Consider the following 920,299-nt stretch of genomic DNA (forward strand, 5'->3'; position numbering starts at 1 on the left):
CCCAAGGAGCCATGACCTTGTGCCACCACCCAGCCCCTTTCAGGTAAGCTAAGAGATGGCAGTGTTGGGAGGGTCGGTCCACTGCTTTGTCCCACCACACAGGCTGCTACTGCTTCCTACCCTCCGAAATCAGTGCTGTCACTGCAGGAGCAAACACATCCCTCCAGGCCTACTCCAGTTACAACATACAAACAGAAACGGCCAAGGACATGTTTGTGCCTTCTGCTGCTGCCTTGATTGAGCCATCACCTCCAGCTTTGCCAGTCTTAGTTACAGCCTCTTAACTGCTATCAAAGATCTGGCAACTTGACTGGACCATCAGTAGCAGACTCCTTTGCATAAAGAATGTAATATCTCAAGAGCTTTCAACGGCATGCCCACCGGTGGACTTGTTGACATTCAACAGCAACATCCCGATGTCCCAAATCCTTTCTGTAATTTGGTCTTATCCTAAGGAGAGATCTCTCGCTTTTCCTGTTTTTAAGGCAAGATCAGAATTGAAGTAAAATCCAGCACAGCATGCACAAAGCAGTTGAGCCTGGGTGTATACCAACGCTTCAACAACTAGTTGTTTGGGTAGAGAAAAGGGAGATTAATCCAGCTCCGCCTTCTGAACAGCCAATCATTCCCGTTTTAACTTGCCAAAAAAGGATCCACTGGCTGTTGGCTGAGGGAAGGGAACTGAATAGGCAAGATTCATTTGTGCATATTGTTTCTCAACCACCTAGATAAGCCTTTCTCAACCTTGGGTCCCCAGATGTTGTTTGACTATAACTCCCATCATCCCTGACCACTGGTCCTGTGAGCTAGGCATGATGGGTGCTGTGGTCCAGCAACATCTTGGGGACCCAAAGTTGAGAAAGGCTGACCTAGATAGTGCAAGCTAGATCAGTGAAAAACTGTCTACCGAAAGTGCTCAGGATTCTCATTCTGCTTGCAGAATTTAGCAGCAGCCTCAAGGTTCTACCAAGTCTCCATTCTTACTTGCTGTATCGATGCAATGAACTCAATGGAGCTTACTTCTACCAAGATAAATGTACGGTTGTGCTTTAAAGCTTTTACATCAAGTATCGTAGCAAGTAACCTTTGGCTCACCAGATTTTGTGGAACTACAACTCCCATTCCCCCCCCTGCCATTGGCCACGCTGGTGGGAGTTTTAGTTCCCCACACCCTTTCTACACATTTTCTAAAATTCAGTTTGTCATTTGCCTATCTTACCACAAAGTATTTCTTAAAAGCAGCTTTGCTCCTTGTTTAAATAAAAACCCTCTCTCCAAAAGAATTAAAGCCACCTCCCAATATATAACCAACATTTTATTTTTATAGTCTATTTTCCATTACGGCATAAGCCTTTTTTAAAAAAAACCAGTGAAATATACAAATCACACGAGACGAAAATATGTACATTAAATGTACAGAACAAAGAAGAGGACATAGTAGATTTACATAATATCTGAAGAACGCAAGTGAAATATTTTACATTAAATAGCATTTTAATAGCTAGGATCATTAGACTCCTGTCTGCTCTCACAGACAGGAGTCGCTATAAAGAATAAGTGATTCAACATATTTTTTAAGAAAAAGGATTATGGTTTTTGTATAATAAAAACCAAAAGTGACATATTCAGTGAAGTAGTGCTTTATTTCATTTTATTTTTAAGTTGACATTGGTTTGCAGACACCAGGAACCAGGGAAGTTAAATATACCCTTGCACAATAAATTAAGAGCAATCATCATTTGGAAAGCTGATAATCCTGATGGCATTAATGAGACAGCTCACAGAACTTTGAAAAAGTAAAGCTTCTAAAATGGTAATGCCTAATATGGAAGCCTGGAATTCATTGCAATCTGCTTATATGTATTGGACAGGATGATTTAGGGGAAGAGCGGAGGTCTTTCAAGGAATGGGGTTTTGGCAAAGGCAAGAGCAAAGACTGCCTTTAAAAAAAATTAACATGGGCCGTTTGTGTTAAGATGCATTTGTGTCTCTCATTTCCATTATCCACAATGACGCCGTTGCAGGAAGAGAATGCTTCTAAGCAAGCTTCCCCCTCCAGATTTATCCATTTATATACCGCTTAGTACCCTCATTTTTAAGCGGTGTACAGGAGGGATACAGCACGCATCTCAAAATCAGTTGCAACTGACCGTAAGATCACAAACACCTCACTTAAAACACCTGCTGCAATTCAAAAAAAGTATTCACCAAGGGACCGGGGGTCAATAGATCTGATCTCAACTGGGAGGAAACTCCACAGTTGGACATACAACTTTGAAAGCATGTCTTCTGATAGACACAATCTCAGCACCTGAGCCACAGGGGACCACTAATAAACTAGTGATCAAACAGGGATATACGGTATGAGGTGGTCCTTTGGATATCTTGGGCCCAAGTAGTTAAATGGCCTTGAACTCGGCTCAGTTGCATAGGGGTAACCAGTGCAAACTTTTAAGCGTTGGGAGCTCTGTGCTGGCACCAACAGTCTAAAAGCTTGGAATTTCAATTCCCAATGGCCCTGCTGGCTGGGGCTGATGGGAGTTCCATCCCAAACATTTGGAGGGCAGTAGGTTGTGGAAGTCTGCTCCAAATCATTGCAAACTCACACATCAAGCATGTACAGTGCCCAAACATAACCAACAATAGAGGGTATACAGGAGCTTTCACTGAATTGAGCAGAAAGATACCCTTCAACACCCATGTGTTGTGAAAGCCTGCAAAACAAACAAACAAAAACAAAAAACACCCAACCTGACTTTTGTTTTTAAAAAACCCAACTTTGTTAGTGTGTGTTATTTTAAATGTGGACCGGGGTGTGGGGCACATAACAACATGTTCAGTCTAAACAAAGAAACTGTCCTGGCAAATTGAAAGCCTTTTGTACTGTTGTGCTATTGGTTTTTTTCTTTTAAAAAAAGAAATCAAAAGTTTGTAGTTTGTCCTGATAATATGATTGTATTTTTTTTTAAAAAAAAAGGTTTGAGATACCAGACACCAGCAGACCATAGTTTTCCCATATATAATTGCTCAAGTACAGTTTGAGCAGTTTGTGCATAGCTGCAATATATTTCTAAAGCATTGTGCATTAAAATGAAAAAGACACAGGATGATTGCGAAGGCGTTGCTGCCACACGGCACTTTGAATTGTAACAGCACTTTAGTAAAAGAAGTACCACGCAGTTGTATCATCAACTCAGCATTTCCCCAAATTCCGCAATGCTATCAGTCAACTGATTTTTTAAAAAAGGGAACTGACTACGCACAACACTTGAAAAAGAAAGAATTAGTTTTGAATTTATTATTTTTGTTTTTAAGGACTTTGCAGACTGCACACAAAATGCAGCTGCAGTTTCAGCACAGTCAAACCGGCACACACACTGCTTAGGAAATCCCAGATAGCTCTTCAATATTCTTATAAAGTAAGGCAGAAAGGCTTTTCTAAATGTGCATAATGTGAGATAGGCATGTTTTACTTGACGTGGCAATGTTCCAAATTCTGCTTTGATCTGCGCTGTGCAGTCAAAGTCAGATATTATTCCTCCTGGTTTGCTAGCTGTCTAAAGGAATCGGTTGGTTGGTTGTTTTTTTCCTTTACCCATTCAGAATACCTCTTCCTTCTAATGGAGACCCGTGAGACGGTACATTGTGGGAACGGTGCTGACGAGAGAACTGCAACGTTCACCTGCCCTAAAACTGGCATCCATCATGGCTGCTGCAGGTAGGCAGAGCTACAGAGCCACGCTCCCAACATGGGTTGCTACAGCTTTGAACTCACTACCACCCTACTCCAGTGCCGTGCAGGCAAACTTGAGCAATACTAGTGTTGGGAGGCCACACCCCACCCCACTGGCTACTGCTGGTTAGCGTCATTCCCCACAATGCATTTGCACAGAATTCCCAAGCCTAAATGGGGGAATGCCATGTCACGCCAATGGGCCTTTAGATGTCACCTGGCAGCACAACTGTGGCTTCTGGGAAATTCTACTTCCATCCACACCTTCAAGTTGCCACGTTGAGGAGAGCTCACGCTACAGGTTATAGATGTACGGATCAACGTTGTATCTGACTGTCTCATTTCTTTCAGGTTGCTAAAGCTCAGAGGAAAAAGCTTGCCCAGATGTGTATGTCACCAAGCCGTTACGGGTCATGCTCTGATCCAAAGCATGTAACACAGATACCTCATCTACTGCACTTGTACTATGTCCCACAAGGCTATATGGGGATGGGTTGGATTTCCCTTTGAACTACTCTATCTTTTCTTTTCTTAATTCCAAATCCTGTAAAATAAATATTCTCTCAGGTTCTCCCACCCGTTATTGCAAAACAAAAACAAAAAAAATATTTTAAAAACTATGCACAGTCTGAGCTGGATGCAGCATGCTTTCCCATCGCTTCTTGCTGAAAAAGATTTTTTTAAAAAAATCTATAAACAAGGAAAGCACCCGCTGGACTCTATAAATAAGAGTGGAGACCTTATTGGGGCAACCTCCCCCCTCCCTACTGCCCTCTGCTGGTAGACCGGAAAAAAGCTCTTCCCACCCGTCCCCATCTATTTGCAGACAAACTGGTCCACAATCTCTGTGCACTTCTTGCATTTCACGTAGCAGCACCAGTGGAACTTGCAGTGGCAGCGCTCCGTCTGCACCGTCTTGAACTGGTCGTAGCCCCGGCCGCAGCACATGAGTTCGCAGCCGTCCATGCCTTCCGAAGTCTTGTTGCAGAGGCGCCCCTGGGTGCCCAAGGAGCCGGTGCTCTCGTTGCGCACACAGTAATCGGGGCTGGGGTCTATGTACACCAGGTCGTGGATGGTGGGCGCATTAAAGCGGCTGTTCACTTGCACCAGCTTGCCCCGGAGGTTGAGCTTCATGGCTGCCGCGCTGTCGTATTTCTCCTTCAAGGCGTCGCCAACCTTGCGGAAGTCGGCCAGCTGCAGCCAGCAGGTCTTCAAGCTGCACGATCCAGACACCCCGTGACACTTGCAGGCCACGTCCGCCAAGCTGTACACCGTCTGGGTGGGAGTTGGAAAGAAGGAAGAAGGTCAGTGCAAGTCTGTGGCAAAATATATCTCCGCCACAAATGCGCAGGAGGCACGGCCTTCGCAACGGGGAATCCATTCCCCCTTGACAGCACTGCATTCCTTGGCTCAGCGCTGTCACTCTTCCAAGACACACCTCTGAACTGCCCTGTTGGGATCCTTAAAAAAAAAAAACCACACCGCCCTTATTGTGAAGGATGATTAAAAATGGCTTTACTTTCATTCATTCCCTTCACAAAAAGCCCCACCTGTTCTTAACTGTCAACTGGCACAGCATGGCAAGTGGGGGGCGTCCCACACACAAAGAGAAACTTCTGGCACGTTTCCCTGTCAATTTGTTTGTCTGCCTCCTTCTTTGTTTAATGGGCTTATTATTCACCTTTCTAATAAAAATAACCCAAGGGGAGATTATATTTATATATACATAGCACACATACGTGCATAACAGACAGGAACAAGTCTGGCTCGCATCCCTCTGTGCAACTTGTAGCATGCCATTTACCGAAAGCCTTTCACCAACCATGGGGACAATAATGAAAAGTGGACAATCAATTGCCAACAAAAAAATGATAATAATAAAGCACCATTTGTCATATAAGACTCTTGATTATATTGCAATCTTCCTAATGCTCCCGGGGAATGGTCTGGCCACCGCACAGAGGCTGAAATTACTCCATGGAAAGCTGTTTGGCATACTGTGGCTCACCACATGAATTGGGTCATTTTCTCCACATCTCTACAGATGTTTTTGTCTTGGCCTCTTGGAAAGGCACTGAGATGAAAGGGGACAATAGCTATCCTGGCGGGAGATTAAAAGGTCACAGGAGTCAAATAGCACTGGATTACACGGATCAGGGGTCTCTTGGACAACTCCTCACATCACCCCCGATATGCATGCAAGCAGCTCGTCACATGGCATTGGTCCCCTAATGATGATGCTATTAGGAGTAATTCCATGTGGTGCCTAAAGCCTCTATACTGACTGGCAGGCGCCAAGTATGGCAAGGCACTGGGAGCTCTCTTCTGCTGCTGGGCCCTGTGTGAAGCACTGCATGGCTGGATCTAGACACCCTTTTAAATTCTCAAAATGCCCCAGAGCAGGCGGCAGGGAACCTCAGGCCTGAGGCCAAACACCCAAACACACACAGCATTTCTCTTTTGTTCTTGGGACTCTCCTCAGGCTACAGCCCTCTCTCCAAGTCATACCCCCTTGGTAGTGTTTTTGTCGATGATGGAGGATAGACAGTGGAAGGCGGGCGTGTGTAGGATCTAGCCTGCACAAAGGTAAAACTTACATTCCTTGCTCCACTCCCTTTTGCCTCAGGCCCTGCCCACTCCTAGAATATGGCCCCCACAGGGTAGCCTAGAAGGGAATGTGGCCCTAGGACTGAAGAGAAGGGTTCCCCCACCACTGCTCCAGAGCTACACTAGATCAGAGACACCACAGAAAATCAAAAGGATCCCTAGATCCAGCCACCTGGTTCTTCCTGGAATGCAGGACGAGGAAGGAAAACAGTTAAGGGAACCCAGGGTAGGCAGCAGTAGCAGCAGGCCCTGACAACTGCGCAAGGAAGCCATGCGCAGGCACTGCTGACTGGAATAGGAGTGAGCTTCTGGCCACTCAAAAATGCTGCGACCTGTAACTCCCAACCAAATCTGAAAACAGACCTTTTGACTCATAGACCTTCCTGGGTAAAGAAAATTTCCAAATGCCAGTGCAGTAAGAATAATGCCCTGAACCGAAATCTCATATCCTCTCCAGTGTGCATTGGGGATTCTTGCCTGGTCCATATGCAAATCTGCTCCCCACACTAAAACAAATGGGCAGGAAAACCACATGAACACATAAGAGCTCCTGTACCCATGCAGCACCAGAGTGTTCTTCTCTTGCTGGAAAGTTCTTGCTCTCATTTCTGCCAGTATAAAGTATAAAGATTTTTTTTAAAAAAACCAGATCATGGATTACAGCATACTACACAGGCCTGGTTCAAATAGTTTTGCCTTTTCAGTGGTGGCCTCAGAGCTGTCAAATTCCTTTCCGCTTGAGGTCAAGTTGGCACACTGATGTCCCTTCCTTTAGAAGAGGAATCAAAGCATATTTATTCACTGTGCCTTTTCGGTTTCACCAAACTATGGAGCTTTGACAGCATTCTATTGTTTTAGCTACTGTTTTCCTCGTTTTTGTAATTACTCACTGTAACTTTAAAAGCACTGTTGTCTTAACTGACATTATTTTAACTGTTGTCATTATAAAATCATCATTATCAGCAGCAGCAGGAGCAGCACCATTGTTATGGACCACTCCAAGAACTACTGAAATCTACAATTACTGTAAAGAAAGTAGGGGAAATGGTTTGGCCACTGGAACGTTCTGGGTGTTCGCACATTCCCTGTTAACCTCATCTAGCCAATTCTTTCAAATGCATATTCACTTGTAAGAATAACCATGGCTTGTTCCAAATTGAAAACCAAGCAAACTGTGTATATTGCAAATTATTAGTTTGCCTCAAAACTATCGAGGTGAACTGCTGGCTGTCATGTTCAAAGGGCAAATGCTGAGTGACTCCCACGAACACATCCTACTGCCATTGTTGAAGCGGCCATCCAGTTAGCACTTGCATGGTGCTTGGCAAACACCCCAGCAAATCTTAAAAACGCAAGAACAATGTCATGTCAGATGGGGGCAGGCACTGCTTTAAACCATAATCAGAAGCCCATTTCAAACATCGTTCAAAGGTTCTTTCTAGTAGCACCTTAGAGACCAACTGAGTTTGTTCCTGGTATGAGCTTTCGTGTGCATCTGAAGTGTGCAATCGAATTTTCGATTTTGTTTTGACTATGGCAGACCAACACGGCTACCCACCTGTAATCGTTCAAAGGGATAGCAGAAAGCACCCAATATGGCCACCTAGCTTGTGGGATTAGGCAGAAGCATGGGAGATACTGTGCATTCACTGGTGGCCGTTTCCCTGGCTAAAGAGATCAGCTAGAGAGAGGAGATTCCAAGAGGGAAAGTGGAAACAGTTGGGCCAGGTGTAAGTCACTAAGCTAAGGTCTTCTTCCCTTGAACATAGGAAACTGCCTACCAAGTCAGTTCATTGCTCCATCTAGTGTAGTATTGTCTATGTTACTGGACTACAGCTCCCATCATCCTTGGCCATTGGGCTCTGCTGGCTGCGAGTCCAGCAATGTCTAGAGGGCTACAGGTCCCCCATCCAAGGTCCATACTGGCTGGCCATTTCAGACTGAGGCATTCCCAGCCCAACCTGGAGATGCCGAGGATTGAACCCCAAGACCTTCTGCACACAAAACAGATGCTCTGCTGCCAATCGCCAGGCACACGTAAGTAGGCAGAACTAAAATCTATGCCACCTGACCAGTCAGTGGACTGGCTTGCCGCTGCTAGACTTGCATCAGATTTTCTCTCCCCCTGCACACCACCCGCACTGCAGATTTTCCACTCCCGAATCGGCAGCTCCCTCCCACACCAATCTCTCCGCATGCAGCTGAGCCGCTCCATCCAAGAGAGAAAACCCCAAAACACCTCTGGGTGGGGGACAGGCCTACACCGCAATATCCTCTTTGTAAAGCCTTGGCAAGGAGACCTCGATAATTTACCCTGTATAAATAGACATGAGTCAGTGTTGACACAGCCCCAAAAATCCTGGGGTCTGACACATTAGGTGGATGCTGAATGCCACTTCCACCCAGCATTAAAAGAAAGTTGGGGGGGCAGGAGATGGAGGAGGGAGAGTTCAACCTCTGCCAAATGCCATCGCAGGGAGGCAACTCAAAGGGGGTGGTAGCAGGGAACCACTCGAAGCCGACAGGGGCAACTGTGAAAAGCAATTTTTCTCCTGCCTAGCAGCAAATTGGCCTTTCCACTGCTTTCAGATGCCTTCTTCTCACATTTAAATGCTATTAATTTTCAATTATCCTTCATCCTAATTCACCTTGAAACACAAGTGTAAAGTCTCCAGCCGACGAATCCTGGCACCGTCACTTCTAGGAAAATAATGACTTTGGCTCCTTCCACGCCAGGGCAATAAAAATGAAGTTTACACTCATTCGTTTAAAAGATTTTAAAGATTAAAAAAGCCATAAAAACTGACTTCCACCGCAGAAGAGCATGTTTTCTAATAATACAGAGAAGCTGGTTGTTGGGTGGGTGTGTTTTTTTTTTTTTCACAACCTCACAAGGAAGAGTGAAAATAGCCCCCTTGCAAGAATATTTCACTCCAGCAAAATACGGCGCTTCGGTCGCCCGCTCCAAAGAAAACTGGATTGGTTGGAAATATAAACTAATAAAATTCTATTCTGCATAAAATTCACTGTGACTTGCACAATTTTACTAGAACAACTTGGAAGGGAGGGGGGAAGGGGGTACATATTTAGACCCATGTGAAGGAAGGCTATCAACCCATGGCCCTTGTCATTGCCATTGAGCTTATACATAAGAATCTGATAAAAGCCTGCTGGATCAGGCCAGTGGTCCATCTAGTCCAGCATCCTGTTCACACAGTGGCCAACTGGAAGCCTGTGGGGAAATCAGCAAGCAGGATTCGAGCACAACTGTGCAGGCAGAGCAAAGCTATTCTAGCTAGTAGTTACTGATAGGCTTCCTTCTCCCACTCTCACTTGTTGCATTTAAATGGAACCTTTCCCCCTCCAGATCTAAAGGGAAATAACGGATCTCTCTTATTTAAACAAGACACATTCCAGAGATCACCCATCATTCAAACTCATTCAAAAGAAAATTCCTCTTCACCAAAAAACAACAACCGCACACAGAGGTTTGAGAACAGGTATTGCTACAGATTTGAAACGGGCCTTGGGAACGCAAACGGTTTGGCATCACGGTAAGAAAAGGCAAGAGCAAACATTTGGGGGAGGGGGCGGCGATCTGAGGGTGGGTGTGTGACTTACTCTCCTCCCCGCTTCGTTGTTATGCAGGTTCATCAAGATCCTGGCGCTTTCGTAAGTTCCTCTCTGGTAGATCCTCTCTCGCTCGCGGGCATCCACAAACTCTTTGGCAAAGCGGTAGCCATAGTCAATGTTGTCCCCACAGCCACCCCACAGCCAGTCCCGAGGTAAATCTTTCGGCCTGGCAGCCCGGCTGCAGCCACAGGAAGAGAGCTCCCCCTCCCGGCAGGCCCGGCTCATGGCATTGACCACACCGGCAGCACTGACTGCGTACGTGAAGGCTGTCTCCCGGCTGCCTGCAAGAAAAAAGAGGAGGCTTGGAGTTACACACCAGGATCACATACATTTATTATTTAATACAGGTGAAGATAAACTGCCATTAAATTCTGAGTCGTCCCGTCCCCCCCGAAAAGGGAAACAACAGCACACGAATGAAGTGTTCCCACTATGGCTGGGGGTATTAGATAACAAGATAGTGGCATAAAAATCCTAGGGTCTGCTATGCTGGTTTCGAAAAGGAACTCCTTAGAAAGGAATTCAGGCATCTTGAATTATCTATTCATTTATCTACAAAGAAGGAAACATATTGGAGGAGAAGCCTGAGGTCTGGCCATCTGCTCTGGTGAAATAAAAAGAAAAAATGTCAGAAGCCATCTAAAGATGTTTCTTCTTCATTGCCATGTGTTTAAAGGCTTGAAGTTCAGAGCTTGTCCCATTTGGTTAAATGGGACTTTATCCCTAGTAAATGTGCACAGGATTGCAGCATAAGAGAAAGAGTTTTCTGTGATGGAAAGCTCCACTCAAGTGGGCTAATTACTAGTTATCCTGAGGGGAAATTCATTAGTTGGAATATTACCTGAATCCAATCCCCCCCCCCCAAAAAAAAGAATTCATTTATAAAAATCTCACTTCGTAGGAGCTTGATGAAGCCCACAAGCCACATCTTTCAGTTCTTCCCAATTTTAGCCAGACCGTGCTCTCTGTAGTCTTTCAAAAGGAGTAGCTAAGGGTCTCTATGAAAGGTAAAAGGCTACTCCCTCCCTGTTATTTAACCCCCAACATCTGCTTTGCAACACACACTGTCCTCACAGTAACAGCTCCAAAAAGGTTAAAGCTGTGTTAAAGCTCTGCCTTGTGTGCTGCTGAGGTTTCTAAGAAACCAGAGGTTTGGGGGGTTTGTTGTTGTTTTACACAAAAACCATTTTGAGAACTTCACTAGCTCAGAGAATGGGACCCAATTTTCAAAGAGCCCATTCTACAGTGGAGCCTTTTAGCTATTTAGGCACTTTCGCAGAGATAGAATATATATATATATTCTATCTGAGGAAGTTAGGAATCACTGGAAAATCAAACTTTTTAAACAAATGGAACAGAATGATGAAGGCACCCAACCATTGGAACGAGGCATTTTCTGTTTGAGGGCACCTTCCTGCTTTTGGAGAACATAGGTCTACCAATTCTTGGTCGCATTTTATAAGCTTGACTCAACTTTAACAGACATAGCAGAACACTGAAAGCACCCTGTAGTATTTATTCTAGTGTAATTCACGGCAAAGTTCATAGGAGCTTTGCCTAACTGGTCCACTTCCACAGAGATAGCTCTCATCTCACGCCACATCTCACTATCATTTTGGGGGACATGCCACGTCTAGGTTCTTCTCCACAAGCATGTTTTTAAAAGAACCTTTTCAAGTCTGGACAGGGGCAAAAAGGTAGAGATCGAAATACGCCAAAGAGAGAAAGAAAACAGATGGAAGAAATTTGCATGGGAGGGGGGAGCAGTTTGAGCAAGCAGCCGTGTGCCATGAAACTTTTTCTGTAGGCTTCAGCTTCAGACGGTAGGAGCCTGTTTAAAGCAAGTCTCATCAACTTTGACAGTATTCAAAGTCTCGTTGCCAGTAGAGGGCTGGTTTGTTTAGAAGCTCCTCGCTCTCTGCTAGGCACGAACACGATTCCTTTATTATTATCTAAAGCTTTCTTGCATTCTCCCATGTAAATTGCTGATGTCTATTTCAAAAAGAAGAAGAAGAAGAAGAAGAAGAAAGCCCTCCCTACATTTATACTATTTTGACAGAAAGGGGCTGCAGAGAAAACAAGTGATTCGCATACACATCTCGAAAGGGAATTTAGGCTGTAATCCAGCTCAGTTTGATGGTTTAAATGCCATCGCCGTCAATGGGATTTAAGCTGCCCAACTGTGCACGGGAGGACTCAGGGTTTTGGGTTTGGTTTTTTTGCATCAAACTGCAAGAACTTATACAAACATATGATAAGGCGCAAAGCTATATTTCCTTTGAACAGCATTCTCAACTTGAAGCCGAGATTCCACTATTATTGCCAGTGCAGTAAAATGTCTAGTCATAGACATTTTTAAAAAAAAGTTATTAATTGAATTTGCTGCAGTTTATTACTTTCTCCTTCCAGGGAGGAAAACAAACAAACAACAACAGAGAGAGAGATTTCCCCAATATAATGCAACCAATTTTCCAGGCTCTTTCAGAAGCAAGGAAGCAGCATGCTTTATTTGAGCCAGCAATATTGTGGTGATCTGATTCACAGCACACTGAAGTGAATACCAAGGCTTTTGCAAATCAGGTTTAGATGACCAACCCCTGGGAACAGTTAAACAGAGAGCAAGTCAACGTTTTGGTACCATAGTGATGGCTCATTTGCAATCTGAACATATTGCAGGATATATTGAACTTAGCCGGAGTTTTCCTATTGACTTAAATTTGGTCCAACGGCAGTCTGAAATGTTATATAAACTTCCAGAAATTTTAGTGTGCTACATCAAACCACTATCAGCTCATAATTCTTTCAGGTCAATCAGCAAAGACATCATAGAGAAACATACAGATCCAGGCAGAGAGCCCAAACTGGCACAATCTTTTGTCCTAACTGCACACTGTAAGTGGTTTTATAGCCCTGTAAGACTGAGCCATGTCTGAGCAAAAAGCAGGGCACCAAAGCTGAGATCTTGTCCTCCATTCAAGAGAAACAGCAACCAATCCAATAGTTTATTCGAGGAAACTAGACCCAACTATGCAATGAGAGCACATACTTGTTCTCAATGAATACACTTTTCAGGATCTTTAACAGCTCAATGCACACATTACACTCACTTCTATTTTCAGTTAATCTAAGTGGCCAATTACCCTACTAAATAAAAATAAATGCATGCAGATGTCTTGTCGAGAAGAAACAGAGGCCTGGAAGCAATGGGGACCCATTCCAGGAATTGTAGATGCAAAGTCTGCAAAAAGAGACCATGGCAACTTAGACATTAGTCTTCAAGGCTGGAACATACCTGACCAGGTATACAAATGCTTAAGGTTTCAGTACTTTCAGGCTTTTGCTGTACTGTTTTTATTTGTTTTTCGGTATGGGGCAGTGATAATCTGGCCAGTTATTCTAAACCTCTCAGTTCTACAGCATCTGTAATGCAAAGCTGCAGGAGAAGACTTAAGTCTTCAATAAACAAATGTTTCTACTTAGTTCCTTTTTTGGGGGTGGGAGGCATGGAAAATGTTTAATCTGAGATTTTGTAAAGCTTATTTTTACATAAAATTAACTTCTAGGGTAAATGTGACTTAACAGCATCCCTGCAAGCAATGCAGAAGCCTACTCAATGCATAAATGAAGTTACCTTTAATCTAATTTTAAAGTCATTCCAATCCTTCCCTATCCTATTTCAAAAAGAGGGATTTAAAATTAGATTTAGATCTCCGCATTCTGAGATGCTGGTATACACAAGTTGTACGTTTGGGGCTGGGGGGGGGGGGGAACATGGAGATAGAGGTATAAATTTTAATGTATACTACAAATGCCATTATTCTAGTTGGGGAGGGGGAGCAACCCATCAGTCATTAGAGTGACGCTGCCTTTTAACCCTTGTAATTTAAGCAGGGGCAGTATTTATGCTGATGTGAGCTCTACAGCAGAAGGGCCCTATCAAAAGCAGCTAACAGAAGCTACACTCTCAGCATACAGGGATTGGGAGATTGCTCCAAGACAGCATTTTTAATTAACCATAATAATTATGGTTAAACGCATGCAACACCTACCTATGTTCTTAACCTCAATGAAAGCACGTTGACTACGAGTATCAACATATTTCATTTCTAAATTGAAATCCCCTTGAAACAAAAATTATTTTGCTAGGGGAAGAGAAGGGGGGGGAAGGCTGCAGTTTTAAAGCACACTTAATTAGGGAGTAAGCCCCATTGAGCACACTGGGGGCTTGCTTCCAAACACAGAGAGAATTGGGCTGTAAAGGGGAAATGGACTGCACATAAAAATTATGGCATGACAAAAAGCTGACGTGTGGTTAATCTGGAGTCAAATTCAATTGTCACACAGCTTTGGAATCCCAGATATAGAAATGACCCTGTTCTGGCTGAAAACGACTTGTTTTCATGCTTCCTCCTTTAAATTTAGATCTGGCTTAATTTTAAACTGCAGCAGGACAAGGTGAGAACGGCAATGCTACTCTTCCTGTTCCATACCACCAGTGGTCCCCATGCACTTCTAGCTTCACAGGAAGGATCTCTGGGCTAAAGGCTGTTTAGCTTTCTCCTTCTTGACAGGTTTCAATGGCGCATAAAGAACCTGGCAGGTTTTCCTAGCGCACACACCATGACATAAATCCAGCACACACAACTCCCAGGCACTTCCTACCTATCTGCATGACTCTGCCAAAAACAGAGTTGTTATCCACAGTGCTACAATTCCATCTTCTGTGGCGGAACTGATACTGGCACTCCTTGATCCCCGTCTTGGCGCCCTCTCCGATGTACTGCATGTGGTCCTGGTACAAGTGGCAGAGTTTCTTTTGTCCTTGGGAGAGCCCGGCCAGTTGGCTGCAAAGGGGCTGGGCTCCAATGATGTACACCTCCGGCATCTGAACGGGGTTCATGGGGTTCATGTGGTTCATACCCAGAGACCTGTGAAAAGACAAAGGGTTGCAGCAATAAGCTCAAGAACAGCAGCTGAATGCACATGCTGCGTGGATTCCGCAGACATGGAACCCAGCCCTGAAACAAATTTGCTTGTTCCATTTGGTCTGCTGGGGACGGCGGCCAAAATGTGGGAAAGGTGCAGGGTGTGTGTGTGTCTTCAGCTCCGTTCAATGGTTGGAAAGCTAAAGCAAACCACATGCATGAAGTTATTGAGACAGACACTGAATTATGCAGCTATCTAAATATGATGGCTGCCCCCCTCTTAGGCTGTCTCCCCTCCTAGGCTTCAAATTTCACACTATCCACCCCTATGGTTTTTTTTTCTTTTTTCAAACCTGGAAACAAAATCCAAGATGCTCCAGAACACGCTTCATTCTCTAACATGCCATGTCAATCTTTTTTAAAAAAGAAAAATAACTATCAGACACTACAGAATCTTCTGTAACAAGAGAATTGTCACCATCCAAAAGTTTGGTCTCATGATGCAGGCCAGATAAATTAAATGGGATTTTGAGGCCCTCCCTCCCCTCACGCCATCATTTAAAAATTCACAATCAAGAACTGGCACACAAGTGAACCCAGTCACCAAATGCCTTATTCACGCAATGTCTTAAAGACCTCAACATGTGTGCCTGTTTTCAAAGGGATAAATTTAATCTCAGCTCTCTGCGTGAATATCTACTCAGAAGCAAATTCTATTCAGAGAAATTGAGCTTACTCCCTAGTAAGTGTGCCTAGGGTTTCACAGCCTCATTTGCACAATTCTTTTGAGCTGAAACCAGCAAGACCCTAAACACACACGACTCAAAAGTATGTGGCTCACTTTTGCACACGTGTCTAGGAAGCGAGGACATTCCCAATTACAATTTTACATTTAGTTTACTTTCTAGAGTACTACTTATTCCAAACCAGGATTTGAATGACTACATAAATGCAGACTGCTTATCCTTTCCCCTCCATCCCTCCTAAAAGAATAGGAAAAATGGATTCAGGGTGTTCATAGTTTTTATTTTCTCAGGATCAAACTAGGCCTCCTCCACCTTATTGGATGGGTTTTTTAAAAAAACGGGAGGGGGTTAATTAATTTGCACAGATGATGAAAATATTAAAAAGCTTACCACCAAGAGCTGGCTTCTATCACAACTTGGATAAGTGAAGAGAAGATGGCCAGACTCAGAAAGAGGTACTTAGAAGTCATTGCCTCTGTCCACAGAGCTCCACCTTGGACTAAGGTTCCCATGGACTTCTGCAGGGGAGGGAAGAAGAGAGCGAGAAGCTTTTATGGCCTGGACTGGACCATCTCAGAAGGAACAAAGCGCTGCCCCGGGGGGGTCTGGGAGAGGCGGCGGTCCTTCTGCGCCTCAGCCAGGGACTTGTGCGGTGGCCAAGCCAGTGTCTGCTCCAAGTTCATTCACCCGCCTCGCTGCGAAGACTCGGCTTTTGAGTGAATCCCAAAGCAGTCTCGATAACGAGGAGAAAAAAGCTGAGTAGAAGCGGCACCCAGCCCACAGTTTCATGGACACACACAAATACATACATACACACACACCATCCGCCTCCGGAAAGAAAAAGAAGGCCGTTGCCAGCACCTTCCGCGCTTTGCTGCTCAGACGCGGAGAGCGCAACAAGTGAAGAGCGACGGTCAGTCGACGGGGAGGACAACAGCACCCACGTCCCAGCCGTGGCGCTCGACTTCGGATTAGAACGACGCGCGCCTCCTCCTTTTTAATTATAGGAGCCGCTTCCAGACGAGAATCGTCAAAACGGATCTTGCTCAGGAAGGTGTTTGCAAATCACGTTTTTTGCCGCCGGCCATCGCTCCTCCCCAACGTCCGCGCATAAAATCCCCCGTCTCGTCCCGCCTCCTCCCCCCGATCACAGACAGCAAGACCTACGGCTCTGACACAAACCAAAACCCCGCAGAGACGGACAGTGTCACCCCACCCCCCATCCCGCTCCTCACTGTGCTATCTGGATAAGTTAAGACAGAGCCGTACGGAGGGAGGGGCAACAAGGCGCAAAGGCGCGCAGCGGGGAAACGCGTCCGCAGAAGCGCGCCGCAGTTTGAAGCAGCCGATGAGCGCAGAGCTCTCTCTTCTGGGCGAGGGGGCAATAAGAGGACAGTGTCCTGGGCCCCTGGGACCATCCAGTTGGAAGCGCACGGTGGGGGAGACGGGAATATTGGAAGCTCCTCCAGCCTCGGGCAGGGACCTGGGGGCGAATTAGCCGCCCCGCTAGTTCGACTCCTCTCTTCCCACCCCCTCCTCCGCGCAGCCCATTTCTGGTTACCGTGGGGGAACGAAGGCGAAAGGGTATAGGAAACCCTTCCATGTACTGCCAAATGGCGATAGGAGGCTGCTTGCTCTTTTTCACAGGGGAAGAAGATTCATTGCTCCCTTTCATGAACTGGGAGCAAACCCTTGTTCTTGCTTTAAACAGGACTATGAAGAAGAATTTGCAGCCCGAAGTTCTATCTGGCGGCCGCACTCCGGTAACCTGTCCCGCCCCGCCCGTTTAATGTTACGTGAGGCATTCCAGAGTCTGGAATGACGCACCTCGAAATCGTCCTCTGGAGCCAACCGATCCGAGTTTGTGTGTGTGAACTGAACAGAGCTACTCGAGAGTGTCACAAGAGCAAAAAATGCTGCGGGTGGGGTGTAGTTCCGTGGCTATCAGCGCTGCAAGCGCCACTTTGGACAGCAACCGGGACTTTTGCACGCAGGATATAAAGGACTCGATCCGCCATTCAAGTCGTTGTAAACAGAAATGTAGAACGAGGGACAGCTCGATCCAGAAAAGCAGTAGCAGCAGTCCAAGCTTATAACAGAGAAATGAAGCCCGGGCGACTTCGGTTGAGTTTACTCCCAAGTAAATAACGCGCGCATAAGGCTCCCGTGACTGGCTTTTTATTGGCCCGATTACAAGAATCCGATAAGGGACAGGATGATGGCCTAATAATGCAAGCAAAGAGAAGCTACTTGGTCTCCGCTCCAGACTCACGCGCTAGTTTGGCCTTTCAAGTAGGCGCTTTCCACCTAATCCGATTGACAAACCCGTCCAGACCGCGTCGCCGTTCCCCCTCTAACTCCGGTCTTGCCTTAGGACGTCGGACGCCGTTATTCCAGGGGGCTTAAGGCGGCGTAATGGTCAGAGCGCTTGGCGGGCTCGACGGATGTCGGTGCGGAGAGCTGTGAGTGCCTCTCTAGCTTCAGTGGGCCGGGTTCCAAGAAGGGCCTTCTCGAGTACACCGGATCGCGGAAACGAGGGGGCTTTTCGGAGGCGTGGCAGTGGCGGAGCGGTTCCCCCAGGCTCCAAGGCCGGTGCGTTGACACCGGCGGGCTCCCTCGCGCCTCGAGCCAGGCGATCGCGCCACGAAGAAGGCGGCTCTGGCGCCGGAAGGGTCCGAGCGAGGAAACTTGGCCCTGCCCGGCCTATCGCGGGGTCCCCGCGCTTGCCGTCTCACGCCTTGGCAGGCCCGAACTTTGCTGCGTCCAGAGGTCCTCGTCCACCCACAGCCCGATTCCCCTTACTACAGATATACATATATAAAACACCTTATCAACCAGGAGCTCCTACTCGGGAGAAAGCCAAGGGCCAACGTAGCCCCGCGGAGCAGCCTTCCTCCCCGAGCAGAGCATGACACAAGGCTGCAGGAATTTGGGGGAACAGGCCGGAGGGGGGTGCGCGTCTAGTGACGGGCCGCTGACGGCGCCCGATTTATTTCCCCGGCAGTCTGAAGCGCCTTGAAGGAATGTGGAGAGTTCATGCCCCATAAAGCCGGCCACGCTCCAGCAAATTGGGGACGGGGAGGGAGCAGAGAAGGCGAGGCTGGAGAGGAACAGAAAGCCCCCGCAGCCGTCGGGGGGATGCAAAGCTCATGCGCGTGTGCAAATAACAGAAGGGAATAAATTCCCAGCTATATAGTTCCAGTACAGTATTGGTGAGAGAAGCCAATGTGTGTGTTTCGGCCGATGTGCACGTAAGAGATTCAACGCCCCCCCCCCTTTTTGCCACTGACTCCCTGTGTGGCCCGATCCCCTCGGTTTTTCCGCGTGTCTTATGGGACTGTTGAATGAGCGATTGACTACGTCGGCACCGCCCGTCGGGCGCCTTGCGCCTCTCTCAAAGCGTCGTGCGAACAAGGCGGAAACTTCGCGGTCCCAGTCTCGGAGCTCTACCACTCTCTTCCCGACGAGGGCAGCGCGCCGCCGGAGATGCGAGCCCGTCCGTCGCAAAGGAAAGCCTCACGCAAAGGTGCTGGCGGAGTCGAGGGGGGTAGTCCTAGGGGCATTGTCAAGGGGGTGTGGGCGCGCGGGATAGCAGTGGCAGCTTCTCCAAAAGTCAACCACTGATGGTGATTTAAGAAAATATGTAGGCTACAGTACTGTATATCCGAATGAGAATACCCATCTCTGCCACACAAACCCATTTTCGGCTGAAAATAAAATACTTCCAGTAGCACCTTAGAGACCAACTAAGTTTGTTATTAGTATGAGCTTTCGTGTGCATGCACACTTCTTCAGATACAGTTTCGGCTGTGATCGTGACACCGGCAGGCCTTGACTTCGGAATCCGGGGCCGCAAGGAGATTCTTCGGGAGGAGTTTCTATTCAAACTCCGCGCGCGCCGTGTCGAAATATTAGGCTCGGAGGATAAACGCTAGTATAGCTGCATCTGAGCGATCTTCTGCGCACAGATCCAGCTATAGATCTAATATTTAAAACGAGTCACCTGGTTTATGGCGGAGCCGGCTTTGTTTTAAAGGAGAGAGAGCCTAGTTTGACGCGGAAGCCGTTCTCCGCCTTCCCCAATAGAGGGCAACCTCAGCCGTCAAACGAAGCCCCGGAACGCTACGCTAGGGGGCCAGGGAAAGTGGGACGGTGCCTCTCCGCGTTTCGCCCTCTCTTTTTGTTAGAAGTAAATACTTCACCATTTCTTGGGGTTATTCCGTTCAGCCTGAACCAGAACGGAGAAAGAGCTCGGAGGCGGAGACCCCCCTTCGGAGGGCGCCAAAAAGAAAGGCCCGGTGGTGTGGAGCGCCACGAAGTCTCCCTGAACCGTTTTTTGAAATGCTAGGCGAACACTGGAAACAAGCCGCCGAAGAGTCCATTGGGACCGGGCCATTTAAACTTCGCGTTCGAAGGCAGCCCCCGGACAGAGCAGCCTGTTGCTTTTTGTGGGAGAAATTAGCTGTTTTAAAACGTTGTCTTTTTTGGGGGGTGGAGATCATCCCTCCCCAAGAGTAGCCAGAAGGGCTCGCCCGCCTGCGATCCTAACTTGCTTCTCTCGCTCGCTCGCTCTCCACCCCCCCCCCCAATTAAAAAAAAGAAAAAAGAGCACAGGAGGTCTGGAAAGCCTGTTAGGGCATCTGGTTTTATGGCCGCTGTTTTAATGCTAGCTCTACCTTGGGTAAGTAGGCATGCAGACTGCGAGCCCCCTGGGCTCGGGTGGGTTGTAAAACGCAGGAACAATTGCCGAGGCGGGCCGGCTGGACGGCTTTGCAGGGCCAAGAGCGAGCCCACCACCTTGCCCTGGAGGGGAGGGGGCTTTGGAAAAGAAGGGGGGCTAAGAAAAGCGGGCGAAGCATTCCAAGGTTTTATGGGCTGCAGTTTTTAAACAAGGAAAGGTACTCATATACTAAAACTCCGGGAGGTGGAAGAGGGGAGGGAAAAGGTTGCCTTTTCTCCTCGCCCCCCTGCTCTTCCATATTAAATGAGATCCCGGGACTTTCGTTCAAGATCTCCCTGGATCTCTCCTTCTCCTCTCCTCCGCCCCGCCATCCCTCAAAAAGATTAGTTTCTGGGTGAAACTGAACTCCCGGTGACCTCGCGACTGTAACTAATTTAGCATACAATTGACAATTAAAAACAAACACACACAACCTCCTCAATGTGGAGCATCAAAGGGACAGCGAGGCTTGGAGGGGGGAGCAAGGGGGGGCAAAGCAAAGCCCCTTCCGTCCTCCCCTTCCAACACAAGCGGAACGCTTTACAGATGCAAAGTGACAATATGCAGAAACCGAGAGCAAAATTTGAGGGACTGAGGTGGAGGAGGAGGAGAAGAAAAGCGGCCAGGTTTTTCACTGGCCACGAGCCAAGTTCTCTTAAAGGTACAGGCCTCCTTGTCTGCCATGCCCGGGTTCTTCAACAGAAGTCCGCACGGGAGAAAGTGGCAAGAGATGTCCTTTAAACCTCGATCCGCCTTGGAAGTGGCGGATGGCCCGGGGGGGGGGGCGGTTAGACTGAGAAGTTTTAGGCGCTGGGAATAAGTTCTTAAAAGAACAGATAAGGGCTTTCCAAGGAAATCAACTCTACTAAGACAAGGGGAGGGGGGCATTATGGGAAGGGTGGGGCAGAATCGGAGCATTTTGCAGCAACAGGTTTGTTACGAGACTTGAGAGTTCTGACCGGCGGGGGAGCGCGCGCAAAGAGGGGCTCCTGAATGAACGAGGTGAAGAGAGAGGGAAGCCTATGTTCTCTTTCTTTCGCTCTCGTCAGTTTCACCTTAAGCCAAATATTTGTAAGAAATCCGAAGCCACGGGCTCCTTCTCGCGCCCTCCCTCTCCAAGGAGCTAATTTTCAAGCGCGCGCTCTCTCTTTCGACGATTTTCCCCCGATCGCAAATTTGGAGCAAATCCAGCCATCGCTTCGGACCCCACTCCCCTCCTTCCCGCAGCCCAGCGGATTTCGAGCCCCCGCCCCGCTTTTCCATTCCCAAGTTGTGTTACTCACCTCCATTGTTGTTGCGGGAGGGAGAAAGCGTCGAAGATGGGGTGGTCGGGGGCGGACGGGCGAGGAGAAGAAAGAGACCCGCGAAAGCGAGCCTAGCTTAGCAGCCAAGTAATCCACAAGCGAGTTGGTGCGAAGCCCAAATCGTCGCCGTACGCTCCGAGGCAGAGAAAGGCAGCGGTTGGAAAGGGATCTCCGCCGGGCCGGGCCGGGCCGGGCCGCTCCAGCGACGGAGCAGAGGCGCCTCCTTCGCAAGGTCCATCCGCGGTCGCGCAGGGACGGGACCGGCTCCGAGGCTGGCAGCTCCTCGCTCGGCTCTGGGGCTCAGACCGGCCCAGGTAGTGGTGGTGCTGCAGCAGCGAGTTGGGTGCCTCCGGAGCGCGCCTGCAAGGCTCCCTCCGGCGCTCGCCTGCTGCCTACCCGCTGCCACGGGGCGCCCGGGGCTGTCGAGCCGTGCCCAGGCTGCGTCCCTCCATTGCAAGCCAGTCAAGACGGGTGGCGGCGGGCGGGGGGGGGGCGCAAGGCGAGCTCCTCCGGGCTTCAAAGCGGGAGGCGGCGGCGGCGGCGGCGGCTGCCCCAATCCATGGCCCGCGGTGGCGCGAAGGTGCCTCTTCCCCTCGACCGACTTCCTTCCTTCCTTCTCCCCGCGGCTACATGCTCCGCCGCGCGGGGTAGAGTCGCTCCCGGCGCTCGCCTTCCCTCCGGCGGCTGGCGCGCTTCTGCCCTCGCCGCTCCTCCGAAGTGCAAGAAAAGTTGCGGCGGCGGCGGCGGCGTCCGAAGGGGGAAAGAGAACGGGAGGGGAGGGGAGGTGCAGAGAGCGGGCGAGAGGGAGCCCTTGGAGAGAGGCGCGCATGCGCCCCGCGCCGTCCTATGGCAGCCCAGAGCGAGGTTTTAAGGAGCACCTCAGGCGGCAGCCTCGGGAGGGACGCGGCGCGGAGATGCTCCGCGCAAGGGGAAGAAGGGTGCCCGGCGGCGCGGGCGAGTGTGTCTTCTCCGCCGCCAGACTTTTGCAAAAGGCGCCATTGGGATACGGACGCCATCCGCATCAGTGAATCCGGAGTGGCTGCTTTGCCCCCCCCCCGCCCCGAAAAGCATTTGTTAATTTTCTCTCCATTTCTAAATCAGTTGGGAATTTAGGTTCACTAGGCTGACGCAGGAATAGTTACCACTCCCACGAGTAGCAGTGACTCCGCCGATTTAGAAGACTCTTGCCCTTGCTTTTGTTGTTAATTTTCTGGTTTTTATTTTTTAATCATTCTTTTAATAATCGCGGTTACGAGTTTTCTGATCATTGCTTGTTTGATTTTGGATTTGTTTTTGCAACGCTTTGAGTTCCAAGGATTAGATACCTACTACTAGTAGTAAATAAATAAAGAATCCAGCACTTACTCTTTTCAGATCCAGGACTCGCCCTTAATCCGAGTGTACAACATGGAGACAACTTTTGATTTATTTATTTATTTAACGTGGTGGCGTGAGTGGGCACCACCCACTTTAGCTCAGGTGCGAACTTCTGAGAATTTAGTTAGTCTCATTGGAATTAAAGGGGCCTTACTTCCAAGTACTGTAGGTATGTAGGAGCGGGTGGCTGCAGACTAAGGCAACTATCCCTAATCTGACGCCCTCCAGATGTTTTGTTCTACAATTCCCATCAGCCCCCGGCAACAGATCCAGTAGGTAGGGATGATGGAAACTATAGTTCAGCAACATCTGGCCAGGAGCACAAGGTTGAGGAAGGCCGGTCTAAGGGTTTGCTATGAGGGTTTTTTGTTTTGTTTTAATTAGTCGGCTCAGCTCTTCGGGTTAGGCAGCTGCGCAGCGAAGCTCTGCAAGTCCTCAGCTAGATTGGTAAAGAAAAATCGTTTTATATGCGTTATATATGGGATATAACAATGTGACACCAGATGGCGCTGTGGAGTCCCGTCTTTCCCTGTCGGATTTCCCTGTATGAATTTGCAACAAGTTTAACTGAATCCCTTCTTTGACGGGTCTAGATCAAGGAATAAATAATAAAAGGAGAGTGGTGCCTCTGGCCATGAGCGAAGTGCGCTTTCCTCCCCAAGAAACAGCTATGATGACCAAGGTGGCTTCAAGAACAAGAAAGTGCCTAATGGTATACAGTACACTACTCACAAAACTTTGACCTGCACCAAATCCGATGGGCAGGGGAAGAAGTTTCACGTGACTGCCTTGGAAGGATAATGGTGCAGATCGGAGCCCCCTACATCACCCACGTCCATGTATTGAAAGGTTGGTATAAAGCCCTGCTTTGCCATGAGCGCAACAGGAGCGCTACTAGCAGATAACACAGATCAGAACAAAGGCCCATCTATTCCTGCATCCTGTTACCTGCAGTGGCGAAGCAGAGGCTCCTAGAGTCCTGGGGAACCCAGGATCAAAACCTGGGGGCACTGCCCCGCTCCTGTTGTTGCTGCTGCTAGCAAATGGTATTTATCTGATCTCTGCTGAAAGGCATCTAAAACCGTACAAGGTAACTATGACTGTATTAGGGGGCGAAGAGTAACCTACAGGAAGCGATCTTGAACATGTCCGTCAAAGGGTCAATTTAAAGAAATGGCACCAGAAACTCTCTGCCTGCAGAAAAGCTCCCCCCCCCACGAAGAATTTCCTGCTTAAATATGGTGAGTGGAGGGATTTCCAATCCTTCAAGCCCCTATTAATGGTGATCAGCCCATAAGGATCATGATATAATCTATTCAGCTCATTCTTAAGTACGTTTACACAGTAGTATGTCCCATCGAAATAATAATAATCATAAACCTTCTGTTATCAACGTGGTCAATTCTATATCGCCGTGCCACAGTCCAATGGAACGTCAACCGCACTGACAATTTCAGTGGGCTGAAGCGTGCCTAAGTCTCTGGCGGATAGGGGTCCTGTACACGACAGAGATAACCCCCATTTCATTGGCTAGACAAAGTCTTAGACTCGCCACCTGAGTATAAATAGTATTCGCCAGGTGCATCTGCAAGTTAAAAAAAACAAACCAAGGAAAACGATTCATAGGATCGATACTTGAGGTAAGTAGTATTACAGTACTGTATATGCAATCTGTGGTTGAAATTCAGTAAAGATAGGATTACAGTCCAAACACATTACTATATAAATTATGACGTTTTGAATAACTTTATTTCTCACACAAATCACTTACACAGATCCACCTCGCAGAAAGAAAGATACGATATATAAACAGATACAACGATAGATAAAAGATGATAGATAGATTGTATCTTGATGGCGACGACAACCTTTTTAAAGGCTGCAATTTTAAGCACGCATACTAGGTTGCAACCCTAAGCAGGTTAACCAAGAAACTTTATGATCGTAGAAGTCTCACTGAAATCCAATGGGATTTATTTCTGAGCAAAAGTCCTTAGGATCCTGAGCTGCACACCTCTCCCCCCGCCCCCTTAGGCTAAACCCCCTCTATGGTTTGCAAGTCACTCTTGCTCGATTTTACTTCCTACTAAACCACCCGATTAGGATTGGGTTGCCGGTCGGCGCCGTCGGGGAACACGCATACAAACACACACAGCGATTACACGTGTAGTTGTGGGATGACACTTCCTACCCAGCCCAGCCCAGCCCCCTTGAAGGATGACTAAGCCCTGGCAGTTCGGTTTCCTCCTTCGGCGGTGTGTGTTTCCGTTGTCAATTTGGCAGGTTGTTGACAAGCCACGGTCGGTTAAATCAGGCAGGATCTGAATGAAAGGCTTGCTGGAGCTTTTGTCCTCCCTGGCCTTTGTAGGGCTCCGCCAAAGCCGTCGCTCGGGCTGGCGGCTGCCTCTCCCCTCGCTTCCCCCCCCCACCCCCCCATCTCCGGCTCTGGCTCAGCCATCCAAGAGCAAAGAGAAGCAGGAGGCCTTGAGCGCGCCCTGCCTCCCCTTCCCGCGCGTCCTGGGAGAGGATCTCTGGCAAAGGGAGACCAAATGGTCAGTGGTGGGAGGGAAGGGTAGCCATCTCTGCAGTCCGCACAAGAGCCGTCCCCACCTTCTCCCTGTTTGCCTGAGGAGGTGATCCAATCCAACCTCTTCCCCACCGTAACCTGCTCTCAGTTATGACTAGGTGGGAATGGAAGGTGCGTCAAACTACAGCTCTATATACCGGTGCTTGGAAGTGATGATGGGGACTTGTTCCCCAGAAAGTGTGCTGAGGACTGAAGCCTTAGGTGACAGCGGTATTATTTGGTTTTGCAGATTACCTACGATGCTTCCATTTCCAGCTCAATTCTTCATTGAAGCTTCTTGTCATCCTTGTGAAGCTTCATAAACACCCCATCCCCCTCATCCCCTGTCTCAATTTGCCCCCAAAGAGTGGGGTGGGCAAGGACACCAACAAGATTCTTCAGTTATTTAAGCCCTTTGCTCATCTTCAGTTGTTGTTCCACAATAGTTCATTTCCACCAAAGCCAAGGAGATTGAGGCCTACAGAGAGTGAAGGTAGTATTGAGTTTGAGCTCTGTGATAAATCAATGGAGGATACGGTTATCAATGGCTCCTAGCCATCATGGATTTGTTTTATGCCTCTAAACACGAGATACTGAGAATCACAAGAGGGGAGAGTACTGCAGCACTCTTGCCCTGCTTGTGGACTTCCTGTAGACATGTGGTTGGCCACTGTGAGAACAGGATGTTGGGCTAGATGGGCCTTTGGCCTGATCCAGCAAGGCTCTTGTATGTTTATGTTCTGCAAAGTACCCAGATGAACAGCACAATCCTATCTGTACTCAGAAACAAGCCCTGATTTCAATTAGACCAACTCTCAGGGAAGTGTTCTCACCCACAAACTTACCCTTTCTCGACCTCAACCCCACCTTGCCCTGCCCAACCTTCGATAGAGATTAAAAATATTGATTCACCTTATGGAACTTGATTTACTGAGACTTACCTGTGGCCCTCTTGGCTTTCAGCCTCCGTACAAATGTCAGCAACTATATATGCAGAACAAAGGCACAATCCTGCAAAACCACATTTCCCTGTCCGCGGGGGCCATTCGTATCAGCAGGGCTTACTTCCAAGCAAACATGTTTAGGATATTTGTGCCCCTGGGAGATAAGATATACAATGGGACAATTCTGGGAAATGTGCTCCAGAGGATCAGCTGCTCGTCTTTTCGATGTGGACCAGATTGCCTTAATTGTGGGAGGCATGAAGAGTAAGCTCTACTTCAGGTTACCTTGGGGGGGGGGGTCTCTGTTCCCTTGTAGTGGGAAACACACTCTGTTCATCACCCCAAACATTGTTTCCAGTATTACTGCACACAGTTTTCTGTGACTACCTGACTGTGACAGGTGGGGAAGCTAAGACCTGGCTGCAAGGAAGAAGTTGAAGACAGGAACTGGAAACATCAGGCCCATGAGGCCCTCCAAGCCTCTTTGTTTGGCCCTCTGGACTCTTCCAGGCCACACCCTCTTTCCTCAGACCACCCCATTTAACCAGCATTGCTTCACACCCTCCTTGAATGCTTTTGCCTAACTGGAAAGTGTCCTATCATGCCTCTTGCTTCTCTGGATAGAGGATAGAGAGGGTTGTGCGAGTGTGTGCAGAAAGTAACTAAATAGCCAGGGGTACAAAGGTAAAAGGGGGCTGGGGCGATGTTTGGGGGAGGTGTTGCTGTTGCTGTTGCCATTTTATCTTTATTTTAGAACTTGTGATTTATGTGGAAATTGTTCAGTTTGGTTGTGTAGTTTTAGTGATTTATTTATTGTATATATGACTGCTTTTCTTAAGTTGTAGCAAGGCTTTTGATCAGAGTTGTTGTTGTTGTTGTTGCTGCTGCTGTTTTATTAAATTTATATATGACTCTCCATCAGAGTTCCCCGCCCACACCCAGCCCAACTGAAAGATGCTGGGGATTGAAGCAGGCAGCATGTGCCTGCAAAATAGACCCTCTGCCCCGTCTAGCGACCCTGCAATACATTCCTGGAAACTCAGTCAAGACGATTTTTAAAGGAACAGGCTGCGTAAGGAGATGCTGATCAGGCGACCGAAGCTGCCGGAGAAAGGCCTGTCTGCGATGAAGCCCCACAGCTTCCTCGTCTGTTTGTGCCCCATCGCAAGTGCAGGATCCAACGCAGCCGGCCTGCTGGAAGCCTGCTCCTCGCCGGATGAGGCTCCCAGCGCAATGAAGCCCTTCCCCGCCTTGACTCTTATCTCTGCACTACCAGAGCGGCTCGCTCTCGGGACCTTTTATGGCTCCCCGTGGTCGCTGGGGTGTGTGGTTTAGAAACTCTCCAAGCGATTTGGAGGTGAATCTGCGCCATCTCGGGGGTGTGGTAGGGAGACAACCGAGAGGGGGGAGCTGAGAAGGAAGCGAAGGCGGGGCAAACAAACAAACAAACAAACAGAGCGAGAGCACGGCCAAGCAAGGTTCAGTCAATCCCACGCACTGCGACACCCGGGAAGATAGAGCCCAATGGGTACGTGGGAAGTAGAAAATAACGTGCAAGTGAAGAACGCATGGAGGTAGCCAAGGGGGAACAGGGGGGCAGCCCCACACAGATCCACATACATTATTGAAAAGCATTGAAAGTATTCAGTTATCTGAGGCAGGGCCGTCTTTAGCAGATGCAGCGCTGGGTGCAAATGTCCGCCCAGCGCCCCCAAATTACCACGGATAGCGTTGGGGTAGCTGTAGCTGCACACTGCCAGCCAGGGGGGGGCGCAACTCTCCTCCACGCCACTGGGGGACAGCGACCCCCACACATTCTTGGGAGTGAAGTTGCGCCCCTCCCAAGCCTCCTCGGGAGGAGAGCGATCCCCGCGGAGGCCTGGGAGGGAAGCTGCACGCCCAGCAGCCTTATGGTTGGCGGGGCGCAGCTGGCAGGCATGCAGGGAAAGGGAAGGCTTTCGGCAAAGCCGTGCAGCTCCCCCACTCGCTGGGGCACCCCTGAGAGGCCGGCACCCTGGCGCAACGCACCACTAAGCCTGATGGGAACGATGGCTCTGATCTGAGGTTCTGTCCCCGTCCCCCAGCAGAAGCCTGACACACATACCCCAGCAATGTCCTATTTATAGGGTATTTTTACCGGTGATTTCCCAAGAAAAGCTCAACAACTTTGATTTCCTAAAACAAAGCCCTCCCCCCAATCCTGGCTACACCCATGAAAGAATGGGCCCTTTGCCAGAGCCACCAGTGGCCTCCTTCTAAAATCATAGCCCTGTCAATGTTGGTTTCTCATCTTCTCAATCGTCATAGAATAGTAGAGTTGGAAGGGACCACAAGGGTCATGCAGTCCACTCCAGCCCACTGCATGGCAGGAATCTTGATGCCAACATGGGCTGGTGCCCAAGACCCTGAGATTAAGAGTCTGATACTGTACCGGCTGAGTTACCTTGGATTTATGGGAGGGTGTTTCTGAGGCCTGGTTCACACATGCGCGAGGGATTACCATCAGAACGTATCACCTTCCCGTGAGCAGAAAACACAAGGAGGGGTGTCAGGTGGAGGCAGGCCACACAGATCCAGCCGCCCATCACCCGGAGATGAGAAATCAAGTAGTGATGGCCATGTGTAGTGCATGATCCAGTGGCTCATTCATGTTATATGTATGAATGAACTACCCAAGTCCCACCAAATTCAGTGGGAGAGCGAAAAGTGCTCACTTACTTCTGCCACAAAAATGAATTGAACTACTGCTGAACTTGATTTAATCTAGAGCCATTTGGCTCAGCATGAGTAGGCCACCTCTTTTACAGACAGAAGAGTCCAGGTTCACTCTTTGGCACCTCTGCCCGAGACCCTGGAAAACTTCCTATCAGAGTAGACCAGCCTTTTTCTATCCAGATAATGGACTTGAGCTCCCATCGGCCCCAGACAGCATGGCCATGGAGTTGTGGTCCAAAACATCTGAAGGGTGCTGGTTTGACAAAAAAGGGTGCTGACAGCACTGCCAACCTGATGTAAATACATATAGATCTGATGTAAAGTACACAGAGCCAAAGCAAGACTAAGACATCCACTGAGGGCTTCACTTCATCATCTTTTTTTCCATAGGTACAGACAGAAGCAGTCCCATTTCTGAACCAGTGACTGCTCAGGGCAAATTGTCCCACCAGCCTCAATCTGCCGTCAGACAGCCCCCAGCTGCCTGCCTCCTTGCTATCTTTCTCCTCCTCCTCCTCATTCTCAGTGTTGCCTTGTAGAACTCCACAGAGAAGTGGATGGGGACAAAACTATAATTACCATATTTTGCATGTATAAGACCTCCCCAAAATTAAGAAATCAGTATTTCTTGAGTTGCTGAGCTTTCTTGGGGGAGGTTGCCGCCCACTCACCGCCGAGGCAAATTGCCTGCCCGATGCCACAGCAAATCATCCCCCCGACCACTCACCGCAGCACCGAATCACCCACCTGCCCGCTCACCGCCGAATCAAATTGTCCCCCTGGCCACCCGCCACCACAGCAAATCACTCACCACACCGCTCACCTGACCGCCTCTGGATTCACTATCCATGTTTAAGATGACCCCCCCCCCCCATTTTTGCCTTTAATAATGTAGCAAAAAACATTGTCTTATACACAGAAAAATACAGTAGTAGACTCTGTCTCTTATTGACTCTGCTGCCACCTACTGTTGTCCTCCCTACCTGCATTCATCCTGCCAGTCTGGGTGGGCATCACTGAGAAAAACATTCTACAAACAATTGCAGTTGGAGTGTTAGAACAGGACCAAGGTTGAAATCCCCGCTTGGCCATGAAACTCACTTGGGTAACCTTGGGCCAGTCACTTTGTCTCATTTTAACCTACCTCACAAGGTTGTTGTGGGGATTAAATGAGGAAGGCGAGAACCATATATGCCACCTTGAGCTGCTTGGCAAGAAAAGATGGGCTATAAATGCCACAAGTAAATAAATAAATAGAAACAAGCAGATGCGGAAGGTTCCTGAAGAATCAGCAGCTTTGATTTGAAACACAACACAACACACACACCCCTTGCAATGAATGGTGTGCCTCCTGGCACATGCAGACACTTGCGTTTGAGAAATATTGAATCCCGGTGTGTAATTCTGGGGGAGCAGAAACATTTGCACAGACTCGTCCTGTCTCTATGAATCTTCTATTACTGGATGGAAAGATTCCCCTCGGTACGCGTTACATGGTAAATAAATCAGGCCCCATATTAACCTGGACTTTGATTCATTCAGCAGAAATCGTGATCAAGAATGGATAAATTACAGCTCTCTGCAGATGCCCGATTCCAAAGAGAGAGAGAGAGAGAGAGAGAGAGAGACAGAGTAGTCTTCCTTCCTTTCTTTCTTTCATTGTTTCTTTCTTTCTTTTAAAGGAAGAGCAACTGGGTTTTATGCCTAGTAAATATTTTATTGCCTTTGGTTTACTGTGGCATTTCAATGATCCCCTTTTAGGAGTCTGCAAACTGCGCAGGTTAAAGGTCATTTCTCGAATCACTGGCATTAGTAAAGAATAGCAGAAAACTGTAAAGCGGGGGAGGGGGAGGCGCAGTAAAACAAGCCAGCCTGCCTGAAAGAAACCCAGGAAGGGTCCCTCAAGTTGTTTGCCTGGATGTTTCTCAGGGTGTAATTGACCAACTTCCTTGGGCAAAGGGAACCGCCTCTAGAGGGGGAGGTCATCAACAGGCAGGCAGGCAGGCAGGCAGGCGCAGGTATTAAGGAAATCAAAGCACAGGCTGCATCCTCTGGGCCTCTGGAAGCCGACTGGCGTTCCTCTTTTAGGGTTTAAAACAAACACTGGAAGAAAGGATGGTTGCTGTGAATGAGAGATGTCTTTCGAAAGCAGGAGGACGCAGAGGAAAATGCATCTAATAACCCCCCCAAAAAAAGAAGCAATTCAAGGTGTCCTCCTCCTGCAATGTTTGGAAAGTTTCCCCCTCTCCTGTTCCCTAGCCATTAAAACAGCTGGGGAGGCAAAAGAGGGCGGAGGAGAAAGGGGAAGAAAAAAAAAACCAGGCTGCAAGGCGCTCAGGTTTCTCCTGCTTTTGTTTTCCACTGGTTTTTATTAAAGAGGGGGAACTGAGATCTGGCCTGACAGAGGACTGATTTTCCTGGGTTTAACTACAAGCTATCTGAATGTTTGCACCAGCGGAAAGGCAATGCTGATTAAAATACCCTGCAGCAGGAAGACATATTGCCTGTGTGTGTGCTGTCTTTGGTTTTTAAATGTTACTTATTTTTATGAGTGGGAAGACACCTTGCAATTCAAGCCTGGGCTCTGCCAGGCTATTTTGCTCCCTACACAAGGCTAACTTCTTGCATGCCCCTGCAAAAATGGTTAGCAATTCTATTGTGTGAATTCCTTCAAACATAATAAAATTCTTCAAAATATAAAAGTAAAATATCAGACATATAAGGCCGTTGGCATCCGTCTGTCAGAAATTTATATGCTATAACAAAAACTATATAAAACTCTGTCCCCCACAAAAAAAGGTCAGTGATGTGCCACTCTGAAGTTTGCATCAGAGGCAGTTGCCAAGTTGGTCTAATGATAGGACCGGCCCTGGCTGTAACTCAGGAGCAAAGCACATCCCTTGCATTCAAAAGGTCCCCGGTTCAATCCCTGCAATCTCCGGGGAGAAATGGGAAAAAACATCTGCATGAAACTCTGGAGAGCTGCCAGAGTAAGCAACGTGGAACCCTCCAGATGTTGTTGGAGTCCAACTCCCATCAACCTCAGGCAGTCCAAAACGCTTGGAGGGCACTCGATTGGGGAAGGCTCACATTACAGGTCACGTGGGCAGAACAAAGAGGGAACAGTAAGCAGCCTGCGGAATTGGCTTTGAGAATTGCTTTGTCCAATTGCCCAAACATCAAATGGATTTGAAATCCCACCCATCAATAGGATGTTCACAGGGAATGCAAAGCAATACAAAGTAGACTGAGGAATCTATGTGCATGGTGGATGAGAAATGTGGATCCTTTATAGCAAACCAAAACCTTGAATTTGTGCACCGGTGCTTCCTCATATGAGCTGAGCACCAAGTGGCTTGTGGCATCACAAACTGTGCCTGCCTGCAATTGATGGATCAGTTCAGTTGCCAGCAAGATTCTCTGTTAAATGCAGGTATCGTGTGACAATGGAATCCTCCGACTCTTGGTTTCTTGAATCCAACAGGACCAGACTGACAAGCCTCCTTCAGTTTGATGTGATCAACTGATTTGCACCGCAACATAATAATGCAACTTGAAACACAATAGGGGAAGTTACAGGTAGGTAGCCTTGCCTTTCCCTGTAAGACCCTGTAAAAATTGCAGTCGTCTACATGTTTCCCACACCTATCAGCTGATCACCCATTCCCACCACCCTTCTGAGTAATACCCCTCCCCACTCCCTCACTATATTTAAGGGTCTGGTGACTTCCGTTTCAGTATATCTGAAGAAGTGTGCATGCACACGAAAGCTCATACCAAGAACAAACTTGCTTGGTCTCTAAGGTGCTACTGGAAGGAATTTTTTATTTTATTTTGTTTTGACAATAGGGGGAAACAACCTCCATGTGTTTCAAGTCACTAATGTGTACATAGTCAGATTATCCTGTGACGGCTAGCCCTCTTCAGCCAGGTTTATAGTCTATATAGGGCCCTCAGTAAACTGTAGTATTAGACTGCAATACTAACCATGACTACTCCAAAGTAAGTCCCATTGAATCCAATGGGGCTTACTCCCAGGTAAGTGGAGTTAGAATTGCAACTTTGCTTGACAAGAGGCCTAAATTGGGGCACACAGTCTCCCCATACTTTAATTAACAACAATAAAAATTAAATGAAAATATATTAATATTTAATAAAATACAAACAAAATCTCCGATGTATGAGTGATTCCCTCATACAATAAGAATAAAAATGTAACAATGCAAAGACCTACAAAACATATAGTAGCATAACAAATAATAAAAAAATCATGCCATCTATATGGTAAAAATAACTCTAGCTTCATTGATTTATGGTATACCAACCAATATTGTATGAAAGGACTCTATGTCATATAAAAAACATCTCTTTTATAAACAATTTTGGCTACACTCCACATTTTATATAGCCATGCCATCTTTGAAGATAATTTATTATCTGTCTTCCGTTTGGCAGCAGCAAACATTCTAGCTGCTAATAATCGGGCTCATATTTGGCTTATCCACGAATTCGTTTAAATAGCCTTCTGAGTAAAATTGCCTAGGATTGCATTGTTAGTTACCTATCACAATAACCTGTATTTGCTACAGTGGTAGCAGTAATGGTATACAGTGGTACCTCTGGCTGCGGACGGTATCATCCCGAGGTTTTCACAATTGGAGAGACCGCCTCTGTCCGCACACGTGTGGCGGTAGAGCTCTTCTGCGCATGTGCGCACAGCAAAAACCCGGAAATATACTTGCAGTTTGCCGCTTACGCATCCCAAAGTTTACGTAACTGGAGGGATACATAAGCGTAGGTACGACTGTACAGGGCATTTTCCAGTTAAAAACTGAAATGAAATGAAACCTAAGATTTTACTACAGGGGGCAGATTTTTTTTTAAATGATGGTTTACCATTTGGTAATATGTCTTTGAACAAAAGTTGTGTGAGATGCATAGGGACAGATGAAGATTACAAACATCAGTAGAGATAATTATGGGGGAAAGCCCCCAGATATTCTAACATGCAAAATGGGTAATTTGATAGTCAAATGCATAGGATACAACTCCCAAGGGTTGCATTCTACCCCTTCGACTGTTCCTGAAGGTATGTATACAGCACACCTACTGTATTGGCCTGAATATAAGCCTCACTTCCCCCCAAATTCCAACCATGAAAAGTTAAGGTGCGGCTTATATTCGCGACCTTAAGGCAAAGCAGCGCCCGCCCCATGCATAGTCCCCCTTCCTCTCCCCAAGGTCAGGAAGGGAGAGAGTGAGGAAGGGGAAAGGCCGCTGGCAACGCAGCATGGCTCCCCCCTCCCTCAGTATGCAGCCGGGAGCAGTGAGGAATGGAGCTGCTTATATTCGGGTATTTTTTCTTTCTCCCCCCCTCCAATTTTAAAGGTGTGGCTTATATTTGGGTGTGGCTTATATTCGGGCTTATAAGGGACGCGGGTGGCACTGTGGGTTAAACCACAGAGCCTAGGGCTTGCTGATCAGAAGGTTGGCGGTTTAAATCCCCGCAACGGGGTGAGCTCCCGTTGTTCGGTCCCAGCTCCTGCCCACCTAGCATTTCGAAAGCATGTCAAAAGTGCAAGTAGATAAATAGGTACTGCTCTGGCGGGAAGGTAAACAGCGTTTCCGTGTGCTGCTCTGGATTGCCAGAAGCGGCTTAGTCATGCTGGCCACATGACCCGGAAGCTGTACCCCGGCTCTCTCGGCCAATAAAGCGAGATGAGCACCACAACCCCAGAGCCCGTGACTGGACCTAATGGTCAGGGGTCCCTTTACCTTTACCTTTTTATCCAGGCCAATACGGTATGGTGGGTATACCTTACACCAGCATCATTTAACATGCACATTGGCGTGTTACCGGTAATTATTGCTCCAGTTTGGAAATTTTCATTTGTAACATCATACTCCAGAATCCCTATGCCTTAGGATATCCACACCATAAATGATAGAAGTTTCCTTTCCTTTCTTTACAAAATCAACCATGGCAAGCTTCCATTTTATCTGCCATCTCACTTTTTCAAGGTGCTCAATGCCATTCACACAGCTCTCTTGGTTGATTACAGACTCTGTAATGGTTGTGCCTTTTCTATATTTATTTTTTTTAAAAATCACCAACTCTGTACTTTGCATCTCTTACATTCCCTTACCTCTATGATGAAGTTTTCCTGGAGATGTTCCCTTGACAGCATTTGCTAAACATTGTGGGGTAGAGGATCTCAATTTCCCCGCCCTAATATTAACAGCCATTCAGCAAAAGATTGCAGAAGTGTGTGATGTGATTACCCCTACTAATGCAAAATACAAATGCAGTTGAAAACCCGTCAAGAAACATAAAAAATACAACAAAAGATGCAAGTAGCACCCCCAACTAAAGAGCAATATATGGCAAAATTAATTAGAAGTCATTATATCAGCTAGGTTTTTACTGATCCCAGAGAACTTTAGATGTGTTTAACTCTAAATGAAACCTATGGAGCTTAAGTTGGTTGTGAATTGAGCACAAAACTATTAAACATAAATGGGAACGGGCCCAAACTAAAGGACATGGTCCAGCCAAAGTTAAGCGAGTGTAAGTTTCACAGATTTCAATGGGAAAATTTAACCCTCTGTGTAAAATAGATGGGACACAAAAGCTTAACTTTGCCAAGAACATACCCAGATTTGTTTGCGGAGGAACAACAGAGAACCATTTAATATGCAAGAGCCAAAGCAATCAACCTGTTCAAAGCTCTTAGATAGGCGTCATTTACCTCACACCTCTCAGAATGAAGATTATGTAGGAACATGAGTGGATATATGGGCAGGTCTCTACGGATTTATCGTATGTGGTGGTCCTATACTAAAGTTACACAATTTTTGGGAACTGGTGTTAAGATATTATTGTACATGTTATTACATAAAAATTGGCCCGGTTGCTTTTTATCTGTCACTTGAGTTTGTTAAAGAATCTGTGTCTCTGGCTCATATGGATTTGGTAAAATATATCATTGCTGCTGCGAGATGATTATATTATAGCCAAGAACTGGAAGTCATCACGGAAACGGACATAAAAAAAGAAACCTACTTATTAAAACTGTGTAACATAATGTAAATGAACAATCCTATTATATAGAGAGACATGAGAGAAAATCCAGAAAACTCAGGTCACTAGAAGACTTTGGAAGAAGGCATAATAGGATTTATTTCCCAGCGGAACTGCAGACATCAAAACCAGAATCTCCAGGACTTCAATATCAGTGTTATAGCTCAGGAGTAAATGCAGACTGTGGGGCCCTGACATGGTGGGCAGATTGTAAAGACATCCACATATGCAAATAGAGCCTGGGCCAAACCTCTGTGGTACACAGCACAGTAGGGTGGCCATGCCTCTAGCCCACCTTGCTTGAGGTTCCTCAGAATGCCAGGCCTCTCTTGCTTAGAGTTAGCCTTGGTGATCCCTTTGTTCTCAGAACTTAGAAACCTGGTTCATCATAGGACACCTCTATAGGCTTCGCCTAGATTCCTGTGCTTAGGTTCCTTCCCTTCCTTCTCCGAGGCTCATCCCTGTACAGAAGAATTACGATAGACAGTACTAGTGCTCCTTCCCTCAATACCACCCTCCCTTTGGCTTTTAGGAAATGAGGATGCCACCTTCACCTATCAGTGTTTTGGTCATCTGCAGCATTGAGGTAGAGGAAGCCGCTCCTTCCTTGCCTGTCTGTGTTCCAGTAGTAAGCATCAAATGCTGTGGGGGCTTTTTCCTGCAGCCACCTCTGCCTCCCTGCACTTCCCTCCCTCTCTCACACAAGCCTCCCGCTCAGCGTTTTTGCTTTTTTCCTGTACACTGAAAGAGAAGGTGTGCCCTCCAGCCTGACACTGGTGTTTGCTGGAGAAGCTTCCTGCACATACTCATGGAGGCATGAGTCAATTGCCAGTACCTCCTCACACGGTGGTTCCAAAGGCAGCCATTTCTTGGCCTGTGGCCCAGTGCTGGATCAAAGACATGATACAAAAGGAAAAGGGGATTAGGAGGGAGGAAGAAAAAAAACTAACTCACGCACAGATGCTTAGTCACAAAGTTCTTTTAACAAACAGTTCAATGAGAGGAGGAGCCATAACCTGCTAGTGAGGTGCTCCATTTTCCTTCTGTTCCTGCTTTCACTGGAGCAGGTGACAGCTGATGGAGGAGCCTGATGGAGCTGGCTTCTCAGCAGAGATGTTCGTTCCTCTGCATCCTTTCTCTCTCTTTGCTGTAGGCTGACAGAATGGCTATTGATGGGGGGGAGGTCTTGTAGTATGAGATGACTCCCACCCCTGGGAGGCTGATTGTGAGACTTGAGCATCCCGGACCACACAAAGATGAGATAGACCATGTCCTAAAGTTGTTCCATAACTCTATTTTTTTAAGGGGGGATTTTCTCTGTAAGTGGCATGCACACTCTAGTCTTGAGATCACTCAGGGGTACTTGCATATCACATGCGTGTGTGTTTGGGTACTGCTGCTTCATTTACTTCAGCTGAGAGAACAGCTTCATGTGCCTATTTCTTTGTGTGTGCTGATTTACTCTCTCTATAGGAATGAATGAGGCACCTGGTGGGTGGTGGTCATGAGAATTGCTATCACCATGACAATGAACTACACTCCAGACAGCGCTTACTCTTGGAGTATGCCCAACCCAAATTCCATATGCCCATCTGTACCCTTTCAGAAGTGATTTCGGATTGCATCCCTAATAAGCGAGTGCCTGTATTGTGAAAGCGAAGAGCCGCCTTCACAGCCAAATGTGGTAGAAGACAGAGCAGAACATGACCAAATCTGTAAATGATCACATATTTGCCTTTGGGGGGCAATACATCTTTGAAAAGAAAAAGACGAGAATAAAATCCACTAAAAGATGAGACCGCTTGAGTTGCTTATGAAAGCAGCCAATAATTTATCATTTTTCTCCCATTGCACCACTACTAAAAAATGATATACAATCTGCAGTGTTGTGTTGCATTTCTCCCTCTCTCTCTTTTAGGCTGGAATCTAAGCCCAAAGTGAAATCAGATTGCTCAAAATATTGGTCAAAGCCTCTTCCTACCAATGTGGTACTCATTTAGGCTCGATCTCCTGTATTTAATCATAACTGTTAAACTCGCCTTTGTAGTGTAATTGCAAAATTGTACTAAGAATCTGCACTGGGGGAAAAGGCAAGTGTCCCCTTTGCATCTCAATTCCTGTGTTGCAAATAAAAGTATGCATAACATCAAAACTCTCTCTCCGGCCACTGACTCTCTTGCAACATGTGGGTCATGTAAGCTGCTTCCAAATGTTGGGGCTATGCAGATAGGACGAAAGTTACCAAAACATAGATCTGACTTCTTTTTTCTCTCCTTCTTGAGAAACTTCCTAACTCTACACATGGCTGAGCTGCATAAAAGCACAAGGCTTTTATCATTGCATCAAGGCATCATGCTTGATTGGTTTCATCTGTTTTACCCAAATCGAATAAGCAGTTATTTATCTTATTCTCTCTGTCTCTATTTTCAGTGTCTTGGGCTTGGAAATGAATTGTGCTCTTACTTAACCAGAACTGGGATGCAATCTTCAATCTGACAAGTCGCTATCGGGGGTTGGGGGGGTTTGATGCTTTTTTCAAAACAGCCAGTTTCTACATAATTCCTCTTTAGGAATTTGTAGTTTAACAAACAGGCGAGGTCATGTGTGTCACAGGGAGCATTTAGAAGAAGTAAGAAGCAAGAGGGTGGGGTGGGGGATGTAATCCTCAGAACCAACTGATTAGAAAATGGAATCCTTTGAAGAATGGCTCATTCAGAATAATCTTCTTTGAATTCTGTGATGTGCTTCAATCATCTTAGACACCTTAACAAATAGAACATAATCCCTTTGTCCAGAACATCAAACGGGCATGGTACTTAGAGACCAGCCTTGGGAGGTGCTGAGCGCCCTTGCCTACTATTCCTGACAGTGGGAGCAGAATGTGTTTGCATCAGGGGGGAAGAAACTGAAGCGATCTGAGTGTGTATGTATGAGAAATTTTAGTGCAATAGCAAATGCTAGCTTAACATCCTTGAGTAAGTGGATTTCTCAAAGATTCCTAGATTACCGCTATGGTGGTCGCTATAAATATACTCAAATTAGACAACACAATTTCTTATTTTTATCTAGGTGCTCCCTAAAACTAACCTCAAGATCAATTCACAAGGCTATATGTCAGGCTTGTATTCGGTTTCTGCGGGCTTAACCTTGTCAGCTCATTTCTGAAGCATGACAAAGCGGTCATCGGAACATCCCACCCACCTGCCCATTGGTTTCATCGCCACAATTGGCAGGGCAGTTAAACTGGAATATGGGCAAACAGTAAAGTATTCTGACAGCTGCTTGTCCAAAGGCTGAATAGAAAGCATGGGTTGAATGTAAGACCCCACCCCCTGGCGTTGCGATTTGGCCCTTGAAACACATGTCTTCCTCAGTCACTAAAGCACATGCCACAAAAGTGGCTAGATCTTTTCACCAGAACTAGCCCCTGCTATTCTGTACACAGAGAGCATCATCATGTGCACATAGGTCCAGTGGGGTTCAAATATGTATGCTGTGCTATCTCCATACAGCTCCATAGTAGCCACCTAAATGTCTGCTGGTGGGGTGCAGGATTTTGGAAAGAGAATGAGGGAGCTGCACAAGCAGATCTGTAGATCTTGTGATCCAGTCCTGCACCAGATAGACCCCATGTGGTTTGGCTGCCTCTTTCCACTTTTCTTGCCAGACTCTCCAATGCCAATACGTAAGCAATATGCCAAAATAGGGGCTTTCATCCCTTTGGACTTGAAGGCTGGATTGTGCTCCATATTTGTAAATTGAGTAAAAATGTGCACATCACTTTCATTAATGGCCTTAATTAGAATTAGTGTTGGCTTGAGGCTAAGAGTTTGACCTCAGAACCCTGTTTTAGATCTCACCTCTGCCATGGACACATTATATAATCTTTAAGAATCTTTCAGCATCCCTCGATATGCATCTGCAACACAGAGTAATAATAAATAATAAATAAATAAAATAAAATAATTGTCCAGTAGCACCTTAGAGACCAAGTAAGTTTGTTCTGGGTATAAGCTTTTGTGTGCATACATACTTCTCCAGAGAGTATCTGCTACTGGACAATTACATTATTTTTATTTTTATTTTTATTTCGGCTGCATCAGACCAACATGGCTACCTACCTGAACAGAGTAATAATGTCTGTCTGCTTCACAGGGTTGTTGTTAGGTCCCCGTAGATGATGTCTAGGAAGTGCTTTAGTCACCAAGAAGTTATTGGTTGCTGAGATTACTTACTGAGCACTGGAAATGCCTTAACGCTGTAGCTTAGAGAAGACAGGGAAAGGATTTCTAGCATAAGGGGTTTTATTTCAAAGTTGATATTATTTGGCAATTTTTGAAAAAAAAAAACCATCAACAGAATCTTGCTACTGATATTTTAAAATTTTGAAGTGAAATCAGTATTATATCAGCTTGGCTCTCTTTTCGTATTGTTGATTGATGGAACTGAACAGATTATTGATTATTGTGAAGGTTCCAGTTGCACCTTAGGGTGTCTTACTGACTTTGTTTTGATCATTGCTTATTTTATGGAAACTACTCTGGGGTTAATTTTGACCCAGATTGTTATAAGAAAAACCAAATGAAATAATGAAATATAATTTAGCATGGTGTTACTATTATCATTATTACAGTATGAGTGTCCCCATCCCCCACTTTTTTTCCTTTGCAATTGCAGCTGTAAATTTTGCAGTGAAAAACTATGAACCAAAAAATTAGCATATCCAAGGGTAAAGGGGGAATTCACAAGGTGGTTTCCACTCAAGTTAAAACACACAAGGTAAGAAAAAAAGCAACAACCCATGAAACAGAATATCAATATTGTTCCTGGAAGCCAGGGTTGCACATTGTTGCCAGGGGCAGCTAATAGCCCAGCTTTAAAGAGCTGTGTTAGCTGCCAACTTTCCAAGGTGCAAACGGACAGTTGCTTCCTCCACAGCTAAAGCAATCTTCTGTTCTTGGTGAACTAGGAACGACTGCCTGGGTCCGTATCTGCGAAGGAAATCCCTATTAAATTCCTATCAGTAAAAAGGTAACGCAAACTTCCTTGTAGCAAAGCTAGCAAAGTTAAAAACTAAAACAAAAAGCATATTGTGTCTCCTTAAAGTTTATCCAATTTATTACGGCCAAAGCTTTCATCTGATTCATGAAGTGCAATCCTAAACTGGCAGGCAAAGATGAACATGGCGGAAAGGGGCAGGCAGTGATCATTCCGTAAAAGCCAAATAGTTGCAGGAACCAATAAGGAGGCAGGGATGGCAGAAAACTGAGAGGACGGGGAATGGAACCAAGCAACTGAGATCCTGAAGGGTGATAACTCCACACTGCAATATTTTGTGGCAGCACCTACCAATGGTTGATTAACAAGGGATGTTTTGAGGGAAAACTTCACTAAAGAGCAACGCAGAGAACTTGACAGCAGAAGATCAGGGCATCAGGTTGCAAAAGAAAGCTTCCAACACAAGCACACACTGTGCTAGGGAAGTCGTATCTCATTATGAAACGTGGGGAAAGATGTATAAGGAAATAAAATGACCTTTTCGTATTACTTTGTATTCACTTTATTCCCCCAACCCCGGCAAGCTTTTACTTTATTAATAATAAATAGTGCCCTGGATAATACTATAAAAATGTTTGTGCTGCAGTGGCCATTTCTACAGCAGGACAGAAAAGTTGGACAAGCTTTTTGTTTGTTTGTTTGTTTGTTTGTTTGTTTGTTTTAAAAGATAGGATGAGCATGAATTAATCTTCTAAGCATTATAATATGCACTGATTAGTCATAAAAGAAGGCTGCACTCAGGACAGTCAGTGCCCATTTCAATAGACCGAACTGCTTTCATCTTCTGAATGTTTGCCATGAATAAGCTCTGCTCACTCTTTGTAGATATAAAATCCAACAAAGTATGTTCATTGTGAACAACTACATCAGACATTTGGAAATTCTGAATATGGCAAGGATCTGAGTAGGGTATACTGTACAGTGTTTCCACAACTTGGGTCCCTAGCTGTTTTTGGACGACATTTCCTATCCTCCCTGACCACGGGACCTGCTAGCTAGGAATGATGGAATTTGTAGTCCAAAAACAGCTAGAGACTCAAGTTTGGGAAACACTGATCTAGCACAATACTGTGGCATAAAGTTTTTCATCCTCAGCTTCCTGAGTAACTTAGCCAGTTGTGGCTGTAATGGCTTGTAGTACTCTCCCTCTCTCTCTCTCTCTCTCTCTCTCTCTCTCTCTCTCTCTCTCTCTCTCTCTCTCTCCCTCGTGAGATTAATGCAGGTGTCATGTGATTTACAAAATAGTAAGAAGGGCCTTGTCTCCACTATCAAAAACATCTAGAAAGTAAAGTTGGCTATAAAGAGAGATCTCACGTGCTATTCCTCAGCCATGGGCTCTGCAAATGAAATGAGAGATGACTGTATTGGAGAAATAAATGTTGATTCAGCTACTAGTGTTGTCAATCCACCAGTTTGGGTGGTTTGTCTATCTTCCCCCCCCCCAAAAAAAGTGGTGCATGCCCATTCATGAGTTTATCCATTCAGTCATTGCAGTACATGTATTGCTTAACAAAATAAACTTTCAAAAAGAGCAACACTGTAGGCCTACCAGGGATTGTATTGATGGCTCCTTGGTGACATCACAGGGTGGAGAAGAGAGCAGAGATCACCAGCACCATGGAAATAGTAAATTATTTACAAGTATTTTGCCTCCCTTTGTTAGTAACTAACAAGCATAGTGTGTTTCAGGCATAGTGTGCTTGTTAGGCTTGTTAGGCCAGGATGGGGAACTACAGATCTGGAAGGTAAATATGGCCCTCTAGACCCCTCTGCATGGTCATAGGATTCTTCCCATGTCACATCCCTTAACAGACTACTTCTTATTTGCCTGGATGTGTGTGCAGAAAGCTGCAAATTATGCATGGTTTGAATGTAGCCTATTGCGCTAAGAGAAGAGTTGCTCCGCCCTCTTTTTGCTTACGCCCACCGCTGGCATGTAGACCCCTGGGGGAAGGCAACCTTCAGTCTGAGAAAGGTTCTCTGCCTCTACTCTATGAAGTGCTTGGGCTGAGGCAAGATGGGGGCCAACATTTTCTCATAAATATCCTGGTACATTCCGCTCTTATTTTTAAAGGTCAAATAATAATAGTAAAAAAGAGGAGGAGGAGGAGCATCAAATTCTACAGCTGTTAGTTATAAACGTGACAGACTGCTGCTTATGAAGGAACAGAGTTCAGCAGCTAACTCTAAATTAATGACTGTATCGGGTAGTATAATATTAATGTTAGTAAGCAATACCAATTCCACATAAGGTTGCGAATACGCACACACGTTATGAATTTGTAACACCCACACGTTTTACGCCAATGCCAATCTATAATGTATTCATAATTAGTTCCATAAAGCAGACAGTAAAAAGACAGTGGAGAATCTCGTGTCATGTTGGTACAAATTACTCTGACCTTTTCCAGTCTTTAAAGGAAGAGCAGTCATCCTTCTTTAATACACTGGCCCTGCGATGGAGCCTCCAATGGAGGCCTATTCGTCACGTTGTGTTTTTCTAACCAGGAACATGTTTCTTATCACATGAGCTGGGCAGGACTTCCCCCTGTATTTCCACTCCCCCCCCTCCTCAAAGCCCAACAGTGTTTTATTGACCAGCCTCCTTGCTTTAGACTTGAGCTCGTGTTCTCCGAGGAAGTACAAGTGGTAGTTACGCAAGTCTTTCCTTCTCTGCCTTGGCAACGTTCGCCGGGGAGATTTACAGCCTTCACCTTTCAGATATAGAGGAATTGGTTGTTTAACTTGACTGAGAATAATTCCGCCATGGGAAACACGGTCAGAATTTAAACAGAACCTCCAAGAGCCAGTCATCTGGAAAGGCCTGCGATTTAACAATCACGCTGTCTCCTTTGTATTTCCATGGCATAATTGGCTAGTGACACCCTGATTTTGAACTGATTCTGAGGCTCAGCTCGCTGACTTTTGACCTGGAATTAGCGGGGCAGGAGATATGGAATCAACATGGCACTTGGACCAGAGGTGAACCATGGAACAAATGGGTATGAATTATTTTATTTAGTAAAACTAATTGCTGCCACAAGCACTCCAATTGCTTTAACTGTTTTCATATATGCATTTGTTTCTTACATGTTTTCATTGTATTTGTATATCAGTTTGGAATGCCTCATGGGAAGTGAATCATTGATGATGATGATGATGATGATGATAATGATGATGATAGACTTGATTCCCTTGTTGTTTGCAATCTTAGGTTCAGAGGAGGACAAATAACACAAGTCTGGTGATCTGAAGCTTTTTACAATCAAGTAGTACATACGTTTTATGAAATAAATATGAAATAAAATGTCCCTCCCATACTTTGGAGTGAGGCTTAATATAGGCTGATCCAGCCCTTCCATTTTCCAACACTCGCCCTCAGATTCCCAGCCTCCCGCTCTCAGACCTGAAAACTCCTTACAGGAACCAGCCCTAACACTGGGCAGAGTGGGCAGGCTGCCTGAGGCAGTTTCTGCTGAGCCCCATGAATGGTTAGTTATTTTATTATTGTTGCATTTTTTATGGCCACAGAGGTACGGCAATGGTGGTGCTTCAGATACCAAAATAACTTGACAGGCCTTGGATACGCTACACCTTGAACTGCAGGTGAGGACGGTGCCATTTGCTGCTTTGTCACATGCAGCAAAATGTGTTGCTGCCACCCAATGAGTTTCCGGGCAAAGAAGAGATGTGAAACCAGATTTCCTTGCTCTTAGTGGATAATCAGTAGTAGACAATAATTTCTCCTACACAACACAGTCATTTTACTTTTCTTATTAAAAATATGTGGCCTATAGGAATTTGACGTCGTTCCCCCCCCAACCAATGATAGACCACACACAGAGAGAGCTATTGCTGGACTTCTACTCCCATCATCCTTGAACATTGGGCCATGCTGGCTGTGGCTGATGGGACATGGAGTCAAACAACACCTGACTAAACAGGGGATGAAAGGGAAGGAGGAGGAGGCAGCAGCAATGGCAGAGGCGGTGGTGGGTGGAACTGCTTTGTCTCCCATGCGGTCCAGATCTGTCACCTAATTCATGAGCCCTGGTCCAAGAGGCTGTTGTACTAGTTTATAAACATTTACAAGAGGCACAATTTGGGGCCATCCAGAGCGAATCTGGGGTATTCCAAAGGCCTCTAGCCTCATGATCTCCATATACTTGTTTCCCCTAATTGGCTGAGGCACCATCTGGAGTTGGATGATTGTTCATCATTGTGTCATGAGGCTGAAGACCTGCTGTGGCCGTTACTGCCAGAACATCTGGAGCCCACTTAGTTCTTTGGGGTGGAGACCTGGAGCAGTTTTTTAAACAGCTGGACATACGGCTTCTTTGCCCAGCATTGTGTTTATCCAAAGTTGTTAGATTTCTCTCACAAGACCCTTTGATACAGCTGACAGAGGAGTGAGAGCTTCTAGGTTCCAAACTGACGCATCACAGACATTGACCTTAGATCACCTTCATGGATAGCATATAAACACATTTCTTAACAAATGGTTGGACGGCTGCAATTTCACACTAAAAATACTGCAGTTCCTGAAACCAGAAAGCTGTCTTACTATTGAACTAATTTCTATCACTTGTCTCAGTGTCTCTGAGGTACTAATTTATCCAACCATTTATCCACCCATGAAATGTACTCCCTTTTTGTTCTGTACTTCACGTGTTTGTTTATTTATTTTGCTTTAGCCTTTTTTTCAGCCCAAAGGAGCATTCTATGGCAGTCTACCAATATATTTTCTACATATGCTCAATCTCATTACACAATTTGCTTCTTGGAAGACGTGTAAATTCTTCTTTCCTTGCCAGGAATTGTGGGAGAACAAGTGGAAGCGATTTCACATAAGAGCAGCTTTGCTGCATCAGACCAAGAGTCCATTTAACCCAACATCCTGTTTCCACAAGTGGCTATCCAGATGCTTCTGGGAAGTACACAAAAAGGGCATGGAACCAGCGGTCTTCATTCATCTTCCCCAATCACCTGCTATTCAGAGGTATACTGCTTCTGAATCCTTAGAACCTCATGGAGGTTCTAAGGATTCAGGTAAGTAAGAGGCAGTGCATAAACTGGAGGTAGGATGCCCCATTCTCCAACAGCTAGAGCAGTGCTAAAGTGGTTTCTACACTATTAGCAAAAGTTAGCCATGCATTAGCAGGACTTTCTTTACAATATAAGGGTGACAAGCATTGCGCTCTCTCTCTCTCTCTCTCTCTCTCACACACACACACACACACACACACACACAGAACATCTCAGTGATTTGTGGGAGGAACTGATTCCACACCAGAAGCCAGATTTTGGGAATTACTACTACTACTATTACTACTCCTCTGCCCATCTGACTGGGTTGCTCCAGCCACTCTGGGCGGCTTCCAACAAATTAAAACATTAAGCACGGTAACATTAAACATTAAAAACTTCCCTATACAGGGTTGCCTTCAGATGTCTTCTAAAAGTCAGATAGTTGTTTATTTCCTTGACATCTGACAGGAGGGCATTCCACAGGGCAGGCACAACTACCGAAAAGGCCCTCTGTATGACAACCTTGCAGAAAGCTCTTTACAATCCAATTTAAAAACCATATAAATTGTTGACTGTTACTAAAAGAGAAAGTCTCTCTCCTCAGAGAGATATAATTCCCAGAGTTCCCCATGAAGTGCAATTGATTGCTAAACCGTGTTGGGACTTGTAGCAATGTAAGTGCAATAGGGATTTTGTAACAATTCTCAACACCCTGAGCAGAGCATAGTTCCTAGGATTTGGGGGCGGGGGCAGGACAACCATGACTGTTTAAAGTGGTATGATAGTGCTTCAAAAGTACAGTGTGGATGGGGATATAGTTACAGTGTTGTATTCCAAAACTGAAGAACTTCACCTTCTGTTTGAGGTTCATTGCAGTCATGCTTGTGATCTATGCCAAGCATGCAGATCCATTATTAGACACAGATGTTTGCTTTGTCTCCTTGCAGGACTTGATGCTCCACGATAGCATTTCCATGCACAAAATCAGACTTCACTCACAGGTCCCTATTGCTGCATCATACTCTGTTCTTAAATTGAACGATACAACACATTGTTCAGAAAGAAACCAGATTTATTTGATGAATATAAACGAGCTGATCAACACCAAGCACTTCTCATACACATGATAACAATGTTATGAATTCTAAATACCTTGGTACTTTACACTTCTACGAGACATTAAAATTACAATGACTGTTCTAAAACATGCCCACTGGTAATTTCTAAGGATTCCTTAGTTTCATATCAATGTCCTTAATCACATGTCAAGATCACAATCCAGAACATGCCACTCACTTGGAGAAAATTATTACAAGAAGCACTATCAAATGAGGGTCAAAGGTAAATAGGGAATGCTGACCCATTGTTGCAGAACATCACATTCAAACAATCACTCTACACCAAAGGAAAATGCAGGTATAGGTTGTGACACATCTGAAATCTTTTCATAAACACTGTTTAAAAAGGAAATTGAAACCCACTTTCAAATGAAAGTCAATGTGCATTTACGTGCATACTGGATACACAAAATTCATTTAAATACAAAATTCATTCTGTACATTTAAATGAAAGAATGTGCAGTACAAGTTTGATCCCACAGTAAAATAATACTCATCTTAAATGTTAACCAAAAGGCTTGTTTGACTTTTTTACATTTCAAGGGGGAAGAAATCTACCAAACATTGCTCGAATAAAATGTTTGCCCAACATCACAGTGTTTGTTGTAAACCCCGAGATTCTATTTTAGTGTATGAAAAGATTCCCCCGCCAAACATCATAGTATATATCATGAGAAATGGGAAAAAGCAATGTTAGACAAAATTTTCTTCTGTAGAGGCTAAGTCTTAGGCTTTGATAAAAGTTAGGTTCAATGCTCTTACCAACATGAAAGGAGCAAAAATAAAACAAAAATGCCCCCAAAATAATATCTGTGACAAAAATTGGCACATACATATAAATATCTAACTATACAGTTTTGTTTTTAAGGACCCTATGTTTCCCTAGTTTATTTCCTACTTCAAGTATTCAGTTGCAGAATTAAGGTAAAGACCTGACTGTAAGAGACACAGAAGGCACAATCTTCCGCAAAGCTCTCTTGCACAAGCCCCGTTGGAATGAATGGGAGCTCATCCTAGTCGTCCTCCTTTCAGTTCAATGGAGATTGTGCAAAAGAACATCCCAGTGGACTGTGCCCAGACAGCCATCCCTTACTAGGACAACAACTTTGTCAAAAGTAACACGTTTTGTTGTCCAAGTTCACAAGTGCAACATTTGTCATATGTGCTAAAGAAACTCCCAGGAGCTTTCCATTTTAAAATGAACGAATAAACAAACAAACAAACAAACCCAAGGTTCAAAACCCCATTGAAAGTCAAAGGACAAACTTTTAAAATATAAATGAATATGGATAATCTATGCTATACATCTTTTATACAGATTTATTATTCCGTGTATTGAATAGAATTAACATTGAGCAGAAATTCTGCTTGCATTCACTGGCTCTTCAATTTCATCGAGAACGATGGTGCAACCAACTAATAAATTACTCTTTTCTAGGCAAATAATAATTTCCAGGGGGTTCATATGTATGGCTCATACTGGATGATCAAGATTAATTGCACCAATCATTCAAAAATAATGACATATTTCTAAATTAAGTGCAAGATTTTATGAATATCCTGTTCAAAAATTGTTTTTTCCACAGCAGCAAAGAAAGAAAGAAAGAAAGAAAGAAAGAAAGAAAGAAAGAAAGAAAGAAAGTACCAAGAATTAAGGCCACACATGTTTAATTTTATGGGGGAGGGCCAATCCACCTAGCATTTCTGCTCCACGACATCCATTCATTTCAACAAAGCCCAGCTCACATCTTATTAAAATGAATGGAGGTTTCATAACAGAAGGTGTCTGGTGGATTGCACATGTTGTTTGCTTCTAAGAAGTGCAGATAAGTCAATATCCACTTACAAGCCTGTAAGTGCCCCTCTCACTGACAAAAAGATATGCCAGTCACAGGACTGAGCTCTTGTTATGAGCACGTATGCCAGATGGAATGAAAATGCTCACTAAGGGAAGACCCTTACTTTGGGGAAACAGCAGATAGTTCAACATCAATAATAGTCTGTCACTACACATAATAGCTCCAGGGCTCTCCCCCCACCTGTCTATTCCCCTGGCATGTGTTTTTAACATGTTCACATTTATTATAATTTGCTGGATGACAGAGATAATTTTCAATTATCTACTCATTCATCGATACTTCTTTGTTTAACATCTAAAATACATTATAAATCATGGTACGTATTGTTTCCCTGTTCAGAGAACAATGAGGAAGAGTCCCTTCCCGTAAAGGAGACCCAATGCATATATTTAATAATCACGACATTCTTTTGAATGAGAAAAAAAATCAAGAGTCCCAGCTTTTATATTAAATACTGTTGTGCATCTGGATGATAAAAGTTTGGTGCATCTTCATAGATGCTCGTTTACATGTATCGATTCTTGCTTCAAGCTTTTATCTTCCAGACATACATCAACCACTGTATACAAATAATTGCTAATCGTTTTAGGCTGCAGTCCTACACAGTTACCTGGGAGTAAGCCCCACTGAGTTCTATGGGACTTACTTCTAACTAGATATGTATAGGATCGCACTGTTAGATGCCCCATGCATTGTCAGAGACACACACCATATTTTCATACGCCAACAGATATTAGTAGTAAAAATTGATTTCATTTCCAACCTGGCCCAGAGCTTAATATTGGTTACACTATCAAAATGGCTTGAGTCACAGTAAAGAAACAGAGGAGGGCAAAGACTTTGTTTTTATTACCCTGAAAAGCCCACATCACTGGGGGTATGACTAATGCCGACACCATTATGAAACAGCTTGCTAGTCCCTGTAATAATCTAGTGCTTTAGAAGTGATACTTTAGAAGAAACTAACCAGAAACAGCAGACAATGATACTGCAGCTAATGGAACCTCAACTACAGATTAAAATTAATACAAATCTGTCAAATTAAAGATCCCACTTTAATTAACTTCATTTAGTAATGTTCGGAACAGATGGTAACTCAGTTTTCTTTTTTCCCCTTTCTTTTTCTAAAAAAAATTGGAATAATTCATACGACCCCATTAAAGGAAACGAAGTTCTTCTAATTTCCAATCAAGTCCCCTTAATTGTTTTCCAAAGTATCTGACTTCATAACATATTACAAGAAATAATAGAGAAGGACACCCGTTTGTGCAGCTTATTGTTTGATGGCAACCTTCATGTGCCCCGCCCACTTCTGTGATCTTTTGGGGGGTGGAGCTCCAAGAGTGGCGACTGCATTCAGATCCCCACGGCAGCAAATCATCCTCTTCTCTCTCGCCTCCCATGGTCCTGCAGTGCTGCCTTGCGTTTGCTTCTTTCTCCAGCTCCTCTTGATAACTGCAGCAAAACAAGAAGCCATCCAAAATGGTGAGCTCACATAGTTTCTGGAGACACAGCAGGACCCAGTTCAGGTCAGCGAAGGCTTCCTGCAGCCACACTTTTATTTCATTTCACTTTTTATTGTATTGTTTCTGTTTGGTCAGATGCCATCTTGAGTAGTTTTAGAGAAAGGTGATAGGTAGATGATTAAACAGACAAAAGGAATATTTCACCATTCTATCTGTGGAGGCCCCTGATCTATAGTTATCTGCAATGGAGATGCATATAGAGGGGTAGTCTGCTTTTTCATGAAGAACCTGAAGTGGGTCACTTTATCCCTTCTACCAGCAAACTGGAGCTATCTCAGTAGGAAGGCTAAGTTTCAGGTACTGGGTTGCAGCCAACAAAAATAATGTATGAGCAGAATGATTTCCACTCATGCAATGGAACTTATTCTCCCTCTACTTCCTCCCAATATAGCCTTACACCCCCTCAAAAAAACAAAAAACAAAAAACAAAAAAAAAACCTGCTCTGGGGGGGGTTCCTACAACCCCTGGAGAAGTTGCATTGCATGAGCAGAAGTCATTCTACTTGTAGAATATTCTTGGGATTCAGCCCATGTAGTAAGGCATCAGAAGCCAGAACTGTAGAAATTTGTAACCCCAGCTGAATACAGGGGTGAAGACAGTGTAAGGGGCACCACTGTCACCTGTCATGATATTCTGCCCCAGCTGCAGCCTCCAAACCAGTCATAAAGGAAGCTCCACACAGAAGGCACTAAAATAGCCTCAGTTGTCACTCAGTGCATGGCTAAGCTATCCTTGCCCAGGAAAGGCACAGTTGAAGACTTGTGCTCTTGGCCATGGAGGCCACATCTATAGATATAGCTTTAGAGAATGATACAGTTATATCAAGGGCTGCGTACAAACCATACATTTAAAGCAAATTTCAGCTTCAGAGACACCTTGGTTCAGTATTGTACTACCCATGGCAATAACTATTGTAGACTCCACAGCCTTTCCCCAAAGATAAGTGACGTAAATTAGAAATCTGGATCCTAACCAATTGCAGCAAAATGTAAAATCAAGGTATAGTCTTTCCCTCTTTATTTTAAAAACGATATGCATTACTTCAGTACTGTACCTGGAAATAGTCTTATTTAGTACGCTTTTTTCCTTCCATCACACAGGAAGAAAATTAAAAATGAATGCTTCACGGTTTATTAGCACATTAAATGTAAGTCTGTGGTTCAGACAATATCCATAGAATTACCTAAGAGTATCCGTATGCTGTTATAAAATGCATTTCCAATATGTCTGTGAATAGTACAACACTGAGCATAACATGCTTCTGTCTGTAGTTTTAAATAAATGATGTGTCTGAAAAGATTATTTTTAAAGTTTTTCTTTGACCTAAAAAATACACATGTGAAGACATACAAGGACAATTTACATCTGGTTACATAATATAGAGACGACGTACAGTGGTACCTCGGGTTACAAACTTAACTCGTTCTGGAGGTCCGTTCTTAACCTGAAACCGTTCTTAACCTGAGGTACCACTTTAGCTAATGGGGCTTCCTGCTGCTGCCCCACTGCCACCACACGATTTCTGTTCTCATCCTGGGGCAAAGTTCTCAACCCGAGGTATACTACTTCCGGGTTAGCAGAGTTTGTAACCCGAAGTGTTTGTAACCTGAAGCGTTTGTAACCCAAGGTACCACTGTATAACCTTTCAAGTTGCTAGCCCTAGTGTGTGTGTGTGTTTTAAATGGAATGCGGTAAATAGTATTTTCTGAATTCTCAGAACCAAAACTATTTGGGACTATGCATCCAGGCCAAGAGTCATAGAAACTTGGAGCTGGTATAGTCCTATCTCTCCTGTTGGCACTCAATGTGCTAACCTCACAACCTAAGCAATTGCCACCAATATGTCCCAGTATTTCATACTTTGCACATCTAAATCCTTTGCATTAATCCAATCCTGTTAAAACTGTAAAAGCCTGCAAAACTAAAACATTACAACAACAGCTGCAACAACAACAATAACAGTATTTGAATTACACAGTTAAATATGTTGATAGGATTACAGGAAGCTTTGTAGATTCATGAAGAAATATTGTTGCAGATATGAAATTATAGTGATTAAGTTGAATGTGATGATTTATAGCAATGATAGATTTAAGAAGTATAAATATAAGTAATAGATGTTAGAAAATCATGTGAAGGGTTTGAGGGAAGTCATGGCTTGAAAAAGCCAAAATGTTAAAAGATGAAAGATAATGTAATGGATTTTATCAATGTATCTTTATAAAACCAATAAAAATGATATGGCAAAAAACAGTATTTGAATTACATATACTTTTAAGTAATTAGCTGGGGTTATTCTCAAGCAGAATTATTGGTTTATACTGGTGAAGTAAATGAAAACTGCAAACAGTTTAACACTGTTGGGGCCCTATCCAAAACCTTTTCATGCTAATGGAGAGATTCCCATTGACTTCATTACAAGTTCGGATCCAACTCTGGCACAAAAAGAAGTGATTTCTACAGAGTTGGAAAGTTTGGGAGTTCCTGAAGTAGATCAAGTTACTAGTTCTGGCACATAAAACCTTTGCAAACTTTTTTATGAAAACAGTAAGTCAAAGCACACTTTGCCTTTTGCAAACTACGTAGTTCCCATTCTTTGGGCACCAATGATTACTCCAAGAGATATATATACACAGGAAGCACCCATGTGAATTAACAAGAAGCACATGTTCCAACTATAAGAACAATCTATGACCCCCCCCCCTTTGCACCAGGTTGGGAGCTGAATAAAACAAGTTTGCAATTTCCCAATGTTTTTGATGTTTTACAAGCTGAAGCATCCCTTCACACTCACTGAGGTTGTTGAAACAAACATTCTGCTCAAATACAGGAATGAGGATGAGCAATAAAATGCAGAAGGCAGATTTGTTATTTAGCTGTCCCTTCAGACTTCAGCAAGCAATATCAAAATACTTGAATGAACTTCCCCCTCTTCTCTATCGGCTGATACACTCATCAAGAAATTGCACACATTTCTACAAAAAGAGAAACGGAGAAATGACAGAAGTGCAAGAAGGAGGAAGAAGAATCTTGCTTTCCAACACCTGCTAGAGCTAGGAATGTAGTTTGCATCTTTCTCTCTGGTTACTGTATATGCAGAACACACAACGCTGACACATTCCAGTCATAAACAAACCACCTACTCATACATTGATTTCAGGGGAACCTACTTTCCTAGTAAGTAACTTGGAGCCAGCGTGGTGTAGTGGTTAAGAGCGGTGGACTTGTAATCTGGTGAACCGGGTTTGCGTCCCTGCTCCTCCACATGCAGCTGCTGGGTGACCTGGGGCTAGTCACACTTCTTTGAAGTCTCTCAGCCTCACTCACCTCACAGTGTTTGTTGTGGGGGAGGAAGGGAAAGGAGAATGTTAGCCGCTTTGAGACTCCTTCGGGTAGTGATAAAGCGGGATATCAAATCCAAACTCTTCCTCTTCCACATTCTGAGGGAAACATCCATTCGCAAGGTACAACTGCCAGTACTCCTCTCTCTCGCTCTCAGTGTGCAACTAGAAGTGTGACAACCTGTATGGCATTGCTGTAGAAACTGCACCCTTGCTGGATGGGGCTGATGGGAGTCCACAGCATCTGAAGGGTCACCGATTCCCCACCCTGGCTGTACAGAGAAAGACTGTATGACAGGACTCAGGGTTTCTAGCACCAGGACCACATATTTCTATGTATGGGCAATGGCACTTTTCCATAGGCTGGAATTCTGGATTAGGCCCCATACCTGTGCTGCCCCAAACTTGTGTGCATGAGCACACCTGAGGCTCTAAAACAGATTTCCACGTGGAAGCGCAAAGAATGACCCTGTTCTAAAGCTGAGCACAGCACACCTTCAGGAGACTTCGGTAAAAGCGACTGACACTCAGCACCAGCACTGCGGAGTAAATATTGCATGTTGGGAACAGAAGGATGCAAAAGGGTCCTATAGTTTGCGACTGTTCTTCGGATTGTTTTTCTTTGGAATAAAGACACCTGCTGCCTGATGAACCCACTTGGTACCTCCATCCCTTTCCTTTCCAGAGTGATTTGCAGAAGGGCGCTGAGGGATAAGGTAAACACAAACGGGTGAAAGGGGAAACTGTTTAATAATGGTAGTAAAATGCAGGCTATTTTTGACATCTGGGTTAATGTCCATTCTGTTCCAGATGCTTTCCAAATGTTTGCGGCAAGAGAAACTCATTAACAAAATTTTAAAAGTGTCCTCTTCTGACATATTACACATGGGGCCCACATAGAAGGCAAACAACTGACATGGAAGTAAGTGAAAGACTGGGGTAGGGGAGAGATTTCTGCATTTGGGCAGTCAAAACTGAATTTAATAAACCAAGAAATGAATGATCCTTTTGTCCGTGCCTGTAGCTCCTTCACTCCTCCATTCTCAGTGCCCTGGGATTAAACCAGGAAGTCTCTAATTAACCACAGTTTCCCATTTCATATGTACTGGGAAACTATGGTTACCAGCTTTGGAACAAGCCAGAATCATAAGCCACATTTGTGGAATGCTCTCCCCAGGGAGGCTCACCTGGCACCCTCATTATTCAGTACATCTTTAGGTGCAAGGCAAAAACTTTCCTCTATAATAAGGCCTTTGGCCTTTAACTATCTGTGCCCTTTTAGAAGTGGACAGGATGTTTTTAATGTATTCCTTTTTCTCTTAGCACTAATGTATCTTTTGGGGGAGGGGGTTGTCTGACTGTCTGTTTGGTTGTAAGTTGCTATGGGTTGCCCTGGGCAAGATAAAGCGACTAACCAATTCAGTAAACAAACAAACAAACAAACAAATAAATAATTTTAAAGTTAGTTTAAAGCATAGTTCTGCTTAATTGTTTTATAAGTCTTTGTTTAAAGTCTTCTAACTGGTCTTTAAAAATAATTACTATGCCACTAATTGTGATTATTTCAGATCATTATATTTATTTTGCTTTTATGACACTGAGAGTCACCCTGGGTGAGCTATGTCCCAAAAGGTGGTCTATAAATAATTTTATCAATATATACAATGGTTTTATTACTGGGAAATTGATATCTAATTAAGCATTGGGACTATCCAGCAACCCTTCATACAATATTAGGTTACTTCATTGTCATTTTGTCTTAATATCTTTAAATCTGTCACCTGAATTTGCTCTCAGCTCTCTTTACTGAAGAAAGCACATTCATTATTGTGCTCAGAGTGTAAAATCATTGTGTTTGTGTTCTGCATTTTCCATGGCATAAGAATATGATGACACAAGAACAACAGCTTACTCTTGCCTGAAAGGGTTTCATCCCCATCTGCTAATTCTTATATCCCCCTATTATTAGCAGACAATATTTGAAAGGATTAATGCGCTGATTGCTAAGCATGACTTAGGGTGTTTCCACATGGCAGTTCAGTGTGGATTTGGAGCTCCTCATGCTTGCAGGATTTCCCCAGCATCTACATGACATTCTCTCATCTGCACTTTTTTGCCTTCGGATCTGCAAGTTGCAGATCCTGGCATAATCCAATCTGGGGCGAAATCCTACAAGACTTCATACTTTGCCCAGCTGTGGATGCACTGAAGCACACTTTAGCTTCAAGTGTTTGTGGGCAGCTCTTTATGTGTCTGGTGACGTTTCCTTGGGTGCTTTCTACTTTCTAACCATTGCTGAGAGCAACCTTCTCAGGGCCACAACTTTCAGCACTGGAGGAAGGGTCTGGAGATCGCAGGCACCTATGCCTCCTTCTGTCTAGCTGTTCTTTGTGATGGCAAGACACTCCTTGGCAGGCTGCAGATTTTCTCCCCATAAAAGTGATCTACTGTGAGAGAGGGGTTGCTCCACAGTGAGCACTCCACACAGAGCGGATAGACCAGCTCTCTAGGAGCCGCCTCACTCCTTGGTGTAGGAAGCCCAGCACAAGGCATGCACAAATCTTTGTTGTTGTTTTTATTTAGTTGTTTTGTGCAAAACTGCTAATGGGGAAAAGAGCTGTTTATAAAAAATAATAACAACATTGACCTACAGTGACCTTCTTTGGTTCTGCCTGGGTATGCTCATGCACATAACATGTGTCTGAAAGCCCAAAGAAGGGAAAGGAATGAATGGGTAGTTCATTTTTATTATTATAATTATCACCATCATTATCCTCTTTCTTTCCTACCCCCCTCCAGTATACTTCTGGAAGGCCACCATCTTCCCCCATCCCTATGCTGAAGGGCACCACCACTCCCTGTGTCAGATTGTCCCCCAAATTTGAACCAGAGTTATCTGATGCCTCCTTGCTCTCTTCCTACGCAGTACTGTGATTGGTTGGTGCGGTTGGTCCCTCCTTCACATTCCATTCTCACCGCTGCATCCACCAGGCCCCTCACAGTGTGTTCCATGTCTCCCAGCTTCTGAAGAGCCTTGTTCCTCCGATCCCAACAGGCAGCTTCAGGTCACCTACCACACGCCTGAAATCCGGCCACCACTTTGTTAACCATCCTCCCACTGTTGCAAGGATTCCTTGCATGTAGCCTAGTAGCCTCTGTGCTTCCTTTCCCCGCTTCCCTATAAAAGGCTGTGTGGTAACCCAGCATCTTGGAAATTCTCCGTGAAGCATTCTCTGCTAAGTAGCCAGAGTGGTTTGGAAACTACCTATTAATTTCACAGCGCCAGCCCACATTGCAGCATACCTGATTCCCGTGGGACTACTTAAGACATGACACCGTGGATGTGATGGAGTTCCAGAGTACCACCATTCCAGCCAACAATGTCATCATCACTTCGGAGCAGCTGAGGGTAAGACTTCCCCCAAGAAAACTGCAGTTGCAAACATCATCAGAAATTTGCAACCCAGCTGTGAACACAAGACACAGCATCAGGAGGTTTTCGAAAACCATTACTGGGTTTGCTTTCTGCATAAATCTAAAACTGTGATTTTCCCCCCTAATGGCAGTGTATGATCTGACGTGACTTAAAGCAGTCTTGGTCCCGACATACAGAGGTTTCCCATTGTGAATGAAGTTTTCTCAAAATCATAGTTTCCTAAGTGCAAAAACCACGCAAGCACAACATTTAATCAAAGCTCTGACTTAACCAAAGATTCCTCATCAAGTTGCATGTGTGTTAAAAGTATCCAGCAAACAGAACTAGCTATGGAAAAAAAATTCTGACCCCCCCCCCAAAATAATACAATTTTTCAGCTAACTCGAAATGGAAAAGCAGCAAATACCAAGATGCCAAAGACACCTAAGACACTTGCTGAGTTAAGTGAAAAGGTAAAATCCAGTTTAAATTTATAGCATTCCTTCAGTGTCCCTCTAGGAGTTTGGCTTCTTGCCAGGGTTCCTTGTTAAAAATTTGTTAAACGTGTTTGGCATTAATGCAAACACAAAGTACTCATTTGTTACAAATTCTAATGGAATGCATTCATTTAAGGCAATGAAGTAGTTACCAGAAGAGAAAAAAAAAAGTTCATTAAGTACATTTTAAAAATACAATGATGTATGCGGTGCATGACTATGGCGCCCCCGTGGCTATATAAATATCTGACAGAATAACCACAAGTTCTGTTTGGTTTGAAACTGAAATCTTTTAAACATAACCAATAGAACAGAAACTCGTTTTGTTTGTTGTCAAAACTGATGTTAGTCTTTATTGTTTAGAACTAGTAAATCAACCAAAGTTTGGGTGTCCTGTTTTTTACTTCTCAGATCAATAAAAATCCACAGGTTTAAGTAAAAGTGAAGGAAATCTCTTCATCTGAATTGCACACAAAGCTTGGCATGCTCTATCCAGAAAATGCTAAATCCGGAAAACAACACAGGCTTGGTAATTTAGGCATGCATCAAATAAAAACAAATGAAATAAATTCCATCAGTATTTGGAACTGTACACTGCATCAGCATTACCAACCTGAACTCAAAAGGGGCAGCTTTAAAACTTATGTACTACAGAAATAAAACATTATTCTTAAATTATTATACAGTAATAGAAATATTTTGTTTACTAGTGCAAGTCATTTCAAAGAAAGCATAGGCCATTGCAGAATTAAAGTGCCACTGAGGTTCAATAGAGATAATACTGCTTAGCAGACTTGAGCAAGTCAACTTTTCTTTACTTAGGTAAAGGTAAAGGGACCCCTGACCATTAGGTCCAGTCGTGTCCGACTCTGGGGTTGCGGCGCTCATCTCGCTTTATAGGCCAATGGAGCCGGCGTTTGTCCGCAGACAGCTTCCGGGTCATGTGGCCAGCATGACAAAGCCGCTTTCTGGCGAACCAGAGCAGCGCACGGAAACGCCGTTTACCTTCCCGCCAGAGCGGTCCCTATTTATCTACTTGCACTTTGACGTGCTTTCGAACTGCTAGGTGGGCAGGAGCTGGGACCGAACAACAGGAGCTCACCCCATCGCAGGGATTCGAACCGCCGACCTTCTGATCGGCAAGCCCTAGACTCTGTGGTTTAACCGTTTGTTAAATGTGAACAGTGGGGATTTACTACATATGATTCTAGTGGAAAAAAAATCCAGTAAATGCAAAGTTTTTTTTGGGGGGGGGGTTGCATTTCCTGGCCACACTCCTTATGTTGCACTGCATTTGATGCTCTTGCAGCCATCCATGTGTTCCAAGACTGTACTTCTGCAGTGGGGTGGCTTTTTGACTCATGTAGGTTGTCCACACAGCTTAGAACTCTGGTCTTTTAGGGTTCCAAAGCTTGTAGGGAGCTTACGTGAATAGTGGGTTTGCCGCTTCAGGAGTGGAGAGCTCTGGAAACACTGTCAGGGATGCAATAAAGTGGGCAGGGCCAGGGAGAAAACTCCCAACCTTCCTCTCATGGGATCAAACTCATGCAGGGCAAAGAATCCCCAAAGAAGGCTTCTGGTGTGTGCAAATTGGTAGGACATTTTCAAAGCCTATATACGAAAACAGATAAAGGACAGAGATCATGCTTACAACACTATACCTTTAAAGCACGTTCAGAGTTCATTCTTTCCCTCAAATCATTCTGGGCACTGTAGTTTGTTAAGGGTTTCAGAGAATTGTAACTCTGTGAGGGGTAAGCTACAGTGCCCAGAATTCTCTGAGGAAAAGAGTGTGCTTCAAAGCCGGTTTAAAGGTACAGTGTGTTTTGCAGCCTAGGATTTGCGATTTCATCTTAAGGGAGAGGTGGCTGCAGTACTTAAAGCCTTTTCACAGCAAAACACACCCAACGAGGCAATATGGACACGCTCTATCACATCTTGTTATTGTTGTTTCAAATACATTGTGCTATTATGTTCATCTGCATAAAGGATCTAAAGGCAAAATTGCAGCTGGTGCCTGAATTAGTTTGTGGGTCTGATGAACTTCCCAGGTTGCCAAAAAATAGAAGAAGAAAAGGCTGGAATCACTAATCTGAGTTAGGAATAGCAGTAGATGCCCCAGGAGATTCATAAAATGAAATGGATCAAACCTTTGGGGGAAGGAGTATCCTTGAAAGTTACCAAAGCAATTTCTTGACTAAACTAGATGACTTAACTAGACAGGATGCTGTCCCTACTGGGAATGGCTGCAAATCAAACCTGTAAAATGGACATGACTTGATAGATTCCACCCCCGCTCCTCAACCGCACACATAACAACATTTGCCGTCTCATATATTTATATATGCATATCAAGAGCCCCAAACACAGATTGTGGAAATGTAAGCTGGCCTAACGCATATTTTTCAATATGTCATTCCCCCCCCCCCCGAGTGCAAAACAGAAGCCGGTATTACAGAATTAATACATTGTTCTGAATGAGCCTGCCTCAAATCCCTTGGTTGTCAAAATGCAATGTCCTGCATCGCTTCTGCTCACTGAGCTTTGGATCAGGCTCAGAGAAGGTAGTGATGATGATCACACTGTGTAAACAAGCGCTTATTTACCCAGCTCCATTTGACCATATGGCTTGCTTTATCAAGACATCAACATCTCCCCTTAAAAGCCAGAGTGCGAGGCTCCTGGAACATGTCCCTAAACTTTAAAGTACCATAGAAAGAGAAAGTGTGGAGCCGAAGTGGCTCAAATAACAAAGAGGTCCCTGCGAGATCCTAAAAACTGTCAATATTACCAATCACTTAATGAAATCTGAAGGAGGCTTGTTTTTTTCCTTCCTTGCTGATGTGGAATGCCATTTATTCTCATGCTAGGGACTAATTATGGGGCCTTTTTTGTGAAGATCAAGGTTTTGCGATCTCTGCTTCTTAATAACATGGTTTGCCTGTCTGCCACCTGGGACGAGGCAAGGCGCTCTCTTTCACTCCTAAACAGCAGGCACCGCCTTAGGCCACTACAAGTGCAGGCAGGAAACCAAGCCATGTTCAAGTCATTTAACCACTTCAGCGCTGGCATTCTGTAAGCAGAATCAATGCCCCGAGCAGGCAATCGTAAGTAACGAACTTCCTCTCCGCATCCCACCCCACTCTAAGTAGAGTTCATCCCCTTTGACACCAAGGAGCCTACGATGGAGGGAGTGACATCAGTCACTACTAGATTTAATTAATTGGCAAAGGAATAGATGGGGCTTTATGACAGCCAAAGCTAAGGAGGCAACACTTTGTGAAGGAATAAAATGCCATTTGATTTGGGCTCGATTTAGGGTTTTGACACAAGTGGAAATCCTGGGGCTTGAGGAGGGAAGTGGTTAAATGAAAACTGTACAGAGTCACCCCACCCCACTCTGGCTGCAATCTGGTAAGTCATCTTATTAGGAAATTGTGATGCCCTATTTGCTCTAGACTGTGGCTTGTCTGCTCCACTGAAAGACTTCCTGCTGGGACCTTTGTGGCACAACAGGGGGTAGGAAAGGCTGCTGCAAGATGTGAGCCTTGGACAGGAGCAGCCAGAGCAGCAGGAGCACTAAGCTGCAAAGAATTAGACATGTAACAACTTAGTAAAAAAGCACAGGCAGTGATTGAGGTTGGCCCTTTTGCTGTTGACACATTCTGGCCCCCGTAGGTTGTGGTCAGTAAGCCCATTAGAGCAGCAGTGTGGCAACAGCGCACGATGCGAGCTCAATGTGTTTCTGTTTTATTTCTCAATACTGGGCAAGAACGGAATGAAACAAGGCAGCAGTAACAGATCACAAATGCAGTTGCAATTGTCAACGAGGTAGACTTAATTCTCAAATTATTTTTGGCAGATGGGGAGGGGCAGAATCGATATCTTTCTTTCTTTTTTGCACTGCAGTTTCAATGTGATGCCTGCTGTGTGTTTAATAAATAAAAAAGGAGAACAGCAGTTAAGGGATAGTTTCCCTTTTATGGCCTACAAAATAAGCTCAGAAGGTTAAGTGATCATAGAGGTATAGGAAAACAAAGACAGGAGGCATGAACCCACTCAGATCCCATATATGATCAACCCCATTCATTAGCACACTGATCAAATCTACCGTGCTCAGCAAAAGAGGATTTCATAAAGATATGTACAAAATAGATGACTCTGGGGAGGGACACATTGCAGAATGGGTGAAAGGAGCAGTAAAACAATGAACTGGGCTCACAAAGGAAATAATCTAATCTAGATTGTGTTCCCCTTTTAAAATAAGAAACAGCCTGTCAGTTAAGGCAGACACTGGCCTCAATATGCTGACTTGAAAATGCTTATTTCCAGCCTTCATAGGGATCATGCAACTTGGGAGTGGTGTGAGGTTTCTCTTACCTGCCAATTAGGGTAACCACAAGTTCCTAAAAACAGGGAGGATTCCTTGCATTAAAAACATATATACCCTAGCATTTTGTCCCAGTTTTTTTGTAAACTCTTGAGAACCAGACACCTGAAGGAGCCACTGTCCAATTTGGTTATGCAAAGGCTGCCAGTGACAGCCAACAGAGTGCGTGCCTGCCTGCCTGCCTCAAAGACATCTTTGGCCACAATAACCTCTTACATGTCACAACCCTGTTCTTCAAACCCACTTCAAAAGCATCAGCTGAGGCGTTCTTAAGTCCACCTGCCCCATATGTATTATTCCTTTCCCTAAATCACAATTCCACCGCTCTTGAACCTTGGCGCTTGTCCCCCCCCCCTCTGCCTCCAGCTTCCTAGTCCTGCAGTACCCTGTTCCCATTTTCTTTCACTACTATCCTTCCTTCTTCCTGCTGCTGTTCTACTGCCATTTTGGCTTCAGAAACAACTCACACTCTCACTATCACCATTGTTTGATTTATTGGCTAGCCAAATCAGCATCAATGTGGGTGACTGGGAATTTGTATTCAAGCTCAGACTAACTGATGATAGCCAATGCAACAACCTGAGAAAGTGGCCTGTGGACTGAAACCATGCAGATTTTGCTCCTCAAAGGAAAAAGAAATCATATTTAAACAACCAGTGGTAATTATATTACAAACGTGGCATGCATTAATTTTTAAAGACAGTACGTCCTTAGCACTATAATCTTGGAACAAACTAATTGATGGAAAAGGAAGGATTAAGCTGAGGAATATTAACTTGTAGCAGACGTCACAGGAAAAGTGAGGTCATTGTGGTCTAGAAAAGTGGTTAGAAGAAGGTTCTTAAGCAGGAGAGAGAGGTTGCTTGACTGAGGGGCTTAGTTTAAATCAAGGATACAGTGGTACCTCTGGTTAAGTACTTAATTCGTTCCGGAGGTCCATTCTTAACCTGAAACTGTTCTTAACCTGAAGCATCACTTTAGCTAATGAGGCCTCCCGCTGCCACTGTGCCGCCACAGCACAATTTCTGTTCTTATCCTGAAGCAAAGTTCTTAACCTGAAGCGTTATTTCTGAGTTAGCGGAGTTTGTAACCTGAAGCGTATGTAACCTGAGGTACCACTGTATATATATATCCTGTGGGCCTCTAAATGTTTTTGGATTCTATCTTCCATTAACCTTAGCCAGTGTGCAGTTAGGAATGATGCAAGTTGTATCCTAGTAGCATCTAGAGGCCCACAGGTTTCCCACCCCTGGTTTAGATGTCACGACCCCAGGATAACAGTCAGACATACATGCCTCCATCTCTTCTCTCTTGCACCTCAATTTAATACGTCTGAGGTTTGTTAAACCATAGTTTCTTATGATTAAGGAATTCCTACAAACCAGAGTATCAACTCAGCATCAAACTGTGGTTTGATCTTCTGGTTTGTAGGGACTGCTCATGCAATACTGTGGTTTAACAAACCCCATAAATATTGAATTAAGATGCATGAGAAGGAAATGGGAGGATAAAGGAGAGGAGGGAATGTGTGCACACAGCTTGTTTCTGGTCTAAGAAATAGCATATTGTTGAACTGGGATAATTATATCAGGTGGAGATTGTTCCAGGAACAGAAAGTCGTATACATATGACTATATGGAATTGCCTCCTATTGAGCCAGACCACTAATCCATGTCATCCAATATTGCCTGCGTTACCTGGAAGTGGGTCTCAGGCAGAGGTCTTGCCCAGCCCTGTTATCTGAGAACCTTTAACTAAAGATGCCAGGAATTGAACCTAGCACTCTGCCACTGAACAATGTCTGTTATTTCTGGTGTGAAAAAACTTAAGTGGGAAAGCAGAACTTAAGGGTCCAAAGCCAATGAATCTGTATTAATTAAGGGACCCAGAGAAGTGAGATGGAAAAAAGAGATAGGGGATAGAGTTACCAATTTAATTTATTCAGATGGAGGACAATGAGAAAATACAGAAGTATTATGAGGCAGAAGTAGAGAAATGTTAAATAGAAAAAATGATGAGATGGATCAGCTTCACGCTATGATTTGGAAAAAATATGGTTAAATGTGAAATGATTTTTGTTACCTCTGTGAGAGGGGGGTTTAGTTTCTGTTGCTCCCCTCGGTGGGAGAGGGGGGAGTCTGGAGTGTTTAACCATGTATTGTATTGTATTGTTTTTAATTGGTTTTTTTAAAATTGGAAAATCCTATAAATTCTTAATAAAAAATAATAATAATAATTTATTCAGATGGAGAATACCTGTATATTTGGACTGTGTTACTGAATCTGCATGGATACATTATATGCAAACATGTGTCCTGGACTGGTTGGTTGCAGAGGAGTGGTGGGTGGCACCAGTTGGGGAACTCCCAAAGGAAGAAGGCTCAGTGCCAGGGGATTGGTGGTGGGATTGGTGTGTGTTCTGGTGATCAGGGGAGAGGGGAGCTGGTTGCAGCAGAAGGGGGAGACTCCTTGGATTCTTCAGCAGTCTGCCTCATCTCTGTCTCCTGCCCTGCTCCTCTCCTGTGAGTCTGGACTGCCTTCTGCCACAGTCTGCTCACTAAACCCTGTTCCCTCTTCAGCTTCCTCCTTCTCCTCTTCTCCCCCTGATTTCTGAAATTTTGGCAACACTGGGAATTAGTGCCATGTTGCAGCTGTTGCTGGTGCAAGTGCAAGACAGCTCGCACATTAGGTCCTGTTTACAATTTGCTTCTGGGAAATAACAAGGATGCATGGAATGCAGGGTAATTAGGACTGTGTAAGTCAGGTGTATCAATTCTGGATCTCTGGGAAAAAAGAAGCAATCTGGGTATATAGCACATTAATAAGTGGGGTGCGTGTTTACTTTAGGTTGAGAAAAACAGTGCAGATTGCCCTGATCTTAGCCCACCTGTACTAGGAACCCATACACCTGACAGATAGCATAGGTGGCATAAGATCAAGGCAATCCATTCTTCGTCCCACCTTAATCGAAGAAGCAAGGTGCTTGTTGTAACCTTTAAAGCCTGCAAGATCCTACATACCTTAGATTGTGCCCTCTCCCAAACTAGTAGTATTATTATATTATGGATTGAATTTGTTTGAGACTTTTTTTGTGTGTAAAAAGTGACTAAGAAAAGAAAAACAATGTACAACACAAAATTCACCCAAATATCCAATGAGGAGGAAAAGTCCTATCCAACCCCACTAAAAGATGAGCACCATGGTGGTGGCTAACTTAACCATCTAAAGCCTGGATAAATAAAAACACCCTACCCTGATACCTAAAAATGGGCAAGTCTGGTGCCAGGAGAGCATTTCACAGATGAGGAGAGGGGAGCACTGAAAAAGCCTGGTCTTGTGCAGCTGCCCTCCCCACCTTCCTGGTATGTGGCAGATGGAGATGGGTTGCTGATGAAGACTGCAGAGCCTGGGATGGTTTACATAAGGAGAGGTGGTGCCTGAGGTATTGGGGTTCTGAGACACACAAGGCTTTACAGGTCAAAAGTAGCACTTTGAACTGAATCCAGGAACTAATTGCGCAGTAGGTCAGAATCAATGCAAAATGCTCAGACGTTCTGGTCCTAATCAATAATCTGGCCACTGAATTCTGCATTACAGCTGCAGTTTCTGAACTGATTTCAAAGGCATAATAATCTAACCTAGAGCTCTCCAGAGCATAGACAATGGAAAGAAACTAGGTTGTCCCTGTCCGGATAGGGTCGGATGGAAGGCACTCTGAATCACCGATGCCATTTGTGTCTCCAGTGACAGCAGTGGGTTCAGGAATATCCCCAAGTTGTATACCTGTTCCTTTAAGGGGAATGCAACACCTTCCAGAACAGGTTGAACTTCACTCAGCTATGTCCCTTAACTGTACACCAGTGGATTGAGCTTCAGATTATTTGCTCTCATCCACTCCATTGCTGCAGTCAGAAATAGAGTTGCAATCTGACAACACACTCCACATCTCTTGATGACTCCACTCAGCAGCTTCGTATAGATATTAAAGGGTATGAAACGCCACACCGGTGTGGCTGCAGAGGATGCCAAGTGTGGCAGCAAGATTCACAAACAATCAAAGAAACATCTAACCATTTCAGCGTAGTATAGTATCATTTATTTACAGTTACAGGTGGGTAGCCGTGTTGGTCTGCCATAGTCAAAACAAAATTAAAAATTAAAAAATTAAAAATTCTTTCCAAAAATTAAAAAAATTCTTTCTCTAAGGTGCTAATGGAAAGAATTTTTTATTTTGTTTTATTTATTTACAGACTAGGAAGCCCTAGGAAGGAACTATGAACAATTCTAGCCTTACTGAAGTAATCAGGAGGCTAGAATAAGATATTATTTTTAAAGAATTCATTTAATAAAAATTACTTGGACTAATATTACATGAAATTATATCTATTTGTGTAGGTATGTTTAATGTGTACTTGTATTATGTGATTGTATGTATTTGTATATGTGTATGTGTATGTATATGTAAGTTTGTAATTTGTTTAATAAAAAAAATATTTACAGAATATGGATAGATATCTTTTCATAATGAGAGCAAGAACATCAAGTGATGCTGAGGACAATCTGAATTGTATTTTTCAATGTATTTCTTATTAATGAAAAAATTGGTGTGGTGTGAACAAATATGTATTATGAAAGTGTGGCCCAGTGAAAAAAGTTTGAGAACCATTGACGTAAGGCGTAAGATCAATGGCTATCCAAATACAATTGGTGGTATATCAACACTCTTAAAACCACTGTCATTAGCAGCTGGTAAAGGTAAAGGTAAAGGGACCCCTGACCATCAGGTCCAGTCGTGTCCGACTCTGGGGTTGCGGCGCTCATCTCGCTCTATAGGCCAAGGGAGCCGGCGTTTGTCCGCAGACAGCTTCCAGGTCATGTGGCCAGCATGACAAAGCCGCTTCTGGCAAACCAGAGCAGCGCACGGAAACACCGTTTACCTTCCCGCTGGAGCGGTCCCTATTTATCTACTTGCACTTTGACGTGCTTTCAAACTGCTAGGTGGGCAGGAGCTGGGACCGAGCAACAGGAGCTCACCCTGTGGCAGGGATTCGAACCGCCAACCTTCTGATCGGCAAGCCCTAGGCTCTGTGGTTTAACCCACAGCGCCACCTGGGTCCCTTAGCAGCTGGTAGCTTCACACTAATAGTACTTACTATTAGTAAGTACTTTTCAGTTTCAGCAGGCCAATAAATTTGATAACATCTCCTCCAAATTACTGATACAAAACGGCCATAGGCCCAAGGTCCTAGATGTAAGCTGAAAGTTATATTCTTTCTGCACCTTAATTCCATCATGCTATGAACACTTCCTTCTGCCTCAAACATTAGTCTGCTTTGCTACATTTCAATAGACTTTCTCAGTGCTCCAGCTGTTAGATAAACTTTCAAGGATATTTTTGTGACAGGTACAAACCTAGACAGGAAACCTTAAGACAAAATCCCAAATTAATTATATGTCAACAGTCAAGCCACAAGAAGGAGCAATTGTCATAAATTTTTGAAGCTTAGAATCCAATTTTAGTTGTAGGGTTCCCTCCCCCCAAAGAAGTCTACTGACTCACTGCTAAGCCAGTGCCAATAAAATGGTATATTTTACATTCTTGAAGAGCTTGTTTTGGCTAAACAGAGAGCAAAGATGTTATGATTTCCCTTTTTCAGAAAAACGAATTATATAAAATGACTAGAGGTAACATGGAATAGTGCAGAATGTACAAGGTAAAATTTCTGGGGGATTTGTGCCAGGGCAAGTGCTTTGAGGAATGGGCTGCAAAAAAAGCTCCACAAGACATAACTCTACAGTCTCTAATTGCATTTTTCCCATTTAAACAGGCACCTGAAGCCCTTGAAATGTGGGCTTTACTAGGACCCAACCCAAGAAGAGAAATAAAGAGCATCAGAAAGGCCACGTGTATACAGGCAGGAATTACTACCCAGGTCCCTCTCCTCAGTGTTATTGGCACCTTTGGAGACACCTGCCTCCTTAGGCTCTGCTCATCTTAAGTGTATGTCAACAGAGCCTTTCTGTAATGCCTCATGCTGGTTGCACTCAATGTGTGAACCAGGCTTTCCTGATGAGGCAGAGAGAGCTGCCCAGATGAGCATTGTGTTTGTGTGTGAGGAGCATTATTCCACTTACCAGAATGTGCCTGGCTGGTTCTTCCAGGAAGCAGAATGCCGGTTTTAAATGCTTTTGTTGTACTTGTGTTTTAAACTGCTTTTAATTATTTTATTAGGGTGCAAATCACCTTAAGATGGTGGTTAAAAGACGATTAATAAATTATTATTAATAATAGTTCTGTTGCATGCATCTTGGCATGATTATCGCTGCAGAACTGGGCAGTAAAGGGGTGCAGCAATTATAAGCTCAGAAGTTTGGGTAAAATGGAAGGGGGGGGTGTAAAAAATGCTTTTCCTTCAAGTAACCTCAGGGATGGAGGGGGTAAAGTACTTGTTTGAGGAGGCGACAAATGCCCCCCACCCCGTACTGCCTATGTTACAGTATTTGTAATACAACTGATTTTTCCTTTCCCCCCAAGCTTTCTTTTCCACCATCACTACCAATACGTGGGTATGTGTCAATGCATGTCACACTTCTTCCAACCGCCAGATAGCCCTAGCCTAAAGCAAAGAATCAGCCCTTTGGGTTGTATCCAATGCTAGTCCTACTCAAAGTAACCTTATTGCAATTAACAGTCATGATTAACTTCCAGTCCATTGATTCAAATGGATCTATTCTGAAGATGACCCAGCTGAATACATTTGGTCTCTAAGGTGCTACTGGAAAGAATTTCCTATTTTGTTCTGAATACATTTGTTTGAGTTGTATCCAACAAAATCCTACCCAGAGTAGATCCACTGAACTTAATGGCCCTAAGTTAGTCATGTCCATCAAATTCAATGGGTCTAGCATTGGATAGAACCATTTGGGCCAATTCACATTACTGGCTCTTCCAATGGAAGAACACAGAAGGACTTAGGCTAGCACAATGGGGCTTTCTTCTTCCCCTGTGTGCTGCTACTCCCCACAAACTGGCTCTGTGGAAGGGGGTAGGGGAACCCCTTGCCGTGTAGCATAAGCTGGTCAGCAAGATAAGCCCAGTGAAGGTGAGTAGCAAAGGGATTCCTTCCTTATGCTCTAGCACAGGCGGAATCTACACATCTAGTGAAGTTTTCCCTTCCTTTAAGGTACGAAGAAGAATAAACGCCAAAGCTGGTGAAAAGGACTAGAGTCACAAAAAGTCCAGCAAATTTGCTTGCTTGTGAAATAAAAAAATCTAAACTAAAATTAGAGCTTGGATACAAATCTAAATGGACTGTAGCTCAAGAGATAGACATGATTATAAAGGAGGCGAATTAGGAATACTTGGATTGTGAGGTAATATATCAGAGGTTACAGTACTTAAGTTATCGTTTGCGGTGAATCCAGAGAAACTCCTCGGATCAAATGTCTCCAGCTAATATATTCAGTGGGTTTGTCAAGGTTCCCTTGTCTCCACAGGCTTTTGAAGGCAGGATTTCTACCTTCGCAGGAGATGAAGAGTGACAGGGAAAAGGGGAGGAGGAGAGGCCACAGAGAATCAGGGAGGATTACATTTAATGCTGGTTAAGTGAATAACGGTAACCTGCTCAGTGAAATGTATTCGCTTACAGAAATGTGCCTCTCCTTATTATGTGTGCTCCTGGGCTGAAAAGCCTTTAAGGCAAGGTAATTTTCAACAATTCAAAACTCCTATTGATCACTAACACAACTCTTTGAAGGAACACATGCCTCACACCAGTTGTGAACAGAAACTGCTGTGAAAGCAGGCAGAATATTCCACACAGCTGATAAAATAATAGCTGGCCGGTAGTGCCAAGGAAAGAGAGGATCATTCCCCTCCCAAGAATTGTCGCGCTACCCACTGATCATTTACCCCATTCATTTATATGTCCCTGGTTTTAGTTTATATGCAGCTATTTAAAAAAAGGCACCTCCCATTTCATATGAATAGAATGAAGGCCTTGCCTGTCCTCAAAATTTACAATGGTTTGTCAGTGCCAAGATGGTATAAACACACTGCAGCAAAAACATCTGGAACCAGTATGCAATTTTTTTACTGGGAGGATTGGGCAAAGAATAATCACACACAGTTTGGGTACACTTTGTACGATCGTGTGGATAAACTTCTATGTAGAATTATATTTTACACCAGGTTTTCAAATTATTGTTTTCGGAGCAGGGAGCTCACTCATATTTTAGAAATACATTGGGGCACGGTTCATTCACTCATTAATTTTCTCTAATTAATTTACATGAGAAAGAGCTAAGCACACATGGTTGCCAACTCTTCAACATGCCTGTGTAATTGTGCCTTTAACAGCAGCAGATGACAGTGCTGATTTCCAGGACATGAACAATTTCACCTTCTAATTCCTGTAGATAATATTTGTATGAAAGGCGCAACTACAGAGGTTGATTTAAACGCTGGCCACCCTGTAAGCCAATGTTTAACTCCCTCACTAAAATCAAAGGGATTTAGAAGTGCTTAATTTGGCTGGATTGCACCCTTGATCTTAAATACTTAGACACAGAGCCACAATGAACAGAGCTCCGTTTGAAATTGTCTAGTGAATTTGAATGTGGAAGTTTCCAGCTGTACACTGGAGAACCACAAGACCAGTGGGGATTACAGCTGAGCACAGTTTTTAACTTTAATTTTGCATCCATTCAAGAAGCTTCAAAAATGTGTCAAGACGCTTAGAGAATTTATGGCTGTCCTTTTCTTTGTCACAAAGTTTGCCCTCCAAACCAGTGTTCTTCCTTCCTCTTCAAGGGTGACACAGATGTATTGTACAAACATTTGCTTTTGATCTCTGGTCCATTAGTTAATATTTCTGAATAGGGAAACAATGAAGCTGACCCACCCTTTCCCATTTTTTAAAATATGGTTGACATTTCAGAGTCATTAATCCCATATGTATAGAAGGGTTGAATGAACAGATTATGAAACAATGAGAAGTGGCCTACAGCTCCCTTTTAAAAAATTCCAGTCTTATTATTATAATTATTATTTCTAAAAAAAAAAAAAACAACCCACATGAACATTCTCATTGGTTCCCTGTTCCAGGACCCCTGAATAAACCTTTGGTGTAATTAACCATTCTTCTACTTCTTGTGAATAGCATTGTCAATACAAGCAATTGTCTTTGTGCCACAACTCTTTTCCTTATAAATGGGACACAGGCTGCAACAAATTTGTTCAGGAGTTAGTCTACAATTTTAATGTGGCATTAGACACTAATAAATCTAGTTACAGATTCCCACCAATGTGGTATCCCAATGGTGGTGATTCTAGGAAATATTAAGACTGCATTTAGTGTTACTGGGGAGATCAGCCTTCTGAAGTCTGCCCTAGCACCTTGTCTCCAGAAATCTCCATGTTGCCTGTGAGTGGTATATCAAGCAGAGACTTGAGCGCTAAGGGGAAGCTGCCCTGTGACTGGTTGATAATACTGTTTGGTGCTATAGAAATCCCCATGCAATTAAACTTGTGGTCCTCCTTTAGTATGTACGCTGAGAGGTACCGCAGGAACATGGCTTTCTCTTTCTGCCTGACCTCTAACTCAACCAAGCTATCCCAAGCCCATCCTGATTTTACCTATTTCTGATCAACATTTCCACATGGAACTTTATTTGAACATTGTATGTTTTTGCAGTCATTACCCAGGGAGCAAAAGAGATCCCAAAGGTACACAGCTCTATAAAGCCAGCCAGCCTGAAGACTGGCCTCTCCCCTCCACCAGAAAAGACTGTGGAGAGTGCTGTAGGGACCAGGACCCTGGGTGGGCAGGTAGCATTGGGAACACCTGCTGCCCCAGTTGGGAATGCCCCAGCTGCTGGGGCAGCTCTATAAAGCCAGCCTGCCTGGGGGCAGGGCCACCACTGATGGGACAACATCAAAGTGAATTGTCCTTTTGGGGGCAGCACTTTGGGATGGAATGAGAGTGTGGGACAGCCAGCCTTGTGGTAAAACATAATGTTATATTTCGTGTGCTCCTTTTACATGGTTATGTATGTACTGTGCTATTTTATGCACTGTGACTTGCTGTTATTTTTATTGATTATAGTTTAGTAATTATTTGATGTAATGGTTAAGAGTGAATTTCTGTTTATTATTTGCTGGTATTTAATTTTATTGTGTACTATTTTAGTCTAATGGGTTATTGATTATTATTTCATTTTATATAAGTTGCTTTTATTATGAATTTTTGTATTGGATCAGATTGTTATAAGGTGTGTGGTCCTTTTTGTATAAGTTGTTGTTTCTTCAGCCTGTAAACCGCCTTGTGAATCGTAACACAAAAAGGTGGTATACAACTTAAAAGTGAAATGGGAAAATGGGAAAAAATGAAGTGAAATGAAATACAAATACAGTGGTACCTTGATTTAAGACCGTAATCCGTTCTGGAAGTCCGGTCTTAAAACAAAGCGGACTTGAAACAAGGCATACTTTCCCATGGAAAGTAATTGAAAATGGATTGATCCATTCTAGACAATGAAAAACACCCCCTAAAACAGCAATTTAACGTGAATTTTACTGTCTAACAAGACCATTGATCCATAAAATGTATCAATGTACTGTACTATAAAATAAATAAGACAGTATTGTAGATGAAAAAAATTAACGTTTATTTTTTTTCCTTACGTGCACTGATGATAGTCATTGTTTGGATTGGGGGGGGGGGCTTTTATCCATTTCTGCAGTCACACAATCAACCAGTAGCTGAACTGGGTTCCACACAGTCACAAAAAACAAAGTCACAAGCCACAGTCACAGGTCTGTCCCATAAAACGAAGTCACAGTCAAAAAACCGAAAAAGCCACACAAACCAAATTGATTTTTTTTTTTATAGCAAAAACAAAACCTCCAAATATCACCTTTGTGTTGCATGGGTGCTCAGGACTCAACAGCTGGCAGACTCAACAGGAAGCCTCTGATTAGCAATGAGGGACTCAATTAACAGACGAAACACCCTCAACAGGAACCAGACGATGAAAAGTGACCCCTAAAACAGCAGCCAGGCCCGACTTATATAAAAAAATGACTCAACCCAGAGCACTCATTTCCATTTTGCAATTGGACTTTAGTCAAGGTACCACTGTACTTAGATGCAACTGGTATTCTAGGAAACTTTCCCTAGAAAACCCCTCAAGTGATTGAACTTAAGGGGTCCTAAGAGGAATGGATGGGGAACAGGATCCACATGGAAGGCCAGAGCTTCATGTCGGCCATTTTGACCTAGGGTGGGATCACCCACCTGTCAATCCTCTGACATCACAACTACATCAGATGACACAAAAGCACTTTTTTCTTTGCGGGTATAGCTTGTGCCATGCTTGTAGAAAAATATCCTTGACATTGCCAGCTTGAATTCAAGCCACAGGTAGAATCAGGAGCTCATACAGAGTGTACTTCCAATTCATTTCCCCTGTAGCTACAGCTTGAGGTTTCCTGCACCTGACATAATATATGGCATCAAGATGAGGAAAGTTGGACGTGGTTTGTTAGACTGGATTAAGCAGCTTAGGACTCCTTCATGCCTCCTCTTCTCAGTGTTCTCTGACTCACTTCCATCTCCATCATTTTTATTAAGTAGGACTTCAGGATAGGTGCACCATACATGCAAGAATAGTTCTGTGCAATATGGGGCTCTAGGAAGCTCTCAGGGGCACAGCCTGTGCTTGGTCTCCTATAGCTGCCTTTTCTCCAAATGTTTCTGAACAAGAGGCATCTTGTTGTCCAAGAACCTGGATGGGTTGGGCATGACACCAACACAAAGTTGCAAGTCATGGTGTGTTTGCAGGAGAGTCAGAAGAAAAGGGCAGGGGGAAATTGGGATAATCCCAGCTGGCATGTCATGGTTAAAATGTTAGAAAATTGGCAGGATGTGCCATTCTACCTAACAATCACTCAAAAGGCACACAACTTCCCTGACACAAGCAAATTCATAAATATGTGGGAAACTAGCATTCATTTTGCCTCTTGGCCCAGTCAAGTTTCACACGAAGGTGGATAGGTTAGTAAGGCCCTCTGCTCCCTTGGGAAATCTGCCTCATAACCCAAGCATGCTTTTCTATAAAAGCCAATGCATATAGGCTTGTACTTTTGATCTTTGCCTCCTTTGGCATGGTAGAAAGAATTCAGGAGGTGCACTTTTGCTGCTCCAAGCTCAGATCAATGGCAGAACAGATGGTTTGGTATGGTAGCATTCAAAAGATTATTCCATATGAAATAATATTAAAGAAAAAGGCTGCAGCATGCTGTAATTTTTCTTTTTCTAGGGAGTTAACCCCTTTTATACCACTTACAATGCTAGCAAAACAGAGTGTTTCTATTCACCTTTTATTCTTTGTTTGTCTGTTGAAAATCAACACTGCCTTTATCAAGCTTTTTCAGAACCACCACTAAAAATTATATTTTTGGATTCAAACAAAACTCTCTCTCTCTTTTGTCCTCATATGGCTAATAATAAAGACTTGAGGTAAATCTCCCTACAGCTGCTTTCAGTTCATTTTAAGTCAATGAAACCTATATAATCCTGTAATACAGTCAATTGTTTCTTTTCTACTAGGCCTGTAGGGCTGCAGGCTTAGAAAGAGAAGAATTACTGTTTTCCTTTTAAGCACCTATTAATATTTTGCCCCTCCAGCATTTCATTTTTTCCTCTCTCTCCTTTGAAGGCTTTCCCCTCCTGCTACATTAATGTTTAACAATTAAATCAAGCTGAAAGAGATTTGGGGCCATCTAGACAATTACTTATTGGGTAGAAGAACAGGCCTTTAATGTAAATGGGAAACATCTCTGCAATGATGGTATGAGACCCCACAACTAATTACATAATGTTCTGCATCTGAGAAAACACAGATGAGAGAATGCAAATAGAGGCACTTGTAATATCAGGAAGAAAAGCTGGAATTGTAATAGCAACCTATTATCCGTGAAACTAGAGTAACTTGTAGGATACCGGGCTTTTTGCTACCAGATATTTCTGGTGGGGGGAGGGGAGTTTGCAAAGAAAAAGGAGGGTGATAGAAATACAGTAAACAAGTGTACCTGTGCCATACTCCCTTGGGTTCTCAGAAGACTGACCCCAGGATAGAGAGAAGTGGCAGTTGTGCCCCTCAAATTCTTGTGCGAAGACTTTGTCCCCACCACACCTGGACTCAGATTCTACCATGACCATCTCTTTCATTGATACACATAGACCACCCACCTCTCTCTCTGTCTCTTAGACTTCCTTACACACACACACACACACACACACACACACACACACCCCACACCTAGACTCTTCTTCTCCCTCTTTTTCACGTAAGCATAACCATCCCTCTCAACCCAGAGCTATCACTCTCCCACCATGAATACCTCATTCTTTCTCTACCTAATCTTCCTGTCCTTATTTCTCTCTGCACAGACAATGGTATTCTCTACTCTCAGTTGCTCCCTTCTAATACCTCACCCAGCTCCCTCATCCACCCATCCTGACACAATCTACTCCAACATATGGTCTCATGCTGTGATTTTGGCATTTCTCTATTTCTCTCAAGACTCAGGTTTCACCTTTCCCTCTCTGTTGTCTAACCACTCCTGCCCCCCGGGACTGGTTGCCAAAGATTTCATGTGGCTAGCCTATTCTGTGGATAGAATGGAACCAGGAGCACACATGCGCACACAGTATTCTGGTCAACAACAGCAAATCCTGATTTCAACTCTCTCATTGACCCTGAAAGATTGCATTTATACAAATTAGATTTGACAAATTTTCCTAGTGGTTATTGAAGTCAATGGGAAAATTTAGCAAAGTTTTTGTTAAAAATATTTTATTGAAAGATCTGGAGTTTTGCAGTTCAGTTGTAGGTTGTGAAATTTAAAATGTGAATATTTCTGTACACCTTTTATTAATTATAAACATTTAATTACATTGTCACTAGCATCCTCATCACACATTTATATGTATGTTCCATTGGCAGAGCTCTTAGTTTAGCAGAGTGCTAAGTAGTTTCACATAATAGCTAACTTTGTCTTGATGTGTTAGCTCTTAAGTTGACGAAACCTCATATTGCCTCTGAAGTGAATCCTAGAACTAAATTGTAAAATCTGAAAATGACGTGTGCATAAACCAAACACGCCTTTGGAGAGTGCTCACTGCTCCATCACTCTCTACATTTGCTACAACATGTTCCACTGTGCAGAAAGATTCACCATAATTAATGGTGCTGGATGGTTCACAGCCTAGCATTTATAGCTTTTCAACACACACACACACACACACACACACACACACACAGGCAGCACACCACAAAAGATGATGCAGATGGCTCCCACTGGTGTTGCAATGAATAAACAGTTAAGGGAAAGGTGGTTCTTTGCTAGTTTAGCTCCAAATGTTACCTATAATATTTCTACAAGTGGACATCTTTTGTTCTTAAATAATCAACCTCTGACTAGTGCTGCCAACTCTGCCATTCTGAAATTATCTTCTTTCAAATTCTCTATACTTTCTGTGCCAATGAATACTGACATCTGCTGGTATCAGAATACTCCCCCCCCCCCCCGTTTAGCCTCTCCTTGATGCCAGAATATTCTTAGCAAATTTCCTCTAAGCAGATTCCAAACCTGTGACATTTTCCTAAGCGCTTCAGCTATATGTTTAATCATTTCTTGTAACTGGGCAAGTCAAGAAATTCCAGCAACTTTTTGAAGTGTTATAGCCCTGGCTAGCAGAACAGCACAAAAGGGTACAAATATATAAAGGCATTATTCAAAACAAAGTTACACTTTGCCAGACAGCAGAGATTAATTGGAACTTCGGGACAGATTATTGTATGTGGGGAAATCACACTGAGCTATTCCATAATTTTAGTTGGAAGACAACACCCCAGTGCTATATAATCTCAGTCTCACTGCAACAAAAAATCTTTTTGGCTTGAAATTTGAATTCCATCATCTTTTTCTTTTTTTAAAAACAAACTGGAAGATGACAAACAGACTACTATACTGTAGGTATTCGGCCAAACAAAAACCATTATGACACTCCCAGGAATTAAAGCCCCTTGCTGCTGTAACAATAACAGCATAAAAACATCAGTGATATAAGATGGCTTCACTTTCCAGGTTTTTAATCAAATATATATGCCTGTTTGTTACCTGCAAATTGTCCATCAACATTGGCAGAGTTATTATGATGTCAACAGAATGTTCTAATATCACAGAACATATTAACTGCTAGGGAAGAAGGTGTAAACAACAGGCGGCTGATAAGATGCACAGCTTGTGTGGCAGAGGGTGCAGAAGAAATCTTACACAATGCCTAACAGCAATAAGAACAGTGTGCTATTAAGAAGGAGGGGAGGGGAAGGAGATAGGGATTGCATGAAACACAGGACATTGGTACTGGGGCGAAATAGGTCACAAATTTATTGATTACAGATGTGAACCAGTTTTGGCAAAGGCATCCGTGATGAACCAACCTGCCTGATGGTTAATAATGTATGGGTTGGCCCTGAGACAAGGAAGCCATCCCCCAATATACGCTGAGTGTGGTCATCCCTCCAGGACCATCTCTCAAAGGGGAGCTATGGCCCATCGGCACCTGTGTGGGCTCCCAGACAGCACTACCCCTTCATGGGCCCCTTTAATGGGGTACCCAGATGTGAAAGATCCAGACCCAATGCCTTAAGTGCCAAAGTTGTGACAATTGCTATGAGGCAGGTGAAAACCTGCAGATTGGCTAATTAGTCTGCAGGGGGGTGGGGAACTCCCTGGCCCCGAATATGGTGACTGAGTCTTCCATAGCAGGGTCCTCACTCGCTCCAGCCCTCTCACTTTTTGGGTAGGACTGCAACGTTTTGGGGTAGGAGGGTGGGGAATCCCACAACATCCGGTGAAGGAGAGAAGCCAGAGTCCTGGCATTGCTCCTTTTTAAAGGAAGGAGGTGGGGTTCTACTCATTTGCAGGCTGGCCTTAGCTCTCCTGATGACTTTTTTATTGGGTCTTCACCCTTCCATTTTGTCCTCTTTTAATGGCACCTCTCTCCAGGCGATTTCCTGAACATGAAAAAAACTGGTTTGGCCTGTATTCTATTATTTGGCTTGCTAAATTTGGTGCCTGGCACTCAGGAATGAAAAAGGGAGTCCAGGAATTAGAAGGGGAGCCCAAGTACCCTATAAACTCATAACAATACCACATGAATCTTGAGAACATGCTTGGGTATGTCCTTCCAGTTGTTGCTGCTTGCATCGTATTTAATCTAGTTCTGGAGGTTTCTCCACCCTAAGGAGTGGCTTTGTTGGGGATACACAAAGGGTGGTTGTTGGAAGAGAGAGCCATCAAGGCTCCCATTTAAACAAATGTTGTTTTGTTTTTTGTTTTTTGCATGATCCTTTGGACTTCTGCCATACATTTCATCTTACCAAATAGTAAGAGTTCAATAAACCATGAAATTGAGATACCCAGCTCCTTCCGTAGGTGGATTGAGCTCAATATTCTACAGGAGACATTCAGCCAGCTCATTGGAAAGATACTCTCAACATTACTCAGCTTTCATCATTAAATAAATACTGGACAGAGATAAATGCAACAAAAAATACTCCTAAGCTGCCATCACAATTAAAACATCAAATTTTGGCTGACTCTGATGAGTGTTGGCAGTTTAGTAGTGGAAAGGATGGACTGAGACCCATGCTTTGGGACTGACATATTATAACAGTTTTTGGCAATACATATTTAGATGTTTTAATTTGGTGTTGGGGACCACCTGTTCCTTCACAAGCTATTCTAGGCATTCTTCCTAGAATATGGGGTTGGCTTGACAAGCAACAACTTTGGCTTCACCATGGTTTTCTTGTAGCAAAGGAATTAATATTAAGATGTTGTAAATCTACATAACCTCCAAATCGACAAGACATGCCAATCTTATGCTTGCCAAGGTAAGTAACACTTGACTTCACTGGGACTTCCTACTGAGTAAGTGCACATAGAATTGCAGTATGAATCAAAAAATGTGCCAGGAATGTGCATATTAGGCTCTTGGGGAAAAATCTGAATTATTTGAACAAATTTGTGTTATAATACATTAGTAGCCCCCTCTGCTTGTGAATTGTATTGACAGCTAAATTTATAATAATTAGAGGGTGCTGATGTGGCAATTACTTGTTTGGATGTGACAATAAGTCATGGTATAGCATGATGGGAACAAACTTAATTGACTACCCATCTGGTACAACCACATGGAGGAGTTCAGAAGCTTAACTAGTGCTGAAACCTCTTCTCCGGGTTTCTTTTCCTTAAAAAAAAAAAGGCTCCTGACAGGGCACAACAGAATATATTTGCAATTGTGGTGGGTGTGGGCTTGAATGTGTCATTGTAAAGTGGCTGTGTGTGCTTTTCTTTTCATTAAACATTTATCTAGTTCTCTGCAGCCCATCAGACTGCTTATACCTCCTGATCTGTAAAAGCCCCATGGGAAGAATTACATCCTGATTTCTTCCCCTGGGATTTTATTAAATTGTGAGAAGTTGGGAAAACTGACTACTAACCACCTGAGATCAGTGAGTGTGCCGATTTTGTTTTTAAGGGAAGTCCTTGCTTTTAACCTTTTCAAAAGATGTTTCTGCACTAATTTCTTTAAAGGTTAACTTTTAAATTAAAAAACAGATAACTGTCAGGCAGGTGGTAGGCAGCCCCGTGCCATGCTGTCCACTGAGCTAACATAAAAGTCCAGCTGGTAATGTAATGGGGTTTTCAGGATGCATGAGCACCCAGGAGGGCTGCAGAATGCAGGCCAGTGGAGAAATGAATTGTAAACAAACAAACAACCAGGATTGCTGTCAGGGACTGTGTGCAAGAGTGTGAGGCAAGAGAGGGGACCAAAGGTTTATGGGGTTTGACACTGCTAGCAAGGCAGGAGCCAGGGGAGGGGGGAGAGTCACAGAAGTCAGAGGAAGGTGTGCCAAATGTGACAGAAGAAGAGGCTGTTCAGCCAACAGATGGTCAATAGACTCCCCACCTTCCCTCACCCTACTGTCTCCTAGAACCAAGAAGGGCTGGAAGCAGAAAGAGCAGCAGTGACCACCATGCAGGAGAAGTCTCAGGTTATGGGTATGCAACCCATCAGTGGAGGGTATATAAAATGGCAGGGGGGCTTGTGGGATCCCACTGTTGCTGCAACTACTCCACAGTGCCTAGACCTGCAAACAGCTGCCTAGAAGCTAGAATTGTGTGTACACGTGTATCCAGAACACTGTGGAAGCTGCGGTAAGGGCTTTTCTTGTCAACAAAGCTGGGGAGGTCCAGGACTATTATTCAAAACCCTCCATGACCATTTCCTGATGCAGATGTGGTTGCAGCTGATGGGGGGGGGAACCCCTGTTATTTTCATGTGCCGTTAACAGCAGCTTGATCTGCAGAAAGCTTTTCAGGGCACGGCGGAGAAATTGCTGCCTGATGTCCACAGATCAAACTGCTCTTAAAGGAGTGGGGCTAGTAAAGAAGTTGGCAACCCAATATGGAGTTGAAATATGCCATGCCACACCTACCTATGCAATCAGGATGACGATGAGGAGGAGGAGATTAAATTTGTATACCACCCTACATCCGTAGATCCCAGGGTGGTTCACAGCATAAAAATATGATCAGGATCTTGCCAAAAACGTTTCACCAGGATAGATGAAAAGAGGTACCATTCTTAAAACATCAGTTACATAGAACAGGGAGATTTGCTATGGAATTCTTAAATACTACATAATTCACAAAATTCCAAGCATTCAGCAACCAACCCATTAACGATTATAGCGCTTTGTGAGATATTTGTGGACATTTGGGAACAAAGTATCCTGTTAAGAAGAAGTCATTTGAAGTAGCTAGGTGCTCAGGAGCTGCTAACGCTCAAGATCCATGACAATTGAGTAAAACTATTCTCTGAATTTAGCAGTCAAGCATCTTGCATTCCAGACACTCTTCACAATCTGCTGAAGGGATTCCAGTAGTCAGGATGAAAACACAAGACAAAAGAAAGTCAAATATAAATTGTTTCTGTTGCTTTTGGACAGGTTTTTCTGGAAACGGGGCCAGCGTCTGATTTTATTCCAACATCCAAGCAATGAAGAGAACCTTTACACTCGGCAAACAAAAAACTCAAATGCTACTTTGGCGTTCTTTTTTCGTATCCTGTTACACTGTGAGCATGTGTTGTGTTGGCTTCTTTGGACAAAACAGATAGGGCAGATTTTTAAACTGGAACTTTCTGCAAGAGCCAAAGGCACATTTTTGTCAACGATAACTTTTAAAAATAGTGCTGTAGGGTCTGTTTATACCGAGTGTATGTTTTTCTGCTAGAAAAACCTGCTGCTTAAAAAATGCTATTCTGTTATCAGAATCAACCAGCTGCTTACCACAGAAACAAGGCAAAGTTATGAGAAGGACCCATTGTCTAACTTTCCCTTATCTCCAGGGCTGCAAACAAGGTTGTGTGCCCATTTCAATTTGAAGAGAGTTAAGGAGACAGTTTCCTGCCCCCTTGGTAGAACCAGCCCTTGCGGGGATCTAAATATCACACAACCCTGCCAGAAGACAGTGCCACCCCAGTTTTATGGCTGAAATCATCTGTGAAATCCACTTCCTTCCTAGACACAATAGAAGTTTCCAATACTTGCAAACAGAGAGGTTGCACTTAAGAGACATTTCCCATATTTTCTTTACCAAAGTTCTGAGCATTTCTACATGGAAGATACCCTTGCTAAAAAGTGAGTCAAAAGAAAAATAGCTTTTCAGATGGTGCAAGACAGCAGAGTAGAGGGATGCTCTATTATGTTGTTTGATCCGTGTTTTAATCAAACCAGCCTGATTCACATCCTCAAGATCCACCCTTAACCAGATGACAGCTACCCTTTGGTTTCTGTACTACTCTAAATTTTGCAACACAGTTCTTTGCTTTAAAAAGATGCCAAGGGTGGCATTCAAGTAAGTTTCATAGAGCAGACATATTGAAATTAATGAACATGACTAAGTTTGTTTCAATGGGTCCACCCTGAAGAAAATTTAGTGAAATACCACCCCAAGTAATTCAGGTCTATGGCGGTTGACTTGATTTGGACCAGACAACCTTGATCATCTATTCCAGATGCTGCATTATCATACCTGACAGAATCATTATAGAGCTTTCCATTTTCTCTTGCACTTCCTCTATGCATGCACACTCTCTGGGAATATGATATTGGTAATGTTAAGGTAAGCTGGACAACATGATTACGCTAGAGAATTAACATAGCTTTCATAGGAGGATTCAGAAACCAGTTGTGATCCATTCAAAACAAATTATCTTGTCTAAGTTCAAGAGTGCCAACCAGGAACTCCATGTGGCACAAGGCAGTGGGAGACAATTTCATTAATACATATTAATTCTGTAAAGCTCTTAAAGACTTGTTTCTTTGTTCAAATGCTGGGCTGTTTATTTTTAAGGCTTATTGTTGCAGCAGGGTTACTTTGAAACAATGCCATTGGCTCCCAGGGGCATCCTTATTCAAGTTCACTCAAGTAGGACGTAATGAGAAACATTTTATGTCTTTCCTATTACAAAATAGATCTTTTTTCTTGTTAAGAAGCTGGCGCTCAAATACTTAAGACTACTTAATCCCACCTAGAATAGAAACTGCACCACCCCAAAACGTCTGCTTTAAATGACAGAACAAAAGTCAGAACAGAATGTGGCAGCCTTGAACTCAAAGGCTTAGAACATGGGTAGACAACATGGCAGCCGTCAGATGTTGCTGGTCACAACTTCCATCAGCCCAGCCAACATGGCCAGATGTCAACGATGGCGGGAGTTGGAGTCCAACATCTGGAGGGCACCAAAGTGGTTATCCCTGTTTAGAACTCAGGGTGGGGTGGGGGGATCATAGTTCAGTCCATTCATGTTTGGTGGGTGGGTGGCATTTGCCAACACATTTTCTCTCTCAAATCTTTATTTAAACTGCATTGAAAATAACACCACCCAGCAGGCGCCAAGATCTTTCTCTTAAAGAAGGCAGTTGAAGGAAGGAATCCATTGAGGAAAGGGATTGTGGTGGCGGTGAAAGCTACAACACGTTAAAAAAAACAAAGCGCCCGCCTTGGGTATTCAAGATTAAAGTGAAAAACAATAACAAAAGGGCAATAAGAACATGTGTGTGCATGTAAAAAAGAATGAAAGTGATGCTATCAGTATAGATCATCCACCCTATGAAACACATAATGACTTGTGCCTTTGTCAAGCATACCTAGCACAAAGGCCTGCTTCACTGTCTATATCACCAAAGTACTTCAATGTTACAGAACCATTAAGCAGACTGGAGAAAAAGTTGCTGCTGAGGATTCATCACATGGTCCGAAACAAGGGGCAGAGGGTGCCCTGCTTGCCAACTACACACCCAAGAGGCAGCGTAGGGATGGTTTAAAGCAAATATTCCAGCCTGCCATTTTCCAGCTGTGAGTAGAGTTGCTGACGAGGCGAGCTTGAACCTCCTGCTTTATGTGCTTACAAGTTGATGTGCAGAAGCAATGACAGTTGTGCTATCAAATCCAGTCTCTGCAAAAACAGAACGACTTCCCCGTTCACGGAGGAAATGGAACCAACGAAAGGTTCCATTGCAGAATTTCAAGCCTTATAACAAGAATCAGAACCTGATACTATCAAGCAGATCTGCTAGCAAGGGATCCCGCCCACCTGTTTGCAATGGCAGGCAGGGTTGCCTACCCATGAATGCACACCCCAATAGGGTAGTTCAAGTGGCACACTTGCTAGGGTCCTTGTGTCAAGCTTGATTGTCCAGACATTATCATAACTTTTAGGGGGGAAGTGTACACCTCTTTAACTATCTATGGCTTCTCATCATGATGGCTACACGTGCTCTCTAGGATCAGAAGTTGGCATCTAGTCAGCCACTGTGGGATAGAGGCTGTTGAACTGGATAGGCCTTTGGTGTGTTCCAGCGGGACGCTTCTTATGTTCTAATGTTCTTCCCACCCTTATAAGTGATTCTGTCCAAGGTGTGGTTAGGATTTCGCCAGTATTTCTGGAATATTTCCAGAGGGGAAACAGCCAGTGCAGACACACCCTAAAGGAAGCTGGCATTCCCTGATGGGAAGGGTCTAGGAAGGACAAGGCATGACAACAACAGTATGATCGCTGAAGAGGGATTTGGAAATTCAAGGAGGAAAAAAAGAAAACACAAATGGAAAATTTAAGACAAAGTGGCAAGTGGCCAAGAAAGAATCAGACAAAACATCTTTGAAAAAGAACAAGGTTGCATGGAAGAAAAATGTCTGTTGTTCTAATCATCATAGGGACTGTAACACCATATGCAACAGGAAATTGAACCATGGCACTCAACTGTCTTATTTTCACTTTGATTTTAAATGTTCTGTGAAACCATCCTTAGACCACAGATATTTTTTTTTTGAACAGAAAGAAGAAATGAGACAATGTATTGAGGAATCAGCCCCTCTTTTTACAATGTACTGTGAGATTAAAAGTCAATTGGGGAGGGGTCCCTTTAAGCATTACCCTGGACATGTAGGAACAACCTTTCCTAAAAGGCTAGTGACATTGAAATGGTCCAACCATGTGGGCCAATTTGTATTGGCCACAATTACTAAACAGGACCAATGGAAGGGGACTGATTCAGTAAAAAGAGCTATAGCAATCAGCTACGACTCGTGCAGTTGGGTCATTTAAACGTTACCCCAGCCATGTAGAAGCCACTCATGGAAAAGTGGCAAGCGCACGCCTATGGTAATGTATAAGCGCCTCTCAGAGATCTACAGCCAAACCAAATTCTAATGAAAAATGCACATTCTGTGTTATCAACAGGCTTTCTTCTATTTACCAGGAAACAAGGAATAGAGGAGAAATTTGTTTGAAAGAATGAGGAAATGCCATTTTATGTGCACAGCAAGACCCCCTACCACTACCACTCAAACATCCTGAATTCTGTGATTGGGAATGCTCCAAACGAATACCAACTTTACTTCTTTGCTACTAATTTAAGGAAAATTCACAAAATATACTCAGTGAAGTTGTACCTGCTTTCCCATAGGTAAAGGAATGTTACTTTATACAGGTTCCTTAAGAGTAGATGAATTTAAAGGACAAACATATTTCTGCAGTAGCTTAGACACTATATTCCTTTCCTCTACAGCAATCCAATGGAACACATTTTGTTTAACAGAAGGAAAGCATACCAACGTATGGTCAGAGCTTAATTACCTAAGCATTTACACAATTTTAATGAATAGCTGCTAAAATCTCCAGCAATTTTGCACATAAATATCTGACCCTAGGGTTGTTGTAATTTATAGAGTTTCCACTTACGGAAAGTATTCTAGCATTTTCTGCATGGCCTCTATATACAGTACTGCTTCTGCACTGCAACTGGGTGTTCCCTTTGTTGCTAGTTCATCCGTTTTCACTTTTTCCATTTTCTTGAAATATGCTCAACATATCTGGAACTGGCCCTCTAAAATGACCTAAGGAGGCTGAAATCCTAAAGATTCTTCCTAGGAAATATGTTTTATGAAACTCAATGCCACCTCTGAATAAACAATGTGGAGTGTGCTGTATAGCATGGGAAAATGCAGAATAGGTAGAGATTTTCATTTATTTCACAAGTACTAGTCTATTAGAAGTCATGAACTTTATAACAACAAAAAAACCCAAATTAAGCAATGTTCAGCCCAACTAATTTCTATAGAAGACTTTAAGTGTGTGTTTAAATATTCACCACTCTATATTAGTCGGAGATTTCAGCAACTGAAATAAGAGCTCGGTCAAATTTGAGGGGTTTTGTCTTGCGTGTTAGAATTTTCATGTTCTCTGTGTGAGAGCTTTTCCTGAATGGCTAAGCAAATGGCACAAACATCAAAAGAATTTTTCTGTTGTTCCCCCGAGTCCTGGACACCAACTACAGCTCAGATACAACTATGTCAAAGCCCCTACTGTTTAAATTAACAGTAATTAAATTTAACAGTAATTAAATTTAAATTAAATTAATGTTTAAATTAACCATGCAGCCCCATGCTGGGCTATGGGGCAGCACGCAAAGAAGCTCGCAGGCTTTGAGTGCAAGGGAACTATGCAATATCTCAGTTTTCTGGCAAAGTTTGGGAAAACTCCTAGATCCAACGAAGCCAAGCCTTAGGCAATCTCTTTACAGACTCTCTGTAAGCCCTCTTCCTTGGCCTGTTTGGTTGGCAATGACCCCACTCCCCAGACTTCCTACAGTCAAATGGGTGGGGCGAGTTTAGAGAGAGAACATTAAAGGACTCTGTATACCTTATTTTGTCAGAGATAATCGCTAAGCATGATCAGACCTCAGGAACTGCACGGCTCTCTGGCTGCAAAGTCTTTCCTTAACTGTGTCTTGTGGGACCTCACTGTTCCAATGTTTTTTTTGCTTATTACATTTATATCCCACTTTTCCTCCCAATTAAGGCAAGGTGGCATATATGGTTCTCTTCCTCCAACAACTCTGTGAGGTAAGTTAGGGCTGAGAGACTGACTGGTCCAAACTGACCTAGTGAGCTGCGTGGTTGAGCAAAGATCTGAGTCCTCTTCTCCGAAGTCCTAGTCTAACACTCTAACCATTACACCACATTTGAATTATTGTATGTCATGTGTGTCCAGGACATGTACATTTTTATTTTTTAAAGAGAAATTCAACCTACTGAAATTTATGATGAGCCACTCAAACACGGTGGTCCTTTTTGACAGTAATAAAAGTGAAACTGAAATGGGATTGTTTTGATTTGGCTCCATTTGAAATCAACGAGACTTGAAGGTGCCTTTTCTTTTTCTTTTTTAAAAAAAGGACTGTTTCCAGGGTCTTTTGTCAATTTCCTCAACTGATCTTAAGAATGATATAATTAGGCATGTGCTTTTTTTGTATTCTCACACTTTCTTTTAAAAGTAAATAGTTTTTATAGATCCTTCCAACAAATTTTGACCCTTCTGAAAATGCCAAGCCTTGAAATGTGCTAATGACTAATGTCAATGTTCATGAGGGTGGGGGATATGGAAATTCTTACTGAATTAAAGCCATGCCAAAAATATGTTTGCATTGTCTAAACCAGTATATAAATTATGTCACCCAGAACCTTGTAGTATTAACATTATAATTAAAACAAACTACTATATAATTATGAACAAATTGCAACATGCATCTTCTTTAATTCTGAACCAGAGTAATATGATGATCATCTTCGTAATCAGGATATTTTAAATAAAATTCCAAGTATGCTTTAATTAACGTTGGGAAGGTTACAAAGAAATTAGGGAGGAAAAGAGGTTAGAAAGGCTAATGATTATTTGATCAAATACCATAAATGTTAAAAAGACAATATTTATTTGATAAGGTCTGGTTTGGAGATGAATCAAGGAACAAAAGAACTAGCTATGAATGAATAAGTGATATAGCTATAGATATGCCCCCCTCCACAAACAGCTTTGACAAAAACACAATATGTAAAAATGGATAATGAAGAAAAGGCTCCAAGAATGTTTTCTCTTTTTTTTTTAAGTAGAAAGAATTTCTTCATTCTAAGATGGAAGATGGAAGCCCTCCCTTCTAAACAATTAATCTTGTTTGAGGAAGGAAGAGTGGAATGAGGGGTGTCCAAAGACACAGTAGTCAGCCAAAGATATGTTTGCTTAACTTTTATTTGTCTCAGAGCCAATGTAAAACACGCTATAGTGCTAATATGAGTTCTTTCAAAATATGTTTCTGCTCTTTAGGGAATATAGCAGAGGAGGATTGTTTAGTTCAAAAGGGAGGATTACAACGTCTTGTATTATTCTTCTTCATTACAATAGCAGCAAGAGAACAGTTTCTTATGTGCTCTTCTTGTGTTTAGTGCTGCAAGAAGCTGTTCTCATCTCCCCCCCCTCCCCCCAGCCAGGAACATATTAATTCAAAGAGACAGAGGAAGTAAAGGATGGAAAGGAATATATGGGAAAATAATAGCTGGAGAGCCGCATTAGACTCTGGACTTTAAAAAGTAAGAAGTCAAGAATATAACTACTTGATAATTTGATTCGATTAAGTGGTTCCAGTCAACATATAGTTTGTGGGGTTTTTTTAATTTTTTTTAAAGAAACTACTTTTCTGATCAAGTAGCAAATCTGCTTTTTGCAAAGTGCAATGGAGAACAAACTTAGGTCCGTTTGCACCTCTGTTTATGTCTAAGAACTAGGAATGCCTGGAGGGAAGTATGGGAGAAATGTGGCCTTGGGCTCACCCCACATCTAGTGACTGGATTCCATGTCGCTGAAGTGAACAGTTGATTTTGCCTTTCCCCCCTAAAACTCCGGTTATGTTATACATCATCTCAAGAGTGAAATTTTGTAGGATGAGTGGTTCATCACAGAGATACTACTCACACTAGTGTCTCAGTCCTGGTGCTTGCGATCCTATCCTTCAAATGTTACCGGAGTCCTATGGGATCCATGGGAACAGCAACCATTTCACCCTAGCAATGCACCAGCTGAGTCACAGAGTACAACCTGAAGACTTCAGGTCTGCAGGATCTGACTCATTTTACCCAAGGATGGGAGAACTACGTAGAAGGCATTGTAACAGCCATGTGACCATCAACTTTTGGACACAGCATTAAATGGGATATGGAAGATACTTGGCACATCACATGACAACATGCAAGTGCTCTGGCTATGGTTTCCTAATGCCACTCCTGTGATCTGCAAAGCCACAGAAATTTGTGGTTCTTTCCAAGTTGTAACTGATGCTGAGTACCAGAGCTCTGTCTGCAGTATCAGAGGAGTAATCTGCATGACACCACTCATAAAAAACAGTATGCCTATCAAAGTGAAAGCTTGTGGCATTTAGTAGAAATCTTTGGTTATTGTTTTTTTAAAGAAAACATACAATGAACACTTTAGATGGGGGTAAAAATCAAGGTGGGATAAATTCTAATTCTAAATGATTTTTGAAGATGGAGCAGAAGTTTGAAATATATGAGCACTGTGGCTGCAACTCTGTTTCCATTTACTTGCGAGTAAGGACCACTGAACTCAGTGGCACTTCCTTATTGGGTAGATATAATATAGGATTGCACTGTGAGACATGCTGTCTCTTACATAAGGCATGCATTAAAAATAGCTGGGTTTTTTCCAAGAACAGAGACAAATGCAACACTAAAAATGTTAAACCAGGGTTTTAAAAGAACTTTTTATAAATTGTGGTCTATGTGTGTGTAGGGGGGCAGGATAACACAGGGAGCATTCGAAGCATTTGAAGCTCTCTTTTAACTTGAGCAATATGATGGGGTAATATACATTTATCTAAGGTTTTTGTAAGACTAGAAGAATGTTCAGCCTTTAGCTTCCGTCTAAACTGAACTTGGTCAGCACTTCAACATGAAACTTGGACAATTTCTTAGGTTTTTTTGAGAACCCTTTGGGATTCCTGTTCTTGGAAGTTTGTTCAATTTGTGCTATGAAACCTGGCACAACCTAGCACAACATGCATCATTCTGCAGAAAATGGGAGAAGAAAGGAACTACTAATTTGGTTGTTTATATGGATGAAAAAATGAACTGATTGTAGAAGGGAGTTGAAGCTACTATGCATCGTGGACAATCATGCCTTATCAAAGAGATAGGAGCAAATTATGCAAGCCAAAAGCCTGGCCTGGCAATGAAAGCTGTTACTTAGCTACATGTGATCCAGGGAAAATTCCTAACCAGTGCATGCTCTCTTATCCATTAAAATATCAAAGGAAAACAGCAAAAATAAAAATAAAAAATTAAGACAGAGATAATTTGCCACAAATCTGTAGTTTCTGGTAAAGGATTTTTACACTCGTTATGCCTTAAGATTCCTATACAATTCCCCCCTTGAATTTCTTCTTACGATTTTTGGAGGTTATCTGAGTTTTTATTTTTTTATTAGCCAAGTGGCACTGATCTCTTTTTGGTATCTGGGTTTTGTTCAGACCATTAGGCAGGCACAGTTTTTCAACTGGCATATATTTTCCTTTGTTACAGATTACCAATTCTGTAATTAATTTTAGAAGTTCTCCATTATAAACTGAAAGTCAGACAGAGCAGAACACAAGACAGAGCCAAGCCAAGTCACAGTATAACAACAACATGAAAGTAGAGGATATCTGCACATTCTTAATTGTCCAACTATAGCTAAACACAAAAGCTAAGTAAGGAGACAGGTAGGAGAAAGCAAAAGAATATGGGAAACTGTTGACAGGTAGGTGAACCTGTCTTCTCACCCTGCACAAACTGATGGAAGAAAATGGAAGAAAACCACTTATCCCACCAGCTGCTTATGGAATGTTTAACCCCTACCCAAGGAATTTTCTTTCTGTCCACTTTCATTCATAAGGGGGAGAAGCATGTACCTGATGCACAGATTCATGAGTACTTAAAGATGCATGTGGATCTCTTGCACACATAGTGGCCCTTACTGAGGGAACTAATTATGTGCAAAAATAATTCACACAAAGATAGGCTCCTTTCAGTGAAGTGCACGAGTAAGTTACCAGTATTCAGAGCTTCTGTGCTTGCATAGAGCACTGGTCCAGGCACAACATAACAACTAGGAATTTAGCCCTGGGATTTCCCCTAAAGCAAAAATATGATGTTCATGCTTAGGCAAAACTTCTGAGGAACGTAGAGAACTACAGGAGTTTTGATCAATCTAGTGGTCTGTAAGTTGCCATCCAAGTTTACCGGTATATGAATTACATAAACCTTTAGCATTCTTACTAGCAAGGAAGCTTTCACTTCCTTGAGTGTTCTGTGCTTCAAGTTGTCTTTGAATATCTGAGTCAAGCCACTGTCCACCTGGCTCACTGTTGTCTACTTTGACTGACAGTGGCTCTGGAAAGTCTTAGCATTGACCACAGACACTTACTCATGTTATTTGTTCCAGTTATGGATTTGACAGGGTACACGGGAAACTACAGAGCACCAAAAGTTGCAAGATGCATTCTCATTACTCAGTATATTCTTCTGTAATTTTTTGCGTCTTGTTATGAATGTGGGAGCCCTTCCTTCTCCACCTAGTTGCAAGGGTGTTACTTTACTTTCAGCTTTACTGAAATAAAAAGAAGACATAAAATAAACAAATTAAACAAACATAAAAATTTAATATTTCACACTGGCAGGGGAAGGAAGAAGAAAGAGAAAGGCAATGGTATAGGTCCCCCTTTGTTGACACCTGGGAGAGTTTCCAGGGATTGGACCCCCCCCCCCCCCCCGCTCCTGAATCTGCTATTGGAAGTATCAGTGAGAAGTTGCAAGGTTTGCTCCTGACGACTGTATAGGTAGAAGCTTCATGCCCAGCTAAATCCACTCCAAAATACAATCTTGAATTGCTCTCACTTCTTTGACTTCACGGAGCCCTTGAACTCTGTTCTACCTGTGCACATTTATTAGAGGTTGCTATTCTTCTCGATACTGAATGTTGCATGTGGAGATTTTTGAGCCCATGCCATTATCTAGGGTGGTAGAAGTGTTTTGGCCCAATTCCAGAATGAAGCTTATCTAGCTGAAACCTCCCCCCCAAAAAATCCTGTTTTCAGCTAACATTTCTGCCCTTGAGCTGTGCATTGCTGATTAGTGAGCTGCTTGTCATTAGGAAGATGCTAAGATTCACAGTGGTGGTGATATCGCAGTACCATGGGAGGTTATTTTAGTATACACCATGAATAATATGTTTTGAAAATCCCTTTGGGGTGAACACTTAATTAGCACTAAATCATCTCTGCGCTATGCATTTGATTACTGAAGTGCTTTCTTCAGTCACATATATTTTATAATAAGCATACCACGGGGTGAAATGTACCTCCAGTAATAATCAGTTCAGAATTGTTTCAGAAGGCACATTTTCATCTCTCAGTGGTCCCTTTCTAACAACCTACTAATCTTTTCATTAAGCAGGCTTTTCATCAGCTCTGTTTCACATATCACTGCAACCTGAAGAGTTAAACAACCTAATTACAAAGGAGATGTTTCCACTTTTAAAGGCACATTAATTGTTGTCTGGAGCATTCAGTATACAGCACATTCTTACCCATGGATCAGTTTCTGACATTTACTTTACAAACAGGCAGTGACTAAGCTGCAAGAAACAAATGTCAATACAAAGCCTAGCAACGACATACAATGTGTACAAACTCGAGAAACCTGCTATCATGAGAACGATGCTGTGCCAAATCAAAGTCCTAAAGAGTACAGAATGCAATATGCTGTGATTTTTTTCTCTTTCCAGTGCAATCCAGAAACACTGGGAAATGTTGCTCATCTCAAAGATTCACACGAAGCGATAAAACATCTTTGCACATTGTCATAAGGCTATAAATCTTGTCTCTAGCTTTGAATTTCATTGTTCTGCTCTTTGTCTTCTGACACTATGTGTCTGAACTCTAAATTAGTAAAAGCACAAGCAAAATTCATCATGTTCTTGTTCTTCATTTTCTCTTACTAATAAGCACCAGACTTGTTTGTTCATTTTCTTTCAGACACATTTATTTCTTGTGGCTTGCATGTCATTACTTGTGATGGACAAGTCTCAAGAGTTTAGTAGGTTCAGCTAAGCCCTTAAAGGTCTGGACAAATAAATAGGGATTATCTGAAGCTTTGGAGTGCATGTCTCCCGATTATCTATATTTCATTTGTCTTCCTTTTCTTTTCTTTTCTTTTTACATCAACTTTCTTCACTTGTCTTCTTAACTCATGAGTTACAAGTAGATTCTAGAGGGCCAACTGGAAAAAAATCTTTCACAGCAGCCCATATTCATGGTGCAGTACTGATGCCAGTAGCTGGTCTCACATTAGATCTGAAGAATGAAGTCACTGTTGTTAGGAAGAGTAGCAAGCAGCTATTCAAGTGTTCTATTCAATAGCTTGATGGTGACTAAGTCACAATCAAGTGTCAATGTTGAGATCCAGACCCAATAACCAATGCAGAAGCAGCCAGCAACTGGGCTGAAGCTGTATGTAAAGCCTTAGGTAAAGAAGAAATTTATGAAGCAAGAAAAATTCTTAGAACAGGATAAAGACAGCTTCCTAAGATTTTCCATGCTATATGTGGGTGGCAAAATGGGGAAGAAAGTGAATTTGCCAAATATTTCCACTGGTGGACTGAAATTCTCTTAACAGTTCAGGAGGAGATTGGGGGGGAAAAAACAACCCAAAGAAGTCAGAAAATTCTTTTGTGAGGAACTTCTAGTCACTTACTTTTGAAAGAAACAATTGCTAGCTCATTTGGGTGGATAAAGGACGAAATGGGCTAAAAGAAAAGAACTGTAAGGAGTAACAATTAAGGCTATTTCTTCCTTCAACAATATTAATATTAAAAAGTATTAAAGTCGGTTCCACGGCTGCATCTAAAATTGACAGATGGCAAAAACAGAGGCCATTTTACTGAATATTTTGGGGGGAGGAATGACATTTTCCAACACCTCAGAAGGAATTCATCCCCCCCCCCAAATTTTTTTTGTCAGATAATTATTTTCTGAGCAATTTCACCATGGCTCTAGCTCTGGTAAATGGGAGGTATCCGTCTCCCTTTCCCTCCATGACAGCAACACTTTGCCGCCCCCTTTCCCTGTTTGGCTTTATAAAATTACATTGTTTGTGACCATTTGAATGGTTCCCTTAGAAGTGAGGCCAGGCCCATCAAATGGACCCAAATTCCATTATGCTGTATCCAATATGTTCACAGCTTCTTGTAAAACGAAGTGTCTACTGGTTTGGAGTCACACTGTGATCTCAGGACAGCTGAGCCAAAATTTCTCATAAGATATTTTGCTGGAAAAAAATGCCTGAGCTTCCCTGGCCCCTCATCCCCACTAGAGAAAGGCCACTTTGTATAATCTTCTCTGCCATTTTTTGATGGCAGAAAACCACAACCCAATGCCATGGAATAATGCCAAGTCTAGGGCAGTAGGGAGGGTGCAAATGGCAGGCAGGCAGGCAGCCAGAACAGTTGGCAAATAACTACTTGAAGCAGCATCAGCAAGAGCAACACATACCCTGCAAAAAGGGGGGGGGAGAAAAGAGGAAAAAGAATATGTGCTACTGCCACTGCTTATAGTAAGCCCCACCCCCCAAGAAACTATTGGAGAATTTCATATTCTCTTGGAGAAACTCAGTGAAATGGTTGCCCCAATTTCTATTTCCACAAATAGGGTGGAAACTTTCAAGAGGCTGTTTGTCCTAGGAGGAATCTGTGGCCACAGACACAACCAACACCAGAAGGATAAAAGATATATTCGCTGATTTGTGTTTTCTTATCTTTCTCCACTTTAAGCCACCACAGCACTCTTCAGAGGGACATGTAGCCACTGGCAGAGAAAGAGGGGGCGGCGAGAGCTCACCGCCCCAGCACCACGATCCCAGTGGGGTGCCATCGTGGCTGCTCCCCACGCTGGGCACCATGTCCCCGCAGTCGGTGCGCCACACCCCCAGGACGCGCGCCAGCCATGCCCTGCCTGCTCTCCGCCCCCAGTGCCGAAGCATGAAGCTCCACCACTGGATGTAGTCTCTGGTATGGATACCTGTAAGCTTGACGGAAGGTCTCTAGGAACCACACTTGCATTAGGTTCACATCCACCAGAAAGTGGACATTTTTGCACCTTAAATTTGGTGTGGTGTAGTGGTTAAGAGCGGTAGTCTCGTAATCTGGGGAACCGGGTTCGTGTCTCCGCTCCTCCACATGCAGCTGCTGGGTGACCTTGGGCTAGTCACACTTCTCTGAAGTCTCTCAGTCCCACTCACCTCACAGAGTGTTTGTTGTGGGGGAGGAAGGGAAAGGAGAATGTTAGCCACTTTGAGACTCCTTCGGGTAGTGATAAAGCGGGATATCAAATCCAAACTCTTCTTTTTCTTCTTAAATTTAGGGGTAACAGAGAGTTCTCTACTTGGAGAAGCAGACTTGGAGTTCTCTACCTTGGAGTTCTCTATTTGGACTAGACTCAGAGAGAAACCACCATCACTTCTCTCTCCACATCCCCAGACTTTATGTCCCCCATACAGGTTGTGACTATCGGCAGGAAAACATCTTCCTAGCTAGTACATTATATATCTAGGACTTAGTTGGGAAACAATGTATACCTGATAATTACATGGTAGATACCAAGTGTCTTTATATATACACACTTATTTTTTATTTTTTTTAAAAAGAATGGTGGTGGTGATTATTTTATTTCCTACCCTTCACCCTAAGATCCCAGGGCGGGTTACAACAATTCAAATACATTTAAACAGTTTAAAACAACTTAGAATCACAAACATCGGGGGAGTCCTAAATATACAACTCAGGTGTCAAAGGCCCCAGAGAAGAGAGAGACATTTTCAAACATTGCATAGTTCAGCAACTGTGTGTCACTGAAAACTGTAAAGTTTCCAGATATACCTCTGTGGGGTAGATATTCCACAGCTTAGCAGGGGTCAGCAAACTTTTTCAGCAGGGTGCCGGTCCACTGTCCCTCAGAACTTGTGGGGGGGCCAGACTATATTTTGAGAAAAAAATGAATGAATTCCTATGCCCCACAAATAACCCCGAGATGTATTTTAAATAAAAGGATACTTTCTACTCATGTAAAATCACGCTGATTCCTGGACTGTCTGCGGGTCGGATTTAGAACATGATTGGGCCAGATCCGGCCCCCGGGCCTTAGTTTGCCTACCCATAGAGGCTGCCACAGAAAGTGTCTGTCCCAGGCCACCACCACCCTGAGCTTCTGAGGGTGAAATGACCAAAAGGGCCCCTCTGCTGTTCTTAATACCCAAGGGGGGCTGCAGGGAAGGGGGTGGTCTTCCAGATACACGAGAATATGAAATAGTCATTATATCACAATTGCCAGAAAGATTCCTCAAAGTCAATGATTTCTAAGGCAGAGTGGAAAGACAGTAAGCCCCTCAACTTCCATCTGTTTGCATTGATGCTGCAGGGAAGAAAAAAACTTATTCTACATAAGGGGTTGGGGTTAATCTCCTAGAGAGGGGCAAGCTTTCAAGAATGTTCCACCCAGAACTCATGTATGGGAAGACTTGTCTAATTGCACCCTCAAATGTGACACTGCACAGAGGCCACGTAACAACCATTAGACACCAGGGATAAATTATCTGAGAAAATGCAGAAATGGGAGAAGACTGAAAGGGGGAAATATAGCAACAGGTAGGACTTGCAGCTAGCCTTGCTAAAGCATTCGTTTCTTTGCATTCTTGCACTTCTAGTTCCTGATTAATCTTCTCTGTAGGTTTAGCAAAAGAGATTTGACTTGCAAGTCTATCTCTTTAAAGAAAAACAGATGTGCCTGAGGAAGCCATTAGCGCTCAATAAGGTGTCCAATGTCTGATGAGCAAACTGACCACAGTACCGCTTCCTAACTATTCTGATTAAACAAATAAAAGAGGAATACAGAGCTGGCTTTCAATACTAACAGTTTTAAAAGCCCTCCATAGAGATCATTATCTTGGCAAGATCTGTGAAGAGAATCTTTGCAGAGCCTAATAATGTGGCAGAGGTAAGCACTTAAGAGATTCATAGTTTCAAAAGAGACCCCAACGCAGAGGACTGGAAGGGAACGTATATGGAACCTTCAGCCTGGAAAAATACTTTAATGAGGGGTGAGATATAGCCCAGACTTGTGGAAATGTTTCTCTTTGAGGATCCTTTTCTTAAAATACCAATTACTCTTCAAAGCTATCACATTAACATTTTTTGGCATAAGATGATAATTAAAGTAGATGAGTGGTTTGTCCAGTGCTTTTGCATGTGATGTGCTCGACAACACTCTTTTCTGACACTCTTAGGCTGTCACACACATTTCTTACTTTGGCACGTTATATAAACACTGATTTCAATTAAGTCAAGAATCTAAAAACATTTCAGACTATTCATCTTCTCTCTCTCTCCCTAAAGACATGACAAGTTATTAATTACAGTGATTGTTGTTCCTTGTTTTCAAAACCTTTTGCACACTGGAGGGGGAAAACTGCCAGCAATTTTGTGTTTTCCTGTTGCATCTTCCAAATTCGTTTTTTATTTTAGCTCAAATCCTCTTAAGGATTAACAGTGACTGTTTTTCATTCTGCTTCTCATAACTCTGCTCAAAACCCTTCCTTGTTTTCATGTGCTTCTGGTAACACCACAGTAAAAAACAACAACACCGCAACATTAAAGACTTGGACACAAATGAGGACTAAACGGAGCCCGCAGAAGGAAGAGGCATAAGTCTTAATGTTTGTTCATTGGTTTTGTTTGTGCATCATTTCTTGTGCTCACAAAATGAACACTTCTTCCCTTAAGTACCTTTGTATTTTTAGAAATAACTTACAGTCCTGTCACTGAGTTCTGCCACCTCCATTCTGAAGAACACAGGGGGCATTTCCTATAGCACCTAATTGATAAGAGATTTCCAATTATGTTTCTGGCTAGCTGTGCCCCAGGACAAACATGTCAACCATGCTCCCTAGATGAATCAGGATTGATGCAATTCTGAAAGGAAGTGTGGATATGTGCACCTAAGGCTCCCTGCAGAGGGATGTGAACCCTAACTGACCAGCTGGGAAGGAGCAATACATAAACAGGTATTGCGTGTTGCAGGGTGTGTGGCTGGCACACTGGCAGTTCTATGATTTTTAGTAAATAGCAGCCACCAGGGTTGATCTGGATTGAGGTGGTGGTGGTGGTGGTGATGGGGAGGAGGGGATGGAAGCCCTTTCTTGTGACTACTATTAACAGAACAAAATATAATCATTGCCAGTTTTGTGTTCATTGTCATGCCAATTTTAGGACAGGGCCTTTTCTACAGTGGCATCAAAACTAAGGAACCATACCCTGGAGGAAAACTGTTTCATCCCTTTGCCATTGACTTTCCACTAACAGGCAAAAAGACTGGATTGTTTTGAATCCAAAGCCACTTGAGTGGTAGAGGGGGATTTCTATGTTGAGCTGTTTGTCTGACTCTCAGCTCCATCTGCTGGCTTTAGTTTTTTTGCTTATTTTTCACTAGCCATATTGAAGAGCCTTTGGCATAAAAGGGAGAATACTAAAAGTAAAGCAAAAAGAAGACACACAAATCTTTGACCATTTTATTCCCCTCTTAATAGGAACGCATATCCCCCCCCCCCCCGTTTTAAACCTCTCTGTGGGTTATCTGTAGTGGTGGCGGCAACAGCAAAACTCCTGTGTTAGTCTGGCCACTATTTTGTTTTCCATACAGTGTCCAGACATAATATTATTACAGGGCATTGTAGAGAAAATGACAGATGCTGAGAAAACAGCAACCTACTGGGACATTGTGGGAAAATCAAAATGGTGGCTTTGGCACCAACATGGAAACCCATCTGTTGCACTGACCTGAAGATTTAGATGTGACCCCAATTCAGTGCTTAGGAAAATCGCTACCTTGAGCTGAAGTGGTTTGGAGGCCTGGGAGAAAATGAAGGTTGTTTCCCCCTCATTCAGTTTTGGGATATTAAAAAAATGTCTATCACTTTCTTCCCTTTTGTCATAAGTAGATAAAATTTGCAAACACAGTAATTTATAAAGCCTGCCAAATTACAGGCAGATAGGGCAATATCTGTGTGTGCTCGGGGCCTCCCAAAAAGATTTTTTAAAAAAGTAATCCTCTATAACATTTTGAATGAATGAATTTATTTTTACGGTCACAGACCAACTTACTAAATCAACAATACAAAAATAATACAAACAAATAGAGACAAACTGTGGAGAACTGGGCTACGGACATTTCGCCTCTTTGAAAACATTGGAACCCCCCCCTCCACTTCTAGAGAAATGCAAGATGGACAGATGCAAATTTAGATTCACAAAGTACAGTGAGGCAGAAATCCCCAAGCCAACCCAGCTGGACACTGCCAAAACCTGTACTCAGGGTAACCAATACCCGAAAATTCAAATATCTCCAAAAAAGGCAGAAAATGACATCACATCTAAAAACGGGCAGTGCCTGATGGCCAATTTAGAGTTAATTCAGAAATCTCAAGACGCATTAATTGATAAACTATCGGCTATAAGGAAATGCATATTCCTCGCAGTTCGACCTGCCCCTATGGAATACAATTATGCCACCTGTAATATAAAACCTCTAACCAATGAAGAATGGATTGCATGCCAACATTTGACACCAGAAGAAATGGGCCCGCCAGCAGCCCTGTTAACACCTAAACTGATAACGCATAAAGCTGGAATTGCACTCCCAATGTCTATAACATTTTTATTTTTTGACGATAAAAGTTTATGAAAGTTGCTATTTATGAGGGCATGCATACAATACAATATAACAAATAAATAATATAATAAAAACAAAATAAAACCTAAAACCAATGAAACAGCAGTATAAAACATATAAAAGCAAATAAAACAAAAATTCAGGGGATTCATGTACATAAAACAGGGTCAATTTTTATAGTTCAGGGAAAGCCCCAGCAAAAAGATAAGTCTTTATAAGACATCTGAAGCAACTGATAAGTTGCTGCTTTACATATGGCAGAGAGAAGGGCATTCCATAGCATGCCCCTTTTCAAGGCACCACCCTATGATATTCTGCAGGGTGTGGTGGCACAGGTAGAATTTCTTGAGATGATGTAAGATGACAGCTGGCAGAGTTCTGGGGTTGCTACCCCCTCACCGTGTCCCTGGCAGAGCTGGTGGCTTTTAAATGTAAAAAAAGGGGGGGGGGGTTAAAAGGTAAGAAGCCACACATACAGGATTTAAGCCCTTTCACCTCCCCTAATGTCTGAGTGATTCACACTACTACCTTCTTCCTATTGTGAGTTTTGTCAGAAATTAGTGAAATTGTTTTTAAAAGCCTAATTTTTAAACTGAAAGGAAGACCCTTAAAATAGAATGAATATAAGCATCAGGATAAAAGAGAATGGAGTGGGGGAAATGAATTGGAGTGTGGCACTTATTTTCTTTCTTTTTATCTTTGTCTGTTTGCCAGAAAAGTAATGGTAGTAGACTGAGTCAAGGCTGTCCCTTGCTCAAATTCCTATCTTTCTCCTGCTTTCATCTGCAAACCACAAACCCAAGAGTGTGCCAAACCAGACAAGATAGAAATAAGATGGGGGTATCTCAAGGTTTCTGCTTGCTTGCTTGTAAAAATATCAAAGCAACCCCAATCTGGATCAGAATCAAAATGCTAGGAAAGGTGTGTGTGTCACAATCTGAATTGTCACATCTGAATTTTTCTTTCAGGGGCAAATAGTATATTCAGATCTGGAAAATGGTTTTGCCTAAAAAGGAGATACAAGTTAATTCTAACATTGTTCTACCATCTAGTAACATACATTGCTATGAAACCTAGGTGTCTTTTTAGTTCTGTTTCAAGTATCTGCACATTCCACGTTAAGCTGCAATGCTTAATTTAATATCAGCATGGCAATTGTATGGGTATTAAACAACAGATTGTATCACCTGAGGGACACAGAAATAGAATTCAGAACGGGCTATGATGACTTTGAAGGATGGTTGTATTTTTCATACGAGTCAGTAAAGCAAAAGCAAAGAATCTCAACCACATATGAAATGAACTAATGCAGACACTATGTTGAACACACTGCCTGCGGCATTCATTCCCCATCAGGATGAAAAAGATGTCCACACCACTGTCACGGTCCACAGGCTACAAGCGTTCCCAATGTAGCTGATTACTCAAAGCTTTCTGACAGCAGAAGGTCAGCAACTGTGGATCACTGGATGTCTGAGGGGCAATAATTTTGCATTTTAATGACCTAACTGCCAAAACTTTATCAAGGAAAGAGCAAACCAGGAGAACCAAGGGACAAGATGGAAAATATATCCAGACATCTTTCTTTGCTTAACTGCTGGTGAGAATGGAACAAATAATATCACTCCAAATTCCACTGACTTGTAAAAATTGTGCCCCCCCCCACCAACTGAAAATATTAATTTTTCTGCTACAGTGAGGTTGACCACATCCACACATGGAATCAGCCATCTGATTATTTGGATACTTTGTGACTGCCTACTGTAACTGCAGTTATTTGCATGCCCTTTTCATATGTGCATACTAAACACATAGAGGCAGAAGCAGGATGGCACCCACAAGCCTCACCCCAACCTGCATGTCTTCAATGGAAAAGGGGATCTATATGCATCCGAATGTAAGGGAGGAATTCCTCTACAAGACTGGAAATGATGTGCAATCAGGGCTCCTGATCATGGAGGAACTTAAAGGCACACAGTTACCGGTATATGTGCCTAGAAGCCTATTTCATACTTCCACTGAATGTCTAGAGTTCAAGAGTGGAGTCAGCAGGCATGGCCCTGCTGCCCTTTCAGTATCCATTTTGAGGCAACAAGTGAATATAGACCTTATTTCCCAAATAATGACAAGCCAGGAATTTGCACCAAACTCAACCTCTTGCCAACTCAGTGCTGCGTGAAAAACAAAACAAAAGAAAAGAATTATGCTTCAGTCTTTCTAACCCTTTGAATGACTGCTTGCTCCAACAAAAAGAGGAACTGAACTGGGTCACTGGGGAGAGAACTTGAAAATGGGATTTTACTACAATAAAAATAACCCTTGTTGCTCCTCCTTTCTGCCAGTAACAACTTTCTTCTGAACAGCAGGAATGGAACAAGTGAGCGAGAAGATGCTGAGAAGGAGGAGTAACAACAGCAGCAGCTGCCACCACTGAAATTTGCTCACCTCACCCCCTCACCCTCTGGATGGCTCTAGAGATCAGGTCCTTCTTCCCTCCTCAGCACTCATGCAGTCACCTGTTCTCATCCTTGTTTCTAAGCTGATTCCAACATATAGGAAACCAGGAGCACATGGATCCAGAAGATAGCACAGAATCTAGATTTTTAGTAACACGAACCTTCAGTTTTCACATATCAGGAAACACTTCTGATTTAGCATAACACCTTCATATCAAATGTAGACAACCAGTTCATCAGCATAGTGCAGCGCCCACCACTCTGATCCTGGTGGACCAGTATTTTCATCAGATGCTTCTCCTTCATGAAAGCCAAAGAGCAGGACAAGAGCAATTATTTCTGCTTTATTATCTCTAGGAGCTAGTTTTCTGCATTTTCTCACCAACTACTACGAAACCAAGGGTGGAGAACCTTTGGCTTGTCAGATGCTGCTGAACTACAGCTCCTATCATCCCTAGTCATTGGTCATGCCTGCTAGGGCTGATGGGAACTGCAGTTCAACAACATCCAAAGGGGCAAAAAGTTCCCCACACCTGTACTAGACCAGACTGGAGTAAAAAAAAATTTTTTTTTTAACCTATCTTCATTAATAGTCCCAGGGATATAAATGCTGCTGCAATCGCTACTACTTTTAAAAACAAACAAACATTTAGTCCCTGTACTGAACTACTAATATGTATGACACTAGCTAATACGTGTAACACAAAAATCATAGACTGGAAGAGCAAGAGTGCTTAAAAAAAAATCCCTAATTGAAGCCTGATATCAGGAAACAGGATTTAGTACTGACAAAGATTGCTAAAACATTTAAAATACACATGTGTTTTATTTAAATGGTGCTGGATTTCTGGGCATGCTTTCCAAATTCCTTTAGTATGCTTCACAATTAGAATCAGATTTGGCACATTTCTGTAACAATGCTGGATAAAAAAATTAAACAACAAGTCATATGTATATACCATGACTATAAATGAATAGGGGGCATGCTATAAACTTGGGGTGGCTATGGAAAGTTACTACCTCAAGTGAAAAAGTGTGAATTTTTAAAATGCTGTTTGATTATAAGCAACCATGTCAGATGGAACTAATGTCGGCCCACTCTATTGAAGAGCCTACTTAAGCAATATTTATTTCATTAACAGTTTGCTAAGTATTCCTGGAGAATTAAACCATATTCCATTTGTTCCTAAAATAACATGCTCATTAACAACAGACCAGAACAAAAGCAATCCTATGGGGAGGGTGAGGAGAGTTCGTGAGAAGGAATCACTAGTTGTTGAAGTGCCGCCAGACTCACTCCAGCCAGCACAGAAAGTAGGTGCACGTCTTCTTTCCTTCCTTTCATCCCTACACCCTGTTTTGCTTTTTAATTTGCCCCCCCTTCCCATTATTTCAATTGGGAGGTGGGGGACAGCCATCGTCACCAGGGTTGGTGTATATATATATTTCCTTCTGTTATGTTTGGGGAATGGGCAGGATCTGGATCCTGCACATCTATGGTCTCCCTTGATGTGTCCTTTACCAGGTATGGAAAGATCTATCAATCTTGGTTCTCTCAGTTTTTCAGTTTTCCAGTTCTCCATATTTGGCAGAATTTTGAGAATTGAACAAAATCATCAGTAAAGTTCCGCCAGCATTTCGGTATGAATGTCTCCCAATGAACAGATTTTTATACGCAATTTAAACTAATGTACACATTTTGCAAGCAATTTTGAATGCTGTTTTTACTACTATTTCCATTTTTATGCACACTTTCAATCTATTTTTGTAAACATTGTTTGGTTGGAAAACAGCATCACAAAATTCAGATAAGCATGGATTTCGAAGACTAGCTGTTCACACATTGCTTCGGAAAGTCTGGAGTTGATAGATTTCCTCTCCACTTCTACTTTGACACACCCCTTTTCTTCTACTGCCATTGGAGGTAAAGTCCCCATCCCAGGAAGGTCTTCAATAATGGAGGTTTTCTCTACAGCCACCAACTCAGGCAGCTTCAGATTTCTCCCTAAGTCACTCAACAGCTTTGTTAAATAATAGGGATCCTGCTTTCTGAAAGTGTCCATGCCTTGAACCTAAGTTTCCCCACCCATTATTATTTTTTACTAACCCATAGCAAATCTGAACACTTTCTCACAATGTAAAATCCCAACTTTTAAATTCAAACTGTTGTTTTTGCTATAATAAAAATGTTGACGCACACACACACACTTAAGAAAGGGGCAGAGAAATGCATAGTAGGGAAATCAACCAGGGGATAGATATGATGCCAATCTGCCCATGCGAGTTATGAAGCATCCAAACCCTGTTCAACAATGTGTAGTAGGGGATAGTGATGGGAAAGGAAAACAGTCACAGTGGAAGAAGTGCAAACACACCCATGGTAACTCAGGTCTGCTCAGGTCAGGCCACTACTCTTGACGACCCTACCATTAGGTAAAGGCAGCTGCCTCATGGGGTAGATGCTAGGGGGTGGCAAGAGCAGTACAGTGTAGGACAGAGCTGTTTGTGCCAGGTGGCCTAGTTTGGGGACCCCTGGCCTATGCTGAGCCCGCTAACCAGTTGTCCTCAGGTGTGGTGGAGGCAGGGCTTTTTTTCAGCTAGAACTCACAGGAACTCTGTTCCGGCACCTCTCAGGTGGGCGCCATTGTCATTATAAGAGAACAAGGGAGGCATTCATGGTGAGTTCTGGAACCTCTTTTTGTAGCACTGGGTGGAGGACTCTGTCCCCTTGCCAGTGTTAATGTAAACTGAAGTTGCTACTTCACTTCACGTTTGTATATGGACACAATCTTGTTCTCTGGCTCAGAGAGGAAAATGTTTTAAGCTAGTCTTGTTAGACAGGACCCCTGGATGTCATAATTATGTGTCTTGCACTACAACACACCTCTGTCTTCTATCCCCTCACACTTCCCACTGCGGCAGGAAAGTAAACGGTGTTCCCATGCCCTCTTGCTTCCGTCACGGTGTTCCGTTGCACCAGAAGCGGTTTAGTCATGCTGGCCACATGACCCAGAAAGCTGTCTGTGGACAAACGCTGGCTTCCTCGGCCTGAGAGCGAGAGGAGAGCTGCAACTCCATAGTCGCCTTTGACTGGACTTAACCGTCCAGGGGTCCTTTACTTTTACCTTCCATCTGCATACACCCAAAGATACAAACAGGTGAAGATGGCTGACATTGTTAGGATGTAACATTTCACCTTTGTGCTTGTCCAAAGTACCTTACTTTAAGGACAAGCTAAAATAATATATTCACTGTACAGGAGATACTCTTCCTTAAGTCATGGAATGAAACCCTTTCACATGCAATTTTATCTGTCATTGTGTGCTTAACCTGTTTTGAATCTGGTACTCACTTATCCTATAGCTTCTCAGAATTTTAAGTACAGGTACATAATGAAATGTACAGCTGACTTACATTGGATAGTTTTGGTACATTTTTTTTCCTTACAAAAATGTTGTGACAAAAAATTAATGATGATCAGTAAATAAGAAATTATAAATATTCTGTTCCTATAAATAAAAAATATAAAGCAGAATAGAAAATAAAGAAATAGAAGGGGGGAAACAGACAGGTATTTTAGTGTTTGAGAATAAAACACAAGTAGATAGGTTTCAAAATGTCAATAATTCATTGTTTAAGTACAGAATGTAAATTCTCACGAGACAGCTAAAATATACTTTTTGCAAGATTTACAGCAGATAAAGCTTGGTGATATTTTAACAAGTGTGGCTAGAATTCTGACACTTTTCAAATTAACGAGAAATTTACTTTTTATTCAGTGGGATAAGGATTTAATAAATACTTTATGCCTTTACCATTTACTGCTGTTCTAAGCAGGTGGTTTTGGATTGTAAAGTGCTATATTAACTGTGAACTAAAACAATAATAGCAATTCTTAAACATCAATATTTCAATACCACATTGCAAAAACAGTACAATGTGCAAAATTACAATCCTTTAACATTAATCATTCAGTGAAGACTGTCTGGCAACAGAAGGGCAGGGCATTTTCAGAAATCCCTTCTCCTTCCTGCAGTGTCCCACACCTCCTCTAAATCTGCTCCAGATCCTCTAGAACAGATTAAGGGGGTGTGGTGCTGCAGAAAGGTGGGAGGGATTGCAGAAAACTGCTTTTCCCCATTTCACTGATGGATTCCCTTCTGTCACTGGGCAGCCACCACTGCATACCATGATCTTACTTTATTTGCTTCTTTGTTTAACACATTAAAAAAATGTCTTTACATGTTTATTGTAAGGACAATGAACTCAACAAATTACTTGTACATCATAAAAAGAACAGGCAAAAATACAAATGATCCAATTTGCACTGGGTTGGAACATGTCTTAACCACACAATAATTTGTGAATTTTAGTATTTTTAAATCTTATTTAAATCTAAGAATCTAGAGGAAATAAAAAAAATTAAAGATTATCTCAACTGTTTAAATCCAACATTAGCCATAGAGTAGACCCACTGAAATCAATGGACAAGTTACCTGACTATAGATTTCAATGGGTATACTCTGAGTATGACTAATTTTGGAGATCAGGCTATATAGTATGTGAACCTGACCCAACAGGGTTTATCTGGATTAAGCAAATGAAAGAAAATATTACAAATATTATTCAGGTAGTCAATGAGGTTAGCAGTTGCAAATAAGTTTCTTTAGTGTTCCTTATTACACAAAAAGCTTTTGATAATACTGAGTGGCTCTTTCTTTTTAAAGTACTAGACATCTTTAATGTTGATATGAACTTAAAAAAAAATCATTCAAAGTGTTTACATGAGACATCAAGCCAAGCAATTGCTTTAATTTTATATGGTCAAAGGATATGGGATGATATTTCATGATGCCTACCCACTTTCACAATGGAAATCTTGTACAAGTATTCCTGTTTCTCATTACTGCCTGCAGCCTCCCTCCCCGTGTGCCCCCCAAATCTGCTTTAGATGGTACCTAAAGCTTTCAGAGTATATTTAGGAAGTACCTAAGAGGCTGCAGGGGAAACTCTGTGTTAACACACAGAGAAAGAAACAACACTTGTACAATCTTTAAGAGATTATTTTCACTTTACAATTTTTTGCTGCTTCGGAATTATTTCATGTTCTGTTTTAACCAGAAAAAGTTAGCAAGTGCTAGCAATGAAGTAGACCGTTGGTGTTCTTTCATTATTATTACTTTTAAATGTCATTAGATGTCATGGACTGGTTGGACGCAGATGAAAGGTGAGAGGAACCAGCTGAGGAACCACCAAGGGAGGAATACTCAGAGCCTGGGTTGTGGTGGTAGGACAATGATGGGAGGGAGAAGACGGAGAAGACTGGCAAGAGGTGGTGTGGGGAGCTGAAGAGGTAACTGTGGCAAAGAATCAGAGGCAGAAGCTGGAGCAGGAGGGTGGGAGGAGAGAGGCCAGGAGGCAGAGATTAGTCAGGCTGGTGAACAGTCATGGATGTCTCCCCCTCCTGTTGCAATAAGCTCCCCTCTCTCCTTGCCTCCCAGAACCAGAAGAGGCATGAAGAGGGCAGATGAGAGGTCGGCTGCATGCAGGCACAATCTCCAATTGCTTGAGAAAAAACACTGGAGAGGAAGCGACTTAGATGGCTGTGCAGAGGTGGGGACTTTCAGTTTCAGCAACTCTTCCATGGGGCTCAAGACTTATCATTTGGCCTGACAGTCCACCAATCTGTGCAGATTGTGTTTTTGCTAATAAAGTCAACTCCAACTTGAATGCTGTGATTTATTGCCAGTTTCTTCCTGACATTATATGACCTGCCTTCATAGATAGGTCAAACCAGCCTCATCCAAATATTATTATAAAATAGAATGGTTTGTCAAGCTGAATTTGATGTAGAACCTTTGTTATTGTTTTGCAGTTCTAAATATATTTAATGATTCACATATATGAATGACAATGCTTCAGTGCCTTATATAGCACTATATTTTCCTGCATTACTTACTACATTTTACCTTCTGGAGTCTATAAAAAAGTATATAGTTGCACACACAACCACTTTAAAATATTAGTTCCCCCCCTATAGTGTTTTCTCCATGCAACATCCAAAAAAGGAGAAAAAAATCATTTACTGAACAATCTCTCTATATAGGATGAATGAGGTTAAAAAAGAAAACCCAAAGTTTAGTAACTTATTTAGATGGTTGCTTAGAATATTCGTACAATGTATTTCTGTGTGATAGGGTTTTCCCAAAAGATTTGGCCTATTATACATTCTGTCCCACTCCACTTCAAAGAACTCTCATTGAAGAAAAAGATCATTATCCTTTCCAATAAAACTTCTGCTAAACAAGTAATTTTCAATTTAGGAGCAGGTGACACTAAGATATCTCCCAAGGGCAGTGTATTTAGTCTTTATACATAACCAAACAAAACAGTTACGATGAAAGCCGGATGTTCTTTCAGCCCTTGAATGTAATGAAAACGTCAGCATTGTATGCAGTTTTGGAACTAGCAGTTTTACTAGAACCATTTAACATTTATCATCACCTTCTACAAGTGAGTTCTCAGCAACAAGAAAAGTTACATAAAGCAAACCATTCCTTCCTTTACTGTGCCTTCATGAGGAGGCAGATCTGTTTTTAATTCATCTGCATCTTTTTTTTGGTGAAAACCGCCTGTATAATGAATTTTCTTGCTGTATGAAGGAAATGAAGACAAAAGACTGGTGAGAAGCCCTCGCTGTGTGGTAGCTTTGTCTGCTCATTTTTATTTGTCCTGCTTTTTCCATTTCTTCTGTCTCACTCTCCTCCTTTTGCAATAGCCTCATAGTTTCTTTCACCCACTCCTGTCAAGTGAATGCTCTGTTGTTCCATTCCCATTGCTCCTCCATCTTATGTGTCATATAGTCCTCCTTCCTCCATAGACCTGTTCAGTAAGTCATTGAGGGTGCAAATGGATTTCTGGATTGGGACTGTGTCCCCTGGCTCAACTCTCAAGCTCTAGGATTGTGAAAGAGCAGACCTACACTATTCAAGGCTCCAACACATGTAGGTTCCCCCTGCATGACCCTTACACAGTAAAGATGCAAGCTGCAAATCACATAAATAATTACAAATATTGGCCTCTAAGTGAGGACGGGAGAAAAGGCTTTCTCAGTCATGATGGAACTCCCTTCCACTTGAATCACTTTGAAGGCAAAATGACTCAGTGCTGAATTTGATTCTGTGCTGAATTTGATGGCACAATTGATTTAGGTCTGTTGGAGGTCTAAGGAGCAGCATAAAATCACACCTTGTGGAATCAGTTGTTGCAGCCTCAGGATATAGGCAGGATGCTTGCAGTGATGGGGCCAACAATACGTCCTCTTCATCCCTGCCCATTATGGCTGATAAAATATAGTAGGAGGGTATTGATTGGATGGGTCTAGGGAGTGCCTTGCTTCAAGAGGAGTTTTGCCCTATGCCTTGAAAGAGGTGGTGGTACAGCCTCTCTTGAAATGGTTCTCTCTATATGCGGAGAGAACCAGAAAACTACCATACAGACTCTAATAATCATTTCCTGGGCAATGTGATCAAAAGGGTTATGGCCAACCAGCTGCAAGAAAGTGCTGTGGGTGGGTGGTTCCCATGTCTAGATATTAGTTCTGGGAGGGGATGCACTCCCCATGAAGGAACACTTTCATCTCTGGGAGTACTCCTGAATTCCAATGTGCCACTGGAATCTGAAGTGCTGCTTTCCTCTTTTGGGGTAATTTGTAAGTGGCCATCCTACCTTGAAGGGTGCCACTTAATGATCCTCCATGGTCCATCCAGCCATATGTTTGTGAATCTGTGCGGCTCCACTCAAAGAAGTAAGTGAGAAAACATTTATCTTTGTGGTTGTGCGCTACACTAGAAGGTTCAAGTTGTGAGAAGAAGTAAGAATACCTCATATCTTGTCTAAAGCTCTGGAGGTTCCTGGAGTGGAGCCATACAGAGTCCATGCAGAAGAAGCAAGCCTAGAGAAATACCATAAAAGTTATTTATATAGATGCCTAAGGAACTGCTTAATTTTTAAGGGAGCACATTACTCCAATCACCATATTAACTGACCAACATGATTTACATTTACTAGTAATGCTAAGGAAAAGTTGGTTGTACAAAGTGGTAGATTTGTAACAGGTCAGGAAGAAAGACAGGGGATAAGGGGTATGTCTGGATACTTGCAAGGATGCCAGGGCAAGTGAGATGGACGGTGCAAAGAACTTTCCATAAAAAACAATACGCTGATGTTCCTATTCATTGCACTTTCAGCACTCTAAAAACAATGATATTAGAATACAAGAATGAGGCCTCATCAGGCTAGCTGTACGTTTTGAATATTCTATAGGACAATAGAATGATTCTTAGTTAAAACAGATGGAAAAATGGTTTTGGAACAGAGCTATAGAATATATGTTAATTCATTTAGTGGGACTCCTGCTCTTCCTCATGCATTTTGTTTCTTCATGCTGGCTTTGATTGAGAATGTTAATATGCTGAATGGATTGCTATACAAGAAGACAGATTTCCACAAGCCCTTTTGCAAAACATTATTTCCAGAAGTGTAGCTTTTTGTCATTAAGTGTATTTAAATTTTGTGTGCCTACATAATGAATTCATGAATGTATAATTCACTTCCTTTACTCTAATCAGTCATTATTTTGGAATCCTGCCTGCATGAGAAAAAACAGATCTGCACAGAGATTTACCAGTATACCACTTAATTAGAATACAAAATGCAAAACTGGTGGTGAGGCATCCTGACATCTTAATATCTGCTTGAAATCTGCATCTGGGGATTTAGTTAGGTTAGATCCAATGTATAGTCAAACAAGAGCTACAAAAAAATAGGTAACTGAAGGTGAATAGTTACTTATGAACACAGCTCCATTAAAGGGAGCACCATGGGTTGGATCCAGACCTGCCAGGAAGGAAGCTTTGCTGCTGCTGGAGGAAGGTGATTTTAGCTAATTCCTCTTTTCTCTTGTGGTTCTTTGTGCCTCCACAAAACTTGCTTCAGAGGCTTGGGAGATCCTTCAGAAGTATGGGCGTTTGCTTGGAGACAGCAGCAGAGGGAAGATGGAGTTGGTGAAACTGCTATTCTCCCATCCTCCAATCAGTGTCCCTTATGAGAAGGGAAGGAATTGTGGACATGTGGTGGTTTGTTTGTTTGTTTGTTTGTTTGTTTGTTTGTTTGTAGCACTGTATCCCACTCTTCAGCCAAAATGTCTCCCAGAGAGGATTACATACAATAAATTAAAGGCCAACTCTACTTGGCAGGCTTAGAATCTAATAAACATGACACGCGAGGGACAATGGACATGCAACTCATGTGAACAGGCTCTGAATCTCTAGCAACTCAGCTTATTAGACTTATTAGACTGAAAGCCTGCCACACACAGTGAGGCCAAATGAAATGCACCTTTAAAAATGTTATAGAATGGCTGACCACCTTACTTTCTCTCATGCTTTGAAATTAAATGTTGGAAATATATATTTAATGTTTGACCTGACATTTCTAGGATTTCTTTTTTTTGTGTGAAATATCAATTGACAGCTGCCTGATTACATATCCAAGATACATTTCCATCAAATTAAAAGTGGTTGCATAGCTGTTGATGAATTAGAAGCACAACATACAGAGCTGGATATGGCATTTCCAGGTACGTTGCTCCTTAAATATAAAATACATCATTATTAAAAGCAGAAACGAAAAAAACAAAACAAAACAGCAATTTTGCCAATATTAATGGAAATATATCTTCACTGTGTTAAGTTATGGGCAGCTTTCAGTCTAATCAGCAGGATTCATATGTGCATATCCATTGCTGACTATAGCAATAAGTGATGACTTTCATGTGTGAATGCACAAACCTTGACTAATCACCACAGGTAGAACATTCCCAACATCTGGTGTTATGTAAATGTACAGCATTTTCTGATGGTGACAGTTCACACATCTGATTGAGAGTTCACCATTCTTGATTTAACGACAGATATTTAGAGGATGAAAGTGCACGTCTGAAGTAGCCAAATATCCATTTGGAAACAGACGATTCCCACTGTCTGGAGAAACGTGTGTGTCTTAATTACCCCAGTCTTATTGGCTTAGGTGGACGTGGCTAGACCACCCACTATTTTACGTGCTTGCATAATACATGTTTATGAATATACACAATCCTAGCCACACAGCTCTAAATTCTTTATTGAAAAAGTATAAAACTATATAAAACCCAGGTACCTGTTTAATGCTAGTCATGTGAACATATTGCCTTCTAAATATGTGATGAAATAGTGCTTTGACTTCAATCAACATAATTACAAACATGCGTAAGGGTACACATATGAAATCACTATCGACCTAGAAACAAAATGTTTTGCTGCTCATTCCTCTTAGGTAGCCTTCTAGGAAAATTATTTCAAGTGCAGTTTTGTGATGGCTAATCTTTCTGTTCTTCGCTAATTCATTGGGGGCAGGGGGACTCTTTAAGTTATTCTGGTTTTACTTAACACTTAAAAAAAAAAAAAACCTAACCCCTGCTACTACCACTTAGGAACAAGCTCACCATATTTCCAAGTAAGAAAATTACTTTCAATTCTACTGCTTGTAAACCAGAATGAGGCACCTTAAATGAAGCAAAAGAAGGAAATTAGCCCCAGATACAGCTGAATGCCGGCCATGTGTTTCTGCAGAGGGAATCTACAGGCCTCTCCTAGAGCTCCCTCATCACCAGATCACTAGACATATAAAATGTGCAAATCAAGACATAATCTGGGAAAGAGTCTGTTGCAATATAGCAGACAGGAATACATCATATTTTTTGGCTTACATACTTCCCCCCCTCCAAAAGGGCAACATTTGGCCAATGAATAGAATGTTTTAAAAGACCCTACCAGCCCCCAGTTTATAATGAAAGCTTTTCCATGTTTGAGATACTATATTTACTTAGTTCAAATATTTATGGGTGCAATGTATATACAGTATTGAACAAAACAGAAACCAGATTCATTCCTTAATGAGTGTGAAGGAATAGACTACATACAGAACTAAATATACCATAGTGTGAAGGGGGGAGGCGGGAAGCTGTTTGGCTAATACTTTGTTACGCAGCAACCCTAAGAAAATGAAAGTCTTAACAGCTACCGGACTGAAGAACAAAAACAAAATAAATTGGTATTAGTTTTTGTTCATTATCAGATTCCCCCCCCTTAAGACAAAGGTTAGAATGTTCAAAACGTCTCTGAATTTATTCAGCTGTCCTTGTGGTCTCATGTTTCAGAAGCGGCTGCTGTGCTGTCTGTGTTCCCATATGACTGGATTAAAGCTATCTGGCAGGCTGGGTAAAGTTCTTAGGCCAGCACTGCCGTGCTTGTTCATATCCTCAGTCATCAGCCATTGACAAGCTGCTAAATGCAGGATAACATCTCCATTTTTTTAAGCAGCAGAACTGCAAGGCCAATACATCTGTGAGGGATGTATTCCTCAGAAATACATCTAATAATTAGGGGAAGAGGAACATTTGCAGAAGTAAAACAGCAACCACCACCAACAGTACTGATAATCATCATTTAATTTGATGCATTTATATTTTGTGCTTCCCATGAGGATCTCAGAACAATGTCTTTGCCTCACAACAATCCTGTGAAGGCAGGTTGCTTGCTTGTCTCAAGGCCATTTTGTCAGTTTCACACCCAAGTCCACCATTTTGGGCTGCCTCCCTAGAGTTTATGGTAGCCATATGTCTTTGCCATTTGAGGACTGAAAAAGCTTTGCTTGCCAATAGGAGCTAAAGAATTGGATGGGATTCAGAACACACACCTTGCTTCAAGCTTGCATCAGAAGTAGGCCTATCCCTTATTTTACACAGAGAAGGCTATGATTGGACTTCCAATCCCACCTGTCCTGTGTATTCTGGAATAGCTGTCCAGATGATGGTTTCCCAGGCAGGTAAGTTATATAGGGGAAAATATCTCTCCACCCCCACCTTGAGTGCAACATCTGTTACTGTTTGTGAGTCTATTCAAAATTCATAATGGATTCTACCTGTCTTCTAGTGGAAAAATGAACATGTCAAAATTACATTGCAAATGGTGTCTTTGTAGATCATCTCAGAAGGAAGTATGCACAGAAATGGTGCAGATGCAAGTCTGAGCATAATCTTGGCACTGTTGAGAACTCTGTATTTAAAGGTATTTTGATTGTCACAATCACAATTAAATAACCACATGCGTTCATCTATTCTAATTGTGCATCTCTCTAGAAAGCTTTTCCTGTACCCAGCATTCATTTCAGCCTACAATCAGAAGTGTATGAAACAAAATGGACGAGAAAACCTAAAATACAATGCAAGGTTTTCATGCTACTCTCTGCTTCTGAAATGCATTTAGCCCACACAAACCCCACAATTTTTGAAATCAGAGCACAGGGCTCAGGGACACAATATGACCAATAGGCCTTGGATGCAATGAATGAACATGCCCAGGGACAGAAAAAATAATTATTAAAGAGACATTATCGGCCATCTATGATTGTGTTCAACCTAATGAAAGCTTAGATTTGGTCTCAGGAAGCTTAAGTTAGTGTCCTAGTATAAAACAACAATTTCAATCAATTCACTTCCACCCACATGCACACATTAGTTACTATTTCCACATACTTTGACCGAGGAAAGAAAGGGTGCTTAAGAAGGTAGCTGGCCCTGCTCTACTCATCAAAACACAGACAATGTTGAAACACATCTGCATACTGATAGAAACTCAGCAACTATGCCTTGGAATGATATTCTGGGTCTGTCATGAAAAGCTTCCCCCTCCTTGACAGGGTCCAGTGAATATCTGAGAAGTGCATGTGAAAACGAACACTAGCTGCAAACTAAAATCAATATTTTGTGGAAAAAAATGCCTTTTAAAGATCCATATTAATACGGGATTGCTAATCATGGAACGTATGCAATTGTAAGTCACCAACAACTAAATACTATATACATATACTTGGGTTGGTCGCATTGAGTTCAATGGGGCTTGCTCCCAGGTAAATCAGTGTAGGATTTCAACCCTGCTTTGCTTATTTTCCCCGATTCTCACTTGCTACAATTTTCACTTTTTAATTCCCACCCCTTTAACACAACACCATGACTCTTGTTGCAAATCCTGGGTTTAAAATCCAAACAATAAAAGTGTTCTTATTAAAACTCCACTCCACAGGCATTTTTTAAGTTTGGTAGTCCATTTCGGATACATAACCCTGAAACTTTCATCTGCCTGAAAGTGTCCTTCTAAGTATATTAGCAATATCTCAGGTATGGAAATGTTATATAAAATATCAACACATTTACCCTGTCACGCCATCTGTGTGAGCTGCAGTCTCCACAATCAAACCTTTTACACACTGAAATCATTATCTCTCTGAAGTCTACAGCTGGCATTTAAAACTTATTGATGGCATGGGTATCAGTGGCTCAGTAGGCAGCCCTTTTGCCTGAGGCTCACGAGGTCACAGGTTCACATTCTGCTCAGACGAAAAGCTGGACATATTCCAGGATTGTGTGTGGGCTGTGCTAGACTCCTAGGGGGCAGTCCTTAAGTCAGTAAGTGAAACCATGTATGCCTTGTAGATATCAAAGCTTTGTTCCTAATGGCAGAAGAGAAAGCGGGCAAGGAAGCTACATTCTGTATGTTTTGAATAAGTGAAAAAATATATATAACCAAGTCTTGGATTCTTTCACTAGTAAATGCTACATAACAGTTACTATCACCAATCTGGGGGTTTATGAGGAAATGACTATAATAATTAAGCACAGGTACACATTCACAAACATCACCTGCGGGCAAGTGAAGTAGAACACTGTGAGAAATTTGAATTTAACCTGCTCTGGTGTTAATGCTCTGATGCTTGGTTATCCCAGATGTCTCCCTCCTCATCTTCTTTATAGACAGGTAAAGTTGGATCTCTTGAAGGAACTGGGGATCGCACTCTAGGCAAAGGTTGGACAGGTGATCAATGTACAGCATGAGATTTTGCTGTGGCAATGTGCCTCCAACAGTGACTGGATCATCTAGTCAAAAGAAACAAAGCCAATATGAAACATTTTGCTTGAGAAAGAGACCAAACAAATCCTATGCATAATGGCAGAAAGTGGCATTTCCAATAAAGAAGGATTATAAGCATTTAACTGAAAGGGCTGAAATATTTGGAGATAATTTATTGCATGTGTTAGGACGTAAATGTTGCTACTCAGGGGTTTTGTAACTGAACCCATTTTTTTCTTTAGGGTGATGGTTAGAGGGACCCAATTATTATCAGAACTTCATTGTACGATTGGTGGGAGAGTTAATATTTAGCCACAGAGCTAATTCTGCAACTTACATTGTCCTCCCCCTCCAGCTGTTATTATTTAACAAACAAAATTTTATTCAAAAAATTTATATATCCCTCGATTGTAAAAAAAAAAAAAGCCCTCTAAGCAGTTAGCAGAAACTCAAAATAAAACATTAACATTATTGATAAAAACAGTTTAAACTAATATTTAAAAATATTCAAAAGATTATTAAAATAAACAGTAGCTAAAAAGAAATAAAACACACACAACTTCTACATGTCTGAATAGGCTTGCCTATTTTATTTAGCCACAAAGAGGTAAACATAGAAGCCCCAATCCAAATTGCCCTCCAACAGCTGATGAAACTGCCATGCAACATACAGCTTAGCCCTGATTTTGTTCTTCAAAATCAGGTTTACTTACTAATAAAGAGAAAATGGTATCAAGCTCCTCTTTCCTCTGTTAGTTTTCTGCTTGCATCACTTTGACTATCACACCATACTCTAGATCAGTGTGTTGGATCCAGAATTAATCATGCTCAGAGTAGGTTCCGACTATCATAAATTCCAGTGATTCAAATGGATCTGCTCTAAGCACCACTAAGATTGGATCCAAACCACCATGTATAATATTTTGATTTAAAGCCAACTGGATGGATTTCAATCCACTTGCACAAGCACCAGATCATCTCCTGACTCAAAATACTATTGAGTATTATCTTTCATAAGAACATTAACAATTTCCTGTTTTTAAATTTTGCCGATTTTGTTAGTATATTTTTCCATTAAGCAGTTTATAAATTCTTCCAAATAAATAAAATAAATACAGTTAAAAGGCTAAAGAAATCGCCTTCAAATCAGAATTAACCTTAGTACTTTGGGGATACGCGCACACACACACAATTAATAAACACAGGGAAAGGATTGCTTTCTTCCTGAAGACAAAATAGGAAACAAAATAGGAAATTCTTTCCAGTAGCACCTTAGAGACCAACTGAGTTTGTTCTTGGTATGAGCTTTTGTGTGCATGCACACTTCTTCAGATACCTGAAGACAGTTCTGACTAGATATGCTGCTATTTGAGATTAATTTTTTAGGCTCCAAGTACACTTAGATGGAAAATCCCTCAAAATATTTATTTCTCAAAGTAAAGTCAGTGGATCTATGAATTAAAATGATCAAATGCTTTCAGACTCGTAAAACAAGCACAGAGCAATTTCAAGTTTAGCCCTGGTAAAGGTAAACTGAGCTTCCTTTGTGATGCGAATGTAATGGAAACTTGAAAGCTCAGTTACTGACTTCTCTGTTCATTCTCTGCAAAATTATTTCTGCCCCAGGAATGTGCACAATCATAGGTTTGCACTAAACCATGGTTTGGCTTAATGTAACGTGAGTACGGAACCTATGCGTAAAATCAATAAACATGGGGCAAAATTGCTGTGAGGCGATAGGCAAGTTGCTGATTATGCAGAGAATGAACAGAGATTTTAGTTTTACATGTACATCACGATTCGGGGTCACCATGACACTTGTACTATGATCCCCTCCTCCCCCCTGTGCAGTGGACGTATTTGGATAAATGGGGAAAGCATGGTAAAGAAAGAAACGACAGCTTGTTTCAGAAACAATAAAAAGTAATACAGAATAGTGCTTTAGCCTTATACACTCTCACCTGAGAGTAAGACCTATTGAATTCAATGGGACTTACTTTGAGTAGACATGCATAAGATTGCACTGCAAATAGATTCAGGTCATAATCCAAAATCTAACAACAATTTTCTCCTGGATTGTTGGGGGGGGGGAAAGCCAGTGTAACTGAGGTTTCTATAGCTTTAGTGTGTGAAATAGCCATTTGATATACCAAATATGCTCCATAGGAGGTTTAAATAGGAGGCTGCATTCCAGAACTTTGATACAAAATAGAAAAGGCTACACAGTAAAACAAATACACTTTACTACATAACAAGAACACGTTTCATAAGGGAGCAGAGCATGTCCTCTTAACCTGTGACAACAAATTTGTTTATTTAGTTTTCTTCTTGGTAAGAAAGCAATTGGTTTTTTCGCCCAATAAAAATATCCTTATGCATTTATAAACACTACTGGTAATTATGTAATTACCCTGCCCAATCATGTTAAATTGCTGTCAGTTAGGTTCCCACCACTGATTACCCATGTAGTGCACTAAATCTAAATGAAGCCTTTGCTAAAGTGCACTTAGTGATTTACAAAGGTGTCTCTATGGTTCTAAAAACCATAACAGCACTATATTATTTGCTATAATCACTCAGTGTCCAAGGTCAAGGATAGATCTCGCTGAATTTCTTGTATAAAAATGGAAAGAAACACAGAATTAAACACATGGCTTATTTTTGTGTTCCTCATCATGACTTCTGCATCTAATGGTAACCTTTCACCTCCACACATTTAAAATGCTATAATTATGTAATTAAAACCAATTATGTAATTTTACCCCATGGATTCTTATCCTACAGGATCCAAATCAATTATTTTGTTCAGTGGCCTTGAAAGATTTTGTAATATGAAACAAACACTGAGGTTTAAAATTAAGGAGTAGGAAAATTTACAAATTAATCAAATTAATCCTGCCAAGGGGTTATTTACATGTAACTCAATGTCAAACAAATCCAGTGATGATGTTCAACTCAGAAAGCAACCAACAATATATTTTACACTCCGATCCTGAAGCTGAGGCTCCAATACTTTGGCCACCTCATGAGAAGAGAAGACTCCCTGGAAAAGACCCTGATGTTGGGAAAGATTGAGGGCACAAGGAGAAGGGGGCGACCGAGGACGAGATGGTTGGACAGTGTTCTCGAAGCTACCAACATGAGTCTGACCAAACTGCGGGAGGCAGTGGAAGACAGGAGTGCCTGGCGTGCTCTGGTCCATGGGGTCACGAAGAGTCGGACATGACTAAATGACTAAACAACAACAACAAATAAATTGTAAGAAATATGAATGCCTGCTAAGACTTGACAAGCCAAATTAGATGGCAACAGATACATTCCTGTACAGTTGTTCAGTCTCCATCCTAATTTCCCAGGTTCATAAAATAAGTAGTGGACAGATTAATGAGGGATGGGGGAATTTCTCCTTCCCTATGAATGCTAAAAAATGTCCTGGCTTGTGGGCTTCCCAAGAAGCATTTTGGTTGCCACTGTGGGTAATGGGTTGCTGGACCAGATAGGTGTCTAGTCTGATCGAGTGGGTCTCTTCTTAAATTCAGACCTAACAACAACATGTAAAATGAGAAGGAACTCTTGGGGGGACTACTGATCTGACTCAGCATGACAATTCTTCACAGGTGATTGTAGTATCAGTGGAAACAGTTGGTAACCGCCTTCAATTTTAACCTGAAGATTGCCACTTGTCCAGTATTAATTTTAATTTGTTTTAATTAATTGTGGGATGTATCTTAATTTATTGATCGCTTGTTTTTATGCATTGTCTTACTTGCATGATGTTAGCTGCTCTGAGCCTGGCTTTGGCCGGGGAGGGCGGGGTATAAATAAAATTTATTATTATTATTATTATTATTATTATTATTATTCACTTTCCTATATTTTCTTTCTCCGCTTTCCCAACAATCATGAGAACAATCTTCCAGAAGCTGAAATAAATCACAGGAGCTGCTGGTCTCTCTCTTATTGCCACACACCATTCTCCACCTTCCTATTATATGAAATGATTTGTCATTTCAAAAGATGCTACATCTCCCTAGCCTTCCAAAGAGCATCTTGTCATTTAGAGGCTACGATGTTGAGTTGCAATGCTATATATTTGAATTTGAATTCTTTAAATAAAATAAATAAAACCAATGGTATGTGCATCAGCTAAAACTATATGATATATACCCAGTGCTTTTTTCTGGGGGGACGCAGGGGCGGAACAAGGGGGGGCATAGGGGGCAGGCCGCCCCGGGTTCCAGGGGAGGGGGGGTGACACTTGGGCTGGCCTCGCCCTGCCCCGCCCCGTCGGCGGGCCCCGGACGTGCCACAGGGCGGAGCGGGCTCGCCCCGCAACCTGCTTGCAAACCTGCTTGCAAGCTGCAGAGTGAGGCCACTCTACCCTGCAGCTTGTCCGGGTCCCACCCGGCGCCGCCGCTATGGTGTGGCACATGTGTGCAGTGCATTTGCCTCCCCGAGCGACAGAGTGGCTCGCTCCTTAGGTATACTGCATATACCTAAGGTATACTGCATATACCTAAGGTATACTGCATATACCTAATGGCATCTCAATCACATCGTACTGTTAAGATACAATAAAAAAGACTTTTTTACATACAGGATAAAGTCCTTTTTGGATCAGAACAATTATCATCTTTGACTATGCAGTTTTGGGGGGCAAGTATATCATTCACTTAACCCCCCCCCAAAAAAACCCATAAAGGTCTAAGCAACACTGAACATTATGAATAAAACCATGGTCCTTCTTCAACGGGATTTGCTTCTAAATCAAATGGAGTTTGTTACTAATCAAATTTGCTCATTTTAAAATTTCTCTTTATCCAAGCAAAGGTGATTTATATATATGAATACAAAGTTCTTTCAAAGTTCTTTCTGTCCAAACAGGTATGTTCAAAGAAAGATAATGGGACTGAAAGCCTAAAGTTGCACATATCCCCTTCTGCCACCACACTGAATAAAGTTTCCTAAGCGGTATACAGTACAAAAATTTAACACTGACACAGGTCAGTGGTATACAACAACAACAACAATTTACTGAATGAAAAGGGCATGGGGAAGGGAAGGGAAAACAAATCAATTCAGATACCCAAACTTTCTAGTCAAATAATGACAAGGTGCAATGGCCACTGAAGAAACAACTGAGAGAGAGGAGGAGCCAAATTGGAGTTTGTCTCAGCAGAGTCAAGGGAGCAAAAACGTTTGAGGAGTTACATGTACATATGAGACTTCTGATGTGTGCTGACCTGATTCACCTCTCCAAGACTACCGGTGCAGCAACAGGTAAGAATTAAAATCCATTATGAGTGAAGAAGCCTCGATACAGAATAATAGCACCACAATCTTGGTTTGGGGCTCGCTTTGATCCTTACCCAGTCTTTTTCTCTTTAAGATTATGATTCCTTACTCATTCAAATTAGAAAAAAAAATCCTTTCAAAATATGAAACTATACACTTAAACCAGAGCATTTGCAGAATTCCCAAACCAAGTTCTCTCTAAACATAAAGCATACATTTATCAGCTAAACACCCCACCTCATCCCCCATTTTGCTTGCAATATGTCACTCATGTCTGCAACGAACAAGATCCTGCTGTTTTTAAAGTTGAACCCCTGCTGCAATTTGGCCACTAAAAATATTCTGTCATAGTTCATCTAATACAGAATTTTTCAATATATCTGTATTTGGATTCCTTTGCAAATTCTTTTTTCTGCTCTGTGTGTGAAGTTCCATAAGCTGGAAATAAAAGTTTTAATGTGCTCTTTCAAAACCAAAAGAAAGCGAAAGAAATAGACTACAATCCCTCTGGTAAAAAATCATCACATAGTATACTGTTCAGCTTTGCTTTATGGTTCATAGAACTGGCAGGTCATTTTAATTGCCTCTTTACTTATTTTATAAGTCAGATATAGTTTGGGTTTTCTTTTCTTTTTTTACTGATGATGACTGCTCACTAGGTTTTCAGTTCTATTTTGTCAAGTCCTGACCTTCATCTTTCTAATCTTCATCTACAAAGCACTTATTAAAATTTCTAAGGAGGACAGTATATCTCAAAGTAAAGGAATTACACCTTTGTGAATTCCCATGTGGCAAAAGCATCAGTATTGTTTTAATGGCTGCTTCTTTGGCCCACAAACACCTCTTCAAAATCCTGACACTGGTCCACGCATACAACAAAAATGTAAACAATGCAAAATCTGTGAGCTAGATTGTAATCTACAACCATTAGTATTTGGCAGCCTTGAGATATTGTTGTTGTTGTTGTTCAGTCGTTCAGTCGTGTCCGACTCTTCGTGACCCCATGGACCAGAGCACGCCAGGCACGCCTATCCTTCACTACCTCTCGCAGTTTGGCCAAACTCATGTTAGTAGCTTCGAGAACACTGTCCAACCATCTCGTCCTCTGTCGTCCCCTTCTCCTTGTGCCCTCCATCTTTCCCAACATCAGGGTCTTTTCTAGGGAGTCTTCTCTTCTCATGAGGTGGCCAAAGTACTGGAGCCTCAACTTCAGGATCTGTCCTTCTAGTGAGCACTCAGGGCTGATTTCTTTGAGAATGGATAGGTTTGATCTTCTTGCAGTCCATGGGACTCTCAAGAGTCTCCTCCAGCACCATAATTCAAAAGCATCAATTCTTCGGCGATCGGCCTTCTTGATGGTCCAGCTCTCACTTCCATACATTACTACTGGGAAAACCATAGCTTTAACTATACGGACCTTTGTCGGCAAGGTGATGTCTTTGCTTTTTAAGATGCTGTCTAGGTTTGCCATTGCTTTTCTCCCAAGAAGCAGGCGTCTTCTAATTTCGTGACTGCTGTCACCATCTGCAGTGATCATGGAACCCAAGAAAGTGAAATCTCTCACTGCCTCCATTTCTTCCCCTTCTATTTGCCAGGAGGTGATGGGACCAGTGGCCATGATCTTAGTTTTTTTGATGTTGAGCTTCAGACCATATTTTGCACTCTCTTCTTTCACCCTCATTAAAAGGTTCTTTAATTCTTCCTCACTTTCTGCCATCAAGGTAGTATCATCAGCATATCTGAGGTTGTTGATATTTTTTCCGGCAATCTTAATTCCGGCTCGGGATTCATCCAGTCCAGCCTTTCGCATGATGAATTCTGCATATAAGTTAAATAAGCAGGGAGACAATATACAGCCTCGTCGTACTCCTTTCCCAATTTTGAACCAGTTGCTCCATATCCAGTTCTAACTGTAGCTTCTTGTCCCACATAGAGATTTCTCATGAGACAAATGAGGTGATCCGGCACACCCATTTCTTTAAGAACTTGCCATAGTTTGCTGTGGTCGACACAGTCAAATGCTTTTGCGTAGTCAATGAAGCAGAAGTAGATGTTTTTCTGGAACTCTCTAGCTTTCTCCATAATCCAGCGCATGTTTGCAATTTGGTCTCTGGTTCCTCTGCCCCTTCGAAATCCAGCTTGCACTTCTGGGAGTTCTCGGTCCACATACTGCTTAAGCCTGCCTTGTAGAATTTTAAGCATAACCTTGCTAGCGTGTGAAATGAGTGCAATTGTGCGGTAGTTGGAGCATTCTTTGGCACTGCCCTTCTTTGGGATTGGGATGTAGACTGATCTTCTCCAATCCTCTGGCCACTGCTGAGTTTTCCAAACTTGCTGGCATATTGAGTGTAGCACCTTAACAGCATCCTTAACAGTATATCCTTGAGATATACTGTACATCTATTTTTGTTGTGATACAGCAAAGCAGCAAAATGATCATCTGGTTAAGCTGGCAACCTAGAATAATCAAAAATCAAACTGGTGAACTATAATTACAGCAAGAAGACAATCTGGTTAAACTGGGTGACCTACAATATCAATACCTGGTTTCTCATTCCAATGGTAGTTTCTGTTTCTCATTCATGTCAAAATCATGATTGACCTGAAACTGTAGAGCAGGGATGGGGAACTTGTGTCCCCCTCAGTTGTTTTTGAACTATAACTCCTGTCATCACACTAGCTGGGGCTGATTTAAGATGGAGTCCAACAACATATAGAGAGCCACAAGTCCCTAATGCTCCTGTAATGCAGGAACAGGGAGCATGTGTCTTTATGAGTGTTGTTGGACTTCCAACAGCCCATCAGCCCTAGGACAATATGACCAATGATCATGGAAAATAGGAGTTATAGTCCAACAACATCTGAAGGCCTGCAGGTTCCACATCCCTAATGCAGAGGAAAATGAAAAAGTGAAAAAGAAACTATGGGTCAGTCATCATGCCAATCATTACACAACAGTAACTGGGCCTTTAAAAGTTCCCTGTTTTCCTTGGTTCCTTTCTTCTGAGGTGTATTCAAAATTGATTTACAAAGGACAAGGTGACCTGGACTCATTCGTGATACAGTTAGATACAGAATGCTGCTTTCCTGTCACATGTCTCTTATTTATTTATTTATTTATTTATTTACTTACTAATTAGTTTAAAGCCTACCCTTTTCTCAGTAAAAATATAACATGAAACGACAGCATATCAAATTCACATAAAATCATAAGCCAGCAGCTATACATCAGAATTAAATCCAACCCCTAAGGGCTTCCTAAGGAATCAGTGCAAACTGTACAATAATGAAGCCAGGCAGGCCTCCCTAGGGAAGGCATTTCCCAACAAAAGTGCTGTGATGAAGGAAAGGCCTTATCTTTTATTTCTCCATACTAAACTTCAGATGAAATGACCTATGCTACTGACAGTACACAGGGAGGTATATTTCATTTGACGTATATTTTGAAGGACCTGATGTATCCAGGTCTTAAGACCATTTAGGGCTTAGTGGTAAGAACCAGAATGGTATCTGGGAAACTACACTTCCCAAGTGATATTTGCAGGCACACAATCTGCCATTGCTCAAACCATCTAGTGCAGTAAAGCTGGGTTCTAGCGAAGATTGAGTTGTTTGGGGTGAAAATACAGTGGTGGGTGAAGTGGGAGAGGGTTGAAGGAGAACTCTTCTCCAGCTTGGTGTCATGACCAAGTATTATGAACATCCTTGAACAAATACTTCAGAATCCAGAAGAAGCTTCCAAACTCAAAGATTCTATCACAGCTGAAATTTCTGAACACTTTTCAGAGGCAGCCTCACATAGGACACATTACAATAGTCCAACTTGGATGTTACTAAGGATGCTACTTAATGGCTGTGGGAAGGTATCCACGCGCTGTCGCACAAGCAAACCACAGCCTTGTGTTCATTTCTGTAGAAGTCTGACTCTGAGTGTGGGTAAAAAAAAAGAAATACAAAGTATGTGTATATACTACAAATTGTGTGCTTTTTTCCAGTATTTGCTTTTTGGCCTTTCCTCAGTCCTCTTCAAATCAGCCCCAGAGGGAGGACAGCTGGAGTAAGATAGACTAGCATTATGGGAGCCAGAGGGCTTTTTCACTCTTTGCTTTTCAAAGGTATGAGGAGTTATAATTTTTTGCAGATCCCATAGTCTTAGCCATATATAGTATTGTGCCTCAGTTTTTGGATGCTGTATGATTAACTCATTGCCCTACAAAACACAAAACAGAGTTATCCTCACCCTTATTAGATTTTTTTCTTTACTATGATATGATGCAAAATTATTTTTGTTTTGTCTACTCTATGCTGACAGCAATTAATACTAAGGCCTAAAACTTAAAGGGATAGAGCTAACACATGTTTTTAATCTGTAAGCAAGTTATCCAATTATTTTAGGTAAACTCTATGATTGCAACCATTCTACTTACTCTGATATAATGAATTATTTTCTCCCAAAAGGTCTTAGGAGTTGTGTAGCCTTCTTGGTAGAAATATATGGTGATCTCTTCTTTACCAATCATGGTATTATTAATGACTGTGCATTAATTGTTTGGGTGTTAGAAATAAAATACTGAGAGCATGAGTGAGGAAAATCTTGTGTGTGTCAAGATTAGAATTTATCATTATAAATTGAGCCTGTGTGAGTCCTGGGCAAGAGTGACCAATGTGATGGATGGGTGATGATGAAATATAATGAATATAATGAATGGAAATGGTCAGATTTTTGAGCATTTTTTGTAATTATAAAGATGATTTGCCTAATCTGGTGCTCACTGCTTGTTGGTGCTCCTGTAAAATTAGGTGTTCCTGGCAGGGGAAAATAAAATGACAGCAAACATAATAGTGCACCAATTGTGCTGGTTTCCCTAACAGATGGGGAATTATAATCTACACTTTAATATTTATATTCATATAGCTGTCAAAAACTGCAGCAGCAGCAACAACAAAAGTAATATTATTGAACAATTTTCTTATTTGCATAGCAGCATCCCCTGATAAGGGACGTGGGTGGCGCTGTGGTCTAAACCACTGAACCTAGGGCTTGCCAGTCAGAAGGTCGGCGGTTTGAATCCCCACGACAGGGTGAGCTCCCGTTGTTCGGTCCCAGCTCCTGCCCACCTAGCAGTTCGAAAGCACGTCAAAGTGCAAGCTCCGGCGGGAAGGTAAACGGCATTTCTGTGCGCTGCTTAGTCATGCTGGCCACATGACCCGGAAGCTGTACGCTGGTTCCCTCAGCCAGTAAAGTGAGATGAGCGCCACAACCCCAGAGTTGTCTGCGTCTGGACCTAACGGTCAGGGGTACCTTTACCTTTATTCCCTGATAGGCATGGTGTGGTTCTAAACTATGACAAAATATTTTAATTGAGGAGTATATAAATAAATATACAAGCAAAGATTTATTTACAACAATATTTATATCATCATGTTTTAGGATTTTACTATCAACTCAAATTTTGTATATGAGGTGGAATTAAATAAGTAATAAATTCACTGTATAACCTTTATAACATTTTGGGCTATGTGCCTGCATTTATCCTTTTTGGCAAGTTCTTCTTCATATGTCAGGTTTGCATATATAGACAGCCAGTTTGTCTGATATTTACAGCCATTCTCTTCCTTTGCTTTCTCAACAACAACCGTGATATACAACTTGGTCGTCACTATCATATATCTAAGTATGGTATAGAAATTCATGTGTCTCAGTCTTGCTTCCTCTGTATGCAATCCTCCTGAGTTTTGTAGGATGCTCTTAATAAGAAGCACATTATTCTGAAGAGGAAGTCCTTGAGCAGACATTGCAAAGGAGTATGGCCAATTAGTTTCAGAATGTGGAAAGTCAACTCAGAAAAAAGCTGAAATATGCATTTCTATAGCTAAAAAAGAGAACTGGTACACTGCTGATTCTGTGATGTTTATATAACTCTTGCATTAGAATCAAGAGCAAGATTCAAAATGTAGGGGTTACCTCCTTGATGCTAACTCTACTACTCCAAGTTCAGAAAAGCTAGGATTTCGATCTGTACATCTCGATAGAAGGCTCCTGATTTAAGAGAGAGGCAACCAAACCATTATTCAAAAACAAAGCAAGGGATACTGAGTTAGATACAGAGAACCTTCCTCCAATGGGGAAAAAAACATTCTCTGTTTGAGGGAGGTGCTTTCTCCAGTGAACAAAGTGGTCCTTTGATAATTAAAAAAAAAAAAAAAACACCTTGAAGGAAGTTCGTTGGAGTATGATTTTCTGGATCCACTCCATTAACATGAAAATCGGGCTGCTTTGCAAAAATACAAGCAAGTCTAAGACCTCACAAATCTAAAGAAAGTTTCCTCTTAAAAGCTTGAAGTACACTGCTGAAAGCCTATAACCCTGAGTTATTCTGGTATGCAGGTGCTACCAAATGGAATTGGGCTGGTATGGCTTGCTCCTTAGGAGTGATGACCTGATATCCTAGGGACAGTCTTCATCAGTAAATGACCTCAGCAAAGATGCTGGGGAAGTGGTGCTAGCTCCACAGCACAGAATTATTTAATCCAGGAATTCTACTGAAGTAAGATGTTACAGGTGGGTAGCCGTGTTGGTCTGCCATAGTCAAAACAAAATCGATAATTCTTTCTAGTAGCACCTTAGAGACCAACTGGAGGAACAAACTCAGTTGGTCTCTAAGGTGCTACTAGAAAGAATTTTCGATTTTGTTTTGAAGTAAGATGGTAGTAGATAAACAAGAAAAGAGGCCTGAAGCAATAGTTTCTCCTTCTTATGGTGTCATAACCCAAGGACCATGCACTGTGCAATGGAAGACTCAGAGGAGGGTAAGGCTCTAGCTTCAACCTGAGTGGAAGAACTGCCAGGACTTTTTTCAGGAGCCCCTCAGCCACAGAACACAGCTTTGCCAACTGCTCTGATTCAGAGGAGAAGCCTCTCAAACTGCCCCAGTCTCTCCAGTCTTGCAGGAAGCAAAAACTGCAAAACAAGGGAAGGGCACTTTAAGAGCTAGCTGGCTCTTCTGGGGAGGCGGGGTTTTCTACACTACAGGTCTAGTTAACTGTATGTTAGGCTTCAGATGTAGCTAGGTGCATGCTGAGCAGTTTCAGTAGGATTCTGGGAGCTCTCCAAGGTCCTGCACAATCCTGCTGTAGTCTTGAATTTTTGACTTTTTGACTTTAAAAAAAACAAAAACAAAAACAAACCTTTGCTCTTAATTTTCAGTATTATGCTATGGTCCTATTATACCCTGTGCATAGTTCCAAGGAGTATCCTTTTTGTTTCCTAGTGTACATATTCCTAGTGTACATATCACATTTTCAGGGCAATATATGATTAAATAATTTTCAGTCAACTATGGCTACAAGTGTGCTGTTCTGCACTAACATTCTTTTTGCTTGAGTACTTCGGTGACAGCTTATCTTAAGGTTCCTTACCTTTGTCTTAAATTTACGGTCATTTATCCACCAGTGGAATTTTTAATATGGCCCTGTCTGTTCAGTGGTTGTGTGTTAAATGCCAATAAACTGGCTAGAAAAGAGCTGAGAGACTAATTGCCTTTTATCTACAGTGTGATGATAATCAGATGCGGGCTGGAGGAAAGACTCCTGCAGATTTAACAAGCTTAACTGACTACCATTTTAACATACTTTGTCTGTATGTATTTACTAACAAGCTAAAACTTTCAGAACCCTTTATTTTCCACACCATGCTGTTCAGATTTAAAATTGATGTTTTGCTTGCTTCGATGGAACTGGTGGTCTATCAGGTAAATCACTTCTTTACACAGTTCTAGCTTTCAGCTGTACACAGCCTGAAACTAATGTGTCTGGAAATATGGAACACTTACCAGGTATACTTCCTACCGGGTATACCAGCCCCAGCCTCCAGAATTATTTGGTGTGTTTTTGTCATGAGCAGGCTGCTCTTAGAGGGCCTGTGAATGTGAGACTATAGGGAGGAGACTGGGGGCTGTAGCAGCATATATGCCAGGAATACAAGTGATGGTGAACAGTTAAGGCATCAGCCAGGTGGGCACTGATGGGTTACATGAGCTGCTGATGCTGCATCTGAACTATTCTCTTTGTTACAAACCTGAGCAGAAAGACCCTGATTTCCTTTGTATTTAGCAGCTGAAATGAACCAATAACTTACAGGGATGACCAAAAAGAAAAGAAAAGGATGACAACACCAGCTCACCTACTCAATGCCCTAAAGTTCATTTCCATTTTTATAGTGGATGCTATTTCAAAATGCAAATGCTTGTGCGCTTCTTGAAATGTTTAAGTTCAGAAGTGTCAATTGGTTTCCTTCCACTGACAATATGCACAGTACCCGCATCGCTACATTTCTGGCGTCCTGCATTAAAACAACACTTGATAGGACTTCTCAGAATTCTCCAACTAGCATGAGCCACTAGAAGGACCAGTGGCAGGAGAGTGATGGGACTGCCCCTTGAGTTTTGTTATTTATTGGCATTTGGTTCCTGATTGAACTTCAGTTCCTGGGATAAACATCCTGCCTGTGTGTATAGTTGTAACTTGGGCAAAAGGTGTGAATCAAGACAAGTGCATGATGAATAAAGCATGTTCATTAAAAGTGGGTTGGTTTTTTAAAAATCCAACCACTTGGATCCTGAGAACCACAAGCAAAAGGAAGCTCATGGAAGCAGACTTTCCTCTCTACCCTGCTTGTGCAACAGGCCTCTGACCAACCTAGGTGATTCTCACTCCTACCCTCCAGTGCCCCATCTCATGCTGTTCCAGAATATTCACCCCTAGCTTTGGCACATTCACTCTCCACTTGTCAACAGAATGCAGTTGTTGTAGCACTGGTGTAGAAGCTCAGTGCTGCAGAGGATTTTTGCACTAGGGTCAGAGGATTATTAGGAATAGAAGAGTTGCTCAGGGACTTTACTGCAGTATCTCAAGGACAATGGAAGCAACTTTGTTCAGCTAACATCAGCATACAGCTCTATTAGCAATAAGGTGTGATGAACGAGTTTAGGGAGTTCATGCAAGCAAACCTCTCTAAACAAGAACAGAACTAAAAGTGTTGTAATGGCAACCTGTAATTCAGATAGATAGGCTACTCTGTTTGTATGCTGAGAAAAGTGTGTATTCAGAAATCCAAAATAATTGCTGCAGAAAGGAATATTGTTAGTGCCACAATTTTTGAAAGGAGCAAAAGCTGTATCACGTTGCAGCAAAATTTAAAAGCTGAAGGTCAAACTAAACATCATGTGTCCTTCATAAGATGCTTCATGCATCAGAGGTTGCACACTCAAACACTTGATTCCATTGGTTTCTGCATTTGCCTATTTTGTAATTTCATAATTTGTTCCAGATTTAGGTGTTTGCGTGTTTCTCATGTTGAAGGAACATTGTTCTGCAACTGGAGTGATGAAATGTCGGTTTGGATGAATACTTATTGAAAAGCAAGATAAAATTAAAATAAAACCAAAAGCTTAGGCTAGGCTACAGCAATCTGGGTGGTAACAAACTTGAAGAACTCCAGTTTCCTTATCTGGTCATGTGAAAGATTTGGGTCATGTTTGCAGCTAAAAATATGCCAATTAGCTGCGCCACCATTTTAAAAACTAAAGTACCTATTGGAAGTTTCTCCTTCCCACCCAGATACCAGTTTCCCCTCTCCAAGTATTTTATGGTACAGTACTAGGGCATACTTATCAAATATGGATTTTTATTACAAGATTTCCAGACAAGTAGGGGGGAATAAGGAGCTAATGTAGGATAAATGACTTCAACCACAGTTCAAAGGCACTAGCATTTGTACTGATTTAATAGAATGTTTCTTTACGGACTTGCTCTGAAGTTCATTAAAGTAATTTCAGTGACATAGTTCAGCATTTAAAAGATAACCTGAGTACCGGTAATTCATTTCCAAAAAAGGTCAAAAATTACTTTGAAGCCTTTAAAGAAGATATGAGGAGTGTGAACAGGCCCCACGATTTACCATTTATCTGTATCTGTGCATTCTTTAAAATTCCAGTCTATTTCTATGCTCTCTTTCCTTTGGTCTGTGTTTCAGGTTCCAAGCCACGCTGTATAAAATGAAGTGTTTCCTCATTCACTATAATGGAGAACCTAAAAATGGCTGTAATTTCCTCCTCTTTTGGCCGAAGTAGATGAATTTAAGGGAGCCCCTCTGGAGTAGATTAAGCCTTCTAAACTACAGGTGAATAGGTCCAGGGGCTTTTTGTGAAGGAAGTAAAAGGGATTCCCTTTACTTTATAATACCTTATGAAGAGAGTGGGAGGCTGCTTCTATAATTAAAAGGTGGCCAAGTGTTGTGTATTCTTGTTCATACCTTTTTTTAACTTCACCATGTACTTTCTGTCTGGCAGTTTTTGTGTGCCCTCAGACAGATCTTATATGTATTCCACAGGTCTTATGATGTGAGGCTGTCTAGAATACTGTGTGCAGAATTCTGAAGACCCCTGGAATTATTATTATTATTATTATTATTATTATTATTATTATTATTATTATAGCAACATGGAATTATTGAAGCAACATAGGGCATCAAATGTCAAGCCCTTAGGGTTGCATCCAGTGATATGGAAGTGCACTTACACTCATGCCATAGGCTCATAGCTGTCAACCCTCCCTGCTGTTCCCCACTGCTATATACATAGCTGTCAACCCTCCCTGCTGTTTCCCAATGCTATAATAAAGGAATTTCCTGCAAAAAAGGGAAAAGGTTGACAGCTATGCATAGGCTACTCCTTCCTCTTCTCTCACCTGTAGTCTTCCCTCGCGTCCCTAAAATCTGCTTGGGGGAGTCTCCCAACCACTGGAGCAGATTCTGAGGTTGAGGAGCTGTAAGTGGGAGGAGAGGAAGGGGAAGTTCTGCTGCACAAGTGAAAGTGTGACGGTCCCATGGCACCATCTGGGAGAGGGAGAGTGTGGCAGGATTTGTTAAGAGGGGAAAGAGTAGTCTGAGTCTGAGGAGTAGGATGGGGAGGGCTCCTACAGCACAGTGGAAATCCTGGGGGCAGAAGGAGAGTCAGCCCTGACCCCACATCTGCTGCTGGATGTTGCCTTGGCAGCTGAGCCTGAGGCCAAGAGAGAGCTGGAGGAACTGGACAAGCCTCTGTCTCTAAGGATGTGGTGTCAAATGCACCGGTACAAACTGACTGAGCCCCTCCAGAGGGGTTCTTGGCTGCAGACATAATCCATGCACTGAAGAGGACATAATCCATGCAAATGACAGGCTCCACTCAGTTGTTGAAAAGGAGAGCTGGGGGAGCATGTCAGGTTTTGGGACAAAATCTGAGCTTTGAGTTCAGAGTGGGAGCCTATGGAAGAAAGTATGTTTTGCTCACACAACGAAAGCATTCCATACAAGTTTCAAAATATTTTGGCGCCTAAAATAGAAATGGCACCCCATAAACAAAAATAGAATAAAAAATCATGCAATTTATTATTAATTAATTCATTGATTGTTGATTAATACTTGAAAATGTGTTAATTAATAATTGAGCGATTATTAATAATTATTTAAACAAAATAACTGGTAAGTTGCTGACCTTTTCACAATAGTCCCAAATTTGCCTCTTGAGAAAGGCCAACTCTTTCTCCTTGATATTAGTTCTGGCCCTGACCTTATATGAATTCCACATCAAAGCTGCACACTGAATCTCTAGATTGCCTTGCTTTATTTCTTAAACCTGTTTATTTTCACTCCAGTTTTCACTCCAGTTTTCACTCCAGTTTTCTAACAGTGGCTCTGCCTTACAGAAAGTGCAAGTAACTGTAAAAATATCAACAAATATTGATAAAACTACAGAACGTTTAACCTTCCGGAGCATATAGCTAATATACAGATAATCTTCATTAAAGAAGTTGTGTGTCATTTAAAAAGCTGATGTGAAGAACAGAAAGATGAAAAAATGAAGATAGACCAGCACTTACAATTCTGAAATTTATCTTGCAAGTTGTATCTTTTTAACAACCTTGTTTTTACATACTCTGTTTAAGAAATTAATCAGGATATAGTTTGCTGATTAAAAAAGGTAGTGGGAAATGGATCTCCATTCCTGTCTCCTAGACTTAGCAAAAATTATGGTGATAAAAGGCCAGCTGCCTTTTTCCTCGCTTCAGTACTAGTCAGTCTCGCTTTTAATTTTTATGTCTTGTTTTTTTAAAAAAACACCAAACCCAAACCCTCATGCAACCTCCCCTTGAAGATGTAAGATGAGAGGAAAGAGGAGCAAAGACTGAAAGATCTTTGTATATCTCACTCAACTGTACAGCCACTAGCAATTAGAGAAAAAGGAGAAAACGTACAGATGGGGAAAAAGTTAAAAGCTGACGCTAAAAGTTTAAGCAAAATTACTGAAATCATAATGCCTTTTTGAAAAATAAATAAATCAGAAGAGTAATCTAATTCCAATTTCAAAAAAAAAAATGTTTCAAACGAAGAAAAGAATCAGGTGCCTTTTGGATAACAATCTTTCAGGTGTATGAGAAAACCTGCAAATGCTGATATTGGGCCACAAGCCTGGAGTTAGGTCAATAACAATCAGAATATTTGCTACAGAGCAGATTCAAGCCAATGCATACCCCTACCTAAACACAATTAAATCATTTGTACATCACTGAACACAAGGCATGGGTGAACTCAACTTCCAAAATGAGAATACTAGAGAATAGGATGAAGTTTTTTTAAGTCTCCTTGATTTTCCCAGGAGCAAATTTTACAAAATCCACATCACGACAGATGCAACTTGTTTGGATTAACTGCCAGGAATGTCCCCATTAAGAAAGCAGATTAAAGTATACAATCGTGCGCATGTCTACTCAGAAGAAAGCCTAGTTGAGTTCAATGGGATTTACTCCTAAGTGTACAGAATTGCAGCTTTAATGCCTCATTTCATTTTTCTTGTCTGTTTACTCATTACATTTCCACAACATAAGTAAGTGGGTTAATGGCTGCATCGCTAACCGTCATATGTATATCTGGTCAGAAGTGAAGCTCCTTGAAGTCAGTGGTACTTACTGCCAGGTATGTTTGTTGAGGATTGTAGCCAAGATGGTTGAAATGAAATAGTTAAGTGAAGGAACGAAAGACACTTTGCATTTAAAAGAGAAAAATATGACATTTTATTCCAGTGACTATTTGGACAGCAACATAAGGTATTAATATGCATTAAATCCAGGATACATTATTTTGTTAAACTACTGAATTAAATTTAGGAGTTTGCATGGATGCCTCTCAGTTGCTTTTAAATAACATTCCTGTGGCCTAGTTATAGAAGTTCAATCCTACTTACATTTGCAAAGAAACATCCTTATACCTCAGAGGAGTGTATATAACTACATGCATCTGAGTTCACTTTATTTATTAAAGAATGTTTAAAATAATCTCATTTGTAGCAGGTTTTCTTGTTCAATATAAACAGATGCAGAAATGCACAATATTCAATTTAAGCCTGTATAGAGATGGAAAAATGAAAGGCAATTAAGTCTGAGCCAGAATCAAATTCTTTCTAGGTATTAATTCCAGCCTTCTCTCCTCAACTCACATTCTTGCCCCTTTTAAAACAGTCCTTGATGTTTAGTAGCTTGAAATCATATGTCCATCTGTTAAGCCAATAGGTATGTGGAAACAAAGTTTTTAAAGAAGTTTTTAAGAAGAGCCATAGAATTCAAAAACGTTCACGCTGATTTTTTATTTTTATTTTTACTTCTGACTGTATTAATACATCAGCACTAGTCACTAAGCAGCTGAAAATATCTGGGTTAGTGGATGACCCATAATATGCAGCAACCAAGGGAAACAAATCATCCAACATAGTAAGCAATCCAGACTCACTCTTTCGCCAATAATTGGCACGGAGAGCTAACCCTTCCCTCTCATCTTTTGCTGCTAACACAAATTGAGTACCACAAGTGGGAACCACAACAGATATTGTTCAGTGTTCTGGCCAACCTGGAACAGAAGTGCTGAAGTGCTGTTCAGGCAGTGGGAGGAGGGTGCGAAGAAAGGAGAAGGGGGAAGTGCCACTTGTCACTCTCCCCGAGGGCTTCCCTTGCTGTGCTCTATTGTGCTAGAGGGCCCAGGTTTGGGGTGTGTTCCAGTCCTGAACTTGAGCAATTGCTATAGCATGTGTGTGTGTGTATGGACGATGGTGGCTGGTTCTATAGAGCAGGAAAGGGGAACGGTGCCCTTCTCCCTCTCCTTCCATCTGGAATGTCCTCAACTCCCAAGAGACTGCGATCTACTCTCAGAGTTAAAAACTGGCAGTGATCTACCCCCTTTTTGGGGGTTCAGATCAAAGTTGTTGAGTTTTTTCAGGGAGGAGGTAAAATGTTTTTTTAGGGGAGCCACAGTTGTTCAGCTTCTTTGGGGGGAACCAATGATCTACCTGTGATCTACCACAGACATCCAGTGATCTACCTGTTGGACATACCTGGTATAGAGAGTGTGTGTACCTTTTAATCTCATGGGACACACACACCTCTCCTGCCAAATCTTCCTTCCCGGAGGCTCACTATAAGCAAGTTTCCTGTCACTCCCTGCTGTCCGTTGCCCTTTCACCCTCAGCTAACATTCTGTGTTTCAACCAGCCCTCTTTCCACCTTTCTAGGGTTGCCATATTTTGAAGAGCAAAAAGAGGACACATTTGCCAACTTCTACTTTTAACTATGGATCACTATGATGACTCTACTCATGAAAAAGAGGACGTGTCCCATAAAAAGAGGACATATGACAACCCTACTTTCAGCAGCCACAAGATACTTCATGTGTGAATGACAGACTAACTAACCTGAAAGACATATGTAATCTGAAAAACATCTAGTTTCCTTATTCCCCCTCTCCTCTACAATAGGAATCAAAAGCTGCCCACAGAAAACAATGAAGAAATCCAGGGAAGACCTGACCTAGCACTAGCATGTCCCCCTCAACAAAAAGTAGCAATTGGCAGAGGCGTAGGAAGGTCAGGTGGTACCCGGTGCGGAAAATTTCTTGTCACCCCCCCCAATGACCCCCTCCCCGTTATTTCATATTTTCTAACAAAGGAATAACAACAAGTAATAATAAAAAACTTTTATTTATATCCTGCCCTCCCCGGCCGAAGTCAGGCTCAGGGTGGCTAACATCAGATACATAACATTGGTATAAAATCAAACAATAATTAAATTACCTCCTAAAAACATGTCAAAATCAAATTAAAGTCTAATTAGATAACTTTCCACAGGGTTAGGGTTGGGAACAGTAAGTGCTCCACTGAACTTAAATTTCAGCCTTCACGACATTGGAAAACAGCCAAATAAACAGCTATTTTGGTGGAGGAGGGTCAAGATATTAACCGATATGCATGAAATTTCTTATATAGCTATATAATCCCTAGAATAGTAAGTTAAGACCTTTGGAGCAGGCATTTAAAAAAAGTTTTTTATGAACCGCCCTAGTAGGGCAGTAATTGTTCCTTGATAATTTGTCACCCCCTCCGTTATGGAACATGGGGCGATCCGCCCCCTACAACCCTCCTTGCTACTCCCCTGGCAATTGGCAAAGACAGGCATTCTGTGAACATTTAATAATATGATCCTGGAAGTCCACTCTCTGATTCTATGATTGTCCAGAAAATAAGATTTGTCAGTCATTTTTCTTATCTCTTTGCTCTTAATATTCTGTAAATCCTGAAGGTCACAGGTAATTATCAACTTTATTATTATTATTATTATTATTATTATTATTATTATTATTAGTTGTTGTTGTTGTTGTTGTTGTTGTTGTTGTTGTTTAGTCATTTAGTCCTGTCCGACTCTTTGTGACCCCATGGACCAGAGCACGCCGGGCACTCCTGTCTTCCACTGCCTCCCACAGTTTGGTCAGACTCATGTTGGTAGCTTCGAGAATACTGTCCAACCATCTTGTCCTCTGTCATCCCCTTCTCCTAGTGCCCTCAATCTTTCCCAACATTGGGGTCTTTTCCAGGGAGTCTTCTCTTCTCATGAGGTGGCCAAAGTATTGGAGCCTCAGCTTCAGCATCTGTCCTTCCAGTGAGCACTTAGGGCTGATTTCCTTCAGAATGGATAGGTTTGATCTTCTTGCAGTCCATGGGACTCTCAAGGGTCTCCTCCAGCACCTTATTATTATTAATAGTTTCCTGTTAATCTGCATGTCTTTACTTCTGCATATCTTTGGATTCTCCTTGTATATAGAACCCACTCCCTTATTTTTGGGTGGCCCTATTTTGCTTCCAAATGCATAGGCATTCAATTGCCTAAATATTGAATGCTCAAGTGGTATGATAAATATCAGTGACTTTCAAAATGTGTTCTGTGCAGTTCTGAAGTCCCGTGGAGTTTTATCATTGGTTCATTAATGAGGAAACCAGTGCAGAGACCCACTTGCCTTTGGCCCTCAGATGTTGTTGGACTACAACTCCCACCAACTAATGGCCAAAAGCCAGGGGTGATGGGTCTTGTAGTTCAGCAGCATCTAGAGGGACAAAGGTTCCCCACACCTGCCCTACAATGTGCTGCAACACCACAGCTCACTGGAGAGCTTTTGCATGCATTCTATGGCATAGTCTCAGTGCACGGATTAGGCTAAACACGGCAGGTTTTACTGGTGTCATGTGATCCAAAGGCATTCTCATAATCTTCTGCAACAATGCACAGGAGATCTGCAGCAGAAAGACTGATGCAAGCATTCCCTCAAAAGTTTTCTTATACTCCCCTTCCTTTAATTACTTGTGGGCAATAGTCACAGTCCAGATACCTGTTATGTGTGTGTGAAATCAATGTACAGCCTGAGTTTTGTTTGCTGCCTGAGGCACTGCTTTTGAATAGTTGGGGTCTGATGAGAATCACCCCCTGAGACTCAGTGGGAAGAATTTGAGAGCTCAAGGATGGTTGCATTTTGAAGCAGGAAACAGCCTGTAAGCATTTGTGGGGTGGGGGTGTTTTTTAAGTAGATCCCTCAGCTGTTTTTTAAAAACCTAAGCTGATAAATTAATCTGTTATATCTATATAACCTTGCACATGGATAGCACGCTTTACAGCACATGAAATGCCTATTCTGAACCAGGTAATAATAGCAAAATTAGACAATACCATTAATGAGAAAGAGACTAAAACCCTATTATTTTATGTCAAGCCCTGAGACCTGGCAAGTCTATTTGAAACTTGTCGAGGTTTGTCCCTTTGGCACCCACCCACACGCTCCTTATGAAACTCTGGCTCCCAGAACACTTCTTTCTTTGCACCCATGGAATTCTCTACATAACAACTCTGAACAGGCTTCGAGTACAGCAAAAACTATTCAGGGAAGGGAATTTCAATGCTTTCAGCCAAATACTGTGACAATAATTCACACTTTGGGGTTTCAGTATCATGGAAGAAAGCCACAAAACTAAGTGAAACTGCCTGCCCACCCAACAAGCAATGATGACCACGAGGACAGTATTTAATTTTGTAAAGTTTATTACAGCAGCCACAGACCAACCACATAGATCTCTCCACTATGGATACTGTCACCAGAAAATGTCACCAGATGCTAGAAACTTGGCTGTCACTCCATTTCCTTTGCTTTCATCTTATAGTGTGCTTTCCCACCCTTCTTTGGACCTTACTTCATTTCCCCCTCAATCACATCACAGGCAACTATTTCTAACCCAGCTGCCATTATGGCCAGTAGCAGGACGAAGTCAGAGCTGCAGTGATACCCGCTAAATGTGTATCCTGGATAAAGGTGCAAACTGACCTAAAAATACATATACAGTTATTAAGAAAATGTTAAATTATGTGATTGGAAAAAGCTATAACCTTATGCATATTTACTTGAAAGTAAGCGTAAAGGTAAAGGTAAATGACCCCTGGATGGTTAAGTTCAGTCAAAGGCAACTACAGTCATACCTTGGATGCTGAACGCCTTAGTACTCAGATGTTTTGACTCCTAAACGCCGCAAACCTGGAAGTGAGTGTTCCGGTTTGCGAATGTTCTTTGGAACCCAAATGTCCGACGGGGCTTCTGCACTTTGGTTTCGGAACATTTTGGAAGTCGAAGGGACTTCCAGAATGGATTCTGTTCGACTTTCAAGGTAGTATGGGGTGTGGTGCTCATCTCACTTCAGGCCGAGGGAGCCAGCGTTTGTCCACAGACCACACGGAAACGCCGTTTACCTAATCACTGCAGCGGAACCTATTTATCTACTTGCACTGGTGTGCTTTTGGACTGCTAGGTTGGCAGGAGGTGGGACAGAGCAATGCGAGTTCACCATTGTTGTGTGGATTCGAACTGCCAACCTTCCAATCAGCAAGCCCAAGAGGCTCAGTGGTTTAGACCACAACGCCACCCATGTCCCCACTTGAAAGTAAGCCCTCAGTATGACTTACTACAAGTAAACATGCATAGGATCGCACTGCTGGACACACCATCAGTGTGACAGATGAAAACTTGATTTTCAGATTTCTGGAAAGCTTAGTAAGGGGAGAAAACCAGGCAAAGCTGAACCAAAGCTGGACAGTCATTGGTGCTATGTCTGCAAAGTGAAGCTAATGCTGCTTGATGAGTGAAACACGGGCATATGATGCTACTTGCTACTGCTGTTTGAACAGCTACAACCAGCATTTATGTTCTCAGTTGAATCTCAGCTGCTCGACTGAAGAACAAACCACAGGAGCTATTTCATGCCTATCATACTGAGTCGCTTAACGCTAGCAACAAATGCGAATAAAAAAATATTTGTCTGCTAATATTAATGACAACATGAGCATCAAAACTTATCTGTTGCTTGCACTTAGGCTAAGCAGAAATTTTGAAAGCGCTTGTAAATACGAGCATTTACAAGATTTTTAAATTTTATTTTTACTCTTACGGTTATATACATATCATGCACCAACAATGAAGAATCTGAAGAAGTGTGCATGCACACGAAAGCTCATACCAATAACAAACTTGGTTGGTCTCTAAGGTGCTACTGGAAGGATTTTTTGTTTGTTTGTTTGTTTGTTTCAATAATGAAGAAGCACTCTAAAAACAAGGAATTATATAATGTGGAAAGAAAGAAAGGAAACCTGCAACAACAGGATTCTAAGAAACATTAATGTAACAGAAATACATATGCATAGCATGATGAACACTAGAAATTAAAATTTATTAAAACCTTGACTGCTGGAGACAGACTCCTAGCTATGAAAATACTGTTCCAAATACTCTGAAAAGCTCTGTTGTATAACAAAATATACAAAGGCCAATTCAAAATGGTCCATTGATTGCCAGCATGCACTGGTCAGGTATTACACATGGTTTCAAATTATTGCAGCAGAGCATAAATAGAAGTGGGTTAAAGGTAAGGCCATGGGGGTTTTGAGTGACAAATCTCACGCTGAGCAGAATAAACTTCCAAGAGAGGTCTACGTTTCAAAACATCCAATACCCACCCTATATTATCACATCCTATATCCTATTTAGGATTACTGTATCGCTACCAATATCTAAAATTAGAAGAAGCTGATCTTGCAGCTAAGGAAAGAAAAAAATTCTCAATATTGGTGTCTTCCTTTTCATTTTTAATATATCGGCAATAATTGGAAATAGGATTTAGAATATTGGAATTTAAAATAAATGCTGGATGTTTTGATTTATAAATATTTCTTGGAGGTTTTCTTCTCTCTCTCTCTCTCTCTCTCTCTCTCTCTCACACACACACACACACACACACACACACACACTTTAGTCTTGCTGGGTCACAGCTACAATTACTTGTTTAGTATAGTGGGTATTAAAATAGCAAGTGCCAAAAAAATGTGATTTGCATGTTTCCAGTTGGGAGGAAGTTAAGTCCAACTGAAATCAATGGGGCAAGTTAGTCACAGCCAGTTTAAGGAATGTCTTCTCTCAAGTGAATCTCCAGATCTGCCAATGAGACTTCATGCCCTCATGCCTGAATACAGCCACTTTGAAAAATTGTGCCTCTGAGTTGGCTTGTCCCTTTAATCCTTCAGAAAACTATCCTTCAGAAAAAAAATTTTTTTACTGGACTGGAAAATTCTGACGGTCGTTCAGATACTGCTGCTGCTTTTATTCTGTCTTAATTTACTGATATATACCTATATACTTAAAATAACTTTCCCCATTGATTTCAATGTCACTTTCACACAAATTGTTTTCCCTGGACCATGGTTCTCACCCTTTGTCAAACATAACCACAAGAAACTTAAAACTTTGAACCCTTCTCTATGAACTTTGAACTATTCTCTTCAGCTACATTAAAATGAAATAGAAGATGTGGTTTTTTAAAAAGAAAAAGAATCATCCTATTTATTTCAAAGGAGCATTTGACTGATGAACTGCCATGGCATAATTCCAATTACCTTCAGTTGTACTCCAGGTCAGGCTGGACAGAACAAGAGCAAAAGTCGTATAGAATGGAATCAAAGAATCACCAAGATGGAAGGGAACTTGGTGATCATAGGGTTGTATTCAATGCTAGTCCTACTCAGAGTAGACTCAATGAAAATTAACTAGCATTGAATTCACCCCAATGAATCAATGCATGATCTATAATGCCAGAGTCACCTAATATACCGTGACTGGGGGCCAGCCATACTCTTACTTCAATACCTCCAGTAAAGGACAGCCCACACCACCTGACGTGGTCCTGTGCGCTGTCAAACAGCTCTTATCATTAGGATATTTCTCCTAATATTTAAATGAAATCTGATTCCCAGCTATTTCCACCCATTGGATGGAATTCAATGTACCACTAAGTGGTGTATGTGCACAAAGCAAGGTCCACTTGTGCAACCAGACTTTTGAACCCTCTCCTCCCTCCATGTTCCCTCTAAACCTGTTCTAGAGGTTCTCCTAACCTGCCAGAGCATATTTAGGGAGTTTGGGGAGAGGAGACGGGGGAATGATCCATTAAACAAGTGGACCTCATTCTGGGGATGCAACCACTTAGTTGAATGCCACCCATCAGATCCATACTTGTTCTCTAGAGCAACAGAAAACAAATCCTTCAGACAGCTCAACTTTCACCTTAACTTTCTCTTTAAGCAGCACATAGTTAGAACTAGGAGATTCATAACCACAAGATACAGTGATTGCTACCAACTTGCAGGCTCTTAAGGGGGATTAAACAAATTCATGGAGGATAACACTATCAATGGCTACCATCATTGTAGGTGTGTACCATCTCCCCTATCAGAAGTGGTATACCTCTGAATACCAGTTTCTGGTGAACATGAGTAACGAGAGTACTGATGCACTCTTATCCTGCTTACAGGTTTCCCACGGGCATCTGGTTAGCCATTATAAAAATAGTGGGTCTTTGGTCTAGTCCTGCAATATTCTTCTAAGGCTCGTCTATCTCTTCAACAGTTTCTCATAGGATTTGGTTTCCAGTACCTTCACCATCCTGGTCACTCGCATCCTGGAATGTTGTTTTCTTCAATTTCTTGCTCATAAACAAACAGCATAGCTTTAGAAAATGAGCATGAGAACCAGATAGTGTCTAATTGTCTCCAAAAATGAATTCTTACAAGAGTTGCTAATAATCTGCTAGAGGGTGTTTTCTTGGGTAATATTCCACAATAATGAACTGTTTCCGTTTTGACATTGTTTGTGAATATATTAAGCAGTGGAAAATTAAAAATTAAAAATTAAAAACTAGAGCTAGGATCAGAGGCACCATTTCAGACGGGTATATGGAAAGATTTTAATTGATGAGGGTTATATGAAAGCCCTGCTTTTGGGTACTCAACTCAAGACTACATTGCAAAATAGTGCTGTATACTTTGTTGTGATTATCATTTTATACCTCAAATTTGCTAGCATTGTCAATACACGTCAGTGACTACCCCTGCTCAAAGCAAAATGATTTGTGCTATTATTATACATGCTTTTCCAACTGAATTATTATTATTATTATTATTATTATTATTATTATTATTATTATTATTATTATTATCTGTCTGGTGTTTATTTGTATTGTTATGAAACCTATTTTTAGTTGTTGCTTTTATATTGTTTTTAATCTGTTTTCACTGTACAATTGTATATCACCCTGAATAAATAAATTAATACATAGAGGAAAATTGTCTTCCCTTGCTCCTTCTGTGTGTACACACATACACACACCCAGATGGTGTGGTAAACAGATGTAATGTAACCAGATCCTTATAAATGCCTCGCTATTTCCATAGCTACAATGATGGCAGGATCAGTGTTTCCACTGTAAAAGTCATTTAGTAGGAGTTTATGAATTAGCAATAAAACTGTATTCTAGGCAACATACTGACTGCACAAAAGTCTCAGCTTCTCAGTTATTCTGTGTGTGTTTTATACTTTTTATTTAATACGCACACATTTCAATTCTAAGCAAGAGCAGATACAAGTTTTATTTCTACTGAAGCACATCTAATATAGCCTCTCAACCTAACTTTGTGTGTCGGTCTGCATAATTGTCTTACTCCTAATTCTTAACATATTAAATATTAATTTCATAGAAGAAAGAATATAGTACATATGCACACAATGCCTGATTTGACCCTAATGGGTAATGGAAACTTGGTCCCATAAATTTCAGCTGCTGAAATGGATGCTGAAATCCCATATTAGTAAATATAGATATACACAATACTGTGGCTTTTAACTATTAGCCAATGCTGTCTGAATAAGGAAAAGGCCAGTCCTTGTTCACTGAATTTGCAACTTACAAAAACACTACAGTGTGGATCCAGAGTGCTTATGGCAGGTGTGGCTAACCCATGGCCTGTCAAGCTACAGGAAGTGGCCCCCCAGCCCCCCCCCCAGCCAATACCAGCGCTGTGGTGCTAAGTGCTAAGATTGGGAGATAATGTCCTCTGCCTGCTTTTTAGAGAGCTGTCTTTAGAGAACGATCTCTAAGGAGAAGGTGGAGGGCTTTGTTACCTCATCACAGCATTGCGCTCCAGAGGACTTAAAATGCTGCGTCCTGGTTGTTCTGTGAAGAGCAAAATGCAGTGTTTCCACTTCTATCCACTGCAGCACTTTTGATGGGTGCAGAGCTGTCTCCTTCTCTCTGTCAAAAATGTGGTGTATATATCCTGCATATGTGTGTGTGTGTGGGTGAGAGAGAGAGAGAGAGCACCACATCACACATGTAGTATGCGTGCTCTATGTGTGCTTGTGTGTCTGCACATGCATAAGGATACATTATGTCATCAAGTGAACAGTTGTGGGTATGGTGGCTGAATTACCAATTTTTAAAAGTATAAAATAAAGATTTTTTTATTTTATTTTAGAGGAACAGAGGCAGTGCTGCAGCTCTTGGACTGCCTCATAAGTGCCTTTTGTTTCCACACAGATTTTTAAACAAATTTCTCATTAAAATCTACACAGAAACAGGGCAGGCACAGTCCTATCTCCATGCAGGATAGAAAATACTTTAATGGTTCAGTCCATCTCCCTTGGTATACTTAAGGAGCCTTGTTTGTTATAAAATTTTGATAGCTGATGATCTTACTTGAATTCTCTGCAACCAATTGGAGCTACTACTTCCTACAATTTCTAATAGTTTATCTTTTGAGAGTGTCTCACACCTATCAAAAAGTCTTTATGGTCATCCATCCCTTTATTTTCTCATAAATATTTAAAACAGTTTATTGCATATGGATACAACCACCACGTCTCTTTCTTTAGGAAAAAAAAAGAAAAACACAGTCATGGGATTCTGAATTCGGGCAGTTCAGTGAGAGAGGAGATTTAACCCATTCTGCCCTGTTGAAGCTGCTTTTTGCCCGCAAATTTGAGAGCAAATAGCAGCTTCCGGGAGAAGTTTTCTGCAGGAAAATGACAAAGGAGGAATGGATTAACACTCCCCTTTTCTGTGCTTTGGAACTGATACAAAACAAGGAAACAAATAAAGCAAGTCCATTCAGAGGCTGTAGAATGTAGATCACTCATTGATGGCCATGGTGAAAACTACGTTGTATAAGAACCAGCTGCAGGCTGAATGCAATTTTAAAATGAAGGTAATTGGCAGCAAACATGAGTCCTATGAAATAAAATTATTCAGCTGTGACAAACCTCATGTTTTCATGTCCTGGTTCAATTTTCCATCCAGAGTCAGCATGAACATGTGATAAACGAAGACAGCTGACCTTTTATTTAGGAATTAGGCCTTGTTTCCTTAAATGCGTATGTTGAAACATTATCACTGAAACAGAAGCATTTTTCAGCTTTATCTAGTTTTGTGAAGATTACTCAGAGCATTTCCTCTGTATTAGAGAGTTAGTTGTTCTGTAGCTGCCTTTCTGGATAACAAGCATCACCCCATCAGGAGCATTTGATAAAGAAAACTGCTGGTGTCTGTCCAGTCAGTCACACAGTCAGAGGTAGGGGGGAGAGGCTGCGGCTGAAATTAACTCCCTCTTCCTCTTTTTAATAGCACAGTTAAAAGTGAGCACTTGACTTGCATAAAAGGCAAGAAAAGGTACAAAAAATGCTCAGGCCGTCAAATGATGCCAAACTACTGAAGTTCTCTGTTTGCAAAGGAAACAGGGAGTTGAACTAATTTGTTTTCCTCCTGCATATGATAGATATATTTAATTTAACCAAGCTCTCTCACATAGGAAATCTTTGAATTGTAAACAGATACAGTGGTACCTCGACTTACGAATTACTCGACATACGAATTTTTCGACTTACGAATGGACATCCGTTGGCGGTTTTAGATGGGGTTTACTCAACTTACGAATTACTCGACATACGAATTTTTCGACTTACGAATGGACATCCGTTGGCGGTTTTAGATGGGGTTTACTTGACTTACGAATTTTAGATGTGGTTTACTCGACCTATGAATTTTTCCGAATATTTCGTTTCCAATGCATTCCTATGGGGAAATCACATTTTTCGACCTACAAATGTGCATTCGGAACGGATTAAATTCGTAAGTCGGGGTACCACTGTAGTTCCTTTTGGACTGTTTCTCTAACTCAGCTGATGCTAACTATTCAAACATTCCCATAAGGTATATCTGCATGTGGAACAATAGTCACATCCATCTAGCACCATTTATTAATTATTATATTTGTGCCTGCTTTTCTTCCCCAGAATAGCTTACATGTTGTTCCCTTCAGCAAATGCTGAAGGCCAGGTACATTCAGAACAGTGTAATGTGGTTTTAGACAATGTATCGTGGAACAGCACATAGTACTAATACAATATTAACATCAATATCTAATCTGCAGTGCTTTAGGGTGTATTTTTTATTATTTTTTCATTAAAAAACCTAATTATATGCCCAACCTACTGTATTACACTATATTATTGGACTCAAGAAGTATTTTTGGGGGGCCATTTTAAAAACTATTTTAAACAAACAAACAAACAGAATTGTGCTGTAGTAATCAAAACATTGACCTGGCTTGGTATGCATACTTCTTCTTTCTCTCTCTCCCTCTGATTTGCTTTCATAAGCATCTTGCCAAATTAAATTAAAGTGAACAGGATAATTTTGAGGGACCCTTTTTAGAATTTAAAACCAGGAGTAAGAAATCCGGTCCACACGTACTATGAAGCAAGTGTCAAAAAGAACCCACCCATATTTTTATAATGGAAGGTTTCTCTCCCCCCCTTTGCATATTATAATAATTTGTGTTAACTCTTATTGCCATCATATATGTTAGAAGATTGTTGTTGTGCCTCAGAGCCTTTTGTGTGTGTGTGGGGGGGTGCTAGACAAAAAATAAATACTGAACGGTATTATAACTTTCTTTGTTGGCTAACTTGGGTTTTCTTGGAAACTAAATGTAGGCTATGAACAATGGAAAGAAACAAACAGATATTGAGGGAGAGAGATGGACCGCACCCTAAGCTTTTTGCCTGCCAATATCTACTCCTCCTTCCCACCAATGCTGCTCTACTGGACCCACCTGAAACTGTTCTTAACCTGAGGTACCACTTTAGCTAATGGGGCCTCCCACTGCCGTCGCACGATTTCTGTTCTCATCCTGAAGCAAAGTTCTTAACCCGAGGTACTATTTCTAGGTTAGCGGAGTCTGTAACCTGAAGCATCTGTAACCCAAGGTACCACTGTATTTATCTGCTGTATGGGGGGAGGGAACCTAAATTATAGCTCAATTTTTTTTCCTTTTCTTTTTAGATTTGGCATCCGGATTTTCACTTTTTGAAATATGGCAACCCTATTTTTACTCCACATGCTGCACCTTTTGGCTCCCTCCCACAGTCACTCAATGCTTACATTCTTCTTTTTTATGCTTTATTAACCATGGTTACATCCATACATCAAAGACATTTTATAATCTGTAAATCAAACTCATCAAAATAAAAATTCCAACAAAGAAGTATATATATTCATAAATTTGACTTCCCTTCCTTCTCAACATCTTTTCACTCTCATAAACCTATTACCTAAATTTATCAGCAAAATCATAATAAAATATTAATATGCATCTATGTGTATATATCTATTTTAACCCATTTAACCTTTATTTACAGAGCTTATTCAAAAGCTGCTACCGAATTCATATTGCAACACTGATTTTTAAAGTAACTCTTTAGAGGTTTCCAGTTATCAATGAACTCCTGTTTTTGCTTATCTTTAATCTTTTCTGAGAGACTATCTAGTTCAGCATATTCTACCAATTTTAGTAACCATTCTGATCTGATGGGGATTTGATCACTCTTCCAATGTTTTGCTGTAAGTACTCTCGCTGCTGTGGTGGCATACACAAATATTTTCCTTATCTTCCTGGCTATATCTGGTCCTGTAATACCCAATAAAAATGATTCTGGTAGTGAGCATTTACTACTGTGATTACCTCTATGACCAATAAGTAAGCTTGCTAAAATGCCAAGCACATGTGCAAAAACAGTTAGAAGGCTCTCCTCAGATCCTCCATCCTTTCTTCAGGCAACTGTTGGCTTCATGCAGAGAGGATTTCCCCTGGTACCAATCAGTGATTAAATGCAGCAGCCTGATGCTTCCTGTCCTTGGCTGCGCTCACTGCCTTTTACCTCACTTTTTATCTTTAACGCCCTTCACCAGACAAAGTCCCCGGAAACATTCGCTTAAGCTGCGCCAGAAGCTCAGAGACTCAAACATCACGACCTGTCCTATCTCGTACGCATGCATCACACAATGAATTAGAGAATGGGTGGCTATTCAAGTGGTTTTAGGGGTGGAAGTTCTTAACCTTTCCATTATGTAGCTCATTCATTTAATTCGGGACATACACTACTGTACCATGGTTGTCATAAAAAGTAATGGGTTGGATCTAGAATTCCTGTGAGCAGTAATCCACTCTCCCTTGGGAAGAAGAGTGGGGGGGATGATGTTCTATTCTTTTTCTTTCCCCTGGTGCCCCATACGTCCACTGAAAGTGTTGGGGGGGTGTCATCTGGAATAGCATAGGCAGTAGCACAGGGGACAGCAGGGACAAGGGGAATCAGCCTCACTGCCCCACCCGCTTCTCTAATTCAAGCTTCAGATCTCAGATCCTTTCACAAATACAATAAGCCTGTGAGTTTGTAGAAAGGATCCTCTGGACTCAACCCATTCATTGCAATCAGTTTGCATTATTTATTGGAAATAAAGCATTTCTTTTAAAGCACCTTCCTGCATTTCAGAGGGCTGAACTAGATGGCCCTTGTGGGTCATATTATATGATCCTCTTAGTCTACTTCTGACAGAGAGGTGGCTTGTATATATTCTGTAAGCAATAATATAGATTGTGAATACATATTAAAAGCTCGGACACATATATTTTCTGAAAGCATCTTATACAAACTTGTCTAATTCCTATATGGGGTGTACACACAAAGATGCATCCTGTCTAGGAAGACCAGCCTGCTTGCTTTCTCCTATACTGTTTGAAATATACCTATTATATAATTGTCAGTCTCCGCTGTAACATAATCACAGCTGAAATTCAAATGCAAGATGTAATCTGGACAAGCTATTTGGAATCATTTCTAAAAATGTAAAAGCCAACATTCTTCCAAAGGAATGAATCAATACGATAAAAATGTCTAAAATGAGAGCTTAATCTATTCATATGAGAACCTGTCAGCAGAGCATTCACTTATACTGTAAGATTAAATCATCTTCATAAATTGTCATTAGGAGTAAGAGCACTGAGCAACTAATTCAGTTAAGGTATGTTATTTCTGTGAGAGTAAAGTTTGAAATCTTTGTTTCATGTGAAAAAGTATATTTAGGCCAATTGTTTTCTTTTTTAAAATTTTGCTTCTGAATCACAATGCATGGTAATTGAAACAAATAACCAATACTAATTATTTATCAGCTGAGAATGTAATTCTATGCATCAGGATAAGCCCCACTGAATACAGTGGGAATTACTTCTGAGTAAACTCATGTAGGATTCTTACTCCCAGAAGCTTACCTGGGAGTAAGCACACCTAGACTCAGTGCATTTCATTTCAAATTTAGGATCACTTATCTATGCGACTGGACCTAAAGGTCAGGGGTCCCTTTACCTTTTTTATTTTTATAAAGAACCTGGAATATTACATATACTCAAAGAAGACAATACTAAAAGTTCTTCTACTACTGAATGGTACCTTTTCTTGTTAAAATTACAAATTATCTCATTCTTCCTTTTTTCAGAGTCCTTGAATCTATACAACTAAGATTCTGTGGTATACACATTTTCACTTGCTAGTAGGCCTTCAGCCGTTCCAAAACACATAGTCCTAATATTATAGGTTCAAACTTGAATGTTTTATTATAAAAATGCTGCTAACAGGCCAAAAAGTTTTGGAAGACTTAAAACTTCCCCTTTTCCTCTTTGTTTCAACACTCTTGATATATGCTAGTTGAGGAACACACTAGGCCTCGTGCACTCTGCGGCAAGTGGGCTGTGCCATCAATTCCTTACAAGTTGAGGGCATCTTTATTTTATCCTATTTCTTAATTTATCCATTGTTTTATACAAAAGAAGAGTCTCAAAGCTACTTACATCAAGTAAACCACTCATATATGATAGGCAGAGGTGCCGCCTTGCACCCAAGATTGAGGGAGCCTGGTGTGCACTGTGCACACGTGACATCATGTGTGTGACACATACATGTAACATCATGCATGTGATGCATGAGCTATGTCATATTGTCGGTGGGAGGCCAAGCGAGGAGCCCAACATGGTGCAGCTTCAATGGCCGGTGGCTTCTCCTCTCGTGCTCAGGAGGAGCCGGCCACTGAGGCCACACAGTGCTTGGCTCTGCGCTCACCCTCCTCCACCCCCTCCCAGCAGACATTAAGGGTGCAGAAGACAACTTGGCCATGTAAAGCTGGCGCCCCTGGTGATAGGTGACAAGCAACCAGACCCCTCCCACCATAGTGTCTGTGCAAGTGCCAAAGGAGGTCAGCCTATAACCAGAATACTACTGTCTCTTTTGTTACACTCCATGTTGGTGAAAGCAAGAACTAAGTATCCTCTAACAGCCATATGGTTTAGCAAGTACCAAAACACATCATTAACAAAAGTTGTAAGGTAGGCAGGCGTATTCCAAATGCTTTGATCCAGGCCAGTTTGTGGGTTACATGGAGATAAAATTTCACGAGGATCTGGGCACAGACTGCAGCCATTCTTTGAATTTGTGAAAGGATATTGCCTCTGGATAAGTATCTTCATTCAAGACATAAGCGTGCCATCCCTTGTGAAGAAAACAAAAACTAGTGTCCCTGGAAGTGGAGGGAGAGTAGATGGAGCTTTTGGCCAGGTTCTCTTCAAGATAGTCTTCATGAGCAAGTAATTTGAATGTAATTCTAGTTCCAACAGACCTGAACAAAGGAAATTATTTTTATTTTTAACAGGGCTGGGCAATCCCATAGCTTTTATGGTGGGAAGGAATACATCTGCTCTATTCATATCCCAGTAGCCTAAATATTACCCAGCAGACCTTTTATTACAGTGGAAAGAAAACTCAATGCCTGTGACAGAAGAGCTAACAAAGCTTGGCCAAAGAGACCAGCGGCCTCCTTTGTGATCTGAGGGACTCGCCATGTATAGTGGGAAGGCTACATCTGATGACTGTGTCCCACCCCTGCCACAACTTTACTTCAGAGCTTTCACATTTATAATAATGTTCAAAATCAACTTCTGAATATTAAAACAATGGTTTCCTCCTAAGTTCTCACACTGATAATTCCTGCTCATAAAGTACACTAATGAAGGTCCTTCCTCCCCCCCCCCCAAACAACAACAACAACAACAACTCTGAAATGTAGAAACAACCTTGCCATGAGTAATTGCTAATTATAATGACCAGAAATTCTGAAAAAGGCTGCGAAGGAAGGCCTATTTGGCAGCAGCTGTGAAAACTGAACCAAGCTATTTGGGGATTAATCTGCTGCTGAATGTAGTCTTACAAGTGCAGCTTTGGAAGTGGAGATAAAAGTGTAATGCTGTGCAGCTACAAATCACTTCAGATGAAAAGGGGGAAATGGGGGTAGGAGAAGAGTCTCATAAGCCATCAAAAAGGCAAATTATAATCATAAGGGACAACAATTAGAACCTTTACAATACTACTCTCAAAGGTCAATATACCTCCCTTGATTATAATTTTAGTTTGTCATGCTGTATGAGCATTTTGCTGTGTGTCGACGCAAAATGGCAACCAAAGCATGTTAAAGGTAGATTTTACTATATCTTATGAGATTATGATTCAAATCAAGCATAAAGCTCAGTTTCAGCATTCCTTAACTGCTAGTAATATTACAAAGGCAAGCAAATGTGGAGGTAAATCTGCTTTGGAAGTGATGCTTATCTGATTCCAACACATCTTTCTTCATGTTTCAATCACTGAACAGCTGCTATCCTTCCACTGAGAAATTAGCTACTGACAGCACAAACATAAGAAGGCCTTTTTTCAAAACAGACACACAAACCTATTGATACACGAAGCCATTATTGTGAGAATAATTCATCTGAACTTAAATTCCGGGGGGGGGGGGACAACAGTGTGCAACCAAGGAGAAAGAGCCATTTTATTGATAACATTCTTTCTCAGTATCACTATATGCATCCCAGCTATTACTATTAACCTCTCAAGCATCTGGGGGACATCACAGAATCTAATGTCTGACAGGGAATTCAGGAAATCAGGCATATTAAACTACATAATTCTTCAGGAATTCTAGTTTATTTAAGACAACTCAACCAGATTAGCAAATGGGCATGGTACCACCCCAAAGAGCAACTGTTACAGGTTTCACTGAGGTTTGATAGGCATTTCCCATGGAAGAAATGACTGGTCCTAAGGGGTGGAGATACTTGGCATCCCACAAAATGCCATTTCTATGAGGCTTTATGTGAGGTTTAGGAGATCACCAAACCCTTGGGAAGCTACTAAGGTGTTTCCATAGGGAATTTGTTGAGGTCAGTGGTTCCCCATTTCTTATCTCTTTATATTAAGGAGAACAGTCTGATGACCTTAAAGACATGAGTCTGGGCACTTTAATGGTCTAGGATATGATATAAACAAGGAACTTTTACTGAAATTAATGAAATTAGACAAAGCTTTTATGATACTATAGGCTTCAAAGTCTCAAGATACCAATATATCAGGGAAATGGATTAAATTTTATTGTGGGAAATAGTCTACAAGACCCAGAAGGGTTTTATTTTCCTCAAAGACATGTGCAAGACATTAAAAGTGATGATAGAAAATGTTTTATACAGTGCCATTCTTAAATGGAAAATAATTGTGTTTCTTCTGAGAATTTTGCACTCCAGGCTCTACAAACCAAATCTCAGTGGCATTTCTTCAATTGCTTCTAGGGTAGGTAACCACTGCTGTTCCAGGAGCTATGGCTATGTACACACCGTACATCTAGGGAACATTTAAAGCACAAATAATGGTGGGAACCGTAGTTTTTAAGCATGCTAAAATTGTAGATATGTTAGGCGTAAACTACAGTTCCCGGAATACTTGGGAGGAAGTCATGTGCTTTAAAAGCATAGTGCTTCTCAAGCCGAGTTAAGAACTATTAGCTGATCCACCCTAACTCCTACAATGAATCCATTGATACTCAGTTTGCAAGCTATGTAATAAAAGAAAAAGTGACTGTGTTATTTCCCCCTTCCCCCTTCCCTAAATATTATCCTTTGTTTTCTGAAAGAATATGAACAAGTTTTAGCAAAGCTAAATGAATAAACAATTTCCACTAATAGGAAAAGCAAGGTGGCAATGCCTTTTTGAATTGAAACATCTTTTGTCTCCCATGAACCCATTCCTACCTGCATCCATCCCACTCTGAAGTTCAGGCGTTTTAGAATAAACACCACCAGCCAAGTAAATGATGCATCTATAGCATAATACAGCTAAGATTAATTGAAAACCAATACATTCATTGCAATAATAAATGTGGGTGGCATAGCAGAGTTAGGCATCAACCTAAGGGCACATGGGGAACAAACCAGGCAGGATTCAGGGTAAAAGCCACTTTAGGGTAAGTCGGAACAAGGCAAGGAAAAAGCAGTTGTAAGTGCAGCCTTAAAATCCTTTTATATAATCTCCCTGCTTGCTTTTACAGGAGACTGCTGGAAGACTACAGCCAAAGAAATCAAGGGAACTCAAGCAGTCTCAGATGACTTGCATTCTAAGGAAGGCTATCCCAATACTCCCTTCATTCAAGTAACTTTAGTCCAGACAGTTCAAGCAAGGGAGCTAGGCTGCATACACCCCCTGCTCATCCCTCAATAAAACCCAATAAAGTTGCCAGCTAATAAGATATTGACAGGTGGGAAGGAATCCTCATGAGCCTAAAATATGGTGATAGATGTATTGCTAGGATACTGCAATGCCAAAAGTTTTTTTGTGACACCAGCCCACCCCCCAGCTCTCTCCTGCATTTTTCCATTTTAAAAAATGTTGATATATGAATTCTTTAAGTGATATTTTTAATCTGCACATTCCTTCCAGATATCTTAAGATCATATCTTATGCGTTCACAGGAAATCAACAAAGTGTTAGTTCATTACCTATGAGCATTGCTTTTTTCTGGGGGGACGGACGTAGGGGTACGCATACCCTTAAACATATTGTGAATCTAAGTTTGGCCTCACTGAGGGACAGTAGTCTGAGTAGGAAAATGAGAGTACCCCTAAACATTTTTTTATTATTTTAGAAAAAGAGCACTGCCTATGAACTACACTGCTCTGAACTCTGCAGCATATTTCTAATGCAGAGCAACACATGCCTTCATAATTTTTAGCCACACTTAATGGAGTTTTTCGGTTCTCAATTCCATTTTTTTCCCCCTTTGCCTCTCTCCGTTTTAAATAAAATAGCATTGTTGAAAAGCAAATGAAAACATGCACTTGTGTCAAAGTTCTTTTGCGGAGATTTTCAAAAACAACAATACAGCTGGTCTGGATAGGTAACTCTATAATACCACCTGCTGCTCTGTATAAATGAGGGATATTTCTTTTGGTGGTGGCAGCTGGTGCTGAAAATGAGTGGTGTGACTGCAGGTAACAATCTTCTCATTTTCTCTTTATAGAATGATTACATTTCCCAGGAACACTGAGAGAAAGGAGAGGGAAGCCAGGCTGAACGAGGAAGGGAGTTGGGGGAAGAGTTAGTAGCCAGCAGCCTCTAGGAGCTTGTGACCAGGACTGGCACGCAGGGGTGTTTGTGAGGGCGTTTTGAGGTGGAGGCCCAGAGTGCTGTCCCAACAGTGTATGTAGGACCAACACACATGGACAGTGAAGGAGCTACTGCAGTGACCTGCAATACCTATGCCAGGTTTGTCTTCCTGCCTGAGAATGTGCAAAACGGCACCTGCAAGCTGGATGCCTTGCTGGAAGAGAAGATACAGCAACCTGAGGCCCGCCTATGCACACTTTAAGCTACGGGGCAAAATGAGGAACTTCTCGAAAGAGGAGAATGGACTATCCTGGAACAGCAACGCAGGTGGGGTGTCCCTAAAGAGGAGGAAGATTGCTCATTGCAGGAAATGAACCCCTGATACACGGAAGCAGGACTGTTAGGAGCTATGCTGTGTCACTGGAGCTGCAAATTGGATTCCATGCCCTCCCCTTGAACTCCAAGCCAGAGGAGCAATGACAGCAGTCGCAGACCTCAGAATGCACCGGTGGCTGTGAAAGGAACAGTGTTCCAAATTATTCCTGCTGCTCCACCAGAGGAGGAAGAAACATGTGGTGATGGTAGGTGACTCCCTACTGGGTGGGACAGAGGCAGCAGTGTGCGGAGGTAACAGGATGTCCCAGAAGGTGTGCTGTCTCCCAGGTGACACAGAAATTGCCAAGTCTTATAAAGCCCACTGACCACAACCCTTTCCTTCTGATTCATGTAGGTACAAACAACACACAACATCTAAAGTCATATCTCATGGAGTATCAGGCCCAGTCAGTTTGGTCCTTATTATTTTATGGGAACTTTGGCTACTCAAGGTAGGGCTGCGTGATGCCTCCTTGTGCCTTTCTATCACACCAAAGAGGAAAATTCTCCAAAATGTATAGGGCCTTCTGCTTCTGGGCCTCTTTCCTTAGTTTTCCTTTGCTTTCCTAGGACACATTTTCTACACATTTTTGTGTGATTATAGAGGTTTATATTTGGACACAATAGATTTTAATCTGACAGCAAGAGTATGTGCATTCTTAGTTGCTGCCTCACAGCTGCAGAATTGCACCTTTTAAAGCATCTTTGGAGGTGTTGCTTATATATATATTATTTGAGTTGGTTATTGGTCACTGGAGTTAAATCACTCAAGGTGCGTGTGTTGCATTTATCAAATCTACCCATTTAATACTTGCTGGCCGTTATCCCAAAAACACTTTTACATTCAAAGAACTGAATGTGGATAGGAGATATCCCCCCCGCTGCCTCAATTCCCTTTCCTCAACACACTCACCTGGTCTTTAATGTCAAGAAGCTTTTAGATACAAATTGTGATGGATCGCAGAACAACAACAGAAAGATCTACAGGGATTCAGTTTCATGCTTTTCTGATTCGGGAGCACTGATTTTACCCTTGCATTACCCTCAAATTCCTCATAATGAGTTGGGTAACAAGTGTAAATAATTGAATCAAGGTATTTAATAAAAACTACTTAAGATGTGAAAACTTCTCTTCTAGTCTAGCACACAAGTCACACTTCAATCAAATTGGGTGACTTATATAATTTAAATTCCCCTTCTGATCTTCACTTGCATATTGTCAAATTACCACTAAACAATCTCATACCACATAATATTTTAAGAGCTGAAATCCTCTACCAGTGTAATAGAAAAGTGTGGAAAGACAATTGAAAGTACATCATTGTGAGGAAACAGTTACTAGGAGGATGAAAACCAGTGTCTGTCATTCTTACTTTATCAAAATCAAGTTTAAATACATTCCAATTGTTCCTAATTGCTGCAACAGTCAAGGTTATGTGTAGAATCTACAGCTGCAAAACTGATCATAATTCTATCCAATGGTAAAATGGGGGTGGGGAATCCTTGAACATAGCCATTAAAAGATAAATACATGAATATTTAATTACCAGATGTACCAAACGATGTAATTGTGTTGATGCAGTTCATCACTAAAGGAAGTTCATTGGAGAATTTAGCTTTTTTTTTTTAATTAAAAAAATGGATTAAAGTTCAACATAAAATGTAGCTCTATCCCTAAACAGGAACTCTGAGTTGCTCTATGCTTCCTATATGTTCTTCTTTCATCGCTGTGCTTGATTCTTAGCAGTGGAAAGGCCAAAATCTTGCTGCAATGATTTACATTCAAGAGCCATTCTCCAGGGTATAAACCTATGATGCAAATACAGCTGGTGAAAGAATTAAATAATAATTTGTTTTATACAATTTCCCCAAAATAAATCACTAGCAGAATAAAATTTCCATTCCTCAACAGCATGCAACAAAACAGATAATAATTACTAATTTTCTGAACTTTTCCATACCAAAAAATCTATCAATGGCAAGTTGCTCAAAATGTTCACCTAGAGTCTTTTGCCTTGTTTGCACCAACCTGAAAGCATGTCAAGTCTATGAGAAGCAAAGGAGAAGTAGTATGATCCCCCTGGCACATGTGTACTGGGGTTAAAGTGGAAATGGATCTATGTGCACATAGCCCAAAATATCCCCATAGGGCTGATCTGTACAGTCTGTGTGATCTTTATGGCACACCCTCATTTTGAGCAACAATGATTACATGGATCAGGCCATCACACACTCAACAGAGCAAGCGATGAAGGAGGCTCTTCCTTCAACCCATGCATAAACTGCACATTTTAATGTTAGTGGAGATTAGTTCCCCCATACTCATCAGAAAAGAGTCAATAATGGCCATGATACCCATTCAGTGTTCTACCGGTGCACCTTAAGCAGCTTTTCTATCGAACTGTTTCTTACCAGTTCCCTATTTTGACTTAATGTTAACTTTTACACTTCATTCCAATGTCATTTACAATGGGCCAGATTCAGCAATGGCTTTTGCGAACACAATGACTTTTGCTAGCATAACAGGGCTTTTCTCCCCTCTCCTCCCCACATGTGCCCCCTGCACACACACCCTGCAGTTGGGAGAACCCCCAGAATAGCATTATTTTTTTATTCTTATTTATTACATTTGTATACCGCCCTATACCAGCAAGTCTCATGGCAGTTACAGCATAAAATCACAATAGGAAAACACTAATAATAATAAACCCAATAAACAGAGGGAGGGAGTGTGCAGAGGGGGGAGATCATTCAATCAGACAAGCAAAAATGCTTGAGCTGATAGAGTGAGCTGCTTAGCATTACCTTGAATTCCTCCCATTGTGTTGTCTTATTATCTTAATTACAATCAGATAGACAGAGACACAGATAATAATACCCAAAACAAGAACAAAAATGACCCTGGCCCTTGGGTACATATGACATCATTCACTTTAAGAGGCAAGGGCGTTTGAGGGGGGGGGATCAGTGAACAATACATGACAGTATCAAGGGCATACTCCAGTGGATTGGCATTTGTAATATTCTTGTCCTCTTCTCATGATTGCAGATAGTAGTGCATGACAAATTCTCTAATTTAAGTGGGCTGGGTGCCAGTTTAACTCTTTTTAAAAAAAAACACACACACCCTTGATTGTGCGTTAAATGAGAGGTCAGTGACACTGAACACTAGCAGGTGTAATAACAATGGCAGGCCCTTTGTAACAGAAATGCAAACAAGAATTGTCCGGAGGACATTCTGGACATTGCCTGGCCACTTATGGCAGCAAATGATTGACAGCTATGACATCAAGTCAAGGGCAAGTGTCAGGATACTTACCAGGACTTCAAAAAGCTGCATAATAAAAAGGGGCTGCAAACAGCGCCACAATGGAATCGATTATTCCGCTCATCCCACCAAATACAATGCACCAAATGCGAAATGTCATTTGCCAATAGTGAAAATAAATATGAAATCACACGTAAATAGGTCGTGCCAACTGAATTTCAACATCAGTTCTGCTCCTAAGCCAGAAGAACTCACTGTTTTCCCTTTTAGAAGCATGGCAGCTGTCATATCACACCAGAGACAAACTATATAGGGAAATAAGTCACTTTGCTGACAGGCAGTATTTTGAGACAACTAAGCCTCACTTATAACCCTGAACTTGGAAAGGGAATGTTCTTTTTTTTTCACTGAAAGCTGCATACCGGATAAGTAAAGTTTGCTTTCTAGGTGCTAAGCAGATACTTGCTTTTCTCCAGTCAATGGCTTTTACAAGAGAATTTACTTATGTGTTAATCGCCTGCTGGGTGGTGGGAGAATCTCTCCTTTGATCAAAGGGAGAAATGCTGGTTTTACTTTACATCCTGTCTCTTTCTTTCTCTCTCTCTGTCTCTCAACTGGGCAATAGCTGGAGGGATACATTTCAGGACATTTCTTTTATTCCCAGTATTTTGTTACTTATTGCATACTACCACCCAAGGCATCAAGGCTAAAACCAAACACTCTTTGTGGTGCACCCACATGACAGACTTCAAAATGGAAACAATATTTAAGTTAAACCTGTAAGATCAGATTTTCCAAAATCTTGCAACATGGACAGCTTTCGAACACTTCAAAATAAGATCAAAGTTTGACTGGCAAGCTGAAGTAGCAATGCATAAAATTGGGTGGTTTGGGTTTTGTTTTGTTTTTTAAGCCCATGAGTCTCTAATCAAAAGGAGCACACAGGTAAAAAATAATTCTGAAAAGCAATTATTTAGCTTCCCAGTAGTGAACTTTATTGAACATTTTAGCTCTTTAGCTAGTTGTCAGCTCTTTGCCACGATGCCTTACGTCAATCACAGAACATTTTTTTTGGGGGGGGCATTCTTTGCCTTTCAGCTCTCTTTAATATTTTCTTTTTTTAAAAAAAAAACACCTTGTATTTGATAACTTTTTTTCTTTTTGAAAACTATAACTTTCCTGCCCCTTGCCCCTGTAAATGGTGCTTCAAAGAGAACTGTCGCCCATTCGATGGAGGCTTCCTTGATGATCTTAATGCAACCAGTGTCCTGCAAGGAATCCCAACACACTTGAAGCACTGGCTTACTCAAGGGGATATATAACTTATTTCTTAACTGGGTACAGGTTCTACTATGCTCTTGCAGCTGGTCCAGACACTGCAGCTGGTGCAGAATGCTGCAGGCTGGGTGCTGAGTGGTGCTTCTCATCAGCTGTGCTAGGGGATATGCAATGGCTGCTTATTAAGCACCAAAACAGTTTTTAGATCCTTTTACTCACAAAGTCCTATACAGCTCTGGACCAGGTTACCTGAAACACCATTCCCCCCACCACCACCACCCTACACTGCCTGGTAAGGACAACTAACCAGGCATGGCCAAACTTGGCCCTCCAGCTGTTTTGGGACTACAACTCCCATCACCCCTAGCTAACAGGACCAGTGGTCAGGGATGATGGGAACTGTAGTCCCCAAACAGCTGGAGGTTCAGGTTTTGCCATGCCTAAGACCAACTAATGGAACCCAGTTAGTTTTTCCATGGGCTGATTATTATCATGAACTGGTAACTGGTAACATGGAACTGGGGCTTTCTTACTGCTGGCACCAGTGTTGTGGAATGCTCTCCCTGCTGAAAGATGGAGGGGTTATCAGTACTGGCATTCCACTAGTAATTGAAGACACACCTGTTTAGACAAGCATCTCCCTGATCTCCTGACTTCAGACAACAATCAAAGCAGGACAGTCATCTTTTTTAATTGCTTATAGACTTGTAGAGTTGGAAGGGACGCTGAGGACCATCTAGTCCAACCCCCTGCAATGCAGGAATATGCTGCCATCCCATTCAGGGATTGAACCTGCAACCTTGGCGTTATCAGCACCACGCTCTAACCAACCAAGCTATCCACTTGAACTGCCTTGATGTTTCTTCTTGAAATATAACGCGGTATGTGAGTTCTTTTAACAATGATGACAACAACAAAAATGCTCTTTGCCAAGCAGGAAGCTAACTCTCCCACCACCACCATCAGCAGCACGGGAACACAGATGTTCTGGCAAATGGTAGTGACAAGTGTTTCAGGTGGCTGGATACTTATCAGTTCTATGGCCCTCTGTGATTAGTGGCAGAGTAGTACATGCAGGGCCTGACTACTGACACTGACAACATCTGAAAGGGAGGGTGCTCATTCTGTTAACCATAATGCATTGTTGCAGCAAGGAGAAGAGATAGAGTTGCAAAGAGGTGTTTGACACATGATTCTCATGGAATAGCCAGCAGTAACCATCATGGGCATGTTGGTGGGGCAATTAGCCTGAACCGGATGCTCTGGATACAGCCTCTTGATACAGCCTCAGAGCTTTTTACTTCCTCCCTACTGCCAAGCAAGGACCTCCAGTAGAAGGTAGGAATCTCCAGTAGGGTAGGAATTCCTCCCACCCTTCATTGCCACTCTGTGGTTTTAGCCAGGTAATGCATTCAGCCCCTCCATACATGAATTATCATGTTTGCCACCTAAACTGATGAAAAATCATCTGGAAATTAGTAAGTAGAACCATTCATTTCTATATAAGCACAGACTTCTAACATACAAGTCCCTCCCACTATATATAAGGGTCTGGTGATTCTGTTTCAGTGTATCTGAAGAGGTGTACATGCACACGAAAGCTTATACCCAGAACAAACTTAGTTGGTCTCTAAGGTGCTACTGGACAATCTTTTATTTTATTTTTTTATTTAATACAAGTCTGCTCTATGTGATGAGCCTACCAAAAAGCAAAGGAGATGAAATAACTTCTAAAGAATAAATGTCACTGAAAGAGCCAGGAGCATCTTCATCAGTGGACTAAATTGAAATCCCAACTGGATAGTCCCTCAAGGAGACAGAGAGTTTTGGCTGGAAATCTACATGAAATATATACGGTTGTGAATTTACCAGCTGTTCTTGTTTGGCAGCCTCAGCAGCTGAAGTGGTACAATTGTGAAGCTTTAGGGAACTACAGCAACTCATAAACCCTTAGTAAATCCTTGTAAAGTAAAAATTTAAGATCTGTGAGACGGCATAATTCTTTAATTCAATCCCATTGGGATTTGCCACCTAACAAATATGTTCCGAGTTTTAAAGTTCTGTACATGCAATAAAATGAGTTAATTCCAATTTCTCATAGACGTGGCTTGATTCTTACAATTAACAAAATCTAGCATCAGCCTTACTTCCAAGTATTAAGAAGAGATGCCATGGCCCCTCTTTTGTTAAGGACCATCCCCTCCTATGTCATTTGCATTGCCCTGTTTCAGATGAGGGACGATAGAGAAGATGGCATTTCAATAGGAGGGGCAAGATTTACAACATGCTTGGATGTATACAGTATTGTAAGTACTGGCCCAACTATTACCCTTGGTAAAATTTCAAGATACCCTAAATGACTAAGCCCTATGGTCATGGCACTGACCAGAGGGTCAGCAGCCCTAGACCAAATCTTGAGTGCTGCCAGGACTTGGTGTGAGATATAAGTGCTGTTGAGCCAACTGGGAGCAGTGACAATAGTGCTGTTAACCTAAGCATACATGTAAATGGCCAATTGGCAAGAAAACCCAGCACGGTCACATTTGATGTCATAGGATAAAATGAGGGAATTGATAAAGTCAAAAACGTCAAATATTTCCAAAATGCTTGGGAACTGTTTAAAAACACAATATTAGAAACTGAACCGCAGATCAGGAAAGGTACCAAAAGGGCCAAGAGGATGCCAGCCTGGTTAGACAGCAGAGACAAAGAAGTTGGTTGCCCAGTGTGAATATATAGGATACTGGACAGGATGGGCCACTGGCTTGGTCCAACAGAAGCTCCCTACAGTCTTATATATGTGAACTGAGAAATCAGCTGGACAGGAATCCTGACAAAGGAGATGGACAGCCTAATTCTGGGGTAGGCAACCTAAGGCCCGTGGGCCGGATGCGGCCCAATCGCTTTCTCAATCCTGCCTGCAGACGGTCTAGGAATCAGCATGTTTTTATATGAATAGAATGCGTCCTTTTATTTAAAATGCATCTCTGGGTTATTTGTGGGGCCTGCCTGGCGTTTTTACATGAGTAGAATGTGTGCTTTTATTTAAAATGCATCTCTGGGTTATTTGTGGGACATAGGAATTCATTAATTTTTTTCTTCAAAATATAGTCCAGCCCACCACATGGTCTGAGGGATGGTGGACCGGCCCACGGCTGAAAAAGGTTGCTGACCCCTGGCCTAATTGCTACAGTGATCCTTACTCCCCAGCCATTGATATCGAGCCTATGCCCACACTGTACCAAGAATACCATAAGACATAATTAGTAGGGGATCAGTTCTTCCCAGATCGCTCAGCCAGGTATTAGTGATGAACAATGATATTAATATTGTAATATATATTACAATATAACATAATTCATAGTGTAGCGATAGTAACAAGGTAATTTTGGTGTGTTTTGAAAATGTCCTTTAAAAAAAAGTCTACCTGCCCATGCCACATAGCATGTGTGCTGCATAGTGTCCTTTAAGAACACAGGATGAAAGCTAAGCTGTATGCAGACTGGCAAATGCAATCCCATTAAAACCCCTTGGCTAGGGTCCTAAGATAAGTGAATGGAGGGATGTTCATTGAAGAAATGTTTCCCACCTCCTCTTCCCCTTGTGTTCCCCAAAAGCCTCTCTAGAGAGTCAGGGATCCTTCAAAAAAAATTTTTTTCTTGACAGATTGGTTCAGCTTTTATTTTTGTAATAACTTGTTTTCATTATTGAAACTGTATACAACACCAGTATAAGAAAGAATGTACATTTGCTGTAACATTCACAAGACAATGAAGTGAGTGATTTTATATACAAACATCTATTTTCACTCTTTTTAGAAGCAATATTATTCATCTGTACACTGAAGCCCACATTATAATGTTACCAGGGAAAGTAACGGAGATATTTATACTAACGAGTCTTTGCAGTCAGCAGTTTTTAGGTTGGTTCAAAGCATATGTTAATGTTGGAACATATAAATTAATGCTGAAACATATAAATTTAGGGAAGACAGAAATAAACTATACAGCTCCAACATATTTCTTAAAGCTATGACAGTTCTGCCACCTCTTGATTCTCAGAGGAACACAGACCCAGGGTGAGTGCTGGGAATCCTTGGAAAGGGCTTTGTAACAGTATGAAGGGTGGCGGAGGAATATTTTAAATCAATAAATACAGTTGCATTCTTCTCTAATTATAATTATTATCTAATCAAACTATGCCCACCATTACCCAAATTAACTTTTTAACTGGAGAGAGAGTACGGTAACTTAAAGACAAAGTGTGGCAACTTTTCAACGAATTAAAAATGAGGCCTGAAAAAATAATTGAAGGGACCATGGCCTACATAATTGCAGAAAGTGTAAAAATCTTCTTTTGAAAACTGATGTTCATTGTTCATTTTTGTCTTATTAAAAGACAAAACAACTTTTTATATACCAATTCATATTTATGTTTACATACTGCAGTGCAAGAGAAAAATGATACTACATTGCAGTATGCAGTCATTAATTTTCATATTTACGTTTCTACCTATTTATAAAAAATTATTTTACTTATGTTAAAGAAATTTTATAGATGCATAATTCATGTTGTAAACTTAAATAGGGAAAACAGGTAGAGAAAAACGGGACTCCACGTCGCCATCTGGTGGTGCAATGTTATATCGCACATACAACACATTGTTGTTGTTGTTCAGTCGTTCAGTCGTGTCCGACTCTTCGTGACCCCATGGACCAGAGCACGCCAGGCACGCCTATCCTTCACTGCCTCCCGCAGTTTGGCCAAACTCATGTTAGTAGCTTCGAGAACACTGTCCAACCATCTCATCCTCTGTCGTCCCCTTCTCCTTGTGCCCTCCATCTTTCCCAACATCAGGGTCTTTTCCAGGGAGTCTTCTCTTCTCATGAGGTGGCCAAAGTACTGGAGCCTCAACTTCAGGATCTGTCCTTCTAGTGAGCACTCAGGGCCGATTTCCTTGAGAATGGATAGTTTGGTCTTCTTGCAGTCCATGGGACTCTCAAGAGTCTCCTCCAGCACCATAATTCAAAAGCATCAATTCTTCGGCGATCAGCATATCACATATAAATTGTGATATGTGATCACATATAAATTGCTTTTTCTTTACCAGTCTAGTTGAGTCCTGAGTGGCTGGATGGACTCTCTGATAGTGAAATTGAATAGAAGTACGGCAGTTCGAATCCCACGACAGGATGAGCTCCTGTTTTTCAGTCCCTGCTCCTGCCAACCTAGCAGTTTGAAAGCACGTCAAAGTGCAAGTAGATAAATAGGTACCACTCCGGCGGGAAGGTAAATGGCGTTTCCGTGCATTACTCTGGTTCACCAGAAGCGGCTTAGTCATGCTGGCCACATGACCCGAAAGTTGTACGCCGACTCCCTCAGCCAGTAAAGTGAGATGAGCGCCGCAACCCCAGAGTCGTCTGCAACTGGACCTAATGGTCAAGGGTCCCTTTACCCCTTTACTACTCCACCAATTGAAAAGTAATTTAACTATCAGTTTTGCTTGTGCGGAAATAGCTTCTCACAGTTGAAGTCACTGAGCCTCTCACAAATGGTAAGGGCAGAATGCTACAAGGTAAATAGGAGTTAGTCCGCAGATGTGATGTCACAGGTCCACTCCACCCATCTCTACTCAAAACAGAACAGCTGTTTCCCTTGTGTCCCTATAGCAGTGGGTGGGGGCAGTTGTCAACTAGAGTTGCATCCAGGCACAATGGCAATAAAATGTAATTTGCTGGCACCAATCCAACAGCCTGGAGTTAATGGGGGGGCTGTCCTTCAAAACATCAAAGAAACACCAAGGGATCAAACAGCTTAAGGATTAGGTGTTAGACTGTGCTGCAGAGAAGAAGAGGTGAGCTAAAACAGAGGGGACTTTTGAAATGTTTTTCTCACACAACCCCCCCCCTTCTAGCGATTTATGGGGATTGTTTACACAAGGGCAAAGCTGCCCATTCAGTGGGAACAGGGGTAAACACTAGGTGTCCCCAAATTGCCAAAGCAGCCAGGCATGCTCCTCCTCTTCCCACGCTGAGAAGGGGTGACTTTGTGGGCTGCCCTTGAAGCATGAAAAAATGAAGGTGTTCCTGTGTTTCCTCTCACCCAAGTGTGGGCAATGCTGCTTTGTTTGCCCTCAGTGGCACTGCTACAAATCTGTTTGGCTACATAGCATCATGACATCATTGTGCTTTCCAATTGTGATTCCCAATTGGCTACATAGGATCATGACATCATCGTGCTTTCCAATTGTGATTCCCAATTAGCACCGGAGGAGGCGAAACAGAAAAGTGGGATAAAGAAGCTGTGAGTAGCCATGTTAAAGATACATATGGTACTTTTCAAGACATTTTATCCTGAAAATCTGGGGGGGGGGAATCAGTGCAGTTCAAGTTTGAATACTTTTGGGGGTCAACGGCTTTGTGGAGCTGATGCCACAACATCAGAGCACATTGAATAAAAGAAAGAAAAATGCCACACAAGGGATGCTCCATGGGCAACAAAGCCTAGCAGTGATGTTCCTTGTAATAATAAATAATCCCTTCCAATTTCTACATGAGGGTTTCGCTCCCACCCCAAGTATAATAGCAAAGTTTCAACATAACAAACACTTATACCACTTGAAAAATTGCACATTCCATAAGGCCTCTGGTCTCCGGACAATACTGTAACAATACTTTTCTGCCTAACTGAGCACAGAACTGGCATCCACACACTTTATGAGAAAAACGAATTGGACATTTCTGGCTCCTTCCTCCAGCTTTCACCCACTCCATTGAATGCTACAAATACTAGTTTTAATATGGTCATGCCCCCCCCCCAACTACTAAATCTGAAAAAAAAATCTGCAATCATATTTATCTTAAATGATAAAAATAAGTGGTTTTACATATAATACGATTACTTGTATCTAGAAAAAGAAATAGGTTAAATTTAATGTTCTAAGACACACATGACTAAAGTAAACTTACTTGGAAGTAAGACTGGCTGAATTCCGTGGGACTGACTTCCAAATAACATGCATAGGATCAGATTGCATGCTTCCTTTTAGGAATGCAGCACTTTAAGTTCCGTGTGGTAGATTCTGCATGCCTAGCCAAGCTACAGAAGCATCCCTTCCAAAACCAAATCCCTCACACTGCATAAAAAGCATTCCCAAAGCTCAAGTGAATTTTGGGAAGAGCCTCTTAAGGCAGCAAGTGCTGTGGTTAAAAAGAGAGGTGGAGGGGGATAACTCCAGTGTGAATATGGAAGCATTTGCACACGTCGAAGGAGCTCTTTGGAAACCATAAGCAGCTTCATTGGTTACATGTGGAGTGCCAACATAAAGTTGGTGTGTGACTGAAATCCTTTAATATCTTTACCATCAAAGCCAGGGTGCACTCTACAAGCACCCTGGTAATAGCATCATAATGGTGATCTGACTCAATTTCCAGAAATTGCATAGAATAAGCTTTTACCATGGTCTCTGCACCAGTTGAGCACACCAATGTAATGTGGTTCCGCCACGTATTCCAGAGACTGGACTCCAAGTTTACCTTTTATCAAAACACTAATGTTTATGCCACAGCAACCAAAGCAGTTCAAACAGCGCAAAATTCTCATTCATGTAGCATATTTGGAAATGTGAAGTTTTACTAATTTTCTGTTCTGCCGAGTATCAAATTCAGTCCTAAGCATGCTGATCCCAAAGTGTAGCTGCAAAATTCAGTTTTGACTTTTGACAGATAAAAATAAAGGAATGAATCAGATGCAAACTCTTCTAAACAAACCTGGCATCTCCCATAAACATTTTTTAAAAAAATAAATAAATAGGTTTTTTTTAAAAAGTTGCCAAAAACATTTCTGACTTCATGAAATGAATACTGTAAATAATTTCCATCAAATTTTGCAGTATGAGATCTACAGCTGCTAATTTGAACTGTTTTCATAAGTCAATAAGAGCAAAAAGAGAGAGCCTGCTAGAGCAGGCCAAGGGCCCATCTAGCCTAGCAACCTGTTCTCACAGTGACCACTGGGGGAAACCCAGAAGCAGGACCTGAGCAGAATAGCACCCTCCCCTCCTCAAGTTTCCAACAACTAGTCTTTATAAGTGTTGTAGCCTCCTTCTGCCTTCTTCTTTTACATTAGTTCATCTCTGTTATCTTTAACACACAGCAATACTGGTTTAACAACTAGAAGGAAAAGAAGGCTGCACCACCTGAGGAATTTCTTAATTCTCATGCCCCTGACCCTACTACTACCTCACCCTGCTCCATCCTGGCAAATGCATACCCATCAACTGCATTGGAAGAAAGGGGAAATCCTGTGTGTGTCCCCCAGTATATGGTGGCCATTTGGTGCCGAGTTATTGCCCCCCAAGCTGTTTTTAAGGTCTGTGATCTTGCATGGTGCCCCAAAATGAACATTTATGGGCACCGTGCCCCCAGAAAGCTATTTTTCCGGATCCGCAATCTCTCACGGGTTACATGATTTGTGTGGGAGTGCAGACCCGGAAGATGGTGTCCCAAATTTGGGCCACATCATGTTGGAGGGTGTGCAAATGCACCGCCAGCAAGAGGGTACTGTTGCTGATGCTCTATAGACCCCACCCACCATCATTTACTGCTGCTCGGCTTTAAGTGAGAAACAGACACTCATGGCTTCCATAAACCTGGCCTAACAGAAGCCTTTTTGAAATTACCAGGGTACATGAAAATCTAGTTAGAGAAGCTCCATTCTAGGCATAAAGGGTGGGAGAGGGAACCTGCTATTGTGGCAGGGGAAATTGTCAGCCCATTCCATTAACCCTTTGAAAAAAAATTCCCCAAACTGACATCAATTTCAGAACTTCTTTCTGCCCCACTCCCAAAAAAGTTTGTTTAAGCCAAACCTTTTTTCCCTTGAACTTTTTAGTAAAAAACTTTTCCTGATTTAATTTCCTATCCAGAGTTGGAAAATAGGCTGTTTATATGTATAATAAATGAAAGAGGTGTGAAGTACTATTAAATCTGAACACAAAACTCAAGCAGATTAAGTTTCGAATCACTATTCCAGATGAAAAATCAGCACCCCAGAGTTTTAAGAGGCCACACTGATAGAAGTCCTATAAAATACATTCTTACTGAAGTAGACTGACTTCAAAAACGTAGTTCATGCACCATTTTAAAAGAATGTGACTCTGCTTCAAAAGCAACGCTTGTCATCTCTCTGAGCAAGATCCGTGCCAGCAGCAAACAATACAAGGCAAATGGGAAACACCCTTCGTAATCACAAAGATTTTCATAGCAGGAATTTGTACAGAGTATTTTTGTCAAACATGCAATCATGTCGAAGTTCAATGTAAATGAAAGAAGAAAAGCAGTAGTTAATTCCACCACATCCTGAGACATTCCTGAAGGTGTACCAACCAGTGCTGCTATTGCACCTAGTTACATATCAAAACAACACAAAGAATAGACCTGACAGAAGAATATATATTGCAGAGCATAGGGTTTATATTTGTGAACTCCTTTCCCTAACCTGCAAATAGTCGAAAAGTCTGGATTGCGTTGCGGCCAGTGGGGGGGGATGATACTGAGAATAATCAACTGTCAATTTTTGTGTGATTTACTTAGTTGTTCAATATAAGGTTCTCCCGGATTGAACCTATTTTTGTACTCACACAAAGCAACCTGCCTACTGGTTTATAGGTATGTTAAAGTATTTCTTAGTTTGGCACTCTTGCCTTCAGAAGAATTTATGGGGGAATGATGCTCAATTCATCATATATCATCTAAGTGTTATGATCCCAATGAATCTACGTTCCAAACCAGACTTACAAACACAGTGTCATAAACATTCAGAACCACTTAGCTTTACATACATAACGAAGTACTATCTGTGTGTGTGTTGGGGGAGGCGGGGACTAATGGATCAAATGGTATTAGTAATTCTGATTCCAGTCCTAGACAAGGTGGCACTTAGCAAGCAAATTATGATATACAGCGTTCATCCAAATGCTTCTTGCAGTGATCAAGGCAAACCTTCTGTCTTTTTCAAGAGACTTCAGGGAAGTCTGGATCCAGCTCTGACAGTTCTCAGTAAGATGTGCAGGCGAGTTAATTACTGAAAGTGACTGCACATCCTGTTACTTTGACAAGCAAGGAGCTAATGGATTAATATAATATAGCAGGGGTTTACTTACATACCGGTATATTGTAAAGTTTCTGCTTCTGAAAGACAAGCAGGGTCCGACTGAGCCTGCGGAAATCCATACTTTTATATTATATACAGCGTATATATATCTCAATATATCATATCATATTAATAGCATGCTAATAAGTTTCATCTTTCTTGCTTTATGATCTTCTCATGAGAGAATGAAGATGTACTACAATGCAAATGTTCTGAATTCAACAAATGTGTCAGCAAATCTAATGGAGTATTTATTAATATGTAATATACTGCATTTCCAGAACCAAAATTTGTGGCTGGAAACAAAGTACAAGAAGGACAGAGGAAATAAATGAATTTGGAGTCCAGATTAAATTATTGCATCCTAAAATTATTTCCCCCACTCTTTAATTTAATAATAGAGAAATTGATCATTTTTGTGAACATCTATTGTTTCTCTCTCTCATTTTCATTATTCTTTTTTTTATGTAAATGTGTCCCTCTGGTAATATAAAAAAGGTCTGTCATTCATATAATATGAACTGAATTTAATTATACACAAGACACAGTTGGTTTCTTGGAATCTTGTTCTTTTCACTGGATTGGAGAAGTCTGTTGAAGATCATGTCCAATATATTCATGAGCCTCTTGGGAGATTTTACATTTTAGAAGCTGAAACCATCTGTTCAATTTAATGCGAGGTACAGGATGTGATCCAGAAGGGAACACACACACACATTCTGGACACACACCTACGTTTTCTGAGTTACATTTTTAGAAGTTCTACTCAAAGAAGCCTCAAACTTCCCTTAAAACTTCTCCTGAGTTGAGAGCTTTCAGCAGGATAAATGCCCCCCAGGTTCCCTTTTAAATTGAACTTGTGTCATTTCGCAAATTGCTTCTTGAACTCGGAGAAGTTTAAAGAGCAGTTTGAGGGTTCTGCAAAGGCATCTTCCGAAAAGGTAAGTGAAATCCATGTCTGCACACAGTATGTTCAGTCACCTCCCTGAGGCTGAAATAGCTTTTCCAGAGAATTAAAGCTGGTATGATAAAACCTTCATTGCCTTAAGTCCTCACGTCTGAATTTTTTTAAAAAGATGCTTCCTCAGTATTAATCCAAATATGCTTGGCCAAAGATGATGGTGAGACCAAAGAAAGTAGCTGAAAAGCTTGGTTTCAAAACAAAGTAGTCCTTCTTAATAACTTTGTGGATCTAAATTATATGAATACCGGTATGTTTAACATTTAACATTAAAGATGCGCTATGGTTGCTCATTTCTTTTTGCTATCTTAAGTAATTGCCTAGTAATAGAACAAACACAAAACACAAAACAATGCATTGGTCTGACATCCCAGTATTAAAAACCTTTCTGAAAATAAACCCACCCTTTTCAATTAAACTTGATTTCAAATAAATATTAATGTTATTTTAAAAATAAATGGCCGTGTTGGTACCTTTTTGATCTGTGGTATACTTTCTCGTAAACTTCTATTTTTGTGATTATGACCAAACCACAAGCATTCTAGAGAGATTTGACCCTCTTCACTTTCCCTTTCAACTTTTGACCCTTGGAGACTCCTGTGTAAATGTAGGGCCACCACAGTCAGTTCAGGCAGAAAGATTGTTCAGCAGTGGGGTGGTGGTACACAAACAGAATCAACTGTCTAGTTCCTGATACCCTGTATCAAATAAAGGCATTCAAACTCAGTGGGTTGATGGGTCTATGTAACTGGTGGGCTTAACTGAGATAGATAAATGTCACCATTCTCATCTACCACTGCACTAAGACCTCAGTGATGCAAGCCAGGTCAACATAGTTATTCAGAACTAAATCGTGGATAAGAGGAGATTTCTCTTTTGGTGACCTGAAAAAGCAGAATCTGCAGGCCCAATGGGTAATTGATATGGCAACCCTGAGAACCTCAACTGAGTGGTAGACCAGGTGAACAGATAGCTGTACGGTATCTATATCCTTTCTCCTCACCTGATTCAACAGTTACCAATCACAAAGTCTTCCTCTTCCCTAGATGCACTGAATATGGGGTATCTCCTCATCCTTACTAAAACACAGTCCATCACATAACATCCACCGGATATAATTGGTGCAGCAGCACATGGAACAAGCATTAGATGAAATATCAACACTCTCAGCTACTCCTGCTGACCCAGCAGCTGTGAGCACTGGTCTTCCCCCGATGCTGATGGTGGGCAAGAATTCTGCATCTGCCTGTCTTAGAACAGACTCTGGATCATAACACACCGATTGGTCACAATGTCCTATTCTTCACATCTATATTCATTTAAAACAGTTTTACTACACCTCCTCCAAAGCTCCAGATGGCTTACAAAACATCTAAAATTAAACTTATAAACCTCATAGAAAATCATTACAATTCATCAGATAAATTTTGATTATCTCCTGTAACAACAACAAAATAAATACTGAGAATATTTACTCAGTAAATTTTATGTTCTACATAAGTGCCTGTGCTCTTGGGGGGTTGGGGGAGGAGAAAGGGTCACTGCAGCAAACGTCTAATGTCTTAGCCAAAGCTATGAAAGCCTCACATCCATTGTGAAGGAGAATGGGGAAAATAATAAATAAATCTACATTTCAGAATAATCTGGGGAAATGAAAGCTGCTGCTTTCAGCTTTGGATTCATACCAGGCTCCTGTTGGCATAGCAAAAAAGGTATTCATCAAGATTCTGGAATAAAACAATATGGTGTAAATTACACTGGCAACCCAACAAAGGAATGGAATCCTATTGGCTGTTTTGCCCAAATACTTCTGCACCTGGAAAGCAAACAAAAATCTATTTTGTGCATCCATGTGCACACAATGAGATGTAAAATCAGAATGTCGCTTGAAAGCAGCAAAATGAATACTTATTGCAGTAGCACAACTCCCTTCGTAAGGAAAGCTTTATAATTACACATAGTATTGTATAAAAACAAACAGCAGACATTTAGTAGAAAATCACATTAACAAAGCTGGGCTCCTTTTCAATATATTTCTCAACAGTAGATGAGAGAAAAATCAGGAGCTAAAGTATAACAATTTAAGTGCTGGTAAACTTTGCCACCACATGTAACCTGGGTATTTTCCAGCAGATAATTAAGGAAGCATATATACATCTTCTAAATTTCAACGACACTTACACATGCTTAACTGTATATGGGATTGTCCGCTTTCCTCTCTGTGTGAAATTTAGTAGCACATCTCACAGAACATACAATTTGCATTTATATCTGCAATATATAACTATACATTCAAATATTGTTCTGGTTTTGATAGCCACACCATATGTTCGTAAATATCCTCTCTAACAAGAACACAAATATGTGTCACTTTGAAAATAAAGCCCAGAAATTATCAATGTTACTAAGTCAACAACTTCCAGTCAACATACACATGGCTTCAGTTGCAATTCATTCTTAACCAGCCCCATATTTTACACTGTACAAGGACTGAAGGATCAGTAACCTTTAATCTTCCCACTGATGCACTCCTGCTTTATCCAAGCCAAAGGGACCACCCAGACTTCTGTTTTATTCAGGAACGTGTCATTGATACATTAAAAGTGCATTTGAAGTAGATTTATAATGGCCCATTCACACACCCTCCCACTTTATCAGTTATTCTGTGATACTTCCCCAGCAATCCTGCATCATTGCATCAGTAGTTTAATTCCACCCATGCCACTGCCCATGTTCCTGCCGCCCCCCAATTCCCCACCTTTTCCACCAGAATGCCAGTATAGGGCACCAACAGGAAGTATGTGGAAGTAGCACAGCAGTACAAGCTTCTCCCCTTTCTTGTCTGATCTTAGCAGTTTCATGGAAATCCATGTCACCTCCCCAGCTCAAAAGATGAGAGGAAGGCTGGTTCAACCACACTGGAACAACCTGGTAACCACCTCAGTGGCCGCCAAGCCACAAAAAAGGTGGGGGTGGGGGTGGGAGCTTAAGTTGCTCTACTTTTGGGGGGGGGTGTTTATAAGTGTCCCATAGATGCTTTATTTAATCAGTACATCACTTTACTGACAGTACACTCATCACACACACTCACACACACTTATGGTCCCTCTTCTACGGCAGATGCAGCACAACACTTTTTTTTTCTTATGTGAATGGACTTGAAGACTTTCAGAAATCCTCTCCACAAAAGGCCGTTCCCTCCAAAGTAGTGTCATTCAAGCTCCAGCGCATGGCTTGTCAGGGGCTTGCTAGGTGAAGAGGTTGGGGCTGGAGACTACAATTTTGGGCTTGGCCAGCCAGGCCAGCCTAAGGTTGCTGACCTCCATGCCCAATGACACTTTGAAAAATATTTTCCAGTCAAAAGGACAGAACTGTCAATATACACCAACGTTCCACAACTTCCATGCTTTCATTAAACATATGAGTAAAAGGCATTTTTCTTTGTGTCTGTAGATGGGGGCATAGAAGCCCCACTCCTGTGCACATTGCCCTGCACACTCAAGTCCCCAGCCATCCCCGTGTTAAGCGATAAAAGTCTGCAAGGGGCTTCTACTTACAGAATGCCTCAGGTGAGCAGGGACCATGCCTTACCATGGGCTACAAGCAGAGGATTCCACTCACTTTCAAATGAACTCAAGAAAAGGCTTCCTTCAGGCCTTCCCTGCTCACCACACTAATGCGTGGAGACTTAAAGCACAGGGCGATATGCACAGGGACACTGTGGCGAGGCTTCTGTGAGTGCCCCTGCCCCACCTACAATAGCATTCCTATATTGAATACATAACAAGGTATGTGCTATATAGTTTATAAAGTTCAGTGTACCCCATTTGCTTTAGAGCACTACAGAACAGAAGTGGCAGTTTCCCCTACATCAGAAATAATCACCCCTATTTTTATATTTGACATACTTTACTTGTGCAGGATTATTATTTGCCAATGAGATGGCCATCTCTTAAGCTGCACCAAATAAGACACTTCAGTGCAATTTACATACCATCATCATTGGTATAATCTGTCTGAAGGCAAAAACCCTGATAACTGCAATAAATGACGTAAATAAATTGGTGGTGGTGGTGATCTTAAATTTATCTTCAATAACATGGTACCATACCATTATAAATCAGAATAATCACAGTTAACTATGGTCATCCACAACTATTCAAAACTATTGTCAACCTGTCACTCCAGTTAGATGCTAAAACATTTATTTAATGTTCATGAGATACGCCTGTCCATGTAGCTCACAGTTCAGACAATATGAAATTGCATCTAAATAGAGAATAAAAATGGTATCTCACCCCTCAAAACAAAACTGGAACTTTGGCTTATAGGAACCGCTTAGGCCCATATTCCCTCCTCATCATCCTGCCAGCCAGACATTAGAAGGTGTTAGCATTGGAATGAAAGAAGAAACGGTTAGTTACGGTGGTGCAACTGAAGATACAACGATCTTCAATGGTGAAGGCATTAAAGTTTTCAAAGAAAATGTTATGAAATTTAAGCAGCAGCTATGTTATATCACAAGCAACAAAAGCAAGAATATAATAAGTCATTCCGTACATCCAACTGCAACTGTGAATCAAAAGTGGATTGTACAATTCAATAGCAATGGTTTGCATATAAAAACCAATTAAGACTATTGCAGAAAGAGTCTAAGGCTGAAATCCTATGCTCACCTACCTGGAAGCAGCTGCCATAGATCTCCGTGAGGCTGACCTCTGAACCGACATGTATATCACAGGCATATTGGTAATTACTACAATAATAAAAGCTTTCCTTTCAGGAAGGCACAGACATATATGACACAACATGATAAAGAATGAGATAACTTAGTGAGGCAAGTATATTCTTACATAAAGTCAATCCAAGTCATTACTAATGCGGTGTCAAAAAGGCCTCCTGCATTTTTTTCTTGACCATTCTCCATCAATTTATCACAAGAGAAATCACATCCAAAAATAATGAAAGGGGAGAGGAAACATTGGTGCAATGCTCGTAGGTGTGATACAGGGGTTTCTGTGACTATTTTATTTCCAAGGTGACCAAAGGGTGTTTGTGATGTCCATTATTTCATTCTACAAATCATCTCTTTGAACTCTTCATGAAAGAGAATAGGGAGGCTGAACACTGTGCTCCTGGTTTTTCTGGTCATGTTTCTTTTTAAGTGAAATCTTTTTTTACTTTTAAAGAAAGAAAGAAAAACAGTGACTGCACTAATCTCAGGTGCTCAGCAGTCAGCTTCCCCTGTTTCCTGTGTTTCAGTTCATGAGGTAAATTCTTTCACTGGGCTTTTTCAGATCAAGATGCAGGTAGCTCGGGTGGCATGGAAAGAAAAACACACATACAGTTAAAGCCATGACCGTCTTGCAGTGATAAGCTGAGTTCAACCCCACAGAAAATGTAAAGAAATGCTTAAGTGGTCTGAGAAACCGGGTGGATGTAGGGAATGGAAGCCTCTTTTGTAGGGAAAGAAACTTTTTTTTTTTTAAGGAGGAAAACAGTATATCTTACTTCAATATATGGCTTGTATTAATGCAAGGTGCCCACTTATGGCCTATTCTTGCTGCACCCCGTGGGCTGCATTCCACACTGTTGCAGAATGTTACTCAGCCTTCAGGAGTTGCTTTTTGGGGGTGGTGCACAGAGAAGAAGCTGGAACAGGATCACTGTATGAGCAGAATTCTACTCACATTCCTCTGTACTCCAGTTTATGTCACAGTCAACTTTTGCGTCAGGCATAGATTCTATCTTTTGCCTCAACAAACCATCACTGGGATTAACAGAGATTTGAAAAGTAGCAATAATTGATGGACTGTGTACACAGGTTACCATATTTACTTTAACTACTGCCATCATATACACATTATCTTATCCCTGGAAGACACCAATATGGGATTGTAAATAAATCAATTAAATATATTCTATGAATTACTTTTTTCAGTATTGAGAATTCTACAGTTGGCTAACTCTGAAATTTATCTTGTGTTAGGGACAATCTTACTTGTGAATAAATACGCATAATATTGTGATGTTGCATTATTGTTTATTATTCAAATATACTACACTGTTATTCATATACTACACTGTGAAAACACACACTGGCAACATCACTACTAACCTCAATCAAGTCAATATAATAAAAGAACAGCTGAATGTTGTTGTTTTTAAGCAGACATTAAGAGAGATGTTATGTACATTATTGAATTAAACAGAAAAATATGGCAGTCAGATATAAATTTAAATATAATTAAACTTAGAATAAAGCCAGCCCATTTTTTTACCTTATTTATTTCAATGGGGACACTAAAGGCATTCATTTTTGTTTCAGTTTATAATTCTACTTGGGTATTCCCTTATTTGCTGGTTTTGATCCCTTTTACCTGCTTGACCAATTTAACTTTCTACACTTGGCCACTGTTCCTCAAAATGCTCTAGTGCAACAGCAGCCAATGTGGTACCCTCCAGATGTTATTGGACTATGAGTCAGTATGGCCAATGGGCAGAGATGATGATGGAATCCAAAAGCATTTGAAGGGCACCATGTTGGCTACCCCTGCTCTAAATGGTCAAATCCCACATGATCTTGTTAAAGCAGAGTGTCTAAGGATTAGGATTCAAGCCACCCATCTTCTATGGTGCTGTATCCTACTAATGCCGTAATCTATTACAGCCATCACATGAGTCAAAAACTTCAGATGGGATTTTACTTTTTCTAACAAACAGCACCAAGAGAGCCTTGACGTATTATCTTTGAATCAATTGAAACATTATTTTGCTTGATTGTTTGTTTACAATATATTGTGTACTATCAACTCATTTCTTGCCCCAATTCCCCCCCCCCGAATTGAAATATTTCTATTTTATTTGGAGTTTAAAGAGTCTTCTGCACTCACATTTTGGAAAGAAATATCTGAATGGTTTGCTTTCTTCCCTTTTAGTATAAATGACAGAAAGCAGAAGCTGCCACAGATTTGCTAAGTGTAGTAGTAGACAGAAATAAAATGGCATGCTTATATGAACAAACAAATGTTCCAGCTGTGAGAATGCCACTGGGTTAAAAGCAAAAAAAAAAAAAAAAGAAGGAAAAGAAGAGGGAGTTATGACTTGAAAAGTAGGGATGAGGCAAAGTGTATCATGAAACAATTTTCTGACAATATTTTCAAAGAAAAGTTCAGTTGCCTGAACTAATGGAGTATCTTAGTCCTCCCCTAGAGAATATTTTACAAAATGGTCTCCCTAATTTCACCGTGCATGAATTTTGAGTGCAATTGTAGATCCAGTTTTTATATTGTTTAATATTGTTGAAGGAAGCAATGGCTCCTACACCCTCCATTAGCTTAGACAGCCCTCTTCATTTTTCAAGTCTCTCAGGCTCCTGGGCAAGAAGCTTACTGTATTCTATTACGCCAACACCAACAATACTTAGAGATGTGCTGTGTGCAATTTTAGTAGCACTGCTTGAATATAAACAGTGATCTTCAGGTGGCCCTTGAACCCTTCTCCTGGGGAAACTGTCACTTGTATAGGTTCTACAATGTCTCCTTCCAGCCACTTGACTATGGAATTGTCTGAACTGCTGTCACTGGAATGGTGGCCTGTCTTCCTCTGCTTTTCCCCTGGCCAAAGGCTTGCTCTAGTGCTGCCTGGACTTGACTGCCAAAGGATTAGAAACCCTGCTTGAGGGCAGCTCTGGAGCTTATGCAGGAATCCAGACTTGATTACAGTAATGGAGTGTATAAGGAGCTGGCCTTGCAAACTAGGAACTTCAGATTGCTCCAAATATTAGGCCAAACAAGATGCGACTTTATGTACACTTTTTTTTTATGTGAATGCTTGCATAGTGCTGGTCCTAAGCAGGGCCTGGACCACCAAAAGTTACTCTGGCTGACATTTTGGATACAACAGGATGATTGCAAGGCAATGGGTAGCTCAATTTGGTGTTTTCCCCCCTTAAATTTTCCATTTTATTATCAGTGGCAGCCATGTTAGATCAAAGATGTGGCCACATATGATTGTGGAATTCCTGGATATGAAATGTACAAGCTTTAAGTCTTTTTAATTTATTTGCAGCCATGCAGCTTGGCATGCAGCGGATTTCGACTTGGCACATCCAAAACATGTCTGCCTGCTTCTATTTTGAAAATGCCTCTAGAAGTTTATTTAAGCGAACAATTTTTTTGTTTTTCTGAGAGTAACCTCAAAGGTTTAGGCTGAAAGGGGGTCTGAAAATCCTTTAAATAAAAACAAATAAATATATGAGTGTGGGTTCTTTCTTCCTATTAAACTATGGCCATGCTGGTGGTGGCACTGTGGCTGCTTCCTGGCAATATGCTCATGCAGTGTTTGTGGAAGACAGCAAATGGATTAAGTGTCATTGCCAAAGTTGTTGAGACAACTGTAACACTGACTGGTGCCTCCCAGCGTAGCCTTTATGAGGGTGTCTTTGGGAGCAATGCCAGTAAGTGATGAATGCAGCTTTCACTGTCTGTTTGCTCTCTTTTCATTGCTGTCACTGTGCTTTTTGAAACAAGTTAAGGTGTGGCAGCAACTGCCTTCACTGGACAATGAGATTTCCCTTCCTGCCACCCCTTTGTACAGCTGGGCCCTTTGAATAGGATAAGATATTATCTTAGCGTGGCTCTAACTCCCAGCTGCTCTAGAACTGCTAGAGGACTAAAGGTTGTTGGATTGTGTGTGTGCATGCGAGCTTAAAGGCAGGGAGGGATCATCTGTCCAGATCAGATGATACTGCTCAGATTTCATAACTCCAAGAACTGGCTCCTGATTTTGCTTGTCTTTCCACCCACTATAGTGATCCTGTGGGTAGAGAATGCCTTAGCTTTTAATCTCTGTGCAGCTCTTAGAAAATCTTAGGCACTCTATAAGTGATAAATTACAACATCAACATCTAAACTAGATAGAAATTAACATGTGTTCCTTTATTTATTACTATAACTAAAAATGTTTGGTTCGCTGATATTTAACCTGGTTTTAAGGACAATGCATAATATTAACAATCATAGAGCATGTATACTATATTTATTATTATTATTATTATTGTTGTTGTTGTTGTTGTTGTTATATCATCATCATCATTAATTTGTATGCCACTTATATGCTAAGATGCATTCTAAGCAGTTTACAACTATAAAATCCATTATACAACCCATATCTAATTAATATACAGAGCATTAAAATATCTTTAATTTAAATATATACTAAAGCAAACTGGTTAAAAAGCATGACAATTGAAACATTTTTTTAAAAAACCATTTAAAACAGTAAGATCAGATGTTCAAATTCAGAGCAATGCTTTCCCAGACAGGTGTGTCTTCTGGAGCCAGTGGAATGCCAATACTGATGGGTCTCTCACATTTCAGAAATCAGTAAATACAAAAGGACTACCTAGTTTCAGATCCCTTGACTGATTCTTTTAATATAGTTGGCAAATCAATGTGGAAATGGAATGAAAAAGACATGAGTGAATAGATGTGAAAAGGACATGGATTGAGAATAGACTGATTTGCTAGTCCTTAAATAGGTTCAAGTGATATGTCTGGGTCTGTTTGTTTGCTTTTCTTAGGTGAACTACAATGTTACGTTTTTGAATCATGAAATTTTCTGAGCAACCACATCAGCCATCTGATCAAGAATCAGACCGTATGAATGTGATTGAATGAAAGGCCACAGCCTCCTAACTGAATACAACTGCTCCCATAATATGACTAACATCTATAAACAATGAAGTGGTTTTAGAATACTTGGTAGGACAAGAGTATCAATTAAAAACGCTTTCACAACACAGTCTTCACAATGTTCATGAGTTAAACTCTTTTGGCTTCCTTCCTTCAGTGGAAAAGCCTGCCTGACAAGACTTGTCACAGATGCCTTTCATGTCCCTGAGTGCAAAGAATTAACATCTCAACTTGAGTTAAGTAAATCTAGTGATAATAATGTGCTCATCTCATGATATATATTTTTTAAAAAAAGCTGATATAAGGCATCTTTTCTTATTGTCTGCAGCCTGCTACAACGGATGCGTTGAGTTGTCAAACATGTAACTACTGGCCCTGAGACTATAAAACCTTTCTACATGTTGCAGACAATACTCTTTTTTTACATGCTGGTTGCCACATAAGGGGTTTAATTTCTTGTAACAAATATGTTTACTTGCTGCGGCCTGAAAAGACTTTATGTTTTTAAAAATGTATAGGGCCATTTATTTTTAAAAAAGAAAACATGACAATGTACTAATCCTGAGTCAGTTTATGGGAAACATGTAAGGTCAAATAAAACTTGGTGATGTCTAGACCTGTACATGCATCCAGAATTAACAGCTTTAATAGAAGAACACACCAGCCATAAACGTCACTGTCTGGGAAACAAAATTCTGTGGACCTACCAGTATATCATCAGTATGGCTGAGTCAAAACAATGTGCCTTGTTTCAGATTCATTTCCACAAGCATCTCCCTCTTTTCCCCAGTTACTTTTGACCCTCACTGGGAATAAATGTGACAGCGTTCTTCGAAGCGCTTTCCTTCCACATTGTCTCCCACTGTCATATAATATGATTGGCTATAGTGGCGCATATGCTTTTGTGGGTTACTTTCCACTATAGGATTTCCTTACCTCCCACATCTAATATAATGTGAGCAGCTGATTTCAGTACCCTGCAGGATTCAGTGGGCAAAAGAGTCTGAGCGTAGTTGAGGAGGAATATGGCACTGACAAGCAGCCAGTTTAGCTTTGCCAAGTACCCTCAAAACAAGCTGGAGGTTGCTGAGCTTTTTAAAAAGTCACTTAATTAGCTGCACTAGAAACAATTCAGTGCTAAACTCTAATCTTACGAGTTTCCCCTCAAAAGCCTAGACTTACTTAGGTGGGACTGGTGCAAATTGTGTCAATCAACTTGCAAGTAAGGGTTTAGCAATTTTAACCCTGGGAGTCCTTTCCACCAGTTTTAGGAATATATAAAGCTGCCTTCTGTCAGGCCAAGCTATTTGCAAGGTACTCTATATAATCTGGTTGGCAGCACCTCTCCAGTGTGTCATGCCAAAGCCTTTCCCATCCTGACCTTCTAGCTGGAAATGCCTGCAATTGAAACAGGACCTTCTACATGCAAAGCATCTGCTCTACCAGTGAGCTTTATGGTCCCCTTCCTCTGAAGCTCTTCTTCCAAGTCATGGCTCAGCCTCTTAGTTGATATTATACAGTAGCTACCACAAACAGCTTCCACAACCCATATCACAAAAATATTTCATGAAGGGAATAGAAGAGTAAGGGGGGCACAGAATTCTGTGTCATTTACGGGCAATACAAAAGCAAGGAATTTAACTGCATGTTTAATGGTGACATTTTAAATAACAGAAATCAGTGCAGCTCCAGAAAAGCATATGTGCTGTTAGGATAGGGATTAGACATTAATTAGCACTGGGCTGCAGTAATATGAAGAGAGTGAGAGAGTCAACAAGGGCAAATGAAAAGTACAATATTTTCAAGGTAGGGCAAAATCTACGAATTTGTGCTGGGGGAGGAGTGAGACTTACTATTCTGAGAGAATTTACTAGGATAGCATGGAGTGCATCCGTCTCTTTCTTTTGTTTAGCGAAAGCTTTGACACCACAGCACACAGCAAAGGAGATACAATCAGCAGCGCAGCATTGTTGTAACATGCTCCATAGGACAGTCCAGTAGAAACAACCGTTTGTCACCACGTAGCATCCATCATTCCCAGGGACTTTGCCAGGGGACAAAATGGCTGCCTCACGATGCGCTTCAGGGAGTGAAATGGCCCCATGAAAGCTGGAGGATTTACCCCAATGCTAGCATTAATGCACATTTCCAATGTACATTAATACATTTCCAAAGTCTGAAGGCAGCTGTTGGTAGTATGCATGCAACACGCCTCTTTTAAAAATTAAAAATACCACTTAACCATAAGAGGTTTACTAGCGTTTTGTGGTTTTACACCAGCACTATATATTGGGTCACCAACCCAGATGCAGTTTTGAGTGCAACACACAGTTCTGAGTGGAAAATCTAGGCTTGTGTAATTAAAAAAAAGGAGCAATCAAATTGCAGTAACTATATGGAATGACAAATAACAAAACCTGACCTGAAAAACACATGATTCATGCTTTTAAAAAATGCCAGAACAGGCAACAATTCATTTACAGTTCATTTCAGTTCTTCTTTGACAGCAAAGAAGCAACAGATCTACTTGCTGGTTTTCTGCATAACAATCCAATGAAGCAATTAATCTGTGTTTTCTTGCTTCATTAATTTGTTACTTTCTTATTCTTCTGCTCTTTTTCTTCACAATATTCTTACTATTTAAGAACTACTTGTAACATCTTCAGGTTCTAGCTATTCTCTTTCTACTCTGAGTCTGATCTTTGACAGTTAAGCGTCTCCACTTCTCCGTAAATGTACAAATGGCCAGAGACCTGGAAATATTAAACCTGGAATGTACTTAAAATATGAATTTTGGCATGGTTTTCTCACTGCGCCGGCTGCAGGAGAAATGCTGAGAGCAGGGACGCCCCCCCCCCTTGTATGTCGCCTTCACAGACCCAATGAAGGCCTTGGACCTCATCAGCCAAACAGGACTCTTCACACTGCTCAACAAGATAGGATGCCCATCTAAGCTCTCAACCAAGCCCTGATTCAGGCAGGTAATAAGTTTCTTCTCTCTGCGCCTGTGGGGAATGGTTTCAAGAATGTTTCAAGAGCTGTCCATGAACATAGGCAACTGGTGTGAAGACACCTTAACCTAGATCAGGTATGCTTGGATCCAATAGCTCTTGGGGGTTGCTGGTGTTCTGCTCCTTCTCCAAGGAGGCCTCAGGTTAGTGGCGGAGCTTCATGCTCCAGCACCGGGAAGCAGGCGGGGGTGGGGCTGGCGTGCATTCTGGGGGTGTGGTGCGCCACCCGTTAGGGCGTGGCACACGTTCTGGGAATGCGGCGTGCCACCTGCATGGGCGTGGCGTCCCGCCCACATGGGATGGGGCACATGTCCTGGGAGTGGGGGGTGGGGCAGCCGAGATGGAACCCTACCGGGATTGTGCTGCCTGGGATGCCCAGCCCCCTACGCCCCGCCCTTCCTACGCCAGTGCCTCAGGTTCCCCGTCTGGGCAGAGTTGAACCCTGACACTCATTCACCTTGCTCAGTTCCTGCACTCTATACTCTGTCCGACATAATAAGGCAATCCTGCCTCTTCTTCCTCCCAGCTGATGCTGGGTCTCTGACACTTCTGTGTGAAGTCTATCTAGGGTAAAGCACGTGGATCCTTCACTTAAGCTCAGCCACTTTCAATTTCTCCTCAGTTTCTATTATAAAATGTGTGACAAAGCCAAACAATGGTACTTTTTGATGCTGACAGAAAAATATACTCAGCACTCTATGATACTTCAGGTTTGCTTTCTAATACCAGAAGGAACTAAAATCACCGAGCTGTTTTGATAATTTGCTACCATAGGGCAACAAGTATCTAAAAATTTACATATATATATATATATATATATATATATATATATATATATATATATATATATATATATATATATATATATATTACTACTGGTGAGCAGACTCAAACCAATTATATTCTTATGGACAGGTTGAGTTAATAAAAGACAACCATAATAAATTATACTTGAAGAGAACAGCTATCTAAACAAAAACCCTAAAGTGCATTAAAAAAAGCAATTCCTCAGAAACATTACTTTTAATAGTTGAATCGGGACTCTTCAGAAATGCTATGAAAGCAAAAGGAGGAAAGAAAACCATAACAAAAGGAACAAAAAGGCCAAACGGAAAGAGGAAGGAAAACGTTTAGATTATTTGAGTGATGGAAATAAATAACAAAGCTATTAGTTTCAGTTCAAAGAGCATATCGCTTGTACTATTTATTCTTCCTTTTGAACATTTATTTTATCTTGAAAATTGGCACGGTAAAAGCATAAGCATGAAGGTAAAGGAAGGAGAGACATGACTGACCTGTTCTGGAGAGGGTCTGTGGTTGGAGTGTTGTGTCCTCCCAGGAGATCTGTGATGGTGGTGGTGGTGGTGGTGGTGGTAGTGGTGATGGTCATCATCATAGTTGTCTGCCATCAGCTTCATCCTGTTCTGCGTCTGTCAGGATTGAAGCAAACAAAAGGCCACTAAGTGCTAAAATGTACTAATCAAAATTAAGTGGTAGCTGGGTCTGCATTAGAACACTGCTCCATGCCTACCCCCCAAATAGCTGGTTCTAAATTTCATTTGAAGTTCTGAGGTGTAACTCTTATGCCTGCCTGCACATCTTGTGTCTAGCCAAGCTGACCAAAGCCAACTAGTGCTTACAGCAGCCTGCCAGGCAGACCTGCATTGCCTTGGAGCTAGGCGGCCACATGTACCATAGACCTTGTAGGCTACCTATTCCATACTGCGTAAAACATGCAAGTTGAAGTTACAGCCTCATTTGAGCAAGAAGCTCCTCCCCTCCAACTTCCATGGCAGTTGAGTAGACACAAGTATTCTTCCTTTCCAGTTTTAATTCAGCACGTTTGAACTTGGTGTCTTTTTCTGTTGCTGCAGATGAAGCCTGTCTACCAGCAGCTGGAAAAGAATAATTGGGCGCACACTTACAGTGTGTGCCTGATCTTGCTTGTCAGTTTGGCACTTTGGCTTCACCTGCCTACCGCCTTACATCATATGATGACATTTAATGAACAAGTGGGCCTGATTTGGGCCAAACCAGACCACAACCAAATGAGGAGACCTGGCAGGTCTAACTAAATACTTGGAGATTCCTCTAGGGGTTGGGTGCAGGATCATTCCTGCAAGTATGTCAAAATATCAGTGATAATGTAGTAGACATTGGTTTTCTGTTCAGGTTCTCTGGAGTCAGATTTGGGGACCAGCAGAGCCCAATGAAGCAGGGAAAACATCCCTATGCATAAAACAAGTATATCTCTTTACTGTGATACAGCCATGGAACTCAATTGCCAGAGCAACCCTATGATGTACATAATGTATGAATTGACCCTAATAGAGGGGTTAATGCAACATTTTTCTTGAAGGCCAAAAATGTTATCTAGAGGGCAATGTGGGTTTACTTTTCCCCCAAATGACTGAAGTCATAATTTAATATGAATTGGCGGCTGGCATCCTAAATTGGAGCAACCCGCAGAATAAAGAAAGCTTGTTACTGACCTGCAGTTGAATATTCTTTATTGAGTCTTAAACATAGCAACAAATCACATGGTGAAAACACCTTTCCCATCTACACAGTATTCTAATATAGTTCAAAGACAGACGCTACCCAAAATATATATGTTTCCAACAAGAAGCTTTTTTTCTACCAGGAAGGAGGAGGAAGATGCTCTTAGGTTCTTACCAATGAAGTTCCTGACAAATATCACCTTGGTTACTGTAAGCCTCACAATATATTTCCCCTTTGAGAGAAATTCTTAAAGTTTTATTTGTTTATTTTCTTATCAATGAACGGCCTTAAATTTCCTACCTTTCAACTGTACCCTTTAAAAATGTACTAGTTAAACAAGATGATATATGCAACCCTGGAAATGTTTCCTGTAATGAGGTGTTGGGGATTAGTCTTGTTATGGGGTAAGAACTGTGAATGGATGATGCCATCTTCTTAATTTGGTGCTGAAATATAAATAAACCACTTTTAATATTTCTTCCTGAGGAATCTAAATCATAGAAAAAGCAGGCACAGGACTACTGCTAAGAGCAGATACCACACTTTTTATGCCTCTTGATTGTAGTCTCGGGACAAGATTATTTGTTTAGGTAAGTTATTGCTTGGCAAGGATGACAGGGGGAAAAGTCTGAGGCTGTGTTTTGGTTTCTCTCGTGGTTTAGTTATAAGAAAATAAGAATTTCTGTACTGAAATACTCTTTCACAGGGACATTTCTTCTACTTTAAAATATGGAGACTTCTATCGTCTTCTGTGGTTTGAAGCTTTGAAACATGCCACAGTGATAGGGGATTTTTTTGGGAGGGGAGTAAAAAGCAACTAGAAAACATGGGATGATTATAATTATCTTTATCAAGCTTGTAAACCAAATACTGTGAATTACTGCTGCCTGTTTTACTTACTAATTCTTTTAAGGTTCAGTAGGCTTTGAAATGCCAGGTATAGTTTTATTCCAGGAAGAAATTAATTAACTAGATTGGAATTTGTCCAGGACCCCCAGGGGCTTTATACCTCTACACTTGCAAAAAATGCGATGGGATTTTTATTGACCACATGTGTTTAAAAGCTTAGTTTATCGGGGTGGGGAGAGAGACGACTGTGTACTTCCAACAGCACTATGTCCCTTAGAAATGTGCTTAACAGTATTGATCTGGAGGGAAGAGTGCCACCTACTGACACCATAGGGCCACCACTTCTTACACTTTCCTGGATTTCCTTAAAAATTATTTCAAGCCCAACCAAGTCTGTTCCTATTTAACATGGGACAGGAAAGTAGAATAAAACCTACATTTTATTACTTTGAGTTTTGTATGCAATTGGGTGTAAACAGAAGATTTGGGATTCTGCAGATTTTAGCATATTATTTCAGAAGATAAAAGGAGCAATATATTAGGACTGAACTTTGCTTCCAAGTCCTTTGCAACTAATATTTAATAATGCAAACAATGCAGTTCATGATACTATTCTCTGGAACTACGATTTCCTCTGCAAGGCATTTAAACTGATGTTTTCAAACATTGGTTTCAGTTGCCTAAGTAATAACAGCACTTAAACTCTAAGTCTATCTTCATGTTACAGGTAGGTAGCTGTGTTGGTCTGCCATAGCCAAAACAAAATAAAAAATAAAAAAATTCCTTCTCTGACAGTTAAGTCCAGTTTCAAACGACTCTGGTGTTGCGTGCTCATCTTGCTCTATAGGCCGAGGGAGCCAGCGTTTGTCCGCAGACAGCTTCCGGGTCATGTGGCAGCATGACTAAGCCACTTCTGGCGAACCAGAGCAGTGCACAGAAACGCCGTTTACCTTCCCGACAGAGCGTGCTTTCGAACTGCTAGGTTGGCAGGAGCTGGGACCGAGCAACAGGAGCTCACCCCATTGCTGGGATTCGAACCGCCGACCTTCCAATCGGCAAGCCCTAGGCTCAGTGGTTTAGACCACAGCACCACCCGCATTTCAATAGTAGGAAGTTTAATTATAGGAAAACAGTAGCAATGGAATGAATGTGTCACATTTTGGTCTTCTCTTGGGAATTATGTTTGGCCAGATTCCTATGAAAACCTGTTGCAGGAGTTGTGCTTGCATAGAAAATGGGAATATACATACAGTGCTTTTTCTGGGGGGACGCAGGGGTACACATAACCCTAAACATTTTGTGAATCTTTGTACTTTTGTCCATTTGTTGTATTTATTCTTCCCAATTTGAACTATAAAATGGTGATTTTCTTGAGTCAAAATGAGAATACCCCTAAACATTTTTAAGGGGGGGAAAGCACTTGTGTGTGTGTGTACACCGCTTTTCATAAAAAAAATTAGTTGTTTACAAGAGTCATACATAAAACCATACAATAAAAACCATATAGAATTTAAAGCCAGAGATCCACTAACAACAAAAACAACAAAATTAATGGTGCATTAATACTAATTTCATGAGGTTTGATTATTAATATGGTATTTATAATATTGCAAATGCATACTGCATGAACAACTTCCTTTTATGTAAGTTATGTGGCACAACATCGGCAATGCCAGATGTTGAACCATTTGTAACACTTTTCCAACTGCAGCCCATGCCAGGCACCCTATGAAGCCAATGCCCACCTTGTTCCCCAATCCCTACTCCCCAGACTGCTGCCTAGGACACAGGCTCCTAAATATGGCACTGTGCAATATTTCTTCTCAGCCAGTACTCCAAATCTTTTCCTTTTTGGTTTTAACAGGGTGATGACCAGTAACAATGTTTCCCTCAAAATTGCTTGGACGCTTCACCAAAGCAGGGCCCTGTGCTACAAAATTGCCCCCGAAATTCCACCTCAACAAAATTTGTTGGCAACTCAACACAGACAGCAATCCTACTACAGGATTCCTATAGCCCCAATCGGACTCCTTTGAAGCCAAGTACTGGAACCCTATTGAAGCCTATTTGAGTGAGCCCCATTTATCATGATTCTTTTTGTACATAGGTGTACATACCCAAGTGTAAATAGATGTGGATCATGCCAAATGTTAACAGGACAATTGCTTATTTGTTGCTTTTCTCTTCAATATTGCTGTGAGTGAGAATCTGATTCTTTCCCGTTGACTGTCTGCCTGTCTCTCTCTCTCTCTCTCTCTTTCTCTCTCTCTCTCTCTCTCTCACACACACACACACTATATATACACACAAGCTTGCTTTTACTGATCCTATATATTAGTTTGCCTAACCTTTTTACTGAACTTCTTTCTAAAACAACAATTATCTGCTAAAGAACACATTGGTACATATAATATTAACACGCAGTAAATGAAGCAGCAAATTAAATCAACTGATGTGGGCATGTATGGTTTGGGATCCAAAGAGCCACATGCACAATGAGACTATTCCAGTTCACATTTCCAGAGCAGCTCATTGCGCCTCCTCGAGAGGTCTTGAAAAGCCCCTTCTGAAGGGGCAAGGACAGGAGCAACATCTGACATGATCGCCAGAAGTGGAAAAATGAGCAAAACTGCTCTTCCATGGGGAACACTTCTCAGTCATGAATGTGGATTCCTGCCATCAATGTTAAGAATATGAGGCAGTTCCTTGTGTCAAAACCCCATTGTAAACAACAGTTTAGCCCTATATGCTGCAGCCTTGACCCAGGCTACATACTCAAGCTCATTTAGTACATATTTTCTCTAGGAGTTCTACAGGAAAGCTTTATCTGGGTTGGCTAGTAAAGCATAACAGCAAATTAAAATTGTAATATTGAAATACTAATCTAAAAATACCTTTATCAGGTCAGCAAAAAATGTAATTATCAGTTATCCAGAGCAGATGAAGAATAAAATATTTGTGCCTGGGATTTAGATGTGGAAAAATAGTTAAGGCTTGCTGCTAAGAAACAGGAAAGACACAGTTATGGTTCCCATGCAGAATGTCCTCATCGTATCTCCCTCTTCACAGACAGAATTAGAAACTGCTTTAAAGATTTGCTTACAGTAGCTTATCTGAGGTCTAGTACAATGACATTCCAATGAAATGATCAGTGACTCATGCAACTTTGCTGTTCTTCCTCTGTTCTGTATCGTAAGGAAATGTATGGGATGCAAACACAAATACGTGACCATGATGTTGCCAGAAGCTGGGGATGGTGGAAATGCAAACCACAACAGATGGAGTTTGAGTTACAATAGTGTGATTAAAAGATGAACAGGTACAGAACAACAAACCCCATCCCTACCAGAAGAAGAAAAAGAAAAGGGACCGTACAGGTGTGAGCAAGTACTATGCTAAATGATTTCCAAATACACACATAATGTCCTTAGCCTAAAGGTGACAATTTGCATTGCAGCAAAATATAATGTCAAGAAAGCATTGCAGCAAGCAAAGCAGGAGTTACACCATTCCTTTACTCTGAAAGGAAGGAGTACATGATTTCAACAGCAGCAATGCCCCTGAGCAAATGTAGTGCAAAACTGGGCAAGACTGTTGGGGTCACAAACTAGCAGATGAAATTTGAGGTCAGCTGAAAGTCACACACAGTGGGACAAACAATACCAATGTCTGGCATTTCTAAGACATTTCAATAATATTTGGCATGTTCAAAGTGCTTCACGTACAGCAACCATTCTTTCATTATCGACATGGGTGTGGATTTCCGTTCTTGTGCTTTAAAACTGTACCTATGATAAAGTAGCAGATACAATAAAGGAAGTATTTGCATTGATAAAATATACGGCAAGAGCTATGTTTGGACAAAGCAACTGTAGCTTATCCCATATATTGCCCAGAGGTTATATATCCTTAAAAAGTACAGTTTCCTTATAAGCCAAGGGTAAAGTAGATGAAGGTGCTTTTGTTAAAAATATTGGGGTGGGGGGGTGGGCCGACGGCAAATTTATTATGCTTTCTTTCTTTCTTTTGCCAAAGTTGTTGAGCTTTCTTTAGTTTTGCTGAGAGTTGTTTGCAAAGAAATTGGATGTTTTTGAGCGAAATTGACAAAAAATACACTGCCAACATCTGTTGCCATATGATTTGATTTTCATGGACATTTAGCTGATTTCCGCCTGTGCACTGCTTTTGGCTGCAGTATTCCAAGTATGGGGACGCAGGTGGCACTGTGGGTTGAACCGCAGAGCCTAGGGCTTGCTGATCAGAAGGTCGGCGGTTCGAATCCCCATGACAGGGTGAGCTCCCATTGCTTGGTCCCTGCTTCTGCCAACCTAGCAGTTTGAAAACATGTCAAAGTGCAAGTAGATAAATAGGTACCACTCCGGCGGAAAGGTAAACAGTGTTTCCGTGCACTACTCTGGTTTGCCAGAAGCGGCTTAGTCATGCTGGCCACATGACCCGGAAGCTGTACGCCGGCTCCCTCGGCCAGTAAAGAGACATGAGCGCCGCAACCCCTGAGTCATCCGCGACTGGACCTAATGGTCAGGGGTCCCTTTACCTTTACCTATTCCAAATATGCCTGGAAATTTCCAGACGTATGGCAACCCTGCAGAGTCTAGGTGTTCCTGAACTACAACGGCCATCATTCCTGACTGCTGGCTATGCTGACTGGGGCTGATGGGAACTGCAGTCCAACAGTATCTATAGAGCCACAGGTTCCCTACTCCTGATCCAGCAGTTGCAAAAATGAATGTGTGGGTGACCCTTGGGGTCCTAACTCTACAATTCTATGATTCTCTATTATAGAGCAATTACACGCTATTGCATTAGCAAGAAGATACAGAAAATAGAACTGTGGAAAGATAGCCTGTAGTAAGGTTTCATTGTGTTGTGCTCTCCAACTGATAGACAAAAATAATTCTGAAACAAGCTAGAACAAAATAGAAATGAACCCATGTGCTAAAGAAAAGAATCAAAATATAACTGAATGGTTCTGCTTTTTAAATCTCTTACATCAGCGTGGTCTCATCTGCCTGAAAGTCATACAATCAAATCTTTCTGTATTGCTAGAAATAATTTTTAGAAAGCCATTTGGGCAATTTCCCTATCAAAAGTCTGGATTGCCTAATTTAAACAGTAGCAGAAGGGCAATGAGCTTATTTCAGTCAAATGAAAACTGAATTGGCATTGAATTAATCGTAACAATTCTGATGCCTGTCACCATACAGTTTTACGAAACAGGCATGGCTTATTCCAAGGCAAATTGAGAGGATGTAATATAGTTCTTTCTTTCAAATACTGGTGGGTAATAGTCCTTTCACAAACACCAGCTGGAATACTAGATGTGTGGCAGAATGAAAACTGTAGTTCCAGGTGCCAGACACTTATCTGAGGTACTAAGCCTACATTTCAGCTTTTGTGACATTTGTGACTTAAGTTATATTGATTTAAACACAACCCACCTGACTTTTCTGTTGTGGTCACATATCTTTCCTAAGTAGGTACAAGTCTTAGAAGTTAAAAGTGCATAACACACAATAAAGTGTACTCAGTAATGAATACGCTATGCTCATGCTAAAAGTATTTGCCTCAGTCCCAAATACTAAACGTGGTAATTACACAGAAGGATATGAGAACAAAAAAGGAAATAAATGGGCTAAAATATATAATTAACACTTTGAAAACAGAGCTGCTTGGAGACAGTATAGACCAAGGACCTAAATGTATACAGGCAATATAAGATGTGAAGTCTGCTTTTCTTTTTTATGACAGGAAATTATTAAACAGACAATTTTCTGTAATAATTATTTAATACAAATTTAAACTATAAGATCAGATAAGTTGCTTAATAGGAAAAAAGTAGAACTACTATTTCCCCCAATACTTGATATGCTAGTAATACAAAGTAATTAAAAGAAAAACTAAAGATACAGCTGCATGGAAAATTTGATCTCAGTACTAAATTATATGTGCTATAGTTTGAACAGAAATAGAAAATAAAACTGAGAAACAGGCTCAGTTTAAGGTGTCCAACATTAAATAACACCCCACTTCTATAACATACATGAGGGAAGGATGGGTAGAACTGACAGTGACATTGATGTCTCTGCTAACTCCATGTATACATATAAATGAATTTCCTCGGGGAATCATTAAATGCCTGTTTTCTTCAAAGCTTACAGAAGCAGGACCGACCCTAACATTAGGCAGAGTGAGATCACTGCCTCAAGCTGCAGACGTTGGCGGGAGGTGGAGGGCAATGCCAAGGAGCTGGAAGACTGAGCTGTGTGTGCCAGGGAGCATATACTCCACCCTCTCTAGCCTGCTGCTTTCAGCAACAGTAGTGGATATTGTCTCGTCACCAGTCAGCTTCAAATTCTTCCTCATCTCAGGCCAGCAAAATTATTAGTAGTCGTACAGTATTAGTATTAGTATTTTTTGCCCTTCACTCTAAGGTCCCCCTATTAATTATTTAAAACTATTAAAATATCAAATAGTTTAAATTTAATATTTTTAAAAAATTATAACAGTTTTAAACAACTTACAGTCACAAAAGTAAGGGGGTTCTCAAGGGGACATCTCAAGTGTCAGAAGCTACGGTAAAGAGGCTTAAGGTTTACCTAGTGTACTGTCCTGTTCTGGTGGGCATAGCCTGTGAGTAAGCCACAAGGCTTAGTAGCCCAAGAAGGCTAGGCCTCACACACAGGACTTCCAAGCTATGGCAGAGGAAGGAAACCATGTAAAGGGTCAGGCACAAGAAACCACTCTTAGCCCAAAACATAATCTGGGGCAACATCCGAAGGTGATCAGTGCCTCTCCAGGGATGAGTACCTGATGAGATCTGATCTAGGCAAAGTAAGTCAAGGAGACCAATGTCAGGAAGTGAGAGACATACAATGTCCCCAGCAACACATCAAGGAGGCCCACAGAAGGGGCTGACATAGCCTGTCCTCCCGGGTCATACTCAGATTCAGCTACCAATGTCTTTTGTTTATTTGACTACAATGTTGTGATGACATACTTGCCAACTCCACTGGTAAAACCAGGACATCCAGGCAAATGAAACAGAAAAGATTGCTAGCTATGTTAATTTTTATGTACTTCCACTATCATAAGATTTCAAAGTTACCTTTTTGGTTCCTAATCCTTCTATGAAGTAGTGAGCTAATGAGTTAGCAAAGATTGCCAAATGTTAGCTTTGTCTGTGGCTGATATATTGTGGACACCTGTGATCTTGGAGAGACTGGAACATGTCTAGGGTAAAACGCTCTCCAGCAGCTTTTGGCCAATTCCATTTACATTTTTTGCTGACCATCCGAACAGCAAATTATTTCAAAGAGAATTACATCATTGTATAGATTTCACTTAGCAGCATTTATCTTTGAATTCTCAAAAGGAATTCTAGCTAGACATTTTATTTGTCAACTGCTAATGAACCACTGCTAATGGGTTCCATGATCACTGCAGATGGTGACAGCGGTCACGAAATTAAAAGACACCTGCTTCTTGGGAGAAAAGCAATGACAAACCTAGACAGCATCTTAAAAAGCAGAGACATCACATTGCTAACAAAGGTCCGTATAGTTAAAGCCATGGTTTTCCCAGTAGTGATGTATGGAAGTGAGAGCTGGACCATAAAGAAGGCTGATCGACAAAGAATGGATGCTTTTGAATTATGGTGCTGGAGGAGACTCTTGAGAGTCCCATGGACTGCAAGAAGACCAAACCTATCCATTCTGAAGGAAATCAGCCCTGAGTGCTCACTGGAAGGACTGATCCTGAAGCTGAGGCTCCAATACTTTGTTGACCTCATGAGAAGAGAAGACTCCCTAGAAAAGTCCCTGATGCTGGGGAAGATTGAGGGCACAAGGAGAAGGGGACGACAGAAGTTGAGATGGTTGGACAGTGTTCTCGAGGCTACCAACATGAGTCTGACCAAACTGCGGGAGGCAGTGAAAGACAGGCATGCCTGGCATGCTCTGGTCCATGAGGTCACGAAGAGTCGGACACGACTGAACGACTGAACAACAACAACAACAATGAACCACTGATTTAGTTTGAGTACAGTCCTAATGAGAAGCGTACACCATCCTAAAATACAAATTGGGACAATTAAATATTTAAAAAGTGATGTATAGGTTTGCCAAACAATTAGAATTTCAAACATTCATGAACTGCTTGTTTCGCAGTTAGCTTGGTTTCTTTGCATTTTCTACAAACCTACTTTGACAAACTTTGCTAAATCTTAAAATATGTTCAGATAGAAAAACTAGAAGAGTTCCCGTTAGTTCTGCACCAGAATGTTGTTTCATATCCACCAACATGCAAATGTGCTCCTGAACATATCATGTTGGCCACAAAAACCGCAACACATTAAACCACACCAATTCAACGGAGGCAAGGCTCATGACATGTTTTGACTTTCTCCAAAAACTCAGAATGGCTCTTTTATTGACGCATAGCTACAATATATGTGATTTATGTCCCCTTTCAATCTGCTCTCTTCAGGCATATTCTCTAAACTGGGTCTCTGCTTTCTTCATTATATCCTTCCATTGGTTAAATGAACAGACCAAAAGCTGACAGGCACAAGATTTAAGGAGTCTTAAATATGCCATTTTAAATACTGTCCTCCAAACACATTGGAGTCTATTAGACCTCCCCAGTGAATGCTTCCGAGGATATTTTAGCATTTTGCAGTTATTACAGTGTTTTCTGTATATAATGCAGGATCTAAAACTATAATTTCATTTAATCTGAATAAATTTAAATAGCGAGTTTGGGCACAAGCACTTTTTTAGCCCCTTATGCTAATAAGGCTTCAATTTGTATAGTTCAGTCCTAAGCATGTTCTCGTGTGTGTAATTAGAATTCCAGTCTAGGCATACTTTTCCTTAAAGCAAATCCAACTGAATCAAGTGGAATCTTCTTCCAAGTAAGCATGCTTAGGATCTGGCTGTTAAGGCTTTTACTTCCTTTGCAGCTCCCCTCAACTGCTAAACTATTTCAGCAGTAGCATTAACAACACCTGCAGCATGGAATGACTTCGCTGCTATATCCCCTCACTTTTCACTGCCTGCTATCCTACAACTTGCAACAACGTCCAACGGGCATTAGACAGAAGTGACTTGGGTTACAATCCCTGCATGTGCCCAGTTGTGAAGCTAGGGCCAGTCCATATTTCTCAGCCTAGCCTACCTGAAAGGTTTGTTGCTAGGATGAAATGGGGATAAGGTAGACCATGTATGCTGTCCTGAGTTCCTTTGAGGAAGGACAGATTAAAAATATGGGGCAGGATGCAACGTCATGCTATTAAGATAGTTTCTTCAATGCAAGCATTTCTGCTTCCCAGGTGGAACAATCTCCCTACTCTTATCCTCACATGCTGTTCTGGGGGTTTTCCCAATGCCATAGAGTGGATGTGGGGGAAGTATTGAGGGTGCACAGCAGGAGGAAAAGGGAATTGGGAGAAAACCCCATTCTGCTAGTGGGAGTCCTTACACTACCTACTGTTAGCACATCGGTTTAATTGAATCCAGCCCATGATAGATACATAAAGTGATGTATCCTACAAGGTCATGCCATTAGTGTAATGACTTCTGCCTATACAACAGGACTTCCTCTCCCTGTTGTTTACCCTTACGTTCCCCAAGTCTCTGGAGCAGATTTGGGGGGACCGGGGCTGGGGAGAGAGGAAGTTTCACCACACAGACATATGTCCTTCCACTAAGCAATAAACCTTTTTATCCAATGGGTGAAACATTTGCAGGAAAAAAAAAAACTTTAAACAACAAATGTTAATGTAAGACCTGCAGCTGAGGACCGAACACACCCTGAGATTCCTTTATTTTAAGTAATTGCCACAGTATGTGGAGCTATTGGGAAGCATAAACCAAATAAGGAATTAGAAATAACTATGCTATGAGCACACAAAAAGAGCACTGCGTGCTCTTTTCTATGGAGCAATTTCCACTACTGAACAGAAAACTCAGGTTTTAAATTGAATTGCAAAGACACTTGTCTGACAGCAGAAATGACAGCATAGAAAAGTGAACGCAAAGCTCCCTCTCTGTGGACAATTGTCCTCCTCGTGTATATATCCATCATTGGGGCCGGGGCCTGGCAACATTGCTTTCCTTCCTTGCATAATAAAAGTTCTTTAGCCATTTCAGGAAGAGTTTGACCTTCAACGTTCTTTGAAAATGTCACATGGAAACATTACAGAGAGAGCCAATTAGTCTTCACCTGAAGTAGGAAGCTTGAGGAGTCAACCAGATTGTTTAGAATGTTTTATCATTATCTATGTCTGAAGTAAACCTGGATATATTTGAGTTTTGGCAATTCAATCTCAGTATACGTCTGTGATACATTACACATTCTGATGCAATCAGTGCCCTTGGCATTAATCCAATCCCAACAGAGCTCTATGAGACAATTTGTTATATTGGGTTAATCCACAAAGTTTAATAGTATTGACTATCTGAATCTTAGGACTATGTTTTTAAATATATATATTTCATACTATATCCAATAAACATATGAAGCAAAACATAATACAGAAAGCATACCATAGAAAGCAGTGTTGTCTTCTAAGGCTGATAAGACAACATACAGTCAGAGCTTCTTACCTTTATAGTTTGAACAGGATTTCTCTGCACCCTACACTCCCACATGTTTTCTGTCAGTAAGGGTCATAACACCCAGTATATGGACAGAGGGCAGGTTATTCTGGAGGATAATGTTGGGGGGGGGGGATAGAACAAAGTGATCTGTTTTTCACCAATTCACTTTCTGTTTCTCCATATAAACTGCCAAATTTCAGCATAGCTATTTCTTCTGGTCTATAGTTTCCCTGTGCTTACTGCATAATTATTTAAGGATAGTGTAAATTTGGAAAAGGTTCAGTAAAAGGCAACCAAAATGATAAAGGGTGTGGAGTGACTGCCCTATGAGGAAATGCTACATTTGGGGCTTTTTGTTTGTTTGTTTGTTTAGACTTTCTTCTATGGTCAGCTATCTCGATCACAATAGGGTTGCTGTTTCTAAATGCACAAAAATCAGGGCATTAGAGGGGGGAAATCCAGAATATTTTGTCATCCTAAATGCCTTCAGGGTTAGAACGACTACTTTTCCTAGTTGTAACTTCTCTTCACTGTGATTTGAAGCATAATCCTATACATGTCTTCTTGGGAGTTAATGCCATTTAGTTCAATGAACGTTACTCCAAGGAAAGAGAGTATAGGTTTGCAGTCTGAAAGCCTCTATTCCTCTATTTTCTTCCAAATAAAGATGCACCATTCCATTTCAATAGTAATTACAACAATTTAACATCAGAGATACAGTCAAACCTCGGTTTCTGAATGCCTCCGTTTTGGAACGTTTCAGCTCTTGAACACCAAAAACCTGGAAGTAACTGCTCCGGTTTTCAAACAATTTTAGGAAGCCAAATGGTTTCCGAGCTGCATTTTTCATTCCCCCCCCCCATTGAATTTGCAGCCAGCCCATTGATCCTCGGTTTTTGAACTTTTCGGAAGCTGAACGATCTTCCAGAACGGATTAAGTTCGAAAATCAAGGTTCCACTGTATTGAAATTCACCAATATTATCCAAACCCATTGAAATATCCTCGTAAAGTAGTATCCAACCAGACTAGAGAATGGTTTTAGGCCACATTTTTTTAATTAAGCAGGCTTTGATCCAGTCATAGGCTACATAGGGAGGTCTGCTTGGCAACCCCTTGTACACTGGCTTGAGTTCCACGATATAAATATCCCAAGGTGGGATATAAATGTACTAATGAATTTAAAAGGCATACAATATAACTCTTTACAATACACACAACCCAGCTGTTACAAGCTTTACAAAGAACTGACTGGGAATCATCCCAATCTAGCTGATTTGTAAGGCATTTACAGTATATATTTAGAAATGTCTTGATTTGAGTGTCTTCCCCTTATTACAAAAAATGGTGGTTTGTGTTTTTTTCTTGCCTAGCATATAACTAGGAAGTATAATGAAATGAACATTTAGATCACAGGAAAATACATGATTCTTTTTTTGCTACAAACTCTCGGTCACATTTCTTGAGGTGCATCAACAACAAACATGCTTCATAAAAATAATCCAATACATTCAAATAGAACAAAATCATATTAAAATTGAAACCAATAAAAGTGTTCTGAAACCTATTTACATGTTAATAGTTGTCACTATTTGTGTCTCTTAATACGTTCCAAAGAAATGTTGTATGAAGTGAAGATCCTACATTATTTCGGTGAAAAGCAATTATAATTTGTTTCAGCAAAGGCCAAGCAACCCAATGCCAGGGGCATTGATCAATTTGTTTCCTTCAGCACAACAGTGTTTGCAAGAGTAGCACTCCAGACCATGGATCTAATTAGGCCCACCAGGCCATTTTGACCACACCATGCCCTCTTGCCAGTCACCTGGCATCATATAAGATGTCAGGTGTGAACACGTAAAAGGTAGCTTGGGTGGGGCAAAATAGGCTGCTGAAGCACCTTTGATCAGTTGATCAACAAGGTTTCAGAAGTACTAAATGCATGGCTTCTGAAATGCCAATGATCAACTGAGCTGGGCTGCTGAAGCACCAATAATCAGTTGATGGTTTGCACTTCAAACTGCAAGCCCTTTGCAAATACCTCTAGGCAGTGCTTTGAAGTCCCAATGACCAGCTAATAGATGGGGTTTCCAAGCATGGTGTAGAGCTCCTTGAAAGGGCACAATCACCTGATAGTTGGGGCTTCAAAATGCCACATCACCTGACATCACCAGTCAAATGTAGTCTATTGGGAGTACAAGACATGGCCTGTCAGCGGTTCCCCACCCCTGCCCTATAGGGTCAAATGAGAGGAACTAAAGGGGTACACTCTAAGACATATTGGGGACAGATCAAACCCCCTGGTGACCCTAAAGTGAACCTTTTCTCTTTATCTGTTTATAGCCCCATCCTTGTGCTGTATTATTGGTCATGCCATACCAGGCATAGGCAAACTTGGCCCTCCAGATGTTTTGGGACTACAACTCCCATCATCCCTAGCTAACAGGACCAGTGGTCAGGGATGATGGGAATTGTAGTCCCAGAACAGCTGGAGGGCCAAGTTTGCCTATGCCTGTGCTATAGCATAGCAGAATGTTGGAAAATGACTTTTAAAAACCATCTGTATTTGCCAAGGAAGAGGTGCAGAAAGAGAAAAGAGGGAAGTTATCTGACATAAGTTGAACATATCTGCTATTACCTAGAAAATAAAGAGAAGAGTGTTTGAGTCCATGCCACTCAGCTGTGGCTACAAAGAATCCAGAAATCAAAAGTAAGAGAAAGGTGTTGATGGACCTACTGGGCTTACAACGTTTGGGTACAATGTCTCCTATCCAGCTGACTGACCTGAGGCACATGTGCATCATGACTGGAACCCAGGTACTTGGCACCATTGTCTGTGATGAAGTCAGCATCACAAATGGATGATATGTTCATGCTCTGGGGCTGTTTCCTATGTCTATAGACCTGTGGGAAGAAGCTGTAATGATTAGGCGCATGAGGTCAGAACTATAGGAAGATCAGGGGAGGGAAGAAGCAACAGTTTTGCATCCTGTTGCTCAAGGGATAGAAAGCTACACCATACAATGCATGATTCAAGGAAAAGAATCATAACATTGATATGTTTGGAGGGGTCCAATACAATGCTTACATGGCATGCTCACCTATGAATGTCTGAATTCTGAAGGACAAGCTGGTTACTTGCAAAGGGTTGGGTGAGACTGGTATGACTGGCACGGCTAGGGATGTTTTCCTACTTTGCAAGTAACAGTAACAAAAATCAAGGCTGATACTGTCACACAATGGAAAGCATCCAATAAAGGCTCATTCTAAAGCATCTCTTTTTCTCATCTACTTTCCCCAGGGTTTCTACAGGAGAAAGAGGTTTGACAATGCATTCCTACGACACACAACACAGCTTTAGCATCTAGGTTATCTGATTATGCTTCTCTTTCCTTAATGCATGAACCTAACCATTAGAAACTTAATAGTGACGTAAAAAGATTGCCCCAGCTAAAATAGTTTACTGCAGTCTGTTGGTTGTTATATATGCATATTTAATCATGCATTCATTCCATTTTTTTATTATTTCACCTTTATTTCAAGGCGTTCAGGAGGGCACACCTATCTATTTTATCATCCCACCAACCATGAAAGATAGGTAAGTTTGAGAGATGGTGGCTGGCACAAGGTGAGCTCCTTGCCTGAGTGGTGATTTGAATTTGATCCAAATAATATGTTCCAACCACACTGTATTACTGTATAGGATGTATTCTATGGCAATTTTTCCTTATCAGTAAAAAGGAATGCAGTTTAATAATTATTTTCAGATAAAACATATATTTAGAACATACAACCTAGCATTCCTACAATTTGCACTTCAGAACAGAAGCAAATTATAGTTCAGTTTCTGCTGAGATCCATTGGTAACTTCCAGATAACCTTGCAGAGAGCTAACAAGCAACTATAACACAGCATCTGAATAAGCAGGTACAGTAAATATGGGTTTTTATTTTTTTAAAAAATGAGGTTCTAGTACTCATTTCATGATAAAAGTGGCATGGGTGCCAGCACAAAATGGCTGCCATGTGCAGCAAAAAGAAGAAGAGGTGACGATACTCCATAGCGGTAAGTACCATCCCAAAAGAAGCACTGAATACAACAATATACAAAATGGGAACTTAACATAAGGGGTTAGTAGGATTCAAGAGAAGGAACATATCTCAGTATGATGCTTTCTGCTGTTGTGTAATCAGTTAAGTGGTAGCCTCGATGGAAAAAGGGGGGAAAGGACATGACCGAAGAACATATTGGACAAGCCGAACCGACATGCAACTGAATACTAAACACCAATAAAATAGTAATAAGGCAATATGTATCCTTATCCTACCTTTCTTTCCAGCTGTCACAGGCAGGCTTGGTTTAAAGACTTAAGTTTCATGTTAGAAGAAAGCAGGGAAAATAATTACAAATCCCCATAAAGAATAAGGGAAAAAAGTGTTTTCCAACCTGTTGTTTTAACTGATGGACTAATCTGTCTTTTTCTCTTTTCAAAGCCATCACTTCTTCTTGAGTTTTCTTTTTCTTTGAAGCAGACAGTTCAAGCAAGGCAATATTTGCATCTTTTTCGCTGATGGCAGCAAGTAGTGCTTCCTGTCTGATAAGATTAAAAAATAATAATGAAAAGCCTTGGAAAACATGTTTTTTTTTAATTGAATATTTTAGTGCCTCTGAAGCAAAAGAGGCAACATTAATATATTAGGAATCATAAATGCATGTCTTAATCTGCATACAATGTACCCGCCCAAATTTTCTAGTTTCAATTCTATGTACTGCTTATGATCAATTGTGAACCTGTTTGATTCAGACAATAGCCCAGACTTCAATGACTGCAACATAAATCAAAGGAACTCAAAGAGTCCAAATATTGCTAATTTTCATAGTGTGTTTAGAACTGCACACTGCAAAGACTGCAACAATTAAATTGCAGAAAGGTTCGTTTCAGTTCATTACTTGGAATGTGAAGACAGCAAAGGATATTGGGGTGTCTAAAAGAGTTCCAAAATCTCTTATGTTGAGCTTTTTTTGTTCAATCTGACCAATCAACAACTCAAATATCTAAACACGATGGAACCTAATAATTTCAACACCTGATGATACAACATTTTAGCATATGATGGTACCATACGTCTTTTCTATATAAAAGTTAAAATTAAATTAAACTGTCGTATGTACAGCATTCAGGCAAATTATTATTATTATTATTATTAGTCCTGCTGGTCCTGGGCTATATATTTTAAAGTGGATATAACTGCATGTCAGAAGAATGCTGCTTATAATACCAAGCCTTTATGAGATTATGTCTCCAGAAAGGACCACAAAGATTGGGCTAGCATATCAGTTCTTGTGGGAAAGTTAATAGAACATTACTGAAACCACTGTACAGCATAACCCTAGATCCCTACAGGATCAGTTTTGCACATTTTTATGTCTCCTCTCAATAACGAAACTAATAATAAAGAATGCACATTTTTAAATCAAAAATATATAATCTGCTTTGGATACATGATAGAAAATCTGAATGTGAAATATTTCATAATTAATTGGGCACAAAACATAAGAGGAAAATATTGATGGGAATATGAGGGAAATTATGGCAATGTCACAGATTCGCGTTACAGAACAGCAAAGTGGTTAGTTTACATAGAAATATACACAGGCTGCCCAGCAAACCCATATTGCCTGGACCACTCAGTTTGTTTCTTTAATAGTGATTAGTGGTGGAGTCCTGTGCAGGTCTCTGGGGGCCTTTGTGCACAAGTATCACTGGGCTCTTTGTCTCCTCCCTTTCTTCCTCAAACCACATCCCTTCTCCCTATTGGCTTCACCCCTTTAAAGTAAAATAAATATTGTGGGGCTTATTACCCTTCCACAGTGGGAAGGGTAACTTCTCTCGGATTCAACCTTCCACCTGAATTCAAAACGAATACACTCCCAGTCCTTCTCATGCCCTCCTCTCCCCTTAATTCTGCTCACAAAAAATCAACTCCTCTTGAGGGGAAATAATGAAATTCTCACATTTTCTGAGCCTATCAACTCTCAGTAGAAGGAGCCTACATGCTCCTTTGAACAGTGAAATAAGAGGCAAAGGAGAAACCCCCTTAAAAGAAAATTAATATCCAACACACAGTGATGGAATCTCAATTCCCCGTCATAGAAGAGGAAGGAAAACTTCGATCAAACCGAAGTAAGCACCATTTGGGGATATGTTTCCAATGGCAGGTAGGGGCTTCCCGCTCTGGGATAATCAAAAAGGCATCACCTTCTGAGTGTATTAGACCAGGCATAAGCAAACTCGGCCCACCAGAGGTTTTGGGACTACAACTCCCAGCATCCCTGACCACTGGTCCTGTTAGCTACGGATGATGGGAGTTGTAGTCCCAAAACATCTGGGGGGCCAAGTTTGCCTATGCCTCTGTTAGACCCTCAGGTGGAACAGGGTTGAAGGGAAAGGCTGGGCTGATGTAGACTGGGTGCTTCAAATCTGAAGGTGATCATCAGGACAAGGGCGCATAGGAGAGTGACTTGGAGAAGCGCAAGTTGTCACTGATTCCAAAAACCGACATGGCTGCCCCTCAAGCACTAATTTGATACTGAAAGCAAAACCATCTGCGAATGCACATATGCATACATTCTAAATTCATTTAGTACACATACAAGAAATACGGTATGTGAAGGGGTGTGCTTCTGTGTAAGAACAAGCACATACATGTGTGTTCAAGAGATCCACAGTCTAAACAATGTCAAAGAGTATATTTTAATTTGTAGAAGTGGAATGAATAAAATACACACACAAAAATGGTTTTAGCTACACTAAAAAAACCCTGTTAAGAATTAAACACTAGCAAATGCTCTCCTTTGATTGCTGTTTAACAGATTAACCATTTTAAGAAGTCTCCTGGAAATCTGTTTTTTAAATTGCCTTGCCACATCACAGTCTATTTTAAAGGGAATAATGTAAACACTTCTGTTTTACTCCCTCACCTACATTAGTCAGAGAACAATATTCTCAGCTTTATTAATAGGAACTGTCCATAACTGTTAGAAAAGTAGATAAATGAAGTGATATAAAATTTCAGATGTTAACAAATACGAAAGCAAGAGCAATCCATACCGTAATTCTTACATCCATTATTATGGAATGCATTTTGTGTAAGGACACAAAAATGCAATTAAAACACTGTAATTGAAAATGTTTGAACTAACAATATACACCCCACTCTTCATGTTCCAATCATAACTGAATGGAAAAGAAACCGCTCAATCAACTTGTCTCTATAATTGTTGTTTTCTTTCCCTTCTGACCCCAAGTATTCAACTTTAAGTTCAGTAGGAGGTAATGTCAGAGAGACAGTGATGAGAGATCCTATTTGAAACAACTTCTTTCTTTCACCCCAAAAAGGAAAAAAAGGGGGTATGTTCAAACATGCTATTAATCCACAATGGTTGCACATTTGCCTTTAAGGAAATACACAGAGGAACATTATCTACAGTTAAAATGTTTAATCCATGCAGCCATACCTGAATTAGTGGCTGGTATTTATAATTTGCGTAAGAGGCTAATACATAATAACTTCACAGATGGCAGTCCAAAATTCTAGATTTATGTTAAGAAGTTGACCAATATGAGCTATAGGCTGCACTCAGGTGTGGGGTGCATTGTGCTAGCTTTCCTGGTTATAGTGCTAGCACTTCTGTTCCAATATCCAATGTTACTTTTACACAGCAGTAGCTGTTGCAGTATGGAACTGTGCCTTTATCTGTCGACATACTGCCATGTTGAGCTAAATTGCATTAGCACCAGTGGGGATGATGTGATGTGTAAAGGCAACATGCATGTTTCCACTCCTCCCCCCCCCCTTTCCACGCACGCATCCTTCAGTTCCCTCATGATTAAAAGTGCAGGCTTTTAAATAGGCAATAGAAAGTGAGATATATTGGGAGAGCATTCAGCGACTGACAGTGTTAAATGTGTTTTTTAAAAAGTGAGTTGGGTGTTTAAAACCTTCTTCAGTTCTAATCAAAGGAGGTATGATATTAACTAAATGATTGCAAGTAATTTGTCTTCTTTTATAAGCTTAAATAGCAGCCGGGATTGAGACTGTGGCACATGGGGAAGTGGTTAACCCTTTCCTCTCAAGTCATGGCCCCCATGAAAACTATCCTGAAAACCTCAAGCCACCCTTAGAGGGCAGCACCAATGGACCCTTCCGTTCAGGGTTGGGAGGGTTTTCATCAGGACCACAACCCCCATTGAGCCACTGAGAAAAACATACACACCCTTGTATATTTTCCCTGCAGAAAGAAAAGGTTTGTGGGGTGAGCAGTGAGCAGAAAAATAAAACAAGATGAAAGGCCGAAACACTTCTTCACCAGCCAGTCTTTATTCCAGATCGCTAACTGCCACATATGCTAAGTGGTATTGTTGAATCAATACAGAAGCATTACATGCAACTGTGTGTCACATGTAATTTGACCTCAGTTATGAAAGTAGTACTAGCTCTTTATACTTCAAGAAATGTCCAGTCAATCAAGAAATGCCCATATACACCTGACAAATTTGCACTTCAAATTCTGTCCTCTATGCATGCACGCAAACTCCTGGGGGACGAGGCTCAATGGTTGTTATTTTTTAGAGGGCCGTGAGCCCCCATTGTTTAGGACAACACAGAGCTGGGTGCAGAGTGACATCAGGAGGACATTGCATAACATTGCGTGTGTGATGTCAGGACGTGATGTTGGGGCCCCCCTCAATGTTTTTTAGAAGATGGCTCCTCTGCCCCATGTGATCATCAAATCATTCACACAAAGTAGCCAGATAGACACTGAAGACTATAATTTAAAATGGTTGTATTCTGCTTTAGGTTCATAAGAATCCAGATAAGAACGCATAATTTATATATTTTTTCATAGTTTTGTATGGCAATCATGAAAGCACTTGAATTTTGCACTTAACTGTATATTGCAAACACCTTTCATAAAGCAGTTTAAATCTCAGTATCTCTGTTTAAATTTAAAACTTCAGAACCATACCCTTCTCTGTGTGGACAGCCATTTTGCATTTTGTAGAGATGCAATATAAGTTTAGCTGCTTCAACCTAGTGGATGCTAAACAAAAAATTAACAACACAAAGGATCAGAAATACTGGAGGGTGAATCCAATTACATGTGAATACAAAGGTTTTGTTTGTGTGGAACATAGCTCTGCTCAAAGTCCAGCTAAGCCAAACAGGATGAACCAATACTATAGGCAATCTGTCATTGTCAAGCTACTTGTCTTTCACCATTGTATTTTGTATGCATAAAGGACCGAGATAAAAGTTGCTTGTAGAAAGAATGGTTTGATCCCTTGAGCATAGTATCCAACCCATTTTGAAGCTCACTTAAATTTATAAGCCTTGCGTGGAAAATTATTGTTGTTTTTCTAACCAAGATGTTTAAAATAACTCAAAATCAAAGTGTAAGAATCTTCTAAAATATATTATTGTAGAATGCAAGCCTAATACTGATTTTCCATAAAGCTTTGAGTTACATATATGACAGGATTATCCTTGTGAACGAACCAAATACTGACTACCTTTGTCCAGAAACTAAATTACTTTCCAGGATGGAAATGTCAAGCAGACCACAACAAAAGAAAGGCAAGGACTATATAAGTGAGGAATAGGTAAGGTGTCTTCACTTCTTCCCTTTAATAATAATAATATTTATTATTTGTACCCCGCCCATCTGGCTGGATTTCCCCAGCCACTCTGGGCGGCTTCCAACAGAAACCAAATACAACAATATCAAACATTAAAAACTTCCCTAAAAAGGGCTGCCTTCAGGTTTTTTCTGAATGTCAGGTAGTTGTTTATTTCCCTGACCTGTGATGGGAGGGCGTTCCACAGGGCGGGCGCCACTACCGAGAAGGCCCTCTGCCTGGTTCCCTGTAGTTTTGCTTCTCGCAGTGAGGGAACAGACAGAAGGCCCTCGGCGCTGGATCTCAGTGTCCGGGCTGAATGATGGGGGTGGAGACGCTCCTTCAGGTATACAGGACCGAGGCCGTTTAGGGCTTTAAAGGTCAGCACCAACACTTTGAATTGTGCTCGGAAACGTACTGGGAGCCAATGCAGATCTCTCAGGACCGGTGTTATGTGGTCTCGGCGGCCACTCCCAGTCACCAGTCTAGCTGCCGCATTTTGGATTAATTGCAGTTTCCGGGTCACCTTCAAAGGCAGCCCCACATAGAGCGCATTGCAGTAGTCCAAGCGGGAGATAACCAGAGCATGCACCACTTTGGTGAGACAGTCCGCGGGCAGGTAGGGTCTCAGCCTGCGTACCAGGTGGAGCTGGTAGACAGCTGCCCTGGATACAGAATTAACCTGCGCTTCCATGGACAGCTGTGAGTCCAAAATGACTCCCAGGCTGCGCACCTGGTCCTTCAGGGGCACAGTTACCCCATTCAGGACCAGGGAATCCTCCACACCTGCCCTCCTCCTGTCCCCCAAGAACAGTACTTCTGTCTTGTCAGGATTCAACCTCAATCTGTTAGCCGCCATCCATCCTCCAACCGCCTCCAGGCACTCACACAGGACCTTCACGGCCTTCACTGGTTCTGATTTGAAAGAGAGGTAGAGCTGGGTATCATCCGCATACTGATGAACACCCAGCCCAAACCCCCTGATGATCTCTCCCAGCGGCTTCATATAGATATTAAAAAGCATGGGGGAGAGGACAGAACCCTGAGGCACCCCACAAGTGAGAGCCCAGGGGTCTGAACACTCATCCCCCACCACCACTTTCTGAACACGGCCCAGGAGGAAGGAGCGGAACCACTGTATAACAGTGCCTCCAGCTCCCAACCCCTCTAGCCGGTCTAGAAGGATGTTATGGTCGATGGTGTCAAAGGCCGCTGAGAGATCCAGCAGAACTAGGAAACAGCTCTCACCTTTGTCCCTAGCCCGCCGGAGATCATCGACCAGCGCGACCAAGGCGGTTTCAGTCCCATGGTGAGGCCTGAATCCCGATTGGAAGGGATCCAAATGGTCCGCTTCTTCCAGGCGTGCCTGGAGTTGTTCAGCAACCACCCTCTCAATCACCTTGCCCAAGAATGGTAGATTTGAGACTGGGCGATAGTTGGCCATATTGGCCGGGTCTAAAGATGTTTTTTTAAGAAGCGGTTTAATGACCGCCTCTTTCAGCGGGGCTGGGAAGGCTCCCTCACAGAGGGAAGCATTCACCACCCCGCGCAGCCCATCGCCCAGCCCCTCCCGGCTAGCTTTTATAAGCCAGGATGGGCAAGGATCAAGGAGACAGGTGGTTGGTTTCACTCGTCCAAGCAGCCTGTCCACATCCTCGGAGGTAACAGACTGAAATTGATCCCACGCAACTGGACTAGACAGGACTCTGGCACTCTCCCGCCCTGGCCCTGCTCCCACGGTGGAGTCTATCTCTTTCCGAATTTGAGCGATTTTATCTGCAAAAAACTTTGCAAACGCATTGCAGGAGATCTTGGGGTCCCTACCAGGCCCCGATGACGAAGGTGGCTCCGCTAGATTCCGAACCACCTGAAAGAGTCTCCTGCTGCTATTTTCCGCAGATGCAATAGAGGCGGTGAAGAAAGTCTTCTTCGCCGTCGCTATCGCCACTTGGTAGGCTCGACGTTGAGCTCTAACCTGTGTTCGGTCGGATTCAGAATGGGTTTTCTGCCACCGGCGCTCTAGCCGTCTCAACGATTGTTTCATCGCCCTCAGCTCCGGGGAAAACCACGGGGCTGTCCGGGCTCCATGCAACCGGAGAGGGCGCTTCGGAGCCAAACAGTCAATAGCCCTGGTTAGCTCCACATTCCAGCGGGCCACCAGGGAATCGGCTGAAAGGCCATCAACATGGGATAAAGTATCCCCTACCACTCTCTGGAAACCATTTGGATCCATTAAGTGGCGGGGGCGGACCATCCGAATTGGTCCCACCTCCCTGCAGAGGGGAAGGGTTGCGGAGAAGTCCAGTTGTACCAGGAAGTGATCTGACCATGGCACTTCTTTAGTTTCACTTTTTTTTAATGTCAGATCACCAACATCCATAGAGGTGAATACCAGGTCTAAGGCATGTCCTCGGCTATGAGTTGGACCAGACTTATTCAGGGACAGCCCCATGGAGGCCATGCTTTCCACGAAGTCCCGAGCGGCCCCTTGTAAGGTCGTGTCGGCATGGATGTTAAAATCCCCTAGGACGACCAAACTAGGTGACTCCAGGAGAACATCCGCCACGACCTGAAGCAGCTCGGGCAGGGAATCCTTGGTGCAGCGGGGAGGTCGGTACACCAAAAGGAATCCTGTACTGCCCCTATTGCCCAACTTCCAGAACATGCACTCAGAGAACTGGGTCTTCCCAATAGGACGCCTGGTGCAAACTAATGACTTCCTAAAAATCACTGCAACCCCCCCTCCCCGCCCAGATGGCCTGGGTTGCTGTGCGTAAGAGAAACCTGGTGGACAAGCAGCGGCAAGGACAGGCCCATCCGCTTCATCCAACCAAGTCTCTGTTACACATGCCAGGTCAAGTCCACCATCCACAATCAAGTCGTGGATGGCAGTGGTTTTATTCAACATTGACCTGGCATTGCACAGCAGCATTAACTCCAGAATGTCTCCTCTCTGTTGAACTCAGGGCCTTTCTGCACTTACCTTTTATAGTGATGTAGTTGCTGGGGGGTTTTCAGATTTTTTGGGCATGCCACCACATGACATTGTCATTATTCAGCTACTACTCCAGAATAATGTACTCAAAATAATGTTTTTTTCTGCTACCACAAAAAAATCCAACATTTGCGAAAGACCCAGAACAGATCTTCACTATTTACTTTGGTGCAGCATGCGTAAAACTTTCCGTGCGGAAGGTATAGGGGTTAAAGGGCATCATTTCTGAGATGTCTATTTTGCGCCACTTTGACCGGTACAAGCTGTCAGTTTGTGAGCTATTGAGTTTAGAGGATATATATCTAACACCCATTATGTTATTCCATGCATGTTCATACTTCAGACATTTACAGGGTAGACTCGAAGACAAAAGTATGTAAAGAGTGTAGCTACAGCCACTGAACTTATCTGAATTCAGGCACAAACCACCATTACTGTAGAGAGGACACACACTAATAACAGTGACTTGGTACCAACAGAGCAGACAATCAACGCCAAATGAAGTCATAAAAATTTTGATCCAACGGCAACTATACCACTACAAATGGTAAGGCCCTTAGTCAAGTGACCACATACCTCTGTATTTTGAAAATGCGCACAACAAGAGTGAGAGACAATGATAACAATGTGTGTAATCAGTTTTTCTGGACATGGATGGGGTGGGATGACAGATTTTAAGACAAAACTTTTATTTTGTCCATAATCAAAAGACAAGGAACTAATAAAGCCATGCTGTAATTATAAAACAAATAACATAATATTTAGTATTTTAAGAACCTATTAAGAATTGTCAAAGAGAAGAAAAACTTATTCTGACTCATAAAAATGTCAGTCAGAATCTAACAGTGCTGTTGTCTGAAGAAGCAGAGAGCCATAGGCAGAAACTCCACATCATGCTTTTCAGAATCTTATGTTAATTACTTATGATATGATATGATATTTAAAGCACATCACAGTTCAAATTTCCTGATAATATGCTGTACAGATTTCGTAATTATCCTTCAGAACTTGCTTTGCTGAGCTGCAGCATGAAAGCTTTTCCAAGCCAGCATGAAAGTTCTCAATCAGCGCAGGTGGTATCAGACTCCCCACTCTATAATTTTGGTCCTGCTGGGATGAGTGGGCAGGGTGTGCCTAACACCTTGCTATGAAGCATTTTGGTCACCATATTCTAGGCCAGGGAGGAAATCACCTGCAGACAAAATGAGGCTTGTCTGGAGGTTTCACCTACCTCATAGCAACTGTCACAACTTGTTGATGGAAAAGTATCAGGGTACCCAGGTAAAGGGGTCCAGGGAAAGATTTTGCCTAAATGCCACAGAACTTCCCAAATGGCCTCCTGGAAGGATTGCCTAGATTTGATTCATGTCATAGGATGATCCTTAAATCTAGGATTGACTCTGAAGGCTTAATCAACCAGTAGACGGGCAAGTTGATTCAGAATCCATATCCAGTGCCTATGCCCAAGCCTACTTGCATCTGCAATTTAAACAATTGTGGCCATTTTGATCCCAATATGCTGTCTTGTCTTAATTTCTACCTATCACATCCCTGTCCCCAGCAACCTTGGGTTTACTGAGCCTGGGTTCACAAAAAGCCCTTAAAGCCAAGCAACTGGCCAGATTTGAAATACCTTTGTGTCTCAGAGTGATGAGGTACTAATATAGGTGCTACCGAAACAAAATCACTATCAAGTGTACTTCTTGGACTAACTGTCCTAGTTTAATTTAGAAGATAAATAGTGTCAAAAAGGCAACAGATCTGAAGGAAGAACATTGCTGGGAGGTGAGGAAAATATGGAACAGATCCAAGTTATTTCAAGAATCAAGGAGAGGAGGAGTTCAGACAACAGCCCACAAATATTTCCTTAATTAGTACTTTAAAGATAGGCATGAAAAGAGTCAGATACCAGATCCATGTTGACTAATTATGACTTCCTTGTTAAAGGAGTGGCTGCAGGCATTTCCAGGAGCATGCAAGTCATATGATTCAAATTTGAGTAGGGCAGCTTACTCATTGATCTTCTTTGGTGGGTAACTGTTTCCCAAATTTGTTACAGACTAAGAAAGCAGCTTTTACAAAAGGCAGATGTAAAGATTTTGGCGGGAAGGGGGGGTGTTGATCACAAACCAAGATGAGTGATTAGAATGGTGCTAGTCTCAAGTAGACCAAAATAGGCACAAGGAAATGCGTCTTCCTGAACTGTAACTGTGAAAAAATGCTATACTTGCACAGTAGACTAAGCCCATCTATTAATACTTCCTACTGGCTAATTTGGTTGCGTAGTTGAGCACAAAGAGAACAGGAAACTATTTATGATGCTCTTACGGATACTGTCTAATAGCCATAACAATTAGTTTTTTCAGTTACAATCTACATATGCTTAACCTTCCTGTCCATAGTATCAGGAAGAAATATAAAGGAAACTTGCAAAGGCTGCATGAATCAGAAATATTTTTGTGCCTGAAAATTCATGGAATTCTGTCCCTTCCTCCCCCCACCATGTGAATTTTGCTCTTACCTAGTCAGAGTGCTGAAAAAGATTACAGTCATAACTTAAGACTGAAGATGCAATAAAAATAAAACCACTTTTTTAAAAGAAAAATGTTCCGCTTTTGGCAGCTGAAACTAAAAGGTATGTATGGAATGAATTTGCTATCAATCATAAAATATTATTTACTGTGTGCCTCAGTACGAAAAGAGAAAACATTCTCTTTTGCCACCCAATGTGGCTGGGGCAACCAGTCACACCGGCAGGGTATAAGTAATAAATTGTTATTATTATTCAGTTTACAATTAGGCCTTAATAAACCTCGCCAAATACTGGATTAAACTGAAATCACCACAATTGAGTTTTGCAAAAGAGTTTAGCCCACTGAACCAATAAAACCATCCAGGTGGTGGTGGGGAAATCATGGCAGATTTGAGACTTGTTTATAATGGAGAGTCTTCTCAGTATTGAGTGGTGAGCAGGTGAGCAGAGATAGCAGTTTCTGTCTTAAATAACACTGCAATAGCCCAAAGGAAAGAGTGACGATAAGAACAGCACCCATGGATTCAAGGGCTGCTTTCACAATTATATGAAGAGCTTTAATGAGTGATAAATTGCTTTACTGTTTTGTGCCTGGTTCTCTTGTCAAACATGCAAGCAAATGCTATGGGTATAAAGTTCTAATGTTCATAATTCAGATCCAATATACCCGAAACCCACATTTTCTAGGTATGCCAACCCTATAACAATAGCCTTCAGAACTGTAGCAATGAATGTATAACTTTCATGTCAAACTACAATTCAGTTACAGGTAGGTAGCCGTGCTAGTCGGCCATAGTCAAAACAATAAAATAAAATAAAATAAAATAATCCTTCCAGTAGCAAGGTGCTACTGGAAGGATTTTTTTATTTTTTATTTTGTTTAAACTACAATTCAGTTTATGAATGAGCCCACTGTTCTCCAAACAAATTGATAATACAGCATGTGAGGAAAGCGGGGGACTGCTGGTGGGGGTAAATAGAGACAAATTAAAGTTCAAATGTACATAGGTTCTCTTGCAGCTGAAGGAAAGGACCAGTTCCAGCCTTGAGTTATGGCTATCTCTAATTCTGAAGTTTAATATGCTTTATTGACTTAGATCAGATTATCTGAAATGGACTAGATGACCCACGGGACACTTTCCAACTCTACAATTTTATGATTCTAAGCTGTTTGTAAATGTACTGTGCCCACACAGGCTGGAAAATGCTAGCCACCTGCACTGAATATGGAGACAGGTGTGAATGAAGCAAAAACGTATTAACCGAGCTACACCTGAACCTGGAATCACATGACCAATCTTCAAGGCTGGTTATATGAATAACCTAGGAATATAAACAAGAGTAGGTGTTTTTTGGCATCCTTATGGTAAAAGTAATGGAGCAGACAAGATATTTCTCCCAAAGTTGAGCAAGCAACCTTTAAAACACTCCAATGTTCCCAAAACAAAACAAGGGGTGTTCCAAAAAACACCAAAGCTTAATGGAAGAAAGTGGAACAAATTCTAGCAACAGCACAAAGGTGATTGTGAACAAACAGAGCATGTGCAAAAGTGCAACATTAACAAAAAATAAGGCAGCCTGACTCATACACGGGTAAAGAACTGGAAAGAGGACCATACTTCAGAGAAAGAATAGAAAGTGTATTAGAAAAGGATACGAAATACCAGTATGGAGTCTGTAGCGATAACTAAAATATCCAAGGCTGAACACTCTTGCCGTGGGATAGCTTACCCTCCTGCAGCACTTTGCCAATTGGTAAGGCAAATCTTATTAGGGACCCAGGTAGCGCTGTGGGTTAAATCACAGAGTCTAGGGCTTGCTGATCAGAAGGTCGGCGGTTCGAATCCCTGCCACGGGGTGAGCTCCCGTTGTTTGGTTCCTGCTCCTGCCCACCTAGCAGTTCGAAAGCACGTCAGAGTGCAAGGACCGCTCCGGCAGGAAGGTAAATGGCGTTTCTGTGCGCTGCTCTGGTTTGCCAGAAGCGGCTTAGTCATGCTGGCCACGTGACCCGGAAGCTGTCTGTGGACAAACGCCGGCTACCTTGGCCTATAGAGCGAGATGAGCGGCGCAACCCAGAGTCAGACCTAATGGTCAGGGGTCCCTTTACCTTTACCATTAAGGCAAATCTTACTACATATCAAATGCCAATGTCTGATGAAATATGTTACAGAATTGTTGCCTATAGCCATCCATGTATATTTGCAAAAAAATTAGAGGAAGTACCTTAGAACGTAAGTGAGAAGTGAATGAGTAAGTGAGAAGTGAATATTCTCAAATGAATAATCAAGTTTGTTTGTTTATTTATTTAATTTATATCTTGCCTTTCATCACAAGATCTCAAGGGAGAATGCAGAATAAAATACAAGAGAAAAATACGGTTAAATAATTAAAACAAAAACAACAAAACAATACCCCCTTCCCAAAGACACATTTAAAAGATTGTAGAATATTAACCAGCCAAAGGAACATTTTTGACTAGCGCCTAAAAATATATAATGAAGGCGCCAGGAGAAGCTCCCTGGGGAAAGAATTCCACAAAAGGGGAAGCCACTACAGAAAAGGCCCATTCTCATGTTGTCACCCTCCAGACCTCATGTTTTTTAAGAACAAGTCCACCAAATACAAGGCATTTTGGCTGAGCCTCCCGAGTGCATGTACTTGGGAGAAAACAGAGAACTATTGCTACATGGGGCCCACAGATCGCATTATTTAACTCTTAGTTGCCCTTTTAACATGGCGATAATAAGTAAGTGGGAAAGCATGAGGAGCGCCAGACCAAAACCATTCAAAAGCTTCTAGGTCAAAACTTATTCCTTGAATTCACTACATACTATACAAACACTGTATAATATACTCCCAGTGGCCATATCCTATTACATTGCTGAGAAACTGGATTCCGCATCTCCTGCAGCTTCTGTGTAGCCATCAGTAGTAGCCACACGTAGGGCGATTATTATTATTTTTAAGTCAATATTAGGCTTCCCAGTTTTGTTGAACTTTCTCTTTAATACGCCATACAAGAATGATTCTTCACTATTGAATTGTTTGACTGGAAAAGTGATAAAGCTGTATGGTAACTAAATAAGGCACACCCTTCTCCATATATAACTCTGGGGGCTATTCTCTCTTGAATGTGTACAGGTGCAAATAAATGCCTGAGATGAATGAAAGGTTCCTGAAAGCTTATAGGGCATCACCCCTCCCATTTAAGTTATACCTGAGGCTGTGCAGCATGAGCCCTGGTGAGGCATTACTGGCACTCCAGCCTCAATAAGGAAAGACAAAGGAGGGAGATTGGATCTCTCCCTCTTTAATGTGCTGCTAGAAGAAAAGAGCCTGGTGGCCTTTGAGGTGGATTTCTCCCCCAAGGGCTACTGCAATGATTGAAAGGGAAGGAGGAGGCAATTTTGGGGACAGGGTGTGTGCAGAGCAGAAAGATTATTGTGGTTGGTTCCATTTTGTTCCTTATGTTTTGTATACTCATAAAATATATGAACAGTAATAACACACACACATACACTTCTTATATAAAATAAAAAATAAACAAATTCCTTCCAGTAGCACCTTAGAGACCAACTAAGTTTGTTCTTGGTATGAGCTATCATGCGCATGCACACCTCTTCAGAATTTGAAGAAGTGTGCATGCACATGAAAGCTCATACCAAGAACTAACTTAGTTGGTCTCTAAGGTGCTACTGGAAGGAATTTGTTTATTTTTTATTTTATTTTGACTATGGCATACCAACATGGCTACTACCTATAAACTTATATGTTTTTGTTTCTACCCAGTCCAAAAAAGAAGTTTGTAAAGTTGGTGGCTGAAGCCTGGTTGGCACAGTATGATACACCAAAGAGCTGGAAGCAGGGCAGATGTGGAGTCAGGGCAGCACAACCAGTTCCCCCACACATGGCACAGGGGGCAAGGGGGCACCTTCCCCAAGCCTAGCAAATACTGGGCTTTGGGAAGGAGGCATGAGGGCTCTGACAGGGTCCTAGAGGCCTCCTTCCTCCTTCCCCAAACCTAGCTAGTGCTTGCCTAGCTTTTGGACAGAGGTAGGAGGACTCTAAGACCCTCCCAGAGCCTCACGGCTCCTTCCCAAAGTCTGGCACCACCCTTACCTGTCTTTGGGAAGGCACCACAAAGATGGGGGGGGCATTGTCAAATTTTGGCCTCACCCAGGGCATCATTATTACCTAGGTCTTCCCCTGAACAGGGATCCATGTAATTATCTATTTTAGTTAACGTTCTGACAAAATGAATTAAATTTTAACTATTTTAAGTGTGGGCTCCCCCCCCCCAAGCTAGTGGAATATGCCAGACTGCGGATCCAGTCACTGACTGTAGCCAGATGCTGGCTTTCATTTTTTTTGCTACCTACATTCTTGCTGCTGTGAAGGTGACTATTTTGCAAAACTCGGGCCATGAAACGCCTGCCCCTTCTTTCAGCTAAGCTTTATGAGTCCCTGAAACTCATATCTGAGCTCAGTAAGCTTAACCTGCAGTGTGTGTGTGTGTGTGTGTGTGTGAGAGAGAGAGAGAGAGAGAGAGAGAGAGAGAGAGAGAGAGAGAGAATGGATGCCTCTTCTGGTGTTTTATAAGCAGGGTAAAGCCCACATTTTTCAAAGGGGTTGTTCAGAGGCTATTATAGGCCTGTTGGAAGTGGCTTGTCCTTTGGTCTTTTAGTGAGAGAATGTTTATGGCTGTTGTGACATTGCTTGTTTCATGTTGAGTTTTACGGGTTTTAATGTTATTATTTTATTGTGATGCCTTTAAGTACGCCACACTAAGCCAACCCAAACAAACAAGCCCCACGCCACATCTTTAACTAATAGCATTTTGTCATCTTCCTTTGAATAGCACAGAGCAATTGAACAAAGGGATTATCCTCTCTCTCCCCACTTAAAATTAGTATGGAGCTGAGCTGTGGAATTTTTCAGTTTAGACAATGGAGCAGCTGTGTAAAACAAGGCCCACCACATAGAATTTTGCTTGCTTTGGTTTAATACTAATGCATCTCAATTCACTTGGGTAAGGTGTATCAAGCATAAAGTCCTGCTGCGAGGCTCTATCACTCTTGTTTCCATTAGTATTAAGAGTACTAGCATTAGGCAGGCAAAAGAGCACTTGTCAAGTGTTGCATGGCCTATAGCCTGGGTGCTTTTACTTACAGGACCAGCCGTACTATTCAAGGTGTCCTTTAAATGAGCAGAATCAACATCCTTTAAACACTAAGGGTATGAGAACAGCAATGGCTACCTGAAATAATTTAAACTGCAGAATCAACACAATTCTTAATAAACGGCTGTTGCATTTATTATGTATATAATATGTACATGTATATAAATGTATATTATATGTAAATAAATGGGGAAAAATATGTCTGGGGAAGTCAGAAAACCAAGCAAAGAGCCATGGATTTGCACACTGCTGCAGATTTCATTGTAAGACAGATGGCAGATCTTTATCCGAAGCAGAGAGCAACTTACTCCCAGGTAAGCACGAACAGAATTGCAACTTAAACTTGTTCAATTTTTTTAATAAGAGGGGAGAGAATGGAGAAAGAAGCAATGGTTAAAGAAGCTCACATGCTAGTCCAGTTATATCACAGTGGTTGCTAGTTGCTAAATCTTAATAGAACACCAATAAAAAGTCAGTGAATTATCTTCTACAAAATGTGTCAGACAAAAATTAACACCCAGAGTCATTCCATCTTTTTGGCCAAGCCCTGGAATCTGTGATTAAGCACTGAATTCACACAGTGCCTGAAGGGTATCTCTAAATAGGGTTGGGAAAAGCTCCTCTTTGAAACACTGGAGACCTATTGCCAGTCAGTATACTGAGGCAGATGGTCCAGTTTGTTCCTTTGTTGCCAAGAACCCTTTCCTTCACCTTGTTGAGGCCATGGTTTTCAATCATTTGTTCCTATGGTAGAGGATAAAATTGATCTAATACACAATAATGACAATTGCATTCAAAGAAAATTGAACTGCACACATAGGATTATTCCCAATGCAACATTAACATACAGAAATATTCCACATGCACAGAGTCTCAATCTTACATGTAGGAATTTTTCAGCTATATTTTTAGCACTTTCTTCTCCAGACATTCTGAATATCTGAATTTGTCTGTCTGCAATATAATGCAGTCCCCAAATTCGGGGGGGGGGGAAGCATTTATTCTCAAGGAAACAAACCACACATATTTTAAGCTTCATGTTTGAGGTTTCTTTTGTTATCAGCTATTAATCCAAACTGAAACAGGAAAAATCAGAATCTATTAAAGATCACTGAAAACTTCAAAGGAACGAAAGTTAAGGAAAAAAATATATTCCAATCCTCAGCCCATGCAGCAAAGCACACATTAACAGTGCTCCAATAGTTGGTAATGGTGACTTCCAAGTGAGGTAGTTAAGATATTATTGCTTCTGTAAACTCTAAACTGAAGTTTAAAGTAGACATGTAATCTTCAACTCCCCAAACAGTCCAATTTGGCCACTAAAGATGCTGTTTTACATTTCCAAACATTTTCCCCTTGTTGCTACTTTTTATTCTTCAGTTTTCAGGTTGTAAGCATTTGTTGCTTGCAAAGCAACTCCTTTTGAACGCAGAATCTTGGGAGGCATTTGTTACTAACTACTAATGCAGCCTGCCAAGCAAGAACTCCCTGCTGGTGACATGACCACCTAGTGACCTCTAAAAATGTTTTAACAATGTGAAAAATATCTCCCTCTCGTAGGAAACAGCAATTTTTTAAATTAAATGTACATTGAATGTTCGCTTACATACAGATAAATGATATTCAGAGTCACCTTCTCTGTTTCCAATTTTGGCCGTTTGAAACCCAGCCCAAAACTAAATAAATAAACGTTGATACTAAGAGGAAACTAAGAGCTCTAGAGCCTTGTGATTTCACAAACAGCTTTTTTCCATTTTCTAAAATCTAAACTTTAAGCCAGACATAGAACAGGTAATGAAAAGAAACAAGTTTGGCAGCCCCTCTCTATGGCTCTTAGCTGAAAATAGATCAAGCCAAAATAAGTGGCTATAATTTGGCAGACTTAATGTCTTTAAAAGTCTGCAGTTTGTGAGGGTAAGAGTCAAACATATAATGTTTACAAATTGAAACACTATCTCTCTGTTGAAAAGACACAATGGTATACTTTCATCATCGTCATCTCAGTTTTAAGCATTAGCTTAGCAAAGGATACAAATCTCTTATGTCTATATGTGCTATGGTAAACATTGTATGTTAAAACCAGTTTATGTTGCTTTGAGAGGCTTTATTTATATTGTTGGCTTTTTATCAGGTAATTGCCTTCATGGAAAGCTAAATACAGGTCTTTGAATACAACCCCAGCACTCTTACTGACACAGGCTACTTACTGTCCCCCGTCCCAGGACAGTCCTGGCTGTGCTCTCTACACTTCGGGTGCTGTTTTAGCACAAAAAGGGTACAGATAGTGGTCTGTATTGGTGCAGCTGAAGCTTGCCATGAAAAGCACAAAACAACTTCCACTTGTTGCTCTGGGCAAATGCAGATGACCAGCTTGCCACAGGCATGTTTTGTTGAAAACCCAAAGCGCAGGCAAACCTTTCCCAGTCATTTATTGTATTCATCATGTGTCCATCTCCTTTACAGCCTCCCTACCAGAAGCTTATCCACAGGAAGTTTTCTTTCAGCTGGGAATGCTCTCTTGCTTTCCCCTGTGGACCAGGAGCTAGGTTGCTTCACTGAAAGCACCTGCACCCATCTGATCTACTGGTACGTAGTTGAAAGTGTCATTTGTCAAAGGCTCATATGACAAGTTTTTCCAGCCACATCTGTGACCAGGCATCAGGAATCAAATTCTTCGCCTGGGGTATGTCAGGTGCACAGTCAACCTGTACACCACCCAAACTTTTTTGGGCACTACTTCTGAAAAAGGAGAGGATGTTCAGGTAAGCAGCAAGACCAACCCATTAGATAGAAATAGGACAGAGGAGGTCATTTACTACATGACTCTACATCTAACTCTACCCAAGCCTCCAAGTCAGGCTTGTTCTGCAGTATGAACAACCTGGAAACTCTGTGGCTGGTGGTCATAGTTGAAGTCTAGCTTCTTGCCACAGATCTGCTTCATGCCTCTGCATATGCCACACTTTTGCTCAACTGATTCCTTCAATTTCATTGGAGGTGGCCTGTGACCAGGAACTCTTAACTTAGTCCATTTAATTTGCTGGCCTTTATTTATTTGGTTAACTGGTGCTCAGTTAACCCAAACTTCCCATGCTTTCCTAACAAGGATGCTCCTATTGCTATGAGACTACAGTGACAGTCCTAAGTGGTGCTGTTGCTGTTAGAGGGCTCCTCCTACATCTATCATATATGTATGTATGTATGTATGTATGTACACACATGCATGGAGTAAAACCCACTGAACTTTGAGCAGGCATCTATAGGGCTGCACTGTAAGGCTGCAATCCTTTACCTACTTACCTGGAAATTTAGCCCTTTGAACTGAATGGGACTTATTTCTGTGTAGACATGTATAGGATTGCATGGTGAGAGTTGAAATTTACTTGAGGATAGAAACAAGGAGTTTATCACCAGAAACCCTGTCCTTTTCAATGCATTCAGTAGTTAATATAGCATCTGTTCATTCTGGCACATTCCTTTTTCAATTACCTGAATGATAGACACTTTTAGGTTTTATAGTACATTATAAACAAAAATGCACTTAGAGAGAGATAAAGTATATTTTCCTTCTGTAACAGAAAGAAAACAATTCTGCTCAGGTTCAGTAAGTTCTTCTTTGTCTACAATTCCTAAGTGCAATATCTTGGAGTCTCTTGCCTGTATGTTTAAAATGTAGTAAATCACACCAATTACATTCTTCAGACTGAAATACTTTGTTTCAAGAGCAATAAAACGCATTCCCAATCACTTGCCTAAAGGAGAAATAGCTTAAAGGTTATCAGGCAAGGGGAGATAACAGATTAACTCACAACAAACATGGGTTTTTTCACTGAGGGAAAAAATAAAATTAATTTGACTTCGATGAATAATCATACTAAAATGTTGAGTTTTTAAACTAGGATTATATAAAACTGCTCAATTTTTGCCTCAATCATCTCCAAAAAGGACAACTGTTTGCCACTTCTACAACTGGTATGGAGGGGGTGGGTGGGTGGGATTGCAGTTCAAGATTGAGAATCATAGAATCATAGAGTTGGAAGAGACCACAAGGGCCATCCAGTCCAACCCCCTGCCAAGCAGGAAACACCATCAAAGCATTCTTGACAGATGGCTGTCAAGCCTCTGCTTAAAGACCTCCTAAGAAGGAGACTCCACCACACTCCTTGGCAGCAAATTCCACTGTCGAACAGCTCTTACTGTCAGGAAATTCTTCCTAATGTTTAGGTGGAATCTTCTTTCTTGTAATTTGAACCCATTGCCCCGTGTCTGCTTCTCTGGAGCAGCAGAAAACAACCTTTCTCCCTCCTCTATATGACATTCTTTTATATATTTGAACATGGCTATCATATCACCCCTTAACCTTCTGTTCTCCAGGCTAAACATACCCAACTCCCTAAGCCGTTCCTCATAAGGCATCGTTTCCAGGCCTTTGCCCATTTTGGTTGCCCTCCTCTGGACACGTTCCAGCTTGTTAGTATCCTTCTTGTGGAGCCTTATTTGCCCCTACGGGTTCCCATTGTTGCGCCCGGTGAGAAAACATGGAAGCAGAAAACACCTGAGGCTTCTGGCTTCAGAGAGAGAAAGATTTATTATTCTGCATGCAGAGGTACTTGCGGTGTTCAGACATCCAAGCAAGTACAAAACTAGTCAATTTTCAGACAGTTCTTATAGACAGTTCTCTGGCTCTCTTCCCACCCCAGAAAACTTCCTCTTGTCCATATAAGGAACATTTCCTGTTGTACATATAAGGCAAATGACATTTAGCCAGAGTTGGTTCATGCGCACTCCAGCAAGGCCACCCTATCTCTTGACCTAGGCAACAGTTCCTCTCTGCAAGGACAGTTCTACTCACTGTGTAAGGTCTACTGTTATCTCCAGACACTTTAGTCATCATTTGCCAGTGCAATGTAGATCAGAGTTCACAGCTTTACAGAGCAATTTCATACAGAAAAGCTTAAGAAGTTCTTTTATACTTAATACATTCACTGGACTAACAATACATTCAGGTGAATACCGTGTTTCTCCTAAAATAAGACACCGTCTTATATTTGTTTTCGCTCAACAAAACACAGTATGGCTTATTTTCAGGGGATGTCTTATTTTAACCATGTCGCATTGGTACGCTGCATAGCCACGCCTCTCCAGGCTGTTTTAATGGGAGGTACCACGTCACTATGGCTTATTTTCGGGGTATGGCTTATTTTTGGGGAACGGCTTATAGTTTGCAAATGCATAGAAATCCTGCTATGGCTTATTTTATGGCTATGTCTTATTTTAGGAGAAACAGGGTATATATAGGTTAGCTAATTAACCCCTTCCATTTGAACTGTGGTGCCCAGAACTGGACACAGTATTCCAGGTGAGGTCTGACCAGAGCGGAATACAGTGGTACTATTACTTCCCTTGATTGCATTGGCTTTTTTAGCTGCTGCATCACCAGATGCAGTCAGTCAGATAATACTAGTTACTTTAAATGAGTTCAAGTCTTTGAGGCCAGATGAACAGCATCATTAGGTACTAAAGAACACGGCTAATGCATTTTTAGAACCTCTGTCAATCATTTTTTGAGAACTGCAGAAGGATGGGTGATGCATCACAGAAATGGACACAGGCAAATGTCCCAATCTTCAAAAAGCAAGGGGGGGGGGGAATCAGGGAAACTACAGACCAGTCAAACTGACTTCAATAGTAGGGAAGATATTAGGACAGATGATAAAGGAGCTTACGTAGATTTATCCAGAGGATTAGACATATTTATGGGGGATAAGGCTATCAATGGCTACTAGTCATGATGTCTGTGTTCTACTTCCTATGCCTCTGAATGCTAGTTACCAGGAATATCTAGTGTGGAGAGTGCTGTGGTGCTCAGGTGCTGCTTTCAGGCTTCCCATTGGTATCTGATTGGCCACTGCAAGAACAGAAAGCTGGTGCCATGCAACTCTGTAATAAACAAAACTTTGGGTGGCACATGGAAAGTCATGAGAAATGAAGTTAAGAATAATCTTGGCACCAGTTCCTCACAGATTTAGCACACAATCAAAGCTCAGCTGTGTGTTTTTGTTTGTGTGATCACTTACAAGGATCTTAGTATTAGCCTCAAAAGGTACACATTTACCAATCTGAATGTTTCCATTTCAATCTGCTGGGAGTGTATTGCAAGGGTGAAGAAATAGGCCAGCTGGATAGACTTCATTGGTGGTCATTTTTTACCTGCAGAGTTTTTAGAACACAGCTGCTAAAACCTAGAAGTCTATTCAGGGCTTCCTTTGGAAAAAGCTTTACATTCTTTGAAGGCATTTCTGCATTTCACATTTCTAAGAGAGCTGTTAAATTTTGCAGGAAAAATTCTGGAGATTTTAACTAATTAAGACTTCCCTGTACTGCTACCAGCAGCAGAAATGGATGAGCAAGGAGCTAGGCAAGACATTCCTTCCTATTCAATTCTGATTTGAGCTACAAATAAGTTTAGGGGCTTTATAAGGTCACCTCTCATTTCAGCCAATACTAAGCTTGGCTTAGACAAACTTCGCTGCCATTGAAAAAAATGGAAATTTAAAGACGGCCCCTGAATTTGTTTTAATTAAAAATTGAGGACAACTAAGTTTTGGGAGTTAATATATAAATTTGTGTATAATTCTGTGGGTATTTAGGAGTTTTGTCTGCAGTGTTTTCAAAACAGATATTTTGCCCGTAAAAACACATAAGTTGAAATGTTTATACATAGAAAAAAAGGGTTAGTATTACTGACTATGGAGTTCTATGAGAATGGTGTCAATGAGAGCTTTATGTACCCTTTAAAAAGATTTTTATATGTTTTAATGATGGTTTATTAATTGTTGTCCCATTTCTTGTAGAAAATCCTTCCAGGAAGGTCTGTTCTGGTATTAATAAGAAGTGCAATGCTCTTTCTTCAGGATCCTGAGACTGGTTCTCTCTCTTTTTTCTTTTCTTTTTTTTTGCAGTGGATGCTTCCCTTCCCTGGCAACCCCTACGTGTTAATACAAAATAAGGATGCAAGTATTTTAAGCACCTGTTTAGAACTTAGACACCAAAGGGAATGGAGTGACTCATGTGCTCACCTTGGTACAGTCCACCATGCACAGATCAGGGCTGCTGGATACCCAAGTGCTTTTTTTGGTAGGGGGAGGGGAAAAATTGTTCCTTGCCTTCTAGTGTTAGTGCTGGCATCATGTGTCAAGAGCGTGACACATGCACAGCTGTTCCTCCCAGGTCCTGGTGAGCTTAGGCACATGCAAAGCCTCTGAGACATGACTTCCATTTGCACTGGAAAGAAGCTGGGTTGCTCCCTACATTTCTGCTTCACTCCTATGGCCCAATATTATGCTGTCCTATCCAATTATCTAATTATACCCTAGCTTTTTAATTATAATTCCAGCTTCCCCTCACTAACCTTTGGCTCACTTGATTAAACTGTCCTGGTTAGTTATGACTGAAATAGCCCAGAACCAAACAACTATCTCACCCAATTGCTTGCATGCAGAATATCCTGAGCTCAGAAGGAATGCAGAGATGCTCTGCTAATGCCTTAGAAATGCAGCAGTTCCACTAGTGATTGCTACACGTTTCAGTAATAAAGTAGTTTTTGTTGAGCCAATACCATTATATTTAACTAACAATTCCAACCAACTGCTTACAGGTACTATCATCTTGAAATTTTATTTCCCTGGCACTTTGACCCCGAAAACATTTACTTGGAAGTAAACTCGATTGCTTTGAATAGGACTTTTTACTGCCAAGTAAGATTGCTCAGGAATGCAGCCACAATCAATTTAACATAGGCAAAACATCCAAGCCACATTGCTCAACCCATTTCTGCATCTCAGAGATTATGACTTTTCTGCTGACAGAATTTATGGAGATGCAGTGATTCAATATTAAGAGCCTTCTGTTAACAGGCTGTGTTCTCAATGACCTTGCTCTTTGCTCTTTCATTATTTACATTTTCTTCTACAGTATGTCGCTAATTCCCAAAGTGTCCCCAAGGGAATCTCACTGTTTTTCAAGTCAGATTGGCCTATTGAACTTTATAAAACGTTATATGAACTAGCAAAATTGGTTATTCTGATGTTAATCTAGTCTTTTTTAATTTATTTTTAAAATAGCATGAATAATAGTGACATATAAAGTAACTTTTTCTTGTTAAGGACAGTAAAACAGCAGCATCCTTGTGCTATCCTTAATCTCTGCTCCTGTGTGTACTTACAAGTCATTCATTGCCATGGTATCTACCAACACTATGCAAAGATAAAATGGCATAAAACAAAACCCAAGAAACAAACCCAATACAAAAAGAAAACTGGCCAGCTGGCAAACTACTCAAGATTTCACAAACCTCATTCAAGGGCAAACAGTCTTGTAGATGTCTGCTTTCTGCTTGTTTTCAGACATTCTGTCTACTATTTATCTTCAAGACTGTGCAGAGTGAAGACAGGCAAACTTTGCTTTGTTCCTTCTCCTGTTCCTCTAAAAGAGGTCCATAAATGCTCTTACAAAGAGTAGGTTTTGCAGAATGCGTTTGCAAAAGCCAAAAACAAAAAAACAAAAACAAAAAACCAGACTGTATAGCTCAACTGTAAGCAGAATCTATTTCTTTATTACAGCTTCAGACTATCCATCTCAATTGTTTACCAGCCTCCCCCCAAGGACCTCATAGTATACACCTGGTGATTACCCTATTTTATATCTTGAACAAAGGGGTGGGCTGAGAGATAATAATTGGTCCACTCACCCACCGAGTGTATGCCTAAGTCGCTATTTGAACCCACATCTGCTTCATATTGGCTCTAGCACAAACATTCTAGGTCTTGTACAGAAGATGGAAAATGATACAATTCCTTCTTGGAAGGCTTGCAATCTGAACTAGAAAGACAATACAGGGGTGTGAGAGCAGTCATGGTAGATTAAGTGGGACTGAAGACAAAAGGTAACACAATGTGGGTAAGGGGTATTTTGGGAAACGGTTTGCTAGGTATTGAGAACAGGCATGAGGAAAGGAAGGAAGGAAAATGGTTTTGTGAACTGGAGAACAGACAGGGAAATACGTGGTTTGGTGAACTGAGAAGGGAAGGTCACTCTAGGCCTACGGAACTGCATGACATACAGAGTCATTCTGTCAAAGAAAGATAAAATTGGTTCATGTGAAGATTTTGTCACTATTCATATGCCACATGGTCATAGAATTGTTTCTGGCTTCAAATAGCTTGCTCCTGAGTAATCCCAATTAGAAATGGATACATCCGCTAATTTCAGTTTCTATACATTTTTAATGTTCCCTGTCTTAAGTTCAGCTCTCCACATCCCTGTCTCAGTTTGTGAAACTTTTTAAAAAGTCCTTGTGAAAATTCAACATTATTGTGCAAATTTCTCCTGAAACACACATTTATGCCTGCAATTTTGCCTGATGTACATTTTTGCAAGTCATTTTCCCTAAATATATACAGTTTGTATATGTTATTTGGTTAAAGAACTACATTTCAAAATTTGGAGAGTGCAAATTTCAAAGAATGGCTGTGTTTTGGTTCACATATGGTTTTGGGATGTGCGAGCTAGATATGTTTTCATTAAAATTCAAACCAAGCCAGAATTCTTCCCCATCCATAGACACAGTGAATCTACTAGAACTTCATGAGATATATGCATATATCCTTCAAGACATAAATATACATTTAATATATGAATACTTATATTGGCTGGATATCTTACAAAACAATTCCTGCTACAACTCCCATCATTTGAACTTTGAAATACCAGAGCTGAATTTGGCCCAGAACACTCACTATAACATTTTTAAAGGTTTGTAGACATGTCCCCTATACAGAATCGTAAAACAATCTTCCTGTTCATCTAGGCAAGACTCTCTCTCTCTCTTTGGGAACTAAGCACCATAAATCATGATTGCTTTTCATCTGTTACTTTTTCAAAACCAAGCTTCCATCAGAGAATCTGTTGTCTCAGCCTGATAGTATAAAATGTTTGAGCATAATGAAATGTGGATGAAATTTCACCTACTGAAAACCTTGTGAGATGGTGCTAAGCACACTTTGCACTGAAGATCGGAATGTGGCCTCTGTGAATGAAATGTGTACTGTGCTGCTCCAGCACAAGAATATCAGCACCATTTGAACAACTTAGGAAAGCAATGCTGCTGCACTACTCAGTACCACTGAAACGTCAGCTGAACTCAGATGACTCCCAAAAGATATTAACAAGTTTGAAAGAGATTTAGGGGGGAAAGCAAGGGTGATATTGTTGCACGCCAACCCAATCACCAAGCGGTGTGAGGTTCCAGGGGGTTCCAGGAGCTTACCAGGGTTCGTGTTTCCTTTGGAAATGAGGCACAGTGGAGACTGTGGTGTTTTTAGGATATATGGTTTATTTACACATATATACAACTGGAGCCTACGATGGAGAGATTCACAGCATTAACGCCCCAAAAGGGTCATGTTTCTCCCACAGCCACAGCCTTGGAATCAAACAGAAACCAAACACTGCTCTGACTCTCTTCAGCTTGCTGCTTTTTCCTCTGGCTCACAGCACTGAACTCTCAACTCTCACCTTTGTCTGGCCCACACATTTGCCGTTTCACACAGACCCACTTTCCTCTTTCCCTTAATGGGAAGCTAACCTGGTTTATATATTAACACTTGTTGGGTCTAGGGGTTAGAAGGGTCTCTGCATACAGCCTACTTCACCTTACTCCAAATTCTGCCATACCCCAAAACATGAGATGAGCCCTGCTGGATCAGACCAAAGGCCCATCTAGCACAGCATCTTCTCACAGTGACCAACCAGATGCCTATGGGAAGCCCCCAATAAAGTCATGAGCACAGCAGCACTCTCTACACTTGTGCTCCCCAGCAACTGGTATCCAGAGGCAAACTATCCCTAACACTGAAGGCAGGACACAACCTTCAAGACTGGTGGTCTTGAACAACTGAAATTCTTTAAAATGATTGCCAGCAATCTTGCCACCTGCAAGGTCTTTGCAAGTGGCACGCCTGTGTGATGGTAGTCCAATTTCCAGATAGGTCACACCATCAGTTGCTCAAGCACCTGAAAAGCATGCTCCAGAGTCAGCAGGCATGCAGATTAGCTCTGAACCAGAAGAGGGGAGAAGAGAGGTATGCCTCTATGCAACCATCAGCCATAGCAAGCATGCACAAGTTTCTAAGGCTCATTGGGCCACAGCAACAAAAAAGGAAGCCGCAAGTGTGGAGAAACATTTGATATTCTACATGATTTCAAAAGAAAGGTCAAGTGAAGGCTTCCCACTGCAACAATAGTCCAACCAGTTTTTATTGTACCTCCCCCACTGGTGCTCCCTTAATAAATGTACATGTTTTCTGCTTTTACAGTAATATCACTTTGTTTCCTGATAATTCTGGGGTGGTACTGATTCCCAAGCCCAACTTACAGCAATTGTGATTCTGGTCTCTTAGCCCCAAAGAATTGTGACTGACATACATACATCACTCTTTTAAGGTTCACCCAGAATATTGTATGCCACCTGACTATGTGAATATAGATACTATTGCATACAGTAAAAAGCTATATAAGTGGTAAAAGGCCAGGACAGGGTAAAGGGAGATCATAGAACTGTAGAGTTGGAAGGGGCCTTGAGGATCATCTAGCCCAACCCCCAGCAATGCAAGAATATGCAGCTGTCCCACACAGGGATCAAACCTGCAACCTCGGTGTTATCAGCACCACACTCTAACCAACTATCATTTTCAAAGGGTGCCTAAGGAAGTATTATTCATCATATTCCACTACAAGCATCATATTCCACTACAAGTTAAAAATGGATAGATAGTAAACATTGGGAAGGGGGGCAGTAACATAGACATGTTGCCTTGGTACACTGGTGAAGTTTCTGTCTTGGACGGGCTGCAAGCAAAGACTGCACATCTTAGTTGCATGTGTTTGAACACCTGTACCCAAAACAATCCCACAAATCGTCCAATGCATACTTGAAAGAACATCTGAGGAACCTGCAGGACCAGTGCTGGTCAGGCAGCCCCACCACAGACATGCCCAGTGACCACACACCCCTGCTGTCCGTTCGTTTGGCCAGATTGTGAAGTGGCCCTACACACATACTGATGTAGACATGTGCTGCTCCTGCACATAAGAGGGAAGCTATTCTTTCAATGCATGTGAGGTGCCTTTTGTGGGACTCAAAAAGGAAAGCTTACCTGGCCTTAGGACAAATCTAAACAATGCATCTGTTTGCCTTCTCATTCTACAAAATGCAAATGGAGGGGGAGAAAGGGCACAATTCTGCAGAGGAGCATTTTGTGTGGAGGAAACAAGCGGCATAAGGGATTGGGGTAGGTGTGTAGGCTCATGTAAATGTCTACAGAAAAGCAGAGACTACACTGCATCACAGTGGGCTTTATAGGCCTAATAAAGGCACCTCAGTTTGGGTCACCATCTATTAGAGGAAAATATACGGAACACTGTAGTATCTCAAGATTGAACCTATACTTAATATGATTGACTGAGGTTAGAAATATTATGACTTTGCAACAGCTGTGGGGAATGAGGTCATTCCTGCTTTCCAAATGGAACAGAATGTCTCCCGATAGAGCAATTGGCCTGCTTTCCCCCAGGAAGTAGAAAACTCCACTAATTAAGATGTATCTTAGGCACACTTGAAAGAAAAACACTTCCTAGGTGTTTCAAAGATAAAGAAATGTAACATATTTCAGATGGTCAACCCTAGCCCAGTGAGGATGTGCTAGTTTCTGTCAATGTTGAAGGGGAATTCACACTAAAAATGCAGCTGATGAGCCTCTGAAGGAATCTCTGACACACAAATGAAAAAGCAATATGGAATATAAGCAAATGAATTCTCAGCATTAAGTTTTCTGCTAACTCTTTATCTTAAACATCCAGTTGTGTCACACTCAATTTTCCACTGGGCGAGGTCACTGGTTAGTTAAGGGATGTGTCACAATGCACAGCTAGGTTGTTACATGGCCTAAGGTGGGCTGCAGCAAAGAGAAGTCAGATGGGGTCATTCTGTAATGAAATCCTGTCAGATGGACATTATATGACATCTCTTAAAAATAATGTGGTATCCTTCTGGAGTTGTTGCATGAGTTGAAAGTGGGGGGCACTGCCTGAAATGTGGGGTTCTGCAGGGTTCCATCTTATATTCCATGCTATTCAACATCTACATGAAACATCTGAGTGGGGTTATCCGGAGTTTTGGTGCACTATCTTAAGTTTGCTAATGACATGCAACTCTTATTTCTCCTTTACATTGCAAATAGGTGTGGTAGTGGACCAATTGGTGCCCAGCCATGGTAATGGACTGCCTGACGACCAACAAAATGAAGCTCAGTTCAGATAAGACAGAGACAATCCCGATAGGTACATTCCTCAGTTAGGTTGGGTGAGGCGCAACCTGTTAGATGGATTTATAATCTCCCTGAAACAGAACAGTTTGGGTGTACTCTTACTTCCCATTGCCATTGGAGGCACAAGTGTCCTTTGTGGCACAAAGTGTCTCTTCCCAGCTTGGGCTGGTGGTCTGCTGCAATTGTACCTGGATTGCTTAATACTGCAGTTTCTAAGTGGTGTACAGTTGGACTAAAAGAGGGATACCTAAAGAATATAGCATAAAATCAGTTAAAATTAAACAAAAACTCAGAGGAAGGTACCTAAAATGCCTGCTGAAATTTAAAAAAGTATTCACCAAGTTCCAGAGGCTCAGCATGAACACTGAAGTACAGGCACAAGGAACAAGCTGGAATGCTACAAGTAAAGGTTAGTGTACCTCTTTATAGCCAGAGGTTCGCAGGAATTCTTATCAATAAATGAGATAAGATGTCTACTCTAGCTGGAAATGTTACAGTATGAAAAGAGAAGATCAAAGTCCATTCTGTGTGCTAACAAAAAATGAACTGTGACACATATTTGGAAAAAGTCCTGAGCATATATAAGAAGACAGGGTCTTACTTGCTGGTTATTTCTCCACTGATTAAGATATAGCATTGCAATTTATTTTTCATAATGCTTAGCCCCTAAGTTGTACTGTAAGGTCATCGTTTCAATGAATGAAGCTTCCCTGGGGAAATATTATTTTAACTCCAGTTTGTCAGGCTTTCCTTTTTCAGTCATCAATATATAATCATTTACAAAGATAGATTTGCTAGCAGTGGAAGAAAACAACAATTTTGTTACATAAGAGCCTGAAGTATCACTCTGAACATGATCATGTAGCTATTTCATAAATGACGGATGACTGCAGTCTCCACAATCTGTTCAGTGTTTTAAAAGCATGAACACTGGATTTGTCTTTTTCTTTCATTCTTTAAAAGCTGAAACATTTACACAACATAGTGAAATGAGTAACGGTAGAAGTGAAATTAACTTTCCATACCTATATATTTATACCATATAGCAGGGGGTTGGGGAACCTCTGGCTCTGCACATGTTGTTGGTCCCTCACTAGTGGCCTTGTTGTCTAGGGCTGATGAGAGCTGGAGCTCAACAACATCTGGAGTACCACAGGTTTCCCATCACTGATATATAGTAATATATTTTCTTTCACTTGCAAGGTCCTAACTGTGACTACCTATACATATGCTCCTATTGGTAGCAGCCACTGTATGGATGCAGAGACACCCAGAGCACAACTCTTCTCTGTCATAGATCTGTCTTTTCACCCTTCTCTTCTCTTAAAGGTAAAGGTAAAGGGACCCCTGACCATCAGGTCCAGTCGTGTCCGACTCTGGGGTTGCGGCGCTCATCTCGCTCTATAGGCCGAGTGAGCCGGCGTTTGTCCGCAGACAGCTTCCGGGTCATGTGGCCAGCATGACAAAGCCGCTTCTGGTGAACCAGAGCAGCGCACGGAAACGCCGTTTACCTTCCCGCTGGAGCGGTCCCTATTTATCTACTTGCACTTTTGACGTGCTTTCGAACTGCTAGGTGGGCAGGAGCTGGGACCGAGCAACGGGAGCTCACCCCGTGGCAGGGATTCTCTTACCATGAGCTAAATCTTCTCCTTGCTATCTTCTTAAGACTACTAGGCTCCCCAAGCCAACTGTCTGATGGGATCCATCTGATATAACCAATGAGCAAGTGGGAGACGGAATGGCAAGATGACTACAAAGATTATTCCATTTGATGCTCACGCTTGTGCAATACGGATCTAGCCCAAGTGAAAGTAAAAGTGTCTCCTTCCAACAAGGAATAAAGTAGAAGGAGGGAGAAAGCAAGCAAATGTAGGGGCAAGGTCATGCCAGTCATTTACACTGCAAGGTGATGCACAGCCATTTTGCGGTGTTCAGAAGAAGGAAACCAGTGAATCGCTGGCTTACACAGATATGGCTTCTGGATTTGGGCTGATTTGGATTCTAAAAATGACTCAAGAATCAAAACACAATCTATTTGTTCCTATACTTAGTTAACTACATTTTAACAAGGGGGCATAAAAAGGCACTATTGATAGTCATTCTATAATGTTGGTACTTGCTTTTCTGGGGAAATGGTTGAATCCCAAGCACAGCTTTATTGGAAGCAACATGTGACTGTTAGGATAAAATTTACATATGAGGACTAAACACTACTCAAAAATAGAAGACCAGAGCTGGGTACAAGTTAGGTGGCTATGCAACTAAGCTGACATGAATAAATGAATGTGCAGGATTACAGAAGGAAAAATGGTAGCTGGTGTCAATACACTGATGCTTAAGTTGAAGGCCAGGTATCAAGTCCAAACAATAGTAAGAATTATTTTAGTTTGCATTCCTAGTCAAATATGGGCAGTGGAGTTTAAGGTTCCACTTGTACTCTGATCTCAAATATGCAATAATGGAAACAATCTGAGACATAATTTTGTCAGTCAGCAACAAGCTTTGTAAGAGCTTTCTCCTCTGAAGCCTGTACAATAAATCTAACATCAGCCAGAAACAGCTTAAGAGATTGCCCAGGAACTAAAATGCAACATGTATAAACTAATGCAAGTAACAACTCATGTTCAGTTTTTGCTTACAATTTAATACTGCTTCTAGACCAGACATAGGAAAGATCAATAAATTAATAGAACAAAAAGTGTCCTGTATTTCCTCCCCTTAGCGCAGCGCTGCACATTTTCTCGAGATCCTCGCCCACGATTGTGTATCTTACATATCCATGTAAATGGAAGACATAAAATACATGTCAAACATACAAAAGAGTAAGTTATTAAGTAGGAATAGACACTAAATTTTACTGGAAGTCAACAGATAAACATACTGTTTCTACCACTGTCTAAGTACACAATGCATAATTCAAAGGAATTAAAGTTTACATCTTTTGCCATATCTTTTCCCCGTGGCAGTCACATGTATTAATGCTTGATATTGTTACCAAGTTATGTAAACTCTACAAAAACTTTTTACGAAATAAAATAAAAATTGAGTTTAACTAGTTTCCAAAAGAAAAATAATTGAAATTAGATTGGCTACTATAACTAGGATTTTTTTCTGTCACAGTTTATGTTCTAATGATACTATCCATTTAACCCTATTTACTGTTACTCAGGTATAACAAAGTATTGTCACAGGCTCCTGTGAACTTCTCTTATTTCATCTGGAGTATGATGTAAAGAGTAACTTATATATGTTGCGAATGATAACTTGCCAGTTTTTCAGAGCCCTGATCAGACTAGACACAGGACAGCAGGAGTAGAGCATTCTGCGGATAGTGGGCATTAAGCTGACCCAATAGAGTAAGCAGCTTACATGTGTATAGGCAGTGATTTGCAAAAGAATATTGTGGTAGAGCATCCCTGTTATTTTAAGAATTCTTCCTTATCACAAATTTTGAAATGCAGTATCAATTTTTTTTCATCATTTTGCTTCTTAGACCACCACTTAATTCTTCAACTTCTTGGCACTTCAGAAAATATTGCTAGCAGAAATCAGAACGTTCATTGCCTGTTTAGGTTTTGCAGTAGTATTGAGCTTCTCCATGTGACTGGAAACCTGATGCAAGAGATTACATATGTAGGATCCCAAAATCCAGGCTAGAAAGAGGCTGCCTCTGACCTTCTTTTCCTAAGTACAGAGCAACTGCAAATGGCCGGAATCCTTCATAACATGAATATGATCCAGTCAGAGAAGTTGAGAAACGCACCAATGAGAATTCCTCCTGATTTAAAAACTTTAAAGTCCAGCATCGGATAAAATAAATATTTAAAACATTTGCCTATCACCCTTCCTCCAATAAACTCTTTATTCATGAGCTCTTCAATATGGAGACCACCAAAGGATCATATATTTAATGAGCATGTGAGTTTTGCCTGCACAAGGCTAATGCCCTGCAATATTTTTATGATGTTTCTATGATGCAATGGCTTATTTTGTAGATTTTATCAAGATTAGATTTATTTATTTATTTTTTACAAAAAATGGGGCCTTAGAATGGTTTTACCTTTCATTGGGGGCATGTGCCAGGAGAGTACTAAATCTTCTCTTCTCTCTTCTGTAGAAACATCAGTTCTCTTTTACATGTAGGGTGTAGGGTGACTCCAACTATTTTTTTATTATTATTAAATAGTCCCTTCAGCATCCTGAGAATACCACTTAGATGGAAAGGAAGGGAGGTCAGAATCTGAGTTCTTTTGAACTGATTGATTTCCCAAATGAGCACTGGAATATTTAGTACCTATTTCCCTGGTGCTTAAATATGAGATTTGGTAATTTATTTCTGATTCTTCTTCATCATCATTATCTACTGCTTACAATGTGGTAATGTTTGCTTCTCTCAGGATTACTCTTAGAAACATTCAGAAACTTCAAGTAATAAAACCCTCATCCAAACCTTTACAAAGACTGACATTATTGGACTCTGGGTTATTATTCTTTTCCTGCTGCCCTGGAACATTGCCCATTTTTCTAAAAGGTCATACAACTTTCTCTTATACATATATATCCTGACGGTTTTAAAATATTACTTCAGATATTACATTTCTGCTAGACATGTTGACAGCCAAAGAGAACAATTATTTGCAGATTCACAATTAATTTTTTCATTTTTTCCCCTTTCCTAAGCTGAAAAACAATGCTTTCTTTGCAGAGGTATGTCAGAAACTCCCCTGTATGTTTTTATCAACATTTACAAACATAGTACTTTCCAAGAAACCCATTTTGACAAGGCACTTGTAAAAATCTAAAAAATAAAGATCTTTTACTCCTACATCTCCTGCCTGGCATAAGGCAAGAATGGCCAAGCTGCTGGCTGCTTGGACACATTTGCAAACAGGATATGCTGTCACAAGCACCACATACCAAACACACAACACACCATAACCCATTTTCCTGGCCACAACAAGAGTGCTTCTTTCAAGTCTAATTTCAGGGAAGAAGGGTGGGGGCACCAAGCGAAGGTCTCTGTGGGCACAAGTGTGCCCATGGGCACTGCAATGGTGACCCCAAGTAAGAGATTTAGAGCAGTGCTCTTCACATGGCTGCCATTCGATATTGTTACAAGTTCAACTCTTAATCGACCAAATCTAGTATCTTAAAAGGCATTTGTTTAAAAAGAAAAAAAGAAAATTCCTGTTAGTGGTTTATTTCTATGTTTTCGGCTGCCAATGTTATTTCACTTATAATGAAACTGTGCAGGACTCCATTTATAAATAGTACATAGAAGTTTTAATTTGCTTTTGTGCATGCTAAGCTTAAAAAGTCATGAAATACTTGCTCCTTCGAGCAGCTTATTCTCAGACTAGGCTATTTGATTTTGCTAGTCACACTACGGTCTAAATGATACCAGTTTCACTGATGCATTAGCTGAATTTAGCAGTGATAACTGAAACCTCTAAAATATTGGAATTCAGATTGTGTTGCAGACCCAGTAGTTGCAGTGCTTTAGGACAGTCTAGCAATCTCTTCTTGAACATGAAATTATACATAATGAGTAGTTTCCTGAGTGGAAGATTGGTTGACAGAGCTATTTCTCCATTATAAGAAGTTATTTTAGTGAATTATATAAGTGAAATATAATTGCTAAAAAATAGAAACCATACAGCATGCTGTGGTAGTTTGTTTACTTACATATTATACATATAATCCAACTAAAGTCAGGCATTTTTACACTCCATTGATTTCACCAGGAGTTGTGCTTAACTTTCTCACTTGGAAACAACAGTACCAAAACATGCCTGAATTTGGCAGAGTTGTTTCCGTCAGCATCATACATTATGCAAACCCTTTATCTTATCATTCACCTTTATATGTGATAATCCTCACACTAATGTGCTCTCTAGATGTGCGAGTAGTATTTAAAAGGTCACAGAAACAAATGTCTGGCTTTCATAAAGTTTCGTAGCTACAACAATTTTGCCTTTGTTGTTGGTATCATTTAAGATGATTCGTTTGAGCCGCAAGATTTATACAAAGAATGCAGCTGAACTGTGAAAACTGGGGAGATGGGAGGGGGAGGAGAAAATAAACAGGAAACTTAAACACAGCCATATGGTCTAACTGAATCTTTTAACTTGCTCATAAATAAACGGTTGGAATAACTTCCTTTGCTTATTAGCTAATTAAGCCCTTCTAGCATTGACTACAATGGCCATAATAAAGCTGTTTTGCCATAACCTCCAGGCTTCTTCCATTAAGACTCCTGCTCCACACCATCTTATTATAAGGTATGCAACCTCTTTGCCAGCATCTGTGAAACTCCACCTCCAAACAACAAAATCTGCAAGGGAAACAAAAACTAACTCTTCAATTTTAAAATCAATGTTTAGAATAGAGAAGATAAGGGGTTTTCTTCTTACACAAATAACCAAATATAGTCATTTGTCTATATCATCTCCAATTAAGAATAATTATTTCTACCGGTTTTCATCATTGCACAAGACGCAGAGTAAACCCTAATTGTTCTATTAAGATCTACCTTTGAGAGAGGGCTTTGCCGTTTCTCCATTCTTTCTTCCTTTTTCTTTTCCTACATAGTTTGTTTTTTTATTGTGCTGTATGATGAAAAGTTTCAATAAAATTTATGGGGGTGGGTGGGGATCCATATGTCACGGGAAGAAAACTACCATCAACCCCAGCCAGCATGTGCAAGGTTCAGAGTTGTGAGAATTGTAGTTCCACAGCATCCAGAGGGAATCCCATTGGTTGCTCTCAACATGCAGATTGTTATCACCTGCCAAGGTGGAAATAGGGTTGGTTACTTGATCCAAATATGGTTTGCCAGGTAGCTTGCCCTAGTATTATGATTAATTGCCAACCCTTCATCCTAAGGTCCCAGTGCAATTTCTACTCAGAAGTAACTACTGCCTGGTAAGTGTACATACAGGGCTGCATCCAAAGAATTTGGATATCCAAAAATTCACTTTATCCTGAAAATATTGGCTGAAAAGCCTCACATCACAGAAATATGTTTATCCCCTGTAACAGTGCCGCAAAACGATCAAATCAGCAATTAACGTCCAGATCCTGAGACATTTTTGAATGATAGATTAATTTGTAAATGAATGTGGAAATTTTGTGCACAGGGAAGTTCCAAGTGTTTCTCAGAGCCTCCATTCACTGCTTCATTGAGATACAGACACATACAACACAGTATGTTACGCGTACCATAGAAGGTACACATTTTTGTGTATAAGGTTTTAGAGGCACTGCTTCAAAAGAAGATACCACTATCAAGTCACTTTGGAAAATTTGATTAGAAATCTACACATGTAAAAGCTGTGAAAAAAAAACATTCCAGTTCTGTGTTTTTTGCTCCCACATTTTCATTTTTGTTACATCCCTGCTCCCAAAGAGGAGAAGCAGGGAAAGAGGAGGAAATTGGCTTCATTGTGCCGTTGTAATTAATGTTTGTTTATATCACAGACTTATGTCACTATATGAAACACCTCTCCCAGCACAGCGCACCACTGCATCTTAGCAAATTTAAACCAGCTAATTTTGGTGGGGTGGGGGGTTGTATTTGTTGTTTTTTTTAAAAAAAATTATTGCATACATTTAATATAGACACATTTGAAGTGTTTTCAAATAAACACTACTCAGGGCAGGAACTGCCAAAGGCACATATTTTTCTTTCAATGTTCCCGGGAAGTGGTTTGTTAGGCTATTGTTCTCAATGAAAAACTCATGTGTTTGTTCAGCACAATATGGGTCGTTGCTTTGAGTGAAAGATTCCCTTGACATGGCAAAACCTTCAATTGAAACAAGTCTTTGCCAAGTATATTTTAACCAGATGCAGCACAGCTTTGATTAGCGGCCACTGGATTCCATGTCGGACAGATAATGATGGTTTTGCTTCCCTTTAGTGAGGAAACATCCCCAGCTTTTAATCAAGAAATACACATACCTATGAAGAGATACGCACACAGCGAACCAAACAACTAATTTAAAACTGCAGTTCATGTCAACTTGCCTGACCTCTGACTGTTTAATCTTAACAGGACATATGCAATATCAACTAAAAATAAGTGTAATAAAATATTTATTTTGGCAGATACAGTATAGACATTGAAGAGGGAAATTTTCTACCACACATATAGAGAGCAGAGAGGGCTCCAAATGAATTCCTGATTTCCCTCTTGTGGGAAAGCATCTATTGGATAATGGTAATATTTAAAATGGCAAAGACACGTGCCGTTTTGGAATGCTGTTCTAGTTCTTCTCATTTGTGCCTGGGGGGACATGGGGAAGCTTGCTATTTATTGCATATAAGAGGGAATCAGAGTTGGCATGTAGCAATAGAAGTGCAGCACCGTACTTCTTATTGACATTTCTGTACATGGTCACTAGATCTATATAAAAACTGAGCATTTTAATTTTTATAATTCTCACATATAATTCTGGTAGCGTCATTATTATAGCCCTACAAATAGTGGCCATGATTCCATTCAAATTAAGCAACGGTATGCTTTGCATTTCAATGGACAAGGAAAATCATCATGCGTCCCACAGAGACCAAGTGCAGCTTTAGAAGTTTAATTTTAGCTGGGATTGCTCCAAATGCTTTCAAATGGCTGAATCTAGAATGCAGTCCTGTCGTCAGGAGCATCCCCTGGGCAGAGTGCCACTCAAGGAATGCTACCACCAATGGGAGGACTGAGGCAACGTCTGCAGATTTCCCTCCACCCCTTGCAGCCCCCAGTGCCACCCATTACACAATTCTATGTAGCAAAGGACTTCAGCAGCAGCAGGAGGAGGAGATATTGGCACCTCCCTCCCTCCATCAGCAGGTTCACTTTGCTGGAACAAACAACCCTTTTATGGATGAAATGGGTCTTTCCAACATTAGAATGCAAAGTCTGACTCTGTCCCATGGTGTTTTGCCCTCTACAGTAAAATGGAACCAAAAGGGGGAAAGTGAGCACAGAGAGAAATCTTGTTAGAGAAATCGTAAGTATTTAAACATCAATTCTGAAAACCATTGAGGCACAATTGATGTGTAAGGGTTTAGTTCTGGAAATCAGAGATGGTCTGGCAACTTAACTACAGTGGTACCTCAGGTTACATACACTTCAGGTTACAAACTCCTCTAACCCAGAAATAACGCTTCAGGTTAAGAAGTTTACCTCAGGATGAAAACAGAAATCACATGGCGGTGGCACAGCGGCCCCATTAGCTAAAGTGGTACCTCAGGTTAAGAACAGTTTCAGGTTAAGAACGGACCTCCAGAACGAATTAAGTTCTTAACCCGAGGTAGCACTGTATACATTTTTCAGAGAAAGCTAAAGAGGCACGTCTTTAGCCTGGCCTTTGACACCTGAGGTGTATATTTTATATTGCTCTAACCACCTTGGGACCTTAGGATGAAGGACAGATTAAATAAATAAATAAATAAATAAATAAATAAATAAATAAATAAAATATTTTACCAAAAGCCAGTAGGTATATAGTGATTAGAGCCCAGGAAGATCTTTGTTCAAATCTGTATTCAGTCATGAATATCACTAGGTGACTCTGCGCCAGCTTCACCGATGCCAAAGGGTTGGATAAAATGCAAGGACTATGTAAACCTCCTTGAGCTTCTTGTCATAAGTAAATTGAGAAAACCACCATGAATACAGCATTTCCCCTCTAATCACATGCCAAACCTCTAAACAGCTTTTTGAACATGAGGGGAATTAAAAAGCAATTTGAGAATTTTGTAGGGCCAGCTTCTGTAAAAGTGACTATGGAAAACAATTGAATGCACAAAGGACTCTGGATTGGGACTATACAAGAGAATTACATCCAACAATTGAAGCAAGAATACTATATTTTCTATATATACTTATCTTTTTTGAATAGTAAATATACACATTCTTTCCATGAGAATACATAGTTTGTATTAAATAAAAAATTAAATAAAAAGGAGCCATCGATCAAAGTTAAGTAATCGTTCAAGTTGATTTAGTATATGTGCTGCCAAAGCGAGCACATCGTTCAAGTTGATTTGATTTCAATCATATTGGTGGATTTCTCTTTCAAAAACATCTGCATGACAAGAGAACAAAAGGTTTAACTCGCATATGAGTCAACAGCGTGAGGCTAATAGTAATATTTCTACTTGCAATTGTGGTGAACAAGAAAACTGAAAATGTGTCGCTTTAGATTTCCCACTATTTCATTGAAAAGCAAGGCAGGGAAATATGAACTGAATTGTCACTGTTCCAGACAAAAAGAAGGAATCTCTAGTTACAAGTATGGACTTTACCACCAGGAAAACAGGTGTAAGAAGTAAATGTGGTAATGCAGTTCGTTCAAAGTCATATTGTTCTAAACGAAAAAGAGCTTTGGATTGTTTACTTAGCAAAATGAAAAAATCTATGCTTTGAGTGTGGCTTTTTTCCATGTTCACATTATGTATGTTTGGGTCTGTCATGGAAATGCAAACTGTAGCTGCAGTGCAGACAATAACAAACATGACCAGTCTCCTAAAATGTCTGGGAAGTGAGATCTGTGATTAGGTGAGAGGCAGTCACAGGCAACCCAGCCTTGAAAGGGATGGGGCATGTGCTGATGGAAAATTGAGGATCAGAGGCATAGTCGGTAAACAGATAAAAGTAAAAGATAAAATACAACTGCCACAAAGTTTAATTAATTTCTACTTCATATATTTCTCTGGGGGGGGAAGGTTGCACATTCCTTTGAATGGGTGGGGACTAGTTAAACTAGAAACAAATTAGGGCCATTGTTCAATGGGGCTTATTTTTATACTTCAATGTTGCTAAAAGGTTAAAAAAGGTGCACTATAAATAAATAGTTAATATTTTGTGCCAATGACTAATATAAATAGAGCCCTGGTGTTACATCACTGGGAGATCTTGAAGCAGAGACAACTTATATCTTGGCCAATTTCTGCTGAAGGAATCTTCGCTTGCAGTATTATACATTTGTCAGTGATGTAGAAGTTTACTTTGGTCATAGGTTGGTAACCCAACAAATATATTTACTGCAAGAGCATCTGTCTACAGAACCTTTCAGAGAACATGTGCTATGCACTATGATTAAAGAACTCCTCTGCAAGGTTCCTGGTTTGTATTTTCATTGGTTATTTATCACAATCATTAATAATATAAAGTTTTCACTGAACTGATACCCCACCTTTGGACTATGAAGCATAATTTAGAAATGGTGGTTTTATTGCAGCTTAAGTACAAGAAACCATTGAAACCATTGAACAGATTAGACAGATACTAGTAACTGCAGTTCTGCTGATGAAAGGAACTGTTTCAAACCTCTATCTGCCACTGAATGTGCAATCAGTAGGAAGACAAAACCTTAAAAAATGGGATTGAATTCAACATTGTGTTCCTCCAATCGTTCTGTCTGCACAAGCATTTAGCTTGTGATGGAATGATGCCCCCTTTGTGTTGTTCTAGGGGTTCTCCTGACACACACACACCAATTTCATGGAGTGCAAGGGAGCAGGGACGCCCCATTGCACAAATGGAAGTCCTTGTGCAAGGCTTCTGCTGACGGAGCTGCTTAGGTGAATGCCATCCATATGAAGCCGACCTGTGCTCCAGAAATAAACATTAAAGCAAGGGTTGGAAAGTTGTGGCCCTCTGGATGTTGCTGTACTACAACTTCCATCAGTCCCAGCCAGCAAAACCAAAGCTTAAGGATGATGGCAGTTGTAGAATCTACTCACCCCTAATTTAGAATCTAATGTGAGATATGAGAGTTTACTCACAATCCAATTAGCAACTTGGTTTTCAATCCTTCCCCCCACTTCTTCAGAGTAAATCCCATTGAGTAGATATGGATAGGATGATACTTTGCAAGTCTCTAAGGCAAAATAGCAGGTTATAGAGCTCTCATTTCCTTAGACCACTCCCATCAATACACTCATGTATGGATACCCTTTTTTTCCTTTGCCACTCAAATCTCATTCACAAGGACTATTTCTTCAGATCTTCTCAGGCATCAATGACCTTCTTCCCATTTCTATATATGATCGTCTGTATAATCTCCAAAAGAAGGGCTGTTGGAGAACTCTCATGTGCAAAGCAGGTATAATCCACCCATGGGATTCACCCCTCTCCTACAACATCCTGAGGCAAACAGCTAATGCTGTTGCAGAGGATTATACAGCTTTTGCTTTATTTTGGGGTTACTGGAAAGCCGAGGTTGTTGGTGCCCCAGTCACTCCAGTTCACAAGCTGCCAATACTTTTAGCAGAATTAAGCACAATTGAACCTCAGTGTAAACTAGACCACCTTTTGCATTAGCCCCCGAGACCATATGACCTACAAGGCCAGAACTGTCCTGAGACAGTATGACCTACAAAGTCAGAACTGTCCGGCACAATGCTATGCAGTGCTGGGTTGGCTATGATCCCCAAGGAAAACATTCTCTCTGGGAACGGAAATGGCTCTTGTCCTGTGCCCCAAGGATAAAGAGACGTCAGTCTTGTTAAATCACTGTGGGAAGAGAGTTCTATAATCACGCACCCTGCACTAAGAATATCCTGCAACCAGATGTGTAAATCAAGGGGTTGCACCAGCAAACCAGATGCCAATTGCTGAGATAGTACAGTTCTGCCTTTGTTGTTTGAATAGAGCTATTGTCTCATCCAGTGATTGCTGTCAGTTTATTAATGCAACTTTGTGTTTCTTAGTACGAAGCCTAGGCTTGCTCTTCTAAAGCTGCTAGGGAACTGGGGAAATGGTTTTAATTAATTTGATGGTGATGTTAGTGCACATCTATAGGTAATATAAAGATGTCATACACAAGGGTTGGAAAACACAGGAGGGGGTTGTTTTTACAAGTAATTGTTTGGCATGTGGCAACTACTGAAAGGGGAGCATCATGTTCAGGCATTCAGCCCACATGTTTCAAACAACCAGGGGAGTGTACAAGATCATTTTACAGTCTGGTTCCCTCCCTGGGGCAGCAAAATTTGGGTGAAGAAAGGTGATCATATGAACAAGTGACCAAGGAGAAACCACTAGCATACCTGTCCACTGGTTTGCAATCTGAAGCCTTATGGACATGTGGGTGGCAGTTTGGCACCTATCCATGTGGTTCTGTGAGAATAAATAAAGGGATTAAGTCTGTACTCAATCAGCCTGGGAGACTCAAGTCAAGCCAAATGCTTAGTTATTATTATTTATTAAATTTGTATACTGCCCTTCATCCAAAGATCACAGGGCAGTTCACAGCATAAAAATACAAAATGAGAATACAAAATACAAAATAAAACAAAGACAAACCAATAACCCCACCTCCCACAAACACATTTAAAAGGCTATAGAAAGCTAATCAGCCGAAGGCCTAGTCGAAAAGGCACATTTTTGCCTGGTGCCTAAATGTGTATAATGGAGGTGACAGGTGAGCCTCCCTGGTGAGAGAATTCCTCAGACTGCAGAAATGGCCTGTTCTCATGTTGCCACACTCCAGACCTCTCATGGAGGAGGCACACAAAGAAGAGCCTCAGATTATGATTACAGAGTCCAGGTTGGTTCATATGGGGAGGGGTGGTCCTTTAGGCATTGTAGTCCTGAGCCATTTAAGGCTTTGTAGGTCAATAACAGCACCTTGAATTGGGACTGGAAATTAATCAGCAGCCTGTGCAGTACGGCCAGGATGTTAGCAAACGTCCCGCGGGGGCAAGTTGTGAGACTGACCCCAGGTAGGGACGAAGCCTGCGTGCCCTCCTGGCTACTCGAGTCCAGGGGCACATTGATATGTGATTGTTCCCCAGCGTGAAGAACAACACACACAAGCCATTAAGGCTTAACTTCTTTATTGTAGATAAAGTGCAGAGTATTTCTCTGCTTGCCAGCTCAATAGGTCAGAGCTGTGCATTAGCGTGTCCAGCATCTCTCAAGCCAGAAACAAAAGTAAAAGAGTACAATAATATCACATGTGTGAGAAAGCTGGTAGGACTGGTAGCTTTCTCACATGATAAAAACAGACACATAGTCATGCTGGCCTCGCTGCTGCAGCTCGGCTTGTAATAATATCCTGACATCCTCCCCCGATATTAGACAATGAAAGAGCGGCAAAAGCTAAGGCATCATTAAGAGAAGTAAACAAACAGTTATCATATACATAGTATGATCCTGTCATCTTTGTTCCATTCTTGGAACTCTCTGAGACTGGTTTTACCAGTTGGAGCCTTTGATTACCGACACACAATTGGTGTAATATGCTCAAAAACTTTTGCCCCGGGTGAGCAACCTGGCCACCATTCTGCACTGACTGAAGTTTCCAAACTGTTTTCAGAGGCAGCCCTACATATAACGTGTTGCAGGAATCTAACACAGAGGTTACCAGAGCACAGAAGACAGAAGAAGTTTGGCTATCCCTGTACACATATGGGTGCAGCTGAGCCACCAGCTGAAGCTGATGTAAGGCACTCACTGCCACTGAGGCCACCTGAGCATCCAGCAACAGCAAAGTATGCAGAAGTACCCCCAAGCTACATACCCGCTCCTTCAAAGGGAGCATAACCCCATCAAGAGCAGGCAACCTCCCATCCAGTCTAGATAAGAGAAATGCTAAAACAGAAGTCTATAGAAGAAGAAGAAGAGTTTGGATTTGATATCCCGCTTTTTACTACCCGAAGGAGTCTCAAAGCGGCTAACAATCTCCTTTCCCTTCCTCCCCCACAACAAACACTCTGTGAGGTGAGTGGGGCTGAGAGACTTCAGAGAAGTGTGACTAGCCCAAGGTCACCCAGCAGCTGCATGTGGAGGAGTGGAGACACGAACCCGGTCCCCCAGATTACGAGTCTACCGCTCTTAACCACTACACCACACTGGCTCTCCACACTGCAACACACTGTTGAACCTTCACTGTTGAAATGCAACACACTGTTGAAATATATCTTAAGTTAACAAGTCTTTTTGCCAAGTACTTTTCAGCGACTGCTGTTAACTAGTCATTGTCTTGGAAAGGCATTTTGGAATTAAAAGGGAGGGGTGATGCACCTGAAACAAAAAAGAGAATAACTAACCAAAATGAGGCAAAGCACCTCCAGATTAAGAATTTCAGCGTTAGAAGAAAAAAAAAGATATAGCAAAAATGGACAAGCGGTATTGTGTTTAAAAAAAGGCAATCAATGATAAGGGAGGCAGTTATTATTAAAATGTTATAACAATGAACCAGAATTAGAATTGGAATTAATTGAGGCTGTTAAGAATGAGAGTGGAAGTGTGCTGCAGCTTGTTTGCAATGTCTGCCTCAGTGCCACATACCTACACAACAATCCCTGACAAATCATTTCCTCAGAATAGTGATATAGGAGGCACAAAGCTTTGGTTTCCCTTAAACAAATCAGAATCAATTCAAGCTCCAAATCAGGATGTGAACAAAATCTTACGGGTGGCTTATGTACCTAGTTTATTAGGAGACAAGATATTACAGAAAGCATTTCCCTAGATAATTTCTTTAGATGACAGATATTCCCCAAATTGGATTTTTTAAACTACAAAAACTTCTCAAAAATATCCAGAAGACTAAATGTGGCCTGCACATCACTGGCCACTTACTTGTGATCTTTGGGAACTCTGGTGTATATTGTACAAAAGTTCACTAATCGCAGTTATCCTGACTAAACCTTCAGCGTTTTAAGTTGAATAGTTGAAGCCACTTTGGGGGTTGCCTTGTGTGGTATGAGATTCTGTAGTATAGTAGAGTACACAGATTGTCTGCTGTGGTTCCACCTGGATTTACTGAAGCTGAAAGCCCGCAACTGTATAGTTTGGGCTGTGCTGAGTGGAGAGAATGTGACTTGCTACATACTTTCATTTAGGTGGAAGTAACATCTTCCTAAATAGCACAAACTATGAGCAAAGGAACAATGCTCCAACCCATCAGCCTACATCAGGGGTCCCCACAGTGACGTAGGGGGCGGGGTGCCCCTGGTACCACCCTGGAGAGGGTGACACTCTGGGCGGCCTCCCCCGTGACATCCAAGCTGAGCCCTGGCTCGCCTGTCGCCTCCGCCCGCAGCCCAACCAGCAAAGCGCGCCAAGCAGGTTAGCAGCTGGCACGTGCTTTGCTGCTTGAGCTGCGGGCGGAGGCGAGCCAGGGAGGGGCGTCAGGCTGACGCCCCTCGCTGGCTTGCCTCCACCCGCAGCCCGGTGAGCAGGAAGGAGCGAAGTAAAGCGCCGAGCGGCAGCTTTCCTTTGCTCCTTATCCTTGCCGCTCGGGGCGGCTGTAGGTGAAGGTGAGCCAGGGAGGGACGTCAGGCTGATGCCCCTCCCTGGCTCGCCTCCGCTCTGTAGCGCGCATGTGCAGCGTCGCTACGAATGCGTCATACGTAATGACGTATGCTTCATACGTAATGACATTGCGCATGCGCGCTACGGAGTGACTCCGCCCCCGGGTTTGCCGCCCCGGGTGGTGAAGAGACTTCCTACGCCACTGGGTCCCCAAACTAAGGCCCAGGGGCCGGATGCAGCCCAATTGCCTTCTAAATGTGGCCCGCGGACGATCTGGGAATCAGCGTGTTTTTACATGAGTAGAATGTGTCCTTTTATTTAAAATGCATCTCTGGGTTATTTGTGGGACCTGCCTGGTGTTTTTTACATGAGTACAATGTGTGCTTTTATTTAAAATGCATCTCTGGGTTATTAGTGGGGCATAGGAATTCGTTCATTTTTTTCCCTTCAAAATATAGTCCGGCCCCCCACAAGGTCTGAGGGACAGTGGACCAGCCCCCTGCTGAAAAAGTTTGCTGACCCCTGGCCTACATGTTCACCCCACATAATAGCAATATTTTCTACCTCATAACACTGACATGAAGATAAACTGGTTACTACTTTTCAAAGTTATTTTTCAAGTCATCATCTTAAGGAGAAGGGAGAAATGCTTCCAACTGGCTACTCACTTCCAGGTCCCAGCAAGGTCAAACAGCTAAAGATGGGAGGATTAACAATTACCCCCAAAGGGTTATGTAAATAATGAAGGTTGTCTTCATTCCATTAATTGCTGTCACAGTTGTCCTATGACACCAGGAATGTGATATGCAAAAATATCTCATAGTGTTCTTTCTCCAACTTTGGATGGCATGCCAGCTGCAACAATACTTAGAGACAGAGATGAGCTGGCTACATTACTTAATGACTAAGTAATACAAGGATGGTCAAAAACGTAACTCTCATCAGTCCCTGCCAACATGGCCAAAGGTCAAGGATGTTGGGAGTTGTAGTTTGGAAATATCAGGAGGGTGCAACATGGACTACACCTGAACCAATGACATCAAGGAAAACAAGACTGTATTCGCAACCCATTCAAAAATTTCAAATGGAGCAAAACATGGTCCCCGGATTGTTAACTGATACTGACTGATGCAAACATTATTCCAGTGTTAAAATATTTGATGTTTGGTAGATTTCTTTTAATACATTCATCTGGATTCCAGACATTTACCATATTCTACTTTTCCAATGGATGTTGTATTTCTATAATTATAAACCTGATGCTATCCTCCATTTATTTGAAGACACTGATTTATTTGTATGCTAGTTTAAACCATACTTTATACTTTTTCTAATAATGAAAACACATACGAAGGGCCACATGCAAAGAACAGAAATAAAAGGGTGGGGTGGGAGTGAGATGGTGAGGGAAAGCTCATTTATAAAATATTGCCAATTTCAAAATCATTATTTTCTCACAATATTGATTTCAAAATATCCTCCTGAATGCAGGAGAAAAGAAAAAAAGCTCAATAGGGTTTCTTGATCTTAGTATTATAGGAACACACTGACGCCAAATACACTTGGAAAATTCTTAGCAAATATGCAATTTTCTAGGATATGTGTCAAATGCCAATAGAATAAAATGAATGACTATATTGTTTACAACACTTAGCAAACACTGTACAAGAATTAAACTAAAGTACAACTTGTCCAAGAGGGCTTAATCCATGAAAGACATAGGAAACCAGCTTAATTTGTCAAGATGGCAGCCATTAGCTCTGAAAGGTTATGCAAATAGAGAAGATGGATGATAAAGTGCAGGCCACCCCCATTGTGTCAAACATAAATAAACTCTGTACAAAACTGACAGGTAGCTAATTTGTTTTGCAGGGAAGACAGGTAATGGGACACCTCTGTATGCCACAAGGGACTACATCATGCCTTAATGCAAGTAGCTTTAGATAAAAGTTAGTATTTGAGGGAAATTAATTATCTGCCATGGTCATAAATAGCTGTTTACAGTAGTACTAAATTGAAACTCAGTTGAAATACTAGCCTTTTTGAATATTAACAATGCTTCAGAATATGGACTTGCAATGCAACAGGTAAAACTGAGCAATTTTAGTTAATATATCTGTGACATAAGAAAATAGCAGAAAACAATGATGCCTTTTCTAACGTTCCTGGAGACTTTATAAGGAATCCTTTATTCTTAAAAAAAAATACAGAAAACTATAACAAGATATTTCAGGTAGCTCTTTTCTGCTTCCAGTAACAGCATGAAAGACAACAAACAATTCATGAGAAAAAGCTGCACTGTACTATCACTACATCTGCCTGTCATATCAAAGGGCTAATAGCAGATAGGACATCACAACACAGCCCAGAATTTGATTCTAATTAGTAAATCACTTGGGTATAATTTAAAACCAAAAGAACAGGAGGGGACGATTTTTAGCAGGCAACATAATGGGGCTTCAGAAGAATCAGTGATAGATATATATATAGATATAGATATAGATACAGATGATATATAGAGATATAGATATAGAACAAACACATTGTTTGTTGTTTACACTGAAACCCCCACTCAGCCAACAAGTACCATGTCCCACTGCTGTAAGTACCATTGAAACCTATGGAACAAAGCTGGTTCAAAGCCTGGGCACAAAATGTAATCATACCTTTCCTGATTTAAGATTACTTAACCTTGGCTTCTGCAGTCTGAATAGACTCAATTACCTCTCCAGGGCAGCTAAATCCATGCAAGTATACTGAACCATAATGCAACAATGAAAATGACTACAAATTCATCGTGCTGTCCCTGAACCAGCAAAACAGCTAAGTATATGGTTAATTCTGAAGTTCCCAAAGATAGGAAACTATGTGCACTTTTGCTGCACCTTGCTTCATGCCCTGAATGCGGGCTTTCTAGGGGTATCTGCCTCCCCAGTATTGGAAACAGCAAGCTGTAAAACATGGGAATTTGGTATGATCCAGCGGGCCTTTTTATGTCTATATGTGTTACTGCAGAATGATATACTTAGCACATAACAAATGACAACAGCTGGAGGAGGGGAAATACAGATTACACACCCTCTTATTTTCCTACTTGAAAGAAGGGGACCACTCCAACCCACTGTAACTGGCTACCCACTACAATGTGAGTACAAGACAGCCACAAAGGTTTGGGTAAAGTTAGGAAAACATGGCTGGTGTGTTGGAAAACAACTGAACAACATCGGGGTGACACCACAGCAGGAAGCCCTAAAGCCAAGGAAGGAAGAGAAAGAGTAATGAAATAATAATTCTTCTTCTGAGCACTGCAGACTCACACCTCTTCTCCTTCAGGAAAGATGCGGAAATTCAATCTGATTAATCATTTCACAAAGTCATTAAAATGAGCAGAGAATAAAGCAGGTTGCCAATTGCCTCCTATGAACTTTTGCCAACTAGTACTTCCCAAAATGCTGGCCAGCAAGGCCAGGAAAGGATATGGTACCACAGGAAATGTGTCTCTGAAGTTTCCCTAATGAGGAGGAGGCTTACTAGGCTCTTGCTGCTATTATGTTCAATTGTAATTTTATGAGCTGATACACTTGTGGGAAGAAAAGAGACAGACACTCTTCTGGCAGATTAGTTAGCCCTTTAAGGGGTCTGCTGTTAATTTTGATTATTCATCTGCACATCTGTCTTTGCCCAACTGTGACATGAATACAACTCCTTACCGCTAACTCCATTTAATCAGAAGCTTGTCTCCAATGAAATCTGTCAGCTTGTTTGACCTCTTAACAGATCTGCATCTAGAGTTACAATCTAGTTCAAAGTCAGATCTCACATTTCCAACAGCTTGGATAAAGGGAGAACTTTGGCTTGCACCTATCTGGGCCTGATAGACCCCCTCCCTGGCCACCCCCATTCACCACCTACTGATAGCTTGCATTTTTGAAATGGCATTTTGAGCTGCAAGACTGAAGAACTCGGGACACAATCAAAGAAAATAAATGCATTAAATAGATACCAAAACGTCAACCTCTCTTCAGATATTTAACAGTTCATTGTATCATAATCATTTCCTTCCTCTCTTGCATTGCTTGACCATCTCCCAGAGAAATGTAAGCTGAAACATTTGAACATTCATCTCAGGCTATTCATTCACTTGATATGTTCTCTGAAAGTTTTAAAGCGGGATATTACACAGCTCATGTTAAACCTCAAAATTAACATATTTTAAGCAGTAATTACCTCTTTTTGAGTGATCTGCAGGTGAGCTGCCAGGAACTGTTTTTCAGAAGGTGGGGGTAGTGAGACTAAACAGGTATTTGTCCCACTCCCGTGGCAGCGAGGTATAGTAAACATTAAGATTAGTTAAGGTAACAGGTGAGCACACAGGCACCTTTGGAGGCGAAGAGGGCTTGTGGAGGCCAGCTGCTCTGGGTTGTGGGCCCTGATCCTGAATATGAAATGTTCATATTGATGCACCAGCTCATTTGATGCACCAGCCTGGAATTGTGGGGCCCAGGTAGGAAGGCCACCCTATTCATCATAAGGTGGGGGCCAGGCTTAGGGCCTATGCCTTGCCATGTACTTTGGAAAGAGGAGGGTTTGCAATGGTTGAAAGAGGAGGGCTTGCCATGGTTGAAATTAAGTTAGCTTCCTGCTCTTCTCATTTCCCCTGTAAGTATTAAAAATAAAATGTCACCCTATTTCAACCCTTCATTAGTGTTTCGCCTTCTGGGTCTAGTCACAAAGGTTCTTTGGATCTGCTGATGTCTGACTGGAACATTTTAAAAATAAGTCAGTGGGAATCAGTCTGGGCTAATGCACACCAGGCTGTTTTGCATATTTTAATATTGAAAGTCACTTCATCTGCTGATACAACGCCACCCCAGAAAAGTATATAATGATGGGGTCCTAAAATAGTGTTATTAAACTATTCATTCAATTCTACTGAAATGTGTGTAAATGTAAAAGCTGTTAAAAGGGGATTAATTGTTGTCCACGCTACTAAGATATTAGTGTAAAATGACCTCAAGGTTGAAAAGCACCATATGAAGGGGAAAACGGTAATCTTGCTCTGCTGCTCCTAATGAATAACAAATGGGCCTTCACAATTTATTTAGTTCAATACAAGCTGACATTACAACTCATTCTGCTGGGTCTTTTTTCTTCTTCTTCTAAACTCTGTGGTAATGCATCATCTTGCCTGGCTGTATGTCATCTTCTAGAAGGTCAACAAAGGTATGTGGCCCCCCCTCCATGTTTAAGTTATGAAAAACTTTGACAAAGCCTGGACCAGCCTGCTCTGTTTTATTCTTGCTTACATCTTTGACTCACATTCTTCTGATGAAGCATCTAACATTTTTATAAATAAGTCTTTTTACTTGACAAATAAAAAACAACAAACCACACAAAACTTCCCCTTAAAAATACATATACTGGGTATTTTTGTGCCTTAAAATACAATATCTTCAATCTGGATGTTTAAATGAGCATTATAAAGAATACTGCTATTTATTGTCATTTCACAGGTACTTAGAAATATGTATTATGTTGCTGTGGACAATTAGCCTTTTATCCAATTTTACTTGAGAGTTTAAACTCTCCCACCCTAAGGTTTTAATTATCCCTCTCAGCCAGCACTCTTAGGCCTCGGTTCATGCAGCTGGCAATCTGCCTCAGTGATGTTATAACCTTGTTAACGTAACAAAAGAGGAGTTTACTTAAAACTGTACTGACTATGGACTTAAGCCAAATTTACTTGAAAGAGGAAAGAGACTGTCAAAAATCCTACAGTAAACATAGGAAAGCAGTTCTTTCATAACCTTCACCTTAATTCATATAGACAAGTAATTTACATGTAAGTGGATTCATATGGTCTGCAAGGGGGCCTCCCTCTAGAGCCGGACTGCTTCGTGTCCCCTCCCCATCCTGCACTCTCTTTTCAGAGAATTGCAAGGTTTACCAGAAGACAGAGCATCTGCAGGGTTTGAATCACAACAAATTATAAGGTAAACATTTATAAAACTAGTCAGCATCAATATGAACAGAATGAATTTCACCAAGCCATTTTCAAATCCAGGCAGCCCTCTTGTCAAAACCATTGTTTACATTCAGTAAAGACTTTTATGTCGAGAGTGTAAAGTTGCATTACTCTAATGAAGTAATGGTTACATTACCCTAAAATGTAAGTGGCTTGTCAAATTCTGATATCCCCCATTCATTTAATGACCACATTACAGTCAGAATTTCCTAAATCTGTTTAATTAAAATCACTTTTAGGTTGTACACCAATAGAACCTTATGTTAAGTTAGACTAAACAAAATATCGCTGTATGAATATGGAAATCTTCATGGAGCTGGGACCCTAAGCACACTAATGTCAAAGCGAATTCTACTGAACTTTCAAGTATGGTCTTCTCAGATCATGATATAAAAAGTAGAAAAGACAGGTGTGCAAACTTAGTGCAACTATGAACGAAACCTTGAGCTACACAGGTATTTTCAAGTGATATTTGTTTACTTAAAAGCATTTCCAGAATGCTTAATGTTTTAAAATCTGTAAGTGATTAATAGAAATAAAAACAGTGTCATAAAAACAAATATACAACATAAAACTGGTATGAGCAGTATTATAAACTTGTTATTCAGTTATAACAAGGTCTAATACATGGGGCAGGGAATGAAATCTAAATGAGAAATTATGAAATCTAAATGAGAAACTAACAATGGAAGCATTCAAAATGCAAATTTACCAAGTTTGAACCTATCAAATATTCTGAATATTGAATGGCCCCAAGCAATCCATGCTGATCTGTGACAGAGCCTCTGTTAGGCCCTAGATGTTGAGCTGCCAGGAAGGAAACCTTAGTTTCCAATATCCCTAATATGGTGGAATGTAGGATATAGGCTAGTTGAAACTAATTAAAAATCACAAGGGATATTTTAAGCAGTGAGGGCAGATTAGGCATTGCTAACCAGGGGGTTGTCCCATGGAAATCTGGGGGGTGGGGTGGAGGAAAATGATTTTATACAAAAAGTGTTTTAAGAGATAAATATCATTTATCAGATGCATCCCAATGGCAATATCTGCAGCTACATCATCTTGCAATAACAGTGTTTGGACAGAGCTTTTCAGCCTCTGAGACACCAGAGATATTAGAAAAAAGCCAATGATCACTTTTATGGATATTTGTTATCAATAAACAAGTTTGATATAAACAAGTTTTAAGAAATGATTGGAATAAAGAATTGGATGTTCCAAGACAGTGGGAACTGCAAGAAGATCAAACCTATCCATTCTGAAGGAAATCAGCCCTGAGTGCTCACTGGAAGGACAGATCCTGAAGCTGAGGCTCCAATACTTTGGCCACCTCATGAGAAGAGAAGACTCCCTAGAAATGACCCTGATGTTGGGAAAGATGGAGGGCACAAGGAGAAGGGGATGGCAGAGGACAAGATGGTTGGACAGTGTTCTTGAAGCTACCAACATGAGTCTGACAAAACTGAGGGAGGCAGTGGAAGACAGGAGTGCCTGGCGTGCTCTGGTCCATGGGGTCACGAAGAGTCGGAAACGACTAAACAACAACAACAACAACAACAACAACTACAACAGCAGACAGTGGAATAGTGTCTTAGCCTCCATAGCAAATGTATCAATGGATCTTAAACTAAGACTTATACAACCGAAAATAATATTTAGAATCTATTGTACTCCATTATGTTTGTGTAGAAAAGGACTGTAACATAGCTGTTTGTTGGAGATGTAATAAGAATAATTCCTCTTTGAAATGTATGTTCTTACAGTGTCCTAGTTTGGGGAGAAAATGTTGAACTGTATAGATTTGACTGTAGGAAAAATATCAAAAATGTCTGAGGAAAAATATTCTTTTGAATGATCTACCTATTATATGGAAGTTGACAACTGGACAAAGACTGGAATTGATGAACTGGGAAGACAAAAATATGCTCCCCTTTAATCAATGGATTGAAGACAAGACAGAACTTGCAACATATGAGCAGATTTTTTTTATAGATGAAGACATTGTTTGGATAAATATATTTATATTTGGAACAAGTTTATACTGAATATAGTAGGTTATTAATAATCATATATGTATTAGCAAACTTAATGGAGTTTAAATAATCTTCATTAAATAGGCAGTAAATTCACTGTGTTCACAACACATACTCTTTAAAAAAGTGGAACACTTGGTTGGTTTTTTACAACCTGCAGTGTGGTTTCATTTAATTGTAGAATCCATGCTGAGAGCATAGAGAGTCATATGCCAAATTAAATACAAACAAAACAGCATGATGTTGATACAACTGTGACTTCCACAGGAAGTAGTTAGGATGGTAATGTGACCTTCATGGAACTTGGGCTGAAATTCTCCTGCGATTCCTGTTTCTGCCCAATAAGATCTGTAACACAGCATGTCTTAACTAACGTTTTTGATACCAACTTGCTGGCACCATAAAGATGAGAAGAATTCAAATGAAGGTCTTATTCTTGATGGTCAGAACATTCCTATACTCATATTATGCCAGGACTGAAGATAAGCTGCCCCTACACCAGTGGAACAGCAGCCATATTCAATGTATGCTCTGCTTGGGAGAGGAAAGGAGGAGAGGGGGAAATGTCATAAAATGACAAGACATATCCTCACAGCTCTGGGAGTAATGTCCACCAACCAGGAACTATGCTTGTGGCCATGCTCATAAGCTCCGCACACACAGAGGTAATCAATTAACTCACAATGATGGGGACATCATTGCCCCCCCCCCCCCCAATTCTGCACATAAGGAATACAGAGTCTGCAGGAAGAGCCCTAGTCCAAAAGAACACCTCATGTTTTACATGCTGCAGGTAACAGATTTGAATCCAGGGTGCACCTCCAGGAAAGGGAGAAGGGCATCCTCACCTTAAACACAATTGAGCCATTGCGGGCCCAGGGGCATTGAAACCATGGGCAACAGGCCCTAACACTGGTATAATTGCAATAAACACAGGACAGCCTTTACTTCTGAGTAGACACAATTAGGATTGTGCTGGTCAAGATCTTGAATCTTGCACATGGAATGTCAAAGGGTTGAAAGTCTTTGCATGTTTTATAGAGGAGGTGGAAGTTTTGTTTTAATCTACAACATAATCCACAGCCTGGAAGTTTAACCAACAAAATTATTGTAAAATGGGTATTGTAATCTTGCAGCAATTATTTGAAATTGTTTTGCGCAGTGCATAATCCCAGTGTGTGCATGTGTTATGGAAAACTCTGAGGAAATAAAAGAGGTATTCTGCCAGGGCTGATCTCAGCCAAAATCTACCTTTATTTAAGATCATTGGAAACATGCTTTCGCAAAGTTTTATTAACTGAGGAAATAGTAATGATCAAAATGATGAAATAGGATCATATTTATATTGAAATGAGGCCAGCAAGGGAATGTGTGGGCCTCCATCTCTGATACGATACGAGTACAAATGGTTCAAAAGACAGAAGCGACAGTGAGGGAGTAGATGACTGGAAAGCAAAGTTAAGCTTCTGTTTTCAAGGATATCTTTCTCTCTCTCTTTTTGGAGGATGGCTGAATTATACCCTTGTCTACTGAAACCCTCTTAGTTTAATTCCCACAGGCCTCAGTGACACCTAGGGCAGCGCTGATCAACTGCAGGCTCCTACATCGCTAATCTCAGCCAGCAAACTGATTATGATTTTAGCAGATGTTACAAAATAGAATTGGTCCGTTTTCCCCTTCTTTAAATAGCAAATGCTGCGTGTTTCAGACTTACAACATTACAATTTTATAACAGGAATGAAGTTCTCTCCAGGGATTTTATTGGATATACTAGATACTTGGATTTATGAGACAGAATAACCAAACAAGCTAAAGAGACTCAATTCACTTGAGTGAAATTAAATTTTTGCCTTGTTACTTGGTTTTGCATAAGATGTTTGTATATGAAGAGTAAGAGACAGGCACGCGGAAACAGTGCAAGGGTTTTAAATTTATGCAGTTCACTTCTTTTTGTGATCTCTCTGCGCCAGCACATAACATATTCAGAATATTTTTGATCTCTTTGGCTAAAAGAGAGGCCCTCTTTCTTCTCTTATCAAGCATGAATCAGCTCTTCTACGCCTTCTTCTGTGGGTGGGGTGGCTGCCTTTCTACTCAGTTCTTTTTTCACAGCTGCTGCAGTAGTAGTAGTATCATGGTAAATACCAGTCTCAATCTAGCTAAAGAAAATAGTATGTTTTAGAACTACATAGGTCCTCCGCTTGCAATGGAATTTAGTCACAACTAACTAACTTGAACTGGATTGGGCTACTTGTAATTGATTTTTATCAGCATTGCGTTGTTGTTTAATCAGCAGGTACTGGCCACAGCACAAAGTAGAATCCTTGGGTATTGGACATGATCTAGAGCAGACTCCTCAGTGCATGTAATTTCCCAAATTCATAGAATTGGATTGACCTTGCTCTTACTGGTTGAGTAATGGATAACTGTGTGACCATTACAGCCCACTAGATCAGGATTTGGAACTGGGGAAGATTTTGCTTAGTATTTCCAAGAGTTGTCAGGCCAATGCATCAGTCTCTTTTTCAAATCAATCGATGTTGTTGGAGGGAATCAGAAATGCACCTTATCTTAATTTATTCTTATTATGTATTCAATTTCACCATAAGGTCCCAGGACAGGTCACAGCAAGTAATCCCTTGCCAGCTCACATTTCCAGACACAATTGAGACTTTGATCCAAAGTGATAGTGTGGTTAACAGAATGGGGCAGGTTGGTCCTCTCTGGTAATCGGAAACAGCTCAATGGATGGGGCATAGCTGCCACACCAGCTTCCTAGCAGGTAGGTTACTGTTGCTTACCAGGAGTGGGAGGGACAAGGTGGCAGGGAGGTTGGTGGTGCCAATCTTCTTCTGTTGGTGTGTTTTCCCACCATGTTCCGTTTTGCTCCCAGTAAGCAACAGCAGCCCACCTGCTTGGAAGCTATCAAAGTGACTCCACACCATGCAGTTAACCACTTCTACATTCACAATTATAGTGATAATGTATTGTCTGGTAGAATGCTTGAAGCCATTAATTGTGTGTGTGTGTGTGTGTGTGTGTGTGTGTGTGTGTGTGTGTTGTCTGTCTGTCTATAAGAAATGGTGCATTTTTGACCTGTATGTGGTGAAGAAAGATTTTACAAACTAGTTGAGCAATTGTGTTTACATTGCAGGAGTTGATTTTACCAGTCATTGTAGCATATATAAGATATATATGCATATACTGCACTTCCTTTTTCTTTAGGAAGTTGCTCCATACTAAAGGTAAAGGTAAATGACCCCTGGACGGTTAAGTCCAGTCTAAGGCGGCTATGGGGTGTGGTGCTCATCTTGCTTTCAGACTGAGGGAGCCAGCGTTTGTCCACAGCGCCACCCACATCCCATACTAGAGATGGTTCAGTGCGAGCAAAGCTTGATCAGGTTGGGACCACCAAACTCCATGTATATATTGATGCCTCCTCCATGCCCAACCCTAATATTGATTATCTATCATTCAAACTGAAATAGAGCAATCTGTCATTCACTAGTCAAAGAAGGGAGTTGTATTGCAAAAAGAAACAAAAGAATATATGTAACAGTAGAATATGAGTCAATGTATCCACAACTATAATGATAAGAATGCTTGCATAGGGGAGAATCCCTCAAAATAATTCAGATTTCTTTCCAAACAAAATTGCCACTAATGTCAGTGTGACCTACACAGAAAACAAAGTATGCAATAAAAATTTCTCTGTAGAGCTTACCCAACAGCATCAAATAATAAACTCAACAGAAGATGGTATCTACCAAAAGTTTATCCTCTAGAGGATACTTACCTAGTGAATGTTCCTTCTTCTAAACGTATTTGTAAAAAGTGAGACTCATGGCTGAATTAAGTTGCCACCCTCTTTCATTCTGAACTTCTTAAAATAATTTGGTACTCCTAAAAAGGATTTGCAATGACAATTGATGCAGTTGTCTAAAGATAGACAACTGATTATACACAGTAAATTAAGATGGGCCTCGGCAATGTGAGCCAGAGGAGGTTAGAAGGCAGAACTTTAACATAATATAAGCATAGGAAATCATCATGAAAGCTCTTAAGTATACAATTCATTGCATATTTGACTATAAGCCAACAGTCACAAAATATATTCTGTCAGCACTATTTAAATAATAAAATTGTAAATATCTAAAATGCTTTATCCTCACTAGTTAAATTAATAAATGATATCTAAATATTGTAAAATAGCCAGACAAATGAGCACCACTCTGTTCCACCATTATAATAATTCATTATTTGTGTCATAGAATATATTCAGCTTTAATCTAAGAACATAGGAAGAGGCTGCTGGTTGATCTAGTCCAGCATCCTGTTCTCACAGTGGCCAACCAGATGCCTGGGGGAAGCCCATAAGCAAAACAGTAGATGTAGAACATAGCCATCATGGTTAATAGGCATGGACAGCCTTATCCTCCAGGGATCTGTCAAATCCTCCTTTAAAGCCATCAAAATTGGTGGCCATCACTGATCCCTATTAGCGTAACGTACTGATAAATTATATTTATGCTAAGTACAATGCTGTACATATCCTACCCCCAAATCTACCACCATTCTCCATCTGAAAGCAAGTATTTGGTGCATTCTTTACAACCTATCATCTGAAGCACCTTCACCATCTACTCCTTCCAGCTGCTGCTATTATTTCTGTCAGGGGGAGGTGCTTTATTATTATTATTATCCAGAAGAGGTTGTCTGCACACATTGTCCTTTAAAGAAATAAGTTCATCAATGAGGTTTCCTATGAAGTGATACTTGGAGGGCTTTGCTGGACTGCTGCTGTTGCTCCTCGGCTTCGTCAGGCAAACTTCAGACCCCTGCGACAGGTGGATTCTTCTCCAAAAGCTTTGGGTGAATGATTCACTGGTCTCTTTCCTCACGGTGTGCAGAAGCCTTGGGAAAGGTGGCACTTGAGGGCAGCAGCTTGTGTAGGAACTGGATACCTGCTGGTGGATCTTGCCCTGCTGGTGAATCTTAAGCAAGTGGTTCGGATGGGTATAGCAAGGGATTACAACAGTAGCCCAGCCCAGGTTATAATGGTAGGATATCATGTACCAGTTAGCACACCTTTGGAAAGTGTGATATGCAAAGCTCAGGGAGAAAACAAACCTAACCTGAGGAACTCCAGGGAACAAATATTGTATCACACAGTAAATCCTTCTGATCTTGTAACCTGCTTTGTGCAAGATTTACCATGGAAAAGCAGCATGAGAATAAACTGGTGAGAAAATGTGTAATTTATTGTATTAAACCCCACAATGCTTTCATTTGTATACATTTTTTCAAATCGTTTGTAGAGATGACGCCTATTATATACATTCTTAAAGATGTTTCCTAAAGAATTCACATCCATGAGAGGCAAATGCGGATTTAGATACGATTTGCTGAGCACAGCAGTTACAGAAAGATGAAGCATTTTAAATGGCATGTATCTTTTCAATGCACGTTCAAAATATTGTCTGCTTAATTTTTGTGTATTCCTTGCTATAGATGTGCCCACATTGGGCACATTCTTACAGAGGCCATCAATTTCAAAGATTGTGCTGCAAATTTAATGTACTATAATTATGTATACTTATCTTTATGGTGGGGAGGAAGTTCAATTTAATTATATCCTTCTGTTCTTTTTTTAGTTTCTTAAGAACAAGTATAGTGATAGTGTGGAATGCTTATAGCTTTTCACCAATTCTGCTTTGTAATCTTGGCAACATCTGTTTAAAACTGATTTTCCTCCCATCTCATTACACCCTCCTATGGAAAATGCGCTAGTAAAAGAATAAATAATAAGTGACTTTATCATCCTTGTCCTGTCACAGAGATTAAAACAGTTTTAGTATTCCTCAGGAACATGATATTCACCCAGACATAATACACTAAAGCTCAGGGCTGTCAGCTATCAAAAATCTTCTTTGACAAAACCCACATCTTTTGCAACCTAGTTTCTGTGGCATAGTAGCCCACATCTTTGGTACTAATATTTTAAAACAAGTTATTCCACCTTTAGTGATAATGCTGTCACATGGAAGGAAATCTAATGAGTGGCCTGTGTTCTTTCAGAAATGCAAGAACTGTTTCTTAAGTTAAAATTCATATGTGTTATCAATTCTTACTTCTAGCTAACTTAATGGACCATTTTCATTTTAAAAGCCTAATTGCTCAAAATAAAGCTTTGTTATTTATTTAATGACAAAACATCTCTTTTCAAAGACTACCGGGAAGTAGAGTAGTCCCAGAGATGCTCACTAGGCTCAATAGACATATCAGAGAATATACCCATGGGGAACTGGTTGGCCACAGTGAAAACAGGATGTTAAACCTGTTGGGCCACTGGCCTGATCCAGCAGGGCCCTCCTCCTTAAGACTGCTGCCAAAGATTCATGAACAAAGTGTTGACCCCTTTGTGACTAAAGTTAGGACAAACAGAAAGGTAAATAAACCTGGTTGCTCATATGGAACTGTTGTGATACCCAGATGTTTTGGGTGAGTAAGATTCAAAACCCGGGGGTACTGTGTTTTTAAAGCTTGCAGCTATGATTAATATTTATCATTATAGCTAAGGCTGTGCTGAATAGGACTAAGCAGCAGAGGGGCAGGAAACATGGGCAAATCTGAAGAACTCTTGGTTGGGTTGGGCTTATCTTACAGATGCTGCGGCTGACGCTTTGAGTTATATATACACACACACGCACACACACACATTTAGCTGCCTGCCCTAGATGAGATTTGACATCCGTTTTGAATTCCTTTGTAATTTGTGACACATTGCACAGGAAGGATGCTACAGTTAGCACAAACTTGAAAGTCTCCTCTCTGCTTGCCTGTCCTTTGTGTCCATATGAAGGTAGGGAAAGCTGTCATAGGTGGGGTATTCTGCCACAAATGACAAAGGGAACATGCCAGGCTGATGAGGGCAACTGTCCCACTACTTAAAGCTGAGGCAAAGCTTTTGGCGGGGGGGGGGGGCTCAGCCACCTTCTCCTTAACACAGCCTCCAGTTTAACTTCTTCAAAGTCACCCACAGCAAAAGATTAACCCAATCTTCAAGTGGTGATGGGGATGTTTTGCCCCAGCCCCCAAAGCAGTGAAAAATTCTGAGCCAAATGATTCAGCACTAATTATCACCGTATTTTTCGGTCCATAAGGCGCTCCGGACCACAAGACGCACTTGTTTTTTAAAGGGGAAAAACCAGGAAAGAAATATTTTCCTGGTTTTCCTCCTCTAAAAAACACGGAGGGGAGTGCTGGAGGGGAAGCCCCTTCTCCCTTCACAGCGGCTCATCCCCGCTTCCTTAAAGGGACATGGGGACGAGGGGAGAAGGCAACAGGGGATAAGCCTGCTTTTGGCATCAGGGCGCAGGGTGGTGGAGAAAGCAGCAGCATCCCCGCTGTTTCCTCCACCATCCCATGCCTTGCACCGATCCCAAAAGCCTGCTTTTGGGATTGGCGGGCAGCGCGTGGGGTGGTGGAGGAAATCCTCTACCAACCTCCCTGCCGCCCACCGATCCCAAAAGCAGGCATCGCAGCTGCCTCCCCCCACCTCCCGCCGAATACGGCGGGGGATGGGGGGAGGCAGCAGAGATGTTCACGGAGCTGCTGGCACGATCCACCAACATCCCCTTTGCTCCCCGCCGCCTCCCCACATCCCCCGTCGCGTTCGGCGGGACGTGGGGAGAGGCGGCGGAGGTGTTGGTGGATCGTGCTAGCAGCTCCGTGAACGGAGCTGCTGGCACGATCCACCAACATCCCCTTCGCTTCTTGCCGCCTCCCCCCATCCCCCGTCGCGTTCGGCGGGACGTGGGGGGAGGCGGCGGAGGTGTTGGTGGATCGTGCTAGCAGCTCCGTGAACGGAACTGCTGGCACGATCCACCAACATCCCCTTCGCTTCCCGCCGCCTCCCCCCATCCCCCGTCGCGTTCGGCGGGAGGTCGGGGGAAGCAGCGGAGGTGTTGGTGGATCGTGCTAGCAGCTCCGTTCACGGAGCTGCTGGCACGATCCACCAACATCCCCTTTGCTCCCCGCCGCCTCCCCACATCCCCCGTCGCGTTCGGCGGGACGTGGGGGGAGGCGCCGGAGGTGTTGGTGGATCGTGCTAGCAGCTCCGCTCGCCGAAAGAAGCTTCTTTCGGTGAACGGAGGTGCTGGCATGATCCAGCAACATCGCTGCTGCCTCCCCCCACCTTCCGCCGAACGCGACGGGGGATGGGGGGAGGCAGTGGGAGCGAAGCCTTCGCTCCATAAGACGCACAGCGATTTTCCCTTCCATTTTAGGAGGGAAAAAGTGCGTCTTATGGAGCGTAAAATACGGTACATATCCCAATGCAGTGAAATCACACCCCACAAAGCACCTCTTGTTCTCATTTTTTTTTTAGGATGCACATGAAGCAAAGTATATCCATAGAGCAGAAAGGGAAAATAAAATGAAAAAACATGTTATTTGAATCCTATCAAGATCAAAATATATGTGTACTTACTTCATTTCCAGTATCTCTTCTAACTGTTTTCTCCGTTCTATTCTTAAATTGGCTAGATGTGCTTCTTTCTCACCCAGAGACTGTTGCGTTGAGGCAAGCCGTGCTTTGGTAGCATCCAGTTCTTGTCTGGTCTTATCCAGGGCATTCCTTAGTTCTTCTAACTAAAAAAAAGGCATATGAATTAAGTGGTCACAATGGTAATGTGTAAATAAACAGTTAGCTTGGGTTCCCCTTCTCTTGTCAAATAAGCAGGCTTTTATATAATGAGGTAATTCTGAAAATTTTATGGCTACCACACCAGGCACTACTTACAATTTTACTTTTTAAATTTATTATTTCAGTTATATTTCACCTTTCTCCAAGGAACAAGGAATTACTCTACCCTTTTTACCCTCACAACAGCCCTGTGAGGTAGCTTTGGCTGAGAGACAGCAACTGGATCCAAGATTACCCAGTGAGCTTCCTGGCTGGATTTGAACCCTGGTCTCCCAGTTTCTAGTCTACCACTTTAACTACTACACCATGCTGAATTTCAACCCTATGGGAAGCCTGCAATCAGGACTTATCTGACTGACCAGTATAGGAATCTGTTCATAGCAAATATGTTGATTATAAATGGTGTCTATATGTGTGTGTTGCTCACATCTTTGTTTTTTAATTTTAAAATTGCTCTTGGAAATGTTGCAGGAGTGAGAAATGTCATTTTTCCTTACAGTGTTTCCACACAAAAATTTCAGTGTTACAGATTAAATTGTCAGAGTATCAATTCCCAGCTCCAACTTAGACATACTGATATAGACTGATAATAAATCTTCAAAAAAACACGGAGGAGGCCAAAGATGGACAGAGTGAATGGAAGGTATTTCCCTCCTTTTTTAAAAAAAACCCTTCATATCTATCCATTCCCCTTCACATAAGCTTTCAGGCTCCACGGAGTTCCCTTTGCGGAAAGCTCCTGCAACTCCTCTGCTGAGCCACTGGACATGTCCTGTTTGACCAGAAGAGGCACAACAGGTTTCTTGGACTCAGCTCTACTGGACTGATGGGCAAGAGGACACAGCCATCAGTCATATCCTGTAAGCTCAGGACATGGCTGCCATGCAGCACATTTTCCTCTTGCCTGGGGGACCCATGGAGTCTGTAGGTAAGAGGGATGAGGGGCAACAGTCAAGCCACTGGAGGTGCAGATTGAGGGGTGCCTCTGTCCAGGAGCTCCAGTGGTCTTTGTTGGCTGAGGCTAAGCAACCTCTGAGAAAAAGAAGCTAACGGCCATATTCTCCAAGTTCGGTTCCCTCCTGCTCACTTCATGCGCCAAGTTGAAGGCAAGCAAACAGCCAGTGCCAGCCCCAGCTGACAGCGTGAGGATACCATGCACACATCTCTCAATTCCAGTAGGTTAACGGCAGACTAATGGGGGCATACTTAAAAATGACAATATTCCTGTACACTTCTGTGGTACCGATCTCCAGTATAAACGACCCTCCAGTGTCCTGCCATTCGTTTTCCCTTTCCGTGCAGCTCGACATGGGAGATCTACTTTGATAGCAGAAGGATTAGTCATTATACCCTGCTTTCATAGTTATGTCAGTTTTGACCTTCAAGATAATCCTGCTACCTTACAGGATAGTTTGCCTAGAAGAGAATTCGCTTTGATGGAAAACAATTAGGCTTGTGATTTTAAAACACACACACCAAAAACCACCACCACCACCACCCCAAATCTCTTTAGATAAACTGTGCAAGTAGAGCAGAACAACTCTTTAGCTGGTGTTAAAGTACAGTGCTGTCAGGCTGGCCTCTCTGGTTAATGTCAATAGCACTACGTATAAAAGGTGACTAAAGTGTGTACAAATGTTGATCTTAGGGGAAGGTATGCCTAGAATCATACACACATCTACTATTTCATCCAGCAGGTCAGTTTAAGGGAGAGAGGGCAAACTGGGAGTTTTCTTGCCGAAAATAGATTCCTGGCACACTTGCAACACTATACTCCAGAAGGCAACTTTACCACTTGCATTAATTGTGATATATAAAAATAAGGGATGCTTATCCCATTAGTTTCTGTGAAGCAACATAAGTGAATGGTGGGTGTTGCAAGACTCACTCTTCATAGGAAGAAAAACACTTTGTGCCTGATGCTGCAGTGTTCACACTTTTAGACTTATTAAAATACACTTGTAAAACAATGCATTTAGATTTCATGATTAACATGTGATACCATGAGCCAATTAATTTAGAATAAAAATGGCATTGTATCAGCAAGCAAGCAAAAAAAAAGTGCTAGCCATGTTATTTGCAAAGTAATATAATCTGCAATTCAACATCCATACCATTCAGTCTTAACAGCACTTTTGTTATAAAGTTGACTTGTTTGTTTCTATCTGACAAATCTATCAAAAACAAAATACTGAAAGCATTTGCTAATGCTCATTAATTACAGTGGTACCTCGCAAGACGAATGCCTCGCACAACGAAAAACTCGCTAGACGAAAGGCATTCGCTAACGAAAGGGTGACTTGCAAGACGAATTTTTCTATGGTCGTGCTTCGCAAGACGAAAATTTCAATGCATTCCTATAGGAATTGAATTCCTATGCATTCCTATGGTCGTGTTTCGCAAGACGAATTTTTCGCAATACGAAACGACTCGCAGAACGAATTAATTTCGTCTTGCGAGGCACCACTGTATGACCAAATAGGACTCAACCTGAAGTTGTACCAGTTCTGCAGATGGATAAATACAAGAAAATGCTTCACTTTATTTATACACACAATGTGGCAGAGCAGAGGTAATATGCTAATGCATGAATCCCAAGGAATAATCTGTACAAAGTGTACTGAATAATTTTGTACAGTATTATTACATTTTGCATCTATGTTCCTCACTAAAATGCCAATATATATGCAATAACATTAAGTTATTTTATTTCAGAATATCAGAAAGAGGTTGCTGCATACTATTACTCATAATCAGCAACTGATGCCCGATATTATTTGGGTTACCTGGGGCAAGGGGAAAGAGTGCATAATTAATGTGTCCTCGCAAATTAATCATCTTCCCTTCCTGGGAGCCTTAAAAATCATCCTTTGGTGGTACTTGCTTAGCGCTGTATGAACTGTGTGTTTATTGTCCAGACACTGGACAAAGACAAATGAAGACAAACTCAGAGCACACTCTGTACATGTGCAGACTCTCATTTTACATTCTCTATAGCACTGGACAAGCAAGAAGCTGTTCCGAAAACCAAATTGCACCCGTTGAGCATTACTGACTAATGCTCAGAAAATCTTGAGGGATAATTTTTTTATATTTAAATCACTGATTTGAAATAGGTTTCCAAGTTTCTAATTCAAACAACCCTATCTCCATGGATCAAAAGGAATAAACACATATTTTTAAAGCACGCAAATCTGTAACATGTAAAATAAACTATTAAAATACTAGTCTCCATTACTGCTTAAACTTCTTAATTCAAAGGCAGGCCAAACATTAACACCTCTGGAAATGATTCTAACTTTCATGTTGTTGTTGTTGTTGTTCAGTCGTTCAGTCACGTCCGACTCTTTGTGACCCCATGGACCAGAGCACGCCAGGTACCCCTATCCCCCACTGCCTCCCGCAGTTTGGCCAAACTCATGCGAGTCGCTTCAAGAACACTGTCCAACCATCTCATCCTCTGTCGTCACCTTCTCCTTGTGCTCTCCATCTTTCCCAACATCAGGGTCTTTTCCAGGGAGTCTTCTCTTCTCATGAGGTGGCCAAAGTATTGGAGACTGAGCTTTAGGATCTGTCCTTCCAGTGAGCACTCAGGGCTGATTTCCTTTCTAACTTTCATACTTACAGTATATTGCTCAAATGTTTGTCATGTATATACAAAGAATTACTAAATTAATCTAAATAGTATTTTTCTAGGCATACAATGATCAAGGTATCATCCTAAAACATAAGCCATTGCAAGTTTTATTCAAGGTGTTAAGATAACTGGGACTTCATTCTTAATAGATTTGAAATGGATGTTAGCTAACAGTCAATGTGCATTTCAGAGACATCCAAATGAGAAACTTCTTGAAGCTAAAATATTGTGGATGGACGGCATGCTAGGATACACAGCTAGATGCATTACTTTCCATTGAAAAATCATTCAGATTAGCATCCAAATGCAGGTCCCTATCCAAATCCTGACCCAGCTAATAATCTACATGCAGCTGAATCAGGATGAGGGACTATCAACCTGGTTGCAAATTAGGGACATGCTCTCCTCTTCCCCAATACCTGTTCCCTTGTGAATAATTTTACACTTTTTTGCCAATGGGTGTAAAAAAAGAATTCTCAAAGGGGACTGTATTTTGGGATGTATTTTGGGGAGATTATCTGCCCGCATGTAAAACTGCAGAGTTTGTTGGAGTATACTATTTCAAATAAATAAAAATAAAGGAGTTCCGCATTTTTTGTTTTGCTTTTTTAAAAAAAAAAATCAGTTATATTAATTGTCCCTGTTTTCAATTTATATCTGAATGTAATAAATGCAGTCCCTCTGCCAAACAGAATCTATGACCCTCTGCCAAACATATTGAGCTAGAGCTTTTTTTTTTTTGTCTATGTACAGGAATGAACCAGAGGCAAATACGAGTAACTTTTGAGGTCAAGTATTTTGGTAAAATATGCTGGTTTCTGGGCCAGCCTTTTCAGACTAATATGAGCCTAATCTCCAGCCGAAAGTTTTAGATTATGCTCCTACTGGGTTGTCTAAAAATTCTGTTTACTAAAACAGATGTGTTCTAGTTCTTATAGAAATCTCAGTGTTCTGGAAATACATGAATTAGAATGTTGGAAAGCTATTTCAGATCAACGATTTAAATTGGCTCCTTCGATTTTTTGGTTATTTAAATAATGATTTAAATCAACAATTTAAACCTTTGTGATTTAAATTGATCTACTGTGTCTAATGTGTGAGCTATCTGTAGATTTGCACTTAGTGAAGCTACAGACTGTGCCTGAATTATTAGGACTGCAAGTGTTAACAGGTGCTCAGGAGAAGGGAAAACTAGCTAACTATTCACTGCTTCCTCCTAAACTCAGACAGGAGAGTTATGCTGCTTCTATCATAAGTAGGTTCATCCAGACAAGCAAACATATGAGATTCATGCAAATGAGCTTGCCCTCTTAGGCTACTTTATTGCAGGTTTTGCTTTATTTCAGGAGTGGGGAACATTTTCGGATCAAGGATCACATTACCGGGTAATAAAGGCTTTCTGGGAAATGATATATAATGAATTGAAAAAATGTTTAAAATAACTTTTGTTAATTGTTGTTGTTGTTGTTGTTGTTGTTTTGTTGTTGTTGTTGCTGCTGCTGCTGCTGCTGTTGTAAAACCAGAAGCCTTTCTATTAGGAATTATAGGTACTGACATCCCAAAGGAACAGAAAAGACTTTTTATGTATATGACAGCAGTAGCATGGATGCTACTAGCCCAGAGATGGAAAGAAAAAAGAGTTTCTACCAGAGAGGAATGGCAAACTAAGCTGTTAGACTATGCCAAAATGGCAAAACTGACCAGGAAAAAACAGAGTCCAAGAAGACAAGAAATTCAAGAATGGGAAAAGTTCCACTTGTAATGTAACAAATATTATGGACAATGTGGATACCGGTATGCAGTTGGAAATGTTGACAATAGGACCCATGGAGGGGATGGGGGAAAGTCACGAGATTCAGAGAAATCTTTTTATGGATATGCATTTGGTATTGTAACTCAAATAAAAATGATTTCAAAAAGGATCGCATTACCTTCCAGATAACTTCCTGCATACCATGTTAGTGATGCCGGTGGGTTCAGTGGCAAAAACAGGTGGAGCAACAACTATCCATTTTACTTTTGTAAAGCAGCCTCACTTAAACACACTCACACACCTCTCTACCTGCAGGGATTTTTCAAAGTAAGTATTTCAAAAAAAGCAAACATTTCTGCTAGATCTGGTAACATAAAGGTGTTGTGGCCAGGGCAGACCTGCTATCCATCCACAGGTGTGCCTGGCATCCATACATGTTTCTACTTACCACTAAAACAAGGGATAGGACCCATGTGGTGGCTTTGCCCTCTGGGTGATCCAGCTCACATGTGCTGCCTAAATCACCACCACTGGTTTTGCTTTCTCTCTACTTGGACTCCAGATCGAAACATATGGTTGCCTGTGGCTAGGGGTTGGAAGACCACTTTGGACTTGCGTGAAACACATATGGCACCTTGCCCTCTTAGAAAAACCAACATTGAGGCTGGCAAAGGGCCAAACTGAATCAGATACATTTGAAGCTGTCTGGTTTCCCTTCTTCGGCAAAGGGGCTCTGGCTGCCTGGCCAGCTTTGGGGGATACTGTTTAGGGAAGTTTTTTTTTATATATATAAAGAATTTATTGGTATTTTTCATAACAAAGAATAATCCCACACCCACACCTACATCTACACAAACAATCACCCACCCACAATTATACCAGACAAATACAAACATAACCAAGATTCTTCTTCTTGTTTACATACACAAAAAAAATTTCTTGTTTCGAATCTTTACCATTGACTTCCCCTGCCTTCTCTCCTTCGGTTTCAAATCCAGATTCTACTTTAATAACTTCACTTCTCTAAAAATTAAATTCATTTAAACAAAAAAAATTCAAATCTAAACAAACCTCTTAAAATCTTATTTTCAATTTACAATTATATCTCACTTCTATCTTGGATAAAATCAAATCATATCGTAACTTCATGACAATTCATAACAAAACTTTCTATCTTAACGTATTATTCTTGTATCACATCAAAACAAACTTCTTCTTTCCCTTAAACTGCTGCTAATAACAAAAAAAAATTTCAAAATATCCCCTTTCTTATTTAAAAAGACTTAATATCTTGACACACCGATTTCAGGTTACCATAACAGACCATTTATATTTTACGCTTAATACAGTTCACCCTATCCCCCCTCTAACCATTGTCCTTCTCCACCTTACACCGGAACCACTCCTCGAATTGTCCTCTTTTCTTATAAGTCCACAGATCCAGACGTAGTCCATAACAGTCCTTGCCTCGAGCATCAGGGTACACAATTGATCTTCTTCCAGCTTCTCCGGCTCAATGCTACATTCTTCTTCTATTTGTAGACATCTCAATTTTTTGCCCATCGCTCCCGAGCTCTCACCTCGAGGGCTGGATATAACAATCTTCACCGTCCCGGGCCTGCCACCCCCAAAGGACGTTTCTTTTCCCCAGAGTCGCCAAGCCATCTCTCTCTGTTCTTCTATCATCCCCTTCAGCTCTTTGCCAAGGCTCTCTTCCATAGAATCAATCACCTGAAAGGTCTCCTCTGTGGGAAGCACATTTTTCTTCATGCCCCAGTTCAAGACCATCAGTTTCTGGTTAAGCAGTTCCAGTCTCAAAAAAGTAATCCTTTGTTCATCAGTTAATCCAGAGTTCAAAACAAGCTCAAAAACAAAGCCCAACATGGTAGAAGCAGGCATAGGTGTCAAATTTCAGTTTCTATTTCAATGATTCTCCATCTTAAGGCCAGTAATTTTCCACTCCAACTCAAGCTTTCGCAGCCATTTTCCCCAAAACCGGGGCGTAAAGACCACAACTTTAAAAAGGGATATTTTCCATCATCTTCCTCCCCAAAGGGAAATTTCAATAGTCTCACTTATCAAAAAAACAAAACAATGTAACCATCATTGTAGCAGCAGTCTGTCAAAAACCGTTATTTTCTTGCCACCGAAGGGAGGGAGGCAGGCTTCCTTTCCCTGAAACCTCCTGGATCGTTAAGTCCACAAATTAATCCAATCAAGTACTCACAACCACCGGGCTTCATTTCCTTTCATCTTCTTCAGGGAGAACGTTGTCGCTCGTCACGGCCAGCACTCGCCGCTTTTCCGCCCGGTTGGGGCATGTCCCCTAATGGCCCAGCTCCGCGCTCCCTTCACCCCCACTCCCCCTTTACAGGGGGAACGAGGGAAGGGTACGGAGCTTAGCGGGCCCGCCGGGGAGCCCGAGGCGCGGGACGCTCTTCCCGCGCCTCACCGGAGCCCCGCTTAGTGGTAGCGGGGCTCCAACCCCCGGGCTGGACTGGGTCGCCTCGCTGCCGAGGCAACCCACGACCGCCCGTGATGGCGACCTCGCCGGAAGTCCCTTAGGGAAGTTTTTAATGTTTGATGTTTTATTGTATATTTTGTTGGAAGCTGCCCAGAGTGGCTGGGGAATAAAATTAAATAAATAAATAAATATACTTGCCCTGACGTGCATTGGGTATTGGATTTGTTTGTTAATTAATGCTATCTTTCATGGGGTTGTGGTGTTTTTTGTTGTTGTTTTTGTAGATCTAAAATAAACTTTTTTAAAAAGAAAAAAAACCACCAAAATAAATGAGGAGAATTGCAACTGGACATTTTTGCTTCACATCTCAGTTTCTACAAGGATTAGAGACTTCTTCTTCTAAATAAAAAATAAAAAAATTAAGTTAGACAACTAGTGTTTATGGTTCATTATAGCCAGTGTTCCTTCTTGCTTCCTCCTGCAAAAACTCATATTCACCATCCAGGCAAGCAAAAGAAATTATCAGAACTCAAGGACACATTTCAGCCAGGCCAGAGCACTCAAGGAGCTGAAAAGTAGGACTGGTGAGGGATGTGGCTGAGGAGGGGATGTAGCATGGGAAAAGTCCTGACATAATAATAATAATAATAATAATAATAATAATAATAATAATAATAATAATAATAATAATTTATTTATACCCCGCCCTTCCCAGCCAAAAAACCGGGCTCAGGGCGGCTAACATCAATTAAAATCACAGCAAAAAAAACAACAAAAAACATAAACACGATCAATTTAAAATAACAGATTAAAATACAAATTTAAAAATTCAATTAAAACTGCAGGTCTCAATTTCAAAATAACCCACCAGTAAAAGATGAAGCATAAATATTAAACAGAAACCAACCCAAAGGCCAGGTGGAACAGCTCCGTCTTGCAGGCCCTGCGGAAAGATGCCAAATCCCGCAGGGCCCTGGTCTCTTGTGATAGACTGTTCCACCAAGTCGGGGCCAATATTGAGAAGGCCCTGGCCCTAGTTGAGGCCAACCTAGCATCTTTGTTGCTCGGGACCTCCAAAAGATTATTATTTGAGGACCTTAAGGTCCTACACGGGACATACCAGGAGAGGCGGTCCCTTAAGTACGAGGGTCCTAAGCCGCATAGGGCTTTAAAGGTCAAAACCAGCACCTTAAACCTGACCCTGTACTCCACCGGGAGCCAGTGCAGCTGGTAAAGCACTGGATGAATGTGGTCCCGCAGCAAAGACCCGGTAAGGAGCCTCGCCGCGGCATTCTGCACCTGCTGGAGTTTCTGGGTCAGCTTTAGGGGCAGCCCCGCGTAGAGCGAGTTACAATAATCAAGTCTGGAGGTGACCGTCGCATGGATCACTGTAGCCAGATCAGGGCGAGAGAGGTAGGGGGCCAACTGCTTAATACGGCGGAGATGGAAAAATGCCACCTTTGCTGTTGCTGCAACCTGTGCCTCCATGGAAAGAGAGGCGTCGAAGGTTACACCCAAACTCTTGACAGAGGGCGCTGGCACTAATTGGGCCCCCGCAAGAGATGGGAGTTGGCCTCCCAACCCCATGTCGTCCCGACCCAGCCAGAGGACCTCTGTCTTCGAAGGGTTTAACTTCAACCGGCTCCCATGCATCCATGCAGCCACAGCCTCCAAGCACCTGGCCAGTGTGTCCGGGACCGAGTCAGGGCGGCCGTCCATCAACAGATAAAGCTGGGTGTCATCAGCATATTGATGACAGCCCAGCCCGAAACTCCGGACAATCTGGGCAAGAGGGCGCATAAAGATATTAAAAAGCATTGGGGAAAGGATTGTGCCCTGTGGAACTCCACACACCAAGGAGTGTCGCGGCGACAACTCCATCCCTAGCGCCACTCTCTGTCCCCGACCTGAGATAAAGGAGCGCAGCCATTGTCGGACTGTGCCCTGAATCCCCACGTCGGCAAGGCGGTGGTCCAAAAGATCGTGGTCGGCCATATCGAAGGCTGCTGACAAATCTAAAAGAATCAGCAGGCCCAAACCGCCTCGATCCAGCTGTCTACGGAGATCGTCTGTTAGCGCCACCAAAGCTGTCTCGGTCCCATAACCAGGGCGGAAGCCGGACTGAAATGGATCCAGAGCCATAGAGAACTGGGACTCAGCTACACTGGCAAAGAAAAAGTGCTTTATATGCATTGTATATGCATTATAACACTGTGACACCAGATTGCACTGTGGAGTTCTGTTTTTGTCAACCAGATTTCTCATGCAAAGTTTACAACGCGTTTAACTGAAATGCTTCTTTGATGTGTCTAGATCATGGGTAGGCAAACTAAGGCCCAGGGGTCGGATCCAGCCCAATCGCCTTCTAAATCCAGCCCACTGACGGTCTGGGAATCAGTGTGTTTTTACATGAGTAGAATGTGTGCTTTTATTTAAAATGCTTCTCTGGATTATTTGTGGGGCATAGGAATTCGTTCATTTTTTTTCAAAATATAGTCCAGCCCCCCACAAGCTCTGAGGGGCAGTGGACCAGCCCCCTGCCGAAAAAGTGTGCTGAGCCCTGGTCTAGATCTAGCTCTGGAGAGTAATATCTGGCTAAGCGCCTCAGGTTCTCCACCCCTGCCTTACCTTAATAAGTCACTTTGGCATCTACCCATAACACGAAGATGTCAAAGGGAGATTATATTGCCAGTTTGGAGTAGCAAGTGGAATGGGAAATGTATTCTGACTGAAGCTGTGGGGTGCTCTGTTGAAAATAAATGTGAATACATTCATCCAAACCCATAAAATGAAGCAGTCAAGTATTTCAACCAACTAGAACATGGGTTACAGTCCCTGGGTTGTCTCCCATCTTACTCATACTCAGAGCAGTCCCACTGAAATTAATGGGCACAACTAATTCAATTCGTTTTTATGGATCTACTCTGAATAAAATTTAGTTGGATACAGCCCCTTATATCAAATAGCGTATTTGATCCTTCACTTAATTACTGTGCTTTTTCTATTCTGCCATGAACACATATTACCTAACAAAGGCTCTGGATTGTAATCAACATTCTAAACGAGTTTATTTTTTTGTGTGTACTCTGTCCCCAAGGTTCAAAACAGAAGTGTAGGAAAACTTTCACCCACTGCAAGCATGATCAGAACTATTTATATAAATTGGAGCACGAATTCATGTATGTGATGTGCCTTACAAAAGAGTTCCAATGGTCACTCAAATATGGACAGTGTTTAACAACACTGTTTAACAACACTTCTGTAGCCAGCAGAATTTACAGCATTTTAAGTTTTTCCTCTTCAAATATTTCCAGTAAAGAGCAGAGTTTATACAAAATGATTAGGAGTGAGGCTAGTCTAAATATAATATACTTGTAAGGGAAATAACATTTATTTCACTGTGATCCAGGCACTGCTGATGGCAGAAGCAAGACTGGAATGCACAGATAATTATCTTTAAGGCCAGTCGACTGTTAGAAGGCCTACATAATATCACCTTTAAGATCAAGCCAAGACATTCCAGTCTGAATCAGGGTTTATTTATTAAAGGATTTAGCACTTTTAGATCCCATATTGCTTGGAAGACCACCAATTTCCATTCTCAAATATCCAATTTCTCCAATTTCTTGTTACATGCGTAAAACCCTCAGGATCACATCTGCACATTCACAAACGAAGGACATAAAAATACCTTCTCTTTCGCTGACATAAAACTCCATTGGAATCACCTTCAAAGTAAATCTTACAGAGACTCTTCAGTAATTCATTAAGTATTGTTCATCAAGATATGGCAGAAAACATCAGAGGCATTTCTGCCTGGATGTGTTTCTCCTGGACTGAACTGGGCCAGAAACAATCAGATCAAGGCTGATTCTGGAAGGTTCCGGAAGAAGCTTTCAAGACCAATTTTGAGCAGACCAAGAAACAGAAATGATACTCATTTCCAAATGAAAACTAGGACAGATGAGAGTGACGCACTGAAATAAGAGCTTGTCCCTCCCCTTTGATTTTTTTCTTAAACTTTGTTGTATTTTGTTTTTTGTTGATTGCTTCAAGAGAACTATGCCCCTGTAACTGTGCACTGTCTTTACCAATTCATGATGCTAAGCCAAATGTTATACCAGATATGCAAGTCAAAAGGCTTTATTAGATATGATGAGAAATGCATTTTATGTTATTGTTTTTAAAAGCACCGGGGTGTCTTTGTCCTAGGTTGGGACCATGATGAAAGGAGCTTTAACCCTTTCTCACATGCCATTTTCCTAATGAAAACCTCACATCCTACTCATGGCTCTCCGGAGGCATCTGGTAGGTACTCTGGGAACAGAACACTGGACTAGAGAGGACTTTGGTCTGATCAAGTAATGATTCTATTCCTCATAGAGGAGGCACAAATGGTGTGAGCACCTTGCCTATATCCTCCAGTGAGGTAGACAAATATGGAAGCTGAAGGCTAAGCCTTCTCCTCAGGTTCCAAGTCAACCAAACTTCTAAAAAGTCCAGTTTGTTGGACCCAGTACTGAGGCTTCCATCTACAAGACCTGACTAGGGAAAGAAGGTGAGAATTAGAAAGGAATGCTGCTGACTAAATGATGAAAATGGGCAGAGAGCCACCTTACACTAATTTTCTCGTCCAGACATTGTCAGTGGGAGGTTTTATAGGACAATGGCATAATAAGAAATTTATGACAAACATGTCCAAACAATGCAAAACATTTTTCCCTACAACACAGGACACTCCAACACCTTTAAAGCCAGTGAAAATTTTAAAAATAATTGAAACAAGATTTCTTTTTTTAAAAAAAAACACACCCCACAAAATCCTGTCCCAGGAAATTTAAAACTATTGGTATTCTCCTGAAAAAACATATACCACCTAATAATGTTTAGGAAAGAAGGCTACACAATTATCCACATGCATGGTTAAGTTAAAGCCAAACTGAAATAAGTATGATTTATTCCCACTCAAGTGCACAGAAGACTATAGCCTAAGGGAGGACAAATGATTGAAAAGATGTGTCATGATCTGTACCTTGACGAAGCAGAAACAACAATAAATGGTGTTAATTATTAGCCATCAGGTAGGCTCAGCAAAGACATTAATGACCAAATTCATTCTCAGACCCAGTTCCTCATTTGTAGAATGGATATAATTGTGCTTATCACAAAGGATCACTGTGAGAATGAAAGCACTAAGGACAATAAAGTACCTTGCACAGCTTTAAGCCCCACATATAATAACTGCAATTTTAAAATTAGCATATCTGAGCTATGCTAATAAAAGCTTGGATTTTTATATTACAATTCATAGACTGTAAGAGAGCAAAAATTAAGAATGCTTTTTATGTATCTAACTATTGTGTGCACAAAGAAATCAATGTGATCTTCAAGGTTGCAGATCCCCTGTGGCTGTTAAGCAGTAGCATGATGCTTGTTCATTTCTTACAGAAGTCTCAGGTTGGTTTGATTTGGGCTTTCACATGCCCCTTCCTGTTTTACTGAATAGATAAAGTAATTAGTGAAGTGGATTTCTACTACATTAATTAGACTGTAGTATTGCCCAGGTGATTTGAACAGTTCTGGGAAAGAATGAAGGATTTCAATTGAATGGTCAAAGATATACTTTTTTTCAAACACAGTGCAGTCAGTTTGCTCATTAATTGTCCCATGTGGTAGGGAGGAGAGATGGCAAGCAAGCCCAAAATGCATGGGACATTAAGTTAACACTGATTACATAGCCATCCAGAGAGGCCATCCTGCTAACTGTATTGTTTTTTAAAAAATAGAAAAATGGCTATGCCATGGTCACTCCTCCATGATTTCTCCTCTCTAATTTAAATTTAATTTTCAGCCCAACCAGCAACTAATCCTTGGAGTAATCCTGCTTGGAAGTAGAGCACCAGCAAGGAGCAGTTGTTAGAGTGTTGAACCAGGCATGTTGGTGACTGGGGTTCAAACCCCAACTCTGCTATGGTCACTGGATGACCTGGGGACAGTCACTGCTTCTCAGTCTAACCTACCTCATAGGGTTGTTGTGGGGAGGGGGAGGGGGGAGGACCATGTACAATGTACACCACCTTGAGCTCCTCCATCTGTTGAATAAAAGGGAAGTTTCTTCACTAAATTCATTGTTTTCCTGGCTGCAGGACTATGCACACTTACAGTGGAGTAAGTAAGCATTGGAATCCGAGGGCAGGAGGAAAGGTCAGCACTGGGAGAAACGGGAGGGAAGATCAACATGGAGTTAGGAGAAAGGGAAGGGTGGGGAGATCAACAGTGGCAGTTTGGGCTTCTTTTCATCCTCCTCCAGCTGCCACCCCTCTCTGGCCTTGGTGAAAAGCAAGTGGCGTTGCTGCTGCAAAGCAGCCTCTGGACAAAACGGAGGCAGAAGCCGAAAGGAGAAGGAGGAGGAGCAGCACCTATGTGCACCGGGGGGTTGGATCTGCCACCTCTGTGGATCAGGAAGTTCCTGCCATCCAAGGCAGTCATCTAATGTGGCCTCATGGGCAGCCTAGCCCTGGGCTAATCACTAGGGAAGTAACCATTCTACATGTGATAGTGATTCCTTCCAGTGAAGGACATAAATATAGGCAGCCAGACCAGTAGAACTTTGTGTGGTCATGAAGTTCTGAAGATGTTAAGAAGAGTTATGTCCAGTGGATCTCTTGTACCAGACCAGGAAATTAGACTTCTGGGAGACTCTAGCAGGTGCACAAATATGATAGCTCTTATTAAATCAGTTAAGAGAGCAACCTGGCATTCCAGTTGTGGAACACTCTTGCCCTGGAGTGGACTAGTGCTTACACTGGCTAGCTTTCAGTGCCAGATGAAACCATTTCTGTCCTGCTGGGCCTTTCAAGTGCAGGCAATCCTGGTTTTGCATGGGGATGGCTTCCAAGTAAAGAGTTCCATTCCACCCTCCCCCACCCAGTTGTGCCTCCATCCCTCCCTGTTAGTGATGTTTTAGTGAAATTTTCGGGTCACTTCTGGGTTCGGTGCAATGTGTGTGATTGTGCATCAATTGGACGCGCATTAATTGGCCATTGCTTGTCATTACCTTTGGCCTATGTATGATGGAGGGTAGTGTATACTGAAATTTAGTGACTTGTTTGCATGTATAATCTTTTTATTTATTTTTATGTTGACCTGTTTTTGTATGTTGTGACTCACTATGAGATCTTTCTACAAAGAAGAGCGGGATATATTTTTTAATAAAATAAACTATATCCATAGTCCATGATAACTGCTTATTAACTTTTAGAAACCACAGAGGACCATGTTGGTCTAGCGAGGCGCACAGTCTATTATGGGCTTGTTCCAAATGCAACATATGTATAAGGCTCAACCACCCCCATGTGGAAACTGTTATGTCAGAAACTTCATTTATATTTGATTTATTGCACTAGGTAATGCATTTTGGACCAATAGAAAGAAATCCAGTATTCAATGGAAAGCAACATTTATACAGCAGTCATTAACATTCACACGTTAAATTTACTGCCAAGGTATCACATGAGAGGTAGACTCACAGAAAACAAGGTTCTGCATTGGGTCAGACTGTTCCCATAGTTCAGCAGTGCAGGAGTCAGGCGGACAGGGCCTCCTAATTCATATCCACAACATTTCAAGGATAAACAAAGAAAGGAGTTGTCATACTTCATCTCTATTCTAGAGCAGTCTGCAAAGCTGCAGGGATATCACCAGAAAGATCAGTTTGCTTCAACCTAATATACAAAACAGACTGTGCACAGGTCTTCCACCACCCCCTAACCCAACTCCCTGGTAACGTTGTGTAACCGAAGGGATTTTCCTGGCTTTAGAATACATACCACAATCTAGCCCTTTGCCTCAACACCCCACGATCCATAGCTGATAAATATTACTTATCATCCAACTGAAATGCAGCTAATTCTAGGCCAAAATCATCAGCTGTTTAGCCTTACATACCAACGTACCGCAAATGTTTAGGCCAGGAAGGGAAGAATTAAGCAGTATCAAATTTACACAGAAGAGGGAATTTTGGAAGGTAGAATGTACAGCAATTACAGGAGCTGGAATTAATCCAGCACACTGGGATTAACATTCTTACTGTAAAGGCAAGGACCAAGGGATTGTTAATGACCACATGTGGTCTTTATATCACCTCTGATATAATTCAAAGCCTACTGTCCAAAACATCATCACAGCTTCCCTATGGTATCTCTGGACAGGTTTACCAACCAAATACTAACCCAAGCTGACCTCCCTTAGTTTGAGAAATGTAACAGGAATACAGCACAGGAAATGCAGTTCCGAGAAGAAAAGAATAGGTGGTGGAGAAATAACAGCTCTGCTGGGAATGTTTTGTGAAGTTACTTGCATGCTCTGCTGGCATTACAATGCCAGTGGCGGGCTGGAGAAGGGCCACTGAACTGAAACTGAATCCTGGCAAGATCGAGGTCCTGCAGCTGGGGCGGTTCCCAGGTCCGGGAATTAGGCTTTTAGCTCATTCTGGATGGGGTCGGACTCCCTCTGAATCCATTGCTGTCTCGGGAGATCCATGCAGTCCCAGTGGCAAGAACACCCTTCATCAGCCTCAGCTGCTCCTGGACAGGGACAGCACTGCTTCAGTCACCAACACACTGGTAAATTCAAGACTCAGCTACTGTGATGTTTTCTATATGGGGCTGCCCTTGATATAGGTCTGAAAGCTTCAGCTAGTGCAGGATGCAGAGACAAGTTTAATGAGTGATGTACACTATTGTTGAAGGGACCACACTGGCTGCTTGTTTTTGTTTTAAGCAAGCTTACCCAGACATTTAATTTTATCGTGTATATATTTTAAAACTTGATTTTTATCTATATTTTGATAGTTTTATTATGGCTACTGTTTTAAAGTCTCTTAGTTTTAATAGCACTGCTTTGTATTATTTTATGTAAATGGATTCAGGGTTTTTATTAAGCAGTAGATAAACTTTGCTAAATAAATAAAATAACTTGAACTACCTACATGTAAGTAAATATCTTATATACCTTGAAATATAATTGTTGCATCAACATTATTTTACAGGAAAACTAAAAATAAGGGACATTTCCTTGTCTTGCTTTTTAAATACAATAGTTTAATATTTAAGAGAGAATATGCAAATGGATTCTTTTACAGTCCAATACATCAGAAGATGGTACAGTGGTACCTCGGTTTAAGAACAGCCCTGTTTCCAAACTATTTGGTTTACGAACTCCACAAAACCAGAAGTAGTGTCCTGGTTTGCGAACTTTACCTCAGTCTAAGAACGGAAGCCGAACGGTGGAAGGGCACTGGTGGTGGGAGGCCTCATTAAGGAAAGCACGCCTCGGTTTAAGAATGGTTTCGGTTTAAGAACGGACTTCCGGAACAGATTAAGTTCATAAATTGAGGTGCCACTGTATTTGAAAGCACTTGTATGTTGTATTGCTATTCACGTCATTTGGCTTTTTCATATAAAAGAAATTATTGGGAAATATTATGATAATGTCAGAAGTGTGGTATACTAAACTTCGATAGAAATTTTCACACAAACTTGTGAAAGTGTGAAAAAAGTGAAGCAATGTGCAAATGCAGAGATCTTTATTAGATCCTATTGTGCCGTAGAAAATTGCATCTCTTAGTGGTTTTAGATGGAAATAGTGCAATATTGTTCAGACCGAGGTCAAATGTATTTAAGTCCTGGCACTTAATAAAAATGAAATAGGCTGATATTCAACTTTGCTGAGCACTTCTGTCACCCATTGGCTTCAATGGGATTCATGGGTTCTCAGCACTTCTGAAATTACTTTTCAATGAAAACACATTTCCTTTTTGAATATAGACTTGCATCTGTTTTCCTAAATTCACTTATACTCAATCTTTATAGACTTCCTCTGAGCTGTAAATCTACGTTACATGCTTTCTTCATTTGTTTGCTAGACAAACTGCCCTTGAGAGTTGTCCTGAATCTAAATTCTTCCACCGTTGGCCATAAAATATTTCATTGCCTCAAAGTAAGCAAAGGAGTGGGGGTAGGAAAAATGGGGTTTGCGGAAGAAATTGCCGCTTTTCAGTACAGATTGTCAAAAACAAGATGCGGAAATATAGAGAAGACAATTGGGAAGGTTAAGGGAAGTGGCCCAGCTTTCAGCTGACAGATGGAAATGAGCACAAGAGGGAGTAGGGCTTAAAAAAAAAAAAGTTAGAGGAGACCTTTCATGAAGGAAAGTTTGCAGCTCTCAAGCAATATGTTCTGCTTGCTGATGACGCCAGATGTTTCCATTCCTGCTCTCCAGACACTGCATTCTTCTCTGCTTCATTTCTGCAGCTTGAATGGCTTGAGCTTTGCAATGCCAGTGTACCAACAGTAATATTATTACTAAGAGAATTAAACTGCATACTTTCATCCAATATGACAAACTGTTCCTTACTACATCTACCAGCATTTTCAAGACTGTTCATGAAATTTAGGGACTGTTCACATTTTATGAACAGATGAATGCAGATTAACTTTATAGTTTATATTGGGGGTGAACACTGACCACAAGATTCACTTCAGACCCTGCTTCAGCGAAGAGCAAGATTTGGTCCAAAGTGCTTCAGGGGCAGTCTGATTTGGCTTGTGGGTCTGACCCAGAATCTTGATTAAAAAACAAAACAAAAACAAAGCTTTGTGCTTTCCTCATTTGGGGCAATAAAAAAGGCGATTGCCTTCCTTGTTTTTGACAGAACTGGATGAAATTTGACAGCATCTTAGCCCCCTTGAGTGGACAACTTCTGCCAAATTAAAATTAGGTTCGGGCTTTTTAATACTAGATATGCTTAAGATTTGATTTCCCCCCCCTGAAAAAAGGAACTGTCCCTGACTTTCTTTCCCCTCCCACCTCAGAATTGGATTATATTTGCAGGCATGGTAGCCTCATCTGAGGGAACAAATTCTGACAAATTTCAGAAGGGTAGATGCAACAGTTCTGCAGGGGAAACCTTTACAAGTATAGTGTTTTTAAAAAGGATTCACTTTATCTCCCTTTCTGTTTTATGGGTAATTTGTATGAAAACAGCATACACCCATCATAAAAGTGCCCTCAGGTAAGAAGCTTGCCACATTACAGGCAAAGATGTCCTACAGGTTTTGTGCTAGGCAACCTTAAGATTGGTTTGGAGAGGAAGGACTAAAAGGAAGTCATTCACCTCCTCTTGTTTTGTGGGCAACCATTTTGTTACAAAAAGAAGCATCACAGAATAACCCTGAACAGTTTCAGAAGGATGAGTGCAAGGGGCATGGCATTATGATGGACCAGGGAGGGAAAACAAGTTTCAGGCTTGTGTTCTGCTCACTTGGTATCACAAGTCACACAAACTAAGAGCAAAACTGATGGGTGGATGGGTCGACTGGATGGGGATTTGAAGGCCCTGCTTTTTCCAGCCGTACACCACTAGCAGAACTAGTAAAAGAGCACAAAACAGGCAAGAGAAAGGGGATATATTATTCCAACATACCTCCCCAACCCCCAAGTTAGGAGTGGGGAACTTCTGGCCCACAAGACTAATTAGGCCTGGCACAAGTACTAATTTGGCCTGAAAAGCAATCTCTCCAAAACCATGGCCACCTGCCCCACACCAGGCATCACTGAGTGATAGGCACTGGCAAAGCCTGCTAGGATGGACTGTGCTTAGGTGATCCCAGTGATGCACTTCATTATGCAGCCAGTCCTTGCTGAAAGCAGAGCTTCAAGCCTGAGCCGATGAGCTGACTAAAATTTGCTTCTATAACAGTCTGAAATAACTGGAAAGGATGCCTATTAGAGCTATGTGCAAATCGCCTCTTGAAATTAATTGGAAGGGGAGTGGATTTCACCGCATTTATCCAGGGAGGGGAGAAATCCTCCAGCAGTATTTGGGGGAAGGGCATGGCACCAGCAGTGACAGTAGCAGACTGTTGCAAGCCCTACCTCAACCATTGGTGGACAATATCCAGAGAAAATTATGGGAAGTGGCCTTCGCCGTCTCCCCCTAAGACGGACGAGATAAAGAAAAATCTCAGAAACTTTCTCAGCTATGTTTTCTGAGAAATGCCAGCTGAACTCTACTGCAAACCTTTCCACAAAAACACCAAAAAAGGTCAAATGTGGGAGTTTTTATTTAATCATCAACAAGCATTTTTAGTATGCAAGGCATTTTAGGACCCTTTCACCCTTCAGCTCCCTAACCATTTTGGGAAGTCAGTTATTAACCATTCACATTTTAATGATGAGGACAGGGGCTGAGAGATGCTGATACGAAATGTTCAGTGAATCTTAGACTGAGCTAGGACTGAAACAAATGTTTCCCCTTGTTAGATTCAAGCTTCTTTGTGCTCAACCACATCAGCTTTTCATATGCAAATGTTAAGAATGAAAAAGGTATGTGCATGGCCCATCAGGCCCAGAATCCCACCCGTCACAACCTCAGCTGACTATACAGTAGCTGAGTACTGCAGTTGATGCTTCTATGGACAGCTAAAACATGCAGTGCAGAGATAAAAAAGATTATAAAAAATAATGCATATAGAGGGACTAAAGCTCACTCATATAACTTTCAGTACCTAGGGCTGCAGTGTTCTGCAGAGTAAGGGCCACTGAACTCAATTGGACCTACTAGAGATATATAGGCTTGCTCTGAAAGCAACATATAAAACATATCAAGGTGACATATAAAATCAAATGCAAAGAAAACTTAAACTTGGCTGTCCTGTCCTATAGGATTTGACTTAGATTACAGTTTAAATTTCTCTACTTTATTACTCAAACCTGCTTGACTGAGCTGCCACGAAACTATAATACATATTTTAACTGCTTGACAGTCTGAGCATAAGCAGAAGGCTTTTTAATGCCAAAAGGAGGCTTAAAATGCAATTATATATATCTCCATAACAGCAGAAGCTGTAATTTTTTTTTACTGATTTTTAGAAGACAAAATACATAGCAGTTGAGGAAACAAATCTCTAATGGTTTGTTTATCATCTACCATCAAACCACAGTTTCTATGTGAATTCCATTTATTTCAATAGGACACACATAGGTGACACTCTCGGTGAACTCCATATCATATCTACAGGTATCAAGGTGTCCTGTGCAGTATTATATTTGAGAATTGTTTTTCTAATCAGAAGCACAAAAACATGATATATTAATTTGGTTCACAATTCAGAAAAAAGGTACCTGTATATGTCTCCAGTACAATGCAAGGTGTTTTGTTTTGTTTTGTTTTGTTTTAATTACCATGATTATTAGTATTAGAGGTTTGTGCTTTCAATTAATTGTACTTTTATGTGGTGGTATCAAGTTTTCATCAAGTCTTCTTGATGAAGAAGACTTCTTGGGCTAAAAATGAAACACAAAGTCCATCTAATACTAATACTGCACAAATACAATTTCAAAAATCTTCACATTGTAAGAAACAGTTATGTCTTTTGGCTTTGGCTGTAATTCTTCATAGCTTACATTCCTGTTTTAAAACTTTGCTATATATAGGCAGAATAAAATTAACCATTGTTAGCTCTTGTACACATATAAAATATATTTTACGTGTGTGTGAAAGAGAGAGTGATCTTCATTTTAACACTAGAAATTAGGAGACAACTTTCGTCCTGATTAATTAGCTCTGTCTCACTGCTCTGTTCTACTTTCTTTCCAGTTTAATTTTGAAATTGATGCAGTTGTGGTTTGCCGTTTCACAGTTTGCCATTCACATGCTTTTTCTCTTTCTCCTTATGCAGCTTGCCAATGCTGTTACATATGTGCTCTGATTAAAACATGGCCTCAGCATTCATGTTCATGCAATTGCACTATTGCATCAATATCACTATCACATGTGTACATTGCTTACATCACTTTACAAAAAGAAATGTTGCTGCAATCACATCATGGTTCTTTTGCATGGTATTTAACCAATGTACATATGCACTCATGCACATCTGTAACCTATATTGAAAAAGGACATGAACTGAAAACTGCAGCCAACTTTGAATGCACAGTAGTATGACCTAAGTCCAGAAACAAAATATAAACAAACAAAAATGACAAATGACTAACATAGCAGTGGCACTCCACAAACCAGATCAAGTAATCTGGAACTCATAAATCAACAGATAAATTAAAATGGGGAGAGCTAATTGAAACCAAGGGCTGCATTCAAATGTTTAAAGGCAAATCTTTCTGCTTATGCTAGTGGCTCAAGCATCCAAGAAACCTAACAGTCTAATTTTCACATCTGGGCAAATGTTTCCCTGCCACTCATCACACATCTGAGATGTAAAAAGCAACAATACCAAACACATTTCTTAAAATACAATGAATGGAACATTCACATGAAAACCCAAAGGCGTTTTCGGACAAAAGCAGCAGTTAGCTCCCTCCCCCCAAGTCCAAGGAAGTGTTACCCCAAAGTCTAGGTGCAGAGTTGAAAATCTACTTCCACTCATATTTCTCCTGGGCTGCAAGTGATATAAAATGCCCTATGAACTCCAATTCTGAGGTGAGATAAGAGAATTCTCCCTGCAGGCAGGCAAACAGCGAAGAGGTCTATAGGAACAGCTTCTTCTCACAAACAGCCAACTCACAGTCGACAAGCAATTCTCATATCCCCAAGCTTTACAGCAAATATTCAATCAACAACCAGATGTGGACCTGGGAGGCTCTGTAAAACAATCTTCGACTTTCCAACCTTTCCCCCTTCAGAAACCTGCACATATGCACAGCTTATCCCCAGGACCATTCAGGGTTAGGGAAAGCAGTGCCAGTTTCTTCCTGTGTTGATGCACTGTCACTAGTGCTGCAAGCATAACTAGTGACTCTCAACATGTAAATAAGCTCCACCCTTCAATGCAGATTAAATGTCCATGGAGTCAATTCTTCTGACAGTATCTGTTTCATATCACTAGGTGGCTGCAATTTGAGGCTTAACATTTCCTAAATATAAATGACTATATGTCTGTGTGTTCCTGTATCTCTGAAAAACTCTAACAGAAGGGGAAAGAATAAAATAAAATAGGAAACAATTATCACAATGACGAGTATATTTAAAAACAAAAACAAAAAAAAGGTCTTGGCTGTTACAGCTTGCGTCTTCATCCAAATCTTTTCTTTGGCTTTAGTTATCTTCCCAAATGTTGCTTTGACTTTTCAGCTCAAACAAAACCAAAGTTCAAACTGAAACTTCGCCAAAACCAAAACTGTTTTTCCAGAATCAGGGTCAAACTATGCAAAACTCAGGAGTTCCTTTTGTAACTATAAATCAAGCCAGCATTTCCAAGATGACTCATAAGATGATTGGTATATCTGGCTTGAACTTCATTTATCACGGTTTGCTAAAGTTCTAGTCATATTCGCTTTTCACTTGAAATTGCATCACTTTTTCCCAAAAGAGACAAGTTCAAAGCCAATGAAGTACTTAACTTTCCCTTCTACTGATCTCAGTGTAAAGACAGCACAGTCACTGAGATCAGGCATTCATTATCATAAGCAGTAACAATCTCATGTGTGTTTCATTCCTTTCATATTTGCACGTTAAACAAAATGTTGGGAAGCAAGGTGAGGAAGGGCAAAGCTAATGTCAAGCCAGCAGGGCCAAATGCAAGTTCCTTTATGTGCTGTGTTTCATCTTGGCAGGGGGTTGGACTGGATGGCCCTTGTGGTCTCTTCCAACTCTATGATTCTATGATTCTATATCCTTAACTTTGGCGGAAAACAAATACATGGACAAAGAGAAAGTTATAGCAAACTACATATGAAGTGCTGGCTGTAGGAGCCCAGAAATAAAATTTAAAAATGGAAGAACATTAGATTGGTCTGTGCAAAGAAGTCATTTCTTTGCTCTGCCCTGAATCTTCCAAATTTCAACTTCATGGGATGTCCATGAGTTCTAGTGTTAGGAAAGAGGGAGAAGAACTTCTCTCTATCCACTTTCCCCATGCCATGCCTGATTTTATAAACTTCTATCATGTCACACTTCTTACCTCTTTCTGAATTACAGATGCCAAGTATTCCAAAGAGGGGTAATTTTGCCTTCAGGTTGGATTTCAGCACTTCATTGACAGACATTTTTTCTCTACAGACCCATATTTCATATTATTTTGTTATTAAGAGAAATAGCCATAGTTAATTTCACTAACTGGGGCACAAAATATAGAATCCAACAAACTTGTGTCCAGGAAGTTTTTTTAATAAAGCTTTGCCTTTCTAAGTCAAAGAGACATGGTGAATATTAACTTAATCAAAGCACCAGTGATGGAGTCCATCTTCTTGTACAAATACATTTGGATACAGAAAAATGGGGCAATTTGTCTTCCTCATGAAAGGCTGCTAACATTCCTACCAACACTTTCAAATCACATCTCTGCTTCAGTTCATCTATTTTCTATTTTTTATTACCTTCTTGCAAAATATACAAAATATTGTTATAAACAGATGAATATCCAATAGATTCCATGATAAAAGAATCAGATAAATTATCTATGTCAAGGTATAATTTACTAGAAAAGACACTGAGGTGAATGACTGATGTCTCCTTTCCCCTCAGACTTTAATCAACACCTGTTTTCTTTAATATGAAAATATTAAAGGCTATTGTTGAAATTTGACTGTGATTTGATTACTGTTAAATGGACAGCCTTTAATTTAAGGAACAACTCATTCACTGAAACCACCAAACTTTTGCCAAATAGCTCCCCACCTTTATAACATTTCTACTTGGGTTAGAAGACAGATGTTTCCAGGCTTAACACAGAGACAGAAAGTGTATATTTCTACACTAAACCACAGTGTAGTTAGAACTTTAATCCTCAAACCTGAGCAAGAGTAAAAAAATCCCTGAAAAGTGATTAAATGCATAAACCAATAATGAAATCAGGTCAAGAGAGGAGCATTTCACTTACAAAACAAAACACTGAAACCTTATGGGCGTTCAAATTTTCAGAAGACAAACATTCATGGATATTTTTCACCATCTGAGCTTTTGAGAAATTGTGCCTTTCTAGTTTTTCACCAGGCTTCTTTCACAAAAAGTGTTACCAAAACAAAAACAAATCTAGCATAACGACATAGAGAAGCCGTGTGCTTCATTTTCAGCATGTCTAATTGGCTTGGACAGCACACCAGTAATTTAGTGCACCAAAATCAACACGGTGTACTACAACTGCCTGGTTACAGAGGGGACAAACCTGCACCTATAGCTGGATTTTGACAATGGAAGCATTTTCAACAACCTTAAGGGCACTATCCTACACTGGTTTTCTGCTGAGGGGCTTTAGAATGTTGTAGAAACCCTGCTGTGCCACCAGGATGAAGGATGAGCCGCCAAGACAGCTCCACTGGTAAAATGGCTGGAACAGGACGAAGTTGTGGGCTAGGGAATGCTACAAGCCATTATGGATCTGCTGTATCTCTCTTGTCATACACTCAGAGCTTGCAAACAGGAACTCTCATGAGGGGAATAGAAGAGAAGTAGTACTTTGCACAGAAAAGAAGTCCTCTGCACAAAACAGCCCTGCAAGAATGGCTCGCCTGGTGGGTCAAGCCACAGCAATAGCTTCCTGACACCAGTGTTGCTGCGGCTTACAAGAAGGGGGATGGGCAAAGTGAGGTCAGGGCTGTACAAACACACTGTCAGAGCCCATCCTTGCTGCCACCTCGCTCCTCCCCTTTCCTAGATTAGGGTTGAACCAGGGACCTACAACATGTAAAATGTAAACTGTTCCACCCAACTAGAATCCCTCTTACAGCCCCTGGGCAGGAGGCCTCATGATTTCATTTAATTGGACAAGACTATATAAACGAGGAGAAGAAAGCTGGGAAGGACTGTAGCTCAGTATTAGGTGCTTGTTATACATGCAAAATGCCCCAAGTTTAATCCCCACCATCTCCAGATAAGGGAGTTGCTCCAGCCCCTTGATCACTTTTTGAGCTATATCTTTTCTACGGTGAGGTGGCCAGACCTGTACATAAAGTTCCAAGTGTGGCTGCATCATAGATTTGTAACATTGCATTATAATACTGGAAGTTTAATTTTTAATCCTTTTCTTACTCATCCTAAACATGTAATCTGGTTATTATTTTTTTACAGCTTTGGTACAGTACATAGGTCAACATCTTCATCAAATGATCCACTATGGCCCCAAGGTCTCGTTTCTGGTCAGTCACTGCCACTTCAGACCCCTTTAGCACATATATGTGAGATGAAGGAGAAAAATTACCCCAGTTGCATCACTTTATACTTGCTTACACTAAATTGCATTTGCTATTCTGCTGCCCATATACTTAGTTTGGAGAGATTCCCTTGAATCTCTTTACAATCCCATGAACAATTTGGTGTCATTTGTAAACTTGTCACCCATAACAGAGACTGTGTTAACCTTATTGTTTAATCCTGCACTGAGCAGCCACTAAACAAAAACTGGTAATTTTCCATCTTACACATTGTATCCTAAAATTATAACTACTCTGTGTTCCCAAGGAGAACAAAATCACTTTCATATTTGTGGTTTATTTCAGTATCTCCAGCATTCCTTTCTCCTGCCATCCTAGGCAATACCAGGAAACTTATCTACTAGCTCAAGGCTGCTACTGTAGATCTTTCTCCGGAGACAAAACAAAGAGAGCCTCAGCTAGTGATACAGAAGGCATCTGTCAGCATCTGCTCATTAGTGAGGTGCTTTATTGTCTGGTGTAATAAAAGTGGGTCTTATAAAACATTCTGGGTGGGGTTTGCTTAATGAACCCCGTCATTAAGGGCTTCTACTTGTGCAATGGGGACCCCCCATCTCTTCTTCCTGCATCCCCCCCCCAAATTGGCTCTGGAGTGGGGGGGTCAGGAGAACCCTCTTAACCTTGGTGGGGGGAAAGGGGGATTCCATGTGGTAAGCTGATATGCTGTGTTTCAAATGTTTCCTTTTAGACCTTTGCTGCCACCTGCATAACTGTGATTTTGAGGTATAAATTTTATTAGCTGAAGCTATACTGGAAGTATTAAAACAAGTATCTGCCTGAGCTTTCCCTGTAATGTTTTAAATCATAAGCTGTGCCAAGGTGCAAGTACTGACAATTATTTCTGTCACATTTGTTATCATCATCAATTGCGTATGAAAGCATGACTCCACTCTGTAAAAGCCCTGCTAGGACAAAAGGATCTTGCCGAGTCAGGCTACTTGTCTACATAGCCTAGTACCATCTACCCTGATTAACACTGGCTTTCCAAGGGCTCAGCCCAAATGCCTTCCTAGACCTGCTAACTGAGCCAGGGGACTGAGCTGGCGGGATTATCTATGCCAAAACCTGCTGCTACGCCATTGAGTTATGTGATCCATTGGGTCATAAAAATATTTTATGGGTTATGCATCACCAGTTTTGCTGACAAAATTTGACCTAGTCCTGTGAGGGTGAAAGACATGTACCAGCAGGCTGTAGGGTCAAAACATACACAAACATTACAGATGCTGCATGATTAATTATGGGCTAGATGAACTCTGTAATATGGGGGGGGGGAATACCACTCGTGTTTAGGGAGGGAAGGAAGGAAGAGGGAGAGAGAGAGAAATACTTACAGTACTTGGCCCAGTAGCAACCAGCTAAGGTTAAACTACATCTGCAAGGAGATAAAGGGAGAGCTGGAAAGGGGACACCATCCCCTCATTAGTGGAGTGGCAAAACAAGCTTTGTGGATTTTTATAGTTGGCTAAGATGACAGCAGCTGTTAGATTCCAATTAAACCAGAAACTAAGGAAAGAATTGGAATGTGTGGAAGAATACATGGCAAAACATGGTTCTAAAATCAAATTATTGATATGTATTGACTGAAGTTCATAAAGTTAAGGTTATATTATGGAAAAATGGACAATGGGGAATACATAAAGTATATCTATAACACAATATAAAAGTAATGAATAACAAAAGAAGCTGAGCTTTGGTGGAGGGAGGTCACAAAGGTAAAAATAAGGAATATGTATACTAACAAATAGGCACATATAGATTGTATAATGGATAACGTGGAATGTATGATAAAATGAATGATAATATGTGTAATTGAATGTAATACTGTAAAATAATTTTTTTTTAAAGCATTCAGAAAGGGAGAGCTTCTGTGCTGTGGGAACTGCCCAACAGGCAATGGCAGATTGCTCTTTAAAACATACCCTGTAGTCTCCCTGGAATGGCTGAGCCTCATGGGGACATGCAAAAGATTCAAGATGAAGGGACTGAGATAAAACACATTAACAAGCACAATTTATCTAACGATAATAAGATCATTTATAAAGCCATGTGTTAGTAGACAACCATTTGCCAGCATACAAGCATAGAATATTTGGTTGGGGGCTAGATGGACTGTGATTTTCCCTTACATCTATTTTAATGATTTGATACAGCATTAAAAGGTCAAAGCTTTCCTCACTTCTTAGAAGAATAAAACTGTAATATATTAATAGAAGTAAAAGAGTCTGGATCCCTCTGAGGGTACCATTTTAGACTACAAGAGAGTGAATCGTATTCATGAGGAAGTGACAAAATTCACAGTAAGTTTCAAAATGTCTATTCTGCTAGTCTCTGTCAAAATAATTATGCTTTTGGGGATTTTGATGAGGACTTGAAAGGAATGATTAGTTCTAATGAGATGGGATTAATTGATGGCAATATTCAGTTTGTTTCATTATTTGAGTTATAGATTTTGGTTGCTTTAAAAAAGTCTTTGGAATTTTCTTTGAAAAAAATAATTTTAATCTCATACTTTTAAATGGTTCAGCTTACTGATTTTATTACAATTAACATGATGCTAGCTGCTTTGGAAAAAGAGTGGCAAAATATGATGTACAGATGGAAATATATATCTCATCATATGTAGAGTTTGCAAAAAAGAAAAAGGGGGGGGAAAGAAAAAGAAAACTCCTACAGGAAATCCTTTCCATTAAAATGTACAACTTTACTGAAAACTGTGAAATTTGCAATTTTGAAATTAATCCATGAAAACTATAGAAGCTGGCTGTAAATTCTGTAAACAGTAAACCTTAGCATATAAAATACATTTATCTAGAATGGACTGAGATCTACTTCTTTATAAAACACAAGTGACTGATTGCTATTTTTAAGGGTGCTAAATTTCTGTCTTAATTATTGCGTTTGACACTGATTATGATTTATATAATCTTGGGTGTTTAAATTTATAACTAGTAAGATATTAGACAAGCTATAAATCAAACCAAACAGTAGAGAAATGAACTTCTTTTAGCTTTTTACATTAGGCTGTGATGTGCTGAAATGCTAACATCTTATTATAAGATTATTATATGAGGTTATTGATGTAGAGTTGACATGCGACTTGAATTGCAGATGCCCTGCTCACTAACCTTTTGCAACTATATCTCAGTGCAAACCTGTGGTAATTATTGCTGGATAGGGAGAGTTGGTTTAACTGAACTACTTCTTTTGATGCATGTTGAATGTGATTGCCCCCTAGAGATTACAAGAGTCCCACATGTGTGAGTTATTACATAAACACTGAGGGGAGGGGAGGGAAGAAAGGTGTATCTTACGAAAAATTCCTGTGGGTTTTGTTGCAGGTTTTTCCTAAAAACCGTAATTCTTACAGTGTCTATTCATACACATGTTTAAAAATATCCATCCTAGCACTTAAGAAAAGATACAGAGGTATAATTCCTAAATGGAGGCAGTGCTGGATTTACGTATAAGCTAAACAAGCTGTAGCTTAGGGTCCCACTCTCTTCGGGGCCCCCAAAAAATTTAAAGGGGAAAAAAACCCTGGATGTACATTTCCAAAATATAAGATAAAAACAAATAAAATAAAACCTACATACAGCAACAGTGTTTTGTGTTGTGTAGGCTCCTATTTGTTATGTGTGAATTACTTTAGATACTTATTAGGTCCATAAATTGCCATATAGCATATATTCAACACAAAAAACAGTGACAATTTGTTGTTGACAAAGGACATCTAGACATATAAAGGGCCCCATTACCTTCAGTAGCTTAGGGCCTCAACAAACCTGAATCCAGCCCTGAATGGAGGTCATTGCTGCTTAGGAAATTGTGAAGAAGTATTTTCCTCAATGTTTAGGAACCATAAAATGTAGAATGTCACAGCTCTTTCTTAACATAGCCTGTGTATCCTTGAGTGTGCCTTTCCACAATCTCTCTTGTTATGCAGAGCTCTCTTTGGAAGGATGGGGGAATCTGCAGCCTTCATGATATTGCTGGGCTATAGCTCCCCTGTGTGGAGTGATGGGGCTGGGGCTGATGGGAGTTGTAGTCCAACCAGAAATATGAAACAACAGTAACAACAAACAGGGAAGTATTATTGATGGTTGCTCTCTATCTCCAAAACTCTCTTTTGCCAACACTTGAGCATTTGTAGAGACACTCCAGCAAAGGAGTTGAGCTTCAGACCCTACATCTTTATTTTTAGAAGTGACTTGTGCTCTGCAGCTCTGGGACACAGGAGCTGTCCATGGTCCAGTAGACCCTATTTCTGGCCAAGAAACTATCCCTGCTCGTTTCCTGCAGCTGCTCCCCAGCAGTCTGTTTCATGACTGTTCTACTGACTCTTGGCCACTTCCATATTGCCTCAGGGGGCTTTTTCTGGGACCTGCATGATCTAAACAGTCATGACCAAAAAAAAAAAAAACTTGCTGGAAGAGTTTGGGCACTTGTGAAATAGCTTCTACGTTGTTGTTGGCCTTTTCTCCAGAAACAAATGAACTATATTTCAACAGACATGCAAACTATAAGCATAGGCCCCGAAGAACATAATTTTAACAAATGTATAAATCGAACAGTGCATATAAGGGGAAGGGGCACAAAATGCCCCCCTCACCACCAGAAGACTAGGTATGTTGGAGAATTCTGATGGGAACAGAAATTCATGTGGAAATTGCAGCTGTCCACATATTCACTCGTAATCAGGACCAGAATTAACATACATGACCAGATTATATCAGGAATAATCTTTAAGATTCTGGCAATGTGGTGCTTAGCATTGAGATTGCAAATAATCCTTTGTCTGCATCAAACTCATTATGAAAACTTTCAAAGAGCAGGCAGCATTTATCTTACATGGACTTTGATATCAAAAGGTGGCAACAGAGGCTTTTCACTGATCTTACTATTGCGGTCCCACAGCACTAAGATCAGACATAAGTTTCTGTCTGCTTTATAAATGCCAGGAGGCAGAAAAAGATTTTTCCTGCTCTGTCCACAGCATTAATATAGGAGATAAGTTTTTGCTGCTGCCTTTTAGTATCAAAGAGCAATCAGAGGCTTATCTTTGATCTGAGGAGCAGATTGCTGAAACGATGAATACCACCAACAAAAAATAATTTAAATATATTAGTAGCAGGAGGTTGGTTGCCATGCCTGAATTCATTTTTAAAAAATCAACTTTTGAAGATTCAATCACATCTGAACAGAGGTGTAGGAAGGTCAGGTAGTAAGTACCCTGTGCGGAAAAGTTCTTGTCACCTCACGCTCTCCCATTGTTTGTTTGTTTTTTGGCCTGCAAAAATTATTTTATGTTATTTCATATTTTCTTACAAAGGAATGTGGATTCTGGGCCTCTGATAACAAGTGGCGACTATGGACAGATACTTAAATCTACAGGATGGATTGTGTTTTGGCTTGTGTTATTTTATTTATATTTATTGTTTATTTATTAAATAAAATTTATCTTTAAAAACCTGCAAAGTGGTTTACCAAAACAAAAAACAAAACAAAAATACCACAGCAGTAAAATCAAGAAAAATTAACAATCCTACTTTAAAACATACAAAAGCTAAAATATTAAGATTAAAATTACGTCAACTTCCTAAGCATCTAGGTATGCTTGCCTAAAGAAGAATGCTTTCAGCAGGTGCCCGAAAAGAGTCTAGCAAAGGCACGTGCTTTGTTGCAATAAGTGGGGAGTTCCAAAGTGCAGGTGCTGTCACAGTAAACAATGCAGTACAGATATTATGTGGAACCTGTAGCAGTGCTTGAAACTACTGAAGGGGAGGTTTTATTTATTGTGATTTCACCATGCTCTGTATTATCTAATCTACTCAGCCTAGTCTCATTTTCTTCACATAGGCCGACTTTCCAGGACCCGAGAAGCCCAGCGGAGGGTAGGGCAGTAGAGCGGTTCATAAAAAACTTTTCTTTTAAAAAAAATGTCTGCTTCGAAGGTCTGATCTTACTAAACTAGGGATTATATAGCTATATCTGAAATTTTATGCATATCAGCTAATATCTTGACCCTGCTCCACTGAATTGAAATTTCAGCCTTCACGACATAGGAAAACAGCCAATTAAACAGCTATTTTCATGAAGGAGGGTCAAGATATTAACTGATATGCATAAAATTCCATATATAGCTATATAAACCCTAGTGTAGTAAGATAAGACCTTTGGAGCAGGCATTTTTTTAAAAAAGTTTTTTTTTATGAACTGCCCTAGTAAGGCAGTAATTTTTCCTTGATAATTTGTCACCCCCCTCCATGATGGTACATGGGGAGCCCCCCCTCTGTTCCTACGCCCCTGCATCTGAACCGTTCAAATCTAAATGTGCATCAAATCCCAAAATATGCCACTGATCCCCAAAACTCATTAATTTACTCTTCCTCTGAAATCACTGAAATCTGTCACTTCAGTAAAATATTGGCAGAGGTTCATTGCAAATGGACTGTATCCCAAGCTTAATGGAACCTCTTCTGGCCAGGTAATGACCACCCATAGTAAAAATCTGAAATTCATATTCAACTCAGATAGCCTCACATATGTAGGTTATCCAATTTAACAGTCTTAGAACAAACTAATTCTTATTGTTCTACATTTGTAATTATGATAATAGGTTTTTAAATCTTTTGCTAAATCAGTTTACTTTTCTAAATAAAACTTCAGAGCACTAAAACTTAAGAAAAGAATGCAACAAGAATGAATATGTTAAGGCTAATTCATACGTTATTCTTGTTCTTATTCTTACAAAGAAAGGATATAAAGCTACACTAAATGCTTAACCACATGGAAATGACTAACATTAGAATGCATCTACTGGCAAAAAGAAAGAGAGAGGGAGAGGGAGATCCCATTGAAGTGTGTGAAATTAATAACACACTATACATTTTGCTGAAAGGTGGACATTTTTGAGGTTGAACTTATTAGTTACACTTCCTATCCTGGCAAAATCCATCCATAATTAGAGAAGCAGAAAAATGGCAAGAGAAGTACCTATGAACAAATCTCCAAAACTCACACAGTTCCATGATATTCTCTGCTGGCCTCTCTTTGTTTTTTTGTTTCACGCCTTTTGCTTTGTAAAGATACTAATGTTTAATATGCATGGGATTTTTTTTACACTGAGCACACATAACCACTTGAAAAGAAGAAACCTTATTATCCCCAGGAAACCTACCAGTTGAAAATGGACACATGTAAGATAAAATTCTGTTTTTAGGCAATGAATTAAAAAGAAAACAAACATAAAATATTGGCTCTTACATTTCTTCATATATTAGTTCATTAATTTCACAGACTCAAGAAAAGGCGATGGGGGGTAAGAGAGAGAGACAGAGAGAAGACAAGCCAAAAATGACAACTCTTGTCTTTTTGGATTTAAAATGAGGTTGCTTTTCCAAAAAGAGTTTGCTAAAGACTGGGAAAGTGTTTCAGATTTAAGAAATTTATACTGAATGTAAAAATCAGCCATTCGCACTGAATGCTGTTGTGTTATCTCTGTAATACTATAGTTTAGTGCTAGTGATAAATCAGAGTTGCAGATAATACTTCAAATACTAGAGCACACATTTTATAAGGAGTAATCACATCTGAACGACTCCACATGACAGCTTTCCACTGCCATCACAATAACATGACTAAAGGCCTGTTTTGATGTTCATACTCAAACACTCTCCATTGTGTGAGGGAAAGACCAAGCCTTCTCTCACTTCTCCTGCCAGACCCATCCCACACTGTTCATACGTTGGTGGCCTGGAACAGGGAGCTTGCTTTATGTGTCTGGCCTCCCAATGTGATGTACAGCCCTGATAGTGCAAGGTTCAACAGAAGTATGGTATGCTGCCAATAGTCAAGCATTGGCTGAGAGCCTCGGGGGCTAAGAAGGGCCCTTCACCAGTCAGACTCAGCTATGCCACCATTTACAGCCAAATTCCCAGGTGGCATTTTACCTGCAGATGGGTGCCGGTGCCACTTTTGAATGGGAGCACCACTCAGTTCCCATCTGCGGTTACTGACTGCCATCTCAATTTACTCAAAATGCAATGCTCTAGACGAAATCTATAGCTTTCAAAGATTTATAGGCTGGGCAGAACTTTATAAAATAAAATTTTCATCCAACATAGCAACAAGATGGCAAGACCACAGTTATTCCTCTTTCTGTGATAGAATGGCCCTGTTAAAGCTTGCCACTTCTACTCATTAACTTGTGTTCATTGTGACGTGAATATAGACTTATGAGTGTAGGTGAAACTTTTTGCATACTGCTCCCTCAAATCTTATTTGTACAGGAAACTAAATTGACCAGGCAGGAAGAATGAAAAGGACTCATCCTCATCAGAGCTTGCTTCTTAGTCTGAGCAATTCATTTTAAGAGTTAACACTCTGCTTACACTCCTGCTCCCCTTTCCTGACTCCTGTCTTGGATTGTGACCTCTCTCTGACTTTTAAATATAATCCTACTTCTGGCCCATCTCTTTCCTTCTCAGCAACTCAAACTTCTGCCTTGTTCTGACTAGCTTCCTGACTCCTGATACGCCTTCTCTGGAAATTAAACTTGTCTGTTTCAGACCGTGTCTTCATTGTCCTCCCATCTTTGCAGAACACCCATGCCCAGCTAAGGCCTGAATGAATGCTTACTTAATGACAGATGCATGTCTTTTCTCTCCCTCACATGACAACCTGCACTGGGGAAAACCTCCTCATTTACACAAACTATAAAGGTACAAGGGCACTGCCCTCATTTCCACCTGGCCATTCTTTGGTATCATGCAGCTGTTACACCAGCATGAAGTAAATTAATTAGATTGATAGAAACAGATGAAGGATCTGTCCTTTATTTTGCACAACAGCTGCAACTGAGGGACGAATTCACAGGCATAGCTTGTTCTCCTGAGCAGATAAAACTAGGTAACAAAAGATGCAGAGGCAAAACAGGTGATCAGCAGCCTCACATATTTTATATATACGCAGCTGAATTGCGCAACACTGAAGTGTAGGTAAGGAGGCCATACTGAGGGAGGGAGTTTCTTCATCTCTTCTGCCTTCTCTTTCCCCCACCATGTTTCGTTGGTCCCCACTTTTAAAATTCCTATTACCCCTTTTCTTCTATATTCAGATTAAAATAATACTTTCAGTTCTTATGGAAGGTCCCTTGGAAAATATGAATGCAGCACAGAATGACAGCCAGAATATGAAAGCAGCCTATAGCAGTTAGTTTTGCTATCTATTAAGAATGCTATAGCAGCGTTTTTTGATATACAATGGAATACAACTATATTCACCTAAACAAAATCAAATTTCATTTTTTCTTCTCATCATTTCTAACCAGTAGATTTGCCTCAAATCATTAGATAAGGTACCATTCACAACTGAGTGAGCAAGTCATACCCCAAATAACAACAACCACCTTCTACAAATATCCAGGCTGCACTAGTCATTATAAGACAACACGTCAATTGCATGCTGTCTTTCTGCACCACCTTTTCATACCTTTCCAGACCTTTGTCTTTTAAGAAAAAGGGCTTTCAGTATTCCATCAGAAATCAGGTTTGGAGTACATTTACAGTACTTTTTATTTTATTTTTTTGCAACAGAACACTTCCAGAATATTTAGACAAATTAAAGCAACTCACCTGCAAATGCTGAGAGTTGTCTGTCATATTATCTTCACGTCTACGAACTTCTTCTAGCAACTGGGCATTCTTCTTCTTCTCCATTTGTTGATTGTGCTTCAGGTTTGCCACCTTCTTGTTTTGGTCCTTCATATGTCTAAGAATTGTATGCATAGGCCTGTTAATTCTAAGGGTCCGATTGACAGTTTCACAGTGCAAATGTATAAATAATGGCACACATCATTTGCTTGTTATTAGGTGCAGTTATCCAGCACATAAACTTTACTGAACGGATGATAACTGAAAAAATAATCAGGTTGCACATGAAATGTCACTCTGGTTGAAAACAAGCTTATGAGTATCTCTGTTTCTTTAAATCGGTGTCTGTAGGTGTATGATATAAGATGAATGCATGAGGTGATTTTTTAAAAAACAAAAACGTGTCACTGTTTCTTTCAGTCAGGGGTGCTGTGAGACTGCTTGCACAGTGCCTTTCCCTCCCCTCCCTCCAAACATCCAAAAACATCCTCACCTCTCTGCCTTCAGGGGCATTTTTTCCCTAAACAGACCCTGTGACATCTCATTACTGGAATAATGTTCTCAGGACTATGCTGCAAATCCAAACCAGCTTTTCTATTTGCCTTTGTGCTTTGGGTGAACTGAGCAACTGGGCTGTAGACTTGTTCTCAGAAGAATGAACTTGTTAATGAAATTTGCTGTTCCCTTTTAAAACCTCTTACTGATGTATTTCACAGACAAATTTCTCTTGCTAAATGAAAAAAAGCAATCCTGAAGATAAATGCTAACGTATTTAAAACAAACCAAATCCATGCCAAACATTACTAGAATAACACTGTTAATAGAATTAAATGTGTTATTCCTTTGCAATTTTAAACTGTAAAACTTATATTCTTCAACAAAGAAAAGCAATTGTTTGAAGTTATATGGCCAGCCATTGTCATGAAAGTCTGAAAAACTAATCTTAGAACAGAGTTACTACCTGCTTGGGTTCTTAGATATTAATTTATTTGACTTTCTCATGATTCTGAGGAATTTCCTTCTTCTTATCTATATAATAATAGTCATGTGCAAATTCCAAATGAGATCTACACACTAATCCTTTTTTGGCAAACTGAAAGGATATTTTCTAATGCCCATATGATCACTGGAAATTTTCCAGTATCTTCTGCACTAGAGACTGTAATAAGAAAATACTTAAGTTGCAATGCACATTGAGCTGGTGTAGCAACTGATCCATCTTCTCATAATCTCAAAATGGGACCTAGATACTTACCATTTGCACTTAAAACCTTTTCTATGAACATCCACCAAATAGGAGCTTTATTATGTCTTAACATTGTTTTCATTGGAAAGCACTATCACATGGCAAAGTTTCACAGAACAGTCATCCAGGCACCACTGTTATATGAGAGCAAATGTCATCTACATGAGGAATCTACACTCTACCCTAAATTCTAGGGTAAAAGCTAGTAACAATTCAGATTATATAATTAAAACACAGTATCTAACCAGGAAACCAGTTACTACTCCATATCTACAATTATTTTTCAAGCTCTTAAAATGAGAGATAGCAATTCATTTTTTTTTACCATAGGAAAATTTGAATTAAGAGTCTTCTTTATTCAGAAAAAAAAGAATGTGACCAAAGGAAAGGCCACATAATACCATGATTAATTACTTTGTGTTAATTTTCATCCTGTGGATTCATTTACATAATTTTTAAAATCTCTTCCCTTTGGCATTTCCAAGCCCTCCTCTTTACTGCAAGTGTCTCTAAATTGTCCTAAACTTCAGTAAGGTAGTCATTTCATGTGGCCTTCAGATCATGCCCTGGGGCATAAGTAACCCAGTTTGGTAAGCAAGACCATATAATGAGTTGCAAATGCAGTGTGCACAGTTCCTGTCCTTCAATACAATGGAGTGCACAGATTGTCTCAGTTTAATCATCACCTCTTCACAAAATATCTAGCTGTGAAGCACTCTGGGTTGCTGAATATTAGCTGAAGTGAGTGGTTGTAGGAATCTACTTCTGTCCTCAGCACACATTACAAAATACCAAAGTTTTTGTCAGCACCTGTTGTTCTCTATTGCTGCAGTAGGCCCCACCATTGAGTCATGCCCTAAGGCCCCCTTGACTGGTGTTTCAATCAGTACTGTTGTAGCACCATGTCCTTGTGCTCTGGAGCATTGCAGGAAATTTAAATAGCTGCTAAACACTATCATGCTGATCACTGTAGCACCACGGCTCATGGGGGACACAGATGTAGATGGAGGCTCACTAGAGATCTCAGTGCCAAGAATCCCTTTGAACCTGGAGTTTGGCCCTGTAAACTACAGCAGAGATAAGCACTTCAACATATACTAACACGGTCATGTATTTTAAGAGTCTCCATATTTAAAAAAAGTGAAAATCCAGACGCAAAAGAGTTTTTGAGCTATTTTTAATGAAATTCACCAAAATCTACACTACTGACATGGGTTGCCATACGTCCGGATTTTCCTGGACATTTCAGCATTTTCCACCCAGATGCTGTTTGCAAGGGCTGAATACCGGCTATGTTTGGGAAATTCCGGACATATGGCAACCCTATGTATTTGTCTTTTAAAGGACTACTTGTTATGTTTTAATCATATACAATGTAACCAAGATGGCTAACTATTTGAGGAACATAGCAAATTCAATAACTCAGCTTATGCCTATGAGGGAGCACTCAGAAGCCTACTTCATCATGAACACATGATAATATAAATTGATGGAAATATTTGCTAGCACAGAAAATAAATGGATAACCATGCTCCCCAAGCTTAACTTAATTTCATAACTGTTCTTTCGCTAACATGCAGGCACGGTGTAGATCTTGCTTAATATTTATGCTGAACATGTTGCCAGCCCATTCAGCTTGATTAGCTATAATTTAGAATATTCCCTGATGTGTTTTCTTAATCAGAAGGGCAGCATGCTGTTTTAATAGAAATGGAAACTAGCATGATGCAAATGCTGTTCAGTAGGAAGGCCACCAGAAAGTACAATAGGCCTACATTTTTTAGGATACCCTGGACAGCAATTTGTTAAGCTATCAGAGAACTTGATATGGGTGAAGTAATGCTGTAAGAATGCTATGTTTTCACCAGGGGAGATTCAGAGTAGAAGGTGAGAACTTAACAGCTTCATACTTTTTAAAGAAAGCAGTATTTACTAAAATGGGAAGAGAACTAAGAAGCATAAGAACAGGACTATGAACCAAAAGCAACAACTGTGCAGTGCAATTTCCCCATTAATTTCCTTTTCTGAAACCCTCAGCCCCACAGTGACTGCTCTCTGAGCAAACTGTTAAGATTTAATGTATCCTGCTAGAATATTACTGGCATACAGCATTGTTGAAAAAATGTACTTCTGAGCTTCAGTCTGCTATGACAACAAGAATCTGGCTCATCTTCAGTAATTTTTAAGACACTCATTGAATCACAGATTTATGAAAGATGCAAAGTAGGTCAAGATAAAGGAAGGATGGTATTCATTAGCCAAAGTATATAAATAAGGATAAGAACTATAAAAAGATTAAATAGACAGACAAGTATAAACATGGAAAAGATAAAGCCAAATAAAACAATAAATTGGGATGTAGAGATGCTGTGTAGGCTAGGCTCTTCACTATGTGTTATGTTGGTATGGTTATTCTGTTAACACTAGGACAAATGGGTGGAATTACCTCATATAAGCATCACTTATGTCAGTGTCTACCATAAACCTGGAAGGGCACATCCTGAAGTTGAGGCTCCAATACTTTGGCCACCTCATGAGAAGAGAAGACTCCCTGGAAAAGACCCTGATGTTGGGAAAGATGGAGGGCACAAGGAGAAGGGGACGACAGAGGATGAGATGGTTGGACAGTGTTCTTGAAGCGACTGGCATTAGTTTTGGCCAAACTGCGGGAGGCAGTGGAGGATAGGGGTGCCTGGCGTGCTCTGGTCCATGGGGTCACGAAGAGTCGGACGCGACTGAACGACTGAACAACAACAACCATAAACCGGGGGGGGGGGGCTGAGTTTGCCAACATACTGAAAGCTTTTGCAGAAATGTAAAAGCACAAAAAACAGCCAGTAAAACTTATTACCTAGCTGTTGTTAAAAAAAAAAAAACAATTCTTTGAAGCTGGCTGGAAAATGGAGTTCTTTTAAAAAAAATAATAATCAAAAATCCAACACAGAGACACAGCCCTGACCAGAAGCTAGAATGGGGGTAGAGATTTTCATTTTCATTACATGCTTAAATTATCATCATAAAAACACACTCAGATGCGCCCCAATCCACTCAGGCCTGCAGCCTAAATATTCACTTCTTTCAGCAATCCCTTTGGCAGAATAACTAGAGGAAAGACCACAACAAATAAACACTTTACTTTTATCTGGAAAAGAACAGCTTTTGCTGTGAAGGGTAGAACCAGGAGAATAAAAGTGAAGGCCTTTGATTTTTGATTTCCTAAAAGTGCAGCCTAAATGGGACCTTCAACATTGTGGAGTGTTCCCTGTTTGTGATTCTAATCTAGCCACTACATCTCCCTCCCCTCCCATTTTTTCTGTAACAGTCAGCATTGCACGCCAGGGGTCAGCAACCTTTTTCACCCGTGGGCCGGTCTACCATCCCTCAGACCATGTGGTGGGCCAGACTATATTTTTGGGGGGGAGGGGGGGGAATGAACAAATTCCTATGCCCCAGAAATAACCCAGAGATGTATTTTAAATAAAAGCACACATTCTACTCATGTAAAAACACCAGGCAGGCCCCACAAATAACCCAGAGATGCATTTTAAATAAAAGGACACATTCTACTCATGTAAAAACACGCTGATTCCCAGACCGTCTGTGGGTTAGATTGAGAAGGCGATTGGACCACATCCAGCCCATGGGCCTTAGGTTGCCTACCCCTGTTCCACGCTCATGAGCATGCTCTACACTGGGCTGTTTCTGGCGGTTTCAATACCTTGTGCTCTACATTCATTGACCTTGGAACTAAGAGGCATGGGCAATGTCCCCTGAATTAAAATGCAAATGTTTTCTAAAAAGGCTCCACATCCAATTTGGAACGATCAGAATAAAGCTTAACCATCTTACTCTGAGGTACAACACAGACCCCTATACACTTGGATAATGTTAATTTTCTCTTTATTTCTAGCTGCTTTGTTGCCTTGCATCTGATGTTAACAGAAATCCAAGCCACTACGTTAAGTTCCCAACTTTAATTAGGCACCTCACTATGCTTGCCGAAAGCTAAGTAATATCAGCCAAAAATAAGTAGTATTTCATAGTCAAAGTAGCATTTATCCATCTTGAAAAGTTAAAAATTGTTTGCTTAAAAAAACAGCCTCCCAAATGCAGATATGCAAGACTCCTACACAAGGAAGAAGCAGAATTTATAATAGCCCCCTAAAGAATACTTTGCTTCCAATACTTTTCATCACATTAAACATTATTATGGTGGGACCAAGAGCCAGTTACCAAAATCTAGAAGTATGCCAGAAATCTTTGCATCTCACTGCCAATTTCATAACAGAAATATGCAACATAGTGTTTGGGCTACATGATGGGTTTTACATACTCTCTGGTCCATAGCAATTTACACAAAATAAATCAACAACAGAAAAGTGTATAAAATATATTTTGCATGCAAATTAAGACTAAGTATTGGCTCCAACACAGTGCACAAGCAGGAGAGGTTTCTACTGGTGGTGTGGTTCCTCTCTTTTCCCCTACACAGCCTCAGTGTCTGTTCTAAAGGACTGAGAGACCCTTTGGAGCAAATTTTGGGGGTGCATGAGGCCCTACAGGGGAGAGGAGAGAAGGTGACGTCCTGTTGTGCTAGTGGAAGTACAATTCTGCAACACTGGATTAACCTTAACAACTCTCAGCATTTTACAAAATGGAAACATAGTAAAACAACTTCATTAAATATATTTAATCACTTTCAGTAGATAAAAAGCACACTATGGAAGGTGCATACTGCCTGATTTGTTTGTTTGTTTGTTTTACAATGTTTACAATAATGGTTTTGGGTTTCTTACTTTGTTTTTTAATGGCATCCTTCCCTGAATCCAAGATAATAATTATAGCTGATGACAAGGGTTTTTTATTTGTTTGTTTTTTTACTATGAGAGCTTTAGGTCTTCCTTGTAGTCCACAGACAAATCCATAACACCCTACAGTAACAAAACTGCAGGTTTTCACTCACAACTGGTGACTCACAACATACATTTCATATAATATCATACAGAAGGACTGAAGAATTCAATTAGCTACTTCTGCTTGCTAATATTCTTAATGATATCCGAAGTTGGTATGGATCCGAGCAAAAAAGAAAACCACAATCAGCACTAATGCAATTACCACCGGCAACTCTCATCTCTGAAAAACTGATCAAATTCATGGTTGTGTGAAAGCATACGATGCCACAACAACTTCAAATTTGGTGATGACCTGTTGCTCCAGATTAGCGGCACAGCAATGGGCACCCGCATAGCCCCACAGTATGCCAACATCTTCATGGCAGATTTAGAACATTTCCTAAACACCTACCCACTCAAACCTCTCTTGTACCTGCAATACATTGACAATATTTTTATTATCTGGACACATGGTCAACAGACCCTGGACACTTTCCACCAGACATTCAATGACTTTCACCCCACCATCAACCTCACAATGAACCAATCTATGCAAGAAATACATTCTTTTGGACACTATTATAAAAATACAGGATGGGCATATAGACACCACCTTACACTATAAACCAACTGACTGACAAACATATATACATGCTTCTAGTTCCATCCCAAACATACCAAACAATCGATTGTAAATAGCCAGGCCCTACGTTACAACCACATCTGTTCCAACTCTACCGACAGAGAATCTCACCTAAGAAATCTTCAGCAAACCATTTTATAACTAAAATATCCACCCGATGAAGTTAAACAACAGATCAACAGATCCACAATGATACCCAGAGAGAACTTGCTGCAAGACAGACCCAAAAAAGAAAATAACAGAACACCACTAGTAATCACATACAGCTCCCAAGTTAAAACAGTTCAACGCATCATCAGAGATCTACAACCTCTCCTAGACAATGACAGTTCTCTTTCTCAGGCTCTGGGAGGAATACCTTTCATTGCCTACAGTCAGCCACCCAATCTTAAACAACTCCTTACTCACAATAATACAACAACAGGACTTAACATGGACACTGGTACCAGAGCCTGCAATAAACCCAGATGCCAACTTTGCTGCCGCATACACCCAGACAACAACATTACTGGCCCCAACAATGTCAAACATACCATCTCAGGACTATTTAATTGCTCATTTTCTAACATTGTGTATGCCATTAAATGCCAATAGTGCCCTTCAGCTCTCTATATTGGACAAACAGGCCAAACACTACGCCAAAGGATAAATGGACATAAATCTGACATCAGGAATCACAAGACAGAGAAACTAGTAGGAGAACACTTCAGTCTCCCAGGACATTCTATACAAGATCTCAAAGTAGCTGTCTTATTACAAAAGAATTTCAGAAATAGACTGGAAATAGAAGTTGCTGAATTGCAACTTATTACCAAACTTAAAACCATGGAGAGACCTGGTCTGAATTCTTATCTCATTATACACGACAAAGCTATTTTTAGCCATCTCACCCCTTGCTTTTCCCTGTAAGACCAACTGCAGTCGTTAACAGTCGTCAACAGGTTTACCACACCTATCAGCCAATCACCCATTCCCACCACTCTTCTGAGTCATACCCCTCTCCACCCTCTCACTATATATAAGGGTCTGGTGACTTCTGTTTCAGTGTATCTGAAGAAGTGTGCATGCACACGAAAGCTCATACCAAGAACAAATTTAGTTGGTCTCTAGGGTGCTACTGGAAGGATTTTTTTTATGTTTTGTTTCAACGCCAGATTAGGAATGTGAGGTATGAGCAACTGAATGGATGCACCAGGAGGCATCCAATGGAGATGATGTTGCACTAGTGGGGGACTTTGCTTACCCTCAGATAGATGGGGTAAATGCATGATCTACTTACGACTAAGATGTAGATACCCTCAATGCCCTGGAACCAACCAAAGGGAAAGTGGCACATGACTTAATCTTAAGTGGTGCCCAAAACCTGGTGCAAGATATAAGTGTTAATGCAAGTACTCTAGAAAGGATGTAAAAAAGAATTAGAGGAGCACATCGCTGAAACAAAATTCTTTAAACATGTTATAAAAACAGGAAATTGCTAATCCACGGGAAAATCCATTGTGACATTCAGAGATGAAAAATTAAGAATGTAAGGAGAGAGCCTGCTGGACCAGACCAATGGTTCATCTTTTCTAACAACCATGTCACTCTATCAGCCTCGTGTTAACACCATCTTTCTCTCTCTTTTTAAAATCAATGAGAGCTTCAGTCCTGACCAAAAGGGTGCTGTGGCCAGCCAGAGTCACTCTGTTATTGATCCCTGGGGCTTCCGATAACTGAATGGAAAGAAATGCCGAGCAACAAGATGGCATCTGAAGTCTGGCTATCCCAGGTCCAGCCCTACACTAAAATTCTCACTGAATTTTGGCCAAATGTTTATCATTCACAATAACTGCAGACTGAGAACATATCAACACTTGCCAGGCTACACAGGAGAGGAATTTTCTGGAACTGGAACTCAGATACTTAGAAAGTTAGGGTGGAAGCAGATATTATGAAAAACAAAAAACACAGCACTGCTGAAGCTGAATAATCCTTTGATTCTTGCAATGGGGATTAATAATGAAATGAATATGTTTCTATAACTCCACCCACTCTGCCATACTTGGAAACAGAAGACAGCACCCTTGAGAAGCTGTTCACAGCACAGCACCCCAGCAGGGTCACCACTGGTAACCGTCCTGGGCCCTCCATAAAAAGTCCAACCTAGCCCAGGCAGTCACCATCTTTGTTTTCAAGAATGCTCTGCAAGATGACACAACTTTGGGACATTGTTGGCAGGAGAATGGCTGCCAACAGAAACGGCTTCATTAGATCTCCTCTCAACTGTCATGTTACATGGGGTCAGTCATTCCATCAGACTGCCTCAACAGGAGAAAGGGAAATAGAGCTCACTCCATCAGCTCTGCTGGACGCCAAGCTCCATCAGGTACCTCCTGCCACTAAACTGTGCCAGCTGGTCAATATAGGAACAACTGCCTAGAAATTGGTGTCTTGAGTTTTGATTTTCCTCTTCCCTCCTTGTCCCCTTTTCCTTGTGTGCTGTGTGCGAGTTTTAGATCATAACACTGCAGCTAGGGAGTGTATTCTCCTCTCTGGGAGTCGTTCTGGCTGAAGAGCAGGGCACAAATGATGTAAGTGAATGAATGAATGAAACAATTTTAAATTTGGCATGTTAAGTGAATTGCTATAATATAAAGAAGTCTGCGTTTGAATTCTGGGAGAAGAAACAAATGTTCTAAAAGCCTGAAATTTATATGGATGTTCAACCAGCGTTTGAACTGACCAGATCACTGTCCTACTTGGCCACTGTAACTATTTATTTGACTGTTGAAACAGCATGCAGAAAGGAGCCCTGTGATCCCCAGAGCTACAATTAAGAGGCTTACTCTTGCCTCCTACAAAGCTTTTATTTTTAATTTTAAGTTTAGAATTCTTATCTGCTTATCAGATCTAGTTTTATGGAATATATGACAGCAAAAGCTTGTTACTCATAGAGCAACAAGACTGAAACCTGTAATCAGCCATCTGCATCACGTCCTTTATTCCATTTTATAGCACTATAAATTTTGTCTAAGCCTGAAACATGCAAAAAAACTCAAGATTGTCTGCTTTTAAGAGGAAGTGACTCAAAAGGACCCACCAGAAACAACACTTGCACATACAATTCTTTTAGGTTAACTTCATGTTTTATTTCAAAATGCAAGCAACAACATTTTAACAGCTTTTTTGTTGCCCTATTAAGTTAATGAGTCTTTGTCAAGCATTTTCTTCTTTTTATAAAAAGGTATAATAATACAAGGTGATGGGAACAACACTCCTATGATTTGGCTAGCTTCCTCTCCTATTACATAAGTCAAGTGGGTAGAAAATCTCCTTTATCCCTAAAGTCACTGTGGAGAAATCATAGGGGTATATCCAACAAAGTAATCCCATTGATGAAATGGGATTATGCAACTTCCCTCTCTCTTCTTTCCCTGTGTGCCCCACAGACCAGTTCTGTAGGTACGGAAGAAAGAAGCTGAAATCTGCCTTCTCTTTATATTTCTATATAATTGGATTGTATCCCAATTTTGAGAAGAGAAGACTCCCTAGAAAAGACCCTGATGTTGGGAAAGATGGAGGGCACAAGGAGAAGAGGACGACAGAGGATGAGATGGTTGGACAGTGTTCTCGAAGCTACTAACATGAATTTGGCCAAACTGCGAGAGGCAGTGAAGGATAGGCGTGCCTGGCGTGCTCTGGTCCATGGGGTCACGAAGAGTTGGACACGACTGAACGACTGAACAACAACAACAATCCCAATTTTAGTCATCCTCAAAAAGTAACCTTTTTAAATTAGTGGTCATAAATGACTTGGGTCCCTTATTTATAATGAGTCTAATCTGGGGTACAAACCCTCCAACATTTCTCTGATGAAAACAGGGACATCCCATTCCATAATGATAACTTTACAATTTATACCCAACACATCTTACTGGGTTGCTACAGCCACTCTGGGCAGCGTCCAACATATATAAAAACGTAATAAAATAATAAACATGGGGGGGGGGAACCTTCCCTATACAGGTTTGCCTTCAGACGGCTCGGGGGTCAGATAACTCCATACCCTCCAACATTTCTCAAATGAAAATAGGGATGTCCTAAGAAAAAATGGGACATTCCGGGTTCTTTGTTGTTACATATTCTTGGTCCAGTCTGAAACTGAGAATATGGACTAAGAATATGGGCCTTATAGACAGATGGAACTGTCAGCACCTTCAGGGATTTATGGAATCAATTCCAAGTGTGTTCACATACTATGAATCATTTTGAGTGGGATGGTAACTTGGAGACATGTAGGAGGAGTCCAACTAGATTACAGCACAACATGAAGTATTTGTCCTGCCTCTTTTTACTAATAAGAATGCAGGAAGCTGCCTTATACCCCAGTATTGCCTACACTGACTGTCATCAGCTCTCGGGGGTTTTATACAGGAATCTTTCACAGCCTTCGTCAAGTTTGGAACTGAGACCTTTTGTATGGCAAGCAAGTTCTCTTTATTTACAAGATTTATTCTAAATCCAGAGCTGTCTTAAAAATATGTTTTGATATTTTGAAATGCACTCAATTGTTTTCAATCATTAGCCTTTTCTTTTGCCTATAGAAAAGAGGCGAGTGCCAAACCCTGAAACCAAAGTTTATTTACCTCTTCTTAACATGTGTGCATGCTATCTCTGTGATGGCTATAACACTGATATTCTGTGTGACAGTTACTGCGAATGTTTCATTTTGTACATGGAAACCTTTGGAATGGTGCTTCCAGCTGCTTCTGGAACTGTCAAACTATTAGAAAAAACTGAAAAAGTGTCCAATGTGACATTTAAAACTCTTTTAGACTTTGGCTTGCACATCTCATTGAGTTTTACTTCCCCACAGAAATGATTAGGCAGACCAGCAGCACAGGCTCACCATGAAACAGCTGGTACCTACTACTCTGCTGGTATTTACTATTCTGACGGAACAGGCTCCTACACTGTCCTAAGAGAGTATTGTACTGCTGCATCATATATAACTACTAGTTTTACCTTTCACTATAGTCTCTCAACTCTAAGCTTCTAACCTGAGATCTTGGCTTTATCTCTTGAAGGAGAGGGGTATCAGCCGCCGGCAGTCTCACACAAAGTCCCTTTGACCACTTGTACTCTCGACCCTTGCCCCTCTTGACTGATAAAAAGTAGCAGGAACGGCACAGCTGGCTGAGCCAGGAAGGTGATCAATGCCTCCTTGTGAGAGGGAGTGGTCCCTGCTTCCTTGAAGGAGGCAGTAGTAAAACCATGCTTTGAGAAACCCTCCCTGGCCAGTTGCCAGTCTTCCTTTCTTAGCCATTGGTTCTTGAGCAGGTGGTCATGGATCAGATCTAGGCACTCTTGAAGGAAACTGATTTTCTAGATCCATTTCAATTGGGGTTTAAGCCCAGTTTGGGCACAGAAACAGCTTTGGTATGATGACCTCTGTCAGGGAAATGTGTCCCTGTTAATTCTCTTCAACCTTTCAGTGGCTTTTGATACTATTGACCATAGGATTCTTCTGGAACTTCTATCCAAGTTAAGGGTGGGTGGCACCAATTTATAGTGGTTCTGGTCCTACCTGGATGGTCACTTCCAAAGGGTGATGTTTGCGGAGTGCACTTTGGCCCCGTGGAGCCTCCACTGTGGTGCTCGTCAGAATTCAAATTTGTCCCCTATGCTGTTAACATCTACATGAAACAGATGAGTGGGGTCATCCAGAGGGTTGGAGAACACTGTCAGCAATAGGCTGATGACACACAGCTTTGCTTCTCCTTGACATCTGCAAGTGTGGCAGTGGATGTGCAGTTTCCCTCTCTGAATCACAGGCAAAACAATTTCCTTTCACCTAATAGACACACAAGGTCTTTCCAGATGATCATCTGAAGCAACTTCAGTCAGCAGAATACTACCACATAAATATATAACTTAGTTTTCTTTTGAGTTACTGTGAAAGACTTCAGGTTTTTATAATCAGAGAAATGCAGACTAAAAATTCTGCTACAGCTCTAAGTCAAATAAATGTGCCCCTAGGCCTGTCTGATACTTGGAATTCTGCCAGCAAATAAAAACATTAGATAACCAAAATTATCCACCTGGGAAGCATATGCAAAAAGATAGACTCCTTCTTTTATTTCACTCCAAAGATTACAAAACTCTGGATGATTTGTGAAAAGGCATGCTTTTGTCTAGGTTTTTCTGTCAATGGAAGACAGCTGCTCCAGGTAAAAACCAGCAGTCTGAGGTACAAAAGTCACTAGTTTAGAAAGGTTCACAAAGCTGCCCTGTTCCACAGAAGGATTAAATTAACCCACACCATGAATTTCCAAACTACAGATTAAGTCACATAATGTTTATGTACACATATTATTAATGCTATTATCTCTTTCAAAGTCTTTTGATGCCATGAAGCTTTGGTACAGAATTTGAAGAAAGCATTTCGGGGGCCATCCATGGTCATACCCACCCTAGCAGGAAAGGTTAAGAATAAATTTGGAAGTTAATGGTTGTTCGGACCAACTAGTGTGGGTAATGTGAATGCAATTGGAGAGAGTTGCAGCTCCTTCTTATATGAGCAAGACAGGCAGGCAACCAAAAATCTCTTTTCACAAAGCGTGTCCTCCATCCAAGAGGGCATGTGTTGCGGTGCGACCTGGCCACCTGACCCAGTGTTGTGGGTGGGTAATCTTGGATCAGCCACAACCCCTGATAGGTGGGTCCCGTGTTGCTGGGGTGCAATCTGACCAATGGGGTGCAGTGAAAGAGCAGCAACGCGGGACCTATTTAAGCCCATGCGAAGCTACTGAGCTTCCTCTTTGGGGCTATCGCATTGGAACACCCACCCACCTCTCGCTATATTTAGGGCTTGCGCTTGACGTTGCTATGCTGTCGTGTGTCAGGGGCAGGGGCATGGCAGGAATTTTCCCCACTTGGCTGATTGGCTGGTGCCATTTGGGTTTTGCCTGCCGCATAGCAAATCGTCACAACTTGTAAATTGCGGATAGGCTCTGGTTCAGGTGATAGGTGTGGCATGTGATGTGGCCACGCCTATGCAAATGTAGGATATTCCAGTAAAGGAATCCTGGGACTCACTGGTTTGGCGTTCCCCGAAAAGGGTTCGGCCTGCGCCCGAGTCCAGGGGACATCAGGTCAGCTGTTTGGTGATCCTTCCATCAGCTGTCCCTGGTGTTCATCCTTGGTTGTCCTATGAATGTGGCTCTGGGACAGCGCTGCCTGCAAAGGTGCAGGGAGATAGTCGAACCAGAACCTATGCAACCACTCACTTGATTGTAATCAATAAAGTTGTGGCCTAAATTCTGCCAAAAAAAACCAAACCAAATATTTGTCTCCTGTGTGAATTTATTTTGGGGAAAGGTAAAAGGTCTAAACACGCAAAAGGAAACACTACAATCTTTTGTGACATTATTCACACACTTTTTTCATTCGAAATAAAAATAAATAATAATAATAAATTGTCCAGTAGCACCTTATAGACCAACTAAGTTTGTTCTGGTATAAGCTTTTGTGTGCATGCACCACTTCTTCAGATATTTTTATTCATTAGCTTGCTCTATCTAGTAGGATGGTGAAGGAACAGCCTCATTTCCCCCCATGAAACATTCATAAAGATAAGCTGTATTCTCATCCTTATTCATCACAAAAACATGAAATTAAGCACTATCTACATATATAAACCATATCAATCCACAGCTTGCCTTGTAATGTTATTCTAGTCTAGGGGCAGAAGCGTAGGAAGGTCAGGTGGTACCTGGTGCGGAGAATTTCTTGCCACCCCCCATTGAACCCCCCCCCAAAATGGTTATACGTTATTTTATATTTTCTTACAAAGGAATAATAACAAGTAATAATAATAAAAAACTTTTATTTATATCCTGCCCTCCCCGGCCGAAGTCGAGCTCAGGGTGGCTAACATCAGATACATAACATTGGTATAAAATCAAACAATAATTAAATTACCTCCTAAAAACAACTCAAAATCAAATTAAAGTCTAATTAGATGGCTTTCCACAGGGTTAGGGTTGGGAACAGTAAGTGCGCCACTGAACTGAAATTTCAGCCTTCACGACATAGGAAAACAGCCAAGTAAATAGCTATTTTGGTGGAGGAGGGTCAAGATATTAACCGATATGCATGAAATTTCATATATAGCTATATAATCCCTAGTATAGTAAGATAAGACCTTTGGAGCAGGCATTTTAAAAAAAGTTTTTTATGAACTGCCCTAGTAGGGCAGTAATTGTTCCTTGATAATTTGTCACCCCCTCCATTATGGAACATGGGGTGGACCGCTCCCTACGCCCCCCTTGCTACACCCCTGTCTAGGGGTTCACTATGTAGTCTTGGCAGAAAGAAGAACCACCATTAAGTTGACCAATAAGGTTGTTTACTACAGTAAGTGTTCTAAAGAGGCTACTACAGAACTAGACATTTCTAGCACTTATAAATTTTATGTTCTCCATTGCAAATCAATATTCACAGTTGGCAGTGACTTAAAAAGTACTTTAACCTCTTCAGTTTTCTGATATATTAACAAAGTTTGGTCTTATTTCCTTCTCCAGTCTCTTTTGGAATCTACTTAAATCCTCCATTCACACAATCATTACAGCTACTTAACCAATCAATGTTTACTTATCTCTGTTAGAAATACCTTTCCGTTTTTTTTGTAGATGAATCAAACGAATGGCTGATCGCCAATTTACGATCAACAAAAAAATCCAATACATTCTCATCTCTTATTTGCAGCTAATGGGTCCTTAGCAAACAGTATTTATTGTTATAATGCTTGATTCATTTTTTAATTCAGTTCTATTTTTGTTATGCTAATCATTGGGATATCCAGTCCATTCTGCATAACTTTCTCACTTTTTAATATGTATTTAAAAAAATCCCAGCATGAAGTCATTATGGTTCCAAACCCTACTATTACAATCCATAAATTATAATATGTGTGGGTAAATATATTGTTAAAAAGTTGCTTACAGGGGGGGGAAAGGCAAAAGTTAGTTACATTTGGGTTGTCGCTAATGATTAAGTATTTCAAAACACTGAGATTTACTGAAACATTACCCAAGGAACTACTGTTGTACCTTTAGTTGTGTTGGCAATTTACTGTTACTAGTTTATGCGTCTTTACATCTTAACACAAAATCCTTCAGAAAGACTATTCTCTCGTTTGGAAACAGAGTGAATGGGGAGTTTTTAGAAAATGTCTGCCATCAAAAGAATCAACAACAACTTGGGGATGCAGGGATGCACATACTTAAACGCAAGTAGCCAGAGTATACTGTGTCTATCAATTTAAACATGAAGTGGATCTGATAAGTGAGTGATGTGAGACAATAATATACCAAAGGTACTGACCTGGAAGTCAAGCTGGTTGAAGCAGAGGTGAAAGCAGCAGTTTGGAGAGTAAACACAAAAAGGAAGGAAATAGCAAGAGAATAAACGAAGGAAAAACATTAGTTTTTCAACATAAAAGTGAGCAGATGTTATATCAGCAATCTCTTGTCAAAAACAGAAATCAACAAATAAACGTTAGTGTACAGTGTTTCTATGGTGGGGGATGACCAAAGCAACAGCTTAGGAGGAAGTCAACATGTTGCTTATGTGTGATGGAAAAGCTACCTTAGAATATGTATACATTCTCACGTGTATACACATACAAGTGAAACACTATGAAGCTGATGGCAGTTGCTAAGGCATATGTTTGACAGGAGGCATTCATGCTTGGGAAAAATAATGTTGCTTGGACCAACGAGGATTTGAGGATGACTCATATACACCAAGTCATCTTCACCCATGAAAAATAAAGGAAGCTCAATGGCTTGGCTAGATGTTCAAAGAATTTTGTCAGAGATTCTCAAGTACTGATCACTTACACTGATCAAAGACACCACTTTTTCCCATGGAAACATAGACCTTTCTAAAGCTGAGAGCAATCTTTTTCAGTCCCAAGAATAAGACCAATACTTCATCACTGAGAATAACCAGATGCATGATAAATATTTTTTTTTTTACAAAAAATATTTAACATGTCCTTTCAATTAGCCAAAACACACATACAAACCCTTATCTAATGCCAAAGCAAAAAGAGTCCCCCAGAGCCATCACAGGTGCACATTCCTGCATCATTTTGCAAAAGGTGATTTATTTATTTTTTAAACATCAGAAATAGCTGCATAGTGATTTGGTATGCTGGCTTCTTTTATTTCAGCGGGGGTTTTTTCTCTTGAATTTTCTGCTGACATTTCAGTTGACGTCCCTCCCACTACCATACTATTGCATTGTTGTTTCAGTATGGTGATATAAAGGAACTGTAAGCTTAAGTATTTTGTCAAAATATGACAGAACATTCATCAGGCATTCGCCTTCACAGAGGCGCAAGCCTCTCTTAAGTTGGAACAGCCATACTCAAGGCAACTTGTGAAACATGAACTACAGCACTTGTTTTTCATTTCCTGTTGGTTGATTATTTATTTGGGGCTCTCAGTTTGATGTTATTTAGCACATGTCCAAGCGAAGGTTTACTGTGGAATTTCCCTGCCTTTGTATACTTTAAGAGAAAAAAATTAACTAAAAAGCAGAAAAAGATGGCAGTATCATATGCAGAGACTAAGGTTGAATGGATTCATGTCTGTATTCAGTACATGTCTACAAAAGTAGACTGTAAAGTTGATTCCCTCAACTGCCCATCCAGATTTTTATAAGAAAAAATAGTTTTAAAACCTGCTTGCTTTTAGCAAATATATATAAATATATATTAATGTATTTTAAAGAGATAATGTGGGTGGCGCTGTGGGTTAAACCACAGAGCCTAGGGCTTGCTGATCAGAAGGTCGGCGGTTCGAATCCCCGTGACAGAGTGAGCTCCCGTTGCTCAGTCCCAGCTCCTGCCACCTAGCAGTTCGAAAGTACGTCAAAGTGCAAGTAGATAAATAGGTACCACTCCGTCAGGAAGGTAAACGGCATTTTCGTGCGCTGCTCTGGTTCGCCAGAAGCGGCTTAGTCATGCTGGCCACATGACCCGGAAGCTGTACGCCGGCTCCCTCGGCCACTAACGCGAGATGAGCGCCACAACCCCAGAGTCGGACACAACTGGACCTAATGGTCAGGGGTCCCTTTACCTTTTTATTTTTAAGAGAACTTAAGAAATGGTTGGAGGACTTTCCAGGATCATTCTTTCTTAAAAACAACAACAACCCCCATTTCTAGCTTCCTCAAGCAGCTGAAATATACAGCACTTGTTGTGCTCATTGGACACTGTGACCAAAAATCTGCTGGAAGCAGCAGTACGCTAAGATCTTCATAGGTAACTGTACAAATAGAAAAGTGGTTCTTCCCCCCACCCCCAACAACCCATTTAGCAGGGACATTGTATGGGGGGAAATATGGCTCCCCTAAAAAAAAGATTAATTGGGGCTGCCATCTTGTTCTTGATATGGCTATCCAGGAAGAGGCAGCATGTCACAATGTACTGTGACTTCAAGGGTTTTTTTTCTGGAGCCACAGTGCTCCCCTGTCACTAGGGGCATTGTGGGAAATTTGAAATGAAGGACAATTCACAGCAGCCTGTTGTATATCACAGCATTATTGCTGCTTTTTTTCCTTGCTGCTGCTAAGCCTCCTAATGCTGGGCTACAGTAAAGTTTGCTGAAAGATAATGACAGGAACCAAACATAGGATACACACAGAGGCAGAGAGAGGCTTAATTCCATTCTTTAATCAAGTAGTTTTCATGGGCCCCACATCCTTTCAGAATAGTTCCACAAGATGAGGAAGGTGGTGAGTTATGTTTCACAGGGCCCATGTTTAGAGATAGATTTAGGGCAGTGAGAGAGATGTGGGGGCACTGGGCGCACAGCTGAGGCAGGCACCTTCTCAAAGCCGGTAAGCACCTGCCGAGCTTCAGGAAGGAGGCATGAAGGCTCTGACAGGGTCCTAGAGTCCTATTGCCTCTTTCCCCAAGCAGGGCAAGTGCTTACCATGTTTTGGGAAGGAGAAGGGGGGGCTCTAGGACCCTGACAGAGTCCTGTGGCTCTAGTATCCTAACAGAGCCCTGTGGCTCCTTCCCAAAGCCCAGCACTTTGTTTACCCTAAGCCTGCACTGGAAGGTGTCAAATGTTAGCCTCCCACAGGACAGCATATTATCAAAGTTTGCCCCTGCCCTATCTATCTTTCCTTCCCACCATTAGCAAATGAGGTACAGCTAATTGCATCTACAAGCTGCAGATCAACTTTGGTACCAACCTTTACTGGGGTCAGTAATAAGCTGCACCTTCCTTCTACAACTAAAGGAAATTTCAGTCATACATCTTACAAGGATTTGCAGCTGTCCGTAAAAGAACTGAGGTCATTCACAGTGATTAGCAATTGTGCCCTTATTTCAAATGCTCTAGTTGGGGCATTGAAGAGAAACTGATGTTTTCAAAAAACAAAAACAAAAAACCCCTGGTCCACTCATGGTGTTTTTTCACCTTTTCCAGGTGAAAAGAACCAATATGCTATTCATCTCCAAACTCATGTGTGCAGGTTTTCTGTCTTCATTACATTTTAAGGCCAATAGTAACTCCATCCATCAGTAACTCAAATACTGTGTTAGTAAACTCTTAGCTGTGTTAAGTCTATTTGATTGTTGTGGAGTACTTCAGCTTGGTTTTCGAATACTGTCTTGTATCTCGGATTTAAATTTAAAAACTATTAAGCATGCCACCATTTTAAAATGAAACACGTTCATGTCTGCGTGAAGGGAATCACATGGGCCAAAAGGGACCCACACACCCTGAACTGAATTGCTCTCATTTTGCTCAAAAGAATTCATAAAGAAGCAACTTTAGAAAGAGCCTAAAGCAATGGTCGGTTGTCAGGAGCCCAGAGATTAAAATAACTGAAGAAAACCCAGAAATGGGTTGTTAGGGGGGTGGGGAAGAACCATCTCTTGTACAATGCCTGGTCTAAAGGCAGATGGGGGGGGGGGAATTCAACCTGGCAAAAGTTGGGGTGCCTCAACTGAGGATGTTTGCATTTTGGCTATCCACTAATTGGTACAAAAGCCAGTATCCAGGCAACTATGCCAAATGAGCCGAGTTGCCTCATCACATAGGTAAAGGTAAAGGGACCCCTGACCATCAGGTCCAGTCGTGTCCGACTCTGGGGTTGCGGCGCTCATCTCGCTCTATAGGCCAAGGGAGCCAGCGTTTGTCCGCAGACAGCTTCCGGGTCATGTGGCCAGCATGACAAAGCCGCTTCTGGCGAAACCAGAGCAGCACACGGAAACGTCGTTTACCTTCCCGCTGGAGCGGTCCCTATTTATCTACTTGCACTTTGATGTGCTTTCGAACTGCTAGGTGGGCAGGAGCTGGGACCGAGCAACGGGAGCTCACCCCGTGGCAGGGATTCGAACCGCCAACCTTCTGATCAGCAAGCCCTAGACCCTGTGGTTTAACCCACAGCGCCACCTGGGTCCCTGCCTCATCACATAATTTGCTACAAATGGGGAAAGAGCTCATATTGAGTCCCTATTTACTCCACTGGAAATATTTTCACATCATTCAGCGTGCAAGGCTCCCAGTTCCTGGGTGACAGTAAAAGCAGGCTGAAGGAATGTAGTCCTGTTGAAATTGTTTGAGAAATTGAAGTTAATACATATCCTCCACAGTGCAGGGAACTGCATAGCCAGATATAAGTGCAGAGTCTGGACTGAGCACCGTAACCATTTACTGTCATTGACCAGACATATAAAGTCACTCAGAGATACACCTTACCACCTCATATTGGAAATATGCCACCCATTTTTATCCTGCTCTGCATACATCTGAGACTCATTCCTCTGAATGAAGCTGAAGCACAAGCATCTAAAATATCCACCCATTAGAATTCCTTCCTTTGCTCTCCAGTCTGTGACAGTAATTTTAAAATGGCACTGTATTCTAAATGGTTCAAAAAGTTCACATAAAACACACACACACACACACACACACACACACACACACACACACACCGTTCAGGAAATCACATTCATATGCATGAAGAAAAGCATAAGGTCTTTTCATATATTGTGTCTGTCTGCAATTGATTATATTTTGCAAGCGAATTGCTTTAAAAGCTAGATGTTCTATTTTGCTAAAAATTCTCCCAGGCTGGAGGATACGAAAAGAAAAACCAGTGCCCTCTTCCACAAAGTGTTGAGTATTTGCCACACGCGGCACTTCCGGCGAGAGCGCCATTGCCGACGGTCGAGGGTTGTCTCGGCAGCGAGACGACCCTGGCTTCCCCGGGGGTTAGGAGCTCCGCTACCGCACAGCAGGCTCCGTTAAACCGTGGGTCGAGCGTCCCGCGGCGTGGGCTCTCCAGCTGGCCCCATTGTGTCAACCCTTTCTCCGGTTCCCCTTGTAAAAGGGGCGCAGGAGTGAAAGGGCAACGGCGCGGGGCTGTGGAGGCTATGCCCCAGCCGGGGAAGCGAAGTGGCGGCTGCCGCCGGCGATGAGCATATCGTTCTTACCTAAATTGAAGCAAAAAGAAGAACCCCGTAAGCTGTAAGTACGGAGTTTAATTGGACTAAAAAAAATTTTAATTGGCTTTTGGGGAGGAATGTCAAAAGGAAGCCCGTTCCTCTCCCTGCCGAATTGGAAGAAAATAACAATGTATCTGGCTGCGGCTGCACTTGGCTGAAACAATGTGTCTATTGAAGTTTCTTTGATAAGTACGATCTGCTAAACCCCTGTTAGGGGAGGATTGAGACTTTTGAAGTATTTCTTTTTAAAGTTGGTGGAATATAATTTTTGCACCCTGATTAGGGGGAAATGGCGGCTGAAACTTGTGGCTTAAAGATGGAAAAGTACTGAACTTTGTTATTTCCTGCCTACTTCTGCCATTTTTGGTTTCGTTTTTAAAATGACTTTAGATCCGGGAATGACCCAAGGACAAAGGATAATTCTTTTGAAACTAGAACTTTTAAACCAGAAATTAGAACTGCTGAATCAGAATGTCGACGAAAAGTTTTTTGGAATTGGAAAGGTTTCTGAGAACTTTGTTGAATTGGAGGAGAACCTTGCTAGGGAACTTGAAGAAATATCTGAAGAACAAGACACAGTGACTATGCAACTCCAAGAAGAAGAAAAACCCTGTTGGTGTGAGAGGCCCAGGGTTGAATTTAGACATACTATATCCGATTTCTGGGGTGGGAGCCCAGAAATGAAGGAACAACAATCTTGGGATTTACAATTAGAAGTTGACTGGAAGTTTGAAATGGAGATGCCGGATGGTGACGCACTATATTTCCTGAAGAGCTCTGCAAGGATGCTTTTGGACAAGGCTCTGGCCTTTGGATACAAAGGAAAAGAGGACATTCTGGACAATGGTTTTGGAAAGAGGTGGAGGGAAGTCTGGTGGGTGATTCCGAGGTGGGGAGGAAAAATGGTAAGAAGAGGGGTAGGGTGAAAAATTTTAGATGTGTAATCAGGATGGCTTATCACGGTACCCCGAAGTCAGAGTGTTAAAAATTTTGATTTGGATTAGAGAAGAGATACTTGGACTGTTTTTAAAGAAGGATAGTTTAATATTATATAAGGTTTGAATTAGAAATACCAGCAGCATTTTTAGTGGAATAAGAGATAGATAAAGCTATAAGAAGTTAAGATTTGTATTAAGAAGTTATATTTTGATATTTTGATGTTAATTGACTTAAATTTTAGAGATGAAGATTATGAATTTAGGTGAATGAATTGTTGAAATTGATAGAAAGTTATTAAAATAAATTAGAATTGGAAGCAGAGGAGAGAACGGGGGAAGTCCCCTTAATTAGATTTGAAATAAGATTTTGATTAAATGTATGGAGTGTAGGTATGTATTTTCTTTTATTTCTGTTTTTCTTGTTGTATTTGTTGTTGTTGTTGTTTTTCTATTGTATTTGTATTTGTTTTGATGTGGAAAACCAATAAATTCTTGTTAAAAAAAAAAAAGAGTATTTGCCACACGCACTGATTTAACTAAGAGCTATTCCACTAGGTTAATGAAAGGATGTGCATTGCACATTTTCACTATTGCATTTATAGGCTACAAGTGAGTTACAGAATAGCATTTCAGATACACAAAACAGAAGGCAGGAAAAGTCACCTTGCTTATTGGGGAGAGGGGGGAGTCATGCTATGGCTCATTTATCCTATTAGCAGCATTTCCACTTTTTAGTAACAATTTTCCAGATATTTCCAGCAGGAGTCACACAGTAAAAGGATGTGGTTTGCAAATACTTGTTGTTTTAAAAAATCCTGCTATGGGATATAACCAGAAGAATTTTGTGTTCACGGGGAGCTAGAAGCCCTCAAAGGTGCCCAGGCACAGGATTAACCGTTTGCTTTGCAGGTATCATACTGTAAAGCTGTAGGCTGGAGTCCTAAAATCGTTGAACATATTCTGCAAGTCAGCACTGCTGAAGGAATGCAAAACAGGAAGTTCATAACCTATGATTGACAGGTGCTTATCTCTACACACCAGCTAGGTGAAGTCATATAATGTGACCTAGAGAATCAAGGTCATAAGACTATAGATGCACCTGCAGTCTCATAACTCATCCCTCTGACCCTTATAGGAGGGTCTTTGGGACTTCGGGCATGTGACTCATGTAGGCAGACAGCAGATGGAACAGAAGAATGAAGCAGACTGTGAAGGGTTTTATTCTAGTTGTGCTTAAGTGCTCAGTTTAAGTGCCTTCTTTAGTCTAAGTCAGTGGTTCCAAAAGTGGGTGGTACCGCCTCCTGGGGGCACAGGGATTACACAGGGGGGCACTGAGAAGCAAGTAAGTGGCAGGGGGGCACTGAAGGAGTAAATGATTATCAGATTTTGAAAAGCTGGTATCAATGGATCATCGGTTTTGTTGAATTAATTAATTAAACTAAACAATTTTAACTGGATTTTGAATAAAAGTGCAAGTACCGTATTTTTTGCTCCATAAGACGCACTTTTTTCCTCCTAAAAAGTAAGGGGAAATGTCTGTGCGTCTTATGGAGCGAATGCATGGTCCCTGGAGCCAAATTGCCCAGGGAGGAAAGGCAGAGCCTGCTTTTTCTGTTTTAGAAAGAGCTAAAGGCTAACAAGAGGGAAAGAGAGTGTTGAAAAGAACCCGCTCAACAGCTGATTGCAGGAGATCGGGGAGGGAGATAAGGGAGCTAGCTCCCTTCCTGCCCCGCCCAGGCCCTTTGCATAGTAGTTCCTTTGCAAGGGCTGAGGATCCTGGGAAATTGAGTTTTTCAGCCATTTGGGGCTTTCTGTTACTTTTCCTCTTGCTTTCTATTACTTGCTGATGCTTACTGGTTTGCTTTCTTCTTGCTTCCTATTACCTACTGGTGCTTACTGGTTTGTACTGGTTTGCTTTCCTCTTGCTTTCTATTACTTGCTGGTGCTTACTGGTCTGTACTGGTTTGTACTGGTGCTTACTGGTTTGTACTGGTTTACTTTCCTCTTGCTTCCTATTACCTGCTGGTGCTTACTGGTCTGTACTGGTTTGTACTGGTGCTTACTGGTCTGTACTGGTGCTTACTGGTTTGTACTGGTTCGCTTTCCTCTTGCTTCCTATTGCTTGCTGGTGCGTACTGGTTTCTACGGTTGCTTACTGGTCTGTACTGGTTTGTACTGGTGCTTACTGGTTTGTACTGGTTTGCTTTCCTCTTGCTTCCTATTGCTTGCTGGTGCGTACTGGTTTGTACTGGTGCTTACTGGTCTGTACTGGTTTGTACTGGTGTTTACTGGTTTATACTGGTTTGTGTTCCTCTTGCTTCCTCTTGCTTGCTGGTGCGTACTGGTTTCTACTGGTGCTTACTGGTCTGTACTGGTTTGTACTGGTGCTTACTGGTTTATACTGGTTCGTGTTCCTCTTGCTTCCTATTGCTTGCTGGTGCGTACTGGTTTCTACTGGTGCTTACTGGTTTGTACTGGTGCTTACTGGTTTGTACTGGTTTGTGTTCCTCTTGCTTCCTATTGCTTGCTGGTGCATACTGGTTTGTACTGGTGCTTACTGGTCTGTACTGGTTTGTACTGGTGCTTACTGGTCTGTACTGGTTTGTACTGGTGCTTGCTGGTTTATACTGGTTTGTGTTCCTCTTGCTTCCTATTGCTTACTGGTGCGTACTGGTTTGTACTGGTGCTTACTGGTCTGTACTGGTTTGTACTGTTGCTTACTGGTTTATACTGGTTCGTGTTCCTCTTGCTTCCTATTGCTTGCTGGTGCGTACTGGTTTCTACTGGTGCTTACTGGTCTGTACTGGTTTGTACTGGTGCTTACTGGTTTGTACTGGTTTGCTTTCCTCTTGCTTCCTATTACTTGCTGGTGCATACTGGCTTCTACTGGTGCTTACTGGTTTGTACTGGTGCTTACTGGTTTGTACTGGTTTGTGTTCCTCTTGCTTCCTATTGCTTGCTGGTGCGTACTGGTTTGTACTGGTGCTTACTGGTCTGTACTGGTTTGTACTGGTGCTTACTGGTCTGTACTGGTTTGTACTGGTGCTTGCTGGTTTATACTGGTTTGTGTTCCTCTTGCTTCCTATTGCTTACTGGTGCGTACTGGTTTGTACTGGTGCTTACTGGTCTGTACTGGTTTGTACTGTTGCTTACTGGTTTATACTGGTTCGTGTTCCTCTTGCTTCCTATTGCTTGCTGGTGCGTACTGGTTTCTACTGGTGCTTACTGGTCTGTACTGGTTTGTACTGGTGCTTACTGGTTTGTACTGGTTTGCTTTCCTCTTGCTTCCTATTACTTGCTGGTGCGTACTGGCTTCTACTGGTGCTTACTGGTCTGTACTGGTGCTTACTGTTTTGTAAGCAATGCTTTTCCCCCTTTGCAAAAGCTGCACAAATCTGAACTGATCCTTTGCACAAAAAAAGCTGTAAAACTTTGAGCTGATTCTCAAAAAAACCATGGGTTTTAGAGGAGGAAAACCAGAAAAATATTTTTCCCCTTGTTTCCTCCTCTAAAAACGAGGTGCGCCCTATGGTCCGAAGCGTCCTATGGAGCGAAAAATACGGTAATTGTTACTGTTTTGATGTTTATTGTGTTATTTTCTTATTTAGTGGGTTGTGCAAACCACTATTCAGGCATGGGGATGAATTTATGGAACCAAGGAGGCAGTGGCCCAAAAAAGATTGGGAACCGCTAGTCCAAGTAGGCTCTGTGTACATTTGTTGCTGCATTTTATGTCTAATATTTGCCGTACAACTAATAAAACTTGAAATCTTCACCCACAAGAGTGTTTATTGCCACTGATTTCCTTTTCTTGTGTGCCCATCCCAAATCTACTCCAGAGGGCTGGAGGGAATCCCAGTACAGATTTGGGGGGGGCCATGGTAGGAGGAGAGGGAGGGGACGTTCTGTTGCTCAAGTGGAAGTCCTTGCATTAATGGGACAACTTGGCTGGATACAACCCCAGGACTATTAATTATGTACAATATTTAGACAATTTGAAGAATTTTGTTTGTTTGTTTGTTTGTTTAGCACTGCTACCGGTTATGTCATTTGGAGGGATGCCAAGGTCCCCCAGAACTGCCCCCCAAAAAAATTTCAAGGAGGGGATTGGGCCCCCTCAAAATCCCCCAGTGGCTGTGGGACATGCTTGTGTCATGTTCACAAGCCATGGGGTGTGAGCATGACATGTCAGCACACCCAGTGATGTGCAGTGTGAGAATGCCACAGGGTGTGCTGATGTCGCATGGCCCTGGAGCCCTCAATAGGCTTGACTGCTACACTGGCCAACTCTGAGATTCAGAAGAGGGTGGTCTATAAGAAGAGTTTGGATTTGATATCCCGCTTTATCACTATCCAAAGGAGTCTCAAAGCGGCTAACATTCTCCTTTCCCTTCCTCTGCCACAACAAACACTCTGTGAGGTGAGTGGGTCTGAGAGACTTCAAAGAAGTGTGACTGGCCCAAGGTCACCCAGCAGCTACATGTGGAGGAGCAGAGACACAAACCCGGTTCACCAGATTACGAGTCTACCGCTCTTAAGCACTACACCACACATCTAAATAATCAATAATAGAGATGCCTTCATCATCATACATGACTGAATCCTTTCCAGTTTTTCCAAATCAGTCTTCATTTGTCGTCTTATACCCAAAGTAGACATGTTGATTTTGTCTTGTTTTATCAAGACTTGAATGCAAGCTTAAAAAAACAAAAAACAGCCCAGAAATAGCATAGCTCACAGATAGCATACATATTGTTGTCTCACTTGTAACTAAATCTCTTTGAACGAAGCATCATATTGGTGCCTCATTTGTATCTAAATCTCTTCAGCAAAGCACAAATTATTCAGTTAGCCAGTCTGTTACTTGTTCATTTTGTTCTCTGTGCAAAACTTTACATTTTTGTTGTTAAAAGTATTCCTATAATTGCAGTGCCCTTTTTTCTAAAAAAAATTTTTTAAGGGGTACTCTCATTTTCCTATTCATTGAAATACTGCCCCACCATTAGGCCAAACTTAGATTCTGCGTCCCCGTCCCCCCCCCCAGAAAAAAGCACTCTATAAATGTATTAAGGATCAATTTCTATTTTACTTCCAATATTCTGTCACCTAAGTACCAATTTTCCACTTCACCCGGTGTTATTTTTTTGTGTGTGCAGAGTACATCATGCTATGTATTGTGCAACATTCTTCCTTTCCCTTCCTCCACAACATAAGGAATAGGAGTCCCTTCCCTGCTTTCTTTTAAAGAAATATTGTCTTTCCAGAAGACACCGAGGGCTGCTTCTGGCCTTGAAAAATATCAGAACAGATATACAAAGAATTCATTCACTATTTGGTTGCTTTTTTGTTATTCTTCTGTTAGAAAAATGTTGCCATTGTTTCTCATCCAAGGTGAATGTAAAAGGCATTTGCTGAGAAAGCACAAATGATGAGGAATTTACCTTTCTAATTCAGCAATTTTCTTATCTTTGTCATTTTTCTCATTCTCTACTTCCTTGAGGATTTCTAGAAGTCTGTCAACCTCAGCTTGAGCTTTGCCACATTCGTCTCTATAGTAGGCTGCCTCTTTGTCAAGCTGTTTCATTCTGTCAGCAAATTCAGGGTTCATTCGTGCCTCCTCCTCAGCTTCATGAGCCTGTTAAATTTACCAAGAAAACAGAAAGAAATCACTACCATTTCAGGTAGCTTCACTTTATTCTGGAGTCCCAGGCTTCATACGACGAAAGGATTTATGGGTATCCTGTTAGTTGGCAATGTTTTCTCAACGATTCCCATAACAAGGACATGTTTTTGGAGGAAATTCATAGCACCTTGGCTTAGGAAATAAAATGCTAACTTGAGAGAGAGAAAGGGGGGCACTGCTAGGTTCTGACTCTTGTTTAGAAAAACTGTACTGAACAACTTAATACAAACTAACATATAATATGGTTTAATTTAATAACTGCATTAAACAGTTTGTGAACGATTTAATGCATACTGTTTTAGGTAAGATGAGAATGCATTTAACAGACAGTTTTACCCAAAATCCTTTCCCCTCTTTTTTTTATTCCATACTGCCAATATTTAACCTGAAACATAGGAAGAAACAAGCCCCTTGGTGGAACAGCACAAATAAATATACCTGGCAAACACATGCATGGGTGGGTGGTCAGTTCACAAACAAGAAGGAATGCAATGAACACAACAGAAAACAAGAGTGCAAAGCCCACTCCTGCTCCCATTAAAGCTAATGGCAAAACCCAATTAACGTCAATGAGAGCATGAATGGGCCAAAGTGTTTAAAACATTAGACTGAAATAATCACACACAGATGTAAACAAGAATGCACTGCAATGCTTAGCCTACCCCTTGTTTCCCATTATTCCTAATTGGCATCTTCAAAGAGCAGGCAGGGAGAAAACAAGTAGTTTAACCGCAGTGCACATTAAACACACATAATTCAGAGAACACTTTTTAAATGCACATACATACATTTTAAAGGATTAAGGACATTTAGAACTGCATGTCCTTCCGCTATCTAACAATATATAACAGATGCTGGGTTTGGGTTCAATCCACACTTAGTCATGCCTAAAGTAGACTCAATGAAATCAATAGTTAGCACTTAAATCCGGTTGATTTCAATAGATCTCCTCTAAGCATGACTAAGGCTGCAATCCTAATCCCATTTACCTGGGGCTGGGAGTAAGCCCCATTGAATTCAATAGAGCTCACGTCTAAATAGACATGGTCAGGATGTGCTGTTAGTCTGGAGCCAAGCCTTCATTTTAATTTTCATATGTATATTTACTTCAGGGAATAAATAAGCAAGGAATGAAACAAGTGTTGGTTAAAAGGCAGCATGCAAGTTAAGATAAAAGGTAATACTAACACGAACTCCTAGAAGTTTGACATTCTTTGCAATGATTTAATCCTCTTTGGTTTTCAACAAGTTTAAGTAAAACATTTTTTATCATGAAGAAATGTGCAAAAAATTAGGCTACTAAAGAACTAACGACTGTTCCCCACCCCCCGGCATGTAACATATCATTTAAGCATGAGGAGAATCAAGAAAATAGGTTCGTTTCAGTGGATTTCTTATTCTCAAAGAAATGTCTGAGGCCACTTCAAATGTGATGAATTTTCTACATAGACATAAAGGAAAATGCATGCAAATCACGTGTGTTTTAGTTATCCACATCAAAAAGGAAAAAAGAAAAAGAAAACTAGTGTGGGATTTCTCATGTCTGATAATGTGCAAGTGGTTTGCAGACTGCCTTTTCTACACAGAAATGTTAATAATGTAGGAAAGTCACCATGTTTGAAGCAGCCCTGGGTTTAAACATATGAGGGGAGCATTTTCTACATAAGTAAAACATACATTATGCACAAAGGGTACAGTCTAAACATAGCCTCCACTCATTTCAGTGGGAGCTTGAACAAGGTTCCATTTGGTACCTAGAAAATTATGTCCATAATGTTCAATTCAGCTCCCTTTGAAATAAACAGGAGCTGTTGTACTTGGCAATGGATGTGAGTTGATCCCTTAATCTTTACAAGGCTGGGCTCTATATGGAATTCCAAGCACTTGTGAGTGTTCATCACAGTCTGCCTGATTTGTCACTCCAAAGAGTAATCCACCATTAAGACGTGGCTTCAAGGGGCATGGGGACAATGATGTGACAAGGGTCTTGGAACTCCCAATGGGTTGCAATTCTGTGCACACCCCACTGACTCCCACCAAAGCTCTGTGGTACAGAGCCTTGTGTATGCATGAAGGCTTTTGCTATTGGTTATGAGATAAAAAGACTTTCCACACTTCCCATAGCCAACAGCAGAAAAGTCTCACAACAGAAGATTAATAGACCAGCTCTGCCAGTTCACAACCAAAAGAGAATATATCCACACCACAAACTTAAAGCACCAACATAATAATATAACCATCATTGGGAGACTCCTCCATAGGTCTACTCAACAGGTTAAGGGTGGCCAATGTTGTGCCCTCCAGGTGTTGCTGGATTACAACTCTCTTCATCCTTGACCACTGGTCATGCAGGCCAGGGCCAAAGAGAATTGTAATACAACACCTGAAAGTTGCCATCTATCCCTACAACACATCATGGTAGGCTCCATGGTAGTTCAAGGCATTCGAGGCATATCCACACACAACGTTATAGTTGAGTTTAATGGCCATGTCAGGGGCTGTTGAAAGGCGACTCAGCATCTACAATTCTTGCTGGCCCCATCCCAGCTGAATGTAAAAGCAACCAGGCTGAAAATTGCCTGGTATGGAAACAAGAGAGTGATGGGAGCACCAGCTCCACCCTTGCTGGTATATAAACAGCCTTATTACAGGCAGCATACTGAGGCACACAGTTGGGAGCTTTTACCACAGTGTGGGATGAAAACAAAACAGCTAGCAGAGAAAGCCTCACCAAGGTGGGAGAGAAGTAACTGGCAAAATGTAAGTGATGAAACTTCACAGCTCTGAGAAAAAGGAAGAAAGTAGGAAATGTTTTTTTTAAGATTTTATTATACTGGAAGGCAAAACCATACAATTTGAAAGGTGGTGATGAGAAGAATCCAGGAATTCCTGAAGAAAGAACGAAAGGACTCACTGGGTCTTCCTCTAAAACTCATTGAGTTAGATTTGGGGCTCTGAAAGAAAGCCCCTGTACTTCACCGCCAGCTCTTAAGGGAAAGAATCTGCAACATGTCACATACTTAACCTACCATGGTTTTCCTTAAAACATCCTGGAAACTGTGATTTGGTAAACAGGCTAAAGCTGTTTTCAGGAAGCTGAAGCACTCATTGCACACTTGACAACTGTGATTGTGAGGATTACGGCTAAATAATTATCCTATTTGTTGGGCAGAATACATTTTCAGCAGAAAACATATATAAATGTGAGAGTAGATTACCGGTAAGTACTATATGGTGCATTTAAAATGTTATGTGTAGAAGTTCATCTCATAAATTGAAGTAACTTGGCTGAATAAAATTCAGCTTTTCGTTATTATTTCTAGCCAAGATATAGCCAACTCCTTGTGCCAAGGGAATTAGCAATTATTTTCAACTATATCAACTCAAGTGTTGTAGGGTGACACTGAATGAAGTCTGTGGTGTAAATAGGGCAACATGGGGGCTTTCAATGGATCTAAATGATCTCCAGGAGACCACACGCACAAACCAACACACATACAAAAAGCTTACACTGGTTTGTTCACATTCTCCTTTCGACAGCTAATTCACAACCATTGTTTGGAAAAAAACAAGACTTTCCTTGTTGCTTTTTATGATCACATCAGTCAAGGGTCATGTAGCCAGTGTACTTAAAATTACCTGGTTGTCATGGTTGGACCATGGTGCATTTTGGATTTATTGTGGTAATTACTGTGCAGGGGTGGGAAACCAATGAAATCTGTTCTCAGAGACTTATGGAACCTGGCAGATTCCTGAATGCTCTGGATAGTTTTCCAGTGGAGAGAGCTAGCAATACTGCTGAGGCATTGGTCACACTCTGGAATGGGGAGATGAAGCAGGCCATCAACATGATTGCTCCCAAGTGCCCTCTTTGGTGCTGTGGAGCTCACTTTGCTCACTGGTACACCAGGAGCTTATGAGTGATGAAACAGACTTGAAGACGACTAGAAGGCAAGTGGCAGAAATCTTGTGCTGAAGCTGATTGAACACTGGTTAAAGCACTGTAACTGTGCCTAATATGTGGTGGGAGGTAACAAATAAGGCCTACTTTGGTGCCTCCATTGCATCCTCTACTAGCTAAGAGTGCCTTTTACCAGCTTGGGTTGGTAAGTCAGCTATAGCCATTCCTAGCTCAAGATAGCTTGACAATGGTGGTCCAGGCATTGGTAACCTCAAGAATGGATTACTGTAATGCACTCTATGTGAGGCTTCCTATGGACTTAACCAACGTTGCATCTTGCAGCAGTTAAATTGTTGACTGGGGTATCCTGTGAACTCCATATAACACCTCTGCTGAGGGAGCTGCACTGGCTGCAAATATGCTACTGGGCACAACTGAATGTTGTACTTTTAAAGCCCTAAACAAATTGGGCCCAGGTTATTCAAGGGACTGCCTCGACCCAACTGTGCCCTTCAGATGGGTCATTGCTGACAACACACTTTGTTTGTATAAGAAATTGGACTTCTAGTGTTGCAGCTCCAGCCCTCTGGAATAAGTCACCCACATTTTTGTTTAAGAAGACTTTTCCAGAGGTGTGACCCAGTCATTTATAGACTATTAATTTTGCACTTGTAGAGGTTGTTTTCCTGTCTTTAGAGTTTGTTGTAGTGGTTTCAATTGTTTTCAGACCTTTTATTGTATCTCATTGTTATATGATATGTCTCAATGGCGTTGGGCTGTAAAGCAGTTTATAAATTTGAAAAATAAAATTCAGCAAGGGACAGGAGAATTCACTTCAAATGTCTATTGGAAGCCCATTCACACACAGGTCTGCACAGAGCCTCAATTATTTGTTTCTTATGGCTAGGAATGTCTTGTTTAACTGCTTGGAAGCCAGAAGAGAAGACAAGAAGATGAGAACTTTAAGCTCTCCATCTTCTCTTCAGTGACTCTTCTTCAATCAGCAAGCCATGTCAGATTATCTTCAACCAAATTAACCAGTTCCTTGAATAATGCTATTATGTGGATTAAAACACAATGCACATCATATTTTTTTAAGGTATGTAAAAAAAGACTGTTCAGCAATTATTTACAGGTACAAGACGGTCTAAACATTTTTCCAACTAATTTCCAAGTGCCTTCATTGTTCCACAAAGTATTCACTGAATGAACTTAACAGTGTACAGTAATTCAAATCTATAATGACACAACTGAGAAATGGAATGATTATATCACTGAACGGTGTGGTCCATAAACGGTTGTGTGGGTTAAATGTATCTCTTTTTCGCTGCTGCCAACATCAGTCTTGGTAGCCAAGCCCACCGGTGTACCGGTCAGTGGAATGGCTGCAACCAGTGCTATTTTTCTACAAAAATATGTGCCGGAACTCACCCTGAATGCCTCCCTTGTTCTCTTACAATGGCATTGCCACCCACCTGAGAGGTGCTGGGACTGAGTTCCAGTGAGTTCCGGCTGGAAAAAAAAGCCCTGGTTGCAACTGCTGTGGCCAGTCGAAGCAGGCTTGGGAGAAAGATGCATGGTTGTTTCGGGGCCAAGATCTGCCTGTCTTCAATTGTCCATGCTAGCACCAGTGAGTTGAAGCATTAGTGCAGTACAGTCAGTGTGGAATCATGACCTAAGCTACTAGAAAAGGAGACCCATACATAATTTTAAACGATTGCTATTAAATATATCATTTGCATCTTTCCAGACATTTATAGAAAGCGGGTGTAAGAATACAACCACATTGGGTCACAGAGTTGTTTTTTTAAATGACTGTATAGAACATATGGCTTGAATTGCTTAGTATGCCCCTGTCTTGGAATATGAATTGTCACAAGTTTTATTATTTTTATAATGAATACCAGAATGCCATGCTTCACTGATCACTGGTTTATAGGAGGAGATGGGGCCATATGGAGGAATCAAAGAGGTCAGTCCTTATTAATGAACTGGCCGTCAAGTCTCTGCATTAATTAAACATCTAATAACATTACAATTTTAATTAAAAATGATTATTAACATACTTTCCTATTTTAGGGCACTGGCTCTCCAAGTGATACAACCTCTTTTCTAAGACCCATTTTGTGTTTGGGTGTTCTTGAACCCTAATTTGCTTACATGCACAGGGAGTAGCAGAGTTATGTCTCCATATCATACAAACTTACTATATACACCAATATTACATAATTGTGCCAAATACAAAGAAATTGAAAACATGTGCTTTATTAATTAGCATGCGATGGGCACTGTTTAGTCTTCTGCCAATGGTACATATACATAAGAACAGTACTTCTTAACTTAAAGGAGTCAAAAGAGCCATATAATGATGAATAAATAGAATGAGACAGCAGAAAGATACATGCAATAAAATACTTTAGTTAGATCCTTCAAACTGTATTGATAAATAATATAGAATTCAAGAGAATGTTAACGTTCAGTTCATTATAAGTTAATACCTCAGACTGAGTGAAGGAAGTAATTTTAAACTTGCCTCCTTTGTATTTGCAGTGTTGAACTTAGAAGCTGCATGTTTCTTGTCATTAGTCCTCAATTTCCACAGAACAGCTGGAAAAACATAATCTATCAAATGGATAGCAATGTTTTAATGTAGAACAAAAATAGGTCCTGCAAGGTACTAATTGCCTCAGGGCAAATTCAGGAACTCTAGAAGATATTGTCTCAAACACTATCATCTACAAACCAGTAAAGATGGAAGTTATGGCCAAAATAGCTCTAAACCGGGAGATAGTGGAATGTCTGTTCATTTTGTCCATATTAGTTAGCTATAGATATGCACCAGGTATGTGGACTAAAGTCAACACCAAGGCTCCACTGGCTTCAATTAAATCAAAGGTTTACCTATTTATGGTTTGTCACAAAGGCTGCTTGTCAGTTATTATTGTTGTTGTTGTTGCTGCTGCTGCTGCTGCTGCTGCTATTATTATTTCTACACCACCTTTCATCTGAGGGTGGCTTACAATATAAAAACACAAAAATACATAACATAGTAACAAACAGAAACAATAACCCCCACACAGTTTAAAAGGCCATAGATTGATTAATGAGCCAAAGGCCTGGGAGAAAAGGAATGATTTTACCTGGCACCTAAATATATGTAATGAAAGCGCCAGGTAAGCCCCCCCCCCCCGGGGAGAGCTTTCAAAAAGTGGGGAGCCACTACAAAAGAGGCCCTTTCTTGTGTTGCTGCCCTCCAGACCTCCTGAGGAAGAGGCACACGAAGATGGTTGCCTCCCCCCGACATTGTGTACAATGAGGATTTCAAGTGTGAAATGCTTTAGCCATTGATGTATTAACAAAGGCTTTCCCAACACCACCCACCCAGAGAAAGGAGAGGAAGTCCTGCATATCTTTGCCAAACACAGTTTCGGGATGCTGACAACTGGAGAAGCTCATGGCGCTCTTTAAAAAAGCAAGGACTGCTCCACCCCTACAGAGATGGCAGGTATAAGGTATTATTGATTATTTATTGCATTTACATCCCACCTTCTTTTCCAAAGGGCTCCAGGTGGTGTGGTTCTGCCGCTCCTCATTTAATACCCGCAACAACCCTGTGAGGTAGGCTGGGACACTGTGACTGGTCCAAGGTCACCCAGTGCGTTTTATGGCTGAGTGGGGATTAGACCCCTAGTCTCCCAGGTCCTAGTCTGACACTCTAACCACTACACCACACTGGCTCTCAGACCTGTTTGGTACCTTTGCACCAAAGTTTAAGGCTGGTGTTTGGCATGCTGGAACACAGAGAAGCAGGAGAAGCAGCCAGCCAACCTCCCTGCTCTCCTCTCTTCCAAAACAGCTAGGTTTCGTTTTTTCCTAAACAACAAGGGGGGGGGGAATCATATTCTGCACACCATCCCTAATTACCCTTATTAGTATTTGTAACCCCTTTCCACTCAAGCCTACTTCATGCATTGCTCATGTGTAGAGGGTGTGTTGAATTGCACATTTATCCCTACTCAGAAAGTCATGCTGCTCCTCCTTCTCCTGCCTTTACTATTACTATGTTCGGCGTAACGCCCGCAGTGGGGCGCTTTAGCTAAGCATGGAGGCTCCCTGTGCAATTTTGGAAACCTTGTTAAATGGGGCTGTAAATTGCAGGGGGCTTTCATGCCTAGAGGATTCCTGCTGTAAACATAATCCTGAACACAATGACAGTAAAAGTGGGTCAGGGGGAGCAGGACAACTTTGGGGTTGGAGCTAAATATGCAACCCTAAGCCCCCATTCAACACACTTTTCCTCTACACAAGAACAACACAGGAAGAGGGCTTCCATTGCCTGTAATCTGGGAAGCTGTGTGAGGCAAGAGAGAGTCTAGACCCTCATCATCTTGCCCAGTGACTGTGCTGGGCACTGCCCTTCACAGTCTCAGCATAAAAAACTATCTTTCCCCCTTTATCATGTCTGGAAGATGTACAAGAACTCTACTTATCACAGATAAACCACATTTAGCACAAATATGTGTGGTTTGTTTGTTTTTTTAAAAAATCAAATTCGTGGTAAAGGAAAAGTCCCAGAATATAAAATAAGTGTAGAATAGCAAAAAAAAAAAAGGATTATATAATGGTCCCTTCCAACTCTGCAATTCTATTATCCTAATCCTGCTGTAGCATTGATCTGCAAAAATGGTTTTTAAAAATAAATAAACTTATATGCTGCCCTTCCTTCAACAAATGTTCCAAAGAGCTACTTAGGAAATTAGTGCTAAACGAAGTTTTAAGTGAAGTCAGAATTTCAATATTTAGCCATTTTGTCCATTAAACTGGCACTTGTTTCAGTTTTAAAAGCTACAATATTCAGTAAATGCTCTTACTACTACTCTTATTTCTACTGTGGATACATTCTTTTCTTGGTATAATGTGGTAGACAAACCAGAACAATAGACATATTTTGCCTTGAGGCAGGACATTGGATTTGATCACTTTTTTTGCCCTGCCAATTAAAAAAAAGAAAAAAAGTGATAAATGCAATTGTTTGTGAGAGTCTGAGTGTAAATTTATTCAATTTATGGTCAATTTTAACTTTTAATTTTCATTATGAAGGGGGAAATCAGTAACAGAACACGTAATGCAGCAAAGGAAGAGAAAAGATCATTACACAATAGGTTCACAAGGCTGACCACGACGCTGAACCAAAAACAAAAACAAAAAAAACATTGAATTCAATGTTCTTTCTTGCCATAGCAGCTGCCAATGTCAAGTTTACAATTTGGGTTTTATTGTTGAAAGAATTTAAACAGCAGTTTGAGGCCTACCATTTGGAGATGCCGCAATAAAATTCTGGATGTTCCATATGCTCCCCTAGATGAAAAACTACGTTACTCTGGCTCTGGTCTAGAGTTATATTAAATCAAAGTACTTTTATTTAAATCAGTATCGTTTTTGGCTTTAACAGGCTAAAAGCCAGCTTCTGGGTTAACTGGGTTACAGGACCGAGATCTAAGGGGGAGGAAGAGTTAGGGACAGTTCAAAGAATGCAGGGTGCATATGCACTGGGATGTGAGAGTGAGCCTGATTTTAATGCACCCTCTCCCATTCTGTGCAGAACCTTTGATATAAATCCATCACTAGACCCTGCTCACGTAATCCCTCAAGCACAAGAAAGCTTCTCAAGTAGACATTTATGCATATAGACCTCGGCACACAGGAAAAGTTCACCATGATGGGGAGAGGGTGCACACCTGTGACTCTTAATCTCATAGTTGTAGGTTCAAGCCAGGGGTGATAAAAGCCGCTTGGCCACCCGGAGCAGCAAACCTGGGGGCACCCGGAGGCGTGGTTTTGCTCTGTGGCACGCATGTGCAGCATACAATGCATGCGACAGACGCATGCTATGCATGCATGCCCATAGTGAAACGCTGCCGGTGGGTGAGCCCTGGGTGGGGCAGGGTGGGGCGGCCTCGCTCCGTGGCTTGCTTGGGGCCCACTGATGGCGTGTGGTGCTCTGTAGCGGCGCACTGTCGGCGGGCGAGCCCCGGACGGGCCGCGGAGGTTTGCGAGCGGGCAGCAGGGCTCAGCTTCGGCGCCACCCCCTACAGGGTGGAACACGGGGCACCCCGCCCTTGCTACGCCACTGGTTCAAGCCCCACATTGGGCAAAAGATTCCTGCATTGCAGGGGGTTGCACAAGATGACCCTTGTGGTCCCTTCTGACTCGTATGATTCTATGAAAACTCTGAATATGAAGTAAGAAATTGGAAATCATTTCACATGGAATAAAGTAGGTGTTAAGAGTGCTCATGAATCGGATTAATATTATATTCTGCTGCCCAGGACTGACCAGCTTGGAGCCTGAAGGGCCCTGCCCTGCTTCTCTCCACCTGGCTTGGTGGACTGCTGCTGCTGGAAAGAGAGGGCTCTGTTTTTGTTTTGTTTTTAAATTGCTTTTAATTTTTATCTATGTCATTTTAAATTGTGATTGATATTAATGCTGTATTCTTAGTTTTTGATTTTATGATTTATGTGGAAATTGTTTTCCATTTGGTTGTGTACTTTTTGATGTGTTTCATTTATTGTTTATGACTTTTGTTATGTTGGCAATTTTGCAAATCTTGTCATGTTGTAAGCCACTTTGAGCATTGTTTTAACTATGGAAAGGCGGCATACAAATAAAATGATGAATGAATGTTCAGCAGCGACGCAAACATGTAAGTTGACAATGGTCCAGTTGTCACATTGCAGTAAACCATACTTAACCAGTTACCGGGAACTTGCCAATCTGAGCCCCATTGCTTCTCCCTGCTGGTGTATGTGGGGGTGGGGTGGGGGTGGGAATCAAAATTCCTGACTTTGCATTATCAGGGCTGAGTTTCTTTGTTTGCTCAGATTAAACCAAAATCAGTAAGCCAAGAACAAATCTTGGCCAGAGATCATGCTTTCTTTGGGGTGAAATGAACAATGGTTCCTTTGTTCGCATTCATAGCAAACCATTAACTCAGCTCCTTTGGGAGGAATGGTGGGATATAAATTCATTAGGATCATAGAGTTGAAAGGGAACCCAAGGGTCATCTAGTAGTCCAACCGGCCGCAATGCAGGAATCAATGGTAAGGGCTCATCCGTTTGCCCCGCTCCTTCCCCTCAGGAAAATCTGCAGTTTAGTACTAAATCAGAACAAGTTGCAATTTGGTTTTCTGCTGAATGCTTTTTGTTCTGATTTAGGGTTTCAAGGTGAAATTGATAGGGCAAAATCAAAACTGCTTAGAATCGTGCTCAGAAAGCATAGGACATGCAGAAAACCACTTGGTAGGCATGGGATAAGCAGAAGTGTGGACGAACCCCAAAGCATCCCTTACAGGTGGCCATAAACAATAACAAATAATTAACTCTGCTTTACTATAATGCATGAGTAGGGCCAATGAGATGTGGGATGGGGAATGAAGTTCATTCTGTAAGAGCAACTGCACCCATTTCCCATCTACTAAAATCATCTTGCTGCAGATTTTATTTTATTTTTTAATTTTTTTGGCCCAAATACAAGATGTTTTGTTGGTAACTTATCTAAAAGTATACATACATATGGCAAAGTAGGAATAAATTTAGACCTTATATGAGAACTTAAGATCTACCTAAGACTAAATGTAATTACAAGCTAATTTTGGATAAATAAATGTGGTGTGTTTTATGAGGCCTATTATTTCCTCACCAGGACATTAAATTTTCATTGCAACTGTGGAATTTGCTCAAATACAAAGAGGAGGAATAATGCCCTAGCTGCACATAACAGAAATTTTCCTTAGAGATATGCCACGCCTTCCACCTGCAATTACAAAACACTATGTAATTTAAAAACAGGTTTCTATAACACAGCTTTAACATTCTTTCTGCCTTTTAAAAGGTACAATAATTTTATTAGTGTAAATCTGTCACTGAGATATAAAAAAGCTTTCATTTATAGACAATATATCTATGTAATACATTTATATATAATCGTCTACGTGTCTTGCTGTTCCTCAAATTACTTATAATGACTGTCAAGCTATTCACTCAGATTTATTTGGGTTGAATGTTCTTTCTGGCACTGCACATCTGTTAAAGCTGGTTCTAGCACACAACACAATAAGATGTGTTAGTTTTTAAGGTGCCATTGGACGTTTTATTCTTTACATTGTTGAAATACATGGAACCAGTGCTTTTTTTCTTTAAAAAAAAAAGTTTAGTGGTACTCTCATTTTCCTACACATATTGAAATATTGTCCCTCAATGAAGCCAAACTTAGATTCACGAAATGTTTAGGGGTATGCGTACCCCCAGAAAAAAGCACTGCATGGAACTAAAACTAAATTATTTAAACTTAAGCAGCAAGAGTATATTTTCTTGTTTTAAAAAGGCACACTGTGATAAGTGGCCTCTGGGTACACTTCTATGGGAGAAAGTCCCATTGATATCTGAAGCTCTCTCTTTCCAGCAAGTATGTTTGTGTAAACCATTGTGGTGTAATGATTAGAGTGTTGGACTAGGACCTGGGAGACCAGAGTTCAAATCCCCACTCAGCCATGAAATTCGTTGGATGATTTTAGGGCAATCTCTTAGCCTAACCTACCTCACAGGGCTGTTTTGATGATAAACTAGTGAAGGGGAAACCATGTACATGAGCTCCTGGGGGAGTGGTTTATAAAACGTAATTAATAAATAAAATTCAAGCGTTTGTGACAACATTTTAAAAGGCTGCTATAAGGAACATTTAATGTTGCGACGTTGCAATTCCCTGTCTGCTGCCTGAAACCTACCACACTGCATTTTTTTATAACGCAAATAAAATAGACAGTAACTATTTATTCTTCATTTAAAATATTCTGAATAACATTCCAGAGCTTAATTTGAAGGATCCACTGAAGTACTCCATGAGTATAGCAGTAAAATAACAACGAAGCCTGATATCTGCATGCTTTCTTACACTGAAGTAGTTGAGGACCTGAAGGCACTTCAAATTTGATTGCAAAGCTTACTGATCCAATTTCTAATAAACACAATTTCCCACAAACGTTTGAAAATATAATAGCCTTAAAGTCCGCAAAGCTCACTTTATTTGAACACAACGCAAATGAAGCCATCATTGTTTTGCAAAGCTCCACAGAGGAAGAAGGACAACATGGTGGTGGTTAAATGGATCCTCATGCTTTCGTATGTTACAGCGGACACTTTCTGAAATGACTTACTGGATTGTACATCTGATTGAACAACTGTTCAGCTTGCTACATTGCAAAGTTGGGAAGGAATGAAGCACAGACAGGAAAAGAAGGAAAGATCCAGGAAAACAGTATTAGCTCAGCAAATCCAGCACATTTGCACAGAAGAACTTGGAATTTTATTTTTTTAAAGTAGAAATTTAAGTTTCTAAACATTCTTTAGTGCAAGTGAGAGGCACTGGGGGAAAATAAATGTTGACTTTGGCTCCTAAAAAAGAATAGCTGGAGTAAGAAATCTAAGGTTTGTGTTACTTTCCCTTTCTCAAGTGAAATAACCCATGAAATACAGAAAGCTGTCCACTTTTGATGATACATTAAGTGCTGGTCTCCAGCAATGAATCACTAGAAGTGCTTTTGGCCAAGGCTGCAATTTATCACCAAAGCTTCAAAGATGGTAATAATAAAAGATTAATTAAACTTTATCATTAAATTTATGGCCTTCCTTTCATATTAACACAAAACTGCATTTCAGTTTTATTTGAATTCTGAACAGTACAGTTTGGCAAACAGTAGTGGTGAGGAAATCTAAGCGGCAGTGAACAAAAGGAAGACATTCTGAAGTGGAATAGTATATAAGGAAGCAAAACAAATGATGCTGTAAGCTATAAACCACTTATTCTAGAGCAGTCTCGCTGAAGTCCTACCACCCTTTGGGACTTCAGCTTTATGACGACCCCACGACAACTCAATCACTGGGGTGGGAATAGGGTGTAGCGTTTGAACAGGATGCCAGTGATTGAAAATACACAACTGCTTCCATCAAGGGTATTCACTGAGACCACTTCAGAACAAATGGCTTAAGGATTACTTACAGCCTTTAAACAAAGAAAATTCCTATGACTTCTTCATTCATGAAGGCAAAATATCTATAAAACGAACATCCATTGGGGCATTTTTCTGTTAATGCTCTCATGCCTTTCACACTGCAAGCTTTCTTTTATTAAGCTCCGATCCAAAGAGCCTCCTGAAAATTCACGGATGCAGTGAAGCTGTCCAGATTTTTCCCTACATTGTGGATTCTTTCGCTGCATTGAAAGAAAGTGCAGCAAAGAGACCCTCCTTGAATTTCAGAACAGACTTTAATGGGTAGAGGAGGCCTCAGAATCCCATGTGTGAACTGAGTCTCTCCCATGACATTTTTGGTTCTCCCTCTTCATAATCCTGCCTAGTGTGGCCACTTACATCGACAAAAAAAGAGAACAAATGCATCCTAAAGAGGGCACAGATTTGCACAAAATGCCACATGCCAGTTTATGTGCACAGATGCAACTTTAGAAATATTTGCTATAATTTAAATAGGTATACATTGCAAGACAGCAGGGACAACTATGGTGAGATGACCTCTATGGTTCAGGAGCTATCTGCTATTGGGCAACTTAAAGGCCTCTGCCTTCCCTTCTTATAATTCTTGATCTTTAAATCATACAGGGAGAGCTGACAGCCCTTCACATAGAGGACTGTCATCTATAAAGTTGGATATCCTAGAGTTCATTTTTAACTGTACAGTATGAATTTTTTTTTATCTCCACTCAAGGGAAATGGATAGGTATGCAATATATATATTATTTCAATATACAATATAGCAGTGTTGCCATATGTCTGGAATTTCCCAGACATATCTGTAAAACTGCTCAACAACTTTTCTGTCCTGATATTTGCTGTTTGAAATATGATAACCCTACAGTATAATATACTGTAATAAAATATGTGAGTTTCACTTTTTGTTGTAGTTATCTTGTATAGATTGTGTTCCCTTCCCCAAGACAAGGCAGTTGGTGTATAATTATGCCAGCTTGAAAAGCAGCAAGGCATTTTGAAAGCTGAAAGAATTTTGATACTGGTGAATCGGTTTCTCTGTTTTATCCATTTCCTAGCTCAAAAATATATGAAAAGAAGAACTAGCAGAAAATCAGAGAACATAGCAAAGGGGGGGACCCTAACCTTTACAAATTAACTTTAGGCATACCTCATGCTTTCTTGATTACACCTTGCTGTTATTGTAGCCAGTGGGAACTAAACACCAGCAGTTGTTTGAAAGATGATTATACTATTAAGGTGCATATTACTCAATACTAATTACTGAGGCACAAAGAACTGTAATTGAGGCTAAACAGTAAAACAAGGTTCCAGTCCTCATGCCATTTATTTAAAAGTAGGATAATCAATGTGACAACTCCAAGCTTAAATTCTGTGTAGCTCCAAAACCTCACATAATTTAAATCAGGGTTGGTTCCAGAAGGTGGCCAGGTTGGGTATCTGTTAAGGCCTCAAGACCAGAGAGGGCCCATGGTTGAAATAATGCCACCATTTTTACTTCACACAGAATATCCAAGATCAGATGCAGCGTAAGGAAATTCTCACTTGCATGTCCCAACTTTTCCAGGTTAGTGGAGGCCACTGACAATACCATGCCTAAGAGGCCCCCAAATGCCGGAGCCAGCACTGATGCAAAAAGGTCAAGATCTGTTATAGCTTACAGACCCTTTTGCCACCTGATTACTGTTTTCAGGCCAGTTTTCTCTGCATAAACAGAACAAGAAACAGGTCAGTTGTGAATGGGCTACTGTTTGTAAATACAGAAGTACTTTAAGTGGTTTGAAGTGATTTGATCATTTCAATCATTCTTTTAAAAACTAATCAAAAAGTGGTGTGTGTGTGTGTGTGTGTGTGTGTGTGTGTGTTGGAATGATACGTTACATGCAACTTCCAAAAGCAAGTTTTTCTTTTTTAATGATAAATTTAAAAACATGCTTTTGAAGTTTCATCTGGAATTTATTTTCCAATTTTAACAAATATTTCAGTTCTACCATTCCTGCAGTTTCCTGACCCATCACTACTGTGGAATGCAAGTTTCAAAAAACATCTCTCTACCTATAGGAACAAAGGCATATCAATACTTCATCACTTTCATTACCAACCAAATGCACAAACTTAGGTTTTCCTAAAAGTTCAAATGACTGAACACTAAGCATGCAGATCTGTTGTATGACCATCTTCTCATACAATGTTTGGAATTTCAGCTAAAATTAAGCAACGCTGCCAAATAAAACATACATTAAAAAGAACTGTTTGAGGTCAATTATCAATAACAATTCGTGTTTCTGTTTAGCGCCTCAAATTTGAAATTTTCATTGTAGAAGCACCTGTTCTTCTCCCAAACCAGTGAATATTGCTAAAAATGGCTGATTAATAATACAGATTTTTTTAAAGGAACACTTGGTATAAAAACTTGAGATCTGTTACATCTGTGAAAATCTGGCTCTTTAATGTTCTAAGCATTGCATAGCCCACTATTACAGCCAGTACTGCCATGACAGCAACCTTGAAGACACTGTCAGGAGAAACTGTCCTTTTGAGGCTTTTGAGACGTCTTCCGTTGAAACTTTCCTTAGACATCTGTTTTGAACACACGGCTTGATGGTCCTCGCTACCACTCTGTTATATTGTACATATGAACTTTGATTGGCTTATTCCTATAATTTGAATGATATCATTATTCTATTATATATTCTCTACTAACTATTAGCCTATGTGTTGTGTTTGTATTGTTGTGATGACAGCAACCTTGGGCAGCAGGTGTTGAGGGACAAAGCCACACAGTTGCGCATGCACCCCCTGAGCCAACCTACTGCCTTCAGATGCAGCATTGAAGTACGGTTTAACTGAGAACCTAGTCACCTTTTGCATCTGGAATGGAAGGGACACCATCTTGTCCTTTGCTTCAGGCAGCAAACGGTGTTGAGTCAGACACGCCCAGCAATGAAGTGCAAATATATCCTTAGCTTCTGGAGTGAAAGGGGCACATAATTTAACTGCAGCATGCACACACATGCACGCACACTCCTTGAATTGTATGGATGCTAAACCTACATTGGTGCACTGGATGTTATGCACAATGCACTGATTTTGGTAGGTTATTTTATCTCAGATTTCAGTCCAGTTAGGACTGTTTGGGGTTGCATCTTAATGTTGTTTATATTTGATTATTATTACCTTTTGGTGTGTTTTTTGACATTTAGCATGCTGCAACCTATCTTGAACTGTCAAGCACTGATCAGGCAATTCAACCCAGATATGAGGACTGGGCTGTCTCTCCCCTTGCCTGTGACTTAACAAAAGATTGTACAAGTAAAGTATGATCTTCTGTCCATGCATAGCTGTCAACCTTCCTTTTTTTGCGGGAAATTCCCCTATCAGTATTATACTATAGACTATAGTATTGATAGGGGAATTTCCCGCAAAAAAGGGAAGGTTGACAGCTATATGTCCATGTGGTGTACATGGGACCTTGCACTTTTGCCTTGTCAAATTTAATGTTCATATAGTTAATCACTTTGCAAGCACCTGTCCACAATGATGTATGGGCCACGCAACAGCCAAATTTATTTTATTTTTTTTAGTTGCACTTTCAATGAGAGTTAAATGTGCTTAACTTTGGCCCGACTGTGCCCTTGGTTAAATGATCTATTGGCAACATGAGCCCGTTTATAAGATGTGGAAGGCAAACATGATGCTGAAACCAAGAAGTATGTCATGAGTTTGTGTTTCAACAATGAACATACACAATACTAACTCACATAGGAAAGAGAAACAATGTATGGTAGAAATGTGCTAACATGATTTCCAAATCATTTTGACAAAATCATTTAGACTAAATGTGATTAAATATGCTGCACATCAAAAAAAAAAGTTCCCATATATATTTACATGGCTTTTCTGCTGAAGACAATTTTTTAAAATGGCAATAATAATACAGTATTATTATTTTAAAACTGCCGACAGGTTTCAGGCTTAATAAGCAAACACATTTCCATTCATTAACAGTAGTTTCGACTTGAAACTAACAGATTACATATTTCACTGCAGAAACGCAGGCATGCATTCAAAATAAGATCTGTTGTTAGTATTTACCTTTTTCAGTTGTGCTTCTAGCTTACTACACTCCTCCTTCTTTTGCTCTATGGCTATTTCTAAAGACTTTAACTTGGAGTCTCTTTTCAGTCCAGCTGAAGCCAATGACGATGCATGTTCTTTGAGGTCAATTAAGCTAGACTAAATACATGTAATATATATAAAAGAGACAATTGAAAGAGAAGGTTACCAGAAAACATAGAACCCATTTTTAACCCCTGCTAAGCCTTTTACAGCGGGCTTGGAGACTGTGCAGTGCTGCCGTCCTCTAAAGCACAGCTGCAGTGATGTCCCAGAGCACAAAGGTAATGAGCCATGGGTAGAAAGCCCGACACCATGTTTAGTCCCTGCTGCAAAGAGCTTAGAGGAAATCAACAGCACCTCTGTGGGCACATGTAGTATATATACATGGCCCACTCACCCTGCTTCTGGCCTAATTGAAAGTAAACTGATGATCACGGACAGTAGTGGATATTTATTAAGTTCAGTGAACCTCTTTTGATTCTTTACCAGGGCTCTTCTCTCTCTAAGCAATTGCAGTGGACCCAGTTTAAACCTAAACAACAACAACAAAATATGGGCTTCTTATGTCTATGTGGAGTTGTAGACCTGCTGGTTTACAGGAGAGAGGGAGGGGGCTTCCAATTTATGCAGATGTCTCAGCCTCTGCACTAACACAACGGGAAAATATTAAGACATCACTAATATTACTAATCATTAAGCAGAACATACATTTGCAAATGCCGTTGTGGAAAAACCATGGATTCTGACATATATATATAGCAGCAAATATTTCCACTGCAGCCTCAAAAGAACAATCCCATAAACATGCCCAAGAACTAGCCTCCAGGAGCAGGACATAATTCTAGTGCTATCACATTAAGTCTGAGAGGCATCGTCAAAGTTTTGAATAGGTCCAACCAGCACAGTGGCACAACTTTAGGCTTGTTTGTCTCTGGTTCTTTCCAACAGGGTGCAATTATACAATAACTTTCCTAATGTGTCTCATCTCCCCTTTACTGCTATTATCAATCTCAAATTCCTTTATTATAGCATTGGGAAACAGCAAGGAGGGTTGACAGCTATGGAAGGGGGACACAATATTTACTGAAAAACGTGGAAAGTACTCAGTTAATTCTCCCCACCCTGTGTGGATGCCTGGCCCCTAACAAAAATCCTGGCTACGCCTATGGTGTTCAGTGAAAAAATTATAGTGTGACATTGTTCTCATTACTGTCATAATTTACATGCCACAGTATATTATTCAAAGAACTTTGCATATGTTATCTGTGTAATCCTTACAAAAGTCAGTCTTATGAAGGCCATCTGCAGCTGAGAGTGGAAGGGGTGAGGTGGAGAGAAAAATGCCTTGGCTAAGGCCACCTGGAGAGTTCATAGCCAGGGACTTCCTGGGTTACAGCTACAAATAGCACAATCATGCAAAGCAAAGGTAAAAAGATAAGGACAGAAATGAAGTAACCTTTAATTCCTGAAAACCTCTGCTGGGTCCAAATTGTTTCTCTTCCTGGAATGGCATGTTTGAAGCCCAGCCATTATTAAATTATATGTGAAAGTTGGAAGCCCAGAAATATGGTTGCTTTGGAGATATTACATCCCAAATTATTTGAATAAATTTGCTTTCAACTGAAACATCTCACTCTACGACTGTAAAACTATATGCAATTTGAATCACAGCAATACAAATATTCAATTAATTGCAAACACTGACCTCTTTTTCTGTTAGCTCTGCTTGCAAAGCATTAACTTTTTCCTTCAGGTCTTTGTTTTCTTTTTTAAAGGATTCAATTTCTTCAATCCTTTCACGGTCATCTCTTTCCCTCTGCTCCTTTAATCGCTCTATAATTCTCTCCTAAATAGTGAAAACATGGTTACACTTTATAACTTGAACCAGCAGCTTGGAAAATATGTGACCACACACACACACACACACCACCCTTCACCTGAGGATCATAGGGTGGTTTACAATATAAAAACACAAAAATACATAACATTAGCCAAAGGCCTGGGAAAAGATGCATGTTTTCACCTGGCATCTAAAGATATGTAATGAAGGCACCAGGCGAGCCTCCCTGGGGAGAGCATTCCACAAATGGGGGCTTATAAGAGGCTCAAATAATAAAATCCTTTTAAACAGTAATTCTGGATTTGCTGTCATTAGAAGAACATCAAGAATGGGGTCACAATCCAAGAAACTGCACACTCAGCTCAATGCACGTTTGTCTGGCTTCATATGTATTACCTATCGAGTTCAACACAGCCTATCAGCCAGCAGGTTGTGGTTTGCCAAGTGCTTGAGAACCCCCCTCTGCTTCTGAATTCCAAGACCAGCAGTGAATCTGCTGAGCCACTAGTCTGCTTCCATGCAAAGGCAGGCGAATTGCAGCATTTGGCTTGATGGGTCAAAAACTGTGCATCCTACCTTGTCATATGACCTTTTGACTCCCTACCCCACCCACAATATCGTCTCCCTGTATGCCATTGTAAACCAGTTTTGAAAAGGGAGTGTAGATCTCTAAATGGTTTTCCGAGAAGGACATAAGCTTACGTTTCCAGCGCAACTACCTACTTCTCTCTTCCTACTGGGCAAACAACTGTTTTCAATATACTGATCTCTCAGCTTGAGCTAGCATCATATTATGATACTTTCTGACAGGAGATGTACTCAGGTGTAAATGTAAGCTTCATTTCAGAAGGTAGCAGTTAGTGTACACTCACTTAAAAGGAAGTGCAAATATTTGTGTTTCTCCAAAAAGCTTAGTTCTTTTCTCCTGACATGCAAGTGCTTTCTGTTATGTATGGGAAAAGCTGGGCATTGTGCTACATGTACAAATATATAACTAATGTTTAATATTATTGTGAGATTTTTAACATTCAAGAGAAGACATTTATTTAACCAAGTAATAAGGCCTCAGTCAAGGGAATTTTCAAGCATACACATTTGGAGCTTTTTGACATAGAAAAATAATCAACTCTAAGACCAATGATCTTAAGATAGATCTTGAAATAAGAATGTTGATATAGAACAGGTATTATTAGCTACTGCATTTTGAAAGCTTTTTTTTCACCATAAGAGCTGGAAGTCCTTAGGTTGATAGCAATGCTGAACTGCACATAATCCTGGTTCACCTTCTAAAGTAAGGCAAATTACAGCACTGACAAATTTAGATATACCGGTACTTTAGGCATTCGCTTGAAGTCAAACAGAGTTTGAGAGTATTCATTTAATATATGATTATTACTAGGTATTATCATAACATTAACCTACATCTCACCCTGTGAGGATATTGAGATGGACCACATGGATAAGCCTGGGTTCCTGTGTTGTTTGAAAGCTCAGAGTTTGCTAATTTTGCAGGAAAATCATTCAAGGCTCCTAAGTAGCAACAATGCTCAACGTTGGAATAGAAGCTAACTGTTCCCGTTTTCTTTTGCCTGTTCCAAGTTAATCACTGTTCCTGTTTTTGCCTTTGAAAGATGCCTTGTTAAAACTTTGAATAAGAGTTCCTAGATTTCTCATACATGTATTATCTCTTGAGTCAATGCCTACACTTGAACATACATTACAGCTACTGGGGGGAGCCCATCCCATTTCACTACCTGAGGCAAAACTGAAGGTGCTGTCTCCTCAGAAGTCCCACCCTCTCACCAAAGCCTCGCTTACCAAGATCGCACAGCAGCTTCCGGAAAGATCTCACAAGAGTTCTGTGAGCTCTCATGAGATTTCTGCGAGATCTCATGAGATCTTGCCTGAAGCTGCCTTCACTGCTTCTTTTCTTTCCTCTAGCAGCAGGGGCCGGGGCAGGGGCAGCCAGGGAACCCACAGGGGCTCCGCCTCACACGATTCCACCACCCAAGGCAGCTGCCTCAGTTTGCCTCATGGGCAGGCCAACTCTCACTATGGATATCCTTGCCCTGACATCTCCACAGATTGTGGAATGGGGAAGTGAATAATGCTGTGCTTATTTGGAGAGTTAATTCAAACTCGAAACAAAATAAAAAATAAAAAAATTCCTTCCAGTAGCACCTTAAAGAGCAACTAAGTTTGTTCTTGGTATGAGCTTTCGTGTGCATGCACACTTCTTCAGACTGTTCCTTTAACAGCTCTCCTCCTCCTCCAGTTTCAATAACCTCAGTCCCAAACCACCCCTCATGGAAGTTGTTGGTCCTCACCTTCTCTCTCACTGTAGCTTCTAAGTCAGTGGTGGCCAAACTTGCCCCTCCAGCTGTTTTGGGACTACAACTCCCATCATCCCTGGCTAACAGGACCAGTGATCAGGGATGATGGGAATTGTAGTCCCAAAACAGCTGGAGGGCCAAGTTTGGCCATCACTGTTCTAAGTGAACAGCCTCCATCCCTCCCTCCCTCCCCCCCTCTCTCTCATTAGTGCTACACTTAAGATTGCAAAAAACAACAGCAGATATGGGAAGTAGAGTCCACAGCCATGGACACTTCATGTAGGAGAGTGAGGCATGAGGAAATGTGTCACTTTAGTGTTTATATGGGCAGCACAAGTTTCCAGTTAGGCACAGAACTTCTGTTGTTAGGTATGGGTGAGTACCTGCATGCTAAGCCCCCAAAAAACAATCAGGCTTTTTAAGTGTGCAATCCATTTCAGTATTTGACTAGAACGCTCAAACAGCCCAATCTCCCATCCCTCTCAAAGCCTCCCTGCTCCCTCTATAAGCTTGCCTGAAATAAATGATGTGTTTTGAGACTAATTTGGCCCAGACCCTTGATCCCTCACTCCCCACACTCCCTTTCAATCGCCCCACTTTACAAGGAAAAAAAAAATCCTTGCCAAAGGGCAGGGTTGGGGAACCTTCTTCAGACCAAGGGTCGCATTCCCTTGTGGTCAACCTTCCAGGGACCACACACCTTTGGTGGTTGAGGCGAGAGGCAAAAGTGGGCAGAGCAACTAATGTGGGAGGACTTCCCTTGTACAGTAGGCTAGTTTCTTTACACTCACACACCCCTCTCCATCCAGGCCAACAAGAAGCATCAGATAAAAACATTCAAGGAGGGTGCAAAGAAGGGGTGGCTCAGGAGAGTGTGTGATCTGGGAGAGTCCTGAGGGTCAGACAGAGAGGACTGGAAAGCTGTACCTGACCCCTAGGCCTGAGGTTGTGCATCCCTGCCAAAGGGACTGGGGTTGGGGAGAAGCTAGCCAGGTAGCAGGTCAGGTGTTGCAGCCCCTTTCCAAGTTTGGCCCAACCGTACTCAAAATGAAGTTGATCAAAATGAACAGAATGAGGGGGGTACATTTTTGAGAAGGTTGCATATTTTAAATATTTGCCACATCTCTGATTTTAATGTTATTGTGGATAAACTGATTCTATTCTGTTCGTTGTCTCTCCAAAGCTTGGTATGGAAAGTAGCTTCGCCAAAATTAGGTGAAATTGTCTGGCCATCCTCTGTTTTAATAGGAAGCTGTTGTATAAAGTTATGGCTTGCGGACACTTCTTAAAATCGTTAAAAAATATTTTCCTTCTCAAATAGTACAAGCATGATCCCAAAAGCATTTGTGCTGTTAATCATGCTTTAATTTTTATATTTTATTTAAGGTTAAACAACATAATTCTAAAGCACAAAACGAAGATTAATTGAACTGTAATCTCCATGAGCTAGATGTTGAAAACACATGTTAAAATACCCTAATACACCATGTTGTCTTTGATTAACCACTAACATGATGAAATCCCAACAATGTATCCTTTCTAGTATTATTTGCATTGGCAAGCATTCCTGGTGTATATATCTATCCCCTTTACAGGCCTAATCTACATGCATTTTATCACAAAAGCAAGCAGGAACTAAATCGCAGTGGCTGAAAGCTCTGTATTAGGCACATTCAGCTGCTTATTTCCAGCAATACCACAGTTATCTCAAATTGTTATCAACACAAAAGTAACTGCAGCTTAATTTGAGCGAGGACGCAACAGGGGCTAACCCTCTTCACACTTACAGTGTCTGGACACTTACAAATGTTCCAGCAGCAGCTTCCATGATGCTTGGTTGTTCAGAAATCTGCCTACCCACCAAAACTGGCACTGGGATTCCCTAACCATGCAGTGCGAATACTGCCCCCAAGAGTAGAATTATTGTGTGCAATTATTTGTGCAATTGAACTAGCAGCTACAAAATTAGAACCCGCTCCTAAAAGGACGTGTTTAACAAAACCATACCTTCTCTGATAGAGCTTCTTCCAACGTTGCTAGAGCCGTGTCTGTGTTACTGGAATCAGTCTGCAACGATTTCACTCTGTCTTTCAGATTGGTTAGCTGTTTGTCTTTATCCCTAAGTTGTTCCTGAAGATTTTCAATCTTTAAAACAAAGAATGCAAGATTACTCAGTATTGATTATGAAAAGGAGGCTTTAGAATGGCAAGCTCTGTTGACAAAAGTAGGCAATTCATGAACACTTGGGGGGTGTAAAATAAAGCAAACACATTATAGTGGAACCTTGGTTTGCATAAGTCTTGGTTTGCATACGTTTTGATTACAAACACGTCAAACCCGGAAGTGCATGTCCTGGTTTGCAAACTTTTTTTGGATTACAACCCATTATTTTTTTTTAATTACGAACAAAAATTTTTTTGAAGGCCCCATTGGCGAAAGCGCGACTTCGGTTACAACCTGTTTTGGTTTCCAAATGGACCTCCGGAATGGATTATGGTTGTAAACCAAGGTACCACTGTACTGAAACGTTCATAGTCTGAAATCATTCAGTTCTGATTTTAACCTCTGTGAATCTCCAACAGCCAACAAAACAGAAAGATCTTGGTGCAAGGCAACCTCACTCAGTTCAATCCTTAATGTGAATTTCCAACGTATGCTTTAAATTGATTTGTTTTAGATTTGTTTAAGTGTTAGCTTAGTTAGATTTGTTTAAGTGTCTTTTCAGGAGGTACTCAAGGGTAAAAAGGTAAAGGACCCTTGGATGGGGTTGTGGCGCTCATCTCGCTTCCAGGCCGAGGGAGCCGGCGTTTGTCCACAGACTGTTTTCCAGGTCATTTGGTCAGCATGACTAAACCATTACTGGAGCACAGAGGACCGTGACAAGTGCCAGAGCGAGCGGAAACGCCGCTTACCTTCCCGCCACAGTAGTACCTATTTATCTACTTGCACTGGCATGCTTTTGAACTGTTAGGTTGGCAGGAGCAGGGACCGAGCAACGGGAGCTCACCCCGTCGCGGGGATTCAAACCGCCAACCTTCTGATTAGCAAGCCCAAGAGGCTCAGTGGTTTAGACCACAGCGCCACCCACAGTCCTGGCACCTCTTTTTTGTTGTTGTTAAAAAGTGTGGCACTTACTGTAACAACTTTATGGTGAGTACCAACACCTATTTATCTAGGGGGGAAAGCACTGGTTAGCATGCTCCTAATAACATACACTTACTTTAGGATGCAGAGGTTCCTATACCCACTTTTTCCTATGAAAACTTTCCTAAAGGGGGAGTAGGGTGGTTCATGGAAGAACTTCTGTTAGGCACTAGATGCTGCTACAAGGGTGTATGGCAGCATAAAAGGAGCACCCAGGAATCAAGGGTACAATGAGAACTAGCTTTTCCATGGTTCCAGGGGAGCTAGATGGTTCCACATATGCCATATTTGTAGCAATTACGTATCTAGGAACTAACCGGAGTATCAACATATGCCATTGTTTCCTGTAAGTATCTTTGGGTAGGGAAAGGGAAGTTGGTAGTGATAAAGGCTGGGGGGTGGGGACAAGCTCATGTTAAACCAGGCCTAAAGTGTGGTGGGTCTGGGCTTGACTCAGTATAGCAGGCATAGGCAAACTCCGGCCCTCCATATGTTTGGGACTACAATTCCCATCACCCCTAGCTAACAGGACCAGTGGTCAGGGATGATGGGAATTGTAGTCCCAAACATCTGGAGGGCTGGAGTTTGCCTGTGCCTGCAGTATAGGGTCAGAACTGTCATGTGGCGTACATAAACTTACATTTAAGCCACTTTTTTTTTACCTTTCCCACTTGCTGAAAAGCTGTTCTGAAGTAGGATCTGACTTTGCTAGATCACCTTGAATGAAAGCTTGTTAGCTTCATTTATTTAAATATTTAATCACTATTTAACTATGAAGCTGTTGCTGCTGCTGATAACATACTTTTAAATATCCTAATTGTGCAGATGTTCTACCCAATTCAAATAGTGGAGATCTGCATTCTGCATCATGCCTTGGTACTGTCTTCAAGATAGGGTTTTGATTACAGTAATGGGGGTTTAAAATACGATTTGTTGCAGCAGCAAACATCAAACACTGCACTACAGCTCATTCAGTGCAGAGCTGTTGCATCGTTGCACAGAAGGGAAATGCAGGTGCTTAAGATGAGTGATTAATACCTTTCAGGAGGGTGTTTCTGGTAACCCTTTGCAGCATGTTAATTGGGTAGAGGGCAAGCCTTCAGCTGCTGCTTCCTCTATCATTGTAACAATCACAGAAAATGAAATGGAGATGACAGCTGACCTAAGGATGCCGCTAGTGCAAAGCCAGCATATGATTTGGTCCTCTGTAATCAACACTCAACAGCAGGCTCTTAAGAGGAAAGAATCTTTGGCATGAATCAGGTCAAGTAAGTATGAAATGGCATATCTCAAACAAATCATGCCCTCTTTATATTGTGCAACTTGAGAGCAATGGAAATAATTAACATTCCTTTTCACTATGGGTATCACTGACTGGCTTTGAGTGAATATATTTCCTGAACTCTCCTCACCTTATCCCTTTCCAACATGACCCCAGTTATTCAAGTGGTGTGGCTTGCAGTTATGCAATGGTTAAGTATTACTAAAACAAATGGAGTTTGCCATGTGGCCAACAGAATTGTGCTGTAAGGCATCAGTCTCTGTTGGCATATGGCTGTATACAGCTATGCAAGGAGAAACTTGTGCCACAGCAGCTAAAGTAACATCCTATCCTTGACCAAGTGCCTTTTAAAAGCTAAACAAACAAATAAAGTAAGCTTCAGGGACCACTACTACCCTGGGTTATAGAGGGGAACAGACTAAGTCTATGCATGTTTTGTGAGAAGGTGGAATGGCTCTACCCTGGGAAAGGATCTGTCCACAGTAATGCTTTCATTTATGTGTGTTCATCTTATGCGGAAAAAGGAGAATACATGCTAAAGAGCTAAGAACCAAATAGAACACTTATATTTAAAAAATAGTACAAAATAGAACACTTAAATTAAAAAAATAAATAAATTGTCCAGTAGCACCTTAGAGACCAACTAAGTTTGTTCTGGGTATAAGCTTATATCCACAACAAACTTTGTTGGTCTCTAAGGTGCTACTGGAGAATCCCCCCCCTCCCGTCTGCGTCAGACCAACACAGCTACCTACCTGAATCTAGAAATAGAACATATGTTAGTGTTCAGAAGAGGGTAGACCATGTTCATTTCCTTTCTGCACTAATAGCGGTTCTAACAACTACCTCATGACACCCTGTGGAATACTAGAGCCACTGCACATTTAACATCCAGTAAGCTGTACTCTTAAAACGATGGGGGACAAGACAACCAAAAAGAATGAACTGAAAACATGCAATTAGAAGTGAGAGCTTGGCCATGCTCTTTCGTTACGATTCTATTATGCTATGTACACCAGAAACATTAATTTGAATCATTGTTCCCCTCTGCCATTTGCTTATTTCAATACATTTACATCTCCTTTCTCTTAGAGACATTTTTAAACATGACACAAAATTTATCCAAGACAACAGGTCTAAAAATGTTCTTCGCAGATGTAAAGGGCATATGCTGCAAAGTATAGGCATTTCTTCCCCTGATTCATAAATACCTTCAGACATGAAGCTCTGCACATAGCTTGAAGATAGCAGAAAAGGGATGTTACTGCTGTTTTAAAACCCTGATAGCTTCATAACAGCAGCTTTGGTTGGAGGGGGCAGCAAGATTCAGATACAGTAACTGAGAACTGAGAACTTTGCACTCTTTCAATAAAAAATATACCAGATGACATTTCTTCTCCACCTTTCCCCTTTCACACCCAAGAAGATCTTCCTGTTGCTTTTTGATTCATAGAAATTAATGCAAAATTGGCACGTATTAACAGGTGAGTGGCTGGCATTGGAATCTTCCATGCTGCTGGCCTGTCCTGGAGTGACCCATGGAGAACAGGCAGACTGAATACCAGGGAGTCTGGGCAGGATGAAGGGCCTTAAAAGGTTCTATTTCCTTAGGAGGGGTTCCCTAAATAAAAGGGGAAGGCCAAATGTTGGATGAGAAAGGAGGCATTTACAAAACAAAAGGTGTGTTTGTTAAGTGACGAGAGGTAGGAGTCTAAGATTTCTGCCACACAGCAGCTACATGTGGGCTTAAGGAGCAAAGTGTGTGCTGAGAGCAATACTGAATAAGTAAATACTGAATAAGTAAACAAAGCTTAAGGAGTTAAGAGTCACGTTCAGGGTGCCAGCAGCAGACAATTATACTCCTGTGCACACTTTTTTAAGAGTAACCTCAGTGATTCTCAGAGGATTTACTGCAAGGACGTCAAGGACCCACCTCTCCCTATATAAACCATCCCAGACTCTGCATAGATCTGAGGCCCTTCTTCATGTGCCTCCTCCACACAAGGTCCGGAGGGTGGCAACACGAGAATGGGGCTTTTCTGCAGTGGCTCCCCATTTGTGGAATGCTCTGCACTGGGAGGGTCGCTTGACACCTTCGTTATACAGTGGTACCTCAAGTCACAAATGCCTCAGGTTACAAACACTTCAGGTTACAAACTCCACTAACTTGTAAGAATTACTTCAAGTTAAGAACTTTGCCCCAGGATGAGAATGGAAATCGTGTACAGTGGCAGCAAGAGGCCCCATTAGCAAAAGCATGCCTCTAGTTAAGAACAGTCTCAAGTTAAGAATTGACCTCCAGAATGAATTAAGTTCGTAACTACAGGTACCACTGTATATTTTTAGGCACCACGTAAAAATGTTCCTCTTTAACCAGGTCTTTGGCTGATTAATATTGCACAGCCTTTTACATGGATTTGTGGGAAAGGAGGGTTACTGTTTTGCTGTATTCTTTTTAACTATTTACTTGTGTTTGTACCTTGCATTTTATTCTGTGAATCGCCCTGAGATCTTGTGATGATGGGCAGCATAAAAGTTTTAATAACAATAGTAATAACAGTAATGTGTGCAATTAAGTAAGTTAATTTGAAATTATCATAACTAATCTATTAGTATTTAAGTGAAACTATGCTTGCTGATCAGAAGGTCGGCGGTTCGAATCCCCATGACGGGGTGAGCTCCCGTTGCTCGGTCCCTGCTCCTGCTCACCTAGCAGTCAAAGTGCATGTAGATAAATAGGTACCGCTCCAGTGGGAAGGTAAACAGCATTTCCGTGCGCTGCTCTGGTTCGCCAGAAGCGGCTTAGTCATGCTGGCCACATGACCCGGAAGCTGTCTGCGGACAAACGCCGGCTCCCTCGGCAAATAAAGCAAGATGAGCGCCGCAACCCTAGAGTCGTCTGTGACTGGACCTAATGGTCAGGGATCCCTTTACCTTTATGCAAACTATTTCACAAGTCGGTTACATAGAAATAGGATACTGTTACTGTACCTGCTTTGTTTACACAGACATAGACTCAAGGCATTTGGATTTAACCTTTGTGGTAAATAGATAAACTTTTAATAAATAACTGAAAAAGCAACAAAGTTTAAGATTTGCATGTATATATGAAGGGTATTTTTTTATTCAATAGCAGGTCTTTAAAAAAAGTTTAAATGCACACAAACACTTATATTATATTATATTATATTATATTATATTATATTATATTATATTATATTATATTATATTATATTATATTATATTGTATTGTACTGTACTATACTATACTATACTATACTATACTATACTATACTATACTATACTATTTACCAGATAACAACAAGCTGGCATTGGTGTTAATTTTATTTATAACCAGCATGGAAGCAGCTGACAAGACCAGACAAGCTGAACATCATATGCATTGCTAACATGTAATCTCCACCTGCTTTGGTTGTAGTGCTGTTGCACCATTAGCTATTAAAATGACTTCACATAATCCTTTGGTATTTCAATAAATGGGTATAATCACAGCATTTAAAACTGCCACTATATCTATTAAAAATCATTTAAAACTTTCACACGCAATCTTTTCAATTATGCATCCTGTCAATAAACTTTTACGTGCTAATCTTGTCACTTTTTTGGCGAAAGGTTCAGGAATGCTTCTTAAATATTCAAAGGATTTAACTAAATCTCACCTGCAGACAAGCTTTATGATCCTATAGAAGCTTAAGTACTAAAAGAAATAACCTTCATTATGAGTTTTAAGACAAAACGGTGTTTTGGAATTTGCAGGTAATGATAAAATGACATTACGACCATTAATGGAAAGTACCTCTTAAGGATTTGTTTTAAAATACGATGAGAAAGGAAAAAAAACATTCAGAGGTTTATTTGCAGTATTTTTATGCAACCTTGGTAATATAAACACAGGTCAATGTTTTCAATATTGTTTTCACTTACACAGTATTTTTTAATAACTGAGGAAAAACTATGGTTTAAAAGAACATTTTAACGTTGATTTTGGATGCCTTGGCTTGGTTCTACTCAGTGTCTAATTTCCTTTTCAAAAATTAGTATTAAAATAAAGCAAGTTGGAACAAAGTGAATCCAAAATGAGCTATGCTACAAATTAAAAGCAAAGCCTACGCAAAACAGAGCATGGAGTCCTAAAACCTCTTCAGTCCCATTTGTTTAAAAAGAACATTTCCTCTCAACCCCCCCCCCCTGATTATATTGCAATGTGAAACATTAATACTAAAATATATTTTTAAATCGTTAATGTAGAATATATGAAATGTAATATTTTCCTCTCCTTTTCCAACATCCGTTTTTCCTCCTTCTGAAGCTGCAGTCTTGTGGTCCGTAAGATAGGATTAATTGTATCACCTGCAGGATACTGTTTCCCAAGGACAGGGAGAAAAGCCTGCCCACAGAGAAGGAAATCTGATCTCCTATGTCAGGGGTGGCCAACTCCAAAAAGACTGCGATCTACTCACAGAGTTAAAAACTGGCAGTGATATACCCCCTTTTGTGGGGTTCAGGTCAGAGTTGTTGAAATTCTTTTAGGAAGGAGGAAGGCCCATTTTTAAGGGTTTAGGTCAGAGTTGTTGAGCTTTTCTGACGTGGGAGGAAAGCCCTTTGGGGGGGGGGAGGGAGAAGGGCAAAAATGTTGAGCATTTTTTAGGGGAGCCAAGTGGTTGAGCTTCTTTGGGGGAAGCCAATGATCTACCAGTGATTTACCACAGACGTCCAGTGATCTACCGGTAGATCATGATCTACCTGTTGGACGTGCCTGTCCTATGCCATCTTTGCTATTGGATACCTAGGTGGCTTTGGTGGCCCAGAGTGCCTATGCCCAGCTCAAGCTGACCATGCAGCCTCTTCTAGACCAGGATAGTCCACCTACATTAATCCATGCTCTGGTAACCTCTAGACTGCTCTGGTAACCTCTAGACTGGGCTATTGTAATGTACACTATGTGGGGCCACCTATGAAAATGACATGGCAGACCCTCCAAGTGTTCCTATTATCCAGGGATGTTCCTGATTTAGAGAAGCCATCCCAGTTTCTGATTTGATCCCAGAAGTCACACTTTTCCTTAGGATGTCCCTGTTTTCATTGGAGAAATGTTGGAGGGTATGGAGTTATCCGACCCCCGAGTCGTCTGAAGGCAATCCTTCAGAGCCAGTGTGGTGTGGTGGTTAAGAGCGGTAGACTCGTAATCTGGTGAACCGGGTTCGAGTCTTCACTCCTCCACATGCAGCTGCTGGGTGACCTTGAGCTAGTCACACTTTTTTGAAGTCTCTCAACCCCACTCACCTCACAGAGTGTTTGTTGTGGGGGAGGAAGGGAAAGGAGAATGTTAGCCGCTTTGAGACTCCTTCGGGTAGTGATAAAGCGGGATATCAAATCCAACCTCTTCTTCTTCTTCTGTATACGGAAGTTTTAAAAAAATGTTTAATGTTTTATTATGTTTTTACATATGTTGGAAGTTGCCCAGAATGCTGGGGCAACCCAATAAGATGTGTGGGGTATATAAATAGTGAAATTATCATTATGGAATGGGACGTCCCTATTTCCACCGGAGAAATGTTGGAGGGAATGACATGGATATTACAACCGCTGCTGAATGTGGTAGCTGGGGTATGAAAAGGTACTCCTGGTCACTCACGTGTAGCAAAAAAAATTAAAAGAGCTGCATTGACAGCCAGTGGTATTATGGGCCTGATTCATGTGATGATATATAAAGCCTGAAATGATTTGGGCCTCAAATGTCTTAAAGAATACCTGTTCCTATATCAGCCTTCCTGGCTGTTAAGACCTGTAAAGGAAGCCTTCTTGGTAGTCCCCTCAGAGAGCAAGATCTGCACTGCTGGTACCTGGAGAAGAGCTTATCTGGAGTGGCTTCACAGCTTTGGAGTAACCTCCCTTACCTCTACAGTATTTTCATCCATTCAACAGGTAAACACGCACCTCTTTGCCCTGGCTTGTGGGAAAGGAATGAAATGCATGGTATCCTTATTTATCCACTTCTACTGCCTGTTTTATATGCTATTGTTCTTAATGTAATGATGCTGCTTGATTTTTATCAAATGTTTAACGTTAATTGGGATTTAAATACCTGTTGTTTGCTACCCTGCAACCCCTGGGTGAAGGGGTGGACTACAAATACATTAACAAAATGAAGGAATAAAGTCAGTCAATAACTTAAAGAGGAAAGAGTGGGAGATGAGCACAGAGATGAAAGGTATGAAGTGGAAAGTAGGGCAAGAGAAGCAAAGCAGTAGGTTTGCATTTACAAAGCACAGAATATGGTCTTGCGAAAAGGAGGAGGAGACAAAAGAACAATAAACTTGAAGACAAGATGCTATATTTAGCTTCTATAAGACATAAAACACTTTTTAACTGAAATTTACTGAAATTAGATTTATCAGGAGACTTGAATACAGGTAAGTAGAGTATATTTTTACGTTTGATATTTAGGTTTCGTCTATGTGCTACGTGTAGTAATTCTAATGCCACAAAATTACTCGTTATGTTGCTATGAGAGTAATTTCCCCCTAATTCTTTATTTCCTTCTACAATTACACATCTGCTTACATATCCTAACGTAGCAGCAGGCTTTAATGGGTACCTTTGCTTGCTTTCTACCCTGATGTTTTCCACAATTTCCCTTCTTCCTACGTGCCAAGGTATGATTAAGAAATTCTCAAAATCATGTGAATGGTCTACTTCATCAGTGCAACTTTTACCACTTCAACTAAATACATATGTGGGTTTTCCAAATAGGGGGTCACAAATAAGGAACACAGAATCATAGATTTATGTTTTAACTATCTCTGACTGTTAAATCTCAGTTGCTCAGTTATTTAAATATACAGGTGAAACTCAAAAAATTAGAATATGTAAGCAATTGTTTTCATTAGCTACTACTGGAGTGTAATATATGAGATAGACTCATGACATGCAAAGCGAGATATGTCAAGCCTTTATTTGTTATAATTGTGATGATTATGGTGTACAACTGATGAAAACCCTAAAGTTGAAATTGTATGCCATAATCATCACAATTATAACAAATAAAGGCTTGACATATCTCGCTTTGCATGTCATGAGTCTATCTCATATATTAGTTTCACCTTTTAAGTTGAATTACTGAAAGAAATGAACCTTTCCACGATATTCTAATTTTTAAAGTTTCACCTGTAGTCATTCAGAATGCTGCAGCTTCATTCGGAATCAATTATGCATAACATATTATGCTCTGGTACAAAGTATCTATACAATTTTTCTAGTGATTAGTCGAAAGCTGAAGGGCTTGTTGGATTGGGTGTCGATCCGATCCCATACTCCTTTCTATCTTCTAAGCATTTAGAGTCTGACAACAATGGTAGAAATCCAGAGGTTCTGGGAACAACAGACAGCTAGGTTTTGCATTCATCCACTATGACTATTAAGAACATTGCTCCACATATTTTGTTGGAAGCTGCCCTGAGTGGCTGGGGAAACTCAGCCAGCTGGGCAGGGTATAAATAATAAAATTATTATTATTATTATTATTATTTGGAGTGAAACAACCTTCTCAGATGTTGGGGATGGTGGCATTAGTCTCCTGGCTATTCCTCCACAGACCCCCAGTTATCCCCCCCCCCTCTGTTGGTAGACAGTGTTGTGCATCCTACATGTGCTGTTTTAACCCACCTAAACAAACCTGTTGCTTCAGGTGCAGTGGGCGATGCCATCCCATCATCACTGTCCAAACAAGTTAGCTTCTGCACATGGGATGGGAAGGTGCCATCTTGTCCTTTGCTTCAGGCAGCAAAATGTTTTGGATTGGATTGGCTTGTTCCTAAGCGCATGGTTTGCACGGTGGGGCAGCAGCACTTACCTGACCTCCCGACCGACCACTGAATAACTGGTGCTTACTGGGAGGGGCAGGGCAGCAGGGATATCTGCTCCTTCCTAAATGGCACTTCCATTTTCCCTCACTTAAACTGTCACTACAGTTACAAGTGATACTCAACTTTTGTGTAAAAGAAGAAGAGGAGGAGTTTGGATTTGATATCCCGCTCTATCACTACCCGAAGGAGTCTCAAAGCAGCTTTCCCTTCCTCTTCCACAACAAACACTCTGTGAGGTGAGTGAGGCCGAGAGACTTCAAAGAAGTGTGACTAGCCCAAGGTCACCCAGCAGCTGCATGTGGAGGAGCGGAGACGCGAACCCGGTTCAGCAGATTACGAGTCTACCGCTCTTAACCACTACACCACACTGCTTGTTTTTGTAACTGAATCCAGTCCTTAATTCTATTGCACTGGGATTTGTTAATGTTGCATTTAAAGTACTCCATTGCCAGTTTCTTATTTTATTGCATTCAACGTTCAATATTGTTTCTGGATAAAAATCAGTGGTGGCGGTTGCATACACTTTTGGAGAAATACTAGCACTGTGGTCGTGAACACTCCTATTTGGTAGTAAGCCCCACTGAATTCAATCCAACTGACTTCCAAATAAGAATACTTAAGATTACAACCTCTGAGACATAACTAAGCAGAATGTTCCAGGGAAGGAGCTCTGTGTTCATTACTCAGCATGTATACATTTTGCCCACCAAAAATAAAGCCTTTGCCACATAACTGTGGATCCAAAAAAATGAGCACAAAGTAGATAAGGTGATTTATAAGACCACATTTTATTGGCAAGAGAGTGTACAGAATTTCCAGCTTCTGCAAAAATTTGTACACTCTCACTTACTAACATCTAATCCAAAGAAAGGTATCAACTTATCCACTTTGTCTTACTGAAATGGCCAAGCCAAATGAGGAATTTATTCCAGAAGCTTCACTCTTGAATAAGAACAAGCCAACTAAACCAGAGCAATTACTGTATAAATGCAGTAAGTGAAGGTAGTGTCAACACAGGCATATGAGGTGTGACTCAAGAAGAATGTTCATTCGGGGGGGGGGGGGATAAACCACTCCTAAGAACAAGAGACCTGTTCAGTAGTTCCAAAGGCCCCCTCCCTTATTTCAATTTCTGCAAATCAACCAAACAACGTCAAACATACAGCTGAGAGATCAAAGATCAGTGTAAACAAAGCCAAGGCAAGTTGGATCTTTATCTAGAGGAATCCACTTGCAGTGAGTTGGGCTACCTATTTTTACTTATTTTAAGACAAATTTCCAAAGGAATCTCACGAGACAGGAAATTAATAAGACATACCACGCTCAGCCTGCTCTGTTGGGGTTAATGTATATTTATTTTACCCTCCTCCAAGATATTCACAGCTCCAAGTGTAAATTGAACAAGGAACTAATAAAAATCTAAATAGTGCTTCTAACATCTGACAGAGATACGACATAATTGAATGCTGATGTGCTTGTTGTCTCCACACATATTTCCATGACGAAAACTTTCCAGCATGTGTTGAGGGGGGCGGGCGGGGGGGCTGAGAACTATAGTAAAAAGCAGTCATTGACTACAGCGAGACTAATAAACAGACTTTAATGGAAAGCAGCTACTGCATATTGCATGAATATGAATAATCATTTACATTCCACTGATAATAAACTGGCAATAGTAGTGATGCAGGTGGAACAGCACATTTCAACCCATGACCGGCCCCCAAACAGCAGCATTGTTCCATTCCTCTTACGTTAGGCTACATTTTAAACAAAAGAGTTGTCCCTTTCTTCCTGATAGGCTGTAGCAGCTGCTAGAACCCACCTGATTCAAACAGAAATCAAACATCATTTTGCCTCTCTCACTCCCCAGCTTGCTGGTTTGCTTCTGGTCCACGTCACTGCAAACTTTCTAACTAACCGTGAGCTGGGGGAGGCGCTCCACCCATTTGCTGTCTCATACAGAACCTCTTTCCTTTATTTCCCCTAAAGGTACATCACCCAGGCAATGATCTCATCAGGAAGCTAGCCTGGCTTGGACTGGGGACATGTGGTTCCAAATGAAGCTAGATTTGGGTTATCTCTCAGCCTAGCAGTGGATGCATTTTAGCTGCTTATTCTATAAACTAGCTTTATCTGTATACTTGCAACATGGAAGAGCTGCAAAAACCCCATTCATGTATATTTACTGAATTATATGCCGCACAAAGGAAATAAGCTAATGAAGATGTTAAACATTATTCTATTATTAAAAGCAGAAATGCAATTTCCATGACTATAAAGATGGAAATAATTGAGAAAGATATGGAATGTTGGAAGAGGAAGTATGAAACCTGCAAACAATTAGTTTCTGAAATACATTATTGGTTAAGTTATGCTGGGGAAGGTGTGATACTTTTGTTACTCACAAAGAAACGGGAAGGGAAGGGAAGGGAAGGGAAGGGAAGGGAAGGGAAGGGAAGGGAAGGGAGGAAGCTTACCATAGCTTTGTATATAGCCTGATCCTGAACCACAGAAACTATGACTCTATTATTACTGACCCTGAATTGAAGGTTCTATCTGTTGTTCAGGGTCACATGCAGTACCTCCTCTTAGTATGTTTGCATGACTCTGTTTCCATTTGTGTAATCTGCGGACAAGACAAGATTCTTGGAGAAGTGAGATCTGCCAGATATGTGCTCATGCTTTGAGCTTCCTGGTCCAGAGTAGAACTGCCAGATTAGAACCAGCTTGTTCGATGAAGATTGTTATTCCTTCATTGAGGAAGGCTGCGCCCAGGCTTTCCTGCATGAGACCAATCATCTGACTAGTACCACTTCATATTCATGAAGGATAAGGCTAATGGCTGCTAGTCATGAGATCCCAGATCAGAGACCACATGCTTCGGAATTCTAGTGGGAACAGCAGCAGGGAAGCTCTATTGCAGGGGTCAGCAACCTTTTTCAGCCGTGGGCCACTGTCCCTCAGACCATGTGGTGGGCCAGACTATATGGTGGGGGGGATGAATGAATTCCTATGCCCCACAAATAACCCAGAGATGCATTTTAAATAAAAGGACATATCCTACTCATGTAAAAACACGCTGATTCCTGGACTGCCTGCAGGCTGGATTGAGAAGGCGATTGGGCCGCATCCGGCCCACGGGCCTTAGGTTGCCTACCCCTGCTCTATTGCATCTGGTTGGCCACTGTGGGTAATAGGATGCTGATGCTTTTACTCTGATCCAGAAGGGCTTTACTTATGCTCTGAATCGAACTTCTAAGATTGAAAGCATCTTGGGAGAGAGGCAGGGAGAACAGAAACTTATTAATTCAGTTATTGAACCTCCAAGCAGCATTCAGGACTACCAACCATGGTATTCTTCTAGGTTGCCTTCCTGTAAGTGAAAGAGGGGTGGAGGCACTGTGTTTGAATAGCTCCAGCAATTCCTGGAAGATAAAGCCCAGAAGGTGGTCCTGGAAAAGGTAATTTGGTGCCACAGTGGTCCATCTTATCTCCTGTGTTGTTTAACATTTACATGAAGCTGCTAGGCAAAGCCATACAGAGCTTTATAGCAAGGTATCAACAGAATGCTGATTATATGTACCAGTAACTCTCTCTCTCTCTCTCTGTCCTCAGTTATTATTGACATTGAAGTCTGGTTACTAACAGATTCTACGCTTTCTCTTTTTAGACAACGAATGAGAGGCAGGTGTATAGTAATTACAGGAAGAATACCTGGCTACTGATTGCACTCAAAGCAAGAAAAAGGAAAGACATGAAAAGAATGCCAGAAGGATACTTGCCTTAGGGCGGGAGCTCCCCTCAAGCCAGTTGACATTTTTACAAGGTTGTTAAAGCTGCTCTGGGGCAGACTTTGTCAAGAGAAAAGGAGGGAGTCAAAACGCTCTTGTTCTGGGGACCTGGCTTCTGTTGCCAGACTTCAGATGAGGGAGAGCAGGAACATAACATAGAAATGACTGCTGTGAGGAAGCTGGCCAAAGAGGCCCATACCGATAACATCATAGTGTATCTGGGAATACTCATCCTCTCCTCACACCCCAATCCTAACCACCTTTATCTGGAAGTAAGTCTCATGGCTATCTGTGGAGCTTACTACCAAGTAAATGTACTTATGACTGAAGCCAACAATGTGCTGGGGGAGGGGGTAGAGACCCTACAGTTCTAAAATGTTGGCATTTTTATGGTTGTTGCAATGATGTCCAAAATAAATGCTTTCCAAGCATAGCTAGACACCCACAAAACATGCAATATGATTGTTGTGCCAAAGTTATGAATGTGGCCATAACTGTTGTGAAGATAGGGAATAGATGCATTCCACAGCTTTCAGGTTGAGTGGAGGCCAGCCAAGGAACTATTTTCCTAACATTTCAGAACCAAAATGGGGGAAAATGGGACACCTGAATGCAGCCCAGCTCACTTTGATCTTAGAATTGAATCTGTTTAAGTATTTAAATTATATTCAAGTGTATATTCAAGCAAACAAGGTTCAGATTCTCTTTTGAATATGGCAACTCTACCTAGTGAAACAGACCATTCCGCAACCACATAAATTAACACAGCGATAAGAAAATTATCGAAGCAATCTGACCAAATTGGACAGCAGGTTCTGTCTACATCTAGCAATAATGCAAATGAAGGACTATACAGTTCATAATATTTTTTTAAACCCTCTCATTTATCATTACAGCTAAACATCTAAAATATGTATTCTTACGTCTTTGTGTCAATTAATTACACTGGGGAACAAAATTTTGGTTGCATTGACACCTGCAGTTGTTCTAACCTAATTTCAACGTGCTGATTTCAACTCTGAAGTTGATTTTGCTCTGTAAGCTCTAGTGGTTGTTTTTTTTGCAATTCATTTTTCACTTTTTCACCATAATCTTCGTTTTTCACAATGCAAGAATTCAATATTTATTAAACACATAGCCAAAGTAGTACAATATGAGTATAAATGTAAGTGACGTATATAGCATTGCAACTGATATGTATAGCACTGAAAATGACATGTATATCTGTGTACAGTTGGAGGTATGCAAAAAAAAAAATGTATTCCCTTGGGATACACATATCTACAAGCTGTTGTTATTCAGGTAAGAATTTGCGCTTGCAGCTCTTGTGTTTGTGGACTTGCACAGGAAAATCTAGGAGAGAGACTCTTCTCCATGTCCAGCTGAACCTCATGCCGGAACATGCTAAGAGACCTTTTTCTGTGGCCACACCCAAGATTCAGAACTCGCTGCCTGGGGAGAGTTGCTTTGCCCCCTCTCTGTTAGCCTTCCAATCTCACACTAAAACATTTTCATTCCAGGAAGCTTTTAATCTACTTCAGACGTGAGTTTAGTTGCTATGTTTTTTATCTATTTACGCTGCTTTATATTTGTGTGTGTGTTACAGCTGTTTCTGTTTTATGGCTGCTTCTCTTATTTTTTTTGTTACGTTGTTTGCCTTTCAGCTGTTAATATTGTTACTGTAATCCACCTTGAACATCCATTACCACTGGAAAGGTGGTGTGTAAAGTATTTATTTATTTATTTATTTATTTATTTAAAACCGGGTAAACAAACATGGATAAATGCAGAAGGTAAAGGCGACAAGTTTTGGCAACAATGAAAATCCAATTCCTTCAACAAAACTTATTTTAAATATAAATATATTTCTGGGCTTATATAGCAAAACCCAGCTACAGCAGTTATATCTGAAATGTGTGACAATGGACCTTGCCAGTTGTGCCCCTGTGAGCAGCCCAGGCTGTTATAAAGCACAACACTGACTTGAGCAAATGGGGAGAAACTGGAAGCAATTTATCAATATAAACCACAGTAAATAAAGCTTACAAAGCTGGTACGTTACAACCTACTAGGCTAAAATTTGGCATAGCACTGACTGATCTGCATCGCTGCTGCTGCAGCTGTATCAGTGCATCCTGCACAATGAGTCCCCAATCCAAGAGTCACCTACAGTACAACTTTAGAACAAATAAGGCACACTCACCTACCTTGTCAGAATTCTTCTCTCTGAGATATATATATATATCCATTCAATAATTCATTTACGTTTCTATCCCATTGTGCCTTTCAAAGGAGCCCAGGTGGTCAAACAACAATGAAACAACTTAAAAACACATTGAAAACACACTGAAAAGTAAGATTCTATTCCACCTACCCTTTGCCATAACTTAGCTATGAGACTCATTTTGTACACCCACACAATAGATCCACTGTATATTTTGAAGCTGCCGTTTCTTTTTACCTGTAAGTTTTCATTCCCTGTTATTCTGGCTAAAGGATCTCTAGTACCTGAGCTAAGATAATTCTCTTTTGACACACCAGAGAGCTGCTGCTGTAATGAAATGGGTAGCCCATTTCCTATCTCAATTGCAGGTGATAAAACAATGTCTCAACATGAATGAATTCAAATTTTCATTCATAAGGTTCCAAATAAGTTAGGTGATATCCAGCCTACTTTTGAGAGGATATGGTTAGGCTCACGCTATAAGTCCTATGGGACTATTTACTTCAGGTATTTATATACTGTACTGCTTAAGATTCAGAATTTCTAAGTAGTGTACATAAATGTTATACTGTGTACACACACACACACACACACACACACACCTTACACCCAGGTAAGTGGTGGTAAGATTGCAGCCCAAGTCATATTCAAGAGTAGACCCAGCAAAATCAATGGACCTTCAACAATGGCTTCAGTCATATCTCACCCTGTATTTAAAGCAGCTTAGACAGTACTGAACTTGCGAACACCAAAATGTCACAGGGGAAGTGTTACTGGGAACACGCATTAATGTCTGACAAGTAAGATGACAGTTATGAACTATCACATCATATACCATAATCAAGAAACCTAAAATTATTTATGATTTTATATTAGATAGGTTTCAAAGAATTAATCAGGTCACAGTCCGGGGGTCAGCAACCTGCGGCTCCGGAGCCGCATGCGGCTCTCTGACAGGTCTCCCGCGGCTCCGGCATGCCCCCTTTCAATGCCCTTTCAATAATAATTAAATGGTTATCGGCAAAAAAAGGGGGGCCCCCAAAAAACCATGAATAATCCGCATCAACGTTGAACAGCTGGGCGGTCTTTCTCAGCCCTCTCGGGGTTCCCGAGGACAGACCCAAGATTGATGTCCACCTTGACCACTCCCAGAGAGAGGAAGCGACTTCTTCACACCAATAAGCGTGTGGGGAGGGCTGAGCTTTTACCACCTCGGCGTGCCGATTGGCAGGACAGATCGCCCGCCTTGGTGCATAGGCTCGGAGCCGGGGCCTTACCGCCGAGGTAGCCACTGAGGATGAAGGCGGGATGCGGGCACGGGAGAGCGACGCTTCGTCCGGCCAATGAGCCGCCGGGATGCCTGTTCCTGATGAGGGGAACGTGCCAATGAGGGTGGCGTTAGGGCGGCGAGAAGAAGGAGCTGGGCTTTGCAAGTTAGAGAGAGAGAGAGAGAGAGAGAGAGAGAGAGAGAGAAAGAGAGAGAGAGAAAAGAGTCGGGATAATAAAGGCGGCGGGAGGTGGCGGCGGCGATTGGAGCGGCCCCTGTTCTGAGCGGCCCCTGTCGGGCGGAATCCTTTTCAAAGCGGCTGCGCAGAGGGCGGAGCAGGCGGGCCAGGCGTCGCCATGACGGGAGGGCGGTGATGGTCGCCGACAGGATGAAGTAGAGCTGCTTTGGAGCGGCGGCGGCGAAAACGTCCGGGCTGCTTCTGAAACCTCCGCCAACCGGTGCTTCGCCAGCGCTCGCTGCGGGCGGTGTACATGCTCAACGACGGCCCCAAGGGCGGCTCGGGGGCCCGGAGCCCCGAGGCCGGCACGCTGCAGTGCCTGGCGCGATTCCCCCCCCTCAAACCTGTTTGTTGCTTTTTGGCTTTTTGCCTTGCTCTCCCACCCCCTCTCTTTTTCTTCCTCCCCTCCTTTTTTAATCCAAGGGGAGAAATCCCATTTTTAAAACAAACAAACAAACGAAAAACAAACAAACACCCCCCACAGCTGCTGCAGCCACTCTATTTGAATTTTTATTATTACCCTTTCTCCCTCTATCCCCCCCTTTTCTTTTCTCTTCCCCTTTTGTTTTTGTTTTCAAAAAAAGGAAAAAGAAGAAAAAGATTTCCCCCCTTATTTTTATTTTTTAAACTACTACATATTTTAATAGATATCCTCCCCACCCCACCCCCAATTTATATTTTTCCACCCCACTTTTCCATTTCCACCCCCCATTTCTTTCTTTATTAGTTCGCTTGCCAACCTATCTTAGAGGGGGAAGCCCTCTCTCCCACCCACCACACCCCCCCCAAACAACTTTGAGCTGAACCCCCAAAACGGGGGTAGATCACTGCTGAAAGTACCGGTAGATCACAGTTTCTTGGGAGTTGGCCACCCCTGGTATAAGACATGTAACTAGAATAAAAATTTAAAAAAACCAAGCAAATAATTGTAATAACTACTGTAATAAAGCACTGCTATAATATATATAATTTCCCTAAAATTTTGGTTTCATTCACCTTTCCGTGCTGAAATGTCACAACCTGAACAACCATGGCTTGCCCCCCCCCCCAGTTTTGATCCTGGGTACGCCCCTGAGTCAATGCAAAAAAGTAAGAACTTATTCTTGTTGTTTTTACTAATTATACTTTGCATTGGCTCCTATACGTTATTTATTATTATTGCATTAAGGTAAGAAACAATATATGTAGCGTTATATTTGTTTTAAATGTCGTAATGGTTTTGCGGCTCCCAGTTGTTGTTTTTTCCTTTGGAAATGGGTCCAAGTGGCTCTTTGTGTCTTAAAGGTTGCAGACCCCTGGGTCACACCATACTTCAACTGAATAGTTAAATACAGACAGAAATATCCATTTTACGTTAACTATATCAAACATATATTTTGTCTTCACATCAATCTTCTTGCGCTTGAAAAGGAATTTATTTTATCCTTCCCTCAACTCAAAGCAGCTCCTGCTTATGCAAAACAAGAAAAGGTGTTACAGTAATTAACCATGTACTTGATGTGTCCACAGCTGTAAAGGTCAATGAAAGTGCAGATCTTTTTAGGGCAGTAATTAAATTCACTAATTTTGACATTAGTGAATGCTTCAAATTTAGCATATTTAATGATGCTGATTTTCCAGAAATATATTCATCTAACCCAGAGCCGACCTGACCATGAGGCAAGGTGAAGCGCTCACCTAAGGTGGGCAGAAGTGCAAGAGATTGTGTTCCCCGCCCGCCCCACTGGCTGGTGAGAGGGGTTTCTGCCGTGCAATTCCTGCGTGCCACAATGCGAATCGGCTTCCCTGTCTAGAAGAGAAGCTGAGTGGCAATGCTTGGAGGAAAGCCCCAAGCCTAGTTTGGCAAGAGCCAGGGCACAGCGGAAGTGGAAGTGGTAGGGGTGGGGTGCACTGGCAGCGAAAGGGGGAGGAGGCAGGAGGCAGCAATTCCACGGGCCACCCCTGATCTCACTCACTCTTCCTTCAACGCTATTCAGTGCCCTTTAGTTCCCCCGGGACCCTGCCTCCTATTGCCATTTAATTACTTATTATGGCACCAAGTATGATTTTGTTTATGGGAGCTTATGACACCATCACAATCAGACCCAGCTTCGCTACACTACTGGCAGAACAGGAAGTGTCACCACAGCCAGTCAAATTAAGTGGGAAATTAAATTGGCAAGTTAAATTTTAAAGAGAGCCAAAAAACAGAACGAGCAAAAGGCCATAAAAAAATATGCTTGGAGAAAATGTCAAAACATCACTTTTCAGTACTCTCAAAGGCTGGCATTTACCATGCCAGGTTAAAGTCTAAGGCTTTGTGTGAACTTAAGCTCAAATGCGACCCCCCCCCCCAATATCAGAATGCCATTATTTCAGTGTTTGGAAGTTGAATAAGTTTCACTAATGTTTTGCTCTTTAAAAAGGTGGGTGGAAACAACCACCATGATCTCTTTCTCTCCTGTATTTAAACTCAATTGCAAAGGCACTGGCTTCTGCCATAGCAATTATTATTATTATTATTATTATTATTATTATTATTATTCAGTAATCCCTCTAAGTTTATCAAAATCCCAAAGTTATGATCAACTTCATGTTGCAATCATTGCTTGCTTATGGTGGCAGTCCAAGAGATTTGAGGAGTACCCAATTTGTACACCTCAAATCTCTTGCTGTTGTTTGTTGCCTTGTAAGAATCCTCTTAAAGAAATGGGAGTGCCGGATCACCTCATTTGTCTCCTGAGAAATCTCTATGTGGGGCAAGAAGCTACAGTTAGAACTGGATATGGAACAACTAATTGGTTCAAAATTGAGAAAGGAGTACGACAAGGCTGTATATTGTCCCCCTGCTTATTTAACTTATATGCAGAATTCATCATGCGAAAGGCTGGACTGGATGAATCCCAAACTGGAATTAAGATTGCCAGAAAAAATATCAACAACCTCAGATATGCTGATGATACTACCTTGATGGCAGAAAGTGAGGAAGAATTAAAGAACCTTTTAATGAAGGTGAAAGAAGAGAGCGCAAAATATGGTCTGAAGCTCAACATCAAAAAAACTAAGATCATGGCCACTGGTCCCATCACCTCCTGGCAAATAGAAGGGGAAGAAATGGAGGCAGTGAGAGATTTCACTTTCTTGGGTTCCATGATCACTGCAGATGGTGACAGCAGTCACGAAATTAGAAGACGCCTGCTTCTTGGGAGAAAAGCAATGACAAACCTACACAGCATCTTAAAAAGCAAAGACATCACCTTGCCGACAAAGGTCCGTATAGTTAAAGCTATGGATTTCCCAGTAGTAATGTACGGAAGTGAAAGCTGGACCATAAAGAAGGCTGATCGCCGAAGAATTGATGCTTTTGAATTATGGTGCTGGAAGAGACTCCTGAGAGTCCCATGGACTGCAAGAAGATCAAACCTATCCATTCTCAAAGAAATCAGCCCTGAGTGCTCACTAGAAGGACAGATTCTGAAGTTGAGGCTCCAGTACTTTGGCCACCTCATGAGAAGAGAAGACTCCTAGAAAAGACCCTGATGTTGGGAAAGATGGAGGGCACAAGGAGAAGGGGACGACAGAGGATGAGATGGTTGGACAGTGTGCTGGCCCCAAGGGTTTGTCCATGAAGCGAGGTCCAAGTCCAGTCCTGGGTCTAGGGGTCCAAAGGAGGTCAGTCCGGCGGGGAGCGAGGCAGGAAGCAGGTCAAGGTTCAAGGCAGGTTCAGGCACAAGGTTGCAGGTTGAGCACACGCTTGCAACTAAGTTGCTCACGCAACTTGGGCTGGGTCTGGCTGGCTTTTATCTGGCCCTATGCTTAGGGCGGTCCCGATCCTCCGGAGACTCGCCTCTCCTCCGGGCCTGGAGGCGAGCACTCCTCCTGCAGACACTTAACTCCCTTCGCCTCTCTGCCCTGAGCCTCTGCAGCTCAGGAGAGGATGGTGGGTTACAGGACCCAGGGGAAGCCTCAGCTTCCTCTGAAGAGGCTGGGAGTGGAGCACCTGCAGGCAATGGGTCCTCCCTCCCATCAGGAGCCAGAGCAGACTCTGCTGATGCCTGCACCTGGGGATCCAGCACAGGTGGGGATCCTTCAGGCTCAAGCCCTGGCCCCGGCTCAGCTGGTTCTGGAGGCGGGGAATCCTGTGCAGGCTGGGATCCCTCAGGTTCAGCATCAGAGTCTGACTCCCAGGCCATCACACCATCCCCCCTCCCAGACCTCCCCCTCAACCGAGGGGCCGGACCAGGCTTGCTGGGGTAAGCTGCATGGAAATCACGGAGGCAGGCAGGTGCGTGGACGTTTTCCGCTGGTTCCCATGAACGATCCTCAGGCCCATACCCCTTCCAGTCGATGAGGTATTGGAGCTTCCCCTGCGGTATCGTGAGTCAAGAATGCGCTCCACCTCGTACTCAGGCTCCCCCTCAACCAAAACTGGCTGCGGTCGTGGATTGTCTGGGTGGAACTTGTCGGGTGGGGCGACTGGACTAAGTAGGGACCGGTGGAATACTGGGTGAACCTTGAGCGATGGAGGTAACTGGAGGCGAAACGCCACCGGCGACACCTGCGCAGTGATGGTGAATGGGCCGGCAAACCGTGCATCCAGCTTTCGTGAGGGCCGAGAAGGATGCAGGTGACGGGTAGAGAGCCACACCCGATCGCCAACATGGAGTTCTGGCCCCTCCTGACGATGTCGGTCAGCCTGGGCCTTGTATGCGTCCTTGGCCTGGCGCAGTTGCTCCATCAATAATTGTTGCTGGGACTGAAGCTCCTGAAGCCAGTCGGTCACTGCGGGGACCGCGGAAGCTGGCAGCACGTCCGGGAACAAACGTGGATGGTAGCCGTAGGAGGCCTGGAACGGGGTCTGCTGGGTGGAGGCGTTCACTGCATTGTTGTAGGCGAACTCCGCCAAAGGCAAGTGATCAACCCAGTCATCCTGCTGGAAGCTGCAGTAACACCGGAGGTACTGCTCCAGCACCGCATTTGCCCGTTCCGTCTGGCCATCGGTCTGCGGGTGGTGGGCCGAAGATAGACAGACCTCCGTCCCAAGGGTCTGGTGCAGGGCTCGCCAGAAGTGGGATGTGAACTGGACGCCGCGGTCAGAAACTACACGCTCGGGAAGGCCATGCAGGCGGAAGATGTGCTGCAAGTACAGTTGAGCCGTTTCCTTAGCTGTGGGTATGGACGGGCAGGGGGCACAGTGCACCATCTTAGTGAAATGGTCCGTGAAAACCAGGAGGCAGGTACAGTGACAAGATGGGGGCAAGTCCACCACAAAGTCCAGCGAGACCGTGTGCCAGTGACGCGGTGGGACTGGTAATGGCTGGAGCAGACCGGGAGGTCGCCCGGTAGGACCCTTGGCCCGCCGGCAGACATCGCAACCAGCAACATAGCGTGCCACATCAGCCTTCAGGCGGGGCCACCAGAACTCCCGGCTTACCAGATGGGTGGTCCGGTACCGCCCAAAGTGCCCTGCTGCTGGGGCATCGTGGGACAACTGGAGAACCTCAGCCCGCAATGGTCCTGGTGGGATGTATAGACGACCCTGGTGCAGCAGTAGGCCCTGGTGCAGGGCCAGCCCCGGATATCGAGGGCATGACCCGTCAGACAGTTCCCGGAGCCGTTCCTGAGCCCAAGCGTCGACCCATTGCTGTTCTCGCACCCGAGCCTGCAGCGGCTTGGCCTCCTGAGTGGCCAGGAATGCGGCCGGTGGTAAGATAGTCGTCGGTACTGCCTGCTGTACAGTGTCCGCGACGTCCTCGGGTTTCCGGGACAGGGCATCCGCTTTCCGGTTTTGGGAGCTAGGGATGTAGCGGATCCGGAACTGGAACCTGGAGAAAAACAGCGCCCACCGGATCTGCCTTTGGTTCAACTTGCGGGTGGTCTGGAGGTACTCCAGATTCCGGTGGTCCGTTCTCACTTCCACCGGGTGTCGTGCCCCCTCAAGATGATGGCGCCAGACCTCAAAGGCCACCTTGATGGCCAGTAGTTCCCGCTCCCACACGGTATAGTTACGCTCCGCCGGCAGGAGCTGCCGGGAGTAGTAAGCGCAGGGTAACAGCGGCGCATCAGGTCCATGTTGCTGAGACAGGATGGCACCGAGAGCCGTACTGGAGGCATCAGTCTCCACCACGAAGGGACGAGAGGGATCAGGATGCTGTAAAATCGGCGCCCTCTGGAAACAGGCTTTTAACCCCTGAAATGCCACTTCAGCCTCCTCATCCCAGGAGAAGGGCGTCTTGGGGCGCAGCAGTCGCGTTAATGGGGTGGTGCGATGAGCATAATCTGCAATGAAGGTCCGGTAATAGTTGGCGAACCCTAGGAACCGCTGTAAGTCCTTGCGGTTCCGGGGGGCTGCCCACTCTCGAACCGCAACCACCTTCCCAGGGTCCATCTGCACCCCGTCAGGGGAGAGTCGGTGTCCAAGGAAGTCCACTGACCGCTGGTGGAACTCGCACTTGCTGAGCTTGGCGTACAGGCGGTGCTCCCGCAAGCGCTGCAACACGGACCGAACATGACTCTCGTGACGGGCTGGGTCACGGGAATAAATCAGAAATAATCTAGGTACACCACACGTATTTGTCTAGCAAGTCCTGGAACACGTGGTGATGTACCGTTGAAACACGGCGGGCGCGTTGCATAATCCGAACGGCATAACCAGGTATTCAAACTGCCCATACCGGGTCCCGAATGCCGTCTTCCACTCGTCCCCGGCACGGATCCGAATCAAGTTGTAGGCCCCTCGGAGGTCCAGTTTGGTGAACATCTGCGCCCCCTGCACCCGCTCCAGCAATTCTGCAATAAGGGGCAAGGGGTACCGGTCTGGGATGGTGATCTTATTCAGGGCCCGGTAGTCATGGCAGAGGCGAAGCTCCCCACACTTCTTCTTAACGAAGAGTACAGGAGCGGCAGTGGGTGAGGTAGAGGGCCTAATGAACCCGCGTTCCAGGTTCTTGCGAAGGAAGTCCTGCAAGGCTTCACGCTCTGGCTCCGAAAGAGAATATAGGCGGCTCACAGGCAGGGGCGCCCCAGGCTGTAGGTCTATGCCGCAGTTGAAGGACCGATGAGGCGGCAGCTGGTCTGCTCCCTGTTCCTCGAACACGTCTAAATAGTCCTGGTACACGGCAGGGAGCATTGACACCGCCTGCCCCATGGGGGCAGCAGCTACTAACTCGGACTGAGCATGGGAACCCGGGTCTGGGAAGCGTACAGTCCGATTGACCCAGTCGATCTGAACATTGTGCGACTCCAGCCAGTCCATCCCAAGCACCAGGGGAAACCGGGGCATGGTGGCAATGTCCAGGGTTCGCACCTCCCGGTGCTGCTGGTAGCACAGGACCAAGGGCTGGGTCTCCCGAGTAACAGCGCCCGAGCGTAGGAGCCGTCCGTCAATTGCTTCCACCTGTACTGGTTCCGGCTTGTTCTGAAGCGGCACCTGATGCTGAGTGGCGAAGGCAGAGTCCATATAGGAGCGGGTTGCCCCCGAATCCACCAGAGCGTGGGTGAGAATCCAGGGCCCACCGGGGGGGGGTATAGACACACCGGTATCATGAGGTGTTGCAATTCTACTGGTGAGGGCCCATCATGCAATGCTTGGGACCCCAGGTAGCCTGGGCCATCGGCTACTGGGGTTGGCCGTTTTCCCTGCGGCTGGCGTTTCTCAGGGCAGGTTCGGGCGTAGTGTCCACTCCCACCGCAGTAGAGACACAGGTTCCCCTCTCGACGCCGAGTCTTTTCCGAGGGGGAGAGGCGAGGCCGCGCTGCCCCGAGCTGCATCGGCTCCTCCAATGACTCAGCTCTGGCCACGGAACTGCAGGGAAGCACCGGCGCTGGGAGCCCGGAGTGCCGGCGGCCCGGGCCTGGCGACGGTCCTCCAACCGATCGTCTATCTGCAGACTCCGTTGGATGAGGGCATCCAGTGTGGCAGGGCGATCCAACGTGGCCAGCTGATCCAGTATCTCGTCTGAAAGTCCCTCGAGATACTGGTCCCGCAGTGCAGAGTCGTTCCAGGTCAAGTCCTGCGCCAGCAGCCGAAATTCCGTGGCGTAGGTGGCCACTGTGGACTTGCCCTGTTTCAACCGCCGAATTGCCCGATTGGCTTGACTCCCCTTCTGAGGGTTGGCGAACGTGGTTTCCAGAAGATTGCAAAACCCCGTATAGTCTGTCAGCAAGGGGGAGTCTTGCCGGAGCAGCGGCAACGCCCACTTGGCCGCCTGGTCCTTCAGCAAGCTGATCAGGAAGTGCACCTTGGTGCGGTCGTCGGGGAAATCCCGAGCTCGCCCCTGAATATACAGCTTGGCCTGGGCGAGAAACATGGGAAAGCTGGCTGGGGACCCATCAAATTTCTCTGGCAGGGCCACTGGGTACTTGCCAGGAGCTGGGGCGGCGGCCCCAGGAGCCGGTAAGGCATCCAAACGCTGCTGAAGCGCCGTAACCGCATTGCTTAGCTGCTGCACGATGTGGGTCAAGGCCTGGTTCTCCTGGGCCAATGCCACCAGCGCAGCCGCCTGGTCGGCCATGGCTACTAGTTCCTCCCGAACGCACCCCAGCGAAGGGGGAGTGCGGGTGTGGCGTGAGCAAACTGTGCTGGCCCCAAGGGTTTGTCCATGAAGCGAGGTCCAAGTCCAGTCCTGGGTCTAGGGGTCCAAAGGAGGTCAGTCCGGCGGGGAGTGAGGCAGGAAGCAGGTCAAGGTTCAAGGCAGGTTCAGGCACAAGGTTGCAGGTTGAGCACACGCTTGCAACTAAGTTGCTCACGCAACTTGGGCTGGGTCTGGCTGGCTTTTATCTGGCCCTATGCTTAGGGCGGTCCCGATCCTCCGGAGACTCGCCTCTCCTCCGGGCCTGGAGGCGAGCACTCCTCCTGCAGACACTTAACTCCCTTCGCCTCTCTGCCCTGAGCCTCTGCAGCTCAGGAGAGGATGGTGGGTTACAGGACCCAGGGGAAGCCTCAGCTTCCTCTGAAGAGGCTGGGAGTGGAGCACCTGCAGGCAATGGGTCCTCCCTCCCATCAGGAGCCAGAGCAGACTCTGCTGATGCCTGCACCTGGGGATCCAGCACAGGTGGGGATCCTTCAGGCTCAAGCCCTGGCCCGGCTCAGCTGGTTCTGGAGGCGGGGAATCCTGTGCAGGCTGGGATCCCTCAGGTTCAGCATCAGAGTCTGACTCCCAGGCCATCACAGACAGTGTTCTTGAAGCTACTAACATGAGTTTGGCCAAACTGCGAGAGGCAGTGAAGGATAGGCGTGCCTGGCGTGCTCTGGTCCATGGGGTCACGAAGAGTCGGACACGACTGAACGACTGAACAACAACAACAAGAATCCTCAACGACCCCAGTGGAATTAACTAGTAGAACAGGGATCAGATATAACAGAAGTCTCAAGGCAGGCATAGGCAAACTCCGGCCCTCCAGATGTTTGGGACTATAATTCCCATCAACCCTAGCTAACAGGACCAGTGGTCAGGGATGGTGGGAATTGTAGTCCCAAACATCTGGAGAGCCGGAGTTTGCCTATGCCTTTCTCAAGGACTCCCCCTCCCACTGCATCTCCTTCAGTAAATAAAACTGTGTGATGTTCTCTGCTTGTCTGGTGTCAGGGCAGGGAGGCTCTGAGCATACCAGACCACAAGTGGCTTGCAATAAAACAGGCACTTCAATCAGTAATTATTTATGTGTGGTGCTAGAACAGGTAGCCTCTGAGCATAATCAGAGTGGGTTGCCAAGAGGAAAAAGATATGCAGTCATGAAGCTGCCTGTCTCCCAAGACAGACAGATGCCAACAACAAGGGAAGACTTTGGATATACACAGAGGGTTGTATCAGTCAATATCAGTCATACTCAGAGTTGACCCACTGAAATTAGTACAGTGGTACGTACCTTGGTTTAAGAACAGCTTAGTTTATGAACAACTTGGATTAAGAACGCTGCAAACCAGGAAGTAGGTGTTTTGGTTTGTGAACTTCGCCTTGGAAGCAGAAAATGTTGAGTGTGTTCCATTTGTAAACTGAGTCCCCCGCTGCTATGGGAAAGCACGCCTTGGTTTAAGAACGCTTTGGTTTAAGAATGGACTTCCGGAACAGATTAAGTTCGTAAACCAAGGTACCACTGTACATAACAGCTAACATAGGACCATTAATTTTGATTGGTCTACTCTATGTCAGCATTAGTTTGGATGCAGCCCAGATTACGGTATATCCATAAACTGGCAGTAGGGTGTGGGGAGCACAGAGGGCATTTAAAAAGGTGCGAGCAAAGGAACATATGAGTGCTAGCTATATAGGACGTATCTCTGCATGTACAGATGACAACAATTTAACAACTGCTCATGCTATCTGCAGAGCTTGCAGGTGTGGGCACTTGCAAGGCGATGTCTACAAATTGGCTTTTAGGAAAAAAACCCCAACCGCAGTGTTTCAAAGGCGGAAGTCTGCACACAGTCTTAGACTTTCACTTGGCATGGTAAATACCAGCTGTCACCACATGGGGGCACTCGTAAGAACGATTTGTCCTCTGACATTAATGACGAGCTAGAATATCCCGTGATGACTTTTCCAAGTCAAAAGTAAACAAAGGGACCCTGCTCTAATCAGAGCTCCCGACAGTTTAATTTTGTTTTGGGATTGTTGTTGTTTTTTGCAAAAGTCACCTCTTTTTACGGTGGGTGGCAATGACACAGAATGAAGATTGCTCAACAGCACTCAAACCCAAGTTAACATTGCTGTAAATTGTTTGACAGTTTAATCCAAGTTTAAGAACTACATGTTTTCTGGCACAGAATTTTACTAACTGACTGGGCCACATACCTTCAGTTTTAATCCAAGCAGGGCAGTACCTACCAAGCGTACAAGGCTCAGTCCAAGCATTCCAATTCCAAACATTACATTATAGCTATGGTTTTATGACTACTGCAACTCTAATTTGGCTTGTAGGTTAGGGCAATATGTCATATAGCACTTCATTAGTTATGAGCCTCTAGCCATTAAGTATGGGAACCATAATAATTTAATGTGGAAAGCTTTGTAGGTGAAAGTGAGTACTATTTTAATCCTTTTTTTATTATCACATTCCTATCCTCTACAAAACAAAACAAAAGTCTGCCAGCTATTTCCCAAAAAATTTTATGCTCAAAAAAAGTCTAATAGCACATCCTCCTTCATGTTTGCGTACACATTCATTTCAAAACACAGTGGCAAAACTAAGGCCATGGCGTCCATAAATCCGCAAAGGCCAAACAAATCAAGGAATGTAAGAAACTTATATAGTTATTGGTTTTGGAAATTCTTCCTTTGAAATTTTTTCCTGAGTTTTGGCAAGGGGCTCTGAAGAAGTAGGATCCATACTTACGTACTGAGACAGGCAACATTGTGAGTGGGTCACCAGAAAAAGTGGGTCCCACACAAAGAAAGCTCATCATAAAAAGTTTCAGAAGATCCCTTGTGTGCAAGCACAAAAGGTACAACTACTGGTAAAGATACTTTTCCGAGCTAAACACCTTTCCGAGGTGAAAGGGCAGCCAGATTGTACACAAGCATGTAAGCAGCAGGAATATTAAGCTGCACTTCTGCAATTAACATACTATTCAGAGGCAACACAGTCAAGGTGGGGAAGCCATCTAAGAATTGCACATTCAATCTCTGGCATTTCCAAGGTAGAGTTGGGAAGGAATACTGTCTGAAATCCTGGAAAGCTGTTGCCAACCAGTGTAGACAAAACTGAGATAGATAGCCTCCTGTTCATTACAGGGGATAGGCCTCTGTGGGCATTAATGACTCTGTGGTCAAAACTGTCTTGGAAGCCCTCTTTAGTACTGGACAGAGATTTTTCCTTCTGTCATAGAAGAAGAAGAGGAGGAGGAGGAGGAGCAGGAGGAGTTTGGATTTGATATCCCGCTTTACCACTACCCGAAGGAGTCTCAAAGCGGCTAACATTCTCCTTTCCCTTCCTCCCCCACAACAAACACTCTGTGAGGTGAGTGGGACTGAGAGACTTCAGAGAAGTGTGACTAGCCCAAGGTCACCCAGCAGCTGCATGTGGAGGAGCGGAGATGCAAACCTGGTTCACCAGATTACAAGTCTACCACACTGGCAATCCTGCTCAATCTCTACCCAATTGGGAGAAAGGAAGCATTCAGAAAGGTGCTACATGACAGCATGGCATCAACAGGAGCATATAAAGAACGAAGGTTGAAAGTTGGAAAGAAAGTTAAAAGTTGGAAAGAAATAATGAGGGGGGAAACCTAGTAAGAGAAACCTGTGGTTTGCAGGGTGTTTTTTTAAGATGATGAGGCACATGAATATACTAGGGAGGCCACTAGCCCACCTAGTTCAACATCATCAACTTGGATTGGCAGTAAAAAAAATATGGTAAAGGACACTTGACCGTTAAGTCCAATCACAAATGACTCTGGGGTTGCGGCATTCATCTTGCTTTACTGGCCATGGGAGCCGGCGTTTTTCCACAGACAGTTTTTCCAGGTCATGTGGCCAGCATGACTAAGCCACTTCTGGTGAAACCAAAGCAGCGCACGGAAACGCCATTTACCTTCCCACTGGAGTGGTACCTATTTATTTACTTGCACTTTTTGGCATGCTTTTGAACTGCTAGGTTGGCAGGAGCAGGGACCGAGCAACAGGAGCTCACCGCGTCGTGGGGATTCGAACCACCAACCTTCTGATTGGCAAGCCCAAGAGGCTCAGTGGTTTAGACCACAGCACCACCCACATCCCTTTGATTGGCAGTAGCTTTCCCAAATTCTCAGGCGGGGATGTCCTCCCCATTATCTGCTCCCTTATCTTTTAACTGGAGATCCTAGGCTGTTCTTCAGTGAAGCAGGTGTTCCACCACTGACCTATGGCCCCTGGTTTAGCATTATTCAGAAGTTAGCTTCTCAATAAAAATTGAGAGAGAGAGAGTTGCCAAAGTCAGTTGTGATCAGAATTTGGAAGGGTTCATCACAAGGTTAAGACAAGAAATTATCTTCAGCATCTCCAAAAATGGCACAGTAGGCCACAGAAGTCCTTCTATGATCAGGACTGTGGGATACAGCAGATTTTCAAAAAATGCATGTCATAACATTAAATAGACAAGGAAGCCTCTGTGCCACTATATGAAATTACGAAGGACAGCATAATTTACTGGGTGCGGGGGGAAGGGAGAGACAGTCCTCTGGATAAAGCCAAGAGGAAACAGCTTTTAAAAAGGAAGGAATGTTCTATAATCAGTCTAAACGCTGATGGACTCAGTAAGGAGACCAATTTTTTAATGCTGCTTTAAAAAAAGAAAGAGAGAGAAGACTGCAGTTTAAATGGAAAACTACTGAATGTCTAACTTGGGGGCTGCACACTAGACCTAAGGAAAATAAACAGTGAACGTTTTCTTTATAGTATAATGATATGAATTTACTTAAACAATTGGAGGAGAAAGAGGATAATGTTTCAGTTAAAACTTTCTTCAGATAAATCATCTGTGAATGAATTTATCACACCATCTGTTGAAAATAAATCATGTACTCCTGAAGGCCACATAGGAAACTACAGTCATAACCTGGGAGTTTTCCCTCCAAAAAATGTTGTTTTTTTATCTTTTATCCTTACTATACCATTTAAAGCACTAGATTTGCAGGGAACATCTGTTTGAACATGTGAGTAAAAAAAAAAGTGAAAAGACTTGTGTGTGCTATTATGAAAATCTTTCCTGAAAAGTAAGCAAGTTTTTAGCCTCCCATCTTAAACATATACAGTACACCTATAGTTTGTTTGAGTAATGCATTTCCCAACAATTTCTTGATCACAGAAAACATACACAAGAATATGCTGGATTTCCATTTGACAACACAACATCAAACCTTTGGCTACGTACAAGAGACTACACAAACACAATAAACATAACTGGCTGTGTTATAACACAAATAAAGTCTGTTATTTACTGTATCATATTAGCATATCAACAAAGATGAGACATACAGTTCAGCTGAAGGACCAGAAGACCCAGTGGATAAGTTGTCTGTCCAATCAGCTCTTAAAAGAAAGTTCGAACATATATCAAAGTCTATTCCACAGGCATTGGAACATGTAGTCCAAAACAAACCATATATGGGTGTTGTAATTCCACAAAACAGAAGTTAAATCATATACTAAAGTCCATTCCACATGCATTTGTTCATGTAGTCCAAATGTAGTTCCACAAGACAGAAGTTCAAACATATGCTAGTTCATGTAGTCCAATGTAGTGACAGGATTTCGAATATCTTATCCTTGTTTCGCCATCCTGGGCTTCATCAGAGATATAAATCAAATAAGACGTGACATGACAGTGGATCTACAGCGTAATGGTGGCTGCGATTACAGCCACCATATGCTGTAGATCCACTGTCATGTCATGTCTTATTGGGGACTATATGTTTGAACTTTCTTTTACTAGCTGATTGGAGAGACAACTTACCACTGGGTCTTCTGGTCCTTCAGTTGAACTGTATGTCTCAATCTTTGTTGATATGCTAATATGATACAGTAAATAACAGACTTTATTTGTGTTATAACACAGCCGTTTACTTTTATTGTGGTTGTTGGATTTCCATTTGAGACAATTATAACATGGAAGTGGGTCTATATTTGTTCCTTAGCAGGGACTTCCTCTGAAAACGGTTTGGCAACATTCAGCTGGCACAGAATTCAGCAGCCGGTGCTCACTTGGGCAAGAGAGTTTGAGCAGATTACATTGGCCCTGGTCCTACTGCACTGGCTGCCAATTAGTTTCTTGACCCATAAATACCTCAAGGACCGTCTCTCCCCATGTGAACCAACCCAGACTCTGCATTCATAATCTGAGCCCTTCTTCATGTGCCTCCTCCACGAGAGGAGAGTGGCAACAAGAGAATGGGCCTTTTCTGCTCTCCATTTGTGGGAATGCTCTCCCCATGGAGGTTTGTCTGTGCGCCTTCATTACATATCTTTAGGCACCAAGCGAAAACTTTTCTCTTCAACCAGAATAATTAACATTCTGTGCTCTTACGTGTATTTATGGGAGGGGGGTTATTGGTCTGTTTTTGTTTTATTATGTATTTTGTATTATAGAAATTCAACTGTTAAATTAAACTGAATTGTTAAACTAATAGCAAACTCAATTGTTAAATTATAATGGATTATGTTGTAGTCAAAATGGAGCTATTAAGAAACAGCAGGAATATATCACATGCTCAACGGCAACTTCCCTCAAAACATGCAAGTGTAAGAAGTAGTGGATGAACTACAAAGAAAAAAACTAAGAGGGAAATCAGCCTATAAAAATGTAGATTCTCTCCATTCTCACTTCCAAAATTTTGGTGTTTTTTTTATTGTGGTCACTGCATTTTGACTATAACACTTTCCCCTTCCCATGCTTCTACTTACTTCCCCCCTGATCTTATCATCTCCATCAAAACTATTTCTTTGATTGCCTAATGGGCCTTGTCATGCCACTTACCTTTTTTGAAGAACATTGATTTTTCTTTCTTTGACTTCTAACATGTCTTTCATATCTCGGATTTCTCCAGCCAGAGTTCCCTTTTTCTTCTGTGAGGTCTTGCAGTTGTTTGGTTTTTTTATTAGAAAACTTTCTTTTTCTTCTAAACGTAATCTCAAGGCATCAACCTATAATAAAATATGAACATGTGGGAGTGTTAATAGAATATTTAAAATGGCATTGTATTGTGAACAAGTTGTGTTTGTTTGTTTATTTAAAATATTATAAGACATATTTGAGGCTGTGGTTTCCATACAGTGTTACAGTTGTTGAGCACTTACCATCCTAATCCTGTAGTTCTCTAGGTTTATTTATTTGGGGGGGGGAATGCAAATCAAGTTGGGAGGGCATAGGGATGGGGGACAAATGCAACTGAGTGCGTCCTTGTAAAGGCAAACCTGCCTAATTCACACTTGTCTGAACAATACATAACCTGAACATAGGCAACCTTCAAAATTCAGTTACAGGTGAAAACAAAAATCGAAAATTCTTTCTAGTAGCACCTTAGAGACCACTGAGTTTGTTCCTGGTATGAGCTTTCGTGTGCATGCACACTTCTTCAGATACACTGAACAGAAGTCACCAGATCCTTAAATATAGTGGGGGAGTGGGGAGGGGTATTACTAAGAAGGGTGGTGGGAATGGGTGATAGGCTGATAAGTGTGGAAAACCTGTTGACGACTCTAAACGGCTGCAATTAGTCTTGCAGGGAAAGGTAAGGGGTGAGATGGCTAAGATAGCTTTGTTATGTATAATGAGATAAGATCCAATGTCTTTGTTCAAACCAGGTTTCTCCATGGTTTTAAGTTTGGTGATTAGTTGCAATTCAGCCACTTCTCTTTCCAGTCTATTTCTGAAATTTCTTGTATTAAGACAGCTACTTGAGATCTTTTATAGAATGTCCGGGGAGATTGAAGTGTTCTCCTACTGGTTTCTCTGTCTTGTGATTCCTGATATCAGATTTATGTCCATTTATCCTTGGCGTAGGGTTTGGCCTGTTTGTCCAATATAGAGAGCTGAAGGGCACTGTTGGCATTTGATTGCATACACAATGTTGAAGATGAGCAATTAAATAGTCCTGAGATGGTGTGTTTGATGTTGTTGGGACCAGTAATGGTGTTATCCGGTTTATGTGGCAGCAAAGTTGGCATCTGGGTTTATTGCAGGCTCTGGTACCAGTGTCCATGTTGAGTCCTGTTTTTGTATTATTGTGGGTGAGGAGCTGTTTGAGATTGGGTGGCTGTTTGTAGGCGATGAAGGGTCTTCCTCCCAGAGCTTGAGAAAGAGAACTGTCATTGTCTAGGAGAGGTTGTAGATCTCTGATGATGCGTTGTACTGTTTTAACTTGGGAGCTGTATGTGATGACTAGTGGTGTTCTGTTATTTTCTTTTTTGGGTCTGTCTTGCAGCAAGTTCTCTCTGGGTATCAGTCTGGCTCTGTCGATCTGTTGTTTAACTTCATCAGGTGGATATTTTAGTTCTAAAAAGGTTTGCTGTAGATCTCTTAGGTGAGAGTCTCTGTCTGTAGAGTTGGAACAGATGCGGCTGTAACGTAGGGCCTGGCTATATACAATGGATTGTTCAAATCAAAATTCACACTTTCAAATCAAAATTCACACTTCAAAATTCACACTTTCTGAATTTTGCAGTGCAGTTCTCCAGTCACTTTCCCAAGGTCACCCAGTGAGCTTTTAGGCTAAGCAGGGATTTGAACCCTAGTCCAACATCCTAACTCAGCTGCAATATGTGAGGTGGGTGCAACTATTTCACTGCCCTCTCAGATGCAATGATTGTGGAGGGGCAACAGTGAGAGAATCACCAATCTCACCCTGCCCCTTCCCAGTCCTGCTAAGTGTCAACATTTCTGCAGCTAGGAGGGCTGCACCATTGCAGCACCCCGATTTCACATGCCACAGCTGTTCTAACTACATATTAATGCTGCCTTGATCTTTTAAAACACAGAAAAGCAAAATCAGGTGAGAATATTCACATTAATTATTGCTTATTGGTTTGAAAGCAGCATATTTCAAGGGACGGGGGAGATGTGTGAAGCCTTATTTATTCCATGTTCTATTCCGAGTTTTGTGGTGCTAAACTTGCTCTGAACAAAAAGCTCTCCAAATCTATTCTGAAAGTCAATTTGGGACTAATTTGGATGATCTATTAATATTAGATCTCATGATGCATGTTTCTTCCTGTTCTTGAAATGGCTGAGTTCATTTCCTCATACACTGGGGGGAAAGATGTACACTGAGATCAATGACATTTAGATATTTCTTTTATTACATGATTCTGGTTAAGAATATCACCAGCATCATCTGTGAATAAAATTAATGCTTCATTATTATGAGAACAGCAAGCGTTCATATGAAACAATGATATTAGAAAATTGGTATGTGCCACCTATGAATATAAGGCCACTTATTTTAATAGTTCTTATACAAAAGAACTAAAACCAAACAAAGGCTTATAAAAATATATAGTTTCAGTCGCCCATCAGGGTGACTGTGTGGTGGGAAAAGCATCATATATTCCTCTTTTCCCTCTTCTTTGTAGTGTAACTCTTCACAGAGATTTCCAAGCATGGTTACAAGATCTCAACCAGGAAATATTTTATTTATTTTATTTAAATGATTTTACAGTACTATTCATATAATTTCGCAGTGTTGTGCAAAGTAAAGCAGTAAAAACAGCATTCAAAAAAAAATCAAGTCAGTCAATCAACAAAACAGCAGGAGAATCACCACAGTCTACAGAACTAGGGAGAAATGGCATCCAAAATAAAAAAATGAAAGAAAAGAATACACAGATTTCAGGTGTCTCCAAAAGACAACAAGCAAGCAGAAGCTGAATGAAGCTTATTCCAGAGCATGAGATGACCACAGAGAAGGCATGGCTCCCAGTAGAGCCTGATCTGGTCATTACATAAGATGGAGCCTGGAGCAGAACTGCCGGAAAAGAACCTAAATCCTGCAGGGAAGGTCTGCATGGGAGTAAACATACTGCCTAAGATAATCAAGATCCCAAGTTATTTAGGACTATAAAGGTCAAAACAAGCACTCTGAATTGGACCTGGAAGCAAACAGGCCTGGTATCTGTCACTTTCAAAGCTCCGCAATGAGCAGGATTTGAGTTTTGCTCTACAGCAGATACAAGAGGGTGGTGGGAATGGGTGATTGGCTGATAGGTGTGGAAAATTCCATTCCCACCACCCTTCTGAGTAATACCCTTCCCCACTCTCTCACTATATATAAGGGGTCTGGTGACTTCTGTTTCAGTGTATCTGAAGAAGTGTCCATGCACACGAAAGCTCATACCAAGAACAAACTTAGTTGGTCTCTAAGGTGCTACTGGAATTAATTTTTTATTTTTTATTTTGTTTTGAAAATGCCAGACCAACACTGCTACCTACCTGTAACATGACAGTAAAATAAGTCCTGATTTCTTATTATTTTTGAATACTATCACTTGGGGCTTTAAACTGTCTATATTCTAACAAACCAGATTTAACCATTAAGGCTACCATCTTTCGATGAGACGCATCTTATAACTATTATTAAAACCTCATACTTGTTAAGTTTTTATATTACTGAGCATTTCCCCCCCCACTAATACACCATTACTAAAGGTATCCACATCTTCCTGTCTTCTCTCATGTGGGTGATGGGAAGGATGGGCCCACTTCTCTTTACTGCCTGCCTCTGCAAGACCAAATGGGACTGAAGTTGGAGCGGCCGTTGATTTTGAAGCTCACATTCCCCCTGCTATAGTCCAGCATTTGCTTGCTTTATTTGCCCAGCTGTTAGCAGCACTAGCTGTGTTGCACAGCTGCCTTCCTAAAACACTACGAAGCATGAGTAGTCCTGGTTGAAAACAGGCAGAGCAAAGAGTATGGCAATACCACTAGGGAACAACTAGTCTGTACGCACACTCTTGTGTGTGGTCTTGTGCATGCAGACGTGTTCTCTTCAAGGGACAAATGAGATGTGGAATGCTGGTTGTTCTCCCTGCCTGTAATTTCCCTTGCAGCTTTACGCAATCATGGAGTGGGGTGGAGGAATGGCTTTCCCAGCAACCAAACTACCTTTGCCTGAACTGTATCCAGCCACTTCCAATATGGGCATCAGCTATGTATAAGCAAGCATTACATCATTTCTTAATTCATCACTGGCCACGCAGATGTGTCAACTGAAAAGCGGCTCAGAGTGACATTCTTCACTTTGCAAAAGCTCGATGCAATAATATCGTTAGTTTCCTTCTTTCTTAAAAGAAAAAGAAAGAATCACACATCCTTCAATAAGACGCACAAGAAGAATTCGACACAGTAGGTTACGAAAAGCACCTGGCACACTTTTGACACAAAATAAAAGTTAAGTACTGTGTGGAAAAGCTGTTTGGCACATTGGCTCCTTCTTTTAGAATTCTTGCCTATTTAACGCACAAGGAGAGAATAAGGACGCTTGAGGAATTCGATCTTTGTACATTCCAGTTATGAACTGAACCGATCCACACCTTCTGGACTAATGTGCAGGGCAGAACTCAGTTATCCACCAGCTTTCACACTTTCCAAATGCTCTGGCACAGTTCTTGGCTCAAAAAGCAAGCTTTTAAAAACTCATGCTTTTAAAGAAATGCAAGTTTTTAATTATCATTCAAATTAAGAATTTCCATACAGATTTTTTTTAAGCAAATTAAATTTCTCCTCAAGCTGCCATTAGTTAAGGATGGAGAAAAGACAGGTAATCATACATCATACTTAAAAAAGAAGCCCCAATCTATCTTGTGCCAAGGCTGATTTTAAGCATAAATGATAGGCTGCTATTTTATTGCTCCTGGATAGTCAGAAAGAGAGAGTGCGCTCCTACATCAGAAACCATCTTGGTTGTAATTCCTGGGAGACCTGCTCCCTGCCTTGCATGCCTTTTTCACCTGGACTGGGAGGGCAGAGTCCTGACTGACTCCAGCTACAAAAGCTGAGGCTACTGGGGTGATGTTTAGGGAGTTGTTGGGGGTGGCATTGTTGCTATTATTGATATTATTTTTTGCATCTTTATTTTTATATCTTATTATGACTTATGTGGGAAATGTTCAATTTGGTTGTATACTTTTTGATACGTTTATGATTACTTCTGTTAAGTTTGTAATTATGTATTTTTTTATGAATGGTGATTAATGAATGTACATCAGAGAGAGAGAGATCTGATGTCAGATTACTCCTTTATTGCCACTTCAGAAACCTCTTATCCTCTGGCCCAATCAATGTCAGAGCTCTGATGTCAGCAGAGTTGAAAGGGGGACTGTTAGGAGTACTAATTGGAGGACTAGGCACAGATTTTGACCAGTTCAGGAACAGGTCTAAACCTAAAACATACCTCCCATTGTTTCCAAAGGAAGGGAAGAGTGATTTTGAATAGTTCTACTAAATTCTTAAAAGTTTCCACAGAGTCTCATAGAGTCAATCTTTTCCTTCCCCAATTTTCACCCCTTTAATGAGAACTCATTCAGATAACCTCATCCTAGGGTCTGTATTGCTATGGCAGACAATAGTGGGGGTAGTGGAGGTCCCTGATGAGTACCTCCAAAACAATTAAAAGTTTCAGAATTGCTCTTTTTACCAAATCATAAGCCATGGGTTTTGCATATATCATTTTGATACATGCAACTCTCCCCTTAGATCAAATTTGTATAATACTTGATACAGATAGTTCCACTTCATATGATCGACTGCTTTTTCCACATCGAAAGTAAAACTCCATGTAGGCCTCCTGATTCTAAATGGAGTATATTAAATAGCTTAGATCAATAGGTATGTGTATGGAATTTTATACCTTCAATAAATCTTTAACAATATACCTGCCTAATATCTTGTTTCATCTTTCGGCCTAGATGATGGTCCATATCTTAAAATCCTGGTAAAGGAGGGTAAAAAGCTTAATAAATCTTTCCCTTGTTTATGAACAACAATAATTTCTGCTATTTCCCAAGATCTTGGAAAGGTATGCTTTTATTGTACATTACTTCGTTCAATTTAAAATATATATTCTCATGTTCCCCTGAAATCCTATGCATACCTAGAACTCTCTTATTCTTCAATTCCTTTACTCAACCTAACTGAAGATGTGAGGAAACGTAACCTGTCTTTGATCTTTTCGTCTTCTGGGATGTCAAAGGTGTAGAGCTTATTATAGAATTCTCGAAAGATTTTGCTATTTCTTTTGGGAAAGTTACCAAGCAGAAAAGATCTGGATGCCATCTGAGTGAACCCCTGTGTAAAGCAGTTTATTCAAAATCTGGCAGATATACAAAGGCAAACAAGTCCAGGATTTTCCCTGCATACAGGTATTTACTGTAATGAAGAAATTGGGGGCGCGGGGTTTGAGAATATTCAGATCTGGAAAGAGTATGACTTAAATAGAACTACAATATGGTTTACTAAGAAGCTGTAGATAAATCAGCGAAGAAGTAGATAGCCAATCTATTTCTATATTTCTATATTTCAATATTTGCACGTTATTTGACGTGGAGGGCCAGGCCGTCCGGGGGCGGGCCTGGGGGGAAAATCAGGCTTCCCTCAGGTCCGCTCCTGGGGGATTTAAACCAGCCCATGGCAGTCCCCGGCACCCAGCTCTTCTTCGTCGGATCAACCCACACACCCACTCCTGTAAATTTGCATTTACTCATTGAACTGACCTTGCTATGGCTGCAGTGGTCTCCGAATTATGGGGGCCAGCTAAGAATTTGCCTGATGAATTGGCTACGACCTGGAGATTTTGCCTATCTTGTAGCAATCGTCACAACTTTGGCAGTTTAAGCATTGGTCAAAAACACGAAGTGCAAGTAAATAAATAGGTGTTTCCGTGTGCTGCTCTGGTTCGCCAGAAGCAGCATAGTCATGCTGGCCACATGACCCGGAAGCCGTACGCCAGCTCCCTCGGCCAGTAAAGCGAGATGAGTGCCGCGACTCCAGAGTCGTCCGCGACTGGACCTAATGGTCAGGGGTCCCTTTACCTTTTAACCTTAGTCTTGGTTGGAGGGGGGGTTCCATGAAAGGAATCCGTGATGGAGTTGCTTCTGTCCATTTGGCCAGATGAGGGGCTTGGGCCTCAGCACTCCTAGAGGCGGCGATCCCTGCGGGGATCCCCACATTTGATGTAAGTCATAGGAATCCCTGTTGCCAGGTTGACCCTGATGTCATTTCCGGCAGACGGGCCGGAAATAAATGCTTACCCGATGCCTATGCCATTAGTCAATAAAGTTGACTAATGTAGTCAATAAAGCTGTGGACTGATTTTATCCCTTTCTACTGTGTGGCCTCATTTATTTGGTAGCCCATCTGAGAGGGAGGGGAGTGCATGGCCTGGGCCTGCAATTTAAAAATGCAATGTGTAAAGAAGTGATTTGTTTTGTCTGCTATCCAGCACTGAGCTTCATTATATAGCCCCGAGTTCTAATATTATAAGAGGGGGAAAGTTTTCCCTGTCCATTTTCTTCATACCATGAGTAATCTTACACACCTCTATCATGCCTACCATTTGCCTTTTTTCCTAAACTACAAAGCCCGAAATGTTGTAACTTTTATTTATAGGAAAGTTGCTTTTTCCTTTTTCCAAACTTTCCCCAGTTCTGCATTATCCTTTTTGAGGTGTGGTGACCAGAACTACACACAGTTTTCCACAGTTTTCAACACAGATTTGTATAACAGCACAATGATATTGACAGTTTTACTTACAATCCCTATCCTAATGACCCCTAACTTGGAATCCATCTTTTTCATGGCTGCCATATACTGACTCAACAGCTGCATCAAACTTTCTACTATGCTCTCATGCAGTGCTATTTTTCAGGAAAAAGAGGTGTCGGAACTCACCATGAACATCTCATTCATTCTCTTATAATGGCAATGGTGCCCACCTGAGGTACCAGAACTGAGTTCCAGCTGGGGGGAAAGCCTTTGCTTCAAGGTCTTTTTCTTGATCAGTCTCTTCCAGTTCAGACTTCATTAGTATATATGTTAAACTAAGAAATTTCAGCCCCAGAGTGCCTCATACGGAACATACTGCATTGAGCTAAATCCCACAATTCATACAGAATGGCCCTTCAGCAGCTGGCTAGAAGAGGAAGCCATAAATCTGTTGATCCAACCAGTCTTTACCTCCAGAGGCTACTCATGCTGTTTAGTCTGAACTCATTGTGTCTCTGGTAAATAGCAAGTTGATGCGAGTCAACCCACCTGATCTTATCAAAGGATAGCAGAGAAATTTGTTTGGCTCACGTTTTAATGTGAATGCACCCAATTTGCACATCCCAAACCAAACCAAAACATAGGTGTCCACCAAAGTCTGCATGTCTCTGAACACTGCAGTGCAGTTCTCTTAATGAAAAAAATGTGCGCAAAGAAAAGGAAACAGATTTGCACAAGCTATGTATGCAAATTTATATGTACAGATGCAAAAACTATAATTTAAATGGAAATACAATTGCATCTCAGCATAGGAGGGAAGCCTGTGATCAGAGGTGTGCCTGCTCAGTCTGCATTCCAGGTGTTGGCTGTTGATGGGCAACTTCCAGACCCTCTCTGCTCTCTCTTCTTACAGTTCTTTCAACTGCACTTCGTAGGGCCAGACAGCCCCATCAAACAATGGACTCCCTTCATATACAGGACTGTCCTCTGTAAATTAGGATATATGGGACCCCTATTCATATCACATATACATGAAAAATTATACATAAAATTATACAAAGTATTTTAACAGGGTTTTTATTTGTATTTTTTTTAAAAAAAAACAACCTTATTGCTCACCACTTTTATTATTTTATGTCTCTTCATTTCATCTACGGCCCTCTTGCAATTTGACTTCGTGTGTCATCCAAACATGGTTTGTGGTTATGCTCTGTCCTAGCTAGCCATGAGCTGCAGCCAAGAACAATTTTTAATAATATGTTTCCATGCTAGGGAAGTAGAAATTGCATTTTGGTGTAATTTTATCTTTAATATAGAAGTGCTATTTCTGGGGGTTTTTTTTTTAAATATACGGTACCTCCTGATCTTAAACACTGTGAAGTAAGTTGCAAAAGAGCAATTTACTTTGAGTAAGAGGCAATGGATTGTTGCAACATTCCACCTGAAGAACTTACTCTCTGCATCATTCAACATACAATATAGCACTAGAAAAGCAAAGCAAAATATCTTCTCATTTTTAAGAGTAACATATTGAGCACTGAGAAATTTGATGTATTCAAATTTACATTTTGGCTTTTTGTACTATTAAGAATAGAGGGATTTAAGCCACAACCCCAAAGCCAGAATTTAGTGTTTAATTTACTTTTAGACCCCCTCTCCTCCAAAAAACAAAACAAAAAAACCCACCTCTGGGAACAGTAACATGTGTTAATACTTGAATATTTTTTTCTTAATAAAACTTCCAACACCAGCTTTACCTCACTGAACTTACCTCACTGTTTTTTATGTTTGCTATAAAACTATAGCTGTCATAATATTTCTTTGAATTACAGCAAAAGGAAGCAGGTCATTCATGAGTCAATGTTATTTCACAATGTAATGATAGTTGTAAATTCAAAATACTCAAAACCAATTTTAAAAACCATCAATCCTGGAAAAGCTCTCATATTTTGAACACTCTGTCTCTAATAATTTTTTCAAATTGTTTTTAGAAAAGCAAATGCCAATAAAAATGGAATTCACTGCCATCTTCTGCCTAAGGCTCTGTTAAAATATACTGAAATCCTATAAACACTTACTTAGAATTAAATCCCACTGAACCCAGTTGGACTTATTTCTTAGTAAGCACACACAGGATCAAACAAGGTATATTACCAAACAAAATTTCTCTCTCTCTCTCTCTCCCCCCCCTCTCTCTATATATATACATACACACACACACACACACACACACACAAATATATTTTAAAATTAGGTGTATCAGTGTCCATCTACAATATAAGCTAATTTATGTTACTTATGCAAAATTTGAACAAGATATTTGAATTAGTTTGCTTCATGCTGCAATCCTGCTGCCACCATGCCTGAAGCAACTGGGGCAGCTAGCAGCCTTTGTGGCCATTTGGAAAAGGGAGGAATGGTGTTTGGGCTTCACATGTGGACACACACTGTGCTGACCTGGGTCGGTTGTGTTATATGAGGTCATACAAGCCCACACCACCTCTCCTTTGGTGTATTCTGTTTTTGAGCACCCTCCAGTAAAGTCACTGTAGGACACAATTTATGACAGTGGCATTCAACTTTTACTTAATTTACCTAACTTTGTCAAGTTCATTCATTTCAATGGGTCTACTGTGCATAAAACGTAGCTGAATACCACTCAGGGTAGGAATTTTTTGCCTATCAGATGACTGACCTTGGAGGTGGGTATTTTTGCCTACTCTGTACGGATTTGGTGGTGGGTTCAGTTAGCAGGGGAAAACCTTTAGAAAGGTTAATAGGACACACTGGGCTGTGGAAGTTATGAGGTAGTTATGGTTTGGTGAGCATTTCCATTCCTTTAAGGGTGAAGACTTGCTTTTGGGAATATGGGACTCTCCAGCTTTAGAGCTAAACTGTAATAACTGTCCAGAGCTGTAGGGCACCAGAAGGCTAGTGAAGCAGGTAGGCCTCCTTTGTTGTTGTTCAGTCATTCAGTCTTGTCCGACTCTTCGTGACCCCATGGACCAGAGCACGCCAGGCACCCCTATCCTCCACTGCCTCCCGCAGTTTGGCCAAACTCATGCCAGTCGCTTCGAGAACACTGTCCAACCATCTCATCCTCTGTCGTCCCCTTCTCCTTGTGCCCTCCATCTTTCCCAACATCAGGGTCTTTTCCAGGGAGTCTTCTCTTCTCATGAGGTGGCCAAAGTACTGGAGCCTCAACTTCAGGATCTGTCCTTCCAGTGAGCACTCAGGGCTGATTTCTTTAAGAATGGATAGGTTTGATCTTCTTGCAGTCCATGGGACTCTCAAGAGTCTCCTCCAGCACCATAATTCAAGTAAGTAATTCATAATTCAAGGCCTCCTTACTTACCTGAAATGGTGGGGCTGAAGGCAGGTTGGCCTTGGCAAGTTTGGTTCACCTACTGTTTGTTATGAGCAATCAATCAGTATCCTACACCAGTGTCCCCCACTACAGATCTGCTGTGTTCAAGTAAATAAATGTGACCCAGTTCACCCAATCATGGGCCTGGCCTCTTTATTTCTGTGGGGTCGCAATATTCAAACAAATATTATAGACGCTACTCTACCTCTCTACCCCCACTACAGCACAGACTTCAGTCTAAAACATTGTTTCATCAGACATATTAGGGATATGCAAGCTATCTTAAAGCACTTTCTAATTTACTAGTAATCAGAGCCCCATTTTCAATTGTTGCATCAGTGTAAAAAATAGTTAAGACTAGCCATGCACTATGTTCGCAACTTCTGTTCCCAAGTATTTTTTTGCCAGAATTTTCTACACAGAATGGCAGACCTGATGCAGAGTCATGCTTTATTAGAAAAGAAGGCTTTCAAATCAGGAGATTGTTTTTGTTGTTGTTCAGTCGTTCAGTCGTGTCCGACTCTTCGTGACCCCATGGACCAGAGCACGCCAGGCACGCCTATCCTTCACTGCCTCCCGCAGTTTGGCCAAACTCATGTTAGTAGCTTCGAGAACATTGTCCAACCATCTCATCCTCTGTCGTCCCCTTCTCCTTGTGCCCTCCATCTTTCCCAACATCAGGGTCTTTTCTAGGGATTCTTCTCTTCTCATGAGGTGGCCAAAGTACTGGAGCCTCAACTTCGGGATCTGTCCTTCTAGTGAGTACTCAGGGCTGATTTCTTTGAGAATGGATAGGTTTGATCTTCTTGCAGTCTTCTTTTATTAGAAAAGAAGGCTTTCAAATCAGGAGATTGTTTTATAAACCTGAAATTCTGAAACAATTGCTAACTTTTTTTCAAAGGGGAACCTCTGCCTTGATCAGCAATGGAACAAGCAGAAAACTAGCCAGTGAAACTATTCCAGGCAGCTTCAACTCCGACATTTCTTCGTGGCAGGTAATTATTTAAGGCAAAGGAACCTAGCTAAAGTGAGAACCGTAATGAAAATATTACTAGCGTGTTGATTTTTACAAATATCAAAGGTCTATGATTGTCCCCTCTTCCCATTATAACTACTACTACTAATAACTACTTTGTTAAGAAGAAACAGAAATGCACTTTTATTGTACTATTTCTATTAGCTATCTTGGCTAATATGGGTTCCACTTTGGTGCAATAGCTCCTCAGAAGCCAAATGTGCCACTCCAAATTGTCAGTTTATCTGTCCTTCCCACATCCAGCATGGACCCTTCCTTAATTTTCCTAACTGGAGCCAGTCCAAATATTTGTCTAAACCCATAATGCGGGGCAATCTAGGGGCCAAAGTTAACAATGGAATCTGGGGGCAGGAGAGAGACTACTCTTGGGCACTTATCTTGAAATCACTGTGCCAGCACAGCTTCTATTCTCTCCAATGGTCTTTCCCCAGGAGCAGCACAACCCTCTTAGTCAGCTAAGAGTAAGAACAATGCAAGAGTTGATGGTGGGGTTTATGCTATCCCCCTCAGGCACAACCTTGTGACTGGAGTCTGTGTTTTTTTGGTATTTTATCATCTTGAAAGAGGCTGTCAGAACACTCAACTGCACCTCATGGGGAGAGATTGGGGGAAATAGTATAACAGAAGAAAAAGGGCATTCCAGGAAACAGTCTTTGAGCTGATGAATAACATAGCTCTTAGGTTACTGATTCATGTGGCATTAGGACAGGCCTCCAAATGAGTTTATGCTTTTGTTTCATTGCAACACGGCCAACAATCTCTGGTACAAACCTGCCTCTACTTTAGCTATGCACAGCCAGAGTTAGTAGCAGTGCTATGGAACTCATGAATGAGATGAGCGGCTAGCATCCTAACAGCATCCAGGGAAAATAGGACACAATGATGACACCCTCTCATTTAGCTTCAGCACTTTCATCATTGCCCTGCTGACCAGTAATCAGTAAAGCACTAATGAAAACACAACTCCCAGCTTGATGTGTAAGCATATACATTTCCCACAGAGAATATAATAAAGATCCTCAGCACCGCAGGACTGACTTCAGCCCTGTTCAAAGACACTGCCAAAAGTGAGGTCAGCAAACTGTTGGAGATGAAGCTCTGAATTTTGCATGAGAGCAATGTGATACGACAATTCAGTCCATCACTTGCAATGTCTAAACACACACCCAGTCATGTTAATTTCAGGGACATGCTGGAACAAATGTCAGGGCTCAGGATTGTAGAAGCTGCTGACGATGAAAGGAAACAGACACTCTTGACTGTATTTCAATGCCCAGTAAAACATTATCATTTGTATCTAATTTCCCAAACATTCATGTACACAAGGGTCATCTTGGGTACTACACTATTTTACAGTACTGCATACCTGTTCCTGGCACTCTTAAAACATTGGATTCCTAAATGGTACAGTTATATTGGGGTTTTTTGTGCCAATGTATAAACTTGGTCTTGTAAATCTGGTGGGGGGACAGGACTACAAACCTCCCAAGTGGTGTGTGCGGGGTGGGGTTTTTTTTTTGGAAAAAAAGTTTCCAGAGTGTTTTATTGTTCTTATAAAAAAAAAAAACCTTCAGCATTTTTGAGAGCTTTTGTGTGCATATAGCGAAAGCAGCTTCTACTTGCCCTTTGAAAATAAATCTGCCAGAAGCCACAGCTTTAACTGGGGAGAACTGGGGAGCCTTGAATAACCTTTCCCCACAAGAGCATCTAATCAACCCTGGATGGCACATATACTCTGCCCTGAACTGTTTATAAAGATTAACAATATATAGTGTAATAAATTAACACAAAAAATGGTTGGGGGGATGAAATTGAGACTAAGGTTGTAAGTTTATGGGACAAAAGCATGTCCTAGCAACTGCAACTAGAATCATAGAATCATAGAGTTGGAAGAGACCACAAGGGCCATCCAGTCCAACCCCCTGCCAAGCAGGAAACACCATCAAAGCATTCCTGACAGATGGTTGTCAAGCCTCTGCTTAAAGACCTCCAAAGAAGGAGACTCCACTACAGTCCTTGGTAGCAAATTCCACTGCCGAACAGCTCTCGCTGTCAGGAAGTTCTTCCTAATGTTTAGGTGGGATCTTCTTTCTTGTAGTTTGAATCCATTGCCCCGTGTCCGCTTCTCTGGAGCAGCAGAAAACAACCTTTCACCCTCCTCTATATGACATCCTTTTATATATTTGAACATGGCTATCATATCACCCCTTAACCTTCTCTTCTCCAGGCTAAACATATCAGCTGACTTGTGCTAGCCAAGGGGAAAACGTAATCTCCACTATCTTCTACCTTTTTGGGACAAGCACATCAAATAACTGTCTTTATGCCAAATTAAAATATTTTACACAGCTTTGTGAGCAAGAATATCCAAAAAAATAGAAGAAATTTGAAAGAGCTCTCAAAGATGCTCCCCAGATGCCGACTGCAGGCAGATGGTGAAAGCATCCTTGCGCCTGTAGTGAACATAAGCAGTGCATATCTCTATTTCTGCTTCATTTTAAAGCTAGCTTTCTTGTGATGTTGTGGTCCTTGTACAATACTCTACAGTTATCCCAAAATGAACTCAGCCACTGGCAATATTGTCTACTGATAACAGCTAAACAGCTGCTTCCAACTCAAGATACAAAGGAAAGTCAGCGTCTGGTGCCAGCCAGCTATAAAAACCTGACAGCAAGCTATCCTGAGCAAAAGGTTCTCAAAAGAAGTGAGCTGAAGAAGTGAGCAAGGGTTATCAAAAGATCAGAAATGTTTGCAGCCAAAGAAGTGAATCACTCAGCTGAGATGTGCCAGCTGGATCTTCAGTTTCACAACTGATAAACGGAGCGAACTAGCAGGCCTGGAGAAATGGGAACTGACAGATGAAAATTGTCAAAGATAAACATGAATGGAGAACAGGAAATTGCCAAAGAAAAGAGTCATCCAAAAATATTCTGCTTTTTGAGAACTAAACCTGATGACTTAGTGTGACCATAAGATATATACAGGAAAAAGTACAAACCGAGAGTCTTTACATAATATTCCTGTGTGCATGCAAAAAAGGTGAAAGTTTTGTACTTTGGGCAAAACTCCCAGGTCCTAATCTTTCAGAAAATATTACGAAATCATAGTAAGCTTTTAAAATAGATGTCATATGTCAGCATTATGTTTATAAACTGCAAAAGCAATTCCAATTTTCCGTATAACAGGAAGCAATAGAATGTATTGCTGGCTACCAGCGTTTCCTGCAGAAACTCCCAGCAATCAGGAACACCTTTTGTTGCTAATCTGTTGCAGAACCAACACACATACATGCATAGATTCCTAAAAAGAAAACTACTGATGCAAAGGATAAAAAACTGAGAGGCATCAGAGCCTGTCAGAGCTTCTTGATGTGCTGCCCAAGTAAATTGTTGCTGCTTCCATCTCTCCCTCTTAAAGGAAATTATTACATAACTGATAACAAAGAATAGGGTTGAGCAGACCTTCTTCACAGATCACACTTTTTCAAGGTGTACAGCCAATATCTTTAGGAGTACATTTAAAAATTAAAGGGTGGCATTAGGCAAGCAAGAGTGCTTCTGCTTATGCAAAGCAGGGCAATTTATTTTCACTGATCTCCCCTACCTATTCCAACCTTAGGAACTATGTTTTCAGGGTCATGGCTTATAGAGAATAAGTGAAAGCCAGATGTCCAGCCTTGTATGACTTCCACTTGCCTAATGCCACCATTGGATACAACCCAGAATACTGAATGTAGCAATTGTTTTTATATGAAAACAACATGTATCACAGCTACTCTTATCAGGGATTTGGAATTGGCTGCAGCCGTCTGCTGAGGGTACAGCAAATGTCAAACCTGGGTTTCTTGCACCCCACATTTCCTTTAAAGACATAGCATGCATCCTTCATGCCATGCCATGGCCCAACAATGGCTATGATCCTCTTCCACTGTCAGAGCATTATGCTTCAGATGACCAGTTGCTGGGAGTCACAAGTCGGCAGGGTGCTATTGCGCTCAAGTCCAATTTGCAGGCTTCCCACAGGCATATGTTTGGCCAGTGGGGGGAAAGGATGTTGAACTTGATGGACCACTGGCCTGATCCATTTATTTAGCTAATTTATATACCACTTCATATTTCAAAGAAAATCTCTACGTGGTTTATTATATCCTAAAACCATTACAAAGAAATGAGAACATATGAATGAGTACAGTGGTACCTCAGGTTAAGAACTTAATTAGTTCCGGAGGTCTGTTCTCAACCTGAAACTGTTCTTAACCTGAGGTTCCTCTTTAGCTAATGGGGCCTCCCATTGCCACCGCACCGCCACCGCGTGATTTCTGTTCTCATCCTGAAGCAAAATTCTTAACCTGAGGTACTATTTCTGGGTGTAGGCAAACTAAGGCCCGGGGGCCTGATCCGGCCCAATCGCCTTCTAAATCCGGCCCACGGACGGTCTGGGTATCAGCATGTTTTTACATGAGTAGAATGTGCGCTTTTATTTAAAATGCACCTCTGGGTTATTTGTGGGGCCTGCCTGGTGTTTTTACATGAGCAGAATGTGTCCTTTTATTTAAAATGCATCTCTGGGTTATTTGTGGGGCATAGGAATTTGTTCTTTTCTTTTTTCAAAATATAGTCCGGCCCCCCACAAGGTCTGAGGGACAGTGGACCGGCCCCCTGCTGAAAAAGTTTGCTGACCCCTAGTGTAGTATATCAGAGATCTATATGACTTTGAAGGGTCTATTAGGAGGCTTGATTGACACATAATACATGGGGGGATACTTCTTCTTCTTCTTGCCCTTTAAGCCTCTTTTTGTTGCTGTCACTGGTCACCATGCAGGTGTTAACAAAAACCCTTTCCGCTGAGCAAAGGAACATCCCTTCAAGTGGGTGATACCTATGTTAGTATTTCACCCCCTCCCTTTGTGAGAATCGTGTGACTTATGGTCTGAGAGAAGGGGGAGGGAACTGAGTCTTTGATCTCCTAATTAACTTCTCTGCCAGACAGAATGTGACCTTCACTGTGTGTGTTAGACAGGGTTCGTTCTGTAGATAAGATGTGTGGAAGAAAACCTAGCCACACAGGCTGTATAGTTATGTATATATTGTAGCTTGTAGAAAAATAAAGAAGAACTGTTTCAAGTTAAAATAGCCAGTGCTTTATTCGACCTCTGAGGAAGTGAGGGTGCTCATGACAGACAGTCTTGAGTCCAGATATTTATGATTGAGCTGTAGGTGTTCCAGTCTTATCGCCTGGCCCAGTCGGGGCACGAAGTGGGGCACAAGACCTGGATAGATCCTGGCTTAAATCAACATATGGTAGCAGAGGCGGATGGCTTCGTTCCTCCTATGGTGGCAAGCGGCTGGTTGGCGTTCCTCCTGTGTTGCAGACCGGCTGGTTTTCGTTCCTCTGCAGATGAAGGCTGCTGAGACGTGCTGCTGCTGCATTTGGTGAGACAGTTCGGCTGCTTCATTTCGGAGCTGTTTTCAAGCTACAGAATTGATTTACAATGGTATGCTGTTTAGCTGCCAGAACAGATAGCAGAGACGCTTTTCCAGATTCTTGCTAATTGCGCTCAGTTTGGGGGAGTGAAGTTAAAGGGAGTTAAGGCTTATTTTGCTGCATGAAGAAGTGGTGTTTGCTACAGTTAAAAACGCAAGCATGTCTTCTGCACAGTTTGGCCAGATATCTCTCTCTTTTCCTCCTCTTACGCCAGAGACGTACCCTACCTGGCAAGTTAGAATGAAAGCGCTTTTACAAAGGGAAAGGCTTTTTCATACCATTGAGGATGATCCCCCACAGGAAGATGATGATGAATGGCCTGCCTGGCATGAAGCTGATCAAAGAGCCAGAGGGACTATTGTTTTGGGCGTTTGTGATACCCTGTTGGTTAGTTTAGAAGATGCTGAAACGGCAAGGGCTGTTTGGGACAAACTTCGTAATTTGCATCTTAGGCAGGGAGCAGGGAGCAGTATTCTTTTTTTCAAGAAATTGTGTAGACTGGAGTTGCAGAAAGATGGCGATTTGCCCAGCCATCTGTCCCAATTACAACGTCTTAGACAAGACCTCATCCAAAGAGACCTGACTTTTTCTGATGCTGTTTTTTCCATGCTAATGATTAATAGCCTGGATGAGTCGTATGATGCTATTGCTTCTCAGTTATCAGCATTGCCTAATGATCTTTTAACACCGGACCATGTATCTGGCGTGCTCTTAAATGAGTTTGACCGCAGACAGACTGTTAAAGAAAGCCGGGGCAAAGCTGTTGAAAATGTTTCTAAGCCTTCAGCAGGAGAAAGTGAAACTACTGCAAAGGCACTGAAGTCAGTACGTTGCTATGGCTGCGGAGAGCTAGGTCATTATCAGAGTAATTGCAAGAAAGCTTCAAAGAAGAAGGGCAACTTCAAAGGTGGTGGAGGACGACGCAGACCTCAAGGGCCAGCTGCACAAAAGGCTTTGATCTCTCGTTGTACTGATAAGGACGCATACTCTGTTTTTGTTGTAGATTCTGGGGCGACGCGCCACGTTTCTAATGATAAAAGCATTTTCATTAATTTGGAGCAACAAGAAGGCCGAATTCAACAGGCCGATGGGTCAGAGATAAAGTCTCCTGGCCAAGGAACGATTTCTCTGCAGAATCTTAATGCAACAGTTAAGAATGTTATGTATGCACCTCATTTGCAGGACAATTTGCTGAGTGTTTCTCAACTTACTTCTCAAGGTCTCAAGCTGGTGTTCACAAAGTCCCGATGTGACATTATTAGAGACAACAAACTCATTCTTTATGCCAAATGTGTTAATGGTTTATATGTATTGCCTTTTGTTACAGGTGCAACAGCTGGTACAGCTAAGAAAACTAAACAGGCCCACTGCAACATATCAATTGATAAGAATGAGAAGTTGCATAACCATTGTATTCATGATTATCATCGCTTGTTTGGCCATCTTCATTTTCAGGCTTTAACAAAAATGCAAGATTTGGTTGATGGTATGAAGGTTAAGAAGTGTCCTTACCACATGAAATGTATCTCTTGTGCAGAGAACAAAATCAAACAGGCCTCCAAAGGTGCAGAATCAGGAAGGGAGGTTACAAAACCTTATGAAGTAATTCATGCTGATTTGGTGGGACCTCTAGCGCCATCTAGAGGAAATTCACGGTATTTTCTAGTTCTGATTGATTCATTTTCCAGATATGTCTGGGTTTATGTGTTGCAAAAGAAATCAGAGGCTTTTCATGTACAACCAATGTGTATGTACAACCAATGTGTTTTTGATTGGGCATGTAAAAAGCAAGCGACTGTAAGTTTGAGTTCATGCGAAGCAGAGCTCAATGCATTAACTCACTCACTTATGGACATTGAGTGGTTACTGCAGCTATGCCAAGACATTAGACTGAAAGTTACTTGTCCAGTTAATGTATACCAGGACAGTAAATCTTGCATAGCACTGATACATTCTGAAGGTTGCAAGCAAAGAACAAAGCATTTGCAGATAAAATTACAACGCGCCAGAGAATGTATTCAGAAAAATGTTGTGAAGGTTTCATATGTACCAGGGAAGGAAATTCCTGCTGATGTGTTGACTAAGGCTGTGAACAAGGAACAACTTGGTATATATGTTAAACAGTTACAGTTATGTTAGATTCTCCCAAACCTCGGGATGAAATGGGGGAGTATGTTAGTATTTCACCCCCTCCCTTTGTGAGAATCGTGTGACTTATGGTCTGAGAGAAGGGGGAGGGAACTGAGTCTTTGATCTCCTAATTAACTTCTCTGCCAGACAGAATGTGACCTTCACTGTGTGTGTTAGACAGGGTTCGTTCTGTAGATAAGATGTGTGGAAGAAAACCTAGCCACACAGGCTGTATAGTTATGTATATATTGTAGCTTGTAGAAAAATAAAGAAGAACTGTTTCAAGTTAAAATAGCCAGTGCTTTATTCGACCTCTGAGGAAGTGAGGGTGCTCATGACAGACAGTCTTGAGTCCAGATATTTATGATTGAGCTGTAGGTGTTCCAGTCTTATCGCCTGGCCCAGTCGGGGCACGAAGTGGGGCACAAGACCTGGATAGATCCTGGCTTAAATCAACAACCTACTCTGTCCCAACAAAATATCAAACAAGATTAATCAAGGAGGCTCTTGCTACAAGAGCTGAATCATACAAGCCACAGCAAGAAAGGGAGATTCATGACTGAGAACATAGCTCTCTATCCACTGCATCAGAATGGCTCCACACCATAGTGGACTTACTGCATAGTGGTTTCAACCATGAGAGGGAGAAGTAGAAATGGTATGAAGGCACATAATGCTGAATCTAGGCAGCTCTGGGTCCAGACACTTACTGGAAAATTTAAGAACCTTATGTATGCCACCTTTCATCATGGAAGAAAGTTGGGTATTAATGTAAAGAATGAAGTAGTTAGTTGAAAAATATGAACCACCTGAAAGTGCCATCAGATGAAACTAAGAGAGAAATTTGGAAGAGTTTCACCAATACTACTTTGTTTTTTCCAATACCAATGTGTTACTAGATAACTTATTGAATTAATACAGTACAGCATTTTACATATGGCTGCAACACATTATGTAACCTATGTCTGCTCACTTATACTCTGATTCTGAATTCCATATTTGACAGAAATATGATACGATAATGAGGTGTTCTCATTATTTAATTAAAAGCTCCATTTTGAGTAAAGGTTACCTAATTAGGTCATTTCTCAGCAGTGTAATGGCTGTGAAGGCATTCAGTTAATCAATTGTGGGTCCTAAATAATTCAAAATACAGAAAGTGGATTGTCCATGTTATCTTTCTCCAACTAGTATGATACAAAATCAGATGGTAAAATAACTGATTGCTTTTTCCCCTGGAGTTACTACCTCACAAAAAAATCTAATTGCAGTGTTTTTCATACCATGCAAGCACAATATAAATGCCAAGCTTGTGCTCTCAGGAAATTGCGCTAGTTCCAGAAAAATATCCTGCTGTACTTGTCTCAAATAAGTGACAACTGATGTTTGGTTCCAAACCCATTAAGGAAAAGGCACACTTGAAAATAAGGCATGGGCCAGGAATCATTATATTCTTCCAGAGCACTCCAATATTCCCCAATAAAATCTACTGGCACGTAAAATAATGTAGATAGTATCACACAAATAAGATTATGAGTTTTTCCACATACCATGATAGCATTTGTTATCAGCGCTAAGGCAGAAATTCTTGTCTTGGCCTTCCTGTCTATGGCTGGATACAAGGAATGACAGCTGTCACTCACACGGATACCATCTATCTACACCAGCAGTTATCAGATCTTGACACTGTTAGCTACCGCAGTAAGTTCTGTAGCTCAGAAGAAGTCTCACTGTATTCAATCAGGCTTGCTCACAAGAAAATCTGAATACAATTGCAGCATTAAGAATAGCATAAAATACCACTTCTAATACATGTGAAATTGTTGTTTAAATATATATGTACTTTACCCTTTAACCTGCAGAGCAATGTATCAACAAATGTATTCATTTTAAGGGTTATATTGTTCCTGAGGAAAAAATCAGAAGCAAATTTAGCACTTGGTCCATCCTCCCTCCATCCCATCTTCTCACCATGTTTGTTTTACACATTTTAAAAACAAAAATCAGCTTCTGTTCCATAGCCAGTTTTGTGGTGTGTTTATATGCTGCAAATGTCTGTGGCCATAAAATTACTGAACATTATATATTTACCAGCTGCTTTCTTCTTTTTAAATTATTGCAGAGTGAAAAAGAAAACATTTTTCCCAATTATGAAATAAAACCTAGCCCAAAGCATGCTGCAAGGCTGACTGGAGTAAGAACCCATGAAGAAAAACTACTTAACTCTTTTCTCTATGGTCCTTGGCCAGTTCAGATTCAAGCTCCCTGAGCTGCACGGAAAATATATGGGCAGCTTGGGAAAAGAGATTTTGAGCTGGCAAAGAACAGAACAAAAAAGAGTTAACACATTCTTCCTCCACACCGATTACAAAGGATGCTTTGGGTTAAAACAAAACAAAACTAGAAACATTTATTTTTTGTCATTGTTGGTTTAGTGATATGCTCCTCAAATCCTTCACCCTTCCTTCATCCTTTATTGTCTGCTTGTATTTTGTATGGCTGCTAGGTGCAAGAGTGTGTTCATTTCTGTTTTCCTTGGGCAAAACCTCCATTTTCTGAAGGAAGTCTTCTTACTTCTAACAGTTTCCTTGATAATGCTCATTAACCACAATGGCATCCTCGTGGACTTTGTGGTGTCTTTCCATATCTGCACTATAATTTCTAGCTGAGTTTCTATTATTGTGAATAATCTCCAAGCTTTCTACAAAAATTTGTATTTGACTTTCTTGACATTCCCTTCCAAAAGGGGATTCAAAATGGCCTTAACAGACTGGAGAACTGGGCCCAAACTAACAAAATGAATTTCAATAGGGACACATGTAAGGTTCAGCACTTAGGCAGGAAGAACCAGCTGTATAAATATAAGGCGGGAGACATCTGACTGGCCAGTAGTACATGTGAAAAGGATCTAGGGGCAGTGCTTTTTGTTTTCCTTTAAAAATGTTTAGGGATACTTTCATTTTTCTACTCATATTAGATTCACAAAATGTTTAGGGGTATGCATACCCCTGCATCCCCCCAGAAAAAAAGCACTGTCTAGGGGTCTTAGTAGATGACAAGGTCAACCTGAATCTACAGTATGATGCAGCAGCATAAAAAGCTAATGCTATTCTGTGGCTACATTCAGAGAAGTAAAGGTAAAGGACCCCTGGATGGCTAGGTCCAGTCGAATTCGACTATGAGGTGCAGCGCTCACCTCCACTTTCAGGCCGAGGAAGCTGGCATTTGTCCGCAGACAGCTTTCCAGGTCATGTGGCCAGCATGACTAAACTGTTTCTGGAACACAGAGCCCTGTGACAAATGCCAGAGTGCATAGAAATGCTGTTTACCTTCCTGCCACAGCAGTACCTACAGTATTTATGTACTCACTCTGGTATGCTTTCGAACCGCTAGGTTGGCAGGAGCTGGGACAACAGGAACTCACCCCATCATGCAGATTTGAACAGCCAATCTTACGATTGGCAAGCCCCAGAGGCTCAGTGGTTTAGACCACAGCACCACCCATGTCCCCGCTATCCACAGAGGTATAGTGTCCCGATCAGGCGAAGTAAGATGTAACTCCAATGCCATGAATCTGAATAGTCATCTCCCCAAACTACCCTTTGGTACTGTGCCAGCTTGTAACTACCCTAACACCCCATTTATATAGCCAGCACAGGAGGGTACCATAGTCAATGACATCAAAGACACTTAGAGGTTCGATGAGAACCAACATGGTCACATGTCTTACTCCTAGCATAGGTCATCCATGCCACAACTGGGTCTAAAACCCATTGAAATGGGTCTACAAAACTGATATACCACAAGAGTTGTGTACATCTTTCTACAGAACTAGCGGTGTTACACTCCTTAACTGATTTATATACAGATAAATATAAGTATGAATGACTCTATGCAGCACTGTAGAAATAATCAGGAGACAAATTATTTACAGCAGGAGTAAATGCAATGTGAAGGCAGATTAACTAAAATGGTGACATAAAAGACCCTGGATATGAAAACTTATTTCCCAATCACTGACAGGTGACATTTAGGCAAGAGTCTTATAAATCTGCCATTAAAGTAATGTTGAATATATAAAAACAAAACAAATACCATTCCTGTTCTGTTTTCCCTTTCATGGAAAGCATTCTCAGAATAATCTTTTTTCCAGACACAGATTACTCTGCACATGGGTGAATTTCAGCTCCTTGTTCTAATCTTTCCAAAAGATTGCAAAACTGAAGGTTCATTTCACAGAACAGGACAATGCTAGCATACAGAAGGAGTCTTAATAGTAAGTCTTCCAGAGATTAACTGCCTGAGGTCCTGCACTATGCAAATTTAATTACATTTATCATCACATACTTAACAGTATCATAATATCATCACAGACTGAAACAGAAAACAGAAGAGCTGTTTTCTGGACTTGATAAAAGTTAAAGGTGATATGCTGAGAAGCTGCTAACATTTATGCCTACAAGTAGTCACTTCAGTGGCTTTCATTAAATAAGAATAGCAGGGATCTAGACTCTAGAAATTGGCAAATATCACCCTGCTAACTTAAATTACAGAAAATTGCAATTTGCAGGCTGGAGAATGTGATAAACATGATACGAAATAATTCTAATGAAACACATCTAATGAACAGCAATACATAGGCATTAGGCATTACAAAGATATCTAGAAAAACCTGGTATTTGAGCTGTGAACCATTAAGCCCCCAATCCACATCTTAGTTGGCTTAAAAATCCATGTCACCCACTGTTTCTCTACACTTGCACTGCATACATAGGAAAATACCCCAGTTTTCAAAGGATACTTTTTTGTCACAAGCTTATGCGAGAACTGTTACTTAGAATCATAGAAGAATTGGAAGGGACCACAAGGGCCATGTAGTGCAGCCTTCTGCAAGGCAGGAATCTTTTGCCCAACTTGTGCTTCCTATCTTTTTTCCAAGTAAGACAATCAAGACAAAGCTAGAACACTACATCCCATAAACAGCAAAAACAAAACAACCAGGAGGGAGAGGCAGCAGTTCTTAGCAGCCCCTGGAGCTGAGATAAGGATGTCCCTGAGCTTCAGTACAGTGGTACCTCGGGTTAAGAACTTAATTTGTTCCGGAGGTCCGTTCTTAACCTGAAACTGTTCTTAACCTGAGGTACCACTTTAGCTAATGGGGCCTCCCACTGCCGCCGTGCAATTTCTGTTCTCATCCTGAAGCAAAGTTCTTAACCCGAGGTACTATTTCTGGGTTAGCAGAGTCTGTAACCTGAAGCGTCTGTAACCCGAGGTACCACGTACTAGGCATTCCAGGGCATTGTTTTTCTCCCTGAAATATTCAAAATCAGGTTGCAATATACCATAATGGGCTAAAAGTCTTTCCTCTAATTTTGATAGAAAATTAGTTTTACATGACTTCTGGATTTTTCTTTGAACCATGACGGTGTTCAGCCAAGTGAAACTAATTGTACATTATGTGAAAAGTTCTGGAGACTTTTCTCTGAGTCTTTAGAAACAGATGTTTAATTATGACACTGTAACAAACATCTCTGAATTGCTTAATTTACAACACTTAAAGGCTTAAAGATGCCTAAATATGTCATTCAAAATGCAGCATTTTTTCTTCAATTAATTTTCAGAAAGTTTACAAAATTTGTACTAATTCTCTGTAACTAGATATGTTCTGGATCTAGTCTCAGAGAATCTGTATAGAATACACATTTGAAACATCTTTAAAACTAAGCAAAAACATCTTTCTACTATGCTGCGAGGCAAATGATTTTTAGATGTTTTGCATTTTTATGCTAAATAGAGCAGCTGCAATTGATAAAAGGCAATCAAGCTAATTCAAGTCAATCAAGTCCAGGAGGTTTTCAACCCTTGTTTAAAAATGCTCTCAGCTCTCATATTCATTTTTTAAATCTTTCACCACACATAGTGAGGAGTTTTGTTGGTTTTAAGCTGTGATGATTCAACCCAAGCCTTCTGTATTGGGCCAATGTTTTTTTCCTCACTGTACTCCTCAAATTAAGTAAAACAACCTTGAGTCAAGGCCAATTCGCACTTCATGCAATAGACTTGTTTGTCATGTTGAGCGCCATCAAGTGTCATGGAGAGCTGAATGCATGCTATGGTTACACACCAAGGAACTTGTTAGCAACAACTTCCCAACCCATAACCATCTATTGCCACTACTGCAGATAGGCATTTCCATTTCTTTTTTTAATTATTAATTTTTCATTAATAACACTCCAATATGGGCCACATGGCATTTTCCATTTCATACTCCATGATGTTCACCAGGAATAACACAGGATAAGCAAGGCAAATATGTCTCCCTCAAATCCAGGTACAATGCAAATCTATATCTGTGGTACCCAAGTGAAGAGGCAATTCTTTCATAATAATCTCCCTGTGGCCAATGTCTGATTGACAGCAGTGCCTTTCTAGAAATCTATTATATTATTATAGTATGTCCACGTGGCAGGTGCCCACACACTTCACTTGGCAATTAAATACATGATAGGCCACCCCTAAGGGGTATCTACTACTTGACTTGCTTGGACTCTTAGCTCATCCTCAACGTCTTGCACTGGGTTACAGTCAATGGCTAAATAATCTGACAGACAAAATATATGCCACAAATGTTCAATAAAAGCAGTATCATAATACCAGACAATTCAAACACATGCCTCTTTCCATTCCTGACTAAACCTGTCCACTATAAACCTGCTCAGATAACATACTCTTATAATTTTCTAGGGCATCCTCAGGTTACAGCTTTGGTTGTGATTAATGGCCTCTCTTTGATGAGAAGATAAGGCTAAGCCAGTACCAGGAATACCTACTTTTAAAAGCCCACATGTGTCAGAATTATTAGAACTGCATTTGCTGTTAAGATTTAGGTACTGTTTATTTGGTCAAGTACAGATAGCTACATAATGAACGCAATGGTCAGCAGTACTACAAAAAAGTCTGTTTTTCCTGCTTGGCACTAACAATATAGCCTTAGTGGTACCTGGACACTTACACATTCAGATACCGCTCAACATAGAGTTGCCATATGTCCAGACTTTCCTAGACATATCTGGGATTCAAAGAACAAAAAGAGGGGGGGGGGTTTAAAAAGTCAAAATGTCCGGAGGTTTTTTGTTTGGGATGAAAAAAGCGTATGTGTTCTGGGAGCCCCCAAAGCTGTGCCCTAGAAGCAGAAGCAATCACCTCTTTTCCTGCCAGAGAGCAAGGCTGTCACTAGCCAAGCACGTGAGGGTTGGGGGGCAGCAGGGTGTGTCTGTGTGCAATGGAATACAGTGGTACCTCAGGTTACAAACACCTTGGGTTACAAACACTTCGGGTTAAAGACTCTGCTAACCCGGAAGTAGTACCTCAGGTTAAGAACTTTACCTCAGGATGAGAACAGAAATTGCATGCCAGCAACGTGGCAGCAGCGGAAGCCCCATTAGCTAAAGTGGTACCTCAGGTTAAGAACAGTTTCAGGTTAAGAATGGACCTCCGGAACAAATTAAGTACTTAACCAGAGGTACCACTGTACTTAGAGAGAGATGGGGAATGTGTACACAACTACCCCTGCCCGCCCCATTCCCTAGGTTCCTCACCTGGCTCCAAGCTCCCCTGGGCCAGGAAACTCAGCATCTCTCTGTGAGTCCTGCCACCCGTTTCATGGCAAGGGAAGTGCAGGCTGAATCTCTGCCACTGCCAATGCTCTGAGGGCTGCAGCAGAGGCAGAGATGGTTCTTTCCCCACAGTAGTGTAGTTAGGAAGGGGAGGGGAGGTCAAAGCTCCATCACGCAGGACTGACTGGCTGACCTCTGGTCTTTTCACCTGAGGAGAGACTGAAGCTGCTCGGACAGCAGCACACACCTTTCCTGCCCAGCCTGTGAGGGAAGAGCAGTGAGGGGCAGGGGCCACACCTCACCTCAGCCCACCAGGCGCAGCGAAGGGACCTGCCTCACTTTCCCCAGCTCAGGACAGTGGAACCTCGTGTACCATCCTTGTGAACGCTGCGGGTTACAAGCTCCAGTAACCCGGAAGTGGATGCCCCTAGTTGTGAACTTTGCCCCGGAATGCGAGCGGAAGTCACACACTGGCAACGTAGCAGCAGTGGGAGGCGCCATTAGCGAAAGTGTGCCTCATGTTCCGAGCGGTTTCGGGTTACAAACAGACCTCCGGAACGAATTGAGTTCGAAACCGGAGGTACCACAGTATTCTGTATTCAGTATCATTAATATATAATCATTGCATAATCATGATAATATACACCTAATGATACTGAAAACAGAACCACATAAGCATATTCAATGTTAATTGGCTTTTTGTGGCTGGCATTAAGCGGTTTGGGAGACGGCTGCAATATTTTATCAACAATTATTGTATTTCATAGAGAAAGGGAGTGGCAGGGTTTAAAGCAGTATGCACAAAGTTATTTCATCCCTTCACAACACTTGAGGAGTCGAAGAGGAGAGCTGATAACTATATTCAAATATATAAATGGCTGCCACATGGAGGATGGCGCAAACTTATTTTCTCCTGCTCCAGAGTCTAGGACCCAAACCAATGGATTCAAGTTACAAGAAAGGAGATTCAAACTAAACATCAGGAATATTTTTTGACAGCACGAGCTGTTTGACAGTGGAACAGACTCCCACAAGACATGGTGGACTCTCCTTCCTTGGAAGTTTTTAAGCAGAGGTTGGATGGCCGTCTGTCATGTATAATCTAGTTGAGATTCCTGCATTGCAGGTGGCTGAACTAGATTACCCTCAGGGTCCAACTCTACAATTCTAAGATTCTGTGATTCACTCCTGAAACTCTGGGACCTTTCGGAGCAGTTTCTGCTACTGGAGTGAGAAACTGATTGGAAAGGAAAAGAAAAAATAGAGAAGCTCTGGTGTTGCGTATGTATAGACACCCAGGATTCTATGGATCCCCGTATAGCATATCATTTTGGCTGAGGGTGGCGTGGTTGGGTGTTGCATAACTTTAAAACACTGTTCTCAAATTCAAGCATTTGGTGTGAGGCAGGGTACAAAATAAAACAAAAAGCAAAAAGTATAAGTTGTCTTGGTAATGCATGTTTTATATTATTTGCATTAATTATTTGCATTAATATTTGCATTAATAATAAATAATGCAAAACTGCTTCAACATAAACATATGTTTGCAACTGTTTTCTTCAGTTAGGGTTTTATCTTCAAATAAATTATGAACATGATCCAAGGCTGTTTTCTACGTAAGCTGCTTAGTCTTTCCCATTTTGCTACTGATCCTCAGTATAGTTGATCTTGTAAAACAGGGCAGGAGGGGAAAACACAAAGTGGCTTTTATGGATACAGAGCAGCTGTTGTGCTCCTAAGACACTGGCATACGCTTCAGAGACAGAGATGAGAAAAAATTATCTTCTCATTGTATCACTGGCTCATGGGTTGCAGATTACCCCAGCCAAGTATGGTAACTGTATATGAGCACACATGTTGCTACTGCCAGCCTTATAATGAGACAGGCAAGCAGAGGGGGAAATGCAGTCCAGGGGTATCTGGTGAGATGCAGGAGACATATGTGAACTGCTTCCTTGGTATAGCAAAATGTAGACTGGATGCTCAAATTGTAAAGGTTTTTCACCACCGGAAAGGGACACTTGTGGATCTGTCCCTATACTGCCTATCAAAAATATTCATCCACCCATGTTCAACTGGAATAAATGACAGGGAAGAAGTTCAGAGTGGGAAACACTCTGTGGTGCTCTGTTAAATGTTTTAATTTTTTTAACTCACTGAAGCCCTTAACTTTTGAATAAAAATGAGCATGCAGTAATTTCATGGGTATGTGACAGAATCATAGATTTGTAGAGTTGGAAGGGACCCTGAGGATCATCTAGTCCAACCCCCTGCAATGCAGAAACATGCAGCTGTCCCATACGGAGATCAAACCTGCAACCTTGGAGTTATCAGCACCACACTCTAACCAACTGAGCTAGCCACTTGGACAGTGTTTTCATATTCAGGTGTTGAACAAAATATTTAGATTCGGCTCTTACTAGAATTTCAATAGAAAGTTATCAATAGATAAAAGAGAGGCATTTGATAAATCTTATACAATGAGGATGGGCAACATATTGCAGAAGAAAATATCAAAGTGGCCAATATTGAATCAATTATTTTGTTACAAACTAATTCTTCCCATACCACAAACAAAATTAGCCTACATTTCAAAGAGACTTGATAATTCCTTATAGAACAGATTCAGTAAGGGTTAATTAGGACTTTGCCTTTGAAGAATTTCTATACTGTTCATTTGTAAAAACAAACCAACAAAAAACCTACTATTTTAATAAAGAGGCTGCTCATTAACTTGTGTCTCCTTTCAACAAACACTGCTTTAACAAATACAGTATCTTTAATAAGGTATTACCATGCACAGTAGCAGATTAGTACAACTTCTTCTCAAGTACACAACCACAACTTTCATGGCTCACCATGTTCAACAACTGAAATTCCTCTCTGCAGCAACTAAAAACTAAGAAAATTGTTCCCGTATGTCAGTGCCAGCTATTCCATTTACTAGAGCCTTGAGGCTGCCTAACGAAACAACTCCAGCTCGTCATAGTGAAGTAGTAAAGTAGCTTATCCATATCCGAAAAGTACTCTTTGTCTTTACTCATTTTTCCTCTCTTGAAGTACACAGTAACTGTTGATATATTCACATAGCTCAGTTTGATTCAACTCCCCCCAAAACTCTCTGTGTTGGCACTAGTACAAAATAAAGAATTCTACACTAATTACAAATCTCACAAGCTTGCTAGAGCTTTTAATATTGTATTCAAATGTGCCTAGGGGCCAAATAACATTGCCCCAGAAGAATAGCAATTGATCTATTATTGTTGTTTTCCCTCTATGAAATGGTGGAGGACTATTTATTGATTGTGGAAGTGGTGATGTGACTAGGGACATTTACTGCTGCCCTTGCAGAGTTTCTCCAATCTAAATCCCACCTAGCTGCCATTTGTATTGCAATGGGGTGCACATTTAACTGTGGAATCCACAGACCCTTGAATTTCCCCATAGTAAATAGCACCTTGAGAAATTTAGATTGGGAAGATGCACATTGCTTCTCCCACTCATATATTCTCAACAACAAATAAACCACATCATAAAAAATGAATTGTTTATTTCTTCTATTTACATCAATCTATTCTGCAAAAAATCAAATTGGTGTTTTAATCTCACAAAACTCATGAAAGGTAAAGTAGACTGAGGTTGTCCAAGGGCACGCAGTGTGTTTCATGACCGTACAGGAACTCTAACCTGGGTTTCTCACATTCAAAGCCAATATTTCAGTGCCTGCTCTATGTCTACAAAACCATTAGGTCTCTAAGCTAGATAGAAAATAAAATTAATAAAGACCAAGGTTCCCAGGCTGCTAAATTTTGCATCCAGTATTCAATTACCGGAATGTTCTTGTACGCTGCCATTCCAAAAAATAATAATGTAAAATGCACATTGTCCTGCAAGTAGCTTATACTAAAGAAGAGATCCTTCCAACTAAACAGTTGTTGAGGCAAGAAGATGGATAGCTTAAAGGATGAAAAATAAGCTCTCTGGTGTATGCTTACTCAAAAAATTTGCTACAGTAACAAGTTAGCTTTGACATCCGTCTTAGAAGAAGATTTGTCTACTTCTGACATCCTTACTTGCTGTTCCTTTTAAAGGAAAACAATATTATCAACATTTAAGAATTTCATCATGGTTTTAACATGCTGCATTGTTTTATCATTTGTTGTTTACCTCCCTGGGTTCCTTTTTGGGGAAGGGGAAGGATATATAACTAATTAATTAATTGCTGCATATTTTTATGCATAATTTTTGGTTAGAGAACTGCATTATAAAATTCAGGGAGGTGAACATTTTGAAGGGTAGGGTAGCTGCTTTTCAGTTAGTTTACTGGTTCAAGGAAGTGTGAATTATGTGGTGGGGAGGAATTTCCCACATTCCTAGGCTCCACACAACTGCAGAAACATATAGATTAGCTTTCCATACTATTAGCCAGATCACATTGAAATCACCTATGCTAATCGTACTTCTCCTATGGGAAAGGGCCCTGGAGTACTATAACCACTTAATACACAATCCCACCTGACACCCATATATGAATCCAATGTAGAAGTTTCCACAACTGCATTGAACCAAGACTACAAACATGTGATTTACAGAAGCAAACCACACCTCTGTGAGGCCATCTGAGTCAGCCCTTTGTTTGCTCAAGTGACAGTTGCAACTGGTCAGACAAATTAACTGACTAGGATCAAAACAAAGCACATTGATGCTTTGTTCCAAGGCCAATTTCCTCCTAAAATAGTCAAGATGCAGTGTAGGACAGGGAACTTGTGCCTACTATGGTTGGGAAGAAGTGTGTTTCTCAGGTAGTTGCAGATCCCTTAACAGGATACACAGTATGACAAACTGCAATTCTGAGGGCAATATATATAAACACATAGGTTTTGAATTTCTGGATGAGGGGTTGCTCTTTCTTGAGTCTTACTTTTTAAAAGCTTGACGCAGAAGAAGGGAGGAACTGGAGGAGACCTGAACGGGATGAAGAATGAAAAAGCTCTGGGATTTTATTTTGAGGGGCTTGAGGCGAAATAAGTGTTTGGGGTGTCAATTAATTAACTAGGAGTATCTGGCTGCTGGTCAGAAGGTCGGCGGTTCAAATCCCCGCGACGGGGTGAGCTCCCATTGCTCAGTCCCAGCTCCTGTCAACCTAGCAGTTCAAAAGCACGTCAAAGTGCAAGTAGAGAAATAGGTACCGCTCCGGTGGGAAGGTAAACAGCGTTTCTGTGCGCTGCTCTGGTTTGCCAGAAGCAGCTTTGTCATGCTGGCCACATGACCCGGAAGCTGTACGCTGGCTCCCTCGGCCAGTAACGCGCGATGAGTGCCACAACCCCAGAGTCGGACACGACTGGACCTAGTGGTCAGGGGTCCCTTTACTTTTTTATCTGGCTGGAAACATATATTTGATCTATGAAAAAAATGGAAGATGAAACTTCAATCCATTCTTTGAGAAAATTAAGTGTGTGTGTGTGTGTGTGTATATATATATAACACACTCTGTCAGTATCCTACAACCATTCTCTTGGAGCATAAGCAGAATGCCATCTGTGTGTAGTAATTGCACCAGACCACTTTGAACCAAGCCAAGTAGGATATAGGCAGCCAGTGTAGATGTTTCAGCAGAGGTGTCACATGCTGTCTGTGTTAAGTCGTGGGTGGACACAGCAGACGACACAGTGATTTCCAAACAGCTCTTGTTTATTCTCAGGCTGGAACAGGACTGACTGAAGGCCTCAGCAGCCTGCTTATATAGAACTCAGCTACAAAGCAACAGTAACAACTTTCCGCAGTTAACCAATCCCTGAACGTCCTTTTACAATCCTTCTTTTGCATATGCGGACCTGAGTGAAAACTGCAGCAGAATGAACTATATACACACACCCCTAGTGGCCTAGGGTGAGAACTTCAATACATAACAGTCTGCTTCCCTCAGCATGTATTCTACACCAGCTAAAGCTTCCAGCCCAGCCCCAAAGGCAGTAGGACATCAGGGCCACCTTTAGCATATGCGCTGTTGGGTGCAAATATCCACCCAGTGCCCCCAAATTTAGTGCTGCCCGCGCCTATGCCCAAGATATACTTCTCCATGGTTGCAGGCGAGGCCATGGTGGCAGCAGCAGCCTGCTCTTCCGAGTCTCGCTGCTGTCGCCCCTCAAGAACCGGGCACCAGAGCTCCGCAAAGGCGCGTGCACAGCTTCACATCTAAGCGCTTTTAAAAGCTCCCTAGATGGAGGAAGGAAAAGAAGGGGGACACAGCAGCCACGCCAATGGTAAGTGAGAGAGCAACGCCTCTCCGTGCAGGGCGGGACTCCGGGGAAGAGAAAGCAGCCAGGGTGGAGGCGGCAGTGGCGGCCGGCTTTGAATGTCAGCTTGATCAAAATTATTTATTATTTCATAACAGGTAGGTGGTTAAGAGCTTAGGCAGCTTCGACTTCCGGCGAGATCGCCATCACGGGCGGTCGCTGGGTTGCCTCGGCTGCGAGGCGACCCATCCAGCCCGGGGGTTGGAGCCCCGCCACCGCTACGCGGGGCTCCGGTGAGGCGCGGGAAGAGCGTCCCGCGCCTCGGGCTCCCCGGCGGGCCCGCTAGGCTACGCACCCTTCCCTCGTTCCCCCTGTAAAGGGGGAGTGGGGGTGAAGGGAGCGCGGAGCCAGGCCATTAGGGGAAATGCCCCAACCGGGCGGAAAAGCGGCGAGTACTGGCCATGACGAGCGACAACATTCTCCCTGAGAGATGAAAGGAAAAGAAGCCCGGAGGTCGTGAGTACTTAATTGGATTAACTGCTGTACTTAAAGACTTAACGATCCGGGAGGCTTTAGATAAAGGAAGTCTGCCTCCCTCCCTTCGGTGGCAAGAAAATAACGGTCTGTGATACTGTTGCTACTGGATGGCTACATTGTCAAGATTTTTTTATAAGTGAGACTTTATAGATCTCCCTTTGGGGAGGAAGAGGATGGAGAATATCCCTTTTGAAAGTTTTGGTCTTTGCGCCCCGGTTTCAGAGAAAATGGCTGCGAAAACTCTGAACCGAAGTGGAAAATTACTGCTATAAGATGGATAACATTGAAATAGAAACTGAAATTTGATACCTATGCCCGTCCTCACCATGTTGGGCTTTGTTTTCGAAATTGTTTTTAACTCTGGTCTAACTGATGAAGAAAGGATTATTATATTGAAACTGGAACTGCTTAATCAGAAGTTGAAGGTTTTGAGTGGGGATATGAAGAAAAATCTACTTCCCACAGAGGAGACCTTTCAGGTATTCGATACTATGGAAGAGAGCCTTGGCAAAGAGCTGAAGGAGATGATTGAAAAACTGAGAGAGACGGCATGGCGATTCCCGGAAAAAGAAACGTCCTTCGGTGGTGGCAGCCCGGGGACGGCGAGCAATGTTATATCCAGCCCCCGAGGTGAGAGCTCGGGAGCGAAGGGCAAGAAATTAAGATATTTACAAATAGAAGAAGAATGCAGTATTGAATGGGAGAAGCCGAAAGAAGATGAACAGTGTATCCTGATGCTCGATGCAAGGACTGTTGGGGACTGTGTCTGGTTCTGTGGACGTACAAGAAAAGAGGACAATTTGAGGAGTGGTTCCGGTGAAAGATGGAGAAGGACATTGGATAGAGGGGGGATAGGGTGAAGTGTGTTAAGTGCAGAATATTAATGCTTTGTTATGGTAATCTGAAATCGGAGGGTTAAGACATTAAGTTTTATTTTAATTTTTAACATGAAAAGGGATATTTTGAAATTTTTTTTGTTATTAGCAGCAGTTTAAGGGTAAGAAGAATAGCTTAGATCTGATATAAGAACAATTTGTTAAGATACAAAGTCATGTTATTAATTATTATGGATTAAGATGATTTATTCATTTAAGATGATTGTTTAGATTTGAATTTCTTTTTAAAATGAATTTAATTTTTTGAGAGATGAAGTTATTAAAATAGAATTTGGTTTGGGAACCGAAGGAGAGAAGGCAGGGGAAGTCAACTGTAAAGATTCGAAACTAGAATTTTTTTCTGTATGTGTGTAAAAAAGAAGAAGAATCGTGGTTATGTCTGTTTTTGTTTTGTATAAATGTGGGTGGGTGATGGTATTATTTGTTATGGAAAATACCAATAAATTCTTTATTAAAAAAAAAAGAGAGCTTAGGCAGCTTCAGCGGTGGGCGCCAGGCACCCCCCAGAATTCAACACCCGGGTGCCCCGCACCCCTTGCAACCCCAGGTAAAGACGGCCCTGATTGCAGTAGGAAATCCAGTATCCATTGTTCTAGATATTGTGGACTGCTTTTACTGTACATTGTTTTGGTTTCCCGATTGTCTCCTTTTTTTAAATTTCCCCATCAACATGGCCTCACACTATGTACTGATTACATGGTGATTTTTAATTAAAGAAACAAATTGTTGGTAGAGTGGCAGATTTTCAACTTTTCATCTTTTCATGTCTTATATTTTTCAAACTTTCTTGAAGGTTGCAAATAGAAGCAGAGTCCAACTCCTAGGTATAATTATGTTTCCATAGACCATGCCTTACTGTAGCTTACCATTTAAGACAATTTATACAGTAATGTATATAGTACTCTCATAGTACTCTCAAAGGCTACCAAGGTGCACAAGTTCAGCTGCAGTTAATTCAAAACAGTCATTATACTTCTGTTTCTAGAGGTAGGATTTCCTTATCATTAAGCCGTGTCTCTCTATGGAATAAATCAGCATGCTTTTGACTTCACAGTTCATCTACCTCTCTTCCTCCTGGATTTACTGCCTTGCACCTTCCTTCTTTCAGTCACAAGCATGCCTGTAATTAACTTTCTCTCTCTCTCTCTCTCTCTCTCAAAAGTGACAGATGTCACACACAAAGCGGGAATGGCAAGATTGCAATGACAAGAAAATATGAAGAAGTTGTCATGACAACAGCATGACTGGTATTTGTCTGTCTAGCATGACCTTGATATATAACAGGCAACCTACAGGTTCAATCAAAATCATTCCAAGTACATAGCTGAGTGTATATCAGGCGACTCCATGAAAACCTATCGTTTAAGTCTATGCTTCTGAATAATCCTTTTCACTAGTAAAAAGGCCCTCCTTTGAGCCTCAATATGTCACCTATGGAGGAACTGTGGGATTATGTTTCAAAATGTATGGCATTTGCTTCAATACAAAAGCTTGTATTTTAGGTGGGGGAGAGGTAATTAATTAGGAATACCAATGATCTTGGCAAAAGCAACATCACTACAAACTAAAATAAATATTGATTTAAATTATAATTAACATCGGCTTAGGACCCTCATACCTAAGGGACCGCCTCTCCTGGTATGTCCCAGGTAGGACCTTAAGGTCCTCAAATAATAATTTGTTGGAGGTCCCGAGCCACAAGGAAGCTAGGTTGGCTTCAACTAGGGCCAGGGCCTTCTCAGTACTGGCCCCGACTTGGTGGAACAGTCTGGCACAAGAGACCAGGGCCCTGCGGGATTTGGCATCTTTCTGCAGGGCCTGCAAGACGGAGCTGTTCCACCTAGCTTTTCGGTTGGTTTCAGTTTAACCCTGATGTTTCGTTCTTTTGGGGTGATTGGTGGGCTACTTAAAAATGAGGCTGAAGTTTAGATTTAATTTTAAATTGTATTTTAATCTGTATTTTAATGAACTGTTTTATGTTTTTGTTGTGATTTTATTGGTGTTAGCCGCCCTGAGCCCGGTTTGGTGGGGAAGGGCGGGGTATAAATAAAAATTTATTATTATTATTATTATTATTATTATTATTATTATTATTATTATCATCAACACTTTTATACAGAGGAATATACTCAAAAGTGTATAGTGCATATGGTTGGTTTTCAGTTTTCTGCAGGGGATGTGAGTTTTATAAGCATATCATGAGGAACAAGAGGTATAATGTCCTCATCAGCCTCGGTGCCTTAGGAATGATTCACACATGCATGAATATCAAATATTCAAACACTTTGTGACTTACAGTACCATTCAGTGGAGGCATTTCACAGATTCTGTTGCATTTAAGAAATAACATCAGATGCTGCAAAAGATTTATCTATAGTGTTTTTTCCCATGATAGCTTTTTATCAAAGGCAAACCTGAAATCATTTATAGCCCAGCCAGGTCAGCTCAGAGCAAACCTTCTTTATGCCGATTATTTAAAACCAAAATATTCATACATGAATAACACAGGGAATAAAATGAAGATATGCGGATTCAAAGATAAATTTTGCTTCTAAAAATGTGTCCATAGCTTCATGTGCCAAAAGAGATGGTGCAAAATTATTTTACAGACAACAAAACAGGCTCCTTCTCTGGGATTTATGATCATTTACTAATAAAGATTCAGAAAACCAATAAATTCCTCTACAAACACTAGATTCAGCCATGTACTTGGTTTATGCTGGAGTTCTTGCTGTTTCTACTCTCCTCTGAAATAAGCACTAGTGAATTAAGCCTAAGTGTCCTATTAACCTATTAGACATATGGAGGCTCTCATTTCCATCTGATCCCTCAGAAAAGGTGCCTTTAATGTATTCAGTTCTGCTGCCAAAAAGCTCTTGCACATGAACAATTACAGCTAATTTTAACCAAATTGCTTCCTGCAAGAAGTGGACATCATTAAGAAACTTTCTCCATTTCCTTTTACAAAGAAGTCTTAAAGATAGAAAATAAAGAAAGCTCTTTGTGATGCTGTCTGATAAAATCATTAGTCTCACACTACTTACTTCAAAGCATAGGATGGCAATCACCTAGCCCTCCATGGAACGCATAAAGGAGCATGCTGTGCTTCAAAGCTACATCAATTTATTAGGTCATTTAATTACTTAAGTGTGACTTAAATTGTTCAAAATGTAATATAAGTTGCTGTGCATAGACTACAAACTTTTGCACTAGGCTTGGTTATCATAATACCAAGATGATTATGAAAATATTATGAATTATCATCAATATTTGTTGTTCAGTCGTTCAGTCGTGTCCGACTCTTTGTGACCCCATGGACCAGAGCACGCCAGGCACACCTATCCTTCACTGCCTCCCGCAGTTTGGCCAAACTCGTGTTAGTAGCTTCGAGAACACTGTCCAACCATCTCATCCTCTGTCGTCCCCTTCTCCTTGTGCCCTCCATCTTTCCCAACATCAGGGTCTTTTCCAGGGAATCTTCTCTTCTCATGAGGTGGCCAAAGTACTGGAGCCTCAACTTCAGGATCTGTCCTTCTAGTGAGCACTCAGGGCCGATTTCCTTGAGAATGGATAGGTTTGATCTTCTTGCAGTCTCCTCCAGCACCATAATTCAAAAGCATCAATTATTCAGCGATCAGCCTTCTTGATGCTCCAGCTCTCACTTCCGTACATTACTACTGGGAAAGCCATAGCTTTAACTATACGGACCTTTGTCGGCAAGGTGATGTCTTTGCTTTTTAAGATGCTGTCTAGGTTTCTCATCAATATAATATTGTTAATATTGCAATGATTCTTGTTATGAGATAAGCAACACTATGTCTCATCCAATTGTGTTCCTTCACTCATGGAAGGCTGTTGATCCAACCAAGGGATCTTTAAAGCGTCACAAATTCATTCTAAGTCCCCTCTACTCCTCCACTAAAATCTGCTTGAGAGGGTTGGAAGACCTCTGGCACATCATAGCAGATGCTGTGGGACAGGGGCCACAGCAGAAAGGGAGGGTGTGCAAAAAATGACTTCCCTCCCCTTCCATTCATAGAAGCCTTTGTTGGAGCAAAGAGCCGTTTGTGAACAGAGGCATATAACTGGATAAAAGTTGTTTTTAAAGAACATGTAGCTCAAAAACACAATTTTGTTTAATGTAATCGTAGAGTTCAAATGTGTGTCATCTGTCCAAACCACCAAAATAGGGTGTGATCTACCACATTCAATAATAATAATAATAATAATTTATTTATACCCCACCCACTCTCGGCTGCTTCCAACAAAAGATTAAAAATACATTAAAACATCAGTCATTAAAAACTTCCCTAAACAGGGCTGCCTTCAGATGTCTTCTAAACATCAGATAGTTGTTTATTTCTTTGACATCTGATGGGAGGGCGTTCCACAGGACCACTCTTATACAGTGGTACCTCAGGTTACATACGCTTCAGGTTAAGAACTCCGCTAACCCAGAAATAACGCTTCAGGTTAGGAACTTTGCTTCAGGATTAGAACAGAAATCGTGTTCTGGCGGCGCAGCGGCAGCGGGACACCCCATTAGCTAAAGTGGTGCTTCAGGTTAAGAACAGTTTCAGGTTAAGAATGGACCTCTGGAACGAATTAAGTACTTAAACAGAGGTGCCACTGTATTATCATTTAACCCTTTGTATCAGGAGTTAATAAAAGGGACACCGGTGGCCTAGGGCTTGCTGATCAGAAGGTCGGCGGTCCGAATCCCCGCGATGGGGTGAGCTCCCGTTGCTCGGTCCCAGCTCCTGCCCACCTACCAGTTCAAAAGCACATGAAGTGCAAGTAGATAAATAAGTACTGCTCCGGCAGAAAGGTAAACGGTGTTTCCGCGCGCAGCTCTGGTTTGCCAGAAGCAGTTTAGTCATGCTGGCCACATGACCCGGAAACTGTCTGCGGACAATTGCCAGTTCCCTCGGCCAGTAAAGCGAGATGAGTGCCGCAACCCCAGAGTCGTCCACGACTGGACCTAATGGTCAGGGATACCTTTACCTTTACCTTATCAGGAGTTAATAGTTATACACAGCCTTTCTGCTAGGCATGATGCCAAGCCCTGACTTGAATAACGAGTTAAGATACATCCTCCTTCCCCTATTGCTCTGCAAACTATTTGCTTTCATTTCCATGATAGTTGTTCCTCACCCTCAGTAGCAACTTGATTGCTGAAAGACAGCCTCCGTCAGAGTATTCCCAATCTTTTGTTTTGGTAGTCTGTGACCAAAATTCTACCTAATCTGCCTTGCATTTCACAAGCAACTGCTTTCATATCTTACAATAATATGAATCTTCACAAAAGGCTTCAAACATTAAAGTATAAAGCAGGGATGGGCCCTCCAGATGTTGAAGGACTCCCAGCTCCCATCACCCTGATCACCAGCCATGCTGGCTAGGACTGAGAAAAGTTAAGAGTCCAGCGATCTCTGGAGGACCACAGGTTCCCCATCCCTGGTTTAAACCATAGCAATTTAAATATTGCAGGCTTAAAGATAAGGCAAACTTGAAAGCTCACCTCTCTTTTGCCTTTATTATGAAGTTAAAAATAAGCCTACATTTTGAATTATGAATATTATTCTCCAGTGATAGTAGATTTATAATGTCTAGATTTTATTTACTATTCCTTTATTTGAAAGAGGGTGTAGTATTATACACAATATGCAACAGAACATTCTCCTTCACCCAGTTAGGAAAAACAAAAAATGAGTTAAATACTGATGCATTCCATTTTATCAGGTGGGATTATAAGGGCCAAATGAGAGGAAATGCGCACTACCAACAGTGGTGTTTTTTTAAGTCTTTAATACAGCCATGAGGAGTTCCAAATTTGATTGTGGGGGCATTTTTCTTTTCAAAACTGCCTTCCCTATGTTACTTTTCCGCCCTTTGGTATGAAAACTAATGAGTTCCACCTATTTCCAACCCCCCTTTGGACTGTGGACACAGAGAGCAGGACAGTAACCAACCCCTTCAGCCCACCCCACAACAAATTCAGAGCTCTTTCACCTCACCATCCCATATTAGCTGCACTGCAATTTTTAAAAACTCAGGAATAACTGCACATATCTCCCGCATAACGTATCATTTGGCTCTAACTTGCAGAGATCTGCAGTGTTCCCTTCACACATTTTTTCCTGACAGTCAAGTGATTATTTTCTTTATACAAATGAGTATATCCGTCTGAACTGTGTGCCAAGTCCAAATGCACAACTAAGACACCCTTATAAAAGAGATAAATGGAAGCAACTGAACAGAATACTAGCAGCAAGGGAGGGGGGATTAAATTCTAAATGCATACACTTATTGTGGGTTTCCTGCTAGAACCTTCCAATTCCAGCAAAGGGCCACCTGCTATCAAATCCAGAACACAGTCCACAGGTATTACAGGGCTGGTCTGGCATCAGCTAGTAGCGCAAGCTATTGTACGACTTCGTAACCAATTTTTCAAAGGTCGAGTTTTGTCCTCTGCACAGATTTGTAACCAATACATCATTCTTAATTCTGACACACCCCATTAACTAAACATTTATACTGCATTAGATGCTAATAAAATACCTTACCTCTGTCTGAAGTATGGCAGCTCTCTGTTCTTTGGCAGTAAGTGACTCTTTAAGCACTTCAATGTGTTGCTTGCAATCTGAATTCTGATTGCTAAGGGTTTCAAGCTTAGTTTGTAAGGCAAGAAGTTCTGATTCTTTCTTTGAAAGCTCCTGCTTCAACTGGTCAATCTGCAGATATACATATATATGTATTAGTAGCAGCAGCAGCAGCAGTAGTAGTAGTAGTAGTAGTAGTAGTGAACACAACAATTTAATCCAGCAGCTCCCACACCACTTTGCTTCCTGAATTCAGATAGTAACATTCATCTACATATGCAAAATAAAGTCCATTTATTTATTTCCACATGTGATTGATATTGCTGGACAAGCATGGACATGTAGGTGATTGCGAGCCACATGTGCTGTCTAAACATTACATCGTGTCATGAAAGCCACTTTGCCATGGATTCATCCCATAAACACGAAGCCACCTTCTCCAATAGTGGGATTTGGTTTATCCCGTAACTACAGTACAGAAGAGGAGAAAGAAAGATTTAAAACTGGAGTAGCAGCCAATAAAACCTGGATTTTGATCACAAGTTTACAATGCTCAGCCCACATGCTCCAGATTAATAAAAGCACATTTATCAGCTATAATATAGCAGAGTCACATGCTGCAAGAAAATATTTCTTGCATGTCCCACTCTGCTTTGTTTCATTTCCCCATATGATATCAATTCTTTTAGAATCAAATCCAAAAGGCATCTTACACAATTACAAATACTTGCACATGTGGAATATTTAAAGAAGAATGCAAACTCATCTTTCTCCATTAGATTTGTTATTCTAATTCAAGAATAGGGAACCTGTGTCCCATAATCTCTGACCTTTGGCCATGCTGGCTGGGGCTGATGGGAGTCCAACAACATATGGGGAGACTACAGGTCCACCATCCCTGTTCTAACTGAACAATTTTCTGGCCACCTTTTATTATAATAATCAGCATTTATAATATAGCAAGCGCTGAAAATTGGCTGGTATTCTATGGAGACTTTAAGCAAAATAAGGCAGGTCTAAATTACAATATAAAAGGAATCTAAAAGGATTACAAGCTAAGCAAAGGAAGAAGGAATAGCAAATTATGCATTATCTCAATGCAAATAAGAGAGAAGTTTAGAAGAAAACCCATTCAAGGACAAAATTAAAACATAATATTCAACTTACTCAAGAGCATGTTAATTTTTTTAAGATCTTTTTGGAAGAATGGCAAACATCTTCCATGTATTTGCCATAAAACCACGAGTAAGCGCAGATATATAGCCAAAACCAAAATATCAAAATAAGGTGAGTAAAATTCCACACAGCACAATGTCAAGTTGAAGCCAGTATGCAGAACAGCATGTGTTTTATATGAGTCCCATATGGCTATCCCAGAACCAAATCTCTACTGAAAGATCTTCCCAATTTTATCCATCATACAAGCAACACCCGATAAACAATCAGTCAAATAACATGGTGTCATTTGGGTTATAGATATGCTATGTATTTCTACTCACTAGCAAGCAACTCCAGCTACATGATTTGCAAACTGGCAGAGAGTTTTGCCATGCACGTATATAAAAATACTAGATCTTCTCTGGTGAACTATTTAATGGTTGAAACAAGACATAAGGCTGGACCTCTTTTTATAAAGCAAAGCATCTCATATTTCTTAGGGAAAAGACTGGGTTTGGGCTGGGAAAATAAAATAATAAAATACTTTAAAACAAAATTCCTCTTTTTCCAGTTCAGTGCCAGCTTGAAGACTGAAATCTGGCTACATGATGATGGTGAAAAGACCAATCAAAGGATGTTCTCATGCTGAATGGGCAGTCATTTTTATTAGGGGTGTGTGCCTTGACCACAATATAGGAGGATACTGCCAAAGCAGGAAAACAGGTGGTAGGGGAACATCTAGCTACTTTACTTGAATTTAAATTTCCAGGGCCTGATGAGCTGCACCAAAGGGTACTACGGTATAGTGTCCAGATCAAGAGAAGGAATAGTACCGCTTGGTACTGCCTTGGTCAGACCACACCTGGAATAGTGCGCCTAGTTCTGGGTGCCACAATTTAAGGATACTGACAAGCTGGTACATGTGCAGAGGAGAGCAACCAAGATGATCAAGGGTCTGGAAATGAAGCCTGATGAAGAATGGTTGAAGGAGCTAGGCATGTTTATCCTGGAAAAGAGGAGACTGAGAGGAGATATGACAGCCATCTGCAACTATCTCAAGGGCTGTCATATGGAAGATGGAGCAAGCTTGTTTTCTCCTGCTCCACAGGGTAGGACTCGAACCAATGGATTCGTGTTACAAGAAAGGAGATTCCAACTAAACATCAGGAATAACTTTCTGACAGTAAGAGTTGTTCAGCAGTGAAACGGACTCCCTCGGGAGGTTGTGGACTCTCCTTCATTGGAGGTTTTTAAGCAGAGGTGGGATGGGCACCTGTCATGGATGCTTTCGCTGAGATTCCTGCATTACAGGTGATTGGACTACTAGATGACCTTTGGAACCCCTTCCAATTCTACAACACTATGATTCTATGATTCTAATGTGCTTGGAGGCTGTCTTGATTTGGCTCAAGATCCAAATCCCAATTCAAACAAATTAAACTTTGTGCCTGTCCGATTTCCTATTACATAGATATTTTAAAAAACTGTAACCATTTTTCTTTTCTCAAGAGTGGAAAATACCTACCAAAATAAAGACAAATAAATTGTGTGTGTGTGCGCGCGCTTGTGCTGAGCAACTTTAAACTTTACTTTTTAAAGCATAGACTTCAAGAAAAATAATCAACCTTCCACAATTGTCTGCCTTTAGCAGTCATGTGTGCCTTTTTCATTTAAATTAAAATATATGTAGATACTCGTTAAATCTAATCTTGTTTCCTCCAAAGAGCATTATAACACCTAGAGTTGTTGCCTGTGAATGGGGCCTTGTTCTCCTGGTTGCCATCATTCAGGACTTATATTTATCACAGTTCCTTATCAGCAATCTCAGGTCCGACAGATGGGGTATAATAAGATCTCCTTGCTGACAGCCATATAAATATTTTTTCCACCTTGAAAGGTCCTGTGATGAATGGCAGAAGTAGTATCTTTTGCTGCAAATCTCAATTGTCAGAGGAAGGACAGGGCTGTTGACACAGGTTAAACAGACTTTCATCAGAATGTAGCATGATTATCAAAAAGTTGATCAGACGGCTGTGACAAAACAATGGTATGCAACCATCTGCCCTTTAAGAGCAGAGGAATCTATTGCATCCCACCCTCTCAGAATCATTATAACTTCCTCTTTACATTTCTGAAACTCCAATCTATTTATACATGACCCCGAACATGTGGTGGCTTTCTAGAGGAGTACTGCCCTGAAGGTGAAGCAAATCAAACATATTTTTCATTAGCTCATTACTTGAATTGTGACTGCCTAATATTTGAGAGGTGACTCAGCAGACTTAGCTGATGTTGAGTTGTAGTCTTTATAGTCCAGTGGATTCTTAAGCTGTGTAGAAGAGTTACACCTTTCTAATGTTCCTACCATTGTCCATCGCATGAATATATGTGCCGCATGCGGAATTATGCGAGCTCTCAATTGTCTTCAATCCCACAGTTGCTTTTTCTGGTGCATGGTGAGATGGCAGAGAACTGATAACAGGAATGCTTGATTTTTAGTCAGGAGGACAAAAGCACTTCCTCTTTCTGCAGCAATTTAATATGTTTTGCCCCAAAGAATGCCCTCAAACTAGAACAAGTTTTTCACACTGGTGTGACATGGCTCTAACAAAGGTTGCCTGTGCACACAGAATATAACATGGAAACTTCTCTCACTAAGGTAAATTACCAGCGAAAACAATATACCTCCTGAAAGTTATCGTACTTTTCAGGAAGGTTTTCTTACCACCACCCTCAGAAAATCTGAACTGAAATAGTGCTCTCATTTGATTAGAAGAATATACCTTGTTTTTCATGAACTTTGAGTGACTCTTGTAAACTTCTATTTGTTTGATTTCTTCTTCTCGATCTTCTGTGTTCAGAACTCCATTAGTCTTCAACATCTGTATTTCATCTTCAAGGTCTCTGATATTACGCTCTAGTGAAGCTATTTTTGTGTCCTAATTTTGAAAGGAAAAAAAGTGTTGGTATGCAATATTTGAAAGGATAAAGTGCAATACAAGAGCAACAGAGGGGAAAGAACAGTGTTGGCACAAGGAGCTGGGGTGGCTTTTGGTTTAAATTTTACTGGAACATGCCCACATATAGTTGTATAACCAAAAAAATAAATAAAAAAATGTAGACCCCCCCCATCCTTGTTTTCTAAACAAGGATACTGCTTCTTTGCATTCAGGCAACTCATAAAAGAAGGTGCTCTGATCTGAAACACATTGTAGTCAAAAGCTTGCCTTGATTCTAAAGCCAAGAAACCACACATGGTGAAACTGCATAAATCATCAGCAAAGCAAGGATATAAGTGTGTATTTTATCTTTCTATTGTAGGTCTAGCCTCTAGAGCCACCACAAGCTGCCCATTTTGCCAGCTTCATGATCCCAGTGAAATAACATTGCCCAATGTGTTTAAGAAGGAAACAGTTTATTTAAATATGGAATGGATTGAAGAAGGAGCAGGAAAATCCTTCTGGGTGTTTTTGTGTTAGGTGTGTGTGTGTGTGTGTGTGTGTGTGTGTGTGTGTGTATTTGCTGTGCCAGTTGTGCAGCAGGGAGGTCCAGATCAAGCCCATTGTCAGCAGATCCTTGGCACATCTACCTCCATTCCCTCTCACCTCCAAAACGACCTGTTTCAGGGGTATATTCTGGCTACCACCAGCAGGGATACTGCCAGAAGTAGCATCTGTCCACCTGCAATTTAGGCAGGCATAATAGCAATGGAGCCTCCTAGCGGCAGAGCTCAGCAGAGCTGGGTAGAACTAGGCAGTGGGAAACCTCCCTCTCAGCCGAAACCCTTCCAGCATGGCGGATCAGACATCAGGATTGCTCAGTGAATTAATAGACCATGGGGGGAAATAGAATAGAACCAGGTCAAATGGAAGCCACCACTCTGCTACACTTATTTCATTGGTTCCTAATATGGAGAACTATCTCAGCATATTAGGGATACCTAGTTCATTATTGGGGTATTTTAAAAATCCTGCAACTCAGGATATAGAGTCCTTTTCCCCACTTAATTGAACTTTGCCTTACCATAATCTAGCCTCTGCTTTGCTCAGCTTTGCTTTATTGGAACCTGAACCCTGCTTTACTGTTCCTTAATGGAATCATGCCTTGTTTGACACTGCCTTTCCAGAACCTGAACTTGGACTAACTTGACTTTGCCTTGGATCCCTTGCTCATGCCTAGTAAACCTCTTCCTGCTTAATCTAGAACTGCATCTGGCTGAAACCACTCCCTGGAACAGAACACTCACACACAGCAGAATCATTCTGTTTGGGCAAGCAAATCGGGAGAAGAGATATTTCCTTCCAGCAGTGACTGGAAAGAATCTGATGGCTGTTTCCCAGGATACCTATCCCAGGCAGAAGGTTGTGCACTTTCCTGTGACAGAAGCTTGTCAGCAGGGTGGTGGCAGTACTAAAGGGTTGAAACCATAATTGGCACCTCACAGGGTTGGTGCACACCACTAACTCTGTGACAAGGGTATCCTAGAAAGGTGGTTGGAACCCTGAACAGGAGCAACATTCGTTGCAGGTCCAAACTTGTACCACTGACATGTAAACTCAGAACCAAAAGAGGTCCTGAAAAAGTCCCCAAATGGGCCCAGTAAATAGTTTCTGACATCCTTGTTGAGAACCAAAATGGAGAGAGAATTCAAAGAGCTACTGCAAACTAATTGTGTACAAAAAGCAAACCTTCAAACATGAGGTCTTAAAAGTTCAGTCTATGAACCTTAAAAGCAGCTGCTACGATAACAACATTAAAGGTGCTTATTGAAACTAAGATCACTTCCAACACAGGCACAACTAGCCACTTGAAAACTTAAACGAAGGGAATGACGGAATCACAGCACTCTGCATCTTTACTTCTTCTATTTTCTTGGAAATACATGCATTGTAAAGTTGCGCATTTGAAAATTCCCCATAACAAAGAAAAATAGTTCTGAGGAAAACATAATGAAGGATAGCATAAAAAAAACTTTTAAATACATAAAATTATTATGTTCTATAAATTATGTATCATAATTCATTTACTAGTAGTAAGGTATTTCTGATGTTCTATCCTATCATCAGGAAGCAAAGAAAGTCAATGTTATGCGTAAAGCACTGAAACACTATTATACATATCTGCAAATGGCTATTCCAGTTTGGCTCCAACTCAAAACCACAACACAGATCCCACAAAGCCAATGCACAACCATTCCACACAAAAGCAGTGGTGAAGAACTATCTAAATTGCCCAATCAGATTGTTGTTTTTATCATTGTTGTTACTATTTTAGGTTTTCGGTATTTTTGTACCTCACCTTTCTAACAAGGCAACTAAGCATTCATTAACAGTAATTTAATTCAGAGAACAGTGATTCTATTTTCATGAAATGCCAGTGGAGGAATGGCAATACAGTAATATACATTTCTCAGAATTATCCCATAAATGCTTTCCATGAGCAATTCTGTAGGTAATTTTGAGTAGATTGCTCACAAAACGTGTCTAATGAGCATGAAGTACATTATGTAATAAAAATTTAGGAAGCAATCTTGAGACAATTAACTCAAAGAGGAATTCCCGCAGAACAAAAAGAACTTGCAAAGAGTGAATGGTTTTAAGACGGCAGTCTAACCGCTAGATCTATCATCCATTTTCTTTCTGGAAAATAGGCATGTATAAGAATCTTTAAGAAGCAACAGGGATTTACTACAAAACCTTGCTGTAGAGCAAATCTTGTCTCCTGCCAAGCTCCTAAAATTTGCAAAAAGATTTAAAAAGTTTAGAGGAAACAAGACTAACCAGACTAGGTTTAGGAAGAAATACCCTGTCAGAAGTGTACTCCGGTAATAAGATATAAAGGTAAAGGACCCCGGACAGTTAAGTCCAGTCGCGAACGACTCTGGGGTTGCGGTGCTCATCTTGCTTTACTGGCCGAAGGAGCCAACGTTTGTCCGCAGACAGTTTTTCTGGGTCATGTGGCCAGCATGACTAAGCTGCTTCTGGCAAAACCAGAGCAGCACACGGAAATGCCGTTTACCTTCTCGCCGGAGTGGTACCTATTTATCTACTTGCACTTTGACGTGCTTTTGAACTGCTAGGTTGGCAGGAGCAGGGACCGAGCAGCGGGAGCTCACCTTCCGATCGGCAAGCCCTAGGCTCAGTGGCTTAGACCACAGTGCCACCCGCGTCCCAGGTAATAAGATAGGAAAAGCATAAAGAGTCATTCACAAAAAAGAGCAATCAAAGGAGAATCTCATGCAAAGTACTGTATACTGTGATTCTGTCCTTCTTGTGTTCATACTGGTCTTGAAAAGATCTAGATCTAACTTTAGAACTAGAGAAAGGGCAGGCCCGTGCAAAGTGAGCACTACACACTACACACTAAGCTTTGCAACAGCAATGCTTTAACATACCTGATATATCACAGCTGGATCAATACATATAGACGGCTGTCTCTGCAAGAACCAAGGTAAACCACAAATTCATTCAGTTAAGAACTCTCGATGCACCCACTTCCTCTCTTGCACATGTAACACAGCTGTCACCATGTATGTCACAGTTTTCCCAAATTCTGTATACTTTAATTATAGAAATTCTCTAGTAGTCATTCCAACGGATTCCCCCTTGAAATAAACAGAAATAAGTTCTTGCAAATCTTCCACATGCATAGATGATAGTTTGAATATTTATGTCCATCGTTTCTGAGTTTCCTGAATGTAGTTCTTATGTATATTATAGGGGCTTTACCAATGCCTTTTCATTGTTGTTGTTCAGTCATTCAGTCGTGTCTGACTCTTCGTGACCCCATGGACTAGAGCATGTCAGGCACGCCTATCTTTCACTGCCTCCCGCAGTTTGGCCAAACTCATGCTAGTCGCTTCAAGAACACTGTCCAACCATCTCATCCTCTGTCGTCCCCTTCTCCTTGTGCCCTCCATCTTTCCCAACATCAGGGCCTTTTCATTAAGAAAACCTAATAGCTACAATGCCAAAATATGGGGTCCCATATCTTGGAGAAAATGTCTAATATTAAAGAAAGCCCCAGATGCAGGCATGTGCTCCTCATAATTGCCACCAAAGATTACAACCCAAAAATATAATTTCAGTAGTTGCAAGGGCTTGTGCTCTTGCACCAGGATTTTTCAAGTTTTTTCCTCCAAGATCAGCATCTCTCTTCTGAGACTATTTCTGAAGTTCTCGTGAGTTTTGAATGGTAGTAGAAGGTCTGCTTCCATAAAGGTGGTTTGAAGCCCCACTGCACATGCAGAGCTTTCCCACATATGCCTTTGGATTGGGAACAATGTGAATAACATTAACTCCTTATCCAAGCATTCTATTTTTAGAGAAAACTATTTAAAAAAGGAAGGAAATTATTCCATACAGAAGAGTTTCCATGTCCCTGAAGGTTTGAAGTCTCTCAGAAGGAGAGAGGACCAGAGGACACCTGCAGGATTATCCTTTGAAAGTTGTACTTCTCTGGGTTTTTTAATCAGAGAAGTACATTACTACATTAGAGGGAAATGTGCATTAAAAACACATATAAAAATAATAGACAAAAATGCATTACTTTAGGAGAAATTGATTGCAAAAATGTGTGTATTAGTCAAAACTGCAGGCAAAAATGTGCTTAGTAAGAAAAAATGCATTAAAATCCACACAAATTTTCATGTTTTGTTTTTTTTAAGAAAAACGTCCCCCAAAGTGATGTGGAAATGTGGAAAACTGAATTTAAGATTGGGAAAAATGAGAAAATGAAATTGACAGATTCATCCATCCATACCCAAGAGCAAGGCAAAATCACAAGGAAGAAAAGCTGAGGTCATTTGGGAGGTCAGTTCTCAAAATGCATGCCACCCAGATAAGGAAGATCTGGAGACAGAAGGATATTGCAAGACTGTTCAGAATGGGAAAGGCTTGCGGGGTCAATAAGCAGAACGGAAGCAGTACTGTTGAAAATTCACTTCTATGCACCAAGTCTGCTAACAGGAAGGGGGAGATATACAGACAGTGCCTGGTACAATTGAAAGTGGCTGGAGTTAGGTCCAACTACTTGAGACCAAAAAGATGCAATGCGTCAAGGAACAGAGTTCAGCTCCTCAGGGATTAGCATGGTCTGGAGGGGAACAGAGTGGGGATGGGCAAGAAGGTAATGTAAGTGGTAAGAAGGTAAAGAGGAAACTGGAATTGAACACAGCCTGGATCCATTTGCCACCTTCTCTAAGCAGTATAGGGCAGGCACAATAACTGCTCAGTACCTCTATCGCTGCTCATGCTCAGTCCAACCTGCTCTCCGGGAAGGAAGTGAGGAGGAAAGGGAGCGCCATCATTCACCACCTTGCTAACCAGCTATCTCAGTGGCAAGGAAGCAGATGGTGGTGATGATGCAAAGAAGGAGAAACAGCAAGTAGGCAACAGCAAGCAGAATGTGGACCAACTAAGAGAAGAGGAGTCTGCCCTTCTTCCAAAGGAACTCCGCAAACCTGGAACTAATACTATAGTCCTGTCCAGAATGCATGTGGTACATTTGGTATTCTGGGGGGGGGGGCGGGGGGGGACCATTTTCCTACTCTTAAAGAAAACATTTTTAAAGCAATGTTCTGCCCACATAGGGGAGCTGGTATTGCAAGGGTTTATTAATCATGTAAAAACAGCACATCCATGATTCCAGATTCTTTGTCCCATACAAATAATAAAACAACGTGTTATTTTTAGGGAAACCTATGGGTTTTTTTCTTTGGAATATTCCTTTTATGTTATCTTTAGGTAGTTCCGTATGCATGTGCATTATGAACTGCTTTTGCAATAAAAATATTCAATGCCAGTGAATCAACAACAAAACAAAAGCTCATGCTAAAACTCTGTTTTCCAACATGAATTACCGCAAAGTTATTTGTGGACACTTGTAGGCCATTTTACTTAAAACAAACAAACAAACAAACATAAATTGAAATCAATTGGGCATCTTTTTTTTTTTTTTTAAAAAAGGATTTATAATTCGATTTTCTTTACAATTCTTATTTTATTAGACGAAGAAGAAGAATCCAAGCTAATAATCATGCCTGCAAGAATGATTTTTCCCTCAGGGAAAATATGCAAAAGGCAATCACTCAGTACTGAAAGTAACAATAACGCTTAGATACATTCTTCCTTTTAGGATGGCTGCTGTGCCTAACCATCACTAATGTCTTTCAGATTACTGGATTTCTCAATACAGTACAGTGGTACCTCTACTTATGTTCACTTCCAGTTATGTATCCTTTGGGAGACGTGCGTGGCAAACCCAGAAGTATTTTTCCGGGTTTCGCCGCACACACACACAAGCACTCTATGCACCGCGCACATGTGCAGAAGCACCAAACCGTGTTGCGTGCATGCGCAAAGCGGCACCTCCAGATACGCACACCTCGGGATCTGACCAGAGCTCCGGAACGGATCCCGTGCGCATCTGGAGGTACCACTGTATATCAACAAATTGACCCATTTATATAGGTATCTATCAGAGCCTCACAAACTTTGCTGACATATTATTTCCATTAAAAAAAAATCTGTCAGAACATTATTTAGTGTAACATAATGATATAGAAAACCTGAACAAATTGTTTCGAAGAACCAAAAGTTAGTATTTTTCAGAAGGCATTTAAGTGATGCGTTTTCCCCAAAGCATCATTGCCTGACTTTATTTATAGTAAAACAAGGCTTTACTTCTTCTTTGTAGAAGCTCTGAACATATAAATCGAACATGGGGGGAAAGCCCCGCTATTTGTTGGCTGAATGCCTGCCTCCCAGCAGCTCCTTTGCCTGAGCTGCTGTGATGTCATGAAATGTTCATAAACATTCTAAGTAGTCAAGAAAAACCATCTATAGAAGAATGTTTGGAAACAATGGCAGCTCTGTGAGGAAAATGAAAGGCTAAGACAAACCATTACAAAGAGCTTAAGGAATGGAAGATTTGTGGCTGTTGCAGCAGATGAGGAGGGTTGACTGCAGGGAAACTGAGTGATATAATGGTCTGGTAGGTAAGGAAGCTAAAGGATAGGTATCTTGGAGGCAGCGTGGCTAAGGGAAGGGGCAAAGTAGGAAGTCCCTGAGAAACAAACTGCTGAAGGAAGAACAGATGGATAACCCACAAGTCTGATGAAAAGAAGGTTGGGGACAATGAAAAAGGCAAGGGTACCTTACAATGACAGGATAAGTTGTGTGATCATTGAAGTAAAGTAAAGGTAAAGGTGGGCCAGGAAAAACATGTTTGGGCTTCCAAACAAAACATGAGGTGGGTTCACTTGTGATCTCTATCCCAGCAGTGCCCTACAGACTCCCCCTACCCCCAGCCCCAGCCCCATGGCCAATTGCTTTGGAACGTCAGCACAGGTATCCATGGGAATGGAATATCAGTGTTCCAGACACTCATGCATTTTTGGCATACCTAGAAACCTTGCAGCCACCCAGGATTAATTATCTGGACCTACACTTTTAGCCCAGGACACCATCATACCAGTTTGCCACAGAAGCAGTGTTAAACTAGCCACTGCAAGGACATGGCAAGTTCCAGCATGAGGGATGGGGTTAATGGAGATCTTAGTAAGGAGACTGGGCTAGGGAGGTGGAAAAGAGATATTATGGGGAAAGTCTGACAATTAGATTTTTTAAAAATTAAATTGAGAAAGCTTAAGTAAAAAATAAATACATACATGACATAAAACTTTCATGTATACCTAGGAGCCCTGGTGTGTGTGTGTGTGTGTGTGTGTGTGTGTGTGTGTGTGTGTGTGTGAAAATGTTATCACTATCCAGAAAGTATTATCTTTGTACTGTGTTTTTTTTAAGGTATCAGGAACAAACCCAAAGAGGTTTGGTTTGTTAAACAAGTTTTCAAAGTTGGCTTGCACTGAAACTGACCAAAGTTTATTTTAAACTATACCCCCCTGGTTTGTATAACACAACAGGTGGGATTCCACTAAGTTGTTACGTGCATGGAATGAGGTCCACTCATACAATGGGACTTTGAACCCCTCCCCTGTGCCCCCTAAATCTGCTCTGGAGGGCGGGGAAGAAACTCAGAATTGGTCTAGCAGGTGCACAAGGGGAGAAGTGGGGAAAGTCCAGTTGTGGGTGCAGACCTTGTTCCCCACGTCCATGCGTACGCCATTTATCGCTATGCTGGAATTCTACCCAACAAGCGGATATTCTATGAAATTGAAACTAAATACTTGGGTGTGGGTTTTTTCCTACCCACATGGGAGGGGTTGAAAGAAGAAAGACCACATTCTTTGGAGTCTGGTAAAGGAGCCCACAGGGCAAGTTAAGTGTTGCCCCAGCTACAACAGCCCAAAGAGCTCCAATTGAGCAACTTACTTTGACAAAAGCTAGATAAAGGTAGACTAAAGCCTCTTAAGCTTCTGCCTCCAGTCCACCTTTCCTAGGCTCAAAGCGCCAACTCTCTGGCCCGCAGACCAGCAAGATAGGTTGAGAGGCACTTGGCCCCTCAGACCCAGTCAAATGGTGCTAACTCTGGTTCTATAGGCCCTGGTGCTGCAGGATCTAATTCAGGGGGCTCTTGCCCACAAGGCCCTTTTCACTACCACAATGACTGGTTCCTGAGCCAATGTTATTGCAGCATGTGATATAAATAGTATTATTATTAGTATTATTATTTTATATCTCTTAAAAAAAATTAAAGCAGGATATAAATAAATGTGTAGGTTAGGCTGAGAGATGGTAATTGACCCAAGTTACTTGGTAAGCTTAATGGCTTTGTTTTCAATCAACGCATAGAGGGATTTACATGGGACTGAGCAAACTGGAAAGAATTCTGCCAGCCATTCCATTGCCAAAAGATTTCCAGAAAGCAGAATATTTGCGGTTTGTCAAATGCATAGTGTTCACTGGAGCCCATGACTTTGAAGAGCCTAACCCTGACGCACAAACATTTTAGCATTTCGTGTCATTGAGACTTACCCCTTCCCTCAAAATGGTAACTGGTTGAAAGTGGGTGCAAATTTAAAAACAACTCAAAAGAGTGAGAGGTAGAGTGATCAAACGAACAGTGGAATGGTGCAAAACACTATATCAATAGTGCACGTGACTCCATACCAATATGTGAAATAGTGACTTAACTCGCTGAAGTACTAAGTGAATAAATGAAGCAAGTATTTAAATGCATTCTGCTTATAGTGCTAGGGGGGGAAGATGCATACTGTCATGTAAATAGCTGCCTAAATCTAATCAACATAGTTTTGATCTGATCATATCTTAATGTTGCTACAATTACTATATCTATATTGTACCTGCATCTATATATTTCTCCATATGTACTGAGTAAGGAGTACAAGTAAGTAAGGAGTACAATGTCCCAAATATTTATGTTTGTTAAAAACGTGCATGCTCTGTAACACAAATAAACATACCTTGATACAATTTTACTTCATAGTATGCCTACTGTCTAAAAGAGTCTCCTTCTGAATTAAGAATGGTGGCAACAGGTGTGAAGAATGATTATGGTGCAGAATGGAGAATAATAAGTCTGCTTTGACAAAACATGAAACTTCTAAAGTATTATTATTCTGCTCAGAAAAGCCACTTCTGTTTCCTGGTCTCTAAAACCTGCAAACTCAGATTGTTCGGTCTCTTGCTACAAATATGTCAGCAGGCAAGTTGCTTGAGCAAACAACTGTGCTGGCTGAGAGGAAAGAGTGCAATAATTTTTATTTGTCAGGAAAATGCGGCACAATGAAAAATGATATCCTTTTGGGAGACAATGAATATTATCATATTTTGCCCAAAGTGGTAGCATCCCACACTAAGTATGGGATGTTTAACAGATACGACACACATTTGGGAACAAAATGTGGGTGGCAATGTGACACAGTCATGCTGTGCAAACCCATGTACTCTCTATAATAAAAGCTAGGAATCATTTTATGCTTCAGGCAACAGGCATTAATGGTGGTTATCGCATTAAACTGAAGTGTGCCGGCAAGCATTAAAAGTCCATACCTTCATTTCTATGACGGTCTGAAGAGCTTTCGTCTTCGCTGGCTCAGGCTGAAGCTGGGTCCTTCTGTGCAGTTCCTGTGGAGGGACACGATAGAAGTAAGCTTGGCGGTTCATCTTCCCATCATTTATTTTGTCAATGATGCAGATCTTCAGCAGCTCATGGCAGAATCCAAAGTTCAGACATGCACAAGCCCAAATGCTACAGGTGCACCCCTGTCGATAAATCCCTCTAGCATCTCTGCAGCCTCTATCTTATATTACAGGCAAGGCTGCCAGCACATGCGCTATTTCTGAAACCTTTATCAATAATTAATGTCAACAGTGACAAAGGCAGCATGTTGCATTTGGACCGAGAGAGATTACAACACGGCTGCCTCTCTGTCCAGGCATCAAGTAAGTAATTCAATTATGTTGAACATTGTATGGCTAATTCAAAAAAACGGCAGGGGGTGGAAATGTCACATATAATCTTCTGCCGAACTTCACCACTCAAAGAGTTTTTCTACTGATATTTTAAACAAGCAATTCACAGACATTACATTCAAATTTTACATTTTCAGAATAGTAATTATATAGTGAATTGATGCAGCTCTAAAGTAGCTTTATTATGTTGGCTCATCTTTTCTTTCATGATACGATATTTTTGGAACTTGCACTTCAATCCATAAAGATATTTACTTGCAAGTTAACCCCACTAATTTCAGCAAGGCCTACTTCCAAATTAACATGTTTAAGGATCTGAATGTTTACCTATAGCAAATACATTAAGCAGGATGTTTTCACTGCACACGGGTGTGTAATTAGAAAAGTGATGTAATCCATTGTGACGTTTCCGTGTGCAAGACACAATGAAATGTTGAGAATAACACAAGAACACTATATACATAGCTATTTACTATTTCAAATTAAAGGGAAGTTTAGATAATTTAAATCTGACTTAAAAAAAAAAAAATCACACCCATGCAGCCCCTCCTCCCAAAAAACCCTTCAATTTTTTTGTATGTTGCTAATGACAATTGGCTTTGGCACCTCCATCCATCATCTTTTCTTTCTCTCACTATGTGCATATGACCAGCTTAATTCTGGATTCAACTAGGACCTGTCCCATGTCTGTCTCATGTTCTAGTCTGTTACAGTGAGCTCATGTAATTCAGCCAAAAGGTGAAGGCATGTGTCAACTTGCCAACCATACACATCTCTTTAAAAAGAGGAACCAAAGCAATTCACACAACACACATATCATAGTGAAATAATGCTGTAAAAACATATCAATAAAACAACAGTGTATCAGTCACAGAAACCAAAGGATCTGGAACCAGTAGGAACAAAGAGAACACCTGGCTAAACATCCCAGTGGGTGCCCTCCTGGTAGCAACTGAGAGATCAGTGCACATGGTAGATGCCACCACAGAGAAGGCCATTTTTTTGCAACCAAAGTATGATTCAGGCTCAAATCTCAAAATGAGATAATACTGACCATGACAGGGACATCATTGAATTGTTGATTCTCGATAGAGCTAATGAGGCTTCATTCCCCAAAAGGGCTAATTTACTACTGTCTCCAATAAAACTATTGATTGTGCTTCTATGAATAGCAGAAAGGAAAGTGCCGAAATGGAATAACAACAACAACAACAATTTGTTTTTTGTACCCTGCCTATATGACTGGGTTGCTCCAGTCACTCTGGGCGGCTTCCAACAAAACATACAGACACACAACAACAACACAGAACACCACACATTTAAAACATCCCAATGCAGGGCTGCCTTCAGATGTCTACGGAAGGTAATATAATTATTTATATTCATCTGATGGGGAGAGAATTCCACAGGGTGTGCCTGAGCACTCCATTCATTCTTCATTATCCGTTCAAATCAGATTATTTATCATTCTATTTCAACAGTAATCAAAGTATCCCATTAGATGCCCTAACCCAAATCCTGTTGGCCATCCTGCTTGTGGACTTCCTATTGCCATTTGGATTAGCCACCATGGGGACAGGATTCTAGACTAGATGAGCCTTTGGCCTGATACTTAATGACTCTTCTTATGTTCTTACAGATGCTACATTAGGCCAAACTAGACATCTGTGATGTATGAATGCATCACAGACACCTATTTCTTTTCCAAACACGGTACCGGTTTGAATCAGGACCTGTGGTACCAGGGGTGGGAGGGAAATTCCCCTTCCCATTCTGCAGTCCACTTTCCAATCACCTGTATTACTCGTGGAGGGAGAAACATAAGAACACAGGTGCCTGAAGGTTTCTCCTCCATAGCTAATTGAGAAGCAATTTAGATTGCAGAACTGGCATAGGAGTTTAACTTCCCCTTGTGCTAAGGCTCCAGACCAAGTCCGCTGCACCCATGACAGCTTTTAGCAAGGAAAAAAAGATATCAGAAATGGTCAGGTACGAAGGAGTCCAAGAACGCATGGGGTGGTGGTCACAAGTTCCTCATCCCTGCTATAGAGCACCAAGAACACAACAATCTAAGACTTCAATACCAACCCAGTCTTCTTTATGGGGATAACTGCAGAGTGTGATGATACACTGCAATGTGTTTGGGGTTTTTTTTTAACTGTGTGCAGTCAGGGCTGTATCATTTCACTTTTGTGTGAGAGAAAGCATTGTGTATGTACTGAACTTGAGAAGTCCCCCCTTACACACCCCTGCTCTCTAGAATGTGCATAAGGGCAGTTGGATCAGACCTTATATTTTTACCACAAGTTATTTTCTTATCTCCATGGCAACTGTGAAGGTTCTTATACAATACCATATTCCTAGTGGATTTTGAAGTGCTTTATGAGCTTTACATATAATTTTGGAATGCGCATTTTAAAAGGTTTTAGAATCATTCTTTATCTTTATTTCTTGGAGCAATAAAGTAGAAACAAACAAACAAACAATTTCAACATGGGACAAAATTACATTAGTCTTATTTATTGGGATTATCAGTCCTTGCCTCCTTACAATGCATATGATGTTCCCCCACATTTGTGTTGACACTGCTACTTCTGGACCTCTATTCAAGGATTTCTCAGACTAGGTTTATGCCAACTTTTTGAGTTATTGCATTTTGATACTGCTCTTCATCTCATGTGCACCAGCTTCATGGTGCTACTTACGGTGTCTGTGGGAGTGGCTTCCTTCCTGTAGAACTAGTTTACCATCCCTTTTCCTCAATCTTCCTCCCCACAACCCATCCTTGACCTTACAGCAGAAATATGAGGGAGAAGTTTTATTCTCCATTGTATTTCCATTGGCAGAATGGCCATGAGAATCTGCCTAGTTAGTTAGTTAGTTAGTTAGCTAGCTATTTTTGAAGCTACTTCTCCATGAAAAACTGTGCATATCTGCTCCAAAGATAAGCTTTCAGGAAAGAATGTTGTTATCTGCACTGCTTCCTTCAACAGATGCAGGGTGCAGGAAAAGGGGGAATGGGGCATGAATGTGCAGGGAGAAAAGCAGCAAGAGGGAGCAACTAGCAGAGTAACTCACAGTGGGAGGTGGAGGATCATCAAAGGCAGGGGATTTGCGCCAAAAGCTTCTGATAGCTGGCTGACTCTGCTTTCTCTATAGGCTTTCACTCACACACATATTCCATTCCCTGGATTCTCTCATTACCATTGCAAGTCTGTTACTGGAATTGCCTTCTGTGAGCTCACATTGCGCCCCTTGGCTTGAGTTTGGGGTCCCCCCTCAGCACCTGCTGTGGCTGGTTCCAGGGGCAGACCATGTGCCACGCACTGACGAAGGATAAACAAATGCTGTATAAGGTAAAGGCAGCCTGGTTGGCCATTATTATTGAGCTGGCATGAAAGTCCAGACTCAGCTAAGGAACCACAAATGTATTTTTGAAACTCAGCAGTGAGAGAAAACAGGAGGAACACCCACTGCCTGTGTACACCTGTCCGTGGAAGTGTGCATCTGCAGACTTGGGTTAGAAGAAGGAACATGATGACCTTCTGGACATCATGCAGATTCATTTTTTTATTATTGCACCTTCCCTGTGACATATAGCATGGACTTAGGTTATGCACAAGAAACTATTGCAATATGTCCCGCGAGCAGCAATTGCTTTTGTGAAAAATCACAGTATGTCATGAACTAGCAGGAAGACGGGGAGGAGGAAGAGGATCCTAGTGAGGGGTGTAGCTGGGGGTGGGACACACCGGGGGTGAGGAAAGAGAGGTTGATGTAGGAAGTACTCACGGCATGATGGAGGATGGCGAGGGGATGGGGGACAGTCAGTGCCGGATTTACGTATAAGCTAAACAAGCTATAGCTTAGGGCCCCACTCTCTTGGGGAGTCCCAAAAAAATTACCGGTAAAGGAAAAAAAACCTGGATGTACATTTCCAAAATTTAAGATAAAAAACAAATAAAATAAAACCGACATACAGCAACAGTGGCAAATGGCTTTAGGTACCTATTAGGTCCATAAATTACCATACATTCCAACACAAGAAACAGCAACAATTTGTTGTAGATAAAGGACAGCTGGACATATAAAGGGCCATTACCTTCAGTAGCTTTGGGCCTCATCAAACCTAAATCTGGCCCTGGGGACAGTGCACAGGAACCAAAACAGGACACATTGCCAGAGCCAGAGGGGCCCCTGTCTCCACAAACTCGGTGGGCTCTGAGGCATAGGGAGCAGAAGGAGGGACCTTCTAGGAGCCTGAGGCAGGCAGAGGCCCACAGCCCAGCTCCCTAGCTGGCCAGGTGGGGCTCGCTAGTTCTTGGAGGTGTGTGATTCCTCAGCTGGAGTAGGCTTGGGACAGGTGAGGGTCCCATGCCTCATGAAGCCCAGATGATGCAATCAGTAGACAAAGTACAAAAAGGAAGCTGAGGTGCTGTGTCTTCTCAAGGTTCTCTTCAGTGGCTAAGAGCAGCTGCAACAAGGCAATCTCAATTGCGACCACAACAGCCAGGCCCCTCCCCCTGGTTCTGAATAGGGAGGAAAGGGCACGTGGTTTTTTGAAGAAAACCTCCCTACATAAATTAAATTGAATCCCACTTTTAACATCTCGTCTAGTTTATTCCTTAGTTGTGCTGCAATTCTATGCACTTTTATGTGTGCATAGGATTGTGTTGTAAATTACAAAGTTTATTATGTAGCCAAAGCTAAAAATGTTTAGATACCATTGCTTTTTTTGGACAGTATTTTAAGTCCAATGGGACTTAAAAGTGCTTATCCTCGGCTGAGTTAAGTCCTGTATATGTCTATTAAGATGCTGGGTGTCAAATAATATGTTACTTCAAATGCAGCAGTCAAAATGGCGGCTGTTTCTGGAATTCCACATTGAGAGTAACACCCAGGATTAGCCTAAAGTGAAAGTGAGCTGAATCAACTGAGAAAGTTTAAGCATTAATGTATAATGCCTTAAAAATATCTAACTGCTGTATCTTTATTCAATATTATCAATAAATTCCTTACTGCATTTGTATCCGCTCTTCACCAGCAGATACCAGGGTGGTGGGGTTACAACAATTTTAAATTCAGAATGAAAAATAGTTGAAACAAATTACAGTACAAGCACAGGAATAGGGTGGGTCTTGAAAACACACATCTCGGGTATCAAAGATTAGGGTAAAGAGGTGTGTCTTCAGCATTTGCCAAAAATTATATCAGGGTTGGGGGGGGGGGAGTTGGCCATGCAAAAGAACAACCCTGTCAGAGCTCATCAACAACTATTACATTATGTTTGGAAAACTGAACAGCTCCCAAAGGCACTTAAGATGAATTGGCACAATACGAAGTGTCATACATTGTCCATGAACACAAGCCAGAGTTTCCACCCCTTTCGTCAAAGATGTATAGGCTGTCAGAGATGAGTATTCCTAGATGTCTATCATAAGATGCAGGCTTGCCTCATAATACTTTTCCTGTTTGCAGTATAAATCAAACTTGCTTAAAAGCTTTTCTTCCCTATTCCTGGTGGCAAAATGCAACAGACAATGGAATTCTGGAGAAGATCAGAAAGTGACTTGCAGTTTATTATTTTGTGTAGGAAAACCCTTCCAATTGGATTCAAACGTTTCTAAGTTTCCAACAAGCCATGCATTGTTCTGTGTATAATGAGCTCTGTTTTGTTGTATTCATTATACCTATCTGTGGCGTTCCAATTTGGGAATGTAGTTTCTATTTCCCCCCCCCCCCACAACTCCTGTGGAAGATAGTTTGATTAAACAATTAACCAGATTAAATTCTGAATATTTTACAAAGTTTCCATAATACATACAACCTTTTCCTAAATGATCTAGTTTGGGGTGAGTAGTGAGGTAGCTAAGTTCGCCAAGGACATGGAATTGTTCAGGGTGATAAGAAAACAAAAGGGACCAGGAGGAATTCCATAAGGATCTCTCCAAACTGCAGGGGCATTAATACAGCAAATGCAATTCAGTGTAAGCAGGTATAAAGTGATGCGCATTGGGGCACCTCCCCCCCCCCAAAAAAAATTCACATATACACTTATGGGATCTGAACTGGCAGTGACTGGCCAAGATTTTGACTTTGGCGTTGGAGTTGCCCATTGTGCAGAAACTGTGAAAAAAAGGCAATTCTATGTTAGGAAAGTGATGGAAAATAAAATTGCCAATATCACAATGTGTTTATACGAACGCATGGTGGCTCAACCACTCTTGAATACTCTGGTTTGCACACGTCAAAAACAATATTGTGAATCTGGAAAGGGTTAAAAGGGGGGTAAAAAACAACAACCATCGGGGCTGGAACACATCATTTGAGGCTTTTTTAGTTTATAAAAAGGAAGAGTAAAAGCGGGAGGACATGGCAGAGGTGTGTAAATGGTGTGAAGTAGGTTTTTCTCTGCCTCCCATAGTATGGGAACTTGGGGTGATCCAATGAAGATGAATGTCGGAAGATTCTGAACTGACAAAAGCACATATCCCTTACACAGCACATAGTTAAAACTGGAATTTGCTACCGCAAGATGCAGCCATGGGTGGCTTTAAACGGGGATTAAAGAAATTCATGGAGATAAGGTTATCAATAGCTACTAGTCATGATGACTATATCATCCAGTATCAGAGACAGTATGCCTCTCAATGCTAATTTCTGGAGAGCACAAATGGGGTGAGTGCTGTCGTGGTCATGTCCTGCTTGCAGGCTTCCCATAGGCATCTGGTTGGCCACTGTGAGAACAGGATGCTAGACTAGATGGGCCTGCAGGGCTCTCCTTATCTTATCCTGAGTCTGGATGTTTATCCTTATTCTGCTGGCAAGCACGCTAAGCGAGATAAATGCTCGAAAAGCTAAGGTTTTAAGTTCATTGCATTTCACTCTACTTCCATTCAATGCAGATGTGATAACGCTTTTTTATTTTTCCTGCGTTGTGGTCCTGACTAAGGGGCACAAAAGTGCACAAAGTTAGACATTTCTCTTTCTAATCCATCAGCTGGTGGCGTCTCCATTAGAAATGAAGTTCATCTCCCACATCCACGCACCACCCAGTCCTAGGTAAAAAATGGCTAAGCCACAAAATGACAGCATGTTGGGGCATATGTAATAGCAGCCAAACACCTCCACAGCATAACACAGGTGCCAATGCATTGCACTATCCCAATTTGACTGAGCTTTAAAATTTACATCCAATGGTATTTGAAAAATCTGATCATTTACTTGGTCATAATTTAACGTATCTGCTTAAGGGTGAAAGTGTTCATTACAAAAAGGATGGGAAAGGTACCCTTTCTGCTTGGTTAATTCTAACGATGATTAGAGAAATGCCACATTGCGGGGTTTGTTCCAGACACATCTCAGATGAAGGAAAGCACAAATTTGGTTCTAGATTAATGTCAGCCCACAGACAGCTGGGAAAGGGCCTAACGCTGACTCAGAACTGCAAAAGAGAAGAGACTTTTCAAGCACAGTGGCCATAGTGTTCCCTTCAAACAAAAGGCTTTCCCGTGGGGGTTTTCTGTCCATGGCAAGGTCCTTTAAATATGTGAGTTTCTCTGTTACAGTTCTTCTGATAGAATCATAGAATTGTAGAATTGGAAGGGAGGCCTGAGGATCATCCAGTTCAGTCCCCTGCAATGCAGGAATCCTGCCCACAGCCATCCCTGGGTGGGCTCAAACTACCAACTTTCTGGGGTAACAGCCAGATGCACAGACCCACCGTGCCACATTTAAAACTTTCATTTAAGATGCAATTTAAAACATTTTGACTTTCATTTAAGATGCAATTTAAAACATGGATTTTGTAAGTTGCTTGCCCAGGTGCAGTGAGCCCACTGCCAGGTGCCATGCAAGAAAGGAAAGGAACAACAGGACAAAATTCTCAGATTAAAATGTCTTTATTTATATTAGAGATGTGAGTTTTGGATCAGACATTGGGAGTTTCTAATCAGTCAGCCCGTTTGCTGACTGCTTACCAAGGGTCGATCCTGGTATAGGATTGCCCTAGGACCTACATCAAATAGGAACAAACCATCAGGATTGCCATCTTGGGGAGCGTTATGTCCTTTGGTCCCTGTCTGGGCATACGGACAGAAGCACCTCCCCTAGGATCCCTTTTGCAGGATACCCTGTATTGGGGGGGGGGGGGTTTGACAAAGACATACAATACCCCACATGTCCCAGACTAAGGAACCTACCCAATGCCTTATCCGCCCAAGTTGTGACAATTTCTATGAGGCAGGCGGAAACCTCCAGACAGTGGTGGAGCTGGTCGGCACCTGGAGCAGCACACATGCCGTGCACCCGGGGCGGGGCGATCCACCCACGGGAGCAGCGACGATCAGCCCAAGGGGTGGGTCAATCCGCCCATAGGGCCAATCGGGGCAGCTGCGCGATCCTCCCTGGGGGCCAATCTTGGTGCAGGAGGGTGCCGAATGTCAACCCCCCCCTTCAGGCTGAAGGGGGAGTGACATTTGGTGGGGGGTGCAACTCCCAAGCCTACAGCGAGTCAGGGAAGGGGGAGAGCTGCAGCAGCTGCTTTGCCACTTTGCCCACTCACTGGGCTTGGGGAAGTCGCGGGCGGGCCGCGCCAAATGTCACCCCCCTTCAGGAAGACACCCGAGCTGGATCGCACCCCCCGTACCACACCCCTGCCTCCAGACCAGCTAGTTTGTCTGAAGGCAAACTTTCTTCCTGGCCACAAATACAGTGCACGAAACTTCCATAACAAGGTCTGCACACAAACCAACAGAACACAGTTTACAAAATAAAGCAAAAACACAGGGAGGTAGGATGGGAGGTTGAGAATCCAACTGTGGTGCCAGTCTAGGAGGCAGGCCTAATATGTGCCTGAAAAGCGGACCAGAGTGAAGACCCCCACAGGAGTCTCTGCTGAGCTCTACCCCCCACCCAGGCTACCTCATAATGTCTTGGATTTATTACCTATGGTTAAAGGGCAGTTGGTTTATAAACCTTAAAGATAACCTTTGCTCAGCATTGTACAGAATTATGGACCTCCTTGTAACTATGGTTAGAGAACTATCAGTGCCCAAAAAACGCCGAGCCTTGAGTCAAGAGTGGTTCTTCCTCATGTTTGCTTTAATGAGCATTGGGGGGAGGGGGTTAAAAAAGAGCAAGGTTTGTGATGCCTCAGCTTTATTAGGGTTATTATGATTAACATTAAGCATAGTTCATATTAGCCCTGATTTAGTGTTATGTACAAACCAGCTACTGAAGTTCAACCACAAACACATTGAGAGCTGCAAGAGCAACAATAGTGATGTGATGGAGAAGGCGGAGCCAGGAAGCATTCATTCAACTCTCCCCTCAGGCAATCGTAACCACCCTAAGAGAAGACTGCCTGAAAAATGCTATGGTCACTTCCATTAAATGAATACATAGTTCTAGAAATTCTAATTTCTATGATACTGTGACTTACATAAGTCAGCATCTGTGGAGAGCTTGCAGACTGACAGACAACATGTAGACCACATTTACCTCAGGATGTGTCTCCCCCACACTCTGCTGCAAAATATGTGGCCAACTATTAATTTCAACAAATCTAAATTCTCTTGATAAACAGGTAGATCCTGTAAAATGATATGGCAGGGCAAAGAATAAAAAAACGTAACAGCATTGCAGATGAATATTTAAAACAATTGGCTTTCTGAGAAAGTTGTGTCGTTTTTTTTAAATGGAGTTAGTTTTAATTCCAATTTAAACTGCCTACTATTTTTTGTTGGAAAATGTTCAGGGGCTATAGTACAGAATTAATTCAATTCCAAACAGATCTGTGATCTGCAACAGTGGTATTTTTATATACTTTGTCCAAAACTCTTAAATGAAGAAACTACTAAATGGCAACTGATTCTTTAGAGAAGTGTTACAGGTAGGTAGCCGTGTTGATCTGCCATAGTCAAAACAAAATTAAAAAATTAAAAAATTCCTTCCAGTAGCACCCCATCCTAAACAACTCCTCACCCACAATAATACAACAACAGGACTTAACATGGACACTGGTAGCAGAGCCTGCAATAAACCCAGATGCCAACTTTGCTGCCACATACACCCAGACAACACCATTACTGGCCCCAACAACGTCAAACATACCATCTCAGGACTATTCACCGTATTTTTCGCTCCATAAGACGCACCTTTTCCTCCTAAAAAGTAAGGGGAAATATCTGTGCGTCTTATGGGGCGAATGGTGGTCCCTGAGCTGAATTGCCCAGGGGCCAAAACCAGATTGTGCTTTTTATTTTACAAGGAGAAAAGGGGGTGTTGAAAGGACCCCGCTCAGCAGCTGATCAGCAAGAGATGGGGAGAGAGATAAGAGTCCCGGCTCCCTTTCAGCCCCACCCCCTTGCCCAGGCCTCCTTTGTTGAATGTGCTGTAGAGGGAGATTGTTTGTTTCCCCAGTGACATGTGACTGGCTGATTAGATTATCTGTCTGGAAACAGTAGAAACGGCTCCCTTTCCTTAAGATTTTTCAGAAATGTGAGTTGAACCCCATAAAAATGGGGCTTTTCCTCTTTGCTTTTCCCCCTTTGCAAAAGGAGCTTTGCTTTTCCCCCTTTGCAAAAAAAGCTGCAAAACCTTTAGCTGATCCTCAAAAAAACTGGGCTTTTCCCTTTGCAAAAAAAAGCTGCAAAACTTTTAGCTGATTCTCAAAAAAACCCCAGGGCTTTTAGAGGAGGAAAACCAGAAAAGTATTTTTTCCCCTTGTTTCCTCCTCTAAAAACGAGGTGCGCCCTATGGTCCGGTGCGCCCTATGGAGCGAAAAATACGGTAATTGCTCATTTTCTAACATTGTGTATGCCATCAAATGCCAACAGTGCCCTTCAGCTCTCTATATTGGACAAACAGGCCAAACCCTACGCCAAAGGATAAATGGACATAAATCTGGTATGAGGAATCACAAGACAGAGAAACCAGTAGGAGAACACTTCAGTCTCCCAGGACATTCCATACAAGATCTCAAAGTAGCTGTCATATTACAAAAGAATTTCAGAAATAGACTGGAAAGAGAAGTTGCTGAATTCCAACTCATTACCAAACTTAAAACCATGGAGAGACCTGGTCTGAACAAAGACATTGGATTCTTATCTCATTATACATACAAAGCTATTTTTAGCCATCTCACCCCTTGCTTTTTCCTGTAAGACCAAATGCAGTCGTTAACAGTCGTCAACAGGTTTTCCACACCCATCAGCCAATCACCCATTCCCACCACCCTTCTGAGTCAAACCCCTCCCCACTCTCTCCCTATATATAAGGGTCTGGTGACTTCTGTTTCAGTGTATCTGAAGAAGTGTGCATGCACACAAAAGCTCATACCAAGAACAAATTTAGTTGGTCTCCAAGGTGCTACTGGAAGGATTTTTTTTTATTTTTTATTTTTTATTTTTTTGTCTTTAGAGAAGAGTTACAGAGAATAATTTAATGTTATTGAGAATCACACTAATGTTAACTCCAGTGTTTTTCAGTTTACAGTGAGAGCTTGAAAAGGAAACATCAGGATTGTTCATAGGCTAGTGTTTCAAGAACTGCAAGAACCTATCCCTGATGTAATAAAACCTTCTGATAGAAAACATTCCATTTAACAGCATATCCATGTTCATTTCTTTTAAAAAAAAACTGTGCTGTGCCTTCTTACTACTTTTAATTAAGCTTCTGTATTCAGTAGTTCTGATTCCATCGCTAAATAACTTTCTTGTTTTTTTCCCAAGGCTTCTGCAATAATAAGTCTAATCAACTGAATACTGACTTTCTGCTCAACTATTCAAGAGTCTTAAGAGATTTTTTTTTTATTAAAAAAGTTTACCCATAGAATACTTAAGCCTTATATATACGTTCCTATAATATAGCTTTCAAATTAGTGCCCACAAATAGTCAAGAACTCAGTAGATTGTCTGATTAATATTCTAATATCAGCTTAGCATTTCTCTAAGTTTATAAGCACAATTTTGCAAAGAAAGTGCAGACTAAGTAGGTTGAAGATTAAATGAAAATGTTTTTAAAAACATTACTATTGATACAGAACAGTATTGAATTGCTCTCAGGAAAGCTCATTAAGAAGTTTAAAAATGTCAGTCATAATTCTGAGCAAAATCCAAGCTCAAGGAGGACACAGAAATTGTTTGACTGTATGGTTTACATTGTATATGCATGGAATGTTGGGTGGGGGCATGTATGGGATTGTTTGTTAGAAGTTTTTTTTTTTAAGAAAGTGAAGAACAAAGTTTCTATTTTAAAAAGGAAGAAGACGGAACACAGAGATGACCAGAGCTTCCCTTCTGGAGTGGAATAATGAATCAGAAGCTGTAGCACTTTATTTCATGTATTTCATTGTTAAATGATGTTTAGCTACTTGCCTATTCCAAAATATCTGCATGTGAATCAACTCAACAAAAAGCATAGTCTAAAACAGATGTAAGCAAAGCAGATAAAGGGAAAAGTCTGCTAGACTGACCCATCAGGAAGACACCCGCATTGAGACACGTTGGGGGGGGGGGTTGAAGGGAGGAATCAGCTAGCCATAATAAAAACAGAGACACAGTTCAGTCACAGCTATTATTAAGCAGCATCAGTTGTAGAGTAAGTTCACAGATGAATGTGGTTGCCAACTTTTTGTTCTTGCAAGACCTCTATGCTTGTACAAGATGTGTGGCAGACAGTGGAGTCACAGGTGCAACTTCCCTCATTGTCGCTACTTCGTGGAAAGCACAGCGAAACCTGTTAGATTTCCATCTACTGTGCACTTTTGAAAAACACAGGAGCCCTGGGAGGCCAACAGTGGCAACCCCGCATGGAAACAACTGGCTTTCCATTGGTTTCTGCTGCCACTGTAGGCCATGCTTGCATCTTTCAGGGCATTCAGTGGAGAGTACCGTTGCTTCTCTGCATGTTGGATGGTTTCCTGGTTTCCTGTGGGAAAATAGGAGAGACATTGTGATAATTATGAATGTAGCAGCTGTAACTGATATATCCAGAGACTAGGTGCTTATTTGTGGTTGTATGTGAGAAAGACAGTTATCATGTAGGTGTCCTTGCATTCCACATGCCTTATCCCAGCTTCCCACTCTTCCATTGGGAGTTCCTCTGATGTTTGCACTGTCTTTAAGGAATAACAGTAAGATAATGCTATATTTAAGGCAATACTCACTCATCCCATCTAGGGTGTTGCATTCTGCCTTCATATTCTGTTTGTTCCAATCCCCAGCTCTGCTCCTGAAGAGAATAATAGGTTGGTGATGACTGGAAAGCAACAGCAATAACTGAGTGAAGCATTTAGTGTTTATCTAACAAAAGACTGCTCCGATTCCATTTGCCATTTGGAAAGAGCTTGAACAAGTTTGAAGAAAGGTTGGGATTAACAGGCAATAAAAAAATAAAACAGGGGAAGGTTGTTGCCAATAAGTCCATCATGCAAACTGCATACTTACCCTATGTCTCCTGTGTGGGAGACACTGCAACTCCAGTCTGTTGAGGACAGGTGTTAAGCCAGTTCAGTTTTTCATATTCCAAGAGGAGAGAGAAATAATCTGTGCCCATGGATGCTGGAAGTGTTTTGCATGTATTGGAATGCATAAGGGAATGAGAGAAAATACGTTCAGTAGTTTTGAAGCATGGACCAACCCTCCCTGATGACCAACAAACACACGCCCTTGCTTACCTGTGGTGAGATGTCTCGTTACTTGCAGCAGTGGACAGATGAATCCTGATGGGGTCTGTATCTCTGAAGTCCTAAGGAGAAATATCTATAAGGGTTCAGATAACACAACTGTTATCCACATGGCCTTCCTGCTTTATTTTTAATTTCAGTTGTAAATTTTGTTTGTGTGTCAAGTGTTAGTATTTCATGCCTCCGATGCTGCAGATGAGATTGGTGTAATTCACATGCCTGGCTGGGAAGACTGTGGGAACAGAAGACAGTCTTATCTCTTGCGCTGTATGTACTATTGTACTGTACTTTTGCTTTTACCTTTTCCTGTTTTTCCTCCCAAGCTGGAGAGAGAGGACGCCATGATTCCTTTGTCTGTACAGTGTGTAAATAAACACGTAGATTAGCTCTACGATGTCTCACGTTTCTTGCTGTGTTATGCTAGAAGATTAGTGTGCACATATTTTTGATATATGTCGCTGAAGTGCACTGAGAAGAAGGGAAATGCCTTTTCCAGAGCTGTGTATACCAGAGGACGCTCAGAGTTTGGGGCTGCAGGGGCACCCCCAGGGTGTTTTCCAATATCAAGTACTTCCTCTGTGCAAATAGTCCTCCTTTCACTAAAGTTCACTATCATAATTTGTGCACTTGCATACTCGTGGTTACATAGGTAGTGGGGACTGGTTGATGTAGCCCTATGCCACATTTCTTGATATGGGAGCTTTCTTCTTTTCTTGGGGTTTATATTTCAAAGTGCTGTGAAGTGAGGGAGTCAGACCTCTGCCCTCCAGCACAACATAGGTGAGGCATAAAGGTAAAGGTAAAGGGACCCCTGACCGTTAGGTCCAGTCGTGTACGACTCTGGGGTTGCGGCGCTCATCTCATACAGCTTCCGGGTCATGTGGCCAGCATGACAAAGCTGCTTCTGGCGAACCAGAGCAGCGCATGGAAACGCCGTTTACCTTCCCACCGGAGCGGTACCTACTGATCTACTTGCACTTTGACGTGGTTTCAAACTGCTAGGTGGGCAGGAGCAGGGATCGAGCAACGGGTGAAGCATAGTCTGGCACAAATTAAGCCCTGGCATGTGCTGTTCTTGGAACACACATCAACAGTGGCTTAAACACACAATGTAGATATCCACCATACCTCTGCAGAGTCTCCTCCCAGTGAAGGGAATTCTTGTTCATTTTCGTTTTGGAAGAAGTCCTGTTTTCTATTATTTCTCAACTCCATTAACTTTTCAACACTTAGCAGGCAGGGTTTTGCCAAATTCAGTTTATTCTGCACTTGAATGAATATTGGTGACTTTGGACTCAAGTGTATTGTCACAGTGTGAGCAGTATGCATTTACCAAGCCTCATGTTTCACTGTACACATGTGGATTACAATCATCTCTGGAGTTACAAGGATAAATGGGTCAGTATAGGTTGAAAAAATTCCACATGACAGCATTAGCATGTTAATAGAGTCTACCAGGTGAGAAACCTAGATTAATCCAGAATTCAAGGAGTATGTTTCTTTAAAAAAATGTATTTGGTATAACGTACCAAAAAAATGTAAATCTCATGGCAAATGTAGCACATAATTTAACATGACTGTGATTGTCTCTCACTTTCAACTCCACCATTAAAGTATTCACAATGAAAAATATGGGTTTTAAAAACTACAAGGCACAAGTTGCAATCCAATATACATTTGCAAAGGAGTAAGTCCATTCATTCCCATGGTGCTTACTCCTAAGCAGACATGTATAGGATAGCACTTTTAGACCATCTGCAACTCATAGGCCAAGTTACAGGATATATTTGGGCACTACTTGGAGGGTTTACTATGTAAGGCTGACCTGGTGCCATCAAGCAAAAATGAAATTTTACAAAAATGAGAGGATAAATATGTGCCTTCTAGAGATTCCCACCCACCCCAAATATCACATTCTGCAATTCAAATATGGATTGACAACACCCACTATCATTTTTTCAGCTGCTGTTACATTCAGATATATGTGATATTTAGTACTTGAATAAATGAATTTTATTGTTCCTTCTCCTGTATATTAAGATGCCTAGAAGTCTTCGAACTTCCTACTACTCAAAATATTTGGCACCACAGTAAAAAGATTTGTGGCAATGCGATATGTGTGATTAGCTTTATCAGATCTAGACAACACAGGAATAAATGGATGTTCCTGCGGGCAGATTGTCCAATCAATCCTTTACCAGTACACAATAATCTTAAACAAGGTCAAATTTCCATTATTCTGCGTATCAAAGCTCATATCATAAAAATGTCAGGATGACTACAACTAGCACTAAAAGCGTTTATCACAAATCTTAACCCAATAGCTTACACTGTGGCATGCTTTATGTAAAAGCTGTAAAAAAAAAAAAAACCTTAAGCACTGACAAACCCATGCACAAGGTTTGACCCCTTGCAACAGATTAAATGCAAACCAGAAAGTGGTTTTAAGGCAAAGTTATAGGAACATACTTAGACTGAGTGAGACCATCCGTCCATTCAACTCAGTGTTGTCCACTTTGACTGGCTAACACTAGTTAGATATCACTGCTATCCAAGATCCATTAACTGGAAGCAGAGATCCACTGTTTTCTTCACCACACTTGCCACTTTTATCTTTAACAAAGTAAAAACAACACGAGGCACCGCGGAATTAAACCAGAGACTGGGAAAGTTTTGCAGCTTGAGGAGCACATTCTCTTGGGGGAAACCTTCCACAGAGCCATATACCAGTGGTGGGGTCAGAGGCAAAAGAGAGCATAGCAAAACATGTAAATGTGACCATTGTACTGTAGGCTAGTTTTGCAGTCAGTCTTACACACCCCATCCTCAATCCAGGTAGGTATCACAGGCATTGCCAGAGTTCAAGGATACATTGCAGGCAGACAAAAACACTTGGGCAGAGTGCAAAGGAGGGCCAGTGAGGGGTGTAGCCTAGGGAAAGGGAGTATGACTAAGGAGAGTACCAGAAAGAAAGGGTGGAGGGCAATATTTAGTTCCTGGGCCTAAAGTTTCTCCTTCCATAGAGGAGGAGGCATCTTCTGCGCCTGGAAGGCCTGCTTGCCTTCTAAGAGGAAAGACCTCACACTAGAGCAGTGTCTCCCAACCTTGGGCCTCCAGCTGTTTTTGGCCTACAACTCCCATCGTCCCTGACCAGTGGCCTTGCTAGCTAGGGATGATGGGAGCTGTAGTCCAAAAACAGCTGGAGGCCCAAGGTTGGGGAACACTGCTCTAGAGCATTGCATAAGAAAAAGGAAATGCAAAATGCTTCTCACACACCCAGTCCAGCACAACCCTATGCATGTCATTTGGGTTCCACACAATACCATGAAGGACAACAAAGCACAAAGTACTAAAACAAAGCTGACAGTCCATTAAAACATCTGTATTGCCAACTTTGCCTTTGGATACTCCAGAGTCAGACATGACTAAACGACAACTCCAGAGCTGTTAGGCCTATTTCATCATGCGCTTTAGTCCTCTATACTGTATGAGAGAGAGAGAAAGGACAAACATGTTTTATGCTTAGTTCCAGAATAGGTATGGGGAACATCTGAAGCATTAAGAGGGACAAATTCCTGCTAATTAATTCTGAAAATAATTTGTTGGAGTAACCACTATCAATGCATTGTGAGCACTTCAAGGTCCTGTTTGTTGAGTGCACATCAACAAAGTCATAAAACTTTGACCAGCTTGAGTGTTTTCTTGAGTTGCAACAATGAAGAGGTACAAATTGTATTTGTAAATCTGTCCGAGATGCTTGCATAAGACAACTAAACACAATCATAATCTCCATAATAATGACAGCCACAGCAGCTATGTTCCCACTTAATCACAGCGAATACAACTGAGTGGAATGGAAACACTTCAAAGAATTACCACCCATGGAAAAACACAGCAATGCAGTTCCGTTTCCTAAGTTGCAATATTTCATGGTGGAATATTCCTAAGGGATTCAGATGCCCTCAGACTCTAAAGCAACTGCAACATGCCATTCATGCCAAAGACCAAGGTCACACCCATGATTAGGTGTCTGGTTAAAAGGCGGCGGAGGGTGGGGGGGTGGAATCATTATGGCACTAGAATCTCAGATCAACCATAGCAACTCTCTCTTTAACTACTCTGCTAACAGCAGCACACCCAATGCCAGATTGCACAACCATTTTATCCGTTGGCTTTGACTTCAGGGCTACAGAACCCTTGCAGTCTGTCATACTGATTGGTATGTTTAACTGAAATAAACATTTTTTAAATGCTTCAACATAACTTTTCAGATTAAAGCCCAATTATTTACATGTTTTTCTCTATCTCTGGAATGCATCAAAAATAACTCCTCGCTTGTTTTTGTGCCTCCCCCTGGAAATTCGCGGCTGCAGATGCTCACTCTCACAAGGACACAGATAATCCTCATAATGTCTGAACAGCATTAGCCACGACTACAAGCAAAAACACAAGTTCTGTATGTCTGCAACCTATGTAAGGGTCTGTAGGCCACTTGGTATGCATGCTTTTGTCTTTTTATATTCTGCGTGGATTAGTGCTACATGGTACGAGTGATGCAATCTATACCCGTTTCTTAAAAAAATAAAAATAAAACAAGCAGCAAGCACTCCCATAAATGAATGTGCAAATAAAACCTCCAGCCTTGTTTCTTCCTCCTAATTACAAATCTAAGAGTCCAAAGGGTAAAAGTACCTGGGGGCTGGTGTCTGATTTACAAGAGCAGATTTTGGCACAAGGGTCTACTGTGTTAGCAGGGTGGCTTGCGTTAGCAGAGTTGGACTGAATATAAGTCATTACATTTGGAAAATACAACTGTCTGATTTAGGACTATTTCATACTTACACTCCCTGTACACAAATATTCCATTTTCTAAATGTTTACCCTATAACATTATAATATAATTAGGATTTCTTAGGAAGCATACACTGATATAATATGCCTTTATTTAATTATTATGTGGTCTGTGGAAGAAGAAAGTCAGCCCCAATTTCTATATATATTTTTTTCAGCCCTACAGATAAAATCCTATGAACATATAGCAGTTCTTTTCCAACTGAGTGCATTAAGGGCTGTGTGCTTTCCTACAAAATATCCCCTAAGGACTGTCAAAGCTAAGGCACATATAAAATCCATCGACAATCTCAGACGAAAGGAACCTTACTATAGAACAGGGAAGTAGAATTACTGGCATGAGATATGGGGCATTTTCATGCAGACACTTTAATGTTTCGCTCACCCAGAATACAGTATGCAGATTTGTGATTGCGGCCAGTTGAAGGAACCATTACCACAGCTCATAAAGTAAACCATTGCCAATTCAAGAAATAGCTTTGAACTTTAAAACAGCAACAGTGCAACCGTAAACTTGTCTATTCAGAAGTAACTTTCGTTGACTTCACTGGGGTAGACTCTTGGGTAAATGTGTGGAGGACTGTAGACTAATGGTATGGGTTCTGGTTATCTTAAGAAGCACTTTCCCCCATATGTCCCCATCAACACTCTGAGTTCATCTGCAAAGGACTGGTTTTCAGTCATTTGTTACTCCTGCCCCAACCACAGTAAATGGAAACAAATCCTAGTAAGGTCTAGCCAAACCTTCCCTCACCTTTCGCAAAGTGGAAAAGGCAGGGCTCTTCCAGAGGGCATTCGTCTTCTGACGTTCAAATGATCTGATGAACTATTTAGTATATGCTGGAATAAACTCATTATTCTTGTTTTCTATTTTTGTTGGTTTGGCTCTGTATTACAGTTAATTGGAAGATTTTAGAGTGTGTGTGTGTGTGTGTGTGTGTGTGTGTGTGTGTGTGTGTTTATAATGCTTTTATTATATGTTTCTCCGAGAGCTCTAACCAAGAATGTCAGACAGAAATCTAAAACATCCCTAATTTGGGGAGAGGGGACTGCACAAATGCCTCAGTATTTTGTTTCTGCATTACAATTTATTGTGCTCTTAGGGGATACATATAATATGTATTGCATCCAGCTAATCTTAGTCCAGTTTTAGAAACATACCCCTCCCACTGAAAAAAAAGGAAAGTAAAATCTGACAGGGCACATTTATATAAATGTTTACATGAGGTTGAATAGACTGTAGTTTATTCAAAAGCAGTATATTTCATTTCTTCCAATGGATTAAACTGCTCCAATTTGATTCTAATGCTAACTGCAGTAATTTCTATGGAACTGTATCATCCCTAAGTACACTAGCAAGAAAATGTATCTGGCTAAGTGGGTGTAAAGTCTGAGCAATTACACAATGAAAAACCATTGGTACCCAAGACCTACTACAATCTCAGCATTTAGGTCTAAAACGATACCTCAAAGTGCTAAGACTAGAATATCCTTGCTTGTTTATCAAATGCCACAGCTTAGGACTTCTTCTGACCCGACTTTAGTTGTAGGGGAGTCTCTCTAGATATTTTTACCTTGATGGGACTTGTAGCAGCAAAAGAGGGCTGCTACTTTGTTGCTGTTATTAAAATACTATTCCAATATCTTCTAGTTATTTGTGACTGTCAATTCCTTGCCCTCTGTGAAATCTTTATAAACACTTACTACTTGGTAGAAAATAGGAATCCTTTAAAAATACAGCATTAACATATGAATGCCAAATTAACATTTTGTATAGATATGCTTCTTCTTTTTTCAAAAATACATCTATAATTGGGCATTCCAAAGTGTGGATTATTATTATTTTTTATGTATCTAGCCACTAGCGTTCATGTACTTGCATTTTACATCCCTATAAACAAAGGATTGATTTCGTAATAGCTGTGAAAAAGGAAAGATATTGACCTTGATATTAGACACTAGCCTAAAATCTAAACGAGTGTCACATCCTCTTCAGTACTTCAGAAATGAAATATGAACTATATCAGGGATAAATATTATCAATAAAAAATGGTTCCCAGTCATCAGGCAACCGGAGAAAGAAGCCCAACTGTTGAATATTTCACCTCACTTTTGCTACTGTTTTTTTTTTAATCACTGGAAGTTCTAGAGTAATAATTATTTACTGCTATATGGTGTTTGGTTCACTCTATATAAATTATATACACAGATGCACACACGGCGATTGGGGGGGGGGGTGAAATAGGCAGCCTTGTCCCACAAACTGCACAGTCTGAATGTTCACTCTTTCCGCAAAACAATCCACAATGTGAAGTTATGCTTGCAGCAGACAGCAAAGTACAATTTAATTTTTGGCATGCTCATCTTCCCAAGTCTTCTGGGAGGAAATTTGCTAGGGAAATGAATGCCCTTCTCTATGTAATCCTCTTTAAAATCTACAATGAGAAAGAGAGAAAAGACATCTTATTATTCTAACACTTTTACAGAAACTGGAAAAAAAATCCGATCTCATTCAGACTCTTCTCTATAATTTGCCTCCCTCATCTGTGCCCACACACCACTTTAAGCACACAGCAAAGCACAGCACGTCTATCAAAGGCAAAGAAATTCAAATTAAAGAACTGCAATCATACCTGCCTGGTTAAGAATCCTTTGGAGCGAGGCTCTTAATTGCCTTTTCGTACTCTTCTCTTCTAGCAGTATAATTCCTAGCAGATGATATCGTATTCTACCTGCAAGAGAAGCAGAAAGAAATTGAACTGAAGTTTGGTTCACATTTTTTATTTCCCCCTCCTCGTTCCACCCGTCTAATAATGATTGCAAAAGTAAAGTAATTTTGATACAGAACATGGGCAGAATGAGAAAACAAATATATTTTTGTTTAGAATGCCATAGCAAATGCTCAGATGGAGAAAAAAAAAAACAGTAACATGAATGCAACTAAAAAGTAATCTCATTAACTTAGCAAAACTTACCACAAGAGGTCTTGCATTAACGTCTGTGGTTCCAGCCACGATCAATACCCTGTGTTCATTCACTGCTTGGCGTATGTATCTCTCTCTGTACATGCCCCACTCTTGTTCTTCATCTACACCCTTCTCTCCCCACAATGTAGCTACTGCATAATATGTACAGGGTTATGCCAACCCCAATTTCTTTACTGATAGCAATGATCACCTGTCAATTTGAAGAACAGTATGAAATCAGACCCCATATTTGCACTGAGGAATTACTTCCGAATGAAGCATTTGAGCTACTAAGTCTAGCCTTTAAGCCACTAAGACATTAAACAAAAATATCATATTTTGCCTTTCTTGCACATTTTTAATTTGCAGTCTTGACAACATTCACTCCATAAAATCAACAGATATGTAAAATGTTATGAAATAAACAAAGATGTGTGAGGGCAGTGCCTATATCACTTTTCTAGGTAGCTACCAATTCCTTGGTTTTCCACACAGCTACCATAAATATAATTGCATCAGCATGGTATCTCTAACACCAAAGAAAGAAAGAAAGAAGTATATACCAGTCATGGCTTCAATTAAGGCTGAGCTGAATTTCGCATTCATGAAGGTCATGTTTACTGTAGCCTGTTTGTGCAAACATTAGGTTCCATTTAAAATCCACAACATATGGAAAGCCAACATTTTATGGAGGAAGCTTTAAGCTTGGCCTTTAACTTGATGAGCTATATTTCTACTATCCAGTGAGCTTTGGGTAGGATTAGGAAATGTCCCTCCCGAGACCCTGGAAAGCTGCTGCCGATCAAGAGAGGAACAGTCTTTAGATAGAGCAATGGTCTTTAGCTGGATTGATTATAAATACTTATTCAGTAGGGAAGGAACAACAGTTAAATAAGAAACTCTGTACAGGCTCAGGGCCCTTTAAAAAAATCACACTGGGTTTTTTTTAAATATAATCTTGGCATTGACATATGTTCCAAAGCTGGGTGCTGGCACCAAGTGATCCCTTAATATTGATCTAAGCAAACCTTCCCCAATCTGATGCCCTCCAGATATTTTGGACTATAAGCCAATTCATCACTGAGCGATGGTCATGATGGCTGAGGCTGATGGGGGTTCTGGTTCAACATATCTAGAGGGTACCAGGACGTGTAAAGCATTATACCAGGCGTACATGGTCTGGATTAACTGAACCTCTTTCCAGAAGCAAGCTGGATGCAAAACAACTGATTTCATCTCGAAGGGGGTGGCGGGTTAATCGCAAAAATGTGTTGATGCTATCTTAATTCTAAACAGATCCACCACTCACGTGGGCAGCAATCCTTTCCTGGGATTACGTCTCATGGAACTCAATGAGTAGACATGCATAGGACTGCATTGTTAAAACTAATTTCACTAGAGTGGGTGCCTGTCTATACATGAAACTGGTATCTTCTCACTGGTGGAAAGCATTAATAAAGATTACCAAGTGTATCAAAGAACAAGTCTTGCTCTGCAAAAGTAAATCCTGTCTCACTAACCATTTAGTGTTCTTTCAGATTGTGAATAAACCCGTGGATAGGGATGAAACATTGTGTACTTACTTAAGACTTTCAAAAAGCTTTTGATACAGTTCCTCACCAAAAACTCCCGAGTAAGCTTAGCAGTCATGGAATAAGGAGAGAGGTACTCTTATAGATCAGTAACTGCTTAAAAAAACCGGAAGCAGAAAGTCAGAATAAATGACAGTTCTCACAACGAAGGCATGTGGAGTCCCCCAAGGATTAGTATTGAGAGCTGTGCTTTTTAACGTCTAAATGAAGTGGAGTTGGGGATGAGAATTGAGGTAGTAAAGTTTGCTGGCAACACCAAATTGTTCAGGCTGGTAAACAACAAAAAGGGATTGTGGAGAGCTCAAAGGGGATCTCACCAAACTGGGTGAATGAGCAGTAAAATGACAAATGTAGTTCAGTGTAAGCAACAGTAAAGTGATAAATATTGGGGCAAAAAAAAAAAATCCTATCTTCACATGTGGATTAATGGGGCTAAATTGGCAGTGACTGACCAGGAACAAGATCTTTCCTTTAAAAAATGCAAATATATCAAAATAGGAAAAAAGAGAAGGAAAGAGTCAGTTGACATTAACATTAAAAAACAATTCATCAATCCTGACTTAAAAGTATTTAATGATTTACAGGGTGTTCGAAAAGTAACTATACACCTATGGACAGTGTATTTACAGTAGGTATACAGTTGCTTTTCGAACATCCTGTATATTAATATAAGTAGTCCATATGTGCAAAGATATCAAAATGTGATTGATGATTATAAAATATATTTTCAGATGTAGAAAGGGCAATGAGATCTTCAACTAGTGAATAATGGATTGGGGGGGGGTGTCTTTATCCTTCCAACCTTGAAGTAAAGGGCACTTTACACCCATAAGGGCTCATGGAATCCACTTTTGTTGTCTTACCTGGCTTCTCTGCACTCTCAGCACCTTTGCTACAAATATGTCTGTGCAAGATCAGCTTTACCTGCCAGCTAAAGCTCTACTATCAGCTTTAGCTGATAGCAAATGATCAGATTATCAGCTGATCTCTACTATCAGCTTTAGCTGATAGTAAATGATCAGATTCATATTTGAAACACTGCAATTTTTGATCATTTTTAAAATAATCCTTACTATGATATGGACCTTGCAAGCCTGCCATTCACCCACAAAGGATGAAATTGACCAGTCATTATTTTCAAAATGTTCCAGAAGTTCAGAATCCAACTGTATTATGAAAGTATCTTTATTCAAAAGTGAAACATTCAAGCGCCACATGTGAGAGAATTTAACAAAATTATGTAACAAGAGAAACCACAAAGAACAATCTGAAATATCAGTTGTCTCGGTATGATATACTGCAACATACTGAAGTAAGGAAGAAGAAACCAAATATGATGCACTGGTGGAAAAAGGTATACTGTAATCTCGCTGCACAGGATAGTACTATATGTGAAACATCTATCAATTCTAACTCAGATCTAAATGTCTTTAGTGTCGACATAACTGAAGAATGGAATTTATAAGAGGGAGTACTACTATCCACAAATGGATTATGGCTAGAGTGGTACCTCGATTTACGAAGATAATCCGTTCCGAAGGCGCCCTCGTAAGTCGAAATTTCGTAAGTCGAAGGCGCCATCTCGGAACGGAAGAAAACTTTGCAACTCGAAAAAACCGCAATGAAAACATCGTAAGTCGAGGTATCGTGCCGCCGCTTCCCCTTCGTAACTCGAAAATTTCAGAAGCAGCAGCCATTTTTTCACTTCCGGAACTGATTCGGAAGTCGAAAACGTCAGAAGTCGAGTAGCTCGTAAGTCGAGGTACCACTGTATTACAAAAATATCCACCATAGTATACCATTATACAAATCTATGCTGCAATCACACTTCAAATTCTGCATGCAGTGCAGGTTGCTGCACATGAAAAGAATATTGTAGAGCTGGGGGCAGGGAATGCAGAAAACAGCAATCAAATATAATCAACGGGCTGGAGGAACTCCTCAGTGCAGGAAGGTGACAACATTTGGGGCTTTGTAGTATAATAAAAAGGCAAGCAAAGAGAGGCATGGTAGAAGTCTTATAAGATTATGAATAGTGGGGAGAAAGTGAAGAAGAAGAAGAAGAAGAAGAAGAAGAAGAAGAAGAAGAAGAAGAAGAAGAAGAAGAAGAAGAAGAAAGAGAGAGAGAGAGAGAGAGAGAGAGAGAGAGAGAGAGAGAGAGAGAGAGAGAGAAGTTCTTACATATAATACTAGAACTTGGGGTCATCCAATGAAACTGAATGTTGCCCATTTCAGAGCACACAACTGGAAGTCCTTCTTTACACAGTGGCAGTCCAACTATGGAATTTGCTGCCACTAACTTGGTCATGGCCACTAATTTGGATAGCTTTGAAAAGGAGGGGTAAACAATCCACAAAGGCTATCAACAACTACCTGTCATGATGGCTCTGTACTACCACTGCCCAATACTGGAAGCAGTATGCTTCTGAACAACTGGTGCTGGGAAACTTGGGTCTGATCCAGTAGGACTCTTCTTAAGTTTCATTTGAACACCTGCTACACACGAAGGAGAGTATAATATTACCTATAAATTAGATCACAATGAATTAAGTTACAGGTAGGTAGCCATGTTGGTCTGCCATAGTCGAAACAAAATAAAAAATTCCTTCCAGTAGCACCTTAGAGACCAACGAAGTTTGTTCTTGGTATGAGCTTTTGTGTGCATGCACACTTCTTCAGATACACTGAAACAGAAGTCACCAGACCCTTATATATAGTGACAGAGTGGGGAGGGGTATGACTCAGAAGGGTGGTGGGAATGGGTGATTGGCTGATAGGTATAGAAAACCTGTTGACGACTGTTAATGACTGCAATTGGTCTTACAGGGAAAAGCAAGGGGTGAGATGCCTAAAAATAGCTTTGTCGTGTATAATGAGATAAAAATCCAATGTCTTTGTTCAGACCAGGTCTCTCCATGGTTTTAAGTTTGGTAATGAGTTGGAATTCAGCAACTTCTCTTTCCAGTCTATTTCTGAAATTCCTTTGTAATAAGGCAGCTACTTTGAGATCTTGTATACGATGTCCTGGGAGATTGAAGTGTTCTCCTACTGGTTTCTCTGTCTTGTGATTCCTGATGTCAGATTTATGTCCATTTATCCTAATACCAAGAACAAACTTAGTTGGTCTCTAAGGTGCTACTGGAAGGATTTTTTCTATTTTTTATTTTGTTTCCACAATGAATTAAGACTTTCACTTGCTACAGCATTTTTGTTCATACACTGCCACAGTCCAACATGGCCCCTGTGTTTTCTTTTATGCAGACAAGTTACCAATCTCTGGAAACAAAAGTACAGCTACATAATCATGGTGCATGTAAACTCCCATAGGCAGTTTCCCCCTTGCATACGAGCTGCCACCCACACCTTCTTATTCTCTAACAGCCTTGCTTTGTGTAATTCTCTTAGTCGTCTCACACAATTTCCTTCACTCTTGACAGCTATGCTTTGATTCTTCAAATTTTAATCTTTTCTGTTCTCACTAAAACGCCACACTAAATATGTTTTCAACTGGTAATAACAGTGCGCTTGTAAGTGATGTGGGAACAAATGTGCAAGTATGTCCTACTGTAGTCCAAGTGAAAATAATTAGTCATTTAAAAAGTGTCACATTGATTTCATAAATGATAATAAATACTGAGTTTATGTATGAGATTTCAAGAATCGCAGCACAGCTGTCAGGAGAATATACTTCATGTTTATATAATCTATATTCTAAAATATAATATCATATAATATATTGCTCACGGCTTTCACTCTTAAATAAGCTCAACAAACCCTTGCATGATTCATGTCATTGTTTTTCTCAAGAATGTGACAGTCATACAATAATCATGTACAATTCCAATGGCTATCATCAGTCTCTTACAACCTTCTCATAGTTTTTTTCCAATTTTGGGGGAACAATTTTTATTGCTGTTATTGCTTTTAATGTCTTATAAATAAGAGAACTTAAGGAGACCTGCTGGATCAGGCCAAAGGTCCATCTAGTCTGGCACTCTGCTCTCACAACGGCCAACCAGATGCCTGCAAAAAGCCTGCAAGCAGGACGTTGAATGCAACAGCACTCCTCCTACTTGCAATTCCCAACAGATGATCTTCAGAGGCATTGTGCCTCCAATGGTGGAGGTACAGCATAGTAATTGTAGCTAGTAACCACTATTCTCCATCAATTTGTGCAACTCAAAAGCTTTTTGAAAACCTAAGTACACAATGTCAGTTTTATGCAGAGTTTGAGGTCCAGGGTGGGAGTCTTGTTAGAATGAAGTTATAAACTCAAACAAAAAAGCAGCCAGTCCCTGGCAGGGGCCCACAACCCTCCAAGGTCCAGGGCAAGCATACCCAGCTGGCCCCTCCCCTGCACAGGTATGCACAATTTTGACTGGATCTCTTTTGTCTATATGCTTGTTGACACACTCAAATATTGCCAAAAGATGAGTGAGACGGGACTTACCCTTGCAGAAGTTCATGCTGGTTCTGCTTCAGCAAGACTTATTCTCCTGCATGCTTCATAATTTTATCTTTAATGCTTGCCGATCGGAAGGTCGGCGGTTCGAATCCCTGTGACGTGGTGAGCTCCCGTTGCTCACTCCCTGCTCCTGCCACCTAGCAGTTCCAAAGCACATCGAAGTGCAAGTAGATAAATAGGTACCTCTCCGGTGGGAAGGTAAACGGCGTTTCCGTGCTTTGCTCTGGTTCGCCAGAAGCGGCTTAGTCATGCTGGCCATATGACCCAGAAGCTGTACACCAGCTCCCTCGGCCAGTAAAGCAAGATGAGTGCCGCAACCCCAGAGTCATCCGCAACTGGACCTAATGGTCAGGAGTCCCTTTACCTTTACCAGCTTTCCTGAAACAGACATTAAGCTTGAAAATGGGTGTTTCCCTGGGCATTTTGATCGGGGGGGGGGGGAGGCAATAGTACATTCTTGGAGATATCACCACCCATAGTGATTCTTTGGAGGAGTCTGTCTCTTTGAAGATTTCTAGCTTGTTGGACTCCATGTTCTTGGTGATGCAACACCACCTCCAGTATGCCTTTCTCACTAGTTCTCTCCATTCCACCTATTATGCACAGTATATCTATGCTCTGCTTAAAACCAGGCGCTCCAGTTTGCCCAATATAAAAAGTCACCAACAGGTGTCTCCCAATTCTCCATCCCTACTGAAGCCTCCTGTCCTGCATCCTAGGGCCCATGCCCAACGCTCAGGACACACTTTTCAAAGACACGGTTGCAAGAATTTCCTTGGAGAGAGTGCAAAGTTAGATGCAAGGCTTTGTTTTCTGTGCTTCCACAATCGTTTTTCTTTGGGGTATTCTGTGTAGTTTGTATAGTTCAAGTGGCTGGCAACAACACACAATCATGTTGGCATGTCTCATGGTCAGTAATTAGCACAGCATTGCACATGATTTTCAAACTTCAGAAAAATATTTTAACACTTTTTGTTACTCTCTTCACACCAATGTATGCCAAACACACATTGTAGGGAAACAATATTTGCAATTGCCCATTGACATAGCTTCCTTTCCAATCAATATATATTTATAAGCAGCAGATGTTCACTTCAAATTACATAGCTTTTATAGCTCAATTCAGCTGGGGACAAAATTATTATACAAATGAGCTCATGAGATTCTTCTTCTAATAATAATAATAATAATAATAATAATAATAATAAAGCTTCTGGCCTATTTTAAGAATATTTACACACAAATAATCCCACTCATGGCCTCCAACATCCAAATTTGTCTAAGAAATTATAGAAGAATATTGGTGTGGCACGTTTTGATAAGAAGATACTTGAAGATAAGTGTTTCCCGTCCAGGAAAATCAGAGGATTACTATGTCAGGTTCCTATTGGAAGACCGGACAAATGCCAGAACATTAGCAGTGGCAAAGTTTCTATCGGTGGTTGCAAGAACCAATGATCCCTATTTTAAGTCTGAACAAAATGCTTGTGTAACCTGAAGGCAGGCTGTCCAATTTGGTATTGCTTTGTAATACCCAATTTGGTATTGCTTTGTAATGAACTGATGGGTCTATGGACCGTAATAAAGATTGCTGTTGTTGTTGTTTCCCATAGTGTAGTACACATCCCACTTGGGTACACAAAAGGGCTTCAAAGGATACACTGTATTTGCTCTAGTCTAGAAAAAATAGTATTATCAGAACTACTCCAAAACTATCTCTGCCCAAGTAGTAATCAAAAGGGTACATCGTTATTGCAAGTTTGGGAAACATTACTTAAGATTATTTGATTCCTGCAGATGTGCAACTATAGCCTCATTTTTTTCCTGATTAAGATTACTGTGTAGCTTGGGCACTGGCACAATCCTATAGCAACAGATGTTGGCTCACAGTAGTTTACTACCATGTAAGTGCAGATAGAAAGACAACCTCAATTTACCAATCTGAACAAATTCCTTGTTGGATTAGGGAGCCTGTTTACATGGTGGTTGTTTTAAATTGCTGTAAATCTCTGATACATTTGACAGTAGAATGTGGTAAGAAGGAAGCAGCAGTTAGCCCAGGTAGTAAAGGAATGTTTTAACATCAGCCATACTAAGTATCAGCAGATAATAACTTCCAATGTGATTTTAAGATCTGTCCACAGAGTTGAGAGCTCAGCGGATTTTTAATATTCCCACCAAATGCATAAAAACTATTTCCCCCCTCAAACATACTAGATCTTTATTTTGTTCCATTTACTGTCTGTGTATCAGTGGTGTACATCACAACAAGGAAGGTTGCCGTTCTTTTCATAATATTCGTGGGTTGTTCATTTTTGGGGTGTTCTGTCCATAAGTGAGAAGACTTATGGGCTGAGTTTGACCATAGCTTATGCGAAGGCAGAATTGTGTGTTCATTCCAACATCAGTCAGCACCGCTTTCTGTTTTAAAATATCTATTTAGCAAAAAATGAGTTGGGGGAGGCAGGCACGAGCAGCAACAAGCATGCTTTAAATTGCTTTATAAAATTTACAAAAGTACTGTTATTTTGTTAGTCATACCCACTCTGAAAACTGAAACAACCGTATAGTTTAAAGGGGGGGGGGGGAGGCCATATGGCATTAGCAACCTGTTTTGCAATTCTCTATTAAAATAATTAAAACAAAACTAGATTAAATCAGCCTTTGCCAACTTGGTACCCCACAGATGTTTTGAGCTACAAATGATTATTATTCCAGAGCTTCATTTTAAGCCAATTGTAAGCTTAAATGGATGTGCAACAACCTCAAGTAACACGAGTTTTTTTTTAAATAGTTTCATAGTTATTTACCGTATTTTTCCGTGTATCAGACTAGGTTTTTTTTACCCCCCCCCCCAAAAAAAATAGGTTTGAAATTGAGGCTCGTCTTATACATAGGTAGTGCTGAGGAGTGTTTTCTCAATTTGGAGTCCTCTTATACATGGGGGCATCTTATACACAAAAAATACAGTATTTTTAATACAATTTATATACCACTTGGTTGTAGAAGACATTGCAAGTCACAGAAATTGTTGACATACTAAATCAACCAAAATGGAAGAATTTTGTCACAGTATGACAGCAAGCCCAGTAGAATAAAAAATATGTTGTTTTTTTAAAAGTCAGGTGGTAATAGTAATAAAGGGACAGAATCATGTTCTTTTACCTTCCACTGAGCCCCAGGTTGAATAGCAAGTGCTATTTTCTTCCATAAATTTATCCTCATTCTTTTTCTATTTCATGTTCTATATGTTTTCCAAGACAACATGGATTTCAGCCTCTGGGAACGATGGAAAAAGCATTCCAATAGCCTACACCTTTTACCACGATCTAAAATATTTCTCACTCTCACAGTTGAACTTTCGCAGTGATGATAATTCACCTTTAACTTAGTCATCACACTAATAACATTAGTCATTTCATTTTTCTGGGTAGCGCTTTGTACAAATTCATCTTTAGAAAATTGCTCATTAGATTTGCCTGCCAGTAAACTGAGTGTTTTTGAAAAATGCATTTCCTTTTCCAGGCAAGGTTTTGACAGGTCATTTGTTGGAGAAATCATTGGAAAATGTTTATTCACCCTTTTAAAATATCGTGCACATCTGCAGAATGTTCCAATATATGAAATATGTAGAACTCATATTAGAACCTTGTTTGGTACATGGTAGTAATTCTTCCTGGAAAGTTTCGGTGTTTTATTTAGTAACAATAAGGGGTTGTTTTACAATATAACACGAAAGCTAAAAGGAATAATTTCACAGAAACTTAGGAAAATGGTGTATGGTGTACTTAGGTGGCATGTATGGGGAAGAGTGGTACCTATGGTGGGGGGCACCTCGTGCTTCTGGGGTAGTTTGTCAATCTTTGGTCCCCACCCTGCACTCAGCTCTTACCTGTGGCTCCTAGAAGGTTGTCAGCATGTGACAGTGGCCACATCCTGGGAACGGCTATTCCCTCACTGTTTCCCTGACCATGAAACTGATAACTACCCCCAGCACAGCACTCCTTTGGCCCCAACCCAGTTTGGAGCCACTTTTAAATTTAAAATAGGGAGAAGGGGGGGTCCTCATAGGTTTTCTGCTCTATGGAACACTCTCTTCAACTTTTTTTGAGCCCTTGGAATGGGATAAGCTAGAAGACGTCAAACAAAACTTGCATTTTAGTCATTTTAAGAGGGGAAGGGGCTGTACACTGGTACCTCAGGTTACAGACGCTTCAGGTTACAGACTCCGCTAACCCAGAAATAGTACCTTGGGTTAAGAACTTTGCTTCAGGATGAGAACAGAAATCGTGTGGCGGTGGTGGGAGGCCCCATTAGCTAAAGTGGTACCTCAGATTAAGAACAGTTTCAGGTTAAGAATGAACCTCCAGAATGAATTAAGTTCTTAACCTGAGATACCAATGTATCTTTATACAATGCATTTCACAATTCCAAGCACTGTATTCAGAAAGAAACGCACACAAAATACTTAACCTAAAATCCTCCTCAGTAAAGTTCCAGTGCCAACCACTTAGCAATAAGGCGGCCTCCTCATTAAACATATATGCCCCCCGCCCCCCAATTTCTGAGGTGGTTTTAACCTCAGTTTTAATTGAAAAGACCTCTGCATTGAATTCACACAGTACTTAACCACAGACTGAGTGTGACAAGGTGGGGTGGGACCTTGTGGCCCTCCAGATGTTGTTGGACTCCAACTCTCATCAGCACCAGCCAGTGTGGCTAACGGTCAGGGATAATGGGAGTTGTAGTACAGCAACACCTGGAGGCCACAGGTTAGCTTCCCATGGTATAAGCAATATCCATTTTTATTGCTTTATTGTGACTGGCAGTTATAAGATTTTGTCTGGTGCAAGTCCCTCCCAGTCTCAAGCAAGCAAGCTTTAAGCAGAATGCATATTCCCCCTCAGCTTTCCTCATCATTTTGTGTTCAGAATAATTTAAAGAATTTATACACGCTCCTGGCGGCATCATTTTTTAAACTTACAATTGCATCATACGAACATGGAAACGGAAACGGAGCTAGAATGAAATGTGATGTTACACCACAGCAACAGACTAGCACTTGTTTGCAGTTTGTTCCCATCTCTGTTAATTGGTGAATAGGAATAAGTAGCCTGCCTTGTTAGGCTGGAGCACCAATGCACAAAATGAATAGGGCTCATTCTGCTGCCTCAGGTTTCAGAATCACAGCCTTTGATTAAGTCTAGTACTTTCAGACCATGACAAATAAGCTTTAGAGTTCAAACAGAATCCAAAGGGTGGCAAAAGAAAAGAAAACTGGTGCTAATTCTAACCAGCACCCCTGAATTTAGAGATGTAAACTCAAAACATCCACACACCTGCGTCCATATTCAATGCATCAACTTGAGTCAAAAAAACTTCTGAAGGCAATGAATACACTGGCTGTTGCAACCCAGCTTCGAGAACTTCCTACTGCAGCACAGAGCGTGACATTTTTGAAGTTTCAATCAAGATTCTGCATTTATGAAAAAAAGAAAACCTATTAAATGAGCCAAAAACATCAAGGGCTGCATGAAAGCTAATCTTCAACATGAGGAAAAGGTTACTGAATGGAACAATAATGAAGACTTGTAAGAGTAACAAATATTTGTCAAGATTAAATGGTACTAATAAAATATTTACAAAATTTTGCCAGCCTGTCACGTATGGATTTCCCTATCCACCATTATTCGGGTTAAAACCCAAGACAATTTCAAAACTGTGTGTGTGTAACTGCACTCAGGGGACAGACGCCTTGTAATCTTTTAAACTCTGTAGGACAGCCACCTTCACACTTTAAAAGATGTCTCTAAGCCCAAGGAGGAGGAGGAGGAGACTCCTCTGAGACCCATTCCTACCCTGGATACTTGAAACAACAGAGGCAGTTTAAAGGCTCTTGGGATGGAGAGTGTTAGGCACATGTCCTTTGGGGAGAATTCCCTCACACCTTAGACCCCAAGCTGACAGAGGAGCACATGGCTTCCTTCACTTCAGCCACCTAAATTACCTGCTTCAGCTGGTCAAAGGCTTACACTGGAGTAGTGTCCTCTAGTGGTAAGGATTTTTCCTGTGATGTGTGGATGTTGCATATGGACAACCTTAATCCTCTGCCAGCTTTGCAGTGAAGTGGAGGTAATTCCAACCCTTCCTATTTTATGCAAGGTTATGATGTCTCTCTACGATTGGTAGAAATTAGTATTTCATAGAGCTATAGAAACATACAGTAGGTACATTATGCTGTGTCAGAAAGGTCTACTGAACAGCACAGATCTGAGGAGAAAATAAATGGTAGAAGCACAATTCTAAGTGCTGGTGCCCCCATTGTTCAGCCCAGACACTGAGGTCCAGCACCGAGGGCCCTCTGGCAGTTCCCTCCCTGCAAGAAGTGAGGCTGGCATTGACATTAGTAATGTTTCAGTATTGGCTGAAAACATAATTCCCTTGGGGTGTGGGTGTGGATTCTACTCTGCATTCATTGCATGCAGCACGGTTTCCATTCTGCTGCAGTTTGAATAACTATGTTATTTGTCTCTCTATTGGCTGTGGCAAATTTACACAATTACACAAATTATCTTGTGATTATCTCTTAATCCTACCCCATTCATTTAAACGTGAAGGAAACACAACGCATATGGGAGAAAAGTAATCAATCATTTGCAGACTGAAAGCAGTAACATCAGTGAATGCCAACTGTATTTGCTGGCCTAATTTTCATTTTGTACATGAGATAAATAAGCAAACAGTGGCAATTTCAGCTCCTGTTTCTGCTTTCATATCAAATCGCTGCCATTCCTACTGTACCATGGGCTTCTCTCATTGATGGAATGGCAAGAAGAGCTTCCCCAGGTAGGTCTTAGTATGTGGGCCATCTGATATCACATTTGATTCACCTGAAAGCAAGAGCTCCTGTTACTCACACTTTACAAGAGAGCATATCTGGCAGCCAGGAAGTATATTTGGGACCCATAGTGGGGCTAACTTACTGTCTCTTGAGTGTGTCATCTTTTAAACCTCTGTATCACTGAAATATATGGCATTCTGCTTTCAATAACAAGCCAGTCCAAAATGAATTGAGTTCCCATCCGCCCTATCAAATTACTATGAAGTTTTGTTTTGTTTTTACAACAGAAGATAATAGCAAGCACTCCACAAATGGATTTCACGATTTGACATTCAGCATATCTATGAGCTGGCTCGTAATATTCTCCACCCTTAAAATCCGAAACAGCTCCCCTGTTAATAAATGCTTGTGCAGGTTCATCCCAAGTACTTTTTGAAAGTTTCTGTACATTTCTCCCCATTTAGGTAATTTTTTGTGCTTGCTAACATAACATAAAACATGATCTAGACAAAGCACTTAAGTTGCACTAATTTCAAACAACAGAGAGACCTAAGGACATGCTAAACTCTCTTGTTGATATCAGAGGTATTTAAGTGCTTAAGTGACTGCATTATGTTCATAGTAACCAGAGCGTCCCAGTAGGTTCATTTGGTTACACTCTTCAAACAAACACCCCTGAAACATGCCCAGAACATAGTTGCTTCAAGCAAATTTTAAGCCTGGGAGGAGACTCTTCATTGCCTATTTAAACTATCATCCATACGTAAAAGAATTAGAACACGAAATACCTTTATTTCAATTTAATGAGCTATATACTGGAAACCCATGAGAGTAAAAATTATTTTGTTTTTTTGGAATGGCCATCTTTCCAGATTAAGTAGGAAACAGAGCAACTTGTATCAAGGATACCAAAGACAAGCTAAGTGCAAACAAACAGATAAAGAAATGGATGGGCCTGCTAAGATTGGAATATTTATGTTCCAATAATGTATTGTTGGAGAGGTGATCAACCCCTCACTCAGAGAAAGAGATAGATACATGAATGAAAAAGATGCAGAACTGTGGGTTTTATAATGTATGTCACCCTGTAGCTATGGGGATGCCAGTATGTATACATATATAAACATACACATAAACTGTACATACAAGCCGTGGACACACAAAAGAGGTTTTTGTTCATTTTACTCATTTATTCAAACCAGATTTAGATGTTATTTATTTTCATGAGTTTTAGACAAGATCTTTTTTAGCACATTACAGAATCCCGGAGGGGCTTCCTGTATTAAAGACAAAGTCCAGTACTGTAAATGCTAAGTATAGTAAAGCAGTGTTTTTTAGAAATACTGCCAAACATATTTGAATATGCAGCAATCAGGCCAAGAAATCTTTATGTTGGAAGCTAAGAGCAAAACTGGCAGTTTGGTTTCTCATCTGGCTCATTTGTTTTCAGGTCTTTTGCTACCTTGCAACAACATGACCTAGGCTGGCTTTACATCACAAAAATCTGAAGCCCAAACTCTCTATACGTTTTGCATATATTCCATCCCATTAGTGTCACGGCATGTAGAAATCATATGTTTCTAACAAGATTATTTAAACTTTCAGCTTAAATTCTACAAATGCCTATCTGGGGGTTTTATCACACAGCTCTGAGTAGTACATCAAAAACAATGTGGCTTTATTTTTTGTTTTTAAACGCGTTCCAGCTACTTCTCTTCCAAGAGCACAGCTTTCTAAAAGCATTTTACAGTGTAAATGAATACAGATCGCTAAAATCACTATGGGAGCATTAGTCATTTTAGATGAGGTTTCTGAAGCCAACAAAGTTTGAGACATACAACACCCTGCTTCCTAAATCCGCTGAAGATTTGGAAAAGAAAGTGGGGGGGGGGGAGAATGCTGTCATTTCTTTTGGGCTCAGATACATGAAGAAAAATCTGGAGCGAAGAGTTCACTGTAATGCAATTTTACAGCTCTCCTGCACCCATTGATGTGCCTATGTTTTAACAGTTTACAGAAATTACTGTAAAAATAAATTCAGTACTTATGTTTATATAGTACTTTCTTGCCAAAACTTCAAGAACACCTCAGACAGTAAGCACTGAAATATATTCTTTGCTTTCCCCCCAAACAACTGCACATTATGCTGCTCTTTGAGAGGCACAGTGTTAATGCTACTACAATATAGCAGCAATCTAAGCAGCAGAGGAGAAGAATGCTGATATGAAATGCTCACAAGCTTCTCAGATCCCAGGGGTTCGTCTGCATAATTTCCATGCTGGTTTAAATGGACTCTTCTGCATTTGAAAAACCTTTTTAACCTCTTCTGATCTTATTTGCACTGCTCAGCAATCATCTTGCTCTCAAAATCCTGACAAGGAAGTACAAATTGTTACTGACTCAGCTAGCACCACCGCCCATTTTGCAAGCGTTCCTTCTTTACTGCACAATCACAAGCTTGGAAGGGGCAGCGAATTCAGTTAACAGTGGGCTTTCAGTTAACAAAGGCTGGGGTTATCCGTGCTATCTGTCCCTCACCACCAATTATCTGTTTGAAAATGTGCTGCACTAAAGGAAAGATGATCTTCTTTTGATTCTGTACTGTTAGCTATCTTAAAAAGCATCTTAAAGACAGCATCTTAAAAAGCAAAGACATCACCTTGCCGACAAAGGTCCGTATAGTTAAAGCTATGGTTTTCCCAGTAGTAATGTACGGAAGTGAGAGCTGGACCATCAAGAAGGCTGATCGCCGTAGCATTGATGCTTTTGAATTATGGTGTTGGAGGAGACTCTTGAGAGTCCCATGGACTGCAAGAAGATCAAACCTATCCATTCTCAAAGAAATCAGCCCTGAGTACTCACTAGAAGGACAGATCCTGAAGTTGAGGCTCCAGTACTTTGGCCACCTCATGAGAAGAGAAGAATCCCTAGAAAAGACCCTGATGCTGGGAAAAATGGAGGGCACAAGGAGAAGGGGACGACAGAGGTTGAGATGGTTGGACAGTGTTCTCGAAGCTACTAACATGAGTTTGGCCAAACTGCAGGAGGCAGTGAAGGATAGGCGTGCCTGGCGTGCTCTGGTCCATGGGGTCACGAAGAGTCGGACACGACTGAACGACTGAACAACAACTGTTAGCTATATGGTGCCATTTACCTAGAAACCCCATCCAAACATCACCTCTGCTCCTGGATAGATGGCTTTAATAATGCAACACTTGGGCTGAATGTCACCATCATACCTATACACACCTAGTCCATGCTCTGGAAATGCCTCCTGGATACATCCCTTGAGTGCTGCCATATTCACTGGTTCAACAAAGCGGGTTATTGCATAGAACAGAAAAGCAAGAAACCTCTGAAGAAGAAGAAATATTTATATGGTATTCCTTTTGAAAGGAGAGGTCTTGGAACAATCTTAATTTTGTGTGTGTGTGATGAGAGAGATCTAGCGGTCCAGTTTTTTGGGTTACTGCTCATTTTCATTTTGTATTCCAGTTACATCATAAAAATTTACAACCAATGCATCACAAATACTGGAATTCAATTATCCATTTGGTTTTATTACTAACCAGTCTCGCATGCTTTCGTTGGCTGGTAGAAAATGCGATCAGACAGGCAATGAAATCCATCATCAATCACACCGGTATTGCAAGGGCATGTAAGGCTTTCATATGCTTGCTTTTAAGTACTGCTGATTCCATCAAATAAATAGGGGGGGGGGGCTTTTGTGCATGACAGAATTTAAGAATTTTTTTGCCGCCATTCCCAAAGTAGTATTCTCAACTGGAGATGGATAAGATAATCATTCTTTCCAAGTTCATCTCCATTTACAGCAGAAAAGACCAACAATGATTTAAAAGCGGGCATTTCTTTTATCACTGTGAAGCCCACTCCTAGTAATGCTTTAAAAGTTAAAGGTAAAGGACCCCTGACAGCTAAGTCCAGTCACGAACGACTCTGGGGTTGCAGCACTCATCTCGCTTTACTGCCTGAGGGAGCCAACGTTTGTCCGCAGTTTTTCTTGCAGACAGTTTTTCCAGGTCATGTGGCCAGCATGACTAAGCCGCTTCTGTCAAACCAGAGCAGCACACGGAAACACTGTTTACCTTCCCGCCGGAGCGGCACCTATTTATCTACTTGCACTTTGACATGCTTTTGAACTGCTAGGTTGGCAGAAGCTGGGACCGAGCAACGAGAGGTCACCCCACTGCGGGGATTTGAACCACCAACCTTCCGATCAGCAAGCCCTAGGCTCAGTGGTTTAGACCACAGCGCCACCCGCGTCCCCTAAGAATGCTTACTCTGCAGTAAATCCCACTGTTTCAAAGAATCTTTTTTGTACACTTATTCTCTGACATGCTGGAGCTATGTTCATGTGCCATCTGGTTGATTTCTTAATCTACTGGCATTACAACTTTGGTTGAATGTGGGGGTGGGGGAGCTTTTGCACATTAAGCTTTCTGCTCAAAATCTGAATGCTTAAATTGAGCTTGCCTAATAAACTGGTCTCTTGTATCCCTCTGTACACTAACATGGGAGTAAGCGCTATAGTACTTAGTGGCAAATCCCAGTGGATAGCAAAGCTGTTCCTCTGTTACAGCAAAATACTGACTAACAAACACATTGCGGCTATAATTTTCGTTTAAACGTTTGCATATTTAGATTTCCCATAGCCATTTCGCTTCAGTACCAAAAGCCTAGCTAACATTTCTGTTAAATATTATCAGAACAGTAGGCAACAATGATACAGTATTAGGTAACTATGAAAGAATAAGAGACAGTTGTTTTTTATTAAGCAAGATAATAATTGATTATTTCTTTTGCAGCCAGGGAAACAGTTTGTTTACAATTGTACCAAATTGTTGCCAAGACCTTTGTGAAAAAATCCACTTAATGGTTTAACATTCTAGTAGCAGTTAGAAACAGCATATTGCTGTTTATCCATATCTCACTGCTCAGTCACAAGAGGGCAAAATTTCACAATTCACATTCAATAGTGCCATCTAGTGAAAATATATAGTTATAGCCACGCATATTTGTATCCATACAATTAATATAATCTATGCTGCATGCATAGTTCTTCACTCTTAGATCAATTTAACCTTTGTCTCTAAAAAGTAATAAAGCCAAGAAAGTGACCACAAAGAAGATAAATCTTAATGGGTTGAGATGCTTGGTCAAACCACAATCCTAGTTATTGGGAATATGTTCTGCAGTGGAAGGCCACTGTTCTGTGGTTATTAGCTACGTGAATGTTTTCTAAAGACTGTCCTACTCTTCAGTGTTTCTGGAATACTGACTTAACTATAAGAATCCAAAGGAATAGTAGCAACTTCTTTGAAGATTTTTGATGAGGAAATATCTGCTTGGTCAAAAAATAATAATTAAACTGCCAAAACATTAAATTTTGCCCATGTATACACAGTAGGGCTTAGGGTGTGTTTCAGACACCCTACAATATAGTGTTTGTCAGGGAAGCATTTAGCTCCTTCTTCTGATAGTTATAATTAAGGCAGGGTTCTATTAACCCTGAAAACAGAACAGTCTTTAGGAAACAGTCACACAACTAATAGCCTCAGACCAGTAATGGTAATGGCACAGTTTGAAATGCATACCACAATCCTAAACAAACTCTAAGGTAAAGGTAAAGGACCCCTGACATTTAAGTCCAGTAGCAGACGACTCTGGGGTTGCAGCTCATCTCGCTTTACTGGCCGAGGGAGCCGGCGTCTGTCCGCAAACAGTTTTTCCGGGTCATGTGGCTAGCATGACTAAGCCACTTCTGGTGAAACCAGAGCAGCGCACAGAAACGCCGTTTACCTTCCCGCCAGAGCAGTACCTATTTATCTACTTGCACTTTTTGGTGTGCTTTCGAACTGCAAGGTTGGCAGGTGAAACCAGAGCAGCGCACAGAAACGCCGTTTACCTTCCCACCAGAGCGGTACCTATTTATCTACTTGCACTTTTTGGTGTGCTTTCGAACTGCAAGGTTGGCAGGAGCTGGGACCAAGCAACAGGAGCTCACCCCATCGTGGGAAGGCAGTAATTCCCACTGAACTCAGAATATACACTTCTGAGCAAGCGTACTTATGGGTGAACTGTTAAGCATGCAAAGCTGATCTAAGTTACTATGTTTGAAAGATCAGTTGTATATTAAAATAGTGTTTACAAAATGCATTTTCATATTATGATAGGCTCTTCTCTTGCCTTCCTTAGCAACAAATATGCAGCAATATCCCCAAGCTCTGAAATGCAATATCCCTATTCAGAATATCCCCTTGGTAGGCAGTCAAACAGCAACAGAACTTCTCAGTCGTTAGCACTCACCTGATTTGGATTTTTGACATCACCACTGCATTTTGATAAGTGAGATTAGATATACAGTTTTGGCTTTGCTGATTTCACAGAGCCGAGAACCTTCAGATTGTTCTTCTATAGTACAGTAGTGAATTTCAACAGGAAAATCAGCAGGAGCTAATTCACCCCAAACCCCACACAACAACAAAGAGAACTGAAGTGGATAAAGATGATATTGTGTGTGCTAGTGATCATCATTATTATATAGTTCCTTAATGCCTCATTAGTCCTTCAAACCCAACCAACAAGGTAGTGAACCTGAAATAATGGTATATAATCCAATCCTTTTGGCTATGTTGGACTGTCTTAGAGGGTTAAAAACAACTAGTTTAGTGGAATGTTATGGGAACAGTATCAAGGGAAGAGTGGAAAGGTTTTGGTTTAATTAAAAATGGGAAGTCAATTACCAACAGAAATCATTTTTACAATCAAAGGACACACATACAAAAAATGCTCAAACATCTCCAAGTAAGAAATTCTGTGCCCCACCTATCATTACATTCAAATGCATTTTCATCATTCATTAATTGAGGGAGAGCAGTGATGTGGTGGTGGGAATGCAGGAGAAATGTTCAGCACTACACTTGTTTCCATAGATAACCTAGCACAATGGCAGGCTTTATTAGGTGTTTTTAAGCTGGCTGTCAGTGTTGAAACAATTGCCTCAAAAGACCCAGGAATAAAAAGGACACGTTTAGCCATCTGTGAAATAAATTATACATAAGTATCCCTGCTATTTATTTTTATTTTAAACATTTATAGGTGTTTTCTCATGTGAAACCTCAAGATAAAATAACATTTAAAAAACAAAGCAATAAAATACATACTTCCCCCCCCAATAGTGTCTACTGACATTGAGTAGTCATCCAGGGCAGCTCTTCCTGACAGATACAGGTTTTACAGACACCAGGCAACTAAATTCAGGCCTTAGTATGATTATCATTCCACAGCCTAAGGAAATTCCAACTCCAATCAGTTCCAGACAACATGGTAGATATCCAGGAATGGTGGCAGCTGTAGTCCAGCAACATCTGCAGGGACACAGGTTCCTCCTCTCTGGGTATCATTTTAACAGCTCCACTTCTGGAAACTGATGTGTTCACCTCCCACAGGAATGGCCCATGTTCTTCTAGTTACCGGTACTTTATGTTGCCTGTTATGCCCTCTGGAAATCCCAGGCAAAACAGCCCCTTCCTGGGTCCAAGAGTTTCTCACCAAGGCCATCTAATCTGTCTGAGTTCTTTGTATGTAACTATAATTTATCATCTCTGCCTCTCTCTCTTTCCACATTGATATTTTGTAAAAGCCATATTAGTTCATAATCTAGAAAAGAATTTGGGATGAAGGCATCCTCATCATTCAAATTTGCATCCTAACTGATTTAGAAGTCATACGAAAACACATGTAAACCAGACAATCCGCAACACAAAACATTTTATGTAGTAGAGGAAATCAGAAAGTGGAGTGCAGGCACATTAAAACAAATGTTGAGCACAACCAAAGGCAGAGTTAAACGCTTTAAATCCCTATTGATTCCAACGCTCTGGAGACTTTAAAGCGCTTAATTTGCCTGGATTGTGCCCACTACCTGCTTGGGGTTTTTTGTTTTGCTTTTTTTGTTCATGGAACTGGAAGGATATGGGGAACTTCAAGGAACAACTGAAGGTAAAGGCTATCAGTAGCCACACTGACTATGCTCTGGCTCCACAGCCAGAAGCAAAGTGCTTCTGAATTCAAATTGCTGGAGGGAAGAATGATGTTGTGCACAAGTCCTGCCTGCAGGCTTCCCATAGGCACCTGGTTGGTCACTATGAGAACAGGATGCTGGACTAGATGTTCCAGTGGGCTTTTCTTACATTCTTAACTTCATGTCATCAGTTGTTAAAGTTGCAATTTTTCACATTCATTATGGGAACTGATGCAGCCTTCACAAGAACACGATTAGGAATAGTGTAAGCAGGCCGACTGAAGCTGCCACCTGACGCAGCTAATTTGGGATTGACATGAAAAGGCAGCAAATTGTTACTTTGCTATTAGTTCTAGTTACAGGTAGGTAGGTGGTTTGGTCTGCTGTAGTCGAAACAAAATAAAAAAATTAATTTAAAAAATAATTTATTTTTTAAAAAAACAAAAATCTGAAGAAGTGTGCATGCACACGAAAGCTCATACCAATAACAAATTTAGTTGGTCTCTAAGGTGCTACTGGAAGGAATTTTTTTATTTTTTATTTTGTTTCGTTATTAGTAAGAGTAACTTATTGTTTATTTCAAGCAGGCCAGGGAAGAAGCACTCGCAGCATTTTGTCGCCTTGTTTGCCAAAATAACCTGACCAGCCTTGAGTCCTACAGACCTTTAATTTGAACAGCTTCAGGCAGCAAAATGTCTTGGGCCAGCGTTGAAGGTAATTACTGTTCTCTTTAACTACAGCTGGGACAAAACCTCCCCCTAACTTTGGGGTGCTTGCGAAGATTACAAAAACATCCTCCACTGTCACTTTAAAATACCAGATTTTAATATACACACACAATTTTAACAAAAAAATAAATGCCTTACACAGAATATATTTAATTGGATGATATTTATAGCCAATATACCTTATTCCAAAAATTAAAAAACTTGCAAACACAAATTTGTGGTGAAGGTAGGTACATATAGAGAGAGAGAGAGAGAGAAACACCATTCTTCTACCACTGATTAGTTTAATACTTTGAGCCTGTCCAAAAGAAATAAAAAGAAGAGAGACACTAATGAACCTAATAAAGAGGTTGGAGTTAGAGTGGCTGTTAATCTGTGTAACCAACTTCTCAAGAGGGGTGGGGGAAGCAATGCTTGGTGTCGATAAAACATTTCCTTAGTAAATTACTACTGGCTCCAGTGAAAGGCATTTACAGTAAACACAAATTGTCTGCAGAGCATCTGTTCTGTGGAAGAAGGAACTTTGCTCCATTAATAACTTCTAAAAACCATGCAATAAATAATTTACGCCAGCAGCTTAAGCTCTGTTATCAACCTTCATCATTTAAGCTGACCATTTTCCAAGGACGACAGAAGGCAAAGTTTTCTGAATTTTAATTTTAAGAATATTTTTATTTATTTAGATAGATGCACAGATACACAAATGCATGCATGAACATACTAACACATACCACTGTTCTCCTTTTGCTTTTTCATATGAGGCCTGGATTGAAAATTGCATATAACTGTGACATCAGATTCTGATTTTAGTAAGAATGTATTAAATATGTAAAAAAAAAAAGTATATACAGAGACAGTGTGTGAGAGCATATGTATATATAAAGTACTTGGTGGAATTTTAACATCAGACTTTACTAGAGATTTAGTGGGACTTTGCCGAAGGCAAAATTTTAATAGCAATAATAAAAAATACTTAATGGTACTTAGGGCAACGCATGTGTGGTCACTATGTTTAAGAAAGAGTAATACCAAACATCTGTGCTAGATTTCCACATGATAAAAAAAAAAAATTGCCAGATTCACTAAGGTTCTCTGAGACTCACGGACAATTAAAAAAAAACTAAAAAAATACCTAGAAGAGAGATGTGTTAACTATGTTTTAGAAATAGAAGTCAGTCATCCTAGGTTTTGTCATCTGAAAATCCTGTGGTGTGTGTTTAAAACGTTTCAAGTGCTGGGTTTGGATGTGGGAAGTCCAGGCAGGGATCCCCACTTAGCTATGAAGCTTACTAGGTGGGCTAGAGAAAGGCTTTAGCGAACCGTCCAACCTACCTCAGTTGTTGTGAGATGAGGAAATCATTCTGAGCTCCCTGAAGGATGAGAGAAATGTAACCAACAAAATATTCCTGCACTTTTTGTATTGCAGTTCTCTACCCTTATGTCTTGTTCACCTGCAAGCACTCTGGCAAGGTGCACATTCTGTGAATAATAATGGACCTGAATCTAACTGTAGTGAGTCATTACTAAATCCCACTGAAACTACTGGGTCATGTTGGTCATGAAATTGTTGTTGTTGCTGCTGCTGTTGTTATTAAACACACAGAGAGAGTATGCTGTGACAGTAGAGTTATTTATTTTGTGGCTTTTATCGATCCACGTACACATTCCATGAAAATGAAACGGCAAGAGTGATTCTCCCACTGGCCACCACTGGGGGGGGGGGGTGGCATATTTGGATCTGTGCAGAATATGGATCCTTCATGAGGGTCACGATTCAGACATTCAGACGTGCTCCTAAAAGAACTGACAGCTGAACAGGCAGGGTTCTTCTTTCTTAACAGCAGCTCATCTACTTCCAGCACCAAACTTTTAACCCCTTCCACAGCACACCCCCCCCCCCCCCAAAAAAAAAACCTGGTTTAAAAATGTCTTGCGATGCAGTGTTTGTAGGAAGGAAAGCTGCTATTCCAACAAGCTATGCTAGGGTTTATTTTGGATAATAGCATATTTCAGTAGGTGCAACTTACTCCAGCAAGCCATGACCATCTGAGGAGCCGTCCAAATGTTAAGATTGTGGGAAACAGCAATGTCTTCATTTTGAAAAGAGTGTAACTGAGGTAAGAATATGCAATGTGATTTATTCACATGAAAGACAATGGAAATTCAATAAATTGAGTGCTTCGTCCTTCAATCTGCTTTCTTCTCTGGGGCAACATACACATCATGAAACGCAAATGTACACATCTCTTTAGCATCATCCAAATGCTCACGATGCCAGTGTTTTGATTCATCTGTCTGCTCACTTTAACACAGTTCTAAAAGGAGACTATGGGTGGCATTCAACTAAGATTTACACAGAAATGAACCAACATCTAATTTGGGTGCAATGATTTCAATGAGTCTTCTCTGAGTAAAACATAAATAAAAATCACCCTACACCAAAACCACTGGGATAAAATTTAGAACACTTTCCAAAACTAATATTTGCTTGCAGTATTTTGTATCCAGCATTTTGGTCCCAGGGCAACTAACAACCATTGTGTCCTGGCTCCCATGACGTACTGTAGAAAGGCAGTGGTAAAATGTTAAAGACAGCTCTAAAAACCTTTAAAACCACATCAGGTGAGTTCAGATCAGAACAGTTCATGGTTCACCAGATCCCTCCTCCATCCCTACTTCCAACATAGCACACAGACTTCAGTACTAGGGTTAGGAACCACATGCAATGGAAATGAGCATTAGATACAAATGCACTTCTCCAATCCCAGTCTGGCTGATAGACTTGAACAACATGTCAAAAGCTTCTTTTAACATTGCACCAAGCTGACTTGCAGAATCAGAGCTTTCTAAAAAGGGTTCTGGGTGCAGCTCTGCCTCCAGCCGCTTTGCATGTGCTTCAGTGGATTGGAGTCAGCACATTCACATTGGCAATAGGCTGCATTTGACCAAAAAATTACAACACAGGGGCAAAAAGAATCCCCACAATTCCAACCTGAATTAACCTTAAATGATGTAACTTGGCTTCTATAGAATTGAATATCAATAACCAAAGAAAGACAACCTATTTATTACACCATCCAATAAGGAGGGCTTGTGAATTGGGACTGTCTGAAAGAAATGACAAGCAAAGAGGGATAGCAACTTGCTGTTTCACATTTTAATTTCAAATGATGACACCAAAAATGTTTAACTGAGTACTCTTAGAAACGAACATGCTTTGCTTACCTCTCTAAGATGGATGTTCTCCTTCTCTTTCTGGTCTAAAATCACCTCTAAATGATTAACCTGAGATTCAGCCTCAGCCATCCTTCGTGTCCGTTCGTTGTCATCATCCATCCCTTTGGACGGCAACCCCTTGCTCTGCAACATTTCTAAAAGCTTTTTGATGGATTCATCTCTGGCATTCAGGGTCTGTTTCTGGGTTTCAATTCTCAGCTCCATTTCTTCCAAGGTTTTCCTCAAGAGAAACAGCTCCTTCGCCTGCCTGTCGTGCTCAGCTTGAAGCCTCCGAAAGTTCTCCTCCGTAAGCTCAATGGTGAAATGCTCAGCACCACGGTTTCCACTTTCTTGTTGGAGGAGATGGTTAAGGTCTCTCTGGGTCCGAAGCTCATCTTGGAGTGCCTGAATAGTTAGCTGAAGGTGCTGCAAGGTAAAAGGAATATCCGAGTGATTCAACGGATCTACAAAAATGCAATGCCACAATCATTAATAAAACTAGTGGTGAAAATCTAGCGGTGTGCAAGTGATGTTATTTTGCAATGAAGCTCCTTGACTGCTGTTAGAAATCATGAAAAGATGGATGCAAACACACAAAGACAGTGCCAGTTACAGGTACCAGTAATAGTGAAGAACAAATCCTAAGACAAGGAAATGAAAAAAGGCAGTAAAGATGTAAATGTCAAAGAGTGATACTTCCACTAGCAAACACTGCATCTACTGAGCCTGATTATTCAGTTTTCAGGGTTTTCTTAGACATAAAGTCTGCTTCTTCATACAGTGCAATTGTGTAAGTTATTAGCGTGCTAATCACTTGGTATGAAAATAAAGGAATTAAACTGTTAAATGATACTGCTAATGAAAACTATGATCCAGTTAGTTTAGGAAGTCAGATTATTGTATCTATAGCAAGCATATAAAAGATTAAGCAATATTGCACTTTCCAAACAAATTGACTGCAAAGAGTGAACAAACCTTTGTTCTCCTGGCATCCAAAAACTGAACAGCATGGGAAATGGAAAAAAAAATGAAGCAAAATCAACATAAAGTTTAGGTTGCAAGCAAAGGAGATTCAACAGAAAAGACTAAATTTAACATAAAGTACAATGAACAGAAAAGAAAACAACACTTTATACAAGACAGTCACAATTTGACAGTATTTGCATACATACACACACATTTCAAGCAGTCGAAACTATACTCTTAGAGGTAAGACAAGAAGAACTTGGTCTGGATCCAAAAACATGACCAAATGAAACAAAAAATTACCTTCTAGCACTGTCCTGCAAACGTCCAGACAAGTGTGCATGCACACGAAAGCTCATACCAAGAACAAACTTAGTTGGTCTCTAAGGTGCTGCTGGAAGGAGTTTTTTATTTTATTTTGTTTCGTCCAGGCAAGGGTTAATTGAAAAGTTCAAACCCTGGACGACTTGTATTAGCAGTTCTTGTTAAGTAAGAGATTGTACAAGGGTAATGGCATATATGGATTTAATTTCACCTTTTCATGCATCATTCTAGTACAAGATGCAGAACAGCCCTTCCATGAACAGTAAACATCTGCACCTAGAAACACATCTTTGGATCCAAACCATGGTTCATAAATTGTATACAATAAGGTTTCCAGTCCTCAAAAAAGAATTACAAGATGGTACATCCTCTTGGGACTGTACCACCTCAAAATACAGGTTTGCGGGGGGGGGGGGAGATTGAGTGACTGAGTGTTCCTCAATATTTTCTGTTCACAATAGACAGCTAGAAAGTCAAAAGAAAGAATTCCCACTTAGGCTTTTCTCTGGCATACAGGGAAATTTCAATATTGTCACCCACCTGCATACTGGCGGGTGCTCTGCCATGTGTTATTTTTGACCATTAAGCAACGTTTTATAAAGCATCCATTTATATTTCACTTCCTTTTAGTCATCAATAGTGGGGTTTTTTTCCATACAGCATTCTCTTAACCAGTGGTTCCCAATTTGTGGTCTGTGGAGCCCAGGGGATCCGCATAATGCACCTAAGGGGTCCGTGGCACCTCCCACATAACAATAACTACCATAGAAATATCGAAATTTTAAAACGTAGGGGGTCCATGGCTTGGCTTTTGAAAAACAGTTCTTAGCTAATTGGGAACCACTGTTCTTAACTATTCTTTTCTTGCTGCTAGGTGTGTTAAGTCACTGTATGTCACTCCACTGACATACACTCACACACCTGTGTCAATTAAAATGTTTGAGAGGTGCCTATCCAACCTCTCTCCCCCTCCTGGTTCATCTGTATCTATGGTCATCAAGGGACATCTCTACTCCCTTCAGAACCCACTTTCTATGAAGTATAACATGAAGAAAGCAGTCAAAAACAGAAGGAATGTTTGAGTGTGGTTTGCTTCCACTGCTTCCATTTAGTGTGGAACTGCCACCCCATCATTCACTCACTTCTTTATAGGACATCTACATAACATAGTCACTGAATAATAATCTTCGATTTTTTAAATCTTGTCTCAGAAAATCAGAAGAGCAGGGGGTGGCCCTTTCCACAGATGGGGATGGTCCTTAGTGCTCCTCTTTTATCTTGCTTAGGGGGTTCTGATTTGTGAGGAGCTGAGCCCTGTCACCATATCTGTTTGGAGGGGAAAGGCTATGTTTCATCTTTTTAAAAATGTGCAGTAGCCTTACAGTGTACAAGGGAAACAGTAATTAAGAGAGACACCCTGAACTGCCTACAGCTTGGACGGGGTCAGGGGGAAGCGACCTGATGTAACATTGCAAGAGTGTGGAGAAACTTGCAGAGCCTTTATCCAGACACAGAAGAAATGCAAATCAGGATTTATATTATTTTTTTGTCATGGAAAAGCTTGGAAAGCAGGGAACCTGTCACTACTTTCCAGGCTCCGCCACAACCCAGTGCTGCTGTGAGCCAGCAGCTCTCCCCCTTCCACAGCTCTAGAAAACTCAGGACCAATCGTCGCACTGTCCTTCTCCAGCCACCAGAGCAAGCAAGGCAGGCTCCTGATATGACTCTGGATAAGGCCGAGTTCCTTCCATCCCTCTTACATACCAATAGGCCAAATGCTATATAACATGTTTTTAAATAACCATTCCCATTTCCCATTCTTCAATGAGTTTATCTGCTTAAACCCAATTACTTCGATAAACGCATATTCCTAGATCAAATATCAGGTACCTGCACCCCTCCAAATGCTGGATTACAAATCCCATCATCTCTGCACCCTGGCTGTGCTGGCAGGGGCGGAGCAAGGGGGTGCGGACGGTTGGTGTGGTCCGCCCCAGGTGTCACCACTGAGGGGGGTGACAAAATGCCAGGCGGCACTCACTGTGGGGCCTGCAGCACGCCTGACCCCCGCATCTCTCCTGGGACACATGTGGTGGCTTGGGCGCATGCAGGCTCCGCATCCACCCGCTGCCTCTCCCCCCCCCCCCAGCTGTAGGGTGGCTGAGTGGGAGGAGGCAGGCAGACTCCTCGGAGGCCCTGTGGTGTGGTGCGCCCCACCCATATGGGCGGCACACCCCGCCCCTGAGTGTGACACCCCAGGCGCCCAAGCAGCTTCTTCCGCCGCTGGCTGATGGGAGCTGGATTCCAACAACATACAAAAAGCCATAGGTTCTCCATGTCTGTTGCAAGCACTTTAAAAAACTGGTTAAAATTCTAATTTCTACAATTTCACTTTAATGAACCATTGCAAACAACCGTGTTTTAAAAAAAAAACCCAACAACAACAGTTGGTGCCTTTATGTTTTTGGGTTTGTTTGTTTTTTGTACAAACACACACCTAAAAGACAGTGCTAACATGGTGCTGAGTGGGAGAAGAAGAAACAATGAAGTGAAGCACCTGCTTCACATGTTAAGAGAAGGTTCTCTGTGTGAAAAGGGAGTGCATGGAGAACAAGTTAATAAAAAGTGTAGGGCAGGAGGATGTGAAACCGGCATGAAGCTTGTCAGTTTCAAACACTTGCTTTCCTTTATCCTTTTGGTGAGATGGCTTGGGGGAAACAACTAATTAATGCAATAGCTTCAGAATTAAAGTGACTGTGAGGAATAGGGGAAAGAGAAGGGGGGGGGAAACTGACCACACAACTATCTCACACCCACTGTGGGGCTGGAACATAGTGAGATGCACACCTTAAATGAAAGGCTGTGTCTCATGAAGTGTGGAAAGTCAACTGCAATTCCTCTCGCAGCTTACGATGGAACAGCAACAAATGAGCAATTCTAGGAGCTGCCCATCTGGCAGCATCCTGTGACATATAGGCCTAGGTAGTTTATAGCCTATTAGATTAACACAAAGCAATACACCAAAGCTCAAAATATGACCTACCAACCAAGAAAGAAACAACTAAAAAATAATGGGCAGAAATAGGGAAAGCTTTTCTGAGTTCAGAAAAGGGTGAAATTGCAGCTAAAGGCACTCCAAAGAAAGTGGACGTCAGCTTTAATTCAAACATGGAAGCTAATGTACTTGATTTAGCTTTCGTGCAGAGGCAGAGGAGACTGCTTCTATGCTACCAAGTGATTAACCGTCGGTCATATTTATTTACAACTCCAACATTTCAGCAATGAAAATAGGGACAGTCGGGTGAATTTGAAACATGCCCCTTACATGCCGATCTGGTTGGGTTTTAATCAGGGGTGTAGCAAGGGGGGGCGTAGGGGGCGGATTGGCCCATGTTCCATAATGGAGGGGGTGACAAATTATCAAGGAACAATTACTGCCCTACCAGGGCGGTTCATAAAAAACTTTTTTTTAAAAAAAAAAATGCCTGCTCCAAAGGTCTTATCTTACTATACTAGGGATTATATAGCTATATAAGAAATTTCATGCATATTGGTTAATACCTGACCCTCCTCCACCAAAATAGCTGTTTACTTGGCTGTTTTCCTATGTCGTGAAGGCTGAAATTTCAGTTCAGTGGAGCCCTAACCCTGTGGAAAGCCATCTAATTAGACTTTAATTTGATTTTGAGATGTTTTTAGGAGGTAATTTAATTATTGTTTGATTTTATACCAATGTTATGTATCTGATGTTAGCCACCCTGAGCCCGACTTCGGCCGGGGAGGGTGGGATATAAATAAAAGTTTTTTATTATTATTACTTGTTATTATTCCTTTGTAAGAAAATATGAAAGAACGTAAAACCATTTTTGCAGGGGGGGATCAATGGGGGGGGTGACAAGAAATTTTCTGCACTGGGTACCACCTGACCTTCCTACACCTCTGGGGGGGGGGGCGACAAAAAAAATTTTTGCCCCTGGGTACCAATTTATCTTGCTACGCCCCTGGTTTTGATGCTTAACTATTATTTAGATGATATGCCTTAGGCTCAAGCGCAGCTGCAAGGAGATTAGCAACTTTCATTTCTGTTTTCAATTAACCATGGTTTATCGTTGTGTCCAAATCTGAAACCATGGTTAAGGGCATTGGTGTTGCATCCCATTTTGCTGCTTGAGGCAAAATGGCAAACGCCGTCCTGCCCTGCTACCACTGCCAGCAGAGAAGCAGTGCCAGTATCAGGTGAAATCTCGCTCATGCATGTGAATTTACATGTAAGTAAACTAGATTCAAGGTAGATCTCTCAAGAGATTCAACACCTAGAAACTTGGACCAAAGTTGACAACTTCAAAAATGGGCCTAGTGCTCATGAGAGCAAGCATTTTTCAAAATGCTGAATTCCAAAAGGCAAAATTTCCAAAGGGGGGGGGGGACACATCTGCACAAAGAGATACTTTGCACTTCCTGATGGTGAAGGTTTCATCACAAAAAACCACATGTGGATGACAGATTTGTAGTGTAGTCCTCAAAGGCAGTGCCATTCACTACTATGAAAAAATTTAAAGGGTGTATGCAGAGGTACAACTGGAGTGGAGCTACTGTTGCATTTGTGTTTTCTCTTTGCACTTCCCACATATAAAAAGTGACACAGTAACAGCTTGAAGATGCTGCCAATTTTTCATATGACGAGGCACACTCTTATTACTTCTTAGGGTTGGAATGGCCTGAAAAACACTCGATCTAATAGTAATTATCATAACTGTAGTAGCATTCAATTATTCTCTATCTTAGGCAATTCAAATTGTGTGAGGAGGGTGGGATAGAGGAACTCAGAATGAGTTATAGTAAGTATCAGAAAAAGAATTGTTTACTTTTTCTTCTGAAGAGGAAGTGAAAAAAATAGTACTGATAATAGGAGTTAGTGTGCAGTCCAACAATGTTGGGTTTCCGTGAATTATCTGACTTAAAATATCACCGAGAATTCAATCACTTTCAGAGATTTTGATGCAATGAAATTAGTACACATAAACTGATTTATTTATATATACACTCAGATGTATGCCCAGCGGAGTTCAGTGGAACAAACTCCTAAGTAAATATGTGTATTTTCACACTCTTACACCATTTAGTGTGAAATTCTACATACCCTTTCCTGAGAATAAGCTGAATGCAGTGGAACTTACTTCTGGGTCGACACACATAGAATTAAACAGTCATTTTATCCTATGGGACAATTCCCCAGCCCCAAGGCTGCAGTTGTAATCATACCTACTCAGGAGTAAATTCCACTTCAATTCCACTTACTTCCAAATGTGTTCAAGGACTGGTTTGCACCTCTACGTACTACATAGTCCTAAATATGTGACGTGAAACCAGCAGCTAATTTGGTTTGTATACAGGTCCGATGAAGCAGTATATCTACATCTGTAGGCAGATACACAGATAGATTGGAAGTTCTATGCTGGAATATAAACATCATAGAGATATAATTTAAATAAATTAAAGACACATAATGTACTAATTAGAAAAGTTAAGATCAAAGATCCTAAACTGTTTACCTGACCATTTTGCTAAATAAAACAAATTTGAAGCTGTTCCTTCAAAAACAGAGTTACTCACATTCTGTCTCTTCACTGCATCACCAATTCTCTAGTTGTGCATACTGAATACACCAATATCCTTTCTCCAAAGAGCCATTCTGTTTGTATTCCAAAAAGCCCAAGTTCCCACAATTCCCTCACGTGTCTTCAAAATAACAGAAAGCCAGCCTCAGCATTCCCATTTGAGTTTGGATTCCCAACTGTGTCTTGTCTACAAAAAGCTCTCAGAATCTGAATTGCAGAGTTCACTGCAAGCAACTATTCTGAAGTCCCTGAACGGAATCCCCGGCATTTATTTATTTATTATCCCAGCAGCCGTTAGACCTTGAACAGAACATTAAGAAAGCTTAGATGCATTCAAACCCCTTTAAATAGCAAGTAGGGGTGGTGTGGAGGTGGGAGTAATCCCCAGGATAGGTTTACTAATGAACATTAAAGGACATGAATTTACATTACATTCTTCCTAGCTTTTCCTTGCCTGAGAAAAAGCAAAACAGAGCACACTCCTTGGGATTATTCCTATTATTTACATAGTAATTTGAATCGAACTAGTTACTTTAAAAACAAACAAACCCTGTTTGGATTCAGAGAAGCATGTGTAGAACTCTGATCATGCAATGGGATCAAAAAACTGGCAGGATTTGGCAGAGTTGCCTTGCCCATTCACACAACACACCTTTGGATCCAAGTCAGAAAATACTTTCATAGGAAATAAACAGAACTTCATGTATTTATATCATTCTCAGGGAATGGGGAAAATCAGAAGCAACAGTAGGTCAGCTACACAGGTCTGCTACTGTGAAGGAGAAGCTCTCTCTCCAGGAACCTGGTGACAAGGATCACTTTTTTGTTGTTAATAATGTGTGCTTTCCTGTCTGACTAAAGAGGCTTCTGCAGCAGCTATTTTCCGGAATTGCCATCATTCATTTACTCCACAGTTAACGGAGAATGATGCTGTTGTCAATGCATTGCATTGTATTGTAGTCTTTTCTATGTTGTCATGGGACACAGAATATGTTATCTGTTCAGAAAACAAGATTTTTCAGACACAACCAGGGCTCCTATGTGTTTAACAGATCCCTAGAAGGGAGGTTTCTGTTGTTGTTTCAGCTTCTCTCAACATTTTCTTATAGGGTAGGCCAGGGGTCAGCATACTTTTTCAGCAGGGTGTCGGTCCACTGTCCCTCAGACCTTGTGGGGACGGACGGACTATCTTTTGAAAAAACAACAACAAATTCCTATGCCCCACAAATAACCCAGAGATGCATTTTAAATAAAAGCACACATTCTACTCAGGTAAAAACACCAGGCAGGCCCCACAAATAACCCAGAGATGCATTTTAAATAAAAGGACATATTCTACTCATGTAAAAACACGCTGATTCCCAGACCGTCAGCGGGCCGGATTGAGGAGGCGCTTGGGCTGGATCCGGCCCCCAGGCCTTAGTTTGCCTACCCATGGGGTAGGCCAACTTGTGCTTGCCATAAATTCCTCTGCAGCCATCAAGAAACAGGAGTGCTACCCGATATTCAGTGCAGTGTATGATAGGGAATAGCTGTATGGATTTTTCCTTTTGTGTTATTGATTCTGCAGGGATGGACCTCAGAAATTCTACAATCATGTAGCGTCTATATAAAAATCATTTTCCGCAATGGAAGTTAAGGGGGGGCTCAGAAAAAGTCTTAGTAGTAGCATGTGTGGTATGCATAGTATACAAAATGCAAAACAATTCTACTGTTCTAAAGGATTTTGGCCACGTATAGGCACCTTACTGTAATGGGGGAGGGAGGGAGAAAACCAAAGTATATGGCCTGCTTAGCCTAACAATTAAGAGTGAGGAACTGCATAACAATAGTTCCAGTTACAGGTGGGTAGCCGTGTTGGTCTGCCATAGTCAAAACAAAAACGAAAATTCTTTCTAGTAGCACCTTAGAGACCAACTGAGTTAGTTGCTGGTATGAGCTTTCGTGTGCATGCACACTTCTTCAGAGACCATAACAATATTCAGCTATATTAGCAGTTGCTAATCAACAAGATTTTGAATGAGAAAATCTGACATCATTCAGTACCTGACAGTCATATGTGAGGAACCTCTGCTTTTAAACTGCATCGACCTGCAATATTGCACCTCGTGCTTCAGAATCAGGCCACCATCCTGGTGTGACATGTTAAAACAGGGATAGCCCACACTGGGCCCTCTGTGTGTTTGTGACCACAACTCCCATCAGCCCCAGCCAGCATAGTCACCGCCACATGGAGAGCACTCACTACATTAGCTACCCCGGTATTTTAATAAAGAATATGGTGCCTAGTACAGCACTGTATTTCCTGCTTCTCAGAATGCTCCTCTTCCCTGGTCAAATATTTAACCAGCTATATGGGTTCTTCTTTTCAACGTATCATACAAAGTAATAAGGGACGCGGGTGGCACTGTGGTCTAAACCACTGAGCCTCTTGGGCTTGATGATCGGAAGATTGGTGGTTTGAATCTGCACAACAGGGTGAGCTCCCGTTGCTCTGTCCCAGCTTCTGCCAACCTAGCAGTTCGAAAGCATGCCAATGCAAGTAGATAAATAGGTGCCGTTGCGGCGGGAAGGTAAACGCCGTTTCCGTGCACTCCAGCACCCATCACGGTCCTCTGCGCACCGGTAGCAGTTTAGTCATGCTGGGCACATGACCCAAAATTCTGTCTGTAGACAAACGCCCGTCCCCTTGGCCTGAAAGCGAGATGAGCACCACACCCCATAGTCACCTTTGACTGTGCTTAATTGTTCAGAGGTTCTGTCCTTCTTCTTCTTCTTTTCTCACAAAGTAATAGTTGTGGGCACAATCACAAAAATAAAAACTGTATTGTAATCATAAGTTCATTTTTGACACAATCTCCATAATGGGAAATATAACACAAAAAGAGAGTCTTAAAAACCCAGTCCTTACTAACCACATTTACTTGGAAATAATTCCCAGTGAGATTACTTTTAATCATCATGCTTAGGGTGGTTGCAGAAAAGTTTTTAGTGACAGGATCACGTGCAGACAGGCAGGCTGGAGAGGAGTGAGAACAGATACCCCAGCTTTAAAAACTACAACTGGTATACAGAAACAAAGCAACCAGTCGGCAGCTGCATGCAAAAGAACTTAAGTAACTGTAATATATAATTAGTTTTTGCTCAAATCCTGTGAAAAGGGTATCTGTCACTATGCTCTGTCAGAGATGGTAAAAGAAAGGATTTTTATTATTTATTAAAAGAAAAAGACAGAAGCTACAAAAGCTCTGGTCACAACCCCTTTTACAACACTCAAACAGAGAAAATGACCATCTGGAAAGGCTGTTTCATCCTGAGATAATAAAACAGACTAGATGACTAGGGAGAGTCAATCGTTAGAAAGACAGCATCTCAGATTTTGAAAAATCCATGAAGCAGAGGCTGAAACTCCACACCACCATGTAACACTGTAGTTTTTCTCAGTCAGATTCACTGTCGGTACCTAATTGTTGAGGGCTGAATAACTGAAAGAACGGGTGCAAGCTTCTCATTTGGCCTGAAGATGGCAACAAATGTATGCTCTACAAATAAGATGAACTGAGCAAAAAGACCAATTGAAACATATGGTGGGATTCTTCGGTGATACAGATGGTACAATCCCAGTACAAGTCAGCAGAATGTAAATGCATTTCGGTTTGTACAGTCTTGTGCCCCTATTGTTAAGCATTAGCAATTATGCTAGCAAACTTTTGCTTCAATTTCTGATACATGAATATAAAATTTAAAAAACAGCACGCAAACACAGCAATCCTGTGCACATTTACTTAGTTAGTCCCATGAGCTTGGTGCAGCTTTCTGCCAGTTATGTGCACATGGGATTGTAATAAAAGACCTATTCTTAGTTTTAGTTCTTAGATTCTTTCCCTCAGGTGCTGCAGCTGAACGCCAGGTTGGTCAGACCAAGGACCCCCACCCCCACCCCCAAAAAAATCCACGACCTGATTGTGGATAAAGAGGCTGATCTGGCCTGTATCATTGAGATTTGGGTGGGTGAGCAGGGTGGAGTTGGTCTAACCCGGACAGAAGCTTCCTGGGCTTTGGTAAGGATGCACCAGGGGAAAATTTATGGGACTAGACTAGCCCCCCTAGTCCACGGACCGGATGCCACTGTCGACAGCAGTATATAAATTTAATAAATAATAAAGTTCCCAGTAGTAATCTTTCTCCTCACACATATAAATGTGTGTGTTGTCCAGTTGATAAAGTGCTATCCATTTATTTATTTTTGCTTTCTTTTGAAATTCCTCCATTCAAGATGCATGCTGTTCTTTATCCATAAAACAGGAATGACAGCAGTCTACCTCTCAGGGTTCTTGTAAAAGTGAACAAAGACTGAACAGTTCTTTATTAAAGGGTCATTATGGAATATTTTTTGCACCTTTTTAAAAACCTGCAGATGTTTTTGGAAAATATAATAAATATTATTTGGGGAAAAAATAAAAACCTGCAGATGGTCGAGATGCTTGTGTTTTGATTTTGCACCTTTATCACTGCATAGTCAAAATGCAATCAGTTGTAATATGGGAATAACTATACATGGTTGATGTACCAATTCCCGAGATATGTCATGCTTTTTAAGCAGTTAGGAAAGGGATTATATAAATACCAAGGAGAGAGCAAAAGAACGTTGTTTAGATCTAATCTATGATGTTTGAAATGATGGGATACTTTAGCCAAAATCAAGCACCGTAGAGTTCCATTGACTGCAGAAAGTTGGATATATGAGCACATCCTTCAGTTTTCTGTTGCATAAACATGATTTAAAATGCCTTATTTATTACTGCATGGTCCCCATGCAAGTTTTCAAAATGTCCAGGTAACACTTTAAGGGAAAGCAATCATAATTATAATTTCCTGTCCGTCAATGGCAGCTACAGAAGCACAAGCAATAGTTTGCTTCTATATATGCATATGCTAGGCAAATGTACTCCTAGGCTCTTCTCTGATTCAGCTTCTGCAGGAGCTCCTATAAGCCCATAAACACAGAATGCCATTCAAGAGGGGACCCAATCCTTTCTCCAGCTCCTCACATCCCTGTGTTCCACTGCTGCCTGCCACCTAATAACTGTTCTTCCATCACACAACTGTGCCACAGGAGGAAGCTGTGTAAGTATAGTAGCAGACTCCACTGCTCTTTACCAGCAGAAAGGCTATGTTTAGGTCATGCTGTTGGCATGAGGCCACCAGCTGTGCCATCCTGCTCATACTGGCTCTACCAGCTGGTGTGAAGAGCTGCTAGTATCACCACTGGACTAAGAGCAATATATATTTTTAAAACCCAACAAGCTTCCTATCTGCATCACTGGCACAAAAAGACAGGATATATCCTGCACACGGGAAAATAATAAAAGCAGAGCTGAAGGATTATTTAATTCTTCCTCTGCCTTCAGGTCAGGAGACTTTCATCTGTATCATCTCGCAACAGAAACATGCATTGTCCAATGCATGAGACAATGCAGATTTTAACGTTAATAATGGCATTTGACAGGACTGAAAGCTCAGGGTTTTGCCTTTGTTTTTGCTTTAATTATAAATCCCCAGCCTTCACTGTAAGCTGGCACAAGTCATTTTCAGTACAGGAACGTATGTACAGAAACTAGGTTTATAAATTATTTGTGACACTGCCAAAATTTCCTGGAGCGATGTAGAGCGTTTTCTTAAAGGCAGAGTCAGTGTGCTCTGAATTCCCTTGCCAGTAATGAAGAAAATGTTACAGATTGACTTTTACAGGTGCTTTTCACTCTCTGCTTCCCATTTCAGTTCAGAGAGTGTGAAAGAACAGCAATTCTGGAAAAGCGGGTCACAGATACTTTTAAGTTATAGCAGACCAGTGATCCTTTTTTGCTCAATACTTTCTGAATGTTGGTGCACAGAAGTCATCGCAACCCATAATCAGTCAAATATTTTTAATATCTCAAATTTGCTATTCTCAGGGATCCATAAATGTTGGCTTCGCTGACTAGCCAGTAATTATTTGTGGTCAGCACCAATTCCCACCACCCAACCCCATCCGCCAAGAGGTTGGGCAATTTCTCATTTGTTTGTAATAGGGAGAATGTATCTCCTGCTAGTCAGAAAGCACTCCTGCTGTTTCTTATCTACTAAAAAAACTGCAATGGAAATGCAAATCCAGGATAAATAGCTGCGTGGTTCTGGGTGTCCTGCTTCTTACTAGAAGGCAAGTGTACTCACCTTCAATGAGCAAATTTGGAGAAGTCCAGGCATTTTGATTCAGCACAATCCCAGGATTAAAATGGAATAACCATTATATAAAGGTAAAGGTAAAGGGGCCCCTGACCATTAGGTCCAATCGTGTTTGGACACGATTGTGGGTTGTGACGCTCTGGGGTTGTGACGCTCATCTCGCGTTAATGGCCGAGGGAGCCGGCATACAGCTTCCGGGTCATGTGGCCAGCATGACAAAGCCGCTTCTGGCGAACCAGAGCAACGCACGGAAACGCCGTTTACCTTCCCGCCAGAGCGGTACCTATTTATCTACTTGCACTTTTGACGTGCTCTCGAACTGCTAGGTGGGCAGGAGCTGGGACCGAGCAACGGGAGCTCACCACATCGTGGGGATTCAAACCGCCGACCTTCTGATTTGCAAGCCCTAGGCTCTGTGGTTTAACCCACAGCGCCACCCGCATCCCAACCATTATATGGTCCATGGTAACTATGATCAAGCTAACTTATTTGGTTTATTTTGTTTAATAATAATAAAGGGGGTGGGGAGAAAAAGGCAAATGCCTTGATAGGGATCATTAGGAAAGGCACTGAAAATAAAGCTGCCAATATTTTAAAACTTAGCAAAAAGGGAATAACCATTGTTTAAATATAGTCAAATAAACATTAGACAATGCTTTTGTTAAAGAAGATACTTAACGCAATCCAGAGAGGTTGTTCGTTGTAGTAAAAGAAAAAGAAAAAGAAAAAAGAGTTCTATGGTACCTTAAAAACTAGCAAACAGATGCTTACATGCTCCCCTCTCTGCTAAGTGATGAGACATGCTAGGGAAAGGGTAGAGAACTTTGCCAGAGGACTGGGGCCCCAGCAACTGCCCAAAAATACCAGGTGTTGATGTCAAAGCTGAGAAAGAAGAGAGCAACAGCAGAGCTATTATTTGTCTGACGTACAGCAATCCCAATTCATAGAATCATAGAGTTGGAAGAGACCACAAGGGCCATCCAGTCCAACCCCCTGCCAAGCAGGAAACACCATCAAAGCATTTCTGACAGATGGCTGTCAAGCCTCCGCTTAAAGACCTCCAAAGAAGGAGACTCCACCACACTCCTTGGCAGCAAATTCCACTGTCGAACAGCTCTTACTGTCAGGAAGTTCTTCCTAATGTTTAGGTGGAATCTTCTTTCTTGTAGTTTGAACCCATTGCCCCGTGTCCGCTTCTCTGGAGCAGCAGAAAACAACCTTTCTCCCTCCTCTAGATGACATCCTTTGATATATTTGAACATGGCTGTCATTTCTCTTCTCCAGGCTAAACATACCCAGCTCCCTAAGCCGTTCCTCATAAGGCATCTTTTCCAGGCCTTTGACCATTTTGGTTGCCCTCCTCTGGACACGTTCCAGCTTGTCAGCATCCTTCTTGAACTGCGGTGCCCAGAACTGGACACAGTATTCCAGGTGAGGTCTGACCAGAGCGGAATACAGTGGTACTATTACTTCCCTTGATCTAGATGCTATACTTCTATTGATGCAGCCCAGAATTGCATTGGCTTTTTTAGCTGCTGCATCACACTGTTGACTCATGTCAAGTTTATGGTCTACCAAGACTCCTAGATCCTTTTCACATGTACTGCTCTCAAGCCAGGTGTCACCCATCCTGTATTTGTGCCTTTCATTATTATTTTTTGCCCAAGTGTAATACTTTACATTTATCCCTGTTAAAATTGATCTGTTAAAATTACTTTTATGAAGAACCACAGAAACCATCCATGTACACATAAATACACATCCTGAGCCCTGCAAGATTTCAGTGTTTTCAAATTTTATCATGCCACAAGCCAATAGGGGTGTATGGGGTGTAAGAGGAGGGGTAGTACTTCTAATGGGGCATATGTCATGCTCCTTCCAGGGTAGTTTGTGCACCTTTGGTCCCCACCCTGCACTCGTCTCTCACCTGTGGCTCCTAGAAGCTGTCAGCATGCGACAGTGGGCACACCCTGAGAAACAGCTTTGACTGGCCAGCTAAACCAGGTGAGGGTAGCCAGTGGATCTCAAACCCTTGGGAAGTTAGGGACTTTCCTTGCAGCTCTGGTGGATTGAGCGGACTTGACCAAAGGTGGATCCAACAGTCAAGAAGGCAGTTTCTGCCATGATGTAGAGGGAAGTGAGGGGCAGTTGGGGCTCGTCAACCTGGGAAGGTAGCCCATCCAGGAGAAGGAAAACTCTGATCCTAAACCTTCACTGCCTTTTGGGATATCTTCAGGAGAAGAAAATGATGGTTGGACAGTGTTCTCGAAGTGACTAGCATGAGTTTGGCCAAACTGCGGCAGGCAGTGAAAGATAGGCGTGCCTGGCGTGCTCTGGTCCATGGGGTCACGAAGAGTCGGACACGACTGAACAACTGAACAACAACAAATCAGGAGAAGACTAAGGCTAAGGAGCAAACCCTACACAAATCCTGAGTTGAGTCCCTAAGGTAGATGGTGCCTTGTATGCCTCCTTTTGGCAACTCCTGCAGCCAAGCTGGTGCCAAACGTATTGTTCTGCTTCTCTTTGGACCACATCAGTGAAGCTGAGAGGCAGGTCTTGATATCTGCACAGCCCATTATCTCCATACACACTGCCCAGGCTTGAGCCCAGGGAGGTCACTTCGGTGCTGCAATGCAGCAGTTTGACTTCACCCTTGAAGGTGCACTCCACTGTCTCGAGATAGATGGATGCCAACAACAAGGTAACAGGAGCCAGGTGCACAGAAGACGTAATGAAGATAAACTAACTGGCATACAGTAGTTTGTTGTCATCCGGAGGACCACAGTCTTAGCAGATCAGATAACACATGGGGAGGGAAAGGGGCCCATGAGCCCACTGCGAATGGCATTAGGGAATATTATTAATAATAATTTATTATTTATTAAATTTGTATACTGCCCTATGCCCGGAGGTCTCAGGGCAGTTCACAAGATACCACCATAGGCCTCCAGTACTGTTCTTCAGTACAAAAGCAATTAACTGTGTTCTATGTTATTAGGATGGAGACACAATGAATGTGAACAGAAACTGAATCTTGGGGAGTAGGAGAAAGTAGTTTTGGTAGTAAGGAAACAAATTGAGATTTTTATGACAAAGGAATTAGAGACATCCTTGGTCCACCTTTAAAATCTTCTCATACTTAGGAATAGGACCAGTCTCACCCACTGTAAAATCTAGTCATACAGAGCCAGCTCTATAAGATTAAAATTTATTCCTACCAAATAAGATTTTCTGCAATTAATACCCATTTACTGTAATTATTCAAAAACCATTTACTCAGACTGCAATTTCCTTCTGACAGAGGTTTGTATCTGTCTTTTTGACTATATAATGCGGCGCAGGACACGTTGAATGCATTCTAATCAGTATCGGAGGAACTTTCATTTAATATTCAGTCCAGAAAGCAACCAATATTCTTCAAAAAGATACAAGCTGAATTCCTCCTCAACGCCACCAAAGTAAAATATTCTAAATGGATATTGTGTCTAATTAGACCAGGAATCTAATATTAATATACATCAAAGTAGGGAGAGTTCTGTCATTATATTTATTTGATAATTTATTCTCCAGAAATATGCAGATCAATAACAGCTGCAGAAACACCTAATGCACCTGAGGGGAGGGGAAATCTGAGAAACATCTCCCGCATCTTCCATTTGCAGCTGCCCCTTTAAGGGGAAAACAGCCAGGAGCCATGACAGGTGGACATCAGACCAGGTTTGCTGGATGCTTCTGACAATTCCTGGCATTCCGAAAGGCAGAGAGCTTTAAAAAGACATCAATATCATCTGCCTATAGATCTAGTTTTATTATTGTGAACTGCTTTAAAAACCATTATGGCTGAAAAATTAGTATACAAATATTTTTTTAAAAAAATAATGAATACAAAAGAATTTAAGAATGGCAATTATATAAATCCCTCTCCTTAAAGAGCTTTTTGTTATAATCTTCACTGGTATGAGAAGCTCTAGTAGAAGTCCTGGTATTTTCCAGCAACTTCAACTTTCGTCGAAACAAAATAAAAAATAAAAAAATTCCTTCCGGTAGCACCTTAGAGACCAACTAAGTTTGTTATTGGTATGAGCTTTCTTGTGCATGCACACAAAAGCTCATACCAATAACAAACTTAGTTGGTCTCTAAGGTGCTACTGGAAGGAATTTTTTTTATTTTTTATTTTGTTTCAACTACAGCAGACCAACACAGCTACCTACCTGTAACTTCAACTTTTGTGCATTTCCAAAAGGAGGAAACACTTTTCAAAATAAAAATGTCCCCTTCTCTACTGCCTCCCACTCTGTCCTGGGCAATTCTAATCCTTATCCTTACCTCCAACCTCTCTCTGATCCCTGAACAATATCTGCTGTTGACAGACAATCATTTTTCCTGGCAGAAGGATCAGCGTCGTGGAGCTTGCCAATGGCAGTGATGTATGTGAGAAAGTAATAGGTGGGCAACTTTGCCATCTGGCAGCTCAAGACAAGAAAGGATGCCATGCAAACATGGGGATTTTGATGCTACAGATTCTGAGCCAAGTTAAAGCAATTTGCACTGCTAAGATGCCTGGAACATTTGACCCATTGATTCACCGACAGCAGGAACTAGCAGCGCAAACAAGTAGTCACTCGTGTGATTATTTTTTAATACTTATCCCCAAGAGAACTATATTTTGACTTGGGTATAGGAAAGGGGACAAGATGCATGTAGGAATTTGAGGCATCTTCTTATTGCCAGCTGAAGGAAAGCAAAAGCAAGCGTAATTCATGCTTGTCGGTATCCTGTTCGCTTCCATCTTTAAAAGGGCAGCAAAGCAGGAAACTTGAGATTATTTATATCAAGGGATGCCAATGTGACATCTGAGTGCCAGAGGGGTCCCCTTCAGCCATTGAAATTAGTCTTGAAAGATGTCTCCTATTGTAGCCCATATAATGGGTTGCAGTGGGTGGGTGGTGTTCACAAAAGTTGCAAATGTGCCGTAAGTCCTCTAAAGAATTATAGAATTGTAGGTTTATTTTTATTTTTTTTATAAGAATTTATTGGCATTTTTCCATAACAACATATACCCACACCCACACCTACAATTAAACAAATGCAAGACAAATATAACAAATACAGACAATGTCAAGTATTCTTATAGCATCTTTCTAGAAAAAAAAAAATTTCTATTTCCATATCTTGACCATTGACTTCCCCTGCCTTTTCACCTTCGATTTGATATCCTTAATCTATTTTATAACCATTTCTCCTGAAAAAAGAAAAAAAAAATTAAATTCAATTATATAATTGGTTTAAACTATTTTGCTGAGCAGTCATGGCCACCTTATTCTTAAACAGGAAATTTAAAATAAGCCACAAATCTCCTTGATCATCACTATCTATTGGATTTTAAAAGACAGCAGGGGGAAAATATACCCTAGGACTGTGTGACAACGTCTATCTATCCCTGGCTTCAGCCTCTGCACTCAACAAAAGCTTCCTTCTGCAGATGGCCTCCACTGTATGTTCTTCTCCAACTCATACCAGAAGGGGAGCTTTCTAAACAATCTGGTTGTTCCCTTCCATTTAAAGCATCAGACTAAACAGACGCAAGACATTTAAACAAGCAAACCCTCAACTCAGGGCATGTCACTCTATTCCATCAACTCTCGTTCTTTAAAATGGAGCAGCTCCCATGAAATGACGCCATCAAATAGAGGGTGGCCATTAATATGGTGCACAACTCTCTCCTAGGGGCTGCAGAGATCAAGAGTGAGGAACTGCTCCTAAGACTGAGCTACCCATTCATTTCAATGGGAGGATTTACATTCAGAGACCCGGAGCATCATAAAAATCAGCTTATTAAGGCTGCAATTCTGTGCATACTTATCTGAGAGTGAGAGTCCCATTGATTTCAATAGGAATTACCCCTGAGAGGCATTCATAGTATTGCACTGTAAACAGCAATATTCAATTTATTTGTTGGTATATATTGCGCGAATGTGACCTGCCCCTAGCTTCAGCTACTATCGGTCTCCCTGCCTTCTGCCAACAGGCACCAGAAACCACAGCTTTTAGTTTAACCAGCACAAATAAACATAAAAAAGCTGAATGGGAAATTAATAAAATTAGGGTCAAGTAGAAGCCAAGAGCTGTAAAACTCAGCATCATACATAGTCACCTCAATGGGACCAGCCTCCACTGAACTGTATCGTTACATATTAGTATAACATCACATCATAGAATCATAGAAATGGAAGTCTTGTGGGCCATCAATACTAACTCCCGGGTTCTGTCATTCTAAGGACAACACCACTGGAAAAACAAAAATGGATGGGCATCCACTTTGGACTCAGCAGCAATGACTAAGGAAAGCATGTTTTTCCGACTGCAGGGTATTTTCTTAGAAAATATTTTTCTAAAGCGGAAGAGACAGGAAAGCACCAATACCATCATTAACCGTTAAAAGAACTGCCAACTGCAGTTTTGATAATTTCCTTAATACTCTGACTGAAAAAGAAATTCAAACAAGTGTCATGGATATGTTGCCAACAGCATTCATTTCAGTTTCCACCGAAACTTTGTCATAATGACCATTTGTTTCACTGCACAGTTTGTTCCTGGTAGAAACAAAAACAAATTCTGATCATTGTGGCAATAATTACTCTGCACATATTCAAAGCCCAAATGCTTCAGCTTCTAAAATCGAAAAATAAACACATTTTAGATGCATAACTTGGTAAGGAGTTATGGGGACAGCAGAATAGTCTATACTGGGGCCAGAGTAACTTGTGAATCAGGTTCTCCCACATGAATCTCTACTGAGCTTCTGAGGCCTTTTGGTGACAAGAGGGAGGACCTTTTCAGTGGTGGCACCTAAATTATTAAATACCCTTATCTGCTGGTATTTTTTATGGTGCTGGGTTTTTTACAACAATTTGTTTAATCTATTATTAATTGGTTTATATATGTGTATGATTTATCACAGAAAAATCGAGGGGAAATGCTGATTTTTTTTTAAAGTGAATTAAAGGATGAAATAATGTACTAACAACATTTGGAAGTAACACTAAACTGTGGTTGAGCATAAGAATGAGTCTCTGAGAGCCTTGGGTCCACACTGTCTATGCTCTCCTCCCTGCCAGCAGCTGCAAGATCAGAAACTTCTGCTTCTGTTTTAGATTAATTACAGTTTACTGGATCATACAATTTATCAAGTTTAACAGGGCTCTTGTACTTTTAACAAATGCGTGGTAGGCAGAAATTCAACAAATTAAACCTTTACTAGTACGAAATTCAGGAAAAGCTTTACCTGTTAACATTCTGCCTCTGTTTGCATGTCATGTTAAATGACAGTTTATGTTTAACTATGGTTTAAAATGAATGAACATCATGTTGGTGCATGCTGTTCAAAAAATCCCACTCCGTGCCATTTATCCCCAGACTATAGATAGATGTGATTCTGATATTTTGTCTCCATATCCCCCATTTTGTTTGTGCATGTTGTGATTGTATCCTTGTACTTTGTTTTTTGTTTGTTTTTACATTACACTCAATTTTAAAATATTCCAAAAAAGCCCACTTTGCTCTTCTCCCACACCTCGCTTTGCCATGCTGGAAGGAAGGAAGAAACCATGGGCTTTGTGTCACCTGAACCCCAAAACAAACTGCAAGCATCAAACCCTGGATACTCTCTGTGGTTTATTTGGAGAGAAACTGTAAGCCAAGGCTTGAAGTTTGTTGTTCGTGGCATGGCAAGCAGCAATGAAGCAATGAAGCAGCAAAGTAGGGAATTTTGAGCAGCATGCACAAGCAAGCAGTCTGTTATATTAAACCATAGTTAAATCAGGCCTCCATCTGTCAGACATCTGATGACTTGCATGTGGTCCTTGCCATATTATTGGGGGCCCCATCCCACACACCTATAAAAGGACACAACACTGCATAGGATATAGTATGTATGTAAATTGTATGCAAATCTGTGACCTCTTTTGCCAGTGAGGCAGATGACTCATTCCATGTGTAGTGTAATGTTCCCAGAAAATCCTGTTGGCACCTCTGCTTTCAGGACAGTAAGCTGAAATCTAGACACCCATAAACACAGTATGTCGATTTTTTATTATTATTCATGAAGAAATATCTTTCCTGGCCTTTTGTGTACCACTCAAGTCAGCATACAACAAATTAAAAACCACACTATCACATGAAACAATACAGTAGATTTAAAAAGTACAATAAAAAAAAAACACAAGAGAAGCTGGGACTGCAGATAAAATGCAACCACTAAGTTGGGGGGGAGGAGAGAGAGAGGTACTTAGCAAGATGAAAGTCTGCCAGGAGAAAAATCAGGGTGGGGGCCATCAAAGCTTCACAGAGTAAGGTTGGCACAGTCACTGCGGAGGCCCTTTCTCTTGTCACCTTCAGTTCTAAGTTACAGAGAAGAGTCTCTCCTCCTGATTTTAGCATGAAGAACATGAAGACTTGCAGATCTACAAAGCTATTCTTGTTTTCTTTTCCTTTTAGAAGCAAATGATAACACACTCAAGCCAATCTACCTGACTTTTTGTCACATCTGCTCAGAAGCCCATGAATTAAATAGAAGAGGAAGAGGAAGAGGAAGAGGAAGAGGAAGAGGAAGGAGGAGGAGGAGGAGGAGGAGGAGGAGGAGGAGGAGCAACAGCAAGACAGGCTGAACCCAGATAAGGTTGATTTCCATCCTTATCCTGTCCCCATAGCTCCAAGCTGACACTGTTTACAAAATTAGTTAAGAAGAGATACATTAAAAGCACCAGGTTTTTTATATCGCTGACCATATAAAACAGGAAGAAAAGCTAACAGCCTTCTTTTTACAAGCAGTTAAATGTATTGGATGAGAGCTATTTTCATTTTACAAATGCTGAAGAAAACTGTTGAATTTGTATAAATCCCATACTTTCCTCTAATCTTCTTACTGCTCCACTTCTTCCAATATATTAAGAAGCTCTATCAAATGGAAGCTAAAGCTAGCAAGGATTCATTCCAGGAATGCTAACATCCTGACCTCCTTGAAATATAAAACCAGCCGGCTTACCTGCCAAGCAAGAGCTCTTCAACATGGCTAATTTACTCCTGATTATGGTTGAAGATATAAAAAGAGAAAAACCAGTCTACTGCCTAGCGGATGAAAGCAATTTAAACATGCAATTACTTTTGTTCTTCTGCTGCCCATGTCAGTCATTACTGCAAATTTGAAACGTGCATCTCCTTCCATGTATGGATTTGAACATAATATTTTGTACAGTGGAATATTTTAATATTTATACCATCTATTAAGGGGTCAGAAGTTATGCATTCACTTCTGCTACACTACTAGGGAATTTTGTATTTCAGTACTTGAGCTGGTGCTGACCTTGAAAGCCTTAAACTGCCTCAGCCCTGTATACCAGAAGGAATGTCTCCACCCCCATCATCCAGCCCAGACACTGAGATCCAGCTCTGAGGGCCTTCTGGCAGTTCCCTCCCTGCGAGAAGTGAGGTTACAGGGAACCAGGCAGAGGGCCTTCTTGGTAGTGGCGCCTGCCCTGTGGAACACCCTTCCATCAGATGTCAAACAGATAAGCAACCCTATGACTTTTAGAAGACATCTGAAGACAGCCCTGTACAGGGAGGTTTTTTTATGTTTGATGTTTTACTGTGTTTTATATTTTGCTGGAAGCCACCAGAGGGGCTGGCACAATCCAATCAGAAAGGTGGCATATAAATGAATGAATGAATGAATGAATGAATGAATTCACATAAAAACACATAGTTGTATCCAGTAGAAACTTTGTGTTAGTAGAGAATACTTCCACGGGCATAATGCCACATACTTCAGCCCTCCGTACTGTTCCAGAGAATCTGCCAACGCACTTTGGCAACTTGGGGGTGGGGAGCATGGGAGAGCTTTAGTGGGTAGGGTGGAACAACTAAAATTTGGTGCCCCACCCTGCACAAGTGGAAGCACTTTCTGCTGGGTAAAGCCACCATGAGGTACAACCCAGAGCAGGGGTCAGCAAACTTTTTTCAGCAGGGGGCTGGTCCACTGTCCCTCAGACCTTGTGGGGGGCCGGACTATTTTTTTTGGGGGGGGGGGTTAATGAATTCCTATGCCCCACAAATAACCCAGAGATGCATTTTAAATAAAATCACACATTCTACTCATGTAAAAACACACTGATTCCTGGGCCGTCCGCGGGCTGGATTTAGAAGGCGATTGGGCCGGATCCAGCCCCCGGGCCTTAGTTTGCCTACCCATGACCCAGAGAGATTACACACACACTTTCTTGCATTTTTTTTAACATACTGTGTAATAAAACAAAACTCCGTTTTATTTTTACATAGACCTATGAGAATAAATTGTTCTGAAAGCTAAAGCAGTTGTTACAGTGCAATTTCTGTATCACTTTCATGCAGTAAAAGGAACCTGCCTACAACCAAGTCCATGAGCACTGCCTACAACGCCAACAGTTCCATTTTTAGCTGCTTTGCACTTCCCTTATCCCTACTACTGAGCAAACCATGAAGAAACACCATTGGCATCCCCAAATGCCTACCATTTGTGGAGAGCAGAATTGATCCCTGATGTATCAAGCAGCATGGAAAGCAACCAAACGCACAGCCATGGGTAATTTGGTGGCAGTAACAGCAGTGTACAGGAGAGCAGCAGGTGGTACTGTCACCATTAGGCTAAAAAGTAATATAAATGCCAAGGACAGAACAGTGAGTGCAGGTCTCTGTGTCCTCTGTTAACCTATAAATACACATCTTAACTTGTGTTAGATTACACTAAATCGATAGCAACTTGAATAGGATTTTGCTTATATCAGTATCAGTTGGGAAAGGGTCCATTATTTGTAAACAGGTTCTTGAAACTACTGCACATGGACTCTTTCCTTACATCTGAATGAACCTTTGGTTCTTTGGGCACTTAAACCACTTGGATCATATTGCACAGGATGATCCTGGGAATATGGGACTCTGAGGAATCCATCCCTGCTGCTGAAATGGAAACAATGCAGAAGATTACAAGGCACTCTGACAAGACAATTTTAAATTATTGCCAGGTACCACAAGCCACAGGAAGTGCATTACAGTATCAGGCACTGAAGAAAAAATACAAAATGAATGCAAAGCGAACTCATATATTCATTAAAAAAAAGTATAGGTCTTCTTATCCCAATAAAAAATAAAGATATGAACAGACCATTAGGGCAAGGTGCTTCCCTGTGCATGGAAGGACCATTAGGGCAAGGTGCTTCCCTGTGCTTGTGAAAAACAACTCAGAACATGAGTTAAAAGAAGCTCATAATGTAAAGCAAAGAAACTGCTGGTATTCTGTGCTCTTTCCTTTTGCAAGACAGACAGACACTGGGCCAATCCATTACATTTTCCTGGAATGTGATCACTCCTGGTATTACTTAAGAGTTTTGGGGTCGATGCTCTCATTCGGTGCAGCTAAAATATGCATGCTGCATTACATAGTCTTATTTTTATGGTTTATAGCTATATTTTAATGTATTTATTTTTGATGGAAGCCAACCTTAGGAAGCTTGTTGCTGGGTGCCACATAAATTTATTATTAACAAACTGATATCACAGATAATTCTAGATCAGTTACTAGACCAATACAAGCTTTATTCAAGAGTCATACAGGGTACAATTTTATTCTGCTAAAAACCACTAACAGAACCTTACAGGTGCAACTCTCCTTTTAAATAAAAATAATGTTTCTTTTCAGCAAGCAGATAAACCTGCACCTTCTAACCCAGACTCAACCTAAACCACTGCATTTACTAAACACTTTTTATAACACTTACTTATAACAACTTATAAACACTATAACAACTTTTCAGAACCTCTGTCTTCCAGCCAATGAGGGAAGAAGTCTTCACAATTACAGCCTCCTGACTTCCCTGTCCTCCTACTATTTGTTATCTATTCTGTGTTGTAAATAAATCAAATGTTTCCGAGGGACTGGAAACTTCAGGACATTTCCATGCTGTGTGGTGGGCCTTCATTTCTTACATCGCTACAGAAAGCCTCCAGGACTCCATGGCTTTACCAACCCCATTGCACATCTGTTACATCCTGTTAATTAGCTCCTGTAAAGCAGGAAGCACTAGCATTTATACGGTACACCTTTATTCTTTCTTCTGTTTGTGGTACGCTGTAATTTGGCTGTCACTGTAGGTTGTGCTCTGATATTTCAGAAGTAAAGGGCCAGCACTTAATTGTGGGTGGGAAAGTGGTCTGAGAAGAGTCTTTGGACAGTACTTTCTGTGCACACTCTCAGCCTTACAATCTGATTGTCTGTTTTAGTACTCATCACATCAACAAAACCTCTAACCAATTTGTATTTTCTTTTTTTCTTTTTCTTTTTTTAAACTTCACTTAAGGGCACAGATGCAGATCTAATATATTGTCTAGTTGAGCCCTCAGTGTGAGGTTTACTTAGAGGGTGTTCCAGTGGATATGCTTTTCCAGTCACTTCAAAATAACCTTGGGCAAGTCACTGTCATTTTGTGTTAGTTGCCCACCTTTAGACACCTGCTCCACAGTACTGTGGTGTAAGAAAAAACGTAATATTATAAAGTATTTGCACACGAGAGAAGAACTGTATGAAATTGATCAATAATTAAGAGAGCAGGAGCCAAAGTTCTGGCTAGCTGGTACAAACTGATGTGCACAATTGACTGTGCGCCATCTCCCCACAATTGCTTCTTCCTCATAGTCCAATATTAAGATTTCTTTGACTGACCTTAAAAAAAGCCCCTCCTGTCCCTTAGCTCTATGTGAAAGATTATCCTGAGCTCCTCCTCTCATTAGCTCCTCCTTTCTCTCTGGTCATTATCTCCTTGATCCATTTCTCCTTTTTGCCCCCACTAGCTAGAGTTGATTAAAGTTGTGGTCCAACAACATCTGGAGGACACCAGGTTGGCAAAGGCTGCTGTAACCAGTGGCGGAGCATCATTCTCCGGCACTGGAGGCGGGGGGCAGAGAGCAGGCGGGGGCGGGCCTGGCACGTGTCCCAGGGGTGTGGCGCACTGCCCAAAGGGGCGGGACACGTATGCTGGGGGCAGGGCGCGCCGCCCAAAGGGGCAGGGGTGTGTTGCGGGGGCGGGGCGCCCAGCGTGGGTGGGGGCAGCCACAATGGACCCCCCTGGGATTGCGCCAATGGGGGCGGGGCGCTCCCATCGCCCCCACCTTCCTCCGCCCCTGGCTGTAACCAGAGTATTTTAGGAATCACCTCCACCGATACGAATCCAACCAACCATTGAGATTACCTACTGAGATCCTACCCATCTCCCATCCTCTGAATGAAGTGTACAGCAGATGTACTCAAGAGACAGAGCCGTATCTGTGATGGCACCAAAACATGCCCTACTGAAGGAAGCTGTTGCTTGCCTTTCAATGAGCAACAAAGAAATCCCTCTTACTCCCAAACAACTGTATTCAGCTGGCTGTGAAAATAGCTCCTCTGATTCTGTTTTTATCCTTACCTTGGTTTTTTTGAAATTGTCATCTTAATGACAATTTTTATAATGATAATGTTCTTTTAATTATTTTGATATTTTGATAGAAAAGTTTGATAAAAATGTTGAACTACCTAAATACGTTTACAGAGGATTGCAAACCTAGCATGAATACTTCCTCAAATGAACTGTACTCTTTTCTTTTCTTTTCTTTCCCCAAACCAATTCACATGCAAAATAGTGAAATATTGGCCCATTTGATTGTACTTGGAGAATATTATCAGATAACACACCACAAAATGGATGGGTTAAGTCTTGCTCAGGAAAATGAAGGCAGCTTCTCAATTCTCTCTAATCCTCAATGCCATGGTAACTGCAGGATTTGATTCTCTTCCCAGGCAGCTATAAGCAGCCTCAGTGAGTCCATTCATCAATTAATAAGAAGTACCTTGGCTTGGTATTAGAGATGAAAAACTGATGCAGGGATTAAAAATCCATGAGCATGTACACTTGCATGCCAATATTTACATAAAAAACAGATAAACGTTTACCTAAGCATTTTAATATCCTTATCAGCACCTGATTTTGAGGCAAGTGGCCATAGAGTTGCAGACAGGTCTTAATCGATGTTGGTGCTCAATATACAAAAAGGGGTCTGTTTTAGTCCACACTCGAACAGCAATCTGGTTAACAACATGATTTGCTTTTCTTTTGCTTTCTAATTACAGTATACACTTTAGGAGGTACACCTCAAGGCTGATTCAAACATCCTCCACTTAACACATTAATATGCCTGGTAATTCTATCTTTAATCATGCTTTCCACCAGTTTTTCTGAAACAGATGTTAAACTAACTGGCCTGTAATTTCCCAGACCCCTTCTGGATCTCTTTTCTAAAATTCGAGCTGCATGGGCCACTTTCTGGACCTCAGGTATGGAGGCTGATCTTAGCTGCAAGTTATGTGTTTGAGTTTCTTAAAAACTCTCAGGCAGATGTCATCTGAACCCTGGGAATTATCAAATTTAATATGCCAATAAGAGCTAGAACTTAGTCTCTTCTCACAATTATTTCAGTCAATTCCTCAGACTCCCTTCCTGAGAAAGTTAGTTCAGATCTTCTGCAGTGAAGTCAAACACAAAAAATTAATTCAGCTTCTCTGCAATTTCCCTTTCCTCCTTTAGTACGCCTTTGACACCCTTATCATCTAAAGTCAAACAGCCTCCCTAGCCACTTTTTGTATTCTTGGTCCGAATGGGTTATACCTAAGTCATACTCTTGAGCAGACCCACTGATATCAATGGACATGTATTAATGATATTTGATTTTATTGAGTATGACTTAGCTGGATGCAACTCAATGTTTTTAGTGATGTGTCTCACTAGTTCTCTCTATTCCACCAAGTTTTCTTGATGTCCACTATATCTTTGCTCTCCTTTAAAGCCAAACACCCCAGATTGCAGAGGGCCTTCTCGGTAGTGGTGCCCGCCCTGTGGAATGCCCTCCCATCAGATGTGAAAGAAATAAACAACTTTATGACATTTAGAAGACATCTGAAGGCAGCCCTGTTTAGGGAAGTTTTTAATGACTGATGTTTTAATGTATTTTTAATCTTTTGTTGGAAGCCACACAGAGTGGCTGGGAAACCTAGCAAGATGGGCGGAGTAGAAATAATAATTAAAAAAAAAAAGATTGCCTACCTTAGAACAGAGGTGTGTAGCATTAGCATATACACACCTATACATGGTGTCTGTCTAAAAACGTCTGAAGCACAGGCATGTAAATATATGGTGCTTTGACCTCTGAATTGCTATTGTGTGCACTTTCATTGCTTAGTTCTACCCTTCTCCAGTTTGGAAAACTCCTAACTGGATACACCTCAGCTGCTTTTGGCATTCCTCCAAGAATCAATCTAAAAGCTGCTCTGCCATCTCTTTAAGTGTCAAGAGTCTGGTTCCACTCTGGTTCAATTGGAAGGTGTCTTATTAGTATAGGCCTGGCTCATCCCAAAGGTTCCCCAGTGCCTAACAAATCCACACCTCTCCTCACAACAACACCTCTCATCCATACATTCAGTTCTGCCTAGCTCACCCTCCACCCATTTGGTAGGTGCAGTAAAGAGGATGCTCCTTATTCCCAGTTAAATGCAGACCACAAGTGAGGCCTACAGCAAAACTAACAACAGCAATGATCAGCAAAAAGACAACACTGGCATGCAAGGCTGCCACGCTTTTGTCTTCTTGAGCTTTTCAAGAGTACATAACAATAATGCATCTGTCCAGCATGGAGGTGTAATGATATAGGTAAAGGTAAAAGGTAAGTATATTCTCTGCAGCCAAAGATGGAGAAGCTCTATACAGTCAGCAAAAACAAGACCTGGAGCTAACTGTGGCTCAGACCATCAGCTACTTATAGCAAAATTCCAGCTTAAACTGAAGAAAGTAGGAAAAACCACTGGGCCAGTAAGATACAATCTAAATCAAATCCCTTATGAATACACAGTGGAAGTGAGGAACAGGTTTAAGGATTTAGATTTGGTGGATAGAGTGCCTGAAGTACTATGGATGGAGGCTCGAAACATTATACAGGAGGCAGCAACGAAAACCATCCCAATGAAAAGGAAATGCAAGAAAGCAAAGTGACTGTCCAATGAGGCCTTACAAATAGCGGGGGAGAGAAGGCAAGCAAAATGTGAGGGAGATAGTGAAAGATACAGGAAATTGAATGCAGATTTCCAAAAAATAGCAAGGAGAGACAAGAGGGCCTTCTTAAACAAGCAATGCAAAGAAATAGAGGAAAACAAAAGAATGGGAAAAACCAGGGATCTGTTCATGAAAATTGGAGATATGAAAGGAACATTTCATCCAAAGATTACTATAATAAAGGACAAAAGTGGGAAGGACCTAACAGAAGCAGAAGACATTAAGAAGAGGTGGCAAGAATACACAGAGGAATTATACCAGAAAGATATGGAGATCTCGTACACCCTAGGTAGTGTGGTTGCTGACCTTGAACCAGACATCCTGGAGAGTGAAGTCAAATGTGCCTTAGAAAGCACTGCTAATAACAAGGCCAGTGGAAGTGATGATATTCCAGCTGAATTATTAAAAATTTTAAAGGATGCTGCTGCTAAGGTGCTACACTCAATATGCCAGCAAGTTTGGAAAACTCAGCAGTGGCCAGAGGACTGGAGAAGATCAGTCTACATCCCAATCCCAAAGAATGGCTGTGCCAAAGAATGCTCCAACTACCGCACAACTGCGCTCATTTCACACGCTAGCAAGGTTATGCTTAAAACTCTACAAGGCAGGCTTAAGCAGTATGCGGACCGAGAACTCCCAGAAGTGCAAGCTGGATTTCGAAGGGGCAGAGGAACCAGAGACCAAATTGCAAACATGCACTGGATTATGGAGAAAGCTGGAGAGTTCCAGAAAAACATCTACTTCTGCTTCATTGACTACGCAAAAGCATTTGACTGTGTCGACCACAGCAAACTATGGCAAGTTCTTAAAGAAATGGGAGTGCCGGATCACCTCATTTGTCTCCTGAGAAATCTCTATGTGGGACAAGAAGCTACAGTTAGAACTGGATATGGAACAAATGATTGGTTCAAAATTGGGAAAGGAGTACGACAAGGCTGTATATTGTCTCCCTGCTTATTTAACTTATATACAGAATTCATCATGCGGAAGGCTGGACTGGATGAATCCCAAACTGGAATTAAGATTGCTGGAAGAAATATCAACAACCTCAAATATGCTGATGACACAACCTTGATGGCAGAAAGTGAGGAGGAATTAAAGAACCTTTTAATGAGGGTGAAAGAGGAGAGCGCAAAATATGGTCTGAAGCTCAACATAAAAAAAAACTAAGATCATGGCCACTGGTCCCATCACCTCCTGGCAAATAGAAGGGGAAGAAATGGAGGCAGTGAGAGATTTTACTTTCTTGGGATCCATGATCACTGCAAATGGTGACAGCAGTCACAAAATTAAAAGATGCCTGCTTCTTGGGAGGAAAGCAATGACAAACCTAGACAGCATCTTAAAAAGCAGAGACATCACCTTGCCAACAAAGGTCTGTATAGTTAAAGCTGTGGTTTTCCCAGTATGGAAGTGAGAGCTGGACCATAAAGAAGACTGGTCGCCAAAGAATTGATGAATTATGGTGCTGGAGGAGACTCTGGAGAGTCCCATGGACTGCAAAAAGATCAAACTTATCCATCCTTAAAGAAATCAGCCCTGAGTGCTCACTGGAAGGACAGATGCTGAAGCTGAGGCTCCAGTACTTTGGTCACCTCATGAGAAGAGAAGACTCCCTAGAAAAGACCCTGATGTTGGGAAAGATGGAGGGCACAAGGAGAAGGGGACGACAGAGGATGAGATGGTTGGACAGTGTTCTCAAAGCGACTAGTTTGGCCAAACTGTGAGAGGCAGTGAAAGATAGGCGTGCCTGGCGTGCTCTGGTCCATGGGGTCACGAAGAGTCGGACACGACTGAACGACTGAACAGCAACAACAAAAAGGTTAGTCCAGTCAAAGGCGACTATGGGGTTGTGGCGCTCATCTCGCTTCGGGCTGAGGGGGCCAGCATTTGTCCACAGACAGCTTTCCAGGTCATGTGGCCAGCATGACTAAACCACTCCTGGTGCAACGGAACACCGTGATGGAAGCCGGAACGCATGGAAACACCGTTTACCTTCCTGCAACAGCGGTACCTATTTATCTACTTGCACTGGCATGCTTTGGAACTGCTAGGTTGGCAGGTGCTGGGACAGAGCACATACGGATTTGAACCGCCGACCTTCTGATCAGCAAGCTCAAGAGGCTCATTGGTTTAGACCACAGTGCCACCCGCATCCAAACTGTAGTGGGTGGAAAATAGTGGTACGTAATCAGACCTTCTTGGAAGTGGTGCCCAGACTTGAGAATCCATTGTCACAGGAGACCCAACTAGTAATTTACCTGACCACAATCAGATGGCAAGAGAAGAATGTACTTTTTTTACAATATAGTTTGTTGACTAATCTTTTTGGCTGCTGTTTTGATTTTGTGTCACACTGCTTTATTGATAGGAAGCCTAGGGGTTCTCCATGCAGGCCTCCTATCCTCCAGACTATGGAGTTGGGTGACTGTCACACCAGAACAATAGTCTTTTCTTTCTCTGTCTTGTCCTGTATGCCTGACAAAGGGCATACAGAACAGCTTGATGCTGTGATGGCAACTAAGAGATTAAATATCCTGACCAAGGGAAAGCTTGGAGCTTGTGGCAACATGCATATGCTGCAGCACTCCTTCATAATGTGCCCCATGGGAACGAGGTATGGGTGGGCAGGGGGAGATGATGTGATCTCTCCCTAAATGCCTGTTTGGTTCTGGTGCATGTGTGGGAACTGGCTAGGTGATGTGGGGGCATATTCAGTGCACACCATCAAGACTGGTACTGGTAGATAGTAAATGCCCCAGATACTGCAGCAATTTCATAGTGTCACTATATTGCCTTCTGTTCCCATTACTTTTCTTGTATTTTTAACTTGCTGCTGGAGTACATAGAACTGTGACTACATTATACCAGCATTACGCTTGATTTAGTGGCTGGCAGCCATCATGGGGCCATAAGATCAGACTGTAATTTATGGCAATTTGCCTTCTAAGATTACTGTGTTTCCAGAGATTTCTACAACGCTCCTTATTTCAGGACTAAAAATGGCCAGATGGCACATATTTTATTTCTGAATGACAGCCACCTCCACATTGGTACAGCCAGAAATTCAGGCAGATGGTGAGGAAGGCTTGCTGGTGAGCTGCCCATTGTGCTGTGAAACCATCGGGACATTTTTGAGACATTCCTTTGCCTTAACAATGCAAGTAAGTTTTGAGAAAGTTTCACACTTTTGAAAACCAGAGAAACTGTTGTGGGCATGCCACACAGACTGCAACCAAGTACATACCACAACCTACAATAAATGCTTCTTTCAAGCCTAATTTCAGAGAGCTGGGAACAGGACCCAGTGTGCACTAAGGAAGGTCCCTGTGGGTACATGTGCCGCTCTGGACACCACGGAATTGGGAATAAAATAAGGTGCACCAACCAAAATGCCTTCTACTACACAAATAAAAATATGGTTTGAGAACACAGTCGTATCTTGAAAATCGAACGGAAACCGTTCCGGAAGTCCGTTCAACTTCCAAAACGTTCGGAAACCAAGGCGTGGCTTCCAATTGGCTGCAGGAAGATCCTGCAGCCAATCGGAAGCCACAGAACCCACGTCAGACATTCAGGTTCCAAAGAACGTCCGCAAACCAGAACCCTCACTTCCGGGTTTGCGACGTTCAGGAGCCAAAACTTTCGACTTGCAAGGCGTTCGGGATGCAAGGTATGACTGTATCTATAACATGATTTTCAACAAATCAAAAGAGCATGACTTCAGCAATTTTCTTTTTTTTTTATTTTCTTTTTCTTTTTGGGAAGAATCCAAACCAGAAAAAGGTAAAATTGAAGGCACATTTTCAATGGTCACAAACTCATAAGAATCACACTTCAATGAAATTATTTAAGTGGCTGGATTACAGTAATTTCATATTGTATGAGTTTGAAACGTGGCTGGCATGTAGCACATTCCCAGCAGATTCTGTGCAGAATTTCAGATACCCGGGATCTTGATTTTACAATACTGCAATGTTCAAGTAGTATACTGGTGGAATGCTATTTGATCCCTTTGCCTTAATTATTGGTGTTTTGTAATATTTGAAATTATGCAGGTTTTTGGATTGTTTAAACCTCCACCCATGCTCAGGCAGCTAGCATCAACAGCACCCACATCAGAGATGGGCAGTTTCCATATTGCTGTTAGCTTAGAGCAGGGGTGGCCAACTCCCAAGAGACTGCAATCTACTCACAGAGTTAAAAACAGGCAGTGATCTACCCCATTTTGGGGGGTTCAGGCTGTAGAGCTTTTTTTTAGGGAGGAAAGCCCATTTTTAGGGGTTCAGGTCAAAGTTGTTGAGCTTTTTTAGGGGAGTCAAAGTTGTTGAGCCAGTGATCTACCACAGATGTCCAGCAGTAATCTACCAGTAGATCATGACCTGTTGGACGTGCCTGGCTTAGAGAGTTCTCTTGTGTCTTTATTTGTTTCTTTCAAACTGCAGTCTCTCTTTAAATAGAGACATCTAGATTACCTCATCCTTAGCTGGGGGGGGGGCAAGATCCTTCCCCTACTCTGATCAATTATTCGCATTCAGAAGATTCCCAAGGGGTTCCAGCATCAATATGAAATTGTCTATAAAAATCTAATTCCCATGGCAATGTATCACCTGCAGTTTTCCTAGCAAAAGGATGCACTTGGCCAGATTCAGCCAGCAGGTTTGAACAACTTTAAGCATTTCTCCTCATCTCCTGTTCACACTTCCAATCTTACAGTATTTAGATGTAAAGGTTCCTACTAATCTCCAAAGCTTCCAAATAAAAACATATTTGAAACATGGGTTAATTATTTCTGTGCTTGAAAACTGTGGGGGATCGCTCTCTTCAACAATCCAAAATTGTTTTAACAAATAATTGAACATCTAACAGGATTAATTTACACCTACAGTCCCAGTGAAACATGCTAAAACTAGGACATCTGCAGGAACAAAAAAAAAAAAAGTGACAGAGATACTGCAGCTAAATTCTTCTCTCACTTCCATCCGTCATGGAGTAGCTACAGTCAGCCAGAGCTTAGCCAGTGTAAAGCAATGCTAATGAGAGATGAATCAGGTCCTTATGCATCAATTCCCCCTCCCCCCCCCCAAGAAATAAACTGTCATTCCCCCAGGGCTCCAAACAGCTAAATCAAGAGAGGTTTAATTAAACACATAATCCCCTATTAGATGTGCATACATTTAAGAAAGGCATTCTTTTCAAGGAAAGGAAAGGGGATCTTGCCATCCACAAGTCCTAATGCAGAGTGCAGTAGCTGTGTTCATCTATGCAGGCACCTATGAGGGACATACCCATCTTGAAATGCTCTATGGGATTTTTTGTGTTGGTGAAACCCCTAGTAGTGACCGGCTGAGCTCCCCTAACTTAAATTAGGAAGGGCAGGAAGAGGCGCAACTGTAACGACGAGCCTCACAGGTATCTTACCAGCTTCTTCTCGTGCATATATTAACATGTACTGTAAATCCCAGTCATAAATTAATAATATTAATGATAAATCATAAATTAATAATAAAGCTCCAGTCTAACTCACAGTTTAGAACCTTGTTGATCCTCTTCTCTGTTTATTCATTAAGACAGTGACATTTTAATTCTCGGCGTCTAAATGTTCATTCTTATTCAAGAGGGAACCGTGCACTAGGAATGATTACAGGATTTGCTATGAGACACAATATGAAATTTAGCTGGCAATACAGATTATTTTAAAATAGATGGATCCCTTTGAAAAGTTCTCTGCTTGTAGGCACTATAGATTTTACCTTGACAACCTATAATTTTACAGAAAGTTCTTCCAGCGATCATTATTCATTTAATGGACTGCAGTAAATTGTCCAGACGTATCATCCAGCCCTGTACCACAATGACTTGTGATATTACGGATGAGTACATTCAAACCAGGGCTGAAGTGAATACATGGAAACCTTAAAGTGAACTGGCGTTTATGAATTCACACTGAATTCTTCTGCCAGGCTTCCAATTGATTTAATGTAATTTTGTTGCAGGGTCTACTTGTAGTTCTCATCCCGTAAGTCAATGGCCAGAATCTAAAGAACCATGTTCTAGGGGCCTTGTGTCTGAGCAACCCCCCAACGCTTCACAGGAACTGTTTTTGAAACACAAAGGACTTTATAAAGCTATTGGTGATATGGGGTTGTAGGGGGGGAAACAGAGAGGTCCTGACCAATTAAATAAAGCAAAATTCCACTGGGCATGCCTGAACCTTTGGAAACACCAAAGGTACCGTATTTACTCAAATGTAATGTGCACCTTTTTGGGCCAAATGATGAAGCAAAAATTAGGGTGTGCATTAGACTTGATGGCACATTAGATTCGACCACAAACTTGAAAAACACCACTGACATAGCAAATATTTTTTGGGTTTCAAAAACTGAGGTGCACATTCGATTCGATGGCGCATTAGATTCATGTAAATACTGTAGTGTTTTTTGATCCCAGGCAGTGTGTATTGACAAAAGAACTTAGCAGTACAAACTTAAACTATGGAACTCACTCGCGCAGGAGGTAGTGCTGGTCACTGCCTTGGGTGGCCTTAAAAGATTAGACAAATCCATGGAGGAGCAGGCAATCAAAATGCTTCTGAATACCAGCTGCTGGAAATCACAGGAGAGAGTGTTCTTGTGCTTGAATCCTGCTTGTGTGTTTCCCACAGGCATCTGGTTGGCCAGTGTGAAAACAGGATGCTGGACTAGATGTGCCATTGGCCAGGAGGCTCTTCTTGAGTTCTTAAGAATAAAGTCTCTTGTAAAGTCAAGACCAGCCTTCACAGCAAGTTAAAAAACTTAACGCATGCTATTAGTATTGACTGCTTTGCTGATCAAGGATAATATCAGATTCCAATGGGTCTACTCTGAGTATGACTTAATTTAAAACTTTTTCACAAGCTTTCCAATTCATAAAGGCCATTGTACATTATTACTCTTACGTTTCTGTGTTTTTAAAGAGAAATTTATTATCTTGAAAATATGATAAATAATAATAAGAAGAAAGAGTTTGGATTTGATATCCCACTTTATCATTACCCGAAGGAGTCTCAAAGCGGCTAACATTCTCCTTTCCCTTCCTCCCCCACAAAAAACACTCAGGTGAGTGGGGCTGAGAGACTTCAAAGACGCGTGACTAGCCCAAGGTCACCCAGCAGCTGCATGTGGAGGAGTGGAGACGCGAACCCGGTTCCCCACATTACGAGTCTACCGCTCTTAACCACTACACCATACTGGCTCTCATAAATAATTAGATAGGCAAGATATGCACAGGGTTACTGAAGATTTCCAACTGGCCTACATATTTATTTATTTATTTATTCATTCATTCATTCATTTGCCCAACTACCGTACTTTCCCCCCACTCAGCTTCAAACCTAGGTAATGAGAATTTTTAGATATCCAGGTGTTTAAATCAATTGACAGATCAAAAAGAGCAATGTTTTCTCCTGGTGGAAGTAGAAAAACACTCCCTAGAGCAGTGTTGGCCAAACCTGGCCCTCCAGCTGTTTTTGGACTACAACTCCCATCACCCCTAGCTAACAGGACCAGTGGTCAGTGATGATGGGAATTGTAGTCCCAAAACAGCTGGAGGGCCAACTTTGGCCAACACTGCCCAAGAGACACAGTAGATAACTGTCTCTGATATTATTTTGTTACCTATAATGTTTTTTTCTAACATGATCCCTACCCTTTTACAGATCACGATGTTCTTTTAAGTGTGAAGCAATTAAGGAATAACACTTTACCGGCTGATTAATGCTTATTTCAGGTGTGCAGTGAATAATCACAATGTAATTGGAACTTATGTTAAGTAAGCAGTATGACAAAAGGGGGGTGGAATCAAAGCCAAACTACAAACACCTTCTACTGTTTGATCCACAGATCTAAAAAGGCCAGGCCAACCTATTCACCACAAAGCTGCACCATCCAGCAGCTCCCCACTTCCTAATCCAGATGACACACTTAAGCACTTAACTCTCAAGCAAAAACTTGGCCATCCTCTTAGATTATTAGACGCAAGTTCCACTATTCACCTACAAATTATGGAAAAAATGCAATTATACAAAGAATTGTGACCAAATCTTGCTATACAAACCACAGATTCAAATATCTAAACGGTCAGAGTTTTCCCATTTCCTGACTTGTTCATGCTTTGTTGGTTGGCACCAGCCATTTTGGGGCAGAACCCATGGAAAGTGGGGATGGGAGAGAGAGATTGGACAAATCCTGGATTAGAAATGTTCCCATAGTAATCATTGGAAATTGTAGACTCATTATGCAAATGCTCGCCTAACAAATGATTTCCAGGGAACACAGTGTGTATTTCCAATATGTACTTTACACATGTTGGGAAGGTGCCTCATACAAGTCAGACCACTGCTCCATTCAACTCAGAATTGTATACACCTGGAACAGGGAACCTGTTCTAGATGTTGTTGGATGACAACTCCCATTATCCCTAATCACTGGGAAAGCTGGCTGGGACTGATGGGAATTGGAGTCCAATCACATCTGCAGGTCCATGGGCTCCCCATGCTGGATCTACAAAGACCTGCAGTGGCTCTCCAGCATTTCAGATAGGAGTCATTCCTAGTTTAACCTGCAGAGCCAAGACTAAACCTGGGTATTATACATGCAGAGCAGATGCTCTACTACCCTTCAGCGGTGGCTAGTGGCCATTGGAACTGATGGGACGGAAGGCAGGGAGTCCAACAGTAACTGGCTTAGCTGATCGTGCACCTGAGATTAGCTCATCCACGGGGTGATTTACGCTCATGAAGGAAATTAGCCCCTTCTGCAACAGTAAACTATTTTGACCTTAAGCTGCTTCCGTGTGGTGATTGGTACTAGGAGCAACTTCCACTGTGTGGGTATCTCAGATTCCCAACATCAGGTATCTGAAGATATAGCCAAAATAAAGGCTTTCACTGAAAAGCATTAAGTTATTCAAAGCTTAGCATAGGAAGCAAGTTCGGAGAGTCAAACAATGCCTTTAAACACATGTGGCCTCAACCACAGCACAGGAAATTGGGATTTTACCCTTTCCTCATCACCCTCCCTCCCACTCCTAGTATCATCCCCTATGTTGTTATTTGCCCCCTGTTATTTGCAGGATACAATACCTTGGGGGCAAAGAACAGCAATATACAATTGTGTAATGCAAAGCCTGTGAAAATAATTTTGGAACACACAAGTTCACTGGGACTCAAGGCAAGCTGGTGAGTGGGTGGTTAGACATGCTTTTAAAGAAAGCTAAACTGAACGGAACCACCTGTCCACAATACAAACCCATCTGCTTACAATACAATACTTAAAAAGATTTCAAAAGAATGCTGCTGGTGGTACATATTTACAGATTTAACAGGTTCTCTAAGGACCCATAAGGAAAGAGCAATTAAAGCCAATTTCAAGCTTTATCAGTATCAGGTTTTTTATCATCAAAATTCTGTAAAGGATTAACATGTACAAGTAGTTCTCTGCAAGAGCAGTCAGCGCACATCCTCATGCACTTGATAATAGTGTTCTCATTTTTCCTGTGGTCTAGAACTGAGCATGAAACTTTGTCCAGATTCTTATAAATTGTGGATTTATCAGTAATTCAGGATCATAATGATTCTATGAAATCATGCATTAGGTTGAAAATCTGTATTACTCTTGCGTTTACATCATAAGAATAAATTCACACAATATGTGAGCTTGGTTGCTGCTGCTAATCAAAATGGTTATTTTGAACTAAACTTGTTGAACAATAATAGGCTATGTAGAAAATTACAGTGTATCATTTGTAGATCCCAGAATTATCTGGGGAGGGGGGATATGGGCAGGAATTCACTAAAAGCACAGTTTAGATTTCTTTTGTTAATAAGCAGTAAGAAAGCATAATCTAATTATTATAATTCTAAGTATGTCACTTTACTGCACCAGATGCTTGTTTAATATGCAGAGCTTACATTATCATTCATGAAAGGGAAGAAGTAAAAAAAAAAAAAAAGATGCTTGTAGTTAATGCACAATGCTGGTGGCTACTCTTAAGTTTACAAAAAAAAAAAGTAGGCAAAGCTTTTGTTCTACCATTTTTTGACCTTTGGGATGGCTCCTCAAGAGAATATTCTTTAGGGCCAAAACAGAGGTGACACAGGAGATCCATAATTGAGTCTCTTGACTTTTTCTTAAACTATGAAGTCCTTTCCGGTTGTTCCTATGTGGAGGGGGGTATTCCTATTTTGATTCAAGCAGTGGCAAAGGGTGAGAGGGTTATTTAATTTTTTTTCCATCTATTCAATCACACATCCATAAGCTGATGTCACTTCCATCTAGGAAACAGATATAGGTACCTGAATCTAGCTCATGTGTTTCTCCAAGCAGTGCAAATGCCTATGGTAGGCAGGAAGAAGATGCATGGGCAAATGGTTATAAGCTCACCCTCTGCGATACTGCTTCAATCCATATCAGTGCCTTTGTATCTGCCTAAATACATTTCACAAGAGGGAAAATCCATCACTGGATCTACCAACATCATGCTTGCCTTGGCCATAGTACTGTGTCCAATTCTGAAGTGTTAGGCTAAAAGTACAATCCCTATTAGGAAAGCAGTTTTTTCCAATTTTTCTAGTCTTAGAGAACCATTTCCACATCACCTTGCAAACTCTGAATAGTTCAGTGGGGCTGCAGGTGGCAAAGTTATACACCTGGGGAATCTTCGCTGCTCCACAATAAGCTAAGTCCTTTGCTGTATGCACATTAGCTAAATGTATTCTGCCAAGTAAGTTAGAGAGTTTATCAGTTTAGGACTGGTTTGTACTTACAGTTTTATTTTCCTGTTGCTACAGCCCTGCTTCTTTCACTTGCTTTATCTTGAAACCTTAATACAAGGCTTGAATTAGAACTGTAGAGATGACTAAGTATCTTGCAAAGTCAGGATCTGTCTCACCCACTTGCCTAATCATCCATCCATGTCCCCAGCTTTTAAGGAGATAAAGGGAGTGTCTGCAAAAAGAATAATTACTGCTCCATAAATCAGGGCTGGGGAAACTGTGTTTCTCCAGATGTTGTTGGACTCAAAATTCCATCAGCCTCAGCCACATTACCAAATGCTCAGGGATTTATTGATTACTACTACTACTACTACTACTACAATTTATTACCATCCCTAAGGTCCCAGGGCTGGTTAAAACAATTAAAACACACCATTATCATTAAAATGCAGTGTTGAAGAATGTAAAAACTGTCTAAAAAACTTAAAATCACAGAAATAATGCAGGTCATAAATATATACATCTCAAGCGTCATAAGTGAAAAATGTTACAGGTGGGTAGCCGTGTTGGTCTGCCATAGTCAAAACAAAATCGAAAATTCTTTCTAGTAGCACCTTAGAGACCAACTGAGTTTGTTCCTGGTATGAGCTTTCGTGTGCATGCACACTTCTTCAGATACCTGGTATCTTCAGGTATCTGAAGAAGTGTGCATGCACACGAAAGCTCATACCAGGAACAAACTCAGTTGGTCTCTAAGGTGCTACTAGAAAGAATTTTCGATAAGTGAAAAAGTACATCTTCAGTGTTCACCAAAAGCTATATAATGAAGGTGACAAGTGCACTTCAGCGGGAAGTTCCACAACTTAGGTGTTGCTACAGAGAATGCCCTTTTCAGGCGGCCACCCCCAGAGCTTCTGAGAGCAATTAACAACCAAGAGGGCTTTCTTCAGTGATCTTGGCACCTGAGATGGTCTGCTGGGAAAGAAGAGGTCTCTCAGATATTTGGGGTCCAGGTTATTTAGGGCTTTAAGCACTAACATGAGTACCTTAAATTATGTATGGAAATGAACTGGCAACCAATACAGGTGTTTTAAAACAGGGGCTATATGAAGAGAACCTCAATAAGCAATCTGGCTGCTGCATTTTGGACCGACTGAAGTTTCTGAGTTGTCTTCAAGGGCAGCCCCATGTAGAGTGCATTACAGCAAATTCTGGAGGCCAGATGTTCCCTATCCCTGCCATAAATCAATTCAGCAGATTTGAATTCCACACATTCTCATTTATTATCTTTAATGCACTGGTAGCCATTGGTTGCTGAATTTAAGAGGAGTCCACCTCATCTCCCAGCCAGTTGGAAGGAAGGGAGGCACAAGTGGTTCTTTGGTAACATTAAGAAGCTCATTTCACATGGTTGAACTGAAAGATTGCTCATTGCAAGAGAGGATTGGTAGTTGTGGGTGAGCAATCTTTTAAGGAAGTTTGTCTGATATCTTCTCTTGAGGAGCCACTGAAAAGCTTCTGGGAAGTCCTAGTGATTGTCCATAGCAATGGTCCTCAATAAAATGCTCCCCAATATGAGCAGGTGACATTTGTTTTTTGGGGGGAGGGGGAATATTCCATGATGGGGAGTGAGATTCTTAAGACTGCATTTGCTATGACAGTGACATGTCATAATTCATTGCGACTGAAAAGCTTGATCCCTTGGTGAAAAGAAACTCCAGACGTCTTCATAAATCTCATATTGTATATCCTTACACATTTTCCCACATACTCCACAAAGTCATCTCCTGACTCTGAATATTCAATCATAAATTTTAGATAACATTTTCTCACTCATTAAAATGAATCTATCTGGCTATGTATAGGCAAAAATGTATTTATCTACATACATTGAAAATTAACTGGCCCAGTTTTAATTTTTCCAATTACTTGCTCATATACTATAGAGTGATTTTATCCTTTTGTTACAAAACATGTACCTCTAAATACATTTCCCCAACATATGCATTTTTAAATGCATTTTGAGACATGGTTAAGCCAAGAACTGTGTCGAACTCTTGGAGCAGTGTGAAATCCAATGGACAGCTATGTTCCAATCTAAACATTTGTCCCAAGAGGTGCAGATTAAATCAGTCTTTACATGAGAATTTGCAAATTTCTCAAGCATCTTTAAGGTACTAGAAAGAATTTTATTTATGCAACTGAAGCTTGATCAAAATGTATTCCCCCTTTACTATGCTAAAACAATTAGCAAACTTGGGCAAACTATTTAAAAAGTTAAATCTCCCTTATGGAGCTTTATAAGGATTTCTAAGCCTTTCCCCATAGTACTGTGAAATTACTTTCCATTTACATCCTGAAGCTTCAGCTTCATTTTGCCATTTACTATATGTTAACACTGAAAATCAGTGGTGACAAGTGCCATATGTAGAACAGAATCCCCACATCCACCCTGTCTTTCTTTAACAATTCCTTAAGGCAACTCATCAGGTTCTTTAAGGTTAAAACTACTTTAAGGTGGAATTGGGAGTCAAAAGGAGTATTATACAAATGAACTGCGAACAAAACAAAAAAGACCCATAAATCAAAGTAGTAAATTGCATTGTTTAAAATATTATCAGCTGCAATGAGCTTTTTCCCAGCGATGCCTTTTTAATATATTTGCTAAAAGGAACTGATTTTACATGCAGTGGACAGCCTGAAAGGCAGCTTAAAATAGGACCGAACCTATTAACCATGCTAATTCATCTCTTTTCATAACTCCTTCTACTACACTATCTAAAAGCAAATCTGTTTGTGTTTGCCAAAATGAAATGAGCTATCAAAATGAACACCATGATGGATTAAAGAGCAACTTTTTTTAAAAAAAAAAAAAAAAAAACCTCCTTTCATAACAATCCATCTTTCAGGTATATAAACAATGCTGCTTTTAATAACAGTTTCTTATTTAGCACATTCATCTATGAAATGCCAAATACCTAGTTATTGTATTCTCTAGAAATGGCCAGACAGATCTTTTGATTGTTTTACTCACTCAAAGCAAGCAGGACTGGTTCAAAAGGAAGGCATGTTTGGGAATCTGCCACAGGGGCCTATGCCCCCCAGGCAGGCCCACTGACAAGAGTCCTCCAGACCTGTGGCAGTGAGGAGATACACTCACTAAGGGAGCCTCCAGACATAGACACCATCTTGCCCAAGGCCCCTCCAAAACCTGTACCTCAGAGAACTCACACAATTTTGTTTTAAGAAAATCGTTACCCATGTGAAAGACAGCTAAAGACATTGTCACTAGCCTTCTTTGAGACGCGTACTGTATAGTCACAGTTACAACAATATGAATATACACTGAAGTCAGCAAACCTCAGCAATACGAAGCAGCTGGGTTTAAGAAACAGCATAGCTCATGGTACTCTATCACATTCTCTCTCTCATGCATCAAGAACTATCCTCAATATGAAGATTCCCCAAGATCTATGGGGAACTGGTTTGCTTGAACTGTGTGTTTTTGGTCTGCTTTATGCAGACCTGTCTGTAGCAAAGCACTACACTTTAACTTTCACCCTAAAACCAAGGATGGCAGCCAAGATAAGTGTCGTCAATTCCTAACCAGTAGAAACTTGCTCTTGCAGCCACCTTACTGAACCAATTTGGAAGGCAATGTGGCATTAGGTCTAACACTTATCCCCAAGCATTTTAGAAGGCAAAACATAAACAAAATGGCAGTCAGTTGAAATTTTAGGCAACCCCCCACCCACCCAATCTGTATGAAACATGGAATGAACCCTTTGTGCTATCATCTTAGAGAACTAAATGACAAATAGTTTGGTGTGCAAACTAGTCTTTATCTAAATTGGTTTAGCAGTGCTGTTGATAGAGTAACCTTATGCTGGGAAGAACTAGGTGTCAGCTATCCTGGCTGGCAACCTTATTTTTGTTGGAGATTCATTCCCCGTGTCTGCAGTCATGGGATTGTTATCTATCACATTACGGTGTATGTTTTCATTCCACAGAGTGGGAAGTGACAGAGACAGGATGTTTGTGTTACTGTGTTCCGTGAACTGGGACTATTGTCCTTTGTTCTTTCTCTTTGCTGTCTGATGCTAGAGAGAGAGGGAGCCATGTTGCAGTGCTCTGTGTGTGTTTATATGTAAATAAAGTAGATTCGCCACAATGCTGAGTTGCTGAGGTCTGTTTACGCATGCTGCAAAGACTCTGCGGATCCCTAAGTGTGCTGATGCTTCTTGGTATCAGTCGCTGTGATGTTCGGGCAGAAGAAAGCTTTTGAAGCTCCCGAACAATCAAAAAGGAGGGAGAGAAGATGCCAGCCGGGCATGTGTCTCTGCCAGGGTCCTACGCGAGAGTAGGACACTCCTGATAACAATTTTAGGATGAAAGTGAAGTATATTGCTTAAGTAGGTAGATTTGTATTTAGCAGGTCAAACATTAAAATGATTCAAGCAAATTATCCTCAAAGAGCCTCAAAATCCAGGGAGTTGCCCCAGCCATAATGTTCTAAGAAAGAAGACTATAATTTACCACCTACTGTACTTTTCATTATCTGGGCTCTCTAGGCTTAAGAACACATACTGTACATCAGGCTTCCTCAAACTCGGCCCTTCAGGTGTTTTTGGCCTACAACTCCCATGATCCCTAGCTAGCAAGACCAGTGGTCAGGGATGATGGGAACTGTAGTCTCAAAACATCTGGAGGACTGAGTTTGAGGAAGCCTGCTGTACATGAACCTACATATCAGACCACTAGTCTGTTGTAAACAGCGTTTAATCTGATTGGCAATGGCTCCCCAAGATCTCAGGTACACAGAGGTCTTTCCTAGACCTGTTGCTCCCACTAAAGGTCCTACCAACTGGATATGCAGGGGAATGATGTTGGGACCTTCTGACGGCAAAACAGGTACTCTGCTACTGAGCAGTACATGGACCCTCCTCCCTGGACTGCAGCATGACATGTCAGCATTGACAGTGATTCCTTCCTATCAAGCCATACTGCCAAGAGCTACTTCTAAGCTCTGCACTTTTCCTCTGAACTGCTCTGCAGTGCTCTGACAGACAATTTTTAAAACCACATGTACAGCCAGCAATTGCCTTCTCAATTCTGGAGGCATTTCTGGGGCAGCAGATAATTTTTTAGATTTATAGTCCTAGTTCACACCTGCCCTGCATTATCATTCGTCCTTTTTGGCACTAGTTAACTGTACCTCTCACCTCTCTAATATGAGACTCCATTTCATCTTTAATATCGGGCTCCCTTTTCCGAATTAGGCTTTTGTGATAGAGGAAAAGGAAGAGGAGGTCTGCCCTTTTTCTAAAATCAAAAGATGGTACCAGTAACCTCCTCCTTCAAACAGAGCAGAAACCTAGGTCAACAAGAAGCAAGAGAAGAACATTTCTGGGAAAACAAGGAAATCACAGTGGTCAGCTCTGATCCTGACCCAAATGTGCTCACTGTAAAGTCTGAAAAGAACCCTGCACAGACAACTCTACACTAGTAACTGTACACACAGCAGGTTGTCTCAGAGTATTTGGGAACTATGATTGTGCAGAGAAGAAAAATCAATAGAATCCATGGCGAGAACACTCTGTTTGTACAGTTGCGCAGTCCTGACAAATCTTGCCCTCAATACAGGGGTGGAGTGTGCCACAGCGATGCCACTCCCCTCCTGCGTGTGTTCCTGGGATGCCTGAAGAATGAGTGGAAAGGGCTAATGAACCTTTCAAGGAAACGGCCATGGGTGGTATACTGTAAGATTACCATGGAAATTTGCTCATGTGTTTCAGGCATGTAAGTTTAAATAGAAGACTCCAAATTCTATACCCATTCCTTTGCAGGCATAGATGGGTTTCTTTCTTTGAAATGAATCAGGCTTCATATGCATGCCAGGGCTCCACACACAGAAGTATATGGATTTGGAAAACAAAAATAACTGCACAAGGAATCCATATAAATTAATAAACCAGGCTAAAATGATGCTGTGCCTTGCTTGTTTCTGTACAATCATTATTCAGCCATTCCTGCTACACAGTTCAGACCCCCCCCCCTTTTTTTTTTACAAGCGTTGCAATATCACTGGTGTCTAAACTTCTGTCACTCTTTAATGCTGCAACACCTATTTTCTTCATGTAGTAAGTGAGAGGACATCTCTTCCAGTCTTCACCACCTAGCTGACTGCTTGTTTTTTCATCTCACCACTTAGATATAGAAGAAGCCAATGCAAACTAAAATTTGATGGTAATTTATTTGATGCTAATGCTGTCGCTTACATAAAAGGAGAGAAAAACCCAACCTCACAACCCCAGACTTTTAACAATTATGGGTTTAAAAAAGAACAAGGGTCCTCAGAATGCTAGCATTTATGTCATTCAGTCATCAGGTTTTTGTAAGATAAAAGCATAATTACACTAAAAATGTGTCCACTGACTTGGTGAAAATTCATACTTTGTCAATGTTAACAGGCATTTTAAAGACTCCTCATTATTTAAAACTGATGCATGGGCCCTGTAGGTTAATGACGGATAGGGCGACAATGTGTGCTACTTTACTCTGTTTGGCTTTGCTTTTTCCAACTAGTGCACCCCCTGCTATGCAAATGTACAGTATGAATGTGTGACTAGGGTTGTAGTTGATGGGACCACTGGAGAGTGTTTGGGGGAATGAATGAACGTGTGCAGGTAAAGGTTGATTGATGTACAGGCAGTGTCCATTCTGCATGTGTTCAACTGGCATGCAACCACTGACATGTGTGCCGTTTTCAGCCCCAGAACAGAGCGGGGCTGAACAGAGCAGGCTTACACGTGCTCTGCCGACACATACAACCCACAATGCAACCCCAGCACAAATGGGTAGTTGCCTGTACTGCAGTGTTAGTGGACGTAGAATTTGTGAGAGTGGAATATTGTTTTATGCCTTTCAATGTTTTACCTGTTTTATATACTGTATTATTTAATTACCGGTAAGTGTGTTGAATTCTTTTGTAGACCTTTTGCAATCTTTTATGAAAACCAGTATGCAAAGACTTGAAACAAAGAAGTAAACCAACAGTCTACAGGGCTGGTGCCTCTGAGTATAAAACTGTATGTGTGAAGGCATCCTCTTCCCCCCCTGCAGACTAAGGACTCATCCACACTTTGCTTGTTCCGTGCCTAAAAATAATGGACCCAAGAGGTCTTCTGCTTCTCCCATGATTTCCAGGCATGGGTTCGAGTGGTTTTCCATTTGCCCTGCCACTTTCCCTGGGAAAACCTGCTCTTTACCACTGAATCAAAGCAAATGTTGATCCATGGAAAGCCCAATTGATATTTGCTCAGATTCAGTGGTAAATAGTGGGTTTCCCTGGGAGAAACCAGTGGGGAAAGCAGAAGTGTGGACAAGACCTTAATGCTGTACAGTTGAACAACAGGTGGTGGAGCTAGCCAGCTACACAATTTCAGGGTAAGGCCCTGTTTCCTCCTAACACATTTGTCCAGTACATGAAGATTACATCTGATAGGGCTTTATATATTCATTTATATTGAGCCTAGTTGTTTTGGTATAGACTGCTATAAGGTCAGTTTCTTATAACACTGTTTTATTGAATTTTATTTCAGATATTTATTTTACAGTAAGAAAAGGTTTTTCCTACCTTCAAAGGATCTTTTTTGAACACAAAACAGGAGTTTGATATTTATTTACACAATTTATTTACACAATCACTTTGATCCGAGCAAGAGGCATTTTATTACCTTCTTCTGCACCACTGGTGGATCTCTTTCCCCTTTTACTACTACTTATTACCGATAAAGTAACTAATGCTGCCTTTTTGGATCTTCCACCAAGGTTCAGCCATCTTTTCTCAACAGATGAGACTTTCTTGGAGGATGGGGTCTAGGAAGGGGGTAATGTTGGTTGGGAGGATTGTTATTTCATGTTATTTGGAAAAATCAATACGGAAAGCAGGTTAGACTTTCCAGTTCACATCAGAACACAATTCAGGTCATTTTTAGTATTGTACAATGAACAATAGATGCCTTTTTAGTATTCTTACCTTTAATCCTAAGTAATCAAAAAGGCCACACTACACTACTGAAGAGCAGATTTTGCTGCTGAATTTTACATTTACAAAATCTTCTGAAATAATCAGAAGATTTCTTATTTCAATGTGATCAGTCCTCAACAGAAATTCGCTGTTTGTATCAAATTAGCCTTTTAGGTTGTAGGTTTATAATGCAAAATAAAGATCTGTCTATTAAAATATATTCAGTGAGGCATTTCCTAAAAAATAATTTGAGTAGGCTTGTTTACCAGCTATTACAATCCATACATTCCATTCTGTGTTATCAAGGGCAGTGTTCTCGCCCAAGGCCTCTTTAGTGTTTATTATGGATGGGTAAGCAGACAGCAAAGGGAACCCTGGGTTGTATTTTTATTTACAAGTACAATTTGAAATATATTATTTGGTCTATCATTTTTATGCATGCCTACCTCTTTGAATAAGGATAGAATCAAATCACACAATTTTTTAAAAAAGATAAAAAAGAAAAGTAATATAGACATAATAGTAGCATCCCTATAGCTGCATAACTAATGACAAGCAAGTAATGCAAATATGGAAAATTAGCATTGTGACTTGGCAGAGCTATTTATTTTAGTACAATTCAATCTGAACAGAGCATACTTAAGCCCATTGATTTTAGTGGGTTTAAGCATATTTAAGTCTGCATTGGATTTTGGAATTTTAGGTTAACACATTCGTTTCTTCCCAGGCACAGAGAAAGCGAAAAAGCTAATAAGCTATCCAACAGGAAGATGAGGTTTTTTTGCTATGAAACATAACTTTTAAATTTCATTTTTAAGGGGGTGAGAATACACCCTCCCTTCACCACAGTGTGACTCAGAACAGAACACTTAACACTGACACAATTAAATCCAGGCATTTCTCTCTATTAAATAAGAGGGTTGGTTGGTTGGTTGGTTGGTTGGTTGGTTGCTTTAGTGTTTTCCTAAGGCAAAAGTAGTGTCTTCATCTTCACTTTAGGGTGTCTCACCAAGAACATATTTCTACCCAGAATTATAGAAAACTGTGTAAAACGAGACTATACCAGATGCTGGGAGGAAATCTGAGACCGAAGTATTCATCCTCGGTGCGACAAACCAAACTTTCTAAGAGAGTCTTTTGCTTCTGCTACAGGCAATAAACCTTAGCTGGCCCTACAAACAGCATAGCAAGCACGGTGACAAATGTTACAAGAGAAAGCACAACTGATGGAGACTTCTTAGCAAAAACATAGACAGGTCTGATCCAGCAACTGACAGGAATCATGACTATCCCTTCAGCATTAAGGCAATACACAGTTCTGCAATGAAGCATACCTTTAAACACAAGAGATGACAAACAAAGGGAGCCCTATTCCAAGAAACCTGAGCAGCTGTATTATACAGAGTCACACTATTGGTCTATCCAGCTCAGTACTGTCTACACTGACTGGCAGCAGCTCTCCAGGGTTTTAAGCAGGGGTTTCTCCCAGCCCTACCTGGAAATGCTGGGGAGTGAATATGGGACCTAGTGCATATAAAACAGAGGCCCTGCTACCAAACCATGGCCCTTCCACCCAAGTCTTATTCCTCAACAACTCTAAGCACAAAATATAAGAAAACTTGTTCACTGTGATGATCTGGCTAATTATCACTCTTTGAGCAGTTTGCTTCTCAAATCAGGAACTCGTGTCAATTATTTCAAAACAGGATGAGATGTAGAATATAAAAATATAGAACTATGTTATGCAAACATAAACATTTGATACAACAGACAACCATTCACATATAACCAGCAACCAGATTTGTTTCAACTACGGTATATTCAGTCTACCTCAGTGGTCTTAATAGTCTCCATGTTCAGATAGCACATATAAAACAGTATCACACCATTTAGCTCAATTTTCTAAATATAACAGACCACCACTAATATAGCCAAGGTATCACCACTTGAAATTCAATATAATATCCTCAGCAAGGGATAAGTAACAAACAACCAGAAGCTTTTAAATACCTACGTTCCTGAACTGCAAAGATATATCATCATGGACATAAACTTAATTCCTTCAAGTTGAGTGTTAATGTGAGAGAAGTATTAGATCCATCGACAGAATATCATATGGGATACATTTTCAAAAATGTGTGCACAGTCATTACTAACATTCCACCATAAAAGGTTCTGTACATCAGATACAGCATACACAGTAGAATCCTCTACTGTAAACTAATTGAATAAGGCACTGTCAACTACATGACAGAAAAATTAGGAACACCAATCAGAAAACCAAGGAAGGAGAACTAAAATGAGGGGCAGTGTCTGAAGCAGTAAAAATTTCTGAAGTTATAATGAGATGGGAGCAACTTAATAGTTCTACAGTTTTCTCCCTCTTTCTCAGCAGAGTGGGAGAGGGGAGAGTAATTTTTGTTTTCTTCAAATAGCAGAGCCCCCAGGTGGAAAAGGTAGTGGGTGGGGGATGCTTGCATCTTGAAAAAGAATGTGTTATTGTATTATCATACAAAGACCTACAGGGAGGGAATAAAGAGAATTCACCAGTGACAAGAAAGCCTGTTTGATGTATACACTGGAATATTTGGCAGTGAAATATTTCATAACATTACCTTGAAATTTTAACTTTTCTGTATTCTTATAATTTGACAAGAAAGCCTGTTTGATGTATACACTGGAATATTTGGCAGTGAAATATTTCATAACATTACCTTGAAATTTTAACTTTTCTGTATTCTTATAATTTAATATAACAGATCCTCATCTTTCATCCTAAAAAGATGCCAATGATATGTACATTGGGGATCACCAACGTGCTGCCTGTGGTGCACAGAACCAATACAGAGGGGAAACAATAAGAGGTTTTTATAAAGGACTTTTTCAGAAGATCCTGGTTGTCAGGATTAGGCCAGAGGCAGCAATCAGGCATGAGTCGGGAGTTGGGAACTGGGAGTCGGGACCAAAGATAGTCAGCATCAGAGGGCACATCAGGAAGCAGAACTGCAGAACAAGACTAGAAAGACAAGCCATGCCAGACCTCAGGTACTCAAGCAAAGCTCTACTGAAACAGGAAGCCTCCCTATACTCCTACTGGTCCAAGAGAACCCAACAGCCAGCCTAGGAAGAATCAGTCTGGAACATTTTCTCTGAGAAGCTGCAGTGATGTGGTTTGCCACATGGGACAATAGTCTGCTGTTTTGAACAATAGATGAAAACAATCTCGGCTGCCTAGACTACAAACAGTATTGAGAACATTCATAATTGGAGGCTTATACATACCAAAACAGCAGCTAAACTCAGAATACCCATTTTGATCTTCCACCCCCCTCTGATAATTTATATTACAGTGATTGAATACTTCAAAAACCAATCTACTCCACATATCTATGAGCACTTCAGCCACAGAACATTATACTTAAATATGCATTTATGAAAGCACCACTACTAACACACAACATCAACTACCACAATCTCCCCAACACTTGCACTCACTTTTTCCACATTCTAAACACAGACACTAAAACGTAAAATGGATTATGTTACTTACCTAAAATGTCCTCAGTTTCAGTGAATGAAAGTGAATGGAATGAAGAAAATACAATCCAACAGAAAGTTAAAAATGAGCATTGAAGTGCAAAAAAACTTTGAAAGACAAAAATAAAATTAAAACAATGAGCAGAGAATAGAACATTTGGTGCCAGTCATTCAGTTGTATTTACTTTAACATGAGATTTTAACATGAGAAACAATAAGGATTTATTTTATCCATAGCAATCTCAAACAAGTTCACACAAACAAATACATACAGTACTGGGTTTATGTAAAGCTGACCAAAGGACTAGAAAACTTGTTCGAAAGAGAAATGTTGAGTTGATGAAACAAAATGGCGTTCCAGCCTTTTCCAGAAAAGGGCAGGAAATGCAAGCTGCTGGCCCTATCCCCTCTATGGACTCCTCCTGTACCTGCCCAGCAATCGGGGCAAAATCCAGGTGCCCCCTACACTGTTCCTTCCCCAGACATCAGGGAGAAGGAGAGAAACATGAAGAGAATGAAGTATAAATGAAGAAGAGGGGAGGGGAGCAGCCAACAGGAAAACACAGTGAAAAAACTCACTCAGAAAGGTGATCTAGCAAACAGGATGAAGGAGAGGACTAGACAAAGGGGAAATCCACACAAAACAAGCACTCAAGCAAGCCTTTCTCTCAGACACACAGAGAGACATGAAGACCCTTCCCTTGCCACAGGCAGGGGACGATTGGAGAGATGGATGACTCCTTCCATCTGGAGAGGATGTTGCAAGTTGAAAACATTCCCTATCAGGAATGTCATCCCCATCCATCTGGTAAACAGAGCATACAACATAAAAATGGACCCTGTACTCCTCTGCCGTATTACAAGGAAACACTAGATGATTGCATAATCCTAAAATACCGTACTTTGGCCACCTCATGAGAAGAGAAGACTCCCTGGAAAAGACCCTGGTGTTGGGAAAGATTGAGGGCACAAGGAGAAGGGGACGACAGAGGACGAGATGGTTGGACAGTGTTCTTGAAGCTACTAACATGAGTCTGACCAAACTGCGGGAGGCAGTGGAAGACAGGAGTGCCTGGCGTGCTCTGGTCCATGGGGTCACGAAGAGTCGGACACGACTGAACGACTGAACAACAACAACAAAATATCAGGGTTGTATTAAACTAACTTTTACTTAGAGTAGACCCACTGAAATTAATAGACCCAAGTTAGTCATAGTCCTTAATTTCAATGGGTCTACGCTGCGTAAAAGTTTAAAACAACCCTCACTGTGTTCCTAAGGCTTCATATCTAAACACGCATACTAGGGAATAACTTGCTTCTGAGTAAACCTGCATAGGATTATGGTGCATATGACTTGCCCTGCGATCCTATACATAAACTTGCATAAGAGCATGGTGAAAGGAAGGAATTTACCTCTTAATTTTGTAACAAACAACATTTTCTGTACTATTGTGCTTACATATCTGCATGAATTGGATATGGTGTTTGTTGTTTAGCCAGATCTGCATCCATTATTTTACAGATCAAACGTTTCATATGACTACAGTGTAATTTATTGCTATTCCTTCATCAGTGAACTGTCAAACTGAAGAAGCACTGTTACCATTGAAGCTATAAATATTACACATGACTTGATATTTTGTCTCACTTATCTTTTATTAATCACAGAACAAATGACATCATGCAAGAAAATTAAAAATAAAAGGTAAAATAATCTACAGTGTGACAAATTAGATGGGTAAAATATGTCAAGAAAGAAAGAAAGAAATCACCTGTAAAGCCAACAGTTACATTACTTAATGAAAATTATGTTTCCACAGACAGTAATCCAGTCAATTGTACCCTGGATTTTTTTTTGTCCTGACCTATAACAGTATTTTGCATGTCTTGTAATAAATAGTGAGGTGTTCATGTAATGAAGCAGTACAATATTTTTAAAAAGTGATGCATAGTATTGCACTCATTTATTCATGTGTCTAGATATACTTCTTATCTTCCTTTGAGTTGGGTTGCCAACTGGCCACAATTTTAGCTTCATGGCTGACTGCCAGAACTGGAAGATATGAAACTAGAAAACCAGCTAAGCTATTTTATTGTTGGTTAGTGCAAATGCTTTGTTCTCTGAATGCAAATGCACATACACATACAGTGCTGCCAATGTGCAAATTCTCTCCATAGTAAAAGTGGTGGCTGCTGTTTTTCAAGCTGCAAGCAGATGAACCACGGTCTCCCACTCAGTCTGGCAACTTCCAGCCACCTCGTCCAAAAGCAGTGGGCTGCTGGCACTGCAGAGAGCCAAGCCGAGGGTGAAACACATGATACCAGATTCCACAAAAGGCCAGGCTGTTCCCTTCATAAAGGAGAGTCAGGCTTCATATACAGTGGTGCCTCGCAAGACGAAATTAATTCGTTCTGCGAGTCGTTTCGTATTGCGAAAAATTAGTCTTGCGAAGCACGACCATAGGAATGCATAGGAATGCATAGGAATTTAATTCCCATAGGAATGCATTGAAATTTTCGTCTTGCGAAGCACGGCCATAGAAAAATTCGTCTTGCGAGTCACCCTTTCGTTAGCGAATGCCTTTCGTCTAGCGAGTTTTTCGTTGTGCGAGGCATTCGCCTTGCGAGGTACCACTGTATTCAAAAGCAATCAATCTCGTGCATCAGATTGTAGGAAAACAAAAGTTGGCAACCCAAACTCTGACAACATCAGAACGTTTAAAGAATTTTCTCTATAATCCTAGCAGGAAACTTCACTCATTATATCTCTTCCGGTGATTGATGTCCAAGAACAATGGACAAATGCAGAGGGCAAATATTCACACCATCTGCGCATGAGACCTTAGAGTGTTTTAAAACTTGTTTATTTCTTTTTCTTTAATTTTGCGTTCAAATGCGGACTCAGGAATCCAGAATGCCAATAATCCTAACCATTCCCATACGAAAAGGTGTGCTGTGAGCAAGCAGGCACCATATTTGTCCCAGGGACCTCTGCAGTCTTCAACTAGGGATAGAACAGGGATGGGAAATTTCTGGCTCCCAAGATGTATCGGGTTCACAACTAAGTATGACTATAGGACAAATTTACTGGGACTGAAGAGTGTTGGAAGTCCGACTACATCTGGAGGGCCACAGAGGGCCTTGGGGATTAACCACTCTATTACTTACACAGTGATGGAGCAACAACTCATACCAAGAGCTTAAACCAATTCACTATGCTTCATGTCTGCTCTAAGGCCTCTGGCATGGGTGTCTTAATTAAGAAAACACAGAAGATGACTTTTCTGCCATGGTTGACAGATCTTTAATGTCACGGAGCCATTTCCAGGTATGATATATATATATATATTTTAAAAAAACACCTTTATGAAGGTAGGTGCTTACAACAGCAGCATTTACAACACATCCAATCCCCTGCCTTCCCTGCCACCTCGTCAGATCACAAATGAATACATCACTGAATGGGAAAGAATGCAGAAACAAATATATTTTGCCAGCAAGTGGAAATGGAAGATAGGGACTGAATATTGGAGATATATGGGATATTATTCCAATCCAGGAATGGGACTAGTAATTGCTTCAACTGAAACAGTTAATGGTAGCCATGTACCCAACAAGGTGAATTTCAAATGGGATGACTTTCATTTTGAGGATGGGACTGAAGAATTGGGTTTTCTCCATCCTTCATTGTTGTCCCATTTAATCACTTCTTATATTTCGTCTTGTAGAATTTTCTATTAGCCAGCAGGAACAAACCAACTCTTACCTCATAGTATTTTTCTCTGCTTCATTGCCCCATCCTTAATGCTATTTGTTGTTCAAGAGTTAGATAGTTTGTTCTGTGAGCTGCCCTGAGACCTCCGGGTGTAGGGCGGTATTTAAAATCAAATAATAATAATAATAATAATAATAATAATAATAATAATAATAATAATAATCTGTATTTCATCTGATCCATCCACTGTAAGTATTAAGTTTGCAGATGATACTACCATAATGGGTCTAATTACAGGTGGAAATGAATCAGCATACCGGGGGGGGGGGAGGTTCAAAAAGTATCTACATGGTGCTTAGAGAATAACTTGCACCTAAATATTAGCAAGACAAAGGAGATGGTGTTGGACTTTCGGAGGAAGAGAGGGGAACTAGCCCCGTTGTATACTGGGGAGGTTGTGTGGAGAGAGTCTCTTCCTTTAAATTCCTGGGTGTTTACCTTAGTGAAGACCTCACTTGGAAAAACAATATAACTCAGGTGGTTAGGAAGGCCCAACCAGAGACTCCGTTTCTTCAGGGTCTTGTGAATGCTCGATCTCATTGTACTCTGTGTGCTTGTCGCACAACACACCAACCCCGAAAGTCAGTTGCACTATATTATTTTCCATTCAGCAGCCTAACAGCCCATGGATAGAAACTGTTTTTTAGCCTGTTGGTACGACTGATTATACTTCTATATCTCCTGCCCGAGGGTAGAAAATTAAAGAGGTGCTGGCCGGGGTGTGAATCGTCCCTGAGAATTTTGCTCGCTCTCCTAAGGCAACGATCCCTTACGATGTCATCTAGCGGGCTCAGGGGACAGCCCATGATATCATGTGCTGTGTTCACCACCCTCTGTAAAGACTTTCTGTCCGTGGCTGTCAAGCCAACGTACCATACTATGATACAATATAAGAGGACACTTTCTATTGTGGACCGGTAGAAGGAGGCCATCAATTGTTGTTTAACGTTGTTCTTTTGGGGGGGGGTCGGCTCAGTTAATTTCATTGTACACAGGTTGTACCGTGTTTCTCATAAAATAAGACACCGTCTTATATTTATTTTACTCAGGAAAATAAGCCTATGGCTTATTTTCGGGGGTGTCTTATTTTTTTATTAAGTACCGTACGGTTCTGGGCGCCTGCCTCCTCCTGCTGTGTCCAGCATTGGTGCTGCTGGGTCCAGCTGGCTCGGGGCGCGCGGCCCTGCTGGGCACCGACCCGGCAGGCCACCTCCTCCTCCTGCTGGCTCCCGGAGGCTCGGGGGGCTGCTGGGCGCCGACCTGGCAAGCCTCCTCCTCTTCCTGCCATGGCTTGGAGCCCGGAACTGGCTGTTGCTGCTGAAGTGTTGATAAAGCGCCCAGCAGCGCCGCGCGGATCGCCCCAAGCCGCGACAGGAGGAGGAGGATTCAAATTGCTACCGTACAGAGCACTGCTGGGTCCCGCTGGATCGGGGCTCCACGCGGCGCGCGCTGCAGCTCCTGCCGCGTCCCGCTGGATCGGGGATCCATGCGGCGCGGTCTGCAGCTCCTGCTGGGTCCTGCTGGATCGGGACTCCACGTGGCGCACACTGCGGCTGCTGCTGCTGGCTGCTGCTGGCTCAGGGCTCCACGCGGCGCGCGCTGCAGCTCCTGCCGGGTCCCGCTGGATCGGGGCTCCACGCGGCGCGCGCTGCAGCTCCTGCCGCGTCCCGCTGGATCGGGGATCCACGTGGCGCGCGCTGCAGCTCCTGCCGCGGCCCGCTGGATCGGGGATCCATGCGGCGCGTGCTGCAGCTCCTGCCGCGGCCCGCTGGATCGGGGCTCCACGCGGTGCGCGCTGCAGCTCCTGCCGCGTCCCGCTGGATCGGGGATCCATGCGGCGCGCGCTGCAGCTCCTGCCGCGTCCTGCTGGATCGGGGCTCCACGCGGCGCGGTCTGCAGCTCCTGCCGGGTCCCGCTGGATCGGGGCTCTACGCGGCGCGCGCTGCAGCTCCTGCCGCGTCCCGCTGGATCGGGGATCCATGCGGCGCGGTCTGCAGCTCCTGCTGGGTCCTGCTGGATCGGGGCTGCAGCAGCAGCAACATCCGGTTCTGGGCGCCAACCCGACAGACCTCTTCCTCTTCCTTGGCGCCCTCCAGAACTGCCCAGCATTACGGCTTATTTTCGGGGTATGTCTTATATTTTGTGAACGCTTGAAAATCCTGCCATGGCTTATTTTATAGGCACGTCTTATTTTATGAGAAACACGGTAAATGTATTATTATTATTATTATTATTATTATTATTATTATTATTATTACAAAACCCAAGAGCTGGTTTTTACACATTTATTAAATATTTTTTTAAAAAAAGTTCAAGATCTATTTCCCTAAAACATCTGAAGTTTCTTTAGAGGGGAGTGTATATACCTGCTATGGGGGTGAATATTGCACACCTTTCATTGAACACTGGCATAAGGCTTAAGGACACTTGCAAAATTAAGCAAATAGCATTAGCAATGCTCAGAATGATTTAGCACTTTATGCTTTGGGGGAGGGGTAAAAACTCAGAGCTTGAAAAGATACCAATTGCAATAGAAATTTAAAGATATCTTAGCTGAAGGGCTTTCGAGACAATGGTTTCTTTGTGCAATAAACTCACACTTGTAACTCAGTTCTTGAAGGAGAATCCTATTCTCTATCCGAGTTGTTGAGTGGAACTATCTTAATATTCCTCTTCTATTAAAACTGCATTTTCTGAAAGCACTAATATCACTAATCTTGTTACTTTGAAAATACCATGTCCCCATTTTACACACAGAGAGATGCATACCTCTCTCTAGCATGCCAGATCTAATGGGGAATGGTGCGTGGAATGTTATTGCATTTACTACTGTGGACATCTACTGGATCCCCTGTGGTATCAACGGTGATGAGTATCAGCACCCTTCCCACATTTGGGGTAATATTCAAAATAAGAACAGTGACCCTTCACAACAACAGTTAAGTGCTTATAACAGAATCAACTTGGCATTAGCAAGACCATGCCCTCTCCCCCCACCCCAGTGATCTGTGGGAGTGGCCTGCAGGCCATTGGTTGCCCACCTCTGGACTTGAAAGAGAAGCACAGGGTATGTTTCTTGGAGAGTAAACATATTGACTGGAGAATGTGTATAATGCCCAAATAATGTACAAAATGCAACTGAGATAATACACATTTCCAAAGGCCTAATAGAGATTATTGGTTGGGAAATGTGCACAATGGCCTCTTCATGGGCAGATAATGTGCACATTCTCCATGACACATGGTGGATGTACACAATAGCTGCAGGGGAAGGAACATTCACTGGAAATTGCCTCCCCCAATTTCACCAGCAGGAGAATCCCATGAGTGGAGTTCTCATGGAAACTATGGCCACGCATTATAATATATTTATCCATCTTGTGCTAAACTCAGGGGAAATAGGCAGTTTCAAGCCCCCCCCCCCAAAAAAGGCAAGAGGCAGATAATGTTTTAAAAGCTACTTGTGTCCAAGCAAGATGGATCTCTGAAGTGTGTGTGCTTTTATTTTGTTAATCTGTTGCAGCAAAAACCAGGGAGGTCTTGTGGCACTTTAAAAACTAACTAACATGTTGTGGCACAAGCTTTCACTTTACTTCAAGTCCACTTCATCCGATGCATGAAGTGTAATCCTTGGGTCTAAAGGGGGAAAGGGGGGGAAAGGGGAGTTATATGGCAATACTTACAGATGCCCACACCCAACCTAAGACAGTTAGGTGGCTACATACCAGCAATACAGACACAGGGGCCAGACCCTACAACAAACTCAAATGCAAACTCTCTCCCTATTAAAGGAATATTTATACAGGACCTAATAATGTGAGCCACAACATCAGGGGATCATTCATCTGCTTATCTTCCAATGCAATATATTCTCATCTGTCAGAAATGCCTTCCTGCATTCTGCAAAGGACAAAATGCCCGGTTCCTATGTTAAAGAATAAATTAAACTGAGTGTGACGTTAAAAAAGGCAATATTGAGAAACAAGTAGGAGAACACTTCAACCAACCAGGACATGATCACTGACCATAAGGTGGCAATCCTTGAACAAAGAAGTTCAAAAGGAAACACCAGTGTAAAAGAGCTGCTTTACTACTCTTCTTCACTGTGGTTTCCTGTCCCACTATGGGGGTTGATTTATTCTGCAATGCTAAGATATGTCTGCTATCACTAATTACTGCAGTTGTGTCAGGTCATCATGCTTATTTTGCATACAGTTAAGCTCCAATTTGCATTTCATCCTCATTAACTCCAAGTTTTACATTCTTTTCACTTGCCAAAGGATTCATACATCTGATAAAGGAAGGAGACTCCTAAGCCATGAAAGCTTATGCCCCAATAAATTTGTCAGAAGTTAGTTTCTAAGGTGCTTATGACTATTCCAGAGCAATCACACATTTACATTCGGGGGAGGGGGAGATATCCCAGACATCCACTTGCGGAGGGACTGCCATATCCATTGCCCTGCTCTTTCACTGTGGGCAGTGAAGAAGATGTGGGGGACACCGTTTTTTCTTCTTTCCTCCCATTGGAATTGTCCACACTGGCAACAGGGCTGGCATAGAGTCATGCTGTTTCTTGAACATGTCAAGGAAACAAAAGGGCTTTGGATGTGGCATAGCCACACCATCCAACATGCCCCAATTTTTCCCTCTCTGCCAGATGTTCATCACTGGAACATTTATGCTGCTGGAGCTTCCCATTGCATGCTGGAGGACCTCTGGGAGCATTAAAAGCCATTCAGCCAGTGTGACTCCAACTTCCACCTGCATAGCAACACACATGCTGCCTCCTCAGCTAACTTTGCAATAGTTTTAGGATTGCACAATTGTGTTATTTGTTTGCTACCATTTATATATGTTTTGCAAGCATACCATTTAACATATCCCAGTCAACAAGTATTTCTATACTTTCCTCCATCTCCACATAAACAGGATTTAAAAAAAAAACATTATTTGTACTTTCTTCGCTTATAAAAAGAGGATTTGATTGCATGGAATAAAGAAAGCATTAATGGGACAATGTATTATAAAGAAGAAACTAGAGCATCACAAAAAAAATATTCTGGGTTGTATCCAACTACCGGTATATTCTCCTCAAAGTAGACACACTGAAATTAATACTTGTAAGATAAGTCATTTCTGTTAATTTTAATGTGTCTACTATAAATATAACTAACACTGGACACAACCCTTAATGTTGAATTTCTATAGATTATTTTCTTATGAATATCAGCCATTTGCATGCAAAACACCATATGTAACTGAAGAAAATGGCTATAGCGATTCGGGGCTAACTCTGCATCTTCTTAATTCATAAGACGCAACAAATTGCATCATAGTGCAAAAAATACCTTTTAATACCGTATCAGAAACATTTTCTCCTCCAAAACTGAACTGGTTTACCTACCCACAAGTGAAACTCATCATACATCTTTTGAAACAAATTTGAAGCAATACACATTTTCTATACTTATTGCAAATTAGTTAAGAGAATCTAGAATAATACATTGGGGAGGGGGAAATCTCTGTCATGTTAAATTAACTGGAAAGGAGAAATCAACTACCCAAACGTAATGTTTCTTTTCACATCAGCATTTTCAATATATGTGTTTTAAAAAGAAAAATCACTCATAAATTATTATAACCTCCAACTATAGCCTTAGAGATTAATTTGGCAAACTGCTTTAGTTTCTTAGCCAACCATGCTGGAGTGATAGCAGGAATGGAGGCAGGGACAGCAAGCGAAAAGGTTCCCATAGCACCAGCCTAAATTCCTCCAGCCATCCACTGTTATTTCCTAAATGCCACAGAAAGGGACACATGCCCTGTGAAAGCTTGGTAAAACGCTAGAATCATTGGAATAACAGCATTCGTGTGTGTGTACTTTCAGTTCATAAGGTATCAATGTGAAGCAAGGAAATTTGACAATGCCACCACCAGTATTCACCAATCTAAAGTGTCATGTGAAATATCTGTCCCGTTTCCTATTCCATCATCATCATCATCATCATCCCTCTGTGGTCATGAAAATATCCAACTGCAGGCAAGATGATTCCCTCAAGCTTCATTTTCTCTTCCCTCTAAGAGGAATCTTAGGTGATTGCTTCATGAATTTCTAACAGTAATTTAGTTTCCAGTTCTAATTATTTCCAATACCAGACACTTTTACTTACAAGAGAGCACTTATTAACCCCCTTCAGAACCTAGTGAGAGATATTGACTTCTCTGCAAGGGGAAATATGAATCACCAATGATCTTACATGAGGAAATCAATAGCTGGCATTTAACAGTGCTGGGGCCAACTTGAGGTCCAGCAACATGTTTGAGTACCTTAAAAATCATAATGATGTTTATTAGTTGCTATTCTTCAAAATCTGCTTTATTATTTTAAGGAATGTCTTTAAGGAACATTACTGTTACACATTAGTTCTAATGGATTTTTTTTTTTTTTTTTTTTTTTGCAGTTGGCCCAGAATGTTCGGGGTGGGGTGGAGGTAATAACAGAGAAAGCACAAAAACGTAATAGTTGGTTTGCTGCCAACTAAATAGTATTGGGCTACTGTTTAATGTAAATTAAGCCCCTGATGTACTGGTCTATCTTTTGACTATGCCCTCTCTCTCTGATAAATATATAACATGTTTCTATAGTAAAGTTTCCTGAATGCACTTATATTGTTGCAAAAAGTCCTGAAAATACCCCCCCCCAAAAAAAATAGGTAGTGACCAACAATCATTCTCCACATTATTAATGGAGAAGACTACCGGATTAAAGAAATTCTGAAGTGAAGCTTATTGGTGCGTTTTCTTCCCAGTTAGAAACTAGAAACAGGCAACAGGGAATTATTATGTTACAAAGCCAAAACATGCCACCAGTAGGCCATCACTACACAATAATGCAGCTGACCCTACCTGGTGCCCACCAGACATTTTGGACTAAGAGTCCTATCAGGCCTAGCCAGCATGTCCATCATGGCTGTGGCTGATGCAAATTGTAGTCCAAAGTATCTGGAGGAGACCAGGTTGGAGAAGACCACAATAAGCAAAGCATCAATTGCCTTTTCTGCATACCATTATTCTCATTTGCAATTGCTTACCTGGTTCTCCTCATGAGAAACCCTCATCTGCTCTTTCAGAACAGACATTCTGGCGGCTTCTTCTTTCCGCAGCACTCTTTCCTTTTTGAGCTCAGGGCTCCAGAAGGTCTTGATGCTATTCATGGAAGAACCAAGCTTGCTATCTTTGATGTCCAGTTCTTTCCTCAGCAAGTCATTCTCTCTCTGTAACTCCTTAAGCTGAGCTTGTAGATCTAGCATGGTGCTGTCCCTTACCTGTCTCAACATAGAAGGGATCTGGTGGTGGTGGTGATGTGCAGAAGTGGTCAGCCCCCCATGCTGATCGGTGTAAGAAAGGAGGTCTGAGTGGGAAAGGCCAGCGGAAGCAATATTAGGACTGCTCCCCATAGCTGTCACTCGACCACCGTACACAGCTCGATTTGTAGCCCTTCCAAGAGTCATTGTGCCCTTGGGGAAAGTAGTGGATGCCACACCTTCATGGTCACTCAGGTACATTGGTCCGGATGTTGCATAGGCGGCATTAAGTGACTGGATATTCTCCATTGATAACGTCTTACCTGTCCCTCCACCTCCTCCACTACTTGTTCGCCTGTGGCCCAGCCGAGGAGATCTTGGCAAGCGAGGGGATCTGGCAGGACTGCCTTCCAAGTTACTGATTGTTCTTGCACTTCCATACATTTTTATTTTAATGTGAGGTACTACTTAATAAGAAATTAATCACACTTAAGTGGGTTATTCAACCTCTATTTTCAGTTGCTGTTGTTGGCAAGCTGCTTCACAGCATTCTTCCAAAAGGCAACGAATTCCTTAAAATGACTTCTCCAGGCTGAAGATCTGAAAATAAAAATATAATGAGAGATTACTAAAAGTAACTAGACAATGCCAAAACTTGGAAGCACGGGTTCATTTTAACTGTGGGTTTATGACATTACAATAGTGCACTATCCTTCTGAGCACATTTTCAAACTAAGAAGTTATAGCTACTTTTATTGCCAAAGGGCTTTTTATTTTTATGTGTAAGAATGTCATATACGAATACACTGTTAAAGTAGATGGACTCTGACATTGCTAGAACATACACTAGATTCCATGATTAACTCTGTGCCTCAAATGGAAAAAAAATTTTAAAGGCAGAAGGGAGAAATAAAGAATTACCAAATATTTTTAAAAGGATTGTGCGTAGAAATCACGATACTGCAAGTGCATTTGCCATGGAAAAAACATTATTCATAATAATTTGCTACCAAGTCAAAATCAAGATGTTAATGTTAGTATATAATAATTTATAATAATAATTTATTATTTATACCCAGCCCATCTGCTGGGTTTCCCAACAGCTTGTGACCAGTTTACTTGAAGAATCACCTTACCCCACATGTGCCCAGTTGGCCACTTCAATCTGCAGAACTGGCACTTTTATTTACAAGGGCCACATGATGCCTGTTCCACACTTGCAAGAAATTGCAAACTATTCTAGCAGTTATCAGGATTTGCATTGAGACAAAGAAAATGGCACCCATCAACTCAATTAGTTGCCTTTACCAAATAAATGAATTTTGTTGACCTACCATTACTTTTTTATTTGTTACATTACTATCCTGCCCTTCTTTACAAAGAAGCCCAGGGCAGTGTACATGTAATGCAGCAAAATAAGACAACAAAGAACATTTAACACACATGAAAACCATAATAAAACAACAAAATCTCTACAGTTATGCTTCACAGATTAATTGGCAATGAGATGTTTCAATTATGGTGGCTATGTAGCACCATGTGTTGTGTTATGCAGCTATAAATTCCGTTAAATACTCCCACGGTAATGCACTGTTTATTATTTTTTATACTCTGTGTGTATGTGGTTTGCTCTTATAACTTCTGAGGTGTTTACAGTCCAGTCTTCCTTCTTCCCCGTTTAACAGCAGGCGTTATGCAGACTTCCGGCGGCGGCGACATCGCGGAGCGGTCGTGGGTTGCCTCGGCTGCGAGGCGACCCAGTCCGTCCCGGGGGTTGGAGCCCCGCTACCGCAAAGCGGGGCTCCGATGGGGTGCGGGAAGAGCGTCCCGCACCCTGGGCTCCCCGGCTATGCCCACTATGGCTCCGAACCCTTCCCTCGCTCCCCCTGTAAAGGGGGAGTGGGGGTGAAGGGAAAACGGAGCCGGGCTTCAGGGGACATGCCCCAACCGGGACGCGAAGCGGCGGTTGCCCCCGCGATGAGCGTTAACGTTCTACCTGTCAAAGTTGGAGTTTAAGAATCCCGGTGTCGTGAGTATTGGATTGGATCTGTTTTTGTGCTTTGTTGACGACCTGGGGGACATTTGGAAAGGGAGCCTGCCTTTTTCCCCTCGGGAGATAGAAAATAACCAGCTTAAGAGACTGCTGTTACAGCGATGGCTACAAAGTATTTAAAATTTGACAAGTGAGACTTTTGGATTTCCCTTTGGGGATTAAACAGGAGGACAGTATCTCTTTTTAAAATTTTCGATTCTTGCGCCCTGGATTCAGGGAAAATGGCCGTGAAAGACTTGGACTGAATGGAAAGTTACTGGCAAGATGGAGAAGTCTGAGAACCGAAACTGCAATTTGACACCTATGCCCGCTTCTGCCATGCTCGGCTTTGTTTTTGACTTGGTTATGAACTGCGAAAGGACCCATGAAGAAAGGATTATTTTATTGAGACTGGAACTGCTCAACCGAAAATTGGAAATATTGAACTGTCATATGTCAAAAAAGCTATATCCCACAGAGGAGACTGTACAGGAAATGGCTGTATTGGAGGAGAGCCTTGGCACAGAACTGAAGGGGCTGATTGAACAACAGGATGAAAAGGTATGGCTACTCCGGAGTAATGGATCGTCTTTTGGGGGTGGCAGACCCAGGACGGAGAAAATTGTTATATCTAACTCCCAAGGTGAGAGCTTGGGAGCGAAGGTGAGAACTTTATGTTTATGTCTACAAATAAAAGAAGAATGTGATGATGAACCGGAGAGGCTGGGAGAAAAGGTGCGCACCCTGATGTTCTATGCAAGGACTATTTTGGATTTAGTCTGGATCTGTGGTTATGTAAAGAAAAAGGATACTTCGAGGAGCAGCTCTGGAGCAAGACGACCAAAGAAAATGGACAGAAGGGGGATAGGGTGAACGATATTAAGGTATAAAGGCAAAGAATGTATTATGGTAACCTGAAACCGGTGTGTCAAGACTTTAAGCTTTTAGAGAAAGAAAAGAGGTATTTTAAATTTTTGTTATTAACAGCAGTTATAGTGAATGAAGATATTTGTTATGATGCATATTGAAAATAAGAGGATAAGAACTAGAATCTTGTGTGGAATTAATATGAAGTTATAACATGTTTTGATTTATGTTAAGTTAAGAATGGGAAAATATTGTTTATTACGAAACAGGATTTGTTAAAAAGAAGCTTTTGAATTTTAATTTTTAGATATTTGGATCTTTTAAGATTATGATGGTATAAGATGTTATTAAAGTAATATTTGGGATTGGAACCGAAGGTGAAAAGGCAGGGGAAGTCTGTACCAAGATTCGACCAAGAATTTTTTTTTTTACAGCATAAGAAGAAGAATTATTGGTATTTGTGTATTTGTTTACTTCTAGTTGGGGGTGGGTTAATGTGGGTGTTATATTTGTATGTTGTTTGTTGTAAAACCAATAAATTCTTATAAAAAAAAAAAAGCAGGCGTTATGCAGGCTCTTCCCTAGCCTTCTTGGACTGTGCTAATTCTCAAACATAGGGCTGGATCAAGTGTCTCCTCCAGCACCATAATTCAAAACTATCAATTCTTTGGCGATCAACCTTCTTTATGGTCCAGCTCTCACTTCCATACATTACTACTGGGAAAACCATAGCTTTAACTATACGGACCTTTGTCGGCAAGGTGATGTCTCTGCTTTTTAAGATGCTGTCTAGTTTTGTCATTGCTTTTCTCCCAAGAAGCAGGCGTCTTTTAATTTCGTGACTGCTGTCACCATCTGCAGTGATCATGGAACCCAATAAAGTAAAATCTCTCACTGCCTCCATTTCTTCCCCTTCTATTTGCCAGGAGGTGATGGGACCAGTGGCCATGATCTTAGTTTTTTTATATATATATTGAGCTTCAGACCATATTTTGCGCTCTCCTCTTTCACCCTCAGTAATGTTTACAGGCCTAATTAAGAGCAGAAAATAAGGAAGGGATAAAAAGGTGCTATTTTTTGTTGCTGTTTTGTTTAACAGCAACATCTCTACTGAAGATCTCAACCAACAGAAAATGGTCTATTTTGGGAGAAAGCACTTTCTAAATAAGGGTTCATTTATTTTCAAGATTTCCTCTTTATCTCATCACCTGAACTCTACTGAGAATGGCATCATGAGTTTACATCTCCCATGGTGTTTAAACTTAGAAGAAACTATTGGTTTCAACGATGACTTTCCATCTCTCTGCTTTGTAACTTTTACAACCCAATCCTACACATGTCTACTCAGAAGTAACACCTATTGAATTCAATGGACTTACACCCAGGTTTGGAAGCAATCCTAAGCATGGGAAGCTAGTTTAATGTCATTAAGCCAATATAAAGTATGTCAGATCCAAACTCCATTCAAGAGCAGGGTTACTGCCAGCTGAGCCAGTCTAAGTCTGGCAGAGGGAAAGCAAGGCTTTAAAACAGAGTTTGACTTGCACTACCGTTTTTGTCAGCATTAATTCTGCCAGATTCCAAGGTCACATGACTGAACTGAATGCAGTTAATATCAAGTGTTAAGTCCTCCTTAAACCTCCCACTCTAGAGCACCTACCAGTACTTTTTCCAGGGCTTATGCTGGCATCAGATCCAAGTCTCTACTCAGCTTGCTACTAGTCCCAGTTGAGCCAGGATGAGGAAGTTTAAACTGATATAGCCAAGCTGCTCCAGGAATTGGCTGCCTGAGCCAGAGACCTACTGGAGCAAAATTTGCTCATTCTGGCAGATCTTGGGCTTGGATTACTCCCTAAGCGAATATAGGACTGCACCGTTAGGATATAATCCTAAATGTACTTACTTAGAAATAAATACCACTGATATTCATAGCTCTTACTCCTAAATTAACATGGGTTACTAATACAGTATACACCAATATTTAGTTCTGTTCTGTTTATAACAGAAAACACTGCAGCTTTTTATTGTGCAATATTTCTGTAATTTTGTGGTTATATTATCATGTTAATTTACAAAACCAAGCAGAGAGACCAATCAACAGCAGAACAAATGGTAGTCAGGTTGATAAGATGAGCTACAGGATCAGTTCTGAAATGACTACAGATATTTGAACATACTGGAAAGCAGAAGTGGAAGAAAAGGAAAACAGACTGGAGGAAGGGACTGGAATGGATGTGGTCACTGGTATGTTACAGAAAACCAGACAGCTCAACATGTGAGATAAAAAACAGGGAAAAGAAAGTAGTACTAAAGCTATTACTTCTCAAGCCTTATACAGTCTATAGAATCAGAACTAGAAGAGATCAAATGTAATCCAATCTCAGTCACAGATCACTCCCCACAGATCCACAATCCTGGTCATAATATAACACAGTGCAGTAGACAGCATGCCAACAAGCAGAGGGCACATGTCATGTGCAAAACAGATCCAGATAACTCAAGTAGGGGAGCCAAATGAAATGCTAAACGGGAAAGCCAAAGAATAGCAAGATCAAACTTAACCCAGGGGGAAATTGCTCTCTGAATTCCATATCAGACATTTAAATCCCAAGTGTTTGTTGATGCCAACTTTAATGCTAACCATGCCCTGGAGCTGCTTTCAAATCCTGGTTAAGAGAGAAATCCTGGTTAGCATGAAACCATGCTTAACACTGCTCTCTTAACTATGATCAATACCAGTGAGGAAATCACAAGTGGGGAAGGAGCACATGACCCCACAGCCCACTTCTAATCCTTAACCATGATTAAGAGATCAGGAGCTCTGTGCCAGCATTGGCCCCTAGAGATGCATACACACATTGAACTGTGTTGCACTTTATAAATTATTTCCCAAGGACGCAACCCTTAGTCCTTTATTGAAGATTTTCTCAAACACATGTATTTGTTGTACATAACTAACTGCTTTATGCAGGCATAAGCGGTTGGTCATCTTTACAACTCCACAGTGAGAAATAAAGAAGTAAAGAAAAACGAAAATAAACCCCCAAGAACCTGGAAGCAACAAGAGAAAAAGGAAGACTCAACCATAATCCTTCTGTTCTGTAACATGGCTTCTCTTTCAACAATGTAAAGCACATCAGAATAAAGGGGGATTCTAATAAAAGTGTATTTATTTTACCAGAAAGATTGGGTGGCTGGGCAACATCTAAGAATATTTCACAAAAGACTTTAAAACAGTGTGTCTTCATCATCAAATCGAAAACTGGGCTGAATCCAAGTTCCTAGGGATGCTCTTTTTGTCTATTTTCCTTGCTTCTAATGTACTGTTAACTCACCCCAGGATTCATCTTGTTTAAGTGATGGCTCAACATACAACTGAGAAAAGTGTTAAGCTTTCATGTCCACATAAATAGAAACGTAGGCCTGGGATCTGAAGATCGCCTCCTACACGAAGCAAAATGTTCTCTATCAACACCTGGCTAAATAAAAGGAGTAAGCAACTAAGTCACTGACTAAATTTAAATTTCTTTAATCCCTGAATATAAAACACAGTTCTGATGGTGGCAACAATACCTCAGTCACCAGAAAAGCAGCTGGTGATAGCTCATGGCATACTGAGGAATAACTATAGAAGTACTGTATGAATCTATTGTCAGTTGTGAGGAGTTTGTCAAATCACTCTAGACAATGTCCGCCATGACCTCAATAAAAGGTCTGTGCAGAGAGAGGTATCCAACATTAGTTGGACCCAAATTACCAATAGTTATGTCCATTAATTTCAATGGGTCTACTCTGAGTAGAACTGACACCAGATACAGCCAATAATATTTTACAGTAAAACATCAATCTTTACGGAAAAAATTATCCATTTGCAATTCCAGACACATTTTATGAATGCTTTAAACTCACTGATACATCAGTGGATGCTGACAGTCATCTAAATGAGATTGTCAGCATTCATTTGTGTGTAGCTGAAAAGTGGGAGGCACTTACAAAATTCTTACAGAAATGTCAGTATTCACCTGTAAATGTCAACATTCACAATATTTTTGGACATTTGCTGTTTACGGAGAAAACAGCTGATATAGACAGTCGAGTGCTTCTGTTAGCATGGTCATGCAAAAAGAGTGTCACTGTCATTTATTGTGGCATCAGCTTTCATAGGCTACTTCCCAAGATGCATAAAGTGGAAGGAAACATTGTTTGGTATAGAATACAATACTAGCAATCAGGGTGGATTTGATTTACCGTAAATCAAACTAATTTAAATCATACCAGTGTGAGTAGATAAATAGGTACCGCTGCGGCGGGAAGGTAAGCAGCGTTTCTGTGTGCTCTGGCTTCCATCACGGTGTTCCATTGCACCAGAAGCAATTGAGTCATGCTGGTCATATGACCCAGAAAGCTGTCTGTGGACAAATGCCGGCTCCCTTGGCCTGAAAGCGAGATGACCGCCGCACCCCATAGTCGCCTTTGACTGGACTTAACCGTCCAGGGGTCCTTTACCTTTACCTTTTAATACTTTTGAATACCAGTTGCTGGAAACTGCAGGAGGAGAGAGTGCTGTTGTACTTCGGTCCCGATTCTGTGCTTCCCACATGCACCTGACTGGCTACTGTGAGAACAGGGTGCTGAGCTAGAAGGGCCATTGGCCTGATCCAACAGACTATTCCTTTTAAAAAATAATGGGCTCAGAGTAGGAGTTCCTCTAGCTCATAATAACTAATGTATTTGAATAAAAACTTCCTTGTCCTAAAATTCTTAATCTGTTTGGAATGCAAAACACCACACTGCGAGCTTATGCACTGATTTTGTGCCAGAGTCATCTGCATTTATCAAAACAGGCACTCGGAGCTAGCCAGCAGCCACTGTTGACATATGCTCATGAGCTGAACATTTTAATACTTTATTCTCAGTTAAACTGCCATTGAGAGTACCTTGGCCAGGGTAATATTCTGTAAACTGAATTCCTTTTTTTTTAAATGGTGCACCACAAGGATATACAGGTATACCCCACCCCTTTCCAACCATGAACCTGCTCATTATGGCAGTGTGAACTCACCCAGAATATACATTCTCCCAACTCAACAGTCCCTTAGGTTCCCCACTATCACAAATGGATTTGAGTTTTAGCCCATTACTGATTCCAGACACTCATTCAAGGAAGTACCGTAACTGACACAGTTTACAGCAACTGTTTGATATTGTTTGTTATTTTGTGTGCATTTGTTTTAATTACTGCAGTCCTTGTTATGTGTCAGTTCTTAGTTCCTTGCTAAATGAAGCAGCTGCTCCAAGTTCAATACAGGTGCTTTAGGGAGCCGTCCACTTCAGGAGTGGGGGAATGAAGAGAAGTCAGGAAACAGCAGCGATATGAGCAGAGAGATGCATACAGGCTAGACAAATTTTGTTAAGAAAGCTTTGTTACACAAATCTACATTCTGCTGGATTACTCAATATATACAAAACTGCATGTTGTTTTATTTATTTATTTTTAAAGTTAAAATGGTGCTTAATTTTATATACCAATCCGGATGCAAATGAGACTGCACTATTATTAGATTTACAGGGCAGCTCACGGGGATAACAATAAAATACAAAATTAAATTGCAAGCTAATAATCAAACACATCAACAAAAACAATGCAAAATTACAAAACAAAAACAACTGGCAATTGCTGTTTGCTGACAAGGATGTATGTACGTGGAGTGCTGCTCACAGCTATAACATCTCTAGCTGCTTTCTCATCAAGACTAAGAAAATGAATGGCTCTCAGCTCTGGACTGAAGCCCCCAAGGAACCCTGGTGGTGCAGGAAACACTGTTGATAATCCAGTAAATTATCAGTCAGTGCTCCTCAAACTGCTGAAAGCAGACACTATTACTAAAGGTGATGTTCTACAAAACAGACGTTACAGTTCAGTCTCTATCTATCCATCTATTGCCATGCTGTCCCTGCATTATCACCTTAGGGGTGGTTCTTGTGTAACATTGAATTCCAACCTAACAGCTTAATGGTGGGGTGCAGGGACAGAGAGAAGCAGCAGCTACTGGGATGCTGGTCAGTAGTTGCCTCAGTGCAAAACCAAACTGCCAGAGAATGATCCCACCTTGAAGCAATGACAGGCTTACAAGAAAACATCAGCCCCAACAAGGAGCCTAACAGTGTCAGGCCAAAGTATCATTATTTATTCTTTTTATCAGATATATTTATATATTGCTTAATCATCAAATACCTCTAAATGGTAATACACTTAGAAAGTCATATGTCAATACTGTATTAAATTTGGCATTTAGCAAAGCCACAATCTAGGAGCTCCCGTGTGCATATGGAAGTTCCAAAATGTACACATGGAGCTTAAGGCAAGTAAGGTATTCTCCATTTGTTTCAGTGTTGGGGAAAACTGCACATATAACACACGGAAAAAACAGCTGGTACATGAGCAAACACACATTCAAAATTCAACTTATAGTAGTGCCAACATTTGCCTTTTAAAGCTAGACTACAATTTGGAAGAAAATCCAGTATAAAATATCATGTTATCCAACTGTGGACAAACTGAAGCACATTATGTGGGCGGGTTTCTTTCTTTCTTTCTTTCTTTCTTTCTTTCTTTACACGTGTGGTGACATTTCACTGGGTGCCGTCTATGGTACCAGTCAGCTGGGTTTATTTGGATGATTAGCTCCGCTATTTGGTACAAAACAGGAACATATACATACCAAAATAAGATAGGCAGTGGATTGCATCAAACTAAGTTAGACTCATAATTACTAGTCCTAAGTTAGTCATGCCCACTAATTTCAGTGGGCCTACTGTGAGTAAAGGTAACTCCAGATACGACCCTGAATATTTTACAGTAGAATGTCAAAGCTCACCAAAGCAGTAATTTACATGTGAACTCTGATAATCCCAGGCACTTTTTGTGAAAGCCTAAAAGTGAGAAATACATCAATAGATGCTGACAGTCATCTAAATGTGACTGTCAGCATTCATTTGTGTGCAGCTGAAAAGTGGGTGGCATTTACAGAATTCTTATAGGATTTTCAGTAAAATGTCAACATTTACAACAGCTTGGGTCATTTGCTGTAATACGGACAGCAGAGTACTAGTAAAGGCTATTAATTCCAATGGGTCTACTCTGAGCAGGACTAACACAGCAAACACCCCACAGTCCCCAAGATACAGGAACAACAAATGGATATATTGGTATTAATTATCACTATTGTTGCTGATTTGCTTATGACTATCAAATTAAAACATCAAGTTTATAAAAACCAGAGGTCTGCTTAAATTAAGTTCTTTCCAGATTTTGCATGCAACTAAGACTCAGAACATAATTCTTTTACACACGTGAGATTCTCACTTGTGATATAAGATGTGATTTCAAGCTTTAACCAACCTTAACAATTAAAAAACAACAACAATTAAGTTGCTTAGAATAGGCATTATACTCTAAAGCAAAATAATATATAGAACAGCACAGGGATCAGCAAACTATAAAGACCCAGGATCTTACCTGCAGCATGGGACCCACTTTTAATTTGGTGTTGAATGTGTTCATCTTCTTTTATATTTCTCTGTCTCCTTACACCCTACTCTCTCTCCCATCTTTCAGCTTCTCTTATTTATTTATTTACTTACTTACACACCAAAACAGCAGACCAGAAAACTAGAAAGGAGGTAATAACCTGAAGTGGAATCACCTGAGGTTGAATCACAACTAAATTTGGGCTCATCAGCTGAAGACCAATGGAACAGTACATATAGCAATAGATCTTGCAATGCCTAAATCAACCCAAGACTTTATAGGTGTATTTAAAATAGAAGTAATAAAACACTGTTCCTCGTTAAAGGATTTTAAGACCCACCCTTAAGTGATGAATGTAACGAAGTGCATAACAAACCACAGTACAGTGGTACCCCGCTAGACGAATGCCTCGCAAGACGAAAAACTCGCTAGACGAAGGCATTCGTCTAGCGGAAGGCTGCCCCGCAAGATGAAAAAGTCTATGGGGCTGCCTCGCAAGACGAAAAATTTTCGTCTTTTTTTTTCCGTTTTGCGGAGCGCGGCTGTCATTGCCGCTCCGCAAGACGAAAAACCCGCTAGACGAAAATTTTCGCAGAACGAATTATTTTCGTCTAGCGGGGCACTACTGTATAAAGTAGGGGGGGAAGTGCTAAGAGGAAATAGATGCTGCTTTTCATAGGAATATACTAGTATTCTGGCTCAATATGCTGCTTTTGCATACTGAAGTATCGGACTTTCATTCTTCCTATAGTTTTTCTTTCTTTCTTTCTTATTGAACAAATTATATATGGTCTGTTTACATGTTATTTAATAAGACAGTTAAGCTGTCCCTCATAGTCGTCATTCATGTGCAGTGGCCTACAAGAGAACTCAGCTGTTTTATCTGTGGCATTGCAAACTTCCACACAGGTCTGCTATGGCATAGGAGAAATGCTAAAGCATGGTAAAGAGCTACCGCCGCCCCCATAAACACAACCAGCTTTATACAGGACATGGTGAAATTTGCCATGAAGTGGCCTCCAGCATCAGCTATAGAAAGTAAAACAGCCCATAGAAAGGGGAAGGGGAAGCTGAATGCCTCTAGGTGTTGTTGGAGTTTGACTCTCATCAGCCCCAGCCAGAATGGCCAATGGACAGAGATGATAAGAGTTGTAGTCCAACAAGGCCACAGGCTCCAAATCCATGCAATATAGAGTATAAGAATTCATCTAGCCCATGGATAGGCAAACTAAGGCCCGGGGGCCGGATACGGCCCGCAGACGATCCAGAAATCACTGTGTTTTTACATGAGTAGAATGTGCCCTTTTATTTTAAATGCATCTCTGGGTTATTTGTGGGACATAGGAATTCGTTCATTTTTTTCCTTCAAAATATAGTCCGGCCCACCACAAGGTCTGAGGGACAGTGGACCGGCCCCTCCAAAAAAGGTTTGCTGACCCCTGATAGCCTCACTGGGTATGGTTAAGTGGAATAAATTACTCCTTTTCAAATCAGTTTAATTCACTATCACAACTCCAACTGATGCTTTTCTTGAACCTGCATGATCTACCTTTTCAACTTCATCTGCTGCTGTCACTACTAAAAAAAGAATCAGCAAATTAGGCCTATAAAGACGAAATCAGACATTTTGGGATGCAGAAGACATACTTCTTTCCCTCTTATCAAAAGCAGTGATAAACAAGATAATAAATTGTCATCAAGGAAGTGATATTTCCCCACCCAACAAACCAGTTGATAAAAAGAGAAGCAGATACAGTTTCTTAACCTAATAACTCTTAGGTCATGGTGGCACCTAGCAGAGCTGGAGAAATCCACAATCCTCTAATTAAGCGTTTCATGGCCATACCGATGAAAGTAAGAGGAAGAAAGGAGAGTAGCTTTAGCAAACAAGTAAAGGCATTATTACAGAATGGAGAGGAGAGAGAAGACAGATAAAAACAAAACTATGATGGAAGTTATGCAGCAAGTAAAGAAAAGAAACTGTAAAAAGACCAGATGTTCGGCAGGTGGGAAGGTAAAAAAAAAGCCAGTGTGTTATCCACTTGAAAATTCATCACTGAAACATAATGTGGAAACTGCTCAGTGCTTCTGGAGCCAAGACGTATCTTGGTCTTTCATACTGAATAGCACTTTTCTTAGCAGCATTACCCTGCCCTCAACCTTTTCAGGTGGCTTCCAAGGTAAAACTCTTAGAACTCCATCTCAAACATAATGTGAGATGGAGATCCATGAGCAGTCCGAAAAATATATTTCTCACATGTCAAAAGTCAGGGTAAAGAGGTACATCTTTAGCAATCTCCAAAAAACTGTAAGTTGACAGGCACACCTCTATGGGAAGGGAGTTACAAAAGTTTGGGGTTGTCACACTGAATGTCCTCTCTTAGACCACCACTGCCTGAGCTTCTGAGGGTGGCAGAACTACCAGGAGAGTCCCCTCTGTCAATCTTAACACCTGAGAGGGTCTTTAGGGAAGGAAATGGTCTTTCAGATTTTGGGACCTAAGCTGTTTAGGGCTTTACACAAGCTGGCAACCAATGCAGCTGTTTTAAAACAGGTTATGTGAGATTAAAATGGAACCCCAGCCATAAATTTGGTCAGTGCATTTTCTCCCAATCAAAGTTTCCAAATAATCTTCAAGGGCAGCCCCATGTACAGTGCATTGCAACAATCCAGTCTGGAAGTTACCAAAGCATGAAGTACAGTGGTTGAGACATTTCTATCCAAAAGAGGCCATAGCTGGTGAACCAGCCATAGCTGGGGGGAAAGCACGCCTAGCCACTGAGGCCGCATGAGACTCTAGTTGCTGTGCTGAAACCAGTAGTACAACTGAACAGTGTACCTGCTCCTTCCAGAGAAGTGCAACTCTGCCAGGGCAGGATGTCTCCCCACCTCCCAGACCTGAGAACTAGCAAAACCTGGAATTCAAAAATTGACATTTTGATAGTTGCAAGAACATTAAGCCTGGTCACATGCAGTTTGGGCACAGTCAGACAGCTGCATCAAGCTGTTGATTTTAGATGTCATGAAAGGGCAACAAATAGTTAGGTATCTAAGGTATTTTAATTGTAAGTTTACTTCCAGGGAGAGGCACTTGTGAGATTTTGTGCTGCACCAACATTAACTTGGTTAGCCTGGAGCAATATGCACACTGACTTGGGAAATAGGATCACCATTTACTATTCCACCCCAGGCAGCAAACTATGTCTCACTCAAACCAAGAACACAGTTTGATAATGCTGAAATTAATGGATGGTATTTCCTCCGGTCAGCAGTGTCAAGCAAACTACTGTCTTCTTCAGTGACTCAGCACTGTGACATCAAATTCTCTCCATTTATAGCATCCCGCCACACAAAACCACCATTATAAGTCACATGCAGATAAAGTACCTGCTAAGATAAATTACTGAGAGGATACAGCAATTTTGAATTCACAAGCATTCATCTTCTTAAGCCCTGCTGGTAGTATTGTGTGTTGCACCAAACATCATGTCTTGTTCCAGTTCGTACTTAATTTCTTGGTTCTTAATCATTAAAATCAGTGCTTCAGAGAGAGGAAGAGACAGTAATCCTACTTCAATGTTCTCTAATGTGAGCAAATGATCAGTCAACAAAAATTTCACAAATCCTTTCACTTCCATCACTTTTCCTCCACCTTCAGAAATGCTTTTTAAAATGCTTAAACTCAATTAATTTTCACAAATTAAAGTATCTAAAACTGCCCCAGCAGACGCAATGGGATCCCCATTGAATATCACCCTGCATCTTCTCTAAGTTGGAACATATCAGCCAATGTTACAACCCTATACTCTGTAGGTGGGTGGGCGGGTGTAACATTTCTACCTGTTCTTTCTTTTCTTTTTACATTTTGCTAGCCCCAGAAAAGTTAACTTTGGTGTATTTAACTACATTAAAAACAAGAAACATATCTAAAATGCTTTAATAAACAAAACAAATCCTGCAGTAATCAAGACAAGAAGAAATATGCCTCTACTGCTAAAAGGTTAAACATTCCAAAGCTCAAACAGCATGTTGCACAAGGACAAGAAAACAACATTAAGGTTAATAGAAACATATTTGCGTAAACACATCCCTGGAACCACTGTAATGCTATTCCTAACAGATTCATCAGCTGTTACATAGCTGGCAGTTTCAAAATGTGGAGAGAACACACTTCTTTTTGAATTACCAGTACTTGGGATTCAGCTGATCTTTGCAGCAACAGAAGGTAATTTTTCCTATACAGCTTATAGGGCATCTAGTCATTTTGTCATTGTCACTTCTTGAGATTTTGAGAGAAGATTATTTCTCTTTGCTGTTCCTTGTGTGAATACCTGCATTTTTATCTCCCAGCCTTGAAGGCTGAATTTTGTTAACCACAATCTGCAAGCCCTGAACGAAACTATGGATCCTACCTTTTATTTTATTTTTAACATACCGGTAACCCATCAAATTCCACCATATACACAAAGAGAAAACTTAGCTAATCAAATCTGCCATGCTGGTATCCCATTGGTAAACTCACAAGTACTAAGATACGCATCTCAGATTATCCTAAGAGGGTTTTTTCCCCCTTTCAATTATGTTTCCACTGAAATATTTGTGTTTTACAGACATTCACATTTTCAAAACAATTAAATCTAATGATCCAGAGAGTACAAACCATTCTCTCCATTTTATTTTACAAAAATCTAATGATCCAGTGATTTTTTTAATATCTACACAACCTCTGCATGTTCCATTGTAATATATTATGCCTCCTCATTCATTCTAATTCCTTTGTATCTTTTAATGTGAGTCCATGTGTACACTTACACCACATAAATATTCACCTCAAATTCTATTTTCACATACACAATCTTCACACACACACATACCCCATTTCCATAAATATCTTGTTCTTTAAGCCAAAAGAACTACAGGTGGAAATTTATTATCCTGTTTTCACTGCTGTATGTAAAGCATGGCATGTTATTGAATGTGTACACCCTAAGGCAAATATTTTGTATTTCCACAAATCATTTAAGAGAAGGATGTAGAATTAACAGTGGGATCAAGATGCAATAATGAAGAAAGATGACAGATGCAGCTAATGGCTATGGGGGGGGGGGAGGTAAGGAAAGGCTATGGATGACACCAGAAAAGCTATGCTAATGTGAAGTTGTGGAGCTACTTGAAGAGGGATAATTTATAAAAGATGGCAAAGTTATTTCTGAGTATAGCATGAGACTGGAGTAGAAGAAGGCAGACAGGGGAGGAGTTTTAATAAACTAGTAGAAGTAAGAAAGGATGTTAGGGGAAGTGCAGTCAGTGGCTGGACGTTTTTACAAATTGGAATATATATGAGAAAGCCAATACAGATATTTAAGAACATTAATACAATCAAAGTGAAATAAAAGAAAGATTTGATTAGAAAGTCCTTTTGAACATATTGGAGAGGAAAGGAACAGTAGCAGAGAGAGACAGCCAATGATGAGGACTATCCAGTAGTATAGATGCAAAACTGCCAGAGCATGGATAAGATTTTTAGGTTTTGATGCAGAAAAGAATACTTTTGACTTTGGAGAGGAAAAGATAAGTATATTGATGAATCAAATAAAGACTCTATGGTTGCTCTGTTAAGGGAGATATCACTACAGGAACAAAGAGAAGGACACTGGGGAAACAACAACTATTAATCATGTTCCATTTGAGATGAGTGTTTGTGCATATATTGGGTTTTCCTATCAACAAGAAATTGCAGGATTTTTTAGGCAGCTGCAACAACTTGCTAAAAAATGCACCCTGGCTTTTAGACTATGAACTCCGGGGTAATGTGTACAAAAGTCCTTTTGGTGGTAGAATTTGGATGTGGCATGTGTAGGGAATATCGTGGTACATTTGTCAGATTACAGCATAGTTCCAAAACCATCACCACCACATTCATTAGAAAGCACAAGCTGTACAAAAGTGTGTATATGTGTGCTCTCTGTCTGCAAGTATAAAATCCATCTGAACATTTTCAGGAGTGGAAAGATGATAATGTCTAAATGTATCCAGGTCAGTTTCTAGCACTGTACATCTTTAAAACGGGGTGGGCCAAAGGCCAAGGTATTGTTGCATATTTTGACAGGTGTGACCTATACTATAAAGGTAAGTGTATGAATATAATATCAAGACCATTGCTAGATGCATCTTTCTCTGTATGTGGATGAATGAGGACCGAGAAAACACTTTACTACCAAATGAAGGAATAGCACAAGTGAAATGGCACAAAGAAATTGCCTGGACCTTCTCTCAGTCACTGGCAAGTCCTTCCTGTGAGACCAAAGAGTGTTATCTTTCAAAGGAAATAATTAACCCCTTGTGTGGTAGCAGCTCTTCTGTGGGCTGAACTGAGGGCTGAACTCTGTGTTAGCCAGGGACATTCTCCCTTCAAACAGCACAGGGCCCAGAGCGGCTGGAAGAGAACTGGGGATTAGGTTACCTGAGGTTATTCCATTTAACTACTAGAGAGAGCAAAAAAGAAAGCACTGGTCTTGACCTGGTGTCATTACTGGGTCGCAGGCTGATTTAAGGTGTGTCACCAAGAGAAGCACTACCATCAAACAAATATGTGGTAAAAGAAAAAGAAGAAATGGGTCCCTAAATAAATGTTTCAGTTAAAGGTGGGTTCTGGGTCTCAAAAAGTTGAGAACTAAGGACCTAGATAACCTGGGGTGTGTGAAGGGAGAGTCTATCTGCTCCTCAGGAAGATAAAGAAGAGCAAACCAGTGGGTGTTAAATCTTTGTCACAGTTGCTTATTTTTTGGAATGCAGACTAAGTCTCTCCATCACCCTTTCCATCCCTCCAAAAGAGGAAGGGCACCGCCACAAATTATCTTTCACCAAAGGTGCTTCTCCATCACCCTCTGGATCATAAAGGGCAGGGGAGTCAATACTGACTAGTGGGGAGAGGCAGGGGGGATCCTCCCCCTTTCTTTCACTGCGGTAGAGAAAAGGGGAGGGAGGGGAAGAGACCAAACAAACGATTAAGTGAGACCACTGATTTAAAAAGCCAACCAGGAAACTAACCCTGACAAGAGGACTTGCCCTCCCCCCCCAGCCGCACCGATTGGCTGAGCTCACAGCCAGGAGCCCGTTCCTGCCAATGCAAGTGGCCCTGCGGCTTGTCTATCAAAACGGAAATTCGCAGCTAAGGGAGTAGATCCCCCTCCATCCATCCTAGGCTTAGCAGGTAACCGCCTAGAAATCAATCACACACTAATAAAACGGGGAGGGGGGCTCCTCCACCACATTATTACTACAGATATTTGCGCTACAGATACACACACACACACTAAGGCAAGACATGCGTGCCATTCAAATCTGTGCAGGTTACACATTAGGTATTCTGATCTTACAGCCGCCCAAAATAATCTTTCAACCCCAGAGCATACTAAAATGTGCAAAGGTCCGTATTGCCTCGGTTCATTATATAACTGCTAATATAATATCCTCGTTTCTTCTTCCTGGGAATCCTCCTCCTTGCAAGCGCGAGGCGGGGCGAGGGGGCTTGCTGGGGAAGAAGGAAGCCTCTTTCCCGTAACATTCGTTTTATAAAAACCCGAAAGCTATGCACACGCATGTCAACTATTATTACCAAGCCCGCCGTTTCCGAGTCTTACCAAGCCCGTGCAAAGAAGGCGTTGGACAGGGTAGTAATTCTCCATGGATCTCGCCCTCTCACACACAAACCCGCCCCTGGCAACTGCATGGCTGTTTTCTAGGAGAAATTGCAAGCGTCGGTGCTTCCACGGGAGCGAGATGCCAGCTCGGGCAAATGTATCACCAGGCGTTTATCACAGAGCAAAGGCTCTCTCTCTTTCCAAGGAAAGCCGCCCCGACCCCCCACCTTGGACTCTCTCATTCCCCCCCCCGCCGCCGCCTTTGCCGACCCTTCGATGCTTTTAAACGCCCAAGGCACAATTTGTGTGCGTCCAAATGGATGCACCCAAATCCACAACGGCCATATCCGCGCTTAAGCTCCTCACCTTTCCAATCATTGCATCCGTCTCTCTCCCTCTCCCTCTCTCGCGTCCTCCTCACATGGATCTCACAGCATCCTGCCTCGCCGACAGCCCATTGCAGCGAAGAGAAGAGGCGGCGCGGCGAGAGGAGCCGGGGGAACAGGTACGAGGCGAGAGGAGGAGGAGGAGGAGGAGGACGGACGGACCTGCTGCAGTCGGGAGAGGCTCCCGTAGTTCCCCCAGCCGCCGCCGCCCGCCGCTTTCCTCCTGCCCCTCGCGCCCAGGCTCCCTTCAGCCAGCCGCCAGCCCGACTCCCTGCCTCGCCAGTCCCTGACTCAACATTCCCAGCATTCCCGAGGAGCTGCCCGCTCGCCCGAGCTGCGCGCCTCGCGCTCTCCGCCGGGGGCAGCAGCGAGCTTCCTCGGAAGGGGCCGACTGCAAACCGGACCTCCAGCAGCAGCAGCAAAAGCAGCAGCAACGCTCAAAAGGCTTGCTTCTTTCGCCCCGGCGCCCGTCTCCCTTTGCGCTCTGCAAAGAGCCCAGAGATGGGAGGGAAAGAGGGAGGGCTGACACACACCGCTGCCCGAGGCTTGGCGGGAGGCGCCCTACCCACTCCAGAGATAATCAGGTTCGCGCGCAGCCCAATTGCTCGCACGCATTCAAGGCGAACGGTTGCCAACCGAGCATGGATTAAAAATAGTGGCGCAAGGCCAGCTCACCTTGGCAGAAATAGGTAGATGCACGTGCTTGCAAACATACGCCCAAAACGTAGCCTCCAAGATCTGGTTTCATTTATACGTGTGACTATTTTAATAATGGATGCACATTTCATATAAATGTGCTAATATAATTAAGCACAGGCTCCTAGGCATCCCTGTTATAAAGGTATCATCATCGTCATCAGTGCTTTTACCTTTTCCCTCCCAAATGTTAAAAGTGTGGCACTTACTATAACAATTCCTTAGTGAGTACCAGCAACTTTTTTATAGAATAAGAAAGAAAAAGGCACTGATTATTATTATTTTATTAACACCAACAACAGCTGATTGGCCTTGATAGTACAGAGTTATACAGAACAAAGGGGGGGTAATTTATTTCAGACACTTGCTCCAGGAAGTCTCCTGTGTTTTTAAACTTTTGATCTGATACCTGCCTATAGACGTAATAGCAATACCCATGCACTATCATACATATAATTTTATGCGACATCTACATGATGTCACCATCAAATCATTTCCCTTCTATGATTTCCTCATGGTTGCCTCCACTGTTCTGGTCCACAAGAAAAAAATCAACTGTTTTGGGGGGTAAAGAATGGAACAGTCATGCAATCTCTGCAGCTGTAGATCACCGTAGTGCTATTCTTTCATCTTTCTTAAGAGGCGTGGTTTTGACATAAGCAGTGGCATACCAAGTTGGTGAGCCTACCACCACATGTCTATACTTCACTACTGCCTTTCCAGTCAATAGCATTCTAGCTAGGTATCTTTAACTGATGGAGATGGAACACAGTGAGTACACACAGTAAATGCACAACATGAGGGATGTAATCTACTAAACTAGTCTCCTCAAATAAGAGGTACAGCCACTGTATCCCTCTTTGTGCATCTAGTCTAGAAGTAAATAAACTGACTTTTTAATTGTTTTATCATACACAAACACACTAAACATCTGTAATTATTTTGTATAAATGCAATGTGGCTGAACCATCTTGCTGTGAATAGAGCTTCTATATTAATTCTGGACAAAGAAATGTTGATTTCAATCGATCAGATCGTATAGTGATTTGATCTTTTCGCTGCTGTAACATTTGCCACATCCAAACCAGCTGAATTGGTTTATAGCCATGACTATTATTTCCAGAGTATACTACTGATCAAGATTATCATTGTCCTACAAACCTTTGCTATCTGCTCATGTGAAACACAAGAATCTGGCTCAACAATAGTTTTTGTGGGCATTGTTTGGCCACTTTCATTGCAAGCATTGTGCTAATACTATCAAAAGGAATTAATTCAGATATTCTGTAGGAGCATGGGGAAATCAAGGGAAGAGATTCTACGCACCTTGAATTTTCCATAAAAGGTTCTCCTCAATAAAGGCTTGCTAGATTTCCCAGGGATGGTGCTCGTGGTAGTTCCATGGCTTAGGTGCTGCTATATAAAAAAGTAATGTATAAAACAAATCCTTAGTGATACACTTCAATTCAAAATGTGCCCACTGGTCCAAAAAGGTTGGCGACCCATGACATAGAAGATGCTAAAAATGAGAATATGTACATCATGAGCAGCTGTATGCATGCTACATTTGTGTCCCACAGTGGGAATATGAATCACAGCTTCCAACTATACAGCACCATAGCTGCTGCCATTGGAAATGCTGGTTTATCAATATCAAACAGCAACAGCCGGACCACCCTTTCACTCAGGGTCTAGATGCTAGGCCCAATAGGTTTGTACTAATGCTGCTGCCATCTTGGCAGTTGTCAGAGCTGCAGAGTAGCAGTGAGGTGAGCTTTCTGTCTAGATAGTGATTTTAATCTTCTGCCATATTCACTTAAGGAACTCTCAAGGCAATGTTTAGCTTTGTTGTTGTTGTTCAGTCGTTCAGTCGTGTCCGACTCTTCGTGACCCCATGGACCAGAGCACGCCAGGCACCCCTATCCTCCACTGCCCCCTGCAGTTTGGCCAAACTCATACCAGTCGCTTCGAGAACACTGTCCAACCATCTCATCCTCTGTCGTCCCCTGAGCTTTGCAGTCAGCCAATTCTTTAATGGAACGAAGAAACTGTGTTTCAAGGAGTTGTTCTCTAGGTGCAAGCAAACACCCAAAGCCAATGGAGGCTGGTCTGTTAGGGCAAATAGGGCACTGTCCCCCTCAGCTAGCCCTCACCTGCCTGCCTTCTTCCTTGCTGCTAGTTGAGGGGGCAGCCTTAGATTCCAGCTTGTTCTGGACCTAGGTGGCTCTGCCTGCCATTGGCTCTGACTCCACCTATTACCAGGCTCCCTGCCTTCTGGCCCACCAACCCCAATGGGCACCAGCCACCATTATGGCCCAAACACTAAAAGTGTGGTGGATAGTAAATGTATCCCATAGAATAAATTGATTCATCCTTTTCATGTTTCCTTAGTATGCCTGAGAATTCTAACCATAATATCAAAGTGAACCACTTGATCTCCAGAGAGCCATTCTGGCTAAAACCCTGAAGATTTCAAGCAATCAAATATTCCCCCTGTAAAAGCTGGATCGCACTCTGACAAGTGGAAAATCCTGTATACATGGAAAGAAGCAGGGGTATAGACACGCCTCCCATTTTCCGTACATAACCTTTAATGTTATCATTATGAATAATATATGGTCATGATCCAGTCACTTTTAAATGAACAGGACTTTAAAATGTTTAATTTTGGCCATGATATATTCCATATTATTGTTAATAGCAGTAGCACTAGGAGAAATAGAAATATAAGCTTTATTTTAAATGTTCATTTTTATATTTAGAAAGGTTAACTCAGAGATCTATTTCTTGCCTTCTCCCTGCATTGTTGTGTTGATTAAAATATGTAGAGGTTAATGCTATAAGTTCTCAGAATAATTGTTTTTCAGAGATAATCCTAAAAAAGGAAGACCCGGTTGCAGAATTTTCCCCAAATATTCACCATTTATTTTGTGGGGGCGGCCATTCCCCACCCCCAAAGTGCCCCAGAATGAGGCAAAGTTGGAGGCATTTAGGACAATGCAAAATGGTGGCCTGGCTGTCAGTGCATTTGCTGTTGCCACCATTTGGAGCAGTAGCAAAAAAGCAGAGAACTCTCGGGGTGGGGGGTGAAAGATGCTGTATTACTACCACTACTTACAACATGGGTGAGAAAACTGTGACCCTTAAGATGCTGTTAGACCCAAACTCCCATCTGTCCCAGCCAGCATAAAGGATGTAAAGGATTTTTTATCAACATGAGAAGGGTGACAAGTTACACACTCCTAACTTATAGTGAGCCCCACTCCCAGTAAACTGCTGAGGAAATTCTCCCCCCCCCCCAGGGGGAAAAATGGTAAAATCATTTCACACAACTTTCCAATATACTACCCAGGGTTGAGAATTTTCAAAAGGCCATTTTCTTTTGAATTTCCTTCCCAACATTGACTTGAAGATAAATAGGATTGCTAACTACCTGAAATTAAAATGTTTCTTACATGCAAGTCTTGTTCATCTACCTTTACCTGTGTGCATTGCCTTTCAGAAGCAGCTGGCCCCTTTCATATTCTAAGATTAGATTAAAAATAGGGAATATTAGATCTCCTTAGCAGGGTTTTCTTTTCCCCATCGCCTAAACAGGAAATCAAATATGAATACCAGTCGGATTGCTCGGCTGAAAGAAGCAGCTACAGGTGCATACTTGAAAATGAAAAAGCCAAGGAGGGGAAAGGGTGCCTTTAAACTTTTGTCCTAATCATCTGGCCTCTGCTACATTTCTAAAGGCCTCTTTAATGGCCGAGCTGCTTGTAGCTTCCACTTTCTATTGCGGTGGCTTTAAAGGGGACATAAAACAGCAGCTCATTTTGCTTCTTTTTGGTGGAAGTTATATGCTGAATGCCCTAGGAAAGTGACGCATGCATTACATAAAGTTATGATTCACTAAGGTTTTGGGCCACTTTCTCACAAAGAGAGCACAGCTGGAACACAAATGGTCCAGAGAAAGGCATGATGATGATGATGCGAAGAACACAAAGCATCTTTTCCAGTGTGGGAGAGGGACGGATCCGTAACGTTCAAGGAGAAAGAGAGAGAGAGAGAGAGAGAGAGAGAGAGAGAGAGAGAGAGAGAGAGAGAGAGAAGGGATTTAACCAAAGTGCGCACCACAAACAAAACCATACAAAATTTTCCGTGCTCTTTTTGTTAGCAATATACAATGGACTCAATGACAAAAGCATGTTAGATGACATTTCTAAAATAACTTGATTATTTGAAGCTGCATGCAGCAATTGAAGGGTGGGAGGGCAGAGTGCGGTCTGGCTGTATGTGGCTGTATGTGGAGTCTTGTGCAAACTATCTGTAAACACCATTTTCCAAGTCACCTACACTTTCACTGTGATGCAGCCTCTCAGCGGACAGGTTAATTTAGCACACTTAGATCCCACCTTCCTTCCATCATGGAACTCAATGTGGGGTACAAGGTGCTTCCAGTTAGTATTCTAGCCAGGCACTGGCTGAGCCCAGATTTGCTTATCTTCAGCATGTGGCTGCATCCTATGCCCATGGACCAAGCCCTGCCATTTATTTTATTGAAGTTCCTGTGTTTCCTGCCTTTCTTCCAGTGTGGCCCTGAAGTTGGCATACAATGAGTTTCCAGGTGGTGTCCCAACCCAGGCACAGAACAGATGCAAACCTGCATAGCTTCAGTAGGTGGCTGTATCCCATGCCTCCAGGCCATGCTCAATGTGGGGAAGAAAGGAAAGCAGGGCTTTCAGTGGGGTGGCATTTTAATCCCAGTTTCTTCCATGGTTGTACTAGGTACAATGCTGTTAATCATAACTTAGATTACCTGTGATTACTGCCAATGAGAAGAAGGGTGGGATTCTGTGGTGGAGAAAGGAAGGAGAAGGAAGGAGAAAGATAAAGAAATGGACATGCAATTACATTGTGACATCGTCCTGGATTCCACTGAATTTGCTAGATGCATCTGCTGCTGTGGATGAGAACACACAACCCCATTGGAGGCCAGCAGCTACACAGAGCATCTTGTGTCACAGATTAAAATAGTCACAAAGAATTGAAATGATTCCTAACTTTATGCAAATATACACAGTATTATGAAATGGAATTTACTGTAGGCTTCACTTTAAAGATGTTTACAATTGAGCTTGTTTGTTTTTGAGCATTAGTGGTATCTACATGTTATGGATGTAGATACCATGGATTCTTATTTTTATTTTTGTTCTAGCTGTAAATGAGACTGCTCCACCATGCATGAGATTAGAAATAAAGGCTTTACAATGAAAACAACTATTCTATGGTGTTCTTTGTAATATCTGTTCCAATATATTTCATGAAGAATATTGACTTGGATTGTTGTTATTATTGTTCATTTCATTTCTATACCACTTTTTATTTTTAAGGAAAAAATTCTCAAACATTAAAACATCAAGTAAAACAATCCAGAAGAAAACATTACAGAAGAAAGTCAAATATAATGTGTACATTCAAAGCAGCATAATTAACAGGAAACTAAAACATTGTCTTAAAGATCTCAAAAGAAAACATTACAAAAAAGGAGGTCACATACAGAATGCATGTTTAAAGCAGCAAAATTAACAAAAAAACTTAACATTTCAAAAGAAAACATTGCTAGAGGAAGTCAAATACAAAATACACATTTAAAACAGCATAGTTAGCAGGACAATAAAATATTATCATAAGCATAGAACATACCTGCTGCTGTTGTTGCCAATCCTGCCAATTGTGGTTCCACAGCTGTGGAAGCTCAATCTCAGTGACATGGGTCTGTGCTAAGAGACAGCCAAGATGGTCTCTGACCTCTTCAGCAGCCTCAGCTTTTGTAGCTGGAGTCAATCAGTCCCTCCACCCAGAGCAGGCAGAAAAAAGGCCTGCAATGCCAAGAACAGGTATTCCAGGTCTCACAACCAAGATGAGATATGTTCTAGCATAGAGGTCAACATTCACAACACTTAGGATGCTTGTTCCACATTAAATAACTGGAAATTTCCTTTGCTTCCAGATTAGGCAGAGGAGCAAAAGAAACTGTCTTACACCTAATCCTACCATTGATCCATCTAGTTCAGGATTGTCAACACTGACTGGCAGCAGCTTTCAAGAGTTTCAAGGGGTCCTTCTCAGCCTTACTTGGAGATGTTTGGGATTGAACCTAGGACTTTCTGCATGCCAAGCAGATGTTGGTTACTCTCCCCACCCCACCTCCAAATAAAGATGTCCCTCCTCTTCTTCACTCTTAAGGTTCCTTGTACCCACGGCTGTCTTTTCATGTGTTTTTATATCAGGGGTCAGCAAACTTTTTCAGCAGGGAGCCGGTCCACTGTCCCTGAGACATTGTGGTGGGCCGGACTATATTTTGAAAAAAAATAATGAACGAATTCCTATGCCCCACAAATAACCCAGAGATGCATTTTAAATAAAAGCACACATTCTACTCATGTAAAAACACCAGGCAGTCCCCACAAATAACCCAGAGATGCATTTTAAATAAAAGGATACATTCTACTCATGTAAAAACACGCTGATTCCCGGAGCGTCCACGGGCCATATTTAGAAGGCGATTGGGCCTGATCCGGCCCCCGGACCTTAGTTTGCCTACCCATCCACATCACCTTGAACGTTAACAAAGTGCAACATACATGTTTCAAATATATAAAGTAACATTCCTCTGTCTAGCTCCATTTCTGTGAGCAGAAGCGAAGCAGCTGCGATTAGAAAAATTGGCCAAGCTTGTTTTTTCAAGGGGCCATTCCATCCTTCACTGTGTTTGTACAGTTATCAAGCTACAAATGCTGGTTTTAATACCATGATGGCACAAAGTCTTATGACTAAGGGGAAAGCATCTGCCATTGCTGCACATCATAAATAATTGCCTTTACACAGCATTTTGCCAATCCTCAATTTCTCTGGATTATGCCTAGAACAATGAGGTGTGTTCAGGTGCTACAGCTAATCCATTCTAATGTGTGTTACCCATGGTAACCAAGAGAGAAAAGGGAGGAATCATACTGTGCAGCAATATAGCAGTACTCATCTTTGAACCAAGTAATGAAAATATGCAAGTGCAGTTTGCATTACTACAGAGTGTAACACTTTGGCCTCCCAGTTTTTATTGTATGCTAAGGTGACATGCTTAATTTTGCAGCAATGCGAAGGGTAAACCTGGATGCTAGATCACAATGCTGACCATTCTTTCAAAGTAAATGAAAGATTCCACTTGTTTCACTTTAGATGTGTGTCTATGAATGTCTGCATTGTAAAGATGCAATTAATTAATAATTCTCTTTTTTGTGGTAAGAAACAAGTTGTGCCTATGTTGAACATTTTGAATTCCTCAGATATTGAGTAGCACCCCTGAGGGTGACAATGCACATCAATGTGCTGGTGCTGCTATCAATACAAGCCTCTAGAGTTGTTTGGCTATAGCCCATCGGACTGTATCTCTGGGAAATATTTCCATCCATTCCACAACAGTAATTATTAAAGTATATGTATTTTAATATGTTGCATGGTATCTTGCCAAGGCCAAAATAATTCAATATAAGCTTCTTTTAAACTGGCTGATTCATTTTTACAGTGTTACATGAGAATTTAGCATTTCACTTTTTCCTAAGAATTATATTTATAACAACAACAAACAAACAAACAAACAGTAATTCAAGTTCCCCTATGCAAGCCTGGAGCAGAAAACAAAAACTGGGGGTGAGTGGCAACTGTGTGTGTGCGCGCAGGCCACCTATTCAGACCACAAAGACGCATTCCAAGGTTGTCTACAACGAACCAACCACATTAAACCTATATAAAATCACAAGTAAATTCTCCATAAATCTATGAGTTACAAATATAACCCCTGTGATACACAACACCAGTTTGCTCCGAAGACAATAGGAAATAAAGGTTTTATCTACCTGCCCACCCCCTGCATTATGGACCTCACACTCTCTGATTCCCACTCACTAACACAGAGAGAACACCAGGTGTTGAGAGATGACAGGGGATTCTAGACTGAAGGCTGCTTTTTAAAATCTCTCATTCCAGAGCTTTCTCTCTCTGTGTGTGTGTGTGCGCCGCCTCGGAAGGTTAACCACCAGGGCTCAGTTGGAATTGGCATTCTCATAACAAGTACTGTACTGTAATCTGCTCACAGTGACCTGTCCAGGGTCCTGAAAGCCCTGTCTCTGACTGCTCTTGCTCGTGAACTATATCCTGCACAGGCATGCTGTGGAATCTGGATCACATATTTGACTCTGTCTGCCCAGCCAATTCCTCTTTGTTTGCTGATCGCACTATGAGTCTACTGTGATTTGTCCATCCTTGGGATGTGGGCATGACACAAGTGTGGCTCCCAGCTCCACAAAATGTTCTGCACTTTCCCACCAGAGAAAAGAAACACTGGGGGACGGGGACGACACCCCACACAACTTAACAAGTAGCTGCTGCCTAATCAGCAGTGACTCATATTGATAAGCCAGCCTACATCTGCCCCTACTCTCTTTCACAGTGGATACAGCAGGCACCTATATCATCTGCAGGGGAACTAAATCCTGCAAACCCAATTTGTGCAGCTGCACCAACACACATGTGCCAGCTGGAGCACAAGTTTAAGTACTGGGTACCATTTTATGGGTTATTTGCTCTTAAGATAGTGAACTAGCACCCTAATTCTGAATAAAAGATCACAGTTTGTTGTTCGGACTGAAGAGCAACAATTGAAATGTCTTGAAGGAAGAGGAGGTAATTGGTGCTTCCTGATCACCTGATTCCCTGATTACAGGGATTCTGTGCAGAGGTTACCTCTTGCTTGCTAGGATGGCATACAGTTCCTCCAATGGACCAATTGCTTCTCTACTAGCCTTGTTATCAGGAATTTCCATCTTTTATTAACAGAACAACCTAACTGCATTCCAGCATTCTATACGTTGCACTGTTTTTCAGACCTGGTTTGGTGATTAATTTTATAACAAAACACAACTACAGAATGAGTCTATTCTGCATGTAGGCAAAGCACAATGAGACTTTGGGGGGGGGGCTCTTTTTACCTACCTTACACTATTTATAGTCATATTTAATGGAAGTGAGACAGTCACATTACAATAAGGAATATAATTCTAGGTGAACTAAACATGAATAAAATTCCTTTTGTGGTAGAACTTTGGGCAATTTTAATTCAATTCAATGTTAATTTTAATTCAATCACACGTGTGTGTGTGTGTGTGTGTGTGTGTGTAGTGTTGACCTAAACATGGTGCCTGGACCATACTCAATAGGAATTTAACTAGGATTCTGAGATGGCAACTACATATTTGGTTTCACCCAGCCTTGGTCAAAGCAAGCAGGGGGTTGGTAAACTAGATGACCCTTGGGGTACATTCCAACTCTACAATTCTATGATTCTATGACACTAGAGGGTGGTTGGCATCACACAGCCATTCTCTAGAAGGCTGAATGAATCAGGAAACCCATAATCCCACCTCAAAACAAGAATCACAAAGAAGAATTACATAAGAATAAAAGAAAATGTGTATTTCTTTTCTACATCATGCATGGTAAGATCACATGTATGTGACACCTTTCCCCTCACCTTTGTATCATTAGATTAGCAAGGTCTTTTCTTTTTCTTTTTCTTTTCTGTAGCACACTCTTTCATCAGGGCCACCAGTTCCCTTGAAGAGACCCTACTGCACTAGGTTCTGAAGCTGGAAGGCAACATACCGTACTCTCCCCTAGAACCCGCTTTCGTCTTGCCATAATTCTTTTTGCGCATGTAAACCAGAGTGACTGCAAACTGCAATGCAATCTGTCCTTTTGTTCCAAAATAGAATGAGATTCCCTTTTCCCAGACATTAGGGTGTGTGTTTTTCCTTTCACTTCCTCCCCCCCCCCCCCACAAAAAATAAAGCAACAGCCATTTGAAAGGGATGGTGCCGTTTAGTCACCTACCTCCTGGTGAAGCTGCTGTGAAGCCATCAGAAAAAGTATGAAAGCAGAAAATGCGGCCTTTCAGATAGCAGCAATTTTCTTCAAATGCAACGAATGAGTCTCTTCAGATAATACTTGCAATCAACATCCAAGTGTGTACAATGGCTGCTTTTTGGAAGCCTAATTTAACTACTTCAGAATTCTCAGCATGAAGCAGAATGTTGAAGTACAGCAAGTTCTTGTTCACCATATTCCTACAACATCCTGCGCAGTGATATGTCTTGCAGGGACTATTTTGTGTAGTGAAAGATTCACTCAGCGATCAAAAAGGGGGCAGAAGAGGGATGGATGTAGACATAGCTGAAAACCAGACTATCCTGTGTTGTCATCAAAATCATGCCTGGTTAATAGTAGTAGTAGTAGTAGTAGTAGTAATATTTATACCCCGCCCATCTGGCTGGGTTTTCCCAGCCACTCTGGGCTGCTGCCAGCAGAATATTAAAGACACGATAAAACATCAGTCATTAAAAACTTCCCTAAACATAGCTGCCTTCAGATGTCTTCTAAAAGTCAGATAGTTGTTTATTTCCTTGACATCTGATGGGAGGGTGTTCCACAGGACGGGCACCACTACTGAGAAGGCCCTCTGCCTGGTTCCCTGTAACCACCAGAAGGCCCTCGGAGCTGGACCTCAGTCAGTGTCCAGGCTGAACGAAAGCAGTGGAGATGCTCCTTTATGTATATACTGTATTTCTTTAAAATATTCCAACATGCAGGTACCATATCATAAAGTTCCAAAAAAATCAAAACCCCACAACCCTGAATTCAAACCTACTGCTGCTACTGCTATAGTTATTTCATTTGTACCCCCTACTTTTGAAAAACTATTACTCTTTACTTTTTTCCTGACATTAATTTTCTTAGGTATTTTGGTTTTTAGGTAAGCAATATGCAAGCCTTGAATCTACATAGCTACAAATGGGTTTTATGCTGTTGTGTATTTTATCACCTAATTATACAAGCCAGGGAGAAAAACTTACACCAGTGCATTATTTCCTAGTGGAACTGATCTGACAGAATGAAACCAACTTGTTTGCAAAATAGGATATGATTTCACAAACTGTCCATATGAATAGCACATGCATACAGTTAATTTCCTGTTAGAGGAGTATAGCTCATTGTAGCTCATTTTGCCATAATAAAAAGGAATGCCTTTTCTTTTAATAGCATTGTGCACTGACGTTTGCTTGACAGTTCTATGACTGCTCAGATGAGATAGGAAGCACCCTGACACCTCATTTTAAAAGCAACACGTGTAGCATTATTTTGGCATTGTAGGGTTTGCTCCAGAGAAGCACCTCCTCATTACACCACTGAACTGGAACGAATCCATTCACCCTTAAGGAAAAATAACCGGGAGGGGGGGTGAGATTATTAATTCTCTGCTCAACATCACTACAAAACGTTTGTTCTAGGATTTTATTAGCAAGCAGTAGGCTTAGGGTGAGGGACCCAGGTGGCACTGTGGGTTAAACCACAGAGCCTATGGCTTGCTGATCAGAAGGTCGGTGGTTCAAATCCCTGCCAACCTAGCAGTTCGAAAGCACATCAAAGTGCAAGTAGATAAATAGGTACCGCTCCGGCGGGAAGGTAAACGGTGTTTCCGTGTGCTGCTCTAGTTCGCCAGAAGCGGCTTGTCATGCTGGCCACATGACCTGGAAGCTGTACACCAGCTCCCTCGGCCAGTAACGCGAGATGAGCGCCGCAACCCCAGAGTACGACACGACTAGACCTAATGGTCAGGGGTCCCTTTACCTTTAGGCTTAGGGTGGCTCAGTAGTTTAAGGAGAAGGGTCTCTCATTTGCATGCAGAAGGTTCCAAGCAGAATCCCTGGAAAATTCAAGTTGGTCTGGGAGTGTCCCCAGTTTGAATCCTGGAGAACCACAGCCAATCAGTGCAGGCAATACTAAGCTTAATTAACCAAAGGTCTGAGTCAGTGTAAAGCACTAACAAGAACAAAACCCAGAATATAAAAGCAGTATTTTACTCTCTCTCTCTCTCTCTCTCTCTCTCTGTGTCACACCCACACATATGCATCAGATTAAACTTTTCTGCTGCTCCAGAGAAGCGGACACGGGGCAATGGATTCAAACTACAAGAAAGAAGATTCCACCTAAACATTAGGAAGAACTTCCTGACAGTAAGAGCTGTTCGACAGTGGAATTTGCTGCCAAGGAGTTTGGTGGAGTCTCCTTCTTTGGAGGTCTTTAAGCAGAGGCTTGACAGCCATCTGTCAGGAATGCTTTGATGGTGTTTCCTGCTTGGCAGGGGGTTGGACTGGATGGCCCTTGTGGTCTCTTCCGACTCTATGATTCTATATCAATGATGATACAATATAAAACAATGAAATATTATACAATTATCCATTATTATACAATAAAACCAAATATTATTCAGAAAATAGAATACTGTTAGAAATATCCTTTTTGAACGCTTAGTTATTTTCAGTCTCATCCATTTTCTCACCTGTATTATTTGATTTTGTATCTTTGTATCATAATTGATGTAGTTTAATGAGATACGTGTGTGTGTGTGTGTGTTTTATAAACACACAATTTAATACCACTTTTATTTTCTGGGTTTTTTCTTGTTTATGCCTTGCCTTCTAGGGACCCTTACTGTTATTTATTACAAAATATAAAATCAAATATCCTTCCAGTAGCACCTTAGAGACCAACTAAGTTTGTTCTTGGTATGAGCTTTCGTGTGCATGCACACTTCTTCAGATACACTGAAACAGAAGTCACCAGACCCTTATATATAGTGAGAGAGTGAGGAGGGGTATTACTCAGAAGGGTGGTGGGAATGGGTGATTAGCTGATGGGTGTGGAAAACCTGTTGACGACTGTTAACGACTGCAATTAGTCTTAAGGGAAAAGCAAGGGGTGAGATGGCTAAAGATAGCTTTGTCATGTATAATGAGATAAGAATCCAATATCTTTGTTCAGACCAGGTCTCTCCATGGTATTAAGTTTGGTAATGAGCTTTCACCGTCTCACAAAATGCAGTCATGAAAACTGCAATTTGCCTTGGAAGATGCACACATGCAGGGTGTCAGGATGGGCTTCATAACCCCTTAGGTGGTTGTGTATATATTTGTGTGTTGTGTGCTGAAAATCACCCCCCAGCTGAAAGGATAGAAGAAGCTGTACTTCCCCTTCACCAGTCTTCTGCTTCCAACTTGTTTTGAAATGCTGTTATCATCTATTAATCAAAACAAACCACTCAAAATTCCTAGATCATGTTTTGATGAATTGCTAAATGGTTCATTAACTAATATTGTTATTTATGTGTTGCCATATATTGAATTTGCTGTGTGTTGACTACGGTACATAGGAAGTTACCTTATACTGAAGTCATACTTTTGGTCCATCTAGCTCTGTATTGTCTATAATCTTTGGGAGTGGCTCTTCGGGGTTTTAGACAAGGAATCTTTTCCCAGACACCAGAGATTGAATGTGCGACCTACTGAGCTGCAGCCCTTCCCAGATTATTGGGAATATTGTAGATTAGATGGAAAGGCAGGATTTAAATAAAATTGATATTGACAGTCAGATTGCAGCTTCATTTTGCATTTAGATCCTTGAAGGGTGGGGCTACATGCATCCCAGTATGTAGTTAAACCCTAAAACATGACAACATAAGAAGGGCCTGCTGGATCAGGCCAATGGCCCATCTAGTCCGGCATCCTGTTTTCACTGGGACCAACCAGATGCCTGTGGGAATCCAGCAAGCAGAACATGAACACTCCCCTCTCCCATGATTTCCAGCAACTGGTATTCAGAAGCGTTACTGCCTCCAACTGTGGAGACAGAGCATAGCCATCATTGCTAGCCGTCGTTGAGAGCCTTGTCCCTCACGACTTTGTCCAATCCATGTTTAAAGTCACCCATATTGGTGGCCTTTATGGTGTCCTATGGGAGCAAGTCCTGCAGTTTTATATACTGTGAGAAGTACTTTCTTTTGTCTGTCCTAAATCTTCCAACGTTCAGCTTCATTGGGGTGTCTATGAGTTCTAGTTTCATAAGGCAGGAAGAGCTTTCCTCTATCCACTTTCTCCAAGCCATGCATAATTTGGTAAACTTTCATTGTGTCGCCTCTTACTCGCCGTTTCTCAAAACTAAAGCATCCCAAACGCTACTCATAGGAGAGTCATTTCATTCCTTTGATCATTTTGGTTGCCCTTTTCTGAACCTTTTCCAACTCTACAATATCTTTTTTTGAGGTGAAGCTACCAGAACTGTACTCAATATTCCAATATAGTATGTATGATATCAGCAGTTTTATTTTTGATTCATTTCCTAATGATCCCTGGCATGGGAGTTGCCTTTTTCACAGTTGCCACACACTGGTTCAACAACTTCATCATGCTATCCATGATGACCCTAAGGTTTCATTCTTGGTCAGTCACCACCAGTTCAGACCCCATTAGCTTATACAGTATGTAAAATTAAGATTATTATTTTTTTACCCAACAGGCATCATTTTACACTTGTTTACACGGAATTGCATTCACCATTTTACTACCCATGCACCCCCTAGATCTCACTTATCCTCTGCTTACCTCTGCTGCTGGGCCACTGTATTGATTGTTCCAGAGAAAGAAGGGAAGCACATATACAATGGTGAGGTATGTCTAGGGTTGCCATATTTCAAAAAGTGAAAACCAGGACACCTTAAAAGTTGTTGAGTTTTTTTTTACAAAGACCCCAAAAACAGATTGCTTGCCAAAGATCTTGGACAAACCACCGACTTCTGGAAAATCTGGACGTAAGGCAGCCCTAGGTATGTCTGGACTGAACATAATGAGGGCCCCACTGTTCTGTGCCTACCCCAACATGGTGCCCTCAATATGTTTTGGACTTCAGCTTCCATCATCCCTGACCATTGTCCATGCTGACTGGGACTGGTGGGAGTTGTACCCCAAAACTTCTGGAGGCTATTTTGTTGAGGAAGTCTGCCTGAGGGGAAACCACAAAAAATCCTACACAGGGTTTGAATCATTGGACTTTATTCTTCTTACTCATATAAGAATATATATACATTCTTACTCATGCTGGGAATTTGGGGTCTTTACCCCCAAAAGTAATCACCTGCAAATCCTTAACAGCCTTGGATACGTAAACAGGTTTTTCGGTGACTGGACAAATATGGTTATACCCAGTGAATATTACTGGAAATGTATGTTTGGTTAGAGGTACTTGGAATGTACAAGAGAGAAAGTAGGGTTTAAGAAATGTGTCTTAGTTCATTCCTATGTTTCTGTTTGCCTCAGCAAAACTTAGTAAATGCTAAGTGCAGAGGATTGCAAGGATACACATTTTGAAGAATATAGATTTTTATGCAATCTTCTACTACATAGTTGCTCTCTGGGGGCTTTGAGTGTTGCCATTGATTTCACATGAAGGTAAGAAAGGGGTGTCTCCTTAAAAAATGAGCAAATTTTGTCATATATATACATTCTTAACTGTGTGCAGTGCATTAGCAGAGAAAGTCATCATGAGGAAAAGTCTCAGTGGCATGGCTTGAGCCATAGCAGCATAATGTCTTGCCATGCATGTCAACACAATTTCGGTCCCATCTTGCAGTCAAACAGATAAACATATTTCCCTTTCAAGGCCAACAACATTTCTGAAAGCCATAGCTCAACATCTCTCTCTTTCTCTTTCTCTCCCTCTCCCTCTCCCTCTCTTCTCCCCTAACAAAGCTCCTTTGTCCATTCAAAAGGAATATCCTGAATAAATAGTGTTCCTATATATTTCTAGTCAAGCTTATCTAATTCAACAGCACCAAGCTTCAGGGCTGACAGAAGAAGCAAAAAAACACATAACTTTCATGGAAGAAGCAAAAACAAAGCTTTTTATTCAGCAGCAGAGCTATATCAAAGTGTGCCACCAATCCAAACCAGAGCTTGATTATTTTCCTAATTTCACAAAGAAGAAGAAGAAGCCCCACAATTATCACCCAGTATAAATACTTCTGTACAGTTTGAAAAGGATTAAGTGAATTTTAATCTTTGGGAATTCAAAAGCAGAGATAAAAACAACCACCACCCAAAACCACCGTCACATGCCGCAAACAGCATTTGCTGGGCTTTTCTTGTTAAGATTATTTTTTAGATAAATTCAAGCCCAAATCCAAAATGGATTAAATAGCAAATTACAGCCAAAGAGCTTTTTTAAAATAAAAATAAACTTGATAAAAGTGAATGTTTGTTGCAAGACATTAGAGGAATTATTACATGTGAATAAACTGCTAGTTTCTTCTTCTTCTTTCTTCTTCTTCTTCTTCTTCTTCTTCTTCTTCTTCTTCTTCTTCTTCTTCTTCTTCTTCTTAAGCAGTGACCTCATCTTCCACACTAACCACATATGATTTAGGGAGATGGGCAAATCTGTTAATTTTGGTTTCTTCTTTTTCCATATTCAGTTCCCCACACTTCCACCTCACTTTGCAAAAAAAGAAAAGCAAAAAGCACTCATGCAAATTGTTCAGTATTTTACTGCAAATTGCTCCTAATATACACATTTTAAGTATGCAGTTTTCCCTAGTGTAAGGTTGTACCCAATGAACTTGTCTTATTAGTGCAAGCACTTCCACCAGTTCCGCAGGACTCCCTCTCACTCTCTGCTTCCTGTGTGTCTCCCAAAAATTGTTCTAGGCGCATAGGCAGGCAAGCTAAGGTCTGGGGGCCGGATCTGGCCCAATCGCCTTCTCAATCCGGCCCGCAGACGGTCTGGGAATCAGCGTGTTTTTACATGAGTAGAATGTGTCCTTTAATTTAAAATACATCTCTGGGTTATTTGTGGGGCATAGGAATTCGTTGTTGTTTTTTCAAAATATAGTCTGGCCCCCCACAAGGTCTGAGGGACAGTGGACCGACCCCCCCCCCCGCTGAAAAAGTTTGATAACCCCTGTTAGGGGTCACCTCAGCCCTACAGAGCAGATGGGGGGGTGCAGAGAGATGAAAGGAAGTTGAAGTCCCACTGCGAAGTCTTGGCACTAATGAGATGACTTCATTGAATGCAACTTGCACGCCTATTTGCCAAGCAATTTTCACTAATATCATATATAATACAGAAGAACATGCATTTTTTGCACGGATGACTTGAACTGCATCACAAAATTTAGAGAAGTGCAAACTTTAACAGGTGGCTTTGTTTTGGTTCACATGTTGTTTCAGAAAATGTGAATTAGGTAAATTGGCTTTAAATGCAAACTGAACCACAATTCTCTTCCTCCTACTTTGGCATCTAATGACTGCAACAGACACAAACAGAAGGTGGATAAACTTTGCTCCTCTTCCTCAACCAAAATCTAAATTGCTCTCAAAGCGGCTATTAGCTATAGAGGGGGAAACATATTATGAGTTTAAGAGCTGAGGTCTATTAAGTTTCTCCCTCTCTGGTAAATAGCATTTTTGGAGGTAGGTGATTAAAGTCAGGGAATCAGCCTGAGGCAAAGGATTAGCTGCCTTTTCCTCCATGCCACCAAAGTGCATATGTGACTTCCTATTGTAATAGAAGATGCTGTGCGTTTCCACATTACCCATTGTTTGATCCTAGCTCTCCTCTATAAGAAAAGGAGAATAGATGGCTACACACCTCACTGCACTTCATTAAAATTCCCTTGGCTAATATTCTGGAAGTCTGTATCTTAGATGTTGAATATATTCACTATTCGGCTAAGAAACTGTAACAAAGTACATAGAAGAGTGATGCAAACATAATTACTGTCATTCATTAAATAAAGCTATCATTTTGGTATTATAGTCATGCAGCTGGTTAAATCTGGATGCTTCGTTAGTTTTTCCTAGCACATCATGTTCGTTGTAATATCTCTCAACTTTGGTGAATGTAAGTGCTCACTCTGCATTATACACATTCTTTCAGGAATAAAGAATGGAGTTGGAAGATTAATATTACCTCAACATCTTTGCAGCAATCCATGCAGCAAAGAGGAGGATTTGGAAACGATGTCTTAAATAATAATAATTATTATTATTATTATTATTATTATTATTATTATTATTATTATTATTATTTATACCCTGCCCATCTGGCTGGGTTCCCGCAACCACTCTGGGTGGCTTCCAACAGAACATTAAACTGCAATAATCTATTCAATATTAAAAGCCTCCCTAAACAGGGAGTAGTATATAGGAATAGTTGCCTCTCTTGGACTTTAAAAAATAAAATAAAATCACCACCACCACCATTGAACTCTGCTCTCTGCTGGTGACATTTTGAAGTGCTCTTGAGAGTCCCATGGACTGCAAAAAGATCATGATCCATGATCACTGCAAATGGTGACAGCAGTCACGAAATTAAAAGATGCCTGCTTCTTGGGAGGAAAGCAATGACAAAACTAGACAGCATCTTAAAAAGCAGAGACATCACCTTGCCGACAAAGGTCTGTATATTTAAAGCTATGGTTTTCCCAGTAGTGATGTATGGAAGTGAGAGCTGGACCATAAAGAAGGCTGATAGCCAAAGAATTGATGAAATATGGTGCTGGAGAGTCCCATGGACTGCAAAAAGATCAAACTTATCCATCCTTAAAGAAATCAGCCCTGAGTGCTCACTGGAAGGACAGATCCTGAAGTTGAGGCTCCAGTACTTTGGCCACCTCATGAGAAGAGAACACTCCCTGGAAAAGACACTGATGTTGGGAAAGATGGAGGGCACAAGGAGAAGGGGACAACAGAGGATGAGATGGTTGGACAGTGTTCTCGAAGCAATTGGCATGAGTTTGGCCAAACTGCGGGAGGCAGTGGAGGATAGGGGTGCCTGGCGTGCTCTGGTCCATGGGGTCACGAAGAGTCGGACACGACTGAACGACTGAACAACAACAACAACCGTTACTACACCAAGCCCTTTAAAAGCAACCACCTTATTTAAGAGCTCGTCTGAGGGATTTTATTTAAGTGTTCAGATTAATATCACTGTATACACATACTCACCTTCATTCTCACCTCAATGCTCATTTTTCACAACTTTGATTTCAATATTATTATGGTTGGGTTGATCATCTGAGGCAGTGTAGCCTGTGGCTGAGGGTTCTAGAGTATAGAACCTAGATAGTGAAGAACGCAGATCCAGTCCTACCATTAAACAGGGGCGGGGGGCAGGAAGCAGATTTGAGGGAGGCAAGGTGGGGAGCAGTGCTAATTTCCTGAGCTGTGGCCAAAGCTTTCATCATCCCTATTCTAGAGAAGGGGTGAAGAACCTCTGACCCTCCCAACTTTGGTGAAATACATCATCATCCCTAGCCACTCGAGGGCCACAGATTCTGCATCACTGGCACAAAGGCTTGAGCACTTACTCAGGGAAACTGTGGGGAAAGGGGGAAAAAAGACCTGGTGTCAAGGGATAGTTTCTCAAATGGCTGGAAGAATTGAATTTCCACCAGAAGATTTATCTCTAATCAATACCCTTTTTCCTGGGAGGTGTTTCTGCTTGAATTCAGCAATAACCTGTGTTGCTATATAGTTTGTTTGCTCAGTTCTTTAATTGTCAAGAGTGCTACTTAGATAATGTGATCTCATATTGGGATTTGATTGCAGAAATCTGATTGTTCCTTTCTATTATCTTTTTAGTGGGAAGCAATTAAGAGAATAAAAATGTGCATTTATATTCCTTTACTTCTGAGGTAAGCCAGGAGCAGTACATTCAAAGGAAACTGGAATTGGATTCAGTTCAATAATAGCAAACAGTACAAGGCAGCTTCCTATGTTCCTGAGTTCCTATGCCTTTGGTGGCATGGCGGGGGGGGGGGGTCTGTCAATAAAAGCGCCAGTTAGTCAACTTCTGGAATGGGGAAGCGGCCCATGCAATCAGGGGCGTAGCAAGGGGGGGAGCCGCCCCAGGTTCCATAATGGAGGGGGTGACAAATTATCAAGGAACAATTTTTTGAGAGAATTTTTTTTGGGGGGATTTTGTTTTTGAATTTTTTTTTAATGCCTGCTCCGAAGGTCTTATCTTACTATACTAGGGGTTATACAGCTATATATGAAATTTCATGCATAGTGGTTAATATCTTTTTTTTTTTTTTTTAATAAACAAATTACAAACTTACATATACATACACATACACATATACAAATACATATAAATACATAATACAAATACATACAAACACTTAATACAAATACACGATACACAATACACTTACCTACACTAAAGAATATAATTGCATATAATTTTAATCCGAACAATTTTTATTAAGTACATTCTTTTAAAAATAATATCTTTTTCTAGCCTCCTGAATGCTTCAGTAAGGCTGAAATTATTCATAGTTTCTTCCTGGCTTCCCATTTTATCTCTTCATTAAATTTAATATAGCATAAACTTTCAATATGTGTATTTTTAAGACTAAGCCCGAAAACTATTCTTTTAATGTAATCTTTTGCTTCCGTTTTCTTTTCCTTTTCCCCCCGCTTTATGGTACGGCAGGGGCTATTCTATAATTACCACTGTATTGGTGTTGCACCTTTTCTTTAGATATAGTATGAAATCGTTCCACTCTTTTGTAAATTTTTCTTTCGGATTGTCTTTAATTTTCTCTGTTAAGTACGCCAGTTCTATATATTCTAGCGTTTTATTAATCCAGTCTTTTTTGTTTGGCACTATCGCACTTTTCCATTTTGTACCAATTAAAATTTTAGCCGCTGTGGAGGCATATAAAAAGAAATTTCGTATCCTCTTTGGAATTTCAGGCGTTGTTATGCCTATAAGGTAGGCTTCCGGTGTTTTTTTAAATTTGATGTTACATATTGTTTCAATTTCTAAATGAATCTCACTCCAGAATGGCTCTATCTTTTTACATTCCCACCATAGATGATACCAGTTCCCCACTTCTTCACACCGCCAGCAGTTTTTACTTGCATTCCCGTACATTTTGGAAAGTTTGTAGGGAGTGATATGCCATCTATAAAACATTTTAATCATGTTTTCCCTGATTGAATTACAAGCTGTGAAGCTCCAGTTCACCTTCCATAGGTTTTCCCATCTAGTTAACATAATGTTCTGGCCTATGTCTTGTGCCCAGTGTGTCATTGAGGTTTTTATTTGTTCCTCCATGACCATCCAGTCCAACAGTATCCTGTATGCTTTTGAGAGAGTTTTTATTTTGGAGTTTACCACTTCTAAATAGAATTTCGACGGTTCTTTTTCGAATCCTATTTTATTATCAACTTTGTATCTCTCAAAAAGTTGGTGGTAGGTAAACCAATCCTTAACTGTGTTTTTTAAGTCTTCGTATGGTTTTAATTCTAATTTTTTGTCTTTTTTTTCCAACAGGTCTAAGTAAGTTGGCCATTTGGTCATTTGAGCACCGCATCTTCTCTCTTGGGCCTCTAATGGGGAGTTCCACCATGGCATATGTTGTTCCAATAGATGTTTATGTTTTAGCCAAACTTTCATTATGGAGCCTCTTATGATGTGGTTTGAGAAACCTTTATGAATCTTATATTTGTCATAGTTTAGATATGCATGCCATCCAAATCTCAGGTTGAATCCTTCTAGATCTAACATTTCCAGATCTTCTAATCTGCACCATTCCGCTAGCCAGGTAAGACAGGCGGCATCATAGTACAGGGTTATATCCGGCAAGGCCAGTCCTCCTCTTGTTTTGATGTCAATCATATTTAGATGTTTAATTCTCGGTCTCTGGCCTTGCCAAATATATCTCGCAATTTCCCTCTGCCATTCTTTCAACTTGTCCTCCCCCCCCCAGTATTGGGATTGTCTGGAATAAGAACAGAAGTTTAGGGAGCACCATCATTTTCACTGTTGCTATTCTCCCTAATAAGGACAATTTTAACTTGCTCCACTTCTCCATGTTATGTTTTATGATGTTCCATGTCGGAGTGTAATTATTCTGGAACAAGTCTATATTATTGGAGGTAATCCATACCCCTAGATATTTTGCTTTCTGGCATACCTTTATGCCTGTGATCTTTTCCATCCGCTCTATGTCCTTCTCTGGCATATTCTTTACAAGCAATTTTGTTTTTATTTTGTTAAGCTTGAATCCTGCCAGGCTTCCATATTCTTCTATGATTTCTATGGCCCTCGCTATACTTTCCTGTGGTGTTTCTGTTGTTAATATCAGATCGTCCGCGAAGGCTTTTATCTTGTATGTTCTTCCCAGACTTTTAATTCCAGTGATTCCTGAGTCTTCTCTAAGCTGGTTATTCAGGATTTCCATCACCATTATAAATATTAAGGGGGAGAGGGGACACCCCTGTCGGGTCCCTTTGCATATTGGGAAGCTTCCTGTTATAGATCCATTTATTATGAGGTTGGCTCTTTGCTCCTCATAGATGGCGCATATTCCTTTACAAAATGTGTCTCCCATTTCCATCTGATTTATTAATTCCTTCATAAAGGCCCACGATATTTTGTCGAATGCCTTTTCTGCGTCAAGAAGCATTATTGCCGCTGGTTTGTTTATTTTGTAATCCAGGTATTCGAGTACATTGATAATATGTCTTACGTTGCTGTTTAGATGTCGTTTGGGTAAAAACCCTGTCTGATCTTTATGTATTGCTTCCTGAAGCACTTCTTTAAGCCTTTGGGCCAAGATGTCTGCATAGATTTTGTAATCCGTGTTTAGAAGTGCGATGGGTCTGTAGTTTGTCATCAGAGTAGAGTCTGCTTCTGGTTTGGGTATTAGCGTGATAAAACTATCCTTCCATGTGTTCGGTATTTTTCCCGTGGCCAAGATCTCATTTATTGTATCCAGTAGAGGTAGAGCTAATATCTCTTCTAGTTTTTTGTAGTACAGGGCTGTAAGACCATCGGGGCCTGGGGATTTTCCTATTTGTAATTTTCTGATGGCGTTATGGATTTCCGATTCTGATACAGGTAGGTTGAGATTCCCCAATTTCTCCTTTGACATCTCTTTTAATTTGTTCTTTTTTATATACAGGGTGATCTTCTCTGTATCCTCTTTTTCTTTTTTGTATAGATCCGTGAAGTAATCTATAAAGGATTTGTTTATTCTCGTCTGCTCTGTGATCCAGTTCTCTCCTATTTTAATTTTATTTATGATACGTTGGTTTTTCTTTTCCTTCAGTTGCCAGGCAAGCAGTCTGCCTGGTCTATTTCCGTGTTCAAAGTATTTTTGTTTTGTTGCCTTAATTTTCCATTCTAGCTCTTCATTCAATATAATTTCATATTGCATCTTAAGGAATTTTATTTTCTCTTTGATGGTCTCATTATCTGGATCTTTAAATAATTCTCTTTCCTGGTTTTTTATCTCTTCCCAGAGTTCTATTTTCTTTTTTCCCTTTATTCTTTTTTGGTAGGAGTTCTGCTGTATGAAAAAGCCCCTAAGAACGGCTTTGCTCGCCTCCCATACGGTTTTTATATTGACTTCGTTATTCATATTAGTCTGAAAATATTCTTTTAATGTTTTCTTTGCCAGCGACAGAGTCTTATCGTCTTTCAGAAGGCTTTCATTCAGTTTCCATCTCCTACCTCCTATCTGTCTACCTCTTATAATCAGTTGGATTTGATTATGATCAGATATGATATTGGGATGGATTTCTACTGTATGAATCTCCCCCAATAGTTCTTTTGTTGTCCAAATCGCATCAATTCTACCCGCAGATTTTTTAGCGTGGGAATAGTGCGTAAACTCTTTTTCAGAAGGATGCTTGAACCTCCAGGAGTCGAATAGACCTATGATGTCGACCATTTGAAAGAAGGAATTGGGTAATCTATTTTGTTTTACATCCGCCCTTTTTTTTGATCTATCTATTTCGGGCTCCACCACCCCGTTAAAATCGCCCATCATGATGAGTTTCTCCCCTATGTATTCCTGTAATATCTCCTGTAGCCCCTGGTAGAATTCTTTTTTCTTTTCATTTGGGGCATATATTCCAGTTAGAATCAATTTCTCTCCCTTAATTTGGACTTCTACCAACAATATTCTCCCCTGGTCGTCTTTGTACAGAAGCTTCGGTTCCAGTTTTGAATGTACATACATTACTATTCCTCTTTTCTTTTTGTTATATGAAGCAATAAATTCTTGACCCAGTTTTCTGTTTGTTAACAATCTTTGATGGTTTGGTATGATGTGAGTTTCCTGTAAACATGTGATGTCGTTTTTTTGTTTTTCCAACACATGAAATATTTTATTCCTTTTCTTTTTCTCGTTTAACCCATTTATATTCCACGATGCTATTTTCAATTCCATCATTTATTTTCATTTATTAATATACTTTATTCAATAAAAGGTATTAATTAGTTGGATTCTTCTTCTTCCACTAATTCTCCTATTTCTATTTCCTGTTGTTTTCTATCACCGAAGTCTCCCTTATATGTTCTCCTGAATCTTTCCATTTCTTCACCTGATAGACATTTTTTCCTCATCCCCTTATAAGAGAAGGATATCCCCTCTGGGAACTCCCATTTATGTTTTATGTTTTTTTTCTGTAGAGCTTCTACCAGAGGTTTATACACTTCTCGTTTTTTTAACAATCTGTAAGGAATAATTTTGTATATCACTATTTCTTTTCCCTGGATCACCAACTTTTTCTTATTGCTAGTTTGCAAGATTTTGTTTCTTAATTCCATTGTTCTAAGAGTAATAAGACAGTCCGATGGCCATTTATTAGCTTTTGCTGTTTTTGAATTAGTTCTATATAAGGATTCGATGTTGGAGGAAATTTCTGATTCTTGCATCTCCAGCCAATTTGCCAATGCTGGGATTATTTTTCCCTCCAGCATCTCACCCACTTCTTCTACAATTCCTCTTAGGCGCAATGTTTTCTCTTTTCTATGCATCTGAAGCATAGCAATAGAATCTAAGATGGTTTCATGTTCTGATCTTAAATTCACTACCTCCTTTTTAGTCTTATTGACCTCTTTTCTTATCTCCTTTCCCTCTCTACCCAATTTCTTTGTGGTTTCTTCCACACTTTGCGTTTTCCCTTTTAGCTCTTGTACCATTGCATTCAGTTCTGTATTTTTCTGTGCCAAGTCCTCTACCTGTTTTGATAGAGATTCAGTGGCCATAACGTTTTGATCTAATTTTTCCCCCATTTTTTGAAATTGTTCTTCATTTCTTTTTGTAATTTCTCCGATTTCCAATTTCAGTTCCTGTTTTAAGTCAAATATATCTTTTCTGAGGTTTAACATTAATTCTTTTATATCCATTGCCATCTCTGACTCCACCCCTGACCCTTTTCTGCTTTGCAGTGGTACAGTATTCTTTTTAGTTGACATTCTATTAATCTTGCATCCTATAACACCTCAATATAACTCAATTGTTTGGGTATGAAGGGAGCCAGGGAAATCGGGCCGGCAAGGGTAGGGAAGAGAGGAGAGAAAGAACGAAAGGAAGAGAGGGAAAGAGAGAAAGGGGAAGAGAAAGAAAAAAAGAGAGAGAGAAAAAAAAAGAGAAAAAAAAATTGGAAAAAGGGAAAGATAGAATAGACGAGGAAAGAAAAGAAAAAAAAAGAAAGGAGAGAGGAAGGAAAAAAAAAAAAAAAAAAAAAAAAAAGGAAAAAAAAAAAAAAAAAAAAAAAAAAAAAAAAAAAAAAAAAAAAAAAAAAAAAGAAAAAAAAAAAAAAAAAAAAAAAAAAAAAAAAAAAAAAAAAAAAAAAAAGAAAAAAAAAAAAAAAGAAAAAAAAAAAAAAAAAAAAAAAAAAAAAAAAAAAACAAAAAAAAAAAAAAAAAAAAAAAAAAAAAAAAAAAAAAAAAGAAAAAAAAAAAAAAAAAAAAAAAAAAAAAAAAAAAAAAAAAAAAAAAAAAAAAAAAAAAAAAAAAAAAAAAAAAAAAAAAAAAAAAAAAAACAAAAAAAAAAAAAAAAAAAAAAAAAAAAAAAAAAAAAAAAAAGAAAAAAAAAAAAAAAAAAAAAAAAAGAAAAAAAAAAAAAAAAAAAAAAAAAAAAAAAAAAAAAAAAAAAAAAAAAAAAAAAAAAGAAAAAAAAAAAAAAAAAAAAAAAAAAAAAAAAAAAAAAAAAAAAAAAAAAAAAAAAAAAAAAAAAAAAAAAAAAAAGAAAAAAAAAAAAAAAAAAAAAAAAAAAAAAAAAAAAAAAAAAAAAAAAAAAAAAAAAAAAAAAAAAAAAAAAAAAAAAGAAAAAAAAAAAAAAAAAAAAAAAAAAAAAAAAAAAAAGAAAAAAAAAAAAAAAAAAAAAAAAAAAAAAAAAAAAAAAAAAAGAAAAAAAAAAAAAAAAAAAAAAAAAAAAAAAAAAAAAAAAAAAAAAAAAAAAAAAAAAAAAAAAAAAGAAAAAAAAAAAAAAAAAAAAAAAAAAAAAAAAAAAAAAAAAAAAAAAAAAAAAAAAAAAAAAAAAAAAAAAAAAAAAAAAAAAAAAAAAAAAAAAAAAAAAAAAAAGAAAAAAAAAAAAAAAAAAAAAAAAAAAAAAAAAGGGTGGGGGAAAAAATAAAAATTTAGGGAGGGGGAAGAAGAAAGAAAGAGAGAAAGAAAAAAAAAGAAAAAAAAAGGGGGGGAGAAAAAGGTTATTCAAAAGGGAGGTAGTTGATCACAATAACTATTTCCAGTTACATATCATTTGATCCAATTCATCCAGTCCAATGCTACAAGTTACTCATTAATTGTCCCAATCAGGTGCTCTGAGTTTACCATTTACTAGCATTCAGTGCTGTTGTTGCAGATGATCTTGATCTTAGAAGTTTCCTTCTCTCCAATACACCAAAGAGCGACGAGGCGTTTACAAAAATCCCAAGCTGCCACTAATCCAGTTCATTTTCCTCCAAGCAACCAAAGACAGTAAAGTGCTTCAGTCAGTTCAATTATTTTCCATCAGTTCAGGCGCAGTAAAGTGCCTCAAGCAATCCACGGCTTTGGTCAATTCAGTTCAATTCAGTTCACCGCCTCCTAAACAGCAGAGGGCGATAAAGTGCTATTTTCCAACTCAACGCTTTAGACAGTCCAATACCTTGCCTTCGGAGCAACAGAGGGGGATAATGTGCTCTTATCCATACATATCCTTTAGCAGTCCCCTAGATTCCCTCCTATACGGCAAGGATTGATAAAGTGCTTTTTAGCAGTCCCAAGTATTGAGCAGTCCAAGTATTGAATAATCCAGTATGTTACCTCCAAGGCTGTAGGGGGCAATAAAGTGCTACGACCCAGCCTGGGCTCAAGGCAACCTCATAGTGGTTAATATCTTGACCCTCCTCCACCAAAATAGCTGTTTACTTGGCTGTTTTCCTATGTCATAAAGGCTGAAATTTCAGTTCAGAGAACACTTACTGTTCCCAACCCTATCCCTGTGGAAAGCCATATAATTAGACTTTAATTTGATTTTGAGATGTTTTTAGGAGGTAATTTAATTATTGTTTGATTTTATACCAATGTTATGTATCTGATGTTAGCCACCCTGAGCCCGACTTTGGCCGGGGAGGGTGGGATATAAATAAGATTTTTTATTATTACTTGTTATTATTTCTTTGTAAGAAAATATGAAATAACGTAAAACCATTTTTGCGGGGGGGGTGTCAATGGGGGGGTTGACAATAAATTTTCCGCACTGGGTACCACCTGACCTTTCCATGCCTGGAGGGGGGGGTGACAAAAAAATGTTTGCCCCCAGGTACCAATTTACCTTGCTACGCCCCTGCATGCAATAAGCACAATTGTTCCTGGGTGCCTCTGCTGCTAGCTGTAGCCCAGCTGTGCCCTTAGTTTACCCTGGAGCTAAGCGCAATGAAATGACAGGACTTAAGCAGTATTGGCGGAAAACACATGATGAATCCAGCTGAACATAAGTAAGAGCTCATATCGGAGCCTATACTGTGTCACTGGTGGTTGCAGAGAAATAATGCTTCTCCTTCATTGCATCTATGTGATAGCATCCAGAAAGCTGCTCAGTGTCTGAGTTATTAGATAACTATTTGTCAGGGTTGGCTTGTAGGCAAGTGACCTGTACATGTTGAGCCAAGGAAAGTCAGAGCTGACGGTCACATAAGGAACCGGAGTCAAAGAACAGTCAAGACCAAAATCAAGGAGTAGCTGGCAATAGAGCTGTGTGATGAAGCCAGAAGTAAGGACTGAAGGGAAAACTTTGAGACAGGACCCATGATGTCAGGACTGAAGGATAACTAAAAGATGCACCAAAGCAGACAATGGTGTTGATGCTCAGGTGACAGGAAACACTCTGATAGTTTTTCCTGTCCAGGGCCCAATGGTCAGCCTAAGTGAGTGGGGTCTGAGGGTAACTTACTGCTTGTGCAGATGCTGCAACCACTTTTCCGTGCTTCACCACTCAGGGCAGTCACAGACAGATCCAAACACTGAGCCCCGGTTCCTATACTTATCAAACTTTTATTTCACCCATTCTGTAGCTCTTCCCCATCCCACTTCTCCATGGCTGGAACTTGAATGCTGTAGTTCTTATTTCTAAGAATTACAGACCTACAAAGCAATTTGATTAATTGACATTCTGGTGAGATTTTACACGATGCATTTACTGCTAAACTAGATGAGTGGGTAGAGACTGGAAGTGTTTTCTCTGAAGAGGTGCCATTAATCAGACTGAGTTACTACACAATGGGCTACTGTTTTGCTATTGGTCACTTACAGTGTAATTCTTAGCTTTAGTAAACAAATCTACAAGTGTGCTGTTCAGAGTCTTTGAGGATTTAAAGACAGCCTTTGAATGCTTTTATAATTAATAGAAGAAACTGCAGAAGGAATTTTCTAAGACCACAAATTGCAATTAACATTAATAATGTTTTTGTACTCAGATATTGGCTAGAGGAAAAGAACTACCGGTACATGCACAGGTCTGTTTACAGATAGTATCTTACACAAGCTGTAGCTCGTTTTCTGGTGTAATTTCCTTATAAATTTCCTTACAAAACATACAGTTCCTGTATGTAGATGCAGATATGGCACCTCTGCCCCATATTCAAGTCACTTGTTAACTCCCCTGGGCCACTTTGTGGCAAAAATTAATGACAAAATGTCAAAGAATACATGTGTTCCATCTCTGTTACTTCACTAGAGACAGAAAAGGAAATAATCTGGCCTGTACGAAGAAACAAGAAGCAGACCCTTTGGAGGGGAAGGTGGAGAGGCTCCCATGGCATAGCATCCCAGAGCTAATGATGACCCAATTCGCTGAGCTGTGTGAGGTGGGAGTGGTGTCTGCACTTCACAAATACCATAAGTCCCACCAGTCTCCTGACCGTCTCTGTTGAATTGCCCTCCTCTCTCTTGACAAAGCATTGCCCCTTCCTGACTCTGTCCCGGTTGTGACCCTCCAGTCAGATCACTGCCACCATGCTGGCAGGGCAGTGGTCCATAGTGAGGTTGGTTTCCTCATCTTGTCCAGACTGGCTCCTTACAGCCCTCTGCCTCCCAACTTCAAGCTAGATCCAGGGTCACTCGCAGCATATATGGTGAATTGATTTAAATAAAATTAAGCAAATAAAAAAATGATCTTATCCAGGCCTGGTATTTTTCAGCACAGGCAGCTGGAAAAGCCATTCAACTCAAATCTTTTTTTTTTTATGAAGCAGTCAATTTATGGTATTATTAACATTTTGGTGGGATCACAGGGGGTAGGCAGGTTGCCCTGATCTTATGCCTCTTATAAATAAGTCATATTCACTATGTAGTGCATTGCTGAAATACAGGACTTTCAAAGAGTAACTAATCTACGCTTTTTTCTTATTTTAGATTTTAGGAAGTTTACATTAGAAGACCCCTGGGGCATTCCTTCAGCTCTGTTGAGAACCACAACTGGAATGTTCCCAACGGAGATGAGAATCTATCTGTGTTTATTCCATTATTGCCTTCACATAATCTATATAGCAGAAGACAGTCTCCCAAGGTTATCCTTATGTGAGGAAATCCACCTAAATTCTACCAAATCAATTACTTGGCATCAGAAAATGGCTCATTTGATCCAGTTACATGGCTTTGCTATGAATCATTTTATAGGTTATAAGTCATCAGCGCCCAAAATGAAATTTAAACATCTCTCTTTCTCTGTCTCTCTGTCTCCTGATTAACTAATATTAAAAAAGCATCTTGACATGCAGTGAAAAAATTCCATTATGTTTTATTAGGAAATACTAAATTATTTATTTGGTTTAATTATTTACTTGGTTCTATCTTGTATTTTATTCTGTGAACCGCCCTGAGATCTCTTAATGAAGGGCAGTGCATAAATTTAATATATACTAATAATAATCTGTCTAAATCTGCCCCAAAGAGATCTTGAACAGCAACTTTTTGATATTTTTTTAATAATAATTTTTATTATTTTCCAATTAAATCAAATTACATCCAATTAAACAACTACACACATACATACATAAATCTATGCTCTGCCGAGCTACGACTCCCCTCCCTCTCATCAGCAGGTTTTCTAGTCCATTCTCATCTCGCAGTTTCTACCACTTCAATCTATTAAGCTATGTTAAAGGTTTGTTCCAATCCTACTAGTGTTTTTAAACTTCCTCGGTTCGATCTTAAATACTCCACAAATTTACTCCAATCTCTTTGAAACCTTGAGTCGTCCTGGTTTCTGACCCTGCCAGTCAGTTTTGCAAGTTCAGCATATTCCACCATCTTCATCTGCCGTTGGTAATTCCTGTAATTTCCACTTTTGGGCAAGAAAACTTTTTGATATTTATTTAAATATCAAGATAGGAATATCCTGAACATCAAGATACACTGCTCAATATGGCCTCAACGCATCTTGCAATTTTCATTACTGCATTACTGCATGCAAAGTGCAGAGGAATCTGCGCAAGCAAGAAGGGGTGAAGAACAACAACACAGAATATACAGGGGAAACGGGGAAATATGTGTGCACAGTCAGTTCTGAGAAATAGCATCAGTGGAGGATGCATATGAGGAACTTCTTTGACGTTTCATTCTTATGATCAAGTGGTATACAAATTTTATGAATTAAGTATAGATGTTGTGGAAACTGCAGCAGTTCCAGCATGATTTTCTCCCTGCCCCTATGTGAATGCCCAGATGGCAACAGAAGTATACGTCACAGTGCCCAGAACATTAATGAATCCATGAGTTTCCCAGAAACCCCATCACACAGTGGCCAACTTTCTCTCAATGATGGGAAGAATCAGTGGCCTCATTATACCGTTGTACCTTGGTTCTTGAACACCTTGGTACTCGTACGTTTTGGCTCCTGAACACCAAAAACCCAGAAGTAAGTGTTCCAGTTTTCCAATGTTTTTAGAAGCTGAATGTCCTTCTGCAGGAAGCTTCTGCAGCCAATCGGAAGCCACACCTTGGTTTTTGAATGGTTTTGGGAGTGGAACAGACTCCTGGAATGGATTAAGTTCAAGAACCAATGTTCCACTGTAGTCCTTTTGTTGATTATTACACTGTTTCACTGACAAAGATCCCCCCACATTGTTTCTCTAACAAAAGCAAACATTTTAACAAAAAATAATAATTGGGAACTCTAAACTGATTCCAAGTTGGTTGTAGCGGTATGGGACATGAAAAAAGGACAACATACACAAACAATTAATTTTAGTGAATGCTTAGAACAAAAATAGGTCTGCTAATATTCATTGGCCTCTACAAGAAAAGAAAATACATACACATTTCTACAAATCTGTAATTAAGGGTCAGAAGAGGTACAGAAATGATAAACCCTTGATTAGTTTCTCTCTGTCTAGTTCTACTAATAATGATCACCGTGCACCACCCTTGGAAAGCAAAACATTTCTTTTGTATTGGTTAAACAGATGTGTGGGTCCTTCCTGTGAAGAACGAAGCATGCAATCTTGAACTGAAATCAGACTTAGTACCCTCCATTGATTCTGAATGAGGCATGTACTTGCATGTATTCCAATTTTCTCCCTCAGAGTTTCAAAACAGTAAAATTGGTTCCACAACTGTCCATCTCTGGCATGGAATCTGAAGGGAATAGATATCTGTTTGTGTCGGTTTTCTATATAAAACTAAAATACATAAGAGGAAATGTTCTGATCAGCAAAATCCAAGTGACAGCATATGGAAGGCACTATGGATATCATGTTGGAAGTATGAAAATATTGTTTAATAATTTGCCACCCCCTGCTGAAAAACCAAATATGAAAAACTTTTACCATGTTTCATGAATAGGCTAGTTTAACGTGTACATCTTGAATGCACAGAATCAGATTGCAGACAGCTAGGACATTTGGTCACATTGCTGGCTTTGTATCTGGGCAGAAGGATTGGAATACAGAAACCCAGTTCAACTATTGACATTTCCCTAGCTACTGTGATATCAAAATCGACCGGAGAAAAAGCCACACTGGCTGATTCTGCATGCAAAAACCATTTAGTATCAAGCTCTGGTTTGGGATGGAGCCAGGTTTGAGAAGCTGCGGCAGCAATATTGGCCTTCTGCTCTATAGCTCATTCTGCAGAATCAAGTCAGGAAGAAACTTTCCTGGCCTCGTCTTTGGACAGAAGGGTAAAGTGCTGTCACATTATTTTCTGCTATTTCCCCTAATCAGATTAACATGAGATCAGCCAAGAAGAAGAACAATGTGGTCCCAAGCCCCAGAAAATGAGTTGCAGCCGAGTCCCATTTAAACCATCAGAGGCTTAAATTGGTCACAACTAACTTAAGTTCCATTCAGGTACAATTAACTTTCATTGGATCTGATACAAAGAGCACAGTGAAACAGGAGTATATTTCTAAAACTGTATTTTCAGTTAGAGTCAGGAGATCTTCTGTTTATATCCTTGAATTAATGTGGAAAGATGCCAGATAGCAGAAAGCAATTGCTCTGGCTTTTTGCTCAATAACTTTCTCTGTATTTGATATTTGCAAATTACTGTCCTTTGAATTTATTGCTTTGTGTCCAGTGAGCTCGTATGTGTAATTTTAATATGTCACCTAAAAGCTAACTCCAGCATTCCAAACCAGAATATAAACCAGTGCCAGGAAGATGGGAAACTGTTTGTTGTCTTCCTCTGCAATTATAGCTGAGTTGTATCTGGATGAAGGATCTCAGAGCAAATTTGTATTAATGCCAAATGTTTGTTTACTGCATTTATATACCACCTTTCTGCCCAAGCACCCAAGGCTGTTTACAATTTTAAAAGTACTAAAACCAATTATATGAAATGTAAAGTTGGCCTGTGGGTGGAGCAGTCTGGCTGGAACAGGTTGTGATATTGTCTTTGCCTGCTTTCCTCTCTCTTGTACCTAGTTAGTTAGTTAGTTATTTCATAAAGCTTATACAACACTTGATTTTGAATTTTATTATTTACAATCTCAAACCCATTGACAAAGAGAATAAAACAATTAAATTATTGGTAAAAACCATTAAAAACAAGTATTTAAAGCATTCAAAAAAAGTAAAATAAGTATGAACTAAAAATAAAGTACACATCAATAATCCACATATCTGGGTAAACCTGTCTAAACAAAAAAGTTTATAGCAGGTGCCAAAAAGACTGCCATGAAGATGCCTGCCTGGTGGCAATTGGCAGAAGGTTCTAAGGTTCAGGTGCTGCCACACTAAAAGTCAATTTCTTACAAATGCAGAGGATGTATTATGTGGCACCTGTAACAGTGCCAGTTCTGAAGACTGAAGTGGTTGAGTGGACATATATGGGGTACTGCAACCTCACAGGGCAGATAAGTATCCATTGGCCCAGGGTAGGTTGAAACAGGAGCAGACCTTGATATTGTATTTGGCTTCCCCACTCATTCTTTTCTTCCTTCCCACAAGTCTGGTACTACATGAAGTTGTCTGGTGCCAAAGTGTGAGATTACCAGCCTCATATAACCAACATGCTTAAGTCTAATTAATGCATGAATGGGTTAAGACCATAGAGTAAGCTATCCTGCCAGGCTTAGCTCATCTTGGGAGAGACTAGGTAATCAAGCCTTTGTTCTCCTCCAACCTAACAAAGAAGTTTAACATGCGAAGAAGCATCCTCCCCTGACAATCTAAGATTCCCTCCCGTTATTCCAAGTTCTCAGTCACTTCACCATTTCTCATAATGCTTGGATTCTAGACCTTTGATCATTAATCTGTTTGGATCTGAATTTTACATTCCAGAGTATCAAGTTTTACTAGAACATTGTGAGATTACTAATACTCATCTTCAGATTAATTGAAGAAAGTTTCTTTTCATTTTTTTACATTTCTCTTCTGGTGGTCAACTGAGTTACAGGAATGGAAGTTTCTTGGAGCTAGCCATGTCAGCACTTAATCAGCTTCTTGTGCAGAGGATGTTTCAGGAGAGATTATAAGGGCAATTTAGTTTTGACTTCTTCACTCCTCACTACTAGATTTCCGTTTCCCAGTATGTAATCAGGCAGCATTGCCAAGAAAAATATCAAACAACAAAATGTGCAAGACAAGGCCTTTAATGGAATGAGGACCTACTGTGGTGTTCACAACTGTCGAAGCTGGCACTGCAACGCTTGCATTTCTTTCAGAGGCGGATAGATTTCTCCCAAAATATTCTTGCAGCTCAAAAAGTGACAACAGGAATTCATTATAGCTTCGTGAACTTGTAAGACTCTGGCACGTATATAGATAGACTCAACACTGCTGGCTATTCCATGCAGCACCTGCTTGTTTAAAAAAGGCTTACTTGAAATATTGTGCTCATAAAGGTAAAGGTAAAGGGGCCCCTGACCATTAGGTCCACTCACGAACGACTCTGGGGTTGTGGCACTCATCTCGCTTTATTTGCCAAGGGAGCCAGTGTACAGCTTCTGGGTCATGTGGCCAGCATGACTAAGCCGCTTCTGGCGAATCAGAGCAGCACACGGAAATGCTGTTTACCTTCCCACTGGAGCGGTACCTATTTATCTACTTGCTCTTTGACGTGCTTTTCAACTGCTAGGTTGGCAGGAGCAGGGACCGAGCAACGGGAGCTCACCCCATCACGGGGATTCAAACCGCTGACCTTCTGATCGGCAAGCCCTAGGCTCTGTGGTTTAGAGACCACAGCACCACCCACGTCCCTTATTGTGCTCATAACCTAGGCTAAAATCATGGGACTGAAACTGACTTGGTCACACTGGTCGATGATCTCCAGCAGGCTAAGGACAAAGGTGAGAGTTGTTTCCTAGTTCTGCTGGATCTCTCCGTGGCTTTTGACACCATCAACCATAACATTCTACTGGACCATCTAGAGGGGCTGGGAGCTGGGGGCACTGTTATACAGTGGTTCCACTCCTTCCTCCTGGGCTGTGTTCAGAAAGTGGTGGTGGGGGATGAGTGTTCAGACCCCTGAGCTCTCACTTGTGGGGTGCCTCAGGGTTCTGCCCTCTCCCCCATGCTTTTCAACATCTACATGCAGCCGCTGGGAAAGATCATCAGGGGGTTTGGGCTGGGTGTTCATCAGTATGCGGATGATACCCAGCTCTACCTCTCTTTCAAATCAGAACCAGTGAAGGCGGTGAAGGTCCTGTGTGAGTATCTGGAGGCGGTTGGAGGAGGGATGGCGGTTAACAGATTGAGGTTGAATCCTGACAAGACAGAAGTACTGTTTGGGGGGGACGGGGTGGGCAGGTGTGGGGGACTCCCTGGTCCTGAATGGGATAACTGTGCCCCTGAAGGACCAGGTGCACAGCCTGGGAGTCATTTTGGACTCACAGCTGTCCATGGAGGTGCAGGTCAATTCTGTGTCCAGGGCAGCTGTTTATCAGCTCCATCTTGTACATGTTTTAATATTCCATTCCACCTTAAGAGTAGACATGTGACTCATGCTTGTTACATGTCTATGCTTCTCTCTGTGCTTCTGGAAACTTCCATGTAGAAGTTAGCTCTTTCTCTTTTACCTCAGGACATGGAAGAAATTGAATGTGTACATCTCTTTGTCCTGCTGTTTGTTTAATAAAATGCTTGTTAAAACTTTCATATCAGCCTCTGTTGTGCCACTTCTGCTGTGAAATGGAATCTGAAGGCGTGCCTAGCAGGGCCGTCTTAGAGGGATCGGCCACCGTGGCGCGGCGATCCCTTGGCGCCCCCGGCGTACCACCTCTGCGCCCGCCTCCCTCCCACGCTGGCCGCCCCTCGGGCTTCCAGCGCTCCAGCTAGGGCTCCATGAGGCGAGGGCGGCTGGCTTTCAGCCCGACCGACTGCCAGTGGGGGCAGGTTGGGGAGGGGGCGCCCGGTATGCCGGTGGGCTCACAGGGGCGCCCCTGGGGGGCCCGGGGCCCTGGCGCAGCGCGCCACCAGCCCCTATGGAAGAGACGGCCCTGGTGCCTAGCTTTCTGGAGACTAGGCCCCTGATTTCTGCTGCTCCAGGGATCGGAACTTGACCGGCAGTCTTCGGCCGGTGGTGAGTGAGCCAACTGGGGGGGCATGTCAGTTGCTCTGGTCTGCCTGGAAAATTATCAACAGTACGCAGGCTGAGACAGTCTCGCCAGAGTGTTGCATGCTCTAGTTATCTCTCACTTGGACTACTACAATGTGCTCTATGTGGGGCTACCTGAAGGTGACCCAGAAACTACAACTAATCCAGAATGCAGCAGCTAGACAGGTGACTGAGAGCGGCTGCCGAAACCACATAACACCAGTCTTGAAAGACCTACATTGGCTCCCAGTATGTTCCCAAGCACAATTCAAAGTGTTGGTGCTGACCTTTAAAGCCCTAAACGGCCTTGTCTTTTGAATGGTTAAATTCATTGCTGTTCATTTGATATGTGGTGAGTTGTTTCGGGCACATTCTTCTGGCATACAAGTAAAGAGATGCCAATGATGTGTCTTATTACATTTTACCCCAGTGGAATAAACTGTGCTGTTTTATATGGAAAACAGACTAGCTATTTTGAATCCCCCCCAACCATTTGGATTTTGAGCCCACTCATAATAGTAGATGTTTGTATGGATTTACATGAGGCTATTGCAGTGAACAATCCATAAAGTATTTCCTGCAGACTCAGAGTGGAGGTTTCACTTTCAAAAAGAATACCACATAGGAGTGTTTAAATAATATTCCTTTATGAAATTACCCTCATCTTAGTCAGTTGGAGCTATTAACTCATACTAAAAATTATTTTGAAAAACATTTTAAAATGTCAGTGCTTTCATACTATTCTATGATTCTATTATTATCCTCCTTCCAATGTGCAGAATATCCTTGAATCTTCTGCCACCTGCTGATTGAAACAAAGATAGCAAGAGATTAAGCATCTGTCTGTAAACCAGACCTTTTAAAAATAGCCCTTGGACTCACATTTTCGTTAGTTTTCAGATACATAATATATTTATGTGCTCTTCTTAAAGTACTGTGCAATCTGTTTACAAGCAAACTGATCAATTAAAATGTGGATTCCGTTAAGTGTTAACCTTCTAACTTCTAGTTCCATTATTATCTTTAACAAAGGGTTCAGCCAGTTTTAAAAGATTCAGATACATTTCATGAGGATTAAAGCCATCCATGTTTTACATTGCAGGTCTTGAGAACTTTTACTCAGCAGTACTTCTTAGAGTTCAATGGGACCTGCTCCCTAGTTTGAGTGGTGAGAACTACAGGCTTATTTTTGCAATGTAACACATATGGAATTGAGCAATTGTTGGTGGGTGGCCTTGCTCCAAGGTGAGACACTTGGAGCAGCTGAGGGCCGGGGTGTAGGGAGGTGAATGTGAGTCAATATGGCTTCTAAAGGAAAGGGAGAGTGCTGGGGAGCTGCATTTTGGGGTGTGTGGCTTGTATTAATCTGTTTACTGCTCTGGGGGCCTTTGGGCCATAAAGGGATATAGAAATAAACCAATGAATGAAGAAATGAAATATTTCTCTTGCTTGGACTATTGCAATGCACTCTATGTGGGGCTACCTTTGAAGGTGACCCGAAAACTACAACTAATCCAGAATGTGGCAGCTATACTGGTGACTGGGAGCGGCCGCCAAGACCACATAATACCGGTCTTGAAAGACCTACATTTGCTATTAGTATGTTTCCGAGCACAATTCAAAGTGTTGGTGCTGACCTTTAAAGCCCTAAATGGCTTCTTGTCCAGTATACCTGAAGGAGCGTCTCCACCCCCATCGTTCTGCCCGGACACTAAGTTCCAGCACCGAGGGCCTTCTGGCAGTTCCCTCACTGCGAGAAGCCAAGTTACAGGGAACCAAGCAGAAGGCCTTCTCGGTAGTGGCACCCGCCCTGTGGAAAGCCCTCCCACCAGATGTCAAAGAGAAAAATGACTACCAGACTTTTAGAAGACATCTGAAGGCAACCCTCTTTAGGGAAGCTTTTAATGTTTGATGGACTACTGTATTTTAATATTTTGTTGGAAGCCAGCCAGAGTGGCTGGGGTATAAATAATAAATTATTATTATTATTATTATTATTATTTCAGAAATAAAATCTAAATAAAAGGAAAAATATTTTTTTACACTTGACAATGTACAGAGAAGCAAGCAAACAAAAAGGAATGGAAGATGATTCCAGGAAAGCAGGATATTACAATAATACATAGACTACTAATTGAAGTATCAGCAGGCATCTGCAAATTGTCACCTCTCTTTGGTGCATTTCTATGTACTTCTTCCCAGAATTTTATTGGGATCAGATGGCTTTGGAAACACATCCAACTCAAAGCCTTGCAAGCACCTGTTGGAACTCACAGAGGGAGCAGCACACAAGGCTACGAAGCTGCTCTTTGGCTTGCAAACACATCCCTCAAGGGTCTCATTAACTGTTTTTATTTCAGTCACCAAGGGACTTGTCTCTTTTGCTCTCAGCCATAGCCTTCCTCTCCTTTCTTTGGAGCTCACTTGCAGCTTGGTTCTAAAGAAAAGTCAATCTGCCTCAAAAATCTGTTTAACCATATTGGCTGTGAGTCCTGGAAGACCTGCTCCCCGCCTTGCAGGCCTTTTTCCACATGGTATGAAAGGGCAGGTCCCTGACTGACTCCAGCTACAAAAGCTGAGGCTGCTGAGGCCAGAGACCATCTTGTTTTAATTGTGCCTTTTACAAGCAGGATTGTTAGGTTTTTCTATGTTTTTTCTTTGAAGCTGGTTTTAATGTGTGTTTGTTTATATATTGCAAATTGCTTTGAATTGCCTTGGTTTTAAAACAGCAACCAATAAATTTAAAAGTAATAAATAAGAGCTGCTAGCACCCGTTTCCTTCTCTTCCATCCTCTGATACAGCAACCTGCAGGGCTGCCAGGTGACAGTTGATGGTGGGAGAAACCTGGCTAGAGTATGGTGGGCCTGTATCCTTTCTCTTCCTTCCTGTGATGCATCCTGATATATAATGCTTGCTAATGGAAGGAAGCACCTGGTTTCATAGCAGAGCTGGTGGTGGCTTCAGGCCCTGGTGGTGGTTGAGAAGATACAATGCTGTGACAAAAAAAGTAAGCGTGGCTCTGGATAATGTTCAAACCTCTGAGTGTGCTACGGGTAGCAGGGTTTGTTTACTTTTGCCAATTTACAGAATCAACTAACCATACTCTTTATTTTTAATAAATTGCTATTTTGTTTTCTGCATAATTTCCACATACACCTTTGCTCAACTTTCCCATAGCCTCTTTCAGCAGTCCCAATTACTTGTTTGTGGGAACTTGGGAGTACACTTGTAGAAAGAGCATTTTGCATCTTTTCTAAACGTATTTTATAAAAGGTGCTACTTGCACAATGCATTTTGAATTCCAAGTGGTGATGTAAGGTGGGGGGGGACCTTTAGGGGTAACAACAGAGATTTATCAGAGAAGCTGTGCTGAACCACTTAACCGTTTAACATGCACAAAAGTGCCCAATACAGCCATGACAATCATGATACAGTAGTAGTAATTTTTTGTCAAGTTAGGCTTCGTTCCTGATTCTATTATTTCAGTCCTCGGCACCACTGGCAACTAAACATTTTCAAGACGTTGCCTAGAACCAGAAGAGACGTGATTTGTCGTTATTTATTTATATGCATCTGAGGGAAAGACTGGTCGCAAGCAACCCTCTGGAGCACAACATGACTCGCCGAGAGGAGCGAAATGGTGCCAGGTCACCGTTGGGAGGAACGTTCGGCCCCGCCAAGGAGGGGGAGGGAGAGACACGCGCGCCTCCTAACGGCTTATTGCTGTCTCCGCCTCCCCTTCGACGCGCCAAGAGCGTCGGGAGCGCCACTCGAGAGCGGGAGGGAAAGCGGGCGAAAAGGAGGGGAGGAGAAGAAGCCCTCAAGATTCGGCCGGACTCCAACTCCCACAATGCCTCGCAGCCAGGCAGCGCGACCCGCTGAGTGTGAGCACAGCTCATTGGCGAGAAGTCCGCAGCGGCCCTGGCCCTATCAGCTCCCCTCTCATTGTGCGGTAGCAGCAACCGACGTACACACATTAAGCAGGGATCAGCCCAGGTTCAGCATCCCCGAGGGGCTGCTCTGTGCGCTTCCTCCCCCTGCCGCCCTGCTGCTGAGTCGCTCCTGGGTTTCTGTGCATGCCGTACAGAGCGGAGGAAAGAGCCATGAATCTGGGGTAAGAAGAGCCCTCTTCTTCTTGCGCTGGCTGGGTGGGTGGGTCGGTGGGTGGCTGGCAGTCGCGTGTGTCATGTACGTGGCTCCCTCATTGTGGTCACCACGGAGAGACTTCCTTTTGAACCTCTCGAGGGGGGGCACGAGGCACAATCCCCGGACGTCAGAACCTGAACCCTCCCACCCATGAAATAACCGACGAGGTTATTCAGCCGCCAGTTACTGCGAGCACACCTGGACAAAGGATGGGTGTTGTAGGAGCTTCAGGATCTCCTGCTTTGTGTCCGGGTTGCCTTCCAACTCCCCCAGCACACGCGATTCTCTCCCTTACACACACACACACACACACACACACACACAGGCGCGTGTCTTTTAAAGCGCCCACCTCTAAAGACCTAAAGTTTAACACTCATTTGCTATAAAAACCAGCTAGGATGTAGGGATGGCCACCAGGTCGGGTGGCTTTAAAAGGGGATTACACAAATTAACGGAGGATAAAGCTGCCAATGGTTACTAGCCATGATGGCGGTATTTTACCTCCACTGTAGGAGGCAAATTGCCTCTGAATTCCACTTTTTTTGAATTGCAAGTGGGGATACATCCTATATCCTTCTAAATGCGTTTGTGGGGAAGGGTGGTTATTGCTTTGTTTTGTTTATTTTTCTGTTTATATTGTTTCTTTTTTGTTCTTATCTTGTATTTTTATACTGTGAACTACCCTGAGCTCCTCAGATGAATGGTGGTATAATACTACTACTGTACTACTACTACTAATTGTAATTGTGTAATTGTTTTATCTCTGGTGATGTTGTTGCCGATTTTTCTCTGTTTGGATTTATGATTTTCTGTGCTGCTGGCTTTTGCCGTAATAAAACTGACTGACTGACTACTACTACTAATAATAATGTGCTCAGGTTCTGCTTGCAAACTTCCCATGTTTGTCCATGGTGGACTACATGGGGACTTTGACCTGATGCAGCAGGCTTTTTTATGTTTCACTACCCCCAACCTAACACAGCTAGATATCCCAGAGGCCATTAAAATAAATCTATTTAGATATGCCTAATACCCGTGCTGGATTTTGGCTGTTATGTGTAAGGTTGCCAACTTGGGAACTGGTGAGCAGCAGTTAATGGAGGAAAACCTTCAGTCATTGATGGCCCAAGCCGTACACATCTGACATCACACCTAACATCAGGTGTGGGGCAGGTAACACTACAGCAGCAGGGAACAACCAGGAGCATTAGAGTGTGCTCAGAATTGTTCCTCCTTTTAAATATGGCACCAAATGTAGACCGTTGAATAATCAGCTCCACTTGGAGCTCCCAACTGATGCAGGTTCCAAAGTGGAGCAAATAGCAGTTGCAAATGAGACTTGCATTCATCCCTGAATTCATATTCAATGCTGACTACAAGCCTGCAGCTGACCAGAGTTACCAAGTGGAGGTCATTGCTGCTGCAAGTGGTGCTTGGATCTTCCTTTGCCAGCACAGTTTGAATCCAAGGAAGAAATAAAAGAATAGGGAGCACACTCCCATTATTTCCTTTGACGTTACCTCATCTGACTTCATGGTAATGTTGGGTGATTTACTGGTTGGTGGCTCTGCCCATCTGTCAAAATGGTCCATGAGGTGGGGGTGGGAAGAAGAGTTTGAATTTGATACTCCGCTTTATCACTACCCTAAGGAGTCTCAAAGCGGCTCACAATCTCCTTTCCCTTCTCCACAACAAACACTCTGTGAGGTGAGTGAGGCTGAGAGACTTCAGAGAAGTGTGGCTAGTCCAAGGTCACCCAGCAGCTGCATGTGGAGGTGCAGGGAATCGAACCCAGTTCAGCAGATTACAAGTCCACTGCTCTTAACCACTATACCACAACTGGGGAGTTCAGGTTGCAGCCCCTCTTTTCTATTATAATCTGGTTTCATGCCTGGTTTAGGGATGGTCACCCTGGTGGATGAGTTATGCTGGGAAATGGATTGGAGCTACAACCAGTGGGTTTCTTTACCACTGAACATGATGTCCTTTATTTTCAGTATTTCTAAGCAGCCTTTCAAGACTAGCCCTACCAAGCTGGCTTACATATAACATATAATTTTTTCTAATAAAATTTAAAACATAAAAAACAAGTTGCAGAATTTAAATAAGTAAGCCAGCAACTTAAGTGGGGTTATGTTCCATGGATTGTGCCTAAAGCCAAAATAATGTATAGTCAATACACATTGGGTTCAGTGGCAGTTGGGATTCCCAAAGTTTTTTCCCCCAGACACCCACCCGCTTTCTGCTCCCTATTTATTTTCACCACATGCATAAAGCTGAATGTGCACATCTTAAATGTGTGTAAGTTGTGGATTTACTGTATACAATTCAGTAAATGCCCAATAAATCCTCTGGAAACAGACTTTGGAACAAAACTTTTCAATTAAAAGTGAAGGAAAACAGATGAGCCGTCTCAAAACTTGTGCCAGGAAGGGAATATCATAGAGCCCCCCTGTAAAAGTTCTCACCCTCTGACCTGGTTGACTTGGCTGGGCCTAGAATGCATGACGTTACAGTGGCTACAGTAGTCTCAGATGGTGGTGCTGTGTTGGAGGGGGTTTCCTGTGCTACTCCATGTGCCCACATTTGCTTATAAGGTGCATCAAGTTTCCATCTTCTCCCTTTTGCTCTTTAATGGCAGTGTTTCGTTTGATGGCAGTGTTTATATCTTTACTGTTGTGACAATATTTAAATTGGAAATGGGTGTCATTGGTTCATGATTACTGTTTAAAAATTATGCTCTGTCTTTCCCCATCAAAATTGCAATTATAGACACGTTTTACTTTCTTTTATATTACAGGGATGGTTTAAAGCTTGAAACTGAAATACTGGATGGAAAACCTAGACTGATAGTGGCACCTTGTGGTATGATTACTTCTATGTATAATGGTCAATATTAAGATTTACTACAGTCTTTGTATAGACAAAATGAATTTCATAACAGACTTTTAAATACATGTGTGAGATATGTTCTATTCGAACCACAAACTACTGTGGTTTGATTACACCAGCACATAGGCCTTGTGAAGACACTGGCCACAATCCACAGAACACAACAGGTGCAGTTCTCAGGTAGTGACTATAGTTCAATGGTAGAGTATGTGCTTTGTGCGCAGAAGCTCCCAGGTTCAGTCCCTAGCATTTCCAGTTAAAAGAATTGTATAGCAGGCTTTATGTCTGAAACTGAAGAGCAGTGCCCGTCAAGATTAGACAACTCTGGCCTAGGCGGACTAACAGTCACACATAGTATTGTTGGCATCCATTTGTCTCAGGAGACAATGGAGGAGTGCACCTTTGGGGGGTGAAGTAAAACTGTTGCAAGATTGCAGTGCCTATTGTGGCTGTAGAGACCAGTATTCACCAGTATTTGGATTTATTTATTTATTTTAAAAAAAATGTAGGTCGCTTTGTGATTTTTTTTAAAAAAAAATGAGAGACAAATAAATATAATAAATAAAGTAATAATTAATTTGGGTGTACAGGAATTTTACAAAAGTGTTAAGATTACAGTCCTTCATAGTTATTGAGAATAAGCGTGAGTTAACCAATTCTGGCTTATTTTCCTGGTTTGTTAGCTGGCATTAAGCCAGATTTCTCTGGCTCGGACATGACTGGGACTCTGGTTTAATGTAGCTTAATGCTTAAGTTAGAGCACAAAAGTAAGAGGAGGAGGGGACAAATGAGCAGTGGAGCACTTCATCTAGTGCTTGTTCTCTTTGCACATAAGGGGTTTAGCCACACTGCCACTGATATTTTTTCCAGCTGATATCATTTCCCCTGTTATAAGCTGACATTGTCCTAGACCTTGTTCTCATTCTTATGTATTTTTCTTTCACAGTGAGTAAATCCAAACCAAGTGTAAAGGTAAGTTTTCTTAAAAGTGTACTTTTTCTTTTGCGTAAGCTGATTTTGCATTCCCTATGTAAAGTCAGTCTCTAATGTCATATCACAAACTGCTTTTGACAGCCCCTCCAGTTGCGTGAATTGGATGGTTTTTTGGAAACCCCCAATTAAAGCCCTCTTGGGCATGCAGAATTACTTGTAAGTTTCGTTGGGCTCTGGTCAAATGGCCTTTAAATTAGTTCACATGATAGCATTTATTTTAGTATTGAGGTGAGAAAAACAGATTAAAGAAATTTCTGCTAGAACCTCTTGTGTTTCTCCAGTACAGCCTTCTTTGAAATAGTCTGTAATTCTAAAATTAATTTTTCAAGAGCAGACCTACTTCCTTGGCTGGAACAACTAAAAACCATTTCATTAGCATGGCTTAGGAAAGCAGTTTCAGTTTTGGGAGGATATTCTAATAAGCTTATTATTGTTGTCTTAACAGATGTGTAATAAAAACAAAACATTTAAACATGCTTTGAGAACAAAACAGAATGGGCATATTCTGAAATCATTGCACACTTCCTGTGAAAAGAGTGAATGTTTTACGAAACAGAAAGTGGGATCAAGACTGTCCCTGACAAAAGATGGGAAAAATAGTGAAACTTTGATATCTACTAAGGATTCATCCAAAGAACCTTGCAATAAAGACAACACTTTTATCACTCAAAAAGACAACACAACTGCAAAGCCAGGTAACACCAGAATTTCAATTAAGAAACCTCCGGAATCAAACAAGAAGCTCAAAAAACATCCTGTTTCTGTCGAGGAGCTAAGGGACAATTTGGTATGTTTAACACAGCAGCAGCTTGAACAGATTTTGTTGGCTGTAAAAGAAGCAACTACAGGAACCTCTCAGCTTCAGGATGAAAAGAAGGAAAAAAGAAGTAAGATATTTATTTTCTACACAGAACCAAATTATTTTCTGATTACTTTAAAATAAGCCTGATGCTTGGAAAGTAATGACATGCTTACATCAAAATAAAATGATCAAATAAGCCACTGTTGGATTAAAAAGTGGAAAATTATTTTATTGTTGAATGGCTTTTCAGTGGTTCTCATATCCATATTATTTATTTAGTGAAATATATGGTCCATTGTTTGGGATTAGGAAAGAAGTCGTGTTTCATTTAAATTTAGATCTTAATGCAGTTTGATTTTTATTGTGATGTCCTCCTAAAGGTCTGATATCGAATACTGTATTATCTAATTTGTACTGTAATTATTCATAATATAGTAGAGACTGGTTTTCAGAAGTTATTTGCATTTATCTGAATTCATTTTGGTGTAAACTTTTAAAAAATATTGCTCTTATTTCTGTGAATCTCTAATTGCTATAAAATAGGTCTTTCCCAACCAAGTTAAATCATGAAAGTTCTCAGTACCAACTAATATACCTTGTGCTTCCTACCTTACCAGATTCTGACTGACACAAAATTTTGCTAGGTTGGAGAAAGGTCTGAAAATGCATTCTTACAATACAGTCAAATTACTGTCTAATCAGCTGTATTTCCCATGTGTTAAGTGGGACTTATTCCCAAGTAAGTGGCTCTAGGTTTGCAACTAGCCATTCATAGGGCTTAATGGTACTTTACACTTGTGATGAAAATAGTATCTAGTTTATATTTGTGCCTGCTTTCAACTTCAGAGCTGGTCCATATTTTGCAGGCTTTCCTGCAATAATCTACACCATTAAATGGGAAGGATTAGGTCCCTGCCTCTGTTTTTATGTGCCGTTCACAATAGATGGCAATGTAATGTACTTGAATTTTTCCATTTTTCTGAATTTAAATTCAGGATTTTTTTCTGAATTTTTCTGAATTTAAATTCAGAGTTTAAAAAGCAACTGAGTTGTTTCACAGGCATAAGTATGCTGAATATTCCAAAAACACATTAATGCACCAGTGTTTCATTTACAAGTAAAATATGGTTAGAAGTCCTGGCATCAGTTTCATCAGAAAAGGGATTTAAGGATATATCCATTAAGTAAAAACAGCAACATTGGGTGTAACACTAAATGTATTTTAGCTGACTTTTAATAGTTTCTGAAAGGGTTGTACATAGGATAGGAAATAAGGACAAAATCTACCACAGCATTAATTTTCAATGGTACTTTTTCTTTTCCAGTAACAAGCACTGCAGATAGCAACATTCCTGCTGATCAGACCACAGAAGAAAACATAATGGGATTACTCCAAAAGGCTGGTGAAGTTCCATCTGTTCCAAGTGAACATAGTTTCATTTCAAACAAAAACCAAGGAATATCCAAGCAGGCCGAACAGAAAGCTATCGCGTATGTAGGTCTTTTAAACTCAAATTCAGATTATTTTTAAAAAAATTAATAATATGAATGCTTTGAAAAAAGAATGCTTCATGATGTACAGTGGATAGACCCTTTCACACAGCATAATACCATATTGGCCCAAATATAAGCCACACTTTCCCCCCAAATTCTGACCGTGAAAAGTTTAAGTGCGGCTTATATTCACAACTTTATGGTATGCAGCCAGGAGTGCGAGTCCAACAGCACCAGGAGCACAGTGAAGCAGCGCCCGCCCCACGTGTACTCCCCTGTTCTCTACCCCAAGGCCGGGAAGGGAGAGAGTGAGGAAGGGGAAAGGCTGCTGGCAACACAGCACAGCTCCCCCCTGCCCATTATGCAGCCAGCAGCAGTGAGGAATGGAGCGGCTTATATTTGGGTATTTTTCTTTTTTTTTTCATTTCCCCCCTCCAATTTTAAAGGTGCAGCTTATATTCGGGCCAATACGGTATATAGCACCCAGCCCTATAGAATGATACAGGAATACTTGCATGAAATCCTATGGGGCTTTGCCATCTAACTCGTGCTAACAGAAGCCAGTGCAAGGATGCCCACTAGTGCAATGGGAGTTTCTCCCATCTCCTCCCCAAATCTACTGAGGAAGGTTGGGCAAACACCCTAAACAGCATGCAGGGAGAGGAGAGGGGAGAGCATTCTGTCGGGCAAGCAGAAATGCTTGTGCTGATAGAATGATCTCCTTAGCGCTATGTTGAACACAATCCTATATCTCAAACTATACATACTGGTCACTTGAACACTACATATGATCAGATGCTCTTGGACGCAGTTATTGAGGATATTATGCAAATGAACATAGACACTAGTTTCATTTAGTCCTTTATTTTTTAGTCAAATATTTACAGTGCAATGCCAATCATTTGTACACGGACATAAGTCCTATTGAATTCAGTTGGGCGTATTCAGAGGTAAATGGGATTAGGAATGCAGCCTTAGTCTGTTTCTTTAGTGGGGAATTACTACGCAAGTACAGTGGTGCCTCGCAAGATGAAATTAATTTGTTGCGCAAGACTTTTCGTCTTGCGGAAATTTCGTCTTGCGAGGCACCGTTTCCCATAGGAACGCATTAAAATTTAATTAATGCGTTCCTATGGGGGGGGGAAAGTCCGGGGGCCCCTCCCGACTGGCACCGGAGCCACGCCGCGACGCGTTTTAAAGCTGCAGCGAGTGAACAGCAGCACAGCTGTTCGCTCGTTGCAGCCTTAAAACGCAGCGCGGCAAGGCTCCAGTGGGGAGAGGCGGCGTCAGATCATGCCCGGCCATCCAAAATGGCGGGCGCGATCCCACTCCGCCCCCCCCGCACCGGAGCCGCGCCATGCCGCGTTTTAAAGCTGCAGGGAGCGAACAGTAGCATTGCTGTTCGCTCTGTTGCAGCCTTAAAACGCGGCGCCGTGCCATACAGGGACCTGTAAAGGCTTACCCTTTGGCTCTGGTCGGGAGGGGTGTTGTCCATCACGTCCATTTTGGATGGCCGGGCGCGATCCGACGCCGCCTCTCCCCACCGGAGCCTCGCTGCGCTGCGTTTTAAGGCTGCAACGAGCGAACAGCTGTGCTGCTGTTCGCTTGCTGCAGCTTTAAAACGCGGCGCGGCGAGGCTCCGGTGCTTACAGTGGTATCTCGCCAGACGAATTCGTCTTGCGAAAAAGAGCCATAGACTAATTCGTCTCGCGAGTCAACTAAAAACTCGCAAAACCCTTTCGTTTTGCGAGTTTTCCGTTGTGCGAGGCATTCGTCTTGCGGGGTACCACTGTAGCTAGTCAATAAGATATTTTATATACCCTGTACCCAGTTGGAAGTGTTGTAAGGATTATATCAATGTGAACCTGTCTGGAGTCTCCCAGCTCTGATTCTATCATTCTCAAAGGGTTGGATTCAGACTTCACCTTCCAGGAGGGCTTTTCATGCAGTGGAGAGATTCTACAGCGGGAACTAACTTTAACCATTTCCTCTCTCCTCAACATTCTGGAACAGGGTGGGAGGTGGTGCTAAGTACTGCTAGGCTGGGTGAGGCTGGTGGGGAGAATCAGAAAAAGTAGCCTCATCCCCACTTCCAGCTGGAGAGCAAAATCTAGAGTCAACCCAATATGATTAGCAGTTTCTTTAATAATAAATAAATAAATAAATTATTTGTACCCCGCCCATCCGGCTGGGTTTCCCCAGCCACTCTGGGTGGCTCCCAACAAATACTAAATTGCATTAAAATGTCACACAAGTAAATAACTGAGCTTTAAAACCTTTTTTTATTTTCTTCAGCAGGAATTCGTGGAAACCAGCTGATATATTTAGTGCTTTGGGAGAAAGAGAAAGGGACAAAACCTTATTGGATGCGAAGAAGTCTCAGTGGAAGAAGGAACTAGGTACAGTGTAATTAACTGCATTTCTATAGTGTACAATTAATTGTTAAACAGCCACCTCATTTTACAAATAGATATTGTTGCTGTAGTTAACTGTATACAAGGGAGTGGAATATGATCAATCTACAAGCCAAGCTTTATAGGGTAGTGGTGTTTTTTGTGTTATTAATGCAATATTTAAAGTAAAGGATCTTGACGTTTAAACATTTTCATTTCTCCCCACTTAGTTGTATGTGTCAAGCAAATAAAAATAACTTACCTAAAATATATGCAATTTTTATAAGCCTTTATACTGATGTAACTACAAGACTGAACCGCAGTGACTGTTTAAATTTTCACTTATGGCCATATTAGATGCGACGCCATTCAGTCAGTTAGTGTGAATGCTTTGTTTAGAAGTAAATTGCAAGTTCCAAAGGCAACTTTACTCCAGTGCAAATGGAAGGCGTGGAAGGACTAAACTGGAAGGTAGGGGAGGTAGGCAATTGTTGGTGCTTCCCCCAGCAGCCTGTCTCCTCTAGAGGGTTGGTTCCCCCAGCAGCCTAAATCTCCTCTAGAGGGTTGGGACCCACAGAGCAGATTATTTTTTGAGGGGAGGGGGATGAGATACTCCAGGAAGGAAGAGATAATTGAAAATTTCACCCCTCTCTGTTCTGCTGATGCATTCTCCCTTGTTTTCAGATGGTCACATTTGGTTACCACTCTGTATTTTTTTAAAAGCTTCTTATTTCTGCTTTTGGCAATGTGGTTATTTGTATTTAGTGGCTGTGTTTGCACATTGTAATAAACCATGATTTAGCATGACAGGAATAAGCCTAGGCGAGGCATGCATTTATGCACTACTCCTCCCCTCCCCTGGTGCACCTGCAAGGAGCTTGGAAACTTTTCTTTCTGCTTTTGATTAATTGTAGCTAGTCATGTCATCCAAACCTAACAAACTGGTTAATCTTAACTGGTTTGTTTAGAACCAGCACCACATAAAGCTACATTGCAGTTAGCAAAAAACAAAGCAAAACACAGAAACAAAAGCTTTCAATCTCTGTGCTGCCATGACAGAGAGGGAGGACTGATCCTGGCCCAGGCTTATTCCTGCCAGATCCACTGTCACAATGGATATTATGACATCCAGAATGAGCCAGAGAGACATTACACTGATTATTTCTCTCATTTAAAGATGAACAGATAGCTTTCAAGAAGAAACTGAAAGAAACTTTGGAAGCAGAGTCCAAATATCACCTGAGGCAGAAAATGGATACAGTAAGCTGTTTCGACAAGGGGAAAATGACTCGGGTAGAAATAAACAAACCATTTTGTTCAATGCAATAAACGTTGCTTATATTTTTGCTAATATTGTAATTCCATCTTGTGCTGTTTTCTAAAATATATGCCTGCCTTTTTGTGTTTAGTTGTACACACTGATACATCTTTAGAGAATAGGCAAATAATTTGGAGGTTCCATGTCCTATTTCAAATATCTTTGCAGGACCATCTTTAAAAAATTTCTCTCCCTTTATGAAGTTCTCTTGCAAAGGCATTTAGAATTAATTGTAATGCCTAATGCACAGTGGTGGTGATGGGTGTGTGTGTATTTTTTAACTGGACAAAATTGCATAATATATAATTGCTTGAAACATGTTTACATTTTAACACCAACGGGAAAAAGCAGTTCATTTGAAGTCACCAAGATACTTTGTTTGTAGTTGGCATTTTCAGATGACTTCAGTGCTGCAACGGAAGATACCCACATTTGTAGAACTTTGACCACTGAGCCTAGTGAAACTTCACCCAGTGTTTCAAGTGGCCAAACTGGACAGTTTTCTAGTTTCAGTTCTCCTGATTTACCAGCTGCTATTCGAACAGCATTTGTGTTAGGGGTAAGAATTTATTTGCATGCAGTGTTTCACATTTTTAAACCCTAAACTTTGGACAGTGCATTTCTCTGCTTTTCGAATGTGGCTTTCATGAGTTTGGTTGAGTAGGCATCATTCAAAGGTGCCTTAAGTAGCATTAGGACACTGGTAGAATTATTTAACCTTCTTAGGATTGGAAGTAGAATCTAACATGTCAGATCAGACTCTTGAGGGGTTGCCTGCCGTCCTTTTGTCATAGGCTATTCTGAATTGGGAAATGTTATCTCTCCAGTGTGGTAGAATGTTAGATGTGTGGAGGCTGAAGTTGGCTTCATTTTAATAACCATCAAGACAGTACTAGTATTATTTTACTCAAAAGTATATTTAAGAAAGATGTCATTTATTCTAGTTACGTAAAAGGACATGAAATGCTATGCTGGGATCCATTTTATAAAACAAGCTTGACTTAACTTTTATAAGGAAATTGTTGTGGGACAACTGTGTTCCCTTTACTTTGTCTGCATTTCCAGAAAAGAAGATAACACACTAACCAAATACTACTTTTAAAATTTATTGTGAGCCAGGAAATTGCTTATGGATTTTAGCTGTTTCTTAAGGACAGAATCACGTGTGATGTGCATCCAGTAAAATGCAGCCCATAGAAATCTGGTCTCCCTCTAGTGTTGGGGCCCCCATATGCACTATAAATAGTGCCAATAAGCAGAACTTATACAGCTGTTTAAAATTGCATGGTAATGATGTGATCGAGATCCAGTTTTAAAATAGTTGCTCTGATTATTCAAACACATTCCTGTACATACCTGTACAGAGTGTCCTACTTTTATAGTATAAAGCCTAAATATTAATCAAATGGATTAATCTGAGAGTAAATGGAAGTAAAAGATGTTGCCTTTTTCTTTTAGGAAGCGACACCAGTAGAGCATCCTTTTAGTGCTGTAAAACGCGAGCAGCAGAAGAAGTGGCTTGAAGAACTTGATAAACAAAAAGAAGCTGACAGACTACGAAAACTTGAAGAAAAGTGTAATTTATCCAAGGTAGCTGTGGTCTATGAAGGATAATAATTTGAAATGAGAAATGGTTTATGTCGTCCATGTCTTTCACTCTGGCCCAGTTAAAAAAATTACCCAGAGAATGGAGAATTCCATGAGTGAGGCCATCAAGTATATAATGAGTTGGCTACATGATATCAGAGCTGGGAGAGCAAAGGAGGGAGTAGTATGTACTCATTTTTTTAATAGCTGTGATATATCTCCAGTGCTCTCTGCAAGGAGCTGGAGAAATACGCTGTTGGATGGTTGTGTATGCCAGGCATAGGCAAACTCCGGCCCTCCCTAACCACTGGTCCTGTTAGCTAGGGATGATGGGAATTGTAGTCCCAAACATCTGGAGGGTTGGAGTTTGCCTATGCCTGGTACAAAACTATGCACATTTAAAAGTTCTACTGAACAGAAAGGGACCTAGTGCCAAGTAACTTGCAGCCCAATGCCCAGCAAGTTTTTAGAAATGTTTTTAGAAATTACAATGGGAAAGCACAAGGGCAATGCTAAGTAGTGTTGAGTATTCATAACCCCATTAATCTCTGTGGGATTGGCTGCTAAGCATTCAGTAGCTTGCTGTTTAGGGCATAAACCTAATCCTATCTCTGCTGGGAGGAATAAGTTAGGATATGGCAGATTAATGGTTTAGCTGGCTGGTTCCTGCTCACCTGAGCTACGCCGCTGTAAGTTCCCTGTCCCGGCTCAGATGGGACCCAGCCAGCTAATCTGAGCCTGGTGGAATTTAAGATGGTGTAAGACCTGAAAAATGGGCATTCTGGCGGAGGAGCAGGAAGGGGGACTCACGCTGGAGCTGAACACCATTCAGCTCGGTCAGGTGACCTGGCAACCTGGAAGAACGTATACTGGCAAAAAGGGTGATGTAAGTCAAACTCTGTTTTAAAAGGTTCGTTTTCCCTCTGAGATGTGGTCAGCTCAGATGGGGGAGTACCTCACACTGTCTTAATTTAAGATGGTTTCCCATATTTTAGATAGTTTCTTTAAAATTAAAATAATAATTCTACATGCATACTTTCATGGTAAGTAATTCATACTGTTTGCTGCTTTGAGGACCTTACAGCAGAAAACCTGAGATGTGCATAAAAATGATATATATTTTTCCTTCAATTTTCTTTAGGGTGAAGAGCATGACAAGTGGACAATGCATTTTGATTCTTTCAGGAATCACGCTAATTCATTTTCACAATACCCATTAAATACAACATATAAAAAGCAGCCTGAAATTTTTCAACTTTCACCTGAACCCCAGCACCAGACTGCTTTTACACCTACAACTGCATGTCATCTTACGCCTTCAGAAGTGGAGATTTCAGGAAAGGCAATTGGAAACATTTCAGAGCCAAATCAGAAAGCCAGGTGAATCCCTCCCTTGGGTTTCCCAAATTGCTGCCAACATTTCATTAGTATAATAACTTACAATGCTGTTTGCTCTTTGGAAACTGTTCAGTACATTTGTTTTCGTTTTAGTTAGCATTCTCTATTTACGTGCTAAACTCTAGAATAATTTTCTTCAGAGGAGTTTTATTTCATTAAAAGTCAGTAAATAAAAATTTACATTAAATATTGTCACTGTAATAACAGATGTGCAGAAATGTTCTGGGTGGGTTTTTACACCGTACAATGTGTTGATACTGTTACAGGTTTTAGGTGCCAGAGTTTATGGGTGAATTACCTATAATTCTTGGATTTAGTATAAATTAGAATTAATCTAGGTTTGACTAAACTTTGCCAGACACGGAAACCCCTAGATTCAGTTTATGCTAATCATCCAGACCATCTTAGCAGAGCTATCGTGTGAGTGTGGGTCATTGGAGGCACATGGACCAATGATGGCTAGTCATTAGCTCATTAACTTTGGGCAGGACAGAAAATGGTGAAAAATAGTTAGCAGAGACAAAAGACCAGTGTTTCAGGAGAGAGGGGCAGAATTGCAGTGGGTGATGAGGTAAGCAAAGAGGGAAAAGGGTTAGTTTGGAAGCTGAAGGGGGAGCACATAGCATGAGGTGAGCTATCTGTTTTATGCTGCAGAGAGGGGCAAACACAATGTGCATGGTCCCTTGGAATCAGAGGCTGCAGCAATAGAAGGAACAGGGCCCTCTTGGGCTGTGAATGCTCTGCACTCTCTTCATCTGGGCTCACGTTCTATATATGTGTAAATAAACCAGATTTCATAAAGACACCACAGTCTCCACTGTGCCTCATTTTCCAAAAGGAAACACAGACTCTAGGTAAGAGCCTGCACCCCTGGAATCTTGCACTGCTGTGGAGACTGGGGTGTTGTGTAGCAATGTATTTACTTCAGTTACAATGTTTGTGTGTCTAAATGTTTCTTTGTTGACAGTTTCCTTCGCTCAATGACTGCTCTCCTGGATCCTGCTCAAATTGAGGAGAGAGGAAGGAGACGGCAAAAACAATTAGAACATCAGGTAGATTACTAACTTCTAATGTAGGGTTTTGTGTGTGTTTAATTTCCTCTTTTTTCTATTAACTAGAAGAAAACATTAAAACCTGACCAAAAGCATAAACTGAACAAGCAATGAGAGGAAGTGTAATGATGTAGTTGGGCTTGGATTGTAGTTAGGACCATGACAGACAGCTTCTTTTCTCTTAAACAAATCTGATTAAACAAATCTGGTGGAGAATTAATAGTATTGCTGTTGAGTTTATTTTTTAGAATGAAAAGCTTGAGGTTGCTATCATTAAAAAAAACCTTCTTAAACAATCAACCAACAAAACATTAAAAATAATTAAAACACTTTAGCATATTAAAGAAAAGAACAGCAAAGGAAATTAAACCAGTCGGAGGGGATTTTTATTTTTCTTAGAAGAAATCACTTTCAATATCTGAAACATTGTTTTATTTATTTCTTTATAGCATTTCTATCCTACCTTTCATCCCAAGGTGCAGAAAAGTTACAACATAGTGTAAAATAGACAATAATATCAAAATATATAACTTACTTAGTTTGAAAATTCATCCATTTCAAAATGCCTCTCATATCTGAAAATAAGACAAGGATATATTTTTCCTGTGTTACCCCTAAACCTTCTATTTAGCCACATGTCAAAACACTACAATATAGGTTTGAAAATGTTTCTCTGACTTTTGGAGCTCAAAAATTGGGATATCTTGCTATGTTATGATTTTAAAGCCCCTAGTCCTAGATAAACATAGTACTTTTAGTCATAATCCAGATGTAGGAATTTTTTAAAAAAGACTTATGGTAATAATACAACAAAACAGATAGAAAAATATATATTAGGAAATAATTCCAAAAAGTATAACATTTAGAGGGTTTTTTTTCCTAAATGACATTTGATCCCTAATTCCTGAGAGCGTTTTATCATCAATTTGATTTTTCTAGAAAGCCATAATGGCTCAAGTGGAGGAAAAGCAGAAGAAAAAACAACTTGAAGAGGAACAAAGAAAACAAGAAGAACAAGAAGAAGAGCGCCGACTTGCAAAAGAGCAGGAGCTAATGAAGAAGCAGTTTGAAGATGATCTGCTCAAACAAAAGCAAAAAGAGGTAGGTTTAGTATCTTCAGGTCCTTGGCAGACCCTGCTCATCCAGGCTGGCTACTGAATTCTCCTGGACAGGAAGGAGAATAAGATGGCTTTCTGTTCCCATTGCACCTTGCTTGAGCAACAAGGTCCTCCCAAGCTGTGGTTTGTTCCTATAACCTTTAATCAGTCTTAACTTCTGGCTTGCTCCGTAATCCAGCCTCTTGGCTTTTCCTTTGGTGCTGACTTGATCTTCATTGCCAACTACAGGCTTGTCCTGTGGATTCTGCTTCTCAGCTCACCTCAGATTGCTGCCCACAGCTTAGCCCTCACATGCTGAGAAACCAAGCCACCTTTGCTGTTGCTAGGTATGGTTACAAGTAAAATCTACTTCCCCCATTTCTCAGTATATAGAGATGTTCACATTCCTATTTTTAAAAAGCTCACATAATATGCAAGTCGTAGAGGTATATATATAGTTCAAGATTCTGTCTTGGTTCCTTCCTAAATGTTCTTATATGTATATTTCCTTTATCATTTAGGAGATAATGACCGTCAAAACAAATGAGCTATACCAGACAATGCAAAGAGCTCAAGAGCTGGCGCAGAAGTTAAAACAGGAACAGCGTATTAAAGATTTGGCTCAGAAGGGGCATGATATTTCCAAACTGCAGAAGAATATCGGTGGTGGTAAGTATCAGGTTTAAATGGTGAGAGTTTTACAGAGTTGATTTGTTGCTCCTTGAGAATGCCTCCCAAATAAGAATTGTTCCTTTCATGATGCTTGCTGAAAGAAGATTTTCAAAGACCCACCTTTCTATAAAGCTTTTGGCACAACCCCCTGGTTGCCATGCAGGTGGGGAACTTTTTTCAGCCTGTAAAATGCCATGCCATGTATTAGTTATTTCATTCTTGAAGTGTGGTTATTTATAATCCTTAGTTTATTGAATGAAATTGGAAGTTTTTTTCAGGCCCTTAGAAATTCTGAAGTACATATTTCCCTCAGTGGCATAGCGAGGGCGGGGTGATGGGGGCTGTCACAGTGAGAGCGATTAGAGCCCTCTGTTTCTCCTCAATTCTGGCTATATGGTGCCATTATGTCACTATCTAGCTGCTTAGGCTCTTACTGTAAAGACCCAGAAATCCTGGGTTTTGTTTGTTTCGCAAGAGCATCAAAAGAAACACATAAAAGGGAAACATACTGCTCCAAAAAGCCATGAAAAAAACACAGGAAAAGTTTATGCATGGTTAATTTTGGATGGGGGGAATTTGCATCTCTTGGTGGCCTTTTTTATCTCCCAAATTTCATGATGAAATTTCAGACTGACTCTATAGTCAGGATGGACAGAGATCCCATAATCTATAGTTCCTTATTACTGTAACTATTTTGATTATAATTCACAACCCCTGTATTTAGCAGTCCCTGTTTTCAGACCAAGTTGTGATTGAGGTTGAATCCTGACAAGATAGAAGTACTGTTTTGGGGGGACAGGGTGCGAGCAGGTGTGGGGCATTCCCTGGTCCTTAATGGGGTAACTGTGCCCCTGAAGGACCAGGTACCTAGCCTGAGAGTCATTTTGGACTCACAGCTGTCCATGGAGGCACAGGTCAATTCTGTGTCTAGGGCAGCTGTCTACCAGCTCCATCTGGTACACAGGCTGAGACCCTACCTGCCCGCAGACTGTCTCGCCAGAGTGATGCATGCTCTAGTTATCTCCCGCTTGGACTACTGCAATGCGCTCTCCGTGGGGCTACCTTTGAAGGTGACCCGGAAACTGCAATTAATCCAGAATGCGGCAGCTAGACTGGTGACTGGGAGTGGCCGCCGGGACCATATAACACCGGTCCTGAGAGATCTACATTGGCTCCCAGTACGTTTCCGAGCACAATTCAAAGTGTTGGTGTTGACCTTTAAAGCCCTAAATGGCCTCGGTCCTGTATACCTGAAGGAGTGTCTCCACCCCCATCGTTCAGCCCGGACACTGAGATCCAGCGCCGAGGGCCTTCTGGCGGTTCCCTCACTGCGAGAAGCAAAGCTACAGGGAACCAGGCAGAGGGCCTTCTCGGTAGTGGCGCCTGCCCTGTGGAACACCCTCCCAGCAGAGGTCAAAGAGATAAATAACTATCTGTAATTCGGAAAATACCTGAAGGCAGCCCTGTTTAGGGAAGTTTTTAACCTGTGATATTTTAATGTATTTTAATATCTGTTGGAGGCCGCCCAGAGTGGCTGGGGGGACCCGGCCAGATGGGCGGGGTACAAATAAATTATTATTATTATTATGAACTGATCTGTTTATTTGAAACATTAACTTTTGAATGGTTAGCAGTATTTGAATACATTTCCCCCTCCTTTCCCTTTAGGTGATGTACCATGTGAGAGTTACTGTACTGACCTGAATGGCTTTTTTGATACTCGTGATAATAATGATCACTGTTCTGGAGAGAACAGCAGTCTAATGAATCAGGATGTCAAAACTATTCTCTCTCCTCGGAAAGACACTGCTGTTCAGACAGGTATACAAGTTAATTACATGTTCCATTAACTTATCTATAGCCACTCTTACCATTTATACTAGTAAAACAGTAAGTTTAGATGGGGGGGGGATCCCATATTCTTGCTCATTAATGTGGGACTACTTCAGACATTCTTGATGAACTGAGATTAGCATTAAATCTGGTGTGCTGTTAAGTGTAAGGGGAAATCAGATGCTAATAAGTTTTCTCTCTGCAAGTTTAAGAATAACAACTGAGGAGGAGCCAAGTTCACTTTGATACAGTTGATGATATTTATTAGAAGATGTACGTATTTAAGAAATTAGTGCATCCATAGTTATCACCCATTCTTGAAATTAGTACAGCTTGGGGATGTATGGAGCAAGATTACAAAGGAGTTAATAGTAGCTTTTGAGAGTGGGACTACAGCATGTAAGGAAAGAATACTGATAATATAGTTTAATAATAGAGTTTAATATAGCCCTGATTATAGAGCATGCCTCTGAATACCAGTTGTTGGGGAAGCTTATTGCTCTACACCCACAACATGCCTCTCTCCTCTCAATAACTGGCAGCAGCGCACAGCATAGGGAAACTAGGACAGCAACACGATTTATAATCACCAACACAATGGACTTCACACAGCACAATCCTATGGATATCTACTTAGAAGTACATCTGAGTTCAACGCGATTTAAATTTGTTTAGGGTTGCACTTTTAGTGTTTCATTTCCTCCCTCATTTTTGTATTGAAAAGGAAATAGAAGTACAGATGTTATACATATACACTTGTGTTTTTCTCATTAATACTAGATATTAATTTATATAAATAGTTCATTAAAATGCTCCGTTAGTTGATTCCAATAATTACACACACACACACATATATGTATATATGTAAATTTATTTTATATTCCTTATCACAGTAGACTATCAACATAATTGTTTGTACATTTTTGCAATGAATTACCTATTCAGTTTTAAATGTATACCTACTAATTCTGAATGTATTTTCCTTGTTATGTTGCTTGGCTATGCAAAGAAAAAGGGATACTCCCATTTCAGTGATGATTAAATAAACTTAATAGGGATACAGTGAAATGAATACTTGAAATGCAAATATCTATCATTATTTTTTAGATATTTTTAACATTGACGTGCACCCTAATTCTGAGATTTGCACTAAGCAAACTGGGAAGGGAAGAGCAGACTGTGAATCTCCAGGTATTGCTGCAGAATATAAAGCAGACTTCAAAAGCAAAAAGTGCAAGAAAGAGACACAGTATCTAGATAAAAAGAAGATTTCAGAAAAAGAGAATATTGTCAGCTACAGCAATCTATATGAACAATTTGCACAAAAACAGAAGCATGGCAAGGCAATTGAAAGGAATTGGAAAAAACCAGACTGGAACATAAACAAACCTTGCAAAAGGTATATCCCAGCATCGGAAAAATATCCAAGATGTATGCAAAGGCAAAGGGAAGAAAAGAAAGCTAGACGACAAATGGAACTGCTTCAGTTGGTTGAAAGAAATAGTCCTGGAAATCTCACTCAAAAGAAAGGCATTTCTCCAGATGAATCCCCCTCACTTCAGCATGAATGTGATGTTAAGAATAAGGTGAATACATTGAGAAACATGATAAAATTGTACTCAAAAGGCCAATACTGTACTCCACCATTTGTTTCTTCTATGGATTTTAATAATTTCTTACTGCAAACACTCTGGACAGATGTTGATAGGACAGTGCCCAATATGGTGCCAGACTACTGCCCATCTGAGCACCATCTTGATCATGATAGTATATAATAAATTAGCAGATTATTTCTTCTTTTTCTTTTAATTTTGTAAGGGCATGTAACCCCCCCCCCCAAAAAAAAAAATTAAAATAAGACTGCTATGAGAAAAATTCACAAGATCTTGAGTTTTCTCATATAAATAATCCATGCCCTAAGTGTATCCTAACAGAGGCCTGTGACAGTCTTGCATCTCACATACTATAGCAACCGCTAGCAATGAATATGCTATGTTGGGAAAGAATCATAGTTGTTTCCTTAGAAGATGCAGTGTCCCTGCTGCAACAGAGATGCAAACCAGAAGGGAACAGCTGCTGACTATATACAACAAGTGAGAAACAAACTGCATTTATTACATAGTAAATTGATTATCCAGAAACGCCCTTAGGCCTTAGGTCCCAAGACTATTTACTAGGAACTATTACGTTGTGCAAGCATGTGCACCCAGATTTCATATTTTGGTAACTTTCATTCCACATATAATTTAAGTGTGATGAGTTAAGACTTCCAATGTTGTGCAAGAATTTATAATAGTCTAAGATACTGTTTGGTCCAAATATCCGCAAAATGCTGTTATACCAATCACACACTAATGTCTAATCTACCTTGCAGGATTGTTCTGTGGATATGAGGAGATAACCTTTATATCTGCCATCCTGGGGTACAATATAATTACAAACTAAAGCGGGGAGGGGCTGGTCTTGGCCATCCAGATGTTGCTGGACTATAGCTCCCCTCTGGTGGAAGCTGGAGTCTAGCAACATCTGGTGGGCCATAGCTTAGCCACCCCTAACATAAAATATCCTCAAATTCGACAGGTAGGGTGAGGACCTGAAGAACTCCAGTCCTTTTCAGAGCCCTATCCCCACCTGCACTTAGTGCAGTTCTTAGCCTTACCCTAATTTCTGTGCCATTTTAGTCCCATAGGCCTTGGGGAGAAGCCAGCCCTTGTTTGTATAGCCCCATCCCTTCATCCTGGCTCCTCTTTATATCATACCAATGAGAGGATGTTTAGAGAGTGACACATTACCAGCAATAAGGTTTTATAAGTTTAAGTGAGTGTGTGTGTGTGTGTGTGTGTGTGTACGTACAGCCTTTGGTATGTACCATAGGAATTCCAAAGAAAGTTTAAATGGTGCTTTAAAAAACTATTTAAAGGGGAGAAAAAGCAAGCTATCTGAATTATTAAATGCAAAATACAGAGGGTGAGAAGCTACATCTTATTTATTTTATTTTGGTCTTATTTTAGGAAGAACAATCACCAGAAAACCACTTAGGTGAACAAAGGTAGGTATCTCCTTCTCTAGTAAAGTATTTAATGATTTGTTTATTTATTTGGAGTACAATGGGTTAACCACCATTGCGGTTAGCCCCTCATACCGGTCCTGGACGATATACAAATACAGTATATCACCCAGGCCTACTACATAGCTTCCTCATTATGCTGTTTGGCAGAGCTTTTCTGTGTAGTATGAGACCTTTTACATTCTGGCCCAAAGGAAGTAACACAACTGATGGTAGCTTGCAGTAACTGGTGTGCAAAGCACTTTGAGGATAAAATTGCTTGCATCTGCCGGGACCTTGACTCCACTGTTGCAGCAGATGAATCTCTAGGGGTGTCCAGAGCACTGTCTAGTCCTGTTGTGGTGGATGAGTTTCAACTGGTAAGACGCGAAGATGTGGAGAAGGTGCTTGGATCAGTCAGGCGAGCCACTTGTGCTCTGGACCCTTGCCCCTCTTGACTGATAAAAAGTAGCAGGGAGGGGAGGTGATGAATGTGTCCTGAAGAGAGGGGGTGCTCTGCTTGCTTGAAGGTGGCAATGATGAGACTACGTGTTAAGAAATCCTTCCTGGGTTTGAAAGATCTAAGTAGCTACTGACTAGTTGCCAGTCTCTCTTTGAGCAGGTGGTTGTGGACCAGATCCAGGTGTTCTTGGAGGAAACTGATATTCTAGATACATTTGAGTCGGGGTTTAGGCCCAGTTTTGGCATAGAAAATGGTTTAGTCATCCTGCATGATGACTTTTGATGGGGGACAGGAGAAATGTGTTCCTGTTAATTCTCCTCAACCTCTCAGTGGCCTTCGATGTCATTGACCATGGCATCCTCCTGGAGTGGCTGACCAAGTTGGGACTGGGTGGTACTGCTTTGCAGTGGTTTTGGTCCTACTTGGATGGTCATTTCATCTGTGGGTATAGGGCGGTATATAAATTCAATAAATAATAATAATAATAATTGTGGGGATCCTCAGGGTTCAATTCTTTCCCCTATGATGTTCAACATCTACATGAAACTGCTGAGTGGGTTCTCCAGAGTTTTTGAGTACATTGTCAGCAATATGCTGACAGCTCTACTTCAGCTTCTGCAGGTGTGGCAGTGGATATGGTGGACCGTTGTCTTGCCTCAGTAATGGGCTGGGTGACAGCCCACAAGCTGAAACTCAATCCAGATAAGACTGAGGCACTGTTAGTGGGCATCTCCCTAGACCGGATGGATAGAAAGTGTCCTGCTCTTGATGGGATTAACACTCTCTGAAGGAGCAGGTACATAGCTTGGGAGGACTTCTGAATCCTTTGCTGTCGCTTGAGGCTTAGGTGGCCTTGGTGACACGTGCCTTCCATCAGCTTCAGCTGGTGGCCCAGCTGCACCCCATCTGTACAGGGAAGGGATAGCCTATGCTCTGCTAACTTCTAGGTTAGATTACTGCCATGCATTATATGTGGGACTGTCTTTGAAGATGATTCAGAAACTTCAGCTGGAATTTGGAACAGAATTTGGTGGCCAGGTTGCTTGAACACCATTTTCTGGTTTCTTCCAATATGAAACAATCATCACACGGCACTGAAATATCAAACCTGAGGAGCACCACTGTTTTCTGTGTAATCAGAATTCAACAATTTGAGACAATTAATTTACAAAATGAAGTTACAGCTGATGTTCCCTGGTTGGCATGCAGGATGCGTCTGGAGTACAATGAGTTACAATGAGTACACCATCATCTAGGATTGACAAGGACACATGATCAAACTTTGACTACTCAACCAGTTCCTGAGGCTGCTCCAATTCCTTTCCTGCCTCGCCTTGGGACAGAGCCCTTTTGTTGGAATTTTGCTAGAGTAATCTTTCATGGTTCTCAGGAGCTCCCTTCTGCAGAACTACCTTGTTCTCTTTCACATCCTTGCCAGGTCCATAATTTTCTTTTAAAAAATGGGTAGGAAACCCCTCCTCAGCTTTCCTTTGGCTATGGCTACACATTCTCACTTACATGTTGAACACCCCTGAGATGTATGGCTTTTTAAGGGAGTGCTTGCTACATGAGACCAGCCCCACCTCCCTTGTGACCAAAATTATGAATATTTTGGATAGTTTGAATTATAATGAGTTTGTATCGAAATATTGTTTGCTGAAATTGTTTTTGCCTTTTATTACGTGTTTGTATATAATTACATTGATATAAACATTCACCAATTTCCAATGTTGTTGTTATTCTGAGCCTTGAGCTCTATATTTTGTGGAAAAGCAGAATCCAAATATTAAAAGCAAATCAAAAAGCAAATAAAATGCTGGTATCTGGAAAACAATGTACAGATCTGCAAAAGGTGGGGTTCTGGTAGCTGCTGAAGTAGATGCAGATACACATGCATTCTTGTTTCATTCAGATCAAGACAATGTGTCACCACACAAGCTTGCCTGTGCCTGATGCTGCTGGCCTGTTTTGGTGCAGAAAGACATACAGCTGTTCATTTCTCAGACACAGTAGGGAAAATAGATTGGTGGAGACTCTGGTTCACACATTTTTTCTTCCACACTCCAGTCTCCAGCAGCACCATCTTGGACCAGGTTGCTCACTGCAGCAACAAGTCAGCAGAGAGTCTGTACATTCCAACTGAGGCATGTAATGGCTACCAAGACTGCTCCTTGCTCCACCTGAGAATACAATGGCAGTTCCAACCACAGATTCACTTACTGGAGAGTGATGATCTTCCCACGTTGGCAGAATAGGCTTCTGTTTCCCACTCAGTGGAGGTGGGATTGTCAAGCCCAGCTTCACAGAATGGGGTGCAAGCTTCTATTCTGTCCTTGGAAGAGAAGACTGGATCATCAAGCCAAACTTTACCAAACGTAGCACAATGCGCTTCCATTCCCTTCTTGGTAGTGGTGGGACTGTCAGGTCTAGCTTCACAGAATGTGGCATTAGCAATGTCCTCCACTTTGGGCCAAGAGATTACAGCAGTAGTTTTCAGTGATCCAATGGTTTGGGTCCCAGACAGCCTCCCAAAAGAAAGGTCAATCCTGCTGCATTGCCTCTTCTCTCTACCTCAGTGGCCTAGAAGGAGGAAAAAGCAGTAAATGATGTAAGGTAGTTTTGCTCTAACACACCAAGAACTTCAAAGCCTTTAGCAACCCCTCACCTTATTCCTTTACGGGATAAGTGTAGGGTTCTTTTTATCCTCACTGGCCACCTCCTGGTTTTGCCACGGGTGCATCTGCTCAACTTACGGGGTCTGGATCAGCTAGGTTCCTTAGACTCTCTCAGTCCCTCCTATATGGTGATAACTCACGGGCTTTCTCAGACAGGGAAAAGGGAGAATGGGCTGACACCAGCCAGGTGAAAAACACACAATTTTTTATGTTGTTTAATTCTGATTATTTTCTCCCATTACTTTCTAAGGTTTGTCCTGTCAGGGCCTTCAGGCATCAGTGGTCGTCTAGCCAACACCGAAAACAGGGTAGCCATTTTGTACAGCATCAATTCAGTCTCTATACTGAAGTGTGAAGTGGCAAGTGGAGCCAAGTGGGGTTAACTAGGAAGAAACCGCTTTGATTATTTTTAATAAGCGGTCTATAAATTTTATGAAATAAACACATCAATCTCTTCCCCAGACCTCTGGTTTCCTTTCCCCCCCTTGCACCTACATCTTTTGTGGCTGGATAAAATGGGTGCCAAACTGGGATTTTGGAAATACTAGTTATCATTCACCACCCACCACAGGAGTTAATGAATCTCCTTCCTTGTCATTCAGCCCAGAAGTACCAAGGGTTAAGGTCAGGGAGTAGGGTTATTAAAAGTTTTGTACTGAGCAATATCTAAACATTGCAGAATGGACAGTAACCTCTGATAGGCAGGTTGCAAGGAGATTGACTCCAGCCTTTTTGAGCAACATGTTTATATTCTTCCCTTCCTACCAAAGGAGCCCTGGGCAGCAAACACATCAATAAAACATTTTTAAATAATATCACTAAAAACATCATAAAAACAGTCATTCTCTCAGCCAATGATTTCAGGGTTGCCAGGAACAGTATCTTACAACTATAAAATACCTGAGTAAACAGTAATATTTTCAAATCCTTCTGAAAGACAATAATGAGGGGACAGATGCACCTCGCCAGGGGGCGCATTCCACAAGCACAGAACCACCACTGAGAAGGCCTTGCCATATATCACTGCCAACTGAGCAACTCTTAAGTGGCAGCAGCACCACCAACAAGGCTTCACCTGTCAATTGTGCGTCAGGAATATTGGGAAGGTACTTTGGTGCTAAGCCATTTTATGCTTTGTACACTCACTGGCAGCTAGTGTAGCAGTTTCAGGACTGGTGTCACGTGGCCCCATTGGGCTGCTGCAATTCAAGAGTAGCAGCTGCAATCTGTACTACCTGCAGCCTTTGAACTGCCTTCAAGGGCAGGCCCACAACCAATGCATAACAATAGTCCAGACAGGAGGTCATCAGAGCATGGGCAATTGAGGCCAGGCTATACCGGTCCAGGGACAGCTGTAGCTGACGAATCAACCTAAGCTGGCCATAAACACTCCTTGCCACAGAAGCCACTTGCGACTTCAGTAACACGTTGAAATCCAGGCGCACGCCCAGACTACAAACCTGTTCTTTCAGGGGTAGTGCAAACCCTCTCAGAACAGGTCATACATCACATCCCTAGACACAGGAACCGCCCAACAAGAGGAAAAGAAGCCTTCGAGCTACCTGATAGTCGTTTCTGTCCCCTTAAACAGCAGCTTAAACAGAGATTATTAGGAATGTGCTGGTTCTAAAGGGATTCCAGAGAAAAGGTCGATTGGGAACTTTCAACTGGCTGGTTTCAAAACATTGAGGAATGATATTGTCTAAAATTCACAGGTGTCCAATAGGTATGATCTTCCTCCACAGTGCAGATTCAGAGCAAAACAAAACAGATTCTAAACACCCCCACCCCCACACACAAACCCCCAGTATCTTATTGGATCTCAGAATTCTGTGTGGGTATCTCTTCCAACACAGCATTCAGGTTATAGACTAAGTACTTAGTCAAAATATGTTCTCAGGTAGAGGCAGCCTTTGCAAAGTGTCCTGCAGCAAGTGCTGCCAACCAACCACCTGAGTAGGTCCAGCCTGTAGTACAATTGTTGGCCTGAGCATCCTGGATGCCTCCTGCATGGCAACCAGTTAATGGAACATTAGTTACTTAAGGTTCTGTCCTGTGGACATACAGGAGGAATCCAACCCCACGTATGCTATTCAGATGGCTGCAATACAGCTTGTACAGTGGGAAAGTGTCTCAGAAGCTGGCTGGTTAGTCAAACGTTTGACCATCTGTCCCTGCCTGTCATATGTAGTGAGTGACTGTGGTGGTGGTCACACTGTAGTGTAGATACTTCATGCACACCCACCAGAAGGAATTTTCATGTCACCAATCTTTCTGCCACAACCACCTGGATTATTACTATGACTCTATGAATGTCCAAAATCGATGCATATGAAAACATTATATGGCCGTCTTCACTTTTTAGTTCTATAACGAATTCATCACAAATGTATTTCGTGTTAAACATTTCAGAATTCCCCTGAACAAGTTTGTTAAAATGTGTGTTTTTCCTTCCTATTTATTCAAGTAGGAAGTTTGCAATCCAAACCTGCCGTTGCTATGGCTGTGTCGATTGGCAAAGCTATTTGCAGCCCAACCAGTTAGGAGGGTGGTCAGGCAAATTGAGCCTAATACCTGTGCCAGCTTCGTGCTGGTGCAGCAATTGGGCCTGGATGTGGCTCAGTGCTGGCTGGCAATGGCTGTGAGAGCATAGCCCAGGCTAGCCCTGTCCTCAGAATGCTCCATTTTGGGGTTCTCTGCCAGACTCTGCTGGTGGGGATACTACACTTTTGGTGGGAGGAAGGAGGGGGTTTGTGCTGGTTGGAGGGAGGCTGAGTTACCAGAAGCAAGCAGAGGATTGCCGCCACACACAACACCCCCTCCCCCAAGTACAAGGGGATTTGGACTGCAGTCCAAGTTACCTTGTCCTATAAAAACAATGTTCCAAAGGAAACCTTTGCTTGTTAATAGTACACCACATGAACTGTTCCTATCTCACTGGTGTCTCCCATATTTCATACAGTTGTACAGCAGCTCTCACTTCATGGCTACTGATTCACCTTCCTATATGCAGCAACTATAAACATGTTTATAGAAGACAGTTCAAGAAACAAGAAAAAATAAGAATTCAGAACCTCTCATATGCACAACTTAATATTAACACTTTAAAAAAAAAGCTTTTTGCTTGCGAAACAGGTCTGAAGGTTATTGTTATTGTTTTAAAACAGATCTGAATCGCCACCCGTTCCAGCAGTTAAAAACAGATTGCCGCAGCAAATAAAGACTCCTGATTTCGAAGCTCATAATAGCAATGACGGAAGAGAGAAAAGTACCTATACAGATAAGCATCAGAGTGAAGCACCACCTCAAAGTGCTGAAACTGAAAGGCCACCTTCTTCTCACTTTGTTCCTTACGTGCGAACAAATGAAGTGTATTACCTTGATCCAGATGCACCCATGACCAGGCCTTCAACACATGATCCACAATATCAGCAGCCAAACGGTACTACAATACAAAGTTACAGAAATGCCTTTGATTAATGAATAGTATACCATTGCACAGAACTTAAATATTTTTTTTCAAAAAAGCCTTTGTTCTAATGAACAGCTTCTAGTACAAAACTGTAAATAAAGTATCAATCCAATATAACATCTAAAATGTTTGTCTAATAATAAATATATCATGATATACCAATGAATTCAAAATACACTAGAATGTTTTAATTTCAAAATGTTGATGGAAAATGTCTTCTTTTGAACCTTATATACATACTGCCTTCTTTCCACATCCATCTGAAGTTAGAACCATCTTTAAACACTGAAAATATTAATCTTGCATAGTACTAAAGAAAAGTAAGACTGATTATTTTCAGTCCAGTTAATCTCATCTATATTTACTTTTAGATGCTTGCCATACACCGCGACAGATTTTTAGCTCCGATCACATAAGGGATCCACTTTTTAATCCTAATGTGGTGAGAGACAGACAGCAGGCCATACTCAAAGGACTTTCAGAACTACGACAGGTACTTTTATTAGCTGGATTGATAATTTAGTTTGATAGGTATTCCATCTTTCATAAAGAAACAATTTTTTCTGATACTAACCTCTTAGCATCTGGTTGTCTTCACATTCTATTTGTATCCTCTTGGGAGGGAATTCTCATTTAATGGGGCCTATCTTATGGATTAATTGGTATATATTTCCTCTAGTTTTTATTATGTTTATTTTAAACAGCACTATCATTATTTATTAATTGGAACCTATCTAAAATCTAATTAATGGGAAATAAAATATAATGTCAGGTGTTGATCAGCTTTCATGGGCATGCATGTTATTTTCTCATTCTATAGTAACTTTATGCATACAAGACAAGAGCCTGTCTACATATTGCACAGAATTAGATGTAGAATTGTGAATTGTACCATTTCTTTCCACAGGTGGCTAGATGATGAAATATTTTTGACATTGAGGAGGGTTTATAAAAAATTAGCTTCCCCAGAAACTGCAGTTGAAAGTGGGTACAGTCCAGATATTTCCAGCACCTCATTCTGTGTAATATGTAGATTTGGCTTTGAGAACTTTCCATAATTCTTGTATCCAATTTATTTTTCAGTTGAATGTTTGACATGGTTATGAAATATACTGTTTCAGACACCTTAAATTTTACTTTGAAGAAAACATAACTTTGTTGCTTAAGTAGTAAATGAACAATTTATTTTTAATGTATTTTTAACCTTCTGTTGGAAGCCGCCCAGAGTGGCTAGGGAAACCCAGCCACATGGGCGGGGTAGAAATAATAAATTATTATTATTATTAAATGACAATGAAACTTACTTTGGTATTAGTTTGCTTGCAGCATCAGTAAATCAGTGAATGACTAATAACTGGCAATCTGCATGTTGGCTGCTGTAAGAGAGGGAATGTAAAATTATGCTGTGTGTATAAATTACTATTTTAAAAGATTTATATAGGTACATCTTTTCCACCAACATTTTGATTAATGCACAGCTGACAGTTGAGTTGAATGTTTTCTTCCTCTGTCACATTTTTTTTCTAAAATCACTTTACTTACTTGATTTAGACCAGGGGTATTCAACCTGGTGCCTACCGCCCACTAGTGGGTGTTTCAGGATTCAAGGTGGGCAGTAGGGGGTTCTACGGCACATGTTACTGCTGCACTGGTAGGCAGTAAGGAAATTTTACCATCAAGAAAGATGCATGAGTGGGCGGTAGGTATAAAAAGGTTGCCTACCCCTGATTTAGACCCTATCTTTCAGTCCAAGGTCCCCAAGTCATTTATGAGGATTGTTTTGTCAAAGGTCCATACATTTAAAAGCACGTGAAAAGTTTTTAATTTCCTTCTGAATTCACCGTTTAGTATTCTGATGTGACTACTGCACAGCCCTCTGTATATTTTAGATTTATATCCTGCCTTTTGACCAGAATGCCCAAAGTAGCTTGTAACATCCATAAAATGCAATTGTTACAAAACCTTCTAATTTAAAATAGTAAAGGTAACGGGACCCCTGACCATTAGGTCCACTCGTGTCCGACTCTGGGGTTGCAGCGCTAATCTCGCATTACTGGCCGAGGGAGCCGGCGTACACCTTCCGGGTCATGTGGCCAGCATGACAAAGCCGCTTCTGGCGAACCAGAGCAGCACACGGAAACGCCGTTTACCTTCCCACCGGAGTGGTACCTATTTATTTACTTGCACTTTGACGTGCTTTCAAACTGCTAGGTGGGCAGGAGCTGGGACCAAACAACGGGAGTTCACCCCGTCGCAGGGAATGGAACCGCTGACCTTCTGATCAGCAAGCCCTAGGCTCTGTGGTTTAGACCACAGCGCCACCCGCGTCCCTAATTTAAAATACAATAAAACAAATGGAATGGGGGTGAACTCCTTAAAAATACTGAATTCATTACATCAATGGATTGGATCCAGAGATCCCCCATCTTGAAATCGGGGTGTGGGAACTTAGATCCAGTGGAGGAGGCTTTTGGTGATGCCCCCTTTCCTGAAAATCTGCTCCAGTGGGTTGGGGGATCCTCCAGGACAGCGTAGCAGATGGCATGAGGACTGCTGGGGGAAGGAGGAACCAATGAATATCACCTCCCACTTTTGCCTACCGGAGCATTCAGCTAGTAGAGTTCCGCCAAGAACATGCCTGGATCCAACTTTATGATTCTGTATTACATTTATACTTTGATATATGCATCTTAGGCTGGAGCAATTTGTCCAGTTCTGATACAATTCTGAATCCCATATAGCACTAGAGGTGACCATAAAAAGGTCATTGGACACACTGTTGTGATTTTATTTAATTATTATTTGGATTTATATCCCACACCTCACCCCATGGTCATAGGGATGGTTACATCAGTAGAGTTAAAAACAATATATAAACATTAAATATTGAGAACCAACACACACATACATATATAGTCACATATTTTTAAAACCTTTTTTTGTAAAACAAAGGAGTTGTGGAAGATTTATTTAAACTCTCAGTTTGTTCAAAGAATGAAAACAGTGGTTCCATAATTTTGCATCAAGTTCCTGTCCATCAGTAGATAGTAGCTGCATATGCCTGTTTTGTTAGTGTTCTTGAGTAATGAAAAGAAATACTATCCATCTTCTTTAACCATCATGAATCTTGCTTCAAGTTGCATGAGCCACACTTTCTTAGTTTCATGGTTTACATACAGTAGTATTCAAGTTTTAGGAAACACTTCCTTTCTTTCCTGGTGGTGCAAAAATTGAAGGGCACTTTTTCCTCAGTGGAGTCTTCGAGCCAGGTTTTTTCTCTGAGAATCAAATATTCCAGCCTCATGTGACGGTTCTGATTGCTCTAATACAGGGGTTTCCACACTGTGGTCCACAGACCTGGGTGTCCTGGAACAGAGATGCAGGCAGGGTACCCCTAGGAAGGAGGAAAATCACTCAATGCATTACTGACGCTACAAAATTGCTTCTGTGCTCTCATCTCGGACACAGATTCTTGGCCAGAGGAGCAAGTTCCGCAGAATGCCGCAGCGAGGCTCCTTACCGGGTCTTTGCCGCGGGACCACATTCATCCAGTGCTTTACCAGCTGCACTGGCTCCCGGTGGAGTACAGGGTCAGGTTTAAGGCGCTGGTTTTGACCTTTAAAGCCCTATACGGCTTAGGACCCTCGTACCTAAGGCACCGCCTCTCCTGGTATGTCCTGTGTAGAACCTTAAGGTCCTCAAATAATAATCTTTTGGAGGTCCCGAGCAACAAAGATGCTAGGTTGGCCTCAACTAGGGCCAGGGCCTTCTCAGTATTGGCCCTGACTTGGTGGAACAGTCTATCACAAGAGACCAGGGCCCTGCGGGATCTGGCATCTTTCTGCAGGGCCTGCAAGACGGAGCTGTTCCACCTGGCCTTTGGGTTGGTTTCTGTTTAATATTTATGCTTCATTCTTTTATTGGTGGGTTATTTGAAAATGAGACTGCAGTTTTAATATTGAATTTTTAAATTTATTTTAAATTGATTGTGTTTATGTTTTTTGCTGTGATTTTAATTAGTGTTAACCGCCCTGAGCCCGGTTTTTTTTTTGGCTGGAAAGGGCGGGGTATAAATAAAAAAAATATTTTATTATTATTATTTAAGTACAGTAGTTGCAGACCTCAGAACAAACCAAGATGACAGTGGAAGGGACAGGGTACAGAATGATTCCTGCAGCTCCCCAGAGAATGAAGAGACTGGTGGTGACATGTGACTCCTTGCGAAGGGGTACAGAGGCAGCAGTGTTCGGAGGAATGACTGTTTCAGTTGTCTCTACACAAATGCATAGAGTATGAGAAACAAGCAAGAAGAACTTGATCTCTGAATACAGGATGGCAAATATGACCTAACAGGCATTACTGACACTTGGTGGAATGAAACTCATGACTAGAATGTAGGAATTGAGTGCAACCTTCAAAAAAAAAAGTGATCCAACAGGAAGGGAGGAAGTGTAGCATTATATATAAAGGATGTGTACACTTGTGAAGAAATCTGTGACTCGAAGTATGGAAGGCAGATTGAGAGTATATGGATAACAATTGTACGAGAGGGAAACAATAGTAACCTTACTATAGGCCTCCAAGCCTCACTGAGGACCTGGATGATGCCTTCCTAGAGCAGAATACATTCAAAAAAGGAGATATATAGTAGTCATGGGAGACTACAACTACCCCAATATATCTGACAAGAATATAAGGCCCAACAAATTGCTCAATTGTCTTGCTGTCAGTTTCATTTCCCAGAAGGTGGAAGAAGCAACAAGGGGGTTCTCTTGGACCTAGTCCTCACCAGCAGGGAGGAACTGATTCATTATACACAGACAAGGGAAAGCTGAGTGTGGTCGAACATGCACTCTGGACTTTGAGAAGGCTGGTTTCAAGAAGCTTAAGGAACTACTGGAAGAAGTTCCATGGTCAGAAATTTTCAAAGAGTCCAAGATGGATGGGTGCTTCTTAAAGGTGAAATACTTTTTTTTTTTGTACGTAAATTTTTATTATTATTTTCAAATATACAACAAATTAATTCAACATCTAATACAAATTATATCCCATAACTCTGCCGAGTTTGACTTCCCTCCCCCACGTCAGTCGGTTTTGTAGTCCAATCTTGTCGCACAGTTTTTTATTCCTCCATATAAGTCTATGTCAAAGGTTTATTCCAATCCTACCAGTGTCTTCAAACTTCCTCTATTCAATCTTAAGTACTCCACAAATTTACTCCAACCTTTTTGAAACCTCGAGTCATCCTGGTTTCTGACCCTGCCAGTCAGTTTTGCAAGTTCAGCATATTCCGCCATCTTCGTCTGCCACTCATCAATCGTTGGTAATTCCTGTAATTTCCATTTTTGGGCAAGCAATATTCTTGCAGCGGTTGTTGCATACATGAACAATCTTTGGTCTCTCTTGGGTATTTCATCTCCCATCAAACCCAATAAGAAGGCTTCAGGTCTTTTTGGGAAAGTATATTTGAACATCTTTTTAAGTTCATTATAAATGGATTCCCAAAAGGCCTTGACCTTGCCACAAGTCCACCACATGTGATAAAAACTCCCTTCTTCCTGTCTACATTTCCAACACATCTTATCATGCATTCTATACATTTTTGACAATTTTACTGGAGTCAAATACCATCTATACATCATTTTGTAAAGATTTTCCTTTAAAGATACACATGCAGTAAATTTCATCGTCTCTTTCCATAATTTTGTCCATGCATCATATTCTATATTATGCCCAAAGTCTATAGCCCATTTTATCATTACTTCTTTCGTCAACTCATCTTTAGTATACCATTCTAACAACAAGTCATACATTTTTGTCAAAAATTTGCCTTTACCTTCTAACAGCTCAGTTTGTAATCTAGATTTTTTCTCCTCAAAACCGGTTTTTTTATCTTCTAACATCAAGTTATTCACCTGATGATATTGTATCCATCCTGTAAAAGTATCTTCAATCTGGTGATATGGTTTTAACTTCCACCCTCTTTCCGTTCTCATTAACAAGTCCCCATATGTGGATCTTTTACCTTCCATGTTAACTTTCTTTAATGTTAATACATCAATCGGTGAGATCCACCATGGGGTTTTTCTCTCCAAAAGACTCTTATTCCTATCCCAAACTTCAAAAATGGCCCTCCTTATCACATGGTGCGTAAAACCTTTGTGCACTTTTACTTTGTCATACCAGAGATAGGAGTGCCATCCAAATCTATTATCATGTCCTTCTAAATCTAATAGGTCAGTGTTCTGTAATGTCATCCATTCTTTAAGCCAACACAAACAGGACGCTTCATAATACAACTTCAAGTCCGGCAGGGCAAAGCCCCCTCTTTCCTTCTTATCTATCAATAGTTTGAATTTTATTCTTGGCTTCTGCCCTTGCCAGATAAATCTTGACAAATCTTTTTGCCATTCTTTGAATTGTCCTGTTCCTTTGATTATCGGAATCGTTTGAAATAGGAACAACATAGGAACAACATCCTCGGTAAAACATTCATTTTGATTGCAGCAATTCTTCCACTGAAGGATAATTTAAATCTAGTCCAGACTTCTAAGTCTTTTTTAATCTCTTTCCAAACTGGTTTGTAATTATCTTCAAATAAATTAATGTTTTTAGATGTTAACCAGATTCCCAGATACTTCACCTTCTTTGATACCCAACAAATTGCTCAATTGTCTTGCTGTCAGTTTCATTTCCCAGAAGGTGGAAGAAGCAACAAGGGGGTTCTCTTGGACCTAGTCCTCACCAGCAGGGAGGAACTGATTCATTATACACAGACAAGGGAAAGCTGAGTGTGGTCGAACATGCACTCTGGACTTTGAGAAGGCTGGTTTCAAGAAGCTTAAGGAACTACTGGAAGAAGTTCCATGGTCAGAAATTTTCAAAGAGTCCAAGATGGATGGGTGCTTCTTAAAGGTGAAATACTGAAGGCACAAAGGCAGACAATTCCAACGAGAAAGAAAAGTGGGAGACAACTAAAGAAACTGGTGTGTCTGCTTAAGGAACTTGCAGATGAGCTGGGATGTAAGAAGGGAATTTATATGAAATGGAAGAAAGGAGAAATCATGAAGGAAAAGTGTACATGAGTAGCCACCAGTTGCAGGGTGAAAGTCAGGTAGGCCAAAGCTCAGAATGAGCTCAGCTTGCAAGAGAGGTTAAAAATAATTTTTAAAGGTTTATGCGGCTATGTTTGAAGCAAGAGGAAGAACAAGCAAGTAGTAGGTCCTGTGCAGGGAGAAGACAGAGAAATGTTATTGGGTAACAGAGGAGTAACTAATTTCCAAAGTGGGAGAAGAAGCCACTGAAGACAGAATCAGGATTCAAGATGACCTTAACAGATTGGAGAACGGTCCCACTAACAAACTGAATTTCAATAGGGACAAATGCAAAGTTCTGTACTTAGGCAGGAAGAACCAGCTGCACAAGTAAAAGATGGAGGGACACCTGGCTTGCCAGTACCGTAGTATATGTGAAAAGGATCTAGGGATCTTAGTAGACCACAAGCTTAACATGAGTCAACAGTGTGATACAGCAGGGGTGGGGAAGCTAATGCTATATTCTAGGCTGCGTCAACAGAAATATAGTGTCCAAATCAAGGGAAGTAATAGCCCTGCTCTATTCTACCTTGATCAGACCACACTGGGAGTAATGTGTCACAGTTCTGGGCAGCACAGTTTAAGAAGGATATTGACAAACTGGAACATGTGCAGAGGAGGGCAACCAAGATGATCAAGGGTCTGGAAACCAAGCTTTATGAGGAATGGTTGAGGTAGTTGGGTATGTTTAGCCTGGAAAAGAGGAGATATGATCGCCATCTTCAAATATCCAAAGGAGGATGGAGCAAGCTTGTTTTCTCCTGCTGTGGAGGGAAGGATCCAGACCAACAGATTCACGTTACGGCAAAGGGGATTCTGACTAAACATCAGGAAGAGCTTTCTGACGGCAAACTCTATTGTCCTCCATAACAGTAATAGAATCATAGAATATTAGACTTAGAAGGGACCCAAGAGTCATCTAGTCCAACCACCTGCAATGCAAAGCTTTCCTTGTGCATTCTTGTTGTTATTTTTTGTGCTATCAAGTACAAAGGCTATTTACCTCTGTTTGCTGTTTTGTACCCCTAACCTCATTCTCTCATCTCCTTTCCTAATGCCATTTAGCAGCATAGAAATACGCTTGTCTTCTTCTGTCTCAAGTATGGATACCTAAGCCAGACAAATGTCCACCTCTACACAAAAAGACCACAGCAGAGAAAGAGTGCCACATGGGTAAAATGTTTCTAGAAGGAAATGTGCTTCTTTCACTGATTCGGTACTTTTATATGAGAGCAGTATAGACAAGATTATCTTTCCACTGCTTCAAAGCACTTGGGCTCAGAAGTTACTCGAGGCAAGTTACACATTTGCTCACTTTATCTAGTTCTTCATCTTGTGGTGGAAAGAGCCTCACTATTATGGCAACCCTCACTTCCATACTATAATAGAGCTGCAGGAGATGCTTGAATATAGTAGGAATAAATAAATAGAATGAGTTGAGTATATGAAGAAGTGTGCATGCACACGAAAGCTCATACCAATAACAAACTTAGTTGGTCTCTAAGGTGCTACTGGAAGGAATTTTTTTGTTTAGAATGAGTTGAGAGTTTAAGACAGTTTGCTTCCTCAGAGACTGAAGATGATGAAACAAAATTTTGTTTTGACTATGGCAGACCAACACGGCTACCCACCTGTAACTGAAGATGATGAGTCCATCAGTTCCATATACAGAAGCTGCCTGGCCTGACAGTTAAGATTTTACATCAGCACTTGCAATGGGACATCTTCCATTACCTCTGAGGGCAGCAGGCTAGCTTAGGGGGTACACAGCAGACCACAGAGCTCTGTTCTCCAGCACCACCCTCCATAAGAAGAGCCTGCTGGATCAGACCACTGGCCCATCTAGTCCAGCATCCTGTTCTCACTGTGGCCAACCAGATGCCTATGGGGAACCAGCTAGCTGAAGATGAACACTCTACTCTTCCAAGGTTTCCATCAGAAGCATTGCTGCCTCCAACAGTGGAGGCAGAGCATGGCCATCATGGCTAGAAGTGACTGATAGCCTTCTCCGTGAATTTGTCAAATCCTCTTTAAAAGCCATCTAAGTTGGTGGCTATCAGTTTGTCCTGCAGGAGCAAGTCCTGAAGAAGTACTTTCTTTTATCTACCCTGAATTTTCCAACATTTTGCTTTGAGGCGCAGAGTTCTTTCGTTATGAGGGAGAAAAAATTTTCTCTATCCACTTTCTCCATGCCTTGCATAATTTTTATAAACTTACACCACCTCATTACTCACCTTTTCTCTAAACTAAAAAGTAAAAAATGCTCCAAGCTTTCTTCATAGGGGAATCGTTTCAATCTCTTGACCATTTTGGTTGCCCTTTTCTGAATCTTTACCAAATCTACAGTATCCTTTTTGAGATGTGACAACCAGAACTGTAAACAGTATTCCAAATACAGTCACAACATAGAGGTGTATAATGGCATGATGATGTCTGCAGTCTTATTTTCCAATTCCTTTCCTAACGATCCCTGGCATGGATTGTGCCTTTTTACACTCACCGCAAACTGGAACAGTATCTTCATTGATATTATGATCATTTATATGAAATTAAGTTTTTTTGCTCAGACATGCATCACTTTACACTTGTTTATACTGAACTGCATTTTCTATTTCACCACTGTTGGGAGATGGTTTATTGAAACTCTTTATACTCTTCTTTTAACAAATCTGAATAATTCAGTGTCATCAGCAAACTGGGCCACCTCACTGCTCTTTCCTAACTCTAGATTGTTAATGAACAAGTTAAAAAGCATAGGTCCCAATACTGAACCTTGTCCACTGATTTCTATTCATTGCTTCCTATAACCTAATTTCCTATCCTCAAGAGCACCTCTCCTCTTATTCTTTGATTTAGAAGCTTACTTGGGAGTCTTTGTTGAAAGCTTTTTGAAAGTCCAAGTACAGTGTCAACTGGACCACCTTTATCTACATGCTTGTTGACACGCTGAAAGAACTCTAATTAAAGTTCATGCGACAGAACTTTTCTTTGCAGAAACCATGCTGGCTGTGCTTCAGTGAGCACAGTTTGTTCTTCTATATGGTTGGTTATTTTATCTTTAAAAACACTTTCCACCAGTTTTCCAGAACAAACATTAGGTTAACTGGCCTTCCATTCCCAGGATCACTGCTCCCCAGCATCCATTTTTAAAAACTGGTGTTACACTTGCTGCTTTCCATTCCACAGATACAGAGGCTAATCCAAGGGACAATTTACATATTATTGTTAGAAGACCAGCAATTTCACATTTGCTCTTGGGATGGATGCCATGCGGACCCAGCAATTTTGTTAGTTTTTATTTTGTCTATTAGGCCTAGAATTTCATCTCTCACCAGCACTAGCTGCCTTAGTTCCCCAGGTACACCTCCTGCAAGGTTAGTTTGGGCACTGGGATCTGCCCTATATGTTCTGTCAGGAAGACAGATGCAAAGAATTCATTCAGCAATCTCCTTATCCTCCTTTAGCATTCATTTGACTCCTTTGTCATTCAAAGGTAGTCGAATGACTGTGTTTTCCTCCACTGTTTCCTGTTATTTAAAGCAGTGTTTTTCAACCACTGTTGCCGCGAGATGTTGCCTGGTGTGCCGTGGGAAAAATTTGTTTATTTGATTCCTATTCAAGAGAATTACTTTATATATAGTCAATATAGGCACAGAGTTAAATTTTTTAACATTTTCTAATGGTGGTGTGCCTCGTGATTTTTTTCATGAAACAAGTGTGCCTTTGCCCAAAAAAGGTTGAAAAACACTGATTTAAAGAACTTAGCAACATGTTCTTCATTTTTTTAGCACCTCTTCCTATGTGCTTGCACTTTTTTGTGTGCCAAAGTTTGTGTTCCTTTTTGTTCTTTTCAGTTATAGAAGATTTCAGGGTTGTTGTTTTTTTACAGAAGTCTTCTTGCTTCCAGGAGCCAGCCATGTAGGTATAAGTCAATTGTTCTAAAACCTCTTATTCTTTGATTCTGTGTTTTGCTTTGCTCCTTTTTTGTGTGTGTGGGGGGGAATCTAGTTCATGTGCTTTCAAGTCTCGCTGTATTAGCTACCTTGTGGAGGTAGCGTAACTTGGTTATGCTACTCACAATGTGTTGATAATTGTCTTCACATCAGTGTATCTTAAATTGTGATTGCATAAACCTCTATGAACAGCAGTATATACTTCTGTAAGGATTCTTCCAAAAAGTATTTCCTTTGCTCTCCACATGTTTTAAGGGTAGAAATTATAGTTTTTCTTCTTGGCCCTCTTTCCTACAGTGCCTGTGGCACTATGAGAAGAATATATTTAACTCCTTAAAATAGGGCAGGAGGTAGGATAGCACTTTGCTTACTTTTTAACAGTAGGTAAAGTAGGTTGTAGTCAACATAGCAGTAGCACGTGACTAAGGTAAATGTTCCATCAGCACAACTTTAATCATGGAATGTTCTCTCCCTCTCCAGACACACTACCTAAATCTACTATGGGTGTTCCCTCAACCCTCAAGCAGATTTGGAGATGGTGTGGGGAAAATACTGGAGGAAGACAGAGGGAAATCATACGTTGCTTCAGTTTTCTTTCAATTATTATTTCATATTAAGAGCTAATGTGCCCTTGAATTTATTCCCTAGTGAATTTAATATTTCAGTAATGTAATCAAGAACATCAGAAAAAATGTTCTAACAATAAGAGCTGCTCAACAGTGGAACAGTATCCTTTGGGAGGTGGTGGACTTTCCTTGGAAGTTTTAAAGAAGAGTCTGGATTGCCATCTTTCATGTATGAGTTAGTTGAGATTCCTGCATTGCAAGGAGTTGGAGTAGATGGCCCCCAGGGTCTCTTCCAACTCTGTAAGTCTATGATCGTCAAAAATCTTAGGCTGACATGAAAGACCAAATGGAAATGTGTATGCCTAATACAGGTTTGGCAAGCAGTGTGCAGCTGGCATGTGGGTTCTCTTCAGAATTTCCATGGTGGTTCATTTCAAGATAAAATTGATTGCAGCTTTTCTTAAACAAGGCTGTGTGTGAATTAGCTATGAACTTGGATTTTTTTCCTTAGTTGGTAGATCTTTCCAAATATTTTAGGAGCCCTTTGGATGGGTTACCAACCAAACAGAACTAAGTACAATGCAGCAAAGAGTTTGAGGGACTAATTTCTAAGTGGGAATAATGCCACTAGTTAGGTCTGAAACAAAGATTAAAGGTTATGCATTGTATTCTTTAAGAGCTACGAATCGTATCGGTCCTTCAGAAGGTACCAGTTTTCATACTTTGCTGTGACCTTTAGTTCTTCAAAGAGTAATTACAACAATATTCAGTATATTTCTAGATTGTTTAATCATGTTGTAGAATATCTTAACTGTCAATTTTATCTTCTGTTGTGAAATATTTCCATGTTTAGTGTAACTATCACTTTTGTACTTATAGCAAACCCTACTTAATTCTTTTCTCCTAGCTGTAATGTGCTATTTATGGAAGTAGGTAACTAGAATTTATTACAAATTGGATCGTCAGAATTGTATAGGCATTTGGACTAAGAAATTTCAAGAAAACAAGGATGAGCCTTATATAACACTAAAACTAGTTGTGTGGATTTTATTATTTTATATTTTTGTACACCACTTCGAGTTTTCATTTATAGTTAAGCTGTATATAATTTTTATGAAATAAATAAGATTTATGCTTATACAAGACTTCCTCCCCATCTCCTTCTCTTCACCAAATACACTTTGGAGGGTTCAAGTAGGTAAGAAAATAAAGGGGAAATGTGTATAATATTGGATATCACTCAGAGATTAACCAGGGTTTCTTATATGGAATTTATAGGTATGCTTGAGGGCAAATGTGGTTAAGTGGGGTCAGGAACAATTTTGCACAACGATCCTTGATCTAGCCTTCTAGTTTTGCTTCTTGTTTTGTTATAATTTGTTTTTGTATTGCTGTTCCATTTTTATTTCCATTCCCCACAAGGGTTTTAGTTGAATGATAGTGGACAAGAGTAAGGCATGGTTTAGGAAATGGATGGACACAGACCAAAAGCACAATGGGTTAGATTCAGAGGGGCAAACAAAACCCAGAGGTCTACATTACCCTTTGTATAAAGCTTTGTTATGACAAGTAAAATGAAATCTAAAAGATGTCCATCCATTTGAACAACCTCTTGCACAAACAGAAGTATGTGAACTGTTAAACCGTTTACGATTATGAACAGAATATTGTTATTGCGCTTATGTCCTGGTTGTAGACTTTCTATTGGCATGTGGCAAGCATAATGATAGACTAGATCAGATCCATAAGTGTCCAAACTCAACATGTTCCTTATCTGTTAAAATGAACATCAAGCTGGGTCTATGTACCTTTGTTCAAATCCATGTAACAAGAAAAATATGTTGAATGACCTCCCATCCACTACCACACTGTAGCTCTTTTAGCTGTAATGGTGTGGTAGATCATACTGAATATAAAACTTAATATTTCAGCTATTATACAACCTGCTTCCTTGGTAAGTAAAAAGGCAATAGCATGATTAGCTCAATACAGGCATAATTACAACTTCCATTAAACCTTGCTATTTCTCTATCTACTGCTCTGTGTAGGTCAGTTGCTGCTCTATAGAACTAATTACAACTTCTATAAAAAACTCACTTTGTCATTTCAGGGCCTCCTCCAGAAGCAGAAAGAATTGGAGACATGCTTTATTCCAAACATCATAAGCCAAGAGGATAATTTTATTTCACCATTTTAAGGAATTTGAAGTTTGATAAATGAATTTTTATTGTGTTGGCACTTTATACTTACTACTGTAATTATGAACATATTGGTAAAATGTGAACTTTTGTTCATTTGAAGATGCTTGAATGAGTGATTATACATTTTGGAAGAAAGATGTACGTAGCAGGAAACAATACTATAGCACGGGCTTTTGTTTACATGGAATATTTGTGTAGCTAATTTAAATTTTGTGTGTCCACTTAGCAAGAGGAATAAATTATTAGGCATTTGAATGCCATGGCTGTGTATATTGCATTTTTTTTATCTTTTGTGTTTAAGTAATGGTTTTGTAATACTGCTGGGTGATAAGTGAAATCAATTTTTAAAATAATTTTTGGTGAAAACAGATCCCTGTTAGCCAAAGCACCTCAAAGATTAAAACACACAGCCGCTAACTGCAGTCCTTGTGTTTAGAAACGATCAAAGTTAAATAAAGCAGACTATTATTCCACAAATAAAAACAGCTATTAGAAAGGTGTACATTATAAAATACTAAATTGTGCTCTACTTTCACACATGAACAGTGACTATATTTAAGGAATGCTCATTGCGATTCTGAAGTTCCAAAATCAATTTGAGCCATGATTCATTTCAATTTTTGTATTGAAGCAGACCATGCAAAATGATCCCATACCAAAAAAATCTGCATCCAAAAATGCAAATACAGGCAACTTGCTACTCAAACACATTTAACATATGCATGTTCAGCTTTACACACTTTCCAACATTTAAAAAATAAAAATAAAAGAGGGCAAGAAGGGGACGGGCATTGCGGGAAGGGGTAGCTCTGGCAATCCCACCTGCCATTGCACCCAGTGTGTTTTGACTTTACACAATTTTGGCTTTATGTGCTATCCCCAGAATTTAATCCCTGGGTAAACTGAGTCACCTGTGTAGGTGTACAGATACTCATGTCAATCTGAGCTAAACAGCTGAATATTTGTACTGTATATAAAAAGTTGCTTTTAAATGACTTGTTTTTATTTAGTGAATAGTGAGCAGCAGGGATGGTGTTGGGAGTGAGCAAGTTACGGGAGATCAGTAAAGTGGCATGTGGTTATGCAGCATACAGGATCCAATATGTTCTGAAATTTGCCCAAATGAGACTAGATCAGTTTCAAGCTTTGCCAACAAAGCAGGCTTTTGGGAATTTCACTTAATAATTACTAAGAGGTGGTAGCCATCACCTCTTGAACAAGGTTTGATTTTCAGAAAAGTTATTTTCACCACATTTGCTTGCCAATGTTCTTACAACACTTAGGACCAAATTGTGCTAATGGCTAAATACAAAGACAATATCAACTTTCTACTGATTATACTAAAGGCATATACTACTCATTACCAGATACAACCAAACCAAATGAAAAGAGGAAGAGAAGCTGACAAGAAGTCCCTTCAACATTAAGCTACTGCAAAACAAGAGCTGCTCCCATCAAAGGACTCCAAGTCTCATTTCCCCTACACTGGGGTGCCCTCCAGATGCTGTTTAACTGTAACTCCCATCATTCTCAGCCAGCATAGCTAATGGTTAGGGATGCTGGGAGTTGTAGTCCAGCAACATCTGCAGGGCATTGCATAGCTACCTCTGCTCTCCATCATTACCAAAATTTCAAGTATTAATTTTTCTGCAAAATCGCAAACACATTTCAAAGTTGTCTAACCTGCCTGCCTTTGTATACTTATCACAGTCATTTGGGGCCTACTAGAGAAACATTTACCAGTATTTCCCTCTTTTCTCCAAAGAATGCAAGGTAGCTTACATGATTATTCCTCACCTCACTCTGGCACATTTTATTATTTAATATATTTACTGGCCTATGTACAAAGTATTACACTGACTCTGAGGCAAGCTAGGCTGAGACTGCAATGAGTTCACTTGTGAGAGCTTCATAGAAGTATGAAGTGTGTCCAGGAGTTCAGCTCCTTAACCTTTAGTATACAGTAGCTTTCTAATGCTTATAAAGCTTTCCTGCCAAACAAATGCAAAATATTACTTCTACAAGTGACTATTCATATGCCTGTTTTAGTGATCCCATAAAATATAAAAATACTTAAATAGACACTCTACTATGAAGATTTCTCCAAAACATATCCAAATTATTTATGCTCTGCTCATGTCTTCTTCCCTTTTGTTCCTACACCCCTCTAGTCACTCTGCCATAACTTCTACAGCAAAATTCAGCTGCTATCTGCTACCTCTCTTAACATACTATGGATCCTCAGCTATAAACATCTTCTTTACTCCACTTCCTAAATACCTTCCTAAAAACCTAAGATGTCAAATGTTTCACCTTTCCCACTATCTTTCAGGCCACTCCACTTGAATCTTCCACCCTTGTATCCAAATCCATGATTTAACCAGTAATATTTGCTTTGCTACATCCAGCATATAAATATATCTCCAAGGTTTTGTATCTTAACTACTAATTTAAAATTATAAAATTATCTGCTACTATTCCAGGATTCCATTCAAGTAAATATCTAGCTTACTTTGCTTTCAGTTTCAGGTAGGTAGCCATGTTGGACTGATGCAGCAGAAATATATTAAAAAATTGTCCAGTAGCACACACAGATAGGTATCTGAAGAAGTGTGCATGTACACGAAAGCTCATACCAAGAACAAACTTAGTTGGTCTCTAAGGTGCTACTGGAAATTTTTTATTTTTTTGTATATATTTGCTTTCAGTTGTTTAGATCCTTTTTGTTTTTATTGAACACCACTTCAGGTGACATTTTATGGTAGCTAATGTGGCATGTAATTCAAAACATGAACTGTCTTCTAAAATATTATGCGCACTGACGGTACTATACTACATTATAAGCATCACAGTATGTTGCAGATGTCACACATCTGCTGAGGAGGTAGAGTCAATTTCATATATTACACAGTGCGAAGTTCTTATATACAGCATCTTATGATGCCTGTAGCTACATTTCACAGCCTTGGAACCTCAGACAAAATCTCCTTGCAAATTCAGGAGCACAGGAACACATATCGAGGCAAACTACACAAAAAGATTATACCATAAAGGCTGCAGCTCCATGCAGAATAAATTCTTAAAACCATTTATTCCAGCACGTTCCTAAATCTACAGTCACTACAGTACTCGTCTCCAACTGAGATTACTTTTAATACTAGTAAGGGGGGAAATGAGCTTTGGGCTTCAAATACCAAATCTAACGTATGTCATACCTTTCAGATTACAACAGACTTGGTAGAGGAAGATCGCCCAAATGAGAATACACCGTTTGCTGCATCTATTTCCTGGAAACAGATGGTAAAACAAAATGCAACTTGATACTAGGTCTCTCATGGATTATTATTTTATTTTCAAAATGAACTGCATCCATTGGTTGTTGGAGGTCTGTATCCAACAACCGAGGATATTTGTAAAGTAACTAGAACTGCCTTAATAGCTGTATAAATAATTTGTACAAAACCGTCAAAATATGTACACAACAGCTTTGATAAAGAAAAAGAGGTTTGAATATCCTGTTACACTTTGCTTTAAAATTGAAGCCTTCACATATGCTTCAGGCAAACATTCAGTTTACATTAAAACAGACTTCAAGCTGGAAGTCTCAATTACACATAAAATACAAAACGTACGAACTTAAGTGTCAACAAACAAGTTAATTCACGTACAGTAAATGTTAAAAAATATATATTTATTTCAAACTTCAGGTGGTTCACCTGGTACAGGTCATCATGATTTAAATAAGACAGGAAAACAATTGAGATCAGAGACAGGAAATGTTTAGTTCATAGAATAGAAACTGTTAATTCACCTTTTAAAACAGAAAAGTCCACAACCATGTATAAAAACATTTCAGCTTTGCTTAATTCTGTTTGGAATACAGCCGGGAAGAATCATAACTGACATCCCAATTATTGGGAGATGAAGTCTGGTCCATATCCATGTTCTGGCTGTAGGCAGTCAGAAAGTAGTTCCCACCTTCTTGGATCCGGCTTGTAGGCATGGGGTATGCTGCTCCCAGAAATGTCTGATGAGTGAGAACGTTAAAATGACTGAACTGGTGGGGCACACTTAACTGTCTGTTATAACTCTGAAAGTAACTGAAAGGAACTTGTTGGACTGAACTGCTTCTCTCTCCTTCAATAGAGCATGTTGTAGAAACTGGAGTAACTGGTTGTATGTCTTGCATGTCAATTATAGAAGTCTTTTCTGTCAGAAGACCGTGTCCTTCAGCAGGCAGCAACATAACAGTTTGAGAGTTTTGCTTAGTATCTGTTCCATGAGATCCTTTGGTCTCTATCTCACAAGCTTCCAAGTGGGAATCATACTTTGAGGCATCATTGCAAACTTCTATTTGTGATGCTTCATCCCCTGAATCCAAAGACATGTCCTCCTCATCCTTTTCATCGTTTTCTACAAGAACTACATTAAGAAGAGAAAAATCCTACTCTATTGAAATAAAAAACGTGTTTTAAAATACTACGCACTACTCACACAGTGTTAGGCTTCAGGTCTGAAAGTCGCATATCACTTAGGGGATGGGTCTTCTGGCATTTTTGTCACATACTCAACACACATTTAACCCTCTGGGTGAACGTCCGGATAGTCCGATGCTAAAAGCTTCCACGAAATGTGTTCATGCTTACTGTTGGGAAACCCCAACTTCCAGCTCCAAAGGATTTAATGTCAAAACAGCATCTAAAGTTATACAGTAGGTCAGTATGTGATACGAGAATTGCCCAACACAATTACTGACACCCTTACTGACTGCTACTTTTCCAAACCTCATCTCCACTAGTTTTATCATAGCCCTTCTACATTTCATGGGAACTTCTTGGATACCCCATTAGAACAATTCTAAATTTTAAGATGCCACACAGCACATTTTTCTTTCTAGTGTTTAAACTGTGATTTGAACTTTGCTTTTTCCCATGCTTTTTGGACCTTCAGTAAAAGCATACTAAAATTCCCTCTATTTCTAGCTATCAATATTTGAGCATAATTAATGATTATTACCTGATTGTCTTTCATGATCAATGGAGGAATGGGAGTTATGATGTCCAACAAGACTTTTAAAGTTCTGCATGAATTGATCTACTGTAGTAACCACTATTCCATTTTCAGCGTATGTCGCAAATGTTAGCACATTCTTTTCTAAAAATAAAAAAGCAAACGTGTTTCAACATATACTAATTTATGTATTTATTTTTTAAAAGGACATGCCCAATAGTGGTTTTCTACCTGTCAGGAAGACAATGTGCCTCTGCTGTGCATATTCAGCTTGAAGTCTTATAAGACAACCCAGGTCTGGAGGATTTCGAGATTGACAATCACAACTATGGTATGACAGAATCTCAACCAAGTGTTTCTGTTGATAAGTATTCAAGAGTGTCAGCAAGCTTGTGGCATTTCTATTCGTTCTGGAGAAAAAAGAGCAATGAAACTTCTTAATTCAAAAACATGAAAGCATAGACTTGGACTGACAGGTGAGGGAAGGAGACAGTGAATCTATACTAGTGCAAGAAAAGCTTTTTTGAACATAAACCCTCTGATGATTTAAAAATGGAAAAAGAATCAGCTTAATAAACAGTAGGTGTGAGAAACCTCTGGCCCTCCAGATATTACTCAACTACAACTCCCATCATCCTTGGCTATTGGCAGTGCTGGCTGGAGTACTGTAATTCAGCAATATATGGAGGGCCAAAGTTTCCCCATCCTGATATTTCAAGAAGAGGTGAAATATGAAAAACTGTACAACCCAAAAGTGAAAGGAGTTTTTAAAACGTGCACGAAAAATAGATACACTGCAAAGGAAACTGACAGCAAAAGACCATGGAAGTATTTCAGTAGAGATATTTTGAAAAGTAGTTAAATGCAAGTATTTTGTTATTCTAAAATATTTTAAATATCTGAAGACCTAAGAAATAATACTTACCTGCAAAGTTCCTTCAATTTTTTCTGTATTTTACAGTGAATTTTCCATTGCCACTTCCCATCTGGAGTACTCAACGCTTCAAGGAACTTTAAAAAACTGTTAAGTTTATCTAGTTTTGAAAACAAAAAATTAAATATGGTGATGGCAACAAACATAGCTTCAAAAAGGGATTAGACAGATGCAAATAGGATAAATCTCGTCAATGGCTACTAATTCATGATGGCCAAATACTGGCTGCTGGGGAGCAACAGTGGAAGAAAGTTATGGTCTTCATGAACAACTTGTAGGCTTCTAAGAAGCATCTGGATGGCCACTATGGTAAATGGTATTCTGGGCTAAACAGATTTTTTTTCTCATCCAGCACGGTTCCTCTAGTATTCTGTATTTAAATATAAACTTATTTTTATTTCTATTTAATCTTTCTACTTTTAAGCTATTTCAGAGTTGAACTTTTTTGGCAAGTTTGTTTTGCCAAAAAAATTCAGAAGCATGCTGAATATCATCAGAAACAGAATTTTATTGCTATTGCTGCACCTGCAGTTACTTGGCTTTGTTCACTTAGTCATAGCTGTATTTTTATTACTAAAATTTTGTTTATTAAGAGAATTTTTATATTTCCATGAAGTAATTACTTTTTAAAACCCCAGTATTTTAATAAAACAACACACTGTTTTAAAAAACTTACAGACACTCCTAACGTCCCTCTTTACTTATTTTACAGAATTTATAAACTGCTTTGCAGAGAGAAGCTATCAAAGCAGTGTACAGTAAGATAAAAACTCCAGCACACCCACCCACACCACCGTGCTTTGCTTTAGCCATAGTGTAGTCTTATATCGGCATCGGTGGTAACCACAGTTAAAACTAACCAATGGTAATAACAGTTAGCACTAATATAGATATCACACTACACCATGGTTAAACCAGGCAATAACAGAAGGGAGCGGGAACGCAAGTCTGCAGCATACTGTATACCACCTAATCTGGTTAGGAAATCAGAAACATTTCATCAATCTTACTGTAAGGTGTTGTTTTTTTTAACAAAAACAAAAACAAAAAGACAACAAACAGTCACAGGATATAATGACCAAAAAAAGTATAAAGAACTCAGCCGTGACAATCCCTGAAACGAGATGGAGATACTATAAGGATAGATAGATAGATGTTTATTCGGCATTTGCGCCCATCATACAATACAATCATACAATACAAAACAAGCAGTCAATCAAAAATCAGATAAAATCAAATAAAACGACAACCCAATACAGGCCGCGGATATAATAACACAACTCACAGGGACCAATATTATCACTTCAATAAAACATATCTAAAAAGAATTAAGGTTAAAATTTAGGCACCCAAAACTAAAACCAATGTCTAATTCTATTTTTGAAAAACATATCTAATTAAGGATATAAACCCAAACTAAACTAAACTCAAATCCAAAAAATTCGGGGTGAGAGCCCCTAAATAGCTATGTGATGAGTTAAACAATATATATAATTTATAAATCAAACTGAAAACCCTAACGAGATGCTGGCTCTTTTCTCGTTTCACTGGATGTAGTCTGTTTCCTCAGAGGGAAATTAATTCTAGAGACTGTAGGAAAATGAAAAAGGCTTTCAAGGCTGCAAAAACATAAAGGACTCAAGAGCAGTAAGGGGAATCCCTAAACGGTGTGAAAAAAACTAACAAAACTCATTAATTTGAAAGGATGAAGCCACACAGGCTCCTACAACAAGCTTCTACAGATACATGATCAAGACTGCTACTGGTAATTTGTTAGGTTAGCTAACCTGAGTTTAATTTATATTAAAGAGTTTGGGAGGAATTTGAGTTTAAACAGTTTGGGAGGAATTTTGGATTTGAGTTTAGTTTAGTTTGGGTTTATATCCTATAGTATCTCCATCTCGTTTCAGGGATTGTCACGGCTGAGTTCTTTATACTTTTTTTGGCAATGTTAAAAAAAAAAAAAATCTTACCAACTGTGATAGACTCTGGATTGAGAACAGATTCATCAGAGACAAGGAAGCCACCAGAAACAAATAAATCATAGTAAGTACGATTTTTCAAATCATCCAAACTGTCAACACCAGCAAAATCGACACACGGAAGCCTCTTCAAATCTACTAAACACGGTATCTATTCAAAGAAGGTACATGGTTAGAATAATATAATAGTATAATGAGATTAAATTAAGACACAAAATATGTTGGCTTCTGCTCTTCCCTGCTTTTGTGACTATAATGTATCATTGTAGCATATGCATCCCAATAAATGAATTAATTTTTACTAGTTAAGGCATTTGGATGTGCCCAGAGCAACAATGAATTATCGAACACCAACTAAATGTACCGATTATGAATTTTACATACCTTATGAATTATACTGTGAATATCTTCATTTTGAATGATTATAAGTAATTTATCCACATCGGTTCTCCCTCTCAAGAATTGCCTAGGATGGCACTCTGTATTACCTAGTTTAGTAAGATATGCCTGAAACAAGCAAGCACAGGTGTTAAACCAACGCATTTCATTTAAAACCTCCAGTGAACAATACATTTAGTTACTAAGAAACTTAAAGCGCTAAACAGGCAGGTAAAGACTTTACTAAAATGGCATGCTTGCTATATACAGAATTAAATTGTTATATTAATCATTATATAATCAACAAGCACTTTCCAGACTTTCACCATTCTTCGCATAGGAAGAGTCAAGAAAAATGTACCATGCCTTAAATCTGTATAAAAAGGAAACCATTTATCAGCTGTTTTAACTACAAATGTTCATTACTTTAGTTTTGCTGCCCCCCCCCTCCCTGCTACGTTCTGGCAGGCTCCTAGAGCCCTCCCACCTCCTTCCCCAAGCTGGGAAATTGCTAACCAGACTTTGGGGAAGGAGGTGGGAGGACTCTAGGACCTTGACAGAAGCCTCCTTTCCAAAGCCCAGGTCCTCACTTACCCGGCTTTGGGAAGGCAGCACAAGAGTTGCCAAGGGCTGCCAAAAAAGGCCTTAAGGGTCATGTATTAGACGGCCCTGATCTAGACTAAGTCACACTTAGACTATATATGTTGAAATTAATGGGACTTAAAGACAGTCTAACATTTATTTCAACAGGTCTCCTATGAGAATGACTAAGCCTGGATCCACCAACCCTATTATCTATGCTGCTACTATGCTCATAGGAAATATTGGCTTGAGAATTTTTTTAAATCACTATAGTTTTATATGGCCCCTTGATTATAATCCCAATGTGGTTTACAAAAAGAAGAAGAAAGCATAAATGTTATTTCCTAAAATATTATGATAAAGAATCATATGGGAAATAAACATACTTTTATTTCTTTGCAAAGTGCATTCTCTTGTTTTTCATGAATGTAGAATTTCACAACATTTTTTTGGACATCTTTAATAATTTTGAAGATGCGTTTGAGAAAACCGTCCTCAAATGGTATCTGGTTTATCATAGCACTTAAGTCAGTCGGGGTTGCAAGGTTATCTGTAGATGTTGGAATCTTATCCGGATGGCGCACAGGGTCAGCAGTAGTCACATTTGGATTAGCTGGCGACTTCACTTCTATGTTGGTGCTCACAGAACTCTGTTTTTTTCCTGTGTCCAAGATCGCTAAATGATTCTGCTCATTAATGCTTGAATCTTCCTCCAATTTGTTACATGGTAGCTCTGGAAACTGCTCCATGCCAAAATCACTTGGAAGAGCTACTGGCTCTTCTGGTGGCAAATGTAATCCAGTGTCAGTAACTGAATCGCTTACTGGTCCGGGACTTCTAGTAAACGGGGCACTGTGGATAGCATATGAAGATGATGATGCAACAACATTGCTGAGCTGTTCACTCAGGTTCTCAATGTATTCCTGGACAGCAATATCTGATGCCTGTAAGCATATATATTCAGAAAGTCTCATTACCTTCTCCTGGGCTGAAAGGACAGGTCTGGGTATTGCACTTACATACATAATATTCTTCTGCTTCAAAATCTCCTGAATCTTTTTGGTAAAGAGATTATATTCTTCCAATATTGCTGTTTCTATTATTCCAGTTATGGAGTGCATATTTGGCAAAAAGTGTTCTGTCTCAAGTTCACACCGATCTTCAAAATTCTCTTCACCCTCTTCTATTCTTCCCTCCTGTGTGTCTGTAAATGCAGAATATGCAAACTGATCATCAGAACTTCTTCTGCTTATTACTCGGGGGTCTTTTTCAGAGGCACCCTCTGGTGGTGAATAAGCCAGTAATTCTTCTTGAGATTTCAAGCCTACATAGGAAGAGTCATTACTTATTATTCATGAAGCATTAAGAGTAAATATCTTTGCCATCAACAGCAATGAATTTGGTCAAACTCCATTTAATTAATAAAATACCAAGAATAAATTCAGTACAGTGGTACCTCGGATGTCGAATGTAATCCGTTCCAGAAGACCATTCGACTTCCGAAACGTTCAACAACTGAGGCGCAATGGGCGGTCAGCGAATTCCATTGAGAAAATGGAGAAACGTGCCTCAGAAGTCATTCAACTTCCGAGGTGCATTCAAAAACGGAAGCGTTCACTTCTAAGTTTTCGGCGTTCGGGTTCCAAATCGTTTGGCTTCCAAGACACTCAAAAACTGAGGTTCCACTATATTAAAATTCCTGAGGCTACACACATCCTTTCCCACAATTTTAAAATCTAGTCCTGTGCCCTCTTAGGCCAGAACAGCAGCTCACTTAGACCTAAGAGTCCTCAAACTGATCTAAGGACACAGCTGGTGCCCTTATTCAGTCGCACCAGGCACTAGTGCAGCAGTAATACTGGAGCAAAGCAGGTCTCCAATCTTTTTGGACCCATATACATATTTGCAACTCAGAGAAGCAATCATGGGCACTACACACATGCACCCCACAACTAAGGACACAGTGTGACCTATTCCATTCGCTACAACGTTAACAGTTGCTACAACCAACTGAATGCAACCAAGCAAGTTCTGGACACCCTAACCTCTCGCAATGTCAATATAAACAAAGGACCTATCCACACGATGAAGGCACAACCCCTACACCAGGCTTCCTCAACCTCGGCCCTCCAGATGTTCTGAGACTACAATTCTCATCATCCCTGACCACTGGTCCTGCTAGCTAGGGATCATAGGAGTTGTAGGCCAAAAACATCTGGAGGGCCGAGGTTGAGGAAACCTGCCCTACACTAACATTAGGCAATAGGATGCCTCTGCCTCTCTCTTTTCCTCCAATTGTACTTTTCTCCACTTATTTGTCTGTTTTGTAACACAAGAAAATCTTTAATAACTATTTTAAAAAATGTTAACAGTTCTGTTATTTAATAAAAAAAAACAAGGTTTGCCTCTTACATTGCTTAATGTGAGGAATGCAGACCTTTGACAATAGGTTAGATTGACAATACAGGTACTGGTTAAAATACATTAAGCACCAAATAGGTAAAAATTATATGGGAATTCAATGTAATAAATATTGTACAGTATAGAAAGGCATGGGGTGGAATTCATTATATAGAATATATATACTGCACTAGAAACTTATGAACAAATTTGCAGAATGCAAATGAAACACTCAAAAGCTTCTTCAACTAGACATTCCGTAAAAGGAGGAAGGGGGGGGGTTAACACATTATTTTTCATACAACAATTGATAAGCAACAATACAGTACACTTATCTCTGGGCCAGTTTCTCATTGACTTGTGAGTTTTTCATGGAAGGAAAACTTTTGTAAATCATTAACATTATTGGGGAGCGTTGTTTAACTGTCATGCAAATTATCGAAACATCAATTCCTAAGAGAGCAGTGGGACAAAAATCAGCTTCAATCTCCTATTTAAATAAACTTATTTCAACAAGTGAAATACTGGGAAACCCTTTTAACTGTATGCTTTCAATTCCTTCTCTCCCTTTAGCCATTAAGACTGAGAGGAGCTCTGCTCGACAGAAAGAGCAAGACTGCCTCCTAGGTGGTAGGTTTCCCCTCTGTGAAGGGAAACAAGGATTTGCCTCCTGCACCCCAAGACCTTAGGCTTCAAAAAACAAGAAAGTATTGCAGGCCTGACAATTACAGCTAGCCTGAACTTTGTGCCTAATTAAGAAAGAGAAATAATGGAAAGTTTTATTTGTTGATTTAGTTGTTAAAATATTAATTGTCTTTTTGATGTATCGGAGAAAACTGGTATCTGTTTACTGTACTGACCAAAGGTTGTTGACTTACCTTGTCAGCTTGACCTGTATTCAAACATCAATGACCTGTGCTCTCAAATATGAACCTTGTGTAATCATAGTTGGCAAAAATTAATGTTGGCAATTAATGTTGGCAAAGAATAATAGATATCATAGTGAACGACATGGAAAGTAAATAAGGCTAATATAACAATATAAGATATTAAGGATGTTAGTAAGGTAATTCATTACACACAGGAATGTATTTATCCATAATTGGAATGTGTTAGTGCATGTGTGTATGATTTATAAAGGCCTATATTAATATTAGACTATGTGTATTAGAAGACAAGGAGAAAGAAGCTGTAAAATATGTTTGTGGAATCTGTTTGTTTGATGTTACTGTTCTGATCAAAGGTTCGTTTATTATAGCAAGATGACCTGTAGGGGACATCTTGACCAGAACATGATGTCCTGTCATGGCTGACGTCGAATGGAAAACGTGGAACCAGTTACGTACTTAGTATGGTGTAAGCTGTATGTAAAAGAGTATAAAAGCTGTGTGAAAACTTGTGATCGGTACAGAACCCATCACTTATGCGACTGTCCTTTGCTGCAGTAAAGTTAATGAAGGGTATTGTTTTGCTGGAGTCCTTGGTTGCGTTTCTTATTAAATTCCCTAACAGGAATGAACCTGGGGGGTAGTTTTAACCACTCCCTTGACACCTTTTACACAAAGCAAAAGAGAAGGGAGTATGCACACAATCCAGTCATTTCCTTTATATTGCTGATTAGCCCCAAACCCATCCTGGTAATTAACGACAATGAGAAATATACAAGACGAAAAAGAAATGCTAGTAAAAATAAGTTAAATTTGGCACGATACACTATCTGGTGCTAAAATCCAACTTCCACAGAAAATATTTATATTCAAAAAATATTTCAGGACTTGCTTTCTTTCATAAATTAATATTTGTTACTTTTTACTGCACAAACACAAATATCCCCCGCCCCTCCTAAGTCACCATGCACAATCTGGTCGGTATTCAACATGCTTTCCTTCAAATCTTTACAGTTCTATTTTAACAATAGTGGGTGGATCTACTCACGTCATTTATAACATTTAAAACACATTATTAAAATATGACACCAGAAGGCAGTACAGAGCAGCGAGACACTGGCAAAGGGAAACTGCCATTAAACATGATAGAATGTTATATTTTATAAAGTTTAGAAGATCAATGTAGATCCACCCAGCGAAACACAAGACTTTTCAATAAAGACTATTTAAAGTGTTATCAGTTATTATAAGTTTCTCACAAAATTATGAGTCAACTCTTGAGAGATTTACATAGCAAACAACATGGATTACTCAGGCTAGGGTTTCTGATCCCACACTACCTTCTACCTTGTTCTTAAAGGTTGCCTAACAATTTGCAGCTGATTTGTGAAGAAAGGGAAGAAAGGGAAAGCAACAGTCACTTCCCCTTATCTACCATTAATGGATTTCACCCACCATGTCTATTTGGGTAGGATAAAGGAAAAGGCAGAGTATTCAATGTATTCTGCTTTGATCAGTAAACCAGTAGCAAGTGCAGAAATAAATAAGAATTATTTCTTAGCATGTGAGAGATGATTTGTGTCTGCCTGCAAAACCAAGTTAGATTTTAGAGGTACTCTGAATCCAATTTCATTCTATGAAATCCAACAAAGCTAAAAATCCCATTGCTGCCATTTGTGAAGAAACACAAAAGACTGCCAAACAACACTACCAAAGATTTATTTACTACCATTGCAATGCTTGCAATTTTATTTTCCCAAATACACAGGCAGCATCTAAACTACTGCACTGTGTCTTGTTTTGTATTGACTTCTCCTCTTTCGTCTCTTATATGTAATTCCTATTAAGAGTATACTTACTAGGAGAATACCCTTACTAGGATGCTTTCACAGTCAACTTGTTTCCCCGTTCAAGCAAGAACATTCCTTGTTTTATTTCTAAAAACTAAACAATGCTTAGTTGAAAAAAAGTTTAAATAGGATTACGAAGAGAATAAAACAATAAAATTATTGTAAAAACAATTGAAAACAAGTATTTAAAACATTTTTTAAAATGAAAATCAACAATAAGTTAAAACAATTTAAAAACACATGTTTCCAGGAAACTTGTCTGAACAAAAATATTTAGAGTACAGTGGTAACAAATCAGCAACCAGTGCAGATCTCTGAGCAAATGTGTTATATGCTTACGACATCTCACACCTGTCAGCAATCATGCTGCAGCATTCTGCAGCTTCTGGATCAAGCTCAAGGGAAGCCCCACATAGTGTATTGTAGTAATCCAGTAATCTATGCATGAGCTACTGTAGCCAAGTTTTCCCCATCCAACAACAGTTGTAGCTATCATAACAGCTGCAGTTGGTAAAATGTGCTTCTAGCTGTTGACGCTACCCAAGCCTCCAATGACACAAGCTAAATCTAGAAGCACTCGCAAACATGCACCTAGATGGGGCAGTAGAACCCCATCCAGGGTAAGCAATTTTTTCTATTTCTCAAACATGGGAACTACTCATCCACAGAGCCTCCAGCTTGCTAGGATTCAAGCTCAGCTTGCTTTTTGTCATCCACCTCACCACTGCATTCAAGCACCCTAGGGACTGCATGGCCTCTCCTGATTCAGATGTTATGGAGAAATAGAGCTGGATATCATCTGCATACTGACAGCACTTCACCCCAAAAAACTCTTAATGGCTGCTCCATATAGATATAAAATAGCATCAGAAATAAAATAAGTGTCCTGTGGTACCCCATAACTTAATTGCCAGGGAGCTGAAAAGCACTCTCCCATTCCCCAGAGCTGGTCTAGGAGGGCACCATGAGAGATCAAGCAGTAGGAGCAAGGTTGTTCTCCTGTCCATGCTCTGCAAAGATCATCCATCAGGGTGACCAAAGCCAACTCAGTCCCATAGCCAGGCCTGAACCTAGACTGGAATGGATCTAAATAATCTGTATCATTCAAGAATGCTTGCAGTTGCCCCACCACAACTCTCTCTGCCATCTTCCACCAAAAGTGAGTATTTGCAACTGGTGGGTGATTGTTCCAGCGCAATGGCTCCAGAGTCAGTTTCTTTAGGAGCAGCCACACCACTGTTTCTTTCCAAGGTATCAGGCCCCATCCCCTCATCCAATGAAATTTTAACCATGCTCTGGACCCATCCAGTCAGGTCCCTTCTGAGAGATTTAATAAGCCAGAAGGGAGAGGGATCAAGAGGGCATGTGGTCAGATATATTATCGCCAGCACCTCGTCCACATCAGATGATTGCATTAGCAGAAACTGATTCCACAACACACCCTCGATAGTGACACTGCACACTTCAGCTGAGCAGCAAAAAGGTTGAAGTCAAAAGCACTCTTAAATTGAGTGACTTTATCATTCTTCAAAGTTGTAAGCAGCTGGTCAAAGGAGGTCTCTGAATGCCCACAAAGTCCTTCCCCCACAGAGGGTGTCAATGGTCTCTAGACATCCAAAATAACTCTGGCAGCTGGCTACCAGGATGCAATGCAAGCTGTGAAGTGACCTTTTTGCATCCTGCACTGCCACATAATAGGCACGATTATGTGCTCTAACAGGTGTTCAGGTGGATTTTTTTTACTTAAATCGGATTTTAAAAATAAATAAATTGGATTTTAAAAATAAAATGTTTTTTTAAATAGTTTTCTATTTAAGTTACATTATAGTCCAAAGGCTATTAATCAGGAAATAAGGATTTGTTTTAAGTTGTTCATGTGTGCTAAAACTCAGTCTAAGGTTTTTTTATCGTTTAACCACATCAGTTAACAAACATGGACACATATACTATAATGTTATTGTTTTAGTTAAGTTGTTTAAATTGTTATTAAGGAAATGATTATTTTTCTCCTTCCAATAAAGTCCAGCAGAAAAGTTGTCTAAATATAAAGTTATTAAACCTCACAATAATTTCATAATTATCTGTTAATGTATTTCTAATAGTATAACCAAATCAGTAATTTGCCATATAACTGTAAAAACTACTCTGAAAATGTATTATTCTAAAAATGAAACTTTCCTCTGGTTGTAAATATTAAGATGGTATCAGCAGGAATGAGTCTTTCTATTAAAAAAATGATTTAAATCAAGTCTTACTGACTAGTAATTTAAACTGTGATTTAAATCAATTTGATTTATATCAAATCAACCCTGCTTCCAAGCAAGACATGCCACTTCCGTTCTAGTCTACACTCAGTTTGTTTCATATTCCAGAGCTCCTCAAAATACCAAGAGGCTGCTCAGGCTCCACAATACCATATAGGACACTCAGGATAGCATCAACTGCCCATTTCATAGCATCAACTGCCCATTTCATTTGATAGCATCAACTGCCCATTTCATCTTGCTTTTCCATAATGAGAACAGGAATTCAACAGGATCTTCAGCTTTCTCCATTGGAAGACTTCCCAGAGAATGCAGAAACTCATCAGGTTCCATCAACCTCTGAGGACACCTAAATAGGCCCACCACCCTTACAGGGGAGAATTGCCATTGTCCATCCAATCTTAACCAGATAATGGTCTGACCATGACAAGGAAGTGCACTGCACTCCCCCCTTATCCTCAGCCCATCCCTCATACCACTTGGGGCAAAGGCAACATCAATGGTGTGTCCCGACTGGTATGCTGTACCGATGACTACCGGTATTTGTTAATTACTGGGTTAATTACTGCAATATGTTATATGTAGAGCAGCCTCTGTAGACGGTTCAAAACTTTTAACTGGTGCAGAATTCAGTGGCCAGGTTGTTCACCAGGGATTGTGTGCACACATTACACCAATCCTGGCCCAACTGTACTGGCCGCCAATTAGTTTCCAGGCCCAATTCAAAGTGCAGGTTTCCAATACAGTGGTACCCCACAAGACGAATGCCTCGCACAACAAAAAACTCGCAAAACGAAAGGGTTTTGCGAGTTTTTAGTTGACTCGCGAGACGAATTCGTCTGGCGAGGTACCACTGTAAGCCGGCACCGGAGCCGCGCGGCGCCGGTGGGGAGGGGGCCGTGGGATCGCACCCGCCCACCGAAGATGGCGGGCGCGATCCCACGGCCCCTCCCTCCCTCCCGGAGCCGCGCCGCGTTTTAAGACTGCAGCGAGCGAACAGCAGCGCAGCTGTTCGCTCACTGCAGCCTTAAAACGCGGCGTGGCGTGGCTCCGGTGCCAGTCGGGTGGGGCCCCCGGACTTTCCCCCCCATAGGAACGCATTAATTAAATTTTAATGCGTTCCTATGGGAAACGGTGCCTCGCAAGACGAAGAGTCTTGCGGAACGAATTAATTTCGTCTTGCGAGGTACCACTGTACTTCAAGGACCCCCTCTCTCCATTTGAACCTACCGGGACTTGTGATTATCATCTGAGGCCCTTCTTTGCTTTGTCCACAAGAGGTCCAGGAGGTGGCAACATGAGAACTAGTCTTTTCTGCAGTGGCTCCCCTGTTGGTGTAATGCACTCCCCAGGAAGGCTCAGCTGGCGCCTTCATTATACATCTTTAGGCGCCAGATGAAAACTTTCCTCTTTAACCAGGCCTTTGGCTGATTAACATCCAATGCCCTTTTAAATGTGTTGAGAGGATTGTTGGCTGGTTTTTGTTATTATGGATTTTGTCTTCTTTATATTGTATTTTTATGTCGTGAACTGCCCTGAGATGAAGAGTGGTATACAAATTTTAGTAGCTGTAGTACAGTGGTACCTTGGGTTACATACGCTTCAGGTTACATACTCCACTAACCCAGAAATAACGCTTCAGGTTAAGAACTTTGCTTCAGGATAAGAACAGAAATCGTGCTCTGGTGGCGCAGTGGCAACGGGAGGTCCCATTAGCTAAAGTGGTGCTTCAGGTTAAGAACAGTTTCAGGTTAAGAACAGACCTCCGGAACAAATTAAGTACGTAACCAGAGGTACCACTGTAGTAGTATAAAGTAAAAAGGTAAAGGTAAAGGACCCCTGGACGGTTAAGTCCAGTCAAAGGCAACTATGGGGTGCAGCGCTCATCTCACTTTTTAGGCCGAGGGAGCCAGCGTTTGTCCACAGACAGCTTTGCAGGTCATGTGGCCAGCATAACTAAACTGCTACTGGTGCACAGAACACCGTGACGTAAGCCAGAGCACACGGAAACACTGTTTACCTTCCTGCTGCTGCGGTACCTATTTATCTATCTACCTATTTATTTGCTTTCAAACTGCTAGGTTGGCAGGAACTGGGACAAAGCAATGGGAGCTCACCACCATTCAGCAGATTTGAATCGCCGACCTTCCAATCAGCAAGCCCAAGAGGCTCAGTAGTTTAGGCCACAGCGCCACCTGCGTCCCTAGCAGTATAAGACCAGAGATGGAACCATAACTTGGAATCAGATATCTGCTACTGCTTTCAAGATATCATAGGCTGTATTATGGAAAAAGAGATAGCTTGGATAGGTATGCGGTTGTTTCCAATGAAATTATGACTGAAAGGCTCTGAAAAATACAGTCACTGGAACTTATGTTGTGTTCACACATGCTGGATACTTATAACTTTAGATTTACAATAGAAATGGGTACTCTTCAGAGGGAATGTAACCCCATCCAGAGCAGACAACCTTGGTACCCTGACTAAGCATAATATACCTATTACTTTAAGCCTGCAGAGTGATATATGAACAACTTAACTACAAATAAATTCTATACTCTTTATACATGATATGGAACATAACAAATTAGACACATTTATCATGTGAAGTGTATATGCCTCATAGGATGGAAATTGACAAGCTATATATAAAAAATTACATGATTATCTATATTAACACAATATGTATGTTGGCCCTTTGTATATTTCATATAGCTTTATCAATTATATCGACTGCCTGTTAAGATACCAAAGCATTTCAATGAGAATTTTACAGTGGACTTTATGCATAATCAATATTCAAAAGCAAAGCTTTGTTATACAAAACTAACAATCTCCTATTATGACTGATGGACTTGGAATTCCCTTCAAGGGTTATAGGTATAAAGGAAAAGGACCCCCAGACGGTTAAGTCCAGTCAAAGGCGACTATGGGGTGAGACACTCATCTCGCTCTCAGGCCAAGGGAGCTGGCGTTGTCCACAGACAGCTTTCTGGGTCATGTGGCTTCTGGTGCAATGGAAAACCGTGACGGAAACCAGAGCGCACAGAAACGCTATTTACCTTCCCGCCACAGCAGTACCTATTTATCTACTTGAACTGGTGTGCTTTTGAACTGCTAGGTTGGCAGCAGCTGGGACAGAGCAATTCGAACTGCCGACCTTCTGATCAGCAAGCCCAAGAGGCTCAGTGGTTTAGACCACAGCGCCACCCGCATCCTGCATCAAGGACTGTAACCACAGTTGCTCCCATGTTACCTGGGTGCCTTAAATCAACTGTATTTCTCGAACTCTGAATATACCGTACTTGCTTTGGTGGATTCATTTCCTTAACTATATTGGGGGGGAGGCTACCAAGGAACTGGTTTTTTAAAAGCTATCTGGATAGCAAGGAGCATATACAATAAAGGCCACCCTTCTCACCTGTTTGGTTAGCTCCATGTTTTCTCAGTTGCTCTTCAGGAACTCTTCCTGCCCCTCCTGAGGGAGAGCAGCAGTTAGCAAGGTTAAGAGTTTCTCAAGATGTAGAATGTATATCCTCACACACTTCTTGCGCTACAGCACCAATTTAAGATAGTTGGCCCACTTTAGAGTGTGTAAAACTAATTATTGGTATTAATTTCCAACATATTTGGGTATCATAGGTCTCTTTTCATTCTGGGAAAGATTTGAATTCCAGAATTCATTACATTTGTTAAAACTGCAAAAGGCAGCAGACTGGGAATTCCCCATTCTAAGTGCTTTGGTGCACTGGGGTTTGAGCTACCTAACCATGCCACTGCTGCTCATACACCCATATAGTATCAAATACTCTCTACTTCTCAGTGAAAAATATGATGTAGAATATGCTATTCAAGTATTTTTCTTTCAAGTCTTTAATACAAATATGGAAACTACCACCAAAAGCAAGTAGACCCAGTTGCTGTTGTTTGATGAAACAAATATGCCTCCAAATATCAAAACAGCATTTTAAAAGATAGATAACAGTGTAAATAATGAGAAGCAACAATAAAAAGGCACCCCACTGGACAAATTCCAGAAAAAGAGAGAATCTTTCAGAAATTCATCTGTCTCTCCTTTCGGTACACTAGCCTAAAATGCTTACGCAACTCCGGAGCTTTTTGAAAAGGGTTACGGTAACAACTGACAAAAGAGTAAGAAAAGCTGGAGTACCTTGCAAGGCAGACTTGCTTTGGTAAAGCTTGTTCCTGCAAGATTCAGTATTTCCCTCAAATTATTACACTGGACACAGATGTTGCCTAGAAAGGGTTTGTATTAGCCCTCAGCCAAAGTTTAAAAAAAGTTTGTCTGAGATTACATGTAATAAGTCAGTTTAGCAATGGCCTTCTGGCAACCTCTATACCAAATCCAGCCTATGAAGCAATTTTATCTGGTCATCCTTTCATATTTTGATCAAGGTGTGGCTAAACATTTGCCTAGTTTCACTTGTACAAAAACAGCAACACTAGAATTCAAGGTAAGAGACAGCATATACTCTTTATAAAATCCTTTTGAGTGGTGCAATGTACACAGCTGTGCCAAATGTATGCTCTTGTAATAGTGAAGCCCTTGCTGGTAGATAGCACTAATTTTAATCTACAGCCAGAACATCAACAAGTATGTCAGCATATTACTTTCAACCCCAGAACTATCCGAAGACACAGTTTTTATGGTTTGCTGGGTCTCTTCCAACTTTACTCCCTCACATTCACAAAATCCTAATATGCCCACTTCCAGAAAGATGTACTATACTGTGTATGACAGAACCAGTAGATCTAACCTCAACAGTTATTGCTTATTTGCTTAAATAAAATGAGGCTTAGTCATAATACTGTATACACAGAGGGTCTCAAAATGTGGTTTTCACTGCCATAAACACTATCAGAATAACCTGATCAGAATTCAAATATTACTGGAATATGTAATAGCATGCACACATCCCTTCTGCCATTTTAAGAACTGGGTATCAGAAAGACACAAAACTTTAGGTTTTATATTTACAAAGTTGTTACTTACCTGTGATAGGAATCAGCTTCCAGTGCATTTCAGTCAATTCAACGTTGTATGAGCCGGAATGCTGTCTATGATAAGTCTGTTCAAGGGGTGTGCTAGGACATGGGCTACCACCATCAAAGCTACTTGCACTTCCAGTGCTTGCTTCCTAAACAAACACATAGTAGTCTCAATTGATAATTCTAACTTGTTACCTTTTAGCCATCTCAATGTAAAAATATTTTTGAAGCGTCTCTATGAAAACAATTTTGCCTTTACATCAAAGCACTTGCTGTTTAACTACTTTAAAAAACCATTCCCATAGCCCAATCATAGTTGTCAACCTTCCTTTTTCTTGCATTGGTAAACGGCCATAGCTGTCAACCTTCCCTTTTTTTGCAGTGGGAAACGGCGCTCGAATAAGGGAATTTCCCGCCAAAAAAGGGAAAGGTGACAGCTATGAGCCCAATGCATGTTTACTCAGAAATCTCCTATTTAACAGAGCTTATTCTTAAGGAAGCATTTGTCCCCCAAACAACTTGAGGATGTCAACCCCTTAAAACCCAGTTTGGTTAATGACAAATTCAGATTTCACGCCAGTTAGAACAAATTTATGTAACTCATCTCTGTTATCAACCAATATAGATCTAGATTCTGTATACTACATGAACAAACAAAAAAGTAGCAAAATTGAATAATAAATGCATACATTAAAGAAATGTAAGCAAGCAAAACAAATACACATATACTATCGGTGAAGGACTTTAAAACTGGTCCATCAATAAGGTGTAATCAGTTACCATCTTTCTTTACATAGAACTTGTAAATGGTTCATTGGGTTGGTTACAGGTAGGTAGCCGTGTTGGTCTGCCGTAGTTGAAACAAAATTAAAAATAAAAAAATTCCTTCCAGTAGCACCTTAAGAGACCAACTAAGTTTGTTATTGGTATGAGCTTTTGTGTGCACACTGGAAGGAATTTTTTTATTTTTTATTTCATTTGGTTGGGTCACTGCTTAGTGGGTATTATTATTATTATTATCATCATCATCATCATCATTATTATATCCCTATTGTTTAAAATTGTTTTTAACTGCTTAACTCGAATGTTTTAAATTTGAGGTTTTGTTGCTTTTTAATTGAAGACGTGGGATGTGCCTGGGAAGAAAGGAGCTGAGGAGAGCCAATCACAGTGGCTCAGGGTAGGGGGAGGTAAAGTGTAGGAGATGAAGTTGACTGGGTAAGAGGCACACAGCATAGGCAGTTAGCAACTGTTGTGTGCCAGACCCCGCCCCCTTTTATCCTGGGGAAGTGCAGTTGTCCCATCAGCCAGCCCTTGGGTCCACGACTGCTGTTGCTGAATGCCAGGCGAATGCTGAATAAGACCTCCATCACTCAGTGGATTTTCAGGTGGCTCTGGAGGATTCCCAGATTATATGACTGGTGCTCCTGTCAAAGCACTGGCTTACCTCTGGAACAACTGAATGGCTCGGGCTGTTGATATGATCACCCCAGCGCACCATCTCCTGCTTCATAGAGCCTGTTTGGCTCCTTGGTATACTCCAAAGCTTGGAGTGATGCAACAAGCTGGGAGATGGCTCGAACGTAAGAGAAAAACATGGGCTGAATTTAATCGAACACGGGTGAGGGCTCAAAATAAAGCCTACCTAGGGGCAGTGAAGTCAGCAAAGAAGGCACACTTTGCTGCGTCCATTGCAACCTCACTGTGCCATTGGGTAGTTTTTCCAGGTAGCGTGAGGCCTCTTACAGTCTGGCCTGGAGGTGGTGGAACAGACGGTGGCTTGGTGTGACTTCGTTTGCACAGTATTTTGAGGACAAAATCACTTGCATCCACAAAGGATCTTGACTTTGCTATTACAGATGATGAATCTCAAGGGGTTTCCAGAGTACTATCTAGTCCTCTTCTGTTGGATGAGTTTCAGTTAGTAAAGCTTGAGGATGTGGACAAGGTGCTTGGATTGATCAGGGTGACCAATTGTGCTTTGAACTCTTTTCCTTCTTGGCTGATAAAAACTAGCAGGGAGGTGATTAATGCCTCCTTGTGAGAGGGGGTGGTCCTGCTTGCTTGAAGGAGGTAGTGGTAAAACCACTCCTCAAGAAACCTTCTCTGGGTTCAGGAAATCTAAGTAACTACTGGCCAGTTGCCAATCTCCCCTTCTTGGACAAGGTTCTTGAGCAGGTGGCTGTGGACCAGATCCAGGAGCTCGGGGAGGAAACCAATTTTCTAGATCCATTTCAATCGGGGTTTAAGCCCGGTTTTGGCACAGAAACTGTTTTGGTCATCTTGTATGATGACCTCTGTCGGGAGATAGACAGGGGAAATGTGTTCCTCTTAATTCTCAACTTCTCAGCAGCCTTTGATACCATTGACCATGGCATCCTCCCTAGAGTTGCTGTCCTGGTTAGGGGTAGGTGCCACCACTTTTGTGTTGGTTCTGATCCTTGGATGGTCGTTTCCAGAGGGTGATGTTTGGGGAATGCTTTTCAGCTCCATGGAACCTTCAATGCAGGATTCCTCAGGGCTCAATTTTATCCCCTGCGCTGTTTAACATCCACATGAAACCACTGAGTGTGGTTATCTGGAGGTCTGGAGTAAGCTGTCACCACTATGACAACTCTACTTCTCCTTTATATCTGCAGGTGTAGCAGTTGGTGTGCTCGATCGTTGTCTTGCCTCAGTAATGGACTGGACGAGACCAAACAAACTGAAACTCAATCCTGATAAGACTGAGGCATAATTTAGAAACATTTACCAATTTTGAAACTAAGTTTAACTGCCTGTCTTTTCTTGCTACAGTATGGGAAAGCACATGAAGCTGACCTTTGAAGAGTTTGTAAGTAAATCATTTTTAACTTACCAAACATGTGGTTTCTTTCAATGCTAAGGGAAGTGGGAAACTTTGGGAACAACTTAGAAAGGAATATTTTAAAGGTCTATTTCCACACGTTATTTTGCTGCATGTTTTGTGATTGTAAATCTCCGATGGGGCTCAATTACCAAAGTTTGCTTGCTCCAAAACTGGATCTAGACATCCAGGGAATTCTCATTTTACTGTTTAAGCAAATTACTAAAATACCAACACAGCAAAAGAGTCACTGGGAGCATACATCTAGAATATTACTTATGCAGAATAGGGAAGGGGAGAGAACACACAGCATCTAGGTTGATAATTATTCTTCAGTCTCCAGTTAAAGCTGTTAGTCATTTTCCACCTCAAAGTATAAATTCAATGGACACAAATGCAGCTGTTTATTACAGCAGAACTTCTTCATGGCAAACTACCCTCAACCTTATATCATTCTTATTTCCTACCCCGCCCCCTGCCCCCACCATTACTATAATTCAGAGCTGCATGAATAAAAGAATTTAGCATTGGTCTTGTTCAATCTTTTCACTGTTTCAGGAGTTGGGCCATTGAAACAGTGAAACTGGAGATCCAGAAGTCACAAACACAAATGCTAAAAAGAACCCCTATTTTATATACACCAAATGCATACACTGAAATTTTAGAAGCAGTTTCTAATATTCTTACTTTTAAATGTTGAGCATGATCAATGTCTACTTCACTAGCAGAAACATCAGAAGAATAAGGCAAGCATGATGCATTCACTTCCAACTTTGGGCTCTGAGGGTCATTTAATTGAACATTTTCAACATGTGAAGCATTAAGAAGGTTGCTGATCTGTGGTAGAATTGAGTTGTATTCAGCCAGTTGCTCTGAATAGCTTTCTGCTGGATCTTGCTTATTAGCCATTGCTGAAATCCGCTTTATGAAACCATATATTTCATTATTAGCAACATTTTGCTGCCTCAAATCTGTATCATGTCCACCAAGGTCATGTATCATTGAAAGAAGCGATTCTGTTGTTCTGCCCCCTAGAAACCAAGGAAGGGGAATTGGGGAAAACATGAAGTTATGCTAAAAGTTATTTGCCATCCTTTAGTTAGTTGACATGGCCAATACAAATAAATTAGTATTATTATTACAATTTAGAAAATTTATAAACCACTTGCTCAAAGAAAACATATCTACAAGTAGTACACAGGTTCAATTCTATATAGAACAGGACTAAAATATGCAAAGCAATTAAAAAGAAGTATACATAAAACCATTAATAAAACATTAAAACAAATCTAATGAAATCATGTCTCTGGATAGACCAGCTGAAACTAACACTATAGTGAAAGTGCTTGCCTAATTTCAATACGCAGGCAGTTCCAGAGCACAGCCGCAGCCACACTAAAAGAACAACTTTTTCATAGACCAAAAGTAGCTCTTACCTTCAGGCTGACAAATGTTTTCTGAGGACTCACTAGTTTTAAAATGTTTCTGTGGGCTCTCAGTCTTAATTTTCAGCTTTTGCTTCAGTCTGCTTTCATTTCTGTTGTCTTCCGTGTCAGAGTCTCTATCTACATTTTTCTTCTTACACTGAATTAAGTTTATCAACTCTTTGATACTTTCTTCATCATAATCCCCATGGTCACCAGGTTTTCTCTTGGCAACTACAGTTTCACATTCAGAACCATTTCTTTTCCTAGCTTTTCTCTTTCTGTAGTCAGATTCCTCCTCTGTGGCTTCATAATCTGAAATAGGACTAAACTGCTGAGGCTTCCGATTTCCATCCATAATTTTTTTTGCTTTAGAAACAGAAATCTGATAGGTTTCAGAACCAAAAATGTAGTTGCGTAAGGCGCTTTCAATATTGGATTTGTTTTTTGGTGCAGGATATAGGTGCTTTTTCTCATCCAAGGTTGTACTATAATTATATAAAATGAACTCTTTATTAAATTTACTGTTTCGCTTCAGGTAGTCATTTATATGCTTTTCCACTGAAGTATTTAAGTCAGCTTTAGGGTCTTTACGAGAATGAATATAACCATAATGTAGCGACTGAATAAATCTTGTAAATTCCGGCATAACCACATGGGCTTCTTGCGTTAATAACGTTTTTGCATTTTTCTGTTCATTTTTTAGAACTGTGTTCAAAATAAAAGCAGAAAGACAATTACAAGAGAGAAAAATCAGTCATTTAAGTAAGCAACACAACTAGTGACAGACACAAGGTCATGTAGTCAACTTCATGGCTGAGTAAAGGATCTGAACATTGTCCCCCAAGGCCTAGCCATTAAACCACACTCACTTGGGGTTAAAAAGCAAATTCCAATTATATTATAAGATAGCAATTTGCATTGGCAGAGGACTATTAGAAATCATTTTTCTTCCCATATTTGTATCTAAGAATATCTCATGATTTTGAGTATAACTTTTATGAGCTGCCAGTTCTCTTCTTACAGCATTTCTAATGGCCAAGGGTAATGCAATTTGTAGTGAAGCGACATATTTAGAGCTACAGGTTCCCTGCCTCTGTGATTAAGCCAATGATGAGTATGTTATCAACTCTAAATGATTCTAAACAGATAAATTCCATACAAGCTTTCTGTAGTGCTTTTAATGATTATTTGTAATGCACTGTATTTTTGTGGCAACCATATCCACCTTCCCAGCAATGAAAGCATCCTGCTCTTATCTAATGTACCATTCAAATTCCAGAAGCCACCTTCCTTCTCAGACTATCACAAGTTCCTCCAACTTTTTTATTTAGTTTCTGCACTTTTAGGCTGCCCAACAAAATGTTCTCTGGGTGGCTTACAACAAATAATTATTCTGTCTTCCATGCCTGGTATGTCATTGTATCTCTACACATCTGTTGTTTCAAGCACCTGAATAATCTTAACACCCTTCTGTTTCCACTTTCTAACGCCTTACCATTCATAGGTACCGGTAATTTGCTCTGTACTCTTCCTTGCTACCACAGACAAGCAGCAATAAAGCATCAGCATCTCTTCTCACTACTCATCAGCATTGCTCTATGGCAAGGTTCTCTGTATTCTACTAACATAGCTTAAGATGTACTGCTTACCTGTAACAGCAGATCTTCAGGTGATCACTGGAGTAGGCACACATACAGGTTTTGTGCCTCTCCAGAGCTCTATAGCACTAAAGCTGCTGCTGCCACCACGGGAGCAATAGCAGGCAGTACATTTCTTGGAGACTGATCCACTGCCCCTGTGGAACCTACCACCTGAGGCAGTCACCTCACCTTGCCTCATGAATGGGCCAGCCCTGCTATTACTGCATCAATAGTATTACAGCAAGAAACATTTTAATTGGAGATCTTTACCAGAACAATTAACTTGTACTGGAACTACTGACTTTATTTTTAAACAGATTATTGTTTTATTTTATTTTTGCATTTTTATGTATGGAATTATTTTTAAAGGTTTTTACACTTTTCTTATTTTATGGTTGCATTGGGACTTAACACATTTAACAAGCAATATATCGGTACATTAAAGATTAAAAACTCACTTGAAGTCACAACACCTCTAGGATTCCGAAATAGAAACAATGCCTGCAGAATGTGAGGATTTCGGTTGTCTGAATTAAGAAAAAAAAGGCACACCATAAAGTATAGAAGCTGTTAATTAAAAGAAACAAATCTGAATTGCTGAAGAAGAAACAAGTTGCATACCATATGGGGAAGCCATTTGATTAGAAGAAAGCAGCAAGAGATATCCCCTGTCTACAAGTGGTTTTACAATAACCTGAAAAAAGAAGTTTACACAATTTACACAACATAAAAATGATGCCCCTAATTCTAGATAATGCATATTAAATTTGGAATACCCACTCTTGAAGGCTTCCCACGGGCATCCTGTCAGCCACTGTGGGAACAGGATGCTAAACTAGATGGGCATTGGCCTGATCCAACAAGCTCTTCTTATATTTTCAAAGTGTGGAGCAAGACGGCAGGCACTTGACTGCTCATGATGTATTTTCATAAAATATGAACTGACCAAATTATTCTCAGAACCTCTCTCAGTGGAATAACTATGCACATAGTAAAGTTATGAAAAGATGCTCTACTCACCAGTTTGTCTGTCTCTAGCTTTTGAAGTATACCTTCCAAATTACTTCCTGATCTAGTCTTTTCCACAACTTCATACAGACTGCAATACATTCCATTCCTGAACTCTGAAAATATAAAAAGAACATCTATTAGTCTCTTCTGCCAAGAGACAAAGGAGCAAATATCTGTCTGTATTGGCTTGGACTTTTAATAACACAAGCAGAAACTACTTGGAATTCAGATTGCCTCCTTCCTTTGCACTCCCCAAAATACCTCTCAATTGGTAAGGTGATTTTTCTGAACAGCATAGGACTGCTGTAGAATAAGCCAATTACCCAAAGTTAAACAAAACTCTGTATGAACTCTATGTTTCCACAAGGCAGCCATGCATGATTTGGGGGCAAATCATTTTTTAGGAAGCTCCCAGACTGCTCAGAGAGGGTTGGAGGGGATCATATGGGGGTGGGATGGGAAAGTCCTCTTGCATGATATCTTCCTTCTGCTTGAAATACATAGGATCTAAGCCATTATGTATTATTTAAACACACATGTCCAAACTGGTTTTCTATTTTAAAATGGTTCACAAAAGAAGTAGCAACGGGTAACAAAAACAACAGAGAACTATAAAGTTTACTCCAAATAAAGTTTTTTCTTATGTACTTTAAATCAGTAAAAGTAGAGCATACAAAACTACAAACTACTAAAATTATTTGTTAGGAAAGAGTTTCACCTGCAATCAAAATAAAATAAATGTTGGTGTCATTCTCAAGCTGTTCAGAGATGGCATTCCATATTTAATGCATCACACACACAAAAGGGCATTCCAAAAACAAGAGGTCCTATTCCCAGACACCATTAACCCAATCTCTACTGTGTAGAGATTGTGGCATAGGTACCTAGAAAAGGGTCTCTGAAGGCCTGAGGGGAAAGCTAGAAAAAAATTGGGACAGGGACAGTTTCACCCATTCCCCCCCCCCAAAAAAAACCTCTTGTTTTTTTGCCAAAAGAAACCCTGGAAACATTGGGAAAGTTTGGATGATGAAATATTTTCTTTTAGAATGACTGTTAAACATCTTATTTAAGTCTTCATATATTTACACCCCCAAAATGATTTCTAAAAGCTACAGCACAGCACAGCACAGCATAGTATAGTATAGTACTGCATGTATAGTAACAGATCTTCACAATTCGTATACATTGAGGGCAAGCATGTCCTGTTGTACACTAAGTAAAACTCTCAGATAGAATGAGAAGATGCATTTCTGACTCTTGGAGGGCACTGCCACTGTTACAAGAGAAGGAAGAATTCAGTGCCTTATTTGCTTGTGGGCTTCCTCTTGCTGGCATAGTTGGTAGAGATTTGTTTCTATGCTTTTGACTAAGCCTCAAAGGACTTAAGAGAAAGTACAGTTCTTAGAAGTCCGTAATAAATATGAAGAAGTAGAAACAGCTCACAAAATGAGTCTAATTAAATTTCATGTAGTATTCATGGAGACTTTGTTTCTTCTCCACACACCCCCTCTGATTTTTCTCTGATTTTTTACAGAAATGAGTGCTGTATGTCTGCTTCACACTATGGAAGGATAGAGAAGACGTAATCTGTGGGAATAATACAGACGCGCCTGTGTGCATGCAGCATGAAGTGCTTCCACCCTCCACCCTCACCTGGTATGTTGGCACCATGGTAACTCTGCTAGTGCAGTAGGGCATATAGCTCATTCGTTCCACATCCTTCACAAGCATAATATAGTATGCTACAGAGATCATAAACATATCATAAGAGTGATGTGTGCTACCGAGATCACAGGCATGCCATGAGAAGGAAGTGTGCTGTAGAGAACAAAGGGCTTCGACATCAAGGGCATGAATAAGCTTTGCTAATATAATTGATTAATTATTATAGAAGTGTATAACGGTGATTGGTTAACGGCTTGTACATATGCATATATTGTACTCAATAAATATGTGGGCAGGGGACTGCCCAGCGCTCTTGTCCCTCGACTGATACCTCATACGTATGGTCTGTCTTTCCTGCACGAGAGCCCACCGCATGAAGCAGCCTAGCTGTAACAGTAATCATTTTCAGAATACATATTCACTGTTTTACTTATAATGATGGTTTCTTTTGGTTTTACTGGTTTATGCCTACTACTCATAAACTGGCAAAATGAAAAAAGTTACCGGTAAGTTCCTTACACTTCATCTGTTTGTAACTCTATTTACAATTAAAAAGCAGATTCAGCTTATAATTGTCTGAATGAGCTGTACTTTTAATATACCAAACTATAATGAATGCAAACCAAGTTATACAAAGCACATTTTGTGTTCCTAAAGTAACAATGACTTTTAATCTATGAAGGGCACTAAGAAAAGAGTTGGTGTTATATATGTTCAGATGGTGTTATATATGTTCAAGCCAGTGTACTCAAATCAACAGTCTGCCTGTTGTATTCTGAGCTATTTAAAATTTATTAACCATCTTCAAAGGCAGCACTACAAGCAACACAATGCAGTAATCTAACCTGGATGTTACAAAAGCGCTGGTAACTGCTTACAAGTAAAGGTTGGATCCAACAAAAAACAAAGCTGTGTACAAGTGTAACCTAATCAAAAGTGAGCAAGACACAGCTTTACACATCCGCTTAACCACCCATATATATACCTCCTTCATGGATCACTGCCTGGACTGGTTGAATCCCAAGTCGGAATTAAGATTGCTGGAAGAAATATCAACAACCTCAGATATGCTGATGACATAACCTTGATGGCAGAAAGTGAGGAGGAACTAAAAAACCTTTTAATGAGGGTGAAAGAGGAGAGCACAAAATATGGTCTGAAGCACAACATCAAAGAAACTAAGATCATGGCCACTGGTCCCATCACCTCCTGGCAAATAGAAGAAGAAATTGAGGCGGTGAGAGATTTTACTTTCTTGGGTTCCATGATCACTGTAGATGGTGACAGCAGTTACAAAATTAAAAGACGCCTGCTTCTTGGGAGAAAAACAATGACAAACCTAGACAGCATCTTAAAAAGCAGAGACATCATCTTGCCAACAAAGGTCTGTATAGTTAAAGCTATGGTTTTCCAAGTAGTGATGTATGGAAGTGAGAGCTGGACCAAAAAGAAAGCTGATCGCCGAATTATGGTGCTGGAGGAGACTCTTGACTGCAAGAAGATCAAACCTATCCATTCTGAAGGAAATCAGCCCTGAGTGCTCACTGGAAGGACAGATCCTGAAGCTGAGGCTCCAATACTTTGGCCACCTCATGAGAAGAGAAGACTCCCTGGAAAAGGCCCTGATGTTGGGAAAGATGGAGGGCACAAGAAGGGGATGACAGAGGACGAGATGGTTGGGCAGTGTTCTCGAAGCTACCAACATGAGTCTGACCAAACTGCAGGAGGCAGTGGAAGACAGGAGTGCCTGGCGTGCTCTGGTCCATGGGGTCAAGAAGAGTCGGACACGACTAAACAACAACAGTACAGTGGTACCTCGGGTTACATACGCTTCAGGTTGCATACGCTTCAGGTTACATACGCTTCAGGTTACATATGCTTCAGGTTACATACTCTGCTAACCCAGAAATAACGCTTCAGGTTAAGAACTTTGCTTCAGTATAAGAACAAAAATCGTGCTCTCGTGGCGCAGCGGCAGTGGGAGGTCCCATTAGTGGTGCTTCAGGTTAAGAACAGTTTCAGGTTAAGAACGGACTTCCAGAACAAATTAAGTACGTAACCAGAGGTACCACTGTATATACCATCTTGTCCAGATTGAGTTTCAGTATTAGCTCTCATCTAATCCATTAGACTTGAGGCACCAATTCAGCACTTCCACTGTCTTGGTTGATTTTGATGCTGAGGAGAAGTAGAACTGGGTGCGACAAGGATACTAAAGACAACTGGCTGCAAACAACCTCTGTCATCAGATTCACAAAGACATTAAACAGCATGAAGGTCATCTCCACCACCACTATCCAAAATATATATGCTAGGAAGCAGCAGAATCAGCTCAAAATGGTGCCTCCCACCAACATTCCAGATGAACAATCCAAAATCATAATCCAGAAGCATACTGTGACTGATGGTACCGAAGGAGCAAAAACCAAGAAATCCAGAATAACCAACAAGTCATACGCTCCTGTAGCTGTCACTCTGGTACCAGGTTGACCAAGGCAGTTTCAATGACAAAACTGGTCCTGTATCCAGATTCAGAGAGGTCTTAGATACTCCGTTTCATCCAATAATCCCAAGATATTTTCTCACAAAAGAGAGATTCATGACCAGTCATAGTTATCTTGGGCTAAAGCAGATTCTTAAGGAGTGCCTGCACAGCTGCATCCTCTAGGCAGATTTGACACGAGGCATGAATTATCTTCTGAACTGAGCCAATCATCCATCAGAAGTTATCAACTGCAACAGGCACTGGTTGAGCAAAAACATGGTAGGCCTCATCCCATCAAAAACATTGGCAATATCTGCTTGGATGAATTTCAGGTATTGCAGTCTAAGATGTGGACAGATTTAGACTCTTACTTTTGTTACTTCTACAGCAGCTGTGGCATTCAACCCTCAAGTTGGATCAGATGTGAATGATAGCTCAGTCAGTAGAGCATGGGACTCTTAGTGTCAGGGTCATAGGTTCTAGCCCCACATTGGGCAAAAGATTCCTGTATTGCAAGGGGTGGACTAGATGACCCCTGTGGTCCTTTCCAACCCTACAATTGTATAATTCTATGAATACCAGCCAAGTGATTAGTAAATGCAACCGTGAGCTGTCAAGGGTTCTCTGATCTTCCTGCAAGTCCAGAGACTCAGTACTACTTGAAATGGTTCTCTTGAACAACACTGTGTTGATGCAGTAGTGATGGAAATGTATTGCATATTTGCCACCATCAAATGCCACTGAGTGAGCTCTAAAATGAGTTCTAGCCTTTGTTCAATTGGGTGTATTCGCCACTTGTTTTCTATCAATCTACCCTACTGCTTTATCACCCAAGTTTACCAGTGACACAAGCAACAAAAAGAATGCAGAAAGGCATCCATTAGGGACAATACTTATGTGGATAAATAATGTTTTCCTTTAATTAGAAGAGACTTTACCTTCCCTTTCTCCTGAATATATTTCTTTCTGCAACACACGTGGAAAGACATGCTTTAAGTGTTCAATGTTCATAACCATGTCAACATCGAGCTTTTCAGGTCTAAAGATGAAAGAATAAAGAAATTGGAGGTTTTTTTATCTCAGCAGCAATTGGTCACATTTTTAGCTAAGGTTATAATTCTTACATCATTTTTTGAAGTAGTGTTGGAAGTGTGCATAGAAACACACTTTCTAGCAACAGAAAATCTGGTCATATCATGCATAGAACTGAAGTGTTCCCGGACCTTCAAGATCTGACATAATCTTGGCTAATAAATGAGGATTTCGGGTCTGTGTTTCAAAGTTTAATACTTACAGTTTGCAGGGAAGCAAAGGACGCATTTCTGATTTCAAAGCAGCATGGCATACAAGCGTCCCTCTGTTTAAAAGCTGCCCTTTCCATAAGGTGTAGCTTTCCTTATCTATGTGAAAAAAGAATAATGTACTTTGTAATACTTCTTATAAAAATGGTGCTTTGAAGATATGAGTTAAAATGGGATTCATTTATACCCAAAAACTTGTATTAGGAGATGGCTTTGGAGACATGATCAGAGAAGTTAAATTTTCTTGAGTAAGTTTCTTTTTAGATGTAGCAGAAGGATTTTCAAGTGTCCCTTCTCCAAAGTAATATGAAAATTTAAAAGTGTCATTGGTAACATGAAGAAATTGACAGCTCAGCCTTGCATTTAATAACTCATCTGGTAACCATAGGCAACCTAGAATTTCATCCCAGCAAATGAGTGGGAGGAAGGGGAAGTGTTTCTATGCTTGCCACAGAGGAGAGAAAGCCCCTTCCTCTAGGCTAGTATGGAAATTCAGGAAACAACCTTTCTACTGGCCTTCTACCAAACGGGATGGCAGAGGGCGAACAGTTGAGGGGCTTATACAGAAAGGCTTCCTTTCCTCCATGGCTTATATAGAAACTCAGAACTTTTGTGGACTTATTTACAAATCTGGGAAAGTAATGGACTTCAAGAAGAGAAACCACTATTTCTGCATGTGACAATTCCTAGTCTAATATGAAATTTTATAGGTTCAGGTTCCCCTGAAATACCACAGCAGATTCCAGAACTGACAAACATTATATAGTCAAATCACACTGCTTGGGTGTCAGTGGATGAAAATAATGAAGATGAGAAATGTTATTTACCATAAAGTTGCAGTCCTTTAGATGAAAGTATACCCCATCAAAGAGTATCAGTTTGGCTCTATTCCCATATGCCAAACAGCAAGAAAAAGTAAAAAAAAAATATGACCCTAGCATCAGTATCATGCAGCAAAGAGTATGGTTACTCAGAACTACCTAATTGCTTAAAAGGTTGTGGGGGGAGATGTGAATAGTAAAGAGAACAGAATAAAGATTGATGACAAGGTCTGTCCTCCAGATGTGGTCTGTCCTTTTACTCACTATCTAATCCAAGCTCATGCCATGGTATATGTAGGTTTAACTACTCTCCTTCCACTTAATGAAATGGCATTCAAGGTGCTTAAGAACAGTGGCTTTCCTGGTTGGATTATCTGTGTGGGAGAAGCCTAAGAGGATTTTCTACCTAAAGGCAGCTTTTCTTGAAGATGTCAACCTTCTTGCGCTTTGTAAAAATTTCCATCAATGTTCATATGCCTGTCCACCAACATGTGCTATCTTTCTCTGCTGCTGCCACAGTACTGATCAAACCATGGTTTGGTTGACAGGACAGTTCCTCTGAATTCCCTTCATGCTGCAATTCACTTCCTGGTTCATTGTAACTGAAGCTTGCCATGACATCTGAATTAAGCAGTTCATATCCACCACAAATCAGAACTGTACACCATAGCTTAACCACTGTGACTCTTCTCAGAAGTTTAGGATGCAGAATGAGCTTTATATTCTTCCCAGAGATGGGCTTTCATCAGAACTTCATGCACTACATCACATACACAGCTGTCAAGATACTTAGTTCTGAGGTATTTGGGTCTTCATCCAGCTTATATTTCTTTCTTTTGGGACTCCTGTTTATGAGCTGTTACTGACTGACAATGAGTCTCCCACTCAAAACGGACCGGTGTTCATTATGAGGAGAGCCTTTTTTGAACCTGCAGTGGTCTGTCCTCCAAAGAAATGCTACTAGATCCAAACACTTCTGGGCTGTTCTGACCTTCAATAAGGTCCTAAAATGGAAGAACCCACTGGAGTGGCCTGGAATGTTTTCAAACTCCGGTCATCAGGTACAAAGGAGGAACACGTATTCTGCTTCATTCATATTCTTCATTCTTGCTCATCGCAAGGCATTTTCATCTTCTTGATCAATCCTGCTTCCACTGGAGGACCAAACAATTAGGACACTGAACAGAAAACAGACCTACATTTCAGGTCATAGTAAGCTCACTACACCATAAATGAACACCTAGATTCCTCCTGATGGCATCCGCTGCCAAGGCTTCTAGCTACATGGGGTAGTATTCAACTACTGTGTCTTGTGAGTGCAAGGATTTCCACTTGTCCCCCTGTGCACATCCCACACACTCTCCAAATCTGCTTCAGAAGGATGGGACAACCCCTACAACAGATTTAGGGAGAATGCAGAAGGCAGGGGGGAACATTCCATTGCACAATACATCTCTGCATTGACAGAACAAGAGACTTAGTGCTTTGTTGGATTCCACCCATGGTTTCTCATGAGTTAGCTAGCAATGCTGCTATGAGCACTCATGTTTTGAGCATCTTGCAACTCCTAGAAAGCCCAGAATATATCACTTTGCCAATAGGATAAAAGACCTGGAAAACAATGAATGCCGAAAATGCTCTTAGTTCCGTATCAAGGACAATTAAGAAACAAATCCTTTGGAATGGATGGCTCAGTAGTCAAGTGCTTAACAGGGGCCCTTTGACACCACCCATGTACCGCCTGAAAGCAAAGGAACCCTAAAATACAGACCCAATGTAAACTGACACCTAGCTCTGTTTCCTCATTTTCATCAAATCCAGGTGAGGTGGATGCTTTCCTAAAGGAGCCACTGATATTAGAGGTATACTGGATGAATAAAAAAAAACTAAACCCAATTCAGGTAGAACACAATAAATGCAAGTAGAGGACTCAGTGGATCAGTTAGCCTGAGAAACACTAATATTTGAAAAGGATCACATACTTAGGAACAACATACTTGTAAGCTAAGAGTGTTCCTAAACCCATAACATTGCTCCTGGATTCTCAAGTTGAAGCTGTGGCTAGAAGGAAATTCTAAGAACATCAGTTGGTCCAGCTATGTCACAACAAGAAGCATGAATGCTTTGGAGAGCTCCAAAGTAAGCTATAGCTACAATCTCTATTATGGACTGCTGAAGAAGACTGGAAATGTAGCTGGTGGAGAATACTACTCAACAGGTATGTGCAGGTAAGAGCACATTACACCAAGCCTAGACACATCTGCATTGCTTACACTTCATTTCCAAGCTTAATTTTAGGTACCATATTTTTTTATTTAAAGCCCTATACAAATCTAAGTCCCAGGGATCTCGGGGACTATTTTCCACTCAAGCTCCCCAGAGCCTTAATATCGACCCAAAAGGCCTTACTACAGTTTCTTTCCTTTAGATAGACAAGATTGTCATCTTCCAGGAGCAGGGCCTGGCAATTGCCCAGGAGTTGTGGAATGTATGTATATGCTCTTTCCTTATTTTCATTCATAGACAGGTGGAGACACTATTATGTCAGGCATTTTGAGATTAGCAGAGACATCTTACTGTTTTATTCAATTGTTGTATTATTTGTTTTTATTTGTATTTTCACATTATTGTGAACTGCCTGTTTAAGCAACAGCAAAAACTAAGTGCATTCCTTACTCAATACAGAAAATCCACTCCAAACACCCAGTCCTTTAGGAGTAAGGTAATCATTTACAGTACTATGTTAAGAATCTGCTAAGTTTTTTTGGGGGGGGGGAGATAGAGAAAGGCCATTAAACTGGAAGCTCTCATAATACCACAAACATGCGATGCATGTTAAAATTCCAGCAGGTGAGCAACACTTTAAATTAAAAACATACAGTGGTGCCCCGCTAGACGAAAATAATTCGTTCTGCGAATATTTTCGTCTAGCGGTTTTTTCGTCTAGCGAAGCGGCAATGTAAAAAACCGCGGTTTTCGCTAGACGAAAAAAAACCCCGAAAAAAATCATCTTGCGAGGCAGCCCCATAGACTTTTTTGTCTTGCGGGGCAGCCTCCCGCTAGACGAATGCCTTCGTCTAGCGAGGCATTTGTCTAGCGAGGCATTCGTCTAGCGGGGCACCACTGTATTAGCTAATGCAGTACGTGCCACTGATGGTTAAGGGCTAAGCTATAAGTAGTGACTGGAAAATATTATTCCTAGAAGATGATCAATAGGACAAGTGCAGCATTTGGGAGCTGAACTGGCAGCACATGAGATTATTCTTGGTTGGGCTGTGTCAGATCCAAAAGCTACTTAGGCAGCAATACTACAGAGGATGGAGTCTTAAAAGAACAGAAGGAGAGGGTCTTTTGGAGGAACTTAAAGTCTCCAGAAACTAAAATCCACTAGTAGATAAAAACTGGAGGAGACAAGCTACTTTGAGCATTTCAGACTTCATGAAATAACAGAAATATAAAGTACAGCTAACCCTTGAGGGCAGACCAGCCTGATATATCAGATCTCTTCTTGCCTACAAGGAATTAATTTAAAGCAGTAATTGGGAATCTCAGACCCGATTACATTTCAGCAAGATGTATAGTAATGTTGTTGCAGAAAACCTCTATAAAGGTATAGCTGAAACTATCACCTATAAAAGCACATGTGGAATAGTCAATATGATCTACTTTCTTGATCTACTATCTGCAGTCATTAGTATAAGGATACAGCTACAATCTAATGGAGTCATGTTTGATGCCTCATAGTTCAATGATTATTCATTAACTGAACCAAATCAGAACCAAGGTGTCTTCAGTATTCTCATCAAATTCCATTAACACAAGAGGCCAGTTGGCACATCACTTTAAACCATTGCTAAAAAGAAAACTATAGCTCAATGTGAATGCAAATTCTCACTCTGCTCATCCCCCACAGGACTACTGAGAAAGAAGCAAGTGTCTGGTGTGTTGAACCACCAAACCCAGGCTTGTGGTTTCTCTCCAAATGGCAGTATGCACTAGCATGCTGTGCATTCACAATGAATTGTGTTTTGGTTTCATGTGACATGTGACCAAGGCAAAGGTAGAAAATGCTATGTGGTAAGAAGATTTTTATTTTACTTACTTCATAAGAATGACACACCTCAAAAAGGCACCCCCCCAAAAAAGAGACTTCTACCAAGCAGGCTGGTGGAGGCAGAATGGAACACTTCCTTCTCTGCTCACTATGCATTTGCAGAGGAAGAGACTTTCCTCCATGGCCAACACAAAAATCCAACTGGTCAACAGAAGAGAAATGGAACAATCTAGCTCTCCTCCATCACCATTCTCGCTTGCCTCCATAGAATTCCTAGTCACCTATGACTATCAGGTAAGTTGTTAAATACAAGGCTGAATTAGGTAGAATTTATTGATACTAAAAGGAATACAGTACTGTAGTTCCTTTCATGAAGACACTGTTTTGATTTTTAGTTTTCCATTACCCAAACAATACTCTATTTCAGTCTTCTACTCAACATTTTCTTGTTTCACCATTTCAAACCTTATAATATTAGAAAAAACTCACATATAATCACATTTTACATATTATTTACATACATAAACACACAGCTGAGTTATGCAAATAAGCAAATTCATGCAGATAACTAAATCTGCATAAGTTATTTTAATTTATTTAGCAAATAATTTCATTTTTTCAAAGCTAGGCATGTAACAGCCATGTTTGTACATAACCACAAAGTCAGGTTTCTGGCTTACTGTGATGCATAGCATTAGTGAGACATATTCTGCTGCACACTACCCAACTGCTGCTGCTTCACTTCTCCCCTGGAACCAGCAGGATACAAACCGGGAGGCTTTGATTCCCCATTACATGCAAACAAGGTATTGTGATGTGTTGCTCCTTATCAAGACACAGGAACAAGTCAAACTTCGTTGTTGTGGCTTGTTAGGGAGCAACTCACCAGGATCCATTGCTCAGACTTAAGGGGAAGACAAGGCTTTCTGCCTTATTTATTCCACTTATTCCAAGAGAGAAGCTAAGCAGGAGCAATTGATACTCTTATACTGCTTGTTCACACTAAACTATAAAGCCAGAAACCTTGATGCTCAAGGTGCTACTTGTGGTCAACCCATGTGCTATGAATTAGTCTCAAAGCACCACATCTAGGGACTTATATAAATCAAGACAGTTCTATTTAATAATTGAATTCTTACCAGTGCTTTTATCCACATTAGAAATCTTTGTTCTACAAGCAAAATACACACAGTTAAAATCAAAAAGCAGAAGTAGTGCTTTCCCTCACATGTAGTTTGCACCTTTATGTTCTTGAACATAGAACAGCCATGGACCAAATACTTCTTTATCTACATTTTCTCTCTCTCTCTGGCTTTTAAAGCTAAGTGATCTTGGAGAAGGCATAAATGTACACAATTTACATATCTGTTGCAGAATATAGGATTCTTGACAGTACAATGTTACCTAGCTTGGACACAAAAATATCAGTTCCCTAGAACTGCAAAGCCACCATAGGGCAGAAATGCCCTGAAAGGATCCCGTGAGACCTTTTACTTGATACTACTGGCCTCCAGAAGGTAACACATCAATACGCCAGCAGTTTCAAAATATTAGATTGGTTCCTAGTAGCCTGATCTTGATTAAAAGTTACACCACAAATTGATCCAAGCTCCCAACAGAAAACATGCTTCAGGTATTTTCAGGTCCTCTGGAAGTGTGGAAAGCGACAAGCCTTCCTACCAACTTTTAAGCTGTAGAGGTGCTTCAAATTACAACTGCTGGCATGATCCCCTCCACAAGTCCAAAGCTGGGAGGAAAGTGGGGAGCAATTGGCTGCTATGTGGCCAAAGATTCTGAAAAATCTTGATCTGGGTCAACCCAGCAAACTCCCCCTTTCCTGCTTCAGGGCAATAAAGGACAGTACGGGCTTCCTGGCTGCTGCTTCATGGCATCACTTTGAGCCTGGCTGCTTGACAATGACTGAAGCCAGCACACTTCCCACTGTCCTCTTGCAGACAAAGTAGGTGGGGAAGACTTCTTCACCTGGGTCACTTTGCAGAGCATCAGGTGAAGTTGCAACACTCTGTGTCTTTCAAACAGGTAACAGGGTGATTTCTTTGCTTTTGGGTGGAGGCGATACCATCAAGTTGGTAGGAAGAACCTGGCAACTTATGTTTGGCTAGCAAGGCCTCCAAAAACTGGAGACCGCTAGATTTTCCCTACATTTATGTTATTATAAGCCTACTACCATTTGCTGCCCAGTTATTTTTATCTATGTAGTTGTCAAAATTGATGTATTCCATTTGTAACCTCAACTACAGTGCTACATTCTCATCACAACACAAATTTAAAAATAGCCAGTCACCTGGTTGCTATCGCAAGTAGCTACTCCAGTCCAAGCAGTTTAACAGTTCCTTAATATCGCCAATTGCTTCTGACATTGAAGCCTTCTAACAATTTATCAGAACTATAGCAAAGAGAACAAACCCTAATATATGGAAACTTCAGAAAACATCAATTAAGAATATGTAGAGTCCAGTGGACTCAGGCTGAAATCCAGGACCTTGGCCAAATCTGCCCAGCATTAAACAATAATTTATAAAATTGTGATCTCTCTCATAGGGATGTTGGCAAACACGCCAAACAATTTAGAGTTTGAATCACAGGCTTAGGTACTGCAGCTCATATAACTTGCAGGTTTCTAAGCCAAATAGACCCCACCAGGTTCTCAAAAAACATTCCAGAGGATACCAAGATTGGGATTGTCAGCCACCTGAAAAACTACAGTACATGGCTACTCAGCTTTGCTTCACTTGGAGCAACAGTTGATAAACGAATTCAAACCAAAGGTCATGTTGACCAATGTCCAATCTCTTTGTGGTTGCATGCCAAAATGTGGGAGGCCAAAGTGTGAAAGTGGGAATGGTGAGAACTGCAGTTCTTCTATTTTATTTTTTCACGTTTAAAGCTTTATTGAGTTCTAAAACAATTACAAAAAAGAGACATAAAAATACATTTATACATATATACGTAAAGTTATGTGTAAAACAGTAAACAAAATAACAAAAACAAAAGACAATCTGTGCCCCCCCCCCAATATCAGCTTCCAGCCTTCCTGTTATTGCGGTTTGTACTATGTTTTTTTTTTGTATACCTAATTTTTTTTCTTCTTACTTAACTTAACTCTTGAGACCCACTTATACATTTGTTAGAAGATTGGCTCTTTCCACTTTGTTTCCCATATAGTTCTTAAAAGATTCCCAATCTCTTTCTACTGCTTCATTTGTCACTCCTTTTACTTCTATTTTTCTAGCTAAGTTCTGATATCCTAATAATTTTATTTGCCAATCTTCCAAGTTTGGTATTATTGCACTCTTCCAAAAAAAATTTCATGTAATAAATATTTGTGCCAACCATAACTTAATCCTGCTCCTTCAATGTCTAACACTTCCTTATCCTTTAATTCCATCCATTTTTCAGCCATGTTAATCCAGCTGCGTCATGGTACAGTTCCAGGTCCGGTAGGCCGAACCAGCCTCTGTCCCTTTTTTCTATCATTATTTTATATTTTATTCTTGGTTTTTTTGCATTCCACACAAATTTTGACAAATCTTTTCTCCATTCTTGAAAACATTTCACTTTGCCTAATATGGGTAGACATTGAAATAGAAAAATTAATTGTGGTAAGATGCACATCTTAATTATAGAAATTCTTCCCAATAATGATAGTTTTAATTTGGATCACTTTGCTAAATTTACTTTTACCTCCTTCCACTTTTTTCATAATTTTCTTGATATAGATCTATATTTTTAGATGTCATCTGAATCCCTAAGTATTTCATTTTCTTTTTTATCTCTATCCCTGTTATTGATTGTAATTGTTCCTTCTGCTCCGGTTCCATATTTCTTGTTAGAATATTTTGTTTTTTATAATTAATTTTGAATCCGGCCAGTCTCCCGAATTCATTTATTATTTCTAATGCTTTAGGGATGCTATTTAGCGGGTCCTCTGTTGTGACGATTACATCATCTGCGAATGCCCTTGTTTTGTACCTTTTTTCCCTATTACTATACCTCTGATGTCTTTATTGTCTCTGATGTTTCTTAGTAGTATTTCCAATACTATAATGAATAATGTTGGAGACAGAGGGCAACCCTGTCTTGTGCCTTTAGCTATTTGTATTTCCTGTGTTGTTTTTCCATTTATAATTAGTTTGGCCTTTTGGTATTGATAGATAGTTCCAATTGCTTTATTTTTTCTCTAATACCTAATTCTTCTAAGGTTTTAATCATAAATTGCCAAGAAATATTATCGAACGTTTCTCGGCGTCTATTGCCATAATCGCCGCCTCTTTTCCTCTATCACTTTCTAAATATTCCAGTATGTTTAATAGAATTCTAATATTATCCTTTATTTGTCTCCCCTTCACAAATCCTGCCTGGTTTTGATGTATTATTTCTTCAGATATTTTGTTTAATCTCTTTACTAGAACTCCTGCAAAGATCTTGTAATCACAATTCAAATGGCTTATTGGTCTATAATTGCTTACCAACTCCAGGTCCGTATTGGGTTTTGGCAGTAATGTTATTATCACCTCCCTCCAAGTTTTTGGCATTTCTCCTTTATTCAAAATGTTATTCATTAAGTTGGTTAGGGGCACTATAATAATCTCTTCTAAATGTTTATAATATTCTGCTGGAAACCCGTCAGGGCCTGGTGCTTTTCCTTTTTTGAATTATATCTTTTATTTCTGCTATGGTAATTTCCTTGTTTATTTGTCTTATTTTTTCTTCCGATACCTTTGGTAATTTGTGATTCTTTATAAAGTCTTCTATCTCTTTTTCATTAATTTCCTCTTTTTTTATAAAGGGATGCATAAAAGTTTTCAAATATTTTCATTATTTCTGATGATTTATCTATTATTTTTTCTTTTGCTTTAATCCTATTAAGTATCCTTTCATTCTTTTTCCTTTTAATCTGCCAGGCTAGGATTTTCCCAGGTTTGTTAGCCCATTCAAAAAAATTATATTTCCAGAATTGAATTTGATATCCTATTTCTTGATCAATTATGTTTTCATATTCTTTTCTTAAAATTTGAAGTTCTCGATTATCTTCGATTTTCTTTGATTTATACAATAATTTTTCTTTTCTCCTAATTCCATCTAGTAAATCTATATAGGAACAGTATGGGATGCAGGAAAGGCAGTAGCAAAAGGATATTTTATCCAACAAGGTGCAAAACTAAAAAAATTAAGAGAAAAGAAAAAAATTAAGAGAAAAGAGAACTGCAGTTCTCAAGGAGTCACAAATAGCTTTAGACTGGTTAGCTTAGGCTCTATTTTTTGTCCACTCTCTGGTCTGCTAAACTTTAAGAAATTAGCTTTTCAAGGAGTACTTTAACTTGCTGGAATCTTGATGTTTGTTTTGCTTAACCCAACACACATTGGAAACAAAATAGGAAATTCTTTCCAGTAGCACCTTAGAGACCAACTGAGTTTGTTCTTGGTATGAGCTTTCGTGTGCATGCACACTTCTTCAGATACAACACACATTATTATTTACTTTCTTCCTTAAAAAGAAATGGCTTCCATTATTTTTGCAGGAAAAGCTGTGCTCTCACCACTGTTAAGTGGTGACAAAATCTGCACCTCCATGACCCAAAGTTCATTGGCATCTAAGCCAAGTCATCTCAACAACAATAAACTGCAGTTCCTTTATACTTTCTCACAGACGTGAATAAGATGCATGGACTTGCTGGTGGCAGAGCAATTGTGAAGGAGTCCCTGGAGCTATTCTGTTGCCAGAGACATACAGAATTCATTACTATGAAGCAGCATTCCAGTGCTTAAAGCCAAGCACGTGAAATTGTCTAGAAACTTTATTTTACCTGTAACAAACATTACATGAAATAAGCAAGCAATTTACTATTCTTATGTAACAGATTAGACACCAAGGCCAATATCTGAACCTAGGCATGACAATGTGCCACACTAGAAATCTTGAAAGAATAAGATTGCTGCAGCCTCGTGTTACATATAATATACTGAAGTGATTACTGAAATGCAGATTATTTGAAGCCCATTTACCAAAAAAAGCAAATTCACTTACAAATTGAAATCTGATGATCAAACTGTTAAAAATGAAATATTTGTCTACAGAATAGACCTTATGGATGAAAGGGTGTTAAAAAATATAGGCCAGACCAATCACAAGCTAACATCCCATTGTATCTGCAAGAGGCCAGCTCTGATTTCTCCTCTCCCTGCCTTGTTTCTACTCAGGCTGGTCACTGTAAGAACTAATAGGTAACTTTTAGAACTGGTGCCTGACTTGGCTTGTTTTTCTCTTCCCTTTTATCCGTTTTCCTTTTGTGTCATGTATTTTAGGTCGTAAGCCTGAGAACAAGGACTATTTTACTATCTGGCTCTTTACAGCTGACAAGCAGGATAAAAATACTACACATTTTTTAAAAAAACACCATTTGTACAGCTTGAGTAAGACACTACCATTTTCAATTCTTCATCAAAAGCTGCAACCATGTACCAAGACCAGCAAGTAGTAGCAAGCCGAAAATGTTAACACTTTTAAGAATTAAAGCCTTTCACATTAGATACTACTTTTTAAGAAATGTGTGAAAAACCTTTTTACCTTGGCGGTGGCAAATACTTTGGTACCTTTTCATCACTGTGAGAAAATGATACAGCAGCATATGGACACACATGCCTTGGTCTCAGTCTTGGTCTGATCTCATCAAAGTAATATTCATAGAAATAATACTGGAAACAAATTCAAAAGAAACTCAAGTTTGCATATTACGAAAGATAAGAGATGCTTGCTGAATTTATTTTATAGTAGATTTCAAACTCTTCATTTGAACTTTGTAATTAAACTGGTATAACACTAGTAATGCTGAAACTTATTAGCATCATGAACAAGTTATTATAGTTGTGATTAAAAGTCAACTTTCAAGACAAATCTCTACAAAACAAATTCAAAATGTTAGGCAGCATCTGACCTGTAACAGCCTGTATACTGGAAAGGATTATACTGGAGTTGTTTCATAAGAACTACAAACCTGACAGCAAGCACATAAATATTTGTATGCAGCTATGTTCATATAACGTGTCATTCTCTTACCTGTGTGCGCTCATACGCTCTGTAAGATAGGAGGGAACGGATTTTGTCTGCATTCTTTAAAACATGGCATTCATGCTTTGGTGTAGGGTCTAATCCACTTTTAACAGTTGATTCAATTGATTTCACTGCTAGGTTACTGCTTACTGTCTTCATTTTTCCCTAAAAGAGTCAGAAAAAACCCATCAGGAAAGTGTCAAGTATAATGCACACAGCAAACATAAGAAGTCATACCATTTTATATTCAATGAATCCACATATAAAGAAGCCAAATATTTATTGTTCACTCACTCCAGCTACTCTAAATGTTGATAGTCATTTGAAAAATCTGCAATTGCCATTACTTCCATCAACAAACCACACACTCTTTTCAGTTCTGAAAATGACTTTTGCAACTTCTTTTTTTAAAAAAATTAAATTTAAATACTGCAACATAAGGAATGGCTCTGATTTATACAGAAAATGGTCTATTTGAATTGCTTCATGTCAGGAAATTGCTGTATTAAGAAACATACTACAGTGGTGCCCCGCTAGACGAATGCCTCGCTAGACGAAAAACTCGCTAGACGAAGGCATTCGTCTAGCAGAAGGCTGCCCTGCAAGACGAAATTGTCTATGGGGCTGCCTCGCAAAACGAAAAAAAAAATTCGTCTAGCAAAAACCGCAGCTTGCATTGCTGCTTCGCTAGACGAAAAAACCGCTAGACGAAGAGATTCGTAGAACAAATTATTTTCGTCTAGCAGGGCACCACTGTATTACATTTTACTTATTTCGAAAGATTTTTTCACTTGCCCATACCATAAGATCCCAGAGCAGATACAGGAACAGAAAATACAAACATAAGCACAAATAAAATGATTACAATTATAAAATACATCCTTGGGAATAATTTAAGAAAAGGGCATACAACGTTAATGAACTGTGAGTGAATTGAAAAATAGCTTAAACTTACTTTTATTACTTTAAAAATAATAATATCACCCACTGCTCTAGCCTCCAGAGGATTAGCTTGCAATAAATCAGCATACCTAGAAAGATATACACCTGGAGAATGTGAAAAGAACAAATGACAAGGTAAGGTTCAACATTTATGGAGTTTCCTAGTGATGCACAAGAGAATGCCTATTACCATAAAATGTATTTTCCAGATCTTATTTTAACTTTCCATTAAACAACTGAAACCATTTCTATCTGAAAGGACAAAACTAATGCACATCAAACGGAAGTGCAAATATTTAACCATCTCAGAGGATAAAAGTTATTTTCATAACCTTTAGAACCTTAAAAAAAGATTGAGAATTCTGTGTGGTCTATTGTTACAGCAAACACAAAAAGTAATCTATATGTTTTAGAAGCCCAACAAGAGTTTTAAAATTGTATCTTCCTATATACATAGAAATGTAATGTTGTCGCCGTGTTGCCAAAAGGTGGCCACACCAGCTCTAGCATAACAAAAAGCAGCCAGGTGAGAGAGGAAGTAGCTTTGTGAAGTACCTGCCCCCTTCTTTAAAAGAGATTGGGGCAACCTGTGGGGGTAATAGACAAGGGGGAGGCCTATGGATTTTACAATCCATAGCTGTAATAGAAAAAATTAATGAAACAAAGTTGAACATCTTAAAAATTAAAATAACATTGACTATTATAGGGTTTTTTGAAGGTGCAGACTTGTTTTAATTTTGGGATATTTGAATCTGAAGTTATGAAAATTGGCTATCAGGAATAAAATAAAATAAAAGAATTTACAGTCAGTAGAACATTAAATGCTGACATGTAAGGAAATAAGACCTAGCAAGAAAAATATTCCAAAAAATTAAAAATTAAAAATTGAGTATTATAGTATTATATACAAATTAACCTTAAATTATTTAAAAATAATTATTCATTTCAGAAATGTTAAAATGTATTAAAAATTAAAAAGATTAGACATTTTAAAATATGAGTACATCATTTGGGATAGAGGAGAAAAAATTTAAGGGGGTTTCTTTCAACCATAAGGGAAGGATGTACAGCAAGTTTCATAAAAATCTGATAGTGGGTGACAAAACCCTTGTTTTTCGCGTTGATTCGATGTGGAATGACCCTTATATTTATATTGAGATATTGGCTTGGATCTGGAGTTCCCAAGTGCCAATCTCTGCATATGGGCTGTCCCCACTCATCAAAGCAGGAAACTATTTTTGCCCATTCCTTCAGTCCAATGTACTTCCTGAAGGGCTGCAGGACACTCGAAGAGTGTGAGAGAGTGCCAAAACAACTTCCAGCATAGTTGTTGGGAGTTGAAGCTGGACTTCACATACTGGTTAGAAATTATGGGTGGATTCAACATAGAGCTAAGTAGGGTAAGTGTATTCAGATTGAGGTCTGCTTGAATCAAAACTTTCCCCTCTTCTCCTCATGCACCCCTTCACTCTATTCTAGGGATCCGCCTCATACTCAAGAACAGATTTAGAGGGTACGAGGAGCATGTGGGATGAAAGTTTTGTTACACAGGTAGACCTCATTCCTTGTAAACAACTTAATTGAATCCTGACCCATGAATCAACACTCATCTGAATATCTCTACTATTCTTTAAGGCATAAATTCCATGAAAATGAAAAATGCTTTTTACCTAGGGAAGAGTTGCCAAGAACTGTCAACTTGGAATGGCCCACCAGCAAGCCATTTTCACAGATGTTTTCCACCTAAAAATAAGCATTGTTGGCAATATTAGAGCACAGGCTTGGCAATAAATATCAACAATATTGGTCAAACTTCAATTAAATGCTAATCTTACACTATGCATTTTGATGGTGATGCTTCTGACACTGATTAGATAAGCTTGTGCAATGGCACATAATGCTCACAAACATTCCAAATGCTCAGAGAGCAAAGGTATCGGGGCTTTCACTGTTTGCTGACAAACACTTGAATGCGAAGTGCATAACAAACAGCCCTCATCCTGCTCTAAGATAGAGTGGGATTTGTCTTCATCTTGCATAGAATCCCTCACCCTCAATCCAAACTTGGAAATGCAGCAACTCAAACTCTAGGAACCACATTTTTGGGTTGGCCACCAAGGCCCACCAAAATTTGTGGACCCCTGCATGGGACCTGATGATAGCAGGGAGATCAGAAGTTGTTAATAGCAACACTGTTTTAAAAGTGGTATCCAGGTCAATTTAATTAGTAGCCAACAGTATAGTTTCCACAGCAAAAACCTGTTGTATGCAGTTATAATTAAAATATTTAGAAGAAAAAGCAGACAACTTTAAACTATATACAATTATACCTCTTTAATTATATATTTATACCTCCACCCACTATTTATAACACACACATTTCCTAAATGTTATCTACATAATTACATAATTACCCGACAATTATAATATCAAAGCACTGAAGTTTAATATAAATTCTACATCATAGAAGAATATTAAATAAATACATCTTTAAAAATTATAGTGTTAACATTGTTAGAAAAATATTACACTATTTACCACAGTGGAACATTTCTATATTTGTCAATGTCATTAAAAAATTCATAAAATCACTAGAGCCAATTATTTCAGAAACTATCTTATATTTTGTTAGCTTTCTCTTCATTGTACATATTTTTGCGAGTTTAATCATTTCTGCAACCTTCCATATCTTTTCCAGCCACTCTTACCACAGATGGAGAACTATTCATCCATTTCTGTGCCATCAATACTCAATATGTTATTAACAAGCTGCTCTCTCACTATTTTTTGTCCTACCAAAATTGTCGTAAAATGGAAATGAACATTTTGGTGAATCGATCAAGATATTTACAATCATTATACACCTTTAGGTGCCAGGAAAAAATGCTCCTCTTTAATCATGCCTTTGGTTGACTGACATCCAATGGCCTTTTAAAATGTGTTGGGGAAGGGGGGATTAATGGGTCATGTTTGTTTTTTTATTATTTTTGTTTTTAATATTGTGATTTTATCTTGTGAACTGCACAGAAACCTGCAGGTATAGGGTGGTAAACCAATTTAATAAATAATAGCAATAACAATAATTTCTTTCTATATATATGTAAACACACACACAGAAATACATACACACCATTTTACTTGGAAGGACTTTATCATTCAATCGTTCCACCAAATATCATACTATCATCTTTTGCTCTAAAGTATTAATCTGAACTATCCATATTCCACCCTCTCTAAGAAGGTAATTTCCACTGTGTAACCATCATTTAATTCATAGCCAAGCACAGCTTTCAAATACTCAGGTTTAGCATACTCACTCTGCACAACACACTAGTCAACTATTTCTAGTAGCACATTTTCCTACTATGAAGTAAACCAAAAATAAACTTCTTCCATACTGTTCAATTGGTTGTACAGTCAATTGTTGGGAGACAATCAAGCAGTATGACTTCTCAAGGGTAATCAATCTAGGACCTAGATCTAGGCAGTCCATTATGTACATTTCACAATTAAACAGAAGCATAATAATGTCAGCTGGAAGGTTTCCCCCACAAAACATGGGTTGTATCCAAGTAAGTCTCCCAGTCAGACTATGGAATTTTCCTTTGTTTTCCTTCCACTGGACACAGCCTCAGCCCTGTTCTGGGGATTCTCCAAACCCTCCAAAACATATCCTTGCCAGGAGACAGGGCAGGTACAGGGAAAGAAAAGAGGAGAAGTTCCATTGAGCAAGCATACATCCTTGCATTATTAGGACAGTTGCAAACTCTGTCTCCTTCAGCATCATTATGCTTCAATAGCTTTTTAAAAGAAATAAAAATTCTTACCATGTTACGGTCAACCTTTAGAAACGCAAATGTTTCCTCTAGCTCTTTTTCTGATCGGCCATCTTGTTTCAATTCTCTTCGTTTCTCTATGAACTTTCAAAAGACAAAATTCTAATAGCAACAGAAGCTAGCATACATTATAATTTAATGCCTTTGTACGATGTAGGATTTCAAAAATCTGAATTCTACAGAAAGGTAAACAAAGTAACCAGAAAAGTCAAAAACTGTGAACTAAATATTGAATGCACAGTTTATATATAAATTGTTTATTTATACATGGTAGAATGACAAGGAGCTGTGCAAAATACAGTGGGCAACCACAGACGTAACAGGCATAAGGTTCACAAGTGTAAAGAAAACAGCTTGGATCCCCAAGCACAAAGCCACTCATGCAACAGTTATATATTTTAATATAAATTTGTACGTTTTATCAATGTAAACTGCTTTGGAACACTTTTGAAAGTCAAAAGGCAAGACCATAAATAAATTAAATATGTCTCACCCCACTCTTTGTCCCTGCCTCCCATGGAACTTAACATAGTTTTGTTTGTATTAATACGAATACGTTTTTGTGTACTTCAGGTACTATTTTATGTGTGAATAATGGGTACTCACCTCCTTTTCCAACAGTTCACTATGAACCAAACTGGCTATTTTGTAGGTGAAATTGTCCTTTGAATTGTTTTCCAAATATGATGAATGCAAAATGTTCACAATCTCTTTAAATTCACGAGATCCTGCTGTTACTGGCTGAAAAAGAGCTACAGAGAAAGAAAACAATTATCTCAAAATCTGTGTGTCTTGCTATTAAACCCTGTGTCTTGCAATTAAATGCTATTGTGTTACTGCAAGCAATCCTCATTTTGCAAAGGGGTTCTGTTCCATATCCCTGCATGTGTCAGCAGAGAACGCATCATAAGCCCTCTCAGACCCGCCCCTTTTCATGATGTCTTTATGAAGTTTTGGGACTACTTCCAGATTTGGCACAATGCACATGTGTGCGACTGCATGTCATTCGGACACGCCCAAACCACGAGTTGCCTATAGATCATTTTATGAAACCATGCACATCTAAGAGAGGACAATTCTCTGTCAGAGTCTTTAAAGATAAAGAAAAGCATTAAAGCATAGGACAGAGATAAAATCAAACAAATTCCTTTATCCTTCCTTCATGTCTCTTTGCATATACTGGGAGGAGGGGAGAGAGAAGAAGGAAGCCAACAGATTTCCCGCAGGGCTTATACAGATTATCACTTCTTCCCAGGATTGATAAAAATCAATGGTTTTTTTAAACAAAAATCAAAAAGTCAGAATTTTTTAAAATTTAAATCAGATTTTTAAAATAAAATGTTTTGGAGGGGAAATCTTTCTAAAGGTAGTTTTCTATTTAAGTTACATTATAGTACAAAGGTTATTCATCAGGAAATAAGGATTTGTTTTAAGTTGTTCATGTGTGCTAAAACTCAATCTAAGTTTAAAAACAAACAAATATTTAACCACATCAGTTAACAAACATGGATACATATGCTATAATGTTATTGCTTTGGTAAAATAAATTGTTTAAATTGTTATTAAGGAAATGATTATTTTCCCCTTCCAATAAAGTACAGCAGAAAAGTTGTCCAAATGTTAACATATTATAGCTCACAATTTCATAATTATTTGTCTATGTATTTATTATAACCAAATCAGTAATTTTTGATATAACTGTAAAAACTACTCTGAAAATTGACTGTTTCAAAAATGAAACCTTTCTGTTAAAATGAGTCTTTCTGTTTAAAAAAATGATTTAAATCAAGTATTACTGGCTAGTGATTTAAATCAAATCAACCCTGCTTCTTCCTACTGCAAATTATGCAAAAAGATCCCTGCTTCTCCACATTCTCAAACATTCACTGAGAACTCAAGCAAGTTGCAGGGGATTTATAGTACAGTACACAAAGGAAGTATGGAAGAGAACGAGACATTACAGCATCTTAAAATGGAAAATGTGTCCAAATTTCATTTTTTGCAATATAACCAAGGGTGTTGTACCCATGTGAGTATATTCCACACCCCTGGATTTTAGGAATTTGATATGGGGCTGAACCACCAATCATGGTAAGCCAAACTAGCTTAATGAGGCTCCCAAGAGAGAAGCTGAGTCACTTGGATGGAATGACTCTGTAGAAGCACTTACAGGATTTGGAACTTTTTAGTTTAAAGAAAAAAAATATGTGTGGTGGAGAAAGTGGACAGAGAAAATCCCCCCCCCTTTATCTCTTAACACTAGGACTCATGGACATCCAATGAAGCTGGATGGTGGAAGATTCAATACAGATAAAAGAACTTCTTCACAGTTCCTTGTTAACCTATGGAATTGACCCCAACAAGAGGCAGTGATGGCCAGTCATTGTTGGCATCTGTCTGTTGACAGACAATGAAGTACACTTCGAAAGGTATGCTTGATGGCTTTAAAGGATTAGGCCAATTCATGGATAACAAGGCTATCAATGGCTATTAGTCATGGCAGCTATGTTCTACTTCCTCTGCCGGAGGCAGTATGCCTATGAATACTTGTTGCTGGGATCTGCAGATGGGCACTCATGTCCTGCTTATGGGTTTCCCACAGGCATCTGGTTGGTCACTGTGAAAACAGGATGCTGGATTAGATGGGGCACTGGCCTGATTCACTTTGGTTCACCTGCACAGTACCGAGTTAACCAGGGCTTGTAGTTAAGCTCTCTCCACACCAAAATCAAATTGTAGCCAATGTTTGTTTTTGCCTACAGCCTGTACTTAATAAGCAGAGAACATAATCATGAGTCCTAGTCTGAATGATCTACTAAACCAAACTTTGGCTTAACTAAATAAAATAAAATAAAATAAAAAAATCCTTCCAGTAGCACCTTAGAGACCAACTAAGTTTGTTCTTGGTATGAGCTTTCGTGTGCATGCACACAACTGAGTGTGGTAGAGCAATTCAAAGGATGGAGGAGAAAAGTGCCACATGATTATTATTTTTGGGGGGGTGAGTGCAGGATTGCTGAAGGGGGAAATTACAAAAATGGCTTTCTTGACAATTCCACTACCACTAGCAGAAGCCTTACCAGTTTGGATGCCTTGTTGACTGCAACCCATTAGGAACTTGTAGCAGAAAGTAATGTGCTGGCTTTTATTTAAAAGTGTAGTCATTTTAAAAAAAAATCAATCTTCACTGAAATAGACTACTTCTTACAAAGGGAAGACAGGCACCAATATAATGGAGCTCAGTGACTTTATATATGGTTTTGCCCTATATCAGGCACGTCCAACAGGTAGATCGTGATCTACCGGTAGATCACTGGACGTCTGCGGTAGATCACTGGTAGATCATTGGCTCCCCCCAAAGGAGCTGAACAACTGTGGCTCCCCTAAAAAAACTCAACATTTTACCTCCTCCCTGAAAAAACTCAACAACTTTGACCTGAACCCCCCAAAAGGGAGTAGATCACTGCCAGTTTTTAACTCTGTGAGTAGATCGCAGTCTCTTGGGAGTTGGCCACCCCTGCCCTATATGAATGAATACAGAAAATGTGCCGTATGAACCAGAAAGACAACACAGACCAGGAATTAGACCCAGTCTCAAGAAATATAGACTACAACCAAGCAGGTGGGTAGCCGTGTTGGTCTGCCATAGTCAAAACAAAATCGAAAATTCTTTCTAGTAGCACAGGTGCTACTAGAAAGAATTTTCGATTTTGTTACAACCAAGCAGAAAGAATAGGACCTGAATAGCAACTATAGAATTCCATCAGGACTCTCCTACTTTTCAGTTCACCTATATTTTATGCAAAAACCTTGCTTGTTATATTCCATTCGGCCATATGAACCATATTAGTACTGTACACAGGAAGCTTCCTTATACCAAGTCAGGATCTTTGTTCATCTAACTCAGTATCATCTGGTATTAACTAGCAGTACTTTGGCCGCCTCATGAGAAGAGAAGACTTCCTGGAAAAGACTCTGATGTTGGGAAAGATGGAGAGCACAAGGAGAAGGGGACAACAGAAGATGAGATGGTTGGACAGTGTTCTCGAAGCGACTGGCATGAGTTTGGCCAAACTGCAGGAGGCAGTGGAGGATAGGGGTGCCTGGCGTGCTCTGGTCCATGGCGTCACGAAGAGTCGGACACAACTGAACGACAACAAGCAGAACTGCTGTGCCTCAAAACTACCTGATCCACCACCCAAAAAAAAACTTGTAAATTGAACCTGGAACTTTCTGCATACAAAGTGCTCCATCACTGTGCTATGGGACTAATAAGACTTCTGCTTCAGTAGTTTCTATACTGAGACCAAGAGTTTTACTTCATCTGTAAATTATAATACTATTCAAACCTTTATATTTCCTTCACAGACAGTATTGTTAAGCTAGTTCCCAAATCTAGAAAATAGAATTCTAAATAATTGCTGCAACCTCTTGAAAAATCCTCCCTGCACATATAGTACTGCTAGAAGTGTTTTAATAATTTGATTTCCTTAAAGTAGACAGCATAGAACTGCTACAAGAGTTCCAAACTCAAAGGGGGGGGGGGAGGAAATAGGTTTAAGTACCAAGTACTGGAAGATCTCAACCTGAGATTTGACCAATAAATTTGAGATAGCACTTCTGAAAAAAAGTGGTCAATATATGAAACTTGGTAAAGGGTAATTATGTTAAAATGATCTAATATGTCAACTTTCAGATTAAGAAGGCCCTCATATTTCAACTCTTTCATGTCTGTTCTCTAGTTCATTCCTGGGGGGGGGGAGATCTCTTTCAATTAGTAGTAAGAAAGTCTCCATGGAATTATGACTCGCCACAAATAATCTCGGGAAAAGGCTAATTACATAATCCTTCTATTAGTTCCTTCATTGCTTTGCTCTTTTTGAGTCAAATGTTTTCTACAATTCTCTGGACAGTATGGTTCCCACGATATCATGTTCCACCTCTTGTTTATTAAGCTGGTGCTGCTGTATAAGATGATACCCAGAGCAGGAATTTCTTCTATTTTTCAGGTTAAATTAAGATTTTAAAATTCCATCTTAATTAAGTATGTGGAACACCTTGGCTTCCAGTAAGTATATCAATATTGTGTTCACACATGGTCAGGACTGAAATAACAGCACCTTATACACAGTAACTATTCAGCTATCATGGACTGAAGAGAATAAGAGTGCTCAAAGAGATCATTCAGAATTCCTGGAGCAATGCAGAACAATCGGAATGATTTGCAAGAGGCTCCTTAAGAATTGTAACTGCACTAGCAAGTTCCAAAATGAGCAGCAATAAATTCATGAGTAAATTTAGACAGAATTTACCACTGTGAGGCATGGAGTCAGTGTAGGACCACAGAAGCCAAAGTTCAAATTTCCACTGAGCTAAGAAGCTCACAAGGTGACCATAGGCCAGTCACTGTCTCAGCCTAACCTACTTCACAGGGTTGCTGTGAGGGTAAAAAGGGGAGAAGAACCATATATGTCATATTACATATTTTATGTTTTTATGGGCTTATAGCCGCAATAAAATTTGAATTTGAATTTGTCACTATGGGCTCCTTGAAGAGTGGGATATAAATGTAATAAACAAACAAACATTCCCTCTCTTCCTGGAGCTACTCATTGCATCCCCAAGAAAACATTTTAAAGGTTGGCGTACCACATGCAACAGTGTGTAATGCATTACAAGGGCATGTGAGTCCATCACACACAGGCTGCCATGTTAAAGCTATCTTTAGGAACCTAGTAGTTAATGTATTACTTTACATCCTATTAAAAACATGCATGCAACAAAGGCCTAGAACCAGATACTTTGGCAGCAGCTGCATCTCTTCTAACTTAACATTTTTGGTTCACACTGTATCCTAGAAATGCTCATAAGAACATTTCGGACACTGCTCATTGGCTTGGGTCTATGTAGTATTCTTTTGATCACGTTTAGACAAATCTAGGCTATGCGCCATCTAATTAGGAAAGTTCTTCAACCTTCTAGGATGCTTGAGTCATCAACTGCAGACTATAGCTGTAACCTTCAGGAAGGGGCCAAACCAACCTTCCTTGACTTTATTGTTACAAAATATGTTTTATATTTGCATTGTTCAAGTTAAAGTCTTCTTGAAGGATGAAAAGCATGAAGTACACTAATGGCAGCCTCTTGAAAAGCAGTTCACCCCCTCATTTCTTTTATGGAGATTAAAAGAATGCGAGGATTTTTGGAGGAAAGGATTCAAAGCAGGTTCATTAATGAAAAGCTAGGGGAAGAGAAACAAGAAGGATGCACAAAAGGCAAAAGTTAAGATGCTGCATATACTGTATAGAAGATCAGTCGAAGCAAGGGAACTAGCGAAGCAGCAACAGCGCTTCCTCGCCAGGGCACGAGGTGCTGGCATCCGCTTCCCTCCTACAACGCGGGGGCGGTATATACGGATTCCATCAGGGGCGGAAAAAGAGAAGTTCGCCCAAGTGAGCGCGCCCCAACGCGGCCACACGCCAGCCTACCCTGCAGGAGGGATGATGCCTCTCTTCTCTGCCGCAGAGAGCGCTAAAGTCGGCGAGCCATTTACCCGCGCGCCCTTCCAGAGAACCATCTTCTCTGCGAGCTGGCGCGGATGATGCCCACACTTAGCCTGCACCACCACCACAACAACCCCCCCCCCCAAAAAAACCCACACCCGTATCTAGCCTATCCTAAAGCGGCCATCTCAAACCAAACGGGTTTTTTTTGGGGGGGGGGGTTGACAGGAGGTGTTGTTTTCCAAACGCCTCTCTTCCCCCCCCCCCAGCCTGCAGCTTCGGAAGGGGAGAATAAGGTTCTCTCATCCGCGCCAACCACCTTAAGCGCCCGCGAGAGGCTCCTCGCATTCAGCTGTGTAGCGAATGTGGCTACGTGAAGCGAGAAGCGGGAGAAGGGAGGATTTGGGGCTGGAGGGAGGGTTGGGGGGGAAGAGGGATGCGATGCGAGGGAACCACCTTTCTTTTCTTTGCTCTTCCTGGGGATCTGAAAGTTTTTCTTAAGGGGCATGTTGTCTTCGGGGGCTCTGGGGAGCCCATCGCTATACTTGGGCTGCTGCTCGGGGCCGCTGCCCTTGTGGTGGTCCCCGCGCGGGGATCCCTTGCCCTCGCCGGCGGCCCCGAACTGCGCCTCCTCGTCGCTCCTGCTCCTCTCAGGGCGGCCGCCATTTTGTGTGGAGTTCTCCGCGTCGACGGCCGCGGCTGCAGCTCGGTTCTCCCCGCCGAAGAGGCCGCTGCTGTTCTCCGCCCGCTGAGGCTGCTCTGGCACTCGCTCGCCGCCGCCGCTCATGGCCGCGGCCTCCGACAGCAAGCCGCCCGCACCGCTACACCGCGCTGGCGATCTTTGTCCCGCCGATGAGCCGCCCCTTCCTCAAAGCCATGCACGACGCCAACGACGCCGCCCCCTCCCCATACAAAGCACAGACACTCCTCCTTCCTCTCTCCCTCCCTTTCGTTCTAACATGGCGGTGGGGCGTCAAGAAAGAGGAGGAGCTTGTTCCCCTTCACTTGCAGCCAACCGGTGCGCAGCGCCGCCGCTTATAAATGCGCGGAAGCCCGGCTGTGGGCTTGCTGCGAAAATGGCTGAAGGGCCTCCAAGGAGTGTGTTGAGAGGGAGCGCTCAGGCATCTTTCGAGGCGCCCTTGCCAATTAAGTTTTGCTTTTCTGTGCTTATTATTAAGAACTGTAACAGGAAATATTGGTGGCATTCCGATTTTTCCTTACACACAGCCCTTTTCCTGCAGAAGGGAAAAGAAGACACAAGGGATGTGCTTTTGCTCTGCTGGTTCAGCTCCCTAGCCTAGAGTAAAACATGTTTTCTCCTCAAGCAAATTGCTACAAATGTAAAGCTTATCAAAATGCTCAGGAAGATCTGCACTGCATACAAAATATATCTCTCAAAGTAGTTGTTCCCATGCTTTTAGACTATGCCTCCCTTTTTATTTTTTCCCAATATTTCTTGAAGTTCCAGTTACAGGTGGGTAGCCGTGTTGGTCTGCCATAGTCAAAACAAAATAAAAAAATTCTTTCCAGTAGCACCTTAGAGACCAACTAAGTTTGTTCTTGGTATGAGCTTTCGTGTGCATGCACACTTCTTCAGATACCAAGTACCAGGTATCTGAAGAAGTGCATGCACACGAAAGCTCATAGCAAGAACAAACTTAGGTAAAAGGTAAAGGGACCCCTGACCATTAGGTCCGGTTGTGTTCGACTCGGGTTGCGGCGCTCATCTCGCTCTATAGGCCGAGGGAGCCGGCGTTTGTCCTCAGACAGCTTCCGGGTCATGTGGCCAGCATGACAAAGCTGCTTCTGGCAAACCAGAAACACATGGAAACGCCATTTACCTTCCCGCAAGAGTGGTCCCTATTTATCTACTTGCACTTTGACGTGCTTTCGAACTGCTAGGTGGGCAGGAGCTGGGATCGAGCAACGGGAGCTCACCCCGTGGCAGGGATTCGAACCACCGACCTTCCGATCGGCAAGCCCTAGACTCTGTGGTTTAACCCACAGTGCCACCTGGATTGGTCTCTAAGGTGCTACTGGAAATAATTTTTTAAATATTTCTTGAAATAATTATAGTAGGAGAATGAAATAAAAACATCCTAAAAACATAGCTTCAAATTTATATTTTTACAAATCAAGATGCACTGTTGAATTTTTTTAAAATAATTTTTAAAAAATGTTTTGAGCTCTAATCCCCTGTCCCAGCGGGCTTTTAGATACTACATATCTTACTTAACAAAACATTCATTCATTCATTCATTTGGAGTGCATTTTTTGTTCATTTCCACTTACTGGATTTCTAGTTCCCAAATGCCTAAAGGTAATTATAATTCCACTGCTCCCTCAGCACCTCTCCTGGGCCTGGGCCCAAACCAACAGTTAGGCTGGATGGTTGAAGGCAGGAGTCTTGTCCTTTGTTGACTTGTATGAAGTCCCTTGCACTTTTTACCCCAGTGAAGCTTTGTGTAACTTTATCCAAATCAGCTTGATATTTCAAAGGGATTAGATTGCGCCTGGACCTTTGGACAATCCAAACATAGTTGAACTGGTTACCATGCAAGACCTAAATCAAGAAGAAACAGCAATAGTATCTATCTCTGGGATCTCATTCCCTCTTCAGAGAGGAAAATACCTTTCTATGAACTTGCAGTTAGATGGCCACACAACTACCTTAGTGTCTATGAACTTGCAGTTAGATGGCCACACAACTACCTTAGTGCAGCTACTGTAGCCAAAAGTTGTTTCCAATAGATTTAATTGTATATCATTCAGTTACTAAAAGTACAAAAGCCCTGCCAGGAAAGAAGAAAAGACTGCTATTCTGACACTATCATGACATGTCATGGGAGAAAGGAAAACATGTACACAGAAAATGATAAGAGCAACAGGGTAGAGTGACATTAACCTGTTTTGGAATGTTTTTTTTATTTGCTAGCAAAATACCCTACTATAAAAATGTGCAAATTATACTGCAGACTCCTAACTGAGAAGATATACAGCAAAAGTATGTTTGGCCCAGCATCACAAAATCTATATTTCCTCTCCTTCCCCCCCCTAAACTAATATCGGTAAATCTTCCTGCAGTCCATCCTGCCGGTCCTCAGTTCCATCCAGCTCCACAGTTTATTCTCTTCCGACTGCTTAACAGACAGTCAATCCAGTTGTTACCCATCTTTTCTTCTTTACTATTTTTATTTCACAATAAATGGGAGGGAAGTTCCAAGGGGTGGTCAAAATCCCTCAAAGGTCCCTCAAGCTTGTTACTCTCCATCTTCTTGCAGGCAAAGTCCTTAGTTATAAAATAAATCCATTGCAAAGAGATATCTTTAAAAAGTCCATTCTTCCTGAAAACTTTGCATTCCATTGCTTTAGGGGAGGGTAGATAACACAGATGGGGGGCATTACATAAAATATTGCTTCCCCTCCCCTCCCTCCACCATTAAAGCAAAGCAGAAATTACCTTCTCATTCTTGCCAAACCTTTCCACATATGATTTTCTCCTTCAGCATAAATCAGGATCTTCTCAGGGGGTGCCTTTTCACTTGCGAATTATGTCTGAATTCAAAGGTATTCCACAGCTTACCACGGTAGCTTGCTGGGGCTGTCCTTGGAGGGAGCCATTGAACCTAGCTCACAAACAAACAAAAGGTATTAGTGGACGACCAGGGGTTGTGCCCTTTCAATACCCTCGAAAGGTATGGGGAGACATGCCCCTTACCCCCCATTAATCTTCATCTGGAACCCCTCCTGGGTGTTGAAGCCCGCCCCCTCCCCCCCAGAGGATGACTTGCCATGTTTGCTGCAAAACAGGAAGTCTTATTTTTCAGGCTGTTCTTATGTGCATTTGTATTTCAATAAAGGCCTAGCTTTTCACTTGGAGACTGCATCCTTTTCTTTTTGGGTTTCTGGGAGGGATATTCCCAATCTTCTCAATTTCTCCAACAAAAATATAGCATACTCGGTCTCTCTCCTTTTAGCCACCGTTCTGATCCTACCCATATGGATGTGAAGAGAACATCCTGTCTTGTCAAAGCCTGAGAGTTATTTTTCTATAATTCAAAAACAGCATAAGACACACAAGTGGTTGAGAAGTCTTCAGATTTATTAGACAGCAGGCAGATTATACATAAAAATATACCATACCAAGCTAGCAACACCTCTATACAGCTTCTTGGAGCTCCGAAAATACAGCAGCGAGGTGGACCCCTCTGTAGCCACCAAGTGACACGGCCTGCAGGTCTGTGCCCTTGTGTCTGAACCCCAGGGGCCTTTATGGTCTTAATTGCCTGTTGCACAATGCAAAATTTTACTATATTGCCTACATCTGGGGTGGACCATATGATTGGGGCTAGAGCTGCCAACAATAGGCATCCAAGGTCATTACTCATGGGGTCCTTCGCATGTAGCTGTTGTCTCTTGCAGGTGTTTAGGCTGGGTTCCTCCCAAGATGGTACAGCCATACACTATCTATTGTAGATACAGGGGTTGGCAAGTGAACAATGTACACAATTTAGCAAAATCAAGCTCTTTAGCAAAAAGCATAAGCTAACTGCTGCCCAAAAGAGCAGTGAAGGCTCCATGGGTGACACGGAGGACCAATTGTGACAGGCCACCAGGCCTCCTCAATATACAATATGTCTTCCAGTGTGTTTCCTACACACACCAAAACTCCAAAACATGGTTAGAAAACAACCCAGAGTTTGGGTTGTTGTGACATTAACCCAGACTCTTTATTTGTTTCCATCAAATCATGTGTAGTAAACCCAAAACCAACTTTTGCTTCGGCTGTAGGCTGTAGAGAAACAAACCAGAAGCCTGACTTCATGTTTCACAATAATCCAGACTTTGATTTTTTTCTTCTCCCACCTGACATATGAGTGGGGGAGCAGCAAAGCAAATCCCCACATTAAACCATAGTTTATTTTAATGTGTCCATAGTTTATTTCAATGTGTCCGGGAAAAGGCCAGGGGTGGATTCCATCCTGTATTACCGGTAGTGTTTGCAAGAAATGAACTGGAGATGGTGATGGTTCTAAATTAAAATGACATTTAAACTTTTGGATGTGGTAGTTATAGGGCACAGCAACAATTTTTAATCAACAGGACAGGAGAAACTGATCAAACATTCCTGAAACCAACTCATTGGTACATGTATAGACCCAATTCTGCACACCATTAGTTGCTCAGAATGCAGAGAAGAATGAAGAACCATAATATTTAAAATATAATAATGTGAGTACATTAAATGGGAAATAGAACAATATTAGAGATACCCCATATCTCCAACCCATTCATTGCTTGCTGATTACTTGTGTATACTCTCGTCCTTTAGTCTGCATTTTCCGTATGTAGGAAGATATTACAGCAGAGAAATCATTTGGCTTCACAGCTTTGAGAGACAAGCTAATAATTATTATTACTTACTAGTCAGAAATCTGAGGGGAGCCAATAATGCTTAAATAGGATAATCAGGGTTTATAGCACTAATCAACATAAAAAACAATCTCTAGACATATTCATTACAGAAAGTGTGGTTCAATTATCTAGGACTATGGCAATTTATGTTTTGGCTAATTAAGCTTTATCCATGAGAATTCGACTCTAGCTTTCTTGGGAAGGTAGTCTAGAAATTACCTCTGAGGACTACAGTAGATATAACGCCAGCAGTTCCATGTGTTGGATCCGTCCCAATCACTTAGAAAGCAGGGGATGGCAAGCAAAGGCTACCCACTGATGAGGAGTGCAGAACCTGCTTACTGGCATGCAGCTTCTCTCTCAGCTAAACCCTCTTATTTTCCTGGAAATTGAGGATAAGATGTTCTGCGTTCCTCATCTGCATACTCCTTTTTTGCCGTCACATTATTGGCATTACTGTACTTTCTGTGGTGTAATAATCATCAAGATCAGATGCTTTGTAAATAAATGGTTTTATTTTTGTGTAGAAGCTTGCAAGTTGCCAGACATTGGCAAACTACATAAGGGTGCTGCTGCTGCTGCTGCTGCTGCTTATTATTATTATTATTATTATTATTATTATTATTATTATTATTATTACTGTATTATTCCCTGTGCATTTGACTGGGTTGCCCCAGCAACTCTGGATATATGATGTAGAGCTCATCTCGTTAGTACTGTAAGGTCTTGTGGCAAGACAGTATAAAATGTAGCCACAGTACATTTCAACAGGAATCTTACCATTAGAACCACAGCTTATTATCTACAGTACTTTGACCCTTTGGCCTGTCTCCAGTAGGGGAAGTCATCCCTAACAAGAATGTCATCCACCCCACTGGGCAAATACTTCTTCACACTGCACATAGTTAAACTACGATATTCATAATCAGAATATATAGTGATGGTCACCAACTTGGATGGCTTAAAAAAGTGATTAGCATTTTTCCCATGTCACAAATTGTATGTCTTCTAACTGCTTACCTTCCCAAATGTGACAAAGTATGCATCTGCATATCAGTTGCTAGGGATCATGTGTTAGAGAGTGTGGTTTTACATGCCCTGCTTGTGGTCTACTTTCATAGGCATCTGGTTGGTCACAGTGAGAACAGAATGTTGGACGCAACAAACCTTTCAATGTATTCTAATAACATTTTATTCATAGTTACATTTTACTTTCTCCTAGTTATGTATTTCACTGTAAAATGGATACTTCAAATATCTGGGGAGGTAGAAAATCAATGTACAATAGATTTTTAGATTTTAATCATTGTGTATAGCTCAATTTGAACTAGTAGTAGAATAAGCTACTAGTTTACATTAATGTGTAGCCCCGAAATTTTTGTTCCCCTCCAAATTGATAGCAAAGTTTTGTGCTTGTTTTGTGCCATAAAAAATTTGGGGTAAAAAGTTTACGAAGCTTAGTTGTAGTACTGTACTGGAGATCACTTACATTTTACCCAGCAGATGGCAGCAATTGTCTAACAACGTCAATGTGTTCTCTACTGTGTCTGCTACTTTTAACAAAAAAACAACACATCATCTAAATTGTGATCAGTGGCTCAAATCTTGCCAGCTTCTGAGGCTTATGCCAACAGACTTTCCTAGCACCATCCTTATACCCCATACTTTAACAGCTATTCTCCATGCCATGGAAGAAAGTGCTTGTGAAAGGTTCTCTCAGTTTGCAAGTGAGTTTACTATTGTATACAAGTGGCTACTGCTCAAGGAAAACATGTTTTAACAGCCCCATGCCCCTCCAGCTCATGAAACTAGTGCCATGGTTCTTTAGGTCCTGGGATGTGTGATTTAAGGCCCCAGTTGATGAAGTCTTCATAGACTTTTGCTCTTCACCTTCTGGTTCAGGTATAGGCTGTGCTTCAAGGTGCCCTTTAATGTATTTAATTAATGTTTTTATACCCTGCTTTTCTATAAATGCTACACCCTGGAGCTCAGAATAAGGAAGCGGGCAAGGAGATGGCTTGAGAACAAGTGGAGGAAAAACTCGCAGTGAAGGCAATCGGACATTGTTATGTGCTCATGTTCAAGCCTATGCAATGGTGATGGAGGCCATTGTGTCTTTAGTTTGCTGTAAAGCAGACTTGTCCCAGGTAGCCAGTGGTTTATTACATGCTGGTCCTAGAGAGTGAATAGAGCCATATAAGGCCCCTGTGACACATTTGCAAGGCATGTGTCTGCCAGGATTTGGACTCCACCCTTGAAGCAGGAGATTCTGTTGAGGTGTCCAGAATATCTTATTGTCCAGGCCCTGTCAGAAAAGGTACATTCTTAGCTAATGCAATTCAAAATGCTGGATTTAAGCTATAAGAACTTTTACAGGTCAGGAGCCCATATATTTTGGAGTGTCTCTCCCAATATGAACCTACCTGGACCCTTGGGTCTTCATCAGGTCCTTCTCTGGGTGCTTTCTCTGAGGTTTGGAGTGTGGCAATGAGACAGAGCATTTTCCATTGTGGCTCCCCATCTGTGGTATTCTCTCTCCAATGAGGCAGACCCTCCAAGCGTCCCTATTTTTCAGGGGCATCCCTGATTTAAAGAAGCCGTCCCGGTTTCTGATTTGATCCCGGAATGTCCCACATTTCCTTAGGATGTCCCAATTTTCTTTGGGAAATGTTGGAGGGTATGGAGTTATCCAACCCCCAAGCTGTCTGAAGGCAATCCTGTATAGGGAAATTGTTTTAAATGCTTATTGTTTTATTATGCTTTTGTATATGTTCTAAACTGCCTAGACTGCTGGGGCAACCCAATAAGATATGTGGGGTATAAATAGTAAAATTATCATTATACAATGAGACGTCCCTATTTTCATTGGAGAAATGTTGGAAAGCACGATGCGGCCCAAGGGTGTGGTCTTAGCCCCAAGCTGTTAAATTAGCTGGTTGATTCCACATTCCCTAACCTAATGCCACCAAACACTCATTGTAGGGAAGGCGAGTTAAGTTGAATTCCTTCGGATTCCACTCAAATAAATTCCAGTTCAACTGAATTATTCCCCAAATACCTTCCCCACACACAGATGTTCTCATCCCTCAAAAAAGCACTTTAAACAGTTCTGATACCCTCTTTTATAAGTTGGTGGGGCCTAGTATTTTAACAGATTTCTCTTTGAAGGCTTTGAACAGCATGTACAGTATATGATATTGTAATAAAAGCATTTTTAAAAAATGTATGCTATTCATGGTGTCACCAATGTGATGGCCATGAGCACCACGGCAATCTCAGATACATCACTGGCACAAACTATGTTACCCTGCTCCACTCATTTTAATTTGTTAGGTTTTTCTTGTTATTTGCCTGTGGTTTTCTTTGTGGGTTTGTCTTAGTTTTTAGCCTTTGGGGGGGGGCTTTTTTGGGAGGGGGTTCTAAGAATACCAGTTTTTCTTCCATGGTCCCCATGGCACTTTCTTAGATTTTTCAAACTGCGCCGAGATCCAAAATGGTCAGGGAACCAGGCTGTGCTGCTACACTGAAAACTAAAAGGAAAGTGTTATAAATTAATTCAGGGGAGCACGCTTAGGGTGTTTGTCATAAGTCTTAAAATCTGTATTTCTGGTCTACCTAATTAAAGAGCAAGACCTTGCCTTGAACTAAAGCTGAAGAATACTACACAAAATATTTCTAATAGGAATACAATATGCATTGCTTTCTACTGGTAACTTTTCACATTACATCTGATACAGAAAGCTTTTATTAAAAAAAATAGTTTGAAAAAGTCTATTCAATTTATTTGCATCTTAGTAACTTGTTATATTAGTTTTGATTACTAAAAGTATCCTCATTTTAGCTATAAATGAATGTAAATATTACTGAAAACAGATGTCAGAAATCACAGAAAGTTTGTAAAGTGAGGTTATCTAGCTTTGCATATTAAGCAACAATATATTTAAAAAATAGACAGTTCAGTGTAATTTATTTGAAATGCTTTGAGAACAGTGTAAGGCTATTATGCAAAAAAGAGATTTACCGGTAATCAATACATCAATTATTTTTAAGAAATGAAGACGTTACACAGTATCTCCAACATTTTGGCAAGTATTTGTCATTTCAGTAGTTCACATCCTAATATACTTTCTACTTCCTTCTATTTTGAAAAAATACTTCCACTTACTCTGGACTGGCTAATACTCAAATTCCAAAATGAAGCAATTAAAATAAATTACAAGCCTGAAATAGAAAACAACCATAATATTTGAAACCTATACATATAGAAATATGTTCTATAGAGTAAAATTGGCCATAATTTTGTTTGAAAAAATATAAGTATTAACCTGCTTTTTAATCAATTATCTCACCACAATGATTCCTCTAACACAGCAGAACATATTTACAAATTCAAATTGACATCTTATTTACTCTTACAGTTTTTCTGTAAACATGTAAAATGTATGAAGTACTGTATGCATTTTGGCAATGCCAATGCTTCTGCAGTGCTGAGGTTAGACTCTACACTGTGCAGAAAATGGAAATAGTGGTATCAGAGAACATTTCAGTGCACTAGGTTGCAAATTTCAGGACCCCTCTTTAGAAAGGGTCAAATTCAGCATTACAGTACTGTTCAACCTTACATTTGAAAATAAAGTTTGATTCATAAGTACAAATTTTATTGACATTTTACCTACTTTAAGAGTGCCAAGCTAGTCAAATGTAATTTTCAGACCAATAAGTTGAAAGAGTGGGTCAAACACTTTTGAGGTGTGGGTTTCCAGACATGCAGTAATAGTGAATGTTGTGTGCAGATGTCATTAGAAACAAATATGCAGTGTATCTGAAGAAGTGTGCATGCACATGAAAGCTCATACCAAGAACAAACTTAGTTAGTCTCTAAGGTGCTACTGGACAACTTTTTTATTTTTTTAAATATTTTGACTGCGTCAGATCAACATAGCTACTTACCTGAATCTAGAAATATACAGTGTGTGTGTGCGCATGCGTGCGTGCGTGTTTGTAGCTGACTCCTGAATAAGCAAAATTCCTTTGGTGGGTTGCATTAGAAAAATGATTGCAAACCATAGTTTTAAATTGAATTTAGTCACCCCTTATTCTCATCATAATTAAGCCAGAACACACCCAAATAACATGGAGGTTATTTCTCTGAACAGAGCCAATGCGAAATGGACATTTTTATTAACATGTGGTGTTAAGCTCAGGAGCCCACCTGAGCTTTGTTCTCAATTCTGGCCTTGAGGATGACACTGAACAGGTTCCCCATACAGGTCTTTTAATAGAAGTGTCTGTATCTGTGAACCACATAAGAGAGCAGGCAGTGGATGCTGGAGAAAATTTTAGGATGACAGAAGAAAGGCTTATTTTTTGTAGACATCACATAACGGCTATCCTGAGGCAGTATAACATTAGGTAAAGGTAAAGGAACCCCTAACCATTAGGTCCAGTCGTCGATGACTCTGGGGTTGCAGTGCTCATCTTGCTTTATTGGCCGAGGGAGCCGGCGTACAGCTTCCGGGTCATGTGGCCAGCATGACTAAGCCGCTTCAGGTGAACCAGAGCAGCACACGGAAACGCCATTTACCTTCCCGCCGGAGCAGTACCTATTTATCTACTTGCACTTTGACGTGATTTCGAACTGCTAGGTTGGCAGGAGCTGGAACCAAGCAATGGGAACTCAACCCGTCTCGGGGATTCAAACTGCCAACCTTCTGATCAGCAAGCCCTAGGCTCTGTGGTTTAACTCACAGTGCCACCCGTGTCCCTGTAGTATAACATTAGATACAGCTAAAATGTTAATATTTTAGAAGCAACATTTTGCATACAAACTGCCTGGCTGTGTACATAGAAAGGGCTACACAAAACAAAACACAGCAATTTAAACCAATTATTTGGATGTTTCAGCTTCTTTACTCTTTTAATGCTTTATTTTAAATGGGAGAGTAGGTAAACTACCATCTGATTATCAGAAAACACCATCATATAAACTCTGGAATTTTCATCTGAAGATTCAGTACTGGCACACAACTTACTTTCAAATGACCCTTTAGCTTGCATCTGTGAACTGAGAAAATATATATTCTGCACTGGCCATAACTGTTAAATTAACATGATGAAAGTCACCAATCAATGAGACTCTTAGTTTTAGTCTTTCAAGCTTTTTGGAAACCTGCACACATCATTCACAAACAATTTCTGGATGTGATAACTTTAAAATGCTTTGTTCATGTCCTTGTGTGTGGCTGCCTTGTGAGAGGTCAAAATAGGGCACTTTATAAAACAGAGATTCTTGTTACGTAATATGCATAAAAACAGTAGTTTAGAGGTCATATCTACCAGCAAGACATTGGAAATAATTGGTCAAGTACCTCTCTCAGCCACAGAGACGTTTATAGAATTATCACAGGATTATAGTTGCCATATCAAATTACGCACACCAGCAGTTACAGTACTATGGTTGAAAGGTACAAATATAATAGAGACTGAGTTGACAATGTGACAAAAATATTAAAAAGTGCTTCTTGTTCCATATATGGAATGCAAATACTGTACAGGTAAGACACAGAAGACCACTATGTGGTTGTTGTCAGACATTGCTTTCTATCTCTTTGTCAGTCTGCCAAGGGTATGTCTGCTCCATGTGGTCACAGTCAATGCTGATTTCACTGATGTCCATACTACAGTCAGACCCACTATCTGATTGGTCCATTTGCTCAAGCTTAGATTCCTGCCGGGGCATTCTGTTCCTACTTGATGATGTACTCGATGGTGTTAGTAAGGGGCCTTCAGAATCAAGTGTCCAGACTTCGCCTGATGCACAAGAGACTGATTCTTTGGCTTGACGGATGCAGTTGAGCCACTGCTGTTTGTTGAAGGTGTCATTTGCTTGCAGTGAGTGAGACTGGCTTTGAGATCCCTTTCTGAAGCTGACTCTGAAGAAGTTTTTAACTGAAATAAATGAGCCACATTAGTATATTCAATGCTTCTTGGAAGAGGACATTGTGTGTGTGTGGGGGGGGGGGTTAATAGACATACTTCTACATTAATGATGTACCAGAAGAGTGCACAACTTGGATCCCACTAAGAGAAATGCAGCCCACCATCCATGTACGAAGCTTCCCACATGATTCCTTCCACAGAGTTTAGAAATTTCATGGAAGCAGAAGCAAAAGGAAATGCAGTCATACCTCGTGTTGCGTTAGGTTAATGTTGCATCTTTTCAGCTTGCGAACGCGGCAAATCCAGAAAGGAATACTTCCGGGTTTCGCTGCTTGTGCATGCGCAGAAACGTTCAGCACGCATTGCACAGGCGCAGAAGTGCTCTATCGTGTCATGTGTGCGCGCAGAAGCAGCGCTCTAGTTATGGACTTTTCAGGGTGCGAGCGGCACCCCAGAATGGATTGAGTCCGTAACTAGCGGTACCACTGTAGTGTTCTAAGCCATGGGTGGACCACTATACAAGGTTTATGAGCTGGGCAGGCCCGCTTGAGAGAAAAGAAGTTTTCTGCTTTCTTCAGCTTGTTTTACTACAGAATTGTCCTCTTTCCTCACCATTTTATTTTATTCTAACGAAAGTCACACACAAAAATTCAGCAATGCTAACCATCTTTGGCAATCAGCAGCAGCCAGTCAGATGATGTAACGATTATAAGTACAAGCAACCACTGAATGACAAAGAGGGGAATGACATTTGTGAGAAGCATGCCACTGGTCTTCATGGTATTTTGTCAGTATCTGGGAATATGCACAGTGCTGTCCTCATTAATTCAGTGATGCTGGGCAAGGGCATGGGCTGCTGTCCTTTCTTCCAAAGCGATGGCAGCCATTTACTCTTGCAAAACTCTTTCACCAAATCTCACTAGTGGCAGATTTAGGGGAGTGCAACTGGTTTGTTCAAATTGGGCACTGAGCCGAGAGGGTGCCACAGAGGACACTTCAGCAATGACGAGCAACAAAAGGCAAGAGGTGGCGGTGGTGGGAGGCGCCAAATTCTGGTGTTGCACAGGGAGCCGCTAAAATAGTAAAGCTCAAAGTCTGTCACTGCTGGTGAGAACAGATTGGAGCAGTAAGTTCTTAGCATTATCATTTAAAACCAATTCCTGCAAGAGTATCCAATAGAAAACATGAAGGTATCTTTTGTCTTTCCTGGCATGTTTTGATTTTGTAAGCTGACATACTACTTTTTGAAAATCTTGTTTCTTCTTCTTCTTTTTTAAAGTGAAAAATTAGTTTGCCTTTTTTATATGAATGAGACATGCTGGCTTATACTTCCAGAAAATATATTGGAAGTGTACTGTGTCGCATGACTAAATTTCAATATTTTATAAAAGAGATATAATATAATGGATTCTTACTTCTCTCATTGTTGCTAAATGCGCCACGTATGGATCCACCCAATCGCACCTCTCCATCTTGCAAGTCTTCTAGCACAAGATCCTTCACAGGGATGGGTTGCCGATACAATTGGTAACAGAGTTGTTCATTCTGTGTAACAGCTCGAGTAATTACCAGTACTTCTTGGAAGAGAAACACATGCAATTTCTGACAAAAATAAAAATGATTTGTGAGTTGTCACTCATACATTATTTGCTTATCACTTCTCTAGTTTTCCCCCCTTAAACTAGCATCTAGTTAAATAATACTACCAAAGATGGGTGGAAATGGTCCAATAGCATAGTCTGAAGGCACATGATGCAACCACCTTCTTGAAGGTAAGTTTGAGTCTAGGCCACTGACTGTATGGGAAGCCCACCAGGGAATTGGATATATGCTGTCTCAAGTTCCACGATGTAAGAAAGTACTAGTATATTTAAATCTTGCCTAACAAGAACAACAGTACGCAAGGATGGCGTCTTTCAAGCACTCTGAGAAATGTGTTCCACAGTTATGGCACAAGTATGACAATGGTGTTAAAATTAGATAAAGATCAGTTTATCTCTTACCCACAATGAGGAAGAGCTATTCTATATTCCACCGTCATTCTAACCCCTGTTAAGCCTGCTTTTTTTTTAACCCTAAATTAAAAGCAGTTAGCATCTCTTTCTCACTTCTGAGACTTGATAATAAAAAGCAAGCCATTGCATCCTTACATTTAAAAAGAAGTTCACACTGATTATAAAAGAGAACAATACTTAAGAAAGAGGTAAAACAATATTTCCTGTTTCCTAAAAATTAATTCCTTACCGCTCCCCGGTTGTTCTTTAGTTCACCATGACAGCACACAACACGTGAATCATCTATCAAGGAGTCCTTTTGGCCTTCATCGAGATAGATTAGCCTCTCTTTGTAATACTGGCATTCAGATTCACCCGTCTTTTTGTTGATTTCTGCCACTATTCCTTGGACAATATTAATCTGGGGAGGGGGGGAAATGGTTACAAATAAGTCATAAATTGCCAAGCCAATTTTGAAAGCATTTCTTAATAGGTTTATAGTTGGAAAAACAAAACAGGTGAATGGACTTCTGTAATGAGCAAAAAGAGGCCATGTGAGTGTTTGGTACTTCAATATGGCTTTTCCATTTTAAGCATCAATCAGTGACTCTAATGCATGTACAGGAATTCTATAAGCAAGAACTTCCTCATTATGTCCTGTGAGCAGGCGTATGCTATATATATGTGAGAGGAAATCTGTCGTGCAAACAGAGCTCCTTTATTCAACTAATCTAAATAAAGTTTAAATTCTCATCGTTCCTTTCTGCTTACATATAAACAGCGGGGCTTTGTATTTTGTATTCCTAGATAACTGCTACTTTTTTGCTTGTTACAGAGCCCAAGCAGTTTAACACTTTATACTCTCTCAAGTTTAAACAGCAGTTTAGGATGCAGTATGTACAGTAATAGGAATGCGGTCTAAAAAATAAAATCTGAAGGCCAATGATGTGAAGTTTCTTCACACAATTTCCTTGAATTAGAACAATATTAAACCTATTTTCCCCAAGCTTCTTGTTTAACTGAAGCTTTTAAAAAACAAACTGAAAGAAAAACAGTTTTACAGGATTTCTGAAAGATGCTCAAATCCAGGCTTCACCACATTTTCAAGGAGAAGGAGCTCCAAAATTGTGTGGGAATAATGAGAACAGCTCCCTTGTGCCTTTGCTATTTGAACATGACAGATGAGTTGTACTGTTAAAATACAATTTTGGAAAATTTAGGGGAGAAAGCTGCATTATGTTCATAAGAGGCAACTAAAAGCCACAACATATGTAAGGCTTAGGATACCACCAATGATTGCATGCAACAATATATTAAGCTATCAGCCTTGCATCAGGGAAGTGGTTACAATGATAAAACAAATGTCCCAGCATGCCCAAAGATGCAACCAGTATTTCCAGTAGCAGTTTGCATTAGTGTAAAGGAACATGTTGCAACTGGCACACTCACATAAATCACATCTAGCAAGGAATGGCAGAATCTATATACACACCAGGTCAGTGGATACTTCCTCTGCAAAGTGCATTCCAAGGGCCACTTGAGCTACTCAGCGTAAAGCAATTTTAAAATACCCGAAGCCTAAAAAGTCTCAGAAATCTAACAAGAGAAGGGAAATATACACACATCTTTCTGAGAGAAGATATGTGAATCTACTTCTAATGATTTGCCCTTTAGATAAGGTATTACTTTGTTTAAACACATACAGCTTCTTCGATGTGCTGTTGGTCTGGATGATCATTTGGCGTGTGTCGCAGAATCTCTCTAAGCAGTAGTGGGTACTTCACTAGACGGCTTCTTGGGATATCAAGGAAATTCCACAGGTCCAGTTTACGGCTGAAAGGGGACTCTAGACAACGCTGTAAGAAGTCTTGAACCCGATGATCCTGCTTCTTCTGGTCCAGCAAAGTTTTGGCAGCTACCTGGTTGCTACAGTAACTATCATAGGAATTTAGACAAGGCAACTAAAGGAAAAATAAATATTTGGAATTATTATTATTATTATTATTATTATTATTATTACTCCACCCATCTGACTGAAAATACAATTGATGATAATTGCTACTACCGGACGATACCGGTTAGAAGCCTGATTTTGTCACTTATTACCATCTAGCAGTGTAATGTCACTGGGAATATTTCTTAGAAACTTACAATCCAATAAGCAGGTGTTTAGAATGAGTGCAATATCTCTTGAGCCAGTAAAACACAAAAAATCCTATGTGGCATACTGGTATTACCTGCTAGGATGTTACACTTTGCCTAGGAATACCATACTGCCAGATACACTCATTTATTTATTTATTTATGCTCCACTCTTTGAGAAAGTTCTACACAAAGCAGCTTACAATATTTTAAAATGCAAATCTGTTCCACGGAACCTTTAAAAACACATAGGCAACACCAAGATATGATAACAACCTCTGCAGGAATTGAATTCCACCACTGTGAAGTCGCTGCCTAGAAGGCCCTATTATGCACACTCACTAGTCTGGGGGAGAGCTATGATGCAGGCTCTCCAATTGGTAGTAGCAATGGGTGGTGTCTACTACTGTATCAATACAGCCAACTCTTTTACGAAACAGATCACACCCTCTGATATTTGGATGAAGGGCGCTATATAAATTCAATAACTAATAATAAACATATGAAAACTTTTACTGTTTGCCAATATGGGAATCTGGCTGTGGCATTCACAAAGTGAGTTGAAATTGTTGGAGATTCATTCCCCGTGTCTGCAGTCATGGGGTTGTTGTCTTTCACATGACGGAGTATGTTTTCATCCCACAGTGTGGGAAGTGACGGAGACACTTTGTTACTGTGTTACGTGAAGTGGGACTATTGTCCTTTGCTTTCTCTCTTTGCTCCGAGTGTAAATAAAGTAGATTAGCCAAAATGCTGTGCTATTGGTTCTGTTATGCAAACTGCGAAGACTTTGGGGATCCCTAAGTGTGCTGATGTCTCCAAGGCATCAGTCGCTGTGATGTTCAGGCGGAGGAAAACTTCTGAAGCTCCCAAACGATCCACCAGGAGTGAGAGAACATGCCAGTCAGGCATGTGTCTCTACCAGGGTGCTACACGAGAATAAGACACTACTAACAGAAACTTGTCCCAGCTGGCATGGTGGTTCACAACCGCCGTCCTGGCACTAGCACTGTACAGTTTATCCGGATAGGGCTCCGCCAGGACAGCATAGAGGCCAGGTCAGGACTGCACAGATGCATTGTGGGAGCCAATCTGGTTCTTGTGCTGGTGCATCTGCAAAACGTCAACACTGTCGTGCCTCAGCCATATGCAGGTAAGCAGTAGTGATGCTGGTATCAGGAGGGCAGCTGCATGGCTCTGCCCCACCACACTGGCTACTACTGATTTTGACTCCTGGCCCTGCCTATGTAACACAGAGTTAGTTCTCATATCCTTACCCTTCCTGCAGTGTTACTGCTTGGTACTAGTTCTCAGATCAAACATGGCTTTGATTAATTAACTGATGCAATTCACACAAAAAAATATTGCAGCCAGACTGTTCGTTAATCCCAATATCACTGCCCATTCTTTGCACATTTTACTATTGGCAGTTTTCACTTTTAAACCTTAAAAATGAGGAAGCATATAAAAAGAAAACAAAATTAACCATTTGTGAAAGTTTTCCATACCCAGCCCACAAGGATGTGACCAACACAGTCTGTAGATCCATCAGGCTTCCTAATTTCTTTTAGCCGTCCAAGAAGATCTGATGTAAATACATGAAAAACATGAAAAACTTAATTGAGGTGGGGTGGGGTCAGCTTGTAAAAGAATACTGATGACTTTTCTATAGTAAAGTTCAACCTTGTCAAGTACTGTTTGAGAGCCTTTCATTGCCTTTGACCATCTGCCTGTTTATCACTATTTGCTTATAAAACTCCTGTCAAATGATACAACACCCCTATTTTCACAAAGCAGTGAGCTATCCCATGAGAAAAAGGCTATACACAAACTTGGGTGATACACCCTGCTAGTGATCCTCTTTCAGTGCCAAACTATACAAGGCATGGGAGAACTGTGATTAGCTTTCCCCACATTTCTATTTTTAACAAAGAGGAACCGAGAACTCTGGTTTTGACGGAAGCAGTAGTGCTACAGAATAGGAGAGGGCATAACCATTCCTCACCACAACTGATTTTCCAATCAAAATCCCACCAAAAGAAGCTGCTAGTAGGCTCACCTAGGGGGAAATACAGCTACCTGTATCATGCTGGTATTTATCCCCCATCCAGTGGGAGGAAAAATTAGGTCAGGACCTAAATTTTCACACAGACATGAATGGGTCAGTCCTCTTCCCCAGCACAGGTACTCCAAATCCAAATCAGAGCCCTTCCTTGTAACTGCTTTCAACTAAAAAATGTAATTTCAGGAGACTCAGTGAATAGTTATGTCTAATCTGTGTAGAAACATATGAATACCATCCACTACACACACACACACACACCCAATCATGATTATACAAACCTTATTAAGAAGTTGAAATGCACAATTATTTATAATATGCCTCTCAAAAACCTATATTGGGTTGAAAAGTCCCGTCCCCGTCCCCGTCCCCCAGCATTTAGACATCTACTTCCCTCTATTTTTTTCCGACTTAAGTTCTGTTGGGAACATTCAACTCTCATAATGAAACTTTAACCGTGTAAATATAATTTCTTGTAGTACCCAAACCAATTCCCAGATGTGTCTCAATACTGACAATGAAAGTTGGGAACTGTGGAATCAACAGACAGGAATGACAACTAATGACACTAATGCTTCTGTAGTGCAGGTAAAATTAAAAGTGCCCATTCCAATGTACATTTTTCCTCCATAGATAAATTTTGTAGAGAATCTTTTCAGATTAAATTCAGCTCATTAGTGTTTTATTCAGTCTGCAGCCCAATATAATTCAACAGTTCCTCAAACAATGCTCCTCAAACATTTGGCTCTTAGCAACTGCATATAGAATAGAAAGAATTATACCTTCATGCAAAGGAATTAAAGAGTCCAGTGTCCCAAATATTTGGTTTAATTCTTGCTCTGACATTATGGAAAGTTTAAGCATTGGGTCATGGTAAGCCTGCACAAAGATAGAAAAATCATTTAATAAATACATATTTGAAATTCCATTTATTGGTGATAACATTTAAACTCTGGCTCTTATGCCTTAAAGCTTTTATATACAGTATTTGAATTAATCTATACATACATATCATTGAAACTGCCTGTGAACAAATTCAATAGAGGCACAAAATACTTAAGGGTATATAATACCTTCTTTGCTAACTTCAGGTCTTCTATCAAGTCTTCTTCTCCTTGTGAAAGTTCAAAAATTGCCTATAACAGAAGATATAACCTTGATAAATTTGCAGTTTCAAAATTTTTCAGATACCATTTTTAAACTATGGATAAATGGCAATTCCAAATTGCCACAGTGCCAAATAGGGTTGGGGTAAGCTCAATTCAGTTAGGATTTTCCGGGGGGGGGGGGTGGACACACACAACATAGCAATCCACTGAAATTTGTGCACATCTTAATTTTACAATACAGTTATCCAACCAGGCAATGTTTACAAAACTGCATATCAACATACAAAAATGCACTATATTTGGAGAAAGTGATTGCAAAATTTTGTGTATTAATCAAAACTGCATGCAAAATTTCATTTATTAGGAAAAATCCACACTAAATTGCTGAAGAATTTTTATGAGTTTTTAAAAAGAAATTTGCAAATTGCTGAAATGCCGAGAACTGAATTAAAATAATTAGACACAGAGAAATGAAATTGTCAGGTTCTTCCATTCCTAACTGTCAAAGCAAGAGAAGATAATGAGACCAAGCTTTAAGTCTATTAAAATACTGTCCTTTATTTAATATCCTTCCCTTTATTATGAAACTCAAGTCATCATCCCTAAAATAATGATGAATAGCCTACTGGCAAAAGGTGGCATACAAAACTCAAACTCATAAATAAATGGGGTTCCCAGGCAGTATCCTATCAGACACATACCAGACTGGCTTAGCTTTGGCAGACTGCTAAATCATGTGCCTTCAGACCATGCCCTGGGGCCTTTTAATAAAGGGTACTTGTAGGATTCAGCATCCTATGCAAAGCTAGAATGGAATGCCATGCCATGCTGTGCATGCCATTTCCTTCATTTCTAAAATATTTTATTATGAATTCTTTTTTCCAATGAAGATGCTACGACAGTTAGGCCTACTTCCCTCAGCTTGAAAGAGCCAGTTATTAGCTTCCTCCTTCTCTCTCATCAGGAATGCAAGAATGCACTGTGTTGTCTTCTTAGGCTGTGATGGCTGCTTTTAAAGCCTGAAGTGATTGCAAGGAGTGATTGTGCATTTCAGTGTTTTCATGTGTGCAAAGGAGATAGGTGGTGGCTAGTTCTGCCAAGGAGGGAAAAATGGGACTAAAAAAAGTGTATACACAAACATGTGTATCTCCACTTGCATTCCTTAATGTCATTTCAGGCAAGTCCAAGGAGAATATAAGTAAGCAAACCTCTTGTCGCTTGATTTCTTTGGATGTGAGCATCTGATTGACACAAACATCAAAGGTCTCACTCCAAAGTTTACTGTCTCTTCGCTTGGTGCTAGCAGGGGGTACATTTCTAGTCCAGGGTCTTGAAGCAAGCAGATCTGGCCGACTGTCACTGCGAAAACTGATGGAACGCTGTGAAAAATAAAAATAAAATAGTTATTGCTTTGCTAGGGTTGATGGGAAGGTTAATTTTTCATCTTGTTGATGACAAAGTTAAACTGCTGTTTATTCACACAATGCTGTTTAATATTTTGGAATGAGAACTGATGCAGCTGCATCAAAAAGGATCATTAGGAGTTGTCTCCCATACTAGTTCTGCTCAAAATAGACCCATTAAATGTAATGGATTCAAGTTAGTAATGTCTATTGATTTCAACGGGTCTACTCTAAGTAGAAGTAGCATTGGAGACAACCTTGCATAACAGTAATTGTTATCCAACAGAAATCAAACACTTGCTTTTACTGAAAGTGAAAATTATTAATAAAGTGCTTTTCATTACTTCCATATAGATGAGCAATATGCAAAAATAAATGTTTTACAAACAATACAAGAAATAAGACATGTTGTATTCCTTGTATTGAACCCTACTTAATTAATTAAAAAATATGTTTTACCTGAAGCGTCTGACCGAATCGTTTCAAAGGAGTTGCTCGAACAGGAGGAATTAAACTTGCTAGTGATGTCACTCTAGAAAGAGGCCTGACCCGCTTATTACTGGGCTCCTGTAAATTTTAGACAAAATACTTACATGTTAGAATCATAAAGCCAACACATCGATTTCATAATACAAGTATAGAAGTTTCAATGTATCCCAGTCCCCAACGGGGGACCCTATTCAGGACTACAACTGGCTTGTAGTATTGTTTGGTTCTCACAGAAGGTTTCAGGTGGGGATAAAGCAAGACCACCATCCTGAAAACTTTCCACAGTGTGCCATATAGTGCTAACGGGTGCAAGTTCAAGTTTGCCTGTCATCTTTTGGCCCCCAAGGGCCCCCAGGATGACTTAGAAAGTATAACACACAAATACAAAATTCAAGTACAAAAAAAAAATCTTACAAAAATTTAAGACCAAAAACCTTAATATTTCAAAAATTATTTAAAGCCAAATGCATTTATGTTCCTGCCCAAACGACAAAGAGCAGCCCCCAAAAGATGTCAGAGAGAGCAATATTAAACCTGAGTATGTTGTTGTTATTATCATTTCCCCTTTTCCATTTAAAAAATGTAAAGTGTTACTGGTAGGAAGGCAATCAGACATGAAATTAAAACAAAAATGCTGAAGACAGCAGCAAGCAACAGATCAAAACAGAGAGAGGCCCAGAGGATCATCATTAGGAGGGAATTCTACTATTTTGATGTCTCTGCCAAAAAATGCCCCATCTCTCATGCTCACCTATCTGATCTGATGTAAAGACAAAACTTAGCAGGGTCTCAGCAGCCTATCTCAAAGGTTGAGCAGGTTCATGTTGGACTAGGTGATTTCTGAAGATTGCTATAAACTGTGGAGAGAGGTAAAAAATTGTGTTTTCCTTTACTGTCTCCTGTTGTTGTTGTTCAGTCGTTCAGTCGTGTCCGACTCTTCGTGACCCCATGGACCAGAGCACGCCAGGCACGCCTATTGTCTCCTGAGCTCTCCCCATATAGCACAGGGAAGGGGGCTAACTACATGCTGCACCTCTACCAGCCTTAACAGACACATCCTGGGGTTCAATCTGTCAGGGGCCTGTGCTGACTAATACTTCCCCTATGACATTCCACCCCCAACATCCTCAGCATTCCGTGGGTCAACTGCCCTTGAAAATTTCTGGAAGACGCTAAGCAAAAGACCTCATTAGGCCATTTGGGGATAAAAAGTCCCCCACAACTCTTTTCTCATACCCCAAATATGTAGAAATCACTATCTTAGTATGGTATTAGTAAGACTTGGTATGAGTACAACCAATTCTCATGTTTACAATTAAGATTATTTTGCTCAATGCACACAGCTGGCAAACATATGAAACATCAACAGTACAAGAAGAAAATGTTTTGGAGAGAGAAAGGATGCACAACAGACATATGTAACTTCACACACCTTAGGGTTGAATCCTGTGCATGTTTACTCTGAAGTGAGTCCCATTGTGTTCAATTGGGCTTATTCCCAGGTAAGTGTGCATGCAATTGCACTGTTAAAACATTCATGCACATACATTTAATCACTTCCCTGTCTCATCTTGTAATGCAAAAGGTTCAGCAGCTATGCTTGTTATCATGACCTTGCCACTGAAAGGCATAGATACAGTTTCAAAACAGAAGTCTTTAGCCTCAAATATTTATTCCAGCTGATAGTCAAATCTTTATGCATTTCTATGTTACCAGATCCCCAGCAAGCAAAAATTAGAGAATTTAAGATTACAATATTTGCGAAGGTCATTTGTACATTTGATTGTACGTATATCTCTCAAATTTATTATGCAATTATAAAACATCCACTATGTATTTAAAGAACTGAGTTTTTAACAAAACTCAATAAGCATCTATCATCAAAGAGCAATTCAAGAACCAAGATATACAATTAACAACTCACTATTTAACCCCCTTTGTGTCAAAAACCTCTGAAGGATTAATACTCTGTTCTGCACACACACACACAAATGTAAACAAAGGTATAAGAAGCAGGAAAAGCTATAGCAGTAAATATTTTTTGAAAGTTTACAATTACCCTTGCTTTCCTAATCTCCATCCGACATTGAAGAGATCGTGGGCAGCACATGTAGAAGGCAAGACTTGACAGAAAAACCCAAATTTTCCAGGTGATGTGAATAAACCCATCAAAAATCACATTTCAGGAACATCCCAAGTCCATTCACCTCTCTTTTTCAGCCATGATCATGAAGTTTGCTTAAGCATCTTATAATTCTAGTTTCCTAGGAAAAACACTGGTGTAATAAACCAGCTCTGACTACAATCTTCCACATGCTAGCCATTCATATTAGCAATCATTTCTGGGGGTAGGGGTGGGGGAGAAGGAAATCAGAGCACTAGCAACTTCATTAATACTGATTAGAAATATCACTTCCATCAGCACAGCTATGGAGAGGAGAACTGGAAGCCAGCCACATATTTATTTCTCCACAAATAAAGCTGAAATCCAACAATATTCCTTGAAGCATGGAAGAAATATATTTAAAAACCCCACACAAATAACTGATTCATCCACTTGGCGGTCCTGGTTGCAAACAAAAAATGCAGTCTGCACCAAATCTTCAGCAGAGGTGCATTCTGTATCCTTCACCTTCATCAGCAGTCCCTTGGCTCAGCTTTTTTGCAAGTGCATTTATTTTTATGCCACTGCAGCACCACTGGAATACTGAACACACTAGAAAAGACATTCAGCATTCACTGTGATTCTCCTCTCAATGGCGCCTCAGCCATCAGCTGTTACTTATTTAGTATGCCAGTGATGCTGTGCCAGAACAGAGAGACGCTTCACATCAATCACACTGCACTGCAGTCCCGTTGGGATAGAGCTACGCTACAGTGCACAGAGTTAAAAACACCCTACCTGGTTATATATTCCCTTTAGTTTCAATGACTCCAGAAAATAACAATCTTTTCTAAAAACCTATACAGCTTGTTTCTACAATTAGATGTAGAAGTTGCTTGAGAGTTGCTGTCCTTAGACTACAATTGCCGGCAAAGTGAATGAGGAGTTTCAGGATGTTTTAGTCACACACCCTTGTTTCTCCCCATAAACAGTAAACTTCACTGAAAGAACAACCTGCTCTTGTCCTTGAATAAAAGACGGAAACACATGATATTGCAGGACATGCTGACTTTCAGCACTCCCCTAACTTTCAATTTGCCATGCACACATTGTGCCTTTGAGGTGTTCACCCAGACCCTTGGAAGCTCCTTAGCCATAAGATAGCTTTCATGTAGCTAGGGAAAGGATAAAAAAGACCCAATTATCTGAGCAGAGCAGGATCCCTTTGACTTTTCTCACGGGATTGGCATTCCTGCTGCTGGGACATTGCCAATTTTGGGGCTGGGCTCTGGGAGTGTGGCTGAGTCAATCAACGCTTCTCCCAGGTGTATAGGGGCAATCACTCATAAATCAGCATCTCCCACACAGTTAGGAGAATGTCTAAAGAGCATTCAAATCAATAGGCTTAGAGTCAAGTGAGGATATTATTAGGATAGAAAAACCATGTAAACTGACTTTACTGGCTTTGACAGCTGCACAGGAAGAAGGAGAAACGCATGTTCAGTTCCCCTTCTGTAGCAACTATGGAACCAGATAACTTCAGAAAGGAAGATCTTTATTTCTCTAATGCAAGTTCTACATGGACTACAAAACTGAAAACTCTGCTGCTGCCTGGTTTTTGGAGGAGGCACACAGAGGCAACTGAGCAGTCTGCTAGCTGGGTAATATTGCAGTGAATGACAGACAGGATCAGTATTTAGCTCGTTGTTTGTTAAAATAGTTTCATATCAATTAGAGTCCTTGAGCTGTTCTTAATTAGTCTCTAGCCAAGATGTGAACACCTTTGCTTAAGGTAAAGACATACCTGTCGTGTCAACGCTCCCTGATGTGTACACAAACAGAAACCAAATTGACACTAATGAAGCCATTAGTGGTGATGTGAACAGCTGGGGGGAAAGTGCTATGAAATGCTAGGTGGGGACCATTTCACTGCACTCTAAGGTGATATTGTGAACACACAGGCTAGGCTCCCTATGCAGTTTAGAACCTTGGAGTCTACATAGAGCAATCTGGCTATGACATCTGTCACCCAATTGATTACCAGGGTTGAGTTCATGTGCTTTAATATTTTTAGATCTTTTATTGTAATTTTATTGATATATGATAAATTATGTATTACAATTTTGATATAAACCACATTGGAAATGTTTTGGCCCTGGAAAGTGGCACATAAAACTTTGAAATAAACAAATACATTCCAACTGACCTCTGTTTTTTGCTCTAAACAAGGAAACTACCACTATCAGCTTTGGAGCAAGCCAGAATTTTAAATTAGACTAAACTATATTAAACTGATACATGACTAACTTAACCCAGCCAGAGCCTTCAAACCACAGGTCAGGGAACCCTTACCCTTTTTACAGTCTGCTGAATAAAATGATTCTTGCATTCTCCACATCACAGAATTAACAAGCTGGGTAATTTGTGACTGAAATTAACAAACTCTAGTATTGAAGAAACCTTTAATTAGAAAACTCTGTAATCACAAAGACTATTTCTGTATTAGGGTTTTTTGATGGCCATCCAGACTAACTCCCAGATTGGTTCCAGAAACAAAAAAGGATGCAGCTAGTAAGCCCTGGAGTTGTTCATACATTGCAGGGCAAATGATGAGTGCTGTCAGCTTTAACAATACAACTGAGCTTTTTGGGTGGGCTGGTGTGATTATCCCACCCTTGGAAGATGGTCCAAACTATCAGAGTGCCCCCCCCCCAGACCATCAAAAGACCTGTTAAGGTCCTTTACTCACTGCAGGCCTAGAACCACTATGCTATACCAACTCTCCAGAAAAGGACTGTATAAACTTAAGTACCGGTAACTGGAAATTTAGCAAATAAAGACAGTTGCAGAAGAAGCAACAACAGCTAGCCCATGTGTTTCATCACACTCCAAGAACAAAAAGTGTATCAACAATAAATAAAAGTTTGGTTGTGTTTTTTTTTTTAAGAGAAGGTTGCAAGATTATTTACAGGGCAATGTAGCACTAATTAGGGCTAGAATGATATGATCTGGAAAACAAATTAGTCTGCACTTAACACTGTAACAGAATACTCTACGAGGTGAAAGAGTACACTGTATAGTCTTAGTTTCAAATACAATCTGCCAGCCTCACAAATAAAACAAAACAGAACCATTTTGTTTCAGACACCTTATTCCTGGCACGGTTTCTATGCTCATTTACTTTCAAAGTTTCTAGTTTGGTCAACATTGGATTGGTATGTCAACATTTGTGATGGCAGAAAGCCTAAAAAAATATTATTTGTGTTAGTCTGCTACTGATTAAATTGGCACTAGATAAAATAGTTATAATAAAATAACCTCAAGTACTGAGCTTTAGTAGAAAACTACCGGTACATTAGGGAAAAGCCTCATTCAACCTCCATTCCACAGGAAGTTATCAATATTTAGAACTAGACAGAGCTTTGCTATTTCTTTTAATTATGCAGATTGGGAGGGGGTACTTTTGGAAATGTAACATGCGGATGCAGTCTTAAAGAAACTTCATTGGGAGTAAATCTGAATTCACTGGAAGGTACTTCTAAAATACGCATAGAAGCTGGTTACAAATACTGTAAAATATTTTGCACTCAGAAATGTCTCTGCCCCGAGTTGAAAATAATCTATTGAACAATGTCAAGCTAGCAAGGGTCAATATTTAGTTTAGACACACCCCAGGAAAACTAAGCCACTGATTTGTAAGGCTGCACTCCTGAAGGCTCTTTGAGTTACAAAAGCATCCTTGGTTTTATCTGCTTGTAGAAGTACCTTTTCTGTGGGATCAACAGGGTTATCTCTGTTTTTCAAAAAAAAATTTAATTATTGCACTTATTCCTTCATTTGCCTCTATACATATTAATTAGCACATGCAAATGTATGTCCTTTTTTGTATGATTCATAAGTGGCCATTCTAGTATTGGCTGAATAACTGTAGTCTAGGGAAATAAGCACTCCTGGATAGTGCCTTTTATTTCATTGGTACACTCTGTATACTGGCATTTTGATAAGCACCTTTGCTATGCAGCACAATATAATTAGTATTCAGTATAGAGAATTGGGTGCTGTTCAAATTTCTGGAATGACCTGGGCATGACCTCAGATAATGAGCAAGAGGTTGTGACTAAGACACCTTTAGATTCCTGCCAGCACTGCTAATTCAAGCTCTTAATCAGTACATGTGGTTAATCTAAAAAGCTAACCAGAGCTTTATGCTGCACAGCACAGCAGAAATATCACAGAAATGTCAGCATCATTAGGCTGAACAGCATTATTTTATTTATTTATAAGATTTCTTACTTGCCCTACACCATAAGGGTCCACGACAGGTTACAACAATATAACAATATATTAAAGTCAGTTGAAACAATTTACACCAGGAGAGTAGGTTGGGTCCTAAAAATCAATTTAAAAATACAATAGTAAAATGAAAAAGTACTTTGCAACCATAGTACAAATGAGTTTTGACAAATATATTAATGTCTTCATTGAAATAATTTGGAGGGTAACATGCTTCAATTTTAGTTCTATTGTATATTATTTACTTAAGACACTTTTACACCACCCTTCACACTATTCACTGCACATTCCATTCAACAGTAGAGCTGATAGGGCTGTACAGTTATTAGCCTGAATAAAGATCTCTTTGTTATTTTCAAGTAAGAATAATCATTGTGTTTTGGGATCAGAGCCTGACTGTGGGCAGAACAGAGGCAGTGATAAGAGCTGCTGAATCGAGGTGCCCACAATTCACTCCTCTGAAGTGGGGGTGGCAACAGGGGAGAGGGGTTCTTGAATCCCACTTTTGAAATGCTCTTTACCAATATAGGAGCTGTGGGAGATCAAATAGATCACTGTCACCCACATGTGTGGGGTAAATAACAACAACAAAAAATAGCTGGATACCTGGATTCAAAATGTGGACTTTCTAGCAGGAGAAAACCCTCAGTAGCAGAGTTTAAAGTCACAAAGTCAAGCAACAGTGTAGTGTTAGGAATATAGGTTGTTAGACCCTTTTATCCTGCTTAGTTGCATACAGCACTCACCTTTTTCTACCACTCTTGCAATGAACAAGCCATACACTGTTAAGTAAATTTAAAAATGTTTTACTTACAAAATGTTCCAAAGGTCAGATTAATGAATGTATTCAAGTAGCAGCAAGGAGAACACAGGCAGAATACTCTTGGGTAAAAAAAATACAGAAAGATAGCTTCAAACACGTGCTCTAAACTTGGAGCTTTCTTAGGCATTTCTTCCTTGGTCAGTTACATGACACAGAAAAAGGGATCAGGAAGAGAAGGCTTTACTTCTTCCCTCATGGAAAAGATGGGGTGTGACCTAGCCAAGTCTAGGAACAGAACTCTCTTGTCTTAACCACTCCATGCACTAACTAGCACTTGCTCATAGTTATGTTTCACTGCAATTTCCCACAGGAACAACAAACATTTCTTTTATCATTCTGAAATCAAGACAGATCTTGATTCATTTCAGTTGATGTTAGGTTGATTTTTGTTACAGGTGGGTAGCCGTGTTGGTCTGCCATAGTCAAAACAAAATCGAAAATTCTTTCTAGTAGCACCTTAGAGACCAACTGAGTTTGTTCCTGGTATGAGCTTTCGTGTGCAGTTCTGAAGAAGTGTGCATGCACATGAAAGCTCATACCAGGAACAAACTCAGTTGGTCTCTAAGGTGCTACTAGAAAGAAGGTTGATTTTTATCATTTTAAAAAAGTATATGTGTGTGTTTGTTTGTGTGTGTGTGTGTGTGAGAGAGAGAGAGAGAGAGAGAGAGAGAGAGAGAGAGACAGACAGACAGACAGACAGACAGACAGACAGACATTAACTGTTCCTGCTTGGAACACTGTTATAATGTTGTTTTTATATTCTTGTAAGTTTCTCTAAATATTATTTGTAATAGAAAAGCGACCTAGAAGCATTTAAAATTAGGTTTTAAATAAATAATGCAATATTTTGCATTTTCTCTCACACATACTCTTCTTTTTTTAAAGGCTGCAAGAACATGTAGTTTAAACAAAATAATTCAGTTGTTTTAAAACTGTTATGGGTGGGATGGTAAGTGGAATGCAGCACACATTCCAAGCACTGTCCAGCTGGTACCTATGATAGTCACACCAAAACACACAAACTGCAACAAAATCCATTCTGGTTTACAGACATTATGCCCTTTACAAGCTACATTGTAATTTGCTCATGAAGTGCTTAAAGGGAAAAGGATACAGATTAGGGTAAACAGGGATAAATCTAGCCCTCTGTGAGGCAGGTAAACAGGATACATAAGAGTTTCCTCGCCAGAAATTCATTTCATGTATTGCAACTAAACAATTTCAGAACGGCAAAAAAGAAGTCTGTGTATACTGAAGGCAATGAGTTTTATGGTACTGATCCCAAGTTATTAAAAGGCTGTTCAAACACACACACACACACACACCACCTATATAATTTTAGGAAAATCCTTTCCTGCATCTCAAATCGCCTCAGAATATCTGCTATTGAGTCTTGATACAACAGGGTGAAGAGTAGATAAATAAGCACAGAGGAGACAAGGAAAGAAGCTATAAAGGAGAAGCTATAAATATTTTTCCCCTTCCTTTTCAAGAGATGCAGGTTTGAAATAGGCCTATTAATTTTCAATGAACAATGCTGATGAATAAACCTTTTCGCAACAACATTGTTTATTGCTTCATGTGTGTGTAGCTTTGACTTAAAAATTAAACTATTCAGCTGCCGCACATGAAATGACTTTCTGGGAAGGAAACTCTTTCTCATGTATCCTGTTTACCTGCTTGTCAGAGGGCTAGGTTTATCCATGTTTACCCAAACCTGCATCCTTTTTCTCTTCAAGTACTTCATGAGCAAATGACAATGCAGCATAAAAAGGGCCCAATGTATGTAAACCAGTGGCTCCTATATGAAGTCACCACATCAAGCAGCATGCTAAAAATACTTTAAGAGAATCTCAGAGATACAGACTCCTCAGGAAGGAGAACATTCATCACTTCCGGATCCTTCACAGCTAGCTTGTCAAAGCACTCTGCACCTACAACTCCTTTAGACTCACTTTCTTCTGTCCAGAAACCCTCCCGGCCCAGCTTCCATATGTTCTATTGGAGTAATATTGTCTCAGTCTGCCTCGCACTTGGAATCATTTAGCAAGCAGAAACACAGTGAGACATACCAAAACTGTGAGATGTGTGCAGGGGATCAGTGACAACAGGCCCGTTGTCCAGGGGCCAGAATGTATCTCTTGACCCTGCAGTGGTAGTGAAGCTATGCAACTAGAGGTTGTACATACAGCTAGCCAGGAAAGTAAAGGCAGCTCTATCTAAAGTCCCTGCAGTCTCTGGTAGCTAGCTCTGAGAGGTCAGAGTGAAGAAACCACCTCTCACTCAGACCACTTCACTGGAAACAAGAGACACTCAGCTGGATTCAGCTCAATAATTGAGCTAGCAGGAGTCATTGCAATGAGTCCCACTAGCTCGACAGGGCTTCCCCCACTTCTTTGCCTTGATCTCCCCAGTAGGCTCTGGAGGGTTAGAAGAACCCCCAAGAAGAGCACATGGAAGGGAGTAGTGGGGAGAATGTTGCATTGGGCAAGCAGAATTGCTTACACTGATGCAATGATCTCCTTAAAGTGCTGCTTTGAATTCCACCCAGTGATAGTCACCAACGTGGCTGGTTTTAAAAGAAGATGACACAAATTCATGGAGGATTATTTATTTATTTCATTTCATTATACACCGCTTGATTTTTAAAAAACAAAACAAAACTCAAAGTGGTTTACAAAAAGATAAAAAATAGAAATCATGAAAAATTACAGCCATATTCTAACATACAAAGGTTAAAATACTAAAGCAGATTTAAGTTACCTCAACTTTCTAAGCATGTGGGTAGGCTTGTCTAAACAAGAATGTTTTTAGCAGGCACCAAAAAGAGTACAGTGAAGGTGCCTGTTTGATCTCAACAGACAGGAAGTTCAAAAGTGTAGATGCTGCCACACTAAATGATCGAGTTCTTACAAATGTGGAACAGGTATTATGTGCACCTGTAGTAGTGCCAATTCTGCCAACTGAAGTGGTCAAGTGGGCATATGTGGATAAGGCAATCTCATAGCTAAACTGGTCCCAAGTTGTTAACCCTGATAACTATGTGCTACCTCCGCTGTCAGAGGCAATGCCTCTGAATACCAGTTGCTGAAAACTGAAGGGAGGGAGGGTACTGTTGCACTCAGGCCCTGGCTGTCTGTTTTCCATAGTCATGTGATTGGCCACTGTGAAAACAGGATGCTGAACTAGGTGGGCTACTGGCCAGATGCAGCAGGTTCTTCTTACATGTGCGACTTAGTAATTCTCAAACGGTATTTGAAAACTATTAGTCAGCTTGTATGTATCTTAGAGATTTTTCTCTCTCATGTTTATTGTGGTATCTATTCTCAAATTACTATTTAGACAACTTCACATAACCACCACTAAAAGCTAAAACAGCAGCTCCCCTTAAGAGCATAAGAGCTGGAGCAGGCCAAGAGTCCATCTGTCCTAGCATCCTGTTCTTGCAGTGGCCAACCTGGTGCATATGGGAAGCCTACAACAGGTCCTGAATGCAACGGCACTCTTTCCTCCTTTTGATTCCCAGCAACTGGTATTCAGATGCCTATCACCTCCAACAGTGCAGGTAGAACGTAGCCACTGTGGCTAGCAGCCATTAATAGCCTTACCCTCCATGAATTTGTCTAATCCACTTCTAAACCCATTGAAGTTGCTAGCTATCACTACTTCTTGCTGGAACAAATTTCCTCATTTACGTATGTGCTGTGTGGAAAAACACTAAATTCAGCCTCCAATATTAATTCCAGAGGCTAAAAACACGCAGGTCTTTTGCAACCAGTTGCAGTATGGTGTAGTGTTTAGAGGGTAGGGGACCCACATTCTAATCCCCATTCAGTCATGAAGTTCAGTGGGGGGCCTTGGATCAGTCACCTTATTCAGCACACAGAATGGTTGTGAGGATGAAATGGGGAGGAAGGAGAACCATGGATGCCACCTTAAGCATTTTGTAGGGAAAGCCTGATAGAAACATTTAATTAAATAAGTAAATAAATAAATAAATACTATTTTGTTTACCTATATATGCATATCAATCCTTACTTGAAAACAGGGTACTGTCAAGAAGAGAAATATGTGAATTTGTTACTTTTAGTAGTACTTAGCCTTACTTGACTCCAATGATTGCCACTCCCTTAGGGCACAACACAGAATTATGGCTTACTAACATTATGAAACTAGATTATAATGCATCAAGTGGGTCTGTTTTTTAGTCTTTATCCCATTACATCATACAGTTCAAAGTTCTTAGTTTTTGCTGGATTAGCCACAGCTAGAAATTGCTTTGTCCCATTTATTAGCTGGCAGCTTTTTACCACTACTTTGTCTGGTTTCTGTCTAGCAAAAGCAGTAATAATTTTGTAGTGGCTACTGCATAGCTACTATTGGCATTACACAAAGAAACATAGCCTTTTCCAGAACTTCAGATAAGGATACCAACTAAATTAATAGCATTATGTATGAAATTAATAGCATTATGTATGAAAAAGTTGCATGTCTGATTTCATCATTTGAAGGTCGGTTTTATGATTTCCAACAAATTCCATGTGGTGTTTCCAGAAAAAAAGCAATGGATTTGCCAGTTTCTGAACACAAATATTGCTCCACATAATTTCTGGGCACATGGAAGAAAATCATAAACAACGAAATTGCCAGCTGAAAATACTCATGCTAAAAAATGACAGATCTGTTCCATGCAGATAGAAAGTGTAAAGAAGAAATGCATCTCTACCATATAACAAATGTCAGGCTCAAATGTCCTGCTGTCTACACAACCAGTACAGGTTGCAGAGATAAAGGCTAACCCAGGTTGTGCAGCACCACAGCAGACTGGAGGCTGTACCAAAGGTCTCAGTCCAAGCTTCAGTGGAGTGACCTAAGAGTCAGGTGACCTAAGCAGCCTATACGGTCTTATCTGGCCTTTACATAACTGCCAGCTCTGGCCGGCCTCCTCAGACAATGCAACTTGTCACTGCATGCTGGCTGAACTGCTAATGGGCTGAATTCCTGCCTACAGCCCTGTTAGTTCTGGTTCGGAGGAACTAACTACCTGTCTGTCTGCAAGTCCTGACACAAATAATTGCTCTCCCAACAGAACTTCCAATCTAGACCTCAATTAATATAATAAAATATTATCATGCTAGTCGTCGTCTTTTTATTTTCTCTCTCCTCCATTTTCAGATGCATCACACATTCCACAGACCAGGCTATGTTGAGAAGAGCCTCTCCCACTTTTCCCAGTAAGCCCCATCTACACATCATGTAACACCACATAGGTGGAAACCTAGGAAGAAGTAGGGGCTGTGGGTTGTATCCAATGAAATCAATGGGCTAACGGAATGACTTCCACTCGTGCAACAAACCCCACCTTCTCCTCCACCTGCATGCGCCCTCAAATCTGCTCTGAATCCCTCCCCCCAAACTCTCTGGTGCAGATTTGGAGACAGTGGGGGAGAGGAAAGGGAAGTTCCACTGTCTGAGTAGAACTTGTTCTGCAGGCACAATTACTTCATGGGACACAACCCTGCATATGCTTGGCTTTGCCACATCAACATTCACCAAAAGCTCCACCAGCTTCAATTTGTTTTCTATAGTACACCAGGAGAGAAGGCTATGACACTGCTGGGCCTCTCCACCTGCTCTGCTGAAAGATGAGCTCCAACAGGCTTCACCCACCCTCAGCTGTGATCTACAGAAGCCATTTCAAGCAACAGAACAGGGAGAAGCATGGGGCTATAGGGGCTTCTCTACCCACTTCGCTATAATACCAGCAAATTTCGACACTGTCTCACCTTGACATCTTTCAACTTCAGCTGGTTGTTAGAAAAATTCTGCAATTAAGAAACAGTGCTTAAATTTGCTCCCCCCCTCCTATTTTTATTTTGTGTTGTGTCTTTGAGATTGTAAGCGTGAGGGCAGATGTTCTCTTATTACTGACATTTATAAACAAACTACAGCTTTCACACTACTCAATATATACACAAATACCTTGTAATAAAGTAAGTTTTTTAAAAACAAATAAATCCTGGTATTTACAAATATAGTGCAAATCTGTACAAAGAAAGTAACATTGATTCTTCCTTTTGTAAAATAATCTGATAACTATATTCAAGAGAGGAATCTTGTTTTGTTTTGTGTTTAAATACAAATAGAATAATACCAAGCCTCTTACTTTACCAGTATTTGTTCAGTTAAGAAACTTGGTGCATATTACTAGCTGACAATGATCTCAGCCAGGTTCAGCTGTCTAAAGCTCACAAAGCAGCAAAGGGTTTTCAAGGTCAACTATTGCTGATACTCAAAGCTGCTTTGATTAACCATCTAATATCACAAAATCATAGGTGAATGCACCCTCAGAGCATAAGGTGAACTCTACTGGTCTTAATGTGCCTATTAGCAGCTTATTAAACAATATACGCATACCCTACCTGCTTTTCAAGAGTTCTGTTTTTAAAATAGCATTTTACTCCATGTTCATCTATTTGCTTCTCTGCTGTGAAAAGATTTTCCACTGTTGCGGAGAACTACTCAACTGGTCTTTTATCACTTCTATAAATTAGCAGAAAACTTTCTCCATCATCATGAATGTTTGTGTTCATCTAACACTTAAACACATAAATCACAGCTGCAGAGCTAATCTGCTAAAATAAATTTATTATCATAATCTGAAATTTGAAATACTTTGATTATTACTATTTCATAATTTATGTTCGGGGGCGTCAACTCTTACAGCTGATTTAAACAACCCATATAAAACCTTTTGTATACATCTCCAAGAAAGTAAATTTTGGAAACTTATTATGTCATACAACTGCATACCTAAGACAGTTCAACAACACCTATTACGATGAACTTCAAGTGCAAAGGATTGTGCAAAAAAGACAAGGGTGGCAAAACTCCTATTTGTTTACTAAACATTACATTTTTTCAAAAGGATCCGCTATTTTTGTAATTTCTGGGCAGACAATGCAACTTGCTTGGTCGTTAAATCTCACTGATAACAATGGACATATTTATGAGTAAATATAGCTTAGACTAGGCAGCTAGTAAATTTTACATACTGGTAGTTAACGGAAGCAGCTAATGCTAAAATGCCCCATCACCACAAAAAGCATAGTCATGATGACCTAAATAGTCTCTGAAATACATGTTCATCAATTCATTAACTAGTTAGAATCGATAGATGATAGATGATAGATAGATAGATAGATAGATAGATAGATAGATAGATAGATTATAGATAGTTCTATAGTCCTTCATAGAAACTCTATTAAAAGGAGTCCAATTTTCTTTATAAAAAAACAGAAAAGACCTCACACAGGTTCTAAATGTTTTGTGTATTTTGTAAAGAGTTCAATTAAAACAGTAACAGCCTCTGCCAGTTAGCCACTTGTTCCTTGATTCTATTTGTGAACCTGTGAAAATGACAGTGTCTTAAATAGTCTTACTTAACAAATAAGCATTGAGAACCTAAAGGACCGTACCTGTGAATGCTAATTATTTATTTGAGCATGAAATATGTTCTCCTATGTAATGCACAATCAACCTTAACAGAAAACACTAATATATGCATTTCAGTGCATATCTCTCAATTACATCCAGAAATGAATCTTGTTTTTATCAAAGCACTATGCTTGTTTTCTTAAAAAAATGTTTAGGGGTACTCTCATTTTGACTCAAGAAAATCACCATTTTTAAGTTCAAATCTGGAAAAATAAATACAGTAAATGGACAAAAGTAGAAAGATTCACAAAATATTTAGGGGTATGCGTACCCCTGCGTAACCCCCCCCCCCGAAAAAAGCACTGTCAAAGCATATTCTGATATCAAACTTATGCTTCTGCAAAGTAAACAAAGTTGTGCAGGTGCTCTATGTGCAAAATGTGAGAGATCAGTACCTGAGATTCTAAGTTGTTATTCTGCTCCAGGTAAAACAGATTCAACTAGAAGAAAAATTGCAGTAAAGCCTCTCAAATATCTACCAATCATACCTCTGTTTCTCTTGTTGAGATGCTCGCTGTCTGTACTTCCAGTCCACAGTTTGCTCTTTTGACTGTGAGATAAAATGGATAATCCTTTGCCACCATTGTGGCTGAAAGAGCAGCAGTTTCGGATGTCACAGCTGATTCAGTTGGTCTACCAGCTATGACAGCAAAACCAAGTCTTCCCTCTGCAGTCTCTCTGGCATGCAGCTGCTGGGGAAATCAGCGCTAGGCTTCTGATAGCATTATCTAAGGCAGCTCTTTTGCTCCACTGAAACAGGAAGCAGAAAAGCTCTTGAGTATGTCAAGCAAGTGTAACTGAATATTGCTCATTACTGAGACCCGCCCACTGACAACAGGATGGGAGGAGAGTGGGCAAGATCAGTACAGACCAGCAGAACACAGCAAATTACTGAAAACTCATTCAGAAACCAATGAGGAAACATCTGACTAAAGCTCGGGGTACTATTTTCAAAAGGGTGGAAGCAGGAAACTGTGTTCACAGTTCTTGCCTTTCCAAAAAGTGCTATTTGATTGTTGGCTATTTGTCAGCAAAATTTGAACATGCATTTGACATTGCCACATGAAATAAAATCACACTTTTTAGCATTTTGCTTACCAAGCTATATGAATCTGTCCCACATAATAATAGAGATATTAAACTTCATTACTTTTATGCCCATTAAGTAACATCATTGTCTGAACTGTACTTATCAAACTTGCAGTAACCTTTACTAAGTGCTATGCTTTGAACTGTTATTATTAGTTTGCCTTTTTGCATTTGGCAGAACAAAGGTTTGTTTTGAGAGACTAATGCTAGCTTCAGTTATTAGGCAGAGAGCTGCCCCTTTTTCTTTTTCATCTCCTCCTAAGGGTGTAAGACAGGGGTCTGCAACCTTTAAGACACAAAGAGCCACTTGGACCCGTTTCCAAAGGAAAAAACAACAACTGGGAGCCGCAAAACCATTGTGACATTTAAAACAAATATAACGCTGCATATATTGTTTCTTACCTTAATGCAATAATAATAAATAACATATAGGAGCCAATGCAAAGTATAATTAGTAAAAACAACAAGAATAAGTTCTTACTTTTTTGCATTGACTCAGGGGCGTACCCAGGATCAAAACTGGGGGGGGGGGGAGCCAGGGCCGTTCAGGTTGTGACATTTCAGCACGGAAAGGCGAATGAAACCAAAATTTTAGGGAAATTATATATAATTATAGCAGTGCTTTATTACAGTAGTTATTACAATTATTTGCTTGGTTTTTTAAATTTTTTATTCTAGTTACATGTCTTATACCAGGGGTGGCCAACACCCAAGAAACTGTGATCTACTTTCAGCAGTGATCTACCCCCGTTTTGGGGGGTTCAGCTCAAAGTTGTTTTTGGGGGGAGGTGTGGTGGGTGGGAGAGAGGGCTTCCCCCTCTAAGATAGGTTGGCAAGCGAACTAATAAAGAAAGAAAAAGGGGGGTGGGAATGGAAAAGTAGGGTGGAAAAATATAAATTGGGGGGGGGGGGGGGTGGGGAGGATATCTATTAAAAATATGTAGTAGTTTAAAAAATAAAAATAAAGGGGGAAAATCTTTTTCTTCTTTTTCCTTTTTTTGAAAACAAAAACAAAAGGGGAAGAGAAAAGAAAAAGGGGGGATAGAGGGAGAAAAGGGTAATAATAAAAATTCAAATAGAGTGGCTGCAGCAGCTGTGGGGGGTGTTTGTTTTTCGTTTGTTTGTTTGTTTTAAAAATGGGATTTCTCCCCTTGGATTAAAAAAGGAGGGGAGGAAGAAAAAGAGAGGGGGGGTGGGAGAGCAAGGCAAAAAGCCAAAAAGCAAAAAACAGGTTTGAGGGGGGGGGGGAATCGCGCCAGGCACTGCAGCGCACCGGCCTCGGGGCTCCAGGCCCCCGAGCCGCCCTTGGGGCCGTTGTTGTGCATGTACACCGCCCGCAGCGAGCGCTGGCGAAGCACCGGTTGGCGGAGGTTTCAGAAGCAGCCCGGATGTTTTCGCCGCCGCCACCCCAAAGCAGCTCTACTTCATCCTGTCAGTGACCATCACCGCCCTCCCGTCACGGCGACGCCTGCTCCGCCCTCCGCGCGGCCGCTTTGAAAAGGATTCCGCCCGACAGGGGCCGCTCAGAACAGGGGCCGCTCCAATCGCCGCCGCCGCCACCTCCAGCCGCCTTTATTATCCCGACTCTTTTCTCTCTCTCTCTTTCTCTCTCTCTCTCGATAACTCGCAAAGCCCAGCTCCTTCTTCTCCCCGCCCTAACGCCACGCTCATTGGCACGTTCCCCTCAAACAGGAACAGGCATCCCGGCGACTCATTGGCCGGATGAAGCGTCGCTCTCCCGTGCCCGCCTCCCGCCTTCATCCTCAGTGGCTACCTCGGCGGTAAGGCCCCGGCTCCGAGCCTATGCGCCAAGGCGGGCGATCTGTCCTGCCAATTGGCACGCCGAGGTGGTAAAAGCTCAGCCCTCCCCACACGCTTATTGGTGTGAAGAAGTCGCTTCCTCTCTCTGGGAGTGGTCAAGGTGGACATCAATCTTGGGTCTGTCCTCGGGAACCCCGAGAGGGCTGAGAAAGACCGCCCAGCTGTTCAACGTTGATGCGGATTATTCATGGTTTTTTTGGCCCTTTTTTTTTTTGCCGATAACCATTTAATTATTATTGAAAGGGCATTGAAAGGGGGCATGCCGGAGCCGCAGGAGACCTGTCAGAGAGCCGCATGCGGCTCTGGAGCCGCAGGTTGCTGACCCCCGGTGTAAGAGAAGGTTTTCCAAAAGACAGAAAAGCAGAGTAAGTGTTATGATGCCCTCTTAATGAAAGAGAAATAAGAGAACTCAACAACAGTAAGTATGTGTGGTGCAGGGAAAAGGAAACTGTGACTAAGAAGAAACAGAAAAAGGAAGGTTAATATTTAAAAATCACTTCCAGTGGAAGACAAATGCAACCTTCCATGTATTACTTAATTAGAAAAACTGTCAGTGGTGCAAACGTTTTAAAATCAAAACCAAATAAGTGTTACAAAACTAGGTCTTTATGTTGTTTTTGCAGGCTCAAAAATAGTAGCTCCCCTTGAAACACTGTTTATTTTATTTATAAAAACATTATAAGTAACTATTCATTTTTTAAAAAATCCCTATCACACCCTGGGAACAGCGTCAACTGGCTGGCTAAACCAGGTGAGGGTAGCAGGTGGGTCTCAAATCTCATGGAGTTAGGGACTTCCCCTGCATGTGACAACAGTCTCCAGAGGATTGAGCCAAGGAGATCAATACTGGGTCAAAAGGTCAACAACAAGGCAGTTTCTGCACATGCTGTGGAGGGAAGTGAGGGGCAGAAGGGGGGTCATCAACCTGGGAAGGTAGCCCATCTAGGAGAAGGAAAACTCAGATCCTAAACATCCATTGCCTTGTGTGACATCTTTGGGAAAATAAAATGCTAAAGAGGAAACCCTACACAAAACTGGAATGGAGTCCCAAAGATGGTTGGATGGCACCTTGTATGCCTTCTTCCTTCAACTTCTGCAGCCAAGCTCGTGCCAAACGTATTGCTCTGCTTTTCTTTGGACCACATCATCGAGGCCAGGGGGGGGGCCTTGTCATCTGGGTGGCCCACAGTGCTCAGGCTTTTGCCCTGGGAAGGTCACTTCAGTGCTGCTAATGCAGCAGTTTGATTTTACTCCCGGAGGCCCCCTGAGAAACATAGCCACAGGTTACAGCCCTAAGCAAACTTCCTAAAAATTCAGTCCCACTAAACCAGGTGAGATTTACTTCCAAGATTTGCTGTTTAGGATCAGGCAGCACATGTTCAGGCACGTAGCTCTTTCACTGGACAAATGTTTTAGGAAGCCAAAATCAATTGCGCTCAACTGCCTGCACCAAATGAATTAAACACACTACAGACCAGAGAAAGGTTAGAGAGTGCTTATTTATCAGGTTTTGTAGTTCAAACCATAATCATGTCACCACATCAAGAGAGTGCCAAAATAACTTCTGACTTCTGAGAAAACCTCTTACGGAAACTTTAAAAACCATGATGATTTCCCATCTCAATGAGAATATTCAAGTATTCCAAGCCAATACAAATTTCAAAAGAACTGAAGAGATTATAGAGATAGATACACCATGTTTATGAATGCACCCATGCACCCCATTCAACGTTACTGAAAGTGCAATTATTTTTTTCCAAAGAACAGCACAGGCAGCCTGGGTCACAATCTGTTCACTTATACAAAGTGGGTTATATAAAGTCTTGCACATTCTAACTAAAATGACCCCTCAGGGTCATGCCAAAGGAGACCATTATAAGACTCCAGTGACCCATATGTTTCACTCCACCAAAGTAAAGAGTGCCCTTTTAGGGAGTGACACATGAGAGTATATGATAAAGGCAGTGAATTATAAGGTATATGTTAAATACATTTCATGCAACAAAGAAAATGGCAATGGACTAAACAACCTCATAACAAAATTTGAACAATTCAATAAAGACAGGTTGCTGGGCTCCAACCATGCTGGGCACAGGTCACCTTCCTAACCCTACTCATCTTGCAAAAATATGCCAAGGTAGGTATCTTTTTATTAATATAAAAGTTAATAAAGCAATTCTGAAGGGAAAATAAGCAACTCCCTGCCTGGAGATATCAGACAGACACCTTCACTTTACTCTTTTCAGTGCTTGCTTAATACACTTTTGTTAAATAAGCTTATCCAGACACGTAGATGCCAGTGTACAGTGGTACCTCAGGTTACATACGCTTCAGGTTACAGACGCTTCAGGTTACATACTCCGCAAACCCAGAAATGTTTCAGGTTAAGAACTTTGCTTCAGGATAAGAACAGAAATTGTGGTCTGGCGGCGCAGCGGCAGCGGGAGGCCCCATTAGCTAAAGTGGTGCTTCAGGTTAAGAACAGTTTCAGGTTAAGAACGGACCTCCAGAACAAATTAAGTACTTAACCCGATGTACCACTGTATTTTACTTTCTTTCACTGTTAATTTTGATTACTTTTAAATGTTTTCAGCTATTTTTATTGATAATTTTAGTATTTCCTGCAAATTCCTTATTACTACCATCAAGTGGTGTATACATTTTGTTAATCAATTAACAAAGTAATACTCTATCCGAATACAAGTTCTACATTCAGAATTCATTTTAGAGTAATACTTCTCCCTATCCAGAAAAATCTCTAAAGGTACAGGATGAACAGAGTGATTTGGCAACGAAACCACATTTTCAGTAAGACCAGGATTTTCAAGGAATCACGGAATGATGTAGTACCCATTAAACAAACACAGGATATCCTATACTTAAAGCACCCCAAACATCTGCCCAGTGCCCCCTTTGCTCCCACCTAGTTTTTGTAAATCTGCAAGGAAGGAAAATCTACACTTTCTCTGGACATCTTATACCACTACTAAACTGCTTTTCTAGCTTAAAAAAAAAAACCTAACACAAAATCCTGGGCTACCACTCTATAGCTCAAAACTATTTATTTCTTTCCTATACTGAGCAGGCAGAGTATTCACCACTGTCTATTCTGTTCTCTGTGGCATGCTGGTGATTTCCTCCTTCAACCCCCAGTTCCGTTCTCATTTTACTCCTCCTCCCTTTAATCCTAACAGACAATGTCTTCTAGCGTGTCTGACTGTACAGCAATATAGATGGAATAGTATTTATTTATTACATTAATATCCTCCAAGGAGATCAACACAGTATACACGGTTCTCCCACTTCTCATTTTATCTTCACAGCAACCCTGCAGGATAGGTTAGACTGAGGGACAGTGACTGGCCCAAGGACAACCAGTGACCTTCATGGCTAAGTGGACATTTGAATCCTGGTCCCCTGGCTTAGTTGTTCCCTTATTGAGCATAGATCCTCCCCCCGGCTTGCATAGTTTCCATAACCCCATAGTTGCTATGGTATTGCAGGGAAATGCAAACATGAGTAGCAGGAGGGGAAAAGGAAATGTTCCCTACCGACATATTATGCTACATAGTGTAAAGAATGCATAGGTCTATACTTCATTGCCCTTTGTAATTGAAATTCATATGCTACACTGTAAATATTTTCATTTGAAGATGCATTGTGAAACAACTTCCTTCGGGAGACTTACTTCTGTGTTTAGCATGAAGACAATACAGAACTGCTGGACCACACAGTCTTGGATATTTTTTTGGGTCGCCATACGTTGCAAAAACTGTTTGGTTTTGCAATTTTGCCCAAAAGGCTCCTCAACTTTTTTGTACCAACAAAAATTAACATAAGGCTACGCTAATTGCAGTTACTGTACTTTTCCATGTATAACACGCCCCCGTGTATATTTTGGGGAACTAAAATGAAAGAAAATGGGGGAAGATTGCTTTTGTTGGAAGACTGCCCAAAGTTGTTGAGCAATTTTTTTTGGGGGGGGGGAATGCCAAAAATCACTCACCCAGCTGACAAACGCTAACAATCCCAAGCAATGCACGCCAAATTGCTGAAGCGGAAGCCAATCCAAAGCAGCCCTTGCCGCATCTTCTAATAACCCATACAATTGACAAAGCAGCAGCCAATAAAAAGCAGCCCTTGCAGCAGACACCATTCACCCACCCAATCACAAGATCCTGCTTGCGGCTGCAACCAATCACTCGTCCCCCCTCTGCACTACCCATGTATAAGATCCCCCCCATTTTTAACTTTATTTTTTAGTAAAAAACAAACAAACCCCCGTCTTATATACGGAAAAGTACGCTTGTCTTATACACGGAAAAGTACGGTATTTCAGGTTTGGCCTCCTTCATCTCACTGCTATAATGACTGATATCCCACTGAGAACATAACAGGCAACTTGAGGCTTCCCCTCCCACTTAGCACTACAGCAATACAAACTACAGTACATGGTGGTCCTTCACTAAGGAACTCATCAGGTGTGGTGGGACAAGGCCAAATAGTCCCTTCAGAAGTTACATTTTTAGTAAATAATTACCTACACAATATACTTTTTATTTGGAAATTGTTTTTTGCAAATTTTAATTCCAAAGTAAATTCCCAACCCAGTATTAAAATTTCCCCAAAGAGCACTTTCCAAAAAAACTTTTTGGAAATTAACTGTACCCAAACCAACTCTGCTACTGTATTCATCATGTTTTCTTCCAGATCATGACAACCAATTTTAGAACAATATGTAACAAAAACACCTTCTAATGAGTCAGATTCATCTTGTTTTTGATCAAAAACTGATTTGCAAGAGAATCCTAAAGCCGGGGTCTATCAAGCAAAGCAATTTCTCAGCACTGGTAATTGGTATTTTGAGAAGAAAACAGAGGCACCACTGCTAAGCTACTACCTCTTCCTAAAACCCACAGCTATTCCCTGTATTTATACTAAAAACTACGTATAAATATAGAGATTCAGTATTTGTGGACAGGCAAACGCCCAGCCAGTGTGAGCTGGCATCATTTTCCAAAAGCAAGTGTAAATCACACCCACGGTTGCATCTTGCCAGCTAGATGCAAAAAAATCACAACTTCTTTCTCTCTCATTGGCATCACAACCCTCCCACAAGCAGGTGGGGTGTCCAGTAGCTAGTAGTCACCAACTAGTAGCCACCAGCCATCAAAAGCATTCAAGCTGAATGGAAATCTAGAGCAACAGTCATCTCCTGACTTTGCTTGACCATAATATTACGGTACTTATGGGTTGAATGAGATCCAGCTGCTCAGCTCTACCCCAGAGGACCTGCTGCCTAGCAACTGCATGCAAGGGAAGATCTCTTCCACCATCAGCTGAGCAAGTTCCAGCTGTTCAACCCTGCTTCCAGGGATTTGGTGGGAGCTGCTGCTTTGTATGGTACCAGGAAAGGACAAGAATAATCCTGGTTCCATAGGGACACCATGTAATTTATCTTCCTCCACTAGATTAGGAAGTGGTTTTATTTTAAGAATCTTTTATAAGCTGCTTTAACAGCCTCACAAAGTTATAAAGTGGGATATAAGCATTTGAAATACATACATACATATGAGATACTTGCCATATATAATTTAAAATCAAAATTAATTAGCAAATACAGACATTTAAAGATCTCAACTACAAGCTAGAAAAAGGAAATGAAAGGAGGACACCAACCTCCATATTGAGATCTTGTATTATGGTTCCATACATAGTATACTGAGAAATTCCTCTAACTTTGTTTTGGGGCACGCATTTTCATTGTGGATCATTAGATTTCCAAAACATGTTGTTGTTGTTGTTGTTGTTGTTGTTGTTGTTGTTGTTGTTGTTGTTGTTGTTGTTGTTTGTTGTTATTTACTGAGGGTGCATTTTGCAACAAGTTAGTGACACAATAATAGTGAATTAGTGCTGGATTTATTCTGCTTTACTTTGTTTTGTGACCTCATAATATTTTGCTGAAATTGTTCCCCCAAGTCCAGAGAACCCTGAATACAACAACAGGTTGCATTCCTGTGTCTGTTGTTCTCAGAATGATCCCAGCAAAAAACCTTAGTTGAGAATCAGGGGAAAACACCAGGCTCTTATCAACCCACATTGTTATTTTGGTGGCTATTCCCAAAAAACAAAATCACTGTGAGGCCTATAACAAATACAGCACTCCATATTAATTTAAGAATATGGATGTTAATCACATGTGACAGCAACACTACTACCGGTAGTTCTTTCCCTGTTTTACCAAATAAGTTATTTCTCTGCCGGTGCCCACCCCCCAACTGATCAAAGCATAAGATGCTAATAAAACGAACTGTAATTGCAATAGATTATCACAATGCATATTTTGTTCTGGAAAGTGATTACAATAGGAACCAAGTCGCATACATTATGAAAATATATTGGTGTTTAATTGTGTAGGTGCTGTGGACCTCATGGTATCTGAATCCGCAAATCATTCATCTGTTATCTGATGTTACTGAAACAAAGAATACATGTAATTCATGTACCTAATGGTGAATCACATTTACATACCTAATGGCTTGAGATTTAGCTATGTTTAATAATCTGCAAATTTTGTCAGGAAGATTGGAAATAGTTGTTTCTATAAAGCGTGGTCTACAAGTAAAATTGAGGGATGCGGGTGGCGCTGTGGTCTAAACCACTGAGCCTAGGGCTTGCCGATCAGAAGGTCTGCGGTTTGAATCCCTGCCACGGGGTGAGCTCCCGTTGCTTGGTCTCTGCTCCTGTCAACCTAGCAGTTTGAAAGCATGTAAAAGTCCATGTAGATAAATAGGTACCACTCCGGCGGGAAGGTAAACGGCATTTCCGTGTGCTGCTCTGGTTCTCCAGAAGCGGCGTTGTCATGCTGGCCACATGACCCGGAAGCTGTACGCCGGCTCACTCAGCCTGTAAAGCGAGATGAGTGCCGCAACCCCAGAGTCATCCATGACTGGACCTAATGGTCAGGGGTCCCTTTACCTTTACACAGTAAAATTACCATGCTCAAATTAGGAGCCAGATTCCCACGCCAACTATAAGGGTCCCTCTAGCAAGCCAACTACAGCTGCCCAATGACCTATGCTGTAAAAAGAGCCAGGGGGTTGATCTTTTACTACATTACCCCCCTCCTCTCTGATGGCATGGATGGCACCCCAGATGAGGTAGGCTCCAGGAAAAATAGAGCAATACGACTTTCCTTCAGAACTCAAGCAAGAGCCATTCAAGAAGAACTTCATGCACAAAGGAATTGCCCTTAGAAGTAGGACAGCTGGTCCGTCATGATGCCTTGGGGCAGAAGGGACTGCTGTAGCTCTGGTGATGCATCTAGTGCAGGGGTCTGCAACCTTTAAGACAAAAAGAGCCACTTGGACCCGTTTCCGAAGAGGAAAAAACAACTGGGAGCCGCACAACCATTGCGGCCCACAAAAATATAAACACCCAGAAGCTCATAGCACAATTTAGACAGGTAATGAAGAGCAGGTAATGAAGGCAAAATGGCAAAATATCACGAAACGCTCCCCCCCCCCAGCCAAACAACAAGCACTGTATTAAAGGAACCGTCCGAACGCCTGACGCTGCAGGGGCAAATCTAGAAGGGGAAATCCAGCCCCCCAGAATACTTCCGCCCCATGAACAGCACAAAAACCTCTTTCCCCCTTCTCTCATTGCACACACTTTGTAAACCAAGAAAATCTTTAAAAAATAAAATAAAAAAAAATTGGGAATCCAGTTGCGGTGAGGTAATAGCCCAGCTATTAAAGAACAATGTAGCTAATTCCAAGGCAACTGAATAACAAAGAGGCCAGCGATTAAGCTACAGTGCCTGGGGGGGGGGAGTCAAAGGGCAATTCTAAAATGCAGCAAGGTGACTTTTAAAACACGAAGTTTTTTACCCACCAAAAATGGTGACCTCCAATATGTCCCCAAACCACTGCCCAACACGGATGCAAGTACAGGCTCCAAGCACTATAAACACCCAGAAGCTCATAGCACAATTTAGACAGGTAATGAAGAGCAGGTAATGAAGGCAAAATGGCAAAATATCACGAAACGCTCCCCCCCCCAGCCAAACAACAAGCACTGTATTAAAGGAACCGTCCGAATGCCTGACGCTGCAGGGGCAAATCTAGAAGGGGAAATCCAACCCCCCAGAATACTTCCGCCCCATGAACAGCACAAATGCAACCCTAAAAGTTTAGCAAACTTATGCAAAAGCACACAGCATGCACACTGCCCCAATCACTATTGGCCAGCAGAGGGGCTGGGCAAGGCAGCTGAGAGGGGCTGAAGCAGGGAGCTGATCACGTCCCCCCTACAGGCGCGGGAAAACATTCCTTCAGAATGGATAAAACCCTTCTTTCAGTCCATGGGACTCCCGCTTCTAGGGGGGCAGGGGGCTTCTAGGGGGGGCTGCTGCCCCCTCCTGCCCCCCGTCAGTACGCCCATGCTCGGGCCCCTTTCGCCACGCTGCTTAAGGGAAGTCTCCTGCGCGCCCCCGAAACAGAGCCCGGGACCGGTCGTCTCCTGAGCTTTTTCCCGCGCCCATCTCATCCCGTTGGGCTGCCCTTAGCTGAACAGCCGGGCTTCCTTTTCCTTCCCAGACTGCCACGTGTCCTGGAGCTGGGCCCTTTCACTTTTTTAAAAGAGGGCTTCCCCCTTGCACGCCGCACGCCGCCCCTGGCCCAGCCCGCAGCTGCCTCCTTACCTCGTCGAGTCGTCGCGCCTCGCCGAATCGCAGCAGCTAGCAGCTCCACTGGCAGCAGCCAAACACAAGCGCCGGGACAGGCGCCAAGGAGGGAAGCTGCTGCGGTCTGCTGCTGCGCCTGCGCTGGCACAAAACGAGGCACGCATGAGCAGCACAGCCGCCGGCAAGTTAGAGAAGTGGGTGGGCGCAGGCGGGCCAGCAGTGCGGCACAGCGCCCCCTACATTTCACCGCTAAACGCACCGGCCCTGCCCGGAGCCACAGCAAAGGTGCAAAAGAGCCGCATGCGGCTCCGGAGCCGCGGGTTGCAGACCCCCGATCTAGTGGGAGCCAATACTTACCTTGTGGATATAACAGGAACTATTTGTCTGTAATCTGGCAGCTTTAATTCACTCTGAAGAGGCAGATTTAATCTGCCTCTGTCAAAGGGTGGAGGGGGAAATCTCTAGTTTACCCCTAAGAATAAATGGGGAACACAGAGCTTTATTTTATTCAGAACAGCTTGGAATCTGAATTACAAATTGAAGCAGACAGAAAAGAGAGTGACTTAGAAACTATCAGAATTTTAAAAACTTACACACAGAGATACAGATACAAATCTACTTAAACAGGGTGTAAATTATTAAATAAATATATGATGCATGATGTTTATGACTATTGCATTTTATTCCATTCCTCCAGGTTCAACAGATCATCCAATTCATCTTGAATAATTTCTTGGGTCTCTTCGTTATCAATATTGCCTCTTAACTTGCTGTTATCTATATATTCCCCACACCCTGCCAATACTCTTCTACTCCACACTATCTTATGAGCAATTTCTGAACAGCTCCGCTGGTTACCTCTCTCCATAGTAGCCTTCGTTGTAGTTTACCCTCTTACTCTTATTTTCAGTCATTACAAAATGGGAACAAACAGCTAATCTGTCACAACTTTTTACTAAAAGGAATGGAAATTTTTCTAATAAAAGCAGATGGAGAGTGCCCCATTTCAAAAGTACTGCCTGAGGCAAGATCAAGTCCAGTCTGCTATGCAGTGAAAGGGAAAGCCCCTTTTCAAAGAACATCCAAGGAAAGAGAAGTTCAAAAGGAGCAGAAAGAATTTTAAAAGCACGTTTCCTTGTTTTGAAATTCATTTCTAAAAAGTAGAAGCTAGATACCCCCACCTCACTGGTGCTCACACTTTCTATATTCTATATATAAAACCAAGTGCTAACAACAGAAGTCACAGTAAAGAGGTGGTAGGAACTTATTTGCTGGCTACTTTATGGCAATTACTCATCTCTTCTTTTTGTTTTCCTCTTCCTCTTCCTAGCCAAAGGAAGCATCAACCCCCTAGATCATATTTTAATCACATTAAAATTTATTACCTCATTCCACTACGTAACTGGTAAGAATGTAAGAATAGCCCTGCAGGATCAGGCCAATGACCTATCCAGTCCAATATCCTGCTCTTGCAGTAACCAACCAATGCCATACAATCATTTTGGTTATTCTTTTCCAAACCTTTTCTAACTGTACAGTAGCATTTCTGAGATTCAGCATCTAGAACTGAATGCAATATTCAAACTACGGCTTCAACAAAAGATTTGTATAATGGCATGATGATACTTGGCAGTTCTATTTTCAATCCCTTTCCTAATGATCTCCACCATGGATTTCCCCTTTTTCACAGCTAATGCACATTCCACAATTTATTATTTATGTTTAACATTCATATTGGTTTTCTGTCCATATTTGAAAGTTCAAAGCAGAAAGTTATTGCATGCATAAATTAAGAGGGGGATGCAGCATGTGACCATCTAGGCATGTAATGCTACTTGCATCTGGGGAGGAGCAAGCAAGAGTAACTAGGCTACATGCATTAGCAATTGTTTGTGTACCCTATGACTTTTAAAAATAATTTTATAGTTGATTTTTGCTTTGTTTTTAGAGCCTGTGGGCTGGATTTAATTACCCCATTCCATTAGCTGAAGTTGGCATGAGGACTCCTGTCTGTGCAATGGGCTCCCCCCACCTTCTCCCTATGTGCCTCTTCCAGATATACTCTAGAGTATGGTTGCCAGATTTTTTTCAATGAATCTGGGGACACTTTTTTTTTTAAAGCAGAGTAGCAACAGGGAGTCAGTAGTGGGGATGGTGAGGCAAAAGACCCTGGGCCCAAGCACACATGCATATTGTATAAAGGTGCAAAGCCTTTCTTTCGCACCCTGTGAAACATAAATGCGCAGAGTTTTTAAAAAGCTGGGCAATGGCGCACTGCCCACCCGTGACTCCCGAGCCTTCCCTGATCTCCTGCCACCTTCCCCCTTTGTTTTGTCAGATCGGGGGAGGCTAAGGAATCGCAGGCGGGCAGCCGTTGCCCAGGAGGGGCGCAAGGCATGCGGTTTCTCTGCCATGCAAGGTGCAAAGCCCTTTTATCACACCCTGTGAAACATAAATGCACAGAGTTTTTAAAAAACTGGGCAACGGCTACCCGCCTGCGACTCCTGAGCCTCCCCCGATCAGTTAAAGCAAAGGGGGAAGGGGGAAGTAGATCTGTACCGCCAGACGTCCCCGGTTCCCCTTCGGCAGTGGCGGCGGCAGTGGCAGTCAGCAGCCCGGAGCCAGCCTGGTAGCGCAGTTGGCTCTGGCTGGCTTCAGGAGCTGCTCGCTGCCGTGGCGCCCGCCATTTTTCCTCTCCGGAAGTCCCCATGTGATGTGTTGCGGACAAGACACATCATATGGGGACATCCAGAGAGGAAAAATGGCGGGCGCCACGGCAGTGAGCAGCTCCTGAAGCCAGCCAGAGCCAACTGTGCTACCAGTCTGGCTCCGGGTTGCTGAGACTGCTACTGACACATTTCCTGGGGAAATATTTGCAAATCTGGGGACATTCCAGGGACAGAATTTGTCTGGTAACCCTACTCAAGGGCCAGGAGAACCACCAGCACACTGCCAGGAGGGCGGGGGTGGTGGCGGCGGGAGAGAAGACAATGGTGTCATATTCTGTTTTTATCTTCTGCCTCATTTCAATGGCTTTATGCTGTGAAGCCGTCTATAAATATGTTAAATAAAAATATCGTGATTTTTGAGTTCTCATCTTCCTTCCCAAGTCATTTTCTCCTCATTTATTCTTTTATTGTATCCTTATTTTTATCCCTTATTCCTCTCTCTCCTTTGTTCATCAAGTGCGGTCCACACTCATGCCATACCACATCTCCCTTTATAACACTGCACAAAATTTGGCCCTTCCTTGCCAAATTTCCAGTTTGTGCCCTGATAATCTCTTGCCCTGACTACTGCACCCTTCTCTCTCACACATATTATCCATCACTTTGATACCAAGGTCATTTACCTCTCTCTTTGCTCTAAGCATGTAAAAGCCCTCCTTAATTCCTCACACCAAGTTCTTGTCAGCTCCTAGATCCAAGTACATTTCCTTGTCGTTACATTTAGAGCCTTCCAAGCACTTGGGTTCCCTTTTCCTCTCTTTTATATTTAAGTTTATTAAATCCAGATACAATGCTGCTCATGACTTTCATGCCACCAACTTCATCCATCCAAAGATCTGTTCCCTGAAATGATGCACACCTAAGAATCAGAGGCACTGAAGTCCTACCTAGTAAAGGTGGCAATGCTATTCACAATCTCCACTTTCCATTCTGTGGTTGGTTTCTGAAAAAAGCCTCTGTTCTTTGGGCTGAATAAATGGATCTTGGAAAGGGATTCTTGTTGCAACTACAGTACTAACTAAATTAACATTAACTTAAATTAACATTAATTGCTTCTTTTTTGTCAGATCAGCGAAACCATGCTAAAAAAAGAAGATGACAGTACTACATGTTAAACCACAGATACACCCTGACAATTACTGTATGTCAATTTTAGTTCCGTTCTCTGATGACAGTAGAGTTTGGCAGAAGAAAGCAAATGCAAAACTGCATCAATGAGGCTTTCCCTCCTTGATAAATATGCAAGAATTATTATTGGTGTTGTCCAGTAGTTAACATACAATGGGGAGAAATAAAGAGGACTTTGTATAGTCTTTATCTCTTTTCATATTTTCATGTGGATAACATGGTTCATGTTAAGTAATGAATTATCTGGCAGGCCTGACTTTGAAAAAGGGAGGTTATATATTGAATGCCAACCCTGAGGTTATATAGAAAATTGATTAAAGCACTCTGTTTTTCCAGATAAAACAAAAATGTATTCCCTGCTTTTTAAATATACTAGATTTTAGCTTCATGAAATGTTTACAAATGTCACATGCTTACATCGTATATATAACCTTGCTGTTCCTTGAGTCAAACATTCCGCTCCTTAAAAGGCCAGGGATACATCTTTGTGCTCTTGTAGGGCTGTTTTGTTTTGTTTTTTTAAAACAAACTCTCAGGAAGAATACATTGGTTTAACACAGACACATGCAAAACAGTTCCTTCCTCCTCAAGCGGTTAAAACTGGCCTCAATTACAAAGTAGGAAATAACGAGAAGTTCCTGAAGGATAAGGAAAATGTGGCCTTTAGATTTAATTCAAAGGTGTTGCTTCTTCCTTTTGAATATAATCATGTATGTTTTATCTCCCCAAACTGGAAATTTAGGAATACAAGAACTAATATCAGCATACACTATTCTCTCATTTCTTTTCATATTTATTTAAATCGAAAATATCTAAAGTCAATAAAGCCTTATCATAAATACAACAAAGTCTTACACAGTTTTTTTCAGGCAAGATCCATTGGCTGACAAATACACAATTTTATTTAACCCATCATTGTTGAGTATAGTAAAGTAATCAGTTGAAATGAGATGTAGTGGTAGAGGCTAAGTTGCTCTGCCAACACAATCATGAAGGAATCTAAAATTGTTCCTCCAGAGCATTAGCAATCCCCATGTCTCCCTAAGGATACCAAGACACCATGATAACAGACACTCAAGTATCTGCTATCTGAACCTTTGCTATTTGCACCTGATGCATAGCCAGGATTCCTGTCCGTGCATTCTGTCCTAACACCTTGTGCAATAGTTGCTTGGAAAGATAGGAAAGTTGGGGACAAAATGAGTGGCATAGAAAGGGAAAGGATAAAGCACTCCCACCCTTGTGAGACACACCCTTGTCTGTCCACTGTTTATTTCAGTCCAAGCAACTGATTTAAAACAACACAATGGAAATTTACGCATAACTCTGTAAAAGACGTGGCTTGGCTTTAAGTCTCCACTTGACACAAAGGGTTACAGTACCCCACCGCCACTGCCAGGAACCTGGTGAATAACCCACTGGGCTACTGCCACCTGGAATTTTGGGCTCATAGGAGATGTGGGCCTGAATGATCAAGGAAACCAAAGAGATGCATTCTGGATCACGCTATGTAACATGGGCGTGCTTAACACGAATGCCCGGGGGGGGACAAAAAACCCGAAGTTTGCGCGTTTTTGCGCTTCTGTGCATGTGTGTGCACCTGCGCGTTGCACGTGCTCCTGGGAGGACTTCCAGGTCGTGGAGGTCCGTAAGTCGAATGTACGCAACATGGAGCGTACACAACTCGAGAAATGACTGTATTGTTAACAGCCATCACAATCTCAACCCCAGCCCTCCACACCCACAGGACATGGGGTCTGGTAATCATTACATCAGTCTTGTCTGGATCAGATTCAGTCAGTTTGCCTGTGTCCATCAGTCATCCAGGCCGATAAGGTCTTGCCCTTCAGGCAGGTCTAGGCTCTTTTAGTCGCACATTTATTTTCAATAGCTTGCCTAAAGCCATCTGATTCATGTGTCCATTCCAAGCAGCCTCAGCTGGGATCACTCGCTCTACAGAGACAACATTTCAGCTAGTAATTCAACTGGAATGTCAGGGTCATGAATCCAGTCAGACCTACGTACCCAGTGACTCATCGGAGAAGCCTCAACCTCTGCTGTTTTCCCCCTTGATCTGCTTTAAACAGTCTGCACAAGTTGCCTTCTGTTATAAAGTACTTGGTATGTACCTGCCATATTTTAAAGAATTATTACCTCCCTCATGCCAGACATCTCTGCATTTTGCACCACATCATAGCTCTGTCAGCTCAGCAAATGTTTTGTTGAAAAAGGCCATATTAGAATATCTTTGGGAAAGCAAGCCAGAAAGGAGACCATTTGTGTTCAGGATGCTGATTTGATTTAATAACATTCTTCCATGCAAAGGTCTGTACAGGAAATGTCTTGTTTCTTAATTATGCACTAACAGTCAAACACAGTCACACACATTGTGTGGATGCAGGGCCGGCGCGTCCATTTAGGCGAACTAGGCAATTGCCTATGGCGCCAAAATGGAGGGGGCACTGGCCAGGATTGGGCGGGACGGGCTAGCCAGCCCCATCTTGTCCATTGGGGCTGGTGGCGCTGTGTGCCAGGGCGTCGGCCCCCCCAGGGGCACCCCCGTGAGCCCGCTGGCATACCAGGCACCCCCCTCCCCAACCCACCCCCATGGACAGGTGGGCGGGCGCTCGCACACCGGCGGCACAGCCACTGCCGCCCATGCTGCTCCTGAGTGGGCTGCGAGCCAGCCAGCCAGCCCCGTTTTCGAGCGCAAGCGGAGGGAGCTGCGCGGCCCCGCCGGTGGCCGGGTGCTTGCGCCACCCGCACTCTCCCCAAGACGCCCCGGATGCATGGGGGCACCAGAAGGATTGCTGTGCCACGGCGGCAGATGTGCCTGAGACGGCCCTGGGGCTAGCAGCAGCTTCTCCGCTGTAGCGGAGAGGTGCTGCTTGCCCCCTACACCACCCCCGGCTCCCGCTAAAGCAGGCTTTGGCGGGGGGCGGGGCGGGCGAGCAGCAGCTTCTCCGCTACAGCGGAGAAACTGCTGCTTGCCTCTCTACCACCCCCACCTCCCGCTAAAGCAGGCTTTGGTGGGTGGGGCAGAAGGTGGTTCGCCTAGGGCGCAAGAAGCCCTAGCGCTGGTCCTGTGTGGATGGAGACTGAAAATGGACAGTGTGCACATCCCTAAAAGGTGGGAGGCAAAAAAGCAGCCAGCAATGTAAGTATCCACTGATCTAAGCAAAATAGGCCTCTTAGAGTAGAACACAGACCCAACAGCAGCTTGGGAGCTGGACCCCACAAAACTATGGAAGAAATCTGCATGGCACCAAAGTTGCACACCGGTGCCACGTTAGTGCTGATCACTAAGTACCTTCCTCCCAAAAGAGCCAATCTTTCTTTAAGAATGTGAGATAAATTTAATGGCCTTTTGGAATGGTTGGCAGATTGTGAAGCATCTTTTCAGCCACTGGTACTGATTATTGGATGAGTGACATTAGGCATGGCCTTTTGGAATGGTTGGCGGATGGTGAAGCATATTTTCAGCCACTGGTACCGATTATTGGATGAGTGACATTAGGCATGGCCTTTTGGAATGGTTGGCGGATGGTGAAGCATATTTTCAGCCACTGGTACCGATTATTGGATGAGTGACATTAGGCATGGCCTTTTGGAATGGTTGGAGGATTGCAAAGCGTCTTTCAGGTGTAGGTAGTCTTGGCGGTGAGACCGCGAGTTTGCGGTCTCGGGTGGCGGTTTCAGGCCTTGGGCGGAATCTTTTAGTCATCTTCCTAAATGGGGGGGCGTGGGGCGGTGACTCCACGCCCCCAGTGTGGCGGCGATAACAGGGTTCCCCGTTAAAGGGGTATTGGGGGGAGTCATTGTCCATACGTGAGAGGTTGTCATTGCTCTCCACCACCAGTGGCGGCAAACTGAGGGTGGGCTATCTGCTTGAACATGTGTTCTCCAGAGCTAGCCCAATCCCCCACACATTCTGGATAACCCTGCAGTTTCCCAGGCTGGGGGGCTGGGAAGGATAAACGCCCAATGCCTGAGCCAAGGTCTCCCTACATCTGAATCTTAATAAACTTGCGGCCAATTTTAATCCCATAGCACATGGTCGTGTGTCATTATTCTGCTCGGGGGGTCGCCTAGGGTTTGGGGGACTCCGCCTGTCTGCACAATAAATATTTCAATGACAGACTGCTATCAGGCAGTCTCCCCTCTTCAATCCTAGCAGGTGGCCAGGGGCATGTAACTGCTCAGCAAGGCTCCCCAGTTGACTCCAAAATAGGGGAAGTGGTTGAACTGCCAGCATTTGCACCATGCAAGGTCAACCAAGTATCAGCCAAAGCAATACAGTCAGAGAACCCACTTTAGACTAAGGAACCATTCTTCCAAGTGCTCCACTGTGGGGCAAATATCAGCACTTCCAGTGATTCCTATACTCATCATCTTAACCACATTCAGTAGCTGAATCCATCCAGGTCGCTTGTGTCAGGCAAGCATGGCAATGACTCCATATTGTGTTAGTTTGGACACTGGCCTTTCACAGAGGTGCCCCGCCTCAAGGCAAGTATAGCCAACAGGATGACCTCCAGATGTTGCTGAATTCCAACTCTGCCAAGCACAGAGACAATTCAATTGGAGATGCAATCTGGAGGCACCACATTGGCTACCCCTGCCCAAGAGTTTCTGCAGTGGGCTAGTACCCAGTGCATAACTAGCTCAGCTCCCCCCATCCAATGCCTCACTGGGCATGGAGGGGCATATCTAGGGGTTGGCTAGGTTGGTCCCTGCAAAGAAGGGGACTCAAAAATCACGCCTCTCCACTTTAGCTTGGAGTGGCTAGAAGACTGCCTGCCGGGGATACAGCTCCTTGCTAAGGGTGCAAGGGGTGGGGGTGGCACCAATACAACTTATTGCCTAGGGCACAAGGAAACCTCTGTGGGCATGTGGCATCAAAGGAAATGAAACAAAGAACTACACAGCAGAGAAGCAAAGGAAACTGCTGAAATAGAGCTACATTCCAGCCTAGCCAGCTGCATCAGATGCAGATCCCCCTGCTCTATGGTGCGGAGGCAGGCATTGGTGCCCTGACAGAAAGGGGGCAGGAGTCTGCAAGGATGTGAACAGATGAGGTAGATTGGGCTTCTATGCGAGTATTGGCCCATTATTTTTGAAGTGGACTCCTAAAAGGTTAAATGTACCATGCAGTCAAAAAGGCATGTACAGTATTTGTTACATAAATAGATCAATGCAGTCTGACTACTAGAATCCTTGAATGAATGATTGACTTACAGAGTATGTGTGATGGCCTGGGAGTCAGACTCTGATGCTGAACCTGAGGGATCCCAGCCTGCACAGGATTCCCCGCCTCCAGAACCAGCTGAGCCGGGGCCAGGGCTTGAGCCTGAAGGATCCCCACCTGTGCAGGATCCCCAGGTGCAGGCATCAGCAGAGTCTGCTCTGGCTCCTGATGGGAGGGAGGACCCATTGCCTGCAGGTGCTCCACTCCCAGCCTCTTCAGAGGAAGCTGAGGCTTCCCCTGGGTCCTGTAACCCACCATCCTCTCCTGAGCTACAGAGGCTCAGGGCAGAGAGGCGAAGGGAGTTAAGTGTCTGCAGGAGGAGTGCTCGCCTCCAGGCCCGGAGGAGAGGCGAGTCTCCAGAGGATCGGGACCGCCCTAAGCATAGGGCCAGATAAAAGCCAGCCAGACCAAGCCCAAGTTGCGTGAGCAACTTAGTTGCAAGCGTGTGCTCAACCTGCAACCTTGTGCCTGAACCTGCCTTGGACCTTGACCTGCTTCCTGCCTCGCTCCCCGCCGGACTGACCTCCTTTGGACCCCTAGACCCAGGACTGGACTTGGACCTCGCTTCATGGACAAGCCCTTGGGGCCAGCACAGTATGAGAGTAGAAGAAGGAACAAACTGTTGTGATATTATGACATGACGAGCTGCGAACGCTGCAGCAAGGTCACAAGACTCAAGAGTCATGTTTCCTCTCTGTGGGAATTACACTGGGCATACCAGCTCCCACACATGTGATGTCATTGTAATTACTGTTGTACACCTTACTTTCTGTTTTGCATCGGAGATGAAGGTCGCATTAACAGACAGCTCTGAATTATGAGCTGCTACGCAGATATATATATTCTGCTCTAAATCTACAATAAAGTAGATCTTAGCCAAATGGCTTGTGTATGTTGTTTTCAAGCTGGGAACAACTGCATATTACATTGTGCCCCTGGACTCTAGGAGCCAGAGGGCACGGAAGCTTCGTCCGTCTTGGGGTCAGTCTCTCAACTTGCCCCCGCGGGAAGTTTTCATAACATTGGTAGCAGTTGGCTGGTTTCCGAACATCGGACCTTTGATGACTTCTGCCTGATGTTTATCTGCCGGCAAAGAAAGCAGCCTTATACAGCGTTCTAGAATTCCGGGGGAGTTTTTCGTGCTGAAGACGGCCGTTTCCCACTGTGAGAAGACGCGTTAATTGACTGTGAGTACCGGACTGATTTACGACGCAATAAACCTCAGAAGGCTAGGTTTGTTTGCTTAATTTGCTTTCTGAAGACAGAGAGTGAAAAGCCTGCTTTTTCGCCCGAATGGCAAAGGATCAGAAGCAGAACAGCTCCCTGTGCCCAATGCTCACTGATGAAAATTATCAGACATGGCGATTTAAAATGGAAGCTGTCCTGACCAGGCAGAATTTGCTTGATGTTGTCACTAATGCCCCTCCACTGCTCCCTGGTGGTCGATGGCTGAACAGGGATAATCAGGCGAAGGCGACCATTGTTTTGCATCTTGACCAATCCCAGTTAATTCACATCAGGGATTTGCATCACGCTAATGATTATTGGGTTGTTTTGCGAAATGAACATTTGAGGATAGCGGCAGGGAGTTCCATGCTGAATTTCCAACGTCTCACCAACCTAAGGCTAAAGGAGGGAGACAATTTGCGTTCGCATCTTAACCATATGAAAGAATTAAGAAGTGAACTCGCACAACGCAACGTGCAATTAAACGAAGATGTGTTTTGTTTCATGGTTTTGAATAGCCTCCATGCCGGTTATAGTGCTATTGCATCACAGCTAGGTGCCCTGGATGCTCAAAACATAACCGTTGCCAGAGTCTTCTCAACTTTGCTAAATGAGCAAGATCGTTGTGCTGCTCAAAATGAGGCTAATGGCAGGGGGAGTGAAGCGTCCTCTACCCCACCTAGTGGTCCAACTGAGCATGTGCAAGCTCTTAAAGTCATACGCTGCACAAACTGTGGAATGAGAAGACACAGTTTCCAGACCTGCAGAAAGCCCAAGAAAGGATCTACCCAACAAGCCGGTGGATATACAGGCAAGGCGCAAGCCAAAGTCTACAAAGGGCGCACAGTGGCACTGCTTACACAAGGCGTGCAGGAGCAGCATACAGACTTAGCGTGGGTTATAGACTCAGCTTGTTCGCACCACATGACCGCAAACAAGCGTTTATTTAAGACTTTTAAGAGGCTGGACTCCACCGTGTCGCAGGTGAGTGGAACACACCTGAAATCGACTGGAGTTGGAACTGTTTATCTTCAGAGTCTCCAGCTATCTATAAGCAACGTTCTCTATGTGCCAGAAATTGCCTACAACCTGCTAAGTGTACCGCAGCTTACCGAGAAGGACTGCGAGCTCAGGCTGCGCAAAGGACTGTGCACAATTTATAAGGATGGAGAAGTTATCCTTACAGCTCAGAAGAACAAAGATGGACTGTTTTTACTGTCTTTTGAATCTACTGACTGTTGTTATGATGTTGTTGACTCTTATTTTGCAGGTGCTGCTAAGTCCAAGGAGACTACCAGACAGCCACGCAGAGAAAAGGTCACAAGATGTTTCCAGCAGGTCTCTGCTGATGTAATAGGGCTTTTGCCACAATCTAGAGGCGGAGCAACCTGTTATTTATTGCTGTCTGATCATTTCTCTAAATTTTCTTGGATTTACACTATGAAAAGTCCGCAGCAAGTCTTGGCCAAGTTCACTGAATTTTGTGCTAAGATAGATTTCATGCATGATGGCAAAATTGAATGTTTGTATACTAATCAATTACCAGTGTTTGATTCACAGGAGTTCCAAGAGTTCCTAAGTCAACATTGCATTCGGCACAAAGTTGCCGTCAGCCAATCATCATGGAACAAAGATTTGTGTGTTAAAATTAACACAATACTACGTGAGGGTATGCAGGCGCAATTGCTAAGTGCAAAGCTGTCTGAACAGAATTGGGCTGAAAGCCTATCTGCCTTCACATATGCTTGGGTCAGGAGTGTTCCAAAAGGAATGGAATGCTCACCTTATGAGATACTGTTTAACAGAAAGCCTTCTGTTAAGCATCTTAAGGTTTTTGGTTCTCAGATGTGGGTGGAATCACTTGAAGGTGCAACCATCCAAGGCATCTTTATGGGCTATGAGAAAGGTCAATACAGAATTCTATTGCCTTCCTCAAACACAGTAATTGTTACTCAGGAGGTAGAACCTACTGTAAAGCCGGAGACACAGATTCTCCAAAGCTTTCCCATTGATGTCAATACATATGAGGATTCTGACACCAGCAGTAGCAGTGCAAGCTCAACCACGGCTAGTTCCGACACAGGTGAAACTGTCATTGAGAGAGGGGCTCATGCTAGTTCCAGGCCATCAGATGAAGATGATGTGCTAGGATCTTTAGAGCCACTGTTTACAATTGGTAAAGTTTCTCCAAAAAGCCCTGTTAAGGAGAAACTCAGCAAAGAGGATCTACATCTTATGCGTAGATCTGAGAGAGTAACAAAGGGTCAGGCGCCCAAACGTTACTCCAATGAGTTTGCAATCTCAGCTGTTGCAAATGTAGCTGTAGTTTGCACTCAGGCTCATTTCACAGATGTGAAAAGGCCACAGCAACAGGTTGCAAAGTTCAACACTGTTTCTGCCAACACACACAGAGCAAGTGCTCTGGTCCCCTGGAGAGTTGGATATCAAAGGCTTCAACTGGTAGAACCAGTCTCAGAGAGTTCCAAGGATGGAACAAAGACATCAGATTCATACTGTGTATATGGTAACTGTTTGTTTACTTCTCTTTATAATGCCTTAACTTACGCCGCTCTCACATTGTCTAATATCGGGGGAGGATGTTGTGATATTATGACATGACGAGCTGCGAACGCTGCAGCAAGGTCACAAGACTCAAGAGTCATGTTTCCTCTCTGTGGGAATTACACTGGGCATACCAGCTCCCACACATGTGATGTCATTGTAATTACTGTTGTACACCTTACTTTCTGTTTTGCATCGGAGATGAAGGTCGCATTAACAGACAGCTCTGAATTATGAGCTGCTACGCAGATATATATATTCTGCTCTAAATCTACAATAAAGTAGATCTTAGCCAAATGGCTTGTGTATGTTGTTTTCAAGCTGGGAACAACTGCATATTACATTGTGCCCCTGGACTCTAGGAGCCAGAGGGCACGGAAGCTTCGTCCATCTTGGGGTCAGTCTCTCAACTTGCCCCCGCGGGAAGTTTTCATAACACAAACAACCATTTTTGTACAGGTTTTTGCAGAACCCGATAATTCCTTTCCACTGAACTCTTGGCAGTATATTTATTATAGCTGGATATCAATGGCTCTGACAGCAAAAGTTTATCTGTCATTTAAAGGGTTAAGTTAAACCACCACACGCTTGAGAGGTTTTGACTGAACTTGATGCTGGACCTCCACTAAATGCTAAGGTGTATCTATTTCCCCTTATTTTTACCAAGGATTTTGCTCCCAGTTGAGCTTTTCAAGAGTTGCTTTACAAATGGATTTTGTATGCATTAGGATACCAGAAATCACTATATTTAAAGATTAAGAAATCACTTTGGCACCGGAATCAATTAATACAGCACATTAATTCTCACTGGTGAGTGATCTGCAGTGCTGATTGATGAAGCTATCCAGTTTTATTTACAAATTCCTGTGATAAAATAAAGTGAAGCATGTGTACACACAATATGTTTGTATTAGATGCATATTTGAGCAGTTCTACTTCTATACATGAGTAAATCAGACAAGTTATATATTATTTAGGGTTTACAAAAAACATTCAATATACATTGGCTCACGGGTATTAATAGAGCACAATATTATATGTATCAACCTATATAATTATGATTATATTATGCCGTAAAGTATAAGAATAAACATGCTGTTGTTTGCCATGCACCTGCCACTGCCAGGTGGGCAGCAGAGGAGGAGGAAGATGCAGTAGGGGACACAGCATTTTTTGTTTTGCCTCTAGCAGCCAAATGTTCTGGTTCAGCCCTGTGCAAGGTGAAGATGCTTTTATTTTTCTAGGCTTTTGAAGAATTTATAGAATTCTTAGTTTTCTTTTGTACTTTTAAAAGCATCTGAGATAACAGTTGCTGTTTCATGTGATGGTGTCTGCCTCTTGTGGTTTAGTTTCAGTAGTTCTTATATTTTATTGATGTTGCGTTTCACGCTGTTAGCTGCTCTAGCAAATTCTAGATGCTGAATATGTGTGATCTATAAATATTGTATTTGTGTTTTTTACTTAAATTTGGAGAGGGAACCTAATACAGAGATGAAGACTGGAAGGAATATCTTGGCATCGAACCACAAATCTGTCTAGGAGACACCTTCCAAGACTGGTATGAAAATTGTGCTCAGAAATAAACACATTGCATTAATACATTGCCAAGCAGGCAGCAGATCATACAAACTAAAATAGCAACACAGTTCAGCGCACAGCTGGAGAAGAGATGTGCAGGAGGGAAATACACTGCTCAGTGGTATAGCCATACAAAGGTAACAAATGAGACCCATTTACAGGAAAAGGAAGTTGCCTCTATTATAACCATTTGTTTTTTAAAGGAATTGTTGTTTTTAATTCAACCTGCTTTACGCTCAGGACAAACCCTGCAAAATATATTTAATAAGCAGTAACCATAACAGTCCTCCCTAATCTGATTCCTTCCAGATGGAACTACAATTCCCAGTAGCCATTGGCTGCAAGAACATATTGATTTAGACTATATAAATTACTGGATTCTGTCAGAAAAATCTCAGTCCTCAAAGTAGTCAGGGAGCATGCATAAATTAGGATACATCTTGTCAGGAGCTGCTGGGGTTCATTTGATGCTGCCTCCTGGTTGGTCCTTCAGATTGGACTACTGGTGTTGGGCCACAGCTCCTGGCTTACTTGAGAATACAGTACTGTCTCTAGCCCAGTGCAGCATAAACTTCTGCATGAGCACTAAGAAACCTCATATTCTGTGAGCTGTATCCATCTAAGTCATGTACAGAATAGACCCATTGAAATAAATGGATTTATGTAATCCATTCATTGATTTCAATGGATCTACTTTGCAAATGTTTAACTTGGATAAAATAATATACTTTTAAAAACAGTTTGGGTGGTGGGTAGGACTGGGATGGCAACATGCGCCACAGCAACCTTCGAAAAAGTTCTTTAAAATGCACATATCTAAGGGCAACATCTTATAGCATGCTTTGTATTAAAGTAAAAAAAAAAAATTAAAATTCAACATAATCTTCTAAATCAGGTAGTCAATAATTTAGTAACTTCTTTTTAATGTCATGTTGGAAGCATATTCATTTCTTAATCATCAGATAGTATAACACTGCAGCTTTCATTTTCTGCACAGATTCAAGAAAGCACATTAATAAAATGAACTGTGTGCCCAAGAAGTGCAAAACAGTCAGTTTAATTTAGTAGAAGGTTCCTGATAACCAATGTTTGTCTAGCAAGAAGTCCATTAAAAATAAAAGGGCGTGGGGAACAAGGATGTTAATTGGTGAGAGTTTGACAAGGGAACTAGAAAATCATCCTGTTCCAATTACTCTTACAACTATAGAACTAATACTTCAAATTATAGCAGCATTTACAAATACTGGTTTGATAATCAGTTGTTACTAGTTGTTCTCTAGTGTTCATATTGTTGTGCACACCCCAATTTCCAAGCAGTGAGAGACTTTAGGGGTGCTAAAACATACATTTGGTTTCCCTAGAATAATGGCAGAATGGAGACTGTGATGCCTTTAAGAACTTAAGAAGAGCTGGCTTGATCAGGTCAATGGCCAATCTAGTCCAACATATTTTTCTCACAGTGGCTGAACAGATGCCTGAGGAAAACCCACAAGAAGCTTCCCAAAAACTGGTATTCTGAAGCACTGCTACCCCCAACTGTGGAGGCAGAGCATATAACCATTGATAGCCCTCTCAGCCATGAATTTGTCTAATAATCCTCTTTTAAAGCCATCTAGGTTGGTGGCCATCACTGTCTATTGTGGGATCGTGTTCCACAGTTTAACTACGTGTGAAGTAAACATGTTTGGGATTGAGCTACCAGCCTTACAGTAGGTACAGCCTACAGACCAAATGTTCTGTAAAAAATAATTTGTGGTGCTATTTCTGGTCATGAATAACACACTACTGTACAACAAATTCAGTAAGCATCTATGAGGCACGTAGGCAAGAAAAATAACAGGAAGTATTAAAACAGAAGCCCATCAAAGCAGATCTAATAGAATAAATTCTGCTATGTCTATTGCCACAGGTAATACTGTTTACAGAGCTCGGTTCTGATGACTAAGGATTAACAAATCTAATTTAGACAATGGGAAGCTACACAGCTAAGCAGAGGTTATAGGCTGGGAGAAGAAAAACAGGCAGAAGGGGAGAATGGCTGTTGAATTATTTACTGGTATTCTTGCTCTTTGGTTGAAAGATTTTTTTCTGCTTGTTTTGTGACAAGCAATCATTTCCAGTATTAACTGGATATTAGAAACTGATGCCTGCCTGCCTAAGCTTCCTTTTCAGGCACAAATGCTTTCTTTAGTTGTTCGTGCTTTGCATTCCTTTAACACATTTTCTACACATAACATACTGGTATTTATCTATCTGAAGGAGCGTCTCCACCACTATCATTCTGCTTGGACACTGAGGTCCACCGCCAAGGGCCTTCTGGTGGTTCCCTCATTGCGAGGTTACAGGGAACCAGGCAGAGGGCCTTCTCGGTAGTGGTGCCCACCCTGTGGAACGCCCTCCCATCAGATGTCACACAGATAAACAACTATTTGACTTATAGAAGACATCTGAAGACAGTCCTGTTCAGGGAAGTTTTTTATGTTTTATTGTGTTTTTAATAGTCTGTTGGAAGCTGCCCAGAATGGCTGGGGAGGCCCGGCCAGATGGGTGGAATAAAAGAAAGAAATTATTATTGTTGTTGTTGTTGTTGTTGTTGTTGTTAACTTCTAAAGCACTTTCAGATCCAAGTCCTCTGAATAATTAAAATTAGTGACAGGTCCTGTCCACTGGCATACAGCTCAAACAGGCAAAGATTGCTAGGGACAGGAAACAACAGAAAGGGAATTAAACAGGCAAAAATAATCATCAGGTAAAAGCTAGGGCAAGAAAGTATGTCTCAATTTGTTGAGTTGATGGATATTATATAAGCAAGTTTCCTACAGCACACATCTGAAAAGTCCTTCACAAGTGGATCTAAGTAAAACTGCATTTGAAACTGCAGTTTGAAACAACAAACTAATATCTACCAGGGAGGCCTCTTAGTTCAGCTATCCATAGCTGAAGCCTGTTCTAGCTATATGGCAGGGCAGAAGAGTGCTTCCAGTGGTGGCACCCCAGCTTTTGAACTCTCCTCTCTGAGATGTGGCAGGAGCCCATTCTTTTAACCTTTCAATGCCAGTTGAAGACCTGGTTATTCACCAGGCCTTTGGTGGACTTTAGGATCTACTGGATTATCTTCCACAGCCTTTATCATGCTACCAACTGGTGGGATATCCTCTTCCTCCCCTTTTCCGTTCCTCCAGAGCATCACAGAGGAAGGAGTCAATAGTACATTTCTATTCCACAATGAACAGACCGGCAATGCAACAGCTGTGCTGAACAGTTTCTGGAGAGACAGGGTACAGATGAGCAGAATATTCTCTTTTTTAACAAAACTGTTCATAGAAGGGGTACAACCCAATTAAGACATTGCAATAGTTCACATAAACTTTAGGTGATCCATTGATAAAATCTGCATATGGGTGAAAACAATACTTTGGAAACAAAAAGTGCACTTCCTTTGTTTTTAATGATGTACACATGTCATAGCAGATATCGCTTAAGAAGAGGCACTCTCTTCTGTGTGAGAGAAAAGGGGGAATAAATATGGCATTTAGTTGTTATCAGCCACTTTTGCAGGCACTCACATTTTAATAATAATGTACTGCCCAATCAATCATGAACACTTGAAGTTTAAAAAATCGATTAATCCAACTGAACAACCAAACATTAAAGCCTCAGTTTCTAGTCAAAAGGTTACTGGGGAAACAGACTGGAGAAACAACTAAGACTTGTTTCTGAGTAACTATGCATAGGATCAGACCCTTGAACTGGGTTCCCTGCTTTGATCCTGCTTACAGCTGACGGCAGAACAGCAAATTCTCAGCAGTGTTAAAAGATCCTATTCTGCAACTCACTATTTCCTCTCTAAAATCATTCCTTGCTCAAGCTAAAGTGACAGAGCTACATACTTACATGTGATCCTGATGCAGCAGGCAAACTAGGTAAGTGTATCAGTGACGAACACTATTGTCACATACATGTTCTGCGTAGAAAGAGCTTACCAACTTTCATGGTAGTTGTAGATTCAGATCCTCTGTACCTCAAAGGGGCCAGCTGCTATGATTCTAAGCAGGTTTATGTATCTTATTGATCTATTCCTCCATGTTCAATATTATAATTTATATGCCAAATGCCTATTGGTACCATTTCTTCTTTTCTGCCACCATTAAAATTTCTCAAAATTTCCTCTTCTGTAGTCAATTGTTTTGTTACAGAAAAATCTCTAAGCAATCATTCAAAGTAAAAAGTGTAGCTAAACACCATTCAGTAACCCAACAGGCAATATCCCTGCTATGAAACTAATGATACATTGGCCTTACCCTGACCCCATTCCCTTGGACTAAGAACACTGGGAAATATCTTAATATTATTACTGTGCTACACTTCCTACCTACAAGTGAGAGCTGCAGTCCATTAAACACACAGGGCATCATCTCTAATAGTCTGTGTCAGCAGTAGTTCAATACCATCTGGTGTATTAGTAAACTATAAAGACTAAGAAAACATGAAATAATGTAGACCGCATTATTGTGGACAGAATGTTTTTTAGCTTTCATCCCTTCATCAGGGATAAAATCTATATAGTACATCATTTCTCAAACTATCCAAATCAGCTGAGGAAGTTCCTGGCAGGATGTCTTCAGACATGGTGCAGGCAATTACCAAGATGTTTTGATCAACTTAGAAGAATTGCTTTGCAGATTGTACCACTCAAAACACAGTGGCTCTGATCCACTGTTTGGGACATGTTTGGGACATGTCAGTAGATGTGTCCATCAAATTCAGTGAGTACCAAAATGCAGAAACGGTCACTCTACAATGATTTCCAGCAACATGACACCATTAGTTTGCATGAAATGGTAAGCCAAAATATGGCTTATTGGGACTATGCAACGTGTGGGCCCCCAGAGAGGAGTTCACAGCCATAGCTCAGTGCAGGGTAGAGCAAAGCCAAAGTTTAGTTCATCAGGTTGTCTGAAGCCAGAATCATGGTTAAGCTCTCTCCTTATTAATCTCATTTTAACCACAAGCCTGGGTTCAGATGTCACACTAAGCCATGCATGGGGTACCTCTGCCTCACAAGCCTAATTATGCACATTGTGGGTCCCAATTTGGGCCATGGCTTTTGCCAAACCATAACCACCTGCCCCCATGCAGGTGAAAATACAAGTGCCAATGCATAGTTGGAAGCCTGAAAGTGTGCTGCTGGTTGTAGCAAGGAAGGCTTGCTGTACTGCCAGTCAGCTAACAGGTGATGGCTGAAAGGTTGCTGGAATCAGCTACTGAGTTCAACATGGAGTTTAAAATTTGTGCTGATCAGTTAAACTGGGCTTGGATTTTCCAAATAGTGGCCAGATCCAATTCTCCACTCTTATGCTAAACCGAACCATGACATAGCTTAACACGACAGCCAAAAAAGGTATGAAAAAGCAGCTTCAGCTCCTCTCTGGGAGCCTGCACTATGCACTGGTTAAGTCATAGTTTGGGCTTACCATGTCATGTGAACAATATCTGAAGTAGACCACTGGATGAAGGGTGTCACAAAATCACGTACTATGAAAAATGGTTCAGAGATTAAACATCAGATTTTTAATCTCTTACCCTGCTTTTCCGTGCCATCATATATTAAACAGTTAAATTTCTGTAAACTTTAGACAATATTATTTTTGCAAAACTAGTTGCCATCAAAATAGCTTTTGAGATGTTTACCTTTCTCCCATTTTAGTCACCAAATCTGCCATTAAAGTCCCAAAAGTTAACACACAATCACATTACTATCACTCTGAATAATTTAAATTCAAAATTAAAAGCATATCAGTTGTCTTATAAAAGAAAAACTGCTGTTAATAACATTGAGGCAGATTGTCCATAGAATAATTACAAACAGATTAGATATGTTGACTTTATTATCAAATCTGATTCTACATACATATTGGCCTACTCTGACAAAAAATAGTGTGACACATACATAATTCATGAATAGAATATATATATATTAACCAAGGTTTAAGTCCTCTCTACTACTAAGGTGTAACAGTATTAAATTTAAATCAAACTAAAAAAAGCTGCAACAATATTTTTAATTATCTCAAGTCCATAATTGGTAAAGAAGCTAATCCCTTCTGATCTTTCTAATAAAAGATTGCCATAACTTGACACTCAAGTTTTTATTACACTTAATTAGTTCAGAATTTTTAGCAATATTGACTTTCACACACACACACACCAAGTTCAAATTCAGTTGTTAAAGCTATCAAAATCCATGGAGAATACAAACTCTGAACCATACCATGTGTGAAATGCATGTGAACTAGAATGATTACATATTCAGAATTCATAATAAGAAAACTAATAAAACTTCTAATTAGACTAACATTACCTTACCAATCATAATAAAACCTTAAAGGCGTTGACTGCACAGAGTCTGCTACAAAATAATAGTAATTTATGTTCCAATCCTAAATCTTGTGGCGCCATAAATATATGCGTAGCATAGAGTTTGTCAGCAGACATTACACAGTTACTGAAGACAGATACTGTACCATCTTGTAAATGTTAAGAGCCTGTGCATCAGAAAATCACTGGTCATCAGGACAGATCAAAACATCTGCCTGCCTAACCTGTCTAACAGAACAAGCATTCCTGGACATATGCTGTATAACCACTGTGGATTTTACAATACCTTTAAGTAATGTGTACAATAAATGCATCTAATACGGCTGAACGGTCCAATTTTCAGAAGAGAAGATACAACAGAAATGAGTAGTTTTTTTTTATTTTGAAAACTAAACTGAGCAGTCACTTTTTAGAGGCTTCCTTTCATTTGCACAGCAAAAGGGTAGCATCACAAAGCAGAAGAAACAATAATTCTGTAAGTGCAGAGGGAAAATACCAATAATATCAGCTGCTGTGGAGAAGCAAAAGGAGAGGGCTATGTGGTCTTCATATCTGGCATCTGATGGGCCACTATGAAAATAAAATGAACTAAATGGATAATTATTCTGATACTTCAGGTTTTTCTTATGTTGGTACGGGAGTCGTTATAATTATTATTATTATTATTAATAATAATAATAATTTTATTTTTTATACCCCGCCCATCTGACTAGGCTTCCTTAGCCACTCTAGGCTGCTATAAATTGACAGAGTTAAGTTGACAGAGGTAATAAAAATCACAGTAACCACTTCAGAAGTAGTTGCTTCAGTAGCTAATCTTCTAAAAAAAATAATGTAGATAATTTCAGTTTGTAGTTTAAAAGAGGTCAGAATTAAGATTCACAGTACTGAATAAATTAACCAGTTTTCTATACTTCCTAGGTTCTTCTTCATAATCTAATTCAGGGGTCAGCAAACTTTTTCAGCAGGGAGCCTGCTCACTGTCCCTCAGACCTTGTGGGGGCTGGGCTATATTTTGAGGGGGGGGAATGAACGAATGCCTATGCCCCACAAATAACCCAGAGATGCATTTTAAATAAAAGGACACATTCTACTCATGTAAAAACACGCTGATTCCCGGACCGTCCGCAGGCCGGATTTAGAAGGTGATTGGGCCGTATCCATCCCTCGGGCCTTTATTTGTCTACCCATGATCTAATTCTTTATCTACCTAACCCTCAACCTCATGTCAAATGTTTAAAAATGAAACAAAAAAACTTATTTCACTTTTATTCTATTTTGGTTTCATTCAGGGTCTAGATGATTCTATATTATAGACAATATAGCTATGATAGACAATATTGCTATTGTCTGTAGTATGTGTGAGTATACACAGTTTTACTCTTACTTCACCAAACCTTTATTAGGCAAGTATGATAGACAATATAAGTAATGATAAGTATGATAGACAATATAAGTAATGTGTACAATAAATGCATCTAATACTCAAACAAGAGTTTTATTATGACTATACAAACACAAAGCACGTGGGTGTTCTTTTTTTGCAGGCAGTTGCAAACTGCAACTTCTTCTCTTTATACACATAACCAGCTGTGCCTAATTAGCCTGGAAAACCACACCCAGAACTCATAGAAAACATTATTAAAGTTATCTGCACCCTTTTCCTGTTTTGCGTTGAATGATACTTAACAATAATATGTTCTACAGTGTCTGCCACAATCAAAGAATACCTGCAATGTCTATCATTTCTGGGGATGTTTAAATATCTGCCCTTGACAAAAGCTGAGAGGAAAACGTTCAAAAGGCCCTGTGTGCAGACCTAGTTCTGCACACATTGTCTCATGCTTGATTGAACTTGGGAGCGCTAGGATACATCTCAAGAAACTAAATCACTATTATATGCTAATATCCATATTGGGATCCCAAAAGGTAGCTGTGACAACACTTTAGCTTGAAAAATCTGAATAGCATCTGGTATAAAATGGTAACCTTTCTGAAAATAAAAGTGGGCTACTGCTGAGGAGGTACACTTTGACTATTTTATTGCCCCTGAGTTTTATTCTTAATACTTTTTTTTAACAAGACAGCATCATATCTCCCAAGGTGATTTCTGACACATTCAAGTAAGAAGCCATCAATTCAAATGCATATCTCAAGGTCTCAAAAAAAAAACCTTGCCAAATGAACTAAAGACCACAATACCGATCAATTGTATTAAAAAACAAAAAGATATTATGCACAAAACCATTGATGTCTTTATGCCAAGTATCTCTATTGTTCTGAACCAGCAGAAACATAAGAAAAGCTTCAGCACATCCTGTAAAAGATGGACAGGAAACTATCCCTTCATGACAGACTATTATGAAAAAGGTAGACACTCTGGCACAGCTAAGATGTATTGTATGGTACAATACTATTTTTATACATAGACATGAAGTGTGGACAGATATATATACTAACTGGAAATCGGTGCAATATGGTGCTATTCACTGTATGAATAAAGCTGTAAAGATGTTAATAATGCCATATTTTAAAAGCAAAAACTTTATTTACCAGACTAATGTAGTCAATATTTCAGTTTATCTTCCCTTTGATAGAATGGCTGCAATGTAAACCAAGGATCTTAATGTTTGTGGCTCTAGCCTACAAGATGTTAAACCACACACACAAAACTTTATGAAGAATGAAATGAAAGCTAAACAATTCAGACAAATGTTATGCAAGCAATTCTAGTTTAACTGTTAGCCAATGATATATAAAAACTAAAGTAAGAAGGTAGATACTAATAACTAATCTGTATCTGTCCACTCTTTATTTAGTCTTGAATAAAATGCAAAATGGTTCATTAATTGTTATTTATGGATCTTCATACCCGATCAACAAAATGTCTCAGAATGCTTAGTTTGTTTGTTTATTTATTTAGCTAGATAGTTGTACTAGCCTATGCCTCAGATCTATAACCTAAGTAGGCTGCAATCCTAAACATGTCTACTCAGAAGTAAGCCCAACTGAGGTCAATGGGACTTAATAAGTGAGGTTAGGATTGCAGAATTAAGAAAATTTAGTTCCATTGCAGAACATGGAACCAAATAATTTTAGCTTAACAGAATAGTGGTCTGAACCAAAACATCACATTTTGCAGAGTTATAATAGTTGTATTCTGGTCCCACCAGTGCTGTGTAGACAGGCTTTATGCTCATACATGCCCTCCCCCACTTCCCTCCCATGTGCTGATTCCTTCCCAATTTAGCTGTACAGAAACAACCAGTAATGTTACCACTGACCTAACATGTTTTAAGGTCTATGTAGCCATTATAATACAAAACAATTCAAACACATTTCAGTTTAATTATTGAAAACAGTTGCTATGAACTACACATCCACTTGTCATCTAGGAATTATGTTCTGAGCAGTACAGACCGCTTCAGAGAGCTGACAGGGAAGTGCTGTTATCAGCATCAAACAGATGCTAACAACAAAAAGCTAAAATTGTTCAAGCAAGTGACAACTGACAACCCTTTCCACACACACGTGCACATACAAGTTTTTCTAGCATATGTGCCAAACATGAAGAGGTAGGTATGGAGGAGAAAAGCATTAATGATCAATTTCTCAGTTCTTTAATTAGCCCATCATTAATCTCACTATGGCGGACACCGCAGTGTTACTGGAAACAGGGCAGCTGAGTTTCTCTTATTAAAATGGCATTGTGTTTATGAAAGGATTAAACTGAAGTGTCCTCATCCCCCGGTCATGTATTCAGTGACATCTGGTAAGTGTGCATTACAGAAAGAGAACACACATTTATTATGCTGCAAAGTGTGGCTTACAAATTTGTATACATATTATATAAAAGATGGGTATACTCTTACTAATGAATGTGTTTAATGATAAGTTTAAAAACAGTTAAATTAAATCTTAAGTTAAGTATTCAAGAGGCTGTTTCAAAGGAACCATACTAAGGTCTCTGAATGCATCACACATGATGGTTGCACTAATACAGAAGTTTGTTTTTAATTAGAATTACATACATACATAATACATACACACACACACACACACACACACACACACAAAGACTTAAGATAGAAACATTATGATCCTTTATAGCAGCCTTCCCCAGTTTGGCGCCCTCCATATGTTCCGGACTACAGCACCATCAGCCCTAACCAGCATGGTCTGATCTGGGCTTTTCTTAAATTTGATTTTGTTCTGGCTTGGCACTCTTGAGCAGTAGCTGTAATTTCTCAAAATGCCACCATACCTACCATCACTTGGGAAAACTGAAAGGCATAGTCACCCAGCATTGCTCTGAGCGCTGCCACTGCAGTCAGGTGAGCTGACCAAGGACCACTGACAAAAGGAGTAGACCCATGCCAAGGACACTTTGCTTAGGGTCTCCATTAACCTGGAGTTGGCTTCAATTAAAACAGGCACACACAGCAGGAAGAAGACTAGAAGGCCACAAAGGTTTACAGATTCTACCGGAACAGAAAGCCTCCATCTTGCTGCTGGAAAGTACATGGAACATGTTCAATTTTCAACCAAAGCAGGTAGGCATCAGAGGAAGGCAGGCACATTTTTTTAGAGCAGTAATACTTCTTTGGAAGCACCCTTATTGCAATCAGTGCAATGATAAGAGTTGGAAGGCATCTTGATGGTGATCCAGTCCACCTCCTGCTCATGGCAAAATGCATTCCTGATAGGTGGTTTGTCAAGTAAATGTTTCCAGTGAAAGAGAGGCCACCCCTCACCCAAAGCCATCATGTTCCACTGCCAAACAGATTTTACATTCAGAATATTACATTCAGAATATTCAGCTGAAATCTGCTTCACTGTAATTTCCACCCACAGGTTCTGGTCCTGCCCTCTCGAGAAAAAAGGAACAAGTTTGCTCCATCTTCTGTCTGACAGCCCTTCAGGTATTTGAAGATTGCTACTATGTCTTCCTTTACTCTTCTCCAGGCTAAACACACCCAGCTTTTCAAGTATTCATTGTAAGACTTGGTTTCCAAATCCCTCACTATCCCAGTCTGCCTCTTCTGAGTCTGGATGCTATGCCCAGCAATATTTAAAAGACACCTGAAAGTAAATACTGCTGAGGTCTTCATCCCGTCTGGGTAGAAGAAGGGAAGGCAGAGTGTGCACATCCAATGCTCATGCAGGTTTATTCCAGCTCATATACATTATTCTTAACCATGGTTTAAGTTTACTGTTTATACCTTTGAGGACACTGTTAATCTGCCCTTCATCAACACACAATCCTTGAGTAGGGTAATAGTGAAATAAATTTAAAACATTAAGAGCAATTTCACTGAAATAAAATCATGAGGCATATAAAAACCAACGCACACACCAGCAACCAATTAACAACAATTGAAACAAAATCAAATAAAAAGAAACTTTCTATTCAACAAATACATGTGCAAACAATTGTATTTTCAGCTGGCAATGCAGCTCAGTAGTTTAACATGAACATGTGAACATGAGCACTGGATGTATTATGTCCAAATCAGTCCATATTATTAAAAGTGCCACTTTTTATGTAACTGTTCATTAGGGATTCAAGAAAGGTATTAGGATTAAATTAGTTTCCAAGTGCATTTTACAAAATCAGTATAACTCATAATCAAGTAAAGTCACAGCAATCAAATCAACCACAGGAATATATTTCTTCATGGCTTAATGTTTTGGGGTTGCACGCAGAAATTTAAGCTATAATATTAATTTAGCAGCAGGAGTTCATGCAACAATGTTGTATTCCACTTGCACCATCTTCCTGGACATAAAACTTGTTTCCTTGAATTACACATGCTTCAAAAATAGAAAGTTTTCAGTTTGTCAGCAATATTTCAACATGCAGAGCAGAAGGTATTTTTATGGCAGGAACAAACAGTTTGGCACCCAAATGGTCAATGTTATTCCCACTCTAGCAAAACACCCCGGTGCTCATTACATTTCAGAAAACAATTACTCACACTTGAGTCAAAGCTGCAGACACTGATTACATCTTCGCTCTGGGCGCTCTGCTTGCGTTTCTTCTATTTTAAAAAAAAGAAAAAGAAGGGCTCATATCTTAGCAGAAGACCAACAAACAAAATACTTCTTACATGTTTATTTTTCAACTTGTAACATTATAATACAACTAAAATATTTTTCAAGTGTTTACATGGCTACAGTATCATATGCAAGTTGGACTGCATACAGTACTACCACCAGCAGTCTAGACACCTGAAGTTTCAGGGTGACCACGTAACAACCTTTGTTTTTTCAACAGATGCTGAATGAATGCATAGTGGCGGCCCACTGGCACCTTACCCTCTTTGAGTGAATGTCAACCAGCCAGCAGAGCATTTGACTACTGCTAACTGAAGCACGGCTGTCAGGACTGAGCATTAAATCAACTCACACAAGGTCACCAACACAACAATCCCAAACACATAAATGGGGAAGGCCAATTTTGTACTGTGCATAGATAGCTAACACAGGGTTTCTCCAGCATAACCTGAAACTCCAGCACCAGAAACAAACATTCTACACCAAAAACATTTAGCCCTGAATACTTTTTAAAGGTTATACACTACATAAGTGGTTTAAAAAAAAACTGAAATCCTCACTGATAAGCACAACTTCTTTGAGGTTTCTTTCTTTCAAAGAGACAACTCCAGGCACATGCACATTTGTATACAACTTATCAACCTGTCACAACTGGCAACTTAAATATTTCCTGGTAGAAAGATATGCAAAAGATAGTCTATAGTGCAGACTAGAAAGCTCTCTCTTTCATGAAAATGTTAACTGTTGCCTGTTCTTAAAAGATACCATTTCACATATAAGACTGGAAAAGGTGAAAGCACAGGAGACATTCCAGAAAAGTTGAGTTTGGGGTTTTAAAATAATAATAAAGTATGTATGTGAAACAAAGGGCAAACCTGCAATGACATCACAGGATGGGGGTCAGGGTATGCTTCCCATCCTGCTGTGTTTGAAGATGGTTGGAAGCTATACACTAATTCACTCTTCTCACTTTTGTAATCACATTGCCCTGCGTCTCTTGCATGCATACACTTCCACATATGTGTCCTCCAACCTCAATAACACAAAGTCAAAAGCACCTCTTATATTTGTACATTTCCATGTAATTCTTTCCCCACATCTCTGGAGGACCTGGAAAGAGCCCAGAGAAAAAATGTTGAGAACCACTGCTCAAACTAAAAAAATTAAAAAGCAAATTCAACCTGTAATTATTGATTCAACCTGTAATTATTGATTGAACAAATTAATCTTTTAATATACCAAACATTAAAATTTAATGGCATACCAACTTATACATAATGCATTCTCACACTGGGCATACCTTTTTTTGTTAAAATATTAGACAAAAGCATGCCCTTTCCCTGATTGGCCTTGTGGGCAAGGCCTGCTCGAAATGGAGGCTCCAGCGTGGTTGGAGGTGGGTGGCACTATCCCTTCCCATTGTTGCATCGGGAGATGATTGCCTCCCAGGACCAGCCGCAGAGTGGGGGAAGTGCCACCCTACCGGAGCCCCAGGTAAGCAGATATTCTCGCACTGGGCATCTTATACAACTATACCTTTTCACTAAAAGATTAGGCACGTTTAATGCAAATCACATTTTAACTGGTCATTTCAAAATGGCAAAAAACGAACAGGTCACTTGCAGAATGAAAACACTCACATATATTTTATGTGTGGCATCTTATCCATTCACAAACAATACCACTGTTATCCACTAAAATATGTTAATATGAATTTTAGAATATTAATTCCATTTATTTTTTCTTTACTTCATTTGTCATTAAAAGGAGAATTATAACTTTGCCCTACCAAGTGAAATATTGGTAGGAAAGATGTTTTCCAAATGGAAAATCACAACCTACTTATTAGATTGCTGTGGCAGGTAAGTAAACCCATGAGATTAGTCTATTTTTGAAACAACCACTAATCCTAGGCTATTGTATCAAGTAATCAAATTTCCTTTTCGGCATCTGTGATTTTTATTTCAAAGCAGAAACCTGAGTAAGACATTAATAATAAAAGGCAGGACATTTTTAAATCTTGCACCAAGGTTCAGCCTGCTTACAATTCTACAAAGAAAACTGGCATCAAGTTGTGTAACAGGAGATCACTTTAACTGCTGTGGCTCATTTCAGAAAACTCTTTTTAATAGGCTTCATTTTGCTACCTACTGCAGGGAAGGACACATTAATAGTTTTTTAAGTAACCTTGCAAATGATAAGAAGGTTAATCTATTCCCGATAGTTTCATATCCAATTTACACTGGATCTCAAATAGCTGAATGAGAATCACAGGTGTGAGGTCCGTTGAGTTTGTGTTCTACACGTTGTTGTTGTTGTTCAGTCGTTCAGTCGTGTCCGACTCTTCGTGACCCCATGGACCAGAGCACGCCAGGCACACCTATCATTCATTGCCTCTCGCAGTTTGGCCAAACTCATGTTAGTAGCTTTGAGAACACTGTCCAACCATCTCATCCTCTGTCGTCCCCTTCTCCTTGTGCCCTCCATCTTTCCCAACATCAGGGTCTTTTCTAGGGAGTCTTCTCTTCTCATGAGGTGGCCAAAGTACTCTAGCCTCAACTTCAGGATCTGTCCTTCTAGTGAGCACTCAGGGCTGATTTCTTTAAGAATGGAGAGGTTTGATCTTCTTGTAGTCCATGGGACTCTCAAGAGTCTCCTCCAGCACCATAATTCAAAAGCATCAATTCTTCGGCGATCAGCCTTCTTTATGGTCCAGCTCTCACTTCCATACATTACTACTGGGAAAACCATAGCTTTAACTATACGGACCTTTGTCGGCAAGGTGATGTCTTTGCTTTTTAAGATGCTATCTAGGTTTGTCATTGCTTTTCTCCCAAGAAGCAGGCATCTTCTAATTTCGTGACTGCTGTCACCATCTGCAGTGATCATGGAACCCAAGAAAGTGAAATCTCTCACTGCCTCTATTTCTTCCCCTTCTATTTGCCAGGAGGTGATGGGACCAGTGGCCATGATCTTAGTTTTTTTGATGTTGAGCTTCAGACCATATTTTGCGCTCTCCTCTTTCACCCTCATTAAAAGGTTCTACACGTACCAAACTTTATACCAAAGACACCAATTTAGCTAACTATGTAACTGTGGATAATAACCTGTGAAAGTAGACAGTTGAAAAAGAATGAGCAGAAGCAGGGGTTGGAGCAGATTATATACGCAGCACATTGCTCCGGCCTGTCAATTCAGTGGTTGTGTTTTGATGTATTACAAGTGGTACATTCAGTTCCACTGTGAAACTGAGGATGACTTCATGTCAGCTTTTCTGTTCGAGGTGGACTTTGGCATCTACATCAAATCATTGTTACTTTCAACAAATGTGGCATTATAGCTGAACGTATGCCTAATTTCAGTGTATAATTTTATTCAGCACATTGTGCCAGGAAGCTGGTGCCAAACTATTGTCTTGTCTTTATGCTTTAGGAGGCCTCAGTTGCTTTTTGTTCATGTTGGCAAGCTTGCCATAGCGTAGGGAACAAAGTCTCCTGTTAGCTTTGTTGCTCCCACAGAACAGAGTAAGAGCCTCAAAATATCACAAGACTAAGAATTGGGATATTCTGCTGCTGTTGTTTTGCACATTGTTGAACAGAGACACACAGATGCGCACAAATATTCTAGTGCACATCTGTGCAGAAGGATACATCAAAATAACTAGGTTGCTTTCAGGCAGTGCTTATTATTTCAGTGCTAGTTTACATATATACATCAGCTCTCATACTGAATACTTATTTTATGGCCATTTGACCCCACTTTTTACCATTTGTTGGCTTTTTCTACATACAGCCACTCTTGCAAGAGGCAAGGTTTTCTTAACAGGAGTGATGGTTCTTGGAAACTTGACTTCTTTAACACAGTTCTTGCCTCACAAACTTTGCTTACAGCAAACAGAATTCTATTTCTACAGGCTATAGAGAAAAGGAAGAAAGGAGTAGAAAACCCACTTTCTTTCACTTTTCATAATATTCAGTGGAAGTTACATAAAAAGATATCCCCTTAGACCTTTCCCTATATCATTTCCAAACCATTCCCCTTAAAGAACAATACTGTACAGTTTCAATACCTGCCAAATGAGGATAACACTCCATGCATCTGATAAAGTGGGCTCTGGTCCCTGAAATCTCATGCTGAAACACATTTTGTAAATCTTATGGAATATTCAAGAGTCTTTTATGACGAGAGATGTATAAGTGAGTGAACTTACATGATTGGAGGGCAGGTAATATCATTTACCCTGTGATTAGCTTGGTGAAAGAGTGGTAGAGTCCTCTGCTTTGAACCTATTTACCATTCTATAACTCAGTCTACATTACAGGAAACTCAATTGTCTTTATGACAGAGGTTTGCATTTCCTCTCTGAGTGTTGTGCATAAATCCTCTTTCATCAGTAGCTTTAAACCAGTGATAATGATAACCTAGACTTCCTTTTCCAATGTCTCATTTTAATTCCTGTAACTAAAGCCCCACTCTTTAATATAAATAGATATCTCTTTCTCATCTCCTGTTAAGATAACTGGTAAGAATAGTAACTCTTATGCAGCAAGACGTTACTACCCTTGTTGATGTTTGATTTGATAAGAAAATTTAGTGGCTCTGTAATGAGCAGTATTTATCAGGCAGGAATTATGCAAAAACTTAGAAAAACATGTGATTTATTCACACACACTGAAATAATAAACACTTCATATAAAGTTATTTTGATATACTAGCTGGTCACCTGAACAATAGGCTGTTGATCCCATTCCTACAGTGGCAGTATAGCATCCCCTCTGCCATGAACCTCCTGGAATACAAGGGTATCATGCATGTTGGAAGATAGAGCACCCTCATTAATGCCTGCTTGAACCATTATTTTTCATTTAAAAACTTTCTGTACCAACAGAAAAACTGGCACTAAGCCCATAACCTGTTGGAGTTTGGTAACTATATTGCAGTAGTGTGCAGAAAGAAATACAATGGTACCTCTGGATGCAAATGGGATCCATTCCGGAGCCCCGTTTACATCCTGAGCAGTCTGCATCCTGAGTGCCGCATCTGCACATGTTCGCCGCGCGATTCAGCGCTTCTATGCATGCACGTGACATCATTTGATGCGTCTGTGCATGTGCAAACCATCAAACCCGGAAGTAACCCGTTCCGGTACTTCCGGGTTCGTCGGGTTCGTAACCCGTTACGAACACAACATGCAGCATTCGTAACATGAGGTACGACTGTAGTATGGTAAGATTGCTTTTTGAAGGGATAAAAGAAACTTATGGTGCATTACTCATAGCAAACTGAGCCAGTCTAAGTATAGGTTTTACATTTAGCCAAGTTGGAGCCAAGAAGTCAACACTAGGACATCCTAGCTCATACTAATACAGTGGTACCTTGGATTAAGAACTTAATTTGTTCCAGAGGTCTGTTCTTAACCTGAAACTGTTCTTAACCTGAGGTACCACTTTAGCTAATGGGGCTTCCTGCTGCTGCTGCTGCCGTGCCACTGTGCGATTTCTGTACTCATCCTGAAGCAAAGTTCTTAACCCGAGGTACTATTTCTGGGTTAGCGGAGTCTGTAACCTGAAGCATCTGTAACCTGAAGCATCTGTAACCCAAGGTACCACTGTACTGAACTTGGAGAAGAAGTAGGAAGGAAGTAAAGTCAGAGATCTATGGCAGGAGTTGGTGAAAAGATGTTTAGGGTTCCATCTGCCAGCCTCCTTAGGTGTGACCTAGCTCAGAGTCTGTCAGGTATAACCCCTGGATTACATAAAGACAGTTTTCTAGTGTTCACTACAGAAAGGCAGGGAAAATCAATACTTCTGCAACACTAATAGCATGCAAATAGCAAAGATTATTCAGTTTTGGAATGACAAGAATAAGCACTTGTTTTAAGATGCATTGAATGTTTTCTAAAAAGGAAATACATACATTTTGACAATAAATAAATCACTTATTCATCATGAAAAGGACTCATGCAAATACAGCCATTTGTTGCTATGGATCAATGTTTTAGAAATTGCTTTAATCTTCAGTTTAGTACTAAATCTTAACGAATTAACTAACAAGTTTCACTTTACTAACTACTGACATATGGCTCACTTTCGTGTAGCGTTTAAACTATTCTGGGAGAGATTTGAGGAACTTTTCTGACTATTTTTGTAACTGAATACTCTATGACAGTAAGTAATCTAAGACTTTCTTTCTCTTGTTGTCAGCAAGACTTTTATAGCAGTAAAGCCACAGAATTAGTAAACACTGTTTCTTTTAAAGACAGAAAATCTAATACTAAGCAACCATTAGCAGCATTTTAATTTCTTGAATGGCTTTATCTACTGGTATGATTTCTATGATCGCTAAGAAGAGACATACTATATTTTCATACTATTCTGAAATCTAAGCTTAAGAATCTATGACTAATGTATTTATGACAAAAACTTAACCATTGTACAATATGAGTGCTGCAATAAAGTTTCCATGATAAGTTATCAGGAAACTTGCCTCTAAAAAGAAGTTTACCCAGAAACATCAGGAATTTGAAAAAAGTAGCTAGCCAGCTTGGCTCTTATGAACGCAAGTAAAAACAAGTGAAATTTTCATTTCATTTATGTCTTTAGATTTAACTTTTAACTGGCTTTTCAGCCCATGGAAGCCAAAGTGGCTTCCAAATAGAACATAAATAAGATGACAATTTATAAAAACTGCAGGCAGAATAATTATGTTTAAAAATTTAACTCATAAAATTAAGGGCAGCAACAGCTCACTACAATCCATCAACTCCATAAGCACAAAAAGGAAGCTATTTAATAATCACCTGAAAATCAATGGCCTGTCATTAAGAAGAGTTAAGAACTTAACAGAGGGTGTGGTGAACAACAGCATGTTATTATTCAAATAGATGTTTCACATGTATTGTACTTGCATACAATAAGAGACAAAAAAATACTTAATGGACCAGCAACACTGTCAGGGACTACACAATATGACCTCATTGTTGTTACCTTAATTTTTTTATTATCATCCAGCTAATGAATGCAACCCAGAAGCACACTATGACTCTGGGGAGGGCTGCAATAATTGAAGCACCGCAGGAGGAAAAAATTGTCCTGTGTGTTAACTACTATGGATCCTACTTTTAACAAGTCTGGCTCTATTTTTATGAAAATATATATATACTTTTTCAATTAAAAAAGGCACTACACAAAACATTCAACAAAAGACACTACACACACACCCCTGAACTTACCTGATGATGCACAAAAAAGCAGCACCAGCCCATGAGGTACTGTATGCATACACCACATCTACACTTCACAGGTGCACAATTCACCATGTAACCTTCACAGCCATCTGTACCCCACACCAAGACCCTACATTTCCCCTTCAGTTTCTTTCAGCAGCAACTCCACCCTGCATAGCCAAACTGCATGACAGGAAGTGGCAATGAGCCACTTGTTAGAAGTGAAAGATTGAGAGATGCACAGCTATCTATATCTTGCAAATTTTTCATTTGCTGTAGTTGCTTAATATATCTGAATATACCAAGTGACTTCAGAAAAGCAGTAGCTAATGAAATTCCGGCAAGAAACTGCCTGCATCTTTTTTTCTTACTCACAGAAAACACAGGCAATTGCTGCCCCTGCCTCTAATTGTAACGCACTCCTAAAAAGAGACTCAACAAGACATTCTAAACTGACTCATAACACTCTGCCCAAATGTTCCATTTCTGGAGACAACATAAGTAGAAGCTAGTCTCAGTGGAATCTTCATGACAGCTCTTTTAAATTGTTCATATTATCATTAAAATCATTTTCTTTAACCTTTTTGTGTTTTGAATATCCACAACTGCCAGCATCAATTAAATAGGCAACTCAGCTCTTTAAAAGTCAATTTTTCCTGGAAACATTTAGTTTCTTTATGCAATTTCCTGGTACTGAGTGATTTCCTGCATACATTTAATCCTGGTTTCAAACTCTTTTTACAAGCTGATTAAATGTAAACAGAGAAAGAGTAAAAGATCATATTTTGTATCTTTCACCAACTACCATTAAACATTTAAATATTAGCATATTTGAATTTCTGGTAGCTGAGTAACCAGCAATGCGTTCCTAGTGTTCTCAAACGTTTAGATGCAGGTGTTTTTCCTCAGAATGGTAGCACAGGGAGGGAAGAGGTTACCGTACATTCCTCTTCCACACCTGCTCTGATTTATTTAACTATCAGCCCCCTAGCTGATGCTATTTGCATTGTAAAAAGCCTACATGTTAAACACGAAGATGAAATTAAGTCTGGACATAAGCAGCATGCTTGCAAAATGCAATATTAATAACACATTTGTCAGAGCAAGCAGTACCACAGAGGAATTCTGACATACTCCACAGCTCATGCCTCTTTAGGTATTAGCCTTTCAACAATTATTCTTCTGCAGTTATCCAATCCTTTCTTCTTTTTTTGAAAAACTCATGATGCACAACAATCATTTGCGTGTTTAGACCTTTTACCTTTCCACATAAATAAATTCACACAGGAGTCAAATATTTGGTTTGGTTTTTGGCAGAAATTCAGGCCACAACTTTATTGATTACAATCAAGTGAGTGATTGCATAGGTTCTGGTTCGACTATCTCCCTGCACCCATGCAGGCAGCGCTGTCCCGTAGCCACGTTCATAGGACAACCAAGGATGAACTCCAGGGTCAGATGATGGAGGTAGCACCAAACAGCCGCCCTGGTGTCCCCTGGACTCGGGCACGGGCCAAACCCCTTTCGGGGTTTGCCACACCAGTGGATTCCTTTACTGGAATACCCTTCATTGCATGGGCGTGGCCACATCACGTGCCATGCCTATCACCTGAACCAGAGCCTATCCGCAACCTTACAAGTTGTGACGATTTGCTACGCGGCAGGCGAAACCCAAATGGCACCAACCAATCAGCCAAGTGGGGAAAATTCCTACCGTGCCCCTACCCCAAAAGCAGGTGACACACGATGACATAGCAAGGTCAAGCGCAAGCCCTAAATATAGGGAGAAGTGGGCGGGTGTTCCAATGCGATAGCCCCAAAGAGGAAGCTTGTAAGCCTCGCATGGGTTATATAGGTCCCGTGCTGCTCCTTTTCTAGAGCACCCCATTGGTCAGATTGAGCCCAAACAATGCGGGACCCACCTATCAGGGGTTGTGGCTATTCCAAGATTACCCACCCACAACACTGGGTCAGGTGGTCAGGTCGCACCGCAACAGGTGCCCTCTTTAATGGAGGACCCGCTTTGTCATAAAGTGACTAGGTGGTGCTCTAGGGAAGTGCTTGCTTTAACGAAAGTGGCAAGTTTGCCTAAAGTAAAGCCCACAGAGAAAGAGCACAGCCTAAATTGAACCAACTCTGTAATCTTATGCCCACTTATATTTGAGTAGGCCCCACTGAATTAAGTAGAACTTACTTCTGAGCAGACATATATAGGATTGTGTTCTAAATTAAACAGAACTATCTGCTGCATAGAAAAGGCATATTTCACATTTTATTTTCCTGCTTTTCAATGTTAACACATACACACCCAGCTCAGAGCCATATATAACATTCTGATGACCTCCACCATGCAGAACATCACTGTGGACACATCGGTGTGGCAAAAGTAGTATCTGAGTTGGTTACTCTGCTGAGGGGTGCCATTCCTGGTTACAATTTGTGCAAGAAAAGCAGGCAAAAAATAGGCTGCTACATTCATGTGAACTTCTGCTAGGAAGCAGCATGAGTCCATGTGGCCATGCTTGGTCAGGCATTTCTTCCTTCACATCGGTCTTCTATAAAGACAGAGTGATAGGCTTGGAGCCTTATATATACCACCATAGGGCTTTCAAAGCATCACACAGGTAGATGCAGCATCAGGAAACATGTACACACAACAACAACGCCCTTCCTTTCAAACCATCTTTAGTCTAGAACAGGGGTCTGCAACCTTTAAGACACAAAGAGCCACTTGGACCCGTTTCCAAAGGAAAAAACAACAACTGGGAGCCGCAAAACCATTGTGACATTTAAAACAAATATAACGCTGCATATATTGTTTCTTACCTTAATGCAATAATAATAAATAACATATAGGAGCCAATGCAAAGTATAATTAGTAAAAACAACAAGAATAAGTTCTTACTTTTTTGCATTGACTCAGGGGCGTACCCAGGATCAAAACTGGGGGGGGGGGGGAGCCAGGGCCGTTCAGGTTGTGACATTTCAGCACGGAAAGCGAATGAAACCAAAATTTTAGGGAAATTATATATAATTATAGCAGTGCTTTATTACAGTAGTTATTACAATTATTTGCTTGGTTTTTTAAATTTTTTATTCTAGTTACATGTCTTATACCAGGGGTGGCCAACACCCAAGAAACTGTGATCTACTTTCAGCAGTGATCTACCCCCGTTTTGGGGGGTTCAGCTCAAAGTTGTTTTTGGGGGGAGGTGTGGTGGGTGGGAGAGAGGGCTTCCCCCTCTAAGATAGGTTGGCAAGCGAACTAATAAAGAAAGAAAAAGGGGGGTGGGAATGGAAAAGTAGGGTGGAAAAATATAAATTGGGGGTGGGGTGGGGTGGGGAGGATATCTATTAAAAATATGTAGTAGTTTAAAAAATAAAAATAAAGGGGGAAAATCTTTTTCTTCTTTTTCCTTTTTTTGAAAACAAAAACAAAAGGGGAAGAGAAAAGAAAAAGGGGGGATAGAGGGAGAAAAGGGTAATAATAAAAATTCAAATAGAGTGGCTGCAGCAGCTGTGGGGGGTGTTTGTTTTTCGTTTGTTTGTTTGTTTTAAAAATGGGATTTCTCCCCTTGGATTAAAAAAGGAGGGGAGGAAGAAAAAGAGAGGGGGGGTGGGAGAGCAAGGCAAAAAGCCAAAAAGCAAAAAACAGGTTTGAGGGGGGGGGAATCGCGCCAGGCACTGCAGCGCACCGGCCTCGGGGCTCCAGGCCCCCGAGCCGCCCTTGGGGCCGTTGTTGTGCATGTACACCGCCCGCAGCGAGCGCTGGCGAAGCACCGGTTGGCGGAGGTTTCAGAAGCAGCCCGGATGTTTTCGCCGCCGCCACCCCAAAGCAGCTCTACTTCATCCTGTCAGTGACCATCACCGCCCTCCCGTCACGGCGACGCCTGCTCCGCCCTCCGCGCGGCCGCTTTGAAAAGGATTCCGCCCGACAGGGGCCGCTCAGAACAGGGGCCGCTCCAATCGCCGCCGCCGCCACCTCCAGCCGCCTTTATTATCCCGACTCTTTTCTCTCTCTCTCTTTCTCTCTCTCTCTCGATAACTCGCAAAGCCCAGCTCCTTCTTCTCCCCGCCCTAACGCCACCCTCATTGGCACGTTCCCCTCAAACAGGAACAGGCATCCCGGCGACTCATTGGCCGGATGAAGCGTCGCTCTCCCGTGCCCGCCTCCCGCCTTCATCCTCAGTGGCTACCTCGGCGGTAAGGCCCCGGCTCCGAGCCTATGCGCCAAGGCGGGCGATCTGTCCTGCCAATTGGCACGCCGAGGTGGTAAAAGCTCAGCCCTCCCCACACGCTTATTGGTGTGAAGAAGTCGCTTCCTCTCTCTGGGAGTGGTCAAGGTGGACATCAATCTTGGGTCTGTCCTCGGGAACCCCGAGAGGGCTGAGAAAGACCGCCCAGCTGTTCAACGTTGATGCGGATTATTCATGGTTTTTTTGGCCCTTTTTTTTTTGCCGATAACCATTTAATTATTATTGAAAGGGCATTGAAAGGGGGCATGCCGGAGCCGCAGGAGACCTGTCAGAGAGCCGCATGCGGCTCTGGAGCCGCAGGTTGCTGACCCCCGGTCTAGAATATGTCAGAATGGTTTCGGATTGTGTCCCAGATTTCAGAATTAGCAGCTGCTAACATAGTGACTGTATATTTTGTGCACTTTAATTATGGATATTTATATTTTGTGGGTTTGTGAAACTTGGTTTTTATATTTCTGTAAATCAGAAGCCTATTTTGGCATTAAGTGTATATAAATTAATAAATAATAATAATCCTCAGTATGCCATCCTGAGCTCCTTGGAGGAAGGGTGGAACATACCGTAAATGTGTTAAATAAAATGAATAGCTGGATAGAATAACTGAGAAGTGCTGTGGTGTTGTAAGAAACAACATACACTTGCAAGATCAGGAGCTCCAACATGGTGCATTAGAATGTGTATAACATAGAAAAATTCCAGGACTTGTCTACAGGATAAACCTGAAATGCTTGTTTAAAAAGTCACTGACCCCCAAATTGCTCTGATAGGTTTTGAAGCACATGTCCTTCAATCGCAGATTGATCTGAACATCCAGTGTGCTAAAAATTATAAACAAAAAGGGTGGGGGCAGTGGCAGGGAAGAGGCATAAAACATACAACCCATTTCTCAGTGAGTAGAACTGAAAAGAGGTCAAGTTCATCTGTTGCTCACAAAGAACTGGCAACAGGACGACACAGCAACACCCTGTCCCAGACTATAATTAACAATAGGAAATCTGTAATGTAACAGCATGGGCACTTCATTTCAGAGGGTGGGTAACAACTGAATTTATCTTTTGTATCACATGCTGCTTGTAAATTTTAGTATCTCTTGTTTGCAGGACAGCAGGAAAGTGACAGGTTTATAGCAATGCTGAGCATTTTTACTTTTTACAACAAGCCACACCTATGAGCAGTCTAGTTTAAATGATTTAAAGGTATCCAATGAATATTAATGGGATATTTTAGAGGCATTGCTTGACTTTGTTTTAATCTGGCTTATCTTCAGAAGACTCTGCTGGTAGCTACAGTCAAGAACAGTAAGTTAAAACCCATCACAAAGGTAACGTACTGTATCAAGCATCCAAGTTGTTTATCCCTAACTATTAAGACCTGTACAGTATAGTAACAGACACTGTACAGTAACAATATACTATACAGTATGCAATAACAGAAAACTTTCCATGTCTTACAGTAAATGCAGGTTTATTTGTTTTTCATTTTTAAATAAAAATAAAATACTTCACACTTATATAGTGTTCAAATGTTCCTACATTTTCTCTAAGGTGCTACTGGAAGGATTTTTTGTTTGTTTTTTATTTTGTTTTGACTATGGCAGACCAACATGGCTGCTTACCTTTAACTACATTTCTCAGTAAGTCCTACTACACAGCCCTTTAAAAGTCATATGTATTATCCTCATATTGCAAATGAGAGATTGAGGAAATAACATAGTGATTTGCCTCAGTTACTTAGTACATACATGGCTGGCAGGAGATTTGAACAGAGGATTGTTAGCCAACTAGTTACTACCATACCCCAAAACAGGTGGGAGATTAATTGATCATTAACTCTACAACAATCTAAGGAATGGCTACACCCTGGCTACACAATTTTCAGTCTTCTAGCTGAAAAAGTTTTAAAAATAGTTTGCTAATCAATTGAAATCCCATTAATCATTAAAACTTTAAGTATAGAACTCATCTCATGTAAAAGGCAGATAGAAATTTAAAAACATATATACAACTGGAAATTACACTCAAACCTAGCTAGTTTTTTAATGTGTAGCCCAGGAATGGGGAACCTGTGGCCCTCCAGAAGTTGTAAAATTCCAACTCCTAGCAGTCCAAGCCAGGAAGGACCAAAGTCAGGGATGATATGAGTGTTGGGAGTCCAACAGTATCTGTTTGCTGACAATTCTGTAAAGTCTGAAGCATCTGAATTTTTTTTAATTATCACCTAAGCTTGAAGTTCATAAGATGAGTCACTAAAAAGCAATCTTGTTTTTGCATGCCATGAAAGCTATTCTAAATAGCATGTTTGTACTTGTCAATACTTTCTACTACTGCTTTCTCCTTTTTTAAAAGAGAGAGCGCTATAACTGTACGTTACCAGTATACCTCTGAACAACAACTGCTGGGGAATGAGGGCGGGAGATGGATACTGCAGTTGACCGCTATGGGATAAGAATGCTGGACTAGATTGGCTTTTGATCTGACCCATAAGGAGTCTCTTCATAATTTGTTGTACAGAAACATTACTCTTGCTCCTTTGTTTAGTACATCCAATCAGATGGCCCTCATCCACACAGGGCTCAACATTTCTTCGTAGAAATAAAGATCTGCTATCCCTGAACTAAATAACACTTTGTAGACAGAACCTACAACACACACATGAAATGCTATAACCTGCCATATCCACATTTATACTGTTGAGTTACTGGCCATAACAGGAGCACAATGTAACATAGAACAGTGATGGCAAGTCTGGAATAACTTCCAGAAGGTAAGAGCTTTCAACAGTGGAACAGATTGCCTTGGAAGGTAGAGGGCTCTTTTCCTTGGTGTTTAAATAAAGGATGCATGGCCATCTGCCAAGGATTCTTTAGCTGTGATTCCTGCATTGCAGAGAGTTGGACTAAATTAACCTTAGGGAAAGTGGAAGTAGTGCCAGTGGAATCCCCACCAGTGGCAGCCCAAGGAAAGCCCCCAAACAGGGCATTGGAGGACAGGGAAGAAGCTGAGCTGTCCCAGGATCTTGAGCTGACTCCTCTACCAGCCTGGAGCTGTGACAGCACTTTATCCCCTCCACCTTCTTACTTGAGCCATATGAGGGACAGGGCTGTGGATACAGAAGCAACCCTGCTGCTCTATCATGCCTCACTGCTTCCGAGACAGGCTTTGGAATATCCTGTCAGGTATTAAAAACAGGCTGAATAAAGAAAGCTATTAAAGCCACATTGCAGTGCTTAAGGTGGTGTTAGTATGATAATTTTGCATTGATTCTGTGACATCTATTTGAGTCCTCCATTTGGACTATTTAATAAAGTAGTAATGTATTTCCCAGTAGTAATGTATGGAAGTGAGAGCTGGACCATAAAGACTGATCGTCGAAGAATTGATGCTTTTGAATTATGGTGCTGGAGGAGACTCTTGAGAGTCCCATGGACTGCAAAAAGATCAAACTTATCCATCCTTAAAGAAATCAGTCCTGAGTTCTCACTGGAAGGGCAGATCCTGAAGTTGAGGCTCCAATACTTTGGCCACCTCATGAGAAGAGAAGACTCCCTGGAAAAGACCCTGATGTTGGGAAAGAAAGATGGAGGGCACAAGGAGAAGGGGACGACAGAGGATGAGATGGTTGGACAGTGTTCTCGTAGCGACTAGCATGAGTTTGGCCAAACTGCAGGAGGCAGTGGAGGATAGGGGTGCCTGGCGTGCTCTGTTCCATGGGGTCACGAAGAGTCGGACACGACTGAACGACTGAACAACAACAACAAATAAAGAGGTTTCTGACAGAATTGTGTCAAAGGGTTCACAATAACTTGGAAGTTGCAAATGGTTTAGATTAATTAATTACAACATTTTTGTTTAAATAAAAATGTACCCATGATTAATCAAGTAGCAGAATTTAAATCGTGAAACACCATGCACATTGATGTTACTGTGTAAATCCATCAACCAGTCTCTGGAATTAGGCAATTTCAGATTTTGAAGGCTAAAAAACCACCACCACCACCACCAAGGAAACGAGAAATATTGCAAGAAAAAATAAGCTTTCCCTAAAATAAGCAGCAAAGTCTCTCTGAAAACTGCATTTAACATAATCAATGTAATAATTTTGGGGAAGGGGAGTTGCTTAGCTGTCACTTTTTTATTATGGGCAACACTGAATTTAACTGAGATTAACAATATACTGCATTATGTATAGTACACACACACAGATAGATTAACCGGTGTTTTTGAATTTTGTCTGGAATTGGCTGCAACCATCTGTTAAACAAACACCACACAATGAGTTTCTGATAGCATCTCTTGCTTCTTGCCAAAATAAACTCTCTTGTTCCAGCAGAAATCAATCTTTTGATTGTAGTTAACAATAGTTCCAGTGGTCTGTTCATATAAACAAAACCAGTAATGAGTAAAAACATTTAGGATCCTTCCACAGTATACATGCAGCTCACATGAAGGACAAAATTAATAACGGCAAAAGACAGTGTTAAGTGTCACCCATGTGCTACAAACAACCTCACAAACACTCTGCAAATGTAATTTAGGTTGATATGCATGCTGAGGAGCTTTAGGATTTGGCAGACCTCACCTCACCAGCATGCACTGAGCTGCACCTCTGCTACTAAAAATACACCAGTATAAAATCAGGGCTATGCCAATGGAATACTACACAACCACAGAGAGGCCAAAATGAAGCAGCAACAAGAGGCAGATCAGGGGAGAGAAGTGTACTTATGCCATATCCTAATGCTCCCTCAGACCTGGCTCTCTGCTGTTATGCCAACCAAAATAAATAAATAAATCATAACCCTTCTCCTACTGCTAGGATCCAGCTTATCAGCCTTGAAGTTATACCTTATTAATGGAGGATATATATAGGGGCATTAAGGCTTATTCAAATATTATTTTTTCGAGATAATGCAGTTTCTGCAGGAGACATATGGGCTGTTTAGGTTGAGCAAAGTATTTTATGAACTATTCTCACAGGGAAGGACCCCTGGACAGTTAAGTTCAGTCAAATTCAACTATGGGGTGCGGCGCTCATCTCCGCTTTCAGGGTAAGGGAGATGGTGTTTGTCTGCAGACAGCTTTTTGAGTCATGCAGCCAGCATGACTAAACCACGGAAACACCGTTTACTTTCCTGCCATAGTGGTACCTATTTATCTACTTGCGCTGGTATGTTTGCGATCTGCTAGGCTGGCAGAAGCTGGGACAAAGCAACAGGAGCTCACCCCCTCACGCTGACCTTACAGTCAGCAAGCCCAAGAGGCTTGGTGGTTTAGATCACAGCGCCACCAGCCAGTCATCCACACAATAAAAAATGTCGGATTTTTATTTTTATTTTGTAAATACTATCTTAGAGTGGGGACTTCTACCACAATTAGGAAGTAAGCTATCTAAAAATAAATTTGCTTAACAAATCAATGGGAATCCAAAGCTGGCCTTCAGCTCATGCAGATTTTTTTTAATCAATAACCTGGTAAAATTATTACTGCTTCAACAGAGGTGGCCACATCTGCAACTTAAATAAATGTTTCTGCAAAACAGCCCGAAACACTAGAAAGGAAATGAAAGAGGAGGATATAAAACAAAACCCAGCTGCAATAAAGTACATGTAGTCTTCAGCCAACTGCAAAAATACAAACCAATTAAAATGTTGCGTATTTTGATTTTATTTTTTTTTAAAAAAACTTACTTAAATGTCATTAACACTTATAATTAAAGATCCAGCCACATTAGCTTGTGAATGGTTTCAGGGTAGACACAGAAGTTAGAGTTACTGGTCTACAAGAATCTACTGTACTTGGGTACTGTAGTTGCTATTGTTTCCCCCCTGTTATTATGTTATTTATTTTGTATTTATATATTATAAACCGCAATGTGACCTTCAGATACATAAATTAAATAAGTAATAGTTACTATTTGAATCCACCTGATATTATCATCTACCTCACATTTAACCAATTGGCTAAGCAAAACATATTGGGTCACTTACAGGGTTCAGTAAAATCAAGAAATAAATTGTCTGCAACATTCACACAATCCGCTACTAAACTATTAATATGATACAAAAATAGAAGCAAAGAATCTTTATAATAGTTTGTGAAAGTGGGGACCCCAGAAAAAAACAACTCCAGGCTGAAGAGGTTAAACTGACTGGATCATCCTATATTGTCACTAGCCGACACTAACAAGACAGGAAATATCTATTGCAAAAATAAACTCTGCAATATTTTTTAAAATTTCTTAACAGCAGTACCTTTTCAAGCCAATATTCCTAAATCTAGGGAATAAAAGTAGAACAGATGTCCAAAGGTGAAGCAATCTTCAAATATCTCTCTTTGTGACAGATTAAATAACTGAAAACGAGTATCAATTCATCTAATGCTTCACATATGACGAAAATCCAATGATGGCGTACTCAAGGTGTTTTGAAATCTGTAAAGTGAACAAATGGCTATGTAGTAAACGAGCGCCCACTTGCCACTCCACGTTTCCCGCTGCTAGCGTTCCGGGCGCCCGAATTACTCCTTTCTGTCTGGGCCCAGCTCTCCAGCTGAGTCAAGACGGTCCTTTTCCGCTGCCACCACCCTCGTAAGTTTGAATCCCCCAGCTGCAGCCACAGAGCAGAACCCGAGGGCAGTTCCACCTGCACTGGCTCACAGCCTAAAGCTCAATTAGAGCCACAAATAATTATTCCGTTAAAGTAGCACACCAAGCGGCAGACTTGGATTTAGCCAAGCAAACGTAGAAATGAACAGAAAACCAGAACAACAGTTCCTTTAAACATTTATTCAAAAGTTACTAAAAAGCACATAAGGTATAGTTCCCAAATAAATACAAGTTACATGCAAGAAAACAAAAAACATTCTTAATAGGCTAGCCTAAAGACTTTCTTTAATCCCTCTCCATTTAACCGGCAAGGATGAATACTTAGCTGCATCTGCATCTGAAAGAAAGGCAGTTCTTCAGCTCCCCTTAGGTGCCCATCCTCAGATGTTCCCAGATGCCACAGCAGTCTCTAAGTCAGGTGTGAATAAACTCTCTTCATTTCAAAAGGCTGGGCAGATAAAGGGTCCCCCCCCACGTGGACTCCCGATTATCCTCCTATGGGAGACGGGTTCTTAATCCAATTACCCAATCAACAACTCTTGGTCATTACTCTCCACCTGCCAAAGAAGAAAGGCAGCTGAAGCTCTTTTGATGTTCCCTCCTTGATTTTCTCACCAGCTTGACAATCACCAGCTGGCCCCTCAGTTCTTATCGGAACATCAGAGTAACTCCCTGCAACTGTGAATCCTAACACTCCCAGCGGATCTGCCGGCCATAAACTTCTTAAAGATAACCCGTACATTCTTGGGCCAGGGCAACCTTCGGTCAGCTTCCCATAGCATAGTACCCATAATTCTCTACTCCCAAAAACCCCTGCTTCAGAACCAAGGATTTTTGGTCTTACACTACAGGCTAAATGTTTGAATCCAACATAGCATGAACTTTCTGCCAGTGCAAGTATTTCTGCCACCACCTGGGGTCACTGTTCTAGGGATAACTCCTGTGACAAAGGGCACTGGTCATTTGCCCCTCTATCATGGCTGAGCGAGCCAGGGACATAGCTCTCACCAGTTACTCAAATCTGCAGGATAAAGTTTAGGATTTCTACCAGGAAGATGGAAGAACCCTGTGACAGTTTACAGTTGAAATGACTCATCTTTCTCTGACCCAGGGAACATCCAGCACTCTTCACACCCCAGCACTTGTCAAACTCCTCTCACTTGCCTTTAAACAGCAGGCTTGTTTTTACACCAACTCCATCCTCCATCCAGATGGGCAAAAGGTTTTATGAGAGTTCAATGATATACCAACCAGGCAAAAGTACTTGGGTTGCAAAGAGTTCTGAGGGTCAGATAGAGAAGACAACATCTAGCCCCTGGGCCTGGGGCTACAAACACACCATAAAAAGACTCACTGTTTTGTTAATAAAGTGCAGTGAGCAAACTCCTTGTGCTCTCACTAGTAAAAACTAACCTCTTTTACTTTCTTTAAACAAGTAAGAACTTGACTCATTTAATAGTCCAGTTTATTTTAGTTGTCCTCACTTTACCCATAGCTACGTGATCTATAATCAATTCTCTGCAGCTGGATGAAAGATTTATGAATTTCCATAAAACAGAAAGAGAATAATGTGTACAAAAAAACTAAAAGGAATGTTGGTGCCAAATGTGGTAGCACTGTTGACAGAAAGTTGGCTCTCAGGTTATTACACAGATCTCACTACACCAAGTCAAAATCCAAGCAGGTGAGCTGCATTACTGATGAATGGTTTTTTGTTTTGTTCCAAACTTTTCCTAAGGAGTCAGGAACATTTCAAACCATAGTAGAAGAATAATGGGTTTCATGGTGTTTGTGCACAAACAGAATGAACTTCCACCACCCTCACAACAGAATTTCCCCTTCCTCTCTTCACCCCTGCAGCCAAATGTGCTCCAAAAATCTGTTCTGAAGAATTAGGAAAATTTCCAGAGCAAATTGAGAGGGCCGCATGGAGGAGGAGAGAAAGGGAAGGGGAAATCCTACAGTGTAAACGGAAGTCTACTTGCACAATGTTGGATTTTGCCCAATCTAGGGAACTGGAAATTACAACACAACCACTCTGCAGTGTATCACTGCAGAAATAATATTTCTTTTGTAGCATATCCATACAGAGAGTTTAGATGATCATATCTTTTACTTCAAAGGTATGAACAACCCTTTTGCCTGCACACACACCCTCTGTTCACATAAGAGAGTAAACAAGCTGAGCAACCATGGCTAGCCAGGTTATTAAACCAACTTTAAACCATGGTTTAATATATTGGCTTGTTCCAAAGCTGTTAACCATAGCTTCATAGCATGACTGCTAGCTTAGACAAGGAGAGTTATGAAGGGCCTGTAGGTAAATGGCGTGTTTATATCTCTGCTTCATAAGGTAAGGCAATTGAAAATCAGGTTTATTACATTTTTTTCTTAAAGACAAGCAGAATCTTTAGCATGTAAAAAATATGGCTTTGTAGAAACATTTTAAAAGGTTGACAATTTAATTCTGTAGAAAAAGCATATTATGGTACTTTCAGAATTACATACAGCATTACACAATAAACAGCAAACACCTAGCATGAATGTATTAAACGCTAGTCATTTACTAACATTTTATCTTTGAGCAACATATCTCAATGGGGCATATAAATTATCACTTATATTTTGTTTCGTTAGATGCGTTTAGGTGTCATTCAACACCTGTGGAATGAAAAAACCCCCAGCATAGATGAATATTTCTTTATTTTATTTAACAAGGTTTATGTGGTGATTAATCATCAAAATTTCTAAGCAGTTTACATACAATATTATAAAATATACGTTAAAAATATAGATAAAATCAAATGATAAAAACAAGTTGACCTAATAATTTTCAAAATATGAGTAAAATCAGCAACTATAAAAATATACAGAATATAATAAAATTACATATTAAAATATGCATCAAAATTAGATGTCTGGGTGCTCTTACCAAAACAAAAAAGGTTTTAGCAGGCACAGAAAACAATACAGCAAAGGTGCCTGTCAAATGTCAATGGGCAGAGTTCCAGAGTATGTCCTACCACACTGAAGGATCATTTCCTTGCAAGTGTGGAAAAAAACCCATTATGTAGCACTTGTAAAAATGCCAGTTCCTCAGATCAAAGGGGTCAAGTGGACATATTTTGGGTGAAGCAATGCTTCCAAGTAAAGTGGTCCCAAACTGTTGAGGGCTTTATATACTAATAGTAAAACCTTGAATTTGTTCTGGTAACAAATTGGCAACTGTTGCAGATATTTTAACACCCCTGTCAGCTGTGATCCAGTAGCACTCTGCACGAATGGCAGTTTCCAGACACAGCACAAGGAAAGCCCCACATAGAGTGTTGCAGTAATCCAGTCTTGAAATTACCAGTGCCTAAACTGCTGTGGACAAATTATCCCAGTCTGAAGTTGACAGAAGACACTCCTAGCCACTGAGGCTAGCTGGGCTTCCAGCAATGAAGCTGGATACAGAAGCATCCCCAGACTGTGTTCCTACTCCTTCAGATAGAGTGCATTCCTACCCAGGACAGGCAATTGGCCAATTTCATGGATATGTGAACCACTGACAGTACCTCTGTCTTGCCAGGATTCAGTTGAAGCTTACTTGCCACCATCCATACACTGGTCCAGGGCATAGCACAACCTCTCCCAATTCAGTTGTTATGGACATTGCCTAATGAACACTCCCAACAGCTTCATATAGATATCAAATAACATCTGGCATAAAATAGGACCTCTCCCAATGCTGCTCTCTGGATTCTGCCACATAGGCAGGACAGGAAGCGATGTAGCATGGTTCCCCCAATTCTTATCCCATGGAACCAGTCAATGAGATACCATGGCCAATGGTATTGAAAGCTGCAAGGAGACAGAGAAGCAGGAGCAAAGTTGCATCCTATTGTCCTGCTCTCAATAAAGGTCATCCATCAAAGTGACCAAGACAAGCTAGGACCATGGCCAAGGCTGAACCCAGATTGGAATGGGTCTAGATCAGGGGTAGGCAACCTAAGGCCCGGGGGCCAGATGCAGCCCAATCACCTTCTCAATCCAGCCCGCAGACAGTATGGGAATAAGTGTGTTTTTACATGAGTAGAATGTGTGCTTTTATTTAAAATGCATCTCTGGGTTATTTGTGGGGCATAGGAATTCGCTCATTTTCCCCATCCCACCCCCAAAAATATAGTCCGGCCCACCACATGGTCTGAGGGATGGGGGAGCGGCCCACGGCTGAAAAAGGTTGCTGACCCCTGGTCTAGATAATTCATGTCGACCAAGAATGCCTACAGAAGATGATAAATTCCTTTATTCTCCGAGAATTTGATTACAGTACATTAAAACAATTCTGCCAGCATAAATATAACCTCTTATGAAAGTGTCATACAGTACACAATAATTTATTGGCTCCCTGACAAAAGTACAAGTTAAGCAATTGTTTCTGAAGTTGTATCTTCAGGGGCCTTTAAAGGTCTGACTCTGCATAATATTAATTACTTCATCATACCTCAGTTTGCATTGTAAATTACACTCTGGTGGGTGGAAAAAAGAGTGTAAGAAAGGAAAATACAAACACAAATCAATCATCTAAAACAAAATCCCTTACCCCTCTGAAATTCCAGCCTTTGGTGGAAGTAAACAAGGAAAAGTTGTTCTGCTGCTGCTGTTTAGGCCTGCAAGATGAAACAAAAAAAGCATTTGTTTCCTGCATTTTTAGCTGTCAAGATTCCATTATCAAAATGGGCTGGAGAACAACACCTCAGTGCTTTCTCCCAGGCATGATTTGCAATGGAACACTAAACCTTGGTTTAGCATTATAAGAATGAGTCTATCAAAAGCTTCCACTTCCATTTTAGAGTAGCTGCAGCATCCTGTGTCATCCAAATCTGGTCAAAGTGTGGTTAAGATTAACCTCAATTAGTTGAAACAAGCCAAGTTCAGATGGGTGGGGTAGAAATAAAATAAAATAAAAATTATTATTATTATTATTATTATTACCTACGGTTTGAAGTTGGATTATTTTAACTAAACATATTTATGATTGATCACATTTGTCCAGAATCAGACAACACAGTAATCTGCAGGTAATCTAAAGCAGAAAGGGATTTGCTTGCTTGCTTTAATGTCTGCAAAACAAAAATGGCTCCCAACAAAAATAGTAAAAAAAACTTCCCTGAACAGGGCTGCCTTCAGATGTCTTTTAAAAATCACATAGCTGTTTATCTGTTTGACATCTGATGGGAGGTAGTTCCACAGGGAAGGCACAACTACCAAATAGGTCCTTTGCATGGTTCCCTGTAACCTCAACTCTCACAATGAGGGAATCATCAGAAGGCCCTCGGAGCTAGATCTTGGTGTCTGGGCTGGATGGAGATGGAAACGTTCCAAACTCTTTCTCATAGCCACATTGAAGAAGGAAGGGTATGTGTGCAAGTCAGAGGCTCTCCAAAGCTCACTGAACAATTGTTTAGCAACAGAACCAGTCCTCTCTTACATGAACTCTTTTCGTCTCCTATCACCTACTTTTAAGTAACTGTACTTCCTTTTCATTACGGCAAAACGGTTTAATATGAATGGAGGATAGGCTACCAATGGCTGCTAGCCATGATGGCTATGTTCTATCTCCACTGTATACCTCTGAATACCAGTGGTTGAAAACTGCAAGAATTCTACTTGGAAGAAATTCAATACAGTCGTACTTTGGTTTTCGAACAGCTTAGTTCTCGAACGTTTTAGCTCCCAAATGCCGCAAACCCGAAAGTGGCTGCTCCAGTTTGTGAACTACCGGTATTTTTGGAGGCCAAACGTCTGACGGGGCTTCCATGGCTTCCGATTGGCTACAGGAAGCTCCTGCAGCCAATCAGAAGCCACACTTTGGTTTCCAAACATTTCCATTTGACTTCCAAGGTATGACTGTACTTGGAGGAGAGGATGGAAAGGAAACAGGCCATCTGGACCCTGCAAAAATGAAATTGAGCTGTGCATTCTTCCAAACATCTGAGTCAAAAGCTTGGAGCCTTGCAGTGGGACATGTAATTGTTTATAGGTTATCTTCACGAAATAATTAAGCCTGAAAAAATTATGCAAGCTACGTTTTCTAGGCTATATGGAAATAGCCAGAGATAAATTTCTAGAGATCAGTCTTACTTCTGATATAAAAAAAAATCTGCCTTTATTCCCTTATGGGGTATACAAGAGCCCTTTTAGGTTCTCCATCGGTAGGAGAATATAACAGAGGCCAACCAGAGAAGATTGAGAAGCAAAGTCTTTATTATCGCTGTTGCAACAGGGTGTTTTGTAGGCAAATGACCTTGAACAATGGAGCGCAAGCTCCTATATAGACTTTTGAAATTTCCCCCCTCCAGCTCAAGACCACCCCTCCATACATCATACATACATCAGAATTACATCACAAATTGGGAGGGTCAGAGGAGGTAACCTGAGAATTCTCACACCTGTGCCATCCCTCCTTGACCCCTCCCAGACACACATTTCTGCAAAACAAAAGGTTTCCTGCCCTGGCTGGTAGGGCTAATGCGAGGCTAATGGCTGTCCTTTGTGAGGGAAATGGCCCATCATCTGGCACTCAGGCAGAGGGCTGCTCACCTCCTCCCTCCTGGCAGAGAAAACACTTGGTCAGCTGGGAGTCAAAAAATGGTGTCAGGACTGCTGCTTCAGACATGTGGCCTTGTTTGCTTGGTACATTAATAAAAAATATTATATATAAATAAATGACCTTAATATTCTTACAACAATTCCCTCCTTCTTACAACACTACTCTGAATTCTATTTTTGCCAGTTTTAACACACTACATTTCCTTTGATGTTTCAGTCAGAGCAAACCACTTTACAGATCATGAGGATAGTTGTCTTCTGCTGTTACTGTGTTTGCACTGTCAAAACCATCTTCACAGGAAATGGAAACAATCTTAACACCACATTCACAGACCACAATTACTAATTAACAAAGTGTTGAAGCCTGTGAAATCAACCTGTGTCCCACTGGGCTGGGGGTGGGTGGGGAATGATTAGCTTATTATGGTCTATTACATGTGGAGGAAAAAGAAACACTTAAAGGGGGGCTTGTTTTCCTACCACAGCCAATTCTCTTGTTATCAGCATGAATCAAGAGGACGCAACTCCAATTAACTTCTATAATTACCAGCATCTAGCACTCCTTTTCCTTAGACAACTCCCAAGAGCCGACCATGCACTTTTGCAATGTAATCTTGACCTAGAACAACCTGTCAAACTTTATTTCACTTTGGCACATTCTGTAAAGGAAATAATCAAATTTACTGTTTTAGGAAACAGATAAAAAGGGATCTGAACAAATACATACAGGTACTTTGACCACACTTCTGGTTTATTTATTGTCATAATTCTGGCACTCATGTTAGTGTATATTGTGCAATTATGGGCACATGCAGGCTTGGTAACATAGTCAAGTGCTCATCTAGTGAGAGTATCCCGAAAGGCACAATTTGTTGGCTAGCTTAGGAACACACCAGAGTCATCTCAGAGTTTCCAAATGACTATGAGTCAAACTGATCTTGTAGTTTGCAACACCTTGCACTTGGGTATGTGGAGGAGGGAAGAATTATACATCATTTAGATCTACTATCCAAAAGCAAGTCAAGTGCTTCCATTCAAGAGAGATAGAACAATCATATTTCCAAGAATGTCAATTTCATAGATTTATGTGGATTTTATTTTGTTTTGAAACAAAAAGCAACAACAACATGATATTGAGGTTTTGCAGGGGGGAAATAAAGTTCAACTGAATTATTTAAATCAGTGGATGGGTACACAGGTGGGGGCGGGCACAGAAACCATCATCAGTACACTCCGTGTTCTTGAGTCACCCTGGATTTGAAGTGACTCATTAGTAGTGTGCACACACACACAAAAGATAAACACAGTATCTAATGGGATACTGAGAAGATCAAATCCATCTGGCAGGCAATCAGGCCCTGGTGGCGTAGGAAGGGGGTGCGGTGGGTGCGGGCTGCTCCAGGTGTCATCACTGAGGGAGGTGACCGCGGCGCCTGGCCTGCAGCGCGCCCCAGCCACATGTCTCTCGTGGGGAGTGACGTGGTGGCTTGGGCACCTGCAGGCTCTGCGCTGCCCAAAACGGCAATGTGGGGCTTGCAGACTCCGTGGAGGTTCCGTGCAGCGTGCTGAGTACAGGGCTTTTGCGCAACCCCGGGCACCCGAGCAGCTAGCTATGCTGCTGTCAGGCCCAGGGACTTCCTGACCTTGATCATCCTTCAAAGGCATACACTCATATTCTGATTATCGAGGTCCATACAAGGTAGCTCTGCTTTACCAAGGTTAACTATCAATACCAGGAATGAATCTCCCCTCCGACTTAAACTCAGCTCCTTCTGAAACTGACATTGATTCAGGGCTCAGTCTTGTACCAACTGGGAAGTTTGCCAAAGCATTAATTTACTGGTACTAGGAGCTGTCCACCTCACTTTGGGAATCTTTGTCCAAGAAGTTTGGGGACATTAAATTCTAGTTAGGACAGACAATACCTGTGAAAGTTTTGATATCAGCTTCTGATATCTGTTTTTATATCAGCAGGCAAAAGGGATGGGTAGAATCAGTCTATATTCACTCTGATGTTAAGAGACCTGTGCTGAACAAGAAGAAACAACTAGTTGATTTCTCCAATCATTTTTCCAATCAGATCATTTAACAATTACCAAAAACAGACTTCTTAGCTGAGCTACTCTGATACTTAGGCAGTTACAGGTGGGTAGCCATGTTGGTCTGCCATAGTCAAAATAAAATCAAAAATTCTTTCCAGTAGCACCTTAGAGACCAACTGAGTTTGTTCCTGGTATGAGCTTTCGTGTGCATGCACACTTCTTCAGATACACTGAAACAGAAGTCACCAGATCCTTAAATATAGTGAGGGAGTGGGGAGGGGTATTGCTCAGAAGGGTGGTGGGAATGGGTGATCAGCAGATAGGTGTGGAAAACCTGTTGACGACTCTTAACGGCTGTAATTAGTCTTGCAGGGAAAGGCAAGGGGTGAGATGGCTAAAGATAGCTTTGTTATGTATAATGAGATAAGAATCCAATGTCTTTGTTCAGACCAGGTTTCTCCGTGGTTTTAAGTTTGGTGATTAGTTGTAATTCAGCCACTTCTCTTTCCAGTCTATTTCTGAAATTTCTTTGAATTAAGACAGCTACTTTGAGATCTTTTATAGAATGTCCTGGGAGATTGAAGTGTTCTCCTACTGGTTTCTCTGTCTTGTGATTCCTGATATCGGATTTACACGCAACCTGAAGCGGCCGTAACCCAAGGTATGACTGCATTCTTTTCTTAATACTGGATTTAAAAACTAATGTTTAGGTTTAGATTTCACTCAAGAGCATTCCAGCAAAATATTCTGCATATACATTTAATTTTCATTTCCTGGTAAAACAGGCACTTTGAATACTTGCTCCATTATCTCTGCAGGGTCATTTTATTAACCTAATGAAAGATCTAACAAAATGAAAATGTTTTCAAGCTATTGGTTGTCACAGTTGGGTTCCTGTAGGAATATTTCTTGCATCAGTGTTGTCATAGCAATTTCTACAGAGAAAACTACTGAATACACTGGAGTAATACCTGATGAAATTCCCTGGGAAGCTTCTTCATTCAGAATGTCAGCTAAGAGAAGAACACACACAAGTTTCATCGAAATCTACACTGCATGATTTTTAAAATATAATTGTTATTTTCTGAAACATGTTATTTTCATACCCTATAGTCAATAGTCAAGAATGATGGGAGATGTACCATAGTTCAGCAACATCTGGAGGCCCACAGGTTCCCCACCCCTGCTCTAGAGTGTACTAGATTTGGGGGGGGGGCAGAAGGACATTTCTTAATGCTCCTCCATGCAAACAAAAAAGAAAAAGAAACCACATAAAAACTAGCAAGTCAGAAAGACAGCTCTATTAAGCCCTTTCTCCCAGATATGGTAGTTTTCTATACAGAGGGATTTTTATTTTATTTTAATTGTTTTGTCAGGAGGAGCATTCAGTCCCACAAACTCCACACCAGCTCTGTAAAATAATACAGCCCAGATAATCATATTTAGAGTATGTACACATTAGCGGTTTGAAATGCAGCAGGGTGTTTCAAGTCACATTTGTACTTGCCATACACACTAGACATAGGATGGGGGTATCTTCACCTGATGCACATTACCTGATGGGTTTTCCTGCACCTGCAAACCCTGCACTACTCCTGCTCAAGGAAGATGCCACATGTGCATGTGCAATGGCTATCTCAACTGTACATATCTCAGCTTAACCACGACTTGAATTTTCCAATCAGATGGCAGCTGCTTTGAGGCATCTTTCTCAAGAAGCTACAGGATAAGTATGGATTGTGATTAACGTCAAACACCCGTGGTGGGAGCAAGGTGGAGCTGAAGTAAACAGTAATGCATACATACTTTCTCAATGAAGACCAAACAAAATGTGACATGGGGGACCTGGACATAGCTGTCAACCTTCCCTTTTTTGCGGGAAATTCCCCTCTCAGTACTATACTATAGACTATAGTACTGATAGAGAAATTTCCCACAAAAAAAGGGAAGGTTGACAGCTATGGATCTGGACAACTTCTTTCTGAGCATAAAAGCAGTTATAGACAGGCCCAAACTGCAGCGAGGCTCCTGATCACAAAAAATTGGAAGAGTGCAATAATACCAAACTTGGAAGATTGGCAAATAAAATTATTAGAATATCAGAACTTGGCTAGAAAAATAGGAGAAGTAAAAGGAGTGACAAATGAAGCAGTAGAAAGAGATTGGGAATCTTTTAAGAACTATATGGAAAACATAGTGGAAAGAGCCAATCTTCTAACAAATGTATAAGTGGGTCTCAAGAGTAAGTTAAGTAAGAAGAAGAAAAAGTAGGTATACAAAAAAACATAGTTAGTACAAACCGCAATAACAGGAAGGCTGGAAGCTGATATTGGGGGGGGGGGGGCACAGATTGTCTTTTGTTTTTGTTTTTTTGTTTACTGTTTTACACATAACTTTACGTATATATGTATAAATGTATTTTTATGTCTCTTTTTTGTAATTGTTTTAGAACTCAATAAAGCTTTTTAAAAAAGAAAGAAAAAAGACAGGCCCAAACTGGATTGGGGCATAGTGCTGGGGTGCAGGAAAGACTTTCCTCTGCACTAATGGAATATGTATCTACATATCTACATCTACATCTACCTACCTACCAATCTACCTATCTATATACATATAACACACACACACACACACACCCCTCCCACCACAGCTAAAAGCTGCTGAAGGCAGGGAGGAAACTATGCAGCAAGTCAACCTCCACTCAGCAGTGTAGCCTCAAACCAATTTACCACCCCCACAGTTGCTTTAGAGCAAAGAAAAATGTCTAGTGTTCTAGTTTTCCTAGAATGAAAAGTTTTCAGACTAAAACACAGAGTTGATACAATCGCTCCAAAACCGATTAAAGCACAATGACTTACTTGTACAGTGTAGCAGTAGCAGTGTACAGTATACAGTATACAGTGTAGCAGTAGCTCAGAAGTCTGCAAAACCCAACATTAGATAATTCCTTGTAACATGTGGAAACTATTTACATCAGACGTAACCATTTACTGCTATTTATGCCAGAGCATGCTTGAAATTACATGGTGGTTTATTTTGTATTTTTCATCCATGTTTTCACTATTCCCATCATGCACGTGCACATGCACACACACACACACACACACACACAAACCATACTATGTCTTTCCTCCTATGTTTTTCCTGTGACATGTCCCGTTTTTAACTATACATTTAAATACATCCCCGTTTTGGTTTGCTCACCCATCCTAACACCGAACAGCTAGCCACATAGTATTTTCTTTTTAAAATATACACTGTCAGGAGCAAGCAGGAGATCAGAGATCTTTATTTTTGTTTTTTAATAACTTGATTTCTACCATCTTAAAATGGAAAAAGGATCATGCTTTTGAAAACAAATATTCAGTTTAGAGGACAATTTGTTTTGCAGACATTATCAAATCAAATTTTATTAAACGGTCACAGACCAAATCGTCCTCTTCAGCTGAGTTTGCAGACATTAAAGCAAGTTCGCCTTCTCTCTAAAATATAATCCAGAACGTGAACATGAAAGAACCATGTTTTCACTTGCGCTTGGTTGTTAAAATCTGAGTCATGCTGTAGAAGGAAAATAAACAAAGAATATGAATTTGACTGTGGATGATGAGGGAAGGAACAGAATCTAGCATAATTTACACAGTTCACTCTGCAGAGTTTCCTATAACGGGAATCCTAGCACTGTACTATTATCAATAACTAGCAGTGACAGGAACACAAACTGGTGTATCATGAATCAGTTTTAATTCTGCTTATCTTGGAAACACAGAGTGCCCAGGAATTTCTGTTTTACTGCAAATGTGGACCTCTCTCTCTCTCGCAAATGTGCACATGTAGTGAACTTTCCAGAATTCTTCAACCAATCTTTTTTTAAAAAACTTGCCATTTTACATAGTGTGATTCTGTGCTATCAGCTCAGCCCTGAGCTGGTCAAGTTGCATTTTGTGCAGTGTCATTCATTCACCACATTAGAATTAAATGAAATAACTCTTCGATAAACAACTGAAATACAGGTGTTGCCCAATTACACGGGGGTTACATTTGTGGACTCCATGCACAAACGTGAAAAGTGGGGAGGAGGGTGCTGTTGAGAGAGACTGGGAAGTGTCTCTTTCTTGGCAGATCCTGTTTATCCCACCCGAGCCCAGAAATGGAAAGAAGACAAAGTCCCTACTAGAGAGGAGTGGCAAACCAAGCTGATGGACTATGCCAAGATAACAAAACTGACTGGAAAACTCAGAAACCAAGAGGATAAAAACTTTATAAAAGAATTGGAAAATTTTAGGAGACCACTGTGAGCAGATGGAAACATTAGCGGGATTTTGATTTCACTTGTAGTGTAACCATTACCATGGATAATATGGATTGATATAAAAGTTGGAATATTGAAGAATGTGCAGTATTAAATGTTTAAAATGGGACCCGATGGAGAGGATGGAGGGAAGACCTGGGATTCGGAGAAATCTCTGTACATGGATATATATTTGGATTCTTTTCTATAACTTTGTATTTGTAAAACCAAATAAAAATGTTTTTTTTAAAAGGAAGTTGCTGGATACGACTTCTTTTTTACTTAGTTTCTCCCCCACCCCCAACCCAATAATATTACTGCCTGATTGTGGGGTGGGAAGGAAGAGGGTGATGATAATCAGAAGGTGGAGGGACTCTCAAGTCCTGCCCCAGGAACAAAACTGACATGAGCGAATGAATGAGGGACAGGCATGCAGGTAGAGGCATGGAGCACCCCCCACCAATGCAACGGCTTTGCTGGCCAGGAAGAAGGAAGCCAAGGAGGGTGAATGAGTGAGGGGTGGTGAGACAGATCACCTGTGTAAGCTGCCCCCGCCCCCACTCTTCAGCTCTCCACCACTCTTTTTGTGCCGTTTCACTACCATTTCCAGGTTCAAATTATATATTTATTTCATGGCAATGCACACTAAATGCAATGTGTTTAAGTGGAGAGTGCCTGTATAGTGCACTGAGGCTATAATTCTAAACACAGAATGTTAAGATTGATTGGAATCCAAGAGTTTCACTTACAAGTAAATGTGTCCAGAATCAGGATGCAAGATACAAGAATAATATTCACTGCAGTGTATCAGTGTCAAGCAAAAACTGAATATTTATTCATTGAACGAAGATCATCATACTTTTCACTTCACAGAATGCTATAACAGTCTACCCAAATGGAAATTTATTTGATATAAAATGTCTATTGCTGTCACTATCACATCATCTTAAAATTAGCACTTAATACCCATAAGCCACCTAAGAAATTACTACATCCATGCTAAAGTTTAAATTACTCCCCTAAATACCCCAGGGGAAGAATAAAGGAAATACCGGTATGTTGCTGAAGCTGAGAACCCATCTTTCAATATTTATTAGAAAACAGGCAAATATAGTCAGGCCTCCTTAGTACTAAGCAAGGGAAGCATGAAGTCTGGGTATACATACAAAAAACACTTACCGGTAGTTGCCCATTAACACATAAATACATAAAAGTGTACACCTTAAAAATAGGGTAGCAGTGAACTAATAGCAAACATCTTGGACAAATTAATATAAATGCTTAAGCAAATATACAAATATTCACACGCTAGCAAGGTTATGCTTAAAATTCTACATGGCAGGCTTAAGCAATATGTGGACCGAGAACTCCCAGAAGTGCAAGCTGGATTTCGAAGGGGCAGAGGAACCAGAGACCAAATTGCAAACATGCACTGGATTATGGAGAAAGCTAGAGAGTTCCAGAAAAACATTTACTTCTGTTTCATTGACTACGCAAAAGCTTTTGACTGTGTCGACCACAGCAAACTATGGCAAGTTCTTAAAGAAATGGGAGTGCCTGATCACCTCATCCTTCTCCTGAGAAATATCTATGTGGGACAAGAAGCTACAGATAGAACTGGATATGGAACAACTGATTGGTTCAAAATTGGGAAAGGAGTACGACAAGGCTGTATATTGTCTCCCTGCTTATTTAACTTATATGCAGAATTCATCATGCAAAAGGCTGGACTGCATGAATCCCAAACCGGAATTAAGATTGCCGGAAGAAATATCAACAACCTCAGATATGCTGATGACACAACCTTGATGGCAGAAAGTGAGGAAGAATTAAAGAACCTTTTAATGAGGGTGAAAGAGGAGAGCGCAAAATATGGTCTGAAGCTCAACATCAAAAAAACTAAGATCATGACCACTGGTCCCATCACCTCCTGGCAAATAAAAGGGGAAGAAATGGAGGCAGTGAGAAATTTTACTTTCTTGGGTTCCATGATCACTGCAGATGGTGACAGCAGTCACGAAATTAGAAGACGCCTGCTTCTTGGGAGAAAAGCAATGACAAACCTAGATAGCATCTTTAAAAGCAGAGACATCACCTTGCCAACAAAGGTCCGTATAGTTAAAGCTATGGTTTTCCCAGTAGTAATGTATGGAAGTGAGAGCTGGACCATAAAGAAGGCTGATCGCCGAAGAATTGATGCTTCTGAATTATGGTGCTGGAGGAGACTCTTGACTGCAAGAAGATCAAACTTATCCATTCTTAAGGAAATCAGGCCTGAGTGCTCACTGGAAGGACAGATCCTGAAGCTGAGGCTCCAATACTTTGGCCACCTCGTGAGAAGAGAAGACTCCCTGGAAAAGACCCTGATGTTGGGAAAGATGGAGGGCACAAGGAGAAGGGGACGACAGAGGACAAGATGGTTGGACAGTGTTCTCGAAGCTACCAACCTGAGTCTGACCAAATTGCGGGAGACAGTGGAAGACAGGAGTGCCTGGCGTGCTCTGGTACATGGGGTCACGAAGAGTCAGACACTACTAGACAACTAAACAACAACAACAAATATACTGTTTATCAATGAAACTGTGTTTTCTCAGATTCAGTTTTAGTTTAAGATAAAAAAGCCCATACAAAACATTAATCCACCTTTATGGCAATTGTTGAAATGATAGAAGAAAAACAAATAGCTTTTCTTGGTGAAGTCTGCCCCCTGCTGTTCAATGTTGTTAAATCCCCATTATAGAAATAATAGTTAAAGAAGAATGTAGAACAGCACCACTTTACACAGGAATCAGATAAGAATGGTCTCCATTGAAGAAATGTTTCACATCTGAATTCACTGTGCAAGAACAGCTTAATCAAAAAAATCTGTTTGTTTATAATAGGGACAAATGTAAGGTTCTACACTTAGGAAGAAAGAACCAAATGCACGAATAGAAGATGGGGAGCACCTGGATTGCCAGTAGTAGGCTACATGTGAAAAGGATCTAGGGATCTTAGTAAATGACAAGCTTAACATGAGTCAACAGTGTGCTGCAGCAACAAAAAAAGTTAATGCTATTCTAGGCTACATCAACATAAATATAGTGTCCAAATAAGTAACATTACCACTCTATTCTGCCTTGGTCAGACCACACCTGGAGTACTGTGTCCAGTTCTGGGAAGCGAAATTTAAGAAGGATATTGACAAGCTGGAATGTGTGCAGAAGAGGGCAACCAAGATGATCGAGTGTCTGGAAACCAAGCCTTATGAGGAATGGTTGAGGGAATTGGGTATGTCTAGCCTGGTAAATTTGGGATGCGGGTGGCGCTGTGGGTTAAACCACAGAGCCTAGGGCTTGCTGATCAGAAGGTCAGCGGTTCGAATCCCCATGACGGGGTGAGCTCCCATTGCTCGGTCCCAGCTCCTGCCCACCTAGCAGTTCAAAAGCATGTCAAAGTGCAAGTATATAAATAGGTACCGCTCCAGCGGGAAGGTAAACGGCGTTTCCGTGCACTGCTCTGGTTCACCAGAAGCAGCTTAGTCATGCTGGCCACATGACCTGGAAACTGCATGCCAGTTCCCTCGGCCAATAACATGAGATGAGCGCCACAACCACAGAGTTGGACATAACTGGACCTAATGGTCAGGGGTCCCTTTACCTTACCTAGCCTGGTATAGAGGAGACTTCAAAAATATGATAGACATCTTGAAATTTCTAAAAGGCTGTCAAATGGAGGATGGAACAACCTTGTTTTGCTCCAGTGGCAACGACCCAGACTAAATGATTCAACTTACAAAATAGGAGATTTCAACTAAACATCAGGAAGAACTTTGATGATAAAAGCTGTTCGACCGTGGAACACAGAAGAGGTGGTGGACTTTCCTTCCTTGGAGGTTTTTAAGCAGAGATTGGATGACCATCTGTCATGTATGATTTAGTTGAGATTCCTGCTCTGCAGGGGGTTGGACTAGATGACCCCTCAAAGTCCTTTTCAACTCTACAGTTCTATGTTTCTATGAAATCTAGTGTATAAATATTAAGCACAACTCTGGTGGAGAGGAAAATCCTGCGAAGTGTTTCAAAACAATTTTTGAATGAATCTTCTAGACATATCATAAATTAAACATATGATCTTATTCAAACTCTAGATGTGGATCACGATTCAGCATCTCTGCAACATACAAGGAAGTTTTCTTTGAGAAGCAAAACACTCTTGTCATTATCTAATGCCTGTAGGCCAATATGATGTTAAAGGCAGAAGGGAAAGCACAGATAAGGAGTTGGAAACTGTTGCCAACCACTCCATCCACACTTGTCTGAAGCTCTGCTCCATAGCCATACTGGAGGAATAGCACAGGGAGGGCAACAGCCATTGTGCTGTGGTTCCATGGGTGAATGGGACAGGTGGGTTGAACAGCCCACCTATCAATCATGTGATGTCATAATGATGCAGTGTGGTTGACAGATGGGTTGCCCCACTCACCTGTCAAAACTGGCCCATGTGGTTTGCTACCCCTGACATAGTGTCCGTGTCTGCCCTGTCTCACTATCCACCTGCTGTTAGCTAGCTGGCCTATATTTAAATCATGGGTGGCTAATCTGTGACCCTCCCGCCCCAGACTAAAACTCACATCATCCCTGACTAGTGGCCAGACTGGCTAGGGCTGATGGGAATTGCAGCCCAACAATATCTGGAGGGCCACAGGTTAGCTGCTCCTGTAACATCACCCATCCTCATTTTGCAGTCCTATCCTTAGATGAGGGTTGGATGATCTTTTACACCTGAAGTTCCAACCTTACTATTTTATGAAACATGACGGAGGCCACATCTCAAGATGCCTCCTAGGCAGAGTCATCTTAGAGATTATTGATAAACAATCCAACAAGGGGAGACAGAGTAGAAAATAATGAGTTAAGCTGCACCAGATATCTTTTTAAATGTAATGGCTATACTATTACTTCTGCCAAGAACTTCCCAAAGGTTGTTCTGTGGAATATTGTTTCTCTTGCACTTCTGTAAATATTTGGCAATTCCTGATGGAAATGGCAACTCCCTTACTTGGTTTCAGAGTTTTTGTGCAATACTTTAAAATCCACATAGCTAAAAACTGTGCCACAACAAAAAGAGAAAGTAGAGAGAGCCGGAACAGAAAGCAAACTGAATTCTCAATCACAGTTTCACTGCAGTGAAGCTATTAACTTTGGAACTGCTATCTTGAAGTGTCAGACACATGTAAATTGATATACTGTGTGCAGCACTTTGCTCAAATTAGGGAACATAAAGTACATGTTAAGCAGCTTCCCCATACAAGACTACGGCTTTATACTATACAGTACTGTTTCCCATTCTGTAATGCACAGTGCAAATACTACATTGTGGGAAATAATAAAAATAATATTGCCAGCATCATATGAATCTATGGAGTGGTTGCATCTAGCATACTGTTCTGCCAGCCCAAGGTCTCAAGGTGATATTTTAGATAACCTGGCCCTAACAAGTACCCTCCATGTTCAGAAGTCACTGAATAGCCACTGCTAAGAAGCAAAAGGAAAGGGATGGTGCCTTCATGCCACATACCAGTATGTGGGCTTCCCATAGTCAACTGGCTAACCACTGTAGAATGCACACACTGTTTTAGATACACTTATGTTCTGATCAGGGGTGTTAACTTGAATAAAATATTGTGGGGCCCAGGTAAGCCCCGCCCTGCATACTTGATCACATGATGCAGTGCGTACACAGCATTTGAATGGGAATGTCCATCAACTTTGGGGGGCAGCCCCCTCAAATATATTATTTTGTGGGCTGAAACCCCCCACAGCCTCTAGGAGTTGGCTCCTATGGTTCTGATGTACAAAACAATCCCCAAATATTTTAATAAGGGTTTGAGGCAAAAAATGTGCAGTAGACCAAGCAGTCCCTTTGGGCTGCTCAAAATGTCCTTTAAATTCTTCTTTAAATGCTAGTTCTGCAAGGGATTAATCAAAAACTACAACTTATTTGCATGCACCTGGATAGTGGTAACAGTGCATCAAACATCAGAGGTAATGAGCTAATGTCAAATAAACTGCTTTCTGTGAATCTTTATCCCCATGATGTTTTTATCGTGTTAGTCTGTTCTGAGTATTTTTCCACTTAAGCCTGAGGTTCATGTGAATTTTTATTTGCTTCTGGAACCTCTTTTCCTTTTGTCATATGGCCTATTTTTCTGAGAGCATATATGAGAGACTGAGATCACCTTCTGGACTGCCATCATGTTAACCATTAAAAAACAATGTTTTGTAGTCATTTCTGGGCGTGCAATACAAGAACTGTTATGCTATGTGACTCATGTTCTCCAAGTGAATCCTCAACTTAACAGGCTCTTTGCCCATTTTCTTTAAACAACAGCTTCCAAGGGCTTTGGAATACCATGCAATTGTTTCTATTATAATAACTTAAATCTACTCCTGTTAGGGATACAACATGTACAGCAAGGTATTAAATGTGAACTTATTCTACAGTGTTCCAGAACAGAAGATTTTAAATTTAATGAACATTACTGCTTTGCTATACAATACTTAGGGATGCGGGTGGTGCTGTGGGTTAAACCACAGAGCCTAGGGCTTGCCGATCAGAAGGTTGGCAGTTCGAAAGCACATCAAAGTGCAAGCAGATAAATAGGTACCTCTCCGGCGGGAAGGTAAACAGCGTTTCCATGCGCTGCTCTGGTTCACCAGAAGCGGCTTAGTCATGCTGGCCACATGACCCGGAAGCTGTACACCGGCTCCCTCAGCCAGTAAAGCAAGATGAGTGCCGCAACCCCAGAGTTGTCCGCAACTGGACCTAACGGTCAGGGGTCCCTTTACCTTTACCTGTATACAGTACTTAATGTAACATCCATAAGGCATGAAAAGAATACTCTCTCATTATATCTTCATTATAAGCTTCAGAAATCACACACACAAATCAACATCAATTGAGGAGAGTTAATTATGAAATCAATCAGCACAACACACTATCACTTGACAATATGATAGTGGCAGAGAAAGAAAAATCCTGCCATTAATGTTTTGGTGGCCATTTGAACAAACCTTAAGTTGATTTGAGCATGAAAGTGTTAAACATGAGTTTAAATGTCTGTAGTCCTCCAGTGATTGTTGGCCTGCAACTCCCATCTTCATTGATCATTGTTCATGCTGGCAGGAGAAATCTAAGTGGGGGTCCCCAAAGATCTGTACCGGGACCTGTGTTTTTTAACTTCTACTTGTGGTTATTTATTAATTTATAAATCAACTCATACATACCTCTCAACATAATTTACAAACAAGCCATAAAAACTGCTTAAAATACTTTTAAAAAAGAACAAAAAATTACTCAAGTCATATGTTCATTTAATGTGTTTGGGAACTGGATCTTAGAAGTGTACTGGATAAGGCATAGTGGAGAAAACTATAGCTTAGTTTCTCTTTTAGATCCATCTCCACAAATATCTAAGAAAACTCCTGGTTCTTGACTCCAGTCCAGGGGTCCCCAAACTAAGGCCCGGGGGCTAGATACGGCTCAATTGCCTTCCAAATCTGGCCCGCGGACGGTCCAGGAATCAGCGTGTTTTTACATGAGGTAGGTAGGTAGGTAGGTTTATTTCGGCCATGTGGCCCATATCACATCATAAAACACATTCATCATAATACACACAGAGTAAAACAGATTAACAAACTTAAACAATACAGTACGAAAACAATTTTAAAACAACCCATTTGCACCCTTCCATCTAAATCACACTGAGATCTGAGTAGTCCAACTGAACTAGTTTTTTTAAAATTAAAATAAAAATCTGTTAAAAATTAATTTATCAGCTATTTTATCGCCCCAATAATAGGTCTTAATTATTTTCTGCATTGTCATAAATCGGAAGAGAACCATTCCTCTTCTTTGTAAATAGCACATTAGTCAAAAACCTAGCAACCATATGGGTTCTATTTGGTTCCTCATCATTTAATAAGTAGATTAATTTAGCATCCTGAGTTCCATCTTGGGTTTTCTTCAAAAGTGGAACCAAAAATTTGGACCGAGCTGCCGAATGAATTGGACAGCAAAAAAATATATGCTGTAAGGATTCTGTGGAACCAGTATTACAGTCGCAAAGGAGGGAGATTTGACCATTGGAAAGTCTATTGCTCAAAACATTTGATGGGAAAACATTAAATCTGGCTTTTAAGAAGGCATACCTATACCTCACAACAGAGAGATTGGTTAAGTAGTGTGGTAGTTTCTTTGGTGGTAATAGGCCTAAGTTAGATGGTGAGCAAGTTCCGTGACTTGTCAGAGAGGTAAGCTGAAAATCAGTCTCCTCTAACTTTTGAGAAAAAGCTCTTTTGGCTGAGACTAAGTCCAGTTCCAGGAGATCGAATGGGGATAACCCAATGTCCACGAGTTTATTATGGATAGCTTTCAACCAAGGACTAGAGAAGCCATCTCTCCAAAGACATTGGATCAGGTGGAGATTAGGAAGTCTATGCCACAATGATAGCCAGTAGCTTAAAATACGTTTCCATAAAATGGTTCCTAGTGATGGTACATTTAATTCTAGTCGTATAGCTGAATTGCTTACGCATCTGGGTAATTTTAACAACCTTCTCAAAAACTGATTTTGGATTGTCTCCAGAAGGGTTAGGTTAACAAAGGGTCCCCATAGAGGAATCGCGTACGCCAATGTTGCAATCACTTTAGCATTGAAAACCTTTAGCGCAGATGGAACGTGGAATGCCCCATCTAAAAAGAAAAAGCGGAGAAGCGCAAAGGCAGAGGCCTTGGCTCTGTTTGATGTATAAGTAACATGTGTTTTCCAGCCCATATTATACTGTAAATAAACACCCAAATACTGAAATTTAAAAACCTGCTCAATGGTTATCCCATCTATTTTCCAATTATATGTTCTTTGGCTATTTGAGAAAATTAGAACTTTAGATTTAACATGGTTTATTGTAAGGGAATTAGACTTACAATATAGACCAAAAATCTTTAGAGCTCTCCTTAAACCAATTCTTGAAAAGGATAAAATCACCGCATCATCGGCATACAGTAAAAGGGGGCAACGATATTGAGCAAGATGAGGGGCATGAATATTTTCTTGAGATTCTATCAGGGGAATTCTCATATCACAGATAAAAAGGTTAAAAAGAAAAGGAGCAAGTATGCATCCCTGACGCACTCCCCTGTTAATAGGAACAGAGTTTGATAGGTCGCCAGCAGGGGTAAGTCTAACCCTGGCAGCTGACCCGTTATGCAGTTGAGTTATTAGCCACAAAAGCCTTCTATCAATTCCCCATCTGGCCAGTTTTTCCCATAGTAGTTCTCTAGGGATGCTATCAAAAGCAGCCTTCAGGTCAATAAAGGCCGCACAAAGTTGGCCTCTATTTGGGGAAGAGTACTTACGGATTAAATGATATAGAACCACCGCATGATCAGTAGTAGATTGGTGCTGTCTAAATCCTGCTTGTTCTGGACCAATCAGGTTACTGTCATCTGCCCATTTGGTGAGCTTATTTAACAAAAAACGGGCATAAATTTTCCCAACTATGGACAATAAACTGATGCTCCTATAGTTCCCTGGGTCCTCTGGTGCACCCTTTTTAAAAATTGGGATAATGATTGCATCCTTCCATATTTTTGGAACTTTACCACTGTTGTTAACTGCATCAAATATGGTAGCCAAAACTTTTGCCCACCAATCTGCATGGGTTTTTATGGCTTCCGCCGGGATGAGATCTGGGCCCGGGGCTTTACCATTTTTAAGTTCAAATATAAGATCTAAAACTTCATCTGGGTCCGTTGGAGGCCAAAGAGGAAGATGATTATATAAATCATCATTTAAATTAGTAGTAATATCAGGTAAAGTAAAGTAGTTTCTTAGGAAGGATTCCCATATTGGTGCAGAAATGACTGATAGAGGATAATTTCTGGATTTGCAGTTGATCAGAAGCCAAAACTGGCGGGAATCACGAGAATTTGAGGCAGCCACCAATGCCTGCCATCTGTTCAATCGCCATTCCTGTTTGGCCCTTTTTTGTGATTGTTTATACAGGGATTTTGCCTGATGGTATTCTTTGGGGAGCACATCTGCTCCAGAAATTTTATAGTCATTATAAATGGTACTTAGGATTTGTCTGGCATATTTGCAGTCAGAGTTAAACCAAGGGGCGCCCCTCCTGTGATGGATTCGGTTCACCTGATGGTCCGGAACGGTAAAAAAAGAAGTAAGCTCATCCGAAAGATTAACAAAGAGATTAATAATTTGTTGTTGGTCATAGGGAGTTGAGACGAAGCTTGAATAGGTTTGTATTATCGTCTGATGAAAGAAATCAGAATATCTTTGGGCCTCCACTGCAGACCATTTTGTACCTTTAACTCTTGTAGCCGCACTTATATCCATATATGTGGGATGCCTTTCTTCAACTAGGTCCCAATCAGTCCGCATTTTAGCGACTAAGGGGAGATGGTCACTTAGCTGCACATTATCGACTTTAAAATATAGAAATTTAGGAAATGCATCTTTAGATACTATAAAATAATCTAAAACACTGTTGCTTGATGAACTTAAGTGGGTAAATTCACCCGGAATGTCCGGGGGACAATTCCCGTTTAAAATTAACAAATTTAAACGTAAAATTAAATGATAAAGGAGGGTGCCTGCCACATTCACCCTAGAGTCTTTGGATTTTCTGTGGGTATGATGGGAGAAATCAGTACTCTGCTGAACAGGAGTGATCCACCATTTAGCTTTACAGAGAGAGTCCCAATTTGCAGCGATACGCGCGTTAAAATCTCCTCCCAACACTGAGAGGGTATCTGGATATTTAATATAACAAAAGGTAAGATGGTCTTCCAGAGTTTCCCATCTGGAATGTAAGTCTGCTATTTGGCCTCCTGGAGGAAGATATACATTAGTAACTAATAACTCAAATTTACTGTTTGAAATCAAACCTGAAATCACAAAAGGGGGAGAAGATTTAATAAGGGTGAGTTTGGCGTGTAGTTTTAGAGACATTGCTATAGCCAAGCCACCCTTGGCCCGTCCACCTTTAAGGGACCGGGCTGCTGGAAGTGAGATAATTTCGTATCCATTAATTCTCAATGAGTCCTCTTCCCAAGTCTCCTGTAGAAGGATTATTTGAAATTGGTTCAAGAATTTTAAGAATTCAGGGTCTGATTTCTTCCCCCTCCACCCTGCAATATTCCAACATAGGAATGAAAGCAAATGGTGTTCTGGTTGATTATTTGATGGTCAAAAAGGGGGAGGGAGGGAGTCAGGATTTGAAGGGTTCTCAGTTCTAAAGAAGTCAGTAATTTTGCCCGACAAGGTAGATTTTTTGGGCATGGTAGCCTGATGAGTAAGACCGCTTGTTACCCTAGAGATGGATTCTCGACTTGACATATAAGGTTTGTCATTAGGAGTTTGTATAATTTTGTTAATACGTCCTATCGGATCTTCAACAATAATATCTTGGGACATGTTCAGCTTACTCACATTAGAAGAAAATGGCTTAATACGATTGGATACCCGCATGTCCGTGCTAAGCACTTTATATGGGGTACCCAATTCGGACTCGTTAAGTTCTCTCATTTTATCCCAGGCTGACGAAGTAGCTATATTTGCCTCGGAGGGAAGTTGTATGGGAGATGGGACTGAAGGGGAACTTTTCACCTCCGGCTTGTTGACAAGTGGGTTCATCTCTGCAGCTACCTGCCGGCAGAGAGGGGCAGATGGTTTTCCAACCCACAACTCTAGCTCATGATGGTATAGACGGGGGGCAGAGTTTGAAGCACAATCAAGCAGGTTTTGCTTCAGTGGCTCCATCTTTTCCTTTGTCAGGGTTATCAAACAAGAGCGCAGGGTGTCAAGTTTGTGGAGTATTTCACTCTGGGCTTCTTGAGGGAGAACTTGGTAGGAGTATAATAAGTTGTTTTCAAAACTATCAAGGTCATTTCCTTGATTTGTCGCATGCGTAAGCCCATGGGAGTCCGTCTTTTGGTGGTCTTTGGTAGTCAGGTTGGTCGGGTGATTAAAGTTTCCATCTGAGGAGATTAAATCAATTAGGGCAAGTTGATCAGTCTTATGTTGAGGGATTTTTGAAAAAGTTACAAAATGAGGAAAAAGAGGTGTTGGAGGCGCCTCATTTTTAAAATGTCTTGATATTCTTACGCCGCTTATCTTCAGACGATCTCTGCATTTGTACACTGTTTTTGCCAATCTCCAGTCTCGAAATGAGACCACCGCCCTAGCACGAATGCCGTCAAAGTGTAGATATTCGACATAAGCTAGGTCAGTAGGATTGATAAGAATACCTGGCATATAGGCCTTTAAAAAGCCCCATAAATGGGCTTTACGCTCCTCTTGTCGTTGAAATCCTGGGGGCTTAGGGTATCTTGACAGAACAAGTTTGTCTTGAGACAATACCAATTTCCAGTTATTGTTTGGCGGAATTTTCTTCTTATGGGGTTTGGGTTCATCTGCAGATAAGACGTAGGCCCAAGGATCTTGAATCAGGGGATCTTGCTTGACATTTGGTGTGTATAGGTACACTTGGGAGTCCAGAGATTCCAATGCACGATCTGAGCAAGGGATTAGGGTATTCTTTTGCTTAGATAGCTTGGGTGGCTCCTTGACTGGAGGTATCGCCAAGTTCCCTCTGTTTGAGGGACTCTCAAGAAGTTTAAATAGCTTTTTGAAATTCATTTTTTTATATTTCATTGCCTTGGCGTTTTTAACATTTTTGCTCTTCTTTACATTGGTGAATCTCCTTTTGAGAGCTTTAGCTTTAGCCCTACAGCTTCTTTTTGTCTTCTTTAATAATTTATTTTTACGAAAGAGGGAAGAGGGGTTACTATTGCTTGCGGGTTCTGTGGTCTCACTGCCATGTTTTCCCCAAAAGGTTTTACAAGTGTCTGTCACGATGGTCAAAATTTTAGTACAAATGGCAAGAAAAGATTTTATGAGTTCAATGTCCTCTGTTAAAAGCACAAGCCACTTTATAATTGAAAGATCCTCGTCATTTGTCTCAGTGGTTTGAGAATTAGGATCATTAGTTGTTTTAGCATTTCCAGAGGACAGTTCTGCAATTTGCTTTAACATTAGTTCCTCGATTATTTGGGCTTGGGGTAACTTGTGGGGTGTTCGGGATTTAGGACTCAGTTTCTGAGGTGACTCAGCAGTTCTAACGCTTACCTTTGTCCCCTTGGTGTAACTTCCCTCAGCACAATCCTCTCTCTGCACAGCAGGTCCTTCATTGTGGATGTTAGGAGGCTCGGCGAGGGAGGGGATAGAGTCTGGGTCCAGCCGTTTCTTAGTCACCCCCACTTTGCCCTTGCTCCGATAGCAACGAGTAATTTTTGTTTGCACTTTCTTAGGAGTAGGTCTTTTCCTGCAAGATCCCGAATCTTTCAGTGGAGGCCTTGAAGTTTTACAGCCACTCCGAGTCGACACCATTATTTTGCTTACAGTTTAAAAAAGTCACACTGCCATTCATTAGCTGAGATATAATGGCAGGGAGTACAGACAGGCAGAGATAAAGATGAAAGGGTGGTTAGGGTGAAGATATGAGGCTTCCTTCTTCAGTTAACGCTGAAGGCCCCGGCACTCCCCTGGCTTGTATCCAAGTGAAAATCAGCAGTTTATAGCAACTTCCTTGGATCTTGCTTCCTTTAAAACATTTAGGATAAAACCGGATGGTTTAAGCTAAAAACTAAGCTAAAAAAGTTAAAAGATAAAACAATATAAAACAGTAAAAATCAAGGAAAAACAAACCAGGGAGGTACGGCAATCAGAGAGAGATGTTACTCCCTCCCCTCCCGGAAGTATAAGTCCTTTACATGAGTAGAATGTGTCCTTTTATTTAAACTGCATCTCTGGGTTATTTGTGGGGCATAGGAATTCGTTCATATTTTTTTTCAAAATATAGTCCGGCACCCCACAAGGTCTGAGGGACAGTGGACCGGCCCCCTGCTGAAAAAGTTTGCTGACCCCTGCTCCAGTCTGTATTGATGGTTCTTGACTCCAGTCTGTCTTGCACATGTAAACAGAGTCAGTTCCACTTGGAATACTATCATCTTGTAAATGGGACAAAAACTAAACATACTAGAATTCTGTCTTTGCTCACTAAAAAATGTAGCATAATACAGTAAGAAATGATACAAATTCAAGGCCAAAGGTTTTTTTTTTACATTTAAAATAGTTTTTCGTCTCTAAACCAGTTCTGTAATCAGCTATTACATACAGAAGGCAAGAATTTAATCTCTCTCCTTCCAAATTCTAGGTCCACAATGTGTTCTCACAACATAAAAAGTAACAGAATGAAGGGTCCCCCGTTTTCCTGAAAAGTAGCAGTGGGCAAATGCAGTAGATAATCACCCTGTCTAACACTGCTTCAAATGAGGGAGAGGGGAATTAAAAAGAAACAGCTTTAGTCACCCTTCTGCCTATTAGGATTTGACCCTTGCTTGTTGAAACTTACTACAGCTGCACTCCTAATCCTACCTTGCTCTAATACATGATAAACAGAAAATCAGTTATGACATGAATACATACCTAGCAGTCACTGAAAGCTTGAATATCACTCAAGTCATTCCAATTTGTACAGACTTCTGCAGTTTGTCCAAGAACACTTATTTCCCAATACTGAAGAGAGGCTCTACATGTGTTCTATGCTCCATTGAGATTGGGATCCCCCCACTTATGGAGGGGGGTTACGTTCCAGGCCATCACGCACGTAAGTGAAATCACGTAAAGCAGGAGGCACCCACCAAAAAGCCTCTAAATATCTATTTCCCCCTCCCTCCCTCTCTCTAATCCAAATCAAAATATCAAGAGTTGAAACTCTGGAACCAGCTGGAGGCTTGAGGATATGCAGGAAAGAGGCTGCTGCTGCTGTGCTATCCTGTGCACCAGGTGTTAGGCAGGGAGGCTGAGCAGCCTAAACAAAGCCCTGCTGCGTCTCCAGTCTCTTTGGGGCTTCCTCTGCCCTCACTGACATCCCCTTTGGGCTCTGGGGAAGGTCTCCCCACAAGCCATGAGGACTACCCAGCTCTCCCCCACCATTTCCTGGTATGATTCTATCTATCTACCTACCTACCTACCTACACAGTCGCGAATGAGTAGAATGCCTGTATAACATGCTCAGAAGGCTCACTTCAGGGAGTGACTGGCCTTGTATAAAATTACTACACAGACAAAAGTCCGCTTGGAATACAGCTTAAAGAGGAGTTAAGTGATTGCATGCACCAGGCTTATATTATGCTAACAGAAAACTAGCAAGGGGTGGGGTGGGGACTTCTATCCCAGTCCAGTTCCTGCTATAAAGGTAAAGGGACCCCTGATCATTAGGTCCAGTCATGTTCGACTCTGGGGTTACGGCGCTCATCTCGTGTTACTGGCCGAGGGAACGGTTGTGCTGCTTCCAGGTCATGTGGCCAGCATGACAAAGCTGCTTCTGGCGAACCAGAGCAGTGCATGGAAATGCCATTTACCTTCCTGCTGGAGTGGTACCTATTTATCTACTTGCACTTTGATGTGCTTTCTAACTGCTAGGTGGGCAGGAGCTGGGAACAAGCAACGGGAACTCACCCTGTTGCGGGGATTCGAACCGCCGACCTTCTGATCAGCAAGCCCTAGGCTCTGTGGTTTAACCCACAGTGCCACCCACGTCCTGTCCCTGCTATAGTAGCTTCCTATATGCAGGGTGGGAACCCCCTCCCATTGTGTATCTGAAATGTGACACACAAACACAACATCAGCACATCTGAAATGACCTGAATCCATTGTACCCCTACAAAACCCTGTTATTCTGTGTAGAAACTAGCCTAGGGTTACTAAACTGAAGACACAAATGTAAACACTGTACTCTTTCCATTCAAAATGAAGGCTGCCTATCACGTTCTTCCTTTGTCCTCCTTATTTCAAAACTACAGTATCTGTTTGCCTCATGTATATTCTTTCTCTCATGAAAAATGCAACAATCCAAGAAAAAAAAAAGTTGCCTTACCATGCTGTGTTTTCTTCTGTCTCTCTTTGGGCACACTGGCTTATCACTGTAGGGCTGTTTATAAGAATGGCAGGTCTACTAGTGTTCATTGCCCTTAAAGAAAATACAAACCTGGATTGAGCAATTAAAGAAAACAATTTACACATGAACACTTCCACATATCTATGAAATTTTTACTATTGTCTCCTCGATGCAAGTGAACAAGATTGCTTTCACTATCAGTAGCAGTTAAAAGGTAGGCAATGGATTGCCACAAATATGGTAGAACTAAGAGCACCCCTGTCCAGATACACTTTCTTTCTTCTCCATTTGCTAGCAGTCTGGCAAGCATCAGAGTCAACTACAGTGGGTGTGTGGGTGTGTCCTGAAGCTGGTGGACACTTACTTCTGCATACTTCATTTTCAATCCACTTCAAAGAAACACACACACACACAAACACACAGCATTGCAATGACATTACTGTCAATGCTACTGTGATACTGTTCTATCCTCCCGAACATTCCTAATTAGCTACTGAACTCTGGCAGCAGCTCAGCAGCAACAAGGAGCAAAGAACAATGCAAAAGAATCAAAACAACAAATCTAATATCCATTAATGTTTTTGTTGCTATTGTAAGCCCCCAACAGGGGAATCTGATTTTCCTACTATGCGAAAAGTTGGGGTAAGGTATATTTCTCATGAATGTTTGAGGTTAAGATAAAGGAAATGAGAAACAAGCAGAGTTTTAGTTGTATGAAAAATAAGTCAACTGAATGTTAGGCCTTGTTTTGTCAACTATCCCCCCCCTCAAAACAGCTAACACAATTTGCCTTTTGTTTTTATCTCTGAGTGTGTGCCAAGACAGTTGGTGTCAATAGGATTATGCCCACAGGCTATGCAAAGCAGAAGGAACAGTGCTTGAAAAGCAGCATTCAGAGCTAGCTCATTACTGTAATATAATATTCAATTTCTAACATTAGGTTTTAACACTGTAAATGTGCCAGCAATATTCACCCACATTACTAGGTCTTTGAAAAATAAAATTGCAAGTACAGTAGATTTAGAAGCTACCATAAAATATTACTGACCACAATTACTGCCAAACTACAATGAATCTAGGAGGGTTCCAATACAAAGGTGGCTTGTTGGTTATGAATAAAGCCTGAACTCAGCCCAGCCAATTTCCACAGCCCACCAAGAGACACACAAGTTACAATGCAAACTAGAAGTTGCTTTCAAAAGAGTCACAATCAAAGACAGAATTTGCCAATAAGTTGCATCAGCAAAGGTTGCAACTTCTTTATTGACTCTGGTCCTTTGCTTTTCCTGGAATAATACTTTCTTAAGTGCTTTCAGAATAAAACAAAATAGCATAACAAATAAAAATAGAGACAGGCCCATCCCCTGACCTACAATCAAATGGATATAATAATAGTAGTAAAGGCAAAGGGACATAGAAGAACCTTATCTAACAAGTTATATTTAAAGACAAAAACATACCTTTAAACCCTACTGGAAAATCAAAACTGAGGATTATGTTCTAGTATCATGAGATGATGCACTCCCAAGATAAGGAATACAAGGAAATAATAAGAAGTAAAGCATACTATAAGGCAAAAAGAGACAGGGAATATAAAGAAGAAGAAGAGGAGGAGGAGTTTGGATTTGATATCCTGCTTTATCACTACCTGAAGGAGTCTCAAAGCAGCTAACAATCTCCCTTCCCTTCCTCCCCCACAACAAACACTCTGTGAGGTGAGTGGGGCTGAGAGATTTCAAAGAAGTGTGACTAGCCCAAGGTCACCCAGCAGCTGCATGTGGAGGAGTGGAGACGCGAACCTGGTTACCCAGATTACGAGTCTACCGCTCTTAACCACTACACCACACTGGCAAATAAGAAGAATTATTATAGTAAAGACAAATAAGCTAGCAAAATTGATGTCTACATGGAAACTAAGCCCAATTCAGGAAAAAAGAGGACACATCTGGATAAAAATTAGACCTAATAAAAACCAATGTGAGCAGCAAAATTTAAGAAAGGAAAGCAGCTGAAGATAAGACATGATAAGCCTATATAAAAGGGCACTGCAATAATGAAGTGCAGACAGTGGGGAATAATCAACCAGTCTGTCTTTTATTTTCACCTGATACCCCCAAAGCTCAAAGATATGCAAGAGTGGGAAAGGGAAAGGAAAAGGAAAAGAAAAGGATGAAAAGAAACATCAGAATTAAACTTCCAAAGAAATGGGGATTTATTTACAGAACTCCCCCACAAAAATAAAAGGTTAAAAGAGGCAGAAGTGGAATTATGATGTCATAAGAAATTTCAGTTTTCTATAAATTCCATTTTTTAAAAGACATCCATTGAGAACAGAACCACAAGGCAAGCAGGTATATTAGCAAAAGGCAGTGATGTCAAGAATAGAAAGATACAGTTGTGTGTTATAAAAAAAAACGAAGCCAAAATATTGTAGAAAGCAATATAAATCAATAAGGAATGCTATAAACCGAATACAAAAATAAACAACACCCTAGGACACCCACAACAGAAAGAGTGAAAGAAGAAGAGAAACAAGACATGGGGCAGAAAACCTGCAGAGGGGTTGACGATGTCAAGTGGCAAACCTAAACACTACAGGCCAGCATCTTGTGCTAGTGAATTAAACACTATGCATCTAGAAAAGATTATGAGGAAAGCCATTAGCTGTATTTTCCACAAAATGTTAAGACACAGCTATTTTTCATGCAAGTATTCCATTGATACTAACAGATTCCATCATTAGTACTGCACCAGCTGTTTCCTGACCTGTTTGGCCCTTATGCACACATTCCCTTTTGTTAAAATGTCTGTTCTTCCGAAGCCACTACCCATGTAAGTAGCCCAGAAGGTTGTACAGAAGGTTCATAAACAGAAAGGAGAGTTTTCCTCTCTGTGTTTGGGGACCCTCCTTTATCAGGGCCTCTGATCACACAAAGGGTTCTACGTGCATTAAAGTGAACATGAGTAAAATACCCCTGCAGGCATTCCTCATGCCATGTAGGGAGGATTGGGGACTAAGTATACAGTACAGGGAAATACATGCAAGAAGATAGGGCAGGAGTGTTTGTGAGAGCAGATCTGGGGGAGATGCAGGAAACTATGTGGTGGGGTGGGGGGGGAGATGGAGGTGAAGTCCAATTATGCAAGTGGAAATCCAATGCACAATCCGTCAGCAATTGATGTAACTCAGTACATGGGCGTACCGAAGGGGGGGCAGGGGGGGCAGCTGCCCCCCCCTGGAAGCAAGCTGCCCCCCCAGAAGCAAAAATGATCGGCATTCTTTTCCGTATTTTTTTCCCCATGAGCATTTGTTTTCCTGGCTGGGCACAATTTCTCACCCTTTCCCTCCCTGCATCCTCCCTCCTCCACCTCCCCTAGAAGCAAGCTGCCGCCCCCCAGCAAAAATGATCAGCGTTCAAAACTTCAAAGCATTCCCCCCCCCTAATTATTTTTTTCAGAAGCATTTCCCCACCCGCGATCGCTCTCCCCCACTGCATCCTCCCTCCTCCCTCCCTCCTCCTGATGCAGCCATTGGCTAATATCGCTGAGGCACAGGCCAATGGGTGGGCAGCTCTGCAAGGCTGAGAGCAGGAAGAGGGCTGGCTCAGCACGTGCACGTGTCTCCTCCTTGGCCCCTCTGCTTTTTGCTTCTGCTTTCTGCCTCAACACCAGCCCAGCGCAGTAGTCCAGCAGCAGTAAGTAATTTATTTCTGGGAACTTCGTGTATAAGAAACCTTTCTGAAAAGTTATAGCTTTCTAGGTCCTTTCCTTAGGTTGTGGTCAAAGAGATAAAATGTCCTTCATAATTCAGTCCCCCTCAAGTCCTTTATGGGAAGAAATTGTTGTGGCCAATTGGCCATTGTGATGCATTGACAATTTGGTCTCCCATAAAACATCCTTTTGAAATAAGCCTGCAGGGGGTTGGTTGGGGTCTGAAGACAATAATGTCTGAAGACATAATTAGTTTAAAAAAAGGAGGAAGATAATAATAGTCAAGAAAGGAGAGAATAAAACTCAAATCTAAACTCTGAAAACCCAGATTTCCATCTTTCCTTGCCAGAAAGCAGAGTTGGTCTGAACTCCAACCCATTACACCAGTATTAAAAAATAATAAAATTTATGCTCCAACGCTTGCAGACACATTGCTTTCATACCTAAATTGAGAGTTGGAAGGGACCCTGAGGTCACCTAGTCCAACCCCCTAAAATACAGGGTTCACAACAAGATTTGTACTACCAGAGAGAGACACACACACTTGGATAAATACCTACTTTATATGGAAGCCTTTAACACAGATGGGGTGCTTATTATAACACATAAACTACCCAAGTTGGGCAAAGTCTCTAGAGAAGAATTAATAGTTAATAAAGATAAAAGGGAACACACACAGGAATTGAGAATGGATGAGTACCTTTCACTTATATTTTTATATTTTATATTGGCAGTGCCAGTAGGCCACGAGTTTCTGCAGAGCTCTAACTTTTGTAACAATGTGTCAGGGGCAAGGGGACATTGTCTAGAGGGGCTCCCTTGAGGGCATAGATTCGTTCCTTACTGCTCAACTTGGGAGACTTCGGCGGCCTGTTTTGGTTGTGGACCGTGTTATAAGAATTTTTAAGGTCTTTCATATTTATATAATATATATGTGTTATTAATGTATGAAACAAATAAGGCCACATGTCTGAAAACAGCACAGGAAGACAGGCCTCATTCCATTTTTACTCCTAGCTGGCCAAGTGTTTTCATCTGCAGGGAGGAGGTGAGAAGTCTCTGCCTGAGTGATTCTCTGGCATCCAGAGTGCCAGATGATGGGCCATTTCCCTCACAAAGGACGACCATTAGCTCTACCGGCCATGGCAGGAAACCTTTTGTTTTACAGAAATGTGTGTCTGGGAGGGGTGAAGGAGAGATGGCACAGGTGTGGAAAATTCCCAAGTTACCTCCTCTGACCCTCCCAAATTTATTTGCTAATTTATTTCCATTTATTTCCATATGCTTTATATTGGATTTCTTGGGTGGGGCCTGTGTTTTGGCACCAAAAGTACAATATTTGGGGGAGGGAGAGACTATGGGAAATTGCAAAGGGGGCGTCCAAAAGAGTAGTGGTGGGTTTTTGCAGGGATAAATAAAAGAAGAGGAAAAGAATGGGATGTGTGTGTATGTGTAAGGGGTTGATTTCAGGGAGCCGAAATGGCACCGGGAGATGTGTGTGCATGTGTAAGCAACGCTGAAGCGATTTAAGATGCAGGGTGCATTTTGGGACAGGTGGCAACCCAAGCAGATCAGAGCCCTGCTTAATTTGCTTTGCTTCTCCACTATGGCACTTTCCTCTTTCCCCCACCTCTGTGGCTTCTCCTTCCCTTTGCTCCCCAGTCGTATCCATATGGCGGGCGGGGATCTTTGTGCCATGGGGCGCTGCTGCGTGCATGTGGGGGGCGCCGGAGGGATCGTTGAACCATGGCGCCAGGTAGGCTTAAGACGGCCCTGGGCGTGACCATGGCTTGCCCCCCCCTAGTTTTGATCCTGGGTACGCCCCTGACTCAGTATGTTTGTATTTTACTCACTTTGTACACAAAACTTACTCTAGTTCCAAATAAAACACATACACATCTCATTGCTTGACTAGTTCTTTTGTTTATATTATTCTGGAAAACAGAAGGAAAAAATATGACCACAGAATCAAATGAAGGGCTACACCCAAGTAATATATGGCATCTGCTTTGAAGCCACTTGCAAAAATAATTTCATGAACATGTCCCAGCAGGTATATATTAGTCAGCACACCAACATCATCTGCAGTAACACCACAAAATACATCCTCAGACTCTGGCTTTCCTCCTTATGTGTGTATGCAAACACACGTTTGAACACACAAGCATGTGATAAATGGGAGGGTCCTGGCTGTTGGGTGACTTATGTGTAATTAAACCTAACAGGCTAAGAATTTGCAAGGATAGTTCTTGATTGTCAATCGTACTTTAGGAATACAGCACTGAAAATTGATATTTTAAATGGAAACTTTTGCTATTGCAGATAGAGGGATATAAAGTACACTTTTTTCTGTGGAGGACGGGGATTCCATTTCATTTCCCCCCCTCTTCTTGAAGTACCTATGTGGTCTCCTTTGTAATCTAACACAATTGTAGGGAATATTATTAAAAACTTCAGTAGCTGGAACTAGAATTTTACAATCCAATCCCATACATGTCTACTCAGAAAAAAATGTCATTGGGTTCAATGGTGCTTATTCCCTGGTAAGGAGATATAGGACTGCATCCTAAGGATTTCTGCCCAATTATTTTCCACATAAAGAAAGGTAATGCACAGTATCCCTCATTCTTAAAACAAAATCCATCATACCAACTGGATGCAGCAGTACCTAAACAAAAAGGGAAGACGTACCAAGTATGGATATCCCATTGATTTAAACCCTTAAAAAGTAAAATAAATGATACATAGGCCCGCAATTCTATATCATTGTATGTTCGCTAAATACTTTTAGATTTGCAGGACTGAGATTTTAGATCTGCTTCTTGCAACATCAATACTACTAGGAAGAAATAGCCCAAAAAACAACATCAACCATCCTCAAGAACTTTCCCCAAAGATAATAGCTTAATAATCAAGTGTTCTGATCAATTACAGGTAGTTAGCCATGTTGGTCTGCCGTAGTCGAAACAAAATAAAATAAAAAAAATCATTCCAGTAGCACCTTAGAGACCAACAAAGTTTGTTCTTGGTATGAGCTTTCGTGTGCATGCACACTTCTTCAGATACTTCAGATCTGAAAAGTGTGCATGCACACGAAAGCTCATACCAAGAACAAACTTTGTTGATCTCTAAGGTGCTACTGGAAGGAATTTTTTATTATTATTATTTTGTTCTGACCAACTTAGTGGTCTTTTCCCAACACTGATATATTTAAATAAGCACTTTACAGAAGCCTAGACATTCAAACTACATGGTACACACTCAGATCCTGTTAAAAATGATGTACAAAATAATAAAATGCAAGGCAGAGAATAGTGGTTGCATGTGCCAAAGTTTGATCAAGATATCTTCCTGATCTCAAAATGTTTAGAACTTTCAAGTCCAAACCAGTACACTGAGTTCTGCCTAAACAGTGGGTGGGAACACTGATGAGATGTGCTTTCTGCCATGTAGCCAACTGCAGTTGACAACCTAGTTACTCCATTCTAGATCAACTTAAGTTTCTGAATACACTTCAAAGGCTGAATACATCATGTAGAGTACATTACAATAATACAGTCCAGAAGCTATCAGGCCATATATCAAAATGATCAAAAATATAAGATTTGTTTTAGGCTTTGCATGATCCGTGAGCCAGGCCTCTGCCCTGAAAGACAAATGTAATAATGTTTAAAACCTCTCATGTGAGTGACAGATACATAAACTATACTAACTGGAAGCTGTTTCAAAACTCCAACCACAAAAAATCACATTTCTCTCAGGAAAATTGCCCCTCTTTTCTAAGTAATTATCTCCCTATTGGCCCTAACCCAACATGGGGAGTGTTGAAACTTCCAAAACTATATATTCCCAAAGATTCAAAGGACTATCTATGATGATATGACATAGATAAATGCTTGCAGAATAGGGTAATGAGACTCTGTAGTAGAAGCTTACTGGATATTCATAGCTCACAACAAGCCACCACACTTGGGTCTGCCATGCACAATTGTACAAATACATTCAAAAGAATAATAAAGTTGAAGCAAGACATCAGCTATCAGTTTAGTCAAGACATCAATCCTCATGCCGACTGCACCTAAATCTAGGGTTTTTGGAAGCAACCAGGTGGTGCCAGAGTACTATTAAATCCTCTACTTTTATATAAAATCTGGTTATGTATTATAGCACCTTAAAAACTTACAGATGGACAGAACAATCCAGACAATAAAAAGCCAGTGTAAATTACCCTGGGGTAAATTATATTAGTGTAACTTATCCCTATTTAGCAGCTGGGATACTTTGTGAAGAATGGCAGGATATCAATTTAATAAATAATTATTTTAAAACAATCCAAGCCTGGCAGAGGGAAAACAAGCCTTTAAAACAGAGTTTGACTTACATCACCCTTTCTGCCAGTGTAAATTCTGCTGGGTTGCTAGGTTACGTGGCCAAGCTGAACTGAGTTTGGAATAGGGGTAAGTGTTCCTATACCCTGTCCCAACCCTGCAAAGGCCCCAGAACACCACTTCTTCAGGGCCTATCCTGGCCTTGGCTCAGTCAGCTTCAGGTGAGCCAAGAAGGTGGAGTTGAGGTATCCAGCTGAGCTGAGGTGTCCAGCTGATGAGCGACTTCAGCTGGCACAACCAGAGATCCACCTATTCCAAATTCCACTCATCCTGGCAGATCTTGGTTTTGGATTTCTCTCTTACTGTGGTATAAGCTTTTCTGAACTAGAATCCACTTCAACCATTTACACAAAGTGCTAACCACAGAAGTGCTGCCAAAAGGACAGGAAATGCAATAGGCATCACCTGTGTGACATTTCTATGCAAACCTGAAGAAGTATATAAGACTGTGTTCACCATTATTACCAGTATTATTATTATTATTATTATTATTTGTATTTATGAATCACCCTTCCTTAAACAGAGCCCAGGGCAATACACAAACAAAGGATAAGCAACACGATTACAGCATTACAAATACAAAATCAAAATATTCATAAGGTAACAGTAATTAAAAACACAGTAATTGCCATGTAAGATGGAAAAAGCCTGGGTAAACAGAAACATCTTTAGTTGATGTTGTTATAATCCCTACAGCAAATGGGAAAGATGCAACTCCACAGTGAGACGGTTCAAGAGTTGAGGCCCCACTACATAGGTCTTCTGTAAGTCCCCTCATCACAACAAATCCTCATAAGGATTACAAGCAATGCCCCGTCTGCTAATCTTAATGATAAAGTCTCCTGGTATTCACAACAGTAACTGGTGATGCCTATCAACTGAGGGGAACACTTTAGGCCTCTGAGGCTGGCTCTGTTCCATGAAACCTTATGCTACCATAAACCTGCTATTCTTGAAGGTGCCATTTTTGTTTTGTTTTTTACCGCTGGCATGCATTTCTTCTAGGCATACTGGTTTCTAAGCTAAAATAAAAGAAGCAGCTACACACTTCAGGTCACCATTATGAAGCTCCTACTATGTTCTCCCAAGTGAGTCCTGCAACAAATTGTTGCAATATATCCTCCTTACCTCCTAACAGAAACACCCATGTTCAGGGTGCCAGGCATCCAGGGAACCATTTCCTACACCAGGATACTGTAAGATTTAAAGGGCTCCTGAAGATCACTAAGCATGTTCAGTCCTCATTGGGCTATTTTCTTTCCCTCTTTAGGTTTTCTTAAAAACATGTTTTGCATTTCTGCATTTCTCAGCATGTACTGTACTTGAGAATGTTAGTACTTTGTTTCTCTGGGCCTAACTACACATTAAATTAAATGTGAAGTGTGCAGAAACATCAGTGTTTCTCAGCAAGATTAATACTAAGCACTGGGGTGATTTTCAATGGCACCAATAGGAGCTTTTTTCTAAGGTAAATGTGGAAGGGGAGATTATTTTCCAAGTGATTATGGCTGTTAAACTTCGCAGTCCTGATTAAAACAGGAGAGGTCTGGATATAGTAGAAGTTCAACTATTTTAGTGTATGTGCTGTCTCAGAGTCTCACTGCACTCAAGATTTAGGTCCTCCCTTTAATATTTGTGTATATTAGCAACAGCAGATAGGAATATTGAAACATATTATTTCAGTATTCAAGATATGCCAGTTCATTTCAGAAGTCCTGAACCAAGACATGTCACTACAGATCCACTTTATTAGATAAGATGCTCATCAACAAAATATTGAAAGTACCTGTATATGTCTGCCACACCTACCATAAGTCACTACAGCTTCTGTCATCTTAAAAAGATGACAGAGCTGTATCATTTAGGTATCGATGTAAACTTTCAATCTGCTTTCAAGTGAAAGTGCATGCCAATACAAACTAACTTGCAGGTCCAATTTCTATTATTCCACTATAAGACAAGTTAAATCAATTGAGTCTTTAGGAAGTGCGAAATGTACTTTATTGTCACTTTTCAAATATTTTTAACGCTGGTTAAGAAAAATGCTTAATTAAACAAGTTCTTTTAGAGTCAGATAGCAAGCCAATTTGGGTCTTGTTTTTTTAAAGAGAATTTCATAGAATCATAGAATTGTAGAGCTGAAATTTTATACCATTTAATTTACAAATCTACTAACATAAAAGATATATTACTTTAAGGCTGCCTCTAATGCAACGATGGGGAACCTCTGGCCCTTCAGATGCTGTTAAGACTTCAGTTCCCATCAGTCCTAGCCAGTATAGCCAAAGGTCATGGATGATGGGAGTTGTAGTCCAACAGATTCTCTATCTCTGCTCTAACGGCTACTTCACACTATGCATTCTGCAGTTGTGATGCTGCATGACCAAGTACATGCAAATCTGAAGCCTTGTTACTTGTTCTGAGAACCACAATTGTTGAAAAGAAGCTCTACACCTATACAACAATATAGCCTATCAACATGTCATCATGTCTCTGGGTCTGTCATATTCATGCTGTCATAATGATCATGGAACTGGATCACATGAAGACATTCTTCATGTCAAACAGCCCCTATTTCCTCCCATTCCTGTACTAATCTGACATGCTTAGCCAGTGCAAAATAGTAAAATAGCAAGAGGTGGTGGATTCTCCTTGGAGATTTTCAAGCAGAGGCTAGATGGCCATCTCTCATGTGTGACAGTTGAGATTCCTGCTTTGCAGGGGGTTGGACTAGATGACCTTCAGGGGTACCTTCCAACTCTATAATTCATCAAGGAGCAAAGGAGAGGGTAAACTAGGCAAACCTACAGGAGCGCCTGTTAAAAATAAACTCATCTGATTTACTGCGAGAGCCTTCATAGATAACAGCCTACTTTTATCAGAAGGAAGAAAAAAAAAAGGACGCTTCTTATCGTCCTACAGCTGGTGACTAATGTGGATAACTCGTCGGGAATTTGCCAGCACTCGGAGCAATTCCTGATGAAGGTACCCCCCCCCCCCAATCTGCAAGCAGGAAGGTGCCCAGCTCTGTCACTTAACCAAACCATTTGGCGATCGCCAAATACTATATAGCCTCCCTCTCTTCAGCCCAGGAGAAGCATAACGGGCGTTTTCTGCATTCACAATAAAAAGCTAGATGGGTTGGTGGGATTGGGGGGGGGGAGGAGCTCCCCTTGCCAATGTGAATCTTTTAAACCTTCCGTCCTCGACGGCACGTGATTGGGGGTTTCCGAGAACACGACGTCTCCTCTGTGGGGGGCCGCCACTTCTGGAAACGCTCTTGGGGGGGCGGGCTGCTGCTTTTGTTTTGGTCTTTTCAGTGCCAGAGAAGTTCCCTCAGCTCAAGCTGAGCAAAAACAACAACAGCAAGAAAAACCACCCTGGTCCCTTTTTTTGAGTTTCCACTTGACAGGCGGCGTCCCCGCCCCACTCTCGAAGCCAAAAGCTCTGCTCTCTCTCTCGGTTCAAATAAACTTCTGCGAAGGAACCGTCGCCCACCCCCCAGCCTGTTGCTTCTCGCAGGCGCCGCATGTCCCTTACCTGGCGCTTGGTGGCTCCTCTTCGTCAGCCCCCTGCATGGGAAGCTCCGGAGGAGGTGAGGCGGGAGCTGCCGGCCGACCGCGGCGCTCCCGCGCAGACCTGGCAGCAACTGAGGCGCGGAGCTGCGCGAGGTGCCGCGTGAGGGGCGCCGCTTTCCCACCAGCTCGGAAAGAAAAGAGAAGCGGGTCTGTCAGCAGCCAGCCAGCCAGCCAGCCAGCCGATCAGGCCCCGGGCTGGTGGGCGGGAGCTGCTAATGGGAAAGCAAGGCGGCAGCAGCGGCTTCAAGCCCCCTGTCAAGCAGCCGCGCGGAGCCGGGGGTGAGGGGGCTCCTGACAGGACGGGCGGCCACAAAAATAAAAATAAAAGAGAAGGGGGGAAATGAAAATAAATCTGCCAACTTCACCCGCCGCCGAGGCTCCCTCAGTTCACACACGAGGCCCCGCCCCCTTGGCTCGGCTCCTCGCGCGCAACACCCGCCTCACTTTTGAAACAGCCAGGACGGCGGCCACGAGCAGAAACGCTCGCTTTCTTGGCGTCACGCCTCTAAGCGCGCTAACCGCGAGTCGCTCCCCGGGCCAGCGCGGGTAGAAACGCGGCGCTCGCGGTTAGCGCGTTCAGACGTGACGGGGAGCGCTTTGCCCCCGGTCGCTGTTGGGGCCTGTATTCCGCTCTCCTTTGGCCTCAGCATCTCGTCGGTTCGGTTCGGTCTACCAAAAGGGTTTTTCTATGAACCGCCACCTCTCGGGAAGAGTTCCTCGTGAGGGTAACGGTAATATCCCTCCGTGTCGGAGTTGGGTTTCTGGAAAGGGGGTGGTTCCCGCAAACACGGAAGTAGCGCCGTGAGCTTCCCGGAGCCCTTCTGCCTTGTCTCAAAATCGTGCAGGTTGGGGTCGCCGTCTTATTTATTAGTGCCAGTGGAAATGTGCCCTGAAGCTGAGGTCTTTTGGTGTGTTTCTAACCTCTGCTTTTCTTAAAAGTTCCATGGCTTTGAATAAGGCTCGAGCAGAGGTTATGGAACCAAGTGAGAGCAATGCTCACGAAAGCAGGGATTTCTCCAAGGTGTATTCCAGAAGGTGTTGAAAGCGGGTCAGTATGAAAAGTACGCTCCTTTCCTCACACAGAGATGCACTGTTAAGGGCAAAACTACACGACTGGAGAAAGTGCAATGTGCCAACCTAATTTGAAAGGGAGATCTGATTCACACAAGCCCAAACATGAGAGACAGATGCAGCAGGAAGTTTAAAAGGCTCAGCCCTGTTGACACCACACACTTGCTACGAATTATTCTACTATATTTACAAAACTAAATGGTTAATAGTTTTGCCTCGTTGCATATTTCATGCCTTTCTTTGTACTTTCAAGTGGTAGCTGCATGTGCTGCATTAGACATCCCAACAAATAAATTGACTTGCATGCACTTATCTGCATAATGAAAAGCTTTTAAAAGTGTGTCACCCGTGAGCTCTCTCCCTCACCACTACTCCACCCATTGGCTAAACTGCAGCGATGTCATGGAATGTTTGTGAATATTTCAGTTGTTCAGGATGAAGTTGTTAGCATTAGAATGGTGACAGTGCAGCTTCTGTAAGGAAATAAAGCTTCAGGAAATAAGGTTAGGCAAGCAAATTTTGAAAGCTGGGAATTATAAATCAGGAAACAAGAGCAAGTAGGTTAAATAGAATTGGCTGAATTTTCCACATTGAACCATCTGGTCAACTTTTTTTTCTGCCAGTTGCTGGAACAAGCAGCCTTGTCCCATAATTCTTTCCTTATAGATTCACTGAATGCAGTAAGATTTCCAGGTAAACTTTTATTTAACTGATACAAAAGCAACTCCTAGGGTGGCTTACAATGTTTAAAGTTACAATTTCATAAAAACAACTGTTTAAAACAACCAAGGAGACTGGCTCAACAGTTAAAACCAAGCATAGAAACATTTAATAATAACAATAACCATAACCATAATAATAGTAATAGTAATTTATTTATACCCTGCCCATCTGGGTGGGTTTCCCCAGCCACTCTGGTGGGCTCCCAACAGAATATTAAACAGAATAAAACATCAAACATTAAAAACTTCCCTAAAAAGGGAATTATCTGCCACACACAACAAAGCCTGCTGGAATTCAAAGGTTTTTAGTAAACAATGAGATACAGAGCAGGAGGGAGCTAACCTTGGGTCAATATGTCCCATAATCTAGGCGTGGCAACTGAGAAAGCCCTCACAATAGGATTGGGCTATAAATCTGCCTTACATTAAAAAAAAACTGATCAAAAGCTAATATGTAGTATGTTTACCCCATTTTTATTTGAAAGCAAAGACATCAACAATTACTGTCCCTGAAAGGTTTATATAAAACACTTAGCATTTGTATAGCTCCTAAGGTAATTTAAATATATTAATATCTCTCCATAATCCTTAAAGCAAGGCATGGTCTGGATATGTGTGATGGTGCAACCTTGCTAAAGCTAGTAAGTGTAGGTCGGATCAGATGAGAGTCTTAGGGATAATGCCTTTGAAGACTGTGAAAGACAGGTAGGATAAACATGTAATTTGACAGAGCTAGTCTGCTTTAAGGTAGGTTAATGCTATCACCCTCATATTGCAGAGATAGCAGTGGTTTGAGTTAGATCACAATAAGAATCACCAAACTAATACTTCAACAAGGAATTTGCTGACTTGCCCTAACTCTACTCAGACTCTTGCTAAATTCAGTGAGAGTTATGACTGCAGCCTTAGCTGTCACACTATACCGACTTAGTCTTTATTTCCAAAATGTTCTATCCTTAATGCTACATATTCATTCATTCATTCAGCAGTTTTATCTTGCTCATTAACAATAAGTTCTCTGGGCAGGGTACAAATTAGAAATATAACTTAAAATGAAAACACCTGCTAAGACATCATTATCCTCAGAATAAACCAGCATAAAACCAGTGGTGCCCAGGGTCTAAAAAGTACTCAGACATGTTTTTTAAATGGAAAAGTCTTGGTTTAGAAGTTTAAAAGTAAATTACCAAAATCCCTCAATAACTGCTTTGGTGATTGCCCATAATCACAAGTTAAGCAGTAAGGGGGAGATCTAGGAAAAGATCAAGAGCTATATTTTTGAAAGTTCTGCTGAATGGACAATCCTAAAAGAATCCCTGGAGGACTGAATAGAGTTTTAAGATTAACTAGGAAGATAGAAGTCTCTGGTAGTTATGATTGTTGCTCCTATTAAAAATATATGTTTATAAGCCACCGTTACATACCATGCAGAGAATTAGGATAGAAATAATAATTTATTAAGTAAACATTTCTTCACACAGATACAAGTGCAATGCAACATTCAGAAATGCATTATGAATACAATAGACAAGTTCATTCTTTATGGTTTCAGTTCAACACTTGCTTCATCTCCATCCTTAATTACTGTGCAGTATACAAGCGTTACCCTAAATATACACTGTGGCTTCCTTTTAAACCAACTCCTCCTGCAACACCTTGGCATGTTTGCAAAGACTATAATAACAAGCAGCCAGCTTCCTTCTTTCATGACTAATATGGTTTTACTAGAACATTCACAGGTTCTCAACAGTGCAGTCCTAAATATATTGTCACAAATGTTGGGTGCCTGTCCCTTTCTCTGCCAAGTGGCAAGAGCCCATGGGGTCCCAGGCACACACACAAGGACTGTGTCCCTTTGGAGAATAGAAGGCACGGCAGAAACTGTCATGCTTTAAGAAATATGGTTTATTCACCCATTTACACCTTCAGTCTGCATGAAGGGAGTCCAGATCTTATGGCTTATACATTTCCAGAGGCAGCAGTGCAGGCAACCTTCAGTCTGCCTCCCTCAAAGATGGATCCTAGCTCCTCTCCCTTCTTCCTCCAAGAAACCCATTGCCTTCCCCCAGAGCAGTTATCCTGGCAACCTCCCAAATCCCCAGTCTCTGTTCACACCTGGGGGAATAAGTTAATGGCCCTCTATTGTTTCTCTAGCTCAGCCTGGTTGGTTTGCTTGCATAAGCCAACCCAGGAATTCCCTGTCTGGCACAATTCTACAGTTTATGTTTTAATCCATATTCCAATTAATCAAAATCCTAGCATTATTCATTCCTAGGGTTTAGGGGGACACCCCCCATCTATAACAATATTTACTTTGAAGTAAATCCCATTGCTCTGTAGGAGAATATATGCTTTGCATACAGGTTCCAACCCTATCCCCTGTAGACAGACATATTGCAAGTTACTTGGCTGCTAAAAGCATTGTCAGCTTGCTCTGAACAGGGTAGCAGTTTGGGAAGCAAATATCCAGAACAACATGGTGGGAAGACCACTCCCCTTCTCGGGGGGGGGGTGGAGTTGTGGGCGGGCATCCGCAACCTTCCTGTGACCCAGCAGGGGGTGGAGTGATGCTGCCTGCATCATCAACACTCCAAGCTACAGCACACCCCCCCAGCTGACCAATCAGGTTAGCCAGGGGGCATGGCCGCTGTGGGTGGTTAGGCATTGGGTAAGCCTGGTTCATGGAAGGGGAGGTTGTTGCCTCCACTTGCCCCTCCTCATTAAGGGTATCCTGTTAAAGGGATCTGTGGGTGTGGATCCTATCTGAAGCCTGGGCGTGGGCTACGGCCATGCCACAACCCCATCGGGGACCCTAGGGGTGCTCTTAATTTATGTATATCATACAGCTCCCCCTTTTGGTGGTTGACCCTTAAGAGACTTCCTGCGAGCATGCAGGAGTCAGGATATAATCAGTTTCACCGAATGCCTAATCCAAACCACTTGCATCTGTAAGCAATAAAGTTGTGGCCTTATTTATCCCATTAACTCAAAATATTTGTGTCCGTGTGTTTATTATCCAAGGGGAATGGTGGGTCCCAGGGCCTTGCCAGGCAAGTTACTTAATCAGAAAGCAATGCAAGGCAGAGGATACCCAAGGTCTGTCCAGTTTTAGTTCTAATTTTAATTTATTAATAAATATCCATCCCAATACTTTTATCTTGCCCTGTCTTCCATCCTAACTCCAACATATTTCCATTTTGCACTGTAGGCTTTCAAAGTATAGGACTATAATACATGTGGGAGGGAGAGACTTGGCTCACCCCAATACACACAGAGTTTTCAGCCCAGGGTGGAAGGAGGCCAGGACACTGGAGCAGACCCTTGACTGGTTTTAAAACACACACCCTGTTAGTCACACACACCAAAAAGCAGCTCCACTTAGTTTGTTCAGAACGCTTGGTGAAAATGAAAGTGTGCATGAAAATAAAAATGAAAGATACTTGAAGAGCAGCTCAAAGACCACATTCAGTATTGCTTTCCAACACCAAAGGGAAGCTGGCTTGCAACATCTATATGAGAACAAAGAAATAAAACAGCCAGCCACCATTCCAGCCCCAAAGTGGATAGACTGAACCTCATCGTTAATAGTGTTCTTGAAGCTACTAACATGAGTTTGGCCAAACTGCGAGAGGCAGTGAAGGATAGGCGTGCCTGGCGTACTCTGGTCCATGGGGTCACGAAGAGTCGGACACGACTGAACGACTGAACAACATCGTTAATAATAAGAGTAAAGCAAACCCCTAATTGTTTAGTTTATTCATGCTTTGACTGACGTGCCATCATAATAGTTGTCTCAAACTTTTCGGGATGTAGTAGACTTTACATTAACTTCATTCTGATTCACTGTTGGATAGTAAAAAAACCCTGGGATTTTGGACATCTGGAAAATGGAGCTTTTGGCACAAAGAGAGGTATGTGAAGCAGCTTGTTATTCCCATTGCCCAGGAGACAGTCTAAACTCTAACAGGTACTTTGCATGCCTCTCTCCTTTCTCTCTGACATCTAATTATTTGCTTTACAAAAAGATAGATCCTTAAAAACGATCTATGATGAATCAAATAAGAGTTTTATCCAGGTTAAAGTCATACTGCAGCAAGTTACTCTGTACACCAGGGGCAACCAATGTGTTGTTTGACTGTAACTCCCATGATCCTTTATAAGTGATCATGCTGGCTGGGGAGTTGTAGTTCAATAATATCTGGAGGTCACCATGTTAGCTATCCCCGATGTAGACCGTTAGCAACAAGCAACCCAGTTGAATCAGGATGAAAGGGAGAGAGAGGTCGCATACAATAGCACATTTTCATGAGTGAGTTGACAGATTTTGTAGTGTAGCATATTAGATACTTTCAAATATAAGAACATAAGAGAAGCCTGTTGCATCACCCTGTTCTCACAGTGGCCAACCAGATACCTATGGGAAGCCCACAAGGAGGAGATGGGCACAAGTGGAAAGTCCAGCAACTGGTATTCAAAAGCATTACTGCTTCCAATCGCAGAGGCAGAACAAGGCCATTGTGGCTAGTAGCCGCTGATAAGCTTTACCTCCATGATCGGCTTTTCCTGCATTAATTTGTCCAGAAACCTAAGGCATCCTCCTGGTTTTTGTGTGCAGCCTCCCAGCCAGCACACATGCAGTTCTCTCCACTTCCTGCTGCTTCATACCAGAACCCTTGCCAAATGCAACCCCCACTGCAGTTTACCCCCCCCCCCCGGCAATATCAATTTCAAATGCCTCCTGCAAAAGGAGTTCATGGCTGAAGTAAGATCTGGTCTGACCTTTCTTTCAGTTCCCAGCTATTAGTTGTTACCTGTCACCCCCTCCTTCTAGTTGATTTTTCTCAACTGAGGTGCATGTGAACCATCAGACAAGCTTCTCCACTTGAACAACTTGCTATTTGTTTTGCCTCTCTGTTCAGCAGCAACCAGGTTGCCGAGACCAGATCTGCCACTGGTTGTTCAGTTTTGGCTTGGTGTATGGGCTTTGCATGTCAAAACCTAGCACCTTTAATTGTGCATAAAACACACATGTCTGCAGTGTGCCAGTAAGCAGACATATTACAAGTCATAAATAGTCTACTAAGTGAAGTTTTGCCAAGGTCCCAGGGTATATAGTCTGAAAGCTCATGAAGTCACTAGCTTGCTGAAGCTAAGCAGATCTGGTTCTGGCCAGTGCCTGGAAGGATGACTGCCTGCAAACCACATGTCTACCACCTTGGATTCCATAGTGGGAGAAAGGTTGGACAGAAATGTAAGAAAATAAATAAATGATGAATGATGACTTATCACCTTGTTTGCTGCAGTATGTTTTGTCACTCACTTGGAACAAAGCTTGAATTGGGCTCAGTTTAGTAATTATTAGCATGAATACAAAGAGCATTTATTAAGCTCTTCAACATTTTCTCCCGTTTTACTTGCACAAGTTTCATTTGCACAAGTGCCAAGGAAATAATGTTTATAAACAGAATGTATTTTATTTATGTCATATCAAGGAGATGCAACAGTATGCAACATAAACACTGTTGTAATGCTAAATAAAAGGATCAAATAATTAAAAAATACACATGCATATAAAATCTAATATAAAAACGCAAGAAACACAGGATGAACTTTATGACATTTTATTCTGGTGTTAATCTCTAAAATATGTCAACATAAAAACTAAATTTATCCAAATTATTAGCTACCGTCAAGAGCTTATATTCATGTACATAAACATGAAAACTGCTACATTTACTGAAGTGTTGACACATGTAGATACATCTTGCAGTTTTCAATTTACACACAAAATAAGAATTATAAACATTAACAATTATTGTAACTCTGCATTTGTGTAAAAACAAAACCCAGAACACATAAGGGATTATGTTACCATTTGACAAACTTCAGTCTGTAGCAACAACACAACAAAAAATAGTAACCTATCCCCTAAAATGTACATTAACATTTTTGGCATACAAGAGTTTTTGTTGCAAACCTTACTGGGTTGGAGTGGAATAACAGAATTATGTAAGATTCACCATTACTGTATATATTTAAGTCCCGAATACACAAGTAGCACAATCCAAACAAAAGTTAAGCACATTTAAGTTCCCACTGATTTCAGTGTAAACATTAAAGCACATGTTTAACATGCTCCTCTTGAAGTTAAAAGTGCCCAATGGTCACAACTGTACAACCTGGAATACGCATGAGCTAGCCTTGGACTTGTGCACTCCTAACTCCTATGTTCTTGTCTCAGAGAGCAACGAGAAGTTTGGAAGTGTTTTTTTCTGCTTTTAGTTAGCTGTAGTTTGTTATATTGTCTGGACCAACAAACTGTAGTTAACATTAACTCTACTATACAGTCGTATCTCGGAAGTCAAACAGAATCCGTTCTGGAAGTCTGTTTTGACTTCCAAAATGTTCGGAAACCAAAGTGTGGCTTCTGATTGGCTGCAGGAAGCTCCCAAAAGAACGTTTGGCTTCCAAAAGAATGTCCGAAAACTGGAACACTCACTTCCGGCTTTCAATCATTCGGGAGCTGGAACATTCAACTTCCAAGGCATTCGGGAGCCAATGTACGACTGTACTTAAAAACCAACTCCAAACTGCTGCTTCTGAAGGCTTGTTTTAAAATAAACCATAGGTTAATGTTAACAGTAGTCTGTTGGTCCTGAGAACATGACAAACTAAAAACAGGAGTCAAAGCATCAAAATTCCTCCTTCCAACAATGCAAAAGGGTGTATATGTGCAAGCCTGAAGCTCACATGGGTTCATTCTAGCTCACACACACTGTGATAAGCCATGGTTTAGTGTGTGGGGTGGACCAGCTCTTTTGTTTTCTGGGCTGAGAAGTCGACTTTTGGCATAATCCACTGCGAGTTCCTCTAGTGCAAGTCTCACTGGAATTATCAGATTTTAAAAAAGGTCACAAGTTTTAATGAACCTTGCACAAGATTAATTCCAAGTAAATTTGTTCTTTGTCAAAAGTTCACCAGTCAAATTTCCTTGAGTACAATTTCAATTTTGAGATGAATAATTAGAGTAAAAGGGCAAAACTCAACTAAAGGCATGGATAAATATTTTGTAGAACTTCATCTCTTGTGGAAATAATCTTGGGCAAACAAACAAACAATTTAGTAAGTGAGAAGTTAGCCAGAGTGGAACGACTTGCTCAGAAGAATCAACAAGCAAAAGTACATCCCACCAAAGTCAGAGAAGCTTCTTCCCATGGGAAAGCCAAAGCATATGGAGAAAGAGGATGGGAAGAAAATAAATCCTTGAACTGATTTGCTTTGCCCCTGAGCTTGCTCTTTGCTACCTGTGTGTAACTTCCCTGACAGCCACCATCCAAAACAGAATAGAGCATGCACTATTTTGCACTGAAGTTAGGTCTAGTATGCAACTAGCATAGAAAGAAGGAAGACTTCCTATAAAGCCTGCAGGCAATTTGACCTCCTGTGCTTTCCCTGTTAGAATAGCACCAGATTCCTACTAGATTTACGCCCCTGCATATTAGCAGTCAACGAAGCAGCGCTTACTACTTTTTAAGAGGTTACATACATACATTGGGTTCAATAATTTTTAATCTTAAAAAAGGTGAAGCTATTCCAAGGCATGAAAAACCCAAATATTCAAGCTTACCTGCAATGCTCTTTTTGTTCAACTATTAGAGAAATAATTTGGGGGCCATTGCATCCTTCAAGCAGCAGAACTTTTTCCAAAATGCACTCTGTGCATTACATTAAAGAAAATTAGCTTTCGTCTCAAATGTGTTTGCTCCACAGTCTTGCAAACCTTTTCTTTTTTCTTTTTAAAGTCCTACTGCTGTTTTCAATCAGCAGAGAAAATAAGTTAGGGTTCCCATACGTCTGGAATTTCCCAGACATATCCAGAATACTAGAGCCGGAAGTGGTGTCCTGAAAGAAAACTCAAAACTGTCCAGGAAAATCCGGACGTATGGCAAGCCATGTCTGCATTGTTGTTTTTTGCAATTTCCCTTAAAAATAGTCCAAAAACTCCATTTTCTTTTGCTGTTTGAAATATGGCAAACCTAAAATAAGTTGCTATTTAGTTTTTGTTTACTTCCCATGGCAAAAGGCAGACAACCTCCTATCATACAGCATGAGGGAGTGGGATGATTTACCTACTGATGAGACCCATTTCTATTCAGAACAACTGTCTAACACGAGGGCTAGTTTTCTGGCCGCTGATGCACAAAAGCAGTTGTTGGGAGAGATTTTATTTTGGAGAAGAGAGTCATTAAATCCCCCCCCCCTGCTCCCCTCCACAAACACTGATCTCAAGGCTCCATGGGAGAGAGAAAAGGGCTGGGTGGGGGTTACAATGGAAAAGTAGCTGGGTGCAAAAGAGTGAAGACCCACCCCCTAAAAGTATTATAAAAAATAAAGTACAGTATACTATCATGCCTTGACATAAGAATTTGTAGGAAGAGTTTGTTGATTATCTATAGTACCACTGTTGCAATTTCTTTCCCACCATATACATGCTCTACCTATTTTTATGGCTGTTCTTTGTCCCTAGCTAAGAAGTTATCTACTTTGGGTTACGGGGAAATAATTGGTGGTTGTTATCAATCACCTGTGTCAGAATAAAAGAACTGTAAGAAAGAGGAATGGCAAGCTGGCTGCGATATCACCTTTTTCACACTGCTGGCTTGGAAAAAATGATTTAGAACAAAAAAAAACAGCAGAAAAGAAGTCTGGAGAAAGATCAAAGCAGTTATATGCAATGCTTAGGCATTTACTTCTTGCTCTGTCGGGCTTACAAGCACATAAAAATATTTTTGTCACGTGAAAATACACAAGCCAACCACATCAAATTGAAAATATTTGTCCTTCAAGTGTCTGAAAACATGACATCTGTGAGGAAAAACTGACAAACCTGTGACTGAATTGAAAATCTGAAGAATTCAAATAATTACTTTAGGGCAAGTGTGAGTAACATGTTGCTGAACTACAATTCCATTCATCCCTGACAATTGGTCATCCTAGCTGGGGCTATTGTAGTCTAACAACATGGGCGGGGGGATACGGCATTTTCTGAACCCTTTCCCCAATTCACACTTCCCACTCTCCAAGTGGAGTTTGCTTCTGATCTTGGAGCCAACTGGGGGGAAAACAGGTGGGGGAGTGTTTTGAGAGGAACAGCATGTGCAGAGGCAACACTAATTGTTGAGAATAAAGCACCCTCTTTGTATCTGTTTGCAAGCACCCAATGTTCTAGCTGCTGCATTATCTAGTTTTATTATGTGTTTTGCTATCCTAGTTTGCCACTTGTCTTTAAAATTTTTAAAAATCACTAAACACACTTTACTTTGAAATTAAGGGAAAGCTGCCAGACGGAAGTGCCTTGATTGCTGTGGAACAAAAAGTATTATGGGCAACTGCTATATGAACTTTCAAGTAATCAGGATACACAGGCTAACTTTCCAGCTGGTTAGCACACAAATAGAAAGGAGCAGGCAACAGAATATCAACCATGGCAGGCAGTGCAAAGTTTTTTGTGTTTTTTTTAAATAGCAAAGTTACTTTGCGCAGAAATACCATTATTTACGGCAGTGATTCTTCAGCAAAATATCCTCTCATGTTTAAACCATTCAATAAAGTTTTCATTTCAGAATAAAATCAACAGAGTTGCTTACTAAATTTGGTGTACTTATTGCAATTAAACACTAACCCACCTTAGACTAAAGCAGTTTTAGGGCAATTGTGATCAATACATTTAATACAATTTGCAAAAGCTGTCTCTCAATGGACTTTGCTTAATGATTCCAAAGACTCTGAATATTAAATTCGCATGTACACCCAGATTTTCTTCCATACATTTGACTGTTATGCACTCGTATTTTTTTGTTGTTGTTCTGCTGCTGCACATACAACTTATTTTAAAAAATGTATATGCTTAATACATTTGCGTCTTTTAAAAATACCAAACAAATGGGGAAAATAATGTAGATATGCATGAACAATTATATATGTAACAAATCCATGGCACCAGTGTAAAATGGAGGTCATAACCTCATTAAGATTTTCTGGGATTTTTAGTATGATGTTAAGGACACTTTGTCAGTCGTATAAAGGAAAGGTTCGGCTTTATAACAATTGCTTATAGTCCCCCCTTCCTCAAAGCCTAATGGTTTTACTGGACTATACATAGCATTTTAGTGTTTACAGGTTCAACTAAGAACATTTGCAGAGATTCAATTTTCCCTAAACAACAAATAATTAATCCTAAAATGAAAGTCTGAAGAGAACTAGTAAACATATTTGAGTTTAAACGTAAACTATTCTCAAACTGAAATTGCAAAATAAAGATTAACATAAATATGTCCACAGGTTAACATAAGACACAAAAAATGTGACATGTTTTAATTTTCTACCAAAACACAACGGGGCAGATAAACATGAACAAAAAAATGAGAGATTTCTTTTTTTTAATAAAGTCTATCCTTTATAGAGCTAGTCTTTGGCATTTTAACACTGAATTCTGCCCTTCCAACCCCTAATTCCTGCTGCAGACTTATTATTGTAGAAAGTACTTTAATATTTAAGAGCCGGAAGCATATATAACATAATGCACTGAATATCAGAGTGCCAGACATTACTGGCAACTCATTTTGTACTTCAAAATATTTATTTTAGAAAGTAGACATGTTCAGTTTTTGTATATCTAACTTGATAATGAGTCCAGTTATAGGAAGAACTTATTTTTTTAAAAAAATCTTAGCTGTTACAGTATCAAAGCAGAAAATACTTTTTTTTTTTTTTATAAGAACTATGTATAAAAATATACTGGCCATAAACTCTCCTGGGGAGCAACAGATAATCTGCCAGGAAAGTGTATTTTCCTTCAAGTAAGTCAAGTGGCTGTGATAATGCAGAGATTAATGCATACACAGAGGCTGTCGATGATAAAGTGGCAATGCGTAACAATCTTGCAGTGTGTTATAAAGGTGCGATCGGCTGCAGTTCTTCAGTGCGGATATGGCAGTGAAGTTCTGCTTTACATATTCCAGGCACTAAGGATTTGGTGGCAGCAAGCAAAGGAGGTTCTTCTTCTCCTACAAGGAAAAATATAGGAAATGTCCAGTTATCCAAGTAGTTTCAACTTCATTTCAAAATACAGTAAAATACAACATGTAGAAAACATGCAAACAAGCTCTGAGACCCAAAACAATTCCAGGAAAAGAAAGGGAGGCAGGAAAAGACCATTTTGGAGCATGCTCCAAGTAGACTTTCCTTGCTCCTCCTTTCCCCTGCCCTGTGGTCTACCACCAACTGCCCCGTAGGAAGGATCCTAATGGCTTTTTCTATTTTCAGTGCTGTACCCAGCTCTGTACATGTGGATTTCCATTCGTGTAACAAGACTTCCTCTTTTTCTTTCCACAAACCCTCAGAATCTGTTCTGGAAGGTTCTTCTGACCCTCTGCAGAAGGGGTTGCAGAGGAGAGGAAAGGAGGATATTCAGGATAATATGCAAAAATAGAGTGGTGGGGTCTGAGCTTTGGAGGGATAAATAAAGTAAGACAAAAGGAGAAGTAGCATACAAAACCTAAGCTTATTCAAAGCTGTCTGTAGACCAAAGCTGCGAAAAGGCTAGTTCTGTGTAAAAAGTCACAGGGAGCAGTTCTGATAGGTGAAAAAGCCAGTATCAAGATTAATCAGAGCTGCACAAAAGTCTGTGAAAAGTTCAGCACAGAAAAGCCTAACCCAGTGTAAATTTTAAGCAAGAAACACCCACACCCAACTTATATGGGGGTGGGTGGGGGTGGAGTTGAAGTAAATATGGAATTCAGTGGATAAGAAATTTATTTTCGGTCTTTAGCATCCCAAAACCTCCTGCTACTTGCTGATATGTTTTTCTAATTACCTCATAGAATCATTGGAAGGGACCCTGATAATCATCTAGTCCAACCCCCTGCAATGCAGGAATATACATCTGTCCCTTACAGGTGTTGTCCCAATACATGTATATGGTGTTGTTAGCACCATGCCCTAACCAACTGAACTATCCTGCTAATTCCTCATTGCTCACAACTAAAATTTGGTGCTGTATTGTTGAACAGCAGATCAAGATTACTCTACTCAATGTCCAGTTATATAAATGTTTAGACTGTAACTTCAGTGTAGTTCACTCTCTGTTCCATCTTACCCAGTCCTGATGAAGAGGAGACGCTCTCTGCAATGGAACAGGTTTCAATTTGGTCTGCTATGAGTCCTTCCATTAAAGGGAGTGACAATTCAGATGAAGGAACAGAAGAATCATAAATCCCAGAGTCCCGGGGCATATCTGGGAGATTGGCAGCCTTTACAACATGTAGCAATGGCTGAAGAATGCAGCTACTATTCTGAATGTCCTGAGAGTCTCTGTCCTCACCCAGATTAAAATGTTGCATCACACAATGAGAGTCTGAATTCAAAGGTAGAACAATATTTGCATCTGCTTTCAGGAAGAAATCCCCATCAGTCACTTGTTTACCAACTAAGTCATTTAGCACCAATCCAGAGTCGAATTTTTCCATCACTGGCTCTTGGTAATGTAAGGGAGGTGGGCGGAAGGGAACAAACTGCTTTTCAAACCAGTCTGGCTCCTGGTCAATATACTGGTGCATGTTGCAAATGGCTACATAAAGAGACCGCCCAGATTTGCTCCTGAAATAATTTCTTTTGCTGATGTGTACAGGATACAATTCTGAATCATGAAGGCCAAGATCTCTGGACTGTAAATGGGAGTAAAGCTGAGGCAGGTTATCCATGAGTTTGTACTTTGTAGTTAAATCCAGAATACCAGGAACATCACCCTCACAGGAGTAATCAAAGTAGACAGCAATGAACTTGCAGAGGTCATGTGAGTTCTGTTTTGCATGGCGCAGCTTCTCTGCTATTATAGCTACAGCGACCAGAAACAGTTCTCCCTTTGCAGCATCCTTCTCCTTGGGTCCCTTATGCTTCCAGTTCTTTTTCTCCACAAAGTATTTCATTCCTTTGGAACACACAATGATAATATACTGGGACTCATTGATTTTTCGATGAAGCCACTCTTTTTGCCCTTCTTTACAAATCCTCAGGTCTTCCCATAAGTCTAAAGAAACCTAGAAAAAATATTATTAAAGCCATCATCTAATGGACTGACATTTACTAAATATGTATTAGCTATGCTCAGTAACTTGTATGTGTCTTTATGCACAGACCTTCATAAGTAGGGATGGGGAATTTGTGGATCTCCAGATGCTGCTGGACTACAACTTCCATCTTCCCTGAACATTGGCCATGCTGGGTAGGGCTGATGGGAGTCCAACGGCATATGGAGGGCTACAGGTTCTCCATCACTGCATTATACGGTTGTCTAAGAAGTTCATACTTTGAGATTATTATTTTTTGAAAAATAATAATTTCAAGATAATAGGGGTGTGTGTGTGTATGATGTGTGTGAACATACACTGCACACACAATGCAGTTTATGATGCATGAACTCTAAATTGCAAAGTTGGTTTACTTGCCTCAATCCTACATTATAACCCCCACCCAATAATATAGATGTTTAGTTGCACAAAAAGCAGCATCTTAATTACAGAAGCCACTGTAATACACACTTGGAGCTCCATGACAGTAAGTGCATATGTCAAAGGTATTTGTGTGGAACTGTCCCCAATATTGACGTGAAATTTTCATGCACACAAGATCTGATGGAGTTGTACCTTTAAAAAAATTGGTACCCTTTCTAAAAAAATATGGCTTGTACGCAACCAAGTCATACCCAGAGTAAACTAGTTAAATAAACGGATATTGATTTCAGTGGGTCTACTCTGGGTATGATTTAGCCCTCCTGAAAGAAACTAAAGCAGAATACAGGCAATGACTTTTACAAAGATTTGACCACTAGAGGTCAGACATGCTGTATAAATCTCTATGCAAAAAATAAATCAGCATTTAAATTCATACAAACACCAATTAATTTAAACCTCACAGAGACAGGATTAACACTGAACAAAGACAACTCTAAATGACTCTTGCAGGCTAATTCCACCCCCTCACTTTTTGCCAAATCTAGCTATTTAAAATACATATTTTCGAATATTAAAAGAGAAAGAAAAAAACAGAGAATTATGGGGTTGGAAGAGAGCCTAAGGGTCATCTAGTCCAGCAGTCAGCAAACTTTTTCAGGAAGGGGCCAGTCCACTGACCCTCAGACCTTGTGGGGGGCCGTACCCACCCTCTCCCGAAAGCACACACACTCCGTCGGCAGCGTCGGCAGCGTCCTCTGTCTTGGCGGGGTGCAGACTAGAGTCCATGCCGCTGGCCTGGGTGGCGGAGGCAGACTCCGTGCCACTGCCACTTTCTCCTGCTCGGCTCTTCCTGGTCGGCCATCTCTGGGCGCTGTCCGTTCCTTCCCACTGAGGCAGCTGAGCGGTAGGAAGTGGTGGAGTGGGAAGAGCCGAGTGGGAGGAAGAGGAGACAGCGTGGAGGCCGCGCCAGCGTTGCTGCCTGCCCAAAGGCACCAGCGGCTTCTGATCAGAAGCTGCATTGTGTCGCAGAAGTCAGTCCCCGCACTGCAAGGCCTCCACACTGCGACGGTTTAGCACGGGGACTGACCGAGCGGACGGCAGGGTCCGCAAGGTTCGTGGGCTGGATTTAAGGAGCCCAGCAGGCTGCATCCGGCCCGTGGGCCTTAGTTTGCTGACCCCTGATCTAGTCCAATGCTTACAATGAAGACTGCCTGAACCAATAGTGTATTAAGAGATAGAATTAGGATTCCAGGGCTTTATGGAACCAACATTTCATCAGTTATTTATTTATTTATTTTATTTATATTTGCATGGTCCACCAATACTCATTTCATGGCTAGGCAACTTCTAGAACCAGCCATTATGAGGCTCATGCTATTTACATAACTTGTACAGGTCCACACAAGTAAGTGCAAAGCACTGGCAGCAGCTACAAAGAGTTTACCTCACAACCACAGAAGTCCTGAAGGAAATAAGCAAAGCACTGGATGACATTAATGTGCTTCTGACAATCTTTATTGGAATAGCAGATGAACACTTTGGGCCGAGGTCGTTGCCTTTCCACATGGAGGGCAGCAGAGTAGGTTGAAGATTCTGAACTCTCCTCATCTAAATGGGAATAGATATTTTCTAAATTGAAACAAAAAGTAAAGGATTTTACTAGCTACATACATACAGGTGCTGCCATTTTTCCCCCTGCTTCAGCTTGGAACTTTAGCAGTTCATACATTTCTCTTAATTTCCCAAAATATTCCATTTTCCTTTCCAGGTAAAGGTAAAGGGACCCCTGACCATCAGGTCCAGTCGTGTCCGACTCTGGGGTTGCAGTGCTCATCTCGCTCTACAGGCCGAGGGAGCTGGCGTTTGTCCGCAGACAGCTTCCGGGTCATGTGGCCAGCATGACAAAGCAGCTTCTGGCGAACCAGAGCACCGCACGGAAACGCCATTTTACCTTCCCGCTGGAGCGGTCCCTATTTATCTACTTGCACTTTGATAAGCTGGGACCGAGCAAGGGGAGCTCACCCCGTGGCAGGGATTCGAACCGCCAACCTTCTGATCAGCAAGCCCTAGACTCTGTGGTTTAACCCACAGCGCCACCTGGGTCCCTTCCAACTACAGACACCTTAAAACCAGATCCTCTTCAGCCATCTAACATAGTTCTTTCTGCTTGCCTGTTCTTTCTGCTTGCCTGTTAAATGAATGCTCACTGACTATGCCGCTGGAGAGCTGCTAATGGAAACATTAGGGTCTAACAGACATGCACAAACAACTCTCTGCAGGTGCAGATTACTGACATCCTCTACATGCTACAGCTGATCAGGGCTGCACCTGTCATTAGACACCATGAGGCAGCTTTCAGGGTGTTTTTAAAAGGCGTTTGCTGTTCCACCTCAGGCACCAAGATGCCATGGGCTAGCCCATATAGCGCAGATGACATCCAAAACATTAGAAAAGTACCACCAATGGTCAAGCAGCAAAGTTCAATAATTTTAACTCTAGCAATGCAAGCAATTTAATTCTGGGCACAACCTGTAGAAGGGCTCTGGTGATGGTGCAACCCTAGCTTTTCCCAGCCTCCAACCAAGGACTCACGATCCGGCCCACGGAGAGATCTCCGCTGGAGTGAGCCAGCCCAGGCAAGGTAAACCTTGCCGACTCCTGGACCAAGTCTAGACAAACTTCAGCCATTGCTAAGGCCAAGGGACCTAGGCATACATCTGGGAAATCCCAGACATGTCCTATTTTGGGGGGCCAACATACCCATCTAGGGGGAAATTTTACCTTTTAAAGGAAATGTTCGAGTTTGGGGGGGGGATTTATTTGTTTTCTTATTTATTTGGCTTGGGCTCAGGCTGCTCTGCATGCTGCGGCTGCTGCTAGCCCAAGCCAGGGAAAGAGGCACACAGGCATGGTGGCAGCCCCTTGTGCCCCTTTCCCTGGCTCGGGCTGGCTGTGGCTCAGGCTATCCTCTTTTACTCTTCAAGATATGGCTACCCTAAAGGGACCACATGACCCAGGAGCTACATACCAAACTACAAGTACTGCTAAGATTGACTGGAGGAGTTGCGGGAGATAACGTGCACCTCTGGGTAAAGGTCACAGCAGTGTCACCCCTGGCTGAATGGAAATCTCACCACCCTAAGATAAGGCTAGGGTTTGCTGAGTAAGAGCAAGTTAATCTCAATATAGGGTTACAGTTAGGCTGCAGATTCCAGCAGCAAAACAGGGTTGAAGGAGAATCACAGACGTGCAGAGTTGGAAGGGACCACGAGGGACATCTATTTTATTTATTAAATTTGTATACTGCCCTATATCCGTAAGTGTCAGGGCAGTTCAACCCCCTGCAATGCAAGAATCTTTCACCCAGTTTGGGGCTCAAACCCTGAAATTAAGAGTCGCATGCTCTATCTATAGAGCTATCCAGAGCACTTCTAACAACAGAATCCAGCTTTAGAAACAAATATGTTTCCTTCCAATGTTAGCACTGCTATAGACATTTCCCTCTTATAATTCATCCAGTGAAAAAATACATACCTTGCTGCTTTTTGCGGCACATCACTGTGAAAAGTGTTGCAAATGCAGAGACGACAACCAATGGAACTGTAATGGCTATTGCTCTTATCGGCCCGGCCCACGGGGAGTGCACTTTGAAAAGTAGAAGAAAACCACTAAATTAGCTCTTCTCAAACTGGGATATTCTTAACGATCTCATCTTCCTAATGTCACTGCTGGCAGGCCTACATTAACTAAATGGCTTCTCTCTTTTTTTGCAATACTGCTATATTAAATCATATATTTGCAATATGTTGTTCATTTCTATTAAGTCCACTGTAGTGCATGCATCAGAAATAGAGGGCCAGTCTCCCATCCCTATGTAATTGGTATGGGGGGCGCTATTGCAAAAATTCCTCCACCCTATATATCTTTCCATCAATTATCACAATTATAGAATTCACCATCAATCCAGGGAAACTAGCACACAGCAGAGGGCGGTACACCAGTGGCAGCCAACAGGGTGCGCTCCGGATGTTGTTAGATTAGACTGCACTACAACTCCCATCATCCCAATTACTTGCCTATGGCTGATGGGAACTGGAGTCCAGCAACTTCTGGAGGGCACCATAATGGCTGTGCTTGCTGTACAAACTCCGCCTTGTAGAACAACCCAACGTCAAACATGCTTCGCACTATTTAACGTTGTGTGGATAACCCATTACACAGGGTAGAGCACTGACGAGAGAGGAAGGGCCTCTGCCCTCTTCTTGTGGTGTAATGCAGGGGTTCCCAAACTGTGGTCTGCAGACCACCACAAGCTTCATTCAGGTGGTATGCAGCATGTCTGTGAAAAACACAATCTGAATTCTATGGAATTCAAACTGTAAATACAATATAAGAAATAAAGGAAGCAGCAAAAATACAATACAAGAAATAAAAAGCAATTACAATAAAATTAAGCATCATAGCACAGCTCATTACAATTGCTGCAACAGGCGGAATAATCATTAAGTGGTCTACATCAGCAATTTTCAAGTGATCTATGGAGAAAGACCACAGCTGTAAGAACTTTCAGAGCAAAGGGTTAGTGTAGAACTGGACCATAACTTTTAACCTTAACTGGGAGTTAACTGGAGATTAAGAATTATTATTCAGATGGAAATGGAAAATTAACATCTCTTTCAAGTAGACATATATCATACCTGGTTTTAATGCATAATGCATTGTTTTCCTTGTTGTATTGGTATCGTCAACCAGCTTTTAAAAAAAGAGGAGAAAGAAATTTTAAATGCTTTATAACAATATCTATTTTTAGAGATATGACAAATCACTGCTAAGTACCCATGAGTCAAGAAAAAAGTGATGTTATTGGTAAAATAAGAATTGTGTACACTTTTTATTCATTTGATGAATAAAAGTGAAGACTTGTCTGTGTGAATGAGTCCTTTAGCATCAAATACAAAACCTTAGTATTGCCTCAAACACAATGCTTTTTAATAGAATTGATTTCACAGAATCAACTGTGAAACATCCAAGAGCAACTACACACTGAAAACATGAATGAACCAGTCTGACTTAAAAAAACAAAACACGAATTAGAGCTATGAAATTAATTAGACATGTTTGAAAAAAAATTAAAACTTCAAACATGTTGAAGTGTCTCTCCAACCTGCAAATAATGTTAGTGTTAATAAGATAAGAATCAAGGTTTAAAACTGGATCAAGAGTTACCAAGATAGCTACCACCACTATTTTTTATTTACAAATAAGCAACCTTTTCACCATGGCAGTAAGGTAATGATGTAGCATTGCCTAACTACATTCCCAACTTCAAAGGAGATGCAGAATGCTGACACCTTTAATTTTGCAAGGAGAGCAATTTCTGTCAGCCCCAACTTCTCAGACTACAAATAATTGCATTACCTCTATTATATAATCTCCTGGTGAGACATTCTGAAGAATACAGCTTGTGACATCTGTATTTTTTTCCTACGGAGAAATGAAATAATTTTTTTTCTTGTAAGTCATTTGTATGCATTTGAATGCTAAGCAGAAAGTGCACTCCTATTAAGAAGTAGTCAATTTGGAAATTCATACTGCATCTGAAATTCATCCAGTACAAATAAAGGCAAACACAGAACAATGTTATTAAGCCCAAAGACTTTGGAGTCATTGGTCAAGTGAATGAATGAATGAATGAATGAATATTTATTATTTTTACCCCACCCATCTGGCTGGGTTTTCCCAACCACTTAATGTCTCACATTAAGAAATCAGAGCCCATCACCTAAAATCCAATAGTGAACACAGGGCTCTGTTCCTTCCCAGAGTCAAATGAGAGCTCTGCTGCACTCACAGACTGGCTCAGCTGGTTCAGAGCCAAGTGTATCAGACTGCCCAAGGGAGCAGATTCCAAAGACGAATACATATGATTGAAAGCAATCAGTATTTAACCCAAGGAAATTAGAATTGCAGTTCTTGTGGTCTTTGGTGAAAACCTTACATTAGCATTCAATAGAAACATGTACAACTTTAAATGACCCTTAGCTCAGATACATTGCTTACTGTTCCCAGGTTGCAAAAACACAAACAAACCCAAAACAAAACTCCCTACCCCCACCCCCAAAATGCAGAAGCACTTGTAAAATTTAAACCCAATTTTCACAATCAAAAAAATAGCATGCATGTATACTGATATATGATCAAAACACTGTGGTGTATGTCTGTGCTATCAAGTACTTTGCATGCTGCAATACTAAAGTCTATTCTATGTGGATCAATGCAATGTGAATAGAAATAACTGCTAAGATCCCATTGTTTGGCTCAGAATGATTAGAAGAGATCCAGGTTTGGCACAGTGCGAATGATCCAGGCAATATTGAGCACTTTCAAATCCCACTGATTTCAATGGAGAAAGTCGGGCACCCAATTAAATCTATCCTATTGAAAAAACCATTGCATTCAAAACTTTGGTGGGAGTATTCCCAATGGGTTTTCCTAGTTAGAAATTCCTGTGAGCAATGTAGCATATTCTCCACTCAGCTGTAATAATCAATGAACCTCATCCCAGAAAGTTCACTTCAAGTACACTGATGAGGACAGCAACCCCGCACTCACATTACACCACAATCAGAGATACACTGGCAGCAGGTCTGCTATATCCAGAACACAGTCTGGGAGGGAACATGCAATTTGGAACGCAGAGGGGCGAAATGACAGATGCAATAACACAATTCCTGGAAATTCTACCACTCTTCCCTAATCAGAGGCCATGCTGCTGCTGATGCCAAATGATGTCCACAAACAGAGGTGGCCAATCCACACAGTCCAGTCAATTTAGAGAGAAGCATGGCACCAGATCTAGGACTGGCAAGCTGTTTTGCCATTGAAATGGGTGCCCATAACTCTGCCCTCGTTCATCCACTCCACCAGTGTGTTGGGTGCATAGATTCTGTGCCTGTTGAGATGCAGCATGTTTTTCATTTCATTGGCATAGTGGAGCTTCTGCTGAATCCTACTGCTCTTCAACCAGTGTTAACTCCTATACAGTCGTACCTTGGTTTTCAAACAGCTTAGTTCTCGAACGTTTTGGATCCCGAACGTTGCAAACCCGGAAGTGACTGTTCCGGTTTGTGAACTATTTTTGGAAGCCAAACATACAACAAGTCTTCTGCGGCCTCCAATTGGCTGCAGGAGCTTCCTGAAGCCAATCAGAAGGTGCACTTTGGTTTCCGAACGTTTTGGAAGTCGAATGGACTTCCGGAACAGATTCCATTCAACTTCCAAGGTACGACTGTATTTAGGAACTGTGCCCTAAATCTGCTGGAAATTAGGTCCGCCAGCACAGAGCGGTTAACACTTAACTATCAGTCAAATTTATTTGCTAAAAAGCAATGGGCACCACTAAACTACAACCAATCAACTTGTGTGATACATTTTAACATAGATGAGCCCCAGCACATTGGATCCTGTTTCATGCAGTAAAATTTTGTCTGGTCTGTTGGCATGCTAGAACAAATATAGAAACCATGTGACATATTTATCCCTATCAACCAGTACAGAAAATTTTTATTTGTTCTGCTCAAAAAGGAAACTGTCCAAAGAATCTCTTTCAAAAACTTGTCCCTACAGGAATTTTATGCTTAACAGTTTCATGTACAGAGCATTGTGAACAATGTTATAAATCATGCTCAGCCAACCTGTTTGCAAGTCTTCTGTTTGAAGTGTCCTTCGTTTTTAAGTTTGTAGTGCAGATAATAATATCTGAATCCAAAATTATGCGGTGCATGGTCAAAAGACACATGCATATTAAAGCCTTGCTGGGTAACGTTCAGATTCCTTGGCTTCCAGACTATCAAGGAAGAGATATTTAAACATTAATTACTATTGTAGGAAAACTATTAATTATACAATCCTCATTCAAGGAATGCTGAGCAAATATTTCCACTTACAAGGTTTGCAGGCTAAGTTTTCTGGCTGCAGTAGCAATTCACAAGCTAGTAAGGAAAAAAAAAACAATAATGGATTCTTTAAAACTCAGGTTTTACAAATAAATTTACATCCTTCCTTTCATCCTTGATGAGTCAAGGTTGGGTTATATCATATATTATATCACAGGCTTCAGAATGTCAAAGAATTATTTATCTGTTACCTGCCTAGAGTCCTTGGAATAAGGCAAGTCAAGGATTCCAACAAATAGCTTACACAAATATAGCAGTTTCCCATATATTTGCTGGGCATCATATAAAAAGCAGGACCTCCTTTACACCAGCAAGTCATGTGACCCTCACTAAGTGAGGAAAAAACAGAACCCCAGGGTCTCTTAACAATTGCTTAATTGTAGCATCAAGCAATTATAGCATCAAGCTTTGAAAAAAGAGATTCAGACAATCAGGTTACTCGTAGGATGGCTGCAATCGTCATTTGAATCTTATCCTGATAGGTGACAAGCAGAGGCACAACCTTATAATGCTATTTTACCTTCCTAAAAGCAATCATGGGGAGATGGGGGGGAGGGCCAGCGCAATCTGAATGCCATTAAATGAACTTATTATTAATGTATCAAAACATTTATTAAACACTTCCTGTATTGTTGACTGTGATTCCATCCCCATCTTTCTTTCCAAGGCCTCCAATTTTATTTGAAGTAGATTTTAGCCGGAAGTTGAAACTTCGGCGTTTCAAGTTGCTACCTGCTTTCCTTAAAGACTCAAGACACAGATACCTTTAAAAGCAGAAAGCAGCAATTGCCAATGTACTTACGCCGAGTTCTGAAGAAAAAGGGGTGGTAGTTGCTTTCGTTCTTAATGGATGGGAAAGGGACAACCTTCACAAAGTAGTCAGTTTCAAATTTCAGATTGAGAAAAGACTGAGACTCCACTCCCTGCAAATGGTTGGGGGAGAGAGAAAGAGAAGATAGAAATTAAAGTCAGCCAGTAATGTATTTTAAAGCTTGCTGCGTGGTCACTTGAGTGCAAGGATGTTTATTTGCCATCTTTCTTCTTTGCAAGTGCTTGAATGAAGCACATGGGAACCAAAAGGGGACTAGACCCCTTACTTTTTTGAATGACTTAATTAACTACTCTCTTAAGGAGGGCACAGGCGGGTTCATGATTTTGCAGAAACTAGGGCTGGTGGGAGTCAGGAGTTTGTAAAAGCCTCTCTCTCATAAAGTGGTTCTTGGTATAATCACAAGCTAGAGGTCTTTTGGCTTGTCCCATAATATTCTGATCAGAAGCACACACACACACACACACACACACACACACACACACACACACAAAGTAGTCATACACTTTCCTTCTGGCACTTCATACATCTATTTCCTTGCTGCAAAGAGGTAAGCAGGGGAATTTTCAAAGAGGAGCAGTATGCTCTGCTCTGATAAAAACAGGGGAAATGTGTTCTAATAATCAAGGTCACGTGTACCAAGAAGCTCCACTAACTTCAAATAGGCTTCTCATAAAATAATAGTTCTGGATTTTTTACCCGAATTATTCAACACTTTCTTAAAAAAAACAACCTTATTTCCTTAAAATACACTACTCACAGTCCATTTATAACTTGAATTCAGCTGCTTTGGGTCTTTTAAGACCAACTGTTGACATTGTCTTCCCTCTGATTTTAACTCTTCAAGTATCACTCGAAATCCCTTCAGAAATTCAATACCTGCATACATTTAAACAAAAATCAAATACATTTTTAAAGGCTGGATGTGTATGTGTGTTTTATATATGAAGGACATATATTCATCAGCTGGTTCCTCCCATGTGACACCCCCCCCAAAAAACTTTGTACTATTAATGGTGCATCATATGAAAAAGCCACACTTCAGTGGTTCCCACAGCACTGAGCTGGAAGAGGCTCTGTGATATTAAAATACCCTGGCGCCAACATGCAAATAACCATATTTTTCTTTTTTAATGTAGCACATGTAGCACATAATAGCACATGTAGCCCCTCTATCTTACTTTTTTAAAAAAAAATTGCTAGATGATGAGCACAAGCTGCGCTTACATCTTGCTCAGAGGAAGGCAGCCACAAAAGTTGTCTGACCTTGGCACACAGCCAAGGCATTTGGATGCCAGGCCTGTGTCCCTGAGCATGTGCTGAGGAGCACTTGAGAGCACCTCTCATGAACAGCAAACAGTGCCTCCAGAGTACAATTCAACTTGAAAAGAGCCCCAGGCCTCAAGCTTGGAGATAGGAAGAAAGGCCAAAACACCTACTGAATTTCAGAAGTGTTCAAAGTACCGTAGCTACATTTCTGAAAACAACTGAAAACGTCAACTGTAAGTACATGAAATTTGATTTGGATGAGGATCATGTTAAAAATGGTTACAAGTCTCAGAAACAGGGGTGGGTTTTTTTGTTTTTAAGACAAGGTGCTTTGCATAACTGGCCTACAAAGAATCTTGTAAATCACACACACTTCAGAAGAAAGGCTAAGTTTGCAATCTGCAGTGCTTATACCATTCATGAACAAAACAGATTCTGAGTAAGAGGCTGAGGTGAAAAGAGAATCTAAGCACAGCGCCTGATAACTGTGTATGTTTATAAAGATTGGGGGACACTCCCATAGTCCAAAAGTACTTAAACCAAAACTGGATTACCATAGCTTAACTCTGGATATTTGTTGTGTTTGAATGCAGGCTTCTAAACACACACACGCACACACACACACACACACACACACACAAAAATATCTTATTTCACGGCTCTAAATGATCTTGCAATGGGAAATACAAATGAGCCACCCACTGTGTTCTTAATATTTAGAGGAACAAAAGCAGTGTTTGTACTAACATATAGACCATGAAAGAGAAGAGTTAACGGGCTCCCTGTTACCTGAGATCCTTCAACTACAGTTCTCTCTTGATGCTTTCAGAAGGATTAACCTCTGATCATTACAAGAGAAAGCACCAAGCTTTGTATCCCGTGGAGATTGGATGCAGCCAAACCTGCAGCTGCAGATTACTAATTCAGTAACTCTGCACTCTTGGAAGCATTGAGTATCACTTCCATATTCCTTCTCTCTCTAACTGCTCATTGTTTTCAATTCAAAATTCATCAGCGGTAAGCTGCATGTTATCAAGCCTTAGACATTTTTCTGTTTCCACAAAATATATTTACTAATTCTTCAGCAAAGTACATTTCTATAATCAGTTCATGACCTCAGCCCTTTTGAAAGACTAACAGATTTAAATACACACTGAAAGACACAATTGTTCTGTAAGGTGTATCCCTGCACTGAATTTTGTTTATAAATGCTGTTTATACTTTCCTTACTTTATATTACAGATTCAAGGTATCGTCCAGAGAAGTGGCATGCAAATCTTAGCGATCATTAGACAGGTACAATAATTCACTAAATTCCAATTTCCAATTAAGCATGTCTCAAATCACAATTGTAAATGGAAAGCGGGAGGGGCACAAACAATCTATCCTAGAGGGGGATGAATCAAATTATGCACCTTTAAGACCCAGTGATTTTAATGGGAAAAGGTTAAACATGCCCCCAACTGTTCAAACCTAATCTGGGCTGAAACTGATTTTCAAAGGACTTCTTAAAGATTAAGCAATTTTACAGAACTTGCCATTTTTTTAAAAAAATGATGAGAGTACCATTTTAAACATTGAAAATAAGTGTCCTTCACGCTAGAGTGCTTAGTTTAGCTTATTTGGACTGCCTGCAACTCTTTTCCTAACAAATTTTCTCAAGTTTCTAGCCCAAATTTTAGGGGGATTAATTTCAGGAGATTTGAGAAGAACCGGATGGTGACAATAACTATTCTACTTGGAGCGTCCATGAACAGAAGTCATCAACTAATTGCTACTACAAAGGGCACATGAGCACAATTTCTTTTTTATTCTACTTACCAATGGGATTTGCTGTCCACAGTATTGTCACGGCAACTTGATCAGAGCATGCATACTGGCTAATAGTGATGTTCTGTACATCACCAATTATATGCTTTCCCAGTGAGCTCAAATAAGGAGTACAGTCTAAAGAAAGAACAATCGGGTGAAATACATTTAATCCAGGCCTTATGCAAAGACACATTCACGAGCTTAGTCAATATACTTTTTTTAAACAAAAGGTCTGCACAAGATGTTCCTGGTATCTATCAAGCCTCATAATTCTGTTCTCTAGATGACTGCTCTGAGATCTCCACCATGATAAAACTATAAATTAGTGAAAGCTCCTATTCTGCAGCGCAATTCAAATGAAGGACAGCGAGAGCTTCCTATTAGCAAAAATAGAAACCTGTCTTTTAATAGGAAGTTTTGAGCAAGAGCTTCCTGCAACATCTGGATCAAATTAATAGCTAGCTTTGCATTTTTGGATTCCTGTTGCTAAGGCTTTATGCTCAAAAAATGACAATTTTAATCCATTACTTTTGATTTCTTTTCAGAAGAACAAAGAACAGATTTCGGGTAAATAAATCTTTTGTACTTGACAGAAAATAGCTTTTAAGAATGCTAACTATGGAAAGGCGGAAAATAAGGTATCCATGGTCCACATTAGAAATAAACCATTAATGACAAAATTTTATGTAATATGATATAGGGTCCAATGTTAACAAGGAAACACAATTCAGCAAGAATTGACATTGTAAATTATTCAGTTTTATGGGGTTAAATATGGGTGGATCGTTGTCTGGCTCTCTAGTCTCTGTTATTTCCTCATGGTAATGAAGGCTGTTGTTGTTGTTGTTCAGTCGTTCAGTCGTGTCCGACTCTTCGTGACCCCATGGACCAGAGCACGCCAGGCACGCCTATCCTTCCTCTCGCAGTTTGGCCAAACTCATGTTAGTAGCTTCGAGAACACTGTCCAACCATCTCATCCTCTGTCGTCCCCTTCTCCTTGTGCCCTCCATCTTTCCCAACATCAGGGTCTTTTCTAGGGAGTCTTCTCTTCTCATGAGGTGGCCAAAGTACTGGAGCCTCAACTTCAGGATCTGTCCTTCTAGTGAGCACTCAGGCCTGATTTCTTTGAGAATGGATAGGTTTGATCTTCTTGCAGTCCATGGGACTCTCAAGAGTCTCCTCCAGCACCATAATTCAAAAGCATCAATTCTACGGCGATCAGCCTTCTTTATGGTCCAGCTCTCACTTCCGTACATTACTACTGGGAAAACCATAGCTTTAACTATACGGACCTTTGTCGGCAAGGTGATGTCTTTGCTTTTTAAGATGCTGTCTAGGTTTGTCATTGCTTTTCTCCCAAGAAGCAGGCGTCTACTAATTTAGTGACTGCTGTCACCATCTGCAGTGATCATGGAACCCAAGAAAGTGAAATCTCTCACTGCCTCCATTTCTTCCCCTTCTATTTGCCAGGAGGTGATGGGACCAGTGGCCATGATCTTAGTTTTTTTGATGTTGAGCTTCAGACCATATTTTGCGCTCTCTTCTTTCACCCTCATTAAAAGGTTCTTTAATTCTTCCTCGCTTTCTGCCATCAAGGTAGTATCATCAGCATATCTGAGGTTGTTGATATTTTTTCCGGCAATCTTAATTCCGGTTTGGGATTCATCCAGTCCAGCCTTTCGCATGATGAATTCTGCATATAAGTTAAATAAGCAGGGGGACAATATACAGCCTTGTCGTACTCCTTTCCCAATTTTGAACCAATCAGTTGTTCCATATCCAGTTCTAACTGTAGCTTCTTGTCCCACATAGAGATTTCTCAGGAGACAAATGAGGTGATCCGGCACTCCCATTTCTTTAAAGAAATGAAGGCTGTAGTCTTTATGAAATACCCTGTATACAGCAACTACAATAGTGAGAGTATGCAATGTTGGCTCCCTTGGACTTCCTTTCTTCCAAAACCCAACCAAAGATCCAGTAAAAACCAGTATCATCTGCCTTATTTGCATAAGCATGCCATAGCATGTAAGTAGCTTAAAGCCCTTTCATTCTTTTCTCTGTGAACAAGTGTGTTGCTGCAGTTAGAGCACCATTCCCTAGTGAGATCCAACAGGCTTCTTTTCATTCTAGAGGAACAGCTTAAGACAATTCTTATTCAAACATGCATCCCTCAGTTACCAGAGCTCTCCGAATTTTACTGTTTTGTTTATTTGTTCTTGTGTTGTTTCTGCTGAGGTTGCTTTTTATTGATTAATCATTTTAATCGTCTTTGTTATAACAAATTGTGTTTGTACACTGCTTTGAATGCTTTGTTTTGCAGAAAGGTGAGTTATAAATGACATGAAATAAATGGCTAGGGAGGCAAGTTTTGTGTAGACACACACACACATTATGCATACACAGTTTTTTATGTTGTTACGTTCTGAGTCTTCAAGGTATGCAAACAGGCCTACATTAGGTGCATCTAACCTCTGGCCCTCCAAATGTTGCAGGAATATAACTCCCATGATGAGATCATTGACAAAGTTGGCTAAGGCTGATGGGAAATGATGTTCAACAACGTCTGGGAGATTAGCCACTCTGCTCTAAATAATTAGATTAACTAAATAAAATGTGCTAATTCAACAATTCTCTATTATCACTGTTGATTTAAAAAAATACATTACTTCAATACATGGTGTTAAAAAGTAATTTAATATATTAACAAATGAAATGAGTTAAGGTGTTTTCAGAGGAAACAGGAAGGAGAACTTACTGTCATACTTAAAGGTGATATTAAGTAACCCGGGATTCTTTCCAATTGGCGATAAAGCCTACAGAGAAAAAAAGAGAAAAGTTTGTTGTACACTAATTACTTTGAATTTGAAGATAACTTAGACTCAGCTCACATATGAATTCATTTGGCTCTTCCATCTCTGATGACTTTAGCTGAACGTTAACTGCCTCCATTGGAAAGCATTGTGCTTCAAGTGATCTTTTGTTAGGAGTACCTGTCCAGATCAGAAGTCAGGAAGAAACCAAGTAAAAATATGAAATCCATGCAACTGTGATAGCTATTTAATGCATTTAGGTTGCACACAAAGAATCAAGAACATGTGAAAAATTAGCTCTATACTCTCTCTCTCTCTCTTATTCTTCAGGTAAATAAACTAAAGCTTGCATAGAACAAGCTTAACTGAGATTAAAGTAAGGTTGTGCTAGCATAATTTGGGAATAAGTCACATCAGCACTTGAAGACTCTTCAGTAAAGAAAACTGCATTTTCAGACATCTGAATTTGTAGCCTACACAGAATATCTACCTTTGTTCCAACACTTTGAACACCTTGTACTACCACTAAAAATTGATACTCAAGAATGAACAATGAAAATAATAGCTATACTCTCTAACTACAGTTGACTATTTCCTTTCTTTCACAAAGCTTTTGCAAAACCTGCCTGGGCAGCTTCTTTAAACCACCCCTCAGCACTATTCCTGGCCTCTATAATTGTGGTAGGAAAACCAAGCACGGTTTTGTATTCTCTCAGTACAATCAATGGATTAAATTCATTCCCTACCTCCTACAGAGTTGCAACACAAATGAATTTAGGTTAGGAACTCCAGGCTAAAAGTTTGTTTTTCACTTTAAGAGGCTTTTCATCCTGTGGGAATGTATTGGAGAACTGTTCTGAGTGATCCTGCATTTCAGCTTCCAGCCATTCGACATTAAAATTTAAATCAGCTGCTGATCAGACATTCACTGTTTATAAAGCACTAATACCTGACCAATTATGACTATTTACTGGGTTGGGATTTTACTATTCAAGCATTGCTTTCAGATGCCAGATACTCTTACCAGCTCAGAGGAAAACTGTTATCCATTTTAACAGGATGGCAATTTTAAAAGCATTCCATATTTTCTAAAGCCATGTGGTGTGAGTAGTGGTTAGAGCGTCAAACTAGAACCCGAGAGAGCCCACTCAAGTCCCAACTTAGCTATCAAGCTCACTGGGTGACCTTGGGCCAATCACTGCCTCTCAGCCTAACCTGCCTCACAGGGTTGTTGTTGAGGGTAAAATGAAGAGCGGGAGAATCATGTACACCATCTCCAGCTCCTCTGAGAAAATGGTGGGATATAAATGCAATAAATAGAACAAAATGAATAAAACATGGAAAATCAAACTTCTGGCAGTATTAGGTTACAAATGAATACTAATTGTGCTCACAAAACATGTAGAGGAATCCCAATGAGATACAATTATTATTTATTACTCAGCAGTCCTCTGTAAGATCCGCCCCAAGGGATGTACGCTAATAGGTGTATGGTTACAAAGCAGAGAAGGGGAAACTTTTCTAGTCTAAGAGCCACATTCACTCAAATGTAATCTTCCAGGGCCATGTGTCAGTGGTAGACAGAGCAATGGATGGAACTCTTACCCACTACATTCCAGCAGGAGTCAGTGGTTTCTACATAGGCAAGCAAGAGCCTCAGCCTCCATTCAGCCCTCTTCTTATAAAGCAGGACCAACAAGCTATGCAAGGCACAGTGTGGTTTTCAGTAGCCGTGTGAAACATATTGGTCTTGCTTTGGGGACAATTGTGTCTCTATTGTCTTGGCAACAGAAGCACAAGTTTTACAGTGGAACCTTGGTTCTCAAACTCATTGGTACTCAAACATTTTGGCTTCTGAAAGCCAAAAAACGGTTTTTCGGAACCCGAACGTCCAATGTGGCTGTCGGCTATTGCTTCCAGGGCGCCTGCGCCAATCAGAAACCGTGCCTTGGTTTTCAAACGTTTTGGAAGTTGAACGAACTTCTGGAACGAATTATGTTCGAAAACCAAGGTTCCACTGTATTGTAGTAGCAAGTGGCTCCAATGCAGAGTGTAGTGTAACCAGCTACTCGCTTCTTGGACTGCTAGGGCTGTCATCCAGGTTGGATCCTTCAACAGCCAGCCGACAAGTGTGTTTTCCCAGTGCAAGGGGTTAGGCCACCTGCCATATAATTTCTATACTACATGTGATGGCCCTCAGGCAAAAAAGCTTTTCCACCCCTGGTCTATCCTGATGGTACAGTGGCTCTCTAGACTCTCTTTCAGTCTTGCTACCTAAAAAACCTTATAACAAGAGACTGAACCTGGGGTGAAAAACACATACTTCGTCACTCAGCTGTGGCCTACCCCCTAGTCCTTCATAGGGGTTTAAGCAACTGCAAAACCATGGTGTGTCTTGATTAGACACACTCCTGCAAATTTGCAGGAGGCCATGTTTGGTAACAGTGCTGCACTAAACAAAAGGATTCTGTATCTTCAGAAGCATGTATAAACCTGCAGTGTTGCTCACCAACTTTAAAAGTCAAAAGCAGGTGTAGGGAAAGGAAAACAATGCATCCGGCTGTAATTAGCATCTGAGTCAAATCTCTTTTAAGGAGATGTAAACTGCTACTTAAAGGATCAAAACAGATACTGTTTAGTGCTTTCAGAGTGCACCTTGTAATCTGGCTACCCTGTCTAGCTGCCTTTTCATTTGCTTATCTTATCTTTAGGTTTGAGCATATCAAGTTTAAAAAGGTTTCCTGAAACAGGAAGGAGGCAAAATTACCTCCCAGTAGTCTCTTCTGTTGTCGCTAAATTATGCCTTGTTAGAAGCAGATGAAAACCTTTACAGTCATTTACTACTAAACAAGAACATAGGCCAGCCACAAAAAGGGTGGGGAAAATGTTTTTACTATAGTGGGTTTGTTGTTGGCCCATGGTAAACTCATCCACTTTATGTTACGAGTGCTTGCCACAGAGAACATAGGCCATAGTGGTCAGGACTGGATTAGTTGCTGAGTGAAAGCACCATACAATCTGCATCAATCCCCTGATGATAAATCCAGGGCCTAGTTAGTAGGAAAACACGCTGCTGAAAAGAACAAGGTGAGCTATACTGCAACACTGAATACTATTTGGTGACAAGAGCAATGTCCATTCTCACAATCCCCTCTGTACATGATAATGCAGCATTGAGTCAACATGTGCCTCTTTGTTAGCCTCCTCAGGTTCAAGTATTCTGCATTCATAACTGCCTCAGCACATGGCTCCTGTGAGGGTCTGGCCCTGCCAGGCAGCAGGGTGAAGAAGTGGTTTTGCTTCTGGAGGCACCCTGAGGAGAATTATTGGTCTCTGAATGGTGCAGCAAGGCTTCTTTAATGCGTTGGGCTGAGCAGGTAGGGGTGTGTGTGTGTGCGCACTATACACCAAGCCAAGCAGAGTCAGAAGAACTGACCTTTCAAAATGTGCTACCACCGTACTTAGGTAGCACTGTGCTATCCATTTCACTTCTGTTGGTTTATGTATTGTTTTTCTGCCTTTAATTCCCTGCCCCAGCTATTCAGAACTTTAAAAATACCAAAGGATGACAAAAGAGAACATTTAAACACCAAAGTGCACAAATTAAAATAAATCAAAAGCCTAGCAGAGAAGCACTGAAAGCACCTGGCTTCCTGCAAAAAGTCCTGGGAACTGTAGTTTGCCCCACAGAGCTACAATTTTCAGAAATCTTAACAAACTGCAGTTCCCAGGATTGTTTGGGAGCAGTCATGTTTTTCATTAGGTCCTGGCCCTGAAAAGCAGTTTATCAAAATTAAATGTTTTGAAAATATTTATTGGTTACAGTTATATCCTACAATCTCTACAAGAAGTTCAAGCTGGTGACTATGGTCCTCCCCTTTCTGATTTTATGCTCACAATAACCCTGGGGGTAGGTAGGTTAGGCTGAGAGACAGTGACTGGCGCAAAATCATGAATGATTATTAAGAGCTGAGTTTGTTTACACTAGGTTTTCAATCTGGATATGAATGCCTCTTTATAGTATTTAAATGGCTAGTGTTTTGCAATATACTGAGAACTTTATAAATGCATGCTATACCATATGTCAACTCTCTTGTGAACGACTTCGATGACTTCAGTTAGCTATTATTTCCAAATTGTAAGTACAGAATTCCATCTCATCCCTTTTCATAACCTTGTTGAGTTGATGGAAGAAAGGTGGAAGATAAACGAAAGAAAATAAATAGATTTTCAAAAGTATTCCAACATGAAAGCAAAAGTGAAGTATTGTTGTGATTCATTCAAACAGGACTTGCTGCCAGAAGTCCTAAGAAAATTAACTGCAATTTATTTGCAAATGAGGCCTACTTGAAATGTTGCTATTTTAGTTATTATTTTTTTGGTATTCAGGATGATGAAAGTGTCAGGTATATACTATTTGGCCCCAAGCCTCTGCAACACAGCCAGGGGCCTAACTAATGAATAAGGACCTTAAATTGGCCAGTGGCTAAACTAATAAGTGCCTATCTGCTATGGTCATTTCCCTTATAAGCTTTGAACTTGAAAGCATACTACTTTGTTCACCAAGCATATGAGTTTAATAAAACACCTACAGACACATGGGCTTGAAATTCAAACTACCAAGCAGCTACACTATTTAATTAGCTCGCAATTAAGACTTGTTTCAGGTGTATCTTACTTGAACTATAAATGTAAATGTATTGCCTCGGGACTGCACAGCCTGTCAATTAGCCACTAACATTTGTTGAACTTATGGGCAGCTTTTAATTTGTTCTGATCATTGCTGAAAAGCAAGTCTCTCTTGCCTGGGGCTTTTGCTATAAAAATCCTTTGGTCTACACACCAGGACTGAGAGGTAACACACACACAAAAATGAATTGACCCCAAGTTTCCTTGAGTGGGAAACAATCCTCTGAGTTTTAGGAGTATGCTAGCTTAACAGAAGTTGAAATACTAGCTGCAAAAGCTTGCAAACAACAATGCACTCGACAGTCTATAATGTAGAATGATAAATGATAGGGTTACGTAAACAGTGTGAAGAAATTACTTGTAAAGGCTAATAAACGGATATAATCAGTAACTGGTAAACAGAAACAGGCTGGTTTCATGAAGGCCAATCCATGCAGATTCAAAGCGCAAACTAAGCAGCAGAACCTATGGTACAAACTGTACATTACTGCGAAGCCACAAAGAGTTGTATAATTTTGCTGAATATCAAATTCAACAAGAAAAAAACACCAAGAGAGTGTACCTTTCTGTAACAAAACTAAATTGACTCTGTCCATTTTTATGGTGCACAGAACAATAGGTTGGCTTTTTTTATTAAATGGATAAATTGTTGCTGTTTTTAATTGTTTAGTTTTATATTGTGTACTTTTTCCTGCAAATCTCCTTGATCTTTTTCAAACAAGTCATCGGAGAAATATTAAGAGCATTAATAATCTTCATCAGGTCTTATATCCCATCAGTATATGCATGCATGGTTGTAAACAAGCCATAGTTCACTGAACCATGTCTGCAGTGGTGGTACATTTATTACCAATGGACAGGACTTGTAACCCAGGATTAATTATAAGCATCCAAAGTAAAAATAATGGTTTTGCATTCCTTGCCAAATAATAGATTCTGGAATCAGAGATCTAAAGCAAAGTTCCCATTAAATTTCAGAGATGCTGGATCAGTATTAATAATTTATCTAGACTTCCTAACCTCCAAGCCAGTGAATCATGCACAAAACTACCGGTAGGTTTCAGTCACCTGAGAAAGGCAAAGATCCTTAAGCATAAACCATTTCAGGGCCCACAACAGGAAATCCCTGACTTTGCTCACTGAACTTACTCTCTAGAGCAGCTACTGACTCAGAAACAAAGTGAGCATCATGGAAAATGAGTTAAATTGGCTAGAGCCTAAAGAATTATTCACATTCCAGCTTCTCAATTTGAATGCCAAATGAAATTATACAGCGTTTTTTCAATAAAAGAAGAAGAAGAGTTTGGATTTGATACCCCGCTTTTCACTACCCGAAGGAGTCTCAAAGCGGCTAACATTCTCCTTTCCCTTCCTCCCCCCACAACAAACACTCTGTGAGGTGAGTGGGGCTGAGAGACTTCAGAGAAGTGTGACTAGCCCAAGGTCACCCAGCAGCTGCATGTGGAGGAGTGGAGACGCGAACCCGGTTCCCCAGATAACGAGTCTACCGCTCTTAACCACTACACCACACTGGCTCTATTATTTTTTCAATAAAAGGTGTTGCTTATGGCTTCTCATATTGTTTCATTTCAGGTGGGAATTTATCTATAGCAGCTTAATTCATGTCCCCTTTCTAACCAATATGAAGTGAGTCAGTGAATTACTAATAGTTCCTACCTTTATCAATCAGGAAAAAGAACCGATTAGTTTATGTGATCAATGTTTTCCTAAGGCCCAATATCAGAAAATATCTGTGTTATTTTGTACTTTCAGATTTGCTACAAATAGTATCCCATGTCACTAAAGGAGCCCAAAGCTGCAGTTCTACACTTCTGAGAGAGAGAGAAAGAGAATTATTTCTTTTTCAGATTAGAGTAACAATGAAAGAACAATAGTCCAACAACAATCCAAAGAAAACTCAACAAGAGATTGAGGTTTATTACAATGAAGCGTAATTCGACTGTACAAGATGGACCTCAAGTTACATCAAACAGACTCTTCAAAAAGAAAAGGTGTAAACTCTAGACCCATTCCAATATTACAAATTCATCGCATGTAAAGTCACAAAAATTAAATAATGTGGAGAGACAGTTTTAACATCCTTATTAAACACATAGATCTGTGCCTGCACTAATTATAGATTGGGTCTTGGAGGTAGGAAATCACTACCCCGCAAAGCCTAGCCTGTGCACTAGACCAAGACAGCAATCACAATTTATCCTTCATATGTTGTTAATTACCATGCATATGTTCCTAATTTCATGCTCCCACAAGGCAAACTGAAGGAAACAATTGGTTTTGAGTTTGAACACAAAGAAAGAAATAATCAATATTACTTGCAAGCGCTATTTAATAAACTGAAGGCTTTATTATTCAAACTGTCAAACTCTATGAAGATAGCTGAAGTTGCTGAAATATTTGATAGAAATGTTTATATAAATTAATGTTAAATGCTGTATTTTGGCTAGAGTAGTGCCTAAAAAAAGGAATGCCAGACTAACCTCCTAACACACACACACATATATATACTTCAACCAAGGGGTAGCCACATTTTTCCTCTCAGTGTATCGCCACCCTCACTTTACCCAAACTTCTGCCATTGTTTTAAACTATAACTTTTCCTGTCTTAAGTGTCTACCCCACCCTGACTTCATGTAGAACTGGGATTGTGATGTAGCACTACAATGTGGGCTGCATGCAATGACATTCTTACATTTTTATTATATGGAGAGATATTGAAGTTTTATCTGTGATGCTCTATTTCTCATTAAATCAGAAGTAATCAATCACTTAATGTTGCAACTATCAAATAAAGGACATGCATGTGCGCGAAACAGGTTTTACCCGCTCTTCTTCAGCAGGCCTATGTTAGTCGCTTGTAATATACACATTTTCTGATCACAAAGACTTTTAAAGATTATTATTAAATAAAGGCTATTATCCACACACGCACAAAGAGAAAAATGCCTGTAATTATCTATTTAACACATTACAAATAAGTACTGGGTGAAAATCATGCAATGTATATCAATGAAGGGTGAAGTGGCTGGGGAAACCCAGCCAGATGGGCAGGGTATAAATAAATTATTATTATTATTATTATTATTATTACTACTACTACTACAAAGAACACTGCCTTTCAGAGGAAATGAGTGAAGCCTGGTCTATATATATATAGATGAACAAGGTGAGAATGTAGTGCTTGAGCCCTGAAGTGATGTTATGGAATGCACCACTTCCAACTGCAAGTCAGGGGTGATAGTGGCTTATTTTAATGCCTCCTACAAGTAGAAAGCTGGCATAGACATCAGAGAGCAGGTTCACAATCTACTACTACTTTCCAAGTAAAGAGGGGGCATTCAAAAATGACATCTCAAAATGCAAGTAATGGAAAAGAGGTGCACATTTGCACAGTATAATTAACTCAAGAATTAAGCAACAAAGGAATTTGGTTTTTTTTGCAAATGCAAATTGTGCAAATTGTAGATTCTGTAAGAATGGAACACCTGGATCATGAAAAAGAATACCTCCTTTGACACTCCATTCTACTTCAGTCTTCCTCCAAATAGTTCAGGCAGTTTATTGAATCCAAAGTTTTTGTCTTGCTCATAAAAAGTCCCCTTCTGCGAATGGCATGGAAACTTTGAATTCAATCCAGTCTATATGGGTTTTCTGCCATTTTATCCTCACAACAACCACTTCATGGATCCAATAAAGCAGGCCCAAGTCCATGAAAGCTTATGCCATATAATAAATGATTTTAAGTGTTAAAGGAGCCACAGAACGGATTCCCCCCTCCCTCTTGAGGCAGAGTAGACTGAGAAGTGGTTGACACAAGGATGCTTCATAGCTGTGTAAGGTTTTGACATCTGCTACTCAAACAGCACCCACTACTACAGTACATTAACTCAGGGGTCAGCAAGGCTTACCGGGCATGGGCCGGATCACTCTCGCGGAGATCCTCCGTGGGCCGGGCTGGCGCAGTGCAACGTCGGAAATTGCATCTGTGCATGTCCACAGCACAGGCTGATCGACAGCACAAAGAAGGGTGATCGCCGAAGAATTGATGCTTTTTAATTATGGTGCTGGAGGAGACTCTTGAGAGTCCCATGGACTGCAAGAAGATCAAACCTATCCATTCTCAAAGAAATCAGCCCTGAGTGCTCACTAGAAGGACAGATCCTGAAGTTGAGGCTCCAGTACTTTGGCCACCTCATGAGAAGAGAAGACTCCCTAGAAAAGACCCTGATGTTGGGAAAGATGGAGGGCACAAGGAGAAGGGGACGACAGAGGATGAGATGGTTGGACAGTGTTCTCGAGGCTACTAACATGAGTTTGGCCAAACTGCGAGAGGCAGTGAAGGACAGGCGTGCCTGGCGTGCTCTGGTCCATGGGGTCACGAAGAGTCGGACACGACTGAACGACTGAACAACAACAACATGTCCACAGCACTGGAAATTGCTTCTGCGCATGCCCAGACAACAGAAATTGCACCTGCGCAGAAGCGATTTTTGGCATCTGGGCATGCGCAGAAGCAATTTCTGGAGCTGTGAAAGAGAGTCCCCGCGCCACGCCATGCCGGTTTAGCCCAGTATGTGGGGCATCGCCAAGCAGGCGGCTCAGTGGCGGCTTGTGGGCCGGTTAAACAGCCTCCATGGGCCGCTTCTGCATCCTTCGCCAACTTGGTAGCCTCTGCACGCTTTAGAGTTAGAAAAGAGCCACCATCAGCCCCAGGCAGCACAGGTTGGGCAAGGCTGCAATACAGGCAATACATCTCACCTATTCCTCCTCCCCACAAAGCATACTGTGTCAAAAATCAGCTATTTCAGTTTCTTCTTAATTTAAGGGGGGGGAAAGGGATAAATATAGGTATTAGGGCATTACTCTTGAACAATTTGTCCTTTTCCGCTAATACACTATGTTGTCTGTTATATCTATTAGTTTCTTCCTTTGGAATGGGAAAAAACCCCTTTGTTCTCATGTTAACACAGTTAATGTTTTGACTTCCTGAGAGCACAATACAACCTTCCAGGAAGTAATCTTCCTGGCGACCTGATCTAGTCACTAGATACTTCCTTTTCTTTCACAATGCCAGATGCTACACATTCTCCTTCCAAATTCTCTTGGAGATTACAGGGATTTCTCCTGCCTGCCCCCTCCTCTCCAATCACAAGAATTCAGAGCAATGAACTTAACAGTTAAGCGAGGTAAATAAGGAGCATTTATTTATCTACATAAAATAATTTATATTGGCTTTCATAAAAGTCACAATGTAGTTAAATAAAGCTTTCAGAATAGAATAAATGCAGCAGTTAGGATAAACTCCACACACTGGTATTAATCACCAACAAAGATGCAGGAGAAAAAGCAAACTTTTAAGCAAGTGCCAAGAACCAAGAGCAGTAGGGATTTACCTTATCTCATATATCTAATAGGGGAGCTTTTAGAAGTAACAGGACAGAAAATCCTCCTGGCTGTCACAAGTTCAACACAAGCAGAAGAACAAACTTAGTTGGTCTCTAAGGTGCTACTGGAAGGATTTTTTATTTTTTTATTTTGTTTTGACAAGCAGAAGAGACTCACTGGAAGATCTGAGTGAGTGAGCAGGTAGATAGATGATAAAACGTGTTAATAACCAGTGTGGTTGGCCACCTAGACCTCCAGCATCAGTAGTGGATCAAGGCATACCTCACACTATGCACCTTTTCCTTTGGGTGGGGACTCCATTAAGACCACCTAATTCCAAGAGTCAGGAGCCAGCCAGCCACCAACAAGGCATCTGTCTTATCAGGATTTTGCCTCTGCTTACTGGACAGCACCCAGCCAACAAGTAAGGACTTGCACAGCCACACTTAATTTCGATGTAAGAGAGGAATAAAGGTGGGCTCCAAACCTCTTGACGACTGTCCCTGACAGTTTTGTATCTATGTTGAACAACACTGGAAACAAGATGGAGCCTTGCAGCATCCTACAGCATAACTGACAGGGAGCTGAAGTATTTACTCTCTAGACCTGGCCCTGCAGACACTGTGTCCAACTTTCAACCCACTCCATTGTGAGACTAAAGGCAGGTGGCATGTCAGCAGCACCCCCATTTTCTTTGTCCCAACACCAAATGTATGTCATCAAAGCCCCACCCCCATGAGCAAGGGCTATTTCAGCAAGGGAAATAGAAAATTTGTGTTATCATTGCAACACCCTTACCCTTCAGTCCCCTGCTTTTTATTTTAAGAGCCTTTCTTCCTTCTCCTTTATCAGCATGGTTATAAGGAGGAGATCAGAAGCATTTGCTTTCATTTTCCATGGTAACTGACCATAGTTAAAGATCCTGGGTTGTTTTTAATACACTGTTGTTAACATTAACCACAGTTCCTGGGGCTTGATCCTAACGGCAAGCAGCTGCTAGTTGAAAAAGGAGGTGCATATTCTCTTTATAACTGCACCAATAGGAGGATAAAGGAAGACTCCTGTACATAACACAGAACTATTGTTAAGTGCTAACAGGGCCGCTGAATTAGGCAACAGAAATGTTTTCAAATAATTTGGCATGATCATTAGGCAAAATTGTGACCGAGAAGATTAAGTTTATAACTGAATGCCAAAGAATTCTTTTCTCTAAGCACATTGCATCTTTTGTATTTTAGTCCCTTTCCTTCCAACTTCCAACTTCTTTTAAAACTGAAAAAAATACATTTGTTTAGAAGTCTTCTAACTAAAAAGTACAAGCATAATCCAGCCCATTGATTTTATTTCAGTAGGGGAATGCTTCACCCATTAAACTCAACAAAATTTACAAATGATTAACTCTGCCTGGATTGTGCCTTACATATGTAATGCATATACAATGTCTGAGTACATGTTCCTCAAGAAACAGCCTACCATGCCACATAGCAAGGCTTTTTTCAGGGGGAACTCAGCACCTCTCAGATGGGTGCCATTGCCATTCTAAGAGAAAGAGGGAGGCGTTCATGGTGAGTTCTAGAACCTCTTTTTCTAGAAAAATAGCACTGCCACAAAGCACACCATTTTGTAAGAGAGCACTTTCAAAAGCAGTCCGCGAGACGACTGCTGCTCAAACTTACAAATCCTAGAGGTCAAGTATTGGGTCTGTCCAAGGTAGCTCTTTGGATCCCAACCTATATATTCTATCTAGGTAACAGGAAAATGTTTGTTTTGCTTCTTTTCAGTGGCCTCTTCCTGTGCAAAAGGTACTGTTTTCCAAGGAGATAAACCAGGCTTCCTCAACCTTGGCCCTCCTGATGTTTTTGGCCTACAACTCCCATGATCCCTAGCTAGCAGGACCAGTGGTTAGGGATGATGGGAATTGTAGTCTCAAAACATCTGGAGGGCCAAGGTTGAGGAAGCCTGAGATAAACTGATGCACTGCACTAAGAAAAATGTCAATTTTCAGTTTAAATGCAGTGTTCTAAAAACGTACATAAAAGGAGGTGGAATGTTCATACAACTGGATCTAGGTCTGCTCATTGTGTGTAAACATTTCTAATTTTTGAGCATACCTGTTGGTGTTAAGTTGTTAGAGCCACTCCTTATCGAGCTATGCATAGAAAAAGGCATATTGTAAAGGTTTTTGGAATCCTTACCCAGGCAGACTGCTTCAGAATAAAAGAGCAGCAAGTATTCCTGCTGTGCTGCAGCTAGCAGGTGTTGGTTTCCAAAAAAGAACGGAACGCTAAAACCCTGCTGATACAAAGAGACAGGTGTGGCCCATTAAGATTCCTCTGTGATTTAAGACAAAACAGAGCATATAGTGAGATATTGGGTCTCTAACAGGAAAGAAATATGGGAAAGAACCAAATATGATCTATGAAAGTCTCATTTTGTAGAGAAATAGATGTGTGTGTATTTTTAAAGAGATCCCTGGTAAAAGTTATGTTTTACAGTCATATTGCTAAAATATGGGACAGGACTGTTCCCGTGATAACTGGATGATATACTCTATCAAAGCAACAAGGCATAGTGTGTTTCCAATCCTATTGTTCCACCTTTTATGGAAACCTAGGGACAGTTCTTGCACTTCTTGAGTGGTATTGTTGCTTGCCCTAATAACAATTCAGTATGCCCCATGCACATGGCTGCTGTATTTGAAACACAGCCGGAACTGCTTAGAGAAGTGGTAAACAGGCTACTAAAGCAATTGAAGAACTGACCCAGCAGTTGTGTGACAGCACAAATGAGTCTCCAACATGCTGTAGCAAGCAGGGCTTGAATTCCTCAATAAATGCATGTTGAGGAATTCAATATTTATTTTATTTAATCTGCACTGTAAAATAAGCAAAACAAAAGTTTTTTGAAAATTGCACTTTCAGTATTTAAGGTTTTTTAAACCTCCTTGTTGCTTATTGCTGAGCCTTTAATGCTAGATTAAACACAGTACAAACATCTTTGTAGCAGAGTAGCTGGGGAAGCAAAGGCTCATAATTAACCAGTCATTAACAGCCCTATCTTAATCACACTGTTGGCAGGTTGTGCCTCACAGTGGCTTATCTAAGGACAGCATGATTTTAAAAAGCACAAGGTACCACCTGCAACAGAAGGTTAAGCCCAAGGGTCACCAAAGCGGTGCCCATGTAGCAAATTCTATTGTAGCCAATAAGCAGCTTTATGCAAGCCCAGCTGCAGCACAGAGGGTAATTTCAGGGGGACACAGCTACAGGGGGAACTCTCTCCAGTTATAACCTCCCTGGCAGCAAAAATGCTCCCCGCCAGTCCACACTTAAAGCTTGCTTCAAGCCTAATTTCTGCAGGGAGGGGTGGGGGAAACAAGACCCTGGGGGGGGGGGGAACAAAAGCCTGATTGCATGGGGGAAGCGGGTGTGCATGCATGTATTTGTGGCTGCCATGCATGTTGTAGTGTGTGTGTATGTGTGCGTTCATGATAGCTTCTCCAGTTTGCAAGAGTGCCCATGAGCCCGAACAGAGTGGCAACCCCTAGCTTAGCCTACACAGCATGTGCCCTCTGAAGTCTTCCATTAAGCTTGGAAATTAGCAGAGCTCCACTTGCCAAAATGACAACACTACACTTGTTTTTTTCAAGCCTTTTGCAAGTAGAGATGTTCTGAACAGGCTTGGACTGCCACATTTTTATTGTTATGCAAGTCGCTTGCTAGGAGACGTCCAAACTGATATGTCACTTTCAACAAAAGCAAGAAGTCTTATGAGCGTATCAAGCTAACATGCATACCATAAAAGCTGTACTATCTTGATAGCAGGAGTATAGTCTGTGGGCGGGAAGGGGGTGGGAAGTGCAGGAAAAAAACTAGGACGTGCATGATTGAAATCAGAAATGAAATTAGAGACTCTTTTCTACACTATCCCAAGAAAAACAAGGTTTACTATTTTGTACGGGTGGTAATTTAGATACATTATAATGAGTAGAAACATCTCCATTGTTCTAAGCAAGTCGTTAACAATGAAACCTATGCAAGTTTACTCAGAAAAAAGGCTAATCAACCTCAGTGTAGTTACTCCCAAGTAAGAGTGTAAAGGAATGCAGCTCAAAACATTTTTCTCCTAGCAGTCTTTGCAGAGAAATGATAAATAATTTCAATATTGACAGTTCCGCTTACTATCCACTTAGGTATAAACATAGGTTAGAGGAGCACAGGAAGTGTGGCATGCAGCCTCAGTCTCTAAAACCTTAGCAAGCACCTGGAGATGGGCCAACAGATGGTTTCAATAGATTCCTCAGGAATGGGAGAAAATGAAGTATGCACATTTCAGGAGCGGGGGGGGGGGGGGCGCTGAATGCAAATTCCATCATTAGTTTTCTTAATACTGATACCATACTAAGAAGTTGGAAGAGATTTCAGGGGAAGGAATGCAAAGATCAAGAAGAAACACACACTGCAACTGTGTGCTTTGTGTCTTCAAATTTACATATACATATATATATATATATATGTATATATATATATATATATATATATATAAATTCCTGTCCCACCGCTGCAGAACTATCCCCACTGGCTAGAAACAAAAGTCTCCTTTTCATACAAGGAAAACTGGGAAGTACAGGAATATCTGAAGGTGAAAAGACAAACTTCCAGTTCGATGCCTTGGCGGATGTTTGAAGTTGAAAAATATAATAAAGCAAAAAAAAAATAAGAGATTAAAAAATAGAAACACAAGTTTTAAAACACCAAACTTCCATTCAGACCTTTTCCAACTGATCTCCCTATCTCCCTTTTCCTTCCAGTGATGACCCCTTGTGTGCCTAACCTATTGGATTGGAAGTCTGGCAACAGAGCTTGTGTCAAATTTATGTACCCCATCAAGACGTTAGGAAGTTGCCTTCTACCACATCAGGATACTTGTTCACCAAGCCTATTTCTGCTTACACTGACTAGCAATGGCTCTCCAGAGTTTTAGGCAGAGGTCTTTCCCACCACCAGTTACCTACTCTTTTTAACTGGAGATGCCAGGGATCGAACCTGAAATCATCTGCGTGTAGAGCAGGCATAGGCAAACTCGGCCTTCCAGATGTTCTGTGACTACAATTCCCATCATCCTTAGCTAACAGGACCAGTGGTCAGGGATGATGGGAATTGTAGTCTCAAAACAACTGGAGGGCCGAGTTTGCCTATGCCTGGTGTAGAGCATGTGCTCTCCAACTCAACTGCAGCACTTCCACCCACCCACTTCCTGCCCATATCTGGATAAGAAAAAGAATAGAAAATGAATTTCATAGTTCTAACAAAGAAGCTTTAGTAATTCACTTATCTGTATGATAAGGAGTTAAACGGGGAGTCAGCAAGTAAAAGCAACTATAGTTTGCTATGCACACACAGATGAAAACTTGTTTTTCTCCAAGCATTTCTAAGTTATGTTGGTTTTTCTGCTGTATGATTGTAGCCGCCTCTAAATTGTATATAATGAAGGTCTGGTCTTATTGTTTAATGTTATTTTAACAGGCTCATTATATACCACCCTGGTATCCAAAAGTATGAGAGCCAGACTAAAAATATTTTAATACACACCAACATGTAAGATTGGCATGTCCATTTACGTAATGCCCACCCCAGGAAAGCTCACCAATTGTGTCATTATTTAGGTACTCATTGGGGACATTTTAATTAGGCGTTATTTGCTCCAGTATAGGCCCTACTTTTATGCTGAACTGTTATGCTGCCTTTTTCAGTTCTGCTTGCTGAGTTTGTGTGTTTATTTTTTAATTGTGCACAACACTCTGATGGGCAGCCTGAACATATATTAATGAAATGCATCTCATATATATTGGCTTATGTAAGACAATCATGCATCATAAACTAGAGGACAGCTCTCTTTCTTTAGAAGCGACATGGCAGTTAAAACCTATAGGGAAAATCCCTATCAGTAGATGCCAAACTATGACACCAGGCCTGATGAAGTCTGTATTTAAAGTTACAGGTAGTAGCCGTGTTGGTCTGCCATAGTCGAAACAAAATAGAAAATTCTTTCCAGTAGCACCTGTATTTAAAGACATTCCGATTGTGGTACTTAAGTTTGCTTTCCTTGGGCAAAGGGCAGCTATGAGACAAGGAAGGTGTGGAATTAAGAGTGGCAAAACAGCACTGGGAGGGTTAAAACTACCCTCCACCCAGTGCCTCTGCCTCAATCTGAATCAGCATCCACCCTGTTGCCTTCAACATCAATTTTCAAAGTGTCGTTTTTTATGTAGTACCACCCAGTCACAAGAGGGAGTATCAAGGTTTGGGAGAACCTCATGTTCTGCAGGAGAGCCAAGAGCTGGTTGCACCATGCGCAAAGGCACTCCCCGCCCCCCGGTCCCATTGGGCCCGCCCTCACTTAAATATAGTGCACCTACCTCACAGAACACCAGTTCCATGAATTCCTACAAACTACCCCAGATTATCTTGTGGGGGACTTGTGTGAGGGAAATTTGGAGTCTCAGGCAGGATTTGATCAAATAACAAGAAAGATTTTATTAAACAAAGGAAGTTTATGACACAAAGTGGGTAAAACATAAGATACTTCAGATTATAGTGTTATTTCACTTCAGTTCTTTCTCAGTTGTTGTACAGCTGTTACCGCTTAATACTTTGGTAGTTAAACAAGGTGGTACTTCCACACCCCTTAGACCAGGCATAGGCAAACTCAGCCCTCCAGATGTTTTGGAACTACAATTCCCATCATCCCTGACTACTAGTCCTGTTAGGTAGGGATGATGGGAGTTGTAGTCCCAAAACATCTGGAGGGCTGAGTTTCCTATGCCTGCCTTAGACACCCCTACTCCTGAGGTACTCCAAGTAACAGACTCAAGGGATCACCACACCACACTTAACTGGTTTGGGAGTCTTCTCTTTTCGTAGAAGAATCTCTCCCCTCCTGACTGGAATGAGACCTAAGTAGACTGTATCCTCACAGCTTCTACTTCTCCTGCCTCAGCCTCAGCCTCAGCCTCCCCAGACTCCCAGTTAATTCCTGGCCTATTACTCTTACAGGACACCACACACTGTCCTTCATACTAAGCTCAGAGACTCCTTTCTCTAGTTTGTGATATATTCCTCAGAGTAGATGTTTCTACCCAAAACCAACTCTCTCTCCTCTCAACTCACTCCCTCTCTCCCAACCTCAATCCCAACCAAAAAACAACAACATGTCTCTCATAATCCTCTTCTTTTCAACTCCCCCTCCTGGAACCCCGGACAATCAGAAGCTACCGTTTGCTGGCAGGGAAAAAGAAAACACTTGGTGACCCAACCTGCCCAGCAAAACAAACTTTTCCGTCACACACCACTGAACAGGAAAGCCGCACATGGCAGCATTTTGAATATTTTAAAACAAAACAAATCTATCCCCATAATATGTGTGTGTGTGTTGTTGTTGTTGTTGTTGTTGTTTACTTCTAGGCAGTCATATCAACATCCAAAAGAGTTCTTGCCCCATGAAAATAGGTATGACAATAGGTCTGTAGGACAGGGAAGATCGAAATCCCACTGTCCTCTCAAAACCATCATGTTAGGAGGTATCAAACAACAGAATCAACTATTTTTGTAATTCCCCATTACTGGCCAAGATCAAGAAGGCAAAACATTTTCTGTATTCATCTCAGTTAAGGTCAGCTCATTTGGACACAAAAGCACATGTGTCCATTCCAGGTGGGGCACACGCTCTCCAAGGTCTCAGAAAGACACTTTTCCTGGCCCTACTACTCAAGATTGCTTTAACTGGAGATGCCACAGAATGGCCCCAGGACCCTTTGCCTGCAAAGGCTAAGGCACCTTATTAAACCTGACCTGCGTTTCCAAGTTCTACATTGTGACTGCATTTAGTTTCCACGCAAATGTCTGTCATTCGCAAAGATTTTGCACTTGGCATCCAGGGCAAGGTGGAGGGAGGGGTGTGTGTGGAAGCAGTCTGCAGTTAAAACAGCGTGCCAAGTACACAGCAATCACTACACAGGAGCAACTCCTCAAGCTTCTCCATTGAGGAAGTAGCTGATTACAAAAGCAGCCCTTTAAAACTACGAAGTGCTTTGGCTATGGTTCACAAGCTTATCTTCTTGCTAACCTCCTGGGAATGCCCAATTGTTTATCTGGAAATACATACTATTCTCTCTGCCAATGGGGGAAAAACATATTTCTAGCGCTCAGTAATGCAGACAGAACACATATAATATGTACAGAAATATTCGCTTCTGTTAAAAGCACAGAGGGGGAAGAAAACATCCTAATGTTGTTTGAAAAGTGATAACATGCATTTAATCAACTAAAATGCCTTCATTACACACTATTCAGTGACTTTGCTGAAATTAGACACTTTTGCCCTAGACCATAAAAGATTGTAGTGATTTGAAATGGAAATATTTCCTGTCCACTCACTGCCAGGTTTGTTCACAGAGTGATATAACAGATGACATCCAGTACAATAAATTCTTTTATTAACCATACATTTGAGACTGCTTTAGGGATTTAGAGTGTTCAGTTTCATGCTGAAAAAATGTAATGTTATCCATAGACTGTCAATGTGTGCAACAAAAACAGAGGCACAGGTTTCTCTACTTTGATCAATGGGGAAAGAGAATAAGAGAGATCGCTTAAACAGACCCACAACTTGAATTCAAAAAAATTAAATTCAAAAGCCCTTGATATTATTTGAGCCATTTGGCAATAATAAAAGTTCCATGTAACTAGATTAGAACAAATTTGGGCAGAAGGTGAGTTTCAGTCTAGCTACAAAGAACTACAGCAGAAAATTTAAGATCATCAAGACTGTTTTCTTTTTAAAACAAATCAAAGTTTTTATTCTTGCCAATTACCCTCCTGGTTTCCTTTTACCAGAAATACATTAGAAAATTCTTCCCAGTAGCACCTTAGAGACCAACTGAGTTTGTTCTTGGTATGAGCTTTCGTGTGCATGCACACTTCTTCAGATACCTTTGATGGACTTCCATTTCATGCGGCTCAATGTAGTGCCTTCCATAGTTCCAGTTACAGGTGGGTTGGTCTGCCATAGTCGAAACAAAATAGGAAATTCTTTCCAGTAGCACCTTAGAGACCAACTGAGTTTGTTCTTGGTATGAGCTTTCGTGTGCATGCACACTTCTTCAGATTCTTACTATAAAAAAGTGTGCATGCACACGAAAGCTCATACCAAGAACAAACTCAGTTGGTCTCTAAGGTGCTACTGGAAAGTATTTTCTATTTTGTTTCGACTATGGCAGACGAACACGGCTACCCACCTGTAACCAGAAATACATTGTCATACTCACCAAAATTAGGAATTTTGCAAATACCAGTAATTAATTTATATTTAATTACTTTCTGTATATAAAACCTCCTGTTAATACAGTGGTACCTCAGTTTACGAATTTAATCCATTCCGGAAGTCTGTTCTTAAACCGAAACCGTTCTTAAACCGAGGCGGTGCCCTTCCACCGTTTTTAGACCAAGGTTAAAGTTCGCAAACTGGGACACTACTTCCGGTTTTGCGGAGTTCGTAAACCAAATAGTTTGTAAACAGGGCTGTTCTTAAACCAAGGTACCACTGTAATTCTTACTATAAAAAAACTTTCATCCAGACCTTGCTATTTGCAAGTAGCAAATGAAAATAAAGAAATGAGAGAGCTTAGTAAATTGGAAGCCATGGCCATAAAATTTACAGGATGAAGTGCTTCCAACTATGTTAACTGGTGCTATGCCATTAACATGAGGTTACAAGCTTCACCTGTACAGTTGGAACAACATGTACCAGAATATGACATGAACAGGACTAACTTCCAAATGCTCCAGTGATACCCATTTACAAGGCAGAGACTCAATTCTCTGGCACTCGTCTTAAGTAAATCACTGCAGATTTTAGCCATATTTTGACAGGGGAAAGAAGGTGAAGGTTTAGCACACACTAGATTTGCTGTTCTTCAGGATTTCAACTTCCTCCTCCATTTCTCTAAAAGTAAAAACTTTGACTGACACCACAGGTGCATCAACTCTAGTGCACAAAACACTAAGGCCAGGTTTGCACATCATGCTAAGCTGAACCATGGCTTAGCACAAACATGCAAACACTGTGTCCCCGCAGAGAGACTGTGGCTACTGCACTCCTCCTATAAGTCTTCCTCTTGCTGTGCGGCCATGAGTTAAGCTACGGCTTGGCCTAGTATGTCACTTGAACATGGTTTCTCTTGCTCCAGACAAACCATGAATTGCAAACAACATTTGTTTGTGAGCAGTGAATGAGTATATTGCTTTCATTCTTCAGGTTGCAGGTCCAAATCCAGAATAAGAGAATTTTAATCTCTTTGTCATTCAGTCTTCTGTAGTGACACATGAAAAGCTTCTCTGTCGCAAGGAGGACGAAGGGTGCTAAAAGGTGGCTCAATCTCTAACATTAACCCATCCCGCCAGATACTGATATAAGGAACAAACAACCAGGGGTCAACTCACAGGAGGATTCCTTTAGCAATGCAGTAAGGGTCAAATGTTTCATAAGGCAATGCAGAGCCAAGACAATATGGGACACTCTTGCTGGTCGAAGGCACTCCATCATTCCATCTGGAATTGGGCCTGAAAGACCAAGGGAACTTGCGGGTGCATGTAAGGTAAGCCATAAGCAAGCACAATTTAGGACATTGCACAACATCAATGCTCATCATAGGGCAAGTCAGCAAAGGCATCAGTATTATTTTCCTATTTCCCTGTTTTGTAGAACTTGAGCAACAAGAGACAGCCTTAACTCTGATTTTAAACCAGCAGATTTTTAAAGCACTGAATAGAAACACTAACCTATCACAAAAACAACGCTGCATACAGCAAAATTCTGAAAGGAAAAGGAAAACAAGGAACACACACATGCCCAATATCACAAAGGTGGAATGAACATAGTTATTCATACCTATTAAAACTGTTGAATAATACAGGGGTTTTAGCCTTTCATTCAGTTTGTGGCTTTGATTCTTGCATTTACTGCTAACAGCCATAAAGAGAAAGTTCTGTCTTTGCAGCTCATTCTTTAGCGAACTGAATGTTCCATTTAAAAACTCTGCATGACATTTCACAGCTAGTGGTCCTTACTCAAAAAGTCAATGGCATGATTAGTGAATTAAACTTAGAAATGCAACTATTTGGAGATACCTAAGCTGTACCCTCTGGTATTATCCTGAACTTATGAATAAAAGATAGGAGGGTTTTTGTTTCTGCTGTTGTTCTGCAACACCACACATTAAGAGCTTGTCACCTGTTAAGGGACAGAGTTTACTGACACTTTAACCTCTTTTTGTGATTTGCACCTTATTTTGGTCAGGAGTTGGAGTATAAGTGTAATGACGTTTAAGTAATTACGGAACATTAACTCATCAAGCATAAACCCAGGATCATATTAATGGAGAGGAATGTGTGACAAAGTTTCTTTACATACATATATATATAATTGAATGTATTATTGCACTACTAACTGACAAGGTTTATGCTGTACTTTTGCAACTCTGTACTATAGGTCTAACAATTGCTATGATTTCCTTGATTGTGACAAATGCACCAGTGCATTTTGGGGCTGCAAAACAAAAACAAAAGAGTGTTGGTATTTTGGAATGCCCCTTAAGTCCACATCAATAGCATACCAGACACAAGAGTATTTGTTACAGGATACTGTGTTGATGGAGATGCTACATTTGAGATGAGATGCAAAGCAAAGATCCTTACTTGCCATTATTAAAGGTTCTTTGAATGTTTCTGCAACTTTAGCAGACCTTGCTGAAATTTCACTTGCAAAATGAACCTGGAGTCTAATGAAATTACCACTGGACTGATGATGCACCCTTTATTTCCAATAAAAATAATTTATGTACCGCTAGAATGCATTATTTGCAACACATTGTGCATGGTAGCATTTAGTAAGTGGTTGAAAGTTTTCCTGGTTGCAAAAAGTAACATGCATTCTAACCAAGAAATATTTGGATTTCATGGCAGGAAGAACCACAAAGAGACCTGTGGCATCTTAAAGACTAACAGATTAATTATGACATAAAGTTTGTGGACTAGAGCTTATAGAGCTTATGCCGCAATAAATCTGCCAGTCTTTGAAGCTGCCACAATTTTCTTCATTGTTTTTGCTGCTGCAAACTAACTTAGCTACCTGTCTGAAAATGCTAGGAAGATGGGACCACAGGAACTGTATCATGAGAAACGATATTGAAGAAAGCTATGCTAGATGACACAGTAAACGTCAGTTAAACTTAGGTGGCATGCAAACACACCTGCATAAACAGCTTGAGCACTGTAGTCTAAATGCAGCATCTACATCCCGTCACATACCATGAAGCACCACACTACCCCTTCTCTAATAACCCCTTCTCCCATATACACCAAGCAGCACTATTTTAAAATTTCACCTCTACAATTAGGCAGCATTCAAGTGGACATGAGCAGTGGCCAAGCTATTCCAATCCAGATACGGCCTTGGCTGTCACACTGGACAAAGCTGTACTCCTAGACGCAGATGTCACTTGGACTACTAATACAAAGGTGCATACCTGCTCTTTCAGAGAAATGAGAATGTGAACCACCTGCCCACACACAGAGCCTCTGTCTTCTCAGGCTTCAAACTCAGTTTACTGGCCGCTCATCCAGCCCACCACTCCATTCAGACCCTGGTCCAGGACTTGCACAACTATTATGGAGTTACGGAGAAGTAGAGGTGCATGTCACTGGCACACTGGTGACACCATGCTCCAAATTTCCCAATGATCATTCCCAATGGCTTCTTGCAGATGTTAAAGTGTGTGTGTGTGTGTGTGTGCTACTTCCCACCCACCCCAATCTTCTCAGACCAGCTTCTTCCATGCTTAATATGGCACAGGGTCTATTATTATTTTCTAACATTTATTTATACCCTACCTTTCTTCAATAATGCAACACTATAACATCATGTTTGGGCGGACAAGAGACAGGGAACTTGGTTGCAAAGTCGGCCCCTGCTGAAAGCAGCCTTGAAATCTCCACCCATCAATCACTGTTGACCAGCAGGGGCCCAAAGCGTAGGACAGAGCTCTCTGCAAGAGCTGTGTGGTGCTTTGAAGTCTCGACTATCATCGCCTGATGTCACTGTGGTGTTAGGTAATTGACAGGTGAGTTGCCTCACCCACCTGTCAGGTTTGGCCTGTGAGGTATAGGGCAGATTCCTCATCCTGGTCTACACTGACTAGCAGTAGCTCTTCAGAGTTTCTAACAGGCGTAATGACATCAAGGTTCAAGCCCACTGAACCCTCAGGGGCCACATACCAGTGTTGTGTGTGGACAAAAGTGGGTGCACCTTCTCGCATGCATAAAAGCACATACAAGCTCACAGCTCCACTCCTCAACTGATCCACACAGATCAGCAAAGGAGGAGGTTTAATCCCCTTTTTAAATCAAATGATTGCTTGGATTACTGGGAAGGGGACAATTTGCCATCTCCATTAGGGCACAGAACTCTACCTACCTGAATGCTGTGTCTATGTTCTTCTTTTTGCAGCTAACAAAATTGGTGGGAGGCTTGGGGTCCAGAACAGGCCCTAAAGTGGGGAATACTCACCCCTCTTTTAGAGTACCGGAGGATTTCCATATTTGGAAGACATCCATCATGAGCACCACTCTTTATGCAAATTCCTGGCTGAACCAGAAACCCAGATGGTATCATTAAGTAGATGCCCTCGGTGGATTTCAAAGAGCATAACTGGGCACACAAGGAAAAAGACACTTTACTATCCACCCTTATTTCAGTCTTGCTTAAGGCCAATTATAGCTTGGACATTCATACTGACTATTTTATCATTTTAAGGGCACTCAAACGTCTTAAGGGGGGGGCTTTAAAAAACAACAACAACTCAACTGTCTACTACATAAATTATCAAACCAGTATAGTTTAGTAATCCTTTGGGATTAAAGTATTAGAAATTTGGGAGTTTAACAGTAAGATCCAGCATTTCAGAATGGAGAGTACTATTAATTAGAACTCACAGCTTGAGTGGAGCACATTTTAGAAGGAATTCTTATGAGGATCACCTTGAAAGCGTTTGATGCTGAAGAAACACCATAACTTTTTTTCTTCACACAAAAGCAGCCATCAGCAGAGCACAACCAGATGTTACCTTCTCTTAGTTTCTGTAAACCTCCATGACCTCCTTCAAATTAAAAAAAGGCAATAGCATTTTTTTTAACCCGCAGGAGCTATCATTAGCGAAGCATTGTAAGGATTTTCATTAATTCATAGCCAGCCAACCAGGAATTTTCCCACAGCTACATACAAAAAAGTCAGGGAAGTCACTGAGTGCTTGGCTGGATCTGAATATGGTCAGGAGCAAGATCAGAAATATCTAGTCCCTCCCACTGGAGACAGAGAAGGGTTAGAAATTAAAACCTAAGACTGCCTGCTAAGATAATATGCTCTACCAAGTTTTGCTCCACCACTGAGTCCATTCATGGCAAACTACTCAATATACTTTTCATACTATTTACCAGTAGAAGAGGCAAGAGAGTGTTCAATGCTTAAAATATATCTTTAAAATGAGAACAAAACAATGCAAAGATAATTAAATACCATTTTGTGCCTCAAACCCTTCTTACTGCAGATAAGTACTTGTTAGTCCATTTAATGGCAAAGTATTTTATAATGGGCGTGTATGTGCAGAGGAGACTAAATTCACTGTAACACAAAAGTTTTTTTTAAGCCTTTCATTAAATATATAACTTTAAAAGAGAACCTACAGTACACATCTTTTTTTTATCACTAGAAACAGAAGTAAGGTACAGAAGATTAGAGTTAATTCAGAAAAATTAAATCCAAACAGATTACTGGGCAAGTATTTGTTGCAACTGGAAACATTTTACAATCCTATAAGCACAGAATTAACTTATCTGTGCCTTTTACTGTTGACGCTGGCTCCTGCTTCTAATCAAGGTGCAGAGATGCTTGGGCATGTTCACCTACAAGGAAAAGTAATAAGAAAGACTAAAACTGTACTTTTCACTAGTAACTCTTGTAGGCAGAATGCTGAGCATAGTGAAAGTTATTAGTGAAAAATACAACCAACTGCAGTCTACAAGTGCAATTTAAAGGCCTAAACGCTTGGAAAAAAAGGAATCTGGGCAGGAAATGCCTGTCTCCAATACTACAGGAGGAAAACCTGGATAATACATTTAGGGGTTTAAGCAAGTCGCAGACTATGCTTTCCACTGCTTCAGGCATTCTAAGTTCCTGTGTGCATCATCAGCATACAGCTATACATGTGAAGCCCCCTACCCAGTCATTTGTGCTTTATGTGCACATGTCAAGCGAGGGTCTGACCTACAAAGAGTGAAAATCAGGGATGGGGCTACTCAGCTCAACCCCTGCTCCTTGCTCCCATGCTGTTATGTAAAGGGAACAAATAATGCCTGCATTGGGCTAATAATGTGTTATAGAAGTGGCTTCCATAGCTCTGTCACACTTGCACCATCAGGCGCATGCCAATGGGTTGTGCAGAAATACCACTACATCTATAAACCTGGATTTCCTGTCAGTTTTAATATAGGGAGCTGAATAGCCTTCCCATTGGAAGTGCAAAAACTGCTGCAAATATTTGCCTTTATTATTGTTCTGCTATCCGTCTCTCATCATCAGAGTGGCCAGACAGTCCAAAAGGTCTTCACTGGATGCTCTGCTCACTGCTCTGATCCTGAGTTGATGGCTAAATGGTTTTCATGCTGTCTGAGCTATTCATATGCTATTCTCATTACTGTCTGCTCTATTCATATGCTGCAGAAGGGAAGGGCATAAGGAAAAGGTTAGGCAAAGAAACCTGGACCAAGCAGAAGCCTGAAGCAGGAGAAGACACAAATAATGAGAAAGTGCCTAGGAAGAGAGGATTGGGAAATGGGGACAACATTGGTCCAGCTTTGAGGGCTGGCATGATGAAGAGCACGTTGAACCCTTGAACTGTGCAATAAAAATGGTAAATATAAATAGGTGGTGATTATTACAAATTCCAATGACATGCAGGGCAATTTACAGTACATCCGAATGTTAAAATATCCTTGCACATACCGGTAATTAATTTCTGACTCCTGGCGCTTACTATCTACAGTGGTACCTCAGGTTACATACGCTTCAGGTTACATACTCCGCTAACCCAGAAATAACGCTTCAGGTTAAGAACTTTGCTTCAGGATAAGAACAGAAATTGTGCTCTGGTGGCGCAGCAGCAGCGGGAGGTCCCATTAGCTAAAGTGGTGCTTCAGGTTAAGAACAGTTTCAGGTTAAGAACGGACCTCCAGAACAAATTAAGTTCTTAACCCGAGGTACCACTGTACTTAAAATCCATGTAATATCTCACTATACTTGCTCTTGTCCCATTCAACAACTGATGCTAGAGTTTGTGGTAGCCTGGAAAACAGCCTAATACTATTCTACCACTGCTTTGGCTACCATCCCACAATTCAGCTTCCTGTCCTTAGCCTGGACAGGAAGTAAATAACAGTTGTGGCAGTAGTAATGACAATACTTAACACTGGCATATCGCTTCCATGTATCTGAAAGTACATTTATCTGTTTGTAATCCTTACTGTAAGGACCTTACCTTAAAAAATATAAGAGAAGATGAAAAAATAAAAGGGGTGGTGATAGGGGAAACGAGACATAAAGTCAAAGCCTTTGCAGATGACATACTTATAACTACCGAGAATCCCTTAATTAGTATTCCTAATGTATTAAATAGGATAAATGAATATGGTAACCTTGCAGGCCTGAAAATAAACTACGATAAAACAAAGATGCTTGTCAAAAATATGGAAGAAAAAGAAAAGACAGAATTACAGGAGATTTCGGGATTAAAAATTTCAAAAAAAATAAAATATTTGGGTATTCAAATGACAACAAAAAATATTGATTTGGCTCAAGAAAATTATGTCGAAAAATGGAGACAAATAAAAAATAAATTGGAGGTTTGGTCAAAATTAAAAATTTCTTTATTAGGCAGAATTTCGATTATAAAAATGTGGGTATTGTCCAAAATGATTTATTTATTCCAAAATTTGCCGATAATAGGAGGGACGAAATTGTTCAAAGAATGGAAGAAGGATATATCAAGATTTATATGGAATGGTAAGAAACCCCGTATTAAGTATAAAAATTTAATTGACCACAAGGATAGAGGCGGCTTTGGGCTACCAGATTTAGAGTTATACCATGATTCGGCAGCGTTAGTATGGATAAAGGATTGGATAGAACTAAAGGATAATGACTTATTAGATTTGGAAAGCGATGGACTGGGCTTCGGATGGCACTTTTATTTAATGAAAGAAAAGATAAACAAACAGAATGTATTTAATAATAACATCATCAGGAAATCGTTGTTTAGGATTTGGACAAAATATAGAAGATATTTCGAACCAAAGATACCTTGGTGGCTATCCCCTTTGGAATTATTGTCTGTAAAGAAAAGAAATATGGATTCAATTTGGCCGACATATAAGAATTTATTAGAGGCAAAAAATAATGAATTAAAATTGAAGGAATATGGAGTAACTAAAAATTATTTAACTAGTTGGTTGCAATATTTCCAAATTAATCAGAGGTTTAATCAAGATAAAAAAATTGGATTTGAAAAAGAGAAGTCTAAATTAGAAGAAATATTATTGGATAAGAAAAAAGGCTATATTAAAAATTTATATTATGTTTTGTTAAAATGGGAGACTGAAGAAGAACAAGCCAAGGAATCCATGATAAAATGGGGGCAAGATCTGGGGAGACCAATTATGTTTGAAAATTGGGAAAATCTCTGGAAAAGGGACAGCTACTTAACACCAAACTACGATATATAAGAAAATATCTTAAAAATGCAATATAGGTGGCATCTGACGCCGGTGAAGCTAGCCAAGATGTATAAGAACTCAAATAACCAATGTTGGCGCTGTAATAAAGAAATTGGTACGTACATTCACATCTGGTGGCAGTGTAACAAAATTAAAACATTTTGGGATATAGTGTATAAAGAACTTAAGAAAATGTTGAAATATTCTTTCAAGAAGAAAATAGAATTGTTTCTATTGGGTATGATGGACAGAGAGATCAAGACCAAAGATAGGCATATAATCATGTATGCGACCGTCTCAGCAAGGTTGTTAATAGCTAGAAATTGGAAATCTCAAAAAGTACCTAGCAAAGAGGACTGGCATTTAAAAATGCTAACATATTATAATTTGGCATCCAAATATGAAGAACTAAAAGGAATAAACGAGATAGAGAGAGAGGAGAAGTGGAAATTATTCAAAGAATATATGAATTTGTATGTTGAGAAGGCCAATCTCTTAGTAGAGTATTAAAGACCTAAATAATAGAACTTAATGATAAAGAAGAGATAATAGAGCATGCAGATGGAGGAAAAGAAGATATTAATACAGTAAGGAGTAGACTGAGAAGTAACAAGGGGTAGGGGGGTGGGTAACTATAGAGGGTGGGGTACGAGGAGGGAAATTAAGGGAAATTAAGGGAGATATAAGATATATGTTTGTGCTTTGTTAATGTTTAGTTAATCTATGTACTTATGCTATGTATCTTTGTTATTTTCATGTATTTTTGTAATCTTTATTATTATTATTATTATTATTATTATTATTATTTTTCTTTGTAAACTTTGAACTTAAATAAAGTCTATTTTATTTAAAAAAAATTAAAAAAAAAGAATTTGTATTTTAAGAACAAAAATGGGCAAGTTCAAATCATGGGCTCAGTCCTATCCTATCATCTTTTAGACTAAGCTGCTGAAAATAGCAGCTAGTCTTTATTAAAATGCCTTCAAAAAATTTCCCCACAGCTTTAATTAGCCCATACGTAGTTATAATACAGCATACAGCATAATCCTTTGAATGCCTACTTAGAAGTAAGTCTCACCAAATTCAAGGAGGCGGCTTGTTATTTCTTACATATGCATAGACACACTTTCTAAAATCCCACTGACCTCAGTTATTCTCCACCATACCAAAAAATGTTGTCCCCCCCCCCGCACGTATAAATTCCCCCCATAAGGTATTATAGTAAGTTATGCACAACGTTAAATTTTATAACTAGAAATTTGAAAAACATGCTTATTATGATATCAAAATACTGGTGCTCTCACACTCTGAATGCTACTTGCTATTCCATAATTAGCCTGCAAATATTTATACTCTTATTAAATATTACCATCTGTGACGTTTCCCAGAGCACTCTGCGGAACATAACTTCTGAATAAACAAACTTAAGGTTGAATTACAAGCTACCAACAGATAATTGACTAAAGAAATATCACAATCCTCAACCTGAAAACATTTGTGCAAGTCAATGAGCCCATTTTTGTTTTCTCATCTTAACAAGGCAGGGGGAAAATTGTACCCATCTTTCAATTTCTATGATAACTCATTATAAATAAGCTACACTAAGAATATCTGTCTGAATGGGATGCAATTACTTCAGGGCTTGTGCCTTTTCAATCAGTCAGTGTCCCTGCAGTGTTTAGAGTGGCAGAGGGGAAGTGGCCTGTGGTTAAACAGAGGAAATACCAAGGAATTTTAATAGAGCAAATAGTCTTTTTACTTCCTACAGGGTAGCACTTCAAAGGCAGCCTTGCCCCAGAGCAGACAATGTGTTACAGGGGCCATCAGTCATTTAATAGTATGTCAAGTCTATTCAAAACTTACATACAGCCCAAGATACACAAACAGGACAATGGGTCTTATCCTGCAGTTAATGCTTGGGAAAAGCTCTCTGTGTGTAGTCCCTAAAACTTCCCCCCCCCCCCCAGAATAAAAACTGCAGGATCCTGGTCTGTATACATTTTAAATTATCTGAGACAAATGCATTCCAATAAGTGATTGACATACAGATTAAAGTTCCCAGTGCTTAAAAGCAAGTTACCTTAAGTTGGTTCTAACAGTACAAAACGTGTCAGAGGTTTACCCCCACACCATATCATAAATCTATAAAAGGCTGCATTAAAAAAAAACTTTAAATGAATGTTGTTGTTTTCTTGCCTCAGTTTTATCAGAAAATTCACTTCCTGTCAGATCACTGAATATCCATTACAAACAAACCAAAATCAGTCAAGCATTATGTTGACCCACAGATCCAGATGTATGTGCAGCTTTAAAATATGCAAATCAAATATCACTTTTGTTATGTGAAACACTAAACCGAAGCAGCAGCTGAATGCAGTTTCCTACAGGACCTATCCGTTAACAAAATTCAAGATGCAAATAATATACCCATTGGAGAGTTAAGTTCTTTGCAAACGTTTGGCTTCTTTTGTACTCCCTCCCCCCCCCCCCTTTTTAAAGTATTTTTTTGTGGGCACTTGCCCTTTCCTGTAAGCACACATACAATTACTCCCTACAAATTCTACCAGTTTTTTGGTTTTTTGTTGTGGTTGCTGTTAACTTTTCCCTCACTCAATGTTATGATCTGAATCCAAGGAAATCTCTGTGACAGTCTAACAAAAAGGGGGAGGCAATGAAAGTCACTCATGCCCTTCGACAAGCGTTCATCTGGAATCTTTAATAAGGCTGAAAATGGAATGGGAAGGGGGGAGAGAAAAATCCCCCAAAAGCGTTGCAGAAGTAAGTCCTTTTTTTCTTTCCATAAATAAAACAACAAATCACACTCAGGAAACCCATGGGGGTGGGGGTGGAAGGGAGAGAAAACTTCGCAACTTAGCAAAAGCTGCTAACAGGGACAAAAGGTAAAGCCCTAAAACACTCTTTTATCACCTTACAAGCACACCCATTCCCCCGCTTCCCCTTCGGTCTAATGACTAGGCCTGTAGCCAAACCAGCCTCCGATCATTAAAATAACAAAGCCCTAGCGATCGCCTTTTATCCCTTCTCTCCCAGGGCAGGTCTAGTTAAGGAGGGGAGAGGAAGGCGGAGGGGATAAAAGACCTGTTGAGTGACTTCCCACTTGTTGGCTTCTCCCCTCGGCCGCCCTCCCTCCTCCTCCTCCTTCTCCTCCTCCCCCGAGTTCCTTTGCTGAGAAAATCCAGCCAACCTCCGCCGCCACCGAGCCATCCCCGCAGTTGCAGAAATGCCAACGCTTCAAAGCAACGGCCTCATAAGAAGAGTGGGCGAGAGAAAGAACTGTGATTGTGTGTGTGTGTGTGTCTGAGAGAGAGAGAGAGAGAAAGTAGCCTACACAGTTGCAGAGAAAGAGAGAGGATTGGAGCTGCTGCCCCCGTTGCATAAATGTCTCCCGCCGCCCTTTGCTGCGAGGTTGCACTGCACGCTGCTGCCCGTGCAACAGTCCAGACGCGCCACCTGCAAGCTCGTCGGCACGCGGAGCTCCAGGGCTTCCCTCGCCCACTCCGCGAGGCATCCGCTTCCTGACAGACCTCTTGGCACCTCTTTCCCCAAGTTCTGCTAACTCGTGCAAAAAGGGAGAGGGAAGGAAAGGGAGCCCCCCGGGGAAAGCCTGCTCAAGTCACCTCACCGCCGACGCATAAAAAAGAAGCAAAACACAAAAGAGTCTTTCTTTCTTTCTTTCTTTCGTTTGTTCTTTCTCTCTCTCTTACCTTCCAGCCACAAGCATCTCCCGCTGTCCCCTTCCTGCCCCCGCTGCTGCTGGTCCCTCCTGCGGACACGGCCAGCCTCGGGCCGTCGAAGCAGGCAGTGAGGGAGAAGAAGAAGGAGCAGAACTTCAGCCAAGGTGCCATCGTCTGCCTTGCAGCTGCAGCAGCGCCCGGAGCCGCGAATGAGTTGCTCCAGAAGCAACTTCAGGTTGGAGAAGGCAAAGGAGCGGAGGGGAGGGAAAGGGGAATGGCGCGCATGCGCGCAGCAACGCACCGAGACATATGTCTATACAGTTAGAGCGCTCTCTCTCTCTCTCTTTTCTCCTTTGCCCCCACCCCTACCTTGCCAAGGATACGATGGGGGGAAAGAGGAGGGGCTGGACAACCACTACCATGTGTCTAGGTGCAGAGGTCAATTGTCCGCCCCTTTCTCTCTGTGTGTGTGTTTCCCCCCACCCTGGCCTTCTAGGGCTTTATTATTTAATTTGCAACATCTGAGATGCAGTAAAATGAAGTGAGACCGTTTCTTTCCTTCCTCTGCCCTTGCATCAAAGGGAGAAGGGGAAGCTGTTCAAGAAGAAAAGAAAAGAAGCCCCCCCCCCTCAAAAAAACAAAAAAAAAACCAATCCAGAAAGTTGAAACAAGTGGGAGGTTTGGATCTTGACAAAGAACACCAAATGATTCACTCTTGGGATGTTTACACGTACAGAAGTATAAGTGCCCATAATCGACAAATAGGGAGTTTGGAGTGAATAGCAAAAGTAGTAGAAACGCTTGTTTTCCCCTCTTTCGTTGCTTACCACGTAACTGGAAGAGTCCTTTGACTTGATAAGCCCATGTCCTTGGAAGGATTCCAGGGTTTCCCTATTAAAAGGAATTTCACAAAGTCCACGGTTTGCTGGTAGAGGCAGTTACCGGTAGGTTCAGAGGCTGATGCACTGTCATAGGCATTATTTCTACACACACACACACACACACACACACACACACATCGATACTGCAACCCCTTCAAATGATGAAGGGGGGGGTCTTTTAAAATACCCTCACTTCAAGCATATAAGGTTTGTTACACTGAGACACAGTGCCCAATATCACCTATTAAGCTTCACATTTGAGTAGGGTTGAGTCTCCTATTTTGACACAGTACCCACTATAGAACACTGGTTTCCCATGAGATATGTGCTGCCAGGTAATTAATGGCAACTATACCTTTGGGCTAGCAGGACATTTCTGTAAAAACCTCAGCCCTACTGAATCAGATCAAAGGTCTGGCTAGTCTAGTAGTGCAGCATCCTGTTTTCCACAGTGGCCAGTCAGGTAGGAAGGTAGGCCTTATCCCAGTTCAGACCACAGGCCCATCTAGTTCAGCCTTTCTCAACCTAGGGTCCTTAGATCTTGTTGAACTACAACTCCCATCATCCCTGATCACTGGACATGCTTTCTAGGAATGATGGGAGTTATAGTCCAACAACATATGGGAACCCAAGGTTGAGAAAGGCTGGTCTACATTGAATTGCAGTGGCTCTCCAGGGTTTCAGGCAGGAATTGTGGCAACAATAGCTCAGACATGCAGTGCGCGAAAAAATACTATTGTTTGTCTCTCCTGGACATGCTACCCTTCAGCTTCATCGAATGACACCAGATATCCTTTCACTATGCATAATTTTATACACCTTTATCATTCCCCTCTGACTCAGGTTTTTTTCCAAGCAAAAAAGCCCCAAATATCATAACCTTTTCTCATAGGGGAATTGTTCCAGCCCCTTGATCCTTTCCATTGCCAATTTTCACACCTTTTCCAGCTATACAATATTCTTTTTAAGGATTGGTGATCAGGACAGGACACAGTATTCCAGAAGTGGTAAGATCTTGTATTTCTATTAAAAACATTATCACATTGACAGATTTATTTTCAGTCGCTAACATTTTCATTCAGTGTTGGCCTTTTCAGTGTTGGCCCCAAGATCCCTTCTCCTGATTAGAACTGCCAGTTCAGATCCCATTATGTGAACTTGAGACCGAACCACAACTGCCATTTGAATGCCCATTTACCAAGACTGAGGAGAACCTCATACATACCCTTTACATCTCTCCATTGCAGCAGCAGTTCAATTATTCCTCCTCTCTGCTTCCTGCCTCTAATACCTACCTTACTGCTGCTTGCTTGTCATCCATGCCGGCACCCCATGTATATTGCAGTATACAGTACATTAGCCCTAATGAGGCATTAACTGGTGTGATGGATAGACATGTGTTCAAAGCACTTGTGGGACTACATCTTTAGCCCTGGCCCCTTGATTGCATGGCCATCAGTGTAATACTTTCTCCTTTGGATGCCTCCCTGATTTCATTCTCCATTACAGGATCTCCCTTGGTCTCCAGTGCTAAATTACTTTCATAGCCTGGTATTGCTAACCACAACAATCCCATGGAGAAAGATCTGCCCCTTCTGAGACTTATCTAGTTTGTTTGACTCTATGTTCTCTTTGACATACAGAAAAGGGGGCTTTCCGAATTCCTACAGGTTGCCTTTCAGTGTTCACAAGTGAGACTAGCATATTTTGTCACTATAGATTAATTCTGGTAGCTGCCACCGCCTTATCCATTCATACTGAACCAGATCAGCAGCCGCCAGATGTAAAGCTGACATAGCCTTTAGACACAGTTATTTAAATCTAATTTAGGTGGCGTTTCAAACTACTGTCAAGCCTTCCTCTATGTTGTATCAAGCAATGTTTTGAACGTTTGACAATGCTGCTAAATGGAAGAGCTGTGAATAACAGAGGGGCAAAGAATCAGCTAAACAAAAAAGGATTTATTTAGGCCCAGAGAGCATAGCTCCAGGCAAGAAGGAAGTAGCATTCTCACTAATGCATGTGCAGTACAATCCTGCCTATGCATGTTTACTCAGAAGTAAGTTTGATGGTGTTCAGTGGAGGAGTTTATTCCATAGAAAGCATGCTTAGGTTTGCAGCCTGGATTTGCATGGGTATTAAATGCTGGAGAAAGAGATGGGAAGCTGAGGAATTCCTTTGATTTACTCAATATAATTTTAGCAACAAAGCAATGTTTGTGTCTCATATGGAAGAAATCAGTGATATATCACTAGGAAGTTGACCACTTAGAAGGCAGCTAGAATCTGAGGACACTAACAGTATAATCCTACACATGTCTATCATAAATAGTAAGTCCTATTTAGTTCAATGAGGTTACTCCCAGGTAAGTAGATAAAGGATTGCAGTCTGAGTCATACAGGACACTTCCGACCAAGTTATTCAAACTCAAGAGACATTGCAAGTCTGCATGGGAACAGACTCTTACCTGTGTACCATTTGTATGTACCTTTACCTTTACCTTTATGGCTGAGACATAAATGATTCATTCTGCATTTGTAAGAACTCAATCCTTTAGTGTGGCAGCACCTGCACTTTGGAACTCCCTGCCTATTGAAATCAAGCAGGCTCCTTCACTGTATTCTTTTCAGGTCTTGCTAAGAATATCCTTGTTTAGACAAGCCTACCCAGATGCTTAGAAAGTTGAGGTAATTTTATCTGTTTTAGTATTTTAACTTTTGTATGTTTTAAAGTAGGGTTGTTAATTCTTCTCAGTTTAATTTTTATCATTTTGTAAGGTGTTGTTGTTGTTGTTGCCACAAGTGAGTGAGCATAGGGTCCAGTTATGCTTTTTAAGACTCTAATTAAAAGGGTTTGTCTTACCACCCAGATAGGCAGGAAGACACAAATTGTAGTGGAGAGGCAAAGACACTTAATAGGTGAGAACTGGTTTCAATATACATTCCAGGAACAAACAACCTGAGATTCCTGGAGGCTGAACTTTTGACCCTAGGATGGTAAGATGGTTACAGATTCAATTCACAAAACAGACATGTTCTAGTATTTTGTCACAGTTACACATTCCAGCTCTTAAAATTTATCACATTCTGTTGTATAAGCACAACATGTGAATACGTGCTGCAATATAACTAGCTCTTTAATATTTTTGCTTCCTACCCAATCCTTAAAGCCCATCGCTTCAAGGTAAAGGCAAAATAAAGCATCATGTTCTCAGATACTATTAAATGCTGCAGATTCCCTAGCACAATGCATCTCCATAGTTCGGGTTTCAAATCCAGTTTTCTCTTCCTTCACAACAGCTTCTTGTTGTCGAATAAATATGAATACCTTTGACTTGGAGCCCACTCAAAAGTCATGGCTATCAGCATAATGAGTTCTGCAGATGGTTTTAGTTGCCATTCTCCTCCTTGCTGCAAGCTAAAAACTTTCTCAAGCTTCTTCAGCAGCTGCTCCCAGATGGAGGAGACATGTGGAGTAGGACAGTCCCCCTAAGGAAATGGGCAAAATCTCAAAATAAGAACAGTAAAATAAGCAGTTTTGCAGAGTGATCAGAGGTTTCCCACCACTCTTTCTATCACTGGTGTGTGTGTGGGGGGGGGGATCTTCCTGAGATTTTAGTACACATATATTACACCCAAACACCCATGTCTGGCACTGGCATAAAAGAATGCCATAAATCCCTCCCAGCAGGGAATACCATTTTGCTGTGCTCTTGGCTGTAAAAGAGAGAGAGAGAGAGAGAGAGAGAGAGAGAGAGAGAGAGAGAGAGAGAGAGAGAGAGAGAGATGGAAATGTAGACTGCAGCCTTATGTCACTTACCCTAGGTAAATGCTTAAGAAAAATGTTTTCAGAATTTGGCCTTAGACTGTTAGCAAAATTGACCTATCTCAGTGCAACGTTTGCTTAAATCAACAGGGTTTGCTTCTGAGCAATTATGTTTTGTGTTGTAGGGTGAATTAGTTAACAGGAGTCGCTGAAAACAGTGGCTCACTCCTGGAAATCAATTTCCTACATGGTACTGAATTTGATTATTAGTTCTCAGTTTCTTATTTGCACAAAAGTTTAAAACACAACTCAGTTGGAAACCTCAAAGTGAGCTTGGGCATGCCTCATGTCATATATCTCCATAACCCGGGGACTGTCCCCTCCAAGATCTATGGCAATTTTCCACAATTGACACACTACGAAAACCCTACAAAGTGACTATGAAACTTTGGCACCTGTTTGGATGGGATCCAAAAATTTTGGATTTTTAGTTAATTAAGCTGAAGCACTAAAATGTTTATTCAGTGCTCATGAATGAGGGATAACCTCAGGTGACAGTAACAAATAAGACACTACAAGTATGCATTCTGTAGTAAGTTTGGGGTCACTACAAATCGTATACCCACACATCCAGGCAAATTACAGGTGGGTAGCCGTGTTGGTCTGCCATAGTCAAAACAAAATAAAAATTTCTTTCCAGTAGCACCTTAGAGACCAACTAAGTTTGTTCTTGGTATGAGCTTTCGTGCGCATCTGAAGAAGTGTGCATGCACACGAAAGCTCATACCAAGAACAAACTTAGTTGGTCTCTAAGGTGCTACTGGAAAGAAATTTTTATTTTGTTTTGATCCAGGCAAATGTCCTTCATGAGACAGCAAATAAATAAATAAATAAATAAATAAATAAATAAATAAATAAATAAATAAACAAACAAACAAACAATTTTGTTTGTGTCCCCCCCCTCCCTGGCCAAGGCCGGGCTCAGAGTGGCTAACATCATAAAAACAAAATAAGCATAAAACGGACATCAATTAATTAAAATGCATCTTAAAATTAATTCAGACAAGTTAAAATCCAGGCAGGTGCCAATTATCACGGTGGAATTGAGAGTGGTTAATAATTGCCAGGACCAACTGTTTCCACTGCATTCAATCATATCCACCCCAAAGCTTTCTTGAGCCACAAGACATTGTCAAATATGGCACCCAGTGTCAATCAAAGTCAAAATATGTAGAAATTCATAAGAAATTGGGGGTGTAGGCTACACTACCAATAAAGTATTGAATACCACACAATATCCAGGACGCAGTCCTCTATGAGATTTCACTGATTGCATTCAGTTAAAAACTTTCATTGGGTACAAGACGCTCTCATGTGCATGCACCCATGTCAATCAAATTCATAATACAGTACGGTATGTGTTTTTAAATTTTTTAAAGGGAAGTAGGGGTGCATACCCCAAGATAAGCTTTGGACTGCCACAAATCACACAAATATAGGACAGTTAAATGCATCCAGCCAAAAGCTTTCCTTCACAAACCATAATAAAAATAGGTAGAAATTAATAAGGAACTGGGGGTGCACCCCCCAAAAAACTATTGAGCCATCATAAATCATGCACCCACACATCCAAGACACTGTTGTCTACACATTAAAGCACTGAATTACATCAAGCCCAAAGCTTTTCCAGGGTCCACACCTACTAGTCAGAACATGTCAAAAGTAATAAGGAACAGGGGGTGTACTACCCATAAAAGGTTATTGGCCACAACAGATCATAAATTCACACAACGAAGAGATGTGTTTTGACACGCAATATTGTCAAGGGTGTGTACCACACCAACACTAGCCAGAATATTTTCTGGGGGAGGGGGAGGTCAGTTATGGCTTTTCTGTCCTACCTGTCCTACTAACTTTCTACATGTAGGGAAATGAACATAGACCACTTACCTGTTAAATGGAAGTGCTCCAACAGGAGGTCCCCTTCCTGTAATCTTCTTTCTTTCTTTTTATTCTTTTAAATAAATACATAAATTAAATTAAATTAAATTAAATTAAACAGCACTTCCACAAAAGGGTGTATAATAGTTTCTTTGGTATCTGAAGCAGAACTTACGTAGTTCCAAATCATAGCCAATAAAATCTCCACACTTTAATATAATCTAATACATGTATCAGTCTTCCAAAAATTAAGTTTACTACATTTGTGCTGTAAAGGTGCTATTCTACTAGGGAAATCCACAAGCACCTGTCCACTGCACCAACATGTACCTGAAAAGGAAGAGCAGTCACTTTGAATACAAAAAGAGAGCTTTTGTGGATTTCACTAATGGGTGGTGATTATATCTGTCTGGAAAGGGTGGGGTTGATAAAAGCTTTGCTGACAACAAAGATTTATCAAAAGCTTATTTTGGGATGCTCACCTGCACTTCTATATACATGCCTTCATGTAGGAGAACTATAGCACATATCTGCATATTTTAAATGGCAGTGACCATTAGGTTGATGATTATGTCTTCAGCCCCCCCCCCAAAAAAATATTTGGGCTGGGCTTGTTTCACTTTAATTTTGCAGATAACTGGCTTCCGTGTCAAAACAAAATAAAATAAAAAATTCCTTCCAGTAGCACCTTAGAGACCAACTAAGTTGTTATTGGTATGAGCTTTTGTGTGTAACTGGCTTCCATGTGTTCACATACACCCATCCACGCTCCTATATTCCCTGCATGTAGAATTTCCCCATGGATACATTCCCTGCGCGCAGAAATCAAATATGTGTACACACGCTTGGCATGAAGTTCAGTGGGAATCATTCCCAGATTAATGTCTCTAGGGTTGCATCTTTTTTAAAAAGATTTTATTGGAAAATTTAACAAAATCACATACTAAATCTTACATCCAGTCATATAAACACATAAACTTACATTATCAAATTTACACAAACACATAACACATGTCCTCAATACATAAAACCACCACTACCCTCCACCCTCCACCCCTGTTGTGATAGACTTCCAATCATGTAAATTGTAGTATCATTTGGTCTCTGTTAATTTCCCTTGCATATTAATAACCATGTACATTTCTTGTTACTCCAAATTTCATTATTATTTTTATATAAAAAGTATGATAGCGAAATATCATTACATATTTCGCTTTCCATTTCTTCCTTATACTGATCACGGAGCTCGCCTTAGTCTGATAGGAGTTCTGGTTTTTCAATATAGTTTTTTAGATATTCTCTAAATGCCTTCCATTCTTTCTCCATTTTTTCCTTTGGGATCCTTCCAACCTTCTCCATCAATCTAACCATATTGTAATATTCTATTAATTTCGCTAACCATTCCATTTTAGTTGGTATCAGGACACTCCTCCAATTCTTTGCTACCAAAAGCCTCACAGACACAGTTATATATAAATACAATACTTTATCAACTTCTTTTAGGCTTTCTGGTATTATTCCTAATAAGAATCCTTTGGGCGTTTTCCTAAATGAATATTTGAATATTTTTATCATTTCATTATATATAACACCCCAGAATTGCTTAATATTGGGGCAATCCCACCAAATATGAAACAGAGAGCCTGTTGCCAAATTGCATGTAGAGGTTTGGAGCTTTTAGAGTTAACAAGCTCAACCAGGTTGTCCCACCCACAGGAGGAAGAGCGTCACCGGATGCTCTGTGTACTGTTGTACTGTGTAATGTGATACTTTCTGTTTCTGTGTCCGGAGAACGGAGAGAAGGGAGAAGCCACCAACATGGCTTGCGACTCTCCCGGAATGTAATGATTTATGCCTTGTAAAATAAAACTTCTAGATTAGAAAGAAGCCGGACTCTGTTGTCTGTAATATGCTGGCATGCACACCACCCGTTGCGTGAGAGAAGATAAGAAAAGAAAACTCTGCTGAATAGCACAGGAGACGGCATCAAGGAAAAGCGCTTCAGCAGGTACGCGCAGAGGAAGTGTGCCGGGCTCCGTTAGTGTGCAGAAATTGGTTTGAAGCGTTTCCAACAATCAAAAACACTTCAGGTTATGGCAGTCCCATATTTGCGCTTGTTTATTATTCTGGACTGGTTCAGGAGCAGTTCCAAGGATCCAGAACGTGTGTGCTTTGCCTCCCTGGCTTGGACTGTGATGGAGCATCCAGGGAGTTTGCTTTGCCAGCAGGAGCATTCAGCAGTCTGCTGAATGGCTCAGGAGCCTAAAACCTGCTGCCAGAGGTTGGAAGGCAGCAGGGAAGCCCAGATCGAGGGCTGCAAAAGCAGTTGTACCTCTCTGGTGAAACCCCCATCTGTGGAGCCGGGTGAGAAGCTACAGATTCGTGAGTACGCTACCCCTGGGCAAGATGGAGGGAGTCATAGCATTCCCAGCAAGGAGGAGGGAAGCTTTTGTTTGCAAGCACCTCCAGCCTCACAGCTTCAATGCAGAGGGCTGTTCCCTGAGAGCGTTGATGTTTTGGCCAACGCCTGTGAGGAGGAAGGTCTGGCCAGTGCTTGTGAAGCCTGGAAGAAGACCCTAGCCCAGTTTCACGGGGCTGAGGGACTGGCTGAAGTGGCTTTGGAAAGCTCGCCCCCAGCTCGGCTTATGGCTGTTGAGAAGCAACAGTGCCATGGAAAGCAGGAGGGGGGCCAGATCGCCGTGGGCTTTGCTCCCAGAAAGGGAGGGGCTGTTTCCAAGTCTGAAGCCAGCGTAAAGGCCTTCATTGTGGACCTGTGTTTTGGCACGTAGCCTGCACCTGGTCTTTTGTTGACGTGCATGGCTGAAGATAAGGCCAAGGACATGACGTGTGGTACTGGCCATGAGAATCGCAACAGCTCTACCACAGCCCAGGCGGAAGAGGATGCCTACTGTTGTCGTGCAGTTGCCGTGGCAACGAAGGCCAACCCTGGTGAGCTGCGTGTGATGGTTGCCATCGTCGTCGTCGTCGTCGTTCCTCCTGGTGGACTTGTGAGGAACTGCGAGTCTTTTTCTACAGAGCAGTTTGAAGAACTGACTGTTGGATGCCAGAGACAGTATGTCGTGTTCAAAACAGTCAAGGGACAGATCCAAGGGACAGAATTGGCGTTTTCTGTGGCTGTTGACATAACTGTGTATTGTTTGTTTATGTCAAACCTTCTGTCCAATGTTTTTGCTGTTTGTTTTGTGCTTATCACCTGTTCTGATTGCAGGGGCCAGAAGTTGCTTCTACGCGTGAAAGGCAGCCAGGACGGGCTGTTTGCTGTTAAGAAGTCTCAATCCAGAACAGGGGGAGGTGGCGCTGATGGAATGTTTGCTCAGTGCGCCAATGTGCCCATGCACCACTTATGTTTGTGTCAGTGGTACCAAAGGCTGGCAAGTCGCCACTGGGACAGTGTGCTGAAGCAGCCTGAGTTCTCTGAAGGGTGCAAGTTAAGGGCATGTAACAGCTTTCTTGATTGCAGGGTTTGCAAGGTCGAGGAGTCGACATCCTGCTACCCCACGTCTGAAAGGGAAACCACGCGTCCCTTTTCCCTGGTTCATGTGGCTGTTTCTGAAGGGAAGCCAGAAGCTAACCTGGGGGGAGCGTGTTGTTCTGAGTGTTTGGCTGATGCTTTCTCTCACCACATGTGGTCTGCGTTGCTCAAGGAGGCAACTGAGGCAGCACCACTGGTTGCAGTGGAACAGCAGGTTTCTACTGGAGTAGGCTGTTCCCAGGTCCTCAGTGAGAGGGGGAGTAAGCACAGTGTGACTAACTTGTTTTCTTCACAGGTATGTGGTCTTGCAGAGAGGCAGCAAAGGATGCTGCATGCTGCCACTGAAGACATGCTCTTGGATGCAGAGCTTCCACAAGGGTTCCAGGTGGAACTGGGTGGTACCAAGGTTCCGAAAGTGTTTTTCTGTGGGTACGAACCCAGCTTGCGTAGCTGGAGGTTAGTTAGCCCAGATAGTGACCAGACCCGGGTTCTAGTCAGCAGGAGTGCTGAATTCTTTGAGCAGAATGGATTGGAACACATCCCTAGAAGCCCTGATGTTCTGGATGGTCCTGTCAGTGATGGACAGGCAGATACGCCACCTGCTGGTGGCGGTGGTGGTCCAGGTGGATCAGCCCCAAGAGGGGGTATTGCTGTGGCTTTGGCACCTGCTGGTGGCTTGGGCCGAGTTCCCAGTCATCACCAGGGTGCAGCACAGCTAGGGGTGACTCCAAGGCAGCAGTCTGGGAGTGCACCCGCAACTCCTATGTCACGGACTAGGAGGCAGGCCACGCTTGGCGACTCTTTGTGTGGCAACTCTTCTCCAGGAGAGCCTGGCGCAGGTCTCGTCCCGGAGCAAGAGCGGGGTTCTTTGGCAGTGAAGCAGGAGCCCAAAGGCGCGCCAACGTCATCCTTGGGTGGTTCAGTTAGGATGCACAGGCGCAGCAAGTCTGTAGGTGAGATGCCTGACGTCAAGGACGTGCAGGTGGAATCCAGTGCAACTGGAGCAGAGGGAGAATCTGAAGTGGTATCACAGCAGTCTGCACGATCCACTGAAGGGATTCTGCCCGAAAGGTTCACGGCCACTAGCGTGAGTGCTTGTTTGGTTCAGTGTGAACCGGAAAGCCTTGTGAAGGTTCAATGGGTATCTCAAGGTGAGGCCCAGAAATGGCAGGATGCCATGGTAGAGCAGGTAAGCTCAATGAGGTCTTTGGGTGTGTGCACAACCACGACGCTGTCAGAAGGTCGTTGGGTGTACAGACTCAAGACGGCAGCAACTGGCGAGTTGCAGTGCGAGGCTAGGTCAGTAGCCAGAGGTTTCACTCAGGAGGAGGGGGTCCATTGTTCCGAGGTACTGGACGCACCCTCTCTCAGAAGCGAAACCACGCGCATGCTGTTAGCGGTCGCGACTCAAAGCAGCTTTGAGGCAAGCCACTTTGGTTTGGATGCCTGTTTGGATTCCGACCTGGATGAGGAGAGGTACGAGGTATCTCCGCCAGGGTTCGAGGACAACGGGCCAAATCAGGTGTGGAGTTTGCACGAGGCAATCACTGGCTTGAAGGAGTCAGCCAGAGTTGTGCTGATAGCTGCCTGTTTCTGGCAGGAGTAAGTCCAGAGCAGGAGCTAGTTCTGCAGTCCGGTGCGGACATGCTTTACCTGGTGGAGACCAGGGGACAGGTGCAACGGTTCGCAGAGGAGCTTGGTCAGTCTTTCCAGCTCAGGAACCTAAGCCCTGTTGGTGTTTACCTAGGTGTGCAGGTAGACAGAGCCGAAGACGGTAGTGTCTTGCTCAATCAGACTGGCAAGGTAGTGCAGTCGTTGAAGAAGTTCAGAGTGTCTGAATGTGCTAATGTCAGAACACCCATGGAGACGTGTCTAGGTGAGGACAGTCAGACCGGGGAACGCTCTGAGTTCGAGAGCCCCGAGGTGTTTAGGTCAGCTCCTGGGAGGCTGTTGTTTCCTTCCTAGTTGAGCAAAACTGACATAGCAGTTGCTGTGGATCTGTTCAGCAAGGAGGCTGCAAATCCCAGCGTGCATGCCTGGAATGGCATGGTGAGAGTGCTCCAGAGTTTGCAGGAGACTAAGGAGTTTTGCCCGGAGTTGTCAGCTACCGGTGAGCCCCAGCTCACGCGCTGGTGCGACGGCGGTTGGGCAAATTCCGAGGACAGGAAATCTGTGTCTGAAATGGTTGTACAGTGTGGAGGAGCTCTAGGCGGGCTGAAGTCCCGGTGCCAGAGCCTCATTGCTCGTTCTCGTGCAGAAGCCAGGTACAGTGCGTTGTCAGTGCTTTGCAGGGAACTGGAGTTCTATAGGTGTTTGGTCCAAGAGATCTGCGTTCAGAGTTGCCTGCCCGTGATGGTTTGGGAGGACAACCAACTCTGTTTGTTGGTGGCAGAGTCTGGACAAGTCAAGGCCAGACCCAAACACCTAGACGTTCTCTTTCGAGACGTGTGCGTTCAGACTGGCTTGGAGAAGCTGAAGTACTGTCCTGGTCAGGTGAACCAGAGGGTTGGGTTCACGAAGCCCCTGAACTTCCAACGTCATGGGGAGTTCTGTGAGGGTTTGTGTGAGGTAAGCTGCAAGCTTACAACGCCCCTGTGTGCGGGACAAGAGGGGGTGTAGAGGTTTGGAGCTTTTAGAGTTAACAAGCTCAACCAGGTTGTCCCACCCACAGGAGGAAGAGCGTCACCGGATGCTCTGTGTACTGTTGTACTGTGTAATGTGATACTTTCTGTTTCTGTGTCCGGAGAACGGAGAGAAGGGAGAAGCCACCAACATGGCTTGCGACTCTCCCGGAATGTAATGATTTATGCCTTGTAAAATAAAACTTCTAGATTAGAAAGAAGCCGGACTCTGTTGTCTGTAATATGCTGGCATGCACACCACCCGTTGCGTGAGAGAAGATAAGAAAAGAAAACTCTGCTGAATAGCACAGGAGACGGCATCAAGGAAAAGCGCTTCAGCAGGTACGCGCAGAGGAAGTGTGCCGGGCTCCGTTAGTGTGCAGAAATTGGTTTGAAGCGTTTCCAACAATCAAAAACACTTCATTGCATCGCCAGCATACATCACTGCAGCCTTTGTTCATCTTAGTAATTCTTTCTGGCGTTAGATACCACCTGTGCTGCATCTTGAGGAAGTTTTCTTTTAGATTATAGCATGGGGAGAACTTCATATCTTTTTGCCATAACTTCTCCCATTGCTCAAACATAATATTTTTGCCAAAATCCTGCGCCCATTTAATCATTGAGGCCTTAACTAATTCATCCTTTGTCTCCCATTCTAAAATCAAATTATAAAATTTATCTATACTTTTGGAATTCTGAATTAGGGTTGCATCTTTACAGGGCTATCAAATGCAGGGCTATCATATGCATCTTTACAGGGCTATCAAATGCATTCAGTTCAGTAACTCCTAGATACCGGTAGCTATAGGATAGTAATTTAAGTCAGGAGCAGTGGTTCTCAAAGGATGTGGCAGGCCACACTGGAGTGGCAGGAGAGGATGTCGAGTGTGGTGAGAAGATTCAAAGAAAATCAAAGAAACATTTTTACATTTCAGTGTAGTGTAGTGTAGTGTAGTATATGCGTGTGTACACAACCAGAAACAGAATCCACGTCTCTATTCAAGAGCATTGGCTATTCTCCTACAGTTCTCCATGTCTTCTTGTTGTGAGCAGGGATTTTCAACTCTGACAAATATGAAAGACAAAAAAAGAGAATGTCTTATTTGTGTTGATGAGGAGATGAGAGTTTGTTTGTCCCAAAGTAGACCTAATATAAATGAGATTACCCAGCAAAAGTAAGCTTATACCTCTCATTGAGTTTATTTACATACTCAGTGGCGTAGCAAGGGAGGGGCATAGGGGGTGGGGCACCCCGGTTTCTAGGGGAGGGGGTGACACTCCCCAGACCCTCCCACCACTCCCCGATATTTATTTGCCTCCCCCACCTACCCCCTTAACACTTACCCTTGAATGTACCCTGCCTGAGCAGATTTGTAGAGGTGGAAGTATTTTGGATGGTGCAGAGTAGTGGGGGGTGAAAGCTTCTTTGTGGAAGAATGAAACGGAAATGCCATTACATGGCTTTTTAGCTGTCAATAATTGTTGTATAAACTTAATTAAGGGCTGGTTTACATACTGGGTTGCTTTAAATTGCTCCACATGGTAACTGTAACTGCACATCATTTGTTTGCAGTGTTTCGCCACAGAAGATGAATATTTTCCAGCGTGTCCTTTTTTTCTTGCCACTTGCAATAGCTTGGTTTAAAAAACCATCTCTCTCTCTCTCTCTCTCTTTCTTTGAGGTCTGACTATAGGGTATCCCAGAGGTGTTCAGGGGTTTTTGAGTCCATGGCTCCCTTGACCAACTTCATTCTTTCTGCAGCACCCCTGTGGGACTCAGGACGGAGCCCAGTTATGTCACTCCTTGTTTGCAGAGCTGGCAGCCTCTCACCCCCCCCCCTTTTAAAATTATTAAACACCTTTAACAAAACAAATTGTCATGTAATCAATTACATTTCCCCCTTTTTTATTCCCTTCCCTTCCCTCCCTCCCCCTCCCCCCCTCCAGAGACTTCCCTCAGCTCCCCTCTCTGATTTTTTTATATGTATTATTCTCTGCATGTTATAAACTTGTACATATCATTACTTTATCTATCATATGTTCTACTAATAAATTTGTGAATGTTTATTCAAAACCTGCCAAGGAATCCAAGTCCTTTTGTTGTCTTTTTAAATAATTTGTAAAAAGTTCCCATTCTTCCTTAAAGTCACTGTTTACCATATATGTTAACTTTGCCATCTCCGCATAACTCAACAGTTTTTATTGCCATTGTTCTTTTGTTGGGATTTCCTCATTCTTCCATCCTTGTGCCAACAAGACTCTTGGCGCTGTTGTAGCATACATGAATAAATGCTTTGTTTTCCCTGGCAGATCTTGTCCTAAAATCCCTAGCAAAAATGCTTCTTCTTTTTTTAACAAATGTCATTTTGAACATTTTTTTTCAATTCATTATATATCATCTCCCACTTTTTTTTTTACTTCTCTACATTCCCACCACATACGATAAAATGTACTTTCTTTTTCTTTACATTTCCAACATGTATTTGACCCGGTTTTGAACATTTTTGCCATTTTTACTGGTGTAATATACCATCTGTACATCTTTTTCATATAATTTTCCTTCAAAAGAGAACAATCCGTAAATTTCAGATCTACCTTTGAAAATTTTTCCCAGTCCTCAAATTGTATATTATGTCCTATGTCTTGTGCCCATTGAATCATAACTGATTTAACCTGCTCATCTTTCATTTCCCATTCTAGCAGAATACTATATGCTTTCTTCAGTAGCTTCATGTCTTCTTCTATCAGCTCCTTTTGGAATCTAGAGATTGTGTAACTAAACCTTTTTTATTATCTTCCTTATACATCTCCTTTAATTGTCTGTAATGCAACCAACTCTGAAAATGTTCTTTAATTTCCTCATAATCATTTAATTTCCATTTCCCTTCTTAATCTCTCAATAAGTCTCTATATGTAGGCCACTTTCCCTTTTTGCCAACCGGTTTGAGCATGGAAGCTTCAATTGGTGATAGCCACCAAGGTGTTTTTTGTTCTATTAAGCCTCTCACCCCTTTTCAAACTCCCTTATGGAGTCTTCCCTCAGCCTCTTATCCCCTCTCCTTGGGAGTCCTCTGGGCAGCCACAGCTGACGCCTCTGGTTTCTGAGCTGGCCCCCTTGCCCCAAAGAGAGGTGCCTCTTCACACTGCCCCACCGGGGGCTGGGAAGCAACCCCTGGCCAGCCCGAGAGGTACCATTTGCCTGGGGAGCTTGTACCAACAAACAGCTGTGCTAGCCTTTGGGAAGCAGAGATGCAAGAGGGCACCAGAGGAGGGAGGGAAGGAAAGAGGGACAGAGGTTGGTGTTGCCATGGCACACTGGTTGAAAACCACTGGGGTAAAGGTAAAGGTAAAGGGACCCCTGACCATTAGGTCCAGTCGTGTCCGACTCTGGGGTTGTGGCGCTCATCTCACGTTAATGGCCGAGGGAGCCAGCGTACAGCTTCTGGGTCATGTGGCCAGCATGACAAAGCCACTTCTGGCGAACCAGAGCAGCACACGGAAATGCCATTTACCTTCCCGCCAGAGCGCTACCTATTTATCTACTTGCACTTTGACATGCTTTCGAACTGCTAGGTGGGCAGGAGGACAAGGGGGTAAAGATGCACAAAGATTACCCTCTAGAGGAATAAACTCTTATTGACCTCTCAGCTGCTTTCAGTAACATGGTATCCTCCTGAAGTGGCTGTCTGGGTTGAGGGTGGGTTGCTCTGCATTGCGATGGTGCTGGTCCTACTTGGATGGTTGTTTCCGGAGCTTCTCCTTTACATCTGCAGATGTGGCAGTGGATGTGCTGGACCAATGCTTTTGCCTCAGTAATGGACAGGATGAGAGTAAACAAA

The 920,299-nt window shown here is 41.1% G+C and overlaps 6 protein-coding genes across 38 annotated transcripts; 1 reads left to right on the top strand and 5 right to left on the bottom strand.

Annotated features, from left to right (window-relative positions):
• Positions 1-2,970: 2,970 nt before the first annotated feature.
• Positions 2,971-21,716, bottom strand: WNT5A (Wnt family member 5A). 4 transcript variants are annotated; one of them, XM_033140936.1, is made up of 5 exons: positions 21,648-21,716; positions 16,035-16,162; positions 14,636-14,901; positions 9,962-10,254; positions 2,971-5,008 (listed from the first exon to the last, which is right to left on the bottom strand). In XM_033140936.1, exons 1-5 carry the CDS (start codon positions 21,651-21,653, stop codon positions 4,550-4,552), a joined length of 1,152 nt encoding a protein of 383 aa, XP_032996827.1. In that variant the 5' UTR covers positions 21,654-21,716; the 3' UTR covers positions 2,971-4,549. The 4 variants fall into 4 exon arrangements, with proteins under 4 accessions (XP_032996827.1, XP_032996824.1, XP_032996828.1 ...); XM_033140933.1 differs by lacking the exon at positions 21,648-21,716 and adding an exon at positions 16,880-17,077; XM_033140937.1 differs by lacking the exon at positions 21,648-21,716 and adding an exon at positions 16,466-16,486.
• A 28,818-nt stretch (positions 21,717-50,534) lies between these two features.
• Positions 50,535-569,943, bottom strand: ERC2 (ELKS/RAB6-interacting/CAST family member 2). Of its 16 annotated transcripts, none has more exons than XR_004426009.1 (22): positions 569,617-569,943; positions 550,965-551,777; positions 489,452-489,475; positions 488,486-488,902; positions 441,664-441,738; positions 435,084-435,125; positions 431,473-431,628; positions 427,496-427,663; positions 385,912-386,075; positions 352,655-352,796; positions 348,180-348,320; positions 346,451-346,591; positions 341,510-341,545; positions 329,059-329,088; positions 328,155-328,348; positions 316,627-316,638; positions 300,456-300,591; positions 264,523-264,683; positions 202,384-202,531; positions 185,265-185,399; positions 116,189-116,377; positions 50,535-50,869 (listed from the first exon to the last, which is right to left on the bottom strand). XR_004426009.1 is itself a non-coding variant. In XM_033140938.1 (22 exons), the coding sequence occupies exons 2-21, from the start codon at positions 551,619-551,621 to the stop codon at positions 175,602-175,604; spliced, it is 3,006 nt and encodes a 1,001-aa protein (XP_032996829.1). In that variant the 5' UTR covers positions 551,622-551,777; positions 569,617-569,942; the 3' UTR covers positions 116,298-116,377; positions 175,562-175,601. The 16 variants fall into 16 exon arrangements, 8 of the variants coding, with proteins under 8 accessions (XP_032996829.1, XP_032996831.1, XP_032996832.1 ...); XM_033140938.1 differs by lacking the exon at positions 50,535-50,869 and adding an exon at positions 175,562-175,628 and having other exon boundaries at positions 116,298-116,377; positions 569,617-569,942; XM_033140939.1 differs by lacking the exons at positions 50,535-50,869; positions 116,189-116,377 and adding exons at positions 157,409-157,430; positions 175,562-175,628 and having other exon boundaries at positions 569,617-569,942.
• A 40,558-nt stretch (positions 569,944-610,501) lies between these two features.
• CCDC66 (coiled-coil domain containing 66) lies at positions 610,502-652,002 on the top strand. 7 transcript variants are annotated; one of them, XM_033140948.1, is made up of 19 exons: positions 610,508-610,699; positions 613,532-613,596; positions 614,570-614,595; positions 615,062-615,503; positions 616,744-616,909; positions 619,208-619,311; positions 620,483-620,598; positions 621,009-621,182; positions 622,082-622,213; positions 623,352-623,590; positions 624,576-624,660; positions 625,600-625,761; positions 626,279-626,426; positions 628,098-628,250; positions 629,370-629,848; positions 631,274-631,311; positions 637,614-637,888; positions 638,290-638,411; positions 651,642-652,002. In XM_033140948.1, exons 1-19 carry the CDS (start codon positions 610,662-610,664, stop codon positions 651,726-651,728), a joined length of 3,051 nt encoding a protein of 1,016 aa, XP_032996839.1. In that variant the 5' UTR covers positions 610,508-610,661; the 3' UTR covers positions 651,729-652,002. The 7 variants fall into 7 exon arrangements, with proteins under 7 accessions (XP_032996843.1, XP_032996844.1, XP_032996846.1 ...); XM_033140950.1 differs by having other exon boundaries at positions 620,483-620,565; XM_033140949.1 differs by having other exon boundaries at positions 610,509-610,699; positions 619,211-619,311.
• On the bottom strand, positions 633,660-709,533 carry TASOR (transcription activation suppressor). Of its 4 annotated transcripts, XR_004426017.1 has the most exons (27): positions 709,088-709,532; positions 702,735-702,880; positions 702,120-702,212; positions 699,963-700,035; positions 698,306-698,397; positions 697,357-697,515; positions 696,868-696,995; positions 691,418-691,449; positions 685,397-685,502; positions 685,041-685,141; positions 679,962-680,065; positions 679,563-679,635; positions 679,400-679,468; positions 677,311-678,006; positions 676,562-676,905; positions 673,034-673,178; positions 671,441-671,497; positions 661,005-661,942; positions 660,043-660,165; positions 659,650-659,809; positions 657,668-657,776; positions 656,974-657,152; positions 656,749-656,886; positions 656,227-656,430; positions 639,223-639,294; positions 637,825-637,891; positions 633,660-634,351 (listed from the first exon to the last, which is right to left on the bottom strand). XR_004426017.1 is itself a non-coding variant. In XM_033140947.1 (24 exons), the coding sequence occupies exons 1-24, from the start codon at positions 709,416-709,418 to the stop codon at positions 655,595-655,597; spliced, it is 4,956 nt and encodes a 1,651-aa protein (XP_032996838.1). In that variant the 5' UTR covers positions 709,419-709,529; the 3' UTR covers positions 655,063-655,594. The 4 variants fall into 4 exon arrangements, 1 of the variants encoding a protein (XP_032996838.1); XR_004426018.1 differs by lacking the exon at positions 656,227-656,430 and having other exon boundaries at positions 709,088-709,533; XR_004426019.1 differs by lacking the exons at positions 639,223-639,294; positions 656,227-656,430 and having other exon boundaries at positions 709,088-709,533.
• A 10,722-nt stretch (positions 709,534-720,255) lies between these two features.
• ARHGEF3 (Rho guanine nucleotide exchange factor 3) lies at positions 720,256-842,148 on the bottom strand. Of its 5 annotated transcripts, XM_033140956.1 has the most exons (13): positions 842,074-842,148; positions 830,414-830,506; positions 806,074-806,140; positions 783,326-783,388; positions 730,155-730,262; positions 729,501-729,671; positions 728,257-728,319; positions 727,966-728,062; positions 726,630-726,706; positions 724,683-724,940; positions 723,230-723,400; positions 722,401-722,587; positions 720,256-720,994 (listed from the first exon to the last, which is right to left on the bottom strand). In XM_033140956.1, exons 1-13 carry the CDS (start codon positions 842,109-842,111, stop codon positions 720,633-720,635), a joined length of 1,755 nt encoding a protein of 584 aa, XP_032996847.1. In that variant the 5' UTR covers positions 842,112-842,148; the 3' UTR covers positions 720,256-720,632. The 5 variants fall into 5 exon arrangements, with proteins under 5 accessions (XP_032996847.1, XP_032996848.1, XP_032996849.1 ...); XM_033140957.1 differs by lacking the exon at positions 830,414-830,506; XM_033140958.1 differs by lacking the exons at positions 806,074-806,140; positions 830,414-830,506; positions 842,074-842,148 and adding an exon at positions 790,636-790,683.
• A 12,531-nt stretch (positions 842,149-854,679) lies between these two features.
• On the bottom strand, positions 854,680-904,061 carry IL17RD (interleukin 17 receptor D). Of its 2 annotated transcripts, none has more exons than XM_033140962.1 (13): positions 903,790-904,061; positions 872,036-872,093; positions 869,290-869,415; positions 866,960-867,078; positions 866,173-866,293; positions 865,362-865,406; positions 865,110-865,261; positions 862,834-862,899; positions 862,113-862,167; positions 860,950-861,060; positions 858,860-859,023; positions 856,062-857,001; positions 854,680-854,970 (listed from the first exon to the last, which is right to left on the bottom strand). In XM_033140962.1, the coding sequence occupies exons 1-13, from the start codon at positions 903,928-903,930 to the stop codon at positions 854,855-854,857; spliced, it is 2,214 nt and encodes a 737-aa protein (XP_032996853.1). In that variant the 5' UTR covers positions 903,931-904,061; the 3' UTR covers positions 854,680-854,854. The 2 variants fall into 2 exon arrangements, with proteins under 2 accessions (XP_032996853.1, XP_032996852.1); XM_033140961.1 differs by having other exon boundaries at positions 858,860-859,044; positions 903,790-904,059.
• Positions 904,062-920,299: the final 16,238 nt, after the last annotated feature.

This window comes from Lacerta agilis, chromosome 2 (genome assembly GCF_009819535.1).
Source record: "Lacerta agilis isolate rLacAgi1 chromosome 2, rLacAgi1.pri, whole genome shotgun sequence".
NCBI lineage: Eukaryota > Metazoa > Chordata > Lepidosauria > Squamata > Lacertidae > Lacerta > Lacerta agilis.

Excerpts from the sequence above, each read along its gene's own strand:
- WNT5A (XM_033140933.1), bottom strand. The coding sequence starts at position 17,062 with ATGGTCCCAGGGGCCCAGGACACTGTCCTCTTATTGCCCCCTCGCCCA. Across the intron at positions 16,163-16,879 it reads TAACTTATCCAGATAGCACA|AAGTCCATGGGAACCTTAGT; the intron begins GTGAGGAGCGGG and ends CCTCCCCTGCAG. Across the intron at positions 14,902-16,034 it reads ATAGAAGCCAGCTCTTGGTG|GTCTCTGGGTATGAACCACA; the intron begins GTAAGCTTTTTA and ends GTCTTTTCACAG.
- TASOR (XM_033140947.1), bottom strand. The coding sequence starts at position 709,418 with ATGAGCGGCGGCGGCGAGCGAGTGCCAGAGCAGCCTCAGCGGGCGGAG. Across the intron at positions 697,516-698,305 it reads TTATTTTTAAAGTAATAAAA|GGAAAAATGAAGACAGTAAG; the intron begins GTAAGTTTAAGC and ends TGACTCTTTTAG. Across the intron at positions 676,906-677,310 it reads AAACATTTGTCAGCCTGAAG|GGGGCAGAACAACAGAATCG; the intron begins GTAAGAGCTACT and ends CTTGGTTTCTAG.
- CCDC66 (XM_033140948.1), top strand. The coding sequence starts at position 610,662 with ATGCCGTACAGAGCGGAGGAAAGAGCCATGAATCTGGG. Across the intron at positions 610,700-613,531 it reads GAAAGAGCCATGAATCTGGG|GGATGGTTTAAAGCTTGAAA; the intron begins GTAAGAAGAGCC and ends TTTATATTACAG. Across the intron at positions 621,183-622,081 it reads GAACAGCATTTGTGTTAGGG|GAAGCGACACCAGTAGAGCA; the intron begins GTAAGAATTTAT and ends TTTTTCTTTTAG.
- ERC2 (XM_033140938.1), bottom strand. The coding sequence starts at position 551,621 with ATGTATGGAAGTGCAAGAACAATCAGTAACTTGGAAGGCAGTCCTGCC. Across the intron at positions 441,739-488,485 it reads AGAACATCCATCTTAGAGAG|GAACTGCACAGAAGGACCCA; the intron begins GTAAGCAAAGCA and ends GTCCCTCCACAG. Across the intron at positions 427,664-431,472 it reads CAAAGTTCATGAAAAACAAG|ATTGACCAGTTGAAGCAGGA; the intron begins GTATATTCTTCT and ends GTATATCTGCAG.
- ARHGEF3 (XM_033140956.1), bottom strand. The coding sequence starts at position 842,111 with ATGCAGGGGGCTGACGAAGAGGAGCCACCAAGCGCCAG. Across the intron at positions 728,320-729,500 it reads AAGAAATCAAGCGACAAGAG|GCAATTTTTGAACTTTCACA; the intron begins GTTTGCTTACTT and ends CTTCTGTTATAG. Across the intron at positions 726,707-727,965 it reads TTTAATTCCTTTGCATGAAG|ATCTTCTTGGACGGCTAAAA; the intron begins GTATAATTCTTT and ends TATTTACATCAG.
- IL17RD (XM_033140961.1), bottom strand. The coding sequence starts at position 903,930 with ATGGCACCTTGGCTGAAGTTCTGCTCCTTCTTCTTCTCCCTCACTGCC. Across the intron at positions 869,416-872,035 it reads TATCACCTTTAAGTATGACA|ACTGTACTCCTTATTTGAGC; the intron begins GTAAGTTCTCCT and ends TTCTTTCTTTAG. Across the intron at positions 862,900-865,109 it reads AACAGAAGACTTGCAAACAG|GAAAAAAATACAGATGTCAC; the intron begins GTTGGCTGAGCA and ends ATTTCTCCGTAG.